General features: G+C 42.7%; 2 protein-coding genes and 1 pseudogene across 5 annotated transcripts; 2 read left to right on the top strand and 1 right to left on the bottom strand.

The window, feature by feature from the left end:
* Positions 1 to 513,339: 513,339 nt before the first annotated feature.
* LOC133368762 (uncharacterized) lies at positions 513,340 to 516,564 on the bottom strand. Its single transcript, XM_061593376.1, has one exon. It carries the CDS (start codon positions 516,562 to 516,564, stop codon positions 513,340 to 513,342), a length of 3,225 nt encoding a protein of 1,074 aa, XP_061449360.1.
* An 83,404-nt stretch (positions 516,565 to 599,968) lies between these two features.
* On the top strand, positions 599,969 to 1,150,771 carry UNC5D (unc-5 netrin receptor D). 4 transcript variants are annotated; one of them, XM_061592398.1, is made up of 18 exons: positions 599,969 to 600,188; positions 862,193 to 862,411; positions 883,845 to 883,988; positions 902,495 to 902,598; positions 998,112 to 998,292; positions 1,006,515 to 1,006,682; positions 1,014,618 to 1,014,782; positions 1,030,263 to 1,030,295; positions 1,040,532 to 1,040,717; positions 1,041,041 to 1,041,139; positions 1,055,145 to 1,055,522; positions 1,064,434 to 1,064,518; positions 1,107,281 to 1,107,449; positions 1,113,828 to 1,114,055; positions 1,126,974 to 1,127,123; positions 1,134,486 to 1,134,650; positions 1,139,124 to 1,139,302; positions 1,150,249 to 1,150,771. In XM_061592398.1, the coding sequence occupies exons 1-18, from the start codon at positions 600,110 to 600,112 to the stop codon at positions 1,150,451 to 1,150,453; spliced, it is 2,937 nt and encodes a 978-aa protein (XP_061448382.1). In that variant the 5' UTR covers positions 599,969 to 600,109; the 3' UTR covers positions 1,150,454 to 1,150,771. The 4 variants fall into 4 exon arrangements, with proteins under 4 accessions (XP_061448382.1, XP_061448383.1, XP_061448384.1 ...); XM_061592399.1 differs by lacking the exon at positions 1,030,263 to 1,030,295; XM_061592400.1 differs by lacking the exon at positions 1,041,041 to 1,041,139.
* LOC133368910 (5S ribosomal RNA) lies at positions 677,630 to 677,735 on the top strand (annotated as a pseudogene).
* Positions 1,150,772 to 1,153,433: the final 2,662 nt, after the last annotated feature.

The raw sequence follows: 1,153,433 nt of genomic DNA, 5'->3' as shown, positions 1-1,153,433 counted from the left end.
TGACTAACACCACTCCTCTGGATGATCTCACTGAGTGAGCTGGGATATAAGGGCCCAGACTGTCCTTAAGGTAGCGTAGGCCCAAGTTGTTCAGCACTTTGTATATCTCTCTACATCACCTCAGATAACATATGTATTAGTGGAGACAGCCAGATGGTCAACCCAGATCATATTTGTGGCAAGCACAAAAATGTTTGCCAAGCCTTGTTGAAATCATCTTGACCAAGCCCCCCATCCAGAGGTGTAGTTGTCCAGGGTCATGGAGGGGTTGTAGACCCATTACTTTTTTGGGAGCTGGGTCCCTATGTAGGAGCCAATCAGCATGAAAAGGGAGCATGTTAGCCACTGAGAAAAGTTCTTTCGTGCTGATTGGGGCCCATCAGAGGGAAAGGAGGCATGTCAGCCACTGAGGAGACTCTTCTCAGTAGCTAACATGCAGTCTCTCCTTTCCTGCTGATTGGCTCCTAGGGATGTCTGTTGCAGTGGAGTGTGGACCCCTGAGATGACAGGGACAGCAGGGGAGACAGGGTGTGGCTGTATGGGGGTGTGGCATGATTATCATGAAGGGACTCTGCACTTCTGAATTTGCCGTTACACTACTGCCCCCATTCCATCCCATCCCAAAACCTGGAGCCAACACTGTGTAAGGCTGTGTGTGTCAGTTCTATAAAAGGCATATTAGTTTAGCATGCCTTCATCTAGCTGGTGCACAGTATCCTGTAACATACATCGATCTCCCAGACTCGTAGTTGAACATTCCTATGCGGTTCTGTTGAACCCCCAAACTAATTTCCAACCCGAGCTCGCTTGAGCTGATTCAATATCATGATTTAATATGATCGCTGATGGAGGTATGCCATATCAACTAGGCAGGGGTTGGGTGGGTTAGGGAAAGCTCCTTTGCTTAACAGTAACATAATGATATTTCTTTGCAAGAGTAACTCACCTATGTATTCAAGCAACACAGCGAGTCTTCCCTGCACAGACGTAACTGACAGCAACTCCTCCAAGATTCCCTTTGCCCTTGCCTCTCTTTCAAAAGGACTGACAGTTGCAGGCAGAGAAGAGAGGATAGTTTGTGGGCAAGGGAAAACCTACAGTCTGGAGATATAGTAGGAAACCTGAATGGACACAAACACTTCGTGCAAAAGGGGAGAGGGAAGAAAAGCTAAAGCAATGGGGAGTGGATAGCTTGAGAGCTACAGCACAGAGTTTTCTGCAGAAGCATCTTGAGCAACATAATAAAAATGGAGGGAAGAGAGAGGGGGGGAAAGTGATATGATGCAGAGGAAATGCAAACATCAAAATGCAATTGGATAAATGGCAATATATTAAAAGGATTTGCCTAGTTCTCCAAAAATAGTAATGATGGCAGACAGTAAATCTCTCATGGGGTAGGTCCCACAATCTGGAAGGCCCTCTCTTGTTGCTACTCACCTTCCTTTAGATGGCAGGGCACTTGGAGAATAACTTTCTCAGACAGGCTGACATGGAAGCAGTGGTACAGTGGTAAATGCTGAGGTTCAGGAGCTTGTAAAGATAGTTTCCATAGCCATGTCCCCAAGGCATCGGAAGGTCTCAATAAATGCCCCCTCAAAACTGCACGAGAGACTGCTTTCCCTTCCTGATCAGCTACTGTTTGCACTGGCTCAGCCTCTTCTCTGTTTATTTATTTATTATTTAATTTATATCCCGCCCTTCCTCCCAGCAGGAGGCCAGGGCGGCAAACAAAAGCACTAAAAACACTTTAAAACATCATAAAAGAAAGAAAGCTTTCAAGACATCTTTTTATTAAAAAAAAAAAGGTTAAAAAATCTTCTGTTGAATAAGCCTCCTAAAAGCTTCCCTATGTTTCACTGGATGCCAGGATTGGATGACCACCCTCCCATCTGTTCTGGAGAGCTGCAAAGTGCTTCACTCTCTGAGAGAGCCCAATGGTGGCTAATGTAGGTCCTTTCTCCATGTGTAGCTGAAGGGGGGGCATGCCCACATCATTTTGTGCTCTTGTCTCTTTTTCTGCTGTTTGACATGTAGCAGCCATTATGCCATACCCTCCACAGCAGCCATTTTGTTTTATGCTTTGTCCCTATGGCAGCCATCTTGGGACTGGCACCCACGACACTTACTCAACGTTCCAAATGTGTCCACTGGCCCTCAAAATGTTGGAGACTCCAGTACACCCCCATGCACTGAGGAGCAGTAGTACAGAGCATACTATTATTATTATTATTATTATTATTATTATTATTATTATTATTATTATTATTATTATTATTATTATTATTATTACTATTATTACTATTATTATTATTATTAGCCCATCTGGCTGGTTGACCAGCCACTCTGGGCGACTTACAAGATAAAATACATCCAATCATACTAGCATCCAATTCAAGAGGTTTAGCTGACAGTCATAGCCTAGTAAGCCGGCAAAGGGTGATGTAATGGTTATCATGTTGGGCTTTGGTGGCGGAGATCGTGGTCAGCCATGGAGCTCAGGGGTAACCTTGGGCCAGTCATTGTTTATAAGGCCCCATCTGCAATTTACATTTAAAACAGTATCATACCACTTTAAACGGCAATGGGTTCCCCCAAAGAATGCTGGGAACTATCATTTGTTAAGAGCCGCAGCAGTTGTTAGAAAGCCCCTATTCCATTCACTTGGCTACCATTTCCAGAGTTCCCTGGGAAGAGAGATTGATTGTTAAACCAATCTGGGCCTTGTAGCTCTGTGAAAGGAATAGGAGTCTTCTCTCAACACCCTTCACAAACTATGGCTCCCGGGATGCTTTGGGGACTGTTTAAAGTGGTATAATACTGCTTTAACTGTATAGTGAGGATGGGGCCTAAGTGTTGTCTACCACACATATTTATTGTTATGAGAAGAAAACGGAGTGCCCGCTGCACTCATATATGAAGTGAGGTGCTCTGGCAGATGACACCATTGCTTCTGCTCTGAAACATATCCTGGAGCTGCACTGCTCTATGACCTCCTCCATTGCACCACAACACAGATCAAGTGTTCCTTCACGTCCCAAACCAAGTAGGTCTTAGGCTTTGTACTTAGGCTTAGTTTTTATAGGAGATGAGGACCAAGGGGTCAGTGGAAAAAGGTGGTTTGGGGGAAGGAATTTGAAAGAAGAGAGAAGGGGGGAAGGAAATAGCACCCTCATGTTATTCTGTGCAGCAGTTCCAGGCATAGAATGTTAACAACACACATTTGAAAATATGATGATTGAAACACTTTTTTGGGATTCTAAATTTATAACTGAATTGAATTAAATTTAGAATTAAATCAAGAATTTTAAATTGAATTTAGAAGTAGGCTTTCTGATTTCAAGAGGCTGGTCCGCGCAGCAGTATTGAAACATTTGTGAGAAAACTCAAACTACAAAACTCTGGAAAAGCAGCTTTCTGCAGGGAAAATTTGATCTCTGTAATTAAAAGCAAACACCAAACCTGAATTCAAACATCTCACTTATTACATAGGTTTATAAACATGGCATTTTAATGTAATGCATATTAAATTACAGTGTATTCAAACAAGTTAGTATATCAGAACATATTTGACTGACATATTACAAAAATTCATCCCACTAAGCAAGTTCATTTTCTATCATTTTCTTTAATACAAACTATTTTTTTCTTTAACAGTGGGTGGTTCCTCTGACCAGATGAGTGGGATGGATGGGTTCACACTTCCCAAGTATGCAACGTGGGGGTACTCTTGGATCTAACATTGTTACTGGAGGCCCAGGTGGTCTCCATGCTATGGAGGGCCTTCTACCAGCTTTGGGTGATATTTCATACTAGTTCAACTCAGAGTAGGCCCATTGAAGTTAACAGACATGACTAACTTAGGTTCATTAATTTTAGTGGGTTTGCTCTGACTAGGACTTAGTTGAATACAACCCTTCTTCTGGTAGCCCAGCTGTAACCTTATCTCGATAGGAATACCTTTGCTTCAGTTGTCTGTGCTCTGGAGACTTCTAGGTTGGGTTACTTCAATGCATTGAACATGGTGCTGCCTTTGAAGATGGTTCAGAAACTTCAGTTAGTGTAGAACATGACACCTAGACTGTTGACAAAGACAGGAAGGTGTGAACTTATAATACAGATTCTGGCCCAACCGTACTGGCTGACAATTAGTGCTCAATTTGAAGTGCTGGGCTTGACCTTCAAAACCATATATGTCTCAAGACCCCAATAACTAAAGAACCGCCTCTTCCCATATGAACTTGATCAGACATTGCAGTTGTCATCTTAAGCCTTTCTTTGCATCCTACCTCCCAAAAAAGTATGGAGGGTGGTGACAAGAACATAGGACTTCTCTGTAATAGCTCCCTGTCTTTGGCATAATCTCCCCAAGGTGGCATGCCTGGCACTGAATTTACTATTAGTGTGGTACCAGGAAAAACATTTTTATTCTCCCAGGCATAATGACAGCTTTAATGACATTTAGTTGCTTATTATTAAATAAGTAATATTGTTACAGATATTCGATCTGGGCTTCAATTGATAGTAATTTTGTTACAATTGTTATTGTGCTGATATTGTGTGTTTTTAAAATATGTTTTATCATGTTTTATTGGAATACACACTCAATAGACCACTGAATCATCAGATAAAAACAGATAATTTTATTACAACCTCATTTTAAAATATATAAATGGAATATATATAAATAAGTGAAATAAATAAACATCATGTATAGTATGCCTATCACATAGATAGGAGAAGATTCAAAAACTAAAATTATCGGAGAGGGCAATGGTAGAACAGGAAGGACCTGCTCATATTTCTTCCAGATATACTCTCCAGTTGTGTGCGATCTCGCTGCAAGGAAACGGCTTCTCTGCTACTACCAGTGGAAAGGGGGGGGAGAGAGTATTTCGCTGTTAAATGGAACAGATAAAGATTACTTAAATCCTTGATGTCTGGCCCCAGGAGCATAAAAGCAGCGAGAAAGATTCCTGCTTAGTTCAATAAGCTCTGCATCTTAATTCCATTATGGATATAACAGAGCTAGTAATTGCCCCTTTCACTCTCTCTTTGTCCCTTTTACCATAGTAAAGTTTGATCCTGAAAGGACTTGGGAGTATTAACTGAAGAGAGCTAAGCTGCCTTCCCACTGCAACCATTTTGCTTTATGCTTCTGGCTGATTTGACTGCAGCCCTTTCCAAGGCCAGGGGCACTATATAGCTCATCAGTCACCATCGTTGGTGTGAGAACCTGTGCTTCTCACATTAGAAAGCAAACAAATGAAATCAAGAGGCTTGCCCTTAAAATGACCACTATTGATTCCACTCGAGTTCAATTGGAGCTTATCACACAACCCTTGTGCAGTGCAAAGGCACCAGGACCAGTTTCAGGTGCAAGGAGAAACTTGTCAAAGTTGTCCTCTGTTGGGCCTTATCCTTTTTCAGTAGGCTGTGGTGGGCTAACCTGGTGAGCATACATGGCAGTAAACTCTAGGAAGCTGAAGTCACATCCATCTCATACATTTCAAGCACTCTTACCCCACTTTAATAGTCGGGGAATCCTGGTATCTTCCATTTGTTAAAGGTAATGGAAACTGTAGCTCTGTAAGGTCAGCAGGTTTCAGACAAAGGTCGCATCCACCCCATGCATTTAAAACACTCTTATACCACTTTAAGAGTCGTGGAGAATCCTGGGAACTGTAGTTTGTTAAGGGGTCTGGGAACTGCAGCTCCGTGAGGTCAGCACCCTTAACAAACTACAGGTCCCAGGATTCTCTATGAGAGTTAAAGTGGTCGGATGCCTGCCATGGCAAATTTGCTCTTTTCAGAATGAAACTCTAAGTGTGATTTCTATGTAGCAGATACTGGGTCTGGCAGTTAAACAGCACCTTAGGTCCCTCTGCAACAGGTGACACGTTAAGGAGGGGAGAATTAATCCTTTATTTTAGCACACAGAAATTTAAGACTGAGGGATGAGTCTTAGGAATATAAGTTTCGTATATAAGCTCCCTTTAGGTAATAGAACTGAAGCAAACAGAAGACAAAAGAGATGAAATTGCCCCCACACCCCCAAAGAAGACTTGTGAAACAGTCGCTTGGGAGAATGTTATATTTCTAAAAATATAACAGAAATCTGGAGAACCTGCAGACTCAAAACAAATTAGCCAGATTCCAGCTGAATGGACAGGTGAGGATAAGTTCTCTATCTGGTAGGGAATATCCCTCCAGCCCCCTGGGCATGTTTTTAGCCAAAGGCTATGGCTCCCCAGCAAAGGCATGGGGAAGAAAATGCCTCCCTCCTTGCTAAATGAGCCTCGGGCATGCACCGACCTGTGCATCAGGGCCTCACTGTACTGATATTCACCCTAATGCACAAGTCAGGTCATGAGAGCACCCCCCCAGTTCCCCCCTCAGGCATAAAGCACTGGCAGCTCCCTAAAAGGTACCCCTTAACCCCAAAATACCTCAGTATAGCTCCTATTTCCCACCAATTTCCTCACCTGCCTGAACTCAGTGCCAGAAGGCAAGCATACAATCTCCTCCAAAAGCCAAGGGAATTCGAAGCCTCACAGTAGGCAAAATGAGAAGGATCCTTAAAAGCAGAATCCAACAACAACAAAAATCCTACTCAGCCCCAAAGCGGTGACTGGGCAAAGCCCATACTACATACCCATCCAGCAAAGCACAAAAGAGGGAGAGGTAGGGGCAGAGCTGGCTTATAAGACCAGATGAGCCCCTGTGCAATAGGCTGGAGGCCTCCACATGACCCCAGGGAAAAAAACTCCCTCCATCCTCCCAAGCCTTCTTTGCTAAAAGTTGGAGACAAACACGGCCCCACTGAGGGCAGAAATGGCATTAGTCAATAACATGGAAGCATTATAAAATACAGTTGCTATTATTACTATTCTAAAATATTGATGAAGACCTGAGCAAGGCTATCAAGGACACAAGCAAAGGTGACAGGTGCCTCTCAAGAAGGAGAGACAGATGCTCAAAGAAGGGGATTTTTATACTAAACAATTGCTTTGAAGAAGATACATTTATGATGCGTCCCTAAACTTTATTGCTAACTTACTCCATTATCAGAAAAAAAAACCTGATAATTTTTCTGATGGCAGCTATAGGGCCTGGTGCAATGTTTCTGAAACCAACCAAAATGGGTGCAGAAGTGTGTATATTTGCCACACTGCAGACTTACAATCTAAAAATCTGACACACAAGGGAAAGGGGACAGAACAGGGAAACAGCAAACATAGGCAGTGATTCTTTAATGCCGGTTCTTCCAAGGACCAGCAGGCACAGAAAGAACTCAAGGGCAGGAGGTGCCTGATGGACCTTTGCTTTCAGCAGATCTGATGGAATAAGCCCCATTTCCCCATGACTTCCACTCAGGCAGTCTGGTGGAAAAAACTGCTGTCAGGTGGCAGTTGAAGAAGAGGAGACTTGATGGAGCTGATCTTTCTGAAGAGACTTCCAGGCTCCACATGTTGGAAGTGATACCGATCAGTTTTTGCACAATCACAAAGCACCTTGATAAAAGAAGGCATTTTCTGCTGTGTGTGTGTGTGTTGACTTGGTTCTCCTTTTGCACAAGTGTTTACATTGTAAATCCAGGTGCCACAACAAAATCAGAAGTCTGAAGATCAATGGTCACCTTAGACTGGCAAAGAGGGCTGTGTAGTGCTACAAGGTATAAATCCCTTTTCGAGGTTAGCCCCAGCCAAAGATTGACTCAAAATCTGGCCAGACATTTGAGACAGAGGAATCCCTTGTGAATCAACAGTTTATTGACCTGGGACACTCTTCAAGTAAATGAAACATTGCCACACAGAGGAGGGCCGGGATCTCTTCTCAATCATCCCAGAGTGCAGGCCACAGAATAATGTGCTCAAGTTGCAGGAAGCCAGATTTTGACTAGACATCAGGAAAAACTTCCTAACTGTTAGAGCCATACGACAATGGAACCAATTACCTAGAGAGGTAGCGAGCTTTCCGACACTGGAGGCATTCAAGAGTCAGCTGGACAGCCATCTGTCGGGAATGCTTTGATTTGGATTCCTGCATTAAGCAGGGGGTTGGACTCGATGGCCTTGTAGGCCCCTGTCAGGCCCAGGATGTGACTCAGGAACCAGACCAACGATTGTAGTTAATTCGTGTTAGGGTAATGTCCAAACAAAGACTGCGTTTTCTCATGAATCAATACAGGGATACAGGTCCTGCGGCATTGGGAGAAAGTTGACAGAGCAAGGGACTTCTTCCCGCCTGTTCTTTAAGAAGGGGCCAAACGGGCGTGCAATCTTTCGCTCCTCCTTAACTGCCCCTCAGGTACTGCCCGCCTTCCCCCCCCTTCTCTCCTGTCTTTTCAGCTGTCTGCGTGTGCGCGGTGAGGGGGGAAGCATCACCCCCTCCTCTTCTGAAGTTTCCGATTCCAGGATGGGGGATAGGGGAGGGGCTGATGGTAAACTGCCTCCCCGCTTTTCGGCTGTGAGCAGCCCTCCCTCTTTCCCCTCTTGCTCTGAGCCTGAAAGAGGGGGAGGCGTGAGAATGTCCAGGGAGGGCTCAGGCTCCCCGTTGCTAAGCGACCTTATCACTGGCAGTTCCTCTGTTTCATCTTCGCTCCAAAGGGGGGAAGTTCCTCCCCCTTCCCTCTGCCATCCATCCGAACACTCTTCTCCCAACTCTCCGGGATCCAGCTCCCCGGGATTGGGACCCCAGCTCTGCCTTCCGACACCATCCCCCCTCCCAGGCTGTGCCCCCCTCCCCTTGTCTGGCTTGGGACGGTGGGGAAAACGTTGATGGAAAAGTTTTACCAATTCTGGAGCATGCACATCAGCTGCATCTTCCCATGATCTGTCAGCCACCCCATAGCCTTTCCAGTGAATCAAGTACTGCAGCTTGTGGCGTCTGATCCTGGAATCTAAGATCTCCTCAACTTCAAACTCAAGCTGCTCATTTACCAGGAGTGGAGCTCCGGGAGGTTCCTCCGGCCGTAACTCACTGGGAGGGGCGGCTTTCGTTAAGAGGGATCGATGGAACACAGGATGTATTTTAAACGTGTCAGGCAGCTTCAGTCGGTACGCCACGGGATTGATTTGAGTTTCTATTTCGAAAGGACCCACCCTCTTGTCTTGTAATTTTCTACATTTGCCCGGCATCTGGAGGAAGCGGGTGGACAGCCATACCTGGTCTCCCGGTTGAAGGGGGGGGCCCTCCTTCCTGTGCAGGTCAGCAACTCGCTTGTACTCCGTTTTGGCTTCGTTTAACTGCTGTTTCAGTGTCTGTTGCGCCACTTGCAATTCCTTAAGGAAGTTCTCAGCTGCCGGTACCAGCATTCCTTCTGAGCTGCTTGGAAAGACTTTAGGATGGAATCCATAATTAGCGAAGAACGGGGTTTGTTGAGTGCTGGAGTGCAGAGAATTGTTGTAGGCGAACTCTGCAAAATGCAAATATGATACCCAGTCAGTCTGTTGATAGGACACATAACTTCGTAAATATCTTTCCAAAACGGTGTTCAAGCGTTCCGTCTGCCCATCTGTCTGGGGGTGATGGGCGGAGGAGAGTTTTAATTCCGTATGCAACTGTTTCCACATTGCTCTCCAAAATTTGGCTGTGAACTGAGTTCCTCGGTCTGAGACTACGCTGTTTGGCAATCCATGCAGCCGGTAGACTTCTTTTATGAATAACTTGGCCGTTTCTTTAGCCTCTAAGGCCCCTGCACAAGGAAGAAAGTGTGCCATTTTGGTAAGTAGATCCACCACTACTAAGATGGCTGTCATTCCTTGGGACTTGGGTAGATCAGTTATAAAATCCATGGAGAGGTCCTTCCAGGGTTCGTGTGGGACAGGCAACGGTTGTAACAGTCCTGCTGGTGTCCCTGTTTGTGTTTTTGTCTGCAGACAGACAGAGCAGGACTTTACATAACTCTCAATATCCCGACGCATTTTAGGCCACCAGAAGTCCTTGGCCACGTTCTGAATGGTCTTGTAAATCCCAAAGTGTCCCGCTGTGATGGAATCATGACACTGGCGTAGGATTCTGAGCCTTAATTCCCCTTCTGGCACATATCTGGCGGTTTTGAACCATAACAGTCCATTTCTCCCGTGAAAGGTTACTTCTGAGTCTTGACCTTGTCCCGTCTCCTGCTGATATTTTAGCATGTCTGCATCTTCTTGTTGTGCCTTTTTGAGTTCCTCTTCCCATGAAGGCTGGCATACTCCCAACGTTAATTTCTCTGGCGGGATTACGTACTGAGGCTGGTCCTCGGATTCACTTTCTTTGTATTGTGGCTGTCTGGATAAGGCATCCGCTCTCTGGTTTTTGGCTTGGGCATGGTAAGTAATCTGGAAGTTAAACCTAGTGAAGAACTGGGACCATCTTATCTGTCTCTGGTTCAGCTTTCTGGCTGTTTGGAGGCTTTCAAGATTCTTGTGGTCGGAGCGCACTTCAATTCGATGAGAGGTCCCCTCTAGGTATTGTCTCCAGTTTTCAAAAGAGTCCTTGATGGCCAGCAGCTCCTTCTCCCAAACTGTGTAGTTCTTCTCTGCAGGCTTTAACTTCCGAGAGAAGTACGCACAGGGGTGCAGCTCCTTCCCTTCTTGGTCTAATTGTAGCAGGACCCCCCCGATGGCAAAATCTGAAGCATCTGCTTCCACTACGAAAGGGTGGTTCGGATCAGCAAAGCGCAGAATGGGCTCAGTAGCAAACCTTCTCTTCAGCTCCTCAAAGGCCTCGGTGGCGTTCTCTGTCCATTGAAACTTCTTTTTCCCCCTTAAACAGTCAGTAAGAGGAGCTGTTAATTTGGAAAACCCTGGAATGAACTTTCTGTAATAATTGGCAAACCCCAAAAACCGTTGTACATCCTTTTTGGTGACAGGTTGGCCCCAGTCCAATATGCAGCTTACTTTCCCTGGGTCCATCTCCACGCCTTCCGCTGAGATTCGATATCCAAGAAAGTCTAGAGGTCAAATCCACATTTCTCTAATTTAGCATACAAGTGATTTTCTCTCAGTCTCTTCAACACCGTCTTCACATGCTGGTCGTGGTCTTCCTGGTTCTTTGAGAACACCAGGATATCATCTAAGTAACAGATTACATATGTGTCCAACAAGTCTCTAAACACGTCGTTCATGAATTTTTGAAAAATTTCTGGACTTCCACAAAGCCCGAACGGCATGACCAGGTATTCATACTGTCCGTAAGCGGTCAAGAATCCTGTTTTCCATTCATCTCCCTGCTTCATCCTGATCAGATTGTACGCTCCTCTCAAATCCAACTTCGTGAAGATTTTTGCAGAGCGCAGTCGGTCCAGCAACTCTGAGATCAGGGGCAGCGGGTAGCTGTTGGGGATGGTGATCTGGTTCAATGCGCGATAGTCATTACAGGGTCTGAGTTCCCCCCCTTCTTTTTCACAAACAATAGTGGCGCTCCAGCAGGGGATTGTGAATGTATGAATCCTCGCCTCAGGATTTTATCCAGGAATTCCTTCAGGGCCTCCCTCTCATTCTCTGTGAGAGAGTAGATTCTCCCTGATGGAATGCTGGCTCCTGGCACTAGATCAATTGCACAGTCGTAAGGGCGGTGGGGGGGTAAAGTCTCTGCCTCTTTTTCATCAAACACATCTTTGAATTCTTCATACTTTGGCGGCAGGGTCACTTGCTCGATCTCTTGCACTGCCCCCGCTAAGGTGTTCTTGATTCCTTCAGGTTGACAGTTCTCCTGGCAATACTGTGAGGTGAACCACACCACCGCCTCCTTCCAACTTATTTTGGGTTCATGCTTTGCTAGCCAGGGCATTTCCAGAATCACCTCAAAGTTCGAGAGATCTGACATGTATAGCGAAATGAACTCTTCGTGCCCAGGGATTTGAAGTTTCACTTCCTCCGTGGCTTGTGTCACCCCTCCTGACTTCAGGGGTCTCCCATCGATAGTCTCCACAGCTAGGGAAGCATCCAGTTTCCACCAGGAAATTCCATGACGCTTGACTAACTTTGCATCAATAAAATTTGTGGAGGCTCCACTGTCAATTAAGGCAGTGGAATTAAACACCACTCCTCTGGAAGTTGTAATCTGAATAGGCAAGACCAACACCTCCTTTGAGGGAGGTTGGATCGTTGGGGGGCCTTTATACAATGCTGCCCCCAGTCCACCGGCCTGCACGTGGACTGGGTGTTCTAGTTTCCCGACGGCTCAGCTTTCCCCCCTTTCAGTCCACAGTCTCTGGCCACATGGCCCGGCTTTGAACAATAAAAGCATAAACGTTCCCGGCGTTGTCTTTCCTTTTCTTCTTCCGACAGTCTTGGCCTAGCCCCTCCCTGTCCCTCAGTTGCATTACCTGCCATCCCTGTAGTGGGAAGGGTCTTGTTGCGGGATGCCGAGGCTGAGTATCTCGGGACCTCCTGCTTCCTTTCCAGGCGCCTTCCTTCCATCCGGTGATCTATCTGTAGGCATAGCCGGATGAGCCCTGGTAGGTCAGCGGGGGGGGTGGTCCTGGCCAACTCATCCAGGATTTCAGCATTTAATCCACTCTGGTACATAAACATCAGGGCGGCGTCATTGTAACCAGTTTCCTGGGACAGAATTTTAAAAGCGTTAGTATACTCGGAAACAGTCCCTTTAGCTTGCTTCAGAGCGCCTAGTTGCCGCGCTACTGTTTCAGCCCTTTGCGGGTCTTGAAACATCTCGGTCATCTCCTGTATAAATCCTCTGTACCTTCCTAAGACAGTATCCTTTCTCACGAGATACGGAGTCACCCATTTTGCAGCTTCTCCTCCAGGAGGCTAATCATGAAAGCTACTTTAGCCCCATCGTCTGGAAATTCCGTGTGCCTGACATCCAGATATAACTCACATTGAGCCACGAAGGTTGCCAACTGATCACTTTGTCCCGCGTATTTTGGGGCAATCCAATGGGAACCTTTACTACGGCAGCTGGAGGGGCTGTTCGCATCTGGTCTATCGTGGCCTTCAAGGTTTGATTATCCGTCTTCAGCGCCTTGACTGCTGCTAGCAGGGCTTGAACATCCGTCTGCAAATCAGCTACCTTAGTCCTCAGGAGTTCCACTTCTTCTGTCTCAGAAGTGGGGTTCGTCCCCCCCGCTGCTCCCTTTGACATCTTGTCCCAGTCAAGTGAAGAGAGCGTTGAGGGTGATTTAGGTGGCTCTGTCAAGCTGTCAGGCCCAGGATGTGACTCAGGAACCAGACCAACGATTGTAGTTAATTTGTGTTTTATTAGGGTAATGTCCAAACAAAGACTGCGTTTTCTCATGAATCAATACACGGATACAGGTCCTGCGGCATTGGGAGAAAGTTGACAAAGCAAGGGACTTCTTCCTGCCTGTTCTTTAAGAAGGGGCCAAACGGGCGCACAATCTTTCGCTCCTCCTTAACTGCCCCTCAGGTAATGCCCGCGTTCTCCCCTTCTCTCCTGTCTTTTCAGCTGACTGCGTGTGCGCGGTGAGGGGGGAAGCATCACCCCCTCCTCTTCTGAAGTTTCCGATTCCAGGATGGGGGATAGGGGAGGGGCTGATGGTAAACTGCCTCCCCGCTTTTCGGCTGTGAGCAGCCCTCCCTCTTTCCCCTCTTGCTCTGAGCCTGAAAGAGGGGGAGGCGTGAGAATGTCCAGGGAGGGCCCAGGCTCCCCGTTGCTAAGTGACCTTATCACTGGCAGTTCCTCTGTTTTGTCTTCGCTCCAAAGGGGGGAAGTTCCTCCCCCTTCCCTCTGCCATCCATCCGAATACTCTTCTCCCAACTCTCCGGGATCCAGCTCCCCGGGATTGGGACCCCAGCTCTGCCTTCCGACAGCCCCTTCCAACTCTACTATTCTATGATTCTATGACAGTCCCTGTTTTCTGATCCCTATCAGCAGAATGAGGGAGGAAGATAAAATAAAGTGAGAGAGTGGGGCCCAATTTCCATTTGCAATATTGCTGTCTTTCGTTTATTTAAACCCCCTCTCAAAACCTGTGAGCAAGTGGAAATGGTTGTTCAAAATTTGGCTCATTAGGGCAATATGACTGCAAACCGATACACATAAGGGTATAGAAATACACACATACACACACACACACACACACACACACACACACAGACAGGCAGACAGACAGACATGGGTTATATGAAGTATTGGGGCCACTGTTGCATCCACAGCTCTGCCCTCTTCATTTCTGCTTGCATTCAATGTCTAAGTGGTCCAGAGATGCATGCACCTTTTCCCAGAAATGAATCAGACACAACATATTTCATCCATCTTGTGTAGGCCTTACAAGAACCAAATTAACACATGGTGGCTGGGGTGGAAGGCTGGGGAGCAAGCAGACTGCTGCGCCAGCCTAGAGCTAGCACAGAAAGTGGGGCTGGATTGGACTTGATGTCCTCATGTGTTGGCAGGCCAGTTTGGGATTCAATGGATCATGGCCCAGCTCAGCCCTCTCCCTTCCCTGTCTGTGGATGGTCCCATTTCTGGTCTTTCTGCAAGTGGACACCGGTGGGGATCCTTCCAGCAGCATTTCTGGCCCCCTTGCATGTGTGGTGGGCAGAAGGAGGACTTCAGTACTAGTGGAAGGCTGAGCAGAGGCACACCTCCATTCCTCCAGGCTTCTCCCAGCCTAGCGCAAAGGGGATTTGGATTGCTCTTCCACCTGGGAATAAGCTCCATTGAAATCAGTGAGACTGACTTCTGATTTTTTAATTTATTATTATTATTATTATTATTATTATTATTTCAATTTTGATTGCACTCTTCCTCCTGAAGGAACAGGCATGTATTTATTGATTGCATCTGTATCTCACCTTTTCTTCAAAGAGCTCGAGGTGGTATACATGGTTCTCCCCTTCCTCATTTATTTCCCACAACAATCCTGTGATGTAGCCTTAGGCTGAGAGGCAGTTACTAGCCCAAGATCACCCAGTGAGCTCCATGGCTGAGTTGGGATTCGAATCCAGGTCTCCCAGGTCCTACTCCAACACTCTAACTACTACACCAATACTGGCTCTCACATATAAGATGGTCCTGTAAGCTACAACATACAAAAAGGAGAGAGCAGCACTTTTTATTGCCATACCAACTTCCCCCTTTCTCTCTTTCCCCCCAACCAAAAGAAACTCAAGCTGAACAAAAGATGTGGGATTAAGCAAGAGGAACATCATTTTGAAAAGGGATAAACATTTCTACAGCTGCTTGAGAGAATTACATGAGGCCATTTCCAAGAGTCCCTGTGGGTATAAACGGAAAGATTTCCCCCTTGTTTTCTTTGATTTCTCTCTCTCTTTTTTATGTTGTAACAAAATAAAAGCTAGAAAAATCCCCAAACAATTACTATTATGTTCCTTTCAACACAGGCAGCCACTTTGCTATCATAGGGTATTTAAATCTCTGCAAGGGACACTGGTTGTGATCAAAGCAAACCCTTTCTATTTATCCCTTTCTTAGCTTTCTCTTTGCTGCAGTTCAAATATGCTATGAGTTCTGAAATGCCTGGTAAGCCAAGGGAGAGGAAGGGTTACACAATAAAAGGCACAATGGATCAGAATTAAACAAAGTCGCCATATTATATGGTAAGAGGTATTCAGAGGTGGTTTACCATTGCCTTCCTCTAAGCCTATGGCACCCGGTATTCCCAAGTGGTCTCCCATCCAAGTACTAGCCAGGCCTGACCCTGCTTAGCTTCTGAGATCAGATGAGATCTCCACTAAAGTTGTTGCTAAAAACTGAGAATTCTTGATCAGCACTTCGAATTTTGTTTCTGCAACAATGGAAGAAATTAGGGTTGTGCAGGTGCGTGCATGTGAGCACGCACGCACACACGCACACACAGAGAGAGATTTGATTCAGAGCAGGACCAATCTGACCTGGGACAATCTGGGGCTGACCCGGATCCAGGGCCTGAACTGGATTGGCAGCCTTGCTCAGTGTATAATTAGGATTTAACCAGGAGGGGGAGGAGATAAAAACACAGGCTTTCTGCATTTGCTTCTCCCTCCCCTCCCCTCCCCTCCCCTCCCCTCCCAGCTTGACTGTTCCCCACCCCCCGACAGCCCTGGATCATTTCAGCTGGACCCAATCCAACTTGAGGGCAATCTGGGGCTGCCCTATCTGCTCCAGCTAAATCCCAGTTCAACCCGCATCAGCCCATTTTGGTTCAGGATCCTGGATATGACCAGAGCAGTTGCACATCCCTAGAAGAAATGTAAGCCTGACTTTAACATGCAGCTCAAGCATCTGGGACTTCAAGGAATTCAAGGAATTTTTCCTCCTCACCTTGGAGGACTGTTACAAGACAGAACATGAAGGTAGGGTTTTATGATTAACCTTTTGCACCAGTACTCCAGGGCCTTGGCTCAGAGTGCATGCTTGCATGCAGAAGGTTCCAGGCTCAATGCCCAGAATCTCAAGGTAGGGCTGGGAAAGGGCTGGGATATACCCCTATCTGAAACCTTAGAGCACCACGGTCAGTCAGTGTAGACAATATTGAGCTAGATCAGGAAGAGGGAAAGATGTTTCAACCTGAGGGCCACATTCCCTTCTGGCCAACCACTATGGGACTATATGCCAGTGGTGGGCAGAGCACCTACATTAGGCTGCCTTCTCAACACACTCCACCGCTCTCCTCCTTCTAGGCACATGTAATCACAGAAGTGTTCCCTGGTGCCCACAGGGTCTCCTTCCCCACCCTCTGCACACTGATCTATCTATCTATCTACCTACCTACCTATCTATCTATCTATCTATCTATCTATCTATCTATCTATCTATCTATCTATCTATCTATCTATCTATCTATCTATCTATCTATCTATCTATCTATCTATCTATCTATCTATCTATCTATCTATCTATCTATCTATCTATCTATCTATCTTGTCTGTCTGTCTGTCTGTCTAATCTGATTTCTTATCCATCGTAAGGCCTCAGGGCAGGCTACAACAATATAACATACAACTATATAGATAGATAGATTAAGCCATTGCAACAATAAAACGAGTAAAAACATTCCTTATGGAACCAAACGCTGTAATGGAACAGACTTTGGTTGTGGTGTGTGCTTGATTGATCTGTGCGTATGTGTTGCCCAGTTTCTATAGTTTGCAAATGCACCCCTGAGCCCCAAAATGTTGGCAACCCCTGATATAGGCCAATCTCATTTGCTATGCTAAAATGACACGAAGGCAAGATTTGGCTACCCACAATTTCCTTTCCATCTCATTCTACTTCCTGGGTCAGCAGGGCCTAACATGGTTTAATTCCACAGCCTTTGCACTGGACAGAAAGAGCTGCTGCCAGATACATTTATTCTGAATAATGTGTTTGGTTGATCTTCTGTACTTAACAAATCATGTACAGCTATTTTTCAGCACACTTGATTCTTCTGAGGTAACTGGCAGAATCCCTTGCGGCATGACATCCTCTGTGTTAAACCGAGGACGGTAATGTTCATTTCAATCATTTAGATTATAACAGTAGAAAATGTCCTATAGGTGAGATGTTTTCTCACCAACAATGCTTCTATATCATTGCCTGCTCTAGGCTTAAGCCTTCTTAATGTGTTTTGCTTTAGAGAGCAACCCGTCCAACTTACCTCCTGTTTCTACGAAGCAAAGTGAAAATTTGTCTTGATGAGACTTGATGGCAAAGCCTTGCTAGACATAATCTCCCCAATCAAATTGTTCCAGCCAGAAATACAGAGCTTGATCTTAGTCATTATTGCAAAATTAGCGAGAAAGCAACAGATGAATGAGACTAGAAAATGCCATCTTATTAAGCAGGGAGTGAGGTATGAACAGATGTTGCAGATTAAAGTCTGCCTTCTACCCTGGTGATAGTGAGTCTGTCCATTGTTTATGCCAACAGCAGTTTGCAAGTTCTCCTGATTCTTTTGTCAAGACTGCAGGATTTTGTTCAAAGCCCTGCAGTTCTTGTGTGAAAATTCTTGCTAGGTTTCTAGCTCTCATGGGAAATGTGAAGCAATGGCTAAAAAATCATCAAGGAAGGGAACACAGGAAGCTGCCTTATACTGAGTCAGACACACTGGTCCACCTAGCTCAGTATTGTTTACCTGACCAGTAGCAGCTCTCCAAGGATTCAGGCAGGGAATTTCTCCCAGCCCTATCTGAAGATGCTGGGGTTCAAACCTGGGACCTGCTGCATGTAAGGCAGATACTCTACCACTGAGATATGATCCTTCCCCCTAAAGAAAAGAAGAAAAGTGGCACTGTCATATTAAGCACTATGGGAGATAATACAAGCCACTGAAAGGAGGAATCGTACCTCTTTTCAATCTTTGAACAAAGGCTCTGGTTGAAAATCTTTGGAAAATTTTATAACATTGAGCTGCCTTTGCAGAGTTTCTGGAAACCTGAGTTAGTCCAGAAACCAGTAGCAAGAGTGTTGGTGGATGCTCATGTGCGTAGGGATGGAAGGATCTCCCAATTTTAGATCTCTCAGTTTCACACTTTAAATTTGGTTCTTCACATTTTTGCAGCACTCTCTAGGAATCACCTGGGTTCGATGCTGAAGTTGGACTTGGGGATAGCCTTTGTGGTCTGGCTTGCACATTTGGGTGAACGCCAGTACAGTGGGGCCTGGATGTGCAGGTTGGGTGACCTCCCAAGGCTGGCCTAGCAAGAAGGGAGGTTTTCTCCTCATCCTTGGCTAGGGAGCCACAACTGGTGGCTGGTTACATGCCCAGGGCGTCTTGGAGGGGACTCCCCCCCTCAAAGGTAGGCAAAGGTCTCACCTGCCTGGAAGGTTTGAATTTGGTTGATTTGGTTGATTTGGCCTGCATGTTCTCCAAAACGTTGTTTGTTATATTTCAATAAATATAACATCATTCCAACGTATGTGTCCTGAGTCTTCTTTATGGGTGTGGGGGCAAGCTCAGTATTGTCTACACTGACTGGCAGTAGCTCTCCAGGATTTGAGATGAGGTCTCTCCCAGGCTTGACTCAAGAAGCTGGAGATAGAACCTGAGGCCTTCTGGATGCAAAGCTGGTGCTATACTACTGAGCTATCCATCCTTCACCAAAGGGGCTTTGGTAGCATGTCTGGCTGCACACTGAAATCTTTCAAACAAAGGAAAGGGCTCTTTTGGCAATGGTCATCAGCCTCGGTATGCCCTTACATGCATAAGGTGCTGATGGCATGCCTGTTGACTGCTCTGTTGCTGCCCACGAGCAGGTTTTGTTGTTGTTGTAGACAGTACACACTGGTACAAAGTACTGCCACTATCACTACCATCATTTTGCTGCCAGTAGGAGCCATTTTGTGCTAGTGCCCATGTCACTTTTATCGATATATGAGTACCAGCACCTGTTTTTTTTATCAAAAAAGCACTGCCCATCAGCATGCCCTACTCCCTGTCCACAAATATTTGGAAGCCACCAAGCTGTGAGAGTCCAGATACAGACTCCAAATCTGGCCTTAATGGTGCCAGTGCCAGGTTTAGTCCTCAAGAGAGATTCTCATATTAATGGTCAATATTCACAAACTCAGCATTACAAACAAAACTAAAATGATGTACTTACTGCTCACCACTTTACAACCACACTTTCTTTTTATTCCACTACACATGTCTACACCTTCCTGAAAAATAAAATAAAAATAATAAAGTACCCCAGATCTTTTTTTAATAACAGGCTTCTACAGATGAGAAGGGTCTTCCATAAATAATTGCCCCCAACCCAGCTGCCTTTGTCTTTCCAATGACTTATAAATGTGCAATTACTGAGCACCAATCCCACTGGTGGGGGCTGACAAAGAGTCTTGTGAGGCAAAGGCAACCAAAGTAGCAATAAAAAAAATCTTCTCAAAAGCCACATCAACGAGGCTTCAATGAACATCACTCAATAATATGAGCCTATCAGCCATACCATAAATATCTGCCTCTCCTGACATCTGAGTTACTGACTTCTGAAAAAGAAAAATGAAAGAAAAAAAGAGGACGGGATATTGAACTCTGTCCATGGATTTCCTTAAGAGATAAAACTACATTGGTAGAGAGAGATCCTTTCCTCTTGCGTTGAAAGGGTGCTGCCTTTTTTCTGTACTCATATCCACAGTTAAATCTACTATAATACATAAAGGCAGGCCAAATAAATAAACTGCTGTTGCTTTTCACCTGCCTGATTGTGAGTTTTTTCCCTGCTAGCCATTGGCTGAAATGCTGTGATGCCATAGAACATTTATGGACATTAACTGCTCAGAGGATATGGTCAGTAACAAAATTTTGACATACCAGGCAAGTTCTATGGGTCACATTACATACATTTTGCTCCCTTAAAGGGGCCAAGTGCTTTACTACCTTCCTTTTTTCCGAAGCTTGACCATCTTTAAGAAAAGAAACAGCAAAATAACAACTCTTGTAAAGATCAAGTTGTTTATCAGAACATCCATTATTTGGGTTTTATTGGAACATTTACTGTTTTCCCCGCAAAATCATGGGTCTGTCATAAAGACCTCTATAAATCACATTCCAAGCTCCTTAACTACCTACTGTTTTCTTTTCAAATACCTATTGTTAATCTTCTTGACAGTTCTGACACTTGTATTGCTGAGACATTGTATGCCACATGTTGCAGGCAGATGAAAGTGTCAAGCAAAAGAATTCAGGCAGAGAACACACAGCGTGCACTTACATTCATTGCTATATATATATATATATATATATATATATATATATATATGCATAAAAATGCTTATTACTGAAGGGATTAGGCTGGAACACTGCAAATACACAAATTTGTAATTTATACACAGCACTCCCCATGTAAACATAAATGTATTTTACAATAAGCATGCGTGGCAGCCCAGAAAATAAATATGTACTACGACATAACCCACAAAAGGGTTGGTTTGCACTGTGCCAGGCACTACCCTCCTTTTCCTCTGCTTTGCAGTGGAGTTGTTCCCTGGACTCCCCAGGCATAGGTGGACACATAATGGCATGGCTTCCAGGCCACATGCAATCACTGTCACATCTCCAGCTACTCAGTATTCTTGCAAAAGCTCCTGGTCAGAGTACAGGAACATAGTAAGCTGTCTTATATGGAGGCAGACCATTGGTCCCTCTCATTCATTCATTCATTCATTGGCGATCACTCATGGCCGAGTAAGATTGTCTTCCAAGATAAGGTCTTTAAAGGTGGGTCCGTAGGTGACTGTGGAGGCCAATTCTGGATCCACACAGCCTTCCACAGTGAGGACATAGGTTTCCAGACAGAAGATAGTCACGATGAGGATTTGCTTGATGTGCCTTCCACTTTGCTCATTTGTCCCTTTTCCCCTGTACTCGTGCTTCTTCAAAGTCCATAGTACCTTTGATAATGGCCGATCTCCAATTGGGACGTTCATGGGCCAAGAGTTCCCAGTTCTCGATGCTTATGTTACATTTTTTAGATTAGCTTTGAGAACATCTTTAAACCTCTTTCATATTCCATTTTCCATCATTAAGTTGGGAGTAAAGTAGCTGCTTTGGAAGACAGTGATCAGGCATTCGAACAACATAGCTGGTCCAGCAAAGTTGATGTTGAAGGATCATTGTTTCAACACTGGTGGTCTTTCCTTCTTCCAATATGCTAACATTAGTCCGCCTATCTTCCCAAGTAATTTGCAGAATTTTCCAGAGGCAGCATTGGTGGAATCTTTCAAGAAGTTGGGAGTGGTTCAGTATTGTCCACATTGACTGGCAGAAACTCTATAGGATTTCAAACAAGGGGCATTGCCATCTCTACCTGGAGATGTGGGGACTGGGCATGGGACCTTCTGCATGCAAAGCAGATGATCTCTCACCAGAGCTTGGAAAAGTTACTTTTTTGAACTACATTTCCCATCAGCCCCAGCTAGCATGGTGCTGGCTGGGGCTGATGGGAGATGTAGTTCAAAAAAGTAACTTTTCCAAGCTCTGTCTATCACTGAGCTACAGCCCTTTCCATAGAGTGCCTTTGGCGTGAACCTCCATTCTTGTAATGTCACAGTTGTTCCCATAACCAGAAGCAGCAATGCTAGTTGTATCAAGGTCCATCAAAGTCAGAGGCAAATGGTGTGGTCCAATAAAGGTGTTGGACAGGGTCTGGAACAGGCAGACAAAAATCAGAAGGGCCAGAGGCAGATTCTGGAGCTGACTGGTAAGCAAGAGGGTGGATCAGGGCAAGACTGTTTTAGCACCTTCTGTCATAGACAAGTTGCTCAAATGAGGAGCCAAGTTTGGAACAAGTTTGGAGCAACAACTAAGCCCCTATTGGCTTACTGGAAGTCATCTGGTCTGGCTGAGCTGACAAAGCCATGTTACTATCTTTGGCTATTTCAGAAGAGGATGGGAACACTAGAGAGGGCAAGGAGCAATCCAGTGGATCAGGGATCAAGATGTAACTGTCCAGCAAGGGATCAGAGGGAGCACAGCAGGAAGAGATGTTGCTCCAGCTCTAGTTAGGCCAAGGTGAACAGTTTTATAGGTAGTTCTACTGCCCCATCCCTTCCTGACATATAAGCATGTGTCTAAGACATAGTAAAAAAGTTACTGTCTGAAGAACCTCAATTTCACAAACCCTTCCTGTACTCAGAAAAATGTAAGTATGATTGGGTTTTTAAAAAGCTTCTCAACAGCCACAATCAAACTATGGTTTGATAACCTTGTTAGCTAACTTTGGTTGAAATAAGTCACAGTATCCCAAATTCTTATGTAAAAGGGAGCTGAGATTTGTTCTAAAGTGAAAGATTTCTCTCTCCTCCTTTTGTACACATAAATGGATAAAAGGGTATATGCATGATCTCAAGGCTCATGCAGGCTCATTCATGCTCGCTTAAACCATGGTTAGGGAATCATTTGCACCAGGCTGTAAAGCAGGTGTGGGGAACCTTTGGCCCTACAGATGTTGCTGAACTACATCTCCCATTATCACTGGTCATTGTTCATGCTTGCTGGGGCTGATAGGAGTTGTATTTCAGCAATATCTAGAAAGTCAAAGGTTCCCCTCACTTTCTGTAGAAGGTCTGATGTCACTCTGCCACTGTTTTCTTCCAGTTAGATGTCAGACGTGTCTGTCTGTAAGAGATCGTTGAGTGAAAGAGGGTATTCTGCAGTGTTATGAGATGCTAGGGTGCCTCCACACCTATCTTTCCATCTAGCCATAGTTTACACTCATATAAATGTCAACATTAAATTGCTACTTTACTTCTGTACTGTCTGCACAATAGCCACTTCATTCGAGGATTAAATTATTTATTATTAGCGGTGCTACTGCAGCTAGTAAGCATATCTTGCCTTGTCTGCAAATGTTTCTGGTAGCTTACAAAACAGATATAAACAATGGCATAAAATTGCAGAAACCGATTAAAAGACCAATAAAACATCCATAATAATGGGGGACATCCAGTACCAACATCAAGAATCATAAATCATTCTGAAATGCTTGTTTCACTGCAATTGTTGCTCCTCTTTGCTTTGTCCCATGCTGAGAAGAAAAGTGTGGCCTTTTCCATGTATGGGAGATGCACTCATTGGAAGTATGGTGAGGGAAGCTACTCTTGCTAGCTCTTTCTTCCCAGCAAGAAATAATCTTGTTCTCTCTTTCTCTAAATCCTCAGTCCTCTCTCTTTCAAGTGTCTCAGAGGAAACAGCAGTAAACTCATGCTGGATCTTCCAGTGGCAATTAGAAGCCAGGTTCTGTGTGCGTCTTTACAGTAATAAAGCCATGCCCAGCAGGAGACTGCCAACACAAATGTATGCCTAGCACAGCACTGCACTTTTACCCTTGGATTCCAGAATGTCAAGTTATAACAAGCAGTTTTGGTGGTGTGACATATGTATCCTCATATGGATTCTATGAAGATCCGGGAGGATGGGTGCCATTTCTGCCAGTCAAGGCCTGATAATCTCATTCTCTAAATCCATCATGCTGATGTGCATTCTCTCCCTTTCACACACACTGAGTTCTTCAAAGGACTTAAAAGATTAAAAATAAGAAGCTTTACCTAGATATGCTTTTCCTCCTTTTCCAAGTGAATGTATTCTGAAAAGTCGTATTGGATTCCATCTCCCTGAACTTTCATGCAGTGTCATGTGTCATACATAACGTGATCCAAAGTGACAGCTGTGTGAGATCACAGGAACTACGGTTGGCAGAGTGCTCAGCAAGCATGCTGAGGAGGTAGCAAGGGACTGCAGCTGGGTGTATAGGACAGGGTTTCTAGATCAAGTCTCCCAGGTTTTCAAATTGGTTAGTTGCCTGAGAACATTTTCAGAATGAAATGTGGGTTTCCAAGGGGAGCAAAAAGCCTCTTACCATTGTGACAATTTATGATTTTGTACCTGTTTATAGGTATAATGTGTTTCTGCTCTGGCACCATTTTTCTCGCTCCTTAGCTGCATGATCCCAGCCAGTCAGGGACCTTGGAGCCCATCAAATTTGGCTACTGGAAAATGTCACTGAAGACAAACAAAGCCAGTCATATTACCCACACTCAGAGAGAGGAGGAAATATGTCCCTATTGCCAACTTCAAGGAATACAATCTTCCATTGGAAGTGTGAAGGCACCAGACCCTGAGATCTTTGACTCAGAGTCTCTGAGCAGTCAAAGAGATGGGCCCATTCTCCAGAACACCCTGGTGCACCCTCCATCACACCTAGCCTCCAGCCCCCAATGAAGCACTTTTGCCTATTGACCCAGAGGAATGGCCTACATTTCCTCTGAGGATCAAGAGAATCCTGCTGATCAAACCTTTAAAGCTCCAGACTGCTCCCCCACCTAGAAGGAACCAACAGTTGCATCTATGGACACTGGCCCTTTAACTGGCACATTGCAGCACTCAGAAGGTGGGCATGTCAAAAGGCCTTTGAACTGGTATGCTGAGGAACTTCAGTGTTGATCCTGTAAGCCAGACTATAAAGCTCTGGCAGCTGCAGCAAGCGAGTACTGTACTAAGACAACTTTCCCCTCCTGTTGTCAGCTGCAGGATTGCTATCCATGGTCCTGGATATCTTGTTCCTTTATCCTGACCCAAATTCTTTGTTCCTGTCCAGGGTCTTGACCTCACTCTAGCACAAAGTTGGCTCAAGCAGTCCTGGGTCTACCTCTCTTCATCTCATTCTAGGCCATTTACTCCTCCCCAGTGGTAGAGATTGCTATGGATGAGGAGAGCATGTGACTCCTGGTCATAACTATTTAAAACCACAAGAGCTGCTAGTATCACATTGGGAGTGTTTATGTCCTAGTCCCATATTTTCTTGGCAGTATGTGGGAGGGTTAGGCAAGACTCTGAAGACAATGATAAGCATAATGGTAAACAGTTCTAAATCTTAAGGGAAGGAATAATTTGCTTTATGGGACAGTTTTTGGAGACGTTTTCATGGAGTGTAATGTGTACCAGCCCTATATGTCCAAACTGGAGGGGAGGGGAGAAACCTCTCATCTGTATTCACTAACACATTATTCTCTTTCTCTCCATAATATTCTCTGCTCCACCTCTTGCCATGTGACTGTTTCATTGTGAATATGCTGCAGACAAATGAGATTGGAGCATCTCTGATGAAGACCATCTGGTCCATCATATGACCAGACGTCCAGATTCACACTTGCTTTTCAGCCAGGGCTGGCAGTTTATCTGACCCTGAGGTACCTAAGCAGCTTGCCCTGAGCACTGGACAGTGATGTACTATAACTGCAATAATAGAAACACAGGAATCAGGTCAGACTCTTTATCCATCGTGCCCAATATTGTCTACTCTGATTGGCAGCAAGTCTGCAAAGTCTCAGACAGAGGTCTTTCCCATTGTCCACCACCACCTCATTTTAATTTGATATATCAGAAACTGAACCTGGACCTTTGGCATGGAAAGTGTGTGTTCTGCTACTGAGACATGCCCCTTCCCTTCTGAGAGCATGGAGCACCTGGTTTTTATTGGGTGGGGAATAGAGGCTGGTGTTTTCAAAAGTGACCATGCTGATCATTTGATAGGGTATATGCTGCATTATTTTGATTACATGCTGTTCCTTCTGCAACAGGGACAGCTCAGCTGTAATAGAATTAATCTTAAATCAGCCCTTGTGGTCCACATCCCTATGCTCATGCAATATGAAACAGAGAAGGCCTCCTTCAGCTCAGTGTGAGTACTTAGATATACTGATCTCTAATTCTCATTGTAGACCCAGTGCAGATGAAACAAGAAACACATAGTAATCCCCCCCCCGCATGGTCCTGTGAGTTTCTGAGCAAATATTTGCTCCTTTAGCTCTTGTCAGTGATAGCCCAATGGATATGACAGTAATTTATAGGACTATAATCATGCTCTTTCTGCTATCTAAACTGTGTTTGTAGTACATCAGCAAGTAAGTTACTAAAGAAAAAATGGTGAAAAGACATGGAGCTCCCAGCTTGGGTCTTCAATAATTTATATTTGATGGGATTTCTCTGGTCTGCATCCCCTATGGAGGGTTAATTGTTTACATACACTAATTTTATTTAAACACAACTTGCAACAAATTACAGCATGTTTAGCACTAATTTAACTTATTTACTCCAACCAGGAGGTTGTAATCATGTAAAATTGCCTGGGAAAAATTAGGTGATTAGTTGGAGGTGAAACTGCAAAGCTTCATATAGCACTGAATACAACCACTGGCCCGAGGTGATCACCTGGCTCTTTCTAGACATGAAAGTAATATGGTTTTTCTCCCTTGTTTTTATAGAAAAAGTAAGGGTCAAAGTTCAAACACCTGAAAATGTGTCTCCACCAGGGAAATGGTGTGTGTGTGCATGTGCGTGTGTGCATGCGCCCACATGTGTAGAGAAATTCAGTGCTTCAAATTTCAGTACTTTCTTTGATTGTTTTGATACAAAGATGCTGGAGATTTTTGGAGGAGACAGAAAAGAAACAAAATATGTTTTTACTTCATGACTGATTATGCGAGGAGGCCAGATAATTAAATAGCACATTTACTAATAGATCATAAGGCCTTTGTGGAAGCTACTTGTAGCGTCTTGTAATCTAAGCATTTCATGTGCTGTACAAGGATGTAGGGAGTGTTAAAATGATGTTCTCTATGAGATTAATGGCTCAGGATGGAGATTTTTGGAGGAGACAGAAAAGAAACAAAATATGTTTTTACTTCATGACTGATTATGCGAGGAGGACAGATAATTAAATAGCACATTTACTAATAGATCATAAGGCCTTTGTGGAAGCTACTTGTAGCGTCTTGTAATCTAAGCATTTCATGTGCTGTACAAGGATGTAGGGAGTGTTAAAATGATGTTCTCTATGAGATTAATGGCTCAGGATGGAGCTTTGACAAGTCTGGGGGAAGTCTATAGTGTTTGAAACCCTGGCTGACCTCTGGATTGGGGAAATGATCTGTATGGTTGACACTTCATTGCAGTTACAGTGACCTCTAGGATAACAGCATGTTCTATGGTACTTTGGGATTTTACAGCACAACATATTGCTATCCAGTGGCTTAGTTCACACAAAATGCTAAGCTGTCATTAATGTCAACTATAGTTAATAAACCATAGTTAAAGCCAAAGAGCCTGACAGATGATAACTTAAACCTTAGTTTATTATATCATAGCTGAGCTTTGAGATCAGTTTGACTTTTTGCTGCAGGTTTAAAAACCAAGTACAAACCTTGGTTAATGAATGACCTTTGACCATAGCTAATAAGCCATAGTTAAGCTGCTGGACTGGGTTCACAAATAACACTAAACCATGGTTTAATAAACCATCATTTAATAAACCATGTTATCATTATGCACAAACCAAACCACTGTGCTAGGGAGACAGAAAGAGGAAGTGGGAGCAACAGTTCTCTCATCTCCTTAGGTCCCCCCCCATTTCCATTTGAAAAATAATTAAAGGGAATAATTAAAGGGAAGGAGTGTATTTTGGAGAGATGGTAGAGGGGACTATGAGGGCTAGCAGGAATGAGTTGTTGTTGTTGTTATGTGCCTTCAAGTCAATTACAACTTATGACGACTCTATGAATCAGTGACCTCCAATGGCATCTGTTATAAACCACCCTGTTCAGATCTTGTAAGTTCAGGTCTGTGGCTTCTTTATGGAAAAAAATCCATCTCTTGTTCAGTCTTCCTCTTTTCTACTCCCTTCTGTTTTTCCCAGCATTATTGTGTTTTCTAGTGAATCATGTCTTCTCATCATATGTCCAAAGTATGATAACCTCAGTTTCATCATTTTAGCTTCTAATGATAGTTCTGGTTTAATTTGTTCTAACACCCAATTATTTCTCTTTTTTGTGGTCCATGGTATTTGTAAATCTCTCCTCCAACACCACATTTCAAATGAGTTGATGTTTCTCTTATCCATACATAGAGATTGGGAATATCATGGTCTGAATTATCCTGACTTTAGTGTTCAGTGATACATCTTTGCATTTGAGGACCTTTTCTAGTTCTCTCATAGTTGCCCTCCCCAGACCTAGCTTTCTTCTGATTTCTTGACTATTGTCTCCATTTTGGTTAATGATAATCCCTGACAAGTTCAATGTCCTCATTGTCAACTTTAAAGTTACATAAATCTTCTGTTGTTATTACTTTAGTCTTCTTGACGTTCAGCTGTAGTCCTGCTTTTGTGCTTTCCTCTTTAACTTTCAACAGCATTCATTTCAACTCATTACTGGTTTCTGCTAGTAGTATGGTATCATCTGCATATCTTAAATTATTGATATTTCTCCCTCCAATTTTCACCCCTCCTTCATATTGGTCCAGTTCCGCTTTCCGTATGAGCAGAAATGAGTAGCAATGTTTATATGAGGTCTCAGATTCCAAGATGTTTGGATTTCCCTGCCTCCCCCAAGATTTCAGGCCATTTCTGAGATAATCTAAGGTTGCACTTTGGACACCTGCGCTCCTTCATCTACCCCACTCCCACACAATATAGTTCACTGTATTCCACCCCCCCACCAATTAGGACTAATCACAACTTCAGGGAAGACAATTTCTGATCGGGAAAACAGTGTAGAGCAAAGGGTTCAGTGCCCCCCCTACTGCAAAGCTACTGCTCCCATCAAAAGTGGAGAGCTCAAAGGGTGCTTTAAAGTTTTAAAAGAAATAAAGGGGGAAGGGCCAAAGCTCAGTGGTAGAACATCCACTTTGCAGGCAGAAGCTCCCAGGTTCCATCCCCGACATCTTCAGGTAGAGCTGGGAGACAGCCCTGTCTGGAAAACTGTGGTCAGTCAGTGCAGACAATACGGAGCTAGATGGAGCAATGGTCTAAGTTGGTATAAGTCAGCAGCATTATGCTCCTAAGCATCAGGAGGACTTGTCCTGGATTGCCTGCCTTGAGTCTGTTTTGTTCCTCTGTCAGCCAAGCTACTTCTGTCCCTGCCCCCTGCTAGTCTGTGCTTGTTGTTCACTGTAGCAAGCCCAGCTGCAAAATGCTGCCAGCATCTCAAACCAAACATATTCTTACTTTCCCACACTTATTTAACTGTCTCCCTAATTAATTCCACGGCTTGAAATAAATTATTGACTTCGCAGACTCTCTTGTTTTCTGTGACAGCTTCAGCTGTAAACAGGCTATTAACAATTCATAATGAGTAGCGCATGTTGGTTTTCCCTGCTTACTAATTCAGTTCCCCATTACAGACACCCCATTCTGTGGGGAGAGTGTGACACTTCCTCACCTCCCTGGTCTGGGAGTTTTCTTTTGAAACAAGCCTGGAAACAATGATTTAAAATGAATCTCACACATTTGTGTAACTTCCCTGCTCCCTCTTTCGTTGCTGTCGTTTGGGATGGTTTAGGAGAAAAGCCACTGTAAATATTCTAAAAAGCACAGGCCTCTCTTGACATCTTGCCCAACAACAACAAAATCAAGACTGGATCCCATTTAAGACAATGGATTGACTTAATAAGTTAGCAGGGCTTGACTCTGTGCAAACAGAGGCAAAAGATTCACTGTGAAGATGACTGAACACAGGTAGAAATGATCATGTCTACTTGCACAGTGGTGAAGGCAGCAAAGATGGCTTTCTTTCCTGTTTCCGTTGCATCTTCAAGTAGCTGGCCTATAGAGTTATTCCATGTGGTTTGAGGGTGGTTGTCATTTTCCCCTGTGAATATGGTGCTTACAGAATCCTGCTGTGCCCAGTTTGTGATATAGTCTCTCATCTTTGTGCCAATGCAGGATGCTGTTCTTAGGAAAAATCTGGTTAAGGTGTCCAGCATACCATGTGGCATGGTATTGTGGGATTAGTTTCAGCTTTTCAGATGTGAGGACATGGATGAGGTCATACAACTGACTGCATACCCTCTGAACTGTTGCCCATCATGGGTGATTTGAGCTAGCTGTGGTGGTTTGACTAGGTGGGTCAGACTATGGTAAACACATCATTGCTGGAGCAAAGGTGCCTGCCATTCTTAAAGAAGGGATAATGCATCTGGTCCTGAAAAAGTCCACCCTGAGCCTGGAGGTGCATGACAACTACCTCTCAGTCACAAATACCTTCCTTGTGGGTAAGATGCTCAACAGGGTAGTAGTAGCTCAGCTACAAGCACTTTTGGAAGAAATAGATTATTTAAACCCATTCCAATCTGGTTTCAGGCCTGATTTTGGGGACTGAACCTGCTCTGGTTGCCCTGATAAGTGTCCTTTACTGGGAGAGAGACAGGTGGTGTTTGACCCTATTGATTCACCTTTATGCATCTTGGCACCTTGACACCTTCAATCATGGCATCCCCTGAGACCATCTCAGAGAGTCAGGAGTAGGAAGCAGCATCTTATGGTGCTTCCACTAACTGCAGGACTTGTTCCAGAGAACAGGATTGGGTGACTGCCAGCCGACCTCCTTCCATTGGTGCTGTGAAGTCCCACAGGGTACCATTCTATCCCCAATGCTGTTTAACATCTAAATGATGCCATCAGGATAGTCATTAGGAGATCTGGAGTGCAGTGTCATCAGTATGCTGACAAAACCCAGTTTTATTGCTTTGCTTCATGTGCATGCCCTAGGTCAGTGTCTGGAAGCAGTGGTGGGCTGGATGAGGACCATTACGCTGAAGCTGACTCCTGGCAAGACGGAGTCTTTGTGGGCAACACAAATAACTAACTGAAGCATTGCTTTGGTTTCCCAAGGTGGCCTTTGACATTATGGAGAAGTGGAAAGATGACTTGATGCCACAGCATTGGTGCAGTGTAGCAGTGGGGGCTAGGGACAGCTGAATCTGTCTATTTCAGCTTCTCTCTGTCTCTCATTTCCCCCCATCTTAAAATTAACTTCTCCACATTTCCACATTTTTTGTCATCATCATTAAAAGAAATCTTCATAAAAACTCATCAACACTTTGAAACAATCTTTTCCAAATCTACATGTTTTTATGCAGTGTTGTCTGACAGACACATTGTTGCAAAGCAATAGCTCACTTAGTCCAGCATTCTGTTCTGATAGTGACCAATCAGGTGTCTATGAGAAGCCCACAAAAAGGACGTGACCCCAAGGGCACTCTCCCCTCCTGCAGTTTCCAGCAACTGATATTCAGAAGAACGCTGCCTCTGACTGTGGAGGCAGAGCATAGCCAACATGGCTAGTAGCCACTGATAGCCTTTTTGTCCATGAATTTGTCTAGTCCTCTTTTCAATCCACACAGGATGGTGGCCATCACTGCCTCCTGTGGGAACCAATTCCATAGTTTAACTACGTGCTATGTGAAGACGTAGTTTCTTTTGTCTGTCCCACATCCTACAATATTCAGTTCAAACAGAACATGGTCTCAGTAACAGATGCAGAAATTATGGACTATGGGGATGTATCTTTTTTCTTGCATGTTCAAAAAGGGGTCTCGTGCAGTGGTGCTGGGTTGTAAATGAACACTTAGAACAATTGTCAGAAGAGGCTTTTCTGTGCATAACCAGAGAATAAAAGTTGCAGCAAGACAAAAAAAGTTTTAATTTTAAGGGTGCATGTTATTAGTGCAGTCAAGAAGAGCAACTATACCTGGCTTTATAAAATAAGTAGAGTGTCATGTAAATTGATCAGAAAATTGCTGGCAGTTACACTCTTCCCTGAAAAAATGATTCACAGCAATTCAGGGAAATAATTCTTATTGCTTATAGAGGCCTCAGTGCCACTTAAGTGCTAGGGAAGAGAAGGAGCAGAAATATGACGGAGAGCCTACCCCAGGGGTGGGGAAGAATGGGGCCCTCTAGGCCCCTCTATCCAGCTCTCAGGCCTCTTCCCAGGCCTTGTCCCCCTCCCAGGCCATACCCCTTCTCTCCAGGGCCCACCACTCACCAGCCCTATTATAGGCCCTCCTTGAGGGCTTTTGCCCGGCCGAGTGTCCATGAACTGTGCTCATGCCTCTTGCTTGCCTGGACAGACAGAGGTGTGGGTAGAAACCTCTGCCTTCTGCTGGAATGTAGCCTATAATTTTACAAAGGGAAGATTCACACCTGAGGCTCCACCCACGTTGGCCTCTGCCCCCCCCACAACTAGCATGTGGCCAAGGGAAGGTCGCTCATGAGGCAATGTGGCCCTCGTGCTGAAAAAGGATCCCAACCCTTGCCCTGCTCCCTCAGCATGCCTCCATGAAGAAGCTCAGTCCTCTTATCTAGGAACTGCGCTAAACAAGACTTGACTGAATCTCTGGAGAGGATGTTAGGGGGAAGGGGTTTGAGATGCTTGAACTGGAGAAAACCAAGATGAAGTGTAAAACTTTGCATAGGGAGTCCCAGGGGAAGGACCGTAGTGTGGGGAAGGGCCACAGCTCAGTGAAGGAGCATCTGCTTTGCATGCAGAAGGTCCCAGGTTCAATCCCCAGCATCTTCAGGTAGGGCTAGGAAGGGATCCCTGCCTAATACCCTGGAGATCCGCTACCAGTCAGCATAGACAATACTGAGCTAGATAGATCAGTGGTCGGAGTAGGTATACGACAGTTTCTGATGGTGGACGTCAGTGAGAGAGTGCATGCTTTGCAAGTAAGGAGCCCCAGGTTCAATCTAAAACAGGGGTAGGGAACCCCCAGCTTGTTGGCATGTGTGCGTTGTTGTGTGAAACAGCATACATTACGTTGGAGTTAAGTTGAGCAAGAAACTTCTTCAGAGCATGTTAAGAGTCTTTATTGAGAGACATTAAGGCCAGAGGCTTAAGAGTAAATACATGTAGAGATTCTTCAGTCACCCCCCTTCTGGTACATCTCTCTCCATAGATAAACACAAAAGACAGCCTCTCAGCTCAGAGGCATAATTCAAAAGAGAACAACACATAGACTCTGTTAGAACTTTCCCAGTCGCTATCAGATGGCTACCATAGCAACGACCCTGGCAGTCCGTTCCCAGACAGAGCATAGACATAACTCCCCCTTAACCACAGTTACGTCTTCACACTTGCAGGCTTCATGGAAAACTACTAGAGACAGTAATGCCTACTGGTCACCAGCCCAACAGCCTCCCTTTTTTCCATTAAGACTGCAAAATACACATGAAATACATCTCCATAATACATAGTCATACAGTCATACATTTCTACAATACCTCTTGCAATACATTTCAGTACATTGCATTTTCAGTTCAGTATAGTTCAAACTTACATCTCAGTACAGTTTAAAACTTTATTCACTCAAACTTTGGTTCAACACATGTCAAATAAAGTGTCTCAGGATCCATGTCTACAACTTTATTCATTCCAGGACTTGTTATTAATCCCACAGTAAATCTGTCAGGCGGTTTGCCTAAATTCGCTCTCGTGGAGCATCTTAAAGGAACCAGAGCTTCGGCTCTCTCTGCCCCCCCATTTGTGCTTGTGCTTGGCACAACCTGCGCAGGAGCTTCCATTTCCTCAGCTTTTCGTTTCTTTGATCTGCGTTTTCCAGAAATGAGCTCATTCAAAGCATCTCTGAGAGGTATTTGTGTACCTTCCACTTTAACGTCAACACCTGGCTGAAATTTCTGTGATTGTGTTCGTGTTTGTGTTTGTGTGTCATTTGTTCCTGTAAGAAGGACTGTCTCCCTTTGATCCCAAGGCTTTTCTGAGACTTTAATGCTTCTGCTCAGAATTAACTGCTGTGTTTCTGGACACCAAACTTTGAAATATGCATTCTCTTGTGCTCTAGGTGCATGTTTGCCACATCTCTTACTCTGTGGCTTGTAAACTCGGCTGCGATGCACTCTTTCAGGCATCAGCCTGACTGCATTACATGAATACTGTGGCTGTGTGCTTTTAACAGCTGTCTTCTTACAGCTCTGGCGGTCATTCCCTTTCCGCCCCATTAAACTCAAGGCATCAGCACACTTCACACCCATGGACATTTTAAACTGTGAATCATCAAGGCTTCCCTGCATGCACACTTGATCTCCCCTCATTACAAAACATTGGTATTTGTGAAACAAAATTGAATAATTACAACTCACCAGTTTTCTAACTGATAAAACATTATGAGCCAATTCCGGAATGAACAAACAGTCTGTCATTATGCCAAGCTTGTCAAATTTCACCAGACCACGTGCTTTTACGGATTTCCGTGATCCATCAGCAAGTAAAACAAAGTCCTGCTCATCTGTAGACATGTAAAACAGACTCCTGTCTTTGATTAATATATGGCTTGCCCCACTGTCGACAATAAAGTTAATTTGTTCCAAGTCTTTAGACTTCTGTTTACAAACAAAGTTCACACGTCCCTGCTTCAAGCCTCCGTCCCTGGAGTTTCGCTTGATTGGACAATCTTTACAGAGATGCCCACGGGCCCCACAGGCAAAACAAGACTTCAGCCGCTGCTGCTCCCGCTTGTTTTCCTGTCTGCTTTCGGCAGCCTGCTCCGGTTCGGCACATTTCTCCTCCTTGTTTCTGACAGCTTCCATCGGCTGGGCTCTCTGCGCCTCCTGCCTCCGCTGCCATTCCTGGGACAATGCCTGCAACGCGTCCCACGTCTGTTTAGCCGACGGCTCATCTCTCACACACATCAGTTGAGAATCCGATAGAGCCAAGATTATAAACTCCTGCGCCCTCTGGTCTCGACGCTTCCAGGCCGCGGTCAGTACCGCCGGGGTTTTTTCCTCAATCATGTCCCATAAATCCTCTGTTATCAGCAAAGCCCTCATCCTCAGCTTCCAGCTGCCAAAATTCTTTTCATTAAGTCGTTCCATCGGCAAGCCTCCCCCAGACAGGTTTACAGCCATGTTGCTCACCTCCGTCTGGTTCACTCAATCAAGCTGCCTTCTCTGGAACTCCGTCTGCCGTTCAGACCAGCAACTTACTCCGGTGTAATGCGCTGTGGAGCGTAACCATCCTCTGCTACCACTGTTGGTTTGTGTGCGTTGTTGTGTGAAACAGCATACATTACGTTGGAGTTAAGTTGAGCAAGAAACTTCTTCAGAGCATGTTAAGAGTCTTTATTGAAAGACATTAAGGCCAGAGGCTTAAGAGTAAATACATGTAGAGATTCTTCAGTCACCCCCCTTCTGGTACATCTCTCTCCATACATAAACACAAAAGACAGCCTCTCAGTTCAGAGGCATAATTCAAAAGAGAACAACACATAGACTCTGTTAGAACTTCCCCAGTCGCTATCAGATGGCTACCATAGCAACGACCCTGGCAGTCCGTTCCCAGACGGAGCATAGACATAACTCCCCCTTAACCACAGTTACGTCTTCACACTTGCAGGCTTCATGGAAAACTACTAGAGACAGTAATGCCTACTGGGAACCCCCAGCTTGTGGTCAATATGCAGCCTGTGGAGTCTTTGAATTGAGTCCACAGAATACCCACCATGTCCCTATGGTCCTGCCCCCCCATGCAGCCAACAGGCTCAGTGGGGAAAAAGAGACCCCTTTCATGCAAAGGAGGCATTTCTCCCCTAAGCCAAAAGAGGAGGTGATTGTGGAGAGGGGTAGCTGCTACCCTTCAAAATCTTACACCCCCACCCTCCAATGTGGGAATTAGGCTTAGGGCAAATGTGTCATTTCTTGCCAATGGACGAGACTGTTGTTGTTGGAAGTCCATATCGGAGCATGGGAGACGGAGAAGGGGAAGAGAGAGAGAAAGTGAGAAAGAGAAGTGGTGAGAGAATGGGAGATGAGAGAGAGCAAAGGGGAGGGAGGGAGAGAGAAGGGAAAGTTTAAATGACTGCATGAATGTGGAGGCATATGGGTGGATGTCAGGAATGGAGAACCTCTGGCCCTCCAAGATGTTGTTGGACTCCAATTCCCATCAGCCCCAACCAGCACGGGCAGTGGTCAGGGATGATGGGAGTTGTAGTCCAGGGACATCTGGGGGGCCAGAGGTTCCCTATCCCTGATGTACGTGAATGAAGTGTCCCCACCCACTTTTGCTTTTAGACCATCCATCGCTAACTCTGCTTCTGTCCATTGCTAGTTTGTTGTACACCAGGCACTTTCCCTTGAGGCAGTAGTGGCCTGCAGGGGGGAATAGCACCACACACCTGACCTCCCAGTTGCTGCACTTGCTGGGAGTGAGAGGGAGAGGGGGAGGTGGTGGGAACATTGGTGCTGTGTTGGTACGCCAGCAAGAGCACCAGATAGGCTGCACCGGTGCATCCAACATCCCTGCTCCCTCAGCCCTTGCTCTCCCAGTAACTGGCTGACACTCCACCTCCGAGATGTTAGGTGCATAGAACTTACCATCTCTGCCAGCTGCTACTGCCTTGTGGGAAGTTTTTGGGTTTTGAATTGTTTTGGGAAGTCTGAATTAGGTAGGCTGAATATCTCCCCCATGCAAATGGGTCCATCAATGGGGTGCACACACAGCTCTGTCCTCCAATTAGGGATGACCAATCTATCTATTTCCATTTTTCTCAGGGCAGGCCCACACCAAGCATTTAATGCACATCAAAAGCACAGCTAAAGCACATGACATCCCCCAAAGAATCATGGTAATTGTAGCTTGTTAAGGGTGCTGAACATTTGTAGCTCTGTGAGGCAAAAAACACAGTTCTCAGAATTATTTAGGGGAAGTCATGTGCTTTAAATGTGCATTGAATGTGCTTTAAATGTATGGTGTGGATTTCACATTTTTCCAATCTTAAATTCAGTTCTCTACATTTCCAAATCATTTTGCAACACACACACAAACATATATACTCTTCATTAAGATTCATCAGCATTTTATTTAGTATGGATTTCTCCTAGCATACACATTTTTGCAAACCATCAATATAATGCATGTTTGTATGTTATTTTCACTTATATATGCCTTTTTATGCACACTTTATATGCATTTTTGTACATGTTAGTTGGCTGGGGAATTTTAGTGCAAAATTTGCAGAAGTGCAAATTGTGAAGAGTGACTGTTTGCATATTGTTTCAGAAAGTTCTAATTAGGTAGCCTTTAAACACAAATGGAATCAAATTTCTCCCTCATCACTACCTCCAACACCTGACAGCTGTTTGGTGCCCCGAAAATCCCATATCACTCTGAGTAATAGCTAGCCTTGAGGGGTCCCACCAGAGGGCACATTGCCTAGTCCCCAGCTCTCTCAAACTTGGTGCTTGATCTCTTTACGTACCAGTATATAATGAATGAATGAATGAATGAATGAATGAATGAATGAATGAATGAATCTATCTATCTATCTATCTATCTATCTATCTATCTATCTATCTATCTATCTATCTATCTATCTATCTATCTATCTATCTATCTATCTATCTATCTATCTATCTATCTATCTATCTATCTATCTATCTATCTATCTATCTATCTATCTATCTATCTATCTATCTATCTATCTATCTATCTATCTATCTATCTATCTATCTATCTATCTATCTATCTATCTATCTATCTATCTATCTGTGAATGAAATATTATCTCAATGGAGGCAGCTGTAGTGCTCAGACTTGGATAAGTCATGCCTACCTTTCCATCTGAGCTTCAACAAGTCAGTGAAAAACTAAAGCTGAGCTGAGAGGGCAAGGGAATGCAAGAGAATAAAACTGAAACTTTGAATACAAATACAATTATATCTCATTGGGCAAAATCCATAACCAGCTTCCAGCAATACCCCCCTGACTTAGTCACTGAAATTGCAAAATGAGAGAATATAAATCAGAGTTGACAACAAGGTCTTATTTCTCTCTTTAGAGGCTATAACCAAATAATAAATCATACAGGAGCAGCATACAAAAGGCTTCTTAGAATTCACTCTTGTTCTCTTTATATTAAGGGATATTAGAGGATACAAAAGGTAACCCCTTCCGTGGAATGGATCCTGATGTCAAGCTGCTTGTTCCAGTTCTCCCCAGTGAGTTGAAGCCAGGTATTCATTCACTTCCATACACACACAGAGCCAAATCTGAATCTTCATTTTTCTGAACCCTATAAGAAAAGATAATAAGAGCTAAGAGGAGCAGTGGAACTCAGTGGTGCATAATGTTTATGGCAGAACCTTGATCCAGTCCAGTATTTTAGAACACCCTGAGATAATAACAGACTAGTCCACTTCAGGACCGGCAGGGCTAGGGAGGTTCTGAAAGGAAGGAAAGGAGTCTGTTTACATGCAAGAGAAGAACTACAAGATAAAATCTATGTCTATTAAGCTTAGTCTACATTCATAGTCTTATTTCCAAGAGTCCCAAGCCTCTGAACACAAAATGGTAGAGTACAAGCTTCATATGCAGAAGGTTCCAGGTACAATTCCTGGCATCTCCACGTAAAGGAGGAGTGGGGAACCTGTGGTCTTCCAGACATTGTTGAATTCTATCTCCCATCATCCCCAGTCAGCATAGCCAATGGTCATGGGTGATGGGAACTGTAGTTCAGTAACATCTGGAGGGCAACAGGGTAGACACCCCTGGATTAGTCTGAGCTAGTAGAAAGGAGCTTCCTATGTCTCCTAGGCTGATCAGTTAGATAGTGCTTCTATTCATTTATAAAACCATTTTATCTCACCTCTTCCATCCAAAAAGAGTGCTCCGAGCAGCTTACAAGTACGATAAGCACTCAAATGATAGAGCAATAATGAAATAAAACTACTGATACAGCAATGTGACATAGACTCTACACAACGGCTCCAAAAGGATCATCAGTGAGCAACATTGTAATAAAAACAAATATCAGGTCTTCACTTACCATCTGAACATGCTTAGTAAAAAAAAAAGTGTTCAAAGAGTACTATCTTCACTTGCCATATGCTCAGAGGCCACCTGACTCTCCCTGAGCAGCCATGAGGCCCACAGTCTGGGTGCTGCTACAAGGCCTAATTAGATGTTCCTACCTTCTGTATCTTACTAGGTGAGGGACGTGCAATAAGAACTCTACTGTTGACCATGATGTGCAGGTGGGGTCATATATCTTTCAAACTGTAGCCAGCTTTCAAATTGTGCAGATGTCATAGCAACTTCACCATGCATAGGAACTACAGGGAACTGCCTCAAGGTGCAACACCCCATTTTATTATCTCAACGACTTTGAAGTAAGTTAGGCAGAAAGATGTTGACTGGCCCAATGTGAGTGCCATGGCCAAGTGGTGTCCAGTTCTCTAACCACTATAACAGCCTTTTCCAACCAGTGTGCCTCCAGATGTTGTTGGACCACAACTCCCATCAGCCTCAGCCAGCATTGCCAATGGTCAGGAAAGATGGGAGTTGTGGTCCAACAACATCTGGAGGCACACTGGTTGGGAAAGGCTGCACTATAATAACACTGTCTCTGAGAAAGACATGCAACAATGGAGTCTGGCAGATCTCCCCTGTGAGGGCCAACATAGGACATAGGCAGCTGCCTTATTCTGAGTCAGACCATATTGGTCCATCTAGATCAGTATTGCCTACACTGACTGGCAGCAGCTCTCCAGGATTCCAGATAGGGAATCTCTCCCAGCCCTACCTGGAGATGCCAGGGATTGAACCTGGGATCTTCTGCAAGCAAAGCAGATTACCTAGCTGTGTTCCTTCCTCACCCAGAGGATTGTATGCATCATGACGTTGTTGCTGTTTGCATAGGTAGAATTTTGTTTTGAGTGTGGAACGTTTCCTATGGAAAAATGTAGCAGCCAACATTTTTCCACTCTAGGACGTGTGAATTGGACCTATGATGATTTAATATCTGCAAAATGTTCATTCTTTCTTGGAGGAGGTGGGACTGAGCTCTCACTGGTATTTGCTTTGTTTATTTTTAAAAAAACGCGTATGGCTAGACATTGTTTGCAAAAGCAATGTAGCAATCAGGCGGAGTGATAAAGTTCTTTAATCATGTACCAGAGAGAAACAGGAGGGAACTAATGAAGCAGCAGCCTTTTGGATAGCAGGCTGCTTTGCACTTTCTGATCCTGGGGGGAAAACAGGGTGATTTTATTCTGAACATTTTTGGGGTCAGAAAATGCTGAAGAGCTTTTAGTGAAAGTGTAGAAGAAAAAATGCTTAGCTAAGGAAGATTTGAAACTGGGTTTCTTTTTCACACCAGACTAATGTTTTTTCCCCTGCCATCACTTTGTGAAGAAGCAATGATCCCTATGGAACCCTTCTCCCGGGAATAGGTCAACTCACATTACGAACATAGGCCAAAGCATATATGGTAACCTACGTTACAAGTTGAAGTGATTATTAGAAGTTCATATCCCAATCTATATCTTATTATGATCTGAGGCCCATCTAAGAAAGCATCCTGTTCTCACAGTGGTCTACCAGATACCTATGGAAAGCTTGTGCACAGGACTTGAGTTCAATACAATTAATTTCACCTGTGGTCCCCACCAACTGTAATTGGCTCTGCTTCTGCCTTTCATTAACATTGGCTCCACCTACTCTTGATATCCCTGCTTTTCTGCCCTACCAGTCCCAATGGATACCACCCACCACTACTGGCATTTTACAAAGACATTTTAAACTAATACAATGTTAAATACATTTATTTGTGAGGAATATGTTTGTTTGCCACCTGTGAATGATGTACCCCCATCTTGCAAGCTTAGTCTTTGGTTGCTGATTTGGGAGGAATGGCTTTCTCAGGGAATTTGATCACTGTGATTTCATTATAGGAAGCTGACTTATACGCAGAGCATTGGTCCATTTAGCTCAGTATTGTCTACACTGACTGGCAGCAGCTCTCCAGGGTTTCAGGCAGGGGTCTTTCCCAGCCCTGCCTGGAGATGTAAGGTATTGTATCCCATTTTATCCAATTGTATGCTGGTTCAATCACTTCCAGCTGTGCTTTATAAATCTGAGTAATAATGATAATGACACTACTACTACTAAAAATATGAACTCAGTTCTGGGACCTTCTGGATATAAAGCATATGCTGTAGCACTCCGCTGTGCCGATCTATACCTCTCAGACTAATGTGCCAATTGGAATGGAGCTATCTACCAATTTGCACTTCTCTGAATGGCACGACACCATGCTAGGGAATTTAAACATGACAAAATATGCGTTTAAACATTGAGACAAAGCACTCATGCTAACCAAGGGGGGGAAATGACACAGCCCAGTTTGTACCCCAGTGAGATTTCCAGTGGAAGGATGGGGTAGCTTTGTCCCCCAGAGACCATGTGTGTGTGTGTGTTCTCAGCACAAATGTGCTTGACAATACCAAAGCACCTTGAGCCAAAAAAAGTTTATTCAAATGGGGTAGATGTGATGTTCCTATATTAATGTATATATGGTAAGTGTTGGTTGTTCAGAAGATACATGGTAAGTGGAGTGAAAGAGGAGGGGGAGTGAATGGGCAGTAGAATGCTAGATGATTGGCTGAGTGTTTAAAATGGCTGAACGTATAAAAGGAAGAGTGAGAGTGGTGGTGGATGAGGTGAAACTGAGTGGGTTGCTTGGTGGGGTTTAGAGAGTTGTTTGCCAGGAGAGAGTGAAGAAGGAGGGGGGTGGAGTTCGGATTAGTATTGAGTAAAACCATATGCTTATGTGCCTTAAGAAGAAATCTTGTTAATCTTGTTAGCTTTGTTATCTTTAATAAAGACTTAATTTGGTTTACCAAAGGCCTGATCCTTGGCTGGGGTTTCACAAACCAGAAGGGAGGGTAAGGTAATGACCAAGGCTGAAGGGGAACTGTAACAAATGGTGGCAGCGGTGAAGAGAATAACAATACCAGTATTCAGAGTCTCTGGGAATACTAGTATTAGGACGTGACTGGTAGTTGCCTAGCAGGGGGATCTGTTGAGATCTGTGCTAGAGCGGGGAGAGAAACAATAAAAAAAGGACAGTCCGGACTGGTGGAGTCCCTGGTGGTGCCTAGTGACAGGCAGTAGCCACGCGCAGGTAGGAACCTGACAGGGAGAGCCAGGGAAGGGCATCACAGTAGAATTTTTCTGAGCAGTATATGTTGGCCCCTTCCCCTGTGCATATTGGGTACAACTCGATTTCTGGGCTATATTTGGACCCAATGTTTTGTTGTTTCCAGAAGGAAAACGGTAAGTGGTAACTGGCTAAAATTTGGGGACATTGTACAGGTTAGAATTTGTGACAATGTCATAGAAGAACATTCTGGTGGGTCTACTTATGTGAAAATTACACAATGAAAAGAGTATCTGGAGTCCAAATTTTCCCCACAAGTCAGCATGAGGATATGTATATGAACAGAAAATACATATTTAAATAAATTTTGGAATACTTATTAAATATTATTTTGAGAGATTTTTTAAAAGAAAAATTAAGATTATTGAAGAAATGGAGTGAAATTATAGGTAAAAACATGTGAAAACGAAATAGGCTTGCCTATCCCTAGCTCTATGGTATCCATATTCTACATAGGATAGAAAAAACTCATCATGAAGGAACTGTCTTCTTCAATATCTTACTGGCCTCTCTAGAACCATAGAGTTTCCCATGGCTAGGAGAATAAGAGTTGTTCCTCTTATTCTTCTAGCCACAGAACTATGGTTTTACAGTGTGGGATGAGACTTGCAAAATTGGGATTCTGGAGGGGTAGTGACATACTTGGGATGGGGCTGGATCAATTATTGCAGGCCAGGGAAAATTAGGATTATTCAAAGTTTTGCAGCTGAGTGATGCTGAATTTATGACAAAATCCATGATATGAGGACAAAATTTATAATATATTTATGATACTGCATTTATGGCAACTAGTATTGCTGCAAGATGGAAGAATATAGAATCACCATTGATTGATGGGCATCTTAAAAATGGCAATACAGTTAAATTAACAAACCTTGTAAGGAAGAGGAATGGATTTTAAGAGGATGGTAAACTTGTACCAAATTGGGTCTTTTTCATTCAGTATTGGAAGAGGATATATAGCAATTCTCTGTGACTATTTGTGGTTACGCTCATCACTTGGATGGTTTTTGTTTTGTTTTCTATAATCATCTGAGTTTTATTTTTAAATATGAAAGCAGAAGAAATGTATATCAAATACGTTGTAGCCAAAATGTATGCTTTCTTGACGCAGGATGAGTTTTTAACAGCTGCACGGCAGTGAAAAATTCAACTGATCCCTTCTTCAGCTGGTTGGTCAAACATATGAGGCATTATTGGGTTAAGGGCACTCTTTAGTCACCTTCCACTCCTTTTGGCTTGGGGAGTCCTTGGGGTTGCCCTTCAGACTTGGCATGTGCACCTTGGTGAACGGTAGACAGTGGAGCCATGGTGTGCATGTCAGGTTCACATACCCAAGGTTCAAGTAGTAAAGAGGGAGGATTTCCTTCCAATCCTTTGTTGTGTGGCCATGGATCGTAGCTGTAAAATGCCTAGGAGATGGAGGGATCAGATCCTTCCTTACTGGAAAACCTGCGTGCCTGGTCCCTTGTGAGCTGGCTAATCTGGTTAATTGGTTTTTGCAGCTCCTTTAATTTGTTATATTTAATAAATAGAACCATTTTGCCATACCTTTTGTATCTCATGTATGTCATGCTATCAAAATCTGCTTCTGGGGGGTGGGGGAACAACGGAAATCCACCCTAAATAAAATATATAAATGAGGCTGGCCTTACCATCAGGGAGAGTCAAATGGCCACCTCAGGTGGTGGATGCCAGGTGGTGGTGGGGAAGAGCAGTGAGGTGTTAGAAGACAGAGGTATGTGTGCCACTGTGCTCGTCTGTTTCCTTCAGGCGTGGTGAAGGATGCTATCCCATCCTTAGTGCTGAAGTTAGCTTAAACTGCTGGCTGCCCAGTAGGCTTCTAAACGTGGATTGGGGGGGGCATGATATTCTCCTTCGCCTCAGGGGGCCAAGCAGTTTGAGCTGGCTCTGCATGGCAAGGCAAGTGAAGCAAAAACATCTGATCCGATTGCACAAGGGTTAAGTGATGCAGACACAGTCTAGGGAAGAAATATTTAAATTTCACCAATTTAAATATAATCCTTGTTTTTCCTCGTACTCGCAGCTCTCCATAAATAATAGATAGCGATAATTTCTGCTCATGACATTCAGTCAGGAGCCTAATAAACCAAATGGATCCTTTCTGCCTTTGGCCTCATTTAAGAGCTGTTCTCTCTCCCCACCCCCCCCCCACCACCACCCTACCCCTCTAAATCTCCTTCCTCTTTTGTCACTTCAGCTCCGACAGGTGCAGATTTGCCCAAATGAATGTTAATTGCTGATTTGCTTCATCCCAGCTTGTTCAGTTTGCTCACAGATCATTTCCTATTCACAGCTCAACAGCAGCTTCCTCTCTCTGCTTCATTCCTGTTAATCTCTTTAGTTTGTGGGCTAGTGCTGTCGGAGCAACATGTTTGCCTCCCTCCACAACCAACTGGCTTTGCACAACAAACCATGCTGGCTTGGAATCCTGACTGTACAGTTAAGCAAAGAATCAACCAGTATGACCCCTCTAGTAGGGATGGAAGGATCTGTCAGTTTTGGTGCTCTCTGGTTTTCATTTTTCCAATCTTAAATTCAGTTCTCTACATTTCTACAGCAATTTGCAATTTCTCTCCCCCGAAAACATCCTCATGAAAATTCTCCTGTATTTTAGTGTGAATTTCTCCTCATAAAACATTTTTGCAAGCCATTTAAGAACATAAGAACATAAGAAGAGCCTGCTGGATCAGGCCAGTGGCCCATCTACTCCAGCATCCTGTTCTCACAGTGGCCAACCAGGTGCCCGGGGGAAGCCCGCAAGCAGGACCCGAGTGCAGGAACACTCTCCCCTCCTGAGGCTTCCGGCAACTGGTTTTCAGAAGCATGTCTCTGACTAGGGTGGCATAGTAGCCATTGATAGCCCTGTCCTCCATGAATTTGTCTAATCTTCTTTTAAAGCCATCCAAGCTGGTGGCCATTACTGCATCTTGTGGGAGCAAATTCCATAGTTTGACTATGCGCTGAGTAAAGAAGTACTTCCTTTTGTCTGTCCTGAATCTTCCAACATTCAGCTTCTTTGAATGTCCACGAGTTCTAGTATTATGAGAGAGGGAGAAGAACTTTTCTCTAGCCACTTTCTCAATGCCATGCATAATTTTATACACTTCTATCATGTCTTCTCTGACCCATCTTTTCTCTAAACTAATTGTCATACAATGCATTCTTGCATATTAGTTTGACTCAAACCCCAGTCATCTGCCTCACACCTAGGGGTGGGAGGATTGGACAATTTCAGTTCTCTCAGTTTCTCATTTTTCCGATCTCAAATTTAGTTATCCACATTTCTGTAGCAATGTGCAAATATTTATTTTAATAAAATCCTCATGAAAATTGTTCAGTATTTGTGTGAATTTCTTCTGACAAACACATGTTTGCATGCAGTTTTGTCTAATACACACATTTTTGCAAGCCATTTCTCCTGTTAGAAAGCATTGTTATGTTCCTTTAACTGATCTATGCATTTTTATTCACATTTTATCCTAATACAAGCATTTTTATAAGCATTGTCTGGTTGGAGCATTGCATCACAACATTCAGCGCACATTTTGAGGGATGTCTGTTTTGGTTCTCATATTGTTTCAGAAAGTATGAATGTGATACTTTCAGCCTTAAATGGCAACTGAATCAAATTTCTCCCTATTCACATCACATGTCAAATTGTTCCTTTGTAGCCATTTCAGCATCAGGTGTTGGGCAGGTGTGGCTAGAAAGTAAAAATCAGGAGCTTCAAGCTAGTAGGGCTCCCTGTCAGTGCTTATCAGGAACTCTGCAGCTGAGGGGGGTCACTTTTTCTTTTTGAGGCAAGTAGTTTGATGTCAACCCTAATTGTTGCTGACCCTCCACAGTTGGAGGCAGTGTGCTTTTAAATTCCAGTTGCTAGAAACCACAGGAAGGGAGAGTGCTATTGCACTCAGGTCCTGCTTGTGGGCTTCCCATAGATATTCGGTTGGCCACTGTGAGAACAGGATGATGGTTTAGATGAACCACTGGCCCATTCATCAGGATCTTATGTTCTCTGCAGAGAGTGAAAAAATGCTTGATGGGTAGACTGGATCACCCACCTGTCATAGTTGGCCAGCAGGTTGTGGGGGATAGCTGGCCTGTCAGGTGGATCCAGTTCCCCACCCCAGTCTTATCCCTTGGTTTGTACAACTTGGGGGGGGTAGATGCATCTTGCCTCTTGTATGCCTGTGCATGAGCACTAAGGCAGCATGCAATACATTTTGTCTCTAGCATACCATGCAGCACTAAAACACTATGTGGTTCCTCTAGTACAGTGTACAGATGTTGTTGGACTACAACTCCCATAAATCCCAGCCAACTTAGCCAATGGCCAAGGATGATGGAAGTTATAGTGCAATAACATTTCGAGACCCAAGGTTGAAGAACAGTGCTCTAATGCACCAAGCAGAACATGTTTTCTCTAGTGCTCATGTAGGGCAATGCCCACTAAAGCACAATGCAATAGCCTGCCATTACTCACACTGCAACCCCTGAAGTATATACTGTATTTAGAATGGATGATGATATATAATAGAAATCCCACCTCCCCAAGTATATGTTTACCAAAAGCACCTTCTTGGTTTTTAAATCACAGGAGCACAGACTTATTGCTGAGGAAATAAATGCAGCATACGGGAGCTTTCAAGGATAAGCCTTTTCAGAATTTTATTGGGGCAATGAACATGCAGCACCATGGTGACAGCCTCAGCCCTCCTTTCCTATGCAACTGAAGGATGAGGACAGAAATATTTAAGGCAGATCTATCACCTTGATGCGCCCTATTTGCACACATCCATTGAACCCTAAAGAATGTTTGAATAGGACTAATAGGTAATAATGGAGGGGCTCACAATAGGGGTGTTATGAGCTCATCCCTGGGTTTTGTGTGTAAAATGTTGGGAGGGTATAGAACTCTCCTGTGCCTTTAACAGTTCCATAGTAAGCCAAAGTTCAACATGTGCAATTTTATTATTTATATGAAAATCTTCACCTTCCTCTGAAGAGCTCAGGGTAGCGTGCATTAGAGTTATTCCATGATATCCTTATAACAACCCTATTATTATTATTATTATTAGTAGTAGTAGTAGTAGTAGTAGTAGTAGTAGTATTGATATTTATTAGTCGCTTTCCCCCCAAAATGGAACTCAAAGCGACTTACAAAAAAAAGAAAAAAAGAAAAATTGTGCTCAAAGTAGCTTACAACAAAAGCAAACAATTACAAAAACAATTTCATAATAAAATACAACAGCAGTAATAAAACAATAACAAATGTCACAGCAAACACAAAAACATTTTCAATACTATAACATTACATTCTTTAGCAGGCCACATTACACCTCTTGGCAATATGGCAAAAATAAAAGGAAATCAAGACACTTTCAGCTTTGCTCCTAGAAACACCCCACCCATGATGTTACCCGCAGTCTCACTCCTGCAGCCACTTCTTGCAAGCCCTCCAAAGGCCAGAGGTAGTGGGGCAGCTGGAAACACCACGTTCATGATTTTATGCACGGTAGCTCAGACAAGTCCCATCATCTTCCAGAGAACTTGCCATGTTGATAAAATTGCAACCTCAACCCCCTTTTTAATACCACTGTAAAAGGCATGGGGGGTGGAGAAGAGATGCTTGGTTCAATAGGGCTTTTGAAGGTATTCGTTTCTGTTGGCTCCTTACTTCTCCCGGAGCCGCCGCACCTGCTCCACGCTGAGGCCGCAGCTCTCCCACACGCTGAAGCAGAGTACTATTAGTCAGTTTACATGTTCAGAATTGGGAAACTTCTTAGTTCACTTATCATAGATAATAACTCCCACTTGGCAAGTGGTACAGATTGGGCTATTCCATTTCTGAACTTGCAGGAATGCCTCAGACAAGGAAGATATGGGAGCTAGATATCTTGATGCTAGATGTTGGTGCGTAAACAGGGTGTCTGTAAGGTGCTGATGAAACAGGAGTAGCAGTTGTGTTTTGTTATTATTAAGGCCCTTCATGATTGGAATGTCTTTAGTTGCCATTTAAATTGTCTGTATAAATCTCTCAGCCACCTCAAGATCTTCGAATCTGGTTATTATGTTTGACACACAGTACAGCCGGATATCTGGCCACTTTCTTGCTTGCTGAAATTTCTTGCTCTTGCCCACAATTGCTTTAGGGAAATCTTGGAAGAAGATGATGGGGTGTTGGTTTGGGCCCCAGTGCCGTGGGCTCTTGTTGCTTGCTTTTTGGAGCAGGTCTTCTTTTGTAGCAGTTTGAATGTGATGGTCCTTGGGGATGCTCCTGTGATGTTCCTATATTAATGTATATATGGTAAGTGTTGTTGTTTTAGAAGATACATGGTAAGTGGAGTGAAAGAGGAGGGGGAGTGACTGGGCAGTAGAATGCGAGATGATTGGCTGAGTGTTTAAAATGGCTGAATGTATAAAAGGAAGAGTGAGAGTCGAATCTGGGGGGGAGAAGAGAAAGAGTGGATTGCTTGGTGGGGTTTGAGAGAGTGGTTTGCCAGGAGAGAGTGAAGAAGGAGGGGGGTGGAGTTCAGATTAGTATTGAGTAAAACCATATGCTTATGTGCCTTAAGAAGAAATCTTGTTAATCTTGTTAGCTTTGTTATCTGTAATAAATACTTAATTTGGTTTACCAAAGGCCTGATCCTTGGCTGGGGTTTCACAGACCAGAAGGGAGGGTAAGGTAATGACCAAGGCTGAAGGGGAACTGTAACAAATGGTGGCAGCGGTGAAGAGAATAACAATACCAGTATTCAGAGTCTCTGGGAATACTAGTATTGGGACGTTACTGGTGGTTGCCTAGCAGGGGGATCTGTTGAGATCTGTGCTAGAGCGGATAGGTAAACCATAAGAGAGTGCGGTCCGGACTGGTGGAGTCCCTGGTGGTGCCTAGAGACAGGCAGTAACCACGAGCAGGTAGGAACCTGACAGGGAGAGCCAGGGAAGGACGCCTCACAGCTCCCCACGGTAGCTGTGCGTCAAGCCCCCTACATGCTCACTCAGTCTCTGTGTGGTAGTCCTCCAGTAGGTTTAAGGACTCTCTGAGTATAGAAGTCACAAATTCAATCACATTTCTACTTTCAGAGTGTTCTTTAATATTAACCAATCTCAGATTATTCCATCTGGAGTGGTTTTCCAAGAAAATATTTTTTTCTCTCAGTATTGCCACCTGTCTCTGGCTGTTTTGGAGGTTAGCCTCAGTTGCCTTGTTCCAGTTTTCCAGGTCAGATATATACGGTTTTCTGAACTTGTGATTCGATCATATCTGCACCCCAGGGATGCTCTGAGTTCTTCCATCTCTTGCCTTATTGCACTTTGCCCCTCTAACTACATCTTTTATTTTCTCAGGGTCTGCGGCTACTGTCTTAAGGAACTGAAACACTGCGTGTGGGTTTGCTTCCTCAGGCCTGTTGGCTTTCTGCCATTTTGGCCCAGGTCAGGGGTTGTTTATATGGCCCTTTAGGAATCTTGCTTTTGGCCCCCAGAGAGACTTTGCTCAGCCTTTTTCATTCTGGGACTAGGCGTCCAGCAAGGAGCAGAGGTCTTCCTTATCAGTCTTGAGGCTGCCTCAGTACTAGGATGGTTTCCTGTTCAGGCTCTAGGGGGCGAGATGGTTTTGGTAAACCAAACTAAGAGAGAATGTCCAGATTAAGATTGCCAAAGTAATGCATATATATATATGGTGAGCAGGAACTTGAGCTCAGGCATTTTTGGTTCAAGTCCAATACTCTAAGCATTACCGTGCAGATACAGAGATGTGGAAACCTTCACCGGTTAAATACATTTTTGTGTGCACCTATTAAAGACATGGGAAACCTGCCTCCCAGAAAAAGAGTATATTAGATTTGCTATTTTACTCAGACCTAGAGTTCGGTGATTTTATATAGGGAGTACTATCTGATCTTCATTGTCATGGACAGATCATTACTTGGGGGAAAATAAATTCATGAAAATAATAAATCTTAACCCCCTCCAAAATGCATTCAAGATTATGGTATAAAATTATACAAAGGTTTATTGAAAATCACACCACGTTGCTTAAAACAGTGGATAAAATCTCTGTTTAGTATGTTGTCGTGTGTCAATAAAACTCCATCTACTTTGGATGATTAGTCCAGTTTTACTGATGCAAGAATAATGGCTGTATACATTTATCACCGTACACAGAGAGGCAGAGTTATTAGGATATATCTCTCATCACCAAAATGAGTTCTCTCTCTCTCTCTCTCTCTCTCTCTGTGACACACACACACACACACACAGCCAGATGACTTAATCTCTGGACGCATTTCAACTTGCTGGTCTTCCTTAGTAGCATAAAATTGGTACAAATATACAGGAAACAAATCCAACCATCCATCTTCCAGGCACAAAGGAGCAGGTGCAAATTTTAGCAATTAGCAGGTGATCATGCTTGTCTCCACGCTGTGAAAATGAGTGATTTTTTTTTTTTTTGGTATATCAAATGGTTGCTAAATGCACAGGGATCCAAGCTCTTTTGCTCCTGTCTAGTTGCCAACCTGTACTTCAGAGGTGGGGAAACCACGCCCCTCCAGATGCTGTTGGTCTCCAATTTCCATCAGCTCCAGCCAGAATGGCCAGGGGTGTGAGATGATGGGAGTTGCAGGCCAGCAACATCTGGAGGGCTATAGGTTTGCCATGCCTAAATGAATTCTTCTAAATCAGGTGTGGGGAACCTCAGGTCCAGGGTCCAAAGTGTAGCCCTCTAGGCCTCACTGTGTGATCCTCAGGATTCTCTCCAAGCCACACCCCTCATGTTCCTCAAACTGGGATGATGCTTGCCTGGATGAGTCTCTCTCTGTCTCTGTCTCTCTCTCTCTGTAGTAGCATCTAGCTTGTGTGTGGCTGGAATGTAGCCTACTGTACAAAAGTTTAGTTTTGCACTTTGGTTGATTTGCCCACACCTATCTCTGACCCTGCCCACCATTGGCATCTTCTGCCTGGAAGATTGTCCACGAGGGAAATGCAGCCCTTGGGTTAAAACAGTTCCCATGCCTCTACTGTAAATGATGCCTTCCTGGAATATAGTGGTGTGCATTTATTTTATAACACAATGGGGACCTTTCCACTCAGTTACCATTCATTATGTAATGAGCTGTGAGCTGCCACACAGCAAATTTGTTTTCTGTTACTGCAGAGGCTGGTGTCCAAGCTAAAGGAAGATTCTGACAAAACCTTGGGGAGAACTTGTGATTTCAGGCTGCTTCAGAAGGGTGGATATGCCTTCATTGTAGGGTTCCAAGCAAAGACTGGATGGCTACCTAACAGGGATGCTGTAGCTGTGCATTGCTTTGCATTGATGGGGGTTGGACTATTTGACCTTTGAGGTAGCTTTCAACTCCATAGTTCAGTGGTTCTATAAATGAATGGTTACAAATGGGGTTGGCTTTCATTGCTTCGTTCATCACTTATTCGGGGTGCCACGAGAGAGGCATACCTTCTCTCACCAGCAGCAGGTCCCCTGAGTGGCTGGCAGCAATAACGTTCCTGCCCATTTGGGTGGGGGCGGATTTGCCTACACCCTATTATTGGGAAGGCTCGGGAAGGTTCCAGAAAATTGTGTAATAGGTCAGGTGGTGCACCTTGACCAATTGGGTAAGGGTTTTGAGCAGCTATATATAGCCTGCTCCTCCTTAAGAGTGCACCTTTTTCACCTTGCAGCACGTTGGGAAAGGCTGAGAGACTGGCATAGACCTTGCTGCCTCGTGATTCTCCTTGTGACTGATTTGTTGGTGATCGTATTTGGTGACGAATTTTATTGCTTTAATTTATAACTTAACTTAATTGTTCAGACGGTGTTCCCAGAAAGCGGGGGGGGGGGAATCACTTCTTTTTCTTCTAAACCCAACCCCCCCTCCCCTCTCCGAAATATTTGTCCGTCCTCTAGCGTTACCAGGGGATTGAGGGCAGAGTAGTATCCTTTGCTCCTGTGATCCCTGTTTTACTTAAAAATAAAATAAAATTACAATAATAAATAATCCCATTTTTCTTACCGCCTTGTGGTGCGGTGTGTGCCCGGTTAGCTTTTCTTTTGTGCCCTTGGCATCTTGGGCCTGCCGTGCCTGATCGCGGAGGCTCGAGTGTGCTGTGCTTCGGCTGAGTGGCTTGCGCAGGCGGCTTTTGTGTATCGCGTGTGTCAGGCCCAGGATGTGACTCAGGAACCAGACCAACGGCTGTAGTTAATTCGTGTTTTATTAGGGTAATGTCCAAACAAAGACTGCGTTTTCTCATGAAGCAATACAGGGATACAGGTCCTGCGGCATTGGGAGAAAGTTGACAGAGCAAGGGACTTCTTCCCACCTGTTCTTTAAGAAAGGGCCAAACGGGCGCACAATCTTTCGCTCCTCCTTAACTGCCCCTCAGGTACTGCCCGCCTTCCCCCCCTTCTCTCCTGTCTTTTCAGCTGTCTGCGTGTGCGCGGTGAGGGGGGAAGCATCACCCCCTCCTCTTCTGAAGTTTCCGATTCCAGGATGGGGGATAGGGGAGGGGCTGATGGTAAACTGCCTCCCCGCTTTTCGGCTGTGAGCAGCCCTCCCTCTTTCCCCTCTTGCTCTGAGCCTGAAAGAGGGGGAGGCGTGAGAATGTCCAGGGAGGGCTCAGGCTCCCCGTTGCTAAGCGACCTTATCACTGGCAGTTCCTCTGTTTCGTCTTCGCTCCAAAGGGGGGAAGTTCCTCCCCCTTCCCTCTGCCATCCATCCGAATACTCTTCTCCCAACTCTCCGGGATCCAGCTCCCCGGGATTGGGACCCCAGCTCTGCCTTCCGACATCATCCCCCCTCCCAGGCTGTGCCCCCCTCCCCTTGTCTGGCTTGGGACGGTGGGGGAAACGTTGATGGAAAAGTTTTACCAATTCTGGAGCATGCACATCAGCTGCATCTTCCCATGATATGTCAGCCACCCCATAGCCTTTCCAGTGAATCAAGTACTACAGCTTGTGGCGTCTGATCCTGGAATCTAAGATCTCCTCAACTTCAAACTCAAGCTGCTCATTTACCAGGAGTGGAGCTCCGGGAGGTTCCTCCGGCCGTAACTCACTGGGAGGGGCGGCTTTCGTTAAGAGGGATCGATGGAACACAGGATGTATTTTAAACGTGTCAGGCAGCTTCAGTCGGTACGCCACGGGATTGATTTGAGTTTCTATTTTGAAAGGACCCACCCTCTTGTCTTGTAATTTTCTACATTTGCCCGGCATCTGGAGGAAGCGGGTGGACAGCCATACCTGGTCTCCCGGTTGAAGGGGGGGGGTCCTTCCTGTGCAGGTCAGCAACTCGCTTGTACTCCGTTTTGGCTTCGTTTAACTGCTGTTTCAGTGTCTGTGGCGTCGCTTGCAATTCCTTAAGGAAGTTCTCAGCTGCCGGTACCAGCATTCCTTCTGAGCTGCTTGGAAAGACTTTAGGATGGAATCCATAATTAGCGAAGAACGGGGCTTGTTGAGTGCTGGAGTGCAGAGAATTGTTGTAGGCGAACTCTGCAAAATGCAAATATGATACCCAGTCAGTCTGTTGATAGGACACATAACTTCGTAAATATCTTTCCAAAACGGCGTTCCAGCGTTCCGTCTGCCCATCTGTCTGGGGGTGATGGGCGGAGGAGAGTTTTAATTCCGTCTGCAACTGTTTCCACATTGCTCTCCAAAATTTGGCTGTGAACTGAGTTCCTCGGTCTGAGACTACGCTGTTTGGCAATCCATGCAGCTGGTAGACTTCTTTGATGAATAACTTGGCCATTTCTTTAGCCTCTAAGGCCCCTGCACAAGGAAGAAAGTGTGCCATTTTGGTAAGTAGATCCACCACTACTAAGATGGCTGTCATTCCTTGGGACTTGGGTAGATCAGTTATAAAATCCATGGAGAGGTCCTTCCAGGGTTCGTGCGGGACAGGCAACGGTTGTAACAGTCCTGCTAGTGTCCCTGTTTGTGTTTTTGTCCGCAGACAGACAGAGCAGGATTTTACATAACTCTCAATATCCCGACGCATTTTAGGCCACCAGAAGTCCTTGGCCACGTTCTGAATGGTCTTGTAAATCCCAAAGTGTCCCGCTGTGATGGAATCATGACACTGGCGTAGGATTCTGAGCCTTAATTCCCCTTCTGGCGCATATCTGGCGGTTTTGAACCATAACAGTCCATTTCTCCAGTGAAAGGTTACTTCTGAGTCTTGACCTTGTCCCGTCTCCTGCTGATATTTTAGCATGTCTGCATCTTCTTGTTGTGCCTTTTTGAGTTCCTCTTCCCATGAAGGCTGGCATACTCCCAACGTTAATTTCTCTGGCGGGATTACGTACTGAGGCTGGTCCTCGGATTCACTTTCTTTGTATTGTGGCTGTCTGGATAAGGCATCCGCTCTCTGGTTTTTGGCTTGGGCATGGTAAGTAATCTGGAAGTTAAACCTAGTGAAGAACTGGGACCATCTTATCTGTCTCTGGTTCAGCTTTCTGGCTGTTTGGAGGCTTTCAAGATTCTTGTAGTCGGAGCGCACTTCAATTCGATGAGAGGTCCCCTCTAGGTATTGTCTCCAGTTTTCGAAAGAGTCCTTGATGGCCAGCAGCTCCTTCTCCCAAACTGTGTAGTTCTTCTCTGCAGGCTTTAACTTCCGAGAGAAGTATGCACAGGGGTGCAGCTCCTTCCCTTCTTGGTCTAATTGTAGCAGGACCCCCCCGATGGCAAAATCTGAAGCATCTGCTTCCACTACGAAAGGGTGGTTCGGATCAGAAAGCGCAGAATGGGCTCAGTAGCAAACCTTCTCTTCAGCTCCTCAAAGGCCTCGGTGGCGTTCTCTGTCCATTGAAACTTCTTCTTCCCCCTTAAACAGTCAGTCAGAGGAGCTGTTAATTTGGAAAACCCTGGAATGAACTTTCTGTAATAATTGGCAAACCCCAAAAACCGTTGTACATCCTTTTTGGTGACAGGTTGGCGCCAGTCCAATATGCAGCTTACTTTCCCTGGGTCCATCTCCATGCCTTCCGCTGAGATTCGATATCCAAGGAAGTCTAGAGACTTGAGGTCAAATCCACATTTCTCTAATTTAGCATACAGGTGATTTTCTCTCAGTCTCTTCAACACCCTCTTCACATGCTGGTCGTGGCCTTCCTGGTTCTTTGAGAACACCAGGATATCATCTAAGTAACAGATTACATACGTGTCCAACAAGTCTCTAAACACGTCGTTCATGAATTTTTGAAAAATTCCTGGACTTCCACAAAGCCCGAACGGCATGACCAGGTATTCATACTGTCCGTAAGCGGTCAAGAATCCTGTTTTCCATTCATCTCCCTCCTTCATTCTGTTCAGATTGTACGCTCCTCTCAAATCCAACTTCGTGAAGATTTTTGCAGAGCGCAGTCGGTCCAGCAACTCTGAGATCAGGGGCAGCGGGTAGCTGTTGGGGATGGTGATCTGGTTCAATGCGCGATAGTCGTTACAGGTCTGAGTTCCCCCCCTTCTTTTTCACAAACAATAGTGGTGCTCCAGCAGGGGATTGTGAGGGGTGTATGAATCCTCGCCTCAGGTTTTTATCCAGGAATTCCTTCAGGGCCTCCCTCTCAATCTCTGTGAGAGAGTAGATTCTCCCTGATGGGATGCTGGCTCCTGGCACTAGGTCAATCGCCCAGTCGTAAGGGCGGTGGGGGGGTAAAGTCTCTGCCTCTTTTTCATCAAACACATCTTTGAATTCTTCATACTTTGGCGGCAGGGTCACTTGCTCGATCTCTTGCACTGCCCCCGCTAGGGTGTTTTTGATTCCTTCAGGTTGACAGTTCCCCTGGCAATACTGTGAGGTGAACCACACCACCGCCTCCTTCCAACTTATTTTGGGTTCATGCTTTGCTAGCCAGGGCATTCCCAGAATCACCTCAAAGTTCGAGAGATCTGACACGTATAGCGAAATGAATTCTTCGTGCCCAGGGATTTGAAATTTCACTTCCTCCGTGGCTTGTGTCACCCCTCCTGACTTCAGGGGTCTCCCATCGATAGTCTCCACAGCTAGGGGAGCGTCCAGTTTCCACCGGGAAATTCCATGATGCTTGACTAACTTTGCATCAATAAAATTTGTGGAGGCTCCACTGTCAATTAAGGCAGTGGAATTAAACACCACTCCTCTGGAAGTTGTAATCCGAATAGGCAAGACCAACACCCCCTTTGAGGGAGGTTGGATCGTTGGGGGGCCTTTATACAACGCTGCCCCCAGTCCACCGGCCTGCACGTGGACTGGGTGTTCTAGTTTCCCGACGGCTTGGCTTTCCCCCCTTTCAGTCCACAGTCTCTGGCCACATGGCCCGGCTTTGAACAATAAAAGCATAAACGTTCCCGGCGTTGTCTTTCCTTTTCTTCTTCCGACAGTCTTGGCCTAGCCCCTCCCTGTCCCTCAGTTGCATTACCTGCCATCCCTGTAGTGGGAAGGGTCTTGTTGCGGGATGCCGAGGCTGAGTATCTCGGGACCTCCTGCTTCCTTTCCAGGTGCCTTCCTTCCATCCGGTGATCTATCTGTAGGCATAGCCGGATGAGCCCTGGTAGGTCAGCGGGGGGGGAGGTCCTGGCCAACTCATCCAGGATTTCAGCATTTAATCCACTCCGGTATATAAACATCAGGGCGGCGTCATTGTAACCAGTTTCCTGGGACAGAATTTTAAAAGCGTTAGTGTACTCGGAAACAGTCCCTTTAGCTTGCTTCAGAGCGCCTAGTTGCCGTGCCACTGTTTCAGCCCTTTGCGGGTCTTGGAACATCTCGGTCATCTCCTGTATAAATCCTCTGTACCTTCCTAAGACAGTATCCTTTCTCACGAGATACGGAGTCACCCATTTTGCAGCTTCTCCTCCAGGAGGCTAATCACGAAAGCTACTTTAGCCCCATCGTCTGGAAATTCCGTGTGCCTGACATCCAGATATAACTCACATTGAGCCACGAAGGTTGCCAACTGATCACTTTGTCCCACGTATTTTGGGGGCAATCCAATGGGAACCTTTACTACGGCAGCTGGAGGGGCTGTTCGCATCTGGTCTATTGTGGCCTTCAAGGTTTGATTATCTGTCTTCAGCGCCTTGACTGCTGCTAGCAGGGCTTGAACATCCGTCTGCAAATCAGCTACCTTAGTCCTCAAGAGTTCCACTTCTTCCATCTCAGAAGTGGGGTTCGTCCCCCCCGCTGCTCCCTTTGACATCTTGTCCCAGTCAAGTGAAGAGAGCGTTGAGGGTGATTTAGGTGGCTCTGTCAAGCTGTCAGGCCCAGGATGTGACTCAGAAACCAGACCAACGGCTGTAGTTAATTCGTATTTTATTAGGGTAATGTCCAAACAAAGACTGCGTTTTCTCATGAAGCAATACAGGGATACAGGTCCTGCGGCATTGGGAGAAAGTTGACAGAGCAAGGGACTTCTTCCTGCCTGTTCTTTAAGAAGGGGCCAAACGGGCGCGCAATCTTTTGCTCCTCCTTAACTGCCCCTCAGGTACTGCCCGCCTTCCCCCCTTCTCTCCTGTCTTTTCAGCTGTCTGCGTGTGCGCGGTGAGGGGGGAAGCATCACCCCCTCCTCTTCTGAAGTTTCCGATTCCAGGATGGGGGATAGGGGAGGGGCTGATGGTAAACTGCCTCCCCGCTTTTTGGCTGTGAGCAGCCCTCCCTCTTCCCCCTCTTGCTCTGAGCCTGAAAGAGGGGGAGGCGTGAGAATGTCCAGGGAGGGCTCAGGCTCCCCGTTGCTAAGCGACCTTATCACTGGCAGTTCCTCTGTTTCGTCTTCGCTCCAAAGGGGGGAAGTTCCTCCCCCTTCCCTCTGCCATCCATCCGAATACTCTTCTCCCAACTCTTCGGGATCCAGCTCCCCGGGATTGGGACCCCAGCTCTGCCTTCCGACACCGTGCCACCGATAAAGTCGCTGCGTGGAGCCTGCTTACAGTTTGGTAGCCGGAGTCCATCACTTCAGCGTCTTTTACCTTGCTTCCTCAGGGGTTCAACGCTGTGGTGAAGCAAGTAGGGCATTTTAAAGCACCCCCCCATTAGCTTTTCCTCCGCGGATCAGCTGTGTGGCTGGATCAGCTGTGAGGCGGCGCGGGAGGTTTTTTTCTTAGCTTGCTTCCAGCCGTTTGTTTTTCCTATTTGAATTTCCCGCTTCTGAGTTGTTTCCCTGTGTCTCTGTTGTTTCCTAATTAACTATATAATATCCTCCCCGGTTTTATTTAATATTGTCATTGTTTAGAGATTAAGTGGTTGGTTTGGGTTAGTTATAAATAAATATTTAAATTCATTATTAGTATTTGAGCTATATAGTTAATTAATTATAATTAAATAAGTTGTTTTTTTAATAAATTAAGGGAATTTATTTTAGATAAAATAGTTATATTATTATAAAGTTTTTAGAAGTTGATTGTATTATAATTTGCCCCCCCCTCTTTAAAAAAAAATTTTTTTTTAGTGTTTTTAATCGCAATTTGATTCATTGCCTTTTTGTCTGTGTGCAATTGCCTTGCTCATATTTGAGTTAGTAGTCAAAATTAGTACTGGTTGCATTTCATTGTGAAGTTGGTTGCACCATGCATTGTTATAATTGTTATTGTTATTGTTGTACTTATTGCAAGCTTCGTAGGAAATCAACATGCCTCCAAAGAAGGTTCAGCAAAAGAGGGGGGTTCGCGTGGTAAAGCAGGCGGCTAAGCGCCCCCCTTCATGGCAAGAGTGTCTTTCCTCAGATGATGAAGACAACATGGGGACAATTCGTGCTCTGGTTGCAAGGGTGGAGGCCCTTGAGTGAGAAAGCAGACGTCCTTCCAAACCGAGGGCTGGGCCTAGTACCGCCCCTTCAGGTAAGAAGTCTGCCCGTTTGGCTGCTAAAGCAACTAAATCTGGAATTATTTCTGATTTGGTCGCCAGAATTGGTACCCTTGAAGCGGCAGCGCCCAGAGATGACTGGGCCAACGTCCCTTCGGTGCAAGCCGGCACGTCTGGGGCTCCTTCAGCACGCATCTCTTCTCCCATTCCGGTCTGTGCTGGTGCTGGTATTCCTCAGGATCAACTTCAGCAGGTCCAGCCAGATATACAAGTTCCTCCTCCTGTTACTTCGGCGGTTGCTACACCGGCAGTAGTGGCGTTGCCAGCGGCCGTTACGGGTGAGTGGTGTGTACCTTTGCATTCCACTGGTGCACAGGTTCAGCAGATTCAACAGTATCCTGTAGCTACTACAGCGCTTGGTAGTGCGCAGCATCCCCTAGTTTATATGGGAGGCGTTTTAGTTCCTCAGCAACCCATGCTTCCTTGGCCAACTGCTGCGGTAACCCCTTGGCAACCGTCTGTGGCTTCCACTGGTGCCTCGGCTGCTCCACTGCCTCTCCCCTCTGGTGTTTATCCACAGGGTGATGCTTCACTGCCTTTGGGCGATCACCTGCTGTCTGCAACTAAGGAAAAGATTTGGCGTGGTGAATATGTAGATATATTCACACTCCTTTTTCGGGAATCTGAAACAAAACCCAAGGAAGGTTCAGACTTTACTGAGCGGGAGGTAGCAATAAAAAAGAAGGTAGATCACATATGGCCTAATTGGCTTAATGCATTCACTGTGTATATGGGTGTGATGACTCAGGTTTATCCATCCAGGGCCATGTCTCTGATTAAATATCAGGACATAATTCATAGAGCCTTTAGGGAATTCTCGGGGACCGCTTGGTTGCGGTACGATGAGAATTTTAGGCAAAGGGCGGCTTTGGACCCCACACTTCATTGGGACATCGAACATCCTGGGCTTTGGCTGCGTTCCATGACTTCAGCCAGACCCGCATTGGGAGATAGAGCAGATAGTGGGCATCTTTTAGTCAGTGCACAGACTTCAGCTACCGGTGCCACCCGGGGCTGGCAGCGGGTTCAACCCCCTCAAGTCTGTTGGGCCTTCAATAGTTCTGGACGCTGTTACAGGCGCCCATGTCGGTTTAGGCACGCATGTGGAATCTGCAGGGGTTCCCACCCTAGTTCCACTTGCCAGCGAGCCCGTTCATCTCACAGGGGTTCTGGAGACCAACAACCTAAATGTGGATCCGGCAACAGCAGCAGTACGTCACAAGGCCAGTAGCCCTATTAGGTTGCTTCCCCTAGCCAGATTATTGAATAGTTATCCCAACAGATCTACAGCTAGATGCCTTTGGTATGGTTTTTCGGAGGGTTTTCGTATTCCTTTTGAAGGCCCGAGAGTTCCCACTTCCTCTGCCAACCAGCCTTCTGTTTCGGCTTTGGCTTCTGTAGTTCTTATGAAAATAAATAAAGAAATAGCTGCTGATAGGATTTCTGGTCCTTTCATTAATCCTCCCTTATCTAATTTGAGGATTTCTCCTATTGGTATAGTTCCCAAAAAACAGCCGGGCGAATATCGCCTTATTCATAATTTGTCTTTCCCTAAAGGCGCCTCTGTTAATGATGGTATTTCATCATTATATACGTCCGTTCGCTATACTTCCTTTGATGAGGCCGTTAAGGTTGTGAGGAAGGTGGGCAAGGGTGCTTTGATGGTGAAGTGCGACATTAAGTCTGGATTTCGATTGCTCCCAGTGCATCCGGGAGATGTTGATTTATTAGGTTTTTGTTTCCAGGGCCAATATTATGTAGATAGGGCAATGCCTATGGGATGCTCTGTGTCCTGCTCGGCATTTGAGACTTTTAGCACATTTCTGGAGTGGGCTTTAAGGACAAGGGCAGGTTCTTCCTTGTCTGCCCATTATTTGGACAATTTTTTATTTATTGGCCCTGCGGGTACTTCGCATTGTTTGCAGTTGATGCAAACTTTTGAGGAGTTAACTACAGAATTGGGTGTCCCGTTAGCTCCAGAAAAATCTGAGGGCCCTGCCACTTCCCTTTCATATTTGGGAATTATTTTGGATACGCAGTCCCAGTCTTCTCGTCTGCCTCCGGATAAGTTGTTAATATTGAGGCAGAGGCTGCGTTCAGTTTTGACTTTGAAAAAGTTCACTCTTGCTCAGTTGCAAGAGCTTCTGGGGCACTTAGTCTTTGCTTCTAAAGTTATTTCGCCAGGTAGGGCATTCCTTCGTCGTCTCTGTGATGCTATGAAGGGAGTTCGTTCTTGTTCCCATTTTATTAGGGTCACGTTGGGGATGAGAGAGGATTTTAAAATGTGGCTTACTTTTTAAAATAATTACAATGGCCTCTCTTTTTGGTGTGAGGATCTCTTACTGGAAGCTGAGCTACAAGTATATTCCGATGCTGCCGGGGGCATTGGTTTTGGGGTAATTTTTAGGTCTCAGTGGTGCGCTGAGAGATGGCCTGCGGATTGGATAGCTTCTGGGATTACTTCAAACATGACCTTTTTGGAATTCTTCCCCATTGTGGTGGTGGTGTACATTTGGCCTGTGGCATTCCAAAATCGCACTGTGTGCTTTTGGTGCGATAATCTGGCTACAGTGTGCGTGGTCAATACCCAGACTTCTAAATCGCCTCAAGTGATGCGCTTGGTGCGGGCATTTGTATTACAATGTTTGCGATTTAATATATTATTTGTGGCTTGCCACGTTCCAGGATTGCAGAATTGTGTTGCTGATGCTCTCTCACACTTACAGATGGCACGTTTCCAGGAACTGGCACCAGGAGCGGCCCAGGATTCAGTCCCTGTCCCTTTCTTCCTGTGGAGCCTTGGGAATTAGAAGTTGGGGACGCCATAATGTCTGCGCTTGCAGACATCACATTGATGTGTGAGCGTTGTTGCGTGACAGCGCACATTACTTTGGAGTTAAGTTGAGCAAGAAACTTCACAGAGGCTTGAGAAAGTTTTAAGAGTCTTTACTAAGACATTACGGCCAAAGGCATAGTTCCCCCCCTTCTTCCCCCTTCTTCCCTCTTCAAAAGCAAAAGTAAGAAAGACACAGACAGTACTCTAACATCAACAGTTAGACCTTTTCACAAGCTGTTATCTACCGTTACCATGACAACTACTGGCCTTGGATGTCTGCTCTCTCAGGCCAGGCACAGCAGATAAGGCTGCTTCTCCAGACACTTCTTGTAACTTTCCAGACTTTCAGACTTGATGGAAAAACACTCCGTGACAGTACAGTACAATGGTCAACAATTCCCCCTTTTTTCCCATCATGTCTGTAATTCATTACAACAATAACAATAATACATTTCTACAATACAAAGTAATGCATTTCAATACATTGCATCATACATTTCCAGTTCAGTACATTTCAGTACATTTTTAAAACTTTATCAATCAAATTTCGGTTGCACACAAGTCAGATACAGTGTCTCCGGGTCCATCTCAACCTCTTTGTGCATCCCTGGACTGGTTATTAATCCCACCGTAAATCTTTCTGGCGGTTTTCCAATGTTAGATCTCTCAGAACGTCTCAAAGGCACTAGAGCTTCTGCTCTCCCAGCCCCCCCCATTTGAGCTGGTGCTTGGTACAGCCTGCGCAGGACATTCCATTTCCTCAGCCTTGCGTTTCTTTGATCTTCGTTTCCCACAAATGAGTTCATTTAATGCATCCCTAAGTGGAATTTGTGTGCCTTCCACTTTTATGTCAAGGTTTGGTTTAAATGTTTGTGCTTGTGTTTGTGCTTGTGTGTCAGCTGATCCTGTAAGAATGACTGTTTGCCTTTGATTCCAAGGCTTTTCTGAGACTTTAATGCTTCTGCTCAGAACTAATTGCTGTGTTTCTGGTATCCACACTCAGAAATATGCATTCTGAAACCCCAGAACAAATCCCTGTTGTGCTCTGGGTGCAAGTTTGCCCCTTCTTTTTCCCTGTGGAATGTGGACCCAGCATCTAGCTCCAAATTTCTGAATGTGTTGCACTTTCGGCTTTCTCCCAGTGAGTTTCTCATAAGGTGACATTCCAAAACACCCTGTTGTGAATGTAATTCATATACATGATTGCCTCTCCCCAGAAAGAATTCCCTAAACTGGAATCCATTAACATGGCTCTCATTGCTTCCTGAAGCACCCTGTTTTTTCTCTCAGCAGTCCCATTGGAAGGTTTAAGTGCTATTTTCTTACTTGCCAGCACTTCATGCAATGCTTTACCCATGAATTCCTGCCCCTGGTCTGAGCGTATGGCCCCCACCGTGGTGCCATGTTGAGTTTCGATTTTCTTTTTTTTTTTTTTTTTCAATAATTTTTATTCAGATTTTCATAAAACATACAAGACAAAATCATAAAACATTCAAAGACAAAAAACAAAATCAAAAATAGTTAAACAAAAAGAAAAAAAGAAAAGAAGAGAAAAAAAAATAAAAAAATAAAAAATAAAGAGTAAAATATTGACTTCCCATTTGTCAAAGATCAAATCAGTTATAAGTCTATAATATATAGCAATCCTGTCTCTTAAGTCATATTATAAAATCACTTTCCTCCAGTAGTTATCTTACTTAATCATCAAATCTCATAAACATTACTTTATTCTTTCCACAAAAAGTCAAAGAGAGGTTTCAATTCTTTAAGAAATATATCTATCAATTTTTTTTTCCAGATAAGCATATCGATTAATCCATCTCATTACTAATTATGATAATCTTATTGTCATAACCATAGTCAAAATAAACATTTCAATTAATCCATCACATCAGAATCTGTTAGGTTCAGTAATTTCAGTAGCCATTGTTCTATTATCTCTATTAGTTCCATTTTCCATCTTCCATCTTCAGTAGTCTTGTTAAGTCCAGTAATTTCAATATCCAATCTTCCATTATCAGTATTCCATAATAATCTTGCTGTCAAAGCCATAGTCATATAATAAGAGTCTGATGGGAATTACCTCTATCCCAAATATTTTCTTGCCATCCATTCTGAATAAGTTGCTGAAATACTGCTGTAAAATCATATCTCTGTTCTTTTTTTCAAAATACACTGGGTCATCTCTTAAAAGTTTTTCCATTGTCACATGGCTGCAGTTAATTCCATAGATTTTCTCTATATTGGGCTCCATCACATCATTCCAGTCCAGAAGATAATCCATGCCATTGATAACTTTATCTCTAGAATCTTCATTAATTTCTTCAGAGATAACATTGAGTTCCAAACAATAGATTTTATTTCTAAAGTCCATAGACTCCAAATCTTGTTCCTGTTCCACGTTTGTTCCAATCTCCGGGATCTCCTCTCTCACAGGGACCCCTATTCCAGTCTCCAGGGTCTCCTCTCTCACAGGGACCCCTATTCCAATCTCCGGGGTCTCCTCTCTCACAGGGACCCCTTCCAGGGTCACCTCTCTCACAGGGACCCTTATATCTTTAATCTCCTGCTTCATTTTACTCAATTCAATTTTCGTTATCTCAATCTCATTCATTATTCTCTGAAACATAGTTATTTCCAGATTCTCAGCCACTTTCTTAATTGCCATTTTAAAAGAAAAATATAGGAAAACCACTTCTTATTTCAGCAACAATTGGGTTAATACTCCAAACTTGGTGACATCACAGTATAAACAGAGCAGACAGCCTTATCTCTCCAATAGTTAAGTAAACAAAATGCAGTTCCCAGGATCGAAGCAATTAATGGCAATCGTCAAGAAACAGATTCGTCAAAATAAAATAGACCAAAAAGAGAGTAGTCTCAAAACAGTATAATATTTTTCAAAATAAAAATCTGGAATAGAAATCCCTCTTCTGTGTGTATCTTTAGAATGCAAATCCAGGACAGCTTTTTGCAACAAAAACAGAGATAAGCTATTAATTAGTGCGTAGCAGAGAGAAGTTACGGCTCCCCAGTGAGATGTCAAAAACCGATCAATCTGGCAAATCTCTTTTAAACAGCAACAATTTAAGTCAAGTAAAAGAAAAATATAGAAAGAAGGGTGCTTGCCTGTTAGTGCGTTCTCTCTTAGAAGATAAGATGAACGTTCGCTTTAACAGATAGAGCTTGCTGTTGAAAATCCGTCCCACCTTCGTCGGCTGGACCTCGTCCCATAAATTAATGAGATCTGGTCGTCCCAACAAAAATAGGCTTTGAGGTTAATCTCTTCGTTTCTCCCTACCCGGGAGAAGTTTAATCAGTCAAAAAAAAAAAGAAAAAACTGACTGATATATCTGAATAAGCTTCTTTTGAGGCAGGAGCCCGTCTCAAAAGCAGGCACAGGCTAAGTCACCCTTCCCGGAAGTCCGAGTTTCGATTTTCTTAATGAACAGTTTCAGCTTCTGCTCAGCTTCACTTTTACGCTTGAGTAAATAAAGATGAGTGTATCTCGAAAAATCATCTACTATGACCAGAAAATACTTAGCACCTCCTCGTGAAGTGTTGATTGGCCCTGATAAATCAACATGAATGAGTTCATAGGGAGTTGATGTGGTCCTTTCAGCCTCCCGGTTTATGGGTGCAATTGTCATTTTCGCTTTATGGCAAGCATCACAATCCATTATTAACTGCCCACAATCTTTCAAATGCATGTTTTCACTATGCATTGGGGTTTTCTTTATCGTGTCAAAGTTTGCATGCCCCAGCCTCTGATGCCATTCGTGGACGCAGCCTTGATGTGTCTGTGCCTCAGCGTTTAACACAGCACACCCTGCTTGACTACTTTTTATTACAAACTGGGAATCATTCAGGCTTCCCTGCAAGCACACTTGATCTCCCCTCATTACATAACATTTGTCTCTGTCAAACAACACTGAAAACCCACAACTGGTCAGTTTTCTCACAGACAACATGTTATGAGACAGTTCTGGTACAAACAAACAATCTGACAGTATTCCAAGCTTATCAAATCTCACCAGTCCTCGAGCCTCCACATATTTCCGCGATCCATCCACTAGTTGAACAAAGTCCTGCTCATCTGTAGACGAATAAAACAAACTCCTGTCTTTGATTAATATATGGGACGCACCACTGTCAATATTCCAGTCAATTTGTCCCAAATCTTGAGGCTTCTGTTTACAAACAAAGTTCACACTGCCGCTATGCATCTTCCAGCCTCCGTCCCTGGAGTTTCGCCTGACTGCACAGTCTCTTTGAAGATGCCCATGAGCTCCGCAGACATAACAAGCTTTTAGCCGCTGCTGCTCCTGCTTGTAATCCTGCTTGCTTCCGACTGCTTCCTTCGGCACGGCACTTTTCTTCGCCTCTTGTCTCCGCTTCCATTCCTGGCTCAGCTTTTCCTCAATAAATGCAACATTGAGCCCCCCATCGGGCATGGCTTCAATTCCCATAACAAAATTATTCCAACTCCCATCGAGTGAAGCCAGGATCAAATAGGTCTTCTGAAGTTCACTGTGTTCGACGCCTCGGTCTGTCAGCTCTGCAAACAAGCGTCTGAATTCCGTGAGATGCTCACTCATTTCGCACTCACCCGTGAAGCGCATCTGGTACAGCTTCCGTGCCAAACACAATCTAGATCCCGCGGTCTGTTGCACATGAAGGGCCTCCAACACGTCCCACATCTGTTTGGCGTTTGTAACATCTCTCACGTGTAGCAGTTGAGAGTCTGATAGAGCCAGAGTAATAAAAGCCTGCGCCCTCTCATCATTCCGTACCCAGGCCGCTGTAAGGGGTGCAGGGGGTGTTCCTTCAATAGCTTCCCATAAATCCTCTTTTATCAGGAAGGCACGCATCCTTGGCTTCCAACTGCCATAATTCTTTTCCGTAAGTCGTTCCATCGGCAAGCCTCCAGACATGTTTACAGCAGTCATCTCTGCTCACCTCTGTCTGGCACAATCAATCAAGCTGCCCTCTGGATCTCCGTCTGCCGTTCAGACCAGCCACTTACTCCTGTGTAACACACTGTGGATCTGGGCCCATAACCCTGTTGATGTGTGAGCGTTGTTGCGTGACAGCACACGTTACTTTGGAGTTAAGTTGAGCAAGAAACTTCACAGAGGCTTGAGAAAGTTTTAAGAGTCTTTACTAAGACATTACGGCCAAAGGCATAGTTCCCCCCTTCTTCCCCCTTCTTCCCTCTTCAAAAGCAAAAGTAAGAAAGACACAGACAGTACTCTAACATCAACAGTTAGACCTTTTCACAAGCTGTTATCTACCGTTACCATGACAACTACTGGTCTTGGATGTCTGCTCTCTCAGGCCAGGCACAGCAGATAAGGCTGCTTCTCCAGACACTTCTTGTAACTTTCCGGACTTTCAGACTTGATGGAAAAACACTCAGTCACAGTACAGTACAATGGTCAACAGCCATAATGTCTGCGCTTGTTCCTAGCACTCAGAGAGCGTATCAGCGGGCTCTTGCAACATTCCAAGCTTTTCGTGCCAGTGGTGCTTTACCGTCTGAGTGGCCTATTCCTGTATCACATTTGCTGCAGTTTATGTTGTATTTAAAAGGGCAAAACAATTCCGTTTCTACCATTGCCGGACACCTCTCTGCGCTGGCCTTTATTTCCAAGGCAAGAGGATTGCAGGATCATTCTGTAGATTTTAGGGTCAGAAAGGTCCTTCAGGGTTGGTCGCGTTCCGCTCACAGGCCCACTGACCGAAGGAGGCCAATCACGCCCGATGTTCTCCTTCAGATCCTGCCTTTATTTAGGTCTCTGTGCTCATCTCAGTATGAGTCGCACCTGTTCGCCACAGTAACACTGACGATGTTCTATGGTGCTTTTCGCCCTAGTGAAGTACTGGCTTCCTCGAAGCGCGGTGTGTCCTATCGAGCCTTTTGCTTTGGCGATTGCACGCTAGGTGCAGATATAGTTAGGCTTTCCCTTCGAGTCTCTAAGACGGATCAAAAGGGCTGTGGCAGTATTATTTCGTTGAGAGTTTGCCAGGTCCCTGAATTGTGCCCAGTGGCTGCAGTGCGTTTATTTCTGTCAATGAGGCCAGCGGGCCAGCGTTACCTCTTTATACATGTGGATGGTTCTGCCCTGACTCAATTTCAATCTTGGGCCATTGTTCGGCGGGCCTTGTTGGCCAGTGGTCGTGATGCTGGAGTCTATGGGCTGCAAACCTTTTGGATTGGGGCGGCTACGGCTGCCGCCCTCGTGGGCATGAGCGTTGAGGATATCCAGGCGATTGGAAGGTGGCGTTCTTCCGCTTTCAAGTCTTATATCAGGTATTGATTCTAATGTGTTGTTCTTTCTTTTCTTAGGTGTGCTGAGCCTTCCAGTGCCTGCGAGGGTCGTCCTGTGTGGCCACTCGATTTTATTTTGGGCCCATCGGAGAGCCTTCTCTACGCTTGCCGGGACACAGCTGCAGCTTTCCGCTAGAGCAACAGTTGGCTGGGAGGCTCAGAGGCGCATGCTTTGGGATGCGCTCATGCCTTTGGTGTGTCGCCTTATGACATCGATTAACCGGCCACATATGTTGGTGGTTCATTTAGGGGAAAATGACTTGGTGCAGCGGCCAGGTATGGATCTGCTGCTTAGGATCACCCGGGATTTTAATGCTCTCATCCAGTCATACCCGGACCTTGTCACAGTGTGGTCCGACATGCTGGTGCAACGTGTTTGGAGGGGTGCATTGCACCCCAACAGGATCGACAGATCCAGAAAGTGGGTGAATAAGAAAGTTAGGAATTTAGTTTTGTCCTTGGGTGGGGCATATATTCCACATGATAGGATCAGTTTTCATGCTCCATATCTGTTTCGAGATGATGGTGTCCATCTTTCGGATATTGGGTGTGATTTGCTATTGGAGGATTATAGGTTGGGTTTGGGGGCTTTGTTTTCTTCAGCTGATCCCCTCTTGTGGCATTGGATTTGGGCAGGTGAGGTAATTGGGGTTAAAATTGAGGTGGATGAGGCATTTGGGAAAAGGGCACCCCCTGGTGAAACTTCAAGGCATAATGTCTGGTGTGGATCCGGGGGGGTGTCCACGTGGGACCGGCTTGCGCATCATGGTGAACGCCTGTATGGTGGGGCCAGGATGCGGAGGTTGGAACCACAAACCTGACTCCAATTGCAAGGAGGGAGAAGTTTTCCCACATCCTTGTCTGGGGAGTTGCAGTATGATGTGACTGACTTGCCTCCTGGTTGGGAGGGTCTAGACCCTCATAGATAGGTTGAGCCTCACCTGCCCGAAGGATTTGAGATTCTTTAATTGGCGGATTGGAATTTGACTGATTATGTGTTATATTTTAATAAATATAACATTTCAACCATACATGTGTCACGAGTCTTCCTTGGTGTGTTGGCAATAATGTTCCTGCCCATTTGGGTGGGGGCAGATTTGCCTACACCCTATTATTGGGAAGGCTCGGGAAGGTTCCAGAAAATTGTGTAATAGGTCAGGTGGTGCACCTTGACCAATTGGGTAAGGGTTTTGAGCAGCTATATATAGCCTGCTCCTCCTTAAGAGCGCGCCTTTTTCGCCTTGTGGCACCCACCCACCCCTCCCTTGTCAGTATGGGCTTTGCTAGTCACCTGAGGGGGCTGAGTAGGAATTTTTTTTTGGAGATTCTGATTTCAGTCTTTGGTTTTGCCTACTCCATACTGCTTGGGTTTGATTCATTTGGCTTGTTCTGGGTGGGTTGTGGTGATTCCGGTTTGGCTGGCATTGGATTCGGGCAGGTGAGGTAATTGGGGTTAAAATTGAGGTGGATGAGGCATTTGGGAAAAGGGCACCCCCTGGTGAAACTTCAAGGCATAATGTCTGGTGTGGATCCGGGGGGGTGTCCACGTGGGACCGGCTTGCGCATCATGGTGAACGCCTGTATGGTGGGGCCAGGATGCGGAGGTTGGAACCACAAACCTGACTCCAATTGCAAGGAGGGAGAAGTTTTCCCACATCCTTGTCTGGGGAGTTGCAGTACGATGTGACTGACTTGCCTCCTGGTTGGGAGGGTCTAGACCCTCATAGATAGGTTGAGCCTCACCTGCCCGAAGGATTTGAGATTCTTTAATTGGCGGATTGGAATTTGACTGATTATGTGTTATATTTTAGCCCCTTGCTAGTGATGGAAGGATCTGTCAGTTTTGGTCCTCTTCATTTCTCATTTTTCCAATCTTCAATTCAGTTCTCCACATTCTTTTTAATCCTCATGAAAAATCTTGAGCATTTTATCCCAAGAGACACATTTTTTGCCGTTTTCACTAATGTATACGTATTTGCAAGCAATTTCTCCTAATATAATGCATGTTTGCATGTTATTTCCACAAATATATTCATCTTTATGCACATTTCCCCCTAATGTATGCATTTTTGCAGACTTTTTGGTTGGAGAACTGCATCACAAAGTGTGGAGAACTGCATCACAAAGTGTGGATAAGTGCAAATTTTGAAGGATGGTTCTTTTGGTTCTCATATTGTTCAGAAAGTGCAAATTTGATAGATTCAGCTTCAAATGTGAACTGAACTGAATTTATGCCTCATCCCTAGTGGTGACCTATAGGCCATTGTATTCTTTTATACCAACTAGTATTGTGTTAAAAAAAATCTTTTCCATTGTTTTCATCAGTCTCCATCAATCAGTGAGAAATAAATTGCATTCAATCATTATCAAAGAGGAGGGAAAAATCAGTGAAATTCTCATGGGTGACCAATGCCAACTAATGAGACTAATGGGTAGGGACAATTATCTTGTGCTGGTCCCAAGATGTATTACTGCCTGAGGCAAAGCAGCAAGTTGTGCCCCTTCCCAATTCAAGTTGTATAGCATCCAAGGCCAGCCAAGTTATTTTGTCCCCTGATGTACAATAAAATCCCACAAGCACATTTAACCTCCCAGGCAGTGACAATACAACAATAATAAATCAAATAAATACATGCAGTGCAGTCCTCTGCACGCTTACTCAGAAGGAAGACCCATTCGGTCCCAGATAAATATACACAGGTTCGCAGCCTTACTGCCCTTGCGGTGGCACCCCAAACCAGCTGCCTCACTGTGTCTAAGAGTAGAGGTGGCCCTTGTTCCATTCCCGTCTAGCTGGGACCAAAAGGTGATTCCCCCCCATTACCAGCTAGTTGGGGGGTGGGAAGCGTAGTATATGAGCTAACTAGCTTAGATGGCTTTAAAGGGGATTTAGAGATATTTATTCAGGAGAGATTTATCAGCAAGTCTTATCTATGCCACTTAAAATGAAACCTCCAATTTAGTCAAAGGCAGTATGCCACTGAATGCCAGTTGCTGAAAGGAAGGCAAACAATGGAAAAGGCCATTTAATGCATGAACCTACCCAGGCTTTAAGATTGGCCCCAGAAACCCTGGTCACTGATCCATTAGAAGAGCAATCAGATTTGGCGGGCACAAGAGGCAAGGCCTTTTCAGCACTGGCCCCATATTTCCGGAACTCCCTCATATGAGAAGTACATTTGGCTCCCTATATTTGACATCCTGGGCTCCTTTGGGAGGAAGGCCAGGGTAGAAATTTAATAAATAAATCAAGCCAATAGAACTGTTTTCTTTTAAGCAAGCCTTAAAGCAGGGATAGCCAATGTGGTGCTCTCCAGCAGGTGCCAAACTCAAGCTCTCTTTATCCCTGACTGTCAGCTTTGCTGGCTGGGGCTGATGGGAGTTGGAGCCAGGGCTCTCCCTGGGGGTGTGTGCAGGCCTGGGCAAATTGCCCATTCCCTTCACCTGCCCCCCCCACCTCTGCTATCCCTCTCCATTTGATGGCAATGGGGGTGGAGGCAGCCCCTTCCCCTCCTCCTGATCTCTCCACTTTCTTTTTATTGTTGTTGTTTCCTGCTATTTAGTGGCAGCAGGCTCTTCTTCCTCCTCTTCCTCTTCCTCTTCTTCCTGTTTCTTCTTCTGCTGCTGCTTTAGTGTTGGCCATGCCAGAGAAGTCCTCCATATCTACCTCCATCTTCCCTTCCTTGCTGTAGGAACTGGGGGGTGGGAGATGTCACCCAAGTCAGCTGGAGGTACCAGGGCTGGCCAGGCAGTGGGGTTGCTGCCTGTGGCCACCAGTGCCAGGCATGCCCTCTCCCAAAGCATGGGATCCATGGACGTTGCCCGTATCCATCCCCACTAGAGATGGTCTTTCTGGAGGGCACCATATGAGCTACCCCAGCCTTAACGACATTGGGTTGTATCCAATCAATTTCTACTCAGAGCAAATCCACTGAAATGAACGAACATAAGTTAGTGTTGTCCATTGATGTCAATGGGTCTGCTCTGAGTAGGACTTGCAGTGTATACAGCCCACTGAGTTGTATGCATTGTTAGCCATAGTCAGAGTAGAGGCCTTGAAATGAATGAGCACGACTTCAATGGGTCAAAAAGGAGACATTACTGAGTAAAACTGAGTTGGCTGCAACCCCATTTAAAAAATGTCAAACTTCCGTTGGTTAAAACAAGGGGGGGGAGGGCTAGGTTTTCAACTGACACTGCTTTTTAATTCTTTTTTTTTTAATGGATATATTTGATTACATGGAATTGCTGGCCTGAGGTGTTTTCCGCTCTCTTTTAGTTCAGCATTTCAGATAGCGGTGTTATTTGAAATTGTCTTTTTGTCCTGACTGGAAGCTGCCTTGGGAAAATTTTATTATTTGAATGGTGGCATAGAAATGTTTAAATAAATAAAAAAAATCCTTGCCCTGTTTGTGGATTTCCTGTGTGGAAAGAAACAGGGATCCCTGGCATCTCCAAGTGGGGGGGGGGAGAGAACCTTGCCTGAAATCCTGGAGAGCTGCTGCCAGCCAGTGTAGACAATATTGAGCAAGATGGACCGATTGATTCACTGTAAGGCACCTTCTTTAGATTTGTGTCCTTTAACTCGGCACACTTGTGCTGTATCCTCTTGAAACCCAGATCTCTGCTTTCATGCTCTCTCTCTCTCTCTGCTGTAGAGAGACAGCCTGAACACATGTGAAATTTAAATGCCCACCAAGCAAGCCAATGACCCACAGGTAATGCTATGTGACGTTAGGCCTATGAGAGCCATCGGCCCCAGGCCCCAGGTCATTGAGCTATTTGTTTCCAATAACTAACTGAGCCCTGATGGCTGTCCTCTATTTCCTGGTGGCGGTTTTTTTTTTAGAAAAATCTCCAAAGACTTTTCTCATTAGCTGAACTAAACGACTGAACTAAGCCAGGGAGTGGAAGTGCAATGCTGCTGTGAGAAGCTTATAAACATTGTGCCACAGCTCATCATGTCCCTGGGATCCTGGTCTGCTTTGACATGGGGAGTAGTTAAAGTAGTTCACTACCGCCCCCACCCCACCCCCAGTATTTCACGCAGGAAGAGCTTGCCAGGATTAATAGAGATCACTAAGGATGGGGGAGAAATTTGATTTAGTTTACTTTTGAAGCCAAATCTATCAAATTTGCACTTTCTGAGTACTGAAGCACAGCCATCCTTTGAAATTCGCACTTATCTACATTATGTGATGCAGTTCTCCACCAAGCGATGTATAGAAAAAATGCGTATATTAGGGGGAAATGTGCATACAGCTGAATATGTTCCTGAAAATGACATGCAAAATATTAGGAGAATTTACAATAATGTGTACGTTTACAGAAGTTTTGACATTAGTCAAAACCGCACACAAAACATGCTTCTTAGGAGAAATCCGCAATAAAATGCTGAAGAATTTTCATGAGGACTTTTAAGAAAACAAAACCGCAAATTGCGGTATAAATATGGAGAGCTGAATTTAAGATTGAAACCTGAGAAACTGAGAGAAGTGAAACTGACAGATCCTTCCATCCCTAGAGACCACAGCACCTTTGTCAGCCTAATCCTTCAGTCTTCAAAGTCTGAACAGCAAATGGGTCCTGTGGTAACTCTTCCCAGTAACACTGGGAGCTGCCTTGTACTGAGTCAGGCCATCCATCCACCTAGCTGAATATTGTCTACACTGACTAGCAGCAGCTCTCCAGGATTTCAGGCAAGGTTCTTTCTCTCCCCCCCCCCACTTGGAGATGCCAGGGATCCCTGTTTCTTTCCACACAGGAAATCCACAAACAGGGCAAGGATTTTTTTTATTTATTTAAACATTTCTATGCCACCATTCAAAACATAAAACAGACTTAATGCAGGCGATCTAGGATATGTTGTCCTGATGTCTAGGAACACAGAACTCTCTCCCCCCCCCCCCGCCACAACCTTCTGCCCTGGCTACTGTGAGGGAATGGGAGTTTGGATTATTCCATTAGTGACGACTTCAGAGGGTTATTGCAAGAGTAAAAAAGAAAAGAAAAGATAAAAAATAAAGCTTCTAAAGTACATAGTATACTATAAGGATTTATATTATTTATTTATTTATTATTTAATTTAATTTATATACCGCCCTAAGCCCAAGGGCTCTCTGGGCGGTGTACATAATAATAAAACAATCAGAGAATATATAAATACAATAATACAATAGAATCAAACAAAAATAATCAAAATAGCAGCAAAATACATCAATAAATATTAATAGTACACATTAAAATGCCTGGGAATATAAAAAGGTTTTCACCTGGCGCCGAAAAGATTGCAGCATCGGCGCCAGGTGCACCTCATCGGGGAGACCATTCCACAGTTCGGGGGCCACAACCGAAAAGGCCCTATTTCTAGTCACCACCCTCCGAGCTTCTCGATGGGATGATACTCGGAGGAGGGCCTTAGATGTTGAGCGCAGTGCACGGGTAGTTTCATATTGGGAGAGGTGCTCCACCAGGTATTGCGGTCCCATGTGAAGGATCTGGAAGGATGTTTCAGCCCTTCTGCTAGACAGGATCTTGGACAACACACATTAATCCCATTGTGCATGAGTGCACATGTTTCAGATCACATATGTGCTATAATTCAGCCTGGTGTGTGGATGCCTTCTCACAAAAACTAGCCATGGCATGACACTGCTGAATAGCAGTGGATCGCTTTTATTTGTCATGATCTCCATGGTAGTGTGCTTTAGTGCCTCCCAGATGGAATTCTTAAGTTCTGCAATGAAAGTGGATGAAATATTTCTGAAACTTCGTTCCTGTCCATTTAATGCTCACTTTAGCTACCGCTGCCCAGGTGCAAAGACTGCACGGCCAACATGTCCAGCTATCACGTGTCCCAGTTCAGCGCTAATCTGGTGCCCAGCAGTGGCGCTGATTCCTCTCTGGGCAGTTCGAATGTCCCCTTGCCGGTCGGGCACTTTGGCAATCAGCAAACTGTTGGGGCACAACATGCCTTCTGCATTTCTTTCTCCACAGTTGTCTTTGATTTAATTAAGAGTTGGAGAGTTTGCCTCTTTTTAGAATGGTGACATTTCTTTCTCTGCACTTCCCCCCTTTCCTTTTCCTGCTAATCAAACCACCTTGATTGCAGCACCATCAGTGTAATCAGAGACTTCCCTTTGAAAAGAGAGTGGGCTGCTTGGAGGAGCGAGTTACTGGGTCACTGAACCCCTGTGAGGCGTTTCACCTCCGAATGCCATTGAGAGAGGAGCTGATGCACAGTTCAAACAGCTGGTTGCTCAGAACTCTGCTGGAAACCAGCTTGAGCGTTGCCAAGGAAGAAAGCTGCAGTTGGCTGTCAGGCCTGCTCGAAGAATTTCACATTCACTTTTAATCATGTTCAGAGAGAAGGAATAAAAAAGGATGGCTGTTGAAAGCTTGCTTTGCAAGCTCGATGCTAAATTTGCAGATGGGGAGGAAGATGAGTTAACCCCATATATTCATAAAGAATTAGAATGGTAAAAGGGTTTATTTTCTGCTACATGCTTTGGGAAAATGTGACACTTTGGAAAACACGGGAGCAAGCTTTGATTGCATAGAATTAACAGGGGCTAAAAAGGTGGAATCCAGTTGCACCGGTATGAGGCAAGATGGTAAAAAATGAATATAAAATTAAAACCCAAATCCGGTATTACAACGACACATAAAGGGGCCACAGAACTGCATGAAGTGGCCTCACACCAAAGTTCCCCTTTTCACTTGCTCCACTCCTGATCTTCCCATGCTGAACAGGAAGGACTGAAGGGGATTTCTAAACACATCCAGCTCAATTTGCTTAGAAGCCTCCTTAAGCTCAAGAACCCTGCACTATCAGGATTCTTGATCATGAGAAGACTTGCATCTTGCTGAACACACTTTAAAGTCCCCTTCAGAACTTCCCGCTAAATCTGGGAAGGGGTGTGTGCGTGTATGGGGAGCGTATCCATTAGAACCTGGGGCCATTCAGTGATGCTGAATGATGGAAGATTCAGGACAGACAAAAAGAAGTACTTCTTCACACATCACATAGTTAAAGTATGGAATCCTCTGCCTCAAGTTGTCATGATGACTAACACCTGGATCGCTTTAAAGAGAGTTAGACATATTCATGGTGGAGTCATATCATATCTGTGACTACTAGCTATGTACTACCTCTGCTATCAGAGGCAATGTGCCTGTGAATGTCAGCTGCTGAATATCCTGATGCCTATGTTAGTATGCCCCTGGATGCCAGTTGCTGGGAACCATGTGGGTAAAGTTCTGTTGTGCTCCAGTCCTGCTTTTGGGCTTTCCATAAGCATCTGGTTGGCTACTGTGAGAACAGGATGCTGGACTAGATGAGTCATTGGCGTGATCCAGCAGGGTCTTCTTATGGTCTTATGCTAGGGGCCACAAATGGGGATAATGCTTCTGTTGCACTCATATCCTACTTGTAGGCTTCCCACAAGTATTTGGTTGGCCACTATGAGACTAGGAGGCTGAACTAGATGGACATTTGGTGTGATTCAGCACAGCTTTGCTTATGTTCTTATGGCTAAAGAGGGATTTGAATCTGAGTCGTCGTCCCCCGTTCTAATCCAACATGCTATTCACTGTATCACATTGGTTCTCAGAGCTTCATTACATTACTGAGAGAACATGTAACTGGACAGATCAAAGCCCACCATTTACACCATGCACTTTGCACAGTCATTGGTATCTCCAATTAAAAGGATAAGAGAGCAAGTGGCGTGGAAAATTCCTATTCGAGAACCTGCAGAGCCACTACCAGTCAGAGTACACAACACTGGGCTGCATGTGATATATGGCAGATTCTGCATCCTATGTTCCAGGGGATAAGCAGCTTTAAGTAGCCACCATATCAGCTCAGCAATGAATGTGGGTCTTAGTCAAATAATTACATTTAGCAGAGCATGTAACTCCAGATGGCCTTAGCAAGTAATCCATGTCTCTAGAAACATAACTGAGAATAATTAAGGGGAAAAATGAAATCTTACATGGAGTTTGTACACAGAATTGCACCCACATAACCAATGCTTTTTTTGTGTGGTGGTACTGACAGATACGGAGCACCATCAACTCTCTCTTTTTCTCTTTTTGAAGCCATTTTGTGCTGACATCCACAGCACTTTAATCAAGATATGAGTACCAGCTTATTACAAAAAAAAAATGCACATAAGTGATCAAAAAGTGATGTAATGTAATGTGACCTCTATTCGTATTGGGAAATGTGTGCTATGAAAGATCATAGGAATGAAATGTCTATATTTCTAAGAACCATTATTTCATTTTGAAATATCTCTGTCCCCCATTACATAATGTGTCAATAGTGTTTACATTTTTTGAGGGGAGGGGGAGAAACCCTGTGCAGGTAAGGTTAAAATATGTTCTTCATCCAAGCTCTGACAAGCAAGGGGCGACTTGAAGAAAGAAACTTTTGTGGACTCTTGGTACCCTTTCATAATGCATGCAAGTCAAACAACACATGGCTGGACTCCACCAACACAATATGTGGCCAGTTGGAATGCCTAAACCACCAATTATTTCGATTAGATAAAATCTTGAATGCCTAGTAATTTTTTTGTTTTCGTCAACATATTAATCATTCTAATAGATTATTTATATTTATGTACAAATATACCATTGCCAGGGGGGAGGGGTATAGTTTAATGGGGATTTAATTTAATAAATGTGAGATTTATTTCTTAGATGCAGATCATATTTATATAATGGTCTTGTATCAAAGCTATGTAAAGTTTTAAAATTTAATAAAAATAAATAAGAAAAAATATGTTCTTCACTATAGTTGAACAAGCAGCTTGATATATTGATGATTTTTTATGTTTTATTTCTTCCCTTATAAATAAAAATGTAAGAAGGTGTCATGGTGCAGGTTGTCAGGCTGCAGTTCACTTCATCACGGATAGGTGGTGCAGCAAGCTACAGTGTGAATGCTGAAGCATTCCATGAATGGGTGTGGTAGGAGAATGAGTGTGCAAAGCGGCCAAGTGAGGTGGCTGGCCATGTTGCACATGAGTGAGTGAGTGATGTGGGCAGGCCGGAAAACAAAGCAAGCAAACGAGTGATCTAGGAGTGTGAGTGGGCTTGAGGTGGTCATATGACCAAGGTGGCAGCAACAACCACACAGCAAGACCTGGGGTGGGGTTGGTGGTGGGGGTACCTGAGATTGCCATTCCTAGGGTTAAGTGGTGGGGTTGGTGTGCAAAGTGCACAGTGGTGATAACCCCTAGTATTTAAGTATCTATAAACTGCACTCTCATAAAATATCACAAGGCAGTATACAACCTTAAAAACCACAGTAAAAATGATGGCTAGCAGATGGCATTGGTACTCCCTACAAATTTTTGCACTCACAAGTTCTTGCACTCATAGAAAACATCCAGGTGCATTACAAAGGTAAGATTACAGATATTACTCTTCCAGTATACATAGCAAGTGCCACAAAATTATTATTTCTATGTAGTCATCCTGTCCCTTTTAATTCCCAAACTAACTATTATTCTATTGCCCCTGGATGATTGCCATCTCTTACAAAAAGGAAATCATTTGAGCATTGTCAAAAGAAATCATCGAGCATTGAAAGACTCTTTTTCTTGGAAGTAAAAGTAGCCTTCCTCTTGCAAGAAAAGTATTGCTCCCTGAAAGTTGGTGGTAGCTTTATGAATGTATCTTTTTTATGTTCTTTATTCCCTTCTCCACATCCCCACCCCCATACCTGTAACAAGGCTAGTGCAGGTACAACAGAAGCCTGAGTAATGAAGGCTTTGATCCTAAGGAAATACTTTCACAGCTAACATTATTCACATGCCCAATCTGAAACAATTTTTAAAGCCAGCTATTCATCATATACATTTCAGAGCGGGATGCATGAATATGCCATTTTGATGTAGAGGTTCCAGATGCCCATGTGCTTAGGGCAATTGATTATATTCCTGGACATTACTAGGGCCAACAGAGCTTACATTGTGCCAAAACTCTGTTCCCTAAATCTGTGTTCAGAGTACTACTCAACTCTGGAAAGCAAGAAGGAATATCACAAATGAACATGCCGCTGAGCAGCTACAGAGTGCCTTTTACTAATCCCAAAATAGAACACAAAAAAATCCCGCATTTACAGTTGGGCAGCTCTGCCAATTTTCATTTCTCTCAATTTCTTACTTTTCCAATTTTAAATTCAGTTTCACTGAACATGAGGTTGCTTTGTGTGTGTGTGTGTGTGAAGTAAAGCACATAAAAACACAAACTTGTATAGGGTATCAAGTCACAACAGTCCTCAATATAACTGAAGCAGCCACCCCAATAATAAGGGTCAAAACAGATGTCCTTTCAAAGTTTTATTTTAATAATCAGCAGCCCCACATGACTAATTTAAGGATGTGATGCTTGGGAAGGTGGTGTTAACCCTTTCATCTGTTACCTTGTGATTTGATAGGTGACAAACACACGCACACAAAATAATAAAATAAATCACTAAAAGAATTAAGGCTCATAATGATCCCTAATATATCATTGTGATGGAGTTATTAGCTCACTAAAATGTAAAGGTGTCCCCGCACTTGTAGTGCGAGTCGTTTCCGACTCTTAGGGTGACGTCTTGCAACGTTTACTAGGCAGACCGTATATATGGGGTGGGATTGCCAGTTCCTTCCCCGGCCTTTCTTTACCCCCCAGCATAGGCCGGGTACTCATTTTACCGACCACGGATGGGTGGAAGGCTGAGTGGACCTCGACCCCTTTTACCGGAGATTCGACTTCCTCCTTCCATTGGAATCGAACTCCGGCCATGAGCAGACGTTCGGCTGCATTACCGCCGCTTACCACTCTGCGCCACGGAGGATCTTATTAGCTCACTAGCTAGATGATATATAAGTTATATATGAGACATTCATCAGGAAAAAAATATTGGCACCTATTCTTGACTAGAATCTGATCAAAAGCTTGAAGGGCTTCTACATACCAAATAAACAAACAAACAAAAAATAGATACCCTAATTTTTTTGGGGGGGTAGGATTCCTAGCTTGTTGCCCTTACAGAGTTTGCACATAATCATACTCTCCCAAATTTTATTAATGCACTCTTGTTTAGATGGCTACTTTAGAGATTTCAAATTATGTGCTATACATAACTTTTCCAACTGTTTTTACTGTGGTCTTTCCCCATTGCAAGATGATATTAGCTGTGGGTGTATATTATGTGTGGTATCACACAGATACCACATCTGCACGAAGAGTGGCATTCATTGCTAGTCCTGCTCAGAGTAGACCCAATGAAGTTAACAGACATGGCTAACTTATGGATGTCACTTCCAAAAAACTATAAGCTCATAAACAATTCTGACGGTTGTATTCAGCTAAGGCCTACTCAGAGTGGACTAGTCATGTCTATTAACTTCAGTGGGTCTACTCTGAGTAGGACTATCATTAAATACAACCCTAAATAACTACCATAAATGACAATCATTATTTATGGATCTCCAGTGTTTGTTTCAGTTTGGCCTTAAGATTCAGATTGATAGGGATATATCCAACTAAGCTTTGCTCAGAATAGACCCATTTAAAAGAATGGACCCAAATTAGCCATGCCTATTATTTACAATGGGCTTACTTTGAGTAGGAGTAACATTGGCTATAACCCATAGCATGTGAGACTTTTCTGATTTGACAGTTTATATTTGGATTTATGTTTGCATATGGATTTACAAACTTGTAATATTATATTATCTCTGAAATCCTGAACACACTGGGGTATAAGACCCATTGGACACAGTGTGACTCACTGATGTGTAGATGCATATAGAATTGCACAGCACACATCGCTGATTTGCCTGAGTTTGTTTATTTAAACTGAACAAAGTTTTTTTGGGGGGAAATCTGATTGCCTTTTGGATTCTCTGTTTTTGCTGTAGGGTTGTTGTTTTTTGAGATATTTTTGAGGAGATGGATTTTTGAAAACACCACTGCACAAAAATTGTGCCTTACACAATTGCAAAAACCATTTCATAAAATAACAGCATTTATATGATAAGTGTAATAAATAAATAAATAGTTCCCATCTGGGCTCTTTCTGAAGAAAAAAAAAAAGATTTCCTGTGAGAAAACTGGGGTGTACAGTCAGAGTTAGGAGAAGGTGTACCACCCACCATCCGTGCTCATGAATGTTTGAATCAACCCTTAGTTCAGGGATATTTGCTTCAGTTTTTGGAGTTCTGCAGGACTCCTCTCTCTCTCTCTCTCTCTCACACACACACACACACTCATTGCAGCTTTCAGTTGTTTTAGAAAACATCCTTCTTACTGCAGGTCTGCATTTCAGGGGAACAATATTTTTCAGCACTTTGGACAGTGTCACTTTATGATCACTTTGCAATCTGCCACACGCTCATCTATTTTAAGTTGCAGGTACAGAGCACATTTCTCCCCTGTATTCAAAATGATGATATACCGCAGAGGTCAGCAAGGAACCGGTAGTTATCAGGAGACAGAAGGCTGTCTCTGTTCAATATCTCTGAAATGCACATGGGCTGATTTCATTCTCCTCTACTCTTATTCACACTGATGGAAATCAGGAGTGCACTGAAACCTGGCAAAGTCATCTTAATGGGGTAGGATAAAGAAAGGGTCATATTCTCCTGTGTAAATGCCTGATGGCAAGAACATTAATCCGATTAGACTCTGGCACTTTAGATGCTCTTGCAATAGATCCTTTGATGGTCTTTATATAAAAATAGTGTTTCTGATCAACTTGTCAGAAAATTGAGAAAATTATATTAACACTAGATCTTTGCTGCTCAGGTCAGAGAGATCTTTCCCTTTTTACTTAGTTTACTGATTGTTTTAGGAATATAATTTCTATTTGAGCCTATGGATGGTCAAATCAGTCTGTTTTTGTTACATGTTAATTTTGCATGTGTCCATAAGTTCATTGCATACCATTTCTGCATTAATTTGAGATTTAAAATATCATATGAAATTTTTTATTTAAATATGTTACCAGAAAATATGAATTTTACTACACATTTTATCTAAATGTCCACATTTCTAAATATGTTGTATCATAAAATACCATGCTGATGGTGGTGGTGCATCATTGGTATGTTTTTGAGTTGAGAACTAATTTTATGTCACATTTTAAAAATCAGTCTCTCAGTTAATTTCCAGGAAGCCATAATGTGAAACTAGATCATCTTACCACTTGACAACATCAGCCAATCATATATTGTTTTCTTAGCTTGTATAGTTCTGGTCGCCTCATCTCAAAAAGGATATTATAGAGTTGGAAAAGGTTCAGAAGAGGGCAACCAGAATGATCAAGGGGATGGAGTGACTCCCTTACGAGGAAAGGTTGCAGCATTTGGGGCTTTTTAGTTTAGAGAAAAGGCGGGTCAGAGGAGACATGATAGAAGTGTATAAAATTATGCATGGCATTGAGAAAGTGGATAGAGAAAAGTTCTTCTCCCTCTCTCATAATACTAGAACTCGTGGACATTCAAAGACGCTGAATGTTGGAAGATTCAGGACAGACAAAAGGAAGTACTTCTTTACTCAGCGCATCGTTAAACTATGGAATTTGCTCCCACAAGACGCAGTAATGGCCACCAGCTTGGATGGCTTTAAAAGAAGATTAGACAAATTCATGGAGGACAGGGCTATCAATGGCTACTAGCCGTGATGGCTGTGCTCTGCCACCCTAGTCAGAGGCAGCATGCTTCTGAAAACCAGTTGCCGGAAGCCTCAGGAGGGGAGAGTGTTCTTGCAGTCAGGTCCTGCTTGCAGGCTTCCCCCAGGCACCTGGTTGGCCACTGTGAGAACAGGATGCTGGACTAGATGGGCCACTGGCCTGATCCAGCAGGCTCTTCTTATGTTCTTATGTTCTTAATTCCATCATTTTTCTTTGACTGTTTGTCCACTTGGCATGCAGAGCAATCCAATTCAGGGGAAGCTGCCGTAAGCTGCGCTGCAGCAAGAGAAGCTGGCATAAAGTTCTACCGCATCCAATGGCCATTCAGGAGCCTCTGGGTTGTTTGGATGCAGGCTCACCTGAGAGCTCTGCACAGGGACCAGAAAGTAAAAGCCTGCTCTTCCAAATATCCCTACTGGGAAGTAAGCCCTCTCCATTGACTTCTATTGTATTTATTTGCTTAGATCAATCTTTTTCCCAGCGTAACTTTTGCCTGGATTGGAACCTGCAGGAGCACTCCAAACATGAGTTGGATGTGTCCTAAGTCCCCTCATCTCTGCCCTTCCCCTGACATGCCTCAAAATGCCCTTTTGGGGGGGCCTTACACCAGATTATGCCAGCTCGACTTGCACCAGTCTTGGCTGAGCCGGCTGAGCCAGGCTGAGGATCTTACGCCAGCATAACCCAGCTGAGCTGGGCCCCAGCCAGCTCTGCTGGAGATCTGCCACATCCAACTGCCCTCAGCCTGGCATATATGCAAGTTGGATTGCACCGTTAATTGTACTGTTATGTGAAATAGTCTTTCCTTGCAAATTTCATACAATTCAAGAGTGGACCTCTTGATATTTTCAGTTATCTAAGTACTTTTTGAATTAAATGTTTTGCTTGGACACTATAAAGGAATATGAACTGAATGAAACTTCAATTTTATCAACCTCTCAGATAAATCCTTGTAAATAAGACCTAGTACCATTGCAACACGATTAGCTACCTTTTTAACAAAACAAAAACAAAACAAAGACTGCATTTTGTAAGACAACAAAGCTTGCAAATCCAGTCACTTGCAGTTCATAGGTGTGCAACAACTCATTTGTTCTCCTTCCCCTTTCTTATCCAATTTCCTAGCCAATTAAGTGGTGGACTTCCTAGTTCACATCCTCCTAGGAAGTGTCCATATCCTGTCTGTCCTTTCCCTCCCCACTGGGATTCTCAATTAAAATGTTAATAGCTTTTATTACCCGGAAGAGACATTGTTTCCAGCTGCAGTGGTTGATGCGTCTAATTAACTCACAGATCTATAATTTGCCTGTTGCATTGGAGGTCTGAAGTGTGATTTAGTTTCCCAAGTCTAAGAATTTCAGTTTATGGAAGAGGTGAGCTTGGTTGGTTAAATATTTCATATTGGTTTCACCAGCCTAAGAGTTGGGATTTAATGCAAGCCTACCTAATTTGCATAACCTGAACAAATATATGGACTGAAACTCAACTATCTTTCAAAATTTGCACTTGATATAATACCTGAGATTGTTTTGGGGGGAGGGTTACCAGATTCTTGTTATTGTTTTTCAAGTACTTTGGAATCCAGAGAGTTCAATGTGTGCTTGTTTTTTGGAAAATAAAATTTTAAAAATTGTACTTCACTGAATTTTCCAATACAATTCTGCAACCAAAAATCCTGACCAATAGAATGTATATTAGAGAAAAGTGCTCTCACATACAAATGTGTACATTGGTGAAAACAGCATACAAAAATGCATTATGTTGGGGAAAATTCCTTGCCCAAAATGTATATAATTGTGTGCAAAAATGAGGAGAAATTAACAGTATTACCATTTAAATTGCTTTATTAGGTGGATTTATATTTAACAGCTTATGTAAACCACTTAGAGTCCATGAATATTAAGTGGTATAAAATATTTTAAATAAATAAGAAATGTGCACAAAATACAAATGAATTTCCTTGCAGATTTTTTTTTTAAAAAAACTGCAGACTGTTGTGGAAATGGGACAAACTGCATTTAAGATTAAATTGCAATGGAGACAGGTATCCATGCAACTTGAAATCTTCTTAGCAACTTGTAGAGAAAAGATGGAGAACCTGTGACCTTCTAGATATTGTTGGACTCAAACTCCTATCAGTCCCAGCCAGCACACTCGATGGCTATGGATGTAGGAGATGTAGTCCAACACAGAAGTCACCTGGTTTAAGCTAATCATCTGCTATCTCTTCCAACATTCCATCTTAAGACTGTGACTAAATGCATAGCCCATGGCTTCAATATCAGCCAGTTTCTGCCCTCTCCCTTTGCTTCATTTAACATCAGTCCTGATGAAGAATTCTGAAGAACTCAAAACTTTGCTCACTGTTCTGTGATTTTTTGCTTGGTCTTACGAAAGATCTTGCCTTTCCACTCAGAACAGACCCCTTGAAATCAATGGACATGTCTAACTTAATTCCATTAATTTCATTGGGTTTACTCTTAGTAGAATGTAGTAAGATATGACCCATTGTCACTCAATATAATAAAAAGTCTGATGATTTACAGACATAAAATATTTCTGTCCCAGGCCATAAAAACTGCCCGTAGCAACTCTTTTGAAGCTCTGTATGCATTTGTTTTCCCCAAACACTTTTCTGTGCGCAGGATTGCCTTCTGCGAAGCTTTAAGCACAATGCCTGACAGGTAGAGTCAGAGGCCTAATAGAGTTAGTATTTCAGCTGTGTTTGTTCCTCAGAAAATAATACCATTAAACTATGTTCCACAGAGGTGGAGTCTTCAACATAAATACTTTAGGAGTGGAAATGAGGTTAAGCACGTGGGTGGAAAACTCAGTGCAAGATGTTCTATGTTGGACATTTCCTTGCATTAGAAAGTCCCAGAGTAGTGCTGGACAAGCTAATACATTTCCTTGACTCTTGCAACTCAGCAGGGAACATGGAATGTAAAACTGCTTTAAGTTGATACTCCTTCTTAGGGATGAAGGGTTCCCCATAATTTTGTTCCTTTTATTGGCCCATGTTTGCTCTGTCCTAGATTCCACATGCACAGGACTCCCAACAGTAGTTAGGAACCTAAGAAACTAACTTATCCCAGCTCTAGTTGTCCATCCAGCCCACTATTGTCTACTTTGAATAGAGTGGCTCTCCAGTGACTTTCTACATGACAGTCTTTCGTATCACCACCTTCCTGATCCTTTTAACTGGAAATGCCAGAAATTGACTCTAGGACCAATTACATACAAAGCATATGCTTCAGCATTAAGGTATACCCTCTCTTGGAGCTATGGCCTCTCTTTGCCCCTCTTGGGAACCAGAACTCAGACATGGCCATTCTATGATTTTTAAAGCCATGTTCATTACTAGACTGCACTATTATTCATTCATTCATTTATACAAAATATTTGTATACTGCTATTTCATTAAAAACATCAAAGTGATTGAAAACACATTAAAAACATCAACAAAATAAATAAATAAATAAATAAATTTAATTTCTGTGTCGCCTATCTGGCCAATGGCCACTCTAGGCGACGTACAGCAGTTAAAACACAATAAGATAAAATACAATAGTACAATATAAAAACAATAGAAAAACAGTACAGCAGCAGAGAATGATATTAAAACAGGGTATTAAAACAGGATAGGAGGCAATTCAATCCAGTAATTAACCCTCCCCGGAAATCCCAAAGGCCTGTTGAAAGAACCATAGAATAAAAACATTAACAATACAGAAAAAACAAAGGTCAGCTGTTGCAAAAAGAGCATCTTCTTATTTGCCTGTATAAGCCTGGTGGAACAAAGGTTTTCAGCAGGTGCTTAAAAGTTAAAGCAGAAGGCTCCTGCTGAATGGGGGGGAAAAGAGAAGTGAATGGACCTCTTTAAACACTGACTTCAAAGTCAATTATTGGGGATCAAGACCCTGGATTGCACTGAGAATTGGTCACAGAGGAATGTAGGGCTAAGGACTGACTCATGATTGCATACTTGGGAACTACAGTATAATGTGGTGACACGTGATTAGATAACCACTGTTAGAACTGATGTATCACCTCAAACAAAAAGTGTTTTTAATGGAGTTAGTTCACACCCATTCGGCTATGAATCATCAAATAAAGTACATATATGTGCAGACCCACACATGGGTCCATGAAGAATGAACAGCTAGCTCTTGCAATAGATTCCTGCATCCTTCCACACAATGCTCAAAGTACAGAGGGGCCAAAGAGTGCCTGGTACCCATACCTTTTGTGACAACCTCTTAATTAATGTTTTTAGGCAGCTAATGTCAAGACTTGGCTATGGGCAGCAGTTTGGTGTGATCCAGGAATCAGGAGCTGTGGGACAAGCCAATAAGTCAAAGCCACAAGGCAAAGCAGGTGGCAGTGTCGAGAAGCAAGACAGAGGTCAGAACTGAGGAGCAAGTCACAACCTGAGGACAAACCAGGATGCAAGACCAAGAAGGTGGCATCTTCTCAGTAAAGTACCTTCAGGCCATGGACAGATTCTATCCATTCAGTCTGGCTATTGTCTTAGAAGTCGCAAACAAAGAACAAACAAATAATACAGAAACACATCAGATCTCATGAAGACCAAGCATGGTCCAAGTGTGGATGGGGGCAGGAACACATATGCAAGACACATCTCCAGTGTCCCTACATGCAATGTTTCCCCTCAAATTCCAACTATCTCCATTTTGCACAGGGCAGGTCTGCAAAGACCAGGCTCTAGTAGACTCCTCTACATGATTGTGGGCCCTAATTTGGAAAGTTTGGGGACTGGAGGGGGAGAGGTTGCAACAGGCACAAGGATAATGGCAGGTCTTGCTCAGACAATGTTCAACTGAAGCAGAAGTCCTTACTCTCCAAATAGATCCAGTATCCAGAGTGGGTAGGCTTGAAGGGACTTCACCAAGAAGCTGCCATGTGAAGCTCAAAGGTTCACCACACGGGGGGAGCTGCAGTTCTTTATTGCTATGGAATTTCCTGGTTTGGTTAAAATCAGAGCTTGGAAAAGTTACTTTTTGGAACTATAACTCCCATCAGCCCAATTCAGTGGTCATGCTGGCTGGGGCTAATAGGAGTTGTAATTTTAAAAGTAACATTTCCAAGCTCTGGTTAAAATAGGAGGGAGTTAATGGGTAGGACTTGTGAATTTCATTAAGGGTCTGTTGTAACTTTTATCTCATAATTTGAGAACTGCTTCCACCTGAGAATCTGGAAGAAAAACAAAAGGAACTGAAATTTTCCAAACTTTCCTCAGAGCACCAAAGAAATCTGTAGCTGGTTCAGATTCATCACATCCAATGAAATTATGATGATTTAGGCCTGTTCCCTTGTTTTTAGCAACCGCCATCAGACTGTGAATAAATTTAGAATATCATGAATTACAAATGTCCAGATGACCTAATAAACTGCAAAGACGTCCAAGGGTTATTTTTTGTCCTGCAATCAATTGATTAAAGGTTCCTCAAGTTAAATGTGACAATTAAAGCTTAACTTTTAGATTCATTGGACAAAGTTTGGAAAGACTTTGAAACATGAGAAGTGCAATCAATCTAATGCAGATCATTTCGCTCACTGGAGTGTTAGCCTAAGCAGAACTTACCCATTTGCTTCATCAACTTTATTTTTTCATCATGTGTTTCTAAATATGCAAAGTGTCCTCCACACAATCCTTCAAGGAAAGCTGTTAATATTTCCATTTTACAGATGGAAAAGTAAGTCAGGTGAGAATAGCACTCCCTGTCCGGGGTTGGGGAGGCTCAGGTTCCAGGTTCAATCCCTGCCATCTTCAGTGAAGATGATCAGATACCAGGTGAGCCAAATGATCTCTGCCTCAAACCCTGGAGAGCAGGAATGGTACCATCTCCTGGAATCCTTGGGCAGTTGCCAGGAACTCTGACAGGGTCTACTGTTGATGCCTGTCCTGGATTTAGTGTTGTTGTTGATGTTTATGGCTTGACACTCTGAGCAGTTCTGTGGCTGGGTCTAGCCACCACTTTAATTTCCTACAATACCCTAGATATAGCATCACTCCAGGGCATTCTGGGCAGAGCTTGGAAAAGTTACTTTTTTGAACTACAACTCCCATCAGCCCAATCCAGTGGCCATGCTGGCTGGGGCTGATGGGAGTTGTAGTTCAAAAAAGTAACTTTTCCAAGCTCTGATTCTGGGAAATTAAAAATGAAGATTGGAGCTGAGTGCGCTGGTCACTTAAGCTAAACCTAACATGGAGGAGGAGGAGAGGGCCCACAAGGGTAGGGATGGAAGCATCTGATAATTTCAGGTCTCTTCATTTCTCATTTTTCCAGTCTTAAATTCAGTTCTCCATATTTTTGCCACAATTTGTATTTTTTTTAATCCTTATGGAAATTTCTCCCAATAAACAACATTTTGGTATGTAGTTTTTACTATTGTACACACTTCTACAAGCAACGTCTTCTAATATGATGCAGTTTTGTATGTTATTGCCACTAATGTGTTCATTTTTATGCACACTTTCCCCTAATATAAGCTGATATGCATTTTTGTAAACATTGCTTGACAGGAGAACTGCATTCGTAAAAGTACAACTTTCACAGGAGGGCTGTGGTTCAGTTCTCATATTGTTCCAGAAAGTGCAGATTTGACAAGTTCAGCTTTAGATGTGAACTGAATTGAATTTCTCCCCCTACACCCTACACCAGAGGGCACTTTGCCCAAGACACCTCAAACTTGGAGACAATTTTCAGACTGAAGACTTGCTGCCAGTCATATCATCCAACACTGCCTTGGATGGACACCCAGTTTGACCTGATATAATGCAACTTCCTATGTACTACAGTGTGGGGGGAGGGAGAACCTCAGGCCCGGGGGGGAGCAAAGTAAGGCTACCGGGCTTTTTCTATTCCCTTGGAATTTTCCCCAGGCCACACCTGTGACTGGGTAGTGTGGCCTAGCAGGGGGATCTTTTGAGATCTGTGCTAGAGCGGAGAGAGGTAAAAATAAACACGACAATCCTGACTGCTGGTAGCCATGAGTGAGAGCGTTACAGGTGGTGCCAGGGGAAGGACGTCACATGTGGTGTCCGTAGCGGTGGGATACGAACAACAGAGAGTCCCTAAAAGTGGTGTGGCTAAAAGGAATAACAGATAAAGATTACTTGTGAGTGTGTGGCAAAGAGTGAGTGGCAAAGAGTGTGTGAGCTCCAAAAAACATGGCGGAATATATGAAAATGAAAAGAGAGGAGCTGGTGGAGAAATGCAGAATGTTCAATAAGGACATCACAACACCCCATCCACAGCCTTTTCTCCAAGGCCATACCCTGCACTCACATTTTCCTTTAATGTTTTCTGCTTGGCTGGAATGTGCCATTGGACGCTGGTAATGACTCTTGCCTGCCTGAATGGAGGGCAGAGGAAGGTGCACAAGTGTATGTACAAAGGACTCTACTATATAACAATAACATTTATATGCATTGCCCCACCCACTTTTTCCTCTGGCCATGCTCACCCAGGCATGTGGCTCCCAAAAGGTTGCATAGAAGGGAATGTGACCTCTGGCTGAAAAAGATTTCCCACTCCTGCACTACACACTATGCTAGCTTCTGCCTCAGCATCTGGGATTACAGTAGCCAAGGCAACTCTGCACCTGGCCCTTCCCCTGAAAATGAGTATCCCTGACAGATGTTGCACATTATTCTTTATGGTTAAGGAGCCATGATAGGTGTGGGATGCTGCTGCAGAGGCCATAGAACCAGAGCTTGGAAGATTACTTTTAAAAAGTAATAAATTACAGTTACAGTTACATGGCCCCAAAAAGCAGTAATTACAGTTACAATTACAATTGCTCTGAAAGTAACTGATTACTTTACTTTTCCTCCAAAGTAATCACTACAATTACATTTCAGTTACTTAAAAAAACTGCCTACAAGGTGCTGGCCTTGGCTGCTGCACATCTAAGTAGCCTAAAACAACATTAAAAATAAACAAACACATACAGAGGTAATAGAATAATTATTTTTATTCATAAGATAGCAATGGTGGTCTCTCTGCTGGTAAGGGTGGTGGGGAGGGAGGCTCAGGCCACTACTCAGATCCTTGCACGTCAAACCAAGTGCAACCCCACCACTCAGCCAGCAAGCATAATCGCTCTCACTTAACCACCTCCCGGACCCTGCCCTGCCACCAACTAAGGGACACTCACTCAAGCAAACATTTTCCCCTGAGATGCAAAAAAGTTAAAATACTGCAAATACAGCACAGTAGCCAGAGAGGGTGGTGGAGGCCACTTTGTGTGCCAAGTGCAAACACAGTATTCACACACACACACGTTGCCATATTTCACCTCCACAGTTCTTTATCTCCATTCTGCTGCTGCCTCCTTCTTCTCCTTTATCCATGTTCTTGACCTCCAGATCCTTTCCCCCTCCACTCCATTCTTCACCACCACTATCAGTTTTTTTAAATAGTTGTTTTCTCCACTCCACCCTGTCTCATTCTCCACCTCCTCCCTCGTCGCCTCCTACGCATCCACAGAGCATGAGGAAAGAGCGACACTGCACAAAAGCCCAGTTTGAGGCACATGATTTTCATCTACAAATCAGAGGAGCAGAAGACTTCCCCTGCTCCCCCCAAGTAATGCCCAAAAGTAATTCTGGAAATGTTACAATTACTCCACAAAAGTAGTAAAATTACTCCTAGTTCTATTACAATCAAAATGTAAAGGAATCACCCACTCGTTACTCAAAAAAGTAATGAATTACAAGTAATTCGTTACTTGTAACTAGTTACTTCCAAGCTCTGCATAGAACCCATGTGTGTATTCTGAGAAAATTGGGCCTTGTAGTTCTACCAGGTACTCATGAACATGTTGGCGTGTGTGCGTTGTTGTGTGAAACAGCATACATTACTTTGGAGTTAAGTTGAGCAAGAAACTTCTTCAAAGCATGTTAAGAGTCTTTATTGAAAGACATTAAGGCCAGAGGCTTAAGAGTAAATACATGTAGAGATTCTTCAGTCACCCCCCTTCTGGTACATCACTGTCCATAGATAAATACAAAAGACAGCCTCTCAGCTCGGAGGCATAATTCAGAAGACGACAACACATGGACTCTGTTACAACTTTCCCAGCTGTTATCTCCCGTTACCATGACAACCTGTCTGACCTTCAAGTTTGCTCTCTCAGGCCAGACATGGCAGATAAGACTGCTTCTCAAAACACATGCTTGTAACTTTCCAGACCTGATGAAAATATCCTTAGGCAGTACGGCCTAATGCCAACAGAACATGCACAGTGTTAAGCACTGATACTACAGAGGTGAAGCTCATGCTTGGCTGGAAACACCTCTCACCTTCACAGGCTGGCCGTGAAGATTGGAAGGAACATGCTATATGGGGTGTGTGCATGCTGGGATGCAGTGAATTTTTCAGGGGGTGATCTAACAGATGAAAGAGCACGGTTTCATTCATTATATTCTTGTTGACCTCCCCGCAAAGACCCTTTGCCATGACTTTCTGAGTGGTGGTGGGGATGCTCACACCACCTGGCTGCGTCCCATCTTTACAACAGATGCACAATGTTGTCACATCTTTCCCAAAGGCATCATTTGGGGAAAAAAATGATAGCTTCTTCTATGTCCATGGGGACAGCCACGTTTTTCCCCTAATGATGTCCCCGGCAACAATGCTAAGTCATAGCGCACTGTGGTTCTCATTGGGCATTTATTGGGAAAGACAGAAATATAGGAAGCTACCAAATACTGAGTCAGACCATTAGTCCATTTAGCTTAGAGTTGTCTACTCTGACAGGCAGCAGCCCTCCAGGGTTTCAGACAGGAGACATTCCCAGCCTTACCTGATTACATTAGGGGTTGAACCTGAGACCTGTTGCATACAGAGCAGATGCTCTACCACTGAGCTGCACTTCAGGCCTTCCCCAGTGGGATAACATGGGGCTGCCAAGGTAGCCCATCACCACTCAAAATTTGAACAGCCTCTGCTACTTTGACCATAAGATAACTCGCACCCCAATTTCTCAGAATTTCTACAAGCCCCCCAAAATCATTCTGATTTCCAGGAGCAAATTCGCCTCATCCATACACCTGCAAACAAAACAAAATTCTTGGGTTGAATCCTTCAACCCAGCACTAGGTTACAAGATCTGACATTTCTCTCTTCATAAAAGTAAGAGGCTGTTGTGGTAAGTAGATGGTAACTTTGTGCCATCAGGTTAATTTTGATGAAGTCTTCAGCTTAATAACTAGTCAGAAGCCATTTGTGGTGCGGTCCTATATGTGTCTAGTGAAATGTGCAGATGCGTGAGGAATATGTTCTTGGCACATTCCAGTGTGAACTGACCTGATCCAGACATCTGAGTCTAACATGCAGATATAACTATCTTCTGGATTTTGCACATCTCTAAATGCTGTGGTGCAGTTCTCAGCTGGAAAACAGTACTAAAATGCATATAAATTTTGTATTTTTATGTTTAGAAATACGTACTTTGAGAGCATGTACATTTAGAAAATGCTCATGTTGTGAGAAAATGCATTCAAAGCAATATTTCAATATTTATTAAACATGAATTTTCATGCAGACTTTTTAAATTGCAAATTAATGCAGAAATAGGATGGAACAGGCCTATAAATGAACACAAGTGAAACTAACATGGATTGGAAATAAATTGATCTGTCCATCTCTACTGAGAATTATGTCCATCCCTACTGGAGGATAATGCTATCAACATGGAAGACAAGGGTATCAATGTCTACTAGCTATGATGTTCAGCCTCCATCATCAGAGGCAGCATGCCTTTGAATACCAGTTGCCCAGAATCACGAGTGAGGAAAGGTCTGTTGTATTCAGGTCCGTCTTGCTGGCTTCCCATAGGCATCTGGTTGCCTACTGTGAGAACAGGATGCTAGACTACATAGGCTGTCAGACTGATCCAACAAGGCTCTTCTTAGGTTCTTCTTAGGTTAAGTAAAGTCCCATGGTATTAAATGGGGCTTGCTCCCAGGCATCATTGTATAGGATAACAGCTTTACTGTAGCTCCCCCCTTTCATTTCTTCTGTTTCACATTTTGAATGAAAGCTGTAAAGACACAAGCACATCTTTTGTGTAGGTAATTGAAAAAGGGCAGCTGCTGAATTGTATTCATGCCTTATGCAGTTTCATTTGGGCTTACTCACTCTCAAGTTTGCTGTTGTTGTTTTTTCCTCCCGTTGAGAATGTTCTGTTGATATGACTTTGGGGAATCACTTTAGCATTTTTCTTGATCGGTTTAGTGCTGCTCCACAGCAGATATCAGAGAAGAGTCTAAATCAATATGCTTAAAGCAGTAGTGCTGATAGGGAAATTAGAGTCCATGGTAAATTGAAAACAATATTTGAAAATAAAAGAATAAAAATGAGGAACCGCTTTCAAAGATGTGGGATTGTTTCTTCACTCATATGGCATTCCTGACAATAGCTGTGTTTCGATGTGAGAGAGGCTGAGGTGGGGATTCAGGGATGATTTGCATAATTGGTTCTTAATATATTTTTTTAACTTGAGAGTAGTGAAACTATCAAGGGACAAACCTGCATGTTAAGCTGAGGTCATCAATAATTATGTGAGAAGCTTGATGGTACTTCTAGTGGTGCAGTTAAGTAATTTTAGACGCTGGACATCATGGTCTTAAAGTGGCCTCCTTCTCTAAATGACCATGTGTATAACTTCACTTCAAAATGTGGCAAGCCAGCCCTGCTGTCATTCTGATGAGTGGGGTCCTGGACGCCTGCACCAAAGTCCTGCCCTGCATTGGGCATCAGAAGGTCCAATGTCTGGGATGAGTACCATGGAGCCAAATCACATGAACAGATCTTAGTGATCTGCCCACCCAATAAGATCATCCGGTAAGGCCCTCCTGGCTAGACAACAACCTGTGGAGATCTGTCCCATGGTGACAAGGATGAGGGCCTTTTTGCTTGTGTTACCATCTCTGAGAATCATTCCCACTCTGAACCAAGATGAGCACCAACACTGATGTCATAAGAACCATTTCATACAACAGCCAAACTATTGCAGCAGTAATTGCAGGGATCCCTTTTTATTCCAAGAGCTGACATTTTTAGTGGGATGACAAGTCTTGTGCAACAAGTGTGGCTGTTCATTTCTTGGCCACAAGGCCCATTAGAGAACAATGCTCTTCAGAGTGTCCTGAGTTGGGACTCACCTGGAGCCCCAATCTGAATTACGGGAACCACTAATAAACCACTTGGAGCTGCTTTTTAATGCATTTTAAAGCTTTTTTAAAAAAGATGCTTTTAAAGATGTTTTGTTTTAATACTTTTAAGGATGTTTTCTTTTAATATATTTTAAAGTCTGTTTTTTATGATGTTTTAGAGTGTTTTTAGTGCTTTTGTTTGCCGCCCTGGGCTCCTACTGAGAGGAAGGGTGGGATATAAATCTAATAATAAAATAAAATAAAAACTCACACACAAGGGAATGGAACTCTCTGGTAAAGTGATGTAACCCATTCACTTGGGGAGCAGCCCAATTATAAAGGGGTACACTCTACATACCAGGGATAGGGAACCTGTGAACTTCTAGATATTGCTGGATTCCAGCACCCATCAATCCAATGGCCAGGGATGGTGGAAGCTGTAGTCCAGCAACATTGGGGGGGGGAGACATTCCTCATTCCCACTATATACTGTGGGTGGAACCCAGAGGTAAAGAGGCGGAGCCCATGCATCTAGGCTGGAACAATGACTTAGAAAAGGCAATAAATTTGCATTGCTAGGGTGAAACACATCACATTAACCTTGAATAATGTCTTTGTATGTGCCTACAAAGCAGCTGGCTCTGGAAGACTGATCTGATGAAAGCTGACTTTGTATGCACAGAATCTCACTTAACAGTACGAGTCAGAAAAGAACTTCTGAGGAAAACGGAGCTCACTTGGTAATTAAGCTGAGTATTACCAGCCAGTCAAAAACTGAGCAGGGTGATTGCAAACCATCAACACCCCTATTCTTTTGTTCTGGTATGTGTGAGACTCATCAATGGTCTATCAAAATGTGGAACTATTATCTTTCTTCTGTCCCAGCCTTCATAGACTGAGGGTGAAATGGGGGCTTGTCAAAGGCCACCCACTCAGTAAACTTCATGGATGAGCTGTGATTTAGATCAGAGATTACTAACATGTTCTTAACCACTTTCTGATGTATATTAAAGATGTTTTGTTTTAATAGATTTTAAAGTCTGTATTTAAGATGTTTTAGAGTGTTTTTAGTGTTTTAGTTTGCTGCCCTGGGCTCCTGCTGGTTGGAAGGGTGGGGTATAAATTTAAATTTAAATAATAATAATAATAATAATAATAAGAAGAAGAAGAACAGGAAGAACAAGAAGACAATCAGTTAGGAAGGACTCAACTGACTTTGTGGGTTGCTTAACTTGAAAGAGAAAAGTGTTGACTGTGGGGAAGGCAACAAACATCACCAGGTGGCAGAATAAGGCCCTCTCCTCAGTTTTTCACTGGTCCTAGGATGCCAGCAATGAACACAGGTCAGGGATTGTGACAACCATGGCCAAATATGAACACAAATTTGGTACCATATTCTTCATCATTTCCAGGCATCCCTCTCATGCCCAGCCCTGGTGAGTCCACCAACTCCCACGAAAGCATGTACTTGATGAACTCTGTTGGATCCCTTAGGAGTCAGTCCAGTTTTTCCATAAGACCAAGTCCAGAAAGTCCAGTGACTGGGATGAGTGCCATGGAGCTGAATCACATGATAAGCGATCTGCTTATCCACTTAAGTCATCCAGTGAGACCCTCCTCGCTATGCCACAACCTGTGGAGATCTATCTCTTGGTGACCAGCGTGAGGTCCTTTTGTGGCACCCTCTTTTTGGAATGACATCCTTTCTGAACTAAGGCAAGCAACAATGCCATTCTGGTGGTTGCGAAAACCTCATTTGTTTTCTCAGACCTTTGCTGGCCATTAGTCCCAGCTGGTTGCATTTATTAATGTTATGTCCGTCCCTGGCCTATTACTTCCTTTTTATTTTTAATTTTTTAAAATGTATTTTATACTGTATTCTGCTTTGTGAATTCAAATGAAAGCTGGTATATAGATGTTTTTAATACATAAATACAATACACCACAACACTGTCAGTCTCCATGTATTGTAAATTTCCCCCACCACAATCTCCAGAGATGCTGCTGTGGTTCCTTGTTCTACTGCAGGCTTTTCAAAGGAAAATGGGGGAAGGAAGAAGCCTCTCTCACTTCCTGACTGCTGAACTGTTGCAGAAGGAAGGGAAAGCCACAGATGGGTTTTGCATGTCAGATTAATCACTGGAAGCTTCCTTATACTGAGACCATTGGCTCATCTAGCTCAGTATTGTCTGCACTATAGCTGTCCTTCAAGGTTTCCCAATTCTAGAGAGATGCCAGGGATTGAACCTGGGACCTTCTACATGCAAAGGAGATGCTGTATCTCTCTGTGGAGGCTGGTCTATTGGGACAAATAAAGCATTGCCCACAAGCTCAGTCTGCCCTCAGCCAGCCACCACCTGCTTAATGCCATACTTACAACCAGTCCAAAAGATGGCAGTGGCTGTTAGGCTCCTCCTTCTTAGGGGGAGGCTTTTGCAGAACTCAGCAAAGAGGAAGATGGGGAGAAAACCAGAATAGGAACATAAGAAGAGTCTGCTGGATCAGGCCAGTGGCCCATATAGTCCAGCATCCTGTTCTCACAGTGGCCAACCAGAATTAGTTGGGGCTGGCCCCATTAGCCGTTGGCTATGGCTCCACCTACTCCAGCCCATCAATCCCAATGGACACCAGCCACCACTGCTAACACTGAGCTATGTTCCTTCCCCAAGCAAGTTTAGTAAGCGAGAATACCAGGAAGCATGAGCCAAGGAACCTGGCAGCAGGACCCTGGTGCCTTGCTCCCTTTGTCCCTGGGGCAGCTCTCAAACAGGGGGAGCTGCTGGTATTCAAATTGATCTTTGTGTCATGCACCTAAAGATCGCCAGAGGGAAGAGACTGAACATGTCACATACTTCTCACTCCCTGGTAAATGGCTGGTGTGAAAAATGCTAGGCTGTGTATATCTCTTCTAAAAGCTTGTTGATAAGGTTCGCCCAGATTCGACAGCCCATAAGTCAAACTGGCAGGGCATTTAATTTGTTGGAGTACACAGGGATGAACTGGAGAGATAATATCCTTCTAGCTCTTATGTCTGAGTCACTTTGCAAGGAGTGGAGCCTCTGGCTTCTGCTCCAAAAAATGTGGATTAATAACCATGCACTGGTGGTTTGAAATGAACAGGCAGTGCTGAGTCTGCAAGTGCACGCATCACATAGTGTGCAGATGGCTAATGATTTAGAGCGGAAGTTGCTTGTCAGGATCTAACCACCCACAGAAGAATGGTAAGAATATGGTCTGGTTCAAACCTATTTGGAAGCTATAGTTTTCTAAAAATATGTATGTCCCTGCTCAAGCCTTAGGCTCGCGTCACCCTCTCCTTGCCTTTTATACCAAAGGAGGAGATTAGAGCCAGTTTCTATTTCTTAATTTAAGCTGACCACAATTTCTCCATGATGTTCAGACCTGGGAAAACTGTGGTTCAGTTAAATCTGTTCTCTCTCTTGTGCTTGAAACTGCCTCCCAGAACACCTGTGTAACACCACCTCTCTTACTTCTTCCTAATTAGGGTTGTGTGTCATAGTTTACAGAGGAGAGGACAGTTTTTGATTTGAAAGTGTCCTCTGTTTGAAAGCCTGTCCAGTTCAAGTTCAGTTTAAAGGCAAGGGACTATAAGAATGGAGATCAGGGACCTTTAATTTGCCCATCACCATCAGCACCTGGGCATCAAACTGAGCAGGCACACAGGTCATCTGGCCTCAGCCTTTCCCACGAGGGTGAGATGCACTATGTTTCTTTTTGAATTATAGTACTTCTTTCTAAATTTGCATATATACATATCAATTAGCACATGCTAATTTCATTGAAATATCTGCCATATTTTGTACTCTTTTATTGGCAATGTATTTGCTCCTTTTTTTATGATGTTCAGGTGGCCACCCTATCTCCTATATAGGTTCAGGGCAAAAGGTCTGCAGCAACATCCTCAAGCATGATCTACAATTTAGCCTCAAGGTGTCTCCCTTCCTGATGCTTGGCTCGGGTCATCCCAGACCAAACAAAAAACACCAAGTAGGGATGGGCAAATCTGTCTGTTCTGGCTTCTCTCAAAGAAGCTGTTTTGGCTTCTTTCATTTTCCCAACATTAAGTTCAGCCCTCCACATTTCCGCATCAGTTTCTGTTTAAAAAAAAAAGTCAGCTTGAAAATCCATCAGCATTTTAATATGAATTTCTTCTAATGCACACATTTTCATGCAATTTAATGTGCACATTTTTTGCACAGCAGTGTTCCCATAATATAATGCATTTGTGTATGCTATTTTCACTAATATATGCATTTTTATGCACACTTTACCCTAGCATATTGATTTTTGTACATATTACTTAGTTGGGGCACTGCACTGCATAGTTCAGAGAAGTGTGGGTTTTTGCAAGATGGTTTGCATACTGTTTTGAAAACTGCAGATTAGGTAGGTTCACCTTTAAATGTGAACTGAATCAAATTTCTTCCCATGCTTAGTAGCAAGTGCCAGATTTTGGCTAGATACTCACATCTGAGCTAAGGAATGACAATTCATACAAGTTCTACAATGCCAATTTGCCCCAGGACTCAAAATCTGAGACATTCTGTACTATTCATGGTGCCTTTGGATCCACCTCTTCCCCTCTACTATGGAATGAATGTGCATTGGTGACAAGCCAGTGTGTCAGACACTTTGATGGAAAACTCTAGAAAGTGGATTCCGAGACATTTCTGCCCTCTAAATGCAACAACGAATGCGCTCACACAGCAAGGAACCCCATTAAATATTTAAACCTTGTCCTTTCCTCAAATGCAGAGCAGCGAAGATGATTTTCCATCAAATTTAACATTAAACTCTGGCAATTTGCACAGCTGCGCATATAAATGGTTGGCACATAATCACCAGAGCCTAAGGTCACTGCGCCTCATACATTTCAATACTGGAAGCTACATAGCAACATCCTTTCCATTTCTGTTTCCATGTTTCTACTGAAAATGAATTAACAAATCTGAGGACAAGCAGCATCATTTTTGGGGCGAGAGCTGAATGGAAGCTGATTATACTCCCCCTTTCCATTGAATCACATATTTATTGTCTTTTTATATAGAGTGAGAAGCATAATAGCAAGCCATGAGCAGGGAGAGACGTGTGTAACGAGACAAATCAGAACAGACAACTAACTGCCTGATTTCACTTAATACATTTTGTTCTAGGACTGATCTTCAAGACCCCAATTCATTACCTTGTACAAATGTAAAAATCTGTTTTCTAAGTGGGAAATGATTCCTATTTGCCATCACAATTAGCCAGTTTACCCACTGCACCTAAAAAAAGTGCTATCCACATTTAGCTTCAATGAAGGGAGCCTGAAACTGAGCCCTCTGTCAGTGTGTTTGTCCAGAACAAAATTATTGGCCTTCAATAATAAAAAAGGGGGGGTGGAGGAAAAGAAAGAAAGAGCTAAGCAGATAGGGCGACCACATGATGCAGAGGACAGTCCTCTAGTTTGAAGGCATCCTCTATTTGAATGGCTGTCCAGTCCAACTTAGTTTTAAAGATACAAAGTTAGAAGGGAGAGCACAGGTCTTGAAAGTGCCAATCAGCAGTTGCACCTGGACAGCAGACTGGGCAGGTCATCTGTTCCCCAATATGGTGAAATGTACCATACTTCTTTTTAAACTACAGTAATTATTCTAAAGTTTAGAATTTTTTACAGGTTTTACAGGTTTTAAATTAGCACACACACATTTTATTCAAGTTGACATCCTCTTTTCTGGGGTGGGGGAATCTAGAAAGAAGAGATCATTGTCAACAAAAAGTAAAATGTTGCGTACATCTGCCAGTTTCATCAGTGGTATACTACACATCCAAGTTTGTTGTTTTCTTGCACCTGCAGGAGACATCATCTCAGCAAACTGCATGGTGCAGTTGTTGCACTCTTGGAAATAGCAATCAATTGAATTAAGTCCACATTATGCATTACATCTGTGTTTTTCCTATGCAGAAAAAAAAGTGCTTGGTGTAAGCCTGTGTGGGGAACTAGGCACATTGATTCAAGCCTCTCACAAGATGAACCCCGACTTAGATGGCTTAACAAGGGAATTAAGACAGATTTGTGGATGATAAAGCTATCAGTAGCTACTAGCCATGATGCCTGTGTGCTAACCCCAGGATCTGACTTTTCACCAGTTGCTGAGGAACACTAAGAGGAGAGTATGATTGCACTCATGTCCCGCTTGTGGGCTTCCTGAGTCATTTGATGACCACCTGCGGGAAGCTGATGATGGACTAGAAAGACCTTTGTGATCTAGCAGGGCTCTTCTTATGTTTTTTAGGTTCCAGGTTTTACATTCTAGACCCCATTTTAAAGTACATAAGCAGATGTTTTTTCAGAGGCTATTCTTCTGACGAATCTTCCCCAGTTGGCCTTAATGCCTAAAATCCAGCAACAGGTGATATGGTGGGCTAGGTGTTTTCTGGTGTGAATACAGTCCTTAGACAACTGGTATGAGCGGGAGTTAATTCTTTATTTATTTATTTATTTTATTACATTTATATACCGCCCCATAGCCAAAGCTCTCTGGGTGGTTTTCAGCAATTAAAAATGATAAAAACAAATATACAAATTTTAAAACACAAAAACAATTTAAAAACACAATTTTAAAAAATTAAAAACAATTTAAAAACATGCTAAAATGCCTGGGAGAAGAGGAAAGTTAATGCTGGGGTAAATCCCGCCCCTACATTTGAGAAAGTTTTCTCTCTGTGCAAAAAAGACAGGGCTGGTTTTTTCTTTCTTTCTGCCTCTTTTGGAAAAAGCAGGAAAAATTTAGAGAACATTTGAGAGGATAGAGGAGAATGTGTGTGTGTTGTATTTACCACCTTAAATGTATGGGGTGGCCAAGTGGTCTGTTCTCTATAGAGAAAAATCATCCCATCAATGCATGATGCTGTCTGGGGCTCTTCTCTCAAAAGCAGGGGTGAGGAACCTCAAGCCTGAGGGCCAAATTTGGCCTTCCAAGCCTTTCTATTTATCCCTTAAGGCTCTCCCCAACTGATGTCCTCTCCCAAGGCCACATCCCTCACCAGCCTTGCTCTCAACCTCCTCAAGGCTTTTGACTGGCTCGAATGTGTCCTTGATCTGTGATCATTCCTCTTGCTTGCCTGGATGGAAGATGGAGAGATGTGAGCACATATAAAGTTCTGCTTTTTGCATGGTTGGAACATAGCCTGCTATTATTATTATTGTTGTTGTTGTTGTTGTTGTTGTTGTTATTGTTATTACTACTACTACTACTACTTCAATTTATATGCCACTTTTCCATATAAATATGCTCAAAGTGGCTTACATTAGCACAAAAATGCAAACCACTACATCAATAGCAATCATTTCAAAAACCTAACAATCATTTCAAATCATTTCAAGACATAACAGTCCAACCATAACTCCAATTGATTACCTAAACATTATCACATTTAAAGTCATCATAAAACAGACTATCAATCAATTAAAACATATCAAATTAATAACATAACATTCCAATACAAAAGTGTGAGAAAACAGTTTTGTCGCTCTAACATTGATGTTAAAGCCTCTGCTGATGGCTGCTGTTATATAGAGCCACCATGTTCAGAGGCAGACTGACTCCAGACACCGGTGCTATCTCTGGCATGCAGTCCCTGGCAGATCGCCCAGGAGGATATATGGCCATCACTCTGAAAAAGGTACCCAATCCCTGCTCAAAATCTTATCTGCTGAGAACGCTTCTTACAATAATAATGTGGCCATGTGATATCACTGTTGGCAAGTAAAGGGTTCCTGAGAGTATTTTTTCCATGGCAGAGTTACAAGGCCAAGACGCTCAGAGTCCGTGCAGATCTCAAGGACAAGTATCCAAGGCAACCAGCTGGCCTTATCTATAAGACTTGGCAGATCTGGCCAGTTGGTGTGGGAGCAAGAGAAAGGAGAAAAGCGCTTGTATAGAGAGAGAGCTTGTACTGTATTCTAAACACCTCTAATGTCAGTAAAGTGACTCTTAAAACCTATGTCTTGTCTGGCTGAGTGATTCAACTGGGATCTAGCCTGTCACTATTCTGTTCTGCATCCTGGGCATCTGCTTGTGCCCGATCCAACATCCAACAAGTGGTAGCAGAGAATGGTTTCCTGGTGCTGATGGTACCTGGTGCTGATGGTTACCTGGTGCTGAGGATTACCTGGAGTGGAGGATTGCAGAAAAGCAGCAGAGAAAAGCCAGAACTGCAGACCAGCGGGAAAAACAGCAGAGAGACAGAGAAACCAAAAGCTGAGCTGAAAGCTGTGAGAGAGCCGTGGGAAAGGAAAAAACCTAACTGAAGGACAGAGGTGAGAAGCTCTAATTACAAAGGCGGTGAACTGTGAAAAGTGAAAGTATGTCTGTTACGTTATCGGCCGGGATTCCCTTGGAAAGGCTGACAGGGAAAAATTATGGCACTTGGAAACAGAGAATGCAGGCTTTTCTAGTGAAAGAAGACTGGTGGAAAGCTATCGCAGAAGACCCACCCGCCGTAGTGCCAATTCCAGCAGATTGGAGAAGGCTGGATGAGAGGGCAAAGGTGTTAATTGTTCTTGCTATTGATGATTCTCAATTACTGCACGTGCGTGACGCAGTAACAGCAAAGGAAACCTGGGAAACTTTGAAAAATATTCATGTGAAAAAGACTGCTAGTTCTAAAATATATCTTGCCAGAAGATTATATCAGATGCGCTTATCTGGAGATACAACCATGTCAGAGCACTTATTGGAGATGAACAGACTATTTGCTGAGTTGACAGAACGTGACGTTGAACATTCTCAAACGCAAAAAGTGTATATCACATTATCTTCACTAGATTCAAGTTATGATAGTCTGGTGAGCTCGATGGAAGCGATGAATGACGCAAATCTGACCATGGATTACATAGAAGGAAAACTTTTACAAGAATTTCAAAGAAGGCAAGAAATGGCAAAGCAAGAAAGGACTGAGTCTAAACACAACTTGGGAAAGCTGAACAACAAAGCAGCACAAGAGAGACTGTATGGACAAAAAGCATGTTATTTTTGTGGTTCCAGGCAACATCTACAAAGGAATTGTGAAGCAAGAAGAAGAGAAAGAGGAAGAAAACCATGTGTACAGGTGATCTATGCTAGTAAGAATAAGCAATGTATTAACAATGAGCAGGGAAATAACTGTAAAGATTTATGGGCAATTGACAGTGGGGCAACAAATAGTATAATCAAAGATAAATCCATGTTTCATACATTTTGTGACGTAGAGGATCATGCGATAATGGCTGATGGATCTAAGAAACTTATCAAAAGTAGGGGTACAGTGAAATTAGCAGGTTTCAATACAATTATGACAGATGTGCTGTTTGTTCCTGACATTGAATGCAACATTATGGCTGTGTCGAAACTCAATGAAATGGGGTTCAATGTAATGTTCAAAAGGGGTTCAGTGCATATTATGAGAGGAGAAAAAATATTCATGAAAGGAATAGTAAGGAACTCATTGTTCTTCTTACACGTGAAACAAACAAATCATGTACTCATGTGTGCTAATGAGAAACCCCATAATAATTGTGTTCATTTATGGCACAGAAAACTAGGCCATATAGGATATGAAAATGTGGTGAAAACAACAGAGAACAGTAATGATGTGACATTGAGAAACTGTGAAAAATATGTAGACTGCCATGTGTGTAAACAAACTAAGGCAGTTGTGGCTGCAAAGAACAAAGAAGCCATGCCCAGTACAAATGCACCTTATCAATTAATACACGTGGACTTAGTGGGGCCATTTCAACCTACTCAGGGGGGTGCAAGATATTTCCTGACAATAGTTGATGATTTTTCAAAATTCTGCACTGTTTATTTACTAAAAGCTAAAAGTGAAGCTGCAGAGAAACTGAAAAGATTTGTTACAAAAATTGAAGTGCAGTTTGGTGTCAAAATACAGAGAATAAGATCAGATCAAGGAGGAGAGTTCTCAGGACACTCTTTTACTGAATACTTGGATAAAAGAGGGATAAAACAGGAGTTAACAGCCCCTTATAGTCCTCATCAGAACGGGTTAGCTGAACGCTGGAACAGGTTGCTTCAGGACTCAATAAGATCAATGCTGTGTGACTCCTCTTTAACACAAGGTTTCTGGGGAGAATGTGTTCTGTATTCAGCTTACATTCAAAACAGAATATTCCATAAGGCCACTGGAATGTCTCCTTATCAGAAATTGTATGACAGAAAACCCAGATTAAAACATTTGATTAGGTTTGGAGCAGAATGCTGGGTACATGTTCCCAAAAATAAAAGGACAGGGAAGCTGCAAAGGAGAGCAGACAAAGGGTACATGCTGGGATTTGAAAACACGTATTACAGAATTTGGATGCCAAAACAAAGGTCTGTGGTGTTAAGCAGAAGCGTGCAAGCAATAGAGCAGGATTGGGAAGAGAAAACATATGTGGAGTTGGGAAACACTGAAGTTAGTAATGAACAAGAACAGGCAGATACAGTACCAATAAAACAAGAAGAAACAGGCAGCAGTAGTGAATCAAGTTCTAGCTCTGAGAGAGAAACAGAGGAATCGCCTGACACAGACACAGACACTAAGGCAGAAATACAACCACGCAGATCAGAGAGAACAACCAAAAGTATTCCACCTGTTAGATTTAAAATAAATTCTATTAAACATATAGACTTCAGTAACTGGAAAAAGTGGGATGATGGGAATCATGAAGAATAATTGCTGTAATAACTGTATGTAATAAAAGTGATGCTGAGATTCTAATGCAATGTAGTAACTGTATTACAAACGATGCTGATGTAAACTGAAGAAAAAGAAATGTATCATGTGGAGAAAATGATATAAGTAAATGCAAGAAATGTAAATGTAAATGACATGAAAAGAAGTGAAAATGTGAATCTGTAACATAATCTGAAATGTATTGTTGAAATGTGATATAATGTGTGAAATGCTAAGCAAGAAGGCTATGGAAAAAATAGGTGGGGGAATGTTGGCAAGTAAAGGGTTCCTGAGAGTATTTTTTCCATGGCAGAGTTACAAGGCCAAGACGCTCAGAGTCCGTGCAGATCTCAAGGACAAGTATCCAAGGCAACCAGCTGGCCTTATCTATAAGACTTGGCAGATCTGGCCAGTTGGTGTGGGGGCAAGAGAAAGGAGAAAAGCGCTTGTATAGAGAGAGAGCTTGTACTGTATTCTAAACACCTCTAATGTCAGTAAAGTGACTCTTAAAACCCATGTCTTGTCTGGCTGAGTGATTCAACTGGGATCTAGCCTGTCACTATTCTGTTCTGCATCCTGGGCATCTGCTTGTGCCCGATCCAACATCCAACAATCACGTGGGCACGTAATGAGCATAGGAGTGTTGCTGGCTGGCAAGCTTTTTGACAATGCTTTGTCACATGAACAATGATCATGTGACATCATGATCATTAGATGGTCCATGGACCATAGATGGTCAATATATGGTTTGCTTTTGGCAGGAAGCTTTCCTGTGAAAAAATTTGCTTTGCTGCAAGTAAGAACCATTTTTTAAAAGGAACCTTAAATCTGACATTCAAATCTGAATATCTTCCCTACAGAAAACAGGCCAAAAAGGAACATAGAACATATTTTGAGTCCTTCTGGATCAGGTCAAAGGCCTGTCTAGTCTAGCCTTCCATTCTCACAGTGGCCAATCAGATGCCTATGGGAAGGCCACAAGCAGGACAGGAGGGCAATAGTGTTCTCCCCAACTGTGATTCCCAAAAACTGGCATCTAGAGGCATGCTGCCATCAACAGTGGAGGGAGAACATAGCCATCCTGGGGAGTAGTCAACGATAATTGTGAAAGGTTCAGCCTAGCACTAACAGCAGCTCCCTAATTGCTTGATTCACTAGCAACAAAGCACGCATATGCTACACTTCAAACGATGCAAAGTACACATTTTTAAATAGAAAATATCATCTGTGAAGCAACTTTTGGAGAGGCACTTTTCTGGGCATTATTGCTAATATCATGAAGAAATTAATTCCAGGAATCCAAATGAGACCACAAAGAAGCTTGTTAGAAAGAATGTGCTGTTGGCAAATGGAGTGTTCAGCTCTGATCTCAGCTATACGTTTCAGATGTCACATTTGATCATTTTGATTAAGCACATGATTATTTTGAGCTGAATATGTTGGAAAGCTTTCCCCCGCTATGAAAGCCTCTCTTGAAACTATAAGAAAGTGAGAGCACATGAGTGGAAAGATAACTTTGATCAGACTTCTATTGATTTCCCTGTTCTCTGAAGTTGGCCTTGATACAAGCATGGTATATTAGGGAAAGTATTTGTGCCCCCCTCCCTCTAAATCTTTTATTATCAGCCACCCTGTGTTTTGCATCAGGCAAACACAGGCAATTTCATTCTGCAGTGAAACTTGTTGCCTGAGATTTGAGGATCTTAGCAGATCTTATTAGTAATAAATGATTATTGCCTATAATTGAATAGCTCCTCAATTAAACCAGAACGCCAGCAACCTGAAACTGCTACCATTTAATACATCCACAGCAGGAGGCTATTTGCATTACCAAACAGCCAATTAGCATATGGCTTCTGAAATAAATGAGAAAATAAGTAGATACAAATCTCAAGACACTGAGGTACAAATATTAGTGTCATCTAGAACTGAGGGCAGAAAGTTAGCAATTAGTTTAGCAAACTTTCAGTGAATCACTTGCCCTTGACGGGGAGCCAAATAAGTCTGAAGGGGAAAATATTTATTATCTTATTTATTAGAATAATTTACATCTTGCCTTTTTACTTGCCAGAGCAGCACTCAAGGCAGTGAACAATAATCACCAATTAAAATAATTAAATGAAAAAAATGTGAAGTAGCATGACAAATAATTAAAACATCAGAATCAGTTTAAAATGCCAAGATTATTATTATTATTATTATTATTATTATTATTATTATTATTATTATTATTATAGTCCACCTGAACAAAGGGAGCTGCCTTATACTGAATCAAATCGCTGGTCCATCTAGGTCAGTATTATCTACTCTGACTGCCAGTGGCTCTCCAGGATTTCAGATGGGGGGGTCTTTCCCAGCCCTACCTGAGATGCTGGGGTTTGAACCTGCATCTTCTGCATGTGTAGCAGATGATCTACCACTGAGTGATAGACCTCCAAAGTTGTCTTCACCTAGTGGTGGGAGCACACAAACCACTCCACTCCACCAACTGGGGATTCCAAGGCAGAACACACAGGTAAGCAAGTGAAAGAGACAGTCATGCTGCAGGGTGTTATTGCTGCAATTGTCTTCTATGTCCCTCCCCCCTCCTCCGGCTATTTGTGAATGGTGTGTCTTTTTTGAATGGCATTGCTCTAACACTCTTTCTTCCAACAGTGAGGAACAGTGTCTCCCACACATTCACTTCCATGCTTAAGTCAGCTTTCTTTTGGCAAAGGCCAGATGCTGTGCTGGTTAAACACTTATAAGCACTTTTGACTTGCAGGATCACAGCCCGGATGCATGGAACAGCCTTTTAAGTAGAGACCTTATCGCGGTCTGCAGTTGGGTTGGAATTGCTTTTTAAGATGTTTTTAAAAGCTTTCTTTAAAAAAATAGTTTTAAAAGATGTTTTGTTTTAATATGTTTTTAAAGATGTTTTGTTTTCATATATTTTAATGTTTGTTTTTATGATGTTTTATAGTGTTTCAGTGTTTTTGTTTGCCTCCCTGGGCTCCTATTGGGAGGAAGGGGGGATATAAATTTAATTAAATAATAATAATAATTATAACAATAATAAACTGTCACCACAGAAACAGTGTTCCATTACAACCCTCTAAAAGGAAAGGGATGAATATATTTACATTTGCTCATGGATGGGGAAGGGGGAGGCTGAGGAATGGACTCTGACAGAATACTCAGGGGGCACCACTCCCTTTCCCCTCTTGCACTCCTTCAGGCTCAAGAAGAAGGAACTCAATCACTGTTGGTTGGTGCTCTGTCTATGTGCTCCCTCCTTGCTTTCCCATAGGTACAGGTTCCATCCCACATCCTCTTGTATGCAGACCAGGAGGAAAGCCCAGCCTCTGATCAGGAGCAGTGAGCAGAGTGCTCCTGACAATTTCTCTGTCAGGTTCACAGTCTTCTTGTTTCAGGACTCCCAAACATGCTCACATCCAGGCATGGACCAGAATTGCCTGGGCTTACCAGCTATTAGGGATGGAAGAATCTGTCCATTTCAGTTTTCTCCCTGTCTTATTTTTTCCAAGCTTAAATTCAGTTCTCCACATTTCTACACAATTTGCTATTTTTTTTAAAAAACCCTCATGAACATTCACCAGCATTTTAGTGCAAATTTCTCCTAATGATAAACATTTTTGTATGCAGTTTTGACTAACGTACAATTTTTTTGCATGCAATTTCCCTTCATACAGTAGTATAGTGGCAAATACAGAAGTGCAAGGTCCCTTCATGTTAGGCACAGCCATGCCCCCCCTCCTTTTGCTGCTGGGTTAAGAATGAGATCCTTTTTTAAAACCTTCTCCCACAAGAACAGGTATACCTAGGAGCCAATCATCATGAAAGGGGAGAATGTTAGCTGCTGAGAAGAGTCTTCTTGGTAGCTGACTCACCTCCATTCATTCAGGAAAGGACAAGGAAGCATGTTAGAAGACTATTCTAACACACTCCCCTTTTGTGCTGATTGGTTTATAGGATGCTGGAGACATAGGGACCCTGCTGGGACCCTGCTCCAAAAAAAGTAAGGGGTCTAAGACCCCCTGAGACCCTGGATTACTAAAGCCCTGCCCTCATATATGCATGTTTCCAAACCCTGGTTGGAGGACTGCATTGCAAAATTTGGATAGGTGTGTTGGGAATAAAATGTTGAACCTGAACAACTCTGTGAAAACTGAACCAAAGTTGCAAAGCACGCTGGAACACAGGGGGGAGGGGGGGACACAGACACTCTAGTTTCATTTCCGTTCATGGGAATTTGACCTCGAAGGTGCCTGCAAGTCGGCAACAATGTTTTTAGAAGATAATAAACTGAGCTGTCCTTGAGTGTTTTATTCTCACAGTGCTTGATGTGTATTTACCCCCATGTATCCTCTTTGGATAATTAGAGGTTTGTATTTCTCTCCAGATTCCTTTTGGGTACTCCTTCGGAGGTTTAGTAATAGAATCCCGTAGTTTCATTGATAAGGGGACTTCTCAGGGCCATATGTATTTTCTTGTGTATATGTTCCCATGTTTATGACCGCTAGAAGTGTCAGTTGTTCACCTCATCCCTACCCTTATCTCACCATGTATTACTCAAGGGCTCCAAAGATTCAAGGGAGGAACGTCCTGACTTTTGAATTGTAGCAGGGACATGTTACTTGTCTCTGACATTGTCAATAATGTTATGTTACATTTTGTTTATTGCTCTTTTACTCCTTTTTCTTCTGAAACCTATATATTGACTCTGTTGAAAATAAACGGGGCCTTCACCCTTGCCTGGCTGACATGCCTGTGTGAGACTGAGGTCACTCTCTTGATCAAGAAGTTGTGTGTGTCTTTACTTGGTACTTGGCCGAAAGCTCAGGAGCCCATTTGGCTCTCCTCCACCCGCACTTACACCCGGGTATTGAGGTGAGCATCACACTGCTTTAGCGGGTGCTAAATAGCCTCAACAGGTGTGACTTCCAAAGGATAGATGTGTTTTGGTTCACATATTGTTTCAGAAATTGTGAATTTGGTAGATTTACCTTTAAGTGCAAACTGAATCAAATTTCTCCCCCTGTCACCTATTTCAAGGAACAGTTACTTTTCTAGGATGAAAATTTACCATTGCTAAAGAAGGACACATTCCTTGAAATAAGGAAAAGGTGTCAAGCCTATTCCAGCCTAATTCTTAGCTTCACATTGCAGCATCAGGCTTTGCCTGATTGACACATGCAGCAGGGTAGCTATTCGAAAAACACAACTACATGGAGCAGGCAGGAACTGCCTGTGGCAAATTGTTGTATGAAGGTACATGCTGAGCTTACGGAGACAGAACAACACCAGTCCTTATTTAGGCCAATGTGCTCCGGCCAGGATTCATCCAGGAATCTCCCAAACTCTTCCCCACTGCCGATTTTTCATGCTCGGAGAAGCCACACTGTAGGCCTTGAAACTCCCTCCCACATATAGCACTCTGTTTACTTCTCTCACCTACGGACTGATCTATACCATGTCTAGCAGAAGGACCATGACCTCCAGCTAGTTTGGGCTTAAGCTGTGTTGACTCAATGGCCTTTTAGGACCTTCCCACTCTACTATCCTATGATTCAAGAGAGTTAGCCTGTCCTTTGGCTCCTTTTGCAAAGGCTGGCTATAGGTTTCTGTGAGTCCTCTGTCATAAGGTTTCCTAGGAACACAGAAAGCTGCTTTGTACTGAACCATCTAGTTTCAGGCATGACACATTCCCTGCACTTCTTGGAGATGCCCAGGATTGAACATGGGGCCTTCTGCATGCAAACCACTGAGCTACAACCCTTCCCTTTAAGCTTAATCCTGCCCCCGGCCCCCAAAGAGGCATTACTCCACTTCTTCCAGGCACACCTCCTGTTGGAAATAAGAGGTTAGCTTGTGTTTCCAGTTGGCAGTGAGCCCACTGCTTGGCTGCGAGCCTAAGCACAGGCCCAGTCATTTAATGCTATTTATGTACTTAAATGATTAAATAAAGTGGATTACAACGTACTTCAAGATACAGACTGGGAGATACAGATATAGATACAGATGTATGACATGAATCATTACAATTGCAAATAAGATAGCATCATTGATTTCAATCACGTTTCTCATTGTGTTGCCACAGGATATGCTCTCAAGCCTCTTCATTATGTTTGAGAAGCTGTGGACAAATGGGCTCCTGGTACCACATGTGGTAGATATGTGGTAAGGTCCAGCAGTTTTGGAGAGAGTTTTTTTTTAATGAAATGCTGTTAATTACAGGTCAAACCATATGTTGTACCCCACAGTTGGTGTCATTAACTTTATTTTTGTGTGACCAAAGGGACTTATTGCACAAAGAACTGAGCACTTTCTGGTGGCAGCAAAACAAGTGATTGCCCAACACTGGAAACAGTTAGATAGCCTTAATTTGGATATTTGGAGTGCTGGAATGCTTAACAAGACAGGTACAATCTTTAAATAGCACACAAAGAGAAGATGATTTTATTGATGTTTGGTTTCATTACTTATGTTAATTCTTGGAGACAGACTATGCAATCCTCAGCAACACACATGCAATTGTGGATTTGATGTCTTGAATTTTATTTCTCTGTCAAGGTTCTGTGATGCCATGTGAAAGAATGTTAGTTTTATGATTGGTCAGGATGAGGGAGGGGGGGGAGGAGGAGGGAAATGGATCCTCCCTTGAAGACTGTAATATTACTTGGGGGAGGCAAAAATCATATATATATTGTGGTAGATTTCCATCCAGCATCTCCTAACTATCACCGAGCAATTAATGAGAGCTACCCATTGCTGGCAAATTCTGAACATCTTACCAGAGCCATCAGCAGGCCTCCTGTTATAGCATTTCACCAACCTCCTAATTTGCGCAAACTGTTGGTGAGAGCTGTGCTTAAGCCGCCTATCACCAATCCAGGGTCTCATCCTTGTCACTCCAAATGCTGTATCACCTGTGTGTACCTCAGGGAGACAGCTACTTTTACAAGCACTAGGACAGGCAGGACATATTACATCAAACAGAACATCACCTGCAGGTCCTGCAATATAGTTTACATCATCGAGTGCAAAAGACCAGGATGTCATATCCAATACGTAGGAAATACCACAACTGACCTACGCACACGCTTCAGAAACCACAAGTCGGCAAGTTTGACAAAAAAAAGTGGAGCAACCAGTTGCAAAGCATTTTAACATCGAGGGTCACAGCCTGTTGGACTTTTCCATTACAGCGATAGAGATGCCAGCAGATCCAGCAGCATTGACCAAAAGGGAGAACTTTTGGATTTACTCTCTGGACACATGGGCACCACATGGCTTGAACCTGGAGGACAGTACCACCACTACTTTGCTTCTGCAAATGAAGCCCCTCTGAGCATTCCATCCTCAAAGCTCTATAACTGCCACCTTGGTAACAGCATTTGTATGTTGGCAGCTGATGAAGGTGGAAGCTGAAATGTTTTGTTAATATAATAAAAACCTCTGGTTAATCACAATTATGTTCATATATATATATATGTTTCTCATTCCTACTTCTTCATGGGAGTGAGAAATTCCTCTAGGGCAGCCTTTCCCAACCTGTGTGCCTCCAGATGTTGTTGGACCACAACTCCCATCAGCCTCAGCCAGCATTGCCAATGGTCAGGAAAGATGGGAGTTGTGGTCCAACACCATCTGGAGGCACACTGGTTGGGAAAGGCTGCTCTAGGGTAATTGTGCAAGCCTAAGCCATGAATAGGGAACTTGTGGCCCTCCAGATGTTTGCTGGACTACAACTCCCATAATCCCTGATCATTGGCCATGCTGGCTGGGGTTGATGGGACTTGGAGTCCAACAACATCTGGAGGGCCACAGGTTCCCCACTTTTGGCCTAAAGACCAGTTTTGGTGAAATATCATGCTGACCCCGATGCCATCTCTGCCGCCCCACATGCACATATACATTGGGTGTCATTGGCTTTTCCATTTGAAATTTTGCCCATGGAGTTGCATTTTCAAATGATTTCTGCACCCGTGTGTCTTACTCAGAGTTGTACCAGATGCTTCTGTTAGGCTGTGAGGAGCATACTAAAAGTAGCAGATGTGTTTAAATATGCACAAAGGTATGCATACAACTGGATCCCTGCTCTGTTCACCCCGTGCTTCCTGCAAGGGCAATTTCATGGACTGCCATTTTCATTCTCATTACAAACTTTGGCCCAAGGACAAGGTCTCAGAATTGCAATGCATTATATTCCCTGAAATATACTCGCATACTTTACTATTCTGACCTTTCATCATTTTGTATTTTGATTGGGGTGGCCATTCCACAAGGCTCTCCAGAGCTCAGTGAGGCTGTAAAACAGCAAAATGAATGGAATGGCTATAGCTAGTCACAATACAGAATACTGAAAAGGTCAACCCAGCCCTATCTCCTTTCTTATAACTCATGGAATATGCAGGATCTTAAATATTCTGCACTGCATTCATGTGACAAAGGGCTCCAACAACAAAAATAAAATAAAATAAAATAAAAGGACTGGAAGAAAAGAGCAGCAACCTGCATTAATCCATTCTGATAGCAAAGTTAATCAACAAGTCAGGGATGAGAAACGGTGGAGAACCTTTTTCGCAGCAGTGGTAGGCTCCATTATATTTTCTGCCATGTTCTGGCTTGTTTTATAGCCTCCCTCTCCCCTTCCCATACCATAGTTCAATGGGCAGGAGTTCATGTACATTTAAAATGATGCAGATTAGGGAGGTAGTGGGAAATGCACAGGTAAGAAGGACTACCTGCCTCCAACATATGCAATGCATTGGCATTATTTGGGATACCTTCCCAAGGGAAGTAAGACTGGTGTCTTGTGTTCCTTCAGTGCCAGGTTAGTGACACTTTTATTTGGCCTGGCTTTTTTTTTATTACTGCTGGTGACCCCAGACTGGGGAATCAAGGACATGCCTGAACTTTGGTTTTGTGTAAACTGAATTAAAGGGCTCTGTTGCCCAAGTGCAACCAATCCACTTTTAAAAAGAATCAGACTTTCTGTGGTTTAGACAATGATGGGGAAATGTGTTAAAAAGGGTGGGATCAATAAATAACTCACAGGAAGACACAGAAATACCCAGCAAGCAAATGAGGATGAATGCAGGGTGAATGCTCATTGTCATGTAACTGCCTTGCAAATAAACCATAATTAATGGTCAATAAAGACTGGATATAATCTAACTTCCGTGTAAACTTTGTACAAGGGAATCAGGATGAATGCTCAATAAATAGGTCAGTTGTAGGGGGCTTGTATTGTTTTAGCTGTCTGAAGAGTTTTTGGTTTATTATATCTCTTGTTGTTGTTGTTATGTGGCTCCAAGTCGACTACGACTGTTTTTATGATATTCTGATTATCATTTTTTAAAAAGTTGCCTTAATATTGTATTGATGTTTGATTTTGATGCACACTGCCCTGGAATCTATGTTTCAGAGGAAGGCACAGCTAGAAACTGAAGATAAATAAGTAATAAATTAGCATTGCTATGCACGTATCTTCTAACTCTCTGGTGGCTTAAATATACAACATTTAGAAGCTCTGGACTGGAGGCTGCCCCTTAAGGGGTTCTGCTATTTTGACAAAGTGGCTTTTCACCCTCTTACTGAATGAGCCTGCTGAAAAAGAAGATTTGGCTTATCTGAACTAATAAGGGACAGAGAACCTGCACCAAAGGGGGGGGAAATCAAAGCCTGAGTTGAAGGACAAGATGGCTGGGGAAGGATCATAGCTCAGTGGTAGTGCATCTGTCTTCCATGCAGAAGATCCCAGGTTCAATTCCTAGCATCTCCAGGGAGGGCTGGGAGAGCTGCTGTCAGTCAGTAGATGGATCAATGGTCTGACTCAGTTAAAGGCAGCTTCCTATCTTCCTATGACAGACCCCCATTTCCATATACAAAAGCTAACCAAACTGACAGTTGAATCTTACATCAACACTGGCAGCTTGTTCCATTATACCATAGGGTAGCTTATGGGCTTCAGGGCAGGCCGCTTCAGGGCATACCGCACTGTACTCCAGCACCTTACCACTGTACCACCTGCATGATGTATATGCTGCCTGAGGTGGCCACTTCACTCTGCCTAATGGTGGAGCTGGCTCTGGTTTGTCCCTAATGATTAATCATTACAGTAACTATTATGGCATCTACATTTCTCGTATAGCAGATTCAGGTGAGGCTGTGGAGGTGGTCTAGGATCTATAATGGAAAGCATGTGCCCCAGTGAATTCAAGATTAATCAAGGCAAGACAGAAGTACTGTTCATGGGTGGCTCAAGGTAGTGTTCTGCAGTGTGGGGATGATGATATATCCCTCTCTTACACTGGGGAACTCTAGTGAACATTTTGGCACACTAATAGCATTTTTGAAAGGTATTGTGAACATCTCCGCAAAAGACAAAAAATTGAGGACAAAATAAGGATAGCCATTTATTGGGCACAACTACAAAAAAATACGGATTGACCTGGTGTTGAAGCATATACATGGTTCCATTTTCAACTCAGTTAATGATCCCTGTATCTTCATGGAGTGAAGTGTCCTGTCTTAAGTCAACCATGTAAATCTAGATTGGACTTCACCAACCAAATACCCTCTAGATGTTTTGAACTCAAATTTCCATCTGCCCCAGCCAGTACAGCTGGGAGCTATCATTCAAAACATCTGGAGACCATTAGGTTGGCAAAGGCATATCAAGACCCATCCCAAGTTATGAACTCCCTCAAAAGCTGGCACACACGTTTACTGCTGGAGTGGACAACCTGTGGCAAAAGGGTCACAGGTCCTCAGCTTAATTTCATGTAGGTAGCTTGAGGAGGGAAAGGATGTGGTAGAGAAAGAGAAAAGAGAGGATAGAAATGGGATACCCCACCTATTGTTTGTTCTGGTCTTGCGTACCACTGGCTTTGGCCCTGCCAGAATGCAGCCCCTGCCAGATTTCCCGAATGTGAATGAAGCCCTTAAGAGGGTTCACCGCCCCTGATTTAAGTAATCACAGTAGCTATGCAACTTTTACTTTTGGCTGCATTGGACCAGTGGAAGGAGGAAGGTGGTGTTGTACGTATGAATCATTTCAGCTGAAGAAATGAAATATCTGCTGATCAAATTCTTCAGGATCCTAAGGCAGTCATAACAGACTCATGTTTGCTAAAATCCAGCATTAACAACCTATTAAAACAGTCACTAAAGGCAGCTTTCCCCTCTTGGGATCTTACAAGTCGGTTTTTAATTTTCTGCAAAGCCTCTGCAGGTTACCCTTAAATCCAGTTTTCTCTTGAGCTTATCTAGACTTAGTCATGTCCCAAGGGAGATCATTGCACTAACTGTGCATGAATTCACTCCCAAGAGTTCCCCCGACCAGCCCGCTCCCCTGTCGGCCTTTTAGATTTTCTATTTTCTTTCAGGCTGTGGCTTCAAGTGTTCTCTGGAACATCTTTCACTTACCAGTCAAAATATGCTTATTCATAGATACTTGCACATACTGATGTCTGCTTATCTATGAAGGCAGTCCTGTAGGAGTTCTTCAAGAAGAAGAGATTTATTTCATATATTTAACTAAACTATTGTGCTTTATTTGTACCCCTGTACAGTTCATGGGAGAGTATAGAAACTTATATATTGTGTGCTATCCAGGGGTGTAGTTGTCTAGGGTCTCAGGGAATCTTAGACCCCTTACTTTTTTAGGAGTCAGGTCTCAGCAGGGTCCCTATGTCTCCAGCATCCTACAAACCAATCAGCGTGGAAGGGGAATATGTTAGCCACTGAGAAGAGTCTCCTAACATGCTTCCTTGTTCTTTCCTGCTGATTGGAGCTGATTGAAAGGAAGTGAGTCAGCCACTGAGAAGACTCTTTTCGGTAGCTAACACTCTCCCCTTTCATGCTGATTGGCTCCTAGGGATGCCTGTTGTTGTGGGAGACGGCATTAACAAGGATCTCATTCTTAACCCAGTAGCAAAAAAAAGGGGGAAGGGGCAGTTGCTGTGACTATCATGGAGGGACCCGGCACATCTGAATTTGCTGCTACAGTATTGGTCCTATCTTCTTTATGACTAACATGTAGAACTGGGGGTGAAGAATCTTTTGGGCCCTGAGGGCCATATGTATTGGTGAACTATCATGTGCATACTCACACTCCTCTTCCCCTCCCTCCCTCCCTCCCTCCCTCCCTCCCTCCCAAGCTTATTTGATTAGGGATGGGAGAGAAAGTAGATTCAGTTCACATTTAAAGGTGAATCTACCTAATTTGTATTTCCCCAAACAATATGCAAACTGAATCACAGCCATCTTTCAAAATTCACACTTCTCCAAATTTTGCAACATGGATCTCCAGCCAAGTAATGTGTCCAAAAATGCATATACTAGGGTAAAATGTGAATATAAATGCATATATTGGTGAAGATTACACACAAAAAGTCATTATGTTAGGGGAAACGATGCAAAAATGTGTATATTGGGCAAAACTGCATTAAAATGTGTGTATTAGGTGAATCTCACACTAAAGTGCTGATGAATTTTCATGGGAACTTTTTAAAAAAATCACAAATGTGGAGAACCGAATTGAAGATTGGAAAAATGAGAAACAAAAAATGGATAGTCTAGCTGATCCGTACTCTGGATGCAGCTAAGATTGCATTATCAGGATGGGGACAGTGATCTTGGCTAAATTGAAAGCACTGGTGGGAAGTTTAAAGCCTCACCCCAGCGTTCCCAATGGATAAAGGCCATTGCTCCTATATCATCTCTAACAGTATGGGCACAGTGACCTTTGTTGGGAGTGCTGTGACGAGAGGGGCCATCTCATCTGAACAACATGGAAACTTTTGGAGCAATAGTAAATAGCATGGCTTCTTGAGGGGAGGGGCATGGACATCCTTGGGATTTTTTTCCTGGGATGGAGGCAAAGTAAAACATTGAAAGAGGGGAGCAGCTAGTTTTTCACAATAAGACTAAGAATAGCGTCTATACCTTTTGTTTGATAACTCAGGTTCTACAAATACTAGAAACTTACAGTACAGTCCAAACTGTCACCTGTGGAATAAATGAATTCTAAAAGAATAGTCTTGGGGAAAGGCCATAGCTCAGTGGTAGAGCATCTGCCTTACATGCAGAAGGTCCCAGGTTCAATCCTCCGCATCTCCAGGAAGGGACGGGAGAGACCCCAGTCTGAAGCCCTGGAGAGCTGCTGCCAGTCATTGTACACAATGCTGATTAGATGGACCAATGGTCTGCCTCAGGATAAGGCAGCTTCCTAAGTTCCTATGTTCCAGGGCATGTGTGGACAGCCAGTTCAACCAAGGTTCATGGTGAATGGTATTGTGAAAATAGAAGATATCTGGAGTTAAATTGCCCAGTACCAAAAGAGGAATGCTATGTAGTTTTGTGTACATGGTTGTTAAGAAGGGAATTGTATGTGTATGCATTTTTCAGAATAATATGCTGTTTTCCCATGGAAAAACATTAAATTAATAATTATTAAAATAAATATGTTTTGTTTTCAAAGCCATCTAAGCCACCACCTGATGCCATTTCTCACAACGGTGTCACCTGCTCATTAATGCATTGCTCAGATTGTAAAGATCTGTGTACGCACCACATATTGCAATGTCTTTTTCACACAGGGTGCTTTGCCTCCTAATGGTGTTTCCTCCAACCGTGGAGCTGTCTTCATTTGCCCTAGGTTGTTCAGCCACTGGTCACCAAATAAATGCAGCATGTTATTTATTGCCCGTCCTTCACACCACATCTGTGGCACTCTGCTAAGGCAAGAGCTGGCAATGGATTGAACAATCAGTGTGGAACAGGATCTGTGCCTGTGGAGCTCTTTTCCACATATGTGAACCATCACAGTATGTGCTATAAGGGTAGATTTTGAATGCCGGTCTATTTCTCTCTCTCTTCCACTTCTCTCTCTCTCTCTCTCTCTCGCTCTTTTTTTTCTTCCCCTGAAGGCAAAAGATGTTCACAACAACAACAGAAGGGAAGAAAGGCATGAAAAGATTAGTTTGATCAAAGGGATCTCATGTCGCACCAGAAGATTGATTTCTCCATCCTCCCAGACTGTCATGCCTCTTCCCTCAGAGCTGGACATGTGGATGCTGCTGGAATTCATTGCCTCAGCTTGCTCTATGCCCTGTGTGTCAGCTTTTCAGTTAGGCCTTGAGTCCTTTTAATATCACCTGTATAGGTTTCTTGTCATGTCCCTGATTTTGACCCTCTCAGGACCAGATAGCACAGTCTTTGAAAGCCTGCTGGTGAACGCCTTCCCTGCTCAGATGGTGGATGTTCACCCTGTTCTGGATGGGGTTACACTCCCCCTGAAAGAACAGGTACGTAGTTTGGGGGTTCTTTTCAATTCTTCCTTGTCTCTCGAGGCCCAAGTGGCCTCGGTGGCACGGAATGCATTTTACCATCTTCGTCTGGTAGCCCAACTACGCCCCTATCTGGACAGGGATGACCTCGCCTCCGTTGTTCATGCTCTGGTAACTTCAAGATTGGATTACTGTAATGCGCTCTACGTAGGGCTGCCCTTGAAGACAGTTCGGAAGCTTCAGCTGGTGCAGAACGCGGCTGCCAGACTATTGACGAGGACCAGTCAGTCTTCGCATATAACACCTCTTCTGGCGCGTCTGCACTGGCTTCCTATTTGCTTCCGGGCGAGATTCAAGGTGCTGGTTTTGACCTATAAAGCCTTACACGGCGTGGGACCTCAATACCTTGTGGAACGCCTCTCTCGCTATGAACCTACCCGTTCACTTCGTTCAGAATCTAAGGCCCTCCTCCGGGTACCAGCTCATCGGGAAGCCCGGAGGGTGGTTACTAGATCTAGGGCCTTTTCTGTGGTGGCCCCTGAGTTGTGGAACAGCCTCCCCGAAGAGGTACGCCTGGCGCCTACACTTCTATCTTTCCGGCGCCAGGTAAAGACCTTTTTATGCTCCCAGGCATTTTAATCTTTTAATTTTCTTAATCTTTCTACTTTTAACATGTATCCTTCTTAATTTGTGTTCTATTTCATTTTTGTTGTGCTTTCTGTTGTTTGTACATGTTTTTGTGATTTTTTACTATGATATATTGTATTTTATCTTGTTTGTTCACCGCCCTGAGAGCTATTCTGCTAAGGGCGGTATATACATTGAAATAATAAATAATAATAAATAAATAAAGCCACTGGTGCCCATGTGAAAAGGGCCATAGCTCAGTGGTAGAGCACCTGTTTTGCATGCAGAAGGTCCCAGGTTCAATCCCTGGCATCTCCAAGTAGGGCTGGGAGAGACCTCTGCTTGAAACCCTAGAGAGCCACTGCCAGTCAGTGTGGGCAATACTGAGCTAGATGGACCAATGGTCTGACTCAGGATAAGGCAACTTCCTATATCCACATAGTCTTACGTGGTAAGTCTCTAGGTTGAATCACAGGTCTCTGGGAGAGCCTCTAGGTTGAATCAGGCTTTCAAATATTACAGGGTGTGGAGCATGGCCATGTGGAACTGATTTTTGGTGTTCTCCATGCTGGGATTAAGGCTGACCTACATTTCTCAGTTTTTTCCCCCTGATTTTTTTTTTAATTTGTACTTTTTCAAGTTCCTCACAAACTGCTGGAGAACTTTGGTTCTCTCCTGGAAAACATTTGATTAAATGACTTCCCCAGTTTGGCCATCCATGAACAGGGCAGAGAATTTGGGGTGCTAGTGGTTCTAGTTTTAATATTGTTTCATTTTTAATATTGTTGAAGGAAACAATGGGTTGTATCAAGGATAGTCATACTCAGGGTAGTCCCACGGAGCTTGATTGGCCTGAATTGGCCTTAACTTAGATCCATTAATTTCAATGAATCAACTCTGAGCAAAACTTAGTTGGACTCAACTGAATGAGCTTGGTGCCCTAGTCTTTCCTGTCCTCCTTTCCTAGACCATTCCTTCTTTCATCCACCCATATGAACAACCAATAGAGTTTCGATTCAACATGAAGTGAGCGGAAGTTTCCCAGAAGAGTTTTCTAACTAATTTTCTGAAGATTTTCCTTTTCTCCTGCACTCAAACTCTTAGAAACATTCACCCCTTGACAAGAATAATGCCCCCTTCACCTCCCACAAATAGTATGAATAATTTTGTGAAGCTTTTTCTGCTCAGCAATAGCTGGAATGTGACATGTGAAGTGGCCCTGAGTCCCTTTCTGCTCACAAATGGTGGACAAGCAGGTCAGGTATTGGCCAATTCAGTGGTCTAGACAAAATGGTAGAATATTGGATTCCCTCTGTGTTCACAAAGCTGATCTTCAGCTCAAACTGAGCTTCATACCTGCCATTCCATTTGCTTTCCGATTACATCTGCCCCTTGTTGTTCCTTAGCCTCACTGTTTCTAAACATCTGAGGTATTGTACCAAGGCTATGGCCATATTCACTCCCCCTCACACATGGTGTCTTGGAGGCACAAAGTGGCTTAACCTCCTTCCCTTCTGAATTGACTACAGCAGTGATCAGGGGAAAGGAAGAAATGAGCTCAGAGATAGTGTGGCCTTTAGCATGCTGTCTTTAAGAGCACCCCAAGTCCTTTCCCTCAGTGATTAGTTAGATGAGCCTTCTCTTCTCTCCCAAAGGGACAGAAAGTGGTCTCAGAGACAGTCCAAATCTATCTCTACCATCACCCCAAGTCAACTACTGGGGAGAGACATTTCTTTTGCAAATCATATCTACCACCTGTGCCGATTTCATTTCATGCAAACATCCTGCACTCAAAGATCCCTCAATAGCAAGATGGTGGCAGGGATGCATGCGCCAGCAGCCAAGATGGCAGCAGAGGCAGCAGCCCCTTAGGGAAGCCTTGACCGCCATCTTGGTTGATGGCTGGCTTCCGCCTGCAGCACAGTCAGCCTTTACGTCAAGGGAGAGGTAGGTGGGGCATGCAGGCGGGTGCCACGGGCCTGTGTGGCAGTAGGGGGTGTCTGGGAGCTCCCTCTCTGCAATCTGCAGCAGGGCCAGGAGCCAATCCTGTTGCAGATCATGGAAGGTACGTAGGTGGGGCATGCATGCAGGTGCCGGGGCCTGGGGTAGGCTGGTGCCCAAGGGCCCTGGCATGCCTGGTGCCGGCCCTGTTCACACCAAAACTACAACAACAGAAACAGACTTAAAACACTAAATTCTCCTGGCAGATCACCACATGCCCCTTTAAAAAGGAAATTTCCCCCTCTTTTAACAAGATGCAATATTAAAACAAAATAAAATGGGATGAAATAAAGTGAATTTATGCAAATCTGAATAAATTTATGTAAAGCCTAACCACTGGGCCATACTGTGCCCTGCAGTCACTCTTACTATAGTGTCTGCTCACACAAGCAATGATGACATCTCACCAGTGCAGATGTATATGCTTCTTCCCACTCTGAAGTCACAGAGAAAAAGCCTAGTTCTCACCACATGGGACAGTGAACCAGTTGCTATGTTAGGGGGCAGGTATCCTTTTGTTTCTGCCACTACAGTATGTTAATGTGTGATTATTTCAAGCAGGAGGAGAACCACATAATCATATTTGTGTGCCTGGTGTCAAGCCACCTTTTGTATAATGGGAATAAAAAAGCCATCCAATTTTCATAATGCCAGCTCCCTATGGACAATATTGATGAAGTCTCACCATAAAATGGGATCTGAAATTGAGAGACCACCAAGCAGTAGGGATACAGGTTTTAATCCAATAAATCCTGGAGAGAAATTGCTGAGGATGAATGCTAACAGATTAAGTCAATCTAAGGCATGGAAATTAGGAGGCTGTGGAGAAAACACATCTGAGGATATGTCTTTGTTGTACAGCTTATTTTGTACATCCAGTGCACATATGATGATTCTGATTCTGATTCTGATTCTTACAGGTCTTGGTCTATGTCTACTTGCCTCCGTTACTACCTCTCAGCAGGGCAAGGAGCAGGTTCACAGACACTGCAAGATAGACAAAGATACAGAAGTAGCACCCACAAGGAGCTGGATAGGAGGAGATGTTGCATTAGCAACAGCCAGAGGGAAGGGCTTTATAGATCGCCTTGTTGCCCCTCTTCTTTCAGCACCATCAGTGAAACCCTGATTCAGAGTTTACTTCAGTTCATGATTCCTAATGGGACTCAGAAACCAGGGGTGTAGTCATCCAGGGTCTTAGGGGGTCTCAGACCCCTTACTTTTTTGAGTGGAGCAGGGTCCCAACAGGGTCCCTGTGTCTCCAGCATCCAACGAGCCAATCATCATGAAAGGGGAAAGTGCTAGCCACTGAGAAGAGTCTTCTCACATGCTTCCTTGGCCTTTCCTGCTGATTGGAGCCAATCAGAGTGAAAGGAGGTAAGTCAGCCACTGAGAAGACTCTTTTCAGCAGCTAACAGTCTCCCCTTTCTTGCTTATTGGTTCCTAGGGGCTTCTATTGTTGTGGGCTAAGGCACCAATAAGGACCTCATTCTCAACCCAGCAGCAAAAAAGGTGTGTGTGTGTGGGGGGGGATATGGCTGTGACTAAGATGAAGGGATCCTGCACTTTTGAATTTGCCACTACCCTACTGTCAGAAACAGACTTACTGCACCTTCTGGTCTGAGTTTAGCTTGGACTTATGTTGGTCTTGGGCTGATTCAGGAGAGTCTAGATCCAGTGGGTGTGGTCAGATGGAGTGCATTCTCCCTAATCTGAATCAGGACAAAAATGAGAGGGAAATCTTTGTTGTTGTTGTTGTTGTTGTTATGTGCCTTCAAGTCAATTATGACTTATGGCGACCATATGAATCAGCGGCCTCCAATAGCATCTATTATAAACCCCCATGTTCAGATCTTGTGAGTTCAGATCTGTGGCTTCCTTTATGGAATCAATCCATCTCTTGTTTGGCCTTCCTCTTTTTCTACTTCCTTCTGTTTTTCTCAGCATTATCATCTTTTCTAGTGAATCATGTCTTCTCATGATGTGTCCAAAGTATGATAACCTCAGTTTCATCATTTTAGCTTCTAGTGATAGTTCTGGTTTAATTTGTTCCAACACCCAATTATTTGTCTTTTTTGCAGTCCATGATATGTGCAAAGCTCTCCTCCAACACCACATTTCAAATGAGTTGATTTTTCTTTAAAATCTTTAAATCCCTGCCATCTCCATGAAAAGTGTCTCAAGCTGGATCAGGGCCTCTGTGCTAACAATTTGTAAGGGAAAAGGCATCCAAGGGCAGAACTAGTCAGTTCAGACCACGCGTAGTTTGGCCTCAAGGTCCTTCCAGCTAGAGATACCAGGGATTTAACCTGGGAATTCTGCATGCAAAGCATGTGTGTGAAACTGGACTACAGTCTTGGGATGGATGATCTGTAGTTATGCCAGACTCAAAAAAACCAACCAGGAATTATTTAAGAAAACTGATGGTTCTGTTTCTTTGGATAATTTAACAATGAAAGTACCAGCCAAGCCAAAATTCTACATGCTTTGTTTGGCTCAGTCTCTCTCCCCCCCCCCTTTCTGGACTGAACAATCAATGGCTGAGAATCGGATTTTAACATAGCGAAAAACGCAAAAAACTGCCTCTAAAAAAACAATTGTATGAATGATGAATTATCTATATTTCCTTTTAAAAATTGATATTTCCTTCAAAAAATCAATTTTTAAAGCAAATCAATATTTCCTTCAAAACCTCAATATTTCCTTTAAAATATTGAGTTTAATTTCAATATATTTTTTCTGAGCGAAAAAAATCCCATGGTTTGGTAAAAGCAGCAGTGGATACAGAACAAACTCGAATTGATGCCAGCCTATTAGGTCAGTGGAATTCTTATCAACCATCACTGGCCAACGGATCCCATCCCTAGTCCACACCCACTTCCTAAATCCGATAAAACTGTGGTATAGCAGCAAGCCAGCCTCTTAACAGAATCTTCTGGTAAGAGATAAAAAGAAGCTCTGCTATACCACAACCCTCTACCTAGTTATACCTTTCAGTGGAAATCTTAGTAAATTGAAGTACATAAATGATACAGACAAGGGGGATCTGCAACAAAATGTTGCAGTATATCTTCACTTCCTAACAGCTGCCCCCTTGTTCAGGGTTCCAACCATCCATCCATCCATGCATGCCCTATTCCAGGATAGTTCCCCCTTCCTCCAGCTTTCAATTTTTTCTTCTTTTCCAACTCATGTTCAGCTCTCCACAGCTACTAAGCATTCTCAGTTCTCTCTCTGGCTCTTTATGGTTTTTTTTATCATTCTGAAAACCTTGGGTTTTATGCTGATACTTCTTGTTTCTTAGTGACCCTATTTTGGCTACAAGCCCATTGGCACTCACCACTCAAATTTGCTATTAGAAAGGGTGTGTGGTAAGTCCAGAGAGAGAAAGGGAGGGAGAAACTGTTTGTAACTGCTTGTCAATTAAGCACCTATAATAAAACTTCTTCTATCCCTCTCACTTGCAGTAATGGTACTCGTGCAATCAAAGTGCCATCTATCACTATCAGTTTTTGAGGAAGCACATTCATTTGGAAACCTTCCCTCTTTTTACTTTGCTCCATCCATTTTTCAGTCTCTCTCTTGAGTGGTCAACATAATCAAATGCTGCATTTACATAAGCCTCAATGTTCTTTTCATACAAACAGCATATAAATTACAGCAGTTTGCAACCTGCCTTTGCAATATGCTCCACAGCTTGAGCATCTCAAGTTTAACATGCATTTTTAATCTGCAAAAACAAACATATCAATACGGCTTGCATTGTCCAGGAAATCACTTAGATGAGATCTCTCTTGCTCAATTTTCTCTCTCCATCCCCCTTCCAACTTGAGCTGCAAGGTAATAAATAAGTATTTCTGGTGTATTTTCTTTTACAGGAAAAGAACAAGGGGGGCAGGAATGAGAAATTGAAAGAGCTGATTCTTCAACACATTGCTTTTATTATCCTCCATAGTGCTTTGATGTCTCTCTGAGTAGTTGCACTGTTGGGGAACACAGTAAAGAGACAGAGCTTCAAAAGTGCCTTCATTCCTGATGCTATAATGTGAAAGCAAAGGATACTCTTGGTATTAAAGGCAGTAAATGCAAATATGAGGACCTTTGTTCAACGATTGTTGCAAAGCTTAACAAAATTCTTTAGTTAGATGTTTGAAACTGTCTACACATACACACAATAAAAAAACTAAATGTTAATATTGCAACAGCTATAACTCATATTTCCATTTTAAAAAAATCCACAAAAAGGCTACCAACAGTTACAATCCAATACCTGTTTTAAAGGGAACATAATAAAAACAACATAAAGCCAGCAGTCGTCCATTTAAACTTCAAAAATCTAGGCATGGAAGAATCTGTAAAGTTTGGTTCTTTCAGCTTCTCAGTTTCCAGTCTTAAATTCAGTTCTCCGGGGTTCTGCCGCAATTTGCCTTTTTTTAAAAAAAGAAAAAAATCCTCATGAAAATTCTTCAGCATGATAGTGTGAATTTCTCCTAATATACATATTTTTGGATGCAGTTTTCACTAATGTACACATTTTTGCAGACATTTCCCCCTAATCTGTGCATTTTTGTAAACATTGGTTGGTTGGAGAACTGCATCACAACATTCAGACAAGTTGAAGGATAAGTCTGTTTCAGTTCTTGTATTGTTTTGGAAACTGAGAATTTGAAAATTTCATCTTCAAAGGTGAACTGAACTGAATTCCTCCTCCATCCTTATTTTATTTTATTATTTATTTCTTAAACTTATATCCTCTCCTTCCTCCCAGAAGGAGCCCAGGGCAGCAAACAAACAACAACCCCTCCTATCTATAAATAATCAATAAAACATCTTAAAAACAAAACATTTTTTAAAAAATCTTTAAAAACAGAGCATCTTAATTTTTAAAGAAATCTTTAAAAACATATGTAAAAATAAAACCATTAAAACCATCTTTAAAAATATCCAAAAACAATCCTGAAACAGATGCAGACTGGGATAAGGTTTCTGCTTAATAGGCTTGATGAAAAAAGTAAGGTCTTTGGTAGGTACCAAAAAGATCACAGAGCCAACACCTGTCTAATGTTTAAGGGAAGGGAATTCCAAAGGGTAGGTGCCACAACACTGAAGGTCTGCTTTCTGTGTTGTGCGGAACAGACATCCTGATGAGATGATATTTGGAGGAGGCCCTTGCCTGCACAGCACAGTGATTGACTAGGTATATAAGAGGTAGGACAGTCTTTCAGGTGTCCTGGTCCCAAGCTGTATAGGGCTTTATACATCAAAACCAAAACCTTGAACTTAGCCCAGAAGCTAATGGACAGCCAGTGCAATTCTTTCAGCAGCCAGCTAACATGTTCATAATATCCTGCCCCAGTGAGCAGTCATTCCACTGCGTTCTGCACCAGCTGCAACTTCTGGACCAAGCTCAAGGACAGCCTCATATAGTACAATAATCCAGCCTGGAGGTTACCAGTGCATGAACAACAGTGGTCAGGCTATCTCAGTCCGGAAAGAGCCACAGCTGTCTTACCAGCTGAAGCTAGTAAAAGGCACCCCTAGCCACTGAGGCCACCTGGGCCTCTAGCAACAAACTACAAACCTATTCTTTCTGAGGGGGAGTACAACCCGATCCAAAGCAGGCAATTGACCAGTTTTCCAAACCTGGGAACCACCTACCCTCAGAGCCTCTATCTTGCTTGGATTCAGAGTCAGTTTATTTGCCCTCATCCAGCCCACCACCAAGTCCAGGCACAGGTCCAGGGCTTGCACTCCTTCTCCCAATTAAGATGTTACAGAGAAACAGAGCTGGGTGTCATCAGCATACTGCTGACACCTCACCCAAAATCTGCTAATGACCTCCCCTAATGGCTTCATATAGATGGTAAACAGCACTGGGAACAAGATGGTATCCTGCAGCACCCCACAACACAACTGCTAAGGGGTGGAAACACAATCATCCAATGATGTCCTCTGACACCTGCCCTGGAGATAGGATCAGAACCACTGTAAAACAGTGCCTCCAATATCCTTTTCACCAAGTCGGCTCAGAAGGACACCATGTTCACTGGTATCAGAAGCTGCTGAGAGATCAAGAATAACAAGGTCATGCTCCTCCTGTCCTTCTCCTGATAAAGCTCATCCATCAGGGCGTCAATTCATCCCCATAACCAAGCCTGAACCCAGATTGGAATGGGCCAAAAATGGGTCTGTTTCATCCAAGAGTACTTGCAACTGCTGCACTACAACCCTCTCAATTGCCTTCCCTAAAAGGAGTGGGGGTATTTGCAACCATGCAGTAGTAGTCACAAACCAATGGGCCCAGGGTGCACTTTTTCAAGAGCAGTCAGATCAGCACCTCTTTCAGAGAGGCTAGGACCACTCCCTCCCACAGAGACACATTGACCACACCCTGGATCCACTTGGTCATACCAGCTCGGCATGTTTTAAGAAGCCAAGAAGGGCAAGGGTCAAGAAGATATGTTGCTGGCTGCATCACCACAAGCACTGTGTCCATGTTATCAGGCTACATAAACTGAAACCGATCCCAAGAAGTTGCAGCAGACGTTGCACTGGATACCTCACTGGGGACTACAATAAATGTGAATGGGATGTCAGGATTGCTACGGAGCAAGCATCTTTACCCTTGAAATACAAACAATTCACGGTGGGCTTCCGTAGGATCGAAAACTCAATTTCCTGGAGGTATTAAGAGACCAGGGACAACATGGAAAAGCTCCACTGGACAACTATTTAAGGATGTGATGGAGGCAGAGAAGTGGGCCTTCTTAATCGTCCTCACTGCTATATCAGAGGCACAGTAAAGTTATTTCACTCATGCCTGGTCTGCCTCACAGCACATCTTTTGCCACTTGCTCTCTAGCTCTCATCTGGCCTATTTCATCACCATTAGTTCATTGGTGTACCAAAGTGCAAAACGGGTTCCACAATGCCCGAGATGGTGTTCAGGGACAACCACAGTGTGACAAGGGCTTCAACAGGGTCATCTGCTGGAACCCCCCCCCCGGACAGTCAGGAAGCCAGTGGATTCAATTAGTCTCCTGCGGGAGGACCATCTTAATCTGTTCACCACCCCTGCAGGGGAAGATTGGAGCCATAAGTCCAAACTTCACCAGGAAGTGATCTGACCATGACAAAAGGATGACATCTGTCCCCTATCTCCAGACCACCCTTTCCTCCATCTGGAGCAAAACCAAATCTAGAGTGTACCCTGGCCTATGTGTTGGACTAGTGACAACTTGAGACAGCCTCAGTATGGGTATTGAAATCATCCATGACTATTGATCAGGACTCCTCCAACACCACAGCCAAGATGCTTGATCTCCTCCAGCTTGATCAGAGATTAACAGCAGCAGGTAAAAGAAGATCAATACATGGATGAAGACCTACCAGTTGTGGTGAAAGAGAGCGAAACACTGCATGAGCAGATGTCTGCTTGTGCAATGGGATTTCCCTTCCTCTCCTCCTCACACATCCCCCCATCTGCTCCAGAAGGTTCTGCAGTCCCTAAGAGCAGATTTTGAGACATGGGAACTTCAGAGGGAAGGAGGGGGAAGTCCTGTTGTGGAAGCAGATGGCTATTCTGCTTACTCATAGACACCATTGGAGAGAACTCAATAGATATCTCTCTCCTATACATCTTCTTCAAAGAGAAGAGGAACTGAAATTTCTGGCTTCACGCCATAAAAAGGGCAACACTTTATTTGGGGCTTTCCATTTAAACAATTAAGGGGGTTTCAGGGATAACTAATTTCCGAAAGATCACTCCCTGCAGCCAAAGAATCTTTCAACAATTGGATTCTTGGTTTGTGAAAGTACAAGGGTTAAACAAAATTAATGGAAGGAAGGTAAGATTATTAATGACTACTAGTCATGTTGGCTCTACTGCTCCCAGAATCAGAGGCCACATTCACACCATATATTTATTCCACTAATATTCCACTTTAAACAGTCATGTCTTCCACCAAAGAATCCTGAGAAGTGTAGTTTGTGAAGGGTGATGAGAGTTGTTATGAGACCCCAATTCTCCTCTCAAAGCTACAATTTCCAGAGTTCTCTGGGAAGAAGGATTGACTATTACACCACTCTGAGAACTGTAGCTCTGCAGGGGGAATAGGGGTCTCCTAACAATTCTCAGCACCCTTCACAAACTACAGTTCCCAGGATTCTTTGGGAGAAACCATGACTACTTAAAGTGGAATAGTGGAAAAAATATACAGTGTGAATGTTGCCAGAAGCAGTATCAGAGGCACCTGTCAGGTGAGACAGGTTAGCCTGAAAGGTGCTCTGATTCTGCCCATGGGTCTCTAGGCCCTGAGTGGCAGGTCTCTGAAAGCGCCAAGCACCCTCAGAGGTGCCTAAAGTTGGTTCCTTAAGCTTTTCTCTTCCTGTTCAAATTCCTGCAACCAGATGCCCACAAATGTGACTGCATTAACCTAATTAGTATACACGTGCAGTATGTGCTATACTGCACTATAACCATGTGAGAACTACTGCTATGATTTGATCCCATTCAGCCAATGCCATAGCAATGCAGGAATTGGTAGGTAATTCAGAACATTTTCTCAATTTTTAAAATAATTACTATATTATTATAGATTAGGGAGAGGGAATTTCATTGTGAACCTTATTAATGTATTGTTTATACATTTTTTTTTAAAAAAACAGCATATTTCTTAATTTGATCTTCCCCGTTCTGTATTTGCTTTTATTTTGCGAAACATCATTTTACAAACTTTGACATTATTATTATGAATAGAGAGTTTCAACATAATTTATATTCATATTAAAAGCTAATTTCTTTGTTTATAGAAAAGAATGGGGAGAAAGTTCCAGAATGTCATTATTATTTATCACCATTGTTGTTTAGACACCGACCTTTCAGGTCTGACTAAATATGCTAAGCATCTTTTCCATGTAACCCTTCATAGCAGTCTCTGCTACCTAGGAGGGCAATGGTGCACACAGCACCTTATAATAGCGTCACAAATGTTGTGAATTACATTCTCATAGTTACAGGGAACCAGGAGGATTATACTTCATTAAATGTGAGAATCACAGCTCACACTCAATCGCTCCGCTGCCTCAACATTGTTAGAAGACTTGAATGTATGCATTAAGATCATGAGGAAAGCCTTGCAGCTTTTGCATCCGAGTTAAGCCTTCACCTTTCACCTTGTTGGGAGTAAAGCACCAACGGTTGTAGCAAATAACCCAAACCAGTGGGGGAGCAACAGACAGAAAGGTAACCTATTCTTCCCTTGTTGATGACTTCTTTAGAAACAACTAGTTGATTGTTTTTCTCAGGCTTTACTTCCTTCCACTTTCTTCTTAGAGCTAGTTGGTGTTAGTGTGTGAGAGCGATGACTCTCTAATGGCCATATATATGTCTGTACTGAGAATGGCGTTATTTTCCAGGAGTAATAAACCTTATGTTTCTTTATTCTTTCAACCACCAGTCTTATCAGACTATTCATTTCTGCTAGCCAGCATGACCAATGGTCAGGAATGATGGAAATTATCATTTGACAACATCTGGAGGCCACCCCATTGGCTATTCCTTTCTACGTTATTGGGCTTCTGTCCAGCCAGACCTTTGGCAAAACCGTTATACTGTCCAAGGCTCTGGATTATGGGGAGTTTTATGACTGTTGCTTACATTTTGTCCGTATTTAAATATCTGTTCCTACTTCTGTGGTTTTAAGTGATTTGTCTTTCATTGTGTTTTTATTGATTGACCTGTAAACTGCTCTGGGATCCACCCATATGAAGGGTGGTTTAGAGGTTGAATGAATGAATGCTGAAGCACTATCAGCTTCCATTATTCCTGAACAAAATAATCTTGCTGCAGTGTGCCCAAGGCATTTTGGTTCCTCAGGCAAAGGGCAAGATGACACCTCTCCAATTTCACATACAAAAGCTGTCAGGTCTGCCAGGACAGTCACAGCTTTCCCCAAAGAATCCTGGGAAGTGTAGTTTGTAAAAGGTGCTGAGAGTTGTTAGGAAACCCCTATTCTCCCCACAGATGTACAGTTCCTAGAGTGGTTTAACAATCAATCCCTGTTCTTAGGGAACTCTGAGAATTGTAGCTCTTTGAGGGGTTCTCCTAGTATCTTTCAGCACCCTTAACAAATGACTGTTCGCAGGATTCTTTGGAGGGGAAACCATAACTGTTAAAGCAATACCACAGTGCTTTAAATGTCTGCTGCAGATGTGGTCTTACTTCAACACTGGTGGTGGGATAATGTCCTCCACCACACATGAAGACCACAGGCTAATTTGAAGCATGCAGGGCAGACCACAGGGAACACATAGCTCTGCTACAGGAACATCAGAAGGGCCTTGTTGGATCAGGCCAGTGGCTCATCTAGTTCAGTATTCTGTTCTCACAGTATCCAACCAGATGCCAATGGGAAGCCTGGAAGTAGGGCCTGTTCTCCATCAGAAGAGAAAGACCAGGGAGCTGCCACAACCGCCTCCTCCATGCTACCCAACATTGGCCACCTGAGACAACCACCTCACTCTGTCTCATGGTAGAGCTAGCCCTGGTGGCCAGGTGAGTTACACTGGAAAGAGCTTTGACAATCACTCTATTTTGAAATTGTCCTAAAGCATATCTTACAGTTGCAATAGAGGAGGAATTCAGAAAATATTACACTAACACTGGTACAGATCCTGTGTTGAAAGTATGAGCAAATCTAAGCCTTTCTGAATCCATCCACCTTTCCATACAATGTGATTATATATATATACCTATCTGAAATATTTCCACCACTGGAATAAGATACAAGTTATTTTAGAAACTGAAAAATGTGTAAGCTTACAGATTTAGATAAGGATAGGATTTTATAGGTTGTGAAGAGCTGACTAGTTGAGTGGGGCAATAGGTTGCCAATGCACCAGTGTTTTTTTCCCCAAATCAGGCATTTTGCAAGGCCATTCTCCAGCCAAGTACTGTGTCATATACTAGAGGAAATTGTGCATAGCTTTGCATACATTAGTGAAAATAGCAAACAAAAATGCATCATGTTTGGGAAAAATTGTTTGCAAAAATGTGTATATCAGGCAAAATAGCATAGAAAAATGTGTATGTTAGGAGAAATTGGCACTGAAATGCTGCTGCAAACTGATGTGGAAGTGCCTGAATTTAAGACTGGAAAAATGAGAAACTGGGAGAAACTGAAATTGACAGTTTCACTCATCCTAGATTGCAGAGACAGAGCTTGCATGTGCATCAGATCCCTCACTAGTTATGCTGAATGAAGGTAGGATGCAAGGGTAGGGCCAGCTGGTGTAGGCAGATGCAATCATGTTGCATGTTATTGTCACCTGTGAAGAAAGAGTGAGTGTGCCACTTCATTGTCATCCCTGCGGCCTTCCACAAGCTCAGAGGTTCTGCTGTGGTGAGTCTGCTTCAAGGAAGGGCCATAGCTCAGCAGCAGAGCAGCTGCTTTGCATGCAGAAGGTCCCAGGTTCAGTTCTTAGCATCTCCAGGTAGGGCCCAGAGAGAAATTCTAAGTGGCTGCTGCCAGTCAGTGCAGACAATACTGTTAGGTTAGATGGACCAATGACCAGTGGGGTATAAGGCAGCTTCCTAACTAATGCAGGCTCTGTACATGTTGTACTAGAAACCTGAATTTCCAGTGTTGTACATTATACAGGGAGTCTCCGTACACAGAAGCATATTCTCTGTATGTGCTATAAATGGTCACATTTGAACTTTTAGAGGGTGATGGGGGTAGTCTGTCTCCATTCTTGCTCCTCACGTGTGAAGTTAACACACAATATGAATGCCTGATCAGGGCAGATATGTTAACTGCACAATCTGACCACAGTTCTGTTGATACCACTGCCTGAGATAAATCTTGTAAATTAGAGATGAGGAACATTTTTCACCCCAAGGGCCCCATTCTCTTCTAGACAAGCTTCAAAGGGCCACATTCTCTTCTAGACAAGCTTCAAAGGGCCACATGCCAGTGGTGGGTGGGGCCAGAGGCAAACGCGGGTAAAGAAATGAATATAAATGTTACCTTGCACAGTCGGCTAGTTTCTACACACTCTTCTCTATCCTAGGCAAGCAAGAGGCACTATCAGAGTTTCTGGACACATTCCAGGCAGGCAAAAACACTCAGGGTGTAAAGCAGGGCCAATGAGGAGTGTTTGGCCCTGGGGCAGAGGTTCCCCCCTTGCTGTAATTAATCCTCAGTTTCCAAACTTTCTTACCCGCCACTGATTCATCCAGATTACTTTAGACTTGACATCTGATTCCTTCGCACTCTCATTGCCAGTGTGAGATCATATCTCTCAGTCCCATCTGGATATAATAGTTTTTTGGATCTTGTGAGCAGAACCTTTTTTTTCCTGGTTGGTAATGATACTTGAAATGCTTCATCTCTTGCAGCTCTTAAAAATTAAGTTAAAGATGCCTTTAGGCTTAGCTGAGTAGGATGCTTAAATATTTATAGACAAACCTGGAAGGCTTGCAGAAAGAGACCTGGGTGAGAGGATGGACACAGACTAAATATATCTGACTGCTGTTGTGCATTGCAGCTATGATTTTTGGCACCCTTTTGCTTCTCTTTAGAAAGGTGTGTTCACTTTCGCTCCTGCATTCTGAGCAAGCAGAAGCTGCAGCCATCCATAAACAGATGAAGGGAAACTGCACAGGATGAAAAGGGACTTTTCCCATTTGTATTCCAATGTGAATGTTTATTTCCTTCGACAAATTCTCTCAAATTCACTTTTGCAACCCTGAAAGCCTCAGTGGGGTTTGACTATGAATCATTTGATTAATTTGTATCCTGAGAAATGACTTCTTTTTGCCATGCGGTCCTTCTGTTTGTGAATTAGCTTTTGGACTGCATGACTTTGCCATTTGCAATTCAGGATTTCAATATTTCAGTAACGACTTGCCTAGTAACGTGTACAACATGCCTGCGATACCCCAGTTATTTAAAAATTGAGAAAAATGAATTATGAATTGTGCATTATAAATTCACGGAGTGATAAAATGAAATTTCCTCTGCAAGGCTTGATTGCAAACATTTACATTTAAACAGAACTTTGAAGCTGAATTTGCTTCTTTCAAGTTAGCAAAAGAAAGATGTTTATTGAAAATATTTTCCCCCTGCTCTTCAGCTGAAAATGCCCCACAATTCCTGTTTTCAGACCAACATTCTAAAAGACATGACACAAAATTAAAAAGGGATCAGGAGGAAAGAGAAATAAAACAAATTATTATTATTATTATTATTATTATTATTTGCATTTATTAGTTGCCTTTTTATAAGAAGTGACCTAAAGTTATTTACGAAGCAATACAAATATTAAAACCAAGTGTAAAAACAAAGAACAAAATAAAAACCTAAAAAACTCTTCCATAATATATATACAAAGGCTAACACAGCCAACAGGTAAGCAAGAAAGAGACCACAAGTATACCAGATACCCTCTAAATTAAGGACCAAAAGCTTGGGTGAAAAGATTTGTCTGTTGCCTAAAAATAGATAATGATGGCACCAGGCATACCTCCCAGGGGAAAGAATTTCATAAGTAGGAAGCCACCACTGAAAAGGCCTCTTCTCATTTTCATGTTGCCACCTTCTGCACCTCCCTTGGAGAGGGCACACAGAGAAGGTTCTCAGATGATAAACACAGGGGCTGGGCTGATCCATGTGGGAGATGTGGTCCTTGAGGTACTGGTATCCTGAGCTGCATAAAACTTTATAGGTCAAGCCTGGAAACTAATTGGTAGCCAATGCAGTAATACCTGAATTAGTTTTATATTTTGAGACCATCTTGTCCCAATCTACAATCTGGCCTCCGAATTCTGCCTCAACTGCAATTTCTGAACCATCTTCAAAGGCTGCTCCACATATAACACAGTAAACTAACCTAGAGGTTACCATCGGTGGTCTTCAACCTTGGCTCCCCAGATTTTGATGGACCACAACTCCCAGCATCCCTGACCATTGACCATGCTGTCTAGGGATGATGGGAGTTGTTGTCCAACAACATCTGGAGACCCAAGATTGAAGAACAGTGTAAGGCTCAGACAGCAGAAGTTAGGCTGTCCCTATCCAGATAGGGGTGCAGCTGGGCCACCAGTCAAAGCTGATGGAAGGAACTCCCTGCTGCCAAGGCTACTTGAGCCTCATGTGACAGAAATGGACCCAGAAGCACCCCCAAGCTATGCACCTGATCCTTCAGAGGGAGTGTAACCCAATCCAGAGCAGGTCAGATCCCATCCCTCTAGAGAAAAAAACACAAACAGCACATCAATCTTATCTGGATTAGGCTTCAGTTTATTAGCTTTCTTTGAGTCCATTACTGAGGCAAGACATTGGCCTAACACATCCACTGCCAACCAGGAGATATAAAAGAGAAACAGAGCTATGTGTCATCAGCATATTGCTGTCAACATACTCCAAAACTCCAGTGACCCCACTCAGCAGTTTCATGTAGCATAGGAGATCAAACTGAACCCCACACTGAAGTCTCTATAGGGTCAAACAATACTCCAAAGCACCAACCCTGAAAGGCAGCCAGCCAAGTAGGATTGGAGCAACTGCAAAGCGGTGCTGTTCACCCTCAACTCAGACACCCGCTCCAGAATTTTACCACGGCTGATGAGTATTGAAACCGCTGAGAGTTCAAGGAGAATTAACAGGGACACACTCTCCCTGACTCTGTCCTGACAAAGGACATCATACAGGGTGATCAAAGCAGTTTCCATGCGAAAAATGGAAATGGACTGCCTTCAAGTTGATCCCAGCTTATGGCAACCCTATGAATAAGGTTTTCATGGTAAGTGGTGTTCAGAGGTGGTTTACCATTGCCTTCCTCTGAGGCTGAGAGGCAGTGACTGGCCCAAGGTCACCCAGTTTGCTTCATGGCTCTGTGGGGATTCGAACCCTGGTCTCCCAGGTCATAGTCCAACACTCTAACCACTACGCTACACATGCCAAAACATGCCAAAATCCTGATTGAAATGGAAAATTTACACAGCAGTTCTTATAAAGACTAGCTATAATGGAAGCATTTCAGGGAGAGGAGGATCCAAACAGACCTAGCCAGTCAGCAGAGCTGATGAAGTGGCTCTGCTTCACATCTCTCTGCTACAAGCTGATGGAGCGGCTGCTGTCAGATGACAATTGAGTGAAAGAGGCGCCTGATGCAAGGTGTCAGATACGGCTGCTCTGCACTCTAGTGATGGAAATCTAAGCTTACAGCCCTCCATATGTCACCATATTCCCCTGGAAATGCTGTTTCTTTCTATCTGAATGCAATTATCTAATTATTGTTTCCTTATAGCCAATCTGATCAGATATGATCATGTCGTATATCTGTTTTAGCTCTAAAAGCAATTAGTTTTGATTTATGATGTGAGTATGATCACAACTCGTATACAGAATACAATATTGTAATAGTGGGTTTTGTATGCCACTTGGAGTACCTTGCAATTAAAAGTGAGGTAAAAATGGAAAAACAGAAAAGAAATACACAGAATACAAATGGTTCAAAAAAGGTTTTATTCCTCGCCTTTCTGTCTTTGTTGCATCTCATTTGTTCAGGTATCACTCAGCAGCTCACAGTTGTACACATGGTCTGTTTCCATAGAAATGTATTTTGTGTGAGGTTAGGTACAAACATAAGAAGAGCCCTGCTGGATCAGGTCAATGGCCCATCTCATCCAGCATCCTGTTCCCACAGCAGCCAATAAGTTGCCTATGAGAAGCCTTCAAGCAGGACCTGCATGCAACAGTGATCTCCCCACTTGTGGTACACATCAACTGGCAGTCAGAAGCATACTTCCTCTGACACTGGAAAGAGTACACTATAATCCTGGCTGGTAGCCAGAGCCTTGTCCCCCATGAATTTGTCTAAACATATTTTAACTATGTGCAGTCTGAAGAAGTACTGCCTCCCAGCATTCAGCTTCACTGGATAGCTGAGTTCTAATATTATCCACTTGCTCCACACCATGCATAATTTTATATGCTTTTATCATGTCTCCCCTTTTCTTTAAACTAAAAAGCCCCAAATGTTGTAACCATTATTCATAGGGGAGTTGTTCCAGCTCTGTGATAATGTTTGTTGCTGTTTTTAGAACCTCTGTTAGCTCTACAATATCCTTGCTGGGATGCAGCAACCAGCACTGTATGTAATATTCCAAGTGTAACAGCATTCCAATATTTGTTTTCAATCCTTTTCCTAATGATCCCTAACGTGGAATTTACCTTTTTGACAGCTGCAGCACACTGGGTCAATACTTTCATTGAGCTATTCACCATGACCCCAATATCTCTTCCCTGCTCTGAGATATTATCAGCTCAAACCCCACAATGTGCATCATTTTGTACTTGCTCACATTGAACTGCAATTGCCATTTTAATGCCCATCCAATCAGTTTGGAGAGATCCTTTCAGAGTTCCTTGCATTCCATTTTTGTAATCACCACCCTGAACAATTGGGGATGCTCAACAAACTTGGCCACCTCACTGCTCACCTCTAATCCCAAGTTATCTATGGACAAGTTAAAAAACATTTGTATCAACAATGATTATTGAGGGGATGTAGATATAAATACCAAAGGAAATCAAATGGTTGTCTTATAAAAAGCTTGAACTAGTCATATTAAGTGGTACACAGGAAATGTGTAAACTATCTCCTATTTCCTTTTGCTGAATTTTCCTTTTACTGAAAAGCAGGTGCAAGAGTTGGATTGGGTGAATCTGTCAATTTTGATTTGTCCCACTTTCTCATCCTCCCAGTCCTTCAGATTTCCACATCAGTTTGCATTTTTTATCATTGTTTTAAAGGTCCTCCTGAAAATATCAGCATTTTAGCGAACAATTGCTCTAATATACACATTTTGTAAAATACACACTTTTGCAAGCTAATTTCTCCTTTTAGTATGTTACATATGCGTCTCTAAGCTTAATTTGCCCCAGTTTATACACTTTTGGACACATTATTTGGTTGGAGAACTGTGCTGCAAAATTCACAGAAATGTGAATTTTGAAGGAAGGCTGTGTTTCGCTTTTCATATTGTCTTGGCAAGTGCGGATTAGGTAGGTTTGTCTCTAAATCCAAACTGAATGAAATGTCTCCCTCATCCCTTTGCAGGAGTCTGCAAATCAGAGTAGAGGAATGGTGCAGGGATAGACTGCTTTGCCTTTCCCCTCCAGATGTTTGTTTGTTTCACCCTTCAGGAGAAAAAGACCTTGTAGCTCCTGCCCCCACATGGGCATAAAAGTAGTTTGAAGAGGAGATCTGAGGGAAACATAGGAAGCTGCCTTATACTAAGTTAGACCATTGGCCCATCCTGCTCAGAACTGTCTACACTGATTGGCAGCAGCTTTACAGGGTTTCAGACAGGGGGCATTCCCAGCTGTGCTTGGAGATGCCAGGGACTGAACCAGGGACCTTCTGTTTTTTTTTTTTTTTTTTTTTCAATAATTTTTATTCAGATTTTCATAAAACATACAAGACGAAATCATAAAACATTCAAAGACAAAAAACAAAATCAAAAATAGTTAAACAAAAAGAAAAAAAGAAAAAAAAAATAAAAAATAAAGAGTAAAATATTGACTTCCCATTTGTCAAAGATCAAATCAGTTATAAGTCTATAATATATAACAATCCTGTCTCTTAAGTCATATTATAAAATCACTTTCCTCCAGTAGTTATCTTACTTAATCATCAAATCTCATAAACATTACTTTATTCTTTCCACAAAAAGTCAAAGAGAGGTTTCAATTCTTTAAGAAATATATCTATCAATTTTTTTTTCCAGATAAGCATATCGATTAATCCATCTCATTACTAATTATGATAATCTTATTGTCATAACCATAGTCAAAATAAACATTTCAATTAATCCATCACATCAGAATCTGTTAGGTTCAGTAATTTCAGTAGCCATTGTTCTATTATCCCTATTAGTTCCATTTTCCATCTTCCATCTTCAGTAGTCTTGTTAAGTCCAGTAATTTCAGTATCCAATCTTCCATTATCAGTATTCCATAATAATCTTGCTGTCAAAGCCATAGTCATATAGTAAGAGTCTGATGGGAATTACCTCTATCCCAAATATTTTCTTGCCATCCATTCTGAATAGGTTGCTGAAATACTGCTGTAAAATCATATCTCTGTTCTTTTTTTCAAAATACACTGGGTCATCTCTTGAAAGTTTTTCCATTGTCACATGGCTGCAATTAATTCCTTTTTTTTTTTTTCAATAATTTTTATTCAGATTTTCATAAAACATACAAAACAAAATCATAAAACATTCAAAGACAAAAAACAAAATCAAAAATAGTTAAACAAAAAGAAAAAAAGAAAGAAAAAAAAAAACAAAAATAAAAAATAAAGAGTAAAATATTGACTTCCCATTTGTCAAAGATCAAATCAGTTATAAGTCTATAATATATAACAATCCTGTCTCTTAAGTCATATTATAAAATCACTTTCCTCCAATAGTTATCTTACTTAATCATCAAATCTCATAAACATTACTTTATTCTTTCCACAAAAAGTCAAAGAGAGGTTTCAATTCTTTAAGAAATATATCTATCAATTTTTTTTCCAGATAAGCATATCGATTAATCCATCTCATTACTAATTATGATAATCTTATTGTCATAACCATAGTCAAAATAAACATTTCAATTAATCCAACACATCAGAATCTGTTAGGTTCAGTAATTTCAGTAGCCATTGTTCTATTATCTCTATTAGTTCCATTTTCCATCTTCCATCTTCAGTAGTCTTGTTAAGTCCAGTAATTTCAATATCCAATCTTCCATTATCAGTATTCCATAATAATCTTGCTGTCAAAGCCATAGTCATATAGTAAGAGTCTGATGGGAATTACCTCTATCCCAAATATTTTCTTGCCATCCATTCTGAATAGGTTGCTGAAATACTGCTGTAAAATCATATCTCTGTTCTTTTTTTCAAAATACACTGGGTCATCTCTTAAAAGTTTTTCCATTGTCACATGGCTGCAGTTAATTCCATAGATTTTCTCTATATTGGGCTCCATCACATCATTCCAGTCCAGAAGATAATCCATGCCATTGATAACTTTATCTCTAGAATCTTCATTAATTTCTTCAGAGATAACATTGAGTTCCAAACAATAGATTTTATTTCTAAAGTCCATAGACTCCAAATCTTGTTCCTGTTCCACGTTTGTTCCAATCTCCGGGATCTCCTCTCTCACAGGGACCCCTATTCCAGTCTCCAGGGTCTCCTCTCTCACAGGGACCCCTGTTCCAATCTCCGGGGTCTCCTCTCTCACAGGGACCCCTTCCAGGGTCACCTCTCTCACAGGGACCCTTATATCTTTAATCTCCTGCTTCATTTTACTCAATTCAATTTTCGTTATCTCAATCTCATCCATTATTTTCTGAAACATAGTTATTTCCAGATTCTCAGCCACTTTCTTAATTGCCATTTTAAAAGAAAAATATAGGAAAACCACTTCTTATTTCAGCAACAATTGGGTTAATACTCCAAACTTGGTGACATCACAGTATAAACAGAGCAGACAGCCTTATCTCTCCAATAGTTAAGTAAACAAAATGCAGTTCCCAGGATCGAAACAATTAATGGCAATCGTCAAGAAACAGATTCGTCAAAATAAAATAGACCAAAAAGAGAGTAGTCTCAAAACAGTATAATATTTTTCAAAATAAAAATCTGGAATAGAAATCCCTCTTCTGTGTATATCTTTAGAATGCAAATCCAGGACAGCTTTTTGCAACAAAAACAGAGATAAGCTATTAATTAGTGCGTAGCAGAGAGAAGTTACGGCTCCCCAGTGAGATGTCAAAAACCGATCAATCTGGCAAATCTCTTTTAAACAGCAACAATTTAAGTCAAGTAAAAGAAAAATATAGAAAGAAGGGTGCTTGCCTGTTAGTGCGTTCTCTCTTAGAAGATAAGATGAACGTTCGCTTTAACAGATAGAGCTTGCTGTTGAAAATCCGTCCCACCTTCGTCGGCTGGACCTCGTCCCATAAATTAATGAGATCTGGTCGTCCCAACAAAAATAGGCTTTGAGGTTAATCTCTTCGTTTCTCCCTACCCGGGAGAAGTTTAATCAGTCAAAAAAAAAAGAAAAAACTGACTGATATATCTGAATAAGCTTCTTTTGAGGCAGGAGCCCGTCTCAAAAGCAGGCACAGGCTAAGTCACCCTTCCCGGAAGTCAACCAGGGACCTTCTGAATGCCAAGCAGATGTTCTACCACTGAGCTATAGCCCCTCACCATATGACATATGGCAGGAAGCAAGGCATTTTAAAAGTAATTGTTGTATGTCCAAATGGACACCCAGTCCTAGCTTTTGGACACCCAGTAGACAGAACTGAACACACCATATTTAATCAATGGGCCAAGAACACATTCAGATTGAAAGGTGCTGAAACACTGACTAGAGGCATGACATTTCAGTGAAATTTAGTATAAATGATAGAGTATAGGGGGCACATTACACACTCATTCTTAGGGTTCTTACAAACCACCAGTCTTTCTGAAAAACTATTCAAGAAAATCTCGCTCCCTGTGCACTGTGATGTCGGGTTCTCTGTATCATCAATCTTTCATAAGAGGCATGGAGCATAAGCAACAATTCCTTGCCATTCAGTGAAACCAAGTCTTTCATTCATAGATTCTTCTACCAAGGACATATGGTGAGCAGACTTTAATCTGATTGTAATGGACTGGCTAGTAAGACTTTTGGTAGACTAGTAGCTTATGTAAATGCATTTGGAAGACTACATTCACTCCCCCTCCCATTTTTTAGTTTGAACCACTTCACCTCAATCCACATGTCAGGGCTTGTACATGGTAAAGAGGCTTCCACATGCAAGCCATTTGAATGGGGAAAAAAAGACACTCAGTAACAATTCCTTTGCTGGCCACTGTAATAAAAGGATGCTGGACTAGATGGGCCTTTGGTCTGACCCAGTAGGGCTCTATGTATGGTCTTAAACTGTTATTCTCCAATACATAAGTGCAATTTGCTGAGTCCCGAGCTCTCAAAAACAGACACGGTTTCTCTCCTTCCAAACTATCCTTTCCTTTTTGTGTGTAATTTCCCCCCCCTTGCCTCCATCATCTTTTTCATAATTTAGAAATTACTCAAGACATAAATTGACATGACGTACCTTCAAAACCAAGCCAGTTTTCTTTGATATTTTGCATCCAAAGCTATTCTGATCAGGTCAAAGGAAGTGGGAACTTTGGAGAAGACGGGATAAATGAAAAGCAGAGTACTTAAAATCTAAACACAGATTTTTGTTAATAAATTCTTGGGAATCGCACAGGGGTAGAGAGAAATTTAGGTAATGGGATGCATCAAGTTTTGCTGACTTTAATCATAAAAGCTGCCGCCCCAAAGAAATAAAACACATTCAGCATGCAAAGGGAATAAAAATATGAACTCATCTTGGCTAATGGCTCTGAAAAGTAATATAAAGATATGCATAGATTACTCTGAACCTTGAAAAAGAGAGTGATGCAACCAATTTACATAAAATGATACAAGTAATCTTAGGGGCAAGAGAAACATTTTGAAACTGGAGGCTCGTTAACGAGGACTGCTAGCAATGGAGCCTTTGTCCTTGAATGTTTTCTTTGGAATTCCATTAAATATGTACAATGGTTGCTTTGCAGTTTCATTCTGCTGAGCTGGGTTTATCTCTGCCTTACACAGTTGAAAGGCACAAATGTGGCCTTTCGAGATGAGTCTGTAGTCAGCTCCAGGAAAGCCAAGAGAAAAGAAAGCTGAAGACAATGTCAGTGTTAAGGGAAAGTCACACAATTCCCCTCCTCCACCCAACAGAAAAGTATGCAATTTGGTATATCTTTATGATGCTTTGAATAAAGGTTTTCTTCATAGAATGAGTGAAATCAGAAAAAAAAAAATAGAAGGGATATAAGCCTGTAGCCATCATGCTTTATGAAAGGTGGGGGGGGGCACAGCTCAGTGGTGAAGCAATTGCTTTGCATGCAGAAGGTCCCAGTTTCAATTTCTGGCATCTCCAGGTAACACTGGGTAGGGATGGGGGAGAAATCTGATTTTGTTTGCATGTCAATTGAGGAGCTACTTAATTCATACTTCTCAAACCAATACGGCAACCAAGACACAGCTATCCTTCAAGATTCTAACATAACCGAAATTTGCGGTGCAGTTCTTCCACCAAATAATGTTTACCAAAATGCATATATTGGGGTACAGTGTGCATGGAAATGAATACATTCGTGAAAGTAACTTACAAAAATGTGTTATATTAAGGAAAAATATTTGCAAAGATGACTACATTCATCAAAACTGCATACGAAAATGTGAAATTTGCAGGAAAATGCTGATGAATTTTCATGGGGATTTTTTAAAACACACACACATTGCTGCGAAAATTGGAGAAATTAATTTAAGCTTGGAAGGTTGAATAACGTGAGAACTGAAATTGACGGATTGGACCAGCCTTAGCTCTGGGAAAGAACCTTGTCTGAACCTTGGAAAGTTGCTGCCAGTCTATGACAATACTGAGGTGGATGGCCCAATGGCCTGACTCAGTATAAAGCAGCTTCCCATGTTCCTGTCTGGTTGGCTACTGTGGCAAACAGGATGCAGGGCTGTTCTTATACCCCTAGCATCTATGCACTGACAGAGGTCCTGGAAGGAAGCAAAGAAGGGATCCATGGCCACAACCAGATCTGCTGAGAAGCCAGACTTCTCCCTCTACAAAAAGTCACTTGGCAGCAGCCATTACATCAAATTGGAATACAGGAGGAAGGAGAAGTGATCCCCGAGAATTCCATCAGCACAGCTGAGAGACCTGCAACTTTTGCTTCTCCTTCCCTTGAACTGTACCTCTCCTGCAGGTTCTTGGAAGAACATGTTGCTAAGAACTTATACCTGACTTTGGTATATACTCCTCCCTACCAAAACATTTTCCTTTTGTGTTGCATCTTTTTTAGATGGTAAGCCTGAGGACAGGGACTGCCTTGTTTGTTTTGATCTGGAAACCTGCATTGATCTGTAAAGAAGTTGGGAAATCTCAACTGCAATGTGGGATGCTTGAGGAGTTTGGTCTTTGCAAAGTCCAGTACACAAAGGAACATGGCTATTGTTTGGATATTGCAGTTCTCTGAAATTTGCTGTGCTGTTCTTGGATCAAAAAATGTATCACATAGTCATATACAAATGCATATTTAGATAGATAAATATAGTTTGCATAGTTTGAGAGAAAAATATAATTTAAAATTGCTGTTGTTTTATGTATATTTTAGTTCTGCATTTGTTTTAATCATTGATGCAATTCTGTTCTTTATCCCTTGTTATACATTGTTGCAGGCTCTGTTGGAGGAAGGGTGATTCATAAATCCAATAAAAATAAAAATAAAAAGGGACTCAACAAAACAGTTACGCTAGCACAATGATTTTAAACTGCACAATGTCACTTCCCCACCCTCTCCTCTCCCTGCACACTCTGTGGCCCCCTAAATCTGTTCCAGGCATTCCCCACCCCTTGGGAGCAGATTTAGGGGGTGTTAGGGGAGACGAGAGAGGAAGGAAGTTACACTGAGCAACTAAGGATGCAATCCAACTCACCTTTCCACAGGGCTGGGGTGAGTTGATTGCCATGGAGCACTGGCTGTGCTGGGCTCCACTGGGCTCCTCAGGCAGCAGCCCTCAGCTGCGGCGGAGACGTGGCTGCACCAGGAGCCTCCCAGCACCGCCAGGGGTCAACCAGGGACAGCCAACCCAGTGGATGGAGGGCCAGGAGAATCCAGCGGAAACCCTGAAAACAGGGTGTTCTGGAGGCATGGTGGGGAAGAGCTGTGGGGGGACTTACATGAGATCTTTTGCTCATTCTGACCCCTCTTCCAGGTCCAATCCTCCTGCAAACTCCGCTGGCCAGAAGGCCGGCAGATTAAAAAAAATCCATTCAGTTCTATGGGGAGAGCTTACCCCTGAGAGGTCTGTTTTCCAGAGCTGGCGCTTCCCGTCTGGCTCATGCACATGGCTTCCAATGGAGCAAACATTCAGCTAGACTGGAGGCTCCCAAGAGGAAGGAGGAGCTTTCTGCCAGCTCCTGATCTGCCACCCCCCTCCACCGGCTTCCCAGCAGTTTGAATGCTCCGTCAGAGTTGCTGTGGTAGCATAACTCTTGAGATGAATACATCTCAACAATGCAAATCCATATTTTGTGAGAAAATATGTCTGAAGAACATATTTAAATACAGAATTTTGTGTGGATTAAAAAACAATGAAATTTATGTTGAAATGAGATGGGACAGACTTGTGAATGAGCATATGCAAAACTGACACAGGAGACAGATTGCTCCATCTGTTCCTACCCCACAGCAAGCTAGAACAGGAAAGACCCCTCACTTTTTCTGAGAATTCTCAGAGGGAATGCAGAAAAATTAGATTATGTGGATAGGTGGTGACTCATCACTACATAGGGGCATCCAGCTTCTCTTATCTTACACATATATGTGCAAACCATGAAGGATAGAACTCAGTGACTAAAGGAAGCAATGGAATGTGCCAAAGAAGCTTCAAACATCAACAGAATCATTGCCTGGTTGGAATAAGGCCCCAGTTCAGACATCTCACCTTTAATATAAACCATGCAAGCCAAACTCAGAAAGATTCAAGATTCTTTTGCTGAGAGTTCTTCAAAATGGAGGGAACAATTAATGGTGTGTGTGGGAGAGGAGGAGCTAACCATCATTCACACAGGATAGGTGAAGGACCATAGCTGAGTGTGGGAGGGTACACCTGTCATTGGCTAATGCGGTTGTATTTTCAGGAAGTTGCTCTGGCAACCTGCAGTGCGCAGGGCATGCCTCCTCTCTCAGCATACAGAGGGAGCTATGGGCTGGAGAGGAACAGGGCAGTTGATGATATGCCAGTCTGTGTAGACAAAACTGAACTAGATTGATCAACAGTCTGATTCCGTATAAAGCAGCTTCCAATGTTCTATATCTGTAATCCAGAAAGAAAGCTATATACAGCATGCTAGGGATACTAGGGCGGGGGGGGGGAGAGATGCAATTCTGTTTGCATTTAAATGCAAACTTACTTAATTCACACTTTCTGAAACAGCACATGAACCAAAACATGACCATATTTTGAAATTTGCTTTAACCCAAATTGTGCAATGCAGTTCTCCAGCCAAGCACTGTGCATAAAAAGGGTAAAGTGTGCATTTAATTGCATCCATTGGTGAAAATAGCATGCAAAAATACATTATTTTACGGAACATTGCTTTACCACAATATGTATATTAGACCCAATTACATACATGCATATTAGGAGAAATTAGTACTAAAATACTGATGAATTTTCATGAGGACCTTTTTTTAAAAAGCAAATGAAAATTCAGAGAACCAAGCATAAGATTGGAAAAATGAGAAACTGGGGGAGGGGGAGGGACTCTGAAACTGACAGATTTGCCCAACCCTTCATGCTGTCCAATCAGCACCTTCTGTGCAACTCCTTGGTTGTTGACCCGTGCAATTGGGATATTCCTTTCTCTCCCTGCCCATGTTTCACCTCTTGCCAATTTATTCATTTCCTTCACCTACTCATCCTTATCTAAGTGTTTTGGGTGAACTGCATGCTTATACGTTAATTACCACTCCTCTTGTCATCTTTCACACACCCCATTATTATGATGATTATTACCACATTTAAAATTGCTTCCTGCCATCATCCCTTTCCCCTCAAATACAAACACACATTTTTATCAACACAGCTAACATGATTGCTGCTCTGATGGTATGTTTTATTTATTTCCATATAGATTTGATTCCATCGGAGTTTCTCATTTTTGCCTGATGTATTATTCATAATTTATACTATATGAGAGCGTGTGTAGGACACCCTCATTTTATTAGCTGAGCTACAATTTTCAGTGCTGTGTAAAAAGCCAGCATGGCTTGTTTTTGCTTCAGTTTTCTTTTCATTTTCTTTTCTATTCGAATATTTTCTCTCTTAAAATTGGTATGTAAAATTGAGGCAGGCTGTGTGTTTTGCTTCTAATCATGCTCAAAAGAGAGAGAGAGAGGCTGGTTTCTTATTAATGTGCCTGTGGGCTGGATAGGAGGGTGATGTGATTTACTTAACATATTTGTTTACATTACAGTGGTGCATTATTGCTATTATATGTAGTGATATTTATTGTGAGTCTAGGGTTCTTCCAAACTAGCAGCTTTCACTGAGAGTGTCCATTCAGTTCCTGCAGGGAACCTGGATTCCAACTAGCTCTAATCCTATTATTTTTGAAGATCTGATTTGTGGCACTTTGGGGGATGTTGAAATGTAATTGCAGTACAAGCCTGTCCAGTGTGAACTGGAAAGCAGTATTGAGCCTTTGTCCCTTTAATTAATAGCTTCCTACTCGTACCTTTCTTTTAAAATGACTTCTGTTGCTGTAATTAGGTATTTCTCCCCCAATTTACTCATGCCTCCAAAAGAATCCTGAATTTTCTCTTGATCAGTCAGTGCCTGTTCCCTCTTTGTGTGTGTGTGTGTGTGTGTGTGTGTGTGTGTGTGTGCGAGAGAGAGAGAGAGAGAGAGAGAGTTCATGTTAATGAATGTTTCCCTTTTTCATCCAGAGCAATTGATATTTTTATGATCAAAACTGATCTACATGAAATTGCTGACTGGGAGCATACAGAATTTTGGAGTGCATTGTCTTCAGTATACTAATGACACACCACACTATATCGTCTCCTACAGGTGAGGCAGTAATGCAATAATGGACTGGGTGAGACTAAATAAACTGAAGGGTCAATAAATTAGTCCAGATAAGAATGAGATGCTGTTAGTGAGTGGTTCTTCTATCTGGCCGAAATGTTGTGTTGCCTGCTCAAGATGATGTCACACTCCCTCTGGAGGAGCAGGTTTATAGTTTGGTGGTTTTCTTGGATCCACTGTGCCTGGATAGATGTGCAGGTGGCTTCAACAGCAAGGAGTGATTTCCATCAACTTTTGCTGGTAGCCTTACTATGACCTTATCTGGACAGGGCTAACTTGATTACAGTAATCTATGCTCTGGTAACCTCAAGAATGGACTATTGCAATGCACCTTTGAAAATGGTTTGGAAATTTCAGTTGACAGGTTTAAGGCAAACAGATTATATAACACTACTTCTGTTACAACTACACTAGGTGCCTATATGCTTCAGAGTGGAATGCAAGTGTTGGGTTTGACCTATAAAGCTCTTTACAACTCAGGATCACAATATGTTCTGCTATGCCTCTCCCAATATGAACCTATCAAGATCCTTATATCTTCTTCTGAGGCCCTTCTCCTTGTCCTCCTCACCCCTCTGAGGTCTTAGGATCTTGTTGCATGGTGCCATCTTACCAGTGAAATCAGGGTGACTTTCTGTTTGTAAGTTACCACGCAAGGGCAATGAAACGAAATGAGTTCTAGGCATTGTTCCCTATAGAGGCTTAGATTCACCTTAAATCAGGGGCAGGGAACCTTCATTCAGGCATCTGTACAGAGCTTGGAAAAGTTATTTTTTGAACTACAACTCCCATCAGCCCAATCCAGTGGCCATACTGGCTGGGGCTGATGGGAGTTGTAGTTCAAAAAAGTAACTTTTCCAAGCTCTGCATCTGTATATGGGCCTTGGGGCTCTGCCTAGGTCATGGCTCTCATTAATACTGCTACAGATCCTTGCTGAGTGTGTTTGCCTACCTGGAATGTGCCCTTGAACTGTGATGATACCTCTTGATTTCCTGGATGGACAGATGTGTGCATGTAAGCCTCTGAGTTATACTGTACAAAGGTAAGAGTTATATCCATTGCCTCACCCACTTTTGCCTGGGCCCACCCACCACTGGCATGTGTTCTGATTCCCCAAAAGGGAATGTGGCCCTCAAGCTGAAAAATGTTCCCCACCCCTGCTTTAAACAAAAGCACTGTATAATAGATCTAGGGCTGGACCAAAATGCTTCATGCTTTTCACGAACATTGATTTTTCCCATGAGAAGCTCCTGGTAAGCCTAAAAAGAAGGGTTTGGAGGCAACAGCCCTTCCCTGGAATATTAATTAATTGAATGCTGCTTTCCCACCATACCTGTGGTCCTCAGCATGACCCCCACCCCACCCAATGTCTCTGCTTCCAATTCAACTCTGGGACGTGCATGTGCCCCATTTTCAACTACTTGCATTCTGACATGATGAAATGATCTGGACTCCAGGATCCTGAGTGCTTGCTCATGATTTTCTGCCATAAACAACCTTCTTTCCTTACATATGTTCCAGATCAGAGAGCTGCTTATTCCCTGCTTCAATCCTGGTGAGTCTATCAGATCTAAATTCTTTTGTCATTGCATGCCACAGGTAATAACATTTTCCCATGCTAGAGTCAGTATAAAACTTTATGATATTATTGACTTCAGCACAGCTCAGAGCCAGTCCACGTCATTATTGATTTAATGACTTCTGTTCTTCTTCTCCAACATCACCTCTCCGTTTATTGGAATTTCCAGGGCTCCGAGCATTTTATTACATCACTGCTAGCTTATGGCTATGGACACCCTGTCATAAATTACTCGCTGACCATTCCATTGCTGAACACAGAAGTAATAAATATGAAGAAATTCATGGAAAATATCCGTGCCCAGGGTGCTCAAAACCTGTTGGCCTTGGTGACTTCTCTTCTTTAAACAACAGTAGATGGAATAATTCATTCACTGATTCATTCATTCATTTTAAAAAGGAAAGGAAAGGAAATGTATTTCAAAGCTAGATTTGTGACGGATTTTCTGTCTTAGATTCCATGATATTATGCACCATCCTGGGTTCTAAAATCAAATCTCAGTCAGATTTTCTGTGTCATACATGGAAAGCCACACACTGGAATCAACATTTCCAGGTACCAGAATTAAGTTCCACAATCAGAAAACTAGATTTTCTGTGGCAAGTAGTAACTGCACAAATCAAAACCTCTCTTTGAATTTTTGAGGTATCTCAAACTTCTTAACTCCCTGCATTTGTTCTTGATTAATTTAGAGTTAATACAAATTTAATATTTTTTTAACATGAAGGCTTTTTGTTTTGCAATACAGTTGAAACACAGGGAATGATACAGAATAGCATCACAAAACAGTACAAGATGACCAATGAAGAGAAAGAAAATTACCATCACCATCCTGTGCAACTCTCTGATTAGTTTTAAGTCCATGGGCTGGATACAGCCTACAGCCAGGTTTCATCTGTCCCATTGTGTCCCCTCCTGCCCATCAGGTTTTCGGTGGGGAGCAGCTGAGAGGGGAAGAGCAAATTGTGCAAATTGTTCAATAGCTCCTTCCTCTGCAAGAAAACATATTTCATAAAGACTAAGGAAAGGGGTAGAAAATTCTCAGCAGAGAGGAAGACTTCTGTTCCTTGCAAACATGATATAGACAGAGGTCATCCAGTTGACATAGTGTACTTGAATGTTCAAAAAGCTTTAAAAAGACCCCTCCTGAGTCAGCTTAGCAGTCATGGAATAAGAAGAGAGGTCTGTGATGATCCTGTATTAGTGTAAATAGGGTAAGTGCTGTTTGTTTAGAAGATACATGGTAAGTGGAGTGAAAGAGGAGGGGGAGTGAATGGGCAGTAGAATGCTGGATGACTGGCTGAGCGTTTAAAATGGCTGACAGTATAAAAAGGAAGAATGACAGGTAAATCTGGGTGGATGTGGTGTGGACGTGTGTGGATGTTGGTGGACTTGAGAGGGTTGTTTTGGTGGGTTTTGAGAGGAGAGGGTGGAGTTTGGATTAATACTAAGACCAGTACCTCAGGAATAGATGTAACCATATGCTTAAGTGCCTTTTAAAGAAATCTTGTTATCTCTGTTATATAATAAAATACTTATTTGGTTTACCAAAGGCCTGATCCTTGGCTGGAGTTTCACAGACCAGAAGGGAGGGTGAGGTAAATAACCAAGGCTGAAGAGTGACAAATGGTGGCAGCGGGTGAAGGGAAGAATATAACACCACAAGTATTCAGAGCAAACCAGAATTATAAGCAGTCTGAGTAAATCAAAGGGATTGGGACAGCTTTAGCACTCAGTCACAGAGGTAACCAGATAGAGAGACTCAGGCAGAGTCTCTGGGACTACTGGTTATAGGACGTGACTGGTAGTGCTGCCTAGCAGGGGGATCTGTTGAGATCTGTGCTAGAGCGGGGAGAGAAACCATATAAAAGGACAGTCCGGACTGGTGGAGTCCCTGGTGGTGCCTAGTGACAGGCAGTAACCACGTGCAGGTAGGAACCTGACAGGGAGAGCCAGGGAAGGGCGTCACAAGGTCCTCTTGGATAATGAACTGTCTAGGAAAAAAGAAAGCAAAAAGGAGGAATAAATGGACAAGTTCTCCCAATGGAGGGATGTAGAAAGTGGACTCCTCCAAAGGTTGGTATTGGGACATGTGCTTGTTAACTTGTTCATAAACAATCTAGAATTAGGGGTGAGCAGTGACGTAGCCAAGTTTGCCAATTATAACAAATTGTTTCTGTTAAAACAAAAAGGAATTTCAAAGAGCTCCAAAAGGGCCTCTACAAACGGAGTGAATGGGAGGTAAAATGGCAAATGCAATTCATTGTAAACAAGTGTGACGTTATGCATGTTGGGGCAAAAAACCTTAATTTAACATATTCACTCATGAGAACTGAAATGCCAGTGACTGATCTTGGGGTTGTAGTGGATAGCTCAATGAAGTTGAGCAGCAGCTTGAAAAAGGCAAATTATATGCTAGGGCTCATTGGAAAGGAATTAAAAATAAAACTGGTGATATCCTAATGCTGTTATACAAATCTACGATGCAGCAGCATTTCGAATACTGTGTGCAGTTCTGGTCACCTCAGCTCAAAAAGGATATTGTAGGGCTGGAAAAGGTTCAGAAAAGGGCAACCAGAATGATTAAAAGGATGGAGCAAGTTCCTTATAGGGAAAGGTTGCAGCATTTGGGGACCTTTTAATTTAGAGAAAAGGCAAGTAAGAGATGACATGATACAAAGTGTATAAAATTATGCATGGCATGGAGAAAGTGGATAGAGAAAAGTTTTTCACCCTCTCTTATAACACTAGAAGTCATGGACATCCAATGAAGCAGAATGTTGGAAGATTCAGGACAGACAAAAGAAAGTACTCCTACACACCACATATAGTTAAACTGTGCAATTCACTCCCACAAGACACAGTGATGGCCACCAACTTGGATGGCTTTAAAAGGGGGTAAGATAAATTCATAGAGGATAAGGCTATCAGTGTCTACTAGTCATAATGGCTTTGCTCTGTCTCCAAACACAGAGACAGTATGCTTCCGAATACCAGTTACTGGAAACCTCATTAGGAGAAATTGCTCTTGCGCTCATGCCCTTCTTGTGGGCTTCCCATTGGCATCTGATTGGCCACTGTGAGAACAGGATGCCGGACTAGATGGGACACTGGCCTGATACAGCAGGTCTATTCTTATCTTCTTATGCAAAAAGTCATCCATGCATTTTGCAATTGCATACATGCCATTTTTGGAGTGCAGCTGCATTTCGAACCTTGAAACTTTGAACTGCTGTAACAGAGGGCTTGCAATTCATTTCTAGTCTTCTATTGGCATTACTGAGTTGATTTTGCCTTTTGCATAATTGGGACAGATGAAGGGTGTTGGGGAGTTTTTGTGTTAATGCAAACTTTGTAAAACATGCATATGGAGAAGGTGGACAGTGAAAATTAAGTGGAAGCACTAAAAATTATATATATATATATATATATATATATATATATATATATATATATATACACACACACCTCTGTTTCCATGGGCTATAAGTCTCTCTCTCTCTCTCTCTCTCTCTGTATGTATGTGTGTGTGTGTGTGTGTGTGTGTGTGAGAGAGAGAGAGAGAGAGAGAGAAAGAAAGAGAGATTTTCTATGTATATTAAATTTGCATCTTATCCTTCCTCCCAAAAGAATGTGGTTGTGTTTGACAGTTTGGTGCCACTTTGGTTCTTGCCCTTCCCACTACTGGCATGCAACCCCAACAGCTTTTCACCAGGTAATGCAGCCAACTTGAAAAAGGTTCCCCACCACTGTTTCACTATTAATTATTTACTTGTGTGTGTGTGTGTGTACACACACACACACACACACTAAAAGTGTATACATACACACACACACACACACACATACGGGGGACAGAGCAAAACAGACTAAGGATTGATTAATAGTGTTTGGATAAATAGATTTTGTGACCAAGCCACAGTCAGATGAAAATCATGCATCTGTCTTTGACTGGAATGTGGTTAGGAGCCTGAAGAGCTTCCACGTAGGAGAGAAATGGAAACCATGGCATCATAACATTTTTTTTAAAAAAAAATCCTTGCTTGCTGCACTTGCTAAGTAAATTAATATATAATATTTTCCTCCCAAATATTATCCATCCAAGTGCCTTTCTTAGGTGCCAGCTGACGTTCACAATAAGAATATTCCATGGATCCTAATTTAAATGTATTGGTTAACATAGGCAATCCATATACCCAAGTAGGTATCTAAGCAAGATTGACAGTTATATGTTGTGAGTTCAAACATAGAAAAGCCAATGAGATCTTCACTTGGGAGTAGATGGTGGGTGCTTGTTGTCTATCTGTAAGTTCCCACACCACAGGGATACAATTTAAGGGTGCATGAACATTTCCAAAAATAAAAGATTTCTCCAAAACAAAGTTAATATGTACAATGATTTCTGATCAGAGAGAAGATATCATAGGACACGTCCACATCATATATCTCAAAGAGGCTTTTTCAGTGTAACATTGTCAGCATCAATCTGAGCTAGCCAAACCACCACCACCACTGTCTTCCCTTTCTTCTTTATGCATATCTATCTAGCTGTCCACTTGTTGCTGATAAATATATGTATTTTGCAACAAATGGGCAGCTAGATAGATAACCTTCCAAAATCTTGTCTGAAGAATGGTATGGGGTTAAACTCACAGATAAACTAGTGTTCCATTCACTGATATCTATCTATCTGTCTATCTATCTGTCTGTCTGTCTATTGTTCACATTGCAAAAACAGGAGAAATGACACTCCGCTCGTCGCACAGCTGACGAGCGGAGCATATTTGCCAGTGGGGGCGAAGCAGCCGCCTCCATTTTGAAAGGGGGGGGTAGTCGCGCATTGCGCCTATGACGCAAGCGCGACTCAGCTGTGAGGGAGGGGCGAAGCCGCTGGGCCTATTTAAGCCCAGCCGCTCCTCCTACCTTTCTCTTCGGATCGCGACGAGGACGACGAGGGACAAGAGGACGTCGCTGGACGATCGCGGTGGCCATTTTGTTTTGCCGCGAGTTGCACTGATCGGCGCCATTTTGCTGTGCCGATTTGCGGCCTTTTCGGCGCTCTTTAGAGCGGCTCGGGCCTTTTCTTCGGCCTATTTTGGCCTGATTTACCCCGGAGGGGGTGGTGATTGCAGCTGGGTGGCCGGGTGCGATATCAAGGCCTGCTCTGCAGGGCGCTGCGCCCCCCCTGCCCCCCCGGCAATAGCTAGTTCACCAAGCACTCACTTTCTTTTACTTTTCAGCCCCTGCTGGTGGCTGAGCTGCGAGGCTTGTCTATATTGGCTTCTCAGCAGCTAGTTAAGCAAGACACACACGTTTCTCCTCCCCTTTTTCATATAAGATTGGGTTAACCCTTTATATTGTTCTAGTTTATTAGTGGCTTATATTGTGGGTGGTTGCTATTGTTATTGGGTTAACCCTTTGTATTGTTCTAGTTTATTAGTGGTTTATATTGTGGGTGGTTGCTATTGTTATTGTTACTCCTACTACTATTACTATTGATAATAATACGATGCCCAAAAAAGGTAAAGGTGGGGTGAAAGGGAAAGGGAAGGCATCCCGGCCCACCCAGAAATGCCCCCCCGATGCCTGGCTCTTCCGATGAGGAGGAAGCACCGCCTTGGGCTGCTATTTTGGCGCGCCTAGAGGCGTTAGAAAATCGGGGTCGAGTATCACCTGCTCCCGGTCCCGGGTTACCTTTGCTTGCAGCAGATATGGCGGCCACTCCTGGTACATCCAAGGGGGTTGTGGGGCGGCCAAAACGGGCTAAGACCATTGCACAGGCTAATACAGCCATGGGGCAGCGGCAGGAAGCTAACGTTGATGTCCTTGCCTTAATTTTAGCCCGGTTAGATGCCTTGGAGTCTTGCCCTGTCTCTGAACAGACAGGGAATGAAAGGCAGGTGCCTCCTGTGGCAACAATAACGGCACCGGGAACCAGAGACGAGGTGGCTACTATTGGATCGAGTGTGGCTGGACCTCTTGTGAGCACAGGTGAGTCTGGGTCTGGGACGACATTTACTCCCTCCCAGATGATGAATTCTGGAATGTTGCAGCCCCCACACCAGGCTGCGTGCACTCAAATATGGCAGCATACGGGCTCTGGTCAGGTGGCGTTATCAGTGGCGCCACCTGCTGAGCTCGATGCAACCCATACTCCCGCTGAACAACCAGCTTTGATCCTTTTGGATCAATAGCAGCGAACGCCATCCCTTTTGGGTATGCATCCGTCACCCTAGGATTCCACTTAATCCCCGCGACGAAAGAAAAAATTTGGCGGGGGGAGTATGTGGATGTCTTTACCCTGTTATATAGAGAACACCCCAAGAAGGATAAAGATAAGGACGGGGAGAGTGATGTGGAACAGCCCAGACGGCATAAGGTTGACCGTACCTGGACTAATTGGTTGCCGGCGTACCTGATTTACGCTGGCGTAGTGATGGAGAGGCAGCCCCAGAGAGGGCTCTCTCTCCTGAAGTATTTAGACATTATATACAGGGCGTATATAGAGTTTTCTGGCCCCGCTTGGCTGTCTTACGACGAGGCCTTTTGTATGCGTGTGGCATGCGATGGGTCTCTACCGTGGGACAAAAAAGAACCCGAACTATGGCTGCAGTTTATGTCTGCAGCAAGGGCCATGAATGGGGACAGGTGCGATAGTGGGCATCTTCTCAGCCGGCAGTCGGCCACTACCCTTCCCCGCGTTAATGCGGGGCAGGGGGTTCAACCACGGCGGTTGTGCTGGGACTTTAATGCCTGAGGGGTGTGAGCACGCAACCCATGTCATTTCCAACACGAGTGTGCCAACTGCGGAGCCGCACATCCTTCCAGTGCTTGCCCCAGACAGCGATTCTACAGGGGAGGTACTAAGGACCAGCCAGGGGGCAGAAAGCAACCCCCACCTGGAGTTACTCAAGGAAAAGGGCCCCTCCCCAATTAAATGGCACGTTCTACGAACCTTACTAGCTGGTTACCCGGCAGTTGAGGATGCACATATTTTATTACAAGGGTTTTGGTCAGGCTTCCGCATTCCTTATGACGGTCCACGAGTTGCCTTCATGTCACCCAATTTAAGATCCATCACAGGCATGGAGGCGCTTGTGCAAGCAAAAATTGATAAGGAAGTGCAGGCAGGGTGGGTGCTTGGCCCATTTACATCACCCCCCCTTCCTACTCTCAGGGTGTCCCCCTTGGGTATTGTGCCCAAAAAAGCATTGGGTGAGTTTAGATTAATACACCACTTGTCATATCCACGTGGACAGTCAGTCAATGACTTCATTCCTGACAGTCTATGCACTGTCCACTACACTTCTTTTGATGCTGCAATGCGCATGGTGTGCACTTGTGGCCGAGGTGCCTCCATGGGCAAGTGCGACATCAAATCCGCCTTCCGCCTTCTACCTGTCCACCCAGATGATTTTGAACTGCTGGGTTTTTCCTTTGCCAACTATTTTTACACGGATAGGGCATTGCCAATGGGATGCTCAATCTCCTGTGCCCTATTTGAACGTTTTAGTACTTTTTTGGAATGGGCAGTTAGAAGAAGGACGGGGCTTGCTTCGGTGGTGCATTATCTCGACGATTTTTTGTTTGCGGGCAGTGCTGGCACTGGTGTATGCCAACACCTAATGACACAGTTCCATGACTTAACAACGGAACTCGGGGTCCCTTTGGCCACAGAGAAGACTGAGGGTCCTGCCACAGTCTTGACTTTTTTGGGCATTGAAATTGACTCTGACCAACAATGCTGCAGGCTGCCCTATGACAAACTTCTTACGCTACATAGGAGGATTAAGGAAGTCACGGGGGCCCAAAAAGTTCATCTTTCCACTCTTCAAGAGTTGGCAGGGCACCTAAATTTTGCTTGCCAGGTTATAGCACCTGGCAGAGCCTTCCTCCGTCAAGTCTATGATGCCATGGCAGGGCTGCATCAACCCCACCATCGATTTCGGGTGACAGCAGCATTACGCGCTGACCTTGCGGTGTGGTCCTCCTTCTTACAGGATTTCAATGGAGTGTCCTTTTGGAGGCAGGACCGACTTTTAGAAGCAGAATTACAAGTACAATCTGACGCGTCTGGGGGCTATGGTTTTGGTGTAGTCTTCGGGTCTTCCTGGTGTAAGGGACAATGGCCACAGACATGGACGCTCCACGGTCTAGACAAAGATCTGACCTTTCTGGAATTTTTTCCAATAGTGGTTGCAGTATATCTGTGGGCCGCGGAGTTGAAAAACTCCACGGTTCATTTTTGGTGCGATAACATGGCTACAGTCCAGGTCATCAATTCCCTTACATCCAGGAACGCTAGGGTTATGGGTCTCATCCGTTCCTTCATTCTCCAATGCCTGCGTTTTAACGTTTTGTTTCGAGCACGGCATGTTCCGGGCATTGATAATGGTGTTGCTGATGCTCTGTCACGGAACCAGATGGATTGCTTCCGTCAGCTGGCGCCGTGGGCCAGAGCTCAGCCAGAGGCCGTTCCCTCTGCGATATGGGAGATTGGAGAGAGGAGTCGGAGAGAGCCATAGGCCTTTCCATCGCCCCCAGCACGCTCGCCAGTTACCGAAGGGCAGGTAGGGCAATGCACGAATTCTGGGCCGCCAAGGGATATACTCCTGAGTGGCCTATTCCGGTAAGTCACATTATGGAATTCCTGGTGGAGGGCAGGAGACGCGGCCTGTCCATCAGTGCCCTGCAAGGTAAGCTGGCGGGGCTTTCCTTTTTAGCCAAAGCAAGGGGCCTTTGTGATAATGCAAGAGACTTCAGGGTCCGCCGCATGCTGACAGGGTGGGCCAGGGAAAAACCGGTCCCACCGGATTCCCGTCGTCCCATTTCTCTGGACATGTTACTGGGAATGGTCGAACAATTGGCAGCACTTTGCTCCTCCACCTATGAAGCCAAGTTATTTCAGGCAGTAGCACTTACATTGTTTTTTGGGGCTTTCAGGATTGGAGAAGTAGTAGCCTGCTCAAAGCGAGACCGGTCTGGGTGTGCTCTCCAGTTTTCAGATGTCTCCATAGATGGAGGGGGTGCCTGCATAGTATTGCGAAGGTCTAAAACTGACCAGAAGTGTAAGGGACGACGTGTGTATTTGGCCCTGTATTCAGCGCTTACACTTTGCCCTGTACGGTCTTTGCAGATATTTTTGGATGTTAGGGGGTCAAACGAAGGATATTTGTTTATCCATGCCAACCAGGAGCCCCTATCCATTTACCAATTTTGGGCCTTGATTAAACGTGCTTTGCAAGGGATTGGGCACAACCCTGCACAGTTTGGAACCCACTCATTTCGAATTGGAGCTGCTTCTACAGCAGCAGGTGTGGGATTTTCCCAGGCACAGGTACAAGCAGTGGGGCGTTGGTCTTCTGATGCTTTTAAGGGCTATATTCGCCGCTTCTGAAGATAGGAATTGCGGAAGCTTACCATTTGCATCTTTGACAGGTTGCTGGTCGGGGACGGAGCAGACACGCATCATTATTTGTGGCCACAGCATGGTGTTTTGGGCAGCTCGAAGGGCAGCGAACTCGAGCGCCGGCTCCCAGTTGGGCCTCAGCAGATGGGCGGCGATACAGTGGCTTGGCCGATGAGGAATGCATTGGGAGGGGCTCCTACCCGCACTATTCCAGCAACAGGCGACGCGGATTACTCCGCATGTATTGGTCATCCATCTCGGTGGAAATGACCTTGGTTTGATACAGGGCAAGGCCCTCCTCACTCAAGCATGTAGTGACATGCAGCTCATCAGGCAAAGGTGGCCTGGCGTTCGTCTGATTTGGTCAGATATACTCCCACGGAGGGAGTGGTGGGGGGTTTGGGATCCCCGAGCTATAGATAGAGCGCGGAAGATGGTCAACCGACGGATTCGCTTGGCCCTTCTTCCGCATGGTGGGTTAACCATCCCACACTCACGCATTCGGCACTGGCAGGTTGAACTTTATAGGGCAGACGGCATTCACCTGTCTGACACAGGTAATGATATATTTCTTGGGGACCTGCAGGGGGGTCTGCGCGAGGTGCTTCTCGGCAGTGGGGTAAAGGGGGACTAAATAGAGATTTGTCCCCCTTTTGTGGCGGGAAGGTGCGGGAAGGAAAATAGTTAAGGACAGCTAGGTGGCCCCCTTAGGCACCTTTGGATGTGATTGGCGGTTCCGGAGGCCTGTCTTTCACGGCTTTGAGGCTCGAAGACAGGATATGGGCTGCCTCTGGGGCCAACTTATCTCATCCACCCAAGGGTTATTCAACTCCGGGTGGGGATGACGTAGGAAGGCCCCCCTACTCACCTACAAGGTGTGGCCGGGGTAAGGGGTAAGCGGATGGGCTTGCCCTTGCCCTGGCAGGGGCTGGTCGCCCAAGAGCTGTATGGCAAGCTACTTGCTCATAGTTAGTCCCGCACCTAGATTTCCCTCTGCAGGTCACTTTAAAATTGGGTTTGTCTGCTGTAATTTAATAAAGTGGCCCTTATTCAACCCAAGCTTATGTGTACGTATTTTATTTCGCCCCTCAAGGGCAAAGCCCAGTTTACACCATGGATGAGGGATTTTTTAAAAAAAAATCTTAAAAGCTTTTTAAAAGAATGTTTTTAAAGTTGTTTTGTTTTAATATATTTTAATGTCTGTTTTTATGATATTTTAAAGTGCTTTAGTGCTTTTGTTTGCTGCCCTGGGCTCCTGCTGGGAAGGAGGGTGGGATATAAGTCAAATAATAAATAAATAAATAAAATGACCATGAGCTATTCCTTCATCTATTTATCATTGCTTTTGTGAAACATAAAATTGCTGTTCAAAAGTCCCCCCAAGAAAGGGTTTGCTTTGAAATGCAACAGGCATGCAACAGCTCTTATTCCCAGCGTCTGTGGTTTCTTCCTCTGTTCTTCCCCTTGTCAGTGGTGCTTTCCCAGTGTTGTGGTTAGTTTTCAGTAAGGTTGTTACAACATGTGTGCTCAGACCAAGCCCCAATGAACTTTGAATTAATCTATATTTTCTGGTCAGGAAATTGAGTTTCTGTGAATGGTATACACAGAATAAACAATGCTAAGTAAAACAAACCTTTGGGAAAAGACCAACCATGGATGCAGGGACCTGATACTATGCTGGTGGGCAGGAGCATGTGGCTGTGAAATATTAGTGGTCAGTGATGCAGTGTGACAGCATTTACCTGACCTCTTGCCACTGGCATCACTGTGCTTTTCCAGGAGAGGAACACAAGGCAGTGGCAGCGGCAACACAGTGGAAGCATACCAGCAGGAGTGTCAGATTGGTACTTTGTAAGATATGCTAGCCATTCTTGTTAGCAAGAGCTCATCTGATTCCATCTGAAAGTGGGTATCTCACAGTTTAGAATTCAATAGCAGAGATTAGGTATGGAGCCCAGGGCTCCTGGCTGGATGTTTTGTGCTCCTATTAGTGAGTCACACACTTCCTGAGATGCTTGGAGCATGGTGTCCCACCAGCTCTATAATTACCTATCTAAACTGGCCAGGAATAAATTGTTTTTTTGAATAATACATGGCCCAGTTCTCCACAACAATCAAAGGACTGCATGGTGCCTGGAATGTGTTCCATCCAGCCACATCCTGGGGATGTGATAATGAATGTTTGGAACATAATGGATGCCTTGCTACAACTGGTTCTGTTCTTCTCATATCCTATTAGGCCTGAGCAGCTAGAGAATGGCCTGATGGGATTATAATTGGCCATAAACACAATGCACACTTCTGCAGAATGCATTTTTTCTCTTTGACACCAAGGGCCATGATCATCTATCTACCACAGTTTTCTGTCACTTTCTCTGACGTTAAGACAAATTAGTTGTTACGTGTTTGTATCTGTGAAGAGTTGGAGAATGGGAATTATTCCAAAGGCTGTGTGTGTGTGTTTAGAATGAATATAAAATAGACTCTATTGAACAATGCTGCACATTCCATGAATGTTAGCTTCAAAAAACCATAGCACACAAGATGGAGAGGGATAGGAAGATATGAAATATATAGGCATTAAATGCATCTTTTCATTTTCCAACAGACCAAATGCCCTAGGGATTAATATTTCTAATTATTTCTGATCTATGTCACTTTTATATGTCACTTACTCATAATTCCATTTAATTCCTTTTCCAGATTCATTGTGTGTGTTTGCATGTGTGTGTGTAAATTGAGCAGTTAACATGCATAACAACCAGCCATTATGCACATGCCCCAGGCCTAATGGAGAATGTCCACATAATCCACCCATGAAGAGGAAATTGTGCAAATTTCCCAGTCAATATGGTACAACTGAATTTTGTACATTCTCTGGGCATTTCGCATTATCAGCAACAGGCTTTGGGGAGTGTGCATATATTGACTGAATTTTGTACATTCTCCTGTCATTATGCATAACCCCCAATGGGTTTTTGGGGATGTGCATATTTTGATTGAATTTTGTACATTCTCCAGAGAGTATGCATAATCTCTGTCAGCGGTTTCCAGGTGAGGCAGTGGATATGGTGAATCATTGCTGGGTTGTGATAATGGACCAGATAAGGGCCAATAAATGGAAGCTTAGTAAAGAATGAGATGCTATAGGCAAGGCCCAGTCCCCTGAGCCTGAGCTGCTGCAGCTGCCGCCCAACATGAACCACCACCACCAGCAGCAGCAGCAGCAGCAGAAGCCCGGGGAACAGCAGCTGAGCGAGGCTGGGGACATGGAGATGGAAGCAAGCCTATCTGGACCCTGGGGAAAGACACAGCTACCATGGAATCTGTGACAGCCTTCTTTGAAGGATATGGACTGTTACACAATGATGGGACTCTATATTTGTTTTTTCTCTCTATATATACATACATACATATATATATATATATATATGTTTGTTTTTTCTAGATTTTGCAGACTAGATTGAATGATTTGAGATTTCAGCCTGTTTTTTTTTGTAATAATTTTTATTATTCAAATTTTCATAAAACAAATCAAACAACAAAAACAATACTACAAAAAATAAAAATAAAAACTTGACTTCCTATTTGTCACAGATCAGCTATAAGTATATAATATATATCAAACCTGTCTCCTAAAACATACGAAATTCACTTTTTTCCAAAGTCTATCTTAATTAATTGTCAAATCCCATTATCATCATTTCATTTTTTTCTTTCAACAAAAAGTCCAAAAGAGGCTTCCATTCCTTAAGAAATGTATCTGTCATTTTTTCTCTGAGAAGGCATGTCAATTTGTCCATCTCTACTAAGTCCATTAATTTCAATAGCCATTCTTCCATTGTTGGTATTGATTCCATTTTCCACTTTTGTGCATATAATAATCTTGCTGCCGTAATCATATATAATATTATTCTTCCATATTTCTTTTCCTTTTGTTTATCCATAAAACCCAATAAAAAAAATTCTGGCTTTGACTGAATATTTATCTTTAAGATTTTTTGCATCATCCTACCTATCTGTGCCCAAAATAATTTTGCCTGTTTACACGACCACCACATATGATAAAAAGATCCTTCTTGTTGTTTACATTTCCAACATACATTAGAAACATTACTATACATTTTTGACAACTTTTCTGGAGTCATGTACCAACGATACATCATTTTATAAAAAAATTCTTTAAGATTATAGCATAATGTAAATTTCAAACCTTTTTTCCACATATTTTCCCATTGATCCATTTGTATATTATAACCAATTTTTTTTGCCCATTTGACCATACACTCTTTTACTTGTTCTTCTTCCATGTCCATTTTCAATAAGAATTTATACATTTTTGCAATTATACATTCATCATTTGTACACAAGCCTATTTCAAAATCAGATTTATTTATTTCAAACCCATACATTTTCTTATCCATTTTGTATCTTTCTAACAATTGTAAATAGGCAAACCATTGAGAACTATATCCTTCCTTTATTAGTTCTTCTCTCTCTTTCATTATATATTCTCCATGCACATTTTCTAATAGTTCTTGGTAAGTTAACCATTTCTCTTTTCCAGCCATTTCTCTTCTATAAAATGCTTCTTGACTTGAAACACATAGTGGTATTTTCGAAAAAAGCCTTATTTTGTATTTATTCCATATTTTCAACAAAGGACGTCTTATAAAATGATTATTAAAATCCACATTAACTTTTACTTTATCATACCATAGATATCCATGCCATCCCCACTTCAGGTTATGACCCTCCAAATCCAATAATCTTTTGTTCCTCAATACAATCCATTCCTTTATCCAGACTGAGCAACAAGCAGCAAAATAAAGTCTCAAATTTGGTAATCCCAGTCCTCCTCTTTATTTGACGTCTTGTAATAATTTAAATTTAACTCTTGTTTTTTCCCCCTGCCAAACAAATTTAGAAATATCTTTTTGCCATTGTTTAAAAGGTAAATCAGAGGATATGACAGGTATTGTTTGAAATAGAAACATCATTCTCGGCAATACATTCATTTTTATTACAGATATTCTACCCATTAATGACAACTGTAATTTATCCCATTTTAACAAATCTTTCTTAATCTCTGTCCATAATTTTTCATAATTATTATGAAACAGCTTTGAATTTTTATTTGTCATAATAATACCTAAATATTTCACCTTTTCTTCTATTTTAAAATCTATCTTCTCCATTAACTCTTTTTGATCCCTTAAAGATAAATTTTTCACCAACATCTTTGTTTTTTGATTGTTGATCTTAAATCCTGCTAATGGTCCAAATTCTTTTAATTTATCCATCAATACTTTAATTCCTTCCAAGGGATTTTCTAATACAATTATCAAGTCATCAGCAAATGCTCTCAGTTTATATTCCTCTTTTTTTATCTTTATTCCCGAAATCCTTTTGTCTTGCCTTATGTCTCTAAGCAGCACTTCTAGAACCAAAACAAATAAAAGAGGGGACAGTGGACATCCCTGTCTTGTACCCTTTTGTATTTCACATGAGTCCGTTAAATCCCCATTGACAATTATCTGTGCCTTCTGTGATGTATAAATCGATCTGATCCATTTTATAAAATTATCTCCAAAATCCATTTGCTCTAGAACCTTAAACATAAATTTCCAATTCAAATTATCAAATGCTTTCTCAGCATCCAAGAAAATCAAAGCTGCTTGTATGTCATTTTGTTGTTCTAGATATTCCAACACATTCAAAACATTTCTGACGTTATCACGTAGTTGTCTTTTAGGTAAAAACCCCGCTTGATCTTCCTGAATAAATTGTTGCAATATTATTTTCATTCTTTCTGCCAAAATCATTGTAAAAATTTTATAGTCATTATTCAATAAAGATATTGGCCAATAATTTTTTGTTTTAGTTAGGTCCTGCTCCTCTTTCGGTATTAATGTTATATTAGCATTTTTCCAACTATCCGGTATCTTCCCCTCTTGCAAAATTAAATTCATTGTATACTGTAAAGGTAACAAGAGTTCCTCCTCCAAACATTTGTAATACGCTGCCGATAATCCATCCGGTCCTGGTGCCTTTCCTAGTTTAATTTTATTTATTGCATCAGATATTTCTCTTAACGTAATAGGACCATTAATAGCTTGTCTCTGAAAATCTGTGATTTTAGGCAAATTCTGTTTAGATATATACTCTTCTATTTTTTCAGAAGGAATTTCCTGACATTTGTACAACATTGAATAATATTGATGAAAAGCTTTTTGGATTTTTACATTATCTGTCAACATCTCTTCTCCTTCTTGTATCTTTAAAATGAGATTTTTTTGTCGTTCTTTTCTTAATTTATATGCTAACCATTTCCCCAGTTTATTTGCAAATTCAAAAGTCCTTTGTTTAGCAAAATTTAATTTCCTTTCAATTTCTCTGTCAACATTGACACTTGTTTCTGTAACATTTTAATTTGATTTATAATGAAAACTTTAGTTGGATTCTTTTTCAATTCTTCCTCTTTCTGTTTTATTTCTTCCAAAATTAATTGCATTTTCTGTTGTTTCTTCTTTTTTAGTTCAGAATTACATTTAATAAAATATCCCCTCATAAATGCTTTACTTGTATCCCAAACAATATTTTTATCTGTTCCTTTGTATAAATTATGTTCAAAAAACTCTTTTAATTTCTTCTTACATTCTTGCACTACTTTATCATTCTGTAATAAAGATTCATTTAGTCTCCATCTAAATCCAAGATTTTTTTTTTAAAGTCAATATCACAGGGTTATGATCCGAAAAAGTTTTTGGTAATACATACATCTTGGAAATGTCTTTCACTAAATTTTTAGACATCCAAATCATATTAATCCTCAAAAATGTTTTATGTCTTTCTGAAAAGTAAGTAAATTCCTTTGCATTGTCATTTATATATCTCCAAGCATCCACCAATTCAAAATTTTCCATCAATTTGAAGCAGATCTTCGTCAATTTGCCCTGTGTCTCTTAAATATTTTTCTCAGAAAGTCTATCCATTTTTGGTGAGATTACCCCATTCCAATCACCCATGACACACCAATGATCATATGCAAACTCTGATAATTTTTCCATAAGTCCTGTATAAAACCTTGTTTTATCTTCATTGGGGGCATAAATGCCCACTATCAAAATTTTTGTATCCTGTATGGTAATTTCAACTCCCACAAATCTGCCACTATCATCCAATAATATCAATTTAGGAGACAATTGTGAGTTAATATAAAGAACAACACCATTTTTTTTGGATCCTGCCGAAATAAATTCTTCACCCAAATTTTTACAGATCAAATATTTAGAATCTTTCTTCTTAATATGAATTTCTTGTAAACAAATTATATCCAATTTTAATTTTTTCAAATAATGAAATACTTTCTTTCTCTTCTGCGACGTATTAGCTCCATTTATATTCCAAGTTAGATATTTGTAATCCATTTTTAAGCATGTATTTTAGAAAAGTCTATACCTGTTGCTCCCTTTAATTCATCATCATCCTTTTCTTCCTCTACCTGTTTCTGTTGACTTTGTTTCCCATGAGTTATATCCATATCTTTAATTTTATCTTCTTCCATGTCTTTTGAAGGTTTTCTCAAGAAATCTCTTGCTTTTTGAACAGTATTCAATCAATACTTCTGTTGTCTAAATGTAAAAATCACTCCCTCTGGAACATCCCATCTAAATTGAATTTTACATTGTTTAAGTTTTTCTGTGAAGAAAGCGTATTCTTTTCTCTTACGTAGAAGTCTAATAGGAATTTCCTTCATCACCAGTATTTCTTTACCGTCAATTTTGAAGATATTGTTAAAATGATGGACTTCCCGGAAGGAGTGCTGGCTGGTGGTTGTCTCTGAGGGAGCTCTGTCTCAGAGGAAGCTTTTTTCAGTTAAAAGCCTGTCAAGAGGAATCTTTGACTGGCATTAATGTTCTCCAAGATAAAGGGGAACCGAAGAGATTATCCACGAAACTTCATTGAGCTGTAGATGGCTGGATTTGATCAGGAATCCCCTGAGATAAGAAGGCATATCTAGCAGCGGAAGACGAAGTCCGGATTTCCAACAAGCTGTGCTGAAAATAAGCGAGACTTTTTTTTCTTTCCAAAAACATTTTTAACGAGCGAGCCTCCTTCTGTCTAAATCTTATCATTTGACTTAAATTACTATCGTAAAAGAGACTTGTTTACGAATCAGCAATTCAGAAACTTGAATGAGTCACACTTTTTTCTTTTATATAAAGTTAAGGAAGAAGGGAGCAATTCAAAGAACTTGTTTTATTTTTTTATGACAAAAAGCTGGCTTAAATTTGGAATTACAAAGATTAAAACGGATAAGAGGCAACTTATTAGATAAGATGATTTGATTATTTGAAGGAAATATATCTGAGACTATTTTTTTATTCCTTTTTTTGGATTATTTTTTTTGAACGAATCTGCTGTTTGTGTATGTTACTAACTGCTGGATGCTGAGAACTGGATTTGTTTTACATTCCTGAATGTGCTGGAGATAAGAACCGTGCTGGTTAGATCATATTAACAGACCTGGAATATTAACTCTTTTGTTGTTGGGGAAAAAAAAAGAAACAGTTTGCCTCTAAGTTTAGGAACATTGGCTAATAATAGAAAAGGTTTTTTTTTTCAAGAATGACAACCAGGAAAGCAGCCAAAGTTTTAGAGCGAAGAGGTTCAACTGATACACAGGAAGGGATAGACATGTTCCAGAAAATTATGGAGGGGATTAATGATCTTAAACAAGAGATGAAACAAGAGATGAAACAGGACAGACAAGAATTTAAAAATGAAAAATGAAAAAGGATTTCAAAGATTTAAAAGACCATATCAAAACAGAAGTGGATCAGATTAAAAATACAATGGGGCAACTAACACAGGATGTAAAAATGTTAAAGACAAGGTGCAAACCTTAGAGAATAGAACAGATATTTTAAATGTGGAATTGGAAAAAAAATTGGACTATATTGCTGTCATGGAACTTAGAGATAAAGAATATTGCTTGAGATTCCGTGCAATTCCTGAGGAAACAGGTGAAGATATCAGAGAGAAAATTGTTAATGCTTTGGTAAAATCCTTGGACTGGGATGAAGATTGGATGGAATTTGAAATAGATAAAGTTTATAGAATTAATTCCAGATACGCAACAATGAAAAAAATCCCAAGAGATGTGCTTGTTTACTTTCTAAAAAAGAAGACCAGAGATATGGTTTTGAGATTTCAGCCTGTTTTATGATATTTTGTGGGATTATTTATTGATGTAGTTTATTATTATTATTATGTTCTGAATTGTTTTATTATATTATTTTGGTCTTGCTATGGAAGCTGCTTTGGGGTCACCTGGTGATGAAAAGCGGCATACAAATATGCTAAATAAATAAATAAATAAATAAATAAATAAATAATCTCCCACAGGCCTTGGGGAATGTGCTTCCAATCAGATGATGGCTGAGGCAGTGGTTAGATTTTTCCTAGATTCTAGTCATGCACTCCAGAGCCTGTTTACACCATTAGCTGGCTTGGATGCACCCCTGCCACTGAGGTTGACTTAGCCTTCAGTAGGGACCAAGCCTTTAGTGTGGCAAGTCCAGCCCTGTGAAACTCCATACCAGTACAGGTTTGACAGGAATTATCCCTGCCTTTATTTTAGATGTCTTCTGAAAACTGTATTGTTTAAATATGCCTTGGCAATATGCATTTCTCTTTCTAGCCAACCAATATTTATTGATGTTTTAAAATATGTATTTTATTCATGCCTTTATTTTATTACACTTTTGTATTTTATATACCATCTTGATAACTTTTAGAAAAGTGTGGATTAGAAAGAATTCAATAAATAAATAAATAAAATCTGCACAGCAATCTCAGGTTAGGCTCAGAGCTGATGATTGTCCCAAGATCATCCAGTGAGCTTCATGGCCCGATAGGGAATTGCACCCTGGTCTTCCAGTTTCTAGTCTGGCACTTTAACAACTATACCATACTGATTTTTATTTTATATTGTTTTAAAATTTAGATTTTGCACTGCTCTGTGTAAACTGCTTAGATATTTTTTTGTTATTTAAGTGGTATATAAATCTTGTTAAAAATGGAATAAGCAATTTTTAAGACATTGATTGAGACCTTGCCACAAAACTTGGAGAAGTGCAAAAAGTGAAGGATAATTATGTCCTGATCCATGTATTAGTCTTGGGAGGGCAAATTAGGTCAGTTTGCTAAAAAAAGTGGATTGACAACCAAATTCTCCTCCATCCCTAAGAAAAAGCAATGCTCTTTGACTCTCATTTCTGCCAACAGCTTTTCCATCAGAAAGACACTGAATGGATCGCAGGCTCAATAGCCTGCTTAGAAAATTCAGAAACTGCTGCTTCTGCCAGATCAGGAATGGAAAAGGATCCTCAATGAATGAGCATGAAGTGCTTCTTTCCCCAGTGCTGACAAACATGTCAAGTGCTTAAATGAGAAAGGAGACACGTGGACATTCTTTAAAAGCTTCTGCCAAAAATCATTGCTTCTTCGCTGGTATGATCTATTACTAAGCCTGCTTTACCAGAACAAAAATTTAATTGGAAATTAGATTCCTGTCGTAGCAGCCTCTGGTGGGTTTTAAATGTTTTGTCTCTGACTTCTGAATCAATTTGGAGTATCTAAGCACAGCAGAGATGATATAACAGACCCATGAAGCATGATGGGGGGGGGGCTCAGTAGAAAGTTTTATTCCATCAGAGTATCTGACATAAAATGTAAGGAGTGAAAATATGACTCTAGCCATTTTGCTGACTGTTTTTATGGGCTGGCCTAGAGCTAGTGTTGGTATCTGGCATCCTCAGGCACATTCCTGAGCCCCAAATTCCTGGGAGGGTCCAACATTAATGCCTGCCCTGCTTTGCCCTCCCTCCTTTCCAACATTCCAAGAATATCTTAGAGCTAGCACTTAAAGGCAGTGAAAGCTGGTCCATTAGGGTTATCAGGCACTGCCATACCATATTTTGGGGATCGGTTCCAGCACCTTCGACATCTCCTTGAACGTTTGGACTGAAGCTCAGAGCAGATTCCATTGCCCCACTGATATGGAGCTACCAGCTGCCACTGCCTCTGGCTCCACCTAGTGTTGGCCTCCCTGCAATCTGCCCTACCAGTCCCAATCGGCACCAGCCACCACTGAACTCTCTTGACCCCAGAGTCAGTGCTGCCACTGTCTAAATGTCCTGCAATGCCCTGGTACTTCCCTGAGAATAGTTCTGGGAAATTCTGGGAATTAAAACCATGTCTTCTATTGTGGGTATTTGAATATTTATCCCTAGCCATTGTGGGATTCATTGGAGCACTGTTGCTGTGCCCAGTAGTGGCCAGCAGGGTAACTGTGCTTATCTGAGCTCCCATCACTGGCATTGCTGTGGCCTACTGGGAGGAGGAAGGGAGGAGGCAAGTTTGGCATGGTGCAAATGCAATGGCAGAGCTGACACTCCCACCAGGGCATTTACACCAGTCTCGGTGCTGTCTTGCCCTTGCCCCTATCCTTGCCAGTAAGCTGCAGTGATACCAGTGGCAGGAGATTAAATAAATTCCACCAGCCTCTGGCTGCTACTACTGCTGCCCCACTGTCTGCTGCCAGGTACATCTTCAAAGACTCACAGTGGCACTCACTAGAGCTCACTGTCCCAAAGGTTTCCTTCAAACCTGGAGCTGACCCACAATTAGCCTTAGGGATCCTTTTGAAATTCTTCTCATCTAAATTTCTCCCTAGATTTTGGACATCTGAATTAATCTTGGTTTTGAATGGAATGGACACATGAGTGATTCTCTACTGTTCTTTTTTAAAAAATAAACTGTATGCACAGTTTGCCATGGCTTTCAGTTCTTCAGTTCAATTTCTCTCTCCCTCCCCCATTAGCAAAGCACACATCTGCATTGGAGTGAGAGAGGTACAGTTTCCCCCCCCCCAAAAAAAATCCATCAATTTTGATGGCATCATTCATATAGTTGTATCAAGATCCTGCACTTTGGATCCCCTTTGAGAAGAAGATTACCTCCAAAGTACCTTCTAACTCTATGATTCTCAAATTGTTTTTGTGTTGGGTTCTACCAATGTGTGTGTGCATTTATGTGGATTAATAAAACACCACAAAAAAAGAAAATTGATTTGATGGTACATGCGGTTATATCAAGATTGTTTGCAAGTGGTGGTATTTTCCTGATGTGCAGGAGTGTGTGTATGCATCATTCAGACTCCACAAAACATTTTTAAATGCAATCTCATGTGTAATCACATTAAGGTTGCTTTTTTCCTCCTGTTTTATTAATGCATAAGTATAAAATGGTAATACAGAGGGGGAAATTATCCACTTGAAGAGGAAATTTTCCAATTAAAGTGAAGGAGCTGAACATCATGGCAAACTGTTTATGTTCTAATTCCAGAATGACCTAAGACCCAAATATTTCTAGGAATACCTTGTCACATACAAATCTGCCCATACCTTCAGGTCAGCGGATAAGGCCTGACTGGTGGTGGGGCCTGTGAAAAAGCCTTTTCAGTAGTGGCTCCCTGTATGTGGAAAACTCTCCCGCACTGAGGTGCATCTAGCCACATCATCATTATTGTTGTTATGGAAAAAGATGAAGACAAAGCTCTTCTGATGGGCTTTTGGTTGAGGGTATCAGTAACTGAAATAATGTATGGAAAATTTGATGCTGCTGCTCATCATGGATTGTATTGATATAATTGTTCTTAACTTTTGCATTTTATGGATATTTTGTTATATATGTATTGTTACATTGTTTATTATGCTATAAACCACACGCAAAGAGAAACAAGAAGAGCAATAAAGGAACGAGGCAAGTGTCTTGTTACTACTCAGTCTTGGTAGCTATATGTATGCAGAGAGGAGGGCATATATTGTAATTATGGCGGATGACCTGAACCCATGATAATTTGTAATTTGCTTGCTGAGTTAGGAATCCAAAAGTTCTGTTCCTATGAGATCTGAAAGATTGCCAAAGTGCATCTTGGGGAAATGGCATGGATAATATGGTGTTCTTTTCCATCCCATAGGTCATGATATCATGTGTTTATGATTGGCTATTATCACAAGTGCTTTGTTTACAATAGTAGATCCATATATGCAAATATGGCAGAAACTGGTTGCTTAGTTGTGCCAACCATTCTGTCAGGGTTTAGCCCTGCCCAGACTTTGAACATGCAGTCTCCTTCTAAGAGGAACATGGCAAACAGGACCACCATCCCCAACAAATCTCCACACCACCAGTATCCCTGCAAAACCTTTGGATTCGGACACCCCTGCCCCATGACTAGAGGTACCTACAGCATCTGCCTGGCTCTCAGACCATCCTTCATCTTCCCACCAGAGGCAGGAGCTCACAGCTGCCTCCAAAGTGCCTAGCTAGATGGATGGAAGGCTATTCAGGAGGAGGTGAATGCACATGGAAGCACATGTCCAGATAAGGTCTGAGAGCCAAGAAGCGGTGGAGCCTCCAGCTCCTATATGATCTCCAAATCTGAGCTGCTTCATTGCTAAAGCAACAGTCCTTTTCCAAGCTCCAACCTTTCCGACTGGGCACATCACATCTTTGACACATCACATGCAGACCAACCATGCCAGTGCAGGAAATAAAAGTTAATTTGTAATCATCCCCAGCTTGGATTAAATATTAACTTATGCTTGATTGAAGCCAGTCCTCATAATACCTTTGAGAACGATGAACCTACTAGATCCAAGTTATGAACTAATTAATTTTGAGTTTTGGTGGCATCACTGATCATTTGAAGTGAAACAGCGTGGAGAAGGGAAGAATCTGTTGGCACAATAGCATGGAAAAGCAAAAAAAAAAGGAATAGTTTATGATTGAAATTGTTCTTCTGAAATCCCTCCAAACAATAATAAAAAAGACAGTTGTGTTCATTGCTGGTGCCCTTTGCTAGCTTTGCTTTCCTGCAGTGCTTTTTCTCTCTCACTTTCTTCATGGCATCAGCACCTGCCTAGTGACCCTCAACAAGCCCTGTGTTCACCTCTTTCTGCCGGAAAGTCATGTGCTTGCTACAAAATGAGATGCTGTCCTTTTCAGGAACACACTACATACAAGAAATATATAACTTATTTGTCTTGCGTGTGCTCTCTCTCTCTTCCCCCCTCATAGATTTTGACAACCCTTGTCTGAGTTTTCCCTCTCTTTAGCTAAGTTCAGCTCAAGTTTGCAAAAAAGGAGAAGGGGGGAAGGAATTTAATGTGGTCATAAACCCTGAGAAACTGCAAATGACTTGAAGAATATATACATGCATGGTAAATCACAATCTTCCAGACATGGACATGTGCTGGAGCATGAACATGATGGCTTCAACTTTGTCTGAGCCGTGATTTTCCATTTTTCACACTGCAGTCTTCAACTATCATGGTGCTTTATGAGAGATTGAATAGTATTATCTTGAAAATTGGCTATATATCTATATTTCAGGAGAAGTGGGAAATTTGCAGCACTGTCCTATAATTGCCTACAGAGAAATAAGCTCCATTGAGTTTAATGGGGTCAACTCCCAAGCAAATGACCATAGGATTGCAGCCATTATTTATTGTTTTGTAAATTCGATGAAGTCAGAGGGAGGCTTTGTTCAAGAAACTTTGGCGGACTACAGACAAACCTATTGGAATGTTGGTTATTGTTTTTTAATTAAGAAATGAGCCAAAATATATTATAAGGGGTGTTAGTAAATTTGCTCTTCAGGCTCCAAGTATAAGGGAAAGTGATCATTGGCATTGTTCATATGTGCAATTATGATGATCACTTTAATGCAATGATTAATGCAGTGTTGATTGCTGTATTTTTGTTGTTTAGTCTTGATAAGTGGTATTTAGCTGAAAAGAAGTATGGAAGAGATTAGCACAAAACTGTGGACAAAGGAAAATCAGACCTCCTCACCTGCTTCATGGAAGAGTAAAGTAAGCCAACTATTATGTAAAGCAGAACATCATGTGCAGGTGATGACCAGCTTTGGAGTTCCACTGCTATGGTTATAAAATGTTTGAACATGCAAGAATTGCTTTTTGCCCGCTGTTCTAATATAGAATTATCAAGGTTGTGCACAGATATGGTATACAGATTTTGAATCTCTACAGTCCCACCTCCCAAAAAGCCTCTTTAATCAAAAAACAGAGAGGGAGAGAATCCATGAATGTATGTAGCCATCCAAAAACCCTTTAATATTCTGGATAATAATAATCTGTACACAACCATTGAAAGGCAGGTTTGAAAGGTGTGTAGAAGACCTCAGATGACTAATATTTTGCCAGCTCTAAGTATGACTAATTATTTTAGGGAAAGGAAGAATCATTTAGTATTTTTTAGGAGGTAGAGGGCACCAATCACAATATTCAGTGCAGAACCTCAGTGTCTTATTCTTACGAGGCTCCTTAAGGAGGTAAGAGACTCCCCTGCAGAAACACAAGTGGGGGCAGCACAAGAGCAGTGTCCAGGGTCAGTTTGAAGTTAGAGTCCAGAGCCTAGCTCAAAACCAAGGGGGTCAGGCAAGAATCAGAGTCAGAGCAGTGTGGGGTCAGAAGCCAAGCAGTCTATAAGCAACACAGGTAAAGGCAAGGCAAGAGATAGATCCAAGGTTAGTAGGCCAACTTTAGATAGATCAGCTACAGAACTGGAATACAGAAATTGTCCCACCAGCCCTTCCAGCCTAGCACTGGGGTTTTTATGCTGGAGCTGCTGAACCACACCCCAAACCTCAGCTGACTCCCATTGATCACCCACAGCCAGACCTTTACTCCCGAGGAGTCTGAGACTGTAGTTGACAACTTCTCTGGATGGGCTGGGTTTTCATCTGGCTTTGGAGGCAATGCTTCTCCTTTGGGCTAGGAGCTGCTCAGCCTCCATGTCAGAGGCTGAACTTGCCCCAGGTGCAGACAGCCCTGGCCCCTCACCCTAAGATGGAGCCTGAGCCTCCTGGTCTTCCTCCAGTGAGGACTCCTCTGATGAAGACTGTCCTGGCTTGGACCTGTCACCTGGCTTGATGTTTCAGAAGACAGTAAAGGGGCTGTTAAAGATACTTTCTTTATGCTTTCACTGCATTCGACAGCTTCTCTGGAATATCCTCTTTGAGATCCATTTCTAACAAGCTGACTTACCCTCTAGCTTCAGTCAGAGGAGCTGCCAGTGACAATGTTCTGCCTGTTGCTTTGTGCTGTATGATAAGAGCCATGATGGTGGTGGAGGAGGAAGAGGAAGAGGAAGAGGAAGAAGAAGAAGAAGAAGAAGATGAAGAAGAAGAAGAAGAAGAAGAAGAGGGATTGTGTGTCCTCCCATTACTAATGCTGCCAGCTTCAGAGTGAGAAAGGCATCCAGCAGTGCTCCAGGCTGCAACAGTGAAGTGCTTTTGCGTGGTGATGGTGTGGAAGAATGCACAGCCAGTGGTGCTGTCAACACATCTGCCATTGCCCCAAACTCTATACCTTGGGGCATCACATGGTTTGCTGATACGACTACATATGTGTCTCATTATCTAATGGATTGTGAGCAATAGGGCTATGACTGTGTGGTAGCAATAATAATAATGGATTACATCCAACTAACGTTGACTTGCTAGTGGACCTAGATTAGACATGTCTATTAATTTCAATGTGACTGCTCTAAGTATGACTAGCACTGGATACCATCTAATAGTAAAAAAAAAATGATGATGATGATGACTGACAAATAGGGATGAAGGAGCAATTTGATTCAGTTTGCATTTAAAGCCAAATTGATCAAATTCTCACTTTCAGAAACAGTGTGAGAATTGAAACACAGTCATCCTTCAAAATGTGCACTCATCTGAATGTTGTGATGCAGTCCTCCAACCAATGCTTACAAAAATGCATGTATTAGTAGAAAATGTGCATAAAATGAATATGAACATTAAAATGCATTGCACTGAGAGATACTGCTTGCAAAAATGTGTACATTAGTCAAAACTGCAAACAAACATGTTAGTAGGAGAAATTTACACTAAAATACTGAAGAATTTAGATGACGATTTTTTTTAAAAAAAATGACAAATTGCTATACAACCTAATTTAAGATTGGAAAAATGAGAAACTAAGAGAAAGGAAATTGACAGATCTTTATATCCCTACTGACAAAATGTCTATTGTGAGATGTATTGCTGCTACAACAGTGGGTCCTTGTTCACCAAAATAATACCACTGTACTCCAGCAATAAACAGTAGTGTTAGTATGTGTGAACTACACACATACACACACATGCTAACATGAACACTAACAATATAACAACAACAGCAATAATAAATAATGGTGGTGGTGGTGACAATGACTTAAGGCAGACTATGGCTTGGCTAATAAATAATAAAATAAATAAAAATCAGTTGAGACATTCTAAGGTGTGTGTGAAAAAGCCATATACACACCCATTCCTTAAGAATTTAATATTATAAGGCAGACTATGGCTGAGTGCAATCAGTTGACAGAGACAAAATAAAACAGAAACTAAAGAAAACTCTTCAGACTAGAAATATTTTTTTGTGGGGGGAGATGAATTGACTCAGAACAAGCAAGCAACACAAGACTCAAACATAAACGGCAAGATTAAATCAAAAGGAAAAATATAAAAAAAGAGCTGTAGGATTTGAAAGGAAAGGGTGAGTAAAGGTACTAGGCTGGATGTAAGCAACAGGAAAACCTCCATCTGTTCCACATCAACTCTTTTAATAATATCCCTGCCTCTCAGAAAAATAACTTGCTAAAGAGCATAAAGCATGTGATACCAAGGTACCCTCAAAACATTGGGATTGGAGAGTCCCATTAAAATAATTTCCTCTGATTACAATCTTGACCTGTCAGTCACAATGGAGCACATCACCCCCAATGTTTTCCTTATATTGTAAGCTTAGATACATTATTTTTACTTTTAGCAGATACTTGTCTACAACACTCTTTTATACCTGAATCACCAAGGTGCCATGAAGCACTTCAGGGGTGTCCTCACTCCAGTTCAGGGCACCTCATACAGATCCTGTCTCACCTTGGATAAATCCAGAATTGCTGTGCAGTCTGGCTGTGTTCCATGTTTGGGCAAACATTAAAAATGGACCAGATTGGGCCTCTCCAGGACCTTTTTTTGATATTACAAATGGGGATCAGTCACTCACAGCCTTGTACAGTGTGGATAAAACATTTCCAGACATTTGTGTGTTTTTTTTTTAAAAAACCCTATTCAAATTTTTTTAAAAAAAGTTGTGCTCACATGTTGATGTTTCTGACTGTTTTGTTGGCTGTCAGGCTCTGTTACATTTCACACACACACACACACCATGCTGAGATGTGAATGGTAGGGACAGGAATGCTGTGTTTTGCAAGCTCTTCCTGAAAATAAGCAGACAAAGCCGTGGCAGGGAGAGGGGCTTCCCTTCCAATTGTTGTGATCTTGGGCATGCTTGCACCATGTAAGGACAACTCTGAGTCTCTCCTTCAATTGACAGCTCTTCCTGCAAATCAGCAGAGAAAGCCTCGGTGGAGAGAGGGGCTGGCATTTCAGTCATTGTGCTCTTAAGAACATAAGAACATAAGAAGAGCCTGCTGGATCAGGCCAGTGGCCCATCTAGTCCAGCATCCTGTTCTCACAGTGGCCAACCAGGTGCCTGGGGGAAGCCTGCAAGCAGGACCCGAGTGCAAGAACACTCTCCCCTCCTGAGGCTTCCGGCAACTGGTTTTCAGAAGCATGCTGCCTCTGACTAGGGTGGCAGAGCACAGCCATCATGGCTAGTAGCCATTGATAGCCCTGTCCTCCATGAATTGGTCTAATCTTCTTTTAAAGCCGTCCAAGCTGGTGGCCATTACTGCATCTTTTTTTTTATAATAATTTTTTTATTATTCAAATTTTTATAAAAACAAATACAAATACAACAAAAACAATAAAAAAAAAAAGAAAAACTTGACTTCCGATTTGTTACAGATCAGCTATAAGTATATAATATATATCAAACCTGTCTCCTAAAACATACGAAATTCACTTTTTTCCATAGTCTATCTTAATTAATCGTCAAATCCCATTATCATCATTTCATTTTTTTCTTTCAACAAAAAGTCCAAAAGAGGCTTCCATTCCTTAAGAAATGTATCTGTCTTTTTTTCTCTGAGAAGGCATGTCAATTTGTCCATCTCTACTAAGTCCATTAATTTCAATAGCCATTCTTCCATTGTTGGTATTGATTCCATTTTCCACTTTTGTGCATATAGTAATCTTGCTGCCGTGATCATATATAATATTATTCTTCCATATTTCTTTTCCTTTTGTTTATCCATAAAACCCAATAAAAAAAATTCTGGTTTTGACTGAATATTTATCTTTAAGATTTTTTGCATCATCCTACCTATTTGTGCCCAAAATAATTTTGCCTGTTTACACGACCACCACATATGATAAAAAGATCCTTCTTGTTGTTTACATTTCCAACATACATTAGAAACATTACTATACATTTTTGACAACTTTTCTGGAGTCATATACGAACGATACATCATTTTATAAAAATTTTCTTTAAGATTATAGCATAATGTAAATTTCAAACCTTTTTTCCACATATTTTCCCATTGATCCATTTGTATATTATAACCAAAATTTTTTGCCCACTTGACCATACACTCTTTTACTTGTTCTTCTTCCATGTCCATTTTTAATAAAAAATTATACATTTTTGCAATCATGCATTCATCATTTGTACACAAGCCTATTTCAAAATCAGATTTATTTATTTCAAACCCATACATTTTCTTATCCATTTTGTATCTTTCTAACAATTGTAAATAGGCAAACCGTTGAGAACTATATCCTTCCTTTATTAGTTGTTCTCTCTCTTTCATTATATATTCTCCATGCACATTTTCTAATAGTTCTTGGTAAGTTAACCATTTCTCTTTTCCAGCCATTTCTCTTCTATAAAATGCTTCTTGACTTGAAACACATAGTGGTATTTTCGAAAAAAGCCTTATTTTGTATTTATTCCATATTTTCAACAAAGGACGTCTTATAAAATGATTATTAAAATCCACATTAACTTTTACCTTATCATACCATAGATATCCATGCCATCCCCACTTCAGGTTGTGACCCTCCAAATCCAATAATCTTTTATTCCTCAATAGAATCCATTCCTTTATCCAGACTAAGCAACAAGCAGCAAAATAAAGTCTCAAATTTGGTAATCCCAGCCCTCCACTTTCTTTGGCGTCTTGTAATAATTTAAATTTAACTCTTGGTTTTTTCCCCTGCCAAACAAATTTAGAAATATCTTTTTGCCATTGTTTGAAAGGTAGATCAGAGGATATGACAGGTATTGTTTGAAATAGAAACATCATTCTCGGCAATACATTCATTTTTATTACAGATATTCTACCCATTAATGACAACTGTAATTTATCCCATTTTAACAAATCTTTCTTAATCTCTGTCCATAATTTTTCATAATTATTATGAAACAACTTTGAATTTTTATTTGTCATAATGATACCTAAATATTTCACCTTTTCTTCTATTTTAAAATCTGTTCTCCATTAACTCTTTTTGATCCCTTAAAGATAAATTTTTCACCAACATCTTTGTTTTTTGATTGTTGATCTTAAATCCTGCTAATGGTCCAAATTCTTCTAATTTATCCATCAATACTTTGATTCCTTCCAAGGGATTTTCTAATACAATTATCAAGTCATCAGCAAATGCTCTCAATTTATATTCCTCTTTTTTTATCTTTATTCCCGAAATCCTTTTGTCTTGCCTTATGTCTCTAAGCAGCACTTCTAAAACCAGAATAAATAGAAGGGGGGACAATGGACATCCCTGTCTTGTACCCTTTTGTATTTCACATGAGTCCGTTAAATCCCCATTGACAATTATCTGTGCCTTCTGTGATGTATAAATTGATCTGATCCATTTTATAAAATTATCTCCAAAGTCCATTTGCTCTAGAACCTTAAACATAAATTTCCAATTCAAATTATCAAATGCTTTCTCAGCATCCAAGAAAATCAAAGCAGCTTGTATGTCATTTTGTTGTTCTAGATATTCCAACACATTCAAAACATTCCTGACGTTATCACATAATTGTCTTTTAGGTAAAAACCCCGCTTGATCTTCCTGAATAAATTGTTGCAATATTATTTTCATTCTTTCAGCCAAAATCATTGTAAAAATTTTATAGTCATTATTCAGTAAAGATATTGGCCGATAATTTTTTGTTTTAGTTAAATCCTGCTCCTCTTTAGGTATTAATGTTATATTGGCATTTTTCCAACTATCCGGTATCTTCTCCTCTTGCAAAATTAAATTCATTGTATACTGTAAAGGTGGTAAAAGTTCCTCCTCCAAGCATTTGTAATACATTGCTGATAGTCCATCCGGTCCTGGCGCCTTTCCTAATTTAATTTTACTTATAGCCTCAGATATTTCTCTTGACGTAATAGGACCATTAATAGCTTGTCTCTGAAGATCTGTAATTTTAGGCAAATTCTGTTTGGATATATACTCTTCTATTTTTTCTGAGGGAATTTCCTGACACTTGTACAAAGTTGAATAATATTGATGGAAAACCCTTTGGATTTTTAAATTGTCTGTCAACATCTCATCTCCTTCTTGTATCTTTAAAATAAGATTTTTTTGTCATTCTTTTCTTAATTTATATGCTAGCAATTTCCCCGGTTTATTTGCAAATTCAAAAGTCCTTTGTTTAGCAAAATTTAATTTCCTTTCAATTTCTCTAACTGTCAACATTGACACTTGTTTCTGTAACATTTTAATTTGATTTACAGTAGAAGCTTTAGTTGGATTCTTTTTCAGTTCTTCCTCTTTTTGTTTTATTTCTTCCAAGATCAATTGCATTTTCTGTTGTTTCTTCTTTTTTAATTCAGAATTACATTTAATAAAATATCCCCTCATAAATGCTTTACTTGTATCCCAAACAATATTTTCATCTGTTCCTTTATGTAAATTGTGTTCAAAAAACTCTTTTAATTTCTTCTTACATTCCTGCACTATTTTATCATTCTGTAATAAAGATTCATTTAGTCTCCATCTAAATCCAAGATTTTTTTTTTTAAAGTCAATATCACTGGATTATGATCCGAAAAGGTTTTTGGTAACACATCCATCTTGGAAATATCTTTCACTAAATTTTTAGACATCCAAATCATATCAATCCTCGAAAATGTTTTATGTCTTTCTGAAAAGTAAGTAAATTCCTTTGCATTGTCATTTATATATCTCCAAGCATCCACCAATTCTAAATTTTCCATCAGTTCGAAACAGATTTTCGGCAGTTTGCCCTGTGTCTCTTTAATATTTTTCTCAGAAAGTCTATCCATTTTTGGTGAAATTACCCCATTCCAATCACCCATGACACACCAATGATCATATGCAAACTCTGATAATTTTTCCATAAGTCCAGTATAAAACCTTGTTTTATCTTCATTGGGGGCATAAATGCCCACTATCAAAATTTTTGTACCCTGAATGGTGATTTCAACTCCCACAAATCTGCCACTATCATCCAATAATATCAATTTAGGAGACAACTGTGAATTAATATAAAGAGCCACACCATTTTGTTTTGGAATCCTGCCAAAATAAATTCTTCACCCAAATTTTTACAAATTAAATGTTTAGAATCTTTCTTCTTAATATGAGTTTCTTGTAAACAAATTATATCCAATTTTAATTTTTTCAAATAATGAAATACTTTCTCTTCTGCAACGAATTAGCTCCATTTATATTCCAAGTTAGATATTTGTAATCCATTTTTAAGCATGTATTTTAGAAAAGTCTGTGCCTGTTGCTCCCTTTGATCCATCATCATCCTTTTCTTCCTCTACCTGTTTCTGTTGACTTTGTTTCCCAGGAATTATATCCATATCTTTGAGTTTATCTTCTTCCATGTCTTTTGAAGCTTTTCTCAAGAAATCCCTTGCTTTTTGAACAGTATTTAATCGATACTTCTGTTGTCTAAATGTAAAAATCACTCCCTCTGGAACATCCCATCTAAATTGAATTTTACATTGTTTAAATATTTCTGTGAAGAAAGCGTAATCTTTTCTCTTACGTAGAAGCCTAACAGGAATTTCCTTCATCACCTGTATTTCTTTACCGTCAATTTTGAAGACATTGTTAAAATGATGTTGCAAAACCATATCTCTGGTCCTCTTTTTTTTAAAATGAACAAGCACATCTCTTGGGATTTTTTTTATTGTTGCATATCTGGAATTAATTCTATAAACTTTGTCTATTTCAAATTCCATCCGATCTTTGTTCCTGTCAGAGGATTTTGCCAAAACATTAACAATTTTCTCTCTGATATCTTCACCTGTTTCCTCAGGAATTGCACGAAATCTCAAGCAATGTTCTTTATCTCTAAGTTCCATAACAGCAATATAGTCCAATTTTTTTTCCAATTCCATATTTGTAATATCTATTCTATTCTCTAAGGTTTGCACCTTATCTTTAACATTTTTTACATCCTGTGTTAATTGCCCAATGTTATTTTTAATCTCACCCACTTCTGTTTTAATATGATCTTGTAAATCTTTAAAATCCTTTTTCATATTGCAAAATTCATCTTTAAGTTGTTGTCTGTCCTGTTTCATTTCTTGTTTCAACTCTTGTTTAAAATCACTAAATCTCTCCATAATTTTCTGGAACATGTCCATCCCTTCCTGTGTATCAATTGAAACTCTTCGCTCCAAAACTTTGGCTGCTTTCTTAGTTGTCATTCTTGAAAAAAAAAAACCTTTTCTATTATTAGCCAATGTAGAGGCAAACAGTTTCTTTTCTCCCAGCAACAAAAAAGTTAATATTCCAGGCCTGTTTAACCAACACAGTTCTTATCTCCAGCACGTTCAGGAATGTAAAACAAATCCAGGTCTCAGCATCCAGCAGTTAGTAAGATACACGAACAGCAGATTCGTTCAAAAACAAAATTTAATCCAAAATAAAAAAAATAAAAAAAAATATTCTCAGACATATTTCCTTCAAATAATCAAATCATCTTATCTAATAAGTTGCCTCTTATCCGTTTAATCTTTGCAATTCCAGCTTTAAGCCAGCTTTTTGTCATAAAAAATAAAGCAGGTTCTTTGAATTGCTCCCTTCTTCCTTAACTTTGTATAATACGAAAAAAGTGTGACTCACCCAAGTTTCTGAGTTGCCGATTCGTAAACAAGTCTCTTTTACGATAGTAATTTAAGTTAGTTGATAAGATTTAGACAGAAAGAGGCTAGCTCGTTAAAAACATTTTTAAAAGAGAAAGAAAAAAACGTCTCGCTTACTTTCAGCACAGCCTGTTGGAAATCCAGACTCTGTCTTCCGCTGCTAGAAATGCCTTCTTATCTCAGGGGGATTCCTGATCAAATCTAGCAATCTACAGCTCGACGGAGTTCCGTGGATAATCTCTTCGGTTCCCCTTTTATCTTGGAGAACATTTACGCCAGTCAAAAATTCCTCTTGACTGGCTTTTAACTGAAATAAGCTTCCTCTGAGATAGACCTCACTCAGAGACAATCACCAGCCAGCACTCCTTCCAGGAAGTTCCGTCATTACTGCATCTTGTGGGAGCAAATTCCATAGTTTAACTATACACTGAGTAAAGAAGTACTTACTTTTGTCTGTCCTGAATCTTCCAACATTCAGCTTCTTTGAATGTCCACGAGTTTTAGTATTATGAGAGAGGGAGAGGAACTTTTCTCTATCCACTTTCTCAATGCCATGCATAATTTTATACACTTCTATCATGTCTTCTCTGACCCGCCTTTTCTCTAAACTAAAAAGCCCCAAATGCTGCAACCTTTCCTCGTAAGGGAGTCGCTCCATCCCCTTGATCATTCTGGTTGCCCTCTTCTGAACCTTTTCCAACTCTATAATATCCTTTTTGAGATGAGGCGACCAGAACTGTACACAGTATTCCAAATGCGGCCGCACCATAGATTTATACAACGGCATTATGATATCGGTTGTTTTATTTTCAATACCTCTCCTAATTATCGCTAGCATGGAATTTGCCTTTTTCACAGCTGCCGCACACTGGGTCGACATTTTCATCGTGCTGTCCACTACAACCCCGAGGTCTCTCTCCTGGTCGGTCACCACCAGTTCAGACCCCATGAGCGTATATGTGAAATTAAGATTTTTTGCTCCAATATGCATAATTTGACACTTGTTTATATTGAATTGCATTTGCCATTTTTCTGCCCATTCACTCAGTTTGGAGAGGTCTTTTTGGAGCTCTTCGCAATCCCTTTTTGTTTTAACAACCCTGAACAATTTAGTGTCGTCAGCAAACTTGGCCACTTCACTGCTCACTCCTAATTCTAGGTCATTAATGAACAAGTTGAAAAGTACAGGTCCCAATACCGATCCTTGAGGGACTCCACTTTCTACAGCCCTCCATTGGGAGAACTGTCCGTTTATTCCTACTCTCTGCTTTCTGCTTCTTAACCAATTCCTTATCCACAAGAGGACCTCTCCTCTTATTCCATGACTGCTAAGCTTCCTCAGAAGCCTTTGGTGAGGTACCTTGTCAAACGCTTTTTGAAAGTCTAAGTACACTATGTCCACTGGATCACCTCTATCTATATGCTTGTTGACACTCTCAAAGAATTCTAATAGGTTACTGAGACAGGACTTTCCCTTGCAGAAGCCATGCTGGCTCTGCTTCAGCAAGGCTTGTTCTTCTATGTGCTTAGTTAATCTAGCTTTAATAATACTTTCTACCAGTTTTCCAGGGACAGAAGTTAAGCTAACTGGCCTGTAATTTCCGGGATCCCCTCTGGATCCCTTTTTGAAGATTGGCGTTACATTTGCCACTTTCCAGTCCTCAGGCACGGAGGAGGACCCAAGGGACAAGTTACATATTTTAGTTAGCAGATCAGCAATTTCACATTTGAGTTCTTTGAGAACTCTCGGGTGGATGCCATCCGGGCCCGGTGATTTGTCAGTTTTTATATTGTCCATTAAGCTTAGAACTTCCTCTCTCATTACCACTATTTGTCTCAGTTCCTCAGAATCCCTTCCTGCTAATGTTAGTTCAGGTTCAGGGATCTGCCCTATATCTTCCACTGTGAAGACAGATGCAAAGAATTCATTTAGCTTCTCTGCAATCTCCTGATTGTTCTTTAGTACACCTTTGACTCCCTTATCATCCAAGGGTCCAATCGCCTCCCTAGATGGTCTCCTGCTTTGAATGTATTTATAGAATTTTTTGTTGTTGGTTTTTATGTTCTTAGCAATGTGCTCCTCAAATTCTTTTTTAGCATCCCTTATTGTCTTCTTGCATTTCTTTTGCCAGAGTTTGTGTTCTTTTTTATTTTCTTCATTCGGACAAGACTTCCATTTTCTGAAGGAAGATTTTTTGCCTCTAAGAGCTTCCTTGACTTTGCTCGTTAACCATGCTGGCATCTTCTTGGCCCTGGCGGTACCTTTTCTGATCTGCGGTATGCACTCCAGTTGAGCTTCTAATATAGTGTTTTTAAACAACTTCCAAGCATTTTCGAGAGATGTGACCCTCTGGACTTTGTTTTTCAGCTTTCTTTTTACCAATCCCCTCATTTTTGTGAAGTTTCCTCTTTTGAAGTCAAATGTGACTGTGTTGGATTTTCTTGGCAATTGGCCAGTTACATGTATGTTTAATTTAATAGCACTGTGGTCACTGCTCCCAATCGGTTCAACAACACTTACATCTCGCACCAGGTCCCGGTCCCCACTGAGGATTAAGTCCAGGGTTGCCGTCCCTCTGGTTGGTTCCATGACCAACTGGTCTAGGGAATAGTCATTTAGAATATCTAGAAACTTTGCTTCTTTGTCATGACTGGAACACATATGCGGCCAATCTATGTCCGGGTAGTTGAAGTCACCCATTACTACCACATTTCCTAGTTTGGATGCTTCCTCAATTTCATATCTCATCTCAAGGTCTCCCTGAGCATTTTGATCAGGGGGATGATAGATCGTTCCCAGTATTAAGTCCCTCCTGGGGCACGGTATCACCACCCACAACGATTCTGTGGAGGAGTCTGCCTCTTTTGGGGTTTCGAGCTTGCTGGATTCAATGCCTTCTTTCACGTATAGAGCGACTCCGCCACCAATACGTCCTTCCCTGTCCTTCCGATATAGTTTATATCCAGGGATAACTGTATCCCACTGGTTTTCTCCATTCCACCAGGTCTCCGTTATGCTCACTATATCAATGCTCTCCTCTAAGACCAAGCACTCCAGTTCTCCCATCTTGGTTCGCAGGCTCCTAGCATTAGCGTACAGGCACTTGTAAGCAGTGTCTCTCTTCAAGTGTCTTTGGCACTTGTGGTTTGGCCTGTGGTAATTTTGCTCTTCTGAATTTATATCCTGTGCCCCTGCTCTCACAATGCCTACTTCTAGGCCTACCCCTTTTAAAATTTCATCATTTCTTTGGTTTTTATCCCAGGGGGGAGGTTTATTCCGAACCGGACCTTTCTCAGCTCCTGTTGGGTTTCCCCCCTCAGTCAGTTTAAAAGCTGCTCTGCTACCTTTTTAATTTTAAGTGCCAGCAGTCTAGTTCCATTCTGGTTCAAGTGGAGCCCGTCCCTTTTGTACAGGCCCGGCTTGTCCCAAAATGTTCCCCAGTGCCTAACAAATCTAAACCCTTCCACCCGACACCATCATCTCATCCACGCATTGAGACTGCAAAGCTGGGCCTGTCTGGCTGGTCCTGCACGTGGAACCGGTAGCATTTCAGAGAAAGCCACCTTGGAGGTCCTGGCTTTCAGCATCCTACCTAGCAAGCTAAATTTTGCTTCCAGGACCTCACGGCTGCATTTCCCCATGTCGTTGGTGCCAACATGCACCACGACCACTGACTCCTCCCCAGCACTGTCTACCAAACTATCTAAACGACGGGCGATATCCTCAACCTTCGCACCAGGCAGGCAAAACACCTTGCGGTCTACACGCCCATCACACACCGCACTGTCTATGTTCCTAATGATCGAATCACCCACTACAAGGATCCCTCCACCCCCTGGAGATATATCCTCAGCACGAGAGGATAGCTGCTCATCCCCCAAGGAATGGGTCCCTTCTAAGGGATCGTTGCCCTCTTCCTCAGCTGGATGCTCTCCTTCCCCGAGACCATCGTTCTCCATGATAGCAGGAGAGCTATCATCGCTGGAGTGGGACATAGCTATAACCTCCCTGAAGGCCTCCTCCAGACACCTCTCTGCCTCTCTCAGCTTTTCCAGGTCTGCCACCTTGGCCTCAAGGAAATGAAGTCGTTCCCGGAGAGCCAGGAGCTCATTGCACCGAGAGCACACCCACGACTGCTGTCCAACAGGCAGATAGTCGTACATGCTGCAGGCTGTGCAAAACACTGGAATGCCCCCACACGCCTGCTGGCTTCTTACCTGCATAGTTTTGTTTGAGGTTTATTACGTCAATAGGTTGGAGACTGTGGTTTAGTTGAGGTCAGGGAACAGAAGGGCAGAGTGGGGGGCCCTGGCCTCCTCGCCCTGCTGCTGAACTCGCTCTGCTGCTTAACTCGCCTTGACGCTTCGTCAGCTGGGGCTCCCTCTAGCTCATGGAGCCTCTAGCTCTTGGGTGGGATCACACCATATAAAGAAAACATGGAGTTTCTCCTCTTAATCAACAGCTCTTCCTGCAAATCAGCACAGAGAAATGGTTGGGAGAGGAGGGAGGGTTCTTTGCTGTCCCATCATGCTTCATGTAGCTGGATGAGACTGATCATTACTTTCTCTGCATGGCTCAGTCTGCTGTTAGTTCTTCCCCCAAGCAGAACACAATGCTTTATCAGAGCCCATGTACTGTAGCGATAAATCTTGTTCTCTTAAGCCCATCTGCTTTATCTTTTCCCTATTACAATTGTGTTAAACTGTGTGTGTGTGTTAGTGCTGTGCATCTTTTAAAAATATTCCTAAGCGTATGTTTTCTTTTCTATTCACCCTCCCTTCACTGTGCTGAATCTGAATTGTTTTTGTAGACTAATCCTTTAATGTTTTAGGAGCCAGCCACACAATGCCAGCTATGTTCGTTTGAATTGTTTCATGCTTATCTCTTGAATGAGTTTGTTTTTTGACTAATCATTTTCAGACTATTTTATTTTCATGGTATTTAGTATTAGTAGCCCTGTGGTCCTTTTTCTTTTGTTTAAAACAATCTTGATTATCTCAGAGTTTGGACTACCAGGCATATTGCAATTTTTATTTTATTTAAATTATTGATACTTTTCAGTCATCAATAGTGTTAAGAAATATTAGCCAACAACACCCACAGTTGTGGTCTTTTTCTTTTGTCCTATTTACTTTCCATACCGTCTCTTTTAATTATTGTTAATAATTTTCTCCTATCTCTGCTTAGGAGAAACATTAGCACGGCTGGCCAACATTGTGTGGAGTTTTCTGTAGACTAGTTTCTCATATTCTGAATACATACATTTATCAATATTATTTAAGCACATCCTATAATGAATTATAGCTTGGAGGGAACTCAAAGAAAAGACAGACCATTCGCCAAACCTTATTCTCTACCCATTGCTTAGAATTACTACTGCTGCTGCTATTGCTAATACTATTAATATTTTAATATGTGATATAGCCTACAAGGGTACACACTACACAATTTTATTATTACCCAATCAGCTAAACCTTGAGAAAATTTCTTCTTAGCCTGAGAATTGGCCTAAATGAATGAGTGCAGTCACACAGTCTTGATTAAAAAATCATTTTTGGAAAAAGCAAATTTTAAAGGAGGCTAGCATAAAAACCTCTGAAGCTACCCAGGTGAAATTTGGCAGAGTTAGTCCCCTCTACAGAGACTTCAATTTCCCCATATTTCATGTCCCTGTGTGACCAAACAAGCATGCTGTGGCCATTTTAATTCCAAAACATTTTAAACTTTAAAGGTGGTGTAATATATCTAAATTACTGTAATCACTACAGGCGGTTAGCATAAAAACTGCTGTGGCTACCCATCTGATATTTGACAGAGTTAATCTCCTCTTTGGGGGCTACTATGTCCTGAGATTTCTTGTCCCTACGTGCATATATCATCTCCATGTTGCTGTCCACCTGTGTCTGCTGATGCTGCCAACCAGAGCCCAGTATCACAAACTTCCTGCTGGGAGGAAGGGTGGGATATAAATCAAATAATGAATAAATAAATAAACCTTTAAAAAAACCCTCAGTGTTTTTCATCCCCAAATCTTGAAGTAAGGAACAGCGCAAAGACAGAAGCATGAGAATTGACATGACTGAACACTTGAAGTTATTGCTTTTTAAAAATAATAATAATTTTTGGAAAAGGGAAATTGTAAAGGTGGCTAGCATGAAACACCAAGCTGAAATTTGGTAGGGTTAGCCCCCTCCACAGAGGCTTCCATGTCCACAAAGCTCAAGTCCATGTGTGAAAAAACAAGAAAGTTATATGTTTTCATTTTAAAACATTTCAAACTTTAAAGGTGTTTAACATGAAAAATCCTGAAATTTGTCATTAATCCCCTTTTTAGGGTCTACGATGTCCCCAAATCTCATGTCCCTATGTTAAAAACCAAGAAACATATGGCCATTTTTGTTTTGCAATGCAAGCTAATGGGATTTCTGGATATTTGTAATATCCAGATGCAAATCAGGTCAGAATGGCAACAAATATGTACAGATCGAATCAGGCTTTATTTGTGTATACAAACTGAGGCCACAAATCAGGTTGGGGGCTCCATGCACTTCCCTACTCTGCAGCATCCTGATATGACTCAGAAGTTGTCCAAATCAAATTCACACAACTAACAGACTCCCCAGTAAAAACTCATCTGAGAGTGTCTTCCTTGAGTCTTTCAGTAAGAAAACACCCAGCATGTCACTTTATTCCAGAATCATCTTTCACACTGAAGCTATTTTTCAGAAATGTCTGAGCCCAATTCAAAGTGATAGTTCTGACCTTTAAAAACCATTATGGTTTGGGTCCAGGGAACCTGAAGGACCACCTGTCTCCACACAAGACTGTCCACACATTGAGATCATCATCAGAGATTCTTCTCTGAGTGTCTTCACAATATGAGATTTGACAGGTAGCTATCAAGGGAAGTGCTGGCCCTCCAGAGAGGCTCACCCAGGCCTACCTTAATGCCATTCCAATAACAGGCAGACTTTTTTATTCTCCGGAGCTTTTAACTGGTGCTGACTTGTGTCTCATATACTCTTATGCATCTACTCTTTCTGATTTCTTTTGTTCAGTTTGTAATAATTTTATTGCAACCCACTCTGATGATGTATTGAATGTGATGTACTGATGATGTGATGTCGGGTCACATATTCAAAATGAGAGGGATGGAGAAGTAATGCACTGGAGGAAGGAAATGCAAGGGGGTGAGGGTCAATATGGTGGAGGAGAGGTGGAAGCCCAAATGAAGTATGAGAGCAATATTTCTGCATGTGACCTTGAAGCTGCCCCATGTGGAAGAGTGTAAGAAGCACATTGCATACCAGCTTATTGTTGTCTATGAGTGGTGAATATGCTCATTAATCTATTTACAGATCTGTTTCCAGGAGTGATTTTCAGTCTGTGGATTCCTTGTAAACTGCTTACCCAGGCTATTTGCAGTGCATGATTGCTCATCTAACCCACATGGATAAGTGTTTGGCCAGCTGAAACTTTAATGACTACATAATTATAAACAGCCAACAATGAATAATGGATGGTAAATACTCTTGTTTTTGTAACAAGTCTCCCAGTTCTTCTTGCTGATGGCTGTCTGGTGTGAGATTGGATATTATGCCCAGGACATCATTTTGCTTTCTCAACAGTAGGGAATGAAGAAGTTGTGGGAGTTGTAGGGGACCAAGGTTTACACCAAAAGTAAGGGGTTTGCTCTTGGAATTGTACCTCTGTTCTCTTCTCCCACTTTTAAATGAGATTTAATGGACAATGGTTTTTATCCAACACTAGTCATACTCAAAGAAGGCCCATTGAAATTAATATACATGGCTAACTTAGGTCCATTAATTTCAATAGGTCTACTCTGAGTAGAAGTTATTTGGATAAGACCTAAAGTTCTTGGCTTAATTTTTGTAGGGTTTCCCACAATTTACTGATATGTAGATTGACTGAGAGAAATGGATTTTAGTGTCAATAATGCATGAATGAGACCATGTGTGTGTAATGAAGGCCACTGGAAACAGTCTGGTGTAGAGAATTTCCAAGGCTCACATCAACTGCCTTCTGCAAGTTCCTCCTGGAAGTTATAATCCTGACATGAATATTCTTAGCTATGTGCAGCAGAACAATATGATGAATAGTGCAATGTGTTACAACTGAGGCAGAAGTCATGTATTAAAACTGTTATTGTTGTTAGCATTTGTTTGTTACTTTAGACCAAAAAGTCTCATAATGGCTTAACAAAAAGATAAAATACAAACAGGTGAAATCAATTAAAAGGCAAATAAAAAAAAAACATATTACACAATTCCTCAAATGTCCATCCAACAACACAATAGGAAGGACAAATCATATCCTAACCCACTAAAACACTAACCGTACTAGAAGCTAACCTAACCATCAAATGCCTGGGTAAATAAAAATGTCTTAGCCTGACACCTAAAAAAATGACAATGATGGTGCAAGGCATGTTTTGCTCGGGTGAGCATTCTACAAATGTGAATGCATTGAAACAGTCCATTCTCATGTAACTACCCTTTGCACCTCCCTCACATGAAGCACAGTGGGGAGGCATATGAAGGCTTCTCATTCAATTCATGTAATATTTTTTCTGATGAGGACCACATCATATATGTGTTTTCAGTGTCCTCTCTTTCTGATCTAGCTCTCTGTATGCTTCTTGGTGGTGGAACTTGAATAATATTTTAATGGAGTTCAGCCTACCGAGTAGCCCCCAAAATGGAAGAAAGGTCATACATTTCCATGACTCACACCTGATTATGTCAGAGTCTTGGGGTAAGAAAATCAACAATGAACAGGACAGATATGAGCCCTCCCACTAAAAAAAAAAAAAACTTCATTGCATCTTCTCATTTATATGTCAAAGCCAAAATGGGTGCCAATTTCTGAACTTGATGATTCCTTACCAATTTCTTACTGCTCTGCATAAATCTAAGTAATGACACTAAAACAGTAAAAGCTGGGAATTGGGGCCTACTGCCTCTTCTTTTTTATCAAGCCTTCGATAAAACCAACCAAGCAAAAGCATCTTCCTGCTGTGTCTGAATACATGTAGAATGAAAGACAACACACAGGTAAGAATCACGATCCCTTTCAGTAGGCCAATTACTGTGTTGAGCTTCACTGCACAAGCCCTTCTTGAAATGGAAGGCATTTGTCATTCTGCTTGAGAGAGACAAAGCTACGCAGAGCTCAAAAGGTTACATTCACTTTTGCCAGCAGATGGCCATCAAATTAATGCTGGCATCTTTGGCCTTCCCTTTTTAAAAAGAACTCTGCCTCCTGCTGTGGACTTGTGCAGATAGTTCATGAGCAGCACTTCTTACAGATGTGCTAACACATCACTGTGTTGCTGCCTGTGCAGGGATACTCAGGTTCATAACTAGGACTTTGAACTGGAAGCAGTCATGCTGAACACTCAGAGGGAGGACCCATTCCAGGCTGAGACTGTACATGGAGAACTGGTTAGACCTGGCAGGCAAGGTGCAGATCAGGACCATGATCAGTTCCCTTTTGAGGACATACAGAGTCTGATGGTTCGTGCTTGACAATTCAGAGTCACTACAACTTATGACCTATAAGTCCTTTGGCCAAGGGGTTGGTCTCTATCTTTGCAAGTGATTTAAAGGGCCCATGACTTAGGCATAGTCTATGGTGGATGAGCCTCCTGCTACTCTGTCCGATGATGGAGGTGGAGTGCCCTCTCACACTGCGGAGAGTTCCAGGGAGGAGTCATCCTAGTGATACAAATCAGAGGAGAGACAAGCAAAGCTGGCTCCCTGGGCAAAGACAATGTCTACAGGACTGGCTCCTGGGGTTTGTCCCCCAAGGCATGGTGGTTATTTGCCCCCACAGCTTCAACGAAGACTTATGAAGCAAAGAGTTGGTGAAAACAGGTTATATTAATTTGTCACATGAATAAACAAATGGAAGATCTGCAAACCAAATTAATTTAAATCAGAATGTACAGGCAGCTGAAGATTTTAGCTAATTCTGGTAGGGAAGCATCCCTCCGGCCCCTGGGCATATAAAATCTGTAGGCTATGGCTTCCTAGCCAAGGATTGGGAGAAAATTCATCTCTCCTTGGTAGGAGAGCCTTGGTATATGAACCCAGCAGGTGCACCTGGTTACCACTGTTCAGCATTCATCCAAATGCACCCACCCCCCAAAGATCCACTACACTAAAGACCATGGTACCTGCCTGGACTCAGTGCCAAACAAACTGACAAGCAATGCCACTCCCAAGAAGACAATCAAATTAGTCCCAGTAGTGTGGAGTAGGCAGAGAGAGAGAGAGAGAGAGAGAGAGAGAGAGAGAGAGATCATAGAATCATCCACCCCTAGGCTCAGGATTCATTATCAGAAACTGGTAATGCTATCCAGCAAACCAGGGCAGAATCTGCAGAGTAGCTACTTGTTCATGATTGTTTGGCTTGTGAACCCATACTTATGGGTTGTTTTTGACTCAATCCTACACGGAGTTGACCTATTGAAATTAATGAACCTAAGGTTTTTAAAAAAATTATGATGAACAACACAATGCATAATAGTAACAATTTCATAGGAGTAGTAATAAAAATAATAGCTGTTGCTTATATATTTATGAACAAAATGTCAATGAGTGACAATAATGAATTTACAATTTTTTCATAATTCTAATTTGTCTCTACAAAGTTCCTAATAGAGTATGTGATTCAACATCATCTTGCACTTTGTTGCACCAATACATAATGAATAGGATGCATTTTTCAATAAATTTATTGTCTACCTTCTCTTAGCCTAGCTAAATTTATCATTTTTGTCATCTGAACAACCTCCCATACCCTAGCTATCCAGTGTTGGGGGGGGGGAGAAGGATAATTCCCCCCCATTATAACTGATTACCATACAGGAGGCTGTTAATAAGCATACCTATTCTCTATCTTCTGATAAAACCAAATCCTTAACATATCAGAATAGACTGACTAATGGATTCATTGGCCAGTGGTGTGTCCTGTCTTAATATTCCAACTGTATGTGTATGTCTTCCTTTCAGCCTTCCCCTGCATAATTGCTGAGCACTTTGGGTTCCATTGACTATCACAGTCAGCTCCTTTCAGTTAAATATAAATGTCTGGAGTAAATAAGTGTGATTTATATGCAGATGACAGGGAAAAAAACCTCACTCTTCCTGACCTCATACTCTGCCGTCTTCCTTCACTTCACTTACAGATAGGCCATGTAAAATATTAATGCCTTGCATCACAGCAAGTGGCAAATGGAGTGCGGATACAACCCTTATTAATTAGTCAGTGTTACCCATCTTTATTGATTGTTTGGCCATTAGCTACAATAAACATAAAAAACTGCAGAGAAGACAATAAAAATGATATGACATCTCTGTAACTCTTTGCAGTGAATTCCCGGGCAAAGACGAACAGTATATCATTACCATGTTGGTTCCAGAAGCTTATGTAAATTAATTGCATCCGAGAATTGGCAAGAAGAACATTTATTCAATTTAGAAGAGTCCTGGTTATATGCTTTATATAAATTTAACAACAATTTAACAGAGGCTGATAGACGGGACACAGCCATGCAATTATCAGAAGCAAGCTACCCTTCTTGGTCTCTAATTAGGTATATAAGCAAATATAGTTTGCTGGAACTAATTGCTATATTACAGCTGGCAGTGAGGTGTCAAGTAAGTTCAGGTTCAGGGAAGGAACGTAGGGTCTTTACCTTTCTAAGATTGGCTCATTTTTGGAATTAATTGCATGTGTAATCCAATTAGACACACTGGACAGGTGCAGGTGTTTGAGTGCCTATTTCATTCCAGATCCATTCTCCATCCATTCATCCATTGGGAGATAAAAGGATGTAATTTTGGCATCATGTACAGGGACAATGTGAAAAAAAGAAGGGGGAAAGCAAGCAAGTTTGAATCCAGTGAATTGGAAGTCCCCTCCTTTCTTTCAGCATTTCAATGAAGCTTGAAATGATGCATAGACCAAAAATACATCCTCAGTAAAATTAAGGATGGGGGAGAACACACAATATGAAACTACCTAGTTTGCACATCCCAAACCAAGAGATGAGCCAAAACACAGCTACTCTTTGGAGGGGGGGAGTCAAAAATTGATGCAGAAATGAATTGAATTTAAAATTTGGGGGAAAATGAAAATCTGAGAGAAACCCAAACTGACACATTAAATAAATCCCTAGTCAAAATGCAGCCCTAAGATTTAACTGTCACTCAGGAATCTGAATCTCAAAACTCAATATTTAAAACTTTGATGATGATGATGATGAACTCTATTAAAGAGATGCCAGGATGACAGATTCATTCATGGAGGAATCAAATGATGAAGAACCAGAAATTTTAGAATGTGAGGTGAAAGCTGCTCTTAAAATACTTGGAAGGAACAAATCACCAGGAACAGATGGCATGCCAACAGAGTTGCTACAAGCTACTGAGACTGAATCTGTCCAAATTTTGACAAAATCTGTCAAGAAATATGGAAAACTAAACAATAACCCACAGACTGGAAATATTCAATATACATCCCAGTTCCAAAGAAGGGGGATCCCAAGGAATGCAGTAATATTGAATGATTGCTTTAATATCCCATGCAAGTAAAGTAATGCTCAAGATTCTACAACAAACATACGCTGGATAATAGAACGGACCAAGGAATTTCAGAAGAAAATCACCCTGTGCTTTATAGATTACAGCAAAGCCTTTGACTCTGTAGATCATGAGAAACTATGCAATGCTTTAAAAGAAATGGGGGTGTCACAGCATCTGATTGTCCTGATGCACAACCTATACTGTGGACAAGAGGCTACTGTAAGGACAGGATATGGAGAGACCGATTAGTTCCCCATCGGAAAGGGTGTGAAACAGGGGTGTATTTTATCACCCTATTTATTTAATCTATACGTAGAACGTAGGTGTGAAAATTGGAGGGAGAAATACCAATAATTTAAGATATGCAGATGATACCATACAACTAGCAGAAACCAGTAATGATTTGAAACGAATGCTGATTAAAGTTAAAGAGGAAAACACAAAAGCAGGACTACAGCTGAACATAAAAAAACCTAAAGTAATGACAACAGAAGATTTATGCAACTTTAAAGTTGACAGTGAGGACATTGAACTTGTCAAGGATTATCAATACCTTGGCAAGGTCATTAACCAAAATGGAGACAATAGTCAAGAAATCAGAAGAAGGCTAGGACTGGGGAGGGCAGCTGTGAGAGAACTAGAAAAGATCCTCAAATGCAAAGATGTATCACTGAACACTAAAGTCAGGATCATTCAGACCATGATATTCCTGATCTCTATGTATGGATGTGAAAGTTGGACAGTGAAAAAAATGGATAAGAGAAAAATCAACGCATTTGAAATGTGGTGTTGGAGGAGAGCTTTACGGATACCATGCACTGCAAAAAAGACAAATTAAACCAGAACTACCATTAGAAGCTAAAATGATGAAACTGAGTTTATCATACTTTGGACACATAATGAGAAGACATGATTCACTAGAAAAGACCATAATGCTGGGAAAAACAGAAGGGGGTAGAAAAAGAGGAAGGCCAAACAAGAGATGGATTGATTCCATAAAGGAAGCCACAGACCTGAACTTACAAGATCTGAACAGGGTGGTTCATGACAGATGCTGTTGGAAATCATTGATTCATAGGGTCGCCATAAGTTGTAGTCGACTTGAAGGCACATAACATTATTATTATTATTATTATTATCATCATTATCATTATTATTATCATTATTATCATCATTATTATATAATCGTAGCTGAACAAGACATTAAATCCAACAGCATATATCAAGAAACAGTAACAAGTACAATCACATATGGAATTTTTTTTCTTTTAATTAATATATGTGTTCCAAAAACAACACATCTACCACTTACAATAGTATAGTGATCAGACTTTTATTGTCCTTTTTTCTTTTTCAATAATTTTTATTCAGATTTTCATAAAACATACAAGACAAAATCATAAAACATTCAAAGACAAAAAACAAAATCAAAAATAGTTAAACAAAAAGAAAAAAAGAAAAAAAAAACAAAAATAAAAAATAAAGAGTAAAATATTGACTTCCCATTTGTCAAAGATCAAATCAGTTATAAGTCTATAATATATAACAATCCTGTCTCTTAAGTCATATTATAAAATCACTTTCCTCCAGTAGTTATCTTACTTAATCATCAAATCTCATAAACATTACTTTATTCTTTCCACAAAAAGTCAAAGAGAGGTTTCAATTCTTTAAGAAATATATCTATCAATTTTTTTTTCCAGATAAGCATATCGATTAATCCATCTCATTACTAATTATGATAATCTTATTGTCATAACCATAGTCAAAATAAACATTTCAATTAATCCATCACATCAGAATCTGTTAGGTTCAATAATTTCAGTAGCCATTGTTCTATTATCTCTATTAGTTCCATTTTCCATCTTCCATCTTCAGTAGTCTTGTTAAGTCCAGTAATTTCAATATCCAATCTTCCATTATCAGTATTCCATAATAATCTTGCTGTCAAAGCCATAGTCATATAGTAAGAGTCTGATGGGGATTACCTCTATCCCAAATATTTTCTTGCCATCCATTCTGAATAGGTTGCTGAAATACTGCTGTAAAATCATATCTCTGTTCTTTTTTTCAAAATACACTGGGTCATCTCTTAAAAGTTTTTCCATTGTCACATGGCTGCAGTTAATTCCATAGATTTTCTCTATATTGGGCTCCATCACATCATTCCAGTCCAGAAGATTATCCATGCCATTGATAACTTTATCTCTAGAATCTTCATTCATTTCTTCAGAGATAACATTGAGTTCCAAACAATAGATTTTATTTCTAAAGTCCATAGACTCCAAATCTTGTTCCTGTTCCACGTTGGTTCCAATCTCCGGGATCTCCTCTCTCACAGGGACCCCTATTCCAGTCTCCAGGGTCACCTCTCTCACAGGGACCCCTGTTCCAATCTCCGGGGTCTCCTCTCTCACAGGGACCCCTTCCAGGGTCACCTCTCTCACAGGGACCCTTATATCTTTAATCTCCTGCTTCATTTTACTCAATTCAATTTTCATTATCTCAATCTCATCCATTATTTTCTGAAACATAGTTATTTCCAGATTTTCAGCCACTTTCTTAATTGCCATTTTAAAAGAAAAATATAGGAAAACCACTTCTTATTTCAGCAACAATTGGGTTAATACTCCAAACTTGGTGACATCACAGTATAAACAGAGCAGACAGCCTTATCTCTCCAATAGTTAAGTAAACAAAATGCAGTTCCCAGGATCGAAACAATTAATGGCAATCGTCAAGAAACAGATTCGTCAAAATAAAATAGACCAAAAAGAGAGTAGTCTCAAAACAGTATAATATTTTTCAAAATAAAAATCTGGAATAGAAATCCCTCTTCTGTGTATATCTTTAGAATGCAAATCCAGGACAGCTTTTTGCAACAAAAACAGAGATAAGCTATTAATTAGTGCGTAGCAGAGAGAAGTTATGGCTCCCCAGTGAGATGTCAAAAACTGATCAATCTGGCAAATCTCTTTTAAACAGCAACAATTTAAGTCAAGTAAAAGAAAAATATAGAAAGAAGGGTGCTTGCCTGTTAGTGCGTTCTCTCTTAGAAGATAAGGTGAACGTTCGCTTTATCAGATAGAGCTTGCTGTTAAAAATCCGTCCCACCTTCGTCGGCTGGACCTCGTCCCATAAATTAATGAGATCTGGTCGTCCCAACAAAAATAGGCTTTGAGGTTAATCTCTTCGTTTCTCCCTACCCGGGAGAAGTTTAATCAGTCAAAAAAAAAAGAAAAAACTGACTGATATATCTGAATAAGCTTCTTTTGAGGCAGGACTTTTATTGTCCTGAGCATATATGATTTGATTAGTTATCCACAAGAAGCTCATTCCAAATCTTATTTGACTATTTGATGGCTTCACCAGAACTTTTCAATGCATTGTTGTTAGAATTCTTGAAGCTGTCATCAGAAATCGTATTATTGCTTGACCATTGCCACCACACCAAAGAAGACTTGTGACACTAAATCAAATTCAATTCAGCCAATTAATCAAATATAAAACACTTCGGGCAGGTGAGGCTAAACCTAAATGGGAGGGAATACTCCCTCCCATTCTGAAGGCAAATAATTCTCAGACTGTAACTCCCCAGTCAAGGATGTGGGAGAAATCCTCCCTCCTTGCTATTGGAGTCAGGTATGTGGTTCCACCCTCCACATCCTGGCCTTGCCATACAGGCGTTCACCATGATGCGCAAACCAGTCCCATGAGGACACTCCCCAGATCCCCACCAGACATTAAGCCCTGATGGTTCCCTAGGGAGTGCCCTTTACCAGAATGCCTCAACCTCCTCAATTTTAACCCCAATATACCTCATCTGCCCGAATTCCATGCCACAAGAGGGGATCAGCTGAACCTTGGTCCCCTCAACCCAATGGAAACAAACTCCCAAGACCCAACCTAAAATCCCCCAGTAACAAATAACACCCACTCTCTGAGAGATGAACCCCATCATCTCGGAACAAGTATGGAGAATTGAACTTAATCCTATCATGAGGAATGAGAGCCCCACCAAGAGACAGAACCAAATCCCTAACTTTCTATCAACCCACTTTTAGACCTGTCAATCCTATTGGAGTGAATCGCACCCCTGCACACCCTTCTCATAAGCATGTCAGACCATACTAAAATGAGATTGGGATGAGAATGAATGAGCCACGTGAGATCATGAGTGACCTTCAGCAGCAATTCCCTACCTGGTCGCTGCGCCAAGTCATTCTCCCCCAAATGAATTAATAAGACATGAGGCCAGCTGGCCGAATACAAGATTCGGCACACCAAGGGCATCAATGCATCCCACAACATGCCCCTCTGAGCCTCCCAACTAACTGTAGCTCTGGCAGAAGCTGCAGCTGCGTCCCAGCAACAGGCGAAGAGGCCCTCCGGTGGGCCCAAAATAAGATAGAATGGCCACACAGGACGATCCTCGCCGGGACTGGAAGGCTCCGCGCACCTAAGGAAAACAGAAAACAAAATTACTTAAAATCAATACCTGACATAAGACTTGAAAGCAGAAGAACTCCACCTGCCGATTGCCTGGATGTCACCAATGCTCATGCCCATGAGGGCTGCGGCCATGGCTGCACCAATCTGAAATGAATGCAGCCCATAGACTCCAGCATTGCAACCACTGGCCAACAAGGCCCGCCGAACAATGGCCCAAAATTGAAACTGCAGAACCATCCACATGTATAAAAAGATAACGCTGGCCCGCTGGCCTAATAGACAGAAATGGATGCATTGCAGACACATGGCATAATTCAGAGACCTGGCAACTGCATAAAGAGACAATACTGCCACGGCCCTTCTGATCGGTATTAGAGACTCTTAGGGAGAACCTCACTACGTCAGCACCTAACGTGCAATCGCCAGAGCATAAGGCCCGGTGGGACACATCACACTTAGAGGGGACCAATACTTCACTAGGGCGAAAGGCACCATAGAACATCATCAGAGTTACTGCAGCGAAGGTGCAACTCATATAGAGATGAGCATAAAGGACGACACAATGCCAGGATCTGGAGGAGGACATCGGGTGTGATTGGCCTCCTCTGGTCAGTGGACCTGGGAGCGGAATGCGACCAACCCTCAAGGACCTTCCTGACCCTAAAATCTACAGAATGATCCGGCAATCTCTGTGCCTTAGAATTAAAGGCCAGCACAGAGAGGTGTCCAGCGATAATTGAAACGGAATTGTTTTGCTCTTTTAAATATAACATAAACTGCAACAGATGAAATACAGGAATATGCCACGCAATAGGCAAAGCACTGCCGGTTCGGAAAGCCTGGAATACTTCAAAGGCACGCTGATACGCTTTTTGAGTGCTGGGAGCAAGTGCAGAAGCAATGGCAACCCCAACATCTAATTGCCAAGGCTCCACAGGAAAGATGATACCAGGACCAGGTCCAGAGCTGCTCCAGGTGGTAGCTCCCGGAAGGGTGCCATCTGCAAGTGGGAAAAGCACCAGCAATGCAATTCTGTAAGCCTGGGACATGCCGAGCAATTAATAATATATTAAAACATAAGTACTGCAAGATAAAGGCACACACTAAGCGCATAACAAGAGGAGATTTAGAAGTTTGAGCATTTACAATGCACACTGTGGACAAATTGTCACACCAAAAACGTACAGTGCGATTTTGAAATGCAACAGCCATATATAAACCGCTACCACAATCGGAAAAAATTCTGAAAAGGTCATATCAGAAGTAAACCCAGAGGCTTGCCAATTGGAAGGCCATCCCCCAGCACACCATTGAGATCTGAAAATTACACCGAATCCAAGTCCCCCAGCAGCATCAGAATATACCTGAAGTTTGGCTTCTAATAATAGCTCCCCGCACAAAAGGAAAGACCATTAATCATAATCATAATAATAAATTTTATTTGTGAGTCGCCTATCTGTCCGAGTTAACGGACACTCTAGGCGATGTACAACAATATAAAATACATATACAAGTTAAAAACCACAATCATCAAATTAAAATCCTCCAAGAAAACTAGCCACATTTGCAAGTCATCTTTTATTCCTGCTGTGACCCTAATCAGATGGAAACGAGAGCGAACTCCATTCATGGCGTCACAGAGATGCCTAAGGAATGCGCGACCAGGGGAAATGACTTTAGAAGCAAAAAAACGAAATGGCCTACAAGTCCCTGCAACTGAGCTAGTGTGATCTTCCTCAAGACAATAGCTGAATGACGTCGTTGCCACAGGGTAAGCAACTTGTCTTGGGGGAAACTGGAAAACTGAATAATATCTAAATGAATCCCCAAAAAGGTAAGGGAAGTATAAGGGGCCCTCAGGTTTTTCTGGAGCTAAAGGGACACCCAGCTCAGCGGTTAAAGCTGCAAAGGATTGCATCAAATGGAGACAGTGAGTAGAACCAGCTGGCCCTACAAACAAAATTATCCAAATAGTGGGCCAAGCAGGAAGAAGAAGCCCTCCTTTGTAATGCCCAGTCAAGGAAAGTGCTAAATGCTTTGAAAGCAGCATGAGACGCAGAGCAGCCTATCGGCATGGCCCTATCAACGTAAAACCGGCCTTGGAATTTAAAAAACCTAGCAAATCAAAATCAGCTGGATGTACCGGGAGGAGACGAAAAGCAGACTTTATGTTACACTTCCCCATTAAAGCACACCTACCGGCCCTACGAACTATTCTAACAACCTCATCGAAGGAGGTATCAGACTGATGTATATATTGGAGAAATGCCATCGTTAACTGAGGCTCCTTTAGGAAATGACAAATTATGGATAAGGCATTTTCCTTGTCTGCTTCTTAGGGACTATACCCAAAGGAGAAATTCCCAAATTATATAATGGAGGAAAGGGCCCACCGAAATGGGATCGGCAACTATCTCTTTTTTAAGTGGTGCCAAACTACAGGGGCCATAGAACTGATAGCATCACCAATTATGCCGCCTGATGAGATCAGCCGCGCAAGACCTTCTCTCGGTCCCACCAGTTAGGACAGTGAGGCTGGTGTGGACCAGAGAGAGGGCATTTTCGACTGTGGCCCCCACCCTCTGGAATTCCCTTCCTTTTGATCTTTGCCATGCCCCTTCCCTGATAGGTTTCTGCCGGGCCTTGAAAACCTGGCTGTTCAGGCAGGCCTACGGGACCTCTGGGGTGGTTTAGTTTTTAATACTGATATTATTAATTATTATTATGATTCTTGTGGTTTATTGTATTTATTGATGAAATTGTACGTCGCCTAGAGTGGCCGTTGATTCGGCCAGATAGGCGACTCAGAAATAAAATTTATTATTATTATTATTATTATAGAAGGTTGATTGGCAGAGGAAGTGGCCACCCTCGGACTCTCAAAAGGGGATACGAAAACCTTCAGAAAAAGCCTACAGCAGGCAACTAGCGGCCCGTCTATTGGGATAACAATCCAACAACCCCGCAAGAGGAAGCAACTTACTAGGGCTACTGGCCTTGCGACGTACAGCCGCTGTTGCCAGACCCATATTTGGGGTGTTGTTGTTCCCCTGAACCCTGGCGAGCCTGACGGGCACGCTGGCAGGAGACGGATAAGCCTGAGTCATTACCCCCATAGAAATTGTATATGCGTTGAGCCAATTAGGCCATACGCGATCCACTTTCTGTTTTGTGGCCGCCTCACGCTCCTTATGATCATAACCTTCCTTAGGTTTTATCTCAGTTTCATGAAAAAGGAGAGTAAATATGTCAATATACTCCCCGCACCAAATTTCTTTCTCTGTTATTAACAATAGACAGTCACCCAACGGAAGGGAAGTATCGCCTTGTGGGTAAACGCCCTGAGGAAGAAGCAAAGAAACAGGAGGTTGACTAGATGAAGTCACAAGTGGCAGCCACGGAGTCACAGCCTCAGCAGGCCATGGCAGCTGAGGCTGCTGTGGAACTAACACACCTCCAATATAAACCGAAGGGTGCAGGGCACCTCCTTGCAGCTGAGAACCTGCCATGGGGGCATTCTGCTGTGTAAAGGCCCCTTTGAACCTATACTCGTGTAATGTGAGTATGTAGTGGTGCAAACCGCTCACCTGTATATGCAGCTGGGGAGGCAACCACTGCAGGTGCCACGAACCCGGAAGCCTCAGAGGGTACAGATTGGAATCCAGCTGGATGAAGAGGAAGCTGTCCTTGTAAGACCCCAGCGCCAGCTGAGACTGGGAGCGTGGAAGAGGATGTTGTTGACAGAACTGCAGGTGAGCAAGCTGGAGATATCTGAACAGCAGACTCCTCAGCGGGTGCAGCAGCTTCAAGGACACCGATCCTGGAAACCAAACAGCAAGAACACGTGACTTTAGGCATCTTAGCCACCAAACGGACAGATTTCTTACCTGAAGGGGTGGTAGTTGGACCCGCCTCCAAATCAACTGGATGCCTGTGCTCCCTCTCTAGGGCTTCCACCCTATCCACCAAGGCATGACTAATTCCCATGTCTTCATCTTCATCAGAAGACTGTTGCTGTTGAGATGCGGGGGCGCTTTGTAGCCTGCTTCACCACACAAACTCCCATTTTCTGTTGAACCTTCTTGGGTGGCATGTTAGCCCATTTTACTTGCCAGGAACAGAACAACAAAAACAATAATTGTAAAATTAGAGCAGGAACAAGGGCCCTAACTTACCAAACCAGGATAAATAAGAACACTTTAAAATAACAGAAATTAACAATAACAATTCAAAATAACATAAAATACCAAGAAGAAAAAGAACAGGAACAAGGACAAACAGGCTGCAAGCAAAGCTGAGGGGGGGGGAGGGGGGAGGAAGGGGGGACAAGGGGGGAAAGAGATACAAATCCTTTTTATAAATATATATATAATTAATTAAACAATTATTTCTCTAACAATTAATTTATAATTATATCTTTGCAATCAATTAAATAAGAAATAAAGAAGCAATCAATCAATTAAATGAACTACACAAACACGCAGACCAAACAGGAAAGTCTACTATAAAGCAAGTCAAGCAAACGGGGTGGGTGGGTTAAGAGGCTCACACAGAATTAAAGATCACACAGGACTCCTATCAAGAATAAAAACAACAACAAATAATTAAATAAACCTCACAAACGCAGGCCAAACAGGAAATCCTGCTATCCAGCAAAACAAGGCAAACGGGGGGGGGCATACAGAATAAGGCCTCACAAAACTCCTGTGGGACAAAAGCAAGCAAGCACCCACAGCTCTACGCCACTAAGGCACCCCGAATACCGGGGAATGTGGAAGCGTGCGAAAATGCTAATCAAAGCAAAAGGAAGAAGCTGATCACCGGCGAGCCACCAGGTGGCCGCAAAACCTATGGGTGGACACCTGCAGCCCAGCTGATCAGCAGGAGACCCAACCCCGACAGAACGAGCAGACTTCAAATGAACGGAGCAGCGCTGGAACACAGGACGCAGAGAAAGCCTCTTGCCTGCAAGAACTGAGATCAGCTGCTGCAAGGCAAAAAAGGCAAGCATTCAGGGAGGAGCAGCCTTAAATATTGCTGCTCAAACCCTTCCCTAATTGGCAAGGCAATCCCACGTGGCTCAATTAAGAAATTTCCAGAACCTACACAAGTCCTCTAGGGAATTGGGGTGGCGGCAAACATGCCCCCGCAAAGGCGGGAACACCATTGTGTTGCAATCCATTTTAAACAGCACCTTCCAGCCTGATACCCTCCAGATGTTGTTGGACTCCAGCTACCATCAACCCCAGCCAGCATGGCCAGTGGTCAAGGATGGTGGAAAATGTAGTCTAACAGCATTCAGAGGACGCAGATTGAGGGAGACTGATTTAAAATACATAATACTTTCAAACTAGTAACATATAAACTTTACAGATGAAATGTTAAAACTGTAGATGATTTTCAACTTTGCTAGCATAGGAATGCTCAGATTTTGATGGCAAAACCTATATTTCAAGAGACAGAAGTAGTTTTCCTGAAATGTAAATTTTGGATTTCCCTGTTCTTGCAAAATCTCCCCAGGAAGTACTCTTTTATAATGTGTTGTAGCTCTCTTAACCTTGGACAAAGGACAAATACATGTTGACCATTTTCATTTTCATTTGTTAGGCACTCCAATAGTTGTTTATTTATTTATTTTATATTCCCACTTTTCCTCTAAGGAGCTCAGGGTGGTGCACATGGTCGTCCTTTCCCACTGTATCCTCACAACAACTCTGTGAGGTACATTAGGCTGAGAGATAGTGAAAGACCCAAGGACACCCAGTGTGCTTCGTAGCTGAGTTGGGATCTGAATCTGGATCTCACCAAGTCTAATTAAATTGTTCTAATCCACTGTACAACATTGGATCTGGACCAGAATATAAAAAAAGCAAAATACATAACCAAGCATTAAATTATAATAAATCAATAAAACATCTATATTAAAATGGGAGCCTAGAAGGTGGGGCATCTTCTTGGGTTGTGTCCTTTGGGTTTCCATCAGGATGCCTTGTATTGGTATATTCCCCTGGTTTGGATATGTGCTGGACCCTGTGCTGGAGCCTTCCTTCAGTGATCTCATATGATCCATGGACCATTTCTGGCACATTTTTGAGGGAAAGTATCCTCTTTTTAAAAAAGAATCCAAGTTTTGCTTTTGCAAACATGCTTGATTGCAAATTTGTATACACCTTCTGAACATCAGCTGCATAATAGAATCATAGAATCACAGAAATATATAACAGTAGAGTTGGAAGGGGCCTATAAGGCCACTGAGTCCAACCTCCTGCTCAATGTAGGAATCCAAATTAAAGCATACCTGACAGGTGGCTGTCCAGCTGCCTCTTGAATGTCTATAGAGCTGGAAAGCCCGCCATCTCCCTAAAAGCAGAATCCAGGGTAAAGGCATTTAAAGAATTGCAATCAATGCTCTCTGGGAAGTAAGACCCATTGATTTCAACAGAGGTTGCTTCCGGATAAAAGCACTTAGAATTACAGCTCTACAGAACAATCCTAGACATGTTTACTCAGAAGAAAGTCCTGCTGAGTTCAGTGGGACTGGCTCCCAGCAGGAAAGTATAGATGTAGGATTACAGCTGTAGTTTTGTGTTTATGTTCCATTAATTTCAATAGGACTTAGGCCTGCATAACTTTTTCTGATTGCCATGTCACTTCTGAATTCTTCACGGAGCGCAGAAGAGTCCTGGGGCAAAGTGATCTTTAAATAGTAACTGTTATATTTTTCATGCCAAATTCATCAGCTCACCACTCATGACTATTTTCTTCTTTACTATTTTACAGGAATAAAATGTTCTAGAAGAATAGCAGAAAAAGAAAAGAAAAAACAGTAATTTTTTCCTTTTCTTTTTTAAAAAAGACTCCTTTGAGAATTTTATGTCAGGCACTTGGCTCCTGATTTTATGAATCTAAATTGGGATCCTTAACAAAGAAAACAAGAAACAAAAGGATATGCTGTTGCTTGGCAATTTGAAAATAAATCAATATGGGATTGTATTCTATTCAGACCAGACCTATTGAAATTAATAGGCCTAAATGCATATAATGTACATTAATTTGGATGGGTCTAATCTAGGTATGACTAACATTGGGTTGCATTCAATTAACTTTTACTCAGAGTAGACCCATTGAAATTAATGGCCATGACTAACAGGCCCATTAACTTCAATGGTTTACGACCCTCTATTTCCACTTTTACTCTCTTTTGTGTGTTTTAAGCCATAATTTCATTCTGTTCTGTTTCTGAATTAATGTGAAATTTTCTTTTTTATTAAAAACCTATCCTTTCTAAATGCATGTTTAAATATGTATTTTAAAATGTATTTCAATGTGTATCTTACTGCAAAATACATATTTAAATATCTGTTTTCTCTCTCAAAAACTGTGAAAAGCGTAATTTTTTCCTATCAAAATGTGCATTTAAATTAGGCATGGATGGGTCATTCTGTTTCTATTTTTGGTTTGTGTCAGATGCGCACGTGTTCATTCACAAATCCTTTCCATCCCATTTCTGTATTAATCTGTGAATTTAAAATCATGTAAAGAGAACAATCAAACACTATATAAATATATAAATTTGGATTTTATGCCTATGTACATATTTTCAAATGTATTTCATCTTAAAACACACAGGCTTGTTTCCAACTCAGGGTAGACCCACTGAAATTCATGAGCATGGCTAACTTAGATCCTTGAGGGTCAGTGTGGTGTGGTAGTTAGAGTGTTGGACTACGACCTGGGAGACCAGGGTTCGAATCCCCACACAGCCATGAAGCTCACTGGGTGACCTTGGGCCAGTCACTGCCTCTCAGCCTCAGAGGAAGGCAATGGTAAATCACCTCTCAATACCACTTACCATGAAAACCCTATTCATAGGGTCGCCATAAGTCAGGATAGATGCTTTGATCTGGATTCCTGCATTGAGCAGGGGGTTGGACTTGATGGCCTTATAGGCCCCTTCTAACTCTACTATTCTATGATTCTATGAAGGCAGTCCATTTCCATTTTCAACTTAGATCCCTTAATTTTAATGAGACTGCTCTGAGTAAATCTTTTTGTTGCTGTTATATATTTTGTTTTGTTTTTTAAAAAAATAGCTGAGAACTATAATGCACAATTCAGAAAAGTGCAAAATCTGAAAGGTAATTAAATTCCAAACCATGTCTGGGTGGTATGCAGTAGCATAAATTCAGAAGTGCAGGGTCCCTTCATAATAGCCACAGCCATGTGCCACACCCAGTTCTAAGATTTTGCAATGTTCTAAGATTATACAATAATCTGTCCAGGCTTGAAAGCTGTGTTCTTTCTCTATCACTGTCACCATTTGGCTGTCCTTTTGTATTGCCAGTCACAGGAGGATTATTTCAATGTAACGAGGAGATTAGAAATGGCATGTGAATGGCCTCTGTTCCCCAATTATTACCCCTAAACCCCTGATTTATAGGGGTGCTGATTGCTTTTGTACTCTGTTACTGCTTAGAATTGGAGTCTGGGAAGCTCAAAATGCAGGCTCCCTGACACAATCACAACATTTGGGAAGTTTACCTATGCCTCTGTACTCAAAACAGCACAGGGTCTGGGAAGTTTTTGCTCAGTAACCAAAACAATGCAGTTTGTCCAATGCTTTTGCTCTATCAGGTGGGTTTGTTTATGGCTTTCTCAAGCTTGAAGAGGTGATGAGCTAAATTGGCTTATGAATGTTCTCACTTGGGTAATGTAAAAAAGTAGCCTATAATCAAAACAATCAAGCAACCTTGAGAATGCAGCTGCATTCTCAAGCCCAAGATGTCATGAGGACAGGATCAAGAGACATCACTGAGGGGTAACCAGCTACCTGAATGATGGGAAGTTAGTGATCTAATAGGTGTAAGGTGCCCCCTCCCTTGGGGTCTTTGAAGGATAAATACAGGACCCCTAGATCAGCTTTCAGGGGGCTAACAAAGCCCCAAGATACCAGCAAGATACCACCAGCAAGAAGACCAAGCTTCAGCTTCAAGCAAAGTTTTCAGCAAGAATCCACACTGCAGCTGTTTAAAGCCTTCCAACTGCAAGGCAAACATAAGAGCAACTAAAGACAAGGGACGGGGGGAAGCAGAGACCCATTTGCCATTAGCTTCAGTTTAGTGCTTTATTACTTGCAAAGGGTAGCTGTTTGGAATTCCTACTTTAATAAACCCTTCATTTCCCCACAGCCAGCTGTGCTCATGATCTCTTTGAAATTCCGAAGTCAATAGTCTTGTGCTTGGAGAGGGGCTAAGCATTTGGTGTTACACCTTTCTCACTGTCAGAGATATTGCTTGAATTACTGAATTCAGTACATGTTTATCACCTTCTAGAAGGCAGGAAGGGGTTTTCCCACCCCATTTTCCTATCTCCCTGTGTCATCCCCTCCTCCTTCCACATATACCTAGCCATACTGAGACTCAGAGTAACTGCATTTGGGTGAAGCGTATGAGTTTAGGAGAAAATGTTATGCATGGACATTCGCGATCCCAACCTCTGGTGTTGGCCATACCACCAAAGACTCTTCACAGTGGCTAACACACTCCCCTTTCATGCTGATTGGTTCATAGGACATTGGAGACATAGGGACCCTGTTGACAGAGCTTAGAAAAGTTACTTTTTTAAACTACAACTTCCATCAACCCCAGCCAGCATGGCCACTGGACTGGGCTGATGGGAGTTGTAGTTCAAAAAAAGTAACTTTTCCAAGCTCTGCCTGTTGAGACTTAAAAAGGTCTTAGAACCCTCAATACCCTGGATGACTACACCCCTGGAGGAGTGAATGAGTTTGGTTTGTTTAAAAATGAGGACTAAAGGAAATTAAAATTAAAAAATGTACTGCCTTCAGGTCGATTCTGACTTATGGCGACCCTCTGAATAGGGTTTTCATGAGGCTGAGAGGCAGTGACTGGCCCAAGGTCACCCAGTGAGTTTCATGGCTGTATGGGGATTCGAACCGTGGTCTCCCAGGTCGTAGTCCAGAAGTGCATCACAGCATTCATAAATCTGCTGGATAGCTGAGATCTAATCTATACATTAGTCCCAGAGATGTAGATCAGGGTATGTTGTATATCAGGGATTGGGAATCTCAGGCTCAGAGACTGGCCCTCGGAACTCTCTCCAGGCCACATCCCAGACCACACCCACTGTCCCCAGGCTACACTCCTCAATGAGCCCTCTCTGAACCCTTCTTGAGTGCTTTCTCCTGTCTGGAATTTATCCTTGAACTGTGATAATGTTTTTTCCTGGATGGAGGACGGCGAGATATGTGCAGAACATGGGCGCTTGTAAACCTCTCACTTTGATTGTACAAAAGTGCAAATGCCTGTTGCTCCACCCACTTTTGCCTCTGGCTGTGCCCACCTTTGGCACGTGACTTCCAGAAGACTGTCCATGTGGGAATGTGGTCCTCGGACTGAAAAAGATTCCCCACCCCTGTAGTATAGGAATCCACAAGCACATCTTGCTTTCAATTCAAATCGACTGAATTTCACAGAGAGAGCGTCAAAGGGAGTGTCAAATTGTGATGGCTGACAGTTCATCTCACTGTGTGTGTGTGTGTTTCTGCAGTAGCCTAAGCCTTATTGTTAATTTCTTTGCGTTCCTCTAGAAACTGTATTTTTAAGCTTTTATTGCTAACAAGCCTTTCCCCTTCAGATCAAGTCAATGGCAGGCTGCCAATGTTCAGTTCTCACTTGATGCTAGCAATTGCCTCGTACTAATTGCTTAAGGACAACTGTCATGCTGTCTGAGAATCATTGCTAGGCAGCTCATATTGTGCGGATTCTCAAATAAATACTGCTAGGCATTTGGCCTGATGCAGATTCTAATGACTGTACTTATGAAAGCTGGCACCATTGTTGCTAAGTGAATGTTCCTGCTCTTTGTTGAGGTGGCTAGAACCTTTGTCTGGGTATCTAAGCTTTTTTCCATGGACCCAGGAACATACAGAGAGGTGTTCAAGGTAAAAGCCTGGCTTTATTGAAACAACTTCAGTACTAGCATATTGTTGAAGGATGTGTGGGCTAATTTTATTTCTTTTCATTTTGTTTCATTTAGGCAATAATGGCTCACCTCACATTCAAGATCTCCGTCTTTTCAAACAGGAGTGAGATGATTTGGCTACTATTAAGCAACTAATCCCACAAGCCTGCTGTGATGTAAATTTGATTTATTGATCATGTGGCCTGATTTTTCTTTAGATTATTTTATTTTATTATGATCTGTTTTTTTAAAAAAGCTCCCTGCTCTGGGATTGATTGTAATAAAGAGTGGATTATAAATCACCAAAGATATAAAATAAACAATATAATCAAAAATACTACCCAGAAAGTTTTGACATGGTAATTTTAAGCCAGAAAAGTAAATAATACATTTTTTAAAAAATAAGCAGACATATCAGAAAACGTATCCTGATCACTGGAGGACTGATTATATTTCATCGAAACATGAACCATAACAAGTTATATTTGTTCAGGTCTATGGTGTGCATCATTCTACCAAGGGCTGCGATGATTTTCCTCCTCTGATTTGCAACAAGTCATTCAAAACATTTGCTTCTGAACTTTTAGCTTGGGTTAATGAAAGTTTCTGGTCTAAGCCCAGGCTAAACCCTGCCTTTGGCCTGAGACTCAAACATCCAGGGTGGTATTTAATGCTAGTCCTACTCAGAGTAGACCTGTTGATGTTAATAGAGATGACTAGCTGAGGTTCATTAATGCCAATGGGTCTACTATGCTGAGTAGGACTTAGCTGAATGAAACCCACATAATTGTTTTATGAGCTTATGGAGTTTTTGGAGCAGTATCCAATGAAGTCTGCACAATGCCAACTTCTGGTTGATCTTCTCTTACCTCCAGCTCCTCACACACCTCAGATATCTGCTTTAGAGAGTTCCCCAGCTCTCAAGAGCAGATTTTTTTTGGTGTGTGGAGAAATGCAGGGAGAAGGAGAGAAAGGAGAAACCTGTGGGGTAAGTGGATGTCTGCTCCCGCTTCGTTGGATCTTACCCATCATATTTATTTTATTGAATCCTTGTTATGAAGACCTATGTACTAACACCTAAGGAAGCTTCTCCTTTTTTATTTTGAAACTTGTATGTACAGTATATTTGAACCTGGAATAACATAAAAAAAAGAAATGTAGAAATGCTGTGTTAGTTGAGGCTTTTGTGCCCCTACACACAATGGATTCTGCATAGGTACGGGCAAATCTGTCAATTTTGGGTTTTCTCCATTTCTCATTTTTCCAATCTTAGGAATATGGGAAGCTGCCTTATATTGAGTCAGACCACTGGTCCATCTAGCTCAATATTGCCTACACTGATGGGCAGCGGCTCTCCAGGATTTCAGACAGGGGTCTCTACAAGCTCTGTGTGGAGATGCTGCTGGGGATTGAGCCTGGGACCTTCAGTATGCAAAGGAGATGCTCTACCACTGAACTATATCCCTTCCCCTTAAGTTCAGCTCTCCACATTTCCATGTCAGTTTGTGATTTTTTTTAAAAAAAGTCCTCATGAAATTTCATCAGCATTTTAGTGCAAATTTCTCCTAATATACCTGTCTTTATATGCAATTTTGCAAAGCAACTTTCCCCAATGAAAAGGATTTTCTTGTGTTATTTTCACTAATATATGCATTCTTATGCACATTTTACCTTATATCCTTTTTTGTATACATTGCTTGGTTGGAGAACTGCATTGCAAAGTTTAGAGAAGTGCACATTTCGAGTGATGGCTGTGTATCAGTTCTTGTATTGTTTCAGAAAGTGCAAATTAAGTAGGTTGGTTTGCTTTAAAAGGCAAACTGAATCAGATTTCTCCTCCCTCCTTTAACTGTGTCAGCAAGAGGACAGGATGGGCTACCACGCTCTCTCCTTTGCAGAAGGATCATATAAGGCTCCAATCTCGAATTGGGGAGAAAGGTTATCGCTGAGTGGCAAAGCACCCGCCTTGCAAGCAGGAAGACCCCGGCTCAGTCCCCAGCATCTCCAAGTAGGCTGGGAGAGACCCCTGTCTGAAACCAGGCTCTGGTCTGAAGGCACATGAGGCCAGCACCCTGCTGAAGCTAAGCAGGGTCAGGCCTGGTCAGTGCCTGAATGGGAGACCACCTGGGAACCATATGCAAGTCACCTTGGGATTCTGTCATGAAAACAAAGGCGGGGTATAAATGTAATAAATAAACCCTGGAGAGCTGCTGCCAGTCAGTGCAGACAATTCTGAGCTACATGGTCTGACTTAGTATAAGACAGCTTCCTGTGTTCCTGTGAATTTTACTTTCATCACCTTTCCTTTACTGCAGAAGTCAGTTATCCCTGGCCCAATATAGGAAGTCATGGCAAATGGAAGTCTTGCCAACTACGGGGTCATTTATTTGTAACAGTGAAGGGGGGGAGAAGTGACTTTGAGACTGATGTGGCATTCCCTGCCACTCAAGTTCTTTTGCGCACATTTACAGAAGCTAGAGACATCCACTTTGGTCTCCACAGGCTGCTACTGCTGCAGTTCAGCTACTTTACCTCTCGTCCTATCCCCAGAAGTCCCCCTCCTTCTCTTATTATCTTCCTCCCACCAGCATAGAGCTTATGAGACATGTTGTGAATCAAAAGGTTCTCTTGAATTCTCTGCAAATCCTGAAATGTCAGGAGTTGGCTGGGGCTCATTTACTTCCCCCACCCTCTGCGTTTGCAGCACAAAGAACAGGCAGACAGACTGATGTTGAATCCTGATCAAGCAGAGGGGTCACTCCTTGTTTGCTTGTTCTCACAAGGTCACCTGAACTCACTGACCACCTCTTGTTCACTTGAAAGGGAGCCGTGTCTACATGGCTAGATTGCAACAGACTAAATTGGTTGACCCCTGCAAGATACACACAGCAGTATCTGAAGCAGAGATGGGCAACCTGTAGCCCTCCAGATGTTGTTGAACTCCAGCTCTTATCATCCCTGGTCATTGGCCATGCTTGCTGAGACTCATGGGAATTGGGGTCCTTCAATGTCCGGAGGGCCACAAATACCCATAACTAAATTGGTCCATCCCTGCAAAACATACAGCAATATCTAAAGCAAGGATGGGGAATCTGTAGTCCTCCAGATGTTGTTGAACTTCAGCTCCCATCATCTCTGGCCATTGGTCATGCTGTCTGGCTCTGATGGGAGCTGAATAATGTCTGGAGGGCCACAGGTTTCCCCACCCCTGATCTAAAGTCCCAGTAATTTAAGCCTACTATAAGCCAAGGTATGCAAAAGTGCAACCAATGTATACCCTGTAGGTGATAACTTGTTGACCAAAGGGGCTTGTCAACTCTTTCACAGTTGTGTCAGTATCAACATTCATCAGCGAGCTTTATTCTCAAAAGTAAATGCCCCCTCTGAAAGTTCCAGTGCATGTTGTCATTACCAGAAATGTGTCTATTTAAGTGCATCATCCTTCCATCATGCAACTCAAGGCAGCATACCTGAGGAGTCTCACATCCATACGCTGACAAGGGCCATACCTGCTTAGTTTTAGCAAGGTGGCTGCATCATGTGCCCTCAGACTATAGCTTATCCTTTTGTTCATTCAGCACAAGCCTATTAAAATAAGTGTTATCTTAAAAGCTTCTGTAAGGCAAGGAGCCTGCCACACGTTAACAGAGAAAGAAAATAAAGATTGCTTCTCAGTTGTCATCTGGAGACACAAAAACTGAAATAAAATAATATCCCGTAAGGTCTGGAGATCGATGTAGGAGAAACCATAAAATCTTTGACAATTAGCTTGCCTGGCATCTACTTGGTGGTCCCACTACTTCTCCATACAAAGACTGGTCAGAATGAAGTATTATTGATTGTTACCTCTATTTATGTGCTGGGTGGCTTACAGTAATAATGAAATGCAACTATAAATAATCAAATAGGGACAAAGGAAGCTGCTTTATACCAAGTCAGACCATTGGTGCATACAGCTCAGTATGACTACCCTGATTGGCTGCAACTTTCCAGGCTTCTAGGCAGGGGACATTCCCTATCCTACCTGGGGATGCTGGGGATTGAACCTGGGGCCTTCTGCATGTTTGAGATTGGGGTGTGGGACCTGGACAAACTTCCAAGGGCCACTGATGGTGGGTGGGACCAGAGGAAAAAGTGAGTAAGAAAGATGAATGTAAATTTTACCTTTGTACAGCAGGTTAGTTTCTACGCACAGTCACACACCCCTCTCTATTTATTTATTGAATTTCTTAGTCGCCCATCTGGCTAGCTATCCAGCCACTCTGGGTGATGTACAAAATAGGCATACAAATATAATAAACATTAAAAATCTGAAAACAATGACGATAAAATCTAGCCCACCCCAAAAGCCTGCCTGAAAAGCCAGGTCTTCACGGCCTGGTGGAAACTCATTATAGAGGGGGCATGGCAGAGATCATTTGGGAGGGAGTTCCATAGGGTGGGGGCCACAATTGAAAAAGCCCTCTCTCTAGTCCTCACCAGTCTGGGTGTTTTGACTGATGGGATAGAGAGAAGGTCTTTTGAGGCTGATCTTGTTGGGCGGCATAGCTGATGATGCTGGAGGAGCTCCTTCAGATAGACTGGGCCGAGACCGTATAGGGATTTGAAGGTCAAAACCAACACCTTGAACTGGGCCCGGCAAGCAACTGGTAGCCAGAGCAACTGTTTTAGCACTGGAGTTATGTGATCTCGCCAGCAGCTGCCTTTAAACAGGTGCGCCGCTGAGTTCTGTACCAGTTGCAGCTTCCGGACCGTTTTCAAGGGTAGCCCCACGTAGAGCTCATTACAGTAGTCTAGGTGAGAGGAGACCAGGGCATGTACCACCGATGGGAGCAGATGATTGGGAAGGTAGGGGCGCAGCCTCCATATCAGATAGAGTTGATACAGTGCTGCCCGGCTCACAGCCGAGACCTGAGCTTCCATGGACAGTTGGGAGTCAAGAATGATCCTGAGGCTGCGGACCTGGTCTTTCAGGGGCAATTGTACCCCGTTGAGCACCAGGTCCAAATCCCCTAACCTTCCCTTGTCTCTATTCTTCATCCAGATAAGCAAGAGCCACTATCAGAGACATCTCAGCCAGGTAAAAATACTTCTGGTGCATATCAAGACCAGTGAGAAGTGTGATCTGGGGAGAGTTCCGAGGGCCAATTAGAGAGGCCTGGAACCAGTATTTGGCCCCCAGGCTGAGGTTCCCCAGCCCTGTTGTAGATGAAATGGAATTTCCAAGCCATTTTCTAAGGCAGACCCACACCCAATGTGTTACAGTAGTCCAAACTGTCAGCCCAAGCTCACTCTGTTCCAAGGTCCAGGCACCAGAAATTCAGGAACTGATCTTAAGATCATGAGGAAATGATCCATGCTGGTGTTCTGCTCACCTCTCAAAATCACAGCCTCCCTGTCTACATTTATCCTAATCTCTCTCTCTTTCTTTGCAATTCTGAGTTGCTCCATTTTGGTTGCACATTAACATGTATTAAGATTCCATCTGAGAACCACAGATGAATACCTATTACCTGGTTTTCGGAGGTAGGTTCCCCTACATTTCAAATGCTTGATTAATACACTCTGAAGTGGCCAAATGACTCACTGCCATTAATCATATTCTTCTGCTGCTTCATTACCTGAAATCATTAGAGCTGGAGTTGGGCTGTGAGGTGCGATTGCCTGCATTTTAATGCTCAACGTCACAAACTTAAAGTAACAAAGAGGTGCTGTCTCCAGTAGGCTAAAAAAAAAGAAAGAAAGAGAAAGAAAAATATCAAGGAGAAGCTTGCACATATATTTTGCTTATTTAAGTGTAAAGCCAGCTTTCCACCAATTCCAGTAATTGGAGCTTCTAGGTAGATTAACCACCTTTTCCTCTTCCAAAGAATCAATGCTAAAGATGCAAATAGCCCAGGGCATAGAAGACTTTGCAACAAATAACTATTTTACAGTGGGTGTGCATTTGTTTTACAAATGAATGGAAAATGGAATAACTGCACCCCTTATTCATTTATAAATTGCTTCTACGAGAGCAAATAGCAAAAATAAATGGGAGAAACAAATGAAAAAAAGAAATCCTTTTTTATTCTACTTCTCCAAATCTCATAGAAGGGATTCCTGAAATTGACAAGAGGCATTGCATTGGATTGCTTAGCAAACTGATACAAACTAATATGTTCAGAGAACATTCTATAGGGAGGTGGGATCTTGGAGAGCTCTGAAAATGACAAGACATAGGAAAGTTTGATGCATCATCGTCATCATCATCATCATCATTATCATTATTAGTCACTTGATACCTGAAGGTCTCCAAGCAACTTACATAATGTTAAAACAAAAAATAAGACTATAAGAACGTAACAATAAACAACAACAAAACAATAGCAATACCACCCCTCCACAGCCACAGGAAGGTTTGGCACCAATTAAAAACAAGACATCATCCCAACAGGAAGCTTTCAGGATGTCCCATCTTTAAACTGATTATCAAATGGAGAACTTTATCTCTAAAAGTTGGTTGGTCTGATACCTTAGGAGAACCCTACAATGTGTGTGTGTGTGTGTGTGTTATGGGCCTTCAAGTCAATTACGACTTATGGCAACCCTATGAATCAGTAACTACCAGTAGCATCTGTTGTAAACCACCCTGTTCAGATCTTGTAAGTTCAGGTCTGTGGCTTCCTTTATGGACTCAATCCATCTCTTGTTTGGTCTTGCTCTTTTTCTACTCCCTTCTGTTTTTCCCAGCATTATTGTCTTTTCTAGTGAATCATGGCTTCTCATTATGTGTGCAAAGTATGATAACTTCAGTTTCATCCTTTTAGCTTCTAGAGATAGTTCTGGTTTAATTTGTTCTAACCCCAAAATATTTGTCTTTTTCATGGTCCATGGTATCCTCAAAACTCTCCTCTAACATCACATTTCAAATGAGTTGATGTTTCTCTGATCCACTTTTTTCACTGTCCAACTTTCACATCTACACATAGAGATCAGGAATATCATGGTCTGAATGATCCTGAGTTGGTGTTCAGTGATACATCTTTGCATTTGAGGACCTTTTCTAGTTCTCTCATAGCTGCCCTCCCCAGACCTAGCCTTCTTCTGATTTCTTGACTATTGTCTCCATTTGGGTTAATGACCTTGCCAAGGTATTGATAATCCTTGACAAGTTCAATGTCTTCATTATCAAGTTTGAAGTTACATAGATCTTATGTTGTCATTACTTTAGTCTTTTTGACATTCAGCTGTAGTCCTGCTTTTGTGTTTTCCTCTTTAACTTTTACCAGCATTCGTTTCAGATCATTACTGGTCATTACTGGTTTTTGCTAGTATGGTTTCTGAACCATACAATATGTGAAAAAATCATGCTGTTTGTATGGAAAGCTTGAAACTTATAGACATCAGAAGATAGACAAGGTCTCTATTGTAATAATGTAGAAATGAAACAAATTAGAAAAAAAATCAAGTTCACATCACTAAATTTTGGGTTGTATCCAATGTAGAGCTAAGTTAAAGCCATTTAGGGACATACTTGTTCCGCTGGTGAAATGTATGGTGCCACTAGAACATTGTTGCACGAGAAGTTGCATAAGCAGCTTGCTGGTAACTTTGTTGCACGATAGATTGCACAATTTTCTGCAAAATGAGTTTCCACTAGTGTAACTGTCCCTCCGTTGCCCGACACATTAAGCTCACCCTTGTGCTAGCAGACAGAGAACACTGGACACAGCTCTTTAGATCTTGGAAAGTGCCAGAATGAAAGGACCACTCAATTCCCACATTGTACTATAGCAATCTTCTCCTCTCTGTTGACCTTAGAATATGACTTATTGGCCTGAGAATATGACTTCATTTATTTTGAAACATATTTGATCCATCTGTCCTAAACCAATCTACATCCGTGTCTGTAGGTAGGAAAGAAAAGCATTTACCACACTTGCAGAATGACTCCATTTGGAAATCATTTTGTGTCCTAAAGATTGTTCTACCTTCATATTTACTGAAAATGATCAGGCTATGGCTATGGCTAATACCTATTCATGAATGACAGGTCTACCTATATGTATTAGCTTTACATTAGGGGTAGGAAACCTGTGACCCTCAAAATGTTGTTGGACTCCCAAATCCCATCATACCCCACCAGCATAGCCAGTGGTCAGAGATGATGCAGTCTGACAGCATTTGGAGAGCCATGGGTTCGCCATTCTTGCTCTAAACAGATACAGTGTTTCCTCAGAGACAGTGTAAAGCTTTTGCCTTCATGGCCTGTCTGTGGGTTCCTAAAAGCATCTGATGATGGGAAAAGGAAAAAGGACTCAGTGGACCTTTGATATGATCAGCAGAGTCTTTCTTATGTTCTTTAGGGTCCAGCGTCACAAGGAGCTCCAGAGATACAGGAAGCAATCTAAAACCAAGATCAGCCAGGATGAGCAGAGTTTGGAACAGGCAGATCTCTGTCTGAGCCTGGGTTCAGCTGGGCCTACACCAGCCAAAGTCTCTTGTCCCAGCTCAGACAGAGATATGCTGGTGTAAGTCCCTCATCCTGGCCTTGCTGGTGTTCAGGTGGCCAAGCTGAGGCCTGGGTAAGTCCCCCCAAAAGGTAAGTCTGGGGGAGAGGCAGGGACAAGATGGGGCAGGAAAAGTCCCCTATTCCAAACTCCATTCAATTTGGTCATATGACCTAGCAACCCAGCAGAAGTTACACTGGCAAAAAGGGTTGTGTAAGTCAAACTTTATTTTAAAGGTTTAATTTTCTCGTGCCAGGTTCAGGCCAGCTCAGCCGGCAACAGCCCCACTCCTAATTTACCCCACAATACATTATGCTGGTTTCCTGTAATTTGGATTGCTCTGCCCATAGTCTTGTAAAAAGCCAGACATATTTAAGTCTACTTCTTTGCTTCTCTAACTATTTATAAGGACTCAGATGTAGAGGACTAAGAACTGAATGTCAGAAATAATTCCATCAGGTGCCAAAATAACGCACTGCATTCCTGCATCAGCAAAAGCAGATGGAAAACCACAGCATAAGCATAATTTCCAGTGAAGTTTTCTGGAAGAGTATTGTGAACAATAGAAGATACATTATTGGGTATGAAATTCATTTAGACCCTACTGTGCTGCTTCTGGAATATTTCAAGAATATAGCCAGAGAGAGAGAGAGAGAGAGAGAGAGAGAAATCACTGAGACCTATTAGGAAAGTCATTAATCACCACCCATTTTTACAACAAAAATATTGGAGACAAATGCTGATCACCACAATGGAAGAATGAACAAGGAGACGTTGTATTAGAATGTTGCTGACTATGTTCATACATTCTAAAAGTGTATGGGGAAGGACCCAAAATGTAGGAGAGTTGTTTTATAAAGACAGTGCCCTTTTATTTTTACTTCTGAAAAAAGAGTAAATCAGACGATGGAGCCTGGAACCCTTGGAGATCCACTGTGATTTGCTTTCTAGGTACTTTGAGGCACTGGAGGCTGGTCCATGAGGGCAAATGGGGCACTCTCCCACCAACCTAAGGCTTGATTCTCCTAGCCCACCTTGCCTTCTTACTTACAACCAGTCCACAGGGTGGCCCTGTCTGTCAGCCTCCTCCACCTTGGTCTCAGTATTGCCATTGTCAAATTAGCAGGCTGAGGGATGGAGACAGAACTAGAATTAGTTGTCTCTGCCTGTCCTTGGTTCTGGTTCCACCTATTACTAATCTCCCTATCTTCTGCCCTACCAGCACCAGCCACCCAGCTTTGAGGACAAAGTTGCTTGCCATCATGAGACCTCTTGACCCTTGCTGTTTGTGACTGATTAAAACTAATTGGGGAGGGGGCTATGCAGGCCTATAACTGGGGGGGATGAGGGTGCTGCTTCTTTCCCTCCTGGGGTTGTTTGGGAAATTGTCTTCTTTTTCATTTGTGACATGAGAGACCATGACAACCTCAATTTAAAGAATGATAGCTTGTTTGAAGAACAGGAACAATTGAAGAATAGGACCCTCTGAAAAATTCGGTGAATATGACTGTGTGAGCACACAACCAAAACCTCATCTGGAAGAGCCCCCTGAAGTCTGCTCATTCAAGACTTTCCCTGACTGAGGGTGGATTTTTCATTAACACATTCATCCTATAATTACTTAAGTTATCCTAAAAAAAAAGTCTGTATAGTAACATGACCCTTGAAGAGTTAAATATTAGAACTTTGTATTATGGACTAGAGTTAGACTCCATCCCTTGGACTTTTGCTCTGCTTTTCATTTTCATTTTCAGTTGTGTTGTCTATCCAGCCAGTAATAAAGAAACATGCTTGTTGTTTGCCTGCAGTAAGAAGCAAAAGTTACTTTTTTGAACTACAACTCCCATCAGCCCATTCCAGTGGCCATGCTGGCTGGGGCTGATGGGAGTTGTAGTTCAAAAAAATAACTTTTCTAAGCTCTGAGAAGTAAGACAAAGAAAATAGCAACTATAATTGAGTACTTGATGGCAAAAGATAAAAACAGCCATAGAATAATAGAAATATTGCTGTGTACACTACAGTTAGTTAGCTAGCTGACTGGACACCTAGGCTGTAACTCAGGCCTAATTTCTGATTTTCTCAATATGTGCAGGTCAGCATGAGGCCTTTTCAGGATTTCTGGACAGAAAAATCAACCCAGCAACCAGTAAAAAAAAATCCAGTTTCTTTCCACTATTAGTTTCCAATTGATTTTCTTTCCACAGTTAGTTTCCAATTCTTTTGAGTCTGGTATTCCTGGGGATCTCTCAAAAAAGAGAGTGAGAATTCACAGATTAAACTTCATTCATGTAAATTAACACAATCTCTGGATGGAAGATGAGTGACGGGGAATGTCACTGCCTTTTCCTTCTCCTGGCATAGCCCTCTCAACTGGTGGCTGTGCCGTGTTCCGGTCCTTCCCATGTCCACAGGATTGCTGGTAGTTCTATCAGCAAACTCTCGGATCTCCAGTTGCTGCTTATTAATGCCAGATCAGTAAACAATAAAACCTCCCTCATCCATGATTTAATTGTGGATGAGGCGGCCGATCTGGCGTTTATTACCGAGACCTGGGTGAGCGATCTGGGAGGCATTAATCTCTTCCAGCTGTGCCCACCTGGGTACTCGGTTCAGCATCTGGGTAGATCCGAGGGTCAGGGAGGGGGAATCACTGTGGTCTATAGAAGTTCTATCCCTCTTGTTAGGCACCCTATCCAGGTGGCTAATGGTCTGGAGTGCCTTCACATTGCGTTGGGTCAGCGAGACAGACTGGGAATACTGTTGGTGTACTGTCCACCCTGTTGCCCAACAGTCTCCCTAACTGAGCTGACGGAGGTGGTCGCGGGGTTGGTGTTGCGTTCCCCCAAATTTTTGGTATTGGGGGATCTCAACATTCATGCCGAGACCGCTTTGTCTGGGGCGGCTCAGGACTTCATGGCCTCCATGACAGCCATGGGGCTGTCTCAATTTGTTACTGGCCCTACGCATATTTCGGGGCACACTCTAGACTTGATTTTTGCCACTGGATTAGGGGATGGTGATCTGGGAGTGAGGGATTTTACATCTATTCCTTTGTCATGGACAGATCATCGCCTACTGAGGTTTAGACTCACAATGTTTTCTCCCCTCTGCAAGGGTGGAGGACCAATTAAGATGGTCTGTCCCCGGAGACTAATGAATCCTGAGGGTTTTCAGAAGGCTCTGGGGAGTTTTCCGGCTGATAAAACTGACGCTCCTGTCAAAACCCTGGTCAATCTGTGGAATACGGAAATGACCTGGGCAGTTGACACGATCGCCCCGGTGCGCCCTCTCCTGTGCAGAGCTCAATTGGCTCCGTGGTTTACCCTGGAGCTAAGAGTGATGAAGCAAGAAAGGAGACGGCTTGAGTGCAAATGGAGGCGAACTCCCGACAGCTGTAATCTTGCACTTGTGAAGGTCTCTACCAAGCTCTATGTGAAGGCGGTGAGGGCAGCAAAGAAGCAGTACTTTGCTGCCTCTATTCAGTCATCTTCTAACCGCCCAGCGGAACTTTATAAAGTTGTTCGGGGACTTTTACACTCTGGTCCTCAGAACGCAATAATACCATCAATAGCCTGCTGTAATGAATTTGCGAGACACTTCCAAGATAAGATCACGAACATCCGCCGGGACCTTGACTCCAACATTGTAGCAGTTGAACCTAATGAGGTGTCCGGAGCACAGTCCTGTCCTGTTTTATTGGATGAATTTCAGTTGGTACAGCTCGAGGGTGTGGACAAGGTGCTTGGACAGGTGCGGACGACCACTTCTGCTCTGGATCCTTGCCCCTCGTGGCTAATACAAGCTAGCAGGAATGGAACAGCCGGATGGGCCAAGGAGGTGATCAATGCCTCTTTACGAGAGGGAGTGGTACCACTCTGCCTGAAACAGGCGGTGGTGAGACCGCTCCTAAAAAAACCCTCCTTGGACCCTGAAAACCTTGACAACTATAGACCGGTAGCAAATGTTCCATTCCTGGGCAAGGTTCTAGAGCATGTGGTCGCTAGCCAGCTCCAGGCGCTCTTGGATGAAACTGATTATCTGGATCCATTTCAATCGGGCTTTCGGCCAGGGTTTGGTACAGAAACAGCCTTGGTCGCCCTGTATGATGACCTCTGTCGGGAGAAAGACAGAGGGAGTGTAACTCTGTTGGTTCTCCTTGATCTCTCAGCGGCTTTTGATACCATCGACCATGGTATCCTTCTGGGGCGACTTGCGGATTTAGGAGTTGGAGGCACTGCTTGGCAGTGGCTGTGCTCCTACGTCGAGAATCGTCTCCAGAAGCTGATGCTTGGGGAGCATTACTCGAGTCCCTAGGTACTCCAATATGGGGTCCCGCAGGGTTCAGTTCTGTCCCCCATGCTCTTTAATATCTATATGAAGCCGCTGGGTGGGGTCATTAGGAGATTTGGAGTGCGTTTCTAGCAATATGCTGATGATACGCAACTCTACTTCTCCTTTTCATCTTCTTCAGGTGAGGCTGTTAATGTACTAAACCGCTGCCTGGCCACGATAATGGACTGGATGAGAGCTAATAAACTGAGACTCAATCCTGACAAGACTGAGATGCTGTTGGTGGAGGGGCTCTCTACCCGGATGGTTGATGTCCGACCTGCCCTAGATGGGGTTACACTCCCCCTAAAGTAGCAGGTCCATAGTTTGGGGGTCTTATTAGATCCGCTCCTGTCACTGGAGGCACAAGTAGCCTCGGTGGCACGGAATGCGTTCTACCAGCTTCGGCTGGTAGCCCAACTACGACCGTATCTGGACAGGGAGAACCTCGCTACAGTTATCCATGCTCTGGTAACCTCTAGATTGGACTACTGTAATGCACTCTATGTAGGGCTACCTTTGAAGACGGTTCGGAAACTTCAGCTGGTGCAGAATGCTGCGGCCAGAGTTCTTACTTGGTCTAAAAAATCTGACCATATAACACCTGTCCTGGCCCAGCTGCACTGGCTACCAATATGTCAGAGCTTGGAAAAGTTACTTTTTTGAACTACAACTCCCATCAGCCCCAGCAAGCATGGCCACTGGATTGGGCTGATGGGAGTTGTAGTTCAAAAAAGTAACTTTTCCAAGCTCTGCAATATGTTTCCGGGCCAGATTCAAAGTGTTGTTTCTTACCTATAAAGCCCTTAACGGCATTGGACTGCAATACCTGACAGAACGCCTCTCCCGCTATGTACCTACCCGGTCGCTGTGCTCGACGTCGAAGGCCCTTCTCCGGGTTCCAACGCATAGGGAGGCCCGGAGAGCAATAACTAGAGCTAGGGCCTTCTCAGTGGTGGCCCCCGAATTATGGAACGCCCTCCCTGATGAGATACGCCTGGCGCCTTCCTTATTATCTTTTCGGCGCCAGGTAAAGACCTACCTCTTTGCCCAGGCATTTTAAATTGTAAATTTTAAATTTTAAATTTAATCTATTTTAATTTTAATTTTTTGTCTTAATTTTGTTTTTAAATATGTTTTCATAGTGTATTGTACCCACACCTGTATTTTAATCTGTTTTTATCCTGTTGTACACCGCCCTGAGAGCTTGTCGCTAAAGGGCGGTCTAAAAGTGCAATAAATAAAAAATAAATAAATAAATTGTAAATGGTCTTGTAAATCATTGTGAGTAACTACTATTACAACTACTACTGGAGGGGAATATAAGATAGGTCTGCTGTGCAGATGTTACATTGAGGATGACAATGAACATGGGGGAGCAGGATCATAACTGGTAGCTATACTTGATGCCTCCAGATGGAAGTTTTGGACTACAACTCTCATCAGTCCCAGGAACCATGGCCAATGGTAGGAGATGCTGGGAGTTGTAGTCCAAAACATCTAGAGGACATCAGGTTGGAGAAGGCTACTCTTCATGCATTGAGTTTGACTTTAAAAAAATGAGACTGCACATAGTGGTAGAAATTATGCATGGCATGGAGAAAGTGGATGGAGAGAAGCTTCGTATCTCATAATGAAGAACTCTTGGACATCCAATGAAGCTGAATGTTGGAAGACTTATGACAGACAAAAGAAAGTACCTCATACCACGCAGAGTTAAATTATGGCATTTGGTATCTCACAAGGCAGTGATGGCCACCAACATGGATGTCTTTAAAGGAGAATTAGACAAATTCATGGAGGATAAGGCTACCCTGATGACTATGTTCTGTCTCCAGTGTTGGAAGCAATATGCTTCTGAATACCAGTTGTTACAAATGAGAGAGCTATTGTGCTCATGTCCTGCTGGTGCCCTTCACATAGGCATCTGGTTGGCCACTGTGTGAACAGGATGCTGGATTAGAAGGACCCCTGGCTTGATCCAGAAGGCTTTTCTTATGTTCTTACGCCTGTCATCCAAACTGGCATGAAGGGAGGCAAATGTCATCTCCCCATAAAAGGAAGCTGTGGGTGTGTATGACCTGACCAATGTGAGCCACCCCCATTCATCAGGTGACATTTGCCAGGGCCTGAGAGTACCAAACCAAGCAGCCCCTGGGCAACAATAGGAGATGGCTAGGAAAGTGTTCACTCAACCTTGGAATCCTGACCATGCTCCAAACCACTTACCTGTCCTCACTAATACCAAATGAATCCAACACAAGCCAATAAAATTAAGAACAGTTTGTCTTAAATGGAAAAAGGGTGCACTAGAAGGTCAACTGAGGTGTATCTCCAAAAATGCCTACTCAGCTTCAAGTGGTGATGGTAAAGCCCTCCCTGCTCTCATGGTGGGAGTCAGGATGTTGGAAATGGAAGAAGCTCAGGGGAAGGCCACCTTTTATAGGCAACCTGCTCCCCCAAGCCCATTAGTCAAATGGGCCAGCAGGGAGAGTTCCTCACCCTCTCCGCTTGGGAGGAATTCTTGCAAGGCTTCCACCTTCATCAGGTGGGGCAAATTCATCCCAAAGTAAAGGTTGGGAATGGCATAATCAAACCCAGCTTGCTGCCAGCCACATACAAGAAGTGCTGTTCAGTCTTGCATGTCTGCATGTGTGCATGTGCATGTGCGCATGTGCGTGTGTGTGCATGTGCATGTGCGCATGTGTGTGTGTGCATGTGCATGTGCGCATATGCGTATGTGCGTGAGTGTGCATGCACACGCACATACACACATATTGATCTTGTGGAAATTTGTTTTCATCTCTCAGCCAAGCACGTGGGTATGATTCACATTCCAGATAACTGGAGCAGCAAACTGCATATTGCCCTTCATAATCAGCCAGGCCATACTAAAGTATAAAGTGAGAACCATTATAGCATAACAACAGCAAAAAAGAAACATAGAGTGAATCACAACAGCATGTTTGACACTAGCAATGAACCAGAAAAAGTCAACAGGAATGAGGAGATGCCTTGAGTTAAGGAAAAATCCTACAGATCTGGCAGTTGGATCCTTTGTGATGCAAGGAGAAAGAGGTAGGGTGTACATCAGGGATAGCCAGTCAATCACTGCATTACCTTAAGAGGCAATGTGCTGGGAGGCAGTACCAGTCAGTGGGGGACATAGGCACGATGGTGTTGTGCAGCTGCGATGAGCACTGCTGCCCATTCCTGAGAGGAAGAGGGAAGGCGTGGGGAACTCAGCATGGCAGCAGGAGTGTTTAGTTGACTCTGCCACCCTGCAGAGGGCCATGGTAGAGGGCCATAGGTTCCTCAGCCCTGGGCTAAGATTCCAACAAAGATGCAAGGAATTTGTTAAAAGAGTTTGTCCAAACAATTATTGTTAGAGCAATGGAGCCCACTAAAGAATTTAATTCAGCAAGTTATAATTGTTAATACTTTTTTAAAAAAATGCACACACCCCAAACAGCGGCTTAATCAGGTCAGATTTCCACACCGTACATAATATTATGTATCCCCCACATCATCAATTGAAAGTTCATGTGTGCTAATATGGGGAGAATTGGGGTCCAGTTGGACTCAGAAAACTGAAGGGTTATGGGACAAGATATACACCTTTACTCCTAACGCCACAGCTTCATCATGTTGAGCCCATAGCTATCTCTGTTGGTCCACAATGCAGATGATGAGTTGGAAAGTACAGTTTTTGTGCTAACAGTCTCACTGGGAACTTTCCACAGAAAAGATACCCTTCATCTCTGCTGCAAAAATGCCAGAGTGTGGGGAGCTGTTGCTGTCTGGACATGCTGGAAATAAGCATCAGAGGGAGCTGCTGCACATTGGAATTCAGACCATCTGCAAAAATACATGCTGAATCCAAGGGGATATGGAGTTGGCGATCAGCATATTTGCTCTATCGGTTCCACAACAGCCAATTACGTGCCCTGGGGAAGAATGTGTTTTGCTTGTTCCAATGCCAGATGAGGATGCAAATCCAGCTGCAGTCATGGCAGGAAGCTCATTTGAAGAATCCCTGGTGCCAGCTGATTTAGAAGAACCTGCAGCCACCAGCATTTTGGGAAGCTGCTGAGAGTTATTTAAACAGACTCTGGGGCTCCCTAGATACTCATAGATGACCAAAGGAGCTCTAAGGAAAGCATGAACCAGAATCTTCCTCCTGTTTCTTCTCAACTTCCAGCTGTAGCGTATATTTACAGCCAGCAGCCTCACGTTCTGGAACATTTTGAATCCGTGTGATATTGTATTTAAACAACTGCCAATGGAAATAGTAATGTATGTGTCACCCTGGGGTGTTGGTGAAGCTGAAAGTAGACTAAACTGATTGTGTGTGTGTGTACACACGCTTGCAGTACAACAATGAAAAGACAGCTCTTAGGTGTTTTGGGAGGAATTGCTCCAAAACTGAAGGAAGTGTTGAACCATTCAGAGTGAGGGTGATGATGATTCAGGAAGCCTCACTTTGAACTGGCTTGGTTTGCTGCCAGTGATCACATAATCAAATCTGATTGACTATTGTTATGAAGGGGCAAACAACAGGACTGGTCCAAGACATCTTCCTGCCTGAGGCAAAGGTCAAGATGGTGCCCACATTTCCATTCAATGAAAAAAAAAATACAACCATCCTGCCAGATCAGTAACAGTATTGGAACAACATCTTCCACCACACCTGAAGGCAGATGAGGATATGTAGGAAAGGCTATGTGGCACACAAAGCCCTGTCCTCCAACATGTCACCATTCTTCCTATGCCTCAGCATCTGCTGAATAAGGTGGCCACCTTACTCTGCCTAATGGTAGGGCCTTTAGTCACCATTGTTCCTTCTTCTCCTCCCTGAGCTTTCTCTCTGGCTCACTTTGAAGCTTCTTTGGCCTGCCACTCCATCTAAGAGCAATTATGGCACGGTAATGGGAACACCAGTGTGATGTAGAGTGTTGGACTAAGGACTGGGAAACCAGGATTAAATCCCCATTAAGGTGACTGGGCCAGTCACTATCACTCAGCCTAACCTACCTCACAGGGTTGTTGTGAGGATAGAAAAGAGAGGGGAGAAGCATGCATACCACCTTGAGCTCCTTGGAGGAAATGTGGAATAAAAATAGAATTATACAGTATATGCAATAAATAATGTGGCCAACATTTTCCATCTCACTGAGTCTTGTGGCACTGAAAGGGGGAGCATCATGATGAACAACTAATTTGGGGTATATTTTGTCATGTTTCAGCAGTTCTGCTTCCCTCTCTCATGCTTCTGTTGGATTAGACAAATTAATGGTGGATAAGGCTATCAATGGTGGCTACCCATAGCCATCTGCCTGGCCACTGAGAGAACGATGATGAACATCTTTACATTTAGCTGCTCTACATCAGCCTTCCCCAACCTGTTGCATTCCGTTTTGGACTACAGTTTCATTTGTCCCTGACCATTAGTCATTCTGGCTGGGGCTGGAAGGCACCAGGTTGGCTAAGGCTGTAACTGATTAATTGAATACCTCACTGAGTTTTCCAGAGGCAAGTTAGACTGAAGAGTGTCCAGAGACTACAACTAGTTCAAAATGTACTCACTATGGTTATGACTGGTGCAGGCTTAGGGGAATGCCTGATGCCAATGTTGCAACAATTTCATTGGCACTGTTTCACTAGAACAGGTTCAGAGGGGGGCAACAAGGATGATCAGTGGACTGGGAACAAAGCCCTATGAGGAGAGACTGAAAGAACTGGGCATGTTTAGCCTTGAGAAGAGAAGACTGAGAGGAGATATGATAGCACTCTTCAAGTACTTGAAAGGTTGTCACATAGAGGAGGGCCAAGATCTTTTCTCGATCATCCCAGAGTGCAGGACACGGAATAACGGGCTGAAGGTATACAAACTTCCTAACTGTTAGAGTAGTATGACAATGGAACCAATTACTTAGGGAGGTGGTAAGCTCTTCAACACTGGAGGCATTCAAGAGGCAAATGGGCAGTCATCTGCTGGGTATGTTTTAAGTTGGATTCCTGCATTGAGCAAGGGGTTAGACTCAATGGCCTTATAGGCCCCTACCAACTCTATATTCTATAATTCTATGGCTCTCAGGTCTAATTTAAGTGTCTAATAATGTAAGTGTTGGCTGGGATTTGATAGGTACTATAGTCCAAAGTATCTGGAGGGCACTGGATGGGTTATTAGGATGTCCTGCTTCATGTGTTTCTGCCATCTGAAGAAGGATGAATGACAGCAACATGGGACAGGGAATTCTCTACACTGGCAATCTCTTCTGAGGGAAGTTTGTTTCAGACCGTTCTCATTTTTAGTCCTCACTTCAAGGTGGCCTTCTTTCAGAGGACGTTTTAGTTGCACCAAACTCCAGTTTTTCTGTTGCTCTTATCAATCTTGCAAGTAATTAGCTTTACAGGGTGTGCTTAACATTTGATATGTTTGTGTATTTTTTTTTACTGTCTTAAATAGATTTTGTTGGCTGTCTTGGATAGTTTAGTTGAAACAGAGGTTATAAATATTTTATTTAACAAAAATGAAGTAAGATAAATATCTGAGTACAAAAATAAAACAAAGCACATATGATACAAAAAATAAAATAAATCAGAAGACATGTTACCCACTAATTAATTTGCACTGAGTTCAATGAGGCTTACTCCCAAGCAAAGCCACATCTGCCTTATATATTTAAAGCGCTGTTACACTACTTTAACAGTCCATAGATTCCCTCAAAAGAATCCTGGGAACTGTAGTTTGTTACGGGTGCTGAGAGTTGTAAGGAGACCCCTATTCCCCTCACAGAGCTACAATTCCCAGAGTATCCTGGGAAGAAGGATTAACTGTTAAACCACTCTGAGAATTCTAGCTCTATGAGGCAAACAGAGGTTTCCTTACCCCTCTCAGCACCCTTAACAAATTAGAATCCAGAATGGAGGTGGGGACTGGGGAGGCAGAACTCATAATGTGGTCCATTTTTGTTCTTCTGAAGCCTAGCTAGAATAATTGATTGGAGAACTTATTGATCCAGTTAAAACTGTTCTGGTTTTATTCTGTACCAGAGTATAGAACAATGAGGGACCTTAAGAATATTGATCAGCTGATTTTTACAATCCAACTGTCACCATTTTCCAGGGACAGACACTGATTTCACTCCATGGTAAATCACTGGTTGTTTTGTCTCTGTTACTCCCTTTGGGGAATGCCTTGTTAAAACATTGTTAGCATTCATTGCAGGTCTCAAGCAGGATGGGAGTAAGAGGCAGATGCATTGATCATGGAGCAACTGGTTTCATAAAGCTTGCTTATTTGTAATGGTCAATGGATCGATAAACATTTTGTGTATCGTGTTCCTAGAGGAACCTTCCTCAACCTGTTGTTCCCTGGATTTCTCAAACTACAGCTCCCATCATCCTCAGCTGGCATGTCCAATGGCCAGGGATGACAGGAGTTGTTCTCCAAATCTGGAGGATAACAGGTCAGGAAGGGCTGCTCTAGAATGGCTAAACATAAATGCATACACAAGTACACCTTGACAGCCAGTGTGGTATAGTAGACAGAGTGTTGGACGAGGACCTAGGAGACCAGGGTTCAAATCTCCCATCAGCTATGAAGTTCACTGGGTGACCATGGGCCAGCCACTGTCTCTCAGCCTAAAATACCTTGCAAGATATTGTGAAGATAAGATTTGGATGGGGAGAACCATGCATGCCACCTTGAGCTCTGTGGAGGTAAGGCATAAACAAACAAACACTGAAACACTCTGTCAGGAACAGCTCAAGGTATGTTGCTGTCTGAGACAGAGGGCAAGATGGCATCTCTCTCTCACTCACACACACCCGTCTTCATGTCCAAAAGCCAACCAGATTTTCAGTTGACACTTGCCATGGGACTTCATCATCCACTGCACCAGAAGACACCAGACTGGCTTAGGGCTCATCTGCACTATACATTTAAAGCAATATCTTACCACTTTAAACAGCCATGGCTTTCCCCAAAGAACCTTGAGAGCTGTAGTTTGTTAAGGGTCATGAGAGTTGTTAGGAGACCATTATTCCTCTCACAAAGCTACAATTTCCAGAGTTCCCTGGGAAGACAAATTGATTTTTAAACCACTCTGGGAATTGTTGCTCTGTGAGGGGAATAGGGGTCTCCTAATAACTCTCAGCACCCTTAACAAATCACAGTTCCCAGGATCCTTTGGGGGAATCCATGACTGTTAGAGTCATGTAACAGTACTTCAGATGTATAGTACAGATGTGGCTTAGCTGTGCAGAGGATCTAAAAGTGCAATCAAAGGAGATTTACATGCAGACAGGACTGGCCCTACCATAGGGTAGAGTGAAGCAGTTGCTTTGGGTGGCAGATGTGGGCAGCAGCAGCAGCCCCCTCCAACCATGTCTCCTGGTTGGCAATCAGAGCTATGCATGCCACAAGCTCGTCATGCTCCCCCTAAGCTAGTCAGTTGCTCTCAGGTGCAGTGGAGGATGCTGTCCCATGGACAGTGCTGAAGTAAGATCCAACTGCTAGCCCAGGAAGGGTCTGCACATTGCATGTGCTGGAGGTGACATTTTGTTCTCTGCACCTGGCCAAAAATGTCTTGGGTTGGCCCTGTACACTCTAGAGAAACTTCTGGCATAATTAAAATTAGGGAAAGGGCCATAGCTCAGTGGCAGTGCATCTGCTTTAGATGCAGATGGTCTCAGGTTCAATTCATGGCATCTCCAGCATACATAATACTTAGTCAGATGGAGCACTAGTTTAACTTGGTATCTGGCTGCTTCCTATATGCCTAGCTGGAGTTTTGTTGTTCAGCTGAGCCTGAGTTCACTCCCACCTTCCCCACCCCAATTCATCTGAAAGAGCACACATATTGGACAAAATGTAATTAGTCAGGCTGGAGTTTGGCCAGATTGGCATGGGGCATCTTCCAGGAGCAAATGGGAAGACTTGATGGATCAGTGTTCTGATTTAATGTGGCAAATGGTACTCTGTGTTTTCCCGGGAAAAGAAACCTGTGCAGTCAGCAGTGCCCTTCCCTCTTTGCATTCTGCATCAAACACTTAATTATCCAGTTGAACCTTTTGCAAGTAAAGAGGAAAAGACATCTGGCAGAGTTTTGGCCTCATAAATCTTGGTCTTTTCACCTAGCGGCTGGAGACTTCAGCAAAGATAAAAAATTCACGGCCATCTCAAGCTTTACTGGAACAGAAGTTGCATGGGCTAAACAGCTAATGATGCCAGTATCTAAAACTAGTTCTCACAATCTTTTCCCAGGGCTTCTCAGGTGGTAGGGAATATTAGCTGAGCAAGACCATATAGGTAAAAGCTCATTAACCAGCAGCAGAAGGATAGGCTCAAAGCAAATACATCCAAGCTTCTCTTGAGAGTTTTAGAATTTTCAATATTCAAGGCCTTGCTATTTTTTCACATGGGGAGGGCAACATGTAGCCAGTCTCCAACGTAACATGCAGGACTGAGCTAATTCAGATCACCCTAAAAGTTCAGGGTGAAAGCTTTTCTGAAACGTTGGAAGGCAGTCACCTTCAGAATTTTCACTAGTCAGAGTCTAGCTATTTTCCACATGGTGTTCGGCCTGAAATCCCTGAAGTCAGACTCAAATGCAGAGGTATGCTTTTATTTTATAAATGTATTTATTTATTTATTATTTGATTTCTATCCCGCTCTTCCTCCCAGCAGGAGCCCAGGGCAGCAAACAAAAGCACTAAAAACACTTTAAAACATTGTAAAAACAGACTTTAAAATACATTCAAACAAAACATTTAAAACATTTTTTAAAAAGCTTTCAAAACCTTAAAAAAAAAGGTTTAAAAACATATTAAAAAGCAATTCCAACACAGACACAAACTGGGACGAGGTCTCAACTTAAAAGGCTTGTTGAAAGAGGAAGGTCTTCAATGAAAACTTTTCATTTCAGAACACTGTAGAGATGCTACAGAGGCATCAGCATCTCTACAGTACTTAACTAGGCATGACTAGTCCCAGCTAAAGACGATGCCGCAGCAATTAGTCACGCCCCCCTCACAGCCTTAAGTAAAGTTGGGAAGGCTTGCGTGAGCTCAATGTCACCGAGGAGAGAGTGCATGCAAACGTTCACTCCTCCTAAGAGGGCCGGTACAAGCCCTTTGAGATTGCCACCACTGCCACTTCCTGCATATGCCTGGTGAGGGAGGCTGTCTCACTTTGCCAAGGTTCACCCTCTCCAGAGCTTTGAGTCAGCAGCAGCAGCGACATGAGCAGGGAAGGGAATGGAGCTACATCAGCAAGGTCCTCCTCCCGAGGAGCAAGGCTACACAATGATGATGATGGTGCAGGTGAGGAAGGGGTCTTGGAGAGGGTGGTGAGGCAGCTTCCTGAACCAGCGGTAGTGGCTCAGAGGCAGCGGGGTCTGTAGGGGCTGAACTGTCACTGCCCACTGCACGGGAGTCTGCAAGCTCCAGCTCACCCAAAGGCTCCCCTCCTGCACCTTCCTCCAAATCCCAGTCTACCTCCTCTTTGTCGCTCCAGTCACTCCAAGGCTTTTCCAGGGGACACACCAAGTATGGTGAGTGTAACCATGTAGGCAGGCTCCAATTCAGCATGCCGATTTCAGCCAATTCAGATGACCCCCAAAGTCTAGTACTTGGAAAATGTAACTTGCTCATCACATCACTATGTTCCACATTTTGGTGCATATCTGAGCATGACATTCTGGAGCTTTGTTCTTCTATTGAAGAAAGATCTACTACATAGGAAGTGACTGATGCCTAGCTTCCTTATATCAAATGAAAACTTAGGAATCTAGCAGTATGAATGTTCATGATACCAGTGTGAAGACCAACATTTGTTTGTTGCTCTGGAAGAATCCGAGAACTTCTAGATTTCATTTAGGGACATAGGAAACTACTTTATACTGAGTCAGACTAATGGTCTTTCTAGCTCAGTATTGTCAACACTAATTGGCAGTTGCTCTCCAGGGTTTCAGGAAGAGGGTACTCACAGACCTACCTGGAGATGCTGATGATTAAACCTGGGACCTTCTGCATGCAAAGCAGATGCTTTACCACTGAGGTATGACCCGTTCCCACCATTCAAAATGGACAAACTGCTGATTCTCATGGTTGTGGTGAAAAGTATTGAATGTGATGCTTCAGCTAAGGACAATTTTTAAAGTAAGTAGATATGTTTTTTAAAAAGCTCTAGGAAATTGTGCTAGTTCTTGATGCTGGATATGCAATAGGAAGAAAAGAAAAAACTGGCGTTCAAAGAAGTCTCAGTGGGTGAAAGTTACCAGCAGCATGCTCCCCTTCTCATGGAAATTGTGATTCTGGTCCAAGCCTGCAGCTGTTTGTAACTGACCTCATCTGGGAATAGGAAGTGTGAGCTTGTCTGAATTTGGATTTGCTGTGAGGTGGATAATGATTGCCTCAGAAGAGATGTAAATGGCAGCACGTCACTGCTGGAGGGGTGTAGTCAGAGGAGCATGCAACCTTCTGGTGAGCTCCTGGCCATTGAAATAGGTAACCAAAATGTTTGAGTAAAAATGATGACATTAAAAGCCTAAGAACATAAGAAAAGCTTGCTGGATTAGGCCACTGGCCCATCTAGTCCAGCTTCCTGTTGCCACAGAAACCATACAGATGCTTATGGAAAGCCCACAAGCAGGACCTTACAGCACTTTCCCTTTCTGTGGTTTCCAGCAACTGGTATTCAGAAACATACGGCCTCCAGTGATGGAGTTCCAACAGTCTTCTTCAGGGTTAGTAGCCTTATCCTATGCATCTCTCTCTCTCTCTCTCTCTCTCTGTGTGTGTGTGTGTCTGTGTGTGTATGTGTGCGCACGCACGCACGCACGCGTGCATATGTAGGAACAGAAAAATCTGTCACTTTCAGTTCTCTTGGTTTCTCATTTTTCCAATCTTAAATTCAGTTTCCCACATTTCTGCAGCCATTTGCAGGGTTTTTTTTAAAAAAAATTCCTCAATATTTTCAACCATTTTAGTGTGAAATTCTTCTAATAAACACAGTTTTGTAGGCAGTTTTGACTAATGTACACATTTTTACAAGCCGTTTCTCTTCACAAAATGTATTTTTGCATGTTATTCACTCATATATTCATTTTTATGCACACTTTCCCCTAATATATGCATTTTTAAACATTGGTTGGTGAACTATATCACAACATTTGAAGAAATGCAAATTTCGAAGGATGGCTGTGTTTTGGTTCTCATATTATTTTGGAAAGTGGAAATTTGATAGATTCAGTTTGAAATGTGAACTGAATTGAAATTTTCACCCATTCCAACCTGTGGCCTTCCAGATGTTGTTGGGCTACAATTCCCATTGTCTTTTACCATTGACACTCTGGCTGGGGCTGATGGGAGTTGTAGTTCAGCAACATTTGAATTATGACAGGTTTCCCACCTCTGCTTTAGTTGAGGCTCTTATCCATCAAAATGTTCAACTCCTGCAGTCATTTTAACTGCCAGTCTGTCTACACAAAGAACACGCTTCCTCCCCCTTTCCACATTGTTTTGTCCCTTCCCACCCTTGTTTCTTACAAAACCCCGGGGGGGGGATTACTTGAAAAACTCACACATTTGAAATCAATACAGCATAAAAATGTAGGAAACATGCACATTTTTGTTTGTCGGCTGCATAAAATAGGATTTTCTGCTTTAAGGAAATGAAATCTTGTACTTAGGACAACTCCATCTAGCTTAGAAGCAGAACCAGCCCCAGTCCGGCGTTAGAGTCAAGCCAAAAAACCACAGCCATTTCACTAAGACTTCAAGCTCTATTCTGCATGATCAAGGGCTAGATAAAATCAAACGCATAGACAGGAAAGCATACACAAAAGAAATCAAATTTTAAACAGCCTTGTGTTTGCCCAGAAGCAAAGTAGAAGGTCTGATTAATCCCTTGCTCATTACCTTGTTTAAATTTATTCTGGCAATATGTAGGCAAGGCTGAACTAGAATTGGGGAGTATAGGAGGGATCTCATGGTTACAATAATCCAGTTCTCAGCTGCCAAAGTCTGGTTGACCTGACAGTCAGGTTGTATTTACTTGCTAAACATGGGTCTTATTATTCCATCAGGGAATTTGGAATGCTTTCCATGCAGATCCTTTATAATCTTGTTTAGCAATAGAAATGAAACTTAAATGGCCTTCCATCAGATGCTTCTCAGGGTCAGCTCAGGTCATGGCAGTCCCAGTGGTCAGGAGGTGTTGTATACCTCTCTGTGTCATATAATCATCATCACATTTTTTCTTTCTCACCTTGAATAAGCTGTATATTACTTCCATTTTTAGGGTGATGTTACTATCCTGTTTCTCTCTCTGGATACATTAAGTATCTGCTTCTGCTTGATTGTCTCATGTCCAAAGAGCCAGTGTGGTGGTTAGAGTGTCAACCTAGTACGGAGGATCCATGTTCAAACCCGCAGTTAGCCATGAAGCTGAGTGACCTTATGCCAATCACTCTTCATCTGTGCAGTTTACCTCACAGGGTGATTGGTTGTGAGGATAAAATGTGTGTGGGGTGGGGGGGAGCGGAGGACAACAATGCATGCTGCCTTCTGCTCTTTGGATGAAAGGTGGGATATAAATGTAATTAATAATATATTACACTCTTATCTACTGCATTATATTAGCTCAGTACCCCACATTGTTTTATGCTATGGCTGCTTTTCCCAGAGCATTTCCTGTTTTGAATCAGTGAGATGGATCCTTGGAATGTGTTCTTCAGCCATGATTACGGCCAAATCACACAACCAAAACAGCAGATTTTATTTTATTTTATTTTTTGCTGCCAAGATAGCAGATTTGTTGCTTCCAAGAGTGAGCCTAATATGGGATGAGCAGCCCTGAACAGAAGCGATGAATAAACAAAGGTATACCAATTGCTACAGTAATTGTGCATGTATTTCAAAAGAGTTCACAATTTACTGAGACATGGTTATTACTAGAGTTAAGAGTTCGAGATTTGGGTGGTCGTTGGTAGGGATGAACTAATCTGCCCATTTTGGTTTATTTCAGTTGCTAATTTTTCCAGTCTTAAATTCAGTTCTCCACATTTCCACATCAGCATGCAGGGTTTTTTTGTTTTTGTTTTTTTAAATAGCATATGCAGTTTTGTGTGCAAAATTCAGAGAAGTGGAAATTTCAAAGGATGGCTATGTTTTCATTTGTGTATTGTTTCGGGAAATGTGAATTAAATAGATTTGCCTTTTAAATGTGAACCGAATCAAATTTCTCCCTCATCTGGCCTCCTGTGGACTTCCTCCTCCTTGGCAGAGTCTACCCTCTTTCTAAGTCCAGTCCCCATCACCGCCAGAAAGAGAGGACAGATAGCTGCTGCTTCTACTCACTCCCCATCTCCACTTTCTCACTTTGAGAGGATAAGGAAGGAGGTTGGAATGGCAAGAAGGAAGAGAAGTGGTAGCAGGTATGTAGAGAAGCATGAAACCAGATGATGTCAACCACTGATGCCTACTTTTATGGTTATTATAAAGTTATATTGGGAAACAACATTTTAACAAATATCTAGTTATTTCTATCTTTGTGTTTCAGCTCCTGTAACTGCAGAGCAAGACATTCAGGGGTGTAGTCATCCAGGGTCTTGGGGGTCTTAGACCCCTTGCTTTTTTGAGAGCAGGGTCCCAACGAGGCTGTTATTTCTCCAGAGTTCTATGAGCCAATCAGCATAAAAGAAGAGTGTGTTAGCCACTGAGAAGAATCTTCTAATAATGCTTCCTTGTCATTTCCTGCTGATTGGAGCCAATCAGAGTGAAAAGAGGTGAGTCAGCCACTGAGAAGATTCTTCTCAGTAAGTAACACAGTCCTTTTTCATGCTGATTGGCTCCCAGGGATGTCTGCTATTGTGGAAGAAGATGTGCGGGGGAAGGACTTAGGAGTGTAGAGATGACTATGAAGAACAAGCATGCGAGTGAAGGATTGTGGCTGTGAGGGGGCATGATGTGACTTTCATGAAGGGACCCTGACCTTCTGAATTTGCCACTACCCTATTGAGACATCCTTTATATTATGCCCAGTCATGGCTCTTCAGAACAAGTTTGCCTAAGACGGACAAAGCTCTCCCCCTTTCAGTAAACTTATAAAGCTAGAGCATTGGTCCATACACATAAGCTTTCACAAGAAGGTCTTATGTTCCTTTTTGTCTGCTAAGCTTCCATGTGATTGTACTATTACAGAATGGGCTTCATGGGCTGCTGTGAAGTCAACATCCTTACAGTTTGCCTTGTTGCCTTGTTAATCGCATTGTGTTTCAGTGGGAAAATGAAGGGCAGAGATACACTTACTGTTGTGCCATTTCCAGTGCATCTCCACCTCTGTTTTGTGAAAACTAGGACACACAACCGTAGTCAAACTCTGTCCCTTTTTACTTTAAAACCTGGTCAGATCAGCTCAAGTGCATTTTTTAAAAAAATTCAGCTTCAGACAGATTTCACAACTGCTTGGTAGATCAACTCATTGCTCCTCCAGGTGTGGCCAATGGAAACACTTTGCTGTAGACCCAGGCAGAGACAGTGATTGGCCAAACACTTTGCTGTGGGTGGTCCTGAAAGATCTGAAGTCAGCAGTGGGACAGGGAAGTGTGTCCAGCCGAGGGCAGAGTCACTTCAAAATGCACCCAGAAAAACCATTCTCGCTGCTTTTGAAGCGACTGGTGTGCCCACAGCCAAAGCTAGATTCTAATGGCTAGCCACCTGAAAAAGTCATGGCTTTGCAATATCCTTTGACATCCTTTGTGTAATTAGGAATTGAGAAAGATATTGGCTAAGACTTTTGAACCAAATTCTAGCAGTTTTCCTTGGAATCTAAAAAAGTAATCTGGCCCTAAACTCCATTATTAGTGTTAAAAACATGTACTCCAAGCCAGATTTTGACTGATTGATTGAGAGATTTTCTTTTCTTTTCTGATCTTAGGATGATATTAAGGAAAACTTCCCTGACTTTTCTTCATTCTAAAACATCAGTTCTTCAAACTGGGGAAAAAATAAAGCACTTGCTTTCAATATTTGGAAGAGAAAACGGTGGTGCTGACATATTCAATCATTTTGCTGCCCTCAGACGCCATTCCCAGCTTTTTGTACATTGATTTCTTTTCTTTTTCCAGAGCATATCTCATTTTGAAAAAGAAGGGGGGGAAAAGCCCATTCCAGTTTGAAATACAAAATATGCCATTCCAAGAAAGGGGTGGAGGTGGGGAATCCATTCCTTTTTCGGGCTTCCCTGGAATGCAAGGATTTATTTTATTTTATTCTATTTTATTTTTGGTTGCAGAGCCAGAAACCACTTCTGGGCTTTGGCATCAATGGGATTATTACATACATAAGCAAGCAATTTGCTCCCTCAGTAGCAGGCACAGAGGAGTTGCCCAGTTTCACAAACCATCCTTGTTTTTAAAAGAAGCCAACCACATACCGCTGCATAATTTTAATTAGACCAGTGTAACATTATTGTGGATGAAGAAGCTCTTTGTACATCAGAACAGACAGACTGTTTAGCCGAAAACAGCCACAGTCAGAAACTGACAGCAGGGGTTCTGCGGTGCTGTTTGGCAGATCTCTTGCTGCAGATCATAAAGGATTAATTAAAATTGTATAAAGCTGAAAAGAGGCCCAAGGTAAACATAGAGCCAAGTGGAATGGCACTAAGCAGTATTCAGAATGTTAGTTCTATAGCCCGAGGCACGGAGGTTCGACAGATTGCTCTTCAAACTGGGCAACACAGAATTCCAGCGTAAGCATCAGTTTGTCTAGATTTTTTTTCTCCTCCAAAAATATCTTGGCTGAAAAAGATGAATTTTGGGCAGACCCATGTATGGGGCTGTATCCAATGTAGCAGTAAGTTAAAGTCACTTAGCAGTATACTTGTTCTGCAAGAGAAAGCATAAGCAAGTTGCTGACATCTTTGGCCCCATCTCCACTATACATTTAAAGCAGTATCATACCACTTTAAAAAGCCATGGCTTCCCCTACAAATTCTGGAAACAGTTGCACGTTAAGGTCCTGTTAGGAGACCTTTGTTCCTCAGACAGAGCTACAATCGCCAGAGCGGTTTAATAATCAATTCATTTTCCCAGGGAACTCTGGGCATTGTAGATTTGTGAAGGGAATAGAGATCTCCTAACAACTCTCAGAACCCTTAACAAACAACAGTTACCGTTATTATTTGGGGAAGACCATGGCCAATGAAAGATAGTCCATGAGAGCAAATTGAGTGCTGCCCCGCCAACGTCAGGCTGCCCTTAGCCAGCTCCCACCTGCCTGCCTTCTTACTTAAAACCAGTCTAGGGAGAAATGACTGGCTGCCAGGTTTCCCTTCCTTTATCATAGCGTTGCCTTTCTAGAACTCAGCAGAGAGGAGAATGGGGACAAAACTAGAATTAGTTGGCTCTACCTGTGATTGACCTTGGCTTCACCTATCATTGACTCTGGCTCAATCTACTGATGGTCTCGCTGCCTTCCGCCCCACCAGTTCCAACAGGCACCAGCCACCACTGACCATGACTGTTTAAAGTAGTATCACAGCGCTTTAAATGTATAGTGCAGATGGAGCCATTGTTGCACAATAGATTGTACAATCTGTTAGACAGTTTCCACTAATATAACTATTGTGTTGGATTCTTCTGTTGCAAAATGTTAAACCTCACCTGTCCCCTAGCACAAAAGTCCTTGCTCTGGTAGACAGAGAACATTGGATACAGCTCTATGTTCCCCACAATCATATACAGACTGTGTGTAGTAGAACAGGAGAGGTGATATGCCTTTTAAAAAACCTGATGCTTTTGTTTAAAGGGTGGGGGCATAATCAGGTTCCTGTTCCTCATGAGGTGAGAGAGATAAAAGGTACAATAAATGAGAAGCTTTCCCTTATTCATTCTGTTCCTTTATTGCAGAACCTTTTCAGCCCAGGGGCCACATTCACTTCTTGGCAACCTTCTGGGGGCCACATGCCAATAGTGGGTGAAGCAAAAGTAGGTGGAACAGTGAATGTGAATTTTACCTGTGCATGGCAGGCTAGTTTCTGCACACACATCCACATACCCCCTCTCTATCCTCCATCCAAGCAAGAGGCATTATCAGAGTTCCAGAACACATGCCAGCTAGCCAGAAACACTCAAGGCAGGAGTGAAGCAGGATGAGGGCTGTGGCCTGGGAAGAGAGAGTTGGCTGAGCAGGGGATGTGGCCTGGGAAGAGTCCCTAGACCAAATAAAGAGGCCTGAAGGGCTGTGTTTAACCAAGTCCTACTCAAAGTAGACCCACTGAAATTGATGAACCTAAGTTAGCCATGTCTATTAATTTCAATTAATTTCCTTAATTTTACTCTGAATAGGACTAGCACTGAGTACCACCGAAAGATTCCACATCCCTGCTTTGTTGTCTCCGTCCTCTGTCACACTCCTCCTAAATTCCAATTTTAAATAGAACTTCTAAAATTCATTCTGAAATCAGAGGGGGAATTGTTTGCAGCAGCTCTCAGTTTTCTTCAGTTTCTTCATGCGCACACTTGCCATGTTACTGATAAAACCCTGGGGGAAAGTAATTTTGCATCCAGATTCCTTTTTGTGTATTGTTTCACTGATGTGCGCTCTCTCTCTCTCTCTCTCTCTCTCTCACACACACACTCACACACACACACACACACACACACACACACGCACGCACGCACGCACGCACGCACACACACACAGGGTAAATTTGGGCTTTGTGAAAATGACCTACCAAACATTCTTCATCCAATCTGTGGGTAATGAAATTGTGGAAGGATTTCACCAAGTATTCTCTGGAGAGGGAGGGTAGAATTCTCCAGCCAAAAAAGGAAATTCCCAGAAAATTCTCTTCTGATGAATTTCATCTCAGCTAATAATACTGAATAAACCCATCTTGTTTATGCTTGTGGGTGAAGAAAGCAATGAACTAAGAGTGCAGGGCTCTTGAGGGCCAAGCCCATTGCTTCCTCCACCAGTATTAAAATAGGCAATGATCTGCCACTGCACAACGTTATTCATGGGTAGAGAAGTTGGGAGGGAGGGGAATTTTACAAAATATTCTCCAGAGGGTGCTAAAATTCTCCAACAGTTTGGAGAGAGCTAGAAAAAAGACTTTTTCCAGGAAATTATTCTCTGAGAATTTTTAGCCTCCCGTGATGGACATTGTCACTAGCTCTGGTCTTGGATTTGATCTGGGAGGAAGAACATTTCCCAGAAGGGTGAGACACCCGGAACAGCCACTGACATTGGCAAGGGAGAGAGAACTGACTTACACAAGAACACCCTGTAAGATGACAGGCAAAGCTGACCTGTGTTCATTGTGCAACCAAATCCAAATTCTTCATCAAAGTCAGATCCTGATTCTACTCGCACCTGTGTTCAATGCTCCTTAGGTTTAGATATCTATTCTTGATTTACACCAGTATGATGGAGGCACAGGGGAATCAAACTACAAAATTAATAATCCTGATGATTGCTGTTATTTTTTTTAAAAAAATACATGACTGACTGCAGCAGCACAAAATAACTAGGTTTGCCCTTTTGCTTTTTCTAATTCCAAAATACCCCCAGGCACCAGTCCACCTTCTAGAAAAATAACCTACAAAAACCTTCAGATGAGGTGTTTTTTTTAAAGCAACTGTTAGAGAGAGAGAGAGAGAGAACAGCAGCCAGAGAAAGGAAAGTCAGGGGTTGCTTCAGGGCAAGACAGACACATCGGCCAACTCATGCAGATGCCCTCAACTTAGAATGGCAAAGACTGCTGCAGGGCAAGACTGAGTGGCAGGAATTGCTAGCTCTGTAATCAAGGGCATAATGCACAGCAGGTTAGAGGCAACAATAGGAACTATGGATAAACTTTTTCAAAGCACCCTGGAATTATGGGGGAGCATGCTAAAAGGCAAGACACATTTGTAATGTTACACCCCTGAGTACAGCATGAATGGCCTTCAGATTTGCAAAGCCTGGCATAAATGAGAGGGAGGCACCCCAATGTGATCCCGCACATGCTTGACAAAGGGAGGAAAGGAAAGGAGTGGCAAGAAGACTGTTGGGGCCCCCCACAAGCTAATTGCCAGGCCTTTCTGGGAATTGGATTCCAGTTAGGCTCTGGGATCAAGAGTGAGATGGCTGTCAGGCCAAGGGGGGCAGAAGTGGGCAGAGATCATAACATGGGATTATGTTTTTGAAAAACTGCATCCTATCAGGTCTGACTATTTGTCCTTCTAAACCAGTCTTGTCAACTCTGACTGGCAGGGGCTCTCCATGTGCTTAGGCAGGGTTTTTTCACATGCTCTGAACCTTCTTCTTTGAACAGATGATTAGCCCTGCGACCTGCCTAGTTCTCGGCCTCAAAGCTAGGGTCCTTTCCTGCAAATGGATCAAGTTCCAAGACAGCCTTCAAGGCTCCGGGGGCCCAAAAAATGTGGCCGAGAGAAAGCAGGAGTCAACTCCATAAGGGGTCAAGGATAGTGAGTAGGCATGAAAGATGCATGTTGCTCAGACCAAGGAGCAAGCTTAGAGATTAGGGCTCCATAGCATCTGATGGAGACATATTGCCTCTTGAAGCAACTGACTAAATGCTCCAGCTGGTGCAAAATGGGATCCGAAGAATTATCGGACAAGTAAGAGAAGGGGGCCATAAGCATTGTTTAAACAATTAGTGGGGAATTCCAGGACAAATGCAGCCCTCCAAGCCTCTCTATCTAGCCCTTGGGACTTTTCCCAGGCCATGCCTCCTCTCCCCAGGCCACACCCCCTCTCTGACTTGATGTGAAGCAGCGTACTATGTTCCTGTCTCTGTGGTTTTCTATCTGGAAGTGCTAACACTATGTTAAAGAGCTCTCTTCCTCATAAACTGCATCATGTTTTAATCCTACCCTGAAATAAAATTCTTTAAACACAACTCCCTCAGGGTAGGAGGCAAACGCTGAACACATTTCATCTGAAGACCATGAACCTGTCTTCATTTAAAACAAACAAACAAACAAACAAACCCAAATCTTCATGTTGGGAATGCATAATGCAAGCATCTCATCTTCTCAACAAGAAAGTAGGACATGTTGTCCTATTAGGATGAAAAGGAAGTAATACATACATACATACATACATACATATATTATGTGCCCGAAGAAGCTGCAAAGCTTTCATATGACAGTGTCAAAAATGCAAGACATTTCTCTAATACTATTCATGTAAATACAAACATAAACACAGCTTGCTGTTAAAATCACATAAATGCAAAATGCATGGTACAGGGTGAGAATTACAATCACAAAATCAGCACAAAACGATGATATCTATTGTGCTCTTTGCCAAAGTGTCTGCCACAAGAATTTTCAGATGTTGCACAATACTTTGCCGCGGCTTCCAAAACATCAGCTAATTATGGGGGCACATTTGTAATAGCTGCAATTTCTACAGCTGTCTGCACTGATGGCAAAAAATACAAACAAGACAGTGTTTTGAAAATGATGTTAATCCACAGCATTGCTTAGCAACTGTAACAAGGTCTAGGAATGGTCAATGGAGCTGGCTGAAAGTTACAGGTAACAGCATGGGGGCAGAACTTGCCTTACGTTGCGGACTGCATGGCCCCTCGGGGTAATCTCTTGGAGACCCATATACTGACTTGGGTGGGGGTAGAGTCTGTGGTGGATAGGGATGAAGCCAAAAGAGGATTTGTTGTTGTTACATGCCTTCAAGTCGATTATGACTTATGGCAACCCTATGAATCAGCAACCTCCAATAGCACCTGTTGTAAACCACCCTGTTCAGGTTTTGTAAGTTCAGGTCTGTGGCTTCCTTTATGGAATAAATCCATCTCTTGTTTGGCCTTCCTCTTTTTCTTTTCCCTTCTGTTTTTCCCAGCATTATTGTCTTTTTCTAGTGGATCATGTCTTCTCATTATGTGTCCAAAGTATGAGGTTAACACATATTTAAACTGTAGAATCTGCTCCCACAAGAGGTGAAAACATGCATAATAAATTGTGACCCATTGTGGGACCCACTAGTGATACTCCTACTACTACTACTATTACTACTACTAACAACAACAACAACAATAATAATAATGGCGGCAGCTGCAGCAGCAGCAATTGCATGAATTTTCATGCTTTTTTCTCCAAAAAAAAGAATAAATTCACACTTTAATACAGATGCAAAATGGACCTGAATAAACACATGTAAAACGGACATGGGACTCTACCAATGTTTGTTCAGAGTAGACCCATTGAAACCAATAGATATGAATAAATTAGGTCTATTAATTTCAGTTGTTCTACTCTGAGTATAATTTGTTTATTATTTGATTTATATCCCGCCCTTCCTCCCGGAAGGATACAATCTAAGGACAGGAAATATGATGATCCATCTAGCTCTACTTTCTCCTTCCCTGGTGAAAACTTAGAGAGCTGCTGCCAGCCAGTGTAAACAATAGTTAGATGGATCCATGGTCTGATAAGATAGCTCTTCCTATGTCAGTTTAAGAACACAAGAAAAGCCCTGCTAGATCAGGCCAAGGGCCTATCTAGGCCAGCAACCTGTGCTCACAGTGGCCAACCAGATGCCTATGGCCAGCCTGCATGCAGGACCTGAGTGTAACAGCACTCTCCCCACTTGTGATTCCCAGCGACTGGCATTCAGGCATGCTGCCTGAAAAATGGAGGTAGAACATAAGCACTGTGACTAGTAGCCACTGATAGCATTATCTTCTATGAATTTGTCTAATCCTCTTTTAAAGCCATCCAAGTGGGTGGCCATGACTGCCTCCTGTGGGAGAGCAAGTGCCATCGCTTAACTAAGCCCTGTATGAAGAAGCACTTTCTTTTATCTGTCCTGAATCTTCCAACAATTAGCTTCATTCGATGTTCACAAGTCCTAGTGTTGTGAGAGAGGGAGAAAAACTTTTCTCTATCCATTTTCTCTACACCGTGCATAACTTTATACACTTCTTTTCTCTCAACCAAATGTTTCTATCCTTCCACAAAATAAAGATTTTGCCGGATTTTCTGAACCAAAGGCATTATTTCAATACAATAGAAACTAACGGAAGCTCTAGAAGAAGAGGGACAGGTAGGAAGGGGAAACCCACGGCATGACTGGAAGAAATTTGATTTAGTGCATGTTTCAATATAAGCCTACCTAATTTGCACTTCCTAAAACAGCATGAAAACTGAACCACATCTATTCTTAGATATTTGCACATTTTTTGAATTCTGCAGCCATACCACCCTGAACAAGCCCAATCTTGTCTGATCTCAGCAACTAAGCAGGGTCAGGCCTGGCTAATATTTGGATGAGAGACTGCCTGGAAATACTGGGTGCTATCGGCACTTCTCTGAATTTCATGATGCAGTTCTCTGGCCAAAAAATGTTTACAAATATTTGTATACTAGGAGAAAGTGTGCATACGAATGTATATATTAATGAATATAACACACTTTAGTTTTTAAAAAAATACATTGCAGATTGATGTAGAAGTGTGGCAAACTGAGCGTAAGAATGGAAAAATGAGAAACTGAGAGAGAGCAAAAATGACAGATTCATCCATCCCTGTTCATGACCAGGCAGACCTGGTCAGATGCAATGACATTCTGAAGCATGGAGGATGATCCCACATCCTCATCCTCCCAATACCTAAGCAAGATGTACCATGCCTGTTTGTGGGAAATGCTTACAGACCTGAATCCTACAGCAGGACAGTGAGGATGGACACATAGCAGTGAACTGCATGTCTCTTTTCCAGAAAGGGTGCCCATCCAACAGATGCATCCAGCAGCTAAAGAAAATTAGATCTAGCAGCAGCTCATCTCCTTGACTGTCCAGTTTTTAACAGAGACAGACACTGGAGCAGTGTGACAGTTCTGCCAGAGCCTTGCTTTTTTCTCAGTTTGTCAGAAGTGTGTTGTGCATGTGACAGAAACAATCAAGAGAGAAGCTGTTGTCTTGTTTTTCAAACATACGCTGAAGGTTTTGGGCCCCCTATCAGTCAGGAAAAGCTCATCTGGTTCATAAAGTTCAAAACCAATCTGACAAAAACGAGAAACCAAGTGGCAGGTAGAATGTGTAGCAGGTCTGGCTAATTTCACAGTGAATGTCAATAGCTGAGTCTGTATGCTTATGGGACATCCAGTGGGGTAGAGCAACTTTCCCCAGCCTGGTGCCTTCCAGGTGATTTGGACTACAAGTCCCATCAGCCCCGGTCAGCATGGCTAATGGTTGGGGATTATGGAAGTTGTAGGCCAAAACATCTGGAAGGCAACAGGTTGGGGAAGGCCAAGGAAGATATTCAATGGTGCAGAAAAGTCATGAGAGCCAAGTCAAGTTGCTTTTTGAAAAGAAACCACAGAGAGTTTTTGTATATATTTATGCCTCAGTCAAGATGATGATTGTGTCTCCTACCAGAAACAGAATGAAATGGTGATGTACTTTTCAGTGTATGGGATGAAAGGAAGGGACTACATGGATTCTTTTCCCTGCTCTTGAGTTCCAGAGCCCTGAAGGCAGATCTAAGAGGAGTTCCATTTTACCCAGCTGGTGCTTCCAGGTGTTCACAGACCTGCATGTTGTGACCAGGGCTCTCCTCCTAGTTAGCAGCATCCCTTGAGCATGCTATCTTGGGGTCCTTTTGGGAGGAAAGGCAGGATATGCATAATAATAAATAAATGCTTGCTCCCACCAAGTACACAATGTAGAGCAGGTGAAAAAGCCTACATCCCTGGTGAATGTGGTTGGTGGACAAAAAATAAAATAAAATAATAACATCTCCCTTTCTTGTCCAAGTGCCTGGAATCCGTGAGTGGGTGGATGGGAAGGAACAGGCTGAAGCTCAATCCTGATAAGACCGAGGTGCTGCTCGTGGATGACAGGGGAAGGTTGGGTGTTGTTGACCTGAAGCTTAACGGGGTGGAATTACCCCTGAAAGATCAGGTCCGCAGCCTCGGGGTTGTTCTTGATTCCAAGCTGTCCATGGAGGCTCAGATTTCGGCAGTGAGCCGGGCAGCTTGGTATCAACTACACCTCATACAGAGGCTGCAACCCTACCTCCCTATTCATCAGCTCCCACTGGTAGTACATGCCCTGGTCACCTCTCGATTAGACTACTGCAATGCGCTCTATGTGGGGTTACCCTTGAAAACGGTCCGGAAACTACAACTGGTGCAGAATGCAGCGACTCGTTTGCTTACAAACAGCCGCCGCCGTGATCACATCACGCCAGTGTTATTTCACCTACATTGGCTCCCAGTTGTTTTCCGGGCCCAATTCAAGGTGTTGGTGTTAACCTTTAAATCCCTATACGGTCTCGGCCCAGTTTACCTGAAGGAGCACCTCCAGTACCACCAACTAAGCCGCCTGACTAGTTCAGCCACGCAGAGCCTTCTCTCAGTCCCACCAACGAAAACGGCTAGGTTGGCGGGGACTAGAGAGAGGGCATTCTCAGTGGCCGCCCCCACCCTCTGGAACTCCCTCCCGTTTGATCTTTGTCATGCCCCTTCCCTGGATACATTCCGCCGAGCATTAAAAACTTGGCTCTTTGGACAGGCCTTCGGGATCTCCGGTGTGGGCTAATTTTTTCATGATTGTTTAAAATTGTTCATTGATTGCCCTACATTGTTCTATACTGCTGCTATTTAAAATGGATATTGTTGACTGCATTGTATTTTATTCTGTATTATATTGTATTTTATCAAATTTCAAGGTGTATGTCGCCTAGAGTGGCTTCGGCCAGATAGGCGACACAAAAATTAAATTTTACTTACTTACTTACTTACTTACTTACTTACTTGTAACGCCAGAACACAGGGATATTCAATTAAGCCAAATGTTGGAAGATTCAGGACAGATAAACGAAAATGCTTCTTCAGACAACACATGGTAAAACAATGGAATTCAATCCCACAAGAGGTAATACCAACTTGGATGGCTTTTTTTTTTTAAAGACATATTCATTGAGTATAAGGCTATCAAGGGCTATCAGCCATGATGGCTATGTTCTAACTCTACTGCTGGAGGTAGTAGGTAGCTCTTGGGGATTTTTTCCATTAATATGACTAGCACTCCTGGTGAAGCCCTGGCTGATCTGTGGAATATCCAGATGGCCCAGGCTATTGACATGATTGCTCCTGAGCACCCTCTCCCACTTGATAGAGCCCAGCTGGCTCCTTGGAATACACCAGAGCTTAGGGCAATGAAACAAGTTGGGAGACAGCTTGACAGCAAATGGAAAAAAACTCCAGATGAATGCAAATAAACACTAGTAAGTGCTCATTATCGAGCCAACCTAGTGGCAGTGAAGGCAGCGAAGAAGGGACACTTTGCTGTTTCTGTTGCATCCTCATTGTGTCATCCAGCAAAGCACTTCCTGGTAGTATGGGGCCTTTTACAGTCTGGCCCAAAGGAGCCAGTGGAAACTACAGTGGCTCACTGTGACTTTTCAAAATGGTTTGAGGATAAAGTTGCTTACATCCACTGAGGCCTTGACTCTGTGGTTAGTGAATCTCATGAGATGTCCAGAACAGAATCTAGTCCTGTTGTATTGGATGAGTTTCAGCTGGTAGGGCTCAAGGATGTGGACAAAGCACTTGGCTCAGTTCGGGCAACCACTTGAGCCCTTGTCCGTCATGGCTGATATAAACTAGCAAGGAAGGGGCAGCCGGCTGGGCCAGGGAGGTGATTAATGCCTCCTTCTGAGAGGGGTGATCCTCCCTGCCTAAAGGAGGCAGTGATGAGACCACTCCTTAAGAAACTCTCCCTGGATCTGGAAAATCTGGACAATTATTGGCTGCTCACTTATATTCCCTTCTCAGGCAGGGTCCTGGAGTGTGTGGTTGCAGGCCAGATCCAGGCTTTCTTGGATGAAGCTGATTTTCTAGATCCAATTAAATCAGGGTTCAGACCTGGTTTTGGCACAGAAACTGCCTTGGACATGATGACCTATGTCAGAAGAGAGATGGGGGAGTGGGTTCCAATTAATCCTCCTTTATCTCCTAATGGCTTTAGATACCATCAACAATAGAATTCTTTTGGAGTGGCTGTCTGAGGTGGGGGCGGATGGCACTGCTTTGTAGTGGTTCCAGTCCTACTAGGATGGTCACACAGAGTGTGGTGCGTGGGGAGTATTGTTCAGCCCCATGAAGCCTTCACTGTGGGGTTCCTCGGGGCTCAATTTTATCCCCTGTGCTATTTAACATCTACATGAAACCACTGAGTGGGGTCATCCGGAGATGTGGAGTACTTTGTCAGCAATATGTTGATGACACACAACTCTGTCTCTCCTTTGTATCTCCAGGTGCGGCAGTGGATGTGCCAGACCGATATCTTGCGTTGGCAATGGACTGGATGAAAGCTAATAAACTGAAGCTCAGTCCAGACAAGAATGAGGAACTGTTAGCGGATGGTTCCCTAGACCAGATGGAAGGGATGTGGCCTGCTTTTGGCCAGGTTACACTCCTTCTAAAGGAGCAGGTGCATAGCTTGGGGATATTTCTGGATCCATTACTGTCGCTTGAGGCTCAAGTGGTCTCAGTGGCCAGGAGTGCCTTCCATCAGCTTTGACTGGTGGTTCAGTTATGACCCTATCTGCCTGTCATCTGTTGTCTATGCACTGGTAACCTCTAGGCTAGATTACTGCAATGAGTTATACTTGGGGCTACCTTTGAAGACAGTTCGGAAACTGCAGCTGGTGCAGAATTCAGAAGCCAGATTTCTCACTGGGTCAAGACGGTCTGAGCTCATAACACCAATTTTTGGCACAGCTGCAATGGCTACCAATGAGTTCCTGGGCTCAGTTCAAAGTGCTGGTTCTGACCTAATAAGCCTTATATGGCTCAGGACCCCAATACCTCAAGCACCTCCTCTCCCCATATGAACCAACCCTGACCCTGCATTCAGCATTTGAGGACCTTCTTTATGTGCCCACTCTGAGGGGTGTGTGGAGGGTCACAACATGAGAATGGGCCTTCTCATTGAGGACCCCCCCTGCTTATGGAATGCTCTGGCACCATCATTATCTATCTTTAGGTTCCAGGTAAAAATATTCCTCACCCCAGACATTTGGCTCTTAATTTTTGGAGGGTTTCTGACATTGTACCTTTTTAAAAAAAAAATGTAAATGTACTGCCTTCAAGTTGATTTTCATGGTGAGCAGCATGGTAGCAATCTCAGTAAGGGGTCGGGATTGCAGTTCAAGATTGATAAGGAGATAGTCAGGAAATACCTAGTTAACCTAAATGAGTTCAAATCTCCACGGCCTGATGAACTGCATCCCAGAGTATTGAAGGAACTTGATGATGTACTCTCGGAACCTCTTCCATCATCTTTGAGAAATCCTGGAGAACGGGAGAGGTGCCGGGGGATTGGAGATGGGCAAACATCGTCCCGCTCTTTAAAAAGGGTAAAAAAGAAGATCCGGGGAATTACAGGCCGGTCAGTCTGACTTCAGTACCAGGAAAGATATTAGAACAGATAATAAAAGAGTCCATTGGCAACTATCTAGATGGCAATGCTGTGATTAGTAGGAGCCAGCATGGGTTTGTCAAGAAAAAATCCTGTCAAACTAATCTCATCTCTTTTTTTGATCGGGTCACTAGCTTAGTAGATGGTGGAAATGCTGTAGATGTCATCTATCTAGATTTCAGCAAAGCATTTGACAAAGTCCCCCACGACCTTTTGATTAGCAAATTGGTCAAATGCGGACTACATGGAAATACCGTCAGGTGGATTCACAACTGGTTGGAAAACCGTACTCAAAGAGTGGTCATCGGTGGCTCTGCTTCGGACTGGAAGGAGGTTTCGAGTGGAGTGCCACAGGGTTCTGTCCTGGGGCCGATACTCTTCAACATTTTTATCAGTGACTTAGATGACAGGGTGGAGGGAAGCCTTATGAAGTTTGCGGATGATACAAAACTTGGAGGGATAGCTAACACAATGGAAGACAGGAATAAAATCCAAAGGGACCTGGATAGACTAGAAAATTGGGCTGAAATTAATAAAATGAAATTCAATAAAGACAAATGCAAGATTCTGCATTTAGGCCACAAAAACAAAATGCACGGGTACAGGATGGGAAATACCCGGCTTAGCAGTAGTGCATGTGAGAAGGACCTTGGAATTGTAGTGGATCGCAAGTTGAACATGACCCAGCAGTGTGATGCTGCGGCAAAAAAGGCAAACACGGTTTTGGGCTGCATAAACAGAGCTATAGTTTCCAGGTCGAGGGAAATAATAGTCCCACTATATTCTGCATTAGTCAGGCCTCATCTGGAATACTGCGTTCAGTTCTGGGCGCCTCATTTTAAGAAAGATATAGACAAGTTAGAGCGGGTTCAGAAGAGGGCGACGAGGATGATAGCTGGTATGGAGAACAAGTCTTATGAGGAAAGGTTGAAGGAATTTGATCATGTTCAGTCTGGTGAAGAGAAGGCTGAGGGGTGACATGATTGCACTCTTTAAGTACCTGAAGGGCGTCACATAGAGGAGGGTACAGATATGTTCTCTGCTGCCCCAGAGGGTAGGACTAGGTCTAATGGTTTTAAGTTACAGGAGCGTAGATTCAGATTGGACATTAGAAGGAACTTCTTGACAGTAAGGGCAGTTCGGCAATGGAACCGACTGCCTAGGGAGGTGGTGGGATCCCCTTCGCTGGATGTCTTCAAGCAGAGGCTGGACAACTATCTGTGGGAGATGCTCTAGCTGTGGATTTCCTGCTGTGAGCAGGGGGTTGGGCTCGATGGCCTACAAGGTCCCTTCCAACTCTAGGATTCTATGATTCTATGATTCAGAGGGGGTTTACCATTGCCTTCCTCTGAGGCTGAAAGGCAGTGACTGGCCCAAGGTCACCCAGTGAGCTTCATGGCTGTGTGGGGATTCGAACCCTGATCTCCCAGGTCATAGTCCAGCACCATTGAAAAAGCATTGTGTGTGAAGTGATGTGAGATGATACAAAAGTTCTCTTTGGAGTGTTAGTGCTGAAATACCCCCATTTTCTCATGTAAGTTATTACTTGATTTTTCATGAATCCAGTGGTAGGCATGGAAGAGACAGGCTGTAACTCAACGGTAGAGCATGTCTTGCATTCAGAAGGTCCAAGGTTCAATCCCCTGCAATTACAAATAGGGCTGTCTGAAACCCTGGAGAGCCACTGTTCATCAATGTAGACCAGATGTGGGGAAGTTTTGGCCCTCCAGAGGTTGCTGAATTAAAATTCCCATCATCTCTCACCTTTGGCCATGGTTGCTAGAGCTGATGGGAGTTGTAGTAAAACAACATCTGGAGGGCCAAAGCTTCCCCACACGTGATGCAGACAATACTGTCCAAGCTGGACTTATGTCCTGGTTCAGTATAAGGTAATGTCCTATGTTCCTGAAAAAATGGAAATGGACTGCCTTCAAGTTGATCCCGACTCATGGCGACCCTGTGAATAGGGTTTTCATGGTAAGCGGTATTCAGAGGAGGTTTACCATTGCCTTCCTCTGAGGTTGAGAGGCAGTGACTGGCCCAAGGTCACCCAGTGAGCTTCATGGCTGTGTGGGGATTCGAACCCTGATCTCCCAGGTCGTAGTCCAACACCTTAACCACTACACCACACTGGCTCTTAAGGGGGTGGGTTATTCTACTCCCTTATCCATGTATTGTGGGTTTTTTACTTTTTAGTTGTATTATTTTTATATTGGTTTAAATCTATTATATGTCACTCTGGCTTCATTTTTATGGAGAAAAGTGCCTGATACATTTAATAAATAAATAAATGTAGTTACGTTCATACTTGTCCCTTACATTACCAATTAATCTTTCAGCCAGGGTGGGTGGATGCAGATACCAAATGGTGAAGACACCAACTGAACTGAGCTTAGCGTGGTCTGCCTCTGTCCTCACATCAGCTGGCATGCATTCCGCATACCCATCCAGGGCCAAATGCAATGTTGACCCCTCCCCATCTTCTGTAAATGGGACAAAGTCATGTGTGCGGGCATGCGTGTGTCTGACCTTTGGGCAAGACACTTCCTCTTAGACTAACCTACCTTGTAGGATTGTTTTAAAGATAGAATGGGAAGGTGGAGGAAGAGCCATGTACATTGCCCTGAGCTCCTTGGAGGAAAAGTGGGATTAAAAAAAAAAAAAAACCACTGAGAAAACTATCAATAATTGCACTAGAGATCCCTGGTATGATTACAGCAATTAAAATTTCTAAATGAAGGGCTTTAACATTAGCTTGAGAGTAAATCACATATTTTGAAGTTAGAAGTTCCTGGTTTAATCCAACTGAAAGGATCCCAGGCAGTCATGAAAATACTGGGCCTAATGGACCAGTGCTGCCATCAGCACAGCAGTTTTGCAGATGTAACCCACTTGAGGAGCTGAATGTCACATTCTCTGAGAAGAGATCTCCTCTCTGCAGCCCACCTAACTCCACTTCTAGGTCTACGCCACTTCGTTCTTTCATCCATATCAACATACAGCAGTGATTTCTAAAGCATTTAACTAAACTTCGTATGCATTAGGGGTTCCAAATGGAATGTAAAGGTAGCTTCCTGAATGGAGCCAGAAAGGTATTTTATGAATCCCATTTGATGGCCGAGTTTGCTGAAGCCTTATGTTCCTAGTCAATAATCCCCTTGTAGCTTGTTTGTTTAATTGATTGCAATGCTATGTCAACCTTCCCAGGCTGAAGCCTCAAATATTTGCAAACTAAAATATACATAATGTTGGTCACGAATGCAATACAGCTGCAGATGCTACAGTTTGCACAATTGAAAATGAAAGACAGGAAGCCAAACACACTAAATTAATTAGGGTTATGTCCATAGACTTTGCTGTTCCTATCAAGCTTGTGTGCAATTGTTGTTTCCTATTTCATGAGAGCTCAAGCTCATTAGTTTAACAGGAATGTTTTCAGAATGGAATGTACTTCATCAATGGAAGTAAAGGCAACTCTACAATTATGGAGAGTAAATGGGGGGGGATATTTATTTTCTCAACAGAAAATCATCTTCAGCCTGTTCTCTTCAGTTCCACCTCTTCCATGTTTGCTCCAAGCAAACTTATTATGTAGCAAGGATCAGATCTTATGTATGTTCTGGGTTCATTCAGATCACCACTGAGTGTGGGGGCTTATTTTCTATCTGTTATGATTGGTTTGGGAGTTGAGAGATTAAATGTCGATATAAAGAAGAATATGTGCCCATTCAACTGTGTTGATCTGCAGAACTGGCACTTTTACAAGGGTCACATAATGTTTGTTTTGCACTTGCGAGAAATTGATATTTTAGTGTAGTAGCACCTGTCCTCTGGAATTCCCTACCTATTGATATTAGGTGGGCCTTTTGTTGTATAGGTTTTGCTAAAACATTGGTTTAAGAAAGCCTAGGGGAGGAAAAAAGTGGATGTCATTCAATGTAACAAGCGGTTGGAGGGAGGTGCCCAGAATGACAAAACAAAAAGATAAAAAGTCACAATTTTATTCTGTTTTTGCAGTTAAAATGTGTAAAAAAGCCCAACGCATTTCGGCTAATCAAATCTAGCCTTCATCAGGGGATGCTTCTTTGAATTTTTTTCAAAATAATGATAACGTTGGTCTCCTCTGAACAAGACCAACGTTATCATTATTTTGAAAAAATTCAAAGAAGCATCCCCCGATGAAGGCTAGATTTGATTAGCCGAAACGCGTTGGGCTTTTTTACACATTTTAACTGCAAAAACAGAATAAAATTGTGACTTTTTATCTTTTTGTTTTGTCATTCTGGGCACCTCCCTCCAACCGCTTGTTAAGAAAGCCTAGCCAGACATATATTCTTGTTATGTATATTTTTTCTGATTATGTACATTCTTATTCTGTACAGTTGTTCTTAAAATCTGTCAGTTTTATCTATATTCTAATACTTTTATTATATTTATTGTTTTTAAGACTGTTTTAATTGCTATTTTTAATTATGGTTTTATGCCATTTTTGGTAAAACACTTTCCTGCCCTTTTCCATGTTATTTTCACTCATGTATTCATTTTTTATGCACACTTTCCCATAATATATGCATTTTTGTAAATGTTGTTTAGTTGGCCAACTGCATCCCAAAATTCTAATGAATGTGAATTTCGAAGGATGTCTGTGTTTCAGTTCTCATATTGTTTTGGAAATTATGAATTTGATAAATTCTGCTTGAAATATGAACTGAATCAAAATTCTCACCCATCCCTAGAGGCAGCACATGCAAAAGATCCCAGATTCAATCCCTGGCATCTCCAATTAGGATTCAGAAAAGCCTCCTGTCTGAAATCCTGGAGAGTTGACAGGCACTGGCTCTCCATGATTTCAGACTGGGAACATTCCCAGTCTTATCTGGAAATGTCAAGGATTGGACCTAGGACCCTCTTCATGCAAAGCAGATGATGTATCACAAAGGAAGAGACATTAGTGATGGGGAGGGGATGAAGAAGCACAGCCTCTGTATAGGCACCACCTGATCATTGTAGAAGTAGCTATCATCATTACTGAGGTCTCTAGGGTTGGTCCGTAACAGCTAATATCATATAGTCAGTATCACTGCTACAGTCCTCTGTGCAAACATAGCATGATTTGTTGGCGCTGGGAAGGGGTGGTTTACTGATTGGTTAGAACAGCTAGCTTACTTTCACACCAGTTATTTAGCTGTATTCTTTGGAAGGTCTTCTACCCACCCACCTCCCTCTGTCTGATCACCTTCCAAACAGGAATGCTGGACCTGAAGTCCTGATGGACAACTCTGTCAATTTCAGGTTTTCTCAATTTACCATTTTCTTCTATCCTTATGTTCTGTTCACCACATTTCTGCATCAGTTTGCTTTTTTGGGGGAAAAAAGTTCTCACAAAACTTTTTCATATTTTCACCCCTAATATGCACACTTTTCTATGCAATTTTGCCGACTATCAACATAGAATCATAGAATTGTAGAGATGAAAGGGGCGTATAAGCCCATTGAGTCCAAGCCCCTGCTCAATGCAGGAATCCAACTTAAAGCATGCCTGACAAGTGGCTGTCCAGCTGCCTCATGAATGCATCCAGCCACCACCTCCCTAGGTAATTGGTTCCATTGTCGTACCACTCTAGTTTTTCCTGATGTTCAGTCAAAATCTGGCTTCCTGCAACTTGAACCCATTATTCCATGTCCTGCACTCTGGGATGATCAAGAAGAGATCCTGGCCTTCCTCTGTGTGACAACCTTTCAAGTACTTGAAGAATGTTATCATATCTCCTTACAGACTTCTCAAGGCTAAACATGCCCAGTTCTTTCAGTCTCTCCTCATAGGACTTTGTTTCCAGTCCCCAGATCATCCTTGTTACCCTCCTCTGAACCTCTTCCAGTTTGTCTGCATCCTTCTTAAAGTGCAGTGTCCAGAACTAGACACAGTACTAGATGAGGCCTAACCAGTGCCGAATAGGCATGGTTGCAAACAATTTTTGCAAACAAAATGCATGTTTGTATGTTGTTTTCACTGCACACACTTTCGCACAACATATGTGTTTTTGTACACATGTTTTGATTGGAAAACTGCATTGCAAGCATCATAGATGTGCAAATTTCAAAGGATAGCTGTATTTCAGTTCACATATTGTTCTATGGAGTGCAAATTAAGTAGATTTTCATTAAAATGCAAACCAAACCAAATTTCTTCCCAGTTCCTGACTTCAAGATTTCCTCTCAAGCTTGTTATGGACTTCTTTAGTTTTGTTGATACCTTTTTCCTCTTATCCTTCCTAGCTCCTTTTCTTGTTTGTAACATCCTTAAATTGAATGAATGGTTTTCTTTATTTCAGTCAAAGACTAGCATGTATAAAATATAAACCAAAAGAGTATAATATACAGTAAAATAATATAGTGTAAAAACGCTCAGACCCCAATATTATTCTCATTCAGATTCATTCATTTAACCATCCAGCCAAAAAACCCCCCAAAACTTGTTCTTTGGCCTCTATTAGTGGGTGCCATTGGTGTAACATCCAGGGTCTCAGACGGTCTTAGACCACTTACTTTTTTGGGAACAGAGTCTCTTTGTCTCCAGCATCATATGAAGTAATTAACATGAAAGGGGAGTGTGCTAGCCACTGAGAAAGTCTTCTAACATGCTTCTTTGTCATTTCCTGCAGATTGGAGCCAACAGTATGAAAGGAGGTGAGTCATCCATTGAGAAGACTCTTCTCTATAGTTAACACTCCCCCCCTTTTCTGCTGATTGGCTCCTAGGGACATCTGTTATTGTGGGAGAAAGCATTAGCAAGGATCTTATTCTCAATGCAGCAGCAATAAAATAAAATAAAAATAAAAGGATGGGAGAGGTGTGGCTGTGACTATCAAGAAGGGACCCTGCACTTCTGAATTTGTCACTACACTGCTGGTGTGCATGTGCACACACAGCCACACACAGAGACACAGAGACAACTGACAAGCACTCATACAAGTTGAATTTCAAAAGCCCTATAAATTTGAAAACTGGCAGGATCATTGGAGACAGGTTGACTATATTGCAATATCTCTAGTCTATTTAAATGTTCTATATAGCTGTGAATAATTCCAATGACAGGCATTTTTGTTCCTCATTTTCTCCCCTTTTTGGGTGGCAACTAAAAAGGCGGCCCCTTCGTCAGAATCAATTTACTGCTTTCAAAAGGAAGGATAATACAACCAGCATTGCTGGTCCACATTGCTACTAATATTCTCATATTAAAGCAATTTATAAGGAGGAGTGTCTCTAGACGGATGGAGAAAGACCGACAGGCAGATGCAATTTAGCTTGTGGAGGGCTGAGGAGATAAAATAGTCAGAAAAGCTCTTCTGCTATCCAAAAATAATTGTATACTGTATATATATTAGGGCTATGCATGGCCCCACCCCAATCCAATTTGGGCCCTGATCTGACTGAGGATGATCTAGGGCTGATCTAATCTGGATCTCGATCCTGAACTGATTCAGGGGCCATTGGGGTTTACGATTAGTCTGCAATATAGTGACTGGCCAAATGAGAAAGCATTTGAGTTCAGGTCTTCCTGCTGCTAGGGATAGTGTTTCCTTTGTGGTAGCCCTGCATCTCTTGAATGCCCTCCCCAGAGAAATTTGTATGGCTCTTCTCTGTTGAACTTTAGGAAAATCCTAAAGATGATGTAGAATTTTATTACTATTCCAGTCTGCTTTTGGATGATTTTTATGGATGTTATATATAACACGTTCTTTATCTGCAATTGTTATTTCAATGTTGTTCATTGTTTTACTACTATTTAAAACCTTGGAATTTTAATATTGAGTTTTATTGATTTGCTGTAACCATGGGAGCCTATGTTCCTAAATCAAGAGGCTAGTAGTAATTTACCTTTCTTTAATTTAGAATATTTATGAATCTCCCTTCACCCCCCCCCCATCCAATCAGTTTTGATTGGCTCTGATCAGACCTGGAAGGATCGGAAGCCAACCTGTCCCAGTTCCTGGCCCTAAATCAATTGTTCGTTAAGGATGCTGAGAGATTTTAGGAGCCCTGTTTAACAATCAATACTTTTCCCTAGGGAACTCTGGGAATTGTCACTCTGGGAGGGGAATGGAACCTCCTAATAACTCTCAGCACCCTTAACACAGTTCCCAGGATTCTTTGGGGGAAGCCATGACTGTTCAAAGTGGAAGAATAGCATTTAAATGTGTGGTGTGAATGCACTCAAGAAGGATGCAAAGCAGGACAGATGAGGGGTGTCGCCTGGGGAAAGGGTGTGTGACTGAGGCAGGAATGTGGTATAGGGAGAGTCCTGAGGGTCAGATAGAGAGACCTGGAAGGTATATTGACATATCTGGAAGATCTGGGTCTGTGTTTTGAGGAGGCATAATTATTGGTGCCCCACACTTGTTCATTGCATGCCTAGGGATCCTTTTGGGCCCGAAAGGCATATAATTTCCCTCAGTGTGGCTACATAAATAGTGCTTGCATCACTTCCTCTCTTCACTCAGTGTGGCTACCCACCCAATCACCCTTCATAGTGAGGTCTACAGCCAATCACCCTTCATGGAACCCAAAGCTGAGCAGGAATTTTTGATGGGCCCTGAATTGGTTGGTTGACCCATCTTTTGCACTGGCTTCTCACTGTTCTCCCTCCCTGACAGGCCACTGTTTGGCTGCTTAATCTTGGTTCCTTTATAACAGGTGTTGTGGACACCAGATAGGTAAGTGAAGTATATTTTATGAGCACACTGAGGTACCCAGAGGGTGACAGCTAGGCAGGGGTGTAGTTATCCAGGGTCTCAGGGGTGTGTGTCTTAGACCCCTTACATTTTTGGGAGCAATGTCCCAGCAGGTTCCCTATGTCTCCAGCATCCTGCAAGCCAATGAGCCATGGAGAAGAGTCTTCTAACATGTGTCCTTGTCCTTTCCTGCTGATTGGAACCAATCAGTGAAAGGCGGTGAATCAGCCACTGAGAAGACTCTTCTGATAGCTAACACACTCCTCTTTCATGCATATTGGCTCCTAGGGATGTCTTCTGTTATGGGTGGGTGAAGCCATGAATAAGGATCTCATTCTCAACCTCGCAGCAAAAAAAAGTGGGGGGATGGAGTATGGCTGTGACTAAGTGGAAGGGACCCTGCACTTCTGAATTTGCCACTACACTGCTGCAGCTAGCTAACTATCCTACCTCATATTTCTAGCCAGCTTGGGAGGATGGGGAATGGGGACAAACCTTGGCCTGGGAGATTATCCTAATGTTGAACTGAGCAGCTGTGAGTAAGGGACTGGGAAGCCTAGGCCCTTTGGCTAGGGATAGGTGAATATGTCAGTTTTGGTTTCTCTCAGTTGCTTATTTTTCCAGTCTTAAGTTCAGTTCTCAACATTTCCCCATCAGTTTGCATTTTTTAAAAAAGCCCTCATGAAAATGTACCAACATTTTAGTATACATTTTATATACATGCAATTGTGCCTAATTAATACATTTTTGCAAAGCAATTTCCCCTAATATAGTGCATATAATGCATAATAGATTATTTTCACAAATGTGTGCATTTATTCACTAACAGGCAAAAAATCTTGTGGTTTAAGAACGTACCTATAGCCAACAGATATTTCTATCAAACTAAAAAGCAGGGAAATTGGGCAGCTATAGTGAATACACCAGAGGAGCAGGAGACCTAATCTCCTTTCTGAGATATTGTACTGCCCTACAGATTTGTAAAAATGCAAGCACCCTTTACACTTCTCAGAATTCTTTGGGGGAAGCCATGACTGTCTCAGGTGAAATAAAGGTCTGGTGTGGGTGTGGCCCCCTGATTAGCCAAGCCAAGCCAAGCTGTGAGTCTGGCTTTTAGAACATTGACAGTTGGTTCTTACTGAGCATGCCCTGCCTTATCAGCGAGTTCAATGCAAAATTTCTTAAATTAATGTGGATCTGGGTTGGTGCCTTCAGTCAGGATGGTGTCACCCAGAACAAGGCAAAACGGGTGTTGCCTCTTCAGCCTCAAGAAATTTATGGTGCCTACACTTTCCATGTTTGCTATTGCCTTGCCACAGATCCCTCCATGCTTAATAAAGTGACCCCTTTTAACCCATTTTCTGTGTCATGTCATCATTTCAGTGGGGAGTAGGAATGCAAGAAGTAATCATTTTCTGTCCCACCCTGTATTCGTTGCATGCAGCACTGTTTCCATTCTGGTGCAGTTCATCTTCTGCTGAAACTGACATTAATCACCTTGCTGTCTGCTGTCTGTGAAATTACATAACTTACAACATTTATGCAATGATTTATGTAAATTACATAAGTTATGTTGTCATTATGTTATTTCATCCCATTCATTTCACTGCAAAGGAAACACAATGCTAAAATATATTCACTGGATTGATTTCTGTTCAGGATATGGGACAAATAAGCAAACATCTGCAATTTCCTCTCCTGTTTCTGTTTTTGTCAGAATTCTCCAATTGCCTTCATGGGAAGGAGGCAATCAGATTATTATTGCATACATAGAACTTTCCTTATACTTTGTTCTGTGTAGTTTTTGTATTCTATAAACAAGGAACCTGTCCTTTCTGAAATGTACGGAGTCTATGTTTGGTCTCTTCCTTCTGCTCTGCACCACTGCAGGAACACACAATCATGAAATGGTGGGGGGAGCCTACTCTACTTTTAAAGACCCACATCAAACATCATTTAAGTCAATGGGCTTTTCCTTGCAGTTTTTAAGCTGCATAAAGCAATCGGAATCCAGTTCAAAGGCTTATGTTCAATGTGGAGTTAATTTAAGCCGGCAGAAATGCTGAGGGCAAGCAAGCATGACTAATAAAGCAAAAGCAACAGAATGAATCTTAGCCATATTAAATCCCAAGCAGTTTCAACAGAAGACACTTGAGTAATGAGGGGGGGGGAATCATTCTAGAATCCAAGTGTAAACTGAACAGCTGCTTTAATATTGCTGCATGTGTATAGGCTTGGGGGGGCAAAAACGGAGACTGAGAGAGGCAAAACTCACACTATGGTGCATTTCTTCTTCTTCTGAAGCCGAACACAATTGATTGCAGCACTTATTGATTCAATCAAAACTGCTCTGGTTCTGTACTGTACCAGAGTGAAGAACAATGTGGGACCTTAAGAATATTGATCAGCTGATTTTTACAATCCAACTGCTCCCATTTTCTAGGGACAGACTGGTTTTTTGGTTTCACTCCATAGTAAATCACTGGCTTTGTTTTGTCCCTGTTACTCCCTTTGGGGAATGCCTTGTTAGCATTCATTGCAGTTCTCAAGCAGGATGTGAACAAGAGGCAAGAACTGCACTTTGTTAAGAGTGCTGATTCCCCTTGCAGAGATACAATGCTTAGAGTTCCCTGGGAAGACTGTTAAATCACTCTGAAAATTGCAGCTCTGTGATGGGAATAGTGGCCTCCTAATAACTCTCAGCACCCTTAACAAACTACAGTCCCCAGGATTCTTTGAGGAAAACCATGACTGTTTAAAGTGGTATGACGCTGCTTTAAATGTATTGTGCAGATGGAGTCTCAGTCTTCATCCAGATGTTTAATACTTCAGCACAGCAGCTTGCAATATAACAAATGCTGAAAAAAATTGCCCAGCATCATTCCGATGAACTTGCATTGAACTGAGAACTAAATGTGTACTCAACTGCTTGAAAGGATTCCATTTTTGTAAAGGGAACTGGAATGGTGAACTAGAATTAGTTCCTTTCTTGGATATGATGAACCTGAACTCGAACTAATTCCTTTTTAAAATGAACTTTCCAAGCTCTGGTCTGGGTCCTTTCCCAATTCTGCTCTCTGTGAGCACAAAAGGCAAGGTAAACTAAGGAATTTACCACCACAAAATGTGGCGATGGCCACCAACTAAAACTCCTGGAGGCTACGGCTATCATTGGCTACTTGTTATGATGGCAGTGTACAACTTCCAGAATGAGAGGCAGAATGCTTCTTAAATTTTGTGGGGCAAAAACCTACCCCTGGTGCAGTTTTCACTGTGCAATTTACACAGAAGTAGAACTACAGGGTAGTTTTCTAGGAGATTGGCACAACTGTCGGCTGTACAATGTCACCAAATTCCATTCAGTTGCCACTTAACCATTTTCCTTCTGGACATATAAAAACCACCCGGGGCATAAAACTTCCCAGAAATGCATTGGGGTTATAAAAACATCCCATCTTTTTCATAGAACAAAGAGCACTGGAGTCTAATGCATAGAATCATTCTACCTCCTTTGAATAAGTGTTTTCTAGCTTTGGGTATATGGGTCTTGTCAAGCACACTTCTTCTGACTCCACAGACACAAATGTTATCTGGAGTCAAGATATCACTCACATACATTGGAAATCTCATTGGAGTAGAAAATACACCCCAAAAGTCGTCAGTGTGGTTTTTATTCTCTACACTAGATGAAGGCAAAATACCTGTTGCTGGGGAACAACAACAGGAGAGTGCTATTGCATTCATATCTGATTGATCACATTTGGAAATGGTTTGCTAGATTAGTTAGGCCTTTGGCCTGATCCAGCCAAACTCTTATTAGGCTCTTATGTTGCAAGCAACAAGCCAGCATTGCTGCCTCCATAACAATGACTCAACAGAGGACTTGAGGGAATGGTTGGCCTTCCCTTCCCCTCAGCATGTCACATTAAGGAACCACTGCCCTGAGGCTAATGGACCCATAGAAACACAGGAACTTACCTTACACCAATTCAGACCAGTGGTCCAACTAGCACAGTATTGTCTACACTGACTGGCAGTGGCTCTCCAAGGTTTCAGGCAGAGAGCCGCTCCCAATCCTACCTGCAGTCTTTCCCAGCTGCAATTGGAGATGCCGTGGATTGAACCTGGGACCTTCTGCATGCAAAGCAGATGCTCTCCCACTGAGCTACAGCCCTTCCCATGTAGTTCATAGCTTGCCATTTCATAGGCTAGTGGACAATGATGTTTTACTAATATACCTTTAAACCAAAGATCAAATGCCCTCTTTTAAATCAGTGGAGGACAAATTAATCAGAGGTTGGAAAAGTTACTTTTTTTAACTACAACTCCCATCAGCCCAATCCAGTGGCTATGCTGGCTGGGGCTGATGGGAGCTGTAGTTCAAAAAAGTAACTTTTCCAAGCTCTGATTAAAGGAAGGAATATAGCAGATGGAGAAGAACCTTCAATGAGAAGCAATTGGTGGTGGTCTGGGTATGAGAACAGGGGTGTTGTAATCATGTCCTAAGATCTGAACAGGGTGGTTCATGACAGATGGTACTGGAGGTTGCTGATTCATAGGGTCACCATAAGTCGTAATTGACTTGAAGGCACATAACAACAGCAACAAAATCATGTCCTTATTTTTTTCATCTGTGAAATCTTGGAGAGCATGCTGCTGATGGTGAGGATATGTTTTGAAGGGAACGTTAATTAAGATGCTTCTAAAGCAACCCCTTTTGGGAGTCATTATTCCAGATACAGCAGTTGCTGGGTGCATCACATTCAGTTCAAATTTATTTGTTTCAGCCATAAGCCATAACAAATTTATATACATTTCTTTAATTAAGGCAACAAGACAAACATTATAATTCATGCCATCCAAGCCTTGCATTTACATTCCATAAAAATAATTCATCTCAACAGTCAAGCATGTGAGTGTTCACAAAATGTCATCATGCTTTGGCCAGAACAAATGCCAAAGTAGCCCCTTTCTGGCTGACTTCCTTGTAATTAGTTGAATGCAAGTAATCTGTTTTATGTAAGTGTGGCCAAAACTACTATCTACATATGTGGGGAGAAATTCAATTCACTTTGTATTAAAAGGTGAGCCAACCTAATTTGCACATTCTGAAACTAAATACAAACTGAAACAGCCATCCTTTGAAATTCGCACTGCTCCAAATTTTGCAGTGTAGTTCTCCAGCCAAGCAGTGTGTACAAAATTGCATATAGTAGGGTAAAGTGTGCATAAAAATGCATATATTAGGGAAAATAACATAAAATGCATTATATTAAGGAATATTTTTCTGCAAAAATATATATCCTAGGATAAATGTGTACTAAAATGCTGATGAATCTTCATGAGAACTTTTTTTTAAAAAAATCATAAACTAATAAGGAAGCATAGCAACTGAAGTTAAGACTGGAAAAACACGGAGGAATTTGATCACCATATTCTCTTTTATAAACCAGCATGTTATGTTGGTGGTGTGCTGATTCACCCCAGCCATTCTCCATCAATTATGAGAAAATAAATTGCACTAGGCAATTAGCAAAAGGGAGGGAAAATCCGATACGTTTTTTTGGTTATCATTAGTACAAATCCATCCAAACTGGTCTCCAGATGGGACTTCAAATTCAGTACAAATTTGCATAGCCTCAGGTGAACATGACAGAAAACTTCTAGGGAACAGAGAAACAGAATTTTGTTCCATCTCTTAGGCACCAAGATGCAATCAGCATTATTGCCTTTTCAATCTCTGTGATCATCATCATTTCAAGATTAAAAAAAAGTTTAGATACTATGTGCCATAGCATATATACATGACTTGCCATCCTTGGAAACATGCATTAATGAACCTACCAGCACACTGAAATCTGCAGATGAAGGCCCCGATTAATGTCTGACTATTGAAGGAAAAGAAAATGGGAAACTGGAGGATGATGAGGAATGCAATAGAGTAGTCAGAATTCTGGAAAACAGTGCTCCACACTGCAGCATTTTATTGCAGACTTCACTTGTTTATGTGCAGTGTGAGCTACCTTGGATATCCCACATAGACAGAAATATTAGTCATGCAGTCAGAAATAGGAATCTGCTGCTTTCCCAAGCACTTTGATCTTCTGCTACAAAGCACAAGCAAATTTTTAATATTTAAAGCCATAGTAATGTTATAGAATTGGGGTTGGGGTGGGTGTCTTCTTGGGGTACCCTCCAATCCTGTGATTTTGTAGCTGTCAGATTAGATTCTGCAGAAAAATGTGGGGAGTGCTAAAATAAATCTAATCAGTGTCTTTCTTAAGTGAAAGGTAGGCATGTTAAGTATTGCCTTTGTTTTATAAGCTTGGGCCAAAGTCTTGCCATAGAAAACTAATGGAGGCAGGCCTTTCCCCTCTCCCCTGGCTGGTGGTGATGCCCTCAAAATATGTATCTGGTTGAAAAAGAACAAAATGAAGTGTTACTGTTTGAACTGGGCTGGAAAGAGGGGGAGAGCTGATTTGCTCTGTGAAAATGCAAAGCTATGGCTTTGGTGACCCCCCCCAACAAATGGGGGGGCAGATCTGTTGGAGTGTTAATGCTGTGAGCAGTTCCATCTTTTCAGCTCAGTTTGTATGTATATGTAAATAAACTTTATATTACAGTAAACAAGAGTCTGAAGTATTCTTCATTCCAAGGAAATCAAACTCAAGGTATGCACTGGGTCCCCAGAAATCCCATTCAAAAGATTTGAGAGAGCATAAATAACATTACAATAATCTGGATTCCAGATAAACATGCAGTGCTAGTGATATCTTTGGGGATAAGTCTACTAAGGGCAGAGGTGGCTGGTAGCTCCATATCAGGCAGAGCTTGGAAAAGTTACTTTTTTGAACTACAACTCCCATCAGCCCCAGCCAGCATGGCCACTAGATTGGCTGATGGGAGTTGTAGTTCAAAAAAGTAACTTTTCCAAGCTCTATCAGGGGACAGTGGAATCTGCTCTGGGTTTAATCTGAACTTTCAAGGATGTTCGGACTAAAACCCAGAGTGGGTTCCATTGCCCCACTGACATGGAGCCACCAGCTGCCAGTGACTAAGGGAGTGAACTAAAAATATGTGTGGAGAATGGACTCCAGAAGTCTTTCATGTAACTCATGCCAACCTTTTGGGGCCCATAGGTAAATTTGAAAAATGGAAAAATTGTTGTTGGCAACACATACACACACACCACAGCTAAGAGCATATTGCAATCTATTATATTGGCTGCAACAGAATGCTTCTTTCAAGCCTCATTTCAGCAGAGGGAGGAGTGGGAGAAGAGGAAAGCCTCTGCAGGCACAAGTATGCCCATGGGCACTGTGTTGATGACCCCTGAAGTTTGTAATGGCAAATCTGGCAATGTCCTTTATGTGCCCACAACTTGTTATTACTTTTGCTAAATTATCTCTCTTGTAGACTTTGGGATTTTGTATATGAAAGACAGACACTGGCTACATCTGTGTGAAGAAGCAGAAGCTGTGTCAGCCCCCAAAGATTAAACAACAGGACACTTGTTGAGATAGTCAGACTGCTTCTCTTTGAAAGAGACAATGATACGGGTGTGTGGCTTATACATGTTCCAGACAGACACAGTCAAATCCAAGAGGTATTTCCAAAAGCAAGCTTAATCCTCTCACCACAAGTCAGAGTTCTCTAGCCAATGTGGATTTGTTTAGATTTCTCCTCCTGCATGCTTCTGATGATTATGGTTCCTTAATAGATACCTTCCTTTTTTAGGATACAGAACTGGGATTGATTGTGCATTGGTGTGCTGCTCTGCCCACTAAGGAAAAAGTCATCTGACACTGGAGCATAGAGATTTAATAAATTGTTCCTTTATAATGAAACCATAACTTGAGAGAAACTAGGTGACATATATTTCTATGATAGCAGTGGCTTAATGCAGTCCATCTAGAGCCTAACACGGGGCTGTCTTCATGACAAAAATAAGAAGCAATTTTATTAGTGTCGATTCCCACTGGAAGAAAAACAGACCCTCTCTTCAAATCTCACAATATCAAAAAGTGAACACAAAAGGAAACGTACATCCTGAAATTAATGTGAACTCTAAGGAGCAGCAGGGGGAAAATAGAGCTTCTAGGGGAGGAGGAAATATATAGAACTTCTAGGAGAGGGACCCATTGCCATTGCTAGTGGAGGCTGGCACATTTGGTCTACTAGAGCCCAGCCAGTGGCGCCTGGGGGCTCCATGTCAGTGGGGCAGTAGAATCTGCTCTGGGTTTTAGCTTCAGCACCTTGGACAGCACCTTGAAAGTTCAGACTAAAGCCTAGAGCGGATTCCACTGCCCCACTGACATGGAGCTACCAGCCGCCACTGGGCACAGCCCTGGCAAGGAGCATTGCAAGTGAAGAATAAAAAGTTCTCCTGAAAATCTCAAAGCTGCACTCTTTCTGTCCTCTAGACACTCATATTTTTTTCCATTTGCACTTACAGAGACTCCTGGAGACATTTCTGTCAATTTTGTCTTCTCTGCCCAATTAGCTCTTTGCACTGCTCAGTGAGGAGCATAAGGAGAGAACCAGAGCAGGCAGAGGGCACACAACTTTCCCCCCAGGTTAGAGCAGCTGTGACAGCAGGGACCCCTTCTGGACCAAGGTAACATTTGTCAGTTTAGGTAAGTGCTAAGGGTGATGTTCAGCTAAGTCCTACTCAGAGTTGACTCACTGAAATGAATGGACCTAAGTTTGTCATGTCTATTAACTTTAACGGGTCTTCTCTAAATAGGACTGGCATTGAATATCACCCTAAGTACGCACAGTTGCAAGGGAGAAGAATGGGAAGAAAACCAGGACTTGATCATGCGTCCATGACCTCCTTAGCCACCAATTAGCCCTCCCAGGTCCAGTGCCCCTCAGCTGTCAGTGACCATAACTCAGTGGTACAGCACATGCCTTGAAGGCTGAGCAGGGATGGGGAAGCTGTGGCTCTCCAGATATTGTTGGACTGCAACTCCCATCTTCCCTGGCCATTGGTTATGCTTCCTGGGCCAATCCAACCTCCCCCCCCCAGTGAAAATAGGATTTGGATTGCACTCCTAATATATTCAAATAAATAAAACTGAAAAGGCAATCACATATTTCTGTTCCATTACTAACCTATTTTTGTGGTGCCTATCACTGATAAATTGCTGTTGTTATTTCTGCTTTTGCCTTTGGGGAATACTTTGTTAAATGTTTGTTTTGGTGAGTTCCTAGAGTTGGTGTCATTCTTCAGGGTTTAACACTTTCCCCCAGATTCTCTAGAAGCTCAGACTCTGAGATGCATCTTGATCCTAAGGCACACACAAGTAAATCTGTACAGATGAACGTTAAGGAGCCACAATTCCATCCAACAGAATTTTATGAGTGATGCCAAGTTTTGTTAATAGAACTCAAATATTTAATGGAATTTGTGAGTTGGATAAATGGCAGATTCTGCAAGGGTCACAGAGGCAGGTGCTCAATAAATATGTGGCAGTGATGAGACAAGCGCTGACCCCACTTTTTTCCTTTGCATGTTCATTTGAACATGTGTACAACTGTATGCCTCAGGGGCCCTGCGTTTTGCAATCATCCTGCATACATAAATACTGGCAAACATGAAATATGTTTATCAGCTTGTCTGAGAATTCAACCCCATGATTCATATCAGGCTAATGTGTGATAATATTTGAACAAGGGATTCTGGGTGAACAAAAATGTTTGCTTGCAAGAGAAAAGCAGAATTTTGTGAATGTTCTTCTGCTAGTCTTAAAAGGAGAACTGAGAGAAGACCAAGTACCCAAAATAAACTAGACATCTGACAACATCCTGGTATGGTGAGTGGGCAAACATGGGCTATGCACCTATACATATATAATGGTTAGATGAAAATTAGCTGACACACTAGACTAGGGCCTGAGGAAAGGGGAACCTCTTAGTTTTCAGATGGTGCAGAGCTTGGAAAAGTTACTTTTTTAAACTACAACTCCCATCAGCCCCAGCCAGCATGGCCACTGAATTGGGCTGATGGGAGTTGTAGTTTAAAAAAGTAACTTTTCCAAGCTCTTGGTTTATGTCTGGAACACTTTGTATAGATCACCCCTGAACATGAGTAAAAACCCACACAAGAGTAGGGAATTGGTGTCACAGGTGACATGGTGCATTTGTGCTGAACCAATAAAATAGCTAGATGTTTACCTCATTGGTGACACTACAGTGGGTTTGGCAAAGGCAATTGGACAATATATTTGATTCAGTGCAGGGGAAAATCGGGGCCTTCTGTTCAGAATCTGAGAGGTCCCACCTCCAGGATTGTAAAATGTGTTCATATGGGGCTCCATCATTCTAAGATGCTCTGGATTGTGTGAGTATATTGATCTAGTGCTGGTAACCTTTTAAGCCTGGACAACAATGGACTGCCTTCAAGTCCCTATGAATAGGGTTTTCATGGTAAGCGATATTCAGAGGTGGTTTACCATTGCCTTCCTCCGAGGCTAAGAGGCAGTGACTGGCCCAAGGTCACCCAGGGAGATTTATGGCTGTGTGGGGATTCGAACCCTGGTCTCCCAGGTTGTAGTCTAACACTCTAACCACTACATCACAGTTCAGTACTAGGGACAATTCTTTTTATAATAAATTCTTTATTCTATTTCTGGTGTCCCATGGTTCTGTTCAAATGGCTAGTCCACCCTCACGAACCTAGACTGTAATAGGTGAAGGACTATCCACACTCAGATTTTATAGTTAAACTGAGATCACACCTTTAGAGAAATTAGACCTAAAAATAATTCCTTCAACCATGAAGGAACTGCTACAAGTTACTAGGGGCAGAAGCTCTTTCTGGTTCCAGCCATGGTAAATCACTACCTCTGTTTCTCCCTTTGGGGAATGCCTTGTTAAAACATTGTTAGCATCCACTGCAGGTCTCAAGCAGGTTAGGAGCAAGTGACAAATGTATCTTATTTCTAGAACTACCTATCCCAACCTGTTGCCCTCCTTAAGGGTGCTGAAATGGCATGGCCAATGGTCAGGGATGATGGAAGCTGTAGTTCAAATCTGCATGGCAACAGTTTGGGAAAGGATGCTCTGGAACAGCTAATGTAAAGAAGAATATAGGTGGATGATGCCAAAAGCCCATCTGGTCCAGCCTCCTATACTCTCAGTGGCCAGCAAGATGTCTATGGGAAGCCCATAAACAAGACATAAGTGCAAAAGCACTCTCCCCACATGTGATTTCCATCAACTGGTATTCAGAGGCACGCTGCCTCCAACAGTGGAGGTAGAACATAGTCATCATGGAACTGTGCAAATATGATCATTAAAGAACCATGTCAGAATCAGTTCAAGATATTTTGCTGCCTGAGATGAAGGCTGGAAGAATTCAGTTGGTCTAGATAATCTATCTAATCTTTGAATAGATAATCTAGCCCAATTAAATTCTTCCAGGCTTGCTTAGGTTGGGTTTCTTTCCTTTTTGGCCTGAGATGAAGGTGGCATTTCTTCCCCACCCTCATCCCATGTCAACAAATTAGTCCAATGATTATCTTGATGGACTTCATAACTGATTGCTCTGTTTGCTGTTTAGCATTTTGATCGTCCGAGGAGCATGTCAACCACTGTCTCTTAACCCCACCATGAAAAACCCTATAGGAACATCTCCATGGCCTCTGAGTTTGTTAATCCAGGCATAATTAAACACATACTTTCTGTGGCTCTTGTTCATTCCATTCATATCTACTGGCGTTGAAGGATGCCTGTGTTTATCTGTTCAAGTATTTCATTGAGATAAATTCTGCTAAAGCAATCGTACATTTTGGGACTCCTTGGGGAGATAAGCAGAGAAGATGGCACATTCGCAAATAAGCCATTATATATCTTTCAATGAGTCACAGAGAGCTGCTTGTAAATTCCTTGCTGCTGAGAAGGCTTCAGCCATCAGGGACTGAACGGCATGCAGACAGCTTTCATTCTGTGACTCCCAAAGTTTGAAAATGCAGAGCAAAATCTGCCACTCCTTTGATGGCTATTTGGCACACTGTATTTGAAGCCTAAACACCAGATACCTGGCTAGAATGATTAAGGAGATTGACTCTATGGCTAAGCTTGACATTTCTCAGAAAAGAATATTCTGAGAACTTCTCTGGGGAATTCCTTTTTACAGCTGCCCCAAAACCAATGGAAAATCCCACTTGCTTAGAGAATATTCAGTGGAACAGTATCCCAGATTCTCCATCCAGACAAGTAAGAGAGATACTGTGGATCCAAGCAAATATATTTTAATATTGTTGAAAGAAGCTATAGGCTTCACCTTACACCTTCCAGTCCTGATGTCTTATCCTACTTCCTTTATCCACCAATCTGAACTAAAAGTGGCCATAGTCAAACCAGTTATTTAAAGCACTATTATGCCAATCATGGCTTCCCCCAAAGAGTCCTGGAAAGTGTTGTTTGCAAAGGGTGCTGAGAGTTGTTAGGAGACCCCAGTCCCCTCACAGAACTACAGTTCTCAGAGTTCCCTGAGGGAAGAGGGATTGATTGTTCAACCACTCTGAGAACTGTAGGTCTGTGAAGGAAATAGATTTATCCTAACTACTCTCAGAGCACTTGACAAACTACACTTCTCAGGATTCTTTGAGGGAAGCCATGGCTGTTTAAAGTGGTATAATACTGCTTTGAATGTCTGATGTGGATGCAGCAAGAATTTAATTCAACATCAAGTGAGCCAAAATTTATCAGAAGAAAATTTTCTAATAATTTTCTTTTTCACCCTTGTCCATAACTGTTGGAGAATTCCACCTCACCCCAGACAGTATTTGTCAAAATACCTCAACCTTCAGTTTTAGCCATCCACAAATAGCATGGCTCACTTTGAGACACCATTATTTTATTTTTAGTTATTATTACATTTATATCCCAACTTTCCTCCAAGGAGCTCAAAGTGGCATACACGGTTCTCCCCCTCCCCATTTTATCCCCACAACAACCCTGTGAGGAAGGTTTGGCAGAAAGACAGTGATGGGCCCAAGGTCACCCAGCAAGCTTCTTAGCTGAGTGGAGATTTGAACCCTGGTCTCCCAGGTCCTAGTCCAACAGTCAAACCACTGCACCATATTGGCTTATCCCTAAGTAAATATGATTCCAATGACAGGGGGAGAGAGATTTGCATTCTTGCTGCTGACACTTAGGTTTAAACTAGATGAGATGGGGATATCCCATTTTTCCCTGCAAAGCACCTGTGGGCTGATTCTAATTGGGGCAACAGACCTGGGGGTGTTAAGCTAATATCTCTACTGAGGTCTCTTTCTAGATTTCATCCATAATTATCCTATCCATTTTAGCCTGCAAACCTTTACGATTATAATTACTCTCAAATATGCTTCTCCATCATAATGAAGGCCCTCAAACTTACATTTTCTTTTAACCTGTAAAGAAAATGGAGACAAATCTCTCTCCTCCCCCCAAAACATTAGAGCTCAGGTCCATGAAATTATTATGTATTCTGTGAAAAAGAACCTTGTTTTGTCCATAGAATACATAATAATTCTGTGGCATTCACTGTCACAAGATGTAGCAACAGCTACTAGTTTAGATGGGCTTGAAATGGATTTCACAAATTCATGGGGAAAAAAACTGTTTAAACTATAATCATAACCATATCTACTCAGAAGTAAACCCTATTGACTTCAGTGGGGCTTACTTTCAGGTAAGTGGAGTTAGGATTGCAGCCCTAGTATGATAGTTAAATTGAATCTCTGGGTTCAAATGCAGTATGTCATTGTTGCTATGCCCTGTTTGTGGACTTCCAGGAAACAACTAGTTTCTGTAGGGAAATAGTCTGTGGGAAATAGGATGTTTGATAGCTCAGTGGGACAGCACATGCTTTGCATGTAAAAGGTCCTAGGTTCAGTCCCTGTGCAGGGTAGTCCCTATTCAGGAAGGCCTAGGAAAGACAATGGACAGCCACTGCCAGATAATTAGATCAGTCTCCAACATGGTATTCTCCAGATAATTTGGTCCACAACTCCTGTCATGCCTGACCACTGACCATACTGGGAGTTGCACCAGGATGGGGAAGGCTAGTGTAGGTAGTATTCAGCTGGACCATAGACCCTGGTCTTCCTCAGAAGAAGACAGTTCCCTGTGTTTCTTGATGGACCTTCATTCTGATCTAGCAGGGCACTTCTTACATTTTGAGTTGACCCTTCTGAAAAAAAGAAGATGCTGCACTTGCATACTGATAGAAATATATTGTCACTCACTTCCATCTGATCATTCAACAGTTTACATGAAATGATTCCATCTGATCATTCAACAGTTTACATGAAATGATTCCATCTTCCAACAAGAAAGTTGTGAAAACAACCCAGCATGTAAGAGCTCTGTGTTTATCATAGTGCCTCATTGATTGATCCCGTGGATGAAGGGCCACTGAGGGCCTTTCCAGTCAATGTTGTTGCAATAAATGCACAGTTGCTAGTCAGTAGTTTCAGAAGATTCAGCCATCAATTTGCAAAGTGGTTATACTGTCAGAGGGAAATAACATTTTACCCAGCAGTCAAACTGCAAAATCTTACTACTGGGAAACAACAAGGGCATAAATTCAGATTTCAGTAGATTGGACAGCAAGAGCCACAAGGCTCAAAGGTCCTTGATTTACCAATACTAACACAGCACAGAGAAGCATCACTTTGTAAAAGGCATTATTGCCCAGGGATAGTTCCAAACCATTCCTTATCTAATTTTTGCAGAGTCCTGGATTACCTTCTTTCTGTGGAAATCTGATGTATTAAGAATCTACTTTTGAAAATAAATAAAAAAACAGAGCTCAGTGCACACAGTTTGCCACAGCTTACAGTTCATTCTGTTTATTTGTGTAGTCCCCCTCCAAATCACTAATGCAAGTGTGTTCATTGATGAAATACTGCCTCCAAAAAAATATGACTGCCGATACAGTTGCATTGAAATTATGTTTACTTTTCACTTTCCAGTGTGCAGGAAAATACATATGTGTATCATTAAAACTTTATACAAGAAGAATCGTGGTACAGTTTGTACATACAATCACATTAAAATAGCTTTCCCATGTCTTATTTCATCAATGCATCAGTAACATGAGAGGGAGAATTGCCTACACACCCCTGAAAGGGGACTTGAGACATAATATAAGTGGGAAAAGGTTATATTTTTTAAAATGTAATAACTGGAAGATTTGCAACAAGAAGCCAATCAGAGAAGTGTGGGCACAAGGAGTTAAATGAAAGCCTATTAGGGCAGCATGTCTCCTCATCCTGAGCATGTAGACATCAGCAATGTGGGCTCCCAGCCATGGGTTAGGAGAAACCTCTCCCCCCTTGCTGTGACCCTTGAGTATCTGAACTCAACATGTGCATCTAGGGCCCACTCTTGAGTGGTCACCAAGGTGTGCATGCCAGGCCACAGGGCACCTACAAACAACTCTCCTAGCCTCAGGCTGTAGGTGATGTCTCCACAGTACCGCCCTTAACCCACCAATGCCTCAGAGTGGCTGTCAAACCTTCCTTTACCTGCCCACCCTGGATGCCAAACTGAGCAAATGGACCAAATCAAAGCAACTATGCCCCACAGTGTGAATTAGACAAAAAAGGAGAGTCATGAGGACCAGTCAGGGGCTTCCTCAAAACTCCTACTCAGGGCCAGAAACGATGATTAGCAAAAGCCCACACTGTTGATGGAAGAAGGACAGGTAGCTGCATTTAACAAAGAGGAAGAGGGGGCAGAGCAGCACTAAATGCTAGGCTGGCTCCCCTTCTCCAATAGGACACTCTTGCCCCATGTGGTCCCCAGACGTCCTCCCCTGGGAGAGACCAACTCAAATATCTTCCTGGAAAAAGGAGATGATGCAAATCCATCCCAGGAATAACAAAACAAATGGAAGGAAGTGAAACTGGAGGCACATGGTGCAGGCTCCAAGTCCAGAATTAGTTTTGGAAATTCTCCTGGCTAAGCAGGAACTGAGGAGGAATGAAACACATAGTGCAAAGCAAAAGAGATTTGCCTTCATGCAGTGCATGCATGTTACAAGCCCCTCTGATCAGTGCAGATAGCGTTGTGCATGAAATTGCTGTGTGTGAGGATCAGCCAAATACTGGGGCTCACAAAGCACCATGCACAGCTCGATGCAAGACCTGAGGATCACTATCGGCACCCAGAAAGCATTGTGCTCAGGACTTTGCAGGTGCACCATGCAACCCCCCTTGTGGCCCAGCCATGTTTTGACCTGTCCCATGCCTGATGTCATATCTGATATCAGGTGTGGGGCAGGTTGGCGCGGCTTGGCCAATACAGCCTCATGGGCCATGTTTCCTATGATCCCCTCAAATAATGCTACATCTGGAAATGGCACAGTTCCATGATACTATGGGGAATTGAGCATAGCAGCCAGGAGAAGTGCAGAGCCAGGGAGGCACTGGTGAGGTTTTCTTTTTCCCTTCACCCAAAAATTCATCCCATCATCAAAATGCAAAAGGGGGCAAGTAGTTTTGCCTCATTTCATCACAAAACATCCCCCCCCCGGCAATAGAAATAAAATCAAGCCAAACATTCAGCGTTTCCAAAGCACTAGTTTGGAGTGCCAGTAACCCCTCCAACCCAAAAAAGGTTCTCTTCTGTACAGCTAGGTAAAGAATCGAAGATTTGCCCTCCTTTGCAGCTGCTCACCCCAGGCAACAGAGCCTACAAATGCTGCCAGCGATGCACACAAACGTGCACTTTTACATCATGCGAGGAGCTGCTGTTTCTAATTTGCAAGACTCTGGGCACCAAGACATTTGCATGCTCTTGGCAGAGTCATCTGCCACATGCTCCTCTCTGATCCTGGGGAACTGCTATTTTAACCCACAGCTCCCTCTCCCTGGCAGTGTGTTGTTCTGTTTTCCAATGTTAATGAGATCACCCTGCTCTTATATGCTCTCCTGTGGAGATCCTCACTTCTCCCTGCTTTTAAACAGGGGCAAGGACTGCCCCATATCTCCATAAACAGATTTCACCTGGTGCACCCAGGCACACAATTTCCCTCCAGGACAAGCAGAGCCATAGATTAATTAATTATGGTATTCCACCTTGCCAAGCTGATATAGTTCAACTTAATTAGCTTATTCCTTTTTTGCTGAAAACTCTTCACCACCCCGATGGCAATTTTTATTTTTTTTACTATCTTTTTTTAAGAGGAGAATACAGAGTCCATGTTGAAACTGTGCAGAATGGAACTAGGACTGTTTGGAAGGCAAGCAAGAATCAAGACATCTTCTTTTCTCTCTTTCAAGAATTCCAGTTATTCCCGTGTAATGTTAAGACATCTCGGCTCAGAATGACCCAGTACTTGATTTATAAAGAGGAGGCAGTAGGCATACATACTGGACCAACCCATAGGACTGGGGGGAGGGGGAAGCCTGTAGCCCTCCATGTGTTGCTGGCTTACATCATCTCTGACTACTGGCCATGCTAACTGGGCCTGATGGGAGCTGGAGTCCAACAACATCAGGAGGGCTGAACATTCCCCATCTCTGTCACATGGAAGGCCAATTGCTCAGTGGGAGAGCACATGTTTTCCAAGCAGAAAGTCTCAGGTTCAATCCCTGGTGTCTCCAGGTAGAGCTGGGGAAAAGGATGGAAAGATGTGTTAGTTTCAGTTCTCTCAGATTCTAATTTTTCCATGCTTAAATTCAGTTTTCCACATATATTTTATTTTATTTTTCATTTTCATTTATTTATTTGTTTATTAGATTTATATCCTGCCCTGTCTCCCAGTAGGAGCCCAGGGTGGCAATTTATGCAGCAATGTGTGTGTGAGAGAGAGTGTTTTAAAATCCTCATAAAAATACTCCAGCATTTTAGTGTGGATTTCTCCTAATAAACATATTTTTATAGGCAGTTTTGATTAATGTATACATTTTTGCAAGGTGTTTCTCATGACATAATGCATTTTTGCATATTATTTTCACTCATATATTCATTTTTATGCACACTTTCTCCTAACATATCCATTTTTCTAAACATTGTTTGGGTGGCAAACTGCATCACAAAATTCGAATAAGTGCAAATTTCAAAGGCTGGCTGTGTTTGGTTCTCATATTGTTTCAGGAAGTGCAAATTTGATAGATTCGGCTTGAAATGCAGACTGAATTAAAATTCTTGCCCATCGCTAGCTGGAAGAGACCTCTGTCTGAAACCGCTGTGCTCCAATATTCTGACTCGGTATCAGCAGCTTCTTCTTCAGTCATTTTAACACAGGCATGGAGAACCTGTAGTCTTCCAGATATTATTGGTCTCCAGCTCCCTCATCAGAGAAGATCGCACTGTGAAGCCTGCAAGACCTGAGAGGTCAGGGCCTTGATTGACTCTAGCTACAAAGGTTGCTCCTCCTTGCGATTGGGATGCTTAGGGAGGGGTACTGTTTAGAGGCTGCTGCTGGGGTTCAAGATTTAGTTTTGGAGATGCACTACTTTTTGCAGTTGATCTGGATTATGTTTGTGTATTTTTATTGTTACTTCTTATACTGAATTATCAGTAGATAATTTCATGTTATTGTGTGTGGGTGGCAATCAATGCTAGTCCCACTCAGGGTAGATCCATTAAAGTTAATAGACATTATTAACTTAGGTTCATTAATTTCAGTGGGTCTGTTCTGAGTAAGACTCGGTTGACTACAGCCCTATGTGTTCCTATAAGGTGTTTTCATTAGTTTGTTGTTTATATGACTATTTAAATTTTGTTATGCCTTGTAACTGTTAGTGAATTTTGTAAAACGTTTGGATGCCATGGAATGCATTGAGCATGGTTTACTGTGGAAAGGCAGCATATAAATGGATGATGATTCACTAACAGGCAAAAAAACCCTTGAGGTTTTAGAACATACCTATAGAAAACAGATATTTTGATCAAACTTTAAAAAGCAGGGAAATTGAGCAACTATAGTGAATGCACCAGGGGAGCAGGAGACCTGACCCCCTCTCTGAGATATTGTACTGCCCTCCAAATTTGTAAAAATGCAACCACAATTTGGGTTGGTCTTTCACAGTCCAATCCACTTGCTGTGTAGCTTGGAAGAATTTGGTAACATGAGAAAGAGAAGGATGAGTGAGTGAGAGCTGGAACCCCCCACAGGGGAGGGAAGAAAAAGGGAGGAGAGAGGAGAGAGGAAGGAGGGAAAAGACAGGTCTGATGATTTGCATGCTTATTGAGTCCAATTGGATTTACTCCCATGCAATCATGCTTAGAATAGATAAAACTGACCATGGAGGAAGAGAAGTAGGGGAAAGGGACAGGAGAGGGAAGGAAGAAGGGAGGGGGAGGGGAATGAGGGGGAGGGGATTGGAAGGGGATTGGAAGGGGATGTGGAGGGAGGGGCAAAGGAAAGGAAGGAGCAAAAGGGAGGGTGTAGGTGGGAGGAGGAAGAAGGAAAAACAGGTTTGATCATTTGCATGCTTTTTGAATTTAATGGGATTTACTCCTGTACAATCATGCTTAAGAAAGGTGAAACTGATTTGGGGGAGGGGCAGGGAGGTGAGGGATAGGGAGGAAGGGGGAGGGGTACAGGTGGGTGGGCAATGGGCAGAGGGGAAGCCCCTTTCCTTTCCTAAAGGAAAACATTGTGAACAATATCATTGCTTTTCAGCATTTCCCCCACCTTTTCATTCTACAGAAGGCACATGTAGTCTCCGACCCAAATTTAAACCAAAGCTGTCCCTGGCCACATCCACACTAGACCTCCATTTCACTTTAGACAGTCATGGCTTCACCCAAAGAATCCTGGGAAGTATAGTTAGTGAAGGGTGCTGAGAGTTGCTAGGAGACACCCTGTTCCCCTCACAGAGCTACAATCCCCATGAAAGGGGCTGATTATTCAACCACTCTGGACACTGCTCTGTTATTATTTATTATTATTATTTATTTATTTAATTTATTAGTTGCCCATCTGGCTGGTTGTCCAGCCACTCTGGGCGACGTACAGAATAGGCATCTCCTAACAATGCTCAGAACCCTTCACAAACTACACTTCCCAGAATTGCTTGGGGGAAGCCAGGACTATCTAAAGTGAAATAAATGTCTGGCGTGGGTGTGGCCCCCTGATTAGACAAGTCCAGCAGCTATGAGTCTGGCTTTTAGAACACTGACGGTTCTCACTGAGCATGCTTGATTTATTTATTATTTTATTTATTTTATTAAGCTTATATACCGCCCGACTAGCAACAGCTCTCTGGGCGGTGAACATTAAAAATACAATAAAAATAACACAATACAGTATATCACAATACAAAACTGTACAAAAAACTGTACAGTCTAAAATCAAAATATAATAATTTAGAATTAACAGGAATTAAAATGCCTCAGAGAAGAGAAAGGTTTTAACCTGGCGCCGAAAAGATGATAGTGTTGGCGCCAGGCGCTGTCGGGAGGATGAGCTGGGCTCCTGGGGGGTTGTCAGAAGAGGATTCAAATGGCTGGCAGAGGGAGGATGGAGGAACTTACCCTCTGTGGAGCGAAGCCGAAACAGAGGACATGCCAGAGATAGGGTCGTCTAGCAACGGGGAGCCTGAGAGCCTTGAAGTTTTAGAATTCCCCCCAGACATTCCCAGGCCCTCCCTTCTCCGCAGCTCAGAGCAAGAGGGAGGGCTGATCACAGCAGAAAGGCAGAGAGATGGTTTACCCTCAGCCCCTTCTTTATCACCCATAGGGGAATCGGACACTTCAGAAGAGGAGGAGGTGATGCCTCCCCCCTCACCACGCACACGCAGACGGTTGAAAAGACAGGAGAGAAGGGGGGGAAGGCGGGCAGTACCTGAGGGGGAGTTAAGGAGGAGCGAAAGGTTGCGTGCCCGTTTAGCCCCTTCTTAAAGAACAGGCGGGAAGCAGCCCCTTGCTCTGTCAACTTTCTCTCAATGTCGCAGGACCTGTATCCCTGTATTGCTTCATGAGAAAGCGCAGTCTTTGTTGGACATTACTCTAATAAAACACAAATTAACTACAACCTCTGGTCTGGTTCCTGAGTCGCATCCTGGGCCTGACAGCTTGACAGAGCCACCTAAATCACCCTCAACGCTCTCTTCACTTGACTGGGACAAGATGTCAAAGGGAGCAGCGGGGGGGACGAACCCCACTTCTGAGACGGAAGAAGTGAAACTCTTGAGGACTAAGGTAGCTGAATTGCAGACGGATGTCCAAGCCCTGCTAGCAGCAGTCAAGGCGCTGAAGACGGATAATCAAACCTTGAAGGCCACGATAGACCAGATGCGAACAGCCCCTCCAGCTGCCGCAGTAAAGGTTCCCATTGGATTGCCCCCAAAATACGCGGGACAAAGTGATCAGTTGGCAACTTTCGTGGCTCAATGTGAGTTATATCTGAATATCAGGCACATGGAGTTTCCAGACAATGGGGCTAAAGTGGCCTTCGTGATTAGCCTCCTGGAGGGAGAAGCTGCAAAATGGGTGACTCCGTATCTCGTGAGAAAAGATACTGTCTTAAGAAGGTACAGAGGATTTATACAGGAGATGACCGAGATGTTCCAAGACCCGCAAAGAGCTGAAACAGTAGCGCGGCAACTAGGCGCTCTGAAGCAAGCTAAAGGGACTGTTTCCGAGTATACTAACGCTTTTAAAATTCTGTCCCAGGAAACTGGTTACAATGACGCCACCCTGATGTTTATGTACCGGAGTGGATTAAATGCTGAAATCCTGGATGAGTTGGCCAGGACCTCCCCCCCCCCCGCTGACCTACCAGGGCTCATCCGGCTATGCCTACAGATAGATCACCGGATGGAAGGAAGGCGCCTGGAAAGGAAGCAAGAGGTCCCGAGATACTCAGCCTCGGCATCTCGCAGCAAGACCCTTCCCTCTGCAGGAATGGCAGGTAATGCAGCTGAGGGACAGGGAGGGGCTAGGCCAAGACTGTCGGAAGAAGAAAAGGAAAGACGCCGCCGAGAACGTTTATGCTTTTATTGTTCAAAGCCGGGCCACGTGGCCAGAGACTGTGGACTAAAAGGGGGGAAAGCCGAGCCGTCGGGAAACTAGAACACCCAGTCCACGTGCAGGCCGGTGGACTGGGGGCAGCGTTGTATAAAGGCCCCCCAACGATCCAACCTCCCTCAAAGGGGGTGTTGGTCTTGCCTATTCGGATTACAACTTCCAGAGGAGTGGTGTTTAATTCCACTGCCTTAATTGACAGTGGAGCCTCCACAAATTTTATTGATGTAAAGTTAGTCAAGCGTCATGGAATTTCCCGGTGGAAACTGAACGCTCCCCTAGCTGTGGAGACTATTGATGGGAGACCCCTGAAGTCAGGAGGGGTGACACAAGCCACGGAGGAAGTGAAACTTCAAATCCCCGGGCACGAAGAGTTCATTTCGCTATACGTGTCAGATCTCTCGAACTTTGAGGTGATTCTGGGAATGCCCTGGCTAGCAAAGCATGAACCCACAATAAGTTGGAAGGAGGCGGTGGTGTGGTTCACCTCACAGTATTGCCAGGAGAACTGTCAACCTGAAGGAATCAAGAACACCTTAGCGGGGGCAGTGCAAGAGATCGAGCAAGTGACCCTGCCGCCAAAGTATGAAGAATTCAAAGATGTGTTTGATGAAAAGGAGGCAGAGACTTTACCCCCCCCACCACCCTTACGACTGTGCGATTGATCTAGTGCCAGGAGCCAGCATTCCATCAGGGAGAATCTACTCTCTCACAGAGATTGAGAGGGAGGCCCTGAAGGAATTCCTGGATAAAAACCTAAGACGAGGATTCATACGCCCCTCACAATCCCCTGCTGGAGCGCCGCTATTGTTTGTGAAAAAGAAGGGGGGGAACTCAGACCCTGTAACGACTATCGCACATTGAACCAGATCACCATCCCCAACAGCTACCCGCTGCCCCTGATCTCAGAGTTGTTGGACCGACTGCGCTCTGCCAAAATCTTCACGAAGTTGGATTTGAGAGGAGCGTACAATCTGATCAGGATGAAGCAGGGAGATGAATGGAAAACAGGGTTCTTGACCGCTTACGGACAGTATGAATACCTGGTCATGCCGTTCGGGCTTTGTGGAAGTCCAGGAATTTTTCAAAAATTCATGAACGACGTGTTTAGAGACTTGTTGGACACATATGTAATCTGTTACTTAGATGATATCCTGGTGTTCTCAAAGAACCAGGAAGACCACGACCAGCATGTGAAGATGGTGTTGCAGAGACTGAGAGAAAATCACCTGTATGCTAAATTAGAGAAATGTGGATTTGACCTCAAGTCTCTAGACTTCCTTGGATATCGAATCTCAGCGGAAGGCGTGGAGATGGACCCAGGGAAAGTAAGCTGTATATTGGACTGGGGCCAACCTGTCACCAAAAAGGAAGTACAACGGTTTTTGGGGTTTGCCAATTATTACAGAAAGTTCATTCCAGGGTTTTCCAAATTGACAGCTCCTCTGACTGACTGTTTAAGGGGAAAGAAGAAGTTTCAATGGACAGAGAATGCCACCCAGGCCTTTGAGGAGCTGAAGAGAAGGTTCGCTTCCAAGCCCATTCTGCACTTTGCTGACCCGACCCACTCTTTCATTGTGGAAGCAGATGCTTCAGATTTTGCCATCGGGGGGGTCCTTCTGCAATTAGACCAAGAAGGAAAGGAGCTGCACCCCTGTGCGTACTTCTCTCGGAAGTTAAAGCCTGCAGAGAAGAATTACACAGTTTGGGAGAAGGAGCTGCTGGCCATCAAGGACTCTTTTGAAAACTGGAGACAATACCTAGAGGGGGCCCTTTATCAGATTGAAGTGCGCTCCGACCACAAGAACCTGGAAAGCCTCCAAACTGCCAGAAAGCTGAACCAGAGACAAATAAGATGGTCCCAGTTCTTCACCAGGTTTAACTTCAAGATCACTTACCAAGCCCAAGCCAAAAACCAGAGAGCTGATGCCTTATCCAGACAGCCACAGTACAAAGAAAGTGAATCCGAGGACCAGCCTCAGTACGTCATCCCGCCAGAGAAATTAATGTTGGGATCATTCCAGTCTTCGTGGGAAGAGGAACTCAAAAAGGCACAACAAGAAGATGCAGACGTACTAAAATATGGGCAGGAGACGGGACAAAGTCAAGACTCAGAAGTAACCTTTCACTGGAGGAATGGACTATTATGGTTCAAAACAGCCAGATATGTGCCAGAAGGAGAATTAAGGCTCAGAATCCTATGCCAGTGCCATGATTCCATCACAGCGGGACACTTTGGGATTTACAAGGCCATTCAGAACGTGGCCAAGGACTTCTGGTGGCCTAAAATGCGTAGGGATATTGAAAGCTATGTAAAGTCCTGTTCTGTCTGTCTGCGGACAAAAACACAAACAGGAAAACCAGCAGGACTGTTACAACCGCTACCTGTCCCACATGAACCCTGGAAGGATCTCTCCATGGATTTTATAACTGATCTACCCAAATCCCAAGGAATGACAGCCGTTTTAGTCGTGGTAGATCTACTCACCAAAATGGCACATTTCCTCCCTTGTGCAGGGGCCTTAGAGGCTAAGGAAACGGCCAAGTTATTCATCAAAGAAGTCTACCGACTGCATGGGTTGCCAAACAGTGTAGTCTCAGACCGAGGAACTCAGTTCACAGCCAAATTTTGGAGAGCAATGTGGAAACAGTTGCAGACGGAATTAAAACTCTCCTCCGCCCATCACCCCCAGACAGATGGGCAAACGGAACGCTTGAACGCCGTTTTGGAAAGATATTTACGAAGTTATGTGTCCTATCAACAGACTGACTGGGTATCATATTTGCATTTTGCAGAGTTCGCCTACAACAATTCTCTACACTCCAGCACTCAACAAACCCCATTCTTCGCGAATTATGGATTCCATCCTAAAGTCTTTCCAAGCAGCTCAGAAGGAATGCTGGTACCGGCAGCTGAGGACTTCCTAAAAGAATTGCAAGCGGCGCAACAAACACTGAAACAGCTAAACGAAGCCAAAACAGAGTACAAGCGAGTTGCTGACCTGCACAGGAAGGAGCCCCCCCCCTTCAACCAGGAGACCAGGTATGGCTGTCCACCCGTTTCCTCCAGATGCCGGGCAAATGTAGAAAATTACAAGACAAGAGGGTGGGTCCTTTTGAAATAGAAACCCAAATTAATCCCGTGGTGTACCGGCTGAAGCTACCTGACACGTTTAAAATACATCCTGTGTTTCATCGATCCCTCTTGATGAAAACTGCCCCTCCCAGTGAGCTGCGGCCGGAGGAGCCTCCTGGGTCCCCACTCCTGATAAATGAGCAGCTTGAGTTTGAAGTTGAGGAAATCTTGGATTCCAGGATCAGACGCCACAAGCTGCAGTATTTGATTCACTGGAAGGGCTATGGAGTGGCTGACAGATCATGGGAAAATGCAGATGATGTGCATGCTCCAGAGTTAGTAAAACTTTTCCATCAACATTTTCCTCACCGCCCCAAGCCAGACAGGGGGAGGGGGGCACAGCTTGAGAAGGGGGATGGTGTCGGGAGGATGAGCTGGGCTCCTGGGGGGTTGTCAGAAGAGGATTCAAATGGCTGGCAGAGGGAGGAGGGAGGAACTTACCCTCTGTGGAGCGAAGCTGAAACAGAGGACATGCCAGAGATAGGGTCGCCTAGCAACGGGGAGCCTGAGAGCCTTGAAGTTTTAGAATTCCCCCCAGACATTCCCAGGCCCTCCCTTCTCCGCAGCTCAGAGCAAGAGGGAGGGCTGATCACAGCAGAAAGGCAGAGAGATGGTTTACCCTCAGCTCCTCCTTTATCACCCATATGGGAATCGGACACTTCAGAAGAGGAGGAGGTGATGCCTCCCTCCTCACCACGCACACGCAGACGGTTGAAAAGACAGGAGAGAAGGGGGGGAAGGCGGGCAGTACCTGAGGGGGAGTTAAGGAGGAGCAAAAGGTTGCGCGCCCGTTTAGCCCCTTCTTAAAGAACAGGCGGGAAGCAGCCCCTTGCTCTGTCAACTTTCTCCCAATGTCGCAGGACCTGTATCCCTGTATTGCTTCATGAGAAAGCGCAGTCTTTGTTGGACATTACTCTAATAAAACATGAATTAACTACAACCTCTGGTCTGGTTCCTGAGTCGCATCCTGGGCCTGACAGGCGCACCTCCTCAGGGAGACCGTTCCATAGTTCGGGGGCCACCACTGAGAAGGCCCTAGATCTTGTCACCACTCTCCGGGCTTCCCTATGAGTCGGAACCCAGAGGAGGGCCTTCGTAGTAGACCGTAGTGTACGGGCCGGTTCATATCGGGAGAGGCGTTCCGACAGATATCGTGGTCCCGCGCCGTATAAGGCTTTATAGGTAAGTACCAACACTTTGAATCTGGCCCGGAAGCATATTGGAAGCCAGTGCAAACGGGCTAGCACAGGTGTTATATGCTCAGACCGCTTAGTTCTTGTTAGCGGTCTGGCCGCCGCATTTTGCACTAGCTGTAGCTTCCGAATCATCTTCAAAGGTAGCCCTACGTAAAGCGCATTGAGTAGTCCAGACGCGAGGTTACCATAGCATGTACCACTGATGTGAGGTCCTCTTTACTCAGATAGGGACATAGCTGGGCTACCAACCAAAGTTGGTAGAACGCATTCCGGGCCACCGAGGCTACATGAGCCTCAAGTGTGAGGGAAGAGTCTAAGATGACTCCCAGACTACGCACCTGTTCCTTTAGGGGGAGTGTAACCCCATCCAGGACAGGGTATATATCTACCATCCGATCAGAGAAACCATCCACCAACAGCATCTCAGTCTTGTCAGGATTGAGTCTCAGTTTGTTAGTTCTCATCCAGTCCATTGTCGCAGCCAGGCAACGGTTCAGCACGTCAACTGCCTCACCTGAAGAAGATGTAAAGGAGAAGTAGAGCTGCGTGTCATCAGCATACTGATGACAACGCACTCCAAAACTCCTGATGACCGCCCCCAGCGGCTTCATATAAATGTTAAAAAGCATGGGAGACAGAACCGAACCCTGCAGGACCCCACATTGGAGAACCCACGGTGTCGAGCAATGTTCCCCAAGCACTATCTTCTGGAGGCGACCCGCTAAGTAGGAGCGGAACCACTGCCAAGCAGTGCCTCCAACTCCCAACTCCGCAAGCCTCTCCAGAAGGATACCATGGTCGATGGTATCAAAAGCCGCTGAGAGGTCAAGGAGAATCAACAGAGTTACACTCCCTCTGTCTCTCTCCCGACATAGGTCATCAAACAGGGCGACCAAGGCAGTCTCAGTGCCAAATCCAGGCCTGAACCCCAATTGAAATGGATCTAGATAATCGGTTTCATCCAATAGAGCCTGGAGCTGGTCAGCAACCACACGTTCCAGGATCTTGCCCAGGAACGGAACATTGGCTACTGGTCTGTAGCTGCTGAAATCCTCTGGGTCCAAGGAAGGTTTTTTCAGGAGTGGTCTCACTGCTGCCTCTTTCAGACAGCCAGGGACCACTCCCTCTCGTAAAGAGGCATTAATCACTTCCTTGGCCCAGCCAACTGTCCTTCCTTGCTAGTTTTAATTAGCCAAGAGGGGCAAGGATCCAGTACCGAAGTGGTCGCACGTACCTGTCCAAGCACCTTGTCCACGTCCTCGAACTGAACCAACTGAAACTCATCCAACAAAACATGACAAGACTGTGCTCCGGACACCTCAGTAGGATTAACTGCTATTAAATAGGAGTCTAAGTCCCGGCGAATGCATGAGATCTTATGCTGGAAGTGTTCAGCAAATTTATTACATCGAGCTACCGATGTATCTGCCGTATCTTGTAGGCCTGGATGGAGTAGGCCACGAACCACTTTAAAAAGCTCCCGTGGGCGTGAGAGAGATGACTGAATAGTGGCGGCGAAATGTTGTTTTTTTGCCGCCCTCACCGCTCCTACATAGAGCTTAGTAGAAGCACGAACCAGCTCATAATTGCATTTGTCGGGAGTTTGTCTCCATCTCTGCTCAAGCCGCCTCCTGTCTTGTTTCATCGCTCTCAGCTCCGGAGTATACCAAGGAGCTGTATGAGCTCTACATAGGAGAGGGTGCGCAGGAGCGATCGTGTCAACAGCCCGGGTCATCTCTGTATTCCACAGATCGGCCAGGGCTTCGACAGGAGCACCAGTCTTATCAGCTGGATGTTATAATAGACTTCAGTGCTAAATGTCTTAAATTAATTAAAAATGAGCTAGGCATTTTTTTAACTTTTAAACTGCAGAAGATGAAGGTAAGAGTATGGGGCCAGGCCAGTAATCGGATTACAGGTACTCTGTGAACATGGCTGTATTTTAATTAATTTCAACAAATTAATATAACTCTGACAGAAAGAAGTCCAACAGGGGTCTGGATTTTTTTTCTTGTTTTACACTTTGAACTCTCAATTTTCTTTGTGTGTATCACCATAATACTTAGAGGGTTGTTAAGCAAGCATTTCTGAGTTCAGCACTGTAAGTTTTGTAAGGTTTTGTTTTGAAATGAGCTTATGGGAAGCATCAGAAGGGCATGGGGGTATTTTCAATTTAACACTGTAAAAAATCCATGGCTATAGTATACAGGCACTCTCGTGGCTGTATAATAATAAGAACATAAGAACATAAGAAGAGCCTGCTGGATCAGGCCAGTGGCCCATCTAGTCCAGCATCCTGTTCTCACAGTGGCCAACCAGGTGCCTGGGGGAAGCCCGCAAGCAGGACCCAAGTGCAAGAACACTCTCCCCTCCTGAGGCTTCCGGCAACTGGTTTTCAGAAGCATGCTGCCTCTGACTAGGGTGGCACAGCACAGCCATCATGGCTAGTAGCCATTGATAGCCCTGTCCTCCATGAATGTGTCTAATCTTCTTTTAAAGCCATCCAAGCTGGTGGCCATTACTGCATCTTGTGGGAGCAAATTCCATAGTTTAACGATGCGCTGAGTAAAGAAGTACTTCCTTTTGTCTGTCCTGAATCTTCCAACATTCAGCTTCTTTGAATGTCCACGAGTACTAGTATTATGAGAGAGGGAGAAGAACTTTTCTCTATCCACTTTCTCAATGCCATGCATAATTTTATTCACTTCTATCATGTCTCCTCTGACCCGCCATTTCTCTAAACTAAAAAGCCCCAAATGCTGCAACCTTTCCTCGTAAGGGAGTCGCTCCATCCCCTTGATCATTCTGGTTGCCCTCTTCTGAACCTTTTCCAACTCTATAATATCCTTTTTGAGATGAGGCGACCAGAACTGTACACAGTATTCCAAATGCGGCCGCACCATAGATTTATACAACGGCATTATGATATCAGCTGTTTTATTTTCAATACCTTTCCTAATTATCGCTAGCATGGAATTTGCCTTTTTCACAGCTGCCGCACACTGGGTCGACATTTTCATCGTGCTGTCCACTACAACCCCGAGGTCTCTCTCCTGGTCGGTCACCGCCAGTTCAGACCCCATGAGCGTATATGTGAAATTCAGATTTTTTGCTCCAATATGCATAATTTTACACTTGTTTATATTGAATTGCATTTGCCATTTTTCTGCCCATTCACTCAGTTTGGAGAGGTCTTTTTGGAGCTCTTCGCAATCCCTTTTTGTTTTAACAACCCTGAACAATTAAGTGTCATCAGCAAACTTGGCCACTTCACTGCTCACTCCTAATTCTAGGTCATTAATGAACAAGTTGAAAAGTACAGGTCCCAATATCGATCCTTGAGGGACTTCACTTTCTACAGCCCTCCATTGGGAGAACTGTCCGTTTATTCCTACTCTCTGCTTTCTGCTTCTTAACCAATTTCTTATCCACAAGAGGACCTCTCCTCTTATTCCATGACTGCTAAGCTTCCTCAGAAGCCTTTGGTGAGGTACCTTGTCAAATGCTTTTTGAAAGTCTAAGTACACTATGTCCACTGGATCACCTCTATCTATATGCTTGTTGACACTCTCAAAGAATTCTAATAGGTTACTGAGACAGGACTTTCCCTTGCAGAAGCCATGCTGGCTCTGCTTCAGCAAGGCTTGTTCTTCTATGTGCTTAGTTAATCTAGCTTTAATAATACTTTCTACCAGTTTTCCAGGGACAGAAGTTAAGCTAACTGGCCTGTAATTTCCGGGATCCCCTCTGGATCCCTTTTTGAAGATTGGCGTTACAATTGCCACTTTCCAGTCCTCAGGCATGGAGGAGGACCCAAGGGACAAGTTACATATTTTAGTTAGCAGATCAGCAATTTCACCTTTGAGTTCTTTGAGAACTCTCGGGTGGATGCCATCCGGGCCCGGTGATTTCTCAATTTTCATATTGTCCATTAAGCTTAGAACTTCCTCTCTCGTTACCACTATTTGTCTCAGTTCCTCAGAATCCCTTCCTGCAAATGTTAGTTCAGGTTCAGGGATCTGCCCTATATCTTCCACTGTGAAGACAGATGCAAAGAATTCATTTAGCTTCTCTGCAATCTCCTTATCGTTCTTTAGGACACCTTTGACTCCCTTATCATCCAAGGGTCCAATTGTCTCCCTAGATGGTCTCCTGCTTTGAATGTATTTATAGAATTTTTTGTTGTTGGTTTTTATCTTCTTAGCAATGTGCTCCTCAAATTCTTTTTTAGCATCCCTTATTGTCTTCTTGCATTTCTTTTGCCAGAGTTTGTGTTCTTTTTTATTTTCTTCATTTGGACAAGACTTCCATTTTCTGAAGGAAGATTTTTTGCCTCTAAGAGCTTCCTTGACTTTGCTCGTTAACCATGCTGGCATCTTCTTGGCCCTGGCGGTACCTTTTCTGATCTGCGGTATGCACTCCAGTTGAGCTTCTAATATAGTGTTTTTAAACAACTTCCAAGCATTTTCGAGAGATGTGACCCTCTGGACTTTGTTTTTCAGCTTTCTTTTTACCAATCCCCTCATTTTTGTGAAGTTTCCTCTTTTGAAGTCAAATGTGACCGTGTTGGATTTTCTTGGCAATTGGCCAGTTACATGTATGTTTAATTTAATAGCACTGTGGTCACTGCTCCCAATCGGTTCAACAACACTTACATCTCGCACCAGGTCCCGGTCCCCACTGAGGATTAAGTCCAGGGTTGCCGTCCCTCTGGTCGGTTCCATGACCAACTGATCTAGGGAATAGTCATTTAGAATATCTAGAAACTTTGCTTCTTTGTCATGACTGGAACACATATGCAGCCAGTCTATGTCTGGGTAGTTGAAGTCACCCATTACTACCACATTTCCTAGTTTGGATGCTTCCTCAATTTCATATCTCATCTCAAGGTCTCCCTGAGCATTTTGATCAGGGGGACGATAGATCGTTCCCAGTATTAAGTCCCTCCTGGGGCACGGTATCACCACCCACAACGATTCTGTGGAGGAGTCTGCCTCTTTTGGGGTTTTGAGCTTGCTGGATTCAATGCCTTCTTTCACGTATAGAGCGACTCCGCCACCAATACGTCCTTCCCTGTCCTTCCAATATAGTTTATATCCAGGAATAACCGTATCCCACTGGTTTTCTCCATTCCACCAGGTCTCAGTTATGCTCACTATATCAATGCTCTTCTCTAAGACCAAGCACTCCAGTTCTCCCATCTTGGTTCGGAGGCTCCTAGCATTAGCGTACAGGCACTTGTAAGCAGTGTCTCTCTTCAAGTGTCTTTGGCACTTCTGGTTAGGCCTGTGGTAATTTTGCTCTTCTGAATTTATATCCTGTGCCCCTGCTCTCACAATGCCTACTTCTAGGCCTACCCCTTTTAAAATTTCATCATTTCTTTGGTTTTTATCCCAAGGGGGAGGTTTATTCTGAACCGGACCTTTCTCAGCTCCTGTTGGGTTTCCCCCCTCAGTCAGTTTAAAAGCTGCTCTGCTACCTTTTTAATTTTAAGTGCCAGCAGTCTGGTTCCATTCTGGTTCAAGTGGAGCCTGCCCCTTTTGTACAGGCCCGGCTTGTCCCAAAATGTTCCCCAGTGCCTAACAAATCCGAACCCTTCCACCCGACACCATCGTCTCATCCACGCATTGAGACTGCGAAGCTGGGCCTGTCTGGCTGGTCCTGCGCGTGGAACCGGTAGCATTTCAGAGAAAGCCACCTTGGAGGTCCTGGCTTTCAGCATCCTACCTAGCAACCTAAATTTTGCTTCCAGGACCTCACGGCTGCATTTCCCCATATCGTTGGTGCCAACGTGCACCACGACCACTGACTCCTTCCCAGCACTGTCTACCAAACTATCTAAACGACGGGCGATATCCGCAACCTTCGCACCAGGCAGGCAAAACACCTTGTGGTCTACACGCCCATCACACACCCCACTGTCTATGTTCCTAATGATCGAATCACCCACTGCAAGGATCCCTCCACCCCCTGGAGATACATCCTCGGCACGAGAGGATAGCTGCTCATCCCCCAAGGAATGGGTCCCTTCTAAGGGATCGTTTCCCTCTTCCTCAGCTGGATGGTCTCCTTCCCCGAGACCATCGTTCTCCATGATAGCAGGAGAGCTATCATCGTTGGAGTGGGACACAGCTTTAACGTCCCTGAAGGCCTCCTCCACACACCTCTCTGCCTCTCTCAGCTTTTCCAGGTCCGCCACCTTGGCCTCAAAGAAATGAAGTCGTTCCCGGAGAGCCAGGAGCTCATTGCACCGAGAGCACACCCACGACTTCTGTCCAACAGGCAGATAGTCGTACATGCTGCAGGCGGTGCAAAACACTGGAAAGCCCCCACACCCCTGCTGGCTTCTTACCTGCATAGTTTTGTTTAAGGTTTATTACGTCAATGGGTTGGAGACTGCGGTTTAGACTGCGGTTCTATTCTTTACACCACACAGGCTCTCTATCAAGTTTATAGAGGATTTAAAGAAGAAGAAGAAGAAGAAGAAGAAGAAGAAGAAGAAGAAAAAGAAGAAGAAGAAGAAGAAACTTGTACAGAACTGTAAGCTTGAGTATCAAAAACCTGCACGTTGCACCTTTTCATATTTGTGTGACCTTCCCATACATTTTTATATCACATCATAAATATACAATAAATAATAAACTATGACAAAACAATATACTTTACAAAGAATCCAATAAAGTGTAGGGATGTACATTTTCTTGAGCTTAGTTACACCAGTACATAACAAACATACTTGATTTTTCTATAAGCTCACTGTTTTGTTGCCTACCCTCTCTGACCCTTACCATATTAGTGAGTCTACAAGGTTGAATTATCTCCCAAAGCCTCATAATCCATTTCTCAAGCGATGGAATTCTTATTTGTTTCCAAATAACATACAGATACCAACTGTGGGCAGCCAATAAAAGGTAAACCACCATAGGCTCTAAAGATAACTTAATGTATAACCTGCTTCCCATACTTTTTTTAGAAAAAGGGGTGATGCATTAAGATATGCAACTCCTACCTGCAGTCTAAACATGTTAATGCTGCACCAAATGCTCATGTAGCTGTGAGCCTAGAAGAATAGACATTTAGCACTTATTGCTGTGAAATATTCAGATCAGGGACAGAACTGAGCAACTCTTTTAAAGTAGTGGTGTTTCTTCTGCCACTTGTGCCCCAGTACTATTCTCCATAAGTTAATGGGAAGAAGACCATTATCAATGGGAAGAGGAAAAAAACTAATGAAATTCTCTTGGGCGGCATGTAGACTTTCTGTTGTGTTTATCTAGGGACGGACAAATTTGTCAATTTTGGTTTCTCTCGGTTTCTTATTTTTCCAGTCTTAAGTCAGATCTTTCACATCTCCACATGAGGTTGCATGTTTGTTTTTTAAAAAAGAAAAGTTTTCATGAAAATTCATCAGAATTTGAATGAGCATTTCTCCTTAATATACAAGCTTGTGTATGCAATTTTTCCTAATTACACCTTTTTGCAAAGCAGATGCATCAAATATAATGCATTTTTGTATGTTATTTTCACTAATATATGCATCTATATGCACATTTTTCCCCCTAGCATATGCATTTTGGCACACATTACTTGGCTGGAGAACATCACTGCAACATTCAGAAAGGTGAAGATTTTGACAGATGGCTGTGTTTCTGTTCTCATATAGGTTTGGAAACAACAGTTTAAGTAAGTTTGCCTTTAAATGTGAACTGCATTTGATTTCTCCCCCACACCTACACTTACCTTATTTTCAAAGTGGCCAAGCTGTGTGTGTGTGTTATCCTTTCTTTCATTCTACAAATCATATCTCTAATGGTCTGCGTTCTGCAGTCTTCCGGGGCACTGACACTTTTTGGAAAAACCCCATGATATCTCATAGGATATGCTTTCCTATAAACATGGGGAGCCTACCATGCAGCTGACGGCTGTTCTTTTTAAGTTAATTTGTTTTACTCTAAATAAATCAGTGCAAAAAAGATTATTTTTTAAAGGTAAAAGGAAGGACTTCCCTTAACAACAAAAGCGAGTGTACTAATTTCAGGTGCTTGGAAGCCAGCTTGCTTGGCTTCTCATGCTTCAGTTAAAGTCAAGAGGAAAGCATCATGAAGGAAGTCCTTCCATGGTGCTTTTTCAGATCAAGAAGACGTGGGCAGTTGGGGAGGCTGCAGAACACTGGAGAAACATTTAATGGAAAGAAAAAAATACACATGCACCACCCTTTGCCACCTTGCAAAAATAACGTAAGCCCAATCCCACACCCACCAAAATGATAAAGAATTTCTGAATAAAACTGCAAATGAGTCAGATACACAGAAGCCTCTTTTGCTGGGCAAAAAAACTTTCAAGAAATGGGACAATGGTTTTTGGAACAGTGGTATTTAAACATGAATGGACAACAGGAATGGAAAGATCTGTCAATTTCACCTCTCAGTTTCTAATTTTTCCAGTCTTAAATTTGGTTCCCCACATTTCTGCAGTCCTTTGCAATTTTTTTCTTTAAAAATTCCTCATGAAAATTCATCAGCATTTTAGTGTGAATTTTTCCTAATAAGCAATTCTGACTCACGTATACAATTTTGCAAGCAATTTCCCCCTACTCTGATGCATTTTTGCATGCTATTTTCAAATATATTCATTTCTATGCACATTTTCCCCTAATATATACATTTTTATCAACATTGGTTGGAGAACTGCACCACATCATTCAGAGAAGTACAAATGTCAAAGGTTGGTTGTGTTTCAGTCTCTGTATTGTTTTGGAAAGTGCAGATTAGACAGGTTCACATTAAATGCGAACTACATCAAATTTCTCCCCATCCCTTTGTACAGATTCCATGTGCGATGCTGCACAAATCTAGATTCATTTATATCTTATACTTACCTACCTACACACACAAAGAGAAAGGAGAGTCCTGCATATGATTTGGGGGGAGGGGGGAGAGATGCCACACTAACTTTAGCCTCTAATGGAATGGAGCTGTGATTATGTGTGTGTAATTTCTTGAAGTCAGTGTCTCTGCCTCCCAGGGCACCCCTGTTCTAATTAGATTAACTGTTACTGTCAGGGCTATCTAATTGCTTGCACTGAAGAAAGCAAATTGCAGACAGTACGTATCAGTGTAAAATCAAACACAAAACAGGTGTTTGCTAATTAAAACTGAGATTTTAATGAATGACCTGTGCGGTTTTGGTGAATAAATACCACTCTCAGCATCTGTTCTGTAATTAGGTTCCAATTTCTCTCCCCCTCCCCCCTAAAGTCCCAGTAAATAACCGAGAATGCCAAGTTTAAATAAAACCTACTAATCTTTACTCCTTAATGGACAAAAGCAGATGTTTTCTGTCCAGGTAATTATAAGCATAGTGGAAGTTGAGCAGTTTTTTTTAAAACAAACAAACACATACATACATACATATATACATACAAACATACATGTCCAATGCTGCCTTTTATAAAAGATTCATTCTCTACCCTTCTCACAACAGATCTTGAGGTCAAAACCACACTGGGAGGTAAAAGGTTATGTTAAACTTTTTTGGGAAAAAGGCAGCAATTTGATTATAACACTCTTGGAGCTCCTGCCTCTGCCCATCCAAGGAATGTTTCCAGTCTTATTTTTAGCTAATGGCCTGCCTGCCGTGATGACCTCATTCAGCAAACGTTTCACTTTTCTTCTGGACCCATTTAAAAATGCAAAAGAACAACTAATTATGAACTGGATCCACCAGAAGAATCCTGCAGGTGACAAAAGAAAAGAGAGATTCTCAGAGCCAGAAATCAGCCCAGTTGTCCAGTCATTACCAGGAGATCATGCCTGTTCCTTTCAACCAGGAATAGCCAGTGTGGTGCCTCAATTTCTTTTTGAACTCCAGCTCCCAAGAGCCTCAGTTAGCATGGCCAATTGCCAAGAAAGATGGGAGTTGCCGTCCAATAACATCTGGAAGGCACAATGCTGACTATCCTTGCTTTAACCAGTGTGCAACTGCCAGTTGCTGAGAATCACAAGTGGGAAGAGTGTCAATGCGCTCTGGTCCTCCTTTCAGGTTTCCCATAAGCATCTGGTTGGCCACTGTGAGAAGAGGATGGTGGACTAGATGGGCCATTGGTCTGATCCCGCAGGCTTTATTTCTGTATGTAATTTTCACTAATATATTGATTTTTATGCACACTGTCGCCTAATATATGCATTTTTGCAAACGTTGCTTATTTGGAGAATGGCACTGCAACATTTGGACTAGTGCAAATCTGGAAGTATGGCTATGTTTTGGTCCCTATATTGTTTCGGAAAGTGCATAATTGATCGATTTGGCTTGAAATGTGAACTGAATCAAATTTCTCCCCCACCCCTCTCTACAACCAGGCTAGGGGTGGCACTGCCTGTTAGCTTTCTCCTCCGCTGTCTCAGTCTTTCGTTGGACTTGTAGAACTCAGCAGGCAGGAGGATGGGCCCTGCCTATCATTGGCCCTGGCTCCACTGACTGTTGGTCCCCCTTCCTTCTGCCCTACCAGATGACACTGGATGGATCTATTCCACCCCACTCAGAGATTAAACTTTTAGGGATCCTGAGGACAGAAACAAACCGCTCTGCTCCCTCCCTGTTGGTTTTCCAGAGACTTCTGAAAGCGATCTTGTTCCAGAGAGCCTTTGTGAGGAACTGAAGGTAGAGACTGGCACTGAGCGGCTGTAACGCAGCCGAAAGCTCTGCTCACGGCCAGAGTTCGATTCCAACGGAAGGAGGAAGCCGAATCTCTGATAAAAGGGGTTGAGGTCCACTCAGCCTTCCATCCATCTGTGGTTGGTAAAATGAGTACCCGGGATCCGCTGAGGGGTAAAGAAAGGCCGGGGAAGGAACTGGCAATCCCACCCCATATATACGGTCTGCCTTGTAAATGTCGCAAGACATCACCCTAAGAGTCGGAAACGACTCACACTATAAAGTGCGGGGACATCTTTATCTTTTTATGTTAAATTTTACCTTTGTAGTCCCTTTAGTACCACTCTCTCTATATATGTATATGTGTGTGCATATACAGTATTTTATGTATTCTAATTGTATTTTATGTATTTTAATTTATTTTAATCTTTTTTGTGATTTTACTGTTTACAATTTTATTATGTACGTGTTTAATTTTATTTTTGTAAGCCACCCTGAGTGCCCTACTATAGAGTAGAAGGGCGGGATAGAAATATTTTAAAATAAAAATATATAAATAAATAAACCTCCCTGAAGGATTACATCCTTCAGTGGAGGCAGAGGTTTTTTTAGAGACTGGCTCTGGAAAATAGGGACTGTCCCTGGCAAATAGTGTCAGCTGAAACATATGGTGCATACAGACAGAGCACTCGCCTCTCCCTTCCTCTCTAAGCTCAAGCATGAGCAGTCACTGGTTAATGTAACATTTCATATTGTGCCCAAGAAACTGAGCTCATAAAAGCTGGCTTGTAGTGTTTTCTATGTAATAGGGTTTCTCTCCCCTTTCTAAAGCTATTAGTCACTATTTTTTAATTAAAAAGAGAGTCGTATTTAGATGTCTGGAGCTATTTTATTGACCAATTCTACTAATGTGGCATGATAGATGCAAATTGCACTATGAATTCTCACTACATCTGCACATTTCATATGATATTTATGGAATTCATAATGCATTAATGGAATGCTCTTGCAACACCACATTTCAGAGTTCTGAGGATTTCATTTGTTTCTGTTTTAAAATTTAGATGCACCACCAAGGAAATGAGCCACCAAAAGGCCATTGTCAATTTCCTCCCCACTGTAATATGAAATCTCCTGCCTGATGATATATATCCAGCACATAACTAAGAATCTGCTGATTATTTCCAGTGCTTTGAGCAAGGATGGGAAAGACATAGCCCTCCAGATGTTGTTGGACTACAGCTCCTATCTTCCCTGGCCACAGGTTCTCCATCCATATCCTAGAGAGTCTCCACCCCCTAAACCATCTGGCTTTTAACCTAAGATAGTTGACTATACTTCAAAGGAGCTTCTGGGACAGGCAGGCTATGAAGAGGAGAGAGGGGATTTTCTTGGATCAACAGAAACCAGCAACATAATCCAGGAGGCCAGGAGGCAGAGTTTACTATTGAGAAAACCTGGTTGCCTGCCTAGATAGGAAGTTGCCTTGTATCATTTTGGACCATTGGCCAACCTGTTGCCAGGGATTTCACCTCTACTTGTAGCTGCTAGGGATTTAGCCTAGGACCTTCTTAATGCAAATGCTTACCACAGAACTATAGCCCTTCTCTGAGAGAGAGAGAGAGAGAGAGAGAGAGAGAGGTGATCCTGTTTAGCAACTCACACTATCCTGACACCACAACTCCAGGGTTTAAGAGAAGAGTCTTTCCTAGCCTCACCTTGAGATGCCCAAGCTTGAACTTGGGGTTGTCACATTATCATTGAGCTATGGGCTGTCCCCATTGTTAAGGGTTCCCACAGCTCCCAAAGCCTGAGACTCCTGGGGTGTTGTAATGAAGTCATGAGGTTGAACCTGAAACTCCAATGGTTGTAATATGTAATCTGAACTGGGGTGTGTGTGCAATAGACAGAACAGCAACTTATTCTTCCCTAACTGATTCCTTCTTTAGGAACTACTTATTTGTTTTTCTTCAGGCTTTACTTCCTCCCTTTCCCTTTTTACTCAAGTCAGGGACAGTGTGTGTGAGTGCTAGCATCATGGCTCTACAATGGCCACATGTCTGTCTTTAGTCAGAACAACTTTATTTCCCAGTAGTAATAAACCTTAACATTTCTTTGTTCTTTCAGTCAGCTGTCTTACCAGACAGATTTCAGCACTTTGCTGTAATATATACCAGACTCCAATAATGACATCAGCAGGTTGCCAATTCTTAAAGACAAAAACCATAAACACAAGTAGGGATGCAGTCCAGAGTAAAAGGCTGAGAGGCAGTGACTGGCCCAAGGTCACCCAGTGAGCTTCATGGCTCTGTGGGGATTCAAACCCTGGTCTCCCAGGTCATAGTCCAACACTCTAACCACTACACCACACTGGCTCTTACTGTCTTTTTTAATGTGAGTGAAAAGCCCAGACTGAAGATTCCAAGGCAGCAATCTCAAAGTAGCTGATGGCCTGGAAAAACTAACCTTGGCACCCTGACAATGGCTTCCCAAACCTGAGGTTCAAAGCCAAAGGCTGAGACCTTAGTCCTAGGTATGTCAAAGTGGCATTCAGAATACTTCCAAGTCTATGCATTTAGCAAGTTAACAAGTGGCTTTCACTGCAGTCGGTTTTAACAAGTCACCTCTTTTAGATGTGGATAATCAACACAACCAAGAGAGAATCTGGATCATTCCTACTGCCTTGTTCTCTGTTCTTGACCGTGCATTGATCTGAAGGTCTGACCAGAGCCATGGCAAATGTTATAATGGCCTCTATTTACAAAGGACAGCCCATATTTTCTGGAACCTGTCCCTGATCAATCATTGACTGGCAGGGCTGGGCCATGGCGAGCCAGGAACCAGAAGCCATAGGATAAGCCAGACACCAAGACTGAAGAGCAAGTCAGAAATGAAGAACATTCCAAAAGTCAGAATCAAGCAGCAAGCCAAAAGTCAGGAGTGAAGTGCAAGCCAGGAAGCAGAGTCAAGTAACAAGCCAGCGGTCAAGACCCTAAAATAACCAAGGGACACTAGAGTTCGAGAAGTGTTTGTTGCTCAAAAAAGGCCTGGCTGGAACAAGAAGCCTTTTATACTCCCTCCTGCCCAAAATGATCCAGTGGAGAGTCTGTAGTCAATCCAGCTTCACGGGTTTCTTTACTGAGAAGCTGCCACCACCTCCATTCCAGTGATTCACCATATGAGGCAACTGCATACAGATCCAGAAGTTCATGCCACTGACCTATTTTTTGTCTCTCTCTCTTTAAAAAAAACCCAGTCTGACTTGCCAGAGTTGGCATTCCTCAAGTTTCAGCTCCCTCCCCAGGGTGTCTAGTCTGGAAGTGAAATCTCGGAGTAGGCAAATGTAAGCACTTGAAAAACTAAAGCAGCCTACCTAGAGATGATGAGGATTGAAGCTGGGACCTTCTGCATGCAAAGCAGATGTTCTGCCTCTGAGTTACAACCTTTTCCCTATCACTGAGCTATGGCCCTTCCTAAAAGGTATAGCATAGCCAGTGACAGACCACAGATTGTAAGGGAAGTAAATCACTGATACCCAATCCTTCATTCAAACAATTTTATCTCCATGTTAAAAACATATATTTCTAGGTTTCCTTTTGGGAAATAAGTTTATTCCTTTGTTAAATGGTATGTCTCCACTAGAGATAGCCAACGTGATGCCCTCACAGAATCATAGCATTGGAAGGGGCCTATAAAGCCATCAAGTCCAACCCCTGCTCAATGCAGGAATCCAGCTTACAGCATACCTGATAGATGGCTGTCCAGCTGCCTCATGAATGCATCCAGCCCATCACCTCCCTAGGTAATTGGTTCCATTGTTGTACCACTTGAACAGTTAGGAAGTTTTTCCTGATGTTCAGCCAAAATCCAGCTTCCTTTAACTTGAGCGCATTACTCCGTGCCCTGTACTCTGGGATGACTGAGAAGAGATTATGGCTCTCCTCTGTGTGACACCCTTTCAAGTACTTGAAGAGTGTGATCATATCTCCCCTCAGTCTTCTCTTCTCAAGGCTAAACATGCCCAGTTTTTTCAGCCTCTTCTCATAGGGCTTTGCTTCCAGTCCCTTGATCATATTTGTAGTCCTCTTCTGAATCTATTCCAGTTTGTCTGCATCCTTCCTAAAGTGCAGGGTCCAGAACTGGACACAGTACTCAAGATGAGGCCTAACCAGTGCCGAACAGAAGGGAACTAATACTTCATGCAATTTGGAAAAGATACTTCTGTTAATGCAGCCTAAAATAGGATTTGCCTTTTTTGCAGTCACATCTCACTATTGGTTCATATTCAGTTTGTGATCAACAATTCCAAGATCCTTCTTACATGTAGTATTGCTGAGCCATGAATCCCCATCTTATAACTCTGCACTTGTTTTTTTAAATGTTTAGATTACAACTCCCATCATCTGTAGCCAGCATGACGTATGGGCAGGAATGACTGGAACTGTAGTCCATAACATCTGAAGGGCCATCGCTGGCAATTTAGATTTCAAGGGATTACACAAATGCATGGATGATCAGGCTATCAATGACTGTTAGTCATGATGGCTGTGTACAATCTTGAGTTTCCTTGTTCCTTGAAGATCCTTGACTATGAATACCCAAACACTGTAGAACAATAGCAAGAGAGGGTTATTGCTGCCATGTCCTGCTTGCATGCATCTGGTTGGCTACTGAGGGAAAGAGGATGCTGTACTAGATGGACCTCTGGTCTGATCCAACATGGCTCTTCTTATGTTCTTAGGTATTCGGTGCAAAAAAAATAAATCCATCCATCCATCCATCCATCCATCCATCCATCCATCCATCCATCCATCCATCCATCCATCCATCCATCCATCCATCCATCCATCCATCCATTCATCCATCTACACAGACCCCTCCAAATATTCCAGGTGTCTATTTACATAAGGTAAAGGTTTCACATCATTTTTCCCCTCTGGAGAGCATCATTCCAAATTCAATAACTGGATCACCCTCCCCGTTCTTTTGCTCCTATAGAAAAGCATTTACACCAATTGGCAATATGCTCATCAATTGTGCCAGGCTGCCCAGGCATCAAACTTGGTGGGTCAAAAACTCAAGAGCCTTAAATCACCAGCAGTAATGTGCCCTTCCTGCTTCTCTCTCATCTTTCTTTTCTCTTGTGCAGCAGCCCAGGTAAAAGAAAAAGAAGGGGGGGTTGTGATCATGATGCAGCTCTGGTCATATCATAGCAATTCCCAGCACCTCTCAGTTGCTTTATGACTAGTGGGAGTGTTTAGAGCTGTCAACATGCTTTCCCCCCAAAGTTATGATTAGCATCACTCACTCCAGCAGATGCATGTTTAGAAGAACTGACAGGTCTATTTATCCAGAGGAGCAAGCTACAAATAGAACCAGAGAAAAGCTTTGGCTGGTGCTCCTTGAGTTCTTGTAGCACAAATAGGCCCGTTGCCAGAAATATTAAGGTTATGGAGCCAAAGGGGCAGGAAGAGATTAGAGTGGAACTGGGGAAATACAGGTTCAAGTCCATATACAGCTGTGAAGGTCAATAGGTTACCTTTGGCCATTCACCAATTGTCAGCTGAATCTACCTCAGAGGGTCGTTGTAAGGATATGGGAGGCGATAGAACCATGTGCACCTCCTTGAGCTCCTTGGAAGGAAACAGGATATAAATGCATAAAGGATCCACAGACTTCACACCCCCTCCTACACAGCGGGGGAGAGAGAGACATGGGCATACAGTTCAATTGGGGCTAGGTGCCAATGTATTCATTTTAACATGCCCTCCCACATAGTCACTGAGGTAGCCCTGAGATGCATACTTGACCACATGCTTTCCCAGGTACCATCTGTAAAAGTCAACCTGAGATCCTTTTCCCATGCCCTGTGAGCAGACTCCTGAGTTTCATATTTGAGATCTGATAGGAGTTGATACAGCATGGAGATGAGACCCCTCAGCCCAGAGGAGCCAGGTTTACAGAGACTGTCAAACAAGCTCAGTCCTGTGAATCATGCATGCAAAAGAGGTGACTTGAGCAGGGGTGTAGTTATCCAGAGTCTCCGGGGGTCTTAGATCCCTTACATTTTGGGAAGCAGGGTCCCAGCAGGGTCCCTTTATCTCCAGCATCCTACAAGCCACTCAGCATGAAAGGGGAATGAGTTAGCCATTGAGAAGAGTTTTCTAACATGCTTCCTTGTGTTTTAGTGCTGAGTGGAGCCAATCCGAATGAAAGGAGGTGAATCAGCTACTGAGAAGACTCTTCTCAGTAGCTAACACTCTCCCCTTGAATGCTGATTGGCTCCTAGGGATGTCTGTTGTTGTGGGAGAAGACATTAACAAGGATCTCATTCTCAGCATAGCAGCAAAAGGGGGGGATGAGAGGGTGTGACTGTGACTATCATGAAGGGACCTGCACTTCTGAATTTGCCACTATACTTCTGGACTTGAGCCGCTTACAATGAGTTAACTCACATTCCAGAAAGGAGCTGCTTCACTTTAGACATTTGTATGGGTCTCTCTCTATCAAACAAGTCTCTCGTCATCAGCTGTGCCCTCTGTTCCAAAGACCACGATAATTACACCTGAACCTTCACGTATCTGCTGGAGTGGAGTCTGCCACAGCACAGCTCATGCCACACTAAATGTAAGATCCCCCAACTGTCTTGACTGTTTAATGTTGAAAGAAGCATGCCGTTTCTTTGCATATATTCCATTGCTGGATCTTTTACTCTTGCACAGCTTCGTACTCTAAGGTGACTCTTGACTTAGAATTTCAATTGCAATTGATTGTGCAGTGCAGGTGTTCTGTCTAGCCCAATTTTCTACAGGACAGAGAGGATTATCCATCTTTCCAACAGAAATGAAAGCCATAACTCCTAAAGAATTCCATTGCCCTGGCAACCTTTCCTCCTTCCTCCCCCCTTTTGCTTCTCTGCTCTTCCCTGCAAACGCCACATAATTTGCTGCATGCGCCGAGTCTCTCAAGTGATTCATTGGCATATGTACTGCAAGCCCTCATCATTGTCTAGCTGTATAAATTCCATATATGCTGTTTATTTGTATCCATGCTTAGAAAATATAACCCTCCACTGGAGAGAGAGAGAGAGAGAGAGAGAGAGAGGAAAATAAGATTTTGAGAAATTATTTAGCCACAACCCATTCTATACCTTCTCAAATGCTAAAAGCTCATGAATTGTCACTATGATAATTACATCTCAATCTCCATGTATCTGCCAGAGTGGAGCCTAGGACAGCAGAGCTCATGCCACAATAAATATAAAATCCTCCAGATTATATATTCTTTAGGATTTAGCTCTCCTCAGTGGCCTCCAGAGGTCAACCAGAGGGCTGGAGTAAGGAAAGGTTGCAAAATTTGAGAGTTTTTAAGCTGAGAAAAAAGGAGAAGGGGGGACATGATAGATGTGGTTGTGGACCCTGAGGAAAGGGCGTAGCGCAATGGTAGAGCATCTGCTTTGCATGCTGTAGGTCCCAGGTTCAATCCCTGGCATCTCCAGGTAGCATTGGAAAAGACTCCTGTCTGAAAGTCTGGAGAGCCACTGCTGGTCAGTGCAGACAACCCTGAGCTATATGGACTGATCTGACACAGCATAAGGTAGGCTCCTATGTGCCTATCAGATGATGCATAGTGTGGAGAAATTCTTTCTCGCTCTCTTGTAGTGCTAGAACCTGAAGCCTGGAATTAATTGACTGCAGAATCCAAACAAAAAGGAGGAACTATTTCTTTATGCAACACATAGTTAAACTATGGAATCTGCCACCATAAATGTGTTTGTTGGAAGATTTAGGACAGCCAAAAGAAAGCACTTCTTCATACAGCAAGGGATGGGCAAGAAATTTGATTCAGTGTGGCATTCCAGGCTGAATCTATCAAATTCACAGCTTCTGAAACAATATGAGAACTGAAACACAGCCATCCTTTGAATTTCACACTTATTTGAATTTTGCAATGCAGTTTTCCAACCAAGCTACAAAAATGCATATATTAGAAGAAAGTGTGTATAAAAATGAATGTGTGAGTGAAAATAACATAGAAATATGCACTATATGAGATTACTTGCAAAAATGTGTACATTAGTCAAAACTACCTACAAAAATTTGTTCATTGGGAGAAATTCTCACTAAAATGCTGGAGAATTTTCATGAGGTTGTTTAAAAAAAATCAAATTGCTATAGAAATGGGGAGAACTAAAACTGAGAGAAGCACATAGTGAAACTACGGAATTTGCTCCCACAAGAGGCAGTGATGACCACCAACTTGGTCAGCTGTAAAAGTGGATTAGACAAATCCATTGAGAATAAGGCTATCAATGGCGACTATGACAGCTATGCTCTGCCATGCTTCTGAATACTAATCGCTGGGGACGGCAGGAGGAGACAGTGCTGTTGTGCTCAGATCCTGCTAGTGGGCTTCTCATAGGCATCTGGATGGCCTCCGTGAGAACAGAATGCAGGACTAGATGAGTCACTGGCTTGATCCAGCAAGGTTCTTCTGTAAAATCCCAAATAACCTGGGATGAGTGGAAAAAGAAAGAGAGAATAAGTAGATATGGCAAAGGGGGAAAAAAAATCCTCAGATTGCTCTGTGGACACCAGGGCATGTAGAGGAACCTCTGACACAAATGCACACAATGTCTATCTGCCGCTGTCGCTACTCCATAAATCCTCTCTCCTTTCTTTTAAGTTCCATTGCAGCTGCAGTTTCAGAAACAAAGTGTTCTACTTCCTTTCTCCTCTCCCTGCTCCCTTTCTGATACACTCCCCATGAAGGTCATTTCATCAAAGAGACAAGAGGCAAAGATGACAAGAGTGCTCAAGTGCAGCCATTGTTTTGCCATGCGCAAAAAGTTCTAACCAACAGATTAAAATTTAACATGGGGAAAGGTCTATTAATCTATTATTAATTAATATTCCATATGTTGCCTCGAAGGAAAATGAGGGTCCTTTGAAGCCATCTGGTTTTCTGATAGGATTAAAGCGACTTCTGGAAGCTTTTGACAGTGGCCTGCAGAATGGAGATGCAATGGACCCGTCAGATGCATGTCAAGTTCCAAGGCAGCAGGAAAGACCACTGATGAGGTGGTGATACCAGATGTAGACAATGTTTGCACAGTTTGCATCAGCTGTCATGTCCTTCATCAACTATGGATGCATAATTCTTTTCCAGAGAGGATAAAATGCTATGTGGGTTGATGATTGTTGTTTTGTCATTAGGGGAGGGAGGAGGAAATATAGACCATCATCTTGAAATATCTGGTTTCATAGAGCACACCAGCTGATTCTAAGTTTCTGGGTGTAACTCATGCCATCGAATTACCCAAATTGGCATCTCTCCATGAGCCCCACTGTCAGGAGCACTCTATCACATGGCTGCTCCTCTGCCTTTTATGCAAGGAGCATGTTTTTCCCATCCCCCCCTTGCTTGGAGAAAGGCTCTCAGCAGCCTTCCTCCAATGGGGGGATGGTGGGGAGAGGGATCAATCCTCTGAGGTGGCCAATATGCTGAGGGTTTATAGGGTAAGTCTTCTCATCTTTCATATTCTGAGCCTTTGAACCCCCACACCCTGAGAGCAGTGCAAGTTTAGCTAGTTGTTTTTGGGGGCTGAATAGAATTTTTGAGGGTACCTCTAATTGGCCTTTGGGAACCCTTTCTTCATCTACTCTATACTGTTTTGGATTAAGGTGCATACGGATAATTTGGCTTCCAGTTGGCTGTCATTTTGTCACATACTTTCCAACATTTGGGTAACAGCTGCAGCACAAGGGGACTGAAGAAGACCTGCCCTGGAAGTGAGCATCTGAGCATCTCGGTGGTTGCTGCTCTCTCCTTTTGGTTGCTGTCTCTCAAGACAGCTGAAGTCCCTGGTAAGTGCTATAAGGACTGGGACCCCCTGCCTGGCCCTGGCTCCAGAGACAGGCTATAATTAATCTTGCAGCCTCTTGCATCAGCTGCTGGCTGGGTCAGGAAGCATAAAAGCCCAGATGCCCTTGGGCAGCAGGTCTGCTACTGGCGGGGTCACCACCAAAAGGGTGACACCAAAGGGGATTGCCCCTTGGGGAGCCCCTTGGGGAGCCCCTTGGGGAGCCCCTTGGGGAGCCCCTTGGGGAGCCCCGAGGGTGACAGTGAGGGTACGGGTGCGGGTGCGGGTACGGGTGCGGGTGCGGGTACGGGTACGGGTGTGGGTATGGGTGCTACCCCCCTTCCATTACCTTTCTTAAAGTTTGTTTTCTGTTAAACCAATCTAGAGGAGATTGATGGTGTGGAGGGCATGGGGTGCATGTATAGTTCCTGACAAGGTGAGAGCTTGTGTAGTGAACTGAATGATAGGAGTAAGTCACCAGATGCCTTCAGAGTGAGAGTCTGTAACTGGCAGAAGGCTGGCCCTCCCTGGGTGTGAGACAGGAGGGAGCCCTGTGTGAACAAATTTGAAAGGGTATGACTGTTCCCAATTCCCACAGAGGCCTACTGCGATAATTGGCTCCAACAGGTTTTGTGGGTGGGCTCATGTTGGGTCCATATCAGGTGTTTAGTGGGAGTCTTAGTACGAAGGAACATGGGTGATGCCACCCCAATTTTAGTGATCACGGGCAGAGGGAAATATAGCCATGGGGATGTGGTGAATTACCATAGAAGATGAGGGCAAGGCTATCTGTGCCTTGTTCCTTGCTGCCACTCCTCTCATGGATGGGTTCCTCATTGCTCATCTGCTATGCCCACTGGCTTGTGTGTGTTGTTGTTCAATGCCAGATCGGTTCACAATAAGACCACTCACATCCATGATTTGATTGTGGATGAAGGTGCCGATTTGGTGTGCATTACTGAGACCTGGGTGAGTGAGCTGGGAGGAGTTGATCTGACCCAGCTTTGTCCACCTGGATATTTGGTGCAACACCAGCACAGGCTGCAGGGATGGGGGGGGAGTTGCTGTGGTCTATAGAACTTTCATCTCTGTCACCAGGAAACCACACTGTCTTAGAGCTGGCTGTGAGAGCCTGCACCTGGTGTCGGGCCAAGGAGACAGTAAAGTAGGGTTGCTGCTGGTGTACCATCCACTCTACTGCCCGACAGCTTCTCTGACTAAGCTGGTGGAGGCTGTCTCATCTGTGATGTTGGAGGAACCCAGAACGATAGTACTGGGTGATTTCAATGTCCATGCTGGGGCTACCTCTAGTGTTATGGCTCGGGACTTCATGGCCTCCATGACAACCATGGGACTATCTCAAGTTGTCAGTGGCCTGACGCATAGGGCAGAGCACACCCTTGACAGTTTTTGCTTCAGATGGAGGAAGGGGTGATCTGGAGATGGGGGGTGGATGTGACCCCATTGTCATAGTCAGATCACTTCCTGGTGAAGTTTAGACTTATGGCTCCAATCCTTCCCTGCAGGGGTGGTGGACAGATTAAGATGGTCTGCCCACAAAGACTAATGGAATCCACTGGATTCCTGAATGCCCTGGGGGAGTTCCCAGTAGATAGAGCAGGTGACCCTGTTGAAGCCCTTGTCACACTATGGATCACCGAGGCACCTCGGGCTCTTGACATGGTTGTCCCCGAGCACCCTCTCTGGCATTGTGGAGCCCGGTTTGCACCTTGGTACACCAGTGAGCTAAGGGCAATAAAACAGGCTGGATGACGGCTAGAGCGCAAGTGGCAAAAGACGTGCTGTGAGGCTGATTGGGCACGAGTAAAACATCATAACCATGTCTACTATGTGGTGGTGAGGATGCCAAAGAAGGCCCATTTCTCTGCCTCCATTGCATCCTCAAGTAGCTGTCCAGTGGAGCTTTTCCATATTGTCAGGAGTCTGTTGACATCAACTCCAAGAAATGGAGTTTTAGACCCTTTGGAGGCCCACTGTGAATTGTTTGCAAGGTACTTTGAGGGTAAAGTTGCTCTCCTCCATAGCAGTCTTGATGCCCTATCCACATCTACTGTAGCCCCAAATGAGGTGTCCAGTGCAACCTCTGCTGCAACATTTTGGGAACGGTATCAGTTGATGCAGCCTGATGATGTAGACAAGGTGCTTGTGTTGATGTGGCCAGCAACGTGTCCTGTTGTATGTTGCTGAAGAGACTGCTCTACCATCTGTATTCATTTCCTCCATAATCATCCATCTTCCACTGATTTGACAGCCAGGAATGTGATGAGGAAAGGCTGTAGGCTAGCTCAGTGGTGGAGCATCTGCTTTGCAGGCTGAAGGTCCCAGATTCAATCTCCAGCATCCCCAAGTAGGACTGGGAATGTCCTGTGTCTGAGATCCCAGAGAACTTGTCAGTGACTATAGACAATAATGACCTAGATGGACCAATGGCCTGACTCAGAATAAGGCAACTTCCTGTGTGTCTATGATTCCTTTGGTTAAAGGTATAATATAAAATGTAATTATGTTGCCATCAGTTATCAACAGTTCCAAACATATCTCAGCAGTTGCATTATCAGAGATGGTAGGCTGCAGGTCATGGCAAATACATAGAGATCAGGAATGCGGCTAATAGGCATGCTTATGCTTCTCCACACATTCAACCTAGATAGGCCATTTCCAGACTGTTGCTATTTTGCAAGTGGGATTCAATTACACACTGGCAAATTCTGGTTACACAACCAAAGTGTGCTCTTGTACAACAAAAAATGCTTACACCTCCCAAACATTGGACTTTCTGCGGTAAGGAAAGTGATGGTGAAATGCACTGGAAAGTGTGGGATAGAGGACAGTTGCTTGATATGATATATAATCTCCCCACAATCAGGATAAATGTTAAATAAGCAGCTGACATCATATAACCTCCTCACAAACTTTGTGCAAACAAATCAGGGTGAATGCTTGATAAAAAAAAAGTCATCTGACAGTAGGTATGGGGGAGAAATTGATTTAGTTCACGGTTAAAGCCAGATTGATCAAATTCTCACTTTCTGAAACAATATTGGTATTGAAACATAGACATCTTTGAAATTCACACATCCAAATTTTGCGGTGCAATCTTCCAACCAACCAGTGTTTACAAAAATACATATATTGGGGGGAATGTGCCTAAAATGAATGTATTAGTGAAGACAACATACAAAATACATTATAATAGGAGAACTTGCTTGCAAAAAATGTGTGCATTAGTCAAAACTGCACACGAAAAGTATATATTAGGAGAAATTGCATTAAAATGCTCAAGAATTTTCATGAGGTTTTTTTAAAATTGCAAATTGCTGAGGTAATGTGGCAAAATGAATTTAAAAGTTAATTCAGACTTGAGGGACAAAACCATACCCCTGAAGTATTTTTCATTATGCAATTCATATATAAGTCGACCTACAGGGTAGTTTTTCTATGACATTGTCAAAAATAGTACCCTGTACAATGTCCCCAAATTTCAGCCAATTACCACTTACTGGTTTCCTTCTGGATACAAAATATCACCTGGGGCATAAAATGTCCCAGAAATGTGTTGAATTTTGTCATTTGGGTGCATTTACTATTCCAGCCAGTGTTAGAAGAATGACGTAGTAAAAAAATTTTTCTAGACAGTTTACAGTATTTTCATAAGATTTGTACTTTAATGTTTTTGTTGGTTGTATTTGAAAATAAAATTCATAGCTTATTAAAGGATCAGAAATTGTGTTGTTTACTTCAGTGTTCTTCAACCTTGGGTTGCCGGATGTTGTCAGACTACAACGCCCATCAACCCCAGCCAGCTTAGCCAATGACCAATGATGATGGGAGTTATAGTCTGACAACATCTGGGGTCCCAAGGTTGAAGAACAGTGGTTTACTCCGTATGCAGGGGGAGATGCAAACATTTACTGCACAGAAAAAAATCCACTTCATTTGAATAAGTGTTTTCTGGCTCTACCTGTTTGGGTATAGTCAAGCACACTTCTTCTGACACCACAGACACAAATACCTGGAGTCAAAATATCACCCCACCATATGTTTGAAATATGGTGTCAGAAAATACAGCCCCAAAAGCAGTAGTATGAGTCTGGATGAAAGTTGTTAAGATTGGAAAAATGAGAAATTGAGAGGACTGAAATTGACATATCCTTCCATCCTTACCTCCTTCCAAACTTTATGCAAACAAATCAGGATGAATGCTTGATAAACAAGTCATCTGAAAGTAACTCTAGTGAAAAATGCTCCTGTGAAGCAACAATCTGATTATCCCTTCTAGAGATATGCAGAATTCATTGACTGGAACTAGAAGGTATAAAACAAGGTATGTCAGCTATTTCTTCCCTGCCACCAAGTAATACAAAGCTCATGAACTGATGTCATTGTACTCTGAATTGCCACCATACTGCTCAGCTTTATTGGCTGCCGCATGCTGGGGTGTAGGAACTCAGAACTTGATAACATCACATCACATATTATTATTACTAGATTGTTTTGGTGGGCACAGATTGAGAACAAGATGTGAAGCTGCAGACATTCTTCTCCATAAAACAGGAAAATAGAAAGTTGTCGTACAATGAGTCAGATCATGTAGTTCAGTATCAACTACACTGACAGGCAGTTGTTCTCCAGGATTTCAGACAGGGGTCTGTCCCAGCCCTACCTTGGGATGTTGGGGACTGAATCTGGGACCCATGGCAAACAAAGCAGATGCTCTTCCCCTTGATCATAGGGATGTAGGAAGCCTCCTGAGTCAGACCATTGTTCAATCTAGCTCAGTAATGTCTACACTGACTGGCAGTGGCTCTCCAGGGTTTCAGACAGGGGTCTCTCCCAGCCCTACTTGGAGATATGAGGGATTGAACCTGGAACCTTCTGCATGCAAAGCAGATGCTCTACTACTGAGCTACAGCCCTTCCCAAATAACACATAATTCTGGCCTGACTAACCACCCTGAAATGGTCGGAATGATCAGAAGCAACCAAGCCCAGCTGGTATAAGTGCACAGTGATCTGAGGATTGACTCTTACAGAAGGGCATAGCTGAGAATTGTTCTGTCAGCCTTCAGTCCTTCAACTTCATCTTTAGGTCACTTCACCTTAGTGGGTCACTGATGCTGTTTGAGAGGACTCCAGTTGAGTTCCTTCATGCATTTGAAATGTATAAAACAGCTGCAGGTGCAGGAAGATGGGGCAACACAGGCCCAGTGAATTATAAACTGCTGCTATTATTCAACAAGACTATTGAGCCTCTTTCTAGCATTCTCTCCCCTTAGCAGTTCACCCAAGAAATTAGCTCACAAAGTCATCAGATTGATGATGTGGTTCCAGGAGGGATCCTAATATTTAAAGCACTGTTTTGTTTTTTTTAAGTTCAAGACAAAACAGAAAATAAGGGTGGAAGCATACTTTTTCCTGCAAGACGGTCTTACCTATATGCAAATAGGAACAGAAACGGCTGCCTTCCAATGGTCTGCAGGGTTTTTTTTTTATTAAATGTCACCAAGGAGAAGGTCCAGTCTCTCTTTTTAAGTCCACTTAGCCAGATTTTATTGTAATGCACCACATGTATTGAATATTCAGACTGAGTGATGGCATTTTAAGTCATCATTATTTTGGGATTCTTTATTGAATGCAATAGAGGAGAGGCCAATGGTAATAAATATGTTTGCGGGAAAACAGCCTAGCTTATGTAGCTGTACGTAGCTGTAACCAGGGCACATTTATACAATAAATTCACAGATTTATTGCCACTGTTTGCTGGCAGTGACCAGCTTGTGTGTGTTCTATCATAGTATACAAATAAAATTGATGGGAATTGTACACCAGCCCTAACAGAAGCCTGGCTGTTTTAGTGAGCAACACTTACTCTTTTTATTCACAAGTGGAAACAGGCTTAAGATGGAGCTGAATAATAATAACAATAAAAGGAACACTGTAGCATAAATTCCCAGCCAACGATGTGGTTAGCAGTAGATTTCCCCCCTAGTTAGCTTAGCTCTGTTTGCAAGGTTAGAGGTAGACCTCTATGTGAAACAAGAGACTAATCATGTGCAGAGCACCTGTTCCCAACCAACTAGGATTTGTTTGTTTGCTTGAAGAATTTTCATGTCAAATAAACCCTTTAAGGGAAGGGCCATAGCTCGGTGGTAGTGCATCCGCTTTGCATGTAGAAGGTCGCAAGTTCAATCCTTGGCATCTCCAGGTAGGGTTGGGAGACTCCCTGTCTGGAACTCTGGAAAGCTGCTGCCTGTCAGCACAGACAGTACAGAGCTAGAGGGACCAATAGTCTGAGTCAGTATATGGCAGCTTTCTATGTCCCTATGTCCCTGCCCTTCAGCCAAACAAATCCCCAGAGTAGCTGTCAAATAATAATAGCATCGCTCTGACCCTACAAAAGGTATGCTAGAAAAGGAAAAGAGAGGGAGGAAGGAGAAAGCAAAGCCAGGCATTCCTTCAGGTAATGGAATGAGTTACTGAGCACTACATGGGATACAAGCCTGTGTCCCAAATGTTGGAGCATGTGGTACTGCAGAAACCATCAACATTATCCTGACACCATTTCGTCCTGAAAGGAACAAGATGGAGAGGAGGCTAAGACTGCGTGCTTTTTTGTCCCCAATGCAAATGGGGATATCTTTTCTCTTGCTTCTCCCATGGGCAAAAAAGAAAAGAAAAAAGGTTTCAGAGGAAGTCTGAGTTCTTTTATCCTTTAGTGGGCTCCAGAACTTTTGCCATCTAGTGTCCACATCACTCAATTGAGATTTGCAGCCAGTAAGATGTGTCAATGATCTGAAGCATGCTTTAGTTGCCTGAAGGCTGGCCCCATAATAAATCAAAAAGGAATAAAAGTATTCATATTCTCCTTCTCATGGTGCCATTATGTTGTTAATCCGTTTCATGTTGTTCATTCCAAAGAAACTAATACTTGTCAGAGTTAAATTAATGACATCCAGTGTCTATAATTTACATAAATATGGTTATGTATAGATCAATTGCCATTATATCTCTGTAATATTTGCATTCCATGGGAGAGTATAATAGCAGAGAGATGTGTGTGTGTGTTTAAAGTGGTAATCTCTGTGGTTTTTTGTTGTGTACAAGGCAATAAATGGCTGCTGCAATTGACTAAATGCCACTGTGCAGCAGTTCATTGTAATTATGCTACAAAGGAGTGAGTATTGTTGTTATTATGCCATAAGCCATCAAACAGGGCAGGGAGGAGAGGGGGAAAAAAAAGAAAATTCTCTCTTTGCTTTGTGCTGGGAGGGCTTGGCAAAGTTGTTTCTGCCACTGCCTGGGATTTTTCAAAGAGAGGCACGTGGGAGGATGAAGAAGCAATTTAAAAGCAATGCAGTAACAAAGAAAGGATGGACATACTCCCATTCCCCAGCAGGTCCAGTTTGGATCCTATTAAATTTAACAAGCATAAGAGGTGTTTTTTGAACAGGCCTTAAATACCAAGTGCATAAGGATTGGGAAGGAGAAAACTTGAAGTAGGAACATTCACATATAGCAGCTCCCTTGCTCATATTTGAGAGGCACCAATTCCACATAGGCATAGTCCACCCTCAAAAAGGACCTTCCTCCAGTTAGGGGTTGTACCCAACCTTTCCTGCTCCCTCCACTCCCCCAAATGCTGCCCTGGGTTCCTGCTGAGAGGACAGGCAGGATATTAATTAATTAATTAAATAAATAAATAACTGAATGAATGAATGAATGAGGGTAGGACCTTATGAAGGGTGGAAAGATAACGGGCAACAAAGGGCTACACCAACAGAGGAAATCTCAACACAGGAACTCCTCCTTGGTGCTAACTGATGGGCAAAGTGTCTTTTCCCACTGTCATATCATGGGACTTGGCTACTGGCCCATTTTCCTGGCAGGAAATGATGTTCTGCAAACCACATACTCTGCATGTCATTGTGTGCAGAGGAAACACCATCCTGTCTCCTGGGTGTCGAAGGGGTTTAATCTTGCTCCATGGATGCTTGAGGCTCAGAGGGAAAGCAGGTAGTATCCAGCAAAGTCAAATTACAGCAGGCAAGGACAGATCAAGCAGGTCAAGGGAAGCAAAGTCACAGGAGGCAGGGGCAGATGAAAGCAGGAAAGGTCTGGTCAGAAGCTTTCTTATGCAGATAGTGGGGGGTGGGACAGAACCTTGCATAGCTCCAAGGTAACCCTGCAAGCTGCAGAAATGCATTGTCCCAGCAGGGAACTGTTTGTTCTGTCTCTCTAGCAGATCTGACTGGGTTGCTAAAGGGCATTTGCCTAATTTTGCAGTCTTTGAATTCTGTGAGTCTGGGGGAATACAAGTACTGCAGGGGATTCATCTTCTGAATCTGAGGACTGTGATGTGGATGTATCTTCTGGAGGGAAGAGCCCCAAATATGGCACTGGTGGTTCTACCCCTGATAAAGTAGCTGGAGCCTCATCCTTATCATAGGTATCTGCCACACACTGCTGTGTGCTAGAGTTGAGGGTGCTCTTTTGTTTGTGAACTTTTTTACTTGGGGAAGAATAGGGAGTATGAAGGCAGTGGGTGCAACAGTAAAACACAAAACAAAACAAAATGTGTTTTTAATGCACATCAGTCACTTGCAAAGCACCCCAAATATTTTCAAGTGGTTAATGTGAACACTTGAAAATACCAATTTATGGGTGGGTGGGTGGTTGTATTTTCAACAAATAGCCCTGAAGGAGATCTAGTTTTCACCAGTGACCACTATTTCAATTCATCCTCACCATAGCCAGAAGGTGAGGGCCAGTTCACATTTTCACTCCATATCACTTTGGCATGTCTACACCCATGAGTCCAGTCCAGCCCATTTCAACATCACTTTGCCATTTTCTCAGGGGTGAGATGAAATTATTCAGAAAGAAATTTCTTTTTTTATTATTATTTTCAAGCACTCCTGAACTGTTCAAGAATTTTAATCCTCCTTTGAATAATATTAGGCAAAATGGCCTCCATGGTTTCATTATCCACAAATTTTGGCATAAACTATGGATCCAGTTTTAATATTGCTTAACATTGCTTGATTAAAGAAGGAAACAATGGATCTGGAGCTTACTCCTTTATTTATTTATTAAATTTATGTGCCTCCCTTCTCCCAAAGGGAGCCCATGGCAGCAAACAAGTAATAAAACACTAAACATATCTTAAAACACATCTTAAAAACAAAACATCTTAACGCACATCTTTAAAACATCTTTAGAAACAATTCCGCTACAGATGCATATTGGAAATAGTATCTACTTAAAAGTCTTGTTGAAAGAGAAAGGTCTTCTATAGGCACTGAAACAAGAACAGAGACTGTGTCTGTCTAATGTTTAAGGGGAGTGAATTCTAAAGGATAGGTTCCAGTTCTCTCCCCTTAGGCTGCAATCCAATACACACTTACTTGGGAGTAAGTCCCATTGAATTCAATGGAGCATACTTCTGAGTAGACATGTATTGCACTGCAGCCTTAGTTTGTTCTTTCATTCAACATTAAGGCTGCAATTCTAACTCTACTTAATCTGCGATTAAGCTCCACTGAATTCAACAGGAATTACGTCTGCATAGACATTGTCAGATAGTACTGTTTAAAGAGCTAAATTTTTTCAAAAAATAATTTTCTTATATCTTTTGAAAATGTTCCTTTTTTAAAATTCCACATGAACTTTAGTCCTCCCCTGGATAATTTCAATGAAATCCTCCCCCTGTTCACATATTTAATCTCTCACAAATAGTATAAGACAATTTTGAGGAGGGGGCATTTTCACTCAGCCTTATTTTTTTAAAAAAAAAAACAGGTTTAAATATTTGTTTCAATACTATTTTAAAATGTATTTTCTTTTAAAATGTGCATTGCTCAATGCATTTTCTTTTCATTTCATTTTTTAAAATTAAGTTACGGAAACACACTGTACAGAGAGTTCAGAATACAGGGAAAAGACAGCAACAGCAAGTATAACAGACATATTAGAGAGCATGCAATAGATCAAGTTCATAATAAAGAAGCAGAACCATCAATTTTTATTATAATATTTTCCTTCAGATACACATTTCTAAATGTATCTTGATATGTTTGTTTTTTGAGATGAGAACTGCTTCAAATTCTCCACAGAGTGTGAAAGCTGGTGGATTGCTAAGGCTGCAATCTAAAGTAACTCCCACTGAATTCAGTGTGGTTTACTTCCAGGTAAGTGGAGCTAGGATTGCAGTCTCAGTCCTGATCTCAATTCTCAATGTTATCCTGGCTCAAGACATTTTGCTGCCTGAGCTGAAGGACAAGATGGCTTTCTTCCCCATCCCATGTACAGAAACTGACTAGACTGGCTGTTATCTCTTCCCTTAGCACTGGTGAATGGACAGTGTTTGCCACTACAGGTTAGTTTATTGGGCATACACAGTTCTGTCCTCCAACAGAAACGTCCATCCAGGGGCTTCAGGAGGAAAAGCCAGGGGCTGTGTGCTGAAAAATATCTTGATTTGTTTTGTGTCCTTCAGCTTCCAAATGGTTGCCTTGTCTACTTGTTTGGGTGTTAATCTGGCCCCAGGCCCTCAACAGTAGGGTTGCCAGGTTCATGGCCTGAGACTGATCCTGTATCTTTAGGAGAAGAGAAAGTCAGCCAAGTGCAGCTGTACTTACAACCCTGTAATGGGAAAAACCACAAGGTGGAATTCCCCCTTCCTCCTGCACAACTTTTAATGATACAGAAGACCTCTTGGAGGCCGGGCCTGGCAACCAAATGGTCTTCTGTATCTTTAAAAGTTGTGCAGGGGGAAGGGAGAATTCCACCTTGTGGTTTTCCCATTACAGTGTTGCAAGAACCCCTGCACTTGGCTGACTTTCTCTTTTCCTAAAGATACAGGATGAGTCTTAGGCCATGAACCTGGCAACCCTAATCAGAACTGGTGTTTCATGACCAAAACAGCCTGATGAGTCACTAGGACAGGGCTGAACCTTTATTTGATGCATAAGCAGACCATAAACAAACAAACAAAAAGTTGCATCCTGCATTTATTACTATATTTATTTATTTATTATTTTATTTCATTCCATTTCTATACCGCCCTTAGCCAATGGCTCTCTGGGTGGTTCACAGCAAGGAATAAAATACAATACAGTAAAATAAAAATCAGATAAAATCACTAAAAAACATACAACATTGAGCATTTAACAACTTAATATAGAATAACTTAACAATAAACAGTAAACATGTTACATTACCTTTGTTTCAAACAATAGTTTTACCTGGTAGATATTTATTTTGCTTGTTTGTCCTTGATCATATTTGTTTCTCTGCCACTCTCTCAATGTAAATGTACCACTGCACAGGTTACTAGTGCCTTGCACATTCTGATCTGTTTACCAAAGTTCTTGGAATATTTCCTTACATAAATGATCTCTCCAAGAGACAGAATTGAGTCTCAGTAAATCCCTTGGCTTGCTCAGTAAGCCTCCCAGCCAGAAAGAAAAAAGATGCAATGTTTTGTTTCTTCCAAACTAAGTTTGTTTAAGATGTGCGTATTGGGTTCTAACACATATGCAAGATGCCACAAGTTAAGTCAGAAAGATTTCCAGACCAAGGTACAAAAAATCCTGTTTGAATGAAAGAGCTAACTAGAGGCTTTTGTGTGCCCATTCAGGGCTCTGCTGTTGTAGGAAGGAAAGGGAATGGTAAGATTGTCACTTTATATATTTCTTTGTCACCCATGGCAGAAATAGAGGAAGGAGCAAAGGAGGAGGAGGAGGAGGAGAATTCCTCCCTTCAAGAAAGTGATAATTCTCTTGTTTAAGTTCTCAACACAAACTTAAAATGGATACCATCTAACACAGGTTTCATGGTATCAGCATGATCTTGGTTGCCTAAAGTTCTGTGCTGTTTCAGTCTTTCACAGTTACTGCATCTTGGAAAGGTGTAAAAAGGGGAACCAAAACTGATAAGGGAGTTGAAGCGCCTTCCTCTGAAAAAGGTCTAAAGCAGGGGTAGATAATGTGGTGCCTTGGAGTCCAATAAGATATTCAGTTTCCGCCATCCCAGACCTTGGCTATACTGGCTGTGATTGATGGGAGCTGGATGTTGTGATCCACAGGGACGTCCACCACTGAGGAGGGATCACGGCTCAAGCAAGGTAAGATCATAAATGTCTGGCTCCTGAGGCATAGGCACTTTGGAGAGAGACTAAAGTGTGGGTTCAGGACCATAGACAGTGTTCCTGCACCTGAACCAAACATCCAGATTACCTTAGCAAAATCCGGGTGCAACTGGTTGAGGTTTTATATCAGGGTTAGGTAATAATTGACTAGAGGCTCCACCCCCTGTCTGCTGCATCTTTTCCAGTTGTCCTGTTTTCACCAGGCTCTTCAGGAGGCAAGAAACAGCACTAATGCCATTGAGGGCAACCCCAAGGCAGTATCCAGGGACAGCCCAGAGTCAGAGTCCAAACAGAGTCCACAACAACAAAATGGTTAGGCAAGAAGCAATGTCAGAACAGTCCAGGAGTAGGAGCCAAGCAGTCTATGGACAATGCAGGTCAAGAGTAAGGCAAGAGGCAGGTCTGGAGTAGTCCAAAATCAGGACTGAAGTCCACAGGCAATCACCAGACAGGTCAGGTACCAAACTGGTGTATATGTGCTGTTCTAACAGCTCTTCCAGCCTAGCACTGGGAGCTCTATTCTGGTGCTACTGGAACCACACACCTAACCTCAGCTGACTCCTATTAATTATTTGCAGCCAGTCCATTACTCTCAAGCAGTCCTTTATCCCTAAGCAGTGCAGGCTTGAAATTGAACACTCCTTTAGATGGGCAGGGTCTCCAGCTGGCGTTTGAGGTGATATCTCTCCCTTGGACTGAGGACCCGTTCAGCATCTATGTCAGAGGCCAAATGTGTTCCCCGGTGCAGACAGCCCATCCTCAGCCTTGTCACAGGACCCTGGCTCCTCACCCTCAGATGAAGCCTGTGCCAGGGCTGAATCCAAGACCAGAGCCTTCTGGTCTTCCTCTGATGAGGAGTCCCCTGATAAGACTTCCCTGGCTGAACCCTGACACAAAGAATCTGCAGAGAGCCTTTGGGGTAATGGGGTTTCCAGCTGTGGGGAATCTCTCTTCTTGACTTCCTTGATAGCCCCAAGGAGTCTGTTGACCAACTATCAGAGTCTGGCAGCAGAGGTGTCTCCTCCAGGCTCAAGAGAAAGGAGGCAGACACTGACCTTTATGAACTCACATAGGAAGGATCAGGAAGAGGATTTGTCTCCTTCTTAGCTGCAGTTGCCAGAGCACTCTGCCTCCACGTACTCGTGTTCCAGAGCCATAACACTGGAACCCAAGAACAGCTGGAGAGGTCCACATTGGCTATCTCTGGGCTGAAGCACTAATGGGGGAGAAGTGGTAGTTCTCTCTAAAACAATGCATGGTATGGAGATAGTATATAGAGGTTTCCTCCCTCTCATGTAATACTAGAATTTGGGATCAACTATAGATTCAGGACATAGAAAGAAATACTTTCTAGACGTATCTGGCTGGTGAATGTGGGAAACAGAAAGATGGACTACATGGACTATTTGTCTGAATAATTACAGATGTTATGTTATTAAAGCTTTACAGGGGGAACCTGTAGCTCTCCATATATCATTGGATTCCAACTCCTGTCAGCCCCAGGCAACATAGTCAATGGTCAGGGATGATTGTAATTGGAGAATGACAACATCTAGATGACCACAGGCTCCCCATCCCTGCTTTACAGTAACAATGATCAAAGTGTTGCATGACAAAACCTTTGGATGGCCTTGGAAGTTGGGCACAAAGTCCCAGAGAAGAACAAGACAATCTCTCACTCACAAGGATCTGACTTGAAGAAATGAAATGTCTCCTGGCAGAGAACCCTCACTGAATCACATTTATTTTGTGAGATGGCTACACCTCCTCTGTCCCATCATACCCATGTAGTTTAGGAAGAAATTAGTTCAGAAAAGTTGCTGCTTTGATCATACATTTTCCTGTGCTTAGCGTTAGGACAGGGGTGGGAAATTGGATCTGGCCAGCAGACCTGATCAGGACCTCCCCCAGTCCCCATGGGTCACTTTGATACTTGCCAGGGATGCTCCCCTCCCTGCCAATCACCTGATACAATCATTATATCAGTTGAATAATTTTTCTTTGCAAACTAGCTTGAATCTAAGTCAGTTGGAAAACAAAACAAAACAAAATAGCCCCTTTGCCAACATGGTTTGATTTCAAACTGCACTGACAAAGGAAGTGGGCTTTGCAGCATCCACTGATCAGCAGTTGCTGTAATCCTCACTTTCTTTGCCTACACAGTTTGAGGGATCTGCTGCACTGCAGAGTTCCTGACTGGGGACTCCATAGTATAGCCAATCCCAGCGGGTCTTGCTGGCAGCACCCATCAGCTGAAATAGTTATCAATCACAAAATGAAACAATTGAGATACTAATGCAGGGGTTCCACTTTGGTAACCAAGCCATGAATGTAATCCAGAAGTCCAAAATCTTCAAAGAAATTCAAATGCAGGATTTTTGAAAGAATCACCACAACTTTGAATGCCATCTAACTCAATGACCATCACCAATCTTGGAACAACAAATCCCACAGTTTAACTCTGAAAAGTTGTATCTGACTAAGCCATACTCTGAATTAGACCCATTGAAATTAATGGGTCTAAATTGGTCACAATTTACTTAAGTCCACTGATTTCAGCAAATCTCCTCTGAATGTGACCTAATCAACTACCACTCACATTGTGTGAAGAAGCGCTCTCCCCATCTGTTCTGAATCCCCTGTCGATCAGTTTCATTGAGTGACCCTACGTTCTAGCGTTATGGGGGAAAGCGTAGAATTGTTATCTATTTGCTTTCTCCACACCAGGCATAATTTTAAAAAGCTCTATTTCCCCCCTTGGCTGTCTTTACCCCCCTAAAATAAAACAAAAAAGCCCAAGGTACTCAAGGTTATGTCGTTAGATATCCAATTATGCCAGATTTAGCGAATTCAAAACAGACCTCATGGCTCACCTTTTTTGCCTCTTCAAGTGATTGTGCTGGGGGTGTACAAAGAAAGTAGCAACTTCAGCTCATGTTCTGGAGTTTTCTTGTGGAGTTACTATTCTAGCATTTTTTTTTCAGTATGGGCTAACATTTTTCAATATTATCTCTACTTTTTGATACTGAGTGCACTTTTATTTTTGCTTATGCTGTTTTGTGTAGATCAGGGTCTCCCAAAATGGTCAATATAGACTCCCTGGGGTCAATGGGACTGTGCAGGAGGTGAATCAAGATGTGGGGATCAAAAAGAGCCTGGGATGGAAAATAGGTTTATAGAGAATAGTGCAAAATAATTATTGTCATTATTCATGAGCCTCAGAAATTAAGGGCATGTACATGTACAGAGTGCACCTCCCTTACCCAGGAGGAGTCTCTTAATTTAATAAGATTATTCTGCAATGCAACAGTATTCCTTATTTTTTGCAGTATATGTTTCCTTGTGATTGTGATTGATTCATGTATATTCATTGTATATTGATTTTTTAAAACTTTATTTCATTTACATTCCTAGGAATTTGGGTTGGGGTCAATGACAACTTTGTAAGCTCATCAAGGGCTCGATGAACTCAGAAGTTTGGTAAACCCTGGTTTAGGTTATATACCAATTAAACTGGCATCATCACATTCCCATCCACTGTGGCTCTATGGAACTTGCATGGTAGCCAAGTGGCTTTATTCTTAGGCTTTAGATTCTTGTCTGTCTAAATGAACTTTCTTGGCAGTCAGGTAGTGGGTGGTTTGGCATCCCAATCTTCCAAGAGCCATATAGACTGCAGCTCTTAATTAGTAAATCCCCCCACAAAAAATAACCCCAAACCTGCAAGACAACCCATGATTGCTCTTTCATGTCATGCCTAGTTTGTTGCTGAAACATAGCTTGCCAGTGTCACAGCTGGTGTTTTATTGCTATCTGTGGTTTGTCACACTTTTAGTGGAGGGAAGATGAAATCATTCACATCACCACACTTTGAAAGTTAGAGGAGAACTATTTCCTTTACTCTCCCCTAAAATGACTCCCATTCCATGGCAACCATAAATGAAACCAATGGGACTTCAATGTATGCAAATACATGGAGTGTGATATTAACTTGCAACTGAATGCAACATAAACTTTCCCTGGATTAGTCCTTGGTGCCCCATTCCACTGTGGTGCCAGATCCAGGCAGGTGAGGAATTGCAGGACCAAGGAGAGCTCCAAGTGAGTAACTTGCTCCAACAGAGGTTGAAAGCAAACTGGGTCTTCTTAAGCATCTGCCCCCATACTACCTTTTCCAGGGTGCAATGCTTGTGGACAGCTTAGATTCTTAAAGGCCCAACCCTCTGGCCTGAAGATGAACACCTCTCCTCTCTTCCATAGCCTCCCACCTGGTGAGATCCCTGCATTGCTGGACTAAGGAGATACAGTGGGTGGTACTGTGTTCCTCTGGCTCAAGGGAAGACACCCATGACAATCCTGGCTCTGGCTCTACAGGCCCTCATTCTATGAAAAGTTTCTCCATGGGCGGTCTGCCAGCTGAATGCCCAGAGCCCTGAACTTGATCCAGCTCCTTAGCTGGTGCTTCTTCAGCCTCCACCTGTGTCTGGATTCAAGGGTCGTGACATTTTGGAATTGTAAGGGTGCTGCTTTTCCCCTACACAAATGGCTTGATTTTCATTTGCAGGATTAGGTTTCATTTTGAGAGTTGAGCCTTATTATGGACTACCTTCCTTCATTCTCCTTCTAATGCACACTTGCTTTTGCGTGAGTGAGGTATACATTCTCCCTCTCTGTTATCTAATATAGAGGTGGCTTTGTGCTAGGGCAGCACCCTATCTTTGATAATTCCACAGCATCGGATTCAATTTCAGATAAGCAGGTTCTGATGAAGAACAGAATGTCACCAGGTTAGCTGTCTTGGAATGCCACATACATCTTTGCGGGAAGGAAGACATAGGGGAGAGCTTTGTGTTTCTGTTTTTATATGAACTTCTCTTGGGTCAAAACTGAGTGAATTCACCTTAATAAAGAAAGTGGAAGAAAACATTGCAAGTGCAGATTTTATCCCTCCAACAGAAATTCTACAACAGAGTAAAATAACTATAAAAATAACAGCCCCTCTACGTGGGGCTGCCTTTGAAGATGGTTCGGAAACTGCAGCTTGTGCAAAATGCAGTGGCCAGATTGGTAACAGGGACCAGACTGTCCGAACATATAAAACCGATTCTGGCCTGCTTGCACTGGCTGCCTGTTTGTTTCCGAGCTAGATTCAAGGTGCTGGTTTTGACCTATAAAGCCTTACACGGCTTGGGATCACAATACCTGATGGAACGCCTCTCCCGATACAAACCCACCCATACACTACATTCATGATCAAAGGCCCTCCTCCAGGTGCCTACTCCAAGGTAAGCTCGGAGAATGGCAACAAGGGAGAGGGCCTTCTCAGTGGTGGCCCCCAAATTATGGAATGAGCGACTTGCCAAGGTGCGCCTGGTGCCAACACTGTTATCTTTTCGGCGCCAGGTCAAGACTTTCCTCTTCTCCCAGGCATTTTAGCATGTGTTTTATACTGTTTAAATTTTTAAATTGTGTTTTAAATTATAAGATCTGTTTTAAATTGTATTTGTTTTAATGTTTTTAGTTACTGTAAACCACCCAGAGAGCTTCGGCTATGGGGTGGTATACAAGTACAATAAAATAAATAAATAAATTATGAAACCTAACATTCTAATTTTGCATGCCAGCATGATTTTGACTGAGTGTTCATGGACCCCAAGATCTGCTGCATTTTTTAAAAATTCCAAACTCTTTGTGACCCACAACGTGCTCTCTCTACTTTGATTTGTAGTTCAGTTCCTGAGCTTCTCTGTATAAAACATATTCTGAAGTAATAATCAACTTGTGCTAATGGATTCAGTTGTATCTGGGTGCAGCAGAAAAGTTTGGCAAAGCTTTAAATTCAAAGGTTTAGATAAACATGCTTAGGTAGGTTCCTGCTCAGCTCCATGAGTTGAGAAGGCTTTGACTGCTTCTGACCAGGAAAACAGAGAATTCTTTGGGCATCAAATTAAGTTGAGGAGGGAGACTCAGAGCAGCAGTCTCTAGGAGCCAGCTGCTTATGCATTCCAAGTGGGCATTTTGAACCCCAAGCCAATGTACCTTGTCAGCTACAAACCAACAAGTCCCCCCATCCCACAGGCAAACACGCACACACACTCATGCACACCAATCCAGCACCATCATGAAGAAATAAAAACCATAGGTAAGTGGGGAGTAATTGTGAAGTGGGGCTGGTTTCCCATTATCTTTCATATCAAAGCCTTAATCTGCACAGATGTGGTATGGCATGATATAGCCATTGTGGTGTAGTAGTTAGAGTGATGGACCTGGAAGACCAAATTCCCACTCTGCCATTAATCTCACTGGATGACCTTGGGCCAGTCACCTTCTCACAGCCTAATCTACCTCACAGGACTGTTGTGATAATAACATAGGGGAGGAAAAGAACCATGTTTGCCACCTTGATATCCTTGGAGGAAAGGTGGAATATAAATTTAATATATACATATATTTAAAAAATGTTAATTTATATCTGGTCTAGGGGACGTCAAGTTTTTTTCTGCCCTATAACCATAAGCAAATCAAGATGAAGAGTATTATGTAAGTTGATTATTCCTTCTAATGTAGAGATGTAAAACACCACATCCTTCTCAGCAGAAAACAATGATGAGATAATATAATGAGCCCCTTTCAGCTCAGAGCCCCTAGCTTGTGCATGTTCTATATATATTAGCAAGAACAAATCTTTGAATTAATTGACTGTAACATTCATAACCATCTTAAATGCAGAAAACAGCTGTTCACCAAAGGTGTGCAGTAGTTTATCACTCCCTATCCTGGTTTCCATGGCTCATCCTTAATTTAAGCTGAACGTTCCTTTGTGGGAAAGTGAAAATAAGCTTAATATTAAAGTAATTTAGTGACTCACAATGGAGATAAAGTCTGATGCTTGCTTCATTTTCATTTTTATTGCATTCCGTTAGAGCCACACTAATGTTTTGAAGGGCAGTATTTCCTGAGCAAGACATGAAGAAGAAAAGAGTTCAAGAACTGGATGTTCTATCTCAAGAGCAGCAAAGTGGCCTAGAAAAGTTCACAGGCTCATACATTTGGAAGGCATAAATAGATCAGTTTGTTTAATTGCATGCCATGGAGCAGGACATCCTGTGCATCAGGGATGGAGAATCCATGCCCCACCAGATGTTGATGGATTACAGCTCCCATCATCCCTTGCCATTGGCCATGGTGGCTGGGGCTGATGGGAGCTAGAGTCCAACCACATCTGGAGAACAATAGTTTTCCCATTGCTGCCATACATAAAATATTCCCAGAATCTCATACAGGTTGTTGTTTTTTTACTGAAAACCTATCTGAAAAGGTTCTTCAACTCTCCCCTTGCACATCTTGAGAACATGGTCATGATCAGCCAAATAAGACTTTATAATATAACCATGGAAGTACTAACAAGCCAGATCACAGGGATTTGAAATAGTACATTGAAAAGCCCCATTTAAAATGCATCAGAAGTATCAAATAGGAACAGAAGAAGATGAGCCTGCTGGATCAGGCCAGTGGCCCATTTAGTTCAATATCCCGTTCTCATAGTGGCCAGCCACATGCCTATAGGAAGGCACAAACAGGACCTTGGTACAACAGCATTCTCCCCCACTTGTGATTCCCAGCAACTGGCATCTAGGGGCACACTCACGGAAGTCAAAAGGGCACGTAAGGGCATCCCATTGTGCCAGCATTGTACTACAAAACAAATGTTTTCATTCCCAGATCAGTATGGGTGCACACTCCAGCATTTTATTTTATTTATAAAAATGGGTTAGAAAATAAAGAAAATCTTATGGACATTTTTTTAAGAATGTAAAAATAATCATTTCTGGCAAGGGGCAAAGGCCAATTGTAATTTCCCCATTATATTTAAAAAGCAGTGGAGCTACTTTGTTTAAATTAAGTGAGTCAACACCAACCAGCATTTCAAATCCCAGAAGCTGAATCCATATGCATAGTCTCGGTGAATATAATTACCTAATTAAGTTATCTCAGTCTCTAAAGAAAGTATTCAAAGCTGGTTCATAGTTCTTTGACAGTGGCAGGTGACCCCTGCTGTCATCTTAAGGAAGGTGGGGGGGGAATAGTCCTTTGCCTTATACTTCAAAGTGCTACCTTGCCAACTGCTCTTTGAGTAGAACAAACCAGTGAAATTTGATTGCTTGCCAGCTCAATAGGCAACAGTCCAACATACCTTAAAGTTCTCTGAACACTGCTGTGTTTTGCATCAGTTGTTAAAAAGCTTCTCTTGAGCCTCCAATTGTTTATTTTCTTTCTTGTTCCCCTTTGAAAGAAATCCTGAATAGCATATCAATTCCAACTCAGAATCTCCAGCAAAATATATTAAATATGTGCATACATTGTTATTAGTGAAGGGAGTTGTTGCAGGAAGGTCATTTCAATGACAGTCATAGATGGATTTTTTTAAAAAAAAAAAGTGCCAGAGCATTGTACAACAAAGCACACAACTGCATCCCATGCAGATTGGTATGCTCAGCATGGGAGTTTTGTGGAGGTTCCTGCTCAGCCTCGGAGTTTTTAGACCTTCCGAGTCCATTGACAAAGGAGGGGTCCCACCGCAGGAAATTGCCCATGCCCCCCTCAAATCCAGAACCAGCCCTTAAACCACAGGACAAACTAATGCTGACCACTACAAATGGGATTAAACATTTTGAATATCACTGCAGAAGTTATTTTCCAAGCATTTGTGGTGATATGCATACAGATTAACTCTTTGGGTGACAGTGGTTACACTGGGATTGCTGATGGTCACCATATATCCAGATTTTAAGCAGCTAACAAAGATACAATGACCAAGGCAACTGACATATTTATCCATTTAAAATGGTCCTTTCCCACATTATCCCATAATCATGATTTGGAAAATTGCATTAAAAACATAACATACAAAGAGCCCTGCTGGATCAGGACAAAGGCCCATCCTGTCCAGCATCCTGTTCTCACAGAAGCTCACTAAATGCCTATGAAAAGCCCACAAGCAGAGCAGCAGTGCTCAGCTTGTGATACCCATCAACTGATACTCACAGGCATAATGACACTGGAGGCATAGCCATTATAGCTAGTAGCCATTGCCAAACTTGGTTCAAGTACTCCTTGTAAAAGTACACATCAGAGATGGAAGGATCTGTCCATTTTGGTTCTTCCAGTTTCTTCTTTTTCGAATCTGAAATTCAGTACCCCACATTTCTGCAGCAATTTGCATTTAAAAAAAAAATCCCCATGAAAATTCTTCAGCATTTTAGTGCAAATTTCTAATAAAAACATTTTCATATTCAGCTTTGATTAATGTACACATTTGTGCAAGTAATTTTGCCTAATATAATGCATTTTGTATGTTATTTTCATGAATATGTTCATTGTTATGCAAGGTTTCCTCTTATATATGCATGTTTGTAAGCATTACTTGGCTGGAAAAATGTATCACACAGTTCATATGAGTGCAAATTTCCAAGGACGGCTGTGTTTTGGTTCTCATATTGTTTTGGAAAGTGTGAATTTGATAAATTTGGCTTTAAATGCTAACTGATTAAATTTCTCCTCCATCCCTAGTACACATAGATTGTTACAGAATATATACACATATTTACTTATCAGGGCCATTATCATGAGATGGAACAATTGTCAAAACTGGAATGACTGTGAAGATCATGGAGAACAAATGTACACTGTGACTGGACATCACGATCTCGTAGAAGTGGTTTTCTTACACATGCTAACAATTCTGAAGAAATTCAAAAGCTCTTCAGAGAATTTGCAAAAAGTCATCTAGGTGGACATAAACTTGCCTGAAGAAAACTAGATCATTTAAGGCTCGACTTATTTTCCTCATTGTATAAGATACAATTATAAACACATTCATGAATTTTATTTTACTGGAGCCTATAGCTTGTTACATTAAAAATATGCCTTCCTCTCTTAATTAGGAGCATTCCATTTAATTGCAACCATGCTAAGAACAAAATCATAATTAAAAGAAAAAAGTGTGTGTGTGTGTGTGTGAGTTTGGTTTTATACAGCTATTTCCTGCATCCAGATTTGTAATTAGGGTGACCTAAATAGGATAGCATGCCTTTATTACTGCAAGGGCACTAACTTTTATGCGACAAACAAAGTTCTCCAGAGTCTTAATCCAAACTGCCATCATGGAAATCAAGGTGTGTTTTTAAAAGTTAGATCAAAGCCAGCACATCCCACTATGAGAAGACTCAAAATGTGGCTTTGTTGTCGCACTGCCATGAAAACGTGTTCATTATGACTGCCTTGCAGGAAATTAACAACAAAGATGTTCATTATCATCTCATCATGCACACTCCCTGGAAAAAAGGGGGGGAGGAAATTAACAGCAACAAATGTTCTTAGAAATTAGTAGGAATTGTTCATTTGTATTTTGAGGTCAAACAAGATGATCATAAAGATCCCTTCTGGCCATAAAATTCTACTTTTATGGAAAAACAAATGAGAAGTGTAATATATATAAAAAGCTCAGTCACGGCTGCAGGAGGAAAAGTAGCCATAAACCAAGGTCAGAAGCTTTCAAATTCTCTGCCTCATTGCTTATGTAGCTCCCATTGGAACAGAGAATTTATCAGTCTTCATGACCATTAAAGATGAAGTTAAACTTTGATGAATTGCAAGCATATGTGATTAACAAGCCTGCTTAGCCTGGGATCCACAGGCAAGAATGTTGTTTTCCAAGGTTGTGAAACTTGCATTTTGGGTACTTTTGGGTCATCATTGAAATTCATCATACACATTCTCCCCCCCCCCTTTTTTGGATAGGGGTGATAGCTGCAAAGGAATTTGAAAAGGTGGGGTGATAGCAATCTAGCCTTCCTTATCCTCTCCCACCCCAGTGTTCTCTTCATATGGTGTTGTAATTGCTCCATTTCAAACATACACTGCCTGGGTTCATTAGAAACTGTTTTGAATTACACATATGTACAAATTCACTAATAGGCAAAAAAACCTTGTGGTTTAAGAACATACCTATAGCCCACAGCTATTCTATCAAACTTTAAAAAGCAGGGAAATTGGGCAGCTATAGTGAATGCACCAGGGGAGCAGGAGTCCTGAACTCCTCTCTGAGATATTGTACTGCCCTACAAATTGGTCAAAATGCAAACACAATTTGGGTTGGTCTTTCACAGTCCAATCCACTTCCTATGTAGCTTGGAAGAATTTGGTAACATGTGCCTCTGAGCATATGGTGAGTGGTGTTTTGTGTATCGCCATGAAAATTGACAGGGCTGTTAAGCAAGCGTTTCTGAGTTCAGGTCTATAAGTTATGTAAGGTTTTGTTTTGAAATGAGCTTATGAGAAGCCTCAGAATGGCATGCGGGGGTATTTTCCATTTAACATTGCGGAATGTGAAAAATCCCCGCTGGCTATAGTATACAGCCACTCTCGTGGCTGTATAATCTCTACAAATCAGTTCAAGACTAGCTGATCTGTTCTGTAGGGATCTGTAGCTGCTTCAATCCACAATCTGGACAGGATACAAACTGGCCCCAATCGTTCTGATTTCGTTTCTTATTTGTACAAAGACAGTGCAGAGCCCTGTCAGTCATATCTGTTCATTTTAATGGGTGTACTCTAAGTAGAACTAGCATTGACTATCACCCATAGTTTCTTGTTTGCCTGGTTGGAGGATAGAGAGGGATGTGTGAGTGTATGTAGAAACTAGCCTACTGCACAAAGGTAAAATCTACATTCATTGCTCTGCCCACTTTTGCCTCTAGCAATGACCATTACTGGCATGTGGCCCCCACAAGAGAATGTGGCCCTTGGACTGAAAAAGCTTCCTCAACTTTGCCTTAAGCTTTTACATTTTGTAAGTCATTTAGAGAATCTGTACATAAAGTGACTAAGTTAAAATAACTTAGGTGAATAAGGTGAAGCAGCAGTAGCAGCAACAACATCTATAATAGCCCTGGAAACAAGGAAGGAGGAGGAAGAACAAAAGGCATCCCACTAAACTGCCCCAATTCCTCCCTCCCTCCTGCCACTGAGTCACTTTTACGTCCTCCTGTTTTCTGCAGCGGCATTTGTTGTCTGCCATTTGCTCCCAACAATACCAACCAGTGAAATCTTGTATAAGAGGTGAAAACAAATATAAAAAATAACAATGGTTGGTAATACACAATATAAATACTATATTATTATACTAATCTGACTATTTGCTCAGCAGGTGAGTGTTTGCATGCTAGACTGCAACATTGTGAATTATAACCCTTCCACAACAATCTGTTCAAATTGTTCTCTGTTACCGATATTAAGCATTTCACATTTATCATCTGTCCACGCTCCCCTCATGTAGATTCTGGCTCCCCAAGACACTTCAGTAGAAGCCATTCTTGCACATTTGACCCCCATATTTGTTTCATTGACACCCTCCTGGTCACCCTTCTGTACCCGTCCTTGGAAGAGTAAGATCTGGCCACTGTCACATATGATGGGTTTATCATTGGGCAGCAGGTGAGGCAGCCACCTCAGTTGGCAGATGTAGAAGGCAGATAGAAACCATGTTGCCTGCCTGTTCCCTCTGCTGTCCTCAAAAGTCCTACTCACAGAAATCAATTATTTAAGTACATAATGCCCATTAATTTCAATGGGTCTACTCTAAGTAGGACTAACATGGGATACAACCACCTGTCCCATTGTCAGTGTTGAAGTAAGAGTCAACGGTGTTGACATAAGAGTCAACAGCCAGTCTGATTGGCTTTTGTACATGGAATGTGAGAGGCATCATTTTGTCTTTTGCCTCATGCAGTAAAATGTCTTGGTCTGGCCCTGATTGATCAATCATTTATTATTACGGTCAAAGACCAGCACTATAAAATATTAAAACAATAAAATGATAAAACATATCAGTATTATACAGAGAAGGAAACAAACAGCAGCCGCATGAGATAATATGCCACTAATAGTGTTGAATAAATACATCAATGTGCAATAGCCCCCCGCCCATGATTATCTATTATTGTTATTTGCCGTCATCACTCTCCTACAGGTAACAGCTGAAGCACAGAATCTTGCCACATTAACTGTGACCCACGGGTTCCTATCTGAGAGTAAATATTCTAAATAAAATGCATCAGACCTCCCTGGGATTTTTTTAAGAATTGGGTTAATAAGATCAAATCGGGAGTCTCGATAAAAAAAGGACAATACAGCAACACATGAGCAGCAATTTCCATGTTTCCCATATCACAGGGCCATAAGCGCTCCTGTACTGGCACCTTACTAAATCTACCTTCTAAAAGCACAGAAGGTAAAACATTGAGTCTAGCAAGCATGAAAGCTTTTCTATACTTAGGAATCAACAAATTTCTCATATTATTTGTTGTTATAAATTTTCCCACATAATCTCCATAGTTAGAATAGAGTGTGGCCAAGCTCAAATGAGCTTGTAAATCAATGTCCATGATTCACTGGGAGACAGCCTTTTTGGCTTGAGTAAAACCTAATGCCATAATAGTGGGAACAGAAAAACCCAAATACGACATATTCATCGACAATCCTCTTTTCCATCTAGATTGAAAAGTATCTACCAGAGTCAAAGGAGCTGAACCCACTGGGAAAAACATTCATTTCCGCCAGAAGTTTATCTTATATATCAATGCATGAGCCTCTACAGAGATTTGTCCCACCTCCAGCCGCAAAATAATAGGGTTCTTAATATTACTCTTATAAATTTAGTTTGAACAATCTCAAAAGGAGCAAAATCATCAAAAACACATAGCTGGGAACCATACAGCATCTGGGCTATGATCTTAGCAACAAAACCTGTAGGGCCGTGGGGATATATTGACCACCCTTGGTGTAAAGGAAAGAAAGAAGTGCCTTTGTGCTTCTCTGGGCATTCGCAATGGCATTTTTTGTTTGAACTTTCCATGAGCCTGTTGAAGGATATCTATAGAAAATAACCGGCTCAATTTGATGGTCATTGATCTGCCATCTATGCCTACCCCTCCTCCTATTAAAAATTAGAACTTTAGACTTGTCGTAGTTGATTGCCAGTCCTTCTTTGCAATATAAGGCTAAAGCACTTAAAAGACGTCTCAGACTGATACTTGACAAAGATAGAAGTACCACATCATCTGCATACAGAAGGATTGACACGGGTCTGTTTGCCAACTTGGGAGGATGTGAATTTACCTTTACTAAGGTTTTGATCAAAGAATTAGTATAGAAGCTAAACAACGTGGGAGCTAAAATGCATTCCTGTTTAACTCCATTAAAAGTGGGAATGGGTCCTGTTAAATGGCCAACATGATCACATTTAACCCTCAAGTCTGGCCCTGACTGAGACCAGTTACACAGCTTGGACTACTGTCCTGCCCAAAGTCAAGAGATCCAGTCTAAGACATGGCTGTGATTTTTTCTCTTTTTATTAAAGTTACAGTTACATCAAAAGCATTGCACCTCATTAACCTAACTAAGCTTTCTAGGAACTTTTGCCCTGGCTACTCTGACTAAGCATGACTTTGCAGTGCTCCAACATTGACTCAGCAACAAACCCCTCCCCAGAGTCAACTTAAGTAGGCTTGGCTTTTGCATGTAAACATTGGCTCCTTCTCAACATCTGTTGAATCTCCCGCTTCAGCCACTGCTGTGTGAGAGGTGAAGGAGGCTGACTCTCAGCTTCCCCCTCCAAGCATTGTGTTTGGTTGGTTTGCTCGATGGTGGGAAGCTGTGGAGTGCCCGGCTGGGAAATGACAGCTGAAGCAGGAGGCACCTCTGACATGGGCACAGGCACTGGGGGTGTGTCTAATGGAGCAGTCTCCAATGGGGCAGTCTCTGACAGTTCTGTTTGTGCTTCAGCAGGGGGACCAGAATCAGGGGGAGTTGAGCTGTCAGTGACAGGGATCTGCATGCTCTGTGGTCTATCCCTGCTGCTAGTCCTTTTCCCAGCTCATCATCCCTGTCCTCAGTGTTAGAGTCTGGAGTCTCAATGCCTCCCCTCCCAACTTGGGTCATAACAACTACTGCAATGTGTTCAATATAGGCCTGTCTTTATAGAGAGTTTGCAAACCTTGACTGGTTCACAATGAAATTGCAAGTGTTCTGAATGGGATTCATTGTGCAGAGCACACAAACTAGCACTGGGCCAAAATCCCACACGCACTTTCATTGGGGTCCCATGAAAGTGGGGACATTTTTTGCCATCTTCACAGTGGGGAGGGACAAATTCCAATCAATTGAGGGAGGGAGATTGGGGTTCTTACTATTATAACTGGATGTGGCAGAGTGCATATAGAGCCATTGACTGATAGGGACAGACACCTTTTTAAAAAAAACAAAACAGTAATGCCTGTGGGAATGATGCTACATTTTATTTGTTTGTTTGTTTATATGCCACAATTTCTAAAGTAAGTTCAAAGCAGTTTACAAGCATAAAAACCCATTTACAAAAATACACAGTATATAAACATGCATAATTACAATACGCAATAAAACAATCCCATCCAAACATTCAAATAAACATCCACAATGAAAATGTGCAATAAAACAACCCCATTAAAACAGCACAACATATTTAAAAGAGTATTTAAAACAATTAAAACAAAAGGCGTAGTTCAGGGGGATTTTTATATTAACAGGTGTGGCTTTAAGAGCTGGAGGAATGCCAATGCAAATGGAGCCGCTTGAATCATATAATAATAATAATAATAATAATAATAATAATAATAATAATTAATTTAATTTAATTTGTGGGTCGCCTATCTGGCCAATGGCCACTCTAGAATCATAGAATAGTAGAGTTGGAAGGGGTCTATAAGGTCATCAAGTCCAACCCCCTGCTCAATGCAGGAATCCAAATCAAAGCATTCCCGACATATGGCTGTCCAGCTGCCTCTTGAATGCTTCCAGTGTCAGAGAGCCCACTACCTTCTCTAGGTAATTGGTTCCACTGTCGTATGGCTCTAACAGTTAGGAAGTTTTTCCTGATGTCCAGTTGAAATCTGGCTTCCTGCAACTTGAGCCCATTCTTCCGTGTCCTGCACTCTAGAATGAATGAGAAGAGATCCTGGCCCTCCTCTGTATGACAACCTTTCATGTACTTGAAGAGTTCTATCATATCTCCCCTCAGTCTTCTCTTTTCCAGGCTAAACATGCCCAGTTCTTTCAGTCTCTCCTCATAGGCCTTGGTTTCCAGTCCCAAGTTAAAGCTTGTATTCTGGCAGGCAGAGCATTCCTCAACACTGGTGCCACCAGTGAAAAAGCCCTTCTCTGCGTTACCACAAGCCAATAATCATCGGGCTGTGACATAAAAAAGCTAACTGGGTTCCATTTGCTGATCATAACACCCTTAGCAAGCAACAGAGGGGAAGCTGGTCTTTCATTATGTTGAGTTGTTCCCATCGGGCCATTTCGAAGGAGGATCTTGCCATGCCACTGGGCTGCTGATTACAATTCTGCTGCTGCTTCAAGCAGCAGCAAAACTTTTGCTAATAGAAAGTAACTGGGAGGAACCTTCTGCCACTTTCTGCCAGAGGCAGTCAAGTAGTGCACTTTTTCAGTTTCCTTGTTTGTCCATCACTTGAAAGGCCAGTGCTACATATAACTGAGTTACTAGGTCTTCATTGGCTTTCAGTCTGTTCCCAAGCCCAATTCAATATACTGATTTTGACCTTTAAAGCCCTAAATAATCTAGGCAGCAGGGTTTCTTGGATGCTTGAAGACTACCTTCCAGAGGACCTCTAGCAAAAGGCTGTGGAGAGATACAGTGCAGTCTGAGTTTTGCTAAGGCCTGTTTTAGGCATCAGTTCTTAGTTAATAAATTGTCATGTCTCAACTACTGTCTCCTTATGACCTTAAAGAGTCTCCTTGCATATGCATCTTCTCTAATAGTAGCCAACATGGAGCCTCATACTCATACAGAACGTAGAGTTCTGAACTTTAAACTAGGTCAACAGATTAAAAGATAAAACATTTCCATTAAAATCTTTACCTGATTTTGCCAGCCTGAAAATCTCTGGAATTTATACTGCCAAGTTATTTTCTTTTCTTTTCTTGGTCATCAAATAGGTAATATTAGAATCAGAGGTAATAAAACCATTGATCTACAGTGAGACAATATTAATATTAACACAGAGCTTTTATAATTAATTTGCTGCCAGATGAAAGGCAAGCACCAGGTCCTTTAAGCAGTGGTAATTAAAGTGAGACTAACCCTTTGAAAACTACATTTGCATGTACAGCAGGAATCCCAGAATCCAGGAGATGACTTTGCATTACTTTGTGTTTGCTGTTGCAATGCAAAATATTAAACAGAGGAGTCACTCAAAGTCAACAGAGGGGACTCACTTTTCCCAGAATTTAGAGAATTCAATTGAAAAGGCAATGAGCACTGTTTTCTGAGGGCCTATTTAGATATTGTATAAAGACACAGGAATCATATACAAATCCATTCACCTCCTTTGGAATGCACTGGGTCAACTCCAATCAGCTGTTTGGTACTGACAGCAAGCCCCACTTTGTCCATTTACAGGCCCAGTTGGGATTCAAACCATGCCTGAAAACAGATATTTTCCCTCTGCAGATGGCCAAGCTATCTGCAAAACCAGTCTGCAGAGGAAAACTGTCAATTTGCTCACTGGAGCCCTTTTGAATGTGTGCTGTCAATGCCAGTCAGCTGATTGGTGCTAGTGATCAACTCCACTTGCTAAGGAACAACGAGGAGTGCACTTTAAGGTCCCAATTGTTCCTTTGTGCCTACATCTTTACCTGTTCCACACTTGGCATCACCCATGAGGGCAGGTGGGCATGATCTGGGGGAAATAGCCTAACAGGCCAAATTAGAAGCCCTGTCAAGCTAATTAGGAGTGCAGGGCAGAGTTTTTCCATGGCTGCCTTAGAAATAAATTTAGTTGTGAAGGCCTTTTCTCTTTTAATATTTAATGTGAGGCAGGAGTGGGGGAAATTACAGTTTCATGTTGAGTTTTTTTGAAAGTAAAGAAACCTTGGCTACATGGATGAGGGCATGACAAATGTGGAAGAAGGAAAGGTCAGGCCATTTGCAAAATCTCATCATGGCCTCATAGTATATTCCCTGGGAAATGAGGTGAGCTGCCAGAATGAGGCATGGGAACCAGCCCATTAAGCCCTTAATACCAGCTTTTAAACAAGTTCTAATTGAATTTCTGTTGACATCAAGAATGATATCTAGCTGCACCGGAGTAATGCAGCATGAGGGAAGTGAGAACAAGGGTCTTTGGTCTGAAGTAAATAATGGAAGAGAGGGCAGGACTTATTAGAGTTAATTACAGCAACTGTCCTCATGCAGAATTAGATAATGGTTCAATGGGGAAACTCCATTGTACGTATAATGCGGTCATCGCCCTTTCTATCACTTGGAGATGACAGGAGAGAGCATAGGTCACATGAACACATACAGAAAGTTAGACGAACACCTGATTTCAGTTATGTTATACTGGTCACTATAGATGGTTCTTAAACAGGTCATCACAGAAGGTAGGGTATAAGTGTAATAAACAAACATAGCTCTTAGGACCAAACATCAGAAGGGAAATATACTTTAGCTGCTTCTACATGCCATGGTACCAAGGGTCTCTGGGAGGCTTCACCCCGCCTCCCGAGAATAGCTTCAAGGCAAGGAGGAGACCAATCAGGCCCCATCAATTAGCCAAAGAAGAAATCTCTGAAGCTTCCTTCCTTCCTCCCTGTTTGAAAGGACACTCTGCTTGAACTGCCTGTTGCCTTGGGACTACAGAAGCAAGAGAAAGGACCCTCCAGCTCCATTCATTGGCCAAAGGAACAAGAGCTACCAATAGCTATTCAGGCAAGAACACCAGCAAGAGAAGATCAGCTTGGGCCAAACTAGATGTAAATGTGTAGGGTTGTATCCAACTTACCTCTGCTTAGAGTAGTTACTCTACCCATGTCTATTAATTTCATTTGGTCTGCTCTGAATTTGACTAGCATTGCATACAACCCCTGTAATTCAATGTTTTGTTCCAGCCTTGAAGAACTGGTCTCCCTTCTCTACCTTCTCTCTCCACTGCCCTTGCCTTGTGTGTGTGTGTATGTGCATGTTGTATTGGCTTTTTAGTTGGTAAGGCTGATGGCATGACCGCTAGCTCTTTTTATAAATGTGAGCCACTTTGGGAAGACAATCATTATCTGAAAAAAGCAGGACAAAAACACAGTAAATAAAGAATACATAGTATAGTCCACTTGTTGGAAGGATCCACCATGGAACGGTAAGCAGCCTTTTTTATTGCCATGATATACACCAGTACAACAACCTAGATTCTGCCAGAGACAGAGGGGAGCTAAATGATGAAGAAGACCAGAGGTGCAAGCCCACTGAGAGGTTGCATCAAACCGGCATTTGACAGCCAGGAGCCCATTCAAGCAAAGATGCTCGAACAGATTCTCTCTGAGTTAGAGTCCCCTGAGGATCTGCCCCCCTTGCACCAGGAGCCTCATACTCCACAGTACCCATTCCCCAGCACAGGCAATGCCCAAGGCACCAGAGTGCTAAGATCCAAGCCCTTTAAGGCTCTATAATCCTCAGGATGTGGGTGGATCCAGGAAGAGATGATCCAGGCCAAGAAAGATATCTCAGTTTTGCTCCAGGCCACATTGGAGCAAGTAGTCTGCCTGGAACTATTCAAAATTTTGCAGCTCTTGCTTGATGTAACCTGACTGACTGTGCCATCCTCAAATGTATGCTGTTCCTCGTGGGTCCCCCACTCATGGTCAAGATAGCATATTTCTTGGGGGCTGTGATAGACATATGATTGTACTATGTATTACTTTGCAGACACTGTGACTGTAAAACCTATATCAAGTAAAAAAATAACATAGACCTGAGAGCCTTTGACCCTGTGTCACTGCATGTATGAAGCAATTGGGACATACTCCCCCACCATCTTTCAACCTTAATCTGTGCTTTCCCATAACATTTCCGACACACTGATAATTTTGCTCATGCTCAGTTTTGTTAATACAATTCTCAGCTAGATTTTTTCTTTCCTAGTGTTTTAACCCCCATGTTAATAAATTCATTGCTAATATTGACACTTCAAACAGATACTGGCTTAGCCCAACATGGGTTCATTGGGTCTAGATAAAAAGACTTCTTTCTTTGATAAAGAAATAACTTTTTCTAACTCAAAATCATTAAATCTGCTTAGTTTGTCTTGAGTGACCATGCATACATTGCTTGATTCTGGATCCTGGCTTTTATTCTACAATATTATCTAAGATAAATTTAGACACTAGTTCATGGCTTATAACATGTATTGCTAAGTCAGTGTATTAGGGTCAAATGAAATACTATGACAACCACAGTTCTTCAAAAGCATGCTCAAATGGAAGGAAAAGCAGCTGTGGGGCCCCATTCCAGAAAATGCTCCCAATCCAGAATGAGGGCCCATGGACTTCCCAGGTGGAGGACTTCCCAGGAGGATCCCTACGCCTGTGCAGCCTCTGAGACGAGCTCTCGTCTTGGATGAAACTTTTCCAGTTTAAATTCAGTCAGAAGGCTCTTTTCTGACTGGGAATAATTTCTTCCGGTTAAAGAAGAAACGTGAGATTTCCTACATAGCTTTGTTTTGATTGTTGGAGTCTGGAATTCGTCAGAATTGTCTGTCTTCCAGCAGCTCAGACAGAGCGAGGATTTTTATGCTAGCTCAGCTGGATAAGTGACCCGTTTTTTTATACGGATTAACAGGCAAACATCCTCCTGTCTACATTCATCATTTTCTTATCTATACAGCTAAAGAGATTTGTCAAAGTAACAGCAATTGAGATAACCTAGGTGAGGTAAGACTTTCCTTTTTTTATTCACGGAACTAAGGGGGAAGAAAATATAAATAGCGTATCTTTTTTTTTATTGCAAAAAGCTGACATGGAAAATAGCATTCTAAAGATTAAACGGATGAGAGATTTCTGATTGAAAGAGATAAGACTGGGACTATTTTTCTTGATCTACTTTTTTTTTTTCTTTTTGACGAATCTGCTCATTCTCTCTGCTACTAGCTATTTCGACGCTGTGAACTAAAGCCGTTCTTACACTTCTGGGCAGATAAGAGATAAGGGCTGTCTAGCGTGTGACGTTAGTTTGCTGGAAAGATTAACTCCTTTGTAACTGGTTAAAGAAATAAGCTGCTCTCTGTTTGGGACATTGAAAATTGAAGGAGTTTTGTTCCTTTGGTTTTAAGAATGACAATTAAGAAGATCATGGATGTACAAGAAGGGACTTTATCTCTAGACATGTTTCAGAAAATAATGAATGGGATTAACTCAATAAAACAAGAACTGAGAAATAATAGACAAACGTGGAGAATTGAATTCCACGAAATGAGACAGGAGCTGAAAGAAACTCAGGATTCTATGAGAAAGGAGAATAAAGATAGATCTGGAAAACAAAAAAAGGATGGAAGAGAAATTAAAGGCAAGGTTCAAACTATGGAGATTGGCTTAATTATGGACATGAAAAAAGATTTGGATTTTCTGGCTGTGATGGATCCTGGAGACAAATATTATAGTTTGGAATTCAGCGCTGTCCTTGAAGGAATTGAAGAGATTGGAGATAAAGATATTATCGGTTCAAGAAAATTCTTGGACTGGAAGGATTTGATGGAACTTGAAATGGAGAAAGTTAACAGAATTAATCCCTGTTTTGTGTCAATGGAAAAACCTTCAAGAGATGTACTAGTGTATCATGTGGAAAAGAGGAACAGAGATGCGGCTTTGCAACAACACTTCAGTGATACGTTTGGATTTGATGGTAAGAAAATATCTGTGATGGAGGAAATTCCTATCAGACTTTTATTATATGACTATGACAGCAAGATTTTTGGGTGCGTAAAGATGGAAGATGGAAGATGGACCCAATATGGATAATGACAGAAGAGCGATTTAAAATTACTGGACTTAGTAGATTTGATGAGTTGGATTAATTGGCATGTTTATTTAGAAAAAAAATTGATTGACATATATCTCAAGGATTGGAAACTTCTCTTTGACTTTTTGTGGAAGATTAAAATGATATGATGTTAATGAGATTTGAAATCAACTAAGATAACCGTTGGAGGAAGGTGATTTTATAATCTATTAAGAGATAGGCTTGTTATATATTATAGATTTATAGCTGAACTATGACAAATCGGAAGTCAATATTCTTTCTTTTATATATATATATATATATTTTCTTTCTTTTTGTATTGTACTAGTTATTGATTTGTGTTGTTTTCTTTTGTATTGTTTTGGTTTTGAAAATTGGAATAAAAATTAATTGAAAAAAAAACAGAATGAGGGCCCATGCCAGTTTCCTGGTGACTCCTACCCCAGTGCTCCCATTTGCCCCAAAGATACTGTATGCGCATTCCAGATCATGGCCCCACAGTTGATTTTCTTTCAAAAGAAACATGGCCAGTTTTTAAGTACCCTACCAAAAAAAAGGGTACCTATTGTATTGTTGTATGCCTCCCCAATCTCTGAGCGGTGAGATTCCAGGGGTCCCTGCAGTTGCCCAGGGTCTGGTTTCCTTGGGAAGAAGGTCAGCGGAGACTGTGGTGTCTTTATGAAATATGGTTTATTTATTTACACACATTCCAACCTGAGCTTAGGATGGAGGGGTTTGAGGCATCAGCTGTCCAATATCCAGCTTTTCCATTGGGGTTACAGGAGGGATCTTAAAGCCATGGTGCAGAGAGCCAGTCTCTCTGCCTGCCTCCAGTTCCCAGCCTTTCTCCAACACAACTCTGCACACACTAAAAACACAAACATCTCCTAGCCACCAGGAGGGGGGGCTCTCCTGAAGAGTTTCAATGACAAAATGGTCTTCCTGGCCACTCTATTAGCTTAACAAAAGAAACTCATCTGGCCAGCAGAGCCAGCCGCTCACCCCAAGGCACAGGATTCCAAATCAGAGGTTGGAAGGGGACTCACAGGAATCATCCATTCCAACCCCCAAACTCACAACAGTATTATGCAGTTTGGCTTTAGGTATTTTATTGCATGCTTCTTTCCTTATATGTTAGAAGTGAGTATTGACCACAATATTAAGTTTGTACCCCCATTTTCTGCTTTAGGAAACAGCTCACCTCAGTCTGAGTTGCTTCATAGGCTTCCGAAGTCGACTTCTTCTTCTTCTTCTTCTTCTTCTTCTTCTTCTTCTTCTTCTTATTATTATTATTATTATTATTATTATTATTATTATTATTATTATTATTATTATTAATAATAATAATAAATTTATTTATACCCCGCCCTTCCTTCCAGCAGGAGCCCAGGGCAGCAAACAGAAACACAAAAACACTTTAAAACATCATAAAAAGACCTTAAGACACATTAAAACAAAACAACATTAAAAACATTTTAAAAACTTTAAAAACATCTTTAAAAAAGGATTAAAGATATTAAAAGACATATTAAAAGCAATTCTAACACAGATGCAGACTGGGACAGGTCTCAACTTACAAGGCTTGTTGGAAGAAGAAAGTCTTCAAAAGGCGCCGAAAAGATAGCACAGATGGTGTCTGCCTAATATTTAAGGGGAGGGAATTCCACAGGGTAGGTGCTGCCACACTAAAGGTCTGTTTCCTATATTGTGCAGAACCAACCTCCTGATAAGATGGCATCTGCAGGAGGCCCTCACCTGCAGAGCGCAGTGATCAACTGGGTATCTAAGGGGTAAGATGATCTTTCAGGTATCCTGGTCCCGAGCTGTATAGGGCTTTGTACACCAAAACTAGAACCTTGAACTTGGCCCGGTAGCAAATGTGCAGCCAGTGCAGTTCTTTCAGCAGCGGGGTGACATGTTGGCGATACCCTGCCCCAGTGAGCAGTCTCGCCACTGCATTTTGCACTAGCTGCAGCTTCCGGACCAACCTTAAGGGCAGCCTCACATAGAGCACATTACAGTAATCCAGCCTAGAGGTTACCAGTGCGTGGACAACAGTGGTCAGGCTATCCCACTCCAGAAACGGCCGCAGGTGTCTTATCAGCTGAAGCTGGTAAAAGGCACTCCTAGCCACAGAGGTCACCTGGGCCTCTAGTGACAAAGATGGATCCAGGAGCACCCCCAGACTACGGACCTGCTCTTTCAGAAGGAGTACAACCCCATCCAAAGCAGGCAACTGACTAATTATCCGAACTCGGGAACCACCAACCCACAGCGCCTCCGTCTTGCTAGGATTCAGACTCAGTTTATTGGCCCTCATCCAGCCCACCACTGAGTCCAAGCACCGGTCCAGGGCTTGAATGGCCTCTCCTGATTCAGATGTGACGGAGAAATAGAGCTGGGTATCGTCAACATACTGCTGACACCTCGCCCCAAATCTCCTGATGACTGCTCCCAAGAACTTCATATAGATGTTAAACAGCATGGGGGACAAGATGGTACCCTGCGGCACCCCACGGCACAGCTGCCAGGGGGCCAAAAGACAGTCACCCAATGCTATTCTCTGAGAGCGACCTTGGAGATAGGATCAGAACCACTGTAAGACAGTTCCTCCAGTACCCATCTCACCAAGTCGGCCCAGAATGATACCATGGCCAATGGTATCAAAAGCTGCTGAGAGATCAAGTAAGAATAATAGGGTCGCACTCCCACTGTCCTTCTCCCGATGAAGGTCATCCATCAGGACAACCAAGGCTGATTCAGTCCCATAACCAGGCCTGAACCCAGACTGGGATGGGTCAAGATAATCTGTTTCATCCAAGAATACTTGCAATTGCTGCGCCACAACTTAGTCTGCTTTGTTTTTCTCACTCCTTTCACTATTGGTAAATCAAAGTATAACTATATATATTTTCCTGTTTATAGCAGTGAATGAAATTTGCAGGCATACTATTCCCTTCAGAATGGATAACATTCTGCCAAATTACATGCAGATAGGTCTTGGGACTTTTCTGCTGGATGTCTTAATTTGTTTTTTAAAAAAGAAAACATCTATAACTTTGTTATTGTTGGATGGAATTGAATGACATTTTTAAGCAGGGTCACCTCTTCTGAGTGTACGGATCCTGCCAAATTTCAGAAGAGCTACAGCGGTTGTGTTTATGGCACAGCTAGTGTCCTGTGTAAAAAGGCAGCATAGCCTTCCTTTACCATTTCATTTACATTAGAAGGAAACCACATTCTGCATTCAGTTTAGTGAATGACTACATTTGTATGATTTTGTGGAAAGTGTTTTAAATCCCTGTAATGTCATTTCCTGATTCTATGGGTGATTGAAAAGCATAGTTAATTAATGCCAGCAAGTTACATTAAGAACAGTGATGACAGGTAACTTGGAAGAGCAAAGTGTTGGTGATATAACATCATCAATAAGCAAGTCATCAGACATGACATTATTGCAGTGCAGTCACATTTCCAAAGTGGTGGCCATGTTGGGTAAAAGAAATGTTGCACCTTTTTGTCACCAGATAGATTCAGTGGTGATGGAAAGGTGTTGTTTTGATAGGTATTTCCTATTGTACCTCAGTGCTTTATCAATTTCAACTGAAATACTTTTTGAACCCGTGTGGACATGAAAATCATTCTCCCATTGAGAGAAGTGCTGGATTTTCATTACAATGATAAAGTATAGAGCTTATTTACATCTCTCACCCTCTCGTCAGTTAATGAAAATTAGCAAATCCTTCAAAAATAAAACACCCCAAACACAACCGTTGATGTCTGCTGGGTGGACTTTCATTCTTCAGTCTTGTCTGTATTCACCAGAGCTGTTGATGTCATATAAAAAAGCCTGGGGAAAATTACATAGGAGAAATCAAACATCATGAAAACAGTAAAGTGGGTTAAGAGAAGGCTTCTTATACCAAGTCACAGAATAATCCCAATTACATAAAACTGGCCTAATTTACACTGGTGTAAATTGTGCCAGCTTAATTTACCCCTATTTCAAACTCTGTTCAGGAGGAATTTGACGTATGGAACCCTTTTTGTTGGCTACATCCTGTCACTTTGCTAGATTCCTGAAAGGGATTTGGAACAGGTGTAACTCTTTCCTTGCCTCATCATGTCCCTGAAATACACTTGGAATGCCCCTTTGGGGGACTTATGCTGACATAAATTATGTCGGGTTAAGTTCTGCTGACATAAATTATGTCAGGTTACATTCCCTCAACTGAAGCACTGTGATGGATTTATGCCGTTATTTCTCTGGTTCAGCTGGCATACCCCTGAGATCCACTAAATCCAGACTCTCTCACCCCAGTGGATCCTGGGTTTAGATTGCACTGTCAGACTTTATCCCTCTTCAGGCATTAATGCAGGAGCTGCCACTTCCTTCTCCTCACATTAACAGAAGTCCCAGCTGACTTCAGGAATGCAGGTCAGCTAAGTGTATGTACACCGCCCAGAGAGCCTTCAGGCTTAGGGCGGTATATAAATAAAATAAATAAATAAATAAATAAATTCTTTGAAGAAAGAACATGGGTGTTTGTGGGATCAAAAAGATCCGGAGAGTGTTGTGCTAAACATTGTCACTGGGTGTCCCTTCCATCGGGAAATGAAAGACCACCTTCACATCTGCTGTGTCACCACAAAGACCTCTGGGGCAATGTCTCTTTTCCCAAAGGGAGGGATGCCCAACTATTTTGGCCTTGCTCACCTGGGATTTGCTGGCTGTCAAATTAGCAAGACTGCTGTGTGTTTTGAATTCAAATGAGGAAGCTGTGGTTCTATGGATGTTCTTGAACTTCAACTTCCATCAGCCCCAGCCAGTATGGCCAGGGCTCATGGAAACTAGAGTCCAACAATATCTGGAGGGCTATAGGGTGTCTATCCCCACCCTAGCACCTCTAGGGACCCTCCTCTTTATCTGTGAGATTTGGCAGATGGTCAGTGATATTTACTGTTGAAGCTAAGTATGTTTTTTAAAAAAAGAAAATCAGTCATACTCTATTCTCCTTTTCCTAGAAAAGTGATTTATGGAAGCATAATGAAATGTCAAGAAATGCATCACAGACAAGATAAAAACATTTGATAGTGATTTGTAAACACAGCGAATGAGTCCAGAGAGAGGGAGAGTCTGTTGATATTTTTATTAATAAAAACCTCCACAGAGTCTGTGGAAGGAAAATATATTACTGGACGCAAATATGTTTCTAGGGCCTTTTGACTTGTTTGTTTTTTGAGGTGGGGGCAGGGAATTTGGGACTATAACTAGTTGGGAGGAAATGGAGGCACAACCCATGAAGGCTGGTTAAAATGAGGAAGGTGAACTAAAGACATATCCCACAATCCTTTACAGAATGAAGCCTGGTGCTTACGGTACTCTCTGTTATGGATGGAAGAAAAGGCTGCTTCCCATTCTGCCCCATATCCATTGCATGCACCTCTGTTTGTGTTTTGCTGCAGTTCAGCTGGTTACAGCCCGTGCTTGTTCGGTTCAAAAAAATGAGGTACCAGTAAACACACCTTGATAAAAGTGCTATGGGTGCTAGCACAAACTGATTGCCACAGGCAACAATATTAAGAGGTTACAGTGCTCCATACCAGTGAGTACTGTCATGCCAACTGCAGTGAATATTGGTATGCCAACTGCAACCGTTCCTGGACTGTGATCAGCTGACCAAAGTGGTCCATACATTGGCAACCTTGATTATTGTAACACTCTTTATGTGAGGCTGCCTTGTATCTGGTCCGGAAGCTGCAACTAGTGCAGAATGCAGTGGCCAGACTGCTCACAGGAACAGATTACTGGTGACATATTACCCTGTTCGGAAAGAGCTGCATTGGTTGCCAGTTTGGTACCAGGCCAGGTTCAAGGTGCCTCTGTTAATTTACAAAGCCCTAAACAACTTGGGCCCAAAGTACCTTAAGGACCGCCTGACTCCCTTTTGTTCCATCTAGATCATCGAGATCTTTTGATGGGGCACTCACGCCTCTGAGGTTTGGTTGGCCTCCGCCAGAGCCTTCAGTGTGGCAGGTCCTTCCATGTGGAACTGCCTACCAGTACAGATTTGGCAGGCACCACCCCTTCTTTCTTTCAGGTGTCTCTTGAAAACTGAACTTTTTAAAACAGGCCTTTTAACATGATTTTCTTTTCTTTTCCAACCAGTGCAGTAGTTATGGATACCTTTATTGTTTTCTTTAACACTGTTTTTTTAATTGGTTTTTAATTCTAGTATGTTTTTGCATATTGTAATGCTGCCTTGATGGACCTTTATGAAAAGGGTGGCTTTTAATAAATAAATAAATATAAAACAAACAAGCGCCACATGATAGTGGATGTAATAAAGCACTTTCTTGGGGAGGTAATAGGGATGGAAAATTCTCATTCATTCATTCAATTTGTATGCTGTTTTCCCACACAAATGCACCCAAAGTGGCTCACAACACAAAAGAAAAAATACATATCAATATAACATGACAGTCCAATGACTATTCAAACACAATATAACAATCTAAACAAAGAATTCATTTTGATAACATAAATGTTATAACATTTAAAAGACACCATCAGAACTTATGAACCAGAGTTAGACATGAAAAAGATTTCGGGTATGGTGAAATATCAACAAAAATATAAACAACAGTTTTTCAAAAATGCCAAATGCTGGACACAGCAAGCAGATTTCTTCAAGCCCGAAATAAAATGTTTTCTCTCCTCCCTTGGTGTAAAGGCCGGTGTTATCAGGCAGAGCGGGAAGGTTCCAGGAGAACACTAGCACGCAGACAGGGTTGGGTGAACAGTTCACTTGCCCAGCTGAGTGCTTCTAGCTGTTGCTTCCTGTCCAACAAATCTGACTGTGTCCAGCACCTAAAGTTTGGTTATCAAAGCTGATGTGCTCCAGGCATTTATCCCGTTCATAGTCAATGGCCTGCATGATGGAGCATTCGGGAGATGTGCCCGACACCTTAGAGAGGAGGTTGCCAACTATTTTGGTTCTCTCAGCTTCCTATTTTTCCAATCTCAGATTCAGTTCTCCATATTTCTGCAGCAATTTAAGATTTTTTTTAAACCCTCATGAAAATTCTCCAGCATTTTAGTGCAAATTTCTCCCAAGATATATATATATATATATATATTGTAGGCAGTTTCGACTAATGTACACATTTTTGCAAGGATTTTGTATGTTATTTACTTTCACTCATATATTCATTTTTATGCACTTTCCCCTAACATATGCAGTTTTGTAAGCATTGTTTGGTTGGCAAACTGCATTGCAAACTTCAAATAAGTGCAAATTTTGAAGCATGGCTATGTTTCAGTTTTCATATTGTTTCGGAACGTGTGAATTTGATAGATTCAGCTTGAAGTGTGAACTGAATCTAACTTCTCACTCATCCCTAGGAGGAAATGGCAGGAAACTGGTTTTCAGTCCTGTTTGTTTGCTTTCCAACATCCCAGGATTCTCATGCATTGTGGGTACTGTGCTATATCCCCACAGCATCACTAGCTACCTGGTGATGCTAAATTGGAGGTAATGGAACTGGTATGTAGTGTGAAATTAGGGCTGATTCACATGATCATATAAGTATAAGAATTTTGATTGAGTTTGATTGTTGACTAGAGCAACCTGTCAACTCCATATAACACCTCTGCTGAGGGTGCTGCACTGGCTGTCAATATGCTACCTGCCATAATTCAAGGTTTGCTTTTAGCATTTGCAATCTTAAATTACTTGGAAACAGATTACCCAAGACTCGATGGTTGATATCCCTGCCCAGAACTTCACTCCTCAGATGTGACACTGCTGAGAGTACTGCATGTCTCAGAGGTGCATATAATTTGTACTTTAAAAATGGGCTTTTAGTGTTGGAACCCCAGCCCTCCAGAATCAGCTATCAGCTGAATTAGATGGATGCCTAGGCTACTTTCAGACATGGGCTTATTTCATTAGTTTAACAGATTGAAATGGTAGCACTTCTGTCCGTTTCTAAAATTCCTTTCACACTGCAGTACCTGTTGTGTTAACCAACAGTAACTTTTTCAACCGATATACTGACATTTTGCGCAACTGTCTTTCACATGGCTGCAATAAATGACTTGTTTTCATCCATCCCCTGTTATGGTTCCGCATTGTGTAGGAGGTCTAAGATCTCATTGCCATGCAACCCCTTTCCCTTTAGCATCTGACTTTTTAAAAATTGTATAAAGACGGGTGTATGAGAGAAATGCTGCTGCTATCAGAGCTTGGAAAAGTTACTTTTTTGAACTACAGCTCCCATCAGCCCAATCCACTGGCCATGCTGGCTGGGACTGATGGAAGTTGTAGTTCAAAAAAGTAACTTTTCCAAGCTCTGTGCTACCTGCACCTATGCCGAAATACCAGTACAATTTTTGTCAGGGAAAAAACAAAAACAAAAAAGTGTGCCTAAAGTGTGGGAATGCATTGCATGCTGGGGTGCCTGTCACATGAGCAGCTGAAGCTAGTGGAAAACTCCTGCCATTTTCCAGGTTCCCAAGTTTGCAAACTGATTATTTCTGGTATTATTTATCATGAAAATGTGCACTAAATTTGCAGTATATTCCATTAGAATTCCAGAACTAGCTTGTATGTCATGTAAAGATCAAATAAAATGTGCAAATTGCCAGGTAAGAAATAGTCAGAATAATGGAATAAAGTGCATGTGAAAGTAGCCCTACTGCTCTGATACATAGGCATCTACTGAAGACAACTTTGTTTAAGAAGGTTTTCCCTGAAGTGTGACCCAATCACTTTATGGCATATTCTTTGAAGAGTTGTAGAAATAGGGTTGTTTCTTTTTCTGGTTTTTAGAATCTGAATCTCTTGTATTTTACTTCATTTTATTGTATTGCACAGACTGCTTTGATAGCTTCAGCTGTGAAGTGGTTTATAAATTTCAAAAATAAATAACTATGTGGCTCCTGCTGGAGATGATGTGTGATTTTCCCCCTTCATGCATCCGAGAAGGTATACCGCTGAATAAAATTCAGATCAAACCCACTTCAAGTCAGTTCTGTAGTAACATGTGGGGTGAATAGTGCTAGTCAATCATTTCTCCCTGTGTCAAACTCAACCAAAACCCACCTAGCATATATACTTGCTGCTCCAATCTCATTCTGTGAATTGGCCATCAGTATATTAAAAACCACCAGTCCCATCACAGAACATGCGGCTCCCTCTCCTCCTCAAATCCAAAATTCATGCATATGGTCTGAAGCTCACGTGGGAAGTGCCATACAAAAATTATGTGCACAAAATGGCACTTGTCAGTCAATAGGCACATGCTCTCTGGGGCAAGACACTTACTCCCTTAATTCTCTTAATGGTTTCATCTGTCTTCACAGTTTTAGTTATTAGGACATAAGCTTCACAGCCTGTTCTCAGCTGTTCCGCACTTGGAGATCCTTTCCTTTTCCAGAAGGTGTCAAAAAAAGCTGAAAGCCATAACTTGTGAGGTCTGGTGGCCTGATTTCTCTGTGTCAGATGTTAAAGATGACATCCAAGATGTTCCTTTTAGATGAAGCTGAATATCTTAGAGGCTGCTAGGGATGGGAAAGAAATTTGATTAAGTTTGCATTTAAAGCCTAATTTATCACATTCACACTTTCTGAAACACTTTCTGAAATGTGCAGCCACCCTTTGAAATTTGCACTTATTCAAATGTTGCAATGCAATTTTCCAACCAAATGCATATGAAAATATGTATAAAATGAATACATTAGTGAACACAGCATACAAAAATGCATTAGGGGAAAATATGTATAAAATGAACATATTGGTGAAAACAACATACACAATACATTATTTTAGGAGAAATTGCTTGCAAAATGCGTACATTGGTCAAAACTACATACAAAAATGTGTTTAGCAGGAGAATTTCATACAAAAATCCTGAAGAATTTTCATGAGTATTTTTTAATTTACAAAATTACAAATGGCTGCAGAAATGCGGAGAACTGAATTTAAGATTGGAAAAATTAGAAAATGAGAAGCAAAACTGACACTTCTTTCCATTCATAGAAGCTATCCAATCTATGCATGCTTAGTCAGAAGAAAATCCCACTGGGTGGTGTTCAAATAAAATTCTTCCACTAGCAGCACAATTTCAACAAGTGCATTCCTCTTTCTCATATCCCTGTGTGCACCCTATGGCATCTCTAAATCTGTTCCAGAGGATTGGGGGGGAGGGACCCAGAACCAATTTAGTGGGTGCGCAGGGGGAGGAGAGAGGAAGAATGTTCAATTGAGCAAGGGAAAATCTTTGCACTGGCAGAACATTAAGCTTAATGCTATGTTGAATACAACCCACTACAGTGATACTTCAGTTAACAAATCCTCCAGGAAAGAAACTCCTTTTAACAAAGTCTTTCTTGAGCGTGTCGGTTGGGGCGCACACTCTGACATAGACAGAATGTGGCACCTTGTTTACTAGATTGCAGCTGCTGCAGGCAACTCTCCCATGTGTGGCTGAAACGTCACTCCTTGCCTGTAGGTGCCTCTTCAGTAAACAGTGCTTCAAGTGCCCTGGAAGCACTGTTTACTACAGACATATCTGCTCAAGTGTAGGGGAGGATGGCAGAGAGAGAGAGAGAGAGGCCAAGCACAGAGTGGTAGTGGTGGCTGCACCTTGCCTGTCTGCTCAAACCTTTAGATTGCTATAGCAAGATAATACATGAGAAAAGAAAAAAAAAGGTGAGGTAGGCATCCCAGGATGAGTTTTGGAAGAAAAATCTGGAAGAAGGGTGTGCATGCAAGGCTTACCTGACTTAGTTGTTTCATTTCAGACATGTGTATTGTTAGTTTTGAATAAAAGCTTTACTGAAATATGTTGAAATGTTCTTCTTTTTTGTGGTGTAGGAACCTATCCCTGTTCTTTCCATGTTATTCCCGCATCAGGTACCAAAGTTTCTGTTAAAGGAGTAATGTTCAAGAACTCATGTACTTCATTAACTGATGTATTACTGTATATTCAATTAGTCTTTCTTTCAGATACGTGTCATAAACTTACATCCTTAGTTGTGATCAATCACCAGATCCAATTCATAATTGATCCGATTCATAATTAATCAATGTATAGAGACTATTTACCTGGATGGCTGAAAATTTTGTGGTTCTAGAGCACAAGAGTGGGGAACCTCAGGCCTGGAGTCCAAATATGCCCCTCCTCTATCTGGCCCTCAAACCCCTCTTCAGGCCACATTCCTCTCTCCAGAACCGCACCCCTCACTGGCCTTGCTTTGCACCTTCCTTGAGTGTTTTTGCATGGCTGGAATGTTCCTTGCTTGCCTGGATGGAGCATAGAGAAGTATCTGTAGAAATTAGCCTACTATAAATTGACATTTGTTGCTCCTTCTCTGGCATGTGGCCCCTGGAAAGTTGCCTAGAAGGGAATGAGGCCCTTGAGCTGAAAAAGCTTCCCCACTGAGTCATGTTCTTGGCCCATCTAACTCAGTACTGTCTATACAGTAAGAATTAATGTGATGCATCTCAAATTGGTCTCCCTTTGTCGATTTTGAAATCAGTCCACAGGCTTCTTCAATTTTCTACGAGATGACAGTCCTCTCCAGCCGTGTCTACCACTCCATTCCCGTGTATACAACATTTCATAAGTTTGTACTTAAGACCCAGCACTTTGATTTGCGGCCACCAACCCAACGCGAGGGAGAGACGTGTCTTCACACAACTAAAATATAAAATGGATACAAAAACTCAATGTATAAGACTTTTTCTAAGCCCCATGAATAGTTAGACACGCATTGTATAAAAAAGTGGAGCAACCAGTTGCAAAGCATTTTAACATCAAGGGTCACAGCCTGTTGGACTTTTCCATTACAGCGATAGAGATGCCAGCAGATCCAGCAGCATTGACTAAAAGGGAGAATTTTTGGATTTACTCTCTGGACACATTGGCACCACATGGCCTGAACCTGAAGGACAGTACCACCACTACTTAGCTTCTGCAGGTGAAGCCCCTCTGAGCATTCCATCCTCAAAGCTCTATAACTGCCACCTTGGTAACAGCATTTGTATGTTAGCAGCTGATGAAGACGGAAGCTGAAACGTTTTGTTAATACAATAAAACCCTCTGTTTGGTTAATCACAATTACGTTCATATGCTGGGGGAGGAACTGGCAATCCTATCCCATATATACGGTCTGCCTAGTAAACGTCGCAAGACGTCACCCTAAGAGTCAGAAACGACTCGCACTATAAGTGCGGGGACACCTTTACCTTTATATATATATGCCCTATTGTAGGGTAGAAGGGCAGGATAGAAATACTTTAAGTAAATAATAAATAAAATAAATATACTGACGGGCAGTGGGGTTTCAGACAGGTGACTTTCCCAGCCGTACTCAGAGATGCCTGGGATTGAACCTGGGACTTAGTACATGCAAAGCAGATGCCCTACCACAGAGCTCCACCTTGGTCAAACTTTGTGAATCAAACAAAAGCACTACTGGCCCAGGAATTCCTCTTGTGTTCCTTCCTGCACAGGAAGAGCTAAAAGCTAGCTTGGTGGGTGGAGCCATTCCTGGGACTTTAGTTATGCATCTCACCACAAGAGGCAGTGGTGAGCAGTTGCTAACTCTATTCAGTCACAACTAGGATTCTGAAGGAGCTGAATCCTGTGGCTGATGACATCTTTAGTTGCAGGGAATCCTGACATGCACAGCAGCCTGGTTTTAGAAACCCTGGAGAGCCACTGCCAGTCAGTGTAGACTATACTGAGCCAGATGAACCAATGGTCTCACTCAGTATAAGGCAGCTTCCCGTGTTCCTGTAAAATTATGCATAGTTTGGAAAAAGAGCACTGGAAGGGCACATTTAGCCTTCACCTTTCTCTATGCTGGCAAGCAAGAAGCAGCATCAGAATCCAAAAACACATTCCAATCAGGGAAAAGCTCTCAAGGATGGTGTACAGTAGGATCAGTGAGGGGTGTGGCCTGAGGAGAGGGTGTGTCTGAGGAGGAGAAACAGCCTGGGGAGAGTCTCAAGGGCCGGATAGAGAGGATTGGAGGGCCACATTTGGTCCCCGGGCTTGAGTTTTCCCAATCCTATTTGAAAACACTTTTATCCTGTCTTTGCAAGGCTTGACTAACAACCAACATTTTCAAAGTAAAATGCATGCTGAAATATGATGAAAGGGAGGAGAGAAATTTTATTTTATTCATGAAATTATATATAGGCTGCCTTGATAGTGTTTTTCTAAAAATGTAATTTTTACTGTTATAAATGTGCTTTGGATGGACATGTGGCGGGGAATGTGGCATAGAAACATTTTAAATAAATAAAAAATTCTTCACATGTCATAAACATGTAAACTAACAATGGCAGCAATGCAATTATTTAACAAGGACCAGCTAAAATAAATAAAAGAGCAAAACCTTACCCATTCTAAAATAACTCCAAAATCAGTCAATTACAAAAAGGTGGTCTGACATATATGGCTCTTAAAACCTCACTTACCTGACATTTGCACACTGATGTCATCCAGACCTTTTTAGGGAGGGAGTTCCATAGTCTGTGGGCAGCCACAAAAAAGGTACTGTGTCTCTTTCACAACACACAAATTACTGGCTCACATTTTCACTATAAATGATATCTGTCAATCCCATCATAAAACATACAGTATGTTCCAACTATTTACAAGGGCTGTCTCTACTTTCTGGGATATATTCTTGTTAAATCCTTGTTTTATCCATATTTTGCTTTAGAGAGGTATTTTGAAGGAGCTTTCCTTGGAAAAACTTTAACTGGCATCCACACATGTGCTCTAAAGTGGAACAGCTTCCCATTCCGCCCCAACCCCAGAAACTGCTGGGATCACTCTAAAAGCTCCCTCTGGTGCCCAGCAAATGTGCAGGCAGGCAGAAGTGCCAGCAGAGAAAAGCCCCCCAAATGGTCATTCTGCAGGCAAGGAGGGGTTGAGGTGGCCCAGGATCCTGAGCTGACCCTATTGTTGTCACATGATAGTTTTGGGTCTGAACTTGGCCCAAGTGCTGCACCATATTCAGGTTGACACAGCTATCTGCCTGCCCCACCATCACTACCTGCCACCCTGACCAGCATGCACGGCAGTGGGACTTACTCCTGAGCAGGCATGTATAGGCTTGCACTGTGGACATCTTATTAAGCTGCAGTCCTATATCCATATATCTGGGAGTAAGCCCATTGACCTCAATGTGACTTTATTTTGAATTGACATATACCGGATTGTGCTGTTAAACATTCTTAAGGTTACAACCAGCTCACTACTTCACTCAGTTCAGAAGCAGTACAGGACAGCCTATTGCAGAGGAAATGAATGCATCATCAAACATTTATTTAGGAGAAAAAAAACGGTGTGCATAGAACAGAAGGTGCTAATCTGCTTGTATTGAGCTGAACAGTTAGTGCTGAGCAGTTCTTTGGCTAATAGCAAACACACATATACAAAAAAGAAGATGTTGCTGGGAGAAGAAAAGAGGTGATTATTCTCTAGACAGAAAATTGTTGTTGTTTTTCCTGGGGAAAGGGGGTGATTCAGGGAGGGCTCCAGTTGATACGTGCACTTGTTGCTGAGAAATAAAGCATAGGGTGCTTCTCTCTATCTCTCCCCCCTTGCAATAAATCCACTTTGAAAACCAAAATATTTCACAGCACTTTGCACCCCAAATCCTGATCTGATCACAAATAGACTGGGCCGTGATTTGGACTCGTGAAGAATGTACAAGAGAAATGAGCATTGCTATGGAAATCTTTGTTCTGCCGCTGCTATTTTTGAGGAATGAAATCTGTTGTTCTACTAAAAGAAGCTGGGGGAAATTGCATGACCAAAGCTTACTGGAAGGATTAAAAGTTAAATCTGTTTTTTGGGTCTCATTTCCTTCTCTTCTGTTTTGACTACACGAGAAGTCTGAATAGATTTTCATGTTGCTCAGGTCCAGGGCAGGAAAGTTTGATATTTAATAGGAGAGAGGTGGGGGTTGCCTTGTAAAACCCTTGTGGTCCCCCAGCCAGGAAGGGCAGAGGACACTCCAATGAGGTCTGGGTTCAGTGTCAAAGGAGACACCTCTGGCACATTTCTCTCCCTGGCCAATTGACGTGAGGCTTGTAGAAAAGTTCATTTAGTGTGATCAATATCACTTTGCTTCATGCCTCAATCAAAAACTACTTTCCACAGTCAATAGCAATTAGACAGACAGACACAGAGGTATTGATATAGATGGAGCCAAAGATTTATACCTGGGTGTTTTCCTCACCAAATACCTGGCATGATGGCTGCTGATTGCAGGATATTGGATTAGCAAGGGGTCATTGAGGAAACAGCTGGTGGGGAAATCTCACACAACTCCATCCATATTTGACAGAAACCAAGAGGAGCGGCCCAGTTCTGCTGTCAAAGAGCAATGTTGGAAAACCGTCAGCATAAACTGAAGTGTAAAAGAGGACCATGTGGGGCACAAGCCTTTGCCTGGAAATTCAGAGCATCCTATGAACTATGCTGCATCACAGAGTGTTACCCACATTAAAATTAGGGATAGGTGAATCTGACTGTTCCAGTTTCTCTGTTTCTCATTTTTCCAGGCTTAAATTCAGTCCTCCATCTTTCCACATCAGTTTGTGGTTATTCCTTTTCTTATCAGTCCACATGAAAATTCATCAACATTTTAGCGTAAATTTCTCCTAACATACACATTTGTGTGCAGTTTTGCCTAATGTAGCATTCTTTGCAAAGGGCTTTCCCCTAATACAATGCATGCTGTATGTATTTTTTTATGAACGTTTGCATCTTCATGCACACTTTACCCTACTATATGCATTTTTGTAAACATTCTTTGGCTGGACAACTGCATCGCAAAATTTGAAGAGTTGCCAGTTTAGAAGGATGGCTATGTTTTGGTTCACATATTGTTTGGAAAAGTACAAATTATATAGGTTCACCTTTAAAAGTGAACTGTACTGAATTTCTCCCACATCCCCAAAATGAGGACAACACAGGGCACAACATATGAAAACAAAAAGATTCTGCTGGATCAGGGCAGTGGTCCATGAAGTCAAGCATCTTGTTCACACAGTGGCAACTCAGATGCCTCTGGGAAGCCCACAAGCAGGACCTGAGTGCAAGAGCACTCTCCCCTCTTGTGGTTTCCAGCAACTGGCATTCAGAAGCATGCTGCCTCTGACATTTTGCCTGGGAATTCAGAGCATCCTATGAATGAATGAATGAATGAATCTTTATTTTTACCCTGCCCTTTTTCCAAAACTGGAACTCAGGGTGGCTTACAAATAAAAACTACATGTAGGTAAAAAAACATACAAAAATATACAATTAAAATAGAATTAAACTATTTGCGACATTAACACCATGAAACATACACTTAAGATACTAAGACAATTTAAAACATTAAGAATAGGACCATAGAACAACACAACAGACCTTATGAGGCCCTATCTTAAACATCTTCTAGTCCAAAAGCCTGTCGGAATAAAAAAGTCTTTGCCTGCCGACGAAAGGATAGCAAGGAAGGGGCCATTTGTGCTTCTCTAGGAAGAGAGTTCCAGAACCTGGGGGCAGCCACTGAGAAGGCCCTATGAACTATCATCCTATGAACTATGCTGCGTCAGAAAGTGTTACCAACATTATAAATCCACAATTTTCCTGAATTACCTTAGCCCCCCTCCTCCAAAATATTAGGAGGGGGGTTGCACACAAATACAATTAAAAGAAAAACACAGGAGGCTTGCGGCACTTTAAAGATTAACTAACCGTTTGTCAAATCTTGTCATGAGATCTTGCATTTGCTGCTCTCGTTTACAGCAGCTCAGTCCAAAATAAACTGGTTAACGTGGGAAACATGTTTGTGTTTTCTTTGTTTTCAGATTTAATTTTTTTTGTAATGTCTTTCAATTGTACTATGCTCATTTGGATACCGCTCATTCCTTTTTCCCATTTCCTTTAGGAAGACAGCTGGTGAGGGGGAAACTCAACAAGTTCCCAATTGCCTCAATGGTCCTTGGCGAGGGCCGTGCCCCCACCAAGCCATTTTCAAGGCTCCATCCTTCATCCACTTCACATAAATGAATAGACACTCCAGACAAGTCCATTGACTTATATGAAGGGAAATAAAGGCTACTGTCTCGTAAACTACTCATAGGGAGAGACTACCCTGGGGCATGGGCTCCCCCACTGACACACCAGGTGGTTTCTCAAGTGTTGCCTTGCAGCAGCCCTGTGAGATACATTGAGAGGTGGTTACTGGCCTGTGAGCACCTAGTGAGCTTTGTGGGTCTCCCTGGTCCTAATCTTCCCCTCTAACCACTACACTACAATCAAGGAACCAGTGAAACAATATCTCATCTCTAGACAGACAGAGTTAAGCACAAATTATCAGCCAAAAGCAACCATAATAACAGTCTGCCTTCTCTAGCAAAGGCAGTGTGCCTCTGAATACCAGCTGCATGATGTAGAGCAAGCAGGTAGAGTAGTGCAGTGGCAAATTCAGAAGTGCAGGGTCCCTTCATTATAACCACAGCCATCACCACCCCCTTTTTGCTGCTGGGTTGAGAATGAGATCCTTGTTAATGCCTTCTCCCACAACACGTGTAATCCCTAGCAGCCGCTAAGCATCAAAGCGGAGAGTGTTAGCTACTGAGAAGAGTCTTCTCAGTGACTGACTCAGCTCCCTTCACTCTGATTGGCTCCAAACAGCAGGAAAGGGCAAGGAATCATGTTAGAAGATTCATCTTAGTGACTAACACACTTCCCTTTCATACTGATTGGTTCATAGGTTGCCGGAGACATGGGGACCCCGCAGGGACCCTGCTCCCCAAAAAGGAAGGGGTCTAAGACCCTCTGGGACCCTAGACAACTACACACCTGATAGAGAAAAGTTTTTCTCCCTCTCTCACAATACTAAACCTCATGGACATCCAACGAAGCTGAATGCTGGAAGTGTCAGGACAGACAAAGGAAAGTACTTCTCTGTACAACAGAGAATTAAACTGTGGAATGCACTAGCACAAGATATAATGGCAATTGTCAACTTGGACAGCTTTAAAAGAGGATTAGGCAGCTTCATGGAGGATAAGGCTATCAACAGGCACTAACCATGATGGCTATGTCCCCCCCCCGCCACTGCCAGATACAGCAAGCTTCTGAATAGCAGCTGCTGGAAATAGCAAGAGGGGACAGCGCTGTGGTGCTCAGGTCTTGCTCGCAGGCTTCCGACAGGAATCTAGCTGGAGAAGCCGAGAGAACTGAACCTGACAGCTCCTTCCATTCCTAGGTGCCAGTGTGCCTTCCAGTACTTTCGATGGCACCAGCCAACAGTCTCAGTAAATACCCCCTCAAAAATGCACAATGCCCGAGAGACTGTTTGCTCTTCCTGCTTGCGCTGGCTCAGTTTCTTGTAGACCAAACACCCTCCTTCCTTAAACATGCTCACATTTCACTGAAAAGCAGGATTGGACACCCACCTCCCCATTCATTCTGAACCAATGAGAGGCGCAAAGAGCTCCTCTTCAGTGGTCCTGCTTGTAGGCGCCTTATTCCCCATTGAGGAGGTGGCTGAGTGGTAGCATGTCCATATCATTTTGTGCTCCTGTTTCTTTGTCTGTTCTTTTGGATATGGCAACCTTGTCGTGACTGGCACCCAAGGCACTTCCTCAAATATTCAAATGTGCCTACAGGCTCAAAAAGGTTGTACAGTCATGCTATGCTACTTCTAGTATGAGGGACAATCTGCCTCTGAAGACCAGTTGCAGGGGAAGGGCTGTAGCTCAGTGGTAGAGTATCTGCTTTGCATGCAGAAGGTCCCAGGTTCAATCTCCAACATCTCCAGGTAAGGCTGAGAGAAATTCATGCCTCAAACCCTTGAAAGCCAGTGCAGACAATACTCAGCTACATGGACTGATGATCTGACCCAGTATAAGGCAGCTTTCTATGTTCCTGTTACCTATGAATGGGAGAGGCCTATTGTGCTCAGAGTGTCCTGCTTGTGAGCTAGTCATTTGGTTGTCCTTGGTGGGAGAAGAATGCTGGACTAGATAGACCTTTGGCAGGATCCAGCAGAGCTCCTCTCACGTTCTTCTGGGGTAAAAATAATCAATAAAATCAAAAGAGATGTAACAATAGTCACGGATCACTCTGTCAGAATCAGACTCAGGAAACATTGATGTGCTTTCTCTGTTATTTTTAAATGTGAAATTTAACTCTAGAATGGTACATAGATCAGACTACTGGTCTCTGGGTCTCTACAGGTCATTTCTAGGCATTGCTACTCAAGTGAAGATATTGTCACAACAATGTGACATCCCCCCCCCAGCCATTTAAGTAGACTCAGAGTGGGCTCACTACTTGTGCGGAAACTGTCTCCTAGATCAGGGCTGGGCTAGCAAACGGGCACTCCTATGGACAGGCTGGTGAGCAGGTTCCATCTGTTCATGCCTTCACAGCCAGCGGTGTGTACTTGGTGACTGGGAAGGAGATGTCTCAACCAGTTCTTCACCAGTTGCCTCCTCTGGTTGCAACTCCTGCCCTGGAAGTGGACTGACTTCTCCTGCCCCGAGAGTGGAGCAGGAGGTGGCCCTGGAGGAAGAGCAGGGTCATAAGGCATGGAGATGGGAAGCTCACCATCAGTCACCATCTCATTTATCGCAGGCAGTGCACTGGAGACAGGGGCTGTCACTGGCCAGTCTTCTCTGGTTTCCACCCCTCCTGTCTTAGACCACTGGGCTCTTCCCCTGGATCCCAGTCTTCTTCCTCCTCCTGCCCACTTGGCAAGGCGTTCTTGACAGGGCTCATGACAACAACCAGAAATATGCATCATTTCCAATGGGCAGCTGGAATCCTTCCTCTTGGTGTCGAATATGGCTAGTGTCCTCCCTGTCCCTGGCCCATTTTCCATTCCTGTTCAGCTTTACAAGAATTTTCCCTGACTGTGCCTTTGACAGCTGACATGAATGCTGACATATTGTTGAAGCCTCGGGAGATCTCCAAGGTGGGCATTCCATCCTTGTGATACCATTCATTTGGCCTGCACAAAATCGAGCCCTGCACACGATTTATCTATGCAACCATTGTTCTGGATCTGCTTCATTAACCCTCTTGCTTCTGACATAGCTTCTGTTTTTAACCTGGCTGGAAAAAAAGGAGCATAACTGAAAAAAAGAAATGGGAAACATATGGGAAATCTATAACGGGCAAATGGAAATGCTGAGAGAAGTGTAGCTGACTGGGGTGTAATGAAATGGCACCTCGTGCAGCTTCTGCTGACCTTTTAAAGAAACCAGCAGCAACCATTATGTGCCAGAGGCCTCCTTGTTGTGAGAAATGGATTCTCAAAACATGGGTTTACCATAGAATAGTCTCTTTTATCCCAGGCTCAGCTGCGCTCAGATCAACCCCCACCCTTCATGGTCCACAAAGACTCATGAGATACCACATTGGAATAAAGGTTATATTTATTAAAATATAACAACTTGGAGAACTACAGGAAAACGGACCCAATTAACTGAATTCAGAAAGTCTGTGCAGGTGAGGATTTTAACTAACTGGCACTGAAACATCCCTCCAGACCCATGGGCATGTGCTGCAACATCAGCTGTAGCTCCCCAGCAAAGGACAGGGAAGAAATCCCTCCCTCCTTGCTAAATGAGCTTTGGGTATGGACCCAACATAAGCACCCAGGCCCTGGGGCCAACAAACAAACAAATAAAAGGTGCCCTTAAGCCAATAATGCCTCAGTATACCTAATGATTTTTCTCCCCAGCTTCCTCATCTGCCCAGACTTGATACCCTGAAGGGTTAATCAACCATGTCACCCCCAAAAGCCCCACAGCATGAAGTAGGTGAAAAAGGAAGGATCCTTCAGCCAATTAAGGAATTAAGGGAGGGAGGGTAGGCACAGCAGAAATGCCAAGGAGGAAGGTTTGGGGGAGGAGCTGGCTTATAAGTCCTGTTCTAACCCACTTCCAATTGGCCAGTTGGCCACTATGCATCCCTCTCCTCAACCCCTGTCCTGGCTCCTGACCAGAGAAGCAGACTCAGGACTCAAAGACTGGGTTTGGCATAGAGTTTTATTCCAGAAGTTAGCACAGTAATGCAGCATCAAAACATACTAGGCATTAATCAGGACACAGAATATCAGCAGGTATAGCTAGGCTTGTGAAAGCAATGGAAAGTTGTCACAACAAAGCTTTCTCTCCAAGACACTCCAAATAAAAGGGAGGGGTCAGGTACTCTACTTGCACGAGCTAAATCTAGCACTTTCTAGTGTTTGAAGCAAGGTGGGGGCTTCTCCTTGGAAAAGAGGATGATTTCTCAAGTTGTAACTGTTTCTTTTCCCAACTGACTTTGGAGAGACTATCAGCTCTGACTCTATGAGAGATTCCCCTTCCTTATCTCTCTAGAATTGTCCAGCAGATTCATTAAGGCCTGGCTGATCAACAAATAAGTCTGTGCTAGGTGCCAGCGATGAAGGATGACTACATTCCTTACTCTCCATTGCAGGGAGGGAGAGTGCTGATGCCTCTTTCAGCAGAAACACTAAGAGGACCACTGGGCACAGGGCTGACAGTGGTTTCAGGAAACCTTTCCTCTGTGGTCTCACCAGCCCTTTCTTCAACATCTGCACCCCCCTCCCCATTCTCCCAATCCAGCCCAATGTTCTCCATTGGGCACATGACAATCCCCTCCCTTCCAGAGACAACGTCTTGAGTCTTCATTGTAGAGGGGAGATCAGGAACTCCTGCACTTTTAAATACAAAGTAATAACAGTAGAGGGTCAGTGCAAGACTTTGGGTCTGGGGGAAGTCAGATTTACTTCTACCATCTACTATATTTTCTCAATTAAAACACAGTGGTGGCTGGGGCCCATTGGGACTGGTAGGATGGAAGGCTGAAAGGCCGAGGGGTAGGTGGAGCCAAAGCCAATGACAGGCAGAGCCAACTAATCCTAGTTTTTTTCTCTTCCCTGCTGAGTTTTACAAAGACAATGCTGAGAGTAAGAGGAAGCTGACAGCCAGTGCCACTCCCTGGGCTGATTGTAAGGAAGAAGGCAGGCAGGCAGGCAGGTGAGGGCTTGGTGAGGACCAGAGCTTGGAAAAGTTACTTTTTGGAACTACAAGTCCCATCAGCCCCAGCCAGCATGGCCACTGGATTGGACTGATGGGAGTTGTAGTTCAAAAAAGTAACTTTTCCAGGCTCTGGTGAGGACAGACTGAAGTTGGTGGGATAGCGTCTCATTTCCCTAATGGACCAGCCTCTATTAAAGTATGTTTCCTTCTGCCAGGGAAATATCAACTTTGAATTTTAATGAGGAAAATGGAATGGGGGACAGGGTTAGACCTTCAAGCCTCTTGGGCTCAATATAATTCTTCATGGGCATTATTAACATTTAAAGGAACCATGGAAGATGTTAAATGGATCACTAATCTCCACATAGGAATGGAGAAGAATTATGGTCTGCCTATTTAAAGCAAACTGGCCTAATTTGGACTTATACATAAACCAGAATGCATTTAACAAACAGATCGTGTAATTCTCTGAATTTCATGGTGCAGTTTAGATTTAGAAATGCATAGAAAAATGTGTACTTTATGGGGAAAAGTCACACAAAATGTGTATTGTAGGGAAGGGCACATACAAAAACATGTACAAATTAAACATATTTTTTCTCTGTGCGTGCAGAAAATAGGACAGAACAGGATGATGGTATGTAAGTGAAACTGTCAGAGAATGGCAAGGGGATGATCTATCCATCCCTAATCACACATCATGCATCGTTCAATGAGCTGAAGTCTCCAGTGAAGTCTTTCCTCATTAATCTGAAAATAAATGAAGAATGAAGGAGGTTCTTAATTCTTTCAAGTCAGAGGATACTTATTTTGAGATGTTTGCTACAGTTTTTCAAAGCTCCATCATAGAACCCCATTTCCTACCATCACCCCAAGGTGAGAATCTTTCTGTTTTCTCCTCGAACTGTACACCCAGCAAGAGACACGCTTGTCTGGGTGTTGTGAAGTTCTCCCTTGCAATGTTCTTCGATGCCACATTAATTCTTCTTCTTTAGAAGCATTGTTCCATTTGTGTGTATGCAGAAAGAGACAGGTATAGTGAGTTAATTAAATCCTCTCTCATCAGCATCATGATGAAATCTTAATGCCGCTGTCTGACAGTCAACACATCTGTAAGATACCCCTCTATTAAGAGGCTGAAGGGTTGAAATGGCCTGTTTGTTTATTTGATTGCATGGCAGACCTGGGAATTTGGAAAGGATTAGAAAGGTATACTGCCAGAACTTAAGGGGTCATTCTTGGTTTAGCTCCAGTGATTTTTTTCAGGTAGGATTCAAGTATGATTAAGGTCCCATTGTCTACAGACTCCTTTATTTGTCTCTGCATTCCCTGTAGAACTCATTTATCACTGCTCATTGTACAAGGAATTCAGGGCACCTTTTGCAAACAGGAGGACAGGAAGCTAAATAAAGGATATTATTTATTTCCTCATTCTTTCATTTGGAATTTAGTTCATTTTGCCTCTGAAAGCTTGAGATGGATAGCTCCATTTTAAAATGACTAAATCATTATATAGGCTGTTAGACTATTAAGAGAATCTCTTCATTGCTCACCTCTGTTCAAATGAAAAGTCTTGCATAACTTCTAGGAAAATTATTCTAGGGCAGAGCTGAATGGTCAAGAGCCAAGCAGCAGGGATTCAAGATATCAGAACAGTCTTCCCCAACCTGGTGCCCTCCAGATGTTTTGGACCACAACAATTCCCAACAGCTCCAGTCAGCATTGCCAATTGTTGGGAATGATATAGTCCACAATGTTTGGAGAGAGCAACAGTTTGAGGGAGGCTGTTTTAGTACATCGTGGCAGTAATCATATGGTGTGGTGGTTGTCTGTAGACTCTGAGTATGCACTGAAGCTCAGTCCTTGTGCTTGTGAAGTTCAGGCCAGGCCCTGGGAAGCTCCCAGAAGGCCCTGCTGGCTGAACTTTGAAGATGTTTCTCCAGCAAAGGACCAGAGTTATATCAAAGCTGACAAGGCCTTCCCTTCCCATGACTCCACCCCTTGGGAGTAGGCTTACCATCATTTTGTCATTTCAAAAAGAGTATGTTTGGCTTCGATAAGTGAAAAGTAAGAGTATGCTGTTGCACCATCTCAAAAAGAGTACATGTACTCTTAAAAGAGTACGGTTGGTAACCCTACCTTGGAGAGTTGTTTGCAACCCTTCAAGGGACTATTAAGTTATTTAGTAGTTACATGCTCCTGTGTGGCTATGATGCTACACGGGGGGAATCACTCCAAAGACTGAAAATGATGGGAGAGCCATATCCTCGGGGCCTGGATAGGTTAGAAAGGATGTGTGCCTAAGGCTCCTCCAAACTGGGGTGTTTGTGAGTCCTCTGAATCCTCCTCAGAGCAATGCTGGGACCCAGATGTCGGGGGCCAGAAGTCATCATGGCTTCTGGCTGTCCATTCTTCTCTTAGGCGATTATGTGTTAAGAATGGTTGAAGACTCAGAGCTTGGAAAAGTTACTTTTTTGAACTACAACTCCCATCAGCCCAATTCAGTGGCCATGCTGGCTGGGGCTGATGAGAGTTGTAGTTCAAAAAAGGAACTTTTCCAAGCTCTGGTTGAAGTAATGATGACTCCTCTGGCAGCATCTGATGAAATGGACTAACACAAAAAAAAATGTATGCCATTAGAAAATGGCTTAGGCTTTAAGGTGCCACAAGATTATTTCCTTTGATGGCTGTAACAGACTAATTTGGCTACCCCTCTTGAAGTTATCAGAAGGCTGATTAATATTTCCTCAGTGAGAGCTAATGGTTAAGAGACATTTGGGGATTTCTGTGTGTTTGAATGAGAAACCCATCAGAGCTTGGGGAAGGTGACAGCCCAGGGGCGGAAGCAGGCATGCTGAGTGAGGTTACATCCACACCATATTTTTAAAACACATGTAATTCACATTTAAAGCACATGTCTTCCCCCAAGAATCTCAGGGACTGTAGTTTACCCCTCAGAGAGCTACAATTCCCAGCACCCTTAACAAACTACAGTTCCCATGATTTCGGGGGGAAGCCAAGTGCATTAAATGTGCTCTAAATGTATGGTGTAGATCTGACGTGTGTGTGTGTATGTGTGTGTGTGAGAGAGAGAGAGAGAGAGAAGAGTTGCAATTTAGAAGAGTCAGAGAAGGAGAGAAAGAAATGGCTAAGGCTTGAAGGTACCTTGTGAGGTGTGAGATGACTGAAGCTGAAGGCACTTTTCGAGTTCAGGACTCTACGGATCTGGTTTGGGATAATGGATCTGCTACCTTGTAAGAGTGCTTCCTGTTTGCCTCCATTCATAAAGCCAATACTACAGAGTCAGATGCCTTAAGACTCCACTGTTCTCTCACAAAAACAAATCCAGATTCTGGGTAATGCTGCCCCTGGAACCTCTTGCTGTCCCTATAAGTGGCATTTGTGCCACAGTATGATGATTCCAAAGGCATTTGCCTGAACACATGAAGATCAAAAGTGGGGATAGGGGAATGCAGCAAGCCCTGCCCTCACATCCACATGCCTGTAGCTTCCTCTCAGACCTTCATGCATTGAGCACAAAGGTCTGAAGGGGGCCTCAATGCACATTCAGCTGAATGTGCTTAGAAATCCCCATGTGACCAGGAACCATCAGCATGTACAATATGTCTGAGGAGCCCACTCATGCAGAGACATTGAGGTCAGGGCTTGCATGCATGCCTCCCCTACTCTACTTTTTTTTTTTTAATCCATTACATTTTCAGTTAAGTGCCAGAAGGGGGCTCATGACACATAAGACTGTGTCTGCAAAAAGTACCATTTACCGAAACTAAACCGCTTTACATGAGAGACACAAATATAAGCAAAAGAGCACACAGTTATAATCTGGCCTTCAGATTCATTTTTTTTTAAGTGAGATATACCTGTGTGTTTGTCACTCCATTGCAGGATGTCAACAGCTGGCAAGGAGATAGCAGGAAATATTGAATGTTTTATTAATGTGTGACTAGTTGTTCATTTGCTAAGGGTTTATAAATGAACCTTCAATTATTCAGAAGTCAGATACCTGTTTTTACACACACACACACACACACACACAGAGGAGGAAAAGAAGTGCACAAATCTCAAAAAGTCACACATGAAGTAGGCATTAAATAATTCACATCCACTTATTGCATATCCCAGCTGAGTTAATTTTTAAAGGCAATGGTTAAGCTAGAGACAATTGAATTAAGCTTTCCTAGCTGCCGTCATTCCAAAAGAGGTTAAAGTAAGTGTGTTTCCCTCAATTGCATGAAATATGGTGAGGAATCTGTTTCTTTTGCTCCAAGGGACAGGTAGAGTTTGTTAGAAGGCAGGGGTGGGGGACCATAGGCCCAAGGACCACAAGTGGCCCATGATGCCTTTGTATCCAACCTGTGGCCTGCCCTCCTTGGCTCCACCCCTGTACAGCAATTAGGCTTAAAAAAACATGCATTAGAATTAAAATAAGCTTTTTCTTAAGCTTAATTGCCATAGCAGGAGTGATTTGGGGGTGGGAAGGAAAGAATCAACCTTTAAGGTGCTAGAGAGACAGAACTTTTTTAAAATAAGCGATGCAGACTAAGGGCACAATCCAACTGCTATTTACACTGGGCAGAGGTGAGCTGGATATGGTGGACCTCTGGCTGAGCCAGATGGATCCTGGCTCAGCCAGGCTGTGTTGGGCTACACCATCATAAGCTCCTCATCCCAGCTAGCTCAGCTGGAGGTCTGCCAGGGAAGCCCAGCTTAGCGTAAGGGGAGCTGGCAGAAGCCGGCAGAAGGCCTGCAAAAGGGACATTCTGGGGGCATGTCAGAGGAGAGTCGAAGGGGAGGCGACTTATGCAATATCCAGGTCCTGTTTAGCTCCCTCCCGTCACCCTCTGTCGCTGCAGCCAGTATGCCCGGAAAATGGGTGGCGGAAGGAGACATGTATCTTCTTTCCTTCCGCACAGCGTGCCAGTGCAGCCAGCATCCTCTCCTGCATGAGGGCTCCAAGCAGCAGCTGGATGTGGCGTCCCCTTCTGCCAGCTCCGCCTCTGCTGGCTTCATTCCCACCAGCTTCCAACAAGTTGGATTGCTCTGTAATGCAGTTTGAATGAGAAAAGAGTCAGGTTCCAGCTCTAAACATTTTTAGAGGGGAATCCACCACATTCTACATGCATATGCTGTTCACAATTGGCAGAAGGTGCAGACACCCAAATACAAAAGTTACGTGAGATGGCACAGAAGAGGAGGAAACTGCAATTTGGCTCTCATGAGACAACTGTATTTCCCATTGCACCTGGCTCTCAGCCATATAAGTCTGGGAGGAGGCACCAGAGGGAGGAAGAAAACCTTCCCTCCCTTCTCATAAGAGCATGAGAAGAGCCCTGAAGTAGCTGCATAAATGCTGAACATTTTTAAGCTAAAATAAAACAATGGAGGAACGCAAGCCGGCAAGAATGCCCTGATGGCAAATTTTGATACATAAGCTGAAATTGTGCTTGAAGCAATTTCTCAAATGCCAGTGGAAGGTTTCTGTTTGTGATTTCCTTTGGAATGGTTTCAGAAGGGTGAAAATAAAATAAAACAGATGCTGCCGCACTTTCTTTCCATGGGTTGTATCCAATGCTAGTCATATTCAAAGTTGACCCATTGAAATTAATAGACATAGTCTAGGTCAATTAAATTTAATGGGTCTGCCCTGAGTAGAAGTTGGTTGTATACTGCCTCTGCCTTTCACCTGCACTAAAATTCAAAGAGCCTCTTCTGCAGAATAAATCAGTGCATGGGATTTATGTCTTGAAAGCATGCTTGATGCTGAAACAATTGTGTTGATTTTATTATTATTATTATTAAATCTGAGGAGGACTATGCTCATTTATCTAATTCCCATGCACATAAGAATTGACACATGTGGTGGGAGGGACATTCCTCAATGCTTGGTTGGGTAATAGCATTTAGGCAAGCATGACTTGAAAACATTTAAAAAAGGAAATACTGGTCTACAATCAGGCCTCAGGGAACATTGCATTAAATATTAAGATGGTCAAGCGTTCCCCCAATGATTTTTCTACGTAAAAATGTGTGTCTTAAAAATTTAAATAAAGAATGGGAATGGAAGCATCCTGTATATGTTGTTCATTTTCTTGTAATGAGTAATACCCGTTATCAGGAAACAGAAAAATACAAACTTGGTGATTTTATTGTGCGTAACATCTGCAAAGGTTTGGACAGCTATTCTTGCATGGCAAGAAGAATCCTATTTTTATTCTTAATTTAATGGTATTTTAAAGCTGCTTTTCTGAACAAGCCCATGCAAAGTGGTGTGCAACATTTAAAACCACCACAATGGTTGAACAATAAATAAATCATTAATAAACCATTAATAATCAAGCCCATAAAACAAAATAAAACAGTATCATCTAGACAAGAAAACTGTAACACAATGTGACACCTGGAAGGCTCATGTAAAAAGGCAAGTTTTCAGAGCCTGCAGTGTATTAATATCTGAAGGGTACCCACTACTGATCTAAATGTATGTGGGCAGGATTATACAGGAGCAAGCAGTCCAACTAATTGATTGGGTCTAAACCAGGAGTTCCCAAACTGTGGTCCTGTGGTCCACAGCATGTCTGTGAAGAATACTTGCAATTTGAATTCTATAGAATTCTATGGAATTCAGATTGTAATACAATAAAATAAGCAAATACAATTGAAATCATATAGCATCTAACACAGCGCGTCACACTAGCTGTGATAGGCAGAAAAAAATGTGAGTGGTCTGCCGAGATCCTCAGCAATTTCCAGGTGGTCCGTGGGGAAAAAAGATTGCAAACTACTAGTTTAAACCATTTAAGGCTTTAAAGGTGAAAATCTGCACTTTAAATTGGACCTAGAAATGCGCTGGCAACCAGTAAAGTTGGTATAATAATGATGTCACTGAGGCTGACCTCCTAGTCCCCATTAGTTGAAGTTTCTGAACTGTCTTCAAAGGCAACTCCATGTAGAGCACATTACAGTAGTCTAATCTAGATGTGATCAGGGCATAGATCAATGTGGCAAGGTCAGACTTCTACAGATAGGGCTGCAACGGGTATACCAGCCAAAGCTGGGTAAAGTTACTCCTGGCAACTGATGCCACCTGGGCTTCCCCAGTCAGTGCTGAATTCAGGAACACTTCCAAACTGTAAATTTGGCCTTTCAGTGGGAGTTCTACTCCATCCAATACCAGCTGTAAACCTTATTTATTTTTCAATTGTGCCACCAGAATCCTGGCACTAAACATTTTTCTGTCTTGTATTGGAGAGGTGGACATCACACTGAAAAAATAAAAGTGATCCTGGTTTCACACATGGATCAGAGTTAATCAGAGTGACAATCCTAGCTAATTCACATCCTCTCTAGGTGGCTTCACTAAGACACTCTACATTTTGATATTTCATCTCCCATCTGCAAAACTGTAAGAGCAGTGACATATCATGTTGTGTTGTCCAAACTTGATAAATCTCCTGATCCAACTGGGAAGGTCACACCAAGTATGTGGACATCCCTGGCTAGATGGGAAATCAGACATAACCCGTAAGCAGAATTTTGCTTCCCAAAGCAACAGCTAAGAGTGCATGTGCATAACCTTTTAAGCAAAGCTGCTGATTTGCTATTTGGGAAGTGGGAGCAGGGCTGAGCTTAATTTAGCTCCCCCACACAGTGTTCACTGCAGAACATCTGATCAGCAAAGTTTTTAAATAAAGCAAAATAAAGAGAACATAGAAAGGTGCTTTATACTGAGTCAGATCACTGGTCTATCTAACTCAGAATTGTCGACACTGACTGGCTCTCCATAGTTTCATGCATGAGACACTCCCACTCCTACTTGGAGATGCTGGGGACTGAACCTAAGACCGTCTGCATGCAAGGCATAAGAACATAAGACCATAAGGAAAGCATGCTAGATCAGGCCAGTGGTCCTTCTAGTCCAGCATCCTATTCTTGTAGTGGCCAACCAGATGTCCATGGGAAACCCACAAACAGGACCTAAGTGCAAAAGAGCAGTGTCCCCTCCTGCAGTTTCCAGCAACTGATATTTGGAAGCATACTGCTTCTGCCTATGGAGGTACAGCATAGTCCTCATGACTAGTAGCCACTGATAGACTTTTCCTCCATGAATTTGTCTAATCCTCTTTGAAATCCATCCAAGGCAGATGCTCCTTCCCCAAGGGCTCTGTGTGTGCAGTCCATCCCAGTTGCACCACATATGACAAGATCAGCCTCGCAAGACCTTCTCTTGGTCCCACCGGTGAAAACAGCTAGGCTGGTGCGGACCAGAGAGAGGGCATTCTCAATTGTGGCCCCCACCCTCTGAAATTCCCTTCCTTTTGACCTTCAGCATATCCCCTCCCTGATAGGTTTCCGCTAAGCCTTAAAGACCTGGCTATTCAGGCAGGCCTATGGGATTGGGGTGGATTAGTTTTTATGATGTTAAATTGGTTGGTTTTAGTCTGTTTTTGATTGTTGTTTTGATATGTATATTATGTTTTTATATTGTTGTACGTTGCCTAGAGTGTCCGTTAATTCGGACAGATAGGTGACACAGAAATAAAATTTATTATTATTATTATTATATATTCTATTAGATCAGAGACAAATATTATAAAGCGTATTTGGCCTAACATTCCATATTTGTCACATATAAAATAACAAAAAATCAGTCCCCACTGGTGGAGTGAGTGAACGGCCCTCTAATCTGAAGGGCATTTCCCCAGCTTTCAAAGAAGATGGATGTATAGTTGTATAATGTGAACTAAACATGATTTGGTGTTATTACAATATCTATGCCAGAGATGGGATTCAATTGTGCATTGAGGTGTAGTAATGTAAGTCCTCAACAGGTGACTGGACAATTGATCAACTATCTATATAACTGCATTTGCCTTTAACAGGCACTGTGTTCATCGATACTTAACTTCAAACTTGAAACTAGCTGCAATAATTTTCCCATGCAAAAGAATGCAAGCTCCTTGCACTGTCCATTCATGCAGAACAAAGCTCACAATTAGCTCGTGACTTTCTATGCAAGAAATGGTGGTCTCATGCTAGGTTAAAAAAAAAGTATACTGCCCAGACCTCTCAGAAGAAAGGGCAGAATACAGATTAGACTGTTTGAGTATAAAATAACTGGAAGGGTCTGAAGGCAGGTGTTAATGGAAAGTACCATATCTCTGTGGTACAGCACATGCTTTGCATGGAAAAGTTCAATCTCTGGTTTCCCCAGCTATAAGGATCAGGTAACACAAAATGTGAAAAACCCCTCTCTGACCCTGGCAAGGTGCTGCCGGTTAGGGATGGATGGATCGGGATTTGTCCATTCAATCCTGATTTCAAATTAAACAGCAGTTCTTCTTCTTTTAATGCAAAGAAAATTAATGCTAAAATACATCCAAATATCATATCCTTGGTTATGTTATATGCATTGTTCTGTATTTTGCACCATATTACACAGCCACAAGAGTGGCTGTATACTATGGCCAGAGTTGATTTTTCACATTCCGCAATGTTAAATTGAAAATACCCCCATGCCATTGTGATGCTTCCCATAAGCTCATTTCAAAATAAAACCTTACAAAACTTATAGTCCTGAACTCAGAAATGCTAGCTTAACAACACTCTCAATTTTCATGGTGATACAAAAAACAGTCGGAGAGAATAGACAGTTCAAAGTCTAAAACGAGAGAGAATTAACACAGACCCCCTTTTGGACTTTTGTCTGTCAGAGTTCTCATAATCTGTTGAAATTCATTAAAAATCAGCCATGTTTACAGAATACCTGTAATCCTGTTACTGACCTTGCCCCATACTCTGACCTTCATCTTCTGCAGTTTAAAATAAAAAAAAAAACACAAAGGCTGGCTGATTTTTAATTAATGTAAGAAATTTTGCATTGAACTGAATGATAGTGTGGGGCATGCTCAGTAAGAACCAGCTGTCAATGTTCTCACAGCTGCTCGACTTGGCTAATCAGGGGGCCACACCCACACCAGACTTTGATTTCACGTGAGACAGCCATGGCTTTCCCCAAAGAATCCTGGGAAGTGTAGTTTGTGAAGGGTGCTGAGAGGAGACTCCTATTCCACTGACAGAGCTCCAGTGGCCAGACTGGTTTAACAGTCAGCCACTCTGATTGAGAGTTTGTGAGGGGAACAGGGTGTCTCCTAGCAACTCTCAGCACCCTTAATTAACTACACTTCTCAGGATTCTTTGGGAGAAGCCATGACTGTCCAAAGTGAAATGAAGGCCTGGTGTGGATGTGGCCAGGGACAGCTTTGGTTTAAATTTGGGTGGGAGGCTACATGTGTCTGCTGTAGAATAAGAAGGTGGGGGAAATGCTGAAAAGATACTGTTCACAATGTTTTCCTTTGGAAAGGAAAGGGGCTTTCCTTCTGTCCAGTGCCCACCCACCCAATCACCTCCCCTCCCTGCCCCTCCCCCAGGTCAGTATTGGACTAGGACCTGGGAGACTAGGGTTCGAATCCCCACACAGCCATGAAGCTGACTGAGTGACCTTGGGCCAGTCACTGCCTCTCAGCCTGAGAGGAAGGCAATGGTAAAACCACCTCTGAATATCGTTTACCATGAAAACCCTATTCATAGGGTCGCCATAAGTTGGATTCGACTTGAAGGCAGTGCATTTCCATTTTCAAACATGATTGCACAGAAATAAATCCCATTGAACTCAAAAAGCATGCAAATGATCAAACCCACCCTCCCTTCTCCCTCCTATCCCCTTCCTCTTGCCCCTTCCCTTACCCTTCCTTTGCCCCTCCCTCCTCATTCCCTTCCAATTCCCTCCTTCCCTTTCCTCCTCCTCCCCCTCCCCTTCCTCCTCCCCATGGTCAGTTTTACCTATCTTAAGCATGATTGCACGAGAGTAAATACCATCGAACTCTATAAGCATGCAAATGATCAAACCTGCCCTCCCCGTTCCTTTCCCCCCCTCCAATCCACTCCTTCCCGTTCCCCCTCCTCCTCCCCTCCTCCCCCATGGTCTGTTTTACCTATCCTAACCATGATTGCATAGGATTAAATCCCATTGAACTCAATAAGCATGCAAACAATCAGACCTGGGTTTCCCCTCCTTCTCCTCTCCTCTCCCTTCCTACTCCTCTTCCCTCTTCCTCCTTCCTCCTCTCCTGCCAACTCCAGCCCTTCCTCCCTCCTCCCTGGCCAGTTTTTCATATCCTAAGCATGATTGCAGGGGAGAAAATCCTACTGAACTCAATAAACATGCAAATGATCAATCCATTCACAGCAAACTCGCACAGGATCCCATTTCTTATCTCCCGGATTAAAAAGCAGAGAAATTTACTAATAGGCAAAAAGTCTTGCAGTTTAGGGATGTACCTATAGGTCACAGATATTTCTATCAAAGAGGCACATGTTACCAAATTCTTCCAAGCTGCACAGCAAGTGGATTGGACTGTGAAAGACCAACCCAAATTGTGTTTGCATTTTGACAAATTTGTAGGGCAGTACAATATCTCAGAGAGGAAGTCAGGTCTCATGTTCTCCTGGTGCATTCACTATAGCTGCCCAATTTCCCTGATTTTTAAAGTTTGATAAAATATCTGTGGGCTATAGGTAAGTTGTTAAATGGCAAGGTTTTTTTGCCTATTAGTGAATTACATATTTTTGAGCCAACAACTGCACTACAACATTGGGGAAAGTATGAGAAATGGCTGATGGTTGTATTAAATTGCACACAGTTGCTTTGGGTAGGGATGGTGGAGAAATTCAGTTCAGTTCACATTTAAAGGAAAATTTACTCAATTCATACTTTGAAACAAGGCTTTAACCAAGACACAGCCATACTTCAAAATCTGCATTTCTCCCAGTTTTGCAGTCCAGTTCTCCAGCCAAGTAATGCATATAAAAATGTACATACCAGGGTAACATGTGCATATAAATGTGTGCATTAGTGAAAATAACATACAAAAATGCATTTTATTTGGGTAAATTGCTTTGCAAAAATGTGTACATTAGAAAAAAATGTGTACCAAAATGTGTCGATATTACCAGAAATCCTTACTAAAATGAAATTTCATGAGGAGTTCTTTTTGAAATGTGGAGAACTAAATTTAAAATTGGAAAAATAAAAAACCAAGAGAAACAAAAATTTATAGATTCAGCCATCAATGGTTTGGGAGATGGAAATTGGTTTGGTCGACACCACAGTGCTGACCAAAAGAAAGCCTCGAAAATCTCCACTGCCTGTCAGTGTAGACAAAATCCTGAGCTAGATGGGCAAAATGTCTGATTTGGTATAAAGCAGTTTCCTATGTAACCACATGTGGTGAAATTGCTCACAAAGATGTGTACATTAGTCAAAACTGCATACAAAATGTGTTTATTATGAGAAATTCACACTAAAATGCTGGAAAAATTTCATGAGGATTTTTTTTTAGTAGTCATGACTAACTTAGGTTCATTAATGTTAATGGGTTTACTCTGAGTAGGACATAGTTGAATACAACCCATGGTTTCTATGTTGGCTGTCTTACACAATAACGTATCACACAAAATAGGGTTCAACATGCTGGGGAGCATCTGTGTTAAAATTTCTCAGCATTTGTATTTTTGTGATGACCAATGGTTTTTAGCAAATAAATTTGACTGGCATGTCCTTTGTGCAATTTGATGTACTGTCTCACAACTTACATGATTTGCTTTGCCAACTGACTTTTAAAAAATAAATTGGATGTCTTGAGATAAATGCAGAAAATCTAGAATCCCATCTTACATATCCCTATATACTGTACATATCAAAGAAATCAGCCGAAAATAAAATAAATCACTGAGTACTAAGACAAGGAAATGGTGTGTGTGTGTGAGTGGGAGATGCTATACTCTAATCCATTATTCACCAAGAAAGTTCTGTTTGTAGTATGACAGCAATTTGCAATATTTAACACTTACGCAGTGATTTACAACTTCAGAATATTTAACAAACACACCTGATTAACTGAATGAATTAAAACTTACATTCAGTGGGAAAAAAGAATAAGCACAACGACCTTTCAAGCCCACTCAGACTTTGCTGTTTGGAAACTTGACTAATAGCTCCATCCATCATTCTTGCTCTGGGGGATTTTCAGTAGTTCATTTCTAAAATGAGAAACACTAGAACTAAAGTCTGCATGGAAGCCACACCTTTTGACTGTAAGCCACAGCTTAGTGGCAGAGCATCTGCCTTGCATGCAGAAGGTCCCAAGTTCAATCCCCAATATCTTCAGGTAGGGCTGGGAGAGACCCTAGTCTGAAACTCTGGAGAGCCACTACCAGTCAGTGTAGACAATACTGAGTTAGATGAACCAATGGTCCAAGTCAGTATAAGGCAGCTTCCTATGCTCCTATGTAAGCCCTGGCTCTTATTCCCACACATGCTGGTATGCTCTGGTAGAGATGGGTGAAATCTACAAACCTCATGATCCTCAGTAGAAATGATCCACTAGCAGCATCTCCACTCTCCCTCTAGAAACCTTCAGCACCTGCTACCTCATCCCCTTTCCCCTAGATGATTTTTCCCCTTGGGGAAGTGGGCAAGTTAATTGGGACAGAGGATCTGGGGTACAAGTAGCAAAGAAGCAGTGGGCTAGCTTGCAGCAGGAAATTGAACAGTAATAGTCATATAGTCACATAGAATAGTCACATTCTATCCTCACTAGTCTCATTAAGGACTGACTAATAAGAAAAGAAGTATGGAATGCAGGTGGAATCACACCCACTTTTTCTGCCCCCTCCCTGACATCTGTGCAGCCAGTGAAAGGTCTGAAAAGAGATTCCAATTCCCTCTCCAGCTATTAGTTCCTTTGGCAGCCAGTCATGTGTACTTGGCCAACTCTTTAGTTATGCAAAGATATACTTAACTGATTTGGCTAGGGCAAAGCATTTCACAAAGAAACTGATTTGACCATATTAACAGTATCCTTTTTCAGTTTACATTGCATTATGTGCACATTGCATCTATATAAAATGCAAGTGCACAATTTTATTTGTCCCCCCGTTTCAAAAAAAATAAATCGAACCATATGGGCGTGGGGGATGAGAGTCAAATTGAGATCAAGGAGTGAAATGGGAAATAGAAAAAAAACTATGTGGATTAGCTTGACATCAAGATTTTTTTAAAAAAAAATCCATCCCCAATCTTGTCATGAGGGTCATTATCCCAGGTTTTCAAGTGCTGTGACACAGCCACTTTCTTCAGCATTCTCCTTCTCCAGTGTCAAATCTATTTTCATTCTTGCTTTTGTCCCCCCACCATCTCAGTGGTCACAAGCTAGAAGAGGGTTGCCGTCTCATGGGGCAGGAGAAATCCCATAATCTACTTATTTAGCAAATACATTCAAACTATGCCACAAACATTAATAATCACATCCATGTGCAATTACACCCAAAATTACAGTAATACCTCCATTAATGAAGTAGATGTGTTCCTAGAGATTACTTCTTACTTCTATAGCAGAAGTAGGAATAACATGGAATGAATAGGGATAGGTTTCTACACCACAAAAAAGAAGAGTAGTTCAACAGATTTCCGCAAAGGTTTTTTTATTCAAAACTGGGAGTATGCAAGTCTGAAATGAAACAATCGGATCAGGGAAGACTTGCATACAGACCACCTGAAGGCTTCTTCCAAAATGCATCCAGGGATGCCTGCCTTGCCTTTTTTCTTTTCTCGTGTAGCATCTTGCTGTAGCAATCTAAAGCTCTGAGCACAGTTCTCTCCTTACACTCGAGCAGGCAGGCTCTCTCTCTGTGTGTCTGTGCCACCCTCCCCTACACTCAAGCAGACACGTCTGCAGTAAACAGTGCTTCCATAGCACCTGAAACACTGTTTATTGTGGAAGTGCCTGTGCTATCTGGCAAGGAGCACCATTCCAGCCATGCATGAGAGAGCTGCCTGCAGCAGCAGCAATGCAGCAGACAAGGAGCCACATTCTGATCATGTTGGGGGGGGGTCACCCCATGTTACCCACACCCAAGAAAGACTTTGTTAAAAGGATCTTTCTTCCTGGAGGATTTGTTTACTGAGTTATTACTGTACATTTGAAAGCTCAAAGCATTCAAGCCCACAGTGAAGAGGAGATAGTTTCAGATGACCTGGGCTTAGAGCTCACTTTATTTTTGAGAACCTTTCCCACAATGCTGAAAACTATCGTGCCCACCTTTTCCTACAATATTTCAACAATGCCTGTAAAAATGTTTGACTGTTCATTAGGGATTGGGGGGTGGGGAATTTGATTCAATTTGCATTTAAAACCAAATTTATCAACTTTGCACTTTCCAAAACAATGTAAGAACTGAACACAGCCATCCTGCAAAATGGGCACTTATCCAAATTTTGCAATGCAGTTCTCCAACCAAGCAATGTTTAGAAAAATGCATATACTAGGGGAAAGTGTGCACAACATGAGTATATTGGTGAAAATAACATACAAAAATGCATTATATTAGGATAAATTGCTTGCAAAATGTGTATGTTAGTCAAAACTGCATACAAAAATGTATTTATTAGGAGAAAACTGCACTAAAATGCTGGAGAATTTTCATGAGGATTTTTTTTTAAAAAAAATGCAGATTGCTGCAGAAATGTTGAGAACTGAATATAAGATTTAAAAAATGAGAAACGGGGGGAACCAAAACTGACAGATCTTTCCATCCTTACTGCTCATTTACATTGTTCTATATTGCTGTCTCTCTAGAGTGGTTTTATTTGACATTACTTAACTCATCCTCTAGCCAAATCTGGACCTGTAGCTGATTGGCTACATAACTTTTGTGTTATAATTCCATTCACCACATGATTCCTGATTGGCTGGGATCACCCATGTGTGCAAGATCCAGCAAGCATTGCCAATTTCAATAGATTTCCATTGCCTTCACTGACATAATCACACAGCCAAATCTGATTGCCTGCCTAGTGTTTTGAAATCATCCTGCTCACTACCTGATTCCTGGTTGGCTAGGATAAATTCAGGAAGAAGTGGTAATGAAAAAGAGGGGTTGGGGGCATCTCACCAAAGTAGCAGCAAATTAAGGATACAAAGACAGCAAACAGGATTTTCACAATTTGTGTTTGCATGTGTAAAACATTTCAAGAAGTGTTTCTAGAAATGTTTTAGGATAGAAATGGGAGAAAGTTTGGGGCCTCTGTCTCAACATGTATTGTATGTTTCTCTGATAGTCCACAGTGATACTTGGGATTATCCTGGTACCTGCAACTAAATTATCTGTCCACAAGAAAAGCACCAGTAATGTATGTGAAGGCAATTCAAGAGAATCCAGGAACATCCAAATACACAGGTGCACGCATATGCACCCAGCCTGATGAATAAACTGCTTCTACTCCTCAATGAGAACATTTTCCCATGCTGGAAAGAACTGATTCCTTCTGCTTGCTGAGGACCAGATTTTTAAGACAAAGTGTAGTGGGCAGATTGCATTCAGACAGGAGTCCCTGAATAAGAAACATAGGAAGGTGCCTTATACAGAGCCAGACCACTGGCTTAGTATCATCTACACTGCCTGCCAGCAGTGTTCAACCCTGAACCCCTCTCCAGGCTTCCAGACGGGGTTCTTTCCCAGCCCTACATGGAGATACTGGGGATTGAACCTTGGACCTTCTGCATGCAAATCAAGTGCTGCATTCCTTCCCCCAAGGGTACAAATAAAACCCATACTCAGAAAGGCTTGGGCAAGGTTGGTGCTTAAGGTACTACCAATGAAGAACAGCTGGATCAAAAATATAGGTAACTTAGGCTGAAACCCTGTACCCATTTACCTGTCAAGAAGCCCCACTGAACTCAATAGGGCTCACCTCGGATGTGCATAAGGTTGTACGGCTAACGTGTTCAATATTATTTTAAAATGTTAATTTGATGACATTTTTTAAAAAGGATTTATGGCTTGCCAGTTATTCCACTGTCTTTGCATTCAGTAGCCAAAACACTGGAAAGTGGGAGCATGTTTGTTTCTTAGTGAGCAGCTGGATAGGCTGCTTCCTCTACATCTCACTTGTTTATATGTTAATATGAACTTGTATAGATAATCTAGGCAAGAAAAATCCAAAATGTGAAAGAATGATAAATCAATGATAAGCTACTCTATCAACATAAACATAAATAAGATACTCCAAATATTCCAGTTGTTCAGTTATCCAGTCATTAACTAGCTGCCTAATAAACATAAAGTACTCCATATGTTCCAGTTGTGCTTTAAAAAAGATAAAGATGTCCCTGCATTTATAGTGCGAGTCGTTTCCGACTCTTAGGGTGACGTCTTGCGACATTTACTAGGCAGACCGTATATATGGGGTGGGATTGCCAGTTCCTTCCTCGGGTTTTCTTTACCTCCCAGCGTATGCCGGGTACTCATTTTACCGACCACGGATGGATGAAAGGCTGAGTGGACCTCGACCCCTTTTACCGGAGATTCAACTTCCTCCTTCCATTGGAATCGAACTCCAGCAGTGAGCAGAGCTTCGGCTGCATTACCGCTGCTTACCACTCTGCGCCACGGAGGGTTTACCTATATTATATTTTGGTAAGTGTCACGCTACCTGTGAATGCTTCTATGTAGGTATATGCCTGCGCAGAAGCATTCATGGGTAGCATGACGTTTACATGTAAGGCAGACAAGGACAAATTGCAAGGCATGGAGTGGCAGCTGGCCTGTTCTGTGAGACCCAGAATGGTGGCAGGCCCACACAGTGAAGCCTGGAGCATGGACTCACTGGGTGGGTGGGAGGCCAGCCAAGGGGGGAGGTCTGGATTGTGTTGGGGACAAGAGGAGGTGAGATGCCCAGGGGGAGAAGGAGGAGGGGAGCTCTGATGATGCCTGAGGGGAACAGGGGAGAACTATGGCAAACTGTGGGGGGAGGGGGCTTTGGTGATCTGGGGGAAGAGGGGGTTGGATTAGGGACAATAGGCGGGGTTGGCAAGCAAAGTGAGCAGGGGCAGAGCCCCTAGTGTAGATAATACAGGTAAGAAAGACCCAAAATATGAAAGAATAATAAATTAATGATTAGCTACTACATAAACATCAATAAGATACTCTAAACATTCCAGTTGTTCAGTTATCATCATTAATTAGCTGCCTAATAAACATGAAATACTCCAAATGTTCCAGTTGTTAATAAGATCTCCTGGATTGCAACTTGTTTCATACTTCCTCAGATGGAAATGTAGACTATGCAGGGATGGCAATTTTCTTAAACCCGCTATTGCCTCAAATTCTCATCAAATACATTTCTTTCTTCAGGAATATGTCCTCAATCCCGTTATACAAGCATAAGAGAATAATTTCCAGGGGGTGAAAATTTCACAGATTTTTTTTTTAAAAAAATGCTGTGAAATGCTCTACCACTGAGCTACAACCCTCCATCTTTTCTTGGTAGATGAAGAAAGCAGTCAATGATATTAAAATTATATTAATATCCAAACTGAATCTACAGTTACACTGTAAAATTGCAATCATGGATGAGGAAATTGGACAGGCCATTTCGCCAAATATTGTCTTTTGACAGAAATTCTCCAACAGATAAGAAGCAGCTTGGGAAAAAAATGTCCTGCATTCTCAAGGTTATTGTCTCCCCCCCACCCATCCGACTGAGAAGTTTCAGTGGAATCTCCTCGGGAAACGGCATTCAGCTCTGATCTAATTATGCATGTTTGTATTTATTGATATCACTGCATGCCTGTGTTAGGAGTTCTGTGCTCTGAGAAGCAGCAAAAAGAAGAAAGGGGCAAAATAGTTTTGCAATCTTACTATCTTCAAGAGATAAAATGTCATAATTCAAACTAAACCATAACAGAGTTAAAGAGAAGAAATACAATACATGAGCTTCCTTATGAACTTTCTGTGATAGTAACGACAACAACAAAATGCCACGATAATAACATGAGCAAATAGCTAGAAATGAATGTTTTCGAAAGAATGCAGAAACATTTTCATCTTCTTTTTTTAACGCCAAAAACACATTCAAGGTGGTTTGCAAACTCTGACCTTCTTCTTTCAATGCAAATTCAAGTAGTCGCCCTACCTGGAGTGTAATGCAAAACAGGGTTAGGAAATAACAGTTGAATACACATTCATTACAAGAGGATGTTGTTCTGAATTCCTTCAACTTATCTACAAATCCCTGTCTGTTTATCTCACCCACTCACTAGGCATATTGCCAGCCACAATGCTGCTGATCTGTGGATAAAGGCCTGGGAGAGTGTAATTTATTTGCCCTGATGATAGTTAATAACAGATTTATGGAATGAGTTACGGTGCTGGTTTTTAAGATTAAAATGGTGTGATGTCGGAAGGGCTCAGTTTCTTACTGTTGCCCAAATAGCAGTCCTTCAATTCTCCTAGTCCTCAGAAACCTCGCCCAAGGGATCAGTTCCACACTCCTGATTTACGTGCACACCTTCCCTGAGCCCATTGATCATGGCAACAGACTGCCAAGGAAAGGCCCTAATTGTACTACACACTAGTACTTTCACAACTTAAGACATGTTCAGCCATTGAGAAATGTTGTTTCCCCTCCAGCAATAATGGCTGCATATATTTTGGTATCATGACTACCCTCAAATGTATGTTTCTTTTTTCCCAGTTGAATGATAAAAATCAAAATGATGGATGCTCTGACTAGGACTGCCACTCCTTAAAAGGGCTCTGTGGGCAATCACTACGATCATGTCACCCTGAAATTAATTGATATCTCTGTTTGTCAGGTTTAAAATGTAGTTGCCTCTTGGATAGAATGTAACTATCATGACCCAGAGCCCTCAACATCTAAATTGGGCTTCCGCATGAAAGGACTAGCAGTTACTCATGATCAGCAATAGGGAAGAAATCTAATTCAGTTTTCATTTAAAGGTGAATTTACCTTATGTGCCCTTTCTGAAACAATATGCAAACCGTAACAGAGCCATCCTTTGAAATTCACACTCCTCCAAATTTTCCAATGCAATTCTCCAGCCAAGTAATAGATACACAAATGCAAATACTCCAGTAAAGTGTGGATACAGATGTATAAATTAGTGAAAACATACAAAAATGCATTATATTAGAGAAAACTGCTTTGCAAAAATGTGTAGATTAGGCAAATTTGCATACAAAAAGTACATATTTTAGGAGAAAATTGCACTAAAATGGTAGTGAATTTTTATGAGAACTTTTTTTAAAAAAATCACAAAGTGATACGGAAATGTAGAGAACTGAATTTAAGATTGGAAAAATGAGAAACTGAGAGCCTGCAGCAAAGATTTCCTAGCCCAGTATTCTTCACCCTAGAATCCCTAGATGTTGCTGGACTACAATGTCCATTATCCCTGATCATCGGCTAAGCTGCCTGGGGGTAATGGGAGTTGTCATCCAGGAACATCTGGGGTTCCATTGTTGAAGAATACTGCCCTAGATCAAGGGAAGAGAGAGACAGGAGAGTCCATGTTGCAATTAAGTGGACAGTATACAGATTTTTTTTTTTGCTTGAATTCAAACAGGTTACCCCAGTGCTGTTCAGATAACCATCAGTAGCTGTTGGTGATGTGGGACCATTCACCTGACTTCCTGTTGCTTGTATTGCTGGTACTCATTGGGAGGTAGAGGGGAACTGAAGTTTAAAAAAGAAAAGGGCACAGACATTTGGATTATCCAAGGCCACAACGGCTGTCATTCAGGCTTCCGGTACTAGCCCTGTCCACTCAGAAGCTTCATGTTGTCTATGAAGCTAAAAGGCTGAGGTTGCACACCTCTGCTCCGTACTGTACCCCAATAAGTATCTGCAGCCTTAGCACAGACATCTCCAGATAGCCCACTCAGGACTGACTCCAGGCTTGAAAGTATCCTTGGCACAATACCTGGTCGTTGACCCTCTCATCAGGGGGCCACTGGCAACAGGCTTACCTTGTAGCTAGGGCTGGGGGAGTGTAATGCCACAAGGTGCTAGCCCTGGGTCAGAGTTACTGCCAATTCAGTGGTTAGAGACACTAATTAATCCCATTAAACCACCAAGAGGTAAGCAGTCTAGTAGCATTTATTGCCGAGCAAACACATAGAAATAAGCATAACATCTCATGTTCCTTAGCAGCAGTGTTTAGGAGCTCCTCCAGGGGCAACTGGTTGCCACTCTATAGCTCCTGGGAGAGGCCTCTGTCACTATGGTTCTCAGCCTGGGTAAAGCTGTGGCTGTGCAGGGTGATGTCTGCTTCTCTCTCCTTCCTCCTTCCTTTGTGACAGACTGCTAGATATAGACTTCCTGACCCTTTCCTCAGAGGGGTCAGCAGCTGTGTGCCTACTTGCTTGGTGGACAGTAGAGTGACCTAATACAGATGAAATGTTCCCCCCATGAGAGCTTCAAGGCTCCCATGAGCCCTGAAGGGAACAGCTGGTACAAGCCTGGGCATCTCTTCTCTATACCTGATGATGTAATAATTAACCCCCTCCACTTCATGGGCTTCAATATTCATTAAATTCATTAAAAATCATCTCACTTGTTTGGAGTCATTGCTGCATTGAGTGGCAATACATTTTTGAAGTCAACAATGTATTGGTGTGAAGAGGTTTGTATTTTCTACCTGTCCTGAACCTACTGCCAGGCTATTTTATTGGATGACTACAGTTCCAGTAGTACTTGTGTAAAAGACAAAGGCCCTTTCTTCACTCTCTCCACTCTGTTCATAAAGACAATGAAGGCAGCAACTTTTCCTGCAGGCACGATACATGCAAACAATAAAATTGCATATCTTGATGGAAAACAAATGGTCAGGCCTTGAAATGTCTTTCTCCCTGTGTTTCCCCCCCTCTCCTGGGACCATCTTTAGTAACTACAAGACACCATCAGGAGTCCATTTAAATATTCCAAAATTCTATTGCTCACTTAAATCACTATCTGAAATTTCAGGCACTTCTCTCACTTCCCCAGCCCACAGACTCTTTCTCTGTAAATCAGATTTTAATAGTACTTTCCTGCCAGCCTCGTAGGGATATAAAGAGCTTAATTGCCTGTATTCCCTAGATTAAAGGAGCTAGAGAACAACAACAAAAAAGTGTTTTTATCCTAATTCCAGCTGACCTATATCCCAAAGATCTGAAAGCCTATGGGCAGCCAATACCTCAAAGCACTTCAAGGGGAGTGGGGAAGAGCAGTTTAAAAAACCTGTCATTTAAATGATTGAACTTATCATTTAAATAGGGGAAGGGCCATAGCTAGGGATGGCGAAGAAATCCAAATTAATTTGCATTTAAAGATGAATCTATCAAATTCTCACTCTTTTTTTTTACAATAATTTTTATTCAAGTTTTCATAAAACAAACAAAACAAAATAAAAAAACACAATAAGATTAAAAATAAAAAAAAAAAATTTGACTTCCCATTTGTCACAGATCAGCTATAAATATATAATATATATCAAACCTGTCCCTTAATACATACAAAATCACTGTTCTCCATAGTCTATCTTAATTTTCATATGAGATTTTCAAATTCTCACTCTTCAAAAACATATGAGAACCAAAACACAGCCATCCTTTGAAATTCGTACTTACCCGAATTTTCTGATGCAGATCTCCAACCATACAAAGCGTACAAAAGTGCATACATTAGGGAAAGGCATGCATAAAAATGAATATATTCATGATAATAACATTTAATAATTTTGTTATATTAATGGGAAAAAACTTGCAAAAATGTGTGCATTAGTCAAAACTGCACACAAAACGTGTTTATTAGCATTTCACACTAAAATGCTGATGAATTTTCAGGAGGATTTTTTTAAAAAACCAAACCCTGTAAATCACTGCAGAAATGTGGACAACTGAATTTGTGACTGGATCAATGAGAAACTGTGAGAACTGCAACAGCTTCCATCTTTAGCTGGAGAGAACATTTGCTTTGAATGCAGAAAGTTCCAGGTGCAGTCCCCAGCATCTCCAGGTAGGGTTAAGAATGTTGTCTGCCTGAAAACCTGGAGATCCACTGCCAATCAGTGCAGACAGTACTGTGCAAGATGGACCAGCGGTCTGACCGGGTCTGAGGCAGCTTCCTATGTTCCAAACTTTCCGTCTCCTGCACAACCTTCTGTCCTTAATGAGCAACAAAATACGGTGACACAGTCGTTCAGGTAACAGCTAAGAAATATCATCTTTTCTAAAACTTTATAAATATGCCTTCATAAAACAATAATGACTCCTTCTCAGGATCTGGAAAAAAGAAGAGGCAATATTTGTACTCCCAAAAGAAAACGGCCGTTGAGTAATTAGGCCTTAAACTGAGAAGCAATGTAATATTAAGGGGTGGGAGCATTGTCATGCTAGCAACATTTTGCGCTGACTTGCCTAATCTATACAGCCTGACCCAATAAATGTTTATTGGGAAGCAAGTCCCACTAGGCTCAATGGAGCTGACTCCCATGTTAAGTGCTCACGGGGGTTTTAAGCCTTGTGGTGTCAGTGGTTTGATTCAAGCATCCTGTGGAAGGAAGGACATCATTGCAACCTATCCTATTGTACTAGAATAGCTGTATGAATATGTGATAATTTGCTTTCTCATCTCTTGATAGAGATGTTTGTGTCAGCCATCAGCCATTGCAGTTTGTGTATGAAGCAAAATTACGTATAAATACAACTAAGCAGATAAAACTTTTTTTTAAAAAAGCAGCTTTCTTATCTTATGCCCAAGTAAATTTCACTCGATTTCCATCAGTCTTTCCATCACTCCTTTTTTCTCTTCTCATTTTTAAACAATATACTACCCTAGGATGTGGTAGATCTCTGTGTGTATGGGAGGTGGCTGATCAGGATCTGGATATGAGAATGTGGGACTGGGGAGAGGGGATATCAGCCTTTGCCCTTGCTGTAATCCCAGACTGGACGCCCCACTCCATATCTGCTATTTGCCTGATCAGGAACTGCCATTGGTGCAAAATTTACTTAGCTTGCCCATAAGCCTGGGATTTGCACAAATATGGAAGGAATCCATGATCATGGGTTGCATTCAACTAACTCCTATTCAAATTTAGTCCCAATGAAATCAATGGACCTACGTTAATTATATCCATTAATGTCAATGGGTCTATTCTGAGTAGGAGTTAGTTGAATACCACCCTTTGTTAAGATCCAATTATGCATCATGTGATCAATAACCACTATTCCACCATGCTAGATGTTGTGAGAATCGTGCCCTATTCCAGGATATTCCATTGTCGCTTTCCCATTTCTCTTCCAACAGTCAAGCCACATTCACATACATTTACTCCACTGTTATTCTACTTTAAATAGTTATGGCTTTCCCCAAAGTGTAGTTTGTGAAGCAAACTGAGAGTTTAGGAGATTCCTATTTTCTTCACAGAACTACAGCTCCCCAAGTGGTTTAACAGTCAGTCCCTCTTCCCAGAGACCTGTAGAAATTGTAACTCTTTGAGAGGAATAAGGGTGCCCTAACTACTCTCAGCACCTTTCACAAACTACATTTCCCAGGATTCTTTGGGGAAAGCCGTAACTGTTTAAAGTGGAATAATAGTGGAATAAATGCATGGTGTGACTGTGGCCTAGGTCAGCATTCCATTCCTGCTGAGCATACTTGGTGCTCACTGAATTGTTTTTGGGTTGTTGTTTTTAAAGATATTTTGTACTACTGCAAACCTTGCCCCCCCTACCCCCCCCACACAAATGCACCTGCTGACCTGACACTTTCCTCTTCTGCTTGAATGGTGCTGTTTTGGCAACATATTCTCACTCAAGGAATAGGTCCATTATTAGCATATAGCAGGGGTGGAAACCTGTGGCCTTCTTTTGTTGGACTCCAACATCCATCAGCCTCATCCAGCATTGGCAATGGTCAGGGATGATGGGAGTTGTAGTCCAGCAACCTCTGAAGGGCTGCAGGTCCCCCACTCTTGTTATATAGGATAACAATAACAGTAATGATCTTCTTGGCAAGGATATTTTCTTCAGACCCAAATCAATTCCCAGTATTTCTGCTTATTCTTTCTTGTGCAGAGATCAATCAATGAGCCAACCCTTAACTTACCAGCATCCCAGAGTGCCTGACATGTATTCATCAGAAAAGTCTACACATTCAATAGAAGTATTAGGTTAAAGGGGGATTCGTGCCTTGAATAAGAATTTTTCTCCAGTGTTTTCCACTGCACTTTACACAAATTGAACTTTGAAAGAGGCTTTGAGTCATTCAGAGGCAAACTAATGGCAGGTTCACATCATATGTTTGAAGCACATCCACCACACATTTAAAGCACATGACTTGCCCCAAAGAATCCTGGGAACTGTGGCTTTCCCGTCACCAAGCTACAAATTCCCAGTGCCCTTAACAAACAACAGTTCCCAGGATTCCTTGGGGTAAGGTGTGTGCTTTAAATGTGTGGTGAATGTGCTTTAAATGTATGGTATGGCCCTGCCCTGAATGTTACGTATAAATATATGTAACAAAGTCTCAAATGTGGTTTATTTAAAAAATGAAAAGAAATTAAAAGAAAAGCAGCCTTGCCATACTGCTATTTTCAAAGCAGAAGAATTGGGGGCTTTTTACTCTTTACAATTCAAAATTGCTCTCCCCCCATTTATTTTCCAGCCCACCCATGTCATTTCATATTCGCAAGGCTGAAAGTGGGCGAAGAGCATGAGACCAGTGTCCGGGGATTAGTTGGAAGGAAAAGCACCCCCCACACAGACTCACACTCCTTCAGTCCCCCAAATCTAAATTGTCATTTCTTAAAAAGGTTCAGGACTTCATTTAGGGGTGAGAGAGAAGTTTTATTCAGTTTGCATATAAAGGTGAATCTGCCTCATTCACATTTTCTGAAATAACACACAAACAAAAACAGTGCTATCTTAATTTTCAGAGCAGTTCTCCAGCTGGTTCCAAAATGCACATACTTGGGTACAATGTGCATAAAAATGTATATATTGGGGGAAAGAACATACAAAAATGCATTACTTTAGAAAAAATAGCTTGGCCACAATGTGCACATTGGGCAAAATTGCACATGAAGATACATTTGCCACTACCCCCCCCAAGAAGATATGTGACACATAACTTGGACTGAAGTTATATTTATTAAAATATAACAACAATCTTGGAGAACCTACAAACCTATTAAAGCCAATTAACCAAATTAACCAAATTAAAGCCGTACGGGCAGGTGAGGCCAAGGACTAAAACTGTGTAAAACAACTCTAACATCACTTTGGCATGTATATCAGCCAAAGGCTGTGGCTCCCAGCCAAGGATAGAGAGTAAACTCCTCCCTCCATTATTATTATTATTATTATTATTATTATCTAAAATTTATTAGACGCCTATCTGGCAGGTAAGACCTGTCACTCTAGGCGACGTACAATAAAATACATATCGAAATACAAATTACAGCATACTAAAACAAATTACAGCATATAAGTAAAACAAAAACAACATAAAAATCAGAATGAAATTATGACAGCCAGTCCACAGCCTACACTGAATGGCTATAACAGAATATCCCCACCAACTTAATCAAAAAGCCAGGTTTTCAGCTGCTTCCGAAAACACAAAAGTGATGGAGCTAGGCGAATGGCCACTGGCAGGGTATTCCAAAGTAGGGGAGCCGCAATAGAAAAAGCTTTAGACCTAGTGCCGGCTAGTTTAGCCACTCTAATTGAGGGAACCAGGAGAGATCTAGCTGCTGAAGATTCGGTACGACCACCTTCTCCGAGAAGAGAAAGTTTATTCTTCAAGTAAATCGGACCAGCATCAGAAAAAGACTTAAAGGTTATAACCAGTATTTTGAACTTCACCCTTGACACTATCGGGAGCCAATGTAGTTCCCGAAGGATTGGAGTGATATGTTCTCTCCAATGGCAACCCTTAATGAGTCGTGCTGCCGCATTCTGGACAAGTTGAAGTTTACGCACAGATCTCAAAGGTAAACCTACGTACAAAGCATTGCAATAGTCCAGGCGTGAAAGAACCAAGGCACTAACAACCGTCGGTAGAAGATGCCTAGGGAGGAATGGACAGATTTTATGAATAAGGGACAGTAGAGCCTAGTAGAGCCTTGGATGTTGCCCCAGCCTATGTAATTGGGCCCCACTGTACTGGTGTTCACCCAAATGCACAGATCAGATTACCAGGGCATCCCCCAGTTCCAACCCTCATATTGGGGTAAGGGCATCCTCATGGTTCCCTAGAGCAGCCTTTCCCAACCAGTGTGCCTCCAGATGTTGTTGGACCACAACTCCCATCTTTCCTGACCATTGCCAATGCTGGCTGAGGCTGATGGGAGTTGTGGTCCAACAACATCTGAAGGCACACTGGTTGGGAAAGGCTGCCCTAGAGGGTGCCCTTGCCCAATATGCCTCATATAAACCTATTTTCCCACCAACATCCTTGCCTGCCTGTAATCTATGACAACAAGGCAAGCCACCCACACCAATTGAATTAACCCCACAGTATGGAGTAGGCAAAATGGAAGGGACACAAAGGCTGTGTGTCCCCCCCCCAAATCATTTTCAGTCCAATACAGTGACTAGCAAAGCCCATTCTGCATAAAGAGGGGGAGAGAGGGCGCAGTAGAAAGTGCAAGAGTGCAATTTGAGGGCAGAGCTGGCTTTTAAGCCCAAACTCTGTTCCCCTTCATTGGCCAACCGGCCCCCAGGTGACACATCTCCTCATCCCTTCTTACAGGAGGCACTCTCGCAAGTCTCCTCTGTTGGAATGGCGATGGGGTGGTGGTAAACACACCCCTGCCATGGTGGTAATGACAATATTAGGAAATATGCATATATTCGGAGAGATTGGCACTAAAAATGCTGATGAATTTTCATGAGGCCTTTTTAAAAAAAATCACAAACTGATGTGGAAATGTGGAGAACTGACCTTAAGACTGGGGAAAAAAATGAGAAACAAACCAAAATTGGCACATTTGTTCATCCCTGCTTGTAAGCCTTTCTTTAGCTATCATGGCTGTTCCTCAGCATGTTCAGCAGCATCATTTGGTGCAGGAGTGCTTGGGACATGTAGTTTTCCATGCTTCCTGGTTCAATTGGACAAACCTCATTAGAAACTTGGCTTGAATTCAGAGCTATTTATATTTCATAATGGGAGTATGGATTTCCAAACAGGTCCACAGATAGACTGGAGGACTGGTTGTGCTGAGACAGCTTTATTCTCCAGAGTTTCTAAGGGCCCATCCATACGACTGTATAATTTGCAGTGTTACAGCTTTGTGTCCTCATTAATTCACCATTATCCATATGATGTTGCAAGCCAGTACGGGTTTTTGTGTTCACAAATCCGCATGAGAAATATCACCAAAAAACTGGTATGCTTTCCTAAACTGATAATCAATCACATTAACATCCGTGTGCTCAGACGCAATGCCGTGGACTTTCCTGCAATAGGCGGCTCATGGGCATTCCTCCATCATACGGCAAGCCCCTTGTCTCCTTCCCACCCAATAACACATCCACAAACCTGCGCGTGCATGAGAATTAAAATAGATATACATTTCTACGCTCTTCCAAAAAAGAGTGTGAAAAGCTAACGACCGTTATGGACCAATCACTGAAAAGGGGTGGACTTAGGGGAGTGGCCAGTGCTAAAAAAAAAAAACCCACAAATATGGAAGCTTCATAATCGGCTTTCCACAATAATCTAATCACAAGCAGGACATGTGTGGATCTCGAGGCCGACAACCAAATATGGAAAATGCAGGTTTTGCACTTAGGTATGGATGGGCCTTAAGACAACCTTGTGCAACAACCCTCAGGTCTTTAGAACTGCCTAGGTCATGTATCTTGAGGGCAAGTTCTCAAATTACCAACTTCTGTAATCTAAAGGAATATTTCTAAATAATAAACTCTATCATTACACTGGGTACATTCATTTTCCAACCCTCCATAAAAAACAAACACCAACAACACTGTCATTGCTAGCAATAACCTTGAATTTTTTTTAAAAAAAAACTCCTCTCCTCTCTTGTCAATTCTGTGAATAATAGGACTGAAAGGGCATTAGCATATGTCCAAACCTCTCACATTCTTCCTGGGAACTGGCTACAGAATTTCTGCTGGCCGTGTGCAGGATGCCTGTCATACATGCTACAGTTGTTACTTTCCTTTTTCAAAGGAATTTCAAAGCCTAGGAGAGTATGCACCTCCCATGGCAACATCACACAGAAGTCAATTGTTGACTCATTTAACAGGGACCCCTCCTACTTCTGTGCAAGGCAACCCTTTCGCTTATTCAAAGGACGCATCCCCAATGGGGCTACTGAGCAGTGTCAGTCAAAACTAGCCTGGATTGATGCATCACCTGCTCATGGGCAAGTATGTGTGATGTGCACATGAAGGGGGGAAGATGTGGGGTCTTTCAGAGGGTTTCACATCTTTCTCTTCTGTGAAGCATAAAGCTGTTGTACTGACACAGAATCAAAAAGCTTCCTGCCAACTGCAGCTTTGTGGAGCAGTGGATTTAATTTTTCTTGAAAATCTTGCCCAGGGCTATTTTGAAAAGTACATTGCTGTTGTGGTTACAAAGTGATGCATTTGTTTCACATGAATGCTAGCAGAATCCAAACCAAACTCATTCCCTTCTGTACGATTTCTAGTGCCGGGTTTCAGGGAGGGCAGGAGACAAGCTCAGATGCTCCACAAGAAGATGCGCCTGACTCTTGACATTAAAGATTCATTTGGCTTGAGGACTTGTTTGGGTTGTGCAGATGATTGAAAATGGCAGAGAAGCTCAGAGTTGGCTTGAGAGATTGTTCATAAGGAGAGGGAGGAGGCAAATTTAGTATCATCTTTCATTGCACAATACTCAGTTTGTGACCGGGGTGTCTAAATCAATGCTTTCTGCTATATAAACCTGCCCGTTTGCTAAGATCACCGGTGGCTTCGGGGGTTGCTACTGTTGGGCTCCCACCAAGGTCCATGTCCCCTTGGAACCTCCTGCCTGTTGATTTTCCCTCTCCAAGTAAGTAAGCCGTGAAAGAAGCAAGGAAAAGGAGCAGTAACTTCCACACACATTGTCCTGTCTCTCTCTTTTTCTCTCTCTCTGAGGTGGTCAATAGGTACTAGTCATGATGGCTACTTCTGTCTCCACCATTAGAGGCAGTATGCTTCTGAATACCAGTTGATGGGAATCACAAGCAGGGTGAGAGCTCTTGCACTCACATCCTGCTCGCAAGCTTCTCACAAGTATCTGCTTGGCCACTATGAAAACAGGATGCTGGACTAGATGGGTCTTTGGTCTGATTCAACAGAGCACTTCCTATAGCCTTATGATTGTTTCCAGAGGGATAGGCAGGCAAATGGGCAGCAGCTACATTGGAAGAAGGAAGAGGTGTGCACACTCACTAAGAACAAGATCTCCCTCCTCTTCCCCCCCAAACAAGAACCCCACCTTGACTTATTAGACCATCATCAGAGGCTCTGCATTGATTGCTCCAAACTTCAGAGGTTAGTTGAGTGGCAACTAGGATAGTTTGTACTCTGTGGTCTTACCCCATCTCTGAAACATCCTCCCCATACATTTCCACATGGTGCCTATACTTTTATCAATTAGTCACCAAGCGAAAACAGCTTTATTTACCTGGGTTTTTGCTTAAATGATTTTATGATGTCCTGTTTTGATGCTGTTGCTTTTGGCCATTGGATTTTGAATGGAGATGGTGGTTTAAATATGCTTCTTGTTTTTTAAAAAATCATTTTTTGTTGTATAAGCACAGTTCAAGCACAAACTATGGAAAGGCAATGTAAAAAAAGGTAGGACTGCCTGGGCCATTGTGGGTTGGAAGATTTGATTGACTATGTGTCCTGCTGTTCCTTGTGTTAGTCCCTACAAGAAACATTACTAGGTGTGTATCTATATCTGACCAATTTTACTGGATGGCCAGCAAAATTTAAGCTGTTTTTTTTTCTTTTGGTTGAATGACGCTAATAAAATGGTGACTTAAAAAGTAGCATTATTCAGTTGGTGTAGCTAAGACTTCATCATAAATTCCACATAGCTATTTGACTATAATCAATCTAGTTTTAATGTGTTTTTCATACAATCATTATGTTGGAAGGGACCCCAGAGGTTTTTGATGCATTAGTGGACTATATGCTTGTGCATATTGATTGATTATCTTGCAGGGTGAAAATACGTCGAACAAATAAAAAATAAGAACACTTATTTTTGTTCCTTTTTCCCCCTTCCCCCATGATATTTTTTTGGGAATGCTGGTTGCCAAATGCATCCCATTAATCTGCAGATCTCCTGTGCAGCAAGGAGTATAAGAGGACTTCCTGCCTGACAGGTGCTTGCTGAGCAACAAGGTCTACCTAAGCTCTGATGATTTCAGTTCTGGTTTTGTTCTTTGTTCTTGACTCCTGTCTTGTTCTACTGGTCTTCTGGCCCTCCCTCTGATCTTCCCTCTGATGCTGATGGCAAACTGCATTGCAAAATTTGAATAAGTGCAAATTCTGAAGGATGGCTATGTTTCAGTTCTCACATTGTTTCGGAAAGAGTGAATTTGATAGATTTGGCTTGAAATGCAAACTGAACTGAATTTCTCACCTATTCCTGTGGCTTCAGCCCTCCAGGCAAATCAATCAATCAATCAATCAATCAATCAACCAATCAATCAATCAATCAATCAATCAATCAATCAATCAATCAATCAATCGTTTATTCGACCCCAGGCAAATCTTTATACCAGCTCTCTGCCACATCAGTCTCAAACTTCTAGTCCTCATTTTCCAAGTTCTCCTCCTCTCTGTTCTGTTCCCTTATGCAAGCTTATCCATTTCCATTCTGGGAAAGCTCGTTTGCAGCCAATCAACCTTTTTTTGCATCTCACACTCTCCTATCTATCTACTCTCCTATCTATTTCTAAGCATAGAAAGCCTTCTGTTCTCAGTTCATTGAATAGTTTTTCTCTCCCTTTTTAAATTATTTCTGAAGGACCATTTCATTCAGAAAGCCTTTCCTGAACAATTCTAGTTTTACATTATTAGCACACACACACACCACAAAACCTGCCATTTGGCTTCCTTACCTCATCCTTATCTTATGTAGTTCATCCTCCTCTGCCAGTTCTATCAGTCTAACATAGTTTGTAAATCCTCTGAGCAAGTGCTTCTGTACAGGATCTAGCATATTTTTGAAACTAAATCAAGATTGAGGTTGCAATTTTACTGGGCCAAGTTCAACGTTCTGGTTCTGGTATACAAAGCTTAATGCAACTTGGGACCAGGATACCTGAAAGACTGTCTTACTCTTTATATACCCAGTCGGTCACTGCCACTTTGCAGTTGAGGGCCCCCTGCAGATACCATCTCCTCAGGAAGTCCGTTCCACATAGCACAGGAAGTGGACCTTTAGTATTGTGGCACCAACACTTTGTAATTTTTAAAATGTTTTTAATTGTTGTAAACCGCCCAGAGAGCTTCTGCTATGGAGCGGTATACAAATGCAATAGATAGATAGATAGATAGATAGATAGATAGATAGATAGATAGATAGATAGATAGATAGATAGATAGATAGATAGATAGATACCTCCCCTTAAATATTAGACATTTCTGTTACCTTTTTGGTGCCTACTAAAGACCTTCCTCTTTCAACAAACCTTTTCAGTAAAGACCTTATCCCAGTCTGTGTCTGTGTTGGAATTGTTTTTTAAGATGTTTTTAAAGCTTTTTTTAAAAGATATTTTAAAGATGTTTTGTTTAAATATGTTTTCAAAGATATTTTGTTTTAATATGTTTTGAAGTCTTCTTTAAAAGTATTTTGCTTTTAAGATGTTTTAGAGTGCTTTTAGCGTTTTGCTTACCACCCTGGGCTCCTTCTGGGAGGAAAGGCGCAATATAAATTTAAATAAATAAATTTAAGTGCATTTACCTGGGAGTGTCAGTAAAGAACTCTGTGGGTCCTACTTTTGAGTAAGCATGAACAAGACTGGGATGAATCTGTTAATTTTTGATGGATGAATCTGTCAGTTTCATATGGATTAGGGATGGATGAATCTGTCAATTTTAGTTTCTCTCATTTTCTCACTTTTCCAGTCATATATTCAGTTTGTCACATTTCTGCATGGAAATTTGACATCATTTTAGTGTGCATTTCTCCTAATATGTGTGCAGTTTTTCAAAACAGTATGTATTGTGTCATTTTCACTAGTGCATACATTGTTAGACACACTTTCCCCACATGTATGCATTCTGAATTTTATTTTATTTATTTATTGAAGTATTTATAATCCACCCTTTCAGGTGGTATACAACATAAATTTGACATCATTTTAGTGTGCATTTCTCCTAATATGTGTGCAGTTTTTCAAAACAGTATGTATTGTGTCATTTTCACTAGTGCATACATTGTTAGACACACTTTCCCCACATGTATGCATTCTGAATTTTATTTTATTTATTTATTGAAGTATTTATAATCCACCCTTTCAGGTGGTATACAACATAAAAAATGTAAATATACTAACTTCAAATCAATTCTGACTTATTGCGACCCTATGAATAGGGTTTTTGTGGTAAGAGGTATTCAGAGGTGGTTTTACCATTGCCTTCCTCTGAGGCTGAGAGGCAGTGACTGGCCCAAGATCATCCAGCAAGTTTAATGGCTGTGTGGGGATTCAAACCCTGGTCTCCCATAGTCCAACACTCTAACCATTATGCCATACTAGCTCTTAAACAACATACAGGATTATAATAAAATCTGTAAAAGTATAATTAAAAACATCAGTAAATACTGCTTGGTTAAACAAAACAAAAAATCATAGTGCAAAAGTCCTGTCTAAACAATACAGTTTTCACCAAGACATCTAAAAGAAGGCAGGGCTGATTCCTATACATGTTGCTTGGTTGGAGTACTGGATCATAAAATTCAGAGAACTGCATATGTTGAAGGACAGCTACATTTTGGTTTGCATATTGTTTGGGGAAGTGCAAATATGGTAGATTTACATTAAAATGTGAGCCACACTGAATCTCCCCCATCCCAAATGCAAGTTGATGTGGTAGTGGTAATAGTGGTGATGGGTGTGTAGTGGTCATAGTGGTGGTAGGGATTCTATCATTCAATGGGATTTCTCTTTGAGGTCTATTGGGAAGTTTGGAGAAACTAGGAATTCCCATTTTGAGCTTCAGTCCTGGCTTGAGAAGGTAAAACTAGCTGAATAATATTCCATATTGCAGTCTCGCTTCCTTTCTTCTTTCCCTTCCTTCATGACTTCACCTTTTTTTGTCCTTCCTTCTCCCTCCTGAGCACACTGAGAAATGCACTGTGGGACAATCACACTACAGAAAACTTTAAATACAAAGCAGCCAGAAAACATTACTTACATGGATACAGAGATACTCACCTGCAGGCTACAAAGACCTGGCACCAAGCCTGACAGCATGAGGTCCAAGCTTGGTGGTCTTTAGCCAGCCAGAGAAGAGCTCCAGCAGTGGTTGTACATAGCAAAGTCCTTAGCTTGCTATTCTGTATCGTTGCAGGAAGTGGAAGCAAGTTGTACCATTGGATGGGGTTTGCAATGCACCAGACTGATGCTGAAAGTGCCAGAGTTATGAATGGTAAAATGACTGGCGGAATTATTCTGGTAGTTAGACTTATTAACAGTGCTGATTCAGGGGGGGGAGGTAAGATCCCCTTGGTGGGCTCAATCCTAGCCATAGCCCAGGGTGAAAGAGCAGGTCAGTAAGTGATCGTGGCTTATTTCCTGCCTGAGTGAATACATGGGGGCAATGAGCAGCAGCTTGGGGATGTCATTGGCTGTGGACCCTTCAAGGGCTCTGAGGCTTTGGCAGCTGCCTGAGGGTGTTGATCCCTAGAACACTGGAAACATTCGGATTCCAACTCAGGCTATCAAGTCATCTAACTAGGGGGTACATTATTTTTAATGCAAGGGCTGCATTCCCTTGTGAGAAACCTTTTGGGTGCGGCATGCCAGTCGGGGGCCAGATGCAAAAAGTGGGCAGGTCAGAGGCAAAAGCGGGCAGAACAGCAGATGTGATTCTTACCTCTGTACAATAGGCTACATTCCAGCTACACGGAAGGAGAGACTTCTCTATCCTCCATCCAGGCAAGCAAAAACACCGTTGGAAAACGTAGTGCAAAGGCATGTTCCAGCCAGGCAAAAGCACTTGAGGAGCATGTAGAGCTGGGCCGATAAGATGTGTGGCCTGAGATAAAGCCAGTGTGGCCTCAGGAGGGTGCTTAGCCTGGCCGGAGTCCCAAGGGCCTGCTAGAAAGGCCTGGGAGCATCTGGCCTCTGAAACTGAGGCTCCCTGCCCCTGTTCCAGCTAGTTTTGGCTTACTACATGTACCGGCAGCAGCTCTCCAGGAGTCATGCCCAGCCCTGCCTGGAGATGCCACGTAAAGCATATTCTTCATCACTGCATGAGTGAATAAGCTATCACTGAGCTACAAAGCCAAAGACCATCTAGAATACACGGTACAGCTTGCATCTTTGGCCCATCTGCACTATCCATTCAAAGCACTATGATGCCACTTTAAACAGCTCCAGCTTCCCCCAAAGAATCCTGGAAACTGTACTTTGTTAAGAGGACCTCTTTATTCTCAGCTGGCCTCAGACCTATAAAACATCTGCGAAAGACTCCATCTGCACTACACATTTCAAGCAGTACCAAACTACATTAAACAGCCATAGCTTCCCCCAAGGATCCTGGGAAATGTAATTTGTTAAGAGTGCTGAGAGTTGTTAGGAGACCCCTATTCGCCTCCTAGAGCTAAAATTTCCGAAGTTCCCTGGGAAGGGGGTTTGATTGGGAAACTACTCTGGGAATTGTAGCTCTGGGACAGGAATGGGCTTCTCCTAACAGCACCCTTTAACAAACTACACTTCCCAGGATTCTTTGGGGGAAGCAGTATTGTTTAAAGTAATGTGACACTGCTTTTAAATGTGTAGTGCAATGGGGCCTTTTTAGATGTCTTTTAGGTTTGTTCTCAGGTCATGGCCAGCCAAGAATAAAAGAGTTGCAAGAGGCCCTGTGTGACTAGCCCAGCTCAGTGTCTCTGAGTTGTATTGCTATGGTGTTTCATGGTTCCTGACTCTGTCAGAAAGACGCTAGTAATGAGTACAATGTTTTGCATAGTGCATTTCCCCCCCCAGCATAGTGTTTCTTTGCTGCCTGGCCTAGTAATAATTATTTACTTGCTGCGCTAAGGCTAAGTGATAGCCCATCTGTTATTCACCCCTAAAGTGCATACTGTTCCAAAAACCTTGGCACCATTATGAAGAAAGTTTTCCCCCCTAAAAAAGAAAACACCATCCCAGTGCTTTACCATCCCACGTTGCCACAGGGCTCAATAATCTATAGCTCATGTAATAATTTCATTTAGCGGAACAATAAAAGTCAAATTAGTTTCTGGGAGACGGTTATGTATGGTAATCTGGATTACTGCAGCCTCCAACAGTCTGTATTAGCATTGTAATGTTATTTCTGCCCTTGGGATGCTGGCAGTGGGGTTCTTTATATTTTTTAGTTTATATGTATTGAATCATTATGAAAGCTGAGTCCTTAAACTCCATGATAAATGGATTTGTAAATATTTAAAAGAATCTGCAGTAATGATGACCGTAACATCAGAAATATCACATCTTTCCCTAGCCTCATTTAAAGAGGACAGCTACCGCTAGTTCAAAACACTCCTGAGGGATTTTGTTTGCACGGACTGAGGAGAAAATAGAAGGTTAGGAGGATTGTCGAGTTCAGACGCCATTCAGAACATGCATGCAGCCTTGACCAATTCCCCTTAAATTCTAATGCTCCTATCCTTAACATTGGAATAAATATAACATTTGTTTTGCGTTCTTCACTGTTTTGACTTATACCTAGAAAATACCTGACATGATCAATGAACCTGACTCTCCACTCTCAAAGCCCTCTGAGGACATGAGGGGCTGGGTTCCTGAACCATCACAGAAGACAGTCAGATAAATGGCAACTCTAATCCTTTCCCTTCCCCTCTACCACTGCACCAAGCCCTTCAAATCATAGAAGGTATTTTAGCTGTACCAGTGTAACCTGGGTAAAAGAGTATGCTCCCTTTAACTTACAAGCAGTCACCATCCAGGGAAGTGGATCTAAACCCACACACACACACCTACCTGTTGCTGCAGCATTACTTAAACCATCAGTTGGTTCCAGGCTAGCGTTTGAGCAATACTCTGAGACCTCTCTACTTGTGATCGACTTTTGTATTTGACCTGATCTTTCATCCAGTTCCACACTGAACTATCCATGGTCCTGAAAATTTGCTGCCTAAGTTGCCACTTGGTTTGGAATACCAGAATGTGCCTGTTGCTTAGGATTTACAGGCTAGTGTTTGAGCAATACTCTGAGACCTCTCTACTTGTGATCGACTTTCGTATTTGACCTGATCTTTCATCCAGTTCCACACTGAACTATCCATGGTCCTGAAAATTTGCTGCCTGAATTGCCACTTGGTTTGGAATACCAGAATGTGCCTGTTGCTTAGGATTTACCCCATCACTTGCTGCAAGACATGATAATCCCTTGTCTTTGTGTTATGCCCCTGCCAGGAGAGTTCTCTCCGGAGGAAGACCAGGAGGCTCCGACTTTAGAGTCAATTCCATCTTAGGCTCCATCTGGAGGTGAGGAGCCAAATGAGGCTGAGGAAGAGTCATCTCCATCTAGGGTGAGTTTGGCCTCTGATATCAAGGCTGAATGGGTTCCATGCCCAAGATAAAGGCATTGCCTCAAATGCCAGTTGGAGACCCAGCCCATTTGGAGAAGTGCCCAACTACAGGCAAGGTCTCCTTGGGAGTAAAGGGCTCCTCGGGAGTAACAGTCTGGCTGAAGGTGGTTAATAGGAGTCAGATGAGGTGGGGGGGGTGGCTCCAGCATATCCAGCTAAAAAAAACCTGGTGATTGGCTAGAAGAGCTGCTGGAACAATGTTTATGTACCAGCTTTATACTTAGCTGATCTCCCACTGACTTCAAGCCTGACCCTGAACTATCCCAGACCTATCTCTGGAATTGCCCTTGTCCTGCTTTGTCCACAGACTGACTGGACCCTGATCTTGGACTGCTGTGACCTTGCCTATTGCCTGACCCTTTATTGTGGACCCTGCTTGTGTGGACCCTGACTTTGGACTGGCCCTGGATACTGCTTTTGTTACTGCCCATATTTGCGTTGTTTCTGGCAAGTCTCTTGCTTCCTCAGTAGCCTAGTGAGAACAGAACATTTTGACAGCTCCAGTAGATGGTCGTCACCATGGAACATCCTCCTCAGAGGGACTTCACTACTCCTGTTTTATACTTGATCAAGAATCCCTGACTTAGCTTACTCCTCTGGGTCATGCCTCATAGTTTTATTGATTCCCACCAGCCCTCTAAGGACTTCTTACATTTCCCTTCAAGTCTGAGGATGCCTTTGCAAGGGCTGATGAGAAGAGAGAGATTTTCAGGGTATGGCCTATAACCCTTAGTTTCTCTGAGCATAGGTCTTTTCCAAGTCCTTCTAAGTTTAATAGCCTACAAATTGGCTAAACATAATGTTGGTTCTTGCACCTGCACTATACACCGGTCTCAAACTTTCAAAACAAGAAGGTTTTTTTATTGATAAACATGCTGAGAGATGAAAGACATGAAAGAACACATGTCATTGTGGACAAGGAATCAAAAGATAAAAACAATCCTAACTTCTCTGTCTAGTTGTACCATGGTGAATCTATGATATGCTGGTTTTAAAAAGAAAAGTGCTAGGTTAGGGCTCATGCACTCACATCTTGATATCAGAAAATATAAGGGATAGCAGTTCCCCAAGAGAAGGTAAAATCTGACATGGCACAAAATAATGTTTTCAAAAGAGATGCTAAGATCTTTCATCAAAATCTAACCATCAGCTACTAGAGCTAAACATCAACTCCATCAGTGGCCTGAGATAACTGTTGAGTTAGGCCCTGCCCCCACATTCCCAAGGACTACTTAAGACCCTTGTGCCCTGAGAGATGGCAGAATAGAAGAAGCCATCCATTCTTGAAGATGGCCCAAGAGAATTATTGTTCTCTATTTTGTACAATAGTGTTAATACCTAAAATTGTAAACTGCCTTGGTTGCTTTGGCAGAGAATGATATTTGAAAAGGAATATAAATGCAATAAATAAACAATAAACAAGAAGTTTAGCTTCTGGGATGATCATCCATCATCCCCCTAAATGATGCAATTCAGAAAAGGGGCAACTGCAAACCTTTCGCACAACTCCTGAGTTTGCTGACAGCTTTGGTCTAAATTGCCATTGTAATTTGCTTGTGGTGGAGGTCATAGTTGGGAAGTCCAAGAGGAGTCTTCCAAAACTAGGCATGTCAACCATATTCCTTGTCTTCAGTGAAGTCATTATTGATCCATCCTGAGAAAAGCACAGAGCTCCTGTACTGAAACACAAAGCTCTGGGGAGGAGGTTCTATGACAATGCGCATCTGCTGGCGATGTCAGCGACATAGGATTAGCCTGTTTTACAGCATAGAAAATTTCAGCAAGCATACCTTCCAGACTTCCCTGTTCCGCACAACTAAGTCTCCCCCTATGTTGCATCAAGTTACCCTAGCACAAGACAATCTGTTCTGAAAAGAAAGAGAAACAGCTGGTTATGCACCCAGTGGTGAAATGTTCTGGTTCCCATTCAACGCTAAATGCACAGTGTGTTAATAACTGAACAACAGAAAGAGGGCTGTAAGGAAATCAAACAAAATATGGAAACCTTTGGTCTAGTCTTTCCCCCATAATACCATCAAAGGTGGAAAACTAAGGAACATTCCTAAGGGTCTGTATAGTCCCTATCCTGAACATTCTCTCTCTCTCTCTCTCTCTCTCTCTCTCTCTCTCTCTCTCTCTCTCTCTCTGTTTCTAGTTATTGCATTCTCTGCTGCTGCTTCAGGTTCAAATCACACCTCATACTAGCCCTATTTATTCATGACACACATGTTGATCCTTATCATTTTGGAAGGTGGGGACTATGTTTTTAGCCCCATCCTCGTGTCATTACTTCTTTTTCTATCTTGTGCATAGTTATCTGCAGAGAAATGCCAAGGTACAAACACATGCTCATGAGTAGGGACTCCATACAATCAGGACACCTGGTTGTGTGATTGTTAATCATGCACATAAGCAGGTGCTTGTGCAATGTTGCGTAAAGGAGTAGCAATGTCAACACAGCAAAGCCCTATGCACCAATAATTCCAAACAGGGCTACTCTCTCCCTTATTTCTATAGTGCCAGGTCATTCACAAACATTAGTTTATGCCAGGAGTAGGGAATCTGTGCTCCTCTAGATACCTCTGGACATCAGCCGGCATGGCTGGTAGTTAGGGATGATGGGAATTGTCATACAGGGACATCTTTGCAGGGGTTTTTTACTCTGACTTATACTTTTTGTTGCCTTCATTTGGTAGATATTGACCAAGGACAGAAAGTAAGTCTGTGAAAAACAAAGTGTCTTAATCTATGCATGTGAGAGCATTCACACCAAATCCCAGATGAACATTTGCAAACATTCTTTCAGGACTGAGGACATCGCTCCAAGTGAGCCCAAGCGGTTATTAGTTTTGCTAGTTGTTTAAGCAAGAGGATAAATAAAGCACTCCCAGTATACAGCTTGCTGAGGTCTTTACCTGCATTAAAGCTGTAACAAATGCACTGCCTTCAAGACCACATATCTTTGCATTCTCCAGTCAGATCTAATTCCAATTCACAACACTTTGGAAAAATTCACATTCAACTACTAACAGAATGAGATGCTCTTAATTTTTTGTTTTTAATTATCTTTGCTCCCGCCACCCTGCCACTGCCAACTGGTTTAATTTATCCTCTCCAAACAGAAACCAAAATTGCCATATGGCTTGTCATAAGACCTTATTGAATGTAGCTTCTTTGAGCCAGAGCTAGCATCCTAGAGAAATGGCAAAGGCCTCCTTAAGTTGGAAAATGTGCTGAAAGGGGAAACCATAATGGTGTGGTTTGGAGCAACTTCCTTACAAGGGAAGGCTAAAACATATGTAGTTTTGTGTTCTCTGGAGCATTTAGGATCAGGGTACCTGAAGGACCACCACTCACCACATGTATCATTCTTCAGAGACCTTTCTCCAGGTGTCAATACTGAGTAAGGTGCTGCAGATGGGCCTCTTTGGACAGGGCCTTTTCAGTGGGGGCATCAGAGCTGTGGGATACCTTTCCCAGACTTGTCTGGTGTCATTTCTGTATTTAGTTAACATACCAAAGAACATGACCTTTTAACTGTTTTAGGTTTAAGCTGGCATGGTCAATGAGTGGCCTTCAGCTTAGTTTCATGCTACCTTTGGCCTGTGATGAGAAGGAATGGGGAAATAGGAGAAAGAAATGAGTTGCAGAAAATGAGATGAAAGGGGAGAGTCCAGCCACCCTTGGCTATGGCCCCACCCACTTTTGATTCTGCTAGTGCATGACAGATTACCTCAGAGGGAATGCAGGCCTCAAGAGAAAAAAAAAGTTGCCCAGCCCTGCTTTAAGTTGCTTTAACTCTCTGCCACTAGGCATCTTTGTACAGTAGTATTTATACTTTGAATTTTAAATTGTTTTATTTCTTTTTGTGCATTTCGCTGAGTATTTTGTTCTAGGGAAGCCTGTAAATACTGTAGGAGAATGTCCACACCATACATTTATAGCACATTTAAAGCTTCCAGTGAATCTTGGAAGTTGTATTTTTGTAGTGCTGAGAATTGTAGATCTGTGAGGGGTTAAGCTACAGTTCCCAGAATTCTATGGGGGAAGCCATGACTGTCAAAGTGGTATAAATGTGCTTTAAATGTATGGTGTGGATTTGACCTAAGTCAAATAAGCATCTTAATAAACAAACAAATGGATCCAGAGAAGTTCTCTCTCTCATCATATTAGAACATGGGGTCATGTGAAGAAAGTTGAAGTTCCTCAGAGGTGAGGGAAAGATACACCATACATGCTCAAGTGCACTTCATTTTTCTTTCACAGATTCTGGAGTTGATCCCTTGTGAGCCTTAAGCCTAGCCTGTATCCAAGAAGCAGGCAAAGATTTCTTGGCAATGGCCAGCCTTGGCACTAGCTAATCCATACACAGAAACATAGGAAGCTGCCTTATTTATACTCAGGCAGACCATTAGTCCATCTAGATTCATATTGTCTATACTGACCAGCAGTGGATCTCCAGAATTTCAGGCAGGAGTTTTTCCCAGCCCTCCCTGGAGATATTGTGAATTGAACTTGGGTCCTTCTGCATGCAAAGCAGATGCTCTGCCTTTGAGCTATGACCCCCTGTGAGGGACAGCACTTTTCTTGTTGCAGATAGAGAGGATTTATTCATTCCTGATATCATCTTGGTACATGCACTTCTGATGTTTACAGACTTCAGAGAGCTGCAGGGTAGGAGAATCTTTAGAGTCATCCTTTAAGATGTCAACAAAGGTTCAAGAAAAAATTGGCAAATCCAACAAGAAATGGATCTATCCTGTATGAAGTGGCCTTTGATCAGAGGCAAAATCAACTAAGTCTTGGATAGGGCAAAGTCAGAATGACTGATCTAGGTTCAATTTCTTCTCATTGTTACCAAAAATTGTCCTCCATTTCCAGCAATTTTTGTTGACATTCCTCTTAAAATGTTCATTTATCTTATTCTAGTATTTTGAACTCTACAGCCACCATTGTCATAATCACATAATCTCATAATAATACCATGTCATGCTGGCCTAAGCACAACATATCATTTGCTCTGGCTTCACCCACAAGAACACAGGGTGAGCTCTGTTGGATCAATGCAAGAGCCCATCTGTGATTTATATACTTTGGTTTATATGCTAATATTCTCATAATGATGCCATGCATCTGTACACAAGCTCATACCACTCCTGACTACATCTTGCCTTGCTGACTGCAAGAATGACAAGATTCCATTTACAAGGAATCAGTGGACCTGTGACAAAATGTGGCCACTAGCCACGATGGCTATGTTCTACATCCACTGCTGGAGGCAGTATAACTTTGAATGCCAGTGGCTGGAAACAGCAGGGCGGAAGAGTGGTGTTGTGCTCAGGTCTTTCTTGTGGGCTTCCCATAAGTATCTGGTTGGACTCTGTGAGAACAGGATGCTTGGCCTGATCTAGCAAGGCTCTTCTTATGTTGCTATGGAGTGCTGCTGTTCAGGATTTCAACAAATTTAATTTAATTTGTATGCATTTTATGTGCAAACATTTCTGTATTGCCAACATTAAAAGAAACAGCATAACGGTGAACAGTATAAGATCAACAAAAAATTGACATCCATAAACAAGTACAACATACATTCCTCAACCCACCCACACGTACACACAACCCAAGCATTCTGTGGCTACTGAGTATTAGGCTGTGTTTGTGTTCACACACTTAGCAGTTTTCTCACAAATATTGTGTGTGTGTGGGTTGTATTTCTGCAAATCCTGGGGTTCCCCCAAGCCTGCTGATATACCTCCTTCTTGAATGTTGATTATGCCATTTTGGCAACATAAGTAGTGGCAATCACAACCTGAAAATTGGCAATAGTGGGAATAATGGCAGGGAGGAATTCCTTCTCCTTCAAAGTTACAGAGACCACTAAATTTTTTAGACACAGTCTAAAAATCTAGCACTTACTGTTCCTGACATATGCATGAACATCTGAAAATGTGGAATATGCCAGAGAACACCTTCAAAAGCCTGTAGATGTTAAATGAACTCTAATGAAAAGAACGGAATCCTCAAAGGGTCAAATCTTGTGTAAATAACTGATGTCCTGCAATGCCAGTTACTAAGAGCAGGAATTGGTGAGGGAGAGAGATTTGATCCAGTTTGAATTTAAGGCAAATCGATCAAATTCAAACTTTTCAAAACAATACTAGGACCAAAACACAGCCACGTTTCAACATTTGCAGTCATCCAAATATTAAGACACAGGTTTCCAACCAAACAATGGATTGAATCTAATGCTAGGCCTAGTCAGATTAGACATGTTGAAATTAATACACCTGCCTATCTTAGGGGCATTAATTTCAATGGGTCTACTCTGGTAGAGGTTAGTTGGATACAACCCAAAGTTTACAAATGTATTAGAGAAAAGTATGTATAGAAATGAAAATATTTGTGAAAATAACATACACAAATACATTATATTAGGGAATGGCGTTCCTGTAAAGGGGCATTTTTTGCCTCCACCCAATTGTATAGGAAGACTCGGGAAAGATCTCGAAGCTTTCTTGTTATGCCACGTGAGATCAAGGGGCCAATCAGGTTCAGGTTTGAGTGGCTTATTTAAGGCTGCTCCTTCCTTTAGCGTTCGCCTTTTTTGCCTCGCGGCACCCGCCCTCCCACCCTCGTCAGTATGGGCTTTGCTAGTCACCATAATGGGGCTGAGTAGGATTTTTTTGGGGGGGATCCTGATTTCAGAATCCCTTTGGTTTTGCCTACTTCATACTGCTTGGGTTTGATTCGATTGGCTTCCCGGGTTGGGTTGTGGTGTGTCTGCTTGGCTGGTGTGGAATTCGGGCAGGTGAGGTATATTGGGGTTATATTCAGGCGGTTAAGGCATATAGGGAAAAGGGCACTCCCTAGGGAACCATCAAAGCTTAATGCCTGGTGGCGATCTGGGGAGTGTCCTTGTGGGACCTGCTTGCGCATCAGGTTGAATGCCTGTACGGCGGGGCCATGGTGCGGAGGTTGGAACCGCAGCTGACTCCAACAGCAAGGTGGGAGGTTTTCACCCGTGTCCTTGACTCTGGAGTCACGGTCTGATGAGAATTATTTGCCTTTAGAAGGCGTGGGAGTATTCCCACACAAGTAGGAGGTCTCACCTGCCCGAAGCAATTTAATCTGAAGAATTGGCTTATCTGCATTTGATGTAGAATGTTATATTTAATAAATATAACATTATTCCACCTTGTGTCACGAGTCTTCTTTTGTGTGGGGGCAAAGTTGCTTCCAAAAATGTGTACATTGGTGAAAGCTGCATACAAAAATGTGTTTTAGGAGAAAATCCCACTAAAATGCTGATGTATTTTCATGAGGAAAAAAATGCAAACTGGAAAAATGATGATTGATTTATTACATTTATACTCCACCTTTCTTTTCATCATAGAAACCCAAGGCGGCTTACATATGGTTCCCAGAAGGTCTTCCATTCTGCTTCAGCTTAGCTTCAGCAGGGCACTGGCCTCCTGTGCCTTCAGACCATAGCCTGGGAAATGGGGAGAACTGAAATTGACACATCCTTCCATCCCTAGTGAAGATGGATGTTTTCTTGGTAAATTAAAAGGACTCACATAACTTTTTTTTAGATAAAGCAGGTTTGTTTTAAATAAGAGGAGACAACTTATTTTGTGTTTGGAAGGTCCACTTGAAGGGAGATCTATGGACTGAAAATCAAACACCATGACAATTCAGCTTAACACAGTATACTCTTTGTTGCCTAGTTTTGTCTAAGATCAGCATGTCTTGCTTAAGATCAGCATGTCTTCCAAATGAGACAATGAGCATGACACACATCAATATTCACCACACCAAACAAAATCAAGGTATGGTATCATTGAGGGTATGTATATTTGTTTCATAACCAATTTTTAAAATGGGGGGATGGCCCCCATTTGTTTCATGCATATTAGTCAAGAAATGAATGCATTCATGAATGAGTTCCAAATGAACCTGCATTGTCTCCCTCCAAACAAGTGTCAGGAGGGGGGAATGTGTTTCCATTGCCAATGCGAGTGGGTAAACACGCCCTGCTATGCCACTGCAACAGTTTCATTTCCCAGTTTTGCTGTTGCCACTGCAGTGCTGTGAGACAGAAAATATTGACATGGCTGCTGAGCACGGATGGAAAGATCTTTCAGTTTCAGTTCTCTGTTACTCATTTTCTCAATCTTAAATTCATTTCTCCATATTCCTGCAGCAATTTGCATTTCTTTTAAAAAAAAGTCCTCATGAAAATTCTTCAGCATACTAGTTCAAATTTCTCAAATCCACTTTTGTATGCCGTTTTGACTAATGTACACATTTTTGCAAGTAATTTCTCATAATATGAGGCATTCTGTATGTTATTTTCACTCGTATATTCATTTTTACACTCACTTTCCCCTAACATATGCATTTTTGTAAACATTGTTTGCTTGGCGAATTGCATTGCAAAATTCAAATAAGTGTGAATGTCAAAGGATGGCTGTGTTTCAGTTCTCATGTTGTTTTGGAAAGTACAAATTTGATCAATTCGGCTTGAAACATGAATTGAATCCAATTTCTCAGCCATCCCTACTGCTGAGGAAGTATTCCTCCCCCAGTGCTCCCTGACCCATATGCATGGCGGGTACATTCTTTCCCCATCTTTTTGCACAAAACTGCAACAAATCACCAAAAGGGCATCTTTTGCAGGATGTGAAATAATTAACAAAAGCACCACCCCATTCCACTTCAGCCCTAATTATATACATCCTTGCTATTTCCTCTTCTCCCAGGCATTTTAGCATGTGTTTTTAAATTGTTTTAAATGTTTAAATTGTGTTTTAAATTGTTTTTAAAAGATGTATTTTAAATTTGTATATTTGTTTTTAATGTTTTTAGGTACTGTAAACTGCCCAGAGAGCTTCGGCTATGGGGCGGTATATAAATAAATAAATAAATAAATAAATAAATAAATAAATAATTTCAGTTTAGTCCTGCATGCTTAACTTGCTTCTGGAAGTCTGTATTCATTGACAATGAATTCAGTCATTCTTCCTTGCCATTGCTGCCTTTTGCTGCGTGTCCAGAACGGTCCCCTTATGGTGGGGAGGGGGAAGGCTGCGGGAAGAAGGAGGAGGCCATCAGCCGAGTAAATCACAGCCCAAAGGGCATAATATTTAACAGCTTGGGCTTGCGGCAGTAAAGGGCAAACTCACAGGTGTCTCCGAGTACTTTCATAGCCCACAGGGGTGCTTCCAATACAGGCTGCCTTCTGCAAAGCACAATGGTGTGAGGTGATGGGCAGGTCACCTGCACACATCCTCGTCTTGATGGACTGCAGAAACTTTCTCTTGTAGTGATCTTAGCTACATTCTTGCTGCCTAGGGTTTCAGGCAGGCCTTTTCTTTTGCCAATAATGGACTTTTGCTCTCTGCTCAGAGAGCTACAGAAAATCCCCCATGATTTTTTTTTGAACTACAACTCCCATCAGCCTAATCCAATGGCCATGCTGGCTGGGGCTGATGGGAGTTGTAGTTCAAAAAAGTAACTTTTCCAAGCTCTGGTAAAGAAGCCAAGGATCAATAGCACAGCCCTACACAGGCCAGAAGACTATGTCAGCACTAGCTTCCTTTATGCTTCTTCTCCACCTCCCTTTTCTCAAAACAATGAGTGCTTTTGCACACAGGCATTTGGCCAAATGTGCATAAAACATACAAGCACAGAGAGAGGGGGAGGAGAGAGAGAGAGGTGAGCATTGTTCTTGCCTGTAAAGGAGGTGAAGATTCAGAAGGCAAAGGGGTAGTGTTTGGACCAATAACAAGGAATTGTTGATTTAAATCAGGCGTGGGAGAAATGTTCAGCCCAAGGGCTACATTCTTTTCTGGGTAACCTTCCAAGGGCCATATGCCAGTGGTGGGTAGGGCTAGAGGCAAAAAGTAGGCAGAGCAACAAATTCAACTTTTACCTTTGTACAGGTAGCTACTTTGACTCCCACTCACAAGACCCTCTCTGCCCTGCATCTAGGCAAGCAAGGGGCATTATCAGAGTTCAAGGATGCATTCCAGCCAGGCAAAAGCACTCAAAGAGGATGCAAAGTAGGAAGTGTGAGGGGTGTGGCTGGGGAGCTGGAAAGACATAGGGAGCATCCCAAGGGCCAGACAGAGAAGCCTGGAGGTCTGCATTTGGCTCCTGAGTATGAGGTTCCCCACCACTATTAGAACCCATAACCCTGGCTGATCTGTACCTGTAAGACACTGGTGTGTGTGTGTGTGTGTGTGTGTGTGTGTGTGTGTGTGAGAGAGAGAGAGAGAGAGAGAGAGAGAGAGAGAGATGTGTATGTGTATGTGTAAAGAACAGAGCTTGGAAAAGTTACTTTTTTTGAACTACAACTCTCATCAGCCTAATCCAATGGCCATGCTGGCTGGGGCTGATGGGAGTTGTAGTTCAAAAAAGTAACTTTTCCAAGCTCTGGTAAAGAAGCCAAGGATCCCAGCATCATGGCTCCAGCGCATATCCTCCTGGACTAGGCTGTGCTTTTACTAGGAACGTTGCAGACTTACAGGCCCAGTGGCACTAGATGGCATATTCGGGCACCTACCAATGGCCCAATGCTGCCCACTTGCCACTGCCCCAATTCCTCTGTTGATATCACCTCCACATCCTCCTGGTCTGTCTTCTTGCTGTTTGCAGGCAAGGCCTGTCCACTCACCAACCAACATGGGATTTTATCTAGTTTAAGGATGGGGGGATAAAAGAGAGAGAAACTGCGGATGCCCACCACCCATGGCATGGCAGGACCGCAATGCCATGGGGGGAGCTGTGCTTGAGAGCCCACACAAACCTAGTGCCCATCCTGTAATCTGACCTGTGTTTCTGAGGGGTGGCGCTCCCAAGGATGCTATACTAGCCTTACCACTTGACCCAGTCAGCTGTTTCCCAGGAGTAGTCCAGCTCTACCGGGCCCTCTAAAGGCAATCCCTGAGGTCAGGGTTGCAATCAGAGCAGCTGGTCTTGCCAGTCTTGAACTTCCCAGGCTGCTTTGCTCCTGCAACCTTACCTCATGTTGCTGCTTTCTGGAACTTGACCATTGTCATGCCCAGAGCTTGGAAAAGTTACTTTTTAACACTACAACTCCCATCAGCCCCAGCCAGCATGGCCACTGGATTGGGTTGATGGGAGTTGTAGTTCAAAAAGTAACTTTTCCAAGTTCTGGGCATGCCTTAGATTACATTACCCACTTTTGGTCCCTGCTTTTGGAATCTGTCTCTTGTCCTCTATTTGCGTCTGGCCCCAGCAAAGTGAGAGTCAGATTCCCTGGTCATAGAAAGTTAACCACAGGATAACTGAACACTCCATTAGGGGTGTTCACACATTACATTCAACAGGTGTACAATCTGTGTACCTGTGTACACAAATACCTAGGCCTTGGGCTCCTGCTGGGAGGAAGGGCGGAATATAAATCAAATAATAAATAAATAAATAAAATACTTGAGCTGTATGTTCGTACAGTTATTCACATGTACAATTCAACAAGTATAGAGTCCTGTGTACACAACAGTTGATCTGTGAAAGCCAACAAGTGTGCACTGTTTTATACAAACACTTGTACATGTGTAGAAACAGTTTGCACAGGTGCCCAGTGTAATGTGTGAGCAAGCCTAATAAAACACCACACATGATCACACAGGGTCTAATTATCATGTATGCTGCAGTGCACCCGATGTGTACTCCACATTTTTGAGGAGTTTAGTCCACATGTTGCCTTTTAAAATCACGATGGATACAGTCACTCACACAAACACCTGTACATGTGTACAGGTTCGATGTACATATGTACAACATAATGTGTGATCAGCCTTAACATCAGGGATGCTGCAACACGGGGCTTCAAGTTCCGGTAAGCCCTTTATGTGATGTGAAACCCTACCAAGGAATTGTTTTTTCTCTCTTTTAGAAGATTGTTTGTGAACTTTGTATCATAATGAATTGTTCATATTTGTTTGGGTGACGCCATCAGCACTGTGACACGGACTGCAATCTTGGAGGAGATTCCAATGTTTTTCTTTCAGTTTTTCTTTGTCCACCCCATGAACATTTTCAGTCTTTGACAAAGGCGGCTCTGTTCTGGAATTCTGTTTCCCAGATGCCTCTTCAGAAGCTCACAAACAGCCTACTTCTGCCAGTGACAGGTATTCAGAGGCAACAGTTTCTGAATTTGGAGGTAGCACATAGCCACCCATTCCAGAAACATCAGCAGAAGCTGCTCCATTTGGGCAAATGGGGCTCTGGTTCATCAACCTCAGTCTGCCCCTCAGGCAGCCCCCATCTGCCTGGCCTTCTTACTTGCATGTAGTCCAGAGGGTGGCCATGGCTCTCATCTTCCTCCTTAGTATCAGTGTGGCCCTTCTAGAATCCAGCAGGGAGGAGGAGAAATGAGGCAAAACTAGAATTAGTTGGAGACATGCTTTTAACCAGTGGAGGCTGGCCCATTAAGGCAAGTGGGGTGCTGTCCGAGGGCAGGCACTACTTGTCATCCTCCTCCTCCTCCTTTGTTTCAATGTTGCCCTTATAAAACCCAGCAGGGAAGAGGATGGGGACATAACTAGAATTATTGGCTCGGTTTTTCATTGGCCTCTGGCTCCATCTACTGTTGGGCTCCCTGCCTCCCGCCCTACCAGTCCCAAAGAGCACTAGCCACCGCTGAGAAACATTGGTATGCAAATGTATAGCGCAACTGCACTTGGAATACTGTGTACAGTTCTGGTTTCCTCACTTCAGAAACAATATTGTACAGTTGGAAACGGTTCAGAAAAGGGTGACCAGAATGATCAAGGGGATGGAGCAACTCCTCCAAGAGGAAAATGACAACATTTGAGGCTTCCTAGTTTAGAGAAAAGGTGATTAAGAAGTGTATAAAACATCCAATGAAGGTGAATGCTAAGTCAGGCAAAACTTCTTCACGCAGTGCATAGTTTAATGATGGGTTTTGCGCACAAAGGAGGCAATGATGGCCATCAGCTTGGATGGCTTTGAAAGAAGTTTAGACAGGAGGATCAGACTGTCAATGACTACTAACGTGGTGGCTCTGTTCTACCTCCATGGTCAGAGGCAGTATGCTTCTGAATCCCAGTGGCTGGAAACTGCAGGAGAGGAGACGGCTGTTATGCTCAGGTCTTTCTTGTGGCCTTCCCACAGGCATCTGGTTGGCCACTGGAAGGATGCTGGAGTGGAGAGGCCATTGACGTGATCCAGCAGGCCCTTCTTAGGTTCTTATATCCCTTTCCTCCATGAGGCACAAAGCCTCAGCCCATATAACAGTGGTTGCTACTGGAGCCGAAGGAGATCATCTTCTCCTGAGCAACTTGTATTTTAATTTGTCAGCTGGTTCCAGTTTGGATTGCCATTTGACTTTTTCAAAACACTTTGGAGGTTTTGTAATGGGAACTCAGCCCAATGCAACAAAGACAGATTGTCAAAACCAAGAAAGAAAAAGTTGGGCGGCTAAAAAAAGAAACGGCAAGCTTTAGTTTGCTTCCTCTCTCTCCCGAAAACTCAGAAAACTCAGATTAATATAACTAACTGAAGTAATAGGGAGCTGCTAAATATTTTATAGGCTGAAGGAAGGTTAGTCATTATGCATGTTCCTTAATGTGCCTTACTCACAGCTCTTCACAGCTAATTGCAGGAGGAGCTTCGGGGGTGGGGGACAACAGTCCTTAGCTAAAAGGAAGCAGGTGAAATTGTCCCTGTAAATGTACACATACTTGGGGAAAGGCACTACCTTGGGCATTCTAGGTGACCTTTGGGCCAGGCACAGCCTCTGAGCCTAACCCACCTCACAGGGTTGTTGTGATGATTAAAGGAAGAGTGAGGGGGAGCCATGGATGACACCTTGGTTATATTCAAGGTGGACTATAAATGTAATAAGTAAATAAACTAAGAAATGTGTATGTGTGTAGAGCACATGTTTAGGGACTTCATTCCCCCCCCCCTTAGGTAGAGGAGATCAATGCATATACATTGATATTTTACTAGTACAACTTCTGATGTAGTCTGAATGTTCAGGCATTGGGGGAGTGTAATGGTGGCAGGGCTTGCCTCACATCCCCCTCTACACCTTTTCCCAACACATGGAGTGTGAACCTCCTGTAGCTAATAGCAGCTGTGGGGAATGTTCGGCCCTCCAGAAGTTGCTGAACTACAACTTGGATCTGTCCCAGCAAGCAAGCCAATGGCCAGGAATGATGGAAGCTGTAGTTCAACAATATTAGGAGAGCCAAATGTTCTCCTCACCTGCTAACAGAATAGCACACCATGACAACTATGCTCATCTCAAGACATAGGAAGAATGAACAAATGTACTTAGGAGTTCAAGCAATCACCCAATTTCTTCCCCCTCCCTCTGACTTCCCAGTCTGAAGGCGAAAAGGACAATGATCAGAGCAATGGACTCACCATTGGATGATTCACGAGTCATGCTCTGTTCATCCCAGCTCTGTTATTTATGGCGTGTACATCCATCCATCCACCTTTCTCACTCCTGGAAACATTTGCACATTAATTGTATGGTTTCCCTCTTTTGCTACATTCACTCAATAAGCTAGAGGGGAGAATGGAATAAGGTAAGAAGCAAGCTTGGTCAGAAATTTCCCTCGGGGAGTTTTGTCTTCTTACTGGCACCACTCGTGTTGATAAGAGAGGTGCAAGTCCTTTGCTTAATGAAATTGCTGTAACTTGAGGCATTCATTTAACATCTGCTGGGAAGCAAAGATGCAGTGAAGGTTACACCATAGACTGTGTTCAGTTAAAAGGACCACTTGGCTTCTACTCATCCTTATTCCTGACAGCCAAATCAGCATCTGAAAATAGCTAGGGCCCCAATGCCCATCTGGGTTACCAAAATACAATGCAAGAGCAAAGTGTCCTCCTAGCAGAGCCCAGTCTGGTGGTCCGTATTTGTTCACCCACAGTTCAAGGCATTTTGCACCAGAAACGATGCAGCAAATTTATTCATTTATGCATTTATTTATAAAAGTATTTATATACCACCTTCTCACAAAACATCAGGGAGGTGTACAGCAACATAACAACATTTCTGCACAATGGAGAACAATAATTAAAATGACTGGATACTCATGAGATATTTTAAAGAGCTGCATAGGCCTGTTGGCGTAAAATAAAAAAAATCTTCAAAAGATGCTTGAAAGTCAAAGATATCTGAAAGTCAAAAGTGAGGATTGTGACACCCTTCCCTGGCTCTCCCTGACAGGTTCCTACCTCCTTGTGGCTACTGCCTGTCACTAGGCACCACCAGGGACTCCACCAGTCCGGACTGTCCTTTTTTATGGTTTCCCTCTCCGCTCTAGCACAGATCTCAATAGATCCCCCTGCTAGGCAGCACCACCAGTCACGTCCTATAACCAGTATCCCCAGAGACTCTGCCTGAGTCTCTCTCAATCAGATTACCTCTGTGACTGCATGCTTAAACTGTCCCAATCCCTTTGATCTATACAGAATGCATATAATTCTATTTTGCTCTGAATACTTGTGGTGTTATTTTCTTCCCTTCACCGCTGCCACCATTTGTTACTGTTTCCCTTCAGCCTTGGTTATTACCTTACCCTCCCTTCTGGTCTGTGAAACCCCAGCCAAGGATCAGACCTTTGGTAAACCAAATAAGTATTTATTTATATAACAAAGATAAGATTACTTTATAAAGGCACATAAGCATATGGTTTCATCTATTACTATTCCAAACTCCACCTCCCTCCTTCTCCACACTCTCCTGACAAACACCTCTCAAATAACTCACTAACGTCCACCCAGATTTAACTGTCATCCTTCCATTTATACTCTCCGCCATTCTCAACACTCAGCCAATCATCCAGCATTCTACTGCCCATTCACTCCCCCCTCCTCTTTCATTCCACTTACCATGTATCTCCTATACAAACAGCACTTACCATATATACACTAATACAGGAACATCACAAGGATGCCTGCTGAATCTCTGCTGGAAGAGAGTGGAGCTCCAGAGCATGGAGCTGGCAACACTAAATGCCCAACTTCTGGTTGAGACCAGTCAGTTAGCTGTAACACGGGGGACAAGTAACAGCACTCTCCAGATGATCTCAGTGATTGGGCTGAGATATAATGGCTCAGACAATCCTTAAGATATTCTGTAGCCAAGTTGTTCAGGGCTTTGTACATCAGTACAACAGCCTTGAACCTAGCCCAGGAAAGGTGTCATATGCCGACAGTTTCTGCCCTCATCAGCAGTCTAGCCCTTGCATTTTGCACTAGCTGGAGGTTCTGGACCAGTCCCAAGGGCAGCCCCTCATAGAGCACATTGTGATAATTCAGTCTCAGGATTAGCAATGCATGGACTACAGTGGCCACATGGCAGTGTCCCCTTCTTCACAAGTCTAGGTGTAAAGTGCTGATGGGTGGCCAGCTTATTTGGGCAGCCAAGGGAGAAAATCCCATAATCGCCGAGAGTAAAAAAAACACACAATACTAATAAATTTAAACAGCTAACAGTTTGCTGCCCTTTCATGACACCCAGAATCACTGCCTGAGGCAGCCACTTCCCTCTGCCTAATGATAGGGCTGGCTCTGTATTACCCAGAACTCTCTGTTTCACTGCAATGAGATAACATCAGACAAATCCTGGCTGAGAAATAAATGCAAATGGCTGCAGCTCAGTTCGGAGCAGCCTGACTGGCAAGAACTCGCTGTGACGCTGCTCACTCTGGGGTAACTTTAAGTGGTTTAATAGTTTTGCCAGTACAGCACAGCTTTGATTAACTTAAATGGATATATTACCCGCAGTTTTCAAATACGGGAAGTGTGGGTGATGATGATCACTGAAGCTTCTTAAGACAGGTAGCAACAATCCTATTCAGGAAGAAAGAAAGAAAGAAATTCTCCGGTGAAGGCAAACCTTAGCAGTGCCTCTTATCCTGTCTTCAGAAATCACTTCTCTGTGCTCCTGGCAGAATGATTGCACACTCTGATCTAGCTAATCTTTGTGTAATTTTCCATCCTCCATCATTATTCATCCCTCCTGTTCTCTTGGGGAACAATATGCAAGTGGCTAGTGGAGAACAGCCTTTATACTGCTGTGGATGAAAGAGTGTTTATGAAGAGTTGCTCAGCTGGGGACTAGTGCGCTGAGGAAATCTGGTTTGTTTGTCATTGGGGGCCCCTCCAGACTGGTTTCTTTTTGTTGCTGTTGTTCTTGCATTCTGTAACATATCATAGCCAGAACACCAACAGAGAAGACTCGGGGAAGGGCCATAGCTCAGAGGTAGAGCATCTGCTTTGCATGCAGAGGGTCCCTGGTTCAATCCCCAATATTTCCAGGTAGGACTAAGAGAGGGTTCTGTCTGAAACCCTGGAGAGCTGCCTGGCCTGTCAGCGTAGACAATACTGAGCTAGATGGACCAATGGACTGACTAAGGATAAGGCAGCTTTCTATGTTCCTATGAGACAACAAGGTATCGTAAAAGGGCCATACTTTTGTGGCCGAGCATCTGCCTTGCATGCAGAAGATCCCAAGTTCAATCCGTAGCATCTGCAGGTAGGGCTGAGAGGGACCCCTGCCTGAAACCTTGCACAGCTACTGCCAGTCAGTGTAGGCAGTACTGAGCTAGATGGACCAACGGTCTAATTCAAGTATAAGGCAGATTCAAATGTTCCTCTAAGGATAACAAAATATCTGCCAAATGAATTAACCAAATGTAAAAGTCCAGGCAGGTGAGTTTTCATCAAAAATAGGAGAGGCACATACCTCCATCCCCTTGGTATGTTTGCAGTCACATTCTGTGGCCACCCAGCAGAGGACTGGAAGTAACTTCTCCCTCCTTGCTGAGTGAGCCTTGGGTATCTGAAACTGACATGCACATCCTGACCCCACTGGCCAGCATTCACCAAGGTGTGTACGCTAACCCTAAAGGTCCCCTACCCAAGAACCCCCAAAGATGAATGCAATGGAAGGTGGCTAGAAAGTGCCCTTAACCCAATAATGCCTTGGGTCCTCTATATTTATTATTTTATTTATTAAATGTATATCCCACCCTTCCTCCCAGAAGGAGCCCAAAGTAGCAAACAAAACACTACAAAAACGTTAAAACATCTTAAAAGACATACTTTAAAATATATTAAAAGAAAACATCTTTAAATACATATTAAAACAAAACATCTTTCAAAACATCTTTTTTTAAAAGTTTTTTAAAAATCTTAAAAAGGAATTCCAACACAGACAAAGACTGGAATAAGGTCTCTGCTTAAAAGGCTTGTTGAAAGAGGAAGGTCTTCAGTAGGTGCCAAAAGATAACAGAGATAGTGCCTGTCTAATATTTAAGAGGCGGGAATTCCAAAGGGTAGGTGCCAAAACACTAAAGGTCCACTTCCTATGCTGCGTGGAACAGACCTCCTGATAAGATGATATCTGCAGGAGGCCCTCACCTGCAGAGCGCAGTGATCAACTAGGTATATAATGGGTAACATGGTATTTCAGGTATCCTGGTCCCAAGCTATATAGGGCTTTGTATAACAAAACATTCTGACCAACTGTAGCTTTCAGACCAACCTCAAGGGCAGCCCCACATACAGTGCATAACAGTAATCACAGGCTGGAGGTTACCAGTGCATGGACAACAGGCTATCCCAGTCCAGAAATGGCCGCAGCTATCTTATCAGACGAAGCTGGTAAAAAGCACTCCTAGCCACTGAGGTCACCTGGGCTTCTAGTGACAAAGATGGATCCACGAGCACCTCCAGAATAAACTCAACCATGTGAAGTAGGCAAAAACAGAACCTGCTCTTTCATAGGGAATATGGCCTTATCCAAAGCAGGCAACTGACCAATTATCCAAACTTGGGAACCACAGGCTGCTACATGAGCACATCGTTGCAATCAACCAAGATGGCGGCGGAGGCTTCAGCCCCATAGGGAAACCTCAGCTGCCATCTTGGTTAATGGCAGTCCTGCACATTCAGCCACAAAAGACAGGACAGACGGGTAGATGAAGCCAGCGAACTGACGGGTGGAAGAAGCTCCCTCCTTGTGATCCACGACAGCTACTCTGCCGCGGATTGCAGAAAAGGAGCACTACTCCTCCCACTCCTTATCGAGAGGCCCCTCAGGGGCCTCTTTGGCTCCAGGGGCCCTTGGCCAGGGCCTGACCTGGCCACCCTTTGGGACTGGCCCTGGTATCAAGTGTTAATCATCCTCATAGTAGAGCCATTGAAATCAATACATGTGACTAACTTAGGTCCATTAATTCCCATAGGTCTACTAAGTAGAACTTGGTTGGATATAACTTGTTTCTAGACATGGAAGTTTCATCTAACCATTATTAGACTTCTCCTCCATAAGTTTGTATAATCCACATTTAAAGTCATTTTGTTATCGGACACGTTTGGGAGGTGGAGATAGCTTCTACATCCCTGTGCTTCTGACATCACCACCATTGAAGGAAATTGATTGATCAATGTCCAAATGCCATTTTGGACTGCTACTGTACTTGTAGCAGACAAATTTTGTTTTAAATTCTGTTTGCTTTATTTTTCTTATATCTTTCCTAAACTGTGTTTTATTAATGTTAACTAGCATTTTGTCAATGGCAATGGGATTCTGGTAGGACGAAGAGTGGTTTAAAAGTTGGCTAAATGGCATGAAATGAATTGAAATTAATCTTTGTGGCAGTGGATGTCATACATTCATGAGGCAGTGGGTGAAAGGATTCATGGGCCAGCATTGCACAATTTGGAGAAGTGTGCATTTTGAAGAATGGCCGTGTTTCATTTTGCATATTATTTCAGAAAGTGCAAATTAGGTAGATCTGCCTTTAAATGCAAACTGAATTGAATTCCTCTCCCCCTCCCTACAGGTGTCTCTAGTAAGAATGAACAAGCCACAAGTGGGGAGTAGCATTATATTATATTATAGTGGTGTTACACAAATGACAGACTAGTTTATACCATGCCAGGCAAGTAAATAGCCATTGGAACTCTCTGCAAGCGAGCTGTTGAAATGATTGTGTATTTGGCTAGCCTTTCCCAGGCTGTGAAATAAAAATAGATAAAACTCATCCAGTCCTCACCTTTTCCCACCTCCCTTCAATTTCCCCTGTGTAAGTAACAGTGAGGGGAAATTACAGGGAGTTGTAAAGGAACAAATTGACTTGCCCCCCCTTTTTTTTACTTTGAAAATTGATATTTAAAATATATGAGGCGCAATCATCAAACTAAGAAATTGCAGGATGATGCATCAGGATCTGAATGGGCAGCCTGCTAGGCTGTCTGCTCCCATCCACTGCCGCTTTTTAACAACCTTTGAAAGGCAAGACAGTTGGTTGCTATCTACAAGTAAATAGATTTGGGGGTGGGGGGAGGGAATGAGAACACCCTTTCTGTCCAGCTGGTGCATCCACATTGCCGATAATGCCAATCAGCCAAACATTAGAGAGATGTTAGCTTTTTTATTTTATTTTTACTAAACAGCTTGTAGATGAAACCACAGAGGAATTGTGTAAGCATCTTTCTCCCTTCCCATCATTGTTGTTCTCTCTTTTCCAGTTATTCTTTTCTTGGGCAACGTTGTGGCAGGATTGGAATCTGGCTGTGCATGTAGGAACCTGAGCCTCTTATATTCCAGTTTGATCACTGAGATCTGCTGGAAGAATGCTGTTAACTGCCCACCTCCCCCTGTAAAAAGGCCCACTCGGTATCTATGAGAAATCAAGCATTTCAGTGCAGCTGGTCCAGCAGGCTGGAATGTCCTCCCGCTGGAAATCTAACAAGCTTCCTCACTTCAGATTGTTAGATGTCTTTGGAAGACTTTCTTGTCTCAACAGGCCTTTTCAGTTGGATGGCTTTTATGTGATTGGCCAGTTCCACATGATTGCTTTCTTTTACATTTTGCCTATGTTTGTTGTGATTTTATATTTGCTCAACTACACTTAGATGTTTTCTATTTGAGTTTGTGGTGTATATAATGGTGTATTTCGATGGCTACTAACCCGGATGGCTGTGTTTTACCTCTACTGTCGGGGGCAGTGTGCTATGGGATGTCTGTTGCCGGGGACCCTGGGAGGGAAGAGTGCTGTTGTGCTCAGGTCTTGCTTATGTGCTTCCCATGGCCATCAGGTTAGTCACTGTGAGAACAGGATGCTGGACTAGATGGGTCTTTGGCCTGATCAACAGGCTCTACTTCTGTCCTTATGTTCCCCTTCTTTCCCTCCCATCATACTTGTATTGATCCTGATGTTTGTTTCCATGCAGAGACAATTTTTTTAAACATGCATCTACAAGTACTGATAGGGGAAGCCATCTTTTTTCTTGTACAATGGCCCCTTGAACTTATGATTGTGCATACCACTACACAGGAAGCTAGCTGTACTCTTTTTTAGTTCTTTTTTTTTTTTTTTACAAAAGTGCAACAATTTGATCCCACTATGAACAGCTTTATCAGCTTTATACTGTTAATGAAGAGGAAAAACTGGAAAGCAGTCCTCAGAACATTTTCATGGGATCTATTGGCCAGTGTCAGTTAAAAAGCATTCCGTCAACCTAACAGGCTGGCATTGATTCGAGTTCATTCTTTATCCACTAGTCACTGCTTTTACCTATCTGTTTTTCTTTTCCTTGGAAAAATATAGATATTAATATCAATATTTTTAAAGGAAATATTGATATTTTGAAGAAAATATTGATAAATTATCATTCTTACAATCGATGTTTTAGAGGCAGATATTTATTTATTTATTTACAATTTTTTTATCCTGCCCTTCCTTCCAGAAGGATCCCAAGTTGGCAATTTTTTTAAAAAGTTCATTTTCAAAAATAGCTGTGGAAAATCGATACATTAAAAATGTATCCTCGGTAATTAATAATAAGTGAATTAATGGAAAATTCTGTATCAAATCCAAATTGAGCCGAATTCTAGCACATCCCTAATATATATTACTAATAGGCAAAAAAACCTTGTGGTTTAAGAACGTACCTATAGCCAACAGATATTTCTATTAACTTTTAAAAGTAGGGAAATTGGGCAGCTATAATAAATGCATCAGGGGAGCAGGAGACCTGACCTCCTCTCTGAGATATTGTATTGAGGGCTAGCTTGATCATTTGCACGCTTTTTGAGTTCAGTGGGATTTACTCCTGTGCAATCATGCTTAGGAGAGGTGAAACTGACCTGGAGGAGGGGCAGGGAGGGGAGGTGGTGGGCAGGGAGGGGAGGGGGAGGAGAGGAGATTGGGTAGGTGAGTGGGCACAGGGCAGAGGTGAAGCCCTTTTCCTTTTCAAAAGGAAAACATTGTGAACAGTATTTTTCAGCATTTTCCCCACCTTCTTATTCTACAGCAGGCACATGTAGCCTCCCACCCACATTTAAACCAAAGCTGTCAATGGCAACAACCACACCAGACCTTTGTTTCACTTTAGACGGTCATGGCTTCCCCCAAAGAATCCTGGGAAGTGTAGTTAGTGAAGGGTGCTGAAAGTTGCTAGGAGATGTCTGTTCCCTTCACAGAGCTTCAGTCAGAGCAGCTGACTGTTAAACCACTCTGGCTACTGGAGCTCTGTCAGTGGAATAGGAGTCTCCTCTCAGCACCCTTCATAAACTACACTTCCCAGGATTCTTTGGGGGAAGCCATGACTGTCTCAAGTGAAATAAAGGTCTGGTGTGGGTATGGCCACCTGATTAGCCAAGCGAAGCAGCTGTGAGTCTTGCTTTTAGAACAGAGACAGATGGTTCTTACTGAGCATGCCTGGGCTTATCATTGACTTTAATGTTAAATTTCTTAAATTAATTAAAAGCTAGACATTTTTTAACTTTTAAACTGCAGAAGATGAAGGTCAGAGTATGGGGCAAGGTCAGCAATAGGATCACAGGTACTCTGTGAACATGGCTGATTTTTAATTAATTTCAACAAATTATGAGAACTGTGACAGAAAACAGTCCAAAAGGGGTCTGGATTTTTTTTTCTTGTTTTACACTTTGAACTCTCGATTCTCTCTGACTGTTTTGTGCATTGCCATAAAATTGAGAGGGTTGTTAAGCAAGCATTACTGAGTTCAGGACTATACGTTTTGTAAGGTTTTGTTTTGAAATGAGCTTATGGGAAGGATCAGAATGGCATGGGAGTATTTTCAATTTAGCATTGCGGAATGCGAAAAATCCACACTGGCTATAGCATAAATATATATTGCTTTTCTGTGCATATTTTACCAGAATTTCTTTTTAAAAACAAACAAAAAACCTGCATATGAACAGGACAGACTTTAAACCGTCCCCAAATAGAAATGCCCCAGGACAGAAAAGGACAGAGCCATCCCTTCCTAGTCTTGACCCAACCCATTGTGTCCAAAGCCTATTATATATAGTCAATTCACCATTTTTGTAAATGGGGCAGTATGAGGTGTAACTGAGAGGGGAGCTATGTGGAAGATTTGAACGATAAGGAATGCAGGAATTAATGAGAGAAGAGGTCTTGAGAGGCTCCCTCTTGTGGGGAGTATGAAGAATAACAAGGATAGGAAGGAGAATAGTGTGTGTTGGGGGGAGTGATGGGGAAATAACTGCTTTTTATACAGCCTGCATTTTTGTGCACATCGGGATAAATAGCTCTGCCTACTATTTCAAAAACATGAGTGAAGAGAATGCACCGAAACCCCAGAAAATAATGCAGCAGGAAGCATCTCTGCTGACCAAGAACTTATCAATGTGGCAGAGGTGCAAGCCATTCCAGGGAAGAAGTGATCAGCACGTTTAGTCTGTTATCTTGTTGTCATCGTTATGGATACACTCAGATTTTGGGATACTCCGCCCATAATAAATAAATGAGGAGCTTGTTATAGAGGGATTTCTTCCATTTTTCCCCCTTCAGTGTAGGATGTACTGTGCATCTGAACAAATGTCTACCTTCTCTTTGAAAATGCAAGGGAAAGGGGCGTTTGGAGACTGCAAAAGATAGCAAAAAGTATACTCTGAATGCCAGGCCTGGTGCCAGCGGGCAGTCAGGTTTGGTACTGTCTGAGGACCCTGGTGGTGAGAGGGGGGCCCCGCTGCTGGGGTTGAGCGGGTATAGCTTGCATCCCATGACCAAATGCTGGCATGGATCATGGAGTGTGAGCCCTCTCCCAGGCAAACCCCCCCCACTGGTTCAGGCTGACTGCACAACTTCCTGCTGTGCATGCACATGGTGCCATCACCCAAGATGGCGGTGGGGATGTCAACACACCCCCTGCCATCTTGGGTGATGGAAGGCGTGCGCGTACAGCAAGGTAATCCACTGACATGGCCGAGTCTATTTAAGCCCCCAGTGGCGGCAGTAGTGCTGCCGCATCACTGCCATCTTTGAGGGCTCCTGCAGTCTGGTGCCACCCCTGCTGAGTACACATTTGGCCAAGACACCGAAGGCAGTTTTACAGTTTTACAATTCTTCGACCCACCCCCCACAAGATAAAAAATAAATACAACATAAACCCAAATAACCCCCCCCCCAGCTTTTCTTCTTTGTCCTCACAGGGTTGATGGTGTCTGTGGGTCTGACTGGCACAGGCCCTGACAGTGTGTCTGTCTGCCTCCTTCACTGTTCCTTCTCACAGAGCAGATGGTGTCCAATTGGGGAGAGTACTAAGTCAGGAAGGGGAACCTCAGGCCTGAATGTGGCCCTCTCTAGCTGGCCTCCAGAACTCTCCTCTGACCACATCCCTTTCCCCAGGCCACACCCATAGTTGGTCCTGCTTTGCGCCATCCTTGAGGCTTGTTGCCTAGCTAGAATGTATCCTTCAACTCTAATAATGCCTTTTGCTTGCATTGATGGAGGTAGAGAGTGGTGCGTGAGTGTATGCAGAACCTAGCCTACAGCACCAAGTTAACATTTACATTGTTTCTCCATCCACTTTTGCCTCTGGCTCTGCCCACCACTGTCATGTGGCCCTAGGAAGGTTGCCCAGGAGGGAAAATTGCCCTTGAACTAAAAATGTTCCCTAATACTGGAGTAAGTTGATGCACACAAATATAATGCAGGCTTTGTGTTGTGTTTGGCATTCCTACTCTGAAAAACTCTCCACCTGCTTTGTAATGGTGTTAGATGTTTGTGTTTTGGATTCCAGTTCTGCTTTCGGGGCTGGCTCTACCATAGTAGTCAGCAGTGCGGGTGGGGCTGCATTGCTTTCCCTGCTTCCCAACACCAGGGATCACTGCTGCTGACCAAGAGGAAAAGGAAGAGGGGGAGGTGCACAGTGTGGGGAACTCGGTGCAGTGCACTGGAGTGCAGTGCAGTGGAGTGTGGCATAGGGTTGCCAGGTTCAATCCCTGAGACTGATGCTGTAACTTTAGGAGAAGATAAAGTCAGCCAAATGCAGGTGTTCTTGCAACCCTGTAATGGGAAAAACCACAAGGTGGAATTCTCCCTTCCCCCTGCACAACTTTTAAAGATACAAAAGACCTCTTGGAGGCTGGGCTTGGCAACCAAGAGGTCTTCTGTATCTTTTAAAGTTGTGCAGGGGGAAGGGAAAATTCCGCCTTGTGGTTTTTCCCATTATAGTGTTGCAAGAACACCTGCACTTGGCTGACTTTCTCTTTTCCTAAAGATACAGGATCCGTCTCAGACCCTGAACCTGGCAACCCTACTAGCTTTAGAAGGTCTGTTTTGCCTTTGTACTTCTTGGTTTTCTCTCCTGTAACTCAGGAGGGATAACCTCGCTAGTGTTCCCTCTCCGCACACAACATGCAAGTCTTTAACTCTCTCACTCTCTCTCTCTCCCCACCCCCGAGGTGTAGTGGTTTTTCTTGCCAGTGCCAAATCCTGCTTGACGAGCATAAGATGAACTGTTGTTCCACCAGCTTGGTTTGTGCATGGTTTATCAAAAGAGCCTGCAGAATTAGATTCACTTGAGCAAAAGCAGGCCTCTAAAGAACTCCACCACCCCGGCAGCCAATCTGCCGTGTTAGATGCTTGAAGAAAACCAGCTGGCACCAAACCAGCTGCTGATCTGGGCCAGAAACAAAGAGGCTGTTTAATCTCTGTTTGTGCTGCTGCTGCTGAACCCGCACATGCCTCTTGGTTGGAAGCTGGTATGCACACATTAGAAGCACTACTAGGGAGGGGGGAGAATTTGGTTCCATTTGCATTTGAATGTGACTCTAGTCTGATTCGGAGCTCCTGAAACAGCATCAGTAGTGTAATAGCAAATTCAGAAGTTCGGGGTCCCATCATGATTATCAGAGCCACATACACCCTTTTTTGCTCCTGGATGGAGAATGAGATCCTTGCTAATGCCTTCTCCCACAAAAACAAACATCTCTAGGAACCAATCAGCATGAAAGGGGAGAATGTTAGCTACCGAGAAGAGTCTTCTCAGTGGCTGACTCACCTCCTTTCACTCTGATCAGCTTTAATCAGCAGGAAAGGACAATGAAGCATGTTAGAAGACTCTTCTGAGAGACTAACACACTCCCTTTTCATGCTGACTGGTTTGTAGGATGCTGGAGACATAAGGATCCTGCTGGGATCCTGCTCCCAAAAAAATAGGGGACTAAGACCCCCACAAGACCCTGGATGGCTACACCCCTGTGCACATGCAAACTGGAACATTGCTATCCTCTGAAATTTGCACACCTCCAAATTTTGCAATGTAGTTTTCCAAGCAATTAATGTGAACAAAAAAATGGTATAGAGGAGAAATTGTAGAGGAGAAATTTGGTTTGGTTTGCATTTGAATAGGAATCTTATCAAATTCTCAGTTCCTGAAACTGTACATTAGCTGAAAAGCTGCTATTCTTTGAAATTTGCAGACTTCCAAATTTTGCAATGTAATTTTCCAGTCAAAGAGTGTGTACCCCACCCCCCCAATGAGTACAGTGGAGAAATTTGGTTTGGTTTGCAACTGAATGTGACTCTTTTCCAATTCAAACTCCCGAAAACAAAATGTGAACTGAAACTCAGCTACTCTTTGACATTTTCACATCTCTGAATTTTGCAGTGCAGTTATCTAGTCAAACAGTGGTATACAAAAAAAGGGGATATTAGCAAAAATGTCATAGAAAGCATGCATTATATTCAGTAAAATTGCTGGTTAAATTGTGTTTCATTCAGAAAAATGTGCACTAAAATGCATATGAATTTTCATTAGCAATTTTTAAATGCAACCTGATGTGAAAATGTGTTGAGCTCAACTCAAGATAGGAAAAAATGGGGGGGGGGGAAATGGAAAGAAACTGAAACTGACATATTTGTCCATCCCTAAATGCTACCTCTTCTTTTTCCACAGCAGGAAGTATCTCCCGATTAAAGCTAAAGTGGGTGGACAGAGCCATAAATGTAGGCAGTGTAATGGTAGTAATCCATTTGTATAATTAGGGATACTGTGGCTCACAACTTCCCAGGAAGCAGCTACACCCATTTTTACCTAGTGCATAGCCTAAAAAATTACCTGCAGCGTTGGTCATATGAAGACTACCACAGTTCTCTGCCTTGCAAGGATCCATGTATTCTGTGCAGTGAAGAAGACAGATTTGAGTAACTAATAGATTTTACGTTTTCAAAAAAAGTGTGTGTGTGTTTGGTGGGGAATCAGCTGTTATTGCATCTGTCCCGGCACCCTTAGATGCAACCTGGAATCTGGTTAGCACTTAGCAGAGGCTGATGTAAGAGAGTCTGCACAACTGTTGCAAGCCTACAGGTTGAGGGGGGGGAGTGATACCATGAGCACTTTTTTTCTTCCCAGCATCCCCCATTTTGCTTAACATCTATCCTGATGAAGAGTTAGGGGGAACTTGAAAGTTTGCTGATGATACGTTGGTTGATGGTAATAAAGATACTGCTTATGTGGGGTTTGGACCTTTTTGCTGAGCAACTTTAGTCCCTAGCACAAGTTGGGTGGAAGGCGGCTATAGCTGCTGAGAGACCTTGCCTATGGGAAGCCCAAAAACAGGACCTGAGTGCAACAGCACTCTTGTGATTCCCAACAACTGCCGTTCAGAAGCATACTGCCTCCAACGTTTGCAAATGTTGTGCCTTGCCATATGCCCCATTAGTATCTATTTATATTTCTTGTTTTCAAGAATCTGTTGCAGGGAAATCTCTTCCCCTCTTTGTCTGCTGCTTTTTCCTTTGGGGGGGAAAGCCTTGTTAAGTGCTTATCTGTGCGAGTTGCTCAAATTGTCATTCTTAAGGGTTTGACTCCCTCTCCTGTGTATCTAGAAACTCTGTCTCTGTGGAGAGAGTGGATGCATCTTCTCCATAGTACACATGCACTTAAATGACAAATTAGACAAATTCATGAATGACAAGGACATCAATGGCTACTAATCACAATGGTTATGCATTTCCTCCAGTATCAGAACAAGTGTGCCTCTGAATACCAGTTGCTGGGGAACATTAGTGGGAGACGGCTATTGACCTTGTGTCCTGATTGCAGGTTTCTCAAAGGCATTTGGTTAGCCACTGTAGGAACAGAATGCTGAGCTACACAGGCCAGGGATGGGGAACCTGTGGCCCTCCAGATATTGCTTGACTCTACTTCCTATCAACCTCAGCCAGCATGGTGGCTGGGAGATGATGGGATCTGCAGTCCAACAATACCTGGGGGACTGCATGTTCCCCATCCTTGAGATAGGCCTTTCATTTGAACTAGCCGGCTTTTTATGTTCTTAAGCGAGGGCCTGAGGGCCACATTCCCTTCTAGGCAGCCTTCTAAGGGCCATGTACCAGTGGTGGGTGGAGCCAGAGGCAAAGGTAGACAGAGCAACAATGGCAAATTTTATCTTGGTACAGTAGGCCAGTTTCTACATAGACTATTCTCCATCTAGGTAAGCAAGAGGCATTGTCAGAACTGAAGGCTTCAGGTTCTCCACCTGTTCTTAAGCGTGCATCCATAAATGATAAGGTGCCATGGAGCACATAACCTGTTATTATTTAACATGCTGGTAATGTTTATTTTGAATGATGGATAACTGATTATAGGACAATTTTGTTTTTGTAGCACTTTTAGACTTTTAGGGCTGAGCCCACCGACCCACCAATTCTGCTGTCTCGTTCTTTACTGACAAAATAGGCAGGGGGCTGAATTTTTTTTGGAGGGATGATTGAGGAACAAATTTGCTCCCACCTACATTCCACTCTTCCTGGTGGCCGCCATTTTGTTTGGATATGGTGCTCTTTGAGCAACGACATGGTTTTCAAAAACAAGAAGAATCAGCTTCCTTTTGCTAAAGATTGTGATGCAGAAATGCACTGGACAGTGTGAGATAACAATCAGTTATAAGGTGATGTTGTATCTCCTTTGTGCAAACATATCAGAAAACTCAATACACAGCAGTCGACTGATCACCTCCATGCAAACCTTGTGAAAATGAATCAGGATGAATGCTCAATAAACCTGGAAGAGCCCCTTGGGTAGTTGCCTGCCAAGAAGCAACATGTGCCTGATCTTCACGTACCCACATGGTCATGTGAAGAAGACTCTCAGAGTTCCAGGTATGATGGAGAGGGCAAGATAGCCAGAAGCACCACCGACACTGGCAAGCAGTTGCTGCTCTTTTAGGGTCCTCCAGATGACCCTTTATTGAGTGTTTATCCTGACTTGCTTATGCAAAGCTTATGTGGAGGTTAGACTATATTGGGTCTTTATTGACCATTTGTTCCAATTTGTTTGCAGGGAGGTGATACAACAAGGAGTATTCATCCTGATTTGCTTGTGTGGTGTTAATACATCTTCCTGTTTTGATGGGGACAGGTGCTTCACAGATAGTGAAAATTCTTCTTCCACCTGTAGATTCCTATGTTTGTACAAATACAAAAATACCTTAGCGAACCTGTCGCACCTTGCTAATAAGAACCTCAGGGGTGGCCTTGTGGCAGGCAAGCAAACAATTATAAGCAAATGGATAAAAATGCTTTTTGAAGGCTAGTGGTGGTTAATTATACCAGTGGTGGTTAATTTGGTTAATCACTACAATAATATATGTATTACAGTGATTAACAAAATAGAGATGTTATTGATGTGGTAAAAGTTTTGGCTTCTGTAATAAGGGGTGTCAGTCAGGCAAATCAATATTCCAAGATGACCAGCTACAAAATACAAAGGTGCAGGTGTCATTCCCTCACCATCATAGAGCTGCTGAGCCTTCAAGATTTTTTTTGGTCAATAATACTACAATAGCTTTAAGAAACAGGAGGCGATAGTTTAAAGGAAAAGGTTTGGCACCATCATGCTACATTTGGAGTATTATTGATAGTTCTGAGTTGTTACGTTAGCAGATGATTTTTCCCGGGAAGCCTGCACCCTCCTGCTGAGAGCACTTACCTTGTTTTTCCCACAACAAGTGGATGAAAGGTCTCAAAATGGAGGCCAAGAACATCAAATTTCTCCATCTCTGTCTAGCTGCCAAGGGTCAAACTACTCATGAGGGGGGAGATCTATGGCTGAGACTCCTGATGGCTTCTATATATGCATGTCAGTGTGTGTGAAATTTGTCTTTGGAGAGGGGGAGGAGATATCGTGGTGTCTGGCATCTTGATGTTAAGTGGAAGGTTGGAGTTGAAGGGAGCATGGAAATACAGTTGTGGTGCAGTGATGGGCATTTGGTATAAGCAGGCAGATCAGCAAGGAAGAGGATGAAGAGTAGGGAGGACTACATGGGTGGGAATGGATTTAGGAGAGTATACAAGTTTCAGGTGGCAACTATATTTTTTACTGTGAAAAATAAATTCACAGTAAAGCTAAAGCCTGGGATTAGTGTGATTAGAGCAGAGCTTGGAAAAGTTACTTTTTTGAACTACAACTCCCATCAGCCCCAGCCAGCACGGCCAGTGGATTGGGCTGATGGGAATTGTAGTTCAAAAAAGTAACTTTTCCAAGCTCTGGATTAGAGACACAGCCACACCATACATTTAAAGCGCTTGATTTCCCCCAAAGAATCCTGGGAACTGTAGTTTACTCCACACAGAGCTATAATCCGAGGATTCTTTGGGGGGGAGCTATTTGCTGTAAGTATATGGCATGGATGTGTCTCAACTCTAATCACAGATTTCAACTTTACTGTGAATTTGTTTTTACTAATTTTCTGATAAACACTTTGTATTGTAACCAAGTAGGTTTTGCCCAAAATAGGTCCACTGAAAGGAATGGGCCTAAATTAGCCATGTCCATTAGTTTCAATGGGTCTACTCTGAGTATGATTAACACTGGATATAACCCTCTGTTGTTAACCCTGAATAATTGCTTAATGGGTGAAATCCATGCTTAATAGTTTTGAACACCTATTGAAATACCTTGCAAATACCTATACCTATTGCAAATACCTAGTTAAATACCTATACCTGCACAGTAACTGTATTATACAGCCACAAGAGTGGCTGTATACTATAGCCAATGTGGATTTATCACATTCCGCAATGTTAAATTGAAAATACCCCCATGCCATTCTGATCCTTCCTATAAGCTCATTTCAAAACAAAACCTTACAAATCTTATAGTCCTGAATGCAGAAACACTTGCCTAACAACCCTCTAAATTTTCATGGTGATACACAAAATAGTCAGAGAGAATTGAGAGTTCAAAGTCTAAAAAGAGAGAGAGAAAACCCCAGGCCCCTTTTGGACTTTTTTCTGTCAGAGTTCTCATAATCTGTTGAAATAATTAAAAATCAGCCATGTTCACAGAGTACCTGGAATCCTATAACTGACCTTGTCCCATACTCTAACCTTCATCTTCTGCAGTTTAAAAGTTAAAAAAATGCCTAGCTTTTAATTAATTTATGAAATTTAATATTAAAGTCAATGATAAGCCCAGGCATGCTCAGTAAGAACCAAATGTCTCTGTTCTGAAAGCCAGACTCACAGCTGCTTTGCTTGGCTCAGGGCTGGCCCCAGGCATGCCAGGGCCCTTGGGCACCAGCCTGCCCCAGGCCCTGGCACTCCCCTACTGCGATTCACAGCAGGATTGGTACTGCAGATCGCAGGGCAGGAGATCCCAAACCACCAGCCATACCCCCGTTCTACTTACCTTTCTCTGTGCCATTTTTTCTGTGGCATGCACTGGGTGCAGGTTTGCCATCATCTTGGTTGATAGCCCTAAGGGGCTGAAGCCTCTGCCATCATCTTGGTTGATAGCACGCATGCGTGCTACATGTGCACATTGTTGTCATCAACCAAGATGGCGGCAGAGGCGCCAGTGCCCCACCTGGCTATCCTTTAGAACCAGCCCTGGCTTGGCTAATCAGGTCGCCATACCCACACCAGGCACGTTACCAAATTCTTCCAAGTTACACAGCATGTTACCAAATTCTTCCAAGTTACCAATACATGTTACCAAATTCTTCCAAGTTACACAGCAAGTGAATTGGACTGTGAAAGACCAACCCAAATTGTGTTTGCATTTGGACAAATTTCTAGGGCAGTCCAATATCTCAGAGAGGAGGTCAGGTCTCCTGCTCCCCTGGTGCATTCACTATAGCTGCCCAATTTCCCTGCTTTTTAAAGTTTGATAGAAATACCTATTGGCTATAGGCACATTCTTAAACTGCAAGGTTTTTTGCCTATTAGTGAATAACAGTATTAATCCTGCTTATACCATCAGTTATTACCAAATGAATGGCCTTATCACAGAGACATTATTTAACTGAGTTCTGGAGTTTAGCATTGTCCCTTTTCTTGAGGGACCTGTTGGTATGGTTATGAGCTCTTTTAAGACCTTGACAAGTTATATTGAAAAAGTGACAGATTTGAACTGGCGTCATCTTGAGAGGTAGACCAGCACATGCGTGCCAGATTAAATCAATGTGGATGGGTGTTTTATTTCCTTTCAAAATAGGCAGATCAGAACCCAGTTATCCTTCAGTTCTTGCACTGAAACCACATGTTATGATATAGTTCTGGACTCAACCCCCCCCCCAACATTCATATAACAATGTGTATTGTAGTTTAGGTTAAAATGCATACAAAAATGTGTATGTTCTTCTTGTGTATCTTTGTGGGGAAATGTATACATAAAAGAATGTGAATTTTCATGCAGTTTCTTAAAATAATAATATATATAGCTTCATGTGGACAAAGGCCAGAATAGACTTGTGCAAAACTGACACAGACTGGAAATAGACTGACACAGGCCCCATCTGCACTATACATTTCAAGCAGTATTATCTCACTTTAAACACTAATGGATTCCTCCACAGAATCCTGGGGACTGCAGCTTGTTAAGGTGCTGAGAATTGTTAGGACGCCATTTGCCCCCTCACAGAGCTAAAATTTCTACAGTGGTTTAACAATCAATCCCTTTTCCCAGGGAACACTGGGATCTGTAGCTCTCTAAGGGGACCAGGAGTCACCTAACAACTCTCAACACCATTAACAAAGTTCCCAGGATTCTTAGGAGGAAGCCATGATGTTTAAAGTGACATAATACTGTTTGAAATGTATAGTGCAGGTGAGACCATAGACTGACATAGACTAGAAATAGCTACAACCAGGCAGAAAGCTGAGGTCGGAGAGAATCGGTTAGTGTGACAGGGGCACTTACCTAATCTCCTGTTACTGGCATCACTGCAGCTTACCAGGAGGAAGAGAGGGAAGGGCAAGGATGTGGTGAGGTTAGCCAATCCAGTGCTCCCACTAATGCTGCCACCCTGCCCCTCCCCCTCCCAGTAAGCCACAGCAATGCTGATGATGAGAGGTCAGGTATGTGCTACTGCCCTGCCAATTGCAGCAGTCAGTGGCTGTAGAGGCCAGAAGTCCATGTGACATCAGCATCAGACAGGAGTTGCAAGCCAAAGTAGAAGTCAGGAAAAGTAATCAGGCATGCAGGCAGAGGCCTCACACTAGCAATAAGCTGGTCAGACTGAAGAGCTAGCTCTGAAGTCAGGGCTCTGTAGGGGCTGATACAGTGGGATGGGCTTCACATTGGGCAAGATTAGGAATGGAGAACATTTGACCCTCCAGAGATTGTTAGCTTTCATCAGCTCTGACTATTGGTCATGCTATCTGGGACTGATGGGAGTCAGAGTCCCACAACAGCAGGCGGGCTATTGGCTCCCCGTCCCGACTTGATAGCCAGGTATTAATTAATGAATTAAATTTATATCTCGCCCTTCCCCCCAGAAGGAGCTCAGGGCGGCAAACAAAAACATTACAAATACTCTAAAAAATCTTAAAAACAAAACACCAGGTAGGGTAGTATTGCCAGAGCTTGGAGGATTACTTTTAAAAAGTAATAAATTACAGTTACAATTACATGGCCCCCAAAAAGTAGTAATTACCGTTGCAATTACAATTGCTCTGAAAGTAACTGATTACTGTTTCTCAAAAGTAATCACTACAATTACATTTCAGTTACTTTTTTTAAAAAAACCCTACAAGGTGCTGGCCTTGGCTGCTATACATCTAAGTATGGTAAAACAACATTAAAAATAAACACACACATACATCAAATAATTCTTTTTATCCATAAGATAGCAATGGTTGTCTCTCCCCTGGTAAGGGAGGTGGGGAGGGAGGCAGAGGCCACTACTCATATCTTTGCACGTCAGACCAAGTGCAACCCCCCCACTCAGCCAGCAAGCATAATCTCTCTCACTTAACCACCTCCTAGACCCTGCCCTGCCACCAACTAAGGGACACTCACCCAAGCAAACATTTTTGCCTGAGATGCAAAAAAGTTAAAATACTGCAAATGGAGCACAGTAGTCAGAGAGGGTGGTGGAGGCCACTTTGTGTGCCAAGTGCAAACACAGTATTCATGCGCACGCACACACACACATGTTGTCTTCTTTCACCTCCACAGTTCTTTATAGGGTTGCCAGGTTCATGGCCTGAGACTGATCCTGTATCTTTAGGAAAAGAGAAAGTCAGCCAAGTGCAGTTGTTCTTGCAACACTATAATGGGATAAACCACAAGGTGGAATTCTCCAGCCTCCCAAGACCTGTTCCAAGAGGTCTTCTGTATCTTTAAAAGTTGGGCAGGGGGAGGGGAGAATTCCACCTTGTGGTTTTTCCCATTATAGTGTTGCAAGAACACCTGCACTTGGCTGACTTTCTCTTCTCCTAAAGATACAGGATCAGTCTCAGGCCATGAACCTGGCAACCCTAGTTCTTTATCTCCATTCTGCTGCTGCCTCCTTCTCCTTTATCCATGTTCTTACCCTCTGGCTCCTTTTTCCCTCCACTCCATTCTTCACCACCACCATCCATTTTTTTAAACAATTGTTTTCTCCACTCCACCCCCGTCTCACTCTCTACCTCCTCCCTCATCGCCTCCTACCCACCCACAGAGCATGAGGGAAGAGTGACGCTGTGCAGAAGCCCAGTTTCAGGCACATGATTTTCATCCACAGATCAGAGGAGCAGAAGACTTCCCCTGCTTCCCCCTTCAAGTAATGCTGGAAACATTACAATTACTCCACAAAAGTAATAAGCTCACTCCTCGTTCTATTACAATCAAAATGTAAAGGAATTACCCACTTGTTCCTCAGACAAGAAAAGAATTACAAGAATTACTTCCAAGCTCTGAGTATTGCAGCCTACAGGAAGCCTGTGAAGGCCTGAGCTCCAGGCTTGCAGTCAGAACAAAGCACTGGTGAAGTAGGAAGATACTGCGGCTTGACTGCTGGGACATCTGGTTTCAACCCCCTCCCCAGGAGGCCAGACATACAGCAGAAGGTTGCAACTGGCTCTGACGCCTTGGCATGCCTGTAATTCAGGGAAGGAGGATCTCAGGCCCAAAGGCCAAATGTAGGCTGCTCTACCAGGCTCTTGGGGCTCTCCCCAGGCCATACCCTCTCTCCAACCACACACCCCACTTATCCTGCTTTGCATCCACCTTGACTGCTTTTGCTTGGCTAGAATGCGTCCTTGAACTGCTGTAAGGCCTCTTGCTTGCTGGAATGTAGTCTCCTGTGCAAAGGCAACAGTCCCATTGCCTTTTGGCCTCACCCAACACAGGCATGTGGCCCGTGGAAAGGTAGCCACGAGGGAATGTGGCCTCTGGGCTGAAGAAAGGTGCCCCGCCACACCTGCCAGAGCTGCTTCAAAACCGTGGGTGAATTCTCATGCACCCATCCATTATGTTTTAAGTAGCCCGCGGAGGTAGGGAAATCAATTCATTTTATTTCCAGAGATGTCTGTAATTGTATTTTAATCTCAAATGGCTAACATTAGGTAATGAGGAATCTGATGAAGTGTTCAGGCCTACATTACAGATACCCTTTCAAGCTCTGGCAGGGATTCCATTAGTGGCCAGCTGCCAACAGGAGGGGAGGAAATGGTGAAACTGCTTCCCCTTTTCTACTTTGGATCTGCTTTGTATATTTCAGATTTGTCACATCTGCAATGCCTTGAGTTTATCGGGAAGTTGGTTTAAAAAAAAAAGCATGGGACAGGATAAAAGTATGGAAAATAGACTGTTTGATCACAGTCAGCTGACTGGGTGGCGTTATCTAGCTTGGCCATTGTCGATTCCTCCACTCCTGGATCTGATCTAGGGTAAGAGTGTTTCTGGGGAGAGCAAGAGAAGTGGACCTGCCACCAACATTGATGAGGAGTTGAGGTTCTTCTAGGGCTCTTTGGGATGGCCAGTTTCATGAGCATTTCCCCTGATTCGTCTGCACGTGAAGGTTAAGACTATGACCCCATCTGCACTATACATTTAAAACAGTATCAAACCACTTTGCACAGTCACACTTCCCCCAAAGCATCTTCGGCACTGTAGTCTTTATTTTATTTCATTAAATTTATATTCCTTCCTTCCTCCTGAAGGAGCCCACATTGTAATTTGTGGTGCTAAGAGCTGTTAGGAGACCAGGAGTGTAGCCATCCAGGATTGTGGGGGGGGGTGTAGAACCATTACTTTTTTGAGAGCCGGGTCCCAGCCAGTTCCCCATGTATGAGCCAATCAACATGGAAAGGAAGTATGTTAGCCCCTGAAAAGAGTCTTTGTCCTTTTGTGCTGATTGGAGTGATGGCCGCAGCACTTCATCCCAATCCTCCTCTGACACTGCCTCTAGTTGAGCCTCAAATTCCTCCTCCTCAAGAGGTATTGTATTGCATTCAGGAAATCATCACTGTCATTTGTTTTTGTTTTTCTATTTGCATTTCATTTACCTCTGGCCTTACTCCCTTACATCCATAAAAGCAACATCAGTGGTTTCATGTGCTCAGCTCAACCCCTTCAAACCCACTAATGATGCACCTTGTTGGTTGCATGACTGTTTGTTTCTTGCCCAATAGTGGTAAAAGAGAATTGACATACTGGGAAGTGTGGCTTCAATTACTGTTGTTCCCAATCTACTGCCTGTGAAGGTAGACCAAACCGTGTGTGTTTTCTCTCTGTCAGTTATTACTCACTGGAATTGGGTTGGCTGTCAAAGTGAGGGCACTTAAACCCTTCTTGCCAGAAGCAAGTAGTCGAGATTAAATGTTCCCCACCCAGGCTTCCTAAGCAGGTGGGACGAAATGATCTCGTCACTTCAGCTGGACCTGGGAACACCCTCATTTAGCTAAGATTTCTATCTTAATTTCCAGTCAGAGAAATATTTTGTTTGAGTGGTATGCATCAAGCACCTGTAGTTGATGCTTAATGTATCATGCTTAATGACATCACTAGGGCCTGCCCCTGAAATTTCAGGGTTCGGAATGCTTCTGACCTGGCAACACTAGGTGTGGTCTACAGCTGGCATGGTAGCACATTGTCTTGTGTTGGCCCAGCGTCCCACACAAGACCTAAACAGGACAACAAGGTTTCTAAAGAGGAACATTCACCTTGCAACATTTTGCCGGAGATCCCACTTTACAAGCTGCATATAACCAACCTCCCTGAAGCGGAAAGTAGGAGTAGATTTTCTGGATTGTGGGCTGAGAGCAGCGTGTTGTTTAAAAGTTGTTTAAATGAACTGCAAAATCAATGTGCATTTTGAAGGAAAGGTCTGCGAGCAAGACTGCATTTGATTCTAGTGGTGTTCATGGATCATTCCTGCAAAAACTAGCATGGATTTATTTTTTTTATTCTAACAATCATTTCACATTGAATTATTCTTTGGCAACTATTCCATGTTACATGGAGTCAACAAGGAATTATATATGAGGACACAATGTTTATGGATTGTATTTATTATTTTTATTTATTTGAGTTATATCCTGCCCTTCCAGCAGGAGCTCAGAATGACAAACAAAAGCACTAAAAACACTTTGAAACTTCATAAAAACAGACTTTAAAATCTATTAAAACAAAACATCTTTAAAAACAGTTTAGTGGCAATGCGCTGGTGCAGATTGTCTGAAGTAGTGATGGTGAGCCTTTGGCCCTCCAAGCGTTGATGGGCTGCATCTCCAAGCAGCCCCAACATGGGCAATGGTCAGAGATGCTGGGAGTTGTAGCCCAGCAACACTTGGAGAACCGCAGATCCTCTAGCCCTGGTGTAAAGAAGCCACATTACAAAGCCTGTGTTGCAAAACACATCTTCCTTCAGAGGATGGGTTCAAATAGAGGAGATATGGAAGCAACCATGCACTGTCCAATTCTGCTGTAAAGAGTATCTTGACAGCCAGTGCAGTGTAGTGGTTAGAGTGCTGAACTAGGACATGGGAGATCAGGGTTCAAATCCCCACTTAGTCATAAAACTCACTGAGTGACTTTGGGCCAGTCACAGCCTCTCAGCCTAACCTCCTCCACAGGGTGCTTGTGGGGATTAAAGGAGGAGGGGGAGAACCATGTATGCCACCTTGAGCTACTTGAAGAAAAGGTAGGATATACATTCAATGAATAATAACAATAATAGTAACAATAACAATAATTGTAGCATCTCCACTTCTGAACATTACAAATTACGTCCTTGGAGGAGCCATTTTCATCAGAAAAATGGCACGGGGGTTTACAGTGTAAAAATAGCACAAAACTTCCTCTTCAACATGTACCAAATCAGGATCAGGGCCTCCTGTGGCTGCCATATTAAACAGAAAAGAAAGGCAAAAGCAATCCAGACACATTTAAGGTATCATCTAGTTTTGCCTTTAAACAAAACTTTCCCAAAACATGTAAGGAGGCTGTCTTATATCAGATCAATTTGTGAGTCCATTCAGTATCTACTCTGACTGGCAACATCTCCGCAGGGTCCAAGCCAGAGGTCTTTCACATCACTTGCTATTTTTAGATTAAAAAAACCCCCAAAACTAGAGATGCCAGGGATTGAACTTGAAACATTTTGGATGCAAGGGACGTGCTCTACTACCCAGCTATGGTCAAGACACCAATGCTGCTCCTTGCACTGATGGGGGGAATATTTAGAGAGCAAGCAGAAAATGTGGATATCAAAAGCCTCTCATTAAAACATGAAGAGAATGACCTGTAGGGCAGCAGCTCAGTGGTTCGATAAATAAGATTAATTAATAAAACACCTCCTGGAAAGTTCTGCATCATAAACGCAGCTGCATCAACTCCAAAATGCCTGTTTTCCTCATTAAACAGCAGCAAAAGAAAACATTGCCAGGCAGGTTTTTGGTGCTTTCCCTCTATGAGGGCCTGAGGAGAAGGGAAAGCTAAATCAGATTCAGGTGCACCAGTAAAGTGCTGAAGTCTTGATAAAAGATTGAAAATAAAAATAAATACAGAAACGTCTGCTGAAAAAGGAGGTGCAGTCTGCATAGCACAATTTATCTAATGCAACCATTGCTTTCCTGAGGATTATTCCACTTAATCATATTTATTTTCTGTAAGCATTTTAATCAGCTGCTAATCCTCATCTCTTCCTTGCTGTTATATAATTGAATCAAGATGTGTGTTATTTTTTTTAAAAAAAATTCATTGCAGTGAAGTGAACCTTTGGAGGAGGGAGTCTGTGATGTGATGAAGATGTGGTCTCTGTGTGTGCTCTTTCCCTCTCCCTTACACACACACATGTAAATGTTAATAAAGACCTACACAATCCTGAAAAATCTACATTTTTATTAACACACACATATATACAGAGAGCTGGTATAGCACAGTGGTATAGCACAGTGGGGAGGAGAGCCTGGCTGGGAGTCCAGAGTCTTTGAGTTCAAATCCCTGCTCGTGTCTCCTGGGTGTCAAGGGCCAGCTTGTGGGCAAACTGCATAGTCCCGACTCCCAAGCAGCCCCGTTGCTACCCAGCTTGCAGTTGCGGACAAGGAAGGGGTGGCTTGTGCAGCTGTGGCAAGCTGAGCAGGCCCTAGCCAGCTGGGGAGGACTAGCCTCAGAGGGAGGGAATGGTCAACCCCCTCTGAATACTGCTTACCATGAAAACCCTATTCATAGGGTAGCCATAAGTCGGGATCAACTTGAAGGACATCAAATCAAGTCTTCTGCATCACTGATGGGTGTGTGTGTGTTAGCATAGAAATTGACAAATAGGGTTGGAAACAAGGTAACAAAGGGCAGCAGTTCGTTTGCAGAGCATCTGCTTCACATCCAAAAGGTTCCAGGTTCAATCCTTGGCATCTCTAGGTAGGGCTAGTAAAGAACTCTTTCTGAGACCCTAGAGAATTGCTGCCAATCAGTGTAGACAATACTAAGCTAGATGGATAAATGCTCTGACTTGGTATAAGTCAGCCTCCTATGTTTCTATTAGGGGAAGGGCCATATCTCTGTGTCAAAGCATCTGTCTTACATGCAGAAGATCCCAGGTTCAATCCCTGGCATCACCAGGTAGGGCTTGGAGAGACCCCATTTGAAACCCTCAAGAGTTGCTGATCATCACTGTAGACCAATATTCTTCAACCTTGGATCCCCAGATGTTGATGGACTACATCTCCCATCATCCCTGACCATTAACCATGCTGTCTGGAGATGATGGGAGTTGGAATCCAACAACACCTAGGGCAGGGGTGGTGAACGGTTTGGCCCTCCAGATGTTGCTGAACTACAATTCCCTTCATCCCCAGCAAGCATGGCCCATGAGCAGGAATGATAGGAGCTGTGGTTCAACAAAATCTGGAGTGCCAAAGGTTTGCCAGGTTGCCACCCCTAATGTAGGGACTCAAGGTTGAATAACAGTGATGTAGACAATACTGAGCCAGATGGACCAATGGTGTGACTCAGTGTAAGGCAAATAGGGATTGTGAGTAGGGGCGGTGGCAGCAGTTTGAGAGACACAAAGGTCATCACTGCTGGAGGAGATTGGTAAGCGAGGCTCAACGCTGGGCTAGTCCAAGCCTCACTCCCCCTTTCTCTTTTGGGCCTGTGGTTCACAAGTGGACCATAATGGTAGCCTTAGGCCTCTGATGCATTTCTGTTTCAGCATCACACTGTAATTTACATGTTAAGTTGATCAACGCAATTAAGATATGCCATAAATTAACTTAAAATATGCATTGCAAACTAATTACAACTTAGAGCCGAGCAAAGCAAAAAGGCAGCATTTTAGAATCAAGTTATGCAAATGTAAAACAGCGTAATAATGTTTTTCATTTTACTAGCATTTTAAGACAGTGATCTGAATGAGGCAAAATGCTAGAATTGTTGGCCTAGGTTTCATGGCTTCCTGCGGGGTCAGATAATCAAGAGCACCAGGTTGGGGATTGTGATGCTACATACTGTAGTTCTTTTGGAAGGTCATCTATTGTCAATTAGGTTTGCAGTATGACAACTAATTAGATTGAAAAATGGAGGGGGAAGAATTTTAAAACATTTCTAAGAGTTGCGGGGTGGAAACGAAGATGATGCAAACATCTAACAATCATAACACTAGGCGAGTCCCAGATCTACCAATTCTAGTAAATGTAGCCAACCAAGTACTTATTCACACAGAGCATAGTTAAACTATGGACTCACTTCCATAAGAGGCAGTGATGACCACCAACGTGGATGACTTTAACAGAGGGTTAGACCAATTAATGGAGGATAAGGCTATCAGTGGCTACTAGTCATGATGGCTATGGTGCCTCTATGGTCTGCGTCTGTGTTAAAATATAAATGTACTGCCTTCAAGTCGATTCCAACTTATGGCGACCCTATGAATAGGGTTTTCGTGAGGCTGAGAGGCAGTGACTGGCCCAAGGTCACCCAGTGAGCTTCATGGCTCTGTGGGGATTCGAACCCTGGTCTCCCAGGTTGTAGTCCAACACCTTAACCACTACAGCACACTGGCTCTACACACCACACTGGCTCTACTGTCTGTGTTAGAATTGCTTAATTTTTTTTTAATAATGTTTTTAACCCTTTTTAAGTTGTTTTTTAAATGTTTTTAATGCTGTTTTGTTTGAATATATTTTAAGATCTGTTTAATGATGTTTTAAAGTGTTTCTAGCACTTTGTTTGCTGCCCTGGGCTACTGCTGGGAGGATGGGCAGGATATTATTATTATTATTATTATTATTATTATTATTATTATTATTATTATTATTATTATTTATACCCCGCCCTTTTTCCAAACTGGAACTCAAGGCAGCTTCCAGATAAAAAGTACACATAATTAAGAACATACAAAAATCTGCATTAAAATATAATTAAACTATTGAAATATTAAAACCATTTAACAACATTTAAAATACTGCAAACTCAGTTTAAATAGCCATGCAGATAAAACAATGACAGTACAGCACTCACTTCAAGCCCTTATTAAATAAAATAAAATAAATAAATGGTCAAAGGAAGTATGTTTCTGAATAACAGTTGCTGGAATCCACAAGAGGGGAAAGGGAGGTCCTGCTTGCAGACTTCCCATAGACATCTGGTCATTGTGAGAAAAGGATGCTGAACTAGGCTCTTACATTCTAAGTAAATGCCCTTATGAAGTACATGCCCTGGTTACTTTAATATTGGCTAAACAACAGCCTTTCTCAGCCTGGTGCCCTCCAGATGTTGGTAGACTACAACTCCTAGCAACTTTGACCATTGGCCAAGCTGGGTGGAGCTGATGGGATTTGGAGTCCAACAATATCTGGAGGGCACTAGCATAAGCCATGCCTTGGAGTTCACCCTGGTTAAAATGGAGACAGGTGCAAGGTTGTACACTGGCTGTTCTTGATCTCTTATCAGGCTAGCTTGAAGGTCAGTTGAACTTGTGTAGAAATCTACCTGTAAGCAGGAACCCTGGCTTATTAGAGTTTCCAGTTGCAAGAAGAGTGTCTAGCATGCTAAATAAAAAGTTTTTTAAAAAAATAAAAAGAAAAGAAAAAAGAATAACACCTTCGGACATTTGCACTAATTGTGTGAAGTTCTGAAAAGCAGTCAGCCCACCCAAGGATATTGGGGTGGGGCTTGTCTGCACATCCCTGTCCCCATATCTGATTTAACCATTCAGGGGAAAGCCTAAACACAACTTTAGTATTGGAATCAAATCCTGGAAACATTGAGCTTCAACATGATGATCATGATCATGAACATGACTTATTAATCTTGTTACCTGAAGATCTACAAGTGACTTACAGTACTTAAAAACATAAACATTAATACATTGAAATGGACTGCCTTCAAGTTGACCCTGACTTATGGCGACCCTATGAATAGGCTTTTCATGGTAAGTGGTATTCAGAAGGGGTTTACCATTGCCTCCCTCTGAGGCTGAGAGGCAGTGACTGGCCCAAGGTCACCCAGTGAGCTTCGTGGCTGTGTGGGGATTCGAACCCTGGTCTCCCAGGTCATAGTCCAGCACCTTAACCACTACACCACACCATTAAAAAACCCCAAAACAAAACCAATCTCATAACAGCTACAGGAAGCTTTGGTAGCACACTAGTAACAAAACATCATCATCTCAGCCTACGAAAAATCTGGAGGGGGAAAGATGAGTCTTTCCATGGTGCCAAAAAGATGGACCTTCCTGTGGAGAGCATTCCATAGATGAAGAGCCACAACAGAAAAGGCCTTCTCCCTTGTCACCACCCTCCCTCACACTGGGGGAGCACTTGGAGTGGCCCCAACCCGAGTCTTGGGGAAATGGCATGGCCTTCGGATCCAGCCATTTCCTAAGGCATTTAGGTTGTGACACAGAACTGATGGAACCAGATCAAGAGGACTCTGAACTGCTTCAGTCCTCCTGAGCCAAATCAATTCCCTTACTATTGGAGAGATCCTACTTTGAAGAAAACAGTCCTCTACTTGAAGGGCTATCAGAAGATAGCTCTTTATTAGAACATGTCATCTGTTGGAATATATATATGAGAGAGAGAGAGAGAGAGAGGGAGGGAGGGAGGGAGGGAGGGGGAGAGAAAGAGAGAGAGAGAATTGGCCTTAAAGTTGCCCATCAGCAGTATGTACTTAGGTACCAGACAGAACAGGCACATAGATCAATTGGTCTTAGTTTTGTTCCCCACTAAAATAAGATTTATTTATTTATTTATTTATTGCATTTGTATACCGCCCCATAGCTGAAGATCTCTGGCCAGTTTACAACAATTAAAAACATTAAAAACAAATATATACATTTAAAAACACATTTTTAAAAGGCAATTTAAAAACACATGCTAAAATGCCTGGGAGAAGGGGAAAGTCTTGACGTGGAGCCAAAAAGTTAACAGTGTTGGTGCCAAGTGCACCTTTTCAGGGAAATCATTCCATAATTTGGGGGCCACCACTGAGAAGGCCCTCTCCCTTGTTGCCAGACTCCCAGCTTCTCTCCAAGTGGTCACCCGGAGGAGGGCCTTGGATGTTGAGCGTAGTGTATGGGTGGGTTCGTGTCGGGAGAGGCATTCCAACAAGTATTGTGGTCCTAAAGCTAAGCTGTGTAAGGCTTTATGGGTTAAAACCAGCACCTTGAATCAAGCTCAGAAACATACAGGCAGCCAATGCAAGCAGCCAGAATCGGTTTTATATGTTCGAACCGTCTGGCCCCTGTTACCAATCTGGCCACTGCATTTTGCACAAGCTGCAGTTTCCTAACCGTCTTCAAAAGTGGCCCCACGTAGGGCGCATTGCAGTAATCTGACTTGGAGGTTACCAGAGTATGGACAACTGAAGCCAAGTTATTCCTGTCCAGAGAGGGGTGTAGCTGGGCCACCAACTGAAGTTGGTAGAAAGCACTCCGTGCCACTGAGGATACCTGAGCCTCAAGTGACAGAAATGGTTCTAGGAGAACCCCCAAGCCACGAACCTGCTCCTTCAGGGGGAGTGCAACCCCATCCAGGACAGGTTGTACATCCACCATCCGGTCAGAAGAACCACCCACTAGCAGCATCTCAGTCTTGTCTGGATTGAGCCTCATTTTATTAGCCCTCATCCAGTCCATTGTCACAGCCAGGCACTGGTTCAGCACATTGACAGCTTCACCTGAAGAAGATGAAAAAGAGAAATAGAGCTGTGTGTCGTCAGCATACTGATGGCAATGCACTCCAAAGCTCCGGATGACTACACCCATTGGTTTCATGTAGATGTTGAACAGCATGGGGGACAGAACTGACCCATGCGGAACCCCATACTGGAGAGTCCAGGGTGCTGAGCAATGTTTCCCAAGCACCACCTTCTGGAGTCGACCTGCCAAGTAGGAGTGGAACCACCGCCATGTAGTCCCTCCCACTCCCAACTCAGACAGTCTTCCCAGCAGGATACCATGGTTAATGGTATCAAAAGCCTCTGAGAGATCAAGGAGAATCAACAGAGTCTCACTCCCTGTCTCTCTCCCGACAGAGGTCATCATACAGGGCAACCAAGGCTGTTTCTGTGCCAAAACCAGGCCTGAAACCCGACTGAAATTGATCCAGATAATCAGTCTCATCCAAGGGTGTCTGGAGCTGGCCTGCCACCACTCGTTCAAGGACCTTGCCCAGGAATGGAGCATTTGCTACCGGCCTATAGTTATTAAGATTTTCTGGGTCCAGGGAGGGCCTCTTCAGGAGTGGTCTTACTATCGCCTCTTTCAGGCAGCCAGGGACTACCCCTCTCACAGAGAGGCATTAATCACTTCCCTGGCCCAGCCAGCTGTTCCATCCCTGCTAGCTTTTATTAGCCAAGAAGGGCAAGGATCCAGCACAGAAGTGGTTGCACGAACCTGTCCAAGCACCTTGTCAACATCCTCAAGCTGTACCAACTGAGACTCATCCAAGAAATTGGGACAAGGCTGTATTTTTATTTAAATGATAGCCATTATTTCTATTTTTACATCTATAACAATGGCTGCTTTCACACTATACTTTATTCCATAATTCTGATGATTTCTTACCCGGTAATTTGCGCATTATATTTGATCTTTGATGTACAAGCTGGTTCTTGAAATCTTGTGGAATATAGTGCAAGTTTAGCGCAGATTTTCATGATAAATGATACCAGAAGTAATCCATTGGGAACCCAGAAAATCAGCAAGCTTGGGAACCCAGAGAATCATGGCAGTTTTTTGTTAGCTGCAGCTGTTCACACGACAGGCATCCCAGCATGCAATGCATTCCCACCCTTTAGGTGTGCTTTCTTTTTTTGAGTGACAAAAATTGTACCTGTAGCCATGGGTAGCATAAGCGTTTCCCACACACTTCCCTGTGTCTGTCCTGTTCAGAGCGGGATTCACGAGGCTGAGATGAGGGTGCAATCAATTCTTGTTTTATTAAAGTAATCAATACATTAAAAGCAGCGCGCCTCATAGGAAACCCTATGCTAACTCTCTACAATTCCCTAACTACACTCTAGACATGCTCTGCAACGTGTGGAAGTAGTTGATTCAGCGCCCAATTCTGAACGTGGCAGACTTAAATAGGGAAGGTCTTCGAGGATAACCTCTCACTCCTGCAGACACACGCCCTCTGCCCCGACCGCTTCTCCAGACGTCGTGTACGCGGTGAAGGCGGGTGAACATCCAAAGCCTCATCAGACAGAACAGGTTCCTTATCGGCAGGTTGGGAAGCAGTGGGTGGGAAAGCATCAGGCGTCTCTAGGACCCTGCTTGTTGAAGGAGGAGTTACTGCTTTCTCAGGAGCATCCCTTAACGGTCCCGGGGGTGTGCTTGGAGGCTGAGGGCTGTCTCCTCGGAGGGCAGAGCTATCCGTGGGAACTGACAGGGGGGCAAGCTCGCTCTCCTCCTCAAGGTCAGGACTAGCCTCAACAACAACTGGAACATCCATGCTTTCTAACTGCTGTGGCACCTGAAACTCATGCCTTCCCCCTCCCCGCTCCTCATGAGAGTACTTGGGCTCAACAGTGTCTATACAATGTGTGTGTGTGTGTGTGTGCGTGCGTGCGTGCGTGCGTGCGTGCGTGCGAGCGTGTGTGTGTGTGTGTGTGTGATGCTAAAGGGAAAGGGGTTGCATGGCGATGGGACAAAATCTTATACCTCCTACAGAGTTGAGAACTACAGTGTACATGTGTATAACAGGTGAGGGACTAAAACAAGACGTTCATTTTGCAGCCGCGTGACAGACATTTGCATGAAATGCCTGTGTATTGGCTGAAAATACTACTGTTCCTTAACGCAACAGGCACTGCAATGTGAAAGGAATTTTAGAAATCAGGACAGAAGGGCTACCATTTTAATCTAATGCAATAAGCCTGGTAGGTTTGAAAAGTCTGAAAGCAGCCGACATATTGGCATATGCAGATTTTATACAAATCAGTGTCCTCTTTTATCTTTGCTTGTTTGTTTGTTGTGAAGCATAAGCCCAGTCCACATTGGAAGGAACTATTATGGCTGTAGGATTTATACACTAAGTCAAAGGGTGTGTCAGTGTGTATCTTTCGCTCGGGAGAGGAAATTTTATTGAAAATGTACTGCTATTGTACCTTTACTGTCTGTTGTTGAACTGTGTTTGTGGAAATATGACTTGTATTTTAAGATGTACTTTGTCTTTTCCTTTACATGTGATCAATTGTGGTAGCCTATGGTCTGAGCAATAAAGATTCATTTCATGTCAACCCTGGGGTTCTCAACGTAGCATAGGCCTAGCTTAGATAACATGTCCCACAGCAGCTGGGATTTGTTAGCTCAGGAGAAAATGAGGAGAAGGCATATGGAAGCTAGTGGTGGCTGGTGTCCACTGACACTGGTAGGCAGAAGACAGGGAGCCCAACAGAAGGTGAAGCCAGAACCAATGACAGACAGAGCCAACTAATCCTAGCTTTGTCCCCATCCTCCTCCTCTTTGCTGAGTTGTGCATGGGCAACACTGAGACTAAGGAGGAGGAACCTGACAGCCAAAGCTATCCCCTGGGCTGTTTCTAAGTAAGAAGGCAGGCAAGTGAGTGCAGGCTGAGGTTGTTGGGGCAGCACTCCACTTGCCCTAATGATCCAGCCTCCACTGGCTGGAAGCTCAGTTGTCCTGATTTGGAGAACTGTAGTGGGGCTCAGCTGGATTTGGGGTTTCAATAGGTCATCTGACACAAAACAAGGCCTCTTTGTAATTTATGAAAGCACAAATATTTATGAGAGCCTAGATATCCACTGGCTATCATAGTGACTCATTTTCCCCAAATAAATGATACGTTAGATAGGTATGCTTATTTCTAGAAAAGGTACTGTGCTCCAGGTTGAAAACCTGTGACCCTTAAGATGTTGTTGGACTACAACTTCTGTAATCTCTGACTGTTGGTCATGTTGTCTGGGGAGTTAGAATCCAGCAACATCTGGAGGGCCACAAGTTTCCCACCTCCGCTCATACCCATTTCTGACCATTTTCTATACTATCCCCTGTCATGGGCCCTGTGGAGGAGTCCTGGTGGGATGATCAGGAGGAAGAGGAAGCATGAGGTCCTGGGGAGGAGCCCAGTGGACTGTAGAGGGAGGAGGATGAAACAGGAGAAGGCTTCAGTAGTTTAGACAGTGACAGTTCCACTCCCTTAGTTCCAGTTATGACTGAAGAAGTGCTGTCAGACAATGAGCCAGCCCTTGTCCTGCCACTCAGCCCTGCCTTGTTGCTGGGGCTGCCACTTGTGCCTCTGCTCAAGGAGAAGGAATTGGAGGCTCAACTAGAGGCGGTGTCAGAGGAGGATTGGGACGAAGTGCTGCAGCCATTCCTAAGGACGTACCAACAGATGTGCAGGTGCTCACAGGTTGCCCCAGCTTTTCAACCTGTTCATAGGAGTGCTTGCTTGCTCAAGGATTCCCACTCAGAGAAACCTTCCACGTGCAAATAGAAAGCCTGCCCTGAGCCTACTTAAAGGGTCTCAAGGGGTGTGTCTAATTGCTGCAACAACATCTTAGCTTGAGTAATCATGTTTAATTATGTTTGTGCAGAGATGCAGAGTCCTGCATAATCTGTAAAACGATCGATGAAACACTCTAAACTGAGATTCCAGATTAAGCGTAACAGAGAAAAACACACCAGTGAGTCTAAGTCTGAATCCCATGGAGTTGGCCAGAACATCCCCAACCCTTAGGTAACCTTTTCAAGATGGGTCAAGCAGAACTCAACACTGTTCTAAAAATGGGAGAATCACAGATGTGTCAAACAGAACTATTATACTGGCTGTTGTATTTTCTTCCCTTTCCTTGACAATAAGGATGTGGGAGAAATTCAGTTCAGTTTGCATTTGAAATGAAACACAGCTATCCTTCAAAATGTGCACTTCTCCAGATGCTGTGATGTAGTTCTCCATCCAAAAAAAATATATGTGTAGAACAAAGCATATGCTGGGGGGCTTGTGCATTAAAATTCACATATTAGTGAAAATTCCATTAAACTGCATCATATATGGGGAAATTGCTTGCAAAACGTGTATATTAAGTAAAATTGCATACAAAAATTATATCTTAGAAGAAATATGCACAGAAATGCTGCTGAACATAAGAACATCAGAGCATAAGAAGAGCCTGCTGGATCAGGCCATTGGCCCATCCAGTCCAGCATTCTGTTCTCACAGAGGTCAACCAGTTGCCTATGGGAAATCTGCAAGCAGGACCTGAGTGCAAAGAGCACTCTCTCCTCCTGCGGTTTCCAGCGAATGGTATTTGGAAGCATACTGCCTCCGCCTATGGGGGCAGAGCATAGCCATCATAGCTAGTAGCCACTGATTGCCTTATCCTCCATGAATCTGGCTAATCCTCTTTTAAAGGCATCCGTCACTGCCTCTCATGGGAGCGATTTCCATAGTTTAACTATGTACTGTGTAAATTAGTACTTTGTTTGGTCTGTCCTGAATCTTCCAGCATTCAGCTTCACTGGGTGACTCTTGGTGCAAGTGTTATGAGAGAGGAAGAAACACCTTTCTCTTTCCATTTCCTCCACACCATGCATAATTTTATGCTCTTCTATCATGTCACCTCTGACTTGCCTTTTCTCTAAACTAAAAAGCCCCAAATGCTGCAACCTTTCCTCATAGGGACGTTGTTCCATCCCCTTATGATTTTTTGTGAGGCCCCTTTCTTTAAAAAATAAATAGCAAAGTGATGTGGAAATGTGGTGAAGTGAAGATGGACAAAAGCAAGAAACTAAAACTGACAGGGTTGTATCTAACTAAGTTTTACTCAGAGCAGACCCAATAAGTTTTATCCAATGTTAGTCCTATTCACAGTATTCTCATTTAAATTAATGGACATGATTAAATTAGGTCTATTAATGGGTCTACTCAAAGTAAAACCTAGTTGGATACAATCCATTATAGATTTAAGTAAGCAATGCCTATTAATTTCAATGGGTATGGCTAGCATTGGACACAACCCACAGATTTGTCCATCCTTGCCCTCATGTCACAGTTATGCTCATAATTCATTAATGCCCCACAAAACTTATGTCCACAGTTTATGACTGATTTGTCCATGATGCTCTCTCTTTTTTCTATCAGAAATGTGGCAAACTGAACTTCAGAATGGAAAATTGAGAAATGAAGAGAACTAAAATTGACAGTTCCATCCATCCCTTCCTGAAAATGAAGATGGCCTATTTTTGACAGTTCATTCCCGACAATGAGTTTGCCATTTTGCCTACTGCAGGACATTGCCCTGATATTTACAGTCATATTTTGACTGCATAAGGATGTATTTGGATTGAATTGCACTTGGTTGACTTTCTAAAATAGCATGCCTATTTTGTAAGGTCAGATTCATCTTTCTGGTTTTAGCCATTTAGGGTTCAATTCAATCGTTATTTACGCCAGGCTGAGGGGAAATGGATATGGCGGATCTCCGGCTGAGCTACCTGGGTCTTGGCTCAGACAGGCTATGCCAACATAAGAAGTCCCTCATCCTGAGCCAGGACCCGGCTAGCTCAGTCGGGGATCCTCCTGTCAGGAGTCTCATGGTACGGTCCTAGAGTGATGAGGACAAAGAGGAGAAGATGGAATGAGACTTGGGGGAAGGTCCCAGTGATTGGCATTCAGAGGGGGTGGAGACCAATGGCTTCAGTGCTGCTGACAGTGACAGCAGTGACAGCTGTACCCCTGTAGCTCCCATTACAACTGATGAGGTGCTGCCCAATCAGGAGGCTGCCTCTTTACCTTCTCTACACCCCCTTCTTTGCTTACTCTGCCATCGCCACTGCACATCCCTTCTCCTGAGGAGGAGGACCTTGCAGAAATGTCTCCACTGCGCTTGCCTCGGACACATAGGCTACTGCCTTGGCAGGCTCAATGGGTTCCCACAGTCCCCCTGAGGAGCACTCATATGCATGTGCACTCCCAACTGCGACACTTTTATCATGCAAGTAGAAGGAGCCCTCCCACACTTACTTAACGGTTGTAAGAGGGGCTGTCTAATTGCTGCAGCAACATCTTAGTGCTGTGTGATCATGCCTAGTTATGACCGGTAGAGATGCTGAATCCTGTGCAACCTGTAAGCTGATTCATGAAGTGCTCTGGACTGAAATTCTCCATCAAAGAAAGGCACACCTTTGCATCCGCATCTGACTTTGACAGTGTCGTGGTAACCTCTTCGTCAGGCACTTGTACCCCAAATTGCATTACTGTTCCTAAGAACAATGGTTCCCTTTGGCAAGGCCTTATAAAAGAGCCTCCAATACCTTTCTTAGTATTATAGGAGAGACAACTTATTTTGAAGAAGAGCCAGCAAGAACAACCATGAATAATACAACTCTATTTTATTTATCTATCCCTAATACAGAAAATACTTTCCCTAAGAAAGATTAAAAGAGCATTGATCAGGTCTTACAATATAAAAGTATACTTTACCAAGCCTGGGTCTCGAACTCGCAGCCAAGTTAGAGATCGAGCACCCCTACAATATAAGAAGCTCCTTATATACCCCTCTCTCATATCTAAAAATCACCTGAATATAACAACTTGTTACTTCATAGGGTAACAGCTTTCCTATAAAAAAATAATCAATAAGACATTGGTTTTCCACCTAGTAGCCATCTAACCACTAATTTTTTTTTAAATCTACTTCTTAGAGTGTGATTAAGCAATTGTTGCTATACAAATTTCATCTTGCAGTTTTTTGTGCAAAGCTAGCCTCATACTAAACACCAGCTATTTCCTGCCTTTCCAAAGAGTTGCCACCTTAAGCCAGACCACATTATTTTCTGTTATGTCTGGAGTAGCTGAAGCCGTTTTTTATATTTCTTAATACATCAACCCTTCTGGCAGGGGGAGGAGAAAACAATCTGGCTCGATTAAAGATCATGCCCGAGGTAAGATATGCTCCAGCTACATACCTTCAAGATATGCTAAATCTGGGATTTGTATTGGGGAGAATCACAATAGTTCCTGGGGTGTGTGTGTCTGATTAACCCACACCTGCATCTCTGATCTTTTTACTGGCTTATTTATTAAAGCAGGACAAGTTTCAGACATATTTTTACCACTCTCCCGTGTCAACAGGTTTGGGCAGGACACCTCCAGAGAAGCCCAGCCCAGTGGAAGGGGAGCTGGCAGAAGCCAGCAGAAGGCCCATAAAAGGGGGGTGTCAGGGGGGTGTTGCAGGGGGGTGTCAGGGGAGGGACCAGGTGGAGATATGCTAAGAGCTTGGAAAAGTTACTTTTTTGAACTACAGTTCCCATCAGCCCCAGCCAGCATGACCACTGGATTGGGCTGATGGGAGTTGTAGTTCAAAAAAGTAACTTTTCCAAGCTCTGCTCCTGCTCCCATTCAGCTCCCTCCTGCAGCCCTCAATCCTGTTCATCGATACACGGAGAGAAACATACTTTGTTTCCTTCTGCCATGCCCTACTGGCACAGCCAGCATCATCCCCTCATATGGGCTCCTGAAGGCGGTCTGGATGAGCTCCGCCTCCACCAGCTCCACTCCTGTCAGCCGAGATGGATTGCTCTGCCCATTTAAGAAAAAAACCATGATCCATGTAACGACTGTGGTATTTGGAGTAGATCAAAGCAGGAGCTCTCTTCTGGGTTTCAAACAAATGAAATGGCTTTGTCAATCACAGCAATGAAACAAATAAAGTATTAAATGCCTACTGATGTCCCATGGACATATCTGGTGAGAGGTGGGGAACAGCCTTCTTGGATACAATATGTATCTTCTCCCCAGTTTTGTTAAAAGAGATAATGCTATGCATGCAGATGGGGGAATGGCTGTTGCTTAAGTCTCTACATTTTTTAAAAAATGTTGCTCAAAAATGATGCATATTTAATTCAGAAATGTCAGCGATAGACTCCCCAATCTGTGAGGGTTTAAAAAAAAAACTTTTATGCATATAATATTACATAGCTCCTTCAATTAACTGCAAACATGTTATTTGTAGGTGTGCTCTCTACCACTGATCTATGGTCCCTCTTTTTAGAATGTGATAAAGCAGGGACATTTGCTCCTCAGCAAGCCATTAGCATTTTCCAGCAAGGCAGACAGTGTTCCTGCACTGATTCATGCATGTTACGAATGCAGTCAGCTGAAATCAAATGAATGACATGGCAGCTTGCACAGACCAGGCAAATCAAAGGCATGCACTAAACCACCTCAAATCAGCATTGCCAGATGGTAAACTGCTCACACTAACCTTCTCTATGTTTAAACCTCAACTTGTGTCACCCATCAGGGTCATCTCCTGTCACTTGACTCCTACAGAGATATCAAGGCATTACTTTTGAAAACCATTAGGACTTATTCATAAATTCATGATATTCTGGATCATAGCTGTATGTCTCAGTCTAGCAAACATTCAGACATCCTTCCTGATTGCATTAGTGGTTACTCGTTTACAATTTATGATGGCAATTTTCACATAGCATTCAAGGGAATGTCAACAAAAGCCCATGAATTAAGCAGTACAAAAAAAATGGATGCTTTCCTGCATTAATGTTCAATTTTATAACCTGCTGGGAGACTCTCTGAGCGTTTTAAGGGAAACTCTTCAGGGAAACTGCTACACAGCTACAAGTTCGTCAACAGTTCAGCTTCGATTATTATGCATAAATTGACTGGGAGCTATTGTCATATAATTACACCTGTTTGGATTTCCAAAGAACTACCTGTCAATTCTTCCTAGATTGTATTTTTAGTTTGCTTTGGCAAGATACGGGCTACTTTCCCAGGCTGCTTCATGACAAAGGGTAAGACTGAATATGCCTCAGAGGTTAAGCAGCTTTCTCTGGGATGATCTTTTGCAGCTGTTGCAGGTGCTGGCAGGCAGGCAAGAGCTGCAAACATGAGACAGATGTTTCTTCACTCATCACCTGGAGTGTAGTAATTACCTGGTGCTTGGTGACCATTTGACATGGAAGTGGGTGAATTCTCATGGTCCAGTTGGTGATAGCTTCCCAGATGGCTTGCACCTGCATCAAATAAATGCATGTGCATGCATTATTTGTGATGGTGTACATGTGAGATGCATGCATTTTCTGATGCAGCAGTTTTGCCCCAGGAATGAAGGTGTGAGACACAGATATTGGTTCAAACTAAGGCCATAAGTGTATGTATGTAAAAGTGTAAGACAGAATTGCTTCTGTCCTCACATCATAGCCAGGGAGGGCTATGTGTCTAAATATTAGTTCAGGAAATTGGTCATGTGTGAAGTGTTCCAAAGAGCATGAGTCCACAGACTTATGAGCACCATGTCTCTGAATACTAGTGAGGGATGAATCTGTTAATTTCAGGTTTTCATTTTTTCCAATCTTAAATTCAGTTCACATTCCCACATCAGTTTGCTCTAAAAGGGGGGGGGGAATCATCAGCATTTTAACATATATTTTTCCTAATATACACATTTTACAGCCAATGTTCCCTAACATAATGTATTTTTTATATTTTCATTAATATGTACATTTGTATGCACACTGTCTCCTACCGTACACATTTTTGCACACTTTTTTGGTTGGAGAACTGCATTACAAAATTTGGAGCAGTGCAAATTCCAAAGGATAGCTGCATTTTGGTTCATATACACTTTTGAGAAGGGCAAATTAGGTAGGTTTGGGTTGAAATGCAAACCAAACCAAAGTTCTCCCCATCTCTACTGGGTACCCATTTCTGGGGAACAACATCTGGAAAAGGGTATTGCCCTAATGCCCTGCTTCTGGGCTTCCCATAGGCATCTGGTTGACCATGGTGGGAAATAGGAAGCTGGACTAGATAGGCCTTCAGTCTGATCCAGCAGGGCTTATCATACATTCTAAGATGGTAGGAAATCATGCGGATTCAGAAAAAAAGAGTGCTGGCAAAAGAAAAGAAATCCCCTACATTTCTGTGTTCAGTTCATCGTCACCATTGTTGTAGGGAAAAGATACCACACCTGCATGAAAAGAATGTGGGGAAAAAATCAGTCTGCCAGTTTCATCTCATCAGAGCATTTCTCCTTTAGCCTTCTTAGGAACAAAGGAAACTGCCTTTTACTGAGTCAGACCACTGGTCCATCTAGCTCAATATCATCTACACTGACTGGCAGCAGCTCTCCATGATTCAGACAGCAGACATCCTTAGCCCTCCCTGCAGGTGCCAGGGACTGAACCCAGGACCTTCCACATGCAAAACAGATGGTCTACCACTGAGCTACGACCCTTCTCCATTGTTCATCAATAGAAATTGTTAGCTGACTTTGAGTGAGGTGTGGGGTGAGGCAGACAGAGAAAAGAAAGTAAAAATGCCGTAACCAGTGCTTTACTCATATCAAAGCAGACCAAATCTGATCAACATGCTCTTTCGCTAATGGGGAAACACACAGAATGGAACTTCAGAGAATTCCTGTTGGATCCACAAGACAGCTGTAACCAGATGCAAATAGAAAAGAATAGCTGAAGGATAAAGGAGAGTAAAGGGAAACCTGGGACAAGCCTGTTGTGAATCATCCTTTATTTTTCATTAACTTCAGCTAGAGAGAGGGGAAGAGTTCTCCACTTCACAATCACACTTCTTGTCAAGTCACTGCTGGCTTAATATATCTCCTTTTTTTTCAGTGCTGAAGAAAGCATAATAATGACCTTCTTTGTCTCACAACACCCAGGCTACACAGCAGACTCATCAGAAGCACCAAAAAAAAAAAAAGTGTGAGGGGAGGCAATTCAGCATTGGATTGAATGATATGCCAGAAGAGCTGCTATCCTCTGAATATTGCTAGTGCCCATCACATCTGGAAGACTGGTGCCCCTGAAGGATATGATTAACCAATCAACCTCAGGATGTTGATATATCATCAGTTCTATCCATCATATCCTCCAGCATTTTACTTTTATTTAAGCTACCTGAGTGAGCAAACATACACACACACCTACCTTCCATAGCTGTCAAGGTAGTCTCAGGCAAAATTAGCCTTAATATAATCAGGGTTACTGGCATTGCTGAGTGATGGGTCAAAGCCATCTGAACAGTTCATCAACACCAAAGAGGAGCAGCATCATTAGCAGTAACTGGATTCAGATGACAGGTTGCACCATCATTCTCTGTATTTGTCATGTTCAGACTCAGAATGCTGTTATTTATGTTGCCAAAATGACACCCAAGTTTGCAGAAGTGCAAAGCATCTTTAGAAAAGGTGAAGGGGGAGGCTAAATGCTGGGGAAAAATCTAGTCTGAACTGAATGTAACCACGGAATGCTGAAAAAAATTGTGAGTGTAGAAACTCAGGGGGGAGTCGGAATGGGATGGAATGCTGGAATCTTAAATGGCATCACTCCATGCTGCAACATTTTGTTACAGGTCCCACTTGTAATCCGTAAGAGTCATCAGCAAGCAGAGTTTGAAACCGCGGCTCCTAATCGGAAGGACAAGTGGAAGGCATGGAAAAGGGATGGTTGTACAGCTCATCCAGTAAAAGACCACAAAGTTTGCCAGGGACTAAGGAGGGGGGGGAAGGAGTGGGGGAGAGATTGTACACACAATCTCCAAGTGATCAGCCTTCAGCATTTATATTCCAGGACTGTTGCAGGCCAATTGATTCAGATCACATAGAAGTGTCAGGAAAAGAACTTTGTTCTTCTGAAATCCATGCCCCTGGACAGTTCAGTGAGCTGTGTGATTGATTGGGTCAGCTTCATTGTGGAGGGACCTTTGGCAAAGCATCCCCTCTTCTGTTGATAGGACCTGGCAGGCTCAGTGGTGTTGACAACAGCAGCAGTGATATAAACCAATACTGGGTGACTGGGATCTACCATTTAAATTTCCCACAGAGCTCCTGATACAATATCACTCTGGGGCACCACATGAAATTAAAATGGCAAATCTCAGAACCAGCCATGCAGCACCATTCAGAGTATGAACATGAACCATTGAAAAGGTGATCCATGGCAGGTGCAATGATTGGGCCCCTGCAAGCAGCTGCCAGGTGGTTCCATGTGCTGATGCCAGGTCTGGTAATTAGCTAGTGGAAAGCCAGATGAACCTGGTTTGCACACCTTGATCTCAGACCTAGATTCTCAGGTTGGGTGGTCATGTGTCCTCCATTAAAGGGGGCAGTCTTCTGTTTGAAGAGCTGTCAGAGGACAGTTCTCTGTCTGAACTATCCAAGTCTAGTTTAAAGATAAAGAACTGGTAGAAAGGTCTTGAAGATGCCCATCAGCAGTTAATACCCGGGCAGTAGACTGAGCAGGCACACAGGTCACCTGATCAGAGTCTTCCCTACTACGGTGCAATATAATGTGTTTCTGTTTAAGTTGCAGTCATTATTTCTAAATCCACATTGACAGTTATAAGTTAGCATATGCAGAGTTTATGCAAAGCTGTGTCTTTTTTTAATGATACATTTCCTCTATCTCTCTTTTTGGCAATGTGCAAGAATTCACTGATCAGGCCTGGTAACTAACTAATGCCTAGCCAGAAGACTCTACCTACCTTGACAATTGCACCTCATTTTCTCCATCTTCTTTGTTGCAATTCTGCAACAGCACACCAGTTTGGATAATCCTAACCTTACACAAGCATCAGCAGCCTAAATTCAGAAGGGAGAGGAAGTGATGCCTGGCCTGGCCTAGCCTGAATACCTATTTACCTTCCTCCTCTTCCTCAGAAGCAATGGACTCCATTTCTGTGCTGCCCCTTGCAGCATGTTTGGCAGTTCAGAATAGCCTACAGCAGGTGTACCCAATGTGGTACTCTCCAAATGTTGGTGGACTCCAACTTCCATCATCCCTAACCGTTGGCCATGTTGGCTTGGCCTGATGAAAGTTGGAGTCCAGCCACCTCTTGAAGGCCACAGGTCCCCCATCCTTGTTGTAAATAAGAAATGGGGAACCTGTGTGTGAAATTCTGCAGGGAATTGCTTTGGGCCCAAAGGGCTCTTACCAGCATCAGCCTTTAAAAAGGCCTTGATCCGCTTCTGTTGAAGGTAGAGTAGTCTTTCCACCAGCCAAGGCAGGAGATGGGTGGGGTAGGGAGCAGCTGCTAATGCCTGGGGCTGATGAAGGTCTCCTGCAGCTACTGAGTATATAAACAGCCCAGAGCTAACAATCAGGGGGTGGTGGAGGATAAATTATCCCTAGGATTGCCAAGTGGAATGTATAAGGTACTTGGATAAGAGGCTCCTGTGATTCTCCAAACCTTTTGGGGCAAGGATATTGTGGGACTGATCCACTAGGGCTAGTGTAGAGTATTCTGAAAAAGGGCTAGCCAGATGACCTCTGGACCTATCTTTTCCCAAGCCCCATTTCCTGGAAAAAGGGGCTACTGGAAAGTCACTGGACCCCAAAAGAAATCAGCCTGGCCCCACCCCACCAATGACATGGGAAACCAGTGGAACTTTGGGGCTTCCACAGCAGTGGTCTCAGGAAAAGACCCCAATAAAGTGCAAGTACAGGCAGAAGGCCTTATGATTGTAACTCCATGTATGGGGATTCAGGTTTGTGGAACTTGGGGGAAGGGGATGTGAGTCTGTAGCAAGGGCTGAAGCCTCAGTAAAGTCACTTACAGCACTCCTGTTGGCTGTGATAGTAACAGGGACTCATGGCTGCACTTAATCTCCTGTGGAACCCATGGATCAAGGGGCCTTTAACATGCCCCTCCACTGGAGGGGGGCTTACACTGTGGCTCTCCAGAGGTAGTTCGACTCAGCTTTTATTATCGCTAACAACTGACCATGCTAGCTGGGGTTGATAGCAGTCAGAATCCAACATTTTGAGGGTATCCTGTTGGCTTACCCTGCCTTACAGTCAGGTTATATAATAAATAACAATAGATAAATCAATAATGCTGGCAACAGTATATTTGCACTAAATTGATTAAAGTTTACAGGTTGCACAAAACAGAATTATTTTACATCCCAGAATTAACACCATTGAAGCCACCAAAAGCACATATGGCTGAAAACAAAAAAAAATATTTAAAGTATAACCAGCACAAAACCCTGTACCAGTATCTTTACTTACAATTATGTGGGTGGAGAAAGTATTAAGGAAATATAAAAGGAAGCAGGCATGTACTTCTAAAGCAACATTAGTAGTCACATTCCAATCTTCTTTGCAATCTAGTTGCCACTGTTGCTGGATTAAAAGCAGTTTCTACATGTACAGATAAACTGGTCTTTCTTTACCCTGGAAGACCAAACTGCCCCACCCAGAAAATTTCTTCTGCAGTTTTTTTTTCTACCTTGCAAAGTGACAAGAAAATGCTTCCTCCTTTTGTAGAGGGAGACAGGAAGATTTAAAAAATTGGGGGATTGGCCTAATGCTACCTTAGACACCGATTTTAGTGGAAAGGCAAGATCCAAGGATATGGACCACCTGTTTTCTTGACCCTTTCCCACCGTGGTTAATAGGAGGTAGCATGGGGAGGGGGTGATCGGATGGGTTCCAGGATGCAGTGAACACATCATTGCAGAAGGGTGTGGTGCCTGGCGCCTTAAAAGCAGCAGCTATGTAACTGTTTTGTTTTTTTTAATCCACCTACTTGCAGAAAGCCCAGCTATATATATGGGTGTGCGTGAGAGAACTCTGAGTGATGAAAGACTCCAGGATAAAGCCTGGAGGCAGGCGTCACAGAGGATGGTGACTTGTAACCCTAGCTGGAATTGACAGGGGAACAGAGCTGGAAACAAAGCAGGGAGTTAAGATAGCATGGGTGTGTGTGCAGAAAAAAGGGGAGAAGGGGATGGACTAACAGAACTTCATGAAAAGAAATATTAATTTGGGAAAGAGATAAAAGGTCACGGAGATTGATTGAGTTTCATGTATGGGACTCTAAAGAATGAAGGCTGAGTGTTAAGGTTTTGGCTATTGAGTTGTTAATGCATTCCAAGCAAGCAGCTCAGTGGAGTTAGGAAACTGTTCAGATCTTGTTTTTTTTTGCCTGTGGAAAGCCAACCCAAGGAGCTCTATACGATGATGAAACAGGATTCTGTCCCTTTGGAGGCAGGCCAGACCCTGAGTGAAGGGGCCAAGCTGGTATTCTGAGAACCTTGCAATTATAACATCAACATTATCAGCCTTACAGTGCTTATTAAAAAGACATCTATGCTCCCAGGCTCTTGCCGGTGCTTAATTTCCAGTGTTAGTTTGATTTTAACCCCGCACTAGTTTTTCAGCTGCATTTTATGCATTGCAATTTGAATGCTGATGTCTTTTAAAATTGCTGTGCATTCACCACCTGTGACTGCTATGAAAGGTGGTGTTATTGATAAAAAAATTCTGTAAACAAATAAATGTGAAACATTACAACACTGTGGAATATAGCTTAGAGACCAGGGCTACCAAATCGAATGCTATTTTGGTGCCAGGGTGTCAGCCTATTAAAAATAAATAAGTAATCTTCCTCCTTATTTGATAGTAACATTGCAAATCTTCCCCTCCTTCCCACCCACCCCAAAAATAGAGAATTGAACACTCTCATTGTTCCTGGAAATGCATGCCTTCACAGGAGGAGGAAATAGTGATAGAAGTCTCAAATTTCTGTGTTTCCCTGATACATTCCTTCTGCTAACCACTAAGGTAGGAGCATCCCTCCCTTTCATTTTAATCAGCTAGGCACCTTTGAAAATCTCTCATGAGGGACTATGTTTCTCTTCTTTCATTCACCATGCATGTAGGGAGTCCTGGATCTAGATCTGAAGAAGGTTTCTAATGAGGTTTAATAATGTAGGAGGACATTTAACATATATTAATTAAATCACAGCAGATGGTAAGGGGAGCTCTTGCTGGGAGAGTGAATAAGCACAGAGAGAAATATAACTGCTATGTAATTAAAGTAAACCTGCTGAAACAATGGAGGTACAATTACTTTTTTATTAACACATTACACTTCAACGCAACGCAAAAGCATTTAATTGCTACCTAACTCCTAGGATGTAGTTTGACTCTGGAGGAAGCACAAGTTGGAAAAGGTAGAGGTGGGTGGTTGTTTTTTTTAAGAAACAGTCTCTCACAGAAACTACAGATGAACTGGTATTGATAATTCTTCCTGCTAGAGAAAAGGATGAAAGGGAAGTCAGTGCCTGGTTTTGAACGCTCTTTACCATCTCTATCTGGCTTCAGGGTCAACAGCACACATCCCCCACCTCTTGTTTCCATCCCCCAGTGGCCTAATGATCAGAGCAGTCCTCCTGATCCAAGCTGGCTGCTTCAGGCTATGGATCTAATACTTATCTGATTTCAGATTCTGTCTGAAAATGTCATGAACATTTAGAAGGACACTGCTGAAGAATGGGTCTGCTTCATAGTTTGGGAGGGGTCTACAACTCTCCTCCTCCTTTAAGAACATAAGAAAAGCCCCCCAGATGTTTTTAATATATTTATATCCTGCCCTTCCTCCCAAAAGGAACATTGTTGAACTATAATTCCCAACAGCCCCATCAAGCATGGCCAATGGCCAGGGATGATGAGAGCTGTCATATAACAACATATGGAGGGCCAAAGGCTCCTCACACCAGGAGTAAGGATGGTGAGTGCTTATCTTTTCAGCCTTGAAGTATAAGTCTCTTTGCAACCAGGATCCACTTTTGTCATTGATCTGCTCATCCCCACATCACAGCAACATACTTTAAAAGTGCACGAGCATGCACAAACATCAAGGATTTTTCCAAAACAAAGTTAACATGGCCTAAAAGGAGATACTACAGGAAACAACCCCACATCATATGCCTCAAAGAGTCGTTCTCATAATCACATCACCAACATCTCTCTGAACTAGCCAATTTCCTCCTCTAAAGCCGATGTGGACTCCAATATACCCAAAGCATCCATTTTTATGTAACATGATATAGTAATATATCTAAGCCATTTCCATGAAACAATAAAAATACAACAATCCAATTTACTAAAAAAGATGAAAAGAAAAATTAAGAGAATTTAGGAAAGCCTGGATAAGCATATACATTTTTAAAAGGCATTTTAAAGTAATTCCTTTCTCTGCCTCACAAATGTCCTGGAGAAGGGCATTCCAAAGGGTGAGTGCTGTCACTGAGAAGACCTACTTTCATGCTGTCACCAAGTGACAATCCTCTGGTCGTGGATTGTTCTTCTAAGATATTGTTGCTATGGTGAATGCTGTCAACAACCTTGCTACCACGATCTGAACCAGATGAACTTTCCTGATTACTTTTTGCAGGCAGCCCAATGTACAACGCTTCAGTCATCTTACTTGTGGGGACAGGGTTGCTTAAAAAATCAGGTGGGTTGTGGAGATGAGCTCCAGGTTGCTCACACATCACTATACTTGTCCAAGCAAGTTCAATCTGTGCAGGCCATGGATGTTCCTGCACAGGATCTGCATTCAATGTATACATTGGAGCAGATGCAAGTGATTTTATTTGGTTTTGCATTTATTTAAACAGATTTATGAGCCACTCTTCAACATAAGTTCCCTCTTTATCCACAAACTGCTTCATAAACCTGTCAGAAAGGGCCTCCAATGGTTCCACAGTTAAAGGCTTAACTGTGGCCAGGTTTAATAGGCCATTAACTGCTCAGAGAAGCTCTGCTGGATGGCATAGCACAGATGCAACCATGTCAGAAAAGCAAGATCTTTTTACTGCCATCAGCACCATAGAATGGGCCTTCAAATAGGCTCTAATTTGTGTTGGGTAGGATTCATCCCAAATCTTTTCCCACCTACAGTTCAGTTGCCTCACTGTTCTCCTCTCCCAGGATTTGCAATCTAAATACAATATCTAAATTTCCGAACTACATTTTTCAATGTCAAAAAATAACAAATGACTTTTTGCAATGGTGAGAGTAAGAGCTACTTCACATAGTACCCTTATAATGAAGGGAGTGCACAGAGTCAAGTTTTCTGCTGCCTGTGTTCCCGTGGTTAGTCCAGGCGGTGAAAGCTAGAAGTCCCCTTGCAGCTATGAATAAATCTAAGCTACTATTTGTTAAATCCAGATGGGGATATGATGGTAGAGCCGAGACCACAGCCCCAGCTGGATCACCAGTCATTTGCTTCCTTTTCATTAGATGAGTCACTGCTGGCACAAATACTCTGGAGGAACCCCCATGCTTAGAAGGCAGCCACAAATACATAAGAGCTCTGCTGTATCAGAACAAATGTCCCTCTGTTTACCCCAGTGGCCAACCAAATTATTTTGGGAATGTCTCAATATGCTCACAGCTACACTGCATCTGAAAGTTAGAAGTTTCATGGTGGAGGGGGACCCCACAGTTTGGTGAAAGAGCACATAACTTTAGATGTAGAAAACTTCAAGTTCAATCCTAGGATCTCCAGTTAAGCAAGGAACTGTGGCTTTCAAGATGTCACTGAACTGCATGTCCTGATCACTGGCCATGCTGGCTAGGGACTAATGTCCAACAACATGTGGAGGACCATAGGTTCCCCACCCCTGAGTTACCAGTAATCAGGGCTTGGAAAGACCTTCTCCCAAGAGCCTGGAGAATCTCTATCAATCAGGGAGAATGCACATTGCTAAGTAAGATGGAAACTTGTTGAGACTCAGTGTAGGGGAGTTTCATGATTCAGTGGATAGATCATATGGTAGCAAGTGCAACTGCAGCTACGTCAGAGTGCCCATAATCTATATGGGAGCTGTTAAAAGGGAGCAAGGCACTAGCTCTTCTACTTTGCTTCCTCCATGGAGGTGGTGCCCTTCTCTGGTCCACCTGGCCCAGCTATGACAAATACCTACTGATGCTCATGCTTCTTCCTTACTGGGAGGAAGCAAATGTTAGCAGGGATCACTGATTTTTGCTGATAATTTTTAGTTACAGAATAACAGAAGCTCGCTCCATTATATCCATTAAAGGAGCAGCAAAGTTTCAGGCATGGCTCCATATGCTCCATCACTATGATATTGGGCCGTACTCATAGTAGACCCAGCAAAACTAATGAACTTAAGTTAGTTAAGTTACTAACTTCAGTGGGTCTGAGTATTAATCATTTATGTACTTATGCATTTTTCCTGTGAAGCATCTCAAAGCAATTTCACAATACAAACATATATAAAGGAATTACATACAAAGATATAATTTCAAATCCAATACAGATGCAGAGTGGGATCAAAAATCTCCACTTAGAAGTCTTGTTGAAAGAGGAAAGTCTTCAACAGACACTGTAAAGACAACAGAGAGGAAACCTTATATGTAATGGGAGGGAGCTCCAAGGATTAGGTGCCCCTAATGCCCCTGCGTTAAAGGCCTGATTTCAACGTCATGTGGAATGCAGCTAAGATGGTATCTCCAGGATGCCCTTTCCTACAGAGGGCAGTGATCAGTTGGGTAATGAAGGGATGAGATGTTATTTTAGGTATCCTGGTCCCAATCTGTATTAGGCTTTGTACACAAGTACTGGCACCTTGACCTTCTTTTAACAATTGTATAATATGATGGTGATATTCTGCCCCAGTGAGCAGCCACTTTCTGCACTAGCTTTGGCTTCCAGGTCAACCTCAAGTGCAACCCAGCGTTGAACACATTGCAGTAATCCAATCAGGAGCTTACCGGCACATGAATGACAGTGGTCAGCCTCTCCCTGTCCAGAAATAGCTATAGCTGTCTTACCAGCCACAGTTGGCAAAAGCCATTCCTAGCTGCTTAGGTCACTTGGACTTATAGTGACAGGGATGGATCTAGGAGTACCCCCAGACTACAAACATGCTCCTTCGAGGGGAATGTGACCCCATCCAAAGCAAGCACCTGATCAATTATCTGGTCTTTGGAATTGCCCACCTACAACACATGTGACATATAAAGCCCTTAAGTGTGTGTTTTGATATGTATGCATTCACATTACTGTGAGTAGTATACATACAGGCAGGAGGACTCCTTGTGTTATGGGTGTGCCTATGTGGTGCTGCTTGTCATGGTGCTACTTGACCTTCTATGCAATTATATTTGAAGTGCCCAAGATCTCTTGCCTAGGGGAAATGAAAAGTATGTATGTAAAAATAACATAGCCGCATGACCTCTTCAGAGATGTTGTTCAGATTGCCACATAATTCCTAAAAAAATGGTATTTATATGCCAAAATGGTTCTATTAGCTCATATAAGCAGACACCTTGTTACTTTCAATGTGACATAAACTTCCAAGAAGTGGACAACAATGGCATTTAAATGCATGGGTTTGATAGACTTATCTTTAATTTTTTCTCTCAATCTCCAAAGAATAATGAAAACCTACATTCTTCAGTGTACATTACTGCTTTGGAAGTACTTTGGTTGACATTTTACTGCAATAGATGGGACCCCTGCTATGGTCATTAGTTTCAGAGACTTTCCCCTGGGATTGACAAAAGTGTTTGCCCAGGCTTTCGGGCTGAGAGAAAATAACACAGTAAATAAAAAGATAACAAAAAATAGACCCACAACATTGTGCAATTGCAAGAGGTTTTGTTTCCAAAGCATAAAAATTAGGGGTGCACACTGACAACAACATTTTGTTCAGACCTCAGTTTGGTGCTTCAGAAAACAGTTCATTTCAATGTGAGGTACTTCATAGGCTCCCCAATTTGGCACAGGATATATCCAAGTCTGCTTCATTTCTCTTTCCCTGATCGCTACTGGGAAATATTTTTTTTAAAAAGAGTACAACTCCCCCCCCTTTTGACAGAGGCAGATGAAATTTGCAGGCATAGTAGACCCCCCCCCAAAGTGAATAAATTCTGCCAGATTGCAGGCAAGTCCAGGAGCTTTTGTCCAGGATACCTTGCAAGGTTGTTATTTTTTTTAAGGAAATGTCTACCTTTTTTATTTCAGGGCAGAATTGGAAGAGTTTTTCAGGCAAGGTCACCTGTTCTGAGGGTATGAAATCTGCCAAAGGAGCAGCCATTACAGTTTTTGGGTTAGTAAAACCTCCCCTAATGTTTTGTGGACAATTGGTCTGAAAATTGCACATGAGAGAGAAGTTTCACTTGGTAAGAAGCAAGTGAAATTGCAAACAAAGAGTTCATGGGCTTTTATGGTAGGCACCTTTAAAGATGATTTAAGGGGAAAGAACTAAAAGGAATTAACTTTCCTGGTAAAGTAATTCCCTTTGATTACAATCAAGCCCTCCCTCTATCCTCTTCCAACTCTGGTGTTTGCTCTGCCTTCCCCCATTGTCCCACCCTAGCATTATACCATACTTGGTGAGTTTAGGAGCATTTGTTTCACTTTCAGAAGACGCTTGTCTGTAGCATTTTTATTTTTATGGCTGGATCCCCAAGCTACCACAAAGTGCTTCAGAGATATTCACTTCAGCTTGGGCTGCCTTGTACAGATCCTTCTTTGCTTCTGACAAGCTCCAAATCCCTTTGAGACAGTAGGGATTCAGGATTTACCTGAATCTGATGCACACTCCTAATAAAAATTATAGCTTGTCTAATCTCTTCAGGATTAAAATGAAGCCCTTGAGTACCAGCAGAACCTATGTACTCAGTTGTGCCAGATTATAAAGGTACTTCAAAAACTAGGGATGCTTGAGAAATTGACATTTGCTAATTCCTATACAAAATGCACTGATCTGCATCTTTCGGACTAATGTGTGGATCATAACCTAGCAATCTACCAGATTTCAGATTCCTCTGAAGTTGTGATGTTATCTGCAGGTTAAATATATCACATTTATCAATACATTAAATATACCAATATATAGTTCAGGATATAGTATCTGAACTAGATTTGAAAATGTTAATAAACTTATTAATTTTGGCAAAAATAATAATAGCAAACGTTTGGAAGAAAAATACAGCACCAGTAGTCTTAGATTGGTTTTAGAAAAATATGGCATATTGTAACACACTACTGTAACTTCCATATCACAATAGAGAGGAAAGCGGGCAAATTAATTAATAGGTTCATAGAAATATGTTTTGGAATGATAAATACCTGATTTATTTGCACTTCTGTAATGTAATACAATATGTTTTGGTTAATTATAAACAAAATAATTAATTTTCCCCTTTCCTTTTTCTTTTTAACTTATTGTGATGTAAATTGCTAATAGTTTTCCCCAAAAAAATGTATTGAAGGGGGGAGGGTTGTACAGTACGGAACAGGGATAAAAGTCATATAGTTACATTCTTATATCTTCTTGTACAACATTGTTAATGCATTTGTTATCTAGGTTAGGGCAAGGTGGAGAGGACAAGGATGGGGAATGATTCTTTGCAAGGAGTTTAGATTGAAAATGAGTTATGAATGTATGGTTTCTATTGTGTGTGTCCATGTTTGCTTACTAAGTTTGTTTTGTTTCCTGTGGTGTGTATTATGGGTTGGTGTGCATTTCTGTCCAAGTTTAATCAGTTTCTGATTGAATGTTGGGATGTTGGGATTTGTTGAATGCTTGGCTTAGTATGTGTCTCTGTAATAAAACGTGTTGATGGAGGTTTCGAGTCATGCTCTTTGGTTGTGATGAATCTGATGAAGGTGAACCATCTTTCGTGAAATGTGTCTTTCGAGGGGGGAGGGTCTTTCCACTATCTTGACTGTTTTGTTTGTTTTTCCATTAGGACCACTGTCCATATTTGTGCATACTACTCCTCTGCCAGGGTGCAGGTAATTTTTCCAATTGCAAGCTATTACTATTTGTGCCGCCTCAAAGAAGGAGATCAATAGATCTTTAAAGAAGATTGGGCCTTCTGTTTCTCTGAAGGTGGAGATAAGAGCTGTAGTTTTGTTATGTCATATACATATTAAAATAAAATGTGTGTGTGTTGTGTGTGTGTACACACAAACTTGTGTTTTGAGAAAAATGTAAATTTAAATACATATTATACTAATTAAATTATATATATATACATATGTTAAGATATAAAATCACAGCTTGATGGAAAACAGACAGATTGTTCCATCCTTATTCAAAACCCACGCATTGGAAGAAAGTTGTCTATCACCCCATTAAAAAAAAATCTTTGTCAATTAATCCTGAAATCACCTATGCATGTCTACTCAGAAGTATATCCACTGTGTTCAATAGGGCTTACTCCCAGTAAGTGTGCTTAGGATTGCAGTCTAGGATTGTGGAACAGAGTTCCAGTGACCAGAGTGGTGTAACAGTCAGCCCTTCTTCCCAGAGAATTCTGAAAATTGGAAATCTGTCAGGGGAATAGGGCATCTCCTAGCAACTCTCAGCACCCTTCACAAACTACACTTCCTAGAATTCTTTGGGGGAACCTATGACTGCTTAAAGTGAGATAAAGGTCTGGAGTGGATGTGGCCAGGTACAGCTTTGGTTTAAATTTGTGTGGGAGGCTACATGTGCCTGCTGTAAAAGGTGGGGAAATCCCTGAAAAATAATGATACTGCTGACAATGTTTTCCTTTTGGAAAGGAAAGGGACTTTCCCACTGCCCAGAGCCTGCCCACTCTCATTTCCTACCTCCCCCATGTCAGTTTCACCTATTGTAAGCATGTTTGCACAGGAGTAAATTCTATTGAACTCAATAAGCATGCAAATGATCAAATCTCCCTTCCCCTATCCCCTCCCTCCTCCCCTCCCGCCCCTTTCCTCCCCCTCCCCCTCCCCTGAAGTCAGTTTGACCTATCCTAAGTATGAATGCATGGGAGTAAATCCCACTGAACTCACTAAGAATACAAATTATCAAACCTGCTTCCTCCCCCTGCCTGCTCCCATCCCCCATCTCCCCTCTGTCCTTCCTCCTCCCACCTGTGGTCAGTTTCACCTATCCTAAGCATGATCACAGGGGAGCAAATCTTGTTGAACTCAATAAGCATGCACATAATTAATCTATTCTCAGCAAACTTGCACAGGATCCCATTCCTTACCTCCCAGATTAAAAAGCAGAGAAATTCACGAACAGTAAAACCCTTACATTTTAAGAATGTACCTATAGCCGACAGATATTCTTCCAAGCTACACAGGAAGTGGACTGCACTGTGAAAGACCAACCCAAATTGTGTTTGCATTTAGATTACTATCTAACACTGGAGCACTGAAACAAGACAAGCACATAGGAATTAACGTTGTACAATAATGCCTCCTTGTGTGCAAACCTGCCCGGATGTTGTTCCCCATCCCAACACCTGAGGCCCTGCAGACAGATGGGAACATGTGATAACATCTTTTCAACTAGAGCACCTAGCTCAAGGGTGGGAAACCGCAGGCCTGGGGCCAAATGAAGCTCCCTGTGCCCCTCAGCCTGGTCCTTGAGATTCTCCCCAGGCCACACCACCTCCTCAGCCACACACCCTCTCCCCAGGCCACACCCTTCACCAACCCTGCTTCGCCTCCTCCTCGAATCTGCAATGTGTCCTTCAAGTCTGATAATGAATTCTCATCATGCCCCTTGCTTACCTGGATGAAGAAAAGGGGACTGTGTGAGTGAGTGCACAAACTAGCCTATTGTACAAAGGTAAAATTACATTTCGTTGTTATATTTTTGTTGTCTCTGGCCTAGGGGTGGGTGAGAAATTCGATTCAGTTTGCATTTCAAGCCAAATCCATCAAATTCACACTTTTCAAAACAATATGAGAACTGAAACACAGCCATTCCTCAGCACTTATTTGAATTTTACAATGTAGTTCACCAACCGAACAATGTTTACAAAAATGCCTATGTTAGGGGAAATATGTGAATAAAAATAGTATACAAAAATGCATCATATGATGAGAAACTGCTTGCACAAATGACAAATGTGTTTGTAAGTCAAAATTGCCTTCAAAATGTGTTTATTAAGAGAAAATCACACTAAAATGCTGGAGAATTTTCATGAGGAAAGTTTTAGAAAAACATTAGAAATTGCTGCAGAAATGTCCATCCCTGCTGGGGACTTAAGGTCTTTCTGCAATACTTGAGTTTATTTACAGATATACATGATGTGCAAAGGTGGAGACACAGCGTAACACTCTGACAGCAGCAAAATCCACTGCCTCCCACATTAGATTCCCAGAGGGAGCCATCCCTGTATCCCTGGATGATTTTAGCTTCCAGAATTCAAATCTCAGCTCAATCCTTTCTCCATGACTCCATCTCACCCTCTGTCTGAAAACTGCTGAGTCTTTGTTCCTGTGGGCTGCAGCCAAAGAGCTGCATGTGGTCGTCACTTTAATTTCATGAGTGGCAAGGAGGGGGAAATAAAGGGAAGAGGTGACAGAGAAAGGGGGAGAGAATGTGACGGCAAAGAGGAAAGGGTGTTCCCCAACCTGCGTTTGTCTCTGACCTCTCTGACCACCATCATATGGCCCCCAGCAGATCACCCTTGGCCCTCAACAGAATTTTTTCCCCACTCCAGATTTCTCCACATGGAAATCTTCCTTAGATCATCCTTAGTTGAGGGGGGATGGCGGAAGTGGTATGCCCTTTGCCACGATGGGTTTCCCTTCCAGAGGTCTGTCCAGGTATTTCCTAGCCACTATGGGTCCTTTTCCTGTCATCTTCCTAACAAGATATGTGCCTGGCAGCTTCTGACCCCATCAAGGCTGTCATGTCCTCCAAAGCTGCCAATTTACAACACTCCTTTTCCAAAATTACCGAAAAGATTGTTCTGCAACGCAGATGTTGCAATATGGATACAGTGCACCACTGGACATACATGAGCAATTTGAATCTCATGCATAGGGCAAAGGGAAAGCCATGAAACTAGTTAGGCTGGATGTGGAAAGCTTAAGAGAATGTTCAATTATTCATCAGCTTTCTGATTGGAACTCTCGGCACCTCCTTTATTTGGCAATTACATCCCTTCCATTTTTATAAAGCCATCTAAGAAGCAAGTAACACTAAGATTTCTTTTCAACTACTTCTTCTCTCTCTAAAGCTTTCATTTCTCTCCGACTACACACACGCACTTCCCAGTGGAAACACTTAACTTCCCAATTTCGAAAGGAAGATAGCAGCCTCTGTGTTTGGTTTCACAAGTGTGAAATTGAATGCCTTTGATTTCCCATTCCACGAGGATCATCAGAGTGCCTTTACCCAGATGAATGCACAGGGCTAAATCCAGGAGAACAGATCAACTGGCTCCACGCTAGGCTAGTTAATAGCATGTGGCAAGGTCAGGCAGTTGTCCGGGGCCCTAGAAATTTTGTTTGTGGCACCGCACCCTACAGAATATCACAGGACAGTGACCCCCAAATGGACATTTTCTGCCATTGTCCCTACTGAATTCTGTGGAATGCCTTTCTTTCTGCCATGCATGAATCATCATCCATCAGTTGCTTCATAAAGATATCTCTTTCTTTCCCAGGCTTTCACTGACCCTGTTATTACAGAATCCTTTTTAAAACACTGTTGTGCTGTTTCTAAATGTTGTTTTTAATAAGACTGTTTTATTGCTTTTATGTTGTAGTTAGGTTTTTTTTAAAAAAAATTAAGAGGTTTCTGCAAAATGCTCTCACATAAATAAAAATAATAGATATTTTGAAGGATTCTCAAGCCAAGCCCAAGATCCAGTGCAATCCTAAATCCATCCCACTGCTTTCAACCAACATTTAAGAAGCAAGAGGAAGAGCAGACTAAGGATTATTGAAGTAAACCAGCAGCCCATTCTTGCTAAGGGAGGGGCAAGTGCCTTGCCTAGCTAACAGTAGTGTGATGGCAAATTCAGAGGTGCAGAGTCCCTTCATAATAATCACAGCCACACCCCCTTCTAAGATTATAGAATAATCTGGCCAAGCTTGAATACTGCTCTCTGCTTCTCTATCATTGTCATCATTTCACTGTCCTTTCTCACTCTCAGAGGCATTGCTTGAATTACTGAATTCAGTGCCTACATGTTTAGCTCCTGCTGCTACCAAACTGCTTGATGATGCCAATGGGATGCTAGCATCAGGATTCATTGTCTCTTCTGTTGCACTTACAGAATTCTCCCTCTCCACAGCTTGTCTTGGCTTTTTGAAGTAGGAACTCATAAAGGCTTGATTGCCATTGACACTCTTTGGAACACTTCTCAGTGGCTAACACACTCCTCTTTTGTGCTGATTGGTCTGGAGGATGCCGGAGACAGAGGGATCCTGCTAGGGCCTGACTCCCAAAAAAGTAAGGAGTTTAAGACACATACCCCAAACCCTGGATGGCTACACCTCTGCTAGCTAACCAGAATTCATTTCAACTCCCTTCCTCTATGTTTTTTGGGGCTCTACCTTTGCCTTCTGATCCTTCAACATATCCTTAAAAGCATAAGAAGAGCCCTGCAGGATCAGGCCAATGGCCCACCTAGACTAGCATCCTGTTCTGACAGTGGCCTGCCATTCATACATTAATTCATTAGATCAGGAATGGAGAACTTATGGCCCTGCTGATGTTTTGGACTATAACGCCCATCATGAGCCACTGGCCATGCTGGCTGAGGCTTCCAGGAGTTAGATCCCAAAAACATCTGGAGAGACACAGGTTCCCTATCGCTGAGGCAGGGATGGAGAGGGACCATCACTTAGTGGTAGAGCACATGCATTGCATGCACAAGGTCCCAGATTCAATCCCTGGCGATTATAGTTTTTACAAAGATCAGGCATCAGGTGATGTGAAACAGCTCTGCCCAAGACAATTAGGAACTGCTGCCCATCAAGTGTAGACAATACAGAACTAGAAGGACAAAAGAGCTGACCTAGTCTAAGGCAGCTTCCTACGTTCCTGTGTTAAACAGATATAGCTGGCTGTGGGGCAAGCATTGTGGACCCACTAATGAGGCGTGCAAAGCATTCCAGGCACATTCTGGCTATTTTTTCCCATAAAGGGTGCCGTCTTCCATCACAGCATCGTCAGCAGTTTGCCTTCCTGTCGTTTCAGTTGCCAAGCTGCAGCGATCCAAGCTGCAGTGACCCTCACAATCTGATCTGGATTAATTATTGTAATCAAGCCCTGCACGCCACCCTGGAAGGAAAATGATAATGTTTATCTTTTGAAACATCATGATGATCTGCCCATGGCTGTGAATGACACTTAAACCAGCTTCCAAAGGCCTTGCATTTGAGAGCCAATGAAAATGGCTTTACAGGCTTAACTGTAGACCTTTTATTTTTGACTTTTGTTTCCAGGTGTTTCCAAGTACCAAATGCAGCACTAATGCATGATATACTAGGAATCCCCAATTATTCCTGCAGCTTAGATTGCAAGAACATAAGAAGCCAGCTGAATCAGACCAAGGTCCATTTAGTTCAGCATCCTGTCACCCACCTGATGCTTCCCAAAAGCCCACCAGCAGCACGTGAAGGTAACAACCTGCTGACACTGTTACCTCTCAGCCACTGGTATTCAGTGGCATACTGCTTCTGACCATGAAGGGATGAAGAAATATTTAAGGAAAGGAACCCTTGATGAAACTTGCTTGAGTGTGTGTGTATAACTGCATCCATAGACTTTACTGGGACAAAGCAGACCTTGCATCAGTTTTAGTTTCCTCTGAAACTTTCCTGCAGTAAAGCTTGCAGCTAGAAGTCAGTGTTGTTCTTGTTGTTTACATATGTTTATATACAGCTCAGAGGCGTAGTTGTTGGGGATCATGGGGGGTCCCTATGTATGAGCCCATCAGCATGAAAAAGGAGTGCCTTGGCCACTGAGAAGAGTCCTTGTCCTTTTGTGCTGATTGGAGCCAATCAGAGTGAAAGGGGTGAGTTGGCCACTGAGAAGACTCTTCTCAGTAGCTAACCCAAGTCTCCCCTTTCATGCTGACCGGCTCCTAGGGACATTGGTTGTAGTGAAGTATGGACTCGCAAGATGACAGGGAGAGCAAGGGGAACGAGAAAAAGTGGGAAAGGGGGCTTTGTGGTGACAGGGTATGGCGTGACAATAATGGAGGGCTGCAGTACTGATACTGCTTAATCATGAGCGTTTCTAAGCAGTGCACATAAAAACAAACCATACAGAAAATAAAATAATAACAAATAATCATAAAATCAAACCCAAATATTACCATAAAATGCCTGGTGGAATATGAAGCTCTTTGTCATGCACTTGAAATTCAGTACAGAGGATGCCTGTTTAATTGGAAGGGAGTTCTACAAGCTTGGACTAAATGCTAAAATTTTGAGTGCCTGTTATTTGTTTGTTTAATTATTTAGATTGGGATCAAGGAAGTTTGAGTCAAGGAGTCGCCAACCTCATCTGGTTATTTCTCTCTGTCCCCTCCCTGGATCAGCCAACCCCCAAGAGAGACAGAAAGAGAGAACATGCACATACCTCACTTTTCCAAGGGATTTGGGTAAAAAGTTGAATGCAATAGGATTAACTGGAAGCTTGAAAAGCACATGGAGTTGAAAAGCAAGTGGGGAAGGGTGGCACCTTTCCAACTTCCTCCTCCAGCTCTGGGTACTTTTCAAAGGAGGAAACCATCCTCACTATAATAATAATAAAATAATAAAATTTTATTTTTAGGCCGCCTATCTGGCCGAATGTACGGCCACTCTAGGCGGCGTACATAATTAAAAATACAACATATAATACAGTTTTAACATATAAAACAATTATAATCCACCAACCTACATCTATACACTGTAAACTAAAATTATCTAGGAGACTTGTATGCCCGCTGAAACAACCAAATTTTCAATCCTTGGTGGAAACCTACCAGGGAGGGGGCATGGCGAAGGTCATATGGCAGAGAGTTCCAGAGGGTGGGGGCCACAACTGAGAATGCCCTCTCTCTGGTCCGTACCAGCCTAGCTGTCTTAACTGGTGGGACCGAGAGAAGGTCTTGTGAGGCAGATCTCGTCAGGCGGCATATTTGGTGATGCTGGAGGCGCTCCTTTAGATAAACTGGACCGACACCGTATAGGGCTTTAAAGGTTAACACCAACACCTTGAATTGGGCTCGGTACACAACTGGTAGCCAGTGCAGATCTTCCAGCACTGGGGTGCTATGATCCCGCCCGCGGCTGTTTTTAATCAACCGTGCCGCCGCATTCTGTACCAGTTGTAATTTCCGGACCGTCTTCAAGGGTAGCCCCACGTAGAGCGCATTACAGTAGTCTAAGCGAGAGGAGACCAGGGCATGCACCACCCGTGGGAGCAGATGGACCGGAAGGTAGGGTCGCAGCCTCTGTATCAGACGTAATTGATACCAAGCTGCCCGGCTCACCGCTGACACCTGAGCCTCCATGGACAGCTGGGAGTCAAGAATGACCCTGAAGCTCCAAACCTGGTCCTTCAGGGGCAATCTAACCCCGTTCAGCGTCAGGTCAATATCTCCTATCCTTCTCTTATCTCCCACAAGCAGTACCTCGGTCTTGTCAGGGTTCAGTTTCAGCCTGTTTCCTCCCATCCATTCACTTACAGACTCCAGGCACTTGGAAATAGTCTCCACAGCCAACTCCGGTGAGAACTTAAATGAGAGATAGAGCTGAGTGTCATCCGCATATTGGTGACACTGCAACCCAAATCTCCTGATGATAGCTCCCAGCGGCTTTACATAGATGTTAAACAGCATGGGAGAGAGGATAGAACCCTGTGGCACACCACAATTGAAAGGCCAAGGGTTTGAAACCTCCTCTCCCAATGCCACCCTCTGGTGCCTGTCAGAGAGATAGGAATGGAACCACCGTAAAACAGTGCCCCCAATTCCCATTCCCTCCAGGTGATCCAGAAGGATACCGTGGTCAACAGTATCAAAAGCCGCTGAGAGATCCAGGAGGACGAGGAAGGAATGTTCTCCCCTATCCAACGCCCTCCTTAAATCATCCACCAGAGCGACCAAGGCTGTTTCAGTTCCATATCCAGTCCTGAAGCCCGATTGGAATGGATCTAAGTAATCTGTTTCCTCCAAGTGTGTCTGTAGCTGTTTGGCCACCACACATTCGATCACCTTGCCCAAGAATGGTAAATTGGAGACTGGGCAAAAGTTGTTTAAATCTTGGGGATCCAAGGAGGGTTTTTTCAAGATGGGCTTTATTACCGCCTCCTTGTGGGCGGATGGCAATGCACCCTCTTCCAAGGAAGCATTTACCACCGCCATGACCAAGGGGCGCGGTAAGCAGGGACGGAAGGATCTCTTCATTTCTGTTCTCTCAATTTCTCACTTCTCCAATCTCAAATAAGGAAAGGCCTTAGCTCAGTGATAGAGCATCTGCTTTGCATGCATTTCCAAGTAGGGCTGGAAAGCCACTGCTAGTCAGTGTAGGCAATACAGAGCTAGATAGACCGATGGTCTGATTTGGTGTAAGGAAGCCTCCTCTGTTCCTATATCCAGTTCTCCACCTTTCTACAGCAATTTGCAGAATTAAAAAAAAACCCTGAAAATTCCCAATCCTCAGCATTTTAGTGCAATTTTCTCCTAATAAACAGATCTTTTATGCAGTTTTGACTCACGTAAACAGTTCTGCAAGCAATTTCTCCTAATGCAATGGTTTTTATATATTTTAATTTCACTCATATATTCATTTTTGTGCACATATTCCCCTAATATATGCATTTTGTAAACATTGGTTGGAGAACTGCATGGCAAGATTTGGATAAGTGTACATTTTGAAGGATGACTGTGTTTCGGTTCCCATACTGTTTTGGAAAGTATGAATTTGATCAATTTGCTTTCAATGCAAACTGAATCAAATTTCTTCCCCATCCCTAGCAGTAAGTGTGAATGTGAGAGATGGGGAGGTTGGAGTCTTCGTGAGCACCAGGGGAAGACTTAAGATTGCCACATTGGTGATTCCTAACTTAGCTTGTGGGTTCCCCCTCCTCCTAAATTCAAACATGGCCAGACTGCAAAAGTGCACTATCTCCACATGTGGTTGGTAACTGTGCCCCTTTTCAGATGACAAAATAGCACACTTAAGGGAAAAGCTCTCTCCACACAAACAAGAATCCAGAGTAGAGTTCTTAATAGTGTGGAAAAAGCCATACATATGTACAGTTCAAATGTATTTATGTATTTGTTTTTATTTATATATCATTACATTTATATCCCACCTTTTTTCCAAGATCCTCAAGGTGATGCATATGGTCCTTCCCCTCTACATTTTATCCTCACCCCAACCCAGTAAGGTAGGTTAAGCCCACAGGCATCCAGTAGTTTCATGGCTAAAGGGCAACTTTGAACCCTAGTCTTCCAGGTCCTAGTCCAACACTAGAACCACTAGTTCTCAAGTAAAAGTCCCCCCCCCACTCATGATGTGAAAATATGTTGGTGTGTGTTGTCTGGGTGGAAGATCAAAAAGTCACAATAGTGACTGGCATTTGAGACATCTTTCTCATTTCATCATCAATGCAATGAATGTAAGCCAGAACAAATATTTGTGTCAGGGTAATTGACTGGAGAGGATATTAATTGCACCAGTTAGTAAGTAATTATCAGGAAACACCAGGAGAAATCCTTTTTTGGTGCACAAAATATGGGAAACAAAATTTCAATTTAATATCCTAATAGATTGTGCCTTATCACTGCTTTCGCTGGGGATTTGTTTAACTGAGACTCTGGCTGATACGAGCAGTCACTTAAATTGAAAAATGGCGATTCCTTCCCCCCACAACCTTGATACAACTCCTATCAGCCCGAGGATGTGACAATAACATATCTCTTAGCCAAGAGAATGTAAAGATTAGCTGGAAAACAAAGAGGCTTTATTTTATATCTCAGAAATGGAAAATAAATAGGTAAAGAGAGAGAGAGAGACAAGAAGAAGCTTTGTCTTGAATAGAAAGCTTAGTAGTTACCAGCATGGAGACTATTGTTGTTCAGGTTATATTGGCCAGGCTTATCTCAGGACTTCATCATCTTGTAATGTCTCTTCCAGACTTATTGTTTTCTCTTCCAGTTATGCAACATGCAAAGTGGTGAAGGGCATACAAGTGGTTGCCTAGAACAGGGATGAGCAGCCGGGGATTTGAGTTTCAACTTGCTCGCAAATCAAAGCAGCTTAGAGCCGTGTTTGCAACTGAAAAGCAATTGCAACTGAACGCAATTCAAAAGGAGCATTATATGGAGTATCTCAAGCGATGGGATAAGACTATTAGTCATAGCGACAACTGCAGTCATAGCATTTGAGAAATAAGACAATATAAGTTTGTTATCCACCTTTTGACTGTTGGACTATTCCTGTCCTGTGAAGTAAACATTGCCGGTGAATATCTGTGAGAAAATATCTGTGAGAAACTTTTCTGTAAGCCTATATTTTATCATCTATGACTCAGCAACTTTGAGTGGAAGAGGAAGCCAACTTAATATCACCCAACAAGAGAACCGACACAGGACAGCTGCGTTGCTTTACTCCGGCCATTGGTTGGCTGGATTATATCAATGAGATTCTGTGGAAAACCTGCTCTTCTTCTGCTTCAGCTGATACTGGCTAACCATTACAAATTCAGGCCTCAAGAGATATCGCTGCTGGAGACTCCGTTGCTGTGGTCCGTGCTGCCGCCATTGCTGCTGCCTGCCCGCTTACGCGCGGGGCGTTGTCATCTTCGCCGAGGTGCCGCGTTGCTGCCGGTGGACTTCGCTGTTGCGGACTGTGTTGGCGCCATCGCCGCCACTGGTTGCGGGCGTCTTCATCATCGCTGAGGGCCGTGCCGTTGCCCAGGACACTATCATTGCGGCGTATATCTTTGCCACCTCACCGCTTTCTTGCTCGCGTGTGGCGCTCCTGTTGCTGCTTGGGGCTGTGTTGCTGTCCTGGTGTCCTTGCTGCGGCTTGCCTTTGGATGGGACTTGAGACTGCCATCGCTGCTTGACAAGGATTAACTCATTTTAACATTTGTTTGGGTGTGTGGGGGGGCTAATGTGGGGTGAATGATTGGTATGTTTGCTTGTTTGTGTGGTTTTGTGTATTTTTAACATGTGCCTGGGAGATAAGATTCCATCCTTCGTGGGGGGGCTCTCGGGGCCCCCGATTAACGTAGTGACGGGTAATGGGAGGTATGGCGTTAGGAGGAGAACAGGCCAGGTAAGGGAACTCGTCCCAGACAAATTGTGTCTGTGCCTTGTTCCGGTTCTCCTCATATCCACAGGATTGTTGGTTGTCCTATCAGCCAGCTCTCGGATCTCCAAGTGCTGCTTTTGAATGCCAGGTCGGTACATAATAAAACCTCACTTGTCCATGATTTAATTCTGGAGGAGGGTGCCGACCTGGCATGTATAACCGAGACCTGGGTGGCTGATCAGGGAGGAGTTGCTCTTTCCCAGCTTTGCCCACCCGGGTATTTGGTTCAGCACTGTGGTAGATCTGAGGGCCGGGGAGGGGGGGTCGCTGTGGTCTATAGGAGTTCTTTTCCTCTCACCAAGCACCCTGTCCAGACGGCGACTGGTTTGGAATGTCTCCACCTTGTGTTGGGTCAGGGAGACAGACTAGGAATACTGTTGGTGTACCGTCCACCTTGCTGCCCAACAGCTTCCTTAGCTGAGCTGACAGAGATAGTCTCGGAGGTCCTTTTGAGGTCCCCTAGACTTTTGATACTGGGGGATTTCAACGTCCATGCCGAGGCTGTCTTATCTGGCGCAGCTCAGGACTTCATTGCCTCCATGACAACAATGGGGCTGTCTCAATTTTCTACTGGCCCAACACATGTGTCGGGACATACTCTCGATTTGATCTTCGCCACTGGACATGGAGATGGTGATCTGACGGTGGGGTGTTTTTCATCTACCCCATTGTCATGGACAAATCACCGCTTGCTGAGATTTAGACTTACAGCGGCTCTTTCCCTCTGCAAAGGTGGAGGATCTATTAAGTTGATCTGCTCCCGGAGCCGGATGGATCCTGTAGGTTTTCAGAGGGCTCTGGGAGATTTTCCGGCTGATAGGACTGGTGCTCCTGTCGAGGCCCTGGTCGCACTGTGGAATACAGAAATGACCCGGGCTATTGACATGATCGCTCCCGCGCGCCCCCTTCGCTGTAGAGCTCATACAGCTCCGTGGTATACCCCGGAGCTGAGAGCAATGAAACATGAGAGGAGGAGGCTGGAGTGCAGATGGAGGAAAACTCCCAGTGGATACAATCATGCCTTGGTAAGTGCCACCAATAAGTTGTATACAAAAGCGGTAAGGACAGCAAAGAAGCTCTATTTTGCTGCCTCTATTAGATCATCTTTAAGCCGCCCAGCGGAGCTTTTTAAAGTCGTGCGAGGGCTCTTACACTCTGGCCCCCACGATACTATGGAAACATCTGAGACCCGCTGTAATGAAATTGCTGGACACTTTCAAGATAAGATTGCATGTATCCGCAGGGACCTTGACTCTGATGTTGTGACAGATGAATCCATTGAAGTGTCCAGAGCACGGCCTTGTCTTTCTTTATTGGATGAGTTTCAGTTGGTGCAGCTCGAGGAAGTGGACAAGGTGCTTGGAATGGTTCGGGCGACCATGTCTATTCTGGATCCTTGCCCATTTTGGCTAGTGAAAGCTGGCAGGGCTGGAACCACCGGTTGGGCCAAGGAGGTGGTTAATGCCTCCTTGAGGGAGGGAGTGGTCCCTGGTAGCCTCAAGGAGGCAGTAGTGAGACCTCTTTTAAAGAAACCCTCCTTGGACCCAGATAATTTAAATAACTATAGACCGGTGGCGAATGTCCCTTTTCTGGGCAAGGTTTTGGAGCGGGTGGTTGCCAGCCAACTCCAGGCGCTCTTGGATGAAACCGATTATCTAGATCCATTTCAATCCGGTTTCAGGCCCAGTTTTGGCACCGAAACAGCCTTGGTCGCCCTGTATGATGACCTTTGTCGGGAGAGGGACAGGGGGAGTGTGACTCTGTTGATTCTCCTTGATCTCTCAGCAGCGTTTGATACCATCGACCATGGTATCCTTCTGAGGAGACTCGCGGAGTTGGGTGTTGGGGGCACTGCTTGGCAGTGGTTCCGCTCCTACTTCGCGGATCGTCACCAGAAGGTAGTGCTTGGGGAACATCACTCGACACCATGGACTCTCCATTGCGGAGTCCCTCAGGGGTCGGTTTTGTCCCCCATGCTTTTCAACATCTACATGCAGCCGTTGGGTGCAGTCATCAGGAGTTTTGGAGTGCGTTGCCATCAGTATGCTGATGACACGCAGCTCTATTTCTCCTTTTCATCTTCTTCAGGTGAGTCTGTTGATGCGCTGAACCGTTGCCTGACCGCGATAATGGACTGGATGAGAGCTAATAAACTGAGACTCAATCCCGACAAGACCGAAACATTGTTGGTGAATGCCTTCCCTGCTCAGATGGTGGATGTTAACCCTGTTCTGGATGGGGTTACACTCCCCCTGAAGGAACAGGTACGTAGTTTGGGGGTTCTTCTCGACTCTTCCCTGTCTCTCGAGGCCCAAGTGGCCTCGGTGGCACGGAATGCATTTTACCATCTTCGTCTGGTAGCCCAACTATGCCCCTATCTGGACAGGGACGACCTCACCTCCGTTGTTCACGCTCTGGTAACTTCAAGATTGGATTACTGTAATGCGCTCTACGTAGGGCTGCCCCTGAAGACAATTCGGAAGCTTCAGCTGGTGCAGAACGCAGCTGCCAGACTACTGACGAGGACCAGTCGGTCTTCGCATATAACACCTGTCTTGGCGCGTCTGCACTGGCTTCCTATTTGCTTCCTGGCGAGATTCAAGGTGCTGGTTCTTACCTATAAAGCCTTACACGGCGTGGGACCTCAATACCTTGTGGAACGCCTCTCTCAATATGAACCTACTCGTTCACTTCATTCAGAATCTAAGGCCCTCCTCCGGGTACCAACCCATCGGGAAGCCTGGAGGGTGGTTACTAGATCTAGGGCCTTTTCTGTGGTGGCCCCTGAGTTGTGGAACAGCCTCCCCAAAGAGGTACGCCTGGCGCCTACACTTTTATCTTTTCGGCGCCAGGTAAAGACCTTTTTATGCTCCCAGGCATTTTAATTTTCTTAACCATTTTAATCTTTTAATCCGTATTTTTAATTTTTGTCATATTGTGTTTTTGTAGTGTTTTTTGTTGTTTGTTTGTATATGTTTTTATGATTTTTATTATGATATATTGTATTTTATCTTGTTTGTTCACCGCCCTGAGAGCTATTCTGCTAAGGGCGGTATATAAATTGAAATAATAAATAATAAAATAAATAAATGAGGAACCCTTAGCCCTCCAGATGTTGCTGGACTCCAACTCCCATTTGCCCCAGCCTGTATGGCCAATAGTGAGGGATGATGGGAACTGGAGTCCAGCAACATCTGGAAGTTTCCCACCCTTGGCCTAGAAGGTAAGTAGGGTACAGTTGTTGAGGAGAGGGGGTCAGCGAGAGGATGCCCCAGCTTTCCCTTGGATAACATGACTCCTAAGCTACTTTTGGGGCCAAGGTAGTGCAGTGTATAAACCAGAGGCAGAGCTAGAAACAAAAAATGGGTGGAGTCAGAGGTAAAAATGGGCAGAGCAAGGAACGCTTTTGTGTTGTAAGCTACATTCCAGCGTCACAAGTCAGGGGGGAGAGAGAGAGAGGCTTCTCTATTCTCCATCTAGGCAAGCAAGAGGCATCACCACGGTTCAGGGATACATTCTAGCCTTTCAAAGGCACTCAAGGAGGGCACAGAGCATGGCCAGTTAGGATGAGACCTGAGCAAAGGGGGTGTGGCCTTCAGAGAGTCCCAAGGGCCAGATGGAAGAGTCTGGAGGGCCACATTTGATCCCAAGACCAGAGGTTTTCCATGCCTGGTTTAGACCTTGTATCTCCAGCACTAGTTAGCCTTGTGGGCAGAAGGGTAAAGCTCTCTCAGATCAAAAGGAGGAGAAGATAACATATAAAGACAATTACATCATTTTTTTAAAAAAAATAAGATTCTGAGTTTGAATTGCATATTAGGATTTGTTCCTCAGCCTTGGTCAGTTTCTGCTGCATATCAAAGCAGCCAGACTGGCACTCTCACCAGACAAAAGACACTGAAATACCTGTCCTAACTCCTGTGTTAGGATTCATCAGCCTTTGTTATTTAAATTGGTATGTCAATTCAATAAGCTTCACTGCATTTCATGGGGGGAGGGGCGTGAGAGAAGAAAATAGTTTCTTTCCAGTATGCAGCATTATGCAAAAATGGTTTGTATGAGATATTGGATAGTAACATACAAGCACACACACATTGTGAGCAAGAAGCCTTGAAGTAGTTTCTCTGTTTGAGGACCAGTTTGGCAGTAAATCTGTCAACTAAAAATTGTAATCCATCTCACAATGAATGATATTCTATCCGCCCCTTACCAATTCCAGAAGATATAGGGGTAACAAACATGGTGCCCTTCCAAATGTTTTCAGACTACAACTTCTGTCATCTCTGACCATTGGCCATGTTGGCTGGGGCTGATGTGATTTGCAGTCCAAAACATCTGCAGGGCAACTTGTTAGCTACCCTGACTTTGGGAATCTTTATTTATCCAGGGCTTCATTCCCACAGGGGTAATCTCTTGGGGGCTGCATGCTGGTGGTGGGTGGGACTGAAGGCAGTAGTGTGTGAAGAAACTAAAGCCAACACTGAGCCCCTAGGCTGTGTGTGAGTCTACAAGCCTCTTAATTATCAGGAGAGGAAATATTACTCTCTGCTAGGGATGGGTGAGAAAGTTGATTCAGTTTGCATTTCAAGCCAAATCTATCAAATCCAGTTTCCAAACCATACCAGAACTGGAATGCAGCTATCCTTCAAAATTTGTACTTATTTGGATTTTGCAATGCAGTTCGCCAACCAAACAATTAGAAAATGCAGAGCTTGGAAAAGTTACTTTTTTGAACTACAGCTCCCATCAGCCCAATCCAGTGGCCATGCTGGCTGGGGCTGATGGGAGTTGTAGTTCAAAAAAGTAACTTTTCCAAGCTCTGGATGCATAGGTTAGGGGAAAGTGTGCATAAAAACGAATATATGCATGATAACATATAAAAATGGCATCGTATGACAAGAAATTGCTTGCAAAAATGTATACACCAGTCAAAACTTCCCACAAAATTGTGTTTATTAGGAGAAATTCGCACTTTGTTGTCTTCGCACCATGTATTACTTGTTTACAACTAAAGTGCAAGGTATACATGCCTCGGATTAAGATTTTCATAATAAAAAACATCCATCTTGTCCATACAATGCAACAGAATTTGGCTCCAAATTAAACCCAATTCAGAGTCTGTTTCTACTGTCTTAATCCTTGCAAAACTTCCAAAAGTTCCAGCCTTATCTTGGTTTTCTCTCTTATACATCCGTCTCTGAAGAAGAATGGTACAGCCCCTGCTTACACACCCTTGGAACCTAATTATCTAGCACAGACTGTGACTGTAACAGTGCGAAGATTTATGGGAGGTTTCCTCTTTCCACTTACAATTCCCAGCTGCATATACAATGGTGGAGTTATTCTTGCAGAATGGAATTGCTTCAGTTCTCTTTGCACTCCTTTTTTCTCGCTGCCGTTAAGAATGAGGAGGGGAAGTCACTCAATTAAAGTGACATTTTACTAATGGTGGATTATGCCAGCAAGCGAACAGTCAAAGCTTTATCTGTCACATTTAGGTTTCTACCTCCCATTTAAATAACTGCACGTTTTGACTTTTTTTTTTTTCCTTTTGTGAAATCTTTTTCTCTCATAGAGTTGCTAAGCAATAAATCAAACATGGAAATCAGAATAGAACTTAAGGAGAGGAACAAGGAGAAAATCTAATTTTTGACAGCTGGCTGGCAATGAAATATGGAAGTTAAACTACAGAGAACTCTGCTCTTTGTTGAAAAGGTTACCGCTAGATAAAAGGACAGGCAGCAAAGAAACCTTGCATCCCCCTCCCCCAATACACACACAGAGAAACCTTTCCTTTTAATTAAAATGGAAATAAAAATCATAGAGCTTATTGGAAAATGTGTTCTTTCATTGCAAGAGAATGAGACATTTTACCTTTCTGCAAATAGGGAATTTCTGTATTTTTCTGTACCTTTCATAGTTTTTGAAATTAGGGTGCAGGGGACAGTAAATAAGAGAGCACAATCACCCAATCTGGGACTATTTACTGCAGAGCTTGGAAAAGTTACTTTTTTGAACTACAACTCCCATCAGCCCCAGCCAGCATGGTCACTGGATTGGGCTGATGGGAGATGTTGCTCAAAGTAACTTTTCCAAGCTCTGATTTACTGGGCAGGTGCATCACTGTGCTAGTGTTAAACATCCAGTGAAGAAAAGGTGGCATTCTGCTGACATTTCTGATACTACTAGAGGAATTACTCCAGTGTTGCAGTTGGCAGTCATCGGCAAAGTGGGTTTCCGTCAGCACAGCATTATAATCAATGGGGATGGATGAATCTGGCAAGTTTGGTCTTCAGTTCAGTTAGCCACATTTCGGCATTTAAAAAAAGTCCTCAAAAACCATTAGCGTTTTAGTGTGCTTATCTCCGAATGTACACATTTGTGTTTGTGGTTTTGCCTGATACACACGTTTTTTGTATGCTACTTTCACTACTGTTTGCATTTTTTTATGCTCACAGTATCCTAATATATACAAGGTTTTTTTAAAAACATTATTTGGTTGGACTGCTGCATCAGAAAGTGCAGAGAAGTGTGAATTTCAAATGATTGCTGCATTCCATCTTGCCTATTGTTTCAGGGAGTGTGAATTAGGTAGGTTCACATTAAAAGGTGAACGGAACTGAATTCATTCCCCATCCGCAATTAGTAATTACTGACAGTCATCAGCTATTTGGATGTCATTATTAACACCACTGAAATGTGTTTCTTACTGTTACAGTTGGTTATTAGTCATTTGGATGTCATAACTTATACTGCTGATATTGCTATAAGCGTATCATTATGATACCATTTGATTTGTATGTACATTTTCTCCAGTGTGTTTTTGTAAGTAGACAATGTTTATATGCTGGAAGCATTATTTATTTATTTATTTCCAACATTATTGCAAGTGTTGCCTTTTGCTTTCTGGCGTACACTGGAGGAAGCTAATTTTCAACTGGAAGATTTAGGGCACAGCTTTCTTCCCTCTGACATCCTCCCCCCTTGTAAACCCCTGAAGAATCTTAGGATCACAGAGATGAAAGGCACTTTGTAGGTCATCTAGTCCATCCTCAGTGTGAATGTGATACATGCGGCTTGAAATGCAAACTGCATCAAAATTCGCACCCATCCCTAGTCTGGAGGGATGCTTTCCCACCAGAATTAGTTAAATTCCTCACTTGCCTGTACTGATTGAATTTGGTTAATTTAGTTTGCAGTTCTTCCAAGTTGTCCTACTAATAAATATACTCTTTATTCCAAGTGTCTCATAAGTCGTCTTTGTGGGTGTGGGGGCAATCCAAAATGCACATTTATTTATTATTTTGGTGGTCTCATGTACCAGTGCTGATGTGATTGGTATTTCCAGTCACTGTCATATAATAAACACTCTTGCAGAACTCTTCTGGATGTTAAAGGGGGCCCTAGTCAAGCTTTACCAACAGCACAATCCAAACTATATCTACTCAGAAGTAAGTCCTGTTGGGGCTTAGTCCCTTAGTATGTGTGTTTAGAATTGCAGCCTTCAGGGGCATCCATCTTTACTCCCGAATGCTCCCATCTAACATCTCTACAACACTAGGCTCCTTTCTTCCTACAGTGACCTTCTGGTGACTGGCCTGGCCTGAAGGCACTTAAACCCTTCTTGCCGAAAGCAAGCAGGCTAGATTAAATGTTCCCTACCCAGGCTCCATCTTTTAGCTAAGATGTCTAGCTTAATTTCCAGTCAGATATTTTTTTTAATTGTACGCTCCAAGCAACTGTGATTGATGCTTAATGTATCATGCTTAATGACATTACTTGGGCCCGCCCCGTGACATCACTCGGGCCCGCCCCTAAAATCTCAGGTTTTGGGATGCTTCTGACTTGGCAACCCTAGTCCATACACTTTTTTTTCCTTTATAAATTCTAAAGGCATTCTGAAATGTCCAGAGAATGAGACAGAAAAAGTGAAGCCTCTTTCGCCAGAGGGCAAAACCTTTTTGACAAACTGAAGGACAGAGTTTGGCATGGCTCTGGTTATTTTGGCACCTGAGACAGAAATTATCTCGAGTGTTTAAAAACAATGCAAAAAAATACAAGCAGTAAAAATACACTAATAAATCAAATAACAATTTGTGAGATCTTTCATAATACTTGACATCATATGCTGGAAACACCCAACTCACTTTACCTAATGATAGGGCTGGCCCTGGTCCTCCAGTCATCTGTCAGGAATGCTTTGATTTGGATTCCTGCATTGAGCAGGGGGTTGGACTCGATGGCCTTGTAGGCCCCTTCCAACTCTACTATTCTGTGATTCTATGATTCCTCTCGCTGCACTCACAACACCCACTCACCCTGCTTCTGTTTCTAGGTCAAATTTACACCATTGTCTAGGAAGAAAGGACAAGCAAGTGAGCAGGCAGCAGCTACTGTCAATGATCCTTCTCCTTACTTCTGTCATTTACTAACACTCTGTCTAGGCCAGAGCACAGTGCTGGCAAAAGTGCATCAATGGCAAGGGGTACAACAATAGGGCAGGAAGCTGCGGCAGTCAGCTTGGAGTTACCTGTAGTCAGGGTGGGGCAGGCAGGTGCACCATCATCCATATGGTTGTCCTTCATTCCCCACCCCAATATTCCTTTGGTGGGGAAATTATATTTTTTAATTTGTGACATGACAACAATAACAATTTCCATTTAAAGAATGACAGTTTGTTTTAAGAACAGGAGTAATTTAAGAATAGGACCCTTTGAAAAGTTGATTGAATAAGGCAGGATGAGTGCACAACAAAAGCCTCATCTGCAAGAGCCCCCAAAAGTCTGCTCACTAAGACTAAGACTAAGAGAGAATTTTTCATGATCACAATCACCCTATAATTACTTAAGTGGTCCTGAAAAAAATGACCTGCATAGTAACATGACCCTTGAAGAGTTGTATTATAGGATAGAGTTAGACACCACCCCTTGGACTTCCCTTTGCTTTTTTCATTTTCATTTTCAGTTGTGTTCTCTACCCAGCCAGCAATAAAGAAGCATTTTGTTTTCCTGCAGTAAGAAGTAAGAGTTTGTTTATTCTGCAGTTATGATGAGTAGAGCAGGTTTGGGCACTTATTGCTAAAGGGTGAAATAAAGAGATATAAAGTGATCTGAAAAAGTATCAACCCTAAGTTGCCCTTTACCTTTTGAAACACTCACTATAGTTACATTCATACTAGCTATTTTTCTTCTTTTTCTTGAGTAAAAAAGGTAAAGGTGTCCCCACATTTGCAGTCCGAGTCATTTCCGACTCTTAGGGTGATGTCTTGTGACGTTTACTAGGCAGACTGTATAAATGGGGTGGGATTGCCAGTTCCGTCCCTATCCAGCATATGCCGGGTACTTATTTTACCTACCACGGATGGATGGAAGGCTGAGTGGACCTCAACCCCTTTTATTGGAGATTTGACTTCCTCCTTTTGCTGGAATCGAACTCCGGCCATGAGCAGAGCTTTGGCTGCGTTACCGCCGCTTACCACTCTGGTGAAAACAGTTCTAGAACAAAAGAAACACTGTTGTACACACTACAGTTAGCTGGCTGGCCACCTAGGCTGTAACTGAGGTCTTTTTATTTTATTTTCCCAATTGTGTAGCTTAGCATGAGGCCTTTTCAGGGTTTCTGGGCACAAAAATCAACCCAGGGATCAATAAAAATGTCCAATTGCTTTCCACAATTAGTTTTCAATCCTTTATATAGCAACCAGTTAAAATGTTTTCCCTTGATTGTCCAACAGGAAGGAAAATCCAAAGATCAGGAACAAGACTAGAAGGAGGGACTCTTAGGGAGGAATTAACACCTTTTGGTATCTCATTCACTATATCTTTAACATCCTTTTTTTTTCTTATGGAACAACAAAAAATGCCAGTCATTTAATTTCTGTTAACCTGACATTTATATATGTCCTGGCTCCCAACCAAAGAAGCAGACTCTTTACTCTGGGTTTTACACAAAGCTTTGTTCCAGAAATCAGTACAGGAACACAGCATCAGCTATTCTAGGAATGATTCAGGATACAGAACACTAACAGACTAGGCATATCTCTGAAACAGATCAGGCATCTCTTTTGATACAAACTATGTAAATAAAAGCAACATCAGACTACATATCTCAGGATACAAACTAAATATGCAGAGGCAACATCAGACTGTTGTCACTATGCCCATAATGTCATCCACCCATCCTAAAAATAAGAGAGGTGGGTGGGCACATACTTGTCTGAGAATTGTCTACTACGTTCTTGCTTTTGCTGCAAGGTGAAGGCTCCTTCTAGAAGCTGAGAGCATTTTCTGAAATTGTCTCTTTTTTAATCTCCTTGACCTTGGCAAAAGAGCAAACTCAGGGTCTGACAGACTGCTTTCGCTTTCCTTTCCCTTGAAAACTCCAGGTTGTTCATTAATTATTGTCTGTTTGACAGCTAGATCTGAGCTGGGTGCCAGTGAGGGAACTTTGTCCGTCTTCAGAGATGAGGGGGGCGGGCAATAGGCTACATTAACCTCACTAAACTCAGAATTGCAAAAGGCTTCTGGAAATATTTCTCCCATGTTTTCCCCAGCCCCCTCTGTGATATCTGTACCTGTGATTTTCCATGATTTTTTGTTAATGTCTGATGTTGCTATTTTATAATATTCATGGTAAGTGGGTGATATTATAGAGTATATATGATAAGTGGTGAGTGTTGGGAGAGGGAATGCATGAGTAGAATGATGGTGTGTGCTGCATGGTGATTGGCTGAATGTCTGAGAGTTGAAGGTTTATATTTTGAAGTTTTGACAGTCAGATAGGGAAAGGTTTGTGAGTTAACAGAGCAAAGTTCAGGAGCAGACAGTTTGTAAGTTAGGTAGGGTTTGGTTTAGAGATAGCATTTGAGTGATTTATTTTGGGGTAGTAGAATAGGTTATTGGCACAGTAATTAAGGAACTTATTAAGTGTATTATAGTTGAACTAAAGAACAACTAACTGTAACCACACATTTAAGGACTGAGTTAAGTTAATCTTGTTTATTTTGTTTTTCTGTTCAATAAAATCTGTTTTCAAGCATGCCTAGTTCTTGGACAGCTATCAAAAAGGGCATAAGTGTTGGTTGACAATAAACAAAGGTTTTGATACAATGTTAGTGGTGGCAGCAGAGTTTTTCTCAGAGAAACAGTAACAGGTTAAGGGAGCATCTCATAGCTGTGATCTTTTTAAAAGGCAGAGAGATACATGGGATGGGGTGGGGGGTGAGGCTTGACTGTAACCCTGGTTGTTTATTGCAAGGGCTGATGGAATAAAGCAGAGTCCCTAGCAGCAGCATTGCTATAAGAGGGGGATGGGGAAATAAAATGTGCCCCCATCTGCTACAAACAGTGTGGTGGCAGGTGAGAGAGCAACAGTAACCCACTGTGCATCCTCTCAATCTTGCCAAAGGTTCTCCTTGGGGCCCATGACAACATAGCCCATTAGGTGAGTTAACTAACTCTCTACATGGAGGAGTGAGGGGGGAGGTCACTGCTGTTCCCTTCCCCTGGTCTGGCCCTCATATTCTCTCTCTCTCAAAAAATGCCCCATCTAGAACTGGGCTGGATGGTGGTCTTCGCAAGTGCCCAAATATGTTGACCTCTGACATCAGCTCTAGCATCAGGCCTTTCATGCCACTGTGGCTATTACTGTTATTCTTGTATAGCAGACATACATGTAGGATGGAAGCTGCCTTATACTGAGTCAGGCCATTGGTCCATCTAGCTCACTATTGTCTACACTGACTGGCAACAGCTCTCCAGGGTTTGGAGACAGGGCTTTTTCCCAACCCTGCCTGGAGATGCCGGGGATTGAACCTGAGGCCTTCAGCATGCAAGGCAGATTCTCTACCACTAAGCTATAGCCCTTCCCCCCAGTAATAGAATCCCTTCTTTATGTTGCTGCAGCAAAGCATGCCAGTTCCCTTAATCTTGCCAGTTGGTCCCTCATTCATGTGCATGAGACAGTTTTTTTGATGGGAGTGTTTTTATAATGGGCAATGTCTGCTTAATCATTAGTGAATTGCCAGTTCATTAAGTATTCCAGGCAATCATAAGGTTAAATCAAACAGAAGAATCTCTACTGCCTGATTATGCATGAAATAAAAGGAGGAGGGAGTTGGTGTCTCTGGCAGGCACAGAGTGGCAGGAGTGGTAATTTTGCGAATTGTATCATTAATAAAATATATCTTATTCTATTTGATGCTGGCTTTGGAAGGTTCCTGTATGATTATTACGTTTTCAAGCATCAGAATTTTTTTTTCTTCTAACAGCTTTACCCGGGGCTAAATTGAGATCTAATACAAAATTCAGAAAGGCTCTGCAGAAATGCCATTAAAATTTTAACTTTATGTTCTTTTAGGGAACTTAAAAGCTATTGAGGGAAAGCCAACAGGAATATAGCTGTAAAATTTCAGGGAGCTGGGAATATGACCTCATCTCCCCAAAGTTTCGGTCCCTCTTAGGTAAAGATTTGTCTGGCTTTGTAAAATGTATATATGACATGAATCCCTCTCCTGCCATTTGCCCTTAACTCTACTCCACCCACCCATTGCCCCTCCTATTAACATCAGCGAGTCATAAGAATTTAAGAGGAGACCTGTTACTTGATCTCTTTGAGGCTTTTGATACCATTGACCACAGTATCCTTCTGGGCCGACTTGGTGAGATGGATATTGGAGGCACTGTTTTACAGTAGTTCCGATCCTATCTCCAAGGTCGCTCTCAGAGGACAGCATTGGGTGACTGTCTTTCGGCCCCCTGGCAGTTGTGCACAGCAAGGTACCATCTTGTCCCCCATGCTGTTTAACATCTATATGAAGCCCTTGGGAGACGTCATCAGGAGATTTGGGGTGAGGTGTCAGCAGTATGCTGACAATACCCAGCTCTATTTCTCCATAACATCTAAATCAGGAGAGGCTGTGCAAGCTGCCTGGACTTGTTGGTGGGCTGGATGAGGGCCGATAAACTGAGTCTTAATCCTAGTGGGTTGGTGGCTCCTGAGTTCAGATAATTGGTCAGTTACTTGCTTTGGATGGGGTCATGTGTACTGCCTTCAAGTTGATCCCGACTTATGGCGACCCTATGAAGAGGGTTTTCATGGTAAGCAGTATTCACAGGTGGTTTACCATTGCCTTCTTCTGAGGTTGAGAGGCAGTGACTGGCCCAAGGTCACCCAGTGAGCTTCATGGCTGTGTGGGGATTCAAACCCTGGTCTCCCAGATTATAGCCCCTCTAACCACTACGGCACACTGGCTGTCTGGATGGGGGGGTTGTACTCCCTCTGAAAGAGCAGGTCCGTAGTCTGGGGTGTTCCTGTATCCATCTTTGTCGCTAGAGGCTCAGGTGACCTCAGTGGCTTAGGAGTGCCTTTTAGCAGCTTCGGCTGGCAAGACAGCTCTGGCTGTTTCTGGATCAGGGTAGCCTGGCCACTGTTGTTGATGAGGATTCTGACCGCCATTCCTTCTAAGCAGGGGAGTCACATAGGCAATAGTGAATAGAATTGCTGTAGCAAACTGAACATGTGCAAAAGATACAGATCTCCCAAGAATGTGTAGCTAGTATGGGGGCAGAGGGTTGTAGCTAGTATTGGGACAGAGCATCACAGTGACATAGAATAATTGGATGAGACTGTTGCTATGGCTATGACGAATGTAGGGGTATATATATGTTTATACCCAACCCCCATTTTTTAGTCGAGTTGTGTACTTTGCTCCAGGAAAGCTCTTTGCTGAATAAATAACCTTAAAACAGGCTTTGGTTTCGTTATTGAGTCTCCTCCAAAAAGAGCCTAGTCATAAATTCTGCAACACTGTCCATTCATTGGTAACCTCCAGGCTGGATTACTGTAATGTGCTCTATGTGGGGCTACCCTTGAGGATGGTCTGGAAGCTGCAGCTGGTGCAAAATTGTTGTGGTGTAAATTATGTATTTATTAAGCGGAGTAAATCAGCGGTCTGAAATGTGTGTGTGCCAGTGTGTGCATTTACCTAAGTAGCAGGCTTTTACCCTGTGCTGATATCACGGAGAATTAAGACTTAGTAAAATAATAAAAGCTAAACGTTCCTTACTCATATAATGTTCACCCCCCAATTCCATTATCTTAGTAGCACTTATTAAATTGTCTTTAAAATCTGGAACATATAGGCAGTTTTTAAGTTCAAGCTGTCTTTCGCCTTCTGGCGTTTTGCAAAGTAGTTGGACAATGCCTATTCCTTTAGAAAAGAACGTATCTCCAGAGGCAGTTTTTACTTCCTGTGTAAAGTTTTTTACAATACTTAAACAATTTTTTATCTTTTATTAGGTAGGTTGTACATCCTAAATCAATTAAAAATCTGTTTTTATAATCATCTTTCCTTTCATCAGATACATGGTAACTAGAAGCCTTTGTTTTTGCCTTTTCAGTCTGTCTTTGTTTAAAGTCAGGCTTTGCTCCTGTCTGACACCTATTGCAATCTCTTTGAAGGTGATTTGGAGATTTGCATTTAAAACAGAGTTTCCTTCTGTGTTCTGTGTCCTCCTGTGGATTTGGGCAATGACTCATGTCTCTATTCTTTGTTTGTTTGTTTTTCCTGCCCATAGTAAGGTTTGCCTTTTCAGACAGAGTGTGTTCCTGTCTCTCTTTAAAATCCTGGTCCTTCAAATATGATATAATCTGATTCATACCCTGGTCTGTCTGTTGTAGCACACAAGCAGTTAATTTATGACACTCATGGAGAGAGCTCAGGAGCAAAGCTTTTTGCATCTCTTCCTTGAGTTCCCGCCCACATCTTTGAAGTTCTTGGAGCAGACTTGTGAATTTTTTCTAGATGTGTATTGAGAATTTCTGCCTCTCTCTCTTTCAGAGTAAACAATTCCTTGTAAAGGGACATTACACAATTTTTAGACTTCCTGTCATATATTTCTTCTAGCTTCTGCCACATTTCTTTCACATTCTTACATCCTATGCAAACGTTTAGTGCCTCATCTGATGATGCAGAAATAAGCAGAGATTTCATTTTTGCATGCTTACCTCTCCAGGATGCTGTAGCAGTTTCAGGATCAGTCAGGATTTCATAGACATCCTCTCCTTCCAGGAGTGCAGTCATTTGAAGACTCCAAACTGCATGATTGTCGTTCTCCAGCCTCCGGAGGCTTTTCTTAAGTGTTGATTCTTCAGCCATCCTTTCCTATCTTTTGTTCTGCTTTTCTTTCTCTAACTTAAAGTCTCCTTTTGTTAATCTCTTTGTAAACCACACACAGTATTTAGCCTTTTTAGCTTTTAGGCACAACTTGCAATCATCCTGAGGCTAGAAAAGGACAACTGTGCAGTGTGGAATCTTCAGTTCACTGCGCTCCTTGAAGGGGAAGATTTAAATGGAATCCTGACCAATCCTGAACCATCGGCAGAGGATGAGACTGCTATAGCATCCTGGAGATGTAAGCATGTAAAAGTGAAGCCTCTGCTTATTTCTGCATTATCAGATGAGGCACTAAATGTTTGCATATGATGTAAGAATGTAAGAGAAATGTGGCAGAAGCTAGAAGAAATATATGACAGAAAATCCAAAAATTATGTAATGTACCTTTACAAGGAATTGTTTACCCCAAAGGAGAAAGGGAGTTTGAACTTAAAGACTGTCTATATGTTCCTGATTTTAAAGATAATTTAATAAGTGCTACTCAGATAATGATGCTAGGAGGGCAACTTTATATGAGTGGAGAATTTTGCCACGTTCTGGATGAAGGAGAAATATGTTGCACCGCAAAACTGAAAAATAGACTTTTACATTTAGAATACCTTGAAGCTATGCATGCAAATAGTCAAGGAAACCTGTAATTCTGAATGTTTGCATATTTGGCATAGAAGAATGGGACATGCCAGCTTAGCCAGTAAGTGCTCTAGAGAAAGAGAATTTGTCTAGAGGCATTAAAATGGGACAATGCAAATGCACAGAGATATGTGAGTGCTGTATGAGGACAAAGAGTGTGAAACTAAAACTTTCTAAGAAATGTGAGAGGAAAACTAAAAAGCCTCTAGAATTAATTCACACTGATCTTTGTGGGCCAATGAAAGTCCCATCCCAGGGTGGAAATTTTTACATGCTGACTTTTATAGATGACTACGCAAGGTATACTACAATGTACCTTCTAAAAGAGAAAAGTCAAGTACTTCAAAAATTGAAGGACTATGTCAGGATTGTGTCCAACAAATTTGCCAGAAAGCCACAGATCATAAGATTTGACAATGGAGGAGAATATTTGTCCAGGGCTATGCAAGACTTTCTCCGTGAGGAAGGCATAGGGCACCAGACTACAGTTGTCTACAACCCAGAACAAAATGGGGTTGTGGGACACATGAACTGGACTCTTGGACAGATGATTTGTCCCTTGTTGGAAGATTCACAGCTACCAAAGAAGTACTGGGAGGAAGCAGCGGTTACTGCCACCTACCTGCAGAACCGACTTCCTGCATCTGCAACCAACAAAACACCATTTGAACTATGGCATGATAGGACACCAAGTGTGTCTCACCTTCATGTATTTGGGTGCAAGGCCTTTGTGCACATCCTGAAACAAAAGAGGTCAAAACTTGACAACACTGCCAGGGAAGTAATATTCAATGGATATTCTTCAACATAAAAGGGATACAGAGTAATAGATCCCAAAACTGGTGAAGTTGGAGTGTCTGCTTTGATGAAGGAAAGCGTGCACACTGACCAGAAGGGGCACCACACCAAACAGATGACAGTGAAAAGGAAGAAGCTGAGTTATTCTTCCACCACAGAAGGTATAACGATAATATACCTGCAGAGGAAGGCGAGGAATCTGAGCCACAAGAGGCAACAGAGCCAGAGATGAACTTCCAGAGCCAGAGACCTGGAAAGATATTGAAGCCTTACCCAAACCTGAGAGGTTGAGGCAGCCAGCCAAGGAAGAGCTAGAAGCTCTACACAAAAGTAAAACTTGGAAACTGACCAAGCTTCCTCAAAAAAGGAAAGCTGTAGGCTACAAGAGGAAATTCAAGAAAAAGCCAAATACTAAAGGAAACATTGAGAGATACAAGACAAGCCATCAGAAAACATCTGTACATCAATACTGTTAGCAGGCCAGATGTGGTGGTAGCAGTAGGATACCTGTGCCGAAAAACCAGCTTGCCAACCAAGGACTGGGAAGCAATAAAGAGAGTGGCAACATATCTACAAGGCACTACAACCATGAAACTGAAGCTAGCAGCCACCCAAGATCCCAAACTAGTGGGATATGCAGAAGATGGAACAGAAGATGGAAGAAGTACTCAAGATGGAGTACTGTCCAACAGAAGACATGACTGCAGATGCTCTCATGAAGGCATTGGGCAAAGTCAGACACTGCAAGCTGCGAGACAAGATGAACCTCGTGGGCTGAACCAAACACTCGTTGAGAAGGGGTGTTGGAAGTGGGACAAGAGCAACACCTGTTTCGTTCTTTTGTTTATGTTCCAGGAGGGAGATAGAGTTAGGGTCCTCCAGATGGATAGGCTTGTTTACCTTTACCTGCAATGCTCTGACTGACTTCCTTCTGTCATTAGACTGATATGTCTTAGGGATGCTTATCTGCCCCTCCTCCTTCCACCCTTTCCTGTCTTCTCTTCTTCGACTGTCCAAGAGAGAGGAGACACCTTTGTCTCTGCTTTCTCTCTCCTGAGTCATGAGGGCAACTCCCAAGCCTGGGTGTTGCACCTTCAGCTTAGTTAGTTAGAACTAGGCATGCCTTTCTATCTACTATGTATTTCTATAAATAGCTTTTCTTATTTTACTAAGTCTTAAGTCTCAGTGATCTCAATGCAGGGTAAAAACCTGCTACTTAGGTAAACTCACACACTGGCACACATGCATTTCAGACCACTGAGTTACTGTGCTAACAAATATACAAATTTACACAACAAAAATGTGGCAGCAAGTCTGCTCACTGGGGCAGGATATCACCAACATGTTACCCCGGTGCTGAAATAATTGCACTGTCTACCTATTAGCTGCTGGGCTAAGTTCAAGGTTCTAGTTTTGGTGTACAAAGCCCTATACTGGAACCTACCCTTTGAAATTCTCTCCCCTTGAATATTAGACAGGCACCATCTCTGTTATCTTTTTGGCGCCTACTGAAGATCTTCCTCTTTCAACAAGCCTTATAAATAGAGACCTTATCCCAGTCTGCATCTATCTTGGAATTGCTTTTTAAGATGCTTTTAAACCTTTTTTTTTTAAAAAAAATAATGTTTTAAAACTTTTTTATAAGATGTTTTTAAACCTTTTAAAAATGTTTTGTTTTAATATATTTTAAAGTCTGTTTTTATGATGTTTTAAAGTGTTTTTGTTTGCTGCCCTGGGCTCCTACTGGGAGGAAGGGTGAGATATAAATAAATAAATCAGTCAATCAGTTAGTCAGTCAGTCTAGTCTTCTTTTAAAGCCATCCAGGTTGGTGGCCATCATCTTGTGGGAGCAAATTTCATAGTTTAACTATGCACTATGAGAAGAAGTACTTTCTTTTGTCTGTCCTCAGTGCAGTATTCAGCTTCATTGGAAGGCCCTGGGTTCTAGTAGTATAAGAGAAGGAGATCATATCCCTATCTACTTTCTCTATACCACGAGTCCCTCAGAGAAGGACATCAGAGAGGTGTCAGGACACAAGTTTGCCTGGACAATGTATCCTCTTTGACTCATCTGTCCATAGAACATTGTTTGCAAAAAGCACTTGGACGATCATCACGAGTTCTGGAACAATGGATGGAACTTTTTGGTCAACATGGGCCCCGTTATGTCTGGCGAAAACCAAACACTGCATTCCACATGAAGAACCTCATACCAACCATCAAGTATGGTGCTGGCAGTGTCATGGTTTGGGGATGCTTTTCTGCATCAGAACCTGGACGACTTGCCATCATTGAAGGAGCCATGAATTCTGCTTTGTATCAGAGAATTCTACATGAGAATGTCAGGCCATCCATCTGTCAGCTGAAGCTGAAGCATGGCTGGGTCATGCAGCAAGACAATGTTCCAAAACACACAAGCAAGTTTACATCAGAATGGTTGAGGAACAAGAAATTTAAAGTTTTGGAAGGGCCTAGTCAAAGTCTAGACCTAAACCCCATTGAGATGTTGTGGCAGGAACTGAAAGGCACAATTCATTCTTGAAAACCCACAAATGTCACTGAGTTAAAGCAGTTCTGCATGGAAGAGTGGACCAAAATTCCACCACAGAGCTGTGAGGGACTGATCAAGAACTACAGGAAGTGTTTGGTTGCAGTCATTGTTGCTAAAAGTGATCTAATCAGGTTTTGAGTCTAAGGGGGCAATTAATTTTTCACACCGGGGCATTGGGAGTTTCTTAACTTTCTTTAATAAATAAATGAAATAAGTATCAAAATTTCATGTGATTTGTTCACTCAGGTTCCCTTTTCTCTAATATAAGGTTTGGTTCAAGATCTGATAACATTCAGTGCCAAAAATATGCAACCATGCAGAAAATCAGACGGGGCATATATGTTTTCACGGCACTATAAGTATGTCTGCGTGTGTGCCCATGGCCATAATTTACCCCCTAGCAAACTGACCTTCTGCTTCCTCCACAACACCTGGTTGATTCTCTAGAATGCCCTATCTAGCTAACCCATAGTGCTTAGAAGTTAGAATGTTGATTATCATTCCACGGCACCATAATAGCTCAGTGCCTGACAGCTGGAGCACTCGTGGCAGTGGTGGAGAGCTCATGAGACAACAGCCAGTTTTGGTTTTCCACTTCTTAGCACTCTCAGACAGAGATATTTTGGGCCCAACATATCCCTTTAGATATTAACCATAGAAAACATGCTTTATCTAAGCAATCCTGACAGATGACCACCTTGCTGTGAAAAAAAATAGTTCTATGCCTGGAGGAGCTCTCGCTGTGAGGAATATAGCCATTGATAACAGTGTTGCTGTAATTCATAAACCCATTGCTCATTCTGTACAATCTACAGATATCTCCTTGAGTTTATTGCATGTAACTTTCATAGTTCAAATGTATCTTCTAGGGAGAAATGGCTTTCACAGGTTATTAGGTGCTAATGCTCTTGTATAATATTTTTAATATGTCACAGATGCTCATATTGGTTTAAATGCCTATTTTAGTGATGTTAGGGAGGACTCTGTGGTGCCATTCTGAGTATGCAGTAATTTAGAGTGGGAAAGGCATTCACTCTGCCTGCAAATACCTTCAAAAGTACTCCATGGAGAAGTGTTTGCAAGGCTGGTGTGAATTTAGATGGCAAATATATGAAATTTAAACAACAGCTACCATATAAACATCTTACTCCAGTTGTCTGAAACTCGGTTGTGCAGGGAGAGGGCTTCACTTGGTAGTTTAGGCCAGAGGAAGGCAGACTTCAGACTTGTGGGATCTACTTTGGTTTTTACTAGAACCCTGAGATCCACCACCCAGAGCCTGTTTCAAAAGATGCTTAGAATTAAAAAAAATTGCAACCCATGAATTTGTTTTCGGTATGAGAAATGAACTCATATGGCAGTCCTCCCATAGAAAAAAATACAGTTTCATTTTAAAAAACACCACAAAATGCATACTTTATTGAAAAAAAATGAGTTTTAACGTGCATTTTTTTGGGGGGGATGCACTGAAAAGCAAACAAAGACATTTAAAAAAATGTCCAAAATGAGACAAGATGATTCCTTGCATGTAAAACAGACACAGGATGAAAGCAGGCTGATCTGTCCACTCCGATGTAGGATCTGGGCATGCTTAGAGAAGGCATAACTGAAGAAACCCTCACCAGACAGCTTGTGCGTCCGGTCCTTGGAGGGATCATCAGTAACCTGAGAGAACAATGTTCTATTGTTAGAACGAGTACCAGAAGAATCCCAGAAGAGAAAGGGAGGGAGGCAGGCAAAAACTCTCTCAGAGTCTGTTGCAGTTGGATTTTATATTCATTACTTCACATGCTTTTGCCTCTGGCCCTGCCCATTAGTTGCATGACCCCTGAATCTAGCAGCAATCTGGACATGGAATCAGAAGCTACAGGAGTACCAGATGGGGAGCTGGGTCAGGGTCAGACCTCAGAGCTGATTGCTGAACATAGGAAGACCGGCAGCTGAAGCTCTTGAGCAGGAGCTTCCAGAGGAACCTCATAGAATCATAGAATAGTAGAGCTGGAAGGGGCCTATAAGGCCATAGAGTCCAGTCTCCTGCTCAATGCAGAAATCCAGCTTAAAGCATACCTGACAGGTGGCTGTCCAGTTGCCTCTTGAATGCCTCCAGTGTTAGAGACCCCACAACCTCCCTAGATAATTGGTTCCATTGTCATACCACTCTAACAATTAGAAAGTTTTTTTCCTGATGTTCAGCTGAAATCTGACTTCCTGTAACTTGAGCCCATTGTTTCATGTCCTGCACCCTGGGATGATTGAAAAGAGATCTTGGCTGTCCTCTGTGTGACAACCTTTCAAGTACTTGAAGAGTGCTATCATATCTCCCCTCAGCCCTCTCTTCCCAAGGCTAAACATGTCCAGTACTTTCCATTTCTCCTCATGGGCTTTGTTTCCAGCCCCTTATCACCTCTCAGACCACCAGGGCCTATGGAGCCAGAGCCCAGAACCTTGTGGGCACCTTCCCCTGAGCCTGATGAACCAGATGCCTCCCATCACACATCACAAATCCAGTGCTGAAGGAAGCGCACCAGGAGGGAGTCTATGGAACAGAGGAGGAGTATTCATCTTCAGGCCAAAGGGTTGGCCTTTTAAAGCTCCAAATCTCGCTACAGGGGGTGGAACTTGGAGGAAGTAGTCTGGAGACAGAAGCATAAAAGGTCACAGTCTCATCCCAACCTTTGTCAGAGCAAATTGCTCACTCGGAGCTATCCACGGCCCAGCAGCCTTGACCAGCCTTGTTGCTTTCTTTGTGGCATCTGGTATTGGATTTGTTTCCCTGAAGGGAATGTGTCCTCTGTGTGAAATCATTGTCATAAATAACAATGCCCGTATATCGACTGAAGAAACCATGGTTCCTTAACACAACAGGTACTGCAGTGTAAAAGGAATTTTAGAAATCGTGACAGAAGCACTACCATTTTAATCCAATAAAACTAACACAGTAAACCCTATGTCTGAATGCAACCTTAGAAAATAAACATCACACAGCAAAAAAATAGCTGCAAGCTGGCCTGGAGATTTGCTTAGATTTCAGCCTTTTAAAATATGCATGCAGTTAGATCTGTTAGCTCTGGAATATTGGGGAGGGGTACACTGAACTATATTATGGTTCCTTATGCTGTTTGTCCCCTATGCCAAACAGCAGATCAGAAATGGGGCATCTGTGGTCCTTCAGATGTTGTTGGACTACAACTTCCATCAGTCCCAGCCAGCATGTCCAAATGTCAGACATTATGGGCATTGTGGTTCAACAACATCTGAAGGGCCATCACTTCTCCATCATTGCTGTAGATGTATCCAATTCCAAAGGCACAGTTTTTAAAGCAGGTACATCTCCTCCATGCAGATATATTCCTCTACTGTTGCAATGTTCCACTCTTCACTTTTCTGAAATCTCATATTCACGTGTGAAGCTGAGAATTTAACACTCCCAAAAGGACTATTCTTATTCATTTGTGATTTTTCACTGACCCCTTGCTATAGAAAGGACAACCACACTGCTTGATAGCAGAATCCTCATTCTTCAGAGTGGCTAACCATGTCAACAAGCTATTATTATCAAAGTTTAATGAAATAACTACAAGGTAATGTGTTAGCATATGAAATGTCTCCTCTGCTTACACCCATCCTGCATCCCAGTAGCTCAGAAGATAAACACGATAAATCTCATTTGAGAGGAAATAATTACTTGATAGTGGAGGGAAAAACAGGTCATGAACAGAGAGTGAACTGGACTTGCTTGCTGTATTTCTAAAATGCATCACATGCCTATGGCCTAATGAAAAATGACCTGCTTTGAACCCCCATGAAGTCAATATTGACAGTCTCCCCATTGATTTTAATAGAAGCAAGGAAGGATCATGTTTCCCTGTCTGTTATGGATACAGCAATAAAGATATAGTGCACCATTTCACATATTTTTTTGTTAATATGGAAAGCATTTTACAATCTTATTCTCACTCAGACGTGCAACAGTCCTAGGAGGTGACAACTGCATACGTTCAATTCAAGAGGCAGTGTTGACCTCTTGGATGTCTTTCAAAGAGCTTTACGACAAATATATGGAGGATAAGGCTATCAGTGGTGACTAGCCATGATGGCTATGCTCTGCCTCCATAGTTGGAGGTGGTATGCTTCTGAATACCAGTTGCTGGAAACTGTAGGAAAGGAGAGTGCTCTTGCACTCAGGTTCTGCTTGCAGGCTTCCCATGGGCATCTAGTTGGCTCATGCAAGAACAGAATACTGGATGGGCCACTGGCCTGATCTTCTTATTATCCTATTCCAGTCGTCTCCATCTACCAGGGACAGACTCTGTTTTCTGGTACCTAGTACCTAGTACCTAGTAAATCATTGTCCAAGTTTATTCGTATGTTTGCCTTTTGTAGGTACCCTGTTAGATTTTTTTTCATGTGAGCTGTTAGGCTAGCTGTTCTTTGGGTTTCAGCAGTTTGTGCCAAGATCTCTGGATGGCAAACCTTTCAGTGACAGTGGGTAGATGATGCATAGGTGGATCCTATCTCTAGTACATCTGTAGGCTAATGCATTCACATGGACACTATGGCACAATCCAAAACTCACCTTGCCTGAGACGTATCTGCATTCTGTCCCCCTTTTCTGTTGTTTCCCTTGGATCAGATTTTTCGATGGTAAGCTCCTTGAGGCAGGGAACTGCCCTCTTGCATTTCGTAACTGGAAAGGACCACAGCTCAGTGGTAGAGCACCTGATTTGCATGCAGAAGATTCCAGGTTCAACCCCTTACTTCTCCAGGTACCTGTGTAATCCTGAAGAGCCACCTGATGCCAGGTGGTGTAGACCAGTGTTCTTCAACTTTGGGTCCCCACATGTCATTGGATTACAACTTCCATCATCCTGACCATTGGATTAGTTGGCTAAGGATGATGGGAGTTGTAGTACAACAATACCTGGGGACCCAAAGTTGAAGAACATGGGTGTAGATCTATATGACTAGTGGCCTTGCTCAGTATTAGGCAGCTTTGTATGTTCCTAAATGACCATGGGCACTCATACTACTAGATTAAGAACAGCAATAACAGTTGCTCAACAATACAAGTGATAAGCAGATATAATAATAAGGCAAGTTGCAAAAAAATGGCCCCCACCATTAAAAGGTTCAAAGTTCTGTAGCTTATAAATATGTCACCTGTTGAACTAATAACAGCCTTTTTAATCAGTCATATCATATATTTATTCCCAGCTTTTGGTGAAAACTATTTATGGACTTTATTCAGACTTGTCAAGGAAAGCAATCCTACATTGACATTCTGAGTGGTGGTTGAAAAGTTAACCCATTAAAGTCTATGGCTGAAGCAACTGGAAAAAAAATAAAACAGGGTATCTACATTTATTTATTTATCTATTAGATTTATATCCCGCACTTCCTCCCAGTAGGAGGAAAAAGTATATAATGCTTAATCAACAAAAACCTCTCAGTGGTTTACACAGAATTGCAATTTTTGCCAGGACTACAATGTTTACAAAGAACATACTGTACAGTGGATGTTATATGTGATTCTTATTCCTTTAGTTCTAGAATATGACCACGTGGATGACTAAAGGCAAAAATGATCCTTAACACAAAAATTAGCAACCAAAAACAGAGCTAAGAAAAGCCATACATTTTTAATAAGTTCATTTTTATTACAATGAAATAGCTACCATATAAATCAATACATCAATAATCAATCCATAAGAGGCCAAATCATAAAACCAAAACTTAAAATTAACCTTTTGAAAACTTGCCAGTTAGTTATTCATCAATATAGACATCAATGTAAACTTATCCAAGACAAGGAATATGCCCTTATCCTCCATACAGATTTGCCTATTTTCTTGAGAGGCAAACCCTTTGGTGAGGATGAATCAGTTTTTCTCCCCTGCTTCAACCATTGATAACTTTATATCTAGACTAGGGATGTTTGGTTTGCAGATTGTTTGGTTTGCAATTTACATTTTAAAGCAAATTGACCAGCTTTTCACTTCCTGAATCAATATACAAACTGAAACACTGATGTCCTTTGACATTTGCACATCTCCCAATTTTGTGGTTCAGTTTTCAAATGCATATGTTAGTGAAAAGTACATGCAGAAAGTATTTATTAGTGAAAATCACACACAAAAGTGCATTCTGGTAGGGGAAAATTGCACGCAAAACTACATACACTATGGTGGCTTGGAGATCTTTGGGTACCAAGCGACTAATAAATTGAATTAGCAATAATAATATACTAGGCAAAATATGCTAAAATGCATATATTAGAGTTATGCACAAAAATGCATACATATTTTCATGAAGACTTTTTTAAAAAAAGCAAATTTATATGAAAATAGGGCAAACCAAACCTAACACTGAAAAAATGAGAAACTGAAATTGACATGGTCTGCCTTTTTATTATTGCCATCAACTTTAACAGCTATGAACTAATATAGATTCACTTAACCCCTTCTGTTCCAGATTCATGTGGGGTTCTGCATGTTCACTGTGTGTGTGTGTACTGCCTTCAAGTTGATTCCGACTTATGGCAACCCTATGAATAGGGTTTTCATGAGGCTGAGAGGCAGTGACTGGCCCAAGGTCACCCAGTGCTCTTCATGGCTGTGTGGGGATTTGAATCCTGGTCTCCCTGGTCGTAGTCCAACACCTTAACCACTACACCACACTGGCTCTTCAATAAATGCCAATATACATCTAAAAATAAATAAATAACACCACCATGCCAGGTAGACTGGCAAACAACAGAAGTTAAGACAAACAAAATGTCCATAATACCAGAGAAATCAAAGTAGAAGAGTCCAGTTTAGCTCAGCATTGATATCACCATGTGCCAATGTTTTAAAGGAATAAATACAAAATATCCCTCTTCTTCCAGCTGTGCTCCAGAGCCAGTAACTTTTTCAGGTACCCAGAGCTTCAGGTCTCTCTCGCTATGTTCTAGATGCACAAAATGCTCCACCATTGGTGCTTTCAGTCCCTTGTTCCTGGGGCAGCATTAATATTTGTAGATCTTCATCTTGACATTTCTCATAATAATTCCAACATAAATGAGATTACATGGACACTGTGCAGCATATATTACACCTTTTGTATTGCGATTGAAACATTCCCTCAGGACATGTTTCCTTTTATTCACAGGATTTACAGGTTCCTTCAGTTTAACACAGCTAATACATGCTGCAGCGGTTAGGAAAGTTACCCATTATTTAGTGAAATAAGCCCCTGTAGGGACTGAACCAGTCTTTACCCTAACACTGCTATGATCCAAGAAACCTCTTGAGTGACAGGCACATTTAAACCCCGAAAGGGCATTTTCTTTGCATCTAGGAATTCCTGCTAACAAATACCAATATTACACCATAACCTGTTGTATCTGCCCATTATATCCATCAAATGTGAGAGAAACCATTATCTTTTCACTATTCTTTTTTCCCCGTTTATTTTTTATAACAACAACAGCAACAACAACAATAATAATGTGGAAATCTTACGCAATTGTTCATATATCATATGCAATATTATCAATTGTAAATCACCAATACTCAGTAACCGATATTCCATAAAAATTAGTCCAGTTTATCTTTATTAAAACTGAATTCTCATAACACCTCAAAATTTCTCAAAATTATTGCCTCTTTTTGTTTTCTCTTCTTCCTCTAACCTTATTTGATCTGAGTTTTCTAGTTTTAAAATATCATTCTTTTCCATCTTTATGGCCTTAGACATAGCTTGCTTCAGAAGTCTTTTAGGATACCTGCTTACAGAAGTTTCTCATCAGCCTTTTCATTTGGAAATATGCCAGGTTTTTTCTTTATATGCCCCTCTCCAAATGTTTTTGACTACAACTCCCATCAGCCCTAGCCAGCATGGCCAATGGCCAAAGATGTTGGAAGCTGTAAACCAACAATATCTGGAGGACCACAGGCTCCCCATCCCTGGTTTAGGACAAAAGCTGTCATAGGCCAAACAAGAATTAGTATCTCTAGGTTTCCTGAAGACAACTGTATTAATGGGCTTTCCATTATTCAAAAGTACAACATTCAACAAATATTTTGCACCTATTGCAATTTATGTCAACATTTACTGGTGTTACATTTACTATTAATGTAATCTTTGGACTCTATTAAAGTTTCCTGAGCCCCCTTCCAAATCATAAAGATGTAAATAATTTAAATATTTCTTCCAACATATTTGAGAAAATTATTGTTTTCACTGAAAACATACGTTAATTCAGACCAATCCATGAATAGATTTTCCAGTTCAGGAGCAAATTTGCAATCCATAGCTATGCAAGATCTGTGGTCCTCAAATTTATTTTGGGGGGGAGGGTTAATGCCTCTTCAGCTAAAGAGCATATACTTCATAGGTTAACTTAAGGAATTCCCTCTCTTATCTAATGTAGATTCTAACACCTTCATACCACATCCTTGAAGCATGCTGGTAATGATATATAATGATGATACCATGTCCATTGTGACCAACCATGATTTTTGTTCCCCCCCAAAATACTGTATATAAATAATTTAGAAAATCACCTTTATCCTTCACATAAGATTGTACCCAAGTGGTAAATTGTTTCAGAAAGCCATCCTCACATTCTGACATAAGTTCTAATATAGACTCACAACCGGATATAATTTGACAGCCTAGCACTGGAGACAGACTTTTATGAATGTGCAGCAGTTTATAAAACACTGTTGTTCTTCCTTCAGATTCTAATAAGAAACCATAAGTGTTTCTATCAGTGTCTCTAACAATCCCTCATCAACAAATCTTCACTATGGGTTGAATCCAATGAAGTCATTGTGCAAGTGGAATTACTTTCGCTCCCACAATTGTACTCTCTTTCCGTCACTGTGTTACGGTAGAAGAACAGAGTCTCAGGCCCAAATTCGGTTCAACAGATGGCTTTATTGCTAGGAGAGGCACAGGGGAATTTGTCCTCCAAACTGCGCCCCCAGGCAGATGAGGCACAGCACTTTTATTCAGTTACAGGCAACAAAGATACAAAGATACAATTCTCCAACTGTGAGCTTGGTAATTTTCCATTCTAAAGCGATCTTCTGCCCTTGCGCCTCCCTCTGGCCTACGTGTTAAACCCTCCTTTACTAATGGCGTTCTGCTACCCTCACAGTCCTCCCCTTGATACTTCACTGACCCTCACTAAGAGGTTCAGGGAGTATCATTCTCACATGTAGCTATGGATCTGTATTCATACAACGCCATTAGCTGTACTGCTGTCCTCCTGTCTGCTATGTTTTCCATCATGTTTCTTAGCCCTTGCACAATCAGAGGTAAAATACAAGGTAACAAAACACACATCAAAATTCCCACAAGTATTCCAATGATACCTCGTATCCCTCCTACCCATTGGAACCATGGGCCCAATCCTTTCGCCCACTCAAATCCTTTCCATGTTTGCACGGGCACATGCGCAAGCTTAATTATTTTATCAGTTATGTCTTCTATTACTTTTCCATTATCATCAATGTGTAGACAGCAATTAGTCAAATTAAACTTCCCACAGGCTCCTCCTTCCGCTGCCAACAGGTAATCAAGGGAGAGCCTGTTTTGATATACAGCATTCCTAAGCTGGGTCTGTGTTTTAGACAGGACAGTCAAGGCTCTTGCAGTTTCATTCGTTATAAGTTCAAGCACCGCCTGTAACCGAATTATTCTATTCAACATGTAAATTGGGGTCCTGTACCCATAAGACCCATCCTGGGCCCAGGTCGCAGGTCCATAGTACTGGACTATTCTCTCAGGGGGCCACTCATCATCCTTCCAGTCACCAATCTTAATCGTCATTCTTTTTTTTCTATCATACACTGGATGTCCCAACCGAACCCCTGCACTGAGGGGGATGAGAAAGAAGGATGGTCTGACCTCTCCTAGGGTACAAGTTCCCTCCCAGGGTTCGGGTAGTTCGGAATAAGCATATTTCCCACAAACCCAGTAAAACCCTGGCAATGCTTTCCAGGAATTATTGTTAACAACTGATAAATTTAATCTTAACTTTAACTCCAATGTCCATAACAGGTTAACCGGAATCATAGAGGCATTGGGCCAATAACTAACAGTGGACTGATTCAAAATGGTCATGGTTTCACAGGGCATCTGACCTATCTGCAGGGCTCCGGGGGAGATTCTTTGTACGCACCAATGACCAACAAGGGTACCCTTCAATATCCATTGACTGTGGGGGTTTGAGACATTGGTAGTGTTATAGGGCTGACTAACATTCAATTCAGCAGCTTCCCAGGGCCAGTGATCTCCAATCTGAGTCCCCACACAAACATAACAGTTGCTGATATTTAAAGTGGTGGCAACAGTTTCTGCAAAAGTAATAAACAAATTTCTGGCCACTTCAGGCACCTGAAAAGGGGTTTTTATTTCCTCCCACAATTCGGAGAAGAAAGTCTGCTGCAAGGTATGACCCGCCTCTGTCAATTGGACGAGTTTCAGATAAAACAATCCTAATGGGTCCTTTCCCCAGCCATGAATGCGTAACCCAAAGTGTTGCCCAAACTTACTCAGAAAGGCCTGTGGATTATTAATAGTAAAATTTACATAATTACACTTCCGAGGCCCGCAGTCACTTTCTACTGTGACCTTAGAAAGATGAGCACTTATCCCGGTAGTTTGCCAGGTGGCCCAGCCCACACAGTTCCAGTAAGGACATTGATTCGTGCATTCAGTACTTATTCCTTTTTCCGGGCAGATGTATTTGTCATTCCATGTATAGGTCTTCTCCCAATCATAACCTCCACATTGGTCAGGCCATTTTGAAATCTCACAAGGCTCAATTTTGATCCACGCTTTAGTATTAGGGGTGGCTAACCTAATTTGGGAGAGCACCCGTCCACTCTGCGTGCCTTCCCTTACCTGGAGCCACCACTGTTCAGGATTTTCTTTGGGGTCATAGCAAGTTGTCTGATTTCCCTGAGTACAGGCTGAGTAACTAACGTTATGAAACTGGCAAGCGACAGTTGTTCCTTTACAACTGAATTTACTCTGATAAACTATAGTGTCCTGGATATTGTTATGGTTCCTAACAGTCTTAATACAAATCCTGCATAATGGGAGGGAAGCCATTTCACAGTGGGGAGGAAACAACAGCAGCATTAGAATAACCCCAAACTGGAACAGTATAATCAAATAAGACAATTTACAACAGGGCATTCTAGTTGAAGTTGGGCAAATCTGAATCTTCGGGTGGTGTCCCACTACTCTATCCAGGACGGTAGGGGATGCAGCGCCCTCAGCTATTTCGCTCCCTCGGTTGCCAGTCCCGAGGAGGCTTCTCCTGTCGCGTCCCGCGGGGTGGCCTCCCTTCTCAAGGTCATTTTCAGGTCTCTCTGGTTGGCAATCGTCCATCCTTCCGGAGAGGCTATTTTAGCGCGACTCCAGTGGATCCAGGTAGGGTTTCCTTCGACCTTTAAGGCAGTAGGGGTAGTTAATAAGACAACAAAAGGTCCTTCCCAAATTTTTCCCAATGCATCTTCCTTGTAACTTTTGACCCATACTGTATCTCCGGGGCGGAATCCATGGACAGGGGTGGTGAGTCCCAAGGGGCTCTGTTCTGTGTACTGACCTATCTCTAGAATAGTTCGGTTTAATTCTCTTAAAATGCGCTTCAGGTTTATTTCCCCCCTTAATGTCAGGGTATCCACTGCCACAGGCAAAGGTGGTGGCCTCCCGTAAACCAGTTCATATGGGGTGAGACCATTAGCTCCAGGTGTACTTCTCATGTGTAGCAAAGCCACCGGCAGCATCTGAATCCATTTAGTCTTTGTTTCCGCGCACATTTTCCTGAGGTGCAATTTGAGGGTCTGATTGGCCCGTTCAACTGCTCCACTGCTCTGAGGTCTCCAGGCACAATGGAGTTTCCAGTCCACTCCAAGAGCTCTGCTGAGTTTTTCCGTCACTTCAGCTTGAAAGGCTGCACCGTTATCACTGTTAATCTGTCGGGGCAACCCGTACCTGGGGATGATGTCATCAAGTAAATGCTTTACTACTCCCTTGGATCCTTCAGACCGGACTGGCCAGGCCTCAACCCATCGGGAAAAGGTGCATACAGTCACTAATAAAAGTTTGTAGCCCCCGGCTAGTGGCATATGGGTGAAGTCCACCTGGATCACTTGAAACGGGCGACTTCCCCGGAGAATCTGGCCTGGTTCAGGGACGGGTCCTCTTCGGGGATTGCTTTGGGCACAAGTTACACATCGTCGAGATGCTTCAGTGCACAGGGAAGCAAGTTTATCAATAAACATAGTCTTCTCAATTAAGTGTCGGAGTGCCTCTTTTCCTAGGTGGCATTGATTGTGCATATGGAAAACGGCCGTACGGGCTAACCTTTGGGGTACCCAAATCCTGCCATCAGTAAGAACATACCAGCCCCGTTGAAGGGTATATTTTTTTCTCTGACTCTCCTCAATTTCTTCCTGGGTATATTGCGGGCCCTGAGTCAGAGAGGGTAACGAAATAGTCATTATATTGTCAGTCTTGGGTAAGGATTCCAGGGCGGCTTCTTTGGCAGCCTTATCAGCTCTAGCATTCCCTCTAGCCACAGGGTTAGCTTTCCCTGTGTGGGCTCGACAATGGATTACAGCTACTCGTGCAGGCTTCCAAATGACTTCCAGTAATTGGCGAATTTCAGGGGCATGTGCCACCTCCTTGCCTTCTGCAGTCAGAAATCCTCTTTCCCGATAAAGGGCTCCATGTACTTGAACAGTTAAGAAAGCATATTTAGAATCGGTGTAGATGGTAACCTTTTTCCCTTCAGCCCACTTCAAGGCTTCAATCAGGGCTATGAGTTCAGCTTTCTGGGCAGACGTACCAGGTGGCAGAGGTTTAGCCATTAGGATTTGATCTTCAGTGACCACAGCATACCCTGCGTGCCGGACTCCATTTATGATAGAGCTGCTTCCATCAGTAAACAATATAACTTCCCCAGGGATTGGCACATCCTTCAAATCTGGTCGACTGGAATGTACGGTTGACATAATTTCATCACACTGGTGTATTAATCGTCCAGGCAGGGGCATCAGGGTAGCCGGATTCAGGGTCGCTCGGTCCCTTATAATTATGTTAGGATTTTCACATAGCTGGGCTCGATATTTTACCAAGCGAGAGTTGGTCATCCATTTAGGCCCATGCACTTCTAGTAAAGATTGGATAGAATGGGATGCAGTCACTTCTATAGTTTGGCCGTACGTCAGTTTGACAGCTTCTGTCAAGAGAAGCGAGGCTGCCGCTATACTCCGGAGACAGCCTGGCCATCCTCGGCTAACAGGATCCATATTTTTGCTGAGATATGCGACCGGTCGGTTCCAGGTTCCAACTTGCTGGGTGAGAACTCCCACAGCGGTTCCTTTTCTCTCATCGACAAAAAGCTGAAAGGGTTTAGTAATGTCTGGTAACCCTAAAACAGGTGAGCTAGTTAATGACTGCTTTAACCGTTCTAAGGCCTGGATTTCTTCTCTTGTCCAATTTATGGGACAAGATTCTGGCACCCTTCCTGTTAACAGATCGTATAATGGTCTAGCCATGGAAGCATAATCTAAAATCCAAATACGACAGTAGCCAGCCATTCCCAAAAATACACGGAGCTCCTTCTTGTTGGTAGGCCGGGGCAGGCAATTAATAGCCTGAGTTCTACTACTGCCTAAAACACGGGTATCCATCTTGATCGTGAATCCTAAGTAGGTGACTTCTTGGCTACATATTTGAGCTTTGGCCCTACTAGCACGGTACCCACAGTTCTGGAGCCATCTGAGTAATTCGACCGTGTCGGTGGAGCATTCTTGTTCAGTCCGGCGGGGCAGGAGGAGGTCATCTACGTACTGAAGCACTAACCCGACCTCTTCTTGGAATTGCTGAAGGTCCTTGGCTAGTTGCTGGCCAAACAGGGTGGGTGAATTCTTGAACCCTTGAGGCAACCGTGATGAGGTGAACTGTCTTTTCCGACCAGTCTGTGGATGTTCCCAGGTAAAAGCAAAGATTGCTTGAGAATCAGGATGTAAGGGGATAGTGAAGAAAGCATCTTTCAAATCAATCACAGAATACCACTGACTTCCTCCAGGGATCAAACCTATCAGAGAGTATGGATTAGCAACCGCCACCACAATATCTTTGGTTTGCTGATTTACCAATCGGAGGTCTTGCACTGGATGATAGAGGGGGACTGGTCCAGAACTGGGCTTTATTACAGGTAATAAGGGGGTATTCCAAGCAGATGTGGTCGGCACCAGGACCTTAAGTTGAACTAATTTCCCCAAATGTTCATGCATGGAGATTCGGGCGTCTGCTGGAATTGGGTACTGGGCTTGATTAACTACGGTGTAATCATCCTTTAATTCTATCCGAAGGGGTATGGCCAGTCTGGCCAACCCTCCAGGGTGATCTTCAGCCCACACTCCGGGCACAGCCCCGATGACACGGAGGGCTGTCGGTGACTGATGAATAATTGCCAGTGCACACAGACCCATGGCTGGTCCGAGCCTCCAGGCTTCTTGGAGGGGGCAAGTCAACGTCAGAGGTTGTCCGTTAGCCGTGGCGGTGACTCAGCCATCTGGGTGAAAAGACAAGGTAGCTTGAACTTTACAGAGTAGATCGCGGCTGATTAATGGTATTGGACAAGAAGGGATCAGGATGAACTCGTGATCAACCTCACAGGAACCAACCTTGGTGCCTACTGGTTTAAATTGGGGGGCCTGAAGGATTTGTCCTCCCGCCCCTATGACAGGTATGGAGGTTTTCTTTTTAATGGGTAACTCAACAGGCAGCACATTGAGGACCGAACGCTGAGCTCCGGAGTCCAGAAGGCCCTTGATTTTCCTGCCTCCCACAGTGATTTCCAGTACGGGGTCGGGAGGCAGAATGCCCCATAGGCATCCTCAGTCCTCCCCTTCATAATAGTCTTCCATGGTCATAGTGCGGGCAGGTTGTCCAAGGGGGGGGTGGAGGTCGGAACGGGGGAGCCTGAGGATTCAGGTTTCCACGTCCTCTTCCCCGGCTTTGTCCTTGATGGGACCTATTATCCTGTCCACGTCCTCTTCCCCACCCTGGAGGTCTTTCCAGACATTCATTTTTCCAATGGCCTTCCTTTTTACAATATGCACATTGATTACGTCCTAAAGACGGACGAGGGTGTGGGAATTGTTCTCGTGACTCCTGGGGCCTCAGGACAGCTGCAAGAAGATTAGCCTTTTCCTTCATCCGTTTTACTTGTTCCCGTTCCTCTTCCACATCTCGATTGAGAAATACTTTATCTGCTAGGACCTTTAACTGGCTGAGGGGCATTCCTTCGAAGCCCTCAGCTTTCTGTAACTTCTTTCTGATGTCTGGTGCTGATTGGGACACGAAGGCCAGCGCCACTGTCTGTCGGTTCCTTTCATCCTCAGGGTCGATGGGGGTGTATCTCCAGTATGCCTTAAAAAGTCGTTCAAGAAAAGCCCCAGGGCTTTCATCCTTTTCCTGGACTACATCGTGGATCTTTTGCATGTTCATCATTCGCTTCTGGCCCTTTTTCACCGCTTCGATAAAAGCTTGTTGGTACTGACGCATGGCTATACGGTCCGCTCCACTAGAAAGGTCCCAGCATGGGTCTACAGTTGGAGCATATCTGGCTATATACATTGCTCGATCTTCGTCACCCGCTCCCTCCCGCTTGGCAATTTTGCCTGCAGCCTCTTCCAAGTTAGTCTGAATTTGCATTCGTTGCTCCGTAGTCATCAAATATCCCTGTAACTGCTGTATGTCGGACCAGGTGGGGTTCTGGGCTGACACTATGCCTTCAACCATATCCACAAATTTCTCTGGTTCCTCCTCGTACGATGGTCCATGATTTTTCCAGTTGAGCAAATCGGAGGAACTAAATGGCACATACGTATAGGTATCAACCGATTTGTAGACTACTTTGCCGGGATCAATTGGGTCTGAAGCGGGAACCATAGCTGGGACGGTGCGAACAGGCAGGATTTTAGAGTCCGCAAGGTTGCTTTCATCTGTATTTTTGTCCCTTCTTTGACTGGTACTTATCTCTTTCCTCTGTTTAAAGGGGCTGGGCTTCCCCAACTCTTTTTCTATTAATCGGGCAGATCTCCGGAGGCTTTCAATGCCCTCTCCTGTGGGGCTTTCTTGACCCTCTGCCCCGGGCAGCAGAGGGTATAGGTGTTTATCCGGAGTCTCATGCTCTACCGACCGAATCTCAGTTACAAGGGGTGGTGGAGCTGATGGTGCCGGAGATGGACAAGGGCACACATACGGCGGAGGTGATTCTTCAGGCTGAGTTCCTAAAACAGGTTTTTCTGATTTCTCGGCCTGGTCTTCTGAAGCTGTTTTCTGTTTCCGGGTGACAGTATAACAGAGGTCGGGCTGCACCTTGGCCTTCTGATTCATTTTGCGACCCGCCTTAGGGGCCTTCTTAACCTGAGTTAGCATAATCATAGCTGCATTTTCCACCCATTTCTTTGCCCAGGGCGGTGGATTGTTAGCCACCTTCTTCCATCCTTCCACATAATGGATATCCTCGGGGCATCCAGGATTGCCTTCCACTATGACTATATTCCAGAGGCAGGAAATGGCCGGACCATAAAAAGTACCCTCAGAGGAACAATCCACCAGGGGTCTGAGTCCTGCCCAGTCCCAGGAACACTTAGTCTTCATGGCCTCTATATTGCAGGTGCTAGTATCAAAGACTTCAGAAAAGTGTTTGACCATGAGAGCCAAAGGGGTTGAAGAGCCTCCCCCCATCCTAACCAAGTTCTTTCCTAACCTAATCAAATCAGGACAGAAAACAACACAAAGAAGGGGAGGATCACAGGATACAAGCCGACTATAGGAATTGGGGGAGTCGACCTGCTGAAGCGAGGGTTTCAGGCATACACCACTGCCCACGTCTCCTGGACTTTCAAGACACCCTAGGGCGTCCCAGAACTAGTGCGTCCAATGGCCAGATGTGGGAATCGAGTGGTCAGTCACACACTCACCAAACAAATGACAGGAAACTCTCCTCCCAATCCTCCCAACAGAGAAACAGAAATGGGGGCGGATCAGACCCCCCTTCGACCCACTGGGATCGGCTGGCAGGCAGAAACAGGACAGTAATGAGAAAGATCCACTTATACTCGCCTGGCGGTGAACACCTCCGGTACCGAGTGTAAAGCGATCTGGACCAAACTTCCGAAAGGACCTCGTTGGTTCAGCGCCGCTCCCCGGCGTCTCCCTCAGCTCGATCGGGCATCAGCAACTGCTGAAGGCGCGCTCCCAAGGGAGGTGGTGAAGCGATCCAGGGAACCGCAGGGACCAAGGCGGATACAGGGGAAATATCCCTGACCGAGACTCCAAGTAGAGCAGGGGGAAATACCCCTGATCTCAAGTCCCTGTTTGGGCGCCAAATGTTACGGTAGAAGAACAGAGTCTCAGGCCCAAATTCGGTTCAACAGATGGCTTTATTGCTAGCAGAGGCACAGGGGAATTTGTCCTCCAAACTGCGCCCCCAGGCAGATGAGGCACAGCACTTTTATTCAGTTACAGGCAACAAAGATACAAAGATACAATTCTCCAACTGTGAGCTTGGTAATTTTCCACTCTAAAGCGATCTTCTGCGCTTGCGCCTCCCTCTGGCCTACGTGTTAAACCCTCCTTTACTAATGGCGTTCTGCTACCCTCACAACTGTATGCCTCCAAACATCCCCAAATCTGCTCCAGAGGTTTGGGGGAACCCCTGAACATATTTGGATGGAATGAAGTAGGTGCATGGGGGGAGGAGAAGGATGGGATGCCCTTTTGCCCAAGCAAAAGTTGTTTCATTTGCACAATTTTTTTAAAAAAGTATAACCCTATTTCTCTTTTTACTGCCTATGATGGCTCACTTCGGGACAGAGATGACTTGGCCACTGAACTCCATGTTCTGATAACTTCCAGACTGGATTATTGCAAAATGTTCTACGTGGGGCTGCCCTTGAGAATAATTCAGATACTTCAGCTGAAGTCCAGGCCCAATTCAAGGTGCTCATGCTTGTGTTTAAAGCCCTAAACACTTTAGGCCCCAAATACCTGAAAGACCGCCTCCTTCTCTGTAGACCTTTCCAGGTGTTGAGATCAAAAGAATGTGTCCTCTTGGTAGTTCCACCACCCTCAGAACATAAGAACATAAGAAGAGCCTGCTGGATCAGGCCAGTGGCCCATCTAGTCCAGCATCCTGTTCTCACAGTGGCCAACCAGGTGCCTGGGGGAAGCCCGCAAGCAGTACCCGAGTGCAAGAACACTCTCCCCTCCTGAGGCTTCCGGCAACTGGTTTTCAGAAGCATGCTGCCTCTGACTAGGGTGGCAGAGCACAGCCATCATGGCTACTAGCCATTGATAGCCCTGTCCTCCATGAATTTGTCTAATCCTTTTTTAAAGCCATCCAAGCTGGTGGCCATTACTGCATCTTGTGGGAGCAAATTCCATAGTTTAACTATGCGCTGAGTAAAGAAGTACTTCCTTTTGTCTGTCCTGAATCTTCCAACATTCAGCTTCTTTGAATGTCCACGAGTTCTAGTATTATGAGAGAGGGAGAAGAACTTTTCTCTATCCACTTTCTCAATGCCATGCATCATTTTATACACTTCTATCAATTTGAGGTGGCAGTGGCCCAGGAGAAGGCTTTCTCTGTGGCAGCCCCTGAGTTGTGGAATTCCCTCCCCACAGAGCTGTGTCTGGCACCTTTAGTGTACAGCTTTCGTCTTACGCTGAAAATTCACCTCTTCATCCCAGCTTTTGACTATATATATTAGGACCTTCTCTAGTTGTGTATATGATTTGTTTTAAACTATGTTTAATAATGTATTTTATATTGTTGTGACTTGCCTTGGGATCTACTGGTGAAAAGCAGGTGATCATCATCATCATTCTAGTTTTGAGTCATCTATAGGCCTCTGTCTCTCTTTTTTGTCTCAGTAACCACTGTTACCTTCTTTACCTGCAAGCTTGAAGATTATATCTTCTCATTTCCTTAAAATATTCCAAGCTGCCCTTTTGTCTTCACTAGAGGTTTTCAAGCAGACACTGGATGGCCATCTGTCAGGGCTGCGGTAGCAGTGGATTTCCTGTATTAGCAGAGGGTTAGACTCCACTATCTTTATGGTCCCTTCCCATTCTATCATTCTGATTTCTCCATATTCTCAGGGAAGGTCCAGATTACGCACACAGAGGCAAACATGCATTATGTTAATTGGCCCTTAGTGAAATTGTTTCCAGAGAGACCTATATTTAAATTAGCGAGTAGAATTAGTACTTTCCTGAACATCTGTTCTTCCTTTCTAAACATCTTTGAACAAGGGGAAGGGTGTAATAATATGAAGTGTAGTGATTTTTTCCCCATTGCCTTCATTTACCATGCTTCTTCAAACTGTGTTTTGCTATGTATAAATGGCCTCCCCCCCCCTTTTTTTTTTTTTGCTTTATATTCTGGTGTTTTAAAAGTGTAATTAGCTTTTGGGTTGCACAGATCAGAGCTTAGAAGATTACTTTTAAAAAGTAATAAATTACAGTTACATGGCCCCAAAAAAGTAGTAATTACCGTTACGATTACAATTGCTCTGAAAGTAACTGATTACTTTTACTCAAAAGTAATAACTACAAATACATTTTTGCTACTTTTAAAAAAATTGCCTGCAAGGTGCTAGCCTTGGCTGCTGCACATCTAAGTAGCCTAAAACAACATTAAAAATAAACACACACGCACACAGAGGGCAGTAGAATTTTTTTTTTTTGCCACCACACCAAAGAAGACTCGTGACACAGTTATGGTATAATGTTATATTTATTAAAATATAACAAATATTAAGCCATAATCAAAGTCAATCCAATTAATCCAATTTTTAACTCCTTCAGGCAGGTGAGGTGCAAACTAACTAGTAGGGAATTCTCCCTCGATCTTAAATCAGGTCAGTCACCTTGGACTGTAACTCCCCACCAAGGATGTGGGAAACGTCTTCCCTCCTTGCTATTGGAGTCAGGTATATGGTTCCAGCTTCCGCATCCTGGCCCCACCATACAGGTGTTCACCATGATGCGCAAGCCAGTCTCAGTAGGACACTCCCCAGATCCGCACAAGACATTAAGCAGTGATAGTTCCCTAGGGAGTGCCCTTTACCAAAATGCCTCATCCTCCTTCCTTTTCCCCCAAATACCTCGCCTGCCCAAATTCCATGCCAGCCAAAGCATAACAACCCGAACCACTCCCAGAAAGCCAATTGAAACCAAAGGGATTCTGAAAGCAGGATCCCCCCAAAACATTCCTACTCAGCCCCGTTGGTGACTAGCAAAACCCATAATGACTAGGAAGGGAGGGTGGGTGCCGCAAGGCAAAAAAGGCAAGTCTTCCAGGGAATAGCAGTCTTATATACCCGCAGATCCCTGTCTCCTAATTGGCCCTAACGACAACACCTGACCCCTTTTCTTTCTTCGAGAACTTTCCCAAGCCTTCTTCTCAATATGGGTGGTGGCAAATATGCCCCCTCAAAGCGGGAACGCCATTATCTGTAAGATTAAAAGAATGGCATAACAGAATCTCACATCCCCCCACCCCACCCATGATGATACCCCAACACACATATAATTCACTTGAAATCAAATTTTACACTTGAAATGCTGCTTTTACAATACATTTCTGTTACGTCTCAAAAGAACAGGATGCTCAAAGAACACGTCAGACAGGGAATGTCTTTTTACAGATTACATTGCCCCCAGTACTGAACAGGTTTTCTACTGTGCTGCTTGAAGGCATGTCTGTGTTGTGCTACAAAAACCAATGCAGCACCCCTTTCAACTAAAACACATTTTGATCAATATGGCAATCCCCTATCATCAAAGAAAAATTCAAACATTCTACATTGCTAATTGTGCATAGATGCACATATCCGTTTCATGTGTCCACAAGAAAATCCATTCAAGGCAGGTTGCAGTGGCATCTCGTTGAGGACACACTCCCGTTTGCTCAGGTGAATGATGTTTCACGGCCCACAGCAGATTTTGGAGTGATCAACCCAAATTACATATTTTTCTCTACTTACCCTTCATTATTTTAGTTCTATACAGATGACCTTATGAGTGCCCTGTACCCAACAAAAACTACAGGCCAGATGGGAAGTACTGGCATCTTGTAGAGGCCACCCTCCCCCTTCCTGGGATGTATTATTTGTCCTGGCAGCAGGGATGTAGTTGTCTAGTGGCTCAGGGAGTCCTAGACCCCTTACATTTTCAGGAGCAGGGTCCCTATGTCTCCAGCATTATATGAGCTGATCGGCATGAAAGCGGAGTGTGTTAGCCACTGAGAAGAGTCTTCTAATATGCTTCCTTGTCCTTTCCTGCTGATTGGAGCCAATCAGAGTGTAAGGAGGTGAGCCACCCACTGGGAAGACTCTTTTCAGTAGCTAATACTCTCCCCTTTCATATTGACCATCTCCTAGGGACATCAGTTGTTGTGGGAGAAGGCATTAACAAAGGACCTCATTCTCAACCCAGGAGCAAAATAAGGGGAGAGGGGGGTCTGGCTCTGGCTGAGACTATCATGAAGGGAACCTGAACTTCTGAATCTGCCACTACACTACCGCCTGGCACAGTGCAGATTTTTGGGCGGGCACCCCCAGTTTCTTACTGTTTTCTCCATATATTTGTGCATGGATGCCTTTAACCCTGCCCTGCACCGAGCAAAAGCTCTGGGCCAGGTGGGACGCACTGGAATCTCGTAGAGGACACCCTCACCTTCCCTGGGGTGTATGAGTTGTCCTGGCCCAGAACAGATTGTGGGGTGGGCACACCCAGTTACTTATTTTTTATAATTTTATGACATTATGCATTTATGAGCATGTCAGAAGCCTGATAATTTTGAATGAATAAATTTGTTGTTAATCTTGATGGGGAGAGTTCCCCAGATCACAGCAATATATGATACAGGCACCCCAACATATATTTTGGTGTTCAGAGACATGTTAACTTTGGCTTGCAGTTACTGTAGCTGTGAACTTTTCTTTGTGTGTGTGTGTGTTTTTAACTTTCAAGCAAATAAGGAACTGGGAACTAGGAACCAACTTCAGCATCATGTTATCTGAGACTGATGAGAGTTGTAGTCCAACAACATCTGGAGGGCACTATGTTGAAGACCCAATTAGATTAACACAACTCCCTTCCCACCTACCCATCTGTTTCAAACACATCCAGAAACGTATGTCTCTTAAATTCTGTCTGACACTGTGTTCATTTCAGAGGTAAAAATTAATCTGCAGTCCTATATACTTATCCATTTAACTCAATGAGGCTTAATTTGGAGAAGACATATATAGGACTGGACTCCACCAGAATACATTTCAGCATTTCAAGAGCTATACTTTATTAATGCTGTAGCAACTACAACTACTAACTACCACTTATGTACATATTCAATAATAGGCAAAAAAAACCTTGCGGTTTAAGAATGTACCTATAGCTCACAGATATTTCTATCCAACTTTAAAAAGCAGGGAAATTGGGCAGCTATAGTGAATGTATCAGGGGAGCAGGAGACCTGACCTCCTCTCTGAGATATTGTACTGCCCTACAAATGTGTAAAAATGCAAACACAATTTGGGTTGGTCTTTCACAGTCCAATCCACTTCCTGTGTAGCTTGGAAGAATTTGGTAACATGTGCCTCTGAGCATATGGTGAGTGGTGGCAATACTTGCCATCTCCAAAGATGGAGAATTATATTTTTGTATGTTTGTTGGTGTTCTTCTTACTTTGCTGCATTCCTGTGTTACTATTGTTTCTACAGAGAATGTAATTTAGAAAATCCTGTGTCAAATTTATTTTTATTAATTTCAAAGCCTTTTTATTGGTCAATGTCATATAGTGAAGACAGCATTTTTTGTTGAAATTGGAGGTTATGTTCTATTTCTATTCTGGGTGCATTAACAGTTTGTCGTCGTCGTCGTCGTCTATATCCTGCCATTTTTCCAAAACTGGAACTCACGGCAGCTTCCAAATAAAAATACATATAATTAAAAACATACAAAGTCTACATTAAAATAAAATTAAACTATTTCCAATATTAAAACCATACACACATATAGCTAAAAGAGTTCAAACTAGTTTAAAAATAATATAATAGACATAAGCAATGCAGCACCCTTCAAGCTCTATCCCTAACAGCCTTCAATTCCAAAGGCTTGTTGGAATAAGAAGGTCTTTGCTTGTCAGCGGAAGGACTGCAAGGAGGGGGTCATTCTTACCTCCCTAGGAAGGGAATTCCAAAGCCTAGGGGTAGCCACAGAGAAGGCCCTCTCACGCATCCCCACTAGTAGTACTTGAAAAGATGTGGGTATTGAGAGAAGGGCCTCTCCTGAGGATCTCAGGGCCCGGGCAGGCTCATACAGGGAGATATGGTCTGATAAATAGCCTGGACCTAAGCCATATAGGGCTTTATAGGTCATCACCAGCACTTTGAATTGTGTCCAGAAACAGACTGGCAACCAGTGAAGCTTTTTTAATAGGGGGGTAGTATGGTCCCTGTAACCAGCCCCAGTTAACATTCTGGCTGCAGCACATTGTACCAACTGAAGTTTCCGAACAGTCTTCAGAGACAGCCCCACGTAGAGCGTGTTACAGTAATCTAAACGGGATGTAACTAAGGCATGTGTCACCATGGCCAGATCAGACGGCTCAAGGAACGGGCGCAGTTGGTGCACTAATCTTAACTGTGCAAAACCACTCCTGGCCACCACAGAAACCTGGGACTCCAAATTTAACGCTGAGTCCAGGAGCACACCCAAACTGAGAACCTGTGTCTTCAGAGGGAGTGTAACCCCATCCAGCACAGGCTGTATCCCTATTCCCTGATTCGCCTTACAACTGACCAGGAGCACCTCTGTCTTGTCTGGATTAAGCTTCAATTTGTTCACCCTCATCCAGTCCACCACTGACACCAGACACTGGTTTAAAACCGAGACAGCTTCCTTGGAATTAGGTGGAAAGGAGAAATAGAGTTGGGTGTCATCAGCATACTGATGGCACTGAACCCCAAACCCCCGGACAACCTCTTCTAGCAGTTTCATGTAGATGTTAAATAGCATAGGGGACAAAACTGAGCCCTGAGGGACCCCGCAGGCCAACAGCCAAGCGGTCGAACAGGAATCCCCCAGCACCACTTTCTGGGTTCGTCCCTCCAGGAAGGAATGGAGCCACTGACTACAATATGTTGCTACTTCAGAAATGACTCTAGCTGTTGAAAAAAACAAACTTAGCCTGTGCACGATGCATGTTTTCAGCCTGCTATGTTTAAACCACTTCATTTAAGGCAAGGTGGGCACCGTCAATTAAAAACATAGAGCACACCTAGAATTTTGCTGGAATATATTTCACCTCCCACTGTTTTATCTTGTGCAAATTGAGACACCCCTGATGTCCACTGGAGACTATTCTGCAAACTAGTCAGTGCCATTATTCCACAATTATGTTTGGAGTTTTTTTAGTGTAAATTTTGCAGAGTGTTGCTGTACTTCACATATTCACAGAAACAAATGCAAAAGAAAATGATTTCCTATAGGAAACTTCACTAAAATTGCAAAGGAAATCAGACATATTTAAAGTGACCATCTGAACTATGCCAATTGTCTTAATAATGTTGCTTCCCCCCTGCTAAAACAAGATCAGCACAGCACATGTCTTCTTTCTATTATTTGGGCTGATTGCAGATGTTGCCACCACTCATCATATGCTCAGAGGCACATGTTACCAAATTCTTCCAAGCTACATAGCAAGTGGATTTGACTGTGAAAGACCAACCCAAATTGTGGTTGCATTTTGACAAATATGTAGGGCAGTCCAATATCTCAGAGAGGATATCAGGTTTCCTGCTCCCCTGGTGCATTCACTATAGCTGCCCAATTTCCCTGCTTTTTAAAGTTGCATAGAAATATGTGTGAGCTATAGGTACGTTCTTAAACTGCAAGGTTTTTTGCCTATTAGTGAATTTTTCTGCTTTTTAATCCGGGATGTAAGAAATGGGATCCTGTGCAAGCTTGCTGAGAATGGATTGATCATTTGCATGCTTACTGAGTTCAGTGGGATATACTCCCCTGCAATCATGCTTAGGATAGGTGAAACTGACTACATGGGATGGGAAGGGGAGGAGGAGGGAGGGGAGGGGAGAGGAGGAAGGGCAGAGGGGTGGAGGGGGAGGGGAGGAGGAAGGAGGGGGAGGGGAGGAGAGGACAGGTTTGAACATTTGCATGTTTATTCAGTTCAGTGGGATTCACCCCATGCAATCATGCTTAGGATAGGTAAAACTGACCGGGAGGAGGGAGGGACGGCTGGAATGGGCAGGGAAGGAGGAAGAAGGAAGAGGGGAGGGGAGGAGGAAGGGAGAGGAGAGGGGAAGGAGGAGAAAGTCAGGTCTGATCATTTGCATGCCTATTGAGTTCAATGGGATTTACTCCTATGCAATCATTGTTAGGATAGGTAAAACTGGCCATGGGGGAGGAGGAAAGGGAAGGAGAGAGGGGAGCGGAAGGAGGGGACTGGAAGGGGAGGGGCAAAGGAAGGGGCAGGGGAGGGCAGATTCGATCATTTGCATGCTTATTGAGTTCAATGGTATTTACTCATGTGCAATCATGCTTAAGATAGGCAAAACTGACCATGGGAGAAGGAGGAAGAGGGGAGGGGAGGGGGAAGGAGGGGAGGGGAGGGGAGGGGAGGGGAGGGGAGGGGAGGGGAGGGAAGGGGCAAGAGGGAGGAGATAGGAAGGAGGAAAAAGGAGGGTGGGTTTGATCATTTGCATACTTTTTGAGTTCAATGGGATTTATTTCTCTGCAATCATGTTGCAATGGAAATAATGAAATCATGTTGCAATGAAAATGGAAATGGACTGCATTGAACTCGATCCCAACTTATGGTGACCCTATGAATTGGGTTTTCATGGTAAATGGTATTCAGAGGTGGTTTTACCATTGCCTTCCTCTGAGGCTGAGAGGCAGTGACTGGCCCCAGGTCACCCATTGAGCTTCATGTTTGTGTGGGGATTCGAACCCTGGTCTTCCAGGTCATAGTCCAACACTGACCTGGGGGAGGGGAGGAGATTGGGTGGGTGTGCACTACACAGAGGGAAGCCCCTTTCCTTTCCAATAGGAAAACATTGTGAACAGTATCATTGCTTTTCAGCGTTTTCCCCACCTTTTTATTCTACAGCAGGCATAAATTTAAACCAACGCTGTCCCTGGCCACATCCACACCAGACTGTTATTTCACTTTAGGCAGTCATGGCTTTTCGCAAAGAATCCTGGGAAGTGTAATTAGTGAAGGGTGCTGAGAGTTGCTAGGAGATGCACTGTTCTCCTCACAGAGCTTCAATCAGAGTGGCTGACTGTTAAACCAGTCTGGCCACTGGAGCTCTCTCAGGCGAATAGGAGTCTCCTCTCAGCAGCTTCACAATCTGTACTTCCCAGGATTCTCTGAGGGGAACCATGACTGTCTCACATGAAATCAGAGTCTGGTGTGGGTGTGGCCCCCTGATTAGGCAAGCCAAGCAACTGTGAGTATGGCTTTTAGAACACTGACAGTTGGTTCTTACTAGGCATGCCCGACATTATCATGCAGTTCAATGCAAAATTTCTTAAATTAATTAAAAATCAGCCAGGCATTTTTTTTTAACTTTTAAACTGCAGAAAATGAAGGTCAGAGTATGGGGCAAGGTCAGTGACAGGATTACAGGTACTCTGTAAACATGACTGATTTTTAATGAATTTCAACAGATTATGAGAAGTGAGAGAAAAAAGTCCAAAAGAGGTCTATGTTTTTTCTCTCTCTCTTTAGAATTTGAACTCTCGATTCTTTCTGACTGTTTTGTGTATCGCCATGAAAATTGAGAATGTTATTAAGCAAGTGTTTCTGAATTCAGGACTATAAGTTTTGTAATGTTTTGTTTTGAAATGAGCTTATGGGAAGCATCAGAATGGCATGGGGGTATTTTCAATGTAACACTGTGGAATGTGAAAAATCCACGTTGGCTATAGTATATAGCCACTCTCGTGGCTGTATAAAACTGTCTCAGCCTAAGCTACCTCACAGGGGAAGGGAGTGGGAATGGAAATGGCATTCACAAATCAAAAATAAATCTGGGGAGGGTGGCACATACAAGTAATAAGATGTCTGACTGATAGAATGTTAACAGGTGAAGCTTTCCCCACAATTGTATTTTCATACAAAAAGGTTTACTCCATTTAATTTCTACCTGCCCCACAGCTGTCCATAAGAGCATGATCTCCTGCAATGCTACCCCTAAACCATGCAAAGAACTCAAGTAACAAAAAAAAAAAACTACAGAATTTGGGCAATTTTTTTTGAAAAAAAAATCTGTAACAGTATGAAATACAACATTCTCAGGCAAAAAGAAGTTATGAGACAGTTAGGGTTGCCAAATTCAGAGTCTGAGACTGATCCTGTATCTTTAGGAGAAGAGAAAGTCAGCCAAGTGCAGGTGTTCTTGCAACACTGTAATGGGAAAAACCACAAGGTGGAATTCTCCCTTCCCCTTGCACAACTTTTAAAGATACATAAGACCTCTTGGAGGTCCCAGGGTGGGTTACAACAATTTTAAAACACATAGGTGCATTTAGTGCAAATTTCTCCTAATACACACATTGCAATTTTGCCTCATGTTCACATTTTTACAAGCAGATTTCTCTAATATAATACATTTTATGTTAATTTCACTAAAAATTGCATTTTATGCTTCATCATCATCATCATCATTATTATTATTATTATTATTATTATTATTTAAATGTATTACCTGCCCTTCACCCAAAGGTCTCAGGGCAGGTCACAACTGTTTTAAAATACTGCATTAAAAACAGTTTAAAAACCCTAAAATTGCATCACAAAAAATAGGGTGGGTCCTAAAAATATAAATCTCAGGTGTAAAGAGGTGCATCTTCAGCATTCACCAAAAACTGTACAGTGAAGTTGCCAGGAAAAAGGTATCCTTAGCCACTGAGACTACTTGAGTATCCAGTGACAATAATGGGTCCAGGAGGACCCCCAAGCTGGTGACATGCTCTTTCCAGGGGAGATCAAAGCCATCCAGAACAGACTATGTCACCTCTTCCTGGACATGAGAAAACTGGACTTTTTTCATCTTTTCAACCCAATTTTTTGGCCCACGTCCAGCCCATCACTGCCTCCAAACACCAGTTCAACATCTCAGCCACCTCTCCTGATTCAGATAGAACAGAGAGGTAGAGCTGGGTGTCATCTGCATATTCATGGCATCTCAGTCCAAATATACTGATGACAACTCCTAGTGGCTTCATATAGATGTTAAATAGCATGAGGGACAAGATGGAACACTGTGGAACACCACACGACAGTTCCTATGTTGCTGAATGGTAGCGTCTCATAACTACTTTTTGGAAGTGGCTCTGGCATTTTGAGCAGAACCTCTGAAGCACAATGCCCACAGCCCCTACCTCCCTAAGACACTCCAGAAGGATACCATGGTCAACAGTATCCAAAGCCGCTGAGAGATCAAAGAGAATGAGTAGGATTGCATTCCCCCTATCTCTCTCCTGACAGATGTCATCAACCAGGGTGACTAAGGCAGTTTCAGTGCCATGGCCAGGCCTGAAGCCAGACTGGAACAGATCCAAATAATCAGTTTCCTCCAAGCATGCTTGAAACTGGACCACTGCTACCTTCTCATGCACCTTGCCCCAAAAGGGCATATTTGCCATTGGGTGATAGTTGCTTACCACATTTAGTATGTTAATTTTGGTATATATTCCTTGGTTGGAGAACTGTATTGCCATATTTGGAGAAGTGTAAATTTTGAAGGATGGCTGTGTTTCAGTTCATTTATTGTTTCAGGAAGTGTGGATTAGGTAGGTTCCCCTTTAAAATGAATCAAATTTTGCCCCCATCCTCAGTCCCACTCCATGTTATCATTGTGTCCAGTGAGCCCTTTGGCATATATGGTTGCTTAACCAGTTATTGTACAAGACAAATACTGGAACACTCTCCCATATGCACTTTCTCATGCTATAATATCCAGCATAAGTAATCTTTCTGTCTTCTGTCACTTTAGTGGATAACACTGATAGGGATTTCTTGGTGATAGACTCCAAGTTGTGGAAACAAATGCCTATTGAGACCTGTCAGATTTGGGACCTTGACCCTTTCAAGACTTGTTTCCATACTGGAACATGGATTGTTTTGAAGGGGTGTGTTGTCAGGCCTCCACAAAGGTCTGCCCTTGGTTGCTGAGTGTTGAAACCAATGTGTGGTTAAAACAGGCAAGGTCAAGGCTGGAACAAGTGAAACAGGCTCACTACAGTGTAATGGATTTGTGCAACACCAAAGAGGGGTGCTCCTTTGCAAAATGTTGTAAGACTGGGTTTATATGCTGGAATCCAGCAGTGGCCAGAACATTGAGTTGTAGGCTATAATGTCACAGATGAAGGAGATAACCTAGGTTCCTAGCTCTGAGCTTTATGCTGGTGATCAGGAGACCACACTGAGCCTGAGGCTGGCAGGCAGGAGACCACTGAACCAAATGCCAGAGCATCACAGCCAATGCAACCAAATCCAGAACCCTCAGAGGTACCTTCTCCTGAGCCTGAAGAACCACGTGCCTTGCAATGTACCTCACTGGTCCAGCAGTGCAGAAAGCACACTAATCAGATGGCCATGGAACACAAGAGAAGTGCCCATCTTTGCACCACAAGATTGGCCCTTTAAGAGACTCTAGTTCTCTAAAATTGATTCGATAAAGGAAGCCACAGGTCTGAACAGGGTGGTTCATGACAGATGCTCTTGGAGGTCACTGATTCATAGGGTTGCCATAAGTTGTAGTCGACTTGAAGGCACATAACAACAAAGTTCTCTAAAAGGGGGAAGAACCTCAGAGAGGTGGATTAGAGGCAAGGCTGAAAGGCCTCAGTTCACTTCCAACCCCTGCTGGAGCAAGTTTTTCACTGGGAGCTCTCCTTGCCACCTGCACTTTTCCCACAGGACTAAAATAAGACACATTTCAAAGCCCTGGTTGAAGTGAGTGCTACACAGCTGTTTGGCAATACGTGAACGAGCCTTGGGCCACAAGGAGGAGACTGGAAGCTTTCCCTTTTGTTTTCAATTGACAGACATTTAGCCTGATGTCAGAAGCCAGACAAACTGTAGATGAAGCCAAGTGTGATTGGCTTGTTTTCCTAAACTAAGGGGAGCCAATGTCATGCCCTCCAGATGCTGTTGGATTTCAGCTCCAGTCATCTTTGTCTATTGGTTATATTGGCTGGGGCTGATGGGAACAGCAGTCCAGCAACATCTGAAGAGCCCCACTTTGGCTATCACTGTCCTAAAACATAATCAAGATATACTGGCATGACAATAACAACGACAATAATGATGATGATGGGTGGTATTCCAAGCTAGTCCTACTCAGAGCAGACCCATTGAGCTTAATAGACAAGACTATGATAGGTTCATTAATTTCTACTCTGAGTAGAATTTAGTTGAATACAACTTTATGACTAATAGTGCAATCCTAGCCATGTCTACTCAAAAGTAAATCCTATTTAATTCAGTGGGGCTTACTGACAGGTAAATGGGGTTAGGATTGCAGCCTTAGCAACAAAGCTTGGACAAAATACTAGGAAAAATCCCCAGTACATTTATATTTGGGCCAAATTAAATGCATTAAATGTGTGTAGCTGTCCCCCCCAAAAAAAATTACAGCCAGGGGGAATAAGTGGAAGAGGGTTTGTCCCAATGACAATCTGCTCCAAACTGAAGCTGCTATCTAGAAGATGAGTAGATAGGTGACATTGGTGCCAATGGAAGTTTCCTTTGTGGAGCTAATACCAGCTTGGGGAATGTCCTGGTATCATCATTGTCAGGCCAAAACATTTTTATCTGCTCAGGCCTTTGGTAGCCAAGCTGGCCCCTTACAGTATATGGTGCTCATTGCGGGGGGGGGGGGAGAACTTGCCCTTTTCATTGTGTTATTTGATGAGCATTTTAGGAATTTTGTATTGTGTATTGTTTTAATTGCTCTGGGTTTTAATTGATTTCATCTGTTTGTATTTTATTTTAAGTCACTCTGAGACTTGTATAAAGCAATTAACAAATGTAAATAATTTTAATACTAATAGTAATAATGAAGTTAAAACTCTTTCACCCACCACAATCCTGATTATTTTCATCAGGATTTCAGTAGGAGGAAGGGTTTTTAACACCTTGGTCCTGATCATCACCTGCGGCTGCTATTTAGAAATAAAAATAATTCATGGATTTAACATCACATCTAGTTTGACCCTTTCTTAAGTAGCGTAATATGAAATATTTAGTTGATGGTGAAAAACATCTGTAATACTGCATTGGTTGCCAAAGGATGTGAGCAAGTGTGATTCTTCTATTTAAATGTCAAGCTGAAAAGCCCCTTTGGGATAAAGCCACAAACATGTTCAGACATGTTGCACTATCCATTAGATGCTACCTGTAATACAATTTTGTTAAACTTGTTTGACTATAAGATCTAGCATACCTGAATAGGGAATTGCAGAAGAGCTTATTGTTTATAGCAAAGCAGCAACACCTGTGCATAGTGCATAAATAGAAATGACCTAGGCAGACAATTAAATGTGGTGAAGTGTCTTTGGTTTGGGGCCCCAGATGTTGCCTCTATCCCATCTCCTCTATGCCAAACACACGTCCTCCCTGCCCATCCTCTGCCCCACATCAGCCAACCTACTTGCTTATGAGTCACTTTTCTAAATCTCCCAATGACTTGTTTTAAAAGGCAACATTTCAAAACAGGACATATATTTCAAACCACGAATGGTAAAACCACAGTCAAGCAACAGAGTGAATAATCGGCAGCAGACAAATCCAATAAAACAGCAGTTAGTAATGGTTGTATCCAATGATGTCATTGCACAAGCAGAATGGAACACTCCCTCCCTCTCCTCCCACTATGCACCTCACACATCCCAAATCTTCTCTAGGGGTTCACCCAGCCCTCTGAAGCAGATTTGGGGAAGGTATGGTGGGGGAGGTGCGGGGGAAGGAGAATGAGAGGAACTCTTTCTGCTTGAACAATGGCTTCATTGGGTTCAACCAATAGATTAGATAAAACCAGCAAACAATTCAGTTAAGAGCTTAGGGGTGGGGAAATAAAAGACCTTGATTTAGTATTTAAAGTTTAACAGTTTAGGTGCCTCACAGATCTGTCTAGGAAGGCTATCCTTTCCAAAGGTAAGATGCTACCACTGAAAAAATATACCCTCTAGCATTTCACAGATGAAAGAGGAGCATGCTTAATAACACTTGTGTTTTCATACTATGGATCATTGATGAGGTTTCCTCCCCACGCACCACCAGCTCTCATTATTCATTGCTGAAAGTCTACCATGACACTGAATAGTACTGAGCTCAACAGACAAATAATCTGACTATTCAGATGTTCCAATTTGGACTCAGTAGTTACTGTCTGGCTTCCTAAAAGCTATTAGTCTTTTTCACATGTTTAATGAATGAATGCATGGAGGGGAAGATCATGTTCTTTGCCCTTGCTCCTGATCTCAGTGCATGCAGCCGATGGTGTAGAATCTACCCTTTCATTGGGGCTTGCAAAGCACTGCCCATGGTGCTTTGCAATCCCCAACAATCAGTTGATCATCATAGCTTGCATAATGCTGTTCATGCTTGCCTACATGGTTTTATTTCAAACTGTACAGGCAAAAATCAACCACCTGTTGTCATAGTGACATCAGGTGATTGACAAGTGCATGGACCCACCCACCTGTCAAACTTGTCCCATGGGGGGAGAGATAAGGATCTGGCCGCTGGACAGATCCAGTTCCCCATCCCTAGTGAAGGTGCAGCCTCTTATCCAAATGACTGGGAATCCTGCAAAAAGTGAGAATCATAGCTTTGTTCAGAAATGAACATGTAGAAGTCAGCAGTGGAAGGAGTGAGCTTGATCCTGCCCTCTCTCCACACATTTAATTGCATGTGCAATTGACATGATTATGTACAAGTCATGAACAGCAGCACACAAACAAGAATGTATAGGAAGAGAGAAGAGAGAAGTCCATGGAAGTTCTAAAAACATAATGTTTTGGAACTAATTAAGCTGATGCAGTTTGATGATATTGATGTCAGTGGTTTTTGCTCCCAAAGAAATAGGCTTGAGATTGCATCCCAAGTGAGGCCCCACAAAGGCGCAAAGACTGAATTATTTTCTAACAAAGTATTGTTGCTGCTTTAATTTAATATTGGAATATCTATTCTTGTCAGCAGGTCAAACCTAACCGTATGAATTCATTGTACTTTTGTCTTGTCAAATTAGCATTTTTTTAAGGCAGAATTAGGGCAGGGGGGGCAGAATCACACACACAAGTACCACCCCCAACGCCTTCATCTGTATCAGCTGCACTTGATACTCCTTTCTACATTGAGAGGGAAGATCCAGTGGAGACTGATGACTCCTATGTCAGTGCAGCAATGAATCTGCTCTGGTTTTAGTGCAAACTGAAAGCACCTTGGATAGCTCCTTGAAAGTTCAGACTAAAACCTGAAGTGGATTCACTGCCCCACTGACATTGGCGCCACCAGTTTCCACTGGGAAAATCTGAAAAATGTAAATGTACTGCCTTCAAGTCTATTCTGACTTACGGCGACCCTATTAACAGGGTTTTCAGGAGGCTGAGAGGCAGTGACTGGTCCAAGGTCACCCAGTGAGCTTCATGGCTATGTGGGGATTTGAACCCTGGTCTCCCAGGTTGTAATCCAACACCTTAACCACCACACCACACTGGCTCTTGGGAAAATCTAAAGTGAGATTAAAAACCTGTTCAATTTAATGAACTTTAGGTGGCAACCCAACCCCCTGATCCTCCATTCTGAGATGGGGTGGCAGGCCTGTAGCTGAGGGGGGATGGGGGTACCACCCTCCTAGAGCTGTGCTTTCCCTCCTCCATATTTTTTGGGGAAATTGTCTCCTTTTCATTGTGGGACATGACAGACAATGACAACCTCCATTTAAAGAAAGAGCTTATGTTAAGAACAGGAGCAATTTAAGAATAGGAAACTCTGAAAAATTCAATGAATAAGGCAGGGCGAGTGCAAAATCCCAGCCTGCGACTGTGTTAGAATTGCTTTTTAAGACATTTTAAAGCTTTTTTTTTTTAAGTTGTTTTGTTTTAATATATTTTACAGTCTGTTTTTAACATGTTTTGAGTATTTTTAGTGTTTTTGGTTTTCTGCCCTGGGCTCCTTCTGGGAGGAAGTGTGGGATATAAATGTTATCATCATTATCATTGTAATCATTAATAATAAATAAATAACAATAACAATAATAACAATAATAACAATAAAAACAACAACTACCTCTTCACTCTTGCCATTGACAGTTAAGATATTTCAGTGGGATTCCCAGCTTCTATTTTGCTTAATCTATAATGTGCTACTTTACTTGTTTTCATTGGTTATTTTTATAATTGCATAAACTGTTTTCTTGGTTTGTAACTGTATGATCATATTGTTGCAACCCACCTTGGGACCTCATGGTGAAGGTTAAGTAATCAATAAGTAAATGTATGTAAATGTACATAGAAACTAGCATACTGTACAACATTAAAATGTGCATTTGTTTTTTGGCTCTGAGTGCATTTTTGGCTCTGGTTCCACCCACCACTGGCATGTGGCCCTCAGAAAATTGCCCGGAAAGGAAGGCATCCCATGGCCTGAAAAAAGGTTCTCCACTCTTGCTGGACATCCACACTCCATCTGATTGTGGATAACTAAACTCTGTAGAAAGCCATCAATATACCATCATCGTTCAGCAAAGTAATGGCTTTACAATATTAAAGAGCTGAACTGATTTATGAGACATTCTCATTGACTCCAATAGATGTTGACTTGGTAGTTAAGAAAGCCATGCAAAAATGGTGGGGATTTTGCACTGGCTTTCTAAATGTAACGCTGAAATTTATCCACACCACATCTAACTTTAAATAATTTATCCATAGCCCTATCTGTTTTCATTGTTGTTTTCGAGTCTTTCAAATGGGCTGATGATTACTTTAAATCAATCCATCTGAAACAGTCAGTTAAACAAAAAGGCTCAAGGCTTATCAACAAGTCTGAGAGCACACCAGTTTCATTTTTGTTCTTGATGTGAACAAAACCTGTCAAGAGAACCAAGAGAAGTGTGACTCAGGGATGGGGCCTGAGGGCCCTCAGAAGTCTTTTGAGACCACCCCTTCTCCTGGTGTTGCTTCACACCACAAGTGTTTTTGTCTGACTAGAATGTGTCTCTGAACTCTGATAATGCCTCTTGTTTCACTAGATGGATGATAATGAGGGAGAGTGAGTGTGTGTAGAAAGTAACCTACTGTACAAAGTTAAATTTTACATTTTGTGCTCTGCCCACCATTGCCTGTAGCTCTGGCTCAGTAGCCCTCAGAAAATTTCCTAGAAGTGAATGTGGCCCTTGGTATAACCGACTTGACTATCACTTTGTCTGAGCATCTTATTTCTGTCTTGTATGAGCAGCACAGTGTCCCCTGAATTAGAAAATGTCATCTCCTCAACAAAGCTATCCTTTGAGAATATGGTTTCCTCTCAACTTGAGTGTTATCACAGAGAAGATAAATACTTTCTTCTTCTGGGTAGATTTTCAAAGATACAACAGACCACTGGATGCTGATATTTCCTGCTATCTATGATTAAGAGTTAGCTACAGTGGCATTTTGGGATGGAGGAATTCTGTCTTTTGAAACTTCTGGCTCTAAATAATTACACTTATCTTCAGAATCTGAAGGAAGAATCATTCTTCAATCATTGCTTGTTATCTCCACCTCGATCTTGCCTGCCTTTTTTATCTGCCCTCCAGGGATGCTGTGGCTTGATGGTCATACAACACTTACCGTTCTTACCAGGTGTGAAACTTACCATCAGCAGCAGCAGATGGTAAAGACGTTGCAAGGAATATCCCACAAAACTCTGATGTGTTTTTCATCCCTGGTAGCATTTGGGGATTTAGCCCCGATATCTTGGCTCAGTCAGAATGTTGGCTCATTGTGTTTGCTAATTGCGTTTGACAAAATTGTGCTTCTTGAAACGTATTCCTCTCAACCAATGTGAAGCCAATTGCATTGCAGATACACAAAAATGGTGTTGAGATTTTGTCTGAACCACTGGCTACATTTCAAAGGAAGATGGAACTCTTCCATTAGGAAATCCCAGTTATGGGTACTGAGACTTCCTTCAAATAAAATCAATCACAGGAGACTTCAAAAGTAGCTAAACGGCCAGGAAACAGGAGTGTCAACAGCTAAGAAGGCTGCATCAGGAGAGAAAATAAATAATAGAACGGACTGGTCCATTTTCTTCCTGGCAAAAGAATAGCATTGGGGAGTTTGGGAGCCAGCTGGTATTGTTTTCAGGTTGCAGTCCACATGCTGGCATCCTGTCAATGATATTCCAATGATGCTAATAGGGCTACTCCACAGCTGCTGTGGAACAGTTAAGCTTTCACCTTAAGTAAACTAGAGATGGCATGGGCATTCAGATGGCAAGCAGAATTTACTCCAAGGCAAGTGCTACCGAATTGCAGCCTTCAGTATGATGATCTTCAGCAAGGGCAATCTTGCTGCTGGCTTGAAACAGCTGCTGGCTTTTATCGTTTCAAAGGCAGAGCAGGCATTGTTCCTTCACCCCAACAGGTCAAGATCTTTGAACCATGTTTGGTCTAAACTTATTAAGGCAGCAAGACTTTGCATACTTTTCCTGGAAATAAATGAATTAAGGATAGCAATGCCAGATGAAAGGGTTAGTATTAGGAAAGGGTTAGGAAACAGGAGCTGGCTAATCAAGGTACAATTAAGGGCCAATGCATTACTAAACCCCTGCCCTGCTGAGCAGTCAGTCAAAAGAGGGACAGAAACCTAAAAGGAGGAAGCTTCTAATTAAAGGCAAAATAGCCCTGTAAAGCCTTAATAGCATGTTGCCATTACATGCTGGATAGGCTGGTGCTGCAGCTGCAGTTGAAGGAGTGGGGGAGGGAGGCCACAAATAAGGTTGGGGGAGGGGAGACAGCAGGATCATGTATTTATTTGATTGTTTGTTTGGTTGATTTATATTCCGTCCTTCCTCCCAGTAGGAGCCCAGGGTGGCAGACAAAAGTACTACAAACACTCTAAAACATCATAAAAACAGACTTTAAAATACATTACAACAAAATAGCCTTTAAAACATATTAAAACAAAACATCTTTAGAAATATATTTTATTTTTTTTAAAAAGCTTTAAAAACATATCAAAAAGCAATTCCAACACAGACTGGGATAAGGTCTCTACTTAAAAGGCTTGTTGAAAGAGGAAGGTCTTAGGCGCCAAAAAAATAACAGAGATGGTGCCTGTCTAATATTTAAGGGGAGAGAATTCCAAAGGGTAAGTGCCACCACACTAAAGGTCCGTTTCCTATGTTGTGTCAAACGGTCCTCCTGATAGGATGATATCTGCAGGAGGCCCTCACCTGCGGAGCGCAGTGATTGACTGGGTATATAAGGGGTAAGACAGTCTTTCAGGTATCCTGGTCCTACGCTGTATAGGGCTTTGTATAATAACACCAGAACCTTGAACTTAGCCCATAGAAAATAGAATGCAACAAGCTAGCAGAACACTATCTGGATTTTCTGTAAAAAAAAAAAGTGAGTAAATTAAGCATAGCAATTCCACATGAAAGAGTCAGTGTGGCATTTTACTTCAAAGCATGGCATGTTTGCAGAACTATTATTTATTTTTCAAGCACATTTCTTTATTGTTGTTATTTATTTCTCTAGTACAAGTACTTTAGCATTCTTATCTCACTTACATTTCAACAACCTTCTGAGATAATATTACGTTGAGAGATAGTGATGTTTCCCAAGGCTGGCCAATGAGCATCTTGCAGTACCGCCAGCTGTCCCTGAAGCAGCAAAAGCCTGTGATATAATCAGGTTTTAGAAATCAAGTCTCAGAAATTAAACTGGCTGCTTGCCGGCTCCTAAGCAATGGTGGCAGTGTCACTATGGCGAACACATTTGCTAAGCATAAATAATGAGTAAAGCTGTAGAAAGCAAGTTCTAGGGAGCATGTCGCTGTGGAAGGGCTGTAGCTCAGTTGTAGAGCATCTGCTTTGCATGTAAAAGGTCTCAGGTTCAATCCCCAGTATCTCATGATAGGGCTGGGAGAAAACCCTGTCTGAAATCATTGAGGGCAGCTGCCAGTTAGCGTGGTCAATACTGAGCTAGATGATCCAAAGTTCTGATCCAGTATAAGGCAGCTTCCTATGCCCTGGGGTCCTGGCCCAGAACTCTTCTTACAGTACTGTGAAGGTGGTGGTTCATCGAGTTCAACTGGATTTTTTTTCCATTAAAGAATCATTTTCCAATATCTTCAAGTGATTTCACAATAAAAGCATTAGCAGTACTAACAATTGCACCGTTTCATGTACAAAAACAATTGCAACTATTAAAAACAACAACAGTTAAAAAACATTTTCATACGTGAAAAGAAGTAAAAACACTTTCATATGCAAAAATGTTTTCAATACAGACACAGACTGGGATAAAGCTCTCCCCTTTTAAAAAAAAAGTTGAAAAAGGAAGGTTTTCTATAGGCACTGAAAAGACAATAAAAATGGCACCTGTCTGATATGTACAAGGAGGGCATTCCAAAGGGTAGGTGCCACCACAATAAAGGCCCAATTCCTATGGAACTGATTTCCTGATGACATGTGATCCTTTGTTTGACCTGCCTAACTATTGCAATCTCCTGTATGGTAATGCATACCTCCTGGATTGGGCATCTATTGTAAAGACCTCAGGGCCTAACAGCAATCAAGGTTCAGAGCCAGAGGCTGCAGAATCTCAAGCTATGGAGCCAGACCAGAGCTTGGAAAAGTTACTTTTTTGAACTACAACTCCCATCAGCCCCAGCCAGCATGACCACTGGATTGGGCCGACAGGAGTTGTAGTTCAAAAAAGTAATTTTCCAAGCTCTGAACCAGACCAGGTTCAGGCCACTGAGCCTGCTCCTAGAGATTGGGAGACCACTGAGCCTGGGACGGATAAGACAGGAGCCCTTAGTGGTCTGTAGGACCAGAGCCAGAATCCTCTTGGGCATCTTCCCCTGAGACTATAAAGCAAATGCCTTCCACCACACCTCGCTGTTCCAGCAGTGCAGGAAACACACCAGGAGTGAGGCTCTGGAATGGAGTGCCCATCTTCAGGCCAAAGGGTTCTCTTAAAAACTCTAAAGTTATTCACAAGAGGGCAGAGCCTGAGAGTGGTAGTCTGGGGCAGATGCTTAAAAAGGCTCAGTTCCCTCTTAACCTTTGTTGGAGCAAGTTGCTCACTCAGCGCTCTCCATGATCCTGCAACTTCAGATGCTGTCTTCTCGGTGGGATCTGGCACCAGGGCTGCACATGACGCCTAGAGTTAACTAGGGCTGTGGTCTGAAGGTGTGACATGATACAGCAACCTAGCTGAAAATAAACAGATCTGGTTCTCTGGACAGTGGCTGGATGGAAGACTGGCTGGCAATCACATGTATGCTATCTTGAGAGGTCTCCTTAAAGAAGAAAGGTGGGTATAAAAGTACTTAATAAATGCACATATTTCAAATATGCATTCATCTTTTAAAAGCACCCTAGAATCCTCTGCAAAGGAAGTTCTTATCAGAATACAAGATATGCTGATCATTAAGATATATTCCCTGGAAGACCTTAATTCTTAAAAATATATCCCTTGGATATGCATGATCTTCTTCTTGGGATTTATTTAGATTTATATTCTAAATCTCTCGAGAGAACAGATTAGGTGAGCAAAATCAACGTCTAAAGTCTATCAGTGCTCCTCAGCTAGAAAGTCCTAAAAAGAATGGTTTTAAAAGCAACCATTCCACATTCTCATTAATGAATAAGGCAACATTGATGATCAGTGCTCTGCTTTGTTTTTCCAGCTGGCTGTGCTAACAATTCTCTTGTTAGATAAGTGAGGAGATGAGATGATTTGAAAGTCATGCCAATGTAGGGCTGGTGGAAAAAATTGATTTTGCTTGGATTTTAATGAGTAATTCCCTCAGTCATACTTCTTGAACCAATACACAAATGATTACACAGACATCCTTCAAAATTTACTCTTCTCCAAATGTTGTGATGAACTTCTCCAACCAGTTTTTTCCCAAAATACTTATATTAGGGGAAAGTGTGCATAAAAATGTACACATTAATTATAATAACATACAAAATATATAATCAGGGGAATTCATTGCAAATATGAATATATTAGTCAAAACTGCATGCAAAAATATGTTTATTATGATACATTTTCACTACAATGTTGACAAATTTTCATTTTTTTAAATGCAAATTGCTGCAGAAATGTGGAGAACTGGATTTAAAATTGGAAATATGCAAAACTGAGAGGAACGAAATGGACAGATCCTTCCATCCCTAAATGTATCCAGCAAAATCATTGCACAAGTGGAATGACTGCCATTCACATACGGGAACTTCTCTTCCCCCTGCATGTCCGCCCAACAACCCTCTGGAGCAAATTTGAGGAGGGTGAGAGACACACAAGGAGGCTGAAGAGAGGGAAGGGAAGTTCCATTGCATAAGTGGAAGCTGTTCCGCTCATGCAAATTATTTATTTTTTTCTTTTATTTAGACCATTTAGATGCCACTTAATTACAATCATCTCCATGTGGTATAAAAGGAGTGCAATACAAGGAAGATAAAAATTGGCTAAAACTACAAAATCAGAATTCAGTTGCCTGCTGGAACAAAAAAAGAGTTAGTGGGCACAGCAAATTCAACAAGGAGGGGGCCTGTCTGACCTCAGTGGAAAGGAGTCCCGTCAAATTGGGCTGACAGTACTGAAAGCATTGCTCCTGGTAGATATGAGCCATGCATCCCAGCCATGGCGGACCGCTAATAGTGGCTCACCCAAATACCTCATTTATCAGGCAGGGAGAAAAGGGATCAGGCAGCTCTTGAGGTATCCTGGAGCCAAGTTGTTAAGGGCTTTGTAAATTAATACAAGAACCTTGAACTTGGCCCAGGAGTGTGTGGGCAGCCAGTGCAAGCTTTTGAGCACTGGAGTCATGTGCTGGTGACAATCTGTCCTCATCAGCAGTCCAGCTGCAGCATTTGCACCAGCTGGAGCCTCTGGGCCAGGCCAAGGGTAGTCTCACACAGAGCACAATGTCAGATTCAATCACTTCATAGACATAGAGATGCCCACCCATCGTAATGAACATGTGAAGATTTGGGAACTGGGGCCAGAAAGAGGAGAGGTAACTAGTGGCATTGATAGTCTGCCTCCCTCTGTTTTCAGCCCACATTTTCCTTATTGCCTCTTTGACAGTCACTCTAGTCTAGAAGCATTTCTACAAACTAGCCATTTGTTTCTTAGTTCATTCGGTTGCCAGGTGTGTGAGTGGGTAAGAGAAATACCAGCAGTTGCCTCAAGGGGGCTGACATGCTATTTGGCTGAGAAGAGAAAGGAAGACAAGAGGAGAGTGCTGTTTTCTGTCTCTCTCATCTTGTTTCTCAGGACGTCACTAAAAATGTATAGACATCTTCACACATTTCCTGCTTTTCGATGCCAAGAAAATGACTGGCTGACTGACTGACTGACTGACTGACTGAAAGAAAAACACTTGCACTGAGGAAGCAACCTAAGGTCCCATCTGCACTATACATTTAAAGCACTGAAGAGGGGTTCATTGTTAAATCTCTCTGGGAATTGTAACTCTGGGAGGGGAATATGAGTCTCTTAACAACTCTCAGCACCCTTCGGAAACTACTGTTCCCGGGACTCTTTGGTGGAAGCCATGATTGTTTAAAGTGGTATAGTAGTGCTTTAAGTGTATAGTGTGTATGGGGCCTAGAATTCATCTACCTTGCATGCTAGAGGTCCCAGATTCAATTCTTGACGTTTCTGGATGGGGCTGGGAGAGACCCGATCTGAAATCCTGGAGAGCTATTGCCAGTCATTGTAAGACAATGGACCAATGGTTGAATTTAGTATAAGGCAGCTGACTGTGTTCCATGTTCTATCCTAATCTACTTGACAGCTTTGTCATAAGATGTATGGAAAGAACACCCCAGCCATTTCCTCCTTTGAGGAAATTAGCTGAGATTAGTTGCTTAGAGGTCTCTTCAATAAACCAATGACAAAAGTCAGGGAAGAGGCAGGAAGAAACACACACACATACCTACCTACCTTTCTGAAGCACAATGGAACACCCTCCATCTCTTTCTGTCTCCTCCCCCTATTTCTGACATGCTTACAAGGGTTGCTTATTCCACATTGGGATGAGTGGAGTTCTCCCATCCCATCGATTTCACTCTACCCTGCATCCTGCTCCTCCTTTATTGCAGCAAAGTACTCCTTTACTCCTTTAATGAAGAGGATTTCTTAAATTGCTTTCAGAAGTAGAGTACGCACAGCTTGCCTCAGATTTCAGTTCCTTGTTTGCATTAGTTGGGGAATGGCGGTAGCTCAGTGGCCGAGCATCTGCTTGCACGCAGAAGGTCCCAGGATCAATCCCTGCCATCTCCAGGTAGGGCTAGGAGAGAACTCTGCTTGAAACCATGGAGAGCCACTCCCAGTCAGGACTAAGGGTCTGACTCAGGAGAAGGCAGCTTCCTCTGTTCCTATTATTTTCCCCTTCTGCATTATCAATGTGCATCTGTGCATTGATAAAACAGAGCTAAATGAATCTTAGGGTTATTTTATGCATAATTTTTCTTGTGCTGTATTTTACCTGTGGATTCCTATGCCTTGGAAGAACACCACACCACAAACAATCTTGATACAATCGAATATACAATCAAATCTGGTATACTATCAAGTCTTTTTAGCTCACTATGGACAGCAGTGCACATGAACATTGGTAAAACACTGCACAAAAAAGACTCTTGACCCAATTGCATGTATGATGACCCCACTGAGATTGCTTTGGTCTAGTGTTTTATCAATGTGCATGAAGGCAGAAATGAGAGAGACACTAATAAGGAATTAAAAGCTGCAGTGTAGAGCAGGGTGAAGTATCAGTTTCATGATGATCAGGTAATTTAGAAGTCCAAAATGTAGGGAGAAACTCAGAAGAATATTTAAGGAGCATCCCTAGCTCCAAGTTTCACAGAGGAGGAGGTGATGTCACAAAAGCCACACATTTGTGCTGTCTTCCCACTGTGCTCAAACAGGGTTGGCTTTAATAACATTCCTTTTGTTCTGGCAGGTAATCATGGGCTGGCCCAGATAACATCACAAATGTGTTCTTTCCAGATAATAGGATCTTGTCAGACCATTCAGTAGCACAGAGCTTCATCCCCCCTCCTTCTTCTTCATTTTTTTGGGGGGGTAGGGAGTAGGATATGGCTTTAATTAAAATGACAATATCAAACAGCTGAGGTTACATTCTATGGGGAAACATCACTCTATAAAGGGCTGGGGGTGGCGGCTTTCAGGTGGTACAGGACCAAAACCCAAAAACAAACAATGAAATTGAGGAGGACTAAGTTATGTGCATATTGATCATCCAGGTATTGAAGTAGGGTCTTAGGAAAAATCTAAAGCAAGTTTGCTTTCAGTGATTTCAAGGAATACCGCAAACTACAGAACCTACTTGTAACAAAGCAATTCTCAAGAAGCGAAGAGTCTGACATACAAGAGAGAGCCCATTCAAAGTATGGCTTATGTTAAATGATAACAGCAGGGCACATTTGTACTCTGTGTGTGTTTGGGGGGGGGTGATCATACAAGCAATGCTGCTATTGCGTGATAACACTGCATGATAATGGCAACATGAGTATTAAGCATATGATAGGGGACAGCTTCTTGATCTTCAGCACGGGGAAGATTCCAGCCATTCAAGAAAAGTCTAGGACCAGACCTCTAGTGGCTTTTGGCACAGTCTAGCCAATGCGCCACTACTGATGCCCTGCTGCCACTGACATCCCTCCCCCCTCTGAACCCATCATCTCCCATGCTCCTCTTTGGGGAACACAGAACATAGGAAGCTGCCATATACTAAGTCAGACCATTGGTCCAGCTAGCTTAAAATTGTCTACACTGACTGGCAGCAGGTGTCCAGGGTTTCAAACCATGGTCTCTCTCAGCTCTACCTGGAAATCCCAAGGACTGAACCTGGATCTTCCTGCATGCAAAGCCAATACTCTATTCCCGAGCGATGTGGTGGCAGTATGGCCCGCCTATTTCCCCACCCCGCCACCCCATTCCTCCTGCTCTACCCTCCCTCTGCCTCCTCTCTCGCTTTTATTTTAATATTTGCTGTTGCCATAGCAGTGACAGTTATGGTGGCTTCTCTGCCATCCCCTTAGCTGTTGGGCTCCCTGAAAGGGCCAGAGGGTTCCTTCTTCTGCATCAGGCATTCTGGATGAATCAGCTAGAAGAATGCCTGCTCTGTGGTAGCTGGAAATACTTTTCAAAACTTGTGTGCATTTTTATTTAATGGGGCATTATCAGGCCGTTTGCTATTTTTCTTTTTAAATAAAATCTAAGGTTAAAAGGCCTTTCTACACACTATGGCAAACTGCAGCAATGGCACAGTCGTTTTACTGGCCACCTCACCTTTCTAGTAAAAAGGTGAAAAATCATAAGATGCTGGCAATTATTTTCAATGCCAGCATCTTGTGATTTTTTACTTTTTTTACTTGGGTTTCCTTGGATGTGATGTTCATCGTTTTTCGTGTGTTTCACCCAGGGCCAGCTCCAGGAATGCCAGAGCCCTTGGGCATCAGCTTGCCCTGGCCCCCGGCCTGTGTGTGTGTGTGTGTGTGCACGCGCGCGCGCATGCATGGAACACCCCCCCAACCTCCACCTACCTCTCTCCTGTCTTTTACCATTGCCCTTAACAAAGATGGCGGCCGTGGCTTCCCTAAGGGGATGACGCCTCCACCGCCATCTTTGTTGATGGCACGTGTGTGTGCTATGCGTGCACATCTGTGACATCAACTAAGATGGCGGCAGGGGCTTCAGTACCTTAGGGAAACCGCGGCCACCATCTTTGTTAAGGGCAATGGTAAAAGAGAGCAGACAGGTAGGTGGAGGGGGCGTGGGGGGCCCGGGGATCATGGAAGGGGAGCAGAGGGGTGGCTGAGGGCCCCCCTGTAGCTCTGGGGCCATCGGATCAGTGCCCAACCTGGCCGCCCTTTAGAACCGGCCCTGGTTTCACCTCACCTAGGATGACTGGCTCTGTGAAGGACTCTCTTGGCACTTTCCTGGAGCCCAGGCAAGGTGAATGGAAGCCAAGTTTTGCTCCCAAGCAGTGCATGTACACTGCAACCCCAGGTTTGGTAGTAAGTGAGAGGGCAGCAGCTCAAGCTAGTGAGGGCCCTTCCGAGCTCTGGGACACTCAACCAGTGCCTGACCTGGCTGATTTGCTAGTGCTGGACCTAAACCAAGATCATAAAATATATGTTGCTTGCTCCCCAACCACCAGTTTCATGAAGCCCCACAGCAATGGATTTACCTCCCAATATGATGCCACAGCTAATACAGCCAAAGCTCTGATGACACAGGGTGATTGTGTGGATTCCCATCTATGAGAGCAGTTGGTGACATCAGCACATAGCCTTCCTGTCATTGTGCTTTGTGTTCCATTTCCCAGAACTCTATAAATCCTCCATGCATGAATGGAGCTGGAATTACATGTAGGCAGAGCTTGGAAGATTGCTTTTAAAAAGTAATAAATTACAGTTACAGTTACATGGCCCAAAACAGTAGTAATTACCATTACAATTACAATTGCTCTGAAAGTAACTGATTACTTTACTTTTCCTCCAAAGTAGTCACTACAATTACATTTCAGTTACTTTAAAAAATGCCTACAAGGTGCTGGTCTTGGCTGCTGCACATCTAAGTAGCCTAAAACAACATTAAAAATAAACAAACACATACAGAGGTAGCAGAATAATTATTTTTATTCATAAGATAGCAATGGTGGTCTCTCTGCTGGTAAGGGTGGTGGGGAGGGAGGCTGAGGCCACTACTCAGATCTTTGCACGTTAAACCAAGTGCAAACTCCCCCCCCACTCAGCCAGCCAACATAATCTCTCTCACTTAACTACCTCCCGGACCCTGCCCTGCCACCAACTAAGGAACGCTCACTCAAGCAAACATTTTCCCCTGAGATGCAAAAAAGTTAAAATACTGCAAATGCAGCACAGTACCCAGAGAGGGTGGTGGAGGCCACTTTGTGTGCCAAGTGCAAACACACACACACACACACACAGTTATCTTTCACCTCCACAGTTCTTTATCTCCATTCTGCTGCTGCCTTCTTCTCCTTTATCCATGTTCTTGACCTCCGGATGCTTTTTCCCTCCACTCCATTCTTCACCACCACAATCCATTTTTTAAAACAATTGTTTTCTCCACTCCACCCCATCCCACTCTCCGCCTCCTCCCTCGTCGCCTTCTACCCATCCACAGAGCATGAGGAAAAAGCGACACTGCACAGAAGCCCAGTTTGAGGCACATGATTTTCATCCACAAATCAGAGGAGCAGAAGACTTCCCCTGCTTCCCCCCCCCAGTAATGCCCAAAAGTAATTCTGGAAACGTTACAATTACTCCACAAAAGTAGTAAAATTACTCCTAGTTCTATTACAATCAAAATGTAAAGGAATTACCTACTCGTTCCTCAAAAAAGTAATGAATTACAAGTAATTCGTTACTTGTAACTAGTTACTTCCAAGCTCTGCATGTAGGTGTTCAAATCTTGTAACTGTGGGTTTCACTAACAATTACCCAGAGTTAACAACAGATTGTTTATTTGGGAAACAATGAAAACAAATTCACAGTAGATGGAAGTGTGGGATGAATATGATTAGAACTGATAATCCTCCCTAAACCAATTTCTACCCAGCTCATCCTTCTACCTTCTACCTCTTCCCATGGACAAAATCCCCTTTCCTTTCTATAACATCAAAAGTGGTGAACACAATGAATGTATGAAGCTGTCCTATACTGCATGGAGCCTTTTGCCTTTCCAACCCTGTGTAATGTCAACTGGCAGTAGTTTTCCAAGGTTTCTGGTTCTCCCAGGTCTTTCTCAACCATCCTGCCTGGGACTCTTTCCATTAGAGATCCCAATGACTGAGCCCAGGACCTTCTTCAAGCAAAGTACATGCTCTACCACTGAGCTATGGTCCAGTTCTCCTTTTCCTGCTATTCCCAATCCCACATCTGAATTGTAAGCAAAGGACCAGTATAGGCTGAGGTCACAGCATTGTGGGTTATATTCAGTGTCAGACATTAGGGCTGTGCTTCACATTTGGCTGAAGCCCAAGGCGAATCGGGCCTCTTTGGAGGCATTTGGGCCTCTCTCTCTCTCTCTCTCTCTCTCTCCATACCCAAGTGTACACACCTGTCAGTTCAAGATAACATTCCATGCATTTGATGAAGCAGATTCTGGTTCACAAAAGCTTACACCGCAATAAACTGGTTGGTCTTCAAGGTGCCACAAGACTCTTTTGCTGCTTTTGAAAGAGCAGCTGCATTCTTCTCATTACGAGATTTCTCAGGGCTTAATATGTATTGTACTGTGCATTTGACTAAGAATGACACTTTCCTGGAAACTGGGTGCCTTAGATTGTTGACCTCGTTTATGAAAATCAGGCTAATTGACTCAGGCCTCTCAGTGGAGAAACATGTTGAAACATTTACCTGACATTCAGAAAACAACTGGGAGTTTTCTATTTGCAAGTTGAGTACTGGCCCAGAGTACAACCTGACTGTGTTCAGTGCATGAGTTATAGCACAACCTATTTTACACCAGGGAAAATCCTGTAGGTTTTTAAAATCCTACACTCCATAATCAGAGGCAAATGCTATCTTGATAAGGCAGGGGAAGGGAACCTCAGCCTCAGGGGTCAAATGCAGTCCTCCAAGCTTACCTATTTGGCCCTAGGAGCTCTGTCTAGACTAGGCCTGCTTTCACACATGGGGCTTATTGCATCTGTTTTGGGGATTAAAATGGTAGCACTTCTGCCCTGATTTCTTAAACCCCTTTCACACTGCAATTCCTGTTCTGGTAAGGAACTGTGACTTTTTTTGGCTAATATACTGGCATCTTGCACACTACTGCAACAAACACCTCGTTTCATCCCTCACCCATTATACACGCATATACTATACTTCCCCCATAATTCAATGTGTGATTTAGCACGGCGTTTGTTTGTTTGTTTTATTTCTGCCGGTGTCTGCCGATATATTAATGGTTCCTCAGCTACAGAGCGAGGTAGAGCTTCTTTTTAAAAATGGAGTTTATAGTTTTATTAAACCTCATTTAGCTCTATCTTCAAGCTTTGATTGTTGTTTTAAAAACAACAGTCCAAAACATATTAATCCACTTGAAGAGGCAGAGGCAGAAACTGAGAAATTCCTCACAGAAAGGAAGATCAGAGGAGACATTTTTGAGGAGGCATGCCCTTGTCAGGAGTATGCCAACGTGAGCCAGGATTATAGTGCCCTCACTGAAAATTCTTGTCACCCTCAAAGCTATAGAACTTGGCTCTGTGGAAAAACCCCTCCCCCTTTGGCACCTGGCATTATTTTTGTGGGGTGTCTGGACACAGAGGGATGGGAAAAGGAGGAAGGGGAAGCTGCTACCTGTGCCTGCCTCGGAATTCTGGTACAATTTTCATCAGGAAAAAAATAAAAACAAAAAACCATGCAAAAAAACTTGACATGCACCCAAGGGGCAGGAACACATTGCATGCTGGAGTGCCTCTCATGTGAGCGGCTGCAGCTAGATCAATACTCCTGTGATTTTCCAGGTTCCCAAGTTCACAAACAGATTATTTAAGGAATCATTTAGCTCAGAAATGAGTGCTTGACTTCCACTAGATTCCACTCGAATTCCAGAACTAGCTTTTATATCACGTGAAAGATCAAATAAAATATGCAAATTACCAGGTATGATATTGTTGGAATAATGAAATGAAATGCAGTGGGAAAGCAGCCCAAGTGTGGGGAACTTTTGTTGAAGTGTGTGTGTTGTTGCGTGAAACAGCATACATTACATTGGAGTTAAGTTGAGCAAGAAACATCACAGAGGCATTAGATCAGGTTAAGAGTCTTTACTACAAGACATTATGGCTTAAGGCTTTAAGATTACATGTAGAGTTGCTCCCCCCCCAGGAGAGAAGTTCTCAGTTCAAAGACATGACACAGAAGACTCAGCTCAACACAGATAGCTGCTAGAACTCTCCCAGTCTATCTTGATGCTACCATGGCAACGGCCTTGGCTGTACGTTCCCAGACTGGGCAAAGACATAACTCCCGCTAGCTACAGATTTCCAGACTTGCAGACTTGATGGAAAATAAACTCAGTGACAGTACAGTTCAATGGTCAACAACTTTGGCCCTCCAGATGGTGCTGAACTACAATTCCTTGCCCATTGGCCATGCTTTCTGGAAGATGCCTGCATTGTCCTCACATCTGAATGTCCTACAGATGTTCTAATCCACATCCATTTGCTTGACCTCTGCTTGTTTAAACCATCCAGATTCCCCAGTTACTCATAGCTGCAGATAAATTTAGAAGAATTTGGCCAAGAAGGTGAAGATAATAGGAGAACATTTTCAAGCACAAGATCAAATCAGGGACAACAGAGAAATATAGAGATAGAATAAGGCAAAACAAATATTTGAGTTCTTCACATGTGCAAACATTTTTGTTTGCTTGCTTTCTCTCTAAGTTCCATATACAGCCAAAGAGGGACAAGACATAAAAGTAAGAGTCATGATCGTCATCATAGCACAAAGCATTTATATCAGGGGTGGGTAAACTGTGGCCCTTCAGATATTGTACCCCTACTGGTCAAGATTGGACTTACAGTCCAACAATATCTGGATGACCTCAGGTTATCCACTCCTAATTTATGTAGTACTTTCAGTGTGTGCAAAACTGCTACTTTATGTATAATTGGAGCACAACCTACCAATAACCCACTGAAGTTGTATCCAATTAAGTTCTGTTCAGTGCAGATCCATTGCAATTAGTCAATCCAGTTAGTTATGTTCATTAATTTCAATGGATCTACTCTGAGCTTGATTAACTTTGGATACAACCCTTGGTCTGCAAGAATTTTTGTTGCTAAAATATATTACAGTATTAGAAACATGGAGTGCATTTTTATCTCCTCTTTCATTTAAATCAGCCATCAACAACCTGGTACCCTCCAGATGTTGCTGGATTCCAGCTTCCATGAGCCCCAGCCAGTGGCCAGTGTCATGCCTAGCCCTGTCCTGGTGCCAGACCCTGAGTCCTCAGAGGATGAACCAGACAGGTTGAGGACCTTTGAGGAGCAAGCAGGGTCTGTTGGGACCATTGAGAGGCCCTCTGTTGGGAGACCTGAAGAATCTTTGGAGCTGTCAGAAGAGGAGAGGGAACCATCTCTCACTCCTTGAGAATGAGGGTGCCAAATGACACTGGCCTATGAACAACAAAATAGCATGTTTCTATGGACCCAGAGTTAAGTAAGGGGCCAATTCATGAGAAAGCAAGCTATGGAACTCCTTTACTACCAGCAGTGGGGGGCTAGAGTGTAGTCTAGGAGGCCATAACATATAAGGTCTTCCTCTTGAGCATTTCAGGTGTTGGCAACAACACAGGTCTATGATTTGTTGTTCTAGTTACATTGTCTTGCTGAATATCCCGTGGTACTGATCTTTGACTGTTTCTGACCTTGCTTCTGGATCACATTTTCAGCTGAAACTCATTCTCTGTGCTTGACCTTGGTTTGTTCAGACTATACTGTACCTTGAACTCTGCTCTCTTGGGTAAGTGTTTGGGTAAATGTCTTTTACCTCATTGGGCTGAGATCCTAGCTCCAAAGAGCATCCCCTGGAGTGTAACGGTCAGAGATGATAGGAGCTGTCCTCCAGCACCATCTAGAACAGTCGTTCTTAATCTTTTCTGGGTCACAGACCACTTTGAGAATCTGATGAAAGCCATGGACCTCCTGATAAGAAAAATCAATATAAGCACATGCACACAAAAATCTGCACACAATTTATTTTATTGCATTGGAATGTGTGTGTGTGCATGCGTGCTCCTGCCTGGTTCATGAGCCCCCTGAAGCCCATCCATGGATCCCAAGTTTAGAACCTCTGATCTAAAAGGTACCAGGTTAAGCAAGGGTGATTTAAATAATCACTAATCCTCCTTTAGCCATTTTATTTCTCATAACAACAGTCTGTTCTCAATGTAATGTGAGATTTGGTGTTGGCCTGTGATGGAAGGAAAAGGGGCTTGGGTGTGGTATCCTTATGTTGTGTCGTGAGTTTTAAGGAAGTCTGTTAATTTAATTTAAAAGTTGATGGACCCATCTGTAAAATACATGCTTTCTCCTTAAGATCTTCTTCAGAAGTCTCTCTGTCCCACTATCTGGGTCACATCTATGGCCATACTACCCTGAACATGCCCAATCTCATCTGATCTTGCAAAGGTCAGGCCTGGTTAGTACTTGGATGGGAGACCTCCTGGGAATACCGGATGCCATATGCTTAGAGGAAGGCAATGGTAAACCACCTCTGAATACCTCTTATCGTGAAAACCCTATGAATATAGCCAAAAAAGATTCATAGGGTCACCCTAAGTCGTAGTCGACTTGAAGGCATATTACAACAAATCTGGGTCACACTTGACAGGGACTTCTCAATCGCTGCTCCCTTCCAAAGCAGGCCCAGTCTTAGCTTCCTCTCTGATTATCTTTCACTGTCACATAAACCCTTTTACCTGATTGATTGATTTTGCCTTTGTTGTTTTTAACTAGCCATTGTTTTATGGCTTGTATCTGTTCTGGTTTTACAGTGAGATATATTTTTACACGATTGTCTTTGTGCACCTCTTTTATTGTTTAGCCAGCTGAGGCACAGACTTTTGGAAAGGTGGGATTTAAGGAACCTTCCAGACCAGCATTTTATTGCAGCTGCATTCTGCAACATGCTGTTGACACCATAATAGTGCAACAGTGGTGGATTTAGTCTGCTTTAGTTTGTTCTGTGATGCTTCCCCTATGCTTCCACATTTCTCTTGCCCCAAGAGGCTGTAGCACAAAAGGAGCAGGAAAAAAATAAACTACAACATTTGTGGTATGAAAAGTTATGGGATTTCAGGAGGAAGTTATGGGATATGCACTGATCAGAAATGAAGCAGTGTGACTGCCCCAACACTTTTGCAAGCATACGCACAAAAATGGAAAGTGGGATTGCATGTGACTGCCCCCAATAGCATCATGAGCACAAAATAATCATGAATGAACATTAAAAAGGACATCTGGAGGGGCCCTAAATGCAATAAACAAGCAAACAAATTTACAGAGTTACTTGTTCTATACCTTCTTTGAACTGCTAGGGGTATATAGGTGGGGAGTAGGTAGAGATTGAAGGACCTGTCAATTCTGGCTGTCTGTTTCTCATTTTTCCCAATCTTAAATTCAGTTTGCATTTTTTTAAAAAATCCTCAAAACTTTTTTTCAGCATTTTAGTGTGATTTTTTCCTAATGAACACATGTTTGTATGCAGTTGTGTCTAATTCACACATTTTTGTGCACACTTCCCCCCAATATATGCCTTTTTGTACATGTATTTTAATTTTGTACATATATTTTCAATGCATAACAAACCTCAGATGTGTGGATTTCAAATATTTCCATAGTTTATATGCTGGGTAAATAAATGCTTTCTTTTATCTGTCCTAAATTTTCCAACTTTCCATTTCAATGGATGATCCCAAGTTCTAGTGTTATGGAAAAGGAAGAAAAAGACTTTTCTTATTCACTCTCACTGGACCATGCACAATTATATAAATTTCTGTCATATCCCTCCTTGCTTGCTTTATTTCTAAACTAAAAAGCCCCAAATGTTGCAACCATTTCTCTTAGGGGAATTGCTCCAAGCCCTTGATCATATTGGCTGTCCTTTTTCAGTACTTTCTCTACATCTACAATATCCTTTTGGAATTTGTTTCTGTCAGTGGCCTCATAATTTGTGGAAAATTAAAAATCAGCCATGTTCACAGAGTACCTGTAATCCTATTACTGACCATGTCCCATACTCTGATCTTCATCTTCTGCAGTTTAAAAGTTTTTTTAAAAAAATGCATGGCTGGTTTTTAATTAATTTAAGAAATTTAGCATTGGAGTCAATAATAAGCCCAGGCATGCTCAGTAAGAACCAACTGTCAGTGTTATAAAAGCCAGACTCACAGCTGTTTGGCTTGGCTAATCAGGGGGCCACACCCATGCCAGACCTTTATTTCACTTTAGACAGTCATGGCTTCCCCCAAAGAATCCTGGAAAGTGTTGTTTGTGAAGGATGCTGAGAGTTGTTAGGAGACTCCTATTCGCCTGACAGAACACCAGTGGCCAGAGAGGTTTAACAGTCAGCCCCTCTTCTGGGGATTGTAGCTCTGTGAAGGGAATAGGGCATCTCCTAGCAACCCACAGCACCCTTCACAAACTACACTTCCCAGGATTCTTTGAGGGAAGCCATGACTGTCTAAAGTGAAATAAAGGTCTGGTGCGGATGTGGCCAGTGACAGCTTTGCTTTAAATTTGGGTGGAGGACTACATGTGCTTGCTATAGAATAAAAAGGTGGGGAAAACCCTGAAAAACAATGATACTGTTCACAATGTTTTCCTTTTGAAAAAGAAAGGGTCTTCCCCTCTGCCCTGTGCCCACCCACCCAATCTCTTCCCCTCCCCATTCCTCCCCTTCCCCCTCCCCTGCCCTCCCTGCCCCTACCCCAAGTCAGTTTCACAAATCCCAAGCATGATTACCCAGGGTAAAACCCATTGAACTCAAAAAGCATGTGAATGATCCAAACCTGCTTTCCCCTCCTCCCTTCTATTGCCCCTCCTACCCCTTTCCTCCTCCTTTCTTCACCCCTCCCTCCCTATCCCCACCCCCTTCCAATCCCCTCCCCCTCCCTTCCTCCTTCTCTCTCCTTTCCCTTTCTCTTCCTCCTCCTCCATGGTCAGTTTTACCTATTCTAAGCATGATTGCATGGGTGGGAGTAAATCCAATTGAACTCAATAAGCATGTAAATCATCAGACCTGTCTTTCCCCTCCTTCCTCTCTCCTCTCCCTTCCTCCTCTCTTCACCCCTCCCCTCTTCCTTCTTCCTCCTCCCCTGCACATTCCAGCCCTCACTCACTCATCCTTATCCTTCTCATATTACCAAATTCTTCCAAGCTACGCAGGAAGTGAATTGGACTGTGAAAGACCAACCCAAATTGTGTTTGCATTTTGACAAATTTGTAGGGCAGTACAATATCTCAGAGAGGAGGTCAGGTCCCCAGCTCCCCTGGTGCATTCACTATAGCTGCTCAGTTTCTTTGCTTTTTAAAGTTGGCTATAGGTATGTTCTAAAACCACCTGTTAGTGAATCATCATCTATTTATATGCTGCCTTTCCATAGTAAACCATGCTCGATGCATCCCATGGCATCAAAAGGTTTTACAGAATTCACTAACAGTTACAAGACATAACAAAACTTAAATAGTCATATAAACAACAAACTAATGAAAACATCTCATAGGAACACATAAGGCTGTAGTCAACCAAGTCTTACTCAGAGCAGACCCACTGAAATTAATGAACTTAAGTTAATAATGTCTATTGACTTCACTAGATCTACCCTGCCCACTCCCTCCCTCCTCCTCCTTCTCCTCCTCCTCCCCAAGGTCAGTTTCACCAATCCTAAGCATTGCATGGGAGTAAATCCCACTGAACTCAATATGCATGCAAATGATCAAACCTCCCCTCCCCATTCCTCCCTTCTGCCCTTCCTCCTCTCTCCCTTCTCCTCCTCTCCCATGGCCAGTTTCACCTATCCTAAGTATGACTGCAGGAGAGTAAATCCCATTGAACTGAATAAGCATGCAAGTGATCAATCCATTCTCAGCAAACATGCACAGAGTCTTCTCAGTGGCTGACTCACCTTCTTTCACTCTGATTGGCTCCAATCAGCAGGAAAGGACAAAGAAGCATGCTAGAAGACTCTTTCCAGTGGCTAACACATTCTCCTTTCATGCTGATTGGCTCATAGGATGTTGGAGACATAGAGACCCTGCTGGGACCCTGCTCCCAAACAAGTAAAGGGTGTAAGACCTCTCGCCAAGACCCTGGATGACTAAGCCCCTCCCATACCAGATTCATAGGGCAAGATTCTCTCATTTGTGCTGTCTAATGAAGTCCCTGCCACTATATTTCCAATGTCATCTTGTGGAGCTAAATTCTCTTCCTTTCATTCCATTTGCTTGTAAGAAACAGAGGAGAGGGAGGGGTTGTAATTAAACAAGAACACCTTGAAGAAGAAACATAATTGCCCTTTTCGCCTCCACTGTATACAACAAAATTCAGGGACGGGTGCTAAATTCATTTTCCCCTCGGTCAGCAACGTAGCATGAGCCAGCTCTGGCAGGATTGATCTTCACTCAAGCTAAATTGCCCAAATCAAGTAAAGTGGACCCATGACAAATTAGGCTGCCAAGCCACGGATGGGTCTGCTAGCCGTATCTCTGTGTGCTCTATCTTATCCTTCCAGCATTGCAAACAAGGCACAGAGGCGAAAGGAAGTCTGGAATAAATGGGACAAGTCGAAACACCCCATTGCAAGCTAGATAAACCCTCGCCTGTCATTCCTGTGACTTCCCTTCATGTTTCTTTAACAGGCTGTTCTGTCCAAAGCCATTTTCCAGTCATCGGGAAGGGAGCAGAGTGTTTTTCAATGAGAAAAGAGGCTGACACGGGTTTTCTTGTCAACGTGGAAAGAAAAAAGAAGAACCAACATTGTGGTCAAGAATATACAAGTGGTGACACCTTGATGCTATTATGGAAGAATCCTAATCCTTTGACCCCAAAAGTATATCACAGCTAGGGCTGAGCGAAAGTGGGAGGGGTGATTCTTGCAGACATTTTCACCAGTGCTGAAAGTCATCTCTTCTTCTTCTTCTTCTTCTTCTTCTTCTTCTTCTTCTTCTTCTTCTTCTTCTTCTTCTTCTTCTTCTTCTTCTTCAGGGAATGCTGTATAGAGGGGCCACACTGCTTGTCTATTCAGGAAACGCTGCCCTCTGAACAGGCCAACAATTAAGAGATAATACATCATACGTCATTCATGCTGTGTGTGCCATTGCCTATGTCACCAAAATGACCCCATGCACACACACAAACAAGGGAGGCATTGGCAAGCTTTGGGGGACTTACAGAAGTCCTTTAGAAGAAAACCCTTGTGTGTGTGTGTGTGTATTTATGCATTTATAGCCCATCTTTCATCCATGGAACTCAAAGTGGTGTACAAACATGGTTCTCCCCCTCCTGATTTGATCCTCACAACAAGTCTGTGAGGTAGGTTATGCTGAGAGACAGTGAGTGGCCCAAGGTCACCCAGTGAGCTTCATGGCTGAGCAGGGTTTTGAACCCCAGTCTCCCAGATTCCAGCCTGACACTCTAACCACTACACCACACTAGCTCTAGTGCAAGGTAAGGGACAAAACAACAAATCAAAACAAAAAAGCAAACAAAAAAACCCCCAGCCCAATGAGTGCTGTGCATGCCCTGTGGCTAAGGTATGTCAACAGAATGTTAGAGGGAGGGAGGATGGAATTGAGTGTACCAGGGAAGGCATGGCTGGCTGGCTGAAAAACTGAATAGGAACACTCTAGCCCACACTGCAATGTTTAGTTGTAGTTCCCCCTTATTAACATGTAATGCGTTCCTAACGTTAATTTGTAACTGACCCTCTTTCTCTCTTGCAAGGAAATATTTTTCCTGTCCAACTTTTATCTATACTGAGAAGGGGGGTGGGAGAATGAATTAGTTGTTCATATACCAATAATGATGAGTAATCTGTCAATTTTGGTTTCTCTGTTTCTCATTTTTCCAATCTTAAATTCAACTCAGTTTAAATTTCACATCAGTTTGAGACTTTTTTAAATTTAAAGAAGGGGTTTCATGATATCTCCTATTATAGACATTTTTCCCCAAAGTCATTTCCCCTAATATGAAGTTTTCTGTGTTGTCTTCACATTACCCTAGTATATACATTTTTGCACATATTATTTGACTGCAGAATGGCATTGGAAAATGTGGAAAACTGAATTTCAACGAGTGGCTGTGTTTTGGTTCGCATATTGTTTTAGAAAGTGCAGATTAGGTAGGTTTGCATTTAAATGTGAACTGAATCTAATTTCTTCCCCATCCCTGTATTGCCAATAATAATAATGTCTGGTCCCAAATGGAGTAGACCACTGCCTATAGAATGGGGGAGGAATGACAGTTTGATTTTTGCAAACTGCAGCAGATCGACTTGCTTGTGGATCAAAATACAGCTCCCAGTTGGATTACACATGTTGCCAGATGCAGTTTCAGTGGGCAAAAAAAGGAACAAAAGTACAACAAATGTACATTTCCACATAGAAGCTGCATATAGGATGCAAATTTTATGGAAGTATGCATTGAAAAGTATAATTCGTATTTTAGATTGTATATATTACATTTAAAAGGTGCGTATAAAATGCATACCACTTGAACACATAAATTTTGTGTATTCTTGAAAATAAACATGAAAATGGGATGGAAGATTCTATGACTGAGTGCCAGCGATGCTGAAACAGGCTGTTCAGTCCATCCCTACCACCATCCATAACTCAAAATGGTTTTCTAGAAGCTATTTGCAGCACTCTGATGTACTTGCAGTGCTCTGCTGCTACAAATACTTGCAACAAGTTTGATCAAGCAGAAATTGTACTTGAAATTAAGGTTGGACACATCTGCCTCTTTCATTTTCTCATTTTTCCCCGTTCTTAAGTTCAGTTCCTCCCATTTTCACATCATTTTGCGATTCAGTCCACATGGAAATGCATATGCATTTTCATGTGCCAGCATATGTATTTTTGTACATAGGTTTGTCTACAGTGTAAGATCATGTCCACACCATACATTTAAAACACATCCAATGCACATTTAAATCACATTATTCCCCCCAAAGAATTCTGGGAATTGTGGTTTCCCTGTTCAGAGCTACACACTCCCAGCACCCTTAACAGTCTACTTTTCCCAGGATTCTTTTGGGGAAGGCATGTGCTTTAAATGTGTGTTGGATGTGCTTTAAATGTATGGTGTAGAGCTGCTCAATGTATACATTTTTGCAAGTGTTTTCTCCTAATTAATGCTTATTTGGCATGTTTGCTGTTGCTGTTATGTGCCTTCAAGTCAATTACAACTTATGGCAACCCTATGAATCAGCGACCTCCAATAGCATCTATCGTGAACCACCCTGTTCAGATCTTGTAAGTTCAGGTCTGTGGCTTCCTTTATGGGATCAATCCATCTCTTGTTTGGCCTTCCTCTTTTGCTACTCCCTTCTGCTTTTCCCAGCATTATTGTCTTTTCTAGTGAATCATGTCTTCTCATGATGTATCCAAAGTATGATAAACCTCAGTTTCATCATTTTAGCTTATAGTGATAGTTCTGGTTTAATTTGTTCTAACACCCAAATTTGTCTTTTTCCCAGTCCATGGTATGCGCAAAGCTCTCCTCCAATACCACATTTCAAATGAGTTGATTTTTTTCTTATCCACTTTTTTCACTGTCCAACTTTCACATCCATACATAGAGATCGGGAATACCATAGTCTGAATGATCCTGTCTTTAGTGTTCAGTGATACATCTTTGCATTTGACTTTTGCATGTTATATATGCATTTTTGTGTGAACTTCCCCTTATAGAACCAGTGATGTAGCAGTTAGAGTGTCAGACTAGGACTTAGGAGACCAGGGTTTCAATCCCCACTTGGCTATGAAGCTTATTGGGTAACCTTGGGCTAGTCACTGCGTCTCAGCTCAATCTACCTCAGAGCGTTGCTGTGAGGATAAAATGAAGAGGAAGGAGAACCATGTATGCCTCCATGAGCTCCTTGGAGGAAAGGTGTGATGTGCATGTAATAATAAATAAAATAAAGTATATGCAGATGTTTTGGTTGGAACACTATATCACAACATTTGGAGAGGTGGGAATTTTGAAGGATATCTGCATGTTGCTTCATGGTTTGGATCAGGAAGTGCCAGTTAGGTCCTAACAAATGTCACTTCTATGTCCCTATTCTTCATAGGCAAGAGGTAACTCACCAGGCCTAGTCCCAGCCTCAAACACTTGGGGATTCTCAGTTTAAGCCTCAAATTCCTGACAGGAGATGGATTTGCAAGGTTTAAACAATGTTTAAGAAATCCTTATGGAAATTTAATTCTAATCTATTAGAATGCTGTGCAATTTGCCAGTGCTGACACTTCTGCACCATATACGAGCTCTCACTTGGTTACAATAGATGGCATTAGTGTCTTGTTTTGTCTGCAAAATTTGACAGTCCTCCTATATAAATCTTACAGCTACTGATGGAACAAACATGTATTGCTTGTACTGCAAAGGAGATGTGAATACTGGCTTTGCTTGCGTGAGATGAGAAAGTAACTGGCTGAATATGCAATTTGGGTTTTTTACATGTAGGGATTTAATGTGAGCTTCTTGTCTTTCAGCATATTTGCTTTGATCCTGAGGTGTGTGTATTCCACTGCTTTGAAGATTTCCTGACGGAAATGTGTGGTGTGGCCTTCTGGCACCACAGAAACAGGTACGCTGGTATATTCATCCTCAGCTTTCCTGTAACTTTCCTTGCGGAGCAGACCTGTATGGTTTTGCACACACTTGCCAAAGACCATGGTTTCTGCCATCATTGCTTCATAATAATTTATAGGACTAGGGTGCCCCTCAGAGAAAGCTTCTACAATTTCTGTGTCTATGGCACTTTTCATTTTCAAAGTACGGTAGGTTTCTTTTTGCCGTACTGGTTGCTCCTGTGTCAGTGGAGTAGTGAATCCACTCTGGGATTTAGCCTGAGCTTTCAAGGATCTGTCCAAGGTGCTCAACCTCTTTTGGGAATACTTTTCAGCACCTTGGACAGCTCCTTGAAAGTTCACAGTAAAGCCCAGAGTGGATTTGCTGCCTCACTGACATCAGAGTCTCTGCTCTCCACTGCCTTTTGTGTTCTTTGCATAACAAAAGTGATATTCTTCCCTACATTATGCGGGGAATGGATGGTCAGAAACAGTGACTTATCAATTTGCCTGTTGTCATAAATCATAGAATTGAGGGGAACCTCAGGCCCAGGAGCCAAATGTGGCCCTGCAGTTCTCTCTGTCTGGCCCCTGGGAGTCTCACTAGCCCATACCCCATCCTAAGCCGCACACACTACTCCCCATGCCACATCCCTTACTGGCCCTGTTTTTCACCAACCTTGAGTGTTTTTACTTGGCCAGAATGTGTCCTTCAACTCTGATAATGGTTCTTGCTTTCCTGGCTGGAAGCTGGAAAGAAATGTGTGAACATGTGTAGAAAGCAGCCTCCTGGTAAAATTTCCATTTGTTGCTCCACTCGCTTTTGCCCCTGGCACCACCCCCCACTGTTATGTGGCCCTTGAAAGCTGCCCAGAAGGCAATGCAGCCCTTGGGTGGAAAAATATTCCCCACTCCTGACTAATATGAATGAAAATGCTACAGATTACCTTAGGGATCCTGGCTTTCTTCCAGTGTCATGCTTTGATATATTTAATATTTTCTTTGTGACCATTGCTGAAAATATATTAATATGTAGGACTTGTTTCTTTGATATATGGGTTGAGTTTGTATAAAGGCAAGTGGCTATATTGCAATAAAACAAGATCTGATCTGAAAATGACATACAATTATGAGGCAGGCCTCACAATTCCTGAATTTTGGGTTGGGTTTCAAAGTATTCTCTGTGGCACTGCTGTCAGACAGCCCTCCTTGCACAGTCCTCCACTTTCTGAAGCTTTTTGATAAGGACATACTTGCCAGCACAAGAGCTGGTGTGTAGGCTATAGTGTCTTCTTTATTTCTGTAGGCATGAAGGACAGTACTTACTATTACTTTCCAACCTGCCTGCCCTAATGCCAAGATGCAGGAGGGGTTAGGGTATCATCAAGAACCTGCTTCACTCAGAAAAAAAATTACCCACAAAGCAGCAGCTTGGCACCGTTAAAGCAACCCAGGGTTGGGGGAGCTTTTGGGCTCCACAGGCCAAATCCTTATCAAGATCTTCCTTCTGGGCCAAATTTGACAGGTGGATGGGGCCTCCTACCTGTCAATCACATGATGTCATTATGATGTCACATGACTGAAAGGCAGGGGCACCTACCTGTCAAATTCCCTTGCTCTTCCCTTAAGTCTCAGTAATTGGGGAGTTAAAGGGGAGGGGCGAGACTTGGAAAAGCCTCTTCCAAGTGTTCCCCCCTCCCACTTTTAAGTCCCCAATCATGGAGACTTAAGGGGAGTGCAGAGAGACTTGGGGGGGGGGAAAGACAGCCTCCGTGCTCCTGTTTCAGCAAACAGGAGCTGTTTTAAAGACTTTGCAGAAACCTCTTTGAAGTTGCTCTTTCACGTGTGCTGCTTCACTTTTACACAAGGCTCATCTGATGAGTAGGGATTAAATCCTGCTGCCTTGGTTGCATGATCTTGTTCCCTGGGAACAAGATTGCATCACTAAGGCCTCCCGTCCATCAGCTGATGTCACAAGTAATGTCAGCTGGTGGGCAGGTGGGTGTGGTTTGGGGAAATAGCCCCATGAGCCAAACTGGACCTTTTGAGGGGGTTTGATTGGTCTGGATGCTGCAGGCTCCCCACCCTTGCCCTAACCAATTCTAATTGGGTCATGAAGAGAAACCACATCCACCCAAAGAGGAAGATGAGTTGTATTCAGAAGCAGCTTGATGTGGTGGGGTACAGCCGTTATGCTAGCTTTCCAGAAGGTGGGGTGGCTGTTGCTTATTGGGAGAGAGAGAGGGTGGGGAAGTCAGTGCAGTACAAACCCACAGAGCCAATTCGACACTCCCTCCAGGGTGTTTGCACCATGTTGACCTCTCCACCACCTCACTTGTCTCCCTTCTGGTCAGCAGCAGTGACTCACCTGCCTGGAAGCAAGCAGAATGGATTTGTCCCACCTGGCAAGCCATGTCTGGCTGCTGTTACAGTTCAGGCACCCCTTTAAGACAGGGATTGGAGGTGTCAGAGGACTAGCAGTCATAGCAGAGTTATAGTCCAGCACATCTGAGGGCCGCAGGATTCCCCACTCCTGCTATTCATACCTACTGCAGAGGCCATGCAGCAATATCTAAGTCTAGTTATTTTTAAGGCCTAGAAGACACTGGTAGCTTCTTTGAGTAATGCTGAAGATTGCCACCAGGAAGCCTGGAAGATGGACCTCCATGCCTCCTGGCTCAAACCATTAATCAGAAAGGCTTAAAGTGCTGTCTCTCTCCCCCTGTTTTATCCTAACGACAAGGCTGGACTGAGAGATAGCAATTGGTCCAAGATCCGCCTAGTGAGCCCAGGTGTCTCTGGTCTGCTCAACACTCTAACCATTATATCACTTTGGCAGAGAAAAGCATATTGGCCGGTAAGAGTTGTATCCAACTAACGTCTGTGCAGAATAGACCCATTGAAACCATAGATCTATGTTGGTCATGTCTATTAATATCATTGGGTCTGCTCTGAGTATCATGAGCATTGGATACAACCCATTACCTTTATCTTATTGATCAGGAACAAGAACCCCATAGTCCTCCATATGTTGTTGGTCTCCATCTCCCATCAGCCCTAGCCAGCTTGGCCAATGGCAGTGAAGTTGGGAATTGTACACCAGCAACATGGGGGAGGGCCATATCTTCCCCACCCCTGTTCTGAATGCTGTCTGTCATGTTTCTGATTCCTGTTAATGTGTATTATTTTGTCTGATGATTGTAACAACCATAACACTTGGAACCAGTGGAGGCTCATGGCTGTGATGTCAGTGGGACAGTGAATCTGCTCTGGGTTTTAGTCTCAACTGCACATAAAACTTTGTGTATTATACATTCTCACTAAAATGTTGGGGAATTTTCATGAGAACTTAAAAGAAAACCTGATGTGGAAAATTAAATTTAAGCTTGGAAAAATGAGCCACCGCAAGAAATTTAAGCTGACAGATGCACCCATCCCTAGTAGTGCTCACACACACACACACACACACACACACACACACACACACACAAACACGGACAGAAGGAGAGACCTTTCCCTCTCTTTCTTTATAACATTCAGGGGTGTTCAGGAAAAACACAACAGAGAAAGAACCACCTGGTCGTAAAACGGTTGTTTTTAATTTCCTGAAGAAAGCCAAGTGCTCCTTGCATCCCAGGGGTTAAGTTCAGAGGAGCAAAGGTGAGAGAATTCCCTCTTGATGATGAGAAGGATTTGAAATTGTTCAGTGGCAGCCTTCTGAGAACAGCCAGCAAACCTTCCTGGGATGAAGATAACTAGCAATGAATCACATATCTTTTGTCCAGAGAGAGAGAGAGAGAGAGTTCTATTCTTTTAGCTGTTTGTCTGTCCATCTGTCTCTCTCTGCCTCCCCCCCCCCACTATTGCCCTTGCTTTCAGGAAGAAGCAGCCACCTTTCTGGTCAGAGATGTTCTGTGTTGCCTACGCACAGTACAGGATAAGTTAAAAGAAACTCCTCTGCGATTCCCCTTTTGCTGAAAGGTTGAGCACACACTAGTGATGGGGGGAGAAATTTGATTCAGTTCGCCTTTGAAGGCAAACATACCTCCTTTTCACTTTCCAAAACGGCACACAAACCAAACCACAGTCATCCGTTGAAATTTGTACTTTTCTGAACTTTGCAATGTGGGTTTCCAGCCAAGTAATGGGTACAAAAATGCATACAATGGGGAGGGGGAATTGCATATCAGTGACTACATTGTGGAAATAACATACAAAGATGAATTATATTGTGGGAAATTGCTCTGGAAAAAGGAGGATATTAGGCCAAATTGCAGTGTATGTGTCTTAGCGCTAAGAGAAATTAGCACTAAAATGCTGATGAAATTTCCTGATTTTTTTAAAAAAGGAAACATATGGAAATGTGAAGAACTGAAATTAAGACTGGAGGGTGGGAGAACGAGAAGCTGTGAGAAACCAAAATTGACAGATTTGCTCATCTCTATATGGGGAGACTTACACTATCATAGAGCTACACTTCCTTGGGAGGAGGGGTTGATTGTCAAACTGCTCTGGTGAAATTCATTGGATTCTTGCTGTTCTCCATTCCCATTGTTGTCTTTGAATGAATAGCTTTGTACATGGCCCATTGTTATATATGAGGTGCTTGTTAACAATCTTTCTCCTCCCAGTAAGTTCAGATATCAAGAACTCTAAAGAAATGATCCTGTTTGGTATGAAAGGAGAAAACACTGACACCTTCTGATGGATATTTTATATATTTCTGTCTTTGTCTCTTTTATGCAACAGTTTCAATAAACTGAATGGCTATCTTGTGTCTTTGACTCAGCAGCAATAACAAAGGAAGGGCTGGATTAATGACAAATGAGCATCAACAGTGAACTAAAATATGAAATGGGTTTTAAAAAAAACCCCATAAAAGATGCATTGTATTTTCTTTCCCCAAAATATCCTCTCTGCCACTTAGGGCTGTGTACACACCATACATTTAAAGCCCGCGGCTTCCCTCAAGGAATCCTGCAAACTGTTGTTTACCCCTCAGAGAGTTACAATTCCCAGCACTCTTAACAAACAACAGTTCCCAGGATTCTTTGGGGGAAGCCGCACTTTAAATACTGTATATGGTGTGTACTCAGTCTTAGAGGAAGGGGAGAGTATCTTCTCCACCCTCAAATGCTCTAAGACACCATCTGCCTTTAAAGGAGTATGATACCACATCACAGGCATGGGTTTTCCCAAAGAAACCCGGGAACTATAGTATGTTAAGGGTGCTGAGGGCTGTGAGGAGAACCCTACACTTCCTAGAGTTCCTTGGCAGGAGGGATTGATCGTTACACCACTCTGGCAATTGTTGCTCCATGAGAGGAACAGGGGTCTCCCAATAGCTTCCAGAACCCTCTAAAAGCTACAGTTCCCAGGATTATTTGGGGGACTCCATGTCTGTTTTTCTCCCTCTCTCATAATACTAGAACTCGTGGACATTCAAAGAAGCTGAATGTTGGAAGATTCAGGACAGACAAAAGGAAGTACTTCTTTACTCAGCGCATAGTTAAACTACAGAATTTACTCCCACAAGATGCAGTAATGGCCACCAGCTTGGATGGCTTTAAAAGAAGATTAGACAAATTCATGGAGGACAGGGCTATCAATGGCTACTAGCCATGATGGCTGTGCTCTGCCACCCTAGTCAGAGGCAGCATGCTTCTGAAAACCAGTTGCCGGAAGCCTCAGGAGGGGAGAGTGTTCTTGCACTTGGGTCCTGCTTGTGGGCTTCCCCCAGGCACCTGGCTGGCCACTGTGAGAACAGGATGCTGGACTAGATGGGCCACTGGCCTGATCCAGCAGGCTCTTCTTATGTTCTTATGTTTAAAGTAGCATGATAGTGTACAGTGCAGATGGAACCAGAGTCAGGGGCAGAGAACCTCAGGCCTGGGGGACAAATTCACTCCTCCAACCGTCCCTGTCTGGACCCTGGGACTCTTCTCAGGTCATGTCCCTCACTGGCCCTTCTTTCCATCCTTCACAAGGGCATTTGCCTGACTCGATGTGTCCTTGAACTATGATCACACAGCTTGCTTTCCCATCTGGAGTGTGAAGAGATGGGCGTGAGTAAAGCCCTCCGGCTTTTATGTGGCTGGAATGTACACAGGTCATATCTATTGCTCCACCCACTTTTGCCTCTGGCCTCATCCGCTGCTGGCATGCAAGTTGCCTGTGAAGGTAAGTGGCCCTCGATCTGAAAAAGGTTCCCCCTCCCGACCCTAAGTAAAAGCCACTGGTGCAGTTAGGTCCTTTTAGACATCTAGATGCAGCGGGCTGCATTCAGCATTCCCTGTCTGCTAGCATAAAGGCTCTTAAAAGGGAGCGTTTGCTCACTGTGACACATGCATTGCTAACCTCACATTAGGGCTATAGTAGCATCCTCTGTGTGGGGCTTTCCTTGTAGCTGGTCTGGAGGCTGCAGCTAGTGCCAAATGCTGCAGCCCTTGTGCTGAATTTTGCCCCTTATTGGACACATATCATGCCAGTGCTGGGGGACCTGCACTGGCTGCCTATTAGCCACTGAGCCAGTTTTGAGGTTCCGCTACTTGCATAGAAAGCCCTAAATAATTCTGGGCCGGGTTACCTGAATGAATGCATTCCTTTCTATTACCCAGGAAGTGTCATGGGTCTCATGGTGCATTCCTGAAGTGATCACAAGGTGGAGGAGAAGTCTGGGGTTCTGGGGAAGGGCACGTGGGTGGCAGCAGGAGGAAACTGAAACAGGATAGGGCTTTAGCACTTTTGATGGTGATAGCTCCACCCCTGTAGCTCCAGTTCCAGCTGAAGTAACACAGTCTGACAATGCACCAGCCCTTTTCCTCCCTGCAGCCTTCCCTCATCACCCGAGCTGCCTCCACAGCTCATGCCTCCTCTCAAAGAGGAGGGATTGAGGGCTCAACCAGAGGCAATGTCCAAGAAGGATCTTGATGAAGTACTGCTGCCATCATCAAGGACATGCAGGCAGATGTGCAGGTGCTCACAGATGTGCCAGCTTTTCAACCTGCTTGTAGGAGTGCCAGATTGCTAGCCCAGTCCCGTTCAGAGAAGCTCTCCCCACGCAAACATAACACCCACCCTGAGCCTATTTAAAGTGTTTCAAGGGCACGTCTAATTTCTGCAACCATGAGGAGCCACACCTGGTTATGTTATATGTGGATACAGAGTTCTGTGTAATCTGTAATCTGATCTATGAACCACTCTAAGATGAGGTTTCACATTAAACATAATGGAGAAAAACACATCAGTGAGTTTGAGTCGGACTCCAACGGAGTTGGCCAGGACAGTAAGGGCATTAAGATCAGTAAATGGAACTTGGTTAGTTTTGCCATGGCATGACGATTATCACCTTGTGGTAACGTGGAGGTGGGCTTGCTCACTGGTGGCACCAGTGTTATGGAATGTCCTCCCTGCTGAAATAGGAGAGGCCCCATCAGTATTGGCATTCCGCCAGCTTTTGAAGACACACTGGATTAGGCAAGCATTCCCTGAACTTGAACTTCTGGTCTTATTGTTTTAATTCTTTTTTTTTTTTACTGTTTTAAGTATTATGCTTTTTAACTGGTTTGCTTTATCATATGTTTGAATCAAGGATGTTTTAATCCTTTCAAACATTTTTATTTTGTATTTTAATTATGTATTTGTGATTGTTTTTATAGTTACAAACCACTTAGAAGCCATTTTGGCATGTAGAGATATATTAAATATTAACAACAATGAATGGTTGAGTTTTAATGTTGCGCAGAGGAGGAATCCAACACAACAGTTGCACAGGCACAAATTTGTTGTACAACAGATGGTGCAATCAGTTGTGCATCAAAGCTACCAGCAATCTGCTTATGCATTCTCTTGCGCAACAACATTCTGCTGGTGCAAAATATTTCACCAGCTGAACAAGTATATCATTAAGTGAGTTTAACTTAGCGCTACATTGGATACAACCCAGTGGTCTTACAATGTATTATTTCACCTGCTTCAAAATGTGTTTGGGAGCCCCTCTGCTCATTGTCCTGAGTGGGTCCCTTGACAGTTACCCAAAGTTCTGCTATGGTGGCACCATTCAGTGAAAGCACAATCTTGGTAACAAGACTGTAATGAAGTGTTAATGATTTTACTTTCTCCAACTGCCAGGGCATCCGGATTTTTAAATGGATTAGTGGAATTTAAAGCAGGACTATTCCATTGTTACTTTAATCCCCCAGATTTCATTGCTTGTGTAAATCCAACCATTCTTGGATTTCTTTCTTTCTTTTATCATATTAACTTCGCCTTATGGTGTTTGTCACTTGTAGGAAGTGTAAACACGTAGGGGGGAAATTGCAGACAGTTGTGTTGTGATTCATCTTGGGTTAATCAGCTTGAAAATAATATAGATTTTCATCTCATCAAAAGTGATGGCTTATGACTGCCCATATGGTGACTTTAGTTTCAAGTGAGTGATGTGCAATCGTTTAGAACTGGGGAATAAAAAAACCCTCAACCCATATTTTCACCATCACAATGATGTTAGATCTGGGTCTTTAGATAAAAGGTTTTGCATCAGTTTTGATGACTATGAAGCATAATACTCCAGAAATTTAAGAGCTGCATTTCATCTTTGTATATGATATTAAGAAAACATTATAAAGTGGGGGGGGGGTTGGAGAATCTACCTACAATTTTCCCCAGTCTTTTTTTTTTTAAAAAAATGATTTTTGTGCATTGAAAAGAACTAGTGTGTGATACAGATCAGAGGAAAATACACTGCACTGACTCTTGATGATGAAAGATAGCAGGTGAAATGGTTTCATATAGATGTTATGTGCCAGTTTTCTTAGGGCCAAATCAGCTGTAATGGTGCCAAATCTGTCTGTTTAAACAATCTGCTCCAATTGCATGGAAATAGAAGACAGAACTGTCTGAACTGATCAGCAAAAGGGGGCAGGTAGGGACAGGAATGCAGCTGCCCCAAGTCTCTGCTTACTTCCCCACAGTCCCTGTCCCATGAGCGACCAACCTTTTGAGGCTCATGGGCACATTTGCAAACTGGAGAAACTGTTGTGGGCATACCACAACCAAGCACATACTGCAACCTGTTTTGTTGGTTACAATAGAATGTTTGTTTCAAGCCTAATGTCAGTGGGAGAAGGGGATCATGGGCTGTATACCCTGCGGGCACCAGGGAATGCTTCTGGGGGAACATGTGTGCCTGCAGGTGCTACGTTGGTGACCCCTGCTCTATCCTTTACCTCTTCTTTTTATTTTATATCTAAATTCAGCAGAGGTGAGAAGCTTTTGCCTGCAGAAGGAATTCTGTAGGTGCAGGAGAATATATCATCCAATTTTTACACACACACACTTTTGTCTGTTAAAACTGGACCCTGCCCTCCTTTTTCTGTATTTATTTATTTCTATCACACTTTTATCTACCCTTACAAGGAGGCTTAAAATTTCAACTCTTCTAATAAGAATATAGTACAGTTCTAGTAATTAGAGCCTGTGTGGTGTAATGATTAGAGCACTGGACGATGACCCGGGAGACCAGGGTTCAAATCCCCCCTCAGTCATGAAGCTCACTGGATGACCTTGGGCCAGCCATCATTAACCTAACCAACCTCACAGTGTTGTTGTGAAAATAAAATGTGGAAGGAAAGAACCATGTACACCACCTTGAGCTCCTTAGAGGAAAGGTGGTATATAAATGCGATAATTAAATAAATAAAATAATGAAATATCATTCATAGGAATCTGCCTTATACGGAGTCAGAGCATTGATTCATCTAGCTCAGAATTGTCTACATTGACTTGGCAGTAGCTCTCCAGGATTTCAGGCAGGAGCCCATCTCAACCCCACTTAGAGATGCCAGGGATTGAAACTGAGCCCTTCTGTGTACAAGGCAGTGAGCTATGACCCTTTCCCTGATTCAGACATAACATGAGAAGCAGCAACAGCAGATCCACATTTACAAAATGCAGTCCTTCCCCCAAATGTAGACCAGCAAAAAGTTTTTAAGGCTCTCCTAAAGATCAACAAAGAAAAGTCCAGATATTTGACTAGGGAGAGTATTCCGGAGATATGGGGCCTCTGCAGAAAAGACTCTGTAACCTGTACTTTTTGAACTAACAGCTTTTACTGGTGGGCCAGAAAGTAGTGCCTCTGATGACAATCTGAAAGCTTGAACAGGTTCATTAAAGTTGTACATGGTCCTTCAGAAGACCTGGTCTCTAACTGTGTTATGCTTTAAAGGTTTGCATACAGTTTTCCAGCCAAGTAGTGCTTACAAGTATCCATATATCAGGGCAGCCTTTCCCAGCCTTTGAGTCCCCAGATGTTGCTGGACTACAACTCCCATCAGCCCCATGCAGCATGGCTACTGCTCAAGAATTATGGGAACAGTAGTGTAGCAACATCTGGAGACCCAAAGGTTGGGGAAGGCTGTGAAAATAACACAAACATGTATTATTGTAGGGAATATTGCTTTGCAAAATATGTGTCTGTTAGGCAAAATTGCATGCCCATATGTGTATATTGGGGAGAAACGGACCAAAATGTTGATGAATTTTCATGGGAATTGTTTTTTTAAAAAAATCACACTGACGTGGAAAACAACTGAAGATGGAAAAATGGGGAAATGAGAGAAACGGAAATTGACAGATTCTCCCATCCCTATCCCCACCACCAATAGTCACTGTGCCCGGTACCATCTGTGTGGTTTACCTGTCAGAAGAGAAGGGATGACAGCCCAGATGAATGTTGTATCGTGTCATTTGATTCCCACAAATTGTTGGGAGTCCATGCTGTAGCAGACCATCTATCTTGCACAGCATTCCATCTCCCACACTGCACTGATGCAGCATAAATTACCAAATTCACTGCTTATGCCTTCTATTAACATGTTTGCGTATGCACGTGTGCAGTGCTCATGCACATATATATCCATTGCCATGTGTACACACTCAAAAGATTCTTTAGGAGTCTCATGAGTTGTTGATATGCTCCTGTTAACCTCTCAAGCTTTTGAAAAAAAATATAACACCATCCCAACTTTTATTTGCACCACTCCAACTGAAGCAGATTCATTGATCAAGCTACTATGAAGTATTTATGTGAACTGAGAAAAGGATGGGGGAGAAATCCCACAGTGATCAGCTTGATGCTTCCAGGAAGGTATAAATAAAGACAATGGTTCTCTCCAACTATGTGTCCCATCAGCTGGTATTCAGTGACAAATTGGTGTCTAGTTACATATTTGTAGTCATACTCCATCCAAAACTGCAATAGCAGATGTTGTAATATACTTGAGATAAATACTGGTAAATAGGAACAGTTGGATCCTATTTGATGTCTGTTTCAAGGAGACAGAATCAGGGTCTTCAGTATCAGAAACGTCTCTTGGGAAGGGTCCATAGTTCAGTGGTAGAGCACATGCCTTGCATTATTTATTATTTATTTTTTCATTCATTCATGCATTCATTCATTCATTCATTCAATTTATATGCTGCCCTTCCTCCCAGAAGGAGCCCAGGGCAGCAAGCAAAACACTAAAAGCACTCTAAAACATCTTAAAAACAAAAGACTTTAATACATATTAAAGCAAAACTTCTTAAAAACATTTTTTTTAAAAAGAAAACAGCTTTAAAAACTTATTAAAAAGCAGTTCCAACACAGACTGGGATAAGGTCTCTACTTAAAAGGCTTATTGAAAGAGGAAGGTCTTCTGTAGTGCTGGAAAGATAAAAGAGATGGCTCTTGTCTAATATTTAAGAGGAAGGAATTCCAAAGGGTAGGTGCCACAACACTAAAAATCCACTTCCTATGTTGTGTGGAACAGACCTCCTGATGAGATGGTATCTGCAGGAGGCCCTCACTGGCAAAACACAGTGACTGACTGGGTATATAAGGGGTAACATGATCTTTCAGGTATCCTGGTCCCAAGCTGCGTAGGGCTTTGTATACCAAAATCAGACCCTTGAACTTAGCCTGGTAGCTAATGGACAACCAGTCCCAGGTTCAGTCCTTGGCAACTCTAGTTAAAATGGATCAGATAGCATGTGGTGGGAAAGACCTCTGCTTGAGACCCTGAAGAGACGTCCGTGGCCACATCCACGCCATACCTTTAAAGTAGCGTTATACAGCCATGACTTCCCCCAGAGAATCCTGGGAATTCTAGTTTGTTAAGGGTGCTGAGAGCTGTTGGGAGACTCCTATTCTCCTCACAGAGCTACAATTAAAGTGCTTTAAATGTAGGATGTAGATATGGGCAAACAGTCCAGAAATCTGATGTATAAGGCAGACACATATGCTGGGCCAGAATCTTGCCCAATCTCCTTTGTTTAATGTATTGTTTCTGTGTGTTCTGTACTGAAGTGTTTCCACCTTATCAGATCTCATGTCACCTTTTTTATATATTCCCATCTGAGGAAATGCACCATAAGAACAAAAGAAGAATTAATTAGTTTCTAAAAGTGGATTGATGACACTTCTCTTATCTGTCATACAGAAACTCCAAGGTGTTATCTGTTAAAAATTGTTCTGGGGTCTTTCTGGTTTATAGCTGAAAATGCAAAAAAAAAAAGTCATTGCCTGGCTTCAGACTATACCAGATTCATCTAGAGGTAGAAAGGTGTAGAAGGAAGAGAGAGACAGGAAGAAATTGGGTAGAAGTGTCCTATTCAAAAATGGCTGGAAATTCATGGTATGTGTTTTTTTATGCCTATGTGGATTTTGTGGATTTGAAACCACTGGAAAGCAGTGGCGCTTGCATTTGGTGCTGAGTTTAAATAGTACCAAAATGCAAGCTCCACTGAAAAGGAACAATAAGGAGTTACATGATAAGTTTACACTCCTAATAATTCCTTGGTAGTGGAGCTTGAATTCTGCACTGTTTAAATTCAGCACTGAAATCGAGCCCTGCAGCCTTCAGCAGGGACTGGATACACTTGGGAGTTCCATTTGTAGCTCTTGAGTGGTTCTGATCCCTGCCAAAGGCAGCAGGGCTTATTTATTTATTTAATTTATTTATTGAATTTTTATACCGCCCCACTAGCATAGCTCTCTGGGCGGTGTACAACAAATACTTTCAAATGCTTGCTTTCAGCATCAAATTTAAACAGCATTGAATGCAAGCCCTGCTGAAAAGGAAGAATCGGAGTGCACCTGTGAGCTCCAAGTTGTTCCTTGGCACCCACAGCTTTACCTGTCCCACACCTGTATCATATTAGGTGAGTGATAGGTGGGCATGGCCTGGTCATGCAGGCTACATTAACCAGCTTAGCAGGCCTAATTTGACCCATGAGTTGAAGGTTCCCTACCCTTGGCTTAGATAAACAGAATGCCCAGAAAGGGTTTGGTGTTCTGGATAACTTTTATTCCAACTCTATAGCTTCTAATCAGTTTCCTGGTGCTGCCAAACATCTGTTTAATGCAACTATAGTTATCTTTTAGAGCAATGTTCTCCTTTCTCAGTTGGCTTCCACTTTGAATTACTCTCTCCTGCAATTTTGGGGCCTCCCTCCTATGCAGAGAGGGTGGAACTGTGTCAACAGGGTACCTATGTGACATACTTGGGGGAAGTTTGGTACCTTTGTGATATAATATGGCAAGAGTGGAGAAACCTTTGACCCTCCAGATGTTGCTGAACTACAACTCCCATCAGCCCTAGCAAGCATGGTCAATGACCAGAGCTGATGGGAGTTGTAGTTCACCAACATCTGAAGGGCCAAAGTTTCCTTACACCTGTAGTATGGGGATGCAAGTTGAGTGTAGTATACACTCCCCTTTCCAAATGCACTCCCCTTTCCAAACCCAAGTGTTCCTTCTGGGATTGTGTGTGTTTTTGTGATCCACAACACTTACATTTATCCTCCATGTGCAGTCTTTTCTCCCTTCTTCCCAAATGGAAGATCCCAATCAATCACTCCTTTGTGTTCACTTATTTTCCCACCCCACAAAGGAATTCCCAGCATCTTATTTTGTGTATGTGGCATCAGATATGAGAAGAGCAATTTGCACGTACTCAGAAGCACCTTTGCCCCCCCCCTCCATTGCAGGTACTGGTGGGGAAATGCATGCTTTCGTGTATTATAACAAATCTATATAGATTCTGCAGTTTGGCTTTAGGCTAGATTAAGCTGTGAAATCAGATTTGCATGGGAAGTGCCACTATTTTCTCACTGGCTTGTTCTGAATATTCCATGTTAATGGTGTTTCCCAGTGCATTGATTAAAGTCACCAGCTGTTCCTGCTTTCCCTCTTTCAAATGTTGTTTCCCTTTCCTTTCCTCCACCATAACTATATGAATAACAAGGAACTTGGTAGTACTTTGATGTCTCGGATAAAATATTCACTCAGAGACCTATCCAAGAGTGCATAATTAGGTGGACTCACTGCAAATCTAGTTGAGTATGGAGATCTGGAGAGAGAAAGTGCTGCAGTGTCAGGACCCCAAGGCTCTGAAGGCAGAATTCTAAGTACCATCTCTATTCCTTTCCTTTTTTTGCTGACATGTAATATTCTTGCAGCAAAGTTGCTTCCTTATGTAGACAATTGGCTGGCCGTGGTGATATGCCCATGTCTATTTCAAAAAGTGCTTGGGGTGAGCTTTTAAATTTCATCCATCTGCCTCAGCAATGCAGAATTTTTGTTTTGTTGTTAAGCAGGGCTGACACTCTGCTCAGTGTTCAAAGTTTTGGAATGAGCTTGCAGCGGAGGTGACCTCTGTTCCTTGAAGAAAGGGCAGGTCTCATTTTATCCCTTGAAGATTCTTTGCACGGGTCCTATTGCAGACAACTAAAATTTCATAGGCACGCAAGAGGTGGGGTGGGAGAGTGATGTGGATAAGCCCAAGTCATCATCATCATCATTCCTTTATTGCGGTCACAAGACCAATTCATAGCACAATATATTTAAATTGACAAGATACAATATAAATGGATATACAAATTTCATTTAACAACAATAAGTATTAAAAGAATTAAAATAAAAATGGCTAATCTTATGTATGGTAAGTTTCTTCGTACAGAGTTTTTGTTCTTTATAATACAAGAAACAGACAGAATTGAGATTCTTTTAAAATCATGTAAAATTTGTTACTACTCAGATTTGTTTTGAATAATTTTTCTTTGATTTATTACAGCTAAGGAATACTTGGCCACCGCCAAAGTTCGTTCAGGTGAGTGATCATCTAATAGAAAATTTAGCCAGTGGGCTTCTGATCTGGGCGGTTTAGAGTCTATAAGAGGGAGAATTATACGTGATCTTTGGGAGTGATAAAATGGACAACGTAACAGAACGTGTGCATTCGTCTCAATTTCTCCAGATCCACATGGGCAGAGACGCTCTTGATAGGGTATATTATTATATCTTCCATCTAGCAGCGATGAGGGTAGGACATTATGACGCATTCTGGTAAACGCTTTCCGATATTTTGGAATTGTGAGGACCGATATATACGACATCGGTTTTAAAAAGCTTAAATTATATCTTTGTTTTTTAATTAGCATTAGATGATGTTGGACGTCAATATCACTTAGGCGCTGTCTAATATTAGATCGAGCGGCCAGTAAACCTAATTCGTTAATTGCTTGAATAGAGAAGCCAAGCTTTTTTACTCTGTTTAGTATGTTGTTTGCCCAGGTTGATTCACAATTGTCCTTTAGAATATGGGGAGCTAGGCCTATCGGTTCAAACATTAGTTTTAACCACATATTGATTCTGGACCACCATACTCTAGTTGCGATGGTTTGTACACCCAACTCAAGTCTTAGTACACAGTTGGGAACACATTTTGGGACCGCCATAATTGTTCTCAGGAAATTATTCTGAACTGTTTCTAGTTCAGATAGATTGTCATTGGAGTCCACTTGGGACCCAAAAGTAAGCTGCGGAATAATTTTTGCGTTGAAAATTTTCAAAGCAGGTTTGATAGATTGTCCTCCTTTGGTATAAAAGAAGGTTGTTAATGCTTTCAATGTTTTCTTTGCATTAATCATCGCAAGTTTGTTATGTAGCTGAAAGCTGCCTGATGATTGAAAGGTTATTCCTAGATATTTAAAGGAATTAACTTGTTCAATGGCGTTACCATTAATTACCCAACGGTGCATAGATCTTTTTTTAGTGAAGGTCATTATTTTTCTCTTTTGATAATTTATATTCAGCTTCTCCAACGAGCAATATGCAGATAGTTGTGACATTAGTCGTTTTAAGCCTATTGGGGTCTTAGAAATAAGAACCATATCATCGGCATAAAGAAGGATGTTTCTCGGGGTCTTTGCTAAGATCGGCGAGTGAGAAGATATGGAAGCTATTTTATATACTACATCATTAATGTAGATGTTAAACAATAGGGGTGCCAAAAGGCAGCCCTGTTTAAGACCTTTAAATGTTGGAATTGGGTTTGTGAGGTAGCCCTTGTTGTTAGTTCTTACTTGAAGAGAGGTGTTATGATGGAGTTCTTGAATCAGTAAGAGTAATCTCTTGTCTATCTTTAACTTAGTTAGTTTTACCCACAATCTGGCTCTGTCCACTGAATCAAAAGCATTCTTTAAATCAATGAATGCAGTGTATAAAGCTCCGTCTGGCCTATTCGCATATTTTTGTACTAAATGGTGTAAAATCAAAGCTTGATCTAATACTGATCGATTAGGACAAAAACCTGCCTGTTCGGGGGCTAATATATCATTTTGATCCATCCATGTGGTCAACTTAGAGTAGAGGTGGGCTGTATATAATTTACTTATAACGTTAAGGAGGCTTATTGGCCTATAATTGGCCAGATTGGATTGTGGACCTTTCTTATAGATTGGGATGACTATTGCAGCACCCCAGTCCTTAGGTATCTTCACTGAATGGTCGATGTATGAAAAGAAGGCTGCGAGAATAGGAGCCCACCATTTTGCATTTGTTTTGAAAACCTCAGAGGGAATGTTATCAGGGCCGGGAGCTTTATTTGGTCTTAATTGCGCTATAAGCTTTAAGATTTCATCTTCAGCTACTGGAGGCCAAGAAGGTACCTCATTTAGAGGATGTTGGTTCAGAGCTGGCATATCGTCATTTGCTTGGTAGAGATTTAAAAAGTAACTCTCCCAATCTGTAGATGGAATTACACAGTTTATTTTAAGACTAGATTTTGGCCACTGATGTATTCAGACATTGTATTCCGATAGCCTGTCATTCAGTCTCGATCCACCTTTTTTGTTCTCGCTTGCTTTCGCACTTGCTGATTCAATCCATTGTTCTTTTGTGGGGGAGGGGATGAAAAAAATTACTTAATTTTTAACATAAATACTTATGTAAATCTATGGTAGTTAATGGATCATGGAAATGGACTGCCTTCAAGTCAATCCCGATTTATGGCGACCCTATGAATAGGGTTTTCATGGTAAGCTGTATTCAGAGGACGTTTAGCATTGCCTTCCTCTGAGGCTTAGAGGCAGTGACTGGCCCAAGGTCACCCAGTGAGCTTCATGGCTGTGTAGGGATTTGAACCCTGGTCTCCCAGGTCGTAGTCCACCACTTTAACCACTACACCACACTGGCTCTCAATGGATCATAGGGACTGTAATTATGAAGATAATTACATAAAATCGGGAGGAGAATTCAGCGGAAAAAAGCTGTGCTGATTATAGCTGCGGCCTGCCACAAGAAATCAGTGCCAGTCCAAAAAGACAGCGGACTGTTGGGTTCAGTCAAAGTCCAGTACTAAGTTCGATTTCTTCCCCATCCGTAGCCCAGTTTACCTGCATATACAATAAATGACATCAAGCAGAGTGCATAGGATCTACTGGATGGTGCCAATTCAAAAGAATTCCATCAACCTAAGAGGCCGGTATTAGTTCAAGTTTGTTCTTTGTCTGCTAGCCACTGCTTTTACAGATCCGTTTTCCCTCACAAAAAATGCTGATGTTAATATCAAACTTTTGAAGAGAAATAGCGATAAAATTATTGTTCTTAATATCAATATCTTAGAGCCTGATTTTTTTAAAAATTCAATTTTCAAAAATAGCACCGGAAAATAATGACATAAAAATCTGGTCATCAACAATAGAAAATACGAGAATTAGTGGAATTTCGGGACCAAAGCTGAATTGGGTGGAATTCTAACATATCCCTTCCTGGGATTGTAGGTGGGTAACTGCCTGCTCAGTTGCTTCCCATGTTATGCAAACTAGGATTGTCTCAGAGAATAAAGCAATCTCAGGCCTGCTCTCCCTATGCATCACAATGAGATACAGAGTCCTGAGATAGTGGTGAGTACTGTTCCACTCAAACTGCAATTAGGCTTTTTGTAAACCTTCCATTGGGTGTAATAGGCTTCTTTCAAGCCTGCTTTCATCCAGCACTGGCCAGTGTTGTGGCACTGTATGCCTGGTTCCCCAGTGCTGTGCATCATTACTATCTCTTACCAAGAGGAGGAGGGGCAAAGCAGTGAAGAGCTCCATACAGATCAGGCACAGTCATAGGAGTGTCAGATTGACTCTGCTGCTGCATTTGCACCATCGAGCTCCCCACTGCCTTACCCCTATCCCTCTTGGGAACTGGTAGCAATATGAGGCATTAGATGCCACCTCTTCCCTGCTGGCTGCTACTGACTTCAACCGAGGTAGTGGCGATGGTAATGGGGAGCGAAACTCTACAGGCACCCGGGTGCAGTGTTAGCACCCCATCATTTAAGCTGTAGCTAGGGACGGAAGGATCTTTCAATTCTGGTTCTCCCAGATTCTCTTTTTTCCACTCTTAAATTCAGTTGTCATTTCTGAATTTATATATATTTAAAAAAACAAAGCAAAATCCTCGTGAAAATTCTTCAGCATTTTAGTGTGAATTTCTTCTAACTACATTTGCGTATGCAATTTTAACTAACATACACATTTTGCAAACAATCTCCCTTCATATTATGCAATTGTGTCTGTTATTTTCAGTAATATATTCATTTTCACACATGGTTTCCCGTAATGCAATACATTTTTGTAAACATTTTCAGCTGGAGAACTGCATTGCAAAATTCAGAGAAGTGCAAATTTCAAAGGATGGCTGAGTTTTGGTTCTCGTGTTGTTTTGGAAAATGCAAATTTGATAGATTTGGCTTTCAATGCCAACCGAATCAAATCTCTCCCTCATCCCTAGATAGCTAACGACCACTACAGAGCCTGGGGCCCCATGAGCCTATCTGTCATGATGGAAGTGACAAGATGCTGGTGGATTCCAGCTAGATCCCCACACTGTAAGGTCAAGAACTTCTGGCTGCATTACAGCCACTTTCTGGAAGGTTGGGGTGCCATGGATTTTTTTCTCAGAGGCCAACAAGCCCTGTTTCTTTCTAACTGTTAGCAGCCCATTTCCATTCAAGCTGGTCATTATGACATTAAGAATGTGTCTGAGTTTGCTTGTTGTCCTCTTCCCTACCCAACCTTTTTTCCTTTTGTGTCATGTCTTTTAAGATTGTTAGTGTGAGAGCAGGGACTGTGTTATTTTTATTGATTTGCATGCCACTTTGGAAGCTTTCCTGGCTGAACAGTGAGATACAAACACTCTGAGTAAATAAATATCACAAAACAAAATACAGTGTATATGTAAACAAAATAACTACCTAAGGAGGAAGTGAAAATGCTTGTTGAGAAATGGGAATCATCCACATTTAAAATGGTAACATCCCCCCATATCATTTAATTTAAAATTTCCCCTTTCAGTCAACACAGTATTTAAAAAACAGCCTTTGACTGTCCCACTGCTAGTGCAAATAAAGTTATGCTATAGATAGCAACAGCCAGCCAGTGTGGTGTAGTGGTTAAGGTGTTGGACTACGACCTGGGAGACCAAGGTTCAAATCCCCACATAGCCATGAAGCTCACTGGGTGACCTTCGGCCAGTCACTGCCTCTCAGCCTCAGAGGAAGGCAATGGTCAACATCTCTGCTGCTTGGTCAACATCTCTGCTCTCTCCTTCTTGGGCTCCTGCTGTGCACGTGGGCATCTTGCAGGACCAGGCTCCAGGTACTCAGCCAGCTGTGCCTGATACTGTTCCACCTGTCCCTTCTTTGGAGGGGATATATAAGCCGGCTGGTTGAGGGGGCTTGGGAGATCCAGTGCCTGCAAGGGAAGAGGGCCATCACCGCCCAGGGAGGGAGAGCCATCTGCCTGCTTTGCTGCTGCTGCTTGGACAACATCTCTGCTCTCTCCTTCTTGGGCTCCTGCTCTGCACGTGGGCACCTTGCAGGACCAGGCCCCAGCTGTCTGGATCTCTGTTGCGGTCGTTGGCCTGGATAGGGTTGCTGTCGCCCGGGAGAGGACGCTAATACCATCACTGTGCTGCTGCTATCATCTGCTGCTGCCATCTGCTGCCTGCTTCTATCAGCTGCTGCGGTCGATTGCTGTGTGCTATTGTCACCTGCTATTGTCATCTGTCGCTTGCCTAGAACCGTTGTGGACGCTGTTGCTGCGGCTGCTATTGCCTTGACCTGAGTGTGGACATTGCCATCACTACTGGCACTTTATTATTTTAATGTTGTTGTGTTGTATGAGTGAGGATTGTGTGTGTGTATGTCGTGTGTGTGTGTGAATTTAGTGTGTATTGGTGTGAATGTGCATTGTGTGAGTGTCTGTGACTTGGTGTGTGTGTATATGTGAGTTTTATTTGTTTTAATATGTGCCTGGGAGAGAGTATTATACATCGACCGGGGAGACTTTCGGGGGCCCCAATTAGCGTAGTGATGGGTAATGGGAGGTATGGCATTGTGAGGAGAACGTGCCAGATAAGGGGAACTCATCCCAGACAAGTAGTGTCTGTGACTTGTTCCGGTTCTCCTCACATCCCCAGGACTGATGGTTGTTCTATCAGTCAGCCTTCGGATCTCCATGTGCTGTTGTTAAATGCCAGGTCGGTTCACCATAAGATCTCCCTTGTCCATGATTTAATTGTGGACGAGGCTGCTGACCTGGCGTGTATAACTGAGACCTGGGTGGGCGATCAGGGAGGCGTTGCTCTTTCCCAGCTCTGCCCACCTGGGTATGCGGTTCAGCATCATGAACCGAAGGACAGGGAGGTGGGGTTGCTGTGGTCTATAGGAGTTCTTTCTCACTCACCAAGTACCCTGTCCAGGTGACGACTGGTTTAGAGTGTCTCCACCTTGTGTTGGGCCAGAGAGACAGACTGGGAATTTTGTTGGTGTACCGCCCACCCTGCTGCCCAACAAATTCCCTAACTGAGCTGACAGAGGTAGTCTCGGAGGTACTGTTGCAGTCCCCTAGACTTTTGGTACTCGGGGACTTCAACGTCCATGCCGAGACTGCTTTATCTGGGGCGGCTCAGGACTTCATGGCCTCCATGACAACCATGGGGCTGTCTCAGGTTGTTACTGGCCCAACGCATGTGTCGGGACATACTCTTGATTTGATCTTCGCCACTGGGCATGGAGATGGTGATCTGGTGGTTGGGGATTTGTCATCTACCCCATTGTCATGGACAGATCACCGCTTGCTGAAGTTTAGGCTCACAGCAACCCTTTCCCTCTGCAAGGGTGGGGGACCTATTAAATTGGTCCACCCCCGGAGACTAATGGATCCTGAGGGTTTCCAAAGGGCTCTGGGGGATTTTCCGACTGAGAAGACTGGCGCTCCTGTCAAAGCCCTGGTTGAATTGTGGAATACAGAGATGACCCGGGCGGTTGACACGATCGCTCCCATGCGCCCCCTCCTATGTAGAGCTCATACAGCTCCATGGTATACCGTGGAGCTGAGAGTGATGAAGCAAGAGAGGAGGAGGCTTGAGTGCAGATGGAGGCGAACTCCTGACAAATGCAATTATGCTTTGGTAAGTGCTTCTTCTAAGCGGTATATAGTAGCGGTGAGGGCAGCAAAAAAGAGATATTTTGCTGCCACAATTAAGGCATCTCTCTCCCGCCCGGCAGAGCTCTTTAAAATTGTACGAGGGCTTTTACATTCTGGCCCTCGGGATATTATGGATTCATCTGTAGCCCGCTGTGATGAGTTCGCGAGGCACTTCCAGTATAAGATTGCATGCATTCGCCGGGACTTAGACTCCAATGTTATGACAGTGAGTTCCAACGAAGCATCCAGAACGCGGTCTTGTCCTTATTTATTGGATGAGTTTCAGTCTGTACAGCTTGAGGATGTTGACAAGATCCTTGGACTGGTGCGGGCGACCACATCTGTTCTGGACCCTTGCCCCTCTTGGCTGGTGAAAGCTGGCAGGACCGGAACCGCCAGCTGGGCCACGGAGATAACAAACGCCTCTTTGAGAGAGGGAGTGGTCCCTGACTGCCTAAAAGAGGCGGTAGTGAGACCACTCCTGAAGAAATCCTCTTTGGACCCAGATAACCTGAACAACTATAGACCTGTGGCGAATGTTCCGTTCTTGGGCAAGGTACTGGAACGGGTGGTTGCTGGCCAGCTCCAGGGGCTCTTGGATGACACTGATTATTTATTGTATTTTTATGCTGTTTTATGTTCACCGCCCAGAGAGCTATTGCTAGTCGGGCGGTATATACATTTAATAAATAAATAAATAAATAAATTATCTTGATCCATTTCAATCCGGTTTTAGGCCCGGTTTTGGCACTGAAACAGCCTTGGTCGCCCTGTACGATGACCTTTGTCGGGAGAGGGACAGGGGGAGTGTGACTCTGTTGATTCTCCTTGATCTCTCAGCTGCTTTTGATACCATCGACCATGGTATCCTTCTGGGAAGACTCACGGAGTTGGGAGTCGGGGGTACTGCTTGGCAGTGGCTCCGCTCCTACTTGGTGGGTCACCACCAGAAGGTAGTGCTTGGGGAACATTGCTCGATACCCTGGACTCTCCATTGTGGAGTCCCGCAGGGATCTGTACTGTCCCCCATGCTTTTCAACATCTACATGAAGCCGCTGGGTGCGGTCATCAGGAGTTTTGGGCTGCGTTGTCATCAGTACGCTGATGACACGCAGCTCTATTTCTCCTTTTCATCCTCCTCAGGTGAGGCTGTTAACGTGCTAAACCGTTGCCTGACCGCGATAATGGACTCGATGGGAGCTAACAGACTGAAGCTCAATCCAGACAAGACTGAGACGCTGTTGGTGAGTGCCTTCTCTGCTCAGATGGTGGATGTTCATCCTGTTCTTGATGGGGTTACACTCCCCTTGAAGGAACAGGTTTGTAGCTTGGGAGTTCTTTTCGATCCTTCCCTGTCTCTTGAGGCCCAGGTGGCCTCGGTGGCACGGAATGCTTTTTACCATCTTCGATTGGTAGCCCAGCTACGTCCCTATCTGGACAGTGACGACCTCGCTTCAGTTGTTCATGCTCTGGTAACTTCTAGATTGGACTACTGCAACGCGCTCTATGTGGGGCTGCCCTTGAAGACTGTTCGGAAACTACAGCTAGTCCAGAATGCAGCGGCCAGATTGTTGACGCGGACCAGAAGGTCCACTCATATAACACCTGTTCTGGCCCGTCTGCACTGGCTTCCTATTTGTTTCCGGGCTAGATTCAAAGTGCTGGTTTTGACCTATAAAGCCCTACATGGCATGGGACCGCAATACCTGGTGGAACGCCTCTCCCAATATGAACCTACCTGTACACTACGCTCAACATCTAAAGCCCTCCTCCGAGTACCATCCCATCGAGAGGCTCGGAGGGTGATGACTAGAACCAGGGCCTTTTCAGTAGTGGCCCCCGAACTGTGGAACAGTCTCCCTGATGAGGTGCACCTGGCGCCAACGCTACTATCTTTTCGGCGCCAGGTGAAAACCTTTTTATACTCCCAGGCATTTTAAAGTGTATTTTAAACAGCATTTCCATATTTTGGATGTTGTTTGGTTCGTTATTGTTTTTTATTATTATTATTTATTGTATTTATATATTGTGCTTGTTTTTATCTTTTTGTACACCGCCCAGAGAGCCTTCGGGTTAGGGCGGTATATAAATTAAACTAACTAACTAAATAAATAAATAAAATGGTAAACCATCTCTGAATACCACTTACCATGAAAACCCTATTCATAGGATCACCATAATCGACTTGAAGGCAGTCCATTTTTTTCCATAGATAACAAACATTGGCCCACATCTATCTAATTTTAAAAATGTCTGATTCACATTGTAGAAAATCCTGAAAAGAAGAAAGGAATCTATCCCTAGGTGAGTTATTTAAAGGTCAATACAGAATACAATGCACAAGGTCTTCCAGCTGGCCTGATCCACATACACATGCATGGACATTTATTGGCCTGTTAACAATGTACTGGTCAGATATTCTGTGGGGCTAGTTTGAAATCTAATCTGGGTAAGATGGCTAACAGGCAGGGGGAAAATTCCCAAAAGAAGTCACCGTTTTGTAGTATGATTTAGTTTTGTTTTCCTAACTGCAAATTATTTATATATTCAAAGCCTATTTTAAGACCTTCAGTAAAAACTACATTGTGGATCTTATGATCAGACTACTGAGGTGGCACAGCACAACTCGGAGAATACTTTTAGAACATGTGTCCCCTGATGTGCTAGTTTTCTACTTGCAAGGAGATTTTCACAAAGGGAAACATTAAAAAATGGCACTGCCCACCCTGAAGTGGCATGATCTATTCTCCTGCCTCATACCTGTACCCCAACATTCCCACCTCATTCTTCTGCATGTGTAGGATGCTGTCCAGTTTCATTGTTTTAAAAACAATCATAAAATTCTCTCATCTAAAATGGCCCATCTGAGACAAGAACCTAGGAGTTTCTTGCTCAGCTACTGTATGAAGTGATGGAATTTCCAGAGAACCACATTGGCCACCCATGTGCCAAATTATGAAGCTAACTTGGCATCCTTCATGGACAGCCACAGTCATGTAAGAACCACTTTTTTATGAATTGATTCCAATGGCCCAGGACTGCATGTGAGTAACATAATCACACCAGTAATACTGACTGTGTGGGATGGTGTCTAAACAGCCTAGGAGCAGGGTATCATCTACTAAAAGCCCTACTCTACCTTCTTTTTCCCAGGGACAGTGCTTTTTCTATGGTGACCTGCTATGTGCAAATCTCCATTCATGGTTTGCCAGGCACATTTACCAGTTCATTTAGTCACCAGGATCAAATGCCTTTGATGGACAGTAATTATAGACTTTTAAACACTCAAATCTCTTGTAAATTGATGCTTTCTGGATCTGGAGGTTTTATTTGATGTTTTTGTGATTTTTAATGGGTTTTTAGGTTTTAGGAAACTACCTTGAACATGTGTGCAAATGGAAAGACCAGATATAATATTCTTCAATAAACCAAAACATAATGTATTTGCATGCAGTTTTCCACTATGTGGATTCCATCACAGAAAAGAATAGCGCCCATTTGGCTGCATCTGCATACAGACCATACATTTAAAGTTCATGACTTCCCTCAGGAATCATGGGGACGGTAGCTTCTTAAGGGTGCTGGGAATTGTAGATCTCTGAGGGGTAAGTTATAGTGCCCATGATTCTTTGGGGGAAATCATGTGCTTTACATGTACATTATTTTAAATGTATGAAGTCGCATATTAACCTGTCTTCCCAGTGAGAGGAGGAATGCTGAGGAACTGTATTATAAAGCCATGAGAGTGGCTGTATGCTATAGCCAGCATGGATTTTTCACATTCTGCAATGTTAAATTGAAAATACCTCCATGCCATTCTGATGCTTCCCATAAGCTCATTTCAAAACAAGACCTTATAAAACTTATAGTCCTGAATTCAGAAACGCTTGCTTAACAACCATCTCAATTTTCATGGTGATACACAAAACAGTCAGAGAGAATAGACAGTTCAAAGTCTAAAAAGAGAGAAAAAAAACCCAGCCTCCTTTTGGACTTTTGTCTGTCAGAGTTCTCATAATCTGTTGAAATTCATTAAAAATCAGCCATGTTCACAGAATACCTGTAAACCTAATACTGACCTTGCCTCATACTCTGACCTTCATCTTCTGCAGTTTAAAAGTTAAATCTGGCTGATTTTTAACTAATTTAAGAAATTTTGCCTGGAACTCAATTATAACATTGGGCATGCTCAGTAAGAACCAACTGTCAGAGTTCTAAAAGCCTCACAGCAGCTGGGCTTGGCTAACCAGGGGGCCACACCCACATCAGACTTTAATTTCACATAAGACAGTCATGGCTTCCCTCAGAGAATCCTGGGAAGTGTAGTTTGTGAAGGGTGCTGAGAGGAGATTCCTATTTGCCTGAGAGAGCTCCAGTGGCCAGACTGGTTTAACAGTCAGCCACTCTGATTGAAGGTCTGGGGGGAGAACAGGGCATCTCCCAGCAACTCTCAGCACCCTTCACTAACTACACTTCCCAGGATTCTTTCAGAGAAGCCATGACTCTCCAAATTGAAATAAAGGCCTGGTGTGGATGTGGCCAGGGACAGCTTTGGTTTAAATTTATTTATTTATTTATTTATTTATTATTTATTAAATTTATATACCGCCCGACTAGCGATAGCTCTCTGGGCGGTGAACATAAAATAGTATAAAAATACAATGAATAACAAAATAATATTAAAATACAATCAACAATACAATAAACATTATTAAAATTAGATCAATGTAACTTAAAATGCTTCAGAGAATAGGAAGGTTTTGACCTGGCGCCGGAAGGAAAGCAGAGTCGGCGCCAGGCGTACTTCCTCAGGGAGACTGTTCCATAGTTCGGGGGCCACCACTGAGAAGGCCCTAGATCTTGTCATCACCCTCCGGGCCTCCCTGTGAGTTGGAACCCGGAGGAGGGCCTTCGTAGCAGAACGTAGTGCACGGGCCGGTTCATATCGGAAGAGGCGTTCCGCAAGGTATCGTGGTCCCGCACCGTATAAGGCTTTATAGGTTAATACCAACACTTTGAATCTAGCCCGGAAACATATTGGCAACCAGTGCAAGCTGGCCAGAACAGGTGTTATATGCTCGGACCGCTTGGTCCTTGTCAGCAATCTGGCCGCCGCATTTTGCACTAGTTGTAGCTTCCGAACTGTCTTCAAAGGTAGCCCTACGTAAAGCGCATTACAGTAATCCAAACGTGAGGTTACCAGAGCATGTACCACTGATGTAAGGTCCTCTTTACTCAAATAGGGACGTAGCTGGGCTACCAACCGAAGTTGGTAAAACGCATTCCTAACCACCGAGGCTACTTGAGCCTCAAGTGAGAGGGAAGAGTCTAAAAAGACTCCCAGACTACGAACCCGGTCCTTTAGGGGGAGTGTAACCCCGTCCAGGACAGGGTATATATCCACCATCCGATCAGAGAACCCGTCCACCAACAGCATCTCAGTCTTGTCTGGATTGAGCTTCAGTTTGTTAACTCTCATCCAGTCCATTGTCGAGGCCAGGCAACGGTTCAGCAAATCGACAGCCTCACCTGAAGAAGATGAAAAGGAGAAGTAGAGCTGCGTGTCATCAGCATACTGATGACAACGCACTCCAAAACTCCTGATGACCTCTCCCAACGGCTTCATGTAGATATTAAAAAGCAGGGGGGACAAAACTGACCCCTGCGGGACCCCATATTGGAGAGCCCGCGGTGTCGAGCAATGTTCCCCAAGCACTACCTTCTGGAGACGACCCGCCAAATAGGAGCGGAACCACTGCCAAGCAGTACCTCCAACTCCCAACTCCGCGAGCCTCTCCAGAAGGATACCATGGTCGATGGTATCAAAAGCCGTTGAGAGATCAAGGAGAATCAACAGAGTTACACTCCCTCTGTCTCTTTCCCGACATAGGTCATCGTACAGGGCGACCAAGGCTGTCTCAGTGCCAAAACCGGGCCTAAAACCCGATTGAAATGGATCTAGATAATCAGTTTCATCCAATAGCGCCTGGAGCTGGCCAGCAACCACCCGTTCCAAGACCTTGCCCAGGAATGGAACATTCGCCACTGGCCTGTAGCTGTTAAAATTGTCTGGGTCCAAGGAAGGCTTTTTCAGGAGTGGTCTCACCACTGCCTCTTTCAGACAGCCCGGGACCACTCCCTCTCGTAAAGAGGCATTTATCACTTCCTTGGCCCAGCTACCTGTTCCATTCCTGCTAGTTTTTATCAGCCAGGAGGGGCAAGGATCCAGTACCGAAGTGGTTGCACGTACCTGTCCAAGCACCTTGTCCACGTCCTCAAGTTGAACCAACTGAAGCTCATCCAACAAAACAGGACAAGACTGTGCTCCGGACACCTCACTAGGATCTACTGCTATAACTTGAGAGTCTAGGTCCCGGCGGATACATGAGATCTTATTCTGGAAGTGATCGGCAAACTGATTACAGCGGGCCTCCGATGATTCCACCCTGTCCGGAGGGTTTGAATGGAGAAGCCCCCGGACAACTCGAAAGAGCTCCGCTGGGCGGCAAAGAGATGATTTAATAGTGGCAGCAAAATGATGTTTTTTAGCTGCCTTCACTGCTCCTACATAGAGCTTAGTCGAAGCACTAACCAGCGCATAATTGTATCCGTCGGGAGTTCGTCTCCATTTCCGCTCAAGCCTCCTCCTATCTTGCTTCATCGCTCTCAGCTCCGGAGTATACCATGGAGCTGTATGAGCTCTACACAGGAGAGGGCGTGCAGGAGCGATCGTGTTTACAGCCCGGGTCATCTCCGTATTCCACAGAGCGACCAGGGCTTCAGCAGGAGCGCCAGTCCTATCAGCCGGAAAATCCCCCAGAGCCCTTTGAAAACCTTCAGGATCCATTAGTCTCCGGGGGCGGACCATTTTAATAAGTCCCCCACCCTTGCAGAGGGAAGAGGTTACTGAAAGTCTAAACTTCAGCAAGCAGTGGTCTGTCCATGACAAAGGGAGTGTTGTAAAACTCCCCACATCCAGATCACTTTCCCCATGCTCAGTAGCAAAAACAAGGTCTAGAGTGTGCCCCGATACATGTGTTGGACCACTAACATATTGAGACAGCCCCATGGCTGTCATGGAAGCCATGAAGTCCTGAGCCGCGCCAGACAAAGTGGTCTCGGCATGAATGTTGAAATCCCCCAGTACTATTAGTCTGGGGGACCTCAACAATATATCCGAGACCACTTCCGCCAGCTCAGTTAGGGAAGCCATTGGGCAGCAAGGTGGGCGGTACACCAAAAGGATTCCCAGCCTGTCCCTCTGGCCCAACACAAGGTGTAAACACTCCAGGCCAGTAACTGAATGAACATGGTGCTTGGTGAGTGAGATGGAATTCTTATAGACGACAGCAACCCCACCTCCCCGACCCTCAGATCTACCATGATGCTGGACCAGGTACCCCGGAGGGCAGAGCTGAGAGAGACCAACTCCTCCCTGCTCACCCACCCAGGTCTCGGTTATACATGCCAGATCGGCTGCCTCATCCACAATCAAATCGTGGACGAGGGAGGTTTTATTATATACCGATCTGGCATTTAATAACAGCAACTGGAGATCTGAGAGTTGGCTGATAGGACTACCAACGACCTTGCGGGTGTGGGAAGGACCGGAACAAGGCACAGCCACAACATGTCTGGACCGCGTTCCCCTTACCTGGCACGTCCTTCTCACAGCGCCATACCTTCCTTTGCCCGTCACTACGGCAATTGGGGCCCCCTCAAGTCTCCCCGCCTGATGGATAAAACTCTCTCTGAAGCACATAATACAACTAAAATATACAACAATTAAACGTATAAAAACAGCTATATATACAGCCATATATACAGCATATAAACAAACATACATTCATATAATCAGGCACCCATTCATCTCAAATTGCATCAACACACCAACAAAAAGTAAAAAAAAAAGAAAAAAAGAAAGGAGCAGCACACCATTGAACTCTATAAGCATGGAAATGATCAAACCTGCCCTCCCCCTTCCTTTGCCCCCCTCCAATACACTCCTTCCCCTTCCCCCTTCCCCTCCCCCATGGTCAGTTTGTCCTATCCTAACCATGCTTGCATAGGAGTAAATCCCATTGAACTCAATAAACATATAAATAATTAGACCTTCTTTTCCCCTCCTTCCCTTCTCCTCTCCCTTCCTCCTTCCCCTCTCCTCTTCCTTCCTCCTTCCCCCTGTTCCTTCTTCCTCCTCCCCTGCCCACTCCAGCCCTCTCTCCCTCTCCCCCGGTCAGTTTTACCTATCCTAAGCATGATTGCACAGGAGTAAATCACACTGAACTCAATAAACATGCAAATGATCAAAACTGTCCTTCTGCTCCCCTCTCCCTCCTGCCTGCTCCCCTCTCCCTCCTGCCTGCTCCCCTCCCATTCCTCCCCTTTGCCTTTCCTTCCCTCCCTCCTCCTCTTCCTCTTCCTCCCCTCCCCATCCCCTGTGGTCAGTTTCACCAATCCAAAGCTTGATTGCAGGGGAGTAAATCCTACTGAACTGAATAAGCATGCAAATGATCAATCCATTCTCAGCAGACTTGCACAGGATCCCATTTCTTACCTCCCAGATTAAAAAGGAGGGAAATTCACTAATAGGCAAAAAACCTTGCAATTTAAGAATGTATCTATAGCCCACAGATATTTTTATCAAACTTTAAAAAGCAGGGAAATTGGGCAGCTATAGTGAATGCACCAGGGGAGCAGGAGACCTGACCTCCTCTCTGAGATATTGGACTGCCCTACACAGTTGTCAAAATGCAACCACAATTTGGGTTGGTCTTTCACAGTCCAATCCACTTGCTGTGTAGCTTGGAAGAATTTGGTAACATGTGCCTCTGAGCATATGGTGAGTGGTGGCAACACCTGCAATCAGCCCAAAGAATAGAAAGAAGACATGTGCTGTGCTGATCTTGTTTTAGCAGGGAGGAAGCAACATTATTAAGACAGTTGATATAATTCAGATGGTCACTTTAAATATGTCTGATTTACTTTGCAATTTTAGTGAAGTTTCCTATAGGATATCACTTTCTTTTGTTTCTATTTCTGTGAATATGTGAAGTACAGCAACACTTCGCAAAATTTACACTAAAAAAACTCCAAACATAATTGTGGAATAATGGCACTGACGTCTGCAGAATATTCTCCAGTGGACCTCAGGAGTGTCTCAGTTTGCACAAGATAAAACAGTGGGAGGTGAAATATATTCTAGCAAAATTCTAGGTGTGCTCTATGTTTTTAATTGACGGTGCCCACCTTGCCTTAAATGAAGTGGTTTAAACATAGCAGGCTGAAAACATGCATCCTCTTTTTTCCAACAGCAGAGTCATTGCTGAAGTAGCAACATATTGTAATCAGTCTGATTTTACATCAAACTGCAGTTTCAGATTCAACTGTTAATGCACTCAAAATAGAAATAGAACATAACCAACAATTTGAAATACAAAAGGCTGTCTTCACCATCATATGACACTGACCAATAAAAAGGCGTTGAAATTAATAAAAATAAATTTCTAGGATGAATAATGAGGGAAATAAAATGTTCTAGTTTAGATTCTCTGTAGAAACATTAGTAACACAGGAAAGAAACATAGTAAGAACACCAACAAACATACAAAAATATAATTCTCCATTTTTGGAGATGGCAGGTATTGCCACCACTCACCATATGCTCAGAGGCACATGTTACCAAATTCTTCCAAGCTATAGAGGAAGTGGATTGGACTGTGAAAGACCAACCCAAATTGTGTTTGCATTTTGACAAATTTGTAGGGCAGTATAATATCTCAGAGAAGAGGTCAGGTCTCCTGCTCCCCTGGTGCATTCTTTATAGCTGCCCAATTTCCCTGCTTTTTAAAGTTTGATAGAATAGCTGTGGGCTATAGGTACATTCTTAAACTGCAAGGTTTTTTGCCTATTAGTGAATATCTAGTGTGATTGGTGGGTATTTGGTGATTTGTCTGTTTTCTGTTTTAATTTATTGCATTTTTATTTTGTATTAATATTCTGTTCGTTGCTTTAGGGACCTTTGGGCCAAAAATTGCTACATTATTAAACCATAACATAAGATAACACATATCATGTTCTTACATGGGAACTAATTCAGCATGCCCGCAAGTCACACTTAAGGCTGTGCTAATCCCTGCGAGTTCAAACTGAAAATCAAGGAGTTAGTGGTTCAGTTCAACTGGCACAACCTGAATGAAGGACTTTGAAGAGATCATTGCACAAAATCCCACATAACCTTAAGACTCTTTCTTTTCTCTTCTTTTGATGCTTTAGAAACTATATTACACAGCCAGCCTTATGGGAAGCTGCTGTCTGCAGCCTTTCGAGCGAACCCTCTCTCCAAATCTTAAGCATATTTATTTAGAAGTAAATCCCATTGATTTCAATGGCATTTACTTCTGGGGTGCCAGTGTGGCGTAGTGGTTTGAGTGTTGGAGTACGACCTGGGAGACCAGGGTTTGAATCCCCACACAGCCATGAAGTTCACTGGGTGACCTTGGGCCAGTCACTGCCTCTCAGCCTCAGAGGAAGGCAATGGTAAACCCCCTCTGGATACCGCTTACCCTGAAAATCCTATTCATAGGGTCGCACATATGTCGGGATCAACTTGAAGGCAGTCCATTTCCAGTTTTTTAGCTTAGGACTGCAGCATATAATTGACCTAACCAACTTGCTTTTACCTCTCATTGGCGCTAAAGGAAATGGACTGCCTTCACGTCGATCCCGACTTATGGAGACCCTATGAATAGTGAGCTTCATGGCTGTGTGGGGATTCGAACCCTGGTCTCCCAGGTCGTAAAAAGAATGCATGCATTCTAGGGTATTCAGAAGTATGAGAATTGTCCACACATGCTTAAAGCATGAAAGAAATCCTTTCACCATGTCTTCTTAGATCACCTTTATGAACTGGAAATATTGTTATGGATATACTTTTTACTGCTAATATTTCTGTAATTTTGTGGTGTAATTCTGGTGCAGTGGTTAGAGTGTTGGATAAGGACCTGGGAGACCAGGGTTTGAATCCCCACTCAGCCATGAGGCTCACTGGATGACCATGGGCCAGTCACTGCCTCTCAGCCTAACCTACCTCACAGGGTTGTTGGGAGAACCATGTACACCACCCTGAGCTCCTTGGAGGAAAACTTGGATATAAATGTAATAAATAAAATAAATAAATGGAAAGGCTGTCTGTAAATAAAAAACAATGACAAAAGAAAATTAACTGATTAAGTTCAAGATTTGCTCCCCATTTTTCTATATAAAATACTCAAAGTAGCTAGCAAACTATGTACGAGAAAAAAAACACCCAATTTAATTTATTTTTAGCCTTCACATACTCACCATACATTCACAGCACACGGCCTCAGCCAAAGAAGCCTGCAAACTGTGGTTTACCCCTCCCAGAGCTAGAATTCCCAGCACCCTTAACAAACCTTGTTGTCCAGGATTATTTTGGGGAAGTCATGTTTTTAAATGTGCTTTAAATGTATGTTGTGTAGGCAGCCTTACTTAAAATATCTGTTACCCCACAGAAGCCTACCCCAACCTGCTGCCCTCCAGACATTTTTTGCTAACTGAAGCTGGTGGGTAAAGAGAAATCTCTTGAGAAGCCAGAGGACTCTTGTGACCCTGTGCAGCACTGTGGAAGACGCAGGTGGGAGGCTGAGGAGGAGATAAGTCAGCCCTTTGCTCTGCTGGGGCAAAGTGGGAGCTGCCAGAATCTTGTTAATGTCATCTCCTCTATTTCTGAGGCCAAGGGAAGGAGTCCCAGGAGAGCTAAAAAGGGATGCTAGGACAGAGGCAGTGCTTAAGCCAGCCTTTGCTAACTCTGTGCCTTCCAGATATTTTGCATGATGATTCCCATCATCCCTGCCCATTGGCCATAGTGGCTGGAGCTGTTGGGAGCTACAGTCCAAAACATCAGAGGGCACCAGCTTATGAAAAGCTGGTTAAAGCCTTCCTGCCACAGCTGAGAAGCTAAGGGCCCTACACCTCATGTGTGCTTACTTGGGAGCAAGCCCCATTGCACTTCATAACACTTAACTTCTAAATAAACATGCATAGGATTCTTCAGTTAATTAAATAGGACCACCGTTGGTGCAAAACAGATTTTAGGTTGTCCCAAGGGCAACCAGGGCCCCTGCGCCAAAGGCTGTTCTCCCTTTGAAAATATAAAAGCCAGCAATCATTTAGATCTGCCTGCGGGTTGTGGAGAACTCGAAAGCTTCCTTGCTACTTTGTGACGTTTTAGTTGGTCCTAATGGGAGGCATTACAGTGCGGCTGCTTCTAGAATAGAAATGAAGGAAAGAGAAAAGTAGAAGAGATGGTAGAAAAGGGGGAAGACGGAATGAGAAAAGGATGAAAGGAAAGACACAGAAAAGGAAAAACAGAAAAGATGGAACAAAGGAGGGGGGAGCTGAAAGGAGAAAGATCAGTTGAACAGTACATACTTTTTGCATGCAGAACGCCCAAGCATTCAGTCCCTGGCTTCTTCATTTAAATGGCTTTCAGGAAGCAGAGTGAAGAAAGGCTTCTGCCTGATAGCTGCTGACAGTCAGAGCCAGAAGTACTGGACAGGATGGACTAATGTCATGACTTGGTAGAAGGGTGCTTCAGAGGTTTCCACTCAAAAGACAAGAAAAGTGTAATATGGATGCAATCCTAATTGCACCTGCAAGAGTGCTGTTATGGTTAGTGCATAGGAGTACACCCCAGGAGCCCAAGATTCAAATTTCCACTTGGCTAGTAAGTTCCATGGGTGACCCTGGGCCAGTCACTCTGTCATCCTAACCTACCTCACAGGGTTGTTGCAAGAATAAAATGGGGAGGGGGAGGGAAATCAGATCCCTTGCCCTGAGATCATATATATGGATGGAAATAGGAAAATAAAAATAAAAGGAGGAATGACAGAAAGAGAGGAAAATGGAATAAGTAATCATGAAAGAGCAGAGTAGGGAAATATGAAAAAAAGAGAGGCGGGAAAGATAAGCAGCAGAAGAGGAAAGAAAAGACAGAGATAGAAAACCATGGGTGGGGAGGAAGGGAGGAAATGAATAAGGGCCCCTCTGGAAGTCCTGTTTTACTGTGCATTTGTGATGATTCGTGCTCATGATGGCATCGAGGCAGTTATGCACAATCCCACTTCCAATACTGTTTGCACCTGCAACCGTTTCAGGGTGGACATACTGCTTTGTTCCCAGTTGGCTCATGTCCTGTAATGTCATGATGAAATTCAGGGGTGTAGTCATCCAGGGTCTCAGGGGGTCTTAGATCCCTTACCTTTTGGGGAGCAGGGTCCCAGCACGGTCTCCATGTCTCCAGCATCTTGTGAGCCAAGCAGCATGAAAGGGGAGTGTGTTAGCCTTGATAAGAGTCTCCTAACATGCTTCTTTCCTGCTGATTGGAGCCAATTGGAATGAAAGGAGGTGAGTCAGCCACTGAGAAGAATCCTCACAGTCGCTAACCCTCTCCCTTTTCGTGCTTATTGGCTCCTTCTCCTGTTGTTGTGGGAGAAGGAGCTCATTCTCAACCCAGCAGCAAAAAAGGGAGGAGGGGCATGGCTGTGACTAGCCAGAAGGGACCCTGCACTTCTGACTTTGCCACTACATTACTGGAAATCCTGTAACTTTGTTTTATTGTCCTATTTTTAATGTACAGCACCTTATGCATCTGATGGCACTATATAAATAAATGATACTACTACTACTGTTGGAAGTGGGGCAAGAGCAACTCCTGTTTGGGTTCTTTTGTCTGTGTTCCAGAAGGAAGATACGAGCTAGGGTCCTCCAGTTGGCTAGGCTTGCCTACCTTTACCTGTGCTCTTCTCTGCCTAACTTCCTCCTGTTGTAGACTGATATGCTCATGAAAGCTTACCTGCCCCTCCTTCCTTTGTCTTCTTTGACTGTCTGAGGAGAGAAGAGACATCACTTTGTTCTCTCTCCTGAGCCATAAGGGCAATACCCAAGTCTGGGCATTCTGCCTCCAGCTTAGTTAGCTAGTTAGAACTAGGTATGCCTTTCTTATCCACTATGTATTTCTATAAATAAAGTAGCTTTTTCTTATTTTACTATGTCTTAAGTCTCAGTGATCTAAATGCAGGGTAAAAGTCTGCTTCTAAGGTAAATACACACACTGGCACACACAGGTCAGACATTGAGTTACTCTGCGTATATTCCATAACAATACTACTACTAATAATAATAATTTTATACCACACATGTTTTGATTTATCGTGGTTCTGCTTTTGCTGTGCTCTAGTGCAAGACAGCCCTTCCAGATGGCAACAATGGGGTAACATTAAGGAAGCATTGCAGAACAACTCATGAAGCAGAATGGTGTTTAGACAGTAGGGACGGGTGAGAAATTCAGTTCAGTTCACATTTTAAAGGCAAATTTATTAAATCTGCACTTTCCAAAACAAGACGAGAACCAAAATACAGCCATCCTTTGAAATATACACTTATCTGAATGCTGCACTGCAGTTTTCCAACCAAAAATGTTTACAAAAATGCATATATGAGCGGAAAGTGTGCATAAAAATGATTATATTTGTGAAAATAAAATACAAAATGCATTATATTAGGAAGAATTGTTTGCAAAAATGTGTACCTTAGTCAAAATTACATACAAAAATGTGTTTATTGGGAGACATGTGCACTAAAATGATGACAAACTTTCATGATTTCTTTTGAAAAGAAATTGCAGACTGCTACAGAAATGTGAGAACTGAATTTAAGATTGGAAAAAAGAAAAACTAAAAGAATTGGAATTGGCAGATCCTTTCATCCCTACTGGAAGGTCCAGTATAAATCCATCTCTAATTTACCATGATTGTACCAACATTGCAGAAATCACCAGGGAAAAAAAGTCTTAGGGTAGAAGCATACTCACTGTTCTGCTGGTTCCAGTGTGTCTCCATCTTTCTCTTTTGAAAACAGGGACACAAGACACTAGTCAAACCCCGCTCCTTTTCGTTATAAAACCTTGTGAGAACACCTTGAGTGAGGTTTTTAAAATCCATCTTCAAAGAGATTTCACAACTGATTGGCAGATCAACCCATTTCCCCTGCAGGTGTGGCCAATGGAAACGCTTTGCTGTAGGCGACTAGTGTGTTCACAGCCTTAGTGTGTCTCTACTCTAAGCCACTGCATTCATTGGAGTTACCCTCACAGCACAATCCTAACCTACTCATAAGTAAGGTCTACGGAATTCAGCAGGCAGAGATGGTGCCAGGCATGACTGGACCCTTGGGCACCAGCCTGTCCCAGGCCTGTGGAGTCATAGCTCAACTCATCCATACAGGCAGTGTGGGGGTAATAAGCATCCCGCCTACCTCTCCTGTCCCTGTGAATGATGTGTGCACTGTGCGCACATGCCTATATTCAACCAAGATGGTGGTCCCTGTTGTCATCTTGATTGACGGCAGGCCAGTGCACACAGCACATTCATTATTCATAGGAACGGAAGAGGTGGGCAGGGCATGTGTGCAGGCTTATTGGAGCCTGCACTGACTGTATTGGGAGGGGGGCTGGGGGCTCCCTCTCCGCAATCTGTGGCAGGGTCAGGAGCAGACACTGCCAAGGATCACAGAAAGGAAGCTCTACCCTCCCACCCTAAGGATCAGGCAAGGACCTGATCTGGCCGCCTTCTGGCGCTGACCCTGTCAACAAGGGCTTGGGGAAAAAAATGAAAGACTGCCTTCAAGTCAATTCCAGCTTATGGCGACCCTATGTGTAGGGTTTTCATGGTAAGCGGTATTCAGAGGGGGGTTACCATTGCCTCCCTCTGAGGCTGAGAGGCAGTGACTGGCCCAAGGTCACCCAGTGAACTTCGTGCCTGTGTGGGGGTCGTAGTCCAACACTCAAACCACTACACCACACAATGGCTCTTACTCTTAGGTAAATGGTGTTACAATTTTAGCCTGGATCCTAAGTGTGCTTGTCTGAGGAAGCCCCACTGAATTCTATAGGCCTTACTCCTGAGTAGACCTGATTAAGCGCTTCCTATTGTTCCCCTATCAAGAGCTTGGGCTTGGAAGTCCCGGCAGCCGTGGCTTTGCCTTATTGCCATCGGCCTTTCTTTACGATCCAGGAGGGGAAAAAAGGAAACACGCGGCTTGCAGGCAGGCCAGGAGCACCGGGAGGCGCTGATAGTGTGCCTAGAGGAGCTGGCCAGGGCCAGGGCGCCCCGTTGGATGTGCCGAGAAGCAAGAGCTCTCCACGGCTCCCGACTAGAACGCTGGCCTGTCTTCCCTGCCTTTTTCGGCCGCTGGCCCCGCCCAGCCCTCACCTAATTGGCTGCCGGGGAGGAGGGGGTCTCATTGGGATGCAGGCGCGCGGCTGCTCGCCTTCAGTTTGGAGCCGGGCGGCGGATGAGCGAGTGGCGGCGGCACTGCTGCTGCTCCTCCCGCACGCGCGTGAGGAAAGCGAGAGCGTGGCCGGCAGCGCCTCGCTGCCTCTCCTGGAGTAGTCGGGCGGAGTTTAACCTCCCTTCCTGGCCCTGAGGACGAGGCATCATGGAGACCCCGCCCTTCTTCTGGCTTGGGCTGCTGCTGCTGCTACCGGGACTGCTCGGCGGGACTGGGGCGCTGCGAGGTGAGTGGGATCACCCTTCGTTTCCCCACCCTCCCACGACGCTCCGCCAGAGGGACGGTGGCGGCTGCGTTGGGGAGGGTTTTTTTTGGCAACTTTGCTTGGTCAGCCCCCCCCCCTTCTCCTCTTCTCATTGATCCGAGTCCACAGGTTGTCTCTTTCCAGAGCAGGAGGGTGGATTCTCCCCCCCCCCGTGCATTCTTTCTTTCCCTGGTGTGGGAGGGAGTTTGGTCGGGAGAGAGGAGCTGGTGCAATGCACGCCAGATCCCCCCAATCCTCCTGTCCCCCACCCCGTTGAGGGAGAGGGGAGGCAGTCTCTTGGTATCGCTCTGCCCACGCTGTGCCCTCGCCATCTCCCTCTCCCACCGTCCTACTGTTTGGTGCTTTGTGGGGCCTATCTGGCTTAAAATGGGTGTTCTGGACGGAGTTGGTTTCTGCAGCAGGGAACATCGCCCGTCGGAGAGACGTGGAGTGCTGGGGAACCATTTGAGACGGAACAGAGCCGGCTTTAGGCGTGGAGGGCTGCGTGTGCTGGTTTAGGATGGAGCATCTCTTTCTTTTTGGGGTGGAGGGATGCCAGATGATCTGATAGCAGCTGGGTTGGTCGATGGTCCAGCAGCAGCAGATGGATCTTTGGGAGTTGAGAAAAAGTGCTTGCTGGTGCAATCCTACGCATTTTTACTTAGCAGTGAGTCCCATGGACCGCAGCCTGAACGTACACTCCTATGCACACACACAGAGCTTGGCAGTAAGCCCCTTTGAGTTTCCCAGGAAACATGCATCGGATTCTGCTACACAATTGGCCTAGCCTGTGTTTATTGTTGGACTGTTGAGTTTCTTTTTTGTCTGGCTTTCCTATATGCTGTTCTGAGGTGCCCCAGCCACTGGCCGTGAAGGTTTCTCCATTGACTCCGCTGACCTTTTGGACTCTGGCAGAGTTCACCCAGACCGTTGGGCTTGAGTGTGTTGGATGTATGCTCCTTCCACCGTCTTGAAGGGAGCTGACGGTTGCTGGCCATCTCCATTTCGCCTAGTGAACTAGATATTGGGGTAATGAATAAAGATGTGTCGCCAGAGCTTCATGGTACTTCCTTTTTGGAAAACAATCATGCACGTACTCATGCAAGCTCATACAATCTTTTAGCCAGGATCATTTGCACAGAAATCTCCACCCTTGCATGCATTTGTGAGCCTCACAATGTTTTAATTAGTAAAATCACAGTGTCTGTCTCCCATCCCACCCCTGTGGCTTCACTCTTGTCTTCAGGCAGTTCAGGGTTACACCTTCAGTGTCTGAAATAAGCCTTCAGTAGGTAGCTGATTGTAAAGTCTTGTGTCGGCTTCTGTGACTCTTCTTGTCTCTCCACCACAACCACACCTGTCTGTGTTTTTTGCAACAATCCCCCCCCCATTTGTCGGGCTTAAGGAAAGGAATGCTTGCAGGAGGCACAAGACATTCCGGATCTCTCTAATTATTACAGCTGAGCTGTTATTTTTAGGTACCTTGGACAGCAGCTCTGCTTCAGAAAATTGGAACTTTTGACTATGGCAAGGGAGTAGAGGGCAGCCTCTGTTTTCCCCTCCCTGCCCAAGAGGGTGGGTTGATGGAAAGCAGCTGTGCACATTAAATATATTGTAAATCAAAATATGTGGGGTGTGTGTAGGATAAGGGCTTTGACCCTGTATTACACAGCAGGAACATTTGGATCTGAATGCATCAGAGTGGGCCCTAGTTGGCATCTGAAATCATTCTTCTCTCTCAATACGTAGCAGTGTTGCACACTTCTCTCTGTAAGCTTTCAGAAGCACCTTAATTGTTGTTTACCACCATGCTGGATCCTTAGGTACCTGACTGATACAGGGTTGTTTTTAGACATTACTATGAGAGAGAGTGGTATCACTTAGCTTTGTTGCAGACCTTTTCTTTCCTGCATAGTGTTTGGATATAGCGCTAGCTGGAGCACTTAACCCCAGCTAGTGACCCATTGAGCTGTGATATTACAGTTTAGGAAGTCTTATTGGAGCCACCTTGGATAGAAATTGAATTCCAGTCACAGTTCTTCTTTATGGAGAGTTCAGAGGTAAGTGTGTGTGAGGTGGAGGTGTGGGGAGGTGGATGTTTTTTTTAATGGTCAGGTTAATCTTAGCCTATTAGCATGCATGTGTACACAACCTCTTCCTTCTTTCTTGCACTCCCTTTTTAATAGGCATGGGTTGTATCTACCTACCTTTCATTTCAATGAGTCTACTGTGAGTAGAACTAACATTGGATACAACACAATTGAAAGTACATTGTAAAGCAGAGCCTAGAAAGTGCCTATTTCAACCTGGGTTTTTTCAACTTCTTGATGGCGAAGAAACTGTAACTTTGAAGTGTGCATGTCAAATTCCCAAGTGCTCTTGCTCTCAAAAGTCTATGACTTCTCTTCTCTTTCTCTCCCCCCCCCCCCCGGAGACTAGAACAGCATTGGTGGTATTTTAGAGCATGTCTCATTCTGAGTAGGGCTTCAATATCTAGCTGGAATGATGGGCCAGATGCACCGGTTAAAAACCTTTTGATTACTAAACAAACAGTGCCACTGGTTAATAAGAGCATAGGAAGCTGTCTTTTATAGCAGGTCAGACAAGTAGTCTATTCAGCCAAGTATTGTATGTCTAGGTTGGCAGTTGCAGTAGCTCTCTAAAATCTTAGATGGAGACTCTTTTCCATCATCTGCTATTTGATTCCTTTTCACCTGGAAAGCTACAGATTGAATTTAAGGCATTTTTTATCCAAAGCTTGAGCTCTACCGCTGAGTGATGATTTCTCATCATCCAATTGGGTAAATTTTTATTTTTTTAGAAATATAATATTTAGCGTGCTATTCCCTTGCATGTGGCTTTCCCCCACCCCCATCCTCACTTAGCAATCAGAAAAGGGAGCTGTGCTGAAAATTATACTGGCTGAAAGGAGTACCAGCTGCAGGAGCAAAAGAAAGGTAGAAAATGCTGCCCCTTCATACACCTTGGACTTTCCAAATGGAAAGGACTTGGTTTGCTTGAAATCCTGGTTGCAGAATGTTGCAACACTATATTCTGGTTGCTCTAAGGATGGAGTTGTTGGGGCTTGGGTTCCTACAAATCCAAAGTTATGTTGTCAATATGAAATTGCAAAATCCTAACCATTAAGACTTAGGGCTGTAGCTGACTGAATTTTGATACAAAGTAGACCTATTTAAATTAATGAACCTAAGTTAGTCATATCCATTAATTTCAATGGGTCTGCTCTGAGCAGGACTAACATTTGATATAATATGTAGTGCCACATGGCTGCCCGAACAAATGTTAGCTAAACACTGAAAAAGAGAGGCTTTTGTTTGAAAGAATTAATGGGCTGAATTAATAGCATGTTTTGTTGATGGAGAAGCTTACCCACTGGCTTAAACGAGCAGAGGCAAAGTTTATTCACCTGAATGGTATGATTGCTTTGCCTTTTAAAGACAAAGATTCTCAAGATGGTTCTAAGTCTGGTTAATGTTCTTCTTTAAACACTTTCTCTGTTAAATTGTCTTTATGATTTAATCTCAAGGTGGCAATTGCATTCTAGGATGTGTTGCTTTTCTTTTAGTATTTAAGGACATATTTAGTTGACATTGCTGTGATATTCTTTTTTTCTCATTGGGTACCTGGAATATAAAAAGGGCAGTTAAACACATGCACACTAGGTTTATAATGTTCTAAAAACATTAGAACTTTAGACCAGAATGTTGGTCTAAATGGGCCTTTGGCCTGAACCAGCAGGACTCTTATGCTGTTAAAGCATTATGCTTGTTCTCTATAACGTCTTCAGTCATATGCAAACTTATGTGAGCTCAGTCAATGTTCATATGATTCATCAGCTAAGATTAATCTGGTGACAGCACTGGTTCTAAGTAACAGCCAAAATATTTTTTTCCTCTGGCTTTGCAAGACACCTTTATACCCACAACATTACCAGATAGTCCTTTGCATGGCTTCTGATTTATGGTTATACACACCCAGCAAACTCATTCAATGGAGTATGTCAGGGTCTGTGAGGCCAACCAGGTACTGGAGTGCAATTTCCTTTCTCTCTAAGGCCTGATTAAAAAATACCAAGGGCAGACACAGCTATTTAGCATCTCCTTCACACTTTGTGAAAAAGTACTTTGTGACTTCCATGTGCTGATCTCGAGACAGGCAACTTTTATTCCCATTTTGTAGGCAGAATGAGGACTGAACTGGTGACTTACCTAGCACATCCCATAAATTTAGAATGAAGAGTTGGACCCATAGTCAAAAACTCTGCCATAAATAAGGTTGTGAGAGGGCACTCCTTGGAATAGGTGGCATCCATACTATTAGAATTAATATATCAGACCTAGATATGTCTGGGGATGGCATGCTTAAGAGGAATGTATTCCAGCTCCAGCAAAGGCTTGCTGGGTCCTCTTGAATAAGTCAGTTTCTGTATTTAAAAAAATGTGGGTAACTGATAAATTTTAGCTCACAATATGCTGTAAATCTGAATGAGATAAAATTGTAAAGATACTTGCATACTGAACGGTAAATAGTTACAATGATAAATAATAAGGTTTTGCCCACCATGAAGGTCTTGAAGGGACTGGAGCTTGTCACTAAGAATTAATGTCAAGTTCACACATGTTCCAACATGCCAATTTTGTGTTTTTTCTATTGTTTTTCACAAAGCGTGACATTATCTGTGGTTACTTTAATTAAACCTACAACAAAAACATAACACAGACCACTGGAAACCAGTCATGCGTACAACTCTCTGTTGTAGACGGGCTTTCTTTGTGTGAATGTTATGGATAGTCTTAAGAAGTAGTAAAATCACAGGAGGAGATAGTCCACATGCCAAGTTGAGGGAAAGGCAGAAGAGCCTTGCTGTCTTGCAAGTTTGCCATGCCTGTCCTCCTTGGAATGGAAGGTCAGGTTGGACCATTGGGTTGCTATTGAAAACAGCAGCACCCCATCCAGTTCCCCTTTCTCTCTGATATTCAGTTAGGGAAATAGACAATGTGGTGACGTCTCAGCATACGGGAACTGGATAAAGGCTTGCTGTCCTAAGGTGGGGTTAAACATTACAATCCTCATCACTTTTAACTGCTGATAGATCCATTACTGTATGAATAGGAATACACTCCTAAGCTAATAGTTGTAACACTGGCAACATTTCTTTTTACATTTTCTTCTTTCTGAAATAGGGATCAATATTCATTATTGGCTGAGAACTGCAAGGTACTCATATGTCTGGTCATGTTTGGATATTGCCTGTGCGTGTCATGTGTGTGAATGGGAATGGCAGACCTCTTAATCGAGGACTTTGCTAGCTTCTGAGATGTTTTTGCTTCTCTACTTTGTGTGATGCTGTTCTCTGTAATGCTGCTTTACAATCCAAAAAAGCATGGGATGGCGATCCCCTGACACAATGCTCAATCCTCTTCTGCCATGGCTGGACTTACAAAATTGGTGCAGAGCACTAGCATCTGGATTGTCCACAAGCAACAAGCCAGTTAAACTTGAGGCCACAATGTAAAAGGTTCCAGGTTTTTAAACTCTTTTTTTAAAAAAGTGTTTTTAAATTTGTATATTTGTTTTTAATGTTTTTAATTGTTGTAAACCACCCAGAGAGCTTCGGCTATGGGGCGGTATACAAATGTAATTAATAATAAAATAAATAATAATAAATAAATAATAATAATTATTATTAATAATAATAATTAATAATAATAATAAACAACTCGCAGCATCTCTAGGTAGGGCTGGAAAAGATTCCTTCCTGAAACCCTGGACAACCATTGCCGGTCAATGTATGCAGTAGTGAGCTAGATGGATCTATTGGTCTGACTCGGTGTAAGTTAGTTTTGTACAGAGTGTAAAGGCAAGCATGAAGGGATCCCGTTGCCTTGCATTTTTTTGTTTGGTGAATGGGAAAGATGGGAGAGGAGGTATGTACCTACACAATTTTTTTTTGTGTGTGAATGTGAAGTGAGAGTTGAGACCACTGTTGAGCATCCAGCATTTCCCTCCTGGGTGCTCTTCCCAGCCCCCATTTCATGTGAGGCCCAAACGAGGCACCTCAAATCTGTCTTTGCATTTAACCTATCATTCTTCTTCTTTTAAAAACCAAATTGCTTCAGCTGAGAAAGGGGGGGGATGGATCAAAGGAAAGATGTGGTCGGAATTTAACCCTTCCCTGCAGTGGTCCTGAGAAAATGGAGCTACTGTAGCTAGTGGTTGCATTGAGAGGAAATTTCCCTACGGTGGCACCAATGTTAACTATACGGTTACTGTTAAGTGTGAAGTTTGCTTCCGTTCTTCCTCCCTGTGCGCACTTGGAGAGAGTAGCTCAGCCTGGGGTAGGCAACCTTTTTTATCCTGAGGGCTACATTCCCTTCTGGGCAGCCTTCGGGTGGGGGGAGTGTCACATGCCATGGATGGGTGGGGCCGGAGGCAAAACTGGACAGGGCAATGAAGGCAAATGCTGCCTTTGTACAGTAGGTTAGTTCCTGCACGCTCTCACTTAGCTCTCTGTCTTCCATCCGGGCAAGCAAGAAGCGCAATCAGAGCTCAAGGATGCATTCCAGCCAGGCAAAAGCACTTAAGGCGTCTGCAAAGCCTGAGGTGTAGCTCAGGACGGTGTCTGTCCTGGGGAGAGTCTCCAGAGCCAAATAAAGAGGTCCGGAGGGCAGCATTCAGCCCCCCAGGCCTGAGGTTGCCCACCTGTGAAATGAGCCACTTTTGCTAGGATCTGCCACATTGTCTCCTTTCATGATTGATGTTCAAGTGGCGAAATGTTGGCTCATATAATTACTTCCATAGCTAACTGCAGCAGGCAAGGAAGACAAACACACACACAAAACCAAAACCCCCAACCCTCTATTCTATTGTACACTAAGATGGAAAATTACTTGTGGTACAAGGATTCCCTTGAGGAAACTTGATGCTGTCCTTTCTCCCTCTCCCTCTCTCCCCCTCCCCTCTGTATTTTTAGCCATGCTTGTTGTGGAAACAGGGAGAGGGGTTGAGTTTAACAGTAGAATCTTAACACCAGAGGCTGCTGTTTCTTTTGCTTTACAGGCTGTCGGTACTTTTAGCGGAGCAGATGGCTGGATTCATTTATAGCAAATAAGAGCTTATTTCACCCCCCCCCCATTTCTGCTCTTAAAGGACTTTAAAGCCCTGTTTGCGTGTTCTGCTCACTGGGAGAGTGGGGTGCATTGTGCTATTTTCACCCCCCCCACCTGCTACCCTCCAACATTTGGAGGGTGAATGTCTGAAGTTCAGAACCTCTTCCCCTTGTGGAAGCTCCCTGTGTGATTTTGAATCCTGCATGTAGGGTTTTGGTGGAAGCTGGTGCATTAGGGCAAATGGGCCAATGCCCCACCAACCTCAGTCTGCCTTCAGCCAGCCCCCACCTGCCTGTTTTCTTATTTGCATCCAGTCCAGGGGATGGCACTGCCTGGGCAGCTTCCTCTTCCTTCGTCTCGGCATTGCCTTTGTGCAATTCAGCAGGGAGGAGGATGGGGCGAAACCAGAATGCATTGACTCTGCCCCTCATCTGCTCTGACTCCACTTACTGTCGGGCTCCCTACCTTCCAGCCTATCAGTCCCAATGGGCACTAGCCATCGCTGTAGGTTTTACAGATAAGCAAGGCATCCAGAGAGGGCTTCAGTGTCTTCCAGCTTTACTTTTTTATTATAAATGTAAATGTATTGCCTTCAAGTCGAGTCCGACTTATGGCGACCCTATGAATAGGGTTTTCATGAGGCTGAGAGGCAGTGACTGGGCCAAGGTCACCCAGTGAGCTTCATGGCTGTGTGTGAATTCAAACCCTGGTCTCCCAGGTCGTAGTCCAGCACCTTAACCACTACACCACACTGGCTCTCCCCTTATTATAACCACCTACAAATCAACATTTCTGTCTCTAGTGTATACTATATTTGCTGTTATATGCCTTCAGGTTGATTTCGACTTATGGCAACCCTATGAATCAGCGACTTCCAATAGCATCTGTCATGAACCACCCTGTTCAGATCTTGTAAGTTCAGGTCTGTGGCTGGAATTGATCCATCTCTTGTTTGGCCTTCCTTTTTTTCTACTCTCTCCTGTTTTCCCCAGCCTTTTTGTCTTTTCTCGTGAATCATGTCTTCACATTACACACATCACTTCTGCTGTCCCCCCCCAAAAAGCTATGTTTACTCCCACCAGCATGCATGCAGCTAGGACAATGATGAGAAGTCTGTGCCTCCCCCCAATATTTCTGAAACCCAATTCAAAATAGTCGCAGCAAACATGGCCAATTAACAACAATAATGGGAGTTGTAGTTGAAACACATCTGGAGGGTCATAGGTACTGCGTTCCTGGGCTAGAGTATCTATAGTTTGGTTTTTTGCCAGTATATAACATATAATGTATATTATATATAACACACACACACACACACACACACACACACACACACACACACACACACACACACACACACACACACACACACACACACACACACACACACACACACACACACACACACACACACACACACACACACACACACACACACACACACACACACACACACACACACACACACACACACACACACACACACACACACACTGCTATATGACATATGCTACAGGGCTGTATTTGAATGACCAGTAAGTCCGGACGCTGTGGGTGTAAGTCTCTCACTCATGCTTGATGATGCTTGGTAGTGTACCTGTGCTGCTGTGAACATGGCACCGATATGATCATTTGTTTATTACAGCATTTATATCATGCCTTTCCTCCAAGGAGCTCAAAGTCATGAGGTGATGGTTAGAGCACAAGGGCTTCATGTTTCATATGGATAGCAAGGTTAAAACCTATTGCCTGTGAAGGCCACTGAGAGAAGTGCTGAGATGGCTTCCAAATTGGCGTGCATTTACTTGGGAGAAATAGATTTGGAGGGGACTTGAAGAATTGGAAGATGCACTTACAAGAACATAAGAGCCCTCCTGAATTGGACAAAATGTGCTTTATTTAATTTCGTTTATGAACCGTTTTGCCATAAAGCAGCCTACTGCAATTTAACAATAAAAGCATAGTCTCTCTCTCTCTCATATACAGTACATATAGCCATCCCTTGCTGTTGTCTTAGTGGTGGGATCATGATCATCATTCCTTTTTAAAGCCCTCTAGGTAAGTGCTTCCCAAGCTTCCCCTGCCCCCCATGGACTACTTGAATGTTGCCAATGGTCTTAGCAGGCCACTAAATGGTTTTTCTGTTATAGCAATTATAGTGCGCTGTGTTAGAAGTCAGATTGCAATAAAATACAATATAAGAAATAAAAATCATTTAAAAATCAGTATGAATATTTAATCTGGACATGCCACAGACCATCTGAATGAAACTTGTGGCCCACTGGTGGTACATGGGCCACAGTTTGGGAACCCATGCTCTAGGTAATGGTGTTGGTAGCGATAGTATTAATATTTCAAGTATGTATATACTGCTTTTCATCAAAACTCAAAGATGTTTACAAAGAAAATGGAACAGCAGTATTAAATGGTACAGTATATAACTCAATGAAAAAGATAACTCATCAAAGTCCATACCGCAGAATTCAATTCAATACCCACACAAATTCCACATCTGCTAACACAGCCATACCTCAGTCACATTGGCCCGTGCTTAACAGACCCAAATCTACCCTCCTTCCCTCTAGCCAATGATCCTCTCCCAACATTCCCCTGGGTATATATGCAGAAAGACTGTAGTACAACACTGGTTGGCTAGTGAAAACCACATTTAGACTGTAATCCTCCATTTACCTATTGAGTTTAATAGGACTTGCTTCTGAATTAGGATTGTGCTGTTAATCTAGGACTCCCCCCATCCCAATAAAAACCTCTCACCATGCACCCAGACACTCATTCACATCCAAATAAGGTTATTGGTTTGTATTCAACAAGGTCCTATTCAGAGTAGATCCACTGAAATGAGTGAACCTAACTTAGTCATGCTTATTAATTTTAACGGATCTACTCTGAGTGAGACAAGTATGGAATACCACCCATTGTCTATGGCTGAGGAAACAGCCTCTCACCCTAGTCATCATCTGCCAGTTTCCTGCTCCTGCCTGAGAAGTGGTCAGATTCCAACCTCTCCTCCCAAGTGTCTTGCGTTCTAATCCTGGGACAGTGCTGCATATCCTCACACTCAGCCAAAACACAGACCCCCTGGGTGGGATTGCCCTCATAGCACCCCAAAGCTGCTGTGGCTCTTTATTTGCATGCACTCTACACCTGATCTATGGCCCTTCAGTGAGTATATAGGAGAAGCAGGACTGTACCTGTTTCCTCCATTCCTGACTTGAGCTTGGCTGACAGTCATGTGCTCATCGATGGGCATGCATTTAGAATGTGTGAAAGGGGTTTATGTGCTCCTCTATGTGATTGAGAATCATGATTGGCCCTGTATGTATACAGTTGTACCCCTTGCAGGCCCCTTGCACTTCTTTCACTGAATGAGCAGACATCAGGAGTGCATGGCTATGGTGTGATGGAGTGGTGCCTGCAGGGGACAACCTGTTTCCTTACTCCATGCATTCACTGAACATGTTTGGGTTCATATGTATACAAATACACTCTGCTATTTCTGAAAGGTCCTCATGTGGATTCCACCAACAGCCACTTCTGTTCAATAGCTTTTCCACATGGGCTTGTAACATGTCATTATGTGGATCCTCCACATTGCATGGAGAGTGACACTCCAGTTGTGGGCATCTAAAGAACAAATCCATCTCAGCATTTACATTTTCAAAAAATATTTTATTGGGGGGGCAGAGAGGGCAAGGCACTTTGTCATAATGAAGACAATGACCTTGGCAAGAGTTAAAACCTAAAGGGATAGGTTTGATCTTCACCAGAGTTTTTGAAAAATTTCTGTATCTTGAAAGACTTGAGTGATTTAAGCACATGGTTGAGTAGGGTGTTAAGGAAATATTTTATTTATTTATTTATTTAGACTATTTCTATAATAAAAATATCTCTAAGCGGTGTACAAAAAAGGAAAAAAACACAATAAATAAATATCATTGAAAATCAATGGGAATTGAGTGACCTGCAACAAAGTGTTGCAGTGTGAAGGGGTACTCTTCGGGATTCTGTCCACTCACTTCCCCTCTTCCCCAGTTTCAGTTCTCCCCAACAGTCAGGCTGCAATCCATGACTCCCGAGTGTCCAGTTCTCATCCAGCTGTTTTTTTGGGGGAGGGGCTTTTTCCACCTTACACCTTTTTTCCCAAAGTTTTTTTAGTTTGACAAAGCTTGCAGTTCCCCCAAGTTGTGCGTGAGCAACGGCACCCACAGCCCGAACGAGTGAGTGAGTGAGAGTGAGTGAGTGAGTGAGTGTTTTAACTGCCTGACTTGGCAAGCGAAAATGACTTATCTCATTCTGAATGGGTTTCCCATTGGGGTGTTTGCTTCCTTGCTATATCAAGTATAAATGTGCTGACTTATTGCTTTGGAAGCAAATAGATTTTTCACAGGTTCCCATGGGTGTTGGATGTCCAACTGACGGAATAGCTTGTGTGCAAGTAGTGCGAAAGGCACCCTGCAATGCACATTGTGTGCAAGTGAGAGAACAAGGGACCATGAGTGCAAAGGGTGGCGACACTGCTCATAATCTGATAATCATATGAAGCCAAGTTAACAATGCCATGTTTCTCTCTGTCGCTCTCCCAGTGAGATGGAAGGTGGAAATGTTTTAGATCCCAGTTTCCTTTATCACAGACATCACTAAAAGTCAGAGGTGGGGAACATCCCTGGGGGCCATATTTAGGCCTCCTGGCCTCCCTGTCTGGCCCTTGGGATTCTTTCCAGGCCATGCCCATCATCAGCTGCACCCTCTTTCCCAAGGCCTCACCCCTCACTAGCCTTGCTTCATATCCGAGTATTTTGGCTTGGCTGGAACATGTCCTAGGACTCTGTCAATACCTCTAGCTCGTCTGTATGGAGGGCAGTGAGGGGTGTATGAGTGTGTGCAGAAACTACTGTTTATAAAGATAAAATGTATATTCATTGCTCCACCCACTTTTCCCTCAGCCCCACCCACTGCTGCCATGTGGCTCCCAGAAGATTGCCCTGAAGGGAATGAGGCCCTTGGGCTGAAAACTGTCAACTGCTATAAGTCAATCTTTCCTTGGATATCCTGTTCGTAAATATGAATGGAGATAGATTCTTTAGAAGCTGCTGTTCATTTTCCATGTTACCAATGTTAGTTTTTATCTCTACTGATTTTAAGATCTCTCTGATTATGCTTCAGTTTGAGTGAGAAATGTTATTTCAAAAATGTGAGTGCCTTATACTTGTTGGCTTATCCTGATTCATTTCTGGCAGGCTTCCGGTGTGAGATCTCACAAGCTATCGACTGTGAAATACTATGAATACTAATTGCTGTTGCATGTCAGCTGTCAAGTAGTAACTGTCAAATGTTGAAATCAAATGCCATTGGATGGCAAATAAAGAGATCAAATGTCGGAATACTCTGCAAATATTTTGAGTAGTCCAAATGTATACAGAGAATATTAAACATCCAAACGTTAGGATGGTAATGTTGAGGAAATTGTTTTGGACTAGGTGAATTTGAGCTGTATTGGAAATATTTAGGTGTTACATCAGAGGTAGACAACCTGGTGCCCTCTAGATGTTATTGGGCTCCAACTCCCATCACCCACAGGCAGCATAGCCAATGGTCAGGGATGCTGGGAACTGTTGCAAATTTGCCACCCTCACCCTCTTTGGAAGAAACTTGTGATGGTCTCTCCCAGAGCGAGGGAGATTTCTGGACATGTGGGCAAGAGTGCCCAATGAGGAAGGAGCAGGTCAGCCTCATATTTAAAGCTGTTCCACCCTCACATCTCCCTCTTTTGTATAGTGGTACTTTTTTTGCCGGCCCTTCACAGTGTGGGGTTCTGCTAGTCTCTTTTCTGGGGCTGAGTAGAATTTTTGGAGGGAGCTCCTGATTGATGTGTGTGGCTCCTCTTTTTCACCTACTCCACAAGGTGTTTAACTTCTTGATGTGGTTGCTTTGGTTCAATTGGCATTCAGTGTGGGCAGGTGAGTGAGATTAAGGCCTTATTTGACAGTTGTATTGACATTATTGGATTGGGGGCATTCTTGATTTATCACCTACAGCCTTGGTGGTACACGGGGGTGCCCTTAGGCTTGCACTCATACATTGGTGGATGCTGGATAGTTGGGCCTGGGTGTGCATGTTGGGTTCACATACTCAAGGCTCACGTAGTAAGGAGGGAGAACCTTCCCCCCATCCTTCACTGGGATTCATGGGATGTGGCTGCTTATATGCCCAGGAGTCTTTGAAGGATGCATCCCTCAAACTTCTGAATAAAACTCTCTGGTACTTAATTGGCTTATCTTCGCAGGTCTTAACTTGTTATATTTAAATAAATATAGCCTATAATACTCTTTTTCATGAGAGCAAATGAACTTTCTGCCAGTGACCAGTTGCAATATCTGAATGGCCCATTTGCAATATTAAACCCCTGCCCGGAGGTCGCTGATTCATACGGTCACCATAAGTCGTAATCGACTTGAAGGCACATAACAACAACAAACAACAGCCTGGAGGTACCCTATATATCATAGATAGTCAATGTGGTGGCTTTCTGATGTGGCTGGACTCCAACTCCCATCATCCCTTACCAATCTGGCCTGTGGCCAGGGATAATGGGAGCTATAGTCCAATCTGGAGAGCACCACACTGCCTACCCATGCTGCATCCTTGCTTTTGACTTCCAGATGTCTTTTGAAGACTTTTTCTTCTGATAGGCCTATGCAGTGTTTAAATCCTGTTGACTAGCCAGTGATTTTTTGGTGCTTTGTTCTGGTTTTAATGCTTCTTTATATATTATTGTATCCATAATGGTATAACATGTTGTATGTTATGTGTGCAATACATATATTGTATATATAACATACAATATGTAATACAATTATGTTTCATAAATAAAATGTTTTATGTTTTCATAAATAAAATAAATGTCAATCAACAGGAAGACCTTCCTGAGGAAGGAGCCATTAAAGGACAGTGAAAACTGGTTCTTTCATCTGTATTAAAATTGCATGGTAATGACACATGTAGTACATTTTCTTAAGGGTGGTAGTCAATGCTAATCCTACTCAGAGTAGACTCATTGCAGTTTATAGGCATGACTAACTTGAGTGACAATCAGCGCTGCTCCTGCAGATGATCTTAGTGATTGAGCTGGGATATAAGGGTTCAGGCGATCCCTAAGGTAACCCGGAGCTAAGTTGTTCAAGGCTTTGTAAATTAATACAAGGGCCTTGAACTTGGATCAGTAGTAGATGAGCAGTCAGTGCAGATGTTTTAATAATGGTGTTGCATGTTGTCAGTCATGTGACTCCAACCAGCAGTTTTTACAGCTGGAAACAACCCTAAGTCTTTTTCTACCATGCAACGAATGCAATACTTGTGTGGGATGCCAATAAATCTTCCTTCCCAAACAACTCAGGGAAGAACACCGAGTGGACTAGTGTTTTTCTATATTTTGGAACAAATAACTGCTTACAAGAGTGGTATATGTCTCTTGTAGCACAAAATAAAAGTAGTAGTATTGTGTCACCTTAAACTTTAAGGCTTAAAAAGGAACAAATTTATTATGGATATTGTGGACCTAAGACAACTTGTAATCCAATACACACTTGCCTGGGAATAAGTCCTGTTGAACCCAGTGAAGTTTACTTCTGAGCAGACATGTATTGGATTGCACCCTAAGTTGTATTAAATAGGCACATCTTTTACAGTTGCACATAGGTGATAATTTACCTAGCAATGCTGAGATGATTATATGCATACGGTGTCGGTGGTTGGTTGGTGATCACTCATGGCCGAGTAAGATTGTCTTCCAAGATAATTTGGTTGGAAGATGCCTCTGCATGAATTTGTTTTATGTGGGGAGATTGGCGCACGACGATCAACACACAATCTTGACAGAAAAAGACTTTGATCCAATGGCATGGGTACCACGAAGATTGGAAGTCTTTTATCTGCTGCAGCCTTCATCTGCCTTCACAGCCGTTGTAACATACACATTGTTATCCTCCGTCTGTTCTGCTGTTGAGGTCATTCTTGGATCGTTCTTTGTCTGGTTCCTCTCCCTCGACCTTACCGCCATGGGTGACCACCATTCACAAGAAACAACCACAGATAGCACAGATATTCTGGCATTGCTAAGTTAATTCCATGGAAGCTCAAGTTTTGGCTGTGAGTCGGGCAGCGCTGTATCAACTCCATCTGATACGGAGGCTATGCCCCTACCTTCCCAATCATCTGCTCCCATCAGTGGTACATGCCCTGTTCTCCTCTCGCCTAGACTACTGTAATGTGCTCTACCTGGGGCTACCCTTGAAAACGGTCCGGAAGCTGCAACTGCCTGATTAAAGGCAGCCGCCGGCGAGATCATATCACTCCAGTGCTAAAAGAGCTGCACTGGTTACCAGTTGCTTACCAGGCCCAATTCAAGGTGTTGGTTTTGACCTTTAAAACCCTATACGGTTTCGGCCCAGTCTATCTAAGGAGTGCCTCCAGCATCATCAGCTATCCCACCCAACAAGATCAACCTCAAAAGACCTTCTCTCCATCCCATCAGTCAAAACAGCCAAACTGGTGAGGACTAGAGAGAGGGCTTTTTCAATTGTGGCCCCCACCCTGTGGAACTCCCTCTCAAATGATCTCTGCCATGCCCCTTCTATGATGAGTTTCCGCCGGGCCTTGAAGACCTGGCTCTTCAGGCAGGCTTTTGGGGTTGGCTAGATTTTATCTTCATTGTTTTTAGATTTTCAGTGTCTAGGTATTATATGCCTATGTTGTATGTCGCCCAGAGTGGCTGGACAGCCAGCCAGGTGGGTGACTAATAAATTCTATGAATAAATAAATAAGTAAAATAATTCGAACGTGTGGTGTGATAGAAATATATCTCCGGTTAACCGACAAGTGATGGCATGGAACTTTTTGATTGATTGGTTAATTAGCTGTTTCATGTTGTATTCTTCCTGTGAACAAATGAACTGTTTTAGTCTGTTCACCATTAGGAACCACCTAGAGTTCAGTGAAGAAGGAATCCAAGATTCATGGAATAATGTTGGGAAAACACTGTTAACCTTAAGAGTTTTTTTAGCTAATGTGCTGATGAACCTTTCGTTCAAAAGCTTCTATCAAAATGAATAGTTGCAAACTATAATGCGCATGGAGACTAGTTGTTTTTCTTCATTTAAATACAATCACCAGAAAGCTAATCATGCTTCAGTCTTTCATCAGTTTTAAGAATGCATTCTATCTTGTCATGTGGCATCGCAAGAGAAATAAGTGGGGTCATGCCTGACAAAAGAGAAATATCAAAGCATTTTATTTTTCTTTTGAAATGACAAGCACTTAAAGTGGGGGGAAAGTTTCTTTAAAAAAATTCTGAATGCATTTTATATGTCGTTCAATTCTGCTCCTGGAACTTTGAGTATTATCAGTTTCTTTCAGGATATTATCATAGCAAGAGATTAAAGTCTTCTAAATTGTGCTTGGCAAGAACTCTTTGTGATACAACACAAATCCACCTATTCTCTAGTGCTTATCACCTCACATATCCTAGGGCATTTTTGCAATCCATAAAACACTTGGAGCAAAACTCCTTTTGAAATGGAGAAATTGCAGGCAAAGCTTGTGTTTGCCTATTAGTCTGAATGTGGGCTTCATTTGCAATTAGAGCGGCTAGCCCTGGAATTGGCAGAGAAGGACCATAGCTCAGTGGTTGAGCAGCTGCCTTGGATGCACACGGTCCCTGGTTCAATCCCTGGCTGTGCTGAGCCAGATGGACTAATGGTCTAACTTGGTATAAGACACCTTCCTATGTTCCATTTCCATGTGTCGGGTTCACATATATGATTGTGGTGTCACATGGCATAGAGAAGCTCATATGCCACAGTAAATTAATCTTTAAGGTACCACAGAACAAGTGATGGGGGAGAAATTTGGGGTTGTACCCACTGTTAGTCCGACTCAGAGTAGGCCCATTTAAAAATATGGGCACGAATACCTTTGGTCTATTGATTTCAATGAGTCTTCTCTGAGTATAACTTACTTGGATATAGCCCATGGTTTGGTCCATGTTTAGATGTAACCCTACCTAATTTGCACTTCCCAAAACAATATGCAACCAAAATCCAGCTATCCTTTGAAGTTCACACTTCTCTGAATTTTGCAGTGCAGTTCTCCAACCCCAAAGGTGTACAGAATGCATATATTAGGGGAAAACTTTTTTTAAAAAATGTTTTTGAAGTTGTTTTGTTTTGGTGTATTTTAAGGCCTGTTTTTATGATGATGTGTTTTTAACGCCCCTGTTTGCTGTCCTGGGCTCCTGCTGGGAAGAAGGGCAGGATATACATCAAATAATAAATAAATAAATAAAAGTGTGCATAAAAATTCAAATATTAGTGAAAACAACATACCCATATCCATTCTATTAGGGAAAAATGCTTGTAAAAATGTGTATATTGGGCAAAACTGCCTACAAAAATATGTGTATATTAGGAGAAACACACACTAAAATGCTGCTATGTTGAGGGGACACTTCTTTAAAAAAATTACAAACTGATTCATAAATGTGGAGAACTGAATTGATCATTGACAAAAAAATAAGAAACTGAAATTCACAGGCTGATCCATCCCTACAAACAACTCACGTTACTGTCTTGGCTGCAACAGACTTAACACAACGTTTCTTTCAGGATACATCTGTTCTGTCCATTGAGATCAGAGGAGAAGCCGTATTGTAACTGAGTTGGTTTTTATGTTGTTGTTTAGCTTTATTGCTTAGTTTTTTATGTTTTTGATGTTTTATATGTTTTGCTTTGTACGTCACTCAGAGTGGCCGGATAACTGGCCAGATGAGCGACCAATACATTGAATAAATAAATAAATCAGTAGCGAATATGCTTATTGCTAGGTGCATGATTCCATTGAAACATGATTTAGATTGCAACAAATAGTTGCAGAATTGTGGAGAACTGAATTTAGCATTGGCAAAATGAAAAACATAGAAACCAAAATCAGGTGATTCATCCACCCCTAGCTGGAATGGAACCAGTTCAGGGAGAAGAGAACCAAAAAGGGCTTTCGTCTAGTTTCTCAACAAGGGGTGGTGGGGAGAAGATGCCCCCACACTCTAATCCTATTCATGTACTCATTCTCTCTGCTGTTGCCACCCCATTGTTCAAGGCACAGGAAGGCAGTGTAGATAGTTATTTGACAGGGGATGATCCATTGCTTTTCAGCCAGAGTAGAAATGCCTGGGTTTAGTGTCCTTTTTGTTCTACCTTTCTCCACTTGCGTGGGACTTAACTTGAAGCAGGTTAAAGCCCCGAAATTTACTTGGAATGCTAGGGATCTGCCCTGGGAGGTGATGATGTGGGTTTTAGTAAGGTTGCAAAGGCAAGTTGCCAAGGGTCTCTGCCCTCAATAAAAGGGTTCCACTCCTGTAGGGAAGCTGAAGCAATCAAGTTTCTCCTTGTCAGCTTGCCATCTCTATTTAACCCTTCAGATGTGTTGATTCAAACTATTACAGCTCCCAGATGGTACCACTGAAAAATGTGTCCAGGTGGCAAGAGCTCGATCAAGCCCTGCCATCAGATTTGCAAGGTGATTACTAGGTGACTTTTCCCAGTTGCCCAGGCAGGTAGCTGATGCAGGTATTCCAGATCAGATCCTGTTCCCATTGGTGTGCTGTAAGTGATGCCTTCCCTGCATATGGAAATGTGTTTAATTTTGGCAGATGTAATATTTAGGGCTAACCTGAAATGCCTCCCCTTGTTCATCACTCCGTTTATAGGTGGCAAGTTATTTTTTTTTGTGAGTGTGATTTTGATTATTGCAGATTGGAATTTTTTTTTTTGTGTTGAGATTTAGATTGATGGTGGTACTTCAAGTGGCTGGCTGGCCATTTCAAATTTTCAGAATTGTAGCTGAGGGGTGCTATGTTAGGATTATAAAATAGAGGTTTATAAAATGATGCATGGTTTGGAGAAAGTGAAGGAGGAAAGGTTTTCCTCCCTGTCTCAATGCTAAGGATGGGGGAGAAATTTGTTTCAGTTTGTATTTAAAGGTACACCTACCAAATTTGCACTTTCTGTAACCAGGCACGGACCAAAACACAGACATCCCTCAAAAATTCTCAGTTCTCTGCATTTTGCAATTCAGTTCTCCAGCCAAGTAATGCATACAAAAATATATAATATTTGGGAGGAATGTTTTGCAAAAATGTGTATGTTAGGCAAAATTGCATACAAAAATGTCACTATTAGGCAAAATTCACTGATTAATTTGAGGACTTTTTTTAAAAAAATCAGGAGCTGATGTGGAAATGCAGAGTACTGGAAAATTGTGGGCCTGAGAGAAACTGAAATTGACAGATTCGGCCATCCTTGTTCCTAACACTAGAACCTGGGGTCATCCACAGAAACTGAATAGTGGTAGATTCAAGATAGACAAAAGGAAGTACTGCTTCACACAGTATGTAGTTCAACTATGGTGTTTATTATTCGAAGTGATGGCCACCAATATAGGTGGTGTTAAAAATGGATTAGACAAATTCATAGAGGTTATAGGGATCAATTCTAGGTTCCTTAAGCACAGTGCCATCACATCTGATTCCCATAGGTCAAGTCATGTGCCTCACAAAGGAGCAATGACAATGAGCTTTTAAATATGGCAGTTTAAGGGAAAAGCATTCCCAGTTAAGAGGATAAGGATTCAAGATTTCTGTGAGTATCAGTTTAGGGCCTGGTGAAATTCAGAAAAAAAACAGATACAATTAAAACCTACCAAAGTTAAAAGCATATAATACATAAGTAAATAAATATAGACAGATATAATTAAAAATGAACTCTAATTTAAAATAGCATTAAACTGTTTCTGATAATTAAAAACTATACTCATAAAATCAGAATAATTAAAAAATAAACATGCAAGAGCAATATGACCTCCTTTTGGGCCTATCCTTAGCCGCCTTCGGAATCAAAGGCTTGCTGAAATAAGAAAGTTTTTACCTGTCGATGAAAGGACTGCAGGGAAGAGGCCATTCTTATCTCCTTAGGGAGGGAATTCCAAAGCCTAGGGGCAGCTACCGAGAAGGCCCTATCTCGTATCCTCACTAGTTGTACTTGTGCAGTTGAAGGTATTGAAGGAAGGGCCTCTCCTGAAGATCTCAGGGCCTGGGCAGGCACATAGAGGGCGATGCGGTCTGACAAATAGCCTGGACCCAAGCCATGTAGGGCTTTATAGGTCAACACCAGCACTTTGAATTGTGTCCGGAAACAAACTGGCAGCCAGTGGAGCTTTTTTAGCAGGGGAGTTGTATGGTCCCTGTAATCAGCCCCAGTTAACATTCTGGCTGCAGCACGTTGTACCAGCTGAAGTTTCCGAGCAGTCTTCAGAGGCAGCCCCACGTAGAGCACGTTACAGTAATCTAAACGGGATGTGACTAAGGCATGTGTCACCGTGGCCAGATCAGACGGCTCAAGGAACGGATTTTTTTTTATAAAGAGGTGTGTGTGTGTGTGTGTGTGTGCGTGTGTGTGTATGTATCCTTGCTAGATTTAGTCCAGGATTTCAAGGAGCTGTCCAAGGTTCTGAAAACTATTCCCATAATAGGTTCAACAACCTGGACAGCTCCTTGAACATTCAGAGTAAACCTGAGCGGATTTGACATCAGAGCCACCAGTCTCCACTATTCTTTGGATAACTTTATGGGGCCACATGACCATGGTGGGCAGGGCCAGAGGCAAAAAGTGGGTGAAACAAGTGAAAATATCACACAAATGCATTATATTAGGGGAAGTTGCTTGCAAAATGTGCACATTAGTCAAAACTGCCTACAAAAATGTGTTGATTAGGAAAAACTAGCACTAATACTAAAGATTTTTCATGAGGATTTTTTAAAATAAAAAAATAGCCAAATGCTGCAGAAATGTGGAGAACTGAATTAAAGATTGGAAAAATGAGAAACAGAGAGGACCAAAATTAGATTAGATTTAATATTTATTCCCTCCTTTTCTATTACAGAAATATGCAAAGCAGCTTCCAATAAAGAACAAAAATAAAATATAAAATAATATAAAATCCTGACTACAGTGTAAAATATAAAGTACAATACAAGACATTTAAATTTCATATTGAATACAATGACAGGAATACAGTAATAGTAATGCAACAAGAAAAAATATATTCCAAATGCTGTTCATCTTGCTGTCTTTAGCAGAACAGAGGATCAAAGACCATATTCCAGATCCCCCATAAGACGTCTCCAAGATGCTGGACCCAGTATCCATCCAAAGGCAGCCATTCAAGGCACTAGCCCTGCATATCTGTGGTCTCCCTCGGGTCATTTTGGACTTTCCTTGGTTATCAAGCTGTGATAAAATTGACACATTCTTCCATCTCTAGGCCTCGGGAGAGTGCTAAGGGTCAGACAGAGTGGTTTGGATGGTCACACTTGGACCCCTGGCTTGAGGTTCCTGATCCCTGATATAAAGCAATAAAATCTTGGGAAGTAGCCGAGTTTCCCCATTCCAGACTATTCTGTTTTAGACTCTTCTTGTTATCTGTTTTAACTTGGAGACTGTCTAAAGTCTCCACTTTTGGCAAAAAGATTTTATAATTTTCTGACATTTAACCAGAGCAGAGATCTAATGCTATGGTAGGTGGTAACTTACAAAAAAGGAGACTTTGTAATTATTGTGTATCCTTCCTGTTAGGCTGAGTAAAATAGTAGGGTTGTGAATCCCCTTTGGACAGTTCCTGAATCCACTTGGAGTGCTTTGGAGAGATTCAGACCATATTCAAAGCAAAGTGAATTGGGTTGAAGTTTTTGACCCACTTCACAGGGTTGTGTTTGAGTTTTGATTTGTAGCAAATCAGCCATCGATGCATTTTCCCCAAAACTATAAAAAGAAATGCTCCTCTTTGGACCGAACAGAAGCAAAATGACAGTCTGAGAAGTTGAACCAAAATGATCGACTATTCAAAGCAGGTTCTGAAGTGCAGGTTTTTTTTGCTGTGGATACCTTGTAAATAACAGGTTTCTGTCCATGGATTCCTTCAGGGTCAAACTGCGCTAGGTGATGGTGGAGAAAGAAAGCAGGTAATGTAAAGGAAATAGGAAATAGATTTTCCAGGAAATGGGTCAAAGTTACTGTGAATTTAAATGGAGGGCTTGAAGGACAGCCTTCTCCCATATGAACCTGCCTTTTCTTTAGCTCATCATAGATCCTTTGTCAGATGCCTTCAGAAGTTAGACAGGCAGAGATAGGGGTCCTCCTGCTCATTTTGCTGAGTGGAGTTCCCCTCATGGCAACATTGCTCTAGAGAGGTCTGGCTTGTGTCTTCTTTTCTTCCTTTAGGTGCCTTTTGTGTGTGTGTGTGTGTGTGTGGGAGCTTTTGCAGGTGTTTGATTAAATGATGCTTGCTGTCTTCTGGGGTATATGTTTGAACTGTTTTTGGTTTTATTGTGGGTTGTTTCTAAAATGTTTTTTGTGTTGGATTTTATTGTATTTGTGGTTGTGTTTTGTGAACCATTTTGATTGTTTTTAAAAAGGAAGCAATGCGCTGTGCCTAACATTCTCTGTCTGCTAGTGCAGGGGCTGTTGCACTAGTGGATGGATGTTTTAATGTTGTGCAACAGAGAGATCCAATGCAGCAGTTGCAGTAGGGGGAACTGAGTGCATGACTGTGTAACAAAGTTATGAGCAACCTGTTTTATGCATTCTCTTGCACAGCAACATTCAGTATCCTACTAAGTGACTTGAACTTAGGGAGGCATTGGGTACAACCCAATGTATATATGCCTGCTGTAAGAGAGTGAAAGTGTGTGAAAGAGTTTACACTTGCTGATTTGCGCAACTCAATTATTTGTGTATGCACAGGCATAGATTGTACACTTATGGAATATAACGTGTACAACACCCCTTAAACCTGATGCTTAAACCTACATTAAAAAGTCAGCTTAGATGTACTCGATGTTTTTAAAACAACGACAACATAAAGTTCACATATCCATTGGTCATTTGGTGGCAGTGTCTAATATTGCTGATCCCAGCATCCACTGGCTTCCATCATTTGCTCTAGGAATCACTGAACTCTCGATGTTCATATACTGAAACAGAGAATCTGGTTCTGGTCTTGTGTCAAATGAGCTAACCAAATAAAAAATGAATTGAGGGAATTTAATCTGTCAGCATCAATGAATCTAAGAGGATTATCATTCCATTACTGCTAATAGATTTTTTCCAAAGATAACTTTGCTACTTGACTTACCTATTCCTATAAAGACTGTTACGGATCTAATTTATGTGTATAATTTAAATATTCCTCCTCCATTCCAATTGAATCTCTGGGCTTGTTAATAAGCTACCTTTCTTCTTGCTCACCCCCTTCTTTTCGCTCTAAGAAGAATAGTCTTGTTTTATTGTTTTGAATGCTACTGCTATTGCTTCTTGCTGTAATTTGTTGCCGGAAGAGTGGAGAAGTTTCACTTTTGCCAAAGTCCGTTTAGCAGCTCAATTAGCCATAGATTTCTGCTTCTTATCCACTTGCACACTTTCCCCCACCCGGTTGTTTGCATGTGTGCTTTGAAGAGAGAAGATTGGAGGACTGGAAGAAAAATCAACCAGATTCATGATCTTGCTTAGGAACATAGGAAGCTGCTTGGTTCTGAGTCAGACCATTGGTCCATCTTGCACAGTACTGTCTACTTTGATGGGCAGTGGCTCTCCAGGGTTTCAGGCAAGGGTCTTTCCCAGCCTTGTGTAGAGTTTGATCCTGATTGATCCTGGGACCTTCTGCATGCAAAGCAGGTGCTCTACTGAGCCGTGGCTCAGGTTAACTGAGCACCACCTTTTCAGTATATTTGTAAGTTCTCAAAGATTTGCGCTTTTTACAAAACTATAGGAGACTATTGGCCTTTGAAGGTCCCCTTTAATCTTCAGAGTTAAGACGGAGCAGCGAAACAGAATTGCTGTGTGCACATGTGAAAGGGTGCTGCAGACAATGTGACTTGCGTTGAGTATGTGTCCCATGACATTTATATCCTCCAAGGAACTCATGGTGGCATGCTCGACTCTCCTTTTCTCCATGATATCCTCATGACAATGCTATGAGGTAGGTTAGGCTGAGAGTTGGTGACTGGTCCAATGTCACACAGTGATTTTCCTGGCTGAGTGGGGATTTGAACCCACGTCTCCTGGGTCCTAGTCCAACACCCTAACCATTGCACCACACTCTTCTTTCTGCTATGCTTTTGTCTCCTTTCTTTTTCTAAGCAAGTGACTTCTGCAGACACTAAGTGCCTTCCCTAGGTATGCTGTGTTTTGAAATTCAGGAAGTGCTCTTTAGCTCTTTTTACCCTTTGAAAAAATATGAAAGTGCTCCAGAGCTTTCATACTTTCAAAGGGCAGTAGCAACTCCAGAAAAAGAGGAGAGTGCAGCAAAACAGGCAGCTCTACCTTTCTACCGTTCTTTCTTCCCTCCCCCCTCCTTTCTTTTTAAAGTACTTTTGTGAAAATTCAGGCCATAAATATTCCAGGGCTGATTTCCACATTGTGGAGGGAGCACAGTTGCCACGGGGAGAGGCAAGCGCTTTTTTTTTCCTGAAGGCCAAACTTAATTTCTCCTTTGCAAATGTGGCGTGAACTTTGCCTTGCACTTTTCCCTGCTTGCCTTGCCTCCCAGAAGCTCAGTTAGAGTTTCAGAAATGAATGCACAAAGCAGGGGATTTGGGAGGCTGCCTCTATCCTCTCTGCTAGCAATTTGCCAACCTATAACCTCAGGGATGAAATCACAGCTATCAGTAGCTTGGCAGAGCTATTCCAGAGTGAATTTCTGCCTCCCGAGTGTCGCTTATCATTACAGTCTCTGCAGTTCGGCTGAGAGGAGAAGGGACACCTCTAGAGGCAGAAGAGAAATGGCAGCCTCCTGCTGTGTCTAATATATTGAGCCGATGCTGCACCTGCAAGACAAATGGGCACAAGCTGAGGATCTGCTTTGCATGCAGAAGGTCCCGGGTTCAATCCCCTGGAATCTCCAGGTAGGGCTGGGAGAGAACGCTCTCTGAATCCCCGGAGAGCCCCTACTGGTCAGTGTGGACAGTACTGAGCTGGGTGAACTAATGGGCCTAATTTGGTATAAGCTTCCTGTGTTCCTTTGGCTCTAAGCATGTTGCTATCCAGAGGGGCCCACAGATTTTGGGTGGACTTTGTAGCCGGCCGTTATTTGTTGTTGAGCCTCAGCAGGGCTCCTGCTGCTCCAGTTGGATGGGTCCTGAAAGATGCGAGGAAGCTGGCTGTAGGCCAGCAGCAGGCGTACAGCACAAAACCCACTGGAGTCAAGTTGCAGAGCCTCAAACTGTTAGGAACACAGCATGCTGCCTTCCATGGAGTTGTACTCACTGGTCCATCTACAGCTCGGTATTGTCTGTTGATTGGCAGTAGCTTTCCTGCATCTCAGACAGGGGATGAGAGATGTGAAGGCCTAGGAAAAAAAAACTGGGAAACAAATGTCACCTTCCCCCTGCCCCCCCCCAAAAAACTCCAGCATTCCCCCACACAAAAAAAATGTTTCCAGTTTTGTTCCAGGTCTTCACATCTCTACAGGAGAAATTCCCAGCCCTCTTTGGTATGCCAGGGATTGAACCTGACTCCTTATGCATGCAAGGGAAATGCTCTGCCACTGAGTTATAGCCATTCCCGAGTCATTTGCTGTGTTGCAAGCACTGGCCTCATCCAAAGCAAGGCCTTGTAGAGCTCAGGGTGAACACTAAATAAAGCAGAACTTCAGTAACAGTCAGCCTTGGACTGAGGCTTATGTAGGAGCAAATGTTCTGTCTCACTTGTAAGCTCTGCCTTCATGGAAAGGTGCCTCTTCAGTTAAATGGACCCAGGCTGATGGAGCAGGGGATTATATTGAGGATGCTGTGATGGAGCCTTCTGAATCAGAGGATGGTACCATGGGTTCCAGTGAATGTGTTTCTGGGGCGAATCCTGCATGCAGTTCATTTTCTGACTCAAAATCCTCTCTCCAGTTCTCCCAAAGAAGGGGGATCTGATCCTAGGGCCATGGCTGTGATGGGGGAGAAATTCAATTCAGTTTGCATTTCGAGGCAAATCTAGCAAATCTACACTTCCTGAAAGAGTAACGGAACTGAAACACAGCCATCTTTTGAAATTCACACTTCTCTGAATTTTGCAATGCAGTTCTCCAGTCAAGAAGTGTTCAAAAAAGCCTGTACTAGGATTGTGGTTCCCAAACTCCCCCATCACCACCCAATTGCTGAGGCTCTTCAGAGACCACCAACAGATTGTAATGCACCATGCTAGATGCTGTATGTTTTTTGCACTCTCCTTGCATGCTTTTGCCTGGCTAGACTGTGTTCTTGAACTCTGATAATGCCTCTTGATTGCATGGATGGAAGATAGAGAGGGGTGTGTGATCGTGTGTAAAAAGTAGTCTGCTGCATAAAGGTTAAATTTACATTAATTGCTCTGCCACTTTTGCTTCAAGCCTTGCTCACCACTGGTATTTGGCTCCCTGAATCTTGCCACAGGCTGAAAAAATAAAAGCTTTTCCATCTCTGGTTTAAGCATCTGATTGGTCACTGTGAGAACAAGAAGCTAGACTAGATGGGTCTTTGGCGTGATCAAGCAGGGATCTTATATAGAAATATCCAAAGGCTGTTGTTAGAAAGGGAATCTATGCCTAAGGAAGGATCCCAACAGCTTCTGTAAAGTGGATGCACTGACTGAACAGGGAAAAAGGTCATATTCTCCCATTCGGGAGGAGGCATGGGGTCAGAACCTTTCTTTAATATTCAAGAGACAATATACTGTGATCTGAGCGATCTTTAGAGAGTTGGAACATCTGGTTATAATAAACCTTAAGATTTCTAAATCTAGACCACATTCCATTAAGGAACTAATATATACCAACTGATCCTTTCATTGTAAGGTAGAAGAAGGATTTACAACAAATGATCAGTGGAAGTATTTAATTTTTTTTTAAAAAAAATGCATATAGAGTTCAAAATTATCCATATGTCTGAATATTAGAAGTATTTTGAGATGTTAATGCAATGCCACTGAACACCCTGGAAACTGTACAAAATGGTGTTGTACGCACATGTGGGTTTTCCATATTGTAGTAGCTTCCTGGGATATGGCAATTTAAACCATTAATTAAATCCTTCAAAATACCTTCTGTGTTTTTAAAAAGACCCCTGGTTACAAGAGAGGCTGTCATGGCATTTTAAATATGCTTGTTTCAGCTAGATTAGCATGTCACAAGACAGTGGAAGATTGTCTGGAGAGTATTTAAACAGGAGCAGCTGGATAAAGACTGGGCGGTCATTAAGGTGACAGCGCTCAAAACTCATCAGGCTGTCTTGGGAAAGTTGCAATCCATGAATCATGGGCACCACTAATAAGGTACATAAAAGCCATATTAGATGTTTAGTGGCAGATCTGAGCCTGTGGGGTTGAGATCTCTCTCTTTCTCTCCCTCCCTCCCTCCCTCCCTCTGAGGAAGGACCATAGCTCAGTAAGGGAACATTTGCTTTGCTTGCAAAAGGTCCCAGGTTCAGTTGCCAGGTAGGTCTGGGAGAGAACCATGTCTGAAATCCTGAAGAGCAGCTACTAGTCAGTATAGACAGTGCTAAGCTAGATGGACCAGTCATCTGACTTAACATAAGGCAGCTTCCTATGTTTGAAAGGATGCATGTTTGGTTCACGTGTGCCTATGTATATGTGTAGAGCTCTATAAGAGGGGTGGGGAACCATGGCTCACTCAGGATCCCTCCCCTTTTGTGGAGGGGCTCTACATGTATACATTGAGGAAGGGTCAGGCTCAATGGTAGTTCAACTGTTTGCATACAGAAGGTCCCAGGTTAACTCCTGTGCATCTCCAGGTCAGGCTGGGAGTGACCCAAGTGTGTAACCTCAGAGAGCTGTTGCCAGTCAGGGTGGGTATATGGACCAATGCCCTGACTCTGTATAAGGCAGCTTCCTATGTACATGTGTAGAGCCTTTTTACACATTGGCAAATGCACAATGGCACGGCTACTGTGCAAATTGACTGCAGGAGGCCTGCTAGCCCATGTGGCTCCCTCACACATTCTTTCATTGCTTGGGGAGGGTCATCTGATTTTCCCTAGCATGGGAGCCAGTGTGATGCATTAGTTAAAAATGTAGGACTGGGAAGATCCTGGTTCAAATCCTACTTGGCTCATTGGCTAACTTTGGGCCCATTGCAATATCTCCATCTGATCTACCTCACGGGGTTATTGTGAAGATAAAAGGTGGGAGAAGGGAAACAATGTACACTTCTCCTTTGGCGGGGAAAAAAAAGAAGGTTATTAGTAATAATAGTAATCAAACAAGTCCAGTCTTCACTGAACAACTAAAAGGTATGTGGGTGGGGTGCATCAATTTGTGGTGAGGCGGGATTAATCCACCCTGTGCCATCTTCCCCCAACTCCATATCTCCAAACCATGCATATGAAAAATAGACATTTTTTTCCCCAGGAAAGCACAGCAATAGAAACTTTCCCAGAATGTTTTCTGCCCCACATCTCTGCTTATGAGCCTCCTTGAGGACATGTTATGGAAAGGTGGGATGGCATATTTTGAACGAATGAATAAATAAAATAATAAAGGTCTTGTTTGTGCATCCTTCCTCCACCCCACTCATCCTTAGTAAACAAAATCGTGGAAGGCATCATTGCTTTCCTACAGCTAGGATAATATCCTGGCTTGGGGGGGGGGTTGATGCTTTTCAGTGGCCACTTCCCATCATCCTGTGATTGCTGTGTATGGCAGAGTGGGCATGGAGGAATGCAGAAACAACCAGGAAGATATATCCTAAAACAGTGGTAGATAACCTACTGATTCGCTTGGTGGTGAGGGGAGGCCCAGGCTGGATTCAAGGCTCAGGCTGTACTCTAGGAATACAGAGCTCTGACATTGCTTCAGCAAAAAGCAAACTGAGACTGAGCCCTATATAGTAGTAGTAGTAGTAACAGCAGCTGAAGCAGAGCAGCTGCAGCCTGACTGTTAGCCCTGCCCACACTGCTTTAATTGATGGGGCCCTGCCCTCGCCTACTGCGATGGAACAGGGAGACTCAGGTCTCACTGGGTCTTCTGCAGTGGAGTCCTAAGAGACTGATGATGGCGGTACCACAGTCTCCAGTTGGAGGGACACTGGCCTTGCATGTTCGTCCTATAGCAGTACATTTGGGAGGCACCAGGCATGCCCTTTCGCTTCCAGTTCAGAGTCCTTGAGTCCATCACTTGAAGAAGAGGAATCTGACTCCTGGTCCTTGAGCCTCTAGAAGTTGCGGACTCCATCTCTGATCAGCATGGCTGATGGTCAGGGGCCATGGGGGTTAGGGATGAAAGTTCATAAGAAGAGCCTGTTGGATCAGGCCAGTGGCCCATCTAGTCCAGCATCCTGTTCTCCCAGTGGCCCTGGATTGTAGCCCAGCAAAAATATGATGGGCCACAAGTTTTCCCATCTCTGCCTTGAAGCAGGTCTGCAGATCCTTTGGCCCTCCAGAAGTTGTCGGACTCCAACTCCCTTCACCCTCAGGCAACATGGACAATGGAGTTGGATGATGGGAGATGGAATTCAGCAACACCTGCAGGGCTGCAGCTTTCCATTCCCTGCCCAAGGGATCGACCCAGACATACTCAACCAGGAGCTAGATACACCTAGGGTGGATTGTGGGTGTTCAGATTTGAGAGAAACACTGTATTATTCCTTTTCTGTATGCTGTTTAGTCCTAAAGCCTAGACTGCCATAGCCTGCTTGCTGGAGCAGAGTTACTAGTTTTTAAACAGCTTACAATGCCTTTGTAAGCCATTTATTCAAACTCCTGGCACTGAGCCCTTGGCCGCAATGGGGAAGAAGAAAGAGAGAGAGGAGAATAAATGACTTAATGGTGTGATGTGCCTCGCAGGTGTGTTGTGAACACATTGCTGTATATTAACTGTGGATGCCCTGCTGCCAATCCTCATTCTCAAGACATTCACTTGGGCCAACTGTGTATAAATCCCAATTCCTTTCCCTCCACCCGCCCCCTTCAGACTTCCAAAGACGTGCAGTTAGAGCTGGAGGAGGAATTCACTTTAAATGGATTTATACACAGGATTTGGGGGTCTGATCTAGCTTTACTCAAATCACATTGCCTGTCATATCAAATGTCCACTTATGCAAATTTATATAAAATACAAATATGTATAATACATATAAGAGTCAAGCTGCATGCTGTACTATATATCTGCAGCACAATTTTTAGGTGTATTCATTCATACATATTTTTATACAGTTATATGCATACTTGCATGTACCTGTTTATGTGCTGGCTGCTTTATGAAACCTGGAGTGCGTATGTGCAGAGTATTAGACATAACTGTTAATTAATTTTTTTATTTAAAAGCATTTATAAACCATTTAATATTTTACATTGTAAGTGGTGTGCAGTATAAAACAAGTATCGTTAAAATAAAAATGCAAGAAAAAAACCAGTGACAGGAGTATCAAAGCACATAATAGCAAATGAAACAGAGATCCAGGGAATTAGTGCAGTCTTCATAACTAGTGTCATTAAGAACATAAGAAGAGCCTGCTGGATCAGGCCAGTGGCCCATCTAGTCCAGCATCCTGTTCTCACAATGGCCAACCAATGGCCAGGAAAAACATGGTCAAAAATACAAGTCTCTATTAATAATGCATACAATAATATAATATCTGAGAATTGTTTGTAATATTGTTTGAAGGGGTGGGGTCTTGCTTCTTGTTGACATGGGAATTAGAAAAAATATGACATTTTCTGGAAATTCCCTTCTTGGTGTTAATTTTCCTCTGTGTGTCCCACAAAGGGTGATCATTTCAGCCCCTAAGTTAGATGAAGACCTTTCATGTTCAGCACTGAACATCCTCCAAGATGAACTGCATAACAACTAAAAATCTTGGTGAGCAACTAGATTGGTCCATTAGCCTAGCCCATTAGCCTTCCAGGTTTTATAGACCATATAACTTTCATCATCCCTGGCCATTGACCATGTTGGCTGAAGCTGGATGGTTCAACAACACCTGCAGGTCACCATATTGGGTAAAGCTGCACTAGACTATATTCAGGCAGTAAGCCATTGCTTCTCCTAGTCAAACTTCTTCAATCTTCTTCTTTTCCTTTCCATAACAGATAAATGGCATCATATAGGCAACAGCCCCTGGGTTATTCACTGGGACTGCCACACATTTTGTCTAGCAACAATGGTTGTTTGCTCCTGTGATAAGCAGAAGGCAATTGAGGCATGTTATTTACTAGTTCCCCCTCTAGGATGCACACCTTAACGTGGTGAGGGGGTTTGAGAGTGTTGAAGAAGCTGAGAGCAATGCCGTCAGGAGTCTAGACCAAGAGGCTAGACTCCTAGCAGGGGCACCCAAGGCGGAATGGTCAAAGCTGAGACACCAGACTAAGATGCATCCAAACTCAGAGGAAGGCAATGGTAAACCACCTCTGAATACCTGTTATCAGGAAAACTCTATGAACAGAGTATCCAAAATGCAACATGAGATAGTGCTGGAAGATGAGACCCCCAGGTCAGAAGGCACTCACCGAGCTACTGGGGAAGAACAAAGGACAAATATGAGTAGTGCTGTGACTAATGACACAGCTGGGTGAAAGCTGAAAGGAAGCCCAGAGGCTGATGCACACAGATGCGAAAGGAGAGTCTGGAGTTGTACGATGTACACAGTAGGAACATGGAATGTGAGAAGCATGAACCAGGGAAAGTTAGAAATTGTCGAGCAAGAAATGGAATGTATCAACATTACAGTATTTGGTGTGACTGAATTAAAATAGACGGGAATGGGACATTTTCAATCAGGCAGCTACAAAATATTTTATGCAGAAAATGAGAAACTAAGAAGACACAGGGTTGCTTTAATAGTGAGAAATGATTTAGCAAAAGCAATTAGTAGCTATAATGCAAGGTCTAAGTGAGTGATATCAATGAGATTAAATGGGAAACCTATTAGCATAACCATCATCCAAGTCTATGCTCCAATGGCAAATGCAGAAGAAGAATAATTGGAGAGATTTTACGCAGAAGTACAGGAAGAAATTGATCACACACCAAAGCAAGATGTGCTGATAATCATGGGAGACTGGCATGCAAAAGTAGGGAACAGAGAAGAACTAGGAATTGTGGGAAAATGGGGATTAGGAGATAGAAATGAAGCAGGAGAAAGACACTGAATTCTGTGAAGCCAATAATTTGTTTTTTGCACGTGGACATCACCAAATGGTTAATATAGGAATCAAGTTGATTATATAATTGGTAGCAGAAGATGGAGAAGTTCTATACTTTCTGTGAAAACAAGACCAGGAGCAGACTGCAGTACAGATTATGAACTGGTAATATTGAAAATCAGAGTAAAGCTAAAGAAGAACAACAAAGCAATCAGAATGCCAAAATGCGATTTAAATAACATCCCAGAAGAATATAAAGATCAAATAGGGAACAGATTTGAGGCTTTAAACTTAGTTGACAGAGAATCGGAATCAGGGAAGAAAGCAAAAAGACAATATCTCTAGTTAAAAAGAGAGAAAGACCTTCAGATGACTGAAGGAAACTCTTACAGTGGTTAAAGACAGAAGGAAAGCAAAAGCAAAAGGAGATAGAAACACGGCTAGAACCCTAAATGCAACAATACAGTGACTAGTACATAGGGACAAGGAAAACGATTACAACAGTTATTGTATAGAAATAGAAGAGGACAACGAAAAGGGAAGAACAAGAGCTCTATTCCAAAAGATTAGAGAAATGAAAGGGAAATTTAAACCAAGAGTAGGGATGTTGAATAATCAACAGGGGAACACACTGACTGACCAAGATGAAATAAAAGGAAGATGGAAGCAATACACTGAAAAACTCTATAAAAGAGATGCAGGGATGACAGATTCATTCACGGAGGAACCGTATGATGAAGAACCAGAAATTTTAGAATGTGAGGTGAAAGCTGCTCTTAAAATACTTGGAAGAAACAAATCACCAGGAATAGATGGCATACCAATAGAGTTGCTACAAACTACTGAGACTGAATCTGTCCAAATTATGACAAAAATTTGTCAAGAAATATGGAAAACTAAACAATGGCCCATAGATTGGAAGCATGCAATATACATCCCAATTCCAAAGAAAGGGGATCCCAGGGAATGCAATAATTATTGAACTATTGCCTTAATATCCCTTGCAAGTAAAATAATGCTCAAGAGTCTACAACAAAGGCTCTTACCATATATGGAGCGAGAAATGCCAGACATCCTAGCTGGGTTTAGAAAGGGGAGAGGCACCAGAGATCATATTGCAAACATACGTTGAACAATGGAATGGACCACGGCATTTCAGAACGAAATCACCCTGTGCTTTATAGATTACAGAAAAGCATTTGATTGTGCAGAACATGAAAAACGATGGAATGCTTTAAAAGAAATGGGGGTGCCCAGAGCTTGGAAAAGTTACTTTTTTGAACTACAGCTCCCATCAGCCTAATCCAGTGGCCATGTTGCCTAGGGCTGATGGGAGTTGTAGTTCAAAAAAGTAACTTTCCTAGCTCTGGGGGTGCCACAGCATCTGATTGTCCTGATGCGCAACCTATACTCTGCACAAGAGGCTACTGTAAGGACAGAATATGGAGAAACCGATTGGTTCCCCATCGGTAAGGGTGTGAGACAGGGGTGTATTTTATCACCCTATTTGTTTAATCTGTATGCAGAAGATATCATATGGAAAGCGGGATTGGACCAAGATGAAGGAGGTGTGAAAACTGGAGAAATATCAATATATTTTAAGATATGCAGACAATGCTAGCAGAAGCCAGTAATGATTTGAAACGAATGCTGATGAAAGTTAAAGAGGAAAACACAAAAGCAGGACTACAGCTGAACATCAAGAAGACTAAAGTAATGACAACAGAAATGTTAGGTAACTTTAAAGTTGACAACAAGGACATTGAACTTGTCAAGGATTATCAATACCTCGGCACAGTCATTAACTAAAATGGAGGCAATAGTCAAGAAATCAGAAGAAGGCTAGGACTGGGGAGGGCAGCTATGAGAGAACTAGAAAAGGTCCTCAAATGCAGATATGTATCACTGGACACTAAAGTCAGGATCATTCAGACCAGGGTATGTTGAAGGAGAGCTTTGTGCATACCACGGACTGGAAAAAAGACAAATAATTGGGTGTTAGAACTAATTAAACCAGAACTACCACTAGAAGCTAAAATGATGAAACTGAGGTTATCATAATTTGGACGCATCATGAGAAGACATGATTCACTAGAAAGGACAATAATGCTGGGAAAAACAGAAGGGAGCAGAAAAAGAGGAAGGCCAAACAAGAGATGGCTTGATTCCATAAAGGAAGCCACAGACCTGAACTTACAAGTTCTGAGCAGGGTGGTTAGTGACAGATGCTATTGGAGGCCACTGATTCATGGGGTCACCATAAGTTGAAATCAACTTAAAGACACATAACAAATTTACTAGTTAGCTCTGTTGCTTCCTTCTAGCTAGCTAGTAGCCATCAAAGCTCACTCACTGGGCCACTCACTGTTTCTTATCTTAATCTGCCCCACAGGGTTGTTATGAAGATAAAATAGGTAGGGAGAGAACCAGTCTGCGTCAACCTTAGCTTCTTAGAGGAAGAGTGGGATGAAAATGTCATAAATAAAAATACTTAAATTTGTTTACCTTTGCTGATGTAAATATAACTTCAGTAATTGCATATATTTAGGAGAAGGGCCATGGCTCAGTGGTAGAGTACCTGCTTTGCATGCAGAAGACCCCTGGTTCAATCCCCAGCATCTCCAGGAAGGGCTGGGAGAGACCCCTGTCTGAGTTTGCTGCTTTGTTCTCCAGATGTTACTGAACTACGCCTCCCATGTTTCCTAGTTATTGGCTGTGCTTGCTAGGACTGATGGGAATTGTAGTTCAGAATCATCTGGAGAGTCAAAGGTTCCCTCTCCTGATGTAGACAGTACTGAACTTGATGGAGTAATGGTCTGACTTGGTAAAGGCAGTTTTCTATGTTCCTATACTGACACTGGAATCTTAGGCATAGAAAGGGTGTTGACATAGAGCAAGTATTCTATTACTGAATAAGCATTTGCTAGAATTCTTTTCTCCCTTGAGGTAGAGGGGAATAGAGGTTGCCTACTAAGAATTGTTACTATTTTTGCCTTGGCATAAGATACGCAGATTCCATATGAGTCACTTACTACAACCTCTTCAGTGCCGTCGTATCACATTCATCTAATCTGGCCGTAGATTCGGTAGCATTTACAAGATGATAGCTTTTGAAATTGATTGGTGCACTCTAAGAAAAGGCTAACCACCCCCAACAAGACTCTTGGGCCTGAAAGATATGTGATGTGGGAGATCTGTAATTGGATCATCTTTTGGTTTTTTTAATTTAAGAAAAGCTGTGGGGGAGAGAGAGAGTTAGGGAGTAGCTCAGAACTGAATTGGAGGAGTGGCTGGATGATAGGGATGGGCGAATCTGTCAGTTTTAGTTTTTTTCAGTTTCTCATTTTTCCAATCTTAAATTCACCATACTGTTGAAATGCGTTTTGTTTTTATTTTAGCTTGTTTTTGTTGACTATTCCATTGGGCTAGGGTTAGGGTAGAATGTAAACACCTGCAAATACCTATAAATATGCAGCACTCTTGAAGTTACCCCCATGGTAGTCTTACCACAGCCATCTAAAGATGGAGGCTTTACAGCAGGGGTGGGAGACCTCCAGCACGTGGGCCAACCTTGGCCTACCAATGGTCCCAATTTGGCCCATGAGGTGTCTTCCCTTGAACCATGCCCACTTGTCCCACACCTGATGTTATATGCGACGTCAGGTATGGGGTGGGTATCGATGTGCCTTCAAAGGCACAATTGGAAGCTTCAGGTGACTCCTGATTGTTCCTTTGCTGGAGCAAGGTGAGGGTAGGACTCGCTCCAGGAGGGGCAAGCAGTTTCTTTTGCAAAGAATCCTGGGCTGCCCCTTGAATGTCTGATTTTTGGAGGTTTAAAGAGCAGCACGGAGCTGTTTGCAAAATGGTTTTCAGAGTTTAAAGTTTACAACCTTTCTGGGAAGTTTTTTGGCTCAAGGCCGAGTCACACATTCAGTTTCCTATATTTGTAAACAGCAGCAACTCACCCCTCTTTGGCCATGAAAGTGCATGCTGGAAAAACTTCATGAAGTGAGCTGGGACAGAGTTCTCGGATACAGCTGCACCAGTTCCTGTGATCTCAGCGACAGGCCAGGGAGAATGTCTGTGCTTTTCCATTACAACAGTGAAAATTGTACATTCGCATATGTGGGGGAAAAAAAATCTCCCAAGAGAAGGCAGCAGGGTAGAGAATAATTTCACGAAGATCCATAGAGAGGGGGAAAATTGACTTGATTTGCAAAATGCCGAGCAATTAAGCCAATTGCAATTGGCATTACGGATGTGCATTTGAATGGGGAACAATGCAGAATTTAAGCCCAGTGTGTTAGAATCGTCTCACCTCTCTCCAGGAGGGTTGTTCTAATATTTCCAGTTCTCATTATCAATAAAAATAGTCCATTTTCCTCTATTATAGGCTCACTTTCCTAGACAGCTGTTACAGTTTACTTTCTCTTTAACAGAGAGGTCCAGCAACTTTCAGCAACCTAGGTTCCTTCAGAGCCCCAAGGGGTTTAGAGGAGACCTGGTGAGCCTATTATCCCTCCAGGAAGGCCCAGCCTGTTCTCATCAGGAACCTAAGTTTCAAATAATATTATGTGGCCACCTTGTTGAATTAATTCTTACACAGTCCCAAAGTTTACTTTCTCTCATCTTCTCCCCTACCTATATAGAGCTGTGGAGTTCCATCACTCAGCCCCTATCGACACTGTACATTTAAAGCAGTATCATACTCCCCTAAACAGTCATGGCTTCCCCCAAAGAATGTTGGGAACTGTAGTTTGTTAAGAGTGCTGAGAGTTGCTATGAGCAGAGCTTGGAAAAGTTACTTTTTTGAACTACAACTCCCATCAGCCCAATCCAGTGGCCATGCTGGCTGGGGCTGCTGGGAGTTGTAGTTCAAAAAAGTAACTTTTTCAGGCTCTGGCTATGAGACACCTATTCCCCTCACAGAGCTACACTTCCCAAAGTTCTCTGGGAAAAGGGATTGATTGGTAAACCACCCTGGGAATTGTAGCTCTTTGAGGGGAATAGGGGTCTTCTAGCGTCACTCAGCACCATTCACAAACTACAGTTCCCATGATTCTTTGGGGGAAACCATGACTCTTTAGAGTAGTATGATACTGCTTTAAATGCACAGTGCAGATAAGGGGCTGAGTGATGGAACTCCACAGCTCTGTAGAGCTCAGATGGGGCATCACAGGTGCTGCCTGCTTTCTCCTTCTCCCCCCTGTCACCACCCAAGAGTCTGGAATATTTACCTCTTTTGTTTAGCTTTCCTCACCCAGGTGGTAAAGTTTCTAGCTGCTAGTCTTTGTAGACTGTGGAACTTCCCAATCGTATGGCTGCTGCTTCCCCCTTTGCTGTTCATCTGAGTCTACTGATAATGGTGGGGCCCACACTCGTATCCCCCTCCCCACACCAGCCACTTTCTAGCCCGTCTGTGTTTATGCTTGGCCATACTTGGTAGATCTCTTCTCTGTCATCCCAGAGTGCAGGACACAGAATAATGGGCTCAAGTTACAGGAAGCCAGGTTTCAGCTGAACATCAGGAAAACCTCCTAACTGTTAGAGCGGTACGACACTGGAACCAATGATCTAGGGAGGTGGTGCACTCTCCAACACTGGAGGCATTCAGGAGGCAGCTGGACAGCTACCTGTCAGGTATGTTTTAAGTTGGATTCCTTCACTGAGGAGGAGGTTGGACTCGATGGCCTTATAGGCCCCTTCCATCTCTATTATTCTATGATGATGAGGCTAGCAAGTGCTGAAGACTAGAGTTACATGCAGCAACTTTCAAGTTTATGGATATGTAGGTTGCTTCCAGATTGTTACTATTTTGCAGATGGGGTTCAATCATATGCTAGCAAAAAAAAAAAAAGGTAGTCCAGTTAAGGTGGATTTGGCACTCTGCAAAACAAACACTAAAAAAAGCTTTTTACAGATGAGGAAATGCACTGTAAAGGGTGGTGTAACAACCAGTTGACACAATGCTTTATAATCTCCATTCTAAAAATAAGATAAAATAATGCAGGTAGCTCCAGAAATACATTTCCCTCTATCTTTTTAAAAATTGTGTAACATTTTAGTTGGTGCTGAATAGAAAGTGTTACTCTACTATCCTTTCTAGATTTTGTCAGTACATTGGATTTGTTTGTCAGGTGTCGTTCCTTCCTTCTGTTTATGGGATTCAACCTATCTTCAACTGCCTTCGAAGAACATTATTTTAGGACTAAACACATCATCCACACACAATCCAGGCCAGGATGTAAATCTGTGACAAAGTACTGTTTTGTTCACAGCTGCCACAGCTAGTGTTGCGGTGACAATCATTTTTGATGGGGGAGGGGGGGAAATGTCCCATAAGAGATAATGATGGCCCCCCAATGGTATGGCTTTAAAAGAAGATTAGGGAAATCCATGGAGGATAAAGCTATTGATGGTTGCTAGACATGATGGCTATGTTCTGCCTCCTCTGTTGGAGGAAGTATACCTCTGAATACCAGTTGCGGGGAATCACAGGTGGGCAGAGCACTGTTAAATGTTATTTGCAGGCTTCCCATAGGCATCTGATAGGCCTCTGTGAGAACAGAATACTGGATTAGACTGGCTTTGTCTTGATCCAGCAGGGCTCTTTTTATGTATTTATTATCCTATTAAGTATCCCAAAATAGAGTAACAGGTTTCCAGTAAGGCTCAATAAAATAAAAGTGATGTCTTCTTGTGGAAGGTGTTGCACATTTAAACCTGATCTGTTGGAGCTGTAGCCCGTTCCTTGCATAATAATAATAATAGCAAGCTGATCAGTGCTTTGACTGGGGAACTAGATAATTGTGTGCCAGTCAGCTGGGGATTTGAATGAGGAACCAGATGAGCATAGCAAGCTGGTCAGCACTTTGAGGAACAATGTGCAATTAAGCCACTTCTCTGGGCTTAAGGGAAGATTCTGCGCATATGCATTTTGCAAATAAATAAGAGTATTTGTTCTTCTAAACTAACAGGGTATGGTTTACACTAATGTTGCAATATGAGTCCATATGTGAAGTAACACAAAAATAGGCTTTTTAAATGACATGTGGTGGCATTTCTTGACAATGTGGAAACATCTGTGGAAACAAGAAAGGATTTGTGCATCCCCTGCCACCCTCAGGATATTACAATGTCAAAATGAGCCTAGGCAGGTTTCCTAGCTGGCTCTAGCAGGAAGAGAAGTGAGATAGGTAGGCCGACTCCATTGGCTGAGATGGAATCAATTGTCATCTAGCTCCTCCCCTCCTAGAATTGTCACCAACAATGGCCATTCTACTTAAATGCATGTGATAGAAAGGTGTTAGTGAGGCCTCCTCCATCAGCCTAGCTGGAACCAACTGCCGGCTTGGCTCCTTTTCCAAAATTGTGTCCTGTATTCATCTATGTAAGCTTTCCATGATAATCTCCAATGATTGATTTTGGGACAGCAGGTTCAAAGGAGGGCAACAAGGATGATCAAGGAACTAGAAACAAAGCCCTGTGAGGAGAGACTGAAATAACTGGGCATGTTTAGCCTTGAGATGAGAGAAGACTGAGGGGAGTTATGATAGCACTCTTCAAGTATTTGAAAGGTTGTCACACAGAGGAGGGCCAGGATCTCTTCTCATTCATCTCCGGGTGCAAGACATAATTCTGGAAAATGGAATAAAGGGCACAAGTTGCGGGAAACTAGATTCAGATTTTGGCTGAACATGAGGAAAAACTTCAAAAGTGTTAGAGCAGTACGACAATGGAACCAGTTACCTAGGGAGCTGATGGGCCCACTATGAATTGTTTGCAAGGTACTTTGAGAGTAAAGTTGCTTGCTTCTGTAGCAGTCTAGGCTCCAAATTCTTAGAAAGTGATTCCCGAACCATCACAGCAGGCAGTGGAGTGGCCACCCTCCTAGAGTTCTGACAATTATTGCTGCTAGGACCTCCATGTTTTATTGTTTCCCTTTAATTCTAATTAGTTGCCGCATCAAAATCATATTATTGCAAACTACATGGGGTTGCCCTTGAAGAGGAAACATCAGCTGGTCTAGAATGTGTTAGCAAGGAGACTGGTTGGTATTCAATCTTGGGAGCATATGACCCCTATATTGCTGTGCCGGTTACTAGTTTTTTCTAGGTACATGCCTGGTCATCATAAGCAACAGTAAATTGCAGGCAGGTCAGGCTTTGCATCCAGCATAGAAACCATGTGAACTGCTAGAGGATGCGAGCCCCCACCTCCAGCATAGTAGTGCAGCTCTGTCACCTGCCTCTGCTAGCCTCCAGTGTTTCTAACTGTGGTAGCCTGAATTCTGGGTTCCCCTTGGCTTGGCTTGGGATACGGCTCCATGAATTCAGCCTTAATGTTCGTTGGCAATCTTTTATTCCGTGGTTCCCAGACGTCTTCCCCCATCGGCCACTTGAAAATTGCTGAGGGTCTGCCTGTCGTAGCAATGGCAATCTGTTGTGCTAGATGCTGTATGATTTTTAAATATATTTTACTTCTTTTATTTCTCATCTGTTGCATTTTATTGTATTACAGTTGTAGCTCCATAGAATTCAAATGAAATACAGTGTAAGAAATAAAAGAACCAATAAAAATATAATGAAAAATCAATGTGAATCTTTAATGTGATGGATGTGCCATTGCCCATCTTTAACCACAAATCCACAGACATGCCTCAGACCACCTGAATGGAGCTTATGGACCACTTTGGGAATCACTGTCTTATTCCATGGAGTAATTTAATAACAAAGACCATAAAATAGGAGTTGGGACATCAGGCATAGGTGCTGAATGTGCCCCCCCTCCTCTCTATCTGGTGTGTGGATATATCCCTAGGCCACATCCCTTACTGGTCCCGCTCCACACCTGTCTTGAGTGTTTGTGCCTATCTGGAATGGGTCCATGAACTGTGATAATGGCATTTGCTTGCCTGCATGGAGGCTGGAGAGATGAATGTGTGCAGAAACCCCTGACCTTCAAATGGTGAGAATGTACAAAGGTAAAAGTTGCATCTTTTCCCCACGCCCATTTACCACTGGCTTGTGGCCCTCAGAAGGTTGCCTACAAGGGAATGTGGCTCTTCGGTACAATAGCTTCCCCGCTCTTGGTGTACAAGGTCCTGCTCAATGAAACAACACAAAAGGTTATTCTTGTACAACTACTTTGTTTCTTTGTACAAGAAGTCTTGCTCAGTCCATCACCGCCAGATGCGCTGGGCTTGTGAGTGGGCAGACGCCATCTGGAAAAAGGGTTGGTGGGCTCCACATGCTTTTGAGGCATTTTATCTGTTTTGAACTTCGAGCCCCAGGAATGTGTGATATGCAGCCAATAATCCAAAAGCCATAAATCCATAAAGTGCCATAATCTGGAGTAGTTCAGTCTGAGAGTGTCCTTGGCTCTCAGAGGAAACTTGAGGGAAAGATTCATTAGTAGTTGCTGAGTGATACCCGAGCCATTGCCTGGAGAGCACACCATGGCTTATTCACCGAATTAAATCTGCATTTAGAGAGAAATTCCATGTATGCAGCTCTTAATAAATTAGCCAACTGTAATCTAAAATAGGAGAACCTTGGTGCATTTGTTTGTTTTCTGTATTTGTCTCTTATATAGATGCAATCCTTTAAGGCCCCAAGCTTTAGCAGACTGAATCTTTCTGCCACCAGATAGTCAAGAGATTTCTCTCCTGTTTGGAAGAGTGCAAAAATACAGATGTCCAATCACCAGTGGTGACTTAAAACATTAAGATCAGTGATTCCATTTCCCATGTGTCTTCTGAAGTGTAGGAGTAAGCTGACCCCTCCTTTCACCCTGCTGACTTTGGATGTTGCCAGACCAAAAGATCACTGTTGCCAGGTCATCTTCCTTCAGGAAGGGCTGTTGCTGGTGAACCAGCCATAGCTGGAAATAGGCATTCCTAGCCACTGAGGCCACCTGTGTCTCAAATGACAGCACTGGGTTCACGAGCATCTTCAAGCTATGAACCTGCTCTTTTCCAAGAGAATGGATCCCTGTATAGGACAGACCATCTCGCTGCTTTTTGGACTTATGAATGAGTGGATTCATTTTCAGTTCGTTGGCCCCCATACAGCCCATTGCTGCCTTCAGTCACCTGTCCAGAACCTCAATGACCATTCCTGATTCAGATGAAATAGAGAGACAGAGTGTCATCTGGATATTGATGGCACCTCACTCCAACCCCCCCATGACATTTCCAAAGAACTTCATATATATGTTGACATGGGTGACAAAATGGATCTCTATGGAACATCATAGGTCAGTCCTCATGGGTCTCCACTGCCACCCACTGGACACTACCATTACCAATGTGGGTTGAAAAAAACACTGCAAAAAAGGCCATCTAGATGTGCTGATGCATATGATTGCATCCAGATTATTTTTGTGTGGTGTTTTACTGATGTGCAGGATTGCATGTTCACAACAAGAATCTTCACATACAGTCACACAAAAATTGCTTTTTTGCTTTGTTTTATCAGCACACGTGTGTGTGCGCGCCATTAATATAGTGGGGGAAAGAGGCAACTGAGGGGGAGTTGAAAGCCATGGAAAGACATGCATTAAAATTAATTCCAGAAAAGGTGGAATGAAAAATGCACTTAAATACTCATTTTGAAGGGGCAGGAATTTCACATGTAAACATTCCAGAAGGGTAGCCACAGGAATGTGGGAAGATGCCTTTTAGTGAGCCAGACCACTGGTATAATTTGCTCTGTATTGTCTATGCTGACTGACAGCAGCTCTCCAAAATTTCAGGCTGAAAGTCTTTCTGATGCCTACCTGGAGATGCTGGGGATTGAAGCTGAGACCTCTTGCCTGCACGGCAGATGTTCTACCACTGAGCGGTGTCCCTCCTTATGTTTGTGTCTTGCAGCAGAAAGAAATGAAATGGTGGTTAAATCATTCTAAAGTGTTCTAATGCCTAGAAACAGACAGAATTCCTATTCAATGTGGGCCCGAAATACATTGCAAGTCCCTGATAATGTCCCTCTGATCTTTGGTGTGCATGTGTGTGTGAGCAAATTGTCAGTTTTCACTGAGTTTATAATACTATAGGGTGTTTAAACCAAACCAGGCCCAATTTGCTTGGCTATTAATATTTCAGCAGATGCCTCCTCATTTTTTTAAAAAAACCTTTCACTTAATTGTGTATTACTGGCTCTAAATCAGAAGTCTTTATTCCTTCCAAGAGCTGCCAAGAAAGAACCCTGTTAAATCACTCCATGCAAGGCTTGAATGCTTTACCCTGTGCTAACTCATTTTGCTAATGTACATCTTCGTAGATGGAATAGGCTCACAAAATTGCAAAGACCTTGCTGCTTTTGACACGTTATTTTCATTTCTCTTTCCTTTTTTTTTTTTTTGAAACATCAACACATTCTCAACTGGCCTGCATTTATTTACCTCATATATATTTCATGCTTGTTAATATTGTTAGTTGTCTTGAATATGTTCTTAGGACTTAGAAATCCGTATCTAAATAAATAAGATAAACTTCAGGTTCATGTGTATCTGTGGATTTTAGTCACTCCGGAGTAGTATTTAGATGATTATACAGATAACCTTGGGTTTCAATTAGCCCTAAAGTCCAGACAGTGTGGGGTGGGTTGCCTGTGTAGCAACGAATCATCCGACTTTCTGTATTGGCAATTTGAACTGCATAAGCCGTTTTTACTCTGTTGGCCATTTGGGGCATATTTTAAGCATAGCAACATTGGTGGTTCTTGCTAATTCCCCTAAGCAAGCAAGGCCATATTGGTCATTGCTACTTTCCTTCAAATAAATGAAGGCAACATTGCTGTTTCTGAACATAATCATGTCTATTAAAATCCCTAAATTAGTAGCTCATGTGCATGTGGGTATGGATCAGGGCTGGGGAACCTTCTTCAGCTTGAGGACAACATTACCTTGTAGGCAACTTTCTGGGGGCCACATGACAGTGGACAAAATTGGGTGAAGTGACAAATGTAAAATTTTATCTTTCTGTAGTGTGCTACTTTCTGTGCACACAAATATACCTGTCTCTATCCTCAATCCAGGGATGCAAGAGGCATTATCAAAGTCAAAGGACATATTACAACCAGGCAAAACCATCAAGGGCATGCAAATCCAGGGTCAGTAGGGAGTGTGGCTGTGGAGAGTATGTTCTGGGAAGAGTACTGAGGGCCAGATGCAGAGGGACACGTTCATCCTCCAGTTTTAAGGTTTCCCTCCCTGGTATAGACACACAAACAGACCTGTTAACAACCTGTCCTTTATTTTGTAACCTGAAGAATAATTTCTTAGGAAAATCCAGGGAAGTTGTAACCTCTGAATATTTACATACAGTATATCTTGGAGACTCAACCTGGGCCAGTGTCGGACAGGAGGGAACCGGAGGCTCATGATGAAAATGACTGGATCAGGAAGGTTGCTTTGTTTCAAATATGTACATACTCCTCATGTTAATGCTAATAGCTCATATAGCACTCAAGGTATAGCTTCAACTTCAAGGCATTTCACATACATGATCAAGAAAAACCTCCTTGTAAGATAAGCTGGTAGTATTATACACATACTGCATGTGAGGGGCTGAGATCTAATGATTTTTCTACCAGTTTGTAGCAGTGATGAGATCTGAACCAATATCCTCCCCGGATCATAGCTTGTTCTGTTAGCTTAGGGGTAACCAAATGTGGTGACCTCCAGATATTGTTGGACTACATACTTCCATCATCCCTGACCATTGGGCATGCTGGCTGGGGCAGATGGGAGGTGGAGTCCAAGAGCATCTAGAGGTTGCCACACTGATTACACCTATCTTAACCAATATGTCACACGAGTACTTCTTTAAATCATGAGAGTTATTTCATGAAATATAGGCCTGAAAGTCCAGATTCAGTTCTCAGCCTTGTCCAGGAATTTGATACTCTGCAAAGCAGCTCAACTATGAATGATCTCATGTCCTCCTGAATCCCTCCTTTCAGAAATAGCCAAGTAGCCCTCCTCATGCTAAATAGTTGTCTGTTCTTCCTTTTTGCCCCTTTTTCCTCTTGAGAGCTGGCTCCACTTCACTTTGTCTACCTATACCATCCTTCATCTTCAGGTAAGGGCTGTAGCTCAGTGGTAGGGCATCTGCCTTGCATGCAGAAAGTCTCATGTTTGATCCCTGGCATTTCCAGATAAGGTTGGAAAGGATTCCTGTCTGACACCATGGAGAGCCAGTGCCAGTCCATGTAGATGATAGTGAGCTAGATTGACCAATGGTCTGATGCAGTGTAAGGTAGCTTCCTATGTTTCTCTCTGTATTCTTGACTTCTGCATACGATATCTGGGGGGAAAACATTATTGGTCTTGAAGACAGAAGGGTAGATTCAGATCCAGAGGTCTATTATGAATGAGTATTTATTTAATTTTTTATCCTGCCTTTCCTCCTAGAATGAGCCCAGATGTTCAGGCATCTGGACAGAGAGCTATTGAACAAGTGGGGACTTGAGACAGGGCCTTTTCAGTGTTGTCTCCCATGTCTTTGGAGCTTCCTCCCCAAAAGTGTTTGACCCTTATATTTTCAATCAACTTTCAATCTGCATTCTATTAAAAGTGTTACAAGTTGGATTTTGTACTACTATGGCTTTTTGAAATTGTTTTTATAGTTGGTTCTTTGTGTGTGTGACAGAGTGTGTCCATACCATTTCCCCATCAGTTTAACAGTCATGGCTTCCAAAAAAGAATCCTGGGAACTGTAGTTTAATGTGCTGAGAGTTGTTAGGAGACCCTTCACAGAGCTACAGCTCCCTTAAAGAAATTACCATACCCAGGATTTTTTGGGGAAAAAGCCATGATTGTTAAAGTGGCTTACGAATGCTTTCAGTATATGGTGCAGATGTGACCCATACTTACATCCATTTATTTACTTATCTTTGGAAGCTGCTCAGAGTGGGTTTTATCTTGAAAGGCAGCACAGATGTACTTTAAATGAATAAATGTAAATATGTAGCATCCCTCTGTTGAAAGATGGGATATTACTCATTTGGTCACAACCTGTGGCAAGAATCAATGCATCAGGATTTTCTGCTGGTTTTTCATTTGCAACTCCCAGTCTATTTTTAGTGTTGCTGTCTTTCAATGACAATGCTGCTGCTCTTATCTGCTGCTACAAGAACACAAACTGGAAAAATCCTAGACACTTGATTGCCCAGGTGCCAAAAAAGAGTATGCACTGGTGCTTTGCAAATGGAAATATTCAATCTGCAGATCTGAAAAGTCAGATTTGATGGGGATGTTTGGAGAACTCAGAAAGTTCAATTCAAAACTGCTTTTTTTGAGGGGGTAGGATAAGCACTGAATCTATGGAGGGGAATATGCACAGGTGAACACATGTAGGTTCAGCTGTAGAGTGGCCAGAACTTGGTGGAAGACCACAAGAGTTACGGGCAGGACTGCTTTTTATCAGCTTCATCTGGTATGCAACCTACAGCTATATCAGGATCAGGATAAGTTGGCCACTGTAGTCCATGTTTTGACAATCTCAATACTTGATTATTGCAATGCACACGATGTCAGGCTGCTCTTGGGCCTGATCTTGGAAGTTCCAGCTGGTGCAGAATGCATTGGCTAGATTGCTGATGGGTGCTGATGGCTGACAGCACATGACACCTCTGTTAAAGCATCTGTACTGGCTACCCATATCCTACTGGGCCAGGTTAAAGTCTCTTGTTCTGATGTACAAAGACCTGAACAATCTGCATCCAGCATACCTTAAGGACCACTGGAGCCCTTGTATATGTCAGCCAGCCCGATCACTGAGATCTGCCAAAGGAGCTCTGTTAGTTATGCCCTGTGTTAGAGATACCTGATTGGCCTCAACCAGAAGTTGTGTATTTAGCATCTCCAGTCCCATGCTGTGGAACACTCTTCCAGCAGAGATTTGGCAGGCACCCTCACTTTGGACTTTCAGGTGTCTCTTGAAGCCTTTTTTTTGTAGCAACAGGCTTTGTTTAAAATGTCTCTTGCATAGTCAGTAATCTTAATGATTGTTCTGTATTGCTTTTAGATGTTTTTATGTTGCTTTACACCACCCTGATGCCTTGTGGGAGGGCGGTATATAAATAAATGCAGAATTTCCCATTTTATCCCCTGGGATCTCCAGGATCATACAGCAGGCCCAGCATGAGCTGCTGTTTGTCATGGTGGGCAATCAGCTGATAGGTCTGTATTGAAACCTGGGTTCAAATTGTTCCATACTGGATCAAAAATATCCATATCAATTTCACTGTGTGATGATACTTAACAGAAGAAAAGAGGAGACTTTTTTAACGGAGACAAAAATGTAATGGCAATATTGGCTGTACATTCCAGAACCCATTGAAGAGAAGTGATGATGGAGTGAAGAATGGGATATTAGAAACTTTCCAATACCAATTGGGAAACTAAGCCAACAACCCAAACATTCTTTCCACTTAGGAGTATTTATGTTGGAACTTGTCTAAATTAACCTTTCATGCAAAGAAAAAAAATACCCCAAGCTTTGTGGACGCTTTTACTGCGAATAAATTCTTTATAGTCCTGCAAACAGATAACTGTGTTCAGAAGTATGAATGTCACATTTTGGTGTCTGACTTCTTAAAACAGCAACTTCAAAAGAATAACTTTATCTTATGGATTCCCTGGGATTCTACAAAGAGATGAAAAACAGTTTGTGGGACTTTAAACCCCTATCTTCTCTCCAAAGTATCTTGACAACTGTTAAATGGCATTATCATCACAAATGGGCCTTCCATTTAACTCGAGCCTCATCTTGAGGAGCACTGGCAGTTTGAGATGATGTGTGTGTGCATCTCAACTCCACATAGGGAAATCGGCTGGGTGAAGGTCTGTGAGGGTCAGGTTTTAGCAAGATAGGATGTCTATTGGGAGGGAAACTCGGAGGATGGCAACAAGAGAGCGGGGCTTCTCAGTGGTGACCCCCAAATTATGGAATGATTTCCCTGACAAGGTGTGCCTGGCGCCAACATTGTTATCTTTTTGGTGCTAGGTCAAGACTTTCCTCTTCTCCAGGCATTTTAGCATGTGTTTTTAAAATGCTTTTTTAAAAAATGTGTTTTTAAATTTGTATATCTGGTTTTAATGTTTTTAATTGTTGTAAACCGCCCAGAGAGCTTTGGCTATGGGGCGGTATACAAATGCAATAAATAAATAAATAATAAATTTTGCGAGGAGGGCAACACACGTTTGGCTTTCAGGAAAAAAACAAGACTGAACAGGACCTTTGATAGAATTGTAGTCTGGACACCGAATGCAATAGAATAAATTAGTATTGAGTTTGTCATGGTCTAGCTCATCCAAGCTTACCTAGGAAACCCTTTTGATAACTTTTCAAAGCAGGGATCACCAATGTGTTTTGGGTAGTGGGCTCATTTGAAATTTTGAGGAAGTTCCAGTGTGGGTGCCACGGGTGCCAGTCACAAAATGGCTGCTATGCAATGCGTGGCGTGATACAAAATGGCTGCTATGAGATCTGTGGCACAACACAAAATGGCTGTCAGATTTAAAAGATAATCAAAACAGACCGGAACACAAAATGGAGTGGGCTTGCCCCCCCAATGTTGTACATTAGGTATTTTTGAGAAGATAATTACTGAGATTTCATGTAGGTGCTGCAGGAGGTACATTCTGGGTTGGCAATGCCTGTTTTGAGGTGTGAAAGCCACTCTTACTGCAAGAGCCCATGCTATTAGGAAGATTTGGATCATATAAGAGAGGGCCAGACACCCTTCCTGGAAAGAGAAGTGAAGGTAGCAGTGAGAGGTGCCATCTACTGCTCCCACATGGCCCAAACCTTCTGGAACGAGATGGGGAAATTGTGCCTTAAAATGGGAACCTATAGCTGGAGGGAAACCGGAAATGGGACTGGGACCCACTTGCCCACATCTGTGTCCAACCAGCCAATCATCCATCTTGTCGGCAAAACAAAAGTTATTTGTGGCCAGAAAGCAGCTCATAAATTGAGCTGGACCATCCTGTAACCTCTGCAAAGGAACTGAAAATGGCGGAGGCGCAACAGCTACGGACGAGGGAGCTCCACCACTGACGGCTTTTATGGGGTAATTTTCTATATAAATTCCCCTTGCCGGAGGCTACAACATATTGGAAATACAGGGCAGCCTCCCACCTCTTTATGCCGTCTCCCTCGTACCTTACCAGGATGCAGCTTGGTGCTTTCATCTGCGCCGGGCTACTGCCGCCGCCGCCGCCGTCGCACCGAGCCGGGCTGGGGCTGTGGCCTTTCGGCGGGTCTGATGCCGCGGCCTGTCCCTGGGAGCACCATGCTGTTGCAATGATCTTTCGGTGAATGCTGAGGGCGGGGGAGCGCCCCTGCAGCCGCTACTATCTTACCATCTGACCTCTGTCTGCTTGCCCTTAATATCGGCAGTGTTTACATCTTAATGCCTTTGTTTTTGGCTTCTGAAGAGAACTTCCCTGTTAGTCGCGACTTTAAGGGGTTTGTTTGCTGCGCCCCACCCATCGCTGAATGTACTGGATGTTGGATGCTGAGATCAAGAGGGGGTGTTGTTTTTCGGTCTTGCATATGGACTATCACCCACACTGGTCTTTGTGCAAGGGTGGGAAGACTCACATCACGACTTTCCATCTGAAGGCGCACATTTTGGACTATACAGATGAGAAGCCTTATTGTAACTGAATTAGTTTTTATGTTATTGTTTACCTTTCTTGCTTAGTGTTTGGTGTTCTTGATGTTTTATATGTTTTTTGCTTTGTACGTCGCTCAGTGTGGCTGGGTAGCCAGCCAGATGCGCGACTAAGAAATCGAATAAATAAATAAATAAATAAATAGAGGGGAGGAGCAATCTGCCTGTGGTTTTTTTTTTTTTTGGTAAGCATTTTAGGATCCAGCAGTCACTGAAGTAACCATTCCACAAGAACTTGAACAGTGGACTACAGTCTACTTTCTGGATTACAGAGTAGAAATGTGTCACTGGGTTTCTGTGACCTGTGCTGGATAACAAGTGATTAGGTGCAGAGCTTGGAAAAGTTACTTTTTTGAACTACAGCTCCCATCAGCCTAATCCAGTGGCCATGTTGCCTAGGGCTGATGGGAGTTGTAGTTCAAAAAAGTAACTTTCCCAAGCTCTGAAATTTAGGTGTAGTGAGGATGTGTTTTAACTATTTTAAGATGAGATGCCAAACCTACAATATTCTTTGAGGTGGGGCTTTCCCATGTGAGCTTAGATTCCAGTTTACAATCCTTGCCTGCGTTTTCAAGGTTCTGGTTGTGAGTGTTTATGTAGCCAAACGACAACCCCTCCCCCCAACACAAGAGGTTGGTATTAAAAGGTTCGGAGAAACTCAGGATTAGCAGGTATGTCAAACCTTTAGGGAAAAAGACAGCACCCTAATGTACTTTTTTCTGGGGGAGTGAGAAGAATGCCCCCCCTAAAATAGCCCAGTGAGAACTGTGTGTGCTCTATGGCCTTGAAATGCTGACTGACTGTAGGGTGGGGGGAGGAGATAAATGGAATGGGATATTGTAGAAAAGGGTATGGCTGGCTGCCTGGAAAACTAAATAGGGGTATACCACACTTAGGGATGGGTGAGAAATTCAATTCAGTTCACCGTTCAAGCTGAATCTATCCAATTCACACTTTCTGAAACAATATGAGAACTGAAACACAGCCATCCTTTGAAATTCGCACTGGTTTGAATTTTGTGATGCAGTTCACCAAGCTAACAATGTTTACAAAAATGATTATTTTAGGGGAAAATGTGCATAAAAATGAATATATTAGTGACGATAGCATGCAAAAATGCATTATATGACAAGGAATGTCTTGCAAAAATATGTACATTGGTGAAAACTGCCTACAAAATTGTGTTGATTTAGGAGAATTTGCACTAAAATGCTGGAGAATTTTTGTGAGGATTTTTTAAATGTGAATTACTGCAGAAATATGGAGAACTGAGTTTAAGATTGGACAAAGGAGAAATGGAGAGAACCAAAAATGATATCTTTTCATCCCTGTCCATGCGGCAACATTGTATTGCGGATCCCATTGGTGATTCCTTTTTTCTTTCTGGTGTCTGGATAGGTCTCCCACACATACATCTACCTAGCTGTAGCGTGTACCACTTCATTGTGTTGCTGGATTTTGGCAGTGTGTAGCTATTTTCAATGCCACTTCACTTGGGTAGATTATCTTGGGCTCTTGGGTCTTGAGGCAAACTTTAGGTTGCTTCCGTTTCTTGATTGTGTGTGTGTTGCTCTTCAAAGGAGCTCTGCACATTCTAAAACTTGCAGAAATCCTTTGATTGGCCTGGTTTAGGCTCCCCTAACAGTAGCGCCACCAGAGACCTGCTTTGATACCACTTTGTGATTATATATATATATATATAAATATATATAATATTAGCAGGAAACAAAATTTGCAGTACTCCCAATTACTGATTTTTCTGTTAGAGAGATGCCCTCTGGGAAAAGCTCTTCTTTTTGAGATAATTTGCATGTTTGACAGCAGACTTTCCTCCCTATGTTGAAAACATACGGCGATAGCTGTCAATAACAGAAACCCTTTTCCCCACCTCTCCTTTCTACATGTTTATCTCTTGAATGAATACACACCCTTTTGCTTCAGATGCAGTATTTGTGCCAAGGGGGGGAATAAGAGGCCCCCATGTAATTGACCTTTATTAATTTTCAAGCAAGCTAATGATTATGTTGGGTGTCATAAAATGGATTGAAGCCTAAAAACAGGGTGGCTTTAATACTTTGTGGAAAGAAGGTCCAACATATTGACTATCAGGCGACTGTCCAGACCAAGGCCACATTCACACCATAGATTTATGCCATTTTAAACAGTCATGGTTTCCCCCAAGGAATCCTGTGAATGGTGCTGAGAGTTGTTAGGAGACTTCTATTCCCCTCACAGAGCTACCATTCCCAAAGTTCTCTGGGAAGAAGGACTGACTGTGAAACCACTTTGGAAACTGTAGCTCTGTGAGATGAATAGGAGTTTCCTAACAACTCTCAGCACCCTTAACAAACTACACTTTCCAGGATTCTTTGTGGAAAGCCATGACTGTTTAAAGTGGAATAAATCTATGGTGTAATTGTGGCCCAAGTCCTGTTTCAAGATAAGAGTAGAGATAGGCAATTCTGTTAACTTCTCTCCGTATCTCATTTCCTCTCCTAGTCTTAAGTTCAGTTCTCCACATTTCTGCATCCATTTACATTTTTATTTTTAAAAGTCATCCTAAAAATTCATCTACATTTTAGTGCACATTTCTCCAAATGTACACATTTGTATGTGATTTAGCCTAATATACACATTTTTGCTAATCAGTTTTCCGTAATATAATGCATTTTTGTATGTTCTTACTAATATATGCATTTTTGTGCACACCACTTGGCTGGAGAACTGCATTGCAAAATTTGGAGGAGGGCAACTTTCAAAAGATGGTTGTATTTTGGTTCTTGTATTGTTCCAAAAAGTGCAGATTTGGTAGATTCACTTTTAAATGTAAACTGGATTAAATTTCTCCTTTTTCCCTAGATAAGAGTCATAAGAAAGGAGGTCAATGGCTTTGAAGTTGCCCATCAGACATTATCACATGGGCAGCAGACTGTCTACACTATAGTGAAATGTCTTGTGCTTCTGTTTAAAATAAAACTCAGAGCAGACCCGCTGAAATCAATGGACTTAAGATAGTCATGCCCATTGATTTCAGTGGGTCTCCTCTAGGGATGGGTGGGAAATTCAATGCAATTCACATTTCAAGCCAAACCTATCAAATCCACACTTTCTGTTTTTTTTATCATTAATTTTTATTCAAATTTTCAAAAAACAAAACAAAACAAAACAAAAATAATTAAACAATCAAATAAAATGTTGACTTCCGATTTGTCGCAGATCAGTTATAGGTCTACAATATATAACAAACCTGTCTCTTAAATTATATTACGAAATCACTTTCCTCCAGTAGTTATCTTAATTAATCATCAAATCTCATAAACATTACTTTATTCTTTCCACAAAAAGTCAAAGAGAGGTTTCAATTCCTCGAGAAATATATCTATCAATTTTTCTCCAAATAAACATGTAGATTAATCCATCTCATCAAATCTGTTAGGTCCAATAATTTCAATAGCCATTCTTCCATTATCAATGTTAATTCCATCTTCCATCTTCAATAATCCTGTTAAGTCCAGTAATTTCAGTAGCCATTCTTCCATTGTCAATATCCCATAATAATCTTGCTGTCATAGCCATAGTCATATAATAAGAGTCTGATGGGAATTTCCTTTATCACAAATATTTCTTTGCCATCAATTCTGAATGTGTTGCTGAAATATTGTTGTAAAGTCATATCTCTGTTCTTCTTTTTTACGAAATGCACTGGCACATCTCTTGAGAGTTTTTCCATTGTCACATATCTGTAATTAATTCCATAGATTTTTTCTATGTCAAGCTCCATCACATCATTCCAGTCCAGAAATTTATCCAAGACATTGATAGCTTTATCTCTAATATCTTCATTAATTTCTTCAGAGACAACGTTGAATTCCAAACAGTAAATTTTATCTCTAATATCCATAAACTCCAAGTCTTTTTCCAGTTCCACATTTGTTCCAATCTCCAGGGCTTGCATCTTCCCTTTAATTTTTCTTTTTTCATCTTCTAATGCTTGTCCAGTTGTATCTCTGATCTCATCAACCTCCTCTCTCACAAGATCCCCTATTTCTTTAAGCTCCTGCTTCATTTTGCCAAATTCAATTTTCATCTCCTGTCTACCCTGTCTCAGGGTTTGTTTCGTTATCTCAATCTCATCCATTATTTTCTGAAGCATAGTTACTTCCAGGATCTCAGCCACTTTCTTGATTGCCATTCTTAAAACCACGAAGAAAAAAAACAATCCACTTCTTATTCCAGCAACAATTGGGTTAATATTCCAAGCCTGATGACATCACAGTGTAGACAGCACAGCCTGCCTTATCTCTTATATGTTCAGGAATGCAAAACAAATTTAGTTCACAGCATCAAAACAGTTAGTGGCATCGTGAACAAGCAGATTCATCAAAATGAAATAGACCAAAAAAAATAGTCCCAGACATATAATACTCCAAAAGTTCATAAATCAGATTTATTTATTTATTTTCTCCTCGGAATAGAAATCCCTCATCCGTTTGTATCTTTAAAATGCACAAATTCCAGGCCAGCTTTTTGCAATAATAACAAAGATAAGCTTTTTCAATTTCTTTCCTCCTTAATTTTGTGAATGAAAGAGAAGAGTTATAACTCACACAGGGATTCTTTATAGCTGATTCATTGACAAATCTCTTTTTGCTGCAACAATTTAAACCAGATGATAAAAATAGAAAGAAGGATGCTTGCGTGTTAAAATCCGTTTTCCTTTGAAGAAAAGATAAACGTGTCGCTTAATCAGTTAGAGCTTGTTTGGAAGTCCGTCCGGCACTGCTGGCTGAACCTTCTCTCATAAACTAATGAAATCCAGTCCCCCCAACAAACACAGGCTTTTGTGGTTAATCTCTACATTTCTCCCTGCCCGGGAGAAAGTCTTTACCAGTCAAAAAGAAACGTTCTGACTGATTTTAAAACTGAAAAAGCTTCCTCTGAGACGAGAGCTCGTCTCAAAGGCAGGCACAGGCGAAGTCACCCTTCCCGGAAGTCCCAAATCCACACTTTCTGAAACAATATGAAAACCGCAACACAAGCATCCTTCAAAATTCACACTTATTTAAATTTTGCAATGCAGTTCGCCAACCAATGCTTTCAAAAATGCATTTGCAGGGAGAAAGTGTGCATAAAAATGAATGTAACATACAAAATGCATTATATCATAATAAATTGCTTGCCAAAATGTGTAAGTTAGTCAAAACAGCCTACAAAAATGTGTTCATTAGGAGAAATCCACACTAATTGTCACAGCATTTTCATGAATTTTAATTTTTTTTTTAAATCACAAATTTAAATGCACATTGCTGCAGAAATGTGAAGAATTGAATTTAAGGGCTCCTGCTGGGAGGGAGGGAGGGATGTAAAGAACATAAGAACATAAGAAGAGCCTGCTGGCCAGTGGCCCATCTAGTCCAGCATCCTGTTCTCACAGTGGCCAACCAGGTGCCTGGGGGAAGCCCGCAAGCAGGACCCGAGTGCAAGAACACTCTCCCCTCCTGAGGCTTCCGGCAACTGGTTTTCAGAAGCATGCTGCCTCTGACTAGGGTGGCAGAGCACAGCCATCACAGCTAGTAGCCATTGATAGCCCTGTCCTCCATGAATGTGTCTAATCTTCTTTTAAAGCCATCCAAGCTGGTGGCCATTACTGCATCTTGTGGGAGCAAATTCCATAGTTAACTATGCGCTGAGTAAAGAAGTACTTCCTTTTGTCTGTCCTGAATCTTCCAACATTCAGCTTCTTTGAATGTCCACGAGTTCTAGTATTATGAGAGAGGGAGAAGAACTTTTCTCTATCCACTTTCTCAATGCCATGCATAATTTTATACACTTCTATCATGTCTCTCTGACCCGCCTTTTCTCTAAACTAAAAAGCCCCAAATGCTGCAACCTTTCCTCATAAGGGAGTCGCTCCATCCCCTTGATCATTCTGGTTGCCCTCTTCTGAACCTTTTCCAACTCTATAATATCCTTTTTGAGATGAGGCGACCAGAACTGTACACAGTATTCCAAATGTGGCCGCACCATAGATTTATACAACGGCATTATGATATCGGCTGTTTTATTTTCAATACCTTTCCTAATTATCACTAGCATGGAATTTGCCTTTTTCACAGCTGCCGCACACTGGGTCGACATTTTCATCGTGCTGTCCACTACAACCCCGAGGTCTCTCTCCTGGTCGGTCACCGCCAGTTCAGACCCCATGAGCGTATATGTGAAATTAAGATTTTTTGCTCCAATATGCATAATTTTACACTTGTTTATATTGAATTGCATTTGCCATTTTTCTGCCCATTCACTCAGTTTGAAGAGGTCTTTTTGGAGCTCTTTGCAATCCCTTTTTGTTTTAACAACCCTGAACAATTTAGTGTCGTCAGCAAACTTGGCCACTTCACTGCTCACTCCTAATTCTAGGTCATTAATGAACAAGTTGAAAAGTACAGGTCCCAATAGCGATCCTTGAGGGACTCCACTTTCTACAGCCCTCCATTGGGAGAACTGTCCGTTTATTCCTACTCTCTGCTTTCTGCTTCTTAACCAATTCCTTATCCACAAGAGGACCTCTCCTCTTATTCCATGACTGCTAAGCTTCCTCAGAAGCCTTTGGCAAATAATAAAGCAATAAAATAAATAAATAAATAAATAAATAAATAAATAAATAAAATAAATAAAATAATAAAGCAAATAAAGCAAATAATAAAATAAATAAATAAGAATGGAAAAATGAGAACTTGAGAACTGATATTGACAGATTTGTCATCCCTTGTGACAGGTACAACCCATGGCAATTATATCTCAATGTGCATCTATTCATACCAGTTACCATATTGAAATCTTATGTAGATCCGTATCCTCATTGTGGGTTGTACACAGTGCCAGTCCTGCTCAGTGTAAACCTGTTGAAATTAATAGACATTAATTAACTTAGGTCCATTCATTTCAGCTGGTCTAGGTCTGAGTAGAAGTTAGTTGGCTGTGACCCAACATTTCTTCATTTAGTGATGTGCCAATGGACACTTTGATGTGTGGTGATTGTGAATGTTAGATCAGGAACTACAGAACAAGATCCTCAAATGTTTCTTGGTGGTGTAGTTGCCTCTGCAAAGCTGCTTTCTGCACGTGGCTCTCCAACTGCTCCATTGGGCATGCAGATTCGTTCCCCATATTTCCTCTATTATGCTCTGCCAGCTTGTACAAAATGAATGTAGCCCAGTTACTCAAGTAAATAAATTCTCTGTACTGTAGGATGGGTGATGGTGGTGGGGAGGAATGGCAACCTGTGTTTTTTTATATAGGAACTCTCCTTTTTCTTTGAGCTAATATTTCTTACGAGAACAGCACTACATCACCACCTAGTGTCAATTTATAAGCATCAAAAGCATTGCACTGCAGCATATCTTAAAAACACTGTGCTTAAGAAGAAAGCTCCCACTTATAAGTATATGTATTCAAAGAAAAGTCTGCTGTGTTTCTGTGGCAACCACCACACAGAGAGACAACTCCATATATTGATGGTTTAAATTCACCATGTCTATTTTTTAAGTAGGCTTGACATTTTTCCTTAGGTGTGGCTTGATGGTGTTGTGCTGTGTCTCTCTTTTATACCTCCAGTCTCTTTCCTCATCTTTCTCTCTAAAGATTATGCATAGACCTGCCTTCTCCAGCCTGGTGCCCTCCAAACGTTTTGAACTACAACTCCCATTAACCCCAGTCATCGAAGCTGCAATTCAGAATACCTGGAGGGGCACCATATTGGGGAAGGCTTTCTTTGACTCTAATAAGGTACCATGCTGGTGGTTGTGCAGTGTTTTGGAAAGCTAAATGCAGGGGGGGATATGTCAGAAGATCCATCTGCGTTGTAAAGTTAATCTGCCATTAATCTGGTGTATCTCTAAAATGGAACAATCTGTGCAGGATGAATAGAATTTAGTGGTGATGTGAACTTCTCTGGAGCTACATTCCAGTGAAAATAGTGGAACCATAAAGAATTCCAGAATCTCTGCAAGCCACGTGTAGCCTTATGATGATGAACAATCTGGATTGATTGGCTGGCCCTCCAGCTGTTGCTGGACTACAACTCCCATGAGCCCCCGCCAAATGGCCAATGGTGAGGGATGGTGGGGGAGCTGTAGTTGGTGTCCTGCAATGACCACAGGCCTTCCATCTCTGTTTTAGGGGATAAATATGATTACTGTATCTGGTCTGCATCTTTTGTGTGTACAGGGTGGACCCAAGCCACTTCCTGCTGGTCTGAACAATGCACTGACACATGTACAAAATATGGCATGGCTGAACATGATAATGCATCGGTGACATTTTTGTATCATGTTTTCTATTCCCAAACATTGTGACAGTAACTCATCCAACACATTTGAGGATTTGCAGAATAGTAAATGCAATGAATATTTCATCAAGATGTTCTCTTGAAGTGATAGAAAATCTTCATTTTCCAGGTCAACACGCAACTGATGCCACTTGTTCTGCTGTGACTGCAGGATATGCACAATATCGACTTAATTGAAAGGGGGTGGTTTGCATACGCAAAATACAAAACTTTAAATGGATTGACAGTGTTTGAATTTGTTAGGCTGAGATTTTCATGATGGTGATTGTGTTTTCCCACAACGTTGAGTTTCAGACAAGCTTGTACTGTAGGTTGTAAGCTTAACTGGAGTCGGTCAATTCTGTGCATGAATGTTCCTTGAAAACCTTTTTCATGTGGTTTGTGAACCAAAGTACCACGAGTAAAACAACTTGAACAAGCTTGCAATCTAATCAGTTCACCACATTGATAGCAGGCAGATAGGGGTGGAGGAAAAGGACTTTGTTGTTGTCCTAAGTTGTATGGATACTCTTTTTAAATAGGTCTCAGGGGAGTGGCTCCACTCCCAACTGTAAGATGCCTAAGGTGTCCTCTTATGCATCACCAAAGAAGAGGAAATGCATCACCCCAAAAGGGACAAAAGAAACAGCTTTACATTGAAATTCATATGATAAATAACATGTACAAATTCAAACTTAGAAGTAATTACTATAGTTCTAATATAAGAACATAAGAAGAGCCTGCTGGATCAGGCCAGTGGCCCATCTAGTCCAGCATCCTGTGCTCACAGTGGCCAACCAGGTGCCTGGGGGAAGCCCGCAAGCAGGACCCGAGTGCAAGAACACTCTCCCCTCCTGAGGCTTCCGGCAACTGGTTTTCAGAAGCATGCTGCCTCTGACTAGGGTGGCAGAGCACAGCCATCATGGCTAGTAGCCATTGATAGCCCTGTCCTCCATGAATTTGTCTAATCTTCTTTTAAAGCCATCCAAGCTGGTGGCCATTACTGCATCTTGTGGGAGCAAATTCCATAGTCTAACTATGCGCTGAGTAAAGAAGTACTTCCTTTTGTCTGTCCTGAATCTTCCAACATTCAGCTTCTTTGAATGTCCACGAGTTCTAGTATTATGAGAGAAGAAGAACTTTTCTCTATCCACTTTCTCAATGCCATGCATAATTTTATACACTTCTATATGTCTCCTCTGACCCGCCTTTTCTCTAAACTAAAAAGCCCCAAATGCTGCAACCTTTCCTCATAAGGGAGTCGCTCCATCCCCTTGATCATTCTGGTTGCCCTCTTCTGAACCTTTTCCAACTCTATAATATCCTTTTTGAGATGAGGCGACCAGAACTGTACACAGTATTCCAAATGTGGCCGCACCATAGATTTATACAACGGCATTATGATATCGGCTGTTTTATTTTCAATACCTTTCCTAATTATTGCTAGCATGGAATTTGCCTTTTTCACAGCTGCCGCACACTGGGTCGACATTTTCATCGTGCTGTCCAGTACAACCCCGAGGTCTCCCTCCTGGTCGGTCACCGCCAGTTCAGACCCCATGAGCGTATATGTGAAATTCAGATTTTTTCCTCCAATATGCATAATTTTACACTTGTTTATATTGAATTGCATTTGCCATTTTTCCGCCCATTCACTCAGTTTGGAGAGGTCTTTTTGGAGCTCTTCGCAATCCCTTTTTGTTTTAACAACCCTGAACAATTTAGTGTCGTCAGCAAACTTGGCCACTTCACTGCTCACTCCTAATTCTAGGTCATTAATGAACAAGTTGAAAAGTACAGGTCCCAATAGCGATCCTTGAGGGACTCCACTTTCTACAGCCCTCCATTGGGAGAACTGTCCGTTTATTCCTACTCTCTGCTTTCTGCTTCTTAACCAATTCCTTATCCACAAGAGGACCTCTCCTCTTATTCCATGACTGCTAAGCTTCCTCAGAAGCCTTTGGTGAGGTACCTTGTCAAACGCTTTTTGAAAGTCTAAGTACACTATGTCCACTGGATCACCTCTATCTATATGCTTGTTGACACTCTCAAAGAATTCTAATAGGTTACTGAGACAGGACTTTCCCTTGCAGAAGCCATGCTGGCTCTGCTTCAGCAAGGCTTGTTCTTCTGTGTGCTTAGTTAATCTAGCTTTAATAATACTTTCTACCAGTTTTCCAGGGACAGAAGTTAAGCTAACTGGCCTGTAATTTCCGGGATCCCCTCTGGATCCCTTTTTGAAGATTGGCGTTACATTTGCCATTTTCCAGTCCTCAGGCACGGAGGAGGACCCAAGGGACAAATTACATATTTTAGTTAGCAGATCAGCAATTTCACATTTGAGTTCTTTGAGAACTCTCCGGGCCCGGTGATTTGTCAGTTTTTATATTGTCCATTAAGCTTAGAACTTCCTCTCTCGTTACCACTATTTGTCTCAGTTCCTCAGAATCCCTTCCTGCAAATGTTAGTTCAGGTTCAGGGATCTGCCCTATATCTTCCACTGTGAAGACAGATGCAAAGAATTCATTTAGCTTCTCTGCAATCTCCTTATCGTTCTTTAGTACACTTTTGACTCCCTTATCATCCAAGGGTCCAATTGTCTCCCTAGATGGTCTCCTGCTTTGAATGTATTTATAGAATTTTTTGTTGTTGGTTTTTATGTTCTTAGCAATGTGGTCCAATTGTCTCCCTAGATGGTCTCCTGCTTTGAATGTATTTATAGAATTTTTTGTTGTTGGTTTTTATGTTCTTAGCAATGTGGTCCTCAAATTCTTTTTTAGCATCTCTTATTGTCTTCTTGCATTTCTTTTGCCAGAGTTTGTGTTCTTTTTTATTTTCTTCATTCGGACAAGACTTCCATTTTCTGAAGGAAGACTTTTTGCCTCTAAGAGCTTCCTTGACTTTGCTCGTTAACCATGCTGGCATCTTCTTGGCCCTGGCGGTACCTTTTCTGATCTGCAGTATGCACTCCAGTTGAGCTTCTAATATAGTGTTTTTAAACAACTTCCAAGCATTTTCGAGTGATGTGACCCTCTGGACTTTGTTTTTCAGCTTTCTTTTTACCAATCCCCTCATTTTTATGAAGTTTCCTCTTTTGAAGTCAAATGTGACCGTGTTGGATTTTCTTGGCAATTGGCCAGTTACATGTATGTTTAATTTAATAGCACTGTGGTCACTGCTCCCAATCGGTTCAACAACACTTACATCTCGCACCAGGTCCCGGTCCCCACTGAGGATTAAGTCCAGGGTTGCCGTCCCTCTGGTCGGTTCCATGACCAACTGGTCTAGGGAATAGTCATTTAGAATATCTAGAAACTTTGCTTCTTTGTCATGACTGGAACACATATGCAGCCAGTCTATGTCCGGGTAGTTGAAGTCACCCATTACTACCACATTTCCTAGTTTGGATGCTTCCTCAATTTCATATCTCATCTCAAGGTCTCCCTGAGCATTTTGATCAGGGGGACGATAGATCGTTCCCAGTATTAAGTCCCTCCTGGGGCATGGTATCACCACCCACAACGATTCTGTGGAGGAGTCTGCCTCTTTTGGGGTTTCAAGCTTGCTGGATTCAATGCCTTCTTTCATGTATAGAGCGACTCCGCCACCAATACGTCCTTCCCTGTCCTTCCGATATAGTTTATATCCAGGGATAACCGTATCCCACTGGTTTTCTCCATTCCACCAGGTCTCGGTTATGCTCACTATATCAATGCTCTCCTCTAAGACCAAGCACTCCAGTTCTCCCATCTTGGTTCGGAGGCTCCTAGCATTAGCGTACAGGCACTTGTAAGCAGTGTCTCTCTTCAAGTAATAGAAATAGAATCCAATAGAAATAGAAATACAATCCAACACATCACAGTACAGAAAGCTGTGACCAGGTGCTCGGTGTGCCTGATCAGTCTGCTGTCCAAGTGCTCACTATTGATAGACAACTTCAAGGCCCCTGTTATTCCTACTTAGGGTTCTTTTCTTTAAACCTCTCAATTTCTCATTTTTCCGGTCTTAAACCCAGTTCTCTGCAAATCTGCAGCAATTTATCATTTTTTAAAAAAAAGATCTTCATGAAAAATTATCAGCATTTTAGTGCAAATTCTACTAAAATACATTTTATATACAGTTATGCCTAATATATACATTTGCATGTTACCTTCACTCCCACATGCATTTTTATGCACACATTACCATAGCATATGCGTTTTTGTACACATTACTTGTCTGGAGAACTGCATTATAAAACCTTGAGCTGTGCAAATTTCAAAGGATAGCTGTTTTGGTTTGCCTATTGTTTTGGAAAGGGTGGATTTGATAGGTTTACCTTTAAATGAGAACTTAATCGAATTTCTCCCCCATCCCTATTTAAACCAGAAGTAGATCTGGAAGCCGTTCATGCTGAACACATGGCCACTCTATCTTACAGTCTTATCTTAACACACAAACATATATTAGATCACAGGTTGGGAGCATCTGTTGCATCGACCACCAGTGGTCTGCAGACTTCATTCAGGTGGTCCACAGCATGTCTGTGAAGAACACTTAGGATGGTGTTCAATGCTAGTTCTACTCAGAGTAGACCCATTGATGTTAATGGACACAACTAACTTAGGTTCATTAATTTCACTGGGTCTACTGTGAATAAAACTTGGTTGACTGCAATCCATACAATTTGAATTCTATAGAGTTTAAATTGCAATACAATAAAATACAATATATGACATAAAAGAAGCAATAAACACAAATCAAAATCATGCAGCATCTAGCACAATGCCTGACAATTGCTGCATCATGCAGAAAAATCATTAAGTGGTCTGCTAGGACCCTCAGCAATTTCTAAAAATTGGGAAAAATGGGAAATAGGGAAAAAATGGGAACCGCAGTGCTACCAATTTTTGGTAACGTTCCCCTGCAGCTGAGTAATCAAGAAATTCCCATGGATAATTTTCTTCTCCTTCTGGAATCAGAAACACCAGTCAGTTCCAATAATAATAATAATCCCATGCAATCATCGGCCATGATGGTGAATCAATACTGCTTGTCAAGTCACGACATAGCATTTGTGCATCCATGTGCTATGTAGGAGAATGAAGGTCAGTGTTGATCCAAAATAAATAAAGAAATGATTTTTACAGTGAGCATGAGATGAGATTTGCAAGGTTAATTAAGCACAAGAGATCCCATGGAGGGGGTTTGTGACTTAACCTTCAACACAGCATTCTTTCAATGTTGAAGCCTTGGAAAATATACACACGAAACTTGTACCAAACCAATCAATTGAATCTTTCCTTCTCCTCCCCCCTCTCCTGCTGAGCCCCCCCCAACTTGTGACCTCATTAAATAAGGGTAACAAGACTGAAGATATTGCAATTCTCAAGTGTATGTAGTTAAACCAATAGTGGAAAGATGGTTAAGAGAAATCCTATTCTGATTAACAGGATTTGTATTTTGCTTCATGCCATTGTCATGTTTAGTTTAGGTTGACCTAATATTTTGCTCTTAGTTTGGAGAAGTGTGCCTTGCAACAACGTATGTCACTGTGGAGTGCTCCTGTTCCTAGTTCCAGCCAGCTATGTCCTTTTCCAAGATCCTCCATTCACTCTTCCTGGCTTTATTTGTCTCCAACTCATTCAGTTGTTGCCACTGAGCATACTGAGGTTTAGGATGTTTTAGGGTTTCCTCTCCCTTAGGAAAGACATATTTCTGTATGCATTTTCACCTAAAATACATATTCTGTATTCATATCAATTTTTTTTAGTGGAGAACTGAAATTGACCCCTTCCAACCCTTCTGCATCCTGAGGTCTCGTGCTTGTAGCCTGAAAGTTTGACTAGGGCTGTAGCTTCTTGGAAGCAAATCTAGAGTTTTCTGTGATATGTCAGAACCTATCCAGTAGAACATAGTGACCCATTTTGCATATAACACTAAGCCAAATGAATGAGCAAACACGCGGCCTCCCAGAGACAAAACCGCAGCTGCTTTCCTCTTCTTCTGGTCCTCCTGAATTCCTGTGAGCTAAGCCATGGTTTGGCTTAGCATTACGTACTAACACAGACTTGTTGTTTTTCTTGCTCCTGGCAGACAACAAGCTATAGCTAGTGACAGAAAGATCTTTCCATTTCGGCTCTCTCTTGTACTCATTTTCCCCCTCTAAAACTCACTTCTGCAGCAATTTGCTATTAATTGTTTTTTTTAAAAAAAAGTGCTCATGAAAATTCTTCAGCATTTCAGTGCAAATTCTCCTAATAAACACATATTTGTCAGTAGTTTTGACTAACAATTTCTCCTAATAAAGTGCGTTTTTGTACATTGTTTTTCATGAATGTATTCATTTTTATGCATTTTTGTAAACACTGGTTTGCAAACTGCATGGCAACATTTGGGTAAGTGCAGATTTTTAAATGATGGTTGTGTTTGGTTCTCATATTGTTTCGGAAAGTGCAAATTTGACAGAGTCGGCTTTAAATGTGAACTGAATTGAATTTCTCCCACATCTCCAACCAAGGTTTGTTCTATGGAGGAAGCAAACTATGAGCCTAGTTCAGACCTGCATGGCCCATAGCAGTGCAGCAGCAGCAGGACTGGAGAAGGAGCAAAGCAACCACAGTCTTCTCTCTGGAGACCTACACATCTATTTGTTGGCATTAACCCATGTTTTGGCTTAGTGCCATATGCAAACTGGGCCACTGAGATACTTGGTAAGTCTATACTGTTGGATCTACCTGGACAGGAATGGTTAGAAGAGAGCTTCCTCTTCCAGTTGATCCTTGTTCAAGCAACAAGGTCTTCCCAAGTTCTGGTTTGTCCTTCAGCCCTGACTTCTGGCATGGTTCTGACTTCCTGGTTGGTCCAGGCAACTGACTCTGGGTCCCTCATACTGCTGCCCATGGCCTAGCCCTGACAATTTGATTGTTTGATTCTGACTTATGACGACCCTGTGAATAAGGTTTTCATGAGGCTGAGAAGCAGTGACTGGCCCAAGGTCACCCAGTGAGCTTCATGGCTGTGTGGGGATTCGAACTCTGGTCTCCCAGGTCGTAGTCCAACACCTTAACCACTATTTATAACTCATCCTATATCATTTGCTGCCCTGGGCTTCTTCTGGGAGGGAGGATGGGATATAAATTTAATCAATAAAATAAATATATCAGTCTCAGGGAAAGAGACAGAAATTTCATCTGAAGTACATCATCTAAAGCACATCATCATAATATATACATACAAAATTGGAAGTGATAAAATCTATAAGCAACACCAGCAATCTTAACATAGCAGAGCAGCTAACAACTTCAAATTATGCTGAATAGTTAAAAATCTCTGAATGTCTGAGAAAGCTACCAGGGGTTGTATCCAACTAACTTTTCTCAGGGTAGACCCACTGAAATGAATGGACCTGTTTAGTCCTCATTAATTTCAGTGGATTGTATCCAGTGTAGCTGTAAATTAGTCACTTGGCAGTATATTTGTTCTTCTGTAAAATGATATGCACCAGTGGAATATTGTTGTGCAAGAGAACACATAAGCTGGGAGCTTTGTTGCACGATATGTTGACACAATATGTTGCACAACTGGTTTCCACAAGTGGAAATGTTGTGTTGGCTTAATCTGTTTTGCAACATTAAAACTCACCCATCTACTAGCACAAGAGCTAGTTGGTTGGCAAATGTTGGCTACAGCCCAGTGGGTCTACTCTATCACTAATGTTGGACACAACCCCGGGCCTGAATTAGGTGGCAAAACAAAGACAGGGTTGCCACCATGCATACCTCAGAGGGTAGTCATCTCCTCGCATCACTGCATAACGGAGAGTGCCTTAAAGGAGGATGCTGAAAAGGACCTCTCCAGAAGTTCTTGAAGTCTGCACAGGACAATATGGGGAGAGGTGGTTCTTCAAGTATTTAGTTTCCCAAGTCATTAAGGCTTTGTAAGTCATAACTATGTCTTCGTTAAGACATTACTTGATATCAGGTTTGGTGCAGAGAGGTAGCCAGGTAAACTGGTGTTACATGGTTCTGCCTGGCTGATCCACTTAATGTAGCTGCTGCATTTTTCACTAGCTGCAGCTTCTGAATTCTTTTCAATGACAGAGCCACTTAGAATGCATTACAGTAATCCAACTTGGGGCAGGGGTTGCCAGAGCATGACTTAACTGTGGCAAGGGTATCACTGTTCTGGAATGGCTATAACTGGTGAACTAAAGTTGGCAAAATATACTCTGGGCCATTGAGGTCACTTAAGTTCCCAGTGATCAAGGAGTATTCACCTGTTTCTTTATGAGGAATGCAATGGGGAAACCACCAACCCACAGAGCCTTAATCTTGTTGGGATTCAGTGTCAGTATTGGCCCTCAACTAGCCCATTATAATGTCCAGACACCGGCCCTGTATAGTCTCACCTGGTTCACAGGACAGACAGAAACAAAGTAGGGTGTCATCAACATATTGATGGCACCCCAACATCCCAGTAATCATTCCCAGTGCCTATATACAGATGTTAAATAGCTTGGAGTACAATAAACCCTGTGGTACCAGGGAAGGTTGGTGACCAGAGCAAGGTGGAGCAAAATTCTACCAGTATTTTCTCTGTACCCCAAAATCCAAAGCTGAGACCCAGCAGTCCTGTGCCTCTCCACAATTTTATTCATAACTTTCCAGTCCTTAAGAGACTCCCTAGACTCTTTTCTGCCCATCTTCTCTGCTAGCCTGGCTGTGGACAGTACAGCCAAACACAAACAACATGGCCAGCAGGTCCCACCCTTCACCCTTGTGTCTGTGGGATGGGGGGCGGGTTGGAACTCACTAACCACCACTGTGTGGTACTCAACAGCTCCATTGCCATGACGAAGAGCAAGTAGAAGTGGAGCCACCATATCACCATGTCTCCAACTCCCAGTCTGCAGCATAGGCTCAGTGAGATACCATGGTCAATACTATCAAAACAGAAAGATCAAGGAGAATCAACAGGTCGACACTCCCTCTGTCTCTCTTCTGAAAATGAAGAAACTGATGTCTAATGCTGTTTCAGACTCAGAACCAGACTGGAATCTCTACATCTTTGGGACACAATAACCCAAAGTGATCCCATCCAGTCTGTCTAGATAGCGCTGTGGACACACCCACTCGTTCTGTATCAATCGCAGCATCAAGGTTGGAGTGGATGAAAGTGACTTTATTCTCCAAGTGCTTTGCCAACTTTTATAACTTCGTACCCCACCCTTCAGTGTAAAAGCATCCCCAGAACATCTTATGTTAATCAGGTAGAAAACGATATATAAAAAGTACCAGGTTGAAAAACACACACAACAAGAAGTCAACAGCAGGATAAAAGCAGCAATTAAAGTTACCACAGGTTAAAAATGCAAAAGCCTTGGAAAATGAACTGTCTTCCCAGTGTCAGTTGAAAACCAGAGTGAAGTTTAAGCTACATGTGATGCTAAATGTGCAATGTGCAGCTACATCTGGTTTTTCTACACTTAATTGCAGGTGCAGGAGAGTGATTGTTGTTAAGACTGTAGCATGTGGGTAGGGGAGGTTTACCCCTCCCCAGCTCTGTTCCCCCAAATGAGAACTTTGATGCCAACAGCTGCACTGGGACAGACCTTTTTTTGGGGGGGGGGAAGGGCATAGATGGGGTGGGAAAAAGATAAACATCTCTGCACATTGTGGTCCAGATGAAAATGGTGCCGCCCTTTGCCTGCAATTTAGTAAAGAAAAATGAAGATGTAGCTGCACAGATACCATTAAATGTAGCATGTACTATATTTTGACTCTTTCTGGGGAAAACTTTCCACAGACGGGACCGCAACTAAGAAGGCCCATTCTCCAACTTCTCCCTGGCTCATCTCAGATGGTCAGAGTATTTGACAGAGAATCTCTGAGGATGACGTGAGGGCAGTGACTAGCCCATGTATCCCTTTAATAGCCTGCCCCTCCTAAGGCCAGCTAGTCTGGTTCCAGGACCAGATCAACTGAAGGAGCAGCAGCATGTCAAAACCAGGCCAGCTGAATACCAGAGCACCGGTCAAGGCCAAGAAGCGGGAGGTTGGCCAGTGTCTTCTCAAAAGAGACGAGTTGTTTGGAGTGAAGGTGAGGGCTTCGTGGGCCTGCTGATTGGCTCTTGGGGGCCAGCTGACTGAGTTCTTGGGCAAATTGGTCCTGGAACCAAGATGGTGCCCTCAAAGCACAGGACCCAGTCTGCAAGGCTTGCAGTGCAGCAGATTGCTGGTGGCTGCTGGAAACTCTAGTTCAGGACACCTCTTTATCCTCTCTCACCATACACAATGTCTGTGGTTTAAAAGTAAGGCAAAAAAAATAGTTTACCTAAGGGATAGACAACCTTTTTTTTCTGTCAAGGGCTTTATTGCCTTGGGAGTGATCCCATGGGGGCTAAATAATGGTGGTGGGTGGGGCCAGAATAAAATGTGGGCAGCATCTGAGTTAAAAGTAGGTGAAAGTTAAAAAGTAGGTGAAAGAGTTAAAAGTAGGTGAAAGGATCAGAGTTAAAAGTAGCCTTCTAATTTTTCTTCCATCCTGAGACCAGCACTGCTGTCTGAGATTCTTTTTGAATTCAGATTTGCTGGGTATCTGCGTTGAGCTCTCTCTCCCTCCTTTGCCAAATGAATGAAGTCAAGCATCCTGAGACCTGTATGTTGGTTGACATAGCAGAAGTAGTGCATGGACATCTGTATTTGCATGTGCAATTATCTGAAGTGCCAGGCGTTAAGCTGTTGGCACGCTCTTGCAACTGAAACCAGTATCGCATCCCAGGGGGTGAAGATGCAGTCGAGTTTCCTGGTGGTAGGGTTGTTCCAGTTCCAGTTTTGTATGCAATATAATTGTGCAGAATTACACATGTAATAAATCTTTTGAGATGGATTCCTGTCAGCCTAGAGCACTGGCAGTCATGACCTCTGCTATGCAAAGCTTTTTCAGATGTTTACAATAACATCCAAACCACTTAACTGTGATGACATAATTGTCAAATATGTATTTGTGTCTTGAATGCCGGTAACGTTAACTGTCGCTTGAAATGACAGCGAGTACGAATCTAAGCTAGGCAGTCATTTCAAGAGCTGTCCAAAGAGGCATTCTCCGCTGTGATCAGAACCAATCCATTTCTTCAGTGCTGTTTAAAATTTAATGTTTTGTGTACCGGTGAAGGCTTTGTATTGACTTGCAGTGTTTGTGAAGCTTGCGGTTTATCTCTGCATCAGACCAATCAAACAATTTAGAGTAGCTGGGATTGGAAATCAGATTTCTGATTATATTTTTTTATCAAAGAGAGCACAGGTACAGCTCTGTCAGTGACTGAAGCCTTTTTTTAAAAAAAACTGAATAATGCTGTAAACTTGAAAGTTACAAATATATACTTCTGGAAGGTATATAGTATATACTATATAGGGTATCTGTGAACATGTGCAAGTTAAATATGCTTGCTTAGGTTCTCATGGACAGGCACAGTGCATGTTCATACCACCAATTCTAGCCCCATCCAGAAAGAAGAAGGAAAGATGATGTAGAAAGCTGTGCAAGGTGCAAGCTAGCGGCTGGAAATTATATGAAACTGATGGGATCCAATGTACAAGTCAGTTTCAGACGAGGCAACTTCTATGGCAGAGTAGCCAGTGTGGTGCCCTCCAGATGTTGCTGAACTATAACTTGCATCAACCATGACCGTTGGCCTTGTTGTTTGGGGCTGATGGGTCATGGCGTCCAACAACATTTGGAGGGCATCACATGAGCTACCCCTGTTCTGTGGGTGGGCAAGCTAGAAGCAGCTGTTGATATCTGAAAAGGCAGTTTCACAAGCTTTGTGTGCAATTTTGTCTAATGTATACATTTTTGCAAAGCCTTTTCCCCTAATACAATGCCTTTCTATATGTTCTTTCCCCCTCTAATGTATGCATTTTATGCACATTCTACCCAGTATATGTAGTTTTACTCGACTGGAATACTGCATTGCAAAATGTGAAGAAGTGCAAATTTTGAAGGATGGCTGTGTTTCATTTCTCATGTTTCAGAATGTGTGAATTAGGTAGGCCCATCTTAAAATGCAAACTGAATAGAATTTCTCCCCCATGCCTCATCAGAATAATTATATATAAAAGAATTGAATCATGCGTGCTAACCAAATGCCCAGGGAAACGAGACATTTTTGCCAGGCATCGAAATGATGGCAAAGTTGGCATCAGGCAAGCCTCCAAGAAAGGAATGAAACGAGTTATAACAAAACCACTTGTTGGGAACTGTTATTAAATGTGTTATGGGTTTGAAGGAGTTAGTGGAATGCCTGGGAGTATGAGTGATGTAAGACTGCCAGGGTGTGTGTGTGTGTGTGAGAGAGAGAGAGAGAGTTCTAAGGGAGGTTTGAATAAAAGACAGTTGGTTTTGTCAGGAGGTTTGTTGGGATTTGGAGTGGAAGGAGGGAGGTTGTGTTGTGGGAGTGGCTGGGTGGAAGAGGGTGGATTACATATTAGTTAGAGGGGTAGGACAGATAGGGAAGAAGGGACTATGTATCAAGATACTGTTTAACATCTTGCATTTTAATGAAGTTAATTTGTTCGTTTAAATTCCTGTGTGTACTGCCTGGTCACATGTGCTACCCTATCAGAGTCTTATTCAGTTCCTGTACCTACATCCCATTGTGCTAACAGGGCACACCAGTGGTCCCCTTTTGGTTGGGACAAAAGGTGGAAGGGCTGAAGCTTGTGGTGCAGAGACCATATCTGACCCAGGCTGAGGCAAGCGTCTCGCTGGGTGGGGATTTCCTGAACCAAGCATGGGGTTTTAGAAGGGATAATCCCTGGTGAAGGGCAGGTTTGTGATAAAGTGGTGGCAGGTTCATGACAGCTCTTGGATGATTTATTGTACAAAACAAGACCGTAAAAACATGCTTACACACACACACACACACACACACACACACGAACCACATTTCCAGATGTAAATAAAATTCCGCTTCTCTTGTGAAATGCAAAAAGACATGTACCACAGTGGTAGAGGAAGAGATCTCATGATTTCCCAGTGGTTGTGATTCAGATCTGAGCCAGGTTTCTTGATTTACATCCCATTGCACCATAAAACGTGCTGTTCTTGATGGCTTGGTATGTGCACACAGCATCCTCAAATAGGAATCCTGGTGCCTGTGGAATTTTTCCCCAAGATTGATAGCCTGCACAGGTTCAAAATACCTTGTGCTGTTTATTTATGGTGCCCTTTTAAAATGCTTCACTGTTTGGAGTAGAGTCAAAAAGCAGAAGTGGAGAGGGTAGAAATGTCCAATCCGCTGTGTATATAAAATCTCATCCCATTGCTCTTTGTTAAAGGGATATTTTCTCAATGGTCATATTAAGAGGTAGTTAATAGTTTTACTTTTTGAGATAACAAGCCAGTGTACTTTCCCCTGTGCACTAACAAAATCATGCTGAGCTTTCACTTATGGTGGGCAAAGTGTCCAAAAGACTGAATGGAGAGAGAATTAATGCTTTGCGTACTTCTAGATGGGTCTGGGTTGTGGAATGGGTGTTCTTAATGCATGCATATGCTTTGCAGTGTCCACACAACACCATTGGCATCAAAAGTTTAGCTTGTACTTTCCTCCCATTCAATATGGATTTACCCTTGCCAGGAGAAATAGAATAAGTAAACAAACACCCCACTTCCAATGACCCATTTTTAAGCCCCCCTCTGGAAGCAACCTTTGTCTTTCCCTCAAGTCATCCTAGAATTTTCTGTTGTTTCCACTAGTGGTCTTGAAATCTTAATGGAGACCTTGGGTTCTACCATCATGTATTTTCCTATTTATAGATGGTACAGTCTCAGATGAAACCTTTTGTATAATCGACCAGCATTGCCATTTTAGATCAGACTATGCACGTCTGTAATATAAGAACATAAAAAGAGCTTGTTGGATAGGGCCAGTGGTCCATCTAGGCCAGCTTCCTGTTCTCACACTGGCCAGCCAGATGCCTATGTGAAGCCTGCAAGCACTACAGCACTTGCAGTTTCCAGCAGCATTCTGTCTCTGACAAAGGAGCTAGACCAATATGGTCTAAACCAGTATGGTAGCCTTGTTTTTCTTTTGTGTGTTGACATCTTATAATGGAGAATGCATGTTGTTTGGAATGTGCTCAACTTGGTGTAGCATATAAGGTTAGATAAATGATGCTGGCTCCAGTGAACCTTGAACATACCTGTCCCCCTCAAGGCAAATGAAGATTCAGCTGGAAGAGGGAGCTTCTCAGTAGCCCAAACATGGGCAATATCTGCAATGTAATCTTGATCCATCTTGAAGTTTGGGGTATCTGTCTGCACTGGCGTTAGCAATGGGATTTGCAGATATTTCCATCTGGACCTTCAAACATTTTGCCACCAACTTGCTCCCCGCCTCCTGAAGTTGAGCCGGCACCTAGAGAGCCTTTACTGTCCGATGAGCAGTCGGAGGTTCGCCCCCCCCCTCGCCCCATGCGAGACGATGCAAGAAGCAGGACAGTCAGAGGGTGGAACCACGCAGGAGTCAGATTATGGGCAAAGACCTTCCCTACTTAAGGTGGCACCCCCCCTGGTTGAGGTGCTGAGTCAACTTACTCCACACACCACAGAGAATGCTTAGTTAGCATAGTTAGCATCAGTAGTGAGCCAGCCTAGTTAGGTCTATGAAATGCACTGCTTTTGATGTAACCGTGACTCTAATAAAGCAAGAATTATTGCCAGTCTCGCCTCCGTCTCCTGTGTCGGGTTCTGGGCAGGACAGCTGTACTGTTAAAATAAAAATGCATCTTATATGCCTCTTGCTTTCCCAAAACGTACCTTTTAGTATTGTCAGCTGTGTTTCCAGTTTGAACCTATTGACTTAATTAGGAACCTGGGATTCAGACTTATACCAGGTCAGACCATTAGTCCATCTAGCTTACCATTGTTTCCGCTGACTGGCATCAGCTCTCCGGGGTTTTAGGCAGGAGCTTTCCCCAGCCCTACCTGGAAATACCATGGATTGAACCTGAGGCCTTCCATATGCAAGGCAGATGCTCCACCACTGAGCTACAATTCTTTCCCCAGATGAATATTTCATTTAAGTCCCAGGCTATGGTCTGAAGGGACATGAGGCTGGCACCCTGTTGAAGCTAAGCAGGATCAGCTCTGGTCAGCTCCTGGATGGGAGACCACCTGGGAACCATATGTAAGCTGCCTTGGGTTTCTATCATGAAAAGAAAGGTGGGGTATAAATGTAATAAATAAAATAATAAATAAATGAGAAAGAGATGGGGAACCTGTGGCCCTCTGGATGCTGTTGGACTACAACTCATCCTTTCCCACCATTGACCATGCTGTCTGGGGGTGATGGGAGCTGAAGCCCAACAACAGTATCCAGAAGGCTACAGGTTTTGCATGCCTGACTTAAACTATTTGTGAAAACATACTTCTCAACACAGCCATGTCAAAATCAAAGATATACGCACTTGTTTAAAAATCTACCTTAGGACGCATTAAATCATGTGCACTGGTTTCACTTTTTGTCTGAGGGGAACCTCTCTCTTTGTCTTGGACAAAACCCACAAACAAGTAAAAAGTCCTGGTTGAAGCTGTAGTGTACACGTAGGCCTGTGTTAACAGGAGTAATTCAATGTAAGCACTGGCAGACTTCAGGCTTGAAGGATCTACTTTTTTTTTACCTGAGGTGTACCACTAGACCTAGGTGCCAAATGATAGGTCAGGCTGTGGAGCCAATTACCTGCTGCCCCCAGAGCCATACTGTGGGATAACTTGCATATACAAGTACAACTCTATACCTGAGTTACTCCAGATTTGGAATTCTACCAAGTGAATTCCTGAGGGGGGGGAAGCCTTTGTTGTTGTCCTTGCTAAACATCTGATGGGAAGAAACCCATCAGTCTACTCCCTTTAGAAAATTTAGATAATCCTCTGGAGTACGGCATCCATGCTCACACTTTAAAATATGAACCAAAGCCCATGCAGAAAGGTCTGGTTTGCATGTCATGCTAAAATCATTGTTTAACATTAGAGCCAGAGCGCACATGAGCCTTCACATGATTCCCCCTCCTCTTTTCTCCTTTGGTGCAGCTCCGAGGAAGAGATTGTAAGTTTCTGTTTTTGCTTTAGAGTAATAAGAGTTTAGGCTCCTTTCACACTGCACTTTATTCCGTTATTCCCACAAGTTCTTACCTGGCAATTTGCACATTTTATTTGATCTTTCACATGATGTAAAAGCTAGTTCCACTATAGTTTGTTAGATTTTCCGAACTTGGAAAATCATGGGAATTTTTTGCTAGCTGCAAACTGCTCACGTGACAGTCAGCCCAGCATGCCATGCATTCCCACCCTTTAGGCATAGGTGCGGGCAGCAGCTTCCCCTTCCTCTTTTCCCACACTCACCCCTGTGTCCAGACATGCCACAAAAATAATGGCAATGGGATGAGATCCTAGACCTCCTATGCATATGGGGTGAGGAAAAAACAATCTGCTCCAGTTAAGGAGCAATCACATAAATATTTATCTATTTGAAGACATTTCAAACTACATGATAAAGGGGGCCATAAGAGGTCTGCTCATGACTGCAGACTTCTAACTCACACAGTGAATTGTGGGGGAACTACGGTGCACATGTGCATAACGGGTGAGGGATGAAAACATGATGTTTGTTGCAGCAGCGTGAAAGACATTTGTGTGAAATGCTGGTATATTGGCCGAACAAAGCCTCGGTTCCTTAAAGCAACATGTACTGCAGTGTGAAAGGAATCTTAGAAATCACAAGAGAAGTGCTACCATTTTAATCCACAAAACTGGCACAATAAACCCCATGTGTGACAGCAGCCTTAGCATTATGTCTGAACCATAACCTTTGGTTCATCTTGACAATGGTTTGTTGAAACAAGCCAACTTCAAACCTTTGTTAAGATTAGCCACTGTTTGGAAAATGCAACAAGCAAATAAGAAGCTCACATAATAAGCTTCTCCAATTACTAATGTCTGATAATGATAAGATTATAACTAAAACAGTGGCCAAGTTCCTTTTTATAGCTCAAATCATACGGAAAAGGCAGCTTTTATTACTTCGGACTGTAAATTAGGAATCTCCTATTTTAAAAGTTTTAAATTTGTCTGTACTGTTGACGTCCATTTGTATTTCGGGTCTATGACCGCAAATGTTTTAATAAATAGAAATAGAAAAAAAATGATTGAAGAATTTCCCCCCCTACTCCTTCTTGTAGTCATGCCAGAGGAGGCAGGAGGGGGAGCGTGCAAGCCCAAAGCTCACCTCGGCTCATTCTTGTAAACTATGGAATCAGTGCCTTGTAAGCTTCCAGATGCTTTTTCTCCTTGGAGTGGCAGGCAACATGTCTAATCTACTCTATACTGGTTTTTCTTGCTGAGAAGAGTTGTGCTTGATAGTGGCACAGTTAATCTAGGCCATTCTCAGCCTCTTTTATGTGATCCATATGGAAATATCTAAGTCTATACACCTTTTAACATTTTGTGTTCCAGTGAATGCACAAACGACATAGTGGCTGTGTGGAGGGTGTTGATATTTCTTGCAGAACAAAAGGGCAAAAGAAATTGCTGCAAGTGATGGAGGAGGCAGTAACATCCTGATGTTAACCTTGAATTCATGAGTGCTATGTACTTGAAGTAAATAAATGAGAATCTTGTTCAAAACAAAAATAGCCAGTGTTGGGTAAGAAGAGTTTGAATGGCTGACTGAAATAAAGGCGGTTTTTATTTTCCTTTCTTCTTTTTCCCAATCCTCCCCCCACCCCTCGTGGTCTGTGTGTCTGTCATGCATATATGGGAATGTGATTATATGCATTGAGATGAAAGATTATGTAATGTATAAATTTGTATGATAGAGGTTAGGGAGAAGTTTCAAAGGTTTGGTCTTTATGTCGTAGTCTGAAGAAACTTAATACAAATTTAAAATAGAAAATAAAGAGAGGCATGTAGATCCTGAGAATAGCATTTATCGGTGCCACAACAGAGCCATCACTACTTTGAAAGTATAAATAAAAATAAAGACCAAGAGTACGTAGGGAGCAATCTAAACCCAAGATCTGCCGGGTTGGGCGGAGTTTAGAATAGGTAGGTCTCTGGCTGAGCTTGAATTCAGTCAGGGCTACATTGGCTGAAGTCCTCCATCCCACCTCAGCCAGAGGTATGCTGGCATAAATCCTCCATCCTGGCTCAGGGAGGCTCAGCCAGGCCGAGTCCTGAAAAGGGAACATTCCAGGGGAATGGCAGGGACAGGGGAGGGGGAGACGTTCCCCTACTGTAACTCCATTCCAAGCTCAATTCAGCTCAGTCATGTGACCTAGCAACCAAAATGAAGCTATACTGGCAAAAAGGGCAGTGTAAGTCCAACTCTATTTTGAAGGCTTGTTTTCCCTCTGTTAGGTATGGGCCGGCTCAGCCAGCAGTAGGCACACTCCTGAATTGAGTTAGGAATGGCAGTAAATTACAACAGTATAATTTACCCCAGCATAAATTACACTGGCTTCCTGTAGTTCGGATTGTTCTGCCTGTGTCTGCAGGTGAGGAACCTTAAAGGCACCTCTTCAGTTTTTTTTTTAAATCTTCACCATCATCATCATCATCATCATCATTTTGATGTCACAGGGTGAGATGTTTTAATGGTATGACCATGTACTCTGCTTACACCAGGGATGGGAAACTTGTGGCCCTCCAGATATTGGACTCCAATTCCCATTACATTAGCATGGACAGTGATCAAGGACAATGGTATCTGTAGTTTAAGAACATCTGGCAGGCCACAGGCAATGGTGGTTGGTGGACTCTGAACTTGGTGGGACTGTTTGGTAGCCAAGACCAATCACTTGGAGAGGGCCAAGGGGGTTGTGTAGAGGATGCCACAATATTCACAATCTGGAGATTATATTAACCTCCTCCTAGCACAAGGAAGGCAGCAACACAAACTGTTGCAAGTTGCAACACACATGGAGGCTCTCTGTAGTCCACCATTTTTCCTCCCAATACTATCTCTCATTTACAAAAATAGTATAGAAAGTAACTGCCTATGGCCATACTACCCTGAACACACCCAATCTCGTCTGATCTCAGAAGCTAAGCAGGGTCAGGCCTGGTTAGTACTTGGATGGGAGACCGGGTGCTGTAGGCTTAGAGGAAGGCAATGGTAAACCACCTCTGAATACCTCTTACCATGAAAACCCTATGAATATATCCCCCCCAAAAGATTCATAGGGTTGCCATAAATCGTAATCGACTTGAAGGCATATAACAACAATAGAAAAGAGCTACTGTACATAATTATCATAAAAGGAGACTTACATTGTATTTACGGTGTCCACCACACACACTCTCTCTTCCCCCAGATTCTAATATTTGAAAAAGCTGCTCAATGAACAGCCACACCCTTCTGCCTGCCTTCCTGCCTGCCCACAAAGAGGGTACTTCAAGGAGTTTGGAGGTGCAGTCTGAAATTAAACACCTCTGGAGTCTGGAGCAAGCTCAGAACAGCTCCCTGGGCTACCCAAAAAGTAGCCCAATTAAGGTTAGGTACATTAAAAGGAGATATAGACAAGAGAAGGGAAGGGAAAACTGCACAGTTAGGGAAAATGGCCATTTGCCCCAATAACATTAACAATAATGTGTTTTCTGTCTAGAGAGAGATGGGTGGGACCTTCTGGCCAAAGCAATACTTTGGGATTTTGATTGGGTGAGTGTTGCAGAGAGCTGATTGACTAGAGAATGGGGGAATGACAGAAAAGTATCCAGGCCTCTGTGTTGAAATGTATTATGGAAGGACAGGTGGAAAAGGAAAAAAGTATGTGTTTGATATTTTTGGAGAAACTTAAAAAAAAAGGCCAGGTATCTCACTTGGCAGGGCTAAGCCCATAGCCCTAACAGATCAGCCTCCACTGGCCACGGTTTCCACATCCTTGACTTATCTTTATCATTGTTAGGCGGTCCGGATGAGTACAAAACATGCCATGGCTCATTTGTATACAGAGTTCATAGAAGATTGTATATTCTTTTTTTAAAGTCCATCCTAAAAGATTTTGTTGAATTTCTCCTTGCTTGAGGATCTAGGATAAAATGGAAGATAAAACATCCTTTGATGTTTTGAAGATGGTGGGATTAGAGATGTGAAGGCCCATGAAGAAAAAAAAGTGTGTGTGTATATATAATTTTATATTATAATATATATAATATCATTTTTTCTGTTTTTCTTGTCATTTCTGGGCATTCACATATCTAGGTGGGATGCACAATTTTGTTCTCCTCATTCTAGCTTTGATTACAACAGAACAGCCTAGCTGGGGGCTGTGGTGCTCAAAACACTTTGAAGTTGAACTTGATCTGAACCATGACAGCCTTCTTTAATGTGCTGATGCTTTTGCTTTTGAATATATTCTTCTGCGTTTGCATTATACAGAAATGTGAATAAAGTGATAAGCAAACCGAAAAATGATAGCATTAGTGGAATGCGTTGTCATACAGTAAAGCATTTCACCCTGAGGGAACAAAATGAAACTCTGTAATTTTTTAGACTCTTAAGAAGTGCCTGTTAGGTTCTTTTTCTGCAGCTTCTGAGTGCTCTCAGTATCTCCCCCTTTCTAATTTCATTCTTATTTTTATTAAATTTTCGTTTTTCAAAACGGGACTATATTATGCGGCAGAATAGGGGGAGATAAATGCAGGTCTGTCTATTGAAAAAGCGTGTCACTCTTACAGAATTGTAAGATGGGCTGACTGTTTAGAAATGGGCCGCTTGTCCAACCTTTCATTTAATATTTTTATCTGCAGTCTGTGAACCAATTATGCTCTTGAAGATTAAATGATGAAATTGAATCTGGGAACAATTGGAACATAATAGTAAAGGCCTGGCAAGGTGAATGTTTTGGTACCCTTCTTTCCTTCTCTTTATAACTTTGAGGACAAAGGCTAGCTTTGGTGTCGATCTATAGTTACAGGAATAGTTGTTGATATCCTACGCTGCAAAATAATCCCTTTTTTAACAGAATTGTTAACTGCAAACTCTCAAATTAGCAATCCCCTCCAAACCTATGTCAAAGTGTTGTGCTATAAACTACAGGTTTCGAGCCACCGCTTGCTAGCGGTGCATCAAATCAGGGTCGTTAGCAGAATGGGAAGCAATTTTAGGTGATTCCCCCTCCCCTGTGCAATTCCCCCACATTCTGCTTAAATCTGCTACAGAGGGTTGGGGGACTCTCCAGAGCATATATTGGGGGGCAGTGGGGCATGCATCAAAAATTGCTTCTCTCATTGTTCTGTTGATGGAACTGTTGCCATCAACACCATTGGATACAATCCTTTGAGAGGGTTGCATTTAACACTAAAATATGGATTTTGAGATGGATTTTTTAAAAAAGAATCACAGATTAATGCAGAAATAGAACAGTATTATGGATAGTGTGGTGTAGTGGTTACAACATTGGAACAGAACCTGGAAGACCAGGGTTCAAATCCTTACATGGCCATGAAGCTCCCTGGGCGATCTTGGTCCAGTCACTATCTTTCAGCATATCCTATCTCACAGGTTTGTGGTGTGGATAAAATGGGGAGAGAGAACCAGGTGTACCATTTTTATCACCTTGGTGGAAAAGTGGGATATAATAATAATAATAATAATAATAATAATTGATGATGATGATGATGATGAAAAGGTGGCATGGGCCAGAAATAGATGGATCTCTTCATAATTATTTGCAATGTGCCTTGGTAATGCACATCTGTGAGATTTGTTGAACCAAGTGATTTGCCTTAACCTGCCATATTTGCAAAGTGTATCACCATTCTTGGTCACTTTCCTTTTGGATATTAAATAATCCCATGGAGTGTTTTCAATTGTTAAGAAAGGAGTGGCTAACTAGTGGTCTCCCAGATGTTGCTGAGCTACAACTTCCATCATTCCTGACTATTGGCTGTGCTGGTGAGGGCTGATGGGAGTTGTAGTTCAGCATCATCTAGAGGGCTACATGTTCCTTGTCCCTGCAGGTTTCCCACTTATCTTGTAAAATAAACCCCCAGAAGATGGGTCTGTTAACAATGTACATCCAAACACTTTTAACTGCAGTTGAAACAATTCCTATAGGCTGCTCACAATAAACTCAGTGAAATTAACAAGTTGGGGCTGTCTTATCTGTCATGAAACATCTCCAAAGGGAAATTGTGAATTGGTCTGCTGTGGTAGATAAGCTTATCAGTAAAAATGCCAAAATTAAACTTCATTAAATACACCAAATACACTTTGGTCAGATTAGGTACATAACACCAATTCTGGAGCAACTGCATTTGCTACCAATTGGTTTCTGGGCTCAACTCAAAGTGCTGGTTTTGACCTATAAAACATTATACCCCAATACCTCAAGGACCGCCCCTCCCTATATGCACCGGACCCTGCACTGGATATCAGAGACCTATCTTTCTGTGCCCCCTCTGAAGGAGGTTTGGAGAGTGGCAACATGAGAATGGGCCTTCTCAGTGGTGGCCCCCTCTTTGTGGAACACTCTCCCCAGGGAGGTATGCTTGGAGCCTTCATAATCCATATGTAGGTGCCGGGCAAAAACGTTACTCTTCTCCCAGGCATTTGGTTCATAATTTTGGAAGGCTTTTGGGAGGCTTCTAGTATGTAGCCTTCCTAAGAAGGGTTGCTCCACCACCTAATGTACTGCTTTGTTTTTAACTTTTTATATATATATATTAATTTTTGCTTTTTTAATTTTAATTTTTTATTACCTGTAAGTCACTTTTGTGTAGAAAAGCAACCAACAAATTTAATAAATAAATAAATAAAAATAAATGAAAGACAATGCATAGTATCTTGGCATAGTCACAGTAAAATATCTGTATTGAAACCTGTGGCCCTCCAGATGTTGCTGGATTACAACTCCCATCATCCTGGCTATTGGCTATGATGTCTGGGGCTGATGGGAGTTGGAGTCCAGTAACATTTGGAGGGCCACAGATTTTGCACCCCTGGCTTATATAATCCCTTCAATATCGGTATGTGCATCAAAAAAGCGGGAAGTGTGCCAAGATAAGATTTTTTTCCAAGTGAGGCAAGTTGATAGCGAAGCTGGGAGGGCAGAGCTATTCTACAGCCCAGGATCCCTAACCTCAATGGTGTGCCACATGGAGAATTTCCAGATCTGAGGGTTCCTTTTCCTAGCTTTGATCGCTCTTGACAGCCATCTATTCAATTGTTTGGGGCTTCACCTTTGTGTGCCCCATCAGGCATAGGGCAGGTGGGCTTGGCACAAATGGCCTTGCAGGCCATATAGGGAGACCTGGAGGGCCTAATTAGACCCATGGGCTGGAGATTTCTGGTGTAGGAGAAAAAATGTATTTTTGTATGTAGAAAACCACGTAAGAGTCTTTTGGGGAACTTAAGTATGTTTCAGTGTATCTTAAAATGTGTCTATGGATGGCAAAGTGGACACTTCTGTAAGGAAATGAAAGTCACATGTACCATGTCCCCAAGCAGTAACTAGAAAGCCCTGCCAAGTAAGGAATAATCAGATCAAACCTGCACAGAAAGTTCTGTGGAGGTTGGATCCTCCTCTCTATTTAAGTATCTATGATGACATTTATATCCTGCCTTTCCTCCAAGAAGGTCAAGGTGGCATACATGGTTCTTCCCCTCCCTCCCCTCCCTATTTTATCCTCGCAAGAACCCTGTGAAGTAGGGTTAGGCTGAGAGACTGAGGCTGGCCGAAGGTTACTTCATGGCTTAGTGGGGATTTAAACCCTGGTCTCCCATGTCCATGCCTGTCCACAGTGTGTGTTGTACATTTTTTCTTGGTTTATTGCTCTGTGCTGTCAATTCGGGGTGCCAGATGTGAGCTGTACTTGGGGGTTTCAGTACATCCAGGAACAGTAATGGTGTGAGGTTCTCGTTGAGGTTGTCATGGAGGGGCATGTAGGTCTGGCCTCTGTTTAGAGAGATTCCAGGTCTTCTTCTTCTTCTTCTTCTTCTTCTTCTTCTTCTTCTTCTTCTTCTTCTTCTTCTTCTTCACCAAGACCCAGTGCTTCTGCTTGTGGTGTCAGGCAGTGTTTGACCCTTTAGCTCAATAAGAAGTAAAGTTTCTCCAACTATTTCCCACTTGTTATGTGTATATATCCTTGAAGGAACTCATGGTAGTGTACGTGGTTCTCTTCGTCTCTCCATTTTATGATCACAACTAGAGATGTAAAATTTCCAGAAATTTTGAAGCCATGGGAAAAAAAACGCTTTCTCCCCTTTTTTTTCAGAAAAAAATGAATTTTTTGGAAAAAAGGAAAAAAATGCAATATTAGCACTTTTTACAGATTGAAAGTCACTTTGTTACTTCAGGAACATCAAATGTAATTATATACAAATTGGTTTGGCATGAAATTATCACATTTGGTATATTAAAAGTACATTTTATTCAAACAATTATTACAAATTGAATTTACTTTTTTAAATTTTTACTTTTTTTTTGTAATGAATGGATCTACAAGATCCTGAACTGTAAGGAACCTCTTTCTTTTTCCAGTTTATGAGGAGCAGGCAAAAAACAATTAAAAGAAACCAGAAGAAACCATCAACATTAATGACAAAGAAAATTATTTATGTCTCTGCTAGTCCTCCACAGTGTCAAGCAGACATAAAGCATCCATTCCCATAAAAAGAACTGAGGAAAAAAAAGGGGGGGCATGATGAATAAAACAAACCTTCCATGATCCATTTTTTCCCCCAATTTTTTTTTTTGGGGGGAAAGCAAAAAAAAAAGGCTTTGGATAAAAACAACCCCCCCTTTTTTTCTGAACTTTTCCGGGTTTTCCCCCTGAGCCTTCAAATCTCTAAGCACAACCCTGCAAGGCAGGTTAGAGTGAAAGATAATGACTAGCCAAAGTCAGTCTGGCTGAGTAGGGATTTGAACTCTGGTAATACCCCCTGCTTGTCTGGATGGAAGATAAAAGGTAGGGGTGTGTGTGTGTGTAGGAATTAACCACCCAGTATTGGCATGTGTCCCTTGGGAAGTTGCCCAGAAGTAAATGTGGCCCTTGGTCTGAAAAAAGGTTCCCCAACCCTGCCCTACAAGGGCAACATTTCTGCACTCGTGCTTCTCTAATGAAGCAGACTCTCATTAAATTAATTACAAATAAACAAGTAAATAAATATGAATGAATAATAAGTCTGACATCTTAAAAATAAGAATTTTATTGTGGCATGAGCTTTCATGGATTGGAGTTTAGGTTGCCCAATATGTGAGCTTGTATCCTTAGTTGGTGAATATATATGATGCTAAAAGGCCCATGGAATGTGAGAATGTAATGTCTGTGACATCACTACTCAAGCAACAGTGACCATTCATAGCAGCAGTAACCCAACTTTCATAAGTAAGGCAAACAATGCCACATTTTATGGGGGCAAGGGAGAATCGATGGTCAAACGTTATCTGCACTTTAGGATGGAAGGATCTGTCAATTTCATTTCTCTCCGTTTTTTGTTTTTCCAATTTAATTCCGTTCTGCACATTTCTGTAGTAATTTGCATTTTTTAAAAAAAATCTCATGAAATTTCTTCAGCATTTTAGTGTCAATTTCTCTTAACACATCATTTTTGTATGTAGTTGTGACTAATGTAACATTTTTGCAAGGAATTTCTCCTCATATAATGCATTTTGTCTGTTATTTTCACTAAAAAGTTCATTTTTATGCACACTTGCCCTAACATTTGCATTTGTGTAAATATTCCTTGGTTGTAGAAGTATATCATAAAAATCTGGTATGTGCGGTTTTCAAAGGATGACCCTCTTTCAGTTCTCATATAATTTCAAAAATTTGATAGATCTGGCTTTATATGCAAAGTGGATCAAATTTTATTTCCCATCCCTTCTTGCACTTATTAAAGAGATTTGAGGCATTTGCGGTAATAAAGAGATTTCCTGTGTTTTATACACTTCCTGTACTGGAGGTTTATGAGCCACAGACTTTAGTACTTGCACAGATGATCTGAAGAAGGACCAGCTGACAGTAGAATGTTAATTGATCTGATCCCCACTTTATTGCTGGAAAGGTTTTTATAGGAATGTATAATGAGTAAACAGCCAGATTCCTGCTTGGGTTATACATTCCTCTGACTTGTTTTCGTTTGTTTCCTCCCTAAGGAAGAAAGCTTTGGCATATTCATTCTGTAGTTTCGTATTGTTATAATGCCTCTTTACGAGAGGGAGTGGTCCCGGGCTGTCTGAAAGAGGCAGTGGTGAGACCACTCCTGAAAAAGCCTTCCTTGGACCCAGACAATTTTAACAGCTACAGGCCAGTGGCGAATGTTCCATTCCTGGGCAAGGTCTTGGAACGGGTGGTTGCTGGCCAGCTCCAGGCGCTATTGGATGAAACTGATTATCTAGATCCATTTCAATCGGGTTTTAGGCCCGGTTTTGGCACTGAGACAGCCTTGGTCGCCCTGTACGATGACCTACGTCGGGAAAGAGACAGAGGGAGTGTAACTCTGTTGATTCTCCTTGATCTCTCAACGGCTTTTGATACCATCGACCATGGTATCCTTCTGGAGAGGCTCGCGGAGTTGGGAGTTGGAGGTACTGCTTGGCAGTGGTTCCGCTCCTACTTGGCGGGTCGTCTCCAGAAGGTAGTGCTTGGGGAACATTGCTCGACACCGCGGGTTCTCCAATATGGGGTCCCGCAGGGGTCAGTTTTGTCCCCCCTGCTTTTTAATATCTACATGAAGCCGTTGGGAGAGGTCATCAGGAGTTTTGGAGTGCGTTGTCATCAGTATGCTGATGACACGCAGCTCTACTTCTCCTTTTCATCTTCTTCAGGTGAGGCTGTAGATTTGCTGAACCGTTGCCTGGCCGCGACAATGGACTGGATGAGAGTTAACAAACTGAAGCTCAATCCAGACAAGACTGAGATGCTGTTGGTGGACGGGTTCTCTGATCGGATGGTGGATATATACCCTGTCCTGGATGGGGTTACACTCCCCCTAAAGGACCGGGTTCGTAGTCTGGGAGTCTTTTTAGACTCTTCCCTCTCACTTGAGGCTCAAGTAGCCTCGGTGGTTAGGAATGCGTTTTACCAACTTCGGTTGGTAGCCCAGCTACGTACCTATTTGAGTAAAGAGGACCTTACATCAGTGGTACATGCTCTGGTAACCTCACGTTTGGATTACTGTAATGCGCTTTACGTAGGGCTACCTTTGAAGACAGTTCAGAAGCTACAACTAGTGCAAAATGCGGCGGCCAGATTGCTGACAAGGACCAAGCGGTCTGAGCATATAACACCAGTTCTGGCCAGCTTGCACTGGTTGCCAATATGTTTCCGGGCTAGATTCAAAGTGTTGGTATTAACCTATAAAGCCTTATACGGTGCGGGACCACGATACCTTGCGGAACGCCTCTTCCGATATGAACCGGCCCGTGCACTACGTTCTGCTACGAAGGCCCTCCTCCGGGTTCCAACTCACAGGGAGGCCCGGAGGGTGATGACAAGATCTAGGGCCTTCTCAGTGGTGGCCCCCGAACTAAGGAACAGTCTCCCCGAGGAAGTACGCCTGGCGCCGACTCTGCTCTCCTTCCGGCGCCAGGTCAAAACCTTCCTATTCTCTGAAGCATTTTAAGTTACACTGATTTACTTTTTAAAATGTTTATTGTATTGGATTGATGATTGTATTTTAGTATTATTTTGTTATTCATTGTATTTTTATGCTATTTTATGTTCACCGCCCAGAGAGCTATTGCTAGTCGGGCGGTATATAAATTTAATAAATAAATAAATAAATAAATCACAAGTCGTGGCCATCTTTTGTCCAACAGATAACTAGTTAATAGTTCAGAATAAGTGTAACTGATGATTTCCTAACGGGACCGATGCAGAGATCTCTGGCTCTCTTGGATGTAAAAGCCATTTTCTTCTTACATACACCACCACCACCACCAGTTAAGCAAAGGGGGTGTTCAGGTGTTTACATTGGGAAGAGAGATAAAAGTTCACTGTGAATTGCATCCCTTCCTGAGGATGTAACATAAGGAGACAGTGGGTCTGTTTTGTCCTTGGGATCATATGCTACTTGCCTTTATGGGCCAGGGCTGTAGCCCATAGGGGAGGGCTGTAGCTTTATGAGGCAGAGCTGTAGCTCATAGGGGAGGGCAGGTTTGATCATTTGCATGGTTACTCCAGTGCAATCATGCTTAAGATAGGTAAACCTGACTGGGGGAAGGAGGGGGAAGGAAGGGAAGGGAAAGGAGGAGATTGGAAGGGGATAGGGGAGGGAGAGGGAGGGGCAAAGCAAGGGGGAGCAAAAGGGCAAGAGGGAGGGGATAAGAGGGAGGAGGAGGGAAGGGCAGATTTGATCATTTTCATGCTTTTTGAGTCCAGTGGGATTTACTTCTATGTAATCATGCTTAGGATAGGTGAAACTGACCTGGGGAAGGGGCAGGAAGGGGAGGGGAAGAGATTGGGTGGGTGGGCACTGGGCGGAGGGGAACCCCTTTCCTTTCCAAAAGGAAAACTTTGTGAACTGTATCATTTTTCATTGTTTTCCCCACCTTTTTATTCTACAGCAGGCACATGTGGTCTCCCACCCAAATTTAAACCAAAGCTGTCCCTGGCCAGACCTTTATTTCACTTTAGACAGTCATGGCTTCTCCCAAAGAATCCTGGGAAGTGTAGTTAGTGAAGAGTGCTGAGAGTTGCCAGGAGAAGCCTTGTTCCCCTCACAGAGCTTGAATCAGAGTGGCCAACAGTTAAACCACCACTGGAGCTCTGTCAGGGGGATAGGAGCCTCTTCTTAGCACCCTTCACAAACTACACTTCCCAGGATTTTTTGGGGGGAAGCCAAGACTGTTGAAAATTGGAGGAGCCCAAAACGATAGTCCTGGGTAATTTCAATGTCCATGCTGAGGCTGCCTCTAGTGTTCCGTCTCGGGACTTCATGGCCTCCATGACAACCATGGTCTCAAGTTGTCACTGGCCTGATGCATAGGGCAGGGCACACCCTTAACTTGGTTTTTGCTCCAGATGGAGGACGGGGTGGTCTGCAGATGGGGAGGTGGATGTCACCCCATTGTCATGGTCAGACCACTTCCTGGAGAAGTTTAGACTTATGTCTCTGATCCATCCCTGCAGGGATGGTGGACAGATTGAGATGGTCCGCTCCCGGAGACTAATGGAATCCACTGGATTCCTGAATGCCCTGGGGGAGTTCCTAGTAGATAGAGCAGGTGACTAAGTTGAAGCCCTTGTCATACTGTGGAACAGCAAGGTGCATCGGGCTCTTGACACTTTTGCCCCCGAGTGCCCTCTCCGGCATTGTGGAGCCCAGTTTGCACCTTGGTACACTAGTGAGCTAAGGACAATGAAACAGGCTGGGCAATGGCTAGAGCGCAAGTGGCGAAAGACATGCTGTGAGGCTGATCGGGCATGACTAAAACATCATAACCATGCCTATTGTGTGGTGGTGAAGGTGGCGAAAAAGGCCCACTTCTCTGCCTCCATCGCATCCTCAAGTAGCTGTCCAGTGGAGCTTTTCTGTATTGTCAGGGGGTCTGGTGACATCAACACCAGGAAATTGAGTTTTAGACCCTTCAGAGGCCCACTGTGAATTGTTTGCAAGACACTTTGAGGGTAAAGTTGCTCGCCTCCATAGCAGTCACATCTACTGTTGTCCCCAATGAGGTGTCCAGTGCAATGTCTGCTGCAACCTCTTGGGAACGGTTTCAGTTGATGCGGCTTGATGAAATAGACAAGGGGCTTGTGATGATTTGGCCAGCAACGTGTCCTCTTGACCCTTGCCCTTCTTGGCTTATTAAAGCTTGCTGAGGGGGGTTGACCGAGTGGATCCAGAGTGTGGCCAACACATCATTGTGGGAGGGAGTGGTTCCAGCCTCCCTGAAAGAGGCAGTGATCCAACCACTCCTGAAAAAGCCCACCCTGGACCCATTGGTCTGCAACAATTACCGACCAGTTGCAAATACCCCCTTCTTAGGGAAGGTGATTGAGAGGGTTGTGGCACAGCAATTGCAAGTACTCTTGGATGAAACAGATTATCTTGACCCATTCCAGTCTACGTTCAGGTCTGGTTATGGGACTGAATCAGCCTTGGTTTCCCTGATGGATGGTGTTTATAGGGAGAAGGACAGAACGAGTGTGACCCTGTTACTCTTAATTGATCTCTCAGTGGCCTTTGATACCATTGACCATGGTATCCTTCTGGGCCGACTTGGTGAGATGGGTATCGGAAGCACTGTTTTACAGTGGTTTTAATTCTATCTCCAAGGTTGTTTTCAGAGAATAGCATTGGGTGATTTTCTTTTGGCCTCCTGGCAGTTGTGCTTTGGGGTGCCTCAGGGTACTATCTTGTTCCCCATGCTGTTTAACATCTATATGAAGCTCTTCGGAGTGGTCATCAGCAGATTTGGGGCAAAGTATCAACAGTACACTGACAATATCCAGTTCTATTTCTCTGTAGCATCTGACTCAGGAGAGGGCGTGCAAGCCCTGGACTGCTGCCTGGACTCAGTGGTGAGCTGGATGAGGGCCAATAAACTGAGTCTGAATCCTAACAAGATGGAGGTGATGTGGGTTGATGGTTCCTAAATTCAGATTGGTCATTTGCCTGCTTTGGATGGGGTCGTACCTGAGGTCCATAATCTGGGGGTGCTCCTGGATCCATATTTGTCGCTAGAAGCCCAGGTAGCCTCAGTGGCTAGGAGTGCCATTTACCAGCTTCGGCTGGTAAAACAGCTGTGGCCATTTCTGGACCGGGATAGCCTAACCACTGTTGTCCATGCACTGGTCACCTCCAGGCTGGATTACTGTAATGCGCTCTATGTAAAGCTGCAGCTGGTGCAAAATGCGAGACTGCTGACTGGGGCAGGGTATTGTCAACATGTCACCCCGCTGCTGAAAGAACTGTACTGGCTGCCCATTTGCTACCAGGCCAAGTTCAAGGTTCTAGTTTTGGTGTACAAAGCCCTATACAGCTCGGGACCAGGATACCTAAAAGACCATTTTATCCCTTATATACCCAGTCAATCACTGCGCTCTGCAGGTGAGGGCCTCCTGCAGATACCATCTTATCAGGAGGTCCGTTCTGCACAACATAGGAAATGGACCTTTAGTGTAGCAGCTCCTACTTTGTGGAATTCCCTCCCCTTAAATATTAGACAGGCACCATCTCCGTTATCTTTTCAGTGCCTATTGAAGACTTTCTTCTTCAACAAGCCTTTTAAGTTGAAAACTTATCCGACTGTGCGTCTGTGTTGCAATTGCTTTTTAATATGTTTTTAAAGCTTTTTTTTTTTAAAAAAAACCAGTATGTTTTTGACCTTTTTTTCTTTTTTAAGATGTCTTCAAAGCTTTTAAAATGTTTTTAAAGATATTTTGTTTTAATGCATTTTAAAGTCTGTTTTTATGATGTTTTAAAGTGCTTTTGTTTGCTGCCCAGGGCTCCTGCTGGGATATAAATCAAATAACAAATCAACTAAATAAGTAAAATAAATAAAACAAAATAAAGGTCTGGTTGACCCCATGATTTGCCAAGCCAAGCAGCTGTGAGTCTGGCTTTTAGAACACTGACAGTTAGTTCTTACTGAGCATGCCTGGGTTTATCATTGACTCTAATGTCAAATCTCTTAAATTAATTAAAATCAGCCATGCATTTTTTTTAACTTTTAGACTGCAGAAGATGAAGGTCAGAGTATGGGGCAATATCAGTAATAAGATTACCAATACTCTGTGAATATGACTGATTTTTAATTAATTTAAACAAATTATGAGAACTCTGACAGGAAAAAAGTCCAAAGGGGGCCTGTTTCTTTCTTTCTTTTTACACTTTAAACTCTCTATTCTCTCTGAGTGTTTTGTGTATCACCATGAAAACATAGAGGGTTGTTAAGCAAGTGTTTCTGAGTTCAGGATTATAAGTTTTGTAAGGTTTTGTTTTGAAATGTGGTTATGGGAAGCTTCAGAATTGCATGGGGGAGTAATTTCAATTTAACCTCACGGAATGTGAAAAACCCATGCTTGCTATATTATACAGCCACTCTTGTGGCTGTATAATAATTTCAGTGATGGGGAACCTGTGACCCAACAGATATTGTTGGACTCCAGCTCCCATCAGCTTCCATCAGTGTGAGTAATGGTCAGGGTGATAGCGACTGTAGGCCAATAACACGGGGAGAGCACAAGTTGACCATTTCTGATTTCCCTTCTATGTTTGTAAATAAGCCCAATATTGCAAAGCCCTGTTAGGGTGTTCTGTAGTCCTTAGTTGAACAACATGGGGGCAAAGAGTGGAGTCACATTGAGTAACTTTACTTGTGTTTATATCTTAATATTTTACTGTTGTCTTAATTGCTTTTTGTAACTTGTGATTATATGATTTATTTTTTATATAAACTGCTTTGAGGTCACTTGTGATAAAAAGTAGTGTATAAGCACATTAGATGATGATGATATTAGTATTAGTATTTTTTGATGACCACTTAGATATTTTTGCATTCAAGCGGTATATATAAATTTTGTATTATTATTATTATTATTATTATTATTAAGTGGGATATAAGTGTTCCAAGTAAACAATAAAGTAATATGATTGTGCCTGCTTAGTCAAGGTAACTTCTTTAGACAGTTAACAATTTTGAATCAATCAATTTAACAGATTCATTGTTGCATCTGTAGTATTATCTCTCTGCTCAGAAAAAAGGACACTTTGTCCCTCAGAAATGAGAATTATGTCAGCACTTGGTGCTTGGGAATGCAAAAAATGTTCAGCCCATGGGGAAAGTAAATGTTGTTAGAGGTGTGTAATCCCCACAACTTCTTACAAGGCAGGCTGCCCAGGCTTTGCCTCTTTTGTTGATATAAAAGCCATTGCCTCATAATCTGACATTTTCTCCTCGGATCTTAAGGCCCTGGCCATGTGTACAAGTCATTTTGATGTCAGCCTCTGTCCCACAGAGGGGCTTAGGAACAGGCTGTTCTGCAAATAAGTCTTCAGTAATAGTTGGAAGTGGTGTCAGCGGAGTGGTCTTTCAGCACAACATCAAACAGTGCACTGAGATGAAATGTTTCCAATTTATTGGTTGAGCAAGCAAAGGGATTTCTGCAATCTGGCTGCTGAGGGTCCACAGAGGAAGTGCCACTATTGCCACTAATGACAGCAGTAGAGTGCTTAATGGGAGTTCCATAACATACTTTTAGAAAAAAATGTTTCCTGTGGTGCTACATCGTAGGTCATTTTTTTAAAAAAAAATGAATGTTACAATGGTTTAGATTGTATAGATCTTTATCAATATGATCTTATGTATCAAAGGTGTATGGAGATCACATTGCTTCATGACACAATAGGTAATCATGTCAACAAGTAAAGGACCATAGTTGAGAATCCTACATACCAGGGGTAGGAAACCTCTGGCCTGCCAACATGTCTGGTCACCAGCTCCTGACTCAATTTCCTTGCAGTGGCACTGCCGTTGAGAGAAAAAAAGTGTACAGAATCCAGTGGGGACCTTATTGTTTTAATTGTATGTTATATACCCAGTCAATCACTGTGCTCTGTATGTGACTGCACCCTAAGTAACTGAGAATGCTGCATTTGCACCCCTCCAAAGTTATCCTCCATCCAGACAAGCAGGAGGTTTTAGCAGAGTTCAAGGGCATCCAAGCCAGGAGGGTGTGAAACAGGGCAAGTAGGGGTGTGGCCCAAGGAAAGGGGGATGGTCTACGGAGAGTCCCAAAGGCTAGATAGAGAGGCCTGGAGAGTCACATTTAGCCCCTCGTCCTGAGGTTGCCCACCTCTAAATTTCACAAAGAACACGGCATGAAGGTCAACAGAATTTTGCTAGTGAAAAGAGTTTTGAATGTTTATATTGCTTTTCAAAAAGAGCCAAGCAAAACCATAACCTGCATATGTACAAGCTGAGTCATAAGGCATAATCTAAGACAACTATTTTGCTGTGAAAAGTTTGTTGGGTTTTTATTTATCTTATTTATATTTATGTGTGTGTGTTGGTTTTCAATTGTATTTATATGTTGTGCAAATTAATTTCTTACTAGTTTTTGTAGTAATTCATTGTTAATTAATGTTGTGTGAATTAACATCCTGGAATCCTTTGACAAAGGGCAGTTAAGAAATACCTTTAAATGACTATACAGATAAACTAAAGGTGAGGGTGTGTAGAAAGGAAGAAATGTTGGTTAAAATAAAATCTAAGAAAAATACCTGGGTTGGTGGTCTGAAGGCATGTGAGGCCACCACCTTGCTGAAGCTAAGCAGGTCTTTGTTTGGTCAGTACCTTGATTGAAGACCTCCTGGGGACCACATACAAATGTATGCAAATAAACAACCTAAGAAGCCCCTGATGTACATGTTCGGTGTGGCTGATATATAGTTGGTCATGCCCATTAGCTTCAGTGGTTCTACTTGAGTAGGACCAAGTAGGACTACCGTTGGATACAACCCATTGCTGGCAATTTACATTCACTCCAGAGCTAAGGAGGAGAAGGGAAGAGGTCTCCATCATAGCTTATGGTAGCCATTCTCTCTGTGTGGATTTGGAATGGATTATGTCAGTTTTTGGGACTGGCCACTGGTCAGATAAATTATACAGCACAATCCTGTGCATGCAGGCATGGCACCATCACCTGTTACCTTTGGGCAGCTGCATGGGCTCTGGAACCCTGGTAGGGTACTCAGACAGTGAGGCCTGCTCTGGGTCCCTCCTGGCCATTTCCTACAACTTCCCCTATATATTGTTCATTTGGGAATTGTGTAATAAAAATGGCCTGTTGGTGGCTGGTGTCCTTTGGGACTGGTAGGGTGTGAGACAGGAGGCCAACAGTAGGTGGTGCCACAGCCAATGATAGGCAGAGCCAACTAATTCTAGTTTATGTCCCTTTTGTCTTCCTAGTTGAGTTCTACAAGTGCAACAATGAGACATAGAGGACATTGGCCGCCCTCTGGATTGGGGGCAAGTAAGAAGGCAAAGATGTGGGAGCTGGCTAAGAGCAGACTGAGGTTGGTATGGCAGTGCCCCACATACCCTACTGGAGCAGCCTCCACTGTGGTCTGCTGCTGCCATCAGATCCTGCAGCCAGTGACCCACTGATGTTGGATAGAGCCCACCAATGGACAGGGCCCTCTTCACCTTTGCCAGTCTGTGCATACACAAAAAATAATGTAAACTTAAATGGCTAACTCTCTCTCTCTCTCTCTCTGTCTCTCTGTCTCTCTGTGTGTGTGTGTGTAGGTAGCTAATAAAACCATATTTGGTAATGATTGTTTCCACCCAGGTTCCTCTGACTGGTATTTAATGACGGATTAGAGATAAAGTGGAGAATGTGAAGAAATCCAACAGAATTCTTATTTATTTGTTGCAGCATTCCAACAAGAACAACAAAAAAGTAACTGAAAGTGGTGTGTGAAAATTTAATTTCTGCTTTGGAGCATGGCATTTTAAATTAAGTCTGGATCTGAAGGATATAAGAGACTACCTTGTCTTATGTGAGAGACAGAGAGAGAACACTGTCAGAACTTCTCTACGGTCTCAAGCTCTTTCCAAGACAGCTACCTGGGAGGAGAGATTGCAGAGATCAAAATTAAGACCTTGTGCATTCAAAGCATATACTCCAGCAGTGAACTCCTCTGATACTAGCATATAACATGTTTTCACTGTAGCTCCATCAGTGCTGGCTGGCTCTCGTGATTAGCTCCACCTGTGTCTGGCACTTTGTATCCCAGTGCTTCGGTTATTTATTTTTAAAGATTTCTGTCCTCGCTTTCCGTAAAATTATACTCATCATCCTAGCCATAGCAAACCCATATGCCAAAATATGTGTTTGCAGGATTCTGAATCGTGGGGAGTCTCCAAGGATATGGGATGTTCCCTGCTGTAGAAATTGTCCCTCTATTGTGAAGAGGGCAACAGACAGGCCTGGCTGAAAACACAGGTGCTCCCTCCCATGTATAAAAGCCAACCAGATTTGCAGTTGCATCTTACTCCAAGACTGGTGATGGGACAATGTTCTGCACTTCACCTGAGGACAGAGAATATGTCAGTTTTTTTTTTCTGAGAAATTTCAGCTCAGTCTTAGATTCAAGTAACTCAGGGCAGGTTTGTACCATGGGTCTTATATCTTTCCTCCCAGGTGTGATGGGTGAGATGGGGCAAGGGAAAGGAATCATCATGGTTACTTGATGAGATGAGTTGTTCATCTCTTTTGGTAGAACTTGTGAAAGTATTGTTAAAGATAAAATAACTAAGCATATAGAAGAACAATACCAGTTGCTGGAAACTGCAGGAGAGGAGAGTGCTCTTGGGCTCAGATCCTGCTTGGGGGATTCCCATAGGCATCTGGTTTGCTACTGTGAAAACAGGATGCTGGATTAGATGGGGCACTGGCCTGATCCAGCAGGCTCTTCTTATGTTTTTAACAAGCTCTGCTGAAGCAGAACCAGCACTAACCTTATAGAGTTCTTTGAGAGTGTCAACAAGTATATAGACAGAGATAATCCAGTTTACATAGTGTACTTCAGTTCTCAAAAAAGTTTGTTAAAGTACCTCACCGAAGACTCCTTAATAAGTTTAGCAGTCATGGAATCAAAGAAGAGGTCCTCTTGTGGACCAGAAACTGGTTAAGTAACAGGTAACAGAAAATATTAATAAAAGGACAATTCTCGCAATGAAGTCATGAAAGTGAGGCTCCCCAAGAATTGATATTGGGATCTGTGCTTTTCCATTTCTTTATAAACCATCTAGAGTTAAGAGTGAACAGTGAAGTAGCCAACTAAATTGTTCAGAGTTGTTAAAACAAAACAGGATTGTGAAGAGCTCCAAAAGGATCTCTCCAAACCGATTGATGGCAAATGCAATTCAATGTGAACAATGTAAAGTGATGCACATCAGGGCAAATAACTTTAACTTCACATATGTTCACTGAACTGGTGGTGACTGACCAGGAAGAGACCTTGGAGTCAGAATGGATAGCTCAATGAAGATGCTGGACCAGTGTACAGCAGCTGTGAAAAGAGCAAATTCCATGCTGGTTATCGTTAGTAAAGAAACTGAAAATAAAACATATTACAAAAATCTATGGTGTGGCCAGTTCTGGTTGCCTCACCTCAAAAAGGATATTGTAGAATTGAACAAGGTTCAGAAAAAAGCAACCAAAATGAGGCAACTTCCCTCTGAGAAACGGTTACAACATTTGGGGCTTTTTAGTTTAGATAAAAGGCAAGTAGGAGGAGATAGGATAGATGCGTATGACATTATGTATAGTGTGGAGAAATGGGATAGAGAAAAGTTTTTTCTCCCTCTCTCACAACATTAGAACTCAGGCACATCTAATGAAGCTGCATGTTGTAAGATTCAGGGCAGTCAATTCACAGAACACAGAGTTAAACTATGCAATTCACTCCCACCAGAAACAGGATAAATTTAAAAGAAGATTTGACAAATTCACAGAGAATAAGGCTATCATGGCTACTAATCCTCCGTGGCACAGAGTGGTAAGCGGCGGTAACACAGCCAAAGCTCTGCTCATGGCTGGAGTTCGATTCCAATGGAAGGATGTCCCAATGGGGACACCTTTACTTTAAGGCTATCAATGGCTACTAACCCTCATGGCTATGTTCTGTGTTTCTGAATACCTCAAAAGGGGAAAGTGCTGTTACACTCAGGTCCTGCTTTCGGAACGTGTCTGACGTGAGAACAGGTTGCTGGACTACACGGGGAACAAGTCTGACCCAGAGGGCTCTTCTGTTTTTATTCTTGGATTGAGGATCTGACTTGCATATCAGGGCTCCGTATGGCCCAGGTTGTCTAGGTGCCAGATGCATTTAGCTAAATGGTGTGTGAGTTCAGCTGACTGTGTTTAAAAAGGTAAAGGTGTCCCCGCACTTATAGTGAGAGTTGTTTCCGACTCTTAGGGTGACGTCTTGCGACGTTTACTAGGCAGACCATATATATGGGGTGGGATTGCCAGTTCCTTCCCCGGCCTTTCATTACCCCCCAGCATATGCTGGGTACTCATTTTACCGACCATGGATGGATGGAAGGCTGAGTGGACCTCGACCCCTTTTACCAGAGATTCGACTTCCTCCTTCCGTTGGAATTGAACTCCGGCGTGAGCAGAGCTTCGGCTGCATTACCGCCGCTTTCCACTCTGCACCACAGAGGATCTTATTGTTTAGAGCACCCTTAATCCACAGAGTCCAGTCCAGCTTTTACCAGTATTATAACCTGCAGATGTTTTGGGCATGGGTGTGCTGGCTGGGATTGATGGGAGTTGTAGTTAAAAACATCTGGAGGGCACCAGATTGATAAAGAAAGGCCTGGTCTATGTGGTTTGCTGTGGGGCAGGAGGGAAGGTGCTGAACGCTAGCTATTCAAGTCCCTGGCTTGAGACTCCCCACATCTCTTTGTCCCTTACAGTCCACTTTCCAATTAGATGACCGCTTGTTCTGCAGTTTTTGACATTTTACATCCACCCAATATCCCACATCTCATCATGCTAAAGGTGCATAAATGCCTTTACGTCCCTTTCTAATAGCAACATAACCTGAAATTGTTCCGCATATGCAGGCGTGTCGCAACAACAATAAACCACAAGCTGCGGCTCAACACTCACATTGAGCGATATTATATGTTAAACCTTTTAAACAATCTTTGCCCTTTATGTTGTCATTATTGATGTCATGTTAGCATATATCAGTTCACGCATTCACACTGTATAACTACAGAGGAATGTAAATTATATTCCTTGATATGCTGAATAGCTGCACTGGAATATAAATGATATTTATGAGGAATTTTGGAGTGCTTTAAATATTGTGAAACCACTGACTTTGACACATTGGGGATAATGATGCAGAAACACTGGGCTATTTGTAAACCACTTAATGGCAACAATTTTCTGAATCAAAGCAATCTACACTTCCCCATTTGCAATTTTGTCTCTAACTACTACAGTTCTCATAAATTGGCTTACGAGACGGAATCTTTAGCATCTATGAACTGCTATTGAATGCTTAGATTCTATATCATTAGCTTCCAACCATTTGATCATGTTACCTTTGGAATTATACCGTTGGTTTCAGGTGTCTTTTTCCCCTTTTGTTTTTTGTTATTCCCGGCGTCTTGCATGTAGAAAAAAGATACCTTCATTAACAGAAGCTGACTTGTTTGGAAATTGCATACACTCGAAAGCCTTGCTTCTATGCCTTTTAAAAACAACATTAAATGCCCCAGGTAATTGTCAGATATTAATAGTGAGATGTTGCTGCAAAATTAATAACTTCAGTCCTTGTGGTTTTGTTTGATGGCAGCGGTGGTGAGGCAAGTCTGCTGTCTTTACAAAACCTCCACCGTTTATTCAGCACCAAAGTCAAGAGGAGGTGAAGTGAATGTGAGTTGAACTTTGTTGGTTTTGCTCACCTAGGGATGGACAGATCTGTCAAATTCAGTTTCTCACAGTGGCTGCACTGTACTTTATTCCTACAATTTCTTATCAATTAGTACATTATATTTGACCTTTCATATGACATAAAAACTAGTTCCAGAAATCTAGTGGAATCTAGTGGAAGTTTAGTGCTAATTTTCATGATAAATAATACCATAAATAATCAATTTGCAGTTTTGGAACGAAGAAGATCATGGGAGCTTTGTGCTAGCTGCAGCCACTCATATGACAGGCATGCTGGCATGCAATGCATCCCCGCCTTTTAGGCACACAGCATTTTTTTTTTTGCCTAACAAAAATTGTACCAGTATTCTAGTGAAGGTGCAGGTAGCAGCATTTCCTTTCTCCTTTTTCTGCACCCATCCCTGTGTCCAGACTCACTCACACAGTGAATTTAGAGGGAACTACAGTGTGCATAAGAGAGCCAGTGTGGTGTAGTGGTTAAGGTGTTGGACTATGACCTGGGAGACCAGGGTTCAAATCCCCACGCAGCCATGAAGCTGACTGGGTGACCTTGGGCCAGTCACTGCCTCTCAGCCTCAGAGGGAGGCAATGGTAAACCCCCTCTGAATACCATTTACCATGAAAACTCTATTCAAAGGGTCGCCATAAGTCGGAATCGACTTGAAGGCAGTACATACAGTGTGCATGTATATAATGGGAGAGGGATGAAAACAATACACTGTTTGTTGCAGCAGTGTGAAAGAAGCTGTGCGGAATGCCAATATATCGGCCAAAAAAACCACGGTTCCTTAACAGAACAGGTACCACGGTGTGAAAGGAATTTCAGAAATTGGGACAGAAGCACTACTATTTTAATCCATTAAAGTAATGCAATGAGCCCCATGTCTGAATGCAGCCAGTGTCTCATATTTCCAATCTTAAATAAAATCTTTTTTTTAATCCTCATGAAAATTCATCAGCAAATTCATCAGGAGTTTCAGGGTTGTATTGTCTATCCAGGTTTGGTTCCCATTGGCAGGAGGTCACTTGAGGTTTACTGGTGTTGTGGGAAAGTGGTTAGCTTTTCCGGTGGCGATATTATTATTTACCCACCTTCACCTTAAGGTCCCAGCGTGGGTCACAACAATTTAAAATACAACATAAAAATAATTTAAATGAAATTACAGGTGGATCAACAGAATAGGGTGCGTCCTACAAATATGCATCATGAGTGATAAAGGGTAGAGTGAAGAGATGCATCTTCGAATATGACAAAAGCTGTATAATGAAGATACCAGATGCACCTTTGTGGGGAGGGAATTCCGCAGCTTAGTGGCTGCCACAGAAAATGTGCTCTCCTGCCCCCACTTGAGCTTCTGAGGGTGGTGGAACTACCAAAAAGACGCCCCTCTACTGATATTATTAACACCTGAGAGGGTCTGTAGGGAAAGAGGTGATCTTTCAGATATTTGGAACCTCCAAGTCATTTATGGCTTTAAACATGAATGTGAACAACTTGAATTGGACCCAGAAATGAACTGACAACTAATGTAGCTCTTTTAAAACAGGGATTATGTGAGTTCTAAATGGAACCCCAGCCAGCTTGTTCTTGAAGTTATGGAGCTTCTGGGTTAAATTGGCATTGAAATAGTTTTTAGCTATTTTACTTACTTTAATGGTTATCCTGCATGACAGAATGTTGGGTGGTTTTCAGTATTAGACCTACTCAGAGTACACCTGTTGAAGTTAATAGACATGACTAACTTAGGTTCATTAATTTCAATGAATCTGCTCTGAGAAGCACTTTGGTGAATACAACTCATTGTTTCTGTTAGTCCTAGAGTCATTTTATCTGTATTGGATCTCACTGCTCATTTTGTGGTGATTTCTATGCATATTAAGTAAATGAGATCCTCTGCAGGTGAACAGATTGAGGGAGAAAATATGAACATGCTGGGTTGCACCCAAATTGTGTGATACATGCACCAGTATCTACAGTAAATGGAGTTCTCTTTATCTCACTGGGTGTTGTAAATGGAAAGGCAGTCTCTGTTTCTCCAATAACAAAATAGTTGCTTTAGTGATTGGAAACAGGGATTCTCTGGCATCATAAGGGGGGATCACATTTTCCCTCTACAGAATGATGAATAGCTATATACTTGAAAAACAGGCATTTTTATGATCATCTAAGGTTATTGATCTTGTGAAATGTGCAACATGCATCTAGATCACCCCTTGCACTGTTTCCAAATTATCTTGAACAAATTTTAAATGGGACTTCCTTTCAGTTTTACACTGGACTTAAGCTGTGATCTGTTTGCTACTGCTGGTCAGGCACTGTTGGGCTACAACCAGTAGTCTTGAAGGCCAGCACCAGTCTCCTCTTCCCTGCATCACTGGGGCAGCTGACTGGATAAAGGAGTTGCAGGCATTTCAGGTTATCTAAGCAGAAATCTCTTGGCAGTATCTTCCTCTGTAGGAAGTTGAAGGGGAGGCAGGGCAACTTTCACTTTTTCCTGTGGCGCTTCCAGGAATGCACAAAGAAAAACACATTTTTCCTTCAAAATGCACACTTCCCCAATTTTTGTGATGCAGTTCTCCAGCCAATCCACAAATTTGCACTAAAATGCCGACAGGTTATCAGGGGGATTATTGAAAAAACACAAATTGCTGTGGAAATAATTTTCTCCAGATATTCTCCAGTACACGCTCTTTCTCTCTGTGGTGGTGGCTGTCATTTTCTCTCCCCACTGTCATGGAACGACATGAGGTCCAAAATGGTGGCCAAGTTCCTGATGCCACTTACAGCAGCAGGAACACCCCCCCCAAACAACAACAAAAACAAAAACACGGGACACCAACTTTAATGCTTGTGGGCACAGTTGCAAAGCAGAAAGCCTGCTGCAGGCACTGCACACACACCCCACGACCAGTTACACGCTGCAACCTATTATATTGGCTACAGCAGAATGTTTATTTCAAGTCTAATTTCAATGGGGAAAGGAGACCCTGTAGGCACAGGGAAGGCCTCTGTGGGCACATATGAGCCTGTGGGTGCCATGTTGGTGATCTCTGGCCCCAAAACCTAGGGGGAAAGAGACAAGATAAGCTACCGCTACTGCTGGATAAATTCAGTGACACCTCACCCCACAAATGTATAAATTCAGTGACACATCACCATACTATTTGTCCACAAATAGAATGGCAATATTCAAAAGGCCATTTATACACAGCTCTAATTGAAACTCATCACAAGAATTTTTGGCTCACCCCTAGCATATTCCATGATGTTTTGGCAATCTTCTTACAATGCTTCTGAAATGAAGTGATGGATCCAGACCTATTATTTTGGAATTGCTGTATCCATTCATTTTTATTGTTTGAAACTGAGTTCTTTACGCATGTTGTTATGTGCCTCCGAGTCGACTACAACTTATGGCAACCCTATGAATCAGTGACCTCCAAGAACATCTGTCATGAACCACCCTGTTCAGATCTTGTAAGTTCAGGTCTGTGGCTTCCTTTGTGGGATCAATCCATCTCTTGTTTGGCCTTCCTCTTTTTCTACTCCCTTCTGTTTTTCCCAGCGTTATTGTCCTTTCTAGTGAATCATGTCTTCTTATTATGTGTCCAAAGTATGATAACCTCAGTTTCATCATTTTATCTTCTAGTGATAGTTCTGGTTTAATTTGTTCCAACACCCAATTTGTCTTTTTCGCAGACCATGGTATCTGCAAAGCTCTTCTCCAACACCACATTTCAAATGAGTTGATTTTTCTCTTACCCACTTTTTTCACTGTCCAACTTTCATATCCATACATAGAAATCGGAAATACCATGGTCTGAATGATCCTGACTTTAGTGTTCAGTGATACATCTTTACATTTGAGGATATTTTCTAGTTCTCTCACAGCTGCCGTCCCCAGTCCTAGCCTTCTTCTGATTTCTTGACTATTGTCTCCATTTTGGTCAATGACTGTGCCAAGGTATTGATAATCCTTGACAAGTTCAATGTCCTCATTGTCAACTGTAAAGTTTTCTAAATCTTCTGTTGTCATTACTTTAGACTTTTTGATGTTCAGCTGTAGTCCTGCTTTTGTGCTTTCCTCTTGAACTTTCATCAGCATTTGTTTCAAATTATTACTGGGTTCTGCTAGTAGTATAGTATCGTCTGCATATCTTAAATTATTGATATTTCTCCCTCCAATTTTCACACTTCCTTCATCTTGGCCCAATCCTGCTTTCCGTATGATACGTTCTGTGTATAGATTAAACAAATACGGTGATAAAATACACCCCTGTCTCACACCCTTTCCGATGGGGAACCAATCGGTTTCTCCATATTCTGTCCTTACAGTAGCCTCTTGTGCAGAGTATAGGTTGCACATCAGGACAATCAGATGCTGTGGCACGCCCATTTCTTTACACATAGTTTTTTAAAAAAATAAAAATAAAATAATGATCCTTCTCTCCAGAAAAGGTAGTTTTCCATGTAAGGAACTGTTGCCGTTACTGGATTTCTTGCCGTAAGATAGAGCCTTCTTTGCTGAGTACCTTTTACATCTTCTCCTTAGAGATGAAGCCCCATAAATCCATTTTAGATCTAGATTAGAGATTTAGCAACACACTGTGTTTCTCGGTCTGCCCTATAAACTTTTATTTAAATGTCCTCTTGAGCCCTCTCAAAAACAAAGGGAATATGAAATATGCATTAGACTTCTTTGTCTAAAATATGTTGAATGTAAAACTGTCTAATAAAAGTAATACATCAACAGGTCTGCGGATTTATGCCTCTAATTCCACTCCTCCTTTTCCCACCCCTCTTCCTCTCAAAGAATTGGGTTTCACATGGCACACTCAACTCTTAACTCTTTGTGAAGATGGGTTTGCTGGCCCAGGATGAAGTTAAACAAGATTTGTGCATTTAATTTCTGCCTCTAAACTTAAATGTTTCTGCACTTTCTCAATAATGCTGTTTGCTTTAGCCAAAGAGTTTGGAGGCAATTATTGTAAATCTCGAGCCTTTTTGAAGAAACGGGCTCTTCCAAATGGATTTAAGCTAGGGTTTAAACGGCTTTCCCTTTAGTTGAGTCTACTGTTCCCATTGGCAAGAAGCAGTAAATCCTAATTTAGTTATTACTAATCAAAAGGCTCTTGTATAAAGAGATTGTATTGCTGTTGTGTTAGGTAATGAGAATGGATAGGGGAACTCCATGGAGATGACCTTGTGTTCATTTTCTGTCTCTTTGTTTCTCTCTTTCTCCTTTGTTCCTGAGTAAGATGTACATAACTTTAAATGAATATGACAACCCATTCTATCATATATGCCCAATGCAGCTAGACAAATGTCTCCAAATATTAAAGTACTGAAAGGGGCAAAGGGAAATGTCTTTGTTTGCTGCCAGATCTCATGTTATCTATAGAGCTAGGGCTTATCCCTTCTGTAAATATTCACGATGTTATGCAAATACCTCTTATTTTATTTTTGTTTTTTAAAAAAGCATCTTCACTATTATAGTTAGCTTTGTTGACTTGAAGTTCATTGCTCTGCCCTCAGTGGCCCTGTTCAGGCATGTGTGGGTTGCGTAGGTGTGCTTCCCCTTACTTTTCCACATTGAGTGGAAGCTTTGAAAGGAGCTTCTACGTGCTTTTGGATGGATGTGGTTAGAAACCCCCATGCATTTAGGAACCTGCAGAAGAAAAGTATACCAATACAGTTCTTTTGAGAGCATGACACTGCAGGCTTAGGTGGGCAAGGGGAGATGATATCTCATCCTGTAGGATAGCTGGCTAGCTGCAGAATGATAGGAAATATAGCTCGTGGTTAGGGCTTAAGCAACTATGACAAAAAGGGGGAACAAGCAGAACAAAAGGGAAGTGTAGGGGCATAGGAGCATGAGAAGGCATTCTGCTGCACGTGATGTGTACTACGTACGGATGGGTGAATCTGTCCATTCGGTTCCTGTTAGCTTCTCATTATTCTACTCTTAAGCTCAGTTTTGCACATTTCCACGTTGGTTTGCGGTCAGTATTCTTTAAAAGACCTCATGAAGACTCATCAGCATTTTATTGCAAATTACTCCTATTAATACTTCTTTTTTAGGGAAAGTGATCGAGAGGGTTGTTGTGCCCAGTTGCAGGTACTCTTGGATGAAATAGATTATCTTGACCAATTCTAATCTGGATTCGGGTTATGGGACCAAATCGGCCTTCGTCACCCTGATGGATGACTTTTATTATGAGAACGACAGGGGGAGTGCGACCCTGTTATTCATACTTGATCTCTCTGTGGGGTTTGATACCATTGACCGTGTTATCCTTCTGAGCTGATGGGGAGGTGGGTATTTGAAGGCACTGTTTTATAGTAGTTCCAATACTATCTCCAGAGTCAGTTTCAGAGAATATCAATGGATGATTTGCCCCTTGGCAGCTGTGCTGTGGGGTGTCATAGGACACCATCTTGTCTCTAATACATTGGGAGATTTGGAATGAGGTGTCAGCAGTATGCTGATGATACCCAGATCTGTTTCTCAGTAACATTTGAATTGGGAGAGTTTGTACAAGCACTGGACCAGTGTCTGGATTTGGTGATGGGCTGGGTGAGGGCTGATAAACTGATTCTGAATCTTAGAAACTTGGAGGTGGTACCCAAGTCTGGATAATTGGTCAATAGCTTGCTTTGAATGGGGTTATACTCCCTCTGAAAAAGCAGGTTCACCTTTTACCAGCTTTGGCTGATATCTGTGACCATTTCTGGACCTGGATAGTCTGTTGTCCATGCACCACTAATCTCCAGACTGGATTATTATAACATGCTCTATGTGGAGCTACCCTTGAGGTTGGTCTGAAAGATGCAGCTGGTGCAAAATGTCACACCTTTTTGTGCACATTAATTGGCTAGACAACCACACAACAACATTTGGAAGAGTGCAAATGTTGAATGATGGCTGTATTTTGGTTCTCATTTTGTTTTGGAAAGTGCAAATTAGGAGAAGTTCGCACATTGAAATGTTAAGTAAATTGAATTTCTCCCTGTTGCTAGCACTACATAACACACACAAATGTAGCATTAAAACCCAATAGTCTGCTAGCATAAGAGCCTTTGTCAAAAATAGGTGCAGAAAATTGCAACATAAAAATCTGATCCTTGATGGTAGAGAAAAAGCGAATTAATGAAAAATTTGGTACTAAATCCGAACTGGGTGGAATTCTAGCACATCCCCAATGCTATAGTGATTTTGAAACATTTAATACAGAGAACGAATGGGTTAAATATATCAAGACATGATCCACTTAAGAGCCATATCTGCCTCCTGCTATCCATGCCGTTAAGGCTCATGTGGTAACCTTAAAACACCATGGTCTGGGAACGGATTTATTCATGGATGTCACAGCAACTTCATATCCATTATACAATTCTTCTCCAGTGCATGGCAGACTGTGAAGCAATCATATCTAATAATGGCAGATTAATTGAAATTATTTTCTCAGCTTCTGTCACAATAGAGAACACTAGTTACCAGGCATTCTTTCTCTATCAGGCTCCTCGAAGGATGAATGTGCTCAAATCATGTTCCGTATTAACCTGGATGCTGGGGACAAATCTTTCACATTGCCAGTACTAAATCTTAATGCTAAGAGCACAATCCAAACCCAAGATCCACCGGGATGAAAGAGCTTGGGTTTGACAGATCTTGGCATTTCCCAAATGAGCCAGGGCTACATTGGCATATGTCCCTCACCCCAGCTCAGCCGGGGCTCAGCTAGCGGAATTTAAGACAGTGTAATTTAAGCCAGCATAACTCCCCCAAGAGGGATGTGGTGGGAGAAGGACAGGGCAAGGAGAGATTTACACCTATTCCAAACCCCTTTCAGCTCAGTCACATGACCTAGCAACCCATTGGAACTTATCTGTCAAAAAGAGTGATGTAAGTCAACTTCCTCCAAATTTCTCCTGAAAGGACTTTGGAATAGGGGTAAATTATTCTGTAAACAACGGTGTCTCTAGGGGCCATTCCCCCCCAAAATATAAATGTAATGGTGGGTGGAGTAGATTGCCAATGACCTGTAGGAACAATTCGTAGACCTTGCCACCCCCAACTAGAAACATTTCTGTGGATACTCTTTTTTGTAAAGGAATCAAGTACTATGTTCTAAATTTTTCTTCTAGAACAGGGGTGGTGGATTTCAGGGTTGTAGGGAGGGGGTTGTTCTTGCTGCTGTTTTTACTAGCACCCTGAAGACCATCAACTGCAGCGAGTTGAAAATAAAAAACTGACTCTGTTTAGACATGTGCTCAGGAGCACCCTGTGGTTTAATTCCTTGCATGTGCTTGGTCTGAGACTTCACAAGCAGTACCAAACCTAAGCTCACAAGTCCCATGACATAAGAATCCACTCCTGGCTTTCCCTAAGCCTTATTTTCCAGCTGGTATAGCACAGTGGGGGGGAGGAGAGCCTGGCTGGGAGTCCAAAGTCTGTGAGTTCAAATCCCAGGTCGTGTCTCCTGGGTGTCAAGGGCCAGCTAAAGATCACCCCACAGTGAGTGGCTCAGGGGTTACGTGCCCTGCCACCTGTGCAGCCGTGGGCAAGCTGCATAGTCCCAAGGAGCCCAGTTGCCCCCCAGCTGGCAGTTGCAGACAAGGAAGGGACTGGCTTGTGCAGCTGTGGCAAGATGAGGAGGCCCTAGCCATCTGGGGAGGACTAGCCTCAGAGGGAGGCAATGGTAAACCCCCTCTGAATACTGCTTACCACAAAAACCCTATTCATAGGGTCACCATAAGTCGGGATCGACTTGAAGGCAGTCCCATTTTCCAGCAATCTTATTGTGAAGGGGTGAGGGGAGGAGCAAAGCTTTTTAATTCTTGCTGTTGTCAGACAAGTGGGCATCAGAAACACTTGCCAATCTGCTGCAAGTCACCTAGGGATCTACAAGTAGATCATGATCTGCAGCTGTTCTTTGTTGTTGTTGTTATGCGGCTTCAAGTCGATTACGATTTATGGCAACCCTATGAATCAGTGACCTCCAAGAGCATCTGTCATGAACCACCCTGTTCAGATCTTTTAAGTTCAAGTCTGTGGATTCCTTGATGGAATCAATCCATCTCTTGTTTGGCCTTCCTCTTTTTTCTACTCCCTTCTGTTTTTCCCAGCATTATTGCCTTTTCTAGTGAATCATATCTTCTCATGATATGTCCAAAGTATGATAACCTCAGTTTCATAATTTTAGTTTCTAGTGACAATTCTGGTTTAATTTGTTCTAACACTGAATTATTGGTCTTTTTCGCAGTCCATGGTATCTGCAAAGCTCTCCTCCAACACCACATTTCAAATGAGTTGATTTTTCTCTTGTATACCGGGCCCAATTCAAGGTGTTGGTTTTAACCTTTAAAACCCTATACGATTCTGGCCCAGTTTATCTGAAGTAACGCCTCCAGTATCACAAAATATGCTGCCAAACAAGATCAGCCTCACAGGACCTTCTCTCGGTCCCACCGACGAAGACAGCTAGGTTGGTGCGGACCAGGGAGAGGGCTTTTTCGATCGTGGCCCCCACCCTCTGGAACTTACTTCCCTTTGACCTTCGGCATGCCCCCTCCCTGTTGACTTTTCGCCGAGCCTTGAAGACCTGGCTCTTTAGGCAGGCCTATGGGATCTCTGGGGTGGGCTAGATTTTATACTGTATTAGCGTAGGATGGTCTGTTAGATGAGATGTTATGATATTAATATTATGATGATTATGTATATGTTGAGATTGTATTTTATATTGTACGTCGCCCAGAGTGTCCGTTCGGTCGGACAGATGGGCGTCTGATAAATAAAATATTATTATTATTATTATTATTAATATCATTATTATTATTATTATCCATTTTTTTCACTCTCCAACTTTCACATCCATACATAGAGATCAGGAATAGCATGGTCAGAATGATCCTGACTTTAGTGTTCAGTGATATGTGTTTGCATTTGAGGACCTTTTCTAGTTCTCTTGTAGCTGCTCTCCCCCGTCCTAGCCTTCTTCTGATTTCATGACTATTGTCTTCATTTTGGTTAATGACTGTGTCAAGGTATTGATAATCCTTGACAATAATCTTAAATTATTGATATTTCTCCAATTTTCACATGTCCTTCATCTTGGTCCAATCCTGCTTTCCATATGATACTTTCTGCATACAAATTAAACAAATAGGGTGATAAAATACACCCCTGTCTCACACCCTTTCCGATTGTGAACCAATCAGTTTCTTCATATTCTGTCCTTACAGTAGCCTCTTGTCCAGAGTATAGGTTGTGTATCAGGACAATCAGATGTGGTGGCACCCCCATTTTTTTTAAAGCATTCCATAGTTTTTCATGATCTACACAGTCAAGGGCTTTAATGTAATCTGTAAAGCACAGGGTGATTTTCTTCTGAAATTCCTTGGTCCTTTCCATTATCCAACGTATGTTTGCGATATGATCTCTGGTGCCTCTTCCCTTTCTATATCCAGCTTGGACGTCTGGCATTTCTCATTCCATTTTATGGTTTTTATTTTTGTTGTAGAATCTTGAGTATTACTCTACTTGCATGGGATATTAAGGCAATAGTTTGATAATACTGCATTCCCTGGGATCCCCTTTCTATGGGATTGGGATATATATTGAATGCTTCCAGTCTATGGACAAACCCATATCCTAAGTGGTACATGGGCACTATAAGAGTGGGACAGATTTTTAAAAAAGAAAATATATAAATAAAATAAAATAGATCAAGGGTGCTTCATTCACACTAGTAAATCTCCCGTTATGTTTAATGGATTCAGATTTGTACCCTTGGGCAGTAACACAGCAGTGATGGGCTGCTATGTTGTTTAGCAGTAATACTCATCAAATTTTAATCTTGGTTGCATTGATGGATGACATGCACTGGGAGAAGGACAAGGGGAGTGTGGCCCTGTTACTATTGTTTGATTTCCATGTGGCTTTTGATACCATTGGCCATGGTATCCTTCTGGATCAATTGCTTGGAATGGGTATTGAAGGCACTGTACTACAGTGGTTCCATTCTTACTTTCATGGTTGAGTCCAGACAGCAGCATTGGGGGAACACTATTTGTCTCCCTGGGAGCTGTACAGTGGGATTCTGCAGGGCACTGTTCTGTCTCCCACACTATTTAACATCTTTATGAAGCCGCTGAGAGTGACCATTAGGAATTTGGGAGCATGGTGCCATCAGTATGCCGATGACACACTGTTCTTCTCCATAATATCTGAATCAGGAGAGGCTGTGCAAACTCTGGACCGGTGTTCTAATGAAGTGGTGGACTGGATGAGGACCAATAAATTGAGTCTGAATTCTGAGAAGATGAAGTCTCTGTGGGTAGGTGGTTCCTGTGTCCAAGAATCACATGTACAACCTGTTCTGGGAGGTTTGTACTCCCCCTGAAGGAATAGGTTCGTAGTCTGGAGTACTCTTGGATTCCAACTTGTCACTAGAGTCCCAAATGACCTTGGTGGCTGGGAGTGTCTTTTACCAGCTTCATTTGATACCCCAGCTATAGGTGTATCTGGATCAGATTAACATAAAATACATTGGGTCCCATTTCCAACTTTTTATGTGAACGAGTAAGCTATTTATTCTAAGAATTATGTTACACTTAGCAATGTAAGTGAAGAGTGTTTCATTCTGCTGGAGAAGCAGTGAAAGGCTTTCCACCATGCTGATTGGAGACTGAATTGATCCTGAGCCTAGATGTGTTGTGCTCGTGTGTCTGCAATCAAGATTTATTGTGACTAAACTCACTATTGAAACCACAAAGACAGTTTTGAGTAAACCCCCAAAAACAAACTTGCAAATTATTAGGTGCAATATGATATATTTCTCAACGCACAAAGCACACACATATCACCATTTACATAAACATTTACAAATCAGTCTCCATTGAATATAGAAAGATGGGATACAAGATGCAGTTGTAAAGCTCATAATGCAAAGTGCATCCAATCATCAGTCCATAATGAACAACAGTTCATACATGGGGTGAATAATAGCACTGTCACTCAGTTAAAGTAATCTTAACTCTGAATTCTGGAAGAAGTGACTACTGTGTTAGTATGTATAGCATTATTCTATACATGCATACCTGGAAGTATGTTGCATTGGACTCAGTGAAGCTGATTTCTGAGTAGAGTTACACAGGATTTCACTTTTAATCTATTAACTATGTTTTAGGCTGTAGTCTTTAAGGGGTAGGGCTGTAGCAAAGTGGTTAACCGCATGCTTTGCATGAACAAAAACCCAGGTTCAGTTCCTGCCATCTCCAGGTCTAGGAGACACTTCGGTTTGGAACCCTGGAGAGCTTCTTACAGTCAACATAGACCAGGGGTAGCCAACATGGTGACCTCCAGTTATTTTGGACTATAACTCCTATAATCCCTTACCATTGGCTATGGTGGCTTGGTCTGATGGGAGTCCACAACATCTAGAGGGCACCAGGTTGACTACCCCTGGTGTAGGCAGCACTGATCTAGATGAACAAATGGCCTGACTCAATAGAAGATACCCTTCTGTGTTATCTGGGAGTAAGCCTCATTGTACTAAATGGGAATAATAGGATTGTGCTGTTAGTTTAATCTTATTCACAAATTTGTATAAAGCAATCTCAGAACAGGCATTCCTTTCAAAGGGAAAATGTTTATTCAAAGAAGGTGCCTGTTATAAATAGAATGGTATGTACTTGCATTAGAAATTAACCATTAAGCAATCTACTTGCCCGGTTATCATGAACACCCTTTTTTATAGATCAAAATATCCCAAGTCATAGTCTAGGTACATGGTGTAACAATCTTGCTGAAGCTAAGCAGACCTGGATCTGGTCAGTGCCTCTATGGGAGTTGACCCTCTCTGTTCACCACCTTAAGCACCACTACCTTACACAGCACATTAAATATGCTTTATCAGTCAGTTAATTGCCATAAGTGTTGCAGCCCTAGTACATTATTATTATTATTATTATTATTATTAGTAGTAGTAGTAGTAGTAGTAGTAGTATATTTAATGGGCCATTTTATATGTAAAATATGCTTCCCAAAACAGTTTAAAAACTATATATTAAAAACTATATATTAAAAACTATATATACAAACATATATTATTAAAACAATTTTAAATATTTAAACCATACATTTTGTCCCAAATGCTATTACAAGCCAGCATAACTCAGGCAATAACAATATTCCAGCATAATGCAATGTCAGTAATGCCATTCTCAAAACATAAACTACAAAATGGCAAGTCCAGTGGTCCCCAAATTTCCAGTCGTTCACAGACTCCCCCCTCCCCCAATTGACATGATTGCTGGGAACAAGATGCACACTGACTCAATGGAATGCCAGTCATAAATCCAATTTGACATTTGTAAATATTTTTAAGATGTTTTGTTTGTGAGATGTTTTAAGATGCTTTTAGTGTTTTGTTCTTTGTTTGCCACCCTAGTCTCCTTCTGGAACGAAGAACAGGATGCAAGTCGTATTAGTAGTAGTAACCTTATCTAACAATTCCAGCACAGACCCCATTGCAAGATGTTGTGTATGACACCTGTATCAACATCACTATGCAGCAAATTCATAGGAACAATGGCCTATTTTAAAAGCCTTGTTGAAGGTTTGTATGCAACAAACTCTTGGAATGTTATCCCATTGTAAGAGTCATCCTAAGCTCCCCAATCTCTTTATCCCCTTAAGGCAAACATCTCAGATTTCAGTGTGACCTTCTCTTTTGAGGATTACAAGCAAATGATTTGGTTATTACTCTGTGGCATATGGATACATTAAAATAAAGGGAAAAGTGTAGTTGATAGTAACAGATGGATTTGAACTATGCTAGGATCTGTTGAATACTTATAAATATTTAATTTAACATGAATCTTTAATAGAACATTTAACTAAGTGTTCTGTCATAGCCTTTCTTAATGTGATGCTTCTTCTGTATAATTGTCTAAGTGATTTTGTATGAATATTGCATGGTTAAAATTAAACAGACACTGGATTATGAGAGGAGGGAACGTAATCTCACATAAATTTTATGGTTCATGCATTTGCTGAGTTTGGAATGTCATATTTAAAAAGAAAACATTTTTTTATTATTTTGTAAATTAGGGAAAGAAAAAAAGAAGCAAAAATAACATCAGTGCAGAAGGTACTTATGACACCTAAATATTTCTGCTAGCACAGAATGACTTTTTTGTGTCTATTACACCGTGGATTCATCAGAATATGTTAGGAATTAATCACCCTTCTGCTCATTCTCTGTTTGTGGGAAATATAAACATGTTTAAAGGGCGATTCCTTTTTTTGGGGGGGGCATACTAAATAGAAAATGTCCTCATAATTCAAGGGGCAAACTTGATGATATGTGAAATTTATTTATACATCTCCTATATCGACTATTCAGACAGATTTTTTTTTTGTTGATGTGTGTTTTTTATGTTTGTATGATTAAGTCACTTCAGGGTGTTTCATGGAAAGCAATTCATAAATGGAATGAATAAATAAATGGCAGCCACCAGGATGGCGAGGGTCAGGTTTGGGACAGCAGCAAGAAGAGGTTTAACTCTATCTCCCATGCTGTCATCTTGATTGAAAATCCCTTCAAAGCTAGTATTTACCCCAGGATATGAGCTGCCACTGGTATCTTGGGGTGGGGAATGGAGTTCATCAAGATTGCAGCAAAAGAGAGAAAAGGTTACATCCCTCCTTGCTGCAGTTCTGTGCTGCACCCCCATTTAAGTGTTTTTTTTTAAAATACATCTGTGCAGCAGAGACTAGTGGCTCTGATGTCAGTTGGGCAGTGAAGCACTTTGGCTTTAGTCTGAACTTCCACAAAGCTGTCCAAGGTGCCTATTGGGAATAGGTTTCAGCACCTTGGGCAGCTCCTTGAAAGTTCGGAGTAAAACCCGTCATGGATTTGCTGCTGCACTGACATTGGAACCACCAGTCTCCACTGTAGATGCACTCATGCATTTCACACATTGTTGTGTTTCACCCAAAAGTTAATGAGGAAGAGAAAGGGAAAATCAATTTAGGGCAGCAGCAATAAGAACAAGCTTTTAAAGTAAATATGTTATCACATTATGTAACTGTATTGTAATTGTTTTTAAGATGTTTTTAAAGTTGATTTGTTTTTGAGATTTTTTTTAAAAAAATGTTTTATTGTTTTATTACTGTTGTTTGCCACCCTGGTTGGGAGGAAAGGCAGGATATAAATGTAATAAATGAACAGACCAATGCATAAAACAAACACTGCTGGTGTCAAGGTGATGTAGCCTAATGGCCAAGAGGCTAAGCTGCAAATGGGGAAGTTGGAGAATTCTGACAAAAATGGTTGTGGAAATTGCTGATGCTTGCTTATTCATCTCATGTCTGCAATGGAGATCAATCCAGCGAATACAATTGGTGTTTTCTGTTGTTGCTTTCTGTCTCAAAATGATACATAATTGATTCCATCCCCCTTCCAGTTGCTTTCTGTCTGTAAACAATATGTAATTGATTCCATCCCCATTCCTTTTGCGTTGCATTTCCTTTGCATTGAAATGCAGGAGATGGAATAATATGGAATAGTGTGATGATGGCATAATGATGTAATTTACATTGTTAGTTACATCATTTTGCCACAACAGACAGCAAGATGAATAATGTTTGTTTTGTCAGACAAAGTGTGGCAGAGCAGAAACACTGTTGCTTGTGATGAATACAGGCCAGAATGGAAAATGATGCTTCCTTTACATCCCTACATCCCTTGGGTCTGAATCCTTCCTGAGATATGAACTCACTATGAGCTGTTATGCAAATCACTCTCTTTTGGCATCAGCCCCTTCCCCCCCTCCCTGCCATATACAATATGGGGATAGTTGTTCCCATCTAGACCTTTCCCCCATTGAAGTTGATGTTTTTGATTTGTTTGTCTTGTATGCAGTCTCCCTCCCAACAGCAAGTTAACTATTCCATCTATATCAGTTGTGACAGCATAGGAAGTCTGGATTCAGAAGCCAAAATGGAGCTTCGGAAATGAGAAGGTGATGCAAAGCTTCAGTCATGCAACTTTGAAATGGTATAGTCCCAGGAAGGCTATACCACATGCTTTTTACTGAATTTGTAGTGCTTGCATTGGAAACATGTTTCTGAGGTCATGCCCTTGTTATGGATGGATGGATCAGTCAGCGTCTTGTTTGTGTCTCTTTTGCATGCCAGGAAGGCGGGGGTGTGAGTATGAGAGTGAAATATGAGGATTTAAAGATTTTTCTTCTTGCCATTTCTCCTCTAATATGCTTTCAATATTTGAGCATTGAAACAGAATAATCACTTGAACTGCCTACATTTTTAATTAAAAAAATCGAGCATGTTGCATTATCAAATTATGAAGGAGGAAAAACAACTTCAATCAGAAATGCATAAAGCATTGGTTATGATTAATATTGGCATACTAGCCAGCCAGATATCCAAAGAGGGGCTTGACTAATTGCACTATCTTGCTCCCATTCTTTTTACACACACACACACACACACACACACACACACACACACACACACACACACACACACACACACACACACACTTTTACACACACACACACACACACACTTTTACACACACACACACACACACACACACACACACACACACACACACACACACACAAAATGACTTGGACATAGAAAATCCAGGCTCAAATTCATGCACAGCCCTGATTCTCACTGGATTCCTGAGTTACAGCAATCTGTCCATCAGCCTGGGCAGTGTGGGTAGAAACTATAGACTAGAGTTGCTTGAAAACATCCTCTAGGCTGGTTCTAGTGGTGTGGAAACTGGATGAGCAATCTTAAGTATACACACTGGAGTAAAATGCTGGCAGAAGCTGAACAGAAACAAGGACCCTGTCGAAGGAGCACACGTGAGCCTGGATATAACAACAAGGAAACTCTGGGTTTAGTAAAACAAGAAAGCTTACGTTTATTGTAGTAAATATATACTGGATAGCAAAGATTATAGTTCTAGCTAGCTTCAGTTGGAGATACAAAGAGCAATGTGTGTTCTTCTATTTCAGCAGGAAAGTGCCTCCTCTCCCAGGGTGGGATGAAGAAGGGAGGAACAGGAAAGGAGGTCAGCAACCCTAAGAGTATCAGTCTAGTAGCTGAAGGAAGGCCAGCACAGGTTAGGTCAGAAGAATATTCTAGGAAGCACAGAGGTTCCTCTCTCTCTCTATCCTTGCAAACCTCATCAAGCTGAGTTGCATCCCAACATTTCCAACACTTATGCCAGCTTCAGTTAAGGTGGCATAAGTTACCCTTTTTTCAAACTCCATTCGGAAGTGGGGCTATTGCTGCCTGAGCTGGCCCGAGCCTGGAGAGGGGGAAATAGCCTTTAAAATAGAGTTTGAGGTGCATCACCATCTTTGCTGGCCCGAGTTCCACTGGGTTTCAAGGTCACGTGACTGAGCAGGAGGAGGCTTGGGATAGGTGAAACGTCTTCACGTCCTACCACATCCCTGAAATGCTCCTTTGTTGGGACTTATGCTGGCTTAAATTCCAACAGTTTAAGGTCTGTTGGTTGAGTCCTAGCTCAGTCAGCTTGAAGGACGTATGCTAGCATAGCTCCAGCTCAGCTGAGATAGCCTGAGATCTGCCTGTTCCAGGCTCACTCATCCTAATGGATCATGGGTTTGGAGTTCACTGTAAAGCTGCTTGACTGTAGGGTCTGCCTGTGTAGTGTGGTGAGGTTACTTTACTGTATCTTTATAGCCTTCACTTATTATGTAAGACACATTTTTTCACTTGCATGACCAAACCCTATAGGCAGCCGTTCATAAGAGTGGGATACTAGAAAGGGTATTATCTCTGCTAAGTTGCAATATATGTGAGATACAAAAGTCCTAAATGGTTTGGGATGAGGTACTTGAAGGACCATCTTTTTCACTACAAATCTGCCCACTAATTGTGGTCATCTGAGGAATTGCTCTATGTACCACTGTAACACGTTATCTGGCTGGGGTGCAAGAGTGGGCATTTTTCAGTTGTGTCAACCAGATTATGGAGATCTCTTACAAGGCCAAACTGGTATCCTCTCTATTAGCAATCTGGTGAATTGAGAAGACCTATTTGTGTTGTGTTTGTTGGACCTTTAAGTGGAAATACTTCTTGCCTTTCTTTGTTGAGTTGATATACAATGGGTCTGTTTGTGAATCGACTCTCTGTTCTTATTTTACTGTTAGGGTTTGACTCTATATTGTTTTTAACTTACATTTGTAGCTGCCTTTGGGGCCCCGTATGGAGCTGAAAGGGAAAAATAAATATTTCAAATAAAATAATATTGTCCATTCTGGTTTGGCTATGGGAATCAGAGCTTGATTTAACTTCTGCTTGTTCTCCACCAGACAGCTCTTTGTGGTTGGAAGCTCAGGAAGGAGAGTAGAGGAAGAAATCAAAATGAATAATATACTTTGATCCCTTTTCCCGTGGGAAAGTAGGCTTAACAACAACAAAACAAGATTTAAACATGGTATGTCTCCTATGCATGCATTGAATTCCATGCTTGCTTTTGGGAGATCTTTAATATTGAAACGTCATTTTAAACTGAAATAAACTTGTGGATGAATATATTTTGTCCCTCTCAGTTAATTATGTTGTTTAATTATATTGAAAATGATGTTACTCAGTTTCTGGTTCATAACTCTTGCCATTTGAGCTTGGAATTGCTTATAACCCAAGTAGCTGCGAAGGAAATGACTTTGTCGTTTTGCTAGCAAAAAGCTTTTTTTAAAAAAAGTAGAAAGTGAAGTTGGCTTTGTTGTTTCCATTGGGAAGAGGGAGAGGGGGAGGGAGGGGGATCTACCAACTGAACTTTTCACCCTCTATGAATTGAGTCACCATGCCTGTGGTATGTATGCCATTCACATTGTTCTGCTAGGAAGGAAGCGAAGGAATTATAGCTAAAGAGGGATGCTTTCTGAAAGGCTAAGCATATAGTCTCCAACGTGGCACCCATGGGCTACTAGTCTCTCATCAAGACTCCCAACCCCCCCCCATCTGTTGCTGGGGGCTTTGGGTGGAGGGGTGCCTGTTTTGGGATGGTGTTGCCTACTTTTTTGTCTATTTGGGAGGGTGTAGAGGTTTTGCCTGTTTGGCAGGGGGTTTTGAGCAGCACCTGTTTTTATTCTGGGAAATAGGTATTTTGTGATGTCTGACAGTTTCTTAGATTTCCAAATGTGCTCCCAGGACTCCAAAGGTTGGGGGATTCTTTGGGCTAAGACATTTTGAAGATACCAGACATGAACATTGCCAGGATATAGCTCAGGATCTACTTGTCAAATCTGGTGTGGCCCTAAAGCATTCCACAGATGGTTGCACAAACAGGAAGAGTGGCCATATGATAGACATGTGGAAGACCCCAGGTTCCAATATCAACATTCCCCATCTTCAGAACAAGGGGAAAGCTCTGCCTCTGGGACTTTATTTATTTATTTATTACATTTATATCCCACTTTTCCTCCAAGGAGCTCAAGGTGATGTACATGGTTCTCTCCCCCCCGAGCTCAAGGTGATGTACATGGTTCTCTCTCCCCCCCCCAATTTTATCCTCACAGCAACCTTGGGAGATAGGTTAGTCTGAAAGAACAATGACTGGCCCAAGGTCACCCAATGAGATTCATGGCTGGGTGGGGATTTGAACCCTGGTCTCCCAGGTCACAGTCTGACACCCTAACCATTACACCACACTGTAATTGGAACTGGAGTTAGATGAGCCAATAGCTTGACATGGTATAAGGGAACTTCAGATAAACTAGTAGAATGTTATAACTCAAATGAACTTCATAGACCCAGCCTATGAGAGGCTTGATCCCTGGCTACAGGCCAATTAGAATTACTGGCACACATACCAGTAACCTCATTCAGGTAACCGTATAATGCAGCCATACCCTAGGATGCCTTTTTCATTTGGAAAAAGACCTAGAGATGGTTGACAAATTTTATCTTTGTGTATGACCTGATCTGATCCATATCTCTCAGTATGTAGCTATACATCAGTTTTCGCACTTCTCTGAATATTGCAACACAGCCCTCTGCTCAAAATGTGTTATCAGGATCTATTTAAAATCTATATTTTGAGATAAAAGATGTTTAGAGATCTGTAAGAGAATGGGCTACATCCAGTATTCTTTGACTGCTAGCACAAATGTGAGTTTTAATGTTGCACAACAGAGGAATCCAACAGAACAGGGGCACTGGTGTTATGCCAAGTCACCTGTTTGTTTACTCTTGCACAATAGTGTTCCACTGATGCAAAACCTAGACCCAGAGGAACAAGTATACTGCTGTGACTTAACTTAGCAGTACATTGGATACAACCAATATATTCAAAAATACATTTTAAAATGTGAATTGACTCGGCCACAGAGAGGTTAATGTGTATACAGGATGGAACAGACTTATGAATGAACACATGCAAAAGTGTTACAGATTTGAAATATATGTATCTGGCCATCCCTAAGAGGACCATAGTTCAGTGGCAGAGCACATCCTTTGTGGAGGACGTAGGAAACTGCAGGTTCAATTGCTGAGATCCAGCTTAATGGATTTTAGACAGGAGGGCTATGTGGGAACAAAGGGCGCTGCCTTATACTGAGTCAGACCATTGGTCCATCTAGCTCTCCAGCACTGCAGGACGGGGCCTTTCCCAGCCCTACATGGAGATGCTGAGGATTGAACCTGGGATCTTTTGCATGCCAAGCAGATGCTGTACCACTGAGCCATGGCCCTTCTCTAAAGACCACACATCAAAGTCAACTGAGTACCCGCTTCCAGACAGAGCAGAGAACACTGAACTACATGGAACAAGGATCAGTTTCTATGTAAGGCTGCTTCGTATGTTCAAGCCCAGACTTCCTTAATTGTCTTATGGCATCTTGGAAAACCTTCTTTAGGCTGACTGTGAGCGGGGAGGGGAGTGAGGTTAATCCTCTGGAGGACTGGAAGTTCTAACATTTATTACATTTTTAGCAGTTTAATTAGATTTTAATTGAATTTTAATGAGATACTTTTATACTTGCTTTTAACTTACCGTTTCCCATAGCCCAAGCCGTCAGCACATGGCATGTACTATGCACTTAAAATAATGAATTGAGTAAATCAAACGTAAAGGTTTGTAGCAGGCTGGCTCAAGTCTTTGCGGAGAGGTTGGATGAGAATCAAACAGTTGTCATAAAGCAAACTGAAAATGCTTGTCATAAAGCTTATCTTAATCTTCCAGTGGAAGATTATTCCCATTGTTTTTATTTATATATTTATTAAATTTATATGGCCCATTGTCAAGAAATATTGTTTGAGTGGCATACAGAGCAAACAGCAAAACAGGAGAACAAGTTACAGCATTAAAAAAATACCATATGCACTAATTAAAAACAGAAAACAACACAAATACAGTAGAAAATGTTCCTTTTACAGGGAACAAAAAAAAAGCTGCTGAGGTTAATTAAACACAGAGATATATATTAAAGATTTGTTTAAGATGTCTGTTTATTTAAAAGAAGGCCTGGATGGATAAAAAAGGCCTTCACTTGATCCTGAAAGGGACAACAAGAAGGTGCCAGGTGAACCTCTCTTGGGAGGCTATTCCATAGTTAGTGTGCCAGCACTAAGAAGGCCCTTTCCTTAGTAGCCATTATGGTGGCCACTTATGCATTCCCCCCCAAAAAAAGATGAAATGCATCACCCCAAAAGGACACAGAATTGCATAAAAATTCATGCACTAAGTTATGTATATATGCAAATATTGAAATAATTGCTCTAATTTAAATAGAAATAAAGCTCATTTCAACATACTTGAGAAGACTGAGGCCAGATGACCTGTGTGCCTGCTCAGTTTGGTGCTCAGGTGCTACTTCCTTTGGGCAGCTTCAAAGCTCCTGGTCTTCTTAAGAGTTCTTTATCCTTAAACTCAGCTTGGACTGTAGTGCCCTTCAAATAGATGAGATGTGGGGAACCTTTGGTCCTCCAGGGATTGGTGAACTACAGCTCCCATCAGCCCTAGCAAGCATTACCAATGACCAGAGATGGCGTGAGTTGTAGTTCAGCAATGTCTGGAAGACCAAAGGTTCCCCACATTTGAAACAGATGATGTCTTCACATATAGGGAATGTCCTCTTTTAGCCCTTAAAATTAGAGGACTATCTTCCACCAAGTAGAACAAATGGCCACTTTGACAGCCATCAATCTCACTTCACTTGGGAGAGACATGCAGAGCCTCTGAAAAGGATCTTAACATTCAGGTTAGGCCAATTCAGCACATCTAGCTTTTGGCATTAGCTGTATGTGTCAGTACTGAAGTACAATTGCTGCAAATGATTTCTATTTACTTGGTATTAATAGGAAGCATGATTTCAGGCTTATAAATGATTCAGCTGTATCTGCAAATGAAGTCTGACAAAAGGTTCTGGCAAAACAATAATTGGTTGGCTTTGAGGTTGCATTTTGGGTGACACATTTGCAATTTTTGTCAAGTTCAAGGGGTTTAGAAGGATTATTAAATGTGGTGTTATGAATAATCTTTAATTAGATGGCAATGTTAGAGCAGCTTTGTGAAGATGAGGCTGGGACATAAGTAGCATTATGGAAACCCTTAAATACCAATTAACCCAGTAAAGTTAGATCAGTATACAGATGGTCTGTATTTGGAGACCTGTAAGTCACCGACAATTTCCAGTATAATTTCTCTCCTGGCATCCCTCATTTTGCCCTCCTTCCCCCCCCTTTTTTTTTGCATTGCTGTACAGCTTGGAGGATCTGTTAGTGTTTAGCGACTGTTTGCTGATTCAAGGTGCTCAGTCTTCAGTATTTAACACATGACACAGTGTCAGATCATGAACTTGCTTTCTTTATATACTTATTGGTTACTGGAATGCCGTGAGATCATGTGCTCCAACTGGGAGAGTCCCTGTTTTCTGGAATTTCCCCCCTATACTTCTTGCTGCCCTTTGCAGACACTTAGTTGAAATGTTAGTGTGACTTGCTAGCATCCTTGGTCAGGGTTTCACATCCTTTCTGTGGTCTCTATAGATGTTGCATCGCTGAGCAAGAGCAGATGCATCTTGTCTGTAGTGCACATGGTCTGTGAAATCCAAACTCAAGATCCGCTGGGATGGGAGAGTTTGGATTTGGCAGTTCTTGGGCTTTCCTGGCTGAGCCAGGGCTCAGTCAGGAATATTCAAGCTAAGTCCCTCCCTCTGATTTAGCCAGGGCTCTGCCGACATATATTACAATGGTATAAGTCCCCAAAAATGGGCATTCTGGGGAAATGGCAGGGGCAGGACAGGGGAAGGAGAGAGTTGCACCTAATTCCAAACCCTGCTCAGCTTGGACATGTGACCTGAGTCCCAATCTTCAAAACTCAGACCCACACTCATCTGCGGGCTCAGCCAGCAGTAGCCCCTTGAATTCTTTTCAAGGAAATGGTGCAAGACAAGATGATTTATTGAACTGTAAAGGGTTTATTCTCATGCTGGGAGGACATTGGGGTCAAAGTGCCTTGATCTCATGTTGCCCAGTTCAGGACACTTGCTAAGATTTACTGAAATGCACAGAAAATCTGGGTACATTGTTCACATTTCTCTTACTTGTGTGCTTAGTTAGGTGATGATTCTCTCTGTTCAGTGCATACATATTCATTTTAAGAACACAAGAACCACCTTTCTGGAACAGGCCAAAGGCCCCTCTAGACTAGCATTCTGTCCTCACAATACCCAAGTAGTTGTCTTTGGACAGCCAGGAGTGCAATACATTCTCCCCACTTGTGATTCCCAGCAACTGGCATACAGAGGACGTACTGCCTCCAACAGCAGAGGCTGTTTGTGAATCATTTATGAGTTTGGTCCACCTACTTATACCTGCTGATGTAAGCTGGTTCCTGGATGATATCTTGCTTCGTAGGCCAGCAGAAATGAAGGATGTAAACAGACATGCAGGAAATATTACCAAATGCTAATGATCAACAACATATGCTCATGAGACAAACAGTGTTGTTCTGTGTTGCTATCTCTGTGGTTTGGCAGATGACTTTGTGCACAAAAATGCAGGGGCCGCATGCTCAACCGTTCTTCCAGCCATATAGGCATACAGCAAATGTGCATTCAAGATGTATTCAAATGTGGGCTGCGCAGAGGAAGAAAGTGAGGTGAGCAGAAGCTGCTGGCCCTTTGCCTTGATCCCGGAAATGCTTCCTCGATCAAACTGGGCAGGCAAACAAACAGTGGCAATAAGGAGGAGTAGCAGCGAGGTCAGTGAGCTCCACTGGTTGGCAGTAAGCTTCTCTCCAGGGCATGGGTTTCATAGGTGCCCAGTGCTGCTATTTCCTGACTACTCTGTTGAGTATGAATGGTTGTATACAGTGTAGGCTGGCCTGCTAAGACAAGTGGGGCAGGGACATTGCCCCACTAACCTCAGCCTGCCCTGAGCCCTAACCAGCTGACACCTGTCTGCCTTCTTACTTAAAGACCCAACCCAGGAGCAGTGGCAGTTGTTGACTCCATGCCAGTGGGGTGGTGGAATATGCATACCTTGGACAGCTCCTTGAAAGTTTGGACTAAAACCTGGAGCTCCACTGTCATGGAGCCACTGGCTGCCACTGCCCAGGGGGTGGCCCTTTCAGCTTCTTCCTCCTTAGTCTCAATTCTGCCCCTTGTAGAACACAGCAGGGAGGAGGATGGGGACAAAACTAGTTGCCTCCAGCTGGCTATGGCTCCCCCCACCATTGGCATCCCTGCTTTCTGCCCCACCAGTCCCAACGTGCACCAGCCACCACCGCTTGTATATTCATTCTCACAAACACTTGTCTACACCTATACACACAGCAAGAATGTGCATGCAACATAAGCCTTATTCATGCTTTGCTTATGTTCAAGACATATCCATGACGATGGTGGAGTGGTGTCACATGTGTAGTCCCGTCCTTGGTGGCCTTTCTGCAAAATAAAACATGCACTGGGAGCAGTTGCCTGCAGAAAAATCCAAATGTACAAGTACCTATTTGCATGTGGTGGTTCTGCACAATCAGGATATCTGGCTTTGTGGACATGTGGACACGTGGTTATTGCAGAAAGAAGACCAGATGGTGGGAATGAGGCTAAATGTATGGATCCACTCCACCTTAATCACAGATGTGCCCTGTACATGAGTAATGCATGAATAAGTGTTCTGAATAGCATGAATAGGATGACAATGTCCATGCAAGGCTAAGCTCTGTGACTTATTTTATTTTGTTTAACAAAATAAAATACTGCTTCCTCAACAGAAAACCTCTAAGCCGTTTACCAAGAGCAATTAAAATATTTATTTAAAAGTCCTGGTAAAAGAAAAAAAAACATTTTAAAATAAGGTGATGTCAGTTTTGATCAAAACATAAATACATCTACCTGTGTGAGTTTCTGCAAGACCTGCTCCCTGCATTTCTGGCTGATTTCCACCTGGCCTGGAAGGGCAGGGCCCTGTCTCTCTCCAGCTGCAAAAGCAGCAACTGCTGAAGGGGCCAGAGACCATCTACCTGTGTGAGTTTCTGCAAGACCTGCTCCCTGCATTTCTGGCTGATTTCCACCTGGCCTGGAAGGGCGGGGCCCTGTCTCTCTCCAGCTACAAAAGCAGCAACTGCTGAGGGGGCCAGAGACCGTGTGTGTGTATGTGTGCGTGAACCTGCTGCTCGGGATGTCTATAGACTACTGGGGTTAGTTGTTTTTTAGTTGTTTTGGGGGTCAAGATTTAATTTTGGAGATTCATTTTTGCTGTTATTTGGACTATAGCATATTTTTGTTAAACACTGTTGTGAAGTGTGTGGGGATTGTTTAATTGTATATTTATTGAGATGTTCTCATTAGTTTGTTGTTTATTATTATTGTTTGGCTACTTATATACTGTGTATATTTACATGTTAAAAATAAAAATGCTACTTATCTGCTGGGAAATTGAAGATTTTTATCTAGGCCTTTTTATAAAGTGTTTGGTTCTCTTACTGTGACACATTTAAATGTTTTTTCTTTTCTTTTAATAGTGTTATTTGTTATTTAATTTTGAGAATTGCATTATTGTATTTATGCTTTATGATGTGTTATATTTGTGTTTTTGTAAGCCGCCTTGAGGGCCTTTTGGCCATAAGGTGGGATATAAATTTAATAAATAATAATAATAATAATAAAACCAGCAATTTACAAACAATTATTCATAATAAAATTGCATGTTAAAACTGCCTGTTTAAGTTATGCCTGGCTGAAACAAAAGCTGTTACCATGGACCAAAAACAGTACAGCAAAGGCCTAATGTTGAAGAGCAGGGAGCTCCTGAGTGTAGGAGCTGCCACACTAAAAGATTGATTCCTAACAGGTGCAGGACTAACATTGTGTGGCACTTGTAAAAATGCAATTTCTGCAGATCAAAGCACATATGGGGTAAGGTCATCCTAAAATGGTCCCAAGCTGCTGAGGGCTTCCCCCCCACACTAGTGGACCCTTGAATAAGAAGACAAGAGTAGCCCATCTAGCCCAGCATCCTTATCTCACAGTGGCTAACCAGATGCCTGTGGGAAACCCACAAGCAGGATCTGAGTGCAACAGTACTCTCCCTTCCTGTGGTTTCTAGCAACTGGTATTCAGAGCTACACCATAACTATTAGGGTTTGTATCCAATTCACTGATCCTCCATGAATTTGTGTCATCCTTCTGAATCCATCGGAGATGGTAGCTATTGTTGACTCCTGTGGGAACAAATTCCATAGTTTAACTATGTGCTGTGTGAAGTAGTACTTTCTTTTGTCTGTTCTGAAGCTGCCAACATTCAGCTTCATTGGATGGCCAAAAGTTACAGTGGTATGTAAGAGGGAGAAAAAAACTCTCTATTCACTTTCTCCATACCATGCATAGTTTTACACTTTTATTTATTTATTTATTTGTATCCAGCCCTTCCTCCCAGCAGGAGCCCAGAGTGGCAAACAAAGTGCTAAAAACACTTTAAAACATCATAAAAAACAGATCTTAAAATACATTAAAACAAAACAGCATTAAAAACTTAAAAAAAACTTTTAAAAAGGGTTAAAAACATTATTAAAAAACATATTAAACAATTCTAACACAGATGCAGACTGGGATAGGTCTCAACCTAAAAGTCTTGTTGAAAGAGGAAAGTCTTCAAAAGGCGCCGAAAAGGTAGCAGAGATGGCGCTTGCCTAATATTCTGTCATGTTGCCTCTTATCTTTTCTCTAAACTAACAACAAAAATGTGGTAGCCTTTCTTTATAGGGGAGTTGCTCCATCCCCTTTGTTGGCCCAGTAACAAATTTGCAGTCAGTGCAGATCTCTGAGCAGGGGTGTACTACGGTGACAGGGTCTTTTTCCTTTCAACAACTGTGCTACAACATTCTGCATTAACAGTAGTTTAGTAGCCACTCTACGTGAGAGGAAATAATGAACCAGCTTCTGCCAAGCATCAAGTGCTAGGAAGGGGATGTTGGGGACTGATGAATAGGTGGTAAACCCATAATTGGCTGAGGGAATGCCTCTTTTTTTGTTCCTTCTTTCATTTGTTTTGTAACGGACAAGATGAGTAGGAAGAGTTTTTAAAGGCGGTCCAACGTCTTTGGATGCCAGGTGCATTTAACAAACAATACTTGGCAAAGGATTATTATGTTTTTGAAGATGTTTTCAATCCCATTGGGATTTCTTCTGAATACTTCCAGGAGAAATAATCTAAAAGATTTACAAAGAAGTAATTCTGTATCTTGCATTGGGGAAAAAAAAGTAACTCCAAAGACTCTTAAATGATCTTCATGAGTTCTTCAGAGCTTGGAAGAACATCTGTTGCTGTATATGATGCACATCTTCATGAGTACAATTGACTTTTTGTTTAATGTGAATAAATGTAGACACCCAAAAGCTCAGCGTTACAAATAATTCCACTGAAATTAGTCGCCCGCAATAATGTTTAGCAGCCATCATGCTATTTGTAGCACACAGGTGGCTTGATGGGGGGAAAAAAGGAATCAACTTCCAATTGAAAACAGCTTCTTTGTCTGTTCACCTGGATTCACTTCCAGAACCAGGATGTTTCAAGAACTATTTCCTTTCATATAGTTTGCGCAAATGCTAAGACCAGCCTTGGAAGCTTTACACCTGGGATGGCGAACCTGTGTCTCTTCAGATGCTGCTGGATTACTACACCCATGATCTCTGGCTGTTGGCTATGATCACTGGGCAGGTGGAAATTGTTGTCTGTCAACATCTGGAAAGCCACAGGTTCACCATTTCTGGTTTAAGGCTTTCTTGGAGTTGCAGGTGGTCTGCTGTGGCAGACTATTGAAAGGGAATCCAAGTGATCAGACAAATAAGCTGTTTTCAATTGGAAGTTGAATCCCTTTATCTATCAAGCCAGCAGTTTTTGGAATGGGCTCCTTTGCCTGCTCAAGACTCAGAAGTGTGGCCCATTGCTGTAGGAAAACTACCAAACTCTGGGAATGGAGAGTCTTATTAAGGGAAGAATCCCTCTCTTCAGTAATGTCAGCTGGAAATAAGCTTGAAGTCCCATTCAGGAAACTCACCACACACAAGTGCACCACTGGGCCCTTTAATAAGGATACCATAGATTCCAGTCCAGAGTTGTCCAACAGTTTATCCATAATGAGTGAGTCACTTCCTTTTATTTAGATTCAAAGAAAGAAACAATTCAAGAGACACAACTGTGAGGCAGGTGTTAAGCCCGTGACACATTCCTATCCTCCAGAATGCAGGATGATGACTCTCTCTTTCTGTGCTCTCCTTCTACTTTTCCTAGATGCATCCAAAATATTTTAAGCATCTCAAGCAAAAGGCTACTGATTTCTCTCTGAAATTTTCCTTCAGGTTTTGATGCTTTCATTTTTTATTTTGGTCTTTGTAGTTGGTCTTTTGTGTAATCCCTCACCAAAAGGTTGTATCCAACATTATTCATACTTAGTCAGGTCCATTAATTTCACTAGATCTGCTCTGAGTAATATTGGATACAACCAATGGGCAAGAGGGGTGAATTTCTCTGAGTGTTCTTCTTAATCCAGTAATGATTAATTTCATGACATATAATAATAATAATAATAAACTTTATTTCTACCCTGCCCTTTTTCCAATAGGACTCAGAGCGGTTTACAACTAAAAACAACACCATTAAAACATACAGAGTATATTATTAAAAAAGAATTAAACTATGAGAAAAATTAAAACCATAAAATATAGGTTAAAAACAGCGGACAATTTAAAATAATAAAATCATATAATGTAATCACCAAACCTATGACACTTAATCCTGGTCGTTCTCTATCCCAAATGCCCGTTGAAATAAAACAGTCTTTACTTGTCGCCGGAAAGACGGCAAGGAGGGAGCTGATCGCACCTCACTCGGAAGGGAGTTCCACAGCCTAGGGGTGGCCACCGAAAAGGCCCTATCTCGTGTCCGCGTCATATGTGCTTGCGAAGGTGTGGGGAACACAAGAAGGGCCTCACCTGAAGATCTCAAATCCTGGACAGGTTCATGTTCATATGTGTGCACACACCTACAGCAAGTTTAATTACATGGAAACCATTCCTGAACTTTGTTTTTGGATTAAATTTATATACTGTCATTTCTATAGTCCCTGTCAGATGTTGCAAAAAGTTGAAGTGTATTCTCCTTAGAAGAGTGCTTCTGTTCAGGGTTCCAGCCTGCCAGGATGTTCCATTCCCTCCTCCCTTCCCTCCAGTTTTTTTCCCCTTTCCCAACTGAACTCAACATTGTTTGGCTGCTGGGCATGCTCAGTCTTCATTGGACTGTTTTTTGTTTTCTCCAAGTAGGTTTTACAACCTCCCCCATATTTCTGCTAACCTCAGAGTCGTCCTGAGCACGCTGCTGGTTCCCTTTTATTTCTCATGTTGGCTTAATTTATGGCAGCGGTACTCTCCTCTTGAGTTCATAATTAGTGGGAGTAATAGGAATGTGTAGAGTTTGGAAGGCTGAGGGGAGCAAGACTGTGATTGCATATTGCCCACACTCATATGCTGTTTTTAAGGTCTGGAGAGCTCCTGCATGTAACAGCTATATATACATACATGCAACTCTCTATGTACCATCAAGACACCTGACAGTAGAGTTGTTCACATGATACATTGAACATGGGCATACATTGTCTGTACATGAACAGAACTGCTCACAAGAAAGAAAGTAAAGGGATGGGGTAGAAATCTCAAAGCCCAGACTGAGCAGAGCCAATCATGTGAAGAGAGTCCTACATATACATAACACTATGGCTTGTCTCCAAGGTAGTGCTAACTTGTTCCATTAGTGAAAGGATTTATGCTTGTGCAACAGAATTCCTCCCTCTCCTCCCTCCTGTGAACCCCTTGAATCTCTTCCAAGGATTCTCCCCACTCTCCAGAGATCTGGCAGGTGTGCAGCATGTGCGAGGGAAAGAGTGGAGAGAAGTTCCATTGCACAAGCATAAATCCTTGCACTAATAGAATAGAACTATATCTGCCACATGTTCCCAAGACCTTATAGTGAACATGTGCTAACAGGACACTAGCCATCATGATTCCACCTCCTTGCTTGCATATCTATAACATCTAAAAGGCCCTAACATGTTCCACCTTTATAGATTCCCCAGTTTCCATGCCATGTGTTCTCTCCACTATATCTGAGGCATCAACAATCACAGACATTTGAGACACTTCATCAGATACAGATTCTCTCTCTTTCTGTATGAACAGTTTGCTTTCATGGTAATAATAAAAAATTGAAACACCAGCTTAAAATACTTATTGCATTCTCAGTACATCCAAATGCAAACATAGAACTAATAGGTTATTAAAAAAACGAACAAACAGCAGCAGCAGCACAAATCCCACTTACAGTTGAGGAAACCATATGTTTTGGGTGTAAAAACTGCATCTGCTAGCAAAAACTTACTCTGTTTATGGAGACCTAGTTGGCTCATTTAGGTTCCAATTTGTATCCTTCCTAAGCAGGTTGGAAACTATATTCTATACGGAGGCACATTTTTCTGCAAATCAGATGATTTTGCATGACTACCCTCTTTATTTTAACTGTACAAAGTAAATTGCTTAAAGGTATTCTGATACTTATTCTCTTCTGCAAGACTTAAATTTGAGTACAGAATATATCAGGTATGATGGGAGCTGGAGTCCAGCAACATCTGGAGGGTCACAGGTTCCCCACTGACGCCATAAAATCCAGGCCAGCTCAGTTGAGATAATTCTAGTTTCTGTAGGGCTGAATTCTGGCCATCTACTTGGTCATAGGGTACCACACTGTACCCAAAACTAGAAAGTCTGATAAGCAAGACAAGATGAGTGCCTTGAAAAACAGCAGTCCTTTACACTGTAGCAGTGATGAAGGGCAGAAAATGTTCTAGTGCTTTATTTTCCCACATAAAATGTTCTGTTTCATAAGTCCATTAGTAATAATGGATTGTATTCAATGTAGCACTAAGTTAAAGTCACTTAGCAGTATTCTAGTTATGCTGGCGAAATGTTTTGTGCCAATGGAATGTTGTTGTGCAAGAGAATATATAAACAGGTTGCTAGTAACTTTGTTTCATAATAGATTGTGCAATCTGTTGCATAACATGTTTCCACTGGTGCAGCTGTTGGATTCCTCTGTTGCACAACATTAAAAGTTGTCCATCCATGTGCTAGCGGACAGAGAATGTTAGACATAACCCAATGCATGGATGCAAATTGCAAATAGAGTATTAGGTAAACTTGGTAGTTTCAGTTTGTTTAGCTTTTTTAAAAACTAAATATGCAGGTAAACATAAACTTGTTAAATTATCTGGTGGAAACTGAAAATTTTCAGATGCAAATCACACTATCCCTGCTCCGTGCCCAGGGACTTACCAGGTTGCAGGGTGAGCTTTGTGGCCCCGGCCAAAGCCTGTGCCACCATTTTGGAGGGACGTAGTGTGCGCACATGGTGCAGTTGTGCTGACCTGGCATGCCACCGGGGGGGGCAGGGCAGCCAGGCTGCTTTAGGACCACACTGCCTTCCCCCCACCCTCCTTCAATTCCCAGGTGCCCGCCCTACCCTCTCTCTACTCCAGTGTGATTAATTTGGTTGCTACTTGGCCGACTAGGAATTTTTGGCCTGCCTGCCTCATTTTGCCAGTGGGTTTCTTTTGCCTACTCCATACTGTGGTTAGTTGGGATGGTGTCAAGGGTTAGTACGGGGGCCTTGTTCCTTATTAGGTTGATTTGGTCATTCTGGCATTAGTGTTTTAAATGGTCACTTTGGCAGGGAAGTGCAGGAAAAGGTTAAAAGGGGAAGGGCAGGTAGGTGACACCTTTAGGCACCTTTGGGGGTGATAGAAGGCTCCAGAGGCCTGCAGCTCAGGGCTATATGGCCAGAATATGGACTGCCTTTGGGAGCAATGTGCCTCATCTGCTCGGAGTTTCAGGGCACCAAGAGGTGGTGATGTGGGTTGGCCCCCCTACACACCTTCAGGGTGTGGCCAGGGCAGGTGTTTGGCAGATTGGCAGGCCCTTGCTCCAATAGGGGTTGGTCACCCTATAGCTGCAAGCAGGCTTTGCCTGGGTCATCAGGAGGCTCCCACACTTAAGATCCCCTCTGCAGGTTCATTATTCTAATTGGATTTGTGTTAATAACGTGGCCTATTATTTTAACCCAGCAGCTGTTGTCTGTTTCTTATTTTGGTCCTAGGCCTCAATCTATTGAATTTTCCAATCAGAATTTTCCAGAAAACCTATGCCTTGTGGGATCAATGTACATCTCTTTCTATGCAAGCAAAAGGGTACTGCCATGTGGAGGCATGGTATGAACTAATAAAATAAACAATGAGAAATGAAGCACAGCTATCCTCCAAAATTCACACTTTTCCAAATTTTGTAATGCAGTTCTCCAGCCAAGTAACGTGTACAAAAATGCATATAGGATGGTAAATGTTGCATATAAGTGCATAAATTAACAAATAAAACCCCATAAAATACATTTTGTTAGGAAAAGTGCTTTGTAAAAACACGCATATTGAGCAAAATTGCATAGATAATGTGTTAATTAGGAGAAGTTTGCACAGAAATATTGACAAATTTTCATGAGGATTTTCTTTTTAAAAAATCTCAAACTGATGTAGAAATATGGAGAATGGAATTTAAGATTGGAAAAATGAGAATCTGGGAGAAACTGGAATTGACATATTCACCCATTCCTAGCTGTGCCCTTTCTGGTGCACATGTGCATGTATTTTTACATGCATGTGCATTACAGTTGAAGAACTGTTTGGATAGCTATATTAAGCTTTGAAAGGAGTTGGCATTAGACTATTTATTATAATAATGCTTTGATATGTGCCACAGTTCTTATATTGTGAGCTGTTTTGTGCATAACATCAATGTGTGCAAGTGATGCATTAAAAATAAGAGGATCTATCCATCCTCAGTTCAGAAATGCATCTTATGAAACAAGGATAGCCAAGGTAGTGCCTTCCAGACAATGTTGGACTCCTAACCCCTACCCAGTCAGCATGGCTAATGAGATGAAAGGAACTATAGTCCCAACAATCTCTGGAGGGCACTGCGATTATAAAACCCTTTTTTAAAGTTGTTTTTTTAAATATGTTTTTAATGCTGTTTTGTTTTAATATATTTTAAGACCTGTTTTTATGATGTTTTAGAGTGTTTTAGTGCTTTGTTTGCCACCCTGGGCTCCTGCTGGGAGGAAGGGCGGGATACAAATAAATAAATAAAGTATAAAACTATGCATGATACAAATTGAATAAATAAATAATAATAAAATTCTAACATGGCATTTCCAAAAAAGCAGAAATGGGGACTGTGACTTATTGGGAACAGGCACCAGAAAACCACCACTGTCCCCAGTAAATAAGGCTGCAGATCTATATACACTTAATATAGGACTATGGATAGGTGATAAATGCAATTCAGTTCACATTTCAAGCCAAAACTATCAGATTTGCACTTTCTGGAACAATATGAGAACCAAAACATTGAAATTTGCACTTATTTGAATTTTGAGGTTCCCCTTATCTCTGTTAGATAGCATGGTAACTAGGGATGGGTGAGAAATTTGATTCAGTTTGCATTTCAAGCTGAATCTGTCAAATGTGCACTTTCAGAAACAATATGAGTACAGAAACACAGCCATCCTTGGAAATTCATATTTATCCACATTTTGCAATGCAGTTCACCAACCAAACAATGTTTACAAAAATGTGTATGTTAGAGGAAAGTGTGCAGAAAAATGAATATATGTGTGAAAATAACATGCAAAAAGGCATTATATGATGAACAATTGCTTGCAAAAAGGTGTACATTAGTCAAAACTGCATATAAAATGCTTATTGGGATAAATTTGCACTAAAATGCTGGAGAATTTTCATGAGGATTTTTTTTTAAATGCAAATTGCTGCAGAATTGTGGAGAATCAAATTTAATTTTGGAAAAATGAGAAACAGAGAGAACCAAAATTGACAGATCTTTCCATCCCTGTATGGGACTAAGCCCTATGGAATTCCATAAAGCAGCCTTCACCAGCTTCTGATGCTTTAGACTGCAACTCCCAGAAGCCCCAGCCAAGTCAACACAGCCATGTTGCCTGGGACTGATGGGAGTTGTAATCTAAAACATCTGGAGGGCACCAGGTTGTCAAAGGCTGTCATAGAGATTAGACATGCACAGGTTGCATAGGTTGCACCACAAGGCAGTTAGAATGTATTACAGTTTCTGATATCCAAATGCCAAGGAGATTGCAGAGAAGCTAAATGAATTCTTTGCATCTGTCTTCACAGTGGAAGATATAGGGCAGATCCCTGAACCTGAACTAACATTTGCAGGAAGGGATTCTGAGGAACTGAGACAAATAGTGGTAACGAGAGAGGAAGTTCTAGGCTTAATGGACAATATAAAAACTGAGAAATCACCGGGCCCGGATGGCATCCACCCGAGAGTTCTCAAAGAACTCAAAGGTGAAATTGCTGATCTGCTAACTAAAATATGTAACTTGTCCCTCGGGTCCTCCTCCGTGCCTGAGGACTGGAAAGTGGCAAATGTAACGCCAATATTCAAAAAGGGATCCAGAGGGGATCCCGGAAATTACAGGCCAGTTAGCTTAACTTCTGTCCCTGGAAAACTGGTAGAAAGTATTATTAAAACTAGATTAACTAAGCACATAGAAGAACAAGCCTTGCTGAAGCAGAGCCAGCATGGCTTCTGCAAGGGAAAGTCCTGTCTCAGTAACCTATTAGAATTCTTTGAGAGTGTCAACAAGCATATAGATAGAGGTGATCCAGTGGACATAGTGTACTTAGACTTTCAAAAAGCGTTTGACAAGGTACCTCACCAAAGACTTCTGAGGAAGCTTAGCAGTCATGGAATAAGAGGAGAGGTCCTCTTGTGGATAAGGAATTGGTTAAGAAGCAGAAAGCAGAGAGTAGGAATAAACGGACAGTTCTCCCAATGGAGGGCTGTAGAAAGTGGAGTCCCTCAAGGATCGGTATTGGGACCTGTACTTTTCAACTTGTTCATTAATGACCTAGAATTAGGAGTGAGCAGTGAAGTGGCCAAGTTTGCTGACGACACTAAATTGTTCAGACTTCCGGGAAGGGTGACTTAGCCTGTGCCTGCTCTTGAGACGGGCTCCTGCCTCAAAAGAAGCTTATTCAGATATATCAGTCAGATTTTTTCTTTTTTTTGACTGATTAAACTTCTCCCGGGTAGGGAGAAACGAAGAGATTAACCTCAAAGCCTATTTTTGTTGGGACGACCAGATCTCATTAATTTATGGGACGAGGTCCAGCCGACGAAGGTGGGACGGATTTTTAACAACAAGCTCTATCTGGAAAAGCGAACGTTCATCTTATCTTCTAAGAGAGAACGCACTAACAGGCAAGCACCCTTCTTTCTATATTTTTCTTTTACTTGACTTAAATTGTTGCTGTTTAAAAGAGATTTGCCAGATTGATCGGTTTTTGACATCTCACTGGGGAGCCATAACTTCTCTCTGCTACTCACTAATTAATAGCTTATCTCTGTTTTTGTTGCAAAAAGCTGTCCTGGATTTGCATTCTAAAGATATACACAGAAGAGGGATTTCTATTCCAGATTTTTATTTTGAAGAATATTATATTGTCTGAGACTACTCTCTTTTTGGTCTATTTTATTTTGACGAATCTGTTTTCTGACGACCGCCATTAATTGTTTCGATCCTGGGAACTGCATTTTGTTTACTTAAACATGGAGAGATAAGGCTGTCTGCTCTGTTTATACTGTGATGTCACCAAGTTTGGAGTATTAACCCAATTGTTGCTGAAATAAGAAGTGGTTTTCCTATATTTTTCTTTTAAAATGGCAATTAAGAAAGTGGCTGAGAAGCTGGAAATAACTATGTTTCAGAAAATAATGGATGAGATTGAGATAACGAAACAAAACCTGCGACAGGGTTGTAAGGAGCTGAAAATTGAATTGAGTAAAATGAAGCAGGAGATTAAAGATATAGGGGTCCCTGTGAGAGAGGTGACCCTGGAAGGGGTCCCTGTGAGAGAGGAGACCCCGGAGATTGGAACAAACGTGGAACAGGAAAAAGATTTGGAGTCTATGGACTTTAGAAACAAAATTTATTGTTTGGAGACACAGGAGATTAAAGACATAGGGGTCCTTGTGAGAGAGGAGACCCTGGAGACTGGAACAGGGGTCCCTGTGAGAGAGGAGACCCTGGAGACTGGAACAGGGGTCCCTGTGAGAGAGGAGATCCCGGAGATTGGAACAAACGTGGAACAGGAACAAGATTTGGAGTCTATGGACTTTAGAAATAAAATCTATTGTTTGGAACTCAATGTTATCTCTGAAGAAATTAATGAAGATTCTAGAGATAAAGTTATCAATGGCATGGATAATCTTCTGGACTGGAATGATGTGATGGAGCCCAATATAGAGAAAATCTATGGAATTAACTGCAGCCATGTGACAATGGAAAAACTTTCAAGAGATGACCCAGTGTATTTTGAAAAAAAGAACAGAGATATGATTTTACAGCAGTATTTCAGCAACCTATTCAGAATGGATGGCAAGAAAATATTTGGGATAGAGGTAATTCCCATCAGACTCTTACTATATGACTATGGCTTTGACAGCAAGATTATTATGGAATACTGATAATGGAAGATTGGATACTGAAATTACTGGACTTAACAAGACTACTGAAGATGGAAGATGGAAAATGGAACTAATAGGGATAATAGAACAATGGCTACTGAAATTACTGAACCTAACAGATTCTGATGTGATGGATTAATTGAAATGTTTATTTTGACTATGGTTATGACAACAAGATTATCATAATTAGTAATGAGATGGATTAATCGATATGCTTATCTGGAAAAAAAAAATTGATAGATATATTTCTTAAAGAATTGAAACCTCTCTTTGACTTTTTGTGGAAAGAATAAAGTAATGTTTATGAGATTTGATGATTAAGTAAGATAACTACTGGAGGAAAGTGATTTTATAATATGACTTAAGAGACAGGATTGTTATATATTATAGACTTATAACTGATTTGATCTTTGACAAATGGGAAGTCAATATTTTACTCTTTATTTTTTATTTTTGTTTTTTTTTTCTTTTTTTCTTTTTGTTTAACTATTTTTGATTTTGTTTTTTGTCTTTGAATGTTTTATGATTTTGTCTTGTATGTTTTATGAAAACCTGAATAAAAATTATTGAAAAAAAAAAGAAAATAAAACAGCCGATATCATAATGCTGTTGTATAAATGTATGGTGCGGCCGCATTTGGAATACTGTGTACAGTTCTGGTCGCCTCATCTCAAAAAGGATGTTCTAGAGTTGGAAAAGGTTCAGAAGAGGGCAACCAGAATGATCAAGGGGATGGAGCGACTCCCTTACTAGGAAAGATTGCAGCATTTGGGGCTTTTTAGTTTAGAGAAAAGGCGGGTCAGAGGAGACATGATAGAAGTGTATAAAATTATGCATGGCATTGAGAAAGTGGATAGAGAAAAGTTCTTCTCCCTCTCTCATAATACTAGAACTCGTGGACATTCAAAGAAGCTGAATGTTGGAAGATTCAGGACAGACAAAAGGAAGTACTTCTTTACTCAGCGCATCGTTAAACTATGGAATTTGCTCCCACAAGATGCAGTAATGGCCACCAGCTTGGACGGCTTTAAAAGAAGATTAGACAAATTCATGGAGGACAGGGCTATCAATGGCTACTAGCCGTGATGGCTGTGCTGTGCCACCCTAGTCAGAGGCAGCATGCTTCTGAAAACCAGTTGCCGGAAGCCTCAGGAGGGGAGAGTGTTCTTGCACTCGGGTCCTACTTGCGGGCTTCCCCCAGGCACCTGGTTGGCCACTGTGAGAACAGGATGCTGGACTAGATGGGCCACTGGCCTGATCCAGCAGGCTCTTCTTATGTTCTTATGTTCTTAAGGAGGCAATTAACTATCTGAGGCTGGAAGGATCTTTTTTTTGTTATGGCAACTTAGACCATCCGTTATTTTGTATATGTGCATATTTAAGTTGATGGCATTGATGTTATACATTGCTTTATGTTTTGCTCTGTACTTAAGAGTATAGTACATACATGGACATGGACTGCCTTCAAGTCGATCCCGACTTATGGCGACCCTATGGATAGGGTTTTCATGGTAAGTGGTATTCATTGGGGTTTACCATTGCCTTCCTCTGAGGCTGAGAGGCAGAGACTGGCCCAAGGTCACCCAGTGAGCTTCATGGCTGTGTGGGGATTCGAACCCTAGTCTCCCAGGTCGTGGTCCAACACTGTAACCATTGTCTTCTTTCTGGTCTGTTGACCATAAGAAATTGATGATGATATCCAAATGCATACAGATTGCCTTTTAGATTTCTCCTTGTTAAACTTGTTTTCAACCATTGGCCTCATGTCCTTACCATATGGTGTAGCCTGCACAAGAGCAGGACACAATAAACAGATAGGGTCTCAGATGCTCTATGCAATTTTTACATATGTAGTTTAGCTTTGGCTGCATAAATATGCCTATATGAGGCTTGCCTACCTCCTTAGTTTACAAATGTGCACTCGACAGCAAACATTTATTAAATAACCATTTCTTTTTCTTGCTTTTTTTGTTTTTAAAAAGCTTTCTCTTGTTTAAAAGCTAATATTGTATTTATCCATGTATCCTAGCAGCTGCTGTCCTCCTGACTTCAAATACCAATTTAGTTTCCAAGGTAGGGGACTGCAATATATTGCAGATTCAGTTAAATTCCTTAATGGAGTGCTGGATGTTATTGAGCTGCTTATCTGTCTGAGACAGTGTTAGTCTACTATCTGGGATGATCGGAGGGAGAAAAAAACCCCTGTTCAGACAGATAAAGAAGGTGCTGTCTTGACTGCCAGCCTTCCTGCTCCAAACAACCATTCTGAAGGTCTTGTGTAAGCACATGGTTGCTACAGAGTGCAAAACGAGTCACTAAAAAAGCCAAGTGTTAGAGGTGTGAACCTTCAAGGTGTGGAAGCCATATTCAAGCTAATGAGATTTTTTTTTAATGCTCAATTAGTTCCTTTTGACCTGTCCAGAAAACCTTCTGAGAATACTTTCCCAATATGCTGCTGATGCTCTGGCAGTTTGCTAATCCTGTCCAAATCTTTCCTAAGTTTACTGATGTGTGGATTACATTTTCAAATATTCCTTATTAAGATTTAAATCCTGTCCTTCGCCTTAGGGTTTCAGAGGTGGTTTATATAAATGGCATAAACAAAAATACAGGCATTAGCCACAAATAAAGGGCTCAGTCCAAACTCCTTTTGCACTGCGCTGGTTTGGGGTTTGTTGGACTGGACAGGGCTGTCTACCCCATCCTGCTGGCCTCTGCTGGCCTGCACCTGTGGAGTGGCACCCACACCACTCTTTTGACACAGAGTTTTCCTTTCTGCTCAACAAGCATGTGGGTGGGCAGAAGTGTCACTGCTGAGGTCTCTTCCACTGACAGCCACTGGAAAACCACAAAATCTTTCCCAGCTGGATGAACAGATCTCTGCTATGGGTATCAACGATGATCTAGCTGAACTGCTCTTTTATATTCATATGCTATTGCTTACTCTTCTTTGAATAATCACAAGCAGCCACCACTCGTTGAGGAAAGGCTAGTGGCCCATCCTGATCTCACAGTGGCCAACCAGATGCCCATGGGAAGCCCACAAGTAGCACTTGAGCACAAGAGTATTCTCTCCCCCCACAGACACACGGTTCCCAGCATACTGCCTCCATCTGTGGAGGCAGAGCATAGCCATCGTGGCTAGTAGCCTTTGATAATCTTGCCCTCCATGAATTTGTCTAATCCTCTTTTAAAGCCAACCAAGTTGGTAGCCATCACTGCCTCTGCTGGGAGCAAGTTCCATATCTTAACTGTGCACTGTGTGAAGAAGTACTTTCTTTTGTCTGGCCTGAATCTTCCAGCATTCAACTTCATTGGATGCCCTAGAGTTCTAGTGTTCTCTCTCCAAGCCATACTGAAAAGCCTCACATGCTGCAACCTTTCCCCAAAGGGGAGTCACTCCATCCCCTTGATCATCTTGATTGTCCCTTTTGAACTTTTTTCTAACTCTACAATATTGAGTTGATGGCATACCTGGTGAAGGTATTTGAAACATATCAGGCTCAATAAATATATTTCTGTGCACCTGGAAGCTTCCTCCTCTTTACTCCCTGTATGTACTGTCATTGTGGTTTCTTTCCTTCTTTATTGATTATACCAGGTGCCCTCACCCATTTTTTTCACTGTGCCACCCCAGTTCTTCCCCCAGTCTCCAATAACAGTATTTTAAGATTCAATACAGCAGGAGTTAACAACATTTTCTCATGATTGAGGGCCTCACCTCCCAGGGCAGGGGTGTAGCGACAGGGAAAGGGGCAAATGAGGGCATTGCCACCACAAATGATAATTCTGCCCTCCAATGAAAATTTCCTTCAGTCCCCAAATTTCTAGCATTGCAGTAACTTAAAACTTCAGCCGAGCTTTTTAAAATACAGTTTAGGCATCCAAAGAGAGGGGAAGAGCAAAGTTACCAAGGGAATGAGAACTTAACAAATGTAAGAGTTGAAAGTGTGAATGAAGTGAACACAGATCTTGATGGAGAAGGGAGTTGGCAAACCTAAGGTTCTGCAGTTGGAGGAAGGAAAGATTCAAAGGACAGTATTGTTATGCACTGCAGAGCATCACTCCCTCCCTTATAGTGCTCAGCCAGCCTCTGGTGGGTGTGCCTAGGCATTTGCGCCTAGACTGTGCAGCAGTCTAGCCTAGTCCAGGGCAGGACCTGAGAAGAAGCAGAGAGGTGAGTGAGCTGGCTCTCCAAGGTCCAGGAAGCCTAAGGAGATCTTACTAGCCTAGACTGTGCAGCAGTCTAGCCTAGTCCAGGGCAGGACCTGAGAAGAAGCAGAGAGGTGAGTGAGCTGGCTCTCCAAGGTCCAGGAAGCCTAAGGAGATCTTACTAACTTAGCCTAGGCAATGGGGAGCTGGAATATTGTATACGCATGTGTGTCTGGGGGCCATTTCTTCCCTAGTTTGTTTTAAAAAATGAAAAAAAATCCTCGTAATCTTTTCAATCTGGTTCCATTTCAAAATGGTTTTGAAGAGTGTAATGTGGCTAGAGCATTAACTGCAACAGTTTTAGACTTCCACAACTGTGCAAATGATCTTTATTAATAATTCATCTTATATAACTATTATTTATTTATTAAATTTATATCCAGCTCTTCCTCCAGAAGGAGCTCAGGGTGGCAAACAAAATCACTAAAAACACTCTAAATCATCTTAAAAACAAACTTTAAAATATATTAAAACAAAACATTTTAAAATATATTTAAAAATAACTTCAAAAACATCTTGAAAAGCAATTCCAGCATAGATGCAGACTGGGATAAGGTTTCTACTTAAAAGGCTTGTTGAAAGAGGAAGGTCATCAGTAGGCGCTGAAAAGATAATATTTCAGGTGAGGGAATTCCAAAGGGTAGGTGCCACAACACTAAAGATCCACTTTCTATCTTGTGCAGAACGGACCTCCTGATAAGGTGGTTTCTGCAGGAGGCCCCCACCTGCAGAGCATAGTGATCAACTGGGTTTATAAGGGGTAAGATGATCTTTCTGGTATCCGGGTCCCAAACTGTATAGGGCTTTGTAGACCAAAACTAGAACCTTGAACTTGGCATGGTAGCAAATGGCAGCCAGTGCAATTCTTTCAGCAGCGGGTGACATGTTGGTGATACCTTGCATTTTGCACCAGCTGCAGCTTCCAGACCAGCTTCAAGGGCAGCCTCACATGGAACACATTACAGTAATCCAGCCTGGAGGTCACCAGTGCGTCCCATTCCAGAAACGGCGAAAGCTAGTAAAAAGGTACTCCTAGCCTAGTCACCTGGGCCTCTAGCAACAGAGATGGATCGAGGAGCACCCCCAGACTACAGGCCTGCTCTTCAGAGGTAGTACGGCCTCATCCAAAGCAGGCAACTGATTAATTATCTGAACTCAGGAACCACCAACCCACATCGCCTCCATCTTGCTAGGATTCAGACTGAGTTTACTGGCCCTCATCCAGCCCACCACTGAGTCCAGGCACAGGTCCAGGCCTTGCATGGCTTCTCTCAATTTAGATGTGACAGAGAAACAAAGCTGGGTATCATCGGCATACTGGTGACACCTCACCTCAAATCCCAAGGGCTTCATATAGATGTTAAACAGCATTGGGGACAAGATGGTACCCTGGGGCACCCCATAGCATAACTGCCAGGGGGCCAAAAGTACTATTCTGTGAAAACCACTCTGTAGATAGGATTGGAACCACTGTAAAACAGTGCCTCCAATACCCATCTCACCAAGTTGGCCCAGAAAGATACCATAGTCAATGGTATCAAAAGCCTCCGAGAGATCAAGTAAGAATAACAAGGTCACACTCCCCCTGTCCTTCTCCTGATAAGGGTAATCCATCAGGGCAACCAAGGCCAATTCAGTCTAATAAGCAGGCCTGAACCCAGATTAGAATGGGTCAAGATAATCTGTTTCATCCAAGAGTACTTGCAATTTCTGTGCCACAACCCTCTCAAACACCTTCTCTAAAAAGGGGGTACTTGCGACCAGGTGGTAGTTGTCATAAACCAATGGGTTCAGGCTGGGCTTTTTCAGGAGTGGTTGGATCACCATCTGTTTCATGGTGGCTGGAACCACTCCCTCCTGCAAAGATCCATTGACCATACTCTGGATCCACTCGGTTATACCCCCTCGGCAAGCTTTCATAAGCCAAGAAGGCCAAGGGTCGAGAGGACACATTGGTGCTCTCTTAGAAACTATATGTCTCTCCAAACTATTCTCATGTGAACGTATTTACTACCAAAATAGGGCATGTGAGATTTGCTGGTAGAGCCATCAGAAGCATGTTAGCTGGCTGGCCCAGGTCTTTTCTGTAGACGGTGTGCTTGTACAGTTAATTCTAGCACCTGTAGTTCGGAGAGACATATAGTTCCTGTGTGACATGCTGTCAAGCATTTCCTTATGAAAAGTGATGTTTATAGGTATTAATTTAATTTTTAAAGTGAAACTTCTCTTAATTGGTTTCCTGGCATGGCAAAGGAAACCATTAGTTAGTTAGTTCCAGGAAGCAGCTGCCTCAGGAGAACTGAACTCACAGTTCACGAGCTTGCTAAAACATTGTACCTGTACAAGGAAGCCTTTCCATGCACGTACACTTTCTATGCTGCAGAACTCACCTTTGGTACATTTACAGCTGTGTGTGAAAATTCATTCTCAACTTTGACTCATGCACTGACACCATACAGGTGTTCAATCTTCATTAGTAATCTTGGCTTTTGAAAGTAACATGAAGGAATTTCAAGTGAACAGTTCCTTTGCAAGTTTGCAGAGTAAACACGGCACATTAGATTTTATTAACAGTTCAGATCATTATGGTAGGATGATTTGCACAATATACATTTACTTCCTAGTCACTGTTATTTAGTTTACACAACTATTTTGCATGTGAGGAACATTGCATTTTAAATTGATTTGCTTTTTTGTAAACTTCAGAAGTCATAGTTCCTAATTAAAATGCATGAATTGGGGTTTATTTTTGTCATTGCCTATGAAAATGCTTTTTCCCCAGAAACCTCTTTTATAGTGACTGATGCCAACCTTTTTGCCTTCCCCATTTTTGTCTCTTCCCATCCAATGAAAATTATCTCACTACACACCTGTCCCAGGGGTATGTTGCCAAGGGGCCTCATGGTGCCAGTGGCCGAGGCCAGGGTCATACTTATAACAATTTATAGTAATAGTATACTAATTTATAGTAACAACAATAGTGAGTATAGTGTGTTGGATTCCTGCACTGAGCAGGGGGTTGGCCTCAATGGCCTTATAGGCTCCTTCCAACTCTACTATTCTTTGATTCTGTGTGTCATGCACACACTCTCCTTGCGTCCCCTCCTGTCATGATCTCTTTCTCTCTCTTCCCCACCATGGGTCTGGTTCTTCAAGTGTTCTGGGCAGGGCTTAAGTAAATGCACAACAAGGAGAGAGTGTGTACCAGTGTGCTAGGTCTGCCCTGCATACCATCATCTTTCACACATTCCAGGGCAATTGTTTCCAGTGGGGATGCCTCTTGTCTTTGTGGAGTCTTCTGTGCAATTTGGGACTGATTCCTGTGGTTTTCAAAATACTTGTGGGAGACTCCACAGGTGCAGGAATCTTCGCCACTGCAGATAGTCACCCTGTGGAGTTCTAGGTAGGGACGGGGGAGAAATTCAGTTTGCATTTAAGTTGATTCAGTTTGCATTTAAGTGCAAACTTGGCTAATTCGTACTTTCTGAAACAGTATGAGTACCAAAATACAGCCATCTTTTGAAATTTGCGCTTCTCCAAATTCTGCAGTACAGTTCTCCAGCCAAGCAATGTGTACAAAAATGCATTTACCGGTGAAAATAACATACAAAAATACATATTAGAAAAAATTGGTTTGTAAAACAAAAATGTGTATATTAGGCAACATTTAATACACAAATGTATATTAGAAGGAATTTGTTCAAAAATGCTGATGAATCTTCATGAGGACTTTTAAAAAAGCCCTCCAACCAATGTGGGGATGCGGAGAACAGAACTTGGGAAGTGCCGTAGCTCAGTGTAGAGCATCTACTTGCATGCAGAAGATTATCGAAGTCAGTCCCTGGCATTTCTGGGTAGGGCTGGGAGATACTCCTTGTCTGAAACCCTGGAGAGCCACTGCCAGTCAGTGTAGACCACTCTTCTTCAACCTTGGGTCTCCAGATTTTGTAGGACTACAACTCTCATCAACCCCAGCCAGGTTAGCCAATGGCCAAGCATGATGGGCGTTGTAGCCCAACAACATCTGGGGACCCAAGGCTAAAGATGGACCAATGTCCGTCTCAGTATGAGGCAGCTCCCTATGTTCCTAAGACTAGAAAAATGAGAAATTGACAGGAGCTTAAAATGACATCCCCTAGAATTAGGGATGGGTTGTGGTGGTGGAATTAGTGTGTTCAGGCACACTCTCCCCTCCCTGTGTGTTGACTTAGTTAGAATAGCTGAAGAGGGGTTCTCTCTTCTGCTGTTGCAGTGGAGATACAAAAATGGGGAAGGAAATAAATTTGAGTTGGATCACTCTGGCGCTGTTGTTAATCAGGCCAAGAATCTGCATGTGGACTCAGATCACAGGGTGCCTATCCCCACTATACAGCACAGATTAAACACTTGCTCCTCTAATAAAGTTTATGGCACCCTTTCCCTCCCCCAAACTATATTATCATTATCATTATCATTATTATCATTATTATTATCATTATTATTATTATTATTATTATTATTAGTAGTAGTAGTAGTAGTAGTAGTAGTATGTATCAGTCACTTTGTAAAATAAAAAGTCTCAAAACGACTTGAGGAAATTACAACACAACACACAAAAACAATTTTAAAACAGAATAATTTGAAACAACAAGCAATACAAATACATAAAATGTTGATCCTGCAAGCTTATAAAATGTTAAGCCCTACCTGCCCTACTAAAAGATGAGCACCACTATAGGAAACAACTTATTTAACCAAATGCTTGGGGCCTAAATGCTGGAAGGATGGCACCAGGCATGTCCCCCAGTGGAGAGCATTGCCTAGGTGGGGGGCCACCAGTGAAAAGGCTCATTCATGTGTGACCACCCCCCCCATCTCTCCTTTGGGTGTGGAGCACATGGAGAAGGGCCTCTAATGGAAGACCACACAGTCCAGGCTGGTTCATATGGGGAGAGGCAGACCTTGATGCATTGCAGTCCTGACCACTATTGGGCTTTAAAGATCAAAACAAGCACTTCCTGTTCCACCTGCTCCTTGAGTTGCCACTGTTTTCTTCCTTTAAAAACAAACTCCACTAGCAAATGTGTAAGCACAAAGATGAGAGGGGAAGCAGATTTGTGTTATGACACTCTGTGAAGAAAACACAAAGTTTCAAACTGTTGTTCTATTCGTTGTGTGTTAGTTGGGCCCAGGAGAGCATCTGTTACCTCCTTCAGATGATTATGCAAATATGTCTAAATATCTGAATACATATTTCTGCTTTTTATCCTCTAATCTAATGACTCCCCTGACATGGTACTGTTTCAAATTATCTTCAGTGAGTAATGGCTTGCATTTAACATTTTACATCAAGCCTGTCATATAGATCATTTTCTGTAATATTTTACATAAATTAGCAGTCTTTACCCAATGGCACGTATGTTATCACCCATGGGGTTTTGCAAGATTAGAAGTGCAAGCAACACAATCTTGGTCTCATTTAGAGTGGAACAAAATGGACTGGCAAAGTCTGAGACATGGAGTGCATGTTAGTTACAGAAAAATTGCAACACCACTGGTGCAGGTTAGATTATTTTAATTTGCTTTTAATAAACACAGTTCCTTGGTTCTGTATAAAAAATGTTGGCACATAGTTGTTTCTTGCAATGGGATGGCCAATAACCCTATCAGATGAATATCTGCAGGCCCGGCGCCAGTGGGTTTCCAGGTCAAGCACTGGCCAAGGGCTCTGAGGCTGGCTGAGGGCCCCTGCTGCTAGCCAAGGGCTTCTGTGGCTGGGAGGGTAAAGCTGCTGCTCCATGATCCCCACAATCAGAGGGTTTCAGGCCGTAACTAGATGGTGGCATGAATTGCGGAACAAAAGCTCTGCTCTCCCAGCCAACATCACACCCACATGCATATGCACAGCTTTCAGGCACTTAAACACATCCAGTTGCTTCACCTAACATGTTAGCGCGCCTGTCTGCCATCTTGGGTGATGGCAGGCATGTGTGCTGATGTGTGAGGTGGAGCAACTGGACATATTTAAGTACGTGTGTGCGCACGTGCGCAGGCACACATAGACACTGGGAGAGGTGGGGGCCTGTGGCAGGCTGCTGCTGGCCCTGAATATCTCTCTGATGTCAACATAGGCGGGACATAGGCCAAACTAACATAGGTCAAACTCCATGATACATTAAATGCATGAATGAATATATTTAACGTGAGGTATATATGTTAGCAGCTGTGGGGACTCCTGATCAGATTTGTGATCATAGCTCAGGGAGGTGCTTAGCTTTCTCACTCTGTGGGCCATGGTCGTGACAAAATCATGGTCTCGATGAGGAGGGGCCGTGGCTCAGTGTTAGAACATTTGCTTTCCATGCAGAAGGTCCCACATTCAATTCTTGGCATCTCCGGATGGGGATGGTCTTCTGCTTGAAACCCTGGGAGATCTGCTGCCAGTCATTGCAGACATAACTGAGCTAGATAAGCCAATGGCCTGACTCAGTATAAGGCAGTTTTCTATGTTCCCCTCTCCCCACAAATGGCTAGTCCCCCTGAAAGGAAAACTGACATTCTGGGGCAAAAAGCAGCTGGGGGTATCGTACCAGGAAAGGGTTAATTGCCTTCCCATGCACTGCAGTTCTAATCACGATCACCACTAGATGCTTTGTTTGTTCGTTCAAGCAGACATCTTAAATGCAACGAGGAAAGTAACTTATCTAGTTTAGTCCTTTAGCTCAAGATTGCCGTTTGTTATGGTTACTGACTTGGATTTTCCAGTGCATTGCTTAGTTCATATAAGGATAGTTTTGGTATTTCAGATTGTGGTGTGCACTTGCATATCTTCCCTGTGACTCTATTTGTTAGGGTCAGTCCTTACTTATTATCAGTCTGCCAAAGTGAGGGAACTATCTGCACAGACTCAAAAGAGCAACAGACACAGATTTCAGATGCATGTATCTATTGGTTAACATTGAAATACTTGCATCTGATCGACTGGGGAGGTTGTGAGACTTCTGTGATTGATTTTGGGCTGTGTGTGTGTGTGTGTGTGTGTGTGTGTGTGTGTGTGTGTGTGTGTGTGTGTGTGTGTGTGTGTGTGTGTGTGTGTGTGTGTGTGTGTGTGTGTGTGTGTGTGTGTGTGTGTGTGTGTGTGACAGTACTCATCGGTACAGGGTGCCAGCACCTCTTTTGTTGCTGCCCATGCCAACTATTTTGTGCTGACCCCCTTGGTATTTTTATCAAGATATGAGGACCAGTATCTCATTTTTACCAAAAACAAAACAAAGCACTGGGTAAATGCAATGTTTTCCTGAGGAATTTCTGATTGGCTAAGGTGGGGAGGAGGAAAAATAGGGGAGCAAAGGGTACACTGCCCACCCTTAGCCACTTCTTCTGAAGATTTTTCTATAAGCAACTCCTATAGAAACAACTTCTGGGAGTCTCTAAATGAGATGAACTGTATAACTATGAGTACAGTAGGGCCCCGCTTTACAGCACTTCGGTTTATGGCGCTTCGCTAATGCAGCGGTCTCAGACGCAATTAGACTAAAGCCCCACTCATACGGCGCTTGTTCCACTTTTACAGCCGTTTTTGGGTGTCACGGACCATTCTGTTCAATGAGTTCTGCTTTTCAGTGGTTTTCACTTTTCAGCGGGGGTCTGGAACATAACCCGCCATATGAGTGGGGCCCTACTTTACAGGGATTGGCGGGAAAATGGTGGCTTCAGGGGCTGGGGGTTTAGAGAACATTTTTGGGAGGGCTGGGCCCTGTGTGAACACCTCCCTGAGTCTGCTCCTGCTAAAGTGTTCTTAAAATTTTTGAGCTCCCCATCCAATAAATGCTTGCCTCTAGTAAATGTCACAGAATGTTTTTTTGGACTTGCAGTTACAGGTAACCTTACACACAATCTGGTTATGCTAAACATTCTGTAACAAACATTCTTGAGTCTTTTATTTTTTAAAAAAATTAAGGGACTTATGAGGGCCCATTTAAATGCCAAGAAGTTGTGAAAGGACAACGATGTATGCCTTGCATTTGCCCCATACATTTAAAGCACTCACAGCTTCCCCAAAGAATCATGATAATTGTAGTTTGTTAAGGGTGCTGACCTCACAGACCTACAGTTCCCAGCACTCCTAACATACTACAGTTCCCATGACTGTATGGTGTGAATATGACCTTAGGTCATGATCCTTTATTTGAGAATAGTGGTGTTGTTCATAAGTGTGTCTAGTGATGGTATCAGAGCAGGACTTCGAGGCAGAGATCCAGAGTGTGACTTAGCAGAATGAGCAGGAGGACCCTCAAATGAAACAGGGCTGGCTCATCACATTTTGAACTAAGTAAAATGCAGATGATCGTATAAAGAGGGATGTAGCAGTAAGGTAATTTGAAGTAAGTGAAGTCACATACAGTTGCCATCTAAAGAGCACTCCACCCCACCCCAGTAAGGCTATTAAGACCAGAGTCTGAAATTAATTTTGTGCACCACAGACACAGCCCCTGTGAAATGTTGAATCGTTTGTACTTTCAGTGTATTGCTCATGTATAGTTTTTAGGGTTTTCACATTATTATGATAAAATTCTACAATCCCTCCTTATACCCTCCATACCCCCCCCTCCCAGCTCCCCTACCTTCCTCTGTCCTCATGCTCACTTTAAAGTAAATGATTGTAAGTGTTCTGCTGGAGCCCCAGATTAACAGCTGTTGGGTTGGAGAAATTTCCATCCCTGCATTGTGCCTTCCATTCCTTCCAGTTATGGGTTTACTCAGTGAGGAGTTCTAGAAATGCACTCCAAATTTCTTGGAAGTTTGATTTGGTTATGTAGTTTATGGAGCAGAATTTCCTCATGGGCTGTTAGTTGCAGAAGGTCTTGTGTCCAGTTTTCCATGCTTGGTGTGGCCTAGGCTTTGGCCCATGCTTGGTGTGGCCCAGTGCTGAAGGACCATTCTTTTTTCTATAGTGTGGCTCAATGGAACCATCCTTCCCGCTCTTTTGATAATCTCCACCTGGCAAGGATGTAACTGATTACTGTGTTGGTGTCTCCTGTTAGATATAACCCACCTATTATGGAACTGCCCAGTAATTAATCCTTTCTGGAAGGAAATACAGGTTACAATTAACTTAGTTCTGGTGTATTGCTCCATGCATCCAGTTCAGTATGAGCATGTATTAGGCCCTGATTGAAAACAATCAGTGTGCAAATAGGTAGACTTTCAAAAAGCAAAACAAAACAAGGATCACATGAACTTGGCCCAGAGTTGAGGGTTGATTTGCCCAGTATGTTTGGCATGGTGAAATATGGGATGACTCAATCCATAGCAGGGTTATCATGTGTCCTGCTTTAGTGAGGGCAGTCCTCTGTTTGAGGATCTGCCTGAGGACAGCCCTATATTCGAATGACAGTTCTCTATTTTGAAGAACTGTCAGGGGACAGTCGCTTTGAACAAGACCTCTATTTGGAGAGTAGTCTAAGCCGCTTTCAATTTAAAGATAAACAGTCGTAAGAAGGGAAAGTAGCAGGGTCTTGAAGGTGCTCATGAACAATGAGCACCTGGAAAGCAAACTGAGCAAGGACACAGGTGATCATCCAGCATCTATAAGCAGATAACAATAGCAGCAAACTATCTCCACCACCACCACTCATAAGATTGGCTGAGGGAGGACTGCTAAAATGATCAGACTAGACAGTTAGAGCAACACTCATTGCTCATGATGTGTACTGCTGAAGTGATTTAATGATGTTGATTGTTTGACCTGTGTGTAATTGGTATTTTTATTTATGTGTCATACTCTGCCCTGGGATCTATGGGTAGAGGGCAGGTTACAAGGACCTTTAATAAATAAATAAATAAGGAGACCTGTGAAAATTCTCAGGACCCAAAGCTAGGTTGTCCTACTTAACCTGGGCAGTTGGTTGCTTCTTGCCAGAAACCCTGCTCCTGTCAGCTACACTTCTGACTCAGTGTCTCAGCGTCATCACGTGTGTGCACTGTGGCAGTGTGGGAGGAGATGAATCACGAATAACTAGCATTTTGAATATGACCTATTGTGTTTTTAAGTCTTGACGGAGTCTTTCCACAGGAACAGTCACTGGAGCTGATGCTGTGATTCACAGGAAGGCAGAAGAACAAAGGGAGACTTTGTATCTATGCTTCTTCCTTTTCCAAATTGACTATTTGCTGTTGAGAGAGACCCATGACAAAATCGGGTAATTTTAAGACTGTGAACCTGCTCCCTATTCAGCAAGGCTTTTCTCCCTTTTATGGGGGCTGGAGGTCTGTTTTAATGCTACTTTCCCAGAGCAAACATACACAGGGAAGCTGCAGGGAGAGATGTTCCTTTCTATTGGTGGAGCTCTGTACAACAGGCACAGTGTCTTAGAACTATTCATGTTGCACTTGTGAGCACTGTCTGTAGGCTGATGGAGCTGCCACAAAGAATATGCATATAAATGCCACCCATAATTGTGTTGACACCCATGATAAGGAGCTCAAAACGTTACAACTGCTAGATGTGATGCTGCCATTGGCGAAAGGCATGTTCCCTTGATGAGGTTGCATCATGTTTAGATCAGGGGTGGGGAACCACAGGCCCAGGGGCCAAATATCTCTATCTGGCCCTCAGGAGTTTCCCAAGCCATGCTCCTCACCTGTCCTGCACCCTCCCTGAGTACTTTTGTCTGGCTGGAACATGTCCTTGAACTGGATGATACATATTGCTTATCTGGGTGGAGGGGTGCATATGTGTGTTGTTGAACCATTTGACTTTTGTATAAATTGAATGCAGATGGAAAGGTAAAAGCCACCCGCTTTTGCCTCTTGCTGTGCCCACCACTGGCATACAGCCTCTAGAAAGTTGCAAGTGTGCAGGGTATTCCCTGCGCATGACATCAGCTGATTGACAAGTGGATGAGATTTGAGAGAAATGACCTTGCAGGGCAAATTATACCCCCCAGGTGGGCCAAGACTGGCCTGCAGGCTGGAGGCTCCTCAGCCTTGCTTTAATTTTATAATGTGGCCAATATGTATGTGGTAGTTTAAAAATTGTGTGTGTGTGTGTGTTTGTGTGTTGCTATTTTTGATGCTATTCTGTGTTTTGCTGCTGCTATGGGGTTTTCCGCAGCAAAGAAAAGTGGGATACAAATATTGGGTTGTATGCAACTAAGTTCTACTCACAGTAGACACAATAAAATGAATGAACCTAAGTTAGCCATTGCCATTCAGTGGGTCTACTTTGAGTAGGGCTAGGATTGGATACAACCCACTGAAATAAATTCTCTCTCTCTCTCTCAAGCATTGCTTCCCCCACCCCAAGGAATACTTGAGACACAAAAATGGATTAATGTTATATTTATTGAACTATAACAAAGTTTTGGAGACCCTGCATTCCAAAGCCACCAAACTAAGCCAAAATCCAACTGTCAGGGCAGGCAAACCTAACTCTAACTCTGGCGGGACACCCCCCTCAACCCAGGGCATGTTAGCAGTCATAGGCTGTGGCTCCCCAACCATGTATGAGGGGGAATTTCCCCCTCCTTGGTAAGTGAGTCTAGGGTGTGCACCCCACACGTGCACTCAGGCCCTGCCATACACACAAGCAAGACCACCAAAGGCACATTCCAGTTCTCCCACAAGACATGAAGCCCCAGGAGATCCCTGGAGGATGCCCCTGCCCCCAAAATGCTTTGGTATACCTAATTTACACCCCAACCTGTTCACCTGCCCAGACTCCACACCAACATGCTAGCAACAACACCACTCCCAAAGCCAAACAAATTAAGCCCCACAGTATGGAGTAGGCAAAACAAGAGGGTTGCAAACCACCAATCCCCCCCCCCAAAATCCTACTCAGCCCCTATGGCGACTGGACAAGCCCATATTGAAAGGGCTGGAGGATGAGTTCCACAAAGCGTGAAGAGGAGGAATTGGGCTCAGACTCAGCTTTTAAGTGTGCCTCCTCCCCCCAATCCTGATTGGCCAATGATGGCCACATGATCTGCTTCCCTCCCCCTGGACCAAACCACCCCTCATCTTCCTCATATGAGGGGTGGTGGTGAAAGCAAATCCACCCCCACCAATAGCGGGAACGGTATCAGTTGGAAAGTCAATTTTTGCAAAGCTTTAATTGGTGAAGTCCATTTTTGCCCAGAGAAGCTGTGAATTAAGTGCACTTTTTAAAGGCTATTTCATTCCAGGTGTGTAACAGGGAATAAAAGAAAGTATTGAAGATGAGCTTTCTTGCTAATAATAATTGGCAATGTTTATGTTTCCTTGATGGAGGGAGACTTTTTTTTAGTGATCTTTTGACAATATGTAAATGCATATCAGTTTAATTGCTAATTGATTGATCATATAAACGGCAGATGATTAATCAACTGAAAACTCTGTAATTGGTTGACAGGCCTAATTTATATATATATAGCTATGTGCTGTTACCTCTGCAAATACCAGTTAATTAAGAAATGCTACGAGTACAGATTTCCCCCCCCCTTAGTAAACGTTTAATAGCATAATACTAGTGCTGTTAATCCCTTAGAAACTCTAACGGCTTTGGGGATTGAGTTTGGGTCTGACTAAAGTGCTGAATGAGATGGTGTCCAACGTAGGGAGCACTTTTCCTTTGTATGAGCACATGCTAATTTCCCATCAAATATCAACAAAGTGGAATTTAAATGAGTTCACGGTAAACACCGCACAGCAGAGCTTTTCAGCTGATACTAAAGGGAGCCGGCTGCCTCACTGCAGCATAGTTACTGACTTAAAGCTGTGTCTGGGAGCCAAAGAGCCACCATAGCTCAGTGGAGGAGCACATGCTTTGCATGTATAAGATTCCCAATTCACCCCCCGCCCCCATTTCCCAACAGCTAAACATACCAAGGTCTGAGTACAGCCTAGCACATTCGGGGCAGGGCATGCCACATTACTCAAGACAGTTTGAACTCTCATAGTTCAGATGAACACCTGGAGGGGGCTATCATTGAATTAACAATGTCCAACTGTGTGGTCTTAAGAATTTAGGAGCCCAGCCATTATATTGTCAAGACCTGATAAATACAAACTGCCCATTTGCTTGGAACATCTGGTAAGAATAACGTAAGGCAGAAGATGAAGTGTCATCACTTTTTGGTCGTAGGATCCTAGCTCAGTATTCCATGCCACAGAGCCAGTCTGAAGTGTGGGTTGCTGCCCCTCCAGCGAAGTTGCAGTATTTAAAATCCCCATGTCTTGGGGATAGAATGTGGTGGCTTTCAGGTTGCCAATTTTCTTTTTACATTCCCAGCTCCAGTGCCCGAAACAGCAGCCTGGCATGCAGAAATGCAGCTGATAAGCCTTTTCTTATTATTTCTACATCAAGGAAGGCTTCGCCTGTTTGGCTGCTGTTAAAACAGGAGTGGGGAACCTTTGCCCCTCCAGATGTTGCAGCTCCCATCAGCCCCAGCAAGCATCACCAACTGGCAGTGATGATGGGAGTTGTAGTTCAGCAGAGTTCCTCTGGAGGGGCAGAGATTCCTCATGCCTGCGTTAAAAGCACACGAGCAGAACCACTCAAATGCTGGCAACCCTTGGTGGTTTTTGTCTCAGGAGATCAGGTCTGACTCTCTGCCTTAGAGAGGATGGCAGCTCCTGCACTTGTGTCTGCCTGCCATAGATTTTTGCTGTTTGTTTCAGTTTCCACAGGTTGCCAATCCTCAAGTTAATAGCACAGCATTTAGGCTTGTGAGAGCTACTTTGCCTCCCTCCCTCCTTGATCTGCAAGTTCCACCAAATGAACCAATTTTTTTAGTGTAGAGGTGACTCACCAGATGTTTCTGGACTACAGCTCTTTCATCCCTGAGCATTGGTCATGTTGACTGATGAGAGCTGGAGTCCAGCAGTACTTGGAAGGCTACAGGTTTCAAACGTCTGCCATAGTGGTTCAGTACTCAACATAAAGAAGGGTACATCTGATTATATGTTCACACCAGGAATTTGTTTTCTGTACCAGAAGAAAACTTTCCTTTTCACCTTTTCTGATCTACTATAAACTCTTCAGAGATCTACCAGTAGATCTCAATCTTCTCTTGTGCATCTGTGATCTGGCTTACAGAAGCAATTCAGCTACATCAGGTGTGGGGGACTTTTGGCCTTTCAGATGTTGCTGGATTACAACTCCCATAATCCCTGGCCACTGCCCATGCTTTCTGGGACTGATGGGGGATGTAGTGTAGCAACATCTGGAGGGTCACATGATCCCCAGCCCTGAGCTACATAGACATCCAAACATCCAGATGAAAGCTCCTGGATTCCACTGGGAGAAGAACAAATTTACACGATGGGTTTGGGTGCAAAGTGCTTGAGCAGTCTGTTTCTTCCAGATTGTGGTGGTTGTACAACAGCAGTTGCTTCTCAGTTATACCCTGGAGATTGTTTGGAGAAAAGGACCACAGATGTTTTTTTTTAAGTGCATACTTTGCTTTAGTTTAATACTGAATTTAAAATATATATATATATATATACACTATGCCTTTTTAATGTTGTTGTTTTACTCCTTGGTAATTCATCCATTACGTATAATAAACCATATAAAACTAGAAAAGTGCCCTCTTTGTTGTTGCCTTTTATATTGCAATATTGTTCTGATAACTGTACAGGGGGCCATTTCGTACTTCATTTACATGTGGCAGATGCTTGCATGGACTGTGAGATGGTTGGTAAGCTAATTTTGGAGAGCACATAGAAAGTAAAGTGAAGAACTTGGTTGTTGCTTGTTTTTTGTTTAGTTTTAGGTGTAGTTCTCACTGGGAAGGCAAAAAACGAGTCTGGGCAGTGCCAGTTCAGTTTATTGTGCATAAGTTAGAGGAGGTTATTTTTTGCATAAATTTGCATATGCTTGTTAATATGTTTAGATGCCAATTTAGAAATAATTCCTATAAATGTATATAGAAATACAATTTCACCATAGTGGGGAAGACTGTGAAGAGGCAACCTGTGTACCTGCTCAGCCTGATGTCTAGGTGCTAACTAGACATATGACCATACCTCTGTATGATCAGCAGGGCCAGCACCAGGCATGACTGGGCCTTTGGGCACCAGTCTGCTCCAGGCATGCGGCTCCTGTCTGTTCCACCTACCTCTCTCCTGTGTTCTGCTGCTGTGTGTGCTGCGTGCTCAGGGCTGCCATCAACCAAAATGACGGAGGCTTCTCTAAGGGGCGGATGCCCCCAATACCATCTTGGTTGATGACACACATGCATGGTACGCTACGTGCACACACATGCATGTCATCAACCAAGATGGTGGAAGTGGCATTAGCCCCTTAGAGAAGCCTCTGACACCATCTTGGTTGATGGAAGTCCTGTGCGCACAGTGGCAGAAGACAGGAGAGAGGTAGGTGGAGAGAGCAAACGGGTGGATAGCCTGGAAGCTCTGTCCTGTCATCTGTGGCAGGGTGGTGCTACTCTCCTATCCTAATGGGTGGCCCTTCAGCTGCCCCTCTTGGGCCACAGGGACCCTCGGACCCTGGCCTTTGGCACCAGCTCTGATGATCAGTGGGGGCTAGTGGAACCTAGATGTGGTGGGGCACTCTGAGGTCACACAGGCAGAGCCTGTGAGATCACCGTCCTTGTCCCTTGCAAACCAAGGTAAGCACTTAAGCAGTACAGTTGTAGAAATACCTAGCACCAAAAAGTGTCTTTCCTTGATACATCATTAGTCAAGCATATATCATTCACCAAGATAACATTATAGCAGTTACCCCAATGCCATATAATGAGCTTCATGACTGAGTGGAGATTTGAACCTTGGCCTCTTGGGTCCTAGCCCAGCACTCCAACCATTGCACTACAGTAGCATGTGACATGGTTAGGATTACGCTAAATGGGACATTAGAGGCTGGCAAGACATCAGGGGCTGAAATTAATTTAACCAGTTGATTCTCAATGCAAAACATGATTCCTAATAGTGAAGGTTTAATCTTATGTACAGGTATATTAATAAATGACGATAATGGTCATTATTATTGTTATGTGCACAGGCACTGTGGCAGTGGTAGGCCTGGTCAGAGGGGAACTATTTCTGGGGTTGCCAGAGCACAGCATCCCCTTACTGCTATGCTGGATCAAGCCAAAGGACAATCTAATCCCTAGCAGGGTTTGATGTCAATCATGCTTTTCTGTTGTTTGCCTCCTTCAGCATATTCAGAGGTAACTGTCTGTACACTGGAGGAAGAAATATATCAGCCAATTTATTGCTATATGGAACCTCTAGCTTCAGAGGCAATCTACCTCTGAATATGCTGAAGCTGGGGATAACATGTTGAAGTTTGTTGAGTGGAGGGGGCTGCTTGAAGGGGGTTTTGTATGTGTTTTGAGGCCAAAAGGACTTTATGTTGTTCAGCACCCCAGCAACACCAAGCAATGAACACACACAGACAATTGATGCAGCTCCCTACTTGCATTTCAACACAGAAGCCTCCACAATTCTCTCCTCCCCACCCAACAAAGCAATTGCCAATGAATACAAACCCACACTCCTACCCTCGCCCCTGCCTCACCTTACAGCCCCCAGACCTCAAGAAAGAGCCTAGAAGGAAGGTACTTTCCCAAATCCATGCAAGCAAACTGCGTCTGTCTCAAACCCCAACTTAACCAAGGAGGAAAGATTTGCTGCTGCTGCATAAATTCAGTAACCACCATTTTTCTCTCACCCACCACAATAAAAAAAGGCTTACCCTCCTTAGCATCCAAGGAAACATGAGCTGTCTCAATCAGTTCCTTTCTTCTCCTCATACACACACAATCAGTAAAATCAATGGCTGCTGCTCCACCCAGGTTTTTAAAACTCAGCTGCAAGTGTGTGTTGCAAATGAGGGAAGGGAATTATGCAGGGCACAGATTAGGAAAGACCAGTCAGCACCCAGAATGCACTGTCCTGATTGGCTGGGTGGGGTGTTTAGAGGCCCACCCACATCTCTGTTTATTTTCCTGGTCTTTTGATATGGAAATGAGTCAATTAGCTACTAAGATGAAAGAAGGGGAAGGAGGACAATTAATGAGTGTGGTCTACCACCCTCCCTAATTTAAGCCTTTTGTAGCCATGCTTGGTTTTTTTTTCCTCATTCCCTTCCAGGAGACAGAAGGTAAGTGCATCCACAAAGCCTCTCAGTCAGTGGAGATTTATTAATATTACTGTGAGTGTCAGAGAAAGATTTGCATGTGGCTCCGGGGGTGGGGTTCAGAATCTTCAGAGGGTACCACCCCACTTGGCCCAAGAGACCAGCCTTCCTTGTGTATGACCCTGTCCATAATCTAAAATCTGTGTCTTGAGGTCCTGCTTGTGTGCTTGCTATTTGTGAAATGGGTTAGGTTGGCCAGCACAAAAGACAGGGTCTTCTCAGTCATGGTTCCTCTGTTGTAGAAGTATTATCTAGTTAACATTCATCTGATCACTTTATCTTTCACATTCAAGGTAGCTTGACTTTTCTTAAGAGAATTTTGATGATCTATTTCTCATAGTGTCTGTTTGTTTGTATCCACTCAGTGCTTCTGCTCTGCCCAAATATCTGTTATTTTTATACTTCACTGTCAGGGTCTGGCCTACCTTTAGGGAGAGACACAATTTCCTCAGGTGGCAGATGCTGAGGGGCAGCAGTGGTGGCCTGCAAGCCATTTCTCCTGAGTCCCCTACCCATTTCCCTTTATTCACAATCAGGGTTGTGTGTACCACACAACCTGCCATATACCTTAGAAGTTGTCTGTGGTCCTCAGGAGGATGCTGTTACATGGACATTGCTGAAAGAAGATTCAACTGCTTGTCCAGATAGTTTCTGTGTTGGAATAGCAGGGATCATTCAGTTTGTAACTAAAGGGTTAATTCTGTTAGTTTTAAAGTTGCCTAGCTAAGAGGGGGACTTGTAGAGCTGTTGCTTAGCAACCAGACAGATTGGCATGATCTTCGCTGAGGTAATACATTATCTGATTGGCTGTGTCGTTCTGAGGGAGTTTTCTCTCTATATGTTTGGTTGTATGTCTCCCTGCCCTCAACAAGGACTGAACTAAAGGATAAAATATTTCTGTTTCCCCCCCTCAAATTGTATTTTGTTCAGTTTGCTCAGGGAAGTGTTATCAGGACTTTTATTGCTGGTCTCCGTTTGCGTTATTCGAGAGACTTTGCTAACATTTTGTACATGGAATGGGGAGGGGCACAATCTTGTCCTTTGCCTCAGACAGCAATATGTCTTGAGTCAGCCCTGTTCTCCATACATCACTTTGTGAGGGCTTGGCTGAATTACTGTTGATTGGCAAGACCAAGACCCTTGTTCTCACTTCTTATAATTCAGAGCTTGGGGATCTGTAGCCCTCCTGAAGTTGCTGGACTACAGTTCCCATTATCCCCTGACCATTGGCCACAATGGCTGGGGATGATTGAAGTCATAGGCTACATGGGGATTATTGTGTTAGTTTTACTGATTATAAGTAGTGCTTTTGTCCCAATTTCTAATGTTCTTTTCACAGTGAAGTACCTGTTGCATTATGGAACTGTAGCATTTTGACCGATATACCACCACGTTGCGCTACATTTCATTCACACCAATGGATGTGGTGTGACACAACAATGAACATCATTGGACATGTTGCTGCTTCCCCACCCTTTCCAAACATGCACACTTCTGTCTTCCCATGATTCTCCCCTGAAAACAGCAGGGAAGAATTGTATGTCAGTATATTGCCTCAAATTTTGTCACTTTACTCCCACGATTTTCTGGGTTAATGGGGTTGCAGATATATTTTTTTCTGGAAGCAATTAACATGGAAATGAGTGCTAAACTATACTCTGCTACATTTCCAAAAGTGGATTTCCTGTCATGTGAGAGATGAAATAAAATGTAGAAATTGCCAGGTAAGGAAGCACTGGGAAAACTGAATTAATGCCTGAATGCATCCATAGTCCAACATCCAGTTGACCGTGGGTTCCCCAGCTCCGTTACAGTCCTTTATCTTAACAACAGACACCGGACAGCCCCTCAAATAGAGGACACCTTCAAACAGAGGACTGTCCTTTAGCAGATCTCCAAATATAGAATTGTTCTCTCTGTAAAAGGACACATGGCCACCCTGTAACTAGCTGAAGTGAGCAGGCAAACGACAGATGATAAGCCTGATGCAATTTCCAGCTGTTGTGTTTTGGTTCAGTGCCTGCTTAGGGAGGGAAGGGGGTGCACATGAGCATGACTAAACTGATGCCAAGGCTTTATTAGAATGACCTTATGACCTGATGTATTTGCTCACAAAACTGACTGGCCCCTGGAGAAGCAATTACTACCGAAGAGTTCAACCTGAATCCACATCTTAATTTGGGCACCAATATGGAATAGCACACGTGGTTTGGGGATTCAAATGGGTGTGGGAAAGGAAAACGACAGCAACTTCATTTTATTGCGTCTCTGTGTGTGAATGAATATTTGTAAAAAGGCAGTAACACACTTACACTACTCCCTTCATCCCCCAACCTTTTTCTTTCTTTCTTTTTGATAAAGAAAAGGATCCACATCTGTTATCCTAGGATGGGTTTAACCCCTTAGGGGGGTTTACAACCCACTCTGTCTCACTGCCCATCTCCGTTAGGTGATATTTCACAACCTTGCTCTCATGGCTATAAAATGTGACTTTTAAGGAACAAGCTGGGGCTGTCTAGCTTGCTTAAGAGCATCTTCAGTTAGCTTTTCTGATTTATACAGCAGTTTGGGGAATGGTTAAAAAAAAGGGAAAGTAAAAAGTCTTATTGCCTTTCTAAAAATGTTAAAATGCCTTAGGGTATGATTCAGCCAAAGCAAAGCACTTTCACATTCTCTTGATGTCAATCGGAGGGTTACACCTATGCATAAATCTCTTGCAATCAAATCAGCAGGAGTTAAAATTGCTAAACTCTGACCAGGTCATGGTCTCCTTGGCCTACAGCTGTTTCTGTGTGTGTCTGTGTCTGTGTGTCAAGCTGCAAAATCACAGAGCAGAAAACGGGAGCTTTGTATTAATAACAGGAGGAGATGCTGGAAAGTGGACAAGTCCTCCCTTTTGACCAAAAAAAAGAACAACCAGAGCAACTGCTACTGTATTTGGTCTGTTTCGAAGATAAGCTGGTCACTTTACCACTGCCGAGAGGGAGAAAACAAAAGGGGATTCAGATCTACATAAAATTTGCATATGCTGATATATATGTATAGATGCAAATTTAGAAATGATTACTTTAAGAAAAATCTCATTATGGTGGGGTCAGTCTGTTGTTCAGGTACTAACTGTTGATGGGCTAACCCTTGATGCTCTTTCCTCTTACACTTCTTTATCTTTAAGTTAGACTTAGACCAGACAGGCCTTCAGTTAGATCCCATTGGCACTATACATTTAAAGCAGTATCATACCACTTTGAACAGTCATGACTTTCCCCGAAGAATCCTGGGAACTGTAGTTGGTTAAGGGTGCTGAGAGTTGTTAGGAGATCCCTATTCCCTTCACAGAGCCACAGAGTGGTTTAACAGTCAATCCTTCTTCCCAGGGCACACTGGGAATTGTGGCTCTGTGAGGGGAACAGGGGTCTCCTAGCATCTCCTTAAAAAAGTATTAATAGGATGAATTTGCCCTAACATTCTGGAGAATTTTCATGAAGAATTTTTTTAAAAAGGCAAATTGTTGCAGATATGTGGAGAACTGAATTTAAGATTGGAAAAAATGGGAACTGAGAGAACTGAAGTTGACAGATTTTTCCATCCCTAGTTGGAATACAGCCATTTTCAGCCATTCCCTCCATGTGTAAACATATGGAGGAGAGGGGAACCACGACCACTGACCTGCTTGACCGGCACTTCTGTGTAGCTATTGCTATGAAAGCTGTGTGTGGACTGTAAAGTGTGTGCAGTTGTGTATGCAAGCATTGTGAGTTATGGTTTTCATGATAATTCTGATATGGAAGTAAAAAGGAGGAAGGTAGAGATTGATTGAAGAGGCCCTGTGGTTTTCAGAGCTTAGCGTGCTATGTTTATAGCCTTTCTGCCCCATACATGCATCTCTGCAGGACTGAGATCTCAGTGAATGGCATCTTACAGTGTAGTCCTAACCATGTCTATCCAGAACTAGGGTTGGGGGAGAAATTCATTTCACACTGAAAGGTGAACAGACAAATTCATACTTTTTGAACCGACATACAAACCAAAGCACAACCGTTCTTTGAAATTTGTAGTTCTCCAAATTTTTCTATGCAGTTCTCCAGCCAAGTAATATGTACAAAAATACACATACTAGGGTAAAGTATGTATAAAAATGTGTATGTTAAAATAACATGAAAATGCATTATAGTAGGGAAAATTCCTTTGCAAAAAAGCATGTATTAGTCAGAACTGCATAGAATCACGTATGTTAGGAGAAATTCACTGATGAATTTTCACTAGGACTTAAAAAAAAACCAACCCATGAATACATGAGGAACTGTTGTGGAAATGTGGAGAGTACTGACAGCAACTGATAGATTCACTCCTCCCTAGTCAGAAGTAAGTCCTTTTGAATTAAATGGGGCTTACTTCCAAGAAAGCGTGGTTAGGATTGCAGCCCAATTTCTCCTGCCTCATAATGATAACGAACATGCTTTTTATACAAATAGTCCAAGTTTATAATGCCAAGGTATAATGGTTACAGAAGTCAAAAAGACCTCTACTTCAGAGTACCTGATACTCATATGGATAGACATAACAAGCCTTGGTTGGACCATTGATTCAGTAGAACTAACTCTTTGTATCCTCAAATGTTGATATCATGGCTACATGATCTATAAGTTCCTGAACATTATTAACAATCCTTCCAGTTTAGCTGCCCATATCTAATAAGCAAACTATTCACTGTTTGCCGTATAGCTCACCCTTCAAAATATTTTTAATTAACCAAGAGGAGAGTAGAATCTTCTAAGGCTAAACTTGATTTAATCGTCAGTGTGGTCTACAAGGAACAAGATATTATTAGAACAGTATTTCTTGTTGGTAAGAAACACATTTCTTTGTACTTGTAACAGACTAAATAAACCCACCAAACAAGGTCTATATCTTTCATTCCAGAGTTTTGTTAGCCCTCCCCTCCATGTACCTTTTAATGTTTGAAATTAAACAGCAGGGAGATTTAGGCTGAATGTTTCAAAGCCATTATAGCTTGCTATACCTCAGAGATCCATTCAGCACCATGGAACTAACAGAGCACTTAATCCACGTCATTGGAGAGACTCCAGGGGGTGTGCCCAGTGGAAGGCATTCATTTGCCAAATTAAAAGCACAGCAAGTAAAAGCCAGGATAGTGTTTAAGCACTTTTTATCGACTCCTGTTCCTTAGCTATTTGCTAAATTTCTTACTGATAGAAGATGATGGATTGGCTGATTGCTTGGCTCTCCTAAAGGTGAAATGCATCTTCTGTGATTTATTCCTCTTGCATTGACAAAACAGCTTTTGGTATAATTGGAGGTGTTCCAACTCGAGATATGTAGAGACTGGGCAGAAGTCTCATACTTTATTGCACTCTATTAAAGGGCTTTAAATCACAATAATGGAGATTCTGACAAGTTTGGTATTCAGTGTCAAATCTAAGAGCTGTCAATGTTGCACCAGTCTGTCTCTTTTTATGCATGTAATTTCAGTGCATATACTTGTTACATATGCTCACAAATGCACTGCCACAAAAGGACCAGTACATAGACCTACTTGTAGAAGGAATGCATTAGTCATTTTGAGCTGGGAATAGATCAATAGTATCCACTCATTCAGATGAAGTTTTGCCTTACAAATACATTGTCCTTGTCTTGTGATGTTTATTGAATACCAGAAGGCTTTATTCCTCATCTTGAGTAGTGCATCCAGTTCTGGACATCACACATTAAGAAGGATGCAGACAAACTGGAACGGGTTCAGAGGAGGGCAACAGGGATAAGAGGACTAGAAACAAAGCCCTATGAGGAGAGACTGAAATAACTGGGCATATTTAGCCTTGAGAAGACAAGACTGAGGGGAGATATGATAGCACTCTTCAGGTTCTTGAAAGGTTGTCATACAGAGCAGGGCCAGGATCACTTTGCAATCATTGCAGATTGCAGGACATGGAATGATGGGGTCAAGTTATAGCAGTATGACAATGGAACCAATTGCCTAGGGAGGTGGTGGGCTCTCCAGCACTGGAGGCATTCAAGAAGCAACTAGACAGCCACCTGTTGGAGATGCTTTAAGTTGGATTCTTGCACTTAGCAGGGGACTGGATTTCATGGCCTTATTTATTTATTATTTAAGGCACTTATATACCACTTTTCAGGTGGACCTCAGAAAGCAGTTTACATAAGAATATTACAATAATAAGTATTTTTTAAACGTTATAATAAAATGGAAAAGACAGCTTTGAGTTGGATTTCTGCATTGAGCAGAGGGTTGGACTTGATGGCCTTATAAGCCCTATCAACTCTATGATTCTATACCACTGTCAGTTTTACCTTCTGCCCACTGCAGTTCTGGGTTAAATCCTGAGCCTGCAGGTTATAATTGAATAATTAAATTAAACCACATTATAGGTGGAATAAAATGCACAGTTCTGAGCATCCCAAATGGTGTTTTGATGAACAGACAAACTGTGCCAGTCCTTAACAAATCCATATTCCATTAATTTTTGAAGGGAACAGGGGGAATAACAACCACCTTTGGTTCACCAACATAAATTACATACAGGAGATAAAGAAGGTAAAAAAGGCATGGAAAATGCCAAATAGGTGTGTGTGTGTTTGTGTGTGTGTTTGTGTGTTTGTTTTGGGAGGGGGTGGATTGCTGGAGTGAAGTAGGCCATTGGTAGTTAGTACCGAAGCAGAAGTGTGTGTGTTGTGTGTTTAGATCATGTTTGTGTGAATCAACTTTCCTTAATGGGTGTCTTCCAGGTGTTTTGGACTACAAATCAGTGTGGGGGTGGATGAAAGCCTGTGGTCCTGCTGACGAGGTTGGTAACAAATTCATGAATCTCCTTGTACATATTTCTGCGGGTGATTTACAGACATATTGTAAAAAAAAAAAATAGGTAAATTAGTTTTAAAAGCAGGCCCAAAACAACTGAAAGCAGGTTTTAAAACAATACAAAATGAATGCCCAAGGCAGGGACCTTTTCATCCAACCTGGGAAAACCTGTCAACATAAACATATCTTCAGTTGTTTCCAGAAAATGACAGACGGTGGGCACCTGTCATATCTCTCCAATGATCAGGGATGGTGGGTGTTGTGGTCTAAAACATCTGGAGAGCACCAGGTTTGTGAAGCCGGTGTAATTCCAGACCTTACTAAATACAAGCATTTCATTAGGGCCTGACGAAACATGGTCGGATCAGATTTGTTAAAAGCAGCTGAGGAGGGCACTTAAAAAAATGCCACAGGCGAAAGGACTTGACTTAAATCCATCTCTCAAGGCTGCTTAATTGCTGCTGAGAGGAAAGAAGAAAAAAATGCAACAGGGGTACCATTCCCCCCCCATGGATTGCAATAGCTTCAGGGCAATTTAAATCAGAGAAATATCAGGGGGAATATTTTAACTCCCCTCCTCTGGCCCTGTGGATCCCATTCTTCCTGCCAGCTGCTTTTAACCAAACAAACAGAGGTCAGAATACCCAATAAGAGAGAACCATTACTGGATCCAGAATGATCAAATGGTTTTTAATTGTTTTCAGCAATGTGTAGCCTGACCCCTGCCAGACACACTATTTCATAGAACCTACAGTTTCAATTGCAACGTTTCAGTTGGCATCTGGGTAGAAGTCACCCTCCCCTTTTTTTCTCTTTAATGCTACACTTTACACTAAAGATGTCAAGAAAATATAGGCTGGGGCAGAGGGTTGGAACAACTCATAGAATCTGTAATATCTTTGCTGATGAATTGAGTTAGGATGTTCCCTAGAGCTTCACTTAGACAACCTTTGTGTGTCTGCACAGCTTCTTCTAACTGAAGGTTTTGAATCATCACTGGAATTGCCTACTGGTCCTTAGAGGCTTAGCCATTTCCCTCGAGGGCACTTGTTTAGCACTTCATGAACAGCAATTGGTGTCTGGGACTTGGTATCCAGGAATAGAAATAGATTTTCAGACTATAATCCTGAAGATGCTTAACTAGTCAGTAAATTCCATTTAAATTAAGATTTTTTTTCTGAGTAAATACACACAAACGGTTGCATTCTAATTAGAGAAAATCACAGGCGCACTTTGTACCTGTCCAGAATCCTGTTGTCCATTCTGATCCATGGAAGAACTTTCCCAGAAAGAAAGCTTGATTCAGGTATTATTCTGGGCATGATGAGCTGGGTAAATAGGAATTTCAAACAGAGAATTTATGGATTTTAGTGAGTCACTCCTTATTGTCCTGGCACTGGAGTTAAAAACAAAAAAAGAACCCAAGGGAAAGCGACTTCAACTCAGAAACAGTTCACTGAAGAGAACACAATGTTTTCGAGGAGAAAATACAAGATGTACCACTGTAAGAATGTTAAAAGGACAAATTCCCCTGAGGGAGGAGTTCATACTTAAAACTCTCTTTTTTTTACCAGTTTTCCCCAAAAACTGCTTTCTAGCACCTTTGCTTTTGCCTTCCATTCTTCTCAGTTGCAGTGTTATTGTATTGGGAACAACACAGATGTCAGCAAGTCTCCCACAACATATTTAGATCGTGGATGAGGGTGCCAATTTGGTGTGCATAACTGAGACCCAGGTGGGTGAGCTGGGAATAGTTGATCTGACCCAGCTTTGTCAACCTGGATACTTGGTGCAACACCAGCACAGGCTGTGGGGATGGGGGGAGGGGTTGCTGTGATCTTAGGAACTGCCATCTTTGTAATCAGAAAACTGCTCTGTTTTGGAGCTGGTTGTGGGGGCCTGCACCTGGTGTCAGGCTACGGAGACAATAAACTAAGGTTGCTGCTGGTGTACCATTCACCCTGCTGCCCAGCAGCTTCTCTGACCAAACCATCTCAGTTGTGATATTGGAGGGGCCCAGAATGATAGTCCTGGGTGATTTCAGTGCCCATGCTGAGTCTGCCTCTAGTGTTCAGACTTGGGACTTCATGGCCTCCATGTCCATGGGACTGTCTTAATTTGTCACCAGTCCAACATAAAGGACAGGGAGCACCCTCAACTTGGTTTTTGCTCCAGGTGGAGAAAAAGGTAGTCTGGAGATGGGGTGGTGGTGGATGTTACCACATTGTTGTGGTCAGACCAGTTCATGGTGAAGTTTAGACATATAGATCCAATACTCCCCTGCAGGGGGGGTGAACAGATTAAGAGGGTCCACCCCCAAAGACGAATGGAATCCACTGGATTCCTGAACACCCTTGGGGAGTTTGCAGTAGACAGAACTGGTGATCCTGTTGAAGCCCTTGTTTATGTGGTGGAACAATTAGACATGGTATGGTTGCCCCTGAGCATGCTCTCCTGCCTTGTGGAGCCCGGTTTGCACTTTGGTACACTAGTGAATTAAGGGCAATTAAATAGACTGGATAACTGCTAGAGTGCAAGTGACAAAATATGTGCTGTGAGTCTGATTGGGAATGAGTAAAAGATCATAACTGCACCTACTGTGTAGTGTTGTAGACCCTTCTGAAGCCCACTGAATTGTTTGCAAGGCACTTTGAGGGTAAAGTTGATTGCCTCCATAGCAATCTTGATGCCCCATCCACATCTACTGTAGTCTCCAGTGAGGTGTCCAGTGCAATATCTGCCACAACTTCTTGGGATCAGTTTCAGTTGATGTGGACAAGGTGCCTGCAACGACGTGGCCAGCAATGTGTCCTCTCGACCCTTGTCCTTCTTGGTTTATTAAAGCTTGCCAAGGAGGTATGACCAAGTGGATCCAGGGTGTGGTCAACATATCTTTGTGAGAGGGAGTGTTGCCAGCTGCCCTGAAAGAGGCGATGATCTGACTATTCTGAAAAAAAAACCCACCCTGGATACATTGGTTTGTGACAAATACTACCAGTCACAAATACTCCCTTTTTAGGGAAGGCGATGGAGAGGATTGTGGCACAGCAATTATGTTGATCTATTCCAATCTGGGTTCAGGCCTGGTTGTGGGACTGAATTGGTCTTGGTCACCCTGATGGATGACCTTTATCGGGAGAAGGACAGGGAAAGTGTGATCCTGTTACTCTTACTTGATCTCTCAGCGGCTTTTGATACCATTGACCATGGTATACATCTAAGCTGGCCAGCCAGATGCGCGACTAATACTTTACAATCTCCACTGGCTTCCAGTTGTTTTCCGGGCTCAATTCAAGGTGTTGGTATTAACCTTTAAAGCCCTATACGGTTTAGGCCCAGTATATCTGACGGAGCGCCTCCACCGTCATAAATTGTGCTGCCCTACGAGATCTGCCACACAGGACCTGCTCTCAGTCCCGCCAACTAAAGTGGCTAGGTTGGTGAAGACTCAGGAGAGAGCTTTCTCTGTGGCGGCCCCCTCGATCTGGAATTCCCTCCCAATAGATCTTCGACATGCCCCTTCCCTAGAAATATTTCGCCGGGGCCTGAAGACTTCGCTCTTTAACCAGGCCTTTACAACCTCTGAGACTTCTAGGATAAATTAGCCTTGTATTGAAATGCTGATAATTTATTATACTGAACTTGTATGTAATGTATTGACTATATCTTATTTATTGTATTTTATCATATTTTACTGTAAGCCGCCTAGAGTGGCCATTGGCCAGATAGGCGGCCTATAAATTAAAGTTTATTTATTATTATTATTATTTAAATAATAACAATAACAATAACAAGAATAACAACAACAACAACAACTTGGTGAGATGAGTATCAGAGGCACTGTTTTACAGTGGTTCTGATCCTATCTCCAGGGTCATTTTCAAAGAGTAGCATTAGGTGATTGTGTTTTGGTCCCCTGGTAGTTGTGCTGTGGGGTGCCACAGGGTACCATCTTGTCCCCAATGCTGTTTAACATCTATATGAAGCCCTTGGGAGCGGTCATCAGGAGATTTGGGGCATGGTGTCAGCAGTGTGTCACCATTTCTGGAGTGGGATAGCCTGACCACTGTTGTCCATGCACTGCGAACCTCCAGACTGGATTATTGTAATGTGCTCTATGTGGAGCTGCCCTTTAGGTTGATCTGGAAGCTGCAGCTGGTGCAAAATGTGGTGGCATGACTGCTCACTGGGGTAGGGTATCTTCAACATGTTACCCCACTGCTAAAATAATTGCATTGGCTGCCCATAAGCTACTGGGGCAAGTATAACATTCTGGTTTTGGTGTGCAAAGCCCTATACAGCTTGGGACCAGGATACCTGAAAGATATTTACCCCTTATATATGCAATTGCTCACTGTGCTCTGCAGGTCCATTCTGAGCAACATAGGAAATGGACCTTTAATGTGGCACAATCCCCTTAAATATGAGACAGGCACCATCTCTGTTGCCTTCCTCTTTCAACAAGCCTTTTAAATGGGAAATTATCCCAGTCTGCGTCTGTGCTGGGATTAGTTTTTACAATACTTTTAAAGCTGTTTATTAAATATGTTTTTAAAATCAATTTTATTTTAATATGCTTTAAATATGTTTTGTTTTAATATCTTTTAAAATCTTTTGCTTTTAAGATGTTTTAGAGTGTTTTTAGTGTTTTTGTTTGCTGCTCTGGGGCTTCTTCTGGGAGGAAGGGCAGGATATAAATTTAATAATAAATAAATAAGAACATAAGAACATAAGAAGAGCCTGCTGGATCAGGCCAGTGGCCCATCTAGTCCAGCATCCTGTTCTCACAGTGGCCAACCAGGTGCCTGGGGGAAGCCCGCAAGCAGGACCCGAGTGCAAGAACACTCTCCCCTCCTGAGGCTTCCAGCAACTGGTTTTCAGAAGCATGCTGCCTCTGACTAGGGTGGCAGAGCACAGCCATCATGGCTAGTAGCCATTGATAGCCCTGTCCTCCATGAATTTGTCTAATCTTCTTTTAAAGCCATCCAAGCTGGTGGCCATTACTGCATCTTGTGGGAGCAAATTCCATAGTTTAACGATGCGCTGAGTAAAGAAGTACTTCCTTTTGTCTGTCCTGAATCTTCCAACATTCAGCTTCTTTGAATGTCCACGAGTTCTAGTATTATGAGAGAGGGAGAAGAACTTTTCTCTATCCACTTTCTCAATGCCATGCATAATTTTATACACTTCTATCATGTCTCCTCTGACCCGCCTTTTCTCTAAACTAAAAAGCCCCAAATGCTGCAACCTTTCCTCGTAAGGGAGTCGCTCCATCCCCTTGATCATTCTGGTTGCCCTCTTCTGAACCTTTTCCAACTCTATAATATCCTTTTTGAGATGAGGCGACCAGAACTGTACACAGTATTCCAAATGCGGCCGCACCATAGATTTATACAACGGCATTATGATATTGGCTGTTTTATTTTCAATACCTTTCCTAAATATCGCTAGCATGGAATTTGCCTTTTTCACAGCTGCCGCACACTGGGTCGACATTTTCATCGTGCTGTCCACTACAACCCCGAGGTCTCTCTCCTGGTCGGTCACCGCCAGTTCAGACCCCATGAGCGTATATGTGAAATTAAGATTTTTTCCTCCAATATGCATAATTTTACACTTGTTTATATTGAATTGCATTTGCCATTTTTCCGCCCATTCACTCAGTTTGGAGAGGTCTTTTTGGAGCTCTTCGCAATCCCTTTTTGTTTTAACAACCCTGAACAATTTAGTGTTGTCAGCAAACTTGGCCACTTCACTGCTCACTCCTAATTCTAGGTCATTAATGAACAAGTTGAAAAGTACAGGTCCCAATACCGATCCTTGAGGGACTCCACTTTCTACAGCCCTCCATTGGGAGAACTGTCCATTTATTCCTACTCTCTGCTTTCTGCTTCTTAACCAATTCCTTATCCACAAGAGGACCTCTCCTCTTATTCCATGACTGCTAAGCTTCCTCAGAAGTCTTTGGTGAGGTACCTTGTCAAATGCTTTTTGAAAGTCTAAGTACACTATGTCCACTGGATCACCTCTATCTATATGCTTGTTGACACTCTCAAAGAATTCTAATAGGTTACTGAGACAGGACTTTCCCTTGCAGAAGCCATGCTGGCTCTGCTTCAGCAAGGCTTGTTCTTCTATGTGCTTAGTTAATCTAGCTTTAATAATACTTTCTACCAGTTTTCCAGGGACAGAAGTTAAGCTAACTGGCCTGTAATTTCCGGGATCCCCTCTGGATCCCTTTTTGAATATTGGCGTTACATTTGCCACTTTCCAGTCCTCAGGCACGGAGGAGGACCCAAGGGACAAGTTACATATTTTAGTTAGCAGATCAGCAATTTCACATTTGAGTTCTTTGAGAACTCTCGGGTGGATGCCATCCGGGCCCGGTGATTTGTCAGTTTTTATATTGTCCATTAAGCTTAGAACTTCCTCTCTCGTTACCACTATTTGTCTCAGTTCCTCAGAATCCCTTCCTGCAAATGTTAGTTCAGGTTCAGGGATCTGCCCTATATCTTCCACTGTGAAGATAGATGCAAAGAATTCATTTAGCTTCTCTGCAATCTCCTTATCGTTCTTTAGTATACCTTTGACTCCCTTATCATCCAAGGGTCCAATCGTCTCCCTAGATGGTCTCCTGCTTTGAATGTATTTATAGAATTTTTTGTTGTTGGTTTTTATGTTCTTAGCAATGTGCTCCTCAAATTCTTTTTTAGCATCCCTTATTGTCTTCTTGCATTTCTTTTGCCAGAGTTTGTGTTCTTTTTTATTTTCTTCATTCGGACAAGACTTCCATTTTCTGAAGGAAGACTTTTTGCCTCTAAGAGCTTCCTTGACTTTGCTCGTTAACCATGCTGGCATCTTCTTGGCCCTGGCGGTACCTTTTCTGATCTGCGGTATGCACTCCAGTTGAGCTTCTAATATAGTGTTTTTAAACAACTTCCAAGCATTTTCGAGTGATGTGACCCTCTGGACTTTGTTTTTCAGCTTTCTTTTTACCAATCCCCTCATTTTTGTGAAGTTTCCTCTTTTGAAGTCAAATGTGACCGTGTTGGATTTTCTTGGCAATTGGCCAGTTACATGTATGTTTAATTTAATAGCACTGTGGTCACTGCTCCCAATCGGTTCAACAACACTTACATCTCGCACCAGGTCCCGGTCCCCACTGAGGATTAAGTCCAGGGTTGCCGTCCCTCTGGTTGGTTCCATGACCAACTGGTCTAGGGAATAACTAGTGGTGCATAGACACCATACATTTAAAGCACATTGAAAGCTCATTGTTTGTCCCAAGGATCCTGGGAAATGTAGTTTGTTAAGGGGACTGGCAGTTGTAAATATGTGAGTAGTAAACAACAGTTCCCAGGATTCTTTTCAGGAAACCACATGGTGTGGACAGAACAACCCTATACCAGGTCAGACAATTGATCCATTCAGGGCAGTACTGTCTACTCTGATTGGCAGTGGCGCTCTCCAGTGTCTTGGGGAAAGAAAGGTCTTTCCAATCGCCTGCTGTCTGACCTTTAAAAAGGAAATACTACCACCTGAGCCTGAGTCCTTTGTGCATACAAAACATGTATTCTGCCACAGATCAGAAATAGATGGATCCATCCAACCCTTGTGTGACTATGTTAGGGACAGCAAAGTGGTGGCTCTCTAGGTGTTTTGGACTACAACACCCATCACCCCTGGCCATTGGGCCTGCTGGCTGTGGATGGATGGGAGCTGAGAGTCCAACAGCATCTTGGAAGGTCATAGGTTCCCCATCTCTGGATTATGACCTGAGACTACAGTTCTCTGGACAGAGCAGAATGTAAAGAACAATACATCTCTCTATGACTTGCATAGTGATAGATGGTCATGTGGGTAAGGAACTGAGAATTTAATTTATTCTTCTTCCCTTTCTATTCTGTACCTCCCAGTTCCCTTCTACTGTTACCAATTGCTTATGCATTCCTGCTATAAATTCTTGCTCTTTTTTTCAGACACTGGTGCTAGCTGCAAGGCTACCACTAAACTGTCTGACTTGACAAATAAGTCTTTTGGTCTGGGAACAAAAGGCTTTTCAATCACTCCATAGTCAATGATAAACATACTAGATTAATAACGTTGTTTTTCTAAGGAGAGCTGGAGAGAATGAATCAAACAGCAGCAAAAAGTTCTGGGATGCATGTGTGTGTACACACACACACACACCCCTCTTCAAGTGTCACAATCCCTCACATGAGTAGCATCATATGGGGGAAAGTGCGGATAAGCATACTAAGATCCCATCCTCTCTGTCATCATCCCTGTCACCCTCCATGGGTTGGAGGATGAATCTTTTTGGTATTTGTGGAGTCTTCCTGTGTGATGCATTCTCAGTTGCGTGAGTAGCCTCCATGAGTACAGGAGGCTCCTCAGCTCAGAACTTTGCCTTGCAACTTGTGAAGGGGGAGGCAGAGGGTCCCTCCATACATCCTTTTTATTGTGTATTTATGATGATTTGTGCTCATGATGGTATTGGAGCAATTATATAAGATCCTGCTTCCAATACTGTTTGCATTTGTAAAAAATTTGACTTCTGTAAGCAAACCAAGTTACACTGGGGTGGACTTGCTGCTTTATCCCGTAGCTTCCTCCTGGAATTCTTTAAATCTTTATACCATTTAAGTTCTGGGTTTTTTAGTCCCTCTTTTGTTGCTGTCTAGCACAAGAGTGCCCCTCTTGGTGGCAATAATGTGGTAACACTGAGAAAGCATCACAGAACGGCTAGTATCATTCCATCATTAATATATTGTATCAATGACATCATTGCCGCCCTGGGCTCTTTCTGGGAGGAAGGGCGAGCTATAACTTTAATAATAATTAAATAAATAAGAACACACCCACAAACACATGCACCCCCATACACACACTCTGGCACCCCCTCGTGCAAGCGTGCATACCTCAAACACCTGTCTGGGAGGACCCAGAGTTTTGTGTGCTATTCCCAAAACTCCCACCAAAAGTGCCATTTGTTTGAGCGATTATAATGCCAAAAAGGATATTGTAGAGTTGGAAAAGGTTCAGAAATGGGCAACCAGGGTGATCAAGGGGATGGAGCAACTCCCCTATGAGGAAAGGTTGCGATATTTGGAGCTTTTTAGTTTAGACAAAAAAGCGAGAAAGAGGTGACATGATACAAATGTATGCAATTATGCATGGTGTCATGGCCCCGTCAGAGGACTCCTCAGATGAGGATGACTTGGGAGTAACAGCAGCAGACCCAGGAGCAGCAGGAGACACGGAGGAGCCTCCTGAGAATCCAGCTCCTTCTGCCCCTCAGCTGCAGAGCACCCCAGGGACAGCAGAGGCCCTGCAGCCAGACACAGACAGTGAACAGGATACTCCCCCCTCACCTGCAGAACGTAGACAGCAGAAGGTCAGGCAGAAGAGAGGCAGGCCTGTCTCCTTAAGGCCCAAACGCTGAGGGCTCACACCTGCTGTCCATCCTGCTCTTTATAAGGCACACCTTGGCTGCAGCCTGTTGCTGACTGCAACGTCAGGCGTGGCTTTGTGTAGACCTAGTTTCCCTGCATCCTCTTTTGGACTGACCCCTTGGCACTTGATCCCGGACCTCTACTGACCTCGCTTCTGGACTCCTGACTCGGCAAGTACGCTTCAGACAAGCCTGGCCCTTATCAGCTCCCCTCCTCCTAGACCTGGCAGATTTATGGCCAGACTGCCGGCTAAGGACTTTGCTTCCCTGCCAACCACCCAGGAATTCCAGCCCCCACCGGCACTGCTGACGCAGTGTAGAGCTGACACATGGTATGGAGAAAGTGGATAGAGAGGAAAAAATCTTCCTCTCTCGTAACAGTAGAACTCGTGAACATCCAACGAAGCTGATTGTTGGAAGATTCAGGACAGATAAAAGAAAGTACTTCTTCATACAGCACAGAGTTAACTGTGTAATTTGCACCTACAAGAGACAGCAATGGTCACCAGCTTGGATGTCTAAAAGAGGATTAGACAGATTCATAGAGGATAAGGCCATCGGTGGCTACTAGCCATGATAGCTATGCCCTGCCTCCATAGTTGGAGGCAATATACTTCTGAATACCAGTTGCTGGAAACCTCAGGAGGGGAATGTGCTGTTGTGCTCAGGTCCTGCATGTGGGATTCCCATGGACATCTAGTGGCTACTGTGAGAGAAGATTCTAGACTAGATGACCAGGCAGGCTCTTCCTATTGATTGAGTTTCTGTATATGTGTATATTTTATATATATATATATATAGGGGTTTGAGTTGCTGTTGGTGGATCAATGTCCTACCATTCACCATCCTTACTACTTGCTTGGGAGAAGAGGGCTGATAGAAATAGGTGGCTTTGAAGCAACAAGCTACCTGGTAGGCTAGTTGTGCCCAAGGAGTGAATCTGCTTAATTCACTGATGAGAGCAGTGTAGTCAGAGAACATGATTGTTTGGGAGATGGTTAGTAAATAGTTTTCTGCCCAGAGGAGATTTGCAGTACAAGTGCAACACAGAAGAATCAACAAAAGGGAACATAGGAAGCTGCCTGATACTGGGTCAGGTGATTGGTCCATCAAGCTCACTATTGTCAACACTGACTGGCCACAACTTTCTGGTCTTTGACACAGGGGTCCTTCCTAGTTGTACCTGACATGGTGGAGATTGAAACTTTTTGCATGCAAAACAGATGCTGTACCCCTGAGATATGGTCTTCCCCAGTATCTGCCTTGTACCAAGTCAGATAATTGGCTCAGCTAACTCAGTACTGTCTATGCTGACTGGTAGCAGCTCTTCAGGGTTTCATATGAGGTTATCTCCCAGTCCTACCTGGAAGTTACAGAAACCTTTTGCTTGCAAGGAGGATAAGTGGTGAAGGAGAAATGGGAAGAATATCCCGCCATTTCAGTAGGGGATGCAGACTAAGGGATTGTGTTTTTGGAAACATTGAGCTTGGCGAAGAGATTTGGAGGATAATATAACTGAAAGCTAAGCTGTGTACCTACAACATTTTTTAAGAAAAGGAATAATGAAAATAAAAAAATGAATCCCATGCTACCCAGAGATGGATGATTCTCAAGAGCTTCCTTCTGTAGAGTAACTTTGTTGGCTTTTTGTGAGAGTATCAGAGGCCAAGAACAGAACCTGCCACAGTCACCAGAGGGGTAGGGTCAGGTTGCATTCGGTGAAGATACAGCTGCTTTTCTTTCCCGTTAAGCTGTCTCTGTCTCCGGCAGACTATAGATCCAGGGCAGAAGCTCCATCAATTATTACTGAAGAAATGGCATGTAGTGTATTTTTGCTGTTCTTGCAAAGCATGTTGACATCACTCGTTTTAGCATATTAGAAGTCTGTAGAATGCCTGCACCACTCTTTAAAGAGTCTATTTGCAAGTTTTAAGGCTATTTCAAATTTTGAAATCTTTTTGTCCCACCTCCTCAGTTTTCCTGGTGCTTTTGTTGTGTGGCTTTTGGGCTAGAGATTATGAAGGCAATCAGTGGTAGCTGTGGAAATGTCAAAATGTGCCTTGGGGATGTTTCCATTGTTCCAAAGATAAGACCAAATCCTCCTCTCCCAAAAACAAACACCCCTTCACAGTTCTGTTGTTGCTGTTGAACAGGAGATTTCTCTGGGTTTTTTTGGGGTGTGTGCGTGTGAAATTCAGATGGCTGTTCACCACTGAAAACGGTGGTAGCAGGCACTCCCTTTTTCATCTTTTTCATCCCCACCCGCAACAGTGGTAGTTGTCAGTGGCCACCAATCCCCCCACACCAACCAGGACTGGTACAAGACATTTTGTTGCCTGAGGCGAAGGATGAGTTGGCCCACGGATGGGTGAATATATCTTAAGTTCCATTCTCCCCATTTCCACGTTAGTTGGCATATTTTTTTTAAAAAAAGTCCTCATGAAAATTTATCAGCAAATTTCTTCAAATGTACACCTTTTTGTTTGCAATATTTCCTGATATGCACATTTCTAAATGGCATTTATCTCAAAATACACATTTTATAATTGTAGTTTGAGAGTGTTTTGTGTGTGTGTTAGTTAAAATTCAGTTATTGCTATGCTTGATTTGCAGATAGTCCCTGATGTGTGGATCAGGTTAGTTTGTCTGAATTTGGCAAATATCAAACTTTGGTTTCCTTCATTGAGCAGGGAGTTACTCAATGGCCTTATAGACACCTTCCTACTCTACTATTCTGTGATTATAAACTCAAGAATCCCTGGGATTACCAGTACCTGGGATGTGAGACATTATTTTTTCCCTTCAGTAGTGACCCTGACTACAGTTGTTTTACATTCTCCCTTAGACCTTAATTATTCTCAATGACTTCTCATGAGAGATACAAGTTACATTCTCATGGCATTTCACTGGTGTGTAAATAAAACTCTGTTCTTCTGCTGAACAAGCGTCTCCTCTCATATTGCAATTTGTATAAAGGTAGTCTTAACCCATCCATCCTGATATAATCGAAGGCTATTGTTTCTGTGTAACTTAATCGTGGAGATACTTAACCTGAAGATGGAATTTTGCTGATCAGCAGATTGTAATCAGTCTTGGTGACAGGCATCAATGTGATCAAACTAGGAGGGTTTACTATCATCCTTGAAGTGTGTGTGTGAGAGAGATATGAATCAGGTAAACTAATACTATTTAAATTCTGTTGGTAAATTATTCAAGCTTTGAGATCATACTCAGTGAAAATATGGACAGTTCTCAGCTGAATCCTAACTTATTAATGCAAATATTTTTGATATTTCAGTTTCGTTGGACTCCAATTCCCATCAGCCCCACCAGCATGGCCAATGTCCAGAGATGATGCAATTTGTCATAGGTTGGGGTATATTCTTTAGAAGTCTTCTTTCATAGACAGACTAAACCCATTGTTATTCCATTGGAAATTTGTTGCGATACTCATTGAAATTGGCACAAAGCTACAGTAGTGTCACATCTTAATTAAGAACTAACTAACAGATCTCAGGAGTATTTTTGTAGTTCCGATTGAGAACACTGCTCTATAGATTGTCTTTCTCCCTTTACCCCTTTATTCAGGGGAAGGGCTATAGCTGAGTGGTGGAACATCTGCCTTGCTTGCAGAAGGCCCCAGATTCAATCCCTGGTATTTCTAGGTAAGGCTGGGAGAGATCCCTGCCTGAACCCCTGAAGATTCTCTGCCAGCCTGTGTAGATAGTACTTAGTTAGATGGACCAGTGGTCTGACTAGGTATGACAGCTTCCATGTTCCTATAGGAACTGCTTAAATGGAAATGGGCTGCCTTCAAGTCGATCCCTACTTATGGTGACCTTATGAATAGGGTTTTCATGGTAAGCGGTATTCAGAGGTGGTTTACCATTACCTTCCTCTGAGGCTGATAGGCAGTGACTGGCCCAAGGTCACCCAGTGAGCTTCATGGCTGTGTGGGGATTCGAACCCTGGTCTCCCAGGGCATAGTCCAATACTCTAACCACTACACCACACTGGCTGTCATAGGAACTGCTTACAATAACTCAATAGATATATAATGACGTAATGCTGTTATATATATAAAAAAATATATAGACCCCTTAAAAAAGATCCTAAGTGGTTTACATAAAATGATACTTTTTGGGGGGGGGTATAAAATCAACAAAAAAACAAGCAGACATAATACAGTTATCAAAATATAGGTAAAATCAACAGATTTTTTTAAAAAAATAATTAGACATAATAAACTTTCTTGTCTGGCTAGGCCTGCCGAAACAAACCAATTTACAGCGAAGGTGCCTGCTTGATATTAATAGGACTTGCAAACGTGCAAGTTCTGGAGATGGAAGCTGTTGAGTGTGCATGCATGGGGTGAAGTGACACTACAAGTGGTCCCAAACCACCGAGAGCTTTTTACACTAATAGCAACAGCTTGAATTTAGCCCAGCAATAAATTAGCTGCCAGTGCAGCCTTTGAGCAGCATTATAACATGCTGACAGGATCTCAGTATTACTACCTGCAGCTTCTGGACCAAACACAAAGAAAGCCCCACATGGTCTGCATTGCAGTCATCTATACTTAAAGTTACCAGTGCTTGGACCATTGTGGCCAAGCTATCCCAGTCTAAGAATGGCCATAGCTGTTGTGCCACCCAGGTTTCCAGTAAAAAGCTTGACCCAGAAGTGCCCGGCTCTCCAGAACAGCATGCCTGCTACTTTAAAGGAGTGTTGGCGGCATATTGATGGCATTTTGCCCCAGATCTCCTACTTTCCAATCCCAATGGATAATCAATAGCACTGGGGATACAGAGTGCCCTCTGGCACTCTATAGCATAAGTGTCAGAGGGCTGTTCTTTTTCTTTGCTTTTAAAGCAATGCGGAAGCCACCTTGTGGAAGCCTTTCTACAAGCACTGCAGGCAAATAGTCAAATCTCCTTCTCCTCCTAGTTCGTATTGACCTTAGTCCATAGTCATAGGATATCTCCCTCCAACTTCCACTGACTTCGGAGAGATCAATTATTTTCTGAGACCGTAAGGTAGATTTTACACGGGTGAAAGGAATAGCCTTGTCTGGCCACCAGCCTGCTTTTCTTCTGAATATCTCCGAAGTGACACACATAATTGATGTAGGAAGGTGCTTTAAATGCCAGCTTGTTCAAGAAGCGCTGGTAATTAGCTTTAAATTTGGTCTACTGTGTGCAGCGTTTCCTTGTCATAGCAAGAGTGATTAAGAACCAGAGCATGCCTTCAGTTAACTGACCTCCTCCATACAAGTGACATGGACATGGAATGTGACATTTTATGTCCAGCTGAACGCCTGTTCAAAATCTCCTGATTTATCTATATGCACCATGTTTCACCTATGCTATCTCAAGCAGTTCTTGAGAGCCAGTGTGGTGTAGTGGTTAAGGTGTTGGACTGTGATCTGGGAGACCAGGGTTCGAATCCCCACACAGCCATGAAGCTCATTGGGTGACCTTGGGCCAGTCACTGCCTCTCAGCCTCAGAGGGTGGCAATGGTAAAACCACCTCTGAATACCGCTTACCATGAAAATCCTATTCATAAGGTCTCCATAAGTCAGGATAGACTTATCATCATCATCTCAAACAAGCATAACCTTAGGCAAAGAAATCATGCTCCCATTTATCATGATTTTTCATCCAAATGTGTGCTTTTTGTGTGTGTGGGGCGTCTCCTCAGTGGCTATACTTGATCACTTTCTTCGTTTGGTCTAGCTATAGTGCACTATGCAAAAAGAGAGTGGGGTGGGAGAGAGGGAGAGAAGTCCCATGGAAAAGAGTGGTTCAGGTTAAATGCAGAATTTAGATAAGAATGTAGACAGGAACAAATCAGCATCCATCACAGTGGCTGAAGTAGCTTCACCCCAGTTCACAGTACTTAACACAGCACACACAGCTGCCTTATACAAGATCAGAGCATTTGCCCACCTTGTCCATATCGTCATCACAGGGACAGCCAATGTTAGGAACTGGGGGCAAATTTGATTAAGTTCACTTTTAAAAGCAAACCTACCTAACTGGCACTTTCCAAAACAATACAGGAACTGCAGCAGTGATCTTTTGGAATTCACCCTTCTGTTTTTTCTTCTTCTTTTCAGTTCAGTACTCCTGTAATCTGTACACAAATGCATGTACTAGGGTCAAGTGTGCATAAAATGCATATACTAATGGAGACATTTCTAAACTATTATATATGATTAAACTATTATATATGGGGAAATTGAATTGTACGAAATGTGCATATTAGGCAAAATTACATTTAGATGTGTATATTAGGATAAATTTGCTAATGAATTTTCATGAGGGTGTTTTAAATTGCAAACTAGTGTGGAATTGTGGAGAATTGGACTTAAGACTGAAAAAAATAAAAGAACAACTAAGAGAAAACAAATCTGACAGATGTGGCAGTCCCTAGCCAATGTTGTTTAGCTGTTTGACTCCACCTCCAATTGGCTCCAGTCAGCATGTCCAGTTGTCAAGGATGATGGAAGCTGTAGTCCAGTAACATCCGAAGGGCACCACATTGGCTATCCATGTTCTGCAGTGTCTGGCTCTCTAGGGTCTTGGGCAAATATATTTTCCACCACCTGCTATCTAATGCTTTTTAACTGGAGATGCCAGTGATGGAACCTGAGATGTTCTGCATACAAAGCAAATGTTTTCTGACTAAGCTACACGCCATCCCCCAATACATATAATGCTGTCACTGTGCGGGGGGCAGGGACAGGAGACTTGGGATCTCTAGCAGAGAATTCCCCCCACCAAACCACAATTCTCAGATGTCTTTGGGAGAGGCCATTAAAGTGGTGTAACTGTGATATGTTTGCAGTGGAGATATGCCTCTATCATAAAATGTCGGTGTCATATTCCAGACTATCAGCCCTTCGACTAGCTGCAAATATATGTCTTTCATTAATTGTAACAGAGCCTTGTGTCGTAAGGCACTTCAGGAACATAGGAAGCTGCCTTCTACAGAGTCAGACGGTTAGTCCATCTGGCTGAGTATTGTCTAAACTGACTGGCAGCAGCTATCCAAGGTTTCAGGCAGGGGACACTTCCAGCCCTGTTTGGAGAAATCGGAGATTGAGCCTGGGACCTTCTGCATGCAAAGCGGATGCTCTGCAACTGAACTGTGTGAGGCAGGGTTTCCAACTGAGTGGAGAGGAGCCCAGCTGTACATAGTAACCTGCTTCCTATCAGGTCAGACTCCTTATTAATGTAGCCTAGTAATGTCTACTTGGAATGGCAGCATCTCTCCAGGATCTTTAGGCAGAGGTCTGTCCCATTGCCGGTTGCCTGGTCTTGGTGTCAGGCATTGACCCTGATGCCTTGTCAATGGTGGTGGGGGAAAAGAGAGATGTTCTTCCACTGAGCTACAGTCCCTTCCTGACATGTGGGGCTCTGAAACACGTATATATATCATGGGTGGAGCCTGCTGGCGCAATGTGTGGTTTGTGTGTGTGTGTTCGTTTTATCATATGTGAATGTCTGAAGAATGCCAGATTATTTGTGGCATAGGCTTTCATGGACTAGAGCCCACCTCAAATGCATGATGTGGTATCCTCCATTGGCAGGTGCATAGATGGATGGGAATGTAGGAAGCTGCCTCATTCTTTGCTTTGAATATAGGAGGCCCCAGGTCCAATCCCTTAAATCTCTAAGAAATTTCAAGTAGGAGGGTTACATATGAATACAGAAAGCTGTCTTCTACCAAGTCAAACTGTTGGCCCATCTAGCTCAGTATTGTCAACACTGACTGACAATGGCTCTCCAGGATTACATACATGTGTCCTTCTCAGCCTTACGTGGAGATGTTGAGGATTGAGCCTGGGACCTTCTACATACAAAGCAAGTGAACTACTACTGAGCTATGGCCCTTCACCTTGATCATAGGGGGAACACACAGAGATATGAGAAGCTGCCCCAAATGGATTCCGATCATTGGTACATGTATGGTCAACACTGGCCAGCAGAAGCTCCCCAGAGTCTTCTCACAGGAGTTTTCTCCAGTCCTACCAAGAGAGGCTGGGGACTGAATGTGATAAACACAACAGCCATCATCAACAGCTGCAATTGGCAAGAATATCTCCCATTCTGGTTGCTAAATCAACATAGCAAAGCTAGGAAGGTTTCTTATCACCAATTATTGCTGTTGTGAACGGTCACTTTCCTTATCTTGTATATTCTGGCTTTCTGTAGAAATGTCAAGACTGTACCTCTTGCATTTCATGGCCTTTTGGGCCCACCGTTAATGTTTTATGTTGCATGGAGAGAGAGAGGCAAGCTTTGTGCAGAGTATGTTTAATAGAATGATATAATGTTAGAGTTGGAGGTCAGTGAGTCCAACTCCTGGCCAATGCAAGATCTCCCATGTGGGTTGCAATTACAGCATCCCTGACAGGTGGCCATTTTGCCTCTGTTTACATACATCTAACAAAGGGGAGCCTACCACCTCTGGAAACAGCATGTTCCATTGTCAAACAGTCCTTATATATGCATCTATTTCTCTGCAACTTTCATCCATTCACCTGCCCTCTGGAGCAATATAGAACAAGACTGGTATTCAATGCTAGTCCTACTCAGAATAGACCTATTGAAGTGAATGGCTATGGCTAATTTAGGTTCATTCATTTCAATGGGTCTATGATGATGCAGCTGTTCAGATAATTGAAGGTCATGCCTCTCCTTCAACTATTTCTCATAGGACTTAATTTGTAGGCCCTTCATCATACTGGTCGCTCTCTTCTGGACCTGTCCCACTCTTTCTATATTTTCCTTCACAAGAATCTTAAAATGTGGTGGCAGGGACTGGATACAACTTTAGACATGACCTGGCCATTTTGTCAATTGGATTTTCAGTAAGCCCTCCTGGGCAGCTCAGGTTATGCTTGAGAATTTGAACTTCAGCCAGCTAATTAACTTAAATACATACATTTCTATTTAAATAATACTGGGGTTCATAACCTTGGTATAATCTGAAGGGACACAATAAAGTATTTAATGTTTCATATATTTTGACCTCAAGATCTCCTGTCTATGTGACATCAGGCAGGTTTTCATCAGCTATTATGTAAGGTCTAATGGACAGTCCTTAATAAGCAATGACTATGGCTATATCCCCACTATACATTTAAAGCACTTTAACAGTTATGGCTTCCTCCAAGTAATCCTGGGAACTGTAGTTTAAGGGTGCTGCAATTCCCAGAGTGGTTAAACAATCAGTCCCTCTTCCCAGGGAACTCTGGGAATTGTTGGTCTGTGAGGGGAATAGGGGTCTCCTAACAACTCCCAGCACTTTAAGAAACTGCCGTTCCCAGGATTCTTTGGGGGAAGCAGTGACTGTTTGAAATGGTTTGATGAATGTGTAGTGCAGATGGAGTATAAGCCAGTCGGGGTCTGGTCTGTGCCTGGAGAGGTGTTTGGAACTGGGAGCAACAGATGTTTTTCTGCCAAGGAGTTCTAGTTTGAAAAAACAGCAATGAAAGGATAACAAGAGGATGACAGCCATGCCATAAAGAAGTTTCTGAGCTGACAGTTTTGCATCTCTTCAGATTGCTGGGATCAGCTTCTGTGGCAACGATCCACACTGTAAATTCAGACACCTTTCAAGAATGTATTTTCTTCCTCAGCACAACAAGGAAAATGACCAACTATGTCATTCAGATCCTGCTTAGCTTCACAAACATAATGTTTCAGTCAAGTTCCATCTCTATTCGGAGGCTTGGGCTTTATTAGCTTTAACAAGTGCCAACTTTTAGGGAGAATTTGATAAACAAGGTGCCAGCCGCTTTGACACCTCTTTCTGCTGATGGCTGATATCACCAGCCGGCACTTCACTGCTTGGTAAAGTGTCATGGTTATGTAGACATACACTGTCTTTCTCATTTGCTGCCATGAAAAATCTTCAATTAATTCCATATTTATCATGGACTGTTTAAAGCGGTCAGTTGTATTTATTCCCTGGGGTATGCATTTTAGGTCTGGTTTACCTATTACACTAGATGTTGTTTGACAAGAAACTATGGGCCACTAATTACATGTAAGAGGTCATGTGTGTGAAATGGGTTCTTGTGTGGAATACATTGTGCCATTCTAAGCACCACAAGCTCAGAAGGATGTATACAGATTGGGAGGGGTTCAAAGGAGGTATGGTCAGTGGCACGGCAAACAAGTCTTATAGGTAAACGTTGGAGGAACTGGGTATGTGTAGCCTGGAGTAGAAAAGATTGTGAGGGAACATTAAATCATGGAGGAGGGGCCTCAGGGCCTGCATTAGCTGGACTTTCAGCTTCCCACCTCCTACAGGGTCCTGATCTACCATCAACTGTCCAGTCATGTGGGGAGTATTCCAGGAGAAGCAGGGAGGTAGACAAAGACCACCTTAGGGCCTGATCCCTCTAGGCACCCCCCGGATGCTCTACTGTCAACTGCACTGGTGTATTTTAAATGTGAATTGTCACAGACCCTGAATCCATCAGCAGTCCAGATATGGACATGGAGGCTGTAGAGGCATCAGCTACGGAACCAGTCCAACTTCAGAGCTCTGAGTTGACTGCTGGAGATCAGGAGACCACAGTGTCTGAGGCTGTCAGGCAGGAGTCCCCACAAGAACTTCCTACATCATCAGAGCCAAGATTTCCCCTGAGAAATCCAATGCTTCCCTCACTGGTACAGCAGTGCAGATCATGTACCAGATGGGAGGCTATGAAACGGAGGCAGAGTACCCATTTTCAGAACTTTAAAAACCTGAAGTTCTCCATAAGAAAGTGGATCCTCGAAGAGGTAGTCTGGAGGCAGAGACCTAAAAGGCCACACAGTCTGCTTGTAACCTGTGTTGAAGCAAGTTGGTCACTTGGAGCTATCCGTGGTCCTGCAACTCCTGATCTATCTTTCACATGGAATGCAACATCAGATCAGAACATGACATCAATATTGTTTGTGTTTTTTAAAATATAGATATAGACATGAGATTGAAACCTGTAAGCCACCTTGGTACGATTATATCCTGAAATTTGGGATATAAGTCATTCTAATTAAACACACACACACACTGAAAGATTATCCAACAGAAGAAGGCAAATACTTGTTTTCACCTGCCACAGAGGGCAGGATCAAATTTGGGTTTTTTAATTGTTGATTTTACCACCTGAAAGTGAATCCATAGTAGAGATGTGGGATATCTTTTTCAGCCCAGGGTCCACATGCAAATTGTGGTAGAGCCAGAGGATGCAAAGTTTACCATTGTACAGTGTTAGAAAGTACACCCATACATCCCTCACTATCATTTCCATTCAGGTGAACAAGAGGCATGATCATTCCAACCAGGCACAAGCACCTAAGAAGGGTATGAAGCAGAGCCATTGAGGGGTGTGACCCACAGAGAGTCCCAAAAGCCAGATAGATCAACAGGCATGGAGGGCTGCATGTAACCACCGGGATTGAGGTTTCCCACCCCTGCCAATGCACATTCCTCTTAATGATGGTTGTTGACTCTTTCAGTGGTTTCCAACCGCAAGAACGTGTCTAGAAACTTGGCATGTTGTCTTTGTTATGCACCCTTTCCAGTGATCTTTTTCTCCCCCATTGAAGCCTCAGTGGTGTTAAGCAGGGCAGAGCTTTGGAGCAATAATTTGCTATCTTTCTCAGAAAATCTGTTAATGAGAAATCATGAATTAAGGATGCATGAAAGTTATATACTTTTCTTCTACTTTTCATATCCATGGCTGGGGAACTTCAAAGCACTGTCATTTCACTTCCAGCTGACCACTTTTATAATTGACTTGTGCCTACTGTTGCCCTGTCTTTCCCTTACTCAGTGAGCCTTTAGAACCAAAGGTAGTTTTTTTAAAATAATCTCTACAAGCTTCAATTTAATTTTCTGAGTGCAAAAAAAAAATCCTCTTATTTCCAGGTCAATATAAATTTGTATTAAGCATGGTCTCTTAACAATTCAACCACCTTCATCTGCCCTCTCCACTAGTCTCCCAATATCATTTCCTCTTCCCACCTACTTGGGAAGAGCCATAGCTCATTGGTTCAGCATCTGCTTTGCATGCGGAAGATCCCAGGTTCAATCCTGGCATTTTCAAGTAGGGCTGCGAGAGACTGCCTGTCTGAAACCCAGGAGAGCTGCTACCAGTCAGTGTTGACAATACTGAGCTAGATAAGGCAGTTCCCTGTGTTCCTGGTCTGCCTATACGGCTGACAGGATGGCAAGGAGGGAGCTCTCTTTCCTCATTCATTATCTGGCAGCAACTGTTGTAGTGCTCTGCTAGTGGCAGCAAGCATTTGAGAGGGAGGAGATGGAGGTCTATGGGCCCCATGGAGAATGGTTGGCAGGATTGGGAAAATGGAGAGGGGTTTGTCAATCTTACAGAGGGGGCTGGGGAAATCATAGGGAATGTGCTTCCAGAAACCTATGTCAGCCCCATGCCTCCTGAGTCTACTCATGTCAGTAGCCCCCCTTGTCAGAGAGAGAGAGAGAGATCCTCACTGGTGCCCAGCACAGACTTAGTCTTTGAGTAGATAGACTCGAATGAACCAACTGGACTCTTCCAGAGAGAGATAAGGAGGATTGTTTGTCAGAGCTTGAAATAACAATTTATTCAAGATCACACAGACTGGAGAAAAGATGGCTTCAGTTAAAGCAATTTGTATCTCTTCCCAAGAGAAGTCCCCGTCTCGCTTGTAAGGCTGCTTTCACACTTCACTTTATTGTTATTGTAAACCGCCCAGAGAGCTTCGGCTATGGGGCGGTATATAAATACAATAAATAAATAAATTATTCTCATGATTTCTTACCCAGTAATTTACAGGTTATATTTGCTCTTTCACACGATGTAAAAGCTAGCTCCAGAATTCTAGTGGAATACAGTGCAAGTTTAATGCTAATTTTCACGATAAATGATACCAGAAACAATCTGTTTGCAAGACTGGGAACCCAGAAGATTGCGGTAGTTTTGCACTAGCTGCAGCCACTCACGTGACAGGCATCCCAGCATGCAGTGTGTTCCCACCCTTTAGTCATGAGTTGTTGTTTATTGCCGGATGAAAAGTATTCTGGCATAGGCATAGATAGCAGCATTTCCCACACACATCCCTTTATTGATACAACTAAAATAATTGAAGAAGACAGATCCTAAAGGCAGAGGGCTTGCATGGCAATGGGATGAGATCTGAGACCTCCTACACAGTGGGGAACAGTGCACAGTGAGGGATGAAAACAAGCTGTTGTTCATTGCAGCCGTGTGAAATACAGTTGTGCGAAATGCCCACAGACACCATGTTGCCGACCCAGCTCTAGAAGACCCCAAATCACATCATTCCACCCCTTTTTGTTGAAAATATTATCAACTTTTTATGCACACTTTTTTCCTTAATCCCCCAATCACTCTTTCTTTAGTTTGAGCCTTCTTTAAAGTATACACTCCTCACTGAACTTCTGTTATTTTGACATTTTGCTGGGCTTGGCTGCACAAGCCCTTTTGACACTAGAGGTCAGATGTTGAAAGTGAAATGTGAAGGTCACACTATGTATTGAAGGGAAGATGAAAAGTGATGGAAAACAATATCCTCCCCTTCTCTGCAGCAGGAACACTCTTTAGATGTCACCTGTCACTGTCTCCAAATGCAATAGCAATCAGTGTTGAAGAGAGAGAAAACCATTTCTCTCAAGCATTCTTGAAGACTTAGGAGAGCATCTTGTTCAAAATCTGAACTTCAGTGTTATCAACAATGGCTATCCTCCACCTCTAATGTTGGAGGCAGTGTGGCTTTGAATGCCAGTTTCTGGGAATTGCAGGAGGGGAGAGTGCTGTTGCACTCAGGTCCTGCTTGCGGGCTTCCAATGGGCATCTGGTTGGCCACGATGAGAGAACATTACTGGACTAGGTTGACTTTTGGCCTGATCCAGAGCTGTTCTTATGTTCTCAGTAAGATCTCTGTTTTATTTGATATGAAGATTTGTGGCTTCAATCCTGTGCCATAGTTTAGACCAAGGTGTCTGACAAGCAGATCTTTCTAAGGATTCTTGATATCAGACTCCAACACTCTCTAACTTCAGTCCCTGACATCTTCATGTGAGGCTGGGGTGGGGAAAAAATTCTTGACAGTCACTGCTGGTTAGTAGACATAATCAGCCCGATGAAGCAGTGCTATGATTCTGTTATTATTCACTGACCATTGTTTCGCTGTAATTCTTCCCTTGCCTCCTCATTCAGTTCCCTCTTTACCGCCACAAGGGACATATGTTTTGGACCCCATAGGGGGAAAAGTCACATGTGTGTGAGCATGTGTGCTTTTTCTTTGGACTCACATGGCCTTAGACACATCAATAACCCAATGACCTTAGGCAGGACACTCTCTCTCAAACTTGCTCTCTTCCTCTGTAATACAAGGATGATAATACTGGCCTCGTCTTACAGGGTTGATGTAATTCATGCTGAAATAATGTGTGAAGTGCTTGCATCATTTTTGAAAAGCCCTCTAATTACTATGGGTGGTATTCAACTATATTTCTGTGCTGGTGCAAGGATTAGCACAAGTGCAAGGGGACCCCCCCCTTTTCCCTATGCCATCTCCAAATCTAGTTTGGAGGACTGGATAAATCCTTGCACTGGCAAAATGCATGGCGTTGAATACAACCCTAAATATTGTTCCTATATCTAGAATGACAGAGGCCACATTCAGACTGCATATTTATTCCACTATTATTCCACTTTAAACAGCCATGGTTTACGCCCAAAAATCCTGGGAAGTGTAGTTTGTGAAGGGTGCTGAGAGTTACTAGGAAAGCCATACTCCGCTTACAGACCCGCAGTTCCCAGAGTTCACTGGGAATAAGAACTTGACTGTTAAACCACTCGGGGAAGTGTGTGAGGAGAATAGGGATCGCCTAGCAACTCTCAGCATCCTTCACAAACTACACTTGCAGCTGAGGGGTGAAATAAGACGCAGAGACATCAGCTTGGGTTGAACAAGGGCCACTTTATTTAAATTACAGTAAACAAAAACCCCAATTTAAAGTGACCTGCAGAGGAAAACCTAGGTGCAGGAACTGTCTATAAGCAAGTAGCTTACCATGCAGCTCTCGGGCGACCAGCCCCTGCTGGGGCAAGGGCAAGCCCATCTGCTTACCCTTTACCCCAGCCACACCTTGCAGGTGAGTAGGGGGGCCTTCCCATGTCATCCCCACCCGGGACCGTATAACCCCTGGGTAGATGAGGATAAGTTGGCCCCAGAAGCAGCCCATATCCTGCTCTAGAGCCGTAAAGCCCTGAGAGACAGGCCCTCCAGAACTACCAATCACCTCCAAAGGTGCCTAAGGGGGCCACCTAGCTGTCCTTACCTATTTCCCTTCCCGCACCTTCCCGCCACAAAAGGGGGACAAATCTCTATTTAGTCCCCCTTTACCCCACTGCCGAGAAGCACCTCTCGCAGACATCTCTGCAGGTCTCCCAAAAATAAGTCATTACCTGTGTCGGACAGGTGAACTCCATCGGCCCTGTATAGTTCACCCTTCTGTTGCTGAATTTGGGGATGCGGAATGACCAACCCCCCTTGCCCAAGAAGAGCCAACCGAATCTGCCGGTTGACCTTCCGTGCTCGATTGATCCCCTCTGGATCCCAAACATCACGCCACACCCGGCGTGGAAGCAGGTCTGACCACAGCAGACGCACCCAAGGCCAACGCTGCCTTATCGCTTGCATGTCCTTACATGCCTGTATGCTGAGGGCCTTGCCCTTCACCAAGCCAAGGTCATTACCACCCAGATGGATGACCAGCACTTGCGGAATTGTCCACACCAAACCTTGCCGGAACAGAGCGGGTAGGAGCCCCTCCCAACGCATTCCTCGCCGGCCAAGCCACTGTACTGTAGCCCATCTACTGAGGCCCAACTGCGAGCCCATGCTCGACTTCGCTGCCCTCCGGGCTGCCCAGAAGATCAGGCTGTGGCCGCATATAAGGATCTGCGTCTGCTCCATCCCTGTCCAGCAACCTGTCAAAACAAATGAAAAATGTTAGGCTTCCGCATTCCCTGCCCTCTGGAAGGGACGAATGTAGCCCTTATACACGTCAGAGGCCCAGTGTCCAACGGCCTGTACTGTCACCTGGGGAAAACCAAAACCTGCTGCCGTAGAAGCAGCTCCTATTCTAAATGAATGTGTTCCAAATTGTGAGGCATCGTAACCCATTCTGTGCAATGCTAGTTTTGTTAAGGCCCAAAATTGATAAATAGAAAGAGGGTCCAGGTTCACATGTGTAAATAAATAGCCTTGGGCTGATCCCCTGGTTCTTAGGAAATCATTTAAAGCCCGTACGGGGCAGAGGTGAGGCTCTGATGATGGGGCCAAGCGCACCTGTCTCCCTTTATAAGTTTTGTCCGTTTTAGACCATCTGAAAGTTATGCAAGCGTAGCCTCCTTCTATGGAGACATCCGAAAACTGGAGGGCGCGTCGAGATGTGTCATGTTTAGAGCCAGCCACCACCTCACTTATCCGAAAGGCTCCAAAAAATAGCGTAAAGGCTACTGCCTGGAATAGCTTGGCCTCATAACTAGTAGTACAAACCGTTTTCCACTGGTGAACCATCCCTAGTATCATGTCCAGTGAGAAAGGTCGATGGGAATCCGGTGTGGCAGGGTGTTCCCTAGCCCATCCAGCCAACATGCGTCGGACCCTGAAGTCCCTGGTATGATCCGGAAAACCACCTGCCTTCGCTAAAAAGGCAAGCCCCGCCAGCTTACCTTGCAGCGTTCGGACTGACAGGCCCCGTTTCCTGCCATCCACCAGGAATTCAAGCAGGTGACTCACTGGAATAGGCCACACTGGTGCATAGCCTTTGAAGGCCCAGAAGTCCTGCATGTCCCTACCTGCTCTCTGGTAACTGTTGAGCGTACTGGGGGCAATGGAAAGGCTTATGGCTCTCTCCGACTCTGCTCTCCAATCTCCCATAGCGCAGGGGGCACGGCTTCCGGCTGAGCCCTGGCCAGCGGCGCCAGCTGACGGAAACGGTCCATCTGGTTCTGTGACAGAGCATCAGCAACACTATTGTCAATGCCAGGAACGTGCCGAGCCCGAAAAAGAACATTAAAACGCAGGCACTGGAGAACAAAAGAGCGGACTAGACCCATAACCCTGGCGTTCCTGGATGTGAGGGAATTGATAACATGTACTGTACCCATGTTATCACACCAGAAGTGGACTGTGGAATTCTGCAACTCCACAGCCCACAAATAGACCGCTACCACTATAGGGAAAAATTCCAAAAAGGTCAGATCCTTGTCTAGGCCCTCTTGAACCCATGTCTGTGGCCATTGTCCCTTACACCAGGAAGACCCAAAGACTACCCCAAAGCCATAACCCCCAGACGCATCATAGTGGACCTGTAGCTCGGCCTCCAGGAGCCGGTCCTGCCTCCAAAAGGATGTACCATTGAAATCCTGTAAAAAGGAGGACCACACAACCAGGTCAGCGCGTAGAGCTGCTGTAACCCGAAATCGATGGTGGGGTCATAAGAGCCCCATCATGGACTCATATACCCGCCTCAAAAATGCTCTGCCAGGTGCTATGACCCTGCACGCAAAATTAAGGTGCCTGCTAGCTCCTGGAGGGTGGATAGGGGAACTTTCTTCGCCCTTGTAACTTCATTTATCCTGTTGTGGAGGATTATTGGTTTCTTCTGGGGTAGCCTACAGCATTGCTGCTCAGAATCAATTTCTATGCCTAAGAAGGTCAAAACTGAAATGGGACCCTCCGTCTTTTCTATGGCTAGAGGAACCCCCAGTTCTTCGGTCAACTCCTGAAACTGGGCCATTAAGTGTAGGCATTCGCCTGTACCAGCCTTACCCGCAAATAGAAAATCATCCAGATAATGAACGACAGAAGTCCTGCCCGCCCTTTGTTTGATGGCCCATTCTAAAAAAGTGCTGAAGCGCTCAAAAACTGCGCAAGAGATTGCGCATCCCATAGGCAAGGCGCGGTCCACATAGAATTTGTTGGCGAAACTAAAGCCCAGCAGGTCAAAATCTGCTGGGTGGACGGGCAGTAGTCGGAAAGCGGACTTAATGTCACACTTGCCCATTAATGCTCCTATACCGCACGCCCGAACCATGCGCACAGCCAAGTCGAATGATGTGTAGTGGACCGTACATAGACTGTCAGGAATGAAGTCATTAACTGAGTGTCCACGCGGGTGGGACAAGTGGTGAATAAGCCTATACTCCCCTGCCACCTTCTTGGGTACAATCCCTAATGGGGATACTCGAAGGTTAGGGAGAGGGGGTGATTGGAACGGGCCAAGCACCCGCCCTGCTTGCACTTCTTTGTCGATTTTTATTCGCACTATTGCCTCCCTGCCTATGACAGATTTTAGATTTTGGGACATGTAAGAAAACCTAGGACCGTTGTAGGGGATTCGGAAGCCTGACAAAAAACCATTAAAAAGAAAACCAGCATCTCCAGCTACTGGATAACCGGCTAACAAGCCCTGTAAAACATGTAACTTAATTGGGGAGGGGCCCTTTTCCTTGATTAGCCCCAGGTGGGGGTTGTTTTCTGCCCCACTGCTGGTCCCGGCCGCCTCCTCTGTATGACCTGCCTCTGTTGCAGGCGGTGGAAGGGTGTGAGGCTCCACAAATCGCACACTCGTGTCGATAACGACACGGGTTGTGAGTGCAGGTTCCCCGGGCATTGAACTCCCAGCATAACAGCCGTTGTTGAACCCCTTGCCCCGCATTAAAGTGGGGAAGGGTGGCCGTCGACTGCCTGCTAATCAGATGCCCACTATCACACCTATCTCCAGTCATGGCACGGGCCGCAGTTATAAACTGCAGCCATAGCTCGGGTTCCTTCTTGTCCCAAGGAAGGGTCACATCGCACGCCGCCCGCATACGAAATGCCTTTTCATAAGACAGCCATGCCAGACCAGAGAATTCTACGTACGCCCTATATATTATGTCCAGATACTTAAAGAGAGACAATGCCCTTTGAGGCTGTCTCTCGATCAGCACTCCTGCGTATATCAAATACGCTGGTAGCCAATTAGCCCAGGTGTGGTCGATCCTCCTGCGCCTGGGCCTGTCTATGTCACTCTCAGTCTCCTTATCTTTGTCCCTTTTGGGGTGCTCCCTATAAAGTAGCGAAAAGACATCCACATACTCTCCCTTCCAAATTTTTTCTTTTGTGGAAGGGAGCAGGTGGAAACCCAAGGTGACTGATGTATTCCCGAAAGGAATAGCATTACTTGCCACCGACCCTAAAGGGTCTGAAATAGCATAGGGACTTGAAGTCGTGGTAGGTTGCATCTGTGCAGCACCTAAAACAGCTGTTATAGCCGGCCCATCCGGTGACATAGCTGATGTAATCCCTTGACCATTGCCTGCCTGTTGCCAAATCTGGCTGCATGGAGCCTGGAGCGATGGTTGAGATGCACCCTGACGAGGCCACCCCACACCTGTAGACACAGAAGCCTGAGGAGACCAGGCAGACTCACCCGCTCCTACCAGCTGCCCATTCAGAGATGACATCATGCCAGCCTGGGATGTAGACATTTCACTACCAGTCCCCACCGCCGCTGTTGGAGCAGAAGGAGCCGCCAGCCCATCGCTCGCCATCTGTGTGGAATCAGGAGGGGTTTCAGGCGCCTCAAGCCTCGCTAAAGCCAATGCAAGGACATCACGGTTAGACCCTTGCTGTTGACCTTTATGTGCGCTACCCTGAGCCCGAGCAGTGGCTCGCTTTGGCCTGGTAACCCCCCCAGTGGAAGTTCCGGGATTGGCAGCTTCATTTAAAGCGGTTGGTGTGGACCTGGGCGCAGGGGTTGGCATTACCCGCCCCCGCTGCTCCAAGGCCTCAAGGCGCATTAAGATGGCAGCCCATGGAGGTGCCTCGTCCTCATCCGAGGAGCCAGGCGCCGGGGGGGGCGTTTTTGTGGAGGCTTGGAGGCTTTCCCCTTACCTTTTGCTTTTTTGGATGGCATGACTGGTGACCTATTTGTTAAACCAGAACCCAAATTATTATTATTGTTATTATTATTATTACTAGTATAGGCTCTCAATGTAGACTAGTGTTTTTTGGTTCTAGTCTATCAATTAGAATTTAATTAAGGAATGTGTGCGTGTGTGTGTGATCTAATGTGTGTGCTCTTGTTTTAACTTGTGATAATATGGCCTGAGAGGCGAATGAATGCCTCTCTCCCACAGTGGGGGGGGGGGGGTGAGGGCAGTTAGCATTTAAGGCCTCGACGGAGACCGCCTAGCTGCCGCTCCTTGCTGATCTCCCAGGGCAATAGGGCCAAAAGGTCCCGAGCAAAGCGGCCGGGGGCGCCGCCAAGCAAACGTCTCTAAAGGCTGAGGCCAAACGCCTCTAAAGGCTGAGGCCAGAAACGCGGCATATGTGCCCGAGACCCGCGGCTGACAATGGCGCCGTTCACGCGGCTGCCCTTAAAATGGCCGCCGCCATTCGATTCGCGTTCGCGGCTGAACAAAATGGCCACCGCAGCTCTTCCGACTGCTCCTCTTCTGCTGATCCCACGTCGTCTCGCAGCAAAAGAGAGGGAGATAGGAGGGGCGGCTGGACTTAAATAGTCCTGCAATCTCCGCCCCTCATGTTACGCGTCGCGCTTCTGACGTAAGCGTGACGCGTGATGTTGCCTCCTTTAAAGATGGAGGCAACGTCTTCACCCCCATCAGCAATCTAGCCCCGCTCGTTAGCTGCGCGGCAAGCGGGGTGCCATTTCCCAGGATTCTTTGGGGGAAACCATGACTGTTTAAAATGCAATAATAGCAGAATAAATATACAGTGTGAATGTGGCCAGTGAATATTCCCCAAACTGAATGGTATCTTTAGGAACTGACTGCATGGGAACTTTGGTTTGCTTCTGCATTCTCTGCTCAGGGTCTTTTGTGTTGTGCCTGAACTGCTTTTTCACAGATCTGATCCCTGCAAGGAAAATGGCTTCTTGTTCATAGTTTTGAGCCCTTCTTGAGGGCAAGTTGTGGTTTGGTATTACATCTGGGGCTATGAATACACCCATCACCTACAACAAAATGGTTCCGCTAGCCACACCTAGAGGGGGAAAGGGTTGATCTGCTGATCAGTTGTGAAATCTCTTTGAAGTTGATTTTTTTAAAAAAAAATACACTCAAGCTGATCCCACCAGGTTTTACAGTAAAAGGGGGGCAGAGTTTGACTAGTGTTGTGTGCCCCCATTTTCAGAAGAGAGAGATGGAGATGCACTGGAACTGGCAGAACTGTGAGTGTGTTTCTACCCCGGAATAGCCCCAGAATGTCCTAGGTTAAAAAATTTCATTAAAGATACTTCCCCATCTGACATTCTGGCATTTTCTTTTGATAAGAGCTACCTAAGATGGACATTCTCTCAAACCTGGGGAGCAATTTCACTTTTGCACCCTCCATTCTCAACCAGTGGGGAAAAGGATGAACTAAAGGCAAATGTCTACATTCTAAATGGCTTTATATCTTTGTATTTTTTTTGAGGGGGGAAGAGAGGAGAGACTGCTGCAAGCTGTGTTTCTTGTTTGTGTTTTTTTGAACTGACATTCCTACAAAAAAAAAGCAACTGTCAGGTTGAGGTAGCTATTCAGGAAGCATCTGCTCAAGGGGGAAAAAGACGGGAGAATCTCATATTGTTAATTGGCCAGGAGGCCTGCAGACTGTGATTTAGCTGACACCTATGCAAAACCAGCAAAAAAGAGGGAAATATTCTTTTATCAGAAAGCTGTCTCCAAGCTTGCTAGGGGAGAGGTTTAATCCTCTCTTGGGAGGATAATCTGTCAGTGAAAAGTGCTAGACTGGCGGGATTTGTGTTTTCATTACCATCCAACATGCCAATTACATGGATTCCGTGTCGGTAAATTATTTTGATTGTGCAGTGCATTGTGTGATAATGGTGTGTGCATGCATATGCATGTTCTGTAGGTGCGTTTTGTGGCATGGGAGCTCACTGAAATGCATCTACCCATCCCAGTTGCTTCTAATCTTCAAGTTTGTATGTTAATCAGTGTAATTAAACTGGTGTATGAGCTAGACTGCAACATCAATTAATTTTTATTCATTGATTCTGAGGGAGGAGGTATGAATTTTTTATTACTGCTGTGGATCAGATTGTTCTCAAAAAATTCTAGTACTGTAGCTTAAAATGTAGGTGTTTGGTTAAATACAAGTTGAACAATATCTGCTAATTGATTTCTTTTCCACCCTTTAAAGTTCATGAATAAGCACAGCCTCAGAAACCTATAGCAAGCATGGCAAGTAAGACCAGCACTGCTTATCACCAAACTAATGGAGAGGTAAGGTGTCTAAAACCCAGATTCCCAGCAGTCAGGTTCTGACATCTTGCCTCCTTTGCCACCAGTGCTTGTTGCAGTGTAGCCTGGCAACATAAGCCTTGTGGTTTCATGATGGCATCTCAGCTGCACTAGCAACCTGCCTGAGCTGACTTCCCCCAGGGCAATCTTCAGTGCACAAGGTCCTCTAAAACTGTAGCCTTTGAGCATCCTTCCCCAGCCTTGGGTGTTGTGATGTTGTTAGACTACAGTGGACCGTATCCCCAGCCAACATAGTCTACAGTTAGATATTATGGCATTTGTAGTCTGGCAATTTCTGGGAACCCAAGTTGGGAAAGACTGCCTTAGACCCTGCACCACAGTCTGAACAACATGAATCTAGTGTGACTGCAATGCCTAAGCCCCTGTTTTCTTCCCTGTGATTGACTTGAATCTTGACCCTTGCCTGGTTTTATCCACACTCTTTGATCCTTGTTTTCTGCTCTAGAAGTCAACCCCTGTCTTCACATGGGCTGATGGATAGCCATCCATCCTTACCCCTAGTCCTGGAACCTGACTGTCTGCATCATGCAAACCTATTATCTGCAATTCTGGTGTTACTTGGGGTCTGAATGTTACCTCTGAAGAAAACAAACTTGAAACTAGATCAGGAGCAATTCATACGTTTGTTTTTCGTGCTTCGGCTTTAACTAGAGAAGTGGTGAAGTTCTTGACACAAACTTTTTTTTTCTTTGGGAAAATGTGGGGGTTATGGGGGAGGGAAAAGGCGGTGAAAAGCAAGTAGGTTTCAGAGTGGGAAGATTTTTTTTTAAAAAAAATCAGCCCTTGGAGAGGGCGTACTTTGATGGATGGTGGCGGCAGCAGCGCTTTTGTGTCGTGTTGCTTTTTTGCTCCCTGGTCCCTTGCTGCAACACAGCTGTAAATGCAGGCCACCATTCCTGTACTATGTCTCCCGATGACCTCTGTGTCACCATACAGCATCATTTCAGAGGCATCATGTGTGGGAAAAGAGGGTGCCTCCCATTCAACTTTATTATTAAAATGTATCTGTAGAAATCATTTTTGCAGCACTAAATAAATGTGGTGACCGGTCTTTTCTGAAAAGGCAAACAATTGTACAATGTTGGACAAATAATAAACATATTTAAAGATGTAAATCTAACTGGAAGAGTGGGGAGACACTTGACTTCAAACTTTAGACATGACCTGTCATACCACACATCTGCTTTCTCTGCTTGTAAGCAGGGAAGGACAAATTATCCAGTTCATGTCAGTTTCACATGTATTCATTCACATTCTCCCCTGTCTCCACATCAATTTCTGATGCTTTAAAAAAAATAAAAAAATAAAATAAAATGCATTAAAGTTACATTATTTCATAAGATACACATTTCGTAAGCATTTTGTTCTAAAATACATGTTTTTGTATGCATTTACCCTACAACACATATTTTATGCACATAGGAAGCTACCTTATACTGAGACAGACCATAGGTACATCTAGCTCAGTATTGTCTACATTGGCAGGCAGTAGTTCTCCAGGGTTACAGACACAGGATGTTCCCAGTCCTACCTGGAGATGGCAGGGATTGAATTTGAGATGTTCTGCAGGTCAAGCAGGTGCCCTACCACTAAGCTGTAGCCCTTCCCCATTACACATTTTTTTAAAAAGCTGAGAACTGTATTGAAAAACTTGGAGAGGTGCAAAAGCCGAAGGATAACTGCATTCCGATCTGTTTATTGGTCCAGGAAGTGTGAAACAATTTGTTCCCTAAAAATGCAGACCAAAAAACATCCCTAGTTGTGCCACTCAAAGATGATCTCTGTTGCCCAGCCCAGCTTGTGATATAGAATTAAGGAGTGGCTGTAAATGCAAGAGAAAGTGAGAGATTTTCTTCTGCAGTTAGTGCTAAAAGCAGGAGACATCACACAAAGACAATATTATGGAAGCAAGATGCAGACAGTGTTAAATATTTTAAGAGATATGAGAGACAAGAGGGGAAACCATTTGCAACATATCTATAAGTGCAGGCCAAGATGCAGTGGTTGGTACAGAAAGCTACATCTAGGCCAGTGGTGGTTTAGAACTCACAGAACAAATTCCGTTTTGAAATCGCCCTGGCCCTGGGGAGTTAATTCCTGCAGAAAATCAGTTTGGCTTTTCAGATTTTATCTAATCCCATTTTTGCCAGCGATAGCTCTGCTATAGCTCCCTTCAGTTATTTGTTCTACCCTTGGACAGGGCTGGGGAACCTTTGACCCTCCAGATATTGTTGGACTACAGCTCCCATCATCCCTGACCATTGAGCATGCTGGGTGGGGACTGATGGGAAGTGGAGTCCCTAAACACCTGGAGGGCCACAGGTTCCCCAGCCCTGCCCTAGGCACTGAAGGTTTCCTGAGTTATGGAGAATGTTCCATCTCTCTGTGGCCCTTGGTGGTTCTTAACATGAAGGGGTATCAAGTAGTGATGTGGGGGTGGGAAATTTTCCAAAAATAAAAAAGGATCCTATGCTTTATTTTTCTGCAGAAAAAAAATCAATTTCATAAGTTCATTAGTAACAATAAATTTTATTTGCCTATTGCAAATAATAAATATTAGGCAAGCTTGGCAGTTCTAAAGATTCTAGCTCTGTTTACTAAATACAAGTAAAATAAACTTGCTAAATTAGATCACTCTCCTGGGCATCAGATGATTTTCTGATGGAAACTGATTTTTTCCTAACACTAACTGCCGTATACAAATCACCAAAATTTGCATAGTCCCCCCCCCATTTGAAAAAAAAAACAGCATTGGCATACAGGTGGCATATTCAGGCAGTGATTTTGTCTATGCAATTATGTAATTTCCTAGCCCTGATTTGACCCCTATGGCTTGACTCCTACTTTCTATACCAACACCCTCTCAGTTTGGTTTAAGGTATTTGTTGAATGAATCCAGCAGTGTTGGGACCAGGTTTTGGAGAGTCCTGGGGCAAGGATCCTCTACACTCCCCTTTCTCAGTGAGTTTTCCTCCTCAGTGCCATTGTCACCAATTGTTGATGCTCCTCTTCTCATCAGTGCTACTACCTGCTTGCCAGGCAGAGACCCAGTGAGCAAGCAAACAGTGACACCTGCTATTCCTCATGAAAACTACTGCCTGGGACAGAGATAGAGAAGAGTGGAAAAGCAAGAAGATTGCAGTAACGAAGAGGAGAAACAGTTTTGAACTTTTTTGTTGTGGTGGTGGATTAGTTATCACTGCCCCCCCCGCTGGAGTGTGGACTCTCAGCAGATTCCTAGCCATGCCAGACCTAGAATCCAGCAGTGTTGTACATACTATTAATAGTGTTGTGTGCCTCCCCATTCTTGGAGCAGTGGGAGGCTTCAGGGATGCCAGTGCTTACCTTGGGTTTGGTTTCCTTGGAGAAAAGGTCACTGAAGACTATGGTGCCTTTTTAGTATATGGTTTTATTTATACAGATATACAACCCACATAAAATGGAAGGTCTCACAGCATTAACATGCCAACAGATCTTGCTTCCCCATTAGGTTTCAAGGGGGAGGGAAGGGTCTGGCCAAAGTCATGGCTTTTGCTTCATCACAGAGAGCAAGCCAGACCTCTGTGTCTTCTTGGGTACCATCTCCAGATGAGACTGGTCCCTGGGCTATTATTCTACCCCTAGGATGATGTGGCATCCAGCCAGGTGTGTGTGGGGGGCAAAGGCCTATCCCCTCCTTCTGGAGGCATCACTAGTTAGATGTTTCTATGACAACACTTGACCAGCTCTTTAGACAGGTAAAAGGATACTTAACAAGGTCTGCTAGGGCCATTAACCTAACAAAGAGACTGGTTTGACCACTTCAGCAATTTCTTCTACTGCAAACTCCCATGTTACATAAACAAAATCATAGATATTGTCCAAACCGATCCCCCAATCCTAGAACAATTGAGTTCCAGAAACAGGATCATCATAAATCCAAGAGTGCTCCTTATGCATCTTTCTACTGTGCAAGCTTTTATTGGTGGGCAGAGAGTTGAAAATGCAGAAAACAAATGCAAGTCATCAGCGTAAGCCATAAACCACCTTTCTCTATTGAGGATGCCACTTCTGCATCTTAGCTTTGTCTTTTCCTTGGTGTTTAGGACTCTGAGTAAATTAGAAATTCCTTGAGCATAGCAAATGCTGGCTACATCACGATATACTCTAAAGTGGGTTGTAAAGATCTATTGTTGCACTAGAAGAAGAAAGCGGGGAGTGGGGGGAATGAAAGAATTCCTCCTGGCCTCTTCATCTTGGCAGGAGTCCCTTGCTTTTTGCAGAGCTAAGTAATAGCTCTCTGCTACTTAGATGAGAAGAACAGGGAAGGGAACAGATTTGCAAAGAACAATTTGTATCTGCTGAAACAATTAACTGGAGGCTATCACAGAAGGATTATCTTTTTTTAAAAAAAATAGGGGGAAATCAATGTGGGAAACAACAACATAACATAACATCTTGCACAATAAAACTTTTTGTATGATAAAATTTGCAGAAATGTGTTTTAACTTAAACGGCATGAATGGTGGCACAGCAACATTAATCTGCAGAGAGGCACAACTATAGCACTTTCCCTCTAATATTTTCACCGTTTCCACCTGTCATTTGTATCTTTATTTTTCTTTTGCAGTCATCCCCTCTCCTGTGTCTAACTCATTAAATTAAGTCTTTGCAATTACAATTTAATAACACAAAATGAACAGAGCAGAAACTAAAATATTGGAATATTTGAAATGAATCTGAACTGTGCTTAACCTTAAATCTTACAGCACCATTAATTTGGGATCATTTCTGATGCGATAAGCATCTGGATTTTAGATTAAAGAAATAATCATGAATGTTTAATGTGTAAATACGGAATTAAAATTTTGGGTTTGCTTGGAAATGCTTTATTAACATGAGGGTAAACTAGGGAAAATGCTATAGTGGAGTGAAAGCCAGAAATGCTCAAGTTTAATAGATACCAATTAGGGCTATTTGGCCTTATTAACTACACCCATGCCAAAGCAAACACATAAGGCCCTCCAGGTATGATCAATGTGTGGATTGAGGTGCGTGTGTGGAAACCTCCCTGTGCATCCTGCTCACTGACCCTCATTAATTGATGCAAAGGTCTGTATAGAGCCAGCATGCATATAAGCTTCACAGGTATAGGTTCTCTCAGTAATCTGTGACCCTACATTTTCTGGACTGTCCAGGTTATATATGCATTTTATTTGTGTGGAGGCTCTGTGCAGACTTTCTGGATTAATGTGTGAAGGTTCAGTGGTGTAAAGTGCCAAGAGGAGTCTTAAACTGGGGCTTCCAGTGGTCAACCTATAGCACCTTAACCTCCTGAGCCACCAGCACTCTGCACCTTCAGATAGCTCAGCCTTCCTCAAACTGAGGAACTCCAGATGTTTTGAACTATAACTCCCACAATCCCAAATCATTGGCCATGCTGATCAGAGTTGTAGCACCAAACATCTAGAGGGTACCTCGTTGGGGAAACCAGGACTAGCCAGTAGTGTTAGGTTCTATAGGGAAAGGGCCCTCTCTACACTGCTGCTCCTTTGTTAGCTGATCCCACAGCCTGAAAAAGGTCACAATGGAGAGGCAGAAGGCCTCACAAAGTTTTCCTTCTAGGCTAGTTGAAGAGTCTGAACAACTCATCGCATCAGGTGCCAGAGACTCTTCCTTGCCTCATCTGCCCAGTCCTGTATTGACCTTCATCCTGTCTAATATCTGACCTCTAGCCCATTTATGATGATGCCTACTTCTTCTGATCCACTTGGCCATCATCATACTTGTGTCATACCCAGATTCTGTTCCATCCTATCCAGATCTAGGCCTAAGGACTTAGAGGTGGCAATGCTAATGGGTGTGATTCTGCTTCCCTCACCAACTTGCATTTATTTTGCCTGGCCAGTGGTGATGGGAGGTATAGTGTAGCAATATCTGAAGGTCCCAAGTTCCCACACCTCACCTACCTAGTCTGAAAGAGGAACCGAGTATGAAGGCCTGAGCTCCAAATGCCAAATCGTGTGTCTGACCTCACATACACAACAAAGTACACAGACAATACTTCCTTTCGAAAGATCACACACAAATATAAAAACACCCATCCCACACTGCAACCACAGAAAAACATTCATAGTGCAGCCACACCAAACCCACATACAAGACAGACACAAAACACTAACTCCACACTGCAACCACACATAAGCCACACACACAGCACACAAAAGGCACAAAACACTCACTCCACACTGTAACTACACAAAACCCTCCCTATAAACAGACACATAAGATCCAATCTCCCCCCAAACAAACAAATAAACATAAACAAATAAACAAAAACAAAATGGTTGCTGTGCTTGGTGTTGACTCTCTCAGCCCCATAGTAGTTTCCCAAAGCTAGCCCTCACCTTAGCACTGCCCACACTAAACTGCTTTCCTTATTCTTACCATGCCCCATACTAGCTCCCTGTTGCCTTCACCAATTCATAGCTCTCCCCTCAGCTCCCACGCTAGAGAACATGATCTTCATGATCAAATGCTCTGTAAAAAGGGATCTGAATCTGGTGGTGCCCTGGAGATCTGAAATTCAGAACAACTGATGCACCTCCTCCAAAGGAAGTGAAAACCTAGTAATAGGAGAAAAAGTATGGGGAAATAATTGTTCATGTTGCCAAAGGACTGCAGAGGGGTCAGTTGAGGAGGTGGATGAGGGCCACATCTCTGATTGGCAGAGATCAAAAGAGAAGGAAGGGTGGGATCACAGATGCTAAGGCTGTTTACTGTTAATGGAAAGAGGCTTGGAGAGTTGTCGGACTTGCACATATTGATTTAAAACAACTCAGCAGAGCTCTGGTTAGTCTGCTGCTCTCAGACTTATGCTCTGCATTTTAATTGAGATCAGCCCCTCTAATTTTGAACCTGTTGTTGCTGTATATCATTCCAATTGTGAACAGTTGCATTTCTTTCAATATGTATCACTTCTAAGAATTGGGCCATATATCGTGCCTCAGAATGTATCCCTCCAGAATGGGTTAACACCAAATATTTCTTTGTTATTGTTTTAATTGTTGTTGTTAAATTTTGGTTGTTAATGGAGTTAATAGTGGGATTGTTGTTATCATCAGTGTTAAGCTTCAAATACTTGAGGAAGCAGAAATCAACTGCAATCTTCTTTAACCCCATCTTAATTAGATCATTAGGGATTTTTGATTCTTTTGTTTGACTTAAATGGTGGTACCTAAGTCTTAACTATTGAGTTTATCTGAATAGCTTCCCCTCTCCCCCCGCAAAAAATGGTATATACATTACACAATACATTTAAAAGAAATTAATGAAATGGATATAAAGGCTACTTTTTGGAGGGCTTTAGGCCGCGGGAATCTGAAGCTTGGTTCTTGAAGCATCTCTGAGGGATAATTTTCATTTTTACTTAGAATAGTCAGATCTGTGATACTCTGCGAACAGCTTTGACTCCTTAGAGATGGTCTTGTTTTCAAAGCTACCCATTAATGAAACAGAAAGTTGTTTGTTTTTGTTTCTTTAAAGTAGAGTGTAAGGTTCTTCAGGAGCCCAGCAAAATGTAAAGAAGTGTTCTAAACAGAATATGGTTCTATTACAACTTTAGTATCAAACAAATGCTTAGATTGAGGCCTAGTTTGTTTAGAGAGAGCTTGAGCCCTGAATGAAACCTGGGTTGTAATTGCTTCAGATATTACTATGCTAGAACTACTAGATCAGGCGGGGGAAGCTTTGGCTCTCCATATGTTGCCGAACTAAACTCCCATCAGCCCCAGCAATTATGACCAATGGCTGGGGATGATGGGAGTTGTCATTCAGCAACACCTGCTAGATAAATAAGGGATGTTCAGGCATTTGTCTGAACATGCAAATGCTCAAAGTGTGGATGAGGCCAGGGACTTGCAAGCACACACTATCCCCAATGTGCTCCTGCCCATTGCACTTCCTACCTCAGTCCCTGTGTTGTGCAAGTAAGGTTTGCAGGGGGCTTCTGCTTGTGTTCACTTGAACACAAGTAACCCCGATAAAGCAGGATGGCAGATCATGCAGAGGAGTCTATTCAAGTAGCATTAACTTTATAAGACCATCCCTAAAGGTAAAAACAGAACACCCCTCATCTTCCACAGTCTGGAAAGTGACAGCCCTGGGTCTTCCACCTCATTAGGTCCAGAAGTACCTGGGGGCAGAGGTGGAGGCTTCATCTATACAACATATTATCTCCTGTATAGTCTGATTGTCCCCTTCTCCTGCTTAGAATTCCTGTCCTCAGGTGCTTTCCCCTCTGGGTCTGAATCAAAGGGAACCATAACACCAAGTTGCTAAGGGCTTTGTAAATTAATACAAGTGTCGAATAGCTTCCATACCTCTGCAGTGTTTTTTTTCTTACTGCAAACCTCCTACCATTGGACTTTTCCTAATAATTGTTCCTCAGCTCCTATTGAGCATTCAATTCAATCCAGAGACTCACCTTTACATCCCATTTGACTTGTAACCCAAATGCTTTTGGGTGACTCATGAGATGAGTAGTTTTGTCTGAAATTAGAAAATTAGAGATCTATTTCTGTAAAGAAGAGTTTGTAATGGTGGTTTTCATGCCATACAACAACTGTTTGGAATCCAGTTTCCTAGATGTTGTCAGGGAGAGATATTTCCTTAGCTTCCAAGCCCCAGTATCTATCTGCCAATGGAGTGTCATGTGTGATGAACCTTGACCACTATTTCAGATTCCACATAGAAGTTGATAATAGGATTTTTTTAAAAAATGGTGATTTACAGTTCCCTGCCATAGTGTTAATGCAGCATAGTTTCTCTTAGGTCAAGCAGAGTGTGTGCATGTGTGTGGATTTTGGAAGTTGGACTTTAAGGCTGGGGTGAGGAATCTCTGGCATCCAGACCAAATTTGGCCAAGCACAGAACCCAATTATGGCCCATCAGGGCATTTCCCCCAAACCAAGCTCAACTGCCCCACACATGATGTCATACTTGATGTCATCTGTGGGGCACATAGACATACATCTGGATCAGCTATGTGACCAAATGAAACTCAGTTATGTAGCAGGGTTGAAATCACCACCCACCACCTGACGGGTGGTGACTTCATGTCTGCTGGATCAGCTGGGGAAGTAGGGTGTGCTGCTGATCCTTGCAGTAAACAGCTTTGCCATCCCTATGTCCAGTGCTTGGGAAAAGCCAACTATGTAGGGCTGGCAAAACTCCTTGAGCTGTGGTTCTCTAGAACCCGACAACCAGCTGTTTGGCAGACACTTAAGTGTTGCACGCGGGACTTTGACAGGTGGGCAGGACAACTCATGTCAAAGTTGGCCCACAGGAGTGGACACTGATAAGGATCTTGCCCACCAGGCTAAAAATGCCTCCCCCTCCCATGGTTCCCTTGAATGTTATTCACTGCCTGAATACATCACAGTAACATTTGTTGGCTTCACTAATGCTAAATTGGCAGGTCAAAGTTCTGCTGCTTATGGCAAAAGTCATAAGAAAAAAACTCAAAGAAACTCAGAAATATATTATACCAAGAACTATCTGCAGATGCAAATACTGAAAATATGATGTATAGAAAACTTAGTAAATAAAATCACAGATTGGGAACAAAGAATAAAACAAAGGATTTTAAAAAACAGAACAGTACAATAAAATGATGATAAAACCATCATCAAATCAGAGCATCACCATGACAATGCCATATCTTTCTCTTGAAAACACTTTTGCATGTATCCTTGCAGCAGCCAATTCAAAAAGAGGGTCCCTCTGAATCATAGAGTCAATATCTGATAAGAATTGTTTTAGAGTGTAATCCCATTAAAATAGTATCTAATGCTAAGTGCTAGCCCTGATCTACCATTATCCATTGTTAATCATTCTACTTGGATAGCAAGCAGAGAGACACAGAGAGAGTGCTTATATGACTAAATTATTGATCTCATCTGTTTCATATGAATCATCATAATTGTTTAAAACTAGGTTATTCAACACCTCTGCCTAGAACAGCTCAGCAGTCTTTACTTAAATGTTGTGGATAGGGAAGTTGGCTTTGAGAGGAGGAGAGGAGGCAATTTGCATAATGCAGAAGAATCCTATTTTTTCATGCAGAACAACTTGACCTATGTTTGGAGTTCTCATTTTTAAGTATTCAAGGTGGTAATCATTTTAACGCCATGCATGATCTTTCTGTGGTTGCTTTTTGGTGATAGTGGGTGGTTACTCAAGGCTGATTCATACCATAGTTAAAAGTGTAACTCGTGCAGAAAATTAATGAGGAATGCCAACATTTTCAGTGGGAGCATCGTTTTAGTAATCACATAATTAACATGGTTAGGTATATCAGCTATTTCAGAACACAATGAGGGGTGGATTATTCACAGGGGTTTGGCATGTATCTTGGCTGTCTTTTCTTTCATCCCTACTCCTACTGGTTAGATGTGACTTGAGCAACTGCAAAGGTTCTGGATGCTTGCTTGGTTATGCATCACACTATTTGATTCAGAACAGTGCATCAGCTGAGGATCATGAACTGCAGCTGCAGTGCTTTAAAAACTCCAAACAATCCTTTGATGTCACTTGCACGTTTGAGTTTGGAAACACTTCAACACATTTCACTGGAAACATTTGTTTAGAATGCATGAGAATGACACAGAAAGCAATGTGTCACACTGGAAATGATGCTTAATAAAACAGAGCAGGGGTGGAGAACATTTTCAGCCCAAGGACCACATTTCCTTCTAGACTACCACCCAAAGGCCACGTGTCAGTGGTGTTGTGGGGTCAGAGGTGACAGTGGGTGGACCAGCTAATGCAAATCTTACCTTTGCACAGTAGGCTAGTTTCTACTCACACCCCTCTTTATCTCTATCCTCCAGCCACACAAGCAAGAGGTGTGATCAGAGTTCAAAGACACGTTGCAGCCTGGCAAAAACGTTCAAGGACGGTGCAAAGCAGGGTCAGTGAGGGGGGGTGGCCTAGGCAGAGGGCAGTGTTGTGTAGAGAGTCTGGAGGGCAGGAGGGCTGTATTTGACCCCTGGGCCAGAGGTTCCCTACCCCTGAAATACAGGTCATTTGTCATGTAAATTTAAGACCTGGGTAATCTTTTCATTGGGTCAGAAATCTGTCTGCTTCTCGCATGTATTTTTGACATCTGCTCTCCAAATGGAGGAAAAGGAAGGCCATGTCCCATACGTCTTTGTCCTTTAAGTGAATAAGGCTAAAATGTCACTTTAATTAAGCAGACAGATGAGTTCAGAACAATCTTCTAATCTAGTTTTATTAACATCTACATCCCATCACTTATGTTTGCAAAACATGGATGGTCACTTGCTGTAGCTCTTTCAAAAGTGACTACACTCTGCATATCTTGATTCCCTTCCAAATGAAGATTTGCATCAGTGACAACGGTAGCAATCTGTCTCTGCCTTCTGTTTTAGGCAGATGTTTTTGCGAGAGAAAGCTGGGGTTGATACTGATCGCACTCAAAGCAAGATTGTTTATAAGCCAACTTGGGAAAACAATGCTAGCAATCAAAATGCAATACTTAAAAACAACAACCCAGCAATGATGGAACCTGACTACCAACTAAAAAGCAAGAATTTTCAATTAAAAAAACATTGCATTGTTGTTGACAAACTGCTTTTTTCAATAGTAAATGACTATAATGCTGAAGTCTGAGACATCATACACATACTATCAGATTCCTATATTATAAATGGCTCCGAATATATAGTATGTCCACCTAAATTTATGCTGTTAGTTTGCCTTCGGAATATACTTTGTCTGTCTGTCTGTCTATCCCTCCCTCCCTCCCTCCCAAGAGCTACCCAGGGCAGCAGTTGGCACTGATTCCAAGTGTCTAGCTGCTAATTATTTAGATAGATTTGCTAAATGTAATGCGGTTTTGTTTTCATGAAAACCTGAGGTTCTGCATACAGAGGGCCTAGTTGGTCTTACAAAGTGGATTCTAACATAAGAGACATAGACTAGGTGGGGCTGCCACTATTTCTAGTGGGGCTCCACAGTAGTTGACAATTATGGGTACATCTAAAACTCTGGATATCCCCCCTTGCATTTTCACTACTTTTGCTTTGCCAAAGCATGGAGGACTGCATCTATAATTAGAAGGCTGCTTTTGCTTTCTTGAGGTCGTGGGGTGGGGGAGAGACAACAGAAAAGAGAATCGTGTGAAGAATGTATAGAGGGAAAAATGGTTTCCCACTTTCAAATGGGAATGATGTAAACACGTTTGACATGTTCAAGATTAAATTGCTTGGGGAACATTATACAGCCGCAAGAGTGGCTGTATACTATAGCCAGCATGGATTTTTGCATTCTGCCATGTTAAATGGAGAATATCCCCATGCCATTCTGCTACTTCCCATAAGCTCATTTCAGAACAAAATCTTACAAAACCTATAATCCTGAACTCAGAAATGCTGGCTTAACAACCCTCTAAGTTTTCATGGTGATACACAAACCACTCAGAGAGAATAGTTAATTTAAAGTACAAAACAAGACTAAAAAACAAAAACAAAAACAGACCACTTTTGGACTGTTCTGTCAATGGTCTCATAAAAATCAGCCATGTTCACAGAGTACCTGTATTACTGACTTTGCCCTATATGCTGACCTTCATCTTCTGCAGTTTAAAAAATGGTATAGCTGATTTTTAATTAAAGAAAATTAACATGGGAGTCAATGATAAGCGCAGGCATGGTCAGTAAGAAGCAACTGTCAGTGTTCTAAAAACCTAACAGCTTTTGGCTTGACTAATTGGGAGACTCCTATTCTCCTGGCAAAGTTCCAATGGTCAGAGTGGTTTAATAGTCAGCCTCTCATCCCGGAGAATCCTGGGAATTGGGGTTCTGTGAATGGAATAGAGCATCTCCTAACAACTCTCAGCTCCCTCTACAAACTACACTTCCCAGAATTCTTTGAGGAAAACCATGACTGTTTAAAGTTGAATAAATGTCTGATGTAGATGTGGCCAGTGACAGCTTTCCTTTGCCCCTCCCTCTGCCTCCCCTTCGAACCCCCTCCTCCTTCCCTCCCATCTCCACTCCCTCCCTCCCTCCCTCCCCTCTCCCTTCCTCTCCCCCTCCTCCTCATAGCTAGTTTTCCTATCCTAACCATGATTGCACAAGAGTAAATCCCGCTGAACTCAATAAGCATGCAAAGGATCAAACCTGCCCTCCCCTCGTCCTCCCTCCCATCACCTCCCTTTTGCCCCTTCCCTCCCCCTTCCTTCACTTCTCCCAGTCCTCTTATTTCTCCCCATCTCCTTCTGCTCTCCTCTCCCCTCCACCTCCCCCATGGTCAGTTTTACCTATTCTAACCATGATTGAACAGGAGTAAATCCCACTGAGCTAAATAAGCATGCAAATGATTGAACCTGCTCTACTCCTCCTTCTGCCTGCTCCCATTCCCCTCTTCCCCTCTGCCCTTCCTCCTCCCCTCTCCATCTCCAATGGTCAGTTTCACCTATCCTAAGCATTGCAGCGGATTAAATCCCATTGAACTCAATAAGTGTGCAAATTATCAATTCATTCTCAGCAAACTTGCACAGGATCCCATTTCCTACCTCCCAGCTTAAAAAGCAGTGAAATTCACTAATAGGCAAAAGAACAAAACAAAACAAACACAAACAAACAAAAACCCTTGTGGTTTAAGAATGTACCTGTTGGCAATAGATATTTCTATCAAACTTTAAAAAGAAGGGAAATTGGGCAGCTACGGTGAATGCATCAGGGGAGCAGGAGACCTGACCTCCTCTCTGAGATATTGGACTGCCCTACAAATTTGTCAAAATGCAAACACAATTTGGGTTGATCTTTCACAGTCCAATCCACTTCCTGTGTAGCTTGGGATAATTTGTTAACATGTGCCTCTGAGCATATGGTGAGTGGTGGCAACACTTGCAATCAGCCCAAATAATAGAAACAAGACATGTGCTGTGCTCATCTTGTTTTAATATTGTTGCTTCCTCCCTGCTAAGACAGTTGATATAGTTCAGATACTTAATTTAAATATGTATGATTTACTGTGCAATTTTAGTGAAGTTTCCTATAGTAAATAATTTTCTTTTGCTTCTGTTTCTGTGAATATGTGATGTACAGCAACACTTTGCACAGTTTACACTAACAAAACTCTCCGAAAACAATTGTAGAATGATGCCACTGACTATTCTGCAGAATAGTATCCAATGGACACGAGGAGTTGTCTCAGTTTTCTCAAGATAAAACAGTGGGAGGTGAAATATATTCTAGAAAAACATTAGGTGTGCTTTATGTTGTTAATTCACTATGCCCACCTTTCCTTAAGTGGAGTGGTTTAAGCATAGCAGGCTGAACATATGCAAAGGGAAAGCAAAATACTCCATGTGAATGAATGGCTCCGAAGGTGGTGCCGACATGAGAGATTTGGATTCTGGAACCACTGGATATGTTTCCTGGAAGATGGACTGCTGGCAAGTGATGGGCTGCATCTCACAAGGGCTGGGAAGAATGTGTTTGGCCACAGCATGGATAAGTTCATCAGGAGGGCTTTAAACTGAATCCTAAGGGAGAGGGAGACATACTTGGTGGGAACAACTGTGGAAGGTTTGTGCGCAGTAATGGGAACAGAGAGATTGGCTCTAATAGGGCCTAGTAACAGTCCTCAGAAAATTGTAGTAAGGAAGCCAAGCCATAAATCACATGGTCTTCTATGTCTGTATACTAATGTGTAGTGCATGGGAAACAAGCAGGATGAACTTGAACTCTTAATACAGGAGGGTGATTACAACTTGATAGGTATAACTGAAACTTGGTGGGATGACTCCCATGACTGGAATACAGCAATTGAAGGATATAACTTGTTCAGAAAGGAATAAAAAGGGAGGTAGAGCCATGCTATATGTTAAAAAGATATATCCCTGCACAGAAATACAGGAAGATGAGCTTGGTAGCTCCATCGAGAGTATTTGGATTAAAATTAATGGGACAAGTAATAAAAGGAATGTGGTGCTTGGAGTCTACTACCAAACACCCAATCAAGGAGAAGATGAGAATGTAACTTTTGAAAAGCAAATTGCTAATGTTTTGAGGAAGCATGATGTAGCCGTAATGGGGGACTCCAATTATCCCCATATCTGTTGGGAGACAAATTCTGCCAAACAAGGCCCCTCCAAGAAATTTCTGACTTGTATTGGAGATAACTTTCTCCTACAGAAAGTGGAGGAAGCAACCAGAGGATCAGCTGTCTTGGACTTGATTCTAACCAATAGAGATGATTTGGTGGATGAAGTGGCAGTTACAGCAACTCTAGGGGAAAGTGACCACACACTATACTTAAATTCTTGATTTTAACAGAAGCAAAAGCTGAGAGTAGCCATACGTGCACCCTGGACTTCAGGAAAGCTGATTTTAATAAATATCTCTTGGCTATATGTATGTTCTTAAATTGCAAGGTTTTTTTGCCTATTAGTGAATTATTATTTATTATTATTATTTATATCCCACCCTTCCTCCCAGTAGGAGCCCAGCACAGCAACATAGCACTACACTGCATACAATCCAGTGCATCTATTTTACCTGATGGATCTCAGATAGTTGGGATTGTGTATCTATACATAATTTGTTAAAGTCACTAAGAAGTCATGTGGCTTTCTGCCGTGATTCTCTAAAGTGCTTTGCAGCTTGAAGTAGTTATTCACCCTTTTCTGCCCACAATTTATTAATTTCTAATTGAATAGATGAAATTGAGTAGTGTTTCCACAGTAAGCACTGGAGATTATATCCAAAACTTCCTAGAGTGAGATTACCTTACTTTTCCTAATTTTTCTTTGTATATGAAAGATAATTTTCCCCTTAAATAGGTTTTTATTAAATCCCATAATATTTAAATATCTGGAGCTGAGGGAGCTGAATCCTCCAAAATGGATGGTATTTCAAATCTTACACTTTAAATTTCTGCATCTGTAATAAGGAAGCATCAAGTTTCCAATTAACTCTATCTGAAGTTTAGAAATATAGTCTGAAATTTGTCTAAAAGAAGAGCATGGTCTGAAAAAAATGGAAGAATCACTATAAATATAGCTAGATATACAAGTTAGTACTAGTGAGGACAAGTTTTTTTTTAAAGACTTTTTGACCCTGTTTTTTTCCAGAAGAAAAACAGTAAGTGGTAACTGGCTGAAATTTGGGAACATTGTAAATCACACAATGAAAAGTGCCCCTGGGGTCAAAAAGCACCCCACAAGGTATGCATGAAGGTGACATAGAACTCTAGGGTTAGTCAACATACTTTGGCATCCGAAGGAGGAAATCCCACAAACACTTTCCCTCCCTGGCAGTAAAAATACTACATGCACAAACACAATTTAGTGTCTGTTATGCGCAAAAGCAGCTAACTGATGCTTAATGGTAAAGCTACTCCTAGCAATAGATAGAAGTATAGTTTAGATAGCAACTAGACCAGCTTAGGTATTTAGGAGTGAAAAGCCCTATAAATATAGAAATAAAGTGAAGGTCAATGTTAACAGTGTGCTTGCTGAGATGAGATAGTAATAGATCTTAATAATTGGCAACCTACCTTCTATTTTGGAAGATAAATGGGTTTTCCATATATTAAAATTGGTACTGATAACATTTTAATGCTAAACTTCAACTTAATAAACTGAGATATGAGTGAGCTTCATGCACTCATGTGTTTTGCTTAAGATATGAATGAGCTTCATGCAATGTGGTCAAGACATGAACAAGCTTCACATACCCATATGCAGCCACTTTGCTCCTTCCTTTGCATGTGAAGGGAAACAAGCCAGGAAACTGCAGTTAACCATAGCTTCATGTTAACATCCAAACAGGGAAATCATGACTATTTTAAACCATGGTTTTATGTTTGGGCTTGTTTGAAAGCCATTAACCATAGTTTCCTGGTTCCGATATAGTGGGAAGTTGTGGTTAAATGTAGTGTCCTGGCTTGTTTTGCAGTCTGTGTGAAGGGAGGAGCAAAACAGCTGCGTGTAGGGCCATGAGGCTTGTTGATGTTTCAGCTTGGTAAACCCAGTATTAGATCATCCAAATGCGGCTGTTGTACTCATTTTATGAGTGGCCTGCCGACATATATTGCAGTGTCTGCCCTCGGAACAACAGACTAACATGTTTTGATTGCTCCTGTCATGTCATGATAAATGGCCAAGGAGAGCTCAAATTAAACTCAAGTTACCTTCACTTGTCCCTATTTCAGAAGAATGGTCCCAATGTTTTGGAAGCACTCCTTGGTAACTATTGTCCTTACTTTGTTCCCGTTTTTGCCTTGTGTACATTTGTTGTTAGCATGAGTGGCTAACATCATTTTTCAGGGTTTTAAGAGCAAATGATATCTCAGAATTAGCCTTCCTATTTGTAGGCAAGCAATTTGGGGGAACCATTTAACCAAATTTCTGCAGAGGGAGGACAATTTTTCCTCTAGTGTCTGAGGGGTGGGGCTCGCCAAGAAGTGGCTTCTCTCCCCCCAGCAACAGAGGCTGCCTGGCTACCTCTGCAGAAATTTCTGTAACTGTTCCTCCTCTGCTGTTGGTGCTTTGATGGTGGAGAGGGCAAAAGGGAGGGATTCTGTAAGCCTCTCCGGGCAATTGTGTGTCAGTATGCAGCTTTGGATCTGCTGGGTTCAAAGCCCTCCCATTCCTCCAGCACATCCCCTGGAATGGCAAAAGTGCAAGTATGCTAGCCCTGGAGTTCACATACTTTTGATTTCCATTGAGAACAAAAATAAGGAGAAAAATCTTAAGAACAACAAAGAAAAGGGAAAGGGGGGAATGTTTCCTGCCCCCACCTTCTGCCCTCCTGGTGTGAGAGCAGCAGGAATTTAGATTTAGTGGATCTTCTGGTTCTCTCTCTTCTGTTCCCATTTGGATTGCTTTGCCCATGCAGTGGGGATGGGGAAGAAATTTGATTTAGTTTACCGTTAATGGTGAATCCATCAAATTTGCACTTTCCAAAACAATGTGAGAACTGAGACACTCATTTCCTTTGAAATTCATGTTTTTTTCTGAATTTTGTGATGCATTTCTCCAACCAGTGTTTACTAAAAATGCAAAGGGAAAGTGTAAATGCAGATGAATGTATTTGTGAGAATAGCACACAAAACTGTACTATATTAGGATAAATTGCTTGTAAGAATGTGTACTTTAGTCAAGCTGCATGCAAAAACTGTGTGTGTGAGGATAAATTCTCACTAAAATGCTGAAGAATTTCCATGAAGATGTTTTCAACAAAAACAAAACACACAACTCTCAGATTGCTACAGAAACCTGGAACGCTGAATTTAAGGTTGGAAAAATGGGCAACCGAGAAAACTGGGCAGAGCTTATTGTACAATAACTACATCCCTACTGTGCCATAACTAATAGTGTTTTTGTTTGTTGCATCTTTGAAACAGATACTTGTGGGTTGTCTGTACTGATTAGATACCACAGCCAGAATCAAACTGGAATGCTTGGATGCTCTACTCATATATGAAGACTATAACATTCTGGTTTGCAGTGTTCCCACACACAGGGGTGTAGTCGTCTGGGGTCTCAGGGGGTCTTAAACCCCTTATTCTTTTGGAAGCAAGGTCCCAGCAGGGTCCCTATCTCTCCAACATCCAATGAGCCAATCAGCATAAGGGGAGTGTGTTAGTCAGTGGGAGAGGCTTCTAACATGCTTCCTTGTCCTTTCTGACAGATTGGAGCCAATCAGAGAGAAAGAAGGTGAGTCAGCCACTGAAAATATTCTTTTCAGTAGCTAGCACTCTCCCCTTTCTTGCTTATTGCCTCCTAGGCACGTCTGCTGTTATGAGAGAATACATTAATAAGGATCTCATTCTCAACCCAGCAGCAAAAAAAAGGGGGTGGTGGATGTAACTATCATGAATTGACCCTTCACTTCTGAATTTGCCACTACACTACATCACACACACACACACCAAGGCCAAAGGACTTTTTAGAGCAGCACCCCATGAAACACAATGGAAAAGAACTTTGTTGCCTCCCAACATTCCAGTGATGTGGGACAGAACATTTTCTGCTGAAAAAACTTCCGGTGCTTAATTTTTCAGCAGAAAATGTCCCATTTCATGATGTCATTAGTGACTTCATTCATGAATGCCAACTCCAAATGTTAGGCAACCTTGACAGTTTCAAAGGGGTGTGTGTGAAAGGTTTGTTTACTGAATGCAAGTAAAACAAACATGCTGAATTATATCACTCTCTAGGACAGGAGTGGGGAACTGGATCTGGCTGCCAGGCTGGATCCTTACCTCTCTGTGGGCCAAGATTGACAGGTGGGTGGGGCCACCCACCTGTCAATCACTGCAAGTCACACTGATGCCAGATGACCTGTTGTTGTTTGCCTGCACAAGGTCAAAGGCCTGCAAACCCCCTTACTGTGACTTTACCTGTCCTGTACCTGTTGTCATATATGAGGACAACTGGGTGTGGCTTGACTGAAACAGTCTTTCAAGCAACATTAGGCCCGTGAGCCAGAGATCTCCCACTAATCTGGGACAGTGGAAGTTTTCCCCCAACACAAACAGAACATTTCCTGATGCAAGTTATCCTATGCAAATTATCTTTTCCCATTCAAAAAGCATGTGCATAGGTTCTTACCATGTGCACAGTGGTGGGCATGGTGTTAAATCATTTCATATTGGCAGATACTTTGTGTTTTATGGTATTTTTTTAAAATTGCATTGCATTTTCATTATTTAATCAAAAAGTATACAAAATATTAAAATATCCAGTTTCCTGGATATCCGTACATAGTTATAAGTAACAAACAAAGCCTCCACACAAACACACATTTACAAATCCCACAATAACATTGGGATGACATTTTAAAATGTGTCCCTCCAGGACTGTCATCCTGCTGAAGGGATTTGGTGGCTTTTGTCTCTCCTGAATCTGCTGCTGATTCTCTCCCCGCCCTCAACATAGCTGTCCCATCTTTCCACTACTACCCACAACACTATTTGTAATCATGGTTTCTGGTTTCTACAGCATGCTCTGTCTCTCCTAGTCTAGCCTGGAGTCCAATAACTCAGCAGTCAGCATGTCCTCCAGCCGTTGAATCAGCAGTTAGCCCCATCAAAGCCTTTAAGCCTTAATCATGACAATTGATTTGTGAATCGAGTTGGCGGGAGGAGGGGTGAAAGCCTTCTCTGGCTCATTTTCACCAATGAGTTCAGTAAATAAAATGCTACTTTAGCGAAGAGTAAGCATTGCACCACAAGGTGCAATTACGAGCTGAGTACAGCTATTATATTTATTATTGCCCTGTTGCTATATGCAACCGCTTGCATCAGCAAAGCTGTTTGGGGGCCAACGTCTGATAAGCCACTATGCTAAGTCAATAATGGAATCTGAGAGGCAAGTTACTTTCCATGTAATGTTTTTGGGTAAATGGGATCTCTCAAACAGTTTCTTTCTTGTGAAGATCCATCTCTTAACAGTGTTAACAGACAAGACTAATTTGGGTGCATTCAAGTTCCATTTTTGAGCATGTAATTATGGGCTAGATTCAGGTTTTGTTGGATGAATCTGATTTTCTAGATCTATTTTGATCAGGGTCTAGCCCCATTTTTGGCACAGAAACTGCCTTGGTTGCCCTGTATGATGACCTTTGTCAGGAGAGAGACAGTGTGTCCCTGTCTGTCAATCCTCTTTGATCTCTCAGTGGCTTTCAGTATCATTGACCATGGTATTCTTCTGGAACGACTGTCCAAGTTGGGAGTGGGCAGCATTGCTTTGCACTGGTTCTGAACTTACTTGGATGCTTGATCCTTGGGGACTTTTATTTGGCCCTATGGAACCTTCAGTTCAATTTTATCCCTCATGCTGTTTATTATCTGCATGAAACTGCTGAGTGGGGTCATCCAGAGTTGTGAAGAGTGTTGTCAGTAATATGCTGGCAAAGCTCTATTTCTCCTTTACATCTACAGGTGTAGCAGTGGTTGTACTAGACTGATGTCTGGCTTGGTAGTGGACTGGATGAGAGCCAATAAACTGAAGCTTGATCTAGAGAAGTTAGAGGCAGTGTTAGTGGTTGTTCCATAGACTGATTGGATGGGGCTTGGCCTGATCTGGATGGGGTTATACATCCTCTGGAAGTATGTAATTTTGGGGTACTTATGGATCCACTGCTATCACATGAGCCTCAAGTGGCTTGGGTGGTGCTATGCACCTTCCATCAGCTTTGGCTGGTGGCTCAACTATGTCCCTATCTGGACAGGGATAGCCTAACTTCTGTTGTCTGCTCTGGCAGCCTCTAGTTTAGATTATTGTAATGTGTTATATGAAGATGATTTGGACACTGCAGCTGGTGCAGAATTCATGGTCAGGTTGCTGATCAGGGCAAGACGATCTGAACATATAATTCCAATCCTGGCACAACTGCATTGGCTACCAGTTAGTTTCTGGACCTAGTTCAAAGTGCTAATTTTGACCTATAAAGCCTTATGTGGATCAAGACCCCAATACCTCAAGGACTACCTCTCCCTACATAAACCAACCTGGACCCTCCATTTGTCATCTGAGGCCCTTCTTGATGTGTCCCCCCAAGAGAGATGCGGAAGGTGGCAACAAGAGAAAGGGCCTTCTTAGTGGTGGCTCCCGACTTATGGAATGATCTCCCCAGGGAGGCAGACCTGGTGCCATCTCTCTTTTAAGGTGTCAGGAAAAAAAAATCTTATTCTTCCAGAAATTTAATTCTTAAGTTTCTGTTTAATTAGTTGGATCTGCTCTTTTATATGTTCTTGTTCTTACACTTGTTTTTAATGTTTGCTTTTTGTAAGTAAGTTTGAGTTGAGTTGAGTTGGGATCGACTTGAAGGCAGTTCATTTCAATTTTAAAAACAAACAAAAACCAGCCACCCTGCTGTTGGTCTAGGTCAGGGGTTCCCAAAGTGTGGTCCGTGAAGTTCATTAAGGTGGCCTGTGGCATGTCGGTAAAAATACAATTACAACTCATACAGCATCTAGTACAGCATATGGCCGTAAAATCATTAAGGGGCCTGCCAAGTCTCTCTGCAGTTTTCAACTGATCCATGAGAGGAAAAAGTTTTGGGATGAATGGTCTGGGTAGAGAAGCTTCCACTGGTGCCAATGGGAGCTTATTTCCCAACAACAACAGCAGCAGCAGCAACAACAACAACAACGTTAAACCATGTGTTTTAACATTTTGTGTAGTTTGGTCGTAAGACATAAAGAAGGAAAAATCCAACCATAAAATAAAATAAAAAGCTGACACTGTAACTGGATTGTGTGAGAGGGAAATATCCATTTGAAAACAAGTAAACAGATTGCCCTGCTGTTCCTTAACAAAGTTGACAGCACTGTCATTATGCATATATCATTTTTATAGACACAGTTTTTTGTGGGGTGGGGTGGGAGCAGCCATTTGAAATATTAATACGGATTTACATTTTCAAAGAGAAAGCTCTTAGGACTATATAGTGTTGTTAAGCAGTTAATGCCATTAAAAATCAAATCAGATCACATGTTAAATAAATCTAAAAAATCACATACCATTGCAGGTCAGGATGGACAAATCTGTCAATTTTGATTTGTCGTAGCTTCTCCTTTTTATTCATTTATTTATTTATTTAGTACATTTATATACCGCCCCATAGCTGAAGCTGCGGTTTACAGCAATTAAAAACATTAAAAACAAATATATAAATTTTAAAACACAAAAAACAATTTAAAAACACATGCTAAAATGCCTGGGAGAAGAGGAAAGTCTGACATTCAGTTCCCCACATTTCTACAGCAATTTGCAATTTTTTTTTAAAGGTCATGAAAATTATTCAACCTTTTAGTGTGAATTTCTCCTAATAAAACCCATATTTGTATGCATTTTTCACTAATATATGGGTTTTTGCAAGCAATTCCTATATTGCTGTTTTGTATGTTACTTTCACTAATATATTCATTTTATGCACACTTTCCCCTAATATATTCATTTTTGTAAACATTGGTTGGTTTGGAAAACTGCATTGCAGAATTTGGACAAGTGCACATTTCGAAGGATGTCTGTTTTGGTTCTCATATTGTTTCAGAAAGTGTGTATTTGAGAGATTTGGCTTTAAATGTGAACTGAATCACATTTCTCCCCCATCCTTACTCACAGGTAATAATATCAAGGTTGCCAGGAACAGTATCTTTCAGCCATCAAATGCTTGGGTCAACAGGAATGTTTTAAATTCCTCCTGAAAGCTAATAATGAGGGAGGCAGACACACCTCACCAGGGATGGCGTTACACACATGGGGAACCATTTTGTCCTCAAAGTGACTTGCAAACTTGTCACAGCTGGCTATGGAGGTTTCAATGGATCTTTCACCTGAAGTTGATTTTATACAGGCTTGTCACCACTCGTAACAGCACAGCTGGATCCCTCCTTGAAGCTGCAGCACTGTGTAGTAGGCAGAATTATGTGTTCTCACTGGTGTTCAGTCATACTTATTCCAAGACTTGGGCCATCTACAGTTTAGTCATCGTCCAGCCTGCTTCATCACCAGCTCCCTCAAAAACCAGGAGGGCTGCCTTGGCTCTGCAGTGGTGGAGAGGTCTGTTAGGGACCATCATATTGAACCTTTCTGTCTCACCATTCCACAGTTAGACCAAGGCCTTGACAGAAGTGCCAGCTCTGTCATCCAGAATATCTCTCTAGGAATGGACGATCTTAATTGGTCCCTTGCCACAAAATGTTCTGATCATGACAACACAGTTATCTTACCTCCTCTGCTGAACTCTAGACCATCTCCTATCCGCTTTGTTGCAAAAGCCATACCTAAAGCTTGCCCATCCAAGTCTTCATAATGCATGCTAGCCTTTTTTCCACAATTGTGGATGAATGAGAACTATTATGGACCAACCTGGCCTTTAAAAGTAGCACCACAAGGCTTGAAAGCCCAGTATTTGTCCATGGATGGGTTGAAACAGCCCCGTAGTTGTCATGGAGGCCAATGAAGTTCTGAGCTGGCTCAGCTGAGGTGACTTCTGTGTGAATGTTGAAAACCACTAAGATCACCACCCTGGAGTTTCCCAAAACATGCAGGAGGCCACTTCCACCAGATTGGGCAGAGAGGATGCTGACCAGAAGAGTAGATGGTACACTGACAGCATCCTTGCTCTCTCTCTCTGCCCCGAACACCAGGTACATTCATTCAAAACTTGCATCCAAGTGGACAAGTACAAATGCATTATATTGGGAGTACAAAAAACAAGCTCAGAGCACAATACTTGCCCATCCTTTTGTGACCGAAACCTGTAGGATGGAGATTAATCCCAACTCATCTAGGTCTAGTATGGCCAGGGGCCATTGCAATCCCCTTTTATGAACTATGATTATTTCTTAACATCTTTTGATCCTGTATTTTTTTCCCCACTGGCATAGGGATTCTTTTACACTGCTACATTTTAAAGGTATTATTTTTAATAAATCTACCTGTTATAATTTGCTGTGGTTTATTGGATCAGAGTTTGGTCCCAACTCCAGTCCTAGCTGTTTGGGTAAGTGCTACTGATGAACTTTTGAGGCTTTGAGGGTCAAGGAACAGAGAGTCTGATTTTTAGTGTTTGTTCCAGGAAAGGACATCCAGGCAACTGTTTGTGAGTCTTCTGGCCCAAGACTGGGTGATCATAAGGAGTAGTGGCAGCAGCACTAACTGGCAAGACTGATTTTACCCTGGTTGCTTGGTACTAACTACATCAACAAGGACACTGGCCCCTGGTCTGGGACCTGTGGGACCCACTTAGAGGTTTTTTTTTCCCCAATCAAGTGGTATGTAAATTTTGTTTGAAAAATTAATAAAAATAAGTAACAACTAGCCAACCAAAAACCAAATCATCCAACCAGTCCATTTTGGCTGTGTCCCCTTACAGCTGCCTCCCCCTCCCAGCCAATTTACAACTAGCCTCCACCTATCTCTCACTCAGCACTCCCTTCAGGCTCTCACCCTGAAGGGTACTTTCACCAAACCCTACTCTACCCTATGAGGTAGTTTAGCAACCATGCACATCCACAAGTATTTAACCGTGGCCCTCACCCTTGGTGCTTCCCACCCTTGCTCAAAGTCATGGCCAGGAAACAATATGTCAATGAGATTGATCTTCTACGGGGAAGTATATTCCATGTGAAGACTTTCAGGACTGTTCATTCAGATGTGATTGTTCATTCAGATGTGATATCAGATGTGATATCATAAATGTTGCCCCTGTTGTGGGCTGGTCTTTTTATTAGAGAATGTGCCCTGGGCTCCTACTGGGAGAAAGGATGGGATATAAATCTATTAAATAAATAAATACAGATAAATGTACAGGCAATAAAACATCATATATCACTCCCATAGAAGTTGAGTGCATGCAGAAAAAGCTTTTGAGAAACAATAGTAGGAAGCCTCATAGGGGCTTTTAGGGAAGGTGGCAGGTCCAGGTCAGAGTCCAATGAATTAATTTCAAGAGTATCAAGAAGGAAGATTGGGGTAAAGCCAGTCTTGCCTTTACATTTAAATATATCCAGACTGTAGGTCAGCCCTTCATTGACAATCTATGTTACCAACTGCATAAAATGTAGAGGTTGGGATAGTTTGCCTGTGTTTCCTGAAGATACAGAGTAGAGCAGTGAGACCTTTTTGACTCCCTGCTTATAGTTTGAATCAAACAGATCTGTCTATCCATAAAATTGTGCAGCATTACCCTGTAATATCTTCACAGTCAAATCCCTCTCCCCACCATTTTCATATTCTTTCTACACTGAATGCTAGAAGCCTTTTCATTACAAATTTGCCTATTTAGAATGCTAGTGGAGGAAACCTTTTGTGAATTTAAAGGAAAAAATTTATATTCCATGTATTCTCTTTTAAAAAAAACCTAGATGTTAAATAAATGCATGAAGGATTCTTCAAGTTTGTAATCCATTTAATATTTAATAAATGCAATATATCATTTTTATAAATATGCATAAGTAAGACACAGATTTAGAATACATACGGGATTACAATAGGATAACACATTCATCTTGCCTGGCAAGGTAAGGCCACTAGTGTTTTCTAAAGATCATATTAATCCTCATTGGTGGAGATAAACTCTCTGGCCTGATGCAACTATTATAAATTGGGTTTATGCAAAATGGTTCTCTTAATTTCCCCAAAGTGTAAATTTCACATGAAACTGCTGAAGGGAGTACAACAGAAAACATCAGTGAAATATTTAAATGTGTGATAGAAACAGTGTAGGGGAAATGTGGTCTTTCTGCCATCCACAAAAGGACAACTACAGAAGCACTGACGATTATTCTAGAAGCGCTGTTGGTGAGGAACCATATTTCACTGTTAGGATGAACTGAGTGTTTACATGGCACCACAGGTTCGTACTAGCCTCATTGGGACACAGTGCTAATCTCCGGTATAATGTTACATGAATAAGCCTCAGGTTTATCAGTTCCCCATTCCCCTTTCCTCCGGCATGGCCATGAGGAGGAGATGGGAAGCTTTTATTTCCATTTTTTCACTACAGTTGAGGAATATGTCTGAGCCTGAATGACCTGTGGTTAGTTTTAACTATGGTTTAGTGAAGCAAGCCAATTTCAAACTGTGATGTATGGAACTGGCTTGTTTTCCCAAACTACAGTTAAGATAAACTAGAGGTTGTATTTTAGATGTAACCATAAACTGTTGCCAATCAAAAATGGAAGTGAAAAGCTCCTCATGTCCTCATGGTTGTGGGAATGGTGGAGCACATGAGTCTGAGGACCATGTACACGTTTAGTGCCTAAATCATATTTTACCACTATATCTAGGGAAGGAGAAATGGGGTTTTCATGTCATATACACATAAATGTTACAGACTATAGCCCTGGCATGTGTGTGGGCTTAAATTGGGGGAGGTTGGCATGCACATGCAAGACCTTCTGTCCAGTACCCCTTTTCCACTTTAAGTTCATAGATGTTCACCTGAACACATGTGTAGGGCTGATACTGTTTGCATTTCATGGTCTTTTGATCCCACTGTTTACAGTTTTAGTCTCTCTCTGTGTGTGTGCGTGCGCGTGTGTGCGTGCGTGCGTGCGTGCATGCATGCATGCAGATGGTTATATCTGATGCAGTGGGTTCTAGTGCATGAAAGTTTATGCCACAATCAATCTGCTAGTCTTTACAGTCTTTGTCCTTTGCACATTGCACATTAAGGGCTCTAGGGATTTCAATATTAAAATTGGATCTTTTGATCTCTGATTAAATTGTTATTTCTGGTGCTGGGATGATTAGATATTTCATCCTTATACACCAATATTCCCCATAATTTGATCAGATCAGAATAGTGAAGAACACTTAGTATCCCATCCCAGTGAAAGTCCCCCGGCTTGTGTCTTGGTGGATTTGATCCATATAATTCTGGAGAACAAATATTTTAGATGCTGTAAACATCTTAAATGTCAGAATGCAAGTATCACAAGAGTGTATTGTACTGTTTCTTTTTTAAAGACTCAGTGATTCCTAGTTGCCTTTGGCTTGGATCAATTATTTCCATAGGTATCTCATTTTCTCTTGAATTATGTATGGTTTATGTGGTTTGGGGGATATACCTGCTGAAAATTATTAGTATTAGCCATTGATAGAATACTAAGGTCAAGCTGTCATGTAGTACAGAAGATCCCTGCTGGAGCATGCCAAGGGTCCATCTAGTCCAGAATCCAATAGTGGGCTGCCCAGATGCCACTGGGGAGCTCACAAGTGAGATCTGAAGACTGCAGTCCATCTGTGTTATTTTTGGCTGCTTTCACACATGGGGCTGATTGTGTTCGTTTAACAGATTATAAAGGTGGGACTTCTGTCCCAATTTCTAAAATCCCTTTCACACTGCAGTACCTGTTGCGTTAAGGAACAACAACTTTTTCAGCTGATATACCAGGATTTTGTGCAACTGTCTTTCACATGGCTTGTTTTCATCCCTCACCCATGCACACTGTTCCCCACTGTGTAGGAGGTCTAAGATCTCATCCCGTTGTCATGCCAGCCCTCTCCCTTTAGGATCTGACTTTTTAACATTATTTTAGTTGTATCATGACAGAGGTGTTTGTGGGAAATGCTGCTGCCATCTTTGTTGATGCTGGAATGCTGGTACAACGTTCGTCAGGCAAAGCACACACACACACAACTACAGGGCAGGAACGCACTTTATGCTGGGATGCCTGTTAAATGAGTGGCTGCAGCTAGTGAAAAACTCTGCACTCTTCCGGGTTCCCAGCCTTGCTAATGGATTATTTCTGGTATCATTTATCGTGGAAATTAGCACTACACTTTCACTACATTCCACTAGAATTCCGGAGCTAGTTTGTGTGTTGTGTGAAAGATCAAATATAATGCACAAATTACCATGTAAGAAATTGTCAGAATAATGGAATAAAGTTCAGTGTGAAAGCCTTCTTTGTCTTCAGTATTTGGCATTCATAGGTATACTTCCTCTGGGCTTCAAGATTCCACTTAGGTCTCCCAGTAGATATTGGGCATGGTAACTATAAGGGGAAGACATCATGGGGCATATTCCTAGGGCCACAAGCCTGCAGGGGCCCACTATGAATCCCTAATGGCAGTGGTGGGGAACCTCAGGGCCAGGGGCCAGATGTGGCCCTCCAGGCCTCTCTATTTGGCCCTTGGGAGTCTCCCAAGAGCACACCAATTCTTCCCAGGCTACACCCTTCACTGGCCCTACTCCATGCCATTCTCAGGGGCTTTTGCCTGTCTGGAATATCTTCTTGAATCATGACAATGCCTCTTGTTTGCCTATATGAAGAAACATGTTGGGAGAAACCTCTGACTTTTGCATCGTTGAAATGTAGCCTACCGTACAGGAGCCATATCTGTTGCTCCACTTACTTTTGCCTCTGGACACACCAACACTGGCATGTGCTCCCCAGAAAGTTTTCTGTGTGGCAATATGGCCCTCAGGCTGAAATTGAGTTTCCATTCCTGTTCTAGAGCTTCCTGGCTTTGTTCCTCCTCCTCCTCCTCATAGAATTATAGAGTTGGAAGGGGCCTATAAGGCCACTGAGTCCACCCCGCTGCTCAGTGCAGGAATCCAAATGAAAGCATACCCAACAGGTGCCTCTCCAGTTGCCTCTGGAATGCCTCATTGCTGCCATTGCCCTCTCTGAGCATGCAAGCTGTGCCAAGAGTGAGGAAATGAGACAGCATCCTCTACTTGCCTTGTGCTTTCCTTGTGGGTGGGTGGGTGGATTGGGTCAGACCGGAAGGGGAGGCTAGATGATGTTTTGTCCAGCGAATGTTATCCCTCACTCTCCAGTGAATTTTCCCAGCACTTTCCTTATCATAAAAAGTATTATTTTTTTGAAGCAGATTAATTGTGCAACCTGAATTTGCCAGTATGTGATTGTCTCCCACCCAAAAAAATAGCACCAGTCTGGAAGCACCCTTAGAATCAGAGCAGCAATGGGTGAGATCCAACATAAGAACGGGTATGAGGAACCTTTGGCTCTCCAGATGTTGCTGACGTACAGATCCCACCATCCCTAGCCATGGGCTATGCTTGCTAGGGCTGATAAAAGCTGTAGTTCAGTAACATCTGGAGAGTCAAAGTTTAGATTCAGTGAAATTGCTGTACACAAGTAACCTAAGTCCATTTACTTGAATGGGTCTTCTCTGTGTATGACTTAGCTGGATATCCCCCCTCCCCGTGATTATAGCACTCACCTTGCAAAAGTCAATTTTCAGTTTGATCCAAAAGCTGGGCCAAATACAAATGTTCTTAGCTTAAATGTTTCTACTGTGAGGGCCAATTGAATATTTCCTGTGAGGTGGTGTAATATGTGGGTGCATGGAAGCTTAGTTCAAGATCTGGGATTGGGGAAAACATAGCAGTGGATCATAGAAAGCTCAGAGCTGTCGACACTGAATATGCTTTCATTTGGATTCCTGCATTGAGCAGGGGGTTGGATATGGCTTTCCAGGATTTCAGATAAGAGTTCTACCACAATAATGGCTGGTGCCCATTAGGACTGGTAGGGCAGGAGTTAGGGAAACCAGCAGTAGTTGGAGCCAAAGCAATAGACAAGCGGTGGCTTTGCTTCTCTGGTTAAAAAAAGTGAGGAGCTGGTACTCATACTTTGGTAAAAGTGTTGTAGGCGTCAGCACAAAATGGCTTCCATGGGCAGCAAAAAAGAAAAAGAAAAAAGAGGTGTTGGTACTCTGTACTGGTGTGTATTCTCTCTCTCTCTCTTACACACACACACACACACACACACACACTCTCACTCACTCACTCACTCCACTCTCTCTTTCTCACTCACTCACTCTCTCCTGCCCATTGTTGAAGGACTCAGTCACAGACGTGTCTGTTGTTTTTTTTATTAGTTATAGATACATCAAAAGCTTTGCGGCTCATTAACTGTGGAACAGCTTACCGGAGGAGATACGCCTGGCGCCTACGGTTCTTTCTTTTAGGCGCCAGGTTAAGACCTGGCTATACTCCCAGGCATTTTAATGTTCATGTTTTTATGTTTAATGTTTTAGTTTAATTCTGTTGCTCTTTGTTACTGATTTTATTCTAATATTGTATTTTAATCTTGTTTTGTACACCGCCCAGAGAGCTATTAGCTATGGGCGGTTTAGAAATGAAAATAAATAAAAATAAATAAATAAATTAACATTGATGCTTTCAAGAAACTTTTGCCCTGAACTAACACTGACTAAGCATGACTCTGTGGCTCTCAGACATTGACTAGCCACTGCCCTGAATCAAATAGGCTTTTGTGCATAAACAAAGACTCCTCCTCCACTCCATTTATTGAACTTCGTGCCTCTGAAGCCTCCAAGCATGGGGTGATGGGGGATGGATCTCAGCTTCCCCCTCCGACTGGTGGGGGCTATTTGTCTGCTCAGGCATGGGATGTTGCAGGGCACTCGGTTGGGGAACTTCAAGTTGATAAGGTAGCGCCTCTGGCGTGGCCGAGTGGGCGTGTCTAATGGAACAGTCTCTAACGGGGCAGTCTCTGACAGTTCAAGTTGCCCTTCGGCAGGGGGGGCAGGATTGGGGGGAGTCGAACTGACTGTCGGGGGTCTGGGCATGCTGTGAGCTCTCCTCACTGCTAGTCCCTTCCCCCAGGTCATCTCTCCAGTCCTCAAAGTCAGTGCTGCCCTCCTTGATGCCTCCACTCCAGACCTGGGTCTAACACACACACAGAGCCCTGGGCAGAGTCAACTAATTCTAGCTTTGTCCCCATCCTCCTCCCTGCTCAGTTCTACAAGGAACACACTAAGGCTAAGGAGAAGGAAGTTGACAGGCAGTGCCAACCCCTGGATTGGTTGTAAGTCTGAGGGCAGACTGAGGTTGGTGGGGCAGTGCTCCATTTTCCCTAATGGATCAGCTTCCACCATTCCCCCCTCCAAAAAAAAACCCTATGTGGAGATGTCGGGGACTGGAACTGGGGCTTTCTGCATGCAAAGGTGGTGTTCTGCCACTGCATGATGGTTCTTCCCTAATCTGTCTTGATCCACATATATGTTTGAACACCCCTTCTGTCATCCCAATGCATGGTGTTTGTTCTCAGGAAGGGGGGAAAATACAGTAGCTATTTGTATGAAACTGACCAGAAGAATGTTCAGTAATCTTGGCAGTTTTGAGGAGAGAGGGATTGACAGACAGCTCTTTTTTTTAAAAAAATATTTGCTACCTGTGACTATATGAGATTGGTTGGAATAGAATACTGTGGCAGTTCTATTATTTTGCATTGCCTTTCCTCTGCGGAAGTGGCTGTCTCGCCCACGGAGAGCTTTAAGTCTCTTGGTTCACTCCTTCCTATGAAAACAGTGCCCCACAGTTATAACCCTGAATTCCCAGCTGTTTAATCTTATCAAAATTGTTCAGTACTGCTCAAGAAAGGTGTTATGCCTTTGTCCTGCCATTTATTGCTTTTAGAGTTTTCTGCTCCTCTTTCTCTCTCACTCACTCACTCTCTCTCACACACACATACACACACACACGATCAGGGGATGGGGGTTCACAATGTTATGTGAGGGACAGGTTTAATTCTGCAACTCTTAGAACTGGCAGTAAGTACTATCTGGCAGTCCTGAAATTATGGTTGTGCAACAAGAATGTATTACATGCTCTGACTGGCAGCATTTCTTTCAGGTCTCAGAAAGAGGTCCCTCCCATCACTTGCTATCTCAGGATAGGGAATCTCAGGTCCAGGGACCAAATGACCCCCCAGTACTTTGTATTTGCCCCTTGGGACTCTCCCCAAGCCGCTGAGAAGGACTATATCTCAGTGGTAGAGCACATGGTGTACATGGTGAAGATCCTAGGTTCAGTTCCTGACACCTCCAAGTAAGCTTGGAAAGACTTCGGTCTGGAGCCGAGAGACCCACTGCCAATTGGTGTTGATAACACTGGTCTAGAGGGGCAACAATGGTCTGACTCAGTATAAGGGAGCTTCCTAGCCACAATCTTTGGATATGTGGAGTAGAGATGGGAATCGCTCTCTGATTCCATTCTCTTTTTCAATTCGTCAAATGGGCTGCTGGGTCCTATTAACTATAAATTGTGTTCTGCTAGTTATTGTGGTTCCCAGTTCTCCTTTGTTTTCCATTATTTTTTTCTGAAAAAATATGTAATTTTCTCTGTTATTCCTTACACTGCTATATATTTATATAATGTATACAACAGCAGCAGATTACCAAAAAAAATTACATAATTCTCGCTGCAGATTTTTATTTAAAAAAATTACAGTGCCACTAACATCCACAAATGCATGCAAAGAGTGGGAGCCTGTTCAATGATGAGATGAATTTGCGGATTATCCCAGAATTCAATACCAAATCCGATTTTGCAAATATTCTGCACCATCCCTAATGCAGAGCTATTGCACTTTGATAACTTTCCTCTAGAAATTTGAAGAGGGAAATTATAACTTGAGTGGTGCTCATTGAAGATGATACACATATGTTGTTGTTATCGTTAATTACATCTATATCCCATGTTTCCTCCAAGGAGCTCAAGGTGGCATACAAACATGGTTCTCCCCCTCCCGTGGAGTAAGTTAGGCTCAAGTGAATGGCCCAAGATCACCCACTGAGTTTCATGGCTGAGTGGGGATTTGAACCCTGGTCTCCCAGGTCCCAGTCCTACACTCTAACCATTACACCGTGTTGTATTTCCCTACATTTCTCTGTTTTAAAAGACCTTTTTTAAAAAAAAAAAACACATCATATTTATATCCTTTTGTCAAGGAAAGAAAAGGTAGGGGGAAAGGGTCTACATCCTATCTCATTCCTTGGAAAGTCTCCTAACACTAGAAATTGGGTTCATCCAGTCCAACTGATTGGCAATAGATTCAAGACAAAAAAAGAATTTTTTCACACAATGTACAGTACACTTTTGTAATCTGCTGCCATGAGAGCTGTATTCCCCATGTGAATGGGGACCAGGGCTGTACCAACTAATCCCACACCTTGGCAGCCATGTATGTAGTATGCAAGTCTGTAGGGAGGGAGGGTTCCTGTGCACAGGTTTCAGATTGTGTGGAAGCCTCATGCAAAAGTTTCCTCTCTGCAGATGTTTGTGCTATGTGCAGAGGCCAGGGGAAGGTGAGGGCAGTGTGCATGATGTTGTGGGTCTAATTGATTTGGACCTGCTCACACACTGTCCTTACCTGTGAATATAACACCTTGAATGCCTGGGATCCTGCTGGGAGGAAGGGCGGGATATAGATCAATAAATAAATGGAGGGAGGGAGGGAGTTAAGACGTGGTTATGGATCCTGACATAGATAGCTGTAAAGAGGGATTAGTAACTCATGAAGGACAGATATATTAAACAATAACTGCTAAATCAGGGATGGGAATCCTGTGGTCCTCCAAATATTGTTGGATTCCAATTCACATCAGCTCCAGCCAACAAGGCCAATGACTGATGATGATTAGAGCTGTAGTCCAACAACATCTGGAGGTTGTCCATCCCTGTGCTAAATGGGACCTATCTGCTTTTAAAATGTAAGGGAAGTGTATTTTAGGGCTGGAGGGCTGGCTGGGAAGGCCAGGATGAAGGAAGAGAACTATGAAGATGGTTGAGTGGGGAGCTAGGTCAGAACCCTCTTTGGGTGTCTTTTTAGTGTGTGTGTGTGTGTGTGCTAAAAGCTTGCCCATCCTTTTACTTTATTACTGAGCTTAGCTTGAGTGAACTTCACCCCACCATCATCTTTAATTATTACTGTGAAATATAACAGATTATTTTATTTTATTTATTATTTTATTATTACGCTTATATCCCACCTTTCCTCCAAAGCGCTCGAGGTGGTGTACATTGTTTTCTTCCCTCTCCATTTTATCCTCACAACAACCCCGTGAGGTAGGTTAGGCTGAGAGACTGTGTCTGGCCCAAGGTCACCCAGCAAGCTTCATGGCTGAGTGGGAATTTGCACACTGGTCTCCCAGGTCCTAGTCCAACACTGTAACCACTACTCAACACTGTCTCATGGTAATACATAACTACTGTGGAGAATGGTTTAAACTGGTCCTAGGCCTTCAGTCTAACATTCACACCCTGACTTTGAAATCTACTTAGTCACCTAATGAATTTTATTCACATGGACCACTTATCATCGGTAAAATGGATTTGATAACATCTGCTTTCTATGTCTCTTCTATGAAGTGTAAAATGAATGTGCAATCAGAGATTTTGGAGGCACAAAGTCCATTTTTTAAAAAAAGGAAGGGGAAAAAAAACCCTGCTTAAAAATACCATTCTTCATGTTATATGGGAATGCTGTCCGTAATACCATGAGCCTTGTCTTAATACACATTAGCAGAAATCAGCCATAAGCCATTGACATTCTGATAATCTTGGAATAGGTTTCTGGCTGGTGATTTTGTGTGTGCTGTTCTCATGTGCTATTTCAGATTTATTTCCACAACTTATTCATTTGGGGGTGGGGAGGTGTCCTTGCAGAAAATTGCCAGGGGAAATGAATTTTGTTTTCTTTCAGTGGCAGAACAATTTCCCACCTGTCGCCCAACTATCTGATGAGAAGGATTAGGACAGATGTGCTGCAAGTATCTAAAAGAAGCAGGTTCTTGTGAAGCCACAGTTCTGATATGAAAGGTTAGATTCCATGCAACTCTTAGGTCCGTCACTGTTGGCTGTTAGGCATGATGGCTAATATATATGTGGAAACTTAAAGTTCAGGGTACCAGTTTTTGAGAGCAATAGTGAGAGAGGGCTATTGATTTCATGATCTGCTTGTGGGCCAAAAGCATCTGGCTCATCATTACAGGAAACATGATGCTGGATTAGATGGACCCTTTGGTCTGATCCAGCTCTTCTCTATGTCATTGAATGTCCACTAATGGATTTCAAGGTCCAACTGCAAAGAGGTGATCCGTGGAAGAGCATCCATATGTATGTCAAAGGTCCTCATTCCCCTGCTACCTTGACTGGCAAAGTAAGGTTTGCAAGCATAACTAAAGTGTTCTCTATGTTTGTTTGTTTATTTATCTATGTTTATTATACAGCCACAAGAGTGGCTGTATACTATAGCCAGTGTGGATTTTTCACATTCCGCAATGTTAAATTGAAAATAGCCCTCCATGCCATTCTGATGCTTCCCATAAGCTTATTTCAAAACAAAACCTTACAAAATGTATAGTCCTGAACTCAGAAACTCTTGCTTAACAACCCTGTAAATTTCCATGGCAATACACAAAACAGAGAGAATAGGGAATTCAAAGTATAAAAAGAGAGAAAAAAACCCGAGAGCTCTTTTGGACTTTTTTCTGTCAGTTCTCATAATCTGTTGAAATTCATTAAAAATCAGCCATGGTCACAAAGTACCTGTAATGCTATTACTGACGTTGCCCCATACTGTGACCTTCATCCTCTGCAGTTTAAAAGTTAAAAAAAATGCCTGGCTGATTTTTAATTAATTTAAGAAATTTTGGCTTGAACACAATGATAGTGTTGGGCACGCTCAGGACCAACTGTCAATGTTCCAAAAGCTAGACTCGCAGCTGCTGGGCTTGCCTAATCAGGGGACCACACTCACACCAGACTTTGATTTCACATGAGACAGTCATGGCTTCCCCTAAAGAATCCTGGGAAGTGTAGTTTGTGAAGGGTACTGAGAAGAGACTCCTATTCCACTGACAGAGCTCCAGTGGCCAGACTGGTTTAACAGTCAGCCACTCTGATTGAAGGTCTGTGAGGGGAACAAGATATCTTCTAGCAACTCTCAGCACCCTCCACTAACTACATTTCCCAGGATTGTTTGGGAGAAGCCATGATTGTCCAAAGCGAAATAAAGGCCTGGTGTAGATGTGGCCATGGACAGCTTTCGTTTAAATTTGGGTGGGAGGCTACATGTGCCTTCTGTAGAATAAAAAGGTGGGGGAAATGCTGAAAAGCAATAATACTGTTCACAATGTTTTCCTTTTTGGAAAGGTAGGGGCTTCCCCTCTGCCCAGTGCCCACCCACCCAATCCCCTCCCTGCCATAGTCAATGTTGGACTATGACCTGGGAGACCAGGGTTCGAATCCCCACACAGCCAGGAAGCTCACTGGGTGACCTTGGGCTAGTCACTGCCTTTCAGCCTCAGAGGAAGGCAATGACAAAACCACCTCTGAATACTGTTTACCATGAAATCCCTATTCATAGGGTCACCATAAGTCGGGATCGACTTGAAGGCAGTCCATTTCCATTTTCAAATATGATTGCACAGAAATAAATCCCACTGAACTCAAAAAGTATGCAAATAATCAAACCCACCCTTCCTTCTCCTCCTTCCTATCCCCTCCCTCTTGCCCCTTCCTTCCCGCTTCCTTTGCACCTCCCTACCCATCCCCATCCCCTTCCAATCCTCTCCTTCCAATCCCCTTTCCCCTCCTCCCCCTCCCCTTCCTCCTCCCCATGGCCAGTTTTACCTATCTTAAACGTGATTACACATGAGTAAATACCACTGAACACTATAAGCATGCAAATGATCAAACCTGCCCTCCCCTCCACCTTCCTTTGCCCCCTTCAATCCCCTCCACCTGCTGCCTGCTTCCATACCCCTCCTCCCCTTTGCCCTTCCTCCCCTCCCCCCTTCTCCCCTCCCCATCCCCTGTGGTCAGTTTCACCTATCCTAAGCATGATTGCAGGGGAGTAAATCCCACTGAACTCAATAAGCATGCGGATGATCAATCCATTCTCAGCAAACTTGCACAGGATCTCATTTCTTACCTTCCGGATTAAAAAGCAGAGAATCAGCCTAAATAATAGAAATAAAACAAGATCAGCACAGCACATGTCTTAGCAGGGATGAAGCAACATTATTAAGACAAATGATATAGTTCAGATGGTCACTTTAAATAAGTCTGATTTATTTTGCAATTTTAGTGAAGTTTCCTATAGGAAATAATTTTCTTTTGTTTCTATTTCTGTTAATAAGTGTACAACAACACTTTGCAAACTTTACAATAAAAACACTCCAAAACTAATTGTGGAATAATGGCACTGACTATTCTGCAGAATAGTCTCCAGTGGACCTCAGGAGTGTCTCAGTTTGCACAAGATAAAACAGTGGGAGGTGAAATATATTCTAGCAAAATTCTAGGTGTGTTCTATGTTTTTAATTGACCGTGCCCACCTTGCCTTAAATGAAATGGTTTAAACATAGCAGGCTGAAAACATGCATCCTCTTTTTTCCAACAGCTAGAGTCATTGCTTAAGTAGCAACATATAGTAATCAGTGTGATTTTACATCAAACTGCAGTTTCAGATCCAACTGTTAATGCACCCAAAATAGAAATAGAACATAACCTCCAATTTGAAACACAAAAGGCTGTCTTCACCATCATATGACATTGACCAATATAAAGGCTTTGAAATTAATAAAAATAAATTTGACACAGATTTCTAAGATGAAAAATGAGAGAAATAAAATTTTCTAGATTAGATTCTCTGTAGAAACATTAGTAACTCAGGAAAGAAGCAAAGTAACAAGAACACCAAGAAACATACAAATATAATTCTCCATCTTTGGAGATGGTAGGTGTTGCCACCACTCACCATATGCTCAGGGCACATGTTACTAAATTCTTCCAAGCTACACAGGAAGTGGATTGGACTGTGAAAGACCAACCCAAATGGTGTTTGTATTTTTACTAATTTGTAGGGCAGTACAATATCTCAGAGAGGTGGTCAGGTCTCCTGCTCCCCTAGTGGATTCACTATAGCTGCCCAATTTCCCTGCTTTTTAAAGTTTGATAGAAATATCTGTGGGCTACGGGTACATTCTTAAGCCACAAGGTTTTTTTTTCCTGTTCGTGAATTATTTATTTATTTATTGAATTAGGTCTCGCCCTTCCTCTAAAGGGCAGCAAAGAAGAAATAAAACAAAAAAAACTTCTAATACAAATGCAGACTGAGATAAAGGTCTCTACATAAAAGGCTTGTTGGAAGAGGAAGGTCTTCAGCAGGTACTGAAAAGATAACAGAGACAGTGTCTGCGTAATATTTAAGGGGAGGGAATTCCAAAGGGTAGGTGCCGCAACACTAAAGGTCTGCTTCCTGTGTTGTGTGGAATGGATCTCCTGATGAGATGGTATCTACAGGAGGCCCTCACCTGCAGAGTACAGTGATTGACTGGTATATACAAGGGGTGAGATGATCTTTCAAGTATCCTGGTCCCAAGCTGTGTAGGGCTTCATAAACCAAAAGCCAGCACCTTGAGTTTAGCCTGGTAGCTAATTGGAACCCTGTGCAACTCTTCCAGCAGTGTTGACGATGTCGTGCCTCTGTGAGCAGTCAAGCTGCTTTATTTTACACTACAGGTTTTGGACCAGCCTCAGTGTCAGCTTGACATAGAGAACACTGGAGCTACATGGGCTCCTGAGGGGCCCCTCCACTCCCCTTCTGCGATCCGCAGCAGGAGTCACGGATCACAGGACAGGAGGAGCTTCCGAGCCACCCGCCATCCCCCCACTTCACCTACCTTTCTGTCTGCTGTTTTTTGCAGTGCGTGCAGGGTTGCCATCAATCAAGATGGTGGCTGAGGAAGTCTCTGCTGCCATCTTGGTTGATGGCAGCAATATGCGCGTGCCATCAAACAAGATGGCAGCAGAGACTTCAGCCCCTTACGGAAACCTCGGCCACCATCTTGATTGATGGCAACTCTGTGCCATCAATCTGCAAAAAACAATAGAGAAAGGTAGGTGAAGCAGGGGGGATAGTGGGGGAATGGCGGGCAGCTCCGAAGCTCCTGTCCTGCGATCTGTGCTCCTGCCGTGGATCATGGAAGGGGAGCGGAGGGGCCCGGGGCAGGCTGGTGCCCTAGGGCCCTGGCATGCCTGGAGCCGGCCCTGATGCAGTAATCCATCCTAGAGGTTTCCAGTGCACAAACAACAGTAGCCAAACTATCCCAGTCCCAGAAATGTCCATAGCTGGCTTATGGAGTCTGATTATTCCAGAATAAGCACTTTACAACTGAAGAGGCAGAATCATAGTCAAAATGGTTTAATACCATCAGTTGGCAAATATATCACAGTGATGTGACGGGTCTTTGGGTCATGCAATGTTTCTTACATGCACAAGGAAGTAGGCAAGAAAATATAGCATGATTTTATTCCTTCACAAGAGATGGCTGAAATGTCCTGACATATTCCAAAGGTAGAGGAAGCCATTCTGTACATGCTGCACTCTTTTTCCTTAGATCTTCCATAGTGATTTTGCTCGTGTTTCATTTCAAAGGAACTTGCAATCATAATTGGGTTGCCAAGATAATATCCTTACAAGGGTGATATGGTAAGACAATGTCAAAAAGGGAAAAAAAGGAAAACAAAAGAGATGTCTATGCCATAGAAACAGAGATGACTTTCTGATACTGCGATGTAGCGAAATAATGTCATTGCAAGTGTGGGAAGACAACTGTTCAATGTCAAGGCATTAAAGGGGGGGCAATGTTAACACATCTCTCTGTGTGACAGTGCGGTGCACAGACAACATCTCAACAGTGTCAAGGGGATGTGGATGTGAGCAGCATGGCAAGTTCTAAATCAAAGCATGCCATTGGAATCTGTAACTCCTGCCCTGTTTTTGAAGCTGCAAAAACATCAGCATCTGCAGAAAGGAGTCTACCTACTGTTGCTTACCCCCCCCCATTTTCTTCAGTGATTATAAGTTCAAGGGATAGCACTACTTGGTGACATTTCCTTTGAATAAGATGGAACTGGAGAGGTAGAACATCAACATAATGTTGCTTTATTTATAAATACACAAGTGAAGTGTAAGGCCACAGGTGTGCTCCGCCACAGCAGATCCAAACCCACAATCCAAACTTTGCTTTCACCCAGCTCAAAGTTCATTTCCTCTCTCTCTCTCCTGTGCATGTACACAGACACACACCTATCAGTGGTGTGGTGCAGCAGATGATGTAACCTACTATAATGGTATTTGCCATTCTTATAAGTTTGGATGGTGCTAGTGCTAGAGAACAGATTTTGCCTGGCACATGATCCCTTTTTCTTAAGTAGGCTTGGCTCAGACCATGACTGACCCAAGATCACCCACTGAACTGCAGGGCTGATCAGAAATATGAACCCAGTTCTCTCTGGCCAAAGTCCAACGTTCTGAACAGGCCACTGCACAACCCTTTGCCAGCTCATTATTTTATTGCTGTTTCTAAGAAAATTGATTTTATGCTATGTACTCTTACTCCTGGGTGTGAGGCCACATCCACATCAGATTAAATTTTACCTTTGTAGTCCCTTTAGTACCACTCCCTGTATGTGTGTGTGTGTGTGTGTGTCTGTATTGTTTTATGTATTTTGATTGTATTTTATGTTTTTTATTTTAATGTTTTTGTGATTTTACTGTTTACAATTTTATTATGTAAGGGTTTGATTTTATTTTTGTAAGCCGCCCTGAGTGTCCTGTTATAGGGTAGAAGGGCAGGATAGAAATATTTTAAAATAAATAAATAAATCAGACACTTATTCCATTTTAAACAGCCATGGTTTCCCCCAAAGAATGATGGGAAGTGTAGTTTGTGAAAGGTGCTGAGAATTCTCTGTGAAGAGGGGCTGGCTGTTAAACCACTCCGGCCATTACAGCTCTGTTAGGGGAATAGGAGTCTCCTAACAACACTCAGCACCCTTCACAAGCTACACTTCCTAGAATTATTTGGGGGAAGCCATGGCTGTTTAATGTGAAATTAATGTTTGCTGTGGATGGGGCTGGAGTGTGTGGTTTGGATAAAACATCTGTCTGCCTGTGTTTTTAAAACTTTGGTTGGTGGTGTGCCTGTGGGGACTGTCATAAATGAGGAGCTGCACTTTCAGAATTTATCTGTACACACTATCTTAAAAACTATGAACTAGTGTTGGGGGAGCAGTTCAATTTCAGTTTGCATTTACAGCCATATCTATCAAATCTGCACTTGCACTGCACTGTGCAGTGCACTCTGGCAAAAGAAATGCAAGAAGACAATAAGGGATGCTAAAAAAGAATTTGAGGAGCACATTGCTAAGAACATAAAAACCAACAACAAAAAATTCTATAAATACATTCAAAGCAGGAAACCATCTAGGGAGACAATTGGACCCTTGGATGATAAGGGAGTCAAAGGTGTCCTAAAGAACGATCAGGAGATTGCAGAGAAGCTAAATGAATTCTTTGCATCTGTCTTCACAGTGGAAGATATAGGGCAGATCCCTGAACCTGAACTAACATTTGCAGGAAGGGATTCTGAGGAACTAAGACAAATAGTGGTAACGAGAGAGGAAGTTCTAAGCTTAATGGACAATATAAAAACTGACAAATCACTGGGCCCGGATGGCATCCACCCGAGAGTTCTCAAAGAACTCAAAGGTGAAATTGCTGATCTGCTAACTAAAATATGTAACTTGTCCCTTGGGTCCTCCTCCGTGCCTGAGGACTGGAAAGTGGCAAATGTAACACCAATCTTCAAAAAGGGATCCAGAGGGGATCCCAGAAATTACAGGCCAGTTGGCTTAACTTCTGTCCCTGGAAAACTGGTAGAAAGTATTATTAAAGCTAGATTAACTAAGCACATAGAATAACAAGCCTTGCTGAAGCAGAGCCAGCATGGCTTCTGCAAGGGAAAGTCCTGTCTCAGTAACCTATTAGAATTCTTTGAGAGTGTCAACAAGCATATAGATAGAGGTGATCCAGTGGACATAGTGTACTTAGACTTTCAAAAAGCGTTTGACAAGGTACCTCACCAAAGGCTTCTGAGGAAGCTTAGCAGTCATGGAATAAGAGGAGAGGTCCTCTTGTGGATAAGGAATTGGTTAAGAAGCAGAAAGCAGAGAGTAGGAATAAACGGACAGTTCTCCCAATGGAGGGCTATAGAAAGTGGAGTCCCTCAAGGATCGGTATTGGGACCTGTACTGTTCTACTTGTTCATTAATGACCCTAGAATTAGGAGTGAGCAGTGAAGTGGCCAAGTTTGCTGACGACACTAAATTGTTCAGGGTTGTTAAAACAAAAAGGGATTGTGAAGAGCTCCAAAAAGACCTCTCCAAACTGAGTGAATTGGCGGAAAAATGGCAAATGCAATTCAATATAAACAAGTGTAAAATTATGCATATTGGAGCAAAAAATCTTAATTTCACATATACGCTCATGGGGTCTGAACTGGCGGTGACCGACCAGGAGAGAGACCTCGGGGTTGTAGTGGACAGCACGATGAAAATGTCGACCCAGTGTGCAGCAGCTGTGAAAAAGGCAAATTCCATGCTAGCAATAATTAGGAAAGGTATTGAAAATAAAACAGCCGATATCATAATGCCGTTGTATAAATCTATGGTGTGGCCGCATTTGGAATACTGTGTACAGTTCTGGTCGCCTCATCTCAAAAAGGATATTATAGAGTTGGAAAAGGTTCAGAAGAGGGCAACCAGAATGATCAAGGGGATGGAGCGACTCCCTTACGAGGAAAGGTTGCAGCATTTGGGGCTTTTTAGTTTAGAGAAAAGGCGGGTCAGAGGAGACATGATAGAAGTGTATAAAATTATGCATGGCATTGAGAAAGTGGATAAGGAAAAGTTCTTCTCCCTCTCTCATAATACTAGAACTCGTGGACATTCAAAGAAGCTGAATGTTGGAAGATTCAGGACAGACAAAAGGAAGTACTTCTTTACTCAGCGCATCGTTAAACTATGGAATTTGCTCCCACAAGATGCAGTAATGGCCACCAGCTTGGATGGCTTTAAAAGAAGATTAGACAAATTCATGGAGGACAGGGCTATCAATGGCTACTAGCTGTGATGGCTGTGCTCTGCCACCCTAGTCAGAGGCAGCATGCTTCTGAAAACCAGTTGCTGGAAGCCTCAGGAGGGGAGAGTGTTCTTGCACTCGGGTCCTGCTTGCGGGCTTCCCCCAGGCACCTGGTTGGCCACTGTGAGAACAGGATGCTGGACTAGATGGGCCACTGGCCTGATCCAGCAGGCTCTTCTTATGTTCTTATGTTCTTATGCTGAAACACTATGAGAACCAAAACACAACCATTCTTTGGAATTCACACTTATCTGAATTTTGTGATGCAGTTCTGCAGCCAATGAATGTTTACAAAAATGCATATTTTAGGGGAAAGTGTGCATAAAAATGAATATATTAGTGAAAACAACATGCAAAAATGCATCACATTAGGAGACATTGCACAAATGTGTACATTAGCCAAAACTGCTTACAAAAATTGTGTTAGGAAAAATGCACTCAAATGCTTTTAATGAGGGTTTTGTTAAAATTAAAAATGCAAATTGTTGTAGAAATGTGGAGAAGTGAACTTCAGATTAGGCAAATGAGGAATGAGGAGAACCAAAATTGCCAGAGCCTTCCATTCCCATTACTAACTGCTGTTGCGCACACGCAAGCTGTCTGTCAAGCACTTGTCTTTGACCCTCCCTCTTTCTGGTGATGAGAATGCATGGGATCCAGGCGGCGTACCACTGATGGTAACATCAGCGGACTTATTGACAGGGCCAAATGCAGCTCCATGGTAGGACTGTTCACACATACCTGCAGCAGGGTTTCTCAGAAGTCAAGTAAAGAGACGACAGGTAAACCTGTAGTGGAGGCTTATGGAAGAGAACACAACATAATCTGGGTGTTGGATCAGGACAAAGGCTCAACTAGTCCAACATCCTATGCTCACAGCAGCTAACCAGATGTCTATGGGAAGCCCAGAAGCTGAAGCTGATTTCAGCAGCGCTCTCGCCACTTGTGATTCCCAGCAACTAGTATTTAGAGGTATCCTGCCTCTGACAGTGGAAGTAGACCATAGTCATCGTGGCTTGTAAACTTTGATAGCTTTTTCCTCCATGAAAGGAGACTGAGAATCTGGAAACTGTGGCTTGTTAGACCAAGAGCAAGTGTTGTGACCACAAATTCACACTCTACCTTCCCTCCTTCCTGTTTAAAGCATGCCATATTTATAAACTTCTGATGTTTTCTAAAATCAGTCTCACGTTGCATCTCCAGTTCAGTTTCTGATTACAAACCTGATCCTCATTTGATAAAGTGTTTACAAAGAAGAAACAGAAGTCTCAGCTGGAATTTTGGATAAGTAGAAGTGCCTCCTGGTTGTTGGGTTTTGTTTAGGGGGGAGGGGGGTTGCTTGCTTGCATGGTTGGCTGTATTTTATTCCCCCAACTGCCAAAAAAAAAAGCCTCCTGTTTTGATCCTCAAAAAGCCAAATGTTTGCACGGCAGCTTAGAAAAAGAACAATGCAAGAAGATCAATACAAGTTCCGTTTCCCAGCCCGTGGCTTTTCTACTTAGCTGGATATTTTTCTTTTCTTTTCTTTACCTGTCTTGAGAGCAGAATCTAGGGCTGATCTTATTCAGTGTTGTTAGGTAGCAATAAATGAGAAGTCTCCCCCAACCAAACATTGTTGCAACATTGAAGAGATTTTGTGCCTCCCAACTATAGACTGCTGTCTTGTACTACAGCAAGACACTCAACTTGGCTACACCTTACACACTGCAATGGACACAATTGTTCATAGCTTGCCTTTTGTGGGGCATTTTAAATTTTAGACCTTGTCAGGCACATAGAATTAAAAGCTTAGGTACAGGGGTAAAGAAGCTGCTCTGTGGTTTGGTTTTTAATTGGGGGACAGGAGAGATTTTGAATTGCCTATTTCAGGACTCTGGGACCTTTTTCAGCCTGAGGGCAGTGCCGGATTTAGACTTGGTGAGGCTCTAAGCTATATAAAGCTTTTGAGGCCCCTGCGGATTGTGAGGCCCTAAGCTGTAGCTTGTTTAGCTTATGCCTAAATCCGGCACTGCCTGAGGGCCTCATTCCCTTCTGGGAGACCTCCTGAGGGCCACATGCCAGTGGTGGGTGTTGCAAGAGGCAAAAGTGAGCAGAGCGATGGATGTGATTTTTTACCATTGTACTTGCATCTACAGACACACCTCTGTCCTTCATCCAGGCAAGCAATAAGTTTTATCAAAGTTCAAAGGCACAATCCAGCCAGACAAAAACCCTCAAGGATGATGTGAAACAGGCCAGTAAGGTATGTGTCCTGGGGAGAACCCCAAAGGCTAGCTAGGGAATCTTGGAGGGCAGATCTTGGCCTGAGGTTGCCCACCCTTGCCCTTATGCTTTTGGGGAGAAGAAAAAAAAACAGTGATGTGTTTTATGGATACTAGCTTTAGCCCAGAACAGTGCATTTTAATAAGAGGCTAGTGCAGCCTTTCCCAACTAGTGGGCCACCAGATGTTGTTGGACCACAATTCCCATCTTTCCTGACCATTGGCAATGCTGGCTGAGGCTGATGGGAGTTGTGGTCCAACAGCATCTGGAGGCACACTGGTTGGAAAAGGCTGGGCTAGTGCATGGGGCTCCTTGCTGCCGCATGCTTTGCATGCACATAGAGGAAGTCCCCCTGGAAGGTACAGAACATGATGAAGTTCCATTTCTCCCAAGGGAAATTATATGGGGGAAAGAAAACATGGCCGTCCCCAGCGTTTACATGCTCTATGTGCATTCAAAGTGTATGAAGGCAAGGAGTCTTGCGGTTTAGCTGCTCAGATTGTGGATAGCTGGATACCCTATTTTATATTTCAAAAAAAGGGGGATTGGGAAGCAGATGAAGTGTGCAGCCTTTGAGCTGCCTTGTGTGTCCTTTTTTATTAAAAAAAGTGTGCATTTCCAGATGGAATGTTAAGGATTTTCCATTAAAAATCTACCTGAAAATGGGTTGGGGTGGACTTAATTCCACCCTATTTGAGAAGTGGACTTTAATGGATTCATCCCACTCTAATGTGAGCTATCAGAATTGCAGTGTGGAAGCACCTTCCTGGACAGGAAGTATTCTCAGGATCTGGTCTGACTCCACCCACCAAACTAGACATTAGATTCTGTTGTACAAGACGGGCTATAAAAGGCTTCCTGACTGGGCAAGAATTTTACTTGAAAGACAAGCTCTTCCTTGCTCTGGTATAGCCCTGTGTCTTCTTTCTCTCTGAATCATCTCCTGGCTGATCTCTGACTTCTTCTTCCTATGACTCAGTCCTGACCCTCCTTCCCATCACAGCCTCATCATTTCCAAAGATACAGGCCCAAATACTGTAGACCCTCAATCAAGCCTGCTTCTCTAGAACATCAGTTTACAATAACATACAAAGAGTCCAATTGTTTTGCTTCCATGAAGCTTAGAGTTGCTGTATCTTGCCCCACCCGGTGACCTAGGACTATCTACGTGGGAAGCTCAGGCTCCAGATACTATTGGGAGAAGAGAAGGGAGGTCCAAAATCATTGTGGTCAGAGCTACTACCTAAAACATTTTACTCCCTGGAGAGGAACAGCAAATGGTGCTCTCTTTCCCCAGATTAAATGGCGCAATACACAAGGGTGGCTAAATTATTTTGGCAAAATGAATAACTTAGGCCCAAGATCCCTTAAGGATTGTCTTACCCTGTATGTCCCAGCTTGATCACAGAGATAATTTGGGAGAGCACTATTAGTGGTCCCCCATGGGCCAGAAGCACAGCTTATGTCAACGAGGAGATGTGCCTTCAGTGTTGTGAGCCCAACTTTATGGAACTCCCTCCCACTGGAAGCTAGAGAGGCACAGTCCCTGCTGTGTCTCAAGCTCCTGGTTAAAACTGTTCAATTTCAGGAGGCCTTTGCATCATGAATGCTTCTCTGATGTTTTACATTTTTCTGTTTTTTTTAAGGTTTTAAATTTCTGAGGTTTTAATTGTGAGATTTATGTTTTAAATGTTGTATGTTGTATATTGTTTATCGTTGTAAGCCGCTTTCAGACCTAGTGGTGAAAAGTGGGTTATTAATTAAAGAAAAAAAATAAATGAGTCAGAAAATCCTTGGAGTGTCTCTCTCTGTTCACTATCCACCCAATATGAGAAGTGTGGGTCACTCAGAGAAAGGTTTCTAAAGAAGTTATCAATTATTGGTTATTGGTCCTTGGTTTTCGCCAGACCTCCTCTCCACGAGACCAAGTTTGTTGATTGTATGTACTGGAGGTTGGGACCAAAGGGCAGTTTAGGAATTCTGCTGATGTATCGCCCACCCCGCTGCACGGCAGACTCCCTGGCCGAGGTGCTCGAGGTGGTCGCGGCTGTACGGTTGTTTACCCCAAACTTATTGGTTTTGGGGGATTTCAACGTGCATGCCGAGGCCATTCTCACTGGAGCCCCTCGGGATTTCATTGAAACCATGACTTCATGGGAACTGCACCTAAGTAATATAGGTCCCACCCATGTAGCCGGCCATACCATTGACCTTGTATTTGTCGCGGGAGAGAAGGAAAGTGATCTGAAGATGGGGACTGTTTCTTCTAGCCCTGTGTCATGGTCAGATCACTACCTGGTGAAATTGGATCTCTCTGTGCTGCACACCCTCTGCAGGGGACAAGGACCTATTAGGATGGTCCGCCCCAGACGCATGATGGAGCCTATTGGATTCCTAAATGCGCTGGGTGATCTGGAGCTAACTGAAGGCCACCCGGTCGAAGCCCTGGTGATGGAGTGGAATAGGGAGATCACTAGGGCAATAGACCGGGTGGCACCGAAACGTCCTCTTCTCCTGAATAGAACTCAGACTGCACCCTGGTATACACCACGGTTACGTAGTCTGAGGCAGGAAGTGAGACGACTAGAGCGCCGATGGCGGAAATCGTGCACTGAAGGTGATCGGACACTGGTTAGAGCGGCAATAGCGGCCTACCAGCAGGCAACAAAGGCAGCAAAGAGGCAATTCTTTGCTGCCTCTATTGCGTCGGCAGAGTGCTGTCCCAGGAGGTTGTTCCAAGTGGTCCGAAGCCTGGTCGGTCCAGTAGCGCAGAAACCTATGGAACAATCAAAAGCCTCCTGTGACACATTTGTTAAACACTTTGCCGATAAAATCGAGCACCTAAAGGACAAGATTCCGTACGTCGTGGTTACAAGTAGGGGTCCAGAGGCGGCCAGTTGCAATCCGGTCTACTAGGATCAGTTTCAGCCTCTTCTCTCTGATGAAGTGGACAAGGTGCTCTCTACTGTAAAACCAACCACTTGCTTACTTGATCCTTGCCCTTCATGGCTCGTTATGAGCTGTAAAGAGAGACTGGGCAATGGGATAAAGGCAATGGTAAATGCATCCTTGGAGGAGGGTGTAATGCCATTGTCCCTCAAGGAGGCAGTGATAAGACCTATTCTGAAAAAGCCCTCCTTGGATCCCCAAGATTTAAACAACTTTTGCCCAGTCTCCAATTTACCGTTCTTGGGCAAGGTAATTGAGCGTGTGGTGGCAAAGCAGCTACAGACACACTTGGAGGAAGCAGATTATTTAGATCCTTTCCAGTCGGGCTTCAGGACTGGACACTGAACTGAAACAGCCTTGGTCGCTCTGGTGGATGATATGAGGAGGGCGTTGGATAGGGGAGAACATACCTTCCTCGTCCTTTCGATACCGTCAACCACGGTATCCTGTTGAGTTGCCTGGAGGGACTGGGAATAGGAGGCACTGTTTTACAGTGGTTCCATTCCTATCTCTCCGGTAGATATCAACGGGTAGTGTTGGGGGATGATGTTTCAGACCCTTGGCCCCTCAACTGTGGTGTGCCACAGGGTTCTATCCTCTCTCCCATGCTATTTAACATTTATATGAAACCGCTGGGAGCCATCATCAGGAGTTTTGGGCTGCAGTGTCACCAATATGCGGATGACACGCAGCTCTATCTCTCATTTAAATCTTCACCAGAGTTGGCTGTGGATACCTTGTCCAAGTGCCTGGAGTCCGTAAGTGGATGGATGGGAGAGAACAGGCTGAAGCTGAACCCCAATAAGACTGAGGTATTACTAGTGGGGGACAATGGAAGGTTGGGTGATTTTGACCTGATACTTAATGGGGTGAGTTTGCCCCTGAAGGACCAGGTCCGCAGTCTCGGGGTCATCTTGGACTCCCAGCTGTCTATGGAGGCTCAGGTTTCTGCAGTGAGCCGGGCAGCTTGGTACCAACTTCATCTAGTACAGAGGCTGCGACCCTATCTTCCCATACATCTGCTCCCACGAGTGATACATGCCCTGATCTCCTCTCGATTAGACTACTGTAATGGACTCTACGTGGGGTTACCCTTGAAGACGGTCCGGAAACTCCAGCTGGTACAAAACGCGGCGGCACTCTTAATAAAGCAGACCCGCCGCCGCGATCATATCACCCCAGTGTTGATTGAATTACACTGGTTGCCAGTTGTATACCAGGCCCAATTCAAGATGTTGGTTTTAATCTTTAAAACTCTATACGGTTCCGGCCCAGTTTATCTGAAGGAGCGCCTCCAGTATCACCAAATATGCCGCCAAACAAGATCAGCCTCACAGGACCTTCTCTCGGTCCCACCAACTAAGACAGCTAGGTTGGTGCGGACCAGGGAGAGGGCTTTTTCAATCGTGACCCCCACCCTCTGGAACTTACTTCCCTTTGACCTTCGGCATGCCCCCTCCCTGTTGACTTTTCGCCGAGCCTTGAAGACCTGGCTCTTCAGGCAGGCCTATGGGATCTCTGGGGTGGGTTAGGTTTTACACTGTATTAATGTAAGATGGTCTTCAGATGAGATGTTATGATAGTAATAATGTGATGATTATGTATATGAGCAGATTGTATTTTATATTGTATTTTATATTGTACGTCGCCCAGAGTGTCCATTCAGTCGGACAGATGGGCGTCTGCTAAATAAAATTTTATTATTATTATTATTATTTAAACAAAATAATTGTTAGTTATTTAGACAACAGGCAGCTTCTATTCCTATCTCTTCTTACCTTTCCCTTCTTGATTCTCCTTTTGGCTGGGCTCTTTACCACCCACCTCTTCATCAGCAGGGGAGGTTCCCTGTCATACAGCGTGTCTGTACTGGGTTAATCTAAGTGTAGTGTGACTTGTACAGATCACATGCTTGAAGAGGCATGGCAGAGCCCTGGTGGGGGGGAAATTGACACATCACATGAATCCCAATTTACTTTTCAGTTAGTCCTAAGTACATGGCTTACAAAGGGAACAAATTTTGTAATTTTCTTGTTCCCTTTATAAGCCATGAAACAAATCAGCATGCATGTTCCATTGCTGACTGCTGTTGCTGTTTCCTTTATTGTCAATCTTTGCTAAATACCATGTCCCTATAGGCTTTAGTAAATCCATGTATTAAAGGTACAAAGGTATTAGGGATTTGTGTGGACATCAAATCTCCAGCTCCCATCAACATCTTAAATAATTAAAAAAAATCCTAATGCAAAAAGGGGAGGGCCCCCGAGTCTCCTGATTAACAGCACACAGACAAGGCCCATGTGATTGTGTTTCCCATCTGAATAATGCATGTGATTTTCATGCTAGTACTCTCTCTTGCATGATGCTCTTATACAACTGATAGCAAGCAAACTTTTTTGGGGGGGGGGTCTTGTTATGCTTTGCCATAGCTTTGTGTTGCTATCATCCACTCACACACAGACACATATTGAGTGTTAGAATAAAGCCCAGAGCCTCTAACTGTGTAGTAGGGATGGATGTATATGTCAGTTTCAGTCCTATCAGTTTCTCATTGTTCCAGTCTTAAATTCTGTTCTCCACATTTCTGCAGCAATCTGTGATTTTTTAAAAAAATGCTCATGAAAACTCTCCAGAATTTTAGTGCAAATTTCCCCTAATAAAGACAATTTTGTAGTCAGTTTTGACTATTGTGCACCCTTTGGCAAGCAATTCCTTGTCATATGTCGTATGTTATTTTCAGTCATATATCCATTTTTGTGCACACTTTCCCCTAAGATATGCATGTTTTGGAAACGTTGTTTAGTTGGCGAACAGCACGGAAGAATTCGAATAAGGGTGAATTTTGAAGGATGGCTGTGTTTCAGTTCTCATACGGTTTCGGAAAATGTGAAATTGATAGATTCAGCTTGAAATGCGACCCAAATAAAATTTCTCACCCTTTCCTACTGTGTAGCCCAAGCAAAGATGTGACTGAGATGTAAATTTATAGGGCGGTATGCAGCTTAGACCTTTTGTCAGCACAAGGATATCTGCTTGTGCAATGGAAGTCTCCCCCAACTTCTCCTCCTGTGCCCTCGCCAAATCTGCTCCAGAGGGTTGGGAAACTCCTTGAACAGATTTAGGGGGTGCCCAGGAGGAAGAGAGGAGGAAGTGGCATTGCACAAGCTCAAATCTTTGCACTGATGGAACATGTTAGTTTGACACCACCCTCGGGCTGTAATCATGTGCCAACTTACTGTGAGAAGTAAGCTCCACCAAACTCAGAAGAACTCTGTTCTTGGCATTTATTCCAGCTGTGGCCAATCCAGGGAGTTCATTCTGTCTGCCAGTCACAGGTGCTGATGGTGCAGACAGGGAGGGAGGAATCTGTTGATTTCAGTTTCTCTCCGTTTCTCATTTTCCAATCTTAAGTTCTCTTCTCAGCATTTCTGTATTAGTTTCTCATTTTTTAAAAAAAGCTGTCATGAAAATTCAGCCGCTTTTTAGTGCACATTTTCTCCAAATACCCACATTTTTGCAAGTAATTTCTCCTAATATAATACATTTTTATTTTCACTAATATATACATGTTTATGGACATTTTTGTACAGCTGTCTTGGTTAGAGTGCAGCATTGCAAATTCAGAGGAGTGTGAATTTTGAAAAACAGCTGCATTTTTGTTTATGTACAGGCATACCCCACTTTAACGTACGCATTGGGACTGGAGAGTGTACTTTAAGTGAAAATGTATTTAAAGTGAAGCAATTATCTTCACTTGTACTGCACGCAATCACCACTAGATGGCAGCGGCGTCATGCCAATAAAGTGTCCGTTATTACCAAGCATGCGTACTTTAAGCGGGGTATGGTGGAGTATGGAGCATGTACTTTATAGCGAGGCTACTTTAAGTGAAGCTAATTTAAGCGGGGTATGCCCGTATTCTTTTTGAAAGAGCAAATTAGGTAGTTTCCCATTAACATGTGAACCAAAATGAATTTCTCCCCATCCTAATTTTAACATATTATTTCCTCCTATATGTGCAGAGGACTCTCAGGTCTGAGCCCATTGTGCTGATACAGTTTGGGCCAGGGGTATCGTGAGGACTGCCTTTTCCTATCCAAAGTTGCCTGCTTCTTAAGATCTTGGGTTGAGGTGTTGCTTTGTGTCCTGCTGCCATTGGAAGTGTGATGGGCAATGAGATGGAAGAGGGCCTTTTTAATGGTGGTGTTTGTTCAGGATATAGTACCCCTTCCCTGGGAGATTCACGTGGGCACCACATCATAGGCCTTTCGGTGTTTGAACAAGACTAGCTCATCTCACTGGGTCTTTGACCTTGATTGATTTTGTTGTTCTTGATTTTCTGGGTTTTTAAAATATTTCATTGATTAGGGTTTGTTTTGTGTGTGTGTTTTGCTTTATTATGCTTACTAGTTTATTATATTGTTGAGTTTTATTGTTGATCTCTATAGTTTTTAATCATTGCTCTGCACTTTGAAGGCCTATGGTCTAGAAATAATCATAAATAATCATAGTAAAAAAAAAGCCTGTCAGACTGATGCCAGGGATCCATGGCTTGGGCATGTGCCACACTGTTGTGCTAAGCGTATTGCACACATATCAACTGTTTAAATGTGAAAAGGCATGAATGAAATCCTGAACAAGCAAGTTTCCTCTTGCATTCCTGACATTTAAGTTCCACCCCAAATTAAAGTCCACAAACTCAGCCTGTGATTCCCAGTTCAATTCACAGGGACAGTTTGGTCTTGAGCTTGTACCCTCCTCTCTCTTCTCCCCTATCAGTGACACAAAAAGCTTCCACTTTTAAACTTACCAAAGTGCCTTGTTCCCGTCTGAACACAAGAAACTGTAGTTTGATCTTAGCTTGTTCCAACAAACCATATTTCCTTCTGTTGAGGTGTAATGGAGTATTGTGGTACTCGACTAACATCTTATGTTCTTTTTTTTTTAATAATTTTTATTCAAATTTTTCAAAAGACAAACAAAACAAAGTCAAAAAACATAACAATACAACAAAAAAATAAAAATAAAATAGTTGACTTCCGATTTGTCGCAGATCAGCTATAAGTATATAATATACATCAAACCTGTCCCTTAATGTATACATACAGGATCACTTTTCTCCATAGGCTGTCTTAGTTAATCGTCAAATCCCAATATCATCATTTTATTTTGATCTTTCAACAAAAAGTCTAAGAGAGGCTTCCATTCCTTAAGAAATGTATCTGTCGATTTTTCTCTAAGTACACATGTCAATTTATCCATTTCTACTAAGTCCATTAATTTCAATAGCCATTCTTCCGTTGTTGGTGTTGATTCCATTTTCCACTTTTGTGCATATAATAATCTTGCTGCCGTAATCATATATAATATTATTCTTCCATATTTCTTTTCTATTTGTTTATCCATAAAACCCAATAAAAAAAATTCTGGTTTTGACTGAATATTTATCTTTAGAATTTTTTGCATCTTCCTACCTATCTGTGCCCAAAATGATTTTGCCTTTTTACACAGCCACCACATATGATAAAATGATCCTTCTTGTTGTTTACATTTCCAACAAACATTAGAAACGTTACTATACATTTTTGACAACTTTTCTGGAGTCATGTACCAACGGTACATCATTTTATAGAAATTTTCTTTAAGATTATAGCATAATGTAAATCTCAAGCCTTTTTTCCACATATTTTCCCATTGATCCATTTGTATGTTATAACCAAAAATTTTTGCCCACTTTACCATACACTCTTTTACTTGTTCTTCCTCCATATCCATTTTCAGTAAGAGTTTATACATTTTCGCAATTATATTTTCTTCATTTGTACACAATCCTATTTCAAAATCAGATTTACTTATTTCAAACCCATACATTTTCTTGTCCATTTTATATCTTTCTAACAATTGTAAATAGGCAAACCATTGAAAACTATATCCTTCCTTTGTCAGTTGTTCTCTCTCTTTCATTATATATTCTCCATGTACATTTTCTAATAGTTCTTGATAAGTTAACCATTTCTCTTTTCCAGCCATTTCTCTTCTGTAAAACACTTCTTGACTTGAGACACATAATGGTATTTTCGAATAAAACCTTGGTTTATATCTATTCCATATTTTCAACAGAGGACGTCTTATAAAATGATTGTTAAAGTCTACATTTACTTTTACTTTGTCATACCATAGATATCCATGCCATCCCCACTTCAAATTATGGCCCTCCAAATCCAATAGTCTTTTATTCCTCAATAAGATCCATTCCTTTATCCAGACTAGACAGCAGGCAGCAAAATAAAGTCTCAGATTTGGTAATCCCAGCCCTCCTCTTTCTTTGGCATCTTGTAGTAGTTTAAATTTAACTCTTGGTTTTTTTCCTTGCCATACAAATTTAGAGATATCTTTTTGCCATTGTTTAAAAGGTAAATCAGAGGATATTACAGGTATTGTTTGAAACAAAAACATCATTCTCGGTAATACATTCATTTTTATCACAGATATTCTACCCATTAATGACAATTGTAGTTTATCCCATCTTAGCAAATCTTTCTTAATCTCTGTCCATAATTTTTCATAATTATTATGAAACAACTTTGAATTTTTATTTGTCATAATGATACCTAAATATTTCAACTTTTTCTCTATTGTAAAATCTGTCTTGTCCATTAACTCTTTCTGTTCCCTTAAAGTTAAATTTTTCACCAACATCTTTGTTTTTTGATTGTTGATCTTAAATCTTGCTAACGGTCCAAATTCTTTTAATTTGTCCATCAATACATTAATTCCTTCCAAAGGGTTTTCTAGTACAATTATCAAATCATCAGCAAATGCTCTCAATTTATATTCTTCTTTTTTTATCTTTAATCCCGAAATCCTTTTATCTTGCCTTATATCTCTAAGCAGCACTTCTAAGACCAGAATAAATAAAAGGGGAGATAATGGACATCCCTGTCTTGTACCCTTTTGTATTTCACATGAATCCGTTAAATCTCCGTTAACAATTATCTGAGCCTTCTGAGATGTATAAATCGATCTAATCCATTTTATAAAATTGTCTCCAAAATCCATTTGCTCCAAAACCTGAAACATAAATTTCCAATTCAAATTATCAAATGCTTTTTCAGCATCTAAAAAAATCAAGGCTGCTTGTTTATCATTTCGTTGTTCTAAATATTCCAAGACATTCAAGACATTCCTGACGTTGTCACGTAATTGTCTTTTAGGTAAAAACCCTGATTGATCTTCCTGGATAAATTGTTGCAATATTATTTTCAATCTTTCTGCCAAGATCATTGTAAAAATTTTATAGTCATTATTCAATAGAGATATTGGCCGATAATTTTTTGTTTTAGTTAAATCTTGCTCCTCTTTAGGTATTAATGTTATGTTAGCATTTTTCCAACTATCCGGTATCTTTCCCTCTTGCAGAATAAAATTCATTGTAGACTGTAAAGGTAGCAAGAGTTCTTCCTCCAAACATTTATAATACATTGCAGATAACCCATCTGGTCCTGGCGCCTTTCCTAATTTAATTTTGTTTATAGCTTCAGATATCTCTCTTGACGTAATGGGGCCATTAATAGCTTGTCTCTGAAAGTCTGTAATTTTAGGCAAATTCTGTTTAGATATATACTCTTCTATTTTTTCAGATGGAATTTCCTGACACTTGTACAATGTTGAATAATATTGATGAAAAATCTTTTTGATTTTTACATTATCTGTCAGCGTCTCATCTCCTTCTTGTATCTTTAAAATGATATTTTTTTGACGTTCTTTTCTTAATTTATATGCTAACCATTTCCCTGGTTTATTTGCAAATTCAAAAGTCCTTTGTTTAGCAAAATTTAGTTTCCTTTCAATTTCTCTAACTGTCAGCATTGATACTTGCTTCTGTAACATTTTAATTTGATTTACAATAGAAACTTTAGTTGGATTCTTTTTCAATTCTTCCTCTTTTTGTTTTATTTCTTCCAAAATTAATTGCATTTTCTGTTGTTTATTTTTTTTTAATTCAGAGTTACATTTAATAAAATATCCCCTCATAAATGCCTTACTTGTATCCCAAACGATATTTTCATTTGTTCCTTTATGTAAATTATGTTCAAAAAACTCTTTTAATTTCTTCTTACATTTTTGTACTACTTTGTCATTCTGTAATAAAGATTCATTTAGTCTCCATCTAAATCCAAGATTTTTTTTTTTAAAGTTAATATCACAGGATTGTGGTCCAAAAATGTTTTTGGTAATATATCCATTTTAAAAATATCCTTCGCTAGAATTTTAGACATCCAAATCATATCAATCCTCGAGAATGTTTTATGTCTTTCTGAAAAATAAGTAAATTCCTTTGCTTTATCATTTATATATCTCCAGGTATCCACCAATTCTAAATGTTCCATCAGTTCAAAGCAAATCTTCGGTAATTTACCCTGTGTCTCTTTAATATTTTTTTCAGAAAGTCTATCAATTTTTGGTGAGATTACCCCAGTCCTGTGTAAAACCTTGTTTTATCTTCATTGGGGGCATAAATACCCACTATCAAAATGTTTGTACCCTGTAAAGTAATTTCAACCCCCACAAATCTACCACTATCATCCAGTAATACCAATTTAGGAAGCAATTGTGGGTTAATGTAAAGAACAACTCCATTTTTTTTTTTTTTGGTCCAGCCGAAATAAATTCTTCACCCAAATTTTTACAAATCAAATATTTGAAATCTTTCTTCTTAATATGAGTTTCTTGTAAACAAATTATATCCAATTTTAATTTTTTCAAATAATGAAACACTTTCTTTCTCTTCTGCGCCGTGTTGGCTCCATTTATATTCCAAGTTAGATATCTGTAATCCATCTTTAAGCGAGTATTTTAAAATGTGCCTAATGCTCCTTTTAATCCATCATCTTCCTTCCCCTCCTCTGCATGTTCTTGTTGACTTTGTTTCCCAGGAATTATATCCATATCTTTGAGTTTATCTTCTTCCATGTCTTTTGAAGCTTTTCTCAAGAAGTCCCTTGCTTTTTGAACAGTATTCAATCTATATTTCTGTTGTCTGAATGTAAAAATCACTCCTTCTGGAACATACCATCTAAATTGAATTTTGCATTGCTTAAGTTTTTCTGTAAAGAAAGCATATTCTTTTCTCTTACGTAAAAGTCTAATAGGAATTTCTTTCATCACCAGTATTTCCTTACCATCAATTTTAAAGGTATTTTTAAAGTGTTGTTGTAATACCATATCTCTGGTCGTCTTCTTTATAAAGTGAACAAGCACATCTCTTGGAATTTTTTTCATTGTTGCATATCTGGAATGCGACTTCCCGGAAGTGAGTGCTCAGCTGGTGACTGTCTCTGAGAGATCTCTGCCTCAGAGGAAGCTTTTTTCAGTTTAAAAGCCAGCCAAGAGGAAACTTTGACTGGCTTAAATGTTCTCCAAGGTATAGGAGAACCGATCAGATTTTCCGCAGGACTTCGTTGAGCTGTCGGCTGCTGGAATTGATCAGGAAATCCCTGAGATAAGAAGGCATGCCGATCGGCTGAAGATGGAGTCAGGACTTCCAGCAAGCTGTACTGGAAAAAAGCGAAGCATTTTTTTTTCTTCTTAAAAAAACGTCCTTAACCAGCGAGCCTACTTCTGTCTAAATCTTATCATTTGGCTTAAATTACTACAATAAAAGGGATTTGTTTACGAATCAGCAACTGAGAAATCTGGGTGAGTCATACTTTTTCTCTTTTAAATATAATTAAGGAAGAAAGAAAATGTAAACAACTTATATTTTTTTTTACGACAAAAAGCTGGCCTGAATTTGGAGTTTTAAAGTTTAAAAAGGATGAGAGGTAATTATTATTTGATGGAAATATATTTTGGACTATTTTTCTCCTTGGACTATTTCTTTTTGGACGAATCTGCTGTTCGTATATGTTACTAATCGCTTGGTGTTGTGAACCAGAATTGTTTTGCATTCCTGGACGTAGATAAGAACTGTGCTGTGCTGGCCGGACTATAATAACAGGCCTGGAATATTAACTCTTTTGTTGGTGGAGGAAAAAAAAAGAAATAGACTGCCTCTAGGTTTTGAAACAGTGGTTAATATCAGAAATTAAAGGCTTCTTTCAAGAATGACAACTAAAAAAGCAACTAAGGCCCAGGAGCAAAGAGGTTCAATTGACCCACAGGAAGGGGCTATACCCCCAGATATGTTTCAAAAAATAATGGAAGGGATTAATGATATAAAACAGGAAATGAAAACTGAATTGATAGATATAAAAGACTATATTAAAACACAAGTGGATGAGATTAAAGGGACAATTGGGCAAATAAAGGAGGATGCAAAAAATACTAAAGAAAAGGTACAAATCTTGGAAAATAGAACAGATATATTAAATCTGGAATTAGAAAAAAACTTGGACTATATGGCTGTGACTGAAATGAGAAATAAAGAACATTGTTTGAGATTCCGTGCAATCCCTGAGGAAACAGGTGAAGACATCAGAGATAAAATTGTTAATGCTTTAGTAAAATTTCTGGATTTGAATGAAGATCGGATGAAATTTGAAATAGACAAAGTTTATAGAATTAATTCCAGACTAACATCTTATGTTCTAATGTTCTGAGTCACATCTAAAATTGCTGGATGCTCATGGTACCATCTCCAGTTGCTGATCTGCATACAAATTTGACCCCAACTTGCCATTTTGCTGCAAGGCAGATGATAGACTGAGCTCACAAACAAGCTCACTTTTTATGGCAGATGGTATGTTTACCTTCCTGTTTTTCTCCTTGGAAATGTGTGTGTTGCTGCAAATGACTTTTCTAGGAATGCAAGATATTAGTTTTGTTATGACCAAAAAACCTTTCTTGCCTCCTTGTAGGTACTTCCTAAGCCATATTTTCTATGATAATATACTGTTTGGTTTTATAGGGCTGTATAAATGGTAAAAAGCTACCAAATCATAGTCTATGAAACCTGAAAAATTGAGAGCATAGCACTTTGTTAATGTCATATCCACTGCCTCCTAGAACATAGCTAATGCTGTTTATTATACAGCCACAAGTGTGGCTGTACATTATAGCCTACATGGATTTTCTGCATTCTGTCATGTTAAATTGAAAATACCCACATGCCATTCTGCTGCTTCCCTGAAAGCTCATTTCAAAACAAAACCTTACACAACTTATAGTCCTCGATGCAGAAATGTTTACTTAACCTACGTTTTTATGGCGACACACAAAATACTCAGAGAAAATTGAAAGTTCAAAGTGTAAAACAAGAGAAAAAAATCCAGACCTTTTTTGATCTTTTTTGAATTTTTTTTTCTGTCAGTGGTCTCATAATTTGTTGAAATTAATTAAAAATCAGCCATGTTCACAGAGTACCTGCAATCCTATTTCTGACCTTGTCCCATACTCTGACCTTTATCTTCTGCAGTTTAAAAGTTAATAAAAATGCATGGCTGATTTTTAATTAATTTAAGAAATTTAACACTGGAGTCAGTGATAAGCTTAGTCATAAGAACATAAGAAAAGAACATAATAAGAGCCTGCTGGATCAGGCCAGTGGCCCATCTAGTCCAGCATCCTGTTCTCACAGTGGCCAACCAGGTGCCTGGGGGAAGCCCGCAAGCAGGACCCGAGTGCAAGAACACTCTCTCCTCCTGAGGCTTCCGGCAACTGGTTTTCAGAAGCATGCTGCCTCTGACTATGGTGGCAGAGCACAGCCATCATGGCTAGTAGCCATTGATAGCCCTGATTTTAATTTAAAATATATCTTAATCTGATTTTAATTTAAAATATATCTTCCTTAGAGCTAAGAATAAACATCATTCAATCTTGTTTCTTCTGAAGAAGAGACAAAACTCTCTGAGTTTTCTGGACATGTTTCGAATTATATTTTCCTTTTGTTTTAAATTTGTAAAGATTTGTTGCTTCTACTGCTATCAAGACTTTGAAAAATGACAATAAACACTATATTGGTATTTCTCTTTTCCCTCATTTCATTATTGTCATAAAAAGAATTAAAAGACTTGCTACATGAGTGCACAGGACATAAAACACAAAACATTTTATGAAAAGTAATTTCGCAAGATTGCAAAGGTGGAAAAAAAACCCCTCACACATACAGTATTTTTGATTGTTGGGACTTGTCGTCTGCCGCAGCATTACACTATTTTCCTGACACTATGAATAGCCTCCATCTTGAAAAATGACAGATATATACATGAAAAGTGTTAATAATTTGCAAGCAGAAATGTTCCAGAGCCTCATTTGGTACTAAACAACTTTGTCAAATATATGTATAGTATAGTGTATAAAAATGCATAGGATGTTTTCTTTCATTATCCAAGGGCCGCTCTGGGGATGGAAAGTGGTTTAATTTAATTTGAGAGGAAATGCCTCCCCTTCCCCCCAAAAGGACAGAGATCTGCAGACAATTTGCATCTGCTGATTTACATAGAGAGAGGTAAATGTATAGCTAATTGCTATACTGTAATTAAATTGGAATACAATTGATCTCACTGTAGTAAGGGAGGATATGTCCAGGTGATCGGCTGAAGTCTGCTGTCCATGTGCTAACTGCAGCTTCAAGGCCCCTGCTCTCCCATTTTAAGGCTCTTTATACTGGGCTTGACAGTCCTTCAATTAGAGGATTCCTTCAAACAGAAGTCTGTTGCCTGACAACACTTCAAATAGAGGACTGTCCTTCCCAGACAGAGTCACAGAATACTAGGTTGCTGGCGTGTGTGTGTTTTCTTCTTTAATCCTCTTACTCTTTGCTCGAAGAGGGCCGGAGCTGCTAGCAATGTCTGGCTTTCAGCTGAAGATTTAAAACAATTGGGAATCCTGTGGCCCTCTAGATGTTGCTGGACTGCACCTCCCATCATTCTTTAACCATTGACCATGATGGCTGGGAACTGGAATCGAACAACTGATCTGGAAAGCTACAGATTGCTTACACCTAGTATCAGTACTTTTGGACATTCTCCTCCCCCACCTTTGTCTGATAATTGAAATAATTCATTGATCCTACCAAAAATCCAGGACATTTTTTTTTGTGGTGGGCGGAGGGGGAGGATAGATCCTCATCTCCTAAGCAGGCACTTCAACTCTGACCTACCTCTGATATGGCTAATTAGTGGCAGAGCTCACTGTGATGCTCACCATCTGCTGCAACCAATTAACATCAGAAGCTCCAGCCAGTACAAAATGCTTCAGGTAGACTGTAGGTGGGGACAGACTACTGCCAGCATATAACTTAGTTTGCATTGGCTGCCCATGTATACTACCACCCCAAATTCAGTGCTCTTTTGTTAATTTGTAAGGCCACCTAACTTGGGTCCAGGATACTTAAAGGATTGCCTGATTCCTTCTATGACTGCCCAATCAATGAGTTCTTCACAGGAGTCCCTGTTAGTGGTCCCACATGGCTTGGATGCATGGCTCATATCCACCAGGAGTCATGGATTGTGGATCCAATTTTGTGAAACTGCATCCTAGCTGCGATCAGAAAAGCCCCATCCCGTTCTAGTTAAGGCCTATTTATTTCAGCAGACATTTTAAGTAAGGTTTCTATTTATATTTTCTTATTAACTATGTCTTTTAATTTTACTGGAACCACTTAGAGACTAAGGGTTGTATCCAACACTAGTCCTATTCAGAGCAGAATCACTGGAATCAATGGACTATTGATTTTTATGTCTCTGCTCTGAACAGAACTAGCAGTGGATATAACAACCCTAAGGTTTTAAAATGGAAATGGACTGCCTTCAAGTCAATCCCTACTTATGGCTACCCTGTGAATAGTGTTTTCATGGTAAGCAGTATTCAGAGGGGGTTTACCATTGCCTCCCTCTGAGGCTACTCCTCCCCAGCTGCCTGGGGCCTGCTCAGCTTGCCACAGCTGCACAAGCCAGCGCCTTCCTTGTCCGCAACGGCCAGCTGGGGGGCAACTGGGCTCCTTGGGACTATGCAGCTTGCCCACGGCTGCACAGATGGCAGGGCACGTAACTCCTGAGCCAGTCACTGTGGGGGTGATCTTTAGCTGGCCCTTGACACCCAGGAGACACGAGCAGGGATTTGAACAGACTCTGGACTCCCAGCCAGGCTCTCCTACCCACTTTGTTATATCAGCTGTATATGAATTGTTTGGATAATAAAGTAACATCTAAATTTAGGTCCTGGTGGCAGTTATTATATAACCATTCCAACACCATCCCACATGGATCTAACTCTGGGTCTATGGGTAATTCCTGAGAGATGATATTCTCACTGATTCCTGTGAGTTCTATTGCCAATGACTGCACTTTATCTTTTGAGTAGATAAAGTTCCTGGACTGAATTCAGACTCAGGCTCAGTCCTGACTGGGGATGTGGTAGAATTCTGCCCAATTTGGATTTAGTACTGAATTTTCCATTAATTCATTTTCTGTCTATAATTGCAGATCAGATGTTTATGTAGCCATTTCCCGTGACTATTTTCAAAAACAGATATTTGTTAAAAATCTACCTCTAAAATATCAATATTAATAACAATAATTTTGTTAATATTTCCTTTTAAAACATTGATATCTCCTTTAAAATTAACATTACCTTAAAATATTGATATTAATATCAATATCTTTTGTGAGGGGAAAAATGCATTGGTAAAAGCAGTGGCTAGTAGACAAAGAATAAACTCAAATCAATACCAGCTGTTAGGTCAACAGAATGCTTTTGAACCAGCACCTGCCAATGGATCCCATCCTTAGTCATGACCCAATTTCCATGGATACACGTACTGAGTAAAATATATATGGCGGCAATTTCTCAGTATATATCATATACACATATACATTCATCAATGTTCTGCTCATGCATTATCTATCCATCTTCATTTATATTCTGCCTTTTTTCTATAGAATGAAGGCAGCATGCTTGCAGTTCCCAGACACTCTCCTATCGATCTGTTTCAGATGTGGGGAATCTTTGGCTCTCCAGATGTTGCTGAAGTGCAACTCCCATCAGCCCTAGCAAGTATGGCCAATGACCAGTGATGATGGAAGTTGTTGTTCAGCAACATCTGGAGGGCCAAAAGTCCCCCATACCTGATGATGATGATGGTTTTAGTTTATATCCTGTCTTTCCTTCTGAAGGAGCCCGAGGCACCAACCAGGCCCAGCAATTCTTAGCTTCAACAAGATTGGCACATCATGTGCCTTCACACCATGTCCGGAGGCTTAATCAATGAGTTGCACCCAAGTTGGCTCCCACTATAATGTTTGGTTTGCTTAAGCCAGTTTGTACTTTCAAGCTGAAACTTCACACATTATAATACATTGATATATTGCATATACATGTCCGTACATATTATATTATTACATACGCACATACTTTCCTTGTAGAGAGGAAGGTAGGAATATAGGATTGCTGAACAATCCATTATTATAATCTTCCTGGCACCTACCAGATTCTGTCCTGGTCCCATCCTGAGCGGCTCAGACTCTACCTAAATGGCCAACCTCACTGAAATGAAGAAAGCAAATCCTATCTGAAGATCAGTTCAGCTTAATGCAATGGGAAACCCATCCTGATCATGGTGGTGATCATTTTAAAGATGCTTCAGATAACAATAAACCCTTAAGACTCTGGAAACAATAATGCTCTGTTGGGCCCTTTCTAGTATTCTTTGATTAGGGGATTACAGTTTTTGTGCATATTTCCCCCTTTTTTCACAGGCTATTAAACTGCTTAAGCAAAAATGTACAACTTTGACATCGCTCAAGGCACCGATAGAAGTATGGAGTTCTCTTCTTGCATAAAACCTTTTAATGCCTTTTGTTCCTTCTAATGCATGTGTTTAATAAAGCCTACAGGGATGTGATATTTACTGTCGCTTGACATGTCATAAATGGGTGAACTGAATCATTTTAACAATATATTAAGGAGTGTGTGAGTGCAATTTAGATCATAGGAAATATCCCTGCGGCTCCCTCTTGAGAAATGTATGCAAGTGTTTACATTAAAGCAAAAGTACTTTTGAGACATAAGAGGGTACTGACTGCTTTCTTTTCCAAACAGTAACTCTGTTGTGATCCAATGGACGAAATGCAATATGGCAGTGGCAAACGTGTGTATCTTTTCACATGTCTGTCCTGTTCTCATACAATGAATGGGAGATGGTAGCTCTTTTTGTTTCTTTTAAAATCTGTATAAGCCACTTCCAGAAAGTAGTGCTAAGAGATTGTTGCTTGGTTCCGTAGTTTTTGGGCTATGTGGTCCCACAAGGGTCCATTCTATCTCCTGTGCTATATGAAACTGTTGGGAAGTGCCACACCAGGATTTTGGAAGTATGCTGATGACACACAGCTCTATCTATTCCATCTGAATCAGGAACTCAGTGGGGAAGGCATTGCAGAAATGGGGATCCACCACTGTAGAGGCCCTGTCATGGGTTAACTCCAACCAGACAGCTCCCAGTGGCAGAAACATCAACAAGGCCTCACCTGCCGATTGTAGGTGATTAATACTGGGGAAGGTGCTTTTTTAGGTAGATGGGTCCCAAGCCATGTAGGGCTTTACAGTATATGCTAGTACTAACCCACTGATTTGGCCCCATTAGCTCACTGGCAGCCATTATACTGCTTTCAGGATGGGTGACACATTGTTCCATTAGGCTGCCCCACATACCAGCCTAGCTCAACCTACATCTTTATTGACTTTTAGGAGGAAGATGAAAGCATTCCTGTTTACCCAGGCATTTGATGTCTGAAGTAGAATGTTCCTGGTAATCTGGAGATCATTGGATGATTTTGTTTTTAGAATGTTTTAAACTGTGTGTGTTGGGTTATAATGTGTGTGTGTGCTTGTTTTTGTTGTTTTTTTTAAAAAATGTTGATGAGTTTGCCACCCTGGGCTCCTTTGCAAGGAAGGGCTAGAGATTAAATCAATAAATAACAATACATAAATAAAAACTGTCAACCCGCTCACCTGTCACCCACAGAAGGTGGAAGAGGCCAGGATCCAGCCCAGCAGCCAGATCCTGTTCCCCACCTCTGTTTAAAAATGCTTGTCATTCACAGCTTTGGCTTCACTCAGAGACTAAGAACACTGAAAGATGGAAGTAGTTTCACATGATGTTTTCACATTATGCTTGATAATGCCAATTCTAGAAGGGCTAGAAACTTACTTATTTTTAAAAAGATAGCTCTGAGTCAAGGTCCTTTACTGACTCTCGACAGTACCCTCTGGACCCCTCAGTGGCTCTGATGTCTTCTGCATATTTAATTGCATTAAAATAATGAGTTATAGATATCTGTGGGTTGGCTCACTACCTTCGTTTATTACATATACATAATTAGTTCCTGCTTTCTGTTTAGGACACATTTATAAGCTGGGTTGTGTTCCCCTCAGGCAGCACTCACACAGTTGTCTACCATATTATATCTTCTGAACTGCTGGGGTCTATCCGTGGCTCTTTCTCTGTTATCATGAAAATGGGTGTCTCTATTTTTTACTGTGAGAAGTTGGAGCAGTTTTTATATGACATCACTGCTCTGTTCTGTAAAATGGGGATACCAGTCAGTCTTGAGGGTTGTAGAGATGATATCTGGATATCAGTGGTTTCTGTTACGGTGCATATTCCGCCTATGTGATGCCTCTGCTTTATTCTTAATATGATGTCATTTTCACACTGAATTTGCTTTCTTGCAAATTGCATTCCCCCCCCTCCAGCTGTAAATCCACTCTCTTCTCTTTATGATAGTTGTCTTTGATCTTCCTACATAAATTGATCCTTAAGGATGGGTGTAGCTCAGCCTTCTCCAACCTGGTCCTCTCCAGAAGCTTTGGACTACAACTACCATCATGCCTGAACATTGACCAAGCTGATAGGGGTTGGTTGCAGTTGTGGTCCAAAACATTTTATGTACTTATGTATTTATTATTACATTTATATCCACCTTTCCTCCAAGGAGCTTAAGGGGGTGTACATGGTTCCCCCCTCCCCCATTTTATCCTCCAAACACCCCTGTAAGGTATTTTAGGCTGAGAGACAGTGACTGGCCCAAGATCGCCTAATGAGCTTCATGGCTAAGTGGGGATTTGAACCTCAGTCTCCCAGGCACTACTCTGACACTCTAACCACTGTACCACCACCTCCATCTCCTTCTTGAATGACTAGGTAGTTTAGTTAGTTAAAATCATCATCATCGTTGTTGTCATCCTTCTTCCTTTCTTAAATGGATCTGAAGGTGGCATGCCTGCTTCCCATCCAGGCATTGACCAATTCCAGGTATGCTGAGCTTCAGCAAGGTCTCTGCATTGTGCCGTCAGACCATGTTGTAAAAGTTTTAATTGCTAATACTAGCCAACTTTATCATAACCATAGTTAACTGACATCCAGGTGTGAGCATCCTGTTTGGACTGTGATCTAATTGCATTTGACAGGGATTGGAAGAAAACTCATTTTTGTGTGACATTTCTTTTTTCTTTTTTCTTTTTTGGCATCTGCAGGCAATGACAACAGTGAAACCCTTCCAGAGTCCATCCCATCTGCTCCTGGGACACTGCCCCATTTTCTGCAAGAGCCTGATGATGCATATATAATCAAGAGCAACCCTATTGTGCTGCGCTGCCGAGCTGTGCCTGCAATGCAAATCTTCTTCAAGTGCAATGGGGAATGGGTTCACCAAAACGAGCATGTCTCCGAGGAGAGCATGGATGAAAGTACAGGTAAGGAAGTGTTGGCCTTCCACATGGGATTGAAGAAATTATCTGTTCCAAACGCACCTGTCCCTATCCATATTCACTTTTTATTTGCGTGTAGGGATGAACAAGTCTGACAGTTTCGTTTCTCTCCATTTCTGTTTTTTCCAATATTAAATTTAGTTCTCCACATATTCATAGTAATTTGCAATGTGTGTGTACACGTGTGTGTGCATTTCTCATGACAAATTGCCAACCCGGGCTCCGTTTAGGAGGAAGGGCAGGCATATAAATTTAGTAATAAAATAAATAAAATTTGTCAGCATTTTACTGCAAAGTTCTCTTAAAATCCACATTTTTGTATGCAGATTTGAGTAATAAAACCATTTTTTGCAAGCAACCTTCCCTAATAGAATGCATGTTTGTATGTTACTTTCACAAGCGTGTGCAATTTTTATTCATGCCCTCCCCTAATATGCATATTCTTTAATGCATTGCTTGGAGAACTGCATCACAAAACTGGGAAAAGTGTGAATTTCAAAGCATGATTGTGTTTCGGTTCTTGTTTTGGTTTGAAAAGTGTGAATTAGGCAGCTTATCATTAAAAATGCAAACAAAATAGAATATGCCCTGTAATATCATTAGGTTCAATATGTGGAGCCAACAGTTAACAAAGTGATTTTGTTAAGTAGCAGTTACAACAACTCGTTTCTCTTGGAGCTCCTTCAGCCAGTCAGGCTCCATCCCCTCACTCCATTATTTAGGGATATCTCTAAACTCCTATCCTAATGTTTCTTGTAAGGAAATGTCTCTAAATTACTACAATCACTATATGCCACCCATCTCTACTCATATGTAGGGCATAGGAATGTAGAACAAGGAGTGGGGCCACGCTTTTAGCCCTGCTTCAAATGTCACATCTCTTCCCTTCTTGAACCATGTGTTGTATGAGGTTGTGTGCACAGATTGTCAAGAGTGGAAGACCCAGATAATCCAGTGTCCCAATTGTGTGGAGCCCCTACTTGTGAGCTAAATCACTTGGGGAGCCTACAGAAGTAGAGTAGACTTCCAGCTTCAGAAGTTATCCCTCCAACTCATGAAGGATGACTGGAATGGTGATGGGAGGGGAAGGAGCTGGCATACCCATCTTTTATCTCCCTCATTATCTGGAAAAGGTTCAGTAAAGGGAAACAAGTTGGAGGTGGTCTGCCTCTGAAAACCAGTTCCTGGGAATCACAGATGGGAAGAGCACTATTTTTCTCATGTCCTGCTCAGGGGCTTCCCATAGGCATCTATGTGATCAGGATGTTGGACTGTATGGGCCTTCAGCCTGATCCATTAGGCCTCTTCTTATGTTCTTACACAAGGGAGTTTGAATGCTTGAACAGGGTTAGAATAAAGCCCTCTTTTGGGATTCAAAGTGAATGTGGGCAGTGGGCAGGGGCACCATATGCATAGGGTGTACCCATAACATCTACATCCTTGCAGGAGCCCCTTGTATATAGAGTATGAAGGCCTAAAGGGGCCTTCTGTGTTCAGCTGACCACATCAGCCCCTTCAGACACAACAGCTCAATGTTGCAAGGCCTGGGTGGTACATGCATGATGGGGACATAACAGGTGGGACCAATATCCCATACAACTCTTACACCCTTCTCCCCATGTATTGCTTGAACACCCAAATAGGTCTTGTGATAGCTTAATACATTAAATGTGCAGTGAAGGTGTGTTGACTCAGAATTAAGAGTATTTAGGCTTGCATCCTTAGAGAACTACAACAGATGTCTTCAGATGATTTCTGGGGAAAGGTCATGCCTTTGTTGGAGAGCATCTGCATTGCATGCAGAAGGTCCCAGGTTCAATTCCTGTCACCACTAGGTAGGTCTGGGAAATATTCCTTTTCTAAAACCTTGGAGAACTACTACCAGTTATTGTAGACAATACTTAGCAAGATGAACCGATGGTCTGACAGGTATAAGGCAGCTCCTTGTGTTTTCTGTGGGTTTTACTTTGAGAATATTTCTGCATAGCTTGTTTGCCTACTTTACGTTGGGAAAAACCATGAAAAGTTAAGCCAGTGATTCACAGTGTCATCGTCTGACCCCCTACTAGGCGTGTGGCAGCTAATGAAGTTAAATGGAGGAACTCCATTTTGCAATAAAGGCATATCTGCAAAGTGAGGGTCTGTAAAGCTGGGGAGGATGTTGAGAAATGATCAACAGATTTTATCAGGCTTCCAGCAAATCCTATATCCTTTCTCATTTAGAGCCATCTTGATAAGTATTGCAAACCAATTTAATGGTCGTGCTGCCTTGTAATTTCACAAGCCTACTTTGTTATCACTACACACACACACACCTTAACTTCCCAAATTGCTTGGCAACTCTGTGCCTTGGCAATAATGTGAATATGAACACATGCACTACACACACACACCCTTGAATGGATAATAGTGAGGAAGAAAATGCAGTTAGCTATTGTCACATATTCTGAAAGGGTATTGGAAATAAGTTAACATCATGACAGATTATGAAAAAAATATATACCAACACTATTTTCACGTTGTCATACTCCAATGAATTTTATTTTTTGCAGTCATATTTTTAAAATGATTTTATAGACATAAACTTTATTTTCAAAGATTCCATCTCCCCCCCCCATCAATAAAGAAAGATTTATCTTTCCATGTGGTTAATGGATTTCAGGTTTGGGCACATCATGCAGTTATGTTTTCTCAAGCCTTGAATTAACAGCCCAGTGGAGTAAGATGAAAGAATCTATATATGGACTTACAGGTAAGAAAGCATCAGTATCGAGGCTGCACATCTCAGGAAAGTTGTGGGGTTGAGTGACTCTTGAAGCTGTAGGTTGAGTACACATCAGAAAATGCATGAGCAAGCCTTCTTACTAATTGTCATTTTTGTTGTTGGTGTTGTGTAGCTGAATCAAAACTGTGTGGCTCACAATACAAACTGGCAGTTTTCTCATTGGCACCATACACGGGATGGACACACACAGCATGACTAAACCATGGCTTTGTTTTATATGCATCTTCAAGAACAAGCACAAATGGAGCCATAGTTAAAACTATGGGATTCAGTCCCACAAGAGGCAGTGATGGCCACCAACCTGAATGGCTTTAAAAGAGGATTAGACAAACCAATGGAGGATAAGGCTATCAGTGACTATTACTGCCCTGCCTCCATAGTTGGAGGCAGTATGCTTCTGAATACCAGTTGCTGGAACCCTCAGAAAGGGACAGTACTCTTGTACTCAGGTCCTGCTTGTGGGCTTCCCACAGGCATCTGGCTGGCCACTGTGTGAACAGGATGCTGGACTCGATGGGCCACTGGCTTGACCCAGCAGTCTGTTCTTATGTCTTGGGTTCACATGCTTTCTTCTCTCCTCTTCTCTTACTGCATGCCAAAAAGAAGGACTTGCTTGTGCTTACTTTCTGTTTCACAGAATTCTGGCTTGTGATTATGTTATGTACAAATCAGTGAACCAGAAACTGTGGTTTAAACAAAACTGTGGTCAGTTTCTGAACACGCCGATATCAAAGCATGGATTATGAAACCAGCTTGTTTAACTAACCAGAGTTTGTTTTAAATTACAGAGTCTGGTTCATACATAACAATAGGATTCTGCAAAATTAAAAGTAAATGGTGAGCAAAACCCTTTTCCTGGCCATGAGGGAAAGTGGGATGATTTGTTCAGGCCCCTTCCTGTTTATGTACGTAATGCTAAACTATGACATTATGATAGCATAGAGAAAATTCTCTGATCAACATTTTGAACTAGGGATGACAAATAATTTAGACAAAAATGGACACAGGAATGAAAATTGCTGATGGTTGCTTTTTTGGTCCATGTCCAGAACAGAAATAAATCCAGTGAAAACAAGCAGTATTTGCTGTTGTTGTTGCTCTCAGTCTGCAAATATATATAATTTATTTTTTCAGAATTTGCATTGTGTTTCCTTTGCACTGAAATGAATAGAGTAGAATAACATAATAACAATGTAACGTACATAATTAATTTCATAAATTATGTAATTCACAACAGCGGATAGCGAGACACATAGCATAGTTTTTGTTGGAAGATGAAAGGCAGTGGAACAGAAGCAGTGCTGCATGGAACGAATACAGGGCAGAACAGCAAACATCCCTATTTTGCCCTATTGCATCCCTGTTTTGGACCATTGATATGTGTACAGTTCACAGCCACCACAAGAAGCAGTTAATACATGATGGTAAGAGCCATCAAGTGCAGTAATTAAAAATAGACCCCATTTGGCAGTTTTAACTGGCTAAACAAAGTGAGTCCTCTGGTTTTTCCCACCCATTCAGCTTTCTATCTTGACCTGAAAGGTCAGAGAAGGTTTTTAGGAGGCAGCAAGGATCTCAGCTTGGACTCGTCCCATTGGGATGAGTAAATCCTGAAAACCACCTTAGGCATCTTGAGTGTTTTCTAAAATTGAGTGGCTTGCGAGCAAAGTTAGTAAGTGGAGCCCATTAACAACATCAGATTTTTTAAAAAAACAAGTGACTTCTGGCAATCGCAGCCATACAATGATATTTGTGCATTTTGCTTTGTGTTTCTAGCCTAACTATACTATAAATATATTCCTTATCCTTCCCAAACTCTTATCCAGATTTCATAACTTCAACTGTGCAGTGCTTGTTTAAAATGCACAACAACAAAAAAGTTGTGGCTTAACAAAAAAAGAGAGTGAGAGAATAGATCTAGAGTAACAGCTGTACTTATTGCAAGCAGATAGTGTTGCAAAGATATTTATGGGTAATAGCTTTATTGTCCTTAACATTCACATCCCCCTGTGGTATGTCAAGGAGAATATTTGAATATATAGATAATAAATAAGATAAATGTAATTGGTTTCTAGAGGAATCTGTGCATTGGGTGCACTATATTGTATATCTTAGGATTGTATTTTAATGCAAGACATCATTCTCTGGTATCTATATTGAAAGCAACTGCTGTCCAGAAAGTTGCTGTCGCTAGCAGCAAACTATGCTGTTTGATTTTCATAGTATTCCAAAGCTTGCTTCTTTAAAAAGTGCAATAAAAAGTACTTCTTTAATCGTGTTGCCAAGATGAAGCTGCAAAAGACATTTTAGTTTCAATTAATAATTAGCCTTTAAAAATGTAATAAGACTCTGCTTTTTAATTATCCACATTTAAATTGCCAGTACAGGTATTCCATCCTGTGGGCATCTAATCATCGGAACGGATGAATCCACTTGCTCCGGCAATTGATGCTGTGTGGTCCCTTTAGTGCCACCACAGCTTGATGTTCTTTTTATTTATTTATTTATTTATTTATTGAGACATAGCTTGCATAGCAGAAAAGATAAGGACATTTATCCTTATCAGAGTCTGAGTTTCAAAGTCTATCTACAGGCTACAGTGCCTGACATTTGTCAGGTGTAGGATGAGGTATATCAGGACCCCCAAATCTGCTTGCACCTCCTGGGAATAAGACAAATTGGAACCAATGTGAGCCAATATAGTGCAGTCACTAGAGGGCTGGGCAGGGCCGGCCTCAGGGCAGGCATCGTTAGGAAACTACTAAGGCCCTCCACACTGCAGGGGCCCATTGGAACCCCCCTAGAGTCCTCTAGTTCTCATCTCCTCCTATTTGCTGTCCCTACCTGTTTAGACTTTCTCTCTGATCATGCAAGCAGTGACCACAGAGAGTTGTATAGATTGGGCTAAGAAATGAATTGCGGCAACAGAAGGTAGGCCCATTCAGGCAGTAGTGGCACATGTGGTGGGTCAGAGCTGCCTTCACAACACTGGCATCACTGCTGCTTACCTGGATGGGGTTGGGGTGAAGCCAAGGTGAGGTTGGGGAGATACACCCAAACAATCATGACCTCTTTGCAGTAGCATACTGGGTGACCTTAGGTCAGTCATCCCAGCCCTTCTCATATTTATGTCTGGATAGGAAAGCTGTGATAAAAGTGTAATAAATGTAAAATAAAATAATTGCATCACTTGGGTGGCCATAAAAAGGAAGCAAGGCAAGACTGCTAGTTAGTCAACATCACCCCTCTCTTTTCACAATGGCTTCAGGGCCAGATTAGATATAGTGTTGGGGAATCCATATGGAATCTTCGTATGTATATTATGGTGCATATGGCAGCTGGGGAAGAACAAGTTTTAATTGAGGATACAACATGGGGACAAAATACCTCTCGCCCAGCACTGACCCAGTCAGATTTGAACCACCTAGCTTGCTTTTAAATATCACAGAAGGAGATCTGCATTTCATGTCTGCATTATTTTGCATGTCATGAAGCCAACCAGAGTGAGGATAATGCTTCATGAAGCCAAAGACAAGCAGAGTAAAGTCAGTGCTTGCCTCCCTCTGTTTGGGGGGGGCAGAGGAGGCAGATGCCAGTAGGGATGGATGAATCTGTTGATTTTGGTTTCCCAATCTTAAATTCAGTCCTCCATATTTCTGCAGGTTTTTTTTACAACAAATGCTCATGAAAATTAATTTCTCAAAAGAAACACATTTTTGTATGCAGTTTGGACTAGTGTACAAATCTTTCCAAGCAATTTCCCCCCTAATATAATGCATTTCTATATGCTATGTTCAGGACTATGTACACTCATATGCACGCTTTACCATAGTATATGCATTTTTGTACACATTGGTTGGTTGGAGAACTGCATTGCAAAATTCAGAAAAGTCCAGATTCCAGAGTATACCTGTATTTCAGTTTGCATCTTGTTTCAGGAAGTGAAAATTAGGTAAGTTCTCCTTTAAATTAAAACTAAATCAAATTTCTCCTCCCTCCCTAGATGCCAGCCACTGTGACTCCATTGCAGCCACCCTCAAGAGCACAAAGTATGTATGGTGGCAGTATTGGGGGGGAGAGCAAAAGTTCAAGGATGACCTTTCAGATCAGCCTTAAAATAAATGAGCAAGTCCCTGGTTTGAGATGAGATGATCGTACCAATTTACTGACTGCCATGAGCCCTACAGAAAGGGGGTAGCACTGCAAGAAAGAGGAGGAGGAGGAGGACTTTGAATGGAACAATGGTTCCAATGTCAGGGCGACAGGTGGACTGGATTATGAAAGCTGTCATGCCATGGACAGTGACGGCTCCACCCCTATAGCTCTGGTTACCTGCGAGGAAGCTCAACCCAATCAGGCAGTTGCTTCTCCACCCAACATTCATCCCCTTCCAGTGCCCACTTCGCCGCTGCCCCAGTGAAGCCTCCCTCCCTCTGATGGGGAGGATCCAGCTGAGACAGAGCAGCTTCCTTTGCCTCGTATACGGAGGCTGTTGCACCAGCAAATTCAATGTGCCCCCATGGCCCCTCTGAGGAGGAGTGGTAGAATCTGTGTGTGTTCTCAACAGTTACACTCGGTTCATGCAAGGAGGGTGCCCACCCATCCTTACTTAAACCTGGTGAGGGGCCTTGACTAGTTGCAGCAACAATGTCTTAGCACAGTATAGTTGTGTCTATTTCCTCCTAGTGAAGATGCTGGATTCTGTGTAACCTGTAAACTGATTCATGAAGCACTCTGAATGGAAACTTTCTATTAAACCTACTAAAGAAAAGCACACCCCATCATTCATGTCTGATGTCAGTGGGTTCAGGAAGGACACTGACTTGGATTGACACCATATTGTTTAGGCTCTGTTTTTATTAATAGCTTGTGGGTTCCTAGTGACTCTTGTAATAGTTAGATGGGATGATACAGATGAAAGTTGACCTTTTTATAGGGGGGAACAGATGTGCCAACTTGGGGGGGGGACAAATCCTATTCTCCTTGTAGACAAGGTGTCTTGTTCTGAGTGCTGGGAATTTGCACAATGTTGCTGCAACAAAATTGCTATTTCCCACCACCCAAAAAAAGTAAGCAAGCAAATAAATAAATGTCTGCATCCTGAACAACTGTATGTTTATTGCTTTTTTAAAAACAAGAAACAAACAAAAAAGTCATCAGTAAAAGACCCTCATTATAATGGTGGAGTGTTGGAAAAGTAATTTTCCAGACACTGATTAAAAGTTTCTCTTTCCCAGGAAAGTGGCCCTTGGACAGTCTTGGGCTATGAGAAGGGCCATGGCTAAGTGGCAGAGCATCTGCTTTGCATGCAAAAGGTCCAAGGTTCAGTCCCTGGCATCTCCAGGTAGGGTTTGGAATGTCCCCTGTCTGAAACCCTCCTACTGCCATTGCCAGTCAGTGTAGACAAAACTGAGCTAGATGGACTGGTGTTCTGACTTGGTATACTGTAGCTTCATATGTCCCGTTGTAGAAGCCGGTGAGATTCCTTTCTTTGGTGTGGCTGTTGCATGCCTTCATTTCTGAAGGATCCAACAAACTTGAATAGCTGAGCCCATTAAAGTGTGTCCATGCGTGCGCACACACTGCTAGCAAGAAATTCTGATTGTGAGAATTTTGCCTCACTATCTCTGCATATTCCCTTTAGATATCTCTAGTCTGCTATGATTTATGGAGGGGTAGGATGTTAGAAGAATGGCTAATTACAATAGCAGTGAAGTCAGAAATACAGTGCCTGGATTTGCTTTTGGATAAATTCACAGACCATGGACTGCCATTGTGCTGGGTGGGTGGAGCTGGAGTCTGTCTGTGGCACAAGGATAATTACAGCATGGAATGTGCAGCTTCACTAGAAAATAAATAGCTGTGCAGAAGTAATTTAGAAAGTCAGAGTTCAATTATTATCATATTTTATTTTGTTCTTTTGTTTGTACATCTGAGTGACCTTGAGGATCCTTCTGGATGAAAAAAGGCTGCCCCATTTCAAACTACTGAAATAAATGACAGAAGGTTGTAGAAGGCTGGATTAAATGGATGTGCCATTTATATCAATGTCCAGAATAAACCTTTGAATTAGCATTAGTGGCTAAGTGACTGAACATGTTTCTTAGGGGAGGAGCCCTAACTCAGTGGCATCCGATTTGCATGCAGAAGGCCCCAGGTTTAATCTTTCCCATCTCCTGGAAGGGTTGGGAGAGACTCCCTGTCTGATGAAACCCTGATGAGTCGCTGCCAGTCAGAGTAGACAATCTGGAGCTAGATGGATCAATGGTCTGAATCAGTATAAGACAGCTTCTTATGTTCCAAATATTATCCAAGCCATGGTCTTCCCCCCCACACTGCAATATGAAAATAATAATGCTGACCTGCCTTGCAGGGTTGTATGTATGGGAAGTGCTTTGAATATTCCAGAGAACTATATAAAGTCGTCTTCTTAACAGTGATAATAATAATTACTACATCTCCCAAGTGGGTGAGGGGACTTGTTTGATTGCCTACTCTTGTATGCACCAGCCTGTTATTCTCATCCTCGTGGCTGTGCTGGAGGGGAAGATATGCTGGCATAATTCCCTCATCCCAACTCAGGCAGGGCTCAACCAGTGGGATTTAAAATGGCATAAGCCCTGAAAAAGGGGTGTGATGAGGGTGGAACAGGGCAAGGAGAGAGCTTGGTCCTCAGAATCCTCAAAACTCAGGCTTACACTCAATTGCTTGCTCAGCCAGTAGTCGCCTGTCCTGGAAGCTCCTGAACAGAGTTTGGAACAAGGGTAATTTATGCCAGCATAAATTAGGCCAGTGTAAATTACACTGACTTCCTAGAATTAGGATTGCTCTGTAGGAGTTTAAAATAAATTTAGACAAAGAAGAGTTCTCTCCCTTCCCCCACATTTTAACATTTTTAAGAGCATGTTTCAAATTGGCTCTAAAGTACTCCCAACTTCTGTTTTCCCAGGGGGATGAGACCTCCTATGAGTAACTAAAGTTTTCTTGTCTGATAAATAAAAAGATTACAGCAATAACTGCTGTCAGCATTTTTCTCATTTAAACAAATAAAGCTGACAAATGATGAAGTTCAGTTCTTGCTCTGTTATGTTTAGCACATACCAAACAATTATTCATACTCTGCCAGCATTAGTCTGTTTGCTGCTAAACCACCCAGCAGTGCAGAAAGCTTATTAGCATAGCAATACCAGAGGCAAAACTCTCCATATTCTTTGAGGCTGTGCTAGATGACAAAAGGATGATGCTTATAATTTGCACAATAATTTAAAGGGATGGGCTACCACTGTGAATTGGAATTGCATAAGGTATCAGGGAACAATGCTGGTTTTCATTTATAATGCATTGGTTCTTTCTCAAGTTGATTAGGGGTCCTTGCCATGTAATTTCTATTATCATTTTTGTCGAGGCAGGGGAGATCTGTAGTTTAAGGAAGTGGGAAAATATTTCCCTTCCCACCAAGGAGAGGCCACTCTCTAACTATGCCTAGTGTGCTTGTTTGTTAAATGGGAACCCCAGCCTTCGATAGAGGCTTGTTTCATGTCAGGAGCAACCCAGGGGCCAAATGTGGCCCTCCAGGACTCTCTGTCTAGTCCTTGAGACCCTCCCAGGCTACATCCTCTTCCGACCCATCCTCTTTTCCCAGACAAGACTCCTCACTGGCTTGGCTTTGCATCCTGCTTTACAGCACAATCCAAACCCCAGATGCACTGGGATGAGCCAGTTTGGAATAGGTGCATCTTGGGCTATCCTGGCTACACTGGCATAAGCCCCATGCCTTGGATCAGTTGGCAGAATTTATACCAGGATAACTTACGCTGGTGTAAGTCTCCCAAAAGGGGTGTTTAGGAGAGTGGCAGGGGCAGGATGGGGCAAAGAGAGACTTACACCTATACCAAATCTTGTTCAGCTGGGTCATGTGAGCTAATTCTCAAAACTTGGCCCCACATTTCCTGTCGGCTCAGCTAGCAGTAGTTGCTCTAAGAGGCTCCTGAATGGAGTTTGGAATAGGGGTAACTTACAGCAGCCTAAGGCACACCAGCTGCCTATCATGAGGACTACTCTGTTACTGTCTTCGCCTGGTTACAGTGTGTCCTTGAATGGTGATAATGGCTCTTGCTTGCCTGGATTAAGGATAAAGAAGGGTGTGTGAATGTGTGGAGAAATTAGCCTTCAGTACATAAGTAAATTTAACATTAATTGCACTGGACACTTTCGCCCCTGGCCCTGCCCATCACTGGCCTGTGGCCCCCAGAAGGTTGTCCAGGAGTGAATGTAGCCCTTGGGCTAAACAAGGTTCTCCACCCCTGTATTTGGTAGTCTGTTGTGAGAAAGCGCTGAGTTTGAGCTGTGGATCTGGGGTTCAAATTGACACTCGGCCATGAATCTCAGAGGCCGGATAGAAGGACGTAAGAAGAGTCCATCTGGTCCAGCATCCTGTTTTCACAGTGGCTTACCAGATGCCTGTGGGAAGCCTGCAAGCAGAACATGGGTGCAACAGAACCCTCCCCAGCAACTGGTATTTACTATCTCTCAGCTTAGCTATCTGTCTCCAAGTCCAATAACTTCTTTCAGATCATTGCAGAAGGAAGGGGGTAGCCAATAAACTAAACTGTGGAGTGGTTTGGAATTCTTAAATTCCAGTTAGAAGTGTCTGGTCAGTTCACCTTATGAACTACTCCTCAGAATGAGGGTTTCCCCCCCCTTGTTTTTGTTTGTGTGTTTCTTTGTTTAAGATGGTCTCCAAGTAAGGCTGGCAAACTGTTAAGTCACAACCTGGATTTTAAAAAAAAATCGATGAGCCTCATCTTTGCCCCACTTCAGGCATTCAAAAAGAATGCAAGAGTACCCTGGGAAAGGGGTGCACAATTCTTCCCCTGCCTCCAATGTATACCAGACATGTCCACTCCACCCCCAACCTCCACAGTGAGAATGTGTGGAGGTGGTTTCCAAATAAGTTCTGCTGAACATGTTTAGAGGCCTTGGGCTCTCTCATCCCTTCCCCTCTCCTCCTCCAGTGAGGCTGCAAGGAGGAGATTGGAAGCTTTTGCTTTGGATTTTGATTAACCGCAGTTTAGTGTGTTGTTAAATCCTATACTATGGAAAATGTCAGCAATGTTATGTTTGAATAACCCAGCTTCTTAACCCATGGTCTGAAGTTGGCTTGCTTCAAACAAACTATAGTTATCATTAACAACAGTTTGCTGTTTTGAACCCCACAAGCAGCTATGACTTACCTAAACCAAAAGTGAAAGTTTCTGAAATGAGCTCAAGACTTGCTGTGCCTATTTCTCATCTCACTAAACCAGGGATAGCAAGCCTGTGGACCTTTAGATATTACTAGACTACAGCTTCCGTCTTCCCTGGCTATTGGCCATGTTGGCTGGAGCTGATGGGAGTTGTATTCAGCAAAATCTGGAGGTCCACCAGTCAGCCCATCCCTGCACTAAATTATGGTTTGTCATGACATCAGAATGTCGACATTCTCTGTGTTGTGGCTACATATAAATCAGTGGGTATGAAATTCTGACACAAGTTAATTAGTGAAAATGTTGTTTATTGTAAAATGACTAATCTGTTAACTCTTATGTTTTGTTTTATTTATTAAATTTATAGCCCATTCTTCCTTCCAGAAGGAGCCCAGAAGGTTTAAATCAATTATTTTTTTAATATGCATAGCTTGCTTTATTTTGTTTGTAATTTTGTATGGCCCCAGATACACAAGTATCATTTATTTTCATTCTGATTGCACTATACTTGCTATGCTGATGACACTATATTTGTTCATTGCAGAATTTTTTTTTTTAAATTGAGCTAAATGTTGTTTCAAGTCCTTCTTGAAGAGTGGTAAGCAGCGGTAACGCAGCCGAAGCTCTGCTCACGGCCGGAGTTCGATTCCAACGGAAGGAGGAAGTCGAATCTCCGGTAAAAGGGGTCAAGGTCCGATCAGCCTTTCATCCATCCGTGTTCGGTAAAATGAGTACCCGGCATATGCAGGGGGGTAAAGAAAGGCCCGGGAAGGAACTGGCAATCCCACCCCATATATACAGTCTGCCTAGTAAACGTCGCAAGACGTCACCCTAAGAGTCGGAAATGACTCGCACTACAAGTGCGGGGACATCTTTACCTTTACCTTAAACTTTATCTGTCTTCTCAGTGTTTGGATACAACTGACATAGTTTTGAAGAATGAAGCATTAGTACATGCAAATGTCAAGTCATGCATATCTTGCCACAAGTTATGATTTTATAGATTTATGGATCCAGTCCCAGAAGGACGAGGCTACCAATAGCTGTTAGACAGTGTGTGTGCTCACCTGTGTACACTCAGTTTCCAACAATCCATTGTTTCACCTTGGCTCTGACAACTTTAATAGCCAGTATAGGATAGTGGTTAAAGTGTTGGATGAGGACTGAGTTGGCCAGGGTTCAAGTCCCTATGCAGCCTTGAAGCTCACTGGTTGACCTTTGGCCATTCATTCTGACTTAGTTTAGTCTATCTCACAAGGCTGTGAGGATAGAATGGGAGAGGGACATATATGTGATATTGAGCTCCTTGGAGGAATGGTGGGCTATATATGTAATGAAATAAATACATGACAGTTCTGATGTCTTTCTGGACCTTTCTGCTTCAGAGATGATATGTTCTTGAGTACCACTTGACCAGGGGTAAGCTCAGAGGAAAATCTGTGTATTATTTATTTTATTTATGTATTTATTTATCTCATGCATGTCTCACCTTTTCTCCAAGGAGCTCAGAGTGGTGTACATGGTTCTCTTTCTCCCCACTTTATCCTCACAACAAGGTTAGTCTAAGAGACTGATTGACCTGCTCTCCCAGCTCCTAGTCCAACACTCTAACTACTATACCGCACCAAACCTTATTGCCCTCATGCCCTTGTCGCCTTGATGCCCTGCTTTTGGGCTCACCAGGATCATCTGCTTTACCACTGTGGAAAATGCAAGGATATACTAGATGGTTTTTTGCTGAATCAGTATTCAGCAGAGGCACTCTTTGGACCTGTGTCTCAACTATGTATGAATTTCAAAGTGGCTAAATTTAGTAGATAGATATAGAGGGGTAGGGAGAGTGTCTGAACTGGAACTGACCTGGAGAGTACCAAAATAATACTGAACCTAAACTGGATTAAAAAAAACCAACCCCAAATTATTTGACTATTGGCCTCCAATATTAGAGGACCATAGAAACACACCTGATCTCATTGACCATAGGTGAAAAGCTGAATATCACGTGTTAGAAGGCATCCCCTAAAATATGCTGGCTCCAAGATGTTCAAGCTTGTTCCTTCACTACAGAGAAATGAGGGAGAGAGAAATAGTAGGGTATGATAAACTGAATATGGATTAAGATATCTTTATCCCCATGTGAGAAGCTTTAGAGTATATTTGAGTGTTTACCTGAAAGACTCTGGGTCTGAAAATGTGGAACAGTATCACCAGTTGAAGAAAGGAAGGTTTCAAATACCTTGTTTTTATTTTGCTGCCCCTGGGTGGTAAAGAGGGTACAGTGCTGGGTTTTAAAGATCAAATCCTTGCTTGGCTATAAATTTCACTTAGCAACCTTGGGCAAGATACATGCCAGCTTCTACGTGGAAGCTTATGCAGCTACAGAAGTTTAGAGAAAACCTGGACATGTGTTCCCCTTTAACATATCTCGTAGTTGCATCTGTGACCTTTCCCTATACTTTAATCCACTAGTCTGTGAATTGTTGACTCCCCTCTTTCTGTACTTAAAATCTACGCCTCTGTCCCTTACTGTGAAGGAACAGGTTAACTCCTGAATGCCTCTCGTGATGCCTGAGATTAAGTGGGTGCGGATTTATGGAGAATCTAGGTTTACAATGCTGAAAATCAATAATCACCAAGTGCCGAGCAGATTTATTTATAGAAGATGATGCTGAGAAGCCCAGTGAGTTTCTTCATGCATTCAGCATTTTGTCAGGGAAAAGGATGAATCCGAAAGAACAAGCAAATGTCAATTGTTTAGCTACATGTGTTTCAGAGCTTCTTTCACACTATCCTCTTTCTACATTTCACTTCATCCCATGCAAGGACCTTACAGGCTAGTATGAAGGTGCACTGGTTGGAACCGTGAGTAGTGGAACCTTAAGAGCTTTCAAGAAAGTGGAGCTAAGTGCTACCCCTTACTTGTCTTTACTCTAAACTAGCGTAGAGTGTAATTTTAGGCTAGTCTGCAAATTATACTCACCCCATGGGTTGGCTAGCCTGTGCGTTCCGGGCCAGATTTGGCTACAGCTTTATTTTCCAATCTCAGCTCTGTGGATGCTCAGTGCTCGGATCGGGAGATGGAGTGCAACTGCCTGCTCTTTATCTCCCAGTCTCAGTGCTGTGGTGCTCTCTAAAGAGAAGGCAGAGGGTTTTTACCTCTTGAGGCCCAAGGTGAGATGAAGCCCTTCGTCTGCTCTTTACAGATGAAGCATAAAATGTAGCTATCCCATTGCTAAGGTGGGTGCGATGCTCTTGTAACAAGCAGCAACCCATTAACGGCCCTTTCTCTTACAGTAGCTAGTAAAATGAATGAACTTTCTTTTTTTTTATATATATATAATTTTTATTCAAATTTTTCCAAAAACAAACAAAACAAAGTCAAAAAAACATAACAATACAACAACAAAAAATGAAAATAAAATAGTTGACTTCCGATTTGTAAAATGAATGAACTTTCTGGGTTTGGGGGTCTGTTTGTACGGGATGGCCGTTCTTCAATGTATCCCACTTCAGCGTTCCATTATTGGAAGCATTTGGTCTGCACTAAAAGCTAATTTGTCTGCATGGGAAAAAAGTAGACAGAGCAAGGAACCTCCATCCTTCCAAGACTGCCCTTTCCTTCTAACTTGTATTGTTTTGCCTTCCAGTTCTAGACTGATACTCTTAGGGCTGCTGGCTTCAGTTCCTATGGCCTCTCCCTCACCCTCTCTCCCACTCCTCCCTTTGAGAGGAGGCCTTTTGGATCTCTCTTTTCTGCAGGAGCAATCATTATCACATCTCCACCTTAAGCCAGAACTAGAGTTCTTTGCTATCAAACATGCATTCCCTTTAATGAATCCCAGTTTATTGTTTTCTTCAAGCCCAAGTCTCAGTGTGATTGTATCCAGGGTAAAGTGTGCTCCTTCAACAGGGATTCTGCTAAAGTTCAGCTTCTGCCAGCATTCAACTCCAGTGCTAACATCCATTTGCCTTGAAGCTCATTTATATAACTTTCTCAGAGGACACAACAATGTCCACTGCACCAAAAGGGGTTTTGTGTTCATTTTAATTATCATTAGAAAGATGGATCTGCCCACAGCTTGTTAGCTTTTCCCCAGATGTTCAGGAACAGTTTGTCTAATCCCCAAGGATCAGTTCTGCCCACATGATTGTGGTGTTTGCATGTGTATATCTGTAGTGTGGGTTGTTGTCATGCAGGTTTGTTCACCCCCTGTGTGTTGTGCATGGAAGGGTGACTGAAGGATAAGAGTGTTGTTGTTGTTGTTTTAAAAAAAAGCAAATGAAGTGCCGACCCCACCAGAAAGTTTAATTGGGGTTTAAACTCTAACATACTACCCTGTCCTCTTTTAAAATCACTACTGTAATCTAAAATGTATGCCTGACTTGATACTGCATTTGCTAGGTGGCCAACAGCTGGCATAGCACAGTGGGGAGGAGAGCCTGGCTGGGAGTCCAGAGTCTGTGAGTTCAAATCCCTGCTCGTGTCTCCTGGGTGTCAAGGGCCAGCTAAAGATCACCCCCACAGTGAGTAGCTCAGGGGTTACGTGCCCTGCCACCTGTGTAGCCGTGGGCAAGCTGCATGGTCCCAAGTTGCAGACAAGGAAGGGGCTGGCTTGTGCAGCTCTGGCAAGCTGAGTGGGCCCTAGCCAGCTGGGGACGACTAGCCTCAGAGGGAGGGAATGGTAAACCCCCTCTGAATACTGCTTACCATGAAATCCCTATTCATAGGGTCACCATAAGTCGGGATCGACTTGAAGTCAGTCCATTTTGCTATGTGGCCATGCTGACTGGATCTGATGTGAGTTGCACTTCATCTGGAAGACACCAGGGCTGCTATAGGGCAGGTATGGGGAACTCTTTTCAGCCCAAGGGGCCACATTCCTTCATGGGCAACCTACTGGGGCCACATGCCAGAAACTGGCAGGGCTGGAGATAAATTGTCTGAGCAACAGATGTGACTCTTAGCTTGCACAGGAGGCTACATGACAGCCATGCAAAAGTCATAGTTGATACTAGGGCTGGGCACCAGCTCTGGCTGGATTCTGCACTGAACTGAGCCAATTTGGGTTGACCCAAGATTCAGCTGGAGTAGGTTAAGGTGGCCCTGGGATAGAACAGGTCTACACAGAGACATCCAGAGGTGTCAAGGGGTGTGTGTGTATCTGGTGGTGAAGCTGGAAAAGGAGAGGCAGACAACCCTAATTAAACATTGCAACCCCCCTCCCCCAATTGCTTCAGGGTCTGGATGCAGTCAAAGGAGAGACACTCTGAAGTGCTGATCAGGCCCCCAAATCAGATCGAGGAGGGTTTTTTTTCACAGCCCTAGCTCCTGCACACATACACAAACACACTCTTTTCTCTCTATCCTCCATCCAGGCAAGCAGGAGGCATTATCACAGTTCAAATACAGATTTCAGCCAGGCAAAATCACTTGAGGAGGGACTAGAACAGAGCCTGGGAGAAGATCCTGTGGGCTATACAGAGTCCTAGGGATAGCTTTTGGCCCCAGGAGCTGAGATTTCTCTACCCCTGCTATGGGGGGGGGAGGGAGAGAAACAAGTGTGTAGTCCAACAGCAGCAATGGCTCTAATCTGCTTCACTTAGCTCTTCTCTGTTGTCTGTCTCCAGCTTTGGTGTGCAGGTGCATGAGTTTTTCTCACCTGGAGGTTTGGAATGCTTTTCCAAAATATATGACAAGGCATCACCTAGTGATGCTGGAAGATGTATATATGGATTCTGTAGAAAAGTCCACTGTGTTGATATCTGAGAAGTGACAAGCCTTCAAGAACCTGAACCCTTGACAAGTCTCATTTGCATCTCTCTCAGCACCTTCCTGTTGGAAGCCGCCCTCACATTTTGTAAATTTTGAGGTTGTCATTTCTTGCAAGGTCTGCTTGAGATCTGAGATGTCTAGCAGCTCATATTGAGCAAAGTTTTTCTGGATTAATTTGAAAAGTCCCTGACATTCTGATCAAACACCTGCTTTTGTAAGGCTTATAAATGTCCAAGATCTGAGCTTTATAGATGAAAGAAAGGCTGTTTGGAAGCAAATGAGCCTTCAAAGAAGTAGAAATGTGTTACAAAGTGCAGGGCTAGCTATTTAACCAAAGTAGCTGGGCAATGCTTTGCCTCTGTGTGGCAAATTTAATTGGAGTACTTAATTTCCAGCAGTATTAATTAGGGGATGCTTAGGATTTGTATATCCTCCAACCATTTACAGATGAAAATGGGGGCATGCTGGTAACCGCCTTACATCTCATATCCATAAGTACTAGCTAGCTGTCATTGTACCTTGCTGAAAGCTCAGCTTCTTCTGTTGTTGTACCTAGGGGTGGACAAATTTGTCAATTTCAGTTTCTTTCAGTTTTGATTTTTCCAATCTTCAGTTCAGTTCTCTACATTTGTTTCTCAGTCTGTATGCAATTTTGCCTAACATGCACATTTTACAAGCATTTTTTCCTTAACATAATGCAGTTTTACATGTTATTTTCAATAATATATATATTTTGATGCACCCTCTCCCCTAAAATGCACATTTTGTATACTTTTTGTTGAAGAACAACACTGCAAATTCAGAGAAGTATGAATTTTTCAGGATAGCTGTGTTTGATTTCACATATTGTTTTGGGAATTGAAGATTGGGTAGGCTGACATTAAAAAAAACAAACTGAACTGAATATCTCTCCTATCCCTACTGCAGGAATAGAATTGCATCTTGCCATATTAACATGCTGACTAACCAGCAGCCCCTAACACAATGTGCAAGGCCCTTTCTCCTCTAGCTGCCATCTTGATGATTCTCAGCAATCCATAATGGAGTGGTGGTAATTAGCAGGCACTTGTACATTCCTGTTACATGTCAGAACCCAAACAAAGCATTATGCACCTTCTCTAGGCTATTACCAGGTGTGAGTGCATCTGCTGACATTCCTTAGGTTGCTTGTACATCAGTTTGCAATGTTACATCCTTATATGAAGGGTAAGAGATGCATCAGTGTGAAGAAATGACTTACTTTGTGAAGAGATGACTTGGAGTTCATCTGAAGTTATAGCAGCAAACCTTTATAACACAACTTTATTATGGCCAGAGAGTATTGCAAAGTAACTCTTAGTATGCAATACTATATTTATGGAGAGGAGATAGTCAAAGGCATTCCTTATTACAAGTTTCTGGGAGTATTCAGAAAAGATTCCTGAAGCAACATTTGTGAGAATATCAATGTTGGGTCCAAATGACAGAAATAAGAGTTCCTGCTGGTGAAAGACAGCTAACAGAAAATGGAGATTTCTGATACTGTGGGTAATTTGATTCACACATTTGATTCTTTGTGGCTGTTAATAACAACAACAACAACAACAACAATAATAATAATAAAAATTTCTGTCCCACTTTTTCTCAAAAATAGGACTCAGGGTGGATTACAAAAAATAAAACAAATACAGATAAACATACAAAAATATTGTTAAAATGTAATTAAACTATCTATAGAATCAAAACCATTTAAAACATATCCATTTAAAAAGCCAAAGCCAAAGTACAACAGCACACTATTGATAGCCATTCCCAAAAGCCTGTCATAATATAAAAGTTTTCACCTGCCGGCAGAAGAACAGCAAGGAGGGAGCCAGTCTAACCTCCCTAAGAAGGGGGTTCCAGAGCCTTGGGACAGCCACCAAGTAGTCCCATGTTCCCACCAGACGTACCTGTGAGGGTGGCGGGACCAAGAGAACGGTTTCCCCTGAAAATCTTAGAGCTTGAACAGGCTCATATGGGAAGATGCGCTCCTTCCTTCTTGGAATGTGATTAAGAGCTTTATTTTTAAAGAGGTGTTTGGTGGATAAGGAGCTTTTGAAATCTGTTTCTTTCTGATCTCTCCTATCTGATCTCTTGTGGATGTATACACACATCTACATACCGTTTTTAAATTTGCCTTTATGGCTTTCTCTCTGATGTTATTCCAGATATGGATGATTTAGTGTCACCCAGTACTTTCTGTTTTGCTTTAAGCTTAGAATAGGGCTGTAGCTCCCTGTCAGAACATCTGTTTTGCATGCAGAAGTTTCCTGGTCCAATCCTCCTTAAAAAGCTTTCAGGACATCTTAAAGAACAGGTTAAAAACATATTGTTTACAAAAAGGTTTAAAAACATATTAAAAAACAATTCCAACACAGATGCAGAGATAAGGTGTGAACTTAAAAAGGCTTGTTGAAAAAGGAAGGTCTTCAGTCGGCACTGAAAAGATAACAGAGATGGCGCCTTTTTAATATTTAAGGGGAGGGAATTCCACAGGGTAGGTACCACAACACCAAAGGTCCACTTCCTATGTTGTGCGGAACCTCCTGATAAGATGGTATCTGTAGGATGCCCTCACCTTCAGAGCACAGTGACCGACTGGGTATATAAGGGGTAAGATAATATTTCAGCTATTCCATTGACTTTTTAGAAGAAAGACTTTTGGAGGGATGGTTATTGTTGTTGTTTTGAGGGGGTGGAGCGGAAGCTGAACAAAGGAAATGTGAAAATGGAATATTTTGTTCACATTGTGAAGATGCCCTGTAAAAACTGAGCAAACACATCATGACTATTCACAATAAGAATGTCCAGTGTGGAAGTGAACATCTCCCTTTATTTGTGGACATAGGCTGGTATGGTATTTATATTTTACTTTTTTGCCATTGTTGTTTTTGTAATTCCTTTTTGGAAAACTTTTTGTAAGCCATATTGATGGAAAGATGGTAAATCACTCAATCAGTGTGATGGATTATAAAAGTGATCCTGGCCTCAGAGTATTATTTGACAGTGGACTGTTGTTCCTTCATGGAGTGTCTTTGTGTGCCTTTCTTGGTAGTCTACTGTTCTGTTAGTCTTGTCTTACTATTTTTGGTCATTGTTCTGTTGCCATGCTTTGTTACTACCACTAGTTGAAAACAATTACACTGAACTGAAGTCACCCCAAATACTAAACACTTATCTGGTAGAATGCCTCACTGATTTCAGCAAGAAACTGTGCGTAAAATTGCAGCCAGGGCTTATTAGAAGATGACTACTGTTTTACGACTGTATTTTTTTGAAAAAAAAACTGAACAAGCCAACAATTATTTATTTATTTCAGAGTGAAAGTTCCAACAGAAGATTTGAAAGGCAGATAGCGCATGGTTTGGAACCACAGCTTGGCAAGCGAATGCTTTCAGCTCATGCGTTCTGACCTACTTGGCTGTTAGGATTTAATTAGCAGCCATATATTATTGTCAAAGTAATTAAAGCTTTGCCTTGATTAAAAAAAATGGAATTGTTTAATTAAAAAGAAAAAAGGTTTGGCTAACCTTAGTGTTCTGCCTGAGTAAGACGTTCTCTATCAGCTAATTTTCCTGTATCTTTTCCATTCAGGCTTGAAGGTTCGCGAGGCATACATCAATGTGACGAGGCAGCAAGTGGAAGATTTTCATGGCCCAGAGGACTATTGGTGTCAGTGTGTTGCATGGAGCCACCTAGGGACTTCAAAGAGCAGAAAAGCTTCAGTCCGCATAGCCTGTAAGTGCTATCCAGCTTTACTAGAAAAGTTTGAGAATGCATCCAGTAGACCCTACTGTTGGGGATTGAGTAATTGGACACTTCCAGCCCTTATCTGCAGTATACATTTAAAGCAGTGTTATGCCACTTTAAATGGTCATGGCTTTACCCGTGACCTGGAGAACTATAATTTGGTTCAGGGTGCAAAGAGTTTTTAGGAGCATTCCCTTCACAGACCTGCAATTCCCAGTGTAGTTTAACAGTATCCCTCTTCCCCAGGAACTCTGGGAATTATAGCTGTGTTGAAAATGGAAATGGACTGCCTTCAAGTCGATTCCGACTTATGGTGACCCTATGAATAGGGTTTTCATGGTAAGCGGTATTCAGAGGGGGTTTACCATTGCCTCCCTCTGAGGCTGAGAGGCAGGGACTGGCCCAGGGTCACCCAGTGAGCTTCATGGCTATGTGGGGATTCAAACCCTGGTCTCCCAGGTCATAGTCCAACACCTTAATCACTAACACCTTAACCAGCTCTGTTAGGAGACCCCTATTCCCCTCACAGCAACCTTCACAAACTACAGTTCCCAGGATTGTTTGGGGAATACCATGGCTGTTTAAAATAGTATGATACTGCTGTAAGTGTCCAATGCAGATGGGGCCCCAGTCTCCTTTGTCCTAACCAGCCTTTCCCAACCAGTGTGCCTCCAGATGTTGTTGGGCCACAACTGCCATCAGCCTCAGCCAGCATTGTCAATGATCAGGAAAGATGGGAATTGTGGTCCAACAACATCTGGAGGCACATTGGTTGGGAAAGGCTGGTCCAAACACTGCTGGCCAATGCAATGGACAGAAGAACTAACACAGGAAAAGCATAAATGATGAATGCATGAACAGTGGACTTTCCATTGTGTGTGTATGTGTGCATGTACACACCCACCCAGAGTGTAGTGGAATTGCCCCATACCCTTCTCTGGCATTCAAGTGTTTTCATAAAAAGTACTTTCTGACAATTCCTGAGAACAAAATGGGTGTATATCAATTGCAGTGCCCACCTTCAAAATGTTCACGACCCACTTTGTGAGTAGTTTGAAGTAGAAAGCCTGGAATTATAAAATCTGCATGTGTTCTTCATAGCATATGGGGAATGCATGCACCATTGAGTAACAAGTACGAGATGCAATCTACTGTAACTGAATGCATGCATGTTTCGACAACTTTATCTCTGTGGTTAACAAAAGGTGATTTATATGATCGAGAAGTACATAGATGCTGCTGGTGATAAGCTTACTGTATGGCACCTGCAGAAGAATGGGAGTATGTGGATCCTGAGAAGGAGTCCTGCAATGTCACCCCTGGGCAAGAGAATCTACAGATGACCAACCCACCTTGTGGCTCCTGGCAAAATGAAATTCAGACAGTGTAACCCCTTAAATGCATTGTGCATTTAATAGCTATGTATCTTGGCGATCACTCGTGACTGAGTAAGATTGTCTTCCAAAATAAAGTCTTTGACAATGGATCCATCTGAATCTGTATCCACCGCCAATGTGCCAGTCCATGATCAGGGGCTTCTGGATTTCACAGTCCTGCCCCTGTCGCCAAATCGCCACGGGACTTTTGTTACGGAAGATGCCTGTGTGTGAATTTGTTTTATGTGGGGAGATGGACGCACAACAATCAACACACAGTCTTGACAGAAAAAGGCTTTGATCCAATGGCATGGGTACCACGATGACTGGAAGTCCTTTATCTGCTGCAGCCTTCATCCACCTTCACAGCCATTGTAACATACACATTGTTTTCCTCTGCTTGTTCTGCCATTGAGGACATTTTTGGATCGTTCTTTGTCTGGTTCCTGTCCCTTGACCTTACCTCCATGGGTGACCCAGCTGGGAGTACATGACTCCCGACGGCATCGCTCACAGGGTTCATTGGAATACACAAGCCCACTCACCACTTCAAGGTGACGATCCAGTGAGGGGAGCTATGTATCAGGAAGTACTTGAATAATTACAGTTTCTGTTATTACAGCATTGTTATGAAAGAAGCTGCATCTATCAAACAGTAGAACGGACAACACTTTGTTTGTTTGTTTATTAAATTTCTATTGTTCCCTTCCTCCCAGAAGGAGCCCAGGACAAGTGCCATACCCTTCTCACCAAGGGTCTGTGTGGAAAAGCTCAACAGCCCTTGAACAGGAGCCCTCAGTTGGCCCTACTGAATTTTTTCTCAGACCGAAATATAGACAGACAGTGAAGCATTTGTAAGCAATTTATTAATGGCTGCCCAACAAACACTGGCTAAGCACTGGGAAGACCTAAAGAGGGCAATATTGGAGTACTAGTACCACAAAGTACATCATTTGGTGTATATGGAAAAGCTAACACAAAATCTGAGAAAGGTATATCAAAATTGGATAATTTTATTAAAGTGTGGTATTATTTTTGTGAACACAGAAGAGCAAAACAGAAGGCCTCCATCCCATTATGCCAGGATATGGAATGCATAAAAATTCCATATAAAATTTTAGCAAATATTTGTTATTTACATTTGTATACAACTGTCATTACTTTCCCCTGAACATCTTATACTTTTATATTATGTCATATATATTTACCATGTGTCTGTTTGAGTTACTTAGATTGCAGGTTTTGGATTTTCATAGAAAGTTACTATTTATGGATTCATTGTTTTCTTCATTGCCAGTATGATGCGTACTGTGCTGTACTATTGAGAAATAAAGGATACTTTTTTAAAAAAAAGTTGTGTGTTTTTTAAAAGCTGAAAGTGTTCAGACATTTGCTCATGTGTAAAGTCAATATGTATGCGGGGAGGGCACAGGGATTGCAACAGAAAGCTCTATCCTTGCTGTAAGCTTATTTATTTGAAATCTCCACTGTCTATGCACAACATGCATAAGCACAGTCCCCAACCTTACTTATCAAACTATGTGTATATAATTTGTTTGCGTGTAGATATTTTATGGATAAGTAAGTAGTTAACCACCATAATCCCACTTATTTATTTATAAAAGTATCTCTATGCTGCTCGATTGCTAAATGTCAGGGTGGTGTACAACAGCACAAAACGTAAAGCAACACAAAATAATCATTAAAATGACTGGCTGTTCCAAAAACATTTTAAACAGCTGCATAGGCCTGTTGGCATGCGCGCACACACACACACACACACACACACACAGGTCTTCAAGAGTGCCACCAAAAGAGAAGTCTAATTCCACTGCCCAAATCTCATTAGATCCAGGGCCCAGAGCTTGGAAAAGTTACTTTTTGAACTACAACTCCCATCAGCCCAATCCAGTGGCCATGATGGCTGGGGCTGATGGGAGTTGTAGTTCAAAAAAAGGAACTTTTCCAATCTCTGCCAAGGCCAATGTGTTTAGAAGACAATATGTAGACAGAAAGAGGGAGACAGAAGTGGGATATAAATTCAATAATAGATAAATAAGATAAAATAAAAATAAATGTATATTTTTTTCATGAAACGACTCCATAGGTAGTATGGTAATGCCTCGTAATAACAACTGATCTGAAGAACCAACTTTCCTGAATCCTTTTGCACCCCTGGTGCAAAAAAGAATTCAATTTCCAGTGGTTCATTGCAAGGGGGAACACTTGAAAGGAGGAAGGAGACTTGATCCTCTCATATATTAGCACACATTAACCTTAAAAGATACTTTAATGCATATCAGATTAATGTATCAGTGCATAGGAATGGACTTTTTCAAATATTTTTTTTTAATTCTGTAATTGTTTTTAAAGCCAGGCATGTACATGAGTGCACAGGAATGAAACTTAGAGAAGGAGTCTTTTAATGTGCAGCAGTATGGAAATTAGATCACACCAGAGAGCTAGAAAATAAAAATGAATGTAGGCAATTAGGGATGTGGGGGAAATTAGATTCTGCTCATGTTTAAAGTCAAATCTATCAAATTTGCAAAATAGTATGAGAACCAAAACACAGCCATCCTTCAAAATTAATTCTTTTGAATTTTCAGTGCAGTTCTACGATCAAACATTGTTTATCAACACACATATATTATGGGAAAGTGTGCATAAAAATGCATTTATGGGGAAAATAACATGCAAAAATGCATTATATTAGGATAAATTGCTTGCAGAAATGTGCACATTAGTCAAAACTGCATACACAAATGTGTTTATTAGAAGAAATTCTCACAAAAATGCTGGAGAATTTTCATGATGATTTTTTTTTAAAAAAATGCAAATTGCTGCAGAGATGTGGAAAACTGAATTTAACATTGGAAAAATGAGAAAAATTGTGCTGAGGCAGCAGCAGTTCAGGGCAACAGTGGGTACAAGTGAGCACATTAAAACATATTTTAATGAAAAATGAAATATAAAAATGGTTTAGCAAAGTCGAACTATCAAAGTGGTCCAAAATACCTTTCCGATATTTCAACAAAAAGTACTATTGTTACTTGGCACACTGGACCTTATCTTTAATCTACTATACCAGATGTAGGGAGCCTTTGGCTTCACATACTTTGCTGAGCTACAACTCGCATCTTCCTGGCTATTGGCCATGCTTTCTAGGGCTGATGAGAGTTGTAGTTCAGCAACATCTGGAAAGCCAAAGGCTCCCCAATCCTGTGCTGAGCCTTCCCTACCCCTTCGGCATGCTAGATATTTTCATGATCCTTGACTCGTACCTATGCTTATATTGAACAGCCACACTATAAATACTCAAATATGCCTTGAAAGTAAACTCATGGGAATTTGGTGCTGGGGCATCAAAAGCCCGTCCTCTATTTGGGGAGCCTTGCATCAATGGAGATGGGCTTTGAGCAGTCATCAAAACTGGGAAAGTGGAATGGTCAAGACTTAGCATTCTTTTTTAGTACTCACAAAAGTCCCTGAGGTTTTGTTACTACCCAATAGGAAGGCTTTCACAAACCCAAATGCTTTGGAAGTAAACAGAGAGATGCTCACCCATCCCTATGGTAAAGGGACAACATAGGATTAGACACATTTATGGAAGATAAAGCTGTCAGTGGCTACTAGATACAGTTGCTCTGTTCTGTGTCCATTGTGGGAGACAGTATGCCTCTGACTGCTACTTGCTAGGAATTGCAAGTGAGGAGAGTACTGTAACAGGTTGTGCTTGATAGCTGCCCATAGGCATCTGGTTCACCACTGAGAGCAGGATGCTGCTTTACATGGGTCTTTGGTCTGATTCAGCCGGGCTGCTCTTATGTTCTTATGTAATATGGTAATTTTCTGGTGGTGTTCTGTGAACATTCTTTTCTTCACTTACATCCACATTCACTTATGCAAACTCATCACTCATATTTTGAATGTATGTTGAGCTGACTTGTCTTAAAGAACAGTGGTTACCTATTAGCAACCTTCTTTTCCGAATGCATTATCATATGGTGCAATCTAGCCTTTTTCACAGCTTTGGTTTTTGATAGATTTTCCAGAAATCTTGTAAAGATAAATGTACATTTTTTTTAAAAAAAAACTATACATTTTTGTCTTGCAATACAGTAACATTAACTGTAAAAGTAATGTTGGAACTATATCTTAAAGTCCACCTGAAAGCACACTTTCAACACTTATTTTAATTTTATTTTAGCAAAATTTATATGCTTGTTAAATAATATAATCTCTAAGTGGTATACATAGAATGGTATAAAATATTCATTAAAATAGCAATAAAGTCAGACTATAAAACAGTAGAAATAATAAAATTATCAGAACATAGATAAAATTGACAGTTTTTAAAAATGAGCGTAATAAATTTACATGTCTGGATAAGCTTGCTTAAAAAATAAAATAAAAATAAAATGTGTTTAGTAGGCATCTAAAACGATCTTAACAAAGTCACCCACCTAATATTAATGGGAGGCTGGAGTACTTGGATCCCTGCTGTGACATGTTTACAAGGCACTTTGAGGATAAAGTCACTAATCTCTGTGCCAAGTTAAATTTCACAGTTGATACAGATCAAAAGAGGTCCCCTGCACAGTCTAGTCTGGTTTTATGGGATCAGTTTCATTTTTGAATCCTAAGGATGTGGACAAAACACTTACAGTGGTATGGCCGATCTCATACACTTCCAACCCTTTCCTTACACTCTTTTTCTTATTGGCTAGCACAATCTAACCAGAGGGCATTAACTTGGTGGGTCCAATGTGTGGTGAATGCACTGTTGTGGGAGGCATATGTATGAGGGTGATGGCGGTGTATTTCAGGGTACTCTTGGAGAAAGCAAATTATCTAGGCCGATTCCAGTCTGGGATCAGTCTTTGGTTCTGGGACCAAATCAGTCTGGGTTGTTCTGACAGATGATCTTTATCAGGTGGGGACAAGAGAAGTGTGACCCTATTTCTTCTTCTTAATTTCTCCATGGCTTTCGATGTCACTGACCATGATATCCTTCAGCAGTGTTGAGCCTCAGCTCTCTCAAGGGGGCCAGGGAGGGGGAAAACATGTTTCAGGTTTCTCAGCTGTCAGAAGACGTGGAGGATCCAGGAATTGTTTACTCTCCACAAGACCTTGGGATGGGGAGTGAGGTTGAGACCGGGCCAATTCCCAAGGACGGTGCTGTCTCTGCAGGGGAGAGCGCGCCACCCCCGACATGCCAGAAGGGCAGTTGGACGATGTGTCGGAGCGTGCTTTGACTCCCCCTCTACCAAGCAGCTCTTGGGATACTTCAAATGCTTCCCTGCCCCCTGACCTCAAGCCTGTTGCTATGGAGCCGGTTCTCTCTGATGAGGCGGGGCAAGCATGCCCCCCTTCACCTTGCTCTCGACGCCGTGAGAAACGGACAGGACAGAGGCCAGACTTACGAAGGAGTCAGAGATTACGATCCAAAACGTTCCCTACTTAAGACTGCAGCCCTCAGGTTCGAGCTGCTGAGTCAACTTTCTTCAAATGTTGCAGAGCATGTCTAGAGTGCAGTTAGGGAATTCTAGTGAGATAGCTTAGGGGTTTCTATGAAGCACACTGCTTTTGATGTATCCATTACTTTAATAAAACAAGATTTAATTGCACCAGCGTCTCAGTCTCGTGGGACCCACTCTGAACAGGACAAGCAGTGACTTTGTAGGTTGGTATTACTGTAGTCCTGCTCCTACCTGTAGAATCACTACCAGAAAGTGTAACTGAGTGATATCTACTTGGCCAGTTGACTTTTGGGGCGTGCATGTGTCACACGGTTCTGTGCTCTCTCCAATGCTGGCCAACATCTATATGAAGTTGTTGGAAACTGTCATTAGGGGATTTGCAGTGAGGTGTCGTGTCATACACAGCTCTATTTCTCTGTAGCAACTGAGTCAAGTGAGCTTGGCTGCAGTGGTGAACTGGATGAGGGCCAACAAATTTGAAGCTGAATCCTGACAATGGAGGCCCTATAGTTAGGAGCTCCCTAGGTCTAGGAATTGTGGAGGCACTTCCTTAAAAGGAATAGGTGCATGATCTGGGGGTGCTGGTAGAGCCATTGTTGTCATTGGAGGATCATCTGTCCTTCATGGCAAGGAGTGCCTTTTACCAGCTATGACAGGTTTGCCAGCAATGGCTGTTCCTGGACAGGGAGAGCCTTGCACAGTGATTCATGTACTGCTAACCTCCAAGACTGGATTATTGTAATGTACTTTAACAGAACCTCATTCCCCAGTAACGTGGAGAAGGGCTTTCAGTTTGGAGACCCTTATTCTGTGGAACAGCATTCCAGTCGAGATATGACAGGTGCTCACTATTTCTGCTTTCCAGAAACAAAGGTATTTTTATTCCAACAGGCTTTTTCCAGCTAGATGAAAAGGTATCTGCTTTAGATGTTCCTTTTGTACAGTTATTTTGTATTTTTTTTAAAAAAATAAATAAAAACAAACTTGTTTTAGCTGTTTTTATATGTTTATAAATCACTTTGTCAACACATGTGGAATGTGATTAATTAATAATAATAAGCAATAATATGTGGGGCTATCCTTGATGTTTGGCCTATCAGAATGTGGGGCTAGGCTTATAGGTGAAAATGTATGTGAAAATATAACATACATTATATAATACCAATTCTGGGGGAAAACAACAATCCTGCACTGCTTGCCTACAGGCTACTGAGCCTGCTTCAAGGTACTTGTATTAACTTACAAAGCCCTATACTGCTTAGCTCTCTTTGCTGTGCCATCCTTGCCTGATGCCCACTATATGGCAATATGAGTATTCTTGGTGGTGGTGCCTCAATGGTGGACTTCAGTATCAGTGCTGGTGTTTATTTTAGTTGGCTGGTTGTAACTACTTGTCTTGTTTTTATTTATTTATATGCATTCATATAGATTATTGAAATGCCCTTGAGGTTGGTCCAGAAACTGCAGCTGGTGCTTGCTGGGCTAGGATATTGTGAACATGCTACCCTGCTGCTGAAAGAATTGCACTGGTTACCCATTAGCTTCCAGGATAAGTTCAAGATTCTGGTTTTGGTATATCAATCTCTACACAGCTTGAGACCAGGATACCTGAAAATATTGTCTTACCTCTTATATATCCAGTCAATCACTGTGCACTGAGAGCCTCCTGCAGATACCATCTCATCAGGAGGTCCAATCTGCACAACATAGGAAGTGGACTTTTAGTGCTGTGGTACAGCCACTTTGAATTCCCCCCCTTGAGTATTAGACTGACGCACTCTCTATTAACTTTTCTGTACCTAATAAAGACCTTCCTCTTTCAACAATCCTTTTAAGAAGAGACCTTATCCCAGTCTACATCTGTGTTTGAATTGTTTTTAGATTTTCTTTTGAAAAATGTTTTAAAGATTTATTTTTAAAGATGTTTTGTTTTTTAAGATGTTTTAAATATATTTTTAGTGTTTTGTTTGCCACTTTGGGGTCCTTCTGGGAGGAAGGATGGGATGTAAATGTAAATAATAACAATAATAATAATAATTCATAGCCTGCCCTTCACCTTGCGGTCCCAAACTAGATGGCAATATAGCTCAATACAACAACAAATATTACTAGATCATAAATTAATTACTGAATCAACAGCAGTCAAAAACAACAACGCTGTGATGGGAGGGATATTCTGATCTCATACTCCACTCGAAAGCCCTGCACAAAAAGGTGCAACTTGACCTGTGATCAAAATGTATACCATGCTTAGGCCAGACACACCTTTTAGTACTTGTATGATGTATCTGGATTTGTTCTAATTTGTGGCATGCTTTGGGATCACATTTGAAATGAGGAATAGGTAATATATTAAGTAAATTGAGGGAACCCCTGGCTTGTGTGAAAGTGCCAAAAAATTCTGGATTACGTGCTGGAACAGACACTTTGAATCACCCCCATTTGGGGTACCTCAAGAATTTGATTTCCCTGCATTTTGATGCAAACTGACTGATCCGCTCCTCCTGGTTGAATGTGCAGATTGGAACCTTGTTATCCTTTCGGTTGTGCTCTTCTCCAAATTTTGTGATATAGTTCCCAGCTCAAACTTAATCAGAGTGTGATTGAAATGCATATTTCCAGATGACAGTTATTTAAAAATGCAGGTGTTTGGTAATGTACAACATTGCATGAGCCAACTTCCATTTGTGCTATGAGTCTTCCCTTTCCTTCTCTCCAATGTCTCCCCCCCCCCAAAGCTGTATCCCATGGAGAAAGTGGCAAGGCTGGTTAAAATTTGGTGGACCACAGATAGTGCCAAGCAAGCAACTTGCTCCAACAAAGGTTGGGAGCAGACTGAGGCCTTTTAAGCCTCTTGTCTCCAGGCCACCTCCTCCAGGCTGTACCCCCTTGTAGAGAACTTCAGAGCCTTAAAGTTTCAAACCTGTTGTTTGAAGACAGACACTCCTCTGTTCCATGGTCTCCCTTCTGATGTGCTGCCTGCACTTTCAGACTGGTGATATGTGATGGAAGGCAGCTGGTTCCTTAGGGAAAGGTCCCTGTGATGGTCCAGGCTCTGGTCCTATAGGCTCTGGTGGTCTGGGAGTTTACTGTGTGGGTTCTGTCCAACAAGCTCAGATACAATGTTATCCGTAACTTCAGCAGTTGGCTCTGAACCCTGAACCTGACATGGTTCCCCATCTGGTGCCCCTGCAGCCTCCGACTCTGTGTCCGTGTCACTGTTAGATTCAGGGATCATGACAAGAGCCCCCCTGCCCTCCAGAAAATATTTGGGGAGTCTGCAGGGGAAGGAGAAGAGAGATCTATCTATCCCTAACTCTAAGAGTCTGAGAGAATTTTGTTTGCACTTTCCTGGAACTTGTTCAAAGGATTCAACCTCCTTTCTGCAGGTTCACTTTCTCGTATTTCAGATGCTGATTTTTCTTCCACCTTGTTTTCTAAAGATGCTTGCTTTAAACTGAACAGAACATGCTAGCTTCATGATTTGAATAAATGACTGTGATTTTTCATTGGCTGGTTTGCTTTGAATGCGTAAATTATTTTTATTTCATTGAATTAACAACCCTTACATTGAAGGAGCTGATAATTCTCCAGCTTTTGCAGGGCTGCAAAAGGCTATTATTCGGAATTGAATTTTTATTGACTCTTTCTTTTTCTGTACAATGAATTTTCTTTCTAAACATGGAAGTGTGAAAAAGGAGCATGAAATTAATTGGTGGATCAATCTGGCTGTTTAAGTTCTGAAGCTACATGGGCACTGACTACTTGCTCTCTCCATGCCTAGTATGGTTTTTGATTTTTTAAATTTATTTTATTTAAATACAAGGCCTTGATAAGGAGATTGTATGTACCCACCAGCCTCAGCAAGCATAGCTAACAGTCAGGGATGATAGGAGTTGTAGTTCAGCAACATCTGGAGGGCCAAAGGTTCACCACACCTGATGTAGACAATCCTGAGCCAGATGGACCAATGGTTTGGCTCACTATAAAGTAGTTTTCTATGTTCCTCACCCACTGTTAGTGTGCATGTTAGGTAATTGTCATCAAGGAACCACCTGCAGATGTGCTGCTAGCCACAGGGGAGTTGGGTATGTTGGGGTGGAATCTAACATCATCTTTAGAGAATCTTTCAATGATTTAAAATCTCTGTTTTGTTTACAATTTTGTCTTATAAAATGCATCCCTCTGTATCAGGGCACTATCAGGCCAGCCTAATAAACCCCTGGCCATCCAGCTCTGCATCACACATGATAAAAATTGTGGACAGAATCCTCACTGTGGCACGGGACATGGAAAAGCACATACGTAAGGACACATCTGCACTAAACATTTAAAGCATTGTCATACCACTTTAACAGCCATGGCTTCCTCCAAGGCATCCTGGGAATGGTTGTTTTTAAGGATGCTGAGATTTGTTAGGAGACAACAATTCCCCTCCCAGAGCTACAGTTCCCAGAGTTCCTTGGGAAGAGGGATTGATTGGTAAACCACTCTGCGAATTACAACTCTGGAAGGGGAATAAGGGTCTCCTAACAACTTTTAGCACCCTTTACAAACTACAGTTCCCAGGATTATTTGGGGGAAGCAAGACCAAGTGGCATAACAGTCCTTTAAATGTATGGTGTGGATATGGCATAAAGGTTTATGGCAGAACTGAATTACTGTTTGTGGGGGGGATACCTTTTTTTTTTAAGGGACATGAATTTCTCTATTAGGTCTGGAAGGCAGATTACTGTTAGCAGCAGTCATTGGTCTCTTCCTCCCCCCCCATTTCCCTTCCATCCATTTTCAGCAGAGGCAGCAGAACTCTGCTGTTAGTGGTGTGGCCATCATTTTAAATTCCCAGGACAAAGCATTGTTTCAAGGCAGTGTGGTGGAAAGTGGCAACCACTACTCAAAAATGACGATGTTCATTGTCTTAAAATGCTTATCATTTTTTAAAATTTTCTGCAGGGTTTTTTTAAAAAGATTTTGTAATAAAACATGTTCATTGTTAGACTGGCTGCACTATGTGCACAGATTTCTTACAGGTTTCCAAGTTATTGTGTAATTTTTTTTTAAAAAAAAATAATGACTGGTTTTAGATTTCAAGTTATTTTAAAAAAGGAGGAAAGAAGAGAAGGAAGGAATGTTGGGGGGTTGCATTCAGAAGTGAAGGACTATTCACAATGTGCTACCCTGTGCTACTGCACTCCTCTTCAATGTGTGTAGTTTCACAAATTCCCTTTGTCAGTTTTTTCTCCAGCTGGGGATGGGGGAATCTGTCAATTTCAGTTTTTCTCAGTTTCTAATTTTTCCAGTTTTAAAGTCAGTTCTCTGCATTTCCTCATCAGTTTGCATTTTCTTTGAAAAAAGGCCCAGCCCAGCACCTTAATTTAAAAACAGATAAAAACAAAACATTTTTAAAGGCAATTGAAACATTGGTAATGAAGGAGCCATGCATAGATCCATTGGGAACAAAGTTCCACAGACATGGAGCCACCACTGGAAAGGCTTTTTCAATAGTGCCTTCCAAAATGCCTTCTAGACATCAACATGTTCTTGATCAGGGTGTTAGTGTAATCCACGTGCAGTTGGATTAATGCTGATCCAGAATCCAGTGAAGCCTTTCAACCTTAGTTTAATGATTTCAGCTGAATGTATGCATTTCCAACATTTTTTTAAAAAAATCCAGCATTGCAAATGATAATATCAATTTGAAGAATTTCTGTTCAAAATCTTCCTTTCCCTACCCTGAGGATGCTTTTCATTTTTAAAAAATGGGAGGAAGAGAGAGGTAAACATGTGAGTGGGAGCATGGAGGAGGTACCATTTCTGTGAAAGGCATCCACAATGCAGTCGGAAGAGAGGCATATTCTGACAGGGTGAGCCTCTCAGCAGGGGAGAAAGTATCTAATCAGTTTCCAGACATGGAAAACATGCAGCACTATCCTTAACATATTTGGAACCAGTTCTTACTAGGTTCAGTGGGACTACCTCCCTTGTAATTCAGGTTAGGAATTAGGAACGAGGGAGGAATTTGATCAGTTCATTTGATCATCCAGAATGCAGGACACGGAATAACCAGAGCTTGGAAGATTACTTTTAAAAAGGCATAAATTACAATTACTGTTACATGGCCCCAAAAAGGAATAAACTACCGTTACAATTACAATTGTCTGAAAGAAATTGATTACTTTACCATTATTCGAAAGTAATCACTACAATCACAGTTAAGTTACTTAAAAAAAAACTAGAGTTCCTCCAAGGTGCTGGCCTTGGCTGCTGCACACCTAAGTAGCCTAGGTAGCCTAAAACAACATTAAAAATAAACAGAGAGAGAGAGAGGTGGTATAATAATTTTTATCCCTAAGATAGCAGTGGTGGTCTCCCCGCTGGTAAGGGAGGTGGAGAGGGAGGCAGAGGCCACCACTCAGATCTTTGTGCATCAAACCAAGTGTGATCCCACACACACACTCTCTCACCCAGCAAGCATCATCTCTCTCACCACCTCCCAGACCCTGCCCTGCCACCAACTAAGGCACATCCACCCAAGCAAACATTTTCTCCTAGGGTGCAAAAAGGTTTAAAACACTACAAATGCAGCAAAGTAGCCTGGGAGGGCAGCAGAGGCTGCTTCATGAGCCAAGTGCAAACACAGTATTCACACACACACACACACATACATGTTGTCACTTCCAGTTATTTTTCTCCATTCAGCTGCTGCCTCCTTTTCCTCCTTCATCCACATCCTTGCCTTCCAGCTCCTTTCTCCTGCCACTCCATTCTTCTCCACCACTGTCCATTTTTTAAACATTTTTCTCCTCTCCACCTCCTTCCTTATTGCCTTCTAAGCACCCACAGAGCACAAGGGAAGAGCAACGCTGCACAGAAGCCCAGTTTGAGGCAGATGATTTTCATCCAGATGGAGGATGTTCATCCTGTTCTTGATGGGGTTACACTCCCCTTGAAGGAACAGGTTTGTAGCTTGGGAGTTCTTTTCGATCCTTCCTTGTCTCTCGAGACCCAGGTGGCCTTGGTGGCACGGAATGTTTTCTACCATCTTCGACTGGTAGCCCAGCTACGTCCCTATCTGGACAGTGACGACCTCGCCTCAGTTGTTCACGCTCTGGTAACTTCTAGGCTGGACTACTGCAATGCGCTCTACGTTGGGCTGCCCTTGAAGATAGTTTGGAAACTACAGCTAGTCCAGAATGCAGTGGCCAGATTACTGACGCGGACCAGAATGTCTGCTCATATAACACCTGTTCTGGCTCGTCTGCACTGGCTTCCTATTTGTTTCCGGGCTAAATTCAAAGTGCTGGTTTTGACCTATAAAGCCCTACACGGCATGGGACCGCAATACCTAGTGGAACGCCTCTCCCAATATGAACCTACCCGTACACTGCGCTCAACATCTAAGGCCCTCCTCCGGGTGCCATCCCATCGAGAAGCCCGGAGGGTTGTGACTAGAACTAGGGCCTTTTCAGTAGTGGCCCCCGAACTGTGGAATAGTCTCCCCAATGAGGTATGCCTGGCGCCGACACTGCTATCCTTTCGGCGCCAGGTGAAAACCTTTTTATACTCCCAGGCATTTTAAAGTGTATTTTAAATTGTATTTTATAGTGTATTTTATCAGTATTTTCATCATTGTTGTATTTTGATGTTGTTGGTTCTTTGTTATTGTTTGTTTTGATTTTTGATTTTGTTATACTTATTGTATTTATATATTGTGCTTGTTTTATATCTTATGTACACCGCCCAGAGAGCCTTTTTGGCTTAGGGCGGTATATAAATTAAATTAAATTAAATAAATAAATAAATCCACGAATAAGAGGAGCAGAAGGCTTTCCCTGCCCCCCCCAGTAATACCCAATAGTAATGCTGGGAATATTACAATTACTCCTCAAAGGTAATAAAATTACTCCCCATTCTGTTAAAATGTAAAGGAATTACCCACTCATTTCTCAAAAAAGTAAAAAATTACAAGTAATTCTTTTTTGGAACTAATTACTTCCAAGCTCTGGAAATAATGGGTTCAAGTTGCAAGAAGCCAGATTTTGACTGAGCATAAAGGGCAACAAGGATGATCAGGGGACTGGAAACAAAACTTTATGAGGAGAGACTGAAAGAACTGGGCATGTTTAGCCTGGAGAAGAGAAGACTGAGGGGAGATATGATAACACTCTTCAAGTACATGAAAGGCTGTCACACAGAGGAGGCTTCTCGATCGTCACAGTGTGCAGGACATGGAAGAATGGGCTCAAGTTGCAGGAAGCCAGATTTTGACTGAACATCAGGAAAAACTTCCTAACTGTTAGAGCCATATGACAATGGAACCAATTACCTAGAGAGGTAGTGGTCTCTCCAACACTGGAGGCATTCGAGAGGCAGCTGGACAGCTATCTGTCAGGAATGTTTTGATTTGGGTTCCTGCATTGAGCAGGGGGTTGGACTTGATGGCCTTATAGGGCCTTTCCAACTCTACTACCTGGTTGGCCACTGTGAGAACAGGATGCTGGACTAGATGGGCCACTGGCCTGATCCAGCAGGCTCTTCTTATGTTCTTATGATTCTATGATCAGGAAAAACATCCTAACCGTTAGAGCGGTACAGCAGTGGAACCAGTTTCCTAGGGAGGTGGTGGCCTCTCCAGCACTGGAGGCATTCAGGAGGCAGCTGGACAGCCACCTCTTGGGTATGCTTTAAGTTGGATTCCTGCGTTGAGCAGGGAGTCAGACTTGATGGCTTTGTAGGCCCCTTCCGACTCTACAATTCTATAATTCTACCCATATGGCAGTTCCCAAAATGATACATGAACTGGAATCCATCAAAATGTGTACAAGAATAAATAAATGAAAGAGTGTATATTGGGGAAAGTGTGGTGGTGGTGGTGGTGATGTCTTCCACATATACGTCTCAAGGCAATCTCCACAATATAATAAAAATACCCAGTCAAAACAGTACAGAAAATAACAGTAAATGAATTGAAAAACAGTAAAAGGAGACACCCATGGCGGAGACCAGTTCATGCAGTTGGGAAAGCTTGTTAAAATTAAGTTCAAAAATGATTTACATTAGCAAACATTGCTTTGCAAACATGTGTATATTAGGAGGAATGCACACAAAAATGCATACCAATTTTCATGTGGACTTTAAAAAAAAACATTTGCAAATACATGGGGAAATGGGGTGGAGTGTAAGACTGGAAAACTAAATGGAAACTAACATATTTGTCAGTCCCTATTAGGAATATAGCCTTAGGATACAATGCAGTCCTATACCTTCTTGCTTGTTTTGCTCCAATGACCTTAATGAGACTTAATTCTGACTTAAAACAGCACAGTTCTATGGCTGCTTATCAATGCAGACTCTAATTCCTTCATTCAGATATTTGTGGCAATATCACATCTGACTGATTAAATCCATATTAATTTTGTATTACTTCTTGTCATTAATGGGAAGGGTTTTTTTCCCCCTAAAAAGTAAATGCAATGGTCCTGCACCATTACATCTTAACAAGGAAAGAAAAATTGCATATTTCTTTTTGTTTGCATTGTGCATGATCATTAATATGCATTGTATTTGCCCTCCACAGAAGGGGAAAATGCTGTCACAAGAGCAGACTCTGCATGTATATGGTTTTTACTCATTCCAGAACTTAAAACTGGAAGAATGGCAGAAAGTGAGACATTCGTGGTGCTCTGCAAGCGGGATAACGACAATCACAACTGCTAAATTTAGGAAGGAAGGGGAGGATTCAAATATATCACTTTCTTTAAAAAAAGTTCTCTTGCTCGTGGTTGTTACAGGACATACATGGAGTTCATTGGCAGATTTGACATGTACAATATCATTCAAATTGATCCATGAGCCTTGTAGGGTTGAGCCTGGGCCTGGACCTGCACCTATTGGCATCCATGGGCTTGTCCTATGTGACATATCTCAGGGTTCAGTATTTATTTATCTATTATTCTTACCTTGTCCGTTAGGCTTTTAGGAAGGCAGTGTGATGTAGTGGTTAGTGCTGGGCTATAAGTAACCTTTCTTACAGTCTAACTTGCTTCACAGGAATGTTGTGAGGGTCAAATGTATGAGTATAGGGAAGGGAGCCATGTTCACTACCCTGATCTCCTTGGAGAAGAGTTAGGCTCTGAATGTTCTCATGATTTTCTGCTTCTGTTTCTTTATGTGTGTAAATACGCAGATAATCTGCACTGTTCACTTTATACATCTAATGAACTAAGCTCTTGCCTATGCAAATTCATGCCTCAATACATGTGTTAGTTTTCAAGGTGCCAGAGAACTTTTTTATTGGACCACAGTACCTCAAGGACTGCCCCTTCCCATGTGAACCAGCCCAGACCATGCAGTCTTTGTCTGAGGCTCTTCTCTGTGTTCCCACCTGAGGGAGGTACAGAGGGTGAACAGGCCTTTTCAATGGTGTCCCACCATCTGTGGAATGCTGTCCCCAGGGAGACACACCTGGCACCATCATTATCAGTCTTTAGGCACCAGGCTAAGACCTTTTTGCTCACTCGAGCCTTTAGGTTGCCTCCAACATTTAGCATTTGTTTTTAAATTGCTTTGGCTTCTTCAGCTATGGGGTGGTATACAAATGCAATAAATAAATAAATGCATACATACATACATACATACATGGGTATTAATATTATTGGAGTGTTTTAGGCATCTGTATTGTTCATCGGTTTACCCTTTTATGTATTTTTTTCATTGTCATAGGTTTTTTAAGTCTCTTTGAGGCTTTTTCTTTTGCATAAAGCAACTGACAAATGCAACAGCAACAACAATTTCATTTATTTATTTATTTATTTATTTATACTTGTATACCGCCCCATAGCCGAAGTTCTCTGGGCGGTTTGCAGTAACTAAAAACATTAAAACAAATACAATTTAAAACAGATCTTATAAAAAACAATTCAAAACACAATTAAAAAATTTAAACAGTATAAAACAATAACAATGAAAGTACTACGGGTGGGGAACCTCAGACCCAGGTAGTGCCAGCTGGTGGCTCCATGTCAGTGGGCAATAGAATCTGCTTGGGGTTTTAGTCTCACCTGTCAAGAAGCTCTCCAAGGTGCTGGACCTATTTTGGGAATAGGTTTCGTCACCTTGGACAGCTCCTAGAAAGTTTGGACCAAAACTCGGAGCAGATTCCACTGCCCCATTGGCATGGAGCCACCAGCCACCACTGGACCCAGGGATTGAATGTTGCCCTTCAGGCCTCTACCTCTGGCCCTTGGAACTCTCCTCAGGCCATGGCACTCCCCTAACCAGCTCTGTTCCATGCCCTTCCCAAGGTCTTTTGCCTGGCTGGAATGTGTTCTTAAACTGTGCCTGTGCCTCTTGCTTGCCTAGATGAAGAAATGTGGTTGTAGGAACCCCTGACTTCTGCATGGCTGGTATGCCGCCTACTGTACAAAAGTAAGCATCACACCTGTTGTTCCACCCTCTTTTGCCTCTGGCCCTGCCCACCACTGGCATGTGGCCCCCAGAAAGATCCCCACAAGACAATGTGGCCCTCGAGCTGGAAAAGGTTCTCTGCCCTTGTTTTCTTCTATTTGTTGCAAGAGACTAACCAGCCTGCCCCCCTTTTTTTGCATTCTTAACTCAAACACGTTGTTCTTCACAGATTTGCGCAAGAACTTTGAGCAAGACCCCCAAGGGAAGGAAGTTCCTATTGAAGGGATGATTGTGCTACATTGTCGGCCACCAGAGGGAGTGCCTGCAGCTGAGGTGAGGAATGATACTCTTGGTATTTCACAAAACAGTATCTGCTTTGTAATTCTTGGATGTTTTTGGTTGAATCAAGTTGCAATGTGAATGTAATACCACCGTAGGCCAGAATTCTCATTTGTATTACAAATGCCTTTCTGCTTTCTCTTCAAAGTAGGCTATGACTTACAATATTATTTAAGCTAGGCCTCCTGATCTGCCCTGTGTCCTTGATCTGTGGCCTCAAGGAAGGCCAATCCGCCCTGTCCCAATGATGGGACCACCAGCCCCAGATCCATCGCTAAAATTATTTGGACGGCAAGGCTAAGGTTTTCTAAAAAATAAAATAAATAAATAAATATATGGTTGGGAGTAGGGGAAGGATATACCATGTCTTCTCCCCCCCCCACAAGAGCAGGCAGGTGCAACCAACATGGTGCAAGAACCATTTGGGGCACATTTGTGGGGCAGTGTGCAGGTCCTGGAGTGATGGGAGGGAAATTCCTTCTCCCACCCATGCTCACTCTCCCTTGATCACTAGCAATCTCGGGCAATCTCACAAGAGCCAGAGCAGGGTGGAGTCAAGACCTGCCCAACACCAGTCTCTTCCTTCATGTGCCAGCTTTGAATGGAGGTCATTGTTGGAGTGGACTCTCAAAGAGCCACATAAGAGGTCAGTGTTAGCTAGGGGGCTCTCCGGTATCTGCTCCACAGTTTCTTCTCTCTGGAGGCCGGTGCCTGGCATTGAATGTTATCGCTTAGTCCTGTATGCCCTGCCCCCTGATAGTCCCGGATCACTCGGGGCTGATGTACCTGACCCGTAGTGATCCGGGGCTATCTGAACCCAACTCGGCCGAGGCCCAAAAGGCTTTGAAGAAGCCAACAGAGCACAGTCCTAATTCATGCCTCTTGTGTGAAACAATATTTGTGCATTGCCGATATATTGCACCTTACACCATGGTTTCTACCTAAATCAATGGCTAGCAATGGATACTAACCCTGATGGCTATGTTCTGCCTCCATAGTTGGAGGCATTATACTTCTGAACACCAGTTCCTGGAAACCACAGAAGGGGAGAATGGTCTTGTGTTCAAGCTTTCCATAGGCATCTGGTTGGCCAACATGAGAACAGGATGCTGGACCAGATGGGCCACTGGCTTGATCCCATAGGCTCTTGTTATGTTCTTAAATGCAAGGTTTATCTAATCAGATAAGAGGGGGTGTAGAATTCCCTTCCTCCAGTGATGCATGGCTAACATCATTAGAATATAAATTATCCCCCCGCAAGACCCCCAGGAGATTGTCTGCCGTGGGAGCTTCCAGTGATCTCTGTTATTCCCAATGACTAATCTGAAGGGTGAGCAGCTGATTCTGTGTTGGAGGATGGAAGAGAAAGTTTCAGAGAAGCAATTTGCAGGGTAAGTAATTGCAGATATAAGCTGACCCCCCCCCAGCAGTTGTCTATCATTATTCTGAACGAAGAACAGAAAGCTTTAAGAAATAGCCAGAATGACAAGAAATTTGTGATCAGTGTGGATGATCAAAAGAAAACTACAAAATCCAGACAGACTGGTTTATTCAGCTGCCCTGCTAGCCATAGGCAATTGATGAGTCAGTGTTTTCATAGAGTGTTCAGTGTACGGAGGACTAGAATCACTGTATGCTGTCTTTTGCCTTCTGTCTGTTCATGATGCTTCCCTTTCTAAGGTGTGACCTACCCAAATAACTCACTGCATGATAAAACCAGTCCTGGAAGGGCAGTCTGAGCCCACATGCACACACAACCAATGACACACTCACCTGCAATGACATGGTATGTTCCAGGAATTGTTTTAGTACATGATGTGCTATTTGTCTACTGCAAGTGGATGCTGACGTCCATTACTCTAAGTATAATATTAGAATATTGAAATAGCTACAGAATGCCAGCTTTGGGTGAATGAGGGCACAGATGTGCATGCAAGCCCTGCCCCTAATGTCCTCACATGCATCCCTGCACTTCCTGTGTTGAGCAGGGCAAGGGACTTTTATTTACATTTCCTTGAATGCCAGTAGGTTGGGGATGAATTGGAACATGGTGCACAGCCCTGCCCTGGCCGTTATTCCAGGTATTTAGCCTCAAAATCAATGAGTTAAGATGCCATTCTTGCATTGGCAAAGCAGCATGGGAGGTCTGAGGGCAAGACATGATGCTCTTGTTGGGAACATGGAAAGCTACCTTATACCATTGGTTCTTGTAGCTCAGATGTGGGGATCCTTTGGCTGTCCAATTGTTGCTGAACTGCAACTCCCACTAGCCTCAGCAACAATGGTCAATGGCCAAGAATGATGGAGTTGTAGTTCAGCATCATCTGGAGGGCCAAAGGTTTCCTACACCTGAGCTAGCTCAATGTTGTCCATATAATGACCGGCAATGTGTTTACAGTTTTTCGGCAGGAGTCTTTCCCATACCTTCTTTGACTAGGACTTTCTGTGTGCAAATCATGTGCTCTGCCACTGAGCTACAGCCTTCTCTTGCCCAACTATCTCCAAATAGATTATTCCAGTTGGTGTGTGAGGGTGGGGGTGTATGTATTTCTGACCTTACATTTAGCCCAGGCTTCCCAAGCCTTGTGCCCTCAATGTTTTGGACTACAACTCCTATCGTTCGTGACCATTGCCTGTGCTAGCTGGGGCTGATGAGAATTATAGCCCAAAGCATCTGGAAGGTGCCAGGTTGTGGAAGGCTGATCTAGCCCAATGTTGTGTATCCCAACTGGCAGTGGCTCTGCGATGTCTCTTGCAGAACAGCACCTGCTCCCTGGCCTTGTACAGGGTTTCATGCTGCCTGCAAACCATGGGTTCTACCACTGAGTGGCCATCCCTCCCCTTCCTCAACACTGAACTTGCTACTTGGTACAGTGTCTAGTGATGGTGATAGGGGTGCCTTTAATGTACAAGCTCAGTGAACTTTATTTGCAGTCTGGGATGGGAATCAGGATACCCCATAGAACTCCACCTAACAGCTTTCTGTTTATGGACACAGCTGGGGAACCAGTGATGCTTGCTTTGCAGCAGTATGGTGACTCTATCTAGCTGCTCAAAGTGAAAGCTCTGGGCCAACAACTCCATCTGTGCTGTGGTATATTTACTCTCCAGCAAGTCTTAGAATTGCATCTGCACTGCTGCTATTTAGGTACAGATTAAGAGAGAGAGAGAGAGGATCTAAACCAGAGGCTGGTTGCTTCTTATCTCAGTCAAAATCACTGTGGTATCTTATTAATTGGGTGGACAGAAGAAGCTGGAGAAACAATACAACCCCCAAGAATGAGCCACACATTCCGCTCATTAGTCAGGAGGCCTGCTGAGCACATGCCACTGGAAACTGGTTTATGGTTTGAGTAATGAAGGCAAACTGGGAGGAGGAGGGAAGAAGGGGAACAGAACCGATAACTGCAAGTTAGCTAGGGATATGGAAAGGCTGATTAGAAATGAAGAAATGAAAGAAAATATGTGTCTCTAAGAGCCAAACCACACAATATGTTAAACGCATGATTGCCTTTAATGTAGCTGGTTTTGTTGCTGTTACATAGCGGCTAGAGGGTGCCAGAATTGGAACTGTGATGATCATGTTCAGAGAAGGAAGTGTGGAACTGTTTCCTTATGTGCTACAGCCATAATAGAAATCCCAAATTACTATTTCTCCATGGCATCAATTGCAGTTTCCCTCTTACGACAAATAACAACTTTGTGTGTGTGTCTGTGAGCGAGTGGGTGAAAGAGAGGGTGATTTTTGCCAGACACTCTCCTCTGTACACCATGACCTTCATCTTAATTGAGTCCTTTTGCCACTACTATTGAACGAGCCAAGAAACAAAACACCCCAATAGAGTGAAATGCATGCATTTAATCTAGGGTCCAGTTCCCAACATAGCTCCCATGGACACCAATGTGCCTACCTCTGATGGTGCCTGTGAAAGGTCTCAGTACATATCCCCTCAAAAATCCACCAAGTATGAGAGACTGTTTGCTCTTCCTGCTCAGTCCCTGTTTGCACTGCTTCAGCCTCTCATACATTGAAGAACCCCCCCTTAAAACATGCCCACATTTCATTGGATACCAGGATTAGATATCCACCCTTCCTCCTGTTCCGAACAGAATAGGCTTGTTGAAAGAGGAAGGTCTTCAGTAGGCGTCAAAACGATGAGAGAGATGGTGCCTGTCTCGTATTTAAGGGGTGGGAATTCCAAAGTGTCGGTGCCACAACACTAATGGTCCGCTTCCTAAGTTGTGCGGAACTGACCTCCTGATAAGATGGTAACTGCAGGAGACCCTGCACAGCACAGTGCTCAATAAGGGCTAAGATGATCTTTCAGATATCCTGGTCCCAAGCTATATAGGGCTTTGTACACCAAAACCAGAACCCTTGACCTTGGAACTTCTGTATGAGGTTGTGTGTGTGAGCTCTCTCTTGAGGCTTTGCATAGGACAAAAGTATAGTTCAAGCTTTCCCCCCCCTTTAATTTGTGCAATGTTAATGAACAATGTCCAATGCAAGGTGCAACAGAACAATCCAAAAGAGATAGAGGTATTCCTTCATCCAACTCTGCACTGGTGGGTAGTATGTGTTCCAATGAGCTCCTGACTGTGAATGCCTAAACTACAGGTGTTGGCAGAAGCTACTACCAACGGCATCCTCATTGGCAGTCGCTAGTGTACACCCCCAACATTGGGGGAGGGGAGCGAAGAGGATGCGGTCCAGCCAAGGATTCATCGCAACTTAAGCTAGTTCAACTACTGGCAGTGGGCCCAATCCAGGCGACTCTGCTGCCCCAGCCTGGAGCTGGCTTGGTAAGAATCTAGGATTTTCCTGCATCTGACACTTTCTACCCTGGCTATGAAGGTGGCTGGACTCTGGATTTGGCAGTAGCTCAGCCACTCTGTTGAGCCCTACTACTGCCCACAAGAGATTTTGATCGCTCTGTAAAGCAGCCATTTTATAAGCATAAGGCCTCTGCCGTATCTGGGGAGTCACCTTTGGATCTGCATGTAGGGTTGTATCCAATGTAGCACCAAGTTAAAGTTACTTAGCAGTATGTTTGTTCCACAGGAAAAATATTTTACACCAGTAGAATGTTGCACAACAGAATGCATAAGCAGGTCTCTGGTAATTTTGTTTTGTAGTAGATTGTGCTATCTGTTGCATAGTGAGTTTCTGCTAGCACAACCGTTGCATTGCATTCCTCTGTTGTGCAACCTTAAAATTCACTCATCTGCTAGTGCAAGAGCCCTTGCACCTGAGGACAGAGAATGATGGCTACAGGCCAGTATTTTAAAAAGCTCATCATGGAGCTGGTGTCAGCTTAACCCCAGTCATTAAAAGTCTTTTTTCCAGATTGAAAGGTTCATATTATATTCTAGTTCAGGCTATGGCAATTCACAAGAGAATAGTCTCCTTCAGTTATGAAAAAGCAAATAAGTATATATCTACATGTGTTGTCAATATCACGTGGATTTGGTCAATCAAAGGTAATAACCAACACAGAGGTCTCATTCAATTTTATCACGGAGTTAGGAAAAAATAAAATAGCTGAGATGTTATTAGGCAGAGGATTAAAAGCTCTAGAGGAAACAGTTTTCCCTGTCCTATAAACTGTGCATATATTAATTCTGTAATGTTGAGAATGGTTTTGGCAAACCTCTTCACCATTCTGGGAGTTAACCCTTTGGCTGTTGAGATATAGCCCACTTGACTACTTCCAGATCAATTCATTATTTCAAACTATAGTACTTTCCATTTGCCAGCTAAATGGAAAATCTGTCTTTCATAAAAGTTAGGAATAATGTCTGATACAAAAGTCGACATTTTAATGGCTTTCCGCAGATTAAAATGGTGGAGTTCTCAATAAACCCTGATTTACTGGTGCTGGTTGTAAAAATGGTTATTGCTGCTAATAAAGTCTGTAAATCCTAACAGGTCATATTTGCTCTGGACAATAAAACTTCCCATAAAGGCTCAGTGTATAAGGCTAATTCTCTCTTCACATCAAGGTAAACAGTCTACTCAGAGTAATAATTCATAACCTTTGCAGACCTAGTCTACATTTAAATAAATGTAATAAATGATGTGCTTCCCCACAGCAATAGAACCTCTGACTCATTCTTTTGTTCCAACAAGTAGGGCAATATGTGAGCCAGACAGCTAATTCATTCCAAAATGGAGGGCCAGGCTGAGCTCTTTTGAAAGGCAGAAGTTGTTCTGTACAGCCAGCTGTGATCTGTTCTGGTTCTCCTACCTCTGTCATCAAAAACCCATGATCAAAAGCAAATGCCTTTGTACGAAAAGATTAAGCTAGTTAGAATTGAGGTTTTATCTTGTAATTTTTACACAGAGCTTGAATTGTTATTAGTATGTATTTCTTTCCTCCATAATTCTTTTTCACTGCATTGTGCATTTATTTTCTTGTAATACAATAGCTGTTTTTATTGCATTTTGTATATAATTTTGAGACATGTGTGGAAGGTGATAAATAAAGGTTGTAAATTAAGGCCATTTGCCATAACTAGCAAGTGAAACAAACAACATTCTGACTTCAGTTGAACAGGGGCATTTGTAGCAAAGACGTAATATTGGGGTGTATCCTTTTGAAGAGGTAGGGGAGATGTGTTTATTTATTTCAATATATGATCTGAGCAGTGGAGACTGGTGGTTCTGATGTCAGTGAAGCAGTGAATCCTCTCTGGATTTTAGTCTGAACTTTCAAGGATTTGTCCAAGGTGCTGAAACCTATTCCCAAAATAGGTTCAGCACCTTGGACAGATCCTTTAAAGTTTGGACTAAAGCCTGAAACATATTCACTGCCCCACTGATATCAGAGCCCCAGTCTCCACAGAATCTGAGCTCACCTTCCATCTCTCCTTGGTCTAAATGTCTGGTGGAAGGGGAGCATCACAAGGCCAGTGCAGACAGCACTCTCAGCTCAGTTTAAGGAGTGATGTTGGCTCAAGGATTTTATTTATTTTATTTATTTAATTAAGCTTATATACCGCCCGACTAGCAACAGCTCTCTGGGCGGTGAACATTAAAAATACAATAAAAATAACACAAAACTGTACACAAAACTGTACAGTCAGCTGTAGTCTGAGAAAACTGGTTGAACCTAAAGATGGCTGGGTCTGGGTGGGAGACTGCCTAGGAACTGTGCTTTAAATTCCATCATGGAAGAAAGAAATTATTTAACACTGTACAGTGCCCCAGGAGAACTGCTATTCAGACCACACCATTTCTGTTTGAACGTTCTAGTGTCTAAATGACTAAAATATCATTTCATGTAACTATTTATTTATTTATTACAAAGTGGGACATCGTCAGTCTAATCTAGTGGCCTTATGGTGACAGCACTTTTTGATGGAGAATATTAATTTGAGGATCTAATCAGGGTTCAGAATTGTTCATTAACAACCCAGAGAGAGAGGGAGAGAGAGCACACATAAACCACTGCATAAAGAGCATAGACTCAAGGGGGGAGTATCATGATTCAGTTCCAAACTTTTAGACCTCTGTTTGCCTGGATCAAATTAATTTACAGGTAACAGCCCAGTGTACTGCTGTCGATGCACCGTACAGTTGCACAGCTTAGTTTTTGTAAATAGTCTTTAAGCTGAATTGCATATTAGTAAAAGCAAACAATTAGGGAAGCCCACAAATAAGGAGCTGCAGTTCTGTAATTCAGCCTGAAGGTTGCACGAGCATGAATCAAGGGGCTTAGATCCTGCTGAGGCAGCACCAACTTTATTGTTGCTCTGAAATACACAGTCCTGCCTTGATTATTTCAGCAACAAATTTCAGTTGACTGTTTGTGGTAGAGCTTCTGTAAAATATACAAAGCTGCACCATTATACCTATATTAGAACCAATTAAAAATCACAAAGCATCTGTGCTAGCTTTAAAGATCCACAGAACTCAAGGATAATGCTTTTAAAAAAAAGAAACTGGGAAGGGAAAAGAAAAACTGATGCATTGTGGATAGAGGGATAGGACATGGATGGGAAACCTGTGGCCCTTCCGAGGGTGCTGGGCTTCAACTCGCATCACTCTTGACCATTGGCTATGCTGGCTGGGACTGATGGAAGTTGAAGTCCAACATCTGGAGGGCTACAAGTTCCCCATCCCTGGCATAGGGCATAGTAGACACCCTGGTGCAATGTTACAATGAGGGTTCAGATGACACTATACCAAGTGCACACACACTCAAGGAACATTGAAGTGGGTTGCAGGGCCACATGGTCTAGCCCTGTCCACCCACTGTATAATGCACCCAACACTCCCAATCCTCTGTCGTCCATTTGTATGATACATGTGGGAAAAGGGGCTCTATGTGCATTCTAACCTCCATGCAATAGGGGTGGCCTGCCTTCCACCTTGTCATGCAGAAACTTTACAAACATGGTATGCACATGGAGCCCCTTTTTGTGTGTCCCAAAGACTTGAATAGTGGGTTGAATGGTGTGGCCCCATGTGTGCTTGGACAGGAACTAGTCTCCAGGGACCTGTGGACTCTCATGTGTTCCTTGGAAACTTAGGGGTTTGGCCAACTCACTTGTGAAGGCAATTCAGTTTTGAGATGATTCAGGAAATTATTTCTGGACTATTTAGTCAGTTTGTGCCCAGTGCAAATGATCTCGGGTAACACCAAAACATCTTGGGCTACTCAAAGCCTTTAAAAAGCATTAACTCCCAGCAAGCAAAGATATTACTCTTTTCACAGTGGGACTGTCTGCGAGTACCTTAAAAATCTTCCACTGCTTTGAGTACAGGGGCTGCTCAAACGCTGTCAAAGAGAACAAATGTTGAGGCTGATTATGCTTATTTATCTGCATAGATACAGATTTGGAAACTATCACTATAATTTCAAAAGAAATACAATACATTTCACTATTGGAGGGTGGGTAAAACCATGTTCCATGAGAGCTGTGTGCCTCCCTGCTCAATCTGCTGTCCAGCTGCTAGCTGCTGATGGACTTTAACCCAGACTTGGACTGGACAGCTCTTCAAATAACAAACTCCTCTGTAACATGGGACGTAAGGTAGCTGGCTATTTGCCTTGCTGATGACAGATTGACACCTCTCTCTCTCTCTCTCTCTCTCTCTCTCTCTCTCTCCCTCCCTCCCTCCCTCCCTCCCTCCCTCTCTCTCTCTCTCTCTCTCTCTCTCTCTCATCAACTAGGCCCAGATGCTGAAAGCTACATGTAAATCACTCCCTTCCCCATTTGTACCTTTCTGTAGTTTGTACCCCACTGAGAAGTTCATAGCACATCCAGGGACAACTTTGACGTGGAAAACTGCTGGAATAATAAGTTTAATACCCCTTTTGCTCAGTCCCACTGTCCCCAATTGGAGTAACTCACTTATAGCTGTTTAAAAATGAAAATCAAAAGTAGGGAGACCTACTCAAGATCCTCCCACACCCCATCTGCTTCAACCTCAAGTCTGTGGTTGATTTTTGAATTCCCCACATTCCCCCTCCTCCCCCAACTTGTCTTAACTGAATCTCCGCAGGAGTCAAGATGTATCATTTCCTTCTTCAACCAAAGGCGTACAATGTTGCTATGTGAAGACAGACCCACTTTCTCCCCCCTCCTTTACAATCAACCGAGTTATATATTTCACTAAAGCCACAACTTCTGTGGGGTTTATAATGACAAGTAATAAAAGACTTAGGCTGTTTCACTCCACAACTTATTTCCATTGAAGCAATTCCAGTGTTGTCTACAGTAAAGAAACCCCTATTTTTGTTTCATCTCCCACATATTCCTTCAAGTGAATGCCCTGATTGTGCCCTTTCTTTGTTGATGTCCTTTGCTTTGGTTTCCTTAGATGTTGTTTCTCTTGCATTGTTCTGATGTGTCTTAAAGCACCACTTATCAGTGAATTGCTCTTGTTTTCTCCATTGCTCTGCTTGCAAATGGGATCTCTTTTATACTGCATGATGCGCAGAAGATGAATGTCCCCATAGTATTTTCTTCCCCTCCCAACTTCAATTTCTCCTGTTAACTGCATACTGCAAGCTTTCATGCTCAAGTTTGAGCATGTCATGCTTTTTGCTGTCCTTCCATAGCAATCAATGGAATGCAATGTTTTATGAGGTTTCTATCCTGGTTCAAGACATAGCTATTTTTTTTAAAGTCTCTAATGAAATACCTTTGATCCCAACAATATTTTCTGAAAGAAATCTTTGTGGTTAACTGGACTTAAATGTTTCAGTTGACTAGGCTGAGGAGAAGCCACTGTGGCAATTAAGTGAAATCATCATGATCTTCATCATCGGCAAGTAAGTGGTACAGAAAATAAAATTATAATTTGCCAGCATCTATTTGATATAATAATTGAATTTTAAATAAGTAAGAAAGGCTAGATTCCAAACAGTCTGTGTTTTCACAAGGGTGCAAAATCATATCTATATATAGGGTTTGGATCAGCTTGGAATTAAGCCAGCCCTCATCAGGGACCTCTTGCAAGTGTCCCAAATGACAGTTTTGTGTGGTCAGGAAAACTCTCTTTAAATTCTGTCAAACCTCTGTGTTATAAATAATAGGTCATAATGCATACCCAGCAAAATGCAAGCCGCGTTTAGGATTCTCCACATCACAAGGATGATATAGTGGTGTGTTTATCTTCTATCTTCAACACATAAAACAACCTGAACATGCTATATCCATAATCCTCGGGCATATAACCCTCATCATCAAACAGCATGTTCTTGGTGCTTTCTTGCCAGATGAGCTTTATCTCTCCCGTTTTATAGGTTATACTGACTGTAAGAGCCACCGCTTTGTGGTGACACACTCATTTACTTTCAAAGTAAAACAATGATGAATGCGGATAACTTGATTCTGCCATTGTGTGCGGCTCAGTACCATCAAAGGTGGAACATCCGGAATCAATATGACTAATAGATTCTGGCTCTCTGCGATAGAGTCAGCAAACAGGATAAATTATCACGTCCTCTCTGGCTCACTAGTGGTAATTCTTCCTACTCTTTGATCTGTAATAGCCACGGTGTCACCTTCTGAGGCGGCTGTCAAACCAGTCTTGAACCACGTCTTGGTCAATATCCACTTGGTCCAGTTCTGAGTGATCTCCGTGTCTGTGTCACTTTATTACTTCTTCAGAAAGTGAATCTTTATTGTCTCAGACACAGAAGCACAGGAAGTGCTCTGACAATGTAGGAACTGCTCTTCACTGATTTGACTGGCCCATTGGCTTCCTACATCATTTGAATTTGTCATGATTATTTTAAGCCTAAATAAACTAAACATATCCACTTGGATCAATTTACTATTCCTACACACTACTGAATCTACAGATGTATATCTCTCTCTATAACTCTGTGTGTGTGTGTGTTATATCCAGTGATTTCTGAAAAATTGCATTATATTTTCCCCAAGCAAAATACTTTTAGGAAACCAAGATATTTAACAAAACAATAGGGGTGAGGCTTTTGCAGTCTGAAGGTTGCATTCTCTCATGGAAACCTTTTGGATGACACATGCCAATGGTGGGCAGGGACAGAGGCAAAAGCAAAAGTGGGCAGAACAAAGGAGGTGACTCCTACCCTTGTACAGTAGGCCAGAAGTTCCCAAACTGTGGTCTATGCAAGCTTCATTCAGGTGGTCTGTGGCATATCCACATTAAAGGTAAATATTGATTTTAAACTGTATTTTTATTGTGTCTTTTATTTCTTATGTTGCATTTTATTTATTACAATTTGAATTCTATGGGATGCAAATAAAGAAATAAACTATGCAATAGAAATGCAATTGAAAAGCGTACAGCAGCTAGCATAGCACGTGACAATTGCCACAGCAGGAAGAAAAAACATTAAGTGATCCACCAAGACTCTCAGCAGTTTTCATGCCACATGGTCTTTGGGGACAAAGATTGGGAACTCCTGCAGTAGGCTACATTCCACCCATGCAAAAGTCAGAGGTTTCTACTTACCCATCTCTCCATCTTCCATCAAGACATACAAGAGGCCTTAACAAAGCCCAAGAGCACATCCCAGCCAGGCAAAAGCACTTGAGGAGTGTATGGAGCCATATGGGGTGTGGCCTGGGTAGCATCCCAAGGGCCAGAAAGAAAGGCTTGGAGGGCTGCTTTTGGCCCACAGGCCTGAGGTCCCCCACCACATAAAAACAAACAATAACAAGTGTAATAACTTAGGGAAATAAGAAAGGGGACAACGGGGAAAAGGACCTCATTGGGACATCAGCAACCACCCAAGAATGTTGGGTGCTGATACCGTCCCTGTTTGCAGATCTAAAATCATCCCACACTTCTTGTCACGTTCTTATCAGACTTCACTAGAAGGCAACTTTTAAGAGTGGGATCCCAGTCTGCTATTTGAGGAACATCTCTGAGAGTATCTAACTTTTAGCCATAGTCTGCTGCACAAAAGCAACAATGGGCTGTATCCAGTCTAGCACGAAGCAGTTGCTCTGCTGGTCAAATGTTTTGCTCTAGCGGAACTTTGTTGCACAAGAGAATGCATAAGCAGGTTGTTGCTACCTTTGTTGCACAATGTGTTTCCACTAGTGCAACTGTTGTGTTGGATTCCTCTTTGCACATCTTTAAACTTGCCTGTCTACCAGCGCAAGAGAAACATGGATACAGACAAGTCTGTGGCACCTTATGACTATTAAATTTCTTATGGCATTCCATAGGATAGAGAAGATGTTTCAAGATCAATCCAACTTCACATGCTTCCTGAAGGTCAGTAGACCACAATACACCTTTTGACAAGGCCTGGCTCCTGCAAGAGCTTCCAGTCTTTGCTCTTCTTAATGCTTTCATCAACAAAGGGATTCAGCTTACTTCATCTTTTGCATCCTTTGCCAGTTTCTTGCTTAGCTCCTTCCTCAACATCAGGAACCAGGCTAGACAGGGATCTGTGATATTTTGAATAGTCCTTAAAATATCTCTCTGTTTAACCTTCATCCAGTTTTGGCAAAAAAATAACACTGGCTGTCTTTGGAGTATATTTGTACCCCAGTGAGATTTCCAATGGAAAGATGGAGTAACTTTGTCCCTTAGACATCATTTTTGTCTGTGTTGTCAGAACAAGTTTCCTTAACAATATCAAAGCACCTTGAGCAAAACAAACAAACAATAAACACTTATTCACACAAGGTAGATTTTTTCTAAGCAATAATGTTGGTCCCTTCTCCATGCATATTGAGTAAACAAAACATTTTGCCCCCAGGGTATTTTGCTGGGGTATATTTGGACCCCAGGTTTTTTGTTTAGAAATAAAACAGTAGGTGGTAACTGACTGACATGTGGGCACATTGTACAAGTTAAAATTTGTGGCAATGTCCTAGAAGGATGTCCCTTTAGGTTTACTTATGTGTAAATCACAGAATGAAAAGTGCACCTGGGCACCAAATGTATCCCAGAAGTCAGAAAAAGAAAGCCTTGAGCATGTTGTGTTAGAGTTGTTTTTTCAAGTGCTCATCACAGCCTTTGACAACTTAATGAACTATTGTAGATGGTGAAAACCCCATCTAAACTCTGTTAGTTTATTGAACCCTATTGCTTTTAACGGAAATGCCCAGTCTACATTCTTACTGAGAACCCATCAACAAAAAATGAACAAACCTGCATAAAACTGAAACTGTTGCCAATATTCCAAAGGCAATGGGCATCCTCTCTCAGTATTCTGGATACATTTATAGTTCTTGGACAGAACAGTGTAAAGCGTAATCTAGCAGGATAACTATATTGTAATAAAGCACTGTGATTCCTGCAAAAATGCCTTGTGAATTATGACCATCACTAACCCTTGTTCCAAGTTATAGAAAACACAGTATGATTACTTAATGCATATAACATGCATTTTATGGACTTCCTTATAGATCTTGTGTGCCGGGAATATCAATACTTGTTTTACTTTCAAGGCACAGTTCTTACAACTGCTATGCATCTACTACATTTTTCACCCATCATTCTGGTTCCTGATCTGAGCTCAAGGCATCCTGAGCCTTCCAATGATTATATAGTCCCACAAGATTGATTTCATATTATTTTCATACACAGAAAGACACAGACACACACACAGTGGGTCCTGTAGCAAAATGTACTTCCACCACTCTCCCTCCTCCAGCTTTGTTTTCCAACTGATGTGTGACTATTGAGCATGCTCAGTTCTGGCTGGTGGTGGAAGCTGTTCCATTAGGGTATATGGGGCACTGCCCCATCAACCTCACTGGGTTCTTCACCAGCCCTCACTTGTCTGCCTTCTTACTTGCAACCAGTCCAGGAAATGGCACTGTCTGTCAATTTCCTCCTCCCTAGTCTGAGTGTTTGTAGAATTCAGCAATGAGAAGGATGGGAACAAACCTCAAATTGATTGATTCTGCTGGTCATTCACTTCACCTACTGTCACTCTCTCTGCCTTCTGCCCTACAGTCCCAATGGTTTGTTTTTAAAGGGTCCCCCTCCCTCCCCCCAAAAGACTGTACCAAGTTTCCTGGCTTTGGAGGGATTTGAACCTGGTTCTCCCCAGTCCTAGCCAGTCTCTCACCACCACTTTATCTGGGCTCCACGGCATTTCACTCTGCTTATTATGCTTGCCACTCTGACGCAAATTTAGAGGAAACTGAATGGGAGAGAGATGGAAGATACTGATGCTTTTGTTTTAGTTACTGAGGAGCCAGTTACCGAGAAGCCAGCCCCATTGCCCTTCGACAGGAATGGAGAAGCTTTTTCAGCTGTAAGGCCACATTCTTTTCTAGACCACCTTCTAAGGACCACATGCCAATGGTAGAAGGGGGCAGAGGGAAAGGTGGGTGGAGCAATGACTGTAAATTTTATCTTTGCACAATAGGTTAGTTTCTACTACACACAACTCTATCCTCCATCCAGGAAAGCAAGTTAGAGTGGACACATTGAAAGAAAGGTTTATTTTATTTATTCATTCATTCATTTACACCCCAATCCTTTCATGGAATCTAAAGCAGCATCCATCCAGGCAGTTCTCTATCAAGGCACTGACCAGACCTCAACCTGCCTGTTTTCAGCAAGGTGTCCTGCATCATGCACCTTCAAACCCACATTCTGATGCAGTTGTGTTCTTAGATTCCAAAATAGGTGTGTGGACTGTGCTGAGAGATCCTGAAATGAACATAAGAAAAGAAGAGCCTGATGAATCAGGAAATGTCCCATCTAGTCCAACATCCTGTTCTCACAGTGGCCAACCAGTTGCCCATGGGAAACCCACAAGCAGGACCTGAGTACAAAGAACACTCTCCCCTCCTGTACTTTCCAGCAACTGGTATTTGGAAACATACTGTCTCTGCCTATGGAGGCAGAGCATAGCCATCATGGCTAGTAGCCTATGATAGCCTTTTTCCTCCATGAATTGGTTTACTCTTCCTTTAACTCCATCCAATTGGTGGCCCTCACTGCCTCTTGTGGGAGCGAATTCTATCATTTAACTATGCACTGTGTGAAGGATCTCCCAAATGCTTTATGCATGATCCTCTTGCCCTGTAGGTTTGGCATGGGCTTCAAGAGGGCAGGGCAGTTTCCCCCTCTTCTCCTTTTAGCTTTACTGCTGAGACTTGGTCAAATAGAGAAGGATTTGTGGGGGGGTGTGGATTTTGCTAGAGAGGGTAGCAAAAGAGCTAAGTCTTTTCAGATAGGCTCTGTACACATGGAGGATAAGGGAGTGGAATTATGCTACTGGACCAGCTCTGACCTTTGTGCACCCTATGGGGCCCACCCATGTGCTTTGCATGTAGAGTCACAGTGTGTACTGGCACCTATGTATCCTTATAGCTGTATATAGGTGCTCCATGTGATAAGAAACCCCGATGATGAATGAGTGAAACACTAACACACACAGAGGTGTAAATGCATAAATGTTAGGAATCCCCTTTTGAACCTTCAGATATATGCCTGAAAGTCAGGGATGTCCTCAAAGGTCAAGGCAGGACCTGTGTTGTGAACCCATCCATCTCTTTTCCACACATTGTGGGGTATGGTAAGGGAGGGGGATTCACATGAGTCCCCCACATATTGAAAGACCATGTTAGGGGAGCCACACGGTTGCATGGACTAATCCCATCACCAGCCACTGATGCAGCCAACTGTCACCCCTCTTGCCTTCCACATGCTCAGAGCTCTACAAACATATGGCTCTTCCACACAAGGGGGACTGGTTTGGCCAAGGTCCTTTGACTCATGAAGGATTTCTATCCATGTACATTAGTACACTTCAAATGTGCAGACAATAGGAGGCATGGCTGACCATTGTATTGTGTGTGTGGGAAGAGGGGTTCACATCGGGCTGGCCTACATAAGCCCCATCATCCATTAATTACATGCCCTGGGCTGTCCGAATCTCCAAATGGTAAAAGTCCAAAAGGGGCTAGTATTGTTTAATTGCAGTTAATATGTAATTGTAATGAAAAGAGAGTTGAAATGTGTGGCCTGATTCCAATACTGCCTTCTCCTTCAGTTGTCCAAGTTGCTATAATCAGGTGTTTAGCTGAGAAACATGAGACAGTTATTTTTTCCCCATGTTCCTGTTTCTCCAGGAAATATCTATGTCCCATGGCATTCAAAATGGGGAGGGAAGAGCCATAGCTCAGTGGTAGAGAATATGCTTTGCATTCAGAGGGTCATGAGTAGGTCCAATCTGTGGCATCTTCAGAATGAGACCCTTGTCTTAAGCCTCTGCTGATCAGTATAGACAGTAGTGAGTTAGTCCAAAAGTTCTGATTCAGTATAAGGCAGCTTCCTACGTTCCTGTAAGATACAAGTGGTTAACCTGCAATCCCACCGGATGATGCTAGACTACAACTCTCATCATCCTAGACCTTGGAGTCCAACAACATGTGAAGGGCTAACTGCCTCCTGCCAGAAGGGAGCATTTAAAGGGAGCTGAGAAGAAAAGGGAAATAGACCAATTTACTCATTTCTGCCACTCCTCATCTAACCTATGAATATTGTGTGTGTGTGTGCCTTGAGAATTAAAAGCAGTTGCAAAATGTAGGTTTGCAAATTCACCCATGCGTACTTCTCTCCTGTGCAAGTCTACTGGGTAACATTCAAGCACATGAACTCCATCTGATTATCATTCTTTTTGAGTGAGCTGTCAAAAGCCTGTGCTTTTGTTTTATTTGATATCTCACAAAATAACATATCTTTAGGGGGAAGAAGCTCTGTTCATTACAACACCACATTCAAGCTGAGTGGCAGCTATTGATTAGATCAAGGGAGTATGCGGCTGTCCCTAGGTACATTCAGCACGAGGGCTGTTTCCATTAATTCATTGCCATGTAAGTCTTGCTTCTAGCAAGGGATCCTAAGAAATCCAAAACTTTTTTAACCCCCACACAACCATGAAGCTCACTGGGTGACCTTGGGCCAGTCACTGCATCTCAGGCTCAGTGGAAGTCAATGGTAAACCACCTCTGAATACTGCTTACCATGAAAACCGTATTCATAGGGTTGCCATAAGTTGGGATTGACTTGAAGGCAGTCCATTTCCATTTTCCATATGTAGTGCTCAACAGTCAAAGAGGGAGTTCACAAGTAGATTTATTTCTCTCTGTTAGTTCACTGAGCATCTATCTACCCACCCACCTATCTGTTTACCTATCTATCTCCTAAAGGAATGTTCACCCATGTTGGGCCCACCACAATTCTCCCCCCCCACATGCAATCTCTCAGAGCCTATCACACTTCAGGCTTGGTAGGCTTGCATATGGTTTTGGTTGTTTCTAGGTCCCGTCAGAGATGATTCTCTTCTAATTGTCTTAGTAGGACCCCTTGAAGCTGTCCAAGGTCCTGTATGTACTCTGCTTGACACCAATTTGTGACTTGGAGCTATCCAGGGTACTGTAAGTTGTCTGCTTGACTGCAGCTTGTGACTTGCTACTGTCTGCTTTCTGCTTTCCCTACAAGGCTCAAATGCCCATAGAATTTTACAGAGATTGTCATCTGTATGAAGGGCTATTCAGTTCAAGCTATAGAGAGAAAGAGGCATGAAGCCCATCAACAGGCAGTCCCTGGGCAGCAGACTGAAGAGAAACATAGATCACTTGGTAAGTGTGTATGTGTACATACACATACCTGATACACACTTATGCTGCATGTCCTCTCTTTTTGGTGATGTGTAAGTAGTCACCCTACCCTGACCATGGTGTTCTTATACTACATCTTGAAAGAGTCAGTGGCAACCTGGATGGGTTGGGGTCACACAATATGGGAGAACCCTCTCCCATAGGAATGTAGGAAGCTTCCTTATACTGAGTCATATCATTGGCCCATCTAGCTCAGTATTGTCTACACTGACTGACAGCAGTTCTCCCAGCCCTACCAGGAGTTGAACTTGGGATCTTTTGTGTGCAAGGCGGATGCTGTACCACTGAGTTACATCTCTTCTCAGGTCTTGTTGGACTGCTGTTGTTGACCATGGGCTATGCTCACTGGGGCTGATGGAAAAACTCTATAGCTAAGAGCCGACACCTGGGCTTGTATTTTTCCTTCTCTCTCTCTCTCTCTCTCTCTCTCTCATTTTATGTTATGTGGTTTTCATTGTGAGCCTGCAGGTAGGGGCTATCTTAGCGATGGTATTTGTATGCCCAGGTGGGAGAAAGCAGGCTAAAATTGTTTTGAATGAACAGCACCCTACTGATCCCACTAAACAGCACCATGCAAATAGTTTTGGTGTTTCCCCTCCCTTCTCTTGAAAGAGCAATGACTCTTGAAACCTTATGAGCCCCTGCAGGTCCTTAGCTATCTGTTTAGAAAAACGATCACATTCATTTATCATTGTCAGCTGCTCAAGGAATATTATTGCACAATTTATCGCCATTCTCGATAATTCAAAAGACATTGTTCTTGTCTTACATTGTCCATTGACTTAATGGTGTGCTGTTCATTGGTTGTTCACACTCAAGTCTCTTTTATCTCCCTTTAACAATAATTTAGAACAAAGGGGCTGTGGTGTGTGTATTTGTGTGAAGTCTGCGATTGCAGCTCTGTTTGTTTTAAGAGATTGTTCCTCCACCACGATGTTTGTTCTATTTCCCGTCCACTCTGGGGTGCATTTCTTGCCCTTTGCCCTTAGAAGTGCAAAGGCTAGAGCAGTATTCTGGGGAGCTTCATGCAAAACACAGGTTTCAAAGGTAAAAAGTATATGATCACTGACGCTTAGACAAAACTATCTTCTTCTAGGTCTCAATATGATAACATAAAAAAGACCTTGGTTTTCATGGTGATGTTGGATAATTGAACGCTGTCTGGAATAAAGGCTTTGTATGTTTGTTTGTTTGTTTTTTCCCATTAAGGAAAAGTTTCAAGCATAGATAGTTTTGTTTGTTTGCTTTTAATTCAAGTTTCAGTCTTAGGTATACTTATTTACAGAATTTGATTGCAGTAAAATGGGATTTACTTCCAGGTAAACTTGCATGTGTGTGTAATTTTAGCATAATCAAAATTCTTGTGCATATCAAGATGATACCTATAGGCTCTCCAAGGTTTTTGTTTTTTAATAAATAAACAAACAAATAGGTTGTATTTGTTTAAAATGTTTTCTGTCAGGAAGATATCTTTGGCACATAAAAAGCTGCCTGCCATTTCAGGCAAGGGTGGGAACTGGGTTTTTTTCCAGTCCAAGGGCCACATTCCCTCATTAGGAATCTTACTGGGGGGCACATGCAAGTGGTGAATGTGATCAGAAGTAAAAAAGCAAATGGAATAACTGATGGGATTCTTACCCTTGTAAGGCAGGTGACATCCCAGCCATGCAGAAGCCACATGTCCATATATGGAAGGAAGCAGTGTTTGCACAGTTCAAGGACACATTCTCCCCAGGACTTAGAAGAGGGCCAGTGAGGATCATGGCTTCACAAGTGGGTCCCAAAAAAGTGTCCCAAAGGCAAGACAGAGAGCCTCAGAAGGCTGCATTTGTCTCCTGGGCCTGCACATCCCTGATAAAAGGCATGTGTGGGAAATCTGTGGCCATCCAGATATTGTTGGACTACAAATCCCATTACCCCAATCATTGGCCATGCTAGATTGAGTTGATGGGATCTGGAGGCTGGCAATGTCTGGGAGGGGGCACAGATTCCACATTTATGATTTAAGGTGTCATCGTAGTGTTGCTTGGCACTCAGGGGGGCAACACTGAGGTTATCTTCTGCAATTACTCCCCCCCAAAAAGAATCTGGAGCTGGTACTGGTCTCTGCATGCCCCCCCGCTCCCTATTTACTTCTCTTCTTATTAAAGTTCTTGTTGGTTATTCACCTTCAGGTGCCTTTGCTATACTATTTTCAGTGGCTGCTTAAAACATTTTTTTAAAATTTAGGTGAGATGTTTTAATCTCTTTGTAGTCTGATGTTAATTTTAATTATCTTTTAAATGTTTAATTACATGTTTTTAACTGTTTTTAATTGATAGTTTTACTATTTCTTGTAAACCTCCTGGAGGATTTATTACCATCAAGCAATGCATACATTTTATTAAATAAATAAGTACAATACATTCTAGATGGCCTTCTGTTTACGAGGCATATGACTGACAGTGGTTTGCCTAATTAGGCCTTTCAGGCTTCCTTATATGGCCCATGAGGCCATCTCGGCTGAGTCATGCCCACCTTGTGTAAACCTGACATCATAGATGATGAGGTTTGGGACAGGTAAAGATGTGGCTGGGCTGAAAGTGGGGTTTGCAGCTGATTGTTGACATCTGTAAAGTTCTGTGGGTCACCTAATGTCATTGTGATATCATATGATTGAAGCTGACCCCTGGGGTGGGAAAGGGAAGGATCTGGCTCAGCAATCCCTCACCCCTCCCATAAGCCTCATGGATGTCATTACAAAGCATTCCATGGTCAATGTGCGCAATGGTGTTGACTATAGTGAATATGCAGACACATTGCAGAATTTAACTCTTTATTCTCAGCATGTGGGAACATTTTGCAGACAAACTGGGGCTATATTTGGTCACATATGGTATTGCAAACCCAGAGAAGGAGTCTATTGTACTGTTCAGTGTCTGTGGAACACCTTTGCCTTAGCCCAGGACCTATTGTCTCCAGCACAACTAGTAAAATCACTACAACTACTTGCAGTGCTTGCAATTTCCATCCCAATGATCACATACCCTAAACTATTACACTATTATGGGTTAAGGCCAGAGCTCAGTGGTAGATCATCTGCTCTGCATGCAGAAGGTCCCTGGTTCAATCCCTGAAAACCTAGAGAGCCACTGCCAGTCAGTGTAGATGCTACTGAGCCACATGGACTGATGATCTTATGTGGTGTAAATCAGTTTCCTGTGTTCCTACTTATTATGGAAGGCTCTACTGTGACTCCTCTGTGTTGTTTGTATGTATTTACTCTGTAATACCCTGTGCTTCATTAAGATGGGAATTTTGGTAATAATACCCCTCCTCAGTCATTCTCCCCCCCATACACAATTATCATTTCATGAGGGCAAGAGCAGGGGTGAACCTCTTGGCCAACCCACATCATCACATCCCTGGGTTTATCACCTTTGATGTTTTAGGAAACAAACTTCTACAATTTGCTGTATGTACATAGGCTTCCTGCATGATTTAGAATCCTGATCTTCCATGGTTTAGTGTTAAATCTTAACCCAGCCACAATGTTAATGAAAAAAGAAAGAAAGACAAAGTTGGATTTAACCCATTGTCTCCATCAGTAATGCAGGTATATCAGTGGGAGCAGATATACATGGTGGGGATTGCAGCCATCTGACCCTTGCTATATAATAGTAATCCATAAAGAGTGATGGAATGAGATTTTTTTAAAAAAAAAGAGAGAGAGAGGAAATGACCTTTATTCAACTTCCCATTTCTAATAGGACTTCTCGTCATTGGTAAGCAGTGCAGGCCAGTAAATTTTATCTCTTTATCTGAAATGTGTTTCTTATGTAGACATATTGTTAGCTCAGAATAGAACATAATTAAGTTCCGGGAGAGCATGTTTCTGCCTATCTGTATAAGGAGTCAAGTTTTGCTGAATCCTGGCTATCACATCTCATGTTTCAGTAGAAATCCCTGCCTTTTTTGGAAAAGCATTGACTCCTGACTGAGTTATGTGAAATGCCCTGGCAAGAGCAAAAGTTGGGAAGGGTCCAAAATATGTTTTGGTGTGCCAAGGGAACAAAAGTGCAAGAACCTGTCTGGACCAGGCTTTATGGTTATATTAATAGGTTTCCTGTTTAATCTCATTGATATCACTCGCTCAGACCTTATATTTATTCATTTTATTTATTTATTATTTCAATTTATATACCGCCCTTAGCGAAATAGCTCTCAGTGCGGTGAACAAACAAAATAAAATACAATATATCATAATAAAAATACAAAAACATATACAAACAATGAAAAGCACAGCAAAAACAAAATAAATACTACAAAAATTAAAATACAGATTAAAAGATTTAAAAAGTTAAGAAGATTAAAATGCCTGGGAGCATTCCTGGCTTCCCGATGGGTTGGTACCCGGAGGAGGGCCTTAGATTCTGAACGAAGTGAACGGGTAGGTTCATAGCGAGAGAGGCGTTCCACAAGGTATTGAGGTCCCACGCCGTGTAAGGCTTTATAGGTCAAAACCAGCACCTTGAATCTCACCCGGAAGCAAATAGGAAGCCAGTGCAGACGCGCCAGGACAGGTGTTATATGCGAAGACCGACTGGTCCTTGTCAATAATCTGGCAGCTGCGTTCTGCACCAGCTGAAGCTTCCGAACTATCTTCAAGGGCAGCCCTACGTAGAGCGCATTACAGTAATCCAATCTTGAAGTTACCAGAGCGTGGACAACGGAGGCGAGGTCGTCCCTGTCCAGATAGGGGCGTAGTTGGGCTACCAGACGAAGATGGTAAAACGCATTCCGTGCCACCGAGGCCACTTGGGCCTCGAGAGACAAGGAAGAGTCAAGAAGAACCCCCAAACTACGTACCTGTTCTTTCAGGGGGAGTGTAACCCCATCCAGAACAGGGTAAGCATCCACCATCTGAGCAGGGAAGGCGTTCACCAACAATGTCTCGGTCTTGTCTGGATTGAGTCTCAGTTTATTAGCTCTCATCCAGTCCATTATCGCGGTCAGGCAACGGTTCAGCACATCAACAGACTCACCTGAGGAAGATGAAAAGGAGAAATAGAGCTGCGTGTCATCAGCGTACTGATGGCAACGCACTCCAAAACTCCTGATGACCGCACCCAGCGGCTGCATGTAGATGTTGAAAAGCATGGGGGACAAGACCGATCCCTGGAGGACTCCACAATGGAGAGTCCATGGTGTCGAGTGATGTTCCCCAAGCACTACCTTCTGGTGACGATCCGTGAAGTAGGAGCAGAACCACTGCCAAGCAGTGCCCCCGACACCCAACTCCGCGAGTCTCCCCAGAAGGATACCATGGTCGATGGTATCAAACGCCGCTGAGAGATCAAGGAGAATCAACAGAGTCACACTCCCCCTGTCCCTCTCCCGACAAAGGTCATCATACAGGGCGACCAAGGCTGTTTCGGTGCCAAAACCGGGCCTAAAACCGGATTGAAACGGATCCAGATAATCGGTTTCATCCAAGAGCGCCTGGAGTTGGCTGGCAACCACCCGCTCCAAAACCTTGCCCAAAAAAGGGACATTCGCCACCGGTCTATAGTTATTCAGATTATCTGGGTCCAAGGAGGGTTTCTTTAAAAGAGGTCTCACTACTGCCTCCTTGAGGCTACCAGGGACTACTCCCTCCCTCAAGGAGGCGTTAACCACTTCCTTGGCCCAACCGGTGGTCCCAGCCCTGCTAGCTTTCACTAGCCAAGATGGGCAAGGATCCAGAACAGACGTGGTTGCCCGAACCATTCCAAGCACCTTGTCCACTTCCTTGAGCTGCACCAACTGAAACTCATCCAATAAAGAAGGACAAGGCCGTGCTCCGGACACTTCAATGGATTCATCTGTCACAACATCAGAGTCAAGGTCCCTGCGGATACATGTGATCTTATCTTGAAAGTGTCCAGCAATTTCGTTGCAGCGGGTATCAGATGTTTCCATAGTATCGTGGGGGGCAGAGTGTAAGAGCCCTCGCACGACTTTAAAAAGCTCTGCTGTTGTAGCTGCGTTGTAGCTCCCAATTGCTTTTGTTACATCACTTCTCACTATTAAAGCAACCCCATTTCTTCTTAATTTCTCATTTCCTGCATAAAATATTTTGTAGTTGCCTGATTGAAAGTGTCCCATTCCCGTCTATTTTAATTCACTCATGCCAAGTATTGTAATATGGATGTGCTTCATTTCTTGCTTGACAATTTATATTTTTCCCTGGTTCATGCTTCTCACGTTCCATGTTCTTATGTGTACATTGTACAACTCTGGACTCTCCTTTCGCATCTCTGCACATCAGCCTCTGGGTTTCCTTTCAGCTTTAACCCAGTGGCGACATTAATCACAGTGCTACTCGTACTTGTCTGTTGTTCTTCCTTAGTAACTCACTGAGTGCCTTCTGACCTGGGGGCCTCATCTTCCAGCACTATCTCATGTTGCATTTTGGATACTCTGTTCACAGAGTTTTCATAGTAAGAGGTATTCAGAGGTGGTTTACCATTGCCTTCCTCTGAGTTTGGATGCATCTTAGTCTGGTGTCTCAGCTTTGACCATTCTGCCTTGGGTGACCCTGTTGGAAGCTAGCCTCTTGCTCTAGACTCCTGACAGCATTGCTCTCAGCTTCTTCAATCCTTGCAAAACCCCTCAGCATGTTAAGGTGTGCATCCTAGAGGAGGATTGTTAACTCCCATCAAACCTTGGTTTGTGGTCAGGTTCCAGTTTAAACATTTGATGAAACTATGGTTTTGTGTTGCTCATTGAACTTCATGGCAGTGTGAATGTGTGTGTTTCTGGGAAGGATTTGAACCCTGTCTTCTGTAATCTTAGCACAGGTGTCACCAACCTTTTTAGGGCAGTGGACACATTTGGAATTTTGAGAAAGCACCATGAGTGGCATTCACAAAAATGGCTGTTGTAGGGGCTGTTGCATATTACAAAATAGATGACATGGGGTGTGATGTAAAGGTACAAGCAGGCCACAGTTTATTCCATTTCCCTGCTGTTTCCTTACCTGATCATTTCTGCATTTTATTTGATCTTTCACACAATGTAAAAGTGATTTCTGGAAACCTAGCTGAATATAGTGGGAGTTCAGCATTCATTTCCATGTCCTATGACATGGTGCATATCGGTCAAAAAGTCACAGTTCCATAATGCAACAGGTGAAAGGAATGTTAGAAATTGGATCAGAAGTGTTACCATTGTAATCAGTAAAACTAATGCACTAAACCCCATGCCTGAATGCAGCGTAGGACAAAATGACTGCCATACCTGAAAGAACAGGGAAAAAATGAGACAGGATTACAAAATTGTATGGGTGTGCTTTTCCCATCATCCATCCCCATCAATGGGGAAAATGTCACCTGCATCAGCTACTAGCAGTGAGAGAGAGAATTTCTCTGTACCTCTCCTCTGTTCAGAATGGGTGGGTGTCCAAACTTGGCATTCAATGAAATCTGGGCATTGGGGGGGGGGAGTCAATATGTTGGAAATGTGACAAGAACAGCTCTGATTGGTTCTCTGTGCATACCTGAGGGGAGATAGAGAGAGGGTCCTCCAGCTGTCTAGGTTGCCTATCATTACCTGTGTTCCTCTGCCTGTCTTCCTTCTGTTGTAAAGTGATACTCTCAGGGAGCTGACTTCACTTCTACACTCTCCTTCCTCCTTCTTCTCGGACCGGCCCAGGGAGACCAGACATATTTGTTTTTATTCCTCTCCCCTGAAGCATGAGGGCAGTGACCAAGCCTGGCCATTGTACCTACAACTTAGTTAGTTTGCTAGGCCTGCAGCCTTTCCTATCAAGTATGTATTTCTTCTAATAAAGTAGTCTTTTCTCCTTTTCTAAACAAAGTCTAAACTCTCAGTGATTCAAATCAAGGTAAAAGTTTGCTTTCTATCAGGTAAAACACACACATTCACTCTGCACAGAAACACTAAGCAAGCTCCACTCAGCTCCACTCTGCTAATTTTACCAATACTCCAACACAATATAGGAGAGGCTGTGTGCCAGTGCAAACAGGGACTGAGCAATGTGAGCAAAGAGTCCTTTGTGCACTGTGGATTTTTGAGAGGATGTTTACCGAGACCCGTGTGGGTGACACAGGAGGTACTGTTGGGCACCACATTAGCAACCTCTAGCCTAACCCAGTGGTGGGGAATTAGAGGCCAGATGTGGCCATTCAGTCCTCTCTATTTAGCGCCCCCTCTCCAAGGATTCTCCCTAGGCCACCTTGGGTCCCAGGCTATGGTCTGAAGGGACATAAGGCCAGTACCTTGCTGAAGCTAAGCAGGATCAGGTGTGGTCAGTGCCTGGATGGGAGACCACCTGGGAACCATATGTAAGCTGCCTTGGGTTTCTATCATGGAAAGAAAGGTGGGGTATAAATATAATACATGATAATAATAATAAACATAGGTAGCTGCCTTATATTGAATCCGCACCCTCACATAAGACACAAACTTCACTCGTCTTTCTATACCCCCTCCTTGTGATTTGACCTGGCTGGAATGTGTCCTTGGACTGTCATCATGCCTCATACTTAACTGGATGGAGGTCTGTGTATGTGTCTGGAAAGCAGAAAAAACAATTCCCAGAGTTCTCTTGGAAGAGGGACTAGTAAGGTTGTCAGGATTTGCCTACAGACTCTGGTTTTTGGGGGGTCCCTTTCTGGGTCTCTGAGTGAGTCACCCCAATCTCTGGACTCTTAGCTTTCATTTTTTTAAAGAAAAAAATTAAGTTTCTAGGTAGTCTTGTTCAAGAGATATACACCAAAATGTCACCCCCCCAACTTCTGTTATTACTGGCTGCTCTAATCCCCACCCTTTCAGGTTTTTAGCCAATAAGTGAAGTCAGGGTTGTGATTGACAAGGGATTTGTTGACCTCCAGGCAATAGCTAAATCCTATTGCAAGTTCTAAAAACAGTTCCTTTTCCTGCTTGTCTGCACATCAGGAATTCAGTAAATGTATAGCTTTTAGCAGCAGAAATCAAAAAGTACTTTCTCTGTGCAGGAGATCTGAATATGTTGGGACCTGTTTCTGAGTAAACATGCATAGGATTGCACTAGAACAGAGATCACAGCAGCATCTTGGTACGAATGCACAATTTCAGTTATGATTATAATAGAAGTGTGCACACAGGGGGTTTTAATTACTTGCAAAAATAGCATATTATATATTTTATCTTTCAAATAATGTTTGAACAGAAATATAAAAGTGTACCTGCTGTAGCTTATTATTCTATTATGATGTATTATAATTTTCTAATTATAAGGAGTCAAACAAGTTTAAATTTTCCTGGGCTGTTGAAGAAGGCAGTTCATTTGTCTTATTTATAACTGTTGGTCAGTGAAGCATGCTGTGAGACTCACAGACAGGGTTTTTAGCAAAGAGAGTGAAACCTGAAGCAGAAGGGTTAAGCTGTGGGAACAGAGTGCCAGGTTTGCCAAGGTCAGTAGCTGGCTGGGAAGCCTGATAAGGTGGGATGCTTGGAAAAGCTCAGTGTGGGGGAAAAGCTGTCTGTGAAGAGAACTGTGTCTAATGTCTTTGCCTAGTAAAGACTCTTACAAGAAACTTGCCTGGCCTGGCTTATTCCTGTTCTATACAACTCTTGGATTCCATCCTTGTATGATCTATACACGCACGCGCAACAATAACCTGTTTTGAAAACCTTCCCAATATGAAGCTTTAATCCTATACTCACTTTTCTGGGAGTAAAGCTGCAATGTTAATCCTACATACCTGGGAGTAAACCCCATTGAATTCAGTAGGATTTCCTTTTTAATAGACATAGTTAGGATTGTGCTGTAAATCAATGGGACTTTTGAGTGAACATAGCAAAGGATTCTGTTGTAAATCATTCACTTCCAATCCTTAAAAAAAGTAATTAGACAGGGCTAATGTAGGTGTCACAGCTTTATTTGTTTGGAAACTAATGCTGGTTTTTGTAAAAAATAAATGTTCTGCAATGACCAACTGTTTTTGACAATAAACAACCATGTATGTATTTTTTATATTTCCAGTGTGTATATATGGAATACTTCCAGCAACCATGTGAGGTAGGCTTGGAAACCAAGGCAGCTCACAACAAGAAATAAAGCCATTTAAAATCCAATAACCATAAAACAAGTATAACAAATTTACAAAAACAGCTTAAACTGACATGATTCTGAATTTTGGATTGGGTGAGTGAAGTTCCTTATCACTTGAGGTTGCAGTCCTATGCATGCTTCCCTGTTTGAGTAACCCTCAGTGAATGCATTAGGACTTGCTTCTGAGGAAACATGCATAGGATTGCAGTATCAATATATTTATAGCTTGTGTAAATAATAAACATATTCGACATTCATGCTTGTATAAATATTTCTTCATACTATGTTTTGATATGTACCTGATTTCACACTATGGTTGTACATTATGGTAAGCGGCGGTAACACAGCTGAAGCTCTGCTCATGGCCAGCGTTTGATTCCAACGGAAGGAGGAAATTGAATCTCCGGTAAAAGAGGTCGAGGTCCACTCAGCCTTCCATCCATCCGTGGTCAGTAAAATGAGTACCCGGCATATGCTGGGGGGTAAAGAAAAGCTGAGGAACGAACTGGCAATCCCACCCCATATATACAGTCTGCCTACTAAAAGTCCCAAGACATCACCCTAAGAGTCGGAAACGACTCACACTACAAGTGCGGGGACACCTTTACCTTTGCCTACATTTTAAGTGTGTCCTTCCTTGGGGTGGTCATGGTCCCCCTCTGTTTTTTTCACCTTGAGGTGCAGATTAGACTGAGAGATGGTGAGTAGCCCATGGTCACCCAATAAACATTGTACCTTATTTCCATTTTAAAATATAATTCAAATTATTATTATGCAGGCAAAGTTTATGAAGTAATACAAATCCATATAATACATTTAAAGCATGTCCAAATCACATTTAAAGCACATAGCTTCCCCCAAAGAATCCTGGGAAGTGTAGTTTCTCCCTCCTAGTTATACCCACCACACTTAACAAACAACAGTTCCTATGATTCTGTGGTGGGAGTCATGTGCTTCAAATGTATTTTGAACATACTTTAAATGCATGGTGTGGATCTGCCCTAGGTATGCTGTGCATTCATTCATGAATTGAAAAAAACAATTAAAAAAAACAGGGAGAGGTAATTCAGTGGTAGGGTACATGTTTTGCATGCAAAGGTCCAAAATTCAATCTCTGGAAAACAATATCACTTGGAGTTCTGGGGAGCCAATGGTAGTCCATGTATCTGAGCTAGATAGTACCAACTGGCCTGAGTCTGTATAAGGCAGATTCCATTGTTCCTAAAAGAGGAAAGCTACCTATGGGCCACAGTGACTCTGAAATCTATTTATTTATTTATCTATTTATGTACAACTTTTATATACTACTTTATTGTTAAAAAAAAAAGTCACGTGGTTTACAGAAGGATTTAAAACAATGAAATTATTGGCAGAAACAATTAAAAACAGGTATTTAAAAACTCAGGTAAAAATGAGTTAAAAACAGATAAAAAGCATAATAGCTTCTACATGCCTGGGTAGGCTTGCCTAAACAAAACATGTTTTTTAGCAGGTGCCGAAACGAGTACAATGAAGGCTCCTTCCTAATGTCACTAGGCAGGGAGTTCCAAAGTGTAGGTGCTGCCATATTAAAGGATTGATTTCTTGTAAGAGCAAACCAAGTACTATGTGGCACCTATAACATGGAAAGCACACGTTGAACTTGGCCTGGCAGAAAATTGACAACCAGTGCAGATTTCAGAGCAAAGGTATTATGAGCTGACAGGGTCTCATTCATGTTTGCAATTGTGCTGCAGCATTCTGCATTAATTGCAGCCCCCAGGTCAGCTTGTGTTGTGTGGAGATTTCTGTGACCTTGGCTGACTGGCTGCCAGGTTGTTGGGTTGTTGTTGTTGTTTTAGTTTTGGTTTTTGATTAGTAATCCTGACTTGCTGTCGGATGTTGATTTTACTGTCTTACTCATAGGAAACTTGTTGTGGTTGGTATGGTATTGCATTTAGGAAATCCTTATTGTCTTTTATTTTCCTTTTTCTATTTGTATTTCATTTACCTCTGACCACTGATGTTTCTGACCTGGCAACCCTAGGGACTGACTGTTAAACCACTATGGGAATTATAGCTCTATGAGGGCAATAGGGGTCTCCTAACAACACTCAGCACTTTTCACAAACTGCACTTCCCAGGATTCTTTGGGGGAAGCCAAGACTGTTTAAAGTGGAATAATAGTGAAATAAATGCATGGTGTGAATGTGGCCCAAGACTATTGGTGGATAGAAAGAAAACTGTCTCTCCCTGCCTGCACCGTGTCAGCTGATCAGGGAAATCCAGGTTTAAATCCCACTTAGCCATGAATCTCAGTGGGTATCCTTTGCCCAGTCACAGCAGAAACATGGGTCTTACTGGACCAGTCGCAGTATAACAGTGACCACATTCATCCCATACTCTCTGAGGAGAATAGGAGTCTCCTAACAACTCTCAGCACCCTATACAATCTTCACTTCCCAGGATTCTTTGGGAAAAGCCATGAATGTTTAAAATGGAGCAATGGTGGGAAAAATATATGGTGTGGAATGTGGTCAGTGTCTCCCTTGCTTCTTCCATAAGTGTCTGGTGTCCTGGTCACTGGGGTCATCCCCTAGTTTTCCTCCATACCCACACTCCATCATGGTTTCCTGCATGACAGCTCTTAGCAACATCTACTTCCTGGCAAACCCTGCTGTACGTAACACATCCTCAGGTATTTCCTCTAGACAAGATGACACAGGCAAGAGTCACATATTTATTTCTTTAAGGGATAAGAACTGAAAGAAGAAAAAGAAAGAGGCCAAGAACAACAAAACTTCTGAGTTCTCATTCAAACCATGTAAGTCAATACCCAGAGGAATCATAAAGGTCACACACAGAAATGCTGAAGCAAAACAACATTTCTGTTTAATGGGATTGATCAGGAGACAGACAGAAAAAGAGAAAAGGGAAATAGAGCTTGGGGGATGTTTTGGGATTCTGCCTCACTGGATTTCTTCATTCGTGACTGCAGGGTTTCACTCCCCCCTCCACTGATTCCATAGCATGATTGGATTCTTGTTTTTAATAAATGTTTAGGGCCCCAAGTGGTTATGTTCCGTAACAGGCTGGGTGTTTTATCCCTGGAAAGATACACTACTCCTTCTTTTAAAAAACACAGACCACTGAGAATTATGGAGCCGGTGTGGTATAGTGGCTAGAGTTCTAGACAAGGGGAGCCCTGGGTTTGAAATTCTACATTCACTGTGAGGCTCATTAGGTCAGTCACAATATGGTTGACTTACCTTACAGCAAGAACAGAGGATCTGTAGTCCTCCAGATATTGTTGGACTACAACTCCCATCATCCATGATCACTGGCCATGCTGGCTGGGGCTACTGGGGCTCAACAACAGGACCACAAAGTCCTCACTTTTGCCTTTGTACAGGGTAGTTGCAAAGTAGGGGTGGGGAGCCTGAGCCCAGAAAGCTGAATGTGGACCTCCAAGCCTCTTCTCTGGTCCTTGAAACTCTACCCATGCCTCACCCCTAACTCCCTAAACACTTTTCCCTGATCTTGAGCGTCCTCGAATGCTGATAATGCCTGTTGCCTGTCTGAATTGAGGATAGAGAGGGGTGTGTGTGTGTGTGGAAACTGACCTATGTGGTACAAAAGTAACATTTGCATGTGTTTTGCCTCTGGCCCTGCCCACCACTGGCATGTGGCCCACATAAGGTTGCCCAGAAGGGAATGCAGCCACTAGGCTAAAAATATTTCCTGTGTTGAGAGTATTTTTATTTTATTTATTTATTTTGTTACATTTATATACCGCCCATAGGAAGTAGCTCTCAGGGCGGTAAACAGAATAGGATAAAATACATACATCATAATAATAAAATCACAAAACATATAAGACACAATGAAAACAAAATACAATTAAACAAAATATAAGATGATAAAAAGGATTAGTATTACAAGATTAGAAAGATAAAAAGATTAAAATGATTAAAATGCCTGGGAGTATAAGAAGGTCTTTACCTTGCGCTGGAATGATAATAATGTAGGCGCCAGGTGTACCTCTTCGGGGAGGCTATTCCACAACTCAGGGGCCACCACAGAAAAGGCCCTAGATCTAGTAACCACCCTCCGGGCTTCACGATGGGTTGGTACCCAGAGGAAGGCCTTAGATGCTGAACGAAGTGAGCAGGTAGGTTCATAGAGGGAGAGACGTTCCACCAGGTATTGCGGTCCCACGCCATGTAAGGCTTTATAGGTCATAACCAGCACCTTGAATCTCTCCCGGAAGCAAATAGGTAGCCAGTGCAGGCGAGCCAGAACAGGAGTTATGTGTGAAGACCGACTGGTCCTCGTCAATAGTCTAGCTGCCGCATTCTGCACTAGCTGAAGCTTCCGAACTGTCTTCAAGGGCAGCCCTATGTAGAGCGCATTACAGTAATCCAATCTCGAAGTTACCAGAGCATGAACAACTGAGGCGAGGTCGTCGCCATCCAGATAGGGGCGTAGTTGGGCTACCAAACGGAGATGGTAAAACGCGTTCCGTGCCACCGAGGCCACTTGAGCCTCAAGAGTAAAGCACCAACACTCGTAACAAGTAACCTGAACCATTGTATATGTGTGTGTGTGTGGTGGGGAGGCAATGGACAGCAAGGCAACCTGTTCTTCCCTTGCTGGGTCCTTCTCTAGTAATTACTTGCTTGTTTGTTTTTCTCAGGTTTTACTTCCTCCCTCTTCCCTTCTCTGTTACTCAGAGATAGTGTCTGTGAGGGTGAGCCTCATGGCTCTACAATGACCACATGCATGGCTGTAGTCAGAATGACTTTATTTCCCAGTAGTGATAAACCCTCATTTCTCTTTATTCTTTCAACTGACAGTCTTGCCAGACTATTTATTTATGTGCTCCGCTGCAATATACACAAAACTCCACTACTTTGCAATTAAAACAAGTGCAGGAGGCACTTTGAACCTTTAAAAGTCCCCATACAGGTGTTAAGAACATCATTCTATGTGCCTTCAGCGTTGTGCAGAGGTTGCATAAGCATCCTTTTGCAACACTTCATCTGGTTTCAAGGCCAGTTCTCTCCGAATGTGACCATTGTGTTTCACGGTCACCACTTCTTACAAGGTTGTTGTGAGGACAAAATGGGGGTGGAAGCTTATTTGGGGAAGGGCAGGATTGAAATGTGATTGATGGATCATGGAGCAGGAGTTTAAATAATTCTAGTTTTGCTCCCATCCTCCTCCCTACTGAGTTTTATAATGGCAACTCTGAGACTAAAGAGAGAGAAGCTGACAGGCAGTCACTCCCTGGACTGCATGGAAGTAACAAGGAAGGTAAGGGGGCTGGCTGAGAGCAGGCTGAAGCTGGTGGTGCAGTGCCCCATTCGGCCTAATGGACCACCCTCCACGGGATGGGAAGACTTGCTTCCTCATGATCCATGCTCTACTTTCTGTATCCTAGGCAAAGTGTGGGCAACCTATGTTCCTACAGCTGCATGCGACCAATGGCCAAATTTAAGGCAGCCCTCAGCCTAATTCCGTATCTAAATGATTGCTTCAGACCTGCCCCTCCCAAAGCAGTGCACCGGGCAGGGAGGAAAAAATGGAGAGAAGAGGTGTCAAAGAGAGAGAGAGAGAGACAGAAAATGGGTCGGGAGAGAAGGTGTAGCCCCACCAACTTTTGGCCCTGTTCCCACCCACAGTTGGCTTTAGCCATACCCACACTTGGCATGCTTCTCCCAGAAGTTTACCCTTGATGGAATGTGGACAAGATTGCCCCTCACTGTCCTAAACCTTCATCTGAAAGCTCTTACTCTGTCATCAGTTTTGTGTGGTGTTAGACGCATGTAGGGGGTTGAGCTTAATGATATGTTTGAATAGCATTCTTAGGACTGGGCATCCTTTTTTCCCTTTTTTTTACAAGTAGTGTGGGGCTTTGATCTAGGTTAAGACAGCTGTGTAGTAAGAGTGTGTTGAGGGTTGTTGCAGAATCATTCCCCGTGGTAGAAAGGGGTTAACAATGTAAGGCCACACAGCTGTGGCTAATCAGTTGGCCGGGCATAAAGCCCACAAGCACGGAACAGTTTGTGTGGGGGGTAATAGGAGATAAGCAATGTTTGTTGGAGTGTTGGATAAAGGTTTTGTGTTTAGCAAACAACTCTGGGTTTGTGTTTCTTTTGCTGAAGGGCTTGTAATTCTGCACTGTGTCCTGGGCAACAAAGGGCAGCTGGCTAGTCAGTCCAGGGCACCAGAACACGACAAGGGTTATGGGCCCAGCTTACTACAAGCTCTGAAGTACAACGAGTTCCAGAGGAAGCAAGAAGCCAAGGAAACCAGGTCTGCGTTACCTACAGCTGCACTGAGGCAAGATGGCAACGTCTGGAAGCTTGTCACTACCCTTGGAGAGACTGAACAACACCAACTATGCTTACTGGCAAGTAAAGGCAGAAATGCTGCTTGTAAAGGAGGGAGTATGGCACACTGTGTCTCAAGACTGTCCCTCAAGACCCCCATCACCAGAGTGGGTGAGAGCAGAGGAAAAAGCATTTAACAGGCAGTTACAAAACCATGTCAGGATAAAATGCCTTGGTCCTGTGAAACACTACCTGGGAACAGAATTACAAAGAAACAACGATGGGAGTTTCGTTTTACATCAAGCTCCTAAGATAAGGCAGGTGTTACATGAGTGCAACATGTCTGACTGTAAACCTGTGAGTACACCCATGATAGTAGATTACCAGAGGAAACAAGACAGTAAGGCACTGCAGGATCCTAGTGTATACAGGAGTATAGTAGGCAAACTTCTGTATATAGCAAAGGTATCCAGACCAGATATCAGCAATGCAGTTGGCATTCTCGGACGCAGAGTTGAGAAACCCACTGACTATGATTGGCTTGGAGTGAAACGGATATTACGATATTTAAAGGGTACGTGTGAAATGAAACGACTATTGTCAAACTCTGGTGGAAAAACCCTTGAATGTTATACAGACGCTGACCACGCAGCAGACCCCAGTAGTAGGAAATCCACCACTGGAATAGCAATAATGCTGCAGGGTTCATTAGTCGATTGGACAAGCCGAAAACAATCTGTTGTAGCAGTGTCAAGCACTGAGGCAGAATATATCAGCTTGTCGGCAGCATGTAACGAGATAGTATGGTACAATTGTTTATTACGAGAAATTGCTTTACAAATAGCAATGCCGTACCTAGTATACGAGGACAACCAAGTATGCATCCACATGGCTACGGCAGAAAATAACACAAAAAGAACAAAGCATGTTAGTGTGCGGTTTCACCATGTGAGAGACTGTATAAAAACAGGGTTAATCATATTGAAGTATTGCAAAACGACCAACATGGTCACTGATGTCCTGACAAAGCCATTGTGTTCAGAAAAACATGGAAACCTATGTAAACGCATGGGACTTGTGTAAGAGGAAATGTATATGTATGTACCATGTATTATAAAGTATTGTAAATCTTGTATTGCAACATAGCCCTGCAACCCCGGAGAATGGGTGGGGGCTGTTGAGGGTTGTTGCAGAATCATTCCCCGTGGTAGAAAGGGGTTAACAATGTAAGGCCACACAGCTGTAGCTAATCAGTTGGCCGGGCATAAAGCCCACAAGCACTGAACAGTTTGTGTGGAGGGTAATAGGAGATAAGCAATGTTTGTTGGATAAAGGTTTTGTGTTTAGCAAACAACTCTGGGTTCGTGTTTCTTTTGCTGAAGGGCTTGTAATTCTGCACTGTGTCCTGGGCAACAAAGGGCAGCTGGCTAGTCAGTCCAGGGCACCAGAACACAACAATTTTCCCCCCCACTTCATCCCCCCAACACAAATAGCAGCTTTGGGAGGATAAAAAGTGGGGGGGGTTGGGGGAGGAGAGGATTAATACCCATTCCAATCTCAGTATAGTGGATATGATGATTATTATAATGATAGGGTTACCAGATCTCCAGTTTTCACCCGGAGACTCCAGATTTGTTTAGTCCTCTCTGGATCTCTGGGTGAGTCACCCAATCTCTGGACTCTCAGCTTTCATTTAAAACTAAATTGAGTTTCTATGTGGTCTGGTTCAAGAGATATACACCAAAATGTCAGCCCCCCCCACAACTTCTGTTAAATGAGCTTATAGCTGGCTGCTCTACTCAGGAATCCTGTTGTGGTTGGTATGGTATTGCATTTAGTGGTAATATAAAATCTCACGCTAATGTCTGAGTGTTTCTTCTTTCTTTTAATGAATGTCTTTTAATGAATGTTTTATTTTTAATGTGTGCTCTGACCAGAAGGGCCTTTTAACCAATACATTTTTATATATTGTTAAGGCCGTTGGCTATGTACAATAAACTTTCTATGACTATGGGTATTGTGTTTAGGAAATCATCACTGTCTTTTGTTTTCCTTTTTCTATTTGTGTTTCATTTACCTCTTACCTCACTCCCTTACATCCATAGAAACAACAACTGTAGTTCCATGCCCTCAGCTCAACTCCCTTAAACCAACTGATGATGTACCTTGTTGTTTGCATGATAGTTTGTTTCTTGCCCAATAGTGTTAAAAGATAACTCATATACCGGGAAGTGTGGCTTCAATTGCTGTTGTTCCCAAGCTACTGACTGTGAAGGTAGACCAAACCATGTGTGTTTTATCTCCGTCAATTACTTGCGGAATTGGGTTGGCTGTCAAAGTGAGTTTATAGCAGCCCACAGGGTAGACAGGAAAGCATACAAAATCTTCTTAACTCTTACTCATTTCTTAAATCTCTCTCTGCGGTGAAGGATCAAGTCTGTAAAGAAGTTTGGAGCAGCCACATTAAAAGGCAGGCAGGGCATTCAAGGCAGCGAATTGCCAACCCTGTTTTAATATTGATATATTTCCAGAGGATCCCTAGTCAAGCCTTACCAACAGCACAATCATAACCATATCTACTCAGAAGTAAGTCCTGTTGAATTATATGGGTCTTGGTCCCTTAGTAAGTGTGCTTAGAAATGCAACCTTCAGGGGCACCCATCTTTACTCCTGAGTGCTCCTATCTAACATCACAACACTAGACTCCTTTTTTTCCTACAAAGGCCTTCTGGTGACTGGCTTGGCCTCAGGGCACTTAACTCTTTCTTGCCAAAAGCAAGTAGGCTAGTGTCATGGCTCCTTCAGAGGACTCGGAGGAAGAAGAAGAGGCAGAGTTGGCAGACCCAGGAGAAGGAACTAGTGGAACCCCTGAGGACACAACTCTGGCTCTTCCCCAGCTGGAGAATGTCCAGGACCTGGCTGAACCCCTTCATTTGGATTCTGGGCATGAACAGGAGGCTCCCCTCCCCCCTGCAGAAAGGAGATGCCAGCGAGTAGCACAGCAACGAAGAAAGAGGTCGGGTTGCTTAAGAACAAGCTGGGAGACTAATCATGGGCACCTGACTTAGGGAGTCTTATAAAAGGCAATTTATGGCTGCATCAGACTGCTGACTACAACGTCGGTTGTGACCCCTTGCGTGTAACACTGTTGCTAGCCTCTAGACCTTCGGACTGGACCCCTGGCTTTCTGAACTCTGCTTCCCTACCTGGACAACGCTCTTGGACACTGCTACTGGTTAGTTTGTCAAGCCTTTCTTCTGCCAACCGGCCTCCGTTATCTGCCTGGCTTCACTGATTTATTGCCCAGCTAACTGCTGGCTGCTTCGATACTGCTCAGCCCCCAGCCCTGAAGCTGACAGCTAGATTAAATGTTCCCTATCCAGTGTCCCTAAGCAGTGAGAAGGAATGATCCCATCACTTCAGCTGGACCTGGGAATTACCTCATTTAGATAAGATTTCTTTCTTAATTTCCAATCAGATTTTTTTTTAGTGGTATGCTTCAAGCAACTGTGGTTGTTGCTTAATGTATCATGCTTAATGACATCACTAGGGCCTGCCCCTGTGCCATCACTAGGGCCTGCCCCATTACATCACTAGGGCCTGCCCCATTACATCACTAGAGACTACCCCTGAAATCCCAGGATTTGGGATGCTTCTGACCTGGCAACCCTAGATGATGATGATGTTGCTTTTCTCACCAGGCAACTTACATACCTATTATTATTGCTATTGTTACTGTTATCAATATAATATAACAATAGAACAACAATAATAATAGAACAACATCATAACTGTTGTCCTAAACACACTATTTAAACACACTACTAATCTATCATGCAGTTTAACTCTGTGTTAACAATATTGCAGAGGCTATAAAGGGTAAATCCCAAGGGTTAGAGATTAATGATGAGTGTCCCTCCCTGGGATGTCATTACCTGTGCACAGCTACCCTCTCCACCCTTTGTTAAGGTGTGTTAAGGTGGTATTGAGAGGGTAGTGTATTGGGCATTCTGCATCCTAGCACCTGTTTCACAAATAGTGCAGTTAATTTATTGTCTTGATGATGGGTCATAAAGGGGTAAACCTATAACCAGAGTGCAAATCAATCAAAGATCCTTTTAGCAATATGCCATGTGAGAATCCAAATCAGCTTTCCCCCTCCCCCCCCCCCTGCCAGTGCAGGGACAAATGAAGCCAACATCTCAGTTACACACTTTCCCTTATTTGCAAGTCGAAACTCACTTTTTCTGTTGGTTAGACCAGAAATTGAAATGAGGAATCAGCACTTAGCATTGTTCACCCATATCTGAGCTCCTTGCATGCTGGGAAAGCTCACTTCTGACACCTCCTCTGGGCCTTCCTTTATCCCCCCCTCCAAAGAAAAAAAAAATCCCTGGCAACTTGGTGCTACAAGAAGCTGTAATTTATCATAATTCCACCAAATATAGGGCCATTCTGGGGCACTGTGGGAAATTTAAATGGTGATTTCCCCACCCAACTGTTTCTGCTTGGAGTAGTGCTGCCCAATAAGCTTGCCATGGTCCACCCACAAAGAAGCAGACAGAACCATGGGGCACTTTTCCCAGGGTCCTCTCACAATTGGATATAGTCCTGGATAGTGTGACATGTTGTACATGTATGGGGAAGGGCCCTAGCTCAGTGGTACAGCATCTGCTTTCCATGCAGAATGTCCCAGGTTGAATCTCCAGCATCTGCAGGTAGGGCAGGGCAAAGGTCCCTGCCTGAGATCCTGGAGAGCCACTGCATGTCAGCATAGACAATACTCAGCTAGATGAACTGATGGTTTGACCTGATATAATGCAGTTCCATCTGGCATCTGCTCCTATGACTTTGCAAAGATAATACTGCTAAATTACTGGGAGGAAGGGTGAGATATAAATCTAACAAATAAATAAATAATACATTTGTAAGGAGTGTTCATAAAATGGCCATTTAGACTGGCAATGGCCATACATGAACATAATATAAGTCCCACTGGATCAGGGCAAAGTCTCATCTCGTCCAGCATCCTCTTATCATGGCCAACCAGAAGCCTATGGGAAACCGACAGACAGGGCCTGAGCACAGCAGTACTCTTCCCACTTGTGATTCCCAGCTGCTGGGATTCAGAGGCACACTGCCTCTGACAGTGGACATAGGATACTATCATGGTTAGTAGTCTTTGTTAGCCTTATCCCCCATTTCTTGGATTCTTTTTGGATTATCTGAGATAGCAATCCTCTTTGGGAAAGCTGTGAGGTCCAATTCATTATTTCCATAGACATGTTCAACTTTCATTACATGTGGAGCCAAGAAAACGACTTTAAATTTGTCATTGCAGGCTCTGGATAAAAATATCCCACAATCTGTTTTAAACTCTTAATGTGGCACCTGCTGGCTTGACAGTTGAAAAGCAGAGTTGAGAAAATCTGAAGGACTGTATTAATAATACCATCCTTTGCATCAAGAGATCTAGGCTTGTAGTGCCCCTTAACTAGTTGATTTTGAAAGCTACATTTTTGTAGCTTCTCGTTGTCCATACCTTTCCTATTCCACGCACAGAAGCCAAACAGACTGCCACAGTAATCTTACTCATGGTGGGACAGAATTTTTCATTGAACCAGAGGACAGTGGGTTACCTTAGGGGCTGCAGGGCAGGCCATGTGGCACACACAGCTGTGTCTTCCAACACCTTGCCATAGATCATACACTACTCTGCTTGGCACCTGCCCACTGCTCACTTGGATAAATGCTACAATGAAGCAATCATGAGGCGGAGCAATGCATGCATGCACATGTTGCCTGCTTGTCCTGCCCAGAGTCCAAGTTACGAGACAGAGGTGAGGTTTGGTTTAATTCTCATTTTATTAGTGTGATGGTTACATCCAAAACAGTGTGCTTCATAAACCTGTTTACTCTGACTCACTAGTTTCCCTAACTAGTCTACCTAAACAGTCTCTGCAGTGTGTGGGGAGAGTTGACTCAGCACTAGAACCTGGGTGGGCACCTGCTTAAGTAGGGAAGGTCTTCACCCATAAACAATGGCTCCTCTGAAGTGCCACTCTCTGAAAGTCCCTCTTGTCATGCCTTCTCGTGCGGGGCGAGCGGAGGAAGCCTCCAATGGCCCATCTGGCCCATCTGACAGTGGGGCTTCACTAGGTGATGATGCGACCTCAGGGAGCTGGAAGCTGGTTGGCAGGGAAGCGTTTGAAGGGCTGGATGGGGATTCCTGCATGGGTGGGGTTGGCGCGCATGAAGGGTCACTTCCCAATGACTCAGGTGGGGAGCTGCAGATGGGGTGGGACCTGCCTTGATGGGGGGGCTGGCTGAGGAAGTATGTGAGCTGGCAGAGTCCCCCTTCCTTCAATGCTTCCAGGGACCTTGTCCCCATCTGACTCCTCTCCCTAATCTAGCTCCTCTTGTGCCTGGGCTGCAACATCATCCCCCCTCCATGCACCATCTCCCTCCACCCCCTGGGCTTGGGCTTGTTGGGGTAGGTGTCATGGAACTCTCTCACCAAATCCAGCACATGGGCATCATCAGCTCATTCCCACGAACACTCCATCAGATCATACCCCTTCCAGTGGATCAAGTACTGAAGCTGCCCTTAGCGCTTCCTTGAGTCCAAAATCTGTTCCACTTCATATCCATCTCGTCCATTCACCACTATGGGGGGTAGAGGCACCTCTGGCATCCTGTGGGGATCAGGAGGATGCTCCAGGATAAGCAGGGAGCAATGGAACACTGGATGTATCTTGAGGGAAGGAGGCAACCTCAGATGAAAAGCCACTGGATTGATCTGAGCCTCAACTTCAAAGGGACCCACCTTTCGGTCTTCCAGTTTATGGCAGTGTGCCTCTGTAGGCAGATAATGTGAGGACAGACACACCCTGTCTCCCACATGGATTTTGGGCCCCTCCTGTCGATGTTGATCTGTAACTCTCTTATAGTCCACCTTCACCCCCACTATTCCTTCAACAACTGCTGCATCACCTGGAGCTCTTACAGAAAGTCCTCGGCTGCCGGAATGACGGGGCTGACGTGGGGTGGCAAAAGTTACAGGGAGATATCCCAGGTTGGCAAAGAACAGGGTCTGTTGCGTAGTAGCTTGCACTGCATTGTTGTAAGCGAATTCCACTAAGGGCAAAAAGGAAACCCAGTTGTCTTGCTAGTAGTTGACATAACAACATAGATATTGCTCCAACGTGGCATTCACTCTCTCAGTCTGACCATCCGTTTGTGGGTGATGAGACAATGACAGTCTCAGTTCACTCTGCAGGAGTTACAACAAAGTGTGCCAAAACTGAGCCATGAATTACGGGCATCGGTCCAAAACTAAACTGTCTGGAAGACTGTGCAAATTGTAAACATGCTGCACATACAGTTGAGCTGTCTCTCATGTGTTTGGAAGTCCTGAGCACGGAATGAAATGAGCCATTTTAGTAAAAGCACCCACCACCAACAACACTGTTGTCTTCCCCTGAGAAGAGGGGAGGTCAGTGATGAAGTCCATAGTTATCATCTGCCAAGGACCCTGGGGTATAGGGAGTGGCTCTAAGAGTCCTGCTGGCCATCCTGTGATGTGTTTGGCTCTGGCACAGGTGGGGCAGGACTGGATGTAGCACTCCAGCTCCCGCTTCATCTGGGGCCACCAAAACTCCCTGGTGACTGATTGCAAAGTTTTAAAGACTCAAAAGTGCTCAGCAGTAATGTCATGACACTGATGCAGGACCTTGGCTCTCACATCCCTGGGGGGCATGTACATAGTGTCATAATGATACAGCACCCCCCCTTCAGTGTGAAGCCCTCTGCACTCCCAGAAGACTGTTCCTCTAATTCTGAACGCTTCTCCTTGACAAACATATATTGTTCTTGTGCTGAACGCAGTTCCTCCACCCAGAAGTCCTGGCACACCTCTGCCACCATCTTCTTGAGGTGTGTAATCAGTTGTGGAGGTCTTGGGGTTGGGTTCCCCAAGTATTCCAGTTTGCTGGACAGAGTGTCTGCCCACTTATTCTGCACTTGGGGAATGTAATGGATTTTGAAGTGGAAGCAAGTAAATAATTGAGCTCAGCACACCTGTCTCCGCTTCAACTTATGGGCAGTGTGGAGACTCTCCAGGTTCTGATGATCAGTGCGCACCTCTATCTCATGCTGCACTCCTTCCAAAATATGTCAAAAAGTTTCAAAAGCATCCTGAATGGCCAGCAACTCTTTTTCCCACATGGTATAGTTTTACTCTGAACTTGTCAACTTCCATGAAAAGTATGCACTTGATCTCAGACACACACACACCCTGTGCTAGTTGTAAAAGTACCGCTCCAGTAGCCACATCCGACACATCCATCTCCACCACAATGGGCCGGGCAGGGTTTGCATGTTGCAGTATGGGTTCAGAGGCAAACTGAACCTTCATCTCCTCAAAGGCTCCTTGTGCGGCGTCAGTCCAGTGTAAGGGACCCAAACCCTTCAGGCAGTCTGTGAGGGGTGTAGTCTTGTCAGAGTAATTAGCAATGAACTGATGGTAATAGTTGGCAAACCCCAGGAACTGCTGAAGATCCTTCTTTGTTTTGGGAGTCTGCCATGTGAGAATGCTGTGGACCTTGCCTGGGTCCATCTCCACTCTGGTGGGAGAAATGTGGTACCCCAAAAAGTCCAGTGTGGTTAAGTCAAAGCCACACTTCCCCAGCTTGGCATAGAGGTGATATCACCTGAGAAGTTGTAGCACCGCCAGCATGTGTTCATCATGTGCAGCTGGAGAGTCTGAATAGATGAGGATATCATCCAAATACAGGATCACAAACCTGTCCAAATAATCCCTAAATATGTCATTCATAAAGCTCTGGAAGATCCCGGGGCTCAAACGGTCCATATTGTGTCTTGAACGCTATCTTCCACTCATCCCCCTCCTTGATTCATACCAGATTGTAAGCTCCCCTCAAATCCAGCTTGGTATAAATCTTGGCTGACCGCAGTCGCTCCAGCATCTCCATCATGATGAGTGGCAGGGGGTAGCTGCTGGGATCTTGTTCAACTCTCAGTAATCATTACATGGGCATAGCTCCCCACACTTCTTCCTAATGAACAGCAACGGGGCCCCAGCCGGAGACTGGGATGGTAGAATGAAGCCCCTCTTCAGATTAGTTTCCAGGAATTCCCTTAGCGCTGCCAACTCAGGTTCCGACAAGGAGTAGATCAGCCCTGAAGGTGCACCCAGTATCAGATTTATGGCACAGTCATATGGTTGGGGGGGGGTTAACTGATTGGCTTCTTTTTTATTAAACACATCCAGGTACTCCTCATACTAGTCTGGCAGGATGACTCCCTCCTGCAGTGCGACTCCAGCCACATCGTTGAGGGGTGGCTTTGTCCTCATCTGACTCCTCTGCCATATCTAATTCCTGCCTAGGTCACAACGCTGCTAGAGCATGTGGCCTGGCCTGTCTGCCCTCCTACCTGTTCAGGTAGAGGTGTTCCCTAATGTCACTATTTCCTAATGTCACTATTTGTGAGGTGCTGGGAGAAGGCAGCTAGGCAAGACAGCCAACGCAGACTAGCAATGAAAAAGCATAGCTAGTCACTGGACTGCTGACTTAGAAGGATGAACATGGTAGGGGTTCCTCTGTTTCCTCTCCCTCCCCCATTTACTGCTTCAGATAGTTGCCTCTCTCTGCCTAATGTTTGGACCAGTGGAGGGTAGTGCATTTGGGCAAATGGGGCACTGCTCCATCAACCTCAGTCTGTCCTCAGCCAACCCTAGGGGGTGGTCCTTGCTGTAAGCTTCCTCCGCCTTCACCTCAGTGTTGCCCCTTTTAGAACTCATCAGAGAGGAGGATGGAACCAAGACTAGAATAAGTTGGCTCTGCCTGCTATTGGCTCTGCCTGCACCCACTGTTTGGGCTCCTAGCTTTCCACCTTACCAGTCCCAATGGGCACCAGCCACCACTGCTTTGAGATAGCCCTAGAATGCCACAGTTCCAGCTTTTGATCAAATGGTGGCTATGCATTAACAGCAGAGATGGGCAATCTGTGAAATGGAAATGGACTGCCTTCAAGTCGATCCTGACTTATGGCTACCCTATGAATGGGGTTTTCATAGTAAGTGGTATTCAGAGGGGGTTTGCCATTGCCTCCCTCTGAGGCTAGTCCTCCCCAGCTGGCTAGGGCCTGCTCAGCTTGCCACAGCTGCACAAGCCAGCCCCTCCCTTGTCTGCAACTGCCAGCTGGGGGGCAACTGGGCTCCTTGGGACTATGCCACTTGCCCACGGCTACACAGGTGGCAGGGCATGTAACCCCTGAGCCACCCACTGTGGAGGTGATCTTTAGCTGGCCCTTGACACCCAGGAGACACAAGTGGGGATTTGAACTCACAGACTCTGGACTCCCAGCCAGGCTCTCCTCCCCACTGTGCTGTACCAGCTCATTGGGCAATCTGTGGTCCACCAAAAGTTGTTGGACTCCATCTCCCATTGTTCCCAGGCAGCATGGCCAATGGTCAGTGATTATGGGAGCTGCAGTCCAGCAACATCAGGAGGGCCACAAGTTCCCCATCCCTACTTAAGAACCCTTATCAAATTATTTCACACAGTCTTCAGTTGGGAAGTACCCCTGGACATCAACACTTCACCTCTATACAAAAATTGTGGGTATATTTAGCTCTTAAAATCTGGAGAGACAGAGAGAGAGAGGATTGGGGATTACATTATGAGAAATGTTGGTGCCAGTGGGGCAAGCTTGCTTCATTAGCATAATTAATTCTCATTGTATTGTTGCAATGCATTTTAGCCAGGAGTGGCAAAGGGCAAAGAAGGCGAGAACGGTACAGTAACTAGAAAGAAACACAGCACACGGGTCCTTCCCATGCCTTCCTCTGCTGGGAAAAGTGATGTTTAGCTTCTCAGAATTGCACTCGTAGTTCTGCAGTGTCTTATGATTTGTGTTTTTTTTCCTGTTCTCAATGGTTAATACCAGCATTATAGTGAAGCTAACCTTGTCTATCCACCACTTCAGACTTGAAATTATCGCCCTTCTAATGATGCTTAGAACCATGCTTCTTTGGAGCTAGGCAATTCTCATGTCAAATTGCACCGTGAGCAACAAAATAGAATGATTGCTGGCAAAGAAGTCCAGGGTGTTGTTTTTTTCCTGCCTTCTTAATGCCACATCACCTACTTAAATCTCCTATCTGCCAAGAATAAACAGCTATTTTATTTTGGACCGATACAGGGAACTCTGCCTATTTGCCTGCCACTTTGCTACAAATCACCGTTCAGTGCATATCAGTCTCTTTGAACAGCACACACTGAAAAAAGTCTTGCTTGCCATTTAATGGTTAGGCCTAAGAGTTTTATTTGGTTTCTATATGTTTTATCTTCCTTCAGGGTGGTGTACATGCTTCCTCTCCTTTCTTCCCTTCCCTCCCAACCTTGTTAGGTACATCCAGATGAAAAATGGTGATTGGCCCATCAACACCCATTCAGCTTCATGTAGGGACGGATGAATCTGTCAATCTTGGTTTCTCACAGTTTCTCATCCCCCCCCCAGTCTTCAGTTCTCCTCATTCCCATGTCAGTTTTCAATTAAAAAGAAGTCCTTGTGCATTTTAGTGCAAATTTCTCCTAATGTACACATTTTTGTATGCAACTTTTGCCTATTGTACCCATTTTGTCGACACAATTTTCCATAAAATGATAATTTTGTATGTTATTTTCACTATCTTCATTTTTGTATGCATCACTTGGCCAAATAACTGTACTGCAAAATCAGAAGTGCAAATTTCAAAGGATAGTTGTGTTTGGTTGGTGATTTTTTTGGGGGAAAGTGTGAATTAGGTAGGTTCTCCTTTAAATGCAAACTGAATTTCTCCCCTATCCCTAACTTCATGATCACGTGCATTTCATCCACAGCCAGCCCTACCTTTCGGCTGAGTGAGGAGGCTGTTCATGCGACAGATGCTGGGAGTGGGGGTGGGGGTATCAGCGACAGTCTTCTGCCAGTTCCTCCTGAATTCCCCAGCAATTCCCCTCTATTGAAGAACACAGTTATATGTGTCATGCAGACTGCTCTACACCTCTTGGGGTAGCCTGATGCCCTTTGGTGTGTTGGGCAATGTCCTGTCATCAGAGTTGAAGTACTGGGCTAAATTCAAGATGCTGGTGTTGGTGTATAAAGCCCTATTCAGCTTGGGACCCAGATACCTGAAATATTGTATCACCCCTTATATACCCAATTGATTACTGTGCTCTGTAGGTGAGCACCTCCTACAGATGTCATCTTATCAGGAGATCCATTTTGCACAACATAGGAAGTGGACCTGTATTGTTGTGGCACCTACCCTTTGGAATTCCCTCCCCTTAAATATTAAGACAGGTACCATCTCTGTTATCTTTTTGGCGCCTACTGAAGACCTTCCTCTTTCAACAATTTTTTTCAGGAAAGAACTTATCCCAGCCTACATCTGTACTGGAATTGTTTTTAAAATGTTTTTAAATATGTTTCATTTTAAAGATTTTTTAAACATACTTCTTAAATATGTTTTGTTTTTAAGGTTTTTTTATTTTTTTATTTTTGGTGTTATATCACTTCTTGTTTGCTGCCCTGGGCTCCCTTTGGGAGGAACGATGAGTTGTACGTTTAAGAATAAATTTGAAAAGAAAAATAAATAAGAGTTTACTCCCAGAATTTCAGTCCAGCCAAATTCTGTGACATTGTGGGACGTCATCTTGTCCTTTACCTCAGGATAACAAAATATATTGGGCTGGCCCCAATTTAAACCTTTGTCTCTTTGGATGGTCCTAGTTTGCAGTGCTCTAACTTAAGCAGGGAAGGGAATGGAATTGTTAGAATATGCCCAGTTGTGACTGGGGAAAGAAATGAGCAATCCCAGAGAAGAACAAAGAAAGCTGAACATGGCATGGATATGCCAGAGTGACTCGATAGGAGGCTAGTCACATTTCTTGAACCCAGGGTAGGGATGGGGGAAAAAATTGCTTCAGTTCAAATTTAAAGCTAAATCTATTAAATTTGTACTTTCCAAAAAAGATGATAACTGAAACACAGCCATCCTTCAAAACTCACACTTATCCATATTTTGTGAACCAAACAATATTTTACAAAAATGCATACACTAGGGGAAAATGTGCATAAGAATGAATATACTGGTGAAAACAACATAAAAATGCATTATATTAAGATAAACAGCCTGCAAAAAATGTGTACATGCACCAAAACTGCCTACAAAAACGTGTTTGTTACGAGAAATTCACACTAAAATGCAGGAGAATATTCATGAGTGTTTTTTTTTAAAAAAATGGAAATTGCTGCAGAAATGTGAAGAACTGAATTTAAAACTGGAAAAATGAGAAACAGAAAACTGAAATGGATAGATCTTTCCCTCCCTAACCCAGATGGGGAACATGTTTTGGAGCTAGTTTAGGCAGATTTCAATGCCAGGGCCAAGGCAAGGCAAGGGGCGCCATTGGGACAGGTTGAACTGGCGAGGAAGCAGTGAGTAGGCATGAACTGGTGGTCCAGACTGAGAGGTCAAATGGGCTGAATCCAGCCTCTGGGCCAGATGTCTCCACACACACACACATCCACACACGCTGTTCTGTCAGTTGTATCACCCTACACCTTGCTGGGGGGAAAGCCAGGATCTGTAACCAGAGAGGCACTTGATTCATACATCTCTCTTTTCCATGCTTTAGTGTACTTGTTCACCATCTCTCATTGCTTCTTCGTAACATCCAGAGTACAGCATTCCTGGTGATTCTTTTGTATTTGGTGGATATCTATTTGTGTTATTACCCTTCTAGATGCATCCAAATTAGAAAAGAATATGAAACAGCAATCTGTTAAGGATTTTTTAAAGGCATACATCCTAGCATTAGAAACATAGGGTTATATTTGACTAACTTGAGAGCAGACCTACTGAAATTAATGAACCTAAGTTGTTGGTGTTGTTATGTGCCTTCAAGTCGATTACAACGTATGGCAACCCTATGAATCAGTGACCTCCAAGAGCATCTGTCATGAACCACCATGTTCAGATCTTGTAAGTTCAGGTCTGTGGCTTCCTTTATGGAATCAATCCATCTCTTGTTTGGCCTTCCTCTTTTTCTACTCCCTTCTGTTTTTTCCCCCAGCATTATTGTCTTTTCCGGTTAATCAGGTCTTCTCATGATGTGTCCAAAGTATGATAACCTCAGTTTCATCATTTTAGCTTCTAGTGACAGTTCTGGTTTAATTTATTCTAACACCCAATTTGTCTTTTTCGCAGTCCATGGTATGCACAAAGCTCTCCTCCAACACCACATTTCAAATGAGTTGATTTTTCTCTTATCGCTATGTCTATTAATTTCAGTGGCTCTATTCTGATGAGGATTAGCATTGGATACAACCCTTAGCCAGTGTGGCCTGGGAGATTCGGTTTCATAATCTCCATTCAGCCATGAAGATCACTGGGTGACCTTGTGCCAGTCAACTCGCTCTCAGCCTAACCTACCTCACAAGGTCATTGTGAGGATAAAATGAGGTTGGAGAGAACCATGTATTCTCCATGAGTTCCCTGGAGGAATAAATAAATAGTGACTGAGATTGTTTATTTATTCCATTTGGATCTCAGCTTTATAATATTCTACTTCACAACATCCTAATGAAGTAAGTGTGATAGAGGGATGGTGACTTGCCCAAGCCCTGAAGGTATGTAGCTTGGGGATTCTTCTGGATCCACTACTATAGTGTAAAGTGTCTTCTACCAGCTTCAGCTGGTGGCCCAGCTATTCCCTTATCTGACGGACATAATTTGGCTTCAGTAATTTATGCTGTGGTAAGCTCTCAGCTAGATTTCTGTTATGCACTATATATGAGGTTTCCTTTGAAGATAATATATTGGAACAGGTGGAAAAGGCCTTGTATGGTGAGATTAGATGTCCTTCCTCAAGAACCCATCACATGTCTTATTTGGGGTCATTGGGGGGACTGAATTATCCCCTGTAGAGCTATTGCTTATTTGAGGCCTCTAGCTGTTGCATCAGACAGGGATCAATGAGTTAATTGTGGGTAGGGAGAACATGTTCAGACTTGCCTTTATGGCCAACCCTTGGTTGTCCCTTTAAGCTTTGAAGGACTCACTCACCAAGTATGTGCCTCCTTTGAAGTCTTACAGAGAGAGAGCAGCTGACCTAGCACCAGCTGTGGCCAGCATGTTGGTCTGCTAACTCACTCACTGTTTGTTGGCTGTAAAACAAATAAGGCAGAGGCAAGCAGGGTCCCTTGATTTATTCATCTTCTTAGGAGGAGGAGCTTAAGAGAGGAGGAGAGGAAACCGCAGACTCTAAATGTAGTCCTGCAGGCAGTGCTGGGTCACCAAAGAGGGTACACAACCAGGTTTGGTCTATGCTTGAAGGGATTTCCCCATACTCACTGAGACCTGGTTTATAAGATGACCATGAAACATAACTCTGTAATTATTTTACAACCTGTCACTTAATCTGAATAATTGCATAGAGGCTTATGATTTTATATGTTTAGGCTCTGAGTAGGCAATGGTGTATATTTCTGCCTGCTGTCTTTTAAGTATGAGCAAAACTCTGTTTTTTCAGTCACAATTGTGTTCATTGTCCGCGCGATCCAAAAAAACCTCTGCTCAGGATTAGCTACGCTGGGACATGACATTTTTGGTGCTGTGAGCAGAATCATTTGAACAATGCCATTGTGGGAGAAAAAAATGAGTAGTAAGGGGACATCAAAGCCCTGGTTGGTCCAGCAAAAATGCTTAGGCACAGATAGCTGAACTTTTGCATTGGATTACACCTCTGATGTCATGGGAATCTGAGATGGCTGAGAATGGTGGCCCCACACTCAAGGCAGTGCTTAAATGTCTGCTAATAATGGAGGGGGGCAGATAGTGATGAAGGCCTAGGATGAGTATTTCTCACTGTGCTCCACAACATGTGGATCAATGAGAAGCCTCTCAGAAGAAAGTAAGGTGACAAGCTGATGACAATCTTGCTTTCAGAGAGCAACATGCAATTTTAAGGGAGGCACTGGAAAGAGAACAAGGAAGGAGAGATTTAGCAGAAGGCAGGGCCATATCTATGGCTGTTTACCTTGCAAAGTTGGAACACAAAAAGCAAGTAAATGAGGGGTGTGTGCCTAACCGTGGCAAAGATAGGACTTTCATTGTATCCCACACCTGAGATTTTGAGACCTGGGATGGAGATATGTGGGATTCCAGTGGTGAGGATTGAATTAAAGATAGGAATGAAGAAGCAAGAGCAGTAAAAGCCAGAGCCTTGATTACTAATAAATCTAAGGAATGGTTGCTTTTTTAAAAAAACCTCTTATATTTTTATTCTGTATGTTAGTCACTTAGAGACTATTTTTGCATTTAGACAACTAATAAAACAGATGGTGATGATTTTTGTCAGCTCCACAAAATATATTCTGGAGCATTCTGGTATTACTCCAGAAAGTTGAATCAGGTCATTAGTCATGTCTGGCAGGATAGGTGAATTTATGAAAGATGATCCATGAGGAATACAGTTTGTGGTATCCACTTTTCACCAAAGGGCGGAGCAGATTAAACAGGAGGATTTGTGGCAGAATTATTTATTTTTATTTATTACATTTATACCCCACCTTTATTTTCATGAAACCTAAGACAGCTTACATATGGTTCCTGGGTGGACTGACCAGACCTGACCCTGCTTACCTTCAGGAGGGAGCTGTCCTTATGTGCCTTCAGACCACAGTCCAGAGAGCCTTCAGGATATAAGTTGATCTGGATTCTGAGTTGTTTCTGTTAGTATTTGAAGTTAGAATTTTTAGAGTTCTCTGGAAAATCTCCAACTTCCAAATTCTGCTAATAACCTATTTTAGCATTGTCCCACATTCCTGAGTTACCTCCTCTTCCTTTCTATGTGTTTCTATGTATGTTTACAGGAAGAATGTATGTAGGAGAATTCATTCTCCATTGAGATCCTTTGCTGGGGGTCCTTAAATAAAATTGAAGACACAGGCTTAAAGCAAAAAGGTCGGCCTTTATTGGATGACAAGTGTACACTTGGTCAGTCTCCCTCTTAGTGAGTGGAGAACTGCCCCATGGCACTGGTTGCCTGGAGTTTTTATACATTTCAGGACAAAGACTTTAGCATCTACCAATCAGGATTTAACACATCAAAATGGCATAGGCATGACAGTATTACACAGGCATTTGCACAGGTTTTACATAGACATTGTACTTTCTGCATTATGTTTTGGTGAATTTGGCAATGTTCAGTACTTCACATAAAAGTACCTTTTCGCCATGAGCTGAGTACTCCAGCTAATGAGCAAAGCAATTTAGCTATGCATTGTATTACTGCAATTCTTTCTACACCTTAGGGATACCGAGTTGTTTAGCATAGTGTTATCAATTGTTTAAAGTACAAGTAGTTCCAAACAAACCAGCACGGTCAGGGGAGACAGCTCCAAAGAGAAAAAGATCTGACTTCCTACTAAACTATTGAAATGTTATGAACCTTTATAACTTTTATAAAAGAATATATTTTGCATATTGTTTATGTATAATGAATTCCCCATTAGCTATACATGTATGTATATATAAAATACCCCATTATCTCCCCCCTTTGAAGCTACAATAGCTTCACACAATTCCTTCCTTGCCTATAGCTGGGCCTGCTGGAAGTGTCCATTCACTGCTTCAAATTCTTCAGGCGGCTCTTCTGCTGTTGTGCTCCTGAGACCCCATCCTTGGTCTCAGGTCCTGAGGATTGCTCCCAAGTGCTAAGACTTGCCATGAGTCTTTGTAGGGGCTTTATTTTGGCCCATTTTCCTTGGTGAGGGTGGAGTTGAAGATGTCTCCTTATTACAGATTTTCGGACGATGCAATGTGTCTTTCAGCGGCTTCCAGACTGCAGTTAAAAAATGAGCTCAAGCCACTTTGCAGACAAGTACCTGTAGCCTGCTGTATAGACCTCCTTTGATGATGAGCAGGTGAAGGCTTTGCAACTGCCAGATAAAATGGAAGATTGGCTCCTCTCATCCTTCTCCTCTGGTACCGATGGCTTATGTCTGGCTATGGGTGGCTTTCTCCAGAGCACGCTGGAGGACCAAAACCGTTCCTCTTTAGGTCGTTGACCTGTATTTAAATGATTGGACAGGCCAAAACTGGAAAGGAAGCTGCAGAGTAGAAATTAAGTTGGCCTCACCCCCCCTTTAATCGTCTGGCTTCCAAGTCTTTCCTTGGCCTCAAATTATTAGGACGTAACTTTCTTCTTGGTCTCAGTTTATACTGGTAAGAAGGTGGATCAGGAACACCAGAGCTGGAGCCAGCACCATGGAGGTTGCTGGCATCTACGCTCTGATATCCACTGTTGCCCATGTCCTTCAGCTGAGGTTCCACAGGAATGTCAAGCAGACTTGATGTCATCCCATCAGAGCTGGAGCCAGCTTCCCAAAGAGGATCCGGAATCCCTCCTGTAGCTCCTTCTTGGACAATCAGGTCTGGATCAATGCTTTCATCTGTGGAATAAGACTATTTTCTTAGCCCCTCTGCGATCTCTTCTGTCTTTTCTGGGCAGACGTCATCCTTCTTGGGATTGAGGGGTGGTGATGGCACGTCTCTTTATCACTTGGGTTGACTGGTTTGTCAGCATGACTTGCGTAGATCCATACAACTATTTCCTCCACTCGGATAGCTGAATCGGATAGCAAGGATCTGCACTTGGCCTTTCACAAAAACATAGTTGCCTGGATGAATAGTATGGCAGGGCTCAGCCATAAGAACTAGGAGAGTGTTCTGCACCTGAGAGAGCAATGTTGGGACAAATATGTAACACATTTAAGGAGGTCATTCCAATTAAAAGCCCTATGTTTCCTGGGATAACTCAATCTCTAATAACAAGAGATCTATCAAACAATATTACAAAGAAAAGAGAGAAAAAAGAAATGATATGTGTCTGAGCACTAGTGATCTGGGCACTAATGATCAATTCTCAAATAATGAAGAAAACCCATAAGACCACTGGTGAGCGTTCTGGGTGTTGGTATCTCTTTTCTTGTAAAAAATTGTTGACAAGTGATGCAGGAGGATGCTATGTGTACTGTCTCCTGGTGAATGCCTGGGGCATACCAATGTTTCAAAATCTGTTCAATTTTCTTTTCTCACACATTTTTTCAATCTTAAGTTTGCCTTTAATTTGTGATCTTTTATGAAAGGCCTCCTGGAAATTTGCACACCTGTTTGTGTACATTTCTCCTAATATACTCGTTTTTATATGTAATGTTGTCAAACGCACACCTTTTCTGCAAGCATTTTTCCTTGATATAAAATATCAGGCCAATGACCCATCTAGTCTAGCATTCTATTTTCATAGTAGCCAATGAAATGGCTAAAGGAAAAACATCAGAAGGACCTGAGCTCAACTGCAGTCTCCCCACTTATGATTCCCAGCAGCTGGCATTGTCATGAGCCCTGCAAAGAGGGAGTGGAGCAGCAAGAAGGAGGAGGAGGAGGAGGAGCAGGACTTTGAATGGGATGTCAACTCCAGTGATGGGCCTACAGGTGCATTGGATTCTGAAAGCCCTCATGCCATGGACAGTGACAGCTCCACCCCTTTAGCTCCAGTTACCCATGAGGAAGCTCAGCCCAGTCAGACAGTTGCCTCTCACCCAACAGTCATCCCCTTCCAATGCCTGCTTTGCCGCCACCACGGTGCAGCCCCCTCCCTCTGATGGGGAAGATCTTGCTGAGGCAGAGCAGCTGTCCTCACCTTGTACACAGAGGTGGTTGCGCTGGCAAATTCAACACACCCCATGGCGCTTGTGTGTGTGCAGATTCCCAACAGTGACACTAAGTTCACACAAGGAGGGTGCCTGCCCATACTTACTTAAGCATGGTGAGGGGAGTGACTAGTTGCTTCGACGTCTTAGCACAGTATAGTGATGTCTAGTTACTCCTAGAGAAGATGCTGAATTAGGTGTAACCTGTACGCTGATTCATGAAGCGCTCTAAACTGAAACTTTCTATTAAATCTACTAAAGAAAAGCACACCTCCGTGTTTGTGTCTGACTTCAGTGGGTTCAGGCAGGATAGGCATTTGGGGGTATACGGTCTCTGACAGTGGAAGTAGAACATAGCCATCGTGGCTGGTAGCCATGGATAGCCTTGTTCTCCATGAATTTGGCTAAACTCTTTGAAAATCAGCCAAGCTGGTGACTATCACATTTTTGTGTACATTTCCCCCCTAATATGTCTTCTTAGTACATATTTTTGTTTGGAGAACTGCAGGACAAAATCCAGAGGATTATAAATATTAATGGATCGGTACGTTTCAGTTTGAATATGGTTTGGGAAGTGTGAATTAGGAAGATCAGCAGTAAAATGTGAACTGAATTATTTCTTTTCACCTATCCCTAGTTACAGATTTATCCTAAATATGGGTACATATTTTGTGGTATACGTTCTCCCTTGGCTTGATTATAAATAGTATGCATGCGCGGACACACACACACACACACACACACACACACACACAGAGAGACAGACAGAAGAAAACAAGTTACTTTCTTACCATGTAGGGATGTGCTAGAATTCTGCCTAATTTGGATTTGCTACCGAATCTTGCATGAATGTGCTTATTCTCAATCACATACCAAATTTTTATGTATTGATTTTCTGTAGCTATTTTAGAAAACATTTTTTTTAAAAAAATCTTCCTTTAAATTATTAAGAATGATCATTTTATTGATATTTCCATTCATTTATCAATATTTCCTTTCAAAATTATCAATAATATCAATAATTTTGGAAGGGAAGAAAAGCTTATTGGTAGAAGTGACAGATAGCAGACAAAGAACAAATTCAAATCGATACCTGCCTGTTAGGTCTACGGAACACTTTCAAAGCAGCACCAGCAAACAGATCTCATCCCTATTAGCATGGAACTGTTGCTAAGATATTAGTGTGGAAATCATAAAACCACTTTTGTACTTGTGAAAATGTTGCTGAATATTTATTTATAATACTTCCTTGGAAAATATATTACATTAAATAGAAGGTTATTTGTGTTTCTATGCAGGCATCCATCCATACAAAATGACAAATCCAGGTTTCTGTGGATTTATTAATTTTTTTCATTTATGCTGAATATATGTACATATATGAAATGTCACCTCTTATGATTTTTACTTCAGATTTGTATTAAATCTGCATCATGAGAGTAGGCTAGATTACAACAGAGTATATGGCTCAGTCTTTTTAGAGAACATCATTAATATTTTTGAAACACTTTTTTTGAATTCTGGTGGTGTTGCCTAGTGGGGAAAGAGCCATTGATTTCTAGCTGGAAAAGAGCAATTGACTTTGTGGCTGGAATATCCCATAATCCCTCTGTGTCAAGCCTGGGCCTGGGCCTAGTTTACAACCGGCTGCTGCCGAATCTGGTTCTGGTGCTAAGACAATTAAGGTGATGGTTGTGTGAACCAAATGCTGGAAACATGGTTGTAAATGGACAGGTTGTGAATCAGGCAAACAAGAACTAAGAGCCAGAGGTAGGAGACTCAGCCACAGACTGGAGGTTAGGCAGCAAACTGAAGCAAGGCAAAGACAAATGTATCAAGTGAAGGACAAGCAGACATTTGTATTGTTATTCAATGTGAGAAGATGCTGGGACTGTGAGACTGTCCTGGAAGAAAGGATTGTGTAGGACCAATTCCTATAAACTCTATACATTGGGTTGGAAGGTCACCTGACAGCACTCAGGCCAATCCTGCTGCCTAGAAGGCACCAATGGCCCATGGAGCAGGAGTAGGGAACTGATGGCTCTCCAGGTGTTGTTGGGCTCCAGCTCCCATCAGCTCCAGGCAGAGTGACCAATGGTTAGTTATGATGGAAGCTGCAGTCCAACAACATCTAGACTCTAGATTCTAGAGGGCCACATATTTCCTTTCCCTGCTATAGAGCCTAGCCTGGCTAGCTGGCTGGTCACTTGTGGTGCAGGGGGTAAGGTGCTAAAGAATATTCTCCTTGGTAACTTACTCATTCCTATGAAGACCAAAGAACTTTTCCTCAGTTCTCTGTAGGGATGGAGGAGAAGTTGTTTTGTCCACACTTTTAAGAAAACTCTCCTAATTTGCACCTCTCAAACTGATTCACAGACTGGAACTTAATTATCCTTTGTATTTTGCACTTCTCTGAATTTGATCTGCATTTCTAAGCAAACTGTCCTAATTTGCAACTTCTAGACTAATACATGGATCAGAATGTAATTATCCTTTGGATTTCAAAGTTCTCTGAATTTTGCAATGCAAGTCTCACCTCAGCACAACATACCAAACTGCATAAAGTGGACTCCTCTGGGAGGAATAAATATATAAATTGTATATGTATTTAAATGTGTATTTAAAGATGTATTTTTGGAAAAGTACATGTTAAAGTACTATTTAACAATGTGGGGGTTTTTTGGTACAGACTTTTTACATTTTAAAATAGCAGATAAATGCAAAAATGGGGTGGAATGGATTTAGGAATAATTATATGCAAAATTGTCATAAATCAGCATCAGACTGTTCTTTCCCCATTCTTTGCTATAGACCACCAATATAGGGCATTAACAAATATCAACAATGGTGGCTTCACAGGGAACCATGTGTGTGGCATGGAATATGCAAGAACTTGTATAGTACGGGAATATGTAATGTTCTGCTGATGAAGAGCACCAGCAAAACATGGGGTGGTGTTGCACCTTGAAGCATCTGATACCAATTAGGACACTCTGAGATTATACACCCAGAAGAGTGGCTGTATGCTATAGCCAGCATGGATTTTTCATATTTGGCCGTGTTAGTATGAAAATACCCCCATGCCATTCTGTGGCTTTCCATAAGCTCATTTCAAAACAAAATCTTTGAAAACTTATACTCCTGAACTCAGAAACACTTGCTTAACAACCCTCAATTTTTCATGGTGAAACACAAAACACTTAGAGAGAATCCAGAGTTCAAAGTCTAAAACAAGAGTAAAATAATTCAGACCCCTGTTGGACTTTTTTCTGTCAGTGGTCTCATAATTTGTTGAAATTAATTAAAACCAGCCATGTTTACAGAGTATCTGTATTCCTATTACTGACCTTGCCCCATACTCTGACCTTCATCTTCTGCAGTTTAAGAAAACAATGCATGGTTGACTATTAATTAATTTAAGAAATTTAACATTGGAGTCCATGATAGTGCAGGTATGCTTAGTAAGAACCAACTGTCAGTCTTCTAAAAGCCAGACTGACAGCTGTTTGGCTTGTCTAATCAGGGGACCACACCCACACCAGAGATTTATTCCATTTTAGACAGTCATGGTTCCCCCCCAAAAATCCTGGAAAGTGTTGTTTGCAAAGGGTCCTGAGAGTTGTTAGGAGACTCCTATTCCCTGGCAGAACACCAGTGGCCAGAGTGGTTTAACAGTCAGCCCCTTTTCCCAGAGAATTCTGGTGATTGTAGCTTTGTGAGGAGAATATGGCGTCTCCTAACAACTCTCAACACCCTTCACAAATTACATTTCCCAGCATTATTTGGGAGAAGCCATGACTGTTTAAAGTGGCATAAATGTCTGGTGTGGATGTGGTAAGGGATAGCTTTAAATTTGGGTGGGAGACTACATGTATGCTGTAGAATAAAAAAGGTGGGGGAAACCGTCGAAAATGATGAGACTGTTAACATTTTTTTTGGAAAGGAAAGGGGCTTTCCCTCTGCCCAGTGCCCACCCACCCAATCTCCTCCCTTCCCCTTCCCTTTCCCCTCCCCCTTTTCTCCTTCTCCCTCCTCCCCTCCCTGCCCTTTCCCTAGGTCAGTTTCACCTATCCTAAGCATGACTGTACAAGAGTAAATCCCATTGAACTCAAAAGCATGCAAATTATCAAACGTGCCCTATCCTCCTCTTCCCTCCTCCTTCTTGCCCCTCCCCACCTCTTCCTTTCTCTCTGCTGCCCATCTTCCCCTCCCTCTCCTTCCCTCCCCTTCCTCCTCTCCCTTCCTCCTCCTCCTATCCTCCACATGCCAGCCATCTCTCCCCCATTTCTTCCTCCCCTGTTGTCAGTTTTATCTATCCTAAGCATGATTGAATGGGAGTAAATCCCACTGAACTCAATAAGCATGCAAATGATCAAACATTCCTTCCACCTCCCTTTCCCCCTCCCTCCCCCGTCCCCCTCACTAGAAACAGAAAAAAGCACAGTAAGAACACCAACAAACATACAAAAATGTAATTCTAAATCTTTGGAGATGCAGTCCTGATTGCAGATGTTGCCACCACTCATCATATGCTCAGAGGCACATGTGACCAAATTCTTCCAAGTTACACAGGAAGTGGATTGGACTGTGAAAGACCAACCCAAATTATGTTTGCATTTTGACAAATTTGTGGCACAGTACAATATCTCAGAGAGGTCAGGTCTCCTGCTCCCTTTGTGCATTCACTATAGCTGGCCAATTTCCCTGCTTTTTAAGTTTGATAGAAATATCTGTTGGCTATAGGTATGCTCTTAAACTGCAAGGATTTTTTTTTTGTCTATCGGTGAATCTATAGTTTGAATGCCAGGGTTTGAATCCCCACATAGCCATGAAGCTCATTGGGTGACCTTGGGCCAGTCACTGCCTCTCAGCCTCATGAAAACCCTATTCATAGGGACACCATAAGTCGGAATCAACTTGAAGGCAGTACATTTACATTTATGACTACATAAGTCTGTCAACCTGTTTTCCCATCCATTCTACTGCTGTATTTCATCCATTTCTCCTCTTTCTCTTATCTTTATCATCTCAGCTCAGCTGGCTTTGAATAGTTTCAGCATGTATTTTCAATACATGATGCAGAACCTTGCAGATGCAAAGCAAATCTGAGTCTGGGTCACAGTCAGTGCCTAGATGGGGACTGAGCATTCTTAGCATACTGCCTTGAGTTCTGTGGAACAAAAGTGTGTGTGTGTGTGTGTGTGTGTCTTTTTTGTGACAGTACTCACCAGTACAGAATACTGACACCTCTTTTTTTGCTGGCCATGTGAGCCATTTTGTGCTGGCACCCATGGTACTTTTGTAAAGGTATGAGTACCATCACCTCATTTTATGCCCCTGGAAAATAACTCCTTCATCCATGTGTGTGTGTGTGTGTCATCTATCTATCTGTCATCTGTCTGCCTGTGTGTGTGTGTGTGTGTGTGCAGTTGTGTGCACCCCAATCTCAGAGCAAAGCAAGAATTCCAGGGGTTACTGCCCTTACCCAGGGTTTGGTTTCCTTGGAATGAAGATCAGTGGTGTCTTTAGGATAATTGATTTTATTTATACATACATACATACATACATACATACATACATACATACATACATATATATATATAGCATGAGCATAAGGTGGAGGGGTTCTCACCATTAACAGTCCAGTAGGACTGTTCCCCATTAGGTTTCTAGCGGAGTGTTCTGAACTATAGCTTGGGGTTCAGAAACAGAGCAAGCAAGCATCTCTCTCTTTTCAGTTTCCAACTTTTCCTCAGACTAATTCCAAACCCACACAGAAACTACTTCCTTGGGGGGGGGGTCACTCCAGGTTTCCTATGTCAACAGGACTTCTCTGGACCACATACATACATAGATTGTTCCATTGAGAGAACAAAGAATCTGTCCAGGCCAGAGTGATTAATCTATCAAAAGAACTTGCTTGACCAGTGTAGCACACTTCCACAACACAAATGGTCTCTTTTAGAGGCACAGAATTATAGCTGGGAGGGGATCCCTAGAAATCATCCATCTCACACTCCCCCCAATCCTATAGCAATATATGTAACCTAAAATTTGCCAACCTCTGGCAGACTGGGAAGCTTGTTTCCTTCTTTCTTTTCTTTAGGAAGAATAAGCATGTTGAACTTGGCATCTCTAAACATAAATCCTAACCGCAATTACCTGGGAGTAAGCCCCACTGAATTCAGTAGGACTTACTGTTGAGTACACGTGGTGAGGATTGTTCTGCAAGTCATGAACTCCCCAGCTCTATTCAAGCATTTGTTTTCAGGGTTGAAACCATGCCCGAAGTGGAAGAGTGAGAAGGGGAAGTCTAGACTCATCCCCTGTCACTCTCCGCGAGTTAGAGGGTAATCATCTGCAGTTGGGAGCCTGTGTGATGTGGTACCCTGGAAAGCCTATCCAAATAGAGCCAGTTTCCCACTGTCAGCTATCCCCTTCCAAGTTATGGAGAGAGACCAGAGCGTGGTGAGGGGAAGAGCTAGTACACTCTTCTCCCTTCTCCCCCTCACCTGTTGATTTAACCCAGGAAAGGAAACCCTGGATGGGGCTACCAACCAATTCAGTTTTTAAAATGGCCTGTTTGTGCATCCCTGTCTGTCACTTCATACTGTAAAGGGATGTCTTGCATATGTGAGTGAGATGAAACCAGGAGTGAGGGACCATTTTCAGCACAAGGGGTGTATTCCCTACTGGGCAAACTTCAGGGGTGCTACATGCCAGTAGTAGTGGTGGGGGCAATGGATGCAACCCTTATCCAGGAGTGTAGTAAGACAATTTTCATTGGATGGGCAGAGACAAAAATTGAGAGGGGGGGAGAGAAAGGTTGGAGCGTTGGTCATTATAAAAGAGGTTTCCAAGGGGAAAAGTTTTCATAGGTCATGACAAAAATAACCCCCAATTTATGTGTTTTAATTCGGAACTATGACTTGTTAAGTTTACAAAAAAACAAATCAATTCAAAATACAATATGTTCCACAAGCAAAATAGCTGTGTAAACTAAATAAGAGTGACGGGGAAGCAAATGTATGTTGTGCAAGTCATTCTGCCATAATGATCTGACCTGTTAATAAAGTCTAATGTGCTGTGATTTCCCTGAAAACTTGCAAAGGAACTGTGCGCTTGAAATTCCGTCAAATATGTTACTTTTAAAAGCCAAGATTACTAATGAAGCATTGAACACCTGTATGGTGTCAGCACATGTGTCAAAGTTGAGAATGAATTTTCACACACAGCTGTAGATGCACCAAAGGTGCATAGAAAGTGCACATGCATGGAAAGGCTTTCTTGTACAGGTCCAATGTTTTAGCAAGCTTGTGAACTGTGAGTTCAGTACTCCTGAGAGAGCTGCTTTCTGGAACAAACACCCCTAGTCTCCTTTGCCATTCCAGGAAAACAATTTAGAGAAGTTTCAATTTAAAAATTAAATTAATACCTATAAACATCACTTTTCATAAGGAAATGCTTGACAGCATGTCACCTAGGAACTATATGTCTCTCGGAACTACAGTTGCTAGAATTAACTGTACAAGCACACAGTCTCTGTTATACAGAAAGACCTTGGGCCAGCTAGCATAACACCGCTTCTGATGGCTCTACCAGCAAATGTTACATGCCCTATTTTGGTAGTACATAAGTTCAGATGAGAATAGTTCAGAGAGATGTATATTTTCTATGAGACCACCAATGTGTCCTCTCAACCCTTGTCCTTCTTGGCTTATTAAAGCTTGTTGAGGAGGTATGACCGAGAGGATCCAGGGTGAGGTCAACACATATTTGTGGGAGCTACCCTGAAAGAGGTGATGATAGGACAGCTCCTGAAAAAGCCCACTCTGGACCCATTGGTTTATGACAACTACCGCCCTATCGCAAATACCCCCCTTTTAGGAAAGGTGATTGAGAGGATGAAACTGATTATTTTGACCCATTCCAATCTGGGTTCAAGCCTGGTTATAGGACTGAATCGGCCTTGGTCGCCCTGATGGATGACCTTTAACTGGAGAAGGACAAGGAGTGTGACCCTGTTATTCTTACTTGATCTCTCGGCAGCTTTTGATACCATTCACCATGGTATCCTTCTGTGCCAACTTGGTGAGATGGGTAAAAAAAAAAGTTCTTGCAGTGCATAACAATACTGTCCCTTGCACCTTCCCTTCCTCCAACTACAAAACCTTAGGTTTGCCAACTCCCTCCTCCATCCATCAATATTGGTGCTCACTTCATTCACACTTTCAACTCTTACATTTGCTGTGTTTGCATTCCCTTGGTAACTTTGCCCTGTCCCTCTCTTTGGATGCCTAAACTGTATTTCGAAGAGCTCAGCTTAAGTTTTAAGTTACTGCATGCTAGAAATTTGAGGACTGAAGGAAATTTCATTTGGGAGGACAGAATTCTCATCTGGGAGGCAATCCCCTCATTTGCCCCCTGTCACTACACCCCTGCCCTTATCTATGTAGTTACAATCAGCAACTCAAAAGCCAGAGGTTTCTACATGTGCATCTCTCCATCCAGGCACACGTATTTCCATTCAAGCACACGTTCCTGCTAGGCAAAAGAGCTAGAGGAAGGCTTGAGCTTGGCCAATGTGAGGTATAGTCTGGGGTGATATTTTTATTTATTTATTTAATTACATTTCTAGACCGCCCTATAGCAGAAAGCTCTTGATAGGATGTGGCCTGGGGTGAATCCTGAGTAGGGATGGGTGAATCTGTCAATTTTTGGTTTTCTCCGTTTCTTATTTTTCCAGTCTTAAGTACAGTTCTCTACATTTCCATTTTTGTTGTCAAAGTCCTCATGAAAATTCATCAGCATTTTAGTGTGCATCTCTCCTAATATACACAATTTTGTGTTATTTCCACTAACTTATGCATTTCTGTGCACGCTTTACCCCAGTATTTGCATTTTTGTACAGATTACTTGGCTGGAGAACTGCATTGCAACATTTGGATGTATGGCTGTATTTCAGTTTGCGTGCTGTTTCAGAGAGCGCAAACTAGGTAGGCTCATATTGAAATGTGAATGGAATAGGATTTATCCACCATCTCTTGTCCTAGGGGCCAGAGAGAGAGAGAAATCTGGAGGGCTACATATGGCCCCTGGGCCTGAGATTCCCCACTGCTGGACAAAACATCATGAATCGCCTCAAGTTCAGTGCTTCCCAGCTACAGTTCCCAGAGTTCCCTGGGAAGAGAGATTAATTGTTAAACCACTCTGGGAATTGTAGCTCTGTGAGGGGAATCAGGATCTCCTAACAACTCTCTGCACCCTTCACAAACTACAGTTGGGGGAAAACTTTGAGGGAAGCCATGGCTGTTTAAAGTGGTGTCATACTGCTTTAAATGCATAGTGCAGATAGGCTCTGAGAGTTTTTTTATTTCTCTTTTCCTCCTCATTAAGCACTCTATCTTTTTTAAAAAAAAAAAATTGAAGACCTGCACATCTTTCAACTGGTAGGTCCAGCCAATGGTTTCATCTCACCCATTATGTGTGCCTACATCTGGTGTGGGAAAGCAAAACTAGAGCAGATTGGCAGATACCTTTGTAAAAAAAAAAAAGCAGATACTTTTTCCTCCCTGCCCTCCCCTTCAAGCTGCTTCAGCTTGTTTCGGTGGACAACCCATTTGTCATGCGATGGTCCAGTTGCATTTCTTTTTACTGCATGCCGTCTGTTAGCGTCCAAAATAAAGGGGGAAGAGGAAGAGGGTGTTGTGGCCACATTCTGTAGATGCAATATGCCTAGCTGTGACTTTTTAACTATCTGGGGGAAGTGCAGTAAAACACGAGCCCAAACTGCAGCAGTTTTACTATTAAAGAACTGGGTTTGTTTCTTCCAACATAAATCCATACTTGTTTAAATTACAGAGGGACTGTGGGGAGGGGCAAAGTGCTCAGATCCTCCCATGTACAGGAAATCAGATGCTTACGTGAATTTAGTATGCGTCTCATGGCATGTCCTAAATGTGACACGTTGTTAACCAATAACCCTGTCTCTTAGCTGTAGCTATAGTTGTTGATTTTTTTTTAAGTCCAAAGTGTATGCAGGAGGAAAAACATTTCTTAACACTTGTATCATTAAGATCTCTTTTGCATTACCCCATATTCGGACAAAATAATAATACAGTATTGAAATATGTTTATACTATTGCAATGTTTACGACATATTGCTGTAGTGTACCTGGAGGCCTAACAGCTAGGGTTGGCCATTTGTTTCCATGTTACCACTTAGTGAGAGCCAGTGTGGTGTAGTAGTTAAGGTGCTGGACTATGACCCGGGAGACCAGGGTTCGAATCCCCACACAGCCACGAAGCTCACTGGGTGACCTTGGGCCAGTCACAGCCTCTCAGCCTCGGAGGAAGGCAATGGTAAACCACCTCTGAATACCTCTTACCATGAAAACCTTATTCATAGGGTCGCCATAAGTTGAGGTTGACTTGAAGGCAGTCCATTTCCATTTTACCACTTAGTAGTAGAGGCAGCCAACTTGTTAAATGAAGAACTCCATGTATAAAATTGAGAATTATTATTTGCCACTTCTAGACCAGCATACAGAATGCTTTTAAAAAAAATAAAAATATTATTTTTCTTTCTCTCACTCTTTCTTTAACATCACAGTGAGACTTACATGTTAGACTGACCCTGACTTGCTCATCCAGTAAGCTTCAGGGCATCCACCTGGAATTTCCATATCCAAACACAATACTGGCTGATTACAGACAATCCACTGACTGTGTGATTAACTGTGCAGAAGTTTGCTTGCTTTGTAAATGTTGGGAGTAAACTACCAACGTGTGTAACACGTAACCTGAATTAGCGGTGGTACGGGTGATAAACAGAAAGGCAACCTATTCTTCCGTCTCTGGTTCCTTCATTAGTAGCTACTTGTTTGTTTGTCCTTGGACTTTACTTTCTTCCTCTTCCTTTCTAGTTAGTCAGAGATAGTGCTTGTGACTGTAAGCCTCATGGCTCTACAATGGCCACATGTATGTCTGTAGTCAGAATGACTTTTTCCTCCAGTGATAATAAACCTTAGGTTTCTTTATTTTTTTCCAAGTACCAGTCTGTCCAGACTATTTATTTCTGCACTCCACTGCAATATTTACCAAACTCCAATAGCAAATGTGTGCAAAAGTGCAGCAATAGATGAGTGTGGCATGGTCTGAACAATTCTGTGCTTGCTGTCACTCCACCCCAGTTAATGAGTATTGCTATAAACTGAAGATATTTCTACTTATTCCTCTGTCCATTGTGATGGTATCTTACCACTACTTCCTGGTTCTTTGTTTGGGGAGGTCCCCCCCCCGTTCTAATGTCTAGCTTTAAGAAAAATAAAATTGCATTGCTTTTGAGCCTACAAAATTCTGTATTGATTGTTAGGTTCAAAGTGAGCCTACAGCTAGGGATGGTGGTGGTGTATTCTTGTAATAATATCACAGTTGCAACAAATATTATTTATACGTTTTATTATTTATTGAATCATGATTATCAAATAATAAATTATATTATTATAATTTATTATTGTAAAATACTAGATGAGACCCCAAAACTTACATTTGCAGAAGCACATGTCACTATGGGTTGAATTCGACAAAGTCCTACTCAAGCTCACTGAAATTAATTAAGCCTAAATCACCCATGTCTATTTTCTTCAATGGCTCTAGTCTGCCAAGACTAGTACTGAGGGCCACTCTAAGAAACCACACAGAAGGAAACGTTATACACTGGTGAGTTGCTTGTCTGTGTTTACCCTTTTTTTCTAAGGCATCATTTGGTGATGATAATATGCAAACACACAATTAAATGGAATTGGGGAAATGTTCCCTGTGCTTCTTTTTTGTAAGGGACATGTGGACTCGCCCCTGCTTTATGGTTTCGATTTAGAAGAGACATCAAAAGTAGAATATGTCTTTCTGAAGATAGTCAGGAAAATGTGTTGGGTTGAAATATACATGTGATTTAAAAAAAAGAAGTAAGAGGATTTGTGGATATAGATCCCAAACCTGTATCAAAATTATGCCTGCTTAACCTGTTCTTTGAAGAGCTTGGTGGATGGGCAGGATAAACTGTGATAACCTAACATTTTAGAGAGCAATCCAAGGGAAAGAATCTCCATGTGACAACTGACTGTGCTGACCCTCTCTGCAAAGGGTGACCTCCCATAAGACGGAGAGTTCGGCCACATTCACACCAGACATTTATTCCACTATTATTCCACTTTAAACAGTCATGTCTTCCCCCAAAGAATCCTGGGAAGTGTAGTTTATGAAGGGTGCTGAAAGCTGTTTGAAAATCCCTGTTCCCCTCACAGAACTACAATTTTCATAGTTTTCTTGGAAGAGGAAATGACTGCTAAACCACTCTAACAAACTGTAGGTCTGTGAGAATAGGGGTCTCCTAGCAGCTCTCAGCACCCTTCACAAACTACACTTCCCATGATTGTTTCGGGGAAGCCATGACTGTTTAAAGTGGAATAAAAGTGGAATAAATATCTGGTGTGAATGTGGCCGAAGGCTTTTCCTATGGAGAATGATGTCAAAAGCAGGAAGAGATTTCAGTAGACTGCATGTCATGTATGTTTTACCAAGACACTATCTATTCCTCCTCCCTTTGTCTTTAACAGTAGAGTGTGCCATCCAAAATAGATATGGAAATACTGCACTTATTCACTGCATTTTTATCCCACTCTTCCTCCTAAGATTACATGGCTCCCCTCATCACAGTTCTCTGAGGCGGATTGAGTGAGACTAACTAGCCTAAGGTCACCCAGTAAACATTATGGCTGAACAGGGATTAGGACCAGGATGGGGAACGTGTTGTCTTCCATATGTTGTTGGACTACAACTGCCATCATCCCTGACTATTGCCTATGCTGGTTGGGGCTGATGGAAGTTGGAGTCCAACAATATCTGGAGGGAACATGGTCCTAATTTCTGGATTAGAACTATGCCAGTCCAGGTTATTTTTATTTGATATTGAATGTCTATCCCACCTTTCCTCCAAAAAGTGATTCCCCTCCTGATTTTATCCGCACAACAACCTTGTGAGGCAGGTTAGGCTGAGAGACAGTGACTGGCCGAAAGTCACGCAGTGGATTCTATGACTGAGTGGGGATTTGAACCCTGGTCTCCCAAGTCCCAGTCTGACACTCTAACCATTACACCATCCTGGTTCTATATTGAGATCTGCTGCCCCTTATTCTAGAGCACCCCCTGATGCTTTCTTTAACTCATTCAGATCTCTCTTCAACATCCATCTTTTCCATGAAGCCGTTTGTGCAACCACCTTGTTCCCATACTGTCTTGTAGCTAACTATCAGCAAGTCTACATACATTAACTGAAACAATTGCACACTTGCCCCTGTTTGTACTTGCTTTCTCTCCCCCTTCTCTGTTTTCTCTGTGTTGGAATTTCAGAGTGTAAGTTCCTTGGGGCAAGGACTTCTTGTCTTGTACTCTATAAAAAGTGTAGCTCAGACTGCTGATGGCACTATATACGTAAATAAGTATTAGGATCCTTGTGCTTATTTTATTTATTTATTATTTTATTTATATCCTGCCCTTCCTCCCAGCAGGAGCCCAGGGCAGCAAACAAAAGCTCTAAAAACATCATAAAACAGACCTTAAAATACAACAAAACAACTTTCAAAACATTTTTTTTAAAAAGTCTTTAAAAAAGGGTTAAAAACATTGTTTTTTTAAAAAATATATTAAAAACCAATTCCAACACAGATGCAGACTGGGATAGGTCTCAACTTAAAAGGCTTGTTGAAAGAGGAAAGTCTTCAAAAGGCGCTGAAATGATAAGAGAGATGGTGCCTGCCTAATATTTAAGGGGAGGGAATTCCATAGGGTAGGTGCCACCACACTAAAGATCCTTCCCCTATGTTGTGTCAAACGGTCCTCCTGATAGGATGATATCTGCAGGAGGCCCTCACCTACAGAGCGCAGTGATCGACTGGCTATATAAGGGGTAAGACGGTCTTTCAGGTATCCTGGTCCTGAGCTATATAGGGCTTTGTACACCAAAACTAGAACCTTGAACTTGGCCCAGTAGCAAATGGGCAGCCAGTGAAATTCTTTCACAGTGGGGTGACATGTTGGTGATACCCTGCCCCAGTGAGCAGTCTCGCCGCTGCATTTTGAACCAATTGCAGCTTCTGGACCAACCTTAAGGGTAGCCCCACATAGAGCACATTACAGTAATCCAGCCTGGAGGTTACCAGTGCATGGACAACAGTGGTCAGGCTATCCCAGTCCAGAAACAGCCACAGCTGTTTTACTAGCCGAAACTGGTAAAAGGCACTCCTAGCCACGGAGATCACCTGGGCCTCTAGTAACAAAGATGGATCCAAGAGCACCCCCAGACTACAGATGTGCTCTTTCAGAGGGAGTACAACCCCCTCCAAAGTAGGCAACTGACCAATTATCCGAACTTGGGAACCACCAACCCACAGTGCCTCCATCTTGCTAGGATTCAGACTCAGTTTATTGGCCAACATCCAGCCCACCACAGAGTCCAGGCAGCAGTCAAGGCCTTGCACAGCCTCTCCTGATTCAGATGTTATGGAGAAATAGAGCTGGGTATCATCAGCATACTGCTGACACCTCATCCCAAATCTCCTGATAACTGCTCCCAAAAGCTTCATATAGATGTTAAACAGCATGGGGGGCAAGATGGTACCCTGTGGCACCCCACAGCACAACTGCCAGGGGGCCAAAAGACAGTCACCCAATGCTATTCTCTGAGCACGACCCTGGAGATAGGATCAGAACCAGTGTAAAACAGTGCCTCCAATACCCATCTCACCAAGTCGACCCAGAAGGATACCATGGTCAACGGTATCAAAAGCTGCTGAGAGACTGAGTAAGAATAATGTCAGCTCTACACTGCATCAGCAGTGTCAGGGGGGGCTGGAAATTCCTGGGTCTATAGCAGGGAAGGAAAGTCCTTAGCCAGCAGTCGGGTTGTAAATCTGCCAGGCCTATCCAAAGCGTACTTGCCGAGTCAGAAGTCCAGATGCGAGGTCAGTGGAGGTCCGGGATCAATTGCCAAGGAGGTCAGTCAAAGAGATGCTGCAGGGAAACTAGGTCTACACAAAGCCACGCCTGACATTGCAGTCAGCAACAAGCTGCAGCCAAGGTGTGCCTTATAAAGAGCAGGATGGACAGCAGGTGTGAGCCCTCAGCGTTTGGGCCTTAAGGAGACAGGCCTGCCTCTCTTCTGCCTGACCTTCTGCTGTCTACGTTCTGCAGGTGAGGGGGGAGTATCCTGTTCACTGTCTGTGTCTGGCTGCAGGGCCTCTGCTGTTCCTGGGGTGCTCTGCAGCTGAGGGGCAGAAGGAGCTGGATTCTCAGGAGGCTCCTCCGTGTCTCCTGCTGCTCCTGGATCTGCTGCTGTTACTCCGGAGTCGTCCTCATCTGAGGAGTCCTCTGACGGGGCCATGACAAATAACAGGGTCGCACTCCCCCTGTCCTTCTCCCGATAAAGGTCATCCATCAGGGCAACCAAGGCCGATTCAGTCCCATAACGAGGCCTGAACCCGGACTGGAATGGGTCAAGGTAATCTGTCTCATCCAAGAGTACTTGCAACTGCTGCGCCACAACCCTCTCAATCACCTTCCCTAAAAAGGGGATATTTGCAACGGGTTGGTAGTTGTTACAAACCAATAGATCTAAGGTGGGCTTTTTCAGGAGTGGTCAGATCACCGCCTCTTTCAAGGCGGCTGGAACCACTCCCTCCCACAATGATACATTGACCACACCCTGGATCCACTCGGTCAACCCCCTCGGCAAGCTTTAAGAAGCCAAGAAGGGCAAGGGTTGAGAGGACACGTTGCTGGTGGCATCATTGCAAGCACCTTGTCTACATCATCAGGACGCATCAACTGAAACAGTCCCTAAGACGTTGTAGCAGACATTGCACTGGACACCTCATTTGGGACTACAGTAGATGTGGATGGGGCAACAAGACTGCTATGGAGGTAAGCAACTTTACCCTCAAAGTGCCTTGCAAACAATTCACAGTGGGGCTCTGAAGGGTCTAAAACTCAATTTTCTGGAGTTGATGTCAACAGACTCCTGGCAAAGCTCCACTGGACAGCTACTTGAGGATGCAATGGAGGCAGAGGAGTGGGCCTTCTTTGCCACCCTCACCGCCACATAGTAGGCAAGGTTATGATGTTTTACTCATGCCCGATCAGCCTCATAGCACGTCTTTCGCCACTTGTGCTCTAGCTGTCGTCCAGCCTGTTTCATTGCCCTTAGTTCACTGGTGTACCAAGGTGCAAACCAGGCTCCCCAATGCCAGTTGTAGGTTGTGTTGTACGGGAAAGGAGGGAACATAGAAAACTGAAAGGACTGTATTTGGCCTGTGAGTTGCCCATTGTTCCCTACTGAGTGAAGAGAGACTGTGTTAAACTTAGGGAAGGGGAAAAATCAGATTCAGTTTACATTTAAAAAAACTGTCTAAGCAGCAAAACATGGTCCTTTGAAATTCACATTTTTTTCTGAATTTTGCAATGTGGTTCTTTAGCCAAGTAATGTGTACAAACATGTATATAGCAGGGTAAAGTGTGCATATAAATGCCCACATTAGTGAAAACAACATACAAAAATACATAATATTAGGGGAAATAGTTTTGTAAAAAGTGTGTATAGTAGGCAAAATTCCATGCAAATATGTGAATATTAGGAGAACTTAAGACAGAAACCGAACTGATAGATTCACCAATCATTACTGAAAATATGCTCATACCTCCGGTTTGCATGTCATGGCAAGTCATACCATGGTTTACTGTGAATGAGCAGCATGCTAGTGCACTCAGCTCAATCATTCCCATTTCGTTCAGTCCTGCTTGGAGCCCAGAGTGATAAACAACGAACCTTGGCTTAGTGTTATGTGAGATCCAGCACTTGTGATTTGCTTCTCTCCAAAGAAACTGTGATCAGTAAGCCAAGAACAAATCTTGGCTTCCGCTCATGGTTTGTTTGGAGAGGAACAAACCACGAGTATTGGTTTGTATGTTAACACTAAACCAACACTCATGGTTTGTTGCTTTAGGGTAGGTGGAGTGAGGCAGGAGTGACTGAGCAGCTAGTTCTTGCTGCTCTTTCACAGTAAGCCATAAAACCACAGCTTACTGTGACATGCAAATCATCCAGTATAAACAGAAAGAAGAGTTTTCCCTAACTTGAGTGAATCACATTTCATGACTCCTCAGAAAAAGGCTTTAAGCTACCTTGAGGCAAATGCTGCACTTTTAGTGGCAAAATAAAAAAATGAGCAGAAACTTTAAGGGTAGGAAGATATGCTTTCATTGATGTTGTGATTACTGCAGAAACATTTAAAATTGCTGTGATCATCAAATATGTTCAAGTATGAACAGAAAGGGGTTCATAACTTATGGTGCATTTATCAGTATGCTGTACATAGCACTCTGCTTTCCAGGTTGCTTGTACCTGGGCCTAGTACTTGACAAAATGTTACCTGGTGAATTAAATATTGCAAAGATTTGCTAAGGTAGGGGAAATCAGCCAGAATCATTAAAGCAGATAAATCTAGAAATTGAAGTGTAGCTTAAATAGTTCTCAGTTGTTTCAGATTTCAGTATGTGTGTGCATGAGCAGACATACACACAGAATTTCCCCTCCCTAGAAATGAACTGTGGGTTCCTGCCCCAAGCCAGTGCCCCCTGTTGATTACAACCAGGGTCAACCAAAGATGTTTTTCTGCCTGAGTGGGCAGCCACTGCATTATTCCAATTGCCACATTCATTCTCCATCAATGCCAATGGAGCAGGTAGTTAAGCATTAGTCTCTTGCGTATATTGGCAGGCAAGATTAGGATCACTCCCAATGTCATAGTCATATTCTTGGAAATTGACATTGCCAAATCCTTCATGCCTGGTGTTAGTCCCACATCCTTCATGCCTGGTGTTAGTCCCACAACTCCTCTGACCACTTGTATGGGCAACACCTGAGGCACTTCTCTGTACTCCAAGGAATGGGTGCAGGACCCCTTGCATACACAGTATCGCCTCATAAATAGATATTGTCTTCTCAAGATCTCATAGCCCCATATTAAGTCATCTCTATTGGCCACTCCGGGCATTTCTTCTAGAATTAAAGAGGTGTCATTTCTTCCCTCACCAACCCAGGCATCTGTTGCTTTCACAGACACCAGTCCACACTTTGTCACTCCAGGCGGATGCTTTGGTATGGCTCCCAAACAAGCAGCCACTCTTGCCTCTGTTGATGGTGGCGGTTCTTGCGTGAAACAGCATACGTTACATTGGAGTTAAGTTGAGCAAGAAACATCACAGAGGCATTAGATCAGGTTAAGAGTCTTTACTACAAGACATTATGGCTTAAGGCTTTAAGATTACATGTAGAGTTGCTCCCCCCCCCAGGAGAGAAGTTCTCAGTTCAAAGACATGACACAGAAGACACAGCTCAACACAAATAGCTGCTAGAACTCTCCCAGTCTATCTTGATGCTACCATGGCAACGGCCTTGGCTGTCTGTTCCCAGACTGGGCAAAGACATAACTCCTTCTAGCTACAGATTTCCAGACTTGCAGACTTGATGGAAAAATAAACTCAGTGACAGTACAGTTCAATGATCAACAATTCCCCCTTTTTCCCATCATGTCTGTAATTCATGACAACAATACCAATAATACATTTCTACAATACATCTTGCAATACAGTTTACATTTCAGTACAGTTCAGAACATCTCTGTACATTTAGCTAACACTTTATTCAATCAAACTTTGGCTGAACACAAGTCAGATATAACGTTTCAGGATCCATTTCAACCTGTTTGTGCATTCCAGGACTGGTCACCACCCCCACTGTGAATCTTTCAGGCGGTTTCCCTATGTTTGATCTTGTAGAACGTCTTAAAGGCACTAGGGCTTCTGCTCTCTCTGCCCCCCCCATTTCTGCTTGTGCTTGGCACAGCTTGCCCAGGATCTTCCATTTCCTCAGCCTTACATTTCTTCGATCTTCGTTTCCCACAAATGAGGTCATTTAATGCATCTCTGAGTGGAATATGTGTGCCCTCCACCTTTATGTCTAGATTTGGCTTAAATGTTTGTGCTTGTGTGTCACTTGACCCTGTGAGAATGACTGTTTGCCTTTGATCCCAAGGCTTCTCTGCAACTTTAATGCTTCTGCTCAGAACTAATTGCTGTGTTTCTGGCAACCAAATTCTGAAATATGCATTCTGAAATCCCAAAACAAACCCTTGAAGTGCTCTGGGTGCAAGTTTGCCTCTTCTTTTTCCCTGTGAAATGTGGACCCAGCAACGTGCACCGAATTTTTGAATGTGTTGTATTTTCGGCTTTCTGCCAGTGATTTTCTCATAAGGAGACATTCCAAGTGCACTGTGTAATACCCTGTTGTGAATGTAATTCGCATAAAGAATTGCTTCTCCCCAGAAGGAGTTCCCTAAATTGCAATCCATTAGCATGGCTCTCATTGCTTCCTGAAGCACCCTGTTTTTTCTCTCTGCAGTTCCATTGGAAAACGGGCTGTAAGGAGCAGTGAAATTCTGGTTTATTCCCTTACTCTCGAGGAAGTCACCCAATGCTTTGCTCGTGAATTCCCCCCCCCCTGGTCTGAGTGTATCGCTTTCACAGTGACGCCATGCTGAGTTTTGATTCTCTTAATGAACAGCTTCAGCTTCTGCTCTGCTTCACTTTTCTGCTTAAGCAAATAAACATGAGTGTATCTCGTAAAATCATCGACCACTACCATAAAAAATATCGCACCTCCGCATGTAGAGTTTATTGGCCCTGATAAATCAACATGAACTAGCTGGTAGGGAGCTGTTGTGGTTCTTTCAGTCTCCCGGTTAATTGGTGCAATAGTCATTTTAGCTTTATGACAAGAATCACAATCCATTAACTGTCCACAGTCCTTCAACTTCATGTTTTCACTATGCATTGGGGTTTTCTTAATCGTGTCAAAATTTGCATGCCCCAGCCTTTGATGCCATTCATGGACGCAGCCCTGATGTACCTGTGCCTCAACATTTAACACAGCACACCCTGCTTGACTGCTCTTTATTACAAACTGTGAATCATTAAGGCTTCCCTGCAAACACACTTGATCTCCCCTCATTACAAAACATTGGTCTTTGTGAAACAAGACTGAAAAATCACAACTCACCAGTTTTCTCACAGACAACATGTTATGATGCAGTTCTGGTACAAACAAACAATCTGACAGTATTCCAAGCTTATTAAATCTCACCAGTCCTCGGGCTTCCATATTCTTCTGCGATCCATCCGCTAGTTCCACAAAGTCCTGCACGTCTTCTGAAGTATAAAACAAACTCCTGTCTTTGATTAATACATGGCTTGCACCGCTGTCAAGAAGCCAGTCAATAGGCGCTAAAGTTTGTGGCTTCTGTTTACAAACAAAGTTCACACTTCCCTGCTTCAAGCCTCCTTCCCTGGAGTTGCGCTTGACTGCAGTCTCTTTGAAGATGCCCATGAGCCCCACAGGCATAACAAGATTTCAGCCGCTGCTGCTCCTGCTTGTTTTCCTGTCTGCAGCTGCTTTCTTCTTTCTTCTTTCAGCTTGGCTCTTTGCTTTTCCTCAGCACTTTTCGCCTCTTGTCTCCGCTGCCATTCCTGGGACAGTTTTTCCTCAATAAATGCAACGTTCAGACCTCCGTCAGGCATGGCTTCGAAAGCCATAACCATATTATTCCAAGTCCCATCGAGTGAAGCCAGGATCAGATAGGTCTTCTGAAGGTCAGAGTGTTCCATGCCTCGATCCTGCAACTCAGCAAATAGGCGCCTGAATTCCGTGAGATGCTCACTCATTTCGCACTCACCCGTGAAGCGCATCTGGTACAGCTTCCTTGCCAAACACAATTTAGATCCCGCAGTCTGTTGCACATGTAGGGCCTCCAACACGTCCCACATCTGTTTGGCGTTTGTAACATCTCTCACGTGTAACAGTTGAGAGTCTGATAGAGCCAGAAGTATAAAAGCTTGCGCCTTCTGAACTCTACGCGTCCAGGCCGCGGTCAGTACCGCCGGAGGGGGTCCATCTATAATGTCCCATAAATCCTCTTTTATCAGCAAAGCCCGCATCCTCGGCTTCCAGCTGGCATAATTCTTTTCCGTCAATCTTTCCATTGGCAAGCCTCCCCCAGACAGGTTTACAGCCATGTTGCTCACCTCTGTCTGGTACAATTGATCAAGCTGCCCTCTGGAACTCTGTCTGCCGTTCAGACCAGCCACTTACTCCTGAGTAACGCGCTGTGGATCTGGGCCCATAACCCTGTTGATGGTGGCAGTTCTTGCGTGAAACAGCATACGTTACATTGGAGTTAAGTTGAGCAAGAAACATCACAGAGGCATTAGATCAGGTTAAGAGTCTTTACTACAAGACATTATGGCTTAAGGCTTTAAGATTACATGTAGAGTTGCTCCCCCCCAGGAGAGAAGTTCTCAGTTCAAAGACATGACACAGAAGACACAGCTCAGCACAGATAGCTGCTAGAACTCTCCCAGTCTATCTTGATGCTACCATGGCAATGGCCTTGGCTGTCCATTCCCAGACTGGGCAAAGACATAACTCCTTCTAGCTACAGATTTCCAGACTTGCAGACTTCATGGAAAAATAAACTCAGTGACAGTACAGTTCAATGGTCAACAGCCTCATGGGTTCTGATGCACACATCGGCTCTCATGCATGCATGATCATGAGCATATATCCATCCTGGGACTTCTTCATCTACATCAGCTACATATGCCATGGTGGTATAGTGATATCCCATTAACTAGTCACCGTTCTGTCATTTTAGAAAGAGTAAATTCACTATCTACAGGTTCTCTTTCATGGACTCCACAAAAAGCAGCTAAAAGCCTTCTCTCTCAGCAAATCATTGTGCCATGATTAAAGCTTGTGTCTTCTCAAGGCTTCTCAAGCCTTGAGGTACAGGGCCTTACTCTCCTTGCTTCCCAACACTCTCTGGTTGAGGTTACTCTGGAGATTTTATGTTTTCTAAAGGTCTGAAAACACTTTAGACCAATATTCACCAATAGGCAAAAAACCCTTGCAGGAAGAAGGGAGGAAGAAGGGAGAATAGAGGGGAAGGAGGGGAAAGTCAGGTCTGATTATTTGTATGCTTATTGAGTTCAGTGGGATTTACTCCTGTGCAATCATGATTAGGATAGGTAAAATGGACCATGGGAGAGGAGAGGAAGAGAGGGGAGAGGGGAGCAGAAGGAGGGGGAAAGAGGAGATTGGAAGGGGGAAGAAGGGGCAAAGGAAGGGGAGGGAAGGGACAAGAGGGAGGGGATATGAGGAGGAGGAGAGGGCAGGTTTGATCATTTGATTGCTTTTTAAGATCGGTGGGATTTACTCATGCTTCCCAGGATTCTTTGGGAGAAGCCATGGCTGTCTAAAGTGAAATAAAGTTCTGGTGTCAGTGTGCCACCTTTTTAGCCAAGCAGCTGTGAGTCTGGCTTTTAGAACACTGACAGTTGGTTCTTACTGAGCATGCCCAGGCTTATCATTGAGTTCAGTGCTAAATTAATTAAAAATCACCCAGACATTTTTTTTAACTTTTAAACTGCAGAAGATGAAGTTCAGAGTATGTGGCAAGGTCAGTAATAGGATTACACATACTCTGTGAACATGGCTGATTTTTAATTAATTTCAACAAAGTATGAGAACTCTGGCAGAAAAAAGTCCAACAGGAGTTTATTATTTTGTCTTTCTTTTTACACTTTGAACTCTCAATTGTGACTGTTTTGTGTATCGCCATGAAAATTTGAGAGTTGTTAAGCAAGTTCAGGACTATAAGTTTTGTAAGGTTTTGTTTTGAAATGAGCTTATAGGAAGCATCAGAATGGCATGTGGGGTATTTTCAATTTAACCATGCAGAATGCGAAAAATCCATGCTGGCTATAGTATATAGCCACTCTTGCAGTTGTATAATATATTTAACTGCAGTTCATCAGATTTTCTCTTCAGGGCACTATTCTGCTGTCTCTACCCCCCCCCATTGGGCACCACCTGCAACCAGCAAGATTGGCCCTCTTTCTAGTGAATGCACAGGGTCAAAGGTTCTTACTTCAAAGGGTTTCTTCCCTTTGCTCATTGGCTATGCAGAGTCCTTATATGCCAGACGTTAGTTCACCTAAGCTTGCATGTTTCCAACAGCAGTTGTATGAATTTTGTTGTTATGTGCCTTCAGGTTGATCATGACTTATGGCAACCCTATGAATCAGCGACCTCCAATATCATCTGTTGTGAACCACCCTGTTCAGATCTTGTAAGTTCAGGTCTGTGGCTTCCTTTATGGAATCAATCCACCTCTTGTTTGGCCTTCCTCTTTTTCTGCTCCCTTCTGTTTTTCCCAGCATTATTGTCTTTTCTAGTGAACCATGTCTTCTCATTATGTGTCCAAAGTATGATAACCTCAGTTTCATCATTTTAGTTTCTAGTGATAGTTCTGGTTTAATTCATTCTGGTTTAATGGTTAGAGACCCCACCCAAGAATTCTTGGGTGGTATCAGGAAAATAAATGGGAAGTCAGACAGCAGAATATTCTTATAGCATGCAACTTATTTGTGTCTTACATACTGCTACTATTTAATGCACTCTAAGTGGCTTTGGCCATCATATCAGAATCAGAAAACAAGAATGCATAATCAGAATAAGGTATATTGTTGTATACACTGAAGATATATCAAAGTGTAGAATTTTGACAATACAGAACCTAAATATTAGGTCATAATATTTAAATAGACAAAGTCCAAACCCAAGATATTGCTGCAGAGCCAGAGTTACAAAGTTTAAGAACACACAGTTATATATTATCTCCCAACATCAGACGGCATGGATGGAATACACAACACCTGCAGCTCTTCGACCAAGTCTCAAAGACTGGTATTATACCCCAAGTCTCAGAATTTTTTAAAATATTTTTCTTATCCAGAGGTGTGTATTATGATTAATATGGTCTCTCAGTCTGGATTCTTAATCCCTTCAGATCACTTTTCAGACACTTAGAGGGATTGTGAATCTAAGAATCTGAGTCCTTTAGGATTCACAGCTATCAACTCCCTTTTAGGAATTCCGTCCCTTCAAGCAGACACTTTGGCTCTCTTCCTAGACTTGTCATCTATATGTTTTACTAATCCGGACTCAGCGGACAGCCAACTAAATATAAGATAGTTCCGCTGGTACTTAAACAGGAGGGAGAGAGAGACTGCTCTTTGACTCCATGAAACAAAAGAACATAACAAAAATAGCAGTCTATTATGTGAGAAATATAAAGGAAAATACAAATAATATAAAAGGCAACATAAGGCCTGGTCCATAACATGGGTATTTGGCCTGATCCAGCAGGGCTTTTTTTTAGCTGGTATAGCACAGTGGGGAGGAGAGCCTGGCTGGGAGTCCAGAGTCTGTGAGTTCAAATCCCAGCTCATGTCTCCTGGATGTCAAGGGGCAGTTAAAGATCACCCCCACAGTGAGTGGCTCAGGGGCTACGTGCCCTGCCACCTGTGCAGCCATGGGCAAGCTGCATAGTCCCAAGGAGCCCAGTTGCCCCCAGCTGGCAGTTGCAGACAAGGAAGGGGCTGGCTTGTGCAGCTGTGGCAAGCTGAGCAGGCCCTAGCCAGCTGGGGAGGACTAGCCTCAGAGGGAGGCAATGGTAAACCCCCTCTGAATACTGCTTACCATGAAATCCCTATTCATAGGATTGCCATGAGTCAGGATCGACTTGGAGGCAGTCCATTTCCATTTTCACCTGTGGCAGCAGGCTGCCCTTAGGGGTCTATTGTCCCATTGTCCTATTGCCTGGCCCTCAGCACCTGCCACCTGAAGCACCTGCCTCACTCTACCTAATGGTAAATCTAGCCCTGGTAGCAACAACATACACTAAATTAGGCTGCCCATCAAGACAGTGTTGCCTACTCTGACTGACAGCAGCCTGCAGGGTTTCAGGCAAAAAACGTTACCATCGCCTGTTTCCGGTTATCAGGGGTCACAAGCCTTCTATATCTCTTATGCTTAAATAGAAAATGGTAATCTCGTCTGAATACAGCTTACGATGAAAACCCTATTCATAGGGTAGCCATAAGTCGGGATCAACTTGAAAGTAGTCCATTTCTGTGCAAATGTGAACTGTGACATATATTGTTGTTGTTCGTATTTGAGTTCAAGAACATACAATCAGTGGGGACTGGTAGCCCTGATGTCAGTGGGTCAGTGAATTTGCTCCAGACTTTCATTTGAACTTTCAAGGATCCATGCAGGATGCTGCATCCTATTCCCTAAAAAAGGTTGAGCACTTTGAGCAACTTCTTGAAAGTTCGGACTAAAGTTCAGAGTGGATTCACTGCCCCATTGACATTGGAGCCACCAGTCTCCACTGCATAATAGGCTGGAGTCGAGTTTGCTGCAAAAAACACATGAATAATGGGTTGGTAAAAACACTATATTGGCTTGGCTAGAAGATCACCAGTTAAGCATTGTAAAGTCCTTGTGACTTTTTCCTTGATGATCTTTCCTGCATGCCTCTCTTTGATATTGCTGTGTTTTATGTTGCAAAACATTGCTGGTATTTAGCTTCCCCACATGCAGATATTTTCAAAAGCAAGCCCATTAAAGCATATCTCTCCTGCTGAGCAACCTGTGGGCTTGTTTTGGTCCTATTTATAACATATGTTTATAAGGCTGATCACTGCAATGAATGCGAAGTTCCGGGCACTGTAAGAATTACAGTAATTGCCTTTCCCCATATTTTTAATTCCATATTTCCCCATTAAAGCAAAAAATAAGAGAGGAAGGGGGAGCTGAACCATCTCAGAACAAAGAGAAACTAAAGATTGGATGAGTCAGGAGGCTGTTATTGTGATCAGCTCTTTCAAATGGCTTAAAAAGAGAGCAAGTTGACTCATTGATGCTCCTCTCATTGAGCAACAGCTTATGTGTGAAACAGCTATCACAGATCAAGCATTTCTCATCATCACAAATACAGTGCTTTTCTGTGGAGGCAGCTCACATCTTCAGTTGCAACTAGAGAAAGGAGAGAAATTCAATTCAGTTCACATTTAAAGGCAAACCTCCTAAATTCACCCTTTCTGAAACAATGCAAGGCAAAGCACTGCCATCCATCTAAATTCACATTTCTCTGAATTTCTCAATACAGCCGGGGGGGGGAAACACTCAAGGAGGGTGTGAAACAAGGGCAGTAGGAGGTGTAGCCTGGGAGAGTCCCGAGGGCCAGCTAGAAAGCCTTGGAGGGCCACATTTGGCTCCTGAGGCCTGAAATCCCCATCCGTGCAGTACATGCTGCAGTGGGTCCCAATGGAGTTGATTGGTATTCTTTTGCATGACAGTTTCAGATAAGGATTGGATCAAGAAATAATAATGTATTGCTCCCAAGCACATTGTAATAAGCATTAATTGTATATTGCTGTTGTATTTATGAGTGTTAAAGTCCTGAGTTACTTTGTTTTGTTCTTTAATTTTGAAAACAGGCACTTCATACTATTAGATTGCCACCCTGGGCTCCCGCTGGGAGGAAGGGCGGGATATAAATCAAATAAATAAATAAATAAATAGATTTGGTGCATATGTTGACCTTTCTCTGTCTTTTAAGCTAACAGAGCATGTTTTCCCCCTTGTATCCAAAAAGCCAACTCATTGGGTTTACAAGGGGATCTCCCAATCCAGTTATCTGATCTGTATGTGCATCCTTGATATTGACCACATAAGATGGTCAGATTTCTCTTAAAGGGCAAGATCATGCAATCAAATATTTGGGGGTTCTGAGTGTTGTTGCATTATAACCGATAAAGTAATTAGGGAGGAACTCAGCTGTATACTGTCCCTATTTATCAAGGATAGTCACTGTACTCTCTCCTTGATAAATCACTGTCCTTTTAGTTTTTGTTTTCTTTCAAATATTTCTAAGCTTCCTTTCAAGGCTCTAGCCTTCCCAGGGCAAGTCACATGAATGACAGAATTGTATCAGGATCCATCATTAAAACATACAATTCAATAAAGCAGTCAGGTCAAATAAACCCAACACAGTAAAATCCAATAGCTACCGTTACCAAAAAAAATCACCAGCAGCATATGCAATAATATATTACTGGAAAAGCTTTGGCTCAGTGATAGAGCATCTGCTTTGCATGCAGAAGATCTCAGGTTCAGTCTCCACTATCTCCAGATAGGACTGGAAGAGACCTCTCTCTGAAATCCTTGAGAGCTGCTGCCAGACAGTGTAGACAGTACTGAGCTAGATGGACTCATGGTCTGATTTAGTATAAAACAACTTCTTATATTTCTAGGGGAAGGAACCTAACTCAGTAGGAGAGTATCTGCTTTGCATGCAGAAGATCCCAAATTCAATCTGTGACATCTCCAGATAGGGCTGGGAGAAACCCCGCTCTGAAACTTCGGAGATGTGCTGCCAGTCAGTGGATGGTAACCAATGGTAGTCATACTCACAGTAGGCCCGTTGAAGTTAATGGGCATGACTAATTTAGGTTCATTCATTTCAGTGGGTCTACTCTGAGCAAGACTTAGTTTAATACAACCCACTGTAGACAATACCGAGCTAGATGGTTCCATATACAGTATAAGACAGCTTCCTATGTTCTTAAACCTTGGGTTAAAAGTCAATGGAAGCAGATTAGTTTATATATATAATCAGCCATATATGTATGGCTCAGAAATGAATTTCATAGGGTAGGATCCACCTCTGTAAAGGCCCTGTCTCTGTTGCCTTTTAGGGATTCTTTGTTGACATTTTTAGTGTGAGTTACCAGAGGTGTGATTATTCAGAGATTGCTTACCTCCTCTGGCTTACTAGACGTTAAATCTTGGGATGAGGAGAGGAGTGGATATATCCATTTCTAGATGCACTTAGATCCATTTCTGGATGCATTTCTAGATATCAGTTTGCTGTGTTGTAAATTAATAACTACATCTGCTGGGGAATATTTTGGACTCCTGATCAATTACTGTACGACATATGCACCCAGCATATGCTTCAGGGGTGGGAAACCTCAGGCCTGGGGACCAAATGCTGCCCTGCAGGATGTTCTATCTGTCTCTTGGGACTCCCCTTTGGCTAATGAGAAGGACTGGAAGAACACATGGTTTGCATGCTGAAGATCCTAGGTGTAATTTTCCAGGTAGGGCTGGGAGAACTCCTCTGTCTGGAGCCCAACCCAGATTTGTGTGGTTTTGCCGGGCTGAAATGTGTCCTTGAACTCTGATAATGACTCATGCTTGTCCAGATGGAGGACAGAGAGGGTGTATGTGTAGAAGCTAGCCTATTACACAAAGGTTATATTCACTAATAGTAAAAAAAAAAAAACCCTTGCGGTTTAGGAATGTACCTATAGCCAACAGATATTTTTAGCAAACTTTAAAAAGCAGGGAAATTGGGCAGCTATAGTGAATGCACCAGGGGAGCAGGAGACCTGATCTGCTCTTTGAGATGTTGTACTGCCCTACACATTTGTCAAAATGCAAACACAATTTGGGTTGGTCTTTCACAGTCCAATCCACTTCCTGTGTAACTTGGAAGAATTTGGTCACATGTGCCTCTGAGCATATGGTGAGTGGTGGCAACACCTGCAATCAGCCCAAATAACAGAAACAAGACATGTGCTTTGCTGATCTTGTTTTAGCAGGGAGGAAGCAACAATATTAAGTCAGATGATATAGTTCAGATAGTCACTTTAAATATGTTTAATTTACTTTGCAATTTTAGTCAAGTTTCCTCTAGTATATCAGGAGGAGGAAGAACAGTGGGGAGGAGGGGGATGGGAGCAGGTGGGAGGCGGAAGGAAGGTTTGATCAGTTGCATACTTATTGAGTTCAGTGGGATTTACTCCTGTGCAACCATGCTTAGGAAAGGTAAAACTGACCATGGGAGAGGGAGGACTGGAGTGGGCAGGGAAGGAGGAAGAAGGAAGAGGGGATGGGAGGAGGAAGGGAGGGGAGGGGAAGGAGGGGAAAAGGCAAGTCCGATAATTTACATGCTTATTGAGTTAAGTGGGATTTACTGTTGTGCAATCATGCTTAGAATAGGTAAAACTGACCATGGAGGAGGAGGGGGAGGGGACAGGAGAGGGGAGGGGAGGGGCAAAAGGGAGGGGATAGGAGGGAGGGGGAGGAAGGGAAAGCAAGTTTGATCATTTGCATGCTTTATGAGTTCTGTGAGATTTACTCCTAAACAATCATGCTTAGGATAGGTGAGGCTTACTTGGGGGAGGGACAGGGAGGGGGGAGGAGGGGGAGAGGGAAGGGGAGGGAGGGGAAGTAAAGGAGACTAGGTAGGTTGGTACTGGCAGAGGGATGCTCCCTTTCCTTTCCAAAAGGAAAACATTGTGAACAGTATCATTGCTTTTCAGGGTTTCACCCACCTTTTTATTCTATAGCAGGCACATGTAGTCTCCCATCCAACTTTAAACCAAAGCTGTTCCTGGCCACATTCACACCAGAACTTTATTTCACTTTAGACAGTCATGGCTTCCCCCAAATTATCCTGGGAAGTGTAGTTTGTGAAGGGTGCTGAGAGTTGCTAGGAGATGTCCTATTCCCCTCACAGAGCTACAATCCCCAGAGGAAGGGCAGACTGTTCAAGTACTCTGGCCACTGGAGCTCTGTCATGGGAATAGGAGTCTCCTAACAACTCTCAGCACCCTTCACAAACTGCACTTCCCAGGATTCTTTGGGGGAAGCTGTGACTGTCTAAAGTGAAATGAGGTCTGGTGTGGGTGTAGTCCCCTGATTAGCCAATCCAAGCAGCCGTGAGTCTGGATTTTAGAACATTGACTGTTGGTTCTTACTGAGCATGCCTGGGCTTATCATTGACTTTAATGTTAAATTTCTTAAATTAATTAAAAATCAGCCATGCATTTAAAAAAAAAACTTTTGAACTGCAGAAGATGAAGGTCAGAGAATGGGGCAAGGTCAGTAATAGGATTACAGGTACTCTATGAACATGGCTGATTTTTAATTAATTTCAACAAATTATGAGAAATCTGACAGAAAAAAAGTCCAACAGGAGAGGGTTGTTAAGTAAGTGTTTCTGAGTTCAGGACTATAAGTTTTGTAAGTCTTTGTTTTGAAATGTGCTTATTGGAAGGATCAGAGTGGCATGGGGGTATTTTCAATTTAACATTGCAGAATGTGAAAAATCCATGGTGGCTATAGTATACAGCCACTCTTGTGGCTGTATAATATAGATTCATTGGTGCACCCACCCACTTTTGCTTCTGGTCTGCTGGTCCCTAGCATCCCCCCCCAAGTCTGCCCAGAAGGAAATGCATCCCTTGGGCTGAAAAATGTTCTGCACCCCTGAGATATAGAGTGACCTACCTGCCACATTCTACCAGGCTTGTACAATAAGTGTATCTGGCAAAGTAGCAATGTATACTCTTGGGGGAGCAGTACTCTTAGTATGAGAATTGAAATGTGATCAGTCCCTATTTTCCTCTGTGAATTACTGGCAGGCATATGCATTTTCTTAAATACAAGTTGTTTTTTGAACTACGGGGCGAGTACGATATTACGGTAACTGATGTTGAAATGATATTGCATTAGGTGAAGAATTAGGAGCACAGACTGAGAAAATCAAAGTGGGGCCATCCATGACTGCTTTGTCAAGCTATTACTTTGCTTAAATAATCTGTGATTTTGTTTATTTTGAATGAATATGTGATTGGCTTGGAGATGTTTGGGTTTAGGATGAGAAGAAAAGTGATACAGGTCAGTGAAGAATGTTGTTTGGAGAGAATGGAGATTATGTCCTTGGCAATTTGTTTTCATAGCTTTTAAAAAGCTCTCCTCTAAGACAGAGGTTCCCAAACTACGGTCCATGGACCACCAGTGCTCTACAAACTTATCCAAATGGTCTACATCATGTCCACATTCATGTTATTAAAATATTCATGTTATTTCTATTATTTCTTTGATTTCTCAAATTGTTATTTTATTATATTACAATTTGAATTCTATGGAATTCAAGTGCAAATTGTAATGTAATGAAATACCTTATAAGAAATAACAAGAAATATAAACACAATTAAAAATCATATAGCATCATACAGCATAGAACCACTGCTCTAAGACAGGGGTGGGGACCCAGACCAAACTAGTTCATTCCAAGCATTATCTTTTACCCTTTCCTCTGCCTCAGCTTCAGTCCTCTAAACATCAAATGCACATCTTTATTGCTTAGCCAAAGGCCATTGCCAGTCATCATCTAAGCACCAGTAATTAAGCGGACAGGAGAGCCAGTGTGGTGTAGTGGTTAAAGTGTTGAACTATGACCTGGGAGACCAGGGTTTGAATCCCCACACAGCATGAAGCCCGCTGGGTGACCTTCTGCCAGTCACTGCCTCTTAGCCTCAGAGGAGGGCAATGGTAAAGCCCCTCTGAATACCGCTTACCATGAAAACCCTATTCATAGGGTCACCGTAAGTCGGGATCGACTTGAAGGCAGTCCATTTCCATTTCCAATTAGATGGACACGTACAAGGCCCTTTAGTATTCTGAACTTGTGTTCAGGAGAGTGGACAATGCTATTCCAGGATGGGGGGGGGACTATGGATGGGAAGATATTTGTGCTGCAGTTCTATATACACCTTCCTGTTAGTGAGTGGGACTTACTCCTAAATTGACATGCATAGAATTGCACTGTTAAAGTCATTTGTTTTCATTCATTTATGGCTACATCATGATTAATTTTATATAGACCAACCATAATTCATGGATTTCATCATGGTCCTTGAAGTCCTCCTTTGTCAAATGCATGCTTGGTTGATTCTCCTTCACCTGCATTATTTGCAGAATCAACACAAAGATGAATAACCTTGGTCCTGTTAAACAAAAGGAGAGTGCTAATCCTAACTATCTCTATCTGGCATGTGGGGTACTTATTTCATTTGGATAATGTTGTAAGCTGCTGTTTCCTACCTACACCTAATTTGAGTAAATGTATGATTATGTTAACATATCAGTTGCTGTGCTATATATGGAGATGGAGTTAATCCAGATCTCCCCCTGCATTTCCTTCATAGCTCATTTTGTGATTTGGTGATGCTTGATAGGAGCATCTCAATTCCGAGCATGCCTGATTTCAAGGGGAGGGATGGGATGATAGATTTAGAGTGTGTTATAGACCATCATTCTAAAATGTAGTTCATGATCCAAGCATTACAATCTTCCGACAGCCTAATCTGGGGGAGGGGAGGAGAAACGTTTGTATTTTTTCAGACCATTATGATCAATTTGCACAATAGTGACCCATGGTAAAGCAAAAGGAGTCCAATGCTAATGAATCTTTAGTCTCTTTTTTCCTAAGTCAAAACTGCAGAGCTTGTTTCCATTCCATTCAGATATGGAAATTCAGCAAACTCTCCTTTCCCAACCCCTCCCTTTCTCGTTGATGTCTCCTGCAGAGACATTCTCCAAAGGGAGCTCAAAACTGTTGGAAATAACAAAATGGACAAAGAAAAGGAAGAAAGAAAGAAAGAAAAAATCTTAGAGGCTCACCCTTGAAAGAAGCATCTTCAAAGTTCTACTGCTTTAACAGGTCTGGAGAGCAACGCTGTATGTGATTAGAACCCCTTCTTTTCTTAGGAGGCTGGGCCTTCAGGAGAGAAATACAATTAAGGCAGGGTCTGCAGGAATCCTAAACATGCAAATAAAAAGTGCACGATATACCCCGCTCTTTTACAAATCATAATCTGGCTCTGTGTGTCTCTCTGAGCTTTTTCTCTTTATGTCCCTTCTGCTTAATGTTCTCCCTTTTCTCTGATCATCATTCTTTTTAAATGCTGCACATAAACATAAACATTTTTCTTTCACCTAATCTCACAAAAAAAAAATTGAGACTTGGCAGACCAATAGATCTCTCTCACCTAGGAAATGCAAATTTGTTTCGAATGAGGGGGAAATATAGCATCATAAGCATATGGTCATGATTTACCATGGACAGTTCCTTGGTTGTTGTTTTGTTTGGGGGAGGGGGTGGGGATGGTGGGTTGCTCTTTGTCCTTGCTAGATCTTCATTCCTGTTTTGCATCACTTTTTGCCTTTTGGGGATGTTACAGTTTTATTAGCATGCATTGCTAGAGTTGCCATTTCCCCCCCCAGCACTCGGCTTCTTCATCTGAAAAGTGAAATATTTAGATTATAATAATAATGGTTTCTGTGTAGAGACATTATTGAAGCAAAATACCTTCTGGAGAATGGAAGGCTTTTATGTTTAGGGCTCAGTCTTGACAACAACAGGCAGGTATATGATTCTGCTACATTTGTTTTATATATACGTATATAATTCTGCTCATGCGTTTCAGTTTTATTGTGGCCTTTATTGGACCAGCTGTATTAGGGATAGTCTTGCGGCCTGGGGTGTGTGGGGAAAGTTGGATCCTCCTTTCTTCCCTTCTAAAAGAAGAAATTTGAAGGTGTCCATGTGTCAGCCTGAGACATGTAAGTAAGTCACACACAATTTTAAGTTAAGCATACTTAAGTTTCATAGCATAGAGGGCCAGCCAATGCACTGTTTGTAGTCCCATCATTTGGTCTTTCTTTCTTTCTTCTTATATTTTTCTTTCTCATCCTCTCTCTTTTTAAAAAAAATAGATACACAACACAGAGACAGCACACACAAACAAGCAGAAAGACAAACACACTTACTTCATAAACCTTCATTTAAACTCCCTGGCCTCCTCCAAACACGAATGGGTATTGAGCCCCAGCTCCCCCAGGAGGAGCAGGGAGAGGAGTTGGTCAAGCCCCAGCTTCCCCAGATAGATCAGGGAGAGGAGCCTGAGGTGGATAAGGTTTCCGAGGGCATTGAGGGAGGGATTGAAGTCGACAGCCCGCCAGTTCCCATGGACAGTATTCCCGTCAAGGCAGAGCTCGCTCCCCTTACAAGCGCTCCAACAGAGCCATTAGAGGACGACCTCCTGTGCGTGCCAACTCCACCCCCCCAGGACTCCCCACCTGTCACTTCAAATGCTTCCCTGCCAGCAGCTTCCCCGCCCCCTGAAGTCGAGCCAGCACCTAGTGAGCCTGCACTGTCAGATGAGCAGGCAGAGGCTCACCCCCCCCCGCCCTGCATGTGATGCCACAAGAAGTGGGTCGGTCAAAAGGTGGAACTTAGAAGGAGTCAGAGATTACAGGCAAAGACCTTTCCTATTTAAGCCCCCCCCTCCGATTGGGATGCTGAGTCAACTTACTCCACATGAATGCTTAAGTAGTCTAGTTAGGGTCAGTAGTGAGTCAGCATAGAGAGGTCTATGAAGCGCACTGCTTTCGATGTAACTTACTCTAATGAAACAAGAATTAATTCCAGTCTCATCTCCATCTCGTCTCTCAGACTCTGGGCAGGACAATGGGGGAGAAATTCCAATCAATTTGCATTTTAACCAACCTAATCTGCATGTTCCAGAACAATACTGGAACAAAATGCTGCTAACCTTCCAAAGTTGCACTCCTCTGAATTTGGTGCTGCAATTCTCCAACCCCAAAATGTGTATATTATGGGGCAGCGTGCATAAAAATGCATATGCTTTTCAGAGTAGTGAATGGGCTTTTATCATCTGACCTGCTGTAACAACTTTGGGAGGCACTTTAGGGACAAAATTGCCCAGATTTGGACAGAGTTGGATGCCTTGGTTAGAGCAAGTTCAGTGGAGGCGTCCAGACCACTGTCTGTTCCATTCGTACTGGATCAGTTTCAATTATTGCAGCCAAAGGATGTGGACAAGCTGCTTGAAGACGTTTGGCCAACCACCTGCCCCCTTGACTCTTGCCCATATTGGCTTCATAGAGCTAGCCATAGGGGGCTGACTAGGTGGGTCCAGAGAGTGTAGAATGCTTCAGTGTAGGAGGGGGAGGTACTCTCTGCCTTGAAAGAGGCAGTGGTGCATCCCCTTCTTAAGACCTCCCTGGAACCAGAAGTATTAAACAACTATCACCCAGTGGCAAATAACCCCTCTTTTGGGCAAGGTGCTCGAGAAGTTGGTGGCGGTCCAGCTTCAAGCATGCTTGGAGGAAACTGATTACTTGGAACCATTCCAGTCTGGCTTTAGGCCTGGCCATAGCACTGAAGCTGTCTTGGCCACCCTGGTTGATAACATCTGTCAGGAGAAAGGTGGGGGAGAGCAGCCCTCTCATTCACCTTGATCTCTTGGTGGATTTTGATACTTTTGACCACAGAAACTTTCTGCAGTGTCTCAGAGAGGTAGAGCCTGGAGGCATTGTTCTTCAGTGGTTCTGTTCATACCTCCAGGGCCATTTTCAAAAGATATTTATGGGAGGCTACTGTTTGGCACCATGGGAACTGTCCTGTGTGGTATTCTGCAGGGTTCCATCTTTTCCCCCATTCTATTTAAATTCTATATGCAGCCACTGGAGCTATCATCAGGAAATTTGGAGAGAGGTGTCATCAATATGCAGATGTCACCCAGCTCTATCTCTCTGTTCCATCTGAATTGGGAGAGGCAGTTGAGGTGCTGGACTGGAGTTTAGAGGCAGTGATGAGCTGGATGTGGGCCAATAAATTGAGGCTCAATCCTGTAAAGGCAGAGGTGTTCTGTATCCAGAGCTCTCATGTCTGGGAGGTGGAAAAATGACCTGTTCTGGACAGAGTGGCACTCTCCTGGAAGGAGCAGGTTTGCAGCTTGGGGGTACACCTGGATCCAACATTGTCACTGGAGTCTCAGGTATCTTCATTGACTGAGAGTATATTTTTCCAGTTCTGGCTTGTTCACCAACTTTGGCCCCTTTTGGATAGAGATGACATGGCAACAGCACTCCATGCTCTGATAACTTCCAGAATGGATTACTGCAATGCATTTTATGTGGGGCTGCCCTTGAAGATGACTCAGAAACGTCAACTGGTCCAAAATGCAGCAGCCAGATTACTGTCTGGAGTTCCCTTTAGATCTCATATAACACCTGTTTTAAAACAGCTGCATTGGTTGCCAGTTCATTTCCAGGTGCAAATTAAGATGCTCACGCTAGTGTTTAAAGCTCTAAATGACTTGGGTCACAAATATCAGAAAGACTGTCTCCTTCCCTACAGACCTTCTTGGGTGTTGAGATTAGCATAGGCGGCCCTTTTGGTACTTCTGTTACCCTTATAAGCTTGGAGGGGAGTGACCTGGCAGAGGGCATTCTCTGTGGCAGCCCCTAAGTTGTGGAACTCCCTTCCCACCGAAGTGCACCTGACAACTTCACTGTCCAATTTTAGGTGCATGCTGAAGATGCACCTCTTTATCCTACCCTTTGACATATGAGACATGTATTTCTGGGAGACATGTATTTTGGGATTTGTTTTTAAATAGTTTTTAATGCCATATTTTAAAATTGTTGTAACCTGCCCGGGGACCTTTGGGTAAAGGGTGGGTAATAAATGATGGTTGTGGTGGTGGTGATAATATGTTCATGAAACATGCATTCATTAGCAGAAACCGCTTGCAAACAATATGTATTGGGCAACACTGCATACAAAAATGTACATAATATGAGAAATGTGCCGTAAACTAATGACAAATTTTAGTGAGGACTTTTTTAAACAAGCAAACTAAACATATGATTGGAAAAGAAAATGAGAAAATGATAGATTCGCCCATCCATCCCTCCGAAACTGTACCCAAATCAGAAATTTATCTCCATAGATACATATGTCGCCTTCTACCAAATATGCTGAGTTTCTAGGTTCTATACTTCTTCCTGATAGACTAGGTTTCTAAGTGCAGCAAATGTTGTTTTGTATGGAGGACCATTCTATCCTGTGAGCTTCCTCTTACTAGCAGTCTAAAGTTGTATATCCCGCACATGAGAACAAGCCACATATCCATAATGTGGTGTCTCCATAATGACCAGGTTCTGTTGTAGTAGTTGTTTCATTCTTTCTTTTACCTGCCCTTCACCAAAAGGTCCCAGCGCAAGCTACAGCCATAAAGAGGAGCATGAGCATACAGCAGAAGCTACATAATGAAAGTATTAACTGCACCTCTGTGGGGAGGGAATTCCACAATTTAGGGGCTGCCACAGATAATCCCCTCTCCTGGGCTGCCGCTCCCTGATCTTCTGAGGGTGGTGGAGCTACAAAGAGGACTCTTTCTGCTGATCTTAACACCCAAGGAATGTCTTTGTCTCCCTCAGTGCAATAGCTCTTAGCTTGCTCTTCAGAGAGTGTGTAGTCAAGGTTAAAAATGCCCCCATGTACAACTTGAACCTGTCTTTAGCAGTCCTTGATTCTCTACCAGAGTATGAGACTGAAAAAGACAGGGGGGTGGCATGAATATCTGAGGGGCAATAGAAATTAGCTATTAGTGTCAGCCATCATGGTGCCCTCCAGATGTTGTTGGACTCCAAGTCCTGTCAGCCCTAGTCAGATGGCCAGTGGTCAGGGACAATGGGATGTAATGTAACCTACCAACATCTGGAGAGCATCATGTTGGCTACCCCTGTATTGTTACATTGAGATACTATACTGAGAGCTACATGATTGTCTGGGTGACTTTAGACTAAGCCCAAGGATCATATGATTCATCCATGCCATGCCCAATAGGCTTGCTAGTTGGCAGGGCCAGCGCCAGGCATGACTGGGCCCTTGGGCACCAGCTTGCCCCAGGTGCTCAGCTACTGTTTCACCTACCTCTCTCTTGTCTCCTGTTGCTGTGTGCACTGCATGCACAGGGCTGCCATCAACCAAGATGGCAGTGGAGGCTTCTCTAAGGAGCTGACGTCCCCACCGCCATCTTGGTTGATGGCACTCATGCGCGGTACTCTATGTGTACATGCCTGCCATCAACCATGATGGCAGTAGGAGCATCAGCCCCTTAAAAAAGCCTCTGCTGCCATCTTGGTTGATGGCAACCCTGTGCACACAGCCTGTGAAGACAGGAGAGAGAGGTAGGTGGAGCGAGTGAACAGGTGGGTGGCCTGAAAGCTCCCTCCCTGCGATCCACAGCAGGGAGCCTGCCGCAGACCACGGAAGGCGAGTGCTACTCCCCCACTCTAATGAGGGGACCTTCAGGGGCCCCTGTGGGCCACTGGGCCCTCGGTCAGGGCCCAACCTGGCTGCCCTTTGGTGCCGGCCCTGTTAGTCGGTATGCCTTTATGCAATAACTATAACATAACACAGCCTCACCATCACAAATTCCTTGCTTTTTTGTTTTCCCCTCCACTCCCTCCCCATGGTGTCATCTTGCAGAGATGTGAGGAGTGCAGAGTAAGCCTATAAGTCTCATTCTATCCCTAGCTAACCAATATGACGGGTGGCACTGCAAAAAGAGCCTGCTGCTTGGCATGGAGTCTAATTGGCTGAGATGGTCTGTGGCCACAGATTTGTTTATAAACTAGAAAATCTACAAATTGCCAACCATCTGCACAGAACAGTGTGCTAATGAATGCCTGTAGCCTGCAGATCCATAAGTTGATTACCTACATGTTATGAGCCCTTCTTCTCCTGGTTTCCAGCTGAGGTTATCTGTCTGAGTTTGAGACATGGAAATACATTGTGACTGCTACTGCCACTTGCTAATTCCTATGGAGCTGGGAAAAAAAAACACCTTCCATGAAAACTGGATCCTAAGCTTTCTAATATTTTGATGGAGAATGCTGATTCTGACTTTAATTTTCCTCCTCAGCAAAGCCAGTTAATTCTATGTGGTTTAGTTTAAACAGATTTGTGACAACACCAAAGTAAAATAATATCTTAGAGTTTCTGGGGATTCAGACCTATGAAAGATCCACAGCTTGTTTCTTCTTAAAGATATGTATGAAATCTTGGGAAACTTGAGGTTTGTTTCTTCTCCAGGTCTAGAGGGGACTAAAGAGTTTCCCATCACTACTTTAAGAGGTAACATTAGCCATATTTTACTGCAGGAATGGGGAACTGGTGGCCCTCCAGATACCGATACTGATGGACTATAACTCCCATCACCCTTGATCAATGGCCATGATGGCTGGGACTGATGAGAGTTGGAATCCAACAACACCTGGAAGACCACCGTTTCCCTATCCCTAGTTTAGTGTTATGAAGGAAGTCTAGAGAGCTTCACACTTGTGTCAGGTATGGCAGTGAGGAGGGGGAGAACAGAAGTTCGTATTTCCAATGTAGATTAATAACAGTTTGGCATGCCATTCAAACCATAAACTGTGGTTATTCTTAACTATAATTAGTTGAAACAAGCCAGCTTCATAAACTGTAGTTTGCAACTGGCTTCTTCCCATTATCAATCAATCAAAGTTTGTCTGGTTTGGAGTGGCATGTCAAGCTGTGGTTAATCTGAGAAGGATGCAAAAGCTTTCAAACTCCTTTTGCTGAAACCAGAGGAGGCAGGGGGAATATGAGAGCCTGCTTTGTCATTATATCCAAACCAGGCAGAGATCCAAGCTAGGAACCAGTTTGTTTGGGACTTGAGGGAAATCAGGATGATGATGATAATGATGATGATGATAGTGACAACAACAATGGTGATGATGAATGGTAGTTGGAAAGCACTCTTTTCCCCCTTCCCCTTGAAATTGTATGCTTCAAATTTATTATGAAGGGAGGAACCTAGGAAGCTGCTTTATACTGACTAAGTCAGACTGTTGGTCCATCTGGCTTACTATGATATACAGTACACTGTCTGGCAGCATCTCCCCAGGCTTCATTCCTCTTGCTCTGGAGATCTCCTGCTTTTGATTGCCATCTCCATCCTTCTTGCAGCATACCACTGGTTATTTTGTGACTCAAGAAATCACATGATACCCGATTTATTTATTTACATGTTTATCCCACTCTCCTTTCAAGGATCTCAAGGCTGTGTACACTGCTTCTCCTCACAACAAGTATGCAAAGTATTTGAGAGAGTCTGGCCTTAATTACTGAATGAGGGTAGATTATGAATTGTTCAATATCATTACTCTAAGATTTTGACCAAATTATCTTAATCTGGATATGTTCCCACCATTGTTGTCCACCGTTGATTACTCTTCTTGATATTTGTGTTCTTTTCGTAAACTGTTGGTTTTGAGCAAATAAACAGGATTGCTCTTTTCCCCTACCCTTTTTGGTGACGTTCATACCACACATTTTTAGATATATTGATTTTTTTTAAAAAAGTTAGGTGTATACACACTTGGAAAAATGTGTGAACAGGCCCTTAAGGAGAGTTGTGGATTAGGAACGTAGGAATATCAGAAGCTGCCTTATGCCAAGTCAGACCATTGGTCCATCTAGCTCAGTAATGCATACACTAACTGGTAATGGCTCTCCAGGGTTTCAGGCAGAGGACATTTCCAGCCATACCTGGAGATGCAAAGGATTGAACCTGGAACTTTCTGCATGCAAAGCAGATACTCTACCACTGAACTAAGGCCTTTCCCTTAATATTTGATGCAAGAACAGCCCTGATACGTCATATCACCATATGATGGTACCACCATATCAGGCTACACTGATTCCAGCATCTTCTTTCTCATAGTGCCTGACCAGATGCTTCTAGGAAGTCCACAAATAGGGCATGAAGCTAACAGCCCTGCCTCCTCAGTGGATGTTAAATTCTGTAACTTCTTTTAACTGTTAGTCAATGGCATGGCATTTCTGAACATGGAGAATTCTGTATAGCCATCAGCACTGACATGGCCAGCCCTAACATTAGGCAGAGTGAGATGACCATCTTAGGCAGTAAATGCAGAGGTTCAGTTGAGTCCCCTCATCCCTCTTCTATTGGAGGAAAGAGTTGTATGGGCCATGTACCCTGTTCCATATGCTTATAACTCCTCTATTGCTCTCAGGTGCAGTGGAGACACTGTCCCACTACTAGTATTGAAGTAAGATTCAACTGTCAGTCTGGTTGGCTTCTGTATGTGGAATAGTGGGGGGGGGGCTGCCATCTTGCCCTTTGCCTGGGGTAGCAAAATGCCTTGGGCTGATCCTGATCACAGATAGACCAGTTGTGCATGAATTTGTCTAATCCTGCTTTAAGTAAATTTATCTAATCCCCTTGGAAGTTGTGGTAGTAAATTTTACACATTGATTGTGTGGTGTGGAGCTGTGCTTTCTTCTGTCTGTCCTGACTCTACTGCCAACCAGTTTCATTAGGTGATTAATGCTGTCAACCATTTCAGACTTTGGAGAGGTGGGATATAAAATATGTTAAGTAAATCCATCCCATTAATCCATTCCTCCTGCTATCCCACTTTCTCTCCCCAGGTGGAATGGCTGAAGAATGAAGAACCCGTTGATGCTGAGCAGGATGAGAATATTGACACCCGAGCAGATCACAACCTGATCATCCGTCAAGCTCGCCTCTCTGATTCTGGGAACTACACGTGTATGGCAGCCAACATAGTTGCCAAAAGAAGAAGCCTGTCAGCCACAGTTGTGGTGTATGGTCAGTGGATGTGAAATGCTGTAACTTCTTGGCCAGCAAGTGTTGTTCTCTTGATTGGTACAGTTAATCAGTTAATTCATCCATTCATTTTAAGCATAAGTGGGTTTTTAATCAAGATGCAAATCAGAGGTTGATGTTATTTCAACTGTGAAAGTGCGGGGGTGAGAGTTCTTGCTGCTGTCTCCTTTCTTGACTTGTGTTCATCAGATCTGCGTGCTTGACACTTACAAGCATCCAACTCGGTTTTTCACCAGTAATTTATTTACATGCTCATTGTATGCATGTAGGCTTTTTCTGTGCAATCAGAGAACAGGGACATGAAACCCCAATGACATAGAGATAGTATGTGTCCGTATAAGCTTTATGTGTGCTGGCTCTGTGTACACATTGCTGGTGAACAGATGGCATTGGGAGTGCAGTCCCACTTCCCTTCCACAGGTTCAATTTATGCAGCCTGAAGAAAAGAAAGAAAATGGGTTGCATTCATTGTTCCAGTCCAAAGAAACTCATGGGGAAACCTATGTATGTTGTGAATTGTTATTTTCTTTTCAAATTATACTCCCCACCCCAATGCTGTGTTGGAAGTCACAGTTTTGTTCCATTATTCCATTGATTTTAATTGTTCAAAACTTCATTAATTTTGTCATTAATTGGTTAGAATCATGTTCATTTTATATATTCCATATTTTCAGCAGGGAGGAGAAATTTTACTTGTAGAGACAATTAAATATGGCATATAGATGCATCCAATGATGGCTGGTGGCTCCATGTCAGTGAGGCAGTGGAATCCACTCCAGGTTTTAGTCCAAAGTTTCAAGGAGATTCCAAGGTGCTGAACCTATTTGGGGGACATGTTTCAACACCTTGGACAGCTCTTTTAAAGTTCGGACTAAACCCTGGAGTACACTCCACTGTCCCACTAACATAGAGTGACCAGTTGCCACTAAACTCTAAAAAAAATTGAGTCGGTGAGGAATGCAAAAACAGCCAAGGGGGAACATTCTATCGATTGGATTTAAAGTACAGAAGGTGCTTCCAGATGAATGTTTATGGTGGAATTGCTGCTGCTCATGCACACGTTTTCCACGATATCCACATGACATCATCATCAAAATGCCAGCCTGTGCTTAAAAAAAAATTTTTTTTAATCTATATTACTACATATCGTGGAAAATTTGTTCAGTAAAAACAACCCATTTTACATCAGCAGTCACCGCTGGTGTGGAAGCTCATTAGCACTTTCCGGGGTGGGGGTGGATTGGTTTGTTACATGTGTGATATTTTGGTGGTTATCCCCTATTGCTACACACCTACTCTTGTTTGATCCTCACCTGACAACAGCCTAGCCATTTCATTTCCAGCAGCTTAAACGTTACAAGTGTCCCTAACTCCACCGATTGCTACATGCTGAAGACATATCAGAATTTCAGAGAAATTGTTCACGGGATCTCAGTCTGTGAGGAATTAACTTGGAGACTTTAGTTGCAGAACATTAATCAGGACTTGTTTTTTTTAATACAGAGCTCTTGCGACTGATCTCTTTAGCAGAATTTGTGTATAGCTAAATCTCAATGATGTGCATGGCCTCTGTACTAAAAATGTAATAAAATAAAATAAAAAGAAGCAGCAGATGGAAATGGACCCCCTCCCCCAAAAAAAGCTCAAGCCTCCATTTTGGGAAATATGATAACTAAGTGTTGGTAACATTTCTTCATGCCCTCTTGCACACGTCCTTTGGGGATTTGATTTTTTTTAAAAAGGTGAGTGCATGCAGGCATAGAAATGTCTGTGTGCATGAGCAGAGTGAGAAAAGGTAGTGGAGTGTGGGGGGGTAGTGATTGAGGGGAAGGTCCAGAAAACACAGCACAGAAGCATTCTGTAAAGAATCATCCACTGGTGTGGACAGGAAAAAGCAGAATAACCATGAAAATCCCAACTACAAACCAGAGTGTGTGGATAGTCACATGCCAGTTGTGCCCATAGGAAAATTGGAAGAGAACAATCCGTTTGCAACTGAAAGCCTCTGTCTAGAAGCACACTTAAAGGAGCCATGCTTTGATTGTTTGGGGTGTTGTTTGCATAAATGAATACAGGGGAACCTAAAAACGTTTTGCCTCCCAAAAGCAAAGAACTAACACAGCAGAGGAACAGCCTTGTGTGTTAATTCTCTCTGTCTAACTCCCTGGATTAAAAAAAAAAAGCCAGCTAACCAAGTATTTGGGAGATTGCTCCAGTCACTCATGAGTTATGCATAAAGCAAAGACCCATTACAGGTGGCGGGGTATCTCCTTCCTCCTTGTTTTCTACAAGCCTGACCCGAGATGTCAGCGGATAGGTCAAGGAGTGGGACTACTGAGTTTTGTGTAGTGTAAATGCTACAGAATTGGCAGAAGTAACCTATAATATGGTATGTCAGACTCTGTTTATCTAGACCACCAGAGAGTTCCCACTGTGTTGGAGAGTTACAAGATTTCCTCACCATGGGTGGTATCTAAATAGTGAAGATGCTAAAGAGTTTCAGGATTGCTTCTGTGGAGAACTGTAGATGCTTTCCCCTTGGAATCCAACAGGGAGGTGAGCTGTCTGGGCCAAGACAAGGGAGTTCTCCTCTATGAACATAAGAAGAGCCTGCTGAATCAGGCCAATGGCCCATCAAGCCCAGTATCCTGTTCTCACAGTGGCCAACCAGATGTCTATGGGAAGGCCTCAGGCAGAACAACAGCACTTTCCCCTCCTGCGGTTTCCAGCACCTGGTATTCAGAAGCATACTGCTTCTGACTGTGGAGGCAGGGCATAGCCATCATGGCTATGAGCTATTGATAGCCTTATCCTTTGTGAGTTTGTCTAATCCTCTTTTAAAGCCACCAAAGTTGGTGGCCATCACTGCCTCCTATGGAAGCAAATTCCATAGTTTAACAACGTGCTGGGTGAAAAAGTACTTCCCTTTTGTCCGTCCTGAATTCTTCAACATTCAGTTTCATTGGATGTCCACAAGTCGTAGTGTAACGAGAGGGAGAAATACTTTTCTCTATCCACTTTCTCCATGCCATGCATACTTTTATACACTTATATCATGCTGTGTCTTAGTTGCCCTTTGTTTAAACTAAAAATCCCCAAATGCTGCAACCTCTCTTCTTAGGGGAGATGCTCCATCCTCATGTTTATTTGGGTTGCCCTTTTCTAAACCTTTTCCAACTCTGGCTTTCTCCATACTTCCCCCTGCCCCAAACCATTAGTGTAGGAAGATCAGAATGCCTTCCTTTAGGGAGCTACCTCTCTGTCTCCAAAACTCTGAATGGCCATGGGAGCGATTATATATGGGTAACAGAGGGAAATCCTGCTGGCTCCTCTATATGGTCACCATTTTTTTTAAAAAAAAAATTACTTTGAGAGTTCCTGAAGATTTACAAAGGTATGTTCCTATGGCTTGGTCATGAGGTTCATCAGAGGGTTCTGTGCAAACAGACCTGTTAAGATCATTTGACACTTTTACTTAAATATCTCTGCAAGACCTCAGATTGGCCTACCTGTGGCAGTTAGGAGAAACAAACAAAAATAATAGCAAATGAATTGCAAATGTTAAGAAATTCTGAACTCAGTTTGCATCTGTTGCATTTGTTAATGTAACCAAACTTAATTCCCTCGCACTTGTTTCATTTTCATTAATTACTAAATGAATATACATTCCTACTTAACAAGAAATGGAGCAAGATTTAAAAAGTGCTTCCAGTATACCTGTGTAAAGGGGCTCCTTGGGGTTATTGGGTGTTTTTCTTGATTCAGTTAATGAGTTTTGGGGGGTGAGGTTTCCAAACAATAAACGACTTGCCTGTGATTAATGAGTAGTGGAAAATCCTCCTGAACTGTTCTAAAAATACTACTGGGATTAAGATATCCCAATATGCATTTTAATCAGTGAACAGAATAAACAGTTAACAGTGAGATCATTAATTAGCTTTTAAAACATGTTGATTGATTGGCAGTTCTAATAATTCATGAGACTAATTGGGAACATACCTCTCTGATAACGTAACACCCATTTCACTGAAAAGCCATTGCAAACTGGCAAGCTTCACTGCATAGTGCTAACAGACAATAAATAAATAAATAAATATTAAGCAGGCACTGTCGCTGTAATCTTTTTGGCACTTATTGAAGACCTTTCTCTTTCAACAAGCCTTTAAAGTAGAGGCCTTACCCTAGTCTGTGTCTGTGCTGGAATCGCTTTTTAAAGTTGTTTTTAAAAGGGATTTAATTGTTTTAATGTGTTTTTAAAGAAATTTTGTTTTAATGTGTTTTCAACTCTTTTGTTTTTAATATGTTTTAAAGTGATTTTAGTGTTTTTGTTTGCTGCCCTGGGCTCCTTTGGGGAGGAAGGGTGAGATATATATGTAATAAATAAATAAAATCAAGTTGTGTGTGTGTGCACAGATACATGACTGGGAAGGATTGTAAAAAGTGAGGTCCAAGGGAAATGAAATGCAGAAAAGTAGACAGTGATAATTGCATACTTAACAGTGCTAATTCTGATGACACAGACAACTATTTTGTGATTACCACCATTAAGCTTGTAATTATCACTGTATTTTTCTGCATTTTGTTTCCTCTGACCTCACTTTTTATAATCTCCTAAACCATGCATATATAAACCTATAATTCAGGATCTTATGAAGTGGAAAATCATACTTAGGTGGGCCTTCTAATTCCTGGAGAGTGGTAGGTCCAAGAAAATCGTAATGGACAACTACTTCTTTGGCCCATAGCAACTGGCTGATGGAGTGCTGCAGGGTTACAAGTTGTACCCCATGCTTCTACAAAAATTAAAAAACCTTTTTCTGTGGCAGCCCCCACGATTTGGAACTCCCTCCCAATGGATCTTCGACATGCCCCTTCCCTAGATATATTTCGCCGGGGCCTGAAAACTTGGCTTTTCCATCAGGCCTTTACGACCTTTGAGACTTCCAAGGTGAACTAGTTCTAGAACTGTAATATGAACAATCTACTAAATACTGTAATTTTTACATTGTACTGTGCTGGCTATATTGTTTATTGTATTTTATCATGTTTTATTGTACACCGCCTAGAGTGGCCACTGGCTAGATAGGCGGCCTATAAATTAAAGTTTATTATTATTATTATTATTATTATTATTATTATTATTATTATTACATGAAACCATTGGTTGATTTACTGTAGAGATTTGAGCTGAGCTGACATTCAGGATGCTGACAAGATTCAGTTCTCTCTCTCATTTTCATCAGACCCGAAGGAGGCTGTGAAGGCCCTGGACACATGTCTGGTAGGATGAAGCATAGGGATGGACAAGAAATTTTATTCAGTTCACTTTTCAAGATGAATTTATCAAATTTGCTCTTTCCAAAACAATATGAGGACTGAAATACAGCCATCCTTCAAAAATTCACACTTATTCAAATTTTGCAGTGCAGTTCACCAACCAATGTTTACAAAGATGCATATGTTAGGGGAAAGTGCGCATAAAAAGGAGTATGTGAGTGAAAATAACATATAAAATTCATATAAAATGTGTACATTACTCAAAACTACCAACAAAAATGTGTTTATTAGGATAAATTCATACTAAAATGCTGGAGAATTTTCATGAGGATATTTTTTTTAAAAAAATGTGAATTCCTGCAGAAAAGTGGAGAAGTAAATTTAAGACTGAAAAAAATGAGAAATTAAGAAAACTGAGATTGACAGATATTTCCATCTCTAGTGAAGAATCAGTTGTGGACAACAAATTGAAACTTAATCAAGACAACACAGAAGTATAGTTGTTGGTGGTTAATCAGTTCCAGAATTAAGTGTTCAACCCTTGATGGATGGGGGTTACATTCCTGTTTAAGGCACAGATTTGCAGCTTAGAGTACTCCTTTATCCATCACTGCCCATGGTTGTTCAGGTGATGGCAGAAACTAGGATTGTTTTTTAACAGCTTTGGCTGGTATGCTGATTACCACTGCCTGGCTTCTTCTTTGGAATTGGTTGAACAAGCATATTACTCTAGTTCTTGTATTATATTATTATACAATCCTTGGACTGGAGTTCTCAGGGCAGTGTGATCATCTCTGATTGCCAAATTCCACTCAAGCTGCTGATTCTTACACTATAAGCCCTAAACAGCTTGAGATCTGGATACTTAAAGGACTGTCTCCTTCCTTAATGTATCTTCCTGCTAGGGGTGTGTTAGAATTCCACCCAATTCAGATTTGGTACCAAATTTTCCATTAAATTATTCTCTATTGTGGATTGGATTTTTATATAGCGATTTTCACAACCATTTTTGAAAACAGTTTTTTTAAAAAAATCTAAAGTATTGATATTAATGATTATTTTATCGTATTTCATTTATCTATATTTCTTTTCAAAATATCCATATTTCCTTTAAAATAATAAATATTGATATTTTTTGTGAGGGAAAAAACAGATTGGTAAAATCAGCTGCTGGTGGACAAATGAACTAGAATCGATATTGGCCTATTAGGTCAATTGAATGCTTCTGAACTGGCACCAGATAATAGATCCCATCCCAACTTCCTGAACACTGCAGAGAACATTGGCTGTCCTGCTCCAACTTTACACATCATCAGAAGAGTGATGGACAGAGAGACAGAACAGGACTAGGGTCTTTTCAGTGAGGCTGTGTACTTTCTGGAATATGCCCTCTTTAGGAAAACTCTCCAGCTCCCTTCTCTGCTTTCTTGTCAAAACCTTGGTTCTCCCAGTAGGCATTTGTGACCATAAGGAGAGCCAGCTAGATCAGGCCAGTGGCTTGTCTAGTCTTGCATCCTGTTCTCAAAGCCAGCAAACAGGACTTGAGCACAACACTCCCCTCCTACAGTTTCCAGCAGCTGGTATTCAAAGCAACTGGTATCCGTGAGACATTGATGCTCTTGTTTTCTCACCTTTTGCGACATGGCATTTTTATTTCTGTTGATTGCTTAGTACTGCCAGATACCCCAGTATGTTCTCTGTTTTGTTTGTTCGTGCCGTGATTATTTGGAGCTGCTTTGAGTTTATTTTAAGAGAAATGGAATTAAATTATATATCAGGCAAAACTACTACATGTGTCATACCTTATATGTGTGTGCTCCCTCCCCCCCCCCCCAAAAAAACCACTCACAGGGCAGTGGAGACTGTTGGCTCTGATAGCACTGGGGCAGCGAATCTGCTCCAGGTTTTCATCCAAATTTTCTAGGAGCTGTCCAACGTGCACTGTGAACAGCTCCTTGAAACTTCAGACTAAAACCTGGAATGGATTCACTGTCTCTCTGACATCGGAGCCACCAATCTCCACTGTCACAGGGTATATGAACTAGCTGGCAGATCTGGGGTGGGCAACTTGCAGCCTCAAGCCTATGCAACTCTCAGCCTAATTTCATATAGGTGGCGAGGGGAAAAATGAGGGGAAGAGGGTGGCAGAGAGAGGGGGCTGGCAGAGAGTGAGCAAAAGAGAGGGGGTGTGCTTCCCACTTTTGACTCTGTCCCTATCCACCACTAGCTTCAGCTCCACTCACAACTGCCATGTGGCCCTTGACAAATTGTCCAGAAGTTAATGTGGCCCTTGGCAAAAAATATGTCCTGTAGTCCTGCCTTAAAGGGTCAGCCAAAATGATTGGGCGCATATATGGTTCCTGTAATAGCTCATCATCATTAGGAGAGCTTGTTAATCAAACTTAGTGTGGACACTAAGTAAAATAAGCCCTTGTGTAGCTTTTCAAGCAATCAACTCTAAACAGGAAGGGAAAGTTGCCTTCCTCTGTTCTTGACTGCCTCTGCTCTCATTAAAGTGTGGAATGACATTATATTGATTAAGTTGAAAGGATTGCTAGACAACCTCTCTTCATCTTTTTTGCCTTTAAAGGATTATGATCATGTCTTAAATAGAATGCATTTGGAGAGAATTAAGGTGGTAGCCTCCCCTTTCTCTCCAACATCTTGCTGTCATCCCCAGCACCTCCTGGCATATAAGTTTGCCTCGTACAAACATGGTCATTCATTGACACCAAGTTTTTTAGGTAATTACATCTCAGTGTTATTTAGACAGTGCTGTCTACAACTCAGCTTGAAATTTAACTGGAAGAATGTACGAGAGAGGGAGAGGGAGAGAGAGAGAGAGAATGGAAGGGCATGAAAAGACAGCTTGTTAATGTTAATGTGCTATCCATCTTTTCTCTCCCCAATATGCATGGCGATTGCAGTGAATGGAGGCTGGTCTTCGTGGACAGAGTGGTCCAACTGCAATGTACGATGTGGCAGAGGATGGCAGAAGAGGTCACGGACCTGTACAAACCCAGCTCCTCTCAATGGAGGTGCCTTTTGTGAGGGAATGTCTGTCCAGAAAATTACCTGCACGTCATTATGCCCTGGTAAGGAAGATGTTGTTTGGCAGGCCTACATTTAAATGGTTCCCAGACCCATGGGGTGGGGTGGAGGAAATTCAATATCCTGAACTTGTTGCAATATGCAAATCATCTGAAGGTTGGGATAAGGGGGGAATTCTTCAGCCTGTGTTCAATACATACCTACCCAAAACAATGCACAAACTTAATTGCAGTGATTCTTCACAATTTGCTCTTTTCCAAATTATATGATATAATTTTGAACCAAAAAAGGATACCAAAACGTATTTCTTTATTTAGAAGATTTCAGTGTGAAACTACCTTATGCACACTTCCTGAAATGATGTACAAACCAAAATGAGGCAATCCTTCAAAATTTGCACTTTTCCCAATTTTGTGGTGCAGTTCTCCATCAAATACTGTATTTTAAAAAGTAGTATATTTGAGGAAAGTGTGAATAAAACTGTGGCACTTACTGAAAAAAAAGATATAAAATGTTCGCAAAAATGTGTATATTAGTGAACACTGCACACAAAAATGTGTATACTAGGAAAAATTCTCATTAAAATACTGATGAATTTTCATGAGGAAGTTAAAAAAAAAAAAACCACCCGCAACTCATGCAGAAATGAGAAGACCTGAATTTCAGACTGGAAAAGGGAGAAATTGGAAGATACCAAAACGGACAGATTTGTCCATGCCTACTTTGAGGGTAGTGTTTGTTTGCTCAGCATCAGCTGCTAAGTCAGCTGTAAGGGTGCTGATAGAGGTGTGAGCTACACCAGAATGCTTTGCCAGTGGCACAGTGTGCTACGATGCTTCTGAACCAGTAAGAGCTACAAATGCTGGGCTACCTTCGCCCAAACGATAACTGTGAAGTTGAAATCTACCTCAACGTAAGTATAGTGCTCATATAATGTGGTCAAAGCAATATCAATATCAACATGAAGGGCAACTTATAAACAAAGGCCAATATGCCTAACCTAATGCCCATGAAAATACAAAATGGGTAAACTCATCCAATAAAAAATCCCAAATGTAATAAATAAAATAATTTTGTAAATAAAATATAAAATATGATACATACCCTTTTCATTGGATGAGTTTGTTATTTGATTCAAATTGTTATTTTTACAGAATCATTGATTTAACATACAATCCACATATCAGTCCATATCTCAGCATACAAAATATAAAAGTAAGTGGTTTCATGACATTTGTTATATCAGTTATGCAATATTTTTTACTTGGAGGAATTCACCATGAGCTGCTAATCTTTTCTTTTATTTCTTGCCCTTTGAAGTGTATATCCATTCTCATGGCCACTGAAGAAGACTTTTTTGTCGAAATGCGTTTGGCTTTGTTGCACATTTTGTATTTTCATGGGCATTGGGTCGTGCATATTGGCCTTTGTTTATAAGCTGCCCTTCATGTTGATATTGATATTGCTTTGACCACATTATATATTTTGTTTCTCACTACGTATGGGCACTGAGTTATTTTCAAAAAAATTCTGGCCTATTTTGCATTACTACATGAGAACACCTACAAGAATTTAATACTGTTTGTTTGTATACATTAAATTTTTGATTTCTTTTAACATTGTTTTCATGTCTGTACCTTAACTTTTTCTGGAGCACTACCTTCACCCAATCCATGTGAAGTTGGGGGACACCGCTTCATTAGAGTATGAAGCTGGGCCGCAGAGTGTTGGGAAATGATCCAAACTGGGTGGAGAGGCATTTACCAACTTTGGCTGCTTCACACACCCCTTTATTCTTTTAAAAGCAATCTATGAGTATGATGATGACTCCCTTCCCTTTCCCTTCCACAGCCTATCCCCATTTAACCCTGAAATGACACCAGCCTGAGGAATGCTGGTGCTGCAGAGGGAAAATACAGTAGTGGACAAAGCCATTGCTCTACTTTTAATAGGTTATTACCCTCATAGGTTATTACCCTCATAGGCAATTTTTAAAAGAAAGGGAGGAGGAACAAAGCCATTGCCACTTCCACCACCATCCAAAACCTTTTAGTCCCTACCATGAAAAATAATGAAAAAGCTCAAATTCTCCACTTTTGAATGGAGAGTGGTGAATTGGGAGGGTCATTTCTGTTCATTTCTGATAGCTACTGGTACTAGATATATCAAGGAAACAATAGGTAGAGATGCAAGACTCCTGCCAGATCAGAATAAAGGTCCTAGTCCAGCATCTTGCTTCTCACAGTGGCTATCCTGCCTAGAGTGCAAATCACAAAACGGAGGCGAGACTGGAATTAATTCGTGTTTTATTAGAGTAACATCAAAGGCAATGCGTTTCATAGACTTAGCTATATTAACTCACTGCAGTCCTTAACTAAGCTACCTAGGCGTACACTGCAGCATGTGAAGAAAGTTGACTCAGCAACCGGATCAGGGGGGTGCCGCCTTAAGTAGGGAAGGTCTTCACCCGCAATCGCTGACTCCTTCGAAGTCTCACCTCTCACGACGTCTCGTATGGGGTGAAGGGGGGCGAGCCTCCACCAGCTCATCTGACAGTACAGGCTTGATAGATGCCTCAGGAGGCAGGAAAGCATTTGAAGTGCCAGGTGGGGAATACTGAGGGGGTGGAGCTGGTGTGCCTGCCCGCTCATACCCCAATGGCTCTGTTGGGGCGTCTGTAGGTGGTGCGAAGTTTGCTTCTGTGGGAGAACTGACTGTGGGAACTGGCAGACTGTCAACTACTCCCCCTCCCTCACTGTCCTCGAAAGTCTCATCTACCTCTGATTCCTCCCTCTGCTCTATCTGAGGAGGCTGGGGCTCGGCCAGCTCCCCACCCTGATCCCTCTGAGAGAGCTGGGGCTCAACAGTGGCCCATCAGATGCTTCCATTAAGCAGAACATGAAGGGAAGACTTCTTGACCACTTTTGCTCCCAGCATTTTTGTATTTTTTTCCTGGGTCAGCATCACCAGCCTTTGTTAAGAAAGCCAGCTTAGGTTTCTATCAACTTTCCTTTTTTAAAAAAGTATCCTTGGTCTGCAGTCCATGGCATGATTAACCATATATAGGGACACAGTTCCTCTGTGTGTGTTTTTTTCCTGAATGTATGAGGTTTTCCACCTCCCTCTCTCCCAAAATGCATATTGGTAATTTTTAAAACTGCGTGCATATTTTATTTAGGTTTTTATTACGCAAAGTTCTTTGAACACGGTGGGTATCTGTTCCATGTCTACGGGCTTTAAATTGGAATTCAATGAATCTAAGATTTCTTTTGAACTGCCTCTGTTAACATGCATAACTGGGACATGAGCAACGTCAAGTAGAGCTGGACAAGGGATTGCGAAGACCGTTAAGGCAGAAAGTGGGTTGTTGTTAGTCAGTTGTTAGACATACTGATCCTGAATTTCTTGTAGGCATTAACAAGAGACCTGCAAGGACAGCTGTGATTGTTCAGGAACATGTCAGATTGATCTCTGCCTCTAGAGCTGATTGGACCTTGAATTTCCAAAGCAATATTTCCTTCACTCCAGGGGACTATTCAGACATAATGCCTCCCATGGTTTGGTCAAGATTGAGAAGGCACAAGCCCAAGTGGCTCACTGGGTAAGGCAGAGCCATTGTACTAGCTTGACAGCTGGTGGGCTGCTGTTACCTAGGAGATTGGTGCGACGCACCTGATTGGCTCCACGAGAGTGTTTACACTGTCCAACCTCCCCACTGCCTTATCCCTCACCCTCCTAATAAACAAGAGCAATCCACCTACTAGGAAGGTAGTGCAGTGGCTCCTGACAAGCTACTTCTGGACACAAGCCTTAGGACTGCACGGTGCCTCTGTCAGCTCCCTCCTCCTCTCATGCATGGAGATTAAAAGCATCCAGTTGTGGGTGCCAAACAGCTGGTCAATGGTCCACAGTCCCCCACCTTGCTCCCACAAGATGTTCTGTAAATAGGAACAGGAAATGAGATCTGCCAGCCAGCAGCCAGCCATTCTCACCCATCCAACAGCAAACCTCCTAATGGCTGCCTGGCTCCATTAAATGCAACCACCCATGGATAATAAAAAACGGAGGGATAGGAAGATGACACTGGCCACATTGCATATGTAAGGTAACATACAGCCTTTCCTTCCCATTGAATCACTTTGCATATTTCCCCCTCCCAAAATTGGACAAATGGGTCCCTTCCAGATCACCGCAGGTGAATGCCTTGGCAAAGGAGAGGAGGGCATTTAATGACGAATTGAAACTAAATCAAAGGCTTGAGGGTCTCACTGGGTGGGATGGAGCATCTGTGCTAGCTTTCTTAGGAATGTGATTCACCCCTGCTGATCTGCCCCACCCCGCTCACCCTCAGCGTCATGGAGAAGGAGGAGGCAGGAGAGAAGGGGCCCTCCCCAGTTGGAAAGATAGAGTGCCAGCCTTGGCAAAAGGGTCCCCAAGCAGGGCCAGGCCACAGAGGAGGAAAAGGATAAGGAGGCACCACACCATGGAGCAAGTGACAAGCTGTAGGCTAGGGTGAGTGAAAAATCCACTTAATTCCAGCAATGGGGAGGGGGTCAGAATTAAGTGGATATTTGCCCATTGCATCCTGCAACCTGTTGCTTGCCCTGTGGTGTGGTGCTTCCTCTTCCTGTTCTTCTTCCACCTCTGTGGTCTGGCCCTGCTAGGGAGATTGTTGCCGCTCTATCCTTTCACCTGGGGAGAGTCCCTTCTCTCTTGACTCCTCCTTCTCCATTATGCTGAGGGTGAGTGGAGTGGGGCAGATCAGTAGTGGTGGGGTGTGAATCCTATCCTTAAGCTTCCCAGCTGGTGAGTCACTGTTGCTTATCAAGAGGGAGAGAGGTGAGGTGGCAGGGAGACCAGCATGGTGCAAAAGCACCAGCAGAGCCATTCTAGTGCCACCTTGACCTCCCTGCCACCTTGTCCCTCCCCCTCTCCCTCCTGGTAAGCAATGACAGCCTACCTGCTGGGAAAGTAACACAGACACTTCTGGATTGGAGAATAGCAATGATGGGCCCTAACGGCTGTATCCAACATTCTCTGTCCATTAGCAAAAGGGCTCTTGTGAAAGTCGGATGAGTTTTAGTGTACCACAACCAAGGAATCCAACGGAACAGTTGTGCTAGTAGAAACTTGTGTAATATATTGCACACTCTATTGTGCCACCAGCAGCCCGCTTATGCATTCTCTTGCACAACAACGTTCCACTGATGCAAAATATTTCACCAGCAGAACAAGTATACCTCTAAGTAACTTTGATTTAGTCCTACCTTAGATATAATACTGACTTCAACTTTTCCAGAGTACAAGAAAATGTGATTCTGTCTGACCATTCAAGAAGAATAGCCACATTGGCATGTGCTATGTTTTGCACTCCAAATTGTTTTTCCTTCTGCATAGCGTGGATACGGAACATCATGTGATCACAGATTATGCTAGTGGTATATAATGAAAGCAAATGATGTAAAATTTGACAAGTATGAACCCTTTGCTATAATCCCAAATGAGACTGAAAACCAGTCTCAAATTCTCAGTGTGTTTCCTAAGATCATTTTTGCTTTTGCTTCTTTCTCTCTGTATTTTTTTTCCTTTTTGCTTCAGGCAATCTTTCTTTCTTTCTCTCTCCCTCCCTCCCTCCCTCCCTCTTTCTCTCTTAAAACCATTGTAGCAGCCCAAATGAATGGGAAGAAATAGCACAGAAATTTGGGAGACAGGTACAACCTAAACGAAGCCATTTAAGCTTCTCTTTGATAACAGATAAATTTTAGCACCTGTGATCTTCCACAGCTTCAAATTAACTAGGTTTTTGTGCATTTTGGTTTTGCAAAAAGATTTTATTCACCTTCTTTTGCATGGTGTAATTTAGATCTAGGTTACAACATAAACAGATAGACCATTCCACCTTATGTTTTCATTTAATAGATAGATATAACCCTTCTGTAACATAAAACTAGATGTCATGGAGAAGAGTTTGAGCCTTCTCTTTTTCCTGACATTCTAGTTTTCTGTGTTTAGGGAATTTATTCCATGGGGAAGCATTCAAATATAGGTTTCTCTCCTGCAGTCTGAAATGGTGGAAACCAGGAATGGTTTTACTCATCTGCCATTTTGTATGAACTAGAGAGAGGTAGTCAATGTGGTGTCCTTCAGATGTTGCTAGGGACTGCAGCTTCCATCAGACTTGACCACTGGTCATGCAAGCTGGGGCTTATGGGATGGTAATTGGAGTCCAATAGTATCTGGAAGGCAGCTGAACTAGAGTATAGACTCCAAGTTGCCAACAGGTTATAATAGCTTAGGGCAGCCTTTCCCAACCTTTGGATCCCCAGATGTTGTTGGACTACAACTCCCATTAGCCCCAGCCAGCATGGCCAATGATCATGAATGATGGGAATTGTAGACCAGCCTCAACTGGGGACCCAGAGGTTGGGAAAGGCTGGTTTAGGGTAATGGTTTGAAGCTCAGATGATCATCTACTCTAAACTTTGGTTTAGCTCATGGAGCTATGGTGACCCCCCAGCTGCACATGCTTCTCTTCCCCACCTTCTTTTCCCCATGTGAGAGGATGTGAGTGAAAATGTATGTTTTTATTTTTGAATAATCCACTGTTTTCCTGTTATGTATTAATCCAGGGAACTGTGGTTTATTGTAACTCCAGGTTTGTAAAAAAACAAACCAAGAGCAAACCATCATTGTGGGCTGTATCCCCTCTTCTGGATGTCCTTGAATTAAGCTATGTCTGTGGCATTGTTGGGAGAGGGGATGCTAGTCATCGTGAAGATCTCCTCTGTTTTAAAAGCTTCCTTACCCCCCCCAAAAAATAAGAATATAAGAAGAGTCTGCTAGATCAGGCCAGTGGTCCATCTAGTCTAGCATCATGTTCTCATAGTGGCCAATTAGATGCCTATAGGAAGCCCACAGGCAGGACCTGAGTGCAGAAGCATTATACCCTCCTGCGGTTTTCAGCAACTAGTATTCAAAAGCATATTGGTTCTGACCATGGAGGCAAAATATAGCCATCATATGAGTGTGTGTATGGAGAGAAGGGGTAACAATGCTGCTGTCACAAACCCATCTACCCCAAAATATTTTCAAAGGCTTCATCTGCCCGCCCGCCCCCGAAAACAATCATTTTGCTTCATGGGTTCTTATCTGAGATATAATGTATTCCATTTAGTTGTACGTATTTAGGCTTAGGTATGGTAGGATATTAGGGCTAGGACATTGTGGGGAACCTGTGTCCCCCTAGATATTTTTGCTGCATTATGCCTCCTATCAACCCTGACCATTGGGCATGCTTGATGGAATCTTGAACCAACAATAGCTAGAGGGCTACAGGTTCCCCACCATTTGGTTACTGGTTTACCCTAATAATTGTAAGGGATAAGTTGTTTGAATGTTTGAAGACGTTGCATGGGTGTTCTGGGAGGGTGTTCCAGATATAAGGGGAAGCAAGGGAGCAGGAGATATTTTGTGCCTGGAATGTTACAGAGCTAGAAGTGTGAAGGTCACATTCTAGATTAGGTCTGAGGACCCTGTGCCCCTCCAGAAGATGTTGCACTTTAACTCCCATCAGCCCCAGCCACCATGGCCAATGGTCAGGGATGATGGGAGCTATTGGCACATCTGGAGGGCCACGGGCTCCCCAGACTTGAGTTAGATGGATTAGGGAATCACAGAGTTCAAAATGACCTCAACAATCATTTAGTCCAACCTGTTGCTGAAGCAGAAAAGCCAATACTACAGCATCCCTGATAAACGACCTTTCAGTATCCACCACCTTCCAATGGCAGAAAAGGCTGCTGTGATATAAGGCTCCAGGAACAATCTGAGAGAGGATGGGGGAAGGTCAATAGATTATTGTCTATATAGGATTTTGCCTATATCACCTATATTGCCAAAGTGCCCAAAACCAGCTCTGGATGAGACAGCTTGCCATTTAAAGTAGCAATTCATTCATTCATTCATTCATTTCTGCTTAGTGGATGGCGGCTGGGAGGTGTGGAGCGAATGGTCAGTCTGCAGTCCTGAGTGTGAGCATTTGAGGATCCGGGAATGCACTGCTCCGCCTCCACGCAATGGTGGGAAATTCTGTGAAGGCCCAAGCCAAGAATCGGAGAACTGCACTGAAGGCCTTTGCATTCAAGGTAAATTGCTTGGGTGGGAACTTTGTGTGTTATCCCCCCTCCCTTAAATGAAGGTTCATAGGCAAATCTATTCTTCATGTTACAGACTGGAGAATATTTTCCGTAGTGAAATCCTTCCACAAGGAGATGGCGAGGGTATCTGTGTGTTCATAGCTTTGAAATTTATTTTGCCTGTGCCTTTTGCTTGGAGCTCAAATCCTTTGAAGTCTTTAGAAAGAGTTAACATTGGCTGGAAGGGAACATTTGGATTCTTCCTGTGGTGAATAATTTATCAATTATTACTTGGGATGGTCCAACATGTATCACTTGCTCAGAAACTGATGGTGTCAAAGGAAGGTCACATAGACTTGAAAGATACTCTCTTCTATTTTTTGTATATCCAGGTTAGCAATAAACTTACAGGCTTCTCTTTTGATTCTTGAATAAGGATACTTGATTATTCTGATATTTGCCAGTTCCTGTATAAATTGACTTGATCTGTCTCTCTTGGACTAATGTGCAGATTAGATTTTTTAGTTGTGCCCCCACTCCCATTAAAAATGAAGATTAATGCAGAAATTGAAAAGAATTATGTGCAAAAGAAAATGTGAAAGTGATCAGAAACAAACATCACAGATCAGAAACAAACAGCTATTTCCAAAAAACTGGGTTAGATTTCAGTAGAAAATGATGTCAGTAATTGCAAATGATTATGTCAAACTCTGCCTTCATCTACAGCCATTTTGTGACTGATGGTCTTCAGTAATTTTCCACTGTTTTAAGTGGGCCCTGGAGATAAATATGTTTAGAACCTGTAGTGTAGACAGTCTGAGGTAGATGGACCAATGGTTAGGGATGGGGAAAAAACTCAGTTCACATTTAAAACTAAATGCATCAAATTTGCACTTTCTGAAACAATATGAGAACCAAAACACAGCCACCCTTCAACATTTATCCAAATTTTGAGATTCAGTTCACCAACCAACCAATGTTTACAAAAATGCATATGTTAGGGGAAAGTGTGCACAAAATGAATATATTGGTGAAAATAGCATATAGAAATATATTATGTTAGGATAATTTGCTTGCAAAAACATTTACATTAGTCAAAATTGCATACAAAAATGTATTCATTAGGAGAAATTTGCAGTAAAATGCTGAAGAATTTTCATGAGGATTTTTTTTAAAAAAATGCAAACATCTGCATAAATGTGAAGAACTGAATTTAAGATTAGACAAAATGAGACACTGAGAGAACTGAAACTGCCAGATCATTCCATCGCTACCAATGGTTTCGATGGGCCAACAGCCAATGGCAACTTTCTATGGTCCAATTATATTGGGTGACTATCGCTGAACCAAGCAATGCTTAATATAGCAGCATGACAACAAACACAGTCCTGAGTAAAAGCCAAAATGATCTCAGTTCTAGCATAACAGAGGCAACTCATCTTCTTTATCTGACACTACAAGGTACACAATTATCCCTCCCCCCTCCCCGTTTTTTATAGTGGCTGTACAAATTGCTTCCTATGAAACTTCTTGAAGCAATTTAAGAATAAAAGCATGAACAATAAGAACATATATAATAGAGTTTCATCTATATAAAACAATTTCATAAGAACATAAGAAGCTCCCTTATATTGAGTCAGACCATTGGTCCACCTAGCTCAGTATTGTCTACACTGACTGGCAGCAGCTCTCCAGGGTTTCAGGCAGGAGTCCCTCCCAGCCCTACCTGAAGATGCCAGGGATTGAACCTGTGACCTTCTGCATGCAAGGCAGATGATCTACCACTGAGCTACGGCCCTTCCCTCATTTCAAATCCAATCCAGATACAGACTGAGATAAAAGTCTCCAATAGAGAGGGTGCCTGTCTGATATGTAATGTGAGGGAGTTGCAAAGAGTGGGTGCCACCACCTTCAAGGCCTAATTCTTAAATCACAAAGTGTGAACCTCCAGTGGAGTCGTCTGCAGGAGGAAGTTATGGGGGAGGTGATGTTTTTATATTGTAGTGTTCTAGTTACCAACTACATAAGTGGTTCTCAGGCTTAATAAACAATGGCCCAAGTGTCATTCAAGACCAAAATCTATCCTTTTCAGTATTTGAACCAGAAAATCTCCAGTCTTTCACTCTCATGTCCACCCCACAGGCATGAGATTACCCACTGCTGCCATAGACAGAGTGTTTTTTGCACTCAAGGATCCATCAGTCTGTATTTACTGATGCCATGTGAATGTTTGGATTATTTGTTACCGCTGTCAGGGAGATAGGAATAGGAGCGCAGGAAGGTACGATATACTGAGTCGGACCAATGGTCCAGCTAACTCAGTATTGTCTACACTGTCTGGCAATGGTTCTCCAGGGTTTCAGTCAGGAGCTTCTCCCAGTCCTACCTAGAGATGCCGGGGATTGAACCTGGGACCTTTTGGATGCTCTTCTGCTGACTACAGTTCTTCCCCTTGAATGCCATTGAACGGATAGTTGAGTAGACAGGCCATGATGGGTGCCCCCTCCATCCTACCCTGAGCCTTCATGCAGATATGCAAAAGAGTAACATAGAATGAAGGTCCAAAGAAACCAAATGCAAAAGAGGATTGTTGGTGCAGGCACCTCTCACATACAAAGGCTCAAATTCCTACTGACAATTCTCTAAAGTGACTTCTTTGTACTTGGAAGCTTTAACTCAGCTCTGCACCTGACTGAGACCATATTATGGAAGGTGATCCTACATTTTATTTACTTCTCTCCTATTAGTCTGTTGTTTGCTTGGGTCCAGGCATCTGCTCCTGATGTAGCCACTAGCTTTACTGAAAAGCTTGTATTTAAACCCCATCAGATAGAACAGGAGGTGCTTGAGACATGGGCAGCTTCAAGTGTTTCCTTTTACTTAAGCCTACTGGAAACAAAGCTTGATGTTTGCCCAGTTGTGCCGCTAGACACAAACTCAAAAAACATTTCTTTCTGAAAGGATTAGTGTTGTCTCAAGATCCAAGGTAAGGATATTCTGCTTGGAATGAGAAAACCACAAAAACTTTGTACTTTGGAGACCCTGTTGCTAGTTTGCCATCTTGTCAAGAGTCAAATAAATATTTTTCCTCCTTTGTCAAGTGACTCTAGTGTGGGGAATTAGTGCTGACCAGCCAGTTTCTCCCTCTGCTTCTTATTAAATTTACTGTTGATGTAAGATGCTGGATAGACAATCCTGGAGATTGTAGGATATAATTCCAACTATACAGAGGATAGACTCAGCACAGGCAGCTAATGCTGTAATTCTACTAGCTCTTCCATATCTGACATTCCCATCCTGTCTCCATTGATTCTAGTAGTAGATCTGTGGCCAAGATCACAATGATACACGTAAGCCAGCCATTTCCCCCCCTGTGCTGGTTGTCAGTTCATTTCTGGGGCCAATTCAAAGTGTTCATATTAGTGTTTAAAGCCCTAAATGACTTAGGGCCAAATATCTGAAGGATCACCTCCTTCCCTAAAGATCTTGTTGGATGTTAAGATTAACAGAGGGGGCCTTCTTGGCAGTTCCATCGTCCTCTGAAGTTCAGGGTGTGCTAGCCTGGGAGAGGACATTCTCTGTGACAATCTCCAAATTGTGGAATTGCCTCCCCATAAAGTTATGTCTAGCATCCTCTTTGTATATCTATTGTTGTATACAGATGCTGGGTAGGGTGAGCAGTGGGAGGTTGCTCACCTGTCTTCCCAATCTAAAATGCAATTCTCCACATTTCTGCAGCAATTTGTGATTTTTTAAAAATAAAAAATACTCCTGAAAATTCTCCAGCACTTTCTCCTAATAGACACATTTTTGTAGGCGGTGTTGACTAATGTACTAATGACTAATTTTTGCAAGCAGTTTCTTGTCATATAGTGCATTTTTGTATGTTATTTTCCCTCATGTGTTCATTTTTATGCACACTTTCTTCTAACATATGCATTTTTACAGACATTGTTTGGTTGATGAACTATATCGCAAAATTCAAATTAGTGAATTTTGAAGGATGGCTGTGTTCTGTTATCATATTGTTTCAGAAATTGCGAATTTGATAGATTCGGTTACAAATGCTGCACTTCCTGGAGTGTCCCTGGGAGGATGTCATGATGTAACATCCTCCCACAAGCCTTCTAGGAAGCATGCCAGCCTGGGAGACTGTGGGGCACTAGAGAGCAGCATGACCACCCCTCCGCAGTCTGCCCCCAGACAAAGGCACCAAAATTCTCCTGTTTTGGACTGTTTTGTTTGTGGGGGGGGATGTAGAATGATTTCTTCCTTCTCTCTGAATGCTGGGGGTGGGGAGAGAGATCTAGCTCTACTTTAAATTAAACCTGGAAGCAGATGGGTAGGCAATGTTGTTCCTGCCAGCTCCCTGTTGGTTGCATTTTGAAACAACTGCTGTTTGATTTGAAAGGCAAGCCCCACACAGAGAGACTTACAGTAGTCAAGTCTGGATGCAACCAGTACATGTTCATAGTTTTGTTATAAAGCAGTGTTTTGGGTAAGCAGTGTCTGCTCTCTCTCTCTCTCTCTCTCTCTCTCTCTCTCTCTCTCTCTCTCTCTCTCTCTCCTCTCTCCCTCTCTGCTTCCAATTTCCAGTCCAAAGAGAGAGCATCCCTTTAAACTTCTTGCATTAAGTGTGAAAATGTCAAAAGGCCAACACTCTTCAGAGTTGGGACACCAAATCCTGAACTTTTGACTGTCAAGGCCAGAGATGTTATGTCCATGCACATGAACAAAACTATCACCCTTCCATTCTGAAACCGTGAAACCATGATGATGCAATCGGCACCATTAAGCCCAACCTGCATGCATACAACTTTGTCATTCTATCAGCTTGGTTCTGCTTTTTGATAGATGTTACCAGTTCCAGGGTTCCTTTTCTTTTGAAGGAGAGTGAGCCCTTTCTAACAAAGAAAGTGGAGCAGGGGGAAGCAAGAATGAAGCTGAAATCAGCACAGGCACCATATGTCTGTCCATAAGTTACTGTTCTTTAGGATTATGCATTTTCTCCAGAACCCAAATCCTATCCCTTGTTAGTTCAATCAGAATGAAATATTAAGTGAATCCCCACCCAAACCATCTGAGTGATTTTTATTTAGCTGATGGATGGGTTTATCTGTTTCTCATCTGTATACATTTCACATATGTTTATTCATTAGTCCATTTTGTCCTCTCCGCATTAGTCTGTGATTTTTAAAAAAAATGCAAGAAAATTCATATCTAAATATCTATCATCCTAAAATAGACATTTTGTAACACATTTTGGGGTGTGGGTGTGTGTACGCACGCACACACACACATACACACACACACACAGAGAGGAGAATTGCATTGCACATTTTGGAGAAGCACAGAATCCAAAGAATAAGTATGTTATGATCCACACATTAGTCCGGAGATGTTGATCAGAACAGTTTGCATCGGGATTTGCAGAAATCAAATTTCTCAAGCACCCCTAACATTTTATTCCTTTATTAGTCACACCATAGGTTTATGTCAAATAATATTTAGGGTTTTCACCTTTTTATTTTTTTATTTTGCTTTCTCAGCTTGTAGGAATTAATGCAATTAACTTGTCTAGATTTATTTCTTCCCTTTCCCCCCTCTCTATCTCTCTGTTCCTCCTTCTTCAATATGTGCCTTCCCAGTTCTGACTTTTCCCCAGAGGGAATTATGAAGGAAACATTGTGCAGCTCTTCAGAACAGTGATCTCTGAGGCTATTTTTTTGCAGGCACTACTTGTTAACGTTGTTCCTTTTGTGAGGCCAAAAACATAAGTGAACCAGTTCTGTCATTCACAAGCAAAGATTCTTCTCCAACTTCCTTGCACAAGCTTCATGTTGGCAGCATGGGACGTACAGTCATTCTAGCCTAGTCAAAGATTTTCCAGACTTTTGCTAACTAGACTAATTAAAATAACAGAGAATGAGATAGAGAGGGACGTAGATGAGGAGGGTGTGTTGTAACATAAGTTAATTTGGTTGAAAGGTGCCCTTAAGCATCCTGGGGCTTGGCACTCAGGGCTGTAGAACCCATAGGCAGGATACAGAGTGCCTGTGAGGCTTGGTTGACTCACTCTGCAGATATATGGGGGTTTGGGAGTGAGGGACTTGTGAAGGCTTTCGTACTCCGTACGTGTTATAAGGGTGTGAGTCAAAGGGCAAGGCTAAGGAACCTTTAGCCCTCCAGATGCTGCTGAACTACAACATCCATCAGCCCCAGCAAGCATGGCCAATGGCCATGGATGATTGGAGTTGTAATTCAGCAATGACTGGAGAATCAAAGGTTCTCACCTATCATAGGGAGAGGGGTAGAGGAAAGGGTCATAGCTCCATGGTAGAGCATCTGCTTTGCATGGGGAACGTTCTGAGCTCAGCATCTCCAGGTAGGGCTGGGAAAGACTCCCATCTAAAACTCTGGAAAGGCACCACCAATCAGAGTTGACAATATTGGGTTAGATGGACCATTGGTCTGACTCAGTATATAGCAGCTTCTCATGTTGCTAACAGCTGCCCCTTCCCCAAGGCAGGGGCATGTTCAACTAATACTGGTAAGCAACTCTGCTTCCAACACTGTTATTTCTCTCTGCGTCTGGCTGCAAAAGGGCTAAATCCATTCTGCCCCCAGCACCACAGACCAGTTTGATTATTGGTTTGTTTGTTTCCTTATAAACTCCCCCTCTTGTAGGTGTTTTAAGGAATGATGGACTGAACTCTAGAAACCAACAATTACGCAGAGAGAGAAATCTCCATTGTTTTAGACCTGGGTAGCCAATGTGGTGCCTCTAGATGTTTGGCTTCAAGTCTCAACCTCCTTGACTGTTGGCCATACTCCCTGGGTTGATGGGGCTTTGTCATCCAAGACCATCTGGAGGGATGGCCTAAGATGAGGAAAACATTAGCTGTCCTGCAATTAATACAAAAGTGAGTGAACGGGCTGTGTCTTTATAGAATGTTTGAGAAATCTCATTTCAGGTGGGTGACCTTCGGCCAGTCACTGCCTCTCAGCCTCAGAGGAAGGCAATGGTAAACCACCTCTGAATACCGCTTACCATGAAAACCCTATTCATAGCGTTACCATAAGTCAGGATTGACTTGAAGGCAGTCCATTTGCATTTTTTCATTAGAATGTCTTTCACACCTTTTCTCCTGTGCCCTTAATGACAAACGGTTGCCCTGCATATGCACACCGACTTTTGTTCTGATATTTCAATCTTGAAATGGAGAATTCATTTCCAGCTTCCTTGGAAACAAGTGTTTGGATCAAGGTGATGTGTGCATACTTGAAATGCAAAACTGTATCCGAAACATGCAGCAACGTTCATTTCAATACCTCAGTCTTCAAAGCACATATTGCATTATGTAATTTGCTTCTCCCCATACACATTCCCTTCAAATTGGTGTGTGTGGGGGGATCAAGCAGGCAATCAAACATCAAACAGACAATTATGGCATAAGCATGCATGCAAAAGGTCTGTGCGCTCGCTCCCTGCTCAAGGTTGGGTACCACAAGCTTGGGTACCACCTTTCACTGTGTCTTGCATTTTTCTTGGCCTCCTTGAACTTAGGGTTGAACTAGTGTTCAAACTTTTTAAAACAGAATTATTCCTTACAGGGCGATTCAAAGCCAAGATCTGCTGGGATGAGAGAGTTTGCATTTGGTGCATCTTGAGATTTCCCAGCTGAGCTAGGCCTCATCTGGGGCTCAGTTGACAGAACTTAAGCCAGCATAAATTGTGCCAGTTTTAGTCCCCAAAAATGGGGATTCCAGAGGCACGACAAGGGCCGGGCAGGGCAAGGAGAGACTTATATCTATTTCAATCCAGCTTGGTCATGTGACTTAGGGCCCAATCCTCAAAACTCAGGCCCGCACTCATCTGCCAGCTCAGCCAGCAGTAGCCCCTCCCAGAGGCTCCTGAATCGGGGTTAGAATATGGGAAATTTACACTGGTGTGAGTTACACCAGCTTCCTATAGTTAGAATTGCTCTGTTAATAAGCAGTAGGGGCAAGGGGAATCTGCAAGAGAATATGTCACCGTATCCTTTAGCCTAAAAGTGCCTATTTCATATATACATCATGTGAAGGGGCATCCTGGTAAAAATGGAGTTGCAGAACTGTGATCCTGGCCTTGCTTCCAACATCCATACATTAGGTGGAGATACTGGCAACAGAAAACTTGTTCATATAGACTTTTCCTTGCATTCTGTAACCCTGCAAAATTGAGATTCCTGAACACGTTTTCTAAGTAAATATCACTGATATATATATGTGTGTGTGTGCACGCTTGTGCGCTTAGAATCGTCCTGCATCTGGTATAAAATTGTCTTTGGATCCATGTGTATTTTTAAGCACATACGCCAACAAATAGTTGATTTCTTTCAAAATCACAGTCACTATTATTGCTTTCTTTATCTAGCACCATCTATGGCCTCAACTCCACCATAGATTTAAAACACTGTTATGCCACGTTACATGACTTCCAACAAAGAATCTGTTGTGAAGAATAGCTTAAGAACAGCTTGTTAAGGGTGCTGAGAGCTGTTAGAAGACCCCTATTCCCCTCACAGAGCTACAATTCCCAGAGTGGTGTAACAATCAATCCCTCTTCCCAGGGAACTGTAGCTGGGAAGCACTGAACTTGAAGTGATTCATGATGTTTTGTCCAGCAGTGGGGAATCTCAGGCCCGGGGGCTATATGCAGCCCTCCAGATCTGTCTATTAATATAAATAAATAAATATATAAATCCTATTCTGTTCACATTTCAATATGAGCCTACCTAGTTCACATTCTCTGACGCTCTGTGGAGGGAAGGGGGGAATAAGTGTCTCTGAGCAACTCTGAGCACCCTTAACAAGCTACAGTTCCCATCCCAGGATCCTTTTGAGGAAGCCATGACTGTTAAAATGGTACAAGAGCACTTTAAATGTAAAGTGCAGATGGGGCCTTAATTGCTGTTAGTGGGATGAAAGCCAAAAATGGACTGCATGGCTGCTTGAAGTGGTAGAAGAGTGCTTTGCTTTTGTGGTGCGGATGAGGGCTATGTAAATGGTGCTTTTTCAAAATCAAAAGAAAACCAGATTTGTTAAGTCCCTGCCTCCGAGGAGGAAAAGAGGGATACTCGGAGGACAACAGAGGAAGGGGAAAGAAGAAGGAGTCAGGGCAAACAAGAAATATATGTGAACAGGATAAAAATTGCTGTGCAAAATTCTGGAATAATATTATTGGTCCCTTCTGTTTCAAATGGGACAAAAACATATAGGAATGTGCCATATAAGCCTTTTTGAGGCATTCATGTTTAATATAACACAAATTATATTATACGCTCCTACTGGGAGTTAAGGCAGGAGACAGATAGATATATATATAAATTAAACATGAAAAGGGATGTAGGTTGAAGTGTGCAAGCTTTCCCCCTGCTGCTGCTTTCATTGTCCTCCACAAACTGGGGGGAGGCTGTCAAAAATGGGGCAGATCCTGTACTTGTGGACACAGAATGCCAGGACACTAAGGTTCTTTAAAAAAAGAGCTAGCTGATGGGGGGGGGAATGCACAGGGAGCCTCCATGAGTAATGAAGGAGCCCAACTTCAAAAGATCACTCTCCAAGTAAGCATGGGATAGAAATTTGATTTGGTTCATGCTAAAGGTGAACCTACCTGTCACTTTTCCAAAGGATATGCAAACTAAAACCCAGCCATCCTTCAAAATGCACACATCTCTGGATTTTGCAGCACAGTTCTCCAGCCAAGTAATGTGAATGCCTGTACTAGGGTAAAGTGTACATAGAAGTGCCTGTATTGGTGGAAGCAGCATAGAAAAATGCATTATGTAAGGGACGTGCTTTGCAAAAGTGTGTATATTCAAAAAAATGGCATACAATAATGTGTATATTAGAAGAAATTCAGACTAAACCGCTGATGAATTTTTATGAGGACCTTTTTAAAAAAAAGCAAACTGTTGTGGAAATGTGGAGAACTGAAGATTGGGAAAATGAGAAAAACTGAAACTGACAGATTCTCCCATCCCTACCTCCAATTTGTGGCAAGGGGGGAGGGCACAGAGCTAGCGCACTGATTCCTATGCCCCCTTTACTTTACACTTGATGTAAACATCTAAGGGCTATTGACTAAGGGTGAAAGGGGGTTGAAGACACCATACCATTTGTCCAGAATTGGACTTCTGTTCTGATAAATGTTGGTAAGTCAAAGAACATCCATTTACAAATACTGCTCTTCAGTTTAATTTGCCGTGATTTATTTATATATTTGTATTAATGTATTCAAGGAGCTCAAGGTGACATGCAAACATGGTTTTCCCCTCCTGATTTTATCCTCGCAACAATGCTGTGAAGTAGGTTAGGCTGAGAGACAGTCACTGGCCCGAAGTCAACCAGTGAGCTTCATAGCCAGTCAGGGATTTGAACCTCACCCAGTGAGCTTCATAGTCAACCAGGGATTTGGACCCTGTCCAACAGTCTAACCAAGCCTTTCCCAAGCAGTGTGCCTCCAGATGCTGTTGGACCACAACTTCCATCAGCCTCAGCCAGCATTGCCAATGGTCAGGAAGATGGGAGTTGTGGTCCAACAACATCTGGAGGCACACTGGTTGGGAAAGGCTGCTCTAACCACTACACTCACTGGCTCTCAAAACAGGGCATTAGAAACATACAAATCCCCCTTATGCCAAATCAGGCCATTGGTCCATCTAGTTCATTATTGTCTGCACAGACTGGCAGTGGCTCTCCAGGCTTTCGGACTAGTGGTGACATCCCCAGCCCTAACCTGAGATGCTGACAATTGAACCTGGGACCTTCTACATGCAAGGCTGATATTCTACCTCTGAGCTATGGCTCTTCCCCATAATTTAAATGATGGCTTAAATTATTTGTTCTGTTGTGATTTTCAAATGTTGTGACAAAGTACTTCAATGCAAATACTCTGTATTTATACTTATGTGTTCTTTTCAAATGGTTTCATGAAGATGCACATTTTAAAATCAACCCTCCCACCCGCTGCTTCTCTGCGAACAATCGGCCCCCTCCTGAACCTGCTTTGATCTATAAAAAAAAAGAAGAAAGAAAATCACCCATCAGGGTTTGCTTCTAACATGTACTTCTTCCTCAAGAGATTGCAAGCTAATTATCTGTAATACATTATGTATGAGTCTGTGGGCCCGTTTACACATTAGAGCGTCTGTTAGTGAGTGGCAGAACAGCCGGAGTGCAAACCAGAGTGTGGAGTATGGAGATGTGGACCAGGAAACAGTATATGTTTCTGTGATTATGGCAAAAGAAAAATGCAGCCCTCCCATGGACATGAGTGTAGCTTTTTCACCACCACCACCTTACACAAATTTCACACTGATATTTTGTCTCTTCCCTCTGGTATGGATCTTTGTGCATGCTAACTCTTATATGTATGATTTGTTCCATTTGTGCACCAACATCCTTTGTTCTGGGGGTGTACACCCCCCTCCCCCACATATGCACACCCACTTATTCCAAATGGGGCCTTTCGTCTTTAATGATAACAGTAGATATTAGAACTATGCATAGTATATAGCTAGCACATCTGTATAAAGAGCCACTACTCTTTTCAGTCTTTGATAGGATGGCCATGTATCCTACTTTACAGAAGACAGTCCTCTGAGGCCCCATCGATGCTATATATTTAAAGCAATATCATACCACTTTAAATAGCAATGGCTTCCCCCAAAGAATCCTGGGAAGTGTAGTTAAGGTTAAGGTTGCTGAGTGTTATTAGCAGTCACGTAGTGGCAAATTCAGAAGTGCAGGTCCCTTCCTGTTAGTTACAGCCATGCCCCTGTTGTGGAAAAATGTATGCAGAGTGATTCAGCGGTCTGAGCTGCATGTGTGCCAGTGTGTATTTACCTACGTAGCAGGCTTTTACCCTGCATGTAGATCACTGAGACTTAGTGAAATAAAATAAAAGCTACTTTATTTATAGAAATACATAGTGGATTGGAAAGGCATACCTAGTTCTAAGTAACTAAGCTGGAGGAACAATGCCCAGACTTGGATATTGCCCTCATGGCTCAGGAGACAGAGCAACAACAAAGATGTCTCTTCTTTCCTGGGACAGTCAAAGGAAAAAGAAGACAAAGGAAGGAGGGGCAGGTCAGCTTCCCTGAGCATTTCAGTTTACAACAGCAGAGGTAAAGGTAGGCAAGCCTAGCCAGCTGGAGGACCCTAATTCTATCTTCCTTCTGGAATACATACAAAAGAACCCAAACAGGAGTTGCTCTTGCCCAACTTCCAACAGCCTCCACCCCCCTTTTTTGCTGCTGGATTGAGAATGAGATCCTTGTTAATGCCTTCTCCCATAACAACAGACATTCGTAGGAGCCAATAAGCATGACAGGAGAGAGAGAGAGCTACTGAGAAGAGTCTTCTCAGTGGCAGACTCGCCTCCTTTCACTCTAATGGACTCCAATCAGCAGGAAATGACAAGGAAGCATTTTGGAAGATTCTCCTCAGTGACTAACACATTCTCCTTTCATGCTAATTGGCTCACTGGATGCTGGAGACACCAGGGCCCTGCTGGGACCTTGTTTCCGAAAAAGTAAAAGGCCTAAGACACATACACCCCTGAAACGCCGGACAACTATACCCCTGGTTATTAGGAGACCACTATTCCTCTCACAGAGCTACAATTCCCAGCATGCTTTAACAAACAATCCCTCTTCTCAGGGAATTTTGAGAATTACAACTACTAGGCTGGCATGGGCACAACAGGGCTAACTCTGGGGGTGGCCGGTTGAGCATGTACTTGTCTACAGATGCTTATAGAGAGAGAGAGACCTTTTTTTCAAGAAAAAAACCCATGCCCTCTTTTAGCTAACATAAAAATCCCATGCCTCCGTTCCAACCTGATTTTCTCTATTTTTTTGTTCAGGGATTGAAATATGACACATAATTATAAAAAGATGTTGGGCTAAATAATAATAAAAAACAAATAAAAGTACTTATGATTTTTTAAACATGCATTTTTTTTAAAAAAAAAAGTCATCCCCCTCTTCCCCCAGATCTTCATATGCCCTTTGGGAGGGTGCACCACTGGTGAGAAACACTGTTCTAGATGGTGCTATTAAAGTGAGGTTAAACTGAAACTGCACATGCTCAGATGATTATGATAATGCTTTTTTAAAAAAAATGGCAAACTCATGTGTGTGTATGTGTTGCTCTAACATGGGGTGAGGTCCCAATTTGGCCCAAGCCACACCCACCTGCCCCACATCTGAGGTTATATGTGATTTCAGGTGTGGACAGGTAGAGACACAGCTGGATTGGCCATTCAACTGTTTCCTGCTGGAAATCCGGTACCACAGCTGACCCTTGCAGAAAGCAGGGTTGGTCACTTCAGCCCCGCTGGACCAGCTTAATAACCAAGTTCTTCATTGGAACTCCTTCATGTAGCTGATCCCTGCAGAAAGCAGTCTTTCCAGCTCTAGGACTGGGCCGACAAAGCCCCTTGCGCTGTGGGATGCAAGTGCCGAGCAGCTGCTTGGGAAGCACTGTGCAAGGGATTTACACTGATTTGTTGTCCCACACACCTGTCAAAGTTGGCCAGAGAAAGTGGAGATGGATAGCAATATGGACCCCCAGGCCAAAACGTTGCTCCACCCCTGCTCTGACATATCAGGAATGGTTGGGGGGGGGAGAGAAAAGAAAAAAATTAATTGAAGGGAGAAGGAAAATGTCAATTGTGTTCTTTGCAATGAAAGTAATGCACATGGCTGTTTAAAGCCCCGCTGCCGCCTTCCTAATAAGATCAAGGTCATGTTCTGAAAGAGAGATAGCAAAGGTGAAGCCCAGAAGTTATTGGACTTCAGCTCTCATTATCCCTAACCATAGATCATGCTGGCTGGAACTGTTAAGAGGTGTACTCTAACAACATCTGTAGGGCATTATGTTGGCTATTCCTGGGCTAAAATTACCTAGCTGCACCATGGTCAATAACCACATCAGTGCCCCTCATATTGGCACTCCCCAAGCTTAGCTCTTCATCCTCCTATATCTACCCAATAAGTGAAGGGTTGGGTGGACTTACCAGTGGTAGCAGCAACAGCAGAGGACAGTGATGTTGATAATAGCAGCAGTGTCCATCTGATGAGCACTGCACAGCCACCATTGTACTTGACGATGATGCCCAGACTGATGTTGCATTGCTCTGGGGCATGATGGATACTACAATGGCAGCTGTCCAATGCTCACTGCAGTGCTGGGACAGTGAACCCAGGATAGCATCTTCACTGGCAGTGTGTCCCACCCACCCCTCTGGCAGCTGCCCATGGATACTGCTTACTGGCACCAAGTTTGACTATTGGAGAAGCGGGACGGGCATTCTTAAAAACAAATAAAATGAGTTTGTGCCTCCCACAATGAAGATCTTCCCCACTTCCATTATTTCTGTACACCTTTCAAGCCATGAACTCTAGATGGGGCCACCAGAATGTTCAGGAGCAAAGTTGCTCCTGTTGCTTTTCAGAAACCATTGCCTGTACGCAGCCTGTGTTTCCTTCAATGCTGACTGACACAGAGCTTGGAAAAGTTACTTCTTTGAACTACAACTCCCATCAGCCCAATCCAGTGGCCATGGTGGCTGGGGCTGATGGGAGTTCAAAAAAGTAACTTTTCCAAGCTCTGGACTGATGTACTGGGTTGTGTTCTGTTTTCCGTTGTATCATATGAAGCTGCCTGAGTCCATCTAGCTCAGTATTATCTACACTGACTGGCAGCTGTTCTCCAGGATTCCAGATTGGATTCTCTCCCAGCCCTACCTGGATACTGAACCTGGGACCTTCTGCGTGCAAAGCAGATGCTCTACCACTGAGCTACAGCCCTTCCCCATCATTGTAGACTGGAATTAGTAGTATCTGGAAAAAGTGCTTATGGGAGCTTGGAGATTGTTTTCTTTGGTGGGGAATTCCAGTGGAAGAGAATGAATATTTCACAGCTGAGCACTGTATAAAACATTTTCCAGGGTAGAGTGCCTGTTTAAATTAGACCCTTTTGACTGTGCTCTTCTTAGATTCTTTCACCCACTTCTGAGAGCAGATAAGAAGACAATCCACATCCTCTTGAAATCAGTGTCACAAATCTCATTGATTGCAATTGTCCTCGCTTAAACCTAAACTCTGTGACCTTTCATACAGATGATGCATTTCTTTAGAAGTCCGTATGTGTATATGCACATTGGAGCAGAACGTAAAAAACTGATAATTGCCCTTCTCTCCTCCTCAAAACACCCTAAATATTTTATTTTCAGCATGAAAGAAACTAGAGGATATTTATATGGCTGGGGGAGTGGGGGGAGAGATATTACACAAAAATGATTATTGTCAGCAGCCAAGAAGAAAATATTTCATGTCTAGAGCTGGACGGAAAATGTTCTAGGAAATGCATTCCTTGTGCATTTATTAAGTGGAACTTTCTCTCTCTCTTCTCTCTCCCACTTCTTTTTTTTTTTAGAGAAAAAGCTTCTTCATGAAATAAAACCCCAAAGTAAGTTTATTTTTTCTCTTGTAATTTTAAATATATAGAAAACTTTTTTTTCTTTGACAATACACTTATTTAGGTTTTAACTGAAGGTGAAGGTTAGATATAAGGCAGATGATGCACTGGAAAGCACAGATAATATGTGTCTTCCATGTTTCACTGAACACACAGAGTGGGGAGCATGACTGAGCTTGCATCAGCATGCTCACTGGCTCTGGCCCCTCTGAATTCTGTGCATTTGGCGGAAGATTTCAGCCCTTCTGTTGAAAGTGCAGGGTTGGGAAAGGACCACAGTGGTAGAGTCTCTGGCTCAATCTCTGACACCTGCAGGCAGGCCTGGGAATGTCCGCCTTCTGGAAACCTGGAGAGTCATCTGCTGGTCATTTTAGACAATAGTAGCTAGAAGGACCAAGGCTGTGACTCAGTATAAGGTAGTTTCATATGTCCCCATGTTGTGCCAGTGGCCAGGATGCTGTTAAGGGGAGGGTAGTGGCTGTGTTCAATGAATGTGTTGAGGGCATGTGTAAAATGGGCTGCTGATGTATTCTATGATACCATAGTGTGAAATATGATCCATTACTCCTAGGCGATGTTTGATTACTGGGCAGGGCAGCATTTGGTAGATGATTGATTTTGTTGCCTCTTCTGTCTCCTTGTCTGTTTCCCTATACTGACTTGGGGCTGAAACAGGCATAACACAAGAGATCCCCATGCCTCCCCACACCTGCTCCTGATGATTGGGAGACCCTCTAGAACAGTATGGGTTATGCTTCAGAGGGCTACAGTAACCATAACCATGTCCTGCTAGTGCGTAACCTCCACTGGATATAACCCATTGCTCTTGCAACTTAGAAATAACAACATAGCCACACATTACAGCTGCTTGTCATTCCTTCTACACTTTTGTATTTTTTTTTTAATTGGGAATTAAAATAGGTGCCTTACTGCCCAAAAGCTATACTTCCCCCAAAACATATTCTGGGTTTTATACCAGAAAAAGTAAACATATAACATTTGAGCCTTTGGTAAAAATTATGTAAGGCATTTGTGGGAGGTTAAAGATTAGTCTTAAAAGTTAGAAATAAAAAAAGAAAACAAGTGATGCAAAAGCTAATAAATGACTCACATTGTTACTTTTTAAAGAAAAAACTCACATGCAATTCATGAGTTCGTTCATCTAGATAAAGCTTTAGTTCCTAGTAGATAATTTTATTCTGAGGAAGCATGTATCTCTCCTGAAAATGTATATAATATTGTTACGGTGTCCTGGTAAAATCGGTCTTCGTGACTGGCTACAGTCTGTCCACCCTGGCTTAGCACATATTTCATGTGTGTCATCTGTGTGAAAAGCACTGCTACTGACTAATTTGAACAGGTGTGTTGTTCAGCCTATCCCAGCCCTGTCACGTTCTGCCGGAGAGAAAGGGGAACACAGTCTGTGGTCATTAATGTTGTTGTGTTCCCACACTGTAATGGCCAAACAGAGTTTTTTGTTGTTGCTTTTGTCTAGAGTTCTAATGCTGCAGGAAATCAGACATCAAGGTGTTTTTATTTACACGTCTTTCTTTTTGTTGTCACTCTGTTGTTTGGGCTGCACAAGTGCTTTCCTTTTGTGCTGAGCACCAGGGACAGTGAGAGCTGGCACTGGGCCCGGGGCAAGGTGCATGATTGCCCTCCCCTAAAATTTCCTACAAACCAAATGTTACTGCTTTCTTGAAACAAGTTTTTAAGTGACTTAGGTTTGACTTGAAGATTCAAAATAAATGAAAAATATTAATCAGAAAAGGATAGTTAATATGTTTATTTAAAATAACACTGTTCACAAACCAAAGTGAAAACAAACATTTTAGTACTACTATATTACTAAACAACTTAATTAGTAGTATTAATTCATTTCAATGAAAACATACTGTTTATGAGTGATCATGAGTCTATTAATCTGGACCACATTTAACAGTGCTTTGCAGGCTTTGCTGTTAGCAAATGTTTCAATTTTATAATCAAAGGTTAGTTTTCTTGCAAGTTTTGATTCAGTGGCCAAGGTTCCCAAATCTATGAGATGATCTTGACATATAGTTGACCTGAGGCAGTTTTTAACATGTACCAGAGTGCTGAATGACCTCTCTGCTTCAGCTACAATCACTGGGAGAATGCAAAAGGTATGCAGTCCCATGGCTTTTTTCGTAATGGGACTCACTGTTATAGAGCACCAGCATCTCTTTTTTTGCTGCCCACAGCACCTATGGTGCCCACAGTACTTTTATTAAGTTTTACCAAAAAAACACCTTGCAGATCTACACAAACATTTGGGAATAAGCTGGAAACATTTGGAAATAAGACCTGCTGAGTGCCCATTGACAATGTTTCCCATCAGCAAATTCTCATTGGTGCTCTGGTGTACTCACAGTTCAGTATGTGTAGCACCAGACCGAAGTAGCCCTTTGCCGTATATCTTGATATGTGTGCTGTGTCCCCTTGCTATTCTGTGTTGACTGCTGGGCTGAGATATCCTGTCCCCTAAAGTCACTCAGAGGATAGGGGTTGGGATGGGGACAAAATTTGTTTCAAATCAGTTTTTGATACAAAGTTGAACCTACCTAATGTTACACTTTCTGAAACAATATGCAAACCAAAGCACAAGTATTTTTATTTTTATTATTATTTATTATATCCCGCCCTTCCTCCCAGTAGGGGCCCAGGGCAGCAAACAAAAACAATAAAAACAGTCTAAAACATCATAAAACAGACTTTAAAATATATTAAAACAAAACATCTTTAAAAACATATTAAAACAAATAGGCTTTAAAAATATATTTAAAACAAAAAAAGCTTTAAAACATCTTAAAAAGCAATTCCAACACAGATGCAGACTGGGATAAGGTCTTTACCTAAAAGGCTTGTTGAAAGACGAAGGTCTTCAGTAGGCACCAAAAAGATAACAGAGATGACGCCTGTCCAATATTTAAGGGGAGGGAATTGAAAGGGTAGGTGCCACTACACTAAAGGTCTGCTTCCTATGTTTTGCGGAACGGACCTCCTGATAAGATGGTATCTGCAGGAGGACCTCACCTGCAAAGTGTAGTGATCAGCTGGATATATAAGGGGTAAGACAATCTTTCAAGTATCCTGGTCCCAAGCTGTATACGGCTTTGTCACCAAACCAGAACCTTGAACTTGCATGGACAACAGTGGTCAGACCATCCCAAGTAAGAAAAACAGGGTCATACTCCCCTATCCTTCTCCCGATAAAGATCATCCTTCAGGGCAACCAAGGCCGATTCAGTCCCATAACCAGGCCTGAACCCAGATTGGAATGGGTCAAGGTAATCTGTTTCATCCAACAGTTCTTGTAATTGCTGTGCCACAACCATCTCAATCACTTTCTCTAAAGGAGGGATATTTGTGACTGGGCAGTAGTTATCACAAACCAATGGGTCCAGGGTGGGCTTTTTCAGGAGTGGTCGTATCACCACCTCTTTCATGGTGGCTGGAACCACTCCCTCCCGCAACGATGTGTTGATGATATCCTGGATCCATTTGGTCATACCCCCTCTGCAAGCTTTAATAAGGCAAGAAGGGCAAGGGTCAAGAGGACACATTCCTGGCTGCATAATTGCAAGCACCATGCCCACATCATCAGGCCACATCAACTGAAACTGATCCCAAGAAGTTGCAGCAGATATTGCACTGGACACCTCACTGGGGACTACAGTAGATGTGGATGGGGCATCAAGATTGCTACAGAGGTGAGCAATTTTACTCTCAACGTGTCATGCAAACAATTCACAGTGGGCCTCCAAAGAGTCTAAAATTCCATTTCCTGGAGTTGATGTCAACACCCCCCTGACTGAGTGGAAAATCTCCACTGGACAGCTACTTGAGGATGCAATGGTAGTAGAGAAGTGGGCCTTCTTCGCCGCCCTCACCACCACACAGTAGGCACAATTATGTTGTTTTACTTATGCCTAATCAGTCTCACTCAAGTCTTCTACCACCACTTGTGCTCTAGCTATCATCCAGCCTGTTTCATTGACCTTAGTTCACTGGTGTACCAAGGTGCAAACCAGGTTCCACAATACCAGAGGGGGCGCTCAGGGGCAACTGTGTTAAGAGCCCAATGTGTCTCATTGTTCCACAGCCTGACAAGGGCTTCAACAGGGTCACCTCCTCTATCTACTGGAAAGTCTTCCAGGACATTCTGGAATCCAGTGGATTCCGTTAGTCTCCAGTGGTGGACCATCTTAATCTGTCCACCACCCCTGCAGGAGAGGATTGGAGCCATAGGTCTAAACTTCACCAGGAAATGATCTGACCATGATAATGGGGTGACATCCACCTCCATCTCCAAAACACCCCTTCCTCCAACTGGAGCAAACCCAAGCCGAGGGTGTGCCCTGCCCTATGTGTCAGACCAGTGACAATATTTAAAGCATCATCTCTCTAATCAATACATTTTAAACTCTTTATTACAGATGGGAAAGTAAAAAGTTGTCCCCCTATATTTGCAGTTGTGCAGAGCCCTCATCATCAGAGAAAGGTTCAATGGCACACCCCCTGGCACTTGGAGAGCGAGGAAGGGCCTGAGAAGCCAAAGCAGAATCCTTCCCCAAACAATGTGCCTGCCTAGAGGCCCACTCGTCATCCGATTTAGCCTTGGTTCACTCACTCCTCGAAGCAGGGGAGGAGCAGAGAGACCACCTTCTGAATGTGTTTGGTCTTTTTCTTGGCTTTCTCATGCTGCTCAGCACCGGCTGTAGGAAGAGTGGGCATCCCAGAAGGCTGGAGCAGGAAAGATCAGGGTCATAGGTACCCCTGGCTCTATGGGGTAGGGGAGAGGCAGAAGGAGCAGCCACCATTATCTCAACTTATGCACACACATTCATGGAGTGCAGAGGAGCACTCCACCCAGGCTATAGCCATTGGCTGTCCTCAACAAAGAGTCCTGTAACAGCTTCCTCTTCAGGCGGGAACCTTGCCTGGTTAATTTCACTGGCTCTGACTCACCTGCCTGACAGCTTAGCTCTGATGGTGTGAGTCTCATTTTGTAAACCTGCTCTTGCAGATTTCATCTTATACCCTGAGCTCTTCACAGACTGCATGTAAACCAGGCTAATAAATCTTTCTTTCACAGATTTCATCCTATAACTTGAGCTCCTCACAACAGATTATGTTTAAATCAGTTAATAAAATAGGATATATTTATGTCCTAGATCCCAATGAGCTTGAATGGGATTCAGACAGCTAATAGCAGACACTGTTCTTGCTGAGCGTGCGTGTCTTGAGAGTGACCAATTTCAGCTGTTGTGTTAAGAAAAAAAAAAGAGAGAAGAAAAACTCGGACCGTTAATATGTTTCATCGTTAGCTTGAATGTTTAGGGAACTTTCCAGTTGTTAGAGTATAATACACTTGGCAGGCAAGCAACACCAAAAGTGGTCTGACGGGCTGCTGCATTTTGTTTATTCTCTCCTCATCTCCTGCATCATGACCGGATCCTTAAGAAAGAGGGCCAGCCAAACTGCCGTGGTCGATTTTAGTGCCTTTTAGCTCCTTGGGGAATGAAACTATTTCTTTTAAATTGTGAGATTAGAGATGTGCTATATAAATACCCCTTGTTGCTTGCTATTGAATGGAACAGGCATTAAGTTTAAGACCACATGCATCATCATTGATGTAAAATCAAAGTCAATTATTAAGATAATTGAGAAACAACCAATTGTGGTAAGTAGCCTTATATAGAACTCTCTGGTTGGGAACTGTGCTTCTCACATACGGGGACTTCTCCGCAGCCAGAGAAAGGAAAGGATAAGCAGAGAAGCATATTTCCATGGCTGTCCGGTATAGTAGCGAGGGGGGGAAAGAGAGAGACAGAAGATTGAAATAACAGGGTGGGTAACTGTCGATATCTGCTAGAGGATGAATAGCAAATCCGGAGAAATGTGTACTCTGCAAAGCTTGTGCAAAACTTTATTGCAAGTCAGATAATTTAATCAATTATGATTCCTAATGCATTAAAGTGTATTTTGTGCTTCTACACTTCTTAAATTATCTTTTAATAAAACTTAATCATGGTTAATAGAAACAAATATGCTTTCAGTAGATGTTGTTGCCAGTGCTGGCAAACACAAATAAACATTGGCTTGGTTCAGACCTAACACCAACCTGTGATTTTGAGGATGCATGCCCAAGCTTCAGGCTTGTGCGCTCCCTCCTACCCCTTCTATGTGCCAAGACGGCCGACGTTTTGATTTATGCTTGCCGTGCAAAGCTAGGCCTAGAAACCAAGGCTTGATCCTAGTTTGCAGGGCAAATGCAGGCCACAAGTTGCCAGATCAAAATGGGCAACCTGTGGTTTGTGTCCAACCAGGAAAAGAAGGAATGAATTGCTATGTCCCAAGAAGGGAGGAGGAGGAGGAAGGTCCTTAATGGCTCATCCCCACAGCGCCAAATGGTGGTTTATCTATCTGAACCAGACTGTGATGTCATGGTTCTTCCCAGTATGAACTCCTCCTAAATGTTTTTAATTTATTTCCCATACAATATTTGATCTTCTCTGGATCAGGAAAACACAAGCCATCATGAGATGCTTGCAAATCAGGGTATGGTTTGAGGACAAATGATGAAACTACCTTACTGAAGCTCATCAGATCTTATTTTTGAGTTTTGCTGGGTTTACCTAAATATGTGTTTTCTGTCATGGTCAGTTTAAAGACTGTTCTATTGAATATTAAAAGTAGGGATGGGGGAGAAATTTTATTCAGTTCACTTTTAAAGCCAAATTGATTAAATCCACACTTTCCAAAACAATATGAGAACAGAAACACAGACTTTCTTTGAAATAAAAAGATTATATTAGTAAAATTAATATACAAAATGCATTGTTTTAGCAGACATTGCTTGCAAAAATGAAAACTGCATGCAAAAATGTGTGTGTTTGGAGAAATGTGCACTAAAATGCTGAATATTTTTTGTGAGATTTGTTTTTTTTAAAAAAATACACATTGGTGCAGAAATTTGCAGAACTCAATTTAAGATTGGAAAAATGAGAAACTGAGAGAACTGAAACGGACAGATCCTTCCATCCCTAATTGAAAGTCACATTTATAAAATATTATGGATGGATAATATTAGTGTACCCAATAAATATTTGGTTGAATTAAAACACTGGATTACCAGTATTAAGAAATGGGTACTTTGTGTTATGATTGAATGTGGTTTTTAATGGACTAAATTCAATTGGTGTTGAGTGAGGGCACAGAAAAAAAATTAATTACAAGGCCAGTAGATGAGGTAGCTTTGAAAAAGAATTTAAAATCAGTCTATTGGTTTATGTAGGCACCTGTTTATGTTTTGGACTTGTTTTATGGTTCCAAACCTGTTAACAATAGTTTCCTGGTCCAGATGAATCAGGAAACTATGGTTTAATTGTGGTTTGTGCAAAAGGAGAAGGAAAGGGAGCTCTGTGAATTCTCAGTTTAATAATCCACGGTATGATAATCTCAACTGGCTCAACGTTTGAAATGTGTACTGGGTACCATTTTTAAAACATCTGTATTGTATATTTTGCAAAGGCTTTTGGCTAAAAGCCAAAGACAGTGGCTGATTGTGAATCCTTGTGAGAGGCTCATGCATGCTGTCTTGAGTTTCATGATGGAAGAAATGCAGGATATGAATCTACTAAAAGAAAAGAAAACAAACATCTATCTCTAAAACAAACAAATAAATCCTGTCTGTCCAAGACAAGTGCAGAAAGCAATATATACACAATTACTAGCATTTGTTGTTGTTTTTCCCTTTCTTTCCACTCCTCCAAGGCAGGGAGATATCTCTGGATTTCTTTCTTTTCTTTTTCAGTTTTAGTTTAGATAAAATTATTTTTTTCATGAACATTTGGCATATTTGGAACAAGTAAGAATGTTTTGAAATGAAAGAATAATATTTTGTTTGACTTCCTTTAAACATTTACCAACATCACCACCACCTCACGGGGGGGGGGAGACGAAGGGCAGGGCTCTTTTCTTCATGCCAACTCTTCAAGATGGCAATACTTTCTAGAGAACCTCTTAGGCCCCACAGAAAACTGAAAGAAACGCACTACCATTGGTACCCCATCAGGTCCTCTCATTACAGACCTTTAGGAAAGCCCTAAATAGCCATTTATTTTCCTTGGCTTTCTTTTGAGTTGTTGCTTGTGGTTTTAACTGTATTCTGTATTGGTTTTTAATAGTGGTGGGCTGTAATTACTACTACTACTACTACTACTACTACTACTACTACTACTACTACTACTATTTAAAATCCCTTCATGAAAGACTGAGTGCCAGAGAGTGAATTTTAGGCCATGTTTTAATGTGAACATTCCCCCCCGGGGGAAACTCTTGACAGTTCAGTGTTACGTTTTTGATTATGCATGTCCAAGAGGAATGCTAACATAACATCCTAGTAACATTTTATAAAGAATTGCCTAATTAGAAACGTGTGTGTGTGTGTGTGTGTGTGTGTGTGTGTGTGTGAGAGAGAGAGAGAGAGAGAGAGAGAATTTAGAACAGCCCCCCCCAAAAAAATTTAAACTCTGCTGTATCTCAAGGGCTTAATTCAGGGATGGGGAATCTATGACCTGGAACCTATAACCCTCCAGTTGTTGTTTGACTCCAGCTCCTGTAATCCCCAGATAGCATGGACAATAGTCAGAAAAGGCAGACGTTGTAATCCATCAACATCTGGAGGGCCATAGGTTCCCCACCCCTGGTTTTAAATACATGTGTTTATTACAACCAATATGCTGGGAAGAAAAACAGGCAACAAGTCCTATTCTATCCTTATGTTCACTTTGTGAACATTTAAAGCTTTCTGACATTCTGATACCCAGTTTGTACTGAAAAGCTGAAAGGCAACCAGCTGATTTGCTTCTATTCTGGAAAGATTGCACGAAAGTGCTGAGAGGCATCCCAAAGCCAGAGATAGACCCGGTTCAATCCTCATGACCACGCAATGGTTTGGCCATGGTGAACTAACATCATTTATCCAATAATAAAGCCCACACCTCTCCATCTCCAAGAAGGGAGCCCTTTATACTGGTATATCCTTGCATATGGTTACAGGAAGGGACAGAAATGTTTTGGTCTCTCTTTCTAATGCAACGTTTTTAATGTGGTTGCTTAAGGGTGCTGAGAGTTGTTAGGAGACACTCATTCACCTCACAAAGTTACAGTTCCCAGAGTTCCCTGGGAAGAGGGGTTGATTGTTCTGAGAATTGTACCTCTGGGAGAGGAACAGGGGTCTCCTAACAACTCTTGGCACCCTTAACAAACTACAATGCCCATGATTCTTTGGGGGAATCCATGACTGTTAAAGTGGTATAATAGCAGTTTAAATGTATAGTGTGGATGTGGCCTTTATCCATTTCTGGGGAGTCCCCCCAGCTCTCCCCCTCACTGTTCCATACCTTCCTCAAACTGTGCCCTTGAACTGTGAAGATGACTCTCTGTTACCTAGAAGGAGAATAAGTAGTTGTGGGTGGAGATCACTTTTTTTTGGCATGGCTGGAATGTAGCCTACTGTATAACATTACATCTGTTCTACCCACTTTGCCTCTGGCCATGCCAACCACTGACATGTCCCCTCCCAAATTTTGTCCATGATGGAATGTGGCTTTTTGGCTGAAGAAGTTTCCTCACTCCTGCAGTATAATTAAGCAGCAGCTCTTCCTGAATTGACTTGGGGATATCAATGGAGGGAACAGTCTCTCTCTCTCTCTCTCTCTCTCTCTCTCTCTCTCTCTCTCTCTCTCTCTCACACACACACACACACACACACACACACACACACACTAGAGTGCATCCAACATACCTAGCTGAAACCTAAACTCCATGTTTCAACTAGTGTGAGGAGAAAGGATCCACTTTCTACAGGATCCTATCCATCTTTGGAACTTTGCATTTCCCCTTCCATCAAAGGGCAGTTTGAGAATGACAGCAATAAATTAACAACCTTCCTGTCTTAGCAAGGTAGGAAAGAGATGTCTGAGATAGACATTTCTTGTTCTTATATAGCTAGAAGGCTGGAGATACTCCCAGTGAAAAGTATAGCTTTTTCTGTTCCCATTCTCTCTCCCAAACTTTTGTCGTTGAAAAAATCCCGTCAATGCTTATGACTGTTTGGTGTTAATTGGTGCTTGTTTCAGTATATAGAAGGGAACCCTAAAACCTGATCCTTATTTAGTGCCACTCCTTCTCTCCTTGCAGACATTGAGAATGCCACAGACATTGCCTTGTACTCAGGCCTGGGTGCCGCAGTCATTGCAGTAGCCGTCATTGTGGTTGGCGTGACCCTCTACAGACGAAGCCAGAGTGAATATGGTGTGGATGTGATCGACTCATCTGCCCTAACGGGAGGCTTCCAGACATTTAATTTTAAAACTGTCCGTCAAGGTTGGTAATTCAGAATACTACTTACTGAGAAAGGTTCCATTATAGGGGACTTAGGGTTGCCTTATAGCGGTGGGGCAGAGCATGTGCTTTGCATGCAGAATATTCCAGTTTCAATCCCCAGTGTCTCCAGGTACAGCTGGTTAAAGACTTCTGTCGAAAACCCTGGATAACCACTGCCAGTCAGTCCTGAGCTAAATGGGCCAATAATCTAACTTGGTATAAGACAGTTTCCTATGTTCCTATACAGTTGTGGTGTGGAAGCTGCTGCATCATGATTGTGTCCCATGCCATAACTGTCAATCTGTTCCTTTGAAAAAACATAGGAAGGGCAGGCATCTTGGAATTGTTATCACCATCGTCGTCATCATCATCATCATCCCTATCCCTCCCTTCCTACCAGCAGCAGCCCCGGGCAGATTCAGGTATGCATTACTATACTGGTAACAGTGGGCTTTTCTAAGCCGACAAGGGATGCCAAACATAAGAATCCTGCTTTGAATGAAAAAAGAAAAAGAAACAGAAAAAGGTGATAATATCCCTTCTGTGAAATGTATGGTGGTGGTAGGGAGATTGTGATAGGAGTTACCTGTGATATTCTGTGTTGTATAAATAGTTGTTGTGGGTTTATTTCAATATTTATGAATATGCCTCCCTGGGCTCCTGCTGGGAGGAAGGGCGGGATATAAATCAAATAATAAAATAAATAATATTTATGGTAAGTGAGGTTTAATAGGTTAGGATAGAGAAAAGTTCTTCTCCCTCTCTCATAATACTAGAACTCATGGACATTCAAAGAAGCTGAATGTTGGAAGATTCAGGACAGACAAAAGGAAGTACTTCTTTACTCAGCACATAGTTAAACTATGGAATTTGCTCCCACAAGATGCAGTAATGGCCACCAGCTTGGATGGCTTTAAAAGAAGATTAGACAAATTCATGGAGGACAGGGCTATCAATGGCTACTAGCCATGATGGCTGTGCTGTGCCACCCTAGTCAGAGGCAGCATGCTTCTGAAAACCAGTTGGTGGAAGCCTCAGGAGGGGAGAGTGTCCCTGCACTCAGGTCCTGCTTGTGGGCTTCCCCCAGGCACCTGGTTGGCCAGTGTGAGAACAGGATGCTGGACTAGATGGGCCACTGGCCTGATCCAGCAGGCTGTTCTTATGTTCTTAATTGTGGTAAGTGGTGAGAGATGGGAGGAGGAAATGTGAGTATGGAATGTTGGTGTATACTGGTGTATGGCCTAAATTTTCTGGGTGAGTATGGGATGAGTGGTTTATATTTGAAGGGTTTGACAGTTTACAGTTGGATAGGGAATTAACTTGGGTAGAGAGGGCTGGAGAGTGTGTGGGTGTGAGTGCGTTGTCAGGGTGTATATAGCCAGGTTAATATTGATATTGTTAATCAAGTAAGGACTGTTGGAACTATATAAGTAAGGAACACATTTAGAAACCACATGCTTAAGTTCTTGAAACAAAAATATTCTTGCTAAGGAAATATCTGTTTAGTAAATAAACTTATATGTTCTTTATAAACACATCTGGTTCTTGACCAGCTACAAAGGGGACCATAAGAGAGCAGATCATAAACAAGTATGAGGAAAAAGGTGGACGTGGTGGCAGCGGGAAGTACCTCTGAAGGACACTATCTAGGGAAGGAAGCTAACCTGTAGCTGTGAGGCTTGCCTGGAAGCCTGGTGGGTATAGTAAAGGCTGGAGGAACAGAATGCACTTTCTCCCCTCCTTTATCTGCTGCTGGTGGCGAAGTGAAAGTGGTGATGGGTGGAAGAGAAGTGTGGGGAGGCATGACAACACCATCACACTTTCACTGAAAACCATGGATGGGCGTGTCTTGGAAAGTTGAGACTCCAGTCTACTCCCATTGAAAGCCACCATTGAAAAGGACAGCATGCTGGGATTTCAGTCCAATCAGTCTATAAGCTTTTTTTGTAGACCATAATCCAACGCAGTTAAGTGTGTGTGGGCCCACTGATTCCAAAAGCCTTATGTGCGCTGAACATCATGGAGTTTAGCTGGATCATCACCTTGCAGTGGTGAGTGGGCTTGAGTGTTCCAATGAATCCTGTGAGCGATGCCGTCGGGAGTCATGTACTCCCAGTAGGGTCACCCATGGCGGTAAGGTCAAGGGAGAGGAACCAGACAAAGAACGATCCAAGAAAGTGCTCAACGGCAGAACAGGTGGAGGATAACAATGTGTATGTTATTAGGGCTGTGAAGGCAGATGAAGGCTGCAGCAGATAAAAGACTTCCAATCGTCATGGTATCCATGCCATTGGATCACAGCCTTTTTCTGTCAAGATTGTGTGTTGATCATGGTGCACCGACCTCCCCACATAAAACAAATTCACGCACAGGCATCTTCCATAACAAAAGTCCCATGGTGATTGACAAATGGCGACGGGGCGGGACTGTGAAATCCAAAAGCTCCTAGACATGGTCTGGTACATCGGCGATGGATACAGATTCAGACGGATCCATTGTTAAAGACTATATTTTGGAAGACAATCTTACTCAGTCATGAGCGATCGCCAAGAAGTATTGTTTCTATTAGACATTCTCCACTGGACAAGTGAATAGACGCAAGGGTCTCAGCACAGAGATTGGGAACCATTTTTCAGCCCAAGAGCCTGGGCAATGAGGCCACATGCCAGTGCTAAACTGGTCTAGAGGCAGAAGCTGGGCAAAGCAATAAAGGTGAATGTTACCTTTGTATCACAGGCTAGTTTCTACACACACTTACACACTCCTCACTGTCCTCCATCCAGACAGCCGGAAGGTATTATCAGAATTTGAAAACATTTTTCATCAGCCAAAAGGGAGGGTACAAAGCAGGGCCAGTGAACAATGTGGTCTGGATGGAAAGAGGTTGTGAGACTGAGGAAGGTCTTCAAGCTGCGGTGAGTTCCAAGAGCCAAACAGAAAGGCCTTGCTGCTGGGGTGCATTTGGTCCATTGACCTGAGGTTCCCCATTCCTGCCCCAGTATCTGAGTCTTTTTTGCATGGAGAAAACAAGAAACATTTTAGTTATAAAAGCAAGGGTAAAATGCATATCTGTTTTTGTTTCTTTTACATGTATTTCCAGTCTTCATAGGAAAAACTATAAAAGAAATTCTGTTATTTCAAGTTCTGCAGTTCAGATCTAAACTTCCATGCATCGGTAATTCAAAAAAATGGGAGTCCATGTGTGAAGCACTGAAGAAGTAGTTACACACACACACACACATTAAAAAACACTCAGCACATCATCTTTAGTCATTACATTGATGCATCCCCACACATTCACAATATCTAAATTGCACTTCTTTTTTTCTGGAACACTCTTTCCCTGGGAATATAAGGGAGTGATTTTATGTAGTGGGTGAGAAAAGTTCTTTGAATTTCTATCACTCTCCTTTCTCAGATGGAAACCTTATTGAAGGTGGGAGGAAGTGTTGGGAGATGTGTGAACACAGCTCTGTTTTAATTCTCCTTAAGGAAGAGATGATACTGTATTTCATAGATAAATATGTAGAAGTTCTCCTCCCTACGGGACACATGCCTTGCAAAGCATAAATTAAGATGAGTGAGGCAGAGAAAGAAATTATCAAATTAAGGACAGCGTGGTATATGTGTCTATTTCACCAGTCTGCTTTATTATATAAATGAGGGTTGATTTTCTGATATATGCTTCTTTAAGTTCATTGCCACAAACACATACTTCACATGTGTTTTGTATGCATGCATTAATAGCTGTAAATTCTGATGTGTTAGAAGCTGCCCTAAAGTTGCCAGTTATTACTATTTACTTTGAAATACATTGCTGGAAGATTTAATCTTTCCTACTTGTACCCTTACTGCTTATTTAACTAGCTATTCTGAAAATGGTTGTCCATTATGGCCAGTGTGCAAATATTGCATCTGACTTCAGATCAGAAGATTTCAGGTTTGTTTGCTATCTGGCTCAAACCCATGGACTGAGTAGTTGGACCTGAATGAGGAATCAGTCATTTTGCTACCTCTTGAAAGGATCAGTTCAGTGAATGGACAGGATGAAAGATCCCATTTTACAGACGATATATAAAAAGGTACCCTGTGCAGCCTAACTGCTCCCCCCTCCCCGCCGCACCTCCTGTAAACTTCCTGCGATCTGTACAAGCTGTTCCTCTTTGTTTCCACTTTGTCTTCCAGTAGAAACAAATGAAATAAAGGAATAAACAAATGTGTTTGTTACATTCAGACCTCATTTCCTTGAATGTCCATTCATAATTGTACCTAAAATGAAAAAAACACTTGTAATTGATTTTTTTTAAAATGTATTGATACCCCTATTTTGCACTGATCAACAGGACTACAACCACTGTTTATAAGTTAACTCTATGCAGCCCAATCTTAGGTGTAGTTATTCAAAAATAATCATCATTTTTCTCAGTGTGGCTTGACTCATAACAAGCGTGCATAAAGCTACAGAGTTTTGAAAGCACTAGGAGATGGAAATAGGTTGTTGAAGTTGGTGAGATACACATATAACGGCTGCTATATCGTGGCAAAGTCAGCTTGCATACATGAATGAGGGATGGAACTGCACTACAGTTTATCACTGGTGACTAGGGATGAACCAATCTTTCAGTTTTGGTTTCTTCCAGTTTCTTATTTTTCCAGTCTCAAGTTCCCTTCTGCCATTTCTGCATCAGTTTGCAAATTTATTTTAAAGTTCTCATGAAAATTTATTGGCATTTTAGTGCAAATGTCATATATATACATATTCTATAACATAATGCATTTTATATGTTGTTTTCATTAATGAATGCGTTATTTATGCATAGTTTCTGTTACTAAAATGATGAAACTGAGGTTATCATACTTTGGACACATAATGAGATGACATGATTCATTAGAAAAGATAATAATGCTGGGAAAAACAGAAGGGAGTAGAAAAAGAGGAAGGCCAAACAAGAGATGGATTGAGTCCATAAAGGAAGCCCCAGACCTGAACTTACAAGAACTGAACAGGGTGGTTCATGACAGATGCTCTTGGAGGTCGCTGATTCATAGGGTCGCCATAAGTTGTAATTGACTTGAAGGCACATAACAACAATATGCATTTCTGTACACATTCAGTTGGAGAACTGCATCCCATTGAAGGTTTACATATTGTTTCAGAAAGCGCAAATATAGGTAGGTTCACATTAAAATTTAAATAAAACTGAATTTCTCCCCCATCTCACCCAGTGACAATGCACTGAAGACGACACTCTTGTGCCTAAAAATAAAAAATAGAAATACTAGGGACTGCTGTCCCGGCACACTCTGTGTGCCAACCCCATCACTAACCCCAAGAATGGCAAAGCCAGGTACCCCCCACCCATCTTGCCAAAGTGCACCTGCCACAGCATCACTTACCTGACACCAGCCCACCTCAGACCCACTTGTGCTCTGTATTCAGTCATTCACACAGATTCCTGCCCATCACCACCTCGTCAATTAGAATGAGAAGACAGTCTGGTAAGAGGAAGTACAGGAAGAAGGAAGGTGGCGAGAAGACCAGAGAACCCATCTTATAATCTGCTGTTGTGGCTGCTGCTACTGCAACTGATACTGGACAGCAGCCACTTCTGGCCTCCTTTCTCCTTCCTGTGCTGCTTCTCCTGCTGGACCATCTCTTCAGCATAATTGGCTGGGCGACAGCAACCCCTGTGTAGCTTGAGGTGCCACCTGTCTGTGGCAAAGCAAAGTGCAGCATGACTGCAGTGTGATGACGTTTTACATTTATATGTATATAGAAAGAAAAGAATGCACAGCCACCCCATATTTAATGTCAAGCCCCTAACCTCCCCCCCGCCGAAAGGTTTAGAATTTCCCCTCTGAAAGTCATTGGACATCTCCTCTCCCACACATCTTCATGGAGGATAAATGGTCTTGTGAACATGGAGGGTTGGGAACATTAAGTCTGGCTCTGAGCTTTGATTTTTCCTTTGCAAATGATTCTTATTCATTATGAATAGAAACAGGACATAACAGAGCATGAAGTTTAACAAGTAGAAATGCACTTAACAGATAATTTATTATGCTCAGTGAGATGGGACTATGATTTTTATTTCATCCTCCCCAATTTATCAGTAGTGTTTTGACAGACACTCCTTAGCTCTTGGAGATTTAGCAGGTTATTTGATGAGGTTAATTTTATATACACTTTAAGAAACTGATTTAACTGTGTATGTATGTGTGGGTCTGTGTGTGTGGTCTTACTGTGAATCACCTTAAAAGAGCTTGGAGAAAGAGCTTGGAGACCAGAGGACAGGGATTCAGAATACCCTGAATGGTAGTCTTTTCTTTTAAGATTCCCCCAAGTATTAAGACAATGAAAAATGAAGGCACTGGAGCAAAAAGAAATCAATAGCCCTCTTTAAATCTAGGTCTCCAATTCTTCAATTTGCTTACTATTCACTGGGCCAAGGATCTCCCTTAATAAGATTATGTACCTTTTCCTTCTCACTTTATTTTTTATTGTTTTAAAGCAAAACTCAAGATTAAATTAGGGGGGAAACAGAAAAGAGTATAAACTCATAGGAGTCGAAAGTAAACTATAATAGGGCAGTCCAAGTGGGCATTGACAAAATTAACTACAGGCAAAAAATAAAATAAAAATAAGACTATATTATACAAGCAACTTGGTGGATAGAGTCACTGCAATATGAAAAAAATGTTGTCGGAAGACTAAAGTAGTTGTAGAAAAGTTTCTAAAATCATTCTCAATCCTAAGGCATGTAGGGGGAAAATAATAATAATCCAGGTCTGCTGGATCAGGCTGGTGGCATATCTAGTCCAGCTTTCTGTTCTCACAGTGGCTAACCAGATGCCTATTGGGAAGCCCTCAAGCCTGACCAGAATGCAAAAGTGAATGACCATTCATTCTCTGATGTTGAAATGCTCAAGAAGTTATACATAGTACTTAATGGTTATATGGAGAATTCTCCCAGTCAGGTTTGGAAAATGAACTTCCAAACCTCAGAAAATAGTTTGATTTAATTATGACTCCATGTCAGAGATTAATTTGGACCATGTTATGATGATATTACCAGGAGTATAACAGAGTCTGATCCCACCTACAACTCACCACCCACCTGCTAACCTGGCTCCCTCCCACCCATTGCTATGGTGCTGGCAGTGGGATGGAAGAATGTCTCCTCCCTCACTTCTCTCAGACTTCTGTAGCTGTGTGCCAGGCATCAAGAGCTCTGGGAAATGTTGTTTTCCCATGGCTACCTATATATCAGGAGCTTGGCAGGGTCCAATTCCTCCCTTAAACTCCTCAAATGAGCCAAGGATACCTTTCAGGTATCAGATAGATGAGGAAGAAGATGGATATTTGCTTCTCTTCCCTATTCCACATGTCAAAGCGGCAAGGAATAAAAGTAGGGACGGAGGAGGGCATATGGGTGAGAGGGACACAGGAAAAGAGAATTTAAGTTCTTCTCTGGCTCAGTTTGAAATCCAAGCTGGAGAGGGGGAAAAGTTTGGCCATAATGTCCACATTATATTTAACTAAGCATTATGAGCTACTGGACTCAAATTCATATGTCTCTTGAGCCAGGAAATAAGAATTTCTGCCACATCACTCATGAAATTTGGTCATCTAATTACGTTATAGGGCAGGGAATTTCTGCTGTTTTTGTAATGAGAAGCTGTAGTGGATATTGTATGACAATGTCAACAAGCATTGGGATGGTTCTTTCTTATACACCCCCACATCTTTTTTTTAAAAGGAACAACCTAAATATTTGTGAGGGAAAGGAAGACTTTTTTTATAACTGGGTAAAGATAGAAAACAGAAGCGATCTTTCCAATCTCCTCATGGCCAAGACAAAAGAGGAGCAGAAAGGAAGCGGAAGTACATGGACCCAAGGCTCATTGACATAGTGCTAAGCTGGGCTCATAAGTAGCATGCTCCTTAAAGAAATTCAATGATTTACATTGTCTCATAGGTGTGGACCATTTGGCTGGTCTAGCTTGAACAGTTCTGCACTGCACCTACAAGTGGTAGCCCATCCACATGCAGCCCAATTCACCATTCACTTGTAGCCCCTTTTGCTCTTGTCCCCTCCACTCCTGGGAGGAAAATCCATGACAACAAAAGAGCAGTGAAGCCACAGCTATTTCCTGCCCCCCATCTCTGGCATCTCTGTGTTCGCCATCCATGCCAAAGCTGGAAAAAAGATGTTTGTTCTGGAGAGTCCTGAAAATGTGAATAGGAATGTACTGGTTTTTAATGCAAATTTATTAAAGAAAAAAGTGAAAGGGAGAGGGGAAGAAAAAGAAAACTACACAAGGAAAAAGCAACCACTGTCAGCTCACATTAACAATACAATAAGCAGCAGTACATCCATCTTTGTTTATACATACGTTACTACTGCTGCTGCTGCTGCTGCTACTACTACATTCATATCCCACCCTTCCTCCCAGAAGGAGCCCATACAAATAAATATATGCCATCCAGACATTCAAACAGGTACCCAAGGAAAGTTGGTGCTAAGGTGGCAAGCAGCCACAAAGACACTGTCTGGGTCAGAGTCTGCATTGGGTTTGCAGACTCCTCCCTTTCCTAGCTCTCAGCTAGGCCTTCATCCGGACAGCAATCTATATATGTCCCCCTCCTCCTGAGTAACCTCACATTAAGAGTAGCCAAATACAGCTCTCCCGGCACTCCCCCAGTAGCCCTGAAGCTCCTTTCTGGCTCACTGTTTCATCTCCGCCTGTGGGCATAAGGATGGGATGCAAGATCCAGCCAGGATCCCGGGCAACTGGTGTGGAGACCTCTTGTCCTGTGGCTGGAATGTCAGGGTCTGAAGACTCTGCAGGAATGGCAGGTTCCTCAGACTTGCTGGCGCAGTTAGAATTTGCTGGGGAAGGGGGAACTCTCCCTCTGCTCCTCCTCCATGGAGGATACTTCAGATTCAGGGTCTAGCCATGGCTTGGCCTTGAATGAAGCCTGTCACACAGTGCCTAGCCCCTGTGTAAACCTGTGCTAATAGAGACATAAGCTTCCTCAGCTCAGATTTCATGGCTAATGCATGGGTGTCAGGAAGTGGGTCTGGGGAAAGCCGCACAACATTGAGGGCAGGGCCAACAGCATGGCCATGCTTCCCCTTTCTAGACATGCAGCCACTCCTCACAAATAACACACAAAGAGGACTTGTGTAGTGAAAAGAACCAGATAGTTGGGGTGGGTGGGCTTTGTAGGATTTTTAGAAGAGTGGTACTTCCCCTTTTGGAGGCAGGATGCCAGTTGCTGAGAATCACAAGTGGGGAGAGCACTGTTGCTCTCAGGTTCTCTCTGCAGGCTTCCCAGAGGCAAGCCACTGTGAATAGTGATGGACAGATCTGTCATTTTCAGTCCTCTCAGCTTCTGATTTTTCCAATCTTAAAAGCAGTTATCCACATTTCTGCAATTTGCATTTAAAAAATCCTCATGAAAATACATCAGCATTTTAGTGTGATTTTTTCCCCTAATAAACATATTTTGGATGCAATTTCCCCTAATATATACAATTTTGCAAAGCAATTTCCCCTAATACAATGCATTTTTGTATGTTAGTTTCACTAATATATGAATTTTTTAATGTACACTTTACCCTGTTATTTGCATTTTTGTGCACATTAGTTGGCTGGAGCACTACATTGCAAAATTCAGAGATGTGCAAATTTCAAAGGATGCCTATGTTTCAGTTTTTGAATGGTTTCAGAAAGTGCAAATTTAAATGTACACAATGAAATTTCTCCTTCATCCCCAGAACAGAATGTTGTTTTGGATGGGCCTTCGGCCTAATCCTTCACGGCTCTTCTTATATTCTTATCTTCGTTGGAACACGATTGTGTGAATGCTACTTCTAAGAGATATTTAAGATTGGTTCTCCAGGCTTATGATTCTACCTATAATTAAAAGACAAAAAAATACATTACAGTGGCACCGTTTTCAAGATAACAAATTATATATGAGCACAAACATTGTTTAAAATGTGATAGCTAGACTTCCAAATATTAATCTGATGTATCACCCCGACAAAACAGTGAAGAGGAACAGCTATACAGCGTGGAACAATTCATTTATTTGACTTCATAGTAAAGCCTGCCATTGAGCAGTGGAGGAACTGCAGGGCCCAGATGGGAAATTTACATCTATGTGGTGCTAATTACAAAAGCAAGAAGGTCAATGATGATTTACCTTTGCACATGTTAATAAAGAATCTAACTGTGGCTCCCATTATTGTTTCTAGAAGGAGACAGATCCATGTTGTATCTTTCTCTTTGTGTATTATTAAAATGTTGCTCATATAAAGTATTTATACCCTCTTAATTGAAAAGATTTTGAAGACAGGTAATAGTCTATTAAAAATAATCACAAACCACCAGTGCAAATTTCAAGCAGGTATAGACTGCAATCTTTTGCTGGTCTACTGAGAAGTAAGTCATGTTGTTTGGCCATCAGGACCATCCCTTCAGCATATAGACTTCCTCCATTCCTCATGTTTTCTGGTTTCATCCCTTGTTTCCTGGTTCTTGATAAATATAATTTGTCATAGCATGAAAATGTAGTAACCTATGGTTACTGCAAGCCATAGTTTCTCTTTCCCCCAGAAATGTAAACTATAGTTTGAAAAAGAGGAAACAATGGTTTCTTATCACCATTGTTTGTTCAGTTCGTATCTAGCAGCTAACTATGATTTCTGTAAGCCAGGAAGTGTGAAAGAAAGTCCAATTGTTCAAGGGAGAAGGGAGGAGGATGTGTTTGAGCTAAGGTGTGATCGTGACAGATGCCTAAACTTGTGCATGGGCATAGCATTCTTACTTGGAGGAGGTTGGCGCACATGGAGTCAGAGGAAGAAAAGGCAGTGTATGGTTCTGCCACATCCTACTTCTGAGTAGGAGCCTGTGGGAGGGAACCCCGCTGGCTGCATCGGCAGAGCTTGCTGTAAGGAAAAGAAATCCATGCTTCCTTCCACCACCCTTTTATCATCTGCCGGGGCTGGTGGCCACAGGGCCAAACTGAACATGCTCTGGATGCTGTGTAAGCCCCCCTCCCCTCAGTTCCACCTCCAACACACACCTGGAATGCCCCTTTCTTGGGCCTTGTGCTGGCTCCACTTGTGCTGGTCTCGGGCAGAGCCAGTACAGGCCCTGGCTGTGCCATGGTGGCAGTGGATTTCCCCAGCTGTGTCCAGGTGGGGGACTACTGCCAATGCAGCCCAGCTGCACTGACACTTTCCTTCTGTCCCTCCTCTACCAGGGATATGGCACATCCTGTATCCCCTTGGCCCAACAGAAATGTCAATTCAATGGCACCCTAATTTATTTATGCCATGTACACAATAACAACCCTGTGTTAATAAGCCATATAATGTTAAATCCATGAACACACGCAAGACTGCAGCTCCACATCCGTGAAAAGATTGTTTTGTCTTTTATCACCAAAGAGTGAAAAGAGTGAGTTTGTGGTTCTGTTACCTTACTCACATGCCTAAACCAACTTCGTGAGCAGTTTGGGGTGCATTTTTCTTTGGTTTTTGAAAAGTATTGTTTTCTATAGAAAGCAAAGCAAAACAATTGCAGTGAAGACACTGAGAAGAAATTGTGTAAGTACTCTTGAAAAAACCTGGAGAAAACTGCACCAGTAGCTGATGCCAGGCTTATTATCAGAGCTGACTCACTGAGTGTCTTTTCAGCAAGTCACTTTCTCTCAGACTTCTGTCTGCAATATGACAGTAATACAGGGTCAAGATTGTGGTTAAAATCACTATAATGTGTAGACCAATCTAGAAAAGTGCTATAAATGCTAAATATCATTATTGTTTCTGCTCTATCTGCTAAATGGACACTGTGTTATTGTCCTAAGTGGATCCCACAGTTGCTTGGTTGTTTAGGGATGCACTGACTGGGTCCCCCATCTTTGAAGGGTATCCTAAAAAAAAAAAATCCTATTTTGAAGGGATGTCAGTTCTTATTTCTTTCAGCACTTGTGCTGCAGAAGATCTGAACAAAATGTTCCTCTGGTCTTCCACATGGAAAACATTTAGAGAAGGCCTGAAAGGACACAGAGCAAGGGGCCAGAGTAAGAGTCTTCAACTGAGGTTCCAGATATTTGGATTCTGTCCAGAGGGTGGGTGCAGGTGGATGAATACAGGCAACCATTTTACTACACATTCTGCCACATACCTGCACCTGGTGGTAAAATTAACCCTAACCATTATCATGATTATATCAATGGCAGAGCTACATCAGGATGAGAGAGCTGAACCCCTTGCTCCAGCATGTATACAGAGTTCAAGGCCATATTCACACTATACCTTTATTCCACTATTATTCCACTTTAACAGTCATGGCTTCCCCCAAAGAATCCTGGGAAGTATAGTTTGTGAAGGGTGCTAAGAGTTGTCAGGAGAATCCTGTTCTTTTCACAGAGCTACAATTCCCTGAATGGTTTAACAGTCAGTCCCTCTTCCCAGACAACTCTGGAACTGTAGCTCTATGAGGGGAATAGGAGTCTCCTAACAACTCTCAGCACCCTTCACAAACTACAGGTTTGATTTAAATACAGTGTAAGCTTCATGTATGCTGGGGGGTAAAGAAAGGCCAGGGAGGGAACTGGCAGTCCCACCCCATATATACGGTCTGCCTAGTAAACGTCGCAAGACATTGCCCTAAGGGTCGGAAACGACTCACACTATAAGTGCAGGGACACCTTTACCTTTTTTAAGCTTCATGTGAATGTGCTTATAAAATGCTTAAAGTAAATGGGCAATAAAATTGTAACTGTGGTAAGTGAATATGAAGTAATGCACATTGGAGGGGGGAGAATCTTAACTTCACATATATGCCCATGTGTTCCAAACTGGCAGTGGCTGACCAGGGAAAAGAACTTTGGACCATGGTGCATAGTTCAGTGAAGATGTTGATGCAGTGTGTGACAGCTGTGAAAAAGGAAAAGTCCATGTGGGAATCATTAGGAAAGGGAGTGAAAATAGAACTGCCTGTATTATAATAATGCTGTCATATAAATAAAGGGTGCTATCAAAATTGGAAAACTGGATAGTTCTGGTTGCCTCGCATCAAAAAAGGTATTGTAGAGCTGGAAAATGTTCAGAAAAGAGCAACCAAAATGATCAAGGTGATGGAGCAAATCCCCTCTGAGGAAAGGAATTAGAGCAACATTTGGGGGACAAACATTTCAGTTTGGGGGGGGGGAGTAATCAGGGATATGGTAGAGGTGTAGGCAACTATGCATGGTGTGGAGAAAGTGGATAGAGTGAAGTGCTTATTCCTCTTCCGTAATACTACTCCAACAAAGCTGAATGTTAAAAGATTGAGGACAAAAGAAAGTACTTCTTCAAACAGCACATTGTTAATATATGGCATTTGCTACCATAAGACATAATAACGGCCATCAACTTGGATGGCTTTAAAAGGGGACTAGAGAGCTTCATGAAGAATACGGATATGAATGGTTATGGGCATTATGGCTGTGTACTACCTTGAGTATCAGAGATGCCTCTGAATACCAGTTGCTGGGGACCACAAGCAAGGAGAGTGCTACTGTGCTAATGGCATGATTCTGGATCCCCATGGGCATCTGGTTGGTCACTGTATGAACAGGGTGCTGACCTAGATGAGCTTGTGGTGGGATTCATCAGGGCTCTTCTTAAGATCTTATCCTTGGGCAGCTGCCAGGGCGCAGCACAAAACATGCTGTGCTGAGGCCTGCCTCGGAGCTACTAGACTGAATGTTATGGAGTCACTATTTAAAATGTATCACACAATGCCCTGGAATGACTCTTACAGCAGGGCACTGTGGAAGATTTGAAATGGAGGCTCAAACACTATCCCACACTGATCCAACACTGCCAGGGAAGACTGTCAGGTCCAACAACGTACGAGGGATCAACCAGAGGATACATCAGTGGAGGTGGTGATGCTTCTCTGTATGAAGACAAAACAAAATTCACCAGATTTAGAAAGCTAGCATGTCAGGGAGAGAAGTCTAGGTAAGGACCCTTCTCTGTGACACATTTCCCCCCATGACGGAGTGCCAAGAGTGATTGATTGATTATTGATGTATTGGTATGAAGGTGCTTTAATTAAACAGGCTGTCAACTGAAGACTAAAATGGCATTGATCAAACGATGGTTTACCATTTCAAGAAAAAGAAAGCCAGGGATGGGGAACCTGTGGCCCTCCAGATGTTGGTGGACACAATCTCCCATCAGCCTCAGCTAGTGTGCCTAGTGGTCAGGGATGTTGGGAGTCCATCAACATCAGGAGGGCCACAGGTTCTCCATCCCTGAAGTAGGCAATCCCTGAAGCAGGCAAAGCTATACGTACAACAGTATCTGTTGTTCATAACAATGATAACTGATTGCCCAATTGATTTCCTTCCATCAGGTAACTCCTTGCTTTTGAACTCATCCATGCAGCCTGACCTGACTGTGAGTAGAACCTACAGCGGACCCATCTGCCTTCAAGACCCCATTGACAAGGAGCTTATGACTGAATCGTCTCTCTTCAATCCTTTGACTGACATTAAGGTCAAAGTTCAGAGTTCATTTATGGTTTCGTTAGGTGTGACTGAACGATCTGAATACCATGGAAAATCTCATTCTGGAACATTTCCACATGACACTAACAGGACCTTCAATCCAATACATGCAAAGAACAAATCTGTGTACATCCAGCATCTCTCGTCACTCTCCAAAAGAAGTGAGATGAAGGCCATGGGAGAATTTGGCCATCTGGGAGGACGTTTAGGAATCCCTAACACAGGTAGGTTGCTGCAAAGTCTGAACATGTTTGAATTGCACAGTTAAGGATTTGGGTAAACCTTTCTGCTTTGTCTCAAAAATGTGCTGATAGCAAGTTACAATATCAGTTCTCTCAGTGGGGACTGTGACATCTGAACCCTTGCTTGTACACAGGTAACTTTACTAGCTGCAACTTGGTGACGGTACCCTAAGGACTAACAGCAAACAGTCACATGGTGTCTGAGCAGTTCTAGCAATCCTCATTCTCTCTCAAAAATTCAGTGAAATAGCTCACTCTTGTTGTCATTCTGTAGCTGGGGAATTGACAGTGTGCAATGTTCCCCAAGTCACTAGTGCAGCCCTGCTTCAAAACATAAGGAAAGCCACATTGGATTAGACCAAGACTTCATCTAGTCCAGCATGCAATTTCTAACAATGGTCAATCAGATGCTTCTAGGGAGATGATATGTTCTTGCCACATGGCTCAAACTCCAGGGGCTGTCCAGTCAGCAGAGTTAAATGGGCACTGACCCTCTGGCTTTGGGCTTCCATTAAGACATGCTGCTGCTGCTGCTTCTGGGGTTCTGGAAATAAACTTGGTGGGCCTGAAGTGAAGGGTTAGACCAGTTAGGGTGTAATGGTACCTGTGGCCTCTTTGAACATGGTATCTTCCCAGATGATCATGACATAGGAGTCATTGGCGTCTGCTACTCTCCTGGGACCCTGTCAGTACTGGGTTCAGCAATAAGGTCCTCTTCTTCCACTGAGGTTTCATGCAGTTCAGGGCTAGTCCTGCCAGAAAGATGATAGACAGGACAAAAGCCCACAAGCAAGGAATGCAAACAATCAGCTCCCATTCACCATTGTTTCTCTCCAACAGCTGGTATTTAGTGATGCTGTCTGTCGATCTGAAGTTTCTATTTAGCTATCGTGGCCAATAGCCGCTGATTGGCCTATCCCTCTTGAATTTGTCAATTCCCTTTTTAAAGTCATCTAAAGTAGCACCTGTTAGATAAGGATGGGAAATCTGGGCCATCCAGATGTTGCCAGGCTACAACTCTCATTATCCATGATCACTAGGCATGATGACTGGGGCAGATGGGAGTTGGAGTTCAGCTAAATGTGTTCCCCATCTTTGTGTTACCAATTCTTGATTGTCATAAGTTAGTTATGTGTTGTGTGAAGATGTCTCCATCTTTATATGGAGACTCACACCTTTGGAAGCACCCCAGTTTGAAAATTGTATGGTGAATTTGCATCAGCTTTGCTTCTTTTCAATGTTTCAATGTTTCTTTTCATGGCAAAGCCTTCCCAAGACTGCTTACATAAATAAATACAATGTAAAAAAAAATGAAAACAATATATGTCCTGTAGAACTTGTAAACCATTAAAACAGCAGTCTAAAACATTTCAGAACCCAGCTTAGCATTCCTTTAAAACCAATGTAAAAAATAAGAAGAAACAATTGTAAACAATCAGCAGTGTAAATCATTAAATTGTCACAAGTTCAGCCCAACATCTCAACAAAAAGCAGCTTGAAATAAATGGGCTTCCAAGACTTCTAAAAGCCAGTACTGATGAGACCAAGCATATGTTGCTTATGTGCTTCAATGTATCACTTTATAACAAAACCATTTTCTATCTAACGCAGCAAATTTTGAAGTGGGTGTCATTTTGACATACTTTCAAACAAGTGATTTCCCATGAAAAATGGTGCCATCAGGCATCTCAGCTAGTAAATATTTGAATCAGCCATCATGCGCCTGCCACTAAAATCTATCAGGTTGGCAGGGACAAGAGACAGTGTCTTTTCTGTGGTGACCCCATCACTGTGGAATACCCTTCTGCACCAAGAATATCCCTGACTCCTCTATTGACTAATTTTAAATGGGCCTTAAAGACTGAGATGTTTCAGGTGATGCTGGTGCTAAATTTTACAGTTATCACACACTATAAACAGACAAGCAGACACTACTTTGTTCCCTTGAAAAAAATCACTTTCCTGATGGTATGTATGTGTGCATGTGCTGCCTGTGTTGTCTTTTTGATTCCAACTGAAGACCTTCCTCTTTCAAGAAGCCTTTTAGGTGGAAAACTTATCCCAGTCTGCATCTGTGTTGGAACTGTTTTTAAAGATCTTTTTTTAAAAAATGGTTTTTAACAACACATTTTGTTTTTAAGATGTTTCATAGATGTTTTGTCATTTGTTTGATGCCCTGGCCTCCTTCTATAAATGTAATAAATGAATTATAGTCAAGTGGAAAAAAGGGGGGAAGTATAATATAGGGAGAGTATCCTACATGCTAGGAGAAATACCCTCCAAAAGCCTTAAAAACTTCCCCTCCAAAAACCACAAAAAACCCATAACCTGTGAGTATCAACAGCTATCATATAGCTACATTGGCAGCAAAGAGTCACACAGCAGTCTTGCATTCCTTGCCTCCACCTCTGTCTTCTTGGTTCCCATCTCCTGCTAGGCAGGGGGAGTTGCAAGGGGGATCTCTTCAGCAAAAATTCATAGTCCAGCTCTCCCACATCTAATTGAAATGCTCCAGGGGAACGGCAGGGGTGAGGAGACTTTCTCAGCCTGAGCTCCACTTTTTCTTCTGAGCAAACACCCAAGCACCACCTGCCCATGGTGGGCACGGCCAGAGGCAAAAATGGGCAGAATAAGAAATGTAAATTTTCGCTTGTACAGTTGCCTATTTTCTATGCACACTTATGCATCCCCCACTACCCTCTATCCAGGGAAGCGAGAGGCATTATCAGAGCTCAAAGGCACATTCCAGCCAGGCAAAAACACTTGAGGTGCGAAGCAAGGACAAGCAAGGAGCTTGGCCTTGGGAGAGTTCTGAAGACCAGGCAGAGAAGCTTGGGAGGCTGCATTCCACCCCTGGGCCCGAGGTTCCCCACTCCTAGCATATGGCTTGTGCAATAGTGTCTATCTGTGCTGTCTTCCTTTCATTGGACTGCACATTTGGTTGTGCCTCTGTGTGTGTATTCCATTGGAATCAAGAGTGCACAGCTAGGCAACCCACACCTCAGCATGTTTATATCTACACCATCCTACACAAACCATGTGTAAACCAGGTCTACACTTGTTCCTTTTGCTGTTATTTCTCCTGTCCCAGTTCTGAGGTCTGTCACCTGTTTAGAAGGGAAATGCAGGAACAAAAATGTGCGCCTTTCAAATGCTTCTCAGGACTTAAAGAGAAGAAAGGCAGTAGGTGTCCTGCCGGACGTTGAGGGACTCAGACTCGAGGGTGGTGTTTTCTCTTTTTATTAAAGTAACAGACAGTTGCAATGCAGAGCACCTCATGAAACTAGCTACTCTTTCTAGGAACTTAGTTTCTCTCTAGCACTAGCTAAGCATGATTTCGCGACTACAGACGTTGACTCAGCAACTGCGTCCCCCCCCCCCGAGTCTGCTTAAGTAGGTGGAGCGTGTACGCAAATGGAGGCTCCTCCTTAGCTGAGTTTGTTGAATTCCCCGCTTCATGCATCTTCGCAAGCAGGGCAAAGGTGGAGCCTCAGACAGTCTTTCGTCGACCCCCTCCGACAGGGGGGGCTGCTAACTGACAGTTCAGGCATGGGAAGTGGAGGTGTTCCTGACTGGGAAGTGTCTGACAGGCCTAGCTGAGCTCCCACATGGGGATCTGGAGTTGCAGGGGCTGTGGAGTCCAAAACAGGAGTCAGGGTGCCCTCTAAGTCCACTCTGCTGCTAAGCCCCTCCCCAAGTGATTCGTCCCAGTCTGTATCCTTGTCCTCTGACTTGCTCCCACCCGTCCACCCTTGCCCAGTGGAGGTCACAACAGTAGGAGAAAGATACTCCTAAGTGTAGAGTAACATAATGACTAGTAAAGGCAAAAGCAAGGAGGCGGCAAAAGGGTTCAGAGCACAGAGGGAAACCTTGCAAATGAAGATTATGATTTAAATCAGAGATAAAGAACTGTGGCTCATCTGATGTTATAGGCCTCCCATTAGCCTCAGCCAGCATGGCTCATGGTCAATTAGGATGTCAATTGTAATCCAGCTACAGCTTCTGCTCACTGCTGTGGGATTAGATCAAAACCTTCATCAGAAGGAAAATAGTGAGAAACGCTGTTCTGCAAATGCACATGAGAGTTTGGTCCCATCTGCCTTATACATTTAAAGCAGTATCATACTACTTCAAACAGCCATGGCTTTCCCCCAAGGATCCTGGGAAGTGTAGTTTGTGAAGGGTGCTAAGAGTTGTTAGGAGGTCCCTGTTCCCCTCACAGAGCTACAATTTCCAGACTGGTTTAACAACCAATACATCTTCCCAGGGAACACTGGCAATTTGTGAGGAGAATAGGGGGAGGGTCTCCTGCCAACTCTCAGCACCCTTAACAAGCTACAGTTCCCTGGATTCTTCGGTATTTAAAGTGGTATGATACTGCTTTAATTGTATGGTGCAGATGGGCCCTTTGTGTAGTGCTAGAATAGATGGGTTCTAGAGCAGTTCTCATATTTCTGCTTGTGCAAGAGCTTTTGATAGCTACTGATAAAGAGATCATCTATAGATTCCCTATTCTCTCCCTGGGATCTAGCGCAAAGTGTGAAACAGCCATGGGCGCTTTGCTAGCAGGGGTTCTCAAGCAGAGGAAGGGGGCAGAGACAATAGCATCTTCCCAGCAGCAACATGACACTTATTGGCCCAGGGATGCCGTGAGGCAAGCAGCTGTGAGGCAGGGGAGGAGCATCACAGTAGCAGCCCTGCGGGTGCTGCCACTACCTCAGGATCCCCCCAACTTCAGCACTGCCACTTTGCCCCATCTAATGAGTGCAGTGCTGCCAATACTGGGAGAACACCATTGTCTCTCCCCCACCACCATCACCAGAGTGTGGTGACAGAGTGTGGTAATTTCCAGAGTAGTTTAATAGTCATTCCCCCTTCCCAGAGAGCTCTGGGAATTGTAGCTCTGTGAAGAGGATATGGGTTTCCTATCAACTCTCAGCACCCTTTACAAACTAACCTGCCCACGATTCTTTTGGGGAAGCCATGACTGTTGAAAGTGGGATTATAGAGAAATGAATGTATGGTGCAAATGTGTCTTAAGAGTCATACCTGTTGCTCCAGTCACGTTTGCCTCTGCCAATGTCCACCACTGGCACAGAACCCTCAGAGGGTTGCTCATGAGGGAATGTGGCCCCCAGGCTGAAAAAAAGCTTTCTTTATTCTGATTTATAATGTACAATTTAGAAGAGTTTCTTAATACACAGTTCAAACTATCCCCTTTGCCACTGCCATCAAAGGTTTGCAAAAATCTTATTCCACAGCATTGTTTCTAAGTACATAATAATTCTTTGTGGAATATTTACACTTCAAATAGATGCTGAGGGTTTTTTTTTTATTAAGAGTTTCTTGCTTCAGTATTGTAGCAGTCTTCATAATAACAATGAAAATATGTGGCATGTGACTGTATAAATTTAGAGGATTGGATGGAACAATCAGAATATATGCTGGTGAATTCTATGTATGTATCATTCGATGCATACGAGGATGTATGTCCACTATTCTATGTGGGAGTGATGTAAGGTTGACAAGGATTTCAACTTGCAGTTCCCTGGATCTCTTTTTAGAATGTGTTACATTGGCTTTATTCCTAAGACTTATTAACATTTTAACAATGCTGCATGTTTTAGTCAAAAGGTCAGTCATTTCACATTTGAGATCTTTGAGAACTCTCAGATGAATGACACTCATCCCTTAAATCTTCACCTTTTGTCACCTCTGTTTCATAATGGTTCTTCAGGTACGCTATGGGGGGAGAGGGAGAGAAAGGGTGGCTCAGATAAGAATTTTCAAACATTTTATGCAATGAAGAGTTATGTAAACAATTCACTTAACTCCTCTGTTACTTCCCTGTCTTCATTGTGCACCCCTTTTAAATGTTTGTGGTCTATAGCAGGGTTCTCAAGCTGTGGTTGGTGGACCACCAGTGGTCCATGAGCTTCGTTCAAGTGATCCACGAAGTGTCTGTAAAAATACAATGAAAACATCACACAGCATCTAGCATGTCTCAATAGAATGGATTGCTACAACAGGCAGAAAGATCATTAAATGGTCCACCAAGACCCTCAGAAATTTTCAAGTGGTTCATGGGGAAAAAAAGTTTGGGAACCACCGATCTATAGTATGCTGCTCCTGTTATGGAAATATGCAGCGTGGCACAGCGTCTGAGCTGCGTGTGTGCATTTATCTAAGTAGCAGGCTTTTACCCTGCATTTCGATCACTGAGACTTAAGACTTAGTAATATAAGAAAAGCTATGTTATTTACAGAAATACATAGTAGATAGGAAAGGCACACCTAGTTCTAATTAAGTTGGAGGCGCAATGCCCAGACGTGGGTATTGCCCTCATGGCTCAGGAGAGAGACCAAAGACAGAGATATCTCCTCTCTCCAGTCGAAGAAAAAGAAGACGAAGGAAGGAGGGGCAGGTCAGCTTCCCTGAGCATTTCAGCTTACAACGGAAGCAAGTTAGGTGGAGAACAGCACAGGTAAAGGTAGGCAAGCCTAGCCAGCTGGAGGACCCTAACTCTATCTTTCTTCTGGAATACAAACAAAAGAACCCAGATAGGCTTTTACATTTTGCACTGGATCTGGAAAATCATTCTGGATTAAGTCAAGCCTTGTATTTCCTTTTATTTGTTCCATGACTGTTGTAAGACAAAGTCTTATACAGCACAATCCTATGCATGTTTACTTGGATGTTATATCTCATGGTGTTCAATGGGGCTTACTCTCAGAAAGGTTCAAAGTTCCTATTATGTTAAACAAATATGCTTTGGTGTTGTGTGATGCAGGGAAGGGAGATCAGATCTGATATTTGACAGGGGTTGACAAGCATATGACAAATGAGTTCAATGTAAGGGAGGGTAAAGTGATTCAGGGGTTGGAACTGTGGTGACCGAGAAAGATCTGGGGATGGTAGTGGATAGATCAATAAAAATGTCAACTTCATACATGGTGACAGTGGCAGTGAAAAAGGCAATTTCCATGGTAGGGCTCACTCAGGTCCTGCTGGTGGGCTTCCCATAATTATTTGTTATTATTTATTAAATTTATATCCCACCCTTCCTCCTGAAGGTGCCCACAGATACCTGCAGGAAACATACAAGCTAGACAAAAACACAGCAACAATCTACCCCTGTTCCCAACTGAGTAGTATTCAGAGGCATAAGTCTGTTGACTCTATCTGTGGGTTGTATCCAGTAAAGTCATCTCGTTCATGTAAGGACTTCCACTTGCACAACAGAACTTCCATTCCCTCTCCACTCCCTTACATGCCCCCCGCACCCTCCCATTCTGTTCCAGAGGAGAGGGAGGGAAAGTCCCTCTGTGCATGCAGATGTCCTTGAGCAAATGGGATAACTTCATTTAACATAACCTTCTATCTGTTTCCCAGCTGTGGCATCATGAAGACATTTCCATAATTCTCTGCACAGTTTCATCAAAGATCTTGAAGTATAGTTACTAATACAATTGTTGTTTGTTGGTGGTGTTTTTTTGGGGGGGGAGTCCTTTTGCATGTTTATTTATTTAGCCTAATAACTGACAACAAAAGTGGTTCAATGAGCAACCATATTATGAGATCTAGGTCAAACAGTCTGTTAACCAAGTATGGAAACCAATGATACAATATATTACAAGGAAATTGCAGTTGGATCCATTTCTGCAATGCTCAGACCTGGATAGCCACAGTGTTGCTTGAGCCACAACAGTTTTCTGGGGATCCCAGCCACTGCTGCTGGCCGCGAGTCTGAAATGATCCCAAGAGACATCAAAGGAGCAGCCCATGCAATGGGAAGACAATTGTTCATCTACTAAACGCTTGCATATATTATACCTCTTCCCCAATTTCCCTAAACGGTGTTTCCCATATTCCATTCTGTGGTCAAGTTCCAAAAGCACACAAACCTGCTTTGGGCCGTTTGATGTGAAGAAGCTCTTATTTGCACACGAAGAGTCTCTAGTTGACTTAAGGAGTCTTACCATAATGGTGTTTGAAAACTCCTATATTAATTGGTTGGATGTAAAGTGCAAGGATTGCATGTGTTAAAATTGAGCCAGGCCTTTAGAGACAATTTTAGTCTTGAAGAGTGTGGTTCTCTGCAATTTTCTATAGTGTTGGTGCCAGTTTTTTTCTCTCAGATCTTTCTATTTACCAAATTTTAATTATGGAGCTAAATTAAGAATCTACTTCAGTAGCGTCTGTGATAGCTAATCTAAAATTCTTCCATTGCAAGAAATTGAGGGGATTTTTTTCTGCTCTAAAACTCGGCATAATTTTGCATCAGATTTTGAATTCCGTGGTGAGTGCAAACTTTTGAGAGATACTTTTCAACGTTTTCCGCCCTGTGTCTTCAGAATACAGCACTGAAACAAGCTCTTTCACTTTACCACTCTGATATAAGCTTTAGGAAGATAAGAAGCCGCCTTATTCCGGGTCAGTCCATTGGTCCATCTAGATCATAAATGCCCATAGTGACTGGCAGCAGCGGTTCAGGATTTCAGACAGAGGTCGTTCCTAGTTCTACCTGGAGATGCTGAAAATTGAACCTGGGACCTTTTGCATGCAAACTATGTGCTCTACTTATGAGTTGTAGCCCTTCCCTCAAGCTTCACTGTTGTAGACTAAGAAGCAATCTTTCTCTTGCATTTTCTGAATGCTTCACACAATAGAAACCTCATTTTAACCTTGAAGAGAGACTGTAGCACAAAAATCACAGTATAAGTAATGCCTGTAAATTGGAAGGTGATCCATGCTATGCCGTTCAGAGGATGACAAAGAATCATCTCACCATTATGTTCCATTAGTCCAACACTCTGCTTAAGCTGCGATTCATTCTACTTCCAGCAGAGACTTGGAATGCCCTGTACTGACTTTTACTCTAATTTTGTTATAGGAGTTAGTCTGCTAATTCCACACGGGGCTCTCCCTGAAGAAGCATCTTGGGAGATCTACCTTGCCATCAATCAAGGTGAATCCAGGTAAGAGAGGAGCAAAAATGAGAAGCGTATTCTAATCAAAACTTAACACCAACCTCCAGAATAGGGATGGGGAGCCTCTCACTAGTGCCACTAGTCCTCAGCAGGGCAGATGTTACCAGGAGCAGGGGAGGGGAAAATATAAGAAAACAGCCTGTCCCCCTCCCTGCCAGCTCCGATGTTACAGTCTCTGCTTGCTGCTGTTGTCATTACTGCCAGGGTAATTGAAAGTAATTGAAAGAACTGTGCATTTTCCATTCATTTGCTAGTACACTGTTATTCAACGGAAAAAGAAGAAGAAAGTAGATATGCACAATTAGAAATTGAACTTTTGCTAATGATTTTCTTTTTAAAATCAGCTTGATCCCTCCTCTTTGCAAAAATACTATACTATAGTATGTATTTTATGGTATAGGCTATAACTAGTGTGGTGCCTCCCGATGTTGGAGCACAGGTCCCATCATCCCTGATCACTATCTGTGCTGGCTGGGCTGATCAGAGTTGAGAGTACAACAACCTCTGAAGGGCACCACATTGACTATCCCTTCTATAGGTACTATAGCTTTCAGAGCTGTGGTTAAAGTATGCACATGTATTTATTATTATTATTATTATTATTATCCAGAAATATATGGATTTTAAAACATTTCTACACAGCTCACTTGTATTTATTTATTTATCTCTTAAATTTATATGCTTCCCTTCTTCCCAGTGGAAGCCCAGAGTAGCCAGAGTATGGCTGCATTCATACAGCAATGTGTTCCATTTTCCCAGTATTTCTTTACCTGTTAATTTTCACATTTTCTATCATCTTTCACACAATGTAAAAGCCACTTCTGGAAATCTAGCAGATTATAGTGAAAGTTTAGTGCTCATTTTTGTATTAATTCCTTCCAGGAAAAAAAAACAACTGTTTGCAACCTCGTTAACTCAGAAAATGGTAGGAGTTTGGTGTTTTATTTTTCCCACAGTTTTCTTGGGATCACGCCACCTTCGCTCATGTAACAAAAATTGGGGCAGTAGTCTGGCACACAGAAGCATGTATGTGCATATAAGGTGGAGGGAGGTAACATCTCTGATGATGTCTGCTGTTGTATCACACCTGCTGGTATGAATGAAATTTACCAAGACATGGTGGTATATTCATGAAAAAGAGTCCCAGCGTACAACAAGTACTCCAGTACGAAAGGAACATGAAAGGGCTCCTGCTGGGAGGAAGGGTGGGATATAAATCAAATAATAAATAAATAAATAAACATGAGATATCAGGACAGAAGTGTTAGCATTAAAATCAGGAAAAATAACACAAAACCTACATGTCAATTCTGCATATATTTGGTGCTCACTCTGTTACCTCTAGACACTGGATATACATAGGGGTCTTTTGTTTGCTCCTCTTTCTAATGGAGGCAAGGATGGCAATGGATCAGGATGTGTTATTTCCTCCACACACCCCAGCACTGGAAATTGAAACACATTGCATGTGGGGGAAATACAGGGTTGTATTTAACTAAGCCATACTCAGAGTAGACTTACTGAAATTAATAAACCAAAGTTAGTTATGTCTATTAAGTTCAATGGGTATATTCTGAATAGGATTCACATTTGAATATATCACCTTAAGCCCCCCTTTTCCTAGTGGAAACATCAGAGATCTTATCTCCTTTCTCCTCTTCAACCCCCAATAACAAGACTGTCCTAGGAAATGCATCATTACCTACCCTGGCCATGGACGTAGTTGAGTTTTAGGAATGAAGGGAGATTGTTGTTTCTTCAATGTCACAGGGCAAGAAGGACATGGGAGTGCATGTGTCAGAGTGTTTCAAAGCAAGAGCATCCACCACTTCTCCCTCTGGTCTCACTTATTCTCCATCCATCACCATCTTTTTGCTTTCAGCTTGGGCCCCATTCACTCATTCTTCCATGTAAAGGGACTCCAAGCAATTAAATAACCTCCACCTGATAAAAAGGTTTGAAGGGGGAGTCAAGTTCCCTATCCCACAAAGGAGCCTCTATCAATATAGCTAGCTATTCCTTTAGATCTTTTTTACATGTGGGAACTCAGACTGTATACTTGTTAGGAGACATAGGAACATACAATGTTGCCATATACTGAGTCAGACTATTGGTTCATCTAGCTCAGTATTGTCTACACTGACTCTCTAGGATTTCAGACAGGGTTCTATCTCAACCCTGCCTAGAGATGCTGGGGATTGTATCTGGGACCTTCTGCAGATGCTCTACCACTGAGCTTTGGCCCTTCCCCAAATGTTGAATGTTAACATATAAATAATTGTACTAGGGTACAGCTAGGGATGTAAGAAGACATTGGTTCCCATTCCAATATATGTTGATTGCATGCAGCACTGTTACCGTCCTACTGCAGTTCAATTTCAGGCAAAAACTATGTTATTCGTCTCTCTGTCAACTGTGGGGGATTTTTACGTAATTAATCATGTTATTAATTACATTATTCCACACCATTAATTTTAACCCAAAGGAAACACAATGCAAATGAGGGGGGAAACATAATCAATTACATATTATCTGTGGACTGAAAACAACAACAGTGAATACCACTCGTATTCCCAAGATTGATTTCCATTCTAGCCATGGGACCAAGAAGCAAACATCGGCAATTTCCCCTCCCATTTCCTCTGGAATTCTCCAACATCCCTAGGTACAGCTCAAACTATTTTTGTACACAGTTACACAGATTGCACACTTGTTGAATGTAACATGTGAATAGCCTTTCTGTGTATGGTAGCTGAGTGACAGACATGTTCAAAATACTAATATCAAGAAGAATCATATATCCCATTTGCTGTTCCTCTTGCTGTTTCCAGTTCTTCAGAGTGTCTGATCCCCTGAAGGATCACTGGAAAGTGTTGCATTCCTCCTGGCATCCACCCAAAGACATTTGCTCACCAAGCATCAGCTCTTTATATCTGTGGTCTCCTTTGGGCTGTTCTAAACTGAATCTTGTGGAGCTGTCCCCCTTGTCTTGCATTTTTTTATTATTTATTGCTAACTGCCTTGTATGGTTTTAAATGTATCCATTCTTTTGCTCTTGCTTAGCATTTTTCTTTGAGTTCTGTAAATTCATGTTCTCGGTCTTTTGAGTTCTGCTTTGCATTTTTCAGCTCATTTTTTTCACCCTCAAATGGTTCTTTGGAAAACCTCTGGGTCTAGAAATTCATGTTAGCCTCTGAGTCTGTCTGTCTAGGGATGGAAAGCTCTGTTAATTTCGGGTCTCTCCGTCTCTCATTTTTCCAATCCTAAATTCAGTTATCCATATTTCTGCAGCAATTTGCTTTAAAAAAAAATCCTCATGAAAATCCTTCCACCTTTCAGTGCAAATTTCTCCAAACACACATTTTTGTAAGTATTTCTGACTAATGCACACATTTTTGCAAGTGATTTATCCAGCTATAATGCATTCTTATGTTGTTTTCACTAATATATTCATTTTTATGCACTTTCCCCCGAGACAGGCATTTCTTTATTTTAAAAAAATGGTTGATTGTAGAACTGCATCAAAAAGTTCGGATAAATTTTAATTTCAAAAGATGGCTGTGTTTTGGTTCTAATATTGTTTTGGAAGGTGTGGATTTGATAGATTTGGCTTAAATGCAAACTGAATCCATTTTCCCCACACCCCTATTGCTATCTAACCTTCACCTGGAAGAAAAACTCCATCTCATAAGAACATAAGAAGAGCCTGCTGGATCAGGCCAGTGGCCCATCTAGTCCAGCATCCTGTTCTCACAATGGCCAACCAGGTGCCTGGGGGATGCCCGCAAGCAGGACCTGAGTGCAAGAACACTCTCCCCTCCTGAGGCTTCCGGCAACTGGTTTTCAGAAACATACTGCCTCTGACTAGGGTGGCAGAGCACAACCATCATGGCTAGTAGCCATTGATAGCCCTGTCCTCCATGAATGTGTCTAATTTTCTTTTAAAGCCATCCAAGCTGGTGGCCATTACTGCGTCTTGTGGGAGTATCTCAGTATCCAATCAGTTCATGGGAGGTCACAATTTGATATATCATCAAGATATTTTGCTGCTTTCAGAAATATTGTACTCTATCCCTATTTAGGTGCTATTGTCTGATACTCTGCAGCAAAGAGTGGAGTTGCTCATGCTAGCCCCACCCACAACATCTCCATGTGCTCCAGCTCCACCTGACCTGCAGGTCCTGATCATGCGGAGGATTCTGTGTGCTTTTAGCTGACCATGTGAAGAATCTCCTGACATTCCCTCTTGACCCAGGAATGTTGGGCTAGTATGTGTGAAGACATGGGGTGGTTATGGCTAGCATATGTGGCCCTGTTGCTCTCTAGATGGCTTCTGGTGATAATCCCAGAATAGGACTTACATGTAGCTATGTAACTGGAAAACGAGATACGATTCTTCAGGTCTTTTTTGGAAGTCTCCTTGGAGCTGGCTGTGCCATTAATGATACAATGCTTCCTGAGCATTGTCGCACATTTCAGTACTGCTGGAGCATAATTCCTATTTAGAAAATGGCATAATTCCGGCCATTTGCCAGTGTTTGTTAACTGTTTGTGTCTTAAAATGGATGTTTCCCCTCTCTCCCTTGCTATGAAAGCAACCAGTGAGTCAAGCAGGGGGGGAGGGTCACAAGTTTTGGAAGCTTTTCCTATTCTCCCCCACACACACCCTATCTTCTGAAAGATTCCTAGTTGTTTTCATTTTTCTCACAGCTTCTACCTGTGAAAAATCACAAGGTTACTTTATTATTATTATTATTTTACCCTGAGATCTGTCAGTGTGTTGTGTTACAGCTGGCAAAAAAGTGTTGTTTAGCTTTGAGCAGCCCTGTGCAACATAAGATTGGAGGGCAAATGTGGCCCCGTCTGTGATTCTTCTCATCCCATCTGGTTGACCTAACCCTCATTAGCTGTGGCCTGCCAAGTGCAGAGTGGCCAAGGGATGCGAGTCAAGAGATTCACCTTGGCATGTGCTACCACTCTAACATAGCCAGGAGCAGAGTGTGAGCTGAGTTGTGTGTCGCCAGGTATTCTGACAGAGGGCTGAGATGCTTCTAAACAGCACTCTAGTGACCAAGACAGGAGATAAGGTGTAATTATTAAAAGAATGAACTGTGGACTGCACATTCCCAGTTGAAATCTGTGTTATTATTTACTACTGTTATTATGTACTTGTAATAATACTGCATCATCTAATCACACAGAAACATTCCTGACTGCCATTGCAAATTCCCTCTCCCCATTTGAAGATAATTAAAGTTTGCCGGTTCCTACAAATCTCCAGATTGTCCCATTTACAGACTCACTGTGTTCACTTAGATATTTTTTAAACTGCCTTTTGGGGTGAAAAGCCCTCTCCAAGACAATTGACAAATAACAGCATAAAAACAATGTGGTGGGAGCCATCTCACGTAAGAAGTCACTTTATACCAAATTGAGACCATTGGTTCATGTAGCCCAGTATTATATACACTGACTGGCAGCAGCAGACAGGAGTGCCTTCCAGACCTACCTGGAAATGTCAGGGATTAGACCTGGGATTAGACCTGCATATAAAGCTGAGGTGCTACCGTTGAGCTACAACTCTTACCCTAATGCTTGGATTCTGGTTTGCTCTCTGACACAGCTTTTGGGCTTCTGCCAGCATAACATTATGTCCCATCTGTTCTTTCCTTCCTCAGCATCACATAGGTGGGAACTATGTAGCTCAGTGGGAGAACAGCTGCTTTGTGTGCAGAAGGTCCCAGGTTTAATTCCCACCATCTCCAAGTAGGGCTGAGAATGTCCCCTTCCTGAAACCCTGGAGAACTGCTACAGAACAATGTAGACAGTGGTGACACAGGTGGACCAATGGTCTGACTTGGTATAAGGCAGCTTCCCATGTCCCTTCCTATGAACTGATAAGAGCTGGCCTTGGTCATGCTCTGGTTCGAAGAGGAAGGCACAAAAACCGTGCATTTTCAGACCTTTCTACAGACTGTCTGTGTACCAAATTTCCATTTTCTGACTGTTGCTGTGCCTTTCCGGCTTGTGGTTGAACCTTGCAAAAGCAGCCGCATGCCAATATCAGTAAGCAGGGCTGGTTCTAAAGGGTGGCCAGGTTGGGCACTGGCCCAAGGGCCCCGGAGCTACAGGAGCCCCTGAGGGGCCCCTGAGGGGCCCCTGAGGGGCCCTCCGCTCCCCTTCCATGATCCATGCCCCCCCACGCCTCCCACTTACCTGTCAGCCGGCTTTTTAGCATTGCCCTTAATGAAGATGGCGGCCGCAGCTTCCCTAAGGTACTGAAGCCACTGCCGCCATCTTAGTTGATGGCAGAGATGTGCGCGCGTAGCATGCACGTGTGCCATCAACAAAGATGGCGGCGGAGGCTTCATTCCCCTTAAGGAAACCACGGCTGCCATCTTCATTAAGGGCAATGGTAAAGACTAGACAGGTAGGGGGGCCATGGGGGGCACGCGGGGGGGACATGTGCGTGCGTATGCACATGCACGCACACCCACCCACCCACCAGGTGGCCAGGGCAAGCTGATCCCCAAGGGCCCCCCCATGCCTGGAGCCAGCCCTGTCAGTAAGGGCAAATGAATTGGAGCAAGAGTAATGCTTCCCGGATTGGTCACATGCATTGGTAACCAATAAGACAGATTTTCCACAAACTTCCCAGACGTTGTGGTCTAATATATGAAAATGAGAGCTAGTGTGGCATAGTGGTTAAGGTGTTGGACTACGACCCGGGAGACCAAAGTTCGAATCCCCACACATCCATGAAGCTCACTGGGTGACCTTGGGCCAGTCACTGCCTCTCAGCCTCAGAGGAAGGCAATGGTAATCCACCTCTGAATACCGCTTACCATGAAAACCCTATTCATAAGGTCGCCATAAGTCGGGATTGACTTGAAGGCAGGCCATTTCCATTTTTCTCCAATATATGAAAATGCGTTAGATTCTTATATGCAAAGAATGAAACGTGTACATCAAATACACAACAAGTAAAATACGCAAGATTAACATTGTTTTATAAGCAGCAACAGGAGTAATCGTAGATAAAACTGGCCATAGAAGGCAAAAGTCTGCCAGAAGAGAAATGTGGTGTTGTTATTACCAGCTGGTGAAAAGCAACCAGAGAGGAGGTGATCCACACTTGGTGGGGCAAAGTATTCCACAATATTGGCGCAGCCACTGAAAAGGCCTGTTGCTGTACAGGCAGGTCCATTAGGGCAAACAGGCTGCCGACCCACCAACCTTGATCTGCCTTCTTACTTACATCTAGTCCAGGGGGTGGCCCTGGCTGTGAGCTTCCTCTTTCCCTTATAGAAGTCAGCATGGAGGAGGATGGGGATAAAACCAGAATTAGTTCACTATGCCTGTCATTGGCTCTGGCATTACCTATTATTTGACTCCAGCTCTATCTGCTGTAGGCCTCTTTGCTTTCTGCCCCACCAGTCCCAATTGACAGCAGTTGCCACTGAAGTATTGTGATCCTCAACCACGCTTACACCCTGTGTGGGGCCCGGAGAAGTTAGTTTTGTTTCTTTGACCTTGGGTAAGTTGATTTTTAAACTTTAATGCAGAATAATTCATCACATTTTTACAGTGGATAGAATCCTGTTGCACAGTTTGAGCTAAGCTTGTTTGAGCCTCCCCACCCCGATACACACACACAGCACCTACACCGTCAAGCCTCTGCAGTTGGTTCTGCTGATGACATTCTGACGTCCTTTTATGTTTGAGCCTTAGTTCAAAGACAATGGCCTATAGCGCTCCAAAGAGTGTTGATCTTTCGCTCCCCATGTAGCTCAGCAGCTGCTACAAATTTCCTCCTTGCAGCTCAGTGTAAGGACTGGATTTATTATGCCCATTCTCTGCACTACCACTGTTTGCAAGTTGCAGTGGGACGCTGGAACAACATTACTCTGATGTAATTAAATAAGCACCAGCTATGTGCTTCATGTCTGCAAGCTTCCTTCGGCAGGCACATTTACAATATACCTTTTAAAAAGCTGAACAGAAGGAACAATTTACAACGAGTAACTCTCTAGAGTATTTATCTGCTCTCCTTTGGTTGCAAAAGGCAGCTCTCTCGGGGAGGGGGGGCAGTGCTATTATTAATTCCTCTTTTGGCCATGGCATATTGTGCTCCCCGGCTGGCGTCTCATCAGAGCCTCGGTTCTGCTACGTGGTTTGAAGGGATCAGAAGAAGGTTCTATGCCCATGAGAAAGGAGAAAGCAACATTGTCTTAAAACTGACCCTCAGCTTCCACATCTCTGACCTCTGCAGGTATTGGGAAGTGTGAGACTTCTTCAGCAGTCTTCATCCTGTTTTTTTTTTTTTAATGGAAAGCTAAAGCAAAGACTTATTCTGCATGGAATAAATATTTAGATCTAATACTCAGAAAGCTGACTAATAATAATTGGCATTCTCTCTCTCTCTCTCTCTCTCTCTCTCTCTCTCTCTCTCTCTCTCTCTCTCTCTCGTGTGCATGTGTGTGTGTGTGTGTGTGTGTGTGTGTGTGTGTGTGTACATGAGAGAGAGAGAGAGAGAGAGAGAGAGAGAGAGAGTTGTCAGCAATTTTTGATGCCTGGAGATATTTTCCAAAACTTAATCTAAAACCCCTTTCGGTTTTTTCTCCCTTCTGATAACTCAGCTCCTTTGTGAGGGCTTTCATGTTGCATCCCCATCTGCTGCTGTTGCTTTTTTAAAAATCATTTTCAATGGAAGATTAAGATATGTGAAGGGAAAGAGGCAAAAACCCCACCACCACAAAGACACAAGGATGAACCCAGCTGTTTCATCTGCAAGAGCTTGGTAGAGGCGAATTAAAATTAGTTAATTAAATAGGAGCACATATTTTGCCTGCTGTTTTACGTCTCTTGACTAAAAGTCGGGGGAGAGCAAACCAAACCAAAAGAATTGCCATAGAGAGATTTCCTTTCTGGAGCACCAGGGTTTTAGGGTGGAGAGTCAAATAAAAGGAAACTTTAATTAGAAGGCCACATATTATTTCATTTTCAAAGACATGAGACAGCTGTGACATATTTCTGATTCACTTGCCCTTAGTACAAGGGTACACCTTTCTTTGCTGCTGCAGCATAGGGAAACAAAAATTAATTATATTTAATTTTTTACATCCCAAGAGTTTAGATAACTTGGCCTCGATTTAAGATGACTGCCAGAGAACGTTGCCTTTTTGCACCTAGAGATGGGCGAATCTGTCAATTTTAGTATTTCTCAGTTTCTCATTTTTTAAATCTTAAATTCAGTTCTCCACTTTCCCACATGAGTTTGCAATTTTTTAAAAAATAAAAAGCCTCACGATAATTCATCAGCAAATTTCTTCTAATATACATGTGTTGCATGCAATTTTGCCTAATATATACATTTTTGCAAAGCAATTCCCTCTAATATAATGCATCTTTATATGTTATTTTCACTAATACATGCTTTTTTATGCACACTTTGTCCTGTGATTTTTTGTAGACATGACTTGGCTGGAGAACTGCTTTTCAAAAGTGCAAATTTCAGAAGTGCAAATTTTGAAGGATGGCTGTGTTTTTGTCCATGTATTGTTCTGGAAAGTGTGAACTAGGTAGGCTTAAATGTGTCTGACTCTATTATTTCCCCCATCCCTAGCTGCACCAATGTCAGCTTGTTGGAACCCTGTGCTCAGCCACCAGTGACTGGAACAAGTGCTTAGGAAATTACAAAACAAACACATCAAGAGCAAGAGCATCACTGCCACAGAGACTATAACAAGATAATTCCTATGCTGGTCACAGTGCCCACAGTTAGTTCTCCAGGAATCACATTGAAGAGGCAGTGGTGTCAGAAAGACTGATGAGTCAACCCGTTCCATCCCTCCTGATGGTTACAGGATGAGAGTGAAAGTATCCCAGTTTTCCATTGATACATCTGTCTTGGATCCATAACTCAGCTGAGAGGGACAATGGCCTAGAAGTACAGAAGTCTAAGTTCAGATCCAGGGTTATCCACTTAGGCATAGCGGTCTACAATTCTAGTATGCCTATCAGGGGTCACCAGTGTGGCATGCAAGGGTGCACATGCCTCTTTAGAGGCCTTCCCCAGCATTCACAGGGTTACCTCCCCCTACCGAAATTAGCCTTGAAAGAATCATTCTGTTGTAGTTAATGTGTTTGTGATTCTCTCAACAGTTCCTCCAATTTACAAATGTGCCCATGGGCCACAAAATGTTGGCAACCCTTGTTCTATAAAATATTTATTTATTTATTGAACTTGTATACCACTTCATATTTCAAAAAAATCTCAAAGTGGTTTACAGTTCAACAAACATCAATGTAAATTCTACGTTCCATACAGCTGCTAATAATAAGAACAACAATAGCCCACATTTTTAAGTAAAATAATTGAGCAATAAACCTCTAAACCATGTACATAAAATGAAAACAAAGTGAATCATATACAAAACAAAAAAAGAATACAATTATAAAATATATCTAAAAATTATATGTATATTACAATAAAAGCACGTATGCAATATCTTAAGCCGTTCTAATTGGAGTTAACTATTGAAAGGAAACCATTACTAAAAATGGACCCATGCGGTCGCACACCTGTTGTCCATATGAGTAGCATAATTTATTTATCTATTTATTTATTACATTTATATACCGCCCCATAGCTGAAGCTGTCTGAGCGGTTTACAGCAATTAAAAACATTAAAAACAAATATACAAATTTTAAAATACAAAAAACACATGCTAAAATGGTTAAGATGATACATTCCTCATTGCAAGAAGGATTCATCCCAGCCACCCTAAAAGAGGCAACACTGTGCATCCTCTTAAGAGGCCCACCTGGATTCTGAGATTTTAAGCAATTACCCCCCAATTGGCAATATCCACCTGTGGGGCAAGGTACTCATTGTGACCATGCGACTTAAGACATACTTGAATGAAGCAGATTGTCTCAGCCCTTTTCCATCTAGCTTCAGGCCTGGTCTCTATACTGATATGGCTTTGGTCACTCTAGTTGATGACGACTTCCTTCTGGAGAGGAACAGGAGAGCAACCTTGTTGGTTCTCCTTGATCCCTCAGCAGCTTTTGATAAAATCAACCATGGTATCCTCTTGGGTCAGCTCTGTGAGTCAGGGATTGAGGCTACATTGATACAGTGGATCCACTCCAGAGAGTAACACTGGATGACTTCTCTGCCGCCTTGTGTCAATTGTGTTGCAGGGTCCAATAAAGTTCCATGCTGTCTTTAATGCTGTTTAGCATCTACATGAAGCTGATGATGAGCCCATCATCAGATGGCCTGGGAAGTAATGTATCTCCAATGGCATTTGAACCAGATGTACCTGTGTCATTGTTGAACCAGTGCCTGGATGCAGAAAAGGGCTAGATGATGGCCAAGAAAATGAAGCTGAATCCTAACAAGACAGGCACAGTTTGGCCCAGTGGTAACTACCCCCCCATTGCACACAAATCTAGGGATGACCTTCCCAAAGCTTCCTTCTTTATTTTTTTAATTACCCATATGCTTGCTCCCACCAAAAGAAAAAAAAATCAGGTATTGTTTCTGGGTTGATCTATAATGAGTATCACCATAGCATGGCCAATATGCTCCATCCTGAGCCCTTATATTACAGTTGGATTGTGTTGTTTTTTTAAAGAACTATATCTGAAAAAGTAGTATTTTTTTCTAGCTACATATATTGTTGCTACTGTTTCTGCTTTGTTGGTGCCACAGCCCTACTTGAGAAGAACCTTGCCCCAAAGGCAGAATTGCAGATCTGATTTTCAAGTTTACCGCAGTCCAGGAAAACAGAGATTTCCAAGAAATGGCAGCTTTTAGATTTCATCACATGGGATTGCATTCAGGAGGATTGCTTACCACATAAAAATGATAGCTGTGAGTTGCTTTATGAGGATTTTATGGTATCAAAAAGGGCTCAGGAATCAAATTCAAGGGGTGCTTTCAGAAGCTTGAACTGCCATTTAGCTCAGTGCAGAATAGGAGGACAGTTTTCAGGTCAACCAAGATTTCAGGCCAGCCAGCATTCAGCCAACCAAGCAGAAGTAGCTTACTAGATGAGGTGGAGCTAGTTCCACTAGCTTCCTGACAGGTGGGTCACTGTTGCATACTGGGAGAAGGAGGGGTGGAGAGGAGATCAGTGTGGTGGAGCCAATCACAGAGTGACAATTCCCAGAGTCCCTTGAGAAGAAGGACTAATCAAACCACTCTGTAAATTGTAGCTCTATGAGGGGAATAGGGTCTCATGACATGACTCAGCAACCTTAACAAACTACAGTGCCCAGGACTCTCTGGGGGAAGCCATGAGTGTTAAAGTAGTATAATGGTGCTTTAAATATATAGTGCAGATGAGCCTGAGAGTGCCTGCCAGTACTGTCTCTCCCAATGAAAAATGCTGAGTTCTTAGGATAGCACTTCATCTATGCCAGTCTCAATTCTTCCTGACCAAATCTAAACAGGTGTGTTCACCGATGGGAACACCCTGCTTTGAATTGTTGCCACTCCTCTATTTCAAACTGCAGTTCCCAGAGGGCATAGCAAGAATGCACATGTGTGCAGTAACAGTTTATGCACCAACATTACAAGTTGGGAGAGGAGTCTTAGAAACAGATACGTTACTTCTGAACACTTTCTGAGAAGCCCATAAACACTGAGCCAATACCAAATCAGACTGAAGGGAGCTTGCACATCACTATGTCATTGTGTTAAGGAGTTTGTTTCAGTGTTATTAATTCAGCTATCATTGCACTTACAATCAAGATGAGGACTGTCTCTGTTTCTATACCGATTCTTGCTAATCCTATGGACTAGGTGGATGAGTATGGGGGATAAAATTTTTAGCATAAAGTCAGTGATGGTGCCAGCAGTTCAATATGTTTGCATGTATTAGGAATGGGTGAGAATTTCAATTCGTATTTCAAGCAGGATTTATCCAATTTGCAATTTCCGAAATAATATGAGAATTTATTAGAATTTGGGGATGTAGTTTGGCAACTAAACAACATTTACAAAAATGCAGATATTAGGGGAAAGTGCATAAAAATGAATACATGAGTGAAAATAACATCCAAAAGGCATGAAATGATGAGAAATGGCTTGCAAAATGTGTACCTTTGTCAAAACTGCCTACAAAAATGTGTTTATTTGGAGAAATTGGCACTAAAATGGTGGAGAGTTTTTATGAGGATTTTTTTTAAAATTCACAGACTGCTGTAGACATGTAGAGAACTGAATTTAACATTGGAAAAATGAGAAACTGAGAGCACCGAAACAGACAGATCTTTCCATCCCTAGCATGTATATATGTATTTATAAGTACCTCCTCTTTGAAGTGCTCCCAGTTTTGCTGCTTCTTTTGGTACTGACATTGTTGGGAAAGTCAAGGTACCCACACAGGTACATGAAAGAACCCACACAGGAGAGAAACCATACAAATGTTTAGAGTGTGGAAAGAGTTTTAGTGCGAAATCTAAACTTACTTTGCATCAACGAACCCACACAGGAGAGAAACCATATGAATGCATGGAATGTGGAAAGAGCTTCAGTGATAGTAGAAACCTTTCCTCCCATCAAAGAACCCACACAGGAGAAAAACCATATACATGCACAGAGTGTGGGAAAAGTTTCAGTTGGAGCCACCACCTTACTTCACATCAAAGAACCCACACAGGAGAGAAACCATATAAATGTTTAGAGTGTGGAAAGAGTTTCAGTCGTAGTGAAAGTCTTACTTCACATCAAAGAACCCACACAGGAGAGAAGCCATATAAGTGTCTGGAGTGTGGAAAGAGTTTCAGTCGTAGTGAAAGTCTTACTTCACATCAAAGAACCCACACAGGAGAGAAACCATATATATGCCTACAGTGTGGGAAAAGTTTCAGTTGGAGGCACCACCTTACTTCACATCAGAGAACCCACACAGGGGAGAAGCCTTATAAGTGTCTGGAGTGTGGAAAGAGTTTCAGTCGTAGTGAAAGTCTTACTTTACATCAAAGAACCCACACAGGAGAGAAACCATATAAGTGTCTGGAGTAACATCTTACTGCACACCAAAGAACCCACACAGGGAAGGAAACAAAAATGTATGAAGTGTGGAAAGAACTTCTGTCATAGCAAAAACATTACTTTGTATCAGTTGAAGTGGCTGCATCATGGCCCTACCTTCAGACTGTGTCCCTGGACATTATCCCTTCCCCTAGAAGCTGTTGACATGGACTCTAACATAAACAGTAAGCAAGGTTCATTATTGACTGGCCTGTTTTGCCTCTTTAATACGAAAAAGGGTATTCCTGTCTCATATTAGCTTATACTATTTGGGCAGATGCAAGTCAGTAAACCTTGTGGCTAATGTTACTAGATTGCAACCTGCCCTGGGACCTGATGGTAAAGGAGAGGTATTATTATAGGCCCACTAGTCTTTTAGCCTGAGTAGACGCAGGGACAGAGTTGACTTCTGTGCTTGTTGCAGGGTTTGATCATGTTCTCTGTTTCTCTGTTGAGTGGATCATCATTGCAGATAAGCTGTTGTTTCAAATTAAGGTGTTTGTCAACAAGGAGAAGCCTATCCCTGAAGCCCTGAGCAAAGGAGGTGGAATATTAAGATGACAGTTACAAAAGGAACACTACTTAACATCTTAATATTCAATCGATTTAATGCATTTTACATTTAATATTTTAGTACTGAGTTTTGTAGTTGTTTATATGTTTAATTATGTTTAGGTATTTTTGGTATAATTTTTAAGTTTAATATATGTTTTTAAATTGTATATTGGATGTTATATGTTGTGAACCGCCCAGAGAGCTTTGGCTATGGGGCGGTATAGAAATATAATAAATAAATAAATAAATAAATAAATAAATAAATAAAATACCCTAAAATACTGTTCTTCGACCTTGGATTTCCAGATGTTGTTGGACTACAACACCCATCAACCCCAGCAAGCTTAGCCAATGGCCAAGGATGATGGGAGTTTTAGTCCAACAACATCTGGGGACCCAAGACTGAAGAACAGGCCCCTAAAGATTAAGTACATGTGATGTCATTCTTTCTTGCAGGGAAATTTCACTCCTCCACCGCCACCACCAATATGGTGAAACAAAATTATGATCCAAGGAAAAGTGGGTTTCAGTGGATTGACTTTGCATGGTTGTAGTTCTGCTTTGTCATAGTGCAACACATTCACAATGACAAGCAATCATGTAGAGATTGCCTAAAAGATAATGTTGCCTGAGAGAGAAATATCATGGATGCTTTCTAAATTGCACAGACCCCTCAATCTCATTGCAAGTGCCAATGACACATATTCATGAGGACTAGTAATTATGGACAAATTAGAGATGTCACATCTAATGGTAACATTCTCCTAGGGAGAAATTCATGTGTGTTCCCTAAATTATATGCAACTTTCATCCTATAGCAAGTGCCACTGGCAAAAAAGTACAGATTCCATAATGCATTCTTGTCTTTTGTTGGAAGATCTTAAAGATCCATTGATGGTGCATTTACATGAACGTATGATCAAGTGGATAAAAGAAAAAAGAAAGAATGTATACAGTGTGCGGTAAAATGCTCCTTGCAATATTCCAAGAGGATGCAGCAAGTCACTGCTAGGAGACCATGTTTAGGAGAGGAGGAGAGATAGCTTTGCCTGCTGTGAGTATTTCTAGTGAAGCAACGGAACAATTGCCAGTGCTGATTGTGGTATCAGGCTCATGGACAATAGGATCAGCACTGTGAGAAAGCATTTGGAGAACTAATGGCTTGTATGTAGCCTTGATGCTTTGGCGTTCAGCCGTCATTTCTTGTAGGGGATGCTGAATGCTCTGGATAAAAACTGTTGGTAGTGTGGCACAGCATGAACAATACAAACAGATAATAATGAATGAGACTATTGCTCAGATGCTCGTAGGGATGTCTTGCTAGTGATTCATCAAGACCAGTGCCTGTGATCGATGTTGGCAAGTTATAGCATTTGTTAAGGGGAGGAGGAGAACTAAAATGTCAGATAGATTCTCCCAAACTTGTAATCGCATGGAGAAGATATCCCTACTTTTTGTGAAGCCACTCTCGTAGAGCATTAAAGATCAACAGCTCTCAAAGGAGGGGGGTGCATCCTGCTCTAAATATGTTTGCTACTGCATGTGTTTGAGAGAGTAGGGAAAGCCAGCTCAGATTCTCCGGACATTTGAGGCACTTAATCTGGGGTAGGGATGGGCAAATCTGTCAATTTTGGTTTCTTGTTTTTGTAGTCTTCATTTCAGTCCTCTACATTTCCACATCAGTTTGCAATTAAAACAACAGCAGCAGCAGCAGCAGCAACCTCTGATAAAAATTCATCAGTATTTTGGTGCAAGTTCTAATGTGCACAGTTCGTATGCAACTGTGCCTAATATACACATTTTTACAAGCAATTTCCCCTAATAGCATGCATTTCAATGTTCTTCTCAGTAATATCTGCATGGTTATACACACTTTATCCTTGTGTATGCATTTTTTTTACATATTGCTTAGCTGGAGAATTGCATTGCAAAATTTGGAGATGTGCAAATTTTAGAGGATGACAGTTCACGTATTGTCGTGGGAAGTGCGAATTTGATAGGTTTGCTTTTAAACACAAGCTGAACTGAATATTTTTCCCTTTCCCATCTGTGTGTGCTTTGAAGGGAGGCAGAAATGCCCAGCAGACGGAACATCCATACACACCTTCAATTGTTCTGGAGGGTTTTCGTACCCACCTACCCACACCTTAAGCTGCAATAGTTTGGCTGGCTAAACTTTTCAGCAACCCATTTATTTATTTATTTATTTATTGTATTTATATACCGTCCCATAGCCGAAGCTCTCTGGGCGGTTTACGGTACCTAAAAACACATATACAAATTTAAAACACATCTTTTAAAAACAATTTAAAACACAATTTAAACATTTAAAACAATTTAAAAACACATGCTAAAATGCCTGGGAGAAAGGGAAAGTCTTGACCTAGCGCCGAAAAGATCACAGTGATGGCGCCAGGTGCACCTCATCAGGGAGATCATTCCATAATTTGGAGACCACCACTGAGAAGGCCCTCTCCCTTGTTGCCACCCTCCGAGCTTCCCTCAGAGTCGGCACCCGGAGAAGGGCCTTATATAAAAGAGGCCTGCCAGGTGTTCACAGCACATGGGTTTACATGGGTTCACATGGAGGAGAAAGTGGAGGCAAGTGCCCTCCATAACTTGACTAAGCTCTCTGTGCATTTTAGAATCCAGGCAAATCAGGGTTCTAAAATCCACGGGCAATGTGCATAACTAAAGCAGGCTCTTCTCCACAGTCATCCTTTAACTCAAGAGGGAAGGGGATACTGGTGGAAGAGTCAGGGCATGCACACTCATCACTGCTTATTTTGTTTGTTTGTCGTCAACAATGTCTATACCACCAACATGAAAAAAGCAAAACAGAAAACCAACAATGAAATTGCATTAATAAAAAGGACAAAATACACCACAAATCTGTAGATCAGCTTCCATCAACATAGCTGAATCATCCTTCCGGGGAATAATAGGTGGTGATGATCATATGGAGCATGGAACAACTGAAGAAGGCTAAGGTCATAATCAGCTCCTTAGGCTGCTCCATTAGGGCAAATGGGCCACTGCCCCACCAGCTTCAGCCTGCCCTCAGCCAGCCCCCACTTACCTGCCTTCCTGCTTAAAACCAGAGGGACTGCCTTTTAGCATCCTACTCCTTAGTCTTAATGTTGCCCTTGGTTAGCACTCAGGATGGGGACAAAACTAGAATGAGCTGACTCTGCCTTATCATTGGCTGTGGTTGCACCTATCACTGGCTCTGGCTCCACCAACTCTTGGTTTTCTGCCTTGTGCCCTACCAGTCCCAAAGGATACCAGCCACCATTGCATTTACTTAACAAAAAATGCAGAGTGAAGCACCGATCTTTAACAGCAAGGTCAGACCCAGAGCCATTTTAAGCTTAGACCTTGATGTGCTCCTGAGGGCCCCAACTACCATTGGCTGCACATTGTTGATGTCATTCAAATGGAGTGCCTCACACGCTCCAATGCATGCATGCATTGTCTTCATACAATATGCAAAAGAGAGAGGGGGGGGTATATTTTAATCTTGCACTGGACATAAAGGCATTCAAGGTCCCTTTAAATAGATAAATAAATATTACGCAGGAGAAAGACAGGGCTGTGGTATGTGTCTGTGCTAACAACTCTGAGTAATGGAAGCCTCGTTTCGGTGAAAAAAAGAGGACTGATGCACCAATCTGATTGGGCATTGCAAGGCAGTTTTCACGCATTCCAATTAAACCTTTGTTTGTGGGCGTTACTTCTCATGTTGCCAGTTCTTCTGGAAGAAACAGCAAGTCCTGTTAAGATGATTTATCATAAATATCCGTTCCTGTTAATTATACACTAGTGAAGGTGCCAAACAAAAAAGGCTGTGAGTGCTGAGCCAGAGGAGATTTACGTCTTTACAAGCTTACTGCTCACTTTGCTGCCATTGCACAAAATTCCATAGTAAGTGAAAATTGAGCGATGGGAACAGCGATACATTTCCATGCCACTTTAAGTACATGTCGTGCTTTCTAATAGTTATCATTTTAATGCCTATAACAGCCCTGTGGCAGAAGGCATTCCCATGGATAGGATTAAGGTCTGCAGAGTTGTGATGCAATTCCACCTCTGAAACAAAGCAGTGGCGCAGAGTAATCCTAACTATAGGAATCCTGAATAATTTAGGCTGGCGTAACGTAATCCTATTCCAAACTCCATTCAGTAGCCTCTTGAAGGGACTACTGCTCACTGACCTGGCAGGTGAGTTTTGAGGATCAGGCCTTAGACCCCATGACCAGGTTGAACAGGGTTGGAATAGGTATACTTGCCCTGGAACACCCCTTTGGGGGGACATGTCAATTATATCAATAATTTAAGATATGCAGATGATAGCATACTACTAACAGAAACCAGTTAACGATTTGAAACGAATGTTGTTGACAGTTAAAGAGGAAAGCACCAAAGCAGGACTACAGCTGAACGTCAAAAAGACTACAGTAATGACAACAGAAGATTTATGTAACTTTAAAGTTGACAAATGAGGACATTGAACTTGTCAAGGATTATCAGTACCTCAGCACAGTCATTAACTAAAATGGAGACAATAGTCAAGAAATCAAAAGAAGGCTAGCACTGGGGAGGGCAGCTATGAGAGAACTAGAAAAGGTCCTCAAATGCAAAGATGCATCACTGAACACTATTAGTCAGGATCATTCAGACCATGGTATTCCCGATCTCTATGTATGGATGTGAAAGTTGGACAGTGAAAAAAGTGAATAAGAGAAAAATCAACTCATTTGAAATGTGGTGTTGGAGGAGAGCTTTGCGCATACCATGGACTGCAAAAAAGACAAATAATTGGGTGTTAGAACAAATTAAACCAGAACTGTCACTAGAAACTAAAAGGATGAAACTGAGGTTATCATACTTTGACCACATCATAAGAAGACATGACACTAGAAAAGACAATAATGCTGGGAAAAACAGAAGGGAGTAGAAAAAGAGGAAGGCTAAACAAGAGATGGATTGATTCCATAAAAGAAGCCACAGACTTGAACTTACAAGATCTGAACTGGGTGGTTTATAACAGATGCTCTTGGAGGTCGCTGATTCATAGGGTTGCCATAAGTTGTAATTGACTTATTATTTATTTATTTATTACATTTATACCCCACCTTTCTTTTCATGATAGAAACCCAAGGCAGCTTACATATGGTTCTCAGGCAGTCTCCCACCCAGGCACTGACCAGAGCTGACCCTGCTTAGCTTCAGGAGGGTGCTGGCCTCATGTGCCTTCAGTCCATAGCCTGGGACTTGAAGGCATATAATAATAATAACAATGTCAGTATACATTCTGCTGGCTTAAATTCCAGCTCCTGAGCACTGGCTGAGCTGGGATGACAGACATATGCTGGGATGGGGAACTTACACCAGCATGATCTGCCAAATCCAAACTCTCATCCTGGTGAATCTTAGGTTTGGATTGCAGTGTCTGGGCAAGATATATAAATTCACATAAGGGATGGGGGAGAAATATGTTTCAGTTTGCTTTTAAAACCAAATTTATCCAATTACCACTTTCCAAAATAATATGAAAACTGAAACACAACTATCCTTCAAAATTTGCACTTATCCAAATTTTCTGATGCAGTTCTTCAACTAAGCAATGTTTATAAAAATACATCTATTTAGGGAAAATGTGTATAAAAATGAATATATTGGTGAAAATAACCTACAAAAATGGTATTAGAAATTGCTTGCAAAAATGTGTACTGTACATTGATCACAGCTGCAGGCAAAAGTGTGTTTATTAGGAGACATTTGCATTAAAATGCTGAAGAATTTTCATGACTTTTTTTTTTTAAGTAAATTGCTGCAGGCATCTGGAGAACTGAATTTAAGAAACTGAAAGAACTAAAACTGACAGATCCTTCCAACTCTAGTTCCTATTTAAAAGATGGGTGAAGGGTTGGCATAATCAGGCATCTGTCAATTATGTAAAATTGCTTGCAAAAATATGTATATTCACCAAAACCGCATACAAAAATGAGTACATTAGGATAAATCCACACTTAAATACTGACAAATTTCCTTGAGGATTTTAAAAAATATCAAAAATTGCTGCAGAAATGTGGAGAACTGAACTGAAGACTGGAAAAAGGAAGAACTGATACAAACTGTAACTGACAGATTTGCCCATCCCTACCTGAAGATAACAAAAGTACAACAGAAACCTTGAACTTGGCCCATGAGAATTTCACTGAAATCTTCTCTCTCTATTCATCATTCTGAATGCAGTTTTTTTCCTCATGAATTGATGAGGAATGGTAAAACAAACAAAAATGAAGGAGAAAAATTTGGCAGAGCATTATTAATAAATCCCAGACACCCGCTAATTATTGGATTAAGGAGTCAGTGTGAGAACATTATCTCATCACCAACGGAATGCCAATACTATGAACTGCCTTGTTTCACCTTTCATTTCCATCTCCCCTTTGCTATCCCAGTAGTAATCTTTGTTTAATTCATTTATATGTTTGCATTACTTCCTTTACTGCCTTTACCTCTGCCTTTGGCTTCCCTGCCCTCCCCACGCCCCAAGTCCAAAGACTTTGGCTTCTATATCTCATGTAAAATCCTACATCACTTTTGACCACATATTTGTCTCAAAGCCCGTTTACATTTTCAAATGTCTTCATCACAAATTCCTTGCTGCACTGCAGCTTTGAAATTGTTGTTGTTGTTGTTGTTGAGAGCCAGTGTGGTGTAGTGGTTAGAGTGTTGGACTACAACCTGGGAGACCAGGGTTCGAATCCCCACACAGCCATGAAGCTCACTGGGTGACCTTGAGCCAGTCACTGCCTCTCAGCCTCAGAGGAAGGCAATGATAAACCACCTCTGAATAACACTTTCCATGAAAACCCTTAGAGGGTTGACATAAGTCGGAATCAACTTGAAGGCAGTCCACATTATTATTATTCCACAAAATCCCTAAGCAGTTTACATAAAATACAATAAGATATTTTTAAAAAGAAAAAAAAACTATATACAACATCATCACCAAAAATATGAAGGAATATTTCATTATAAACAGCATCCATAACTGCTGTAATGGGGTGTGCCCCATTTGGTTTAGTATTTAGGGGAAGGACTTTCAAAATCATGGGTGGTGGTTTTGTTTTGTTTTGAGGAATTAGTTAAAGTGTTTAGGGGGGATAGTTCAAGTATTTCAGAGAGAAGACTTAGATTTACTTTGGGTACATGTACTGGGGCGAGCAACAGTACTTTCCTATTCTCCCCTTTCTTTATCCTGGGCAAGGGAAGGTTATGTAGCCTAGCCAGACAGGAAGGTCAAAAGCTTTTCTGACAGTCAGCTGGTGGTCACTATTTCCTGGATCCTAGCAGACACTCTAAGGCCTCCTCCAAACATCCTTTATATTGTGCATTTGTGATGATTTGTGCTCATGATGCTATCAGGGCAGTCATATGCTTGAAATACTGTATGCATCTACAAACATTTAGGACAGCCATACTGCTTCATGTCCATTCAGTGCATACCCTGTAACTTCCTCTTGAAATCCTATAACTTTTTGTGCCACAAATGTTCTGTTTGTTAGTTTTTGTCCTGCTTTAGTTGCTCTGTAGCACTTTTGGACAGGAATAACACTTCATGTTGGTGAAGTATCACAGAAAATGTAATAAAACAGAATAAACCCACCAGTAATACATTATTATTGTGGCGACATTCACATCATACATTTATTCCACCATTATTCCACTTCAAGCAGTCCTGGGTATAATTTGCAGAGTCCCGTGGCAAGAGGGGTTGATTGTTAAAGCACTTTAGGAATTGTAGTTCTGTGAAGGATATATGGATCTCTTAACAACTCTCAGACCCCCTAACAAACTACAGTTCCCAGGATTCTTTAGGGGAAGCCATGACTGTTTAAAGTGGGATAATAGTGGAATAATTATATGGTGTGAATGTGGCCTGTGTCAAGAACATATTGCAGAATACATCCACAATAAAACACCAGTCTGGAGGGGCCCTAAATCTCTTGTTCCAATTGATAACTGGACAAGAAACTGCCCTGGGCTCCTGCTGGGAGGAAGGGCGGGATATAAATCAAATAATAAATAAAGAAATAAATAAGAAACTGACCCTATCTAGACTATAAACATGCACACGCACACAAAGTCCTGGGTTCCTCTTGTTAAAAATTGAACATAATTCCAAAAACGGAAGGCAATTGGCAAGCCAAGTTCAGGTGTCATAGTCACCAACTTCTCATTCTTCCAGATGTTCTCCTCTGACTTTAATTATATTCCACATGGTTGACCTCGATGCTTTTGTGTCTGTTCCACCAAGATAAAATTTCCATGTATCAATATAGCATTTGACTTGTTCCAGGGGCATTTGGTCAGCCTTGCATTCAAAGAGATATATAACTCAATGAAATGTAGGGCAGCAGGCAAGGTGATTGCTCCAGCCGGAATCTATAATATAGACCTTGTTAAAATGGTGTGTGTTTGCGGGGGAGAGCGGAGCCAATTTTCACAGTGCTGTAATTAAACACTGCAGCAGAAAGAGAGGGAGAAGAAATAATTGTTATGAATTGTTATTTCAAGCAAAGGTGTGCTTTAGTTTGTTTGTTTTTTTGATGCACAGGAAGATTGTGTCTCAAAAGGTTTGCTGTCCACTGGGGATAGGTGATAAATTTGATTCGCTTTTCAACTCAAATCTGTCAAATTTGCACCTTCCGAAGTGATATGAGAACAAAAACACAGACATCCTTGTAATTTGCACTTATTCAAATTTTGCAATGCAGTTAGCCAACCAAACTATGTTTACAAAAATGCACATGTTAGGGGAAGTGTGCATAAAAATGAATATATGAGGGAACATAACATACAAAACTGCATTATATGACAAAATTGCTTGCATAAATGTGCATTAGTCATAACTGCCTACAAAATGTGCTTATCAGGAAAAAAATCAAACAAAAATTGTGAGGATGTTTTTTTTAGAAAAATTGCAAATTGCTCCAGAACTGTGGAGAGCTAAATTTCAGATTGGAAAAGTGAGAAATTGGGAGAATGGAAATCGACAGCTCTTTCCATCCCTAGTGTCCACAACTGGAACCACCTTGTGGCCCTTTACAGAAATGTCTTTACTGCAGCTTTGATTTGTCTGCCCCATAGCAAGGAAGGATCCTCTTGAAAATTATGACCCTATTGAGATGTTATTCATAGTTACTTGGGGGGTGCCTGCCTCACTGGGCATAGTGGGACCTACTTCTGAGTAAATATGAATAGGATTGAGCAGTAAGAATTGGGCACATTGAGATAAAATATGGATTTCTGTGCAGATTTTTAAAGGAAACATTCACAACTAAATGAGGAAAGATGAAACAATGTTATGAATGAATATAAGTGAACTTGACATTGATAGGAAATGGATTGATCCCCCAATCCCTATTTAAATCCCACTTCCATAAACTGCTCTTTGCCCCATAGGTTATGCTTGCTTTTTTCCATGGAGCAAATACTGGCTGCTTTCACACATGGGGCTGATTGCATTAGTTTAATGGACTAAAAAGGTAGCACTTCTTTCCTGATTTCTAAAATCCCTTTCAAACTGCAGTACCTCTTGCGTTAAGGAAGAGCAGCTTTTTCAGCCGATATACCGGCATTTTGCACAACTGTCTTTCACACAGCTTGTGTTCGTCCCTCACCCATGCACACTGTTCCCCACTGTGTAGGAGGTGTAAGATCTCATCCCATCACCATGCAAGCCCTCTCCCTTTAGGATCTGACTTTTTAAATTGTTTTAATTGTATCAAGACTGGGTGTGTGGGGGAAATGCTGCTGCTATCTGCGCCAGTGCTGAAATACTGGTACAACATTCATCAGGCAAAAAAATACAAAAAAAACCCTGTGCAACTAAAGGGCAGGAATGCACTGCATGCTGAGATGCCTGTCACGTGAGCGGAGATCTTCCGGGTTCCCAGCCTTGCTAAAAGATTATTTCTGGTATCATTTATCACGGACATTTGCGCTAAACTTCCACCACATTCCACTAGAATTATGGAGCTAGCTTGTGCGTCATGTGAAAGATCAAATATAATGCACAAATTACCAGGTAAGAACTTGTCAGAATAACGGAATGAAGTGCAACGTGAAAGCAGCCACTGTGTGTGAGAAGAGGAGAGGGGGATATATTCTCATTGTTGTAAGCTGGTAGTGGTAGTTGTGATAGTGGTTATGATGATGATGAGATTTGAATCAAGCAAATGGTGCAAAAGGGTTAATGCCCAGCACCCCCAATACCACAGTCTGATTCAAGTTTTAACTTTTTAAAAATGTATATGTACTGAATCTTCCATCCTACCTTTAGTTTAGCTTAGTTTTAGTTTAGTGTAGAAAACAATCTAAATTGTGTTGATTTTTTTGCTTTACTATGAGCTTTAGGATCTGCAATCAAACTGATGTTACATCTCCTGTTATTGCTTAATTCAATACAGTATATATTACACAGAGAGAGAGAGAGGTTAAATCAATATATGGCCAGCTATTATTGGTTGAGGAAATCTGAGCCTTATGGGGCTCTGTAAAAGCTTTTTCTTTTCTTTTTTGGTTATTTATTTAAATGTCTCATATGGCTGTTCAGAGTATTCCTATAAAATGTGGAACTGTTCTGTTTATTTTTTTTAATTAGGAAAAAAGTTGTTCGTTTGTTAAACCCTCCACTGATAGGGTTAAAAAAGGGTACTATCCAACGATAGTCATAGTCAGAGTAGACCCATTGAATTTAATAGACATGGCCAACTTAGGGTCATTAATTTCAGTAGGTCTACTCTGAGTAGAAGTTACTGGGATACAACCCAGAGTCTTCAGAACTCTGTAATTTCATTTTGAAGAAATGATGAAACCATGGTGAATTCTATTATTTATTAATTTATTTATTACATTTATCCCCACCTTTCTTTCACGATAGAAACCCAAGGCGGCTTACATATGGTTCCCAGGCGGTCTTCCATCCAGGCACTGACCAGACCTGACCCTGCTTAGCTTCAGCCGGGTGCTGGCCTTATGTCCCTTCAGACCATAGCCTGGGACCAAATTATTCATTTAAATAAAATACCCCCTTACTACAGTCACCCACTCATAATCTTGAAAAGTGGTATAATTCATGCTATTAGAATTGAGGGTGGGGTGAAAAGACTTGTTTTATTTTGAAAGGGTTTGGCTCAGTGATAGAACATCTGCTTTTCATGCAGAAGGTCCCGAGTTCAGTCCCGGGCATCTCCAGTAGGACTGAGAGAAGCGCCTGCCTGAAACCGTGGAGAGACACTGCCTGTCAGTGTAGACAGTGCTGAGTTAGGTAAGCCAGTGGATCTGTCTCAGTATAAGGCATCTTCTTCGGCTCCTCTCCTGCCTGCCTCCATTTTCTCAGAAAACAAAACAAGCTTCTGATTTTGATGGAGTCGAAAGGATTAGATCTGGTTTGTGGTTTGTTTACTCTGCACTCCAGGGAATGTTAAATACCTTCAACTATACAATGTTGTTGTTTTTCCTTCCCTGCCTCACTTAATAAACAATGACTGAATTGCATTTGCAGTCCTCGCGCCATGCTGGTTATTAGAGAGAACACTCTTGCTGTTTGCTGTGTGTGAGAGTTCATCTAATTAGCTGATTTCAGTTCATTTGGCATTAAATAATTCCCAGAATTCCCATATATTTGTACATTGTGTTCATCAGGGGGAGGAGAAACTTCTCTGAAAGCAATTAAAAGAACTCCCTCCAGAAAAACCTGCCATTGGTCACAGAGCATGTACAGTTAATATCTAGCCAGAACAAGTGCAGGCAGCACACACTCCAAAGAGGATAGTGAACATTGAGATCTATTAGAAAGCATATGGAATTCAATTGGCCAATCAAGTCAACACAAAGCTGTTTGAGATGAGTATGTGGTTCAGCTGACATGGCATATATCCAGGGCTAGTGGTCCACCAGGGAGTCACAGTAGTCAGTGGAGGCTTGTTTATTAGGGCAAATGGGGCACTGACCAACCAACCTCAGTCTGCTCTCACCAGTCCTCATTCTCCTAATTTAGTACAGTAGGGCCCTGCTTTACAGCATTCCGCTGATGCGGCTGCTTTCAATTAGGGAAAATTCCCTGTTTTAAAGCCGATGTTGCCATTTTGCGATGTTTTGCGACACACGTCATTTTCGCATGATGCAGCCCATTATAGTCTATGGGGTTCCGCTTTATGGCAATTTCCGCTTTACGGCGGGGGCCTGGTCCCTAACCCGCCATATTAGCGGGGCCCTACTGTACTTAGAACCATTCCAGGCAACCACTCCAGGCAACCACTCCAGGAAGCCTGTTAGCTTCCTCCTCCTAAGTTTCAGTGCTGCACTTGTAGAACTCAGCAGGGATGGATGGTGGGGGGAAAATAGAATTAGTTGTCTTCACCTGTCATTGTTCTGGCTTCGCCTAATGTTGATTTCCCTGCCTTTCACCCTACCAGCCCCAATGGGCACCAAACACTGCTGGACATAGTACGGCTCCAATCATCCCTGAGTATCGACCACGCTCACCTGAGCTGATAGTCCAACAATATGTCGAAGCCCACTGTTTCCTCTTTGCTACTCTATAGAGACACAGTGCTTAATGGAGGCACGGCAGATAAGGGTTTGATGTGTTCCAAAGCTCATCAGGGTGCAGAGCTGGCATCTGTTTTCAGTGCCTGAACTCTAGTGCAAGAAGCCCTAGGAAATGTGGTTTCCAGAGAGTACCACAGAGTTGGGTATAGCTCCCTGCCTTTTAGATTGCTGCCGTGATGGTGCTCAGAGCACCAGAGAGGGAAGGAGAAGTGCAGGCCTTGCTGGGGGGCTCCAGTTAGGCCACCCAATCATACTGCTGCTATCAGTAGGCATGTGGAGAGGAAAGAAGCAATTGTGATGGCAGGGATCAACAATGGCACTGGGGAAGTGAATTTCACCAGGATAGGACTGAATTTCACTGGAGTTTGGGCCAAGTTCATTATCAGTTCAGGGGAGAAGCCAGAGACAATGACAAGCAGAGATAACTCAGTCTAGTGCTATATTATGCACCCCTTGCATCAAAATATCTGTGCCATTACAACCCATGAATGCCTATAGCTAGTCCCCACATGCCAGGGGCTAGAATGGGGATGGGGAACCATTTTCAGCTCATGGTCTACAGTCCCTTCTGGTCAACCATCTAGGGGCCACATGCCTGTGATGGGGTGAAGCTAGAGGCAAAAGTGGGCAGAACAATAAATGTGATTTTTTTTTTGCCTTTGTACAGTGGGCTAGTTTCTTCACACTCACACATCCTGCTCCATCTTCCATCCAGACAGCAAGAAGCATTATCAGACACATTGCAGCCTGGCAAAAACACCCAAGGAGGGTTTGAGGGGTGCAGCTTGGGTGAATGTGTGGTCTGGAGAAAGTCTCAATGGGCAGATGGGGAGGCCTGGATGGCCACAATTCATCCCACCCCAGACCTGAGGTTCCCCATCCCTGGATCAAAGGGACATGCTTCAGGAGTGGTGTTTACAGAATGGTCCCTGTATTCTTCTGACATTAAGTACTGTGGCAGATTATCTCTTACCATGTTTCATCATAATCTGTACAGATAGCTGAAGCTGTCACGTTGGAATGGAGACATCAAAAGGAGATTCTTGATGACCGCTGCTTGGCTCTGAAGCACCCTCTTCTAGCAGTCAAATTCCCAATCTCCAATAAGTTCTGAAAGTCACAGAGCCCTATTTGTTTATTCACATGCAATTCTGGAGCTGGCAATGAACAGGGCAATGTTTTATAACACATTTCATGGATGATTATTAGAATATATTTTATGTAATAGGCTAAAGCTGTTTCCCATCATCCATGAATACACACACACATCATTTGTTAAGCTGTTCTTTTGTGAGGGGAAATGAATGTGTGACATGGTGAGAGAGGAAAGAGACTTTCCCCCCCCCTCTCTTATAACATTAGAATCCTGGCTCATCCATTGAAGCTGAATGGACAGATATTCAGTGCAGTTGGATGGTGGGGCATTAATCACAGGAGAATCCAGGGTCATGCAATGAAGCTGACTGGTGGAGCCTTTGTAACAGTGGAATCCCAAGTCATCCAATTAAGCTGAATGGTGGAACATTCATAATAGTAGAATCTGGGGCCATCCAGTCTGGGATCATCCAATGAAGCTGACTGGTGCGATATTTAATGCAGTAGAAAGGTGGAAGATTCATAACAGTAGAATCCCATATCATTCAATGAGGATGAATGGTGGGACATTTGATGCAGACAAAAGGAAGTGCTTCTTCACATGGAGCACAGTTAAACAATGAAATTTGCTGCCATAATAGATGGGGTTACACTCCCCCTGAAGGAACAGGTTCGTAGCTTGGGGGTTGCGACCCAGGGGTGAAATTAGACGCAGACACAATATGATGGGTTAAACAATGGGCCACTTTATTAAACCAAATTCATATTATGATAATGAACCTGCAAAGGGGAACATAAGTGCGGGATTCAACTGGTGAGTCAGGCAAAGCCTGCTTGCAGCTATTTGGGCGACCCAAACCCCTGTCGGGCAAAGGGGTGCAATCTGTCAACCCCTTGCCCTGACCACACTCCAATTGTGTGTAGGGAGGCCAACCTGCGTCACCGCCCCCCGGTGCCCTGAAACTCCGGGTGGATGAGACCTGTTGGCCCCAAAGGCGACCCGTATCCTGCCCTCGGGCCGTAAAACCCGGAGCTGCAGGCCTCCGGGACCGCCTATCACCTCCAAAGGTGCCTAAAAGTGTCACCTAGCTGCCCTTCACCTTCAACCTTTCCCGCACTTCCTCAATAAAGCGACCTTTAAATTATTAAATTCAAACAGCCAAATCAACCTAATAACCACAAGAACACCCGGGCTAACCCTGAATGCCCCCCCCTACTGAACCACAGTATGGAGTAGGCAAAATAAACCCGCCAGCTAAAACACAGGCAGGCCAAAAATCCCTACTCGGCCCCAGAGGCGACCAAATGAATCACACTGCAGCAGAGGGAGGGTAGGGCGGGTGCCAAAATTAAGGAGAGGGAGAGGGGGCAGCCGGCATGAGCTTAAATGAGCTCGGTTGCCCCGCCCCCTCAAGTGGCGCGCCGCGATGACGTGTCAATCCAGCGCGCTTACCTCTCCTGGACAAAATGGAGGCTCGGATTCACTCCGGGCCGCAAACAACGCCCCGCAGAACCGGTAAGTCCCGGGTGCGGAGCGGGGTTGCGACCCAGGGGTGAAATAAGACGCAGACACAATATGATGGGTTAAACAATGGGCCACTTTATTAAACCAAATTCATATTATGATAATGAACCTGCAAAGGGGAACATAAGTGCGGGATTCAACTGGTGAGTCAGGCAAAGCCTGCTTGCAGCTATTTGGGCGACCCAAACCCCTGTCGGGCAAAGGGGTGCAATCTGTCAACCCCTTGCCCTGACCACACTCCAATTGTGTGTAGGGAGGCCAACCTGCGTCACCGCCCCCCGGTGCCCTGAAACTCTGGGTGGATGAGACCTGTTGGCCCCAAAGGCGACCCGTATCCTGCCCTCGGGCCGTAAAACCCGGAGCTGCAGGCCTCCGGGACCGCCTATCACCTCCAAAGGTGCCTAAAGGTGTCACCTAGCTGCCCTTCACCTTCAACCTTTCCCGCACTTCCTCGCCACAGAAAGGGGACAAACCTCTGTTTAGTCACCCTTTACCCCACTTGCAAACAAGATGTCTTTTAAGCCCCTTTGCAGGTCTTCTAACAGGATCTCATTACCTACATTGGTCATATGGACGCCATCTGACCGATATAGCTCAACCTTACTGCGCCTTATCTCTGGATGGTGAATGACAAAACCACCAGAGTCCAATAGAGCAAGACGGAGCTGCCTATTTACTTTCTTGCGGGTCCTATTTATCCCCCTAGGGTTACCCATACAGTTCCAGTGTCTACGGGGTAAAATATCGGACCAAATCAAGTGTACCCCTGGCCAACGCTGCATAATGGCCTGAAAGTCGGCGCACGCCTGCTCAATCAGGGCTCTGCCCTTCAACATACCAAGGTCATTCCCTCCCAGGTGAATGACCAAAAACTGTGGTGCATTCTGCACTATTGCCGTCTGGAAGAGCGCGGGAAGGAGCCCGTCCCAGCGCATACCTCGGTGGCCCAACCATTGCACAGTAGCCAACCGGCTCAGCCCAAGCTGCGTGCCAAAACGCGACTTCGCCGCCATGTGGCCTGCCCAAAAGACCATACTATGGCCGCAGAGGAGGATGTGCACTCTTTCGTCTCTCTTCCAGCGGCCTGTCAAAACAAACAATGGAAACTCATAACAGTGACAGAAACAAGTCACAAACTGGTTTTTGGAACCCCTCGAAAAGGCCGAATATAGGACCTATAGGCTGTGGAACGCCATCTGCCCAGGGACTGTAACTGGCCTTGGGAATAACCCAAGCAGGCAGCCGTAGAAGCTGCGCCAATACGGAAAGAATGTGTCCCAAACGTGTTGGGATCGAGTCCCATATGCCCAAGAGCTAACCACCCAAAACTGAAATCTAGAAAGGGGGAGGCCATCCTTATGAACAAATAAGTATCCTGGCTGTTGTCCACGGACTGTTAAGAACTTAGCCAATGCTGTTACAGGGCAAATTTCGTGCCTCTGCAAGGGGGAAAGAACCACCATACGTCCCCTCTTGCGCTGATCCGTCTTTGACCAGCGCAGCTGGAGGGTAGCCTGTCCCTCCCTCCAACTAAAGTCAGACAGCAAGAGGGCACGGGAGGATAGGTCAGTCCTGGACCCCGCCAGGACCTCACTGACCCGAAAAGCTCTGAAAAACAGTGTAAGTGCGGCCGCATGAAAAAGCCGGGCCTCAAAAGATGACGAACATAAACGTTCAAATTGGGCCAAGAGCCCTAGCAAAAGTTCTGGGTGAATAGGGGAGCGGGGATCAGAAGTGGTGGGGTGTTCCCTTGCCCAGCCTTCCAACATCTTACGAAGTCGGAAGTCATCGGAAAAATCCCGCAAACCTCGGGACTTGGCCAAAAAGGATAGGCCAGAGAGCTTACCTCGAATAGTCTTAACGGCAAGGCCCTTTCTCCTGCCTTCCACGCAAAACTCTATGAGGTGTTCCACTGGGATGGGCCACTGCTGCGCGTAACCCCTTTCTGCCCTGAAGGCTAATAGCTCCCTACCTGCTCTCTGGTAGCTGGCCATAGTACTGGGTGCAATGGACAGGCCTATCGCTCTCTCCGACTCAAGCTGCCAATCTCCCACAGATCTGGCGGGACCACGTCCGGCTGAGCCCTGGCCCACGGCGCCAGGTGGCAAAACTTCTCCATCTGGTTCCGTGACAGAGCATCAGCAATACTGTTATCAATACCCGGTACGTGGCGCGCCAGAAACAGAATGTTAAAGTGGAGACATTGTAGCACAAAAGCGTGCACTAGGTGCATAACTCTGGGGTTCTTTGATGACAAGGAGTTAATAACGTGCACCGTGGACAGGTTGTCACACCAGAAGTGGACTGTGGAATCACGTAGCCTGTCTGGCCAAAGATGCGCTGCCGCCACGATGGGAAAAAATTCTAGGAGAGTTAAGTCTCTAGTCCAGCCCTCTTGGACCCATGTCTGCGGCCAGCTGCCATGGCTCCAAGATTCATTAAGGATGACACCAAAACCAAATGCCCCCGAGGTGTCAGAGTGCACCTGGAGTTCAGCCTCAAGGAGGCGGTCCCGCCTCCAAAAAGAAATCCCATTGAAGTCCTGTAAGAACTTAGCCCAGACCGCCAGATCGTCTTTGAGCTCACCTGAGAGCCTAATGTGATGATGAGGACGGGACAAACCTGACATGGCGTCATATACTCGCCTAAGGAAAGCCCGTTCCGGCGCCACCACCCTGCAGGCAAAGTTCAGTGAACCCGCCAGCTCCTGAAGGGTGCGCAGAGTGACGCTCCTGGAAGACCGAACATGATCTAGCTTTTCACGTAGCAGTTGTAATTTAGCCAGTGGGAGCCTACATGTCTGGGCCAAGGTATCTATTTCAATCCCCAGGAATGTGATAATTGGTAACGGGCCTTCCGTTTTTTCTTCCGCCAATGGGACTTCCAGCTCCCTTGATAGGTCCATAAATTGTTCCATCAGGGCCTTGCATTCCCCCGTGTGTGCCCGCCCAGCAAATAAAAAATCATCCAAATAGTGGACAACAGAACATGATCCGGACCGCCTCCTAGCCGCCCACTCCAGGAAAGAGCTAAAAAGCTCGAATACTGCACATGAAATTGAGCAGCCCATGGGCAAAGCGTGATCCACATAATAGCTATCCGCGAAAGCGAACCCCAATAGATCAAAGTCTCCTGGATGAACAGGAAGGAGGCGGAATGCAGATTTTATGTCGCACTTCCCCATGAGAGCACCCGCACCACATCTCCTCACCATGCTCACTGCACAGTCAAAAGAGGTGTAGCGTACTGAACATAAGTGAGGTGGAATAAAATTGTTAACTGACTTCCCACTTGGATAGGATAGGTGATGAATGAGGCGGAACTCCCCAGGCGTCTTTTTAGGCACAATGCCCAATGGAGAAACTCTAAGAGATGGAAAAGGAGGGGAAGCGAAGGGGCCCAAAACTCGGCCCGCTTCCCTTTCTTTGTTAATCTTGTCCAGAACAACCTGTTCCATGCCCAGGACCGACCTCAGTTTCTTGGACCGGAAGGCAGTCCGGGGGCCTGAATAAGGAATCCTAAAACCGTTTGAAAAACCCTCTAAGAGGCAACGAGCTTCTTGAGCTAAAGGGTAAATATCCAATAAGTGTTGTAAAACTGGTAACTTAATTGGGCTGGGGCCCTTTTCCCGGAGGTGCGCCTGAGGGTCCTTGTTTACGTTGACCCTGGAAGTCCCTATTGACACCTCAATAGGGTCAGTTCTTAGGGCAGGCAGTGGGTGCTTGTTGACCACCGCAGAGTGTACACTCGTGCTTATACCGGCAAGAGTTCCTATTGCAGAAGCCACGGGAGCTAAACTCCCAGCAGAGCAGGCGTGGTTGAACCCCCTGCCCCGCTTGCCCGCGGGAAGAAACTTGTGTCAATTGCCTAGCCATGAGGTGGCCACTATCGGTCCTGTCCCCGGCCACCGACTTTGAATGGGACATGAACTGTAGCCACAGTTCTGCCTCCTTCTTATCCCATGGCAAGGAGGCATCGTATGCCGCTCTCATACGAAAAGCCTCGTCGTAAGAGAGCCACGCAAGCCCCATGAACTCTGTATATGCCCTATAGATAATGTCCAGATATTTAATCAGGACTAAACCCCGCTGTGGCTGTTTTTGTATGATCACCCCTATGTATGTAAGGTAGGCGGGGAGCCAATTAGCCCAAGTGCGCTCAATCCGGCGCCTCTTGGGCCGCTCTACTTCCCTCTCTTCACCTTTATCCCTGTCTCTCTTAATTGGCTCTCTGTATAACAGGGAAAACAAGTCAATGTAGTCCCCATTCCAGATTTTTTCTTTAGTTGCTGGAAGCAAATGGAAACCTAAGGGAGCAGAAGTCTCTCCAAACGGAAGGGCACCCTCTTTAATATGTCCCAGGGGGTCACTAACCTCCGGAGAAGCAGTGGGCTGGGCAGAAATGACTGCCTCAGCCCCAGTCCCTGTTCGGGAAGCCGCCCAAACTTGATCACAGGCCTCAAGTGATGAGGGTTGTAGTTGCTGTGTGTCACATGTCAGGGCAGCTGTGAGTGTTGCCTGATTGTCTGTCTCAGTGTTGTGTGGGGGAGAGAAAGGCCAAACCTGCCCCAGTCCCCAATATGGGTACCCCCATGGGGGCCAGCCCCACGCAGGGCCTGGCCCTTGTAAGCCAGTCACTGCGTACTCACCGGATTTCCCCTCTGACCCAGCTTCCATGGATGACCGTTCAGTAGTAGCACATAGGTTCTGGGTGGGAGTCTCTCCAATCGAGGTGCTGGGGCCAGCTTCGAGGGCATCCAGACGGGCTAAAATGGAATCCAACAGTGACTGATTAGCAACTGACCCTGACCGACCTGTAGCTGTGCTGGATTGGCTGCCACCAGGTGATGCTTGCATCACACTGGACGTTCCTCGCACTTGCCCTCTGGTGCGCTTCGCCGGGGAGGCGCATGCCACAGCAGTGTTTAACTGTGTCGGTGGGGATGGACGGGTTGAAGATCCATCAAGGGCCGCGAGATGTGCCAGGACAGCTGCCCATGGTGGTTCGTCATCCTTTGCCCCAGATACCCCAGGAGGGAAAGATCCCCGGCCTGGTCTTGGTGCCCTCCCTTTTCCTTTGGGCCCGCCCTGGCCCTTTTTTGGCACCATGAAAGTCTCTATAAAAACCCTCTCTTTTATTTATTTATTTTATTTGTATAATTATGGGCCGGCAACCCTTAGCGAGGCTTAGATGGGTTAAAGGGAAATTCTCTTGCCTCCTCCCTCCACAGGCCCTGGCCCGGCCTACCAGAGGGAAATACCCTAGAAAGTGTGTGAACTTAAGAAATCCCAGAAGCAGGCCTAACCACAGCCTTCTACCAGGCTGAGATGCCTATTGTAAATTTAGAAAAGAGAAGCCTTAAAGAGTGTGTGTGTGGAAATGAAATGCTTAAACTGGCGCAGCCGCGCCTGAGTCAGGGCGCCGCCGCACCACTGTCTCTCGCTGCCCTCTTTAGCCGCTACGGGGGCCCAATCCGTCGCGCCGCCGTTGCCGCCGCCGCCGCCGCTGAGCCCACGGCTGAACAAGGACCTCTAAGCTGAGGGGGTAAGGCCCGCCGAAAAGAAGGCCCTCCGCGCCATCACAGGTCGCCGCCGCCGCTACCGCAGCGCTGACAGAACCCTGTCGAGCTGCCGGGCAGAAGCTTCGAGGCTGACTAAAGGCCACGCCTGAGCCTAGTGCTCGCAAAATGGCGCCGCCGCCAAACTCGCACTCTCCAAAATGGCGCAGCGGGCAATGCCGAGAGCGCAGGAACGCTGTACAGCCTCTGCTGCCAAAATTAAGGAGAGGGAGAGGGGGCAGCCGGCATGAGCTTAAATGAGCTCAGTTGCCCCGCCCCCTCAAGTGGTGCACCACGATGACGTGTCAATCCGGCGCACTTACCTCTCCTGGACAAAATGGAGGCTCGGATTCACTCCGGGCCGCAAACAACGCCCCGCAGAACCGGTAAGTCCCGGGTGCGGAGCGGGGTTCTTTTCGATCCATTCCTTACTCTCGAGGTGCAGGTGGCCTCGGTGGCACGGAATGCGTTCTACCACCTTCGGTTGGTAGCCCAGCTACGTCCCTATCTGGAAAGCGACGACCTCGCTTCAGTTGTGCATGCTCTGGTAACCTCTAGATTGGATTACTGCAATGCGCTCTATGTGGGGCTGCCTTTGAAGACAGTTCGGAAACTACAGCTAGTGCAAAACGCAGCTGCTAGACTGCCGACGAGGACTAGGCGGTCTGCACATATAACACCTGTTCTGGCTCATTTGCACTGGCTACCTATTCGTTTCCGGGCCAAATTCAAAGTGCTAGTTTTGACTTATAAAGCCTTACACGGCGTGGGACCACAATACCTAGCGGAACGCCTCTCCCGATATGAACCTACCCGTTCACTACGTTCAACATCTAAGGCCCTCCTCCGAGCTCCGACTCACAGAGAAGCTCGGAGGGTAGTAACAAGATCTAGGGCCTTTTCAGTGGTTGCCCCCGATTTATGGAACAGTCTCCCTGATGAGGTGCGCCTGGCGCCTACACTTTTATCTTTTCAGCGCCAGGTTAAAACCTTTTTATTCTCCCAGGCATTTTAATTCATTTGTATTTTTAATCTATATCAGGTTGTTTACTTGTTTAATAATGTATACTTTGCTGTTTTTGTGATTTTATTGTATTTTATCCATGTTGTGCACCGCCCTGAGAGCCCTTGGGCTGTGGGCGGTATATAAATCGAATAAAATAAAATAAATAAAATAAGGAGATGGCCACCAACTTAGTGTCTGTGTGCATGTCACTCACATGCAGCACAATGACTTGTTTTAGCGCCTCCCCTGACATCACATCTACTTCCTCAACAATTGCCTTTGCCCAAAATGTGATTAACATATTCATAAGGTTTTGGATGTCTTTAAAAGGGGATTGTGAGAAGGATTCTAACCACATTTAACTGAACGTAGTTAGAATCTCTCTGCAGACCTTCATGCTCAACATGCAAAAGGTCAGAAGAGGAGAGGCAGGGTTGGCACACATTTCCACACCCCCACACAGTTTGAGTCTTCAGATAGTATTCTGCATTCCTGAACAGGATTGTAGTTGTTGTGGTTTGGGATTGTTTTGACATGCTGCTGCTAATAGTGTCCCAGGGTATGGTTTGAAGGCACATGAGGCCACTGTCTTCCTGAAGTTAAGCAGGTCTGTGTTTAGTCAGTGCGAGGATGTTTGACCACCTGGGAACCACATGTATGCCACCTTCGGTTCCATGAACAAAAAAAGATGGGATATAAATGGAAATAACTCAATATTATTCATTTATTTATTGGAGTGCTATACAGTGCTGAGAGCACCAGAAGACCATACCTGTCTTGATATAAACAAAGAGAAGTGTCTGAGAGACTGGATCTCAGAAAGGAAAGAGATTTGTTTGAATGGTTCACACAAGGCCAAACATCCAATGGGTGGAATGCATTTGACATATCCTTCTTATATTAACCCAGCGGCAATGATGGCAGCTTCACTCCTGGGATGAATAACATCCAGTTTCCACAGCACAAGGGGAAATGTTTAACCCCTCTGTTCCTGTTTACCCCATCTCCTGTTGCTGTCGAATAATATTGTTTTAAAATCAGAAATGTGAAGTACATTCATGCATTTCTCTTATTGCTTAGTTTCAACCATAGTTGTCTGTAGTGGCTTGAACTTAAGTGGAGGAAAGACATTTGCTCTGTAATTAGCTAGCCATGCATCATTCTGTATGGCCTTCATCCTTGTAGCCCAGAATTGACTAACCCGTGGCCCACAGGCCACATCTGATCTATACCAGATGTGGGAACCTTTAGTTCTCCAGATGTTACTGAACTACAACTCCCTCAGACCCAGCAAGCATGACCAATGGCCAGAGATGATGGCAGTTGTACTTTGGCAACATCTGGATGGTCAAAGTTTCCCCACACCTGACCTGTGCAAAATAAAAGGCAACATTTTCAGTGACCCCCATCTAATCACTGGAGCTGGGAGGGCTGGAACTGCTGATTCTGTGTCTGTGTCTGGATGTATAGTTTGTGTATGTATGCTGTATGTGTGTGTTCCTGCATTTGTAGATATGCATTGGCTATGCCCCCCAACTGGCATGTGGTCCTCAAAGGGACCATCGATATGGCCCATAGGCCAAAAAAGGTTAGTTGGCCCTGTCGTAACTGATTCAACTATCTCTTTTCAGAAGTAAGGCACAGCTCCGGGTTACCTAACTAACTTGCCACAAAGCACAAGCCCTTTCCCCGAGAGCAATATTGTGTTCTCTGGCAATCAAGTATAATTATGGGGAAGGGCCATAGTTCAGTGAGCAGGTGCTTTGCATGCAGAAGCTCACTCTTTCAATCACCTGCATCTCTTGGCAGGACTGGGAGTAGGACAGGACCCTGGCTGAACTCCTGGAGAGCTGCTACCAGCCAGTCTAGACTAAGCTAGAACGCCAGCAGTCTGATTCAGTCCAAGACAACTTCTTAAGTTTGCTCTGGGCTTTTGCCCAGCTAGTAGCTAAATACGTTTCCTCAATGGCTACTGATTAGAAGATGTTTTCTTTCAAATGAGCATTGACCAGTGATATTTACTAGGTCCTGGGCACACTTCACCTGCTTGAGTGGTGTATGGAACGGAACGATTTGGTGGCTGGAAGACTGCCAAAAGGAGAGAGAATTGCAGCTGGCTTGCAAGAAGGAGTCGCATGGGACCCCAACAGCATGCACTGTGTGTGTGTGTGGGTGCGCGCGTGCATGCTCATGGATGCTGTTGCTTTACAGTGGAGTACTGGTGTCTGGTTTTTTTTCCTCCTCCCCCGTATTCAGTATATGCATTTGTGAATAACTAGGTACTACAAAAACAACTCTCTGGTCCTGTCGCCGCATGAGGAAACTGACCCCTCTGTAAAAGGCTGCCTTGGCATGTTATTGCTTGAGGAAGAGGAGAGCACAAAGGAAGCATATTATATTGTTTCTACACTGCTGTGTTGTTTTCATCTTTTTTACATCTCAATGCATGAAAAGCCTGATTATTTTCTGTTGGGAATCATCACTACAAGTGCATGACTAAAACTCTGGAATCACAGTCCCTGGAGGGACTAAGGCAGCGGCTTTTAAAGCTTAACCTGTATTTTGCTGTCACAGTGGGATGTGAATTGTCTTAACTTTTCCACTGCGCATACATGCAGTAAACTTTTCCATTTGTTTGTCAGCATTATGTTTTTGATGCAGGAGGCCAGCTTTGCATTTCACATGCCGGATGTGAATAAGATAGGAAGGATAGGGAAGAACCTACCCAGTTAAATAACAAAGGGCACATTTTCTGGAAATATGCAGTTGCTAGAGTAGAAAAGACTGGACTAGATGGATAATCTAAACTGACAGAAGGCAGTTTCCTATGTTTCCTACCTCCCATGCCTTCCTGCATCTAAATTAGGGTTAGGGGACCTGTGGACCACAGCTGCCATCATCCCTGACCATTGGCCATGTTGGCTAGGACTGACAGGAGTCCAACAACATCTGGAGGGCCACAAGTTCCCCCTGACTTAGACACCCAGTGTATAGCCAATGCATAGGAGTGAGGGAAGTTGAATTCCAACAGCATCTGGAAGTCACCATGTTGGCTACTCCTGTCGATGATAGTCACATTCCTAGCATCAGCTGCTTCTCTACATGTTGCTTAATTCCAGGTCTCACCACCACATCCTTTGACCTTTGGGTCTAGACCTGGAATTAAGCAACATGTAAAGAAGCAAAGCATAGTCTAAAACAGATGTTGTCGGACTTTCAAGTCCCAACCACCCATCCAAGTCCATGCTGTTTGGGGCTAATGGGATTTGGAATCTGACAACATCTGGGGCACCACAGTGCTACTCCATCTGCCACTTCTCCTCTAGATGGGCAGGAACAGCCACCTTGATCAATGCTTGCCTCCCCTACCAAGAAAAACCCTATGGCTGCCGCCGCCTCCTCCTCCTCCTCTCCTCCCCTCTTCTCTGCCCTCTCCATGCAGGGCTTGCATTTTTCAGCTTGTGTGCTCCTGCTCTTCCTGCCATGTGGTCTGCTGTCAGGGAAATCCGGTGACTGGGAACATCCACTGAGATTTTAACAAGCTCTGCACACAGGGTGAGCATGAGGATGCAAATTTTTTGAATAATCTGGTAGCAAACCCGAAAGAAGCTGAATGATCACCCCTCCCTACTCCAGATAGAGTCTGAAGCTATCTGAGTTCATACACCTTTTGGATGGTTTGACCCTGCCAAAATATTCCTAAAAGCCTCCTCCATCACTGCCACCACCCTTAGGCCTGATGTAAACAGATCACAAACACATGCATTCAGCATATATAGGTATCGAAGGACTGTGGGCCCCACCCACCTGTCAAATTTGGCCTTCAGGGGCGGGGACATAACAGTCTGGCCTGCCAACCAAGAAAGGTTCCCCACCCCTGTTTTTAGAATGAAAGTGGGTCATTAAGAGCAGGTCATCAGCTTCTGCTCGTTCAGTCCTTGTGATCCTGATTGTATCCCTTCACCTTAGCTTCACATGGGCCGTGGCACACAGAAAGCCAGTGCGGTGTAGTGGTTAGAGTGCTGGACTGGAACCTGTGAGATCTGTCGGTGTGTGCGTATAGAGATCATACAAAGAAGAAATTCTTGGGACGCATAGATCAGTAAATAAGCCAGGCCAGGCAAGTTTCTTGTAAGAGTCTTTACTGACAAAATACTAAAGAACAGTTCTCTCTCTCCAAACTACTTTCCCCCACACCAGAGCTTCTGCAAGTTCCTCCTTATCTACTTGCCCGCCAGCTGCTGACCTTGGCAAACCTGGCGCTCTGTTCTGCTCTGCTTAACCCGTTTATTGCAGGTTTCCTTCTCTCTCTAAAAATCCCTGTCTGTGAGTCTCATAGCTTGCTTTACTGAAGAACAAGATCAGGGTTCAAATCTCCACTCAGCTTACTGGGTGACCTTGGGCCAGTCAAGGTCTCTCAGCCTAACCTACCTCACAGGGTTGTTGTGAGGTTAAAATTGGGAGAGGGAGTACCACGTTTGTATGCCACCTTCAGTTCCTTGGAGGAACGGTGGGATATAAATGGAATAATAAATAAAGTGGATCCCCCTCATACCCTTGTATAGGCCATTATTGGTATGATTTGGTGCAGAGCAAGCAAATCAGACATCTGAATTTCCCTTGGGTCACCATGCCTCCCCTGCACCCCAAAATAAACCAATGCTCATTTTGAGTAAGAGCTTGCTGACAATAATCTTTAGCTTCTTTTAAAGGCTTCATCTCTGATATCAGTATCAGAGACTGGCGTTGTTTATGTGTTTGTTTTCATCCAGCAACTGCTGGGCTGGAGTTGAGAACAGATGCAAGTTCCTCTCAGCATTCATAGGGAACTTACCTCAAAGCAGCCTAATCAGCCCTCACACTTCCAGGTCTGCAGAATGGCTTACCCACAGCCTTAAACCAAATCAAAGCAAGTCTGTGATATATGAGTCAGGAAACAGAGGGATGTTATTGATATAATAGAGGCAAACTATGTATTTTCTGCAATTTTGAGGGCAACTTTTTTATTCATGTGTAACAGCATGCAAGGGGAAATGAGTTTGTGTGGGATGGCGCTAAATGTAGGCCTGAAAGGTAGAGTGGGTGTTTGTATTGAACATTTCATAATTTAATATTCGCTTTCTCTCAGTTACCCATTACGCTTGTTTAGGGGCAGATCAGAAATGTTTTTAAAAATAAAAGCACAATTGGCTGGTAATGTTCATGTTAGGATGCATCAGAGAACCATAATTAGGCTTTTTATAAAACAACTATAAGATATTGTATTGTTTGTAGTATTCTCTGAACTGAAGAGAAGGGGGGGGATAGCATTGCTTCTTTACTTCTATTGATATCAAGGGAAACATTTGCAGGGTGAGATAGAGAAACGATCCAGAGCTGACAAGTAAAAGCTGTGGTGTCGTCAGAGCAGAACTTTAGGGCAGGAGTCTGGAGTCCCATTCAGAAAATGAACAGGTGGACTCCCAAATGCAGCTGGGTTGTCTTACCAGATTGTGAAGGAAATGAAGTGAAATACTGTAGCATCTAAGGCAGCAATCCCAACGATGGGAAGCCAGCATAATGTATGCCAGATCCAAGCCCTGTTCAGAAGTGAAGCTACTGCCACCTAAGCTGGCCCAAGCCTGGAAGAGGGAAAACAAGCCTTTCAAACAGAGTTTGGCTTACACTACCCTTTTTGCTGGCGAACATTCTGCTTGGTAGCCAGATCACATGACTGAGCTGATCAGAATTAGGATCCTTCCCCCGTCCTGCTCTTGGAATGCCCCTTTTGGGGGACTTACAATGGCCTCGGCTGAGCCGGTTTCGGCTAAGGCAGCTGAGCCCTGGCTAAGCTTGAATGAGGGATTGACTGTATGTTGGCCTATATCCAGAGAAGCCAAGGTGGGGGACTTTCACCAGCATAGCCCTGGCTAAGCCAGAGATCTGCCAGATCCTAACTCATTCATATGGTAGATCTTGGATTGCTCCCTAAACAAGGGACTCATTTAACCATTATGTCCAGAGTCTAAAATTACCTAAAGATACCATGCAGTAAAATAGCAGGCCCTGATGGATCTCTGTCTTGCATTTCCTTTACAAATGAATAAGCAGTTCATTTTTCTCTCCCCCTGCCCTCTCCTATTTTCTTCCCTGTGTGTGTATGTATGAGTGCAGCCCTGAGATTTTGGCAGGAGGTATTTGAAATATTTAGCTGTTAACATTAAACAAGCATAAATGCTACCATAGCAATAGAGGAGATGAACAAATGTTCCACGTTTTGCTCCTGGAAGAAAGTTTTATTTTGGGGGCTTTTCCTTTGTAACTTTTTTCCTCTCGCTGTCTCCATGCAAAGCCTGCAGCCAGAAGGCAGTGAAGTCCTCCTTGGTCCGGAAGTCACTTGCGGTCCTGCAGAAGTGACAGTCTCCACCCCATTTGCCTTGACGATACCACACTGTGCAGAAGTGAACTCTGAGCACTGGAACATTCACCTGAAAAAGAAAAGGCTTCAGGGCAAATGGGAGGTAAGTGAAGTTCCCTCCCTAGACGAAAAAAGGTTAAGGAAGGATCTAACAAAGTGAAATATTTGTTAGTACTAATTGTTAGTACCAGTTGACACACAAATTCCCCAGCTGGTTTAACAATCAATTCTTCTTCTTAGGGAATTCTGAGAATAGGGAATAGGGGTCTCCTAACAACCTCCTCCGTGGTGCAGAGTGGTAAGCAGTGGTAATGCAGCCGAAAGCTCTGCTCAGTGCTGGAGTTCAATTCCAACGGAAGGAGGAAGTCGAATCTCCAGTAAAAGGGGTCGAGGTCCACTCAGCCTTCCATCCATCCGTGGTCGGTAAAATGAGTACCCGGCATACGCTGGGGGGTAAAGAAAGGCCGGGGAAGGAACTGGCAAACCCACCCCATATATATGGTCTGCCTTGTAAACATTGCAAGATGTCACCCTAAGAGTCGGAAACGACTCGCAATATAAGTGCAGGGACACCTTTACCTTTAACAGCTCTGAGCACCACAAACAAGCTACAGTTGGGAAGAAGGGTTTGGTTGCTAAACCACTCTGGGAATTGTAACTCTCTGAAGGGGAATAAGAGTCTCCGAGTAATTCTCAGCATCTTTAACAAACTTACAGTTCCTAGAGGGGATGCCATGACTGTTACAGTGGTATCATATGGCTTTACATTTATTTATTTCCATCCCACCCTTCCTCATGAAGGAGTCCAGGATGGCAGACGTATCAGCAAATACAACTGAACAACAAGAAAAATAAAAGCATTCTAAAAACCGTTAAAAATTATAAAACACAGTCACAATTTAAAACATTCTTTCATCAGTGTAAGATGCAGATGTGGCCCGATTTTGGGGAATTGTTGGGGGGGGAGTGCAAACCTGTTGGTTTTCCTGCATCTCTTATTGGCTTGATTGCTTTGCCAGGTTGAGCTCTGGAGACACAGTGTAACAGCGACTATGGTCCTTCCTGGAGGATCAATTCTAGAAGGAGGTGCTGTAAGCCTTTTATTCTAGTCCATGGCCTCTGGCTTATGGGGTGGTTTGGGGCTCTACTTTGTCCCCCATGCTGTTTAACATCTACATGAAATAGGGTTCCCAGGTTCATGGCCTGAGACTGATCCTGTATCTTTAGGAGAAGAGAAAGTCAGCCAAGTGCAGGTGTTCTTGCCACCCTGTAATAGGAAAAAACCACAAGGTGGAATTCTCCCTCCTCCCTGCACAACTTGTAAAGATACAGAAGACCTCTAGGCCTCAAAACCTAAAGAAATAGAGAATAAAAAAGCAAAAACAACAAATATGTGCAAATGGATCAATGTGATTTTGTTGTTGTTATGTGCCTTCAAGTAGATTACGATTTAGGTGACCCTATAGTTCAGCAACCTGCAATAGCATCTGTCATGAATCACCCTGTTCAGATCTTGTAAGTTCAGGTCTGTGGCTTCCTTTATGGAATCAATCCATCTCTTATTTGGTCTTTCTCTTTTTCTACTCCCTTCTGTTTTTTCCAGCATTATTGTCTTTTCTAGTGAATCATGTCTTCCCATTATGTGTCCAAAGTATGATAACCTCAGTTTCATCATTTTAGCTTCTAGTGATAGTTCTGGTTTAATTTGTTCTAACACCCAATTATCTGTCTTTTTCACAGTCCATGGTATCCGCAAAGCTCTCCTCCAACACCACATTTCAAATGAGTTGATTTTTCTCTTATCCCCCTTTTTCACTGTCCAACTTTCACATCCATACATAGAGATCGGGAATACCATGGTCTGAATGATCCTTATCAAACAAATTATGGAATAAATTTTGTTTTCATGAGTGAATAACAAAATTAAGCTAGTGAAATTTAATGGCATTATGAAACAATTTAAAATTTCTAAATAGAGCTGCCAGCTAAATTCAGATTAGGGCTGGGTTAAACTCATTCAGTTTGAGGGGGCACAGTTTCAGGGGATGGGAGCCTGAACTGATCCTTCTGGTTTCAGGAGGACACTTGCCATAGTGGTGATCACTTTTTTTTTTTTTTGCTACTCCCAGGTTGCATCTGGAATTATTCATGAAGGATATATATGGGGGTAGCTAATGTGATATTCTCCCGATTTTGCAGACTACAGCTCCCTATCATCCCTGAACCATCAAGCATGTTGGCTGGGGCTGATAACAGTTTGAGCCGCAAACAGCGGAGGATACCATATTGTCAACCTATGATCTTCACCATCTCTGTGCTGTATTCTTTTACACTACCATTGCCTGACTTCCACCAGTTTGAAAGCCAGAATGGTGCTTGTTCTTTTAGGTTAAACATATACTAGAAAGGCAATAATTATCCTTTCTAGGATATTGAGGAGATTATCAACAGTTTGAAACATATCCCAGCAGGCTTCCCTGTGTGCGAGATGTCAGGCTACAGGATGTCTTTGTGTTCATATGCCCATGCATTGACATTAGAGAGGATTCAATCAGCTTCCCGTGCCAATATTTTGTTTATTTATTTGGGAGGAAGAAACCCCGCATTACAATTGGAACAGTTTTCAAGGGAGCATTTGGAGACACTGGGAAGGGAATCCTGATGAGTGACAATTATAGCAAAACACACTATCATTTTGCCTGTTTGAAAACATGGATGAGAGGGTGTGCAGACTAGCTCTGGCCTCCATTGCAGACACACCCCACTGGCAACAGACACTGGGCAAGGGTGTGAAATGGCCCTATGCATATAATGCACCTCCATGCACTTGACTGCCCCTTTTGCATTGAGGTGTTCTACATACATTGTATGCAAATTGGGCCCCATCTCACATGCTTGCCAAACTTTTGGCCAGCAGGAATAGTGGCTGGCAGGGACATTGGTAGCTTGTTTGTCTCGGCAACCCACTCACATGTGCTTTTAATGTGTCTGTACCCCCTACTGACACTCTGACATGCTCTGCTTTGAGACACCATGTAACCCTGCCATTATATGCTTTCCAGAGACTACTGAAGCTCTGGCTCTTTCAACAGGACTTTGGAGCAAAACATCTTCTGTTTCCTGATTCTGTTGTTACAGTTTTGTTGATATTGTTCTATATATTTGAATCACTCTTGGGGATGGGCAAGAAATTTGATTTAGTTCACATTTCAGCCCAAATCTATACAATTAGCACTTTTAAGAACAATATGACAACCGAAACACAGCTATCCTTCAAAATATATTTGAATTTTGCAATGCAATTCACCAACCAATGTTTACAAAAATGCATATGTTAGGGGAAAGTGTGCATGAAATTGAATATAAGTGAAAATAACATACCAAAATACATTATCTTAGGAGAAATTGCTTGCAAAAATGTGTACATTTTAACATAAAAGTGTGTTTATTAGAAGAAATTTGCACTAAAATGCTGGAGAATTTTCATAAGGATTTATTTTTTAAAAATCGCAAATCGTTGCAGAAATTGACAGATCTTTCTTTCCCTACTCACTCTGCTATTACTAACATAATTTGCAAGGATTCAGTAAAAAGGGAGTATTCCTGGTGCAGCTGGGGTGCTTCAATCTATGGTACTATGTCAGGAGGCCAACATAGATCTGTGGGCTTATTGGAAACACAGTAAATTAGAGGTGAACCTTCACATTGTTTTATATCAAGGATATGAAACTTTTGGCTCTCTAGATGTTGTAGGATTTCAACTCCCATCAGCCCCAGCCAGCATGGCTAATATTTATGGATGATGGGAGTTGCAGTCCAACAACAGTGGGAGGGTCACCGGTTCCCCATCTCTGTTTTAAATCGATTCAGTAGCAATCCTACACACATTTATTTGGGGGTAGCCCCATTAGAATTCAACCTATTTCTGAACAAGCATGTGTAGGATCGGGCATCTTTCTAAATCTGGAGGTGAGAAACAGACCCGTTGCTCATTATAGCTCTCTATTATCCTACTCAGCATTTTCCATTTTCAGAGCAGACATGACACACAAAATAAACTTCCCTCTGCATTATTTTTCTATAAACCAGTTAGCCTTCTCGTTTTGTGTTGCTTTGCCGGTTTCCTTTTCTTTTCTTTTTAAAGCATACCTGCTGTTGCTTTTTGGAACCCCCCCCCCCAAAAAAAAGCATATATGTTGGAAATTTCCAACAGATGGTGAAAATTATGGCCAAGAAACCAATTAACTTTTAAAAGCTATTTCCCACATGGCACAATGAGATCTTGTTTGAGAAACCCCAAGTCTGAATCTCTCTTGTACTTATGCAACTAGGATTCACAGTTTGTTTCTCACTTTTCTTCACAAAAGTGAACCCAAAGTGACTTACAATCAGTAAACTATTTTCTTTCTTTCTTTCTTTCTTTCTTTCTTTCTTTCTTTCTTTCTTTCTTTCTTTCTTTCTTTCTTTCTTTCTTTCTTTCTTTCTTTCTTTCTTTCTTAAATTGATATATCGCCCTTCCATTTAGCAACAATGCTAAAACACTCTAAAACATCATAAAACAGACATTAAAATTTATTAAAACAAAACATCTTTAAAAACATATTAAAATAAAATATCTTTAAAAAATCTTTTTTTAAAAAAAAGATTTCAAAACATCTTAAAAAGCAATTCCAACTTAAAAGGGTTGTCGAAAGAGGAAACTAGCTGAATAAATTCCTATAAGACTTAATTTCTGCTTGGAAGGAGGTGGAAAAGCTACCTCAGCTGGAAGTTCAGGACAATATTATTTTTTTAAGCCAGTGCTAGTCAGACACAAAACAATGAGAAATGTGTGTTGATAGTTTTGGTGTTGCAGAAATTCTCTGGCAAGGCAAAGAACACAGAACATGAATATGTGTCTGGTACGATTACAAAGCTTACGTGATGCCAAACAAATGCACTGCCTCTTTTTTTTTTAATATGGATTTATATAAACTTCTTTTATAAAGCACACTTTGTTTACAATCTTTCTTTATAACGGTTATATTTTTTAACAACCCAAAAAGCATTCCATATAAAAAAATGGCAAGTTATGTAGCTATCAAGATTTTAAATGTAGTTTTCTTTTATATTAATATATATATATATATATGTGAACGTAATTGTGATTAACCAAACAGATGTTTTTATTGTATTAACAAAACATTTCAGCTTCCATCTCGTTTTGAAAGCAACAAACAGAACTTCACTCAAGCTTGCTGTGGGTCCCTATAAGGATTCCGTTAATTACCTAAAAATATATATGAATGTAATTGTGATTAACCAAACAGAGGTTTTTATTGTATTAACAAAACGTTTCAGCCTCCGCCTAAAACAAAGTTCTGTTTGTTGCTTTCAAAACTGTCTTATATATATATATATATATATATATATATATATATACACACACACACACAATTGCATAGACCTGTAAAACCTGCTATTGTTAACAAAACAATAACAGACTTAAAAAACTGAAATCTACAGTATAGTACCACTACCCTTCACAAAGATTTGTTTTCATGTAAACTTTTACAGTCTAATCCTTTTGTCATATGAATATTATAAAAACCATGAGAGTGGATCCCAGCCTGAGTTAAGTTTGCTTGGGTAGCTTTGGGCAAGCTTCATCTATAATCATATTTACTGTTTTGGTTATATTAAAATATGTAGAGTCCATTAAATAAACTATAAACAAGTGGCAACTGTAGCCAGGAAAAGATTAGTGTCTCTGTGTCAGGCTGCTCTTGAAGGCAGGAATAGGGAACCTGTGGCCCTCTAGATGTTGTTGGATTCCATCATAAGAACACAAGAAGAGCTTGCTGGATCAAATCAAAAGCCCATCTAGTCCAGCACTCGGGAAGCCCACAAGTACAACCTAAGTGCAACAGCACTCTCCCCACTTGCTATTCCCAACAACATCCCTGACCATTGGCTATACTGGTTGGTGCTGATGAAGTCCAGCAACACTTGGAGGTTCACACATTCCCCATCCCTTGCTAAAAACCTCAGTTGAATCAAAAGATTCCCTCCACCAGTGGAAGGTGTATTCCTCAATTGAAGGAAGCTCCTTCCTTTAGAAGAAGGGAATCTTTGGATCTATCAAATTGGTTCCTCCCACCAATTTTTGAGTCTTGAACTTCTAGCTCTAACTGCCATCCCGTGTCTATTGGATCACAGTTCCTGTGGGTGGTATTCAGTGCTTGTCCTACTCTGAGTAGAACCATTAAAGGTAACAGACATGACTAACATAAGTTTCTTACTCTGAATGGGTCTGCTCTGACTAGGACTTAGTTGAATACAACCCTATGAAAACTATACCATATACTAATACTAATATTTTTAATATATGTTCTAAGTTATTTAAGAAATATCACTGAAATGCTAGGATACCTATTCTAAAAACTAAGCCAGTTTTGGGATATAATGTGTGTATGTTTAATATGCTTTTCATTAAATGCAGGAAGTGATGTCTGTGGAAGAGGAAACCACTTCCTGTTACTGCCTCCTGGACCCATATGCCTGTCACATTCTCTTGGACTCTTTTGGAACTTATGCTCTTATTGGGGAGCCCCTCTCTGATTGTTCCATTAAAGAACTGAAAGTAGCAGTCTTTGGCTGTATGTCTTGCAACTCACTGGATTACAGTCTGAGAGTGTACTGCATAGATAATACTCCCTGTGCATTTCAGGTAAGGCTCCAAAACCTTTTCATTTTTTTTTGTTAACACTTCTCTGTTCAAACATTTTAGTTTTAAATAGTTGATACATCTGTGTATATGCATGTCTGCAAAACCTGACCATGATGTGGAACAAGGACTGGATATGTGTTGACCTAAAGCAGGCATGGGAAACCTGTTGGACTCCAGGCGTTGTCAGACTCCAATTTGCATGAGTACAAACTGGCATGGCTAGTGGTCAAGGATGATGGAAGCCAAAGTCCAACAACACTGGGAGCTCCACAAAGTTTCCATCCTGATCTAAAAGATCTTGTTCTGATCACACTTTGACACAGTTCTACAGTTTTCTTCTTTTTCATTCTACCCTATTTGGGGCAGGGACTCTAACCCCAAAGATCTGATGTAGTGTAGTGGCTAAGGCTTGCAATCCTGTGCACACTTACCTAGGAGCAAGCCCCACTGAATGCAGTGGGATTTACTTGAATTGAGCATGGGGTTGGACTCAATGGCCTTATAAGCCACTTCCAACTCTACTATTCTGTGATTCTACTTCTGAATAATCATGCACAGGAACACTTTGCAAGCTTCAGTCCTGTTCTTTTATTATGATTGTTGTAGTTATTTGAATAAATCACCACCCAGCTTATGTGGAATCCCATCTTTCTTGGAATTAACACAAGTGTCAGAAGTCTAAGGATCATTACAGATGCCCCTACATAAGGGGTAGCCATTGTGGTGCCCTCCAGACATTGTTGGACTACACCTTTCATCAGCCTCAGCCAACATGGCCAATGATCAGGGATGATAGGGATTGTAGTCCAGCAATACCTGGAGGGCACCGTGTTGCTACATCTTCCCTACATTGTCACCGTCTTTGGGGCAACTTTTAAAATACTGCAGTAAGACATGCCACATGCTATGGGGCAAACTGCAGGTGATACAAAGTTATGTGTAATATTGTACCTATGGTTGTGGGTTTTTTTGTAATGAAAAGCAGACATGGGCGGCCATATTCTTGAATAGAAAACAAAGAAGGAGGCAGAGAGAATAAGGCTGCTTATCCTTTCTTTCCTGCTATCTTTCTGCCCCAAATCACCTTCTCCAGAACTGTTTTTTCCCCTTTACCTGGGGTGAACTTGTCCTGAACAGAAAAACTGTCTGAAGTGAAAAGGTTAGGCACCACTTCCATGCCTAGCAGTCTGCCAGTCCCACAGCTATTTTTTTCTCTTTCTTGAGAAGAAAAAGAGGTGTCAGAACAAAGTTACATCCAGCTACACATTGGCTTTGTTCACATCACGCTAAGCCAAACCATGGCTTAGAATGAGCATGCAGGCTCCCTGAGAGGAGATGGTGACTGCTTTACTTCTCCCCAGTCTTTTTTCTGCTGTGTCATGCTGAGCTAAACTGCACTTTTGCTTAGCTTATTGTTGGAATACAGGCACATGGTTTAGCTCTCTCCAGACTAACCATGAACTGAACCCATGGTTTGTCCTATGGTTTACAGTTCATGGTCTGTCTGGGAGTGCTAAACCAGGAACCCAAGTTTAGATGACATGGTAAGCCAGGGGAAGAGAATCTTTTTCAGTCCGAGGGTGAAATTTCACTCTGGCCAGTTTTCCGCGGACCACATATCAGTGGTGGATAGGAGCAGAGGTAAAAGTGGCAGAGTTATCATGCATCCTGGGAAACAAGAAGGTCACATTCCGACTAGGCAAAAACACTTAAAGAGGTGTGGCTTGAGAGGGTGTATGGTCTGGGAAGAGTCCTGAGGGCCAAATAGAGAGGCCTGGAAAGCCAACTTTGGCCCTCACATCTCATGTGTCCCTTCCCCAGGCTAAGCCAAATCATGGGTTAGCTCAGTGTGGCACAGCAGCAAAACAACTAGAGATGAGTGAAGTGGGTGCAATCTCCTCTTCCAGACTCCATCGCTTGGCAGAGAATGATGTGCAAACCAGGCCATTATGTGTAGTTTGGCCCTAGCTTAGGAATCTATCCCAGCACCGAATCCCTTGCTTTATCCCCAGGTAGGTAGCGTTCCAGGGATTGAAAAGGAATGTAATTCTATCAAAGCAAAAGTGATACAGTTCAATGCACAGTTTTGTGTATTTAATTCATGGGGTTTTCCAAGCTACTGCTTAAGACTATACTGTATTATATCCAGGATAATGAGTTCTGTGCATTTGGCAAGGCATCTGGATGGCAAAGGATTGGAATAACCCATGTGCAAAATAAAGAAACTGCTAAAGAGAAGAATTCCTTAGCTTGTTTTAGAAAAGAGAGGGGGGAAATAGAACCAATTTTCCCCCTTTCTTTTCTAACACAAGCTAAGGAATTCTTTTGTTTGGTTCTAATCATTTTCCATCTCTCAGATGGCAAAGCTTGGAAAATGTCCTCAAACAGCTGAAGCCAAGGATATAAGTGTCTGCCTTTGATGAAGAGGAACATTATGTTAACAAATATAATATCACAAACTTGTATGGGGCCAAGAAACCAGCTTTACAATGATGTGCAGTCTTGGTTAGCAATGAACCCACTAAACACTGAGACTGAGTCATAGGAAATAGCATTCCTGAAATCTCTAACACTGTAAGCCAGTGTTACCATCTCATGCGTCTAGAAGGAAAAGCTAGACTGGAGTTCAAAGGGAAGGTGCAGAATAGGTGCATAGTGTTTCACTATATTTTTAATGAATAGCATAGTCTTAGAAGGCTGCACTTTTGCCTTTTAGAACTTTCACCATTAGAGATGGAGGAGAAATTCAGTCAATTTCGTTTGCATTTCAAGGCAAACCTATCCAATTTTCACTTGCCAAAATAAATAAAAAACTGAAACCCAGCCATTCTTCAAAATTTACACTCCTCCAGATTGCACAGTGCAGTTCTCCAGGCAAGTATTGTTTAAAAAAAGGCCTATGATAGGGCAAAGTTTGCCTAAAAATGCATATATTCATTAAAGTAGCATACAAACATGAATTATAAAAGGGGAAATTGCTTTGTAAAAGCAGCCTATATTAGCAATTTATAAATAAACCTGTGTATATTAGGAGACATTTGCGCTAAAATGCTGATGAGTTTTCATGCACAGTGATGTGGAAATGTGGAGAACTGAATTTAAGATTAGAAGCCATTTTCACAATCAAGATGGCTACAAAAATATACAGAGGAAGTTTATGGTCCACATTTTGCAGTGCCTTTTAAGGGCTTTAGTGAGCAGATCCAGCTTCTGAAGGAAATATGCAGCTTCTGAGTGTCAGGGATGAGTCATATGGTCATTGTGATCGTAAAGGCAGTAGTATAGGTGCAAATTCAAAAGTGCAGGGTCCCTTCACATTAGTCAGAGCCATGCCCCTCCCTTTTTTTTGCTGTGGGGTTGAGAATGAGATCCTTGTTCATGTCTTCTGCCACAACAGACATCCCTAGGAGCCAATAAGGATGAAATGGGAGAGTGTTAGCTACTGAGAAGAGTCTTCTCAGTGACTGACCTACCTCATTTCACTCTGATTGGCTCCATTTAGCAGGAAAGGTCAAGGAAGCATGTTAGAAGATCATTCTCAGTGGCTAAGACACTCCCCTCTCATGATGATTGGCTCACAGGATCCTGAAGTCATAGGGACCCTACTGGCACCCTGCTTCCAAAAAGGTAAAGGGTCTAAGACCCCCTGAGACCCTGGACAACTACAATCCTGTATAAAGGCCTAATGTTGTTGTTAGCATTTGCATTTGCATTTATTTAGAGGTCCTAGGGCAGGTTACAACTATCTTTTTTTTTTTTTCAATAATTTTTATTCAAATTTTCATAAAACATACAAGACAAAATCATAAAACATTCAAAGACAAAAAACAAAATCAAAAATAGTTAAACAAAAAATAAAAAATAAAAAATAAAAATAAAAATAAAAAATAAAGAGTAAAATATTGACTTCCCATTTGTCAAAGATCAGATCAGTTATAAGTCTATAATATATAACAATCCTGTCTCTTAAGTCATATTATAAAATCACTTTCCTCCAATAGTTATCTTACTTAATCATCAAATCTCATAAACATTACTTTATTCTTTCCACAAAAAGTCAAAGAGAGGTTTCAATTCTTTAAGAAATATATCTATCAATTTTTTTTTCCAGATAAGCATATCGATTAATCCATCTCATTACTAATTATGATAATCTTATTGTCATAACCATAGTCAAAATAAACATTTCAATTAATCCATCACATCAGAATCTGTTAGGTTCAGTAATTTCAGTAGCCATTGTTCTATTATCCCTATTAGTTCCATTTTCCATCTTCCATCTTCAGTAGTCTTGTTAAGTCCAGTAATTTCAGTATCCAATCTTCCATTATCAGTATTCCATAATAATCTTGCTGTCAAAGCCATAGTCATATAGTAAGAGTCTGATGGGAATTACCTCTATCCCAAATATTTTCTTGCCATCCATTCTGAATAGGTTGCTGAAATACTGCTGTAAAATCATATCTCTGTTCTTTTTTTCAAAATACACTGGGTCATCTCTTGAAAGTTTTTCCATTGTCACATGGCTGCAGTTAATTCCATAGATTTCCTCTATATTGGGCTCCATCACATCATTCCAGTCCAGAAGATTATCCAAGCCATTGATAACTTTATCTCTAGAATCTTCATTAATTTCTTCAGAGATAACATTGAGTTCCAAACAATAGATTTTATTTCTAAAGTCCATAGACTCCAAATCTTTTTCCTGTTCCACGTTTGTTCCAATCTCCGGGGTCTCCTCTCTCACAGGGACCCCTGTTCCAGTCTCCAGGGTCTCCTCTCTCACAGGGACCCCTGTTCCAGTCTCCAGGGTCTCCTCTCTCACAAGGACCCCTATGTCTTTAATCTCCTGTGTCTCCAAACAATAGATTTTATTTCTAAAGTCCATAGACTCCAAATCTTTTTCCTGTTCCACGTTTGTTCCAATCTCCGGGGTCTCCTCTCTCACAGGGACCCCTTCCAGGGTCACCTCTCTCACAGGGACCCCTATATCTTTAATCTCCTGCGTCATTTTACTCAATTCAATTTTCAGCTCCTTACAACCCTGTCGCAGGTTTTGTTTCGTTATCTCAATCTCATCCATTATTTTCTGAAACATAGTTATTTCCAGATTCTCAGCCACTTTCTTAATTGCCATTTTAAAAGAAAAATATAGGAAAACCACTTCTTATTTCAGCAACAATTGGGTTAATACTCCAAACTTGGTGACATCACAGTATAAACAGAGCAGACAGCCTTATCTCTCCATAGTTAAGTAAACAAAATGCAGTTCCCAGGATCGAAACAATTAATGGCAGTCGTCAGAAAACAGATTCGTCAAAATAAAATAGACCAAAAAGAGAGTAGTCTCAGACAATATAATATTCTTCAAAATAAAAATCTGGAATAGAAATCCCTCTTCTGTGTATATCTTTAGAATGCAAATCCAGGACAGCTTTTTGCAACAAAAACAGAGATAAGCTATTAATTAGTGCGTAGCAGAGAGAAGTTATGGCTCCCCAGTGAGATGTCAAAAACCGATCAATCTGGCAAATCTCTTTTAAACAGCAACAATTTAAGTCAAGTAAAAGAAAAATATAGAAAGAAGGGTGCTTGCCTGTTAGTGCGTTCTCTCTTAGAAGATAAGATGAACGTTCGCTTTACCAGATAGAGCTTGCTGTTGAAAATCCGTCCCACCTTCGTCGGCTGGACCTCGTCCCATAAATTAATGAGATCTGGTCGTCCCAACAAAAATAGGCTTTGAGGTTAATCTCTTCGTTTCTCCCTACCCGGGAGAAGTTTAATCAGTCAAAAAAAAAGAAAAAACTGACTGATATATCTGAATAAGCTTCTTTTGAGGCAGGAGCCCGTCTCAAAAGCAGGCACAGGCTAAGTCACCCTTCCCGGAAGTACGGCAGGTTACAACTATCTTAAAGTACTGTGTTAAAAAAAGTTTTTTAAAAAAAGAAACACAAAATAGAGTGGGTCCTAAAAATATACATCTCAGGTGTCAAAGGCCAGTGTAAAGTGCATTCGCCTAAAGCTGTACAGTGAGGTTGCCAATTGCACCTCGGTAGGGAGGGAGTTCCATAACTTAGGGGCTTCCATAGAGAATGCCCTCTCCTGGGGCCACCAAGCCCCAAGCTTCTGAGGGTGGTGGAACTACCAAAAGGGCCCCCTCTGCTGATCTCAACACCTGAGAGGATCTGTAGGGAAGGAGGCGGTCTTTCAGATACAGTATTTGGGACCTAAATTGTTTAGAGCATTAAACACTAGTGTGAGCACCTTGAATTGGGCCCAGAAATGAGCTGGCAACCAATGCAGCTTTTTAAAAACAGTAATTTGGCTGTTGCATTTTGGACCAGTTGAAGTAGTAGCCTTATCACCTCCACATGACAACAGGAGACATTTGCCCTCACTGTGAAGATTGCCTATGCTACATTGGGCTGAAGATTTCAAAACTAGCCTTCTGGTTCATGTTATTAGTTCTGCAATTTTTATATGAGAGTTCTTTTGGACAAATAAATTCCCAGGAGAAACAAAAGGCGATAGACAAAAATTGTAGGCAGTCATGCTGACATGTTAGGGAAAACTTTCCAAGTAGAAGAAGGATAATACCTTCATTAGACAAACTTGAATGGCACAAATCACCCTGTCTAGAGACTCGCATAGAAAAATCACAATTGACAGCAGTTTCCACTTCGATGATGCAGAAAACCTGAGGTTGTCTTCAATTATAGTCCTACTCAGAGTAGACCCATTGAAATTAATGAACCTTAGCCATTTCTGTTAACATGAATGGGTATGTTCTGAGTAGAACTAGCATTGGATACAACCCACAGGTTGGAATGGGGGGAAAAAGATGGATATCATGTACAGGAAAGCATAAGTCTGTGGAAGCCATTTTTCAAAATAGCCATCCAGGTAAGTATTTCTGGATGTTTCAATAACAACCAGTGTAATACTATTACTGTTGTTGTTATGCTTTATTTATAATCCACTACTCAAAACTTAGTTTTGTTATAGACCAGGATCTGTTTATGGTATGATGGGAGTATGTCATGGAACGTAATGGTCTTTGTATAAAAATTTGATTTATTTTTTTTAAAAAGCCCATCACTCAACCCAAAGGATCCAGGGAAGGACACAGCAATTTATAAAATACACTCATCAGTACAAAGATCAGAAAATCAACAGTATAAATAAAACAAATTAGAATTTTTTAAAAAATAACTAAGTCAGAAAGAATCCAGCAACAACTTAAATCTCATAATCAACTATTTCCACAGGACCAAAGAAACAAATGTGTCTTGATGTGATGCCTAAAGTCAGCTAGTATAAGGGACAACTGTGGAGAGAGAATTCCACATGTGGGGTGCCACAACAGAAAAGGCCTTGCTTTGTGCACCATGAACTGCAGCTGTAAGGGGAACTCTGAAGATTTTAAGGCATGGTTCAGTAAGTCACAGCAGAGGTGATCTGTCAAGTCCTTTGGAGCTTTATAGAACTTTATAGACTAAAATGGGCCTAGTAGCAAACAGGCAGATAGTGCTTTGCAGCAGCAGTCAACAACCTGGCAGCCATGTTCTGCACCAGCTACAGCATCCAGACCATATTCACGTGCAGCCCCATGTAAAGTGTATTGTAATAGTCCAACTGAGAGTTTACCCAAGTATGTATTACCAAAGTTTCAGTATCTTGGTCCAGGGACAATCAAAGCTGATGAACCAGCCTGAGTTCGGTAATGGTGCTCCTTCTCACTGAAGCTACCTGGGTTTCAAGTGATGTTTCCAAGAGCAGAACAAACTGCAAAGCTGCTTCTTCAGTGGGGGTGCAATTCCATCTGGAACAGGCCCTCTACCCAACTCCCAGAACTGAGAACTGCTCACCAACAGTATCTCTTCTTACCAGGACTCATCATCTGGCTATTGACTCTTACCCAGCCCGTTACTGCCTGTAGACACTGATCCAGCACCTGAGCAGCCTCTCATGGCTCAGATAAGATGGAGAGATGGAGCTGTGTGTAATCAGCATACTCCAGATCCCAGAAAGACAGCTCTCAGTGGGTTCATATAGATGTTAAAGAGCACTGGAGACAAGAGAATAACCTGGGGAACTTCTCAATACAAGTGCTAGGGAGTCCAGCACTAGACTCCCAATGCAACTTTCTGGAATCGGTTGTGCAGGGAAGAGCAGAACCACCATAATATAGTACCTCAACCCACAGAGTCAACCCAGGAGAATATTACAGTCAATATTATCAAATGTTGTGGAGACATCTAGGAGAACAAAGAAGATCATGGTTCACTTGTCCTCTTTCTAATAAAGGGCATTAGTGAGAGAGCCCAAGTGGTTTCAGTGCTGAAGCCAGATTGAAATGAGTCTAGAGCTGGAACTGACCAGTCAATACTCTCTCAGTTGCCTTGCCCCCTAAAAGGGGCATATTATGTAACATAATGGGTATTAAACTAAGTCCTACACAAAGTAGACCCATTTAAATTGATGAACTGAAGGTAAATGGAAATGGACTGCCTTCAAGTCAAGTTATGGCGACCCTATGAATAGGGTTTTCATGGTGAGCAGTATTCAGAGGGGTTTACCATTGCCTCCCTCTAAGGCTGAGAGGCAGTGACTGGCCCAAGGTCACCCCGTGAGCTTCATGGCTGTGTGGGGATTCGAACCCTGGTCTCCTGAGTCATAGTCCAACAGCTTAACCACTACACCACACTGGCTCTCTGAACTGAAGGTAGCCATGTCTATTAACTTCTAGGTTAAGACTAGCATTAAATACTGCCCAATAATTTTATATTATTTTAACTTAGCTTTACAAAGCTGCTTTTATTGTGATAATTTATTTGTTCGTTAGTGTTTTGTCACCCCCTTTATTTGCCAGGGTGGTGACAGTGGCGGTTCTTTTAAACAGATCCAGGTAAGCAGTAAAAATTAACACCAACTGTGCTAATTAATGTGGTTGATTAGTTGGCACCACAGCATAACACTACAGCACTACATAGACTTAACCCTATAGAGCAGATATTATACAACTTGATTCAGCTACTGGGAGACCCCTTTATAGATGTTATCAGTACCAATTGCTGGGTCACACACTCCTCCTGCCCGGGCTCTTAATGCTGGTACGTGGAATCTCAGTTAATCAATGGACTATCGGTCCCTTTTATACTTAGTAGGGACTCTCCCTACTTCCCAGGGGCTGTCCCCCTGTGCATCTAGTCAGGATCATGACAGACAGCTGCCCACTTCATGAATCACCCTGGAAGCCTTATATGGCTTTCCAACTGGGACTGCTCAGTAGCATAAGTTATTGCTTGGCAGGCAGCCCATCAAGATAAGAACCCATAGGAATGTCTGGGCAGCCAGCCAAAGGAGATAAGTACACCCCTTTCCCATATTTGGCCTTCGTGGCACAGTCCTTTCCCACCTTCATATTTGCACTTTCTGTAGACACTCCCTAGATAGCTCTTCCTGCCTGGCACTGCCCAGCGAGCCCCCACTTCTCTTGACAATCTCTGTGACTTGGAACCTCCAGCCCCTTCCAGTCTATTCTAATTAGACTATTTTTAGCCACCTCCCTCTTATGACATCATGTAGCATTATCCATTCTTACACAGAATCAACTCTTTACAGGATACAGTTCTAAGATTTTTTACTAACTACCAAGACGTGCTTATATCATATACAAGCTGTCTTGGGCTTCTCTCATGAAAAGAAAGGCAGGGTATAAGTGTAATAAATAATAAATAAATAAACACATATTATTAAGCAGGACCAGACCCTTGTTTAGGCTCCAAATAGGGCATTAAAGGGGTGATTTCTGGATTCCACTTATCTCTGGAAAATACAATTTCATTTGACAACACATTTAGTATATAAAATTATATTAACAAATGGATTAATGAAATGAATAATAGGCTAAATATGTAGAAAAGACTAAGGAACTGGCTGTGTACACCCCACAATGAGTTTTTGGCTTCCACAAATTATATACCCACACCTCCATTAAAGTGATGGGAATTCTATCAACATGAATTGGGTGTCACTGTAGAAGTTAATAGGTACTAGCTGTCCCTACATTTTATAAAATTCAGGGATACTAGCTATCACTGCATACATACATGCATACACACACACACATATACACAACAAGAAAAGCAGCAGCAACAACCTAGACCCTGAATTTCAGAATGCAGACAGTCATTCTGTTCTGTGTAAGGCAGACTTCTCAATGGATTTGGAGGTTCTGCCCAGGTTCTACTTACTAAAAGCTGATATAGGTTCCACCTAGTTTTGCAGGGACTCTTGATAGTGGGATGTCTTCTGGAAGGGCCTACAAAGGTCTGTAGGTGCCAGAAGGATCTTCTGGATTCCAGTAAATATCTAGGTTCAGTTCTGGAAATTCTGCGAAATTTGGCAGCTGGATTTGTCCAGATCTATGCAATTTATGTTCTGGATTTCAGCCTTATCTAAATATATGGGGTTGTATCCAATTCTCAGAGTAGGCCCGCTGAAATTAATGGACATGACTAACTTAGGTCCATTCATTTTCATATGGGTCTGCTCTTAGTAGAACTTAATTGGAGTGTCTGTACATATCTGCACACACACCAAAAACAAAATCAGAATCATCTTCACTGAAACCAATTCATAGCTTATAGAAGCGATGCAGTGATCTTCTTGAACGATTATTTTTGTTGCAGTTTATAGTCAATATAGTTTGCCTCTATTTTTCCCTCGAAGCACACTGTTACTGCTCCAGAACTGGTGTTACATCCAGGAAAAATTATGGAGACAAGTAGCAGTATTTTATTTTAACGAACCTGAACAATATTTTTTTAAAAATATATAATTTAGATTTTGATGTGATGATAGAAGAATATTTACCAAATTCTCTACTTCTGTGGGGATTTTCTGTATGCTACTGGGCTGTTGGGTATTTTATGAAGTGATGTAATTCTCATAAATACACAGTTGTAGACTGCTACCTCCTTCTTTGTAAATGTAGACACTGAATACATAGCACTGAAATACTATAGCAAAAAATTCCAGAAATGATATAAACCGAGATAGAAGGCCATATATATGGCCATTTCCTACTCCATGTTTGGGTCCATAGTGTCATGAGCCCCACAGAGTGGTCCTGGAGTGATGAAAAAGAAGATGACAAAGATACAGAATGGGACCTGGGGGAGGGTCTAAGCAGTGTACAACCAGGAAGTGCTGAGGCAATAGGCTTCAGTACTTTTGACAGTGACAACTCCTTAGCTCCAGTTACAACAGATGGAATGCCAGCTGATCAGGAGCCTGACCTTTCTCCCTCCATCCCCCTCCTCCCATGGTACTGCCACTGCCCACACCTCCTCTAGAGGAGGAGGATCTTGATGATGTGCCACCACCCCCATCACCCCAAACATGCAGACAACTGAGATGGCAGGCTCTGCTGGCCCATGCTTTCCCACTTCGAAGGAGTGCTTATGTGCACACACACTCCTGTTCTCTGACACCTTCCTCATGCAAGTAGAAAGAGCCCGCCTAAACCTACTTAAGGATTGTCAGGAGACATGTCTAATTGCTGCAACAATGTGTTAGCTTTGAGTAGTCATGCCTAGTTATGCCGTGTAGAGTTGCAGAATCTTGTGTGACCTGTAATCTAATCCATGAAATGCACTAAACTGGAGTGTTTCATTAAACATACTGGAGAAAGCTACACCAGTGGGTCTGAGTCTGATTCCAGTGGCTTGGACCAAGATACATAGTACTACAAGACACTAACGACAGAAGAAAAGCCATGCTGGATCTGACCATAGCTCTGGACATAGCTCAGTGGTAGAAAATCTGGGGTGCATGGAGGTCCCAGGTTAAATCCCTGACATCTCCAGGTAGAGCTGAAATATCTTCTATCTGAAGCCTTGGAGAGCTATTGCCATGCAGTGTAGACATTACTGAGCTAAATAGATCAATGATATGACTTGGTATATGGCAGCTTCCTATGTTCTTAGGGCCATCTAGTCCAGTTTCTAGTAGTGGCCATCTGGAGAGTTCTAGAAAGCCCACAGGCAAGGCATGAAGACAAGGACTGTAGAGAAGGATCATAGTTTAGTGGTAGAGTGTCAGCCTTGCATGCAGAAGATCCCAAGTTCAATCCCACCATCTCCTGGTAGGTCTGGGAATGACCCAGTCTGAAATCTTGAAGATCCTCTTCCAGTCAGTGTAAACATTACTGAGTTAGATTGACCAATAAATAAACTTGGTATAAAGTGGCTTCCTCTGTTCCTATAATAGCCATACTATACATATAAGCTATGTAGCTAGTTATTTATACCTAACAAAGTAAAATACAGCAAGAAAATCTGCATTTTTGTCTGCTTCACAGAATAGCCTTCCCAGGCAGGCTCACTTGGCGCCTTCTTTGTGGTATTTTGGCACCAAGTGGAGACCTTTTTAACACCCAGGTCTTTTTAGCTTTTGGTTTAAAACAAACCCTAGGCCAGTAAGCCACAGTGATGCCAGTGCTGGGAGGCCAGGTGTGCTGGGCTACCCCTCTCTGCCCACTAATTCTGGCTCCAGATCCAGCACTGGCTGGTGGACACTGAGAAAGATGCTCCAGTGTAGGAGGAAACCAGTTCCTCAGGAAAACCTGGCTCAGGGGGATGTGGTCTCCAGGCACCCCAGTTTATGATTATCTGGTTCAAGGGGCTTCATAATGACAAGCTACTGATCTTCATGACTCAGTTGGGATCCTTCCTTTCCCTGTCAGAGTCCTGACTGCAGCTCATGACTGGAATCATGTGAATTTCTCTGCATCTGGAATCTTACTCATAGCTCCTTCCTCTTTCTACAAACAGCCACCATTTTCTGAAGAAGTAAAGTGCTGAGATTGCAGTTGGTTCACATTGTTTGTTTGTTTCCCTTTCTCCAATGCAGGAAGTGATTTTAGACGAAAGGCACCAAGGGGGACAGTTACTGGAAGAACCAAAGCTGTTGCATTTCAAAGGGAATACCTTCAGTCTTCAGATCTCCGTCCTTGACATCCCCCCTTTTCTCTGGAGAATCAAACCATTCACAGCATGTCAGGTATTTGTGTATCAAGGCTAATGTTTGTGGCTTTTTAAACTCCCAGGCAGCTCTGAAGCCCCAAGGCATTTCTTTATGAGGTTCTGCACTTTTTCAAATGCCATGGACATATTTTATGAATAAATATATAGTTTTATTATTGGTGTTTCTGGCTCTCTATTTACAAGTATATTCCCATAACTGAATCCAGTGTAATCCAAGTTTTGAACAGCCAAACTCGTTATTTCACCTTCTTCTCTTGCTTATTGATGCTGAATTGTCCAATAGGGCTATTAATTAAATGTCTGCATCAGCAGTAACCAACCTGGTGCCCTCCAGATGTTGTTGGACCATGAACTCCCATCATCCCTGTCCATTGGCCATGCTGACTGGGGCTAGTGGGAACTGGAGTCCCACTACATCTGGAAGGCACCAGACTGACTATCCTTGATCTGGATTAAAAAATACAGTTCTTATTTTTGGCTTTTATCCTCGAACAGTAGGACAATAGAGTCAAACCACCGTTTCAGAACTTTTTTTAAAAAAACAATGAAGTTAAAACAGAAATAAGTCAAAATGAAGTACTTAATTTTGTACTTAAAATTAAGTACTTAAAATTAGTATGTAAGCAGTAGGCAATGCAAACACCATTAACATAACTCCCTGGCTCTTCCAGCAGACATGGTAGAAGTCATAGATGATCCTGGACAGATACTTTTGTCACTGATTACTGCTTGTGTTCCTTTTCTTGTGTGGCAATATTTTCAATTATACTGCAGGTGGACCATAGGGGTTCTAGGTTTGCCTCTGTAAGACTTAGCACATAACCTCTCATAACAAATGACCAGTGGTGGCTGGTGGATACATGTCAGTGGGGCACTGGAATGTCCTCGAGGTTTTAATCTGAACTTTCAAGGAGCTGGCCAAGGTTCTGAAAGTGGACTCTGCTCCAGGTTTCAGTTGGCCTTTCAGCTGTCCAAGTGCTGAAATCTATTCTCACTATTGGTTCAGCACCCTGACCAACTGCTTGGAAGTTCAGACTAAAACCCAGAGCAGATTCCACTGCCCCACTGACATGGAACCATCTGCCACCACTGTAAATGACACCATTGTGAAATAATGCCACCTATTTGTGGAGCATCCCTGTCTTTCTATGGTAATATAAATGGCTGGCCAGTTGACAATATTTGACCAGTGATTGACTGGCAGGCCAGTGCCACAATTGATCCAGTAGACAGGCCCAAGCTGCATTTGCATATGGGAATACACATGGTTTAGGGATGAATAAAATTGGCTTCCTAAAATTCTACATTCTATTGTGGGTGGCAAAATTTGGAGGAGGTGCCATTTCCCTCAATATTCTTGAAGGGGAGATGAAATTCCCCAACAGGTTTTTTTTTGGGGGGGGTGGAGAATAAATGTTTGTTCATAGTGGTGAATGAAGGAAGCAGTGGGCTAAGAGAGGAGGGCTAGAAGGAGCTATTCCTTCAGCAATAACAGAGTAATGTTAAACAATATTAGAACTGGATCCACAGTTGCATCCAAAATACACAGATTGTAAAACTGGGCAAATACACTTCATGGGAGGACTGGAATACTCCAACACTTTGGGAGGATCTTGGAAAAAGACTTTTTTTAAAGCCAGTAAATTCTGGGACATTATTATAAGAGTTCTGATTGTTTGCTTACCTTTCAAGGCCAGCCCAGTGCCTAACCACCCTTTCTTCCTGAATCTTTATATTTTTTTCATTTATTCCTTTTGATTTAATCTTGCTGCTGTTTGTATTTTTTAGTATCATGTTGCTTGTTTGTTCTTATTAGAATCAGTTGATTCCTGTGTTGGCATATCTGGAAGATGGGTCTGTATTTCGAGGAGGCTTAGTTGTTGGTACTTGTTCCTTGCATGCCTAGGGATCCTTTTGGGCCAAAGGCATGTAACTGGTTAATGCCTACCTATAATACTTATTATTTTGTAAAATATTCTCTGACTAATATGTCCCAAGCAGTGCACGGGAATAGTGCTTTACTTTCCCAACCCATGGCCTCTCCACCTGCTACCAAGGTCACTAGTCAGTTATCTATCTTGGCTGCTTGCCACAAATTACAATGCAGTTTTGGTCTTGAGAAAGTACAAACATAATCACAAACAGTAAGGAATAACCCACATGGGGTTCATTAGTATTTGAGGGTATATAATGCCCTGCAAAACTTGCCACTTTGGAAGTTCAGTATAGATCAGAAGATAAAATGCACCAGACCTCACAGGAGCTTGCCCATCACCATTCTGAGGGGTTCCTGGGGACTGAAAAGGGGAACTCAGCATAGATCATGATGCTACATACTGGTCAGGTCCTACAGGGTTCCATTAGCTGTATTTCTAAGGGTTCCCAGGTAACAGGAGGAACATACGATTGACTGCCTTGCTTTCTGTTTTTGTATCTTTAGCCTAGTAGTTAATAAAATTTGCAACTTTCACTCCATTGGTGTTGTTATTGTCTTCAGATCCATAAAGTACCTTGCCTTTTGACATTGCAAATTGGCTTGGGCAATACAACCCCCTCCCCCTTGTTTCACCTTAGAATAGTTCTGGTCTGGGTGAAGAAGTACTTTTCTTCCTTCATCCTGAATCTTCCAACATTAGGAAACATAGGAAACTACCTTATACAAAGCCAGACCATTGGCCCATCTAGCTCAGTATTGTCTACACTGACTGGCAGCAGCTTTCCAGAATTTCAGACCAGAGACTTTCCCAGCCCTACCTGGAGATTGCAGGGATTAAGCCTGGGACCTTCCTGCATGCAAAGCAGATGCTCCTCCCCTGAGCTACGGCCTTTCTCTTTCAGCTTCATCAGATGGTCCAAGTTCTAGTATTATGAAAGAGGGAGAAAACATCTCCCTGTCCGCTTTCTCCACACCATGCATGATTTTATGCTCCTCTAATATGCTCTGCTTTATCCCCCTTATTGGGTGGTGTGTTAAAAAAAGATACTTAGCATTGTTTGTATAAGCTTCCAATTCCTTTGTTGAGTGAGGAGTGTTCTTTGTTGACTATCTAATACTCTTTGCAAAAACACCACAAATGTGCAGCTCACATCGAACCCCATAAACCCCAAAACTTTCTGCTATATAGGTTTGTGAAAAATGCCTGCATTCAGATGTCCATTGCTGTGCTAGATGGCTGCTGCAAGTGCTGCAATGGTTGCTATTATTGTTGTGCCAGTGATGATAATAGACTTCAATACACTAGTTTCATGTTTGCAAGCATTTGGCTGGGAGGTTGCAATTTGTTCCATATTATTAGCTGCTGTGAACCAAACAGTCTGATAAAGCATAACGACTGAAAGGAGAGCGGGGGGACAGGACTGGAGCTTTTTCTTTGCATGGGTTACATTCAGTAGGGTGATGGCTTTTGTGATGCCCCAGGCCATGAAAGCAGGGCTGGTCCAAAACATTCTGCTGCCTGAAATGGAGCAGCAAATGGTGCCCGTCAAGGTTCATAGTAGCTGTGGCTGGTAAAGTTACTTTAGCACCTGAGGCAGAAAAGCCCACTGGGGCCTCTCCCCATCCCTTGTAGTAAAAAATAATAATATAATAATTAATTAAATTATTAATACTTAGCTCTCATTTTATCCAGGCAGAGCTGTGAGAACTCTGTCTGAAACTCTAGAGAGCTGCTGCCAGTCAGTGTAGACAGTATGGAGCTTATATAGACCAATGGTGTGAGTCAATATAAAACGGCTTCCTATGTTCCATTCCGTAGTACTCCAAATACACTCTTTCTAACAGAAGGGCTGGCCCTGCATAGAAGCTTCTACTAGAAGGAGACAGCAGCATATTCTCCCTGAACACATTCCCATCACACACATACACAGGGTACCACCACAGTTCTGTAGACTGATCAATCGATCCAAAATCAGCTGTTAAGGGAAGGAGGCATGGAGCTGAGCCAACAATATATGAGACTAGCACACCCAACATTCAGAGGTGAAATGGACATGGAGATGGGCCTCTGGACAGAGGGCAACCTGAAAGTGGAATGAAATTCTTCTAGTGTTTTCCCATACAGGAGTTTCAGCTTCTAGGCACTGAGGGTACAGAGAAAGCCCCATTTGTTGCTATCTCTCTGTCTCTCTCTTTCTCTCTTCCCCCCTTCTCTTTCCTCAAAAAACTTGCAGTATTAGATATCCAAAAGCATTGAGGTTTGTTTTTGTTTTTACAAAATAGGAAGCATGAATGAATTGAGGCCAAGCTAGTTGTGAGTTACACAGCTTAGGGATGAGAGAGAAATTTAGTGTGATTTATTTTACCTACGTAATTCCCACATCCTAAAACAATAAGTGAACCAAAGCATAGCAATCCTTGAAATCCTCACTTCTCCATATGTTGCTGTGACAGTTCTCCAAACAAATAATGTGTATATTAGGGGAAGTGTACATAACAATGCCTGTATTGGTGACAATAATGTAAAAACAATGCATTATATTAAGAAAAAATGCTTGCAAAGTAGGCAAAGTTGCATGCAAAATTGTGTGTATTGGAAGAAATGTGCATTAAAATGCTGTCAAATTTTCATAAGGACTTTTTTAAAACTCAAACTGATGCAGAAATGTGGAGAACTGAATCTGGGATTGGAAAATTAACACTGGAGAAAGACTGAAATTGACAAATCAGTGCATCCCAAGTGTACTCAGTTCATTTTATGAAACAGTATAGACAGAGTCCTGATCTGCTATGGCTAAAGTTGATCCAACTTTTCACTGTGTGCCTTATACAATCTTCACTCATCCCACACAGTTCTGCTGATGCTGTTTTGCTGCTTTGGCTTTAAAAGCCAATATAACAGTGCAGAGAGGCCACTGTTTTAGCTGCCACTGAGACTTGCTACACCAAGATTAAGAAGGTTCCAGTTTCTGACTTAACTCAGCCTTAATCAGCACTGGAGGCATTTAAGCTCTGCAATTGCAGCCATAGTCGAGAAATGAAGAGGTGAGACAAGATGAAGTGTGGGTAAATCAAGGGCCACATTTTTTTTTAAATAAAGCCAATCAATTTTAAAATTGTGTTTTAAATTGTTTTTAAAATACGTGTTTTAAATTATATATTTGTTTTAATGTTTTTGATTGCTGTAAACCGCCCAGAGAGCTTCGGCTATGGGGTGGTATACAAGTGCAATAAATAAAATAAATAAATAATAAATAAATAAAATAAGCGCTTGGCTGCATACAAATAATCTGCAGAGAAAAGTGTGGGACCTAAATCTTACCCAATCGGGCAAGGACACACTGCAGTCATGGGGGCTTTGAAGCCACGTCAGGACTTCTCCCAGCATGGCTGCAAAGGCTCGCCATCGACAGAGCCCTCCTGGTCTGTCGATGGGTGGGAAATGTTTTAAGCGTGAGTGGTTGGAAATCATTCAGAAGTGTCTCCCTGAGAGCAGGGAGGAGATAGAGAAGTCGGTTCAAATCCCCACTCATCAAGTGGATGATCTTGGGCCTGTTGCTATCTCTCCACCTATGAAATAGAAATGGAAGAAATAAAAAATAAAGTACAATTATCGTCATCATCACTGAAGAAACAAAAAAATCATATAAATAAAAAGAGAAGCCTGTTGATATGAAAAGGCCTGGCTGCCTTTGTTTCTGCAAGAATGGGGAACACATCCCCATCCAAGACAAAGGGAAAAGTCAAAAGCCTTTTAAGGAGAGGAGGCTGCCTTATCCTAAATCTGATCATTGGTCCATCTAGCTCAGTACTGCTTGTCTGGCAGCAGGTCTCCTGGGCTTCATGCCACTCTTTCCCAGACTTACCTGGAGGTGTCGGAGATCAAATCCAAACCTGGGACCTTCTGCTCTGCCACAGTGTTACAGCCCTTCCTTTATTCAGTTTTATTTTCATGTTGCATTTTTGTATGTTATAGTTATAATTTTTATCTTTTGTTATTGGGTGGCATATAACAATTTAGGGATGGGTGAGAAATTTGATTCAGTTTGTGTTTCAAGCCAAATCTATCAAATTCACACTCTCCAAAACAATACGAGAACCAAAACACAGCCATCCTTCACAATTCACACTTCTTCAAATTTTGCAATGCAGTTCACCAACCAATGGTTACAAAAATGCTTCTGTTGGTGCAAACTGAATAAAAATGAATATGTGAGTGAAAATATCATAGAAAAATGCATTATATGATGAGAAACCGCTTGCAAAAATGTGTACATTGGTCAAAACCGCATACAGAAATGTGTTTATTAGGAGAAATGTGCACTACAGTGCTGGAGAATGAAGCCTTTTTTAAAAAAAATGGAAATTGCTGCAGAAATGTGAAGAACTAAATTTAAATTGGAAACATGAGAAACTGAGAGAACTGAAATGAACAGATCTTTCCATCCCTGTGATAATTGAAGGTGCTCGCGCTAGTGTTTAAAGACCTAAATGACTTAGGCCCCAAATATCTAAGAAACTGCCTCCTTCCCTACAGTCCCTCTTGGGTGTTAAGATCAGCAGAGGGGGTAGTTCTGCCAACCTCAGAACTTTGTGGAATGATGGCCTGGGAGAGGGCATCTTCTGTGGCAGACCAATGGTGTGGAATTCCCTCCCCACAGAGATGCATCTGGTACTTTTACTGTACAGTTTGTGGTGAATCCTGAAGACACAGACCTTTACCCGGCCCTTTGACACCTGAGATGTATTTGTATGCTTTCAGGACCCACCCTTATTTCTGTGATTGTCATTTGTTTTATTTATTTTTTTAATATTGAATTTTAAACTGTTGAAACCCATCCTGAGACCTGGTAGTGAAGGGCTGGTAATAGCAGTAATAGCAGTAGTAGCAGTAGTAGCAGCAGCAGCAGCAGCAGCAGTAGTAGCAGCAGCAGCAGCAGCAGCAGCAGCAGCAGCAGAAGAAGAAGAAGAAGAAGAAGAAGAAGAAGAAGAAGAAGAAGAAATAATAATAACAGTAGCAGCAGCAGCAGCAATAATAACAACACTTGCCTAACTAAAAACAATATTTGGTCACTTTTTCCTAATATTCCATGCTGCTGAAGCATACCTTAATTTAAGCTCTCTTGTCTACTGGGATGGGTAGCTACATTTGTATTCCTTCATGCATATTCTAAAAGCCATTCTAGCTTCAGGAAGGACTGTAAATGGGGAAGGACCATAGCTCAGCTGTAGAGTTTCTGCCTTGCATGCAGAAAGTCCCAGGTTCAATCCCTAGTGTCACCAAGTGAGGGATGGGAAAGATTACTCTCTGAAACCATGGCAAGTCATTGCCAGTCATTGAGCTAGATGGCTAGCCTGACTCATTATAAGGCAGCTTCCTATGTTCTGGTGGTTTTTGTTTCTTACCTTGACAATCTGTGCTCCTTTTCCTTTCTTTTCTAGGAAGTTCCTTTCTCTCGTGTGTGGCGCAGCAACCAGCAGCCCCTCCATTGTGCCTTTTCACTGGAGCGCTACACCCCTGCCACCACACAGCTCTCATGCAAAATCTGTGTCAGACAAGTCAAGGGCCATGAACAAATCCTGCAGATCCAGACGTCTATTCTCGAGGCAAGTTTTTCTCTCCCCATCCATTCTCTGTTAGACACATTTTCTGTACAGAGGAAACAGACACAGTGCTTTATTTTGTCCACTTGCGCTCTTAAAGGAAGCTGAGATACACTGTTAATACTAATTACATGTGGTCTGAAGAGAAGCCAGTATAAAGGAAATACACTTATGAGGGTGGCCAACTCGGCATCCACGGGAGCCATCAGTACCTCCTATGGCACCCACAAAAGATCTAATTCAATCCCACCTCAGAACAAAATCTATGTTGTATGTTAGACTGTTCACTCTTCCTTCTCAGTTCTTGTTTGCACTGACTCGGCCTCTCCCTACATGCTCCCCCGTGGCAGCCATTTTGTGACTGGTGCCCATGGCACCTCCTCAAAATTCCAAATATGCCCACTGCCTCCCCCTCAAAATAAAAGTTGGTGACCATCTGTATTAGTATGAGTAAGGATGCCTGAGGAATTTGCAAATTCCAATATGAAGTGACCCACTCCACATCTCCTCGACTAATGTGAAGCTCGGAACATAGGTGATTGCCATCATTTCAAAGACTGGACTCCTCAAGCATCCCCACATCATGTCAGCAGTCTGAACTGGAACAGCACTAGGCCACAGATGCAAGATTTTGATACACCGTTTTCTTTTTCCCTGCTTTAAATAATGGTCAAGGGTTGCTCTTGTTTTGTCCCCCTAAGGAAAAAAAGTTTCAATTTGAGAAGAACAGAATTAAAGTAAAACTTACTATTTTAGACTATAAACTCTTGGCTACTGAAGAAAACAACATTTTGAAATGTGTCCTACCGTTATGTTTTTAGGAGCACTTATTTTTCATTTTAAGTAGCCTATAAGTTGGATAAAGAACTGTTTTCCTTATATTTATTTATACTGTTCATCTTATTCTGTGGAAAATTAAAAATCTATCTAATTTATAATTGTATGTCTTACCTTAACTCTGTTCTTTTCAAGTCCACCCCCTTCCTCCAGAAATCTGTCTATAGCAGGAGTTCCCAAACCTTTTTCCCCATGGACCACTTGAACATTTCGAATGGTCTTAGTGGACTAGTTAATGATTTTTCTGCTTGTTTTAACAATTCTAATGCACTTTTCAAGTTGCTGTATGATTTTTTTCATTGCATTTTCATTGCTGTTTTATTTCTTATATTGTATTTTATGGTATTGCAGTGTGCATTCCATAGAATTCAAATTGTAATACCATAAAATACAACATAAGAAATAAAAGAAGCTATAAAATACAATTAAAAATCCATATGAATATCTAATGCCACGGACCACCTGAATGAAGCTCATGGACCACTCCAGATGTTGCTTAACTACAACTCCCATCAGCCTCAGCAAGCCTGGCCAATGGATAAGGTGAATGGGGGTTATAGTTCAGCAACATTAGGAGGAATATAAGAACCTTCTTCAGGTATTCAGGTTGAGCAGTCAACAGTAAGTTGAATCATTGTGCCTGTTTGTTTGTTCATTTAATCCTTAATTCCATCTTAACCCTCTTCCAGCATTCATTTTGAAAGCAGAAAAGAAGTGAGCATGGACCAGGCACATTCTCCAAACAATGCATGATTTGTATTAGTATTCCATCCTGTATACATGACATGAGAAATGTTTCCATTCCGCTGCATTTCATCTTCTGCCAAAACCTACATTTTTAGTCTCGCTGTCCATAGTGGCAAAATTACATTACTTACTTGATGTACATAATTAATTATGTAAATGTCATTAGTGTCATTACTGTATTTCATCCCATTCATTTCAATACAAATGCAAATTGGGGGGTGGCGCATAATCAATTTTGTATCATTTGCAGACTGAAATGGACAGCAATAGCAAATGCCTATCATATTTGCGGGACTGATTTTGGTTGAATAAGTGAACATCATGAATAAGTGAACATCATCCATTTCTACTCCTGTTTCTGTTTTTGTCGGAATTCTGTGACATCCCTATTTAGGGAGGGGTACCTTACTCATGTGCAGAGTTTCTAACATATTTATTTATTTATTTCAATTGGCACACCATTTTTCCCTCATAAATGTACCCAAAGCAGCTCAGAGCACGACAGAGAAAAATATAAAAATACATTGTTACAATAACAGTCTAAATGCTAATTTATTTCAACAGATAGTATATAACCATCCAAATAAATAATTCATTTTGATAAAGTGTGGACATTATGACATTTTAAATTCATTATAAAATAGACCATTAATTGTTTAAACTTATCCATTACTAGCAATTGGTTAAACTATATAAACCAAAATCAGATATGTTTCCGGTATGATCAGATATTAACAATAATGTAACCAACAGCTAATATCTATACCAAACTATACCAAAAGGAAGAAAAAGTAACAAAGTGCATAGAACTTAGGGCAGAGATCCTAGTCAATCAGGGATCTTGTGCCCATGTTTGAGAAGGTAGCCTCCTTCATACTAACACTGATCATATGTTGGCTGGAGACTGTGGTCAGTGCATACAGTTTCATAGAGGGAGCAGAGCTCACTCCATGCTTTCTCTCTTGCCTCTTCACGCATTCAAAGGTTAATTCAACAACTTTTAAAAAACCACCATGATCACTGTTTCAGCTTATCATTGCTTCCTGTTTTCACAAGCCAAGTAGCAGCCACTTATCTTCAAAGTGCAGAGCACCAAATCTGCTGCATGTTTAATTAAAAACAATCAGAAAATGTAGAAAACTACAGCTCTCCAGTTACTTTGTGTGGATGTCTCTTGAGATGTGCCATAAATGTTATATGAAAAGGCTTGCAGTACCATTTCCATGAAATATTCATATCGCATAACCACACAGAAGTCCCAGGCAGGAGGCAGATCCTGTTGTACTAGAAGAAGGGTGCTTCCAGACAGATATTTATAACAGAGTTGGTGCTGCTTATGCCCAGATGTTTTTTTCACACTGACAACATGACAACTTGTCAAAATTGCCAACCCATACTTTTTCTTTTGAAAAGTAATCCAGAGTTTCCCTTAAATGTGATAAAATAAAAATAACCTGTCATTCCTCGTTTTGCCAAATGCAACTCAATAAAGGAAGCAACTCAATAAAGGTACTATATTTTTGCAGAGTACCATTATCATGATCATCAACTGCATTACATGGCAGAAGAAGGGGCATACCATAGTACAGGGGCAACAGCAGGAAACATCCATTTTCACAGTGGCCAAGCTATCCCTGTCCAGGAGTACTTGGTGTACCAACATTTGCTGATAATAGGTGCTCCTTGCCACAGAGGTTGCTTGAGTCTCTAGTGACACAAATGGAACCAAGAGCACCCCACCAAGTACATACATGTTCTTTCAGAGGAACCGAAATACCATCCAGAACCAGTGAACTCCCATGTTCCTTTTGGGATGAAGGGCGGGATATAAATTTAATAAATAAATAAATAAATAAATAAAATGTTCCCAAATCTGGGAACCTCTCACCCACAGAGTCTCTGTTCTACCAGGATTTAGTCTGGATTATTATTAAAACCCATTAAAACCAATTTAAAACAGTCAGAGAATAGGGTGCATCCCAAAATATATACCCCAGGTGCCCATTGTTGTCTTCAACATACTGTGAAAAGTACATAATGAAGATGCCAGATACACTTTTGTGGGGAGCAATAATATTTATTGTTGAGCAACAATCAAATATTTTTACTAAATTGAGAATTTCCCCCTGCTCTGGTTTATTTCTGCATTCAGTGCCTCTCCCACCCCACCTTTTAAGGGGGATGGATTGCCAAGGTAGATCCATTGATGTTAATGAAGATGGTTAAATAACTTGGGTTATTTTATTTCAGTGGGTCTACTCTGAATAGGACGTATTTGAATACAACCCATTATCTGCCCCGTAAGGCAAAAACTTGCCAGAAGAGGATGGTTTTCACCAATTGGTGGAAATGAATGGGAAAGGAAGGGGCAAAGAAAACATCATGGGGTAATGTGTTCCATCATCTGGATGTGGCCATCAAGCTGGCCCTTTTTCATACCCCAATTAATTGTGCTTCCTGCCACAGGCTGTATGACACCCCCCCAAGACATCCTCACAGGACAGCCTGATGTTATCATACAGGATCATTCTAAGGGGATATCTCAATTATTATTTTTAAAAGGCAGCTCCTGGGTTTGTTGAAAGTGCTGTTGTTGGCAAGGTCAGCTATCCCTGAAAATCATCCATATGACCTCCTGCAATTTTGTTGGCTTTTCCACTTGGATGTAGTGAATATAATTAATTCCAGTTTTTTCAGCACTGCCGTGGCTCTGCCCAGAGCCCAGTATAACAAATTTAATGACTATGATTTTTCTTCAACAGCTGTAACTATTGTTTAACAGGATGAAGCAGGAATTTGGACACACAATCATTTTCAGTGAATTAAACAAGCTAGCTCAGAGAGATCTCAACTCGGCTTTTAACCAATTAATGGCTTTGTTTTTGTGCGTAGAATGAAAGGGAAACAATCACTTTCTTTGCACATGATGACAGTAGCTTTCCTGCTCAGATGGGCCCGCAAGCCTTCAAGATACCATACTCCATCAGGCAGAGGATATGTGCGACTTTTGACACACCCAGCGCCAAAGGCAAAGACTGGCAGATGTTAGCACAGAAAAACAGCATCAACAGGTAATCTGAGGCAACTATGAAAGATTTGCAGTTGTAGTAATGTGCCATGGCATAGCTAACATTTGCAGTTGTAGTAATGTGCCATGGCATTCCCCCATCCCGTCTTTTGTAAAGTTTCAGTTGTCATTGTTATAGTTACAATTCAATCATTAATTCAGACATCTTTCAATATCTTGAAAGCTGCAGCATTTTAAATTATTCAGTAGGACAATGTCCCCAGGTATAGCCTGAAGGTAACCAGCAACTTGCTGTAGTTAAACAAATCTAGGTCTGATTGAGATGCTCACGTGTACACTTCCATGTGTGTAAAAGAAAGCAGAGCTTGGAAAAGTTACTTTTTTGAACTACAGCTCCCATCAGCTCCAGCCAGCATGGCCACTGGATTGGGCTGATGGGAGTTGTGGTTCAAAAAAGTAACTTTTCCAAGCTCTGGAAGAAAGGCAGGATATAAATATAAGAAAAAATAAAATAGTCAAAGGTATTTATTGTTAATGTCTTCCCTCTTATGAAACACTCTGTGGTTTGAGATCTGCGGGAGATCTCAGGGCACTATATTTTGTGGATATAGGGGCTGTATGCAACATTCTCTTGCACTAGCAGACAGGTGACTTTTAACCCTGAGCAACAGAGGAATCCAATGCAACAGCTGGGCTAGCAGAAGCCCATGAAACAAATTGTGCAATTGATTATCAAAATTAATGGCAACCTGCTTATGCATTTTTTGCACAGGAGTGTTCCCGTGGCACAAAATATTTTGCCAGTGGAACAGGTATGCCACTAAGTGACTTTAACTTAGTGCTACATTGGATATAACCGAGGTTTAATATCTACCAGAGGCTTCATTTTTTTTTTAGCAATTTCCACCTCCAAGGAGTGTGCTTAGCCCCATCATTAGCTTCCTTTGAGAAGCAGATAAACACTCGTTCAGGAAGATTGAGACTGCTACATGACAAAATGGTTGTTTTAAGTTGAAAACAGTCCTGCTTATTGTTTTGGGTTCTTTTTAAAAAATAATCAGCTTTAATTGATTATATTTTTATGAGCTTAAGTCTTTATATTGTAAACTAGTGGGAAATTTTTCACCCCAGCTACAGCAACTTAATTGGAGTTCAGCAGCAAAGAATATTTCTCCCAAGGAAGTAGAAGTTAATTACACATTGACTTGAAAAAGACTGTGTGTAGATGAAAGAGACTTTCGCCAGTACTCTATTCAATATAGTACATTGTATATGGTTATCTGTGTATTTTGTTATTCACAAAATAAGTGTTGGTTCATTACATTTAAGAGTATAACACAAGAATGGTTTTTTATATGTGATTAGCTCTTAAGGTTCTGGTGGTTGTAGCTAGAGAAAGTCTATATTGTATATAGTGGCTATATCCTACATCCAGCATGGATTTTTCACATTCTGCCATTTGAAAATACCCCCATGCCATTCTGCTGCTTCCCATAAGCTTCACCATATGCTCAGAGGCACATGTTACCAAATTCTTCCAAGCTACACAGGAAGTGGATTGGACTGTGAAAGACCAACCCAAATTGTATCTGGATTTTTACAAATTTGTAGGACAGTACAATATCTCAGAGAGGAGGTCAGGTCTCCTGCTCCCCTGGTGCATTCACGATAGCTGCCCAATTTCCCTGCTTTTTAAAGTTTGATAGAAAATCTGTTAGTTATAGGTACATTCTCAAACCGCAATGGGTTTTGCCTATTTATATTGTAAACCACTGAAAATGGATGTAGTAAATGCTGTCATTAAGTAAAACAAACATAGTGGAAAGCAATATTGGAATGAGTTATAAGAGTAATGAAGGAGTTCCTAGGATATAACTTTCTGTGCCCCCTGATTATGTTCCTTTTTACTTTTCTAAAATTGGTTAAGGTTTCTTAAAGTGAGAAATTAATATGATTTGTGGAAGGGCCATAGCTCAGTGGTGGAGCACACACTCATATACAAAAGGTCCCAAGTTCAATCTTTGACATCTACAGGCAGACCTGGCACAGACTGCTGCCAGAGACCCTGGAGATCTGCCATACAGTGCAAATTAGCACTCCCCAATCTTTGGTCCCAGATGTTGCTGGACAACAACATTGTCCATATGACTATACTGGATGTTGCATCCCCAGTAACATCTAGGGACTCCATGGGATGCTATTCAATGCTAGTCCTACTCAGAGTAGACTCACTGACATTAATAGATGTTACTAAGGTTCCATCTATACTATATATATAAAGCAGTATCATACCACTTTAAATAGTCATGGCTTCCGCGCAAGATACCTAGGAACTATAGCTTGTTAAGGGTGCTGAGAGTTGTTAGGAGACCCATATTCCCTTCTAAGAGCTGCAGTTAGTTGAATCTACAACAGTGAAATGTTACAATAAATATGACTAGGAGCATAAAGGAACAGCGGAATACCATAGAGACCATTTCAGAAAAGAGTAGATTATCTGAATTAGTGATGACAAGTGGGACATGCAACAAAATGTCAGAGCACATCCTCATCTCCTAGCAAGAGGGCTGTTGTTCAGAGATCTTGGTTACTGAGCATGCTCAGTTCTTATTGGGGGATTATCCTAGCTATAGGAAGCTGGTGTGACTTAGGCTGGCATAAATTACTCTCATGGAATCTCTGGGAGGGCTTACAACTGGCTGAGCAGGCAGGTGAGTGTGGGCCTGAGATTTGAATATTGGGCCCTAGATCACATGACTAAGCTGAACAGGGTTTTGAATAGGTGTAAGTCTCTCCTTGCCCCATCCCCTTCACAGCTTGTTTTACCAGCTGAGCCACCATAGGCCCAGCACAGCTGGGTTGAGGGAGTTAAGCTGGTATTAGGGATGGGATCCTCTTGTCAGTGTCTGGTTGCATTCCATTGAACTGTCAGGCAGTTTGGTTTGGGGTTAGTTGTTTTTCTGCTATCCTTGCTTTTACTGTTCTGGGTTTTTCCCCTCCTGAAAAATAACAATATTGTTATTAATGTTTTCCTATCCTGGGAGAAAGCAAGAGATCACTTTAATGCAAAGCAAAGACACATGCTGCTCAGTTTCACCTTAGCAAAGCAGAGACACAGGCTTGCCCATAGCAAAGCAGCTACACTGTCTGCTCAGTTTCACCTTAGCAAAGCAAACATAGAGGCTTGTCAGTTAAGTATAGTAGAACAAACACAATCCAGTCAGTTTCACCGTAGCAAAACAACGGCACAAGCTTGTCAGTTTAACTTAAGCAAACAGGCATGCCGAGCAAACCAAAGAGCAGGCTGAGCAAATCAAAGACATGGCTTGCAAAGCAGACACAGGCTTGTCAGTCTAACTTTAGCAAAGTAAACACAAAGGCTGGTCAATTTCTCATTAGTAAAGCAAAGGCACAGGCTTATCAGTTTCAAGTTAGCAAAGCAAAGTTCCCTGTGTGTTTTTTAAAAAAATCTGGTGTTGGGTAAAGTTGGGAAAAACTCACCAGCATTCAGGATTGGTCTGCAAAGGTAGTGAACCTGCAGACCATTGGGAAGTCCACCAAGTTTAATTTTAATGAAATTCTCACCCATCCCTAGCCAGCATATCCCTGTCTGAACAAGGATGAAGAACTTATGCCAGCAAGAGCCACGTGTTCCAAACTCCACTCATCCTGGTGGATCTTGGGTTTGGATTGCACTGCTAGTTTTTGCTGCTGTTATTGTATCTGTTGTTTAGAAATGTTGTAGTTCCCCCAGGCATGCTGATACCCCAACCTCTTTCTCATTGGCCCCATTTTGTCTCTATTTGTGTCAGCACTCACAACCTCAATTTGCTGTTATAGGGAGTGATGTCTTTCCTGAAGGCAAAATTTCAAAAACATTGCCTTTTTTTTCTCTTTTAATCACCAGAGACAGAGTTGGAAAACAAGCAGGTACAGAACTGTTCTTGATCTGAATCTGAAGCTTAAAATGATTGATTCACTGAAGAAACTGAATGCTTGTTCTTTCTTTCTTTCTTTCTTTCTTTCTTTCTTTCTTTCTTTCTTTCTTTCTTTCTTTCTTTCTTTCTTTCTTTCTTTCTTTCTTTCTTTCTTTCTTTCTTTCTTTTAAAAACAAACAAGCCAAATAATGTACCTTTTAAAACAGTGGATATCTTTCCAAGCTCCTAATCTGGGCATTTGTTAGACTTGTTTTGAACAAGTTGTACCTTCTGGAACTGCAACATGTGTGTTTGCTATTGGCTACACTAATTGCCCATGGAAGTAAGGAACAAGACACCAGAGGCAAATTAGAGCTGGATGCTTTTCTGGATGTTTGGAATGGCTCTCCAGCCCACAGTCTGTTTTGCATGGCTTTCAAACCAAGATATGTTTTTTGGAACAAGTGAATGCAGGTGGCTCAGCTGGCTGGCTGTTTTTTTTCTTGGGGTTTGTTGTCATTGAGTTCCTTGTTTCCATATTAGAGATGTTGTTAAGTGATCTATTTTTAATGAAAAGACAGGGACGGGACTATGTGGTTGCATTACTGGCAGAGAGAATACACATGTGAGCAGTATATTAACATTGTCTGCCATGATTGTAAACGAGTTAGCACTAGAAATCAGCAGACTCCCTGGGATCTTCATGTCTTCCATCTCATAGCACTGTAGATAATTCCTTCCCATCATATGTGTACATCAACAATGGCTAACCTGTGGCTCTCCAGATGTTGAACTCCAACTCCCACCAGTTCTGACCATCGGCCATGCAGTCTGGAGCTGATTGATGTTAGGGAGAGGTACCAGAGAGAGAAAGAGAGTTAATGAATTTGTCGGTTTCATTTTCAAATTTTCCCAGCCTTAAGTGCAGTTCACCTTGTTTTTGCATCAATTTGTGAATTGTTGTTTAAAAGTCTGCACAAAACTTTATCTGCATTTTCATGCTAATATAATAAATATATATTTATTATTTATTTATTAGTTTTACATCCTGCCCTTCCTCCCAGTAGGAGCCCAGGGCAGCAAACAAAAGTGCTAAAACGTTCTAAAACATCATAAAAACAGACTTTAAAATACATTAAAACAAAACATCATTAAGAACATCTTTTTTAAAAGTGTTAATTTTTTTAAAAAAAGCTTTAACAAGTATTAAAAGGCAATTCCAACACAGATGCAGACTGGGATCAGGTCTCTACTTAAAAGGCTTGTTGAAAGAGGAAGGTCTTAAATAGGTGCCAAAAAGATAACGGAGATGGCACCTGTCTAATATTTAACGGGAAGGAATTCCAAAGGTAGGTGCCACTACACTAAAGGTCCAAATCCTATGTTGTGCAGAATGGACCTCATGATAAGATGATATCTGCAGGAAGCCCTCACCTGCAGAGTGCAGTGATCGACTGGGTATATAAGGGTAAGACAGTCTTTCAGGTATCCTGGTCCCAAGCTGTGCAGGGTTTCGTACACCAAAACCAGCACCTTGAACTTAGCCCAGTACCTAATAGGTAGCCAAATGTATACATTTTTGTATGGCATTTTGTGCAATATATACATTTTTGCAAACACTTTTTCCATAACATAATGTAGTTTTGTGTATTATTCTTCATTAATATATGCATTTTTGTATACACTTTTTGGTTGGAGAAATGCATCACAAAAATCAGAGAAGTGTGAATTTTAAAGGATAGTTGTGCTTTGGCTTGCTTACTAACGGCACAATCCAACTCACTTTTATGCCAGGCTGAGGGGAGTTGGATGTGGCTGATTTTTATATTTTATTTTTATTTAATTTAATTTATATACCGCCCTAAGCCTGAAGGCTCTCTGGGCAGTGTACAAAAAGATAAAAAAACAAGCAATGTATAAATAAAATAAATACAATAAATCAAGAAAACAAAACAAACAAACAAACAAACAATAAAAGAACCAAACAACATCCAAAATACAAATAATGATGAAAATGCTATTAAAACACACTTTGATCTCCAGGTGAGCCTGCTAGGTCCCAGCTCTGCTATGCTATGTTGGCATAAGTTCTTCATCATGGCTGGGCTCAGCCGGCCCAGCCCAGCTCAGCCAAATCAGCCAGGACTGGCATAAGTGAAGCTGTAAAACAGCTTAAGTCCTGAAAAAAGAGCATTCCAGAGGTGTGTCAGAGGAGGGGTCAAGATGAGGAGACTTAGGCTGCATCCAACTCATGTTCAGAGCACTCCTGCAGGTCCCAATTCAGGCAAAAGTTATGCTGGGGAAAAGGTTAGTCTAAGAAAATAAATACAATAGAAGTCAATGGAGAGGGCTTACTCCCGGGTAGGGGTATTAGGGAGAACAGAGTTTTACTTTCTGGTCACTGTGTGCAGCTCCCAGCTGAGCTGGGGTTCAGCCATCCCAAAGGCTCCTGAATGGCAATTGGATGTGGCAAAACTTTATGCTGGGTTCTCTTGCACCAGCACCACTTGCACCGGCTTCCCGTGAATTGGATTGCTCTGTATTTCAGGAAGTGCAAATTAGGTGGGCTCACATTACAATGCAAACCACATTAATTTCCCCCCCATTCTTAGTTAGAGTACAGCAACATCTAGAGGGATACAAGTTGGCCACCCCAATGTACGTGTATGTACACACATAGTTGCCCATGCATAGTTGCCCTTTTAAGTTCTTCATGATAAAAAAAAGCTGATGGTTCTTGCTTTGTACATTTCTTTCCTTGGGGTCCATAGCTATTGTCATACTTGAAGAGGAACAAAAATACTGGAGTAAAAGTAATCAATGTTTCCATTTCATATTTTGTAATCTGGAGTCCAAGTCTCAGTGATGCCAAGACCATGTTCCATTTCCTTTTTAATAAGGACTACATTTTAGGCAGTGTTATTTCCCCATCACCAGTGCCCAGATAATTTCTTTTCTGTTTTGTCCAGTTAGGTATTTTCAGAAAGACACTAGAAAGGTAAGCATAGGAAGCAGAGCATAAGACATACTTTGTTGATGAACACAGCAAGGGCAGAGCTATCCCCATGATTTTTATTTTCCTATCTGTCAGCTGTTTTGAACAGAATGATGAGCCGTATAGATTATATACCTACAAGCATGGGAATTTTTACTGCTAGGCTGAAATGGACAGAAACCAAAATGGACAACATTTCCTTATTCTCTGACAGAAACCCTCTTCCAACCTTCACGCTCAATACACAAAAGTCTGAGGGAAGCCAGTAAACTTGCGTGCATACCCTTTCCTCTCTACATACTTGTAGCCCTCATGGGTCAAGACAAACACTGGTTGAAGGCTAGAGAGTTGTGGAGGAGGATGGTCTCTAGTTCTGGATCTGTAGTCTGAGCAATATTTACTAATTTCAGCTCAATACCTCCGTCAGGAAGCTTAGCTATGACATTTTGCCAGGAATTATGTGGTAAAGGTTTGATGACTTTTCACAAAAGGTTCTGGGCCTCTTGGCTTTAGCTGCTAAACTAACTTTATCTGTAGCATCCAAGTTTCTGTGTTGTAACTGAGAAAGAAGGCTACTTCCCATGTCCATAGGCAATGAAAAGTAGGGACGTATTTTCCAATTAGCATATTAATCCATCTTTTCTACTTTGTGCTGCTTCTTGCAGTTAGCAAAGCCCCGTCCCCTTCAATCTCAGGATTGAATGAATTTCAACAAATAATAAAACACAGAGCTTGCATTAGACAATACTCGGGCCCCATCTACACTTATACATATAAAGCAGTATCATGCCACTTTAAACCGTATTTAAACCCCCAAAGAATTCTGGGAAATGTCATTTGTTAAGGGTCCTGAGAGTTGTTAGGAGACCCTTATTCTCCTTACTGAGCTACAGTTCCCAGCGTTCCCTGGGAAGAGGGATTGGTTGAATACTGCATCCAGTTCTGGTCTCTGCACTTCAAGAAGGATGCAGACAAACTGGAACAGGTTCAGAGGAGGGCAACAAGGATGAACAGGGGACTAGAAACCAAGCCCTATGAGGGGAGACTGAAAGAACTGGGCATGTTTAGCCTGGAGAAGAGAAGACCGAGTGGATATATGATAGCACTCTTCAAGTACATGAAAAGTTGTCACACAGAGGAGGGCCGAGATCTCGGTCATCCCAGAGTGCAGGACACGGAATAATGGGCTCAAGTTGCAGGAAGCCAGATTTCAACTGAACATCAGGAAAAACTTCCTAACTTTTAGAGCCATAAAACAATGGAACCAATTACCTAGAGAGGTAGTGGGCTCTCCAACACTGGAGGCGTTCAAGAGGCAGCTGGACAGCCATCTGTTGGGAATGCTTTGATTTGGGTTCCTGCATTGAGCAGGGGGTTGGACTTGAGGGCCTTATAGGCCCCTTCCAACTCTACTATTCTATGATTTTATGATTCTATGAACCCCTCTTAGAATTGTAGCTCTGTGAGGGGAATAGGGGTCTCCTAACAGTTCTCAGCACCCTTAACAAATTACATTTCCCAGGATTCTCGAGGTAAGCCTGGACGGTTTAAAGTGGCATGATACTGCTTTTAATGTATAGTGCAGATTGGGCCTTCATTCCACTCTCCCACACATGGTAAGGAGAGTGTGCCTTTCCCCTGCACCCACCTAGTTCTACCACATCTGTTGTCTTTGGATATCCAACTGTAGATATAATTTGGCCATGGTTAAACATGAAATAAAACAATCCCATTAAAACACAACAGCAATCAAAATAGGAGAGTCAAGTCAAGTGATCAAGGGAATGCCTGTGTAAAGAGGTGTGTCTTCAAAAGTTAGTGGAAGGTCAGTACAGATGGAGTGTCCCTTCTTTTAGCAGTGAGTGCATAGCACAACACCGATGCCACAAGTGAAAAAGCCCACCTCTGTGTTACCTGAATCGGATAATCATCAAGCTGTAGTAAGGCTAACCAGGTTCCATTTGTGTTGAAGGCAAGATAGGTGTACTGAGTAGGCCGGGAGAGATAGCCTGCTCTTTCTTCCTACAACACATAGGTAAGTAGATCCAGCTGAAGGATATGCCCAGTCTGAGCAATGGTTATCTGTCTTTACAGCCTAATTGAAGGTTTGGTATTCCATTGTTGAGGTTGTCCCCGCGGTCAGCTTCCAGATGATTTTAGAGGTGGTGAATTTTCTAATGGCAAGTCAGTGCCGTCTGTCTCCCAATATCCTGGATCTCCATTCAGAAATCCACCTGTATGGGTTGCACAACCCTTAATGATTTTGGGTTCCTGTATGTTCTGCTAGAAACCATAAGGATCAAAGAATCTCACAAATCTGCACTATGAGATCAGCAGCATTGAAATGACACTTCCAGACATAGGGCTGATTCACGCATGAACACCTAGACATCTCACTGATCGTACACCTAGACATCTCACTATAGGAATTTCGGTAGCATTACTTTTTAAATGTTTTAATCTTTCTTGCTGTTTTCATTTTAATATCTGGTCTGTGACTGTAATAAAACCATTCATTCATTCATTCACTATTCAGTGGTGACAAGTCACAAGTAAACATATCCATTGAAATGTAATGTATTTGAGATAATGCAAGAGTATACGAAAATGATCTACTGTGATCAGTGTTTTGCATAGTGTGACATCAAACAGTCAACCTACATACGTATGACCTCTCCCTTAACTCCATTCGGGAGGTTTTTTTGCTGTTGTAGTTTCATAAAGATTTAACTCCAGCAAACCCTACATGGATGTATTCTGTATAATAAGCTATATGTAAATATGACTATGCATATGCATGTTTGTTTGATAGTTTTACTTGGATGATTATTCCCAGAGGGAATAACACAAGTCAATTTGTCAGAAGGCACAGTCTCTTAATAGCAGAGTCTGAAAATAATGTGCATTCAGAAGCCAGTTTGTTCCACCGGGTCTCTTGCAAATAAATGCCCTGAAAATTCCCATCAATCGTGTGTGCACATTTTAGCAAAATCAAAAGTGGCTTATGAAGAAAGGCAACTAAAAATCAAGTCTATGCCAAAGCACTCCAAACCTTGCATACAAATTCACAAAATTTGTTTATGCCATGGTGATCTGTTACTAAATGATGGATGTCATTTTAGAAGCCCTTGCTATTTACACGGGATGCAGGTACCCTTGTTCATACATATAGCCTTGTTTATCCAGCTCTCTAAGAAGTCAACATGTTGCTACCTGTTAGCCAAAATGTTGCTTTCCCATAATATACCACCACTTCATTTTACCAGTATGCTATTGTGATTATCAGCATATGATTTCGAATAAGCGTATTTTCATGGGATGTGCAGCCTAAAAGTAATTAGTTGGGTTGTGAACCAGATCCAGCCGATGCCTGGATCCTGAACAAAATTGGGTCAATTTGGGTGAATCCAGGCTTCGGCTGGATCAGGTTGAGACAGTCCCAGATTGCCTCAGGTCAGGTCAGCTCACCTGGAGCAACCTGGGGCTGTCAAAACACTGAGCAGTTGGACAGTGAGGGGGGGCGTGGGGAGAAAGAGAGGCAGCCTACACCTGCAAAAGGTGTTTCGAACAGCCCTGCCTACACTGGTAAGTGGGAGGGTTCAATCCTGTTGGCTTCAGGGGTCTGCTTTGTCCACATGGCAAAGCAGCACCCAGCAGGATGGAACTCTCCACTCACCAGCTGGTGAGTTGAAGGTTCAATCCTGCTCTCTGCAGTGCAATTGGGGGAGGAAACAAAATGTATTTTCCTTTCCCCCTTCCCAACTGTAATTAAATATGCATTTTTGGGGGGGAGGGAGATGCAGTCTCCTTCTTCCCCCTCCCCTCTGCTGACTGCATGTTTAACAGGGTTTAAAACCTAAACATTAGGGCTGCCCCTGGATTGATTTGCCCCAGATTGGTCTGGTTCCGAGGGAGGGCATGCACAGCCCTGTCAATTAAGTGCATTAATCCTTCCCCACATGCCTCAGAGACTACCTAAATTTCACAAACAGTCCTACCAAGTATCTATGGGGGGGGCAGTCACCAACCTGAACCCTAACTCTTTTGTTTTTTTGTTTTGCCTATCTCCTTTTTCAGGAATCTGACTTACTTTGCTACTCAGCGCAGCCCATCTGCTGTTATTTTGGACTTGTGGGAAGCCAGGCATCAGCACGATGGCGACTTAGACTCTCTAGCCTGTGCATTGGAAGAGATAGGAAGGACACAGCCCAAAAACTCTAACCTAACAGAAACTCAAATTGAGGAGTCAAACTTCAGCTACAGCAGACAAAATGGACTTTAGTCGTCACTTGAACCTTGTAATGGATGGAATTCCTGTTAGAGGGAGGAAACCATGCACTACAATCACATACCCCTCCCATAATTTACTTGCTCACTCCCTCGCACCATCAAACCAGTTTGCATTTGGAGGAACAGAAGAAAGCTGGCAAGCCACAAGGAAGATACGGGCCCCTTTGCACAATGGCTACTGTAAGCCGGGAAACGACTATCTCCCGACAAAGATTAAAAATTATATCACAACAAAGGTTAAATTGATGCTTGAGTAGAGAAAATAAGCACGATAGTCTGGCTACCACAGTCAAGAGAGGAAAACATTAAAATGATGGAATCTTTAAAAGATGCCTGATTTTTTCTAAAACTTAGACATTTCTGTGTTTTGGATGGTTCGCTTGGTTCTTCTCTATTTGTTTTGTGACTTTCTTGTTAAGTTTTTAACTAAAGCCAAGCAGCATGGGCACTCATTGAGGAGATGGCCATATAGGGGGCACAGGTAAGCTGGAACTGGTGCTACAACTGCCGTGGTGGAAGGGAAACAGAGAAAAAATGAATTGCTAAAAGATGGTATTTACTTAACTACTGGAGATGAAGCTGTGTGCAAAGAGGGCAGTAGAGTGCATGAATATTAGAGGTGTGCACCAACCACAAGATTCTGTTCAGACTGCAGTTTGGCAGTTTGAAAAACAGCTTGCCTCAGTTCGAGGTACTGTCGAATTCAGCTCAGAGACGATCTCAGTTCACTTCATCTCCCCAACCCACTTCGCTACTGGGAAATTTTTAAATGGTGATAACATGTTCTTCCTTTATACAAAAGTGGATGAACGTTAAAGGCATTGAAGCATCTCAAAAGTGGATTAACACTGCCAAATAACAGACAAATAGGTCCAAGAGTTCAAAATTATTATTTTTTTTAAAAAAAATCTAACTTTTTAAAATATTTCAGCAGAATTGGATGAAATTTGCTGGCAAGATTGCCATTCCTGAAGGAACAAGTTCTGCTAAATTTCAAAAGAATAGCTGCACTGGTTTTCCCACAAGGACAGCCATTACAGTATTGGTAAAATCACTTAATCTCCCCTAGTGTTTTGGGGGAAATTGGTCTGAAAATCGCAGAGAAGTTGCCCTGAGGTAACCTGCCACATTGTAGACAAATATGTCCAGAAGCTTTTGTGCTGGACACCTTTTAATTTGATTTTGAAAGGATTCTCTTTCCAGGTAAAATATTCCCCCTGTTTATAAGCTTGACCTGTCAATCACAACAGAGCTTTCCCTCTGCCCTCTCCCCACTCTGGCATTGTGGTAAGCTTAGAGACATTAGTTTGCTTTCAGCAGATATTTCTCTGCAATATTCTTTCTTTTAAAGTTTGGGTCACCAAGGCACTGTTAAGTGCTTCAGTGGTCACCACCTTCACTTGTGGACAGCAGGCCCTGTTTCATCTCTGATTCAAGATTCACCCAAACCTGATGCACACCCCTAATGAATAACTATTTAATCAAAGAAGAAAATCTGGCATAGGAGATCAGATCAGATCTCCTGAGATTTATTTTTCAAGTTAAAGCAGTTGTGGGGAATCTTATTTTTTATTGGATCAGTGATAAGGATTTTTCAACACTTTTCTGGAGAAGTGTCACCTCTCCCAAAGGTGCTATTAGATCTCAGGAAGAAAACCCCACAAATATCTGTGTCACAGCAGTATCCCCCCCCCAAGTGGGTGTGTATGTGGAAGATGAGATTTAGATCAAGGAAATTGCATGGGAGGCTCCCCAGCGTCACTGCTGCAATGATTAGAACCCCTGTGGCTCTTTTATGTGGATGGGTGGTAGGGATAGAATTTCCAAAAATGTCAATGTTGAGCTTATTTGCATGGAACTTTTCTAATTCCTATCCTGGTCCTTGATCATGATGAGAAGCAAATTATTTTTTACTGGTTCTCCTAAAACTGTGAATAATTCTTGGATATTATATGAATTATTATACATTTAATATTATATGCATATACATGTGAGGCAGGTGACTAAATTAGCCAGAAAATGGAGAGATACATACAACAGTAATATAATACTTATAAAATTATGCTGCAGAACCATAGTACCACACTGTACTTGACTCTTTTATAGAGCCAGCACCAGACCCCAGCAGGCCCTTGGGCACCACTCCCTGCCCTCCATGTGTGCAGTTGAATACACCCAATTGTGCTACCTCTTGCATTCCTGCATCAGTGTGCATGCCTGCCATCACCCAAGATGGCAGTGGGGGCATCAACACACCCTGCCACCATCTTGGATGGTGGTAGGCATGCATGCGCAGCTTGCTAATGATGCAACGTAAGAGATGGCAGGTCTAGGCCAATTAAGCACGTGCCGGCTGCACGGACATGCGGTGTGTGTGTGTGTGTGTGCCTAGGAGAGTGGAGCTCCCACTCCATGCCACCATCCAGTCACAATTTGCAATCATGCCTTGAGACCTGATGCTGGTAGGGAGCAGGAGCTCCCCCAGCCCCAGCCATGGGCCCTCGGCTAACTACAGGAGTTCTCGGCCAGTGCCCAACCTGGCTGCTGTTGGTGCTGGGCCTGCTCTTGTATACATATTGTATGCATTCTGGCTTGTCTTCAGATCATATTATACAGTATTTTGCATATTATTTTGCATATAATTTGTTGCTTTACAAAAGAAATGGGGGGAAAGCCCAACTAAGTATGTGCAAAATTATATGCACAAGCAGCTTGGAAATAAGTGGGTACTCAGTGCAAGACGTGATTTGATGCTGGCAAACTCAGTCAGGTGAGAACTGCAAGATCCCATGTATAAATCCATTTAAAATGATTTTGTTCTACATTCCTAGTCAGTGGCAAAGTATCTGGCATGTGGCATCCGTTTCATCCCTTAGAAGCCCTATGAGTTGGATGATGTAGCAAAGGGTCTAAATAGCTATGACTGTTTCTGGTTTGGTTCATGGCAGGGACCGGGCTAGATCCATAAAAAA

This window comes from Rhineura floridana, chromosome 12, assembly GCF_030035675.1.
Source record: "Rhineura floridana isolate rRhiFlo1 chromosome 12, rRhiFlo1.hap2, whole genome shotgun sequence".
Classification (NCBI taxonomy): Eukaryota; Metazoa; Chordata; class Lepidosauria; order Squamata; family Rhineuridae; genus Rhineura; species Rhineura floridana.
Note: the sequence above shows the minus strand (reverse complement) of the source record. Positions and strands in the feature narration are given on the sequence as shown.

Coding starts and splice junctions, on each gene's coding strand:
- LOC133368762 (XM_061593376.1), bottom strand. CDS start 516,564: ATGGGTCTGTGTGCACTGGCAATTATTCATCAGTCACCGACAGCCCTC.
- UNC5D (XM_061592398.1), top strand. CDS start 600,110: ATGGAGACCCCGCCCTTCTTCTGGCTTGGGCTGCTGCTGCTGCTACCG. Junction 600,189..862,192: donor CGGGACTGGGGCGCTGCGAG/GTGAGTGGGATC, acceptor TGGCATCTGCAG/GCAATGACAACAGTGAAACC. Junction 1,055,523..1,064,433: donor TTTAGGAATCCCTAACACAG/GTAGGTTGCTGC, acceptor ATTTTGTTATAG/GAGTTAGTCTGCTAATTCCA.